The sequence below is a fragment of the Schistocerca americana genome, chromosome 10, assembly GCF_021461395.2.
Source record: "Schistocerca americana isolate TAMUIC-IGC-003095 chromosome 10, iqSchAmer2.1, whole genome shotgun sequence".
Lineage (NCBI taxonomy): Eukaryota > Metazoa > Arthropoda > Insecta > Orthoptera > Acrididae > Schistocerca > Schistocerca americana.
Window position 1 is genome coordinate 102,050,934 of NC_060128.1, and position 1,153,433 is coordinate 103,204,366.

The 1,153,433-nt window shown below is 44.5% G+C and overlaps 1 protein-coding gene, 2 non-coding genes and 1 pseudogene across 3 annotated transcripts; all 4 read left to right on the forward strand.

The window, feature by feature from the left end:
- Positions 1-51,661: 51,661 nt before the first annotated feature.
- On the forward strand, positions 51,662-894,134 carry LOC124552274 (C3 and PZP-like alpha-2-macroglobulin domain-containing protein 8). Its single transcript, XM_047126553.1, has 28 exons — positions 51,662-51,824; positions 218,039-218,163; positions 372,533-372,726; positions 480,295-480,462; positions 583,835-583,960; positions 590,591-590,988; positions 609,059-609,352; positions 620,065-620,255; positions 703,977-704,094; positions 715,744-715,943; positions 727,102-727,338; positions 738,838-738,898; positions 739,049-739,162; positions 749,017-749,167; positions 751,308-751,502; positions 757,773-758,045; positions 768,192-768,405; positions 776,847-777,029; positions 779,928-780,119; positions 793,813-794,017; positions 805,515-805,767; positions 813,098-813,228; positions 820,564-820,779; positions 843,795-843,937; positions 850,608-850,773; positions 851,888-852,086; positions 877,369-877,794; positions 892,429-894,134. Exons 2-28 carry the CDS (start codon positions 218,066-218,068, stop codon positions 892,698-892,700), a joined length of 5,418 nt encoding a protein of 1,805 aa, XP_046982509.1. The 5' UTR covers positions 51,662-51,824; positions 218,039-218,065; the 3' UTR covers positions 892,701-894,134.
- On the forward strand, positions 331,702-331,783 carry Trnas-gga. Its single transcript is given in 2 exon segments — positions 331,702-331,739; positions 331,749-331,783. It is a non-coding gene; the product is annotated as a tRNA-Ser (tRNA).
- Positions 484,444-484,517, forward strand: Trnat-ugu. The gene has a single exon. It is a non-coding gene; the product is annotated as a tRNA-Thr (tRNA).
- Positions 894,135-988,235: 94,101 nt separating the features above from the next.
- Positions 988,236-988,353, forward strand: LOC124552915 (annotated as a pseudogene).
- The last annotated feature ends 165,080 nt before the right edge of the window (positions 988,354-1,153,433 follow it).

The following is a 1,153,433-nucleotide window of genomic DNA, read 5'->3' on the forward strand; positions in this document are numbered from 1 at the left end:
TTTATGTATGAGAAATCGGTTGGAAAGTTTCCTCATGTCACCACGTTGTAGGTGTCGCCACCGGCGCCAACCTCGTGTGAATGCTCTGAAAAGCTAATCATTTGCTTATCACAGCATGTTCTTCCTGTCGGTTAAATTTCGCGTCTGTAGTACGTCATCTTCGTGATGTAGCAAATTTAATTGCCAGCAGTTCATTTCCGTCCACGCCACACGGGACGACTCCCGTGCCGGTGATGAAGGTGAAATGATGATGAGGACACAACACAACACCGAGTCTACGAGCGGTCAGTATCTCTAACCGGGCCGGGATTCGAACCGGGGCCCACTGCGTGAGAGGCAAGCACGTTACCACTCAGCCAGGCAGGTGAAAAGTGAATAAGTATAAAATAAAAAATAAATCTCAACAATCCTGAAAAATGAATTTCGCAAATTTCGTTTTCAGTTATTTTTACTGATTACCTCCCTTCACATCCCTATACCGTTCTTAAGAAAGTTGGGTGACCGCGCCCTGAGAACCTTGTGGTAAATAGGATGTGTGAGAAGGAATTCTACCGGGAGAGCGGCTATAATCATATTGGGGCGCGGAAGCGGACTCTTCCATGAGAGCGTCTGGACATAGGTGCAGTTTCTGGCAGCCAACCAATCGTAAACCATCTATGGTCACCGTAAAACCAGCCATGATAGTCAGTTGCTCTTGACGAAGCCCGTGTGTTGGAATTGTCTCTTGATCGAGTATTTTATATGACTGATATAACAATGCGTTTGAAAATGATGGAAAATCGACATGCGTAATGTTGTGGGAAAAATAAATGTGTGGTCAGGAATAAGAAACTTTATTAAAAATACATCCAAATGGCCACGTCGTCTTACAGAATTTTCATGCAAATTGCACTTGGTCGAAAGGTCAACGTTTTCCTCCCAGGACTGATACGACAGATAAACTGAGAATGCTTTATACAACCAGTGGAAGTCAACAGAAGGGTGGCGCTATGCATCATGGAGAAGCTCACTGTCCAAGACAGACAACAACGACAAATCAGAGAAATTACAACTGAGACTTACCTCAGGGAACACAATACGGAACAATTGCCACTGGTACCAAAAGTGTCTTCCGCTACACATTGTAAGATGAGTTGCGATATACACTGAAGAGCCAAAGAAACTGGTACACCCGCTTAATATCGAGTAGGACCCCAGCGAGCACGCAGAACCGCCGAAACACGACATGGAATGGACTCGACTAATGTCTGAAGTAGTTCTGGAGGTACTGATACCGTGAATCTTGCAGCGCTGTCCATAAATTGATAAGAATACGAGGGGTGGGGATTTTCCACGAACAGCCCCTTAAAAGGCATTCCAGGTATGCTCATGTCTGGCGAGTTTGGTGGTCGGCGGAAAAGTTTAATCTTAGGAGAGTGTTCCTGCAGCCTTACTGTACCATTCAGGACGTGTGGGGTGTCGCGTTGCCCTACTGGAATTGCCCGTCGGAATGCACAATGGACATGAATGGACGCAGATGATCAGACAGGATGCTTACGTACGTGTCACTTCTCAGAGTCGTACCTAGACGTATCAGGGGTCCAGTATCACTCCAGCTACACACGCCCCACACCATTACAGACCCTCATCACCTTGAACAGTCCTCTCCTGACATGCAGGGTCGATGGAATGATGAGGTTGTCTCCATACCCGCACACGTCCATCCGCTCGATAAAATTTGAAACGAGACTCATGCGACTAGGCAACACGTTCCCAGTGATCAAGGGTACACGAGTGGGCCTTCGGGTCCAAAAGCTCATATCGAGGATGTTTCGTTGAATGGTTCGTATGCTGACACTTGTTGCTGGCCCAGCATTGATATCTGCACCAATTTCCGGAGGAGTTCCACTAATGTCACGTTAAGATTCTCTTCAGTTTTCTTCGTTCCGCCCTTGCAGGATCTTTTTCCGGCCGCAGCGAAGTTGGAGATTTGAGGTTTCACTGGATTCCTGAGATTCACTATACATTCGTGAAATGGTCTTACCGGAAAATCCCCACTACCTGGGAGATACTGTGTCCCATTGCTGGTGCTCCGACTATAACACCACGTTCTAGTTCACTTAAATCTTGATAGCCTGCCATTGTAGCAGCAGTAACCGATCTAACAACTGCGCCAGACACTTGTCTCTTATATAGGCGTTGCCGAGCATCCGACTCTTTCCACTAGATCATTTGTATGTATTGCAAACATCTACATATATACTCCTCTAGCCACCAAGCGGTGTGTGGCGGAGGGCACAATTCGCGCCAAAGTCACATTCCCCCCCCCCCCCCCCCCCCCGCCGTCTGTTCCGCTCGCGGATCGCGCGAGGGAAAAACGACTGCCTGAACGCCTCAGTACAAGGTCTAATGTCGCTTATCTTTGAATTGTGATCATTGCGCGATTTGAAAGTTGGTGGTGATAAAATATGCTCTACATCCCCGGCGAAGATCGGATTTCGGAATTTAGTGAGCACTTTACCACGCCGTCTACTTGCAAGTGTGTCCCACTTCAAACTTTCTATGAGATTTGTAACGCTCTCGCGATGGCTAAATGTACCGGTCACGAATCTTGCTGCTCTTCTTTGGGCCTTCTGAATCTCTTGAATCAGACCCAACTGGTAAGGGTCCCCTACAGACGACCAATACTGTAAGACTAGACGAACTAACGCATTTTAAGCTATTTCCTTTGTTGAAGGACTGCATCGCTTCAGGATTCTACCAATAAACCGCAATCTAAGAGTTCGTCTTGCCCGCTACTTATGTAGTCTTATCATTCCATTTGAGGTCATTTCGAATAGCCACACCCAGATACTTGACGGATGTTACCGCTTCCAAAGACAGGGCATTTATTTTGTACATTAATGGGGATTTTCGCCTTGTTATACGCAGTAGGTTACACTTACTAATATTGAGAGACAGCTGCCAGTCATTACACCATGCATTTATCTTCTGCAAACCCTCACTGATTTGTTCACAACTTTCGTGTGATACTACTTTCCTGTAGACTACAGCATCATCGGCAAACAGTCTAACGCCACTGTCAATACCATCAAGCAGATCGTTCACGTGAATCGTAAAAAGCAGAGGACCTATTACGCTGCCCTGGGGCACACCTGAAGTTACGCTTGTCTCTGTTGAAATCACCCCATTCAGGACGACATTCTGCTCAACGGTACTATCACACTTCCCTGTGGTCCTCCGGATATTACCTTTAAATCTGTCGATTTTGTTCCATTAGAGCGAGGTGTTGATTTTTGTCCGCAAGAAAGTCTCGAATCCAATCGCAAGTCTGCTCCGCTACTCCGTAAGCTCGAATTTTTTTCATTAAAAGGCAATGCGGGACGGTGTCAAATACCTCTCTGAAATCAAGGAACACGGCATCGACCTGAGTGCCGTTGTCCACTACGCTGTGGATCTCATGTAGGAACAGAATAAGCTGAGTTGAGTAGGATCTCTGTTTGCGGAATCCATGTTGATTTTTGTAGAGGAGATGTTCATCCTTCAAAAACCTCATAATTCTTGAGCATAAAGCACGTTCCATAATTCTACAACAGACTGGCGTCGACGATATAGGTCGGTAATTGTGTGGATCTGGCTTACGGCCTTTCGTATAAACATTTACATACTTTGGAAAACTGACACAAATGTTAGTAATCAGTTGTAAACGTTACATATTAGAGATGCTGGCGCAGTATCACGCCTCAGAGGAATTTAGTTTCGTTACTTTTTGTGACACAAGCCACGTCGGAGAGCTAAATCATGCTCTTTAGATAGCAAACGTTCACCTTATGCTAATCACGTGGAAAAAACTGCGGTTTAGCTGCGCTGAGCTGTCTTGGTAATCGACAGTGCCGCTTCCAGTAATTAGAATTTTCGAAAGCAAATACACAGGCGAAAGTTTATTTCTGCGGCGTGCCAGTAATTATTTAATTTCGAAAAACAAACCACACTTTTAAGCGAATGTGTTTGACATTCTGCAAATATTTAATACTGCAGTTTAATAAACAGGGCAAACGCTAATAATACGAATTTTCGTGAAGCGACGAGATAAAATTGAAACAGGGCAAACAAGGAAACAAAAAGCGTTGCGAATATTTTATGCAAATAAAGCTGACAAATTAAAAATTCAGTTTTACGCTGAATTCCATGTTTCGTAAGATGTGTTTGTGTCAAGATATGTTGTTTTTAGATATTGGGTTATTCAACATTAAAAACTGGCACGTGCATCAATTAGTTAGAAGCGCGACTGCGAAGCGCTTGCTTCATGTAGGAACTTCGTTTATTAACACTGACCACTGACTCAAATTAACAAGACATAACCGGCCGGTGTGGCCAAGCAGTTCTAGGCGCTTCAGTCTCGAACCACGCGACCGCTACGCTCGCAGGTTCGAATCCAGCCTCGGGCATGGATGTCTGCGATGTCCTTAGGTTAGTTAGGTTTAAGTAATTCTAAGTTCTATGGGACTGATGACCTCAGATGTTAAGTCCCATAGTGCTCGGTGCTATTTGTACCATTTTTTGAACACGACGTTTTACTAACTTAAAGCATATGAGATAGTTAGCTGCACATATTATACGGTCCAGTCACAGTAATATCTGGCGTTCTCCATGGATGTGTTATAGGCCCTCTATTGTTCCTGATCTATATTAACGATATAGGAGACAACCAGAGTAGCCGTCTTACAATGTTTGCAGATGATGCTGTCATTTACCGTCTTGCAAAGTCATCAGATGACCAAAGCGAATTGCAAAATTATTTAGATAAGATATCTGTATGGTGCGAAAAGTGGCAATTGACTCTGAATAAAGAAAATTGTGAAGTTATTCACATGAGTACTAAAAGAAATCCACTAAATTTCGAGTACGCGATTAGTCACACAAATCTTAAGACTTTAAATTCAACTAAACACTAAGGGATTACAATTACAAATAACCTAAATTGGAACGATCACATAGATAATGAAGCGGGTAGAGCAAACCAAAGACTGCGATTAACTGGCAGAACACTTAGAAGGTGCTACAGGTCTACTAAAGAGACTGCTAACACCACGCTTGTCCGCCCTATTCTGGAGTATTGCTGTGCGGTGTGGGATCCGCATCAGGTGTTACTGACGGATGACATCTAAAAAGTTCAAAGAAGGGCGGCTCGTTTTGTATTATCACGAAGGAGGTGAGATAGTGCCACAGACGTCATACGCGAATTGGAGTGGCAATCGTTAAAACGAAGGCGTTTTTCGTTTCGACGAGATCTTCTCATAAGAATTTCAATCACCAGTTTTCTCCTCCGATTGCATAAACATTCTGTTGGCACCCACCTACATAGGGAGAAATGATCATCACGATAAAATAAGAGAAATCAGGGCTCGCACAGAAAAATTTACGTGCTCGTTTTTCCCGCGCGCCGTTCGTGAGTGGAACGATAGAGAGACAGCTTGAAGGTGGTTCATTGAACACTCTGCCACGCATATTATTGTGAATAGCAGAGTAATCACGTAGATGTAGATGTTATATGACCACAAAAAATGGCTCTGAGCACTATGGGACTTAACTGCTGGGGTCATCAGGCCCCTAGAATTTAGAACTACTTAAACGTAACTAACCTAAGGACATCACACACATCCATGCCCCGAGGCAGGATTCGAACCTGCGACCGTAGCGGTCGCGCGGTTCCAGACTGTAGCGCCTAGAACCGCTTGGCCACTCGGGCCGGCTATATGACCACAGCCTACGTTCTCCGTCAACATGCAATAACGCTCACAGCCGTCAGATGGCAGCACTTGCTGTGGAGGGTATATAAACCGTATCGGGTAACGTGTAAAATACTGCTGTCGTTGTCGTAATGTGGAATCTGACGACCAAAAGGCCGTGATCCATGGCTTTCGGACCAAGCGTGGAAGCGTTTCCGAAACGGTTGAGTTTGTAAACTGTTCGCGTGGCGCCGTGATCAAAGGATGCATGGCAGAAAGGCACTGTTGAAAAACAGTGACCAGTCAACTGCGAATCATATTACAGGGGTGAATGACGGCTGCGGTGATCTGTACGGGCGAACAGCCCTGCAATCGTTGAGCTACTGACCGGCCAGGTGAAGCGAGGGGCTACCAACAATGTCTTCTGCGAACGTTGCTGCTTATGGGCCGTCGCACCAGACGCCTGGCTCATACACCCATGTTGACTCCTCTTCAATCGGCGGCGGAAATTTCACGCTAGTACGGGAACTGGACGTTCACTGTGTGGCGAAAGGTGTCAGTTTTCAGATGTATCGTGTTACATGCTGCATCCGATCGGTGGCCATTTGCGTTTACAGCATGGAACGTCTGAAAGCAAACACCTGGAGCCAATAGGGAGTGTCACGGTCTGGGGAACGCTTCTGTGGCATTCCTTGAGTGAATATGAAAAACGAAAATTGTAAGATGTACGACCTGTTTGAAACATCAAGTAACAGGTCTATAACTTGTCAATAAATAAAAAAAAATCCTTGAGTGATCTCGTCATTTTAGACGCCACAGTGGATCAGCACAAGTACGCATCTGTCCTTGGGCACCTCCACGCCTACATGCAGCTAGTTTTTTTCTCAACACGATGGCATCTACCAGCAGGACAACGCAACGCGTCACACATCTCACAGTGTACATGCGTGGTTCGAAGAGCATCAGGATGAGTTTACTCAACTCCCCGTCCACAAAACTCACCTGTTTTAAACCCAGCCGACGATCTGTCGGCTCATCTTTGTTTATACCTTCTTACCTATAAGTTATCAAAGTATCTACACTGAAGAGCCAAAGAAACTGGTACACCTGCCTAATGTCGTGTAGTGCCCTCGCGAGCACGCAGAAGTGCCTCAACACGATATGGCATGTACTCTTCTGAAGTAGTGCTAGAGGGATTGACACCATGAACCGTGCAGGGCTGTCTACAAAACTGTAGAAGAACGAGGGGGTGGAGAACTCCTCTGAACAGTACGTTGCAAGGCATCCCAGATATGCTCAATAATGATCATGTCTGGGGAGTTTGGTGGCCACCGGAAGTGTCTAAACTCTGTAGCAATTCTGGACGTGTGGCGGGTCGCATTGTCCTGCTGGAATTATTCAAGTCCGTCCGGATGAACATGGGCACGAATGGATGCCGGTGATCAGATAGGATGCTTACCTACGTGCTGCCTGTCAGAACAGTACCTAGGTGTATCAGGGACCCCGTATCACACCAGCTGCACACACCCCACACCATTAAAGAGCCTCCACCAGCTTGAACGGTCCTCTGCTGACGTGGTTCAAAGGCTCTGAGCACTATGGCACTTAACTTCTGAGGTCATCAGTCCCCTAGAACTTAGAACTACTTAAACCTAACTAACCTAAGGACATCACACGCATCCACGCCCGAGGCAGGATTCGAACTTGCGACCGTAGAGGTCGCGCGGTTCCAGACTGTAGCGCCTAGAACCTCTCTGCCACTCCTGCCGGCTCTGCTGACATGCAGGGTCCATGGATTCATGAGGTTGTCTCCATACCCGTAGACGTCCATCCGCTCGATACAGTTTGAAAAGAGGCTTGTCCGACCAGACAACATGTTTTCAGTCACCAACAGTCTAATGTGGGTGTTGGCGGTCCCAGGCGAGGCGTAGAGTTTTGCGTCGTGCAGTCAGCAAGTGTACACGAGTGGGCCTTCGGCTCCGAAAGCCCATATCGATGATGTTTCGCTGCGGGGTTCGCACGCTGACGCTGGTTGACAGTCCAGCATTGAAATAGATACGTCGGATTCCCGACACTTTTAGTGCTAGCATGAACCAGACGCCTGCTGCAAGGGCTCATACCCACTAATGTTTCTTGAGGAAACACTGTGGCACCAATTTGGTTCATCTAAGAGGTAAACTGCTCAACAGTTGTACGTTTATTAGCGCAGCCGTCATTCACCCCTGTCATCTAAGACCAGTGCCTTACCACACTTACATCGCCACCAGTTCTCAATAGCTCCACGTCAAGTTTACTTTAGCTGGAGCGGCACGCAAACAGTTCGGAAATACTTGCACCCTTCGCCCAAAAGCCAATGATAGTGCCCCACAGGACGGCAGATAAATCGCTCCGTTTCCGCATTACGACTACGGTTGCATTGTATTCGCCATCCCCCAACGATCTCTATATACTGAATCACCGAAGAAAACGGTATAGGCATGCGTCTTCAAACAGAGAGATACACAAACACGCAGAATACGGAGCTGCACTCAGCAACGCCTGTACAGGGTGGTCCGTTGACAGTGACCGGGCCAAATATCTCACGAAATAAGCGTCAAACAAAAAACTACAAAGAACTAAACTTGTCTAGCTTGAAGGGGGAAACCAGATGGCGCTATGGTTGGCCGGCTAGATGGCGCTGCCATAGGTCAAACGGATATCAACTGCGTTTTTTTTAAATGGGAACCCCCATTTTTGTAACACATTCATGTAGTACGTAAAGAAATATCACTGTTTTAGTTGGACCACTTTCTTTGCTTTGTGATAGATGGCGCTGTAATAGTCACAAACGTATAAGTAAGTGGTATCACGTAACATTCCGCCAGTGCGGACGGTATTTGCTTCGTGATACATTACCCGTGTTGAAATGGACCGTTTACCAATTGCGGAAAAGGTCGATATCGTGTTGATGTATAGCTATTGTGATCAAAATGCCCAACGGGCGTGTGCTATGTATGCTGCTCGGTATCCTGGACGACATCGTTCAAGTGTCCGGACCGTTCGCCGGATAGTTGCGTTATTGAAGAAAACAGGAAGTGTTGAGCCACATGTGAAACGTCACCCACGACCTGCAACAAATAATGATGCCCAAGTAGGTGTTTTAGCTGCTGTCGCGGCTAATCCGCACATCAGTAGCAGTCAAATTGCGCGAGAATCTGAAATCTCAAAAACGTCAATATTGAGAATGCTACATCAACATCGACTGCACCCGTACCATATTTGTGTGCACCAGGGATTGCATCGGGACGACTTTGAACGTCGTGTACAGTTCTGCCACTGGGCACAAGAGAAATTACGGGACGATGACAGATTTTTTGCACGCGTTCTATTTAGCGACGAAGCGTCATTCACCAACAGCGGTAACATAGACCGGTATAATATGCACTATTGGGCAACGGAAAATCCACGATGGCTGCGACAAGTGGAACATCAGCGACCTTGGCCGATTAATGTACGGTGCGGCATTATGGGAGGAAGGATAATTGGCACCCATTTTATCGATGGCAGTCCAAACAGTTGAGGTTTACGGACATCATTTTCAGCATTTATTGCATTAATGTGGTATTTACAGGTAATCACGCTGTAACAGCATGCGTTGTCAGAAATGATAAGTTCTCAAAGGTACATCTATCACTTTGCAACAACCGAAATAAAATGTTCAAACGTACCTACGTTCTGTGTTTTAATTTAAAAAACCTACCTGTTACCAACAGTTCGTCTAAATTTGTGAGCCATATGTTTGTGACTATTACACGATATCGACATTTTCCGCAATTGGTAAATGGTCCATTTTAACACGGGCTATGTATCACGAAGCAAATACCGTCCGTACTGGCGGAATGTTACGTGATACCACGTACTTATACGTTTGTGACTATTACAGTGCCATCTATCACAAAGCGAAAAAAGTGGTCCAAGTAAAACATTCATATTTCTTTACGTACTACTCGGATATATAATAAGAAATGGGGGTTCCTACTTTTAAAAAAAAGCGCAGTTGATATCCGTTTGACCTATGGCAGCGCCATCTAGAGGGCCAACCATAGCGCCATCTGGTTTCCCGCTTCAAGCTAGACAAGTTTAGTTCTTTGTAGTTCTTTCGCTTGACGTTTATTTAGTGAGATATTTGGCCTGGTCACTATAAATGGACCACTCTGTATAAGACAACAAGTGTTGGCACAGTTGTTAGATCGGTTACTGCTGCTACATTGGCAGGTTACCAAGATTTAAGTGACTCTGACAGTGACTTTATCGTCGGCGCACGAGCGACAGGACACAGCATCTCTGAGGCGGTGATGAAGTGGGCATTTTGACATACGACCATTTGACAAGTATACTGCAAATATCAGGAATCAGTAAACCATCAAATCTGCGACATCGCTGCGGCTGGAAAAACATCCTGCAAGAATGGAACCAACGACGACTGAAGAGAATTGTTCAACGTGACAGAAGTGCAACTCGAACCGTGTTCACTCCGAACAATGTGTTTCCTTGAACTTGGCTGTCTATCTGTGTTTGGTTTCCCGCCGTTGTTGCAGTTATGCCGTGGTTCTTCCTCCTTCTACTGTATGTGTGGCAGCAGCGACGTGTATCCATACTTGCACCGTGTACCATCTTTGATGTTGGGCATATGGCTATGGGGTGTGCGGGCAGTCGGTAGGTTGCTGCGGACCAGAGAGGATATCTCCGTGCTGTGCAGTCGGCTGGGTCCGCTGCCGGTCCCTGCGGAGTGTCGGAGCGTGTGCGGAGCTGTCCGATCGCTGCGAGCTTCGTGGCTCACCGACCCAGGACGTCAAAGTTGAGTAGCGGTTTCAACTACCCAAGCCACGACCGTTCATGTTGTGTCGTTCGTTTCAGTGGTTCGCTGTTGGGGAGCTTTTCCTGTGACCAACACCGTGTGTTTGTAGTGGTGAAATCGAGCTGCCATGCGGTGGAATTAACCATATTGGTTCACTGAAATTGGAGTGCACTATCAGAATTTTCCACCTTGTGGCCGTTAGTGCTCTGGTTACCTAACCTGGCGTGTGAAGTAATTTCAGGCACTGTTCTTTTTTTCTTTTTGTGGAGTTAACTATATTGCATTATTTCAGATTCAAGTGTACCAGCGGAATTTTCTGCCTTGTGGCCGTTAGTGTTCTGGTTACCTGCCTGGCCACTAACGTAATTTCAAGCAGTGTCCTTTCCTCATCTGTTGTCGCTGTCCAAAACAGTGTGTAGTTTTGACAGCTTAATACATATTTCATTGCGGGTAATCACATCCGTAAGTGTTCGGTCTTTGAGTTTTCATGTACCGGTTGGTGGCTAGCAAGTCGTTTGGTCTGTCGGTCCGTGACTGTCTCTTGGTTGGGTTACCGACGTATAAAGTGTAGTTGAGCGCTCCATCTGTCTCACCTAAGTGAACATTAATGTTTCGAGGGCAGGCCCACCCCACCCCTTCTGTAGGCGTCTGAGTACCGTTGTCTATACTGTCCTTTTTATGGGTGTTTAATGGTCTGTTGGTAACCTATTAAAGCCAAACCTTAAAGGAAAAAAATTTGATTGTGTTTTATGTAAATCAAGGGCCTTCAGCCCATATAAGTAAGTCTGAATACTGGCAAGTGGATATTTTTCTGAAAATTGTTGTTGTTGTGTTATCTTTTCATTTAGTGCGTTATCAGCCACTTAGACCTTAAAGGTATAAGATATTTTGAAAATTTGGAAAGTCAATAGTGGACCTAGTCACTTAAAACCTAACTGTTAAATTTAGTTATAGTTGTTGCGTTGCCTTTTCATTTAGTGTGCTTTCGGCCACTAAAAGCTTAAAGGTTTAACGTATTTTTTGAATTTTTGGAAAATCAACTTTGGGGCTTCAGCCACTTAAAGCTTTATTCTTAGAATTTCCACCTAAGCGAAAATATTGCGGCCTTCTGCCTTAAAAGATTATGGTAATATATTTTAAAATTGTGAAATTTAATTGTGGCCTTCAACTGTTGGTAAGGCATCTTGTTTATGATTGTTCTATCACTTTTGCATCGAGGCTTTCAGCCTAGCAGTGATATATAGATATACATTTTAATTATTTTATTTGCAATTTTAACTGCGTGTCTTCAGCCACTTGAAATTTATCTTGTTGATTTTTAAGATATCTTGTTTGGAGGACTTCGACTATGAAAGGAATGGATTTTGAAACTCGTTCAAAAATGTTCAAATGTGTGCGAAATCTTATGGGACTTTACTGCTTAGGTCATCAGTCCCTAAGCTTACACACTACTTAACCTAAATTATCCTAAGGATAAACACACACACCCATGCCCGTGGGAGGACTCGAACCTCCGCCGGGACCAGCCGCACAGTCCATGACTGCATGAAACTCGTAATTGTAAATGTTCAGCTATGTGACGTTTTGGTTTAAATGTGTTATTAAATTACAATTAATTACAATTCTGCAGTGAAACTGACCGCCACCTTATTTGGCCCTTTCAACAACCCTAATCACCTGTTCTGCCCTGCGGGTTTAGCGGGCGTGTCACAACCCTTCCGAAAATTGCTGCAGATTTACTTTTTTAGTGCCTTTCCACAGGAGTGTAACAGTATTTCAAATTAGACACATAGATCAAAAGACACGTGTAGGCATGAAACCTATGGTCAGAGATCACGACACACACAGAATACTGACGATGTAATTGATCTGATAGAATACCAAGACGTCTAAGGCCGTCGACAAATATCGACATTCGACATTTCACTGAAGCACCACAGAAAATACAGAGATATGTAAACGGGAAGAGTACGGCGTTACGATCGGCAACGCCTACATAAGACAACAAGTGTCTGGCGCAGTGATAGGATCAGTTAAAGCTGCTACAATGGCAGGTTACCAAGATTTAAGTGAGTTTGGACATGGTGTTATAGTCGGCGCACGAGACATGGAACACAGCATCTCCGAGCTAGCGATGAAGCGGGGATTTTCCAGCACGACCATTCCACGAGTGTACCGTGACTATCAAGAATGTGCTAAAACATTGCTGTCGCCAAAAGATCCTGCAAGAACGGGACCAACGACGACTGAAGGTCGTTCAGCGTGACAGTGGTGCAACCCATTCCCAAATTGCTGCAGATTTCAAAGCTGGGCTATCAACAAGTGCCAGCGTGCGAACCATTCAGCATCATCGATTGACCATTGTAAGGCAGCAGATTTTGCACCTTACATGATGCTAAAACAGTATCAATACACCGAATAATAATTGATAATTGGTCCACTGGTAGGAGAGAATGGACACAGAAAAGGAAGTTCTGTGTGTCATTTCGGACTAACGAGATGGGCTCAGAGGCTGGAACACGGCCGGAACCCCTAAGGAAGGTGTTTATGTCATGTCAGACTAACGGGATGGCCGCGGCCGGTCCCCTTTGTCGGCTGGCGCTTCAGACCACCAAAGACGTTCGGAGAGGCTGGGCCATCACAACAAGAAGCGAGAAGGAACTATATGCGAAAGAGAGAAATACGATTTCGCGCCACAGTGGAAAATTTGCGGAAGACTGTGACGGGATTGGCGCAGAGATACGTGTTAAAAGTAACCGCAGGAGAATTCTGTGCCGTGGTTGGGTACAAACGCGCACGGATACATGGAAGTCTGTGTCGTGATTGGCTACCATCGCGCACGAATCCATGCGGCGAAGAACGCCCAGGTTTGCAAAAACTCTGAAGGAGGACTCTGGGGTCGGCTGTGGAAGAGAGCAGTCACGGTGACTGGCTGCCCTGCTTGGAGAGCGTGGAGAGAAGTAGGTTGGAGAAGTTGAGTCCAGTGATTACTCTCCAAGTCTGAATAGTGTAGAGCATACGACTCCACACACGTAGCATTACCTGTACCTCTGAGCAGAGAAACAGATTTGTACTAACTTGTGGTGTTCATATGCAATCTGAAGCGTACCTTTGCTGTCGCGCACTTGAGGCGACCAACTACTCTTGGCATACGTGCAAGTAGCTTGAGTATTGACTAATGACGGACTGCGCAATTGAACACTTACGAAAAAAATGGCTCTGAGCACTATGGGACTTAACATCTATGGTCATCAGTCCCCTAGAACTTAGAACTACTTAAACCTAACCAACCTAAGGACATCACACAACACCCAGTCATCACGAGGCAGAGAAAATCCCTAACCCCGCCGGGAATCGAACCCGGGAACCCGGGCGTGGGAAGCGCGAACGCTACCGCACGACCACGAGCTGCGGACTGAACACTTACGTACAGGAGTTTACGGGCGCAAATCACGTCCACGTTGCAGATTAAAGCCCAGCTCACTCACGGGACGTTGGCTGGGCTGACCGCCGTAATCATCACGGAGAATTATGGAGATATTAGCAATCATCAGCCAGAGAGGGCACTGTAATTCTAAATGAGTTCGTATTCCGCTAGCTCTTTGACCGGCGCTCTCTGAGTCTGTGTCCGTTCAGGCAAAACTGCTATAGAGTCACTTGCGGGTTCAGTGTTGACTTAAGTAGTTAGGAAAAGAGGATGCCTTGTGCCAATGATAGGCTAGTTAGGTTAGTGAGTGTATTGTAATGTCATGTTAGGCTAGGAATATTGCTCATCCTGTTCTGAATAAATCTTAATTTGGTATCATATACTAATCATCGCATTATCGATTTCGTAGCTAGCAATCACCATATTTTTGTTAGAGCGTAATGATAATTTCGATGCAAATGATACTGGGGGCATAACGGCGCGTTTAAACAGAGCCAACTTAAGTCAGATAGCAGCTCAAGGTCGACTAAGACTACCAACAGATATTTTTCAGTGTATCGATAATTTTACAATAAACCTCCCGTACGTTGCACCATGAACACCAACATTAGGCTGTTGATGGCTGGAAACATATTGCCTGATGGGACGAGTCTCGTTTCAAATTATATCGTGTACGGGTGTAGATACTAACGCGAATTCTTTACAGACGAATGGAAAAACTGGTAGAAGCCGACCTCGGGGAAGATCAGTTTGGATTCCGCAGAAATATTGGAACACGTGAGGCATTACTGAGCCTACGACTTATCTTAGAAAATAGATTAAGGAAAGGCAAAACTACGTTTCTAGCATTTGTAGACTTGGAGAAAGCTTTCGACAATGTTGACTGGAATACTCTCTTTCAAATTCTAAAGATGCCAGGGGTAAAATACAGGGAGCGAAAGGCTATTTACAATTTGTACAGAAACCAGATGGCAGTTATAAGAGTCGAGGGGCATGAAAGGGAAGCAGTGGTTGGGAAGGGAGTGAGACAGGGTTGTAGCCTCTCCCCGATGTTATTCAATCTGTATATTGAGCAAACAGTAAAGGAAACAAAACAAAAATTCGGAGTAGGTATCAAAATCCATGGAGAAGAAATAAAAATGTTGAGGTTCGCCGATGACATTGTAATTCTGTCAGAGACAGCAAAGGACTTGGAAGAGCAGTTGAACGGAATGGACAGTGGGTTGGAAGGAGGATATAACATGAACATGTACAAAAGCAAAACGAGGATAATGGAATGTAGTCGAATTAAGTTGGGTGATGCTGAGGGAATTAGATTAGGAAATGAGACACTTAAAGTAGTAAAGGAGTTTTGCGATTTGGGGAGCAAAATAACTGATCATGGTCGAAGTAGAGAGGATATAAAATGTAGACTGGCAATGGCAAGGAAAGCGTTTCTGAAGAAGAAAAATTTGTTAACATCGAGTATAGATTTAAGTGTCAGGAAGTCGTTCCTGAAAGTAAAAGTATTTGTACGGAGTGTAGCCATGTATGGAAGTGAAACGTGGACGATAAATAGTTCAGACAAGAAAAGAATAGAAGCTTTCAAAATGTGGTGCTACAGAAGAATGCTAAAGATTAGATGGGTAGATCGCGTAACTAATGAGGAGGTATTGAATAGAATTGGGGAGAAGACGGGTTTGTGGCACAACTTGACAAGAAGAAGGGATCGGTTGGTAGGACATGTTCTGAGGCATCAAGGGATCACAAATTTAGCATTGGAGGGCAGCGTGGAGGGTAAAAATCGTAGAGGGAGACCAAGAGATGAATACACTAAGCAGATTCAGAAGGATGTAGGATGAAGTAAGTACTGGGAGACGAAGAAGCTTGCATAGGACAGAGTAGCATGGAGAGCTGCATCAAACCAGTCTCAGGACTGAAGACAACAACAACAACGGGTATAGAGACAACCTCATGAGTCCATGGATCCCGCGTGTTATCAGGGGACTGTTCAAGCTGGTGGAGGCTCTGTAATGGTGTGGGGCGTGTGCAGTTGGAGTGATATGGGAGCCGTGATATGTCTAGATACGACTCTGACAGGTGACAGGTACGTAAGCATCCTCTCTGACCACCTGCTTCCATTCATGTCCATTGACGCCGAACACCCACTTCCAGCAGGACAATGCGACACCGCAAGCGTCCAGAATTGCTACAGAGTGACTCCAGGAACTCTCCTCTGCGTTTGAACACTTGCGCTGAGCACCTAACTCCCCAGACATGAACAGTGCTGAGCGCATCCGGGATGTCGTGCAACGTGCTAATCAGCAGAGCTCTTACGAATTTATGGACTGTCCTGCATGATTCATGGCGTCAGTTTCCTCCAGCACTACTTGAGACATTAGTCGAGTCCATGCCACGTCGTGCTGCGGCACTTGTGCGAGCCATGTCCGCAGCTCGTGGTCTTGCGGTAGCGTTCTCGCTTCACGCGCACGGGGTCCCAGGTTCGATTCCCGGCGGGGTCAGGGATGTCCTCTGCCTCGAGATGACTGGGTGTTGCGTGTCTTTCATCATCATTTCATCACCATCATTGACTCGCAAGTCACCGAAGTGGCGTCAGCTAAAAAGGACTTGCAATTTCGGCGGCCGAACACCCCGCATGGGGTCTCCTAGCCAACAATGCCGTACGATCATTTCATTTCATGTGCGTGCTCGCGAGGGCCCTACACGATATTAGACAGGTGTACCAGTGTCTTTGGTTCTTCAGTGTATACCCTGCACTGCCAGTGGTGCCACCTGTCGTCTCTGAGTGGTCACAGCACGCTGTCGTCACACTGATACGACTGGACCGTAGCCTGACGTATCGCTTTCCCCACCCGCCACGGTCTGTGACACCGCCGCTACATCCACCGCAAGAAGCGAGATCCAGTTTCAGTTCGGTGCGGCGACACGGGCCATCCATCACAGTCCGCTCGCCGTGGCGCTCCCCTTTGTGTTCCCAGGCTGGGCTGGGGGAACTAACTGGGCGTGGTTCTTTGTGGAACACCCCCGCCCAACCCCTGCCACGGTCGCCACCTTACTCGTTCCGCGCTGGCTTCCTGCAATGCTCAGACCTCACTCCGCGTTGAATTAGCAAACTGCCGGGTAGGCTAGTCACGCAACCTGGCTCACACACACGCACACACTCACGCAAATACAAACGCACCCACGCACACTTTGGGCGTGGCAGCCTGTAGCAGACCTGCCTCACGCGGCTGGGTGGAGCCCAATGACGTCACAGTTTATTTCTGCACTGTTCCCTTGTAGTTCCGACCGTACTGCAGGTTGGCGTGGCAGCTCCAGCGTTTTTCAGTATACTGGGTGAGTCACCTAACGTTACCGCTGGATATACTACGTAAACCACACCAGATAGTGACGAATCGATTCCACAGACCGAACGTGAGGAGAGGGGCTAGTGTAATTGGTTAATACAAACCATAAAAAAAATGCACGAAAGTATGTTTTTTTAACACAAACCTACGTTTTTTTAAATGTAACCCCATTAGTTTTGTTAGCACATCGAACATATAAACAAATACGTAATCAGTGCCGTTTGTTGCATTGTAAAATGTTAACTACATCCGGAGATATTGTAACCTAAAGTTGACGCTTGAGTACCACTCCTCCGCTGTTCGATCGTGTGTATCGGAGAGCACCGAATTACGTAGGGATCCAAAGGGAACGGTGATGGACCTTAGGTACAGAGGAGACTGGAACAGCACATTACGTCCACATGCTAACACCTTTTTATTCGTCTTTTTCACTGACGCGCATGTACATTACCATGAGGGGTGAGGTACACGTACACACGTGGTTTCCGTTTTCAATTACGGAGTGGAATAGAGTGTGTCCCGACATGTCAGGCCAAAAGATGTTCAATGTGATGGCTAACATTTGCTGCACACAATTGCGATCTCTGGCGTAATGAATGTCGTACACGCCGCAGTACATCTGGTGTAATGTCGCCGCAGGCTGCCACAATACGTTGTTTCATACCCTCTGGGGTTTTAGGCACATCACGGTACACATTCTCCTTTAACGTACCCCACAGAAAGAAGTCCAGAGGTGTAAGATCAGGAGAACGGGCTGGCCAATTTATGCGTCCTCCACGTCCTATGAAACGCCCGTCGAACATCCTGTCAAGGGTCAGCCTGGTGTTAATTGCGGAATGTGCAGGTGCACCATTATGCTGGTACCACATACGTCGACGCGTTTCCGGTGGGACATTTTCGAGCAACGTTGGCGGATCATTCTGTAGAAACGCGATGTATGTTGCAGCTGTTTGGGCCCCTGCAATGAAGTGAGGACCAATGAGGTGGTCGCCAATGATTCCGCACCATACATTTACAGTCCACGGTCGCTGTCGCTCTACCTGTCTGAGCCAGCGAGGATTGTCCACGGACCAGTAATGCATATTCCGCAGATTCACTGCCCCGTGGTTTGTGAAACCCGCTTCATCGGTAAACAGGTACAACTGCAACGCATTCTCTATTAATGCCCATTGACAGAGAATTGCACTCGATGATTAAAGTCATCACCATGTAATTGCTGATGTAGCGACACATGAAACGGGTGAAAGCGGTGACGATGCAGTATGCGCATGACACTACTTTGACTCAGTCCACCGGCTCTCGCAATGCCCCGTGTACTCATGTGTGGGTTCATGGCAACAGCAGCTAACACACCAACTGCACCCGCTTCTCCTGTGACGGGCCTGTTACGGACCCGTTTGCGTGCTACGACCATACCTGTTGCATACAGTTGGCGGTAGATGTTTTGCAATGTGCGGCACGTTGGATGCTCTCTGTCCGGGTACCGTTCTGCATACACCCTGCAGGCTTCAGCTGCATTTCCTCGACACTCGCCATAGATGAGTATCATTTCCGCCTTTTCAGAGTTCGAATACACCATGGTCACAGTTCCTACAACACTACACTATCACAGACGTCTGGTAACACGGTGTACTACAGTTGGTCTGCGTGCGGAGACGAATGCAGAATAACAATAGCAGCAAGCGCTACATGCGGACACTGCGACAGCTAGACCAAACCACAACAGTGCACTACAGCCACACTCGTAAACACGGTCGTCATCGTAAAAATGTCCCTGCAGATGCTGCTCGCCGACCGTGGCCCGTGTTTGTTACAACACGCAACTGAACGTCGGAGGTTTCAAGCGTCAACTTTAGGTTACAATATCTCCGGATGTAATTAACATTTTACAATGCAACAAACGGCACTGATTACGTATTTGTTTATATGTTCAGATGTGCTAACAAAACTAACGTGGTTCCATTTAAAAAAACGTAGGTTTGTGTTAAAAAACATACTTCCGTGCATTTTTGAATGTTTTGTATTAAACAATTACACTAGCCCCTCTCCTCACGCTCGGTCTGTGGAATCGGTTCGTCAGTGTTTGATGTGGTTTACGAAATATATCCAGCGGTAACGCTAGGTGACTAATCCTGTATACGACAACGACTAGCCACTCCCAGTAGACACTGAGAATTTTATACAGGGCACTTCGAAGTTTCTACGCTGAGGTGACGAAAATCATGGAATAACGATATCCACATCTACATCTACGTCATTACTCTGCTATTCACAACAAAGTGCCTGGCAGACGGTTCAAGCTGTCCCTCCACCGTTCACCACTCGAACGGCACGCGGGAAAAACGAGCACTAGTATCGTCTATACAATGGACAAAATGGCAGTGCAATGCGAGAGTGTACTCAGCTGATTTTGCTCGCGCATCATGTCATTTCTGAAACACCAGAATCTATCTGTAGGAATCAACATGGATTCCGGAAACAGCGATCGCGTGAGACCCAAGTCGCTTTATTTGTTCATGAGACCTAGAAAATATTAGATACAGGCTCCCAGGTAGATGCCATTTTCCTTGACTTCCGGAAGGCGTTCGATACAGTTCCACACTGTCGAATGATAATCAAAGTAAGAGCCTACGGAATATCAGACCAGCTGTGTGGTTGGATTGAAGAGTTTTTAGCAAACAGAACACAGCATGTTGTTCTCAATGGAGAGACGTCTACAGACGTTAAAGTAACCTCTGGCGTGCCACAGTGGAGCGTTATGGGACCATTGCTTTTCATAATATATATAAATGACCTAGTAGACAGTGACGGAAGTTCCATGCGGATTTTCGCGGATGATGCTGTAGTATACAGAGAATTTGCAGCATTAGAAAATTGCAGTGAAATGCAGGAAGATCTGCAGCGGATATGCACTTGATGCAGGGAGTGGCAACTCACCCTTAACATACACAAATGTAATGTATTGCGAATACACGGAAAGAAGGATCCTTTACTCTATGATTATATGATAGAGGAACAAACACTGGTAGCAGTTATTTCTGTAAAATATCTGGGAGTATGCGTACGGAACGATTTGAAGTGGAGTGATCATATAAAATTAATTGGTGGTAAGGCGGGTGCCAGGTTGAGATTCATTGGGAGAGTGCTTAGAAAATGTAGTCCATCAACAAAGGAGGTGGCTTACAAAACACTCGTTCAACACATACTTGAGTATTGCTCATCAGTGTGGGATCCGTACCAGGTCGGGTTGACAGAGGAGATACGGAAGATCCAAAGAAGAGCGGCGCGTTTCGTCACAGGGTTATTTGGTAAGCGTGATAGCGTTATGGAGATGTTTAGCAAACTCAAGTGGCAGACTCTGCAAGAGAGGCGTTCTGCATCGCCGTGTAGCTTGCTGTCCAGGTTTCGAGAGGGTGCGTATCTGGATGAGGTATGGAGTATATTGCTTCCCCCTACTTATACCTCCCGAGGAGATCACGAATGTAAAATTAGAGAGATTCGAGCGCGCACGGAGGCTTTCCGGCAGTCGTTCTTCCCGCGAACCATACGCGACTGGAACAGGAAAGGGAGGTAATGACAGTGGCACATAAAGTGCCCTCCACCACACACCGTTGGGTGGCTTGCGGAGTATAAATGTAGATGTAGGTGTACATGTAGAATTATCTAGCAGAGGGTTCAATGAACCACTTTCAAGCTCTCTCTCTCCCGTTCCACTCACGAACGGCACGCGGGAAAAACGAGCACTTAAATTTTTCTGTGCGAGCTCTTATTTCTCTTATTTGATCCTGATGATCATTTCTCCCTGTCGCAACGAGAAACGTCTTTGTTTTAATGATTGCCACTCGAATTCACGTGTCATGTCTGTGACGCTATCTCCCCTGTTTCGCGATTATACAAAACGAGCGGCCCTTCTTTGTGCTTTTTCGATGTAATTCGTCAGTCCCACCTGTTGCGGATCCCACACCGCACAGCAGCACTCCAGAATAGGGCGGGCAAACGTGGTGTAAGCAGTCTCTTTAGTAGACCTGTTGCACCTTATGAGTGTTCTGCCAATGAATCCCCATCTTCCGTTTGCTCTACCCACAATATTATCTATGTGATCGTTCCAATTTAGATTATTTGTAATTGTAATCCCTAAGAATTTAGTTGAATTTGCAGCCTTCAGATTTGTGTGACTTATCGCGTAATGGAAATTTAGCTGATTTCTTTTAGTACTTATTCGAATAACGTCACACTTTTCTTTATTCAGGATCAATTGCCACTTTTCGCACCATACAGATATCTTATCTAAATCATTTTGCAAGTCGTTTTGATCATCTGATGACTTTGCAAGACGGTAAATGATAGCATCATCTGGAAACAATGTAAGACGGCTACTCAGATTGTCTCCCATGTTGTTAATATAGATCTGGAGCAATAGAGGGCCGGATATTACTTCTGTTTACTCCATGACTTTCCGTCTATTACTACGAACTGCGACCTTTCTGACAAGAAATCACGAATCCAGTCACCACGCAATTTGGTAAGAAGACGCTTGCGAGGAATGGTCATGGCTGTGAGCACTATGGGACGTAACCTCCGTGGTCATCAGTCCCCTAGATCTTAGAACTACTTGAACCTAAGTAACCTAAGGACATCACACACATCCATACCCGAGGCGGGATTCGAACCTGCGACCGTAGCGGTCGCGCGGTTGCAGACTGTAGCGCCTAGAACTGCTCAGCCACTCCGGCCGGCGTGAGGAACTGTGTCGAAAGCCTTCTTGAAATCTAAAAATAAGAAATCAATTTGACATCCCCTGTCGATAGCACTTATTACTTTATGAGTATAAAGAGCTAGTTGTATTTCACAAGAACGATATTTTCTGAAACCGTGCTAACTATGTGTCAATAAGTCGTTTTCTTCGAGGTCTTTCATAATGTTCGAATACAGTATATGTTGCAAAACCCTACTGCATATCGACGTTAGTGATATAGGCCTGTAATTCAGCGGATTACTCCTATTTCCCTTTTTGGGTATTGGTGTGACTTGAACAATTTTCCAGTCTTTAGGTACGGATCTTCCTGTGAGCGAGTGGTTGTATATAATTGCTAAATATGGAGATTTTTCAGCATACTCTGGGACGAACCTATCTGATATACAATCTGGACTGGAGGTCTTACCTTTATTAAGTGATTTAAGCTGCTTCGTTACACCGAGGATATCTACTTCTATGTTTCTCATCTTGGCAATTGTTCTTGATTGGAATTCAGGAATATTTACTTCGTTTTGATACAGATGGCAGTAGTACCGTCTATACAATCGACAAAATGGCTGTGCAGTGGGAGAGTGTACTCAGCTGATTTTGCTCGCGTATCATGTCATTTCTGGAAACCCAGAATCTATAATCAACATGGATTGCGGAAACAGCGATCCTGTGAGACCCAAGTCGCTTTATTTGTTCATCAGACCCAGAAAATATTACATAGAGGCTCGCAGGTAGATGCCATTTTCTTTGACTTCCGGAAGGCGATCGAAACAGTTCCGCACTGCCGCCAGATAATCAAAGTAAGAGCCTACGGAATATCAGACCAGCTGTGTGGCTGGATTGAAGATCTCCCGTGGAGATCACGAATGTAAAATTAGAGAGATTCGAGCGCGCACGGAGGCTTTCCGGCAGTCGTTCATCCCGCGTACCATATGCGAGTGGAACAGGAAAGGGAGGTAATGACAGTGGCACACAAAGTGCCCTCCGCCACACACCGTTGGGTAGCTTTCAGAGTATAAATGTACATGTATATGTAGATTCTTGGAAAAAGGTTTCCGACTTTATTATGACCGCACGACGAGACTTAACAGACTGTGAATACGAAACACTAGTTGCAGGCTAGACGTGTCGGACATTCCATTTCTGAAATCGTTAGGGAATTCAATTTTCCGAGATACACAGTGTCAATAGTGTGCTGAGAATGCCTCTGACCTCGTATAACGCCGTGGCCGACGGCCTTCACTTAACGACCGAGAGCAGCGGCGTTTGCGTAGAGTTGTCAGTGCTAACAGACAAGCAACACTGCGTGAAATAACGGAAAAAAACAGTGTGGGACGTACGATGAACGAAACCGTTTGGACAGTGGCGCGAAATGTGGCTTTAATGGTCTATGCCAGCACGCGATCGACGCGAGTGTTTTTTTTTTTTGTTTTGTTTTTTTTGCCGCGCGGGATTAGCCAAGCGGGCTTAGGCGCTGCAGTCATGGACCGTGCGGCTGGTCCCGGCGGAGGTTCGAGTCCTCCGTCGGGCATGGGGGTGTGTGTTTGCCCTTAGGATAATTTAGGTGAAGTAGTGTGTAAGCTTAGGGACTGATGACCTTAGCAGTTGTCCCATAGGATTTCACACACATTTGGCGAGTGTCTTTGCTAAAACGACGACATCGCCAGCTGTGCCTCTTCTGGGCTCGTGACCAATCTGTTGGATTTCTTGACGCAATAATTTCCAACAGCCGTATGTATTGTAGAAATTTATTTTCTGAACTTCTTGTGTGCTACCAGTCATAGTCGTAAAATCGCTATACACGGAAGGAGCCATATAACTGGATCCATGAATCAAATCGTTATGCAACAGCTCTGTTACATAACGAGTTGATTCACGGATACGTGTATAGCGATTTTACGACTATGACGTGTAGGGCCTGAAGATGGCATCAATGTAATGCCGAAACTGGTAGAACATAAGAAGTTCAGAAAATAAATCTCTACTATACGTACGGCTGTTGGAAATTATTGCATCAAGAAATACATGCCAGCCGTTGTTCCATGGTGCATAATGGATCAACGAAGATATCTGTGGCACGCTGGACGACTAGGAAACGCGTGGCCTGGCTAGATCAATCCCGATTTCAGCAGGTAAGAGCTGAAGGTAATGCACGAGTGTGGGCCCAAATTATCAACAAGGCACTGTGCAAGCTGGTTGCAGCTCCATAATGGTGTGGGCTGTGTTTATATAGAGTGGGTCCTGTGGTCCAGCCGAACCAATCATTGACTGCAATGGTTATGTTTATCTACACTACCGGCCATTAAAATTGCTACACCAAGAAGAAATGCAGATGATAAAAAGCTAGTCACTGGACAAATATATTATACTAGAACTGACATGTGATTACATTTTCACGCTATTTGGGTGCATAGATCCTGAGAAATCAGTACCCAGAACAACCACCTCTGGCCATAACAACGGCCCTGATACGCCTGGGCATTGCGTCAGAGCTTGGATGGCGTGTACAGGTACAGCTGCCCATGCAGCTTCAACACGATACCACAGTTCATCAAGAGTAGTGACTGGCGTATTGTGACGAGCCAGTTGCTCGGCCACCATTGACCAGACGTTTTCAGTTGGTGAGAGATCTGGAGAATGTGCTGGCCAGGGCAGCAGTCGAACATTTCCTGTATCCAGAAAGGCCGTACAGGACCTGCAACATGCGGTCGGGCATTATCCTGCTGAAATGTAGGGTTTCGCAGGGATCGAGTGAGGGGTAGAGACACGGGTCGTACAACACCTCTGAAATGTCACGTCCACTGTTCAAAGTGCCGTCAATGCGAACTAGAGGTGACCGAGACGTGTAATCAATGGCACCCCATACCATCACGCCGGGTGATACGCCAGTATGGCGATGACGAATACACGCTTACAATGTGCGTTCACCGCGATGTCGCCAAACACGGAACCGACCATCATGATGCTCTAAACAGATGCTGGATTCATCCGAAAAAATGACGTTTTGTCATTTGCGCACCCAGGTTCGTCGTTGAGTACACCATCGCAGGCGCTCCTGTCTGTGATGGAGCGTCAAGGGTAACCGCAGCCGTGGTCTCCCAGTTGATAGTCCATCCTGCTGCAAACGTCGTCGAACTGTTCGTGCAGATGGTTGTTGTTTTGCAAACGTCCCCATCTGTTGACCTAGGGTCGAGACGTGGTTGCACGATCCATTACAGCCATGCGGATAAGATGCCTGTTATCTCGACTGATAGTGATACGAGGCCGTTGGGATCCAGCACGGCGTTCCGTATTACCCTCCTGAACCCACCGATTCCATATTCTGCTAACAGCCAATGTCGCGATACGATAAACCGCAATCGCGATAGGCTACAATCCGACCTTTATCATAGTCGGAAACGCGATGGTACGCATTTCCCCCCCTTACACGAGGCATCACAACAACGTTTCACCAGGCAACGCCAGTCAACTGCTGTTTGTGGATGAGAAATCGGTTGGAAACTTTCCTGATGTCAGCACGCTGTAGGTGTCGCCACCGGCGCCAACCTTGTGTGAATGCTCTGAAAAGCTAATCATTTGCATATCACAGCATCTTCTTCCTGTCGGTTAAATTTCGCGTCTGTAGCACGTCATCTTCGTGGTGAAGCAATTTTAATGGCCAGTAGTGTACTTGGAGACCATCTGCAGCCATTAATGGACTTTATGTTTGCAAACTATGATGAATTTTTCGTGGATGACAATGCCCATGTTAGCGCCCCACAATTATTCACCATTGGTTTTAAGAAGATAAAGTGTCACTGAAATAGTACGGCATTTGGCGTGGACATAATTAACACAAAGGCGCTTTTCGTTGCGGCGGAATCTTCTCGTGGAATTCCAATCACCAACTTTCTCCTCCGAATGCGAAAATATTTTGTTGCCACCTAGCTACATAGAGAGAAACAATCACTATGATAAAGTGCGGGAAATCTGAGCTCGTACAAAAAGATATAGGTGTTCGTTCTTTCCGCGCGCTATACGAGATTGGAAGGTGGTTCGATGAACCCTCTGCCAGACACTTAAATGTAATTTGCAGAGTATCCATGCAGTTCGAGCGAATGATCTGTGCACCCAGGTCACCGGACATGAACCTCATTGCACATTTATGGGACATAATCATGAGATCTCTTGGTGTACAAAACTCTGCAGTGGCATTTATGAGTTGAGTTTGATTTCAAACACATACCCGACTCATACGATAATAGTTGGTGGTGACTTTAATTTACCCTCCATATGTTGGCAAAAATACATGTTTAATTCCGGAGATACGCTTAAAATATCATCCGAAATTGTGCTAAACGCCTTCTCTGAAAATTATTTCGAGCAGTTAGTTTATGAGCCTACGCGAATAGTAAACGGTTGTGAAAACACACTTGATGTCATACAACAAATAATCCTGAGTTAATGACGAGCATCAAAACCGATTGAGGCATTAGTGAACACTGAGTAGTCGTAGCGAGATTGAATACTGTAATCACCCAACCCACGAAAAATAAACGAAAAATATACCTACTCAAAAAAACAGATAAAATTTCACTTGAATGCTTCCTAACAGACTATCTCCACCCACTTCAAATTAATAATATAAGTGTAGACCAGATGTGGCTTGAATACAAAGAAATAGTATCGGCAGGAATCGAGAGACTTATACCAAATAAATTAACAAACGGCGGAGCTGATCCTCCTTGGTACACAAAAAGGGTTAGAACACTGTTGCGGAATAAACGAGACAAACATGCCAAATTTAAACAGACGCAAAATCCCCAACATTGACGATCTTTTACAGACGCTCGAAATTTAGCACGGACTTCAATGCGAGATGCCTACAACAGTTTCCACAACGAAACTTTGTCTCGAAACCTCGCAGGAAATCCAAAGAGATTCTGGCCGTATGTGAAGTATGTTAGCGGCAGGAAACTATCAAAGACTTCTCTGCGCGACAACAATGTAGATACTATCGAACACAGTACTGCCAACGCAGAGTTACTAAACACAGTCTTCCGAAATGCCTTCACAAAAGAAGACGAAGTATGTATACCAGAAGTCGAATCGAGAACAGCTGCCAACATGAGTAACGTAGAAGTAAATATCCTCGGAGTAGTGAAGCAACTTAAATCACTTAATAAAAGCAAGTCTTGTGGTCCAGACTGTATACCAATTAGGTTCCTTTCAGAGTGAGCTGATGCATTAGCTCCATACTTAACAATCATATACAACCGTTCTCTCGACGAAAGATCTGTACCCAAAGACTGGAAAGATGCACAGGTCACGCCAGTGTTCAAGAAAGGTAGTAGGAGTAACCCACTAAATTACAGCCCCATATCGTTAATGTCAATATGCAGCAGAATTTTAGAACTTATATTCTGTTCGAACATAATGAATTACTGCGAAGAAAACGGTCTATTGACACACAGTCAACATGGGTTTAGAAAACATCGTTCCTGTGAAGCACAACTAGCTCTTTATTCACATGAAGTGCTGAGTGCTATTGACAAAGCATTTCAGATCGATTCCGTATTTCTGGATTTCCGGAAGGCTTTTCACACTGTACCACACAAGCTGCTCGTAGTGAAATTGCGTGCTTGTGGAATATCGTCTCAGTTACATGACTGGATTCGTGATTTCCTGTCAGAGAGGTCACAGTTCGTAGTAATTGACGGAAAGTCATCGAGTAAAACAGAAGTTATTTCTGGCGTTCCCCAATGCAGTGTTATAGGCCCTTTGCTGTTCCTTATCTATATAAGCGATATTGGAGACAATCTGAGCAGCCGTCTTCGGTTGTTTGCAGATGACGCTGTCGTTTATCGACTAATAATGTCATCAGAAGATCAAAACAAACGATTTAGAAGAAATATGGGAATGGTGCGAAAAGTGGCAGTTGGCCTTGAATAATGAAAAGTGTGAGTTCATCCACATGAGTGCTAAAAGGAACTCGTCAAACTTCGGTTATACGATAAATCAGTCTAATCTAAAAGCCGTAAATTCGACTAAATACCTAGGTATTACAATTACGAACAACTTAAACTGGAAAGAACACGCAGAAAATGTTGTGGGGAAGGCTAACCAAAGACGGCGTTTTATTGGCAGGACACTTAGAAAATGTAACAGACCGACTAAGAAGACTGCATACATTACGCTTTTCCGTCCTCTTTTAGAATACTGCTGCGCGGTGTGAGGTCCTTACCAGGTAGGACTGACGGAGTACATCGAAAAAGTTCAGAGAAAGGCAGCACGTTTTGTATTATCGCGAAATATAGGAGAGAGTGTCACAGAAATGATACAGGATATGGGCTGGAAATCATTAAAAGAAAGGCGTTTTTCGTTGCGACGGAATCTTCTCACGAAATTCCTATCATCAAGCTTCTCCTCCGAATGCGAAAATATTTTGTTGACAGTGACCTACATAGGAAGAAACGATCACCACGATAAAATAAGGGACGTCAGAGCTCGTACGGAAAAATGTAGGTGTTCATTCTTTCCACGCGCTATACGAGATTGGAATAATACAGAATTGTGAAGGTGGTTCGATGAACCCTCTTCCAGACACTTAAATGTAATTTGCAGAGTATCCATGTAGATGGACAATTGGAGCGAATGATTTGGGCACCCAGATCGCCCGACATGAATACTAGTGTACATTTATGGGATATAATCAGGAGGTCTGTCCGTACACAAAATTCTGCAGTGGCAACACCTTGGCAGTTATGAACACCTATAGAGGGAGTATGGCTCAATATTTCTGCAGGTGACATCCAACGCTTTGTTGAGGCCATGCCACATCGATTTGCTGCACTACACATGGGAAAGTGGCAGGCCCGACAGGAGATTAAGAGATTTCCCATGGCACTTGTCGCCTCAGTGTACATCAAGCCTCTAGTGATAGTAAATCACGTCATGGGTAGATAGATAGATTGTGCAGCGACCACAGGCCCTGCAGACCACGCGCTGCTTCCACAAACTGGCTCCATTCCTTCACCGAGCGAGGTGGCGCAGTGGTTAGCACACTGGACTCGCAATCGGGACGACGACGGTTCAATCCCGCATCCGGCCATCCTGGTTTAGGTTTTCCGTCATTTCCCTAAATCGCTCCAGGCAAATGCCAGGATGGTTCCTTTGAAAGGGCAGGGCCGACTTCCTTCCCCATCCTTCGCTAATCCGATGAGGCCGATGACCTCGCTGTTTGGTCTCTTCCCCCAAACAACCCAACCCAACCCTCCATTCCTTGCTGTTTTGTGTCCAGTTCCTCCAGGTGTCTTCCAAATCCCAGGGCTGCTAGGTCCTTCGTCAGGTCGTCCATCCAGCGCTGCCTTGGTCGTCCAATGGGGGGTTTGGCGATTGGTTTCCCCTTCAGTGTCATCTTCCATCTGGCATACGGGCTACATGGCCCACACATTGTATTATTTATCTTCTGCAGTATAGTTGGATGTTGCATCAGCAGGTATATTTCCTCTTTTTCCTCCTCCTCCATTCTCCATTATCTAAAACTTGTCCCCATATCTTCCTCATTACTCTTCTCTCAAATATTAATAGTTTTTCCTTCTCTCACTTAGTCATGTTCCATGTTTCTGAACTGTATTTTAACCGGTGGCCTAGAAACGACGGAGAGGCTCCGTCCCCGCCGCAGCCGCAGTGGTCCGCAATCCCACGACGACTGCCGCAGTCCACTTCACCCCTCCGTTGCCCCACGCCGAACCCAGGCTTATTGTGCGATTCGGCCCCCGGTGGACCCCCCCAGGGAACGTATCACACCAGACGAGTGTAACCCCTATGTTTGCATGGTAGAGTAGTGCTGGTGTACGCATACGTGGAGAACTTGTTTGCGCAGCAATCGCCGACATAGTGTAGCTGAGGCGGAATAAGGGGAACCAGCCCACATTCGCCGAGGCAGATGGAAAACCGCCTAAAAACCATCCACAGACTGGCCGGTTCACCGGACCTCGACACAAATCCGCTGGGCGGATTCGTGCCGGGGACAAGGGGTTCCTTCCCACCCAGAAAGCAGTGCGTTAGACCGCACGGCCAACTGGGTGGGCTTGAACCGTACATTACTGCTGGGCATATCACTGTGTTGTAGAGTTTCATCTTAGTGTTCACTGATACCGATTCTAAACCGAGCTTCATGGGTAACAATTTTTATTAGAAAAAATAATGTTCACTCATGCTAGGCATCTTTTTATTCATCTAGGGTATTAATAACGGCTTCAGCTGTATTTAGCCCTTTATTACTGGATCACTACCAGTTTTGTGCCACTAAAAGCCACATCTTCAAGTGAATATATGATTAAACTATGTTGATCTGAAAATGTGACTTTTAGTGCTACGAAATCGGTAGTGACCAAGTAATAAAGGACTAAATACAGCTGAAGCGGTTATTAATACCCAAGACGAATACTTGTAGCTGTGGCTGCCCCATCTACAAAGTTTTCTTTTTACTGATTTCGCCATCCTTGAGTCGACGAGGTTTCATCGAATTGGCTGGGTCTACTAACCAGGTGTCCTGCATCGACATATGGCAAACTCCAGTAAACTGATAGAGTGATTTTCATCAAAAAAAACCTTGAGAATGAATATCTCTAAGTGGACAATAATATATTAGAAAGGAATCAGGAGCTTTAACTTGCTCAGCATGCCTTTTTACGTAGAGCAGATGCCTGGATTGTAGGCAACACGCATTGCATATGCGTGCTGCAAAGGGCGTAGATCCTTCCACCTCTCTGGAGCATAATCAACACGAAAGGATCCTTAGTGTCGCTATGAAGCATCAGCGAATATTTTGCCTCTCAGAAAAGTTGTTCGCTATGACGTGATGCATCACCCTAGATGCTTGATGCAAAGATTTGAGACGCCCTGTATAAGAAGTTGATGGCCTTTACATCCCAGAAAATAAGCTTGAGACAATACAAAAGAATCTATAGGAACCCCTGCAACAATTGGCTGTTTATAACAATGGAAACTGTAAGGGGTCAACTACCCCTTACGTAATGAGAGCAGGTCGCAGTAGGTACTATCGATAGTCGAGCGCCCAGTGCACTAGAGGATAGTCAGTGTTGACACTCCGAACAAGTAAGCTGTTGGCTGCTAAGCGAGTAGGATGGTCGACCGCGTTTACAATTGTTTAACGGCTGTATGTGACATCCAAAGCTGTGGGCCTGACCTCCAGCAAATACGTAAATGACGTCAATTGTGTGATTTGTTTGATGTGTTTAGGTGAGCATTGTGCACTGTGATTACGCGCCGTACACCCACGATTTGGACTGCAGAGAGGATTGTGCATTCAGTGCCACATAAAGAATACTGCCGTGTAACGACATTAATAGGCAACCTGTGATGAGCTAACCGTTATTACATTGTCAGACGAAGGGAGTAGCCGGCCGCGGTGGTCTCGCGGGTCTAGGCGCTCAGTCTGGAACCGCGCGACTGCTACGGTCGCAGGTTCGAATCCTCCCTCGGGCATGGATGTGTGTGATGTCCTTAGGTTAGTTAGGTTTAAGTAGTTCTAAGTTCTAGGGGACTGATGACCACAGATGTTGAGTCCCATAGTGCTCAGAGCCATTTGAACCATTGAACGAAGGGAGTAACTGCCTCATTCGTGCTGTTTAGGCAACAGATGTAGAACCTTAACAGCGAAGTATGTACCGATTATTGCTACCTGACATCCGGACTAGCTTTGTTACATTTGATACGAAACAACTCCTGTGGAAATATTAACCGATCACCCTTTATCAGTTGCACACGGTCAAACTATTTTAAACTGTTAGGCTGTAATCATGGACGAGAAATAGTTTGGATAAGAAAAGAATAGAAGCTTTCGAAATGTGGTGCTACAGAAGAATGCTGAAGATTAGATTGGTAGATCACGTAACTAATGAGGAAGTACTGAATAGAATTGGGGAGAAGAGGAGTTTGAGGCACAAGTTGACTAGAAGAAGGGATCGGTTGGTAGGACATATTCTGAGGCATCAAAGGATCACCAATTTAATATTGGAGGGCAGCGTGGAGGGTAAAAATCGTAGAGGGAGACCAAGAGATGAATACACTAAGCAGATTCAGAGGGATGTAGGTTGCAGCAGGTACTGGGAGATGAAGAAGCTTGCACAGGATAGAGTAGCATGGAGAGCTGCATCAAACCAGTCTCAGGACTGAGGACCACAACAACAGGCTGTAATCCACTAGCCATTAACGGTGAGTTTACAAAGGGAGAGTTTCAAAACCAAACCATATCTAACTCCTACAAGGACCAGATCTGTGCTTTTCACCTGAGGCCGGCTGCTGTGGACGAGCGGTTCTAGGCGCTTCAGTCCGGAACCGAGCTGCTGCTACGGTCACATATTCGAATCCTGCCTCGGGCATGGATGTGTGTGATGTCTTTAGGTTAGTTAGGTTTAAGTAGTTCTACGTTCTAGGGGACTGATGATCTCAGATGTTAAGTTCCATAGTGCTTAGAGCCATTGTATGGAGACTCTCCAAGTAGTATGAGAGGGCATACTGCTAGAGCTTCGTGCTATGCCAAAATGCCTGGGTGTCACATTAGGAAGGGCACTCATTTGCAGATAAACTCGCACAAAGAGGAAGGACACAGCAGCTGCAAGGAACGACATCAAGCGCCAACCAGCAGGCATCTCATGGGGTACAGAACCCAGGACAGTAAGAACTGCATCTTGTAGGAGACAGGTGCCTAAACTATACCATTTTTGAGCTTCCATTTTTATAGCCTATAATGAGTCATCCTCATCTAAAATTGCACTACTGGCCATAAAAATTGCTACACCAAGAAGAAATGCTGATGATAATCAGGTATTCATTGGACAAATATATTATACTATATCTGACATGTGATTACATTTTCACGCAATTTGAGTGCATAGATCCTCAGAAATCAGTACCCAGAACAATAACGGCCTTCATATGCCTGGGTATTGAGTCAAACAGAGCTTGGATCACGTGTACAGGTACAGCTGCCCATGCAGCTTCAACACGATACCACAGTTCATCTATTGTAGTGACTGGCGAATTGCGACGAGCCAGTTGCTCGGCCACCATTGACCAGACGTTTTCAATTGGCGAGAGGTCTGGAGAATGTGCTGGCCAGGGCAGCAGTCGAGCATTTCCTGTATCCAGAAAGGCCCGTACAGGACCGACAACATGCGGTCGTGCCTTATCGTGCTGAAATGTAGGGTTTCGCAGGGATCGAATGAAGGGTACAGCCACGCGTCGTAACACATCTCAAATGCGACGTCCACTATTCAAAGTGCCGTCAATGCGAACAAGAGGTGATCGAGACGTGTAACCAATGGCACCCCATACCATCATGCTTCCAATGTACGTTCACCACGATGTCGCCAAACACGGATGCGACCATTATGATGTTGTAAACAGAACCTGGATTCATCCGAAAAAATGATGTTTTGCCATGCGTGCTCCCAGGTTCGTCGTCGAGTACACCATCGCAGGCGCTCCTGAATGAGATGCAGCGTCAAGGGTAACCGCAGCCATGGTCTCCGAGCTGATAGTTTTGCTGCTGCAAACGTCGTCGAACTGTTCGTGCAGATGGTTGTTGTCTCGCAAATTGACTCAGGGATCGAGACGTGGCTGCACAATCCGTGACAGCCATGCGGCTAAGATGCCTGTCATCTCGACTTCCAGTGATACGAGGCCGTTGGGATCTAGCACGGCGTTCCGTGTTACCCTCCTGAGCCCACCGATTCCATATTCTGCTAAGAGTCATTGGATCTCGACCAACGCGAGCAGCAATGTCGCGATACGATAAACTGCAATCGCGATAGGCTACAATCCGACCTTTATCAAAGTCGGAAACGTGATGTCACGCATTTCTCCTCCTTAGACGAGACATCACATCAACCTTTCACCAGGCAACGCGGGTCAACTGCTGTTTGTGTATGAGAAATCGGTTGGAAACTTTCCTCATGTCAGCACGTTGTAGGTGTCGCCACCGGCGACGACCTTGTGTGAATTCTCTGAAAAGCTAACCATTTGCATATCACAGCATCTTCTTCCTGTCGGTTAAATTTCGCGTCTGTAGCACGTGATATTCGTGGTGTAGCAATTTTAATGGTCTGTATTTTACCTTTTTTATAGAGATAACCGATACAGTGTATACTGTCGATTCTTGCATTGGTTAAAATTATCTCAGCTGTTTCGTTAAAAGAATTCGTATGATTTTGTATACAATGTATTATATTTCAGGCTAAAATCTATAAAAATGAAATTAATGTTTTACAATCGATATGTACTAACAGTTTAAATTTCTTTCATTTTAACAATAATTGAAATTTCAAAAATTCTGGGGTAGTTACAATTCATATTAATAATTGCACAATGTAACCTGGTAGTAAAGGATGTAGCGTGCAACATTGGCCCCGTCTCAAATAGTGCAGTTCATAAGTTCATGGCTTGTAGAAAATAAACTAATGCTAAATCGCAGTAAGACTCAGTTTTTACAGTTTAGAACACACAATTCAACAAAACTCGGCGATTTAATTTCACAGAATGGGCACATAATTAGTGAAACAGAAATTTTCTGGAGTTCAGATAGATAGCAAGGAAAGCCCACGCTCAGGATCTTGTTCAGAGACTTAATTCTGCCATTTTTCCTATTCGAACGTTATTAGAAGTAGGTGGTCGTTCGACACGAAAATTAGTCTCCTTATTTTCATTCGCTTTTGTCGTACGATTATGTTGATGATGTTTGTTTTGTGGGGCGTTCAACTGCGCGGTCATCGGCGCCCGTACAAAGTCCCAATTATTGTACACAGTCCAATCTAGCCACTGTCACTAATGATGATGATGAAATGATGAGGACAACACAAACAACCATTCACCGGCCAGAGAAAATCCCCAACCCGGCCGGTAATCTAAACCGGGACCCAGCGACCCAAAGGGAGCAACGGTGGCCACTAGACCACGAGCTGATGACTTACGTCGTATGGTACTATATTTTGGGGTGACTTTTCCCTTTGTAAAAGGGTATTTTTGGTTCAGAAACGGGCGTTTCGGGTAGTAAGTGGTGGAAGTTCGCGAACCTCTTGTCGACCCCTGTTGGTTAGTCTGGGTATTCTGACATTGGTCTCTTAGTATATACTGTATATTCTTTATTTTCGTTTCTTGTTAACAGTATCACCTTATTCCCAAGAAGTAGCAACTTTGACTCAGTTAATGCCGGAGAGAAATCCAGTCTGGATCGCACTTCCTTAACTCTTGTGCAGAAAGGTGTGCAGTATACTGCTGCATCCGTTTTCAATAAGCTATCACAAGAATTCAAAAATCTTAGCAGTGATCCATGAGCTTTCAAATCGAAACTCAAGAGTTTCCTCAGGGAACACTCCTCCTATTCTGTTGAGGAATTCCTCGAAAACTAAAGCTGATTCTGATGTTATACTGTTGACTGCGTTTACTTAAATTATGGCTTGATTTTTTTTGGGTTCATTAACATTTTTTTATCTGTTATTACTTTTATGTTGTAATTTCATGTACTGTCACGTTCCATGACCTTGGATATTTGCTCCTCAATTTGGTCCTACGAAACTTCACGAGTAAATAAAAAAAAAAAATAAGGAAGGAGCGTTATCGTCTGGAGGATGTTTTCGTGAGACTTCCTGGGTGATCTCGTCATTCTTGAAAGCACAACGGGTCAACAGATGTATCTACCCTTGGGAACCATATCCACCCCTGAGGGCAGTTTGTTTTTCCCTCGGCACGAAGGTATATACCAGCAGAACAATGCAACAAGTCATACAGCTTGTAGTCTACGTTCATGGTTCTAATAGCACCAGTAGGGGTTCACCGTACTCTCATGGCCAGCAGACTCCCCGGATTTCGATCCAATCAAGAATCCATGAGACCACCTCTATCGTGCTGTTTGTGCCATGGATTCTCAACCGAGAAACCTATCACTGCTGGCTACGGTATGGTTCCACCCTCTCGGCACCTTCCAGCACCTCACTAAAAAGAATAAATACAAATTTTCAAATTACATGTAGCTATGTAAACAAATCTTAGAAACATTACAAAAGCGAAATATCTAACTAGCCTTTACTTCAAATCTGTTTACGTACATTCAAAGGTTACTCTACCATTACCAATTATCAGTCAACTCATCTACACTAACGTGCTGGCAAAATGATGCATGTGAGAAGACTTCTGCTTCCACGTTTCTTTTTCTCATGATTCCTACATTATAATCTAACAATATAGCAGGTCAGCAACTGGAAGCAGTTAATTCCGTAAATTATCTGGAAGTACGCATTAGGAGTGATTTAAAATGGAATGATCGTATAAAGTTGATCGTCGGTAAAGCAGATGCCAGACTGAGATTCATTGGAAGAATCCTAAGGAAACGCAATCCGAAAACAAAGGAAGTAGGTTAGAGTACGCTTGTTCGCCCACTGCTTGAATACTGCTCAGCAGTGTGGGATCCGTACCAGATAGGGTTGATAGAAGAGATAGAGAAGATCCGACGGAGAGCAGCGCGCTTCGTTACAGGATCATTTAGTAATCGCGAAAGCGTTCGGAGATGATAGATAAACTCCAGTGGAAGACTCTGCAGGAGAGACGCTCAGTAGCTCGGTACGGGCTTTTGGTGAAGTTTCGAGAACATACCTTCACCGAGGAGTCAAGCAGTATATTGCTCCCTCCTACGTATATCTCACGAAGAGACCATGAGGATAAATTCAGAGAGGCATACCGACAATCCTTCTTTCCACGAACAATACGAGACTGGAATAGAAGGGAGAACCGATAGAGGTAGTCAGGGTACCCTCCACCACACACCGTCAGGTGGCTTGCGGAGTATGGATGTAGATGTCGATGTAGAAGGCGACAAAGATGACATTACCAGCAGGTCACTGAGTTAGAACGGTGTCGTGTTATAGGGCTACGAGAAGCCAGATGTTACTTCTGAGATACTTCACGAGGACATGGTAGGAGCCGGCCGCGGTGGCCGAGCGGTTCCAGGCGCTTCAGTCCGGAACAGCGCGGCTGCTAAGGTCGCAGGTTCGAATCCTGCCTCGGGCTTGGGTGTATATGCTGTCCTTAGGTTATGTTGGGTGGTACTTAAGATAAGTAAATAAATTAGTGAAATCAAAGTGAAGTAGAAATTAGAAAATAAATGAAAAACATAGTTTAGGTCAGAAAAGTACACACTGGGAAACAGCGGGCACAGCAGCAGAGCAGAAGCGACAATGACCGTGAAGTCAGCAAGTTCCACATAAGCGGACGCTGTCGATTCAGCCGTCAGGGCATCGCCCGACCGGATCACGTGTTTCTCAGTTGTCACATGTGAGCAAAGGCCCTCGCCCACATTCCAAGAGCCAATGACCGACGTTAAGAAGATTCTTCGAGAAGCTTTTCAACGTGACAGAAGAGGCAATGACCGTGAAGTCGTTCACCTCCAGTGAACTGAAGTGAATAAATACGCGAGACGCAGTGGGCCCGAGGGGCAGAAGAGTAGCAGTAGTTTTCAGGCAGTTTCGGTGCTGAAGACCGTCATGCAGGAAGAGACTACATCGTGCACAGACGCACCAAGTCCGCCGCTGTAATGGAATAGCAAGCAGCAGCCTCCGGGCCAGAAGACAGAAGTTAGAGGGTATTTGAAGTCTGATTTTTACGTACACGGTTGACTCGTGAGGACGGGAAGGAGACGGCCTCACATCAACAGTCACCTGTGAGCTGGGATGAAGATCTGACAGCCGAAGACTGGCAAGCTGGAGTCCGTTGTTCGAGTCCGGGACACTGGCCTTCCCCCGCCGCGCCGCTCCACTGGCCAACACACAACACACGCGGCCGCTTAGAGAAGAGAAACACTTGTACGCCACATCCAAGGTATCACCATCCGATACACGACTTCGCTCGCAATAATTAAACGGGCCAACTCACGATGCGCGTCTCCAGTCAACTGGGCGAGACGGCGACACGAGATACACACCGCCAGGCGTAATCAGACGCCGCCGCTCACGCAGCAGAGGGCTTCGCAAACGAAACAGCTGCCGCTCTCCCAGCCAGAACATCCAGTAAGAAACAGTTGTACAAAACTTTGAATAAAAGTTATGTAAAAATGCTGTTTCATTCTACCTCATACCCGAGCCAAGGAAGAACCCACCCTGCCCACATGTTGTTAAGAGAGAAAAAGTAATTTATTTAGTATTTTCACCCTGACATAATGCTTTAGAATCAAATGCCCTTTGCAGTTATGCTCATCCTGGCAATTGACTAGCATCAAAAGAGAAAACACAGTTACATTTAGTAGTAGAAGTGCTACATTTAGTAGCAGAAGTGTTACAGTTAGTTAGGTTTAAGTACTTCTAGGGGACTCATGACCTCAGATGTTAAGTCCCATAGTGCTCAGCGCCATTTGAACCATTCGAACTTGGCAGGAATGTAGCCACTGTGCATGATCGTTGGCAGCGGCTGTCAACGAGGATATACAGTCGCAAGAAGACCGGGCTTCTGATTAGCACGTGGCCCTACCGACAAGCTAGACCATTGTGTTCCGATTATGGCTCTGGCGTATCGTATAGCATCTACATCAGCAATCTGAACAGAAGTTGCTTTCACGATGACACAACGAACTGTTATGGTTCAAATGGCTCTGAGCCCTATGGGACTTAACATCTGAGGCCATCAGTCCCCTAACTTAGAACTACTTCAACCTAACTAACATAAGGACATCACACACATCCACGCCCGAGGCAGGATTCGAACCTGCTACCCTAGCAGCTTCGCGGTTCCGGACTGAAGCGCGTAGAGCTACTCGGCCACAACAGCCGGCTCAACGAAGTTACAAAATCGATTAGTTCACGGAAAGCTTCGAGACAAACGACCTGTAGCATGCGGGATAGCAATTCGATTCTACACAGACTACGCGAAAGAACTTGGCCCCCTTCTAACAGCCGTGTACCGCAAGTCTCTAGAGGAACGGAGGGTTCCAAATTATTGGAAAAGAGCACAGGTAGTTCCAGCTTTCAAGAAGGGTCGTCGTACAGATACGCAAAAACTATAAGCCTATATCTCTGACATCGATCTCATGTAGAATTTTAGAAAATGTCTTTTCTCGCATATCATGTCATTTCTGGAAATCCAGAATGTACTCTGTAGGAATCAACATGGATTCCGGAAACAGCGATCGTGCGGGACCCAACTCGCTTTATTTGTTCATGAGACCCAGAAAATATTAGATACAGGCTCCCAGGCAGATGTCATTTTCCTTGACTTCCGGAAGGCGTTCGATACAGTTCCGCATTGTCGCCCGATAAACAAAGTAAGAGCCTACGGAATATCAGACCAGCTGTGTGGCTGGATTGAAAAGTTTTTAGCAAACAGAATACAGCATGTTGTTCTCAATGGAGAGACGTCTACAGACGTTAAAGTAACCTCTGGCGTGCCACAGGGGAGAGTTATGGGACCATTGGTTTTCAAAATATATATAAATGACCTAGTAGATAGTGTCCGACGTTCCATGCGGGTTTTCGCGGATGATGCTGTAGTATACAAAGAAGTTGCAGCATTAGAAAATTGTAGCGAAATGCAGGAAGATCTGCAGCGGATACACACTTGGTGCAGGGAGTGACAACTGATCCTTAACATAGACAAATGCAATGTATTGCGAATACATAGAAAGAAGGATCCTTTATTGTATGATTATATGATAGCGGAACAAAAACTGATAGCAGATACTTCTGTAAAATATGTAGAACTACTCGTACGGAACGACTTGAAGTGGAATGATGATATAAAATTAATTGTTGGTAAGGCGGGTACCAGTTTGAGGTTCATTGGGAGAGTCTTTAGAAAATGTAGTCCATCAACAAAGGAGGTGGCTTACAAAACACTCGATGGAACTATACTCGAGTATTGCTCTTCAGTGTGGGATCCGTACCAGATCGAGTTGACGGAAGAGATAGAGAAGATCCAAAGAAGAGCGGCGCGTTTCGTCACAGGGTTATTTGGTAAGCGTGATAGCGTTACGGAGATGTTTAGCAAACTCAAGTGGCAGACTCTGCAAGAGAGGCGCTCTGCATCGCGGTGCAGCTTGCTGTCCAAGTTTCGTGGGAGTGCGTTTCTGGATGACGTATCGAATATATTGCTTCCCCCTACTTATACCTCCCGAGGAGATCACGAATGTAAAATTAGAGAGATTTGAGCGCGCACGTAGGCTTTCCGGCAGTCGTTCTTCCCGCGAACCATACGCGACTGGAACAGGAAAGGGAGGTTATGACAATGGCACGTAAAGCGCCCTCCGCCACACACCGTTGGGTGGCTTGCGGAGTATAAATGTAGATGTAGATGTAGATTCCACTGACGCCAAACCATCGCCATTTGCGACTTCACTGGTGTCAAGAGAGAGCTCAACGAAGGGCTGGTTGGAGGTCTATTGTGTTTTCTGATGAAAACTGGTTCTGCCTCGCTGCCAGGGATGACCGAGTGTTGGATAAAAGGAGTGAAGTTCACGGCCGCAACCGACCTGTGTGCGTGCTGGACACAGACCTACACCTGGGGTGCGGTTTCGTATGACAGCAGGAACGCTCTCGTGGATAACCCACGCACCCTGACTGAACGTCAGTCTGGTAATTCGACCTGTTGTGCTGCCATTCATGAACAGCATTTCAGAGGATGTTTTCCAACAGGATAATGCTCATCCACCTGGCGCTGTTGTAATCCAGCATGCACCGCAGAGTGTCGACGTGTTGCCTCGGCCTGCTCGATCACCAGATCCGTCTCCAGTCGAGCCCATATGGCACATCATCGAACGATAACTCCAGCATCACCCACAACGAGCGTTAAACGTCCCGGTACTGACCGACCAAGTGCAACAGGCGTGGTACTCCATCTCACAAACTGATGTTTGGCACCTGTACAACACAATGCAAGCACGTCTGCATTCAACATTCTAGCGGTTACACCAGTTATTAATGTACCAGCACTCCACATTTGCAATGGCTTATCTCGCACATTAGCCTGTGATCTTATTTTTTCCTTTATTGTTTCAGTGCCCATCTGCGGCGGGCTGGCAGCATATGCGCTGCTCGGCAGCCGAAAGACAGCAATTATACAAAGAAGACATTTAAAATAACAGAAAGGAGAAAAAATGGCGTACATAGATATAAAAAGGGAACAGTACAGAAGGGAAAAGACAGAAAGGGGGCAGACTGTAAAATTAAAATCCATAAAAAAGTAGCGCACACACACTGGGACAATTGAAGAATACAAGGTGAAGTACGAGCAGAGCATAAGAGTATCGACGGATGGCATGGCACATAAAAATCACTGACTGTAACACTATGTGCAAGTCCAGCACACAATTAAAATCACAACTCTGGACGCACAGGAGAACAGTACCAAACACAACACTGCCATAGCACACTGATTACGATGTGCCCGGGGCATGGAGATGAGGGAGAAGGGTAGAAGGGGAGGAGGGGAGGAGTGGCGGGAGAGTTGGGGGGAGCGCCGAAGAGGGCCAGGTAGAAAAGGAGGTGGGAGGGAAACAATAGAGAAGGGGGTGCAGGGACCCAGGCGGAAGGAGGGAAATCCGCTCTGGGAGAAGGAGGGGAGAGGATAAAGGGGGCCCATGGGAGGGAGGGGGACGAGGCCAGGTTACACTTGGAAGGAAGGGTAGATGTCATGGCAAAGTTTAACATCCGGGAGGGGGAGGTGCTGGAAATTGCCCTGATGACGGAGTTGAAGGGTGTTGAGGTGGTGAGTGGGTGGGATACAGGGATAGAGGTGCAGCCACAGGCAGAGGGTGGAAATGGAGGAGGAAACATGAGGGTGGGGAGCATCAAGCCTGCAGGCAGTGTAAGGGATGAGGAGAAGTTGGAGGAAAAGGAGGAGGTGGGGGAGGAGCATGAGGTCATACAGGAGTCATGTGGGGGAAGGAAAGCGCATATGGAATGCAAGGTGGAGCGCATGGCTTTTGAGGATTCAGAGGAGGGCCTTATCAAAGTGGGGGGAGGCAGGCAATGCTGACATAACAGAGGATAGGATGGATGAGGGATTTGTAGGTGTGGAGGATGGTGGAAGGATGCAATCTCCATGTCCGGCCACACAGGAGCTGGAGGCGGGAATGGGCTTCCTGCTGGATGGTCAGGAAATAAGGGGTCCAGGTGAGGTGAGGATCGAGGTGAGGCCAAGGTATCTCAGGGAGGGGGTGAGCTGGATGGGAGGACCATAAATAGTGAGACAGAAATCGTGGAGACAGAATGAGCGGTTGGTATGTCCTATGATGATTGCTTGGGTTTTGGAGGGGTTGATACAAAGGAACCACTGATTGCACCAAGTGGTGAACTGATCATGTGGGTTTGGAGGGTGCGCTGGGACTGTTGAAGGGTAGGATAGAAAGCCAGGAAGGCGGTGTTATGAGCATATTGGAGGAGGTGGACAGGAGGGGGTGGCTTGGGCATATCAGCTGTATACAAGAGATGAAGGAGAGGGCAGAGGACAGAGCCCTGGGGAACACCAGCAGTGGGATAAAAGATACGTGAGTTGGTGTCGTGGAGGTTGACATGAAAAGGACGGCGTGAGAGGAAGGAAGCGACCAGACGGACAAAACTGATAGGCAGGGCGTAGTTTTGGAGTTTAAAGAGGGGACTGGGATGCCATATGAGGTCGTAAGCATTTTGGAGGTCGAGGGAAAGCCTGGAATCCTACAATGTTAATCACATAAATATGTTACCTAGACAAATTTATTCCCGAAATTTCATAACTCTACATTAATTATCTTACATTACGATTTTTATACATCAGTGTATAATCATATTATTTAGATCTTTAATAAGGAATTTTATTAGTTTTCAATTGCTCGTTTCTGTAACTGATCACTACATTTCGCTGTTAAAACACCTCTGTTCTAATTCTTTTCTCAAGGTGCCATCTGCTGTGAGCGGCGCGCTCTAGCTGGACATCTCATGTACTTCAATACCCAGTATTATTTGCGCTGTCAGAACTTGCACAAAGGTATTTCTGACGTGTTTATATTTTGTGATGCACTTCTTTCAGCCTGATAGCGTTTATATTTTCCTCCGAACTGCACCATATATTTTACAAGTTAATCTGCTGCCTTCTTAGTCTTCTGAACGTAGCTTAGAGGCATATGCGGATTACTCGCCTTGAATGCCGTTTTGGTTCGTTTTATTTTAATAGGGCACTGCACGAAGTCTCCTAAGATTCGACGGGTAATTATCCATTGAGGCTTTTTAAGCATTTAGAACCTGTCTTCCGCATTCCAAAATTTATTTTACGTCAGTTGGTAAATTTTTTTTTCTTTTGTGTGTACTGGTGACTTTGACGAACAAGACCAATTATTAGCTTCTGAACATTTAAGGCTACTATACTCCGTTTACTTTTAAAGTGGCACAGCACAATGTTCTTAAAATACTGGCAATGGTGTTTTTCCTGCTAAGACATTTCCTTGGACGGCAGATTACGTGGTTAACACCTGTAGTGAGAATCTACATCTACATCTACATCTACATGATTACTCTGCAATTCACATTTAAGTGCTTGGCAGAGGGTTCATCGAACCACAATCTTCTCCCTACCATTCCACTCCCGAACAGCGCACGGGAAAAACGAACACCTAAACCTCTCTGTTCGAGCTCTGATTTCTCTTATTTTATTTTGATGATCATTCCGACCTATGTAGGTTGGGCTCAACAAAATATTTTCGCATTCGGAAGAGAAACTTGGTGACTGAAATTTCGTAAATAGCTCTCGCCGCGACGAAAAACATCTTTGCTTTAATGACTTCCATCCCAATTCGTGTATCATATCTGCCACACTCTCTCCCCTATTACGTGATAATACAAAACGAGCTGCCCTTTTTTGCACCCTTTCGATGTCCTCCGTCAATCCCACCTGGTAAGGATCCCACACCGCGCAGCAATATTCTAACAGGACGAACGAGTGTAGTGTAAGCTGTCTCTTTAGTGGACTTGTTGCATCTTCTAAGTGTCGTGCCAATGAAAGGCAACCTTCGGCTCGCCTTCCCCACAATATTGTCTATGTGGTCTTTCCAACTGAAGTTGTTCGTAATTTTTACACCCAGGTTCTTAGTTGAATTGACAGCCTTGAGAATTGTACTATTTATCGAGTAATCGAATTCCAACGGATTTCTTTTGGAACACATGTGGATCACCTCACACTTTTCATTATTTAGCGTCAACTGCCACCTGCCACACCATACATCAATCTTTACTAAATCGCTTTGCAACTGATACTGGTCTTCGGATGACCTTACTAGACGATAAATTACAGCATCATCTGCGAAAAACCTAAGAGAACTGCTCAGATTGTCACTTGGTTTTAACATTTTCCTTGGTAGTACAAAGTTGTACTAAATTGGGGTCATCTCAATTTTAAGAAAAGATTGTATTTTTCATTGTACGCAAATCTGAAGATGTCGTAAACAAGGCGAAACGCGTTATTGGCGAAGTGTATAATAACAATACGTGTTTTGGAGAAAAGACTGTTTATCTCTTTCTAACAGTCATCAAAAAATTTTCTTCTAATTTTGCTGCGCAAAAAGCTTTTGCTCTCACAAAACACGGAATTATTTCAGATCCTGATAGACAATTAACTGATGAAAGGTGAATGTTTAATTATACATTAGCTATGGGAAGGAGGTATGGAGAATGTTCTTTCGGTACGTTAATACACAAGTTGCGCCGGCCGGCGTGGCCGTGCGGTTCTAGGCGCTTCAGTCTGGAACCGCGTGACCGCTACGGTCGCAAGTTCGAATCCTGCCTCGGGCATGGATGTGTGTGATGTCCTTAGGTTAGTTAGGTTTAAGTAGTTCTAAGTTCTAGGGGACTGATGACCACAGATGTTAAGTCCCATAGTCCTCAGAGCCATTTGAACCATACACAAGTTGCGGGTGTTGGTTTTTAGGAAACCACACTGCGTATTTCTGTTTAATTCTGTATATTCTTTCTTTTCCGAAACTTCCTTCAACTAATCTCGATTACTGCAACAGTCTCTGACATTCCACTCGTAACCGTTTCTCACTCTTTTGTCCTCTGCATTCCCTATTGTCCTCTGCATTGCCCTATTCAGCAAATACTTCACAAGACCAGCAGAATGAGTGTCAAACACAGAATCACTTCTTACTCTTCTGAGTACAGAGACCATCGAAAAAGGAGAAGGAAGTCTCGTGAATTGTCATTCATTACACAGGGTGAATCACTTAATACTTGAACCGCAAATATAGCGGAAATGGAAAGTGATATTGTTGTGCATTTTCACAGATTGGATTGGTAGCCAGGGGCTCGTATTGTCAGCCAATACACAATCTACATCTACACCTACATCCATTCTCCGCAAGCCACCTGACGGTCTGTGGCGGAGGGTACCTTGAGTACCCCTATCGGTTCTCCCTTCTATTCCAGTCTCGTATTGTTCGTGGAAAGAAGGATTGTCGGTATGCCTCTGTGTGCGCTCTAATCTCTCTGATTTTATCCTCATGGTCTCTTTGCGAGATATACGAGCAATATACCGCTTGACTCCTCGGTGAAGGTATGTTCTCGAAACTTCAACAAAAGCTACTGAGCGTCTCTCCTACAGAATATTCCACTGGAGTTTATCATATCCGTACCGCTTTCGCGATTACTAAATGATCCTGTAACGAAGCGCGCTGCTCTCCGTTGGATCTTCTCTATCTCTTCCATCAACCCCATCTGGTACGGATCCCATACTGCTGAGCAGTATTCAAGCAATGGGCGAACAAGCGTACTGTATCCTACTTCCTTTGTTTTCTGATTTCATTTCTTTAGGATTCTTCCAATGAATCTCAGTCTGGCATCTGCTTTACCGACGATCAACTTTATATAATCATTCCATTTTAAATCACTCCTAATGCGTATTCCCAGATAATTTATGGACTTAACTGCTTCCAGTTGCTGAACTGCTATGTTGTAGCTAAATGATAAGGGATCTTTCTTTCTATGTGTTCGCAGCACATTACGCTTGTCTACATTGACATTTAATTGCAATTCCCTGCACTATGCGTCAATTCGCTGCAAATCCTCCTGCATTTCAGTACAGTTTTCCATTGTTAGAACCTCTCGATATACCACAGCAACATCACGCAAAAAGCCTCAGTGAATTTCCGATGTCATGCACAAGGTCATTTATTAGCAACGGTCCTACGACACTCCCCTGCGGCACACCTGAAATCACTCTTACTTCAGAAGACTTCTCTCCATTGAGAATGACATGCTGTGTTCTGTTATTTAGGAATTCTTCAATCCAATCACACAATTGGTCTGATAGTCCACATGCTCTTTGTTCATTAAACGACTGTGTGGAACTGTATAGAACGCCTTGCGGAAGTCAAGAAACACAGCATCTACCTGGGAATTGTAATAATACTTTTGTTTGTGTGGCCATCTTCCTCAGCAGCTCTTAACATCTGTTATTATAGGTTATCTGTCTTGAGCTGACTGCAGTGTAATCAAAAAGAATTACACCAGACGCGTTTCGCTTTTATTTACAAATCATCTTCTGTGGTATTTTGCAAATTGGATACACAAGTATGCGCATATGTTTTTTGATTCTTTTAGGTTAAAAACAGCGTTTCCTTTATGAAGTTGGCCTGTAAGCTACTTACGGTGTTTCTTTACATAGTCTGCACCTTCCTCTCTTGTTAGCAGTGGTTGGTGTCGACAGGCTTCATTCATTTTTGGCATTTTGCGTTATTTCCTGCGTTGCACTACTCATAATTGGCTTTCTTAACTGCTTCTCATTCATCACTGCCACCGTGTTTATACCTGTTCGTTTGTTTTCGTTGACGTTGTGAGAGTTGCCAACCTATGAAACGATTGTGTGTGTGTACTTTATAATGATAGTTTATAATGATTTCCACTACTGTATGGACAGAATGGACGTGGCAGTACAAGTAGAACGTTGAGAAAATACACAGAGAATCACAAAAATTAAATTCTATAAGTTGATGCTCGTGCCTGTTCTATAGTACGGCAGTGATGCTAGCTTTGTGAACACAAAAGATTCTAGCTACATTCGGGAAATTTTTTTAAGAGCAATGTTAAATAATTTCGATTTCCGGGGAGTCTGATGGCCAGCGGAAGTGTTTAAACTCAGAAGTGTGGTACTTGCCCCACTCTGAAGCGTTTCTGAACGTGTGAGGAGTCACACTCTCCTGCTGGAATGCGCAATAGGCATGAATGGATGTAGGTGATCAGACCGGATGCTTACACACGTGTCACCTGTCAGAGTCGTATCTAGACATATCAGCGGTTCCATATCACTCCAACTGCACCCGCGCCACACCATTACAGAGCCTCCACCAGCTTGAACAGTCCCCTGCTGCCATGCATGGTCCACGAAGTCATGAGGTTATCTCCATACCCGTACACGTCTATCCCCTCGAGAATTTGAAACGAGCCTCGTCAACATGTTTCCAGTGATCAACAGTCCAATGTCGGCGTTGACGAATCCAGGCAAGGCGCAAAGCTTTCTGTCGCGCAGTCATCAGGGGTACAGGAGTGGGTCTTCGCTTCTGAACGGCCAAATCGATGATGTTTCGTCGAATGATCGCAGACTGGAAGGGTTGCACTTCTGTCACGCCGAACGATTCCCTTCAGTCGTTGTTGGTCCCGTCCTTGAGGATCCTCTTCCGACCGCAGTGATGTCCCAGATTTGGTGTTTTACCGGATTCCTGATATTCACGGTACACTCTTGAAATGATCGTACGGGAAGAATAATGTTTTTCTGTTGGCCTTAAAGAAAACTGACCAATCAGAATGTTCTTCGCACGACTTTTCTCTTGGAGATATAGAATACTTACAGCAGTCTAAGGGGATCGAAGCCCATCCTTTCAATGGTACGGTCGTATGTAGTATAAGCTCAAAAAATGTGTCTGAAATCTTATGGGACTTAACTGCTAAGGTGATCAGTCCCTAAGCCTACACACTACTTAACCTAAATTATCCTAAGGACAAACACACACACCCATGCCCGAGGGAGGACTCGGACCACCACCGGGACCAGCCGCACAGCTCATGACTACAGCGCCTCAGACCGCTCGGCTAATCCCGCGCGGCAGTATGAGCTGCAAAGGAAGCTACAATTTGCCGCTTTTAGTTGTGCTACAGGTTTCAAAAGTTTTTTAAAGTGAAGACATATTTATTCAGGTGTTTTTTTTTTTTTTTTTTTTTTTGAAAGTACGGATTATTAAGTAATTTCGTGTTTCAGAAAAAACAGTAATTCCGCGTGGCATGTTCAGCAGATCAGTGACTAAAACCTTGAGTGCATTAGACACCGATAAACTTAATAGTGTGGCGAGCATAGTAGCTGTTGACATTTCAGGAAATACGTTACCATAACTTGCTAACGTAAATGAAAGGGTTTAGTGCATGACTGTGTTAAGATTAGCACGGGCTTGGCAGTGAACGTGTACATCTCGAGGTTCAGAATATACCGAACTTTTTGCCAGTATTTCCACTTTTCATTCAAAATTAAGACATTTTCCGATTAGAATACTTAAGTTGAATGCAGCCTCGTGCGAGGTGCAGTACGGTGGATTTCTGCTCAGTTTTCCTACCGATGATCTGCTGCAATGAGTTCGCAGGTAGGTACAGATAAAGGACGAACGTAGCCGCGACGCTACAAGGATTAGGAAAGGACGGGGAAGGAAGTCAGCTGAGCCTTATCAAACGAACAATCCTGGCATTTGCCTGAAGCGATTTAGGGAAATCATGGGAAACTTAAATCAGCATGGACAGGTGTGGGTTTGAACCGTCGCCCTCCCGAATGAGAGCCCAATGTGCTAACCACTGCACCACCTCGCTCGATACACTCATACACTATGTGATGAAAAGTATCCGGACACCTGGCTGAAAATGACTTACAAGTTCGTGCCGCCCTCCATCGGTAACGCTGAAATTCAATATGGTGTTGTTCCACCCTTAGCCTTGATGACAGCTTCCACTCTCGCAGGCATACGTTCAATCAAGTGCTGGAAGATTTCTTGGGGAATGGCAGCCAATTCTTCACGGAGTGGTGCACTGAGGAGAGGTATCGATGTCGGTCGATGAGGCCTGGCACGAAGTTAACGTTCCAAAACATTCCGAAGGTATTCGGTAGGATTCAGGTCAGGTCTCTGTGCAGGCCAGTCCATTACAGGAATGTTTTTGTCGTATAACCACTGCGCCACAGGCCGTGCATTATGAACAGCAATGGCCATCACCGAATTGCTCTTCAACAGTGAGAAGCAAGAAAGTGCTTAAAACATCAATGTAGGGCTGTGCTGTGATGGCGCGACGCAAAACAACGAAGGATGCAAACCTTCTCCATGAAAAACACGACCACACCATAACACCACCGCCTCAGAATTTTACTGCTGGCACTACACACGCTGACAGATGACGGCCACCGCAAATTCACCACACCCACACCCTGCCATCGGATCGCCACATTGTGTACCGTGATTCGTCACTCCACACAGCGTTTTCCACTGTTCAGTCGTCCAATGTTTACACTCCTTATACCAAGCGAGGTGTCGTTTGGCATTTACCGGCGTGATGTGTGGCTTATGAGCAGCCGCTCGTCCGTGAAATCCAAGTTTTCTCACCTCCCGCCTAACTGTCGTAGTAGTTGCAGTGGATCCTGATGCAGTTTAGAATTCCTGTGATGATCTCGATTGATAACTTCATGGCAGATTAAAACGGTGTGCCAGACCGAGACTCGAAATCGGGACCTTTGCCTTTCGCGGGCAAGTGCCCTACCAACTGAACTATCCAAGCACGACTCACGCCCCGTCCTCACAGCATTAATTCCGCCAATACCTCGTCTCCTACCTTCTAAAAATCTGCGAGGACGGGGCGTGAGTCGTGCTTGGGTAGCTCAGTTGGTAGAGCACTTGCCTGCAAAAGGCAAAGGTCCCCAGTTCGAATCTCGGTCCGGCACACAGTTTTAATCTGCCGAGAAGTTTCGTTCAGCGCACACTCCACTGTAGAGTGTAACTTTCATTCTATCTGGATAGATGTTTGCCTATTGCACTTTAGGACCCTCTTCAACTGTCGGCAGTCTCTGTCAGTCAACAGAGGAGGTCGTCCTATACACTTTTGTGCTGTACATGTGTGGTGTGCGTACTGTAAGACCTTCAGTACACACACCATTACATTATTTGACCTGTCCCTCTAACGAAGTAGGCGAGTGTCTGCAATATGTCTCGTGGTCTTACCGTGGCGTGTTTATCTTCCGCCGTTAGGTCTGACGATAGAAATGCCACTTGCACGCTTAGAGTAGCAGATTGACGGTGACTAACTTTAAACAGAACTTGATTAATTTTCACACACATTTATTAATATAATAAAAATCATAGGTATTACGTAACTTGATTCTGGATGCTGTTTACAATTGACAATCTGAAGTTCCTTTGGTCTTGGTATGTTAATCTTATTCTCACATATCTCTGATACTTGACAAAGTGTTTATACATTTCTCTACATGGCTATGTACAGGAATATGATAAACTTATTAGGCACAGACTGAAACTTGACTACAGACTAATGCAGACTGACCAGTCGGAGGTCTGTACACTCGTTATAATACCTCGCACGTTCAGGTATCACTGCGCGAGTGTGATAAGCGAGGAGAAAAGGTTCTACGTTAGCAGCAATCTCATTGGCTGCGTTACATATTAATACACGGATCGGCGGAAGCAGAATTTGGTCCGTCTCTATGGCAGCGCCATCTCGTAGTGCAGAGATGGACGAGCCCTGTGCCTGCGTTGTTGTGCTTAGCGGGGCGCGCTCTAGTGGGAAAGTTGTGTGCGCGCTGACTATGTGGAACTATTTACACAACAACATGTCCCTTCACGTTTCCCCTTCACTATCTTATCGAAAACAGTGGACCTATGGATGTTTAGGTGTGTGGAAATCTCGCATACAGATGTATGACACAAGTGACAATCAATCACCTGACCTCATTAGAAGTCCTTGAGTTCCACGCACGGAGCGCCCCATTCAGGTCTCTCACGATGTCTAATGATTACTGAAGTCGCTAATATGAAAAACATATGTTTTTGAAGGTGTCCGGATACTATTGATCACATCGTGTATGTGAGAGAGAATGTCCATGCGGTGTGGTGGAAATGTACTATTCTTTTGTCCCTTTAGTTACGACATGTAATCGAGGAGAGACAAGAAGGAGCCTCAGTGGGTCCTTTGTTGCTCTATTCCCGTCCCTCCGCATGCGTGTAAGCGGAGGCGTCGTGCCTTTCCGCGGGAGGTGCCGCCTTTCACGGCCTTATCTGCGTCCTTTCGCGGAGTCGCGCGGCTGAAAGCGTGCGCGCCCCTGCGCGCTCCCTGCCCGCACAAACAGCGCCGCGACGCTAAACAGCCCCTCGCAGCCGACGCCGGCGTCCTTGCAGCCACTCCACTCCAGGGCGGCGCCGGCCTCATCTGTCGCCGGCCTTGGCGGCGCGTCCGCGCATGCGCACAGCTGCAGCGCCGGCCGTGGGAGGGGGTGGACGCGGCAGGCGCCGCCGCGACGCCTGGACCAGCCGGCCAGTCGCCGCTCGGACCCCGCGCTCCACGGTCGCACAGTGGCGGTGCCGCGTGACGTCACACAGTGTCGCATCGCAGTGCTGTGTCGCGGGTCAGCGCCCCAGCTAGGCGCAGCGAGCGCCGGGTTGTCTACGCCGTAGGCGCCGCTCTAAGACATCGCGCTGTTCCGAGGGACTTTCTTGGTAAGTCGTCAGCCTACTTATCCAACACCATGTGTTTAGTCTTTCTTATTGTCAGGTTACGGAGACAGCCGTGTGCGGGCAGCAAGACACGAGTAATACCACCTCGTTGACATCTCTTTTTCTCTACATCTTACCAAGTTGCTAGGCATTCATATTCCACGTAACATCAATTAGCTTCATTTTCTCCTTTGACGTGTCGCGATATAACTGCATTGTTTACGAAATAGTCAGTGCCCTGACATCTCTTTTCCCTCTATTATCAATTCTACATCTTACCAAGTTCCTAGACATTCATATTCCACATGACATAAATTAGCTTCATTTTCTTCTTTGACGTGACGCGATATCACTGCATTGTTTATGAAATAGTTAGTGCCCCAATGTACCATATCGTTCATGGGATATTCCTGGTGTGAGATCAGCCTATGGAGCAAATACTTACGCGTTCTCCAGGTGTTGCCCACATGTCAGTCTGAGGATACGCTGCTGTAGCGATAACATGAGACCACTGAAACTGCTTGTTTGACAACGGTTCTTGCCTCATAATATTTTACAACTTATTTGTGACTTCAGTCTTCTCACATGTTAAATGTGGCACGTCAAATTCTTCATCTCAGAGTAGCACTTCGTAGCCTGTATCCTCAAATTTTTGTTGGCTGTATTCCAGTCTCTGTCTTTTTCTGTGGTTATTACCTGGTCCAGTTCACTCCAGTACAACTGCTGTTATTCCCTGATGTCTCAATACATGTCCCATCATAGTGTCCATTTCTTTCATCTCAGAAGTTTCTTCAACTTAAGGCCCATCTTTGATATTATTAGACTTGTTTCAAGCAAGAATGCCCTCATTACCAGCTTCCTTCGTCATGTTATTTTGCCTTACAGATAGCAACTTCCCTCATCTCATCTCATCTGGTTAAATGTGGCGCACCAAATTCTTCATCTCAGAGTAGCACTTCACAGCCTACATCCTAAAACTTTTGTTGGCTATATTCCAATCTCTGTCTTTTTCTAAAGTTATTACCCTCTACAGTTCCCTCTAGCACAACTGAAGTTATTCCCTAATGTCTCAAAACATGTTCTATCTTAGTGTCCATTTCTTCCATCAGTCAAAAGTACGTTATCAGAAATTTCTTCAACTTCAGGCCCATCTTTGATACTATTAGACTTGTTTCGAGCAAGAATGCCCTCATTACCAGCTTCCTTCGTTATGTTATTTTGCCTTGCAGATAGCAACTTCCCTCATCTCATCTCATCTGGTTAAACGTGTCACACCATATTCTTCATCTCAGAGTAGCACTTCACAGCCTACATCCTCAAATTTTTGTTGACTATACTCCAGTCTCTGCCTTTTTCTACATTTATTGCCCTCTACAGGTCCCTCCAACACAACTGAAGTTATTCCCTGATGTCTCAACACATGTTCCGTCGTAGTGTCCATTTCTTTCATCAGTCAAAAGTACGTTCTCAGAAATTTCTTCAAGTTAAGGCCCATCTTTGATATCATTGGACTTGTTTCGAGTAAGAACGCCCTCATTACCAGCTTCCTTCGTCATGTTATTTTGCCTCAAAGATAGCAACTTCCCTCATCTCATCTTTGTAGTCCCGGACGTCCGTGTTAATAAATTTGTTGCTATTCTCATTTTTTATACTCCTCATAACTTTCTCTTTCTTTAGTTCACTCTTAATGTATAGTGTGTGCTTATTGGACAGTTTATTTCGTTCAACAGTCCATGCAATTCTTTCTCATTTTTAGGGTAGAATTTTCATCAACGAATCTCATCATTGATATTTTGTCACTGTCAATATTAATCCCACTTCTGAACGTTTCTTTTTTACCGTCATTGTTTCTTCCACGTAGAAATATAACAATGAAGGCGGACTACTCCTTCCTTTCCCTATTGGTTCTGATACATATTTCATATTATCCGACTTTTCCTATAGCTCACCATTTATCTGGTAATTTCGAAAACTCTTGCACTATCGTACATTGACGAACGCTTTTCTAGGTCGAGAACCACTATCATGTCTTCATTTTTCTTAAGTATTCTTCCCATTATTAATCGAAAGTCAGGATTGACTCTCTTGTGCTTTCACTTTTCCTAAATCCAAACAGATTGTCATCTTTTCAGTTCCATTCATCTGTATTTTTCTTCTCAGGAAATTGGAATTCTGGGCTGTTAAACTGAGTCTGCGATAGTTCCAACACACTCCGTAATTTCGCGTATTACATTTCTGTAAAAGTTTGTCACTATGTATCCAGACTCATAGATCCAACAAACGATTTGAGAAGCTCCGAAGGAAACAATAACTATTTCCTGGTTAATCAGAAATTATCAGTTCACTTTACATTGCAACGAATGGTACTGATATGAATTTTGTTCTCATTCTGTAACACATCATCAGTTGTCATCAAGAAACAGCAAATAGGAAATAGAGAGTAAGGATCGATATAGAGTTGAGAGATTCTTCAGTATAGATTTTGTAGATGCATTTATCTGAATAAACTACCACATTTAGGAGGCAAATTAACCATCAAGCTATACACACGACAATTCCACTGAGTCATTCGCCTTCTGACACTGAATTTTCATGATGATGGGTCATGTCGACTCAGAAGACAACATGAAAACTATTCATCAATCAGACCACCTATATTGGAAAAGATTGTCATCTGGTTAACTCTAAACTCATAATTTTCAGCTGTCCCCATCGGGGTATATCAACAACACCTGTCGGCAGCTGATGGTTTCAATTAATTATCATTTATACTAAACTCCTAAGTTTAAAACAGCATTTTTTGCAGGTAACTACATCGCTTTTTGCGCCGTGAAGTGTCATGTGTATAACAGAGAGCGGTGATGCGGGCTTCATTAACGTTCCTTTGAAGACGTTCTGTTTTATCAAGTTGCGGTTCATGCGAAAAAGTCACATTGTGATTTCAGTCAGTTGGGCATTATGAAACAAAAACACAGAAAACATATCCCGACAAATGAATACCTGCAGCACCTCGCCATTCACACAGGGTGATCCAGCTTTGTAATTATCCTCTGATATTTCCTATACCGTTTAAGATATCTTAATTCTATATTAGACTAAATGAACTGTAGGGTGGTTCTCACTAAATGGTGCGTAGTCTGTTTCTGCGGCTGCAGAGATATCTCTACCAAATTCGCTTTTTGAAGCAGAACTATAGCAACGACAGCTGATAGTCGTAGAACTGCTACAGACAAATAAAAAGGAGTTTCACTCTTCAAATTCGGGTTAGATGTTTCGGAGAAAGACACCTAATATTCTTAAACTAATCAACGCTCGACAGACGAGAAGCAGAAAGAGAGAACGAAGGCTACAGTTCTTCTGTATCCCTTTCATATCGATATTTCTTCTTTATCCGCTGTGACATACGTTCCTATTTGGGTATGAAATCAGGAACTCCCACATAAGACAGCAATCTGGATTATGTTCAAATAAAAAATGGCTCTGAGCAGTATGGGACTCAACTGCTGAGGTCATTAGTCCCCTAGAACTTAGAACTAGTTAAACTTAACTAACCTAAGGACATCACAAACATCCATGCCCGAGGCAGGATTCGAACCTGCGACCGTAGCGGTCTCGCGGTTCCAGACTGCAGCGCCTTTAACCGCACGGCCACTTCGGCCGGCGATTATGTTCAAAATAGATAATGTCTAAATACTACAATTACTCCGGAACTATTAATCTGATTTTTTAAGAGTGAAACTCGTTTAGAAGCAGTGAAAGGTACAAGAATTCCAGCAGAAAAATCAAATTTGATACTGATATATCTGTAATTAATATAGGTATAGAAAGAAACTATAAGCCATTTAGTGAGAAGTTTTTCATAATTCATCTGGGTGAAAACAGAATGAAGAGACCTGTAACTGTTCCGGAAATTTTTGAGGTAAACAGTTTAGCTCACTTGCCCTGTATATCAATAACCACTGTTGGCCTGTATTCCCGTCGAATAGCATAACGCAGTGCGTTCACAAATGCCACAGTTTATACCTGGAGCAAAAAAATGTATCCAAATTGATGGTCTGCTCACCACACCAGCAGGCACAGAATATTTTAATGTTAGCTTATAACATTTTTTTCTGTGGCTTTTTGCTTTATAATAACGAAGGGAGACAAATTTCACATTGACAGCGAAAAAAAGTTTGTATTTGAAATGCATAAATTTTCAACATGCGAGAAGGACGCGCATACTGAGGGTTCCGTACAAAATTAATTATGCACACAGACAGTTCATCCGTTCCGGGAATCGAAAATGTCGACGAGTTTTGCCTGTTATCGATATCGATGCTGGCGACATTCTGTCCCGCGAATTCCAAGACAGCACCAGTACGTACATACCAGATCCTGAGACTAGCCCGGACATACAAAAAGGAGCTTATATGCGAAGAGAGAAAAGACTTAATAAAATTTTTCTTATTTACTTATTAAAACATGAATTTAGCTTACATTTTACATTTGCGTGCAAATATTTTTCTATTTTTCTACTGATGATGACGAATGCAGTGGAAGTTCTAGTGGTAAAAGACATTTTTAAGTGATATTATTACAATTTAACAACTTGCGAATTTATTTTTTCATTACTTGTGCTGCGAAGCTTTGCTTCTTTCCCAGTTTCATGACTCTAGGTCAATGGGTGGAAACCAGTAGGTTTCGATGAGTGAGTTTTCGAACATGGTGGAAGCTGAAGAAATGGATTAAAATTTGTGCCGTAGCCGGGTCTCCTTGTTTACTACACAGGTACGCTAGCCATCACACCACCAGAGTGCTAACAGACCCGTAGCTGTACATAGCTCCCTAACACAAACTTCAGTTTATTGCGCTGGTTTAGAACCTTATTCTCCGTCGCCGTAGACCGTTGCATGTGGCGCAACTTTCAACTTGATACGTCCACCCATTTCGGAGGAGAAAGCGGCTTTAGAGACGTACAGACAGAGGGACGGTTAACAAACGACATCTTTTTTATCTGTGGTACAGTTACAAATAATAGAATGTAGTCGAATTAAATCAGGTGATTGTGAGGGAATTAGATTAGAAAATAAGACACTTAAAGTAGTAAAGGAGTTTTTCTGTTTGGGTAGCAAAATAACTGATGATGGTGGAAGTCCTTTCTGAAAGTATTTGTATGGAGAGTAGCCATGTATGGAAGTGAAACATAGACGATAAACAGTTTTGAGAGAATAGAAGCTTTTTAAATGTGGTACTAGAGAAGATTGCTGAACATTAGATGGATCGATCATGTACGTAATGAGGGAGTACTGAATAGAATTGGGAGAAGAGGAATTTGTGACACAACTTGACCAGAAGAAGGGATAGATTGGTAGGACATGTTCTGAGGCATCAGGGATCACCAACGTAGTACAGCAGGGCAGAGTAGAGGGTAAAAATCGTAGAGGGAGACCAAGAAATTAGTACAGTAAACAGATTCTGAGGTATGTAGGTTGCAGTGGTTACTCGGAGATGAAGAGGCTTGCATGGAGAGCTCCATTAAATCAGTCTTTGGACCAAGCACCACAACGACAACAGTTACAAATTAACAATTTTCGGATTTTTTCCTACATTTGTGCTATGAAACGCAGCTTCTCACCAAATTATACGAGTTTAGGTCAACCGGAAGCACACTATAGCTTTTGATGAGTGAGATTGCTAAACTGTGTGATATATATGGCCGTCCTTTTTATTGCATTGACTTTGAAACTTAATTTTTTTTACTCTGCCAAGGAACCACAGACCTCAGTATGAGACTTAAATATCAATTAAATGAATACCCCTAGCTGCATACAGGCGTTGACATAAGTCAACGGGGACAGTTTAAAATGTGTGCCGCCGATCGGAACTCGAACCCGGGATCTCCCGCTTGTATGGCAGAGGCTTTATCCATCCGAGCTACCGAGGACACAGAGAATAGTGCGACTGCAGAGATTTACCTCTGTCACGCCTTCCGACAGACCCACATTGCCAACTTATTGTCCCGCACTATATTCGTAGCGCCCCTGCCCATTATAATCATTACTCGCGGCTTTTTGCCGATTCCCCTAAGAGTTCGGGTACTGTTTGTGCATCAACACAGAAGAAGATGGTCAAATGGCTGGTGAGCCTTAACTATGTATGAAGATGGTATCTGTTTTTCCGGACATGTCGGAAAGAACAGATACCATCTTTACATATACTTAAATATCAGCTCGATACATTCAACCAATCGAGATGCAAAATAGGGTTCTTGCATGTCTGACAGACAGACACATGTACGGAAAACAATGCAGCTTCTCAAGAGTTCCCTCTATACCGACTGATGTACAGACTCTTAAGAAAATAGTTAACGTATAATATTAAAATCAGTTTTTTAGATCTGTGGAGCTAAACACAAAAGATTACCATAGATACATTAACGATTTTTCTTTGACAAAGGATTTACGGCCCTGAAATGGCTCTGAGCACTATGGGACTTAACGTCTGAGGTCATCAGTCCCCTAGAACTTAGAAGTACTTAAACCTGACTAACCTAAGGACAATACACACATCCATGCCCGAGGCAGGACTCGAACCTGCGACCGTAGCAGTCGCGCGGTTCCAGACTGTAGCGCCTAGAACCGCTCGGCCACCCTGGCCACCAAGGAGTTACGAGAGTAGTTGATGGGATTGGACAGTTTCCAGAACAGAAGTTATAATATGAGCATCCACAAACGTGAAATAGGCGAATGTAGTGGAATTAGATGAGGTAATGCTGGCAGAATTAGATTAGGAAACAAAACCACTAGATGTAGTCGATGGTTTTTGCTCTTCAGGTAACGGTATACCTGAGCAAGAAAGGCGTATCTGAAAAAGAGAAATTTCCTAAAGTGGAATATAAATTTCAGTGTTAGGAGGTATTTTCTGAAGGTATTTGTTTGGATTGTAGCCTTGTACAGATGTGAAACGTGGCTAACAAGCAGTTCAGGCAATAAGCGAGTAGCATTATTTGAAATATGATGCTGTAGAATATTGTTGAAAATGATTGTAGATGAGTAGATTGAATAACTAATGGTAACAAAATAACTGTGGCACAGCTTGACTGATGGAAGAGATCGGTTAAAGAGACACATCTCGGCCAGAGTAATCATGAAGTTGTCAGTTTGTCGGTGAAAGGAAGTGGATAGGAGATGGGGTGGAAATATTTTAGAGGGAGATCAACATTTGAAAACAGCATGTAGGATGCACATTGCAGTAGTTATCCGGAGATGAAGAAGTTGTCACGGGAGAGAGTACCATGGGCACCGCATCAAACCAATCTTCGGTCTGAAGACCACAACAACAACAAAACATTAAGATCGGGTTACCTTCCATTCGGAAAGTGGGTGCACTCAGCGACTGGTGGCTTCCAAATTATAGAGTGCAGCAATCAGTTGTCCTTTATATATTTTATTACGCAAATCCAGATATTGGCTAGCCATTCTCAGTGCACTATTTTCTATTCTCGATGCATGTAAGTCCCTGTTGTTCGTGCGCCAGTCACATTTCTTGAGTAGTATTCAAAGAAATGTGACTGACGCCCGAAGAACAGGGACTTACATGCATCGAGAATAGAAAATAGTGGTACTACTTGTATTTAAGCATTGATAATGGCTAGCCACTAGCCGAAATCTGGATTTGCGTAATAAAATCTAAAAAAAGACGTCTGATTTCTGCACTCTACAATTTATTTAAAAAAAATTAAGACTGCTTAAATGAGAGTATGGTCATTTCACTGTGTGCATTGTTTATTCTACTGTACACTCGCGGTTCTAGGCGCTTCAGTCTGGAACCGCGCGACCGCTACGGTCGCAGGTTCGAATCCTGCCTCGGGCATGGATGCGTGAGAAGTCCTTAGGTTAGTTATGTTCAAGTAGTTCTACGTTCTAGGGGAGTGATGACCTCAGAAGTTAGGTCCCATAGTGCTCAGAGCCATTTCTTTGTACACTCGCGATTTAGGTCTTTGGCCATTTTCCAGTAGCACAATGTTAAGCATGGTCAGAGTTCTGTAAACGAAGTCATCGTCAAAATACGAGTATCTTAAACCTGGTTATACAATGATCACAGTAAACAGTGTGGTAGTGGAAAGTTGCCAAAGTCCGAGATCATGATTGTACAGTAAAATAAACAATATTTACAGTCAAATGGCAGTACTTTCATTTGATGAAGAACACGCTGCAGTTCATGCATGCCCGACGGAACAGGTACTGCGCCGTCGATGGCTGTTATGGAATACATGGGAACAGGTGTTCTGTCGCCTTGGAACAAGGCATTATCATTGACGAACGAACATTGTACTACGGAATAGACCTGATCAACCAAAGTGGGCAAATAATCCTTGGCAGTAATCCGACCTTGAAGAGTAACCAGGGATCCCGTGGAACACCACGATATGTATGACCAACTGATCACCGAACCGCTGCCATGTTTCACTCTTGGGACCGAAACACGGCCAGAATTTGGAAGCAGTGAAACGACACCAAACGTTTTCTTCCATTGCTCCACAGTCCATGTTTCCTGGAAGTTAACGAAACTCCTCCTGGAAAGGCCACGAAGGCCCAATGGTCCGACCGGCCGCCGTGTCATCCTCAGCCCAAAGGGTCACTGGACGCGAATACGGAGGAGCATGTGGTCAGCACACCGCTCTCCCGGTCGTATGTCAGTTTACGAGACAGGAGCCGTTACTTGTCAGTCAAGTGGCTCCACAGTTAGCCTCACTAGGGCTGTATTGTGTTTTTCGTTAACGAGGGGCCTGGAAGCGACGGAGAGGCTCCGTCCCCGCCGCAGCCGCAGTGGTCCACTACCCCACGACGACTACCGCAGTCCACTTCACCCCTCCGCCGCCCCACACCGAACCCAGGGTTATTGTGCGTTTCCGCCCTCAGTGGGACCCCTAAGGGAACGTCTCACACCAGACGAGTGCAACCCCTATGTTTCCGTGGTAGAATAATGGTGGTGTACGCGTACGTGGAGAACTTGTTTGCTCAGCAATCGCCGACATAGTGTAGCTGAGGCGAAATAAGGGGAACCAGCCCGCATTCGCCGAGGCAGATGGAAAACCGCCTAAAAACCATCCACAGACTGGCCGGCTCACCGGACCTCGACACAAGTCCGCCGGGCGGATTCGTGCCGGGGACCAGGCGCTCCTTCCCAGTCTGGGAAGCCGTGCGTTAGACCGCTCGGCTAACCGGGCGGGCTCACTAGGGCTGGGTGCACCTCGCTTGCCAACAGCAATCAGCAGACCACGACGGGCACCCATCCAAGAGCTAGCCCAGCCCGAAAGCGCTTAACTTCGGTGAACCGACGACAACCGGTGTTACCACTGCGGCAAGGCTATTGGCTTTCCAAGTTTCCTGATACGGGTCTTCACATCATTGCTTGTTTTCAGAATCCATTATTACTGGCATTCTTGTTCTGTTAGAAATACATCATACCGTTTGTGTGAACGTCCAACGATGTGAAAGTGTTTTTAGTCGTTCGTCTAATTCTATCTAATTGGCCTACTCTGGTGTTCAAAAATGGCTCTGAGCACTATGGGACTTACCGTCTGAGGTCATCAGTCCTCTAGAACTGAGAACTACTGAAACCTAACTAACCTAAGGTCCAGCCGCGCAGCTCCAAACTGAAGAGTCTAGGAACCGCTCGGCCACACCGGCCGGCACTACTCTATTGTGGCAGTCTTTGTTTACATCGTAATGTATACGCTGCAAATCACTGGAAACTGTGCGGAATTTTTTCATTTTCTAACCTTTGCTCCAGGATAATTTCAGCCTTGAAGCCGATTGTGAAACACTGCTTGTAAAGGGTGTTTCTAAATTGCTTCTGCCACCGTCCTCTACCGGTGGCTTCTAATCGGATTGTGTTACTACGAAATATCGTCTGAGCTGCGCAACTGGATTCGTTGTATCCTGTTGCAGAAGCTCAGAGATCGTAGTAGATGAAGGCAAGTCATCTAGCAAAACAGAAATGATATCTGCTTTTCGCCAAGGACCTTTCTCCTTTAGTAATCGATATGTCGATATATCGATGTCCCCACAGAAGTTATCGATATATACCAAAGAAACATGTCTCCATTATATTGATATCGAAAAGGCAGTATCGAGTACAATCGAAATAAAATATTCAAACGTACCTACGTTCTGTATTTTAATTTAAAAAACCTACCTGTTACCAACTGTTCGTCTGAAATTGTGAGCCATATGTTATGTGACCACTACAGTGCCATTTATCACAAATCGAAAAAAGTGGTCCAACTAAAACATTCATATTTCTTTACGTACTACACGAATATGTATAAAAAATGGGGGTTCCTATTTAAAGAAACGCAGTTGATATCCGTTTGGCCTATGGCAGCGCCATCTAGCGGGCCAAAGATAGCACCATCTGGTTTCCCCCTTCAAGCTAGACGAGTTTCGTTCTTTGTAGTTTTTTCGTTTGATGCTTATTTCCTGAGATATTTGGCCCGGTCACGATCAATGGAGCACCCTGTGTATATATATTCAATTTTCGGTAAATATTTAAAATTACTTACATCTGAGGTCATCAGTCCCCTAGACCTAGAAACTACTACATAAACTACTACATCACACACATCCATGCCCGAGGCAGGATTCGAACCTGCGACCGTAGCATCCGCATGGTTCCGGAGCGAAGCGCCTAGAACGGCTCGGCCACAGCAGCTGGCTCTCCAGTCTTTCTCTTTGACTGTGTGAAGCAAGTATACATGTCACAAAGGAAAAGGCCAATTGCACTGAGGGTTGGCGGTGTGAACGGAATAACAAGATATCCAACGTGAAGGAACAGCACACCAATTGCCTTTGAAAACAATTTTTGCCGAACTAGTGAGCTGTTTCTTCACATCGGCATCGTTCAAAAACAGTTGCTGAAAATGGTGGACAAAATTCTAGATGACAAGACTGGTCTTTGCGTAGGGCGTAAACGTGCGAGGGGAAATGCTGACGTAATCGGCGATACCAACACAAACTGCAACGTTTAACTTCACCACTCTATTTTGACACAGTGACAGCTAGTTCGATGGCGTTTGCAGAAATGGAGAAGCAGGGAAGTCGACACGAAGTGTTCCAGAAAAATCCGATACGCGACGAAACCGAACGACTGATCCATCGGACACCTTTCATTGTGCCCCTTTCATGCAGTTACCATTGTTAGTAGTTATCGTCAAGTGTCAACGTGCATCGTTTTGTTTTCAGTTCTTGCTCTAAGGGCGATAACCATACTGCTAGCTTATTAATGTACAGAATATCTAATAATAAATGAATACTTAAATATATGGCTCTAAAACTGGCAGTATATTTACAATGCGCAGGCGACATTTCTTTGGCCGGTACGTCGATATTTTTCCGCCGATATGCCGATAATCGTTCTCAGTATATCGAGAGCCGATAATTAATCTTTTTTAAATATCGACATATCAGAATAGTCCGCAGCTCCTAGCGTTCTCGCTTCCCGAGCACGGGGTCCCGGGTTTGATTCCTGGTGGGGTCAGCGATTCTCACCTGCCTCGAGATGACTGGGTATTGTTGTGCCATCTTCATCATCATCATTCTTCAAATGGCTCTGAGCACTATTGGACTTAACATCTGTGGTCATCAGTCCCCTAGAACTACTTAAACCTAACTAACCTAAGGACATCACACACATCCATGCCCGAGGCAGGATTCGAACCTGCGACCGGAGCGGTCACGCGGTTCCAGACTGAAGCGCCGAGACCGCACGGCCACACCGGCCGGCAAAATCGTTTTTGCGGACATCACACACATCCATGGCCGAGGCAGGATTCGAACCTGCGATCGTAGCAGTCCCGCGGTCATCATTCTTCCCCATTATCGGTCGGAGGAAGGCAACGGCAAACCACCTCCGCTAGGACCTGGCCTAGAACGGCGGTGCGGGTCTCCCGCATCGTTCCCCTACGCTCTGTCAAGGAGTATGGGACCTCATCATCATAATATCGGAATCTCAATGTTTTTAAAAAATATCAGCAGCCCTGATCTATATTAACGATTCAGGGGAAAATGTGAGCAGCACTGTTTGATTGTTTGAAGATGACGCTGTACTTTAACATTTACTAAAGTCAGCAGAAGCTCACAACGGAATACAGAATAATGTAGATAAAGTAGTGCATGGTGTGAATGGTAACAATGGACCCTTTAACAATAAACGTGCGCCGTTCTCCATACGAGGACGAAATGAAATGGATTAAACTCCAGTAACACGATGGATAACACGAATTTATAGTTGTCGCTTCAACTGATTACCTACGAATTACAATTGCAAAGAACCAGGACTGGAAGGACCACACAGAAAACGATGTGGAGAAGTCGAAATCTTCGTTTTTCTTGTCAGAAAACTTAGATCTCGTAACAAATCGACTACCCACGCTTCTTCATTTTCTTATGGCGTACAGGAGTGGTGTATGGGATCCGTACAAATGGGATTGGCGGAGGACGTAAAAGAAGATATTTTCTTGGTAAGTACAGGAGGGAGTAAAACGGATATGACAAGCAATTTGGGGTCGCAATCATTAAAATAAATATGCTTTTTTTCCGCTCCGGAAGGATCTTTTCACGAAATTACAGTCACCACCATTCTCCGCGGAGCGCGAATTGATTTTGTTCGCCCCGACCTACACAGGGCGAAATGAATATCACAAAGCTACGTTTTCCTGGGTGGGGAAATCTATCGCAGCGTCTTCCGCCGTCCGATGCAGACCGCAGGACGCTGCATGAACCGTTTTCGTATGCGCGTGTCTGGACGTGATGAAAGCTCAAAAAGTAATAATACTCCTTCAAACAGCGAATCTTGTAAAAAATGAAAGTGGTGTTTCTTTTATGTAATTTGCCAACTGCACATGATAGGGTGATACCAGAACTACCTTCTGACAGCTTTAATTTAATTTAACGAAAATTTTGCTCTTCCGAAATAGATAAATATTTTAAGAAATTTGGGCATTTCACATTACTCAATATTTATCACGCCATACCTGCTAAACTGTGTGTCATATAGCAAAATAATTTTATAGTTGCCTTCAGCAGTATATGTCAGAACGTCTGCAAACTTCCTGCCCAATAGAGTCAGTAACAGTGAAGTAATACACTACTGGCCATTAAAATTGCTACACCACGAAGATGACGTGCTACAGACGCAAAGTTTAACCGACAGGAAGAAGATGCTGTGATATGCAAATGATTAGCTTTTCAGAGCATTCACACAAGGTTGGCGCCTGTGGCGTCACCTACAACGTGCTGCATGAGGAAAGTTACCAACCGATTTCTCATTCACAAACAGCAGTTGACCGGCATTGCCTGGTGAAACGTTGTTGTGATGTCTCGTGTAAGGAGCAGAAATGCGTACCTTCACGTTTCCGACTTTGATAAAGTTCGGATTGTAGCCTATCACGATTGTGGTTTATCGTATCGCGACATTACTGCTCGCGTTGGTCGAGATCCAATGACTGTTAGCAGAATATGGAATCGGTGGATTCAGGAGGGTAATACGGAACGCCGTGCCGGATCCCAACGGCCTCGTATCACTAGCAGTCGAGATGACAGGCGTCTTATCCCCATGGCTGTAACGGATCGTGCAGCCGCGTCTCGATCCCTGAGTCAACAGATGGGGACGTTTGCAAGACAACAACCATCTGCACGAACAGTTCTACGACGTTTGCAGCAGCAGGGACTATCAGCTCGGAGACCGTGGCTGCGGTTACCCTTGACGCTGCATCACAGACAGGAGCGCCTGCGTTGGTGTACTCAACGACGAACCTGGGTGCACGAATGGCAAAGCGTCATTTTTTCGGATAATCCAGGTTCTGTTTACAGCATCATGATGGTCGCATCCGTGTTTGGCGACATCGTGGTGAACGCACATTGTAAGGGTGTATTCGTCATCGCCATACTGGCGTATCACCTGGCGTGATGGTATGGGGTGCCATTGGTTACTCGTATCGGTCACCTCTTGTTCGCACTAACGGCACTTTGAACATAAGACGTTACATTTTGGATGTGTTACGACCCTTCATTCGATCCCTGCGAAACCATACATTTCAGCAGGATAATGCACGACTGTATGTTGAGGTTCTGTACGGGCCTTTCTGGATACAGGAAACGTTCGACTGCTGCCCTGGCCAGCACATTCTCCAAATCTCTCACCAACTGAAAAGTCTGATCAATGGTGGCCGAGTAACTGGCTCCTCACAATACGCCAGTCACCACTCTTGATGAACTGTCGTATCGTGTTGAAACTGTATTGGCAGCTGTACCTGTACACGCCATCCAAGCTCTGTTTGATTCAACGCCCAGGCGTATCAAGGCCGTTATTACGGCCAGAGGTGGTTGTTCTGCGTACTGATTTCTCAGGATGTATGCACCCAAATTGCTTGAAAATGTAATCACATGTCAATTCTGGTATAATATATTTGTATAATGAACACCCGTTTATCAACTGCAATTTCTTCTTGGTGTAGGAATTTTAATGGTCAGTAGTGTATATTAGAATGTGATGTATGACGTGAAATGTAGTAAGCGATAAACTTTTTCCCTTCATATTTTTTGTGGGGGTGAAAGCGAGACAAAGTTATGGAAAGGTTTGAGTTTATTTTTACAGTCTGTCGGAAGTCGGGGGGTGCTACAGTTTCTCCTAGAGAAAAGCAGTACTGTGTGGTTCATTCCAGCACACTGCGAGGAACATTTTGCTGTTATAGTGGCGGAACAGCGTGACGTCACACTAGTATCGGAGAGGGCGGAGGCCAAACCTGCAGTGCAGTGTTTCATCTGGAAAATTGTTAATCTTGGCAATCCGAAAGTTCATAGAAGATAGGGAAGAGAATGAAAGCTGCATATTATTGGGAAGAGTACCCAGGAAGCGCAAAGTGGTCACAAAAATGTTATTACGTCGTGAACAAGAATGAATGTCTAACAATTTTTCGACGGTTTCGTTAGTTAAAGACAGAGAAGTAGTTCATATACCAGACTAGTGAAACCAATCACATTACAAGAAAAACTCACTGATATTAAGATATTTAGTAAGCAACGTTAATTTAAGCTTTCAGGTCTACATCTACATGGATACTCTGCAAATCACACTTAAGTTCCTGGCAGGGAGTTCATCGAAACACCTTCACAATAATTGTCTATCATTACAAACTCGTATAGCGCGCGGAAAAAACGAAAACCGATATCTTCCCGTGCGAGCTCTGATCGCACTTATTTCATTACGACGATCGTTTCTCCATGTGTAAGTCGGCGTCAACAAAATATTTTCGTATTCAGAGCAGAAAGCTGGTTGAAATTTCGTGAGAAGATTCCACCGCAACGGAAAAGGCCTTTGTTTTAATGGTGCCCACCTAAACTCCGTGACACACTCTTCCCTATTACACGATAATACAAAACTTCCTGCCCTTCTTTGAACTTTTTCGATGTACTCTGTTAATGCTATCTGGTACAGATTCCACACCGCGCAGCAGTATTCTAAAAAGAGGATAGACAAGCGTAGTGTAGACGGTCTCTTTACTAGATTTCTAAGTGTCCGGCCAATAAAACGCAGTCTTTAGTTCGCCGCCCGCACAACATTTTCTGCGTGTCTTTTCAGGTTTAAATTGTTCGTAATTGCGACTCCTAGGGATTTAGTTGAATTTATTGCCTTTAGATTTGACTGATTTATCGTGTAACCGAATTTTAAAACATTCCTTTTAGCACTCATGTGGATGACCTAAACCTTTTCAATATTTAGGGCCAGTTGCCAATTTAAGCACCATACAGATATCATTTCTAATATTTTTTTTTTTTTTTTGCTATTTGTTTTGGTCTGCTGATGAGTTGACTAGACAATAAATGACAGCCTCATTCGCAAAAAATCTAAGACGGCTACTCAGAATGTCTCCTAAAACGTTTGTATAGGTAAGCAACAGCAGAGAGCCTATAATTCTGCCACTGACAACGCCAGAAATCACATCTGTTTTACTCGATGATTTTCCGTCAGCTACGTCGAACTGTGACCTCCCTGGCAGGAAATCACGGATCCTGTCACATAACTGAGACGATATCCCATAAGCGCTCAGTTTCACTACAAGCCGCTTGTGTAGTACAGTGTCAAAAGCCTTTTGAAACACAAGGAATAAGGAATCAATTTGAAATCCCTTGTCAACAGCACTCAACACTTCGTGTAAGTAAAGAGCTAGTTGTGGTTTACAAGAAAGATGTTTTCTAATTATCTGTTGACTGTGTGTCAGTAGTCCATTCTCTTCGAGGTAATTCATTATGTTCGAACACAATATACGTTCTAAAGTCCCGATGCATATCGTCGTTAATGATATGGGACTGCAATTTATTTTATTACTCCTACTGCCTTCCTTGAATATTGGTGTGACCTGCGCAACTTTCCAGTTTTTAGGTACGGATCTTTATTCAAGCGAGCGTTTGTATATGATTGTTAAGTATGGAGGTATTGCATCAGCTTACTCTGAAAGGAACCTAACTGGTATACAGTCTGGACCTGAAGACTTGTTTTTATTAAGTAATTTAAATTGCTTCACTACTCTGAGGATATCTATTTCTAATATCGACTGTTATACGTACTGCTAGGCTACTGCTCTAGCAGAATAAATGTTGATTTGTCAAGCGTCTGCAACGTATATCGTACCGGACTGCTTTCCTTCCACACTAACTAAAATGTATACAGGGTGTTACAAAAAGGTACGGCCAAACTTTCAGGAAACATTCCTCACACACAAAGAAAGAAAATATGTTATGTCGACATGTGTCCGGAAACGCTTACTTTCCATGTTAGAACTCATTTTATTACTTCTCTTCAAATCACATTAATCATGAATGGAAACACACAGCAACAAAACGTACCAGCGTGACTTCAAACACTTTGTTACAGGAAATGTTCAAAATATCCTCCGTTAGCGAGGATACATGCATCCACCCTCCGTCGCATGGAAACCCTGATGCGCTGATGCAGCCCTGGAGAATGGCGTATTGTATCACAGCCGTCCACAATACGAGCACGAAGAGTCTCTACATTTGGTACCGGGGTTGCGTAGACAAGAGCTTTCAAATGCCCCATAAATGAAAGTCAAGAGGGTCAGGAGAGCGTGGAGGCCATGGAATTGGTCCGCCTCTACCAATCCATCGGTCACCGAATCTGTTGTTGAGAAGCGTACGAACACTTCGACTGAAATGTGCAGGAGCTCCATCGTGCATGAACCACATGTTGTGTCGTACTTGTAAAGGCACATGTTCTATCAGCACAGGTAGAGTATCCCGTATGAAATCATGATAACGTGCTCCATTCGACGCCACATTGGGCGACCTGCCCGCCAGATGGCGATGAAGTGATGAAGACAGCACGACACCCATTCCCTAAGCGGATAAAATCCCCGACCCAGACAGGAATCGAACCCAGGGCCGTAGGACGACTATCCGTCACGCTGCCCAACGGGGCGGACAGGAATCCGATAAAACATCAAATCTTCGACATCGCTGCGCCCGGGAAAAGATCCTGCACGAACGGGACGAATGACGACTGAAGAGAATCGTTCAGCGTTGCAGATGTCCAACCCTCCCGCAGATTGCTGCAGATTTCAATGCTGGGCCATCAACAACTGTCAGCGTGCGAGCCATTAAACGAAACATCATCGATATGAGCTTCCGCAGCCGAAGGCCCACTCGTGTACCCTTGATGACTGCACGACACAAAGCTTTACGCCTCGTCTGGGCCGTCAACACAGAAATTGGACTGTTGATGACTGGAAACATGTTTCAAATTGTATCGAGCGGATGGATGTGGAGTTGTATAGAAACAACTTCATTACATCTACATCTACATGGATAGTCTGCAAGTCACATTTAAGTGCCTGGCAGAGGGTTCATCGAACCACCTTCACAATTCTCTATTATTCCAATCTCGTATAGCGTGCGGAAAGAATGAACACCTATATCTTTCAGTACGAGCTCTGATATCCCTTACTTTATCGTGGTGATCGTTCCTCCCTATGTTGGTCGGTGTTAACAAAATATTTTCGCAATCCGTTGAGAAAGTTGGTGATTGGAATTTCGTAAGAAGGTTTCGTCGCAACAAAAAACACCTTTCTTTTAATGATTTGCAGCCCAAATCCTGTATCATTTCTGTGACACTCTCTCCCATATTTCGCGATAATACAAAACGTGCTACCTTTCTTTGCACTTTTTCGACTTTTCGACTTTTTCGACGTCAGTCCTATCTGGTGAGGATCCCACACCGCGCAGCAGTATTCTAAAAGAGGACGGACAAGCGTAGTGTAGGCAGTCTCCTTAGTAGATCTGTTACATCTTCCAAGTGTCCTGCCAATAAAACGCAGTCTTTGGTTAGCCTTCCCCACAACATTTTCTATGTGTTCCTTCCCATTCAAGTTGTTCGTAATTGTAATACCTACGTATTTAGTTGAATTTACGGCTTTCAGATTAGACTGATATATCGTGTAACCGAAGTTTAACGAGTTCCTTTTAGCACTCATGTGGATGACCTCACACTTTTCGTTATTTAGGGTCAACTGCCACTTTTCAGACCATTCAGATATCTTTTCTAAATCGTTTTGCAGTTTGTTTTGGTCTACTGATGACTTTATTAGTCGATAAACGACAGCATCATCTGTAGACAACCGAAGACGGCTGCTCAGATTGTCTCCCAAATCGTTTATATAGATAAGGAGCAGCAAAGGGCCTGTAATACTGCCTTGGGAAACGCCAGAAATCACTTCCGTTTTACCCGATGACTTTCCGTCAATTGCTACGAACTGTGACCTCTCTGACAGGAAATCACAAAATTGAGGCGATATTCCATAAACACGCAATTTCAATACGAGCCACTTGTGTGGTATAGTGTCAGAAGCCTTCCGGAAATCCAGCAATACGGAATCGATCTGAAACACCTTGTCAATAGCACTCTACACTTCATGTCAATAAAGCAATAGTTGTATTTCACAGGGACGATGTTTTCTAAACCCAATTTGACTGTGTGTCAGTAGACCGTTTTCTTCGCGGTAATTCATAATGTTCGAACACAATATATGTTCTAAAATCCTGCTGTATATCGACGTTAACGATATGGGCCTGTAATTTAGTGGATTACTCCTGCTACCTTTCCTGAATATTGGTGTGACCTGTGCAACTTTCCAGTCTTTGGGTACGGATCTTTCGTCGAGCGGACAGTTGTATATGATTGTTAAACATGGAGCTAATGCATCAGCATACTCCGAAAGGAACCTAATTGGTATACAGTCTGCACCAGAAGACTTGCTTTATTAAGTGATTTAAGTTGCTTCACTACGCCGAGGATATTTACTTCTACGTTACTCATGTTGGCAGCTGTTCTCGATTCGTGTTCTGGAATATTTACTTCGTCTTCTTTTGTGAAGGCATTTCGGAAGGCTGTGTTTAGTAATTCTGCTTTGAATCCATGTAACATGCAAGTCAAGAAGGGACTGTTGAAGCTGGTGTATGCTCTATAATGGTGTGGGGCATGTGCAGTTGGAGTGATATGGGATCCCTGATACATGTAGATACGACTATAGCAGGTGACATGTACGTAAGCATTCTTTCTGACTACCCACATCCATTCGTGTCCATTGTGCATTCCGTCGGACTTGTTCAATTCCAGCATGACAATGCGACACCCCACACGTCCAGAACTGCTGCAGTGTGGCAGCACGAACACTCTTCTGAGTTTGAACACCTCCGCTGGCCACCAAACTCCTCAGACATGAACGTTATTGAGCATATCTGGGATGCCTTGCAACGTGCTGTTTAGAAGATATCTGCACTCTCTCGTACTCTTACGGATTTATATACATCCTGTTGTGTACATAGTTCCACGTAGTCAGCGCGTACACAACTTTCCCACTAGAGCGCGCCCTGCTAAGCACAACAGCGCAGGCGCAGCGCTCGTCCGTCTCTGCACTACGAGATGGCGCTGCCTTAGAGACGGACCAAATTCTGCTTCCGCCGATCCACGTATTAATATGTAACGCAGCCAGTGAGATTGCTGCTAACGTAGAACCTTTTCTCCTCACGCATCACACTCGTGCTGTGATACCTGAATGCGCTATGTATTATAACGAGTGTACAGACCTCCGTTTAGTCAGTCTGCATCAGTCAGCATTAGTCTGCATTAGTCTGTACCAGTCTATAGTCAAGTTTCAGACTGCGCCTAATAAGATTATCATATTCCTGTACATAGCCATGAAGAGAAATGTTTAGACACTTTGTTAAGTATCAGAGATATGTGAGAATAAGATTAATGTACGAAGACCAAATGAACTTCAGATTGTCAGTTGTAAACAGCATCCAGAATCAAGTACCGTAATGTCTATGATTGTTATTATTTTAATAAATGTGTGTGAAAATTAATCAAGTTCTGTTTAAAGTTGGTCACCGTCAACCTGCTACTTGAAGCGTGCAAGTGGCATTTCTATCGTCTGACCTAACGGCAGAAGAAAAACACGCCACGATAAGACCACGAGACATATTGCTGACACTCGCCTACTTCGTTAGAGCGACAAATCATATAATCTGATGGTGTGTGTACCAAAGGTCTTACAGTACGCACACCACACAACCCTTCAGGAGTCATGGTGTCAGTTCCCTCCAACACTACTTCCGACACTAATCGTGTGTTTGTGAGGGGCCCGACACGATATTAGGCTGGTGTACCAGTTTCTTTGGCTCTTCAGTGTATAACGTAGCGTCTTAATTTTTTATCTAGTGTTGCCATGGAGTCTGAAGAACAACTCAGTTTCATCCTCCATTTCTGGCTGCACTGGCTTGTCGTTAAACTTCGAAAAAGTGTCTGTCGGTCCTCACGTCTTTCTTTAACGTCCATGTACGAGCGGGAGAGAGCCGTCATGTTCCTCTCCAACCGAGAAAACCGCTGCGACGTGCAGGAAGGTCTTCTCCTGAAGCATATAGTCGTTTTCCGCGGGTATAATAATACAGCTCTCAGCGGCATTGTGTTGCCCGGACCCTAGGAAGACGGTCTGCTCTGCTCGCAATGTGCGTGTGGGTTGACCGCCGGGTGGCACGCATTTTACTCTGCACGTTGCGGGGGGTTTGCCGCTGCTGGGAAAACGTAGCTTTATAACGTGAAAGAAGTCATAGGTCGCACGAAAAGATTTAGTTTTTTCCCACGTGCTATTCGAGTGTGCACTAGTGATCGATCACTGCCTCAGTAGATTTGTTTCACTCGATCTCTGAGGGGTGGCAGGAACGAAACTAACAAGGAGAGGGCGTCAGCGATGCGATAGTCTTTTTTTAAACTCTCTGTACGGTGAAGTAGGTTAAGACCCCAGGCATCACCCACTGCAGCCATTCACCCTAGTGGGCACACGTTTGCGAATAATTGACGAAAAAAAACTTCGGAATTTTGTGTCACACTTTATAGTGTTAAGAATTAGTATTATATAGTCCTTCTGCGTTGTGTAATGGATAAGTCGCCACGGTAGCTGGGCGTGTTCGGACAGAGAGATGCCTCGTCTCTGTAATAAAAAAAACTGACTGAGGGGGTCAATGGTGAACTTGAAGCAGTGTCGTGCGACGTCCTCTATGCAATGAACCATAAGGAACAAATGCAAAAAAAAAAGGAAGAGAAAGAAAGATAGAATAATAGCTTCATCTACAGAAAGTTGTGTGTTCGAACATCGTCAAGTGTATAACATTTTTGAATTTTTTTCAGTCTTTATGGAAATTACTTCGATCATTATTTTTATTCAACTAATTGGTTTAAATGAAACAACAACATTAACTGTTTAAATATCTCCACGACGCATTTCAAAGGTTTAAACCTCCACCATCAGGTGGATTTACATCTGCTAGTATGACATTTGTATGTGTTGTGTTAATGATTTTTTGGAGGAACTTGCGGCACTGTCTAGAGGAGAAACAAAACACTATTTCAGAACAAGGTTTTGAGTTTCTTTTGACAAAAAATTAAACGTATATCTAACGGTAAACTTAAAATAAGTAAAATAGGGTACCTCCAGTGGTCTGTTAACAGGCGCCATATTTGTTTATAGAATATGACAGCGTACATGTGATGTGTTACGACAGTGAAAGGAACCTTTGACCACTGGAGCTACTCTATTTTGCTTATTTTATGTTTGCCGTTAGATATACGTTTTATTTTTTGTCAAAAGAAACACAAAACCATGTTCTGAAACAGTGTTTTGTTTCTCCACTAGACAGTGCCGCAAGGGTCTCCAAAAATCGTAACCCAACACATACAACTGTCATACTAACAAATGTATATCCACCTGATGATGGAGGTTTAAACCTTTGAAACGCATCGTGGAGTTAAATAAACAGTGACTGGTTACAGTAAACTTGTTGTTTCATTTAATGTCAATAACAGTCACTGTAAAGCCTAACCTAAAATGTTCGTAATTGGTATAAATATATTTTTTTTATTTCTATCCTTCTGTTACACCATATGAACTTTCTCATTTGTGTCATGTTTTCTTTATATCATTCTTTTTTCAATCTGAATTCTTGTGTGAGTATTATGTATATATTATTATAATTATGTATATAATTATATTGAGCTGTTATAATATTTAATTATTTTAAAATTCCAACCTATTAGTTACAAAACAAAAGACGAATTACTCTATTTATATTTGTCCAATCATGTGAAAAATGTATTTTCGTTACCAGATGTGCAACTCTTTTTTCGCGCGGTAATCGTCGTACAAGCATTTAGAACGTAATATAAGTACATATTCCTCTATGGTCAAAACAACACAGAAAAAAATTTAAGTGAAAGACGGTTTTGGGTTTATAAGTAAAACGAAATTCAAGCAAAATGAGAAATAGATACAATGGATGCAATAATGTGGATGAGAGAATGGGGTGATACATCGAGAGGAATTAAATCGAAATTAACACATAAACTTAATTAAAAACTCACGAACAAAGAGTTCAAGTGGAAAAAGTATATCACTGTTGAAATTTTAATTGTATCACACGTACATTATAAATGGTCTACTTGTTTGCGTAATAAATAAATACTCTGCTGCTGCTATCTCCAAACTACTGCAGCTGCAGCTGTTACGCTAGTTAAAAAATAAAAATTCAAACTACTAGCAACGCGATATGCAATTCGTGCTTTAAAATAGAGAGATACACACAAAACGTCTGTGCTAATAAATCTCATTACTGCAAGATCATTGTCAATTAAAGTTCTTTGGAAAAAACGACGTTTTATCAATGAAGTGAGTGACTGGTTATTTTGCAAAAACAATTTTTAGTAAAATTTATAGAAGCAATCACATTCTTATGATACAGTCATAAACTGTTTCGGCCATACAACGACGATCTTCAGATTCTATAACAATACAAAAGAAAAATTTATACTAAAACCTAAAAATAAGTGCCATATTTAACCAGGCTTATTAGTAATCTAACTGAATTTATGCGAAATACATATAGTTCATGCCTAAAGGCGGCGTACACTGAACAGAGGTTGAAGCGCTGTCAACCTAGCTATACAATGTAAAACACCGTTCTTTTATGGACATAAAAATATGTTAGATAAACAAAAAAATTTACAATTAAAGTTCTGTTACTGAGAAACTCGGAAAATCAAAATTATATATGTGAAACTTGAAATAAAGAGACGAATGCTGATTGCTGATTGATGGGAAAAAAATAAACTAACTCTATTAATAAAACTTTACATCACTGAGACAAAATATTCCAACACTTGAAATATTAAAACTTCCATTTATATTAACAGTGGAAACAACCTGCTCAAACTGTCTTTACTTTCGTAGAAACACGTATCATATCCATTTTTGAAGAAAAATAAAACTCTATTGTTCTAAATTATTGATCAAATTAATTACTAACCTTCGATGTCTCGGAAAATGCCCATTACAGTTCCTTTTGAAATCTTCTGGATGAATTTAGAAAATATCTCTCCACAAATGAAAAATAATATAAGAAAATATTGCCGACACACAGCATGGCCAAAGCACATCTCACTCCATCACAAGATATAACTCGACTGGACCGAAGACCAAGCACTTTGGTGCCTTTCCCCCCTTTTAAACCAACCAACGCCGGCCGCGGTGGCCGTGCGGTTCTAGACGCTTCAGTCCGGAACCGCGCAACCGCTACGGTCGCAGGTTCGAATCCTGCCTCGGGCATGGATGTGTGTGATGTCCTTAGGTTAGTTAGGTTTAACTAGTTCTGAGTTCTAGGGGACTGATGAACTCAGATGTTAAGTCCCATAGTGCTCAGAGCCATTTGAACCAGCCAAACCAACCAAGCAACAATTCGACTCTTCATCTCGCTCTCTCTCTGCAAGACTGCACTCACAAGCAAAGCTTCTATTAACAGCGTCTCGCAGCACAACCTCTTTGGCACAGACGTTGCCCGCTATTATTCCGATGCTTTTGAAGCTTTACTTTTCTGAGTGATACCTAAAATATTACCAAAATTACAATTCTGTGTATAAAACAAAACCCTTACATTGTAAATTCAGTCCCTCTACAGAACTTGTCTCAAAATATGGTAGAAAACCTGAAGAGATTCTAGTCGTATGTAAAGTACACCAGTCGCAAAAAACAGTCAATACTGTCACTGCGCGATAGCAGTGGAAATGTTACCGATGATGGTGCCACTGAAGAATAGTTACTGAATACAGTTTTCCGTAATTCCTACACGAAAGAAGATGAAGTAAATATTACAGAATTCGAAACCAGAACAGCTGTTATCGTGAGTGACATAAAAGTAGATATCTGAGGTGTTGAGAAACAACTCAAACCACTTAAGAAAGGCAAGTCTTCCTGTCCAGATGGTTTGCCAATCAGGTTCCTCTCAGAGTATGCAGACACAATAGCGCCTTTCTTAGCAATCATACACAACCACTCACTTGACGAAAGGTCTGTTCCTAAAGACTGGAAAGTAGCACAGGTCACACCAATATTCAAGAAAGATGTAGGAGTAACCTATTGAATTACAGACCCATATCACTGAACTCAATTTGCAGTAGGATTTTGAAGCATATGCTGTACTCGAACATTATGAATCAACTTGAAGAAAATGACTTATTGTTACATAACCAACACGGATTCAGAAAATATCGTTCTTGTTCAACACTTTATTCCCATGAAGTAATGAGTGCTGTCGACAAGGGATCTCAGGTCGATTCCATATTCCTAGTTTTCCAGAACAATTTTAATACCGTTTCTCACAAGCGACTAATTATGAAATTCCGTGCATATGGAGTATCGTCTCAGTTGTGTAACTGGATTCGTGATTTCCTCTCAGAGAGGTCACAGTTATTAGTGATTGACGGTAAATCATCGAGTAGGAACAGAAGCGATATCTGGCGTTCCGCAAGGTAGTGTCATACGCCCTCTGCTGTTCCTGATTTACATAAATGATCTAGGTGATAATCTGAGCAGCCCCTTCGATTGTTTGCAGATGATGCTGTAATGTACCGTCCAGTAAAATCATCAGACGATCAATTCCAATTACAAAATGATCTAGACAGAATTTGTGTTTGGTGCGAAAAGTGGCAATTGGCACTAAACAAAGAAAAGTGCGAGGTCATCCACATGGGTACTAAAAGAAATCCGATAAATTTAGGGTATACGATAAATCGCACAAATCTAAGGGATGTCAATTCAACTAAATACCTAGGAATTACAATTACCAGCAACTTAAATTGGAAAGACCACATAGATAATATTGTGGGGAAGGCGAAACAAAGACTGCGCTTTGTTGGCAGAACACTTAGAAGATGCGACAAACCCACCAAAGAGATAGACTACATTACACTTGTCCGTCCTCTGCTGGAAAATTGCTGTGCGATGTGGGATCCTTACCAGGTAGGACTGACGCAGGACATCGTAAAAGTGCAAAGAAGGGCAGCCCGTTTCGCGTTATCGCGAAATAGGGGTGAGAGTGTCACTGATGTGATACGCGTGCTGGGGTGGCAGCCACTTGAAACAAAGGCGGTTTTCTCTGCGGCGAGATCTGTTTACGAAATTTCGATCACCAACTTTCTCTTCCGAATGCGAAAATATTTTGTTGACACTCACCTACTTAGGGAGAAATGATCATCATAATAAAATAAGAGAAATCAGAACTGGAACGGAAAGATTTAGGTGTTCTCTTTTCTCATGCGCCATCGAGAGTGGATGGTACAGCAGTGGTATGAAAATGGTTCGATGAACCCTCTGCCAGGCACTTAAGTGTGAATTGCAGAATAACCATGTAGATATAGATGTAGATGTAGAACCTAGGTGTTGGCAAGAAGTATTTTCAAAACAGGTTGCATACAGTGAAATATGTTTTCTAGAAAGCATGTAATTCAAAACTGTGTGACTTTTAAATTCCGATAGCAGCATCATCCATCTGTTCTGATCTAGAATAATCTTTACTACCATACTTTTGGACATAGACATTAGCTGCGTAAATTACTTTCGATGCGTCTGGTACCACTTACTCGAAACTGAATATGACTATCTTTAAATGAGATTGGGTACAAAGAATGGCTAACAGTGATACGCAGAAGGGCTTCTGCATGAAACACAAGGGCTACCTGTGGCGTGTAGAACTGAAGACCATGTCCTACGTGAGCGCCAGAAGCGAGCGACATCGAGCGACTTCTGGATACGCGACACTCCAGCAACAGACTTCTGGATACGCGACACTCCAGCGACAGACTTGTGGATATGCGACACTCCAGCGACAGACTTGTGGATATGTGACACTCCAGCGACAGACTTCTGGATACGTAACACTCCATCAACAGAGTTCTGGATATGCGACACTCCAGTGACAGACTTGTGGATATGCGACACTCAAGCGACAGACTTCTGGATACGTGACACTGCAGCAATAGACTTCTGGATACGTGACACTCCAGCGACAGACTTGTGGATATGTGACACTCCAGCGACAGACTTGTGGATATGTGATGCTCCAGCGACAGACTTCTGGATACACGACACTCCAGCAACAGACTTCTGGATATGTGACACTCCAGTGACAGACTTGTGGATGTGCAACACTCAAGCAACAGACTTCTGGATATGCGACACTCCAGCAACAGACTTCTGGATACACGACACTCCATCAACAGACTTCTGGATATGCGACACTCCATCAACAGACTTCTGGATAAGCGACACTCCAGCGACAGACTTCTGGATACGCGACACTCCAGCGACAGACTTCTGGATACGCGACACTCCATCGACAGACTTCGGAATACGCGACACTCCATCGACAGACTTCTGAATACGTGACACTCCAGCAACAGATTTGTGGATACGTGACACTCCAGCGACAGACTTGTGGATACGCAACACTCCAGCGACAGACTTGTGGATTCGCAACACTCCAGCAACAGACTTGTGGATACGCGACACTCCAGCGACAGACTTCTGGATACTTGACACTGCAGCGACAGACTTCTGAATATGTGACACTCCATCGACAGACTTCTGGATACGCAACACTCCATCGACAGACTTCTGGATATGCGACACTCCAACGACAGACTTCTGGATACGCGACACTCCAGTGACAGGCAGCAGGATCGGGCGGAAAGCTTGGATGTCCTGCGTGTGAGCGACCATGTCGCGCTACAAGATGGCTGCCTAGAGCCATCCAGCTGTTTCTATAAAACGGCGTCTCTAACCTGTGAAATACTGTAGCTGGAGAGTAGGACTACAAAATTAGGCATACTTAGAATAAAGCGAAAAGAAATTCTGTGCATGAAATTTACAAAGCGAAGAATCTTTAAGGAAAATTTGATAATTCATAAACTACTGGCCATTAAATTTGCTACACCACGAAGATGACGTGCTACAGACGCGAAATTTAACCGACAGGAAGAAGATGCTGTGAAATCTAAATGATTAGCTTTTCAGAGCATTCACACAAGATTGGCGCGGGTGGCGACACATTCAACGTGCTGACATGAGGAAGTTTCCAACCGATTTCTCACACACAAACAGCAGTTGACCGGCGTTGCCTGCTGAAACGTTGTTGTGATGCCTCGTGTAAGGAGGCGAAATGCGTCCCATCACGTTTCTGACTTTGATAAAGGTCGAATTGTAGCCTATCGCGATTACTGTTTATCGTATCGCGACATTGCTGCTCCCGTTGGTCGAGATGAAATGACTGTTAGCAGAATATGGAATCGGTGGGTTCAGGAGGGTAATACGGAACTCCATGCTGCATCCCAACGGCCTCGTATTACTAGCAGTCGAGATGACAAGTATCTTATGCAAATGGCTGTAACCGATCGTGCAGCCACGTCTCGATCCCTGAGTCAACAGATGGGGACGTTTGCAAGACAACAACCATCTCCACGAACAGTTCGGCGACGTTTGCAGCAGCACGGACTATCACTTCGGAGACCGTGGCTGTGGTTACCAATGACGCTGCATCACAGACAGGAGCGCATGCGATGGTGTACTCGACGACGAACCTGGGTGCACGAATGGCAAAACGTCATATTTTGGGATGAATCGAGGTTCTGATTACAGCATCATGATGGTCGCATCCGTGTTTGGCGACATCGCGGTGAATGCACATAGGAAGCGTGTATTCGTCGTCGCCATACTGCTGTATTACCCGGCGTGATGGTGTGGGGTGCTACTGGTTACACTTCTCGGTCACCTCTTGTTCGCATTGGCAGCAATTTGAACAGTGGGCGTTACATTTTAGATGTGTTACGACCTGTGGCTCTATCCTTCATTCGATCCCTGCGAAACCCTACATTTCAGCAGGATAATGCCCGGCCGCATGTTGCAGGTCCTGTACGGGCCTTTCTGGATACAGAAAATGTTCGACTGCTGCCCTGGCCAGCACATTCTCCAGATTTCTAACCAACTGAAAACGTTTGGTCAATGGTGGCCGAGCAACTGGCTCCTCACAATACGCCAGTCAATACAATTGATGAACTGTGGTATCGTGTTGAAACTGCATGAGCAGCTGTACCTGTACACACCATCCAAGCTCTGTTTGACTCAATGCCCAGGCGTGTCAAGGCCGTTATTACGGCCAGAGGTGGTTGTTCTGTGTAGTGATTTCTCAGGATCTATGCACTCAAATTGTGTGAAAATGTAATCACATGTCAGTTGTAGTATTATATCTTTGTCCAATGAATACCCGTTTATCATCTGCATTTCTTCGTGGTGTAGCAATTTTATTGGCCAGTAGTGTATCACCAGGTAAATTCTTCGAATACCCGTGAATGAGCAGAGGAGCATTCGATTATCTCATCAACAAATTAAAGACCAATGTTTTTTACATTTTCAAGAAATTTTAACAGCCGATAAATGCGGAAGACTGACTAACTGCGCTAAATACAAAGATTGATCACAGCAAATTTGAGCTTGCTGTGGTATAGCAGAAGCGTTGACGTATGTGGTTGCAGTTTCTAAATGATTCTGGGTTCTATGCCAGCCAGTTCCTATATTTTACCTGGCTCAGTTACAATTTTTATACTAAGTTTTACGTATATTGTTTACACTGCATCGCTAAGTATATTTTAACGTATTGCCAAAGTACTTAATCTTTAAGTGTATACACACCTATCCCAGTATATCACAGACCTTGAATTCCTAATAAATTACAATGAACAACCATGAAGTTTTACAGATATTTGACGTTGCCAAAGTAATTCATCAGCAGTAAGTGTTAAGGCGAAGCGTTTTAGTTAATATGAATAGTATGTAAAAGTAAAGAATACAAAATTTTTGAAAAGAAAGTCAGACGTTTTGTGAAATGGTTTGCCTAAAAGTATTAAATAAAAATATTAGGGAAACGTGAAATGCACCTTATTTTCTGTTGATGATTCAAAGGCACATAGAACGTTTCTCTGATCTATTTATTTCTTTTAGACAAATCATTTCATAAAATATTTGACCGATTTCCTCCATTTTCCTTTATTTTCAAGTTTTGTTCAGAAAGCATGATCTTACTGAATCCTCGTTTGCCCTCGTAACGTCCTCTGTTCTCGAAAACCCTAACTTTGGTACTTGATTCGAAGGGAGCCTATTTGACATTTAAATACACCACCAATGTATCTTTGTATGTGCAAAATAGCTAGGCCTTGAACACATGACAGTTTTGACCGTTCAATTACATAGCTTGGCAGCAGTTTTTCGTAACTATTTCAATTTTTCCTCAACTCAGTTAAGTTTTCCTTAATTACCCTGATTATTTTCAATCAGTTAAATATCTCATGCAAAACTAGACCTCGCGCTGGTCACTTTGATAACCCGTTTGCCTGTTTTTCTAGACTTTGTTTGGCTATGAAAACCGCTAGGGGTTCGTGCATTCGGAACCCACCGAGTTGGGTAACGTATGTGATATTCGTTAACTGCAGCCGTAGCATTACCATGACATTTGCCATAAATAAACACCATATAGGCGTATTCCTCTATTGTAAATTTGAAAGGCATCCCTATTTCATAAGTAATCTACAAACTACAACAGTTACTATGTTGTTTCACTTAAATACACTTTTGATATTATGTTCTTTCACTGAACAACAAAGAAAATTAAATCGTTTCAAGGTTAGGAAACGACAGATTCAACTCACTATCGGTCCCCAACAATGACATAAACGTTTCGACATTCTTAATGAAAGTAAAGAAATTTACTTGTATAATAACCTTTGCTTCTCTGGGTGTTCTGCCAAATTACTGCAGCTACACGTCTGGGACATATTCTGTTAGATTCACCAGACCTATAACAACAAAATAAATGCAAATCATGCTTTACTTTGAAACTTCCTGGCAGATTAAAACTGTGTGCCCGACCGAGACTCGAACTCGGGACCTTTCATATCAGCGCACACTCCGCTGTAGAGTGAAAATCTCATTCTGGCATGCTTTACTTTAACCGTATACAGTTTTGCGATGGCTTCATATTAGCGAAGTTGCTAAATTACAGGCAAAATCTTTTATTAGCCGTAACTCCGTAAGTAAATATCTACATCTACATGGATACTCTGCAAATCACATTTAAGTGCCTGGCAGCGGGTTCATCGAACAAACTTCATAATTCTCTATTATTCCAATCTCGTATAGCGCGCGGAAAGAATAAACACCTATATCTTTCCGTACGAGCTCTGATTTCCCTTATTTTATCGTCGTGATCGTTCCTCCCTTCGTAGGTCGGTGTCAGCAAAATATTTTCACATTCGGAAGAGAAAGTTGGTGATTGTAATTTCGTGAGATGATTCCGTCGCAACGAAAAACGCCTTTCTTTTAATGATTTCCAGCCCAGATCCTGTATCATTTCTGTGACACTCTCTCTCATATTTCGCTATAATACAAAACGTGCTGCCTTTCTTTGAACTTTTTCGATGTACTCCGTCAGCCCTATCTGGTAAGGATCCCACACCGCGCAGCAGTATTCTAAAAGAGGACGGACAAGCGTAGTGTAGTCAGTCTGCTTAGTAGATCTGTTACATTTTCTAAGTGTCCTGCCAATAAAACGCAGTCTTTGGTTAGCCTTCTCCACAAAATTTTCTGCGTGTTCTTTCCAATTTAAGTTGTTCGAATTGCAATACCCAGGTATTTAGTTGAATTTACGGCTTTTAGATTAGACTGATTTATCGTGTAACCGAAGTTTAACGAGTTCCTTTCAGCACTCATGTGGATGACCTCACACTTTTCGTTATTTAGGGTCAACTGCCACTTTTCGCATCAATCAGATATCTTTTCTAAATCTTTTTCTAGTTTTTTTTTCTTCTAATGACTTTATTACTCGATAAACGACAGCGTCACCTGCAAACAACCGAAGACGGCTGTTCAGATTGTCTCCAAAATCGTTTATATAGATAAGGAACCGCTAAGGGCCTATAGCACTACCTTGACGAACGCCAGAAATCACTCCTGTTGTACTCGATGACTTTCCGTCAATTACTGCGAACTGTGACCTCTGTGACATGAAATCACACATCCAGTCACATTGCTGAGACGATATTCGATAAGCACGCAATTTCACTTGTGTGGTACAACGTCAAAAGCCTACCGGAAATCCAGAAATACGGAACCGATTTGCAGTCCTATGTTTATATGAACTTTTTTCTTTAGTTTTACTATTAGAATAACATATTAAAATATTTGCATATGTTCATGAATCAAGCTGCATACAGGGTGTTACAAAAAGTTACGCCCAAACTTTCAGGAAACATTCCTCACACACAAAGAAAGAAAATATGTTATGTGGACATGTGTCCGGAAACGCTCACTTTCCATGTTAGAGCTCATTTTATTACTTCTCATCAAATCACATTAATCATGGAATGGAAACACACAGCAACTGAACGTACCAGCGTGACTTCAAACACTTTGTTACAGGAAATGTTCAAAATGTCCTCCGTTAGCGTTGATACATGCATCCACCCTCCGTCGCATGGAATCCCTGATGCGCTGATGCAGCCCTGGAGAATGGCGTATTGTATCACAGCCGTCCACAATACGAGCACGAAGAGTCTCTACATTTGGTACCGGGGTTGCGTAGACAAGAGCTTTCAAATGCCCCCATAAATGAAAGTCAAGAGGGTTGAGGTCAGGAGAGCGTGGAGGCCATGGAATTGGTCCACCTCTACCAATCCATCGGTCACCGAATCTGTTGTTGAGAAGCGTACGAACACTTCGACTGAAATGTGCAGGAGCTCCATCGTGCATGAACCACATGTTGTGTCGTACTTGTAAAGGCACATGTTCTATCTGCACAGGAAGAGTATCCCGTACGAAATCATGGCGGTGAATCGAGGAAGTACAGTACATACTGATGAAACTAAAATGAGCTCTAACATGGAAATTAAGCATTTCCGGACACATGTCCACATAACATCTTTTCTTTATTTGTCTGTGAGGAATGCTTCCTGAAAGGTTGGCCGCACCTTTTTGTAACACCCTGCATAAACGATATACTGAAGACGTAACGTTTGTAACCGAGCGAGGTGGCGCAGTGGTAGCACACTGGACTCGCATTCGGGAGGACGACGGTTCAATCCCGCGTCCGGCCATCCTGATTTAGGTTTTCCGTGATTTCCCTAAATCGCTCCAGGCAAATGCTGGGATGGTTCCTTTGAAAGGGCACGGCCGACTTCCTTCCCCATCCTTCCCTAATCCGATGAGACCGATGACCTCGCTGTTTGGTCTCTTCCCCAAACAAACCAAACGGTAACGTTTGTTTGCAAGAACACTTGTCAACAGAGTACCTGAAAATGCGCTAAGGCCGAAACTGTGTACAAGTGCAGTAAGGAGTACTTAAAAAATAATGGAAGATGGGAAGGTGACACAAGAAAACTTGAGGAGCCACGCGGAATTTACGATTCAAAGCTGCAAGAGATGGAGTAGTTGAAACGGGCTCTTAATTAGAGTAGAGACTGTGACATACGTATTTTATTAGTCCGTTGTGAATCCGTTCCGATTTAATTCACGAGAACGTCTGTGTCAGAGACTCGCCCATACTGCGGAGTGTCGGAAATCCATTTGTGTTTCTCCAGACGACCCCATTCCCGCGCCACAATGTCATTTCTCGGGTTACTCCACCCCCTCTCTATACAGCGGTGGTTACGCGCTGTTAAAGGGGATGCTCCATTAAGCCAACAGAACTTCCGCGGCCCCCATAAACTGATGGGTAAACAGCGCTTCAGTTGCGACGTAAAACGCTTTCTATTGCCGCACCTTAATGCGCCAGTGGGTAGGGGAATTCAAAAGCGGTATCAGACTCTATAGTTTCACCTTTACGACGAAGATAGCTGCATTGTGCAGAAAATAACACGAAGCATATTTTATGAGACTAGTTGCTTCTATACTACTGGCCATTAATATTGCTACAACACGAAGATGACGTGCTACAGACACGAAATTTAACCGACAGGAAGAAGATGCTGTGATATGCAAATGATTAGCTTTTCATTGCATTCACACAAGGCTAGCGCCGGTGGCGGCACCTACAACGTGCTGACATGAGGAAAGTTTCCAACTGATTTCTCATACACAAACAGCTGTTGACCGGCGTTGCCTGGTAAAACGTTGTTGTGATGCCTCGTGTAAGGAGGGGAAATGCGTACCATCACGTTTCCGACTTTGATAAAGGTCGGATTGTAGCCTATCGCGATTGTGGTTTATCGTATCGCGACATTGCTGCTCGCGTTGGTCGAGATCCAATGACTGTTAGCAGGATATGGAGTCGGTGGGTTCAGGGGGGTAATACGGAACGCCGTGCTGGATCCCAACGGCCTCCTATCACTAGCAGTCGAGATGACAGGCATCTTAGCCACATGGTTGTCACGGATCGTGCAGCCACGTCTCGATCCCTGAGTCAATTTGCAAGACAACATCCATCTGCACGAACAGTTCGACGACGTTTGTAGCAGCATGGACCATCAGCTCGGAGACCATGGCTGCGGTTACCCTTGACGCTGCATCACAGACAGGAGCGCCTGAGATTGTGTACTAAACGACGAACCTGGGAGCACGAATGGAAAAACGTCATTTTTTCGGATGAATCCAGGTTCTGTTTGCAGCATCATGAGGGTCGCATCCGTGTTTGGCGAGATCGCGGTGAACGAACATTGGAAGCGTGTATTCGTCATCGCCGTACTGATGTATCACCAGGCGTGATGATATGGGGTGCCATTGGTTACACGTCTCGGTCACCTCTTGTTCGCATTGATGGCACTTTGAACAGTGGACGTTACATTTCAGATGTGTTACGACCCGTGGCTCTACCTTTTATTCGATCCCTGTGAAACGCTACATTTCAGTAGGATAATGCACGACCGCATGTTGCAGGTCCTGTACGGGCCTTTCTGGGTACAGGAAATGTTCGACTGCTGCCCTGGCCAGCACATTCTCCAGATCTCTCACCAACCGAAAACGTCTGGTCAATGGTGGCCGAGCAACTGGCTCGTCATAATACGCCAGTCACTACTCTTGATGAACTGTGGTATCGTGTTGAAGCTGCATGGGCAGCTGTACCTGTACATGCCATCCTAGCTCTGTTTGACTCAATGCCAAGGCGTATCAAGGCCGTTATTAGGGACAGAGGTGGTTGTTCTGGGTACTGATTTCTCAGGATCTATGCACTCAGATTACGTGAAAATGTAATCACATGTCAGTTCTAGTATAATATATTTGTCCATTGAATACCCGTTCATTATCTGAATTTCTTCTTGGCGTAGCAATTTTAATGTTCAGTAGTGTATAATACGTAAACAAGGGGATTCAGAACTGCATTGGGTTTTGACGACACCTTAGGAAATGTAAAAGAGCGTAAAACTTTAACCTTATTTTCATGAGTTATGGAGCAAAATTGCCCACAATTCTCACTAAGCCACTGTAGTCTAGCTACTGCGACATTTACTACACGTTTACATTACAAGCGTCGTCAGTGAAAATTACTTTTTTAGTGCCCTTCCACTGGAGAGTAACAAAGTTTCAGATTAGACACACAGATCCAAAGACACGTTTAGGCATGAAACCTATAGTCAGAGATCACAACACACACAGAATACTGACGACGTATCTGATCTGATAGAATACCAAGACGTCTAAGGCCGTCGACAAATATCGACATTCGATATTTCACTGAATCTCCAAAGAAACTGGCATAGGCATGTGTACCCAAATACAAAGAGATGTAAACGGGCAGAACGCGGCGCTGCGCTCGGCAACGCCTATATACGACAACAAGTGTCTGGAGCAGTTGTTAGATCGGTTACTGCTGCTACAATGGCAGGTTATCAAGGTTTAAGTGAGTTTGGACCTGGTGTTATATTCGGCGCACGAGAGAGGGAACACAGCATCTCCGAGGTAGCGATGAAGCGGGGATTTTCCGGCCCGACCATTCCATGAGTGTACCGTGACTATCAAGAATGTGCTAAATCATCAAATCTCCGACATCGCTGCGGTCGGAAAAAGATCCTGCAAGAGTGGGACCAACGACGACTGAAGAGAATCGTTAAGCGTGACAGAAGTGCAACCCTTTCACAAATTGAAGCAGATTTCGATGCTGGGCCATCAACAAGTGTCAGCGTTCGAACTATTCAACATCATCGATGGCCCATGAACACCGAAATTAGACTGTTGATGGCTAGAAACACATTGTCTGATGGGACGACTCTCGTTTTGAATTGTATCGTGTGAATGGACGTGTACGAGTTTGGAGACAACCTCATGAACCCATGGACCCTGCGTATTAGCAGGGGACTGTTCAAGCTGGTGGAGGCTCTGTAATCCTGTGGGGCGTCTGCAGATGGAGTGATATGGGACCCCTGATACGTCTAGATACTACTCTGACGGGAGACACGTACATAAGCATCCTGCCTGATCACCTGCATCCATTCATGTCCATCGTGTATTTCGACGGACGGCCAATTCCAGCAGGACAATGCACCACTCACACGTTCAAAATTGCCATTGAGTGACTCTTCTGAGTTCCGCTGGCCACCAGACTTCCGAGTCACGAACATTATTGAGCGTATCTGGGATTCCTTGTATGCTGTTCAGAAGAGATGTCCACCCCCTCTGTACTCTTGCGTACTTATGGACAGCCTTGCAGGATTCATGGTGTCAGTTCTTACCAGCGCTACATCAGACATTAGTCGAGTCCATATCACGTCGTGTTGGGGTACTTCCGTCTGCTCGCGGGGGCCCTACACGATATTAACCAGACGTACCGATTTCTTTGGCTCCTCAGTGTATATCGTCCGTAAATCTTATGGGCCGCCGACACTTTTTTTCTTTTTTTTTTTTTTTTTGCAGTCTTCGGTAAATATTTGAAACTGTTCTGTAGAAACCGCAGTATAACATAATTTTGCTTTCTGTGCGAAGCAATCGTACTAATTTTAGCGCTTTCATCGCGTTGAGCGTTTCTCTTTGACTGTGCGTAGCAAGTATAGTTGGCACAAAAGAACAATTCCAATTGCACTTGGGGGAGGGGTTGAATGGAATACCAAGTTTTCCGACATGAAGAAATGGGAAACCAGTTGCTTTCGAAACCATTTTTAACGCATGTAGTGTGCCTTTTCTTCACATCGGCACTGTGCAAAAACAGCTGCTGAAAAAGCTGAACAAGAATATAAATGGCTCAAGTTAAAAAATTTTCAAATGTGTGTGAAATCTTGTGGGACTTAACTGCTAAGGTCATCAGTCCCTAAGCTTACACACTACTGAACCTAAATTATCCTAAGGACAAACACAAACACACCCATGCCCGAGGGAGGACTCGAACCTCCGCCGGGACCAGCCGCACAGTCCACTACTGCAGCGCCCTAGACCGCTCAGCTAATCCCGCGCGGTATAAGATTGGTCTTGGCGGTGGACAGAGATGTGAGAGGGGAAATGCTGACGTAATCGGCGCTACCAACAGAAGCTGTAACGTTAGTCTTCCCCACGCTGATTTGACACTCCAAATGCCAGGTCGCTGACGTTAGCAGAAACAAAAAATAAAAAAAAAGAAATAAAAAAAAGGGAAAACGACATGAAGTGTTTCGTAAAAATCAGACATGTGACGCAACTACCACGGATCCATCGGACACCTTTTATTGTGCCACTTACGTACAGTTAGCATTCTCGATCAAGACTTCCCATACTCCGAGGAGGGTAGGCCGTACCGCCGACTATACAAGGTCGGAGGTGGTTTGCCATTGCTTTCCTGCGACTGTAATGGGGATGAATGATGATGGCAACACAAGAGTACCCAGTCTTCTTGAGGCAGAGATAATCCCAGACCCCGCCGGGAATCGAACCCGGGACCCCTGGCGCGGGAAGCGAGAACGCTACCGCAAGACCACGAGCTGCGGACAATAAAAATGCGCGAGAGATCTTTGAACATAGCTCGCCCGCTTTGCAGTGCAGCGTCGTGGCCATTTAACCACGACTCCGTGTTCAGCATTGTCAGCAAACTGATTATCGCCAAGCGTGAACGTGCATCGATTTCCTTTCAGTTCTTCCTCTGAGGAGGATAACCAGGCTGCTAGCTTGTTGATGTATTGAATATCTTGTAAAACAATAAACTGGTAGCCAAGATCGTAAAAATTCCTTCTATTGCATGATTACCGGTTTCGGCGTAACTTAAGCTGCCATCATCGGATTCGTATATACTCTCGACAGATTTTATATATCATCAGACTGATATGCTGTGTATAACCCTGCAGATCCCATAAAATATCTATGTTATGTTCGTATCTTATTACGTATAGGACCAGACAGATGTACATTTTTGTAACTCCGCAGTTCTCATTAAATTTGCGTTTGCTTTCCGATATGTCGTATATGTGACCAGGCAGATGGGCAGTTGTGTACGTCTGCAGCTTTCATAAGTTTTGTATGTGTCTACGTGACACAGTAATCTCTAGAATTATGTACAAGCCCTAATGACGTAGTGTTGCCACACACGCAGAGCCTGTTATGACGCGAGCTGTGACGTTCATTGGCGCCTCTTCTGCTAGCGCCATCTCGCGACGCGGCCTGTAGTGTAAGAACATAGCCGGAGTTGCAGTAGTACCTAGCTTGCGCTTGTATGTGATGGAGACACTTAACATTTATAATGTCATCTCTCTTGGACGCCTATGTGCTACTTACGACTATTTTGCAAGGCCTGTGTCTTATAGGCAACTATTAATAACACCATTCTTTGCCTTGATGTTGTAACATGTATGTGTCTTAAGACATATATATATATATATATATATATATATATATATATATATATATATATATATATGAGTTACATACCTTAGGGCACACTATAAAATTGGGGATTAGATTCCATATATATATATATATATATATATATATATACACTCCTGGAAATGGAAAAAAGAACACATTGACACCGGTGTGTCAGACCCACCATACTTGCTCCGGACACTGCGAGAGGGCTGTACAAGCAATGATCACACGCACGGCACAGCGGACACACCAGGAACCGCGGTGTTGGCCGTCGAATGGCGCTAGCTGCGCAGCATTTGTGCACCGCCGCCGTCAGTGTCAGCCAGTTTGCCGTGGCATACGGAGCTCCGTCGCAGTCTTTAACACTGGTAGCATGCCGCGACAGCGTGGACGTGAACCGTATGTGCAGTTGACGGACTTTGAGCGAGGGCGTATAGTGGGCATGCGGGAGGCCGGGTGGACGTACCGCCGAATTGCTCAACACGTGGGGCGTGAGGTCTCCACAGTACATCGATGTTGTCGCCAGCGGTCGGCGGAAGGTGCACGTGCCCGTCGACCTGGGACCGGACCGCAGCGACGCACGGATGCACGCCAAGACCGTAGGATCCTACGCAGTGCCGTAGGGGACCGCACCGCCACTTCCCAGCAAATTAGGGACACTGTTGCTCCTGGGGTATCGGCGAGGACCATTCGCAACCGTCTCCATGAAGCTGGGCTACGGTCCCGCACACCGTTAGGCCGTCTTCCGCTCACGCCCCAACATCGTGCAGCCCGCCTCCAGTGGTGTCGCGACAGGCGTGAATGGAGGGACGAATGGAGACGTGTCGTCTTCAGCGATGAGAGTCGCTTCTGCCTTGGTGCCAATGATGGTCGTATGCGTGTTTGGCGCCGTGCAGGTGAGCGCCACAATCCGGACTGCATACGACCGAGGCACGCAGGGCCAACACCCGGCATCATGGTGTGGGGAGCGATCTCCTACACTGGCCGTACACCACTGGTGATCGTCGAGGGGACACTGAATAGTGCACGGTACATCCAAACCGTCATCGAACCCATCGTTCTACCATTCCTAGACCGGCAAGGGAACTTGCTGTTCCAACAGGACAATGCACGTCCGCATGTATCCCGTGCCACCCAACGTGCTCTAGAAGGTGTAAGTCAACTACCCTGGCCAGCAAGATCTCCGGATCTGTCCCCCATTGAGCATGTTTGGGACTGGATGAAGCGTCGTCTCACGCGGTCTGCACGTCCAGCACGAACGCTGGTCCAACTGAGGCGCCAGGTGGAAATGGCATGGCAAGCCGTTCCACAGGACTACATCCAGCATCTCTACGATCGTCTCCATGGGAGAATAGCAGCCTGCATTGCTGCGAAAGGTGGATATACACTGTACTAGTGCCGACATTGTGCATGCTCTGTTGCCTGTGTCTATATGCCTGTGGTTCTGTCAGTGTGATCATGTGATGTATCTGACCCCAGGAATGTGTCAATAAAGTTTCCCCTTCCTGGGACAATGAATTCACGGTGTTCTTATTTCAATTTCCAGGAGTGTGTATATATATATATATATATATATATATATATATATATGTGTGTGTGTGTGTGTGTGTGTGGAATCCAAGCCCACTTTTATAGTGTTTTCTGTCTTTCTCTCCTCCCTAGATAGGATGATGGCAGCTTTAGTTTCGTCGGACAGATGTGCAGAACTATAGACCTATGTCTCTAGCGTCGATCAGTTGTAGAATTTTGGAACGCGGATTATGTTAGAGCATAATGACTTTCCTGGAGACTAGAAATCTACTCTGTAGGAATCAGCATGGGTTTCGGAAAAGACGATCGTGTGAAACCCAGCTAGCGCTATTCGTCCACGAGACTCAGACGGCCATAGACACAGGTTCCCACATTGATGCCTTTTCTTGACTTCCGCAAGGCGTTCGATACAGTTCCCCACAGTCGTTTAATGAAAAAAGTAACGGCACATGGACTATCAGACCATTTGTGTCATTGGATTGAAGAGTTTCTAGATAACAGAACGCAGCATGCCATTCTCAATGTAGAGAAGTCTTCCGAAGTAAGAGTGATTTCAGGTGTGCCGCAGGGGAGTGTCGTAGGACCGTTGCTGTTCAAAATATACATAAATGACCTTGTGGATAACATCGGAAGTTCACCGAGGCTTTTTGCGGATGATGCTGTGCTGTATCGAGAGGTTGTAACAACGGAAAATTGTACTGAAATGCAGGAGGATCTGCAGCGAATTGACGCATCGTGAAGGAATGGCAATTCAATCTCAATGTAGACAAGTGTAATGTGCTGCGAATACATAGAAAAATAGATCCCTTATCATTTAGCTACGAAATAGCAGGTCAGCAACTGGATGCATTTAATTCCATAAAATGATCATATAAAGTTGATAGTCGGTAAAGCAGATGCCAGACTGAGATTCATTGGAAGAATCCTAAGGAAATGCAATTCGAAAACAAAGGAAGTAGGTTACAGTACGCTTGTTCGCCCACTGCTTGAATACTGCTCTGCAGTGTGGGATCCGTACCAGATAGGGTTGATAGAAGAGATAGAGAAGATCCAAAGGAGAGCAGCGCGCTTCGTTACAGGATCATTTAGTAATCGCGAAAGCGTTACGGAGATGATAGAAAAACTCCAGTGGAAGACTCTGCAGGAGAGACGCTCAGTAGCTCGGTACGGGCTTTTGTTGAAGTTTCGAGAACATACCTTCACCGAGGAGTCAAGCAGTATATTGCTCCCTCCTACGTATATCTCGAGAAGAGACCATGGGGATTAAATCAGAGAGATTAGAGCTCACACAGAGGTATACCGACAATCTTTGTTTCCACGAAAAGTACGAGACTGGAATAGAAGGGAGAACCGATAGAGGTACTCAGGGTACCCTCCGCCACACACAGTCAGGTGGCTTGTGGAGTATGATGTAGATGTAGATGGAGAATCATTGAATAAAAAGAATTCCTGCGATGTTGGCAACTAGTTTATTGTTTTACAAGCATCTAGGTCGATCCCACATGAGCACAATGAGCTTCCTACAGTATAGAATATCTAATAGTAAATCAATGCTTAAATATACGGCTCTAAAACCGGCAGTACAATTACAATTTGTAGTCGATATTTTTATAGGGCGGCACGTCGACATTTTTTCTGTTGATATATCAATACCTCGTATCGATATGTCGAGGGCCGATTATGAAAATTTTGTAAATATCGATACATGGAAAAAATGCTTCGGATGGCTCTGAGCACTATGGGACTTAACTGCTGTGGTCATCGCCGGCCGCGGTGGTCTCGCGGTTCTAGGCGCGCAGTCCGGAACCGCGCGACCGCTACGGTCGCAGGTTCTAATCCTGCCTCGGGCGTGGATGTGTGTGCTGTCCTTAGGTTAGTTAGGTTTAAGTAGTTCTAAGTTCTAGGGGACTGATGACCTAAGATGTTAAGTCCCATAGTGCCAGAGCCATTTGAACCATTTTGCTGTGGTCATCAGTCCCCTAGAACTTAGAACTACTTAAACCTAACTAACCTAAGGACATCACACACACCCATGCCCGAGGCAGGATTCGAACCTGCGACCGTAGCGGTCGCGTGGTTCCAGACTGTGGCGCCTAGAACCGCTCGGCCACTCCGGCCGGCTCGATACATGGAATTGCCGATATTTTTAAATATATCAGCAATCCTATAGTAAGAACCTGCATGCTTTGAATATTTCTCGCCATTTTGTGACTTCCATTTTAGCCAAGAAGCTGAAGTTCACATGCCGTATTCTTCGAAAAGAATGATTGTGTGAGGCATCTCCGCTAGTACCAGTTAAATTATACCGGAAAAAACGAATACTGGAAACCGTTTTCTGGGTGGATGTTCGTCCGATAGAAGCAGTGATACTGTAATGTGTATTCCGTGCACTCGTCACTATCTCGCTCTTTCAGTGTAATGCCAAGATTTAAAAGCGGTATGAATTGTCTGTTCCTACGGCGCTCTACATAAGCGATACATTCACAGCGGAAGCTCTGGGGAGGCTTCGTAGACGTCAGTATTTTGGTGTGCCGTCGTGGTCTTCAGATAGTTTACTGGTTTGACGGAGATCTTCACGCAACTCTGTCTTGTACAAGTCTTTTTTTTTTCATTTCTGCGTAGCTATTGTAGGATACATCCACTTGAACCTGCTTATATGCAACCCATATACAGAGGAATGGAAAACAAAACTGAGGATGTGTTTGATGACGATCAGTTTGGCCTTAGGAAAGGTAAAAGCACGAGAGAGGCCATTCTGACGTTGCGGTTGATAATGGATGCAAGACTAAAGAAAAATCAAGACCGTTCATAAGATTTGTCGACCTGGACAAAGCGTTGGAGCCTCGCGGGATTAGCCGAGCGGCGTAAGGCGCTGCAGCCATGGACTGTGCGGCTGGTCCCAGCGTAGGTTCGAGTCCTCCCTCGGGCATGGGTGTGTGTGTTTGTCCTTAGGATAATTTAGGTTAAGTAGTGTGGAAGCTTAGGGACTGATGACCTTAGGAGTTAAGTCCCATAAGATTTCACACACATTTAATTTTAATGCGTTGGACATTATAAAATGGGGCAAGACGTTCGAAATACTGAGAGAAACAGAGGCAAGCTATAGGTAGAGACGAGTAATATACAATATGTACAAAAGCAGACAGGAATAAGAGGTCGACCAAGAACGAAGTGCTCGCATTAAAGAAAGTGTGAGACAAAGGTGTTGTCTTTCCCCCTTGCTGTTCAATCTGTACAACGAAGAGGCAATGGCGGAAATAAAAGAAAGGTTCAGGAGTGGAATTAAATTTCAAGGTGAAAGGATTTCAGTGATACGATTCGCTGGTGACATCGCTATCCGGAGTGAAAGTGAAGAAGAATTACATGATTACTGATTGAGAGTAAATCAAAGAAAGACCAAAGTAATGAGAAGTAGTAGAAATGAGAACAGCTGGAAACTTAACATCAGGATAGATGGTCACGAAGTAGATGAACTTAAGGAATTCTGCTACCTAGACAGTAAAATAACCAATGACGGACGGAGTAAGGAGGACATGGAAAGCAGACTAGCAATAGCAAAAAGTGCACTAATATCAAATATAGGCCTTAATTTGAGGAAGAAATTTCTGAGAATATACGTTTTGAGCACATCAATGAATGGTAGTGAAATACTGACTGTGGGAAAACCGGAAGAGAAGAGAAAAATGGTTCAAATGGCTATGAGCACTATGGGACTTAACGTCTGAGGTCATCAGTCCCCTAGAACTTAGAACTACTTAAACCTAACTAATCGAAGGACATCACACACATCCATGCCCGAGACAGGATTCGAACCTGCGACCGTAGCAGCAGCGCGGTTCAGGACTGAAGCGCCTAGAACCGCTCGGTCACAACGGCTGGCAAGAGAAGAGAACTGAAGCATTTGATATGTAGTGCTAGAGACGAATGTTGAAAATTAGATTGACTGATAAGGTAAGGAATGAGGAGGTTCTGTGCAGAACGGTGAGGAAAGTAATACGTGGAAAGAACGAGAAGGGACAGGATGATAGGACATCTGTTAAAACATCAGGGAATTATTTCAATGCTAATAGAGGGAGCTGTAGAGGGAAGAAACTGTAGAGGAAGACAGAGATTGGAATACATCTAGCAAATAATTGAAGACGTAGGTTGCAAGTGCTACTATGAGTTGAAGATGTTGGCACAGGAAAGGAATTCTTGGCGTTGCATAGCAAATCAGTCAGAAGATTGATGTCTCAAAAAAGAAAGTGTCTCTCTAATACTTTTGCCCCCCACCCTCCCCAGGCTGCACACAGTTTCTTTCATTACAAAATTGACCATCTCATAATGTCTCAGTGTTTTTTCCAGCAATCGACCCCTCATTTCGGTCATGTCATGGCACAAATTTTGTTTCTTCTCAGTGCTATTGAATACCTCTAATTAATTAAGTGGTCTACCTACCCATTCTCCAACATTGGTCTGTAGCACGACCACATTTCGGAAGCTTCGGTTATGTTATCGTCTGAACTGTTTATGGTCCAATTTCCTCCGGACGAATATTTTCCGAGAAGATTTTCTAAAGTTCAGAAACACTTGACTTGCACCTAGAAATACACATTTTATATCCCCTCTACTTTCACTACTGTGTGCTGTTTTTCATCCTTTGTTCCATACTTGAAAAGAATGGGGTAAAAGCACTAATAACTAGTACAGTGGGATGTAACTTCTGCCATGCAGTTCAGAATACAAATTCAGATGAAGATACAAATGTGGAACTTAAAACTTGGTTGCCAATTCAAAAATATTTTATATTCTTTTTTCTGATTATTTATGTGTCAGTGTTATTATTTGTGTTATGTACACTGGCTGAAAAAGTCCGACTTTGTATGGACTTCATATTCGTTTGTACTCCTAGAACATTCCAGATCACTTGAGAACGTACGAGAACATCATAAAAATGAACTGTACAAAAAGCGTTTCACACTGAAAAGTATACTCGAATGCTCAAAAATACTCTTCTTCTTTGCACTTCTCGTTCAAAAAATGCCTCTGAGCACTATGGGACTTAACATCTGAGGTCATCAGCCCCCTAGAGCTTAGAACTACATAAACCTAATTAACCTAAGGACATCACACACATCCATGCCCGAGGCAGGATTCGAACCTGCGACCGTAGCGGTTTACGGTTCCAGACTGTAGCGCCTACAACCGCTCGATCACCCCGCCGGCTTGCACTTCTCGTACATGAACGTTTTGTTCATGCGTTTGTAATCGTTGTCTTTAACAAACTTAATTCATATTAACTCTGCTTTGTCCATTTCGTATTCTTCTTTCTTCAGCAGTTCCTCTGCCTAACTTCTTCTCTAATTCCGCCTCATTTTTCATCAGTTAAGGTTTTCCTCAGTCTATTAACACTCCACCGTTTAGAAGCTAAACGTACATCTCGATCCCCATCTGTTTCACTTCTTTCCTGTTCTTTCTGTTTTCTTCTTTTCAGTTCACTCCTGAGAAGATCTCCGCTTTTACGTTTTATCATCCTGTTAAATGTTAGTATTACTAGTACGTGTTCACAACTTTAAGAAAGTCACTTATATTTAAATTTACATTAGATTCTATCACTTTAACTCTTCTTTGAAATACACTCCTGGAAATGGAAAAAAGAACACATTGACACCGGTGTGTCAGACCCACCATACTTGCTCCGGACACTGCGAGAGGGCTGTACAAGCAATGATCACACGCACGGCACAGCGGACACACCAGGAACCGCGGTGTTGGCCGTCGAATGGCGCTAGCTGCGCAGCATTTGTGCACCGCCGCCGTCAGTGTCAGCCAGTTTGCCGTGGCATACGGAGCTCCATCGCAGTCTTTAACACTGGTAGCATGCCGCGACAGCGTGGACGTGAACCGTATGTGCAGTTGACGGACTTTGAGCGAGGGCGTATAGTGGGCATGCGGGAGGCCGGGTGGACGTACCGCCGAATTGGTCAACACGTGGGGCGTGAGGTCTCCACAGTACATCGATGATGTCGCCAGTGGTCGGCGGAAGGTGCACGTGCCCGTCGACCTGGGACCGGACCGCAGCGACGCACGGATGCACGCCAAGACCGTAGGATCCTACGCAGTGCCGTAGGGGACCGCACCGCCACTTCCCAGCAAATTAGGGACACTGTTGCTCCTGGGGTATCGGCGAGGACCATTCGCAACCGTCTCCATGAAGCTGGGCTACGGTCCCGCACACCGTTAGGCCGTCTTCCGCTCACCCCCCAACATCGTGCAGCCCGCCTCCAGTGGTGTCGCGACAGGCGTGAATGGAGGGACGAATGGAGACGTGTCGTCTTCAGCGATGAGAGTCGCTTCTGCCTTGGTGCCAATGATGGTCGTATGCGTGTTTGGCGCCGTGCAGGTGAGCGCCACAATCAGGACTGCATACGACCGAGGCACACAGGGCCAACACCCGGCATTATGGTGTGGGGAGCGATCTCCTACACTGGCCGTACACCACTGGTGATCGTCGAGGGGACACTGAATAGTGCACGGTACATCCAAACCGTCATCGAACCCATCGTCCTACCATTCCTAGACCGGCAAGGGAACTTGCTGTTCCAACAGGACAATGCACGTCCGCATGTATCCCGTGCCACCCAATGTGCTCTAGAAGGTGTAAGTCAACTACCCTGGCCAGCAAGATCTCCGGATCTGTCCCCCATTGAGCATGTTTGGGACTGGATGAAGCGTCGTCTCACGCGGTCTGCACGTCCAGCACGAACGCTGGTCCAACTGAGGCGCCAGGTGGAAATGGCTTGGCAAGCCGTTCCACAGGACTACATCCAGCATCTCTACGATCGTCTCCATGGGAGAATAGCAGCCTGCATTGCTGCGAAAGGTGGATATACACTGTACTAGTGCCGACATTGTGCATGCTCTGTTGCCTGTGTCTATGTGCCTGTGGGTCTGTCAGTGTGATCATGTGATGTATCTGACCCCAGGAATGTGTCAATAAAGTTTCCCCTTCCTGGGACAATGAATTCACGGTGTTCTTATTTCAATTTCCAGGAGTGTATAATCGATTTCCTAGAGAGTACTAACCATGCATCTCATGAGCTGGAACAAATCCCTCCACAACAGGATAATGGAACATTTGAGAACATTATCGAACAATCTAGAACATTCAACAGCAGTTTCGAAAATTGTAGACGATTCCATAACATTCTGGATCAGTCTACGTCATTTCCGAGCCTTTTGAAGGATTCTATAGCATTGTGGATCATTCTCGAATCTTCTGGAAGTTTCTCTAACATACTGGAGCATTCGCCAGCGTTCTTGAAAATTCTTGAAACAACATTGTGTCGAGTCTCGATCATTTCGGTGCTCCATTGCCTGATGCGACACTGACTTCATATAAAAAGTCAATTAGCGACAAGCTCTCCTTTGGCGACCATGTCGTACAGCCGAACCCCTGTGCATCCTAACCAAAGCCTTCATCATACACCAGGTCTGCAGTGCTAACGTACCAGCCGGCCGCGGTGGTCTAGCGGTTCAGGCGCTCAGTCCGGAACCGCGCGACTGCTACGGTCGCAGGTTCGAATCCTGCCTCGGACATGGATCTGTATGATGTCCTTAGGTTAGTTAGGTTTAAGTAGTTCTAAGTTCTAGGGGACTGATGACCAGAGATGTTAAGCCCCATAGTGCTCAGAGCCATTTGAACAATTTTTTTTGCTAACGTACCATAAACCTCGATACGGCTGTGTGGGTGCATTGCAGAAATACAGTGGCAAGGACAATTAAGTAACGCTCACATTCACTTTTTATTACAGCACGAAAGCGTTGTAACAAATGCTGTATATATGAAAAGGCTGTCTGCAGAATAGCGGTTTGAGGATAGCGGTCTTGATGCTCTGTTCCAGTTTCAGCTAGGAATATAAGGTCATAAGATTCAGCATTAGCTCGGACTAGCGGCCATTTGTACAGTCATTCGAATGTCTATCTTACCGTACCTACGTTACAATACATGGTGTTTCAAAAAGAATATACACTACTGGCCATTAAAATTGCTACACCACGAAGATGACGTGCTACAGACGCGAAATTTAACCGACACGATGAAGATGCTCTGATATGCAAATGATTAGCTTTTCAGAGCATTCACACAAGGTTCGCGCCGGTGGCGACACCTATAACGAGCTGATATAAGGTAAGTTTTCAACCGATTTCTCATAGACAAACAGCAGTTAACCGGCGTTGCCTGGTGAAACGTTGTTGTGATGCCTCGTGTAAGGAGGAGAAATGCATACCATCACGTTTCCGACTTTTATAAAGGTCGGATTGTGGCCTATCGCGATTGCGGTTTATCGTATCGCGACATTGCTGCTCGCGTTGGTCGAGATCCAGTGACTGTTAGCAGAATATGGAATCGGTGGGTTCAGGAGGGTAATACGGAACGCCGTGCTGGATGCCAACGGTCTCGTATCACTAGTAGTTGAGATGACAGGCATCTTGTCCTCATGGCTGTAACGGATCGAGCAGCCACGTCTCGATCCCTGAATCAACAGATGGGGACGTTTGCAAGACAACAACCATCTGCACGAACAGTTCGACGACGTTTGCAGCAGCATGGACTATCAGCTCGGAGACCACGGCTGCGGTTACCCTTGATGCTGCATCACAGACAGGAGAGCCTGCGATGGTGTACCCAACGACGAACCTGGGTGCAGCGATAGCAAAACGTCATTTTTTCGGATGAATCCAGGTTCTGTTTACAGCATCATTATCCGTGTTTGACGACATCGCGGTGAACGCACATTGGAACCGTGTATTCGTCATCACCATAGTGGCGTGTCACCCGGCGTGATGGTATCGGGTGCCATTGGTTACACGTCTCGGTCACCTCTTGTTCGCATTGACGGCACTTTGAACACTGGACGTTACATTTCAGATGTGCTACGACCCGTGCCTCTACCCTTCATTCGATCCCTGCAAAACCCTACACTTCAGCAGGATAATACACGACCGCATGTTGCAGGTCCTGTACTGGCCTTTCTGTATACAGAAAATGTTCGACTGCTGACCTGGCCAGCACATTATCGAGATCTCTCACCAATTGAAACATCTGGTCAATGGTGGCCGAGCAACTGGCTCGTCACAATACGCCAGTCACTACTCTTGATGAACTGTGGCATCGTGTTGAAGCTGCACGGGCAGCTGTACCTGAACACGCCATCCAAGCTCTGTTTGACTCAATGCCCAGGCGTATCAAGGCCGTTATTACGGCCAGAGGTGGTTGTTCTGGTTACTGATTTCTCAGGATCTATGCACCCAAATTGCCTGAAAATGTAATCACATGTCAGTTCTAGTATATTTGTCCAATGAATACCCGTTTATCATCTGCATATCTTCTTGGTGTAGCAATATTAATGACCAGTAGTGTACGTATTTCGAATACATATATTTATTAAACTTTAAGACATATGAAACTTCACACACATATTTACGAACCTATCAAGTTCAGATTACAGATATTCAATATGTCTTCCATCAGTGACACGAACAATATCACATCGATACTCAAATTCCTCCCGTACTCGGGGAAGCATGTTCTTCGTCGCTGATGTTATGGCAGTACGCATCCGGTTCTTGAACTCTTACAATTTCTGAGGGAGTGGTAATTCATAAACGTTGTCTTTAACGAAACCCAACAAGAAGAAGTCAGACGGTGTCGAACCCGTTGACAGTGGAGCCCAGCTGAGACATGCTAAGTCGCCAGCTCCTTGACGACCAATCCAACGGTTCGGTAGAGTTTCATTCAGATATTCACGCACTTGGTGACTCCAGTGAGAGGCTTCCCCGTCTTGCTGAAAAATGATGTTGTCTTCGTGCAGCCTCGGAAACAACCAGTTTTGTAACATAGCGAGATACTGCTGACTGTTAAACGTGTCTCCATCAACGATGACTGGACCGTAAAGGGTCCACTGTTTCATGAGGTTGTTTCCACACACATACACGTCCATCCGATATATACAGTTTGAAAAGAGACTCCTGCGACCACGCAGCGTATATTCAGTCATCAACAGTCTAATGCTGGTATTGACGGGCGCAAGCGAGGCGTAAGGCTTTTTGTCGTGCAGTCCTCAAGGTTACGCGATTGGGCCTTCGGCTCCGAAAGCCTATATCGATGATGTTTCTTTCAATGGTTCGCCTGCTGATCCTTGTGGATGGCCTAGCGTTTAAATCTGCACCAATTTGAGGAGGGATTGCCCTACTGCCGCGTTGAACGATTCTCTTCAGCCGTCGTTGGTCTCATTCTTGCAGGATATTTTCCAGCAGCAGCGATATCGGAAATATGATGTTTTACCGGATTCCTGATATTCACGGTACACACGTGAAATGGTCGCACGGGAAAATCCCCACTTCGTCGCTGCCTCGGAGATGCTGGGTCCCATCGCTCGTGCGCTGACTATAACACCACGTTAAGACTCACTTAAATCTTGACAACCTGCCATTATAGCAGCAGTAACCGATCTGATAACTGCGCTAGGCACTTGTTGTCTTTTATAGGAGTTGCTGACAGCAGCGCCGTATTCTGTCTGTTTACATATCTCTGTATTTGAATACGCATGCCTATTATGGTTTGTTTGGCGCGTCAGTTTATTTAAAACAGGGTCCTTATGTTGAATAACAAACACGTATTCAGAAAATATCGATCTTTTGCAACACAGCTAGCTCTTTATTCCCATGAAGTAATGAGTGCTGTCCACCAGTGATCTCAGATCGATACCAAATTCCTAGATTTCCAGAGGGCCTTTGCTACCGTTCCTCACAAGCGACTATTAATCAGATTGCGAGCATATGGAGTATCGTCTGTGTGACTGGATTCGTGATTTCTTCTCAGAGAGGTCACAGTTCGTAATGATAGACGGTAAATCATCGAGTAGAACAGAAGTGATATCTGGCGTTCCGCAAGGTAGTGTCGTAGGCCCTCTGCAGTTCTTGATTTACATAAATGATCTAGGTGATAATCTGAGCAGCCCCCTTAGATTGTTTGCAGATGACGCTGTAATTTACCGTCTAGTAAAATCATCAGACGATCATTTCCAATAACAAACTGATGTAGAGAGAATTTCTGTATGGTGCGAAAAGTGGCAATTGGCACTAAACAAAGAAAAGTGCGTGGTCATCCACATGGGTACTAAAAGAAATCCGATAAATTTTGGGTTACGATAAATCGCACAAATGGTTCAAATGGCTCTGAGCACTATGGGACTTAACATCTGAGGTCATCAGTCCCCTAGAACTTAGAACTACTTAAACTTAACTAACCTAAGGACATCACACACATTCATGCCCGAGGCAGGATTCGAACCTGCGACCGTAGCGGTCGCTCGGTTCCAGACTGTAGCGCCTAGAACCGTCGCACAAATCTAAGGGCGGTCAATTCGACTAAATACCTAGGAATTACAATTACGAGCAACTTAAATTGGAAAGACCACATAGATAATATTGTGGGGAAGGCGAAACGAAGACTGCGCTTTGTTGGCAGGAGACTTAGAAGATGCGACAAACCCACTAAAGGGACAGCCTACTTGTCTGTCCTCTGCTGGAATATTGCTGAGCGATGTGGGATCCTTACCAGGTAGGATTGAGGGAGGGCATCGAAATAGTGCAAAGAAGGGCAGCTCGTTTCGCTTTATCGCGAAATAGGGGTAAGAGTGTCACTGACATGATACGCGAGTGTTATTGAAACAGGGGCGGTTTTCTTTGCGGCGAGATCTATTTACGAAATTTCAATCACCATCTTTCTCTTCCGAACGCGAAAATATTTTGTTGACACGCATCTACGTAGGAAGAAATTAACTTCATAATAAAATAAGAGAAATCAGAGCTCGAACGGAAAGATTTAGGTGTTCCTTTTTGCCACGCGCAATTCGAAGGTTTGACTCGGCGCCCCACTGCAGACTCCTAAGGTACGAGCATATGGGATTGGTTACCAAACATGTGAGTGGCTCGAAGACTTCTTAAGTAATAAAACCCCGTACGTTGTCCTCGATGGTGAGTGTTCATCGGAGGTGAGGGTATCATCTGGAGTGCTCCAGAGAAGTGTGGTAGGTCCGCTGTTGTTTTCTATCAACAAAAATGATATTTTGGATCGGGTGGATAGCGATTTTCGGCTGTTTGCTGATGATGCTGTGCCGTACGAGAAGGTATTGTCGTTGAGTGACTGTAGGAGGATACAAGATGACTTGGACAGGATTTGTGATTGGTGTGAAGAATGGCAGCTAACTCCAAATATAGATAAATGTAAATTAATGCAGATGAATAGGAAAAAGAATCCCGTAATGTTTGAATACTCCATTAGTAGTGTAGCGCTTGAGACAGTCACGTCTATTAAATATTTGGGCGTAACATTGCAGAGGGATATGAAGTGGGACAAGCATGTAATGGCAGTTGTGGGGAAGGCAGATAGTCGTCTTCCGTTCATTGGAAGAATTTTGGGAAGGTGTGGTTCATCTGTAAAGGAGACCGCTTATAAAACACTAATACGACCTGTTCTTGAGTACTGCTCGAGCGTTTGGGATCCCTATCAGGTCGGATTGAGGGAGGACATAGAAACAATTCAGAGGCGGGCTGCTACATTTGTTGCTGGTAGGTTCGATCATCACGCGAGTGTTACAGTAATGCTCCAGGAACTCGGGTGGGAGTCTCTAGAGGAAAGGAGGCGTTCTTTTCGTGCATCGCTACTGAGGAAATTTAGAGAACCAGCATTAGAGTCTGACTGCAGTACAATTTTACTCCCGCCAACTTAACATTCCGCGGAAAGGCCACAAAGATAAGATAAGAGAGATTAGGGCTCGTACACAGGCATATAGAGAGTCATTTTTCCCTCGCTGTGTTTGGGAGTGGAACAGAGAGAGAAGATGCTAGTTGTGGTACGAGGTACCCCCCGCCACGCACCGTATGGTGGATTGCGGAGTATGTGTGTAGATGTTGATGTAGAAGGTGAAATGGTAGAGAAGTAGTGTAAAAATGGTTCGATGAGGCCTCTGCCAGGCACTTAAGTGTGAACTGCAGAGCAACCATGTAGATCAATATGTAGATGTATAATATGCTTAAATCCTTTAGAGACTAGGTCACGTTTACTTAATCATGGCAAAGGGATGACAGTAATTAGCGTACGGCGGAAGGCGTGCTGTAACGTGCTTTCGTGTGAGGTACTTTACCAACAGCGTGTGTGGGTGTTACAGTGTGAAGACCAGTTCGCCGGATGGAGCAGCGCGAAATATTTACACCGCCAGCGTGTTTTACCTCCCGCGGTGACAGCACTGTTATTCACCCCTGTCTGCAGGGGTGCCGAACTGGATAAATATGGCGGCCGCGTCGCCGACCGGACAGATAAATGGCATCTGCCGCGACCTGCGACCCCGCCCTGGCGGCTCGGATTTCGAGGACAGCGGTTCGATACTCGTCCGGGGGGGTGGGTGGCTGGCGGCTGATGAAATGGCTTTCCGCTCTCCGCCGGCAATCGCCGCGAGAGAGCTACGTGTCTGCGAAAGAGGGACGCCACGCTCGTGCAGTGGGTCTAGGCTGGAGGGGGGGGGGGGGGGGGGTTACTGGGGGGCTGAAGGGGGGACGCCATAAGTCTTCCGGACAATTTACAACCTGCAGCGTGCGGGCAACGGCCGTGATTCTGTGTCACGGACTGTCGGTGCTGACAGATGCGTCGCCCGACCACAGCTTTGGAGTGCCTGGGGTAGGTCAGGCCGCAATTAGCCGAATTAATACGTGGAACACGGTGGAATATAAAACCTCGCATTGCTTCTCTTCGGAATGTACTGGGAGTGAGCGTAACAAACCCTAGCAGTAGCAAGGCACTTTCCATATCGCGCATCACCGAGGGCGTGGGGGGTACTTAATACCCACCCTAAAAATAATTTTAAGAAAAACGCAAAATCGTTAATTATTGTTAAATTACGAGGCTAATCCAGAAAGTAAGGTTACAAGAAGTGGTTGAAGTACAAAAACATGAATTTATTTTAGTAAAATTTACATGTCTTCCATTTGTAGACTTAGAGAAAGCTTTTGACAATGTTGACTGGAATAATCTCTTTCAAATTCTGAAGGTGGCGGAGGTAAAATACAGGGAGCGAAAGGCTATTTACAATTTGTACAGAAACCAGATGGCAGTTATAAGAGTTGAGGGACATGAAAGGGAAGCAGTGGTTGGGAAGGGAGCGAGACAGGGTTGTAGCCTATCCCCGATGTTATTCAATCTGTATATTGAGCAAGCAGTAAAGGAAACAAAAGAAAAATTCGGAGTAGGTATTAAAATCCACGGAGAAGAAATAAAAACTTTGAGGTTCGCCGATCACATTGTAATTCTGTCAGAGACGGCAAAGGACTTGGAAAAGCAGTTTAACGGAATGGGCAGTGTCTTGAAAGGAGGGTATAAGATGAGCATCAACAAAAGCAAAACGAGGATAATGGAATGTAGTCGAATTAAGTCGGGTGATGCTGAGGGAGTTTTGCTATTTGGGGAGCAAAATAAATTATGATGGTCGAAGTAGAGAGGAGATAAAATGTAGACTGGCAACGGCAAGGAAAACGTTTCTGAAGAAGAAAAATTTGTTAACTTCGAGCATAGATTTAAATGTCAGGAAGTCGTTTCTGAAAGTATTTGTATGGAGTGTACAAATGTATGGAAGTGAAACGTGGAAGATAAATAGTTTAGACAAGAAGAGAATAGAAGCTCTCGAAATGTGGTGCCACAGAAGAATGCTGAAGATTGGATGGGTAGATCACATAACTAGTGAGCAGGTATTGAATAGAATTGGGAAGAAGAGGAGCTTGTGGCACAACTTGACTAGAAGAAGGGATCGGTTGGTAGGACATGTTCTGAGACATCGAGGGATCACCAATTTAGTATTGGAGGGCAGCGTGGAGGGTAAAAATCGAAGAGGGAGACCAGGAGATGAATACACTAAGCAGATTCAGAAGGATGTAGGCTGCAGTAGGTACTGGGAGATGAAGAAGCTTGCACAGGATAGAGTAGCATGGAGAGCTGAATCAAACCAGTCTCAGGACTGAAGACCACAACAACAACAATATGAGCCAAACCACGTCTGCCTCACTGCCAGATTTTGTTACTATAAAACAGACATCTGTAGTTAGCTACGTTCAAGCCACACAACCAAACTGGCATACCACGTAATTTTGCACCACCTTTCGCACAAATCAACTCCTGTTTCCAGGCATACTGAAATAAAACAATAGATGCAATCAAATCAAACGTGACCTTTCATCAATTAAGGCATTACACGTATAAATCGAGAATCACACTTGTAACGTCATATGCATGTTTATCCATAAATAGACTATTACTGGCATATCTTATCATGACACAGTTCGATTCTAACCCCACTGACAATTTCTAGAGAGCCTGTATAGGGAGAGAGTGGCCAACCGGACCACACAGCGGCCATTTTTCTGCCAAACTGTGGGCGAGACTTTCGAATGGCCAGTAGTGGAGTACACACTCACCGAATCAAAAGCACAAGATAATATGGCGAAATCATTCCTTAAATGCCTTTGTTTATAATAATAATGTGTTATAATAATTTTCACACAGCCAATTTACAGACCTGTTTTCAAATTTAACTATGTATATTGCAAGTTGTTTTATATGTAGTAAAAAGCAAAAACGACTTACTTCGCATAGATGAGAGTACTTGGTTGGTTTCCACAAGGCTCCTGTTTGATTTACGTCAGCCCTGTTGACTGCGACTGCCCACTGCTTTCGTCTTTCTTCATTGCGTGGAAAAGCTAACATGCGAAATCCACCTTCGCCTCGATTGGACCAACCAAATGCAGCACAACCTGGCATCGTTCACGAACGTCTGCAGAACGAATTACAGGTGTCAAAAACAATACTGTACAATTACTAACGTGTTTACTTCAAACATGTAGGCCTACCGACTTCGTCACAAAACGCTTCATTATTTCAACTCGTATTTAAGATCGCTAGTTACGTACTAAAAACGATATACAACTAAATCGAACATGCATGCACAACACATAACAAGTCTCTCAATAATTCAAATACCTTTTAATCGTTTCCAAAAATCCCGGCGTCCATAGGAAGCGCGAGAGACGTTTGGCGCCATTTTGCTGCCAAAGCTAATCAACCAATGCAGCTCTCTCCCTATACAGGCTCTCTAACAATTTCAGACGTGTCGGGCGCCATTTTTCTGCCAAAGCTAATCATCCAATCACGGACAGCGTCACCTATGGCTACTCTCTCCCTATACAGGCTCTCTAACAATATTAGACGTGTCCTGCCGTCTTTAGCCTTGTTTTTTTTTTTTTTTTTTTTTTTTTTTTTTTTTTTTTTTTTTACTTGTAATCCGGGGTGATATGTTACAATACAGCATCACCGTTTTTTTTTTTTTTTTTTTTTTTAAAATGGACTTGTAGTCCGGGGGTGATATGTTACAATACAGCGTCACCGGTCTATTGCGGTCTAACTGTGTTGGTGAGGCAGTAAATTTCCACAGGGCAGTGACTCCGTCACTGCAGTTCGCTTTGTAGGTGTGGCGGTGGGACTTGTAGTCCCGTACCACCCTCTGACGGTGATAGTACTACATGAGTCAGGCAGAAAAATTTTGCCTAACATGGACAGGTGAAGGTGTGGCGGTGGGACTTGAAGTCCCGTGTGTGTGCGAATGAGCATCACCGGTTTTTTTTTTTTTTTTTTAAATGGACTTGTAGTCCGGGGTGATATGTTACAATACAGCATCACCGGTCTATTGCGGTCTAACTGTGTTGGTGAGGCAGTAATTTTCCACAGGGCAGTGACGCACCCTCTGACGGTGATGGTACTACATGAGTCAGGCAGAAAAATTTTGCCTAACATGGACAGGTGAAGGTGTGGCGGTGGGACTTGTAGTCCCGTGTGTGTGCGAATGAGCATCACCGGTTTTTTTTTTTTTTTTTAAATGGACTTGTAGTCCGGGGTGATATGTTACAATACAGCATCACCGGTCTATCGCGGTCTAACTGTGTTGGTGAGGCAGTAATTTTCCACAGGGCAGTGACGCACCCTCTGACGGTGATGGTACTACATGAGTCAGGCAGAAAAATTTTGCCTAACGTGGACAGGTGAAGGTGTGGCAGTGGGACTTGTAGTCCCGTGTGTGAGCGAATGAGCATCACCGATGGAAACTAAGACATAAAACCGTCAGAGTGATCAAAACGCCTGCGAGAAAGCAGTAATTAAATGGCAGCGAGAGAAAGTGGAAAAGGCAGTCAACAAAAGAAAGTCGCAAGAAACGTGTTTTCCTTACCGAAAAGTTACATCCTTTTTTCAAACTCATTATAAGTATTGGTAGAAGGCGTAATTCTCCCACCGACGAAGGCTTCCGAATTCCGCGAGAGACTTCCCCCGCCGGGCAGCAGAAATTAAAATTCATCCGGCGCAGCTCCTGGGAAAAGCCGCGGCGTCTGAAGACCGCTGCGCAGCGCCTCCTAAGCGTCCCTATTTGTTGTTGCATCCGTAATTTCCAGCAGCGGCGGTCGTCCGCATCTCCGGCGAGCCCTTTTTCCCTTTTTGCCGTTGCGCTCCGGCAGAGCACGTAAACGCCGGCGCTTGTTTCGTCCCCGTAGTACAGCCGCGGAGGACACCACCGCAGCCGACCACCGCAGAGGGGGGTTTAATCCGGTAAGATGTTCCCAGAGTGCGGCGATAAACTCCGCTACCTCTGGCCAGGGGAGAAGACGGAACCGGCGGTGCAGAGGCGTGGGGGGTGTTTGCGGGTGAGGAAGAAGAGTCCAGATTAAAAGCCGTGCCGGCCCTGCAGTGCGCCCGGGAACACAGCACACCGCAGAGCTGCACGCGGCTCTTCAAGAGGGAAGGTAAGAGAGAAGAAAGAAACAGGGGAGGGAGCGGGACTTCACGTGGCCAGCGCCCGTCAGCTGTTCCTGTTGTTACTTTCGCCGAGAGCCGCCGCACAGCCCTACGGCGCTGCGGGTCCTTCTCAGCACCTCCCCACAAACCTCCCACCACAACTGCTCGTTCAAGGCCACTCACCCCCCCCCCCTCCCCGCGCCATTACTACTCCAGAGAGACCGATTTACTTCAGTCTGAAAACCAGTAATGCAGCCATAACGCAAAGCTACACTACTGGCCATTAAAATTGCTACACCAAGAAGAAATGCAGATGATAAACAGGTATTCTTTGGACAAACATATTATACTAGAACTGACATCTCATAACATTTTCATGCAATTTGGGTGCATAGATCCTGAGAAACCGGTACCCAGAGCAACCACCTCTGGCCGCAATAACTCGCATGGGCATTGAGTCAAACACAGCTTGGATGGCGTGTACAGGTACAGCTGCCCATGCAGCTTCAACATAATACCACAGTTCAGTAAGAGTAGTGATTGGCGTATTGTGACGAGAAAGTTGCTCGGCCACCATTGACCACACGTTTTCAGTTGGTGAGATATCTGGAGAATATGCTGGCCAGGGCAGCAGTCGAACATTTTCTGTATCCAGAAAGGCCCGTACAGGACCTGCAACATGCGGTCTTGGATTATCCTGCTGAAATTTAGGGTTTCACAGGAATCAAATGAAGGGTAGAGGCACAGGTCGTAACACATCTAAAATGTAACGTCCACTGTTCAAAGTGCCGTCAATGCGAACAAGAGGTGACCGAGACTTGTAACCAATAGCACCCCATACCATCGCGCCGAGTGATACGCCAGTATGGCAATGACGAATACAAGCTTCCAATGTGCATTCACCGCGATGTCGCCAAAGACGGATGCGACCATCATGATACTGTAAACAGAACCTGGGTTCATCCGAGAAAATGAAGTTTTGCCGTTTGAGCACCCAGGTTGGTCGTCGAGTACACCATCGCAGGCGCTCCTGTCTGTGATGCAGCGTCAAGGGTAACCGCAGCCGTTGTCTTTGAGCTGATAGTCCATGCTGCTGCAAACGTCGTCGAACTGTACGTGCAGATGTTTGTTGTCTTGCAAACGTCCCCATCTGTTGACTCAAGGATCGAGACGTGGCTGCACGATCCGTTACAGCCATACGAATAAGATGCCTGTGATCTCGACGGCTAGTGATACGAGGCCGTTGGGATCCAGCACTTTGTCCCGTATTACCCTCCTGAACCCACCGATTCCATATTCTGCTAACAGTCATTGGATCTCGACCAACGCGAGCAGCAATGTCGCGATACGATAAACCGCAATCGCGATAGGCTGCCATCCGACCTTTATCAAAGTCGAAAACATAATGGTACGCATTTCTCCTCCTTACACGAGGCATCACAACAACGTTTCACCGGGCAACGCCGGTCAAATGCTGTTTTTGTATGAGAAATCGGTAGGAAAGTTTCCTCATGTCAGCACGTTGTAGGTGTCGCCACTGGCGCCAACCTTGTGTGAATGCTCTGAAAAGCTAATCATTTGCATATCGCAGCATCTTCTTCCCGTCGGTTAAATTTTGCGTCTGTATCACGTCATGTTCGTGGTGTAGCAATTTTAATGGCCAGTAGTGTACAAGCTGTATCAAAAAGGGTCATCCGAGGTGGTAGTGGTGGTGGTAAGTTCCTCTGGGACCAATCTGCTGATGTCATCGGTCCCTAGTCTTACACACTACTTAATCTAACTTAAAATATCTTACGCTGAGGACAACACACACACACATACCCATGAACGAGGGAGGGCTCGAACCTCCAACGGGGAGAGCAACACGAACGGTGGCAGGGCGGCTGAGACCACGCGGCTACCCCGCGTGGCGAATCATTCAATTTGGCACGTCTATATTTCTCAAACTAATGTAAATGTAAATGTCGTGTGACTAGGGCCTCCCGAAGGGTAGACCGTTCGCCGGGTGCAGATCTTTCGATCTGACGCCACTTCGGCAACTTGCGCGTCGATGGGGATGAAATGTTGATGATTAGGACAACAGCACCCAGTCCCTGAGTGGAGAAAATTTCCGACGCAGCCGGGAATCGAAACCAAACCCTTAGGATTGACATTCAGTCGTTCTGACCCTCAGCTACTGGGGCAGACCTCAAACTAATAAACTTATAAAATGAATTTTGTTCTTTGATGGACGGGAAATCCAAAAAGTTTTTTTTTCATACTTTTTCATAGGTGTTCAATATGCCCCCCTTCACATCGTATGTCATTGCAGTATTCAAATTGTTCCCACATTGCACTGAGCACGTCTCGAGTTACGGCTTCCACAGCTGCTGTTACGTGATGTCCCAGTTCATTCATTCTTGTTGGTAACGGAGGCACATAAACAGAGTCTTTTATAAACCCCCACAAGAAATAATCACATACAGTCAGGTCCGGTATCCGGTGACCTCGGAGGCCAGTAATGTAAGGTTGAATCATTTGGTTCAGTGCGACTGATCCACTGTTCAGTAGTTCTTCGATTCAAAAATTTCCGCTCTTCCAGTAGGGTGGCGCCCCATCCTGTTGGTAAATGAAGTCGTTCGGAGCAGTCCCCAATTGTCGGATAAGAAAACTCTCAAGCATATCAAGGTAAGTGCTTCCTGCAACAGTGTTCTTGGCAGAGAAAAATGGACCGTACACCTTTTCCCGTGAAACTGCACAAAACACATAAACTTTTCGAGAGTCCCTGTCATGTTGTACTACTTCATCGGTTTGTTCCATACCACGTATTGTCACATTATTATGACGATTCACCTTTCCATTTAAATGGACTGTTGCCTCGTCACTAAACACTAAGCGTGGAAGAAAACTGTCATCCTCCATCTCGCAAAGAACGAAATTACAGAACTCCACACTTTGTTGTTCGTCACCTTCACAAAGTGCTTTCAGTAGCTGAATTTTGTACGGTTTCGCGTCTAAACGTCGACGCAACACACGGCAGATGGACATCGCAGTCATTTTAAGCTGTTGAACTGCACGGCGAACGGATTTCTGCGGACTCCTTGTGAAACTAAGGCGGATGTGTTCGACGTCTGTGTCAGACACTCGGGGAAGGCCCGGCGATTTGCCTTTACGCAAACAACCTGTTTCTCGGAATTGCTCGTGCCATCGTGTAGTGCTCTCTGCTGTTGGAAGATCCATACCACACCCAGTGCGAAAGCCATGGTGAACAGTTATTACTGACCCGCATAGTGCAAAACGTAGAACACGAAACACTTTCTGTTGTCCCGACACCATTTTTACTACAACCGAAGTAGGCGCACACTGCTGCTATCTATCAGGAACCATGTAAAACACAAGAGTTTGCTCTCTCCAACAATACGTTGTTCATCTGCATATCTTAAATGACATAATACTTATGATTTTTTTAAAAATTGGATGATTCTTTTTGATACACCTAGTATTTTGAATATAAAATAAACTTGAAGCTATCCCAATCCTAATTGCGTCTTTCTCACCAAGAATTTTGGTGTGCTAACATATTTCTGCTTTTTTGTGCTGAAAGAGGGTAGCAGAGACAGAGGAAGAGAGATGGAGAGAGTGTTGTTGAAATGAGAGGAGCCGGTACCAGTGTTAGAGAAAGAAAGACGAGACAGTCATGGTGCGAGAGACAAAGTGGTAGCGAAACAGAGAGGTGGATTATATAAGGACAGTGGGAGCCAGGCAGTGAGGAGATAGTGACGGTCAATAAGACACAGTGGCAGTAAAAGAGAAAGAGAGATGCGTGGAAATAGTAGAGTTTTTGAGGTGCCAAGGTATGATGAAGACAGTAGCAGTGGAAAGAAAAACGAAAAGAAACAGTCTAACTGAAGAAGTAAACAGTGACAGTGGGAGAGAAACGCAGGAGGAGCCAGTGTTAAGTGAGAGAGAAGACAATGTCAATGGCAGAGAAAGGAACAAGTACAGAAGGTGCCAGAGAAAGATAGGAGATTACATTTCCGTTTGTGGGAAGGAATCGGCTTTTATCAATTTTCTCCTATCGGCCTATACCCACATGTTAAAAAAAATTTGTGTTTCTCCCACTTCATATATATATATATATATATATATATATATATATATATATATATATATATATATATATATATGCAATGGGAGAGAAAAGGAATGGGACAAATGCGATGCTGGTGGGACAGAGACAGTGAAAATGGCAAAGAAGGAGACGGTGGTAAGGAAAAGCAAGAAAAAAGGATGAAGACAGTGAGAGTGGGAGAGACAGGCAAGAGAAAGTGTTAATTGGCAGGAGTTCAAATACGCGAAGTGCCGCCATTTTCATTCTTTTCACCCGCGCGGGGTAGCCGCGCGGTTTGAGGCGCCTTGCCACAGTTTGCGCAGCTGCAGGTTCGAGTCCTCTCTCTGGCATGGGTGTGTGTGTTGTCCTTCGCATAAGCTAGTTTAAGTTAGATTAAGCAGTGTGTAAGGCTAGGGACCGATGACCTCAGCAGTTTGGTCTGATTGGAACTTACCACCAGTACCACCATCGTTCTTTTCTCTTTATTGTTATTTCTTCTCTCTCTTCCCTGCACGTTTCCGCTGGAGGCCATGGATTTCGAGTTATTCAACAAAACTTACAGAAGTGACCTTCAAACGCATCTCCATACCTTCCACCCCTCCCGCCCCCCCCCCCCCCCACACACCCACTCATACACACACACACACACTTATCCGTCATCTGTCATCTAGTATGTTGTCCGTGGCACTCTATCTTATCATTGTACAAAAATTTCCAACCACAGGAACTATTCCCGATATTCGCCCTTGTTTGGTACCAATTGATTGGGCTATTGACGCCACCAGCATAGTCGGCTATTTCATTAACATCGTTAATTTAAACGTACCCGCGAGGGTAAACGACTTTTGCAAACTTTAAACTGAAACTAATTATGTTGGCAATACAATCCAAACTTAACTCCATAGAACCACATTAGCTTCATAGTCAGAAAGCCTGTTTATCTTACGTTATTAACATTCAAGAACTTGTTAGTTAAAATTTACACAAATGTCAGTGAGCTTTACAATTTTTAAGTGCTCGACAAAGCCGCTTGCGGAATAAAGCCAGTCGGTGAAGACCGAAAAAGGTCGAATGTCAGAAATAATTCGTGCAGTCGCAAATATTTGTACAATAGTAGGAGAGAGTGCTACGAACAACATACTAGAAATCCTGATCGGTGGGGCTGAGTGTGGGAGTGCGGATTCATTTCGTCACTTTTCTACGTTGTTCGTGAATAACTCGAACACTACCAGGTTTAACGAAAAGGGATCCCAGTACATTTAACTACGTTAAATTCCCTACAGAGAGGCCCAGCTCCTTTTTCTCAGCAGGGCTAATAGCTTGCGTGTAGCGAGAGAGAGAACAGAAAAATCTGAAGCGTGGTTTCTGACGGCCAGTGATAGCATTGCGGGTTGCATAGAACGACGTCGGTAGGGGTAGCTACATACTCCAAAAGTATCTCTTGGTCATTTTGCTGGAGCTCTCCAGGCTACCCTGTCCTTACCGACTTTAGCGACTACCTTGGTCCTGCATAGTTACTGAAACTGCATACATTCGAACCTGCTTACTGTACTCAAACCTTGTTGTGCCTCTACTGTTACTTTTCACACTTCAGACCACTGAATAACTATTCTTCAGCGAATCAGAGACTATGTCGTAGCCCCATTCAGTTCTTGTTCGTTTGTTACTCGTTCTATCGATCAAATGTTCAGTTTTCTTATGTATTACCAAATTTCACAAAATTTTGTCTCACATTTGTCTATGCTTTGTGTCATTCCTGTAAAGTATACACTCAATACTTCCTAACATTTAATTTTTTTCTCGGTATTTCCCGCTTCCCGAAATTTTTTTCTAATACATTTTACATTGAATCGTCAAAGAAAGTGGTATTCAAATTCAGAAATATCTAAACAGGCAGAATACGGCGCAGCGGTCGGCAACGCCTATATAAGACAACAAGTGTCTGGCGCATTTGTTAGATTGGTTGCCGCTGCTACAATGACAGGTTATCAAGATTTAAATGAGTTTGAACGTGGTGCCTTAGTTGGTGCACGAGCGATGGGACACAGCATCTCCGAGGTAGCAATGAAGTGGGGATTTTACCGTACGGCCATTTCACCAGTGTACCGTGAATACCAGGAATCCGGTGAAACATCAAATCTCCTACATCGCTGCAGCCGGAAGGAGATCTTACAAGAACGGGACCAACGACGACTGAAGAGAATCGTTCAACGTGACAGAAGTACAATCCTTCGGCAAATTACTGGATATTTCAATGCTAGGCCTTCAACAAGTGTCGACGTGCGAATCATTCAACGAAACGTCATCGATATGGGCTTTCAGATCCGAAGTCACACTCGTGTAGCCGCGATGACTGGGCCGGCCGGAGTGGCCGAGGGGTTCTAGGCGCTTCAGTCTGGAACCGCGCGACCGCTACGGTCGCAGGTTAGAATCCTGCCTCGCGCATGGGTGTGTGTGATGTCCTTAGGTTAGTTAGGTCTAAGTAGTTCTAAGTTCTAAGGGACTAATGACCTCAGATGTTAAGTCCCACAGTGTTCAGAGCCATTTTTTGAACCTCGATGACTGCACGACACAGAACTTTACGCCTCGCCTGGGTCCGTCAACACCGACATTGGGCTGTCGATGACTGGAAACGTTTTGCCCGGTAGGACGAGTCTCGTTTCAAATTTTATCGAGCGGATAGACGCATACGAGTATATAGACAGCCTCATGAATCCGTGGACTCTGAATGTCAGCAGGGGACTATTCATACTGGTGGAGTCCCTGTAATGGTGTGGGGGGGGGGGGGGGGGGTGCAGTTGGAATGATATCGGATCTCTGATACGTCTGTATACGACTCTGACAGGTGACACGTACATAAGCACCCTCTCTGATCACCTGCATCCATTCAAGTCCATTGTGCATTCCGACGGACTTGGGCAATTCCAGGCAAGACAAGGCGATAATCCACACGTCCAGAATTTCTGCAGGAAAACCCTTCTAAGTTTAAACACTTTTGCTTGCCACCAAACTCCCTAGACATGAACATTATTGATCATAAACGAGATGCCTTGCAACGTGCTGTTCAGAAGAGATCTCAACCACCTCGTACTCTTATGGATTTATGGACAGCCCTGCAGGATTCATGGTGTCAGTTCCCTCCAGCACTACTTCAGACATTAGCCGAGTGGATGCGGTACTTCTGCGTGATCGCGGGGGTCCCTACACGATATTAACCAGACGTACCAGTTTCTTTGGCTCTTCAGTGTATGTCCTGCTTAAATCTGTCGGCGTCTTTCTTTCCGCCCGAACGTCAAACGTCATCTGTTAGTGACAGTGTCTGATTTCGTAAATTAATTTCTTCTCTTTTCCCTAATTTCATTCGACTACATTCAACTGCTCTTGCTTTAATGTTGCTGATCTTCATCTCAGAAGCTCTTTACTATAAACTAGCCATTCCGCTGAACGGAACTTACGATATATTTTTACCATCTCTACAAAAAGAATACAAAGTATTTGTGTCTTCTGCTTACACTTTAATTTCTTCTTTATATTTCTGCTCTAAAACTGAAGAAACTGCAAAAATGTGGGAATTTAAGGAGATGGGACCTGGAAAAACTGACAGAACCAGAGGTTGTAGAGAGTTTCAGGGAGAACATTAGGGAAAAATTTACAGGAATGGAAGGAAGAAATACAGTAGAAGAAGAATGGGTAGCTTTGAGGGATGAAGTAGTGAAGGTAGCAGAGGATGAAGTAGGTTAAAATACGAGGGCTAGTAGAAATCCTTGGGTAACAGAAGAAATATTCAATTTAATTGATGAATGGAGAAAATATAAAATGCAGTAAATGAAGCAAGCAAAAAGGAATACAAACGTCTCAAAACTGAGATCGACAGGAAGTGCAAAATGGCTAAGCAGGCATGGCTAGAGGACAAATGCAAGGATGTGGAGGCTTATCTCACTAGGGGTAAGATAGATACAGCCTACAGGAAAATTAAAGAGACCTTTGCAGAAAAGAGAGCCACTTGTATGAATATCAAGAGCTCAGATGGAAACCCAGTTCTAAGCAAAGAGGGGAAAGCAGATAGGTGAAAGGAGTATATAGAGGGTCTATACAAGGGCGATGTACTTGAGAACAATATTTTGGAAATGGAAGAGGATGTAGATGAAGATGAAATGGGAGATACGATACTGCGTGAGGAGTTTGAAAGAGCACTGAAAGACCTGAGTCGAAACAAGGCCCCGGGAGTAGACAACATTCCATTAGAACCACTGATAACCTTGGGACAGCCAGCCCTGACAAAACTGTACCATCTGGTGAGCAAGATGTATGAAACAGGCGAAATACCCTCAGACTTCAAGAAGAATATAATAATTCCAGTGCCAAAGACAGATGTGAAAATTCCCGAATTATCGGTTTAATAAGCCACGGGTGCAAAATACTATCGCGAATCCTTTACAGACGAACGGAAAGAGTGATTGAAGCCGACCTCCGGGGAGATCAGTTTGGATTCCGTAGAAATGTTGGAACATTTAATACAATCAAGTATGTTGTCCTCGGTGTTGAGTGTTCATCGGAGGTGAGGGTATCATCTGGAGTGTCCCAGGGAAGTGTGGTAAGTCCGCTGTTGTTTTCTATCTACATAAATGATCTTTTGGATAGGGTGGATAGCAATGTGCGGCTGTTTGCTGATGATGCTGTGGTGTACGGGAAGGTGCCGTCGTTGAGTGACTGTAGGAGGATACAAGATGACCTGTACAGGATTTGTTATTGGTGTAAAGAAAAGCAGCTAACTCCAGTAATGTTTGAATACTCCATTAGTAGTGTAGCGCTTGACACAGTCACGTCGATTAAATATTTGGGCGTAACGCTGCAGAGCGATATGAAGTGGGACAAGCATGTGATGGCAGTTGTGGGGAATGCGGATAGTCGTCTTTGGTTCATTGGTAGAATTTTGGAAAGATGTGGTTCATCTTATAAAACACCAATACGACCAATTCTTGAGTACTGCTCGAGCGTTTGGGATCCCTATCAGGTCGGATTGAGGGATGACATAGAAACAATTCAGAGGCGGGCTGCTAGATTTGTTACTGGTAGGTTTGATCATCACGCGAGTGTTACGGAAATGCTCCAGGGACTCGGGTGGGAGTCTCTAGAGGAAAGGAGGCGTTCTTTTCGTGAATTGCTACTGAAGAAATTTAGAGAACCAGCATTTGAGGCTGGCTACAGTACAAGTTTACTGCCGCCAACTTATATTTCGCGGAAAGACCACAAAGATAAGATAAGAGGGATTAGGGCTCGTACAGAGGCATATAGGCAGTCATTTTTCCCTCGTTCTGTTTGGGAGTGGGAGAGAAGATGCTAGTTGTGCTACGAGGTACCCTCTGCCACGCACCGTATGGTGAATTGCGGAGTATATATGTAGATGTAGATGTAGAAACAATACTGACACTACGACATATGGAAATGCAAACCTACGTTTCTAGCATTTGTAGACTTATAGAAACCTTTTGACAATGTTGACTGGAAAACTCTCTTTCAAATTCTGAAAGTGGCAGGGGTAAAATACAGATAGCAAAAGGTTATTTACAATTAGTACAGAAACCAGATCGCAGTTATATGAGTCTAGGGGCATGAAAGGGAAATAGTCGTTGGGAAGAGAGTGAGACAGGGTTGTAGCCTATCCCCGGTGTTATTCAATCTGTATATTGAGCAAGCAGTAAAGAAAACAAAAGAAAAATTCGGAGTACGAATTAAAATCCATGGAGAAGAAATAAAAAGTTGGCGGTTCGCCGATGACATTATAATTCTGTCAGAGACGGCAAAGGACCTGGAAGAGCAGCTGAACGGAATGGACAGTGTCTTGAAAGGAGGATATAAGATGAACATCAACAAAAGCAAAACGAGGATAATGGAATGTAGTCGAATTAAATCGGGTGATGCTGAGGGTATTAGAATAGGAGCTATTTGGGGAGCAAAATAACTGATGATGGTTCAAGTAGAGAGGATATAAAATGTAGACTGGCAATGGCAAGGAAAGCGTTTCTGAAGAAGAGAAGCTTATTAACATCTCGTACAGATTTAAGAGTCAGGAATTTGTTTCTGGAAGTATTTGTATGGAGTGTGCCCATGTAAAGAAGTGAAGCGTGAACGATAAATAATTTGGACAAGAAGAGAACAGAAGCTTTCGAAATATGAAATGTGGTGCTACAGAAGAATGCTGAAGATTGGATGGGTAGATCATATAACTAATGAAGAGGTATTGAATAGGATTAGGGAGAAGAGCAATTTGTGGCACACCTTGACTAGAAGAAGGGACCGGTTAGTAGTACATGTTCTGAGGCATCAAGGGATGACCAATTTAGTATTGGAGGGCAGCGTGGAGGGTAAAAATCGTAGAGGGAGACCAAGAGATGAATACAGTAAGCAGATTCAGAAGGAGGTAGATCGCAGTAGGTACTGGGAGATGAAGAAGCTTGCACAGGACAGAGTAGCATGGAGAGCTGCATCAAACCAGTCCCCGGGCTGAAGACCACAACAACAACATTTCTGCTCAATTTCGTCGTTTGTTTGCTGTTTGTTCTGTCTTAACAATATGGGAGGCAGGTTAGAATGCTGTCTCACACCATCCATTTATCTGCATGTACACTCCCCAAGTCACCTTATGGTATGTGGCGGTGGGTATTTCTAATAGGATTGCCTACTCTTCCATTCCCTTCTCTGTTCCCAAATGTCGTGTGTGAAGGATGATTGTCGGTAAAGCTCCTTATTAGCTTTAGTATACCGGACACTCCTGTCGTGAACACTTCGCGAGACGAACGTGGGAGGAAGTAATACCTTGTCCAGCTCTTGCCGGAAAGTGCTCTCTCGGAATCCGAATACTAAACGTCTTCGTGATGCACAACGGCTCTTTTCTAATGGCTGCCACTGGAGCCTGCTGAAAATTTCCGTAACGCTAGCGCGTCGACGAAGCGATCCCTTGACATTATGCGCCAGCCTACGTTGGATTTCCCCACTTCCGCTAATAATTCGACCCAACACCGAATGCAGACTGTTGAGCAATGTTCAGAAAGCGGTCGAAAAAGTGTTTTGTAGGCCACTTCTATTGTGAATGAGTTACATTTCCTTAAATTCCTGCAACGTCCTTGCCGCAGTGGTAACACTGGTTCCAGTCAGATCACTGAAGTTAAGTGCTGTCGGGCTGGGTCAGCACTTGGATGGGAGACCATTCGGTATGCTGCTGTCATGCGGTGTCCACTCAGCCCTTGTGAGGCAAACTGAGGAGCTATCTGGTTGAGAAGTGAAGGCTCCGGTTTCGTAAACAGACATACGGCCTGGAGAGCGGTGTGCTGACCACATGCCCCTCCATACCCGCATCCAGCGACGCCTGTGGGCTGAGGATGACACGGCGGCCGGTCGGTATCGGCTCGGGAGGAGTTTAATGTGGTTTTTAAGATTTTTCCCACGAATCTCATTCTGGTGCCTACTTCTTCTACAGTTTGTTTTATGTGGTCATCTTGCTTTAGGTCGCTCTGGATGGTTTGACAAAGGTATCGTACAGTAGTCGATTTCTCTGCCTGCTTATGCACGACACGTTAGATTTATTCATTTTCAAGATCAAGGCGTGTGTGTGTGTGTGTGTGTGTGTGTTTGAGGTTTACGGGCGCTAAACAGCGGGGTCATCAGCGCCCAAACGCATAAAAACAGGAACACATGCAGTGAAGGGACTAAGACGGACAGCGAACAAGGAGAACGGCTAAAAGACACAGACCTGACGCAGTTTCAAATCCTCACATACAGAGGCAAAACAAGAGGAGAAGGAACACACTAAAAAGGAAGGGAAACAAGGAAAAGAGAACAGAAACCGAAGGGAAACAAGGAGGTAATCGTGACTGGCTGACCTCTTACCTAAAACCTGGGTGAGCCAGTCACCCAGCAGCACATTAAAACCCTCTCCCTAAAATCTGAGGCAACAAACTGGACAGGACACAAAACCGTAAGACCTTAACTACAGTCGTTGCGTCATCTTGTAAATTAGAGGGCAAATCCGGTGGCAAAGAAACCACCGCCCTCTGGTCAGAGAATCAAAGACAGTCAAGTAAAATGTGGCGGACAGTAATCTGGACGCCACAAGCACTGCAGATTGGGGGGTCCTCCTGCCGGAGTAAAAAACCATGCGTTAAGGGACTGTGCCCGATGCGGAGGCGAGTGAGGAGAACCTCATCCCGCCTGCATGACTGGTAGGACGAACGCCATGGCCGCGTGGTGGCCTTGACCAGACGCAGCTTATTTTCACCGACTGCCAGCCACTCCTCTTCCCATTGACGCATAACGCGAAAACGCAGGAGGGAGGTAACAGCATGGAGGGGGACGGCACATGCAACAACGTGAGGGAGGGAACACGCATCTTTGGCAGCCACATCCGCCAGTTCGTTTCCCCTAATACCCACGTGCCCCGACACCCAGCAGAAGGAAACCTCCTTCCCCTGCCGTTGCAGATGGAGTAGGGCATCATGGATGTTCTGGACGACCGTATCCGCTGGGTACAAGTGTTGCATGGTCTGAAGGGCACTCAGGGAGTCAGAACAGATGAGGAACTTAAGACTGGGAACACATCTCATCTGCTCCAATGCCCGCAAGATCGCAAACAATTCGGCATCAAAGATGGTAAATGCCGCAGGAAGCCGTAACTTGACGACTCGATCAGGGAAAACAACAGCACAACCAACAGAGTCCCCCCGTTTAGAGCCATCCGTAAATACTAGTACAGTCAAATGCCAGTCTCTGAACCGAGTTTCATAGCTTCTATGTACCTGGCTACAATTCCTTTCTGCTATTGATAGTGTGACACTGAAACGTTTTTAGAAAGTGAAACATGGATTACTATCAAAAATATTTAATTTTCTTTTCCTTTTTGTTCAAATATTCCCTAAAAACATCAAGACATTGTTCCCTTTGATTAAACCAATTTTTGGGGCAATGATAGCATTGTTCGTGAGGCACTTCAGAAACAAGACTTTATAGTCTTTCACTGCTTCGACTGACGAGGAAAAACAAATTACATGCATTACATCTTTAGTGTTTGGAAACAAAAAGAAATCACAAGGTGTTACGTCAGCGCTTCTTGGTTGAGGGTCCATGGGTTTTTCGAACAGAACCTGAAACTTTTAAGGCATTCAGATACCTAGTTGTTAGCTTTGCTGTGTGCAATGATGTGTTGTCGTGATGAAAATCTTTTCACAGACTTTTTTAAAAGATTTGCGTTAACAGAGATTTATGTACCAATTGGGAGCAACGGTACATCTATCGTAATCCTATGTTAGTAATATGTCCCAATTTAGAAAAATGACTGGCAATCATCTGCTTACCAGCACTGCTAATTCGTCAAATTTTCTTAGCCTTAGGTTCTGTTCGAAAGATCTATTGAATAGATAGATTTTTCTTTTCTGGATCACAACAATGAATCCAATTCATGACCAGTAGGGATACTGCAAACCAAATTTAAAGTACCTCCTTGGGAATTTCCAGATTTTTTTTCTGCACCTATCAGCGCTTGCTGTTTTGATCTGGCGTTTGTTAATGTGGAGCCCATAGGCAACAAAGTTTTCTCACGTCTAAATACTGATGTTTCGGTCTTGAATCGTACCAGTGCCCAATGTTGCGCGAATAAATTCATAAGATGTTCCTCGATCTACTTCAAGCCGCGCGGGATTAGCCGAGTGGTCTTAGGCGCTGCAGTCATGGACTATGCGGCTGGTCCCGGCGGAGGTTCGAGTCTTCCCACGGGCATGGATGTGTGTGTTTGTCCTTAGGATAATTTAGGTTAAGTAGTGTGTAAGCTTAGGGACTGATGACCTTAGCAGTTAAGTCCCATAAGATTTCACACACATTTGAACATTAGAACATTTGATCTACTTCAAGCATTACGAAAGAAGTGCCAAACAGCAGTTCTTGAGCGTCGTCCACGAAATTGATCACTAAGAAAAAACCAATCTATCTTGAATTACCCATACCAATTACAAACTGGTGTCTTAGATTAGGCTTCTTTGTCATATGTGTTTCTAAGCCGAGGTTCACGTTGTTTAGCCGTTAAAGACGATTAAAAATCGTAAAAAAATCATGGACCAGAATTTTGTTCTAGTGGAATTCATTTTTCGGTGTGGACAAAGTGTTTAAATGATAATAATTAACATAGTTAGAGCAAGTGGAACAGATCACACAGCAGTCAACAAGCAGCAGGTTAGAAATGATGTGTCAAAAATAAAAAATACATTTCGTTTGTTTTTAGAACGGCGTTCTAAAAACTTTCAGACTGTCATGTTAACTGAATCTTCCGGCGGTTCTTGGTAGAACATCATAATAAATAAAAAAAAACGGTCGTTTGCTTTTTTGTACTACAGTAGTACTTTTATTGTGTTAACGGGATTTCGGCTTAGAAGGCCATCTTCATACATTTACTAACAATTGTCGCCAAAGAAGTTAAAATGTTTGTAACTGATATTGGAAAAGAAGTTACACATCTAGATAGAAGCAGAAACGTACAGTAAATAACATCTTTGACAGTGTGATGGTAATGCAGTGTAAGTTGAACAGTAAATACATGTAAACGGAGCAAACAGGATAAAACTTACACACAATACGGGAACAGCAAGCCTACAGTTTGTATTAATAAACGAAACCAATAAAACAAAACAAAATTAGTACTTGACAAGGCTACTTCAAGAGGTACACAACATGGAAATCAACGAACTTCTAGCTCACAATCCCGATCTAACCTTAAATGACCAGACACATCTTAAGACATCCCCTCTCCTAAAGTTCAATTGATCTTTTCTGTTTTTAATTACTTCCCACACTGTCTGTTCCTACAATTCCACCATTTTCTTATATTCATTGGTTTTTTGTTTATTTTATTGAAATTTTCTATGTAATACATATAAACTGTACGTACAATTGTTAGCCGGCCGGTGTGGCCGAGCGGTTCTAGGCGCTACAGTCTGGAAGCGCGAGACCGCTACGGTAGCAGGTTCGAATCCTGCCTCGGGCATGGATGTGTGTGATGTCCTTAGGTTAGTTAGGTTTAAGTAGTTCTAAGTTCTAGGGGACTGATGACCACAGATGTTGTCCCATAGTGCTCAGAGCAATTTGAACTTAACAAATGTTAAGTATTTCTTTTAACTGGTACTTGTATTGCTTTCCATGTTTAATACCTCTTGTAGTTGTCTCATCAAGTACTGTTATTATTTTACTTGCTTCATTTATTTAATGCAAACTGTTACACAGGCACCGGTTTAGTATAATGTTAACGTTTTTTTTTTTTTTTTGCTTCTTTTGTATTTGCATATTGCTCAACATTTTACTTCTTAAAATTCAGTACCATCACACTCTCAAAAAACGCATTTTCTGTATGTTCCATCACAGTCTTCCGTGTTTGTTTTTTTTTTTTTTTTTACGCGCGTTGTAGCCGCGTGGTCAGAGGCGCCATGTCACGGTTCGCGCGGCTCTCCCCATCGTAGGTTCGAGTCCTCCCTCGGGCACGGGCGTGTATATTGTTCTTCTTAGCGTATGTTAGTTTAAGTTAGGTTAAGTAGTGAACAAGCCTAGGGATCGATGACCTCAGCAGTTTGGTCCCATAGGAATTTACCACCACTCCGTTTTCCCGCATTTATTAATTTCTGGTTATCTTGTTGATATTGCCCTTATATATTCTGTAGTTCCACTGACAACTATTGCTTTTTTAAATTGGTCTGTGTATCGCTCCGCATGTTTTATACGCACTGAAGTAGCCTTGTCAAGAACTAATCTTCTTTTACTTTATTAGTTTTGTTTATTAATATCAACTATTACATAGGCTTGCTGTTCCAGTTCTGTGTGAATTTTTTTTCCTCTTTGCTGCGTTTACACGTATTTCTTCTTCTTCTTCTTCTTCTTCTGCTTTTACGGCCTCATTGGACCACTTCAGTCAATCATTTCTGGTCCTCTTCTTTGGTATTTTCCCCTTCCGAGTGGCCCAGTATCTCTTCATTCGTTCCGATGCTTTTCGTCGTTCCTCATCTGTAAATACCCTTTTCATTGTATGTCGTTTGTCAATTTTTGGTTTAAATCTTATTTCTGTGTCCCTCAACTTCTTTAAATTTGGCGTCTTGTTCTGCAAATCATCCAGAGTTATTTCCAGTTCTTCCATATCCTCTCTTATTTCCTTAAGCCGTCCTCCTTGTTGTTTCAAATTCCAGAGTTTCTCAATAATTTTCCTTGATAATCTGGTTTCTGGTGTCCTCAGAATGTGACCACAAAAAGAGATCCTTTTCTTTCGTATAGTATCGGTGATGGGCTCCAGTTCTCTATATACCACTTCATTTGGAACTATCCGCCATTGCCCAGCTTTTTGATATTTCTTATTTATGCATGTTCTAGCAATTCTTCTCTCTACTTTTAAAATTTTGTCAATTCTGTTTTTCTGGGTGACTTTAAAAAGAGTTTCACTTCCGTATGTAACCTCTGGTTGAACCACCGTCTTGTAATGTTTTAATTTTGTTTTAATTGATAGACATTTTTTATTGTACGTAGACCATGTTAGTTTTTGAGCTTTTATCATTTTATTAGTTCTTGCTCGCCATGCAGGTGTCTCGTCCAATTTGTGTGTTATAATTTCACCCAGGTATTTAAATTGTTTCACTATTTTAATTTCCCTATTGTTCACTGTGATGTGATCTATTACAAGTGGATCCGTTACCATTATTTCAGTCTTTTCAAATGATATCTGGAGTCCTAATTTTTGTGCTATATTTTGTAAGCTTGTTATTTGTTTCGTGGCTTCCTGAATATTATTAGCTAGTAATGCTAGGTCATCAGCAAATCCCAAGCAATTTAGGTTTATTTTATCTTTCTTAGTTCCAATTTTAATATTCATAGGATTTTATTTATTTAACACGTATTTACTGTTCAACTTTTTACTTTTTACACCGCATTACCACCACACTGTCAAAGATGTTATTTTCTGCACATTCCTGCTTCAGTCTAGATGTGTAACATTTTTCGGTTGTCTTTTACAAAGATTTCTAAGTTCTTTGGAGGCAATTGTCAGTAAATGTCTGAAGATGGCCCCGTAAGCCGAAAACCGGTCAAGACAATAAAAGTGTTACTGCGGAACAGAGCTGTCAAGAGTGTCCGTCGTATACGTGCTTTGGCCGCACTACTTCTCGAGCTGCTACTTAGGGCCGCTTTTAGCTAATTGCTAAACACCGGACGAGCAGGAGCGATGGATCGCTGTACGCCGACGCCCACGTTAGCGTAATGCCGGCTCGTGAGGCTGAGTTAGGTGTGTCGTCCTGCGGCTTTGTGGCAGGGGCTGACTTGTGACTAGACGGCTCCCACGTACGGAGCCAATCCCAGTGTTGGAGGAGGCTTTCCTCCGGTGTGCGGAACAATAGCGCCTTTCAGTGTGTGTGGGGGGGGGGGGGAGGGGGGGGGGGTGAGGGAGGCAGGAACGTATCGAGCGCCAGGGATAGAGCAATCACCGTAATGCCCGCCGGCCAAGACCTGGGAGTCGGGAATCAGGATACGGTGGGGCAGAGTCCAGGTAGCTCCGGCCTTTACTGCGGACGCTGCGTGTTTCGGGAGCCTCCATCTCTCCTTTGTCCGTGAAACACCAGCGATCTCGACGATAGTTGTTCTTTTCCGGGGAGGAAGGAGGAATCTACTCGCCCTGCCGAACAAAATATTGCGAAACCGTGGGGGACCAATGATGAGAACGCATGAGATACACGAGGGGGTGCCCAAGGCAAAGGGGATTTATTTTTTGTAAAGCTACGTCTTTTCAAATTGTTTACCAAACCATGTTACCCACCACAGACTACTGACAGAGAGAGACCACGCCTTGCTCTCAGGCCTCACCAGGTGAAGCATGTTCTACGGGCTGTCAGACAAGAGACTGGCCATAAAAATTGTTACACCAAGAAGAAATGCAGATGATAAACGGATATTCAATGGACAGATATATTATACTAGAACTGGCATGTGATTACATTTTCACGCAATTTGGGTGCACAGATCCTGAGAAATCAATACCCAGAACAACCACCTCTGACGGTAATAACGGCCTTGATACGTCTGGGCATTGAGTCAAGCAGAGCTTGAATGGCGTGTACAGGTACAGCTGCCCATGCAGCTTCAACACGATACCACAGTTCATCAAGAGTAGTGACTAGCGTATTGTGACCAGACGTTTTCAATTGGTGAGAGATCTGGAGAATGTGCTGGCCAGAGCAGCAGTCGTACATTTTCTGTATCCAGAAAGGCCCGTACAGGACCTGCAACATGCGGTCGTGCATTATCCTGCTGAAATATAGGGTTTCGCAGGGATCGAATGAAGCGTAGAGCCACAGGTCGTAACACATCTGAAATGTCCACTGCTCAAAGTGCCGTCAATGCGAACAAGAGGTGACCGAGACTTGTAACCAATGGCACTCCATACTATCACGCCGGGTGATACGCCAGTATGGCGATGACAAATACACGCTTCCAATGTGCGTTCACCGCGATGTCGCCAAACACGGATGCGACCATCATGATGCTGTAAACAGAACCTGGATTCATCCGAAAAAATGACGTTTTGCCATTCGTGCACCCAGGTTCGTCGTCGAGTACACCATCGCAGGCGGTCCTGTCTGTGACGCAGCGTCAAGGGTAACCACAGCCACAGTCTCCGAGCTGATAGTCCGTGCTGCTGCAAACGTCGTCGAACTGCTCGCAGCAGATAGTTGTTGTCTTGCAAACGTCCCCATCTGTTGACTCATGGATGGAGACGTGGCTGCACGATCCGTTACAGCCATGCCGATAAGATGCCTGTCATCTCGACTGCTAGTGATACGAGGCCGTTGGTATGCAGCACGGCGCTCCGTATTATCCCCCTGAACCCACAGATTCCATATTCTGCTAACAGTCATTGGATCTCGACCAACGCGAGCAGCAATGTCGCCATACGATAAACCGCAATCGCGATAGGCTACAATCCGACCTTTATCAAAGTCGGAAACATGATGGTACGCATTTCTCCTCCTTATACGAGGCATCACAACAACGTTTTACCAGGCCAGCACGTTGTAGGTGTCGTCACCGGCGCCAACCTTGTGTGAATGCTCTGAAAAGCTAATCATTTGCACATCGCAGCATCTTCTTCCTGTCGGTTAAATTTCGCGTTTGTAGCACGTCATCTTGGTGGTGTAGCAATTTTAATGGCCAGTAGTGTATTTTCAAATTGTTTACAAAACAACCTTATCCAAAACAGACTACTGTCTGAGAAAGACCACGTATTGCTCGTAGGCCTGACCAGGTGAAGCACGTTATACGGGCTGTCGAAGAAGAGACAAGTGGCCCTGGCATATGGTATACCTCCACGCTACGCATGTTGTATACGCCATGAGAAACTCATACACGCGCATCGCGTCTAACGTGTGCAGGACCTTACGCATGCCGATCACCCACCGTGAGAGAACTTTGGCCGATGGTTTGGTGCACAAACTGCCAATCCGCTGCTCTTCTCTTAAGTTTCGGTTACAGACGATGCAACATTTGGAAGAGGTGGAAAAACAGATTTTCATGCCCGACACTTACGGGCTGTTATCAGTTCTCCTGCTGTAGTGGAAACGAAATGAGCGTTTGCCGTCATTGGCCGGAAGGCCCCTTACAGGGCTGGTCCGGCCGCCTTGGTGCAGGTCTTACTACAGTCGACGCCACATTGGGCGACCTGTGCGCCTTATGAGGATGCAATGATGATAAAAGCAACACAACACGCAGTCCCTGAGCGGAGAAAATACCCGACTCAGCCGAGAATCCAACCCGGTCCCTTTTGGACGGCAATCCGTCACGCTGACCACTCACCTATCGGGGCGGACCCCGCTGCAGTAGAAGGTGGAGATCAGCATCAGTTTAACATTAAAGTGTGCGATTGAATTGTGCGAGGAGTTACCGAAAGAAAGCGTTTTTTTTTAAACTATGTATTTTTAAATTGTTTACAGAACAACCTTATCCCCTTCAAAATACTCTCCATTACAGCTAATACACTACGTGATCAAAAGTATTCGGACACACCCAAAAACATACGTTTTTCATATTAGGTGCATTGTGCTGCTACCTACTGCCAGGTACTCCATATCAGCGACCTCAGTAGTCATTAGACTTCGTGAGAGAGCAGAATGGGGCACTCTCTGGAACTCACGGACTTCGAATGTGGTGAGGTGATTGTGTGTCAGTTGTGTCATACGCCTGAACGCGAGATTTCCACACTCCTAAACATCCCTAGGTCCACTATTTCCGATGTGATAGCGAAGTGGAAACGTGAAGGGACACGTACAGCTCAAAAGCGTACAGACAGACCTCGTCTGTTGACTGACAGAGACCGCCGACAGTCGAAAGGCTCGTAATGTGTAATTGGCAGAAATCTACCAAGACCATCACACAGGAATTCCAAACTGCATAAGGATCCACTGCACGTACTATGACAGTTAGGCGGGAGGTGAGAAAACTTCTATTTCGTGGCCGAGCGGCTGCTCATAAGGCACACATCACTCCGGTAAATGCCAAACGACGCCTCGCTTGGTGTAAGGAGCGTAAACATTGGACGACTAAACACTGAAAAAACGTTGTGTTGGGTGATGAATCACGGTACACAACGTGACGATCCGATTGCAGGGTGTGGGTATGGCGAATTCCTTGTGAACGTCATCTGCCAGCGTGTGTAGTGCCAACAGTAAAATTCGGAGACGGTGGTGTTATGGTGAGGTCGTGTTTTCCGTGGAAGGGGCTTGCACCCCTTGTTGTTTTGCGTGGCACTGTCACACTGCAGGCCAACATTGATGTTTCAAGCACCTTCTTGCTTCCCATTGTTGAAGAGCAATTCGGGGATGGCGATTGATTCTTCAACAGGATTGAACACCTGTTCATAATGCACGGCCTGTGGTTACACGACAATAACATCCATGTAATGGACTGGCTCGTACAGAGTTCTGACCTATAGAACGCCTTTGGGACGTTTTGGAACGCCGACTTCGTGCCAGGCCTCTCCGACCATCATCGATATCCCTCCTCAGTGCAGCACTCCGTGAAGAATGGGCTGCCATTACCCAAGAAACCTTCCAGCACCTGATTGAACGTATGCCTGCGAGAGTGGAAGCTGTCATCAAGGTTAAGGGTGGGCTAGCACCATACTGAATTCCAGCATTACCGATGGAGGGCGCCAGGAACTTGTAATTCATTTTCAGCCAGGTGTCCGGATACTTTTGATAACATAGTGTAGCGAAAAGCTATTTACAATTTGTACAGAAACCAGATGGCAGTTATAAGAGTCGAGGGACATGAAAGGGAAGCAGTGCTTGGGAAGGGAGTGAGACAGGGTTGTAGCCTTTCCCCGATGCTGTTCAATCTGTATATTGAACAAGCAGTAAAGAAAACAAAAGAAAAATTCGGAGTAGGTATTAAAATCCATGGAGAAGAAATAAAAACTTTGACATTCGCTGCTGACATTGTAATTCTGTCAGTGACAGAAAAGGACCTGCAAGAGATGCTGAACGGAATGGACGGTGTCTTAAAAGGAGGATATAAGATGAACATCAACAAAACAAAACGAGGATAATGGAATGTAGTCGAATTAAATCGGGTGATGCTGAGGGAATTAGATTAGGAAATGACACACTTAAAGTAGTAAAGGAGTTTTGCTATTTGGGGAGCAAAATAACTTATGATGGTCGAAGTAGAGAGGATATAAAATGTAGACTGGCAATGGCAAGGAAAGCGTTTCTGAAGAAGAGAAATTTGTTGACATCGAGTATAGATTTAAGTGTCAGGAAGTCGTTTCTGAAAGTATTTGTATGGAGTGCAGTCATGTATGGAAGTGAAACGTGGACGAAAAATAGTTTAGACAAGAAGAGAATAGAACTTTCGAAATGTGGTGCTACAGAAGAATGCTGAAGATTAGATGGGTAGATCACATAACTAATGAGGAGGTATTGAATAGAATAGGAGAAGAGGAGTTTGTGGCACAACTTGAGTAGAAGAAGGGATCGGTTGGTAGGGCATATTCTGAGCCATCAAGGGATCATCAATTTAGTATTGGAGGGCAGCGTGGAGGGTAAAAATCATAGAGGGAGACCAAGAGATGAATACACTAAACAGATTCAGAAGGATGTAGGTTGCAGTAGGTACTGGGAGATGAAGCTTGCACAGGATAGAGTAGCATGCAGTCTCTGGACTGAAGACCACAACAGCAACAACATGCATGTGGTATACTCCATGAGAAACTCATGCTCGCACATCGTCTCTAACTCGTGCAGGACCTTACGCATGCCGATCACCCACCGTGGGAGAACTTTCACCGATGGTTTGTTGCACAGACTACCAATCCGTTGCTCTTCCCTTAAGTTTCGTTTACAGACGAGGCAACACTTGGAAGAGGTGGAATAACCCGACACTTACGGGCTGATGTCAATCCTCCTGCTGTAGTAGAAGGTGGACATCAGCATCAGTTTAACATTAAAGTGTTGGCTTGAATTGTACGAGGAGGTACCAAAAGAAACCGGAATTATTTGTTTAGAGCTATGTATTTTTAAATTGTTTACAGACCAACCTTATCCGCTTCAAAATACTCTCCATTACAACTAATACACTACGTGATCAAAAGCATGCGGACACATCCAACAAACAAACGTTTTTCGTATTAGGTGCACTGTGCTGCCACCTGTCATATCAGCGACCTCAGTAGTCATTAGACATCGTGAGAGAGCAGAAAGGAGCGCTCCGCGGAACTCACGGACTTCGAACTTGCTCAAATGACTGGATGTCACTTGTGTCATACGTCTGTATGCGAGATTTCCACACTCCTATACGTCCCTAGGTCCACTATTTCCGATGTGATAGTGAAGTGGAAACGTGAAGGGACACGTACAGCACTAAAGCGTACAGGCAGACCTTGTCTGTTGACTGACAGAGACCGCCGACAGTTGAAGAGGGTCGTAATGTGTAATATGCAGACATCTATCCAGACCATCACGCTGGAATTCCAAACTGTATCAGGATCCACTGCACGTACTATGACAGGCGGGAGGTGAGAAAACTTGTATTTCGTGGCCGAGCGGCTGCTCATAAATGAGAAGCGACGCCTCGCTTTGTGTAAGGAGCGTAAGCATTGGACGATTGAACACTGGAAAAACGTTGTGTTGGGTGATGAATCACGGTACACAATGTGGCGATTCGATTGCAGTGTGTGGGTATGGCGAATTCCTTGTGAACGTCATCTGCCAGCGTGTGTAGTGCCAACAGTAAAATTCGGAGACGGTGGTGTTATGGTATGGTCGTATTTTTCATGGAGGGGGCTTGCACCCCTTGTTGTTTTGCGTGGCGCTATCACAGTGCAGGCCTACATTGATGTTTTAAGCACCTTCTTGCTTCCCATTGTTGAAGAGCAATTCGGGGATGGCGATTGATTTTTCAACAGGATTGAACACCTGTTCATAATGCACGGCCTGTGGTTACACGACAATAACATCCATGTAATGGACTGGCCTGTACAGAGTCGTGACGTACAGAACACCTTTGGGACGTTTTGGAACGCCGACTTCGTGCCATGCTTCACCGACCGACATCGATACCTCTCCTCAGTGCAGCACTCCGTGAAGAATGGGCTGCCATTACCCAAGAAACCTCCCAGAACCTGACTGAACGTATGCCTGCGACAGTGGAAGCTATCATGAAGGCTAAGGGTGGGCAAGCACCATACTGAATTCCAGCATTACCGATGGAGGGCGCCACGAACTTGTAAGTCATTTTCAGCCTGGTGTCCGGATACCTTTGATCACATAGTGTACATTTGTCCCAGCAGTGCTTCCATGGTCCGAACATTTTTTGTATTCGTCTTTATAAATCGCTGACAACTCTTCCCTCGCTTTTTTCTTGACTTCTTCAGTGTCGTCAAATCTGTGTCCGTTCATGTCCCTTTTCATGAGTGGAAATGAAAAAAAGTCGCATGGATCCAGGGCAGGCGAGTAAGGTGCGTGGAGCAGTGGAACCGGGCCATTTTTAGCCAAAAACTGTATAACAGAAATGCCTGTGCGTGCATGTGCGTTGTCGTGATGAAAGAACCAGTCTCCTATATGCCACAAAATCACCGAACCGAGCACTGAGATAACGCAGTACTGTCTGACAGTTGATCAATTGTCTACATTTCCCTTACTTCACGTCTATGGTCACAAATTTACTGTCGTCTGACTACCGGTTTCGGTCTATAATCACCATCTTCAGTGCTGCTGACAAGATGACTCTTGCATATGCTGTTATTTATATATTTTTGACGATGCTAGTGCTACTTTTGTGTTCAACATTTGACGATGCCTCTATGGTAGCAGTACATTAGAAAATGTTTTTATAAAACACATCTGAAGATAGTAAAAGCAGTCAGGAACTCAGTCCACGTTTTCGGTCGGATTCAGCTAAACATTTTGCAACAGTCGGCTTGATCTCTGCGAATTATTATCAAGCTACGTTTCCACTCTGTGAAGTTTCCAGTCTGCTTCCAAAATCAAATCGCATACCTCTGATACGTTCGGTACATACTGATGCGCCAACATGTTTGTTGTTTAATTACTACAGCAGCCTGAAGGTTTAATTATAATAGCAGTGTTTACAAAAAAAGGGTGCGATTTACGGATCAGCTACGTTGGTATTTCGCAATGTTTCCTTCGTACCGCTATGGATATTATCGTTCAACGTTTTCGTCATAACAATGCCCGTTTGATGACCATCGAAAATTCGCGGAATTCTGTCTTCCATTCCTTTCCTGTGTGTGTGTGTGTGTGTGTGTGTGTGTGTGTGTGTGTGTGTTTACCTCTGTTTCTCTCCCTCGCAAATGCGCATGCACACACACACGCGCACACACACACACACACACACACACACACACACACACACTGGCGTCGATAACACATTTTAAAAAGCCCTTTTCACACAAGCAGTAACAAGATATTGAAGCAGAGTTATCCCAGACACAGTAATCACTTGGATGTTGCCAAGTGAAAATGAAACAGGTAGGGTCTACGATCGAGATAAAGATTTAATAAATCGGAATCACATAAGTGAGTGGAAGAAGGAATACACCAGGGAAAGTGCTCCTATCGTCGCACAAAAATGACGATTACGTTAATATTAAAGAAACTTCCGACTGAAATGTGGGCTAGCAGCTGGCTCACTCAACTTTCCTTAGCACTTTTCATAATTGCAAAAAATTTTCAGATGTGGACGTATTTGCGCTTTTTTTAATGGAGGGGGGGGGGGGGGGGGGTAGGACGTGAAACGGGCTGACTTGGAGCAGGAGAGGCACCACAGGCCATATTAATTTCCACACTCTATACTTTTGCAAATAAATTCATAAAACCTTGTCAGCATGACCAGAAAGGATTCCGGGTTCACACTCATAGCAATGGAATTCCAAAAACATAGCAAAATAATTTTTTTTTACATGTGAAATTCCATCATTTTTTCACTTACTACTGGCTGCATTTCTTGCTATAGGTACAGTTTTCTTCATAAGTAAGAGAGATTCTTCGATGAATTTTGCACAGCATACAAACCATACATGGTGGTAAATGAAACTCCAAAATTTTCCAAATCTATTAAGAACTATGGTAAATATTGAGATAATTAACTATAAATTTTGACTTTTTTTCTAAACATGAAGTTTAAAGTGTAACACCTCATGTATTTCTTCATAAATCAAATACACTACTGGCTATTAAAATTGCCACACCAAGAAGAAATGCAGATGATAAACGGGTATTCATTAGACAAATATATTATACTAGAACTGACATGCGATTATATTTTCACGCAATTTGGGTGCATAGATCCTGAGAACTCAGTACCCAGAGCAACCACCTCTGCCCGTAATAATGGCCTTGATACGCCTGGGCATTGAGTCAAACAGAGCTTGGATGGCGTGTACAGGTACAGCTGTCCATGCAGCTTCAACACGATACCACAGTTCATCAACAGTAGTGACTGGCGTATTGTGACGAGCCACTTGCTCGGCCACCATTGACCAGACATTTTCAGTTGGTGAGAGATCTGGAGAATGTGCTGGCCAAGGCAGCATTCGAACATTTTCTGTATCCAGAAAGGCCCGCACAGGACCTGCAGCATGCAATAGTGGATTATCCTGCTGAAATGAAGGGTATCGCAGGGATCGAAGGAAGGGTAGAGCCACGGGTCGTAACACATCTGAAATGTAACGTCCACTGTTCAAAGTGCCGTTAATGCTAACAAGAGGTGACCGAGACGTGTAACCAATGGCACCCCATACCATCACGCCGGGTGATAAGCCAGAATGCCGATGACGAATACACGCTTCCAATGTGCGATGTCGCCAAACATGGATGCGGCCGTCTTGATGCTGTAAACAGAACCTGGATTCGTCCGAAAAAATGACGTTTTGCCATTCGTGCACCCAGGTTCGTCGTTGAGTACACCATCGCAGGCGCTCCTGTCTGTGATGCTGCGTCAAGGGTAACCGCAGCCGTGGTCTCCGAGCTGATAATCCATGCTGCTGCAACCGTCGTCGAACTGTTCATGCAGATGGTTGTTGTCTTGCAAACGTCCCCATATGTTGACTCTGAGATCGAGACGTGACTGCACGATCCGTTACAGCCATGCGGATAAGATGCCTGTCATCTCGACTGCTAGTGATACGAGGCCGTTGGGATCCAGCGCGGCGTTCCGTATTACCCTCCTGAACCCACCGATTCCATATTCTGCTAACAGTCATTGGATCTCGATCATCGCGAGCAGCAGTGTCGCGATACGATAAACCGCAATCACGATAGGCTACAATCCGAACTTTGTCAAAGTCGGAAACGTGATGGTACGCATTTCTCCTCGTTACACGAAGCATCACGACAACGTTTCACCAGGCAACGCCGGTCAACTGCTGTTTGTGTATGAGAAATCGGTTGGAAACTTTCGTCATGTAGGTGTCGCCACCGGCGCCAACCTTGTGTGAATGCTTGAAAAGCTAATCATTTGCATATCACTACATCTTTTTCCTGTCCGATAAATTTCGCGTCTGTAGCACGACATCTTCGTGGTGTAGCAATTTTAATGGCCAGTAGTGTGTATTCTAGAGTTTCATACACCTGCAGGTATGGTTTGTATGCTGTGCAAAATTCATCCAAGAATCGCTGTTACTTATGAAGAAAACTGTACTGAAGTAAACTACCTATAGCAACAAATGCAGCCAATAGTAAGTGAAAAAATGATGGAATTTGACATGTAAAATTTATTTTGTTATTTTTTTTAACTTCCACTGTTATGAATGTGAAGGCTGAATCCTTCCTGGTCATTCTGACAAAATTTTGTGAATTTATTAACTGTAACTCGCTCACACCCACTAGTCCGTCGCTATAAGTCAGTCTTACCCATCCACTCCAATTTGCCGCTTCACGTTCACTAATTTAGCCCAACTCACTGTCATTGTCTGTTTTTGTCACTCTTTCACTGTTTCCTGTCTAACACACACAGTCTCCTTCCTTCTGTCCTGCTACTACTCTCTCCCTCTTGCTCTCTTATTGCCACTATCTCATTCATTCCTTCCCACTGTTGCTGTCTCTTCTCAGTGTCACTACCTCTCTTTTGCTCGTTGCCATTGTCATAGATTCTGCCTCTTATTATCACTGGCTTTCTCACACCCACATTTTCCTACTCTTTCTTATTCTCGTACGGGCAATGACTCCTTCATTCTTTTTCTAGCACTGTTCTGTCACTGTCAACTATGTTCCACTGTCACTGTGTTCCCATTCTTTCTTTCGCACTGCCAATCTCTCCTTCTACTGTATTCCACTATTTATTTCTTTTACGTCTCTCTCCCATTGGAACTGTCTACTCTCGGCATATAAAAGCGCGAATGTATATATTCATGCCAAAATTTTTAGTAAACTTTTTAAATATGCTGAGAAAGGTAGAATGAGGCAGCTGATACACCATTTTTCAGTCAGACTCTTTTTAAAAAGTATCATATCCGCCTTTATTGTGCTTAGACAGGAGCGTCATTGCGCTGATTCCCTTCTTTTCCTTGCTTCAGGAGGGCAGGTCACTTATACCTACAGAGCTGCATGAACCAATTAAATTTCGATAGTTTACTTATAAGAAATTATAGTAACGCAAAGCTCATTTAACACATCACAAATTTTTCTTGTGCTTAAGTATTACAAAATGGAATTCCCACAACCCTGCTGATGATAATGGAGACACTTTACACCACATTGCTCCTAAGTTACTTCATAAAATCACCAATTACATTGTTGTAGACAAAATTAAAAAACACATGCGTCTCCATCAGAGGTATGCCCACTACTCCCAACATTCTGCGATACTCACAGTATTCCAGAGGGTTTACAAAGTAAAAGAGTTCAAACTTGACAAAAGAAGAATCTTTACTACATTATATCATTATCTTACAAATGAATCCAGAAATAAATTTAACAACTCGCGTTACATTATGCAATTAATGATATGAACTTTATGTATGCCACGTATTTCGTAATTTCAGATATTTCGAAAAGGAAAATAATTTTAACTGTGCATACCGAGTGTAACAAATTAATTTCTTTTTATACATTTTAGTCTGAAATATAATACATCGCATACAAAATCATATGAAATTCTTTTAGTTAAACAGCTGAGATAACATCCACATATACAAGAATCGATAGTATAAATGGTATCGTTTATTTCTATAAAAAAAGGTAATGTTAGAAAGGGTGTCCCATTACAATATCTGAATAAGTTTGTTTTGTTATTATCCTTCTGCTTGGTTTGATGCGGTCAGTTCTTTGTGGCGGGCCGCATCAAAAGCGTGCTCTACCATGCATACCGATTCCAAAAGCAGAGATAACAACAAAGTGTATAAAATTTAATTTTGTGATGAAGTCGCTTTTTTCTCACGGCTTCATGCACGTATGCGAAATGCCACACACACTCCACAGGTATCTAACACTTTCACACACATTTCATTTTCATTTGCAATGTTCATTATCGCGTTCTGGTTGATGCACAGAGCAACAGAAATAATGGTTCACACTTTTAAATTGTTCTACGCTCATTAAACGCAGCACAGAAATACGGACAATATTTTAGAACATTTTTACATGCCACTCCTTCTCAAGTTCGTCCCTCACTAATGGGGGTGGTAGGATTACCTTATTGCCACGATGTTATATATACAGACATACTATTATGTAAAGAGAAGTCGTTGGTTCAACGTTGTTACCAAAAATGTGGAAAAGTTGCCGTTCGGTTAAAGGCGCTGCAGTCTGGAACCGCAAGACCGCTGCGGTCGCAGGTTCGAATCCTGCCTCGGGCATGGATGTTTGTGATGCCCTTAGGTTAGTTAGGTTTAACTAGTTCTAAGTTCTAGGGGACTAATGACCTCAGCAGTTGAGTCCCATAGTGCTCAAGGCCATTTTTTTTTTTTATTGTGGAAAAGTTATTGGCCAATTCAACTCAAATTTTTGCACGATACTCCAGTAAACGATGGAACTGACATAGGCTATATATCTTTCCAGTATATATGGCATAGAAATAAATGTGTACTCTGTGAAAGGGAAATGTTATTGGCAAAAATCTCGGGATGTTCATGGCGATTTGCTTCAGATTTTTTCACGAGTTCGCGAAATCTCCGTACCCTCTCGCTGTTGGCGTCCCTTATATAACCTACCAGGGTGATAACAAGACTAAAAAAGAAAAAACACTAATGCTCTCTGGTGGGCGTTATATCTGTCACACAGAACCGCAACTCGAATCATTTCCATACCCACCGCCGGTGTATATGTTCACAAAATTGCATCGACTTCCCACCACGTCTTCTGCAAGAGCTTCACTTGCTTTTGTCACGTAGTCTGTGGCTATACATTCATGTATACATCGCACCGAAATCATACCACAGTACACCTGCTTCGAATGATGTACACTGTATTTGCGGTACAAGCATAAATACACTGAAGTGCCAAAGAAACTGGTATAGGCATGCGTATCCAATACAGAGATATGTAAACAGGCAGAATACATTACTGTGGTCGGCAATATCTATACAGGGTGTTACAAAAAGGTACGGCCAAACTTTCAGGAAACATTCCTCACACACAAAGAAAGAAAATATGTTATGTGGACATGTGTCCGGAAACGCTTACTTTCCATGTTAGAGCTCATTTTATTACTTTTCTTCAAATCACATTAACCATGGAATGAAAACACACAGCAACAAAACGGACCAGCGTTACTTCAAACACTTTGTTACAGGAAATGTTCAAAATGTCCTCCGTTAGAGAGGATACATGCATCCACCCTCCGTCGCATGGAATGCCTGATGCCCTGACGCAGCCCTGGAGAATGGCGTATTGTATCACAGCCGTCCACAATACGAGCACGAAGAGTCTCTACATTTGGTACCGGGGTTGCGTAGACAAAAGATTTCAAATGCCCCCGTAAATGAAAGTGAAGAGGGCTGGGGTCAGGAGAGCGTGGAGGCCATGGAATTGGTCCGCCTCTACCAATCCATCGGTCACCGAATCTGTTGTTGAGAAGCGTACGAACACTTCGACTGAAATGTGCAGGAGCTCCATCGTGCATGAACCACATGTTGTGTCGTACTTGTAAAGGCAAATGTTCTAGCAGCACAGGTAGAGTATCCCGTATTAAAACATGATAACGTGCTCCATTGAGCGTAGGTGGAAGAACATGGGGCCCAATCAAGACATCACCAACAATGCCTGCCCAAACGTTCACAGAAAATCTGTGTTGATGACGTGATTGCACAATTGCGTGCAGACTCTCGTCAGCCCACACATGTTGGTTGTGAAAATTTACAGTTTGATCACGTTGGAATAAAGCCTCATCCGTAAAGAGAACATTCGCACTGAAATGAGGGTTGACACATTGTTGGATGAACCATTCGTAGAAGTGTACCCGTGGAGGCCAATCAGTTGCTGATAGTGCCTGCACACGCTGTACATGGTACGGAAACAGCTGGTTCTCCCGTAGCACTCTCCATACAGTGACGTGGTCAACGTCACCTTGTACAGCAGCAACTTCTCTGACGCTGACGTTAGGGTTATCGTCAACTGCACGAAGAATTGCCTCGTCCATTGCAGGTGTCCTCGTCGTTCTAGGTCTTCCCCAGCCGCGAGTCATAGGCTGGAATGTTCTGTGCTCCCTAAGACGCCGATCTATTGCTTCGAACGTCTTCCTGTCGGGACACCTTCGTTCTGGAAATCTGTCTCGATACAAACGTACCGCGCCACGGCTATTGCCCCGTGCTAATCCATACATCAAATGGCATCTGCCAACTCCGCATTTGTAAACATTGCACTGACTGCAAAACCACGTTCGTGATGAACACTAACCTGTTGATGCTACATACCGATGTGTTTGATGCTAGTAGTGTAGAGCAATGAGTCGCATGTCAACATTACATTCCTTCAATTGGACCAACTGGCGGTGAATCGAGGAAGTACAGTACATACTGACGAAACTAAAATAAGCTCTAACATGAAAATTAAGCGTTTCGAGACACATGTCCACATAACATCTTTTCTTTATTTGTGTGTGTGGAATGTTTTCTGAAAGTTTTGCCGTACCTTTTTGTAACACCCTGTATAACACAACATGTGCGTGGCGCAATTGTTACATCGGTTACTGCTGCTACAGAGATGGGTTATCAAGACGTAAGTGAATTTGAACGTGGCGTTATAGTCGGTGCACGAGCGATGGGACACAAGAATTTCCGAGGTAGCGATGGAGTGGGGATTTTCCAGTACGAGTGTACCGTGAATATCAGGAATCCGGTAACACATCAAATCTCCGACATCGATCCTGCCAGAACGGGGCCAACGACGACTGAACGGAATCGTTCACCGTGACGTAAGCGCAACCCTTCTGCAAATTGCTGCAGATTTCAGTGCTGGGTCATCAACAAGTCTCAGCTATACGGCTCGCGTGGGCCCGTCAACACCGACATTGGACTGTTGATCACTGGAACCATGTTGCCTGCTCGGGCGAGTCTCGTTCCAAATCGTATCGAGCGGATGGGCGTGTGGGGGTGTGGAGAAAACCTCACGAGTCCATGGACCCTGCATGTCAGCAGTGGACTGTTCAAGCTGGTGGAGGCTCTGTAATGGTGTGGGGCGTGTGCAGTTGGAGTGATATGGGACCCCTGATACGTCTCTAACGGATGACACGTACGTAAGCATCCTGTCTGATCACCTGCATCCATTATTCATGTGCAGTCCGACGGACTTGGGCAATTCCAGCAGGACAATGCGTCACCCCACACGTCCAGAATTGCTACAGAGTGGCTCCAGGAACACTGTTCTGTGGTTAAACACTTCCGCTAGCCACCAAACTCGCCAGACATGAACATTATTGAATTATGTGGGATGCCTCGCAACGTGCTGTTCGGAAGAGATCTCCACCCCCTCGTACTCTTACAGATTTATGGACAACCATGCAGCATTCATGGTGCCAATTCCCTCCAGCACTACTTCAGACATTAGTCGAGTCCACGCCAGCTCGTGCTGCGGCACTTCTGCGTGTTCGCGGGTGCCTTACACGATATCCGACAGGTGTGCCAGTTTTTTTGGCGCTTCAGTGTATATTGTTTAGTGTGTGCTCATTTCATAACGCTTAGTTATTAAAATTTTCCCTGGATGTGAGCATATCACACTAATGCCATATTATGCTTCTAACCCAGTATAGATAAATACATGCATTAATGGTCGATAAGTAAACGTTCGATTGAGCAGAGTCTCTTCTTACACCTTCGTGATGAATGTACCATAATGAATAAATCTGAAGAGCCCACGTTACATTGTGGTAATACAAATATTCAAATGTTTTTTATTCCAGTCATTGATCACAATATCAGTTCTTTTGACGATGTTTCAGTCAGTAATGACCATCCTCAGATCTACAATATAAAAATATATACACCTAGCCTTGCTTGATGATTTATGTTGAGAACAGTAGGCATTTGCCTTACTTCCATACATTCATCGCCGTAATCCTGCAACTGATTGTGTCCTACCTATTCATGGATTATATGGCCAGCCTAGATCATTTTATTTATTGACTGTTAATATGTCGTTTAAACGTTTTCTGTGGGAGGTATATCACGATGTATGTAAAGCCCTCTAGTGGCTAAGTTCTTACGATCGGTACTCGCCTACATAACGACGGCGGTCGACCCAACAGAGGGCGCTGATCTTTGATCTATCTTTTCTTCAGCTGTCATACAGATAATTTATCTTTACTAGGTAATTTATAGGTTGCTACAGGCAATGTATTACGTATCTTAATTTTTGACCGTAAATTCACCATAAAAGTGCCAGACCTATTATCTTTATATATTTCCTTTCAATGATTTTATATGGGTAAGTGTATTCGTCTTTCACGGTATCAGAATTGGTTTCAATAGTAGTCATCAATATTTAAAAGTCTGCTACATGTACAGGGTTATTACAAATGACTGAAGCGATTTCACAGCTCTACAATAACTTTATTATTTGAGATATTTTCACAATGCTTTGCACACACATACAAAAACTCAAAAAGTTTTTTTAGGCATTCACAAATGTTCGATATGTGCCCCTTTAGTGATTCGGCAGACATCAAGCCGAAAATCAAGTTCCTCCCACACTCGGCGCAGCATGTCCCCATCAATGAGTTCGAAAGCATCGTTGATGCGAGCTCTCAGTTCTGGCACGTTTTTTGGTAGAGGAGGTTTAAACACTGAATCGTTGACATAACCCCACAGAAAGAAATCGCATGGGGTTAAGTCGGGATAGCATGGAGGCCATGACATGAATTGCTGATCATGATCTCCACCACGACCGATCCATCGGTTTTCCAATCTCCTGTTTAAGAAATGCCGAACATCATGACGGAAGTGCGGTGGAGCACCATCCTGTTGAAAGAAGAAGTCGGCGCTGTCGGTCTCCAGTTGTGGCATGAGCCAATTTTCCAGCATGTCCAGATACACGTGTCCTGTAACGTTTTTTTCGCAGAAGAAAAAGGGGCCGTAAACTTTAAACCGTGAGATTGCACAAAACACGTTAACTTTTGGTGAATTGCGAATTTGCTGCACGAATGCGTGAGGATTCTCTACCGCTCAGATTCGCACATTGTGTTTGTTCACTTCACCATTAAGAAAAAATGTTGCTTCATCACTGAAAACAAGATTCGCACTGCACGCATCCTCTTCCATGAGCTGTTGCAACCGCGCCGAAACTTCAAAGCGTTTGACTTTGTCATCGGGTGTCAGGGCTTGTAGCAATTGTAAACGGTAAGGCTTCTGCTTTAAACTTTTCCATAAGATTTTCCAAACCGTCGGCTGTGGTACGTTTAGCTCCCTGCTTGCTTTATTCGTCGACTTCCGCGGGCTACGCGTGAAACTTGCCCGCACGCGTTCAACCGTTTCTTCGCTCACTGCAGGCCGACCCGTTGGAGCTCTGGAGGCAGAAACCTGAAGTGCGGCTTCAGCCGAACAAAACTTTATGAGTATTTCTACGTATCTGTAGTGTGTCGTGACCATATGTCAATGAATGGAGCTACAGTGAATTTATGAAATCGCTTCAATCATTTGTAATAGCCTTGTATTTTACGTAATGTGTTTTTATCAGATTACGGCCTTATCACTTTAGAACATTGTGTAGAAAAGATACGTTTTACCTTATTTTATTTGTACATTTTCCTTGTATAATAGTATATTGTAATACGTAATGTTGTATTGTGTTGAAAGACACATTGCTCAATAGGTGTATATATTTTTATATTGTAGATCTGAGGATGCTCATTACTGACTGAAACCGGTCATCGTCAAAAGAATTGATATTGTGATCAAAGACTGGAATAAAAAACATTTGACAGTATTGGATCACTGTTCATATACGCGACTACGAAAACAAACCGACGAAACTGGAAGGCAGTAGGGTGACACAGACTTCTGCTCTGCCACCTTAGCTCCTGGCACTCATTGCTGGAATAGTAATAAGACGCACACTAATCCTTGTATTGTGCTAGCCTTCGTCAACGAGCGTGCCAGGTGTTGTCAAGGGCTATGCCAAAAAGTACCTCAGTGGTAGCTGAAGCGACAGCTACTCTTTAGTGGCCGGCCCGAGTGGCCGAGCGGTTCTAGGCGCTTCAGTCTGGAACCGCGCCACCGCTACGGTCGCAGGTTCGAATCCTGCCTTGGGCATGGATGTGTGTGACGTCCTTAGGTTAGTTAGATTTAAGTAGTTCTACGTTCTAGGGGAGTAATGACCTCCGATGTTAAGTCCCATAGTGCTCAGAGCCATTTGAACCATTTTGAACTCTTCAGTGAGAGTAGCCTAAAGGAAGTACTAGGGCATACCTTCAGTACCGAAAGTGCGAGAAGTACCTCGGCAGAAGTACTGTTATCTGGCAATGGCCTATTCGTGATAGTTGTTCTCGCGCGAAGTCAGCCTAATGAAAGTGCAGGAGGCTCTTTGTAATATAGCGCCGGAAAATACCGCAGCGATAAGTTGACTCATGTGTCAAACATTTGCTGGTGTTTCATGAGATCAGGGAAACTGGTGTGCAAGACGCTTATCGTACCAAAGGCCTGGAAAATATCTGAGTGGAAACTGAGTCACCGGATAACAGATTTGCAGAGATAGTTGCTCTCGTGTGACAGCAGCGTGACAGAAGTGTAGAACACGATTTCTTTTCCGAAGGCCCGAAAAATGCCTCAGTGGGAGATAAATCACCTAGTAATAAGTTGGCGGTGATAGCTGCTTTTGTGCTGGACTAGTCTGATGGGTGTAGAAGGTTCTCTCTGCACGAAAACTCGGTAAAGTACCTCGGTGAAAACCGAGTCAGTTAGAAAACCAGTTTCTGGCGATCGCTGTTCTCGCGTGAGAGCCTAACTGAAGTGTAGCAGCCGCTTTCTGTAAGAAAGACCCGAAAGACGCCTCAGTGGAAATCGACTTATTGACTAACCTGTAACAAGGTGCCAGTGAAAGGTATTCTCGTTTAAGGGCAGTCTAACGGGTGTAAAAGCCACATCCCGTATCAAGGTCCCCAAATATCACAGAATCACTTCGTCTTCAGGCCACAAGATGCCCATCGGGATTCTCCGACCGCCGTGTCATCCTCGGCTGAGGATGTGGATAGAAGGGGCGTGGGGTCAGCACACCGCTCTCCCTGTCGTTATGATGGTATTCTTGACCAAAGCCGCTACTATTCGGTCGAGTAGCTCCTCAATTGGCATCACGAGGCTGAGTGCAGCCCGAAAAATGGCAACAGCACATGGCGGCCCAGCCGGCCGGTGTGGCCGTGCGGTTCTAGGCGCTTCAGTCTGGAAACCCGTGACCGTTACGGTCGCAGGTTCGAATCCTGCCTCGGGCATGGATGGGCGCAACAACACGATGTACTACGGCTTCTGACAATCATCACGTTTGTTTACATCAGGTTTACTCTTATGCTGAACGGATTGCAGTATATCATGTGAGGAAAAGACAAGCTGAATTTCAAACGAGCTATGTTTTCTAAAACCATGCTGATTCGTGAATAGAGGCTTCTCAGTCTCAAGAAAGTTTATTACACTCATATTTGAATTCAGAACACGTTCAGCGATTCTGAAGCAAACAGAAGTCAGGGATATGGATGTCCAATTTTTAGGGGTCCGTTCTTTCATCGAGTCCGCCCCGATAGCTGAGTGGTCAGCGTGGTGGTATGTCACACCAAGGGGCCCGGGTTCGATTCCTAGCTGGGTCGGAGGTTTTCTCCGCTCAGGGACTGGGTGTTGTGTTGTCCTCATCATCATTTCATGATCATCAGTGGAAGGCAACGGGGAAACCACCACTGGAATCACCTTCCTAGACGTTCATGGGTTGGGTTGGGTTAAGTTGTTTGGGGGAAGAGACCAAGAGGTCATCGGTCTCATTGGATTAGGGAAGGACGGGAAAGGAAGTCGGCCGTGCCCTTTCAAAGGAACCATCCCCGCATTTGCCTGGAGCGATTTAGGGAAATCACGGAGAACCTAAATCAGGATGGCCGGACGCGGGATTGAACCGTCGTCCTCCCGAATGCGAGTCCAGTGTGCTAACCACTGCGCCACCTCTCTCGGTAAGCTCATGCGGTGGACCTCTCTGACAAGGCTTCCCCCATGACAAGACCTGCCGTAAGGCAGAAAAGAAAGTATTTCTTTTACCCAGGAGTGGAAGAGTCAGCGAGTAAAGAAGTTGCAGGCGATAGGGGTTCTCGTCTGGGACCAGTCTAACGCAGGTGCAGAAGACGCTTTCTGCGCCAAATTCCCGAGCTACTCCGGTCGCCATATCGGCGGTGGAGCCGGTGCTTTGGACCGGCGAGTAACGACCGCTGCAGTAGACCACGGCTGCACACACACCCACATTGAGAGAGCCCGCGATATTAATGAGACTCATTAGACGGCTGCGGATTCACTTTAGCGCCGGCGCAGTCATTAGCCGGCCCGCTGCGCCCCTAATTAACAGGTTGGCACCCCCGTCGCGCCCCCAGTGGGGCGAGAACGCGCGACCTCTCACTACGGCCGCCCGACTGCGACCTTTTTTGACATCACCGTGTCGCACGCGGTGTTTACTGTGCCCGCTTCCTACGGCGCGGGTGGCAACTAATTTTCGCCTGCCCAAGTCTCCGCCTCTGCTTTCGTAGCCACGCCGATTCACTGTCTGCGCCACTGCAGTTATTCACACACCCCTATCTGCTTATTCTCCGTCAACGTGTATCCATACTTTGCGAATCAGTAGCCTTTCCATAGCTGAGGATACACATCGTCTCTGGTTATACACTACGGGCCATTAAAATTGCTACACCACGAAGATGACGTGCTACAGACGCGAAATTTAACCGACAGGAAGAAGATGCTGTCATACGCTAATGATTAGCTTTTCAGAGCATTCACACAAAGCTGGCGCTAGTGGCGACACCTACAACGTGCTGACATGAGGAAAGTTTACAACAAATTTCTCATACACAAACAGCAGTTGACCGGCGTTGACTGGTGACATGTTGTTGTGATGCCTCGTGTAAGGAGGAGAAATGCGTACCATTACGTTTCCGACTTTGATAAAGGTCGGATTGTAGCCTATCGCGGTTGCGGTTTATCGTATCGGGATATTGTTGCTCGCGTTGGTCGAGATCCACTGATTGTTAGCAGAATATGGAATCGGTGGGTTCGGGACGGTAATGCGGAACGCCGTGCTGGATCCCAACGGCCTCGTATCACTAGCAGTCGAGATGACAGGCATCTTATCCGCATGGCCGCTTCACCCACGTCTCGATCCCTGAGTCAACACATGGGGACGTTTGCAAGACAACAACCATCTGCACGAACAGTTCGACGACGTTTGCAGCAGCATGGACTATCGGCTCGGAGACCATGGCTGCGGTTACCCTTGACGATGCATCACAGACAGGAGCGCCTGCGTTGGTGTACTCGACGACGAACCAGGGTGCACGAATGGCAAAACGTCATTTTTTCGGATGAATCCAGGTTCTGTTTACAGCATCATGATGGTCGCATCCGTGTTTGGCGACATCGACGGTGAACGCACATTGGAAGCGTGTATTCGTCATCGCCATACTGGCATATCACCCGGCGTGATGGTATGGGGTGCCATTGGTTACACGTCTCTGTCAGCTCTTGTTTGCATTGACGTCACTTTGAACAGTGGACGTTACATTTCAGATTTGTTACGACCAGTGGCTCTACCCTTCCTCCGATCCCTACAAAACCCTACATTTCAGCAGGATAATGCACGAACGCATGTTGCAGACTCTGTACGGGCATTTCTGGATACAGAAAATGTTAAGACTCCGGCCCTGGCCAGGACATTCTCCAGATCTCTCACCAACTCAAAACGTCTGGTCAATGGTGGCCGAGCAATTGGCTCGTCACAATACGCCAGTCACTACTCTTGATGAACTGTGGTATCGTGTTGAAGCTGCATGGGCAGCTATACCTGTACACGCCATCCAAGCTCTGTCTGACTAAATGCCCAGGCGTATCAAGGCCGTTATTACGGCCAGAGGTGGTTGTTCTGGATACTGATTTCTCAGGATTTATGCTCTTAAACTGCGTGAAAATGTAATCACATGTCAGTTCTAGTATAATATATTTGTACAATGAATACCCGTTTATCACCTGCATTTCTTCTTGGTGTAGCAATTTTAAAGGGCAGTAGTGTATATGTTCCCACATCTTATATAAATTAAGAGGAGTAATGTACAAAAAAGTTATATTATCTACAAGTTTGTAATATTTCGTGCATGGTCATTATTTTCCACTTTTTTGTTCTTCATTACTTGTTTCCACATTATTTTTACGCTGAGGAGCTCAGGAAACTGGTATAGGCATGCGTATTCAAATACAAAGATATGCATAAGAGACAGAATATGGCGCTGCGATAGGCAAAGCCCATATAAGACAACAAGTGTCTGGCGCAGTTGTTACATCGGTTACTGCTGCTAATGGCAGGTTAACTAGATTTAAGTGAGTATGAACGTGGTGTTATAGCCGGTGCACGAGCGATGGGACACAGCACCTTCGAGGTACCGATGAAATGGGGATTTTCCCGTACGACCATCTCACGAATGTACCGTGCATATTAGGAATCCGGTAAAACATCAGATCTCCGACATCGCTGCGACTAGAAAAAGATGCTGCAAGAATGGGACCAACGACGACTGAAGAGAATCGTTCAACGTGACAGAAGTGCAATTCTTCCGCAAACTGCTGCAGATTTCGATGCTGGACCGCCAACAAGTGTCACCGTACGAACTGTTCAACGGAACATCGTCGGTATGGGCTTTCGGGGTCGAAGGTGCACTCGTGTACCCTTGACGACTGCACGAGAGAAAGCTTTACGCCTCTCCTGGGTCCGTCAACACCGACATTGGACTGTTGGTGACTGGAAACATGTTGCCTGGTCGGACGAGTCTCGTTTCAAATTGTATCGAGTGGATGGACGTAAACGGGTATTGAGACAACCTCATGAATCCATGGACCCTGGAAGCTAGTGCAGGCTCTGCAGTGGTGTGGGGCGTGTGTAGTTGGAGTGATATGGGACCCCTGATATGTCTGGATACGACTCTGACAGATGACACGTACGTAAGCATCTTGCCTGATCACCTACATCCATTCGTGTCCACCCAATGCTGGCACGGTAGCTCAACGTGTTCGGTCAGAGGGTTAGCTACCCTCTGTAACAAATAAACTGAGTGAAGGGATCAACGCCGGCCGAAGTGGCCGTGCGGTTAAAGGCGCTGCAGTCTGGAACCGCCAGACCGCTACGGTCGTAGGTTTGAATCCTGCCTCGGGCATGGATGTTTGTGATGTCCTTAGGTTAGTCAGGTTTAACTAGTTCTAAGTTCTAGGGGACTAATGACCTCAGCAGTTGAGTCCCGTAGTGCTCAGAGCCATTTGAACCATTTTTGAACGGATCGACGAAAAACCTCAAAGAGTGTCATCGGGGGTCCGCCCCGAACAAATTCAACGATCAGTACAGAACAAAATTAGATCACAAAATAGCTGCACGGTAGCTCAGCGTGTTGAGTGAGAAGGCTGCGTACTCTCTGTAATAAAAAAAAACTGAGTCAAGGAATCAACGATCAACTTGAATGGATGCCTTGTGACGTCCGCCTAGGCCAAACGCAACGAACTGTATCGAACCTAGAGACCAGGGTTCGATATCCGGCCGGGGCATGAGATTTTCTCCGCTCAGGAACTGGTTGTTGTGTTGTCCTCATCATCATTTCATTCCCATCTCCAACGCGCAAGTCGCCCAATGTGGCGTCGAATGCAATAAATAGTTGCCCTCGGCGACCGAACTTCCCCGACTGGGGGACTCCCGGCCCACAATGCCGTACGCTCATTTCCGTTTTGCGTGCTCGCGTGGGTCCTACACCATATTAGGCAGGTGGCACCAGTTTCTTTGGCTCTTCAGTGTATCTTTCTAACCAAACATGTTTCCCTTATTCATAACAGGGGTCACCAGTGACCTGCAACGGAAATGTAATAATTTAATTGTGCATTTCTGTACGGAAGTTCTTGTAACCACAATAAACTATCTAACGATACTACATGACAAAAAAAAAACAGTGAAGTACCCAGAAGACATGATCGGATGTCTATGTAACCTCCGATTCAAGTATTCAGGCCGCGCGGCGTTAGCCGAGCGGTCTTAGGCGCTGCAGTCATGGAATGTGCGGCTGGTCCCAGCGGAGGTTCGAGTCCTCGCTCGGGCATGGGTGTGTGTGTTTGTCCTTAGGATAATTTAGGTTAAGTAGTGTGTAAGCTTAGGGACGAGGACCTTAGCAGTTAAGTCCCATAAGATTTCATACACATTTGAACATTTTTGAACAAGTATACACCGTCGCCAGGTATGTAAATTATTAGGGCTGTATTTCTTTGTGACAGGAGCGAGACTGCATTACCAGACCTTCTAGGCTGTATAGGTCGCGTCAACAGCGACATATGTTGAGTGATCGCGGTGAAAGACAAAGAGACGCCATGTACTCATGTGAGATGGCGTTATCAGCACATGAGGGGATTGGAAAACGACCTCATTCCGTGTCTTCATTTCGCTGGACCGTAGAATAGTGCAATATACACATTTCTTTGTCTGTAATAATCCCTTCTACCTACTAATTTTACTGCTAATACTAATTTTATTGTTTTTTGTTTAAGCATTTTTACTTCTGCGTTTTGGGAAACATTACCGACGAGTTTCAACTATGGTAATTTATGTAAATATGCTCAGTAAGGATTGAATCTGTTCTTTTATCCCCTATCGATTACTACATTTTAGACCACCTTTAAACTTGCTTTACCGCCAGTCCGGTAAAATATCGATCAGTGCGCATTGTCCGGTTAATGGTTGGCGCCTACTACTAATTTTCAAAACGCAGCAGAAAAATTGATTCAGATTCCGATGTCGCAAGCTCTCGACACTCCACCATGAGCCGGATAAACTTTCGCACCATTCGATGTAGAAAATACAAGGAACAGAAACATTTAAAAGAAAAAATCTGTGGTAAAGACTATGGGACCAAACTGCTGAGGTCATCGGTCCCTAGGCTTACACACTACTTAATCTAACTTAAACTAGCTTATGCGAAGGACAATACACACACACCCATGCCCTAGGGAGGACTCGAACCTCCGACGGGGGGAGCCGCGAGAACCGTAACAAGACGCCTCAGATCGCGCGGCAATCCCCCGCGCCTGAACAGAAACACAGGACATTAAAATTTTTTATTATCTGTCAATAATTCAATAAACGATATTAGCCTAATCAGTGGCTACTTATTAAGATTTTATGGTCTAATTAAAATTCCACAGAGCACGTTAATTACACACGTGCAATTACATTCATTACTTTCATGTATTAGCAGGGAAAATCAAATATGACTTTGCTACACATACCAACGCGGAAAGTATACACACACGCATTTTTCGCACAGTCTAATAAGCACAGCCACGATACACTCTGGTGTGAAAGTTGTTACGTTTAACAGCTGGAGCGTCACTAGCTAAATCAGTCACATGTGTCATAAAGATAATGGTTGTCCTACTTAATTAACCCAAGAGTTATCGTATTCTTGTGTTCCATGTGTTAGTAAATACCAAGAGACATAAAGTATCGTTCCCGGGTTCGATTCCCGGCAGGGTCAGGGATTTTTTCTGCCTCGTGATGACTGGGTGTCGTGTGATGTCCTTAGGTTTGTTAGGTTTAAGTAGTTCTAAGTTCTAGGGGACTGATGACCATAGATGTTAAGTCCCATAGTGCTCAGAGCCATTTGAACCATAAAGTATCGTGAAAGACATGTTGTGAGTTAACGAGCATTACGTTCTCACTTAAATATATGGCCAAAAGAGTCAGCCTACAGGAATTGTGATACGAACCCTGTCGTCCAAGACTGCTTGACACAAAGGACGCAGATTCACCACGAGATGGGGAAACTCACAGCCGTCTATTGTCTATTGATACCTAAGCGCTGTAGTGTGCGAGTGAGACAGACGAGCACCTACGTCATAGGGAAAACCAGTAGAAGCCGCTTGTGGTCAAGGAGACGTAGCAGTGTTAAATATGGCGGACCTAAGATCGGCCATAATGGGAAAAATTTATGAAAACTATTTAATTCTGTAGTAATGCAGGGAATCAAGCCACAGTAATTTTAATCTGCCCTCGTCCATAAATTTTCATGGTGATTACAACTAAAATTGAATATTGATCATATCTATAATAGTTTAGCATTCACTGTCTAAGTGAAATCAACAAGCTTTGTAAGAAAGACCTGAATGCTAATGTCTGAACGCTTTGGTCGGTCTTAACGATCTACATTTCATATAGAAGCGCATCATTAAAATGAGAAACGTTGTAAATATCAACTCTGTAACTTTAAATCTACTATATCTTTTAAACAAATAAATTATCATTATTTTCAGTTAAGCATCAGATCATCATTTCCTCCACACAAAACACATTTAGCGATGACAGCATGACACCTTATTGAATCATTAGGTAACAGAATATGTGTTGTAAAGTTTGTAAGAGGTCCATGACTAAGAAATTTGTCGCTAGCGCACTCGAGCAGATGCAATTTCGATGGATTGTTCACGTTCTGCCTGCGATACGTAAGCTATAAGAGAATCTTAGACCAGAAAGCAGTGTTGGCTGTAGTGCGAACTGTGTAGCAGTAGGAGTAAGAAGTAGCTAGCTGTCTGGTGTATCTAGTTGGCTAGGCCGGTCGTGGGGAGCGATGGCGGTGCCTGAGCGATGTAGTATAAGGTAAAAGCAGCCTCGCGCATTATGTACTATTGTTATAACAAGTCCCATGTAATTTTTTTGAAAAATCTCTTAATAATAATCCTTCTTATAAAAATTAACTTTTGACAATCATTCATCTCAATTTAAAGAATTTACTAATTTTTCCTATCAATGGTCATCCCGATTATTGTAAGGAAAAATCAGTTGTTTCTTTTCATACACGACAAATGTACAGCCCAGCATTGCACTGGGCTGTGCCAGAAAAATTTCTTATAGGAGCAGATATTATCCGGCGACCTTATTGAGGTAAGAATTTTCAATTTATCCAGTATGATCTTTCAGGGCCATGACGCAGCACTGCTGACGTAAAAATTTTACCAGTTCAGATTCTCAGTTAATTATTAATATGAGTCACATTTTTATTAGGAGGTTAGTCACATTTTATTATTGGTAGGTTATGGAATTTATCTGTTGGTAGGTTACGCTGAATGTGAATGCAATATAAATATTTTTAACTATGGTGAGGTTACAAGTTTAGTGCATAATAGTTACTTTTGTTCTTTATTTATTTACCAGAAAGCACTTTGCTGCAAGGCTACTGGCCGTGACATTCAAAGTTAAGAAGGAAATTGTATTTGTTTTATGTAAAAGAATTTAACAATGGGTATTATTGTTACTTTATTTAGAACGTGAAAGTGGTCAAGCTTTGATTATTTAAATATGTTAAAATGTAAAATAATGTAGAATAAGATGTAGCCAATCGGATGGACGGCCTCAGGAAAGAGAACTGCCTTAGTTAGTTGAGCGAGGATATTCGGCGCGCGGTAAACTCGGCCAGGGACGGGCAGAGGGCAGTTCTGGTCTAGACACCAAAGAGGACATTTCGGCTGGAGACACCAAAGGGTGCAGTTCGGACTGATACGCAAAAGCGGACAGTCGGTCTTTAGGCAGCTAGGAAGAGAAACGACTTAGAAAATTTCGCGTAGTGTGGTATCGCGCGCCTGGTGTGAACTATAACTTTTCGCGCAGATAACTTGTATTTCGCGATGAGATTGTGAAGGGTCGAACTGTATCGACTGGATACACGCTTGAGTGTAACGGGCACTCTAAATACGACCACTTTCGCTATTAGTTTGCTTTCTGAATAAACATTATTCTAACCAAATCGCAACTTTGTGGCCTACATCATTTATCGGTCGTTAATTTAGTTCCCAATATTATTATTACTGTTATTACATGTTGCGTTAACTTTGTATTTCGCAAACTTCCCATTAGCTAAACAATTTAACCAAAGGGTCACAAGTGTCTAATTTAGGGTGCGTAATGCGACACGTGCGGTTCAACCCCTAGACGAGTTTGCGCCAAGACATTTCGGCAAAGAGGAACCGTATGTGGACCCGGACGTCTTTGGCTCTTTATACTCATGAAGTAATAAGTGCTATCGACAGGGGATGTCAAATTGATTCCATGTTTTTAGATTTCCAGAAGTCTTTCGACACCGTTCCTCACAAGCGTCTTCCAACCAAACTGCATGCCTATGGAATATCACCCCAGTTGTGCGAATGGATTCGTGATTTCCTGTCAGAAAGATCACAGTTCGTAGTAATAGACGGAAAGTCATCGAGTAAAACAGAAGTAATATCCGGCGTTCCCCAAGGAAGACTTATAGGTCCTCTATTGTTCCTGATCTATATTAACGACATAGGTGACCATATGAGTAGCCGCCTTCGATTGTTTGCACATGATGCTGTCATTTACCGTCTTGTAAAGTCATCAGATGATCAAAATGACTTGTAAAATGATTTAGATAAGACATCTGTATGGCGCGTAAAGTGGCAATTGACTCTGAATAAAGAAAAGTGTGTTGTTATTCACATGAGTACTAAAAGAAATCAGCTAAATTTGGATTACGCCATAAGTCACACAAATCTGAGGGCTGTAAGTTCAGCTAAATACTTAGGGATCACAATTACAAATAACCTAAATTGGAACGACCACATAGATAATATTGTGGGTGGAGCAAACCAAAGACTGCGATTCATTGGCAGAACACTTAGAAGGTGCAACAGGTCTACCAAAGAGACTGCTTACACCACGCTTGTCCGTCCCATTCTGGAGTATTGCTGTGCGGTGTGGGATCCGCATCAGGTGGGACTGACGGATGACATCGAAAAAGTACAATGAAGGGCAGCTCGTTTTGTATTATCGCGAAATAGGGGAGATAGTGCCACAGACTTGATACGTGGAGTGGCAGTCGTTAAAACAAAGGCGTTATTCGTTGCGACGGGATCTTCTCATGAAAATTCAATCAGCAGTTTTCTCCTCCGATTGCGAAAACATTCTGTCGTCATCCATCTACACAGGGAGAAATGATCATCACGATTAAACAAGAGAAATCAGGGCTCGCACAGAGAATTTTAAATCCTTGTTTTTCCCGCGTGGCGTTCGAGAGTCGAACGGTAGACAGACAGCATGAAGGTGGTTCATTGAACCCTCTGCCAGGCACTTTATTGTGAATGGCAGAGTAATCATGTAGATGTAGATGTATATGAAGATGTACATGGGATGTTAGCTCGCAATGTATAAACAGCCGAGTCACACTGACTCAGTGAGTTAAGTCCCAACTCATTCATGAAGAAATACTTTCAAATATGTATTTGTAGCTTATACCGCAGAAAGCAAGAGAATATAAAAGCACTTCATGCATGAGAAGCGCATATTTCTGTTTGTTTTCCATTGTTATTATCATAGAGAATTTACATAACACTTACAAAAATTTTTCTAGAGTCCAATGATTCACCCCTTCGTACACTTTACCTGACTGGCTAATGTACAAATATTTTTGTAAATGTAATTATTTTTACTTCAAAAGTAGAAATGTTGAAGATTGTTGCCGTCCTTTTTTGGCTCAGATTTAGCAACAATTGGGGAAATCGTTTCTCATCGGTTGGGAAATAGGTTTATAGTTTTTTAACCATTTATTAACATGACTGCGTCGTTTGTCCCTTATTTGATACGTTAAGCAATATAGATATTACGTTCCACATGCCTTTCCTACGATCCTAATTCACTGATTTGTCTGGAAGTATAACGAACAAAAGTCTAGTTTGTTAGATGGTGTAAGTAGGCTGTTTAGATATGTTGGTAACGCCACGTAGCGCTCCCTATGAAAATCGCTGACTGTGCTGTGTGCAGTCTGTGGCTGGTTGGCATTGTTGGAATATTCGCTATTGTAGTGTTGGGCAGTTGGATGTGAACGGCGCGTAGCGTTGCGCAGTGGGAGGTGAGCCGCCAGCAGTGGTAGATGTGGGGAGAGAGATGGCGGAGTTTTCAGAGCGGGCGATATAGTCGTGTGTCCGTCAGAAAGAGGAAATTTGTGGTCTGGATATCATGAACTGTTATATATATGTTGACTTTTGAACATTATTAAGATAAATACGTAGTTTGTTCTCTATCAAAATCTTTCATTTGCTATGCCCATCAGTAGTTAGTGCCTTCAGTAGTTTGAATCCTTTATTTAGCTGGCAGTATTGGTGCTCGCTGTATTGCAGTAGTTCGCGTAACGAAGATTTTTGTGAGGTAAGTGATTCATGAAAGGTATAGGTTATTGTTAGTCAGGGCCATTCTTTTGTAGGGTTTATTGAAAGTCAGATTGCGTTGCGCTACTAATATTGTGTGTCAGTTTATTGATTATCAGACTAAGTAAAGAGAGAGATGTGAATGAGTAGGTTCAGTTTTACTCAGCTGTCTCTGTATCAAATAACAAAGAATTTTATCAGTACAGTAAATTAAAATTTTTCTAAGGGGACGTTTCAATGGTATGCGACGTCTTTCTGTAAAAGGTCATGTCTTCTGGTGTTTACTGGCAAATTTTTGTTATTAAAGGAAAACGACAATCTTCAGTATATGTCTGTACGTTACAAGAGAATCGTAAATAAACTGTCCCGTAATGCAGCGTTATGTATCAAAAGAATGGCTGTAAGCGCTATGGGACTTAACATCTGAGGTCATCAGTCCCCTAGACTTAGAACTACTTAAACCTAAATAACCTAAGGTCATCATACACATACTTACCCGAGGAGGATTCGAACCTGCGACCGTAGCAGCAACGCGGTTTCGGGCTGAAGCGCCTAGAACCGCTCGGCCACAGCGGCCGGCCGTTACGTGTCATTCACGCTCCTTAGGAAACTAAATAATCACAAATCTGCTGCAATTGTTTAGTTATTGTCGACTTTTATGGCATTAAATACACTCCCTATAGTATAAGTCAATATAAATGTTAGTAGTCTCATTCTTCCAATGCCGCATTCAGAAAAGTTGCTTGCTGGCCGCTTGGAGCGCCGCTATCTCTGGTGTTAACAAAAACGATACGTAATGTCGCGATTGTTGTGTTTGTTGTTCCTAAGAAGTTACCGAACAAAAGAATGGTGGCGGCGATAACAATTCGCGAACAAGTGCATCCTACTGCAGCTCCCTACCAGACAGATACTGCCATTATAGTACGTCGTGATTTTACACAGAAGCGGGAAAAAACCTCGCATAGCCATGCGTATTGAAATATAGAGATATGTAAACAGGTAGAATACGGCGCTGCGGTCGGCAACACCTATAGAAGACAACAAGTGTCTGGTGCAGTTAGATCGGTTACTGCTGCTACAATGGCACGTTAACAAGATTTAAGGGGGTTTCAATGGGCTGTTGTAGTCGGCGCAAGAGCCATGGGTCACAGCATCTCCGAGATAGAGATGAAGTGAGGATTTTCCCGTACGACCATTTCTCGAGTGTGCCGTAAATATCAGGAATCCGATAAAACATCAAATCTCCAGTACCGCTGCGATAGGAAAAAAAGTCGTGCAAGAACGGGACCGACGACGACTGAAGAGAATCATTTAAGGTGACAGATCTTGCCGCATCAGATTTTCACCTTCTTCGCTGTCTATCGAACAACCTTCAAGGACCTTCATTTCCAGATGAAAATGTGCTCCGAATATGGCTCGACGTGTTCTTCGCCTCTAAATCGGCTGATTTCTGCAGTCGTGGAATCGAAAAGTTACCCCAGCATTGGCAGACTGTCGTAAATAATGCAAGAGAACACACAGGGTGACAATTAGTGAACTATATGAAAAAAAACTTAAATTAGTTACAAACTACGGCGTGAACGGACTTTATTCAACATGTAAACGTCACTACAGATATTCTGATTTAGGTTGTGACGTGTTCGATAAGCCTGTCATCATTGGTGATGATGTGGCACAGACGAACAGCGAAATTCTGCATGACCCGCTGAAGTGGCGGAACTTCGATGCTGTCGATGACCTCCTGAACGGCTGTTTTCAGCTCAGCAATGGCTTTGGGTCATTGCTGTACAACATGTCTTTAATATCGGCCCAGGAAAGAAGGTCGCACCTGTTCAGATCCGGATAATATGGCGGCCAATTGAGGCCCATGCCTGTGGCCTCTGGGTATCCCAGAGCCAGAATGCGGTCCCCAAAGTGCTCCTTCAGGACTTCACTCTCCTGCTGCGATTGGTTCGAGCTCCGTCTTGCATGAACCACATCTTGTCTAAATCGGGGTCACTTTGGAAAATGAGGATGAAATCACCTTCCAAAACCCGCACGTACCGTTTGGTAGTCAACGAACTGAGCCGTAGTATAAATTGCTGTCTTGAAGAGCGCGCCGCAGCGCGTAGTGTAAAGCAGTCGCTTTCCGTTTCTGGCGGTGGCGCCGTTGTGGCAATCGCAGCTTTAGTGTCTCCCTCTGGTGGCGAAGGGCAAAGGTTGCCTGTTCACGTGCATTTAAGGGGCGCTATGGGCTCGCCAGTCGGTTAGCAGCTAAATCCCCGTCGCTCTGCAATCTTCCTCTCCCTGGACCTCGAACGTGCCTATGACCGGGTATGGCATTCCGATCTCCTCTTCAAGCTCCAAACCTTCGCCCTTCCCATTAACTACGTCCATCTGATCGGCTCCTTTCTCTCCTGCCGTCCTTCCTACGTCACCATCCATAACACGGATTCCTACACCTTTTTTCCCTCCGCCGGTGTGCCCCAAGGCTCCGTCCTATCCCCCCTTCTGTATTGTATACGGCGGACATGCCGCCGCCGACACCCCCCGTCCACCTTTTCCAGTTTGCCGATGACACCGCCTTCCTTGCCCTCGCCCCCACCCTGCAGCACTCCCAACACCTTCTCCAATCCCATCTTGACCGGTTCACCGCTTGGTGCAACCAGTGGTTGCTCAAGGTCAATCCCTCCAAAACCCAGGCGATCATTGTAGGCAAAACCACCCCTTCCTTCCGCCTCCTCGATTTCTATCTAACCATCTATGGCCGTCCTATCGTCCTCACTCCCACCCTTAAGTACCTTGGCGTCACCCTCGACCGTCGCCTCTCCTGGACCCCCCCATCTCCGGACAATCCAAGCCGAGGCATGCTCCTGACTCCGTCTCCTCGAGCTCCTTTCCAGCCGTACATGTGGTCTGGACCCCTCCACCATCCTCCACACCTATAAATCCCTCATCTGCCCTATCCTTTGTTATGCCCATCCGGCTTGGATCTCCACCCCCCTACCTTTTATAAATCCCTCCAAATCCTTGAACGCCACGCTCTCTGCCTCACCTATCGCATCCGTCTCCCCTCCCCCACGCGGATCCTGTACGATCTCATCCCCCACCTCCTCCTTCTCCTTGAAAGGATACGGATCCTGTACACCTCCCTCCCCCTCTCTCCCCTGCCCATGGCATCCCTGTCTCCCCTCTCCCTCTCCCACTCCCCCTTCCTCCTCCTCCTCTCTTGGCAGGTCCCCAGACTCGCACACGCTCAGTGAACATTCGTGCGCCGGAGATCAACGCCATCAGTGTCTTGCGTGTGTGGCTTCGTTTGTGTTTAGTGTTCTTTCGCCGTCACGCCACCACTGTTCACGTGTGCCGTCGCCGTCATCAGATGTTATGTGCGCCATGTCAACAGGTTTTAGTGTTTTTTCTTGTCCAGCGTGAACGGCTTCATGTATGTTGTTTTTGTGTCTACAGTTTTTACCCGCCATTTTTATTGTATTATCTGTCATTCCTTTATGTCATTTATTGTACCACTCGCGGCTGAAGAGCAGCGTACTATGCTGCTGACAGCCCACCTTTGTACAAGGTGTTTAAAATAACAATAAAGAAAAAAAAATCGGTCAGTCAGTCTGAGTCAGTCAGTCGGAGGCAGTTGGTCATCCAGGGCAGTCTGTCAGTCTGGGCGAGTCTGGTCAGTTGGTTAACCAACTTAATCTGGGTCTGTCTCTCGTCCCCATTTGTCCAACAGTCAGTGTCTGTCCGTCGTCCGGAGTGCTAGCATGTGTTAGGCCGCCAGTCTGCTCGAGTTTGCTCAGGCAATGGTCAATGTGCAATTGGATCGATCGTTTGGTCGGTCGCGCACTGAGACACAAGGTGACTTGTCCGCCTTGAGCGTCGGCGCATGTGAGGTCGCCACGTGAGTCCAGTGGGCCGCGCCGTATAGCGAGGGGTAGTGGCTTCGCGGCCGACACGAGAGCAACAGGAGTCAACCAACGACATCGGTCTGGCCGGGACGAGCTGCGACGCCGTGAGACGAGAGATCGGCGCGCCTTCCTGCGTCCGTTGAAGCGGCTGGCAGCGGACGGTTCGGGAGAGCGTTTTGGGGCTGCTGCGCCAGGTCTTCGCCAGACATCGCAGTTTATTAGAGGTGATTAGTGATATGTTGTTTCAGTTACTTGTTAAATTCTACTTGTGTTCTTGGCCAGTCTCTCGTCCCCAGCTTGCTCGTCTGTCTACCGTCCGCATTTGTTAGGCAGTCAGTGTCTGTCTGTCTGTCGGTCTGCCGTACGTTAATAGCTGCCTGTGTCATGTTTGTCGGATTCGGTGTTAACGAATTTATTGCTTGAAGTGTAACGGTCGAATTCCTGAAATATGTTTTTATTGCCTATCATCTTGCGATGTGGTGTAGGTGTAATGTAGAGCATGTTGTACATTTTATGTAAGTCTGTATTTTATGGTTTTATTTAAATAGTCATTTTAGGTTATAAGGTTGCTACCCTTCCACCGTAAGAGTCCTTTAAAAAAATTGTACTTTCGGTGCTAAATAATTTGAGTGTTGTACCATTTCCATCCCTCTTACGGGGTGCACAGTTTACGTGTTTGTATGAATTTTTAAAAAATTTTTAGTTTAAAGTAACCTGGTGTGTTGCAGATTTGCACCAGTGTACTCTTTCAGAGGTTGTTGTGAGCGGTCGTGACTACGACCGTGTTGAAAGGGGAGCAGGCAAGCTTCTCAGCCCGAAGGCTCCTACTGTTAATATTGTTCTTTCTGCCTCTAAATAAAATTGTAACTTGATGTTTCGAGGGTGCTTTTCTGCTTGTAATTTTAAATCTGTTTTTGAAAAAGCTTTTAGGAATAAAATTCACATTTGTTAAAAGTAATTTCTTTTGCCATCAGTTACTTCCTGGCAACTACTTCCACGCTTACCTAGTGTGATTAAATGTGTTAATGTTCTTGGTGAATCGCTAGTAAATAAAGTAAATTCTTTAAGAAAAGGTTTTGGAAAGTTAAAATCACGGTTGACGAGCCATCGAGGAATATCGCACTGATCACTCTGTGACTGGATATTGCACACCATACAGTCACCTGTTGACAGTCAACAGACTTCTCGATCGTGAAATGCGGATTCTCAGTCCCCCAAATGCGCCAATTTTTCTTATTGACATACCCGTCCAAGTGAAGGTTGTGATATTATTGGATTTCAGACATTTTGCACATGAGAAAAGGACAGCCATCGAGCTGTAGTTTGTAATGATACTAAGCATGACAACGCGAGAGTTAAGAAACGAAATTTGTTTATGACGTGCGCCTATACCAAGACGCGCGGGTAGCGTTTAAAAGGTACTTTTAAACAGTATGATCCGCTGGGCGCAGATATTTAAAATTATTGCCGCAGCGCTTGATAGCAAGAAGCTGCGAAACAGAAGAAAGAACAATTTATCATTTGCTAGGAAAATTCTAGAGTCTTTATAGTTAGTTGTACTTCTGGTCACCGATATGTTAACATGTACTTCATTACCTTTGACGTTTGGTCGTGTAGCGCCGCTACAAGTTATATTTCATTTAGTGTGAAAAACCACGTTATCACCAAGGAAAAAAAACGCTTTTGTAAACCTTGTGACGATAAAAAATGCTTACGCGCACGCCAGGACATTTAATTTTTACAAAATATCACACATACAAAAGCAGCGATTGTTGGACTGCTCCATGTATGAGAAAAACATAAAAATGTAAGTTTTGTATTCATTGTAAATTTGTTAATATTTATAGTTTAACGCCTTTGTTCTTTGAGAATATTTTGATGCTTCACTGTACAGAAAATCTATGCTTATTCTTTTCTTTAAATTAACCACAAATAATGTTTATGTTTAGATGAACTTTGTTACAGGTTCGCTCTTTATCGCGGTGTCTCGATTGTATTTGGGAGACCATTAATGTGTTCAATTTCCGATCTGACAACTTTTTTTTGTACAAAATTTCACTGTTTTGCATTCATTTCCAATTTTTTTTATTATTCAAATAGGTCCCTTAGGTAATTTCATTGAAGAGTCTGATTGCGTGAAAGCAATCCGGGTTAAGAGGTCATTTGAGAAACTATTTTCGCGCGAGCAATCTGTACGTCTCCTGAACACGATCGAGAACCGACGCATCGTCGATCATTCATTAATTTTTCTCTCTTTCCAAGTCGTACCAAGAAACGGCCAAGGATAACTGCCGTGAGTACGCAATCTAGTGTTAAAGGTTGCATTCTTTATCTTGTCGGCAAACATTGCCATAAATTATCATCAATATTATATTTGGTTAAATGAGAAAAGCAAACACCTTTTAACGCTAGAAGGTGGACTTCGTTGCTAAACCAAACCATGCACGCGCATACTAATTCCCTCACGTCCCGCGCCCAACCGTGCAGTTTGAATGTCCTAACGCAAACAGTTCAGAAGTTATGATGATTTTATTTCATGTAGTTCAATAACTGTCAACCTGTATTATTGATGACTAAAGTCTCTGTTTTGTGTATCTGCTGTGTTTATTAAACATACGGGTATCGCCAGGAACTTATACAACTGCCCAATATTAGCAGTATTTTTACGGTTACGGTACAGTGATTTCACAGTTACTATTGTTGGTCTCTACCGCGCACTAGCTGGGCAGACCATCCGCCATACTCAGACCGCCCGCAGAAGGTGCGAATGCAATATGGACGTCGGCGGCCGACCGCGCACAGGGGTGATATTAAAGTAGTAACTCAGCCGCCTCCTGGCTCTGCTTTCTGCGTTTCTCCCTGCCGGCCGCACGTGCATCCAGGACAGTCTGACGTCATCAGAAAAGTCCTGTAGACCTGGACCCCAACGGGAGACTGAGGCGTTCTACAGTGGCGCATTGCCGTAATGTGTTCGTAGCTACTGGAACTTCTGATGATCAGGGCAATCATCGACTTTTATGACGTTAAATGAAGTAAGTGCAAGTAGCACAAAGTGCCGTTTTTGGTTCGCGACTGCTGTATAAGAACAGATGAGTAAGTATGAGATACTACTTTATCCGGAATTTAGTATACTTTGAGAAGGCTGTTGTCTAAAGTAAATATGTAGATCATTGTTCTACTGACAAACGCTATACGAACTGTTGTTGTTGTTGTGGTCTTCAGTCCTGAGACTGGTTTGATGCAGCTCTCCATGCTACTCTATCCTGTGCAAGCTTCTTCATCGCCCAGTACCTACTGCAACCTTCATCCTTCTGAATCTGCTTAGTGTATTCATCTCTTGGTCTCCCCCTACGATTTTTACCCTCCACGCTGCCCTCCAATACTAAATTGGTGATCCCTTGATGCCTCAGAATATGTCCTACCAACCGATCCCTTCTTCTGGTCAAGTTGTGCCACAAACTCCTCTTCTCCCCAATCCTATTCAGTACCTCCTCATTAGTTATGTGATCTACCCATCTAATCTTCAGCATTCTTCTGAACTAGGGAGAGAAATTTTTAAGACAGTGTGAATGCAGACGACGGGGAATTTTGTATCATATTATTTTAGGTAAATTTATGCTAGAAACTGAACTAAACATTGTGTCTTGTCATGGGGGAAGCCTCGTCAGAGGTCCACCGCACGAGCGTCTAGGGAAGTGACTCCAGTGGTGGTTTCCCGTTGCCTTCCACTGATGGTGACGAAATGAGAATGAGGACAACACAACAGACAGTCCCTGAGCGGAGAAAATCTTCGACCCAGCCGGGAATCGAACCCGAGAGCCTTGGCGTGACAGACAGCCGCGCAGACCACTCAGCTATAGTGGCGGACTTTATGGTGAAAGGAAAGCTAATTCGAGTGCAAATGAAAGCGGTTAATAACGTAAAGTACAAACATAACACCAGAATGTTAAATATTTATTTCGGGAAAAAGTCCATTTCGAAAATGTGTTATTTGTTTATTGGTTAGTCATGAAAGGCGCTGGAAAAGCAGGTGAATAATGTTTCCCTATTGTCCTTAAAGAAAACTGACCAATCAGAACGTAGTATTCTGCCGTGTCTTTTCTCTTGGAGATATACAGCCCCTCCCGCTGGAGCTTCGAGTTCTCCCTCGGACATGGGTTTCTGTGCTGTTCTTAGCTGTATGGATGACCATCGAGGCCGCCATGCGCTGTTGCCATTTTTCGGGTTTTAAATTGTAAGACATTTCCAGGGGCAGATGTGGACTCTGACCACAATCTATTGGTTATGACCTGTATATTAAAACTGAAGAAACTGCAAGAAGGTGGGAATTTAAGGACATGGGACCTGGATAAACTGAAAGAACCAGAGGTTGTACAGAGTTTCAGTGAGAGCTTAAGGGAATAATTGACAGGAAAGGGGGAAAGAAATAAAGTAGAAGAAGAATGGATAACTTTGAGGGATGAAGTAGTGAAGGCAGTAGAGGATTAAGTAGGTAAAAAGACGAGGGCTAGTAGAAATCCTTGGGTAACAGAACAAATATTAAATTTAATTGATGAAAGGAGAAAATATAAAAATGCAGTAAATGAAGCAGGCAAAAAGGAATACAAACGTCTCAAAAATGAGATCGACAGGAAGTGCAAAATGGCTAAACAGGGAAGCATAGAGGACGAATGTAAGGATGTAGAGGCTTATCTCACTAGGGGTAAGGTAGATACTGCCTACAGGAAAATAAAAGGACATTTGGAGATAAGAGAACCACTTGTATGAACATCAAGAGCTCAGATGGAAACCCAGTTCTAAGCAAAGAAGGGAAAGCAGAAAGGTGGCAGGAGTATATAGAGGTTCTATACAGGGGCGGTCTTCTTGAGGACAATATTATGGAAATGGAAGAGGATGTAGATGAAGATAAAATGGGAGATATGATACTGCATGAAGAGTTTGACACGGCACTGAAAGAGCTGAGTCGGAACAAGGCCCCCGGAGTAGACAACATTCTACTGGAACTACTGACAGCCTTGGGAGAGCCAGTCCTGTCAAAACTCTACCATCTGGTGAGCAAGATGCATGGAACAGGCGAAATACCCTGAGACTTCAAGAAGAATATAATAATTCTAATCCCAAAGAAAGCAGGTGTTGACAGATGTGAAAATTACCGAACAATCAGCTTAATAAGCCACAGCTGCAAAATACTAACACGAATTCTTTACAGGCGAATGGAAAAACTAGTAGAAGCCGACCTCGGGGAAGATCAGTTTGGATTCCGTAGAAACAATGGAACACGTGAGGCAATACTGACCTTACCACTTATCTTAGAAAATAGATTAAGGAAAGGCAAACCTACGTTCCTAGCATTTGTAGACTTAGAGAAAGCTTTTGACAATGTTGACTGGAATACTCTCTTTCAAATTCTAAAGGTAGCAGGGGTAAAATACAGGGAGCGAAAGGCTATTTACAATTTGTACAGAAACCAGAAGGCAGTTATAAGAGTTGAGGGACATGAAAGGGAAGCAGTGGTTGGGAAGGGAGTAAGACAGGGTTCTAGCCTCTCCCCGATGTTATTCAATCTGTATATTGAGCAAGCAGTAAAGGAAACAAAACAAAAATTCGGAGTAGGTATTAAAGTCCATGGAGAAGAAATAAAAACTTTGAGGTTGGCCGATGACATTGTAATTCTGTCAGAGACAGCAAAGGACTTGGAAGAGCAGTTGAATGGAATGGACAGTGTCTTGAAAGAAGGATATAAGATGAACATCAACAAAAGCAAAACGAGGATAATGGAATGTAGTCCAATTAAGTCGAGTGATGCTGAGGGAATTAGATTAGGAAATGAGATACTAAAAGTAGTAAAGGAGTTTTGCTATTTGGGGAGCAAAATAACTGATGATGGTCGAAGTAGAGAGGATATTAAATGTAGACTGGCAATGGCTAGGAAAGCGTTTCTGAAGAAGAGAAATTTGTTAACATCGGATATAGATTTAAGTGTCAGGAAGTCATTTCTGAAAGTATTTGTATGGAGTGTAGCCATGTATGGAAGTGAAACATGGACGATAAATAGTTTGGACAAGAAGAGAATAGAAGCTTTCGAAATGTGGTGCTACAGAAGAATGCTGAAGATTAGATGGGTAGATCACATAACTCATGAGGAAGTATTGAATAGGATTGGGGAGAAGAGAAGTTTGTGGCACAACTTGACCAGAAGAAGGGATCGGTTGGTAGGACATGTTCTGAGGCATCAAGGGATCACCAATTTAGTATTGGAGGGCAGCGTGGAGGGTAAAAATCGTAGAGGGAGACCAAGAGGTGAATACACTAAGCAGATTCAGAAGGATGTAGTTTGCAGTAGGTACTGGGAGATGAAGAAGCTTGCACAGGATAGAGTAGCATGGAGAGCTGCATCAAACCAGTCTCAGGACTGAAGACCACAACAACAACAACAGGTCGAACGAGTGTTTTGTAAGGCATCTCCTTTGTTGATGGACTACATTTTCTAAGGGCTCTCCCAGTGAATCTCAACCTGGTACCCGCCTTACCAACAATTAATTTTATATTATCATTCCACTTCAAATCATTCCGCACACATATTCCCAGATATTTTACAGAAGTAACTGCTACCAGTGTTTGTTCCGCTATCATGTAATCATACAATAAAGGATCCTTCTTTCTATGTATTCGCAATACATTACATTTGTCATGTTAAGGGTCAGTTGCCACTCCCTGCACCAAGTGCCTATCCGCTGCAGATCTTCCTGCATTTCGCTACAATTTTCTAATGCTGCAACTTCTCTGTGTACTACAGCATCATCCGCGAAAAGCCGCGTTGAATTTCCGACACTATCTACTAGGTCATTTATATAGATTGTGAAAATTAATGGTCCCATAACACTCCCCTGTGGCACGCCAGAAGTTATTTTAACTTCTGAAGACGTCTCTCCATTGCTAACAACATGCTGTGTCCTGTTTGCTAAAAATTCTCCAATCCAGTCACACAGCTGGTCTGATATTACGTAGGCTCTTACTTTGTTTATCAGGCGACAGTGCGGAACTGTATCGAACGCCTTCCGGAAGTCAAGAAAAATAGCATCTACCTGGGAGCCTGTATCTAATATTTTCTGGGTTTCATGAACAAATAAAGCGAGTTGGGTCTCACACGATCGCTGTTTCCGGAATCCATGTTGATTCCTACAGAGTAGATTCTGGGTTTCCAAATACGACATGATACTCGAGCAAAAAACATGTTCTAAAATTCTACAACAGATCGATGTCAGAGATAGAAGTATATAGTTTTGCGCATCTGCTCGATGACCCTTCTTGAAGACTGGGACTACCTGTGCTCTTTTCCAATCATTATCGCTTAGGAATTCACACACATTTGAACATTTTAAGGAGTCGGAGCCCAACCTTTCAATGGTACGATCGTGTGCAGCATGAGCTCCGAGCGAAGCTTCAGTTTATCGCTTTTAGTTGTGCTACATGCTTCAAAAGTGCTTTAATGTGAAGGCATATTTATTCCGGTTTGTGTTTTAGATAGTAGGGATTTTTGAAGTAATTTTGTGTATGAGAAAAGACAGTAATTCCACGTGGGATATTGAGCAGATTGGTGGCTAAAAACTGGAGTGCTTTACATACTGATAAACTTACTAGTATGGCGAGCATTTAAGAACAATCCGTACGCAGTAGCTGTTCAGATTTCGGGAAATACGTTACCATAAACTTGCTAACGTGAATGAAAGGGTTCGTGCCTGACTGTGTTAAGGATTAGCAGGGGCTTGGCAGTGGCCGGCCGCTGTGACCGAGCGGTTCTAGGCGCTTCAGTTGGGAACCGCGCGTCTGCTACGGTCGCAGGTTCGAATCCTGCCTCGGGCAAGGATGTGTGTGATGTCCTTAGGTTAGTTAGGTTTACGTATTTCTAAGTTCTAGGTGACTGATGAGCTCAGATGTTAAGTCCCATAGTGGTCAGATCCATTTGAATCATTTCTTGCTTGGCAGTGATTGTGTAATTCTTGACTATAGAATACACCGAAATTTTGCCAGTATTTTCACCTTTCATTCAAAATTAAACCCTTTTCCCAATTCTTAGAACAGTTACGTTGTATGCAGCCTAGTGCGAATTGCAGTACGGTAGGTTTCTGCTCAGCTTGCCTACCGGCGATCTGCTGCAACGAGTTCACACGTAGGTGCAGGACAAAGCAAACCGCGCTGCCGCAACAGGGCTAAGTGAACAACGCATTCACTCAACCTCGTTAGAGTACTGAACAACATGAATAGTTCATATGCTGCAGCTACACCTATTGTACACTGATGAACCACGACATTATGATGAACTGCTTAATAGAGTATTGGCCCATCTCTAGAAATAAGTACAGGAGCGATCCTGCTTTTTATTGATTGCACAAGTCGTTGGTAGGTTTCCGGACATGTGTAGCACCTGATGTGTACCCAATTTCGGTAATTTAGAGGTCAGGGGTGTATTTGCACAGAGGTGGGTCCCCATAGTGTCCCACACGTATTCCATTAGGTTCAGATCACAGTAATATTGATGACTAAGAAATCAAAGTCATGTTCCGAAACCACTGTAGCACGAGTCTAGCCTTGTGACACGGAGTGTTATCCGGCTGGAAGATGTCATTGCCAAGCATGAAGGGATGCTGGTCGTTGGCACATAATCGTCACACCTAGCCCGCAGCTGTCATGGAGCCATCGGTTAGTACAACAGGCACCATCAAACTCTTTCTCGCGTAGCGTAACTGTGCCTCTATTGTCCAACGTCCGTGGCTTGCTGCACGTTTGGAAGAAGTGTTCACCTGGATGACAACATACCTGGAGACGATCATCAACTAGCACTGTTGATATTTTTAAAAAATATCTGGTATCCGATATATCGGTATTTAAGAAATTATGTTCCCTCGATATATGTGAAGAAAGTATCGATATATCGATATATTGCCGGAAGAAGTACCGAAGCACCGCTCTATAAATATATCGACTGCACATTATAAAAATACTCTTAGTTCTAGAGCAGTATATTTAAGGGGACCATAACGTGGATTTGGTCGAAAAAAATCTATTTTCGGTTTTCATCATATTTCGATAGATTAAGGTTTTATTTAAGTACTCTGAAAAGGATTTTGCTGAATTTTTTTTTTCGAGCATTTAAAGAGCATTTTCCCACCACGTGTGTTTATGTGCCACGCCCACTTTTCTGTCACCCACTGTCAACCCACCCACTGTCAACTCTAAGCCATAAGGAGATGCCATTATTAGCAAAATATAATGTGTAGGCCATTCTCAAAAACGTTTGGGAACAAGGCTGAGAAAACTAACTGTTGACACGGGAGGAAAAAAATAGAAGATGGAAAATTGTTGACTGGACAGGGTCGGTTAACTAAAACTGAAATACAAAACTTACAGGCATACTATGGGCAGGCAATTAGGAGAAATAAAGAAATCTGGAGGCAATGAAGAGAGATGTTTGGTCGATATTCTTCCATAAGTCCTCTACTGAAGATAAGCCATGTCATGGATTGTGTCCATCAGGAGAAAATTCGTGATGCAAATACAATAGGGCTCAGGCATTCTCTTCCTGCTGATGTTATTACAGCAATTAAACCTATTTTCAGATACTTGACTCATCTTGACCTTACAAGGAAAGGTCTGCGTGGGCAGACACAGAACCCAAATGAATGTTTCAACAGCATAATTTGGAACCGCCTTCTAAAACTGTATTTGTAGGTATGCATAAAATGAAACTAGGAGTTCATGATGCTGTTATTACATTCAATTGTGGTAATACTGGAAAGTGTTGTGTACTGAAAAAGCTGGGAATTAATCCTGGTGAAAATGTGATCACTGGGCTGCAACAGTGCGATAAAATGAGGATAGCCGATGCAGACAGGTCTGCATCTAGTATGGCCAAGAAAGCAAGACAAACATCTAGGAAGGTGAAAAAGAAGCTGGAAGACCTGTTATAGGCCAATGAAGGGCCATCATATGCTGGAGGACAGTTTTAATTACTGTAAGTAATAAATTTCAAAAGTTTTTTCTTCAAAGTCAATTTCCTGCAAACTAAAATTTGCAGTACATACGCCCCATTATACCAGAAACTATCGTAGATGAATGAAATTTTCAGAGACTCTGTATAACATAGAAAGCCACCTCTGGAAGTTCACAAAAAATATTTTCTGCAGAAAAAACTTAATATATTTTGTTAACAAATTAAAAAACTATTTCTTAAAAACTATAAAATGGATAAAGTAGATTTTAGTACAGTTGACTCTATTAGTATGATGTAACATACAGTAAAAATATTAAGGTCCTACATCAATTTTTTTTTCAAAAATACGTCAAATACTTGCCTAAATTAACAGGGGTTAAGTAGGCAGGGTGTGGTCCCCTTATGTATTGATTTATTGTTAGATAGCGGCACTTAGAGCAAGAACTGAAAGAAAAAGAATCCACGTTAACGCTTGGCGTTAACCGGTTTTGCTAACAATGGTAGCTGCACGTAAGTGGCACAATAAAAGATGTCCGCTGGGTCCGTCGTTCGGTTTCGTCACATATCGGATTTATTCGGGACACTTCGTGTTGATTTCCCTGTTTTTACATTTCTGCCAACGCCAGCGACTTAGCAGTCGTAGGGTCAAAACTGCGTGGTGAAGTCGAAACGTTGCAGTTTCTGTTTTCAGCGCCGAATGCCGATTACGTCGTCATTTCCCCTCACACGTCTCCTCCCATTTGGATTTTTGTTCACCACTTTTGTTCACCAATTGTGGCTGATTCTTGAAGAAACCAGTGATAAAACTGCTCCCGATGTGGAAGGTTTGTGTCTACTAAGCACTCCACACGCTGTAAAGTGATACGGGTAGTGACAGCTGTCATGGAGAATGTTCCGGAATGTTAGACACGGTCGTATGGCTTATCCTGTACTGGCGGGCCAACTGGCTGGTACTGACACGGCGGTCGCCTTCATGTCAGTAAGCTGTCAATTCGAATACAGAACCATTGTGTACAACGCTCTATCACATCCACTACAAGGTGAGTCATCAATCCTCTCTTGTATTTTCGCCTGATATGCTCTCCGTATTTCTTCTGACTTTAGTTCCTTAATGTTAAAACGTTTTGTGGCCTTTTTGTTTACTCAATAGTGAGGTCCTTTGCCTCTATTTAATTCTCACTAGATGACGGTCTGAACTACAGTCAGCTCCACGTTGGCTCCTAACATCCATTATGTCTGATCCATGCCTCCTGTCAATCAATATATGGTCTATCTGATTTCTTGTATGTCCACCATAGTTGGCTGACAAGCCTCTTCTTTTCTCATTTTTGTATTCGAGTCTCCTATTAAGATCTTAACAACATGTTTGGTGGTCTGATCATACAACTGCTCTACTTTGCTATAAAACTCATCCTTCTGTTGTTCATCTGCCTCCTCTGTGGTTGCATGCACATTTATAATTGTTACGTTGAAAAATTTTCCCCTTAATATGGACATCCGTTCATTGATTGGTTCGAAGTGCATTACAGCCTGTTTCAGTCCTTTAGCGATCACAAAACCTGTACCAAGGATATTCGTCCTCCCGCCACTATAGAAGATTGTGAAATTTCCCGAGTCCATTACGTCACTTCTTCCACCTAATTTCCTGGAGAGCCAACGGTTTTATGCCGTAGTTGTTTACTTGCGTTAGCAGCTCCCGCAAGCCCCCAGCTTGGTATAGGCTCTGCACATTCCATGTTCCTATGTACATATCTCTTATACTTTCTTTGTTTGCTGGGGTCATCACCAAAATATCTGTCCGGCTTATTCCTTTGTTAGCAATCGTAACAAGTGATTTTTACAGGGAAATATTGTTAATCTTCCGCCCAACCATTTGAGGGGTTGCGTCTTACAGCTCTCCCGGTTGCTGGCTCCATTTCCAGGGAACATCCTTAGCCTAAGTACACTCATGCTCATAAATTAAGGATAATTGCAAAATGTGGTGCCACGCAACGTGGCACTACACAAAACTGGCGCTAACAGCATAGCCACATAGGGAACACACACGACACAGATCTGTAAGTCCATGGTATTGGTGATAAGTTGAGAAAACCGTCCCGAAACACATGTGCTACAAAATGCCACTGTTTCCTGCGTATGTACCCCGACGTCAATATGGGATATGATCACCATGCACACGTACACAGGCCGCACAACGTGTTGGCATACTCTGGATCAGGTGGTCGAACAGCTGCTGGAGTATGGCCTCCCATTCTTGCACCAGTGCCTGTCGGAGCTCCTGAAGTGTCCTAGGGGTGTGAAGACGTACAGCGATACGTCGACCGAGGGCACCCAGACGTGCTCGATGGGGTTTAGGTCTGGAGAACAGGCAGGCCACCCCATTCGCCTGATGTCTTCTGTTTCAAGGTACTCCTCCACGATGGCAGCTCGATGGGGCCGTGCGTTATCATCCATCAGGAGGAAGGTGGGACCCACTGCATCCCGGAAAAGGCGGACATAGTGGTGCAAAATGACGTTCGGATACACCTGACCTGTTACAGTTCCTCTGTCAAAGACATGCAGGGGTGTACGTGCACCAATCATAATCCCACCCCACGCCATCAAACCACGACCTCCACACAGGTCCCTTTCAAGGACATTAAGGGGTTGGTATCTGATTCCTGGTTCACGCCAGATGAAAACTCGGCGAGAATCACTGTTCAGACTATACATGGACTCGTCCGTGAACAAAACCCGGGACCACTGTTCCAATGACCATTTACTGTGTTCTTGACACCAGGCTTTACGGGCTCTCCTGTGACCAGGGGTCAGTGGAATGCACCTTGCACGTCTGCGGGCGAATAAACCTTGTCTATTCAGTCGTCTGTAGACAGTGTGTCAGGAGACAACCGTTCCAGTGGCTGCAGTAAGGTCCTGAGCAAGACTACCTGCAGTACTCTGTGGCCGTCTGCGGGCACTGATGGTGAGATATCGGTGTTCTTGTGGTGTTGTACACTGTGGACGTCCCATACTGTAGCGCCTGGACACGTTTCCTGTCTGCTGGAATCTCCGTCTGTCAGATTTTAACTTCAAGTAGCAAATGTGAATACCATGAGCTTTAATTGACGATCGACACTAGTATTACACAAAAAGGGGATGTAACAGATGAGACTTCTGCAGTTCTGAGTGAAGCCTTATGCGATCAAAAATGCGGCATCGCGTGTGTTCATTACCTTGTCGTTGGTTAGGCAGCGTCAGGGGGCAGCGGGCGGCGCAGCTCCACACATCTCGCCATCTCAGAAGCAACTCCCTCTCTAACTTCTCCTTCCTACAATTTACCGAAGTTGGTTTAAAAAAGCTATCTAGCTGTGTTTTCAACTGACCAATCAGGGCCTCAATGTTAACCTTAAGCTCCACCTACAAAAATTCTGTCCATCCAATGAGAAACGTTATACTTTTCATGGTGGGGCAATGTTTTTAACATTCGCAACGTAACAGAGACGCGAAAAAGTCTCACGCTAAAACTTGCAGCTGGTGTTGCCCTTTTAGTGTTGTCATAATATCTATACTGTTCTTCTGGAGGGCTCTATCTTTTAACATGGGCTGGCGGGTGGTCCTGGCGGTCAGCCGACGATGTGGGTGTCCGTCCCTTATCGTAGGGCCTTCTAGCTTAACACGGTTCTGCTCTCGGCTTCTGTTCTCGTTTCTTCCCTCGGAACTGCGTCTGTTTCACGATGGAAAGGTATGACATGCATTTAGGCGTTCTTGTGTTAGTCTGTGGTATTCCATTTGCTCACTCGATGATCGTATTACTTTGGTTAATTTAATATTAGGATTTATTCGTAGCTATGTGACACACTGCCTGATTTGCTTATCATGTCAGGGATTTCATGGAAGGTGTTGAATTTGCCTCACACCTTACAACTGCTGGTCCATCCCAGACTGAGTGCCAGACACTCGTCGATGCGGAAATACTATCGGTCGCTCCAGAGATAGTACGACAGTGCACTTACCGATACGAGCTGCTGCTGGCGCTCATGGGCAAGTAAGGCAGGAAGTTAGTGGCGCCAGCAAATGGAATAAGAAAACGAGGCGTCAGTACCATAATAGAAGATGACAAACAATAAATGGCATGAACACTAACCGTGCACGGCTCAAGTCTCTTTTGCTTAACAGTTCTTATTTCAGCAAGAGATAGTGCCTTATGCAACTGGTAATCACTTTGGCATGATCTTAATTTTATTGTACCCCAGTACAGCCATAACCAATGAGTAATAGGCCTATGGACTGCTGGTCATTGTAGGACTAATAACAGCGGATTCCAGTGCAAGATGCAATTCTCGTTTGTATGTAGACACTGAGTTACAAGTTAACAGGTGTGGAAACGCAGTTTGCCTGCTGAGTAGAGCGAGCGAGCGCAGGCCTACGCTCGTAAGGAACGCGCCGCGGCCTGTCTTTGCCGTAGGCCTCGGTTCATAGCCCTCTGTGCCTGCAGGAGCAGTATAAATAGCTAAGGGCCCTTGGAAACTAGGTGTCGCTGACTGCAAGCTCTGTTTAAGATGTACAAGAATAAGATTGTCTATCAACGAAACCAGGATGAGCTAAAAATTTGTTCCAGCCGGATGGTCGTTTGTGTTTACATTAATTTTATATCTGAATGTTTACCTATTAATTAGATTTGCGGCGGCGCGGTTCTTTCCGTCCCATTACGACGAACCTGCACCTACCTGTGAACATTGTCTCAGCAGATCATCAGTAGGGAAGCCGAGCGGAACCTACTGTACTTCGACGTGAACCAGGCTGCAATTGAAGTCACTAATCTACGTTTCGGGAGAAAGTTTTCACACGAAATGAAAGGTTGGAAATTTTGTCCTCAATTAATATATTCTGAAACTTTGGTGCACAAGTATCACTGCCAAGCCCGTGCTAGTCTTAACGCAGTCACTCGCAATCCCTTTCACTCACGTTAGCAACTTTATCGTGTTGCATTTCCCGAAAACGTAATAGCTACAAAAATACGTATTTTTTTGGATTCAGAATGCTCGCCAAATAATAAGTCTGTCAGTACCACATGCAGTCACAGTTTTTTAGCCACCGACCTGCTCAATACGCCACGTGGAATTTATGTCTTTTATCTGCACAAAATTCACTTAAAAATTCCGAAATTTCTACACGGCCACCGGAATAATTATGCCGTCACTTTCCAACACTTTTGATGCAAAACACTGCTAGATCCGGCAACTTATCATTTCCATCGGAACTGCTACTACACACGTCCGAACTGTTCCATGGCTACGCTCCCACTCCTCTCTAGAATACTCTAAGTCTTCTCTATCAGCAGAGAAAGGCGCGCGAAGACTATTGCTTTACCACTGGCCAGTTTACTCAACAGCCAATAGCGAAACAACATTCTTCCGCGTCAGTCCGCGCTTTTCATCCATAACTAATTGCAAAATAGTAAACCTCACGACTGCACTTTTTACCGACGTAATTATCTAATATGCTGAAGTTTTGCTTATGCATAAAGTTATTTACTATTGTTATTTATACCTGAATTACCTTTCCCTTTAGCATGAACTTACTTTAGACATCTATTCTACAAAAATCCCCTTTGTCAATATCCATACTTCTTCGAAATGTTCCCACACTAAATGTTACTACACAACTCGTTAAACAATTATATTAATATTAACCTTAAACCACACTCACGCATCATTCATGCTGCTAAAACACATTTATAACATTTTACATACACAAAAAGACATAATAACACTTTATGAAAATACTATAACAGTTTATGAAAAACATTCTATTACTTTAGTGCACTGTAGTGGGCACAATCGAAACTAAATCACAGTCCCCTATCCAATACTGTCCTCTATCGGCTGATACATAAACTACGTGCGCGTCCAGTCTCGCGTCACCATCAGTCACTATCCAGCTCTGAGACACATCTCCCACTTAACCGCCTCCAAGGCAGGATCGCTGTACGTCGCTACGCCTCAGACTGAAGAGTCAAAGATACTGGTACACCTGCCTAATGTCGTGTAGGGCCCCCGCGATCACGCAGAAGTGCCGCAAAACTGCGTGGAATGGACTCGACTAATCTGTGAAGTAGTGCTGGAGGGAAATGACACCGTGACTACCGTACGGCTTTCCATAAATCCGCCAGAGTATATGAGGGTGGAGATCTCTTCTGAACAGCAAGGTGCAAAGCAGCCCATCTATGCTCAATACCGTTCATGTATGGGGAATTCAGAGGTCAGCGAAAGTGTTTAAACTCAGAAGAGCCACTCAATAGCAATTTTGGACGTGTGAGTGTCGCAGTGCCCTGCTGGAATTGCCCAAGTCCGTCGGAATGCACAATGGACACGAATGGATGCTGGTGATCAGGCAGGATGCTTACGTACGTGTCAAATTCGTATCTAGACGTATCGAGGGTTCCATATCACTCGAACTACACACGCCACACACCATTACAGACCCTCCACCAAATTTGCAACGTCCCCTTAGAAAAATTTATGAATTACTCTGCTGATAAACCTCTTACGTTATTTGATTTTCAAACAGCTGAGCAGAACTGAACGTACTCAGACATTTCTCTCTTTACTTATTCTGATCAACACTAAATTGACACACAATACTTTTAGCGCAACGCAGTCTGACTTTGAATAATCCCTACAAAAGAATGGCCCTGACTAACAATAACCTATACCTTTCATGAATCACTTACCTCACAAAAATCTTCGTTACTCGAACTACTGCAATACAGCGAGCGCCACTACTGCCAGCTAAATAAAAGATTCTAACTACTGAAGGCACTAACTACTGATAGGCATAGTTAGCAAATCAAAGATTTTGATAGAGAACAAACAATGTATTTACCTCAATAATGTTCCAAAGTCATCATATATATATATCAGTTCATGATATCCAATATTACAAACTTACTCTTTCTGATGGACACACGTCCAAATCGTCCGCTCTCAAAATTCTGCCATTTCACTCCCCACATCCACCACTGCTGGCGGCTCACCTCCAACTGCGCAACGCTACGCGCTATTAACAGCCAACTGCCCAACACTACAATGGCGAATAATCCAACAATGAGTCCATCCAGCCACAGACTGCACACAGCACATTCAGCGATTTTCATACAGAGCTACGTGACGTTACCAACATAAAAACCTAAACAGTCCTATCGTGCTCAGAGCCATTTGAAGAACCATTTGATGCTTTACTGGATTCCTGATATTCACGGTACAATCTCGAAATAGTGGTATGGGAAAATCCCCACTTCATCACTGCCTCGGGGATGCTGTGTCCCATCGCTCGTGCGCTGACTATAACACCACGTTCAAAACTGATAACCTGCCATTATAGCACCAGTAGCCGATCCAAAAACTGCACCAGACACTTGTTGTCTTATATAGGCGTTGCCGAGCGTAGCGCCATATTCTCTCTGTTTACATAGGTCTATATTTGATTACGCATGCCTACGCCAGTTTCTTTGGTCCTTCAGTGTATTGAGTTTTTAATATGGTTGCAGAACGCGATCTTTCTACCCCTTCCTGTCCCTCTCCCACCCGTACGAAAGGAGGAGGCTGAAATAACATTAAAAGAAAACACTTTTACACTACTGGCCATTAAAATTGCTACACCACGAAGATGGTAGGCTACAGACGCGAAATTTAACCGACGGGAAGAAGATCCTGTGATATGCAAATGATTAGCTTTTCAGAGCACTCACACAAGGTTGGCGCCGGTGGTAACACCTACAACGTGCTGACATGAGGAAAGTTTCCAACCGATTTCTCATACACAAACAGCAGTGACCGGCGTTGCCTGGTGAAACGTTGTTGTATCCTGTCTGATTGTAGCCTATCGCGATTGCGGTATATCGTATCGCGACATTGCTGCTTGCAATGGTCGAGGTCCATTGACTGTTAGCAGATTATGGAATCGGTGGGTTCGGAAGGGTAATAGGGAACGCCGTGTTGGATCCCAACGGCTTTGTATCACTAGCAGTCCAGATGACAGGCATCTTATCCGCACGGCTGTAACGGATCGTGCAGCCACGTCTCGATCCCTGAGACAGCAGATGGGGACGTTTGCAAGACATCTGCACGAACAGTTTGATGACGTTTGCAGCAGCATGGACTATCACCTCGGAGACCATGGCTGCAGTTACCCTTGACGCTGAATCACAGACAGGAGTGCCTGCGACAGTATACTCACCGGCGAAGCTGGGTGCACGAATGGCAAAACGTCATTTTTTCGGATGAGTCCAGGTTCTGTTACAGCATCACGATGGTCGCATCCGTGTTTGGCGACATCGCGGTGAACGCACATTGGAAGCGTGTATTCGTCATAGCCATACTGGCGTATCACCCGGCGTGATGGTATGGGGTGCCATTGGTCACACGTCTCGGTCACCTCTTGTTCGCACTGAGGGCACTTTGAACAGTGGACGTTACATTTCAGATGTGTTACGACCCGTCGCTCTACCCTTCATTCGATCTCTGCGAAACCCTACATTTCAGCAGGATAATGCACGAACGCATGTTGCAGGTCCTGTACGGGCCTTTCTGGATGCAGAAAATGTTCGACTGCTGCCCTTTCCAGCACATTCTCCAGATCTCTCACCAACTGAAAAAGTCTGGTCAATAGTGGCCTAGCAACGGGCTCGTCACAATACACCAGTCACTACTCTTGATTAACTGTGGTATCGTGTTGAAGCTCCATGGGCAGCTGTACCTGTACACGCTATCCGAGCTCTGTCGCAATGCCCAGGCATATCAAGGACGTCATTACGGCCAGAGGTGGTTGTTCTGGGTACTAACCAAACCAAATGTCGTGTGACGAGGGTAGACCGCTCGCCTGGTGCGAGTCTTTCGATCTGACGCCACTTCGGCGACTTGCGTGTCGATGGGGATGAAATGATGATGATTAGGACAACACAACACCCAGTCCCTGAGCGGAGAAAATCTCCGACCCAGCCGGGAGTTGAACCCGGGCCCTTTGGATTGACAGTCTGTCGCGCTGACCACTCAGCTACCGGCGGCGGGCTTCTGGGTACTGATTTCTGAGGATCTATCCACCCAAATTGCGTGAAAATGTAATCACATGTCAGTTCCAGTATATTTGTCCAATGAATACTCGTTTATCATCTGCATTCCTTCTTGGTGTAACAATTCTAATGGCCAGTAGTGTAAATAGGAAAAGAATAATATTCACCATGATGGTCATCAGGAATAACGTCCTCTGCTACTCACCCGGGAGCGAGACTTCTGCCGGTAATTCCGTGTATCTGGCGCTATGGAGAGGAACTCCATTGTATCTCGAGGCCAAAGTTTCGCCGCCGCCTGCTGCGGAAACGCCTCCGTCTCGAGTAAGGATGCGCCCTTTCGGCAGGAGTCAAAAGAAATGTGGCGTCCGTCGTTCCCCCGCTCTCCTCCCTTAGCAGAGAAAAATACGCGAGCGTTGCGCTGGGGAAGAGGAGCTCCAGTGATGAAATTCAGGACGGCGCGGAAACGGTGCGGCTGGCGAACCGGCGAGGGAAACTTTTCTGCCAGCGTAGGAAAACGCGAAGAGGCTGTGCGGGGGGAAGTGGGGGTAGGATGGCCTGGCGCGGTGTAGGCAGCGGGTCTGTTTGTGGAAGGGGAGGGGGCAGGCAGACAGACACAGACAGAGAGGTTCTGTTTCTTTGCGGGACGGCGGACTGGCTATTCTTACTGGGAGGACGGAAGTTGGCGGTTGCCATGGAGACGGAGAGACGCCGCGGGAACCGTGCCTCTGACGTCACTTCCGCGCTGATGCGGCGGAGGCATCGGCGGACCGAGGGGAATCCCCATCGGGTCGCGTAACAATGGAGTACGGTCCGCCGTAATACGTGAGACAGTTATTGTAATAAAAATTTATGTCCAGCATTAAATTCTGCACAATAGATATATATGGTTCATAATTTAATGCTGGACCATATAACCAGCATTAAATTCTGCACAGTACATATATATAGTCCACAATTTAATTCTGGACCATATATGTGTACACTACAGAATTTAATGCTCGACTATAAATATATATGGTTCAGCATTGGCAATATGGTAAACAATGAGGTTTTTCCGAGGTGCGTTTATTGGCCGGCCGGAGTGGCCGAGCGGTTCTAGGGGCTACAGTCTGGAACCGCGCACCCGCTACTGTCGCAGGTTCGAATCCTACGTCGGGCATGGATGTGTGTGATGTCCTTAGGTTAGTTAAGTGGTTCTAAGTTCTAGGGGACTGATGACCTCAGATGTTAAGTCTCATAGTGCTCAGAGCCATTTTTCCGTTTATTGCCAGTTAAAACCTTATGTCCAGCATTAGAAGGTGGCAGGGGTGAAATACAGGGAGCGAAAGGCTATTTACAATTTGTACAGAAACCAGAGGGCAGTTATAAGTGTCGAGGGGCATGAAAGGGAAGCAGTGGTTGGAAAGGGAGTGAGACAGGGTTGTAGCCTATCCCCGATCTTATTCAATCTGTATATTGAGCAAGCAGCAAAGGAATGGACAGTGTCTTGAAAGGAGGATAGAAGATGAATATTAACGAAAGCAAAACGAAGATAATGGGATGTAGTCGAATTAAGTCGGATGATGTTGAGGGTATTGGATTAGCAAATGAGACGCTTAAAGTAGTAAAGGAGTTTTGCTATTTGGGGAGCAAAATAACTGATGATGGTCGAAGTAGAGAGGATGTAAATTGTAGACTGGCAATGGCAAAGAAAGCATTTCTGAAGATGAGAAATTTGTTAACATCGAGTTTAAATTTAAGTGTCAGGAAGAGGTATCTGGAAGTATTTGTATGGAGTATGGCCATGTACGGAAGTGAAACGTGGACGATAAGTAGTTTGGACAAGAAGAGAACATAATCTTTCGAAATGTGGTGCTACAGAAGAACGCTGAAGATGAGATTGGCAGATCACATATTGAATACAATTAGGGAGAAGACGAATTTGTGGCACACCTTGACTATAAGAAGGGATCGGTTGGTAGGACATGTTCTGAGGCATCGATAGATCAACAATTTAGTATTGGAGGGCAGCGAGGAGGGTAAAAATCATATACGGAGACCAAGAGATGATTACACTAAGCAGATTCAGAAGTATGTAGGTTGCAGTAGGTACTGGGAGATGAAGACGCTTGCTCAGGACAGAGTAGCATGGAGAGCTGCATCAAACCAGTCTCAGGACTGAAGACCACAACAATATATATATATATATATATATATATATATATATATATATAAAACATTGACGTTGAGCTCCCAGCGCTTAGTGCAGGTACTCGGGGTAATGGAACATGTCCATGTGCTGACGTTGGCAGAGAACAAATGTAAACATAAGTAGAATCCACACCCGTCATTCCGTCAACCATCGTCAGTTGTCGAGTTGTGTGAGTAGAATGTACACCAATGAATGAAAGGTAGAAATGCTACTCATCTATGGGGAATGTAAGTTAGCAGAACAGTAATTGCAATACTGTTTTCTTATGTGCGGAGACATTTAGTACAGTAGTTTAGTCCATTTAAATACTGTTGTGTAGAGTAGGCATACACTAAAGGCTGTCCTTCCTACAAACTGCATCGACGTAACGTTTCTTTTGTTGTTGTTGTTGAAGGTAGGCGAAATGCTACGCAGGCAACAGAACTGTGCAGAGAGAGATATCCTGACAAGAACTCACCTTCCCGACAGATGTTTTCTCGTCTTGTGACGCTTCAGGAAACCGGAAGTTTGAACCCACGACAACGCAGTAGTCGTAGAACTTCGCACAGACAAAGCTGCCGAAGTTACTGTTCTCGCGTCCGTTGCTATGAATCCACATGTGAGCCCACGACAGCTTGAACACGAGACTGGTATTCCTAAAACCAGTGTACATCGTATTCTTACACGTCACCGGTTCCATCCTTACCATGTACAGCTACGTCAAGAATTGCATGGGAATGATTTCCAGAATCGTGTACAGTTCTGTCAGTGGGCACAGCAGCAAATCCTCGCCAACCCGAACGTCTTCTCCAATGTTCTGTTTACCGATGAATGTTCCTTCTCAAACAAAAGGACAGGTAAATACAAGGAACACGCATTATTCATCCAGCGACAACCCACAATGACTTAGACAGGTGGAATATCAGCGTCAATGGTGAGTTAACGTCTGGTTTGGGATGCGTGGTACTACAATTATTGGCCCTTATTTCATCAATCGTAGTCTAAACGGCACAGCGTATGCCAACTTCTTCAGATGAATTATTCCTCCTCTTCTGGAGGAAGTGCCGCTAAGAACAAGAATGCTTCTGTGGTATACGATGGATGTCCAGCACATAATGCCTTGCGTGCGCGTCATGTTCTGAACCGAAGGTGTCCTGCCAGTTGGAATGGCCGAGGAGATACAGTTACTTGGCCTGCTAGGTCTCTTGATTTAAATCCTCTGGACTTTTTTTTTTTTTTGGGATGCATTAAAGACGTTGTCTATCGCGATATTCCAACAACTCCAGAGGGCATGCAGGAACGTATCGTACTTGCTTGTAATTCTCTTCACCAGGCAATACTGCAAGCAGTAAACAATTCTTTCATTCACCGAGTGCACCAGTGTATCGGTGTCCAGGGCCACCACTGTAAGCACCTTTCAATGTTCTACTCCTGGGAAATGGGACAGGAGAGTCAAAGTCAATTTTGTGTTATGTGTTTACTTGGTTTTCATTTCCTTATTTCCTTTCTGACAACTCTACAACTCTGACAAGTGGACGAGTTTGTGATCTCGGGCTCAAAGCCAATGTTATGTAGTTAATAACGTTGTGTTTCAGTGAATGGTACACTGTGATACAGTTTTGAATAGATCTTTAGGAGAGGAAATGGATTACCGAATAAAAAATACAGGGTGCCATTTAAAAAAGTCACACCGCTGTTCATATCTTTGTAAAAAACAAAGCTACAAGGCAATCATGCAGATTGATGTCCCCCTGACGGCTAAAGAACATTTACTTGAAACATTTTGTGATTTGCGTCTGGACAAATTTATTTAATTATTATATTATTTATATTATATTTATATTATATGTTTATATTATATTTATATAAATTATATTTTATATTATATTATTTATTTATTAATTATACATATAGGGTAACCCATTTATCTTGCCCACCGTAAATAACTGTTTGTCCAGAACGTCTTACCGTTCCTAGTAGTGCTGTACTGCGAAACCGTCGAAAGGTGTTTACGTGTCAATGGTACGTTAGATGGATATGCCGTATTCGACGAATATTTACTATTTGCACGTTATATTCGAGAGAATTGCAAAAGCATGTGCTTCGGTAAGTGCCGAAATGATAAGAAATACCACTCAATCCATGATAAGAAGATTGCAGCACTGTATTGATACCAATGGTCATCACTTCGAACACCTTCGGTAAATGGATTTTCATGCCATCGTTTTGACTTTTGTTGACCTTTAAAGTCCTTACTGTTACACATCACTGCATTCGTCTCGATAGCCGCTATCAGAAAATAAGTACCAAACTATAGCATCCCATTTAAAAAAAAACAAAGTTGACCTTCATATCTATGACGCGCCCACACCTAGCAACAAAAACCTAACGTCCTATTATGGCCCTCGTTGTCCCATGAAACATTTGTCCCACAAACTTTTCAGCTACTGTCATACTTTCGTAATAATTCTACTGTCAATAGTCAGTGACTCACCCTGAGTTATGATAGATTGACTATTTGTGATGGAAAACAGGTGTTTGAGGTATTTTATTACCATTGTGTAGTTGGGGATATTTAACAAACACATTTTGCATGTATATTACTTTAAAGTATCCTTCGTCAAGTGGTACAGAGTTTTTTAGGTTACCTTTACACATTATGTAGTTAACCCCTTCACATCTGCAACGCATTACAATGTACACAAATTTAAAACCAAATAAAGTGGTCCTTAATTGAGAGAAATTAATGAACCCTGTGCTGCTCTTTTTGGTAAAATATTGGTATTTTTGTTCTATATTGTGCCCAACTGAAAACTGGTAACACATGTAACCATTTACAACTGTCATATAAGAAGGTTCCACGTGTATTAGTTAGCATTGTTGTAATTACAAATTGTTCTTCTTTTATATAAAGATTCTCCGACCTCCTTAAAATGTCAGGCCAATTTTATTTCCCTATAATGAAAACGCTTTGAGAACATTGACGTCGATTGCTTATAATGCATTATTGGCTCGTCTTGGATTGAAACACCTTCCAAATTGATACGACGATGTACAGAATGAAGTAAATTATTACGACAAACAAAAAACTAACGTGAATCTTTTAGAAATTATTGCATGTTTTCTGCTTGTACTGAAGATTTTACTGCTTTCGTTTTCAGTTTCCGTCTCACATGTGCGTAGGACTGACAGCCGTTTCAGAGACGGTCGAAGTTTTCAGAAAAACGGGTGTGCTCTGTTGGGTTCAAATGGCTCTGAGCACTATGGGACTTAACTTCTGACGTTATCAGTGCCCTAGAACTTACAACTACTTAAACATAACTAACCTAAGGACATCACACACATCCATGCCCGAGGCAGGATTCGAACCTGCGACCGTAGCGGTCGCGCGGTTCCATACTGTAGCGTCTAGAACTGCTCGGCCACTCCGGCCGGCGCCCTGTTGGGCAAAAAGCGACAATATGCATTGAGAACACTCTCCATCCGAAATGCTGTGATCACGTAAGCCCACTTAATAGCGTGTGGATCCGTGACTTGAACTCAGTACAACACCGAATTGGGGTGACGTGAATTCGACCAGTCTTTGGTAGTTACTTGACACCACACGTCTAGGCACAGTTCACGCAGTTCCCATTTGTAAGTTACGGACTGATGATTTCTTGGTGCGGATCTGGCCCAAAACTGCGTCACATATGTGTTCGGTAGACAAGACATCAAGGCGAGTTGTCTATCATGCTTCTCAAACCACTGCAGAACGATTCTGGCCTTGAGACACGGAATGTTATCCTGCTGAAAGGTTCCACCACTGTTGGGGAATACATCATGCATGAGCACGTACTTTGCAGCTGTTACCACTACAGGTCTCATGGAGGGCCACATGAATATGCTTCACAGCATAATGCTGCCAATACTGATCTGAACCTGTGCCGTGGTGCATATTGCCAGCAGCAGTGTCCACGGATGACGGTGACTCCAGACACGACCATAGAGCTGTTGTAACAAGAAACATGGTTCACTAGACCAGGCAACACGTTCACATTCACCAACGGTGAAAATTCGACGTCCCTGTGCTCACTGCGATTGCAACTACTGGCGAAATAGGGGAATGCGTATGTGTCATCTTTCGCGGAGCCATGTGTGCAGCTGTGTTCGCCTTGGTCCGAAACACATGCACCATCAACAATGCTGGTTTCTGCCGTCAGATCTGTCCCAAATGGCCGTCTATCCTTCTTCACATACCATCCAGTTACGCACTGATACAACAAGTCAGTATTTCAGTCCACGAATAGACTAGTACACTATCTGATGTATCTAGATACTTGTTGTTTTTGTGGTCTTCAGTTTGAGACTTGTTAGACGCGGCTCTCCATGGTACTCTATCCTGTGCAAGCTACTCCATCTTCCAGTACGTACTGCAGCCTACATCCTTCTGAATCCGTTTAGTGTATTCATCTCTTGGTCTCCCTCTACGAGTTTTACCCTCCACGCTGATCTCCAATACTAAATTTGTGATTCCTTGATGCCTCAGAACATGTCCTAACAACCGATCCCTTCTTCTAGTCAAGTTTTGCCACAAATTTCTCTTCTCCTCAATTCTATTCAGTATCTCCTCATTAGTTATGTGATCTTCCCATCTAATCTTCAGCATTCTTCTGTAGCACCACATTTCGAAAGCTCCTATTCTATTTTTGTCTATGCTATTCATCGTCCACGTTTCACTTCCATACATGGCTTCACTCCATACAAATACTTTCAGAAACGACTTCCTGACACTTAAGTCTACACTCGATGTGAACAAATTTCTCTTTTTCAGAAACGCTCTCCTTGCCATTGCCAGTCTACATTTTATATCCTCACTACTTCGACCATCATCAGTTATTTTGCTCAACAAATACCAAAACTCATTTACTACTTTATGCGTCTTATTTCCTAATCTAATTCCCTCAGCATCGCCTGACATAATTCGACTACATTCCATTATCCTCGTTTTGCTTTTGTTGATGTTCATCTTATATCCTCCTTTCAAGACCCTATCCATTCCGTTCAACTGCTCTTCCAAGTCCTTTGCAGTCTCTGACAGAATTACAATGTCATCAGCGAACCTCAAAGTTTTTATTTCTTCTCCATGGATTTTAATACCTACTCCGAATATTTCTTTTGTTTCCTGTACTGCTTGTTCAATATACAGATTGAATAACATCGGGGATAGGATACAACCCTGTCTCACTCCCTTCCAAACCACTGCTTCCCTTTCGCGTCCCTCGTTTCTTATAACTGCCATCTGGTTTCAGTACAAATCGTAAATAGCCTTTCGCTCCCTGTATTTTACCCGTGCCACCTTTAGAATTTGAAAGAGAGTATTCCAGTCAACATTGTCGAAAGCTTTCTCTAAGTCTACAAATGCTAGGAACGTAGGTTTGCCTTTCCTTAATCTATTTTCTAAGATAAGTCGTAGGGTCAGTATTGCCTCACGTGTTCCAAAATATCTACGGAATCCAAACTGATCTTCCCCGAGTTCGGCCTCTACCAGTTTTTCCATTCGTGTGTAAAGAATTCGTGTTAGTATTTTGCAGCCGTAGCTTATTAAATGGATAGTTCGGTAATATTCACATCTGTCAACACCTGCTTTCTTTGTAATTGGAATTATTATATTCTTCTTGAAGTCTGGCGGTATTTCGCCTGTCTCATACATCTTGCTCACCAGATGGTAGAGTTTTGTCAGGGCTGGCTCTCCAGACACTTCTTATTCGAAGTAAATATGGGGTGTGTCCTTCATGGTGACTTGAACTCTGCTAGGGACACTTCCAGCAAGGCATCTGAGACATCCTCTTCTTCTTGAAGAACCCAAACCACGAAACCAGAGAAGGGTCTGATTCTTTTCATTTATTCTTCATAATTACATCCTGTAATCTGAAAAGCTAAGATATGCCAAACAATCACATTTCATTGGACAGTAATAAGTTACATATTACTTATTTATTTCTGATACTTAATTTTAAAAAAGGGATAGAAAACTACAACTACTTTTAGTACTGCAAAACTACATTAACCATTTCCCCAGCTAATAATCTACTACGAATACTTCTATGAGTAGTGTGTGGGTTTTATCTTGTCAAGTTGAGTGGTCGCTCCAGCCGAAGTAGGTGTGTGTTGACTCACCCCTCTGAAGGGATGGACCTCCGAGTAGGCTGGTTGCCTCTTTAGAACGAAAATTCCTGTGGCCTTCATGTTGTGTACGCCAGCCTCGACTTTTTCAACCTCGGTGCGCACTTGAAATTTACTTATTAGATTTGCATATCACTTACATGAATTCATACAGAAATGACTCTACCTTATCGAGTTTGGGTTCGAATGAAGCGTCTTGATGTGCAGAATACGATTGAAAGGACGGAATACGTAAGAAATGAAGGACAGGAGACCACGCCACCTTACACACTGCAGAATCTGGTCTGTGTTTGTTCATTTATTTTGGCGCATTTAACTTGTAGATGGTTGTTTCCGCTACTGGATCCGCCCTCATGATACCCTGATCACCAGCTATTGCCTCACCAGCGTTTTCACTATAGAACGTAATTCCACCCGTCACTGTCACTTCTTAAAGTCCACAGTTCCGTGATCACTTGCACCCAACGCAGCTTAGATTCTTGGGACAGTATTTCATTCAGTGGTGGCCGAACTCTAACTTCTTTCCATCTGCAGAGGTATGTTGTCTAGTCTGGATGGCAGCATGATGACTTATGGTTGACTGCCTCATGAGGACTTCCTTGGCCTTCCTGGATACTGTGGCTGCAGTATCGTCGAAGATGTTCCATGTCAACTACTCTTTAGTGCTGCTTTGGGATCCACATCCCTAATACCTGACGTCCATTACTCAATGCGTCTTAATAGAGCACGCTGTCCCACAGTGTGTGTTCTGGTGTGCCCACATTGCCACAGGCCCAGCTATCATGCACCAGTCTTTTGATTTTGTATAGATGCATAGCACATGGGCCATGGCCAATCAGGTGACGTACCAGTCGACTCGATGGGTTCAGAAATCTCTTTCTTATTCTCTCCCTGATGTCAGGAGGAAATGTGTATTTTCTCCTGACCGTACCCTAATGTCTCATTCATTTTGCCAATGCTGTAATATGCGCCATTTTATTACATTTTTAAAATTTGCCTCAGTTCCAAGCATTCTTCGTACTTTCTTTAATCAGTAAAAGTATCCACTTTTCCTAATTTCCATGTCCACTAGGCAAATTCTTAGAATTACTAACGAAGCCTCATTCAAGGATACTGCACTAGGCGGCCGTTAATCTTAGTAGCACTCCTTGTTGATGTCATTTCACAACTTGTGCCAACCTATGAGCCCAGATGCTCACACCATATCCTGCGACTGATTCTATACTGAAGAACCAAAGAAACTGGTACACCTTCCTAATATCGTGTTGAGCTCCCGTGAGCACGTAGAAGTGCCGCAAGAAGACTTGGCGTGGACAAATGTCTGAAGTAGTGCTGGGGGAAACTGACACCATGAATCCTGCAGGGCTGACCATAAATCCGTAACAGTATGAGGGGGTTGAGATCTCTTCTGAACTGCACGTTGCAAGGCATCCCAGATATGCTCAATGATGGTCATGTCTGAGGAATCTGGTGGTCAGCAGAAGTGTTTAAACTCAGAAGAGTGTTTCTGGAGCCACTCTGTAGCAATTGTGGACGTGTGGCTTGTCGCATTTTCCTGTTGGAACTGCCTAAGTCCGCTGGAATGCATGACGGACATGAATGGATGCAGGTGATCAAATAGGACGCTTGCGTACGTGTCACCTGTTAGAGTCGTATCTAGACGTATCAGGGGTCCCATATCACTCCAACTGCCAACGCCTCACACTATTACAGAGCCTCAACCAGCTCGAATAGTTCCCTGCTGAAATTCAGGGCCCATGGATTCATGAGGTTGTCTCCGGCCTCTTACACGGTCATCCGGTTGATACAATTTGAAACGAGACTCTTCCGACCAGGTAACATATTTCCAGTCAGCAACAGTCCAATGTTGGTGTTGACGGTCGCAGGCAAGGCGTAAAGCTTTGTGTCGTACAATGATCAAGGGTACACCAGTGGACTTTCATCTCCGAAAACCCATATAGATGACGCTTCGTCGAATGGTTTGCACGCTGACACTTGTTGATAGCCCAGCATATGAAATCTGCAGAAATTTTGCGTAAGGGTGCACTATTGTCAAGTTGAAGGATTCTCTTCAGTCGTCGTTGTTACCGTTCGTGCAGGGTCTTTTTCCAGCCACAGCAATGTCGGAGAGTTGATTTTTACCGCATTCTTGATATTCAAGGTACACTCGTGGAATGATTGTACGGGAAAATCCCCACTTCGTCGCTACCTTGGAGATGCTGTGTCCTATCGCTCATGTGCCGACTATAACATCATGTCCCAACTCGCTTAAATCTTGATAACCTGCCGTTGTAGCATTGGTAACCAATCTGACAACTGCTACAGAAACTTGTCTTTCACAGGCGTTGCTGACAGCAGCACCGTACTCTGCCTGTTTACATACCTCCGTATTTGCATACGCATGCCTATCATATATTCTTTTGGCGCTTCAGTGTAATATAGATTGGTGTTATACTCTCACTGTCTTCAAGAGAAATCGAAATTTCCTATTTGCAATGGTTATAATTTTTTTCATCACGTTCGTACCTTTCCTGCGTGCTTCCACTACGTGATGTGCAAAGTTAAGATCTACGTCCAGAAATACCCCTCAATATCTCGTTACTGCGCTTGTCCTAATCGTTACATCATTTAATTTCATTTCGGAGCTGCTTACTAGGTTCCCTTTCATCGGAAGCTACACCGTTTTGTGAGGTGGCAGTGCACTTCAACAACAAACCCTTAATCAAAATATCCACGGGTGTGCTGCCGGTCTATAGTGTCCAACGGGCACAATATTTCGGCGATCATACATGTCGCCATCATCAGGTGAGCTGACGGACTGAGCTCCTGTGAACGTGCCGGCACGGAGATCCGTACGCTATGGCTGCTCAGAGGGAACTGGGTTCGGTCGCGGCGGCGGCCGATTTAAATATCCTCCGCCCGCGGCGCGCTCCCTCCGCCGTCCGCGCCCCGCGCCACGGTCGCGCGGTGGAACAGATTGCGACGGCGTCTGAGATGACGTCAGTGTGATGGCTCTGTCCGCCGTGGTCGTCACAACTATACGTTTGCTCGATTTACTCTTGATTAACCCGATTGCTGGTTCCCAAGCCTTGCTAAGATTATAACCACAGTCACGGTTTATGATGTGCGAATTGGTGCGAATTTCGATGGCCTCTCTAACAACGCTGTCCCAGTATCTCGACGTCTGTACCAGAATGCTCGTGCGTTCATACTCCATAGCGTGATTTTCCGACAAACAATGTTCAGCGACCGCCGACATGCTCGGATACATCAGTGGAGTGTGCCTCTGGTGTTCACGGCATCGATCCTCGACGGTACGCATCGTATGATCAATATACGACTTGCCACATTGACACGGAATCTGGTACACGCCGGCCTTCCTCAAACCGAGGTCATCTTTGGCGCTCCCCACCAGTGCACGAGTTTTATTTGGAGGACAAAACACAGTTCCGACCCGGTGTTTCTTCAGAATGAGGGCGATTTTCCCCGAGAGTGCGCCTGTGTATGCAATAAATGCAGTGCCTACCTCCTCCCTCGTGACACTATAGACCGGCAGCACACCCGTGGATATTTTGATTATCAAATACGCCGGAAGAAACTCAAGAATCACACCAACCCTAAAGTTTGCGGAGGACCACATTACATTTTTCTTCTATAATTCTTCTGGAGTCACCACTTACAACGAACAGAACATTATTAGCAAATGCCACCAGTCCGTTTGTGTTATGGCTGTCATGTAATTTCTATAGTATGGGCTCCTGTGCTAGATAGCAAAACTCCAGACCACACAGTGATCCCTGTGGGCAGCCGATTGTTATTGTTTTGGTTATTTTCTGTCCTTGGCCTGTTAAAGAAGCATATTGCATGTGGCAATAATGTCTCAGACAGATATACAGCGCTTCTGGGCACTCCATATCAGTAAGGCGACCAAAGAAAGATGACCACCATAGGTTATCGAAAGCAAAAGCAATATTGATCACCATCGTCAGATTATGTAGAAGGAGTATCTGTCGCTAGCGAAATTGACTTACAACTTGCCCCTTCTACACCTGCACTGGTGAGGCTCATCCCTCATAGCAGTCTCTGATCTTGTAATCCATTGCATAGTAGTTTTTCACATATCTTGCAGACAATGCTCGATAGACGAATTGGTCTGTAGGAGTGAAGTTGGACACTAGGATCTGGAGCGAAGTCGACGTTCTAACTCGTCCCAAAGCTGTTCCAGTGGGTTTAGGTGCATTCTATTGGCAGGTTAATCCATTTCAGTAGAGGTATTGTCCACAAACCAACGTATCACTGATGCTGCTTGAAGAGGGGGTCATACACATATGAAAAACCCCTGCAATAGAAAGTACTCACTGCTGTAAAATGTGTTCATATGCTTCGAATTTACCGCCTTTTTAAGCTCTATAACAGAGACCACAGCCTAACCATGAAAGACATCCCCAATACGGTGGTATCACCTCCAATGTGGTTCACTGTTGGCATTATGTGTGATGAGAGGAAAACTTCTCCAGGCACTCCCCATACCCAAACCTTTCCATATCATTACTGCAGGCACACACTGATAACATCACTCCAAATCACACACTTCCAGTCATACACTGTCCAGCGCTGTGGCATACCACTGACTACAGAAGTGTGTGGTCAATGAAGGGCTGCTCATGCATTGTACCCCATTACTTTTAATTCCATAGGCACAGGCATCGCGCCAACTGGACCTCTGGTAGCACTTTGAAATTTACGAGAGATTCCGTCCACTGATTTCATGTGATTTTCTGCAACCACCCTCTGCTGTGCTCGACTGTACCAGTCTGTCAGTAGATGAAGTCTGCCAGGTCTTGGTGTGGGTGATTGTTCCTTCGAAATTTACACTTGACAGTCACATCCTCAACAGTTGACCTGGACAGAAATAGAAGGGTTGGGATGTTGTTGGTGTCACTAAGGTAACATCCAACAAGTAGTCCACATTCAAAGCCACAGATCAACCTGTTCTGCTACTACTGCTTCTCTGCTGGTAATACAACATTCTCTGCACCCTTTCATCTTGATTGGTCCACCTATCATGACATCTATTGCTCAATTAACAATTAAATTGGGGTCCCCATACACATTTGATGAGATAGTGTAAACTGAACGATATAAGCAATGGACCAAATACTGAACCTTGGGGTATAATAATTTCAAATAGTAGACAGTTCAGTTCTAAGACAATTATTTATCAGCACACATTAATACAGGGTACATCTCTCCATATAAATTCAGAAAGTTATTATGAGAAGTGATTTTTGGCTTTTCCTAAAGTAGTGTTGTAGGTCCTCTGCTGCTCCTTATCTACACTCATGCTCATAAATTAAGAATAATGGTGAAACAACGCTCTGGTGAGCAGTTTTCAGGTTTAAAACACCTTGGGGTATGACCATGTGGTGCATTTGACCTGCGGTCGTCGCACGGTGGCGCAGGCAGCAGTCCACATACACAGAGGTGTGTGGGTGCATGTCAGAGTACGGTGCACTGAGTAAGTGTGCAGACGTTTTCAGAAGTGCTAATGGTGACTGTGTGTTGAAAATGGCCCAAAAAACACATACTGATCACGTTATGAGAGGTAGAATAGTAGGGCGACTGGTGGCTGGTCAAACACAGCAGGTCGTATCACGATCCTTCTGTGTGCCAGAAAGTGTGATCTCCAGATTATGGCAACGATTCCAGCAGACAGGAAACGTGTCCATGCACTACAGCACGGGACGTCCACAGTGTACAACACCACAAGAAGACCGATATCTCACCATCAGTGACCGCAGACGGCCACGGAGTACTGCAGGTAGCTCTCTCTGGGCCTTACCGCAGCCACTGGAACAGTTGTCTCCAGACACACAGTCTATAGACGACTGAACAGACAAGGTTTATTCGCCCAGAGACCTGAAAGGTGCATTTCATTGATCCCTGGTCGCAGGAGAGCCCGTAAACCCTGGTGTCAAGAACACAGTACATGATCATTGGAACAGTGGTCCCACCTTATGTTCACAGATGAGTCCAGGTATAGTCTGAACATCGATTCTCGCCGGGTTTTCATTTGTCGTGAACCAGGAACCAGATACCAACCCTTTAATGTCCTTGAAAGGGAACTGTATGGAGGTCGTGGTTTCATGGTGTATGGTGGGATTTTGATTGGTGCACGTACACCCCTGCATTTGTTTGACAGAGGAACTAACAGGTCAGGTGTATCGGGACGTCATTTTGCACCAGTATGTCTGCCTTTTCAGGGGTACAGTGGGTGCCACCTCCCTCCTGATGGATGATAACGCACGGCCCCACCGAGCTAACATCGTGGAGGAGTACCTTGAAACAGAAGATATCAGGCGAATGGAGTGGCCTGCCTGTTCTCCAGACCAAAACCCCATCGAGCAAGTCTGGGATGCTCTCAGTCGACGTATCGCTGCATGTCTTAAAAACCCCTATGACACTTCAGGAGGTCTGACAGCCACTGCAGCAATAATGGGAGGCTATACCCCAGCAGCTGCTCGACCCTCTGACCCAGAGTACGCCAACCCGTTGTGCATGCTGATCATATCACCTATTGATGTAGGGGTACATGCACAGGAAACAGTGGCGTTTTGTAGCACATGTATTTCGGGATGGTTTTCTCAACTTATCACCAATACTGTGGACTTACAGATCTGTGTCGTGTGTCTTCTGAATGTGCCTATGCTATTAGCGCCATTTTTGTGTAGTGCCACGTTGTGTGGCACCACATTCTGCAATTATCCTTAATTTGTGAGCATGAGTGTATATAAACGGTTAAGGAGACAATATAAGCAGCCGTGCCAGTATGAGATTTTCACTCTGCAGCGGAGTGTGCGCTGATATGAAACTTCCTGGCAGATTAAAACTGTGTGCCGGACCGAGACTCGAACTCGGGACCTTTGCCTTTCGCGGGCGGAACTAAAGCTGTGGGGGCGGGGCGTGAGTCGTGCTTGGGTAGCTTAGTTGGTAGAGCACTTACCCGCGAAAGGCAAAGGTCCCTAGTTCGAGTCTCGGTGCGGCACACAGTTTTAATCTGCCAGGAAGTTTCATAAGCAGCCGTGTCAGACTGTTTGCAGATGATGCTTTCATTTATCGTCTAGTAAAATCATCACAAAATCAAAACAGATTGCAAAACGCTGTAGAAAATATTTGTGTCTGACGTGGAAATTGGCAATTGACCCTAAATACCGAAAAATGTGAGGCCATCCACATGAGTGGTGAAAGGAATCAGTCAAACTTTGGTTACAAGATAATTCACTCAAACCTAAATAGAGTAAATTCAACTGGGTACCTAGGATTTACGAGTACGAACAGTTTAAATTGAGAAAAACACATAGAAAATGTTGTGGGGACGGCAAACCAAAGATTTAGTTTTATTGGTAGAACAATAAGAAGATGCAACAGATCTACTAAAGACGCTGCCTACACTATGCCTGTCGATCATCTTTTGGATTACTGATGTGTGCTCCTGGATTCCTGGCAGACTGGCTCTGAGCACTATGGGACTTAACTTCTGAGGTCATCAGTCCCCTAGAACTTAGAACAACTTAAACCTAACAAAACTAAGAACATCACACACATCCATGCCTGAGGCAGGATTCGAACCTGCGAATGTAGCGGTCGCGCGGTTCAAGACTGAAGCGCCTAGAACGGCTCTGCCATGCCAGACAGGATTAACCGAGTACATCGAGAAATTTCAAAGGATAGCAGCGCGTTTTATATTACGGCGAAACAGGGTACCGCGTGTCAAGGACATGATACAGGATCGGGTTGGACATCATTAAAACAAAGGCATTTTTCTTTGCAGCGGAATCTTCACACGAAATTTCAGTCAGCAGCTTTCGCCTCCGAATTCTAAAATACTTACCTACAAAGGGAGAAAAGATCACCATAATAAAACAGAGGAAGTCAGATGTTTCACACAAAGATATAGGTGTTTCGATAAACCCTCTGCCAGGCACTTACGAGTGATTTTCAGAGTACCCATGTTGATGTATATGTAGCTGTAGTTGTAGATAGTGTAAACTTAACGATAAAAGCAACGGACCAAACACTGAGCCTTGAGGAACAGTCAATTTTTCAGTTCTAAGACAATTATTTATCAGCACACATTCATACAAGGGTACACCTCTTCACATAAATTCAGGTAGTTAGTATGAGCTCTAAGTAATATTTCCGACTGTGTCATCAACAATGTGATGAGGGAGATTCGTGTGTGTCGCATGGGGACCTCACACCTTAATTTGCGTCGCGACGTCGGGAGATTACGACAGCCAGAGGTCTCTCGCTCGCGGCGGCGGTACAAATCCGGAGCGGCGGTTTTGTTTCACAACAGGTTGCCCCTCCCAGCGGGGACAGACGGAGAGAGGCGGGTAGTTGATTTCTGGGGCCCTGGCGGGCTGTTAGCTCGCCGTCCGCTCCCGGGGGAAATTAGCAGCCGACCTGACTCCCGAGCCTCCTGCACTCTTGCTGTCTTTGAAGCTCCTTATTCGCCGGCAGCAGTACAAGAATAACACCCCTCGCTTGGTCCTGTTGTACGTCCAGCACACAAGGGAACGGCGTACCACCTTTGCGTCCTAATTAACTATTAACTGTTTCATTCATTTACTCTCTTTCGTGTATCCCGACCCACAGGGCGGTATAAAAAGTCAAAGTAGACAGTACAAATTTTTCCTGGTGCCAGGAGTACTTTCTCTCTCAGGGGTCCATAAGAACTTACACTACTAGCCATTAAAATTGCTATACTAAGAAGAAATGCAGATGATAAACGGGCGTTCATTGGCCAATATACTATACTTGAACTGACATGCGATTACATTTTCACGCAATTTGGATGCATAGATCCTGAGAAATCAGTACCCAGAAAAACCACCTCTGGCCGTAATAACGGCCTTGATACGCCTGGGCATTGAGTCAAAGAGAGCTTAGATGGCGTGTACAGGTACGGCTGCCCATGCAGCTTCAACACCATACCACAGATCGTCAAGAGTAGTGACTGACGTATTGTAACGAACCAGTTGCTCGGCCACCATTGAGCAGACGTTTTCATTTGGTGAGAGCTCTGGAGAATGTGCTGGCCAGGGCAGCAGTCGAACATTTGCTGTATCCAGAAAGGCCCGTACAGGACCAGCAACATGCGGTTGTACATTATCCTATTGAAATGTAGAGTTTCGCAGGGATCGAATGAAGGGTAGAGCCACGGGTCGTAACACATCTAAAATGTAACGTCCATGTTCAGAGTTTCGTCAATGCGAACAAGAGGCGACCGAGACGTGTAACCAATGGCACCCCATACCACCACAGGCGGGTGATACGCTAGTACGGCGATGACGAATACACGCTTCCAATGTGCGTTCACCGCGATGTCGCCAAACACGCATGCGACCATCACGATGCTGTAAACAGAACCTGGATTCATCTGAAAAAGTGATGTTTTGCCATTCGTGCACCCAGGTTCGTCGTTGAGTACACCATCGTAGGCGCTGCTGTCCGTGATGGAGCGTCAAGGGTAACTGCAGCCATGGTCTTCGAGCTGATAGTCCATGCTGCTCCAAACGTCGTCGAACAGTTCGTGCCTATAGTTGTTGTCTTGCAAACGTCCCCATCTGTTGACTCAGGGATCGAGACGTGGCTGCACGATCCGTTACAGCCATGCGGATAAGATGCCTGTCATCTCGATGAGGCCGTTGGGATCCACCATGGGGTTCCGTATTACCCTTCTGAACCCACCGATTCCATATTCTTCTAGCAGTCATTGGATCTCGGCAACGCAAGCAGCAATGTCGCAATACGATAAACCCCAATCGCGATAGGCTACAATCCGACCTTTACCAAAGTCGGAAACGTGATGGTACGCATTTCTCCTCCTTACACGAGGCAACGCCGGTCAACTGCTGTTTGTGTATGAGAAATCGGTTGGGAACTTTCCTCATGTCAGCACGTTGTAGGTGTCGCCACCGGCGCCAACCTTGTGTGAATGCTCTGAAAAGCTAATCATTTGCATCTTCTTCCTGTCGGTCAAATTTCGCGTCTGTAGCACTTCAACTTCGTGGTGTAGCAATTTTAATGGCCAGTAGTATAATTATGTATGTAGACAGTTCACCGTCCCACGTATCGAGAATCTCTACGATATTTGCCTGTTAACGACATTGACACTGGAAGGATATCTAAACCAATAAAGTCTGCTCGAAGACCCCCTCGGTACTGACCGGCCGCCGTGTCATCATCAGACCACAGGCGTCACTGGATATGCAGGGGCAATGCTCAGCACACCGCTCTCCTTGCCGTTGTCAGTTTACGAGACCGGAGCCGCTACTTCTCAGTCAAGTATCTCCTCAGTTTGCCTCACTATGGCTGAGTGCACCCCGCTTGCCAACAGCCCTCTGCAGAGCAGATGGTCACCCATCCAATTGCTATGCCAGCCCAGCTTAACTACCGAGCGAGGTGGCGCAGTGATTAGCACACTGGACTCGGATTCGGGTGGACGATGGTTTAATCCCGCGTCCGGCCATTCTGATTTGGGTTTTCCGTGATTTCCCTAAGTCACTCCAGGCAAATGGCGTTATGGTTCCTTTGCCAGGGCACGGCCGATTTCCTTCCCCGGTCCGTTGAGACCGATGACCTCGCTGTTTAGTCTCTTCCTCCAAAAGACCCAACCCCTCCCCCCCCCCCCCCCCCCAGCTTAACTTCCGTCTTCTCCGCGAACCGGTGTTACCACTGCGGCAAGACCTTTGGCTGGAATGATATCGGTCCCCGAAATTCCAAGACTTTGAGGAATATTTTAATTTAAAGTTTGAAGCTGGACACAAATGATGAAAGAAATTTATTTCTGTCATATAATAATAAATAAAAATTTTTAAAGATTTAATGACAGGTACCTTCATGAAGGTGTGTTCCTAAGCAATTGAAGGTAGTTTGCCGGCCGCTGTGACCGAGCTGTTCTAGACGCTTCAATCCAGAACCACGCGGATGCTACGGTCGCAGGTTCGAATCCTGCCCCGGGTATGGATGTGTGTGATGTCCTTTGGGTAGTTAGGTTTAAGTAGTTCTACGTCTAGGGCACTGATGACCTCAGATGTTAAGTCCCATAGTGCTCAGAACCATTTAAGCCATATGAAGGTAGTTTTTTCATTGCCATAGCCATTTCGCTTCCAATATTTGAGAAGAATCTTCAGTCGTCTGTACTAGATGTTTATTTTTATACTTATAGAAAACGTCTTTTTATACTTATAGCAACTGGTACACCTGCTAATATCTTGTAGGGCGCCGGCGAGCACGAAAAAGTGCGGCAACACGACGTGGCTAGCACTCGTCTAATGTCTGAGGTAGTGCTGGAGGGAACTGACACCATGAAACCTGCAGGACCGTCCATAAATCCGTAAGAGTACGAGGGGGTCTAAATCTGTTCTGAACAGCACGTTATAATGCATCCCAGATATGCTTAATAATGTTCATGTCTAGACAGTTTAAACTCAAATAGTGTTACTGGAACCACTCTTTAACAATTCTGGACATGTGACGTGTCGCATTGTCCTGCTGGGATTGCCGAAGTCCGTCGGAAAACACAATGGACATGAATGAATAAAAATGATCTGACAGGATGCTTAACTTACGTATCACCTGTCACAGCCGTATCTAAACGTATCAGGAGTCCCATGTAACTCCAACTGCACACACCTCACAGGATTACAGAGACTCCACCAGCTTGAACAATACCCTGCGTACATGCGGAGTCCATGTATTCATGACGTTGTCTCCATACACGTCCATTCCCTAGATACTATTTGAAACGAGACACCTCCGACCAGGCAACATGTTTCCTGTCATCAACGGTCCAATGTCGGTGTTGACGAGCCCAGAAGAGGCGAAAACCTTTATGTCGTGCAGTCATCAAGGGTACACGAGTGGACCTTCGGCTCCAAAAGCCCATATCGATGATGTTTCATTGAATGGTTCTCATGCTGACACTCGTTGATGGCCCAGCACTGAAATCTGCAGGAAATTTGCGGAAGTGTTTCACTTCTGTCACGCCCAACGATTCTCTTCAGATGTCGTTGGTCCCGTTCTTGCAGTATCTTTTTCCAGCCTCAGCGATGTTGGAGATTTGATGTTTTACCAGACTCCTGATATTCACAGTACACTCGTGAAATGGTCGTACTGGAAAATTCCCACTTGATCGCCGGCCGCGGTGGTCTCGCGGTTCTAGGCGCGCAGTCCGGAACCGTGCGACTGCTACGGTCGCAGGTTCGAATCCTGCCTCGGGCATGGATGTGTGTGATGTCCTTAGGTTAGTTAGGTTTAAGTCGTTCTAAGTTCTAGGGGACTGATAACCACAGCAGTTGAGTCCCATAGTGCTCAGAGCCATTTGAATCCATTTGATCGCTACCTCGGAGATGCTGTGTCTCATTGCTCATGCGCCGACTATAACGCCGCTCTCTTAAATTTTGATAACCTACCACTGTAGCTGCAATAACCGATCTAACAACTGCACTTGTCTTATATAGGCGTTGCCGACCGCAGCACCATATTCTGCCTGTTTACAGATTTCTGTATTTGAAGAGGCACGCCTGAACGAGTTTCTTTCGCGCTTCAGTGTGTTTTTATCATTGTGCACATCTGTGGCAAATTACCTTTCGAACTATGTAAGATTCACTGGCGTCCTTGCACAATTAATATAAAAAAATCGGTGCTTCAGTTTCCGTGTTCACCTATTAATACCATGACTAAAGAGTAAATGTACTGCTAAAAGGATGTAAGACTTCCATGATGCGTGTAGCGGCCTCTGCAAGAAGTGGAATTATTGAGTTTCCACAACATTCTTACTGCATGCTTCTGCTGAATAACAAATTTATTTCGTCGTCGTAGGCTGGAATTCGATTCCAAGTATGCAGACCTTGTTCCTGGAGACAACAAGCATTTCAGCGTTTGTAGGTGATGGAGATTTCTTCCTTGTAGCTTGGCCTCTTCGTGTTTGCGGCGTTTTCCTTCAAACCAGTTGACAGGGGTTAGATCTCCTCCAGTGAACGGTTCACAGCACATTCTTCCCGTGTTGGTATGTACACTACTGGCCATTAAAATTGGTACACAACGAAGATGGCGTGCTACAGACGCGTAATTTAACCAACAGGAAGAAGATGCTGTGATATCCAAATGATTAGCTTTTCAGAGCATTCACACAAGGTTGGCGCCGGTGGCGACACCTACAACGTGCTGATATGAGGAAAGTTTCCAACCGATTTCTCATACACAAACAGCAGCTGAACGGCGTTGCCTGGTGAAACGTTGTTGTGATGCCTCGTGAAAGGAGGAGAAATGCGTACCATCACGTTTCCGACTTTGATAAAAGTCGGATTGTAGCCTATCGCGATTGCGGTTTATCATATCGCGACATTTCTGCTCGCGTTGGTCGCGATCCAATGACTGTTAGCAGAATATGGAATCGGTGGGTTCAGGAGGGTAATACGGAATGCCGTGCTGGATCTCAACGGTCTCGGATCGCTAGCAGTCGAGATGACAGGCATCTTATCCGCACGGCTGTAACGGATCGTGCAGCCACATCTCGATCCCTGAGTCAACAGATGGGGACGTTTGCAAGACAACAACCATCTGCACGAACAGTTCGACGACGTTTGCAGCAACATGGTGTATCAGTTCGGAGACCACGGCTGCGGCTACTCTTGACGCTGCATCACAGACAGTAGCGCCTGCGATGGTGTACTCAACGATGAACCTGGGTGCACGAATGGCAAAACGTCATTTTTTCGGATGAATCCAGGTACTGTTTACAGCGTCATGATGGTCGCATCCGCGTTTGGCGACATCGCGGTGAACGCACATTGGAAGCGTATCACCCGGCGTGATGGTATGGGGTGCCATTGGTTACACGTCTTGGTCACCTCTTGTTGGTATTGACGGCACTTTGTACAGTGGACGTTACATTTTAGATGTGTTATGACCCGTGGCTCTACCCTTCATTCGATCCCTGCGAAACCCTGCATTTCAGCAGGATAATGCACGATCCCATGTTGCAGGTCCTGTACGGGCCTTTCTGGATACAGAAAATGTTTGACTGCTGTACTAGCCAGCACATTCTCCAGATCTCTCACCAACTGAAAACGTCTGGTGAATGGTGGCCGAGCGACTGGCTCGTCACAATACGCCAGTCTCTATCCTTGATGAACTGTGGTATTTCATTGAAGCTGCATGGGCAGCTGTACCTGTACACGCCATCCAAGCTCAGTTTGACTCAATGCTCAGGCGTATCGAGGCCGTTATTACGGCCAGAGGTGGTTGTTCTGAGAACGGATTTCTCAGGATATATGCACCCAAATTGCGTGAAAATGTAATCACATGTCAGTTCTAGTATAATATATTTGCCCAATGAATACCCATTTATCGTCCGCATTTCTTCTTGGTGTAGCAATTTTAATGGCCAGTAGTATAATTAACTGGTGATTAAGTTTTGCTCCATCAACTGCGAAAATGTAGTTAGGGATGAACTACTGTAGTTTCGTTTCCCTGTTTTGTGAGGGATGTCAGGAAGAAAAGGTCTCGTGAAGATATGAAACTAAACATGAAGATTGTTGGAAGTCGCTAAGTGCCCATCTTGTAACTGTGGTCACATGATCGCACCCCAGGTTATCCATTTAGTAGTACAGATCCGACGACTCCAGTTTAACTTTGCTCTGCAGGCCTTCAGTGTTTTTTTCACACAATAATTCGTTTAATTTTTGACAATTAGTGTAAATTTTTGGTGCCAGCATGTCACTTGCTTGCTTAAATAATTATAGCTCTAGTCTGTATCTGGATGAGACTTAGATTGTTTGCTATAAATTGACTGTAGGATTGTTCCTCTATCATTTTATCATCTGCCCTGGATGTGTTGTCGGGTTTTGACCCTTCATTAGTATTCATATAGCCAGGTTACATATGCAATACAGTGAGTAGTGCTGTACAGGATGGCGGGTATGGGCAGGCGGTGGGCGTTATGGAATAATAGTGTAATTTTTAGAGAAAGGCCATTTATTGGCTAAAGCATGATGAAAGGGGCTACATAGGCCTAGGGAGGTGAGGGTGAGCCAGAGCTTGCAATTTGGGGAACATTGTTCGCGAAGCTACCGAAAGTTGTTGTCTGCCAAAACTAAGTCCACAGTGCCGCAGCACCGGGAGAAGCGGGAGATGTTCAAAGCTACAGGGCGCGCATCCGACTCGCGGGTGAGCAAGAATACAAGAGAGCGGGCCCGGCGACGGGCGGCCGGGTATGTTCGACGCACCACGCGGCTTCCTCCACCCTGATTGGTCAGGACCGAGCAAACCGTGCGGGCGGCATGGAACTTTCCAGAGCGTTGCCTGCTAAGCGACGCCTGGGACGGCGTTACCTCGTCAGCACACGAGAGAGGCGCGTGAACAAGGTGCCCTTCATCGGTGCTGACTTCCTGTTACTAAACCGTGGGACGAATGAATTTACAGGCAGCTAACGCTGCCGGCCGTGGCTTGGCCGCAATGGAAAAATTAAGTTACTGGTTGGAGGCTCATATAATAAAGTAAAATCTCCTATTGTCTGGCTCATCCTTTACATTCCTCCCCCTTCCGTGGGAGCGGAGAACGTACGTGAATTCGCTCAATGTAATTATTATTTGAATGTAAACAAATTTAGCTTGCAAAACAAAGTAAACATTACTTGATTAAGAATGGCCCTCACGGAAGACGGCAGGGGTCTTAATCTATGGGAGGGTATAGAGACTCTAAAGACCTCCTAAGGGTCGCAAGGGGACTTAGATCAACAATATTGTGTGCATGCAAGAATCATCATAAGACATCAAATCATCATAGAATATCAAAACATCATAAAACATCAAAACAAAATTAGAACAAAACCTAGCAGTGTGAATTAGATAAACATGTCAAGTGTTCTTGTTGTTAAGTTGAGGTAAAAATGTCTTTTTTTTTTTGCTTTTGGTAGAATAAGTTGAAAATTTAAACACATCACCACTGATGAGTCACGGCGAGGGCGACAGACGCGAGGCGGCGTGGGGTGTTGTCCTCAGCGGGCAGCGCGCAGGCTGCCGGCAGGAAGGGGGCGTGGCCGTGGCCAGGTCCGTGCACTGGAACTCAGCGCAGGGGGAGTATGAGGGGAGATGCACACGTTTCAAAACACAGTTGAAAAAGGAGTTATTACTAAGGGACCACTTCACTACATTACACTAGTTTCTCCAATATTAGAATTGCACTCTTAAAACTAAGGGAGGGCACATGCCTGATAGGTTCTTGTTTTCTCTTTATTGTTGAGTTTAGTTTGTGGCTGTTTACCATTCATTTAAGTGCCAACAGGCGAACGTAAGAAATTTGTCCTTTTCATGTATTAGCAAGTCATCAATTGACGATAGGTGATCATTTGATTTATTAGATAAAGCTGGCAAGTTAGCTGACAGAGGAACCATGAATAGGCTTTCAGGTATAAAAAACATAATTAAAGGGGTGTGAATACTAAGTAAGCCGTAGTGGCATGAAAGGTTATTAGTGGTGTTCCAACGGGAACCGTTTGCTAAAGACCTGCGCGGAGGCTACGTCAGAAAGGCGCGCGGCAGATAACTTCAAAAGCCAGCGCGTCGTCGGGGCTGCACGCGGCAGCTGAGGGGTCTACGACTGTCAAATGCAACAAAATAGAAGTGGGATTACGCGTGACATAAAGCTAGATGAGCTGTTACAGTGGGTCCTGTTTAAAATTACATTATGCATTAGTAAGTTGGTTCGTAACCAAGTTCCTATGAAATCCATTTTAGCCCAAACATAATTGTTATAAAAACATGAAAATATAAAAGCGAAGTACACAAATATCATATTAAATTTACTGCATATTCCATATCGGTAAACAAAGAAAGTTAAGTGCGTCTTTGGGCTGACCCTCTACGTGTAATAACATTTACATTGTGAGAGGAAGTTTCTCATGCATCAATATATTTGCAAAACACCATAAAGTGAGAGTGACAATGAAAAGTGATACCAGTTTGTTGCAGGTGGGACATAGATTGTGTCGTAGGATGTCAACGCTGTAGCTAACGAGAGGAGAGAAATAAAACTCGACAAGAATCTAGAGATTTCCATAGTGGGAACAGAAAGTGTAAGGATTTGAATTAGAATCAACTAAGTTGAGCGTAATTTCTGGAGGACTTTCCCTTTATGAAGGTACAGTGCGCGGCGCATCGTTGACACGACGTTATCGCCTTCTTAACTGTGTAAATGACAATTCTGCGACTCCAAGATAGCTACTTCATACTTCTTCTTCTTCAAACTCGACTTCTCTCACCTAAAACAAAACTTCACTGCGCGACAAAATTCACCGTCTTCATCCTCTCAACATCTTGGGACTAACTTTACTTTGCGACCAAATTCGCCGTCTTCATCCTCTCAACATTTTGCGACTAAACTCGCGGTCTCTGTAACCTCCTCGGGCCCAGCTGGTTGCTTAAAACTCCGTCTATCATTGGTTATCTCGCAGTGTCCTGGGACACGTCATACAGTTAAATGCTACTTCTTCAATAGTCGGTATTCCTTCGGAAAATACAATGGGGAAACAAAGAAGGCTCAAGGTTTTGAACAGAGATTTCCGCTTATTGGCGTTTAGCTGCGGGCTAGACGCGGTTCGCGTCTGACGTTGCCTGATCAGCTGTCGTCAGAGAGCACGGAACACTGTTCTCGTGAACTCTTCTTCGAGATGGAAGATCAAAGTCTGGGCTGAATAGTTTTGTGTCTGTTGACAGTTGACAGATCAAAGTGGGTAGAACGGACTATGCCGCGAAACGGAAAAGTGAAGGAACGACACAGACAGCTAAGGGACCGCGCGGGTGCCAGTCGCGTCACGTAAGGTACGTGCCCTTGCGGGTGGTGTATGACTCTTCAAGGGTTGTTCTGTTGATAGTGGAAAGATGAAAGTGGGTAGAACGGACTATGTCGCGAAACGGAAAAGTGAAGAAACGACACAGACAGCTAAGGGTCCGCGCGGGAGCCAACCGCGTCACGAAAGGTACGTGCCCTCGCGGGTGGTGCATGTGGTATGTCCCTCCAGATAAACATTCAAATACAAATCAAAATAAAGCATGGTTACATCCTAAACTACTCTCCCAAAACAATTTATTACCTAAGACATCATTATTATTAAACAAATAATTGGCAGTACTCGGGAACTTACTCTAGCATACTTGAAATCCTACAAAATGACTATCCTCATCAATATAGTAACACAGCGACACATGGAAACACTAGGCTGATACAAATACTAAATTACTGGTGCTGGCAAAACTTTAGCAAAATTCTCTAAATAGGTAGTAATAAAACAGTCAAAATGAACAATAATAAGATAATACATGGACTTAAGTAATAGGACACAAGTAATTAGACATAAGTAATTGGACGTAATCAATTAGACATAAGTAATTAGACATAAGTAATTGGACGTAATCAATTAGACATAAGTAATTAGACATAAGTAATTGGACGTAATCAATTAGGCACAAGCAATTTGACATAAGTAATTGGCAACTCGTCATAGTGATATAAGCGGTGGCAAAGCCGTAACAAAAGCAAAAGTTTAAAATATTATTTCCTTCAAACAAAACTTCCTTACTCTCCAGTTACATTTCGTAGCAAAATGAATGTAAGCATCCCTTGGTATTCCTTTATGCTCTCGTTTGTGTCTTCATACCAACTAATAGTCTTTGGTACTTTTACCTAGAAGAAAACTGTCGTTAAGTCATGGCAATGTTATGTGTAATGCTGTGGAATAGTGTAATGTCACGTTAATACTTCCTGTAACAAGATTCTGATGAAAAATGATTTTATGTCTCCTTCAATGGACAGACCAATAATTATTAAACGTGTGATAAACCGTTTCCTGTGTTGATTTGTATTTGCAAATATTGACGATCATCAGTCACCCAACCAGTCGTTCCGGTGTGTATTGGTTGTTCCTTTTGTTCATTCTCTCACTTACCTGCTTCCATATAATCAATATTGGCGGCTCGACGAAGCTAGTTGCATCTTGAAGACGTCGATATGACTTACCTGTCGGTGCTTTGGTTTTTAATAAAATTAGAGTTCATCTGTCATATAAAGAGTGTGTAGGGAGCAAAGTATGTTCCTTACTATTGAAAATGTGCGCAAAGTTATTCAAAGGGTTCGTTATATAATGGTTAAGAATTTCTGTGTTAAGATTCAGTGCAGCTTGAGGTGCTAAGGTGCGACACGCGTCGCGCTCGTGAGATTGTAAAGTTGCTGACAGCACAGCTGACAGTACGGCTGCGTCCGGTTTCACTGGCTGGGCGGCAGAACTGGCGTTCACGCTGGGTCCGTCCTCTTGCTACGCGTGGAGTTAACCTCTCGGTACAGTCACAAAATTTCCTTCCAAAGTTATCTTATGTTGTTCACGACAGTTATGCATGGAGGATGTTCTTTTCTAAGGGACTCTAATAACTTCAATCGCTAGAGGTCACAAAACTATCGGTTTACAACTATTTTACTTAAACACTCTGTTCTTCAAAATTTAGGTAAATGGCAGGTGTTAGGCTTCTATATAAACTATATTTTGCAATGGCATTCCAAACCCAACTCCTTGGCTAACGCGTTCCCCACACAGCGGTCGTTTACAGGACAGATATAGCGGCAAGTGCCGGCTTTCTTGACGCCATATAGATCCGTTTATTAACCGTGGTGGTGATCCAACATAGCCGGAGATCGATCTGAAATTCCAACGTTTTCTAATCCTGATGGCTTAGACAATGCGTACCAGGAAAAGTTCTCTCTCACGATTTTTGTTCCATACTGAAAATTTAAATAGACAATACACATAGATTCCCGTCTTTAGATAAGACTAATAAAATCTGTAGGGCAATATTAAGCTGGTGATTTTATTTTTATAACTATCACTTTAGGTTTGCTGCTTAAACTGCAACGTACGAATATACGAATGTGTAGCGTGGCTGTGGCACGTGGCCTGCAGGGCGATGGTTGGGTGGTGAGGAGGGGCGAGGGGAGAGGTGCAGATGCTGCACGCACCAAGGACAGAGGCGGTGGGTGGGGAAGGGGGAACTGCAATGGCCGCTCTCTCGGAAGGCCGGTGGTTGGGGAGGGGAGGGGGCCGCGTCGCCAGCTGACAGGGAGGGGCGGGACTCGGCGCATGTGAACAGCTGTAGACCACAGTGGAGGTATTTACGCACTCCTTCCGTGGCATTTAATATACAGAAATACGTGGTACCAAAAAACTTACCTCGTTGTCTGTTCAACATCGCATCACGAAAACAATAAAATAGCACTTGAGGAAGACTCCTTTTACTTTAGAGTAACATATTGGTTGTTTAACTTGGACATATTTACTCTTGTTATTATCGTTGTGTGATCATTTAGCAAAACATACAGGTAATAGGGCGTCTTTCAAAGTACAGGTAGACGGCTGCATGTAGTCACTGATCTACTGGCAGTTACGAAGGCGTATTAGTATCATGTTTTTATGGTAAAGCTTTAATACCTGTCTTCGTGCACTATTCACTAAATTAACAAGTGAAATGTGAATCTCTTTGAAATATACAAGATTAACTGATTCTTTCTCTACGTGTTCTTTTGACAAGGACAACTTTCACCTTAATTCCATGATTAAAGAATGTTTGTGGTTTTAATTCTCGACTGCTACGATAACATGACTGGAGACGTTAAATGACAAGACAAAATGATCACATAACTTCAGTCACTTCCATTAACATGTGACGTCATAAATACTATTACCAGTTACCAACAGTTGCCAATTTTTACGTCTACTTATAACTAACATGCACAATTTAATTAAATGTATAGTAACTACGGTGTTTTCCGTCAATTAATTCTCTTGCTGCATGCAGGACTTTGCCCACTGTTTACATACCATTCCAGACCTACTTTCAGGAACGCAAGTCATAGGGGTTTGACCTTAGAGCATATCTACGTTGCTGTCTAGGCGGTTGTATTACCTTCTTTCTTGCTTTTTTGGGTGGAACTACTGGCGTAATAGGCCCGGTTTCACTGTTAGGTGGGGGTGGCTCGGGTCCTTTATACTGTTTCAATCTGTCAAAATGAACGATCACTGTGCGTTCCGCTAACTGAATTTCCGCATTTACCGGTGAAGTAAGCCGGATGATACGGTACGGTCCTTCATAAGTAGGTGTAAACTTTTTGGTTCTTCCCTTTTTTACTACTGGATTGCTCAACATAACTAGGTCTCCTACCTTGTACTCAGGCATTTTTGCTTTTTGATTACTTCTCTTTAGCTGTTGGGCGGTGGCTCGGGCATTGTTCCCTCTTACTTTTTTCCAAATGGATTTTAGACGTCGAGCTAGACCTTTCACATCTTTGGATTTAATTCCAGGGGGCAGTTTGTCAATTTCAAAAGGCGAATTCATAGGGCGGCCATATACTGCTTCATAAGGTGAGTACCCTGTAGCTTCATGGACACGGCTGTTATAAGCTGACGTGACGTATTGAACATACTTGTCCCAGTCAGAGTGATGTTTATTAACATAGTAAGACAGCATGCGCATAACGGTGCGGTGGACTCGTTCCAGGCGACCGTTTGCTTTTGGGTGGAACGGTGTCGTTCGCCACTTTTTAATTCGCAATAACCGACAAACTTCGGTAAATACCGCAGACATGAAATTCGTACCCTGGTCTGTGAGTACAGCTTCAGGGCTTCCGTATGGTAACACCAAATGGGTGACAAAAGCACGCGCTACTGTTTCAGCGGACATATCTGGTATAGGAATGAGAATCAAGAACCTAGAGAAATGATCTATAAGGGACAGAATATACCGATTATTTTGGGGGCTCACAGGGAAAGGACCGACAATATCTGCTGCTACTACTGCCCAGGGATAAGTGGCTTCTGGTACCTGCTGTAAAGGCACTTTCGTTCGAGGTGGTAAGGACCTCTTAACACAAGGTAGACAATTTTGTATATACTTTTGCACGTCTTTCCGTCTTCCTGCCCAGAAATAACGGGCGGCTATTCGGCAGTTTGTGGCGCGAAGGCCGTTATGACATGCCTGCAGGCTATCGTGACACTGTGCGATAATCTTGGAACGTAATTCTTTCGGGATTACTGCCTGTTTGCCCAAGTGGGTCTTTCGATATAAAATTCCATCTTCAACGGAAAATTCAGGCAAAGCCACATACTTCTGACATTCGACGTCTCTTTGCTGTGCCTCCCTTAATTCTTCAATAGAAACGTCATTAGCTACGATCACTCTGACCTTTCAGCTTAATGCGTCGGCGTTCTGATGTAACTTGCCCGGTTTGTGTTTCACCTCATACTCAAATTCGCTCAATTTCAAAGCCCAACGAGTTAGCCTACTACTAGGGTCTTTTAAGCTCAACATCCACTGTAACGCGGCGTGATCAGTGATGACAGTGAATTTTCTCCCATACAAATAACATCGGAAATAAGTTACACCAAACATGAGTGCTAGTAGTTCCTTCTCAGTTGTGCTGTAATTTGACTCTGCTTTATTAAGCTGTCGAGACGCATAACCAATTGGTCGTTCTTCGCCATCTATCTCTTGTGACAGGATGGCTCCTACAGCATAATCTGAGGCGTCCACTGACAGTATGAATGGTTTTTCAAAATCCGGGTACGCTAGTACAGGGGCTCTAGTTAAAACATGTTGAATTTGTTGCATAGCTTTATCACATTCTTTGGTCCAAATAAAACTAACTCCTTTTTTCAATAAATTAGTCAGGGGCTTAGCAAGGGTGGCATAATTATTCACGAAACGTCTGTAGTAGTTTGCAAGGCCTAAAAATGACTGTAGTTCTTTGACATTTGTCGGTGTTGGGAATTCCTTTACTGCGGTGGTCAAACGGGGGTCCGGTTTGACACCTTCTCCACTTATTATATGACCTAAATATTGTACTTGTGACTGGGCGAAAGCACACTTTTCTAATTTTACACTCAAATGAGCTCCTTTTAACCTTTGCAAAACATCCCTCAGTCTTTCTGCATGTTCTTTTATCGTTTTAGAAAAAATAATAATGTCATCTAAATACACCAAGCAGGTTGTAGGTTTCAACCCACGCAGCAGCAAGTCTGCAAATCTTTGAAAAGTGGCAGGGGCGTTTCTCAATCCAAATGGCATCCTTACAAATTCATACAATCCTGTAGGTACAACAAAAGCAGTTTTATGGCGGTCCTGGGGTGCAACAGGGATCTGATGGTACCCAGAACGCAAATCAAGGGTGGTAAAATACTTACAGTTGCCCAATCGGTCCAATGTTTCATCAATGCGCGGTAACGGATATGTGTCTGGTGTCGTTACCCGATTTACTGCCCGCATGTCGACACATAGGCGATAGGCTTTCTCCCCATTTACTGATTTCTTTGGCACAACGACCACGGGGGACGCCCACGCACTCGACGAGGGTTGTATGATTCCTGCAGCTAATTGCTGCTGAATCGTATCTTCAACTACAGACTGCAAATGATATGGTATTCGGTAAGGTTTTTGTGCAATTGGCCGAGCTTCTCCGGTCGGAATTTCGTGCTGAACCAAATCCGTAGCCGGTAGAAACTGCCTCTCTTCAAACAACCACAAAAATTCCTCTAATACCGGCTGCAACATCCTTTTCTCCTCACTGTTTAAATGACCTAACTTCTCTGCTAACTGACTCCATATCGTCGACGCGACATATCGCACTTCTCTAACTGAATATTTCTTTCCTTTCCTTCCTTTCTTATCTTTATTTCGCTGCTTCTCAGCTCCTCTTATTTCCTCAAAAATTTCCTGACCACTGGCAACAATAGTACCCTTCGGTATCACAACATCTTCTACACCAAAATTATCTATACTTACTGGTATCGCAAAACCCTTCTGTCTCCTTTCCGGTCGGCAGATACTTCTCTTTATATGTACTGACTGACGATCTAAAACATCATTCTGGGTGAGCGGGTCAACCAGAATGTCTGTATTAGGCTGTTCTTGATTTTTGACATCTATCCAGAGAATCTTTCCACTTCCGCCTTTTATCCTCACAGGGTCAGTGGTTTTTATCGCCCACATCTGCGGTTTTATAGGAGACTGTGAACGGCGCCTTTCGCAGCTCCCTCGCGTCTGACGGGGGTGCGCACTGCCAAATCGGTGAATTGCTTCGCCGAACTGCACAGTTCGCGTTCGATAATCCACTATCCCCTGATAACGGTGCAGGAAGTCATTCCCTAGTATGATGTCAAATTCACCCTTCTTTAGCCTTACTACCTCCATCATCTGACTGTATTTACCCTCGTCGATTTGCAGGTTCACTACACACGAACCTGCAGGGACAATTACTTCCTCTCCAAGGCCACTGATATTGTACCGGGGTGGCTGTAACACCCTTCGATCATTTTTCTCCACAAACAATACACTAACTTGAGCACCAGTATCAACTAAAATTCTAACTGATTTGTTCCCGAGTACGCCAAATAGACTAACGTGTTCCACCTCTTTACATTTTTCGGTCCTAACCGGGTGTATTATTTTTGTCGGGGGCGCGGGTGGGTGGCGGAACCTGCCCCCCAAGCGTTTCCCTGATTCGACCCCGCGTTGCGGCGGTGGCCGCGCATCTGATTTGAAAATGGTGACTTTGTGGAGCAAACATTATTAGCATGACCTACTGTCTGGCAAATAGTGCAATACGGCGCGCGACAGCGCATTGCCGTATGGTTGGGCTTCCCACAACGCTGACAAAATACTTCTTTTGCTGGGACCGGTACTGGGTCCGATGGGCGCGGGGCGGCAGCGCAAAAACGCAACACCTCTTCGCGAAGCATTGCCAAACGAACAGCTTCAAACAGAGAAGTGGGGGAGGCTGCTTTGACTTCTCCTCCGATGCGGGGGTCAATACCGCGGACAAATGCATCAATTGCACGCGCTTCGGATTCTGAACGCAAAATTCTGTTTTCACTGGCATTTTCACCTAGCTTGTAGGTACGACAAGATACTGCTCGTATGCGATCTGCAAAGGCATCAAAATCCTCATTAGGCTTCTGCCTAAGGGTTGATAATTGATCTCTGTAATATATGGTACCTCTGGTATCGGTATAACGCATAGTCAATCCGCGGGCCAATACTTCAAATTCGTGCGTGTCACGCAATTCGTCCACCGTTTCTATGAACATTCGGGCTTCCCCTGTCAACTTCAGTCTGGCTACATTGACCAATAGATCATCCGGCCAGGCACACGTGCGACCCACATCACGAATATTTTGTAAGAACATAGCTACATTTTCGTGGGACTTCCCAGAAAAGGTGGGAATGAAATCAGCCGCAGGAAAATTGCTTACAGTCGCCATGTTAGCAGAAATTGTGGCGTTTGTATTAGAGACAGAATTAGTGTTAGTTGCCTCTGTTTGAGCATTAGTTACAGGGGTGGAGCTAGCCACAGGTATGGAAGTTCGCGCACTAGCTTCCAGCGTCTGTTTCAAGACGCGGTTTTGCTCAAGTAGCTCCTGATTTTGTGCGAATAACTGGCGCATTTGTGCATTTATGGCCTCGAGCGGGTCTTGCGAGACAGATGCCTCTACGGGGGTATCCCGTTCCGTCGCTCGTGTTCCCATCGGCATGTTTACAATTTTATGGGACGCTAGTGACCAGAAAAAAGTAATGATTGTTACAAAAAAAGGACGGCCACAAAGATTCTCAATCCAGCGGCGGAAGATCGTCGAAGATATAGTTGTAAGCATCGCGGCGACTTACATGGTGATGGCGATGGTGCGACGCATTGGTGGCGGCGGTGGTCGGTGGTCGGCGGGCGGTAGCGGGCGGCGGCGGCGGTGTCCGGACCCTCGGGCGGCGGCAGATTTGTTGGCGGCGGACGGCGCTGGCTCGGCCGGTCGGCGATGGCGGCAGCCCCTGGCGCGTCGGTGACAGCGGCGGGCGGCGGCGGCGTGGCGGATGACGGCGGCGGATGACGGCGGCCCGGCCGGTCGCGCAGCGCAGCGCAGGCCCCTCGAACTCAGGCAGCGGGCAGCGCGGCGGCGTGCGGCTCACGTGGCTGACTAGCGTGGGCTGCCTCGCTGCAGCGCGCGCCCTGTGCGTGTTTAGTGGAGCAGCCACGGCCCACGTGAAGCAAACGTGGCGGCCGGTTGGCGCATTCCATGCGCGAAGTGTACGGCGTCTTGCCGGGAGAAATTTAGTGTAGCGACAAAGTCACTACGGGAACGGTATCCCACTTCTGACACCAATTGTACAGGATGGCGGGTATGGGCAGGCGGTGGGCGTTATGGAATAATAGTGTAATTTTTAGAGAAAGGCCATTTATTGGCTAAAGCATGATGAAAGGGGCTACATAGGCCTAGGGAGGTGAGGGTGAGCCAGAGCTTGCAATTTGGGGAACATTGTTCGCGAAGCTACCGAAAGTTGTTGTCTGCCAAAACTAAGTCCACAGTGCCGCAGCACCGGGAGAAGCGGGAGATGTTCAAAGCTACAGGGCGCGCATCCGACTCGCGGGTGAGCAAGAATACAAGAGAGCGGGCCCGGCGACGGGCGGCCGGGTATGTTCGACGCACCACGCGGCTTCCTCCACCCTGATTGGTCAGGACCGAGCAAACCGTGCGGGCGGCATGGAACTTTCCAGAGCGTTGCCTGCTAAGCGACGCCTGGGACGGCGTTACCTCGTCAGCACACGAGAGAGGCGCGTGAACAAGGTGCCCTTCATCGGTGCTGACTTCCTGTTACTAAACCGTGGGACGAATGAATTTACAGGCAGCTAACGCTGCCGGCCGTGGCTTGGCCGCAATGGAAAAATTAAGTTACTGGTTGGAGGCTCATATAATAAAGTAAAATCTCCTATTGTCTGGCTCATCCTTTACAGTGCTTTATTCATGGCTGTAGTCTACTGCATTATTTTTTCAGTACAAATTTTAGTCGTTAGTTGCAGATAAATTTTATTATACTTTACTGGTTTCGACAAATTAATTTGTCATCTTCAGAAGCCTACAAAATTAACGACATTATAAATATTTGCTCCTTGGATATACACTTATGTGAAGTATAAAAAGTATATTACACATACTTACTTAGTTCAGCATTTAATATCGTACTTATTTTTGAAAAATGACATCAATGTGTCCTTTACCACCAATAATGCTACAAAGTTGCTTTTTATACACGATGAGAATCTCGAATTGATGAATTTCTCAAATCTGGAGTGTATAAAATACAATACAACGTAATACAACGTTTCTATCTAGGACAGATAGGGAAGGCCTTTAACACCTGTTTTGTGCGAGCACTTGCTCAACAAACAGAATTTTATGGAAATTGTACAAGTAATTGACAAAGGCTACAAAATGAATCCTTTAGAAAACTTTGAAGTTTATGAACATTCTGACCCAAATTCAAAAGATTTGTTGAATGATCAATTTACATTAAAAAAACAGACCCTATTTTGATTGTATATCATCTCTTATAAAATGTGGAAATTTGCAGATGATTTTTATATGTTAGTATCATGTGTCATATTTTTTCAAATGTATTATATATAACTTATTTATATTATATATAACTTATTTATATGCCTTAGTAACAGTTTTATAGGTGTTTTATATATGTTTCTTGCTGCTAACCCAACAGATACACGTATGTGATTCAGTTATTGTAAATTTCCAAACAGTCTTTAAAATAATCACATACAATATGTAAATTTCTGAACATACCATGGAATTATCCTTCTATGAAGAATATATTGATAAACTCAGTAACATTCTGTAACAAATTTTTTATAATTCACATGAGTGTATAGCCAAGGTCTAAGAATTTATAATATCGCTAATTTTGTAGGTTTCTGAAGGTGAAAAAATAAATTTGTCAAAACCAGTAGAGCATAATAACATTTATTTGCAACTGATGACCAAAAATATCCTGAAAAAACGGTAATTACTGTATACAATACCTTGCACTCACGTGTAATGAGCTTTACATTCAAATAACCTGCTAATAAACTACTTGTGATACTCAGTTCACTCGTGGCAGACAGGTGATAAGTTTTCAGCAATGAAGAATTAATTTTAAAAAATGTAAAATAAAAGTGGGTGCCCAACCTGCTCAGCAATGTGTATACCTTCCCTTAACAATCCGTCCTTTCTCGTACAGTTAGCCACTTGCAAAGCAGGCGTTTAGGAAAGGCCTACATCTTCATGAACGATCTAGTTATAATTTTCTATCTGTAGGGTTTATCACCTAAATAGTAGAGTGATTATATTCATAACTGAACACAAAATTTGGGAACAAAATAAGAGAAACATTTTTCTCATTGAAAACTGATATTACAGCATTACTGTAAGATATCATTTCTATGCTCAATTTAATAATAATTGTACAACATTAATCATAAAATGCATGTATATCAAGTGAGACTGATATTACGAAAATTAAATTAAAACTGTGATACGCCTACACACAAAACGAGTAGCAAATGAATGGAGTTTCTTAAATATCAAAATTATTTCATAATCTGCATGCATTATTAATAAATTATCGTAAATTAACATTTTTATTGTCAGTTCTCTTGATCACATTGAGGGGACTCTCAATAGTTTCCCACTTACAACTTTTATGTGACACAACACAACCAAAAGAAACAGAAAGTCAAAATCCAATGTTACTGTCAAAGAGTGGCTATTAAATATAGCAAAGTAAAGAGGAAAAGAAAAATAAGAATATACTCAGTATCGTATTACAAAGGTAACATATCAGATAGTCATAAAGTGCCATTTTGTTCACCAGTATCGACTGTCTGCCTGCTCATACATGTTACTCATAAAGTGGTGCAGATGTCTACTGACAATATATGTAAACTGATTTTCCTTAAACATAACTCGCAAAGATACTATAACGAATGCCTGAGATACAGCCAGTTCGACGTTTGCCTCTGATCACATATCTTAATTTGCATGTCTTTTACTAATAGGTCTTCAATCTGATACTATATGCTGTCTTATGTTTTGCAGCCCCATATTTTGTAGTAGTGAAGATACATATCAATGGCTTAACATAAGACAAGGAAGATGGCATTCTGTTACGTTGTGCTGTGTACATTCTCATGATAATGATCAGTATTATGAACAAAAACATGAACTGAGTTTGTATTTGTTGCTGCTTCCACAGTTGATGTTGAGTCTAGCAAAATCCTCAGAGTATGCAGTTTTTTCCTAACGTACAATTACAATATCACAGATTTATTCATCTCCACGGGAAACGCGTCTCACCTACCACTGTCATTTTCTGTTTCAGAGATGCTAGAGTGACCAGACACCAGAGATGACTGCTGCCAAAGGAGGTGCCATGTTGGCTCTTCTGCAGTTGGTAGCACTGGCAGCCATGTTGCATTCTATGACTGCTGCGGAGACGTGTGACCAGTAAGTACTATCACTTAGTTTGCATCCTATATCACTAGTCAGCAGTAAATATGTCTCTCACATTTGAATAACTTGAATAACAATTTAGTGGTCATAAACAATGGAATAAAATTATAATTTAGGTTTCATAGAGATAGTGCTTGGGAAAGCACTATGCGTCATGTTCAGCAGCATAAAACTGCTGGTTTATGCAGTGACTTAAACAAAACAATGCACAGCGCCTTGTCGACATTGAGGTCATCAGAGGCAGAGCTCAGTTTCGAACAGACAGCGAGTGTTGCAGCAAACAGACTAACTCATTTTCATGGGAATCGAGTTGGTATGTGTCGTACTCGATTTCGGGGCGGAAAGCTGCGCATAAATTACCAAAAACTTTCAGCACTGCAGCTTTTCAGTGGATAGAGAAAATAAATAAGTATATTTTTTTCGTTTTTTTTCTCTAAATTACTTTGGGTTCTGTGCATTATCGTGCAAAATACAATCGCCGAAACGTACAAATGAAAACACAGAGTTATTCATCAACCCTGAGACATAAAAGTACTGTCATATGAAGGCAAGCATGAAGGAGACAAAGCTGATGATGTAGAAGTTGACAAAGAAGGAAACGATGGAGGAACCGCTACCAGATGAGTACTGGATGTGTTTCCCAGAGCGGATTCGTCTACTGGACAAATATATTATGGATAAAAGAGACCACTTTGGCAGGGAGGGGTGCATTGCATGTCTCAACGGTTTAAGTGGCCATACCGTAGGTGCATTCACAATGGAAGTGTATCAGAGTGTATACGTGGACGAGGAAAAAAAATAATTTTTTTCCCAGAATTCCCGGTTAAAAGTACATTTCCACCCAGGTGAAAATACACTTTTTCTGTGTTTAAGTAAAACTTATCAGTCTTTTGAATGATTATGGTTTTATACATGAACGTAGAATTTCCCGGCACTTTAGAAAACGAAACTCGGGGAACCAAACGCGTTTTGGGAAGACGTCTGACGTGCAGCAACATGTACACTGCTTATTTCCGTATTACGAAACTATAAATTCGAATTCAACCGAACATCGCATGTTACTTACCGAAGCATTGAAATCGTGATTGTGATGCGCTTTTGTAAGCCTGTCATAGGTCACGTCACGTGATCTCGCCAGCCGACGACAGCGGATATTCAGCACATAGGACACGTGATGTAGTCGGCCAAAAGCAACATCACTGTTAGGTAATGCGAACACACAAATAGGGAAAGTTAATGGTTTAAATTAATATATGTAGTGTTGCTACAAGAAAAGAAAAGCTTTCACATATAATGTTGTCCCTTTTGCTTGTCTTACACTTTAAGATACATCACACAAATGTGCCAGTAAAATGTTTAAGAACGACATAAATGTTAGAACTTCTGGGCTCCAAATTATTCAAAATAATCGTACTCAAAGAGTTAATTTTTAAATGAAGAGTCAAAAGCTCTGGGATTTATGAAATTCAGCGTACATTCTCGCACGTAGTTCATCTTGCGTAAAAGGAAATTTACTTTGAAAGTAACGCTTTTCAAACCACCATTCGCAATATTTTCCAGCGACCTGTTAGAAATAGGTTGGTTTCAGCACTTGCCAGAGAGCGCCTGATAACAAGCGTCTTACATAATGTCATAAAAGAAACAAGACGTTAGAGGATACTCTAAGTGCACGGGTATTTCGAGAACCATACTAAAATGCATAATTCGGCTTAAAGTGCACATTCGTATTTCCAGATTCGGATGTAAATATTGTTCGAGTACCAGTATTGTATTATCTCATGATTGGTTCTTTATTATGGCATTATGCCATACGTTCTGTAAGATGAAAACATGCACCTGAAATGCAGCGAACAGTTTAAACTGGTAATAAATTGGCTGGTTTAGCGGAAAAGATAAGTAAAAACCAAATTTCTTTAGCAAATCGACAGAAATAACTTCACTGTTCTGCAATGCGATTAATGCTTGACTGTCAGAAAGGGAAAATAAAATAAAATCTGAAACTAATAACATATTTTAGCCTACCGTAATTATGTAATTCACTGGATAGCTCCCGGTCACAGAAATCAGTTTTGTTTTCATTTGACATAAGAGCAATAAACGAAAAGGAAACAGCAAAATCACCAAACGTAAATATGGGTCACGTGAGATTACCCATTTCCCCATTACAACTTAAGACTACTCTGTAGATCTGCACCGGATCTACGATATTTCCGAACCGGAGCAATACTAGATAGTGGCGACCCCTCCCCCCCTCCCCCCCCCCCCAACCTTAGAGCGTCTGAGGTAGGACACCAAATATTCAAAAAATCGACTTTTCAAAACATGTCCATTTTGTAGCGCACATGTTTCTGAAGAGTCTGATACATAAAACATACGTGTTTGAGGAAATGGAAGACGTATTGTTTGGTCTTAAATGTGTCAAAGTGTAGTCCCACGCCTCTTCACACAGCATTCTATAGCACGTCACTGTATTTCGTTCTGTGGAACTCAAACATGTAACATTTTGTAATTGGTGCCATCAAACTATATTCAGGACAGGGGAAATTAAAAATTTCCTGTGGTGTCTCTCCTGCTCCCAATCGGCCGGTCTGAGAACCTGCCCCTGTTTCAAAAAAACACACAACAAATACTGGATGAGATTGTTTGTAACCGGGAGAGCAGTAACTCTTCAGAAAATTTGCACTCTTAGCTAATAACGTTATGTTTTGTGTGACATAAAATTAAATATAGAGTACATAAAAGCAGTAGCCGGCCGGTGTGGCCTTGCGGTTCTAAGCGCTTCAGTCTTGAACCGCGTGACCGCTACGGTCGCAGGTCCGAATCCTGCCTCGGGCATGGATGTGTGTGATGTCAGGTTAGTTAGGTTTAAGTAGTTCTAAGTTCTAGGGGACTGATGACCTCAGATGTTAAGTCCCATAGTGCTCAGAGCCATTTGAACCATTCTGAACCATAAAAGCAGTAAAGACAATAGACAAGCAAGCCAGTACACATTTCTTCAATCCTTAGGTCCTTGCATTTTTTTTCTCACTAACCTTAGTACAGCTTTACATGACGTGCTTTCCATTTGGGTAAGAATCTATTAGCTCATCAAAGTTCGTCAAACGTTTTGCTACATGAAAAAACCAAATGTTGTGTAATACTGAAAACGCTATTAATACGAATAGAACCCAAGACTGGTGTAGTTTCTCGATCTGATTACGTGTATTTTGTCACTAAATAAGTGTGCCTAATATTGCAGCAATTGTAACACACACCGAATAAGCGACACTGTTTGGGCACAAATGGTCATTTCTATAACACAACAGAATATAATCACGAAGTACCAATATCAAATTCCTATTAGGCCTACTACAAGCAAAACGTTTCATGTTAAGAAATAGTTTCACATTTCATTCATACACTCTAGCTTCTGAAGCAGTAGTACGAAATTTTTACATCAATTTGGAGTCGTTATATTCTTTCATAATTTTTGTGATGTCCCCGTTTCTTCTCCTTCCACGTTCTAACAATCAATCTTGTCATCACTAATTCTGTGACTATTCCTGCCAGGGTTAAAACTTATTCTCCGGTTAACTTGACTAACCCTGCCGCAATCACCGTTTTAGTTATCCCGCGTTTTTCTCCGGTTACGCGTTATCACGTGTTCGAACAACACGTTTTCTGCGCTGCTTCCACAATAGAACTTTAGCGGCTGCTAGCCGGGGACTTTACAACTGGCCCTTACCAGTGTAGGGTTCTGGAAAAAAAGCGGGAGAAGGTACTACGCACACGCGACTCAACTGTGCATGCGCATGAGCTCGCTGGCAACTGCTCAAACGAATCTACTGTAAGCAGTGCGACGTCACGCCCATCGGTGGCAATTTGCTGTTATGAAGCATTGCATAGTATTCCTAAAGCCGTTGACACATTTTGCTGTTGGCAGACGCTTGTGCGAGCACTGTGTTTTGTTGCTGTATATGGTGCATTTCCTTGGCAACTTAGTTTTATTTTCGTTTTTTTTTCTCTCTTTCAAGTTTTATTGCTGCAGTATTACACTCCTGGAAATTGAAATAAGAACACCGTGAATTCATTGTCCCAGGAAGGGGAAACTTTATTGACACATTCCTGGGGTCAGATACATCACATGATCACGCTGACAGAACCACAGGCACATAGACACAGGCAACAGAGCATGCACAATGTCGGCACTAGTACAGTGTATATCCACCTTTCGCAGCAATGCAGGCTGCTATTCTCCCATGGAGACGATCGTAGAGATGCTGGATGTAGTCCTGTGGAACGGCTTGCCATGCCATTTCCACCTGGCGCCTCAGTTGGACCAGCGTTCGTGCTGGACGTGCAGACCGCGTGAGACGACGCTTCATCCAGTCCCAAACATGCTCAATGGGGGACAGATCCGGAGATCTTGCTGGCCAGGGTAGTTGACTTACACCTTCTAGAGCACGTTGGGTGGCACGGGATACATGCGGACGTGCATTGCCCTGTTGGAACAGCAAGTTCCCTTGCCGGTCTAGGAATGGTAGAACGATGGGTTCGATGACGGTTTGGATGTACCGTGCACTATTCAGTGTCCCCTCGACGATCACCAGTGGTGTACGGCCAGTGTAGGAGATCGCTCCCCACACCATGATGCCGGGTGTTGGCCCTGTGTGCCTCGGCCGTATGCAGTCCTGATTGTGGCGCTCACCTGCACGGCGCCAAACACGCATACGACCATCATTGGCACCAAGGCAGAAGCGACTCTCATCGCTGAAGACAACACGTCTCCATTCGTCCCTCCATTCACGCCTGTCGCGACACCACTGGAGGCGGGCTGCGCGATGTTGGGGCGTGAGCGGAAGACGGCCTGACGGTGTGCGGGACCGTAGCCCAGCTTCATGGAGACGGTTGCGAATGGTCCTCGCCGATACCCCAGGAGCAACAGTGTCCCTAATTTGCTGGGAAGTGGCGGTGCGGTCCCCTACGGCACTGCGTAGGATCCTACGGTCTTGGCGTGCATCCGTGCGTCGCTGCGGTCCGGTCCCAGGTCGACGGGCACGTGCACCTTCCGCCGACCACTGGCGACAACATCGATGTACTGTGGAGACCTCACGCCCCACGTGTTGAGCAATTCGGCGGTACGTCCACCCGGCCTCCCGCATGCCCACTATACGCCCTCGCTCAAAGTCCGTCAACTGCACATACGGTTCACGTCCACGCTGTCGCGGCATGCTACCAGTGTTAAAGACTGCGATGGAGCTCCGTATGCCACGGCAAACTGGCTGACACTGACGGCGGCGGTGCACAAATGCTGCGCAGCTAGCGCCATTCGACGGCCAACACCGCGGTTCCTGGTGTGTCCGCTGTGCCGTGCGTGTGATCATTGCTTGTACAGCCCTCTCGCAGTGTCCGGAGCAAGTATGGTGGGTCTGACACACCGGTGTCGATGTGTTCCTTTTTCTATTTCCAGGAGTGTATTCTGCAGTAGTAGAGTATTAGTTCTTACCGGTCAATGTTACAAAAATTTAACTGAAAACTAAAACAATGAAAAATTCCCGAAATTCTAGAACAATCCCGGGATTTTTCCCGGATTTCTCCCGGAAGAAAAAATTCCCGTTTTTCTTCCCGGATCTCCCGGTTGTCCCGGGTCGTATACACCCCGTATATCTGTTGAGAGGCCAGACCAATATATGGGCTCTGCAAAGGGGCAGCAGCATTTACAGTAGTAGTAATTCCAATCCCAACGAAAGCATGGTTTTGACAGATGTGAAAACTACCGAGCTATCAGTTTAATAAGTCACAGCTGCGAAATACTGACACGAATTCTTTACAGTCGAATGGAAAACTTGTGGAAGCCAACAATGTGGACGATCAGTTTGGATTCCGTAGAAATGTTGGAACACGCGAGGTAGTACTGACCCTACGAATTATCTTAGAAGATAGGTTAAGGTAGGGCAAACCCACATTTCTAGCATTTATAGACCTAGAGAAAGCTTTTGACAATGTTGAGTGGTATATTGCCTTTCAAATTGTGAAGGTGGAAGGGGTAAAACACGGGGAGCGAAAGGCTATTTACAATTTGCACAGGAACCCGATGGCAGTTATAAGAGTCGAGTGGCATGAAAGGGAGACAGTGGTTGGGAAGGGAATGAGACAGGGTTGTAGCCTCTCCCCGATGGTATTCAATGGGTATGTTGAGCAAATAGTAAAGGAAACCACAAAAAATTTGAAGCAGGAACTAAAATCCAAGGAGAAGAAATAAAAAGTTTGAGGTTTGCCGACGATATTGTAATTCTGTCAGAGACAGCAAAGCACCTGGAACAGCAGTTGAAGGGAATGGACAGTGTCTTGAAAGGAGGATGTAAAATGGAAGCAAAACGAGGCTAATGGAATGTAGCCAAAATAAATAACGAGATACTGAGGGAAATCAGATTAGGAAATGAGACACTTAACGTAGTAGATGAGTTTTGCTTTTTGGGGAGCAAAATAACTGAAGTAGAGAGGATATAAAATGTTGACTAGCTAGGGCACAGAAATCGTTTCTGAAGAAGAGAAATTTGTTAACATCGAGTATAAATTTACGTGTCAGGAAGTCGTTTCTGAAAGTATTTGTATGGAGTGTAGGCATGTATGGAAGTGAAACATGGACGATAAATAGTTTACACAAGAAGAGAATAGAAGTTTTCGAAATGCAGTGCTTCAGAAGAATGCTGAAGATTAGATGGGTAGATTACGTAAGTAATGAGGAGGTACTGAATAGAACTGGGAAGAAGAAGAATTTGTGGCACAACTTGAGTAGAAGAAGTGGTCGGTTGGTAGGACACATTCTAAACCATAAAGAGATCACCAATTTAATATTGGAGGGAAGGGTGGAAGGCAATATTCGTAGAGGGAGACCAAGAGATGAATTGAGATTCACAAGGATGTAGGTTGCAGTAGGTACTGGGAGATGAAGAAGCTTGCACAGGATAGAGTAGCATGGAGAGCTGCATCAAACCTGTCTCTGGACTGATGACCACAGCAGTGGAGACAATCTGGACGACTGACTGATATGGCCTTGTAGTGTTAACCAACATGCCTATGTTGCCACAATGAGATTTTCACTCTGCAGCGGTACGGCACACAGTTTTAATCTGCCAGGAAGTTTCATTCCTATGTTGGTTTCGCAAAGAGCTGAAAACAGCGCCAGACTACAGACATTACTTTTCCGAAAAAGGTATACCTCTACTTTATGTCTTAATGATGATGGCCTCATGTTAGACAACATACTTCGGAATTAAAGTAGTCACCGGTTCAGAAATACCAGTGGGGAGCATGTCATTATCAGGAAAAACCAAAACTGCCATTATGTGGGTCACAGTGTCACATATTAGATTCAAAACTGGTTCAAATGGCTCTGAGCACTATGGGACTTAACATCTATGGTCATCAGTCCCCTAGAACTTGGAACTACTTAAACCTAACTAACCTAAGGACATCACACAACACCCAGCTATCACGAGGCAGAGAAAATCCCTGATCCCGCCGGGAATCGAACCCGGGATCCCGGGCATGGGAAGCGAGAACGCTACCGCACGACCACGAGCTGCGGGCTATTAGATTCCTTAATCTAGGCTAGAGAATCCACACACATCAAAAAAAGATTTGCATCACCTCGGTTCCGAGAGTTTCGGAATCTGTAAAGAAAATTTCTGCTTTTTTATTGCTCATGAAAACCATAAATTGCATGTTCTACCACCATACAGCGAGACCTTCAGAGGTGGTGGTCCAGACTGCTCTACACATCCGTACCTCTAACACCTAGTAGCACGCCCTCTAGCGCTGATGCCTGTATTCGTCGTAGCATACTATTCACAAGTTCATCAAGGCATTGTTGGTCCAGATTGTCCCACTCCTCAAAGTGGTTGGTGGGTCGCGTCGTCCATAAACAGCCCTTTTCAATCTATCCCAGGCATGTTCGATAGGGTTCATGTGTGTAGAACATGCTGGCCACTCTAGTCGAGCGATGTCGTTATCCTGAAGGATGTCATTCACAAGATGTTCATGATAAGGGCGCGAATTGTCGTACATGAAGACGAATCCTCGCCAATATGCTGCACATATGGTTGCACCATCGCTCGGAGGATGGCATTCAAGTATCGTACAGCCGTTACGGCGCCTTCCATGACCACCAGCAGCGTACGTCGGCCCCACATAATGCCACCACAAAACAGCAGGGAACCTCCACCTTGGTGTACTCGCTGGACAGTGTGTCTAAGGCGATCAGCCTGACCAGGTTCCCTCCATGCACGTCTCCGACGATTGTCTGGTTGAAGGCAAATGCGACACACATCGGTGAAGAGAAATTGACGCCAATCCTGACCGGTCCATTCGGCATGTTGTTGAACCCATCTGTACCCCGCTGCACGGTGTCGTGGTTGCAAAGATGGACCTCGCCTTAGACGTCGGGAGTGAGGTTGCTCATCACGCACCCCATTGCACACAGTTTGAGTCGTAACATGGCTCACTGTGGCTGCACTAAAAGCTTTATTCAACATGGTGACGTAGCTGTCAGGGTTCTTCCGAGCCATAATCGGTAGGTCGCGGTCATCCACTGCAGTAGTAGCCCTTAGGCGGCCTGAGCGAGGCATGTCATCAACAGTTCCTGTCTCTCCGTATCTCCTCCATGTCCGAACTACATCGCTTTGGTTCACTCCGAGACGCCTGGACACTTCCTTTATTGAGAGCCCTTCCAGGCACAAAGTAACAATGCGGACGCGATCGAACCTCGGTATTGTCCGTCTAGACATGTTTGAACTACAGACAACACGAGCCGTGTACCTCTGGAATGACTGGAACTGATCGGCTGTCGGACCGCCTCCGTCTAACAGGTGCTGCTCATGCGTGGTTGTTTACATCTTTGGGCGGGTTTAGTGACATCTGTGAACAGTCAAAGATACTGTGTCTTTGATACAATATCCACAGTCAACCCTTTACCTTCAGGATTTATGGGAACCGGGGTGATGCAAAACGTTTTTTGACTTCTGTAGAATTTAATAATTTTATTTAAAAAAATAATTTATGTACCTGTTTCTCAGAAACTATATAAGATACTGCTACAAAATTTTCTCTGTGTAATCTCTATGCGGACAGTAACATCCTCTCATGAGATTTTTGAAGATACCGAATAACAAAATTTTTATATTTTTTTAATTCTAATTCTGTAAGCATAATATAAAATTCATGCAAAATTCCAAGTTCTTTGCCCCCTATTTCAGCCTACATTCAGAATTTCAAAATGTACTCTTGAGACAACATTCATTGCGTTCGTATAAAATAAGTGTGCAAAATTTCATAATTACACATTCTGAAAAAAAGTTATAACTTTAAAATAACATAATTTTCAGGAAATACAGTTTCAAGTTCAATGAAACATTTTTTCTTGTGTCACCTCTTCAGAAGTCGCCAGATTTGTACTCAGGGTGCCCCTTCCATTCAAGGGCTCTCTTCTGGTTTCTTGTTTTCGCCCTTACTCCTAAAGCAGGTCTTCAACCGACTTCACAGCTGTAGATAAGGGCTATGAATCTATTTTACTCAGAATGCGTCGAGTGGAGTTTGCTATCCTGAAGCCTGTTCTCTCTAATATCTACGTCCTCTCTACGATGTCATCATTAAATACAAGAACTGCGCCATACGTTGCCGGCCGTGGTGGCCGAGCGGTTCTAGGCGCTACCGTCTGGAACCGCGCGACCGCTACGGCCGCCGGTTCGAATCCTGCCTCGGGCATGGATGTGTGTGATGTCCTTAGGTTAGTTACGTTTAGGTAGTTCTAAGTTCTAGGGGACTGATGACCTCAGAAATAAAGTCCCATAGTGTTCAGAGCTATCTTTTGCGCCATACGTTGCAATTCTTACAACTGTATGAGATGAAAATGTGATTTTAGGGCATCGTTTCCACGTGAGTGAATTCAGAGACTCATTTGAATTCTGGGTTTCGCCGTGAATCCATTTCATTTGAAGTTCAGGATCGGCCAGAAACCTTTAAGCCAGCTTGACAACATCCAGGACACAATTTGGAAGACTCTCGTTATGAATGCGGAGATTGTTATCCCTCTGAGGCTGTAGCTATTTACACTAGCTAATGTCACACAGGTTATGAATGGGATGTTCGTCTGTTGACTCCATGTGGAAATACGTTGCCCATACAGCACTTTTTCATGTCACTTCCACTGGACAGATTCTCTCCGAGAGCCTTGCCATAAAACTCTTGTATGATCTTCTTTGTGAGTCTGTTGTGTCTACCAGTGCTGTTTCCATCTTTGTGATTTGCTACTATTTCTAAGATACTGAACAGAGTCACAGGCGATTTATAACCAAACAGTATATATCACAGCCTTCTAGATATATCTACACTCCTGGAAATGGAAAAAAGAACACATTGACACCGGTGTGTCAGACCCACCATACTTGCTCCGGACACTGCGAGAGGGCTGTACAAGCAATGATCACACGCACGGCACAGCGGACACACCAGGAACCGCGGTGTTGGCCGTCGAATGGCGCTAGCTGCGCAGCATTTGTGCACCGCCGCCGTCAGTGTCAGCCAGTTTGCCGTGGCATACGGAGCTCCATCGCAGTCTTTAACACTGGTAGCATGCCGCGACAGCGTGGACGTGAACCGTATGTGCAGTTGACGGACTTTGAGCGAGGGCGTATAGTGGGCATGCGGGAGGCCGGGTGGACGTACCGCCGAATTGCTCAACACGTGGGGCGTGAGGTCTCCACAGTACATCGATGTTGTCGCCAGTGGTCGGCGGAAGGTGCACGTGCCCGTCGACCTGGGACCGGACCGCAGCGACGCACGGATGCACGCCAAGACCGTAGGATCCTACGCAGTGCCGTAGGGGACCGCACCGCCACTTCCCAGCAAATTAGGGACACTGTTGCTCCTGGGGTATCGGCGAGGACCATTCGCAACCGTCTCCATGAAGCTGGGCTACGGTCCCGCACACCGTTAGGCCGTCTTCCGCTCACGCCCCAACATCGTGCAGCCCGCCTCCAGTGGTGTCGCGACAGGCGTGAATGGAGGGACGAATGGAGACGTGTCGTCTTCAGCGATGAGAGTCGCTTCTGCCTTGGTGCCAATGATGGTCGTATGCGTATTTGGCGCCGTGCAGGTGAGCGCCACAATCAGGACTGCATACGACCGAGGCACACAGGGCCAACACCCGGCATCATGGTGTGGGGAGCGATCTCCTACACTGGCCGTACACCACTGGTGATCGTCGAGGGGACACTGAATAGTGCACGGTACATCCAAACCGTCATCGAACCCATCGTTCTACCATTCCTAGACCGGCAAGGGAACTTGCTGTTCCAACAGGACAATGCACGTCCGCATGTATCCCGTGCCACCCAACGTGCTCTAGAAGGTGTAAGTCAACTACCCTGGCCAGCAACATCTCCGGATCTGTCCCCCATTGAGCATGTTTGGGACTGGATGAAGCGTCGTCTCACGCGGTCTGCACGTCCAGCACGAACGCTGGTCCAACTGAGGCGCCAGGTGGAAATGGCATGGCAAGCCGTTCCACAGGACTACATCCAGCATCTCTACGATCGTCTCCATGGGAGAATAGCAGCCTGCATTGCTGCGAAAGGTGGATATACACTGTACTAGTGCCGACATTGTGCATGCTCTGTTGCCTGTGTCTATGTGCCTGTGGTTCTGTCAGTGTGATCATGTGATGTATCTGACCCCAGGAATGTGTCAATAAAGTTTCCCTTTCCTGGGACAATGAATTCACGGTGTTCTTATTTCACTTTCCAGGAGTGTAGTTCAAGTTTGCTTGAAAGTAATCCAGAGAATCGTTGTCCACCGAGCTAGTACTGAAGCGTAGGTTCAAAAAGTGGGCGTGGCCGGAGGGTCGCGTCGCACATTCAATTATTTTTCAGGCACTTCGGATGCGATTTCATCGTCGAAACTGTGGGAACTTATTGTCCATGAGTTTTGCTAACAAATGGGAAAAAAACTGAAAATTGATATTTTCGGTCAATTCTATGAACGTCCGCCCTTAATACACATATTTACAAAAAAAATGGTTGTGAAGTCGAGACGTCAAAAAGCTGAAAAATATTTGGGTAATGGTTGCTCTGTTACATGTGTTCCTCTCAGACGAACAGTTTGATACAGGGGACGACATTTTGGCAGGCAGCATGGAATCAGACAGAAAACTGATGACTCCAAAAAATCTGAAGTGTCCAGAATGAGATTTTCACTCTGCAGCGGAGTGTGAGCTGATATGAAACTTCCTGGAAGATTAAAAGTGTGTGCCTGACCGAGACTCGAACTCGGGACCTTTGCCTTTCGCGGGCAAGTGCTCTATCATTTATTTATTTTTTTTTTTCGTTGGTGATCGTTGTGTTTGGTTGTTGCAGACGTCAGAATGACATCCGTTCAAGTTCGTTTGTTGATCTTCCCACTCAGTTTTTTTTTTTATTACAGAGGCCAACCGGCTCTCTGACCGAACACGCTGAGCTACCGTGCCGGCACCATCTGAGCTATCCAAGCACGACTCACGCCCCGTCCTCACAGCTTTGCTTCCGCCAGTACCTCGTCTCCTACCTTCCAAACTTTACAGTAGCCCTCCTGCGGAACTTGCAGAAGCAGCACTCCTGGAACAAAGGATATTGCGGAGAAATGGCTTAGCCACAGCCTGGGGGATGTTTCCAGAATGGTAAGTATCGTCTACAATGCACTTCCACAGCTTTGCAAGGTATGGATCCAGATGGTAGGTCCGCAGCTCGTGGTTAAGTGGCTAGCGTTGATGCCCTTGGATCACGGGTTCGATTCCCGGCCGGGTTGGGGATTTTCTCTGCCCGGGAAATGGGTGTTCGTGTTGCCCCCATCATTTCATCATCATCGTTTGTGACAGTGGCTAGATTGGACTGTGGAAAAAATTGGGACATTGTACGGTCCTGCCGGCCGCGGTGGTCTAGCGGTTCAGGCGCTCAGTCCGGAACCTCGCGACTGCTACGGTCGCAGGTTCGAATCCTGCCTGGGGCATGGGTGTGTGTGATGTCCTTAGGTTAGTTAGGTTTAAGTAGTTCTAAGTTCTAGGGGACTGATGACCACAGATGTTAAGTCCCATAGTGCTCAGAACCATTTGAACCCATTTGTACGGTCCTGATGCCTGCGCATTTGGGCGCCCCACAAACGTAACATTATCATCATCCAGATGGAGGGGTATTAGTGTGTTGTAACGGTGATTTACTTTGCTTACGAATACGGGAAGTACAGCGAGTGTAAGCTGTCAGCTCATATTGCTCTTTGCACACAAACAGGTGATGGCGTGATAATCATCGGCAACGTCTTGAGCACGTTTACGTCCACCGCCTCCGAACACAACAGGTTCTACACGCGTAGCGCCTCAGCCGTGACGAACACCAGCCGTGCCTCTCAATTATAGAGAGGCCATTAGCAGCTGGGCGTGGGCCGCAGCCATTAACAAACTGGGCGTGGCGCTAAATTCGTAAATGTGCAGACGGTATAGCGCAAAACACGACTGCGTCTGCCAAATTAGTTGTAACATCTGAACAGGGAAGAGTCTATCATCGTGATGGGTGTAATACACTAATGTGGCAAAACGCTACGACCACCTGCTTAATACACTACTGGCTGTTGTGTCTAGACAAGACAGCCTAGACACAATGAGAGGAAGCCGAAAGGCACGCGCTTAAACTCACGCAGGCTGGCGTGAGGTCTGAAACAGGATAAGTAATGAATGCTATAAAGAAAAGTACGTAGCTTCTGGAATACTTAACTTTAATCCACATTTGAAGAACATCGCTCTTGATGATACATTAATAGAATCTCAATATCAATTGAATACGAAGCCTTGCTAGGTCGTAGCAAATGTAGCTGAAGGCTATGTTAACTATCGTCTCGGCAAATGAGACCGTATTTGTCAGTGATCCGTTCCTTGCAGAGTCGGCTGTACAACTGGGGCGAGTGCCAGTACGTCTCTCTAGACCTGCCGAGTGGTGGCGCTCGGTCTGCTATCACTGACAGTGGCGACACGCGGGTCCGACGTATACTAACGGACCGCGGCCGATTTAAAGGCTACCACCTAGCAAGTGTGGTGTCTGGCGGTGACACCACACTGGCCATTGCTACACCACCGAGGTTACGTGCTACAAACGCGAAACTTAACCGACAGGAAGCAGATGCTGTGATATGGAAATGATTAGCTTTTCAGAGCATTCACACAAGGCTGGCGCCGGTGGCGACACCTACAACGTGCTGACAGGAGGGAAGTTTCCAGTCGATTTCTCGTACACATACAGCAGTTGACCGGCGTTGCCTGGTGAAACGTTGTTGTGATGCCTCGTGTAAGGAGGAGACATGCGTATCATCACGTTTACGACTTAAAAGGTCGGATCGTAGCCTATTGCGATTGCGGTTTATCGTATCGCGACATTGCTGATCGCGTTGGTCGTGATCCAATGACTGTTAGCAGAATATGGAATCGCTGGGTTCAGGAGGGTAATACGGAACGCCGTGCTGGATCCCAACGGCCTCGTATCACTACCAGTCGAGATGACAGGCATCTTATCCGCATGGCTGTAACGGATCGTGCAGCCACGTCTCGATCCCTGAGTCAACACATGGGGACGTTTGCAAGACAACAACCATCTGCACGAACAGTTCGGCAACGTTTGCAGCAGCATGGATTATCAGCTCGGAGACCGTGGCTGCGGTTGCCCTTGACGCTGCATTACAGACAGGAGCGCCTGCGATAGTGTACTCAACGACAGACCTGGGTCCATGAATGGCAAAATGTAATTTTTTCGGATGAATCCAGGTTCTCTTTACAGCATCATGATGGTCGCATCCGTGTCTGCCAACATCGCGGTGAACGCACATTGGAAGCGTGTATTCGTCATCGCCATACTGGCGTATCACCCCGCGTGATGGTATGGGGTGCCATTGGTTACACGTGTCGGTCACCTCTCGTTCGCAGTGACGGGACTTTCAACAGTGGACGTTACATTTCAGACGTGTTGTGACCCGTGGCTCTACCCTTCATTCGATCCCTGCGAAAGTCTACATTTCAGCAGGATAATGCACGACCGCATGTTGCAGGTCCTGTACAGGCCTTTCTGGATACAGAAAATGTTCGACTGCTGCCCTGGCCAGCACATTCTCCAGATGTCTGACCAACTGAAAACGTCTGGTCAATGGTGGCCGAGCAACTGGCTCGTAACAATACGGCAGTCACTATTCTTAATGAACTGTGGCATCGTGTTGGAGCTGCACGGGTAGCTGTACTTGTACACGCCATCCAAGCTCTGTTTGACTCAATGTCCAGGCGTATGAAGGCCGTTATTACGGCCATAGGTCGTTGTTCTGGCTACTGATTTCTCGGGACCTACGCACCCAAATTGCGTGAAAATGTAATCACATGTCAGTTCTAGTATAATATATTTGTCCAATCAATACCCGTTTATCATCTGCATTTCTTATTAGTGTAGCAATTTTAATGGCCAGTAGTGTAGCTTGTTTGTCCCTCTGATCTCATTGATTCTGAGTATCAGGGATCCGACAGTTTGTTGGTAGGTCTGTGGACGTTCTTAGCACTAGATATCTACACACAGGTGATGCAATTCGCGTAAATAACGGGTCGCTGATTTTCGTGCGTAGTGAAATGGCCCGATAGCGACCCGGAAGGGTTCCATAGGATTTACATGTGGCGAATTTTGCCGCCGAGACATCACCGTGAAAATGAAACAAATGAGCCCTCGGTCACAATTTTTGGTATTATTGACCGGGTTTCAACACTTGTAAGAATTTAGACATACAAAGTGGTTTATAACATGACTTCAAATTTATGAAAGACAATTTTTTTTATACATAAAAAACTGTATGTACTGACTAACAATACCAGACATTGACAGTACTCACATGTCAAGTACAACATAAATCACAAGCCAGAAGGGCTTTAGTCACAAAAATTAAAAAAAAATGTGTGAAGGCGAGCCTCTAAGGGCTGCTCATACATATACAGCCAGAGGTTACAACGGTCTGAGACCTCTGCGTTAACAAGTGCGGCAGGTGAACATGACATTGCAGCGAGGGGTCATCCAGTAGCAGCAGGTGGCGGAGCACTGTCTCACCGAGGGACACAGAAAGCTATACGACGCGACACAAATGGTTGCCCCTTCATCTCGCTATTGGGACCGTGTTTTAAAATAATCCATAGAGATTCGTTTATCTGACAATCTTCTTAATAGAGACAAGGGTTATCTTTTAAGTAAGACTTGGTACCCGGTGTTATCTGACATTAAAAAACAACGGTATGTGTTTCGATCGTCGGAATTAAAATTTTTAAAAACATTTTAATTTTTGACAGCGATATCTCGATTTCGCCTGTTTCCACCACTGGCGCCACGGTATGCTTTCTGCGCTAGAGGGAAGTTACGGCACCTTCTCGCGCACGCGTTGTGGGTCTTCTGCTGGCCTATATAGGGGCCGCCGCTTGCGCTCGGAAGTCAGTTCCGGCGAGATCGTGCACCAGCACACTCAGCTGAAGATGGCGGCCAGTTGGACCGATGAAATATTGTGTCAAGATGACGTTATGATCCGGCTGCACACCCGAGAAGAATATTATCAATTATTACGCCGGGAAAGCCTTCGTAGTCACAGCCGCAGGTACAACTTGGGTACTTAATATTCGAATGGAGACAGACGAAAATAATAATGAATATTGAAACTTCCTGGCAGATTAAAAATGTGTGCCCGACCGAAACTCGAACTCGGGACCTTTGCCTTTCGCGGGCAAGTGCTCTATCATCTGAGCCAACGAAGCACGACTCACGCCTGGTACTCACAGCTTTACTTCTGCCAGTACCTCGTCTCCTACCTTCCAAACTTTACAGAAGCTCTCCTGCGCTCTGCACTCCACTGCAGAGTGAAAATCTCATTCTGGAAACATCCCCCAGGCTGTGGCTAAGCCATGTCTCCGCAATATCCTTTCTTTCAGGAGTGCTAGTTCTGCGAGGTTCGCAGGAGAGCTTCTGTAAAGTTTGGAAGGTAGGAGACGAGGTACTGGCAGAAGTAAAGCTGTGAGTACCGGGCGTGAGTCGTGCTTCGTTAGCTCAGATGATAGAGCACTTGCCCGCGAAAGGCAAAGGTCCCGAGTTCGTGTCTCGGTCGGACACACAGTTTTAATCTGGCAGCAAGTTTCATACCAGCGCACACTCCGCTGCAGAGTGAAAATCTCATTCTGGAAACATCCCCCAGGCTGAGGCTAAGCCATGTCTCCGTAATATCCTTTCTTTCAGGAGTGCTAGTTCTGCAAGGTTCGCAGGAGAGCTTCTGTAAAGTTTGGAAGGTAGGAGACCAGGTACTGGCAGAAGTAAAGCTGTGAATACCGGGCGTGAGTCGTGCTTCGTTAGCTCAGATGATAGAGCACTTGCCCGCGAAAGGCAAAGGTCCCGAGTTCGTGTCTCGGTCGGGCACACAGTTTTAATCTGCCAGGAAGTTTCATACCAGCGCACACTCCGCTGCAGAGTGAAAATCTCATTCTGGAAACGTCCCCCAGGCTGTGGCTAAGCCATGTCTCCGCAGTATCCTTTCTTTCAGGAGTGCTAGTTCTGCAAGGTTCGCAGGAGAGCTTCTGTAAAGTTTGGAAGGTAGGAGACGAGGTACTGGCAGAAGTAAAGCTGTGAGTACTGGGCGTGAGTCGTGCTTCGTTAGCTCAGATGATAGAGCACTTGCCCGCGAAAGGCAAAGGTCCCGATTTCGAGTCTCGGTCGGGCACACAGTTTTAATCTGACAGGAAGTTTCATACCAGCGCACACTCCGCTGCACAGTGAAAATCTCATTCTGGAAACGTCCCCCAGGCTGTGGCTAAGCCATGTCTCCGCAGTATCCTTTCTTTCAGGAGTGCTATTTCTGCAAGGTTCGCAGGAGAGCTTCTGTAAAGTTTGGAAGGTAGGAGACGAGATACTGGCAGAAGTAAAGCTGTGAGTACTGGGCGTGAGTCGTGCTTCGTTAGCTCAGATGATAGAGCACTTGCCCGCGAAAGGCAAAGGTCCCGATTTCGAGTCTCGGTCGGGCACACAGTTTTAATCTGACAGGAAGTTTCATACCAGCGCACACTCCGCTGCAGAGTGAAAATCTCATTCTGGAAACGTCCCCCAGGCTGTGGCTAAGCCATGTCTCCGCAATATCCTTTCTTTCAGGAGTGCTAGTTCTGCAAGGTTCGCAGGAGAGCTTCTGTAAAGTTTGGAAGGTAGGAGACGAGGTACTGGCAGAAGTAAAGCTGTGAGTACCGGGCGTGAGTCGTGCTTCCTTAGCTCAGTTGGTAGAGCACTTGCCCGCGAAGGGCAAAGGTCCCGATTTCGAGTCTCGGTCGGGCACACAGTTTTAACCTGCCAGGAAGTTTCATACCAGCGCACACTCTGCTGCAGAGTGAAAATCTCATTCTGTATAGTGAATATTGTTCAGTACATATTAAAAAGGCCAATGTTTTGTTTAACAGCGAACGATGAAGTAACTTGTCGTCTACATCAGATTTTAGAAGTACAGTTTGAAGCATAAAAGCCGGCCGGAGTGCCCGAGCGGTTCTAGGCGCTACCGTCTGGAACCGCGCGACCGCTACGGTCGCAGGTTCGAATCCTGCCTCGGGCATGGATGTGTGTGATGTGCTTAGGTTAGTTAGGTTTAAGTAGTTCTAAGATCTAGGGGACTGACGACCTCAGAAGTTAAGTCCCATAGTGCTCAGAGCCATTTGAACCATTTTTGAAACATAAAAACGTCGTTATGGAACATACAGAAAGGGCTGAATAACACAACTTGTTGAAAACGATACAACATGAAGTACAGCCAATAAACCTTTTAATAAATGAAAAATTATGCGATGGCTTAGATGGAAAATAACACTTCGGTGAACCGCACGATGAGACCCAAAATTAAATGTCACGTAACGTCTTTACACCGTTAAAAAAGTTTTTGTTACGCAACCGCAGCTGCTCATTGAGCATGAGGCTATCATTTCGAGAAATATGTTTAAAAATCTCTAACTTTTCAAGAATATCTAATTTTCGCCGCCTCCTTTTCGGTGTGCAATATGTTGCTATCGGAAATAGCTTTAGGCGCGTGACATGTAATCAGAAGAAGGTCGGCAAAAGATGAATTTTGAAGGATAGTGCCATTTTTTCTTAAAAGGTGTTCTTTATATCTGTTTGTCCTAAGGAGTAGGAGCAGCAGGCATTGCAAAAAACTTCATAGACGCCAGAACTTTCCAGAGGCGAACGAGTCGTTTTTAAATTATGAATGAAGTTTTGTTTTTCAAGTTATTGTTGGTAGAAAAGGCAACGTCGCAGTTATATTTATTACGCAGAAGACGCTGGAACTGATAGGAGATGGGCCCCAAGAAAGGAATAGAAAAACATATTTTTCGACATGTTTGAGAGTGAATGTCGAGTGATACTAATACGCATGTACACACTCAAGCACTAAATTTTCTGTAAAAATGAATGTATTTTTTTGATTTGATAAACTACAATCCCTATCTGTTTATACTAAATTTTAGACGCCCTTAACAATCCGGCACTTCCGCTAATCCGGCACCCATATGTGCGAGGAATGGCCGGTTTAGCAAGCATAACAACGTGATAAAACTTTTCGGCTTACTGGGAGAGAGAATGTGATTTTTTTCTCCAGAACTAACACGGAAATAACAACAACACTTCTGCGCCACGTTTGTTCTCAGAAGAGACTCTTCACAAGCAGCGGGAGCTGCGTTCTAGCGGCGAATTTCTGAAGCACGTCCTGGTCCGTGTCACCCATTGTTCGAATTCTCCCTCACTTAGCCTACATCAGTATTCGTAATAGGCAGCTCAAGGTGGTATAGATACGTGCGGAATTATCGCTGGGCTTGCGATGCACTATGTGATTGAAAGTATCTGGACTCCCCAAAAAATTAAGTTTTTCGTATTACGTGCACTGTGCTGCCACGTACTGCCAGGTACTCCATGACAGTAGTCATTAGACACCTTGAGAGAGTAGAATGGGGCGTCGCGCAGAACTCACAGACTTCGAACGTGGTCAGGTGATTGGGTGTCACTTGCGTCAAACGTCTGTACGCGAGATTTCCACACTCCTAAACATCCTTAGGTCGACCGTTTCCGATGTGATAGTGAACTGGAAACGTGGAGGGACACGTACAGTACAAAAGCGTACAGGCCGACCTGGTCTGTTGACTGACAGAGACCGCCGACAGTTGAAGAGGGTCGTAATGAGTAAGAGGCAGAAATCTATACAGACCATCACGCATAAATTCCAAACTGCATCAGGATCCACTGCAAGTACTGTGACAGTTAAGAGGGAGGTGATGAAACTTGGATTTTATGGTCGAGCGGCTGTTCATAAGCCACTCATAAATCTGGTAAATGTCAAACGACGCCCCGCTTGGTGCAAGGAGCGTAAACATTGGACGATTGAACAGTGCAAAAACGTTGTGGAGTGGCCAATCACGGTACACAATGTGGCGATCCGATGGCAGGGTGTAGGTATGGCGAATGACCGGTGGACGTCATCTGCCAGCGTGTGAAGTGCCAACAGTGAAATTGTGATGTTATGGTGTCGGCGTGTTTTTCATGGAGGGGGCTTGCACTTCTTGTTGTTTTGCGTGACACTGTCACAGCACAGGCCTGCATCGATGTTTTAAGCACCTTCTTGCTTCCCACTGTTGGAGAGCAATTCGGTGATGGCGATTGCATCTCTCAACACGATCGAGCACCTGTTCATGATGCATGGCCTGTGGCGGAGTGGTTACGCGACAATAACATCCCTGTAATGGACTGACCTGCACAGAGTCCTGACCTGAGTCCTATAGAACACCTTTGGGATGTTTTGGAACGCCAACTTCCTGCCAGGACTCACCGACCGACATCGATATCTCTCCTCAGTGCAGCACTCCATGAAGAACGGGCTGCCATTCCACAAGAAACCTTCCAGCACCTGATCGAACGTATGCCTCCGAGAGTGGAAGCCCTTGGGTTGGGTTGGGTTGTTTGGGGAAGGAGACCAGACAGCGAGGTCATCGGTTTCATCGGATTAGGAAAGGATGAGGAAGGAAGTCAGCCGTGCCCTTTCAAAGGAACCATCCCGTCATTTGCCTGGACTGATTTAGGGAAATCACGGAAAACCTAAATCAGGATGGAATTATAATCATAAAATTATAAAAATTCTCCTATTTGACCTATTCCAAAAACCTCACGAGAGAAGCCTACAACATATAAAGAGATGAAACTGGGAAATTTTTGTAGAAATCTCTTGAATACTTTCTGAGAAAAAGGAACATAGATTATTTTTTTAAAAATAAAACTTCAAATTACATTAAAAAAAACGTTGAATATATATAATCAAAGTATTTTATATCTAAATGTGTTACTTTCATTTAAAGCGTGCTACAAAATTTCATTGCCATTACTCGAAAACTGTGGATTTCGTGCATTTTTGAAATAGTGTCTGCTTTTTATGAACGTCCTCCCTTAACCAGACTGGAAATCAAAACATGATGAATGAGAACTTTCAGTCAAATCATTGTGCTTTAGTAAAATATTATCGGGTTTCGATCGGCATCAAGGGGGTAATTGCCCACGAGCTTTCGACAGGGATCCCCCCTGTCGTTATCAAGCAGTTGATGGCCGTGTGAATGCCACTGCCATGATGATATAGACGTCCCGCGTCATACCAGTTGTTTCAAAAAAGACTTTACAACTTTGAAAATTCATATAAATTAATTCATAGCATCTACAGAGGTGATTGTAGTGTCAATTTGTAGAGAAATACGTCACGTTTTGTCTCACGTAGTTCGCTAATGCCGAATCGCACCGTAAGGAGCGCTAGCGGCAGTTACGTTAAAGATGGCCGGCTTCACTGGAGCCGAGCGTGCTACCTGCGTGTTTTGTTTTGAAAAATCAGAGTCGGCGACAACAGTTGAGCATAATTTTCATACCAAATACACTAAAGATCCTCCTGGTATGCCAAGCATATCTGACGACGTCGTTGAGCGAGTGAGACAATGTTTTTGTCAACAGCCCTACGAAATAGACATGGCGTGCATCTCGCGAACTGTAAATCCCACATATGACTGTTTGGTGTGTGTTGAGAAACCGTTCGCATTTGAAACCGTACTGATTAACGATCGCACAAGCATTAAAAGACGCCGATAAAATTGCTCGCAAGAACTTCTGTGCTCATATATTAAATCGATTATATGAGGATGAAGATTTCTTGGACAAAACCATCTTTTCTGACGAGTCGACTTTTTACTTAAATGGCAAGGTTAACACACACAACTATAAGATTTGGGGCAGATAAAATCCAGAACAAACATTGTAACATGTGCGTGATATTCCTAAACGGAACTTTTTTTGTGCATTGAGCAAGAACAAGGTGTGTGGCCCCTTTTTTCCGTGAGAGAACCGTCAACAGGATAGTGTAGCTGGATATGTTACAACAATTGTTGATACCACAGATCGATTAGGACGACCGAGAACGGAATGTTTACTTCATGCAAGATGGTGCACCACCCCACTACCTGGCTGATGTCCAGGATTTTCTCAGTGACCGCTTTATAGGTCAGTGGATTGGCCGTGATGCGTCAACTGCATGGCCCACACGTTCCCCAGACCTGACACCACTCGACTTTTTTATGGGGATTCACCAAGGATATCATGTTTGTACCTAAAACGGTTCAAATGACTCTGAGCGCTATGGGACTTACCATCTGAGATCATCAATCCCCTAGAATTTAGAACTTTTTTTTTTTTTGTCGTCAGTCTACTGTCTGGTTTGATGTGGTCCGCCACGAATTCCTTTCCTGTGCTAACCTCTTCATCTCAGAGTAGCACTTGCAACCTACGTCCTCAATTACTTGCTTGACGTATTCCAATCTCTGTCTTCCTCAGCAGTTTTTGCCCTCTACAGCTCCCTCTATTACCATGGAAGTCATTCCCTCATGTCTTAGCAGATGTCCTATCATCCTGTCCCTTCTCCTTATCAGTGTTTTCCACATATTCCGTTCCTCTTCGATTCTGCGTAGAACCTCCTCATTCCTTACCTTATCAGTCCACCTAACTTTCAACATTCGTCTATAGCACCACATCTCAAATGCTTCGATTCTCTTCTGTTCCGGTTTTCCCACAGTCCATGTTTCACTACCATACAATGCTGTACTCCAGACGTACATCCTCAGAAATTTTTTCCTCAAATTAAGGCCGGTATTTGATATTAGTAGACTTCTCTTGGCCAGAAATGCCTTTTTTGCCACAGCGAGTCTGGTTTTGATGTCCTCCTTGCTCTGTCCGTCATTGGTTATTTTACTGCCTAGTAGCAGAATTCCTTAACTTCATTGACTTCGTGACCATCAATCCTGATGTTAAGTTTCTGGCTGTGCTCATTTCTACTACTTCTCATTACCTTCGTCTTTCTCCGATTTTAAGTCCCATAGTGCTCAGAGCTAGCCATTTCTCCGATTTACTCTCAAACCATACTGTGTACTCATTAGACTGTTCATTCCGTTCAGCAGATCATTTAATTCTTCTTCACTTTCACTCAGGATAGCAATGTCATCAGCGAATCGTATCACTGATATCCTTTCACCTTGTAGTTTAATTCCACTCCTGAACCTTTCTTTTATTTCCATCATTGCTTCCTCGATGTACAGATTAAAGAGTAGGGGCGAAAGGCTACAGCCATGTCTTACACCCTTCTTAATACGAGCACTTCGTTCTTGATCGTCCACTCTTATTATTCCCTCTTGGTTTTTGTACATATTGTATATGACCTGTCTCTCCCTACAGCTTACCCCTACTTTTTTCAGAATCTCGAACAGCTTGCACCATTTTATATTGTTGAACGCTTTTTCCAGGTCGACAAATCCTATGAAAGTGCCTTGATTTTTCTTTAGCCTTACTTCCATTATTAGCCGTAACGCCAGAATTGCCTCTCTCGTCCCTTTACTTTTCCTAAAGCCAAACTGATCGTCACCTAGCGCATTCTCAATTTTCTTTTCCATTCTTCTGTATATTATTCTTGTAAGCAGCTTCGATGCATGAGCTGTTAATTCTCGCACTTGTCAGCTGTTGCCGTCTTCGGAATTGTGTGGATGATGCTTTTCCGAAAGTCAGATGGTATATCGCCAGACTCATATATTCTACACACCAACGTGAATAGTCGTTTTGTTACCACTTCCCCCAATGATTTTAGAACTACTTAAACCTAACTAACCTAAGGACATCACACACATCCATGGCCGAGGCAGGATTCCAACCTGCTCGGCTACTGCGGCCGGCTTTGTACCTCCTGTGTCAGCTTCTCTACCTGAACTTAGATCAAGAATTTACGCCGCCGCTGAGCAAGTTACACTTGCAATGCTACAGAAGATTGGGAATAAAATGACTTCCGATGGGATGCGTGCAGGATAAGCGCCGGAAAAACATCCTTAGTTTAAGATTGCAAAAACTTTATGTGTTTCCCTAAAAAATAACACTAATCCCATCTTTATCTTCTTTCAACTAATTGATATGAATTCTGAAAGTTGTAAAGTCCTTTTTGATACAGCCCGTATATGGCAATGTTTTGGTGGCACGATCTCCGTGCCCGCTTCACCTGGACAATCACTGGATTCCAGCCCGTACTCAGCTGCAATCCACTGTCTTTACTGAGGCTGCTGTCCAACATTTTGATCTTTATTGCTTCATTTATTACGCTATCCCAGAAGCCGTTGGTCCGTTTAACAGTAGAACCATCGTCGAATGCAATTCGGTGTCCGTTCTACTGAGCGTGAAATTATTGGTTTGCTTATTTATTCGGCTATGAACGAGATCGGTTTTCACACGCACACAGGATTCTTTTGAACTTCATGTATGGGATGTGGCTTTGAGCTCAGTAGCACATTTGGGTTGTCGGTCCACATTCCCAGGTTTGTACACTCCTGGAAATTGAAATAAGAACACCGTGAATTCATTGTCCCAGGAAGGGGAAACATTATTGACACATTCCTGGGGTCAGATACATCACATGATCACACTGACAGAACCACAGGCACATAGACACAGGCAACAGAGCATGCACAATGTCGGCACTAGTACAGTGTATATCCACGTTTCGCAGCAACGCAGGCTGCTATTCTCCCATGGAGACGATCGTAGAGATGCTGGATGTAGTCCTGTGGAACGGCTTGCCATGCCATTTCCACCTGGCGCCTCAGTTGGACCAGCGTTCGTGCTGGACGTGCAGACCGCGTGAGACGACGCTTCATCCAGTCCCAAACATGCTCAATGGGGGACAGATCCGGAGATCTTGCTAGTTGACTTACACCTTCTAGAGCACGTTGGGTGGCACGGGATACATGCGGACGTGCATTGTCCTGTTGGAACAGCAAGTTCCCTTGCCGGTCTAGGAATGGTAGAACGATGGGTTCGATGACGGTTTGGATGTACCGTGCACTATTCAGTGTCCCCTCGACGATCACCAGTGGTGTACGGCCAGTGCAGGAGATCGCTCCCCACACCATGATGCCGGGTGTTGGCCCTGTGTGCCTCGGTCGTATGCAGTCCTGATTGTGGCGCTCACCTGCACGGCGTCAAACACGCATAAGACCATTATTGGCACCAAGGCAGAAGCGACTCTCATCGCTGAAGACGACACGTCTCCATTCGTCCCTCCATTCACGCCTGTCGCGACACCACTAGAGGCGGGCTGCACGATGATGGGGCGTGAGCGGAAGACGGCCTAACGGTGTGCGGGACCGTAGCCCAGCTTCATGGAGACGGTTGCGAATGGTCCTCGCCGATACCCCAGGAGCAACAGTGTCCCTAATTTGCTGGGAAGTGGCGGTGCGGTCCCCTACGGCACTGCGTAGGATCCTACGGTCTTTGCGTGCATCCGTGCGTCGCTGCGGTCCGGTCCCAGGTCGACGGGCACGTGCACCTTCCGCCGACCACTGGCGACAACATCGATGTACTGTGGAGACCTCACGCCCCACGTGTTGAGCAATTCGGCGGTACGTCCACCCGGCCTCCCGCATGCCCACTATATGCCCTCGCTCAAAGTCCGTCAACTGCACATACGGTTCACGTCCACGCTGTCGCGGCATGCTACCAGTGTTAAAGACTGCGATGGAGCTCCGTATGCCACGGCAAACTGGCTGACACTGACGGCGGCGGTGCACAAATGCTGCGCAGCTAGCGCCATTCGACGGCCAACACCGCGGTCCCTGGTGTGTCCGCTGTGCTGTGCGTGTGATCATTGCTTGTACAGCCCTCTCGCAATGTCCGGAGCAAGTATGGTGGGTCTGACACACCGGTGTCAATGTGTTCTTTTTTCCATTTCCAGGAGTGTATTTACGGTAACACACACACATGAAAAGGCTACTCACTTGCCCCGATTTCCAGTGCGTGCCATGCTAAAGCTGATTTCTCGGAATAGCGTAACGGGAAACACAATTCATGTTCTATAGGACGCTGTTAAATAGTGCGGACAGTCTGACCGACATAAAACTGTTAACATCTACACGGTACTTTGTATACTCGAGGTGTTCTAAGACCTACATTGTCTTTCACAGGGCCGGCCGCTGGTGGCCGAGCGGTTCTGGCGCTAGAGCCTGGAACCGCGCGAGTGCTACGGTCGCAGGTTCGAATCCTGCCTCGGGCATGGATGTGTGTGTTGTCCTTAGGTTAGTTAGGTTTAAGTAGTTCTAAGTTCTAGGGGACTTATGACCTCAGCAGTTGAGTCCCATAGTGCTCAGAGCCATTTGAACCATTTTGTCTTTCACAGGCTATGTTAGTTGCCGGACCTTTGGTGGGGGTACGAAACCTCTCTCGATTTTATGTTCCTTCAGGAGTTGGCTAATCTTCCCTGTCACTGAACTACAAAACAGTAAAAACGCAGTCTTCCTCGGGCGTCCTACTGCTTTCGAGGCTAAGATTGCTTGGGAATTCTGCGTGCTGTCGTAAGCGTTTCCATTGAAAACGCTACGTACTTGGCTCTGTAGCCTCGGCAGGCTTTCAGCGTCTGGGACGGTTTCTGCTCGATGTAGCGAGGTCCACAGAACAGACCGCTTCTGTGCTGGCTGGTGGTAGCTGGTGGTGTGCAGATAACGATCCGTGTGGGTGGGCTTGGAGTAAACGCTTTGACCGAGACACCAGTATGTTTGCCGGCCGAAGCGGCCGCGCGGTTCTGGCGCTGCAGTCTGGAACCGCGAGACCGCTACGGTCGCAGGTTCGAATCCTGCCTCGGGCATGGATGTGTGTGATGTCCTTAGGTTAGTTAGGTTTAACTAGTTCTAAGTTCTAGGGGACTAATGACCTCAGCAGTTGAGTCCCATAGTGCTCAGAGCCATTTTGAACACCAGTATGTTTACTTAAACATACGTTGCGGCCTTGTAGCCTATCTCCGATGTTACTCGATCTGTATTTTGAGCAAGCAGTAAAGGAAACAAAAGAAAAATTTGGAGTAGGAATTAAAAGCGATGGAGAAGAAATAAAAACTTTGAGGTTTGCCGACGACATTGTAATTCTGACAGAGACAGCAAATGACGTGGAAGAACATTTGAACGGAATGGACGGTGTCTTGAAAGGAGGGTATAAGATGAACATCAACAAAAGCAAAACGAGGATAATTGACTATAGTCGAATTAAATGACGTGATGCGAAGGAAATTAGTTTAGGAAGTAAGACACTTAAAGTAGCAGATGAGTTTTGCTATTCGAGGAGCAAAATAACTGATGACGGTCGAAGTAGAGAGGATATATAACTGTAGACTAGCTATGGCAAGGAAAGCGTTTCTGAAGAAAAGAAATTTGTCAACATCGAGTATAGATTTAAGTGTCAGGATTGGAGCCATGTGAATGCTGAAGATTAGATGGATAGATCACATAAATAATGAGGAGGTACTGAACACAATTGGGAAGAAGACAAATTTGTGGCACAACTTGAGTAGAAGAAGGGATCGGTTGGTAGGACAAGTTCTGAGGCGTAAAGGAATCACCAACTTAGTATTGGAGGGCAGTGTGGTGGTAAAAATCGTAAAGGGAGACCAAGAGATGAATGCACTAAGGAGATTCAGAAAGATGTAGGTCGCAGTAGGTACTCGGGGAAGCTTGCACAAGATAGGGTAGCATGGAGAGCTGCACCAAACCAGTGTCTAGACTGAAGACCACAAAAACAACAGTCCACAACACCTGAGGAACACCGTAGAACGACGTGTATGGGCACCCATAGCATTTGACACCTTTTCCTCAAGAGCGGGCAGAAGTATCACGTTGAAATTAATGTAAAATACACTACTGGCCATTACAATTGCTACACCAAGAAGAAATGCAGGTAATAAACGGGTATTCATTGGACAAATATATTATACTAGAACTGACATGTGATTACATTGTCACGCAGTTTGGGTGCATAGATCCTGAGAAATCAGGACGCAGAACAATCACCTCTCGCCGTAATAACGGCCTTAATACGCCTGGGCATTCAGTCAAACAGATCTTGGATGGCGTGTGCAGGTACAGTTGCCCATGCAGCTTCAACACGATACCACAGTTCATCAAGAGTAGTGACTGACGTATTGTGACGAGCCAGCTGCTCGGCCACCATTGAACAGACGTTTCCAATTGGTGAGAGATCTGGAGAAAATGCTGGCCATTGCAGCAGTCGAACATTTGCTGTATCCAGAAAGGCCCGTACAGGACCTGAGACATGCGGTCGTGCATTATCCTGCTGAAATGTAGGGTTTCGCAGGGATCGAATGAAGGGTAGAACCACGGGTCGTAATACATCTGAAATGGAACGTCCACTGTCAGAATGCCGTCAGTGTAAACAAGAAGTGACCGAGACGTGTAACCAATGGCACCTCATACCATCACGCTGGATGATATGCCAGTATGGCGATGACCAATACACGCTTCCAATGTGCGTTCACCGCGATGTAGCAAAACACGGATGCGACCGTCATGATACTGTAAACAGAACCTGGATTCATGCAAAAAAAATGACGTTTTGCCATTCGTGCATCCAGGTTCGTCGTTGAGTACACCATCGCAGGCGCTCCTGTCTGTGATGCAGCGTCAGGGGTAACCGCAGCCATGGTCTCCCAGCTGATGGTCCGTGTTGCTGCAAACGTCGTCGAACTGTTCGTACAGATGGTTGTTGTCTTGTAATCTTTCCCATCTGTTGACTCAGGGATCGAAACGTGGCTGCACGATCCGTTACAGCCATGCGGATCAGATGCATGTCATCTCGGCTGCTAGTGATACGAGGCCGTTAGGATCCAGCACGGCTTTCCATATTACCCTCCTCAACCCACCGATTCCATATTCTGCTAACAGTCATTGGATCTCGACCAACGCGAGCAGCAATGTCGCGATACGATAAACCGCAATCGCGATAGGCTACAATCCGACGTTTATCAAAGTCACAGACGTGATGGTACACATTTCTCCTCCTTACACGAGGCATCACAACAACGTTTCACTAGGCAACGCCGGTCAACTGCTGTTTGTGTATGAGAAATCGGTTGGAAACTTTCCTCATGTCAGCTCGTTGTAGGTGTCGCCACCGGCGCCAACCTTGTGTGAATGCTCTGAAAAGCTAATCATTTGCATATCACAGCATGTTCTTCCTGTCGGTTAAATTTCTCGTCTGTAGCACGTCATCTTCGTGGTGTAGCAATTTTAATGGCCAGTAGTGAATAAAATACTAAGGTCTATACTGTCTTGGCGGAGTCGAAAATTAATGTTTCCAAGTCAACGCAGTTAAAAATTACAGCCATTTATGTCACGTACTCTTATAACCGGAAACTTGCGCATCGACTGCCTCAGATGACGAGTCCTAGTCGCACTTTTCCGCTTTTCTTGTTACTGTTACGTGTTTCCATAATTTATGCAGCGCGCTGTGTCTGAATATTCAGACCGAGCAGAACCGCCGCCGACTTCAGTCCGCGTTTCGCAGGAACAGGTGGAGAGGCAGCTAGCAGAAGGCGGTTGGCTCCCCGCTCCCCTTCACTCCGCAGCCAGTAGCTACACGGGTCTGTATGTGGCTCACAACGCCGGCGCAACACACACAGAGCGAGAGAAAGCGGGCATCGCGGCTCGTTTGCCGCCCTTTGTTCTGCAGTCTGCGCCTTCGAGGCGCGCCTCGGCCTGTGTGACTTTTATTGTTCCTGCCCTCCTCCGCTGCTGTGTTCTCAGCCCAGCCTCTGCGCTTAGCAGCTTCCCGCTTCATCCGCACACAGACTACTCCAGACCTGCCGCGGCAGCATAGGTCTCCACGCCTCTAGCACACACCACACACATCTCCCAGAGAGTTCCGCGGTTTCCTGTCTGCGCAATTTGTTACTCAGTCTTAGAGCTGCAGGGTAACTCATTTCGCGTACCGCAGACGAGACCTGTTTGTAGTGAGCTTAACTCGTAATATTTCGTGTAGACCAAAGTTGCAAAAAAAAAAAAAAAAAAAAGTTGTTGTTGTGGTTTTCAGTCCCGAGACTGCTTTGATGCAGCTCTCCATGCTACTCTATCCTGTGCAAGCTTCTTCATCTCCCAGTACCAACTGCAGCCTACATCCATTTGAATCTGCTTACTGTATTCATCTCTTGGTCTCCCTCTACGATTTTTACCCTCCACGCTGCACTCCAATGCTAAATTTGTGATCCCTTGATGCCTCAGAACATGCCCTACCAACCGATCCCTTCTTCTAGTCACGTTGTGCCACAAACTCCTCTTCTCCCCAATTCTATTCAATACCTCCTCATTAGTTATGTGATCTACCCATCTACTCTTCAGCATTCTTCTGCAGCACCCCATTTCAAAGTCTTCTATTCTCTTCTTGTCCAAACTATTTATCGTCCATGTTTGACTTCCATGCAAGGCTACACTCCATATAAATACTTTCAGGAACGACTTCCTGACACTTAAATTTATACTCGATATTAACAAATTTCTTTTCTTCAGACACGCTTTCCTTGCCATTGCCAGTCTACATTTTATATCCTCTCTGCTTCGACCATCATCAGTTATTTTGCTCCCCAAATAGCAAAACTCCTTTACTACTTTAAGTGTCTCGTTACCTAATCTAATTCCCTCAGCATCACCCGACTTAATTCGACTACATCCCATTATCCTCGTTTTGCTTTTGTTCATGTTCATCTTATATCCTCCTTTCAAGACACTGTCCATTCTGTTCAACTGCTCTTCCAAGTCCTTTGCTGTCTCTGACAGAATTATAATGTCATCGGCGAACCTCAAAGTTTTTATTTCCTCTCCATGGATTTTAATACCTACTCTCAATTTTTCTTTTGTTTCCTTTACTACTTGCTTAATATACAGATAGGATAATATCGGGGAGAGGCTACAACCCTGTCTCACTCCCTTCCCAACCACTGCTTCCCTTTCATGTCCCTCGACTCTTATAACTGCCATCTCGTTTCTCTACAAATTGTAATTAGCCTTTCGCTCCCTGTATTTTACCCCTGCCACCTTAAGAATTTGAAAGACAGTATTCCACTCAACATTGTCAAAAGCTTTCTCTAAGTCTACAAATGCTAGAAACGTATGTTTGCCTTTCCTTAGTCTTTCTTCCAATATTAGTCGTAAGGTCAGTATTGCCTCACGTGTTCCATTACTTCTACGGAATCCAATCTGATCTTCCCCGAGGCCGGCTTCTGTCACTTTTTCCATTCATCTGTAAAGAATTCGCGTTAGTATTTTGCAGCTGTGACTGATGAAACCGATAGTTCGGTAATTTTCACATCTGTCAACTCCTGCTTTCTTTGGGGGTTTGCAATTGTTACATTCTTCTTGAAGTGTGTGGCTATTTCGCCTGTCTCATACATCTTGCTCACCAGATGGTAGAGTAAAATTTAGTTTCTTTTAAAATTTCGTAATTCACTACACTGAAGAGCGAAAGAAACTGGTACAACTTGCTAATACGGCGTAGGCCCCCGCGGGCACCCACATGTGCCGCAACACGACATGGCATTGACTCGACTAATATCTGAAGCAGTGCTGGAGAGAACTGACGCCATGAATCCTACAGGGCTGTCCATAAATCCGTAAGCGTACGAGGGGGTGGAGATATCTTCTGAACAGCACGGTCCAAGGCATCCCAAATACGCTCAATAATGTTCAAGTCTGGGGAATTTGGCGGCCAGCGGAAGTGTTTAAACTCAGAAAAGCGTCCCCGGAGCCACTCTGTAGCAATTCTGGACGTGTGGGGTGTCACATTGTCCTGCTGGACTTTTCTATCGCAATGGACATGAATGACAGCTGGAGACAGCGCCTGCTGTAAAATATGTAGGCGTAACTATCCAGAGCGACCTTAAGTGGAATTACCATGTAAAACAGATAGTGGGAAAAGCAGACACCAGATTCAGATTCAGCGGAAGAATCTTAACGAAATGTAGCTCATGCACGAAAGTAGTGGCTTATAAGGCGCTTGTTCGCCCGATTCTTGAGTATTGTTCACCTATTTGGGACCCCTGCCAGGTAGGACTAATAGAGGAGATAAAGAAGATCCAATGAAGAGCGGCGCGCTTCGTCATGGTATCGTTTAGGTGGCGAGAGAGCGTTACGGAGATGCTGAACAAACTCCACTGGCAGACGTTACAAGAGAGACGTTGTACATCACGGAAGATTTTATTACTGAAATTTCGGGACAGCACTTTTCAGGAGTCAGACAACATATTACTCCCCCCCCCCATACATCTCGCGTATTGACCACGAGGAGAAAATTCGAGAAATTAGAGCCATTACAGAGGCTTACCGAAAATCATTCTTCCCGCGCACGAGTGGAACAGGGTTGGAGGGATCAGATACTGGTACCGAAACTACCCTCCGCCACACACCATTAGGTGGCTTGCAGAGTACGATCTAGATGTAGATGAATGGATCCAGGTGATGAAGCAGAATCCTTATCTACATGTTGCCTGTCACAGTCGTATGTAGACATATGAGGGGTCCTATATGAATCCCACTGCGCATGCCCCACACCATTACAGAGCACCAGTTTGAAAAATCCCCTTACTCGTCCATCCGCTCGATAGCGTTTGAAACCAGACTCGTTCGACCAGCCAAATTTCAGAGCATTACCTCCAAACATGGGCAACGCAGTGGCCGGCGACCTTCACTTAACGACCGATAGCGTTGGCGTCGATTTGTCAGTGCTAACAGACAGGCAACACGGCGTGAAATAACCGCATAAATCATAATGGGACGTGCGACGAACGTATCCGTTGGGACAGTGCGGGAAAGTTTAGGCTTAATGCGCCATGGTAGCAGATGTCCGGCGCAGGTGCTTATGCTAACAGCACGACATTGCCTACAGCACCTCTTCTGGGCTCGTAATCACATCGGTTGGACCCTAGACGACTGGGAAACCATGACCTGGTCAGATGAGTCCCGATTTCAGTTGGTAAGAACTGATGGTAAGGTTAGTGTCCGGCACAGACCCCACAAAGTCATGGACCCAAGTTGTGGAAACTAGGCACTGTGCAAGCTGGTGGTGCCTCCATGATGGTTTGAAGTGTGTTTACATGGAATGGACTTGGTCCTCCGTCCCAAAACAGAAACGGTCATTGACAATTTGCATCCATTCATGTTGCCAAAGAACGATGGAATTTTTACGGATGAAAATGGGCCATGTCACTGGACCACAGTTTTTCGCAATTGGTTTGAAGAACACTCTGGACAATTCGAGCAAATCGTCTGGCCACTGGGATCGTGCGACATGAATCCCATCAAAGGTTTGTAGGACATAATCCAGAGAGCAGTTCGTGCACAAAATCCTACTCCGGCAATACTTTTCCAATAATAGACAGCTATAGATGACGATGATTATATTTGGTTTGTGGGGCGCTCAACTGTGCAGTCATCAGAGCATGTATAAAGTCCCAATGTGTACACAGTCCAATTTTTCACAGTCGAAGCTATCCACTGTCACGAATGATGATGATGATGATGATGATGATGATGATGAAATGATAGCGACAACACAAACACCCAGTCCCCAGGCAGAGAAAACCCCCAACCTGGCCCAGGACTCCATGAATTACAGACAGCTATAGATGATGATGTTGATATTTGGTTTGTGGGGCGCTCAACTATGCAGTCATCAGAGCACATATAAAGTCTCAGTTTGTACCCAATCCAATTTTTTAACAGTCCAATCTACCCACTGTCACGAATGATGATGATGATGATGGTGAAGACAATAGAAGCAGCCAGTTCGCAGGCAGAGAAATCCCCAACCCAGCCCAGGACTCCATGAATTACAGACAGCTATAGGTGATGATGATGATATTTGGTTTGTGGGGCGCTCAACTGTGCAGTCATCAGAGCACGTATAAAGTCCCAGTTTGTACACAGTCCAATTTTTAACAGTCCAATCTAGCCACTATCACGAATGATGATTATGAAAACAACACAAACACCCAGTCCCCAGGCAGAGAACACCCCCAAGATGGCCCAGAAATCTGTGATCCAGAGGGAGCAACACTAGCCACTAGACCACGCGCTGTGGGTGGACAGCTGTAGAGCCATCATGGCTCAATATTTCTGTAGAGACCTTCCAACGAATTGTTGAGTCCATGCCACGTCGAGCTGCCGCACTGGAAAGGAGGTCCGACACGATATTAGGAAGTATCCCGTCGGCCCCAATAGCTGAACGGTCAGCGCGTTGGAATGCCACGCACAGGGTCCCAGGTTCGATTCCCGGCTGGCGTGGAAGATTTTCTCCCCTCAGGGGCTGGGTGTTGTGCTGTCCTCATCACCATCTCATCCCCACTGTCGACACAGAAGTCGCTTGGCGTCGCACTCAATAAGACTTGCAGTTGGCGGTTGCACTACCCTCCTGGGAACTCCTCGCCACTGACCCAATAAGATCATTTTTCCCAGGAGGTATCCCGTGTCTTTCGTCACCTCGGTGTATGTTCATCGTGATACCAAGCTTTCTTCAGGCGGCACTAGTCACAAGCGACTTCTAATCAAGCTGCGGGCCTATGGGGTATCGTCTCAGTTGTGCGACTGGATTCGTGATTTCCTGTCAGGAAGGTCGCAGTTCGTAGCAATAGACAGCAAATCATCGAGTAAAACTGAAGTGATATCAGATGTTCCCCAGGGAAGCGTGCTGGGACCTCTGCTGTTCCTGATCTATATAAATGACCTGTGGGACAATCTGAGCAGTTCTCATACGTTGTTCGCAGATGATGCTGTAATTTACCGTCTAGTAAGGTCATCCGAAGACCAGTATCAGTTGCAAAGCGATTTAGAAAAGATTGCTGTATGGTGTGGCAGGTGGCAGTTGACGCTAAATAACGAAAAGTGTGAGGTGATCCACACGAGTTCCAAAAGAAATCCTTTGGATTTCTATTACTCGATAAATAGTACAATTCTCAAGGCTGTCGATTCAATTAAGTACCTGGATGAAAAAACTACGAACAACTTCAGTTGGAAAGACCACGTAGATAATATTGTGGGGAAGGCGAGCCAAAGGTTGCGTTTCATTAGCAACAAGTCCACTAAAGAGACAGCTTACACTACACTCGTTCGTCCTCTGTTAGAATATTGCTGCGCGGTGTGGGATCCTTACCAGGTGGGATTGACGGAGGACATCGAAAGGGTGCAAAAAAGGGCAGCTCGTTTTGTAATATCACGTAATAGATGAGAGAGTGTGGCAGATATGATACGCGACTTGGGGTGGAAGTCATTAAAGCAAAGACGTTTTTCGTCGCGGCGAGATCTATTCACGAGATTTCAGTCACCAACTTTCTCTTCCGAATGCGAAAATATTTTGTTGAGCCCAACCTACATAGGTAGGAATGATCATCAAAATAAAATAAGAGAAATCAGAGCTCGAACAGAAAGGTTTAGGTGTTCGTTTTTCCCGCGCGCTGTTCGGGAGTGGAATGGTAGAGAGATAGTATGATTGTGGTTCGATGAACCGTCTGCCAAGCACTTAAATGAGAATTGCAGAGTAATCATGTACATGTAGATGATGACTAAAATATGGTTCAAATGGCTCTGAGCACTATTGGACTTAACTTCTGAGGTCATCAGTCCCCTAGAACTTAGAACTACTTAAACCTAACTAACCTAAGGACATCACACACATCAATGCCCGAGGCAGGATTCGAACCTGGGACCGTAGCGGTCGCGCGGTTCCAGACTGTAGCGCCTAGAACCGCTCGGCCACTCCGGCCGGCAACTGATGACTACCTGCCGCCTGTACTTATTGTCGCCAAATATTGCGGCAAACGGGATGCTATTAATGGCCGATTCAGTCGTATTTCCGCTGCCGGCTCTGGAGACGTGAAGCGCGCGACCTCGCCCCGTCAGCGGCGGCTGACGCAGCTTATTGTTGTTGTTGTTGTTGTTGTGGTTTTCAGTCCAGAGACTGGTCTGATGCAGCTCTCCATGCTACTCTATCCTGTGCAAACTTCATCATCTCCCAGTACCTACTGCAGCCTACATCCTTCTGAATCTGCTTAGTGTATTCGTCTCTTGGTCTCTCTCTACGATTTTTAGCCTCCACGCTGCCCTCCAATACTAAATTGGAGATTCCTTGATGCCTCACAACATGTGCTATCAAGCGATCCCTTCTTCTAGTCAAGTTGTGCCACAAACTCCTGTTCTCCCCAATTCTATTCAATACCTCCTCATTAGTTATGTGATCTACCCATCTAATCTTCAGCATTCTTCTGTAACACCACATTTCGAAAGCTTCTATTCTCTTCTTGTCCAAACTAGTTATCGTCCATGTTTCACTTCCATACATGGCTATGCCCCATACAAATGCTTTCAGAAACGACTCCCTGACACTTAAATCTATACTCGATGCTAACAAATTTCTCTTCTTCAGAAACGCTTTCCTTGCCATTGCCAGTCTACATTTTATATCCTCTCTAGTTCGACCATCATCAGTTATTTTGCTCCCCAAATAGCTAAACTCCTTTACTACTTTAAGTGTCTCATTTCCGAATCTAATTCCCTCAGCATCACCCGACTTAATTCGATTACATTCCATTATCCTCGTTTAGCTTTTGTTGATATTCATCTAATACCCTCTTTTCAAAACACTGTCCATTCCGTTCAACTGCTCTTCCAAGTCCTTTGCTGTCTCTGACAGAATTACAATGTCATCGGCGAACCTCAAAATTTTAATTTCTTCTCCATGGATTTTAATACCTATTCCGAATTTTTCTTTTGTTTCCTTCACTGTCTGCTCAATATACAGATTGAATAACATCGGGGATAGGCTACAACCCTGTCTGACTCCCTTCCCAACCACTGCTTCTCTTTCATGCATGTCGTCCCTTGTAACTGCCATCTGGTTTCTGTACAAATTGTAAATAGCCTTTCGCTCCTTGTATTTTACCCCTGCCATCTTCAGAATTTGAAAGACAGTATTCCAGTCAACATTGTGAAAAAATGGCTCTGAGCACTATGGGACTTAACATCTATGGTCATCAGTCCACTAGAACTTAGAACTACTTAAACCTAACTAACCTAAGGACAGCACACAACACCCAGCCATCACGAGGCAGAGAAAAACCCTGACCCCGTCGGGAATCGAACCCGGAAACCCGGGCGTGGGAAGCGAGAACGCTACCGCACGACTACGAGATGCGGGCCAACATTGTCAAAAGCTTTCTCTAAGTCTACAAATGCTAGAAACAAAGGTTTGCCTTTCCTTAATCTAGCTTCTAAGATAAGTCGTAGGGTCAGTATTGCCTCACGTGTTCCAATATTTCTACGGAATCCAAACTGATCTTCCCCAAGGTCAGCTTCTACCAGTTTTCTTCTGTAGAGAATACGTGTTAGTATTTTGCAGCTGTGACTTCTTAAAGTGATAGTTCGGTTATTTTCACATGTGTCAGCACCTGCTTTCTGTGGGATTGGAATCGCAGCTTATTACGCAGCGGGATACCGCCGACTGCGGCTATTTGGGACACGTCCGTACCACACCCAGATGCTCATCTGTTGACAGAGCGCGCGGTCGCGCGTGGCTGAGCAAACAGTGGCGCGATTATCCGGTCGACAAGCGGCACGCGTGCTACCGTGTGTGCGTGTGTATCGATTATTGTGTCAGCCGCACCGCTACACGCTGGAGCTAGCCGCTCTACGGCCCGAGGGTCGGAGGTCCGTCGGCCACGCCCACGTGTCACTTGCACGTGGTTTATCAAAACGGCACTGCGGCAGTGCGTGCTGGACGTGGCGCACTGGGGCAGGCTGTTCACATCCGACACGTATCCAGTACAGCAGAGACCTCTTCGCGACTTTCCATCACAAGCGATCTCACAGCAAGGTATGCGAGTGTCGGACTTACCTACTGTACCGCAGCAGATTACACTACTGGCCATTAAAATTGCTACACCAAGCAGAAATGCAGATGATAAACGGGTATTCATTGGACATATTATACTAGTAATGACATGTGATTACATTTTCGCGCAATTGGGGTGCATAAATCCCGAGAAATAAGTACCCAGAACAACCACCTCTGGCCGTAATAACGGCCTTGATACGCCTGCGCATTGAGTCAAACAGAGCTTGGATGGCGTGTACAGGTACAGCTGTCCACGCAGCTCCAACACGATACGATAGTTCATCAAGAGTATTAACTGGCGTATTGTGACGAGCCAGTTGCTCGGCCACCATTGACCAGACTTTTTCAGTTGGTGAGAGATCTGGAGAATGTGCTGGCCGGAGCAGCAGTCGAACATTTTCTGTATCCAGAAAGGCCCGTGCATGACCTGCGACACGCGGTCGTGCATTATCCTGCTGAAATGTAAGGTTTCGCAGGGATCTAATGAAGGGTCGTAACACATCTGAAATGAAATGTCCACTGTTGAAAGTGCCGCCAATGCGAACGACAAGTGACCGAGAGGGGTAACTCCATACCATCACGCTGGGTGATACGCCAGTATGGCGATGACGAATACACGCTTCCAATGTGCGTTCACCGCGATGTCGCCAAACACGGATGCGACCATCATGATGCTGTAAACAGAACCTGGATTCATCCGAAAAAATGACGTTTTGCCATTCGTGCACCCACGTTCGTCGTCGAGTACACCATCGCAGGCGCTCCTGTATGTGATGCAGCGTCAAGGGTAACCGCAGCCATTGTCTCCGACCTGATTGTCCATGCTGCTGCAAACGTCGTCGAACTGTTCCTGCAGACGGTTGTTGTCTTGCAAACGTCCCCATCTGTCGACTCAGGGATCGAGACGTGGCTGCACGATCCGTTACAGCCGTGCGGATAAGATGCCTGTCATATGGACTGCTAGTGAAACGAGGCCGTTCGGATATAGCACGGCGTTCCGTATTACCCTCCCGAACCCACCGATTCCATATTCTGCTAAGAGTCATTGGATCTCGACCAACGCGAGCAGCAATGTCGCGATACGGTAAACCGCAATCGCGATAGGCTACAATGCGACCTTTATCAAAGTCGGAAACGTGACGGTACGCATTTCTCCTCCTTATACGAGGCATCACAACAACGTTTCACCAGGTGACGCTGGTCAACTGCTGTTTGTGTATGAGAAATCGGATGGAAACTTTCCTCATGTCAGCCCGTTGTAGGTGTCGCCACCGGCGCCAACCATGTGTGAATGCTCTGAAAAGCATATCGTAGCATCTTCTTCCTGTCGGTTAAATTTCGCGTCTGTAGCACACCATCTTCGTGGTGTAGTAATTTTAATGGCCAGTAGAGTAAAACATTCTCTGATCGCAAATTCAGTCATCTCTTTCGACCATTAGTATCATGACGAGACTGAGACGTCTCCTTAAACTTACAGCTATCAACCATCAGCCATGACTGCCTTCGTCAAGACGTATAAAAGCTTGAAGATAATCCAAAGACTGAGCATAATTTGTTGCTCCACCTCTGTCCGTTATGCAAGGAGTTATTTGGCTTGGCATCGAATGAAAGTGTTGTTGGACTTTCTCCTGAGCCATATCGTGCAAAACTCTGTCCAACTGCCGCCTTAGGTCGTCAAAATCCAGAGCTGGTTAGAGGGCCCTGCAGACACTACTCGAAACGTTCTCAGCTGTGATCCTGCGACATTGCTGGCCAAGGTAGGATTTGGCAAGCACGAAGACAAGCGGTAGAAACTCTGTGCGCGGACTGGCATTATCTTGCTGAAATGTAAGCCCGGGATGGCTTGCCATGAAGGGAAACGATTTGGGGCGTTGAATATCGTCGAAGTACCGCTTAACTGTAAGGGTGTCGCAGATGGCAACGAAAGTGGTGCTTTTATGAAATGAAATGGGATCACAGACCATCATTCCTGGTTGTTGTGTAGTATGACTGACGACACTCACGTTGGTATCCCGCCGCTGTCTGTCTACAGGGTGCATATTCTGTGTCTTTACGCCATTGTGCCGATCGTTTCCGTACTCAAGAGCACCGATCGGTCTGTTACTCGAATTAGAGCCCCAGCATTATTCAGTAAGCATTTCGGTAGCGATACCGTTCGGGTCTACAGAACCGTAGCGCTGTTGTCGGTACGCGTCGGTCAGGCCAATCAAAAGCGAGCTGCCGCAGATCCGCGCATGCGCACTGCAGCGCACGCAGCGCCACGAACACAAAGCAGCTATCAGACGCCACAGACGCGCTATTCTTCCAAGTACCGAAAATTGTGTTTACGTTGCCATAACGCATGACGCCGCATTCCATCGAGCTGACGTGCCCGCCTTCATCGCTCTTGCCTCCTCCTTACAAGGGAACCTCCTCATCACACACCCCTCAAATTTAGTTATAAGTTGGCACAGTGGATAGGCCTTGAAAAACTGAACACAAATCAATCGAGAAAACAGGAAGAAGTTGTGTGGAACTATGAAAAAAATAAGCAAAATATACTAACTGAGTAGTCCACGTACAAGATAGGCAACATCAAGGAGGATGTCAGCTCCGGAGCGCCGTGGTCCCGTGGTGAGCGTGAGCAGTTGCGGAACGAGAGGACCTTGGTTCAAGTCTTACCTCGGGTAAAAAGTTTAATTTTTTATTTCCAGACAATTTTAGTGTGGGAGTATACGTGATTACCATTCCTCCAGGTTGTACACCTCTTGTGCAACCGTTAGATGTGTTTGGTTTTCGGCAAGTGAAATACTTTGTGAACAGATTCTATGATTTTGCGAAGCTGCACAGGTACACAGAGCAGTATTGTTTGCGTGATCGTGTGTCAATTATCAAAGTTCAGACACTCACACATAATCAACTTCGCTCTCCAAAATTCCAGGACATGTTCAGGTTTGCTTGGACATATGCAGCATTCGACGGTCTACACACGGAAAAATTTGAAAACGTTAAAAACGTATGTTTTGACCGAGCACAGGGAAAACTGTGCGACTGTGAAACTCTTGCATTCATTTGTCGCAGTTCATGTGACAAACTCTTATGTTTTCATCACTTTTTTGGGAGTGATTATCACATCCACAAGCAAACCTAAATCGCGCAAGGTAGAAGAATATTTTTACCCATTCGCCAAGTGTACAAGTTAGGTGGGTCGACATCATATTCCTGTCATGTGACACACATGCCGTCACCAGTGTCGTACAGAATATATCAGATGGTTTTTCCTATGGAGGAATCGGTTGACCTATCACCTTGCGATCAAATGTTTTCGGTTCCCATTGGAGAGGCACGTCCTTTCGTCTACTAATCGCGCGGTTTTACGGTGCGGTCGCAAAACACAGACACTAAATTTATTGCAATGAACAGAGACGTCAATGAACGAACGGACAGATCATAACTTTGCGAAAATAAAGAAAATAAACTTTTCAGTCGAGGTAAGACTTGAACCAAAGACCTCTCGTTCCGCTGCTACTCGCTCTAACCAAGGGACCACGGCGCTCCTGCGCTCATATTATCCTCGATGTTTCCTACCTTCCACATGGACTACTCAGTTAGTATATTTTGCTCATTTCTTTCATAGTTCCGCACAACTTCTTCCTGTTTTCTCGATTGATCTGTGTTCAATTTTTCAAGGCCTATCCACTGTTCCAACTTATGACTAAATCTGAGGGGGGGTGCGATGTGGAGGTTCCCTTGTTAGTATCAGGCGCAGTATATCCATTTCCACGATTCTCAGCTGGAATGCATAGAAGTTTTTACAGTTTCCCTGACCGAATGTTTCCATGCATGCACAATAACGACAGCATATTTGACTGTATTCTGCAGATTGTCGTAAGTGGTTCAAATGGCTTTTAGCACTATGGGACTTAACTTCTAAGGTCATCAGTCACCTAGAACTTAGAACTGTTTAAACCTAAGTAACCTAAGGACATCACACACATCCATGCCCGAGGCAGGATTCGAACCTGCGACCTTAGCGGTTGCGCCTAGAATCGCTCGGCCACCCGGCTGCCTTGTCGTAAATGCCGCATTATGTCATCCTACTCTCATTCACACTGACATCGTGTTTTGGATTTTACGTTTCGAAAAATGAGTTAGGAATGGTGTGTAGTACCACATTGTACTAATACATTTATAAAAACACCCGAAAAATTGATTCTGAGAGTTTCAAAGAATAAGAAGATAAACAGAATGTGGCTACGACTCGGTCCTATAGATCCAGATGATTAAGTAGCCCACTTCCCTTCATGATACGTCAACGATTTGGGTCTTAAAAACAAAATTGAGAAAACGCATTTTCGAGAGCTCCTGCAGTGCGTCGAAGTTTATAACATGCATCTCATGAATGAAAATGTTTCGTATATGGTGCTACAATCTAAAAATATTATAGCGGATATCTTTCATCTTTGTCTACTGCCGTAGAGGATTCGATGGCAGATAAATACTTGCGACCAGCAAGACTATGAAGATGACTGCTAGTTACATTCCCAGTGATTTAAGTTGTCCTCTTAGATTCCTGTCTAACCGCATACACGGAAATCGCTACATATTAAGTGAATTATTTGTGACAAGAAAAAATATAGAGGTCACTGTCGGTTGTTTCACTCACAGCAATTTCGTATTTCGTTTTTTAAACACACAGATATCACGAGTCATTATGGAGGAAGTGCACTCTTACATGCAAGTAATAACGAATATTGCAGAAAAATCTTAACTTACTGTTGTGTACATAGTTCCGCGTAGTCAGCGCGTACACAACTTTCCCACTAGAGCGCGCCCCACTAAGCACAACAGTGCAGGCGCAGCGCTCGTCCGTCTCCGCACTACGAGATGGCGCTGCCTTAGAGACAGACCAAATTCTGCTTCCGCCGATCCGCGTATTAGTATGTAACGCAGCCAATGAGATTGCTGCTAATGTAGAACCTTTTCTCCTCGCGGATCACACTAACGCAGTGATACCTGAACGCGCGAGGTATCATAACGAGTGTACAGACCTCCGGTTAGTCAGTCTGCATCAGTCTGCATCAGTCGGCATCAGTCGGCATCAGTCGGCATCAGTCGGCATCAGTCTGCGCCTAATACGATTATCATATTCCTGTACATAGCCATGAAGATAAATGAATAGACACTTTGTCAAGCATCAGAGGTATGTGAGAATGAGATTAACGTACCAAGACCAAAGGAACTTCTGATTGTCAATTGTAAATAGCATCCAGAACCAAGTTAAGTAATTCTATATTTGTTATTATTGTAATAAATGTGTGTGAAAATTAATCAAGTTGTGTTTAAATTTGGTCACCGTCAATCTGCTACTCTAAGCGTGCAAGTGGCATTTCTATCGTCTGGCCTAACGGCAGAAGATAAACACGCCACGTTAAGACCACGAGACATATTGCTGACACTCGCCTACTTCATTAGAGCGACAAGTCAAATAATCTGATGGTGTGTGTACCGAAGGTCTTACAGTACGCACACCACACTTACACGAACAACAATGTCTCAGAACGTGTTGCATATATGAAGAGGAAAAGGTGGATTGTTTCTACTCTACAACGCAGAGATACGAAAGACGGAATGGTTCTTATTTAAATGACAAAAAAAAGTGTGCGCAATTCGACTCCCCGCCGTGAAAGTGTGGGGAGACAATCATAACAAATGTTTCTTAAAATACGTAAATTATCTATCCTTTTAAAACACTGCTCACGCAGAGTAATATAATTATTACGGTATAGATGAAGATAAATCACAAGTTTATTGCTTGTGGAAAGGGTGTGTGGATTCATGAAGTCGAACCCGTGTGTAGGGGGTTGTTTAACTGTGTGCACAGCAGTACCATGGTCTCTTCCATAAAACAGACAGCCGCCCGAAGCTGGACTCCATATAGTACTGTGCGCTGATACGCCGAATGGGCCACGTACACAATAGCTCTGTGTGGTTTTTTCATTTCCTTTTCGATACTGGTGCAGCTCCCATATTCGTGTTCTTGGATTCGTTTCTGCGCGAGATTTCGTTTGACTTGCGTTTCTATATAGTTCCGAACACATTTACGAGTCACACAATACATCTTTGAATTCAGCTTTGAGTTTATATCGATTTTCACTTACATTCCGGCGAACCTTTTTATTGCCTCACTTCTGGTCCTAGTAATGCACCTTGAGCTCTTTAGTGTGTCACTCGAATCAATGTACTGGCTAAATGCGTTTCGACGCCGCACTGATTTATAACTTTACAGAAACGTAATTCGTAGCAGTTAGGCGCATGCGCCTATATTAGTACGATGGCGACACAGCCAAAACAAACACTGTGCGACAAACAGGTACAGCCATGGTCTATTCCTTTTGAACATAGCCATTGTATACGCATTTTAAGCTCGTCTTAAAGACTCAACTTTGTTTGTCAAATTCAGTTTTATACAGCCTCTTGTTTGTCAAACAAGCCCATGCGCGCACAAACGAAGTTTGTCAATTTACCCTCACTTTTCAACTAGACCCAACCTTGTTTGTCGAATTCAGTTTTATGCAGCCCCTGGTTTGTCAAACAAGCCCGTGCAAGTTTGTCAATTTACCCTCACTTTTGAACTAGACGCAGGTCGTGTATGCTGTATTTTGACACCAGTGGGAGAGGCCACAAATGCAAACGAAGCATTTCTAACGTCGGCGCTGGCACTATGTTAAACGAAGAACCTGTTAATGGAAATGTTACTTTCGGAACCTGGTAACTACATCTACACTTTTTGCGAATGGACTGTGAAACTCTTAAAAACCTGTTTACAGTTGCTTCGCCGTCAGTTTGAAAAAGAAGACACAAATATGGAAAATTTATTCTGTCTTGCTCGGCCCGGAGATGTCAGTTTATAAAAATACGAGGGAGAGTCAAATGAAAACCTTAAATTTGTAATAACAAATCGAAATTTCGCGCCGTTTCCTGTAAGTTGGTAAGCGTGCTACAAACAGCTTGCAGAATGGCCTGTAGGTGGCATCACAGTGCAGATGCGCACATACCTTCGCAGTATCAGTATAAAGATGGCCGCCCCACTTGCGACTTGGACCAGGAAAGAACAGAATTCTGTTATTCGGTTTTTGCGTAGTGAAGGTGTGAAACCTATTGCAATTCATCGACGAATGACGGTTCAGTACGGTGATGCATATTTGTCACAGCAGCAAGTCTACAAATGGAGTAGGAAGTTCGCAAATGGTGTGACTTCAGTGGAAGATGCTCCTCGTCCAGGTCAGGCACAACGAGTTGTGACTCCACAGAACATTGCAGCAGTTGAAGCCATAGTGAAGGAAAACCACCGAGTGACACTGAATGACACTGCAGCATGTTTACAGATTAGTCATGGGTCAGCACACACATAGTGCATGATGTGCTCCAGTTTCACAAAGTATCTGGAAGATGGGTGCCACGGCAGCTGACTCCTGAAATTAGAGAGCGGCGTGGTGATGCTTGTGAAGTACTTCTTCGGCGCTTTGAACGAGAAGGTGATGGCTTCCTTGCAAGAATCGTTACTGGGGACGAAACCTGGGTTCACTTCCACCAACAAGAAACGAAGAGAACGAGCAAGGAATGGTGCTATTTCTCATCACCAAAACCAAAGAAGTTTCGAACAGAACCATCAGCAGGGAAGGTTATGCTGACTCTCTTTTGGGACGAAAAAGGCGTCATTTTGGGGCCTTACATGCCTAGAGGGACCACTGTCATCAGTGCATCATACACAGATCTCCTAAAATATCGTCTGCGGCCTGAAATCAAATCAAAGCGACGTGGATTGCTGTCAGCAGGTGTCCTTTTGCAACATGACAATGCAAGGCCCCACACTGCCCGTACAACAGTTGCAACGATCACAGACGTGCATTTTGAGTGTCTTCCTCATCCACCATACTCACCAGGCCTTGCCCCAAGTGATTTCCATATGTTTGGACGACTCAAATACGCAATGGGAGGATAGAAGTTCCGTTCTGATGAAGAGGTACGCCACGCGGTGCATGAGTGGTTACGCGGAGTACCAAAAGAATTTTTTTCTAAAGGAATTTATGCACTTTGTAAGCCCTGGAGGACTTGCATTGAGCTTGGGGGAGATTATATTGAAAAGTGATACAGCTTTGTACCACTTCCGCACAATAAATAATATTTTAAGAAATATTTATGGTTTTCATTTGACTCTCCCTCGTATCACAACACGGGAACATATAGCCTACACCTCCTGTGGATCAACACGAGAACTTCGATTCTCTTACTCTTTTGTACTCCTGCTGTGTGCTGTGCGCAGGACATCGATTTTGTCCCTAACGTCTTCCTGTGTTATTTGTGAGTGCAAAACATCGATACCTCTGCACATCTTGGTGATTTCCAGTGAGATTTTACTTTCATCCTTGACTGCAGTATCCATAGTTGCGGAAATGGACGATACAAGGAGATAAATTACAATGAAAGCCTATTTTCACAAAAGGTATGCGGCGAAAAATCAGCAAGTACAACGCCCACAATCTTGTCAAATATTCTGTCAATCAAAATTCCTGTCAAACAAGTCAAACATCCTCTGTTTGACAGACACCACAAACAGCACAGTACGCGGAAAAATGTTTAGCAATCAAAGGAAAATTTGACAAATAGTTTGATCGTGTACGGTAACATGTAGTCCCCTAGTTATTAACGATTCAAATGTGAAGGTATTTTGCCACGCATGGAGGTTAGACCAGCGAGCGAACAGACGTTTTCACGTTGTTGTTTTTGTTGTTGTGGTCTTCAGTCCATAGACTGGTTTGATGCAGCCCTCCATGCTACTCTAGCCTGTGCAAGCTTCACAATCACCCAGTACCTACTGCAACCTACATTCCTCTGAATCTGTTTGGTGTATTCATCTCTTGGTCTCCCTCTACGATGTTTACCCTCCGCACTGCCTTCCAATAATAAATTGGTGATCCCTTGCTGCCTCTGAATATGCCCTACCAAGCGATCCCTTCTTCTAGTCAGGCTGTGCCACAAATTTCTCTTCTCCCCAATTCTATTCAATACCTTCTCATTAGTTATGTGATCTACCCATCTAACCTTCAGCATTCTTCTGTAGCAACACATTTCGAAAGCTTCTATTCTCTTTTTGTCTAAAATATTTATCGTCCACGTTTCACTTCCGTACATGGCTACACTCCATACAAATACTTTCAGAAACGACGTAATGACACTTAAATCTATACTCATGTTAACAAATTACTCTTCTTCCGAAACGCTTTCCTTGCCATTGTCATTCTTCATCCTCTCTACTTCGATCTTCATCAGTTATTTTGCCCCCCAAATAGCAAAACTCCTTTACTGCAGTAAGTGTCTCATTTCCTAATCTAACTCCCTCAGCACACCCGATTTAATTCGACTACATTCCATTATCCTCGTTCTGCTTTTGTTGATGTTCATCTTATATCCTCCTTTCAAGACACTGTCCATTGCGTTCAGCTGCTCTTGCACTTCCTTTGCTGTCTCTGACAGAATTACAATGCCATCGGCGAACCTCAAAGTTTTTACTTCTTCTCCATGAATTTTAATACCTACTCCGAATTTTTCTTTTGTTGCCTTTACTGCTTGCTGAATATACAGATTGAATAACATCGGGGCTAGGCTACAACCCTGTCTCACTCCCTTCCCAACCACTACTTCCCTTTCATGCCACTCGACTCTTATAATTGCCATTTGGTTCCCGTACAAATTGTAAATAGCCTTTTGCTCCCTGTATTTTACCCATGCCACCTTCAGAATATGAAACAGAGTATTCCAGTCAACATTGTCAAAAGCTTTCTCTAAGTCTACAAATGCTAGAAACGTAGGTTAGCCTTTCCTTAATCCATTTTCTAAGATAAGTCGTAGGGTCAGTATTGCCTCACGTGCTCCAACATTTCTACGGAATCCAAACTTATCTTCCCCTGAGGTCGGCTTCTACCACTTTTTCCATTCGTCTGTAAATAACTCGTGTACGTATTTTGCAGCCGTGGCTTACTAAACTGACAGTTCGGTAAAAAAAAAAAAGGCTCTGAGCACTGCGGGACTTAACTTCCGAGGTCATCAGTCCCCTAGAACTTAGAACTACTTAAACCTAACTAACCAGGGACATTACACACATCCGTGCCCGAGGCAGGATTCGAGCCTGCGACCGTAGCAGGCGCACGGTTCGGGACTGTAGCGCCTAAAACCGCTCGGCCACTCCGGCCGGCATAGTTCGGTAATTTACACATCTGCCAACCCCTGCTTTCACGTAAGATTAAAAAAAAAAGAAGATGTGTCGCATAGCGTGATGTGGTGCCACATTATGTAGCAAGGTGGAGGTTGCCGTAATGCATCCTAAAGTGGGGCGTATTTGCTTTGTAATGAAGTAATAGCCTCGTTGTGTGGAAAGCAGTTTCACTGTCGTTAGGAGGGGAACGGTCGAGGGGGAAGGAGGGGAAATAAACAGTCTGTGAGGGCGCCGATTAGGCGTCTCGTGGGAAGCCATTAGGCAGATTAAATTTGTGACCGCCCGTTCCGAGTTTCAGATTTCCGAAGTCTGAGTTCGCGTGACTGCAGCGAAGAGAGGAGACTTGTTTTTTTATTTTTCGGCGATGTGGGGCGGGGGGAAGCTAAGGGGGGGTATGGAGCGGGACACGACTCTGGTCTGTACAGTCTTACTCATTATATTAATTGCAGAAATGGACCATCTGCCCATCTCCGTTGGTAATGAAACCCGCTTACGCGAATTGTGGCATTTGGGGCCCGGAAACCTCATTTCCGTAATGAGACAAGCAAAGCAGGTGGGCGGGACAGAGAGGGAAAGAGGGGGAGAGAGATAGAGAGACAGAGAGAGAGAGAGTGATGTAAAAACACGAGATGAATAAAAACGCGTTTCTCACAGAGCGAGGGCGGAGCGGCGTTGTGTGATGTAGCTTGTGGCAGAAAGAGCGCGCTTCGATACGCCAGGTAGCTTTCGCCCAACATTACTTTGGTCCATTGTCTGTTTCCGATACCCTCTGTGTATCGGATGCGGGCGTGCGCTTCACTCGTTACAACTTCCGAACGAAACGACGGCTTGCATTTCATTCTCAGGAATTGCCAGTAATGTTTTGCGAATTTGCACTGACTCGTCTGTCAAAAACATTGGATGAGAACTGGCTTTTACTTTACGCAACAGTATAGCGCCTGCTCTGTTCTGGCACACTGGCGTCCAGGTTAAAGTCATGATAAGATAAAAGGAAGTTTGGTGTTATTTCCTGACCGGAAAAAAAGCTCGAATTTCCTTTGTAATCACGCTTGGATTTTTACTTACAATGAAAATACCTGATGAAGACCTGAGCTGAACATCAGCTACACTTACAGTTACACTTCGCAGGCCATCTTAATATGCGTGATGGAGGGTAATTCTTGCACCACCTGCTAAACCCCCCAATCCTCTTGCGTTAACGAGTAGCGCACAGTAAAGCTTGCTTGACTGGTTTGGACATTAAAGGCACTAAACTATAAAGATATGAGTCCCTTATTGCTCGGTCACGGATTAAAAACCATGCACCAAAAAAGAAGAATCATATCACTCGAAACCCAGGGAAGGAAATAAATCTGTAAAATTACACTACTGGCCATTAAAATTGCAACACCACGAAGATGACGTGCTACAGACGTGAAATTTAACCGACAGGAAGAAGATGCTGTGATATGCAAATGATTAGCTTCTCAGAGCACTCACACAAGGTTGGCGCCGATGACGACACCTACAACGTGCTGACGTGAGGAAAGTTTCCAACCGATTTCTCATACACGAACAGCAGTTCACCGGCGTTGCCTGGTGAAACGTTGTTGCGATGCCTCGTGTAAGGAGGTGAAGTGCGTATCATCACGTTTCCGACTTTGATAAAGGTCGGATGTAACCTATCGCGATTGCGGTTTATCGTATCGCGACATTGCTGCTCGCGTTGGTCGAGATTCAATGACTCTTAGCAGAATATGGAATCGGTGGGTTCAGGAGGGTAATACGGAACGCCGTGCTGGATCCCAACGGCCTCGTATCACTAGCAGTCGAGATGACAGGCATCTTATCCGCATGGCTGTAACGGATCGTGCAGCCACGTCTCGATCCCTGAGTCAACAGATGGGGACGTTTGCAAGACAACAACCATCTGCACGAACAGTTCGACGACGTTTGCAGCAGCACGGACTATCAGCTCGGAGACCGTGGCTGCGATTACCCTTGACGCTGCATCACAGACAGAAGCGCCTGCGATGGTGTACTCAACGACGAACCTGGATGCACGAATGGCAAAACGTCATTTTCTCGGATGAATCCAGGCTCTGTTTACAGCATCATGATGGTCGCATCCGTGTTTGGTGACATCGCGGTGAACGCACATTGGAAGCGTGTATTCGTCATCGCCATACTGGCGTATCACCTGGCGTGATAGTATGGGGTGCCATTGGTTACACGTCTCTGTCACCTCTTGTTGGCATTGACGGCATTTTGAACAGTGGACGTTAAATTTCATATGTGTTACGACCCGTGGCCATACCTTTCATTCGATCCCTGCGAAACCTTACATTTCAGCAGGATAATGCACGATCACATGTTGCAGGTCCTGTTCGGGCCTTTCTGCATACAGAAAATGTTCGACTGCTGCCCTGGCTAGCACATTCTGAAGATCTCTCACCAATTGAAAACGTCTGGTCAATTGTGGCCGAGTAACTGGCTTGTCACAATACGCCAGTCACTGCTCTTGATGAACTGTGGTATTGTGTTGAAGCTGCAGGGGCAGCTGTATCTATACACGCCATCCAAGTTCTGTTTGACTCAATGCCCAGGCGTATCAAGGCCGGTATTACGACCAGAGGTGGTTGTTCTGGGTACTGATTTCTCAGGATCTATGGACCCAAATTGCGTGAAAATGTAATCACATGTCAGTTCTAGTATAATATATTTGTTCAATAAATACCCGTTTATCATCTGCATTTCTTCTTGGTGTAGCAATTTTAATGGCCAGTAGTGTACGTCTGTAACCACACTGAAATAGAAAACAAAAGTATCAAGCCAAAATTGAAAACAATAATTTTACTTTCGCCAATCACTGTTTATTTATCTGAACTACGCGTTTCAATGGTTTGAATCTCCATCATCAAGTAGATTTACATTTGTCAGTACGACATTTGTGTGTGTGTGTTGTGTTATGATTTTTTGGAGGAACAAGTGCCATTAAAGTGGGCACAGGCTCCTTTCAGTGTCGTAACACATCACATGTTCGCTGTCATATTTTGTAAACAAACCTGTGACCGTTACAGTGCCGCAAGCTCGTCCAAAAAATCGTAACACGACACACACACACACACATACACACACAAATGTCATACTGACAAATGTGAATCTACATGATAATGAAAGTTCAGACCTTTGAAACGCGTCATGCAGACAAATAAACTTGTTGTTTCATTTAATGTCAATAATAGTCAAAGTAAAGCCCAACCTAAAATGTTCGCATTTAAAATTGAAAACATTACCTGAAAAGAAAAAAAAGAAACGAGCAGCAGGTGTTAAAACAATATAGCAAATGGCCTTGGCTAGCTGATCAGCAGAATAAAAAAGGATGAGCCAGCCACTCTGCAATACACTATAATCCGCAACATAAAAAAACAAGGGAAGAGAAACACAGATGGTAAAAACACGAACAACAAGTCGAACAGACGACACCAGAGGTAGTTAGAATTCAGTTAGCTTGTAGATATGGCTATACGCTCTCCCTTAGACTGAGTGATAGAACTTAAAACTTTCAACTTAGAACTAGATCAGCCGTTGAGGCCTTATCGCCTAATGCAAAAATAAAAAAAATAAAAAATAAAAGTCGGGCCACTAAGGAATTATCAGAAGTGGACTCTAGGAAAAAAATCAATAATTAATTCAAGAGAAAGAGACTGACAAATTAGGCGAGTCAACAACGAGTTCCTCGACCTCTGGCTCTTATGTTAGTAGTTATTCGGCTTGGCAGTGATTGATAGAATTGTGACTCTTCAAGCTTTCCCAGCGGACATGTTGTAAATGAACCATGAACCATGGACCCTGCCGTTGGTGGGGAGGCTTGCATGCCTCAGTGATTCAGATGGCCGTACCGTAGGTGCAACCACAACGGAGGGGTATCTGTTGAGAGGCCAGACAGCGTGTGGTTCCTGAAGAGGGACAGCAGCCTCTTCAGTAATTGCAGGGGCAACAGTCTGGATGATTGACTGATCTGGCCTTGTAACACTAACCAAAACGGCCTTGCTGTGCTGGTACTGCGAACGGCTGAAAGCGAGGGGAAACTACAGCCGTAATTTTTCCCAAGGGCATGCAGCTTTACTGTATGGTTAAATGATGATTGCATCCTCTTGGGTAAAATATTCCGGAGGTAAAATAATCCTCCATTCGGATCCCCGGGCGGTGACTACTCAAGAGGACGTCGTTATCAGGAGAAATAAAATGAGCGTTCTACGGATCGGAGCGTGGAATGTCAGATCCCTTAATTGGGCAGGTAGGTTAGAAAAATTAAAATGGTAAATGGATAGGTTAAAGTTACATATAGGCGGAATCAGTGAAGTTTGGTGGCAGGAGGAACAAGACTTCTGACGAGGTGAACCATCGCTAGCAACTGTGGCGAGTGCTAGGGAGTCTCTCTAGACTAGACCTGCCGTGTGGCGGCGCTCGGTCTGCAATCACTGATAGTGGTGACACGCGGGTCCGACATATACTAACGGACCGCGGCCGATTTAAAGGCTACCACCTAGCAAGTGTGGTGTCTGGCGGTGACACCACAGTAAATTAATGCAGATGAATAGGAAAAAGAATCAAGTAATGTTTGAATACTCAATTAGTAGTGTAGCGCTTGACACAGTCGCGTCGATTAAATATTTGGGCGTAACATTGCAGAGCGATTTGAAGTGGGACAAGCATGTAATGGCAGTCGTGGGGAAGGCGGATAGTCGTCTTCGGTTCATTGGTAGCATTTGGGGAAGATGTAGTTCATCTGTAAAGGAGACCGCTTATAAAACACTAATACGACATATTGTTGACTACTGCTACAGCATTTGGGATCCCTATCAGGTTTGATTGAGGGAGGACATGGAAGCAATTCAGAGGCGGTCTGCTAGATTTGTTACTGGTAGGTTTGATCATCACGCGAGTGTTGTGGAAATGCTTCAGGAACTCGGGGTGGGAGTCTCTAGAGCAGGGCTTCCCAACCTTTTGAGCTGGTGGACCTTTTTCTTTAGTCGAAAATCCATGGAGGACCCGTAGTCTGTTCCCAATGCCCCCTCCTCCCCCCTCCCCCCACCTTCCCCCCGAAGTATCAATAGTTTTTGGTTTAGAGATGAATGAAAACGACTTATGAAATAGGTAGTGCACTGACAAAGCAAGTTTAACATTTAATGATGCCTGGGGCCGCATACGTGCCAGCGAGTGCTGTGATTGGTCGACAAAGCTCGCTCCGCGCATGCGTAAAAGGTTTCAGCGCATCTACCGCCGTGAGCCGGCGCACAAATGACCCCCGTATTGTTGCGAAACAGTCGATCAGAGAAGCAGCATTCTCCGGCACTAAATTGTGTATGCGTTCTCACTTAGGAACCGCAAAGGCTGCTTGGGAATACGACCTGAAGTAAAAGCACACATTTTTTTCACACGAAAAAAATAGTGATGAATTTGATTTTCACATTTTTATTCAATTACTTTACTCGTTATTTTAGACGATTTGGTGAAAGGTGGCCGCGGACCCCCTAGAAAGAGCCGGCGGACCCATACGGGGTCCGCGGACCACAGGTTGGAAAGCCTTGCTCTAGAGGAAAGGAGGCGTTCTTTTCGTGAATCGCTTGTGAGAAAATTTAGAGAACCAGCATTTGGGGCTGACTGCAGTACAATTTTACTGCCGCCAAGTTACATTTCGTGGAAAGACCACAAAGATAAGATAAGAGAGATTAGGGCTCGTACAGAGGCATATAGGCAGTCATTTTTCCCCTCGTTCTGTTTGGGAGTGGAACAGGGAGAGAAGATGCTAGTTGTGGTACGAGGTACCCTCCGCCACGCACCGTATGGTGGATTGCGGAGTATGTATGTAGATATAGATGTAGACCTGGTGTGTTTGACCAGTCTCCAGTCGCCCTAGTATTCTACCCCTCATAGCGTCATCAATATGTGTTCCATGAGCCATTTTCAACACACAGACACCATTAGCACGTCTGAAAACTTCTGCACAGTTACTCGCTGCACCGTTCTCTGACATGCACCAGCACACGTCTGCGTATGTGGACTGCTGCCAGCGCCACCGTGCGACGACCGCAACTCAAATGCACCGCATGGTCATACCTGAAGTGACTTCAACCCGCAAACTGCCCATCAGAGTGTTGTTTCACCATGTACCAGCATCATCCATAATTTATGAGCGTGAGTGAAGTTCTAGTGTTTCTACAGTAGATCGCTCGGATTTAACAATTGCAGCCGATACACGGCTCGTCCATGAGCATAAAAACATAGCGGAAATTTCGTGCCGAAACGTGTTCGCCAGTATTATGGCTGGTTCAAATGGCTCTGAACACTATGGGACTTAGCAGCTGAGGTCACCAGTCCCCTAGAACGTAGAACTACTTAAACCTATCTCACCTAAGGACATCACACACATCCATGCCCTAGGCACGATTAGAACCTGCGACCGTAGCGGTCGCGCGGTTCCAGACTGAAGCGCCTAAATCCGCTCGGCCACTCCGTTCGGCTGCTAGCATTATGAATAAGGCCAAGCCCACACACATCGATTTTTATCGTACGTAAAAATATTGTACGATTAAATTCTTTTTTGCCTTAATTATTGTTTTCTGTGCATTTATGTGGCAAAACAACGCTTGCTGGGTCAGCTATAACAAATAAAGATTTTCAGAGGCGGAACGAACTTCGCTGGATATAGCTAGTCAGAACTGTGGATTTTGCAGTGGACACAAAGTGTGTTGTGAGGCCATCACTCTGTTGTATAAATAATTCAGAAGCCAAGATCGCTTAAACACTGTTTACTAGATGACCGGTTTCAACACACAAAGGTGCCGTCATAGGATCTGTGAAGACATAACACGAGAGATTTGAGGGAGGGCAGTGTGATGCCGACCGTTGTTAGTCGAGCTGTAGTCATGTGTCAAATAGTTTTATCTGGTGACTTCGGTTTTATATATCGGACGGAATAGAATGACCATGAGAGCAGTTGCTTTTTAATTTTTTAATTTTTATTTCTGCGCCAGTGATTTTATATCAGCTGGTCTGCCATAATATCCAAATGATTTATGCATGTTAAGCTACATTCAGGTATGTGGTGCTGTACAAATAGTAATGTATACATTGTAACTCATGTAAGCCCTCCCTCAAACCTGTCTCGTTTTAACTTCACAGATCTGATGATGGCACCTTTAGTGTGTTGAAACCAGTCATCTAGTAAACAGTGTTTAAGCGATCTTAGCTTTTGAATTATTTATAGAATTTTGGGTCACCTACGCCTGAGGTACAGGCAGGATTTCCCCGTTGCGTCCAATGCTGGCTTGCTATTCCAATGCCGGAGAGCCTCAGCAGTAATGACAGAAAAGACTAACACTGTATCGGAAATTCACCGTTTAGCCCTTCCCTGATTTGCCGGACGTTGCCAGCAGAATGTGTCACAGAGCTCAACATTACACACCAATATCCTTAACATCTGTTTGTTGCAGGATTCTCGATCATATTCGCAGTTCGAATATAATGAATTTCTTTTAGACAGAGAAGTTGCTGTCCATGCATCAGCATGGCTTTAGAAAGCATCGCTCCTGCGAAACGCAACTCGCCCTTTTTTCACATGATATCTTGCGAACCATGGATGAAGGGTATCAGACGGATGCAATATTCCTTGACTTCCGGAAAGCGTTTGACTCGGTGCCCCACTGCGTCGATTAAATATTTGGGCGTAACATTGCAGAGCGATATGAAGTGGGACAAGCATATAATGGCAGTTGTGCCGAAGGCGGATAGTCGTCTTCGGTTCATTGGTAGACTTTTGGGGAGATGTGGTTCATCTGTAAAGGAGACCGCTTACAAAACACTAACACGACCTATTCTTGAGTACTGCTCGAGCGTTTGGAATCCGTATCAGGTCGGTTTGAGGGAGGACATAGAAGCAATTCAGAGGCGGTCTGCTAGATTTGTTACTGGTAGGTTTGATCATCACTCGAGTGTTGTGGAAATGCTTCAGGAACTCGGGGTGGGAGTCTCTAGAGCAGGGCTTCCCAACCTTTTAAGCTGGTGGACCCCTTTCTTTAGTCGAAAATCCATGGAGGACCCCTAGTCTGTTCCCAATGCCGCCTCCTCCCCCCTCCCCCCCCCCAAAGTATCAATAGTCTTTGGTTTAGAGATGAATGAAAACACTTATGAAATAGGTAGTGCACTGACAAAGCAAGTTTAACATTTAGTGATGCCTGGGGCCGCATACGTGCCAGCGAGTGCTGTGATTGGTCGACAAAGCTCGCTCCGCGCATGCGTAAAAGGTTTCAGCGCATCTACCGCCGTGAGCCAGCGCACAAACGACCCCCGTATTGTTGCGAAACAGTCTATCAGAGAAGCCGCATTCTCCGGCACTAAATTGTGTATGCGTTCTCACTTAGGAACCGCAAAGGCTGCTTGGGGATACGACCTGAAGTAAAAGCACACATTTTTTTCACACGAAAAAAATAGTGATGAATTAGATTTTCACATTTTTATTCAATAATTTTACTCGTTATTTTACACGATTTGGTGAAAGGTGGCCGCGGACCCCCTAGAAAGAGCAGGCGAACCCCTAAGGGGTCCGCAGACCACACGTTGGGAAGCCCTGCTCTAGAGGAAAGGAGGCGTTCTTTTCGTGAATCGCTACTGAGAAAATTTGGAGAACCAGCATTTGAGGCTGACTGCAGTACAATTTTACTGCCGCCAACTTATATTTCGCGGAAAGACCACAAAGATAAGATAAGAGAGATTAGGGCTCGTACAGAGGCAAATAGGCAGTCATTTTTCCCTCGTTCTGTTTGGGGGTGGAACAGGGAGAGAAGATGCTAGTTGTGGTACGAGGTACCCTCCGCCACGCACCGTATGGTGGATTACGGAGTATGTATGTAGATGTAGATGTAGATTGTACCGCCGCCGCTGACAGGTTGATGCGGCACCGCCCAGCCCCCACCCCTGCTCTCCCTCAGGACCGGTGGCAGTGGCGTTACCAGAGAGACAGGGGACAGCACTCAGGATGGACAGGCAGCGAGGATGCGCTAAGGGGCTCAGGGCCCGACGTGGTCCCAGGGGGCGACGGAGCCGTCAGCCGAGGCTGAGGGGTGGGGGTAGCGGCGGGGGAGGTAGCAGCTTGTGAAGGGTTCAGGGGCGGTAAGGGGCTGCGGTGGGTGCAGAGCCCCCAGCACTGCGCTTGACAGTTCGAATTATTACGTCAGTTTAGGTTGGCTGTACTGTAATAGCGATGCTGCAACTGCAGTCTCTGTACGCATAGCAGGTGATGCTGTCTTCTATTCCATCTCGTAAAGGTAAGCTATTGACCAATAGCAGTATAGACACTGGCGTCCAAAATTAAGACAACAAACGGAAGTTTTACAAAGCAGCGTTTATTTTGCCACAAAACAGCTGATAGAATACAGAACGTAAACAACTGCAAAATGCAAACCGGTACACAACAAGGTTTTTTTTTTTTTTCCAACTTAACAGATTTGCACCCACATTCCGCTAACTATTTAATATACAGGGTGATTCAAAAAGAATACCACAACTTTACGAATTTAAAACACTGCAACGACAAAAGGCAGAGCTAAGCACTATCTGTCGGCAAATTAAGGGAGCTATAAAGTTTCATATAGTTGTACATTTGTTCGCCATTTCAGCCAATAAAGTTTTTGGTCCCTTTTTCTTCGAAGGTGCTACTGTAACTGGACTACAGCATCTGGAGATGTTAAAGAATTGGCTGTTCCCTCAGCTCGAACAAGAAGCACAACAATTCATATTTCAGCAGAATGGAGCGCCACCACATTGGCACTTATCTGTCCGTAACTACCTGAACGTCAACTACCCGAGGCGATGGATCGGCCGCCAGGCAGCCCGTGACAGAGCACTTCATCACTGGCCTCCAAGAAGCCCTGATCTTACCCCCTGCGATTTTTTCTTATGGGGGTATGTTAAGGATATGGTGTTTCAGCCACCTCTCCCAGCCACCATTGATGATTTGAAACGAGAAATAACAGCAGCTATCCAAACTGTTACGCCTGATATGCTACAGAGAGTGTGGAACGAGTTGGAGTATCGGGTTGATATTGCTCGTGTGTCTGGAGGGGGCAATATTGAACATCTCTGAACTTGTTTTTGAGTGAAAAAAAACCTTTTTAAATACTCTTTGTAATGATGTATAACAGAAGGTTATATTATGTTTCTTTCATTAAATACACATTTTTAAAGTTGTGGTATTCTTTTTGAATCACCCTGTACAACAAAGTACAGTGTCAGCACAAAATATTGCCCTGACTATAACAATTTACTACAGAATAACCATTTGATATAATCATCAACGCCGGCCGGAGTGGCCGAGCGGTTCTAGGCGCTTCAGTCTGGAACCTCGCGACCACTACAGTCGCACGTTCGAATCCTGCCTTGGGCATGGATGTGTGTGTTGTCCTTAGGTTAGTTATTTTTAAGAAGTTCTAAGTTCTAGGAGACTGATGACCTCAGATGTTAAGTCCCACAGTGCTCAGAGCCATTTGAACCAATTTTTTTTAATCATCAACAAAAGCAAAACGAGGATAATGGAATGTAGTCGAATTAAGTCGGGTGATGCTGAGGGAATTAGATTAGTAAGTGAGACACTTAAAGTAGTAAATGAGTTTTGCTATTTGGGGAGCAAAATAACTGATGATGGTCGAAGTAGAGAGGATATAAAATGTAGACTGGCAATGGCAAGGAAAGCGTGTCTGAAGAAAAGAAATTTGTTAATATCGAGTATAAATTTATGTGTCAGGAAGTCGTTTCTGAAAGTATTTATATGGAGTGTAGCCTTGTATGGAAGTGAAACATGGACGTTAAATAGTTTGGACAAGAAGAGAATAGAAGATTTCGAAATGTGGTGCTACAGAAGATTAGATGGGTAGATCACATAACTAATGAGGAGGTATTGAATAGAATTGCGGAGAAGAGGTGTTTGTGCCACATTTTACAAGAAGAAGCGACCGGTTGGTAGGACATGTTCTGAGGCATCAAGGGATCACCAATTTAGTACTGGAGGGCAGCGTGAGGGGTAAAAATCGTAGAGGGAGAGCAAGAGATGAATACACTAAGCAGATGCAGAAGGATGTAGGTTGCAGTAAATACTGGGAGAAGAAGCAGCTTGCACAGGACAGAGTAGCATGGAAAGCTGCATCAAGCCAGTCTCAGGACTGAAGACCGCAACAACAATAACAACATAATCATTTACATTTGATGCCGTTACATAGGTTAGTGTTACTAGTTTTTTTTAAGACCACTTACGTTAGTAAACCTCAACGTGTGCTCCCTTGGTAGCTTTGAGAATGTCGAGGCTGTATTCGAGTTCCCGCCAGGTGCTTCGTAACATGTGTCCTGTCACAGTACCCACAGCAGCTTGTATCCTAGCCTTCAGTTCGTCGACGTCAGCAACTGGTGTGGCGAAGACTCTGTCCTTGATATAGCCCCAGAAAAAAAAGTCAAGGGGCGTAATGTGTGGAGAAGAGAGTATGTCCGGATTGGTGGACTGGAAGGAATGGTCCAACACCCTGGTCACCCTGTTATTCTGTTTCAAATTTTTATAATCAGGGCAAGACTTTGTGTCACCCTGTATATCTAATAGACAACAAAGCTAGCAGTACAAGCAGAGTGCAGATCAGACCATTTTCTACTAATGTCTAAGACATTAGTCAAGTTTATCAGAGACACAGAAATTCAAGTGGAATCCGAGCCAGAGAAAACCAATAATATTCAGTATAATTTACAAAGCCTTGACCATAGTTCTGACCGTTTATTGTACTAGCAAAGGCTAGCAGAAAAACTTGCTGCAATTGAAAGAACATCTGGAGATAAGATGTATGAGATGGTTAAAGACGCCATCCATAACGCAGCTTATGAAGCACAGGGAAAAAAAGAAATCCAAAAGAGTAATAGAATATGTGACGAGTGGTGGAACCACTCGGTACAAGAGAAGGTAGAAAGTAAGAAGAAAGCTTATAAAAACGGCTGGACTCAAGATCAGACAATCATTGGCGGGAATACAGATAGCGGAGAAAATATGCACAGAAAACCATAACTAAGGCAAAAAACAAAACCTGGCAGAAAACCGGTGAAGAGATAGAAAAGAGCATGGGGAATACACGAGCAGATCAAGCCTGGAAGGTATTAAAATCACGAGAACACAGAATAAAGATAAAGCAGATATAAACCTCATTAGCATGCAGGAATGGGTACGAGACTACCAAGGATTACTAACTGAGAACAGAGCGGCATTCACTGAGAACCCACCAGACATTGAAATCAGTTTATTTTATTCAATCGTATGGCTAGGGCTCCCCGACCGGCGAACCTTTCGCCGGATGTCGGTCTTTCAATTTCGCGCCACTTCGGCGACTTGCAGTCGACATCCGTCTCTGAGCAGAGAACATTCCCCGACCCAGCCGGGAATCGATCCCGGGCACAGAAGATTGACAATTCGTCACGCTGACCATTCAGCTACCGGGGGTGGACGTTGTAATCAGTAATGATAATATACAACCGATAACTTCGAAGGAAGTCCAAAATGCAATTAATGCCATGAAAAGCAAATAGTCGCCGAGTCGAGGACTAACTTATGTACAGGGTGTTACAAAAAGGTACGGCCAAACTTTCAGTTAACATTCCTCACACACAAGGAAAGAAAATATGTTATGTGGACATGTATCCGGAAACGCTTACTTTCCATGTTAGAGCTCATTTTATTACTTCTCTTCAAATTACATTAATCATGGAATGGAAACACACAAAAAAAATGGTTCAAATGGCTCTGAGCACTATGAGACTCAACTGCTGTGGTCATAAGTCCCCTAGAACTTAGAACTACTTAAACCTAACTAACCTAAGGACATCACACACATCCATGCCCGAAACAGGATTCGAACCTGCGACCGTAGCGGTCGTGCTGTTCCAGACTGTAGCGCCTTTAACCGCTCGGCCACTCCGGCCGGCGGAAACACACAGCAACAGAACGTACCAGCGTGACTTCAAACACTTTGTTACAGGAAATGTTCAAAATGTCCCCCGTTAGCGAGGATACATGCGTCCACCCTCCGTCGCATGGAATCCCTGATGCGCTGATGCAGCCCTGGAGAATGGCGTATTGTATCACAGCCGTCCACAATTCGAGCACGAAGAGTCTCTACATTTGGTACCGGGGTTGCGTAGACAAGAGCTTTCAAATGCCCCCATAAATGAAAGTCAAGAGGGTTGAGTTCAGGAGAGCGCGGAGGCCGTGGTATTGGTCCGCCTCCACCAATCCATCGGTCACCGAATCTGTTGTTGAGAAGCGTACGAACACTTCGACTGAAATGTGCAGGAGCTCCATCGTGCATGATCCACATGTTGTGTCGCACTGGTAAAGGCACATGTTCTAGCAGCACAGGTAGAGTAACCTGTATGAAATCATGATAATGTGCTCCTAGGTGGAAGAACGAAATTAAAATGCGCTCTAACATGGAAAATAAGCGTTTCCGGACACAGGTCCACATAACATCTTTTCTTTATTTGTGTGTGAGGAATGTTTCCTGAAAGTTTGGCCGTACCTTTTTGTAACACCCTGTATAGAACTGGTTAAAGCAGCACCGTCAAAACTCCTTGAGATATTGGCATTGATTTTTGAGAAATGCCTCAGAGGTGACGAAGCCCCAAAGGAGTGGAAAAATCCAACAGTTACATCGATATTTAAGAAGGGCAACAGGATAAATTGTGCAAACTGTCGTGGTATTAATGTGATGCCATCCATGGCGAGAGTCTATGTCCGTATTCTAAAAAAAGAGGAAATAAGAAGAAATAACTGAACCTGAAGAGCAAAATGGATTCAGATCTGGTCGCTCCTGTACTGATGGAGTATTTACCCTCAAAAACCTAGTGGAGAAAAGGACAGCAAGGGGCCTTACAACCCACCTTGTCTTTGTAGACCTCCAGAAAGCTTATGACACAGTTCCACAGAACAAGCTATGGACAAGTCTAATTGATAATGGTGTGTCACCGAGCAATGTGAAAACTGTCAGACTCCTCTAGCAAGGTTACACGGCAATCGTAAAAGTGAGAAATCAACTATCTCAGCATTTTGAGGTGACAAAGGGACTACGCCAGTGATGCACACTCGCCCCTACACTCATTAAGCTATACCTAGAGGCGGCACTAAAATCCTGCAAAAGGAAATGCGGAGGACTGGGCATCCCCATAGGCGATGAGATCTTGTTCACTTTATTTTTTGCTGCCGACAAAGTGTTACTAGCTGGAGATGAGGAAGATGTAAATTACATCATTAATTAAATCTTCCGGGCTGAATTGCCGTGGTCCATATATAAAACTTCTCCTTTCTGACGTTTCGTTGTTTACTGCGGATTAAAACTAGACAAGATATGGCGGTCGACTTTGTACCAACGAAGTGACAATCGATTACCTGTAATCGAGAGAGATGGCACTAGCCAGAGATAGTTTTAATGTCGAAAGCACGTGATGAGGGGTGGCGTCATCTAAGCACCCTGTATAAGCGGGACCACCAGCGCCTAGCAGCCAGTCGCCGACTCACCTCAGAGGATGTTGCCCGCAGCAGGCAACGAAACGTCAGGAAGGAGAAGCAGTTTTATATATGGACCACGGCAGTTCAGCCCGGAAGATTTAATTAATGAAGACGCCGGCCGTGAAACCTTACATGTTATGATACAAATTAAAAGAAGAATATGAAAAATAGGGTCTTGTCATAAACGTATCTAAAACAGAATATCTGAAAGTGGGAGAAAATGCTGTTTAACAACTTACAACTCGGTGCTGATACTGTTAAAGTCATAATTTTAAGTACCTGGGAGAGACACTGCCGTCCAATGGTAGAAGTATGGATGATATAAACAATAAAATTGGCCAGGGCAAGAAACCCATAAAACAACTAAATGGTATTCTCTGGAACAAAAACGTAACTCGCAGAACAAAACATACCATCTATCACACAATTATTGAAAGTATCACAATACGTGGTGCAGAGTTGTGGGAACTAACTCAGAGGTAGGAAGATCGCCTGCTGGCTGTCGAGATGGATTTCTGGAGACGGAGTTGAGGATATTCCAGGCTTGATCATATTGGAAATGATAAGATCAGAGAGGTTGTGAATGTCGAAAGCACAAGCATAGACTATATAGAAAAGAAGCGCCTACTCTGGTATGGTCACATCAGCGTACGTCAGACACAAGATGACCAAAACGTGTATGGCAATGGACTCCACATCAGAGAAGAAAGCGCGGTAGACCTGCGAGATGCTGGAAAGACGACGTCAACGAAGCAACGGCGGCGAGAGGTCTTTATGAAGGAGACTGGAATGACCGTGAACGATGGAGATTCGGATGCAAGAGGCGGCGGCAGCCGTAGAAACATCGCTTATATATATATATTATGCCAGGCACGTGGAATTATTACATTCTTCAAATACTATGAAGGTATTTCAGCTGTCTCATATATATATATATATATATATATATATATATATATATATATATATATATATATATCGTGACTGGGCCAAATATCTCACGAAATAATCGTCAACCGAAAACTGTGTGTGTGTGTGTTTATTGTTCAGTTACAGTAACAATGTTGTGTTCCTTCCCTGTCAGTTAACCTTCCATGTCCTTCGACTCTTTATAACAGCAGTGTGGTTTCTGTTTAACTTGTAAGCAATCTGCCATTCTAGGTACCGTACTTTATCCCCACTATCTGCACAACTAAAAAAAAAAACAAAAAAAAACAAAAAAAAACATATTTTAGTCAACATTTTCATTCATGTTATAAACGTGTGTTTGCCTTTCTTTAACCTAATTTGTAATTCAAGTCATAGGATCACTACTTCCTTGCGTATCCTTACGTTTCTCAGCAACCCATACCGATCCTCCCCAAGGTCAACTTCCACCCGTTTTTCCATTGTTCTTTAAATTATGCGTGTCAGCATTTCGCGACAATAACTTATTAAACAGATGGTTCGCTGGTATACACACCTGTCAGCACCTGCCTTCTTTGGAATTATTACATTCTTCATATACTATGAAGGTATTTCAGCTGTCTCATACGCCTCACACAGTATCTAGAATGATTTTGTCAGAGGAGGCCTTCCAACACTCTGGATGTTCAAAACGGTTCAAATGGCTCTGAGCACTATGGAACTTAACATCTGAGGTCATCAGTCCCCTAGACTTACATCTACTCAAACCTGACTACCCTAAGGACATCATACACATCCATGCCAGAGGCAGGATTCGAATCTGCTACCGTACCAGCAGCGCGGTTCCGGACTGAAGCGTCTAGAACCGCTCGGCCACAGTAGCCGGCTCTGAATAAGTCTCCGGGATTTATTCAGTTCGGATTTTAGAACGACCGTGTTTTTTAACCCACGTAAAATTCATCTACGTCCGCAGAGAAGGTCAATTATACTAGCAATTTCACGTGGTTCAGTAATCTGGTCCAAGTAGTTGAATTGGGCGTCACTTTGGCGATTTATGTGACCCTAACCTGCCCCAGTTATTCTGCCAGCGCTGCAGTTTAAGGGGCTCCGGAACGCCCTATACTTGCAATGTTAAAATAACGCTTATAAATTACATCTTTCCTCACAAAGTATTTGAGGTAGAAAGTTGAACATTTTACAGATTATTTGTTGGAATATGGGCTACAACTTAACACAGGGATTTTACAAAATTTTAGTTCAGTTATTAAAGATGATTTTTTTTTAATTGTAATGAAAATTCACAACATTTTTTTGCAATTTTTTATTTATATATTCAAAAATATACAGTTTTTTGGAAAAAGGCTGTGTTAAATTATGCAAAAGGTACTGTGTAACATTTACTGAAAGTTTGAAACAAATATGTTTGGAAGATCCTTAGAAAACATGTAATTAGTATGAGAAAATAAAAGTTTTGGGAATCGAGCGACAAAGATTGGATTAACTTTTTAGTGCATTCCAGGTCCATAGGATGGATTATCTTCATCCTCTGCAAACTCCTCCTCCAGCTTCCTCTTGTTCCTCCTCCTGTTTACTCTTGCTTGTATTTCTAGACTCTTTACAGCCCTGTCTGCAGCCCGAAGGCGTTCCTTGTCTAAAGCAAGCATCTCTCGTTGTTGTGTTCGTAGATTTTTCTACCATTTTCTTCAGTTGCAGTTACTGCAACACTGTTGCAAAAGGTGGTCATGTATGAACACTTATCACATTTCAGTTGTATTTCACTAGCAAGTCCTACGTGCTTTATTATGGAGAGTTCCAGACCAACTTCACTACAATGAATACATCTTACACAGTTTGAAAAAATTCCTTTGAGAACCGACATATCAAATATTTCACTCACATCCGATTCGCCCATAAAACATTCATAGTTTTCACTCATTGAACCAAGCTTCTTCTGTGAAGTATTTTCTTTCCCACTTTGACTGCTATGGGCAGGTGTACTTGAGAGGTTATGTTCACTCACTTGGTTATTGTCTTTATTGTTTACAGTAATAACACATACCTTTGGCTTTCTAACATTTCTCCTTTTCTTAAAAGCCTTCAGAGGATTTCTAATAACTTTACTTTTACTCATTATTATACTTCAACAAAACAGAGACTCAAGAAACAGAATTAATTACGAATATTTTCGAGATAACGACAGAGTAAATAAACATGAAACCATCGACAATCACACCAGCGATATATACTGAACCATCACAGGTTAGCCACAACACATACTTTATCTCACATCACTAAAATGTACCTGATGAACACGGACGTTAATAATAACACCATTTGACAGCAGTTTAACAGCGCCACAGTGGGTCACGCCCATGTAGAACACATTTCAAAAAAAATTTAAAAATAGTTGTAGTCTTCCGAATTGAATAAATTATATATCTATTAAGATTCAGAAAACGCAAAAAAGTAAAAATTGAACTTTTCATGATTTTGAGCCTTTCCTGAGCCCCTTAATGCGAGATTCCCCAGATCCCAAATCTTCACACTGCGTACAGGTGCAGGCTATGCTAACGGCAAACTGGAAATTTCCGTGGACCAACCGGGAGCGGATCCCGCGATCTTTAAATTACCAGCCACGTGCTCTACCACATCTTTTTTTCTTTTTTGTCTTCTCTCTTTCGATGTATTGCTTCGTCTTTTCCCTTCATCAGTATTTCTGCGTGGATGTCGCATGACATATTTCAAATTCCATCGATGAGAAGGTGACCCAGTTTGTCTGTTATAGAGCATGGCTGGTCCCCCTGATCGAACAAGCTGAGCTACCGTACCGCCGCCGCTAGACCACCGCGCACGACAGAAGTTCAATAACTCAGCTGTGTATAGTCTCTCCTTCCGTCCAAAATCGCTTCTCCACACTCATTCAGAAACTAATTTAAAAAAATGTTGCTGCAGGCTCTCTTTTTTGCCAATCTGAGGGAGAAAAATTTGGTAGCAGAATAGCAAGGACAAAGCCAGTGATTAAATTCTTCAATTTAACATGACGTCCAATAAATCGAACTTCTCCACTAAGCCGCAAAAGGAATGTAAAGCTCCAAAAAAGTCACTACAAATAAAATTCTACCCTCACGTAAAATGTAATTAAACTATTTCATAAACCATCACCCCAAAATACTCTCTAATTATTTCCCCTATCTTCTCACTTTCTGAGGCTTTTTGCGGATGATGCTGTGGTATATCGAGAGGTTGCAACAATGGAAAATTGTACTGAAATGCAAGAGGATCTGCAGCGAATTGACGCATGGTGCAAGGAATGGCAATTGAATCTCAATGTAGACAAGTGTAATGTGCTGCAAAAACATAGAAAGATAGATCCCTTATCATTTAGCTACAATATAGCAGGTCAGCAACTGGAAGCAGTTAATTCCATAAATTATCTGGGAGTAGGCATTGGGTGTGATTTAAAATGGAATGATCATATGAAGTTGATCGTCGGTAAAGCAAATGCCAGGCTGAGGTTCATTGGAAGAATCCTAAGGAAATTCAATCCGAAAACAAAAGAAGTAGGTTACAGTACACTTGTTCGCCCACTGCTTGAATACTGCTCACCGGTGTGGGATCCGTACCAGATAGGGCTGATAGAAGAGATAGAGAAGATCCAACGGAGAGCAGCGCGCTTCGTTACAGGATCATTTAGTAATCGCGAAAGCGTTACGGAGGTGATAGATAAACTCCAGTGGAAGACTCTGCAGGAGAGACGCTCAGTAGCTTGGTACGAGCTTTTGTTGAAGTTTCTAGAACATACCTTCACCGAGGAGTCAAGCAGTATATTGCTCCCTCCTACGTATATCTCGCAAAGAGACCATGAGGATAAAGTCGGAGAGATTAGAGCCCACACATAGGCATACCGACGATCTTTCTTTCCACGAACAATACGAGACTGGAATAGAAGGAAGAACTGATAGAGGTACTCAAGGTACCCTCCGCCACACACCGTCAGGTGGCTTGCGGAGTATGGATGTAGATGTAGATGTAGATGTAGAAGTTGTAAAAATGCTAAGTGTCACTTGATAAGCCCTCCTGCTATTCCCCGGTATTACTTAAATAGAGATCAACGACCTTCTGCAACTTGTGGTTAACACTAGCTTCTGTTCGACTCCAAGCAAATCTGATCATATATGTATAACTTCTCAACAATAACTGAATTAAATCGTCAATCGGAAACCCGGTTCATGATTCATGGATCATGCTGCTCGGTCCAAGTTGCAGGTTACCTATACAAACGGCTCCCACAGGCGAAAACATTCGATTTTCGGTGTCTCATATAATTGTTTGCCAAAATTAAGAATTTTTATCTGCATCTACACCTATACAGATACTCGCAACCGACAGTAAGGAGTGTGGCGGAGGGTACCCGGTACCTCTACTAGCCATTTTCTTTCATATATATATATATATATATATATATATATATATATATATATGAAGAGGATATCTGTTCTTTCTCTTCCGAAAGAACTTTCATATTGAAACGTGTACCAGCGATGGCGAGGCATGACAGAATCTCTGACCAGAGAGTTATTTATCGTTGCTAGTCTGCGCTTGACTACGCGAGAGATCAGTTGCGTGTAGCGAGTCGGCAGGAACAGTAGTTTTGTGTGAGGAGTCGGCAGTAGCGGTAGCGAATGGACGGTTGTACTGAGCGGGCTTCGACATGGGTCTCTGGTCACGGTTCTGAACGAGGTATATTGTTATGGAAGGTAATGAAGCAGCATTGTGCTCAGCTAATAACATATGTTAATTGTAATTAATTTGTTCAAGAATTGTCCCAATAATAATTTTCCTACAAAGTAACCTTTTTAAAGAAAAAGATTCATTTCAAGTTAAATAATATTTCCTATGCATTCCCTCCAAGAATCAAAATTAAACATGGGCCAGCATTGCACGAAGCTGTGCCATAAAATAAGAGCAGATATAGATGCAGTTTACTGAGGTAAGAATTTTGGTTTTTGTGTTCAGGTTTAATTATTGCACAGGGCCGAAGGTCAGCGCAGCTGCCCTTATAAAATTTATCAGGTTCATCGTAACGTTAATTTTGTGGGGGCTTAATATTTTTGCACATTTTTATTATCATTGAGTTTTATTACTGTGGGGAGTTTACATTTGGGCCATTATTATTCTTTAATTTTGCAAGGAGGTTACGCTTAGCTCATCTTTATTATTCAGTTTTGTGGCAAGACAACATTTCACTTAGTATTGACTTTCATATTCACGCTGGGAGGTTACAATTTCACTAATATTGACTGTCATATTTTTGCGGAGAGGTTACAATATATATATGAAGATAAAATGTGTACAGATTCTTGATGCAAGTTCATACTGAGTTATGACGGAATCCGTAGATAAGGTTCACCACTTGTCACGGAAAAATAGAATCTATAACTATAAGGCACATTAACAGTTTGATACAAGAATTAAAAAAAAAAAGGTTCAAATGGCTCTAAGCACTATGAGACTTAACATCTGAGATCATCAGTCCCCTAGAACTTAGAACTACTTAAACCTAACTAACCGAAGGACATCACACACATCCATGCCCGAGGCAGGATTCGAACCTGCGACCGCAGCAAATACAAGAATTATATAGCTTTTAGTGTTGGGTACTAAAGACTGACCACAATCTGAATTACAACACTGACGTTCTAGATTTAAGTGTGTGATTTAGCTACCTGTGCAGTACACAAGATTACAGTTTTACATGATGAAAATGAAGAAAGTAATTTATGTAACATATTTCAAATTATGAACTAGTTTTCTTCTTTGTCGGGCGTCTTCAGACCGCAGGATCGCGTTATAGCATTTGTATCTGGAGTATGTTTCTTCGGCGTATGTTCTTTAATTTTAAGTCATCGTCATTTTATTTTTCTGTTCTCAAAAAGTAACTGCCAATAAAAATTGCAATACTAGAAGCATAAATGGCGTAAGCCCTCACTACAAAGTCTTACAGGCCTTATTAGTATAGAAGGGAGTACGATTCAAAGCTTCACAACTATTACACACGCTACCACAACATATTACAGGACTTTCAGATGATATTGCGACGTTCAACAAAATTTGACGTTGCTCAAAATCTCCTTACGTCAACAAAATAGTATCTTCCTAGAAGTTCTCACATACAGTGATTCTGGGTTACAAGCCAAGGTGTCGCATTTAACCTGACCGAGCGAAAAACCGTTTAGCGCAGAACCAAAAAAAAAAACAAAGTATCAATCAAATGTTGTTTTGCTAGCACAAGGACACTAACCAGCGTGATTTATTTTCTTGTAGCTTCGTTAGCTACAAATATATGAGCATCAGTATTCCCCTTTTTAAAAATATCACCCTGTATTTTGTAGTTGAAACTCCACCTCCTCGCCTTAAGACCTGTTCAAAAACTCCTCGCAGTCTACCATTCACGTAAATGTGGCGTTATTAAAATATAGCACAAAAATGATTGCCTCTCCTGTACCGTTACACAACGCACGTACGCACACCGACGTAAGGCGTCCGCTTGCTGCAGCTGGCGGAAAACGTAGCCATGTTGAGCTGAAGGTGTGTGCCAGTACCACTTACACCGACGAGCAGAAGCTACAAACGCTACTCGTCACTTCGTTTTACAGTACTGCAATACTGTTAAGCGATATGTTGTGTATAATATAGGCACCCATCGAATGAGCATATGGAGTAGATTCACAGATACGTGAGTCGCTCGAAGACTTCTTAAGTAAAAGAACCCAGTACGTTGTCCTCGACGGCGAGTGTTCATCATAGCCAAGGGATACCGTCAGAAGTACCCCAGGGAAGTGGGATAGGACCGCTACTGTTTTTTATACAAATAATTGATTTGGCGGACAGGGTGAACAGCAATCTACGGTTGTTTGCTGGTCTACAATGAGGTGTCCAAGTTGAAAGGTCTCTGTTGGATTCCTTTCATGTTAATTTCTTAAATCTGTTGTCATTTACGGCATACATTCCACTTCTGTGTGAAAGGATGAAAGAGCAAATGTATTTCTAGTTGCATGCTTGATGGTAGCAGACAAGCCTGTCTGCTAGAAAACAGTAGGACCAACGTTGGAACAGGTAGCTACGCTTTCTAAAAGCAAAGAGGTTTCTATTCTTAATATGGTCCTGTCCGCCCCTTGTCATGTTGGTATAGGAAGCTGCCTCTCTGGTCACTTCCGTTTGTATCTGTGAAGCACGCTCGGTAGGGGCCCACGCCAGTCTGTCTGCGGCGAGCGTCTGAAGTGGTAAGATCTCCGGCTAAGCGCATCTCTGCTAAGTCCGTACGATAATGGATTTCTTAAATTCAGCCTAACTGAAATTTTAATCACCTTTATTTCAGGTTGAGATCTAAAATATCTTATGTTATCTTAAATTGCAACGTTATCAGCGCATGTCGGGTGTTTCAAGTGTCAACTTCGCGTCTCGATATCTCTGGATGTAATGGGAATATTGCGATGCAATCAACGCCATTGTGTAAGTGCTTTGTCATGCTATGGATTGCTGAAGAAAAAATATGGGAGGTCCATTTAAAAAAACATAAGTTTGTGTTAAAAAACACATATGCTTTCATTTTAGAATGTTTCCAAATATGTACATTCATGGGCCCCAGCCCTACATTGATACCGGTGAAAGTCGTTTTCCAATTGCTGTTATTGTTCCAGAGATATTTTGGGTGGATAAGATAGCTGGGACACCCTATATATATATATATATATATATATATATATATATATATAAAAAATCACCAGTTATCATAAGATGACTATTAAAAGATTATAATTAATGTTAGTCTGCCTGGGAATTTGGTAAGTTAGATTGGATACCTGGTGAAACAGTTGTTCAGTAATGCAAGGATAACTTCACCAGATAGCTCACAGCTTTTAACCCGCTTTTATTATCTTGAATATCAGCACCGCTTTCAGATCAACTTAATGCATCAACTTTATAAAGTGATTGACTGTAGGAAAATATAAGACGATGTAACCTTCCCGTATAAATAAAAAATATAAAATAATAATGCGTAACCTTCCCAAACAGAAAATAAAAATAGAAATAATTAAATTTTGATAGTTAAATTCTGACGTATAAAAACTGATAAATCTTAACTCATAAAAAACTGATAAATTTTGACGTAAGCAGCGCTACGTCATGGCCTTGTGAAATCAACCTGAATAAACTGAAAAATTCTTACCTCATGATGTAGTCGCCGGATAACGCTGTCTATGTATCTGCTCCTAAATGGCACAGCTTAGTGCAATGCTGGCCTGTCTACTAATACTCAACAACATTTGTCTGAGATCTGAATTACTACAAAAACTGACTTTACTTAGTGACACAACTGCACAGCTGGTCTCTGATTACTAAAGAGCACATGACTATGATCTGACAAAAATTCTCCAATATTTTACTTTAGATAAATGACTGGATCCGGACTGGCAACGACTTCAGGAAAGATTATACTTTTACAGTTGACTAGTGCCGCGCGGGATTAGCCGAGCGGTCTGGGGCGCTGCAGTCACGGACTGTGCGGCTGGTCCCGGCGGAGGTTCGAGTCCTCCCTCGGGCATGGGTGTGTGTTTGTCATTAGGATAATTTAAGTAGTGTGTAAGCTTAGGGACTGATGACCTTAGCAGTTAAGTCCCTTAGGATTTCACACACATTTGAACATTTGAACAGTTGACAAGTAAAAACTATTATATTCTGAAAATGTTTTACATTATTGATAAAGATGTACTATCAATTACAAGGGGAATACTGAATATATTACAAACCTGGGTCAACTGGTGCTGACGAATAACAAAAGAAAAGATGGAAACCAATTCATATTAACATCTCAGACAAGTGAGTTGGTGATCGGAATTTCGTGAGAAGATTCCGCCGCAACGAAAAATGCCTTTTGTTTTAATGATGTTCACCCCAAATCTTGTATCATTTCAGTGACACTTTCTCTCCTATTTCGCGATAATACAAAACGTGCTGCCATTCTCTGAACTTTTTCGATGTACTCCGTCAATCCTATCTGGTAAGGATCCCACACCACGCAGTAGTATCCCAAAAGAGGACAGACAAGCGTAGTGTAGGAAGTCTCCTTAGTGGATCTGTAAACATTTTCTAGGCGTTTTGCCAGAAAAACGAAGTCTTTGCTTAGCCTTCCCCACACCATTTTCTATGTGTTCCTTCCAATTTAGGTTGTTCGTAATTCTATTACCTAGGTATTTAGTTGAATTTATGGCTTTTAGATTAGACTGATTTACCGTGTAAGCGAAGTTTAACGAATTCCTTTTAGCACTCATGTGGATGACCTCACACTTTTCGTTATTTAGGGTCGATTGCCAATTTTCGCACCATACAGATATTTTCTAAATCGTTTTCCAGTTTGTTTTGATCTTCTGATGACTTTATTAATCGATAAACGTCCGCGTCATCTGCAAACAACCTAAGAGGGCTGCTCACATTGTCTCCCAAATCGTTTACATAGATAAGGAACAGCAAAGGGCCTATAACATTACATTGGGGAACGCCAGAAATCACTTCAGTTTTATTCGATGACTTTCTGTCAGTTACTACGCCACATAACTGAGACGATATTCCATAATCACACAATTTCACTACGAACCGCTTGTGTGGTACAGTGTCAAAAGCTTTCTGGAATCTAGAAATACGGAATCAATTTTAAATCCCTTGTCGATAGCACTCAACACTTCGCGTGAGTAAAGAAATAGTTGTTTGACAAGAACGATGTTTTGTGAATCCATGTATCAATAGACCGTTTTCTTCAAGGTAATTCATAATGTTCGAAACACCATATATGTTCCAAAATCCTACTGCATCTCGACTTTAATGATGTGGGCCTGTAATTTAGTGGATTACTCCTACTACCTTTCTTGAATATTGGTGTAATATTTGATATGGAAGGACCTTGTTAGAATTGGCGAATGGTCGACTTCGGTTTATTGGGAGAATTCTAGAAAAGTGTGGTTCTTCTGTAAAGGCGACCGCATATAGGACGCTACTGCCACCTACTCTTGAATACTGTTAGAGTGTTTGGGATTCGTACCAGGTCGGGTTAAATGAAGCCATCGAAGCTTTTCGGAGTCATCCTGGCAGATTTATTATTGGTAGGTTCGAGCAACAAGAAAGCGTTACGATGATGCTTCGAGAGCTCAAATGGGAATCCGTGGAAGAGAAAAATAAAAAATGGTTAAAATGACTCTGAGGACAATGGGACTTAACATCTGAGGTCATCAGTCCCCTAGAACTTAAAACTATTTAAACCTAACTAACCTAAGGACATCACACACATCCATGCCCGAGGCAGGATTCGAACCTGCGACCGTAGCGGTCGCGCGGTTCCAGACTGAAGCGCCTAGAACCGCTCGGCCACATCGGCCGGCTGTGGAAGAGAAGGCAACGTTCTTTTCGAGGAACATTAATTATTTAGGAAATTTAGAGGACCGGCATTTGAAGCTGACTGCCGACCGATTCCACTGCCGCCAACATACATCGCACGTAAGGATCACGAAGATAAGATACGAGAAATCAGGGCCCGTACTGAGGCAAGTAGACAGTCGTTTTTCCCTCACTCTATTTACGAGTGGAATAGGAAAGGAACTGAATTAACATTATTGTTGGTTTATTGTAATTTGAGGTAGGCGTAATGTAAATAAGATGACGTTATTGCATTTACTGCCGGCCTGCATTCTGCATTCATGAGTAGTCTTTCTGCCGCCTCTTCGTTGCGGTACACCTACGCAAACATTCAAATGAAGACAGTTCGCGGAATTACCGGTGTGTATTTTCCTTGTGCTTCCATTTGTTTTCTCTCAACTCCAGAAAGTGGACAAGTTACGTTACCCCAGGTAACTGCTCAGTGTTATTTACAGCACAGGAGAGTCAAAGTCACTTTTGCGTTACGTTCTAATAACGTCTTGTTTACGACAATGGATCACCGAATAAAAGAATGCCAGAATGAAAAACGCTCCTTCGGCATTACAATAAGGCGAATATGTCCTGGACACAGTTAGGGGTGTAAAGGAAGGGAACTAGATTTTCGACTTATCTGGCTGCTTCAAACACACTTAAATCAGATCATCCTGACATATTCGCGCTTTCTGACTTGTTAGTAAACCCCTCAGGACAAACCCATCCCCAAGAATTTTAACTCCACTTCCCAGAAAACTTGTCTAGCTATTACAATTATGCTCATCACCCATATGATATTATGTATTGTTTACTATGACTGGCGAATCTCCTGGATCTTGGGTATGTTGTTGTTGTTGTTGTTGTTGTGGTCTTCAGTCCTGAGACTGGTTCGATGCAGCTCTCCATGCTATTCTATCCTGTGCAAGCTTCTTCATCTCCCAGTACCCACTGCAACCTACATCCTTCTTAATCTGTTTAGTGTATTCATCTCTTGGTCTTCGTCTACGATTTTTACCTTCCACGCTGCCCTCCAATACTAAATTGGGGATCCCTTGATGGCTCAGAACATGTCCTACCAACCGATCCCTTCTTCTAGTTAAGTTGTGCCACAAACTTCTCTTCTCCCCAATCCTATTCAATACCTCCTCATTAGTTACATGATCTACCCATCTAATCTTCAGCATTCTTCCGTAGCACCACATTTCAAAAGTTTCTATTCTCTTCTTGTCCATGCTAGTTATCGTCCATGTTTCACTTCCATACATGGCTACGCTCCATACAAATACTTTCAGAAACGACTTCCTGACACTTAAACCTATACTCGATGTTAACAAATTTCTCTTCTTCAGAAACGCTTTCCTCGCCATTGCCAGTCTACATTTGGTATCCTCTCTACTTCGACCATCATCAGTTATTTTGCTCCCCAAATAGCAAAATTCCTTTACTACTTTAAGTGTCTCATTTCCTAATCTAATTCCCTCAGCATCACCCGACTTAATTCGACTACATTCCATTATTCTCGTTTTGCTTTTGTTGATGTTGGGTATGTAATATCTCTTTATATTCTACTAATTATCCCTGCACAATTCTATGAGTGAAGTACGTCTCCTGCTTGACCAACTATATACTCGCAGAATCGATGCGCAAAGTAGTACAGTACTATTACTATTCCATGAGCGCATAATTACTCTTTGTAATATTCTCTCTGGTGTGTCGAGGGGACTTCTAGGATCTTCTCCGTGCCGAATAGCCGCATTGAATAATTGTAATTTTGCTATAGAGATTACTGGAAGAAAGAGATTGAAAATATATTGCATGCTACTCAAGAAAATATATACTGAGCATTTACATCAAAGGTGTGTAAGGAATTTCATTATATATGTATTCTCTAATTGGAAATTTGCACGGAGGTGTCGCGTCGTTGGTAATCAGAAGGGAACTTCCGATGAATTGGAAACGAACCTGCGATTATTAGATCCAAGAGCCCCATTATTTCATCGGATAATTACACTCTATCAAAGCAAACTTTCCGCTTGATCTGAGGTCTCCCGACTGACTACGCAACGCAAGAAAACCAAGAAATTATATTTACACAGAATTGCAGAACGCTTCGAATCATCGAGACTGCAGACAAGGAGAGTCGTAGTTCGATTCTGATTAAACAAGTAAAGCTTAATTATAACTTTCTTGAGCGACTGAGATGACTGTGATATGGCTGCTTATGAATGAGATCATTAATGAAATACTAATAACTAACTTTCCTCCTCACCAGCAATCAGTATAAACACAATATTAATTAAAATTATAGGTACAGCATCAGGGACTTCAGCCTATAAATTGCGAGATTCACGTGTGGCAACACCTTGCAGCTAAGAGAACTCATTGTGCTGGGGAAGCTAGAATTAACTAATGAAAAAGCGCGAACATGTCAAGATGTTTTGATTTAAATGTATATTCAGCTTTCTCTGTGCTACAGTAGGAAAATTTTCATTCTGGTTTCCAACTTTTAATACTTTTTGACAGTAGACCGCTATAGCTTTGGCAACCGACGTAGTTTTTTGTTGAATCGGGCGACGACTGAAACGTCATAGATTTTTTATTGCCTTTCGAATCATGTTGCTTACATAGTGGCAACGGATACAGCATCCACAAAGCAACGGAACGACCATTCATTAAGTGTATTTGTCTTACTTCTTAACCAGCCTGAATCGATTCACGCAAGTCCGAAACATACAAATGGCGCACGTAAAAAAAGACAAAAAGCGCTGTTTTTGCACGTAAAATCCAAATGAAGCTTTTGAAAGCGAGTTTTAAATTTTATCGTAACGATGCAGTTTTTTATTTATTTCAAGCAGTTTAAACCGACTCCGCGCATTCAGATGACGTAGGAACGAATTATATTTGCTCGACTTTAAACCATCGTACCTTGGTAACGGATACAGATTATTACATAAAAAAGTTGGTTTTGAGTTCGTACAAGTTTAAACTATAGAAGTGGGGTGCCTTAAAATCTTCCAGAAAAAGGTGTTTTTTGCACATTTTGCTTGTAAAATTTGAACTTTGCATATACAAGTGACGTCAATAGCTTAGCATTGATTTCAGCCCAACTGAATTTTTTTGCAAAAGGAATTAATTCATTCGCACAGTTTGCCTGGGCATCAGATCCAGTTCGTCGCTGAAACCCAACTTAATATACCGGAAGATAGCGAGATGTTCCACTACCTATATGAACGGCCGCTGCTCCGGGCTGAACCAAAAACATTTTACCCCACGTTCCTAGCGCAAATAGGAACCAAGCACCAAGACCACCCCCGAACCTCTAATTGGGCGCGACGATCTGGAATATATCTGTTATAACGCTTCCGGTCTGTAAGGATAGAGTGCCATTTAAGAAGGACGAAATGCTGTTCACATATTCGTATTGTACAACCAGTGGTTGATGTTATTGTTATGGTCTTCAGTCCAGAGACTAGTTTGATGCAGCTCTCCATGCTACTCTATCCTGTTCAAACTTCTTCATCTCCAAGTAACTACTGCAACATTTATCCTTCTTGATCTGTTTAGTGTATTCATCTATTGGTCTCCCTCTACGATCTTTACCCTGCACGCTGCCCTCCAGTACTAAATTGGTAATCCCTTGATGCCTCAGAACGCGTCCTACCAACCGATCCCTTCTTGTAAGCAAGTTGTGTCACAAATTTCTCTTCTTTCAAATTCTATTCAGTACCTCTTCATTAATTACATGATCTACCAATCTAATCTTCAGCATTCTTCTATAGCATCACATTCCTATTCTCTTCTTGTCTAAACTATTAATCGTCCATATGTCACTTCCATATGTGGCTACACTCCACACAATTACTTTCAAAAAGGACTTCCTGACACTTGATTCTATACTCGATGTCAACAAATTCCTCTTCTTCAGGAACGCTGTCCTTGCCATAGCCAGTACAGATTTTCTATTCTCTCTACTTCGACCATCATCAGTTACTTTGCTACCCAAATAGCAAAACTCATCCACTACTTTAAGTGTCTCATTTCCTAATCTAATTCTGTCAACATCACCTGATGTAATTAGAGTACATCCCAGCATCCTCGGTTTGCTTTTGTTGATGTCCGTCTTATATCCTCCTTCCGAGACACTGGCCATTACGTTCAACTGCTTTTCTAGGTCCTTTGCTGTCTCTGACAGAATTACAATGTCGTCGGCAAACCTCAAAGATTTTATTTCATCTCCATGAATTTTAATTCATACTCAAATTTTTCTCTTGTTTCCTTTACTGCTTGCTCAATATACAGATTGAATAACGTACCCTGTCTCACTCCCTTCTCATCCACTGCTTCCCTTTCATGCCCCTCGACCACCTGGTTTCTGTAGAAATTGTAAATGGCCTTCGGCTGCCTGTATTTTAGTCCTGCTATCTTCATAATTTCAAAGAGAGTGTTCCAGACAATATTGTCAACAGCTTTCTCTATGTTTACAAATGCTAGAAACGTACGTTTGCGTTTCCTTAGCCTGCTTTCTAAGATACATCGTAGGGTCAGTATTGCCGAGCGTGCTCCAACATGGAATCCAAACTGGTCTCCCTTGAGTTCAGCTTCTACCAGTTTTTCCATTCGTCTACAAAGAATTCGTGTTAGTATTTTGCAAACGTGACTTACTAAATTTATAGTTCTGAAAATGTCACACACGTCAACATCTGTTTTCTTTGTGTTTGAAGTATCATATTCTCCATAAATAAAAAATTAGGAGTGCGGGTAAGCTACTACAACCAGCATAGTGAATGTATTATTGTGGCCAAGATACACGAAGCCCACGCCTACTACAGTAGTAAAAGTTTATATGCCAACTATCTCTGCAGATAATGAAGAAATTGATTAAATGTATGATGAGATAAAAGAAATTATTCAGGTAGTGAAGGGAGACGAAAATTTAATAGTCATGGGTGACTGGAATTCGAGAGTACGAAAAGGGAAAGAAGGAAACATAGTAGGTGAATATGGATTGGGGGTAAGAAATGAAAGAGGAAGCCGTCTGGTAGAATTTTGCACAGAGCATAAATTAATTATAGCTACCGCTTGGTTCAAGAATCATGAAAGAAGGTTGTATACATGGGAGAACCCTGGAGATACTAAAAAGTATCAGATAGAGATTTAGGAACCAGATTTTAAATTGCAAGACATTTCCAGGGGCAGATGTGGACTCTGACCACAATCTATTGGTTATGAACTGTAGATTAAAACTGAAGAAACTGCAAAAAGGTGGGAATTGAAGGAGGTGGGACCTTGATAAACAGACGAAACCAGACGTTGTAGAGAGTTTCAGGGAGAGCATAACGGAACAATTGACAGGAATGGGGGAAAGAAATACAGTAGAAGAAGAATGGGTAGCTCTGAGGGATGAAGCAGTGAAGGCAGCAGACGATCAAGTAGGTAAAAAGACGGGGGCTGGTAGAAATCCTTGGGTAACAGAAGAAATATTGTATTTAAATGATGAAAGGAGAAAATATAAAAATGCAGTAAATGATGCAGGCAAAAAGGAATACAAATGTCTCAAAACATGAGATCGACAGTAAGTGGAAAACTGCTAAGCAGGGATGATTAGAGGACAAATGTAAGGATGTAGAGGCTTATCTCACTAAGGGTAAGATAGATACTGCCTACAGGAAAATTAAAGAGACCTTTGGAGAAAAGAGAGCTACTTGTATGAATATCAAGAGCTCAGATGGAAACCCAGATCTAAGCAAAGAAGAGAAAGCAGAAAGGTGGAAGGAGTATATAGAGGGTCTATACAAGGGCAATGTACTTGAGGACAATGTTATGGAAATGGAAGAGGATGTAGATGAAGATGAAATTGGAGATACGATACTGCGTGAAGAGTTTGAGACAATTCCATTAGAATTACTGGCGGCCTTGGGAGAGCCAGTCATGACAAAACTCTACCATCTGGTGAGCAAGATGTGTGAAACAGGCGAAATACCCTCAGACTTCAAGAAGAATATAACAATTCCAATGCCGAAGAAAGCAGGTGTTGACGGATGTGAAAATTAGCGAACTATCAGTTTAATAAGTCACAGCTGCAAAATACTAACGCGAATTCTTTACAGACGAGTGGAAAAACTGGTAGAAGTCGACCTCGGGGAAGATCATTTTGGATTCCGCAGAAATGTTGGAACACGTGAGGCAATACTGACCTTACGCCTTATCTTAGAAGAAAGATTAAGGAAAGGCAAACCTACGTTTCTAGCATTTATAGACTTAGAGAAAGCTTTTGGCAATGTTGACTGGAATACTCTCTTTCAAATTATAAAGGTGGCAGGGGTAAAATACAGGGAGCGAAAGGCGATTTACGATTTGTACAGAAAACAGATGGCAGTTATAAGATTCGAGGGGCACGAAATGGAAGCAGTGGTTGGGAAGGGAGTGAGACAGGGTTGTAGCCTCTTCCCGATGTTATTCAATCTGTATATTGAGCAAGCAGTAAAGGAAACAAAAGAAAAGTTCGGAGTAGGTATTAAAATCCATGGAGAAGAAATAAAAACTTCGAGGATCGCCGATGACATTGTAATTCTGTCAGAGACAACAAAGGACTTGGAAGAGCAGTTGAACGGAATGGACAGTGTCTTGAAAGGAGGATATAAGATGAACATCAACAAAAGCAAAACGAGGATCATGGAATGTAGTCGAATTAAGTCGGGTGATGCTGAGGGAATTAGATTAGGAAATGAGATGCTTAAAGTAGTAAATGAGTTTTGCTATTTGGGAACCAAAATAACTGATGATGGTCGAGTAGATTGGCAATGGCAAGGAAAGCGTTTCTGAACAAGAGGAATTTGTTAACATCGAGTCTAGATTTAAGTGTCAGGAAGGGGTTTCTGCAAGTATTTGTATGGAGTGTAGCCATGTATGGAAGTGAAACATGGACGATAAATAGTTTGGACAGGAAGAGAATAAAAGCTTTCGAAATGTGGTGCCACAGAAGAATGCTGAAGATTAGATGGGTAGATCACGTAACTAATGAGAGGGTATTGAATAGAATAGGGGAGAAGAGGAGTTTGTGGCACAACTTGACAAGAAGAAGGGACCGGTTGGTAGGCCATGTTCTGAGGCATCAACGGATCAGAAATTTATCATTGGAGGGCAGCGTGGAGGGTAAAAATCGTATAGGGAGACCAAGAGATGAATACATTAAGCAGATTCAGAAGGATGTAGGCTGCAGTAAGTACTGGGAGATGAAGAAGCTTGCACGGGATAGAGTAGCATGGAGAGCTGCATGAAACCAGTCTCAGGACTGAAGACCACAACAACAGCATTCTTCTTGAAGTCTGAGGGTATTTGCCTGTCTCATACATCTTGCTCACCAGATGGTAGAGTTTTGTCAGGACTGGCTCTCCCAAGGCCGTCAGTAGTTCTAATGGAATATTGTCTACTCTCCGGACATTGTTTCGACTTAGGTCTTTCAGCGCTCTCTCAAACTCTTCACGCAGTATCATATTTCCCATTTCATCTTCATCTACGTCCTCTCATTCCCATAACATTGTCCTCAAGAACATCGCCCCTATATAGACCCTCTACATACACCTTCCACTTTTCTGCTTTCCCTTCATTGCTTATGGCCAGTTTACCATCTGAGCTTTTGATATTCATACAGGTGGTTCTCTTTTCGCCAAAGATCTCTGTAATTTTGCTGTAGGAAGCATCTATGTTGCCGCTAGTGAGATATGCTTCTGCATCGTTACATTTGGCCTCCAACCATTCCTCCTTAGCCATTTTGCCCTTCCTGTCCATCTCATTTTTGAGACATTTCTATTCGGTTTCGCCCACTTCATTTACTGCATTTTTATATTTTGTCCTTTCGCCAATAAAATTCAATATCTCTTCAGTTACCCAAGGATTTCTACTGCTCTTCTTATTTTTATCTACTCGATCCTCTGCTGCCTTCACTATTTCGTCTCTCTAAGCCACCCATTTTTCTTCTACCGTATTCCTTTCCCCTTTTCTCGTCAATTGCTCCCTTAATGCTCTCTCTCTGAAACTCTCTATGACCTCTGTTTCTTTCAGTTCATCCAGGTCTCATCTCCTTAAGTTCCTACCTGTGGTGTGCGTATTGTAATACCTTCAGTACACACACCATCAGATTATTTGACTTGTCACTCTAACGAAGTAGGCGAGTGTCAGCAATATGTATCGTGGTCTTATCATGGTGTGTTTATCTTCTGCCTTTAGGCACGCTTAGAGTAACAGATTGACAGTGGCCAACTTTAAACAGAAGTTTATTAATTTTCACACACATTTGTTAAAATAATAACAACATAAAATTACTTAACTTGATTCTGGATGCTATTTACAATTGACAATCTTAAGTTCCTTTGGTATTGGTACGTTAATCTTATTCTCACATATCTCTGATACTTGACAAAGTGTCTATACATTTATCTTCATGGCTATGTACAGGAATATGGTAATCTTATTAGGCGCAGACTGAAACGTGACTATAGACTGGTGCAGACTAATGTAGAGTGGTACAGACAGGTGCAGAATAATGCAGACTGACTAAACGGAGATCCGTACACTCGTTATAATACCTCGTGCATTCATGTATCACTGTGCGAGTGTGATCCGCGAGGAGAAAAGGTTCAACGTTAGCAGCAATCTCATTGGCTGCGTTACATATTAATACGCGGATCGACGGAAGCAGAATTTGGACCGTCTCTAAGACAGCGCCATCTCGTAGTGCGGAGACGGCCGAGCGCTGCGCCTGCGCTGTTGTGCTTAGGCCGGTATTACACTATCAAATTTCTTTGTCAAAGATTTGATCAAAGATGTGATCCAATATTCCGTCCAATACATCTGACAAAGATCTTTGACGTAGCGCTAGAAGGGGTATTACACTGTCACAAATTTTTCGTCAAAGTTCAAGATGGCTGACAACAACTTGTTATTAACCGCAGCAGTTCTACGTACTCCAATTCAATTGCATTGTGTGCACATGCGGAAAAGAAGTGGGGGGGGGGGGGGGGGAATGGAACCATACATACGAGGTTGACAGTCTTAAAAGTCCTGGGATTACAACTTGATAATAAATTCAGTTGGGAGGAGCACACCACAGAACTGCAGAAAGGCCTTAACAAATCTGTATTTGCAATTCGAGTGTTTAGCAGACATAGGCAACATAAAAATGCAAAATCTTGCATACTTTCATTCCATAATGTCATATGGGATAATATTTTGGGGTAAATCTTGAAGTCAAACAAAAGTTTTCAAGGTCCAAAAGCGTGTAATACGTATTATTTGTGGAGTAAATTCACGGACCTCCTGCAGAAACCTCTTCAAAGAACTGGGTATACTAACTACTGCCTCTCAGTATATTTACTTCTTAATGAAATTTGTCGTAAATAATATATCTCTTTTTCCAAAAAACAACTCAGTTCATACATACAATACCGGGAATAAAAATGATCTGCACAAGGACTTAAAAGCACTCACTTTACTTCAAAAAGTGGTCCACTACTCAGGAAGACTCACCTTCAATAATTTGCCAGGAAACAGAAAAAATTTAGTTAGAAATAAAGATCAGTTTAAAAGGAGCCTGAAAGACTTACTACTGGCCAACTCCTTCTACTACATTGGCGAAATTTTTAATAGAAACAAATGATGTATTTATTCATACAATTATTATTGTTATTTCAGCTTTAAAAAATCGACATGTTCCACATCCACGAGGATCTCCTCACCATGGATCTATGGAACGAAAAACTAATCTAATCTGGGTGAAGCCGTGGGTTTTACGACGACACGATAAAAGCATTCAACAAAACTTGTTACGTGAGCTTACGGTGGAAGTCGTCAAGTCGTACATCAATTACTTAAGAATGGATGAGCATATATTTCTGTATGTGCTCAATGAAGTGTATCCTCATATCACAAAGCACAATATTCACTTAAGGACTGCTACATCTTCAGAAGACAGGCTCACTATAACACTCCGATTCCTTGCTACAGGAGAGGGTTATGTTAGGTTAGGTTAGGTCTCCAATCTTCTTAATCTATTTTTGTATTCAGGGTGCCTCACGTTGTAAAGCGCCTCATCAGCTTCAGACATCTCTATTGATTTTGTAGTTGTCGGCACACACCAATTGTATTTACCGGCAATGGTTGCAAAAACACTACAGACGACAGAACGCTGCAGTGATGCTAACGCTCCATGTGGTAACATGTCACATTGCAGTGAACAGAAGACAAGCGGTTTCTTTGATCAAATATACAGCGAGGCCCTAGATTTGATCAAATATTGGACGACATTTGACGAAGTCCCTATTACACTATCAAATATCTTTGACAAAGATATTGGACAAAGAAATTTGATAGTGTAATACCGGCCTTAGCGGGGCGCGCTCTAATGGGAAAGTTGTGTACGCGCTGACTACACGGAACTATGTACACAACACTACATTTGCATGATACATTTTATTTATTTTCCTGCTGGACAAGAAGATATCTCGAAGTAGTCAAGGTGAATGGGACACGGTGTATTTCACTGAAATGCTGCATCATAACTTGCGACAGTGTTGTTTTACCGCACTCCACTCGCTTCGTAAAGGTCCCTCCGCTACGGCCCCATTTGACGGATTTTTCCTACCGGTAAGGGCTTCTCCGCATCGGCCACGCAACAAAAAATAGAGTTGTTTTCGCTGCAGAAGAGTTTTCGCATGTAGCCTACAGCCAGCACATCGGGAGGAAATACGATTGTGTTTGGACTTTCAGGTACCCCTCTGCCCTTCCCATCACCCCCTCCGATAGCGCTACAGCAACACACTGCGTCCACTTCTATTTCTTTTTCTGGTACGCGGGCCACGTCAGTCTCTCGTGTATAGTGGATGACGTCACGCGTTCTGTGGAGAGGACTCTCCCCGCCGGTTTATGTTACGGCGGGTCAGTCGATAGCCCTTCACCGCGCGAGGCAGTAAACAGTTTCGCGCCGGCCGCGCTATCTGCGGAACTGTGAGCGTTATTCAAACGGCTGTGGCTCTCCAGAACCCAGAGGCTATCTGCTACGGCTCTTAAGAAGGCACTGTGCGATGCCATACGAAACGCAGGCCGGAGGTGTGGCTACAGCCGTGGAATGCCTCGTATCTGCCTACACGTTTCACATTCAGAGGCGGCTGAAAAGCCGGAACTGCTCCTGTCTGCATTTACTGTATGTTGTCCACATCCCAGAAGTGTCCATAAAGCCAACGTCTGAAACGTGTGAAGAAGTCGATGGGGTACAGCTCACTCGGTTATGCTACAGTAACACAGCTCGAACAACCTTTCCCTTTTTGTCGGTGAAACGTTCCCTTAGAAAAATTAATGAATTACTGTGCTGATAAACCTCTTACGTTATCTGATTTTCAAACAGCTGAGCAGAACTGAACGTAGTCACACATTTCTCTCTTTACTTATTCTGATCAACACTAAACTGACACACAATATTTTTAGCACAACGCAATCTGACATTCAACAATCCCTACAAAAGAATGGCCCTGACTAACAATAACCTATAACTTTCACGAATCACTTACTATACAAAAATCTTCGTTAATCGAACTGCTTCAATACAGCGAGCGCCAATACTGCCAGCTAAATAAAAGATTTTAACTACTGAAGGCACTAACTACTGATAGGCATAGTTAGCAAATGAAAGATTTTGATAGAGAACAAACAATATATTTACCTTAATAATGTTCAAACGTCATCATATATATATATCAGTTCATGACATCCAGTATTAGAAATTTACTCTTTCTGATGATTTTTTTTTTTTTTGGGTAGGGTTTAAGGGCGCTCAACTGCTGAGGTCGTTAGCGCCCAGTCACTGGTGTTAGAGCACATGGAATCTGCTAAAACTCAAGGGGATGGGGTGACACCAGAAGGACCTGACAGAGATGCAGATAAAATAAGTAAAAAGGTTAAATGTCTTTGGACAAGCCAGTTAAAGTTATAAAACGCAGAATACGAGCAGCTGCTCGAGCGTCATCAGCTAAAACATCCGGTAAAGTAGATGGCAGGGACAGGATAACACGAATTTGACTAAAACGGGGACACGACAATAAAACATGGCGCACTGTTAATGCCTGACCACAAGGGCACTGCGGGGCTGGGTCACCGGAGAGCAGGTAGCGGTGGCTAAACCGGAAATGCCCAATCCGCAACCTGGTCAGAAGGACCTCCTCGCGCCGAGATGGTCGGGAGGATGTTGTCCAAGCAGTTGGGAGCGGTTTTACTGCCCGGAGCTTGTTTCCTTGGAGGGATGACCAAGCATCCCACCACAACGACACAAGCCTCTTACATACATCCCCACGAACGTCAGATGACGGGACACAGTGGGAGGCTGGCCGAGGCAGGAGGACTGCAGCCTTGGCTGCAGCATCCGCAGCCTCATTCCCAGGCACTCCTACATGTCCGGGAACCCACAGAAAGCTGACAGAACCACCATTATCAGCGAAAGAATGGAGGGACTGCTGTATCCGTTGAATCAAGGGATGGACCGGATAGGGAGCTCCAAGGCCCTGAAGAGCACTGAGTGAGTCAGAGCAGAGTACGTACGATGAATGGCGGTGGCGGCGGGCATCCTGAACGGCCTGATGGAGAGCAAAAAGCTCGGCCGTAAAGCTCGAACATTGGTCGAGGAGCCGGTATTTAAAGGTGGCGGCCCCGACGACAAAGGCACAGCCGACACCATCGTCAGTTTTGGAGCCATCGGTGTAAATAAAGGTGTGACCGGCAAGGCGAGCACGAAGTTCGACAAACCGTGAGCAATACACTGCAGCCGGAGTACCCTCCTTCAGGAGTGAGCTGAGGTCGAGATAAACATGAACCGGAGCCTGGTGCCAAGGTGGTGTCGGGTTCTCACCCTCTCTGAACGTGGTAGGGAGGGCGAAATCCAATTGTCGAAGCAGGCGACGGAAGCGGACTCCGGGGGGCAGCAGGGCAGACACATACAACCCGTACTGACGGTCGAGAGAATCGGCGAAGAAGGACTTGTAAGAGGGGTGGTCGGGCATAGACAACAACCGGCAGGCATACCGACACAGCAGTACGTCGCGCCGGTAGGTCAATGGTAATTCGGCAGCTTCAGCATAAAGACTCTCCACAGGACTAGTGTAGAAGGCTCCGGTCGCAAGACGTATCCCCCGATGGTGGATGGAGTTGAGCCGGCGTAAGAGGGATGGCCGAGCGGACGAGTAGACGAAACTCCCATAATCCAGCTTCGACTGGACTATGGACCGATACAAGCGAAGCAGGACAGTGCGATCCGCTCCCCAAGATGAACCGCTAAGAACTCTTAGGACATTAAGGGAACGTGTACAACGGGCCGCCAAATAAGAGACATGTGGAGACCAACACAGTTTCCTGTCCAACATGAGCCCTAGAAACTTAGTTGTGTCCACGAATGGGAGAACAACGGGACCGAGATGTAAGGATGGCGGAAGAAACGCTTTATATCGCCAAAAGTTGATACAAACTGTCTTCTCTTCAGAGAACCGGAAGCCATTTGCCACGCTCCATGAGTAGAGGCTGTCTAGACAACGCTGAAGGCAGCGCTCCAGGAGGCATGTTCTCTGGGCACTGCAGTAGATCGCGAAGTCATCGACAAAGAGAGAGCCTGAAACATTAGGTGGAATGCAATCCATAATTGGATTGATCGCGATGGCAAAAAGGGCTACGCTCAAGACGGAGCCCTGAGGCACTCCGTTCTCCTGGAGGAAGACGTCGGACAATACGGAACCCACACGTACCCTAAACTTCCGATCCGTTAAAAAGGAATCAATAAAAAGGGGCAGGCGACCGCGTAGGCCCCACCTGTGCATAGTGCGGAGGATACCTCCTCTCCAACAGGTATCATAAGCCTTCTCCAAGTCGAAGAACACGGCTACCGTTTGGCGCCTTCGCAAAAAGTTGTTCATGATGAATGTCGACAAGGTCACAAGGTGGTCAACAGCGGAGCGGCGGCGACGAAAGCCGCATTGGACATTAGTAAGTAGCCGTCGAGATTCAAGAATCCAGACTAACCGAGCATTAACCATGCGCTCCATCACCTTACAGACACAGCTTGTAAGAGAAATGGGGCGGTAACTAGAAGGAAGGTGTCTATCCTTCCCGGGTTTGGGTATAGGAACAACAACGGCGTCACGCCAACGCCTGGGGACTTGACCTTCGGTCCAGACGCGATTGTAGGTACGAAGAAGGAAGCTTTTGCCCGCCGGAGAAAGGTGTGCCAGCATCTGAACGTGAATGGCATCTGGCCCCGGAGCAGAGGATCGGGACAGTGCAAGCGCACGTTCGAGTTCCCGCATAGTAAAGGGTGCATTATAAGTTTCCAGATTCAGCGAGTGGAAGGAAGGTCGCCGAGCCTCTTCTGCCTCATTCCTGGGAAGGAAGGCAGGGTGGTAATGGGCGGAGCTTGAAACCTCCGCGAAAAAGCGGCCAAAGGCGTTGGAGACAGCCACAGGATCAACAAGGACCTCATTACCTGAGGTCAGGCCAGGTACCGAGGAGTGGGCCTTAATGCCCGACAGCCGGCGCAGGCGACCCCAAACGGCGGAAGAGGGAGTAAAACTGTCAAAGGAGCCGGTGAAAGAGGCCCAACAAGCTTTTTTGCTGTCTTTGATGATTCTACGGCATTGCGCTCGGAGTCGTTTGTATTCAATACAATTCGCCAACGTAGGATGGCGGCGAAAGGTGCGTAAAGCACGTCGTCGAGCACGGATAGCGTCCCTACAAGCCTCGTTCCACCAGGGGACGGAAACGCGACGTGAAGAAGAAGTAGTACGAGGTATGGAACGTTCGGCAGCATTGATAATAACAGCCGTGATGTATTCGACCTGACTGTCACAACTGGGAAAATCGTGGTCCGGAAAGGTCGCCAGGGAGGAGTAAAGTCCCCAGTCAGCTTTCAGTAAGTTCCAGCTCGAAGGACGTGGGGATGGGGTGTGGTGCAGGAGACGAACGACACAGGGGAAGTGGTCGCTCGAATAGGTGTCAGAAAGGACATACCACTCGAACCGATGGGCAAGAGTGGTGGAACAGATCGAGAGGTCCAAGTGGGAGTAGGTATGAGTAGAGTCCGAGAGGAAAGTCAGGGCGCCGGTATTGAGGCAGACAAGATTGAGATGGTTGAAGACATCCGCCAAGAGTGAGCCTCTTTGACAGGATGCAGGAGAGCCCCAAGGGGGATGATGGGCATTGAAGTCGCCAAACAATAAGAACGGCGGGGGAAGCTGAACGATCAGGTGCATCATGTCAGCCCGACTAACGGCAGATGACGGTGGAGTGTAGATGGTACAAACTGAAAAGGTAAAAGCAGAAAGAGTAATGCGGACAGCTATTGCTTGGAGTGGGGTGGTCAATGGGATGGGATGGTAATAGACATCGTCCCGAACGAGCAACATGACCCCACCATGAGCTGGGATACCGTCCACAGGGGTGAGGTCATACCGCTCCGAGGTATAGTGGGTAAAGGCAATACGGTCAGTCGGGCGCAACTTGGTTTCCTGGAGACCAAGGACGAGCGGACAGTGCAGGCGGAGGAGCAGTTGTAATTCCTCCCGATTAGATCGAATACCTCTTATGTTCCAATGAAACAACGCCATCGCTAGTCAAAAGGTTGGGGGAACGAGACGGGGGAAGAGCTGGTCACCTCGACGGCCGCGGAGGGCCAGGTTGCGAGGGAACAACGCTACAACCGACGGAAGGCGGATCCGGTTCCATCGACTCGTCGCCAGCTGCGGCCGCTGTCCCTGATTGTGTAGGAGGGGCCGCATCATTTGCCGATGAAAGGCCGGCGGAGCGCCTGGCAGCAGAGCGTCCCGGCGAAACTGAGGACGGCCGGGAGCAGCGACTCACAGATGAAGCGTCAGACGAAACGCGCTGGGGTGGAGAGGGGGATAGAGACTTCTTCTTGGAGGCCTTCTTGGAAGGCCGAGGAGGCACAGGGATGGTGGGCTGGACCCGAAGAAGGTCCTCACGTGCGGGCTCCGTTTTGGAACGCCGGACCTCGGAAGCTGGGGTCCGGAACGTTTCCCCAAGGGACGCCTGAGAAGAGGATCGCTTCTCAGGTGGCGAGGGGGGAGGAGGAGGAGGAAGGGTGGCCCCTGGGGCAGAGGGGGTGGGGGCCACGGTGGAGGAGGATTTGGAAGGGAGGGATTTGGGAGGTGGAGGCAGAGCCCCCTGATGGGCGGAGGAGGTGGAGGGGGGACAGGATAGGGGTGAGGATACCGCAGAAGGAGTGGACACAACTGAGGCAAACGAGGTGGTCAATGGGACGGGATGAAGGCGGTCATATTTCTTCCTGGCCTCAGAGTAAGAGAGCCGATCCAAAGTTTTGATTTCTTGTATCTTCTTCTCCTTCTGATAGACGGGGCATTCTGAGGATCTAGGTGAGTGGACGCCAGGACAATTAATCCACCGAGGTGGTGGGGTGCATGTATGTTCCTCACGAAGAGGACGTCCACAATCGCCACAAAGGGGCTCAGCCTCACACCGTGACGACATGTGCCCAAAGCGCAGACACCTAAAACAGCGCGTAGGAGGCGGGACGTAAGGTCGCACATCGCACCGGTAGCACATCACCTTTACCTTCTCCGGGAGAACGTCCCCCTCGAAGGCGAGGATAAAGGCCCCAGTGTCGATGCGATGGTCTTTGGGGCCGCGCTGGACTCGCCGGACGAAATGCACGCCGCGGCGCTCCAGGTTGGCCCTGAGCTCCTCATCAGATTGTAGCAGGAGGTCACGATGAAAAATAACCCCCTGCGTCCTATTTAGTGCCAGATGTGGGACAATGGATACTGGGATGTCCCCTAGGTGGTCGCACGCCTGGAGCGCCGCCGACTGTGTGGCTGAGGTGGTATTTATAAGAACGGACCCCGAACGCATCTTGCTGAGAGCCTCGATTTCCCCGAAGACGTCCTCAATGTGCTGAACAAAGAACATGGGCTTGGAGGTTGCGAAAGTCCCCCCATCGGTTCGAGAACAGACCAAATAGCGGGGGAAGTACTTCGCCCCAAGCCGGCGGGCCTGTCCCTCCTCCCATGGAGTGGCCAAGGGGGAAAGGGCAGGAGAACCAGAACTAGAAACGGTACCTTTTCTTTTGAAAGACTCGGCCGCAGAGCGACCTGATACGTGTTGACGTTTCATCTGCGAAACGTCCGCCCCAATACCACCCACTCCGACCAGGGGTTCTCCCCACGGGCGCCACCCAGCCGCAGCAAGGGCCACCTGGCAGGATGACCATTGCCGGGAGTCCTGATGCCCCAAGGAGACGGGCATCTACTCCTTGGCCAACGTGCGGAGGGTGCAGCTCAGGTATCGGCAGTACGATCCCTGTGTTGTCAGGGGGCTACAACCTAGAGGGTACATGACGACCCCACCACAACAGGCTGGCTACCGTGCTGGATTTCTGGTGCCATGGAAAGTCCATCATGATCGCTGGTGCAGATGGAGATGCACTATGGGCGCAACTTGAACAACCCATCAGGCGTTTAGGCCCAATTTGAGGAATAGTGGGTATGAATACAACGCCGGTGCAATACTGAGTGCCAAGGTCTTAGTGCACTTAGGACCAGTGGTACACCATGTAAGGTGTCCTTCCCCAAAAGGCTCATACTTCTGTAGAATTTTGAAAAATGGAGGTCAAACCCCAAGGGGGACCATCACATAGAAGGCCGAAATGGTTGAAACTCCTTTTAGTCGCCTCTTACGACAGGCAGGATTACCTCGGGCCTATTCTAATCCCCGGACCCGCAGGGGGGTCTTTCTGATGAACACACGTCCAGATCGTCCGCTCTCAAAATTCTGCCATCTCTCTCTCCACATCCACCACTGCTGGCGGCTCACCTCCAACTGCGCAACACTACGCGCTGTTCATATCCAACTGCCCAACACTACAATAGTGAATATTTCAACAATGCAAACCAGCCACAGACTGGACACAGTACAGTCAGTGATTTTCATACAGAGCTCTACGTGGCGTTACCAACATAAAAACCTAAACAGCCTACTTACATCTGTGATGTGCACGAAAATATTAATTTCTGACTAAATCGGTTGCGCTGATCACGAATCTGAAACCTGTTTCTCTACAGCACGTGAGGTGTCTGTGCGCCGGCCGCTGTGGCCGAGCGGCTCTAGCCGCTTCAGTCCAGAACCGTGCTGCTGCTGCGGTCGCAGGTTCGAATCCTGCCTCGGGCATGGATGTGTGTTATGTCCTTAGGTTAGTTAGGTTTCAGTAGTTCTAAGTTCTAGGGAACTGTTGACCTCAGATGTTAAGTCCCATAGTGCACAGAGCCATTCGAAGCGTTTGAAACTGACTTAAAATTCCATCGCGCCCCCATCGGTAACGATGGAATTCAATATGGTGTTGGCCCACCCTCAACATTCGTGAAAGCTTCCATTCTCGCAGGTATACGTTCTTTCAGGTGCTGGGAGGTTTCTTGGTGAATGGCAGCCCATTCTTCACAGAGTGCTGCGCTGAGGAGAGTTATCGATGTCGGTCAATGAGGCCTGGAACGAAGTCGGCGTTCCAGGATATGCCAAAGGTGTTCTATAGGATTCGGATCAGTACTTTGTGTAGGCCAGTCAAATAACAGAGATGTTATTGTCGTGTAACCACTCCGCCACTGGCCGTGCATAATGAATAGGTACTCGATCGTGTTGAAAGGTGCAATCACCATCCCCTAATTGCGCTTGAACAGTGGGAAGCAAGAAGGTGCTTGAAACATCAATTTAGGCCTTTGCTGTGATAGTGCTACCCAAAACAACAAAGGGTGCAAGTCTCCTCTATGAAACACACCACCATACAATAACACCACCGCCTCCGAATTTTACTGTTGTCACTACACACGCTGGCAGATGACGTTCACCGGGCATTCGCCATACACACATCGTGCCATCTGATCGCCACATTGTGTACCGTGATTCGACACTCCACACAACGTTTTTCCACTGTTCAATCATCCAATGTTTACTCGTTTGGCATTTATTGACATGAAGTGTGGCTTATGAGCAGCAGCTCGACCATGAAATCCAAGTATTCTCACCTCCGGCCTAACTGTCATAGTACTTGCAGTGGATCCTGATGGAGTTTTGAATTCCTGTGTGGTGGTCTGGATAGATGTCTGCCCATTACACATTAAGACCCTCTTCAAGTGTCGGCGGTCTCTGTCAGTCAACAGCCGAGGTCGGCCTTTACGCTTTTGTGCTGCACGTGTCCCTTCATGTTTCCACTTCACTATCTGTTCGGCAACAGTGGACCTAGGGGTATTTATGAGTGTGGAAATCTCGCTTACAGACGGATGACAGAAATAACACCCAATCACCTGACCACGTTCGAGGTCCGTCAGATCTGCGTAACGCCCCATACTGCTCCCCCATGCTGTCTAATGACTACTGAGGTCCCTTATTTGGAGTACCTGGTAGCAGGTGGCAGCACAATGCACCTTTTATGAAAGACATATGTTTTCGGGGGTGTCCGGATACTCTTGATCACAAAGTGTATTTATTTCACGTGTATTTAACATATTTCAGACATATTTGTACACGTATGTTACCTGTATCTTAAGCGCATTTCACCCTGCAAGTTTCGTTCTGACGCAGCTAAATACTTATGAATTATGTGACGTACAATGGTGGAACTGTACACCATGTTCCTCTGACGTGTCAGCCAACATATCCTGAAAATGGGGTAGGTGTACATTAGAAAATATGGTTTAAGGGACCCCCTTGCATCCTAACTATCTAAACGAATGTAGCGTATTTTCCACTGTTTCCCTGAAATCAGAGTTCTTATTCTGGCCGAGGAAATGATGCAATACATGTTTTACAAATCTCCAAGCTTGGTCTTCTATTTCTGTAATTGTACTTTCAATTTGTGCATTAGGCATCAAGTTACATATTGTATGAGGTCCAACAAATACCGCTCTTTCAACAGTGCAACCAATAGATTTGGGTACTGAATACACAAGTACTGGAAATAGTTCCCTGTTTTATCCAAGGAGCGCTAATTAAGATCCCACAGTGTTTCTATGTATATTCGTCGTCTCTGGGCACGGTATAGCTAGAACCCACGTAATTTCATTTTCGTTTCGTCCTCTTTTGTTTCATGCATAGTAATTTGTTACGTAATGAGAATGAGTTACGAATGAATATACTAAATCATTATAAGATTTTAATATTATTTTGCTTCTATGATATGTAAATGCGTGGGCTTGCCGGAAGATACTGTTATTAGGCGATGGAGTGGCTCTCTGTGAACAACGAGATGAAACAGATTGGGCGAACAGTTAATTGCCAGCGGAGAGCAGCGGCGGAATCAGAGAGAATAGCTCTGGGAAGAGGAATTTCCGATTTAGCAAAAACAACGAGAGTAATGCTCGTATCACACTTGCCGCAAAGGTGACGTCATTTCGACGTCACTCGCAATGTCGACCGCATGATCGGCTATCGACTTTGTGACAAGGAAGAACAAGAATATTATTGCTCCTCCATTCACTCGCAGCAATTTAAGCTGTCTTCCTAGGTTCCCTCCTAACCATATACTCGGAAGTCGCCACATATTTGGAAATAGAGGGCCAAATATTTGTGAGAAGAAAAATACAAATTTTACTGCAGCTCCCTTTAGTCGCAGCAATGAAAGCTGTAATCTTAGGTTTCTCTCTAAACACATACTCGGATATCGCTTAATATTTATTTCATCCTTCGTTCTCAGATCAGAGCGAATATAAATAGCGCCTCATGTTGCAAAACATATTTGCGTTTCATTCATAAAAAATTAACACAATGTGTTAACGATGCTTACATGAGAAAAATGATTGCTGGTAATGGGATGCGAAACAACATTCTACTCCCGATACCATAACATTATTCATTATGCAGGCACTTAAAGATGCGATGTTTAATTCCGGTCTTGCTTATCATATTTTATTCTGAAGGCTTGTATCGTTGATGCATTATTACGTTACATTCAATGGCAATGGTGAGGTGTTTGTGATTAATTTTGGACGATGGGTTACCTTGAAACGGCGTACTGAAAACTATAAAACATGCTGTTTCATTCTTAATTTGTATTGACGATAATAACTAACTCCTGACTGAATACTTTCATATGAAGGCATTAATCATCGATAAATCATTAAGCGACATTTTATTGTAGCAATTACTGGTATACTAAATCAGTCCAAGAATGACATCATCTCGTAAATTTCTGGTACTCGCGCATTAAATCTTGTGAGAGACTCGTATCAGAAGCTGACTTAAGTCGATATCGATCATGCTGTCGTAGATATTGCGAGTGTCGTCAAAATGATGTCACGTTTGCGGGAACAGTTGTGGAACTAGCGTTAGCCAGACAATGATGGTCTTCAGGAAGTTTAATAAAGGAAATTTTGTTGTTTTTCTCTAGAGCGTAAGTGGGCATCTAGATGTGTAAATACACTACTGGCAATTAAAATTGCCACACCACGAAGATGGCGTGCTACAGACGCGAAATTTAACCGACATGCAGAACATGCTCTGATATGCAAACAATTACCTTTACAGAGCATTCACACAAGGTTGGCGCCGGTGGCGACACCTACAACGTGCTGACATGAGGAAAGTTCCCAACAGATTTCTCATACACAAACAGCAGGCGACCGGCGTTACCTGGTGAAACGTTGTTGTGATGCCTCGTGTAAGGAGGAGAAATGCGTACCATCACGTTTCTGACTTTGATAAAGGTCGGAATGTAGCCTATAGCGATTGCGGTTTATCGTATCACGACATTGCTGCTCGCGTTGGTCGAGATCCAATAACTGTTAGCAGAATATGGAATCGGTGGGTTAAGGAGGGAAATACGGAACGCCGTGCTGGATCCCAACGGCCTCGTATCACTAGCAGTCTAGATGACAGGCATCTTATCAGCATAACTGTAACGGATCGTGCAGCCACGTCTCGATCCCTGAGTCAGCAGACGGGGACGTTTGCAAGACAACAACCATCTGCACGAACAGTTCGACGACGTTCGCAGCAGCATGGACCATCAGCTCGGAGACCATGGGAACGGTTACCCTTGACGCTGCATCACAGACAGGAGCGCCTGGGATGGTGTACTCAACGACGAACTTGGGTGCACGAAAGGCAAAACGTCATTTTTTCGGATGAATACAGGTTCTGTTTACAGCATCATGATGGTCACATCCGTGTTTGGCGACATCGCGGTGAACGCACATTGGAAGCGTGTATTCGTCATCGCCATACTGTGGTATCACCCGGCGTGATGGTATCGGGTGCCATTGGTTACACGTCTCGGTCACCTCTTGTCCGCAATGACGGCACTTTGAACATTGGATGTTACATTTCAGATGTGTTACGATCATTGGCTCTACCCTTCCCTGCTAAACCCTACATTTCAGCAAGATAATGCAAGACCGGATGTTCCAGGTCCTGTACGGGCCTTTGTGGATACAGAAAACGTTCGACTGCTGTCGTGGCCAACACATTCTCCAAATCTCTCATCTATTGAAACCTTCTGGTCAATGGTGGCCGAGCAACTGGCTCGTCACAATACGCCAGTCACTACTCTTGATGAACTGTGGCATCGTGTTGAACCTGCATGGGCAGCTGTACCTGTACAACCAAGCTCTGTTTGACTCAATGCCCAGGCGTATCAAGGTCGTTATTACTGCCAGAGGTGGTTGTTCTGGGTACTTATTTCTCAGGATCTATGCACCCAAATTGCGTGAAAATGTAATCACATATCAGTTCAAATATTATATATTTGTCCAATGAATACCCGTTTATCATTTCCATTTCTTCTTGCTGTAGCAATTTTAATGGCCAGTAGTGTATCTTTAAAGAGACTGAAAAAAGCGTGAAATGGAATCACAAAGATAACAGCAAAATTTAAAATGAGAAAATTCTATTCTAGTTTAATTTTATCTTAGGTTTGAAATTTCAAGAAGTTCTTTAGTAATAATTTTTAAATGATACGCATTCATTAATACAATTGTTGATACTGGTCCCTCTTCTAATTACTATATAAACTTTATAATTTTTATACCCATGCAAAGTTTCAAATACACTGAAGCTGCCAGAGACACTGGTACACCTCCCTAATATCGTGTAGGTCCCCCGCGAGCACGCAGAAGCGCCCCAACACGATGTGGGCATGGACTCGTCTAATGTCTGAAGTAGTGCTGGAGGGAATTAACACCATGAATCCTGTAGGGCTGTCCTTAAATCTGTAAGAGTACGAGGGGGTGGAGATTTGAAATGCATTCCAGAAATGCTCAATAATGTTCATATCTGGGGAATTTGGTAGCCAACGAAAGTGTTTAAACTCAGAAGAGCGTTCCTGGAGTCACTCTGTAGCAATTCCAGACGTGTGTGGTGTCGCATTGTCCTGCTGGAATTGCACAAGTGCGACGGAATGTACAATGGACATAAATGGGTGCAGGTGATCATACAGGATGGTTACGTACGTGTCACCTGTCAGAGTCGTATCTAGACGTATCAGGGGTCCCGTATCACTTCAACTACACACGCCCCACACCATTACAGTGCCCCAGCATTGAAATCTGCAGCAATTTGGGGAAGAGTTGAACGATTCTCTTCAGTCGTCGTTGGTCCTGTTCTTGCAGGATGTTTTTCCGGCCGCAGCGATGTTGGAGATTTGATGTTTTACTGGATTCCTGATATTCACGTCACACTCGTGAAATGGTCGTACAGGAAAATCGCCACTTAATCTCTACCAAGGAGATGCTGTATCCCATCGCTCGTACGTAAATTATTACACCACGTTCAAACTCGCATAAATCTTGATAACTGCAATTGTAGCAGCATTAACCGATCTAGCAACTGCCCCAGACACTTGTAGTCCTATATAGGCGCTGCCGACCGCAGAGTCGTATTGTGCCTGTTTACATATCTCTGTATTTGAATACGCATGCCGGCCACGGTGGCCGAGCAGGTCTAGGCGCTCAGTCCGGAACCGCGCGACTGCTGTGGTCGCAGGTTCGAATCCTGCGTCGGGCATGGATATGTGTGATGTCCTTAGGTTGGTTAGGTTTAAGTAGTTCTAAGTTCTAGGGGACTGACGACCACAGATGTTAAGTCCCATAGTGCTCAGAGCCATTTGAACCATTGAATACGCATGCCTATACCAGTTGTTCCTTTGGCGCTTCATCGTAGTTTTCATACGTATGCAGTTTGAGACCGATGAATCATCGCGTGATTTAAGAAAAATACCATAAAATACACTGTCTCTTTCTCGTCCATAGGTGGGCTGTCAACGTAGTGCGATCGCGTTCGTGATCGAACGTTTGAAGCAGATTCTACTACAGCCGTGACTTCATACGTTACATGCGTAAATAGGGACAATGTGTTTTTCCACAGTTTAGATAAACTAGATTAGTTGTCCAACCATTGTTTTGCGTCGCTGCGATGGACGGGCGCTCCACGGAATTGCTAGAGCTGTTCATCTGAAACCGAACCTGAATCGCTTGAAAAAAAGTCCATGTAAATAAATATTTGACTCGATTACTGCCCAACGAACGCGAGGGGGTCCGCAAACTGGTATGTGCAGTGCTGTTTACTTAATATACAGGGTGTAAATTTTAAGTTGACGAACCAGAGTAACTCGAACAATAAGCTTCACACGAAAAAATGTGTAGAAGCCAAAGTTGATTATTTTCGAGGGGGGCATCTGTTGGTTCTAAAATTAGCCCACCACCCCAGCCCCCTGGGAGTGGGGCAGGAGGTAACATTACAATTTCAAATGGGAACCCCCATTTTTCATTGCAGAATCAGATTCTACGTAAAAAAACCACGTACATTTTGTATTAAACATTTGTTTTGATTCTTGGTAGTTGCCGCTGCAATTCAAGAAAATCCTTCTCGTTTTTGCGTGGAAAATGGTTATGGATAATTAAAAATACTTATTTACTTCGTAAATTTTGATTCACTAAGACTAAAACTCTCCCTCTCTCTCAATAGGGTGGGGTTTGAGTTGACCACAAACAAACAAAACTTATCCGAATCTGCGGAAAAAATTAAAATTTGGGTTAACATTTGTAAAACTCTAATTCTTCTCTTTCAAACTCCACTCTATGGGGAGAGATGGAGAGTTTTAGTTTTAGCGAATCAAAATTCACGTAGCAAATATTTTTTATTTTTCCGTAACCATTTTCGACACAAAAATGGAAACATGGATTTCCTTGAATTACAGCGCCAACTATCAAGAATCAAAACAAATGTGTAAGGCAAATTGTATGTAGTGTTTTATGTATAGTCTGGTTCTGCAATAAAAATGGGGGTTCTCATTCAAAATTTTAAAGTTGCCTCCCACCCCTCCGCCAGGGGGCTGGAGTGGCGGGCTAATTTTAGCACCAAGAGATGTTCCCCTCGAAAATAATCAACTTTGGGTTTTAGGCATTTTTTCGTGTGAAGCTTATTTTTCGAGTTATTCTGGTTTGTCAACTTAAAATTTACACCCTGTATATTAATTAAACAGTTTGCCGACTTAAAATTTACACCCTGTATACAGTCAAAGGGCACTGAGGTATCCGTAAGGGATAAGCTTGATTTGGTGTCAATTGGCGTGGAGCTGCGTAGCTTGGGGTGCATGGAAAGAAAGTTGAGGATCACTTCGAAAAGATAAGGGCACCAGAGAGTAAGTTCTGATGTTGAGACCGATAATGGAAGCAAGATTTAAGAAATGTGAAGAGCAACAAATAATCCTGAGTTAATAATGAGCATCAAAACAGATACAGAGTTTAGTGTCAGTACACGGTTGTCGTTGCGAGACTGAATATTGTAGCCCCTATATCCTCCAAAAATAAACCAAAAATATACCTATTCAAAAGAATCAGACAATAATTGACTTGACGCCTTCCTGAGAGACAATCTCCACTCCTTCCAAATTGACAATGTAAGTGCGGACCAATTGTGGCTTCAGTTCAGAGAGTATCTACAGCAACTGAACGGATTATACCAAACACATTAACAAACGACGGAGCTGATCCTCCTTGGTACACAAAACGGGTTACAAAACTGTTGCAGAAACAATAAAAAAACATGCTAAATTCAAACAAACGCAAAATCTCCAAAATTGGCGATCTTTTACAGAAGCGTTACTTCAATCCGAGATGCTTACGATAGTTTCCACAACGAAACTTTCTCTCGAATCCAAAGATATTCCGATCGTATGTGAAGTATGCTAGCGGAAGGACACAATCAGTGCCTTCTCTGCGCGATAGCAATTGAAATATCAGTGGCAGTGTGCTGCTAAAGCAGAGTTACTAAACACAGCCTTTCGAAATGCCTTCACCAAACAAAACAAAGTAAAGATTCCAGAATTCGAATCAAAAACGTCTGTCCACATGAGTAACTTAGAAGTATATGTCCTCGGAGCAGTGAAGAGACTTAAATCACTTAATAAAAGCAAATCATCAGGCCAGACTGAATACCAATTAGGTTCCTTTTGTACAACCGCTCGCTCGGCGAAAGATCCACACCTAAGGACTGGTAAGTTGGACATGTCAGACCAATATTCAAGAAAGGCGGTAGGAGTAATCCATTAAAGTACAGGGACATATCACTGACATCGATATGCAGCAGGATTTTTGAACATGTAGTATGTTCGAAAATTATGAATTACGTGAAAAGAACGGTCTATTGACACACAATTAACACGGATTTAGGAAACATCGTTCTTGTGAAACACAGCTACCTCTTTTACACACATAAAGTGTTAAGTGCTATTCACAAGGGATTTCAAATTGATTCCGTATTTCTAGATCCCTAGAAGGCTTTTGACACTGTACCTCACAGATGGCTTGTAGTCGAATCGCGTGCTTATGGAATACCATCTCAGTTATGTGACTGGGTTCGTGATTTCCTGTCAGAGAGATCAAGATTTGTAGTAACTGATGGTAAGTCATCGAAAAAATAGAAGTGACTTCTGGTGTTCCCCAAGGTAGTGTTATAGACTCTCTGCTCTTTCTTATCCATACGAACAACTTAGGAGACAATGTGAGCAACCGTCTTTGGTTGTTTGCAGATGATACTGTCATTTATCTTCTATTAACGTCATCAGATGATCAAAACCAACTGTAAAATGATTTAGAAAAGATAATTGTATAGTGCGAAAATTGGTAAATAATGAGATGTGTGAGGTCATCAACATGGGTGCTAAAAGAAATCCGTTACACTTCAATTTCACGATAAATCAGTCAAATCTGAAGGCGGTAAATTCAACCAAATACCTAGAAATTACAATCATGAACAACTTAAACTGGAAAGAACACACAGAAAATGTTGTGGGGAAGACAAACCAAAGACTGCGTTTTACTGCTAAAACACTTACAAAACGTAACAGAACTACTAAAGAGACTATATATACACTCCTGGAAATTGAAATAAGAACACCGTGAATTCATTGTCCCAGGAAGGGGAAACTTTATTGACACATTCCTGGGGTCAGATACATCACATGATCACACTGACAGAACCACAGGCACATAGACACAGGCAACAGAGCATGCACAATGTCGGCACTAGTACAGTGTATATCCACCTTTCGCAGCAATGCAGGCTGCTATTCTCCCATGGAGACGATCGTAGAGATGCTGGATGTAGTCCTGTGGAACGGCTTGCCATGCCATTTCCAACTGGCGCCTCAGTTGGACCAGCGTTCGTGCTGGACGTGCAGACCGCGTGAGACGACGCTTCATCCAGTCCCAAACATGCTCAATGGGGGACAGATCCGGAGATCTTGCTGGCCAGGGTAGTTGACTTACACCTTCTAGAGCACGTTGAGTGGCACGGGATACATGCGGACGTGCATTGTCCTGTTGGAACAGCAAGTTCCCTTGCCGGTCTAGGAATGGTAGAACGATGGGTTCGATGATGGTTTGGATGTACCGTGCACTATTCAGTGTCCCCTCGACGATCACCAGTGGTGTACGGCCAGTGTAGGAGATCACTCCCCACACCATGATGCCGGGTGTTGGCCCTGTGTGCCTCGGTCGTATGCAGTCCTGATTGTGGCGCTCACCTGCACGGCGCCAAACACGCATACGACCATCATTGGCACCAAGGCAGAAGTGACTCTCATCGCTGAAGACGACACGTCTCCATTCGTCCCTCCATTCACGCCTGTCGCGACACCACTGGAGGCGGGCTGCACGATGTTGGGGCGTGAGCGGAAGACGGCCTAACGGTGTGCGGGACCGTAGCCCAGCTTCACGGAGACGGTTGCGAATGGTCCTCGCCGATACCCCAGGAGCAACAGTGTCCCTAATTTGCTGGGAAGTGGCGGTGCGGTCCCCTACAGCACTGCGTAGGATCCTACGGTCTTGGCGTGCATCCGTGCGTCGCTGCGGTCCGGTCCCAGGTCGACGGGCACGTGCACCTTCCGCCGACCACTGGCGACAACATCGATGTACTGTGGAGACCTCACGCCCCACGTGTTGAGCAATTCGACGGTACGTCCACCCGGCCTCCCGCATGCCCACTATACGCCCTCGCTCAAAGTCCGTCAACTGCACATACGGTTCACGTCCACGCTGTCGCGGCATGCTACCAGTGTTACAGACTGCGATGGAGCTCCGTATGCCACGGCAAACTGGCTGACACCGACGGCGGCGGTGCACAAATGCTGCGCAGCTAGCGCCATTCGACGGCCAACACCGCGGTTCCTGGTGTGTCCGCTGTGCCGTGCGTGTGATCATTGCTTGTACAGCCCTCTCGCAGTGTCCGGAGCAAGTATGGTGGGTCTGACACACCGGTGTCAATGTGTTCTTTTTTCCATTTCCAGGAGTGTAGTACATTCCTCAGTCCTCTTTTGGAGTACTGCTGGATGGTGAGGGGTCCTTATCAGATAGGGTTAAGGAAACACACCGAGAAAGTTAAAGTAAGACCAGCACGTTTGACTTAAACAAAGGTGTTTGCCGTTGCGGCGGTATCTTCTCACAACATTTTAATCACCAGCTTCCTCCTCCGAATGCAGAAATGTTTTATTGACGCCTACCTACATACGGAGAAACGATCATCATTGTTGTTGTTGTGGTCTTCAGTCCTGAGACTGGTTTGATGCAGCTCTCAATGTTACCCTATCCTGTGCAAGCTTCTTCATCTCCCAGTACCTACTGCAACCTACATCCTTAGGTATTCATCTCTTGGTCTCCCTCTACGATTTTTACCCTCCACGCTGCCCTCCAATGCAAAATTTATGATTCCTTGATGCCACGATCATCATAATACATGGGTTATCCAGAAAGAAAGTTCCGATCGGTCGTGAAATTGAAACCACTGGGAAAACCCGGCAAAGCTTTGCATAGATGTGTTGGACAGTGTCTCTAGTATTCCCGTCGATCGTGTCGCGTCGCTCTTTTCAGTTCTGAGTGGACAGTGAGCACGTAAAGATGTGTAGGGAATAGCATCTCCCGCCAAGTATGAGGGCCCGGTTAGAGATTTCGCCTGTCCTGCATCCCACATAACACAACTGTCGAGCAGTTCCTTCTCCATGCCAATTCTCGGCCGCACACTGCAGGGGCAATGAAGACACTACTGCAGCGTTCCCGGTGAGATGTGTTTGATAACGCACAATACAGTCCGTAATTGGCTCCCCCTGAGTCTCGTCTCTGCTCACAAGAACAGCTGGCTATGAAGACAACATTTTTCCACAGACAACGAGCTGCAGGCCAGTGCAGATAACTGGCCGAAAGCACAGGTGGCTGCTTTCTGTGACGAGGATATTGGGAAGTTGATACCACACTACGACAACACTCAAAGTTGGAACGGCGAGTATGTAGAGAAGTAGGTGGAAGTTGTACCTAACTGTTGCAAATAAAACGTTTCTGCTTTTCACTGTGCTTTCCACTTGGCGACCGATCGGAACTTAGTTTCTGGATAACCCTCATAAAACAAGGGAAATCAGAGCTCGCACGGAACGATACAATTGTTCGATTTCCCGCGTGCTGTTCAGTATTGGAATAACAGAGAATTACTGTGAAGGTAGTTCGATGAACCCTCTGCCACGCACTGAAATGTGATTTGGAGAGCATCCGCGTAGATGTGAATGTAGACGTTCATAGAATTCCCAGACCTTAAAAAAAGCTTTCGACAATGCAAAACGTTTATGTTCGGAATTGTTATTCTGAAAATAGTAGGAGTAAGGTAAATGGGAAGACGGGTAACATATATTGAGTACAGGAACCAAGAGGGGACAATAAGAATAGAAGACCAAGAGCGAAGAGCTCGGTTTAAAAAAGATGTAAGGGAAGGATGTAGTCTTTCACCCCTGCTGTTCAATCTATGGATCGAAGAACAACGACAAAAATAGAAGACGGGTTCAAGAGTAGGATTAAAATTGAGGGTGCAACGACATCAATGATAACATTCGCTTATAGAATTGCTACCCTCGATGAAAGTAAAGAATAATTACAGCGTCTGTTGAATGGTATGAACAGCCTAATGAGTATAGATTCCGGATTGAGAGTAAACCGAAGAAAGACGAAGGTAATGGGGATTAATGACAGAAACTAGATTAGCGGTAAAATTGGGGACGACGAAGTTAAATTATTCTACTTCCGTGGAAACAAATTTACACATGAAGGACTAAGGAAGGAGGACATAAAAAGCAAATTAGTACAGGCAGAGGCGTCATGCTTAGTCAACAGCAGTCTCGTACTACCAAACCTTGGCCTTAATCTGAGGAGTAAATTTGTAAGAGTGTACATTTGTAGCGCAGCATTGTATGTTAGTCAATCGTGGATTGTGGAAAAACTGCACCGGAGGAGAATTTACATCCACATCTACATCCATAGTCCGCAAGCCAACTGACGGTATATGGCGGAGGCTACTTTGAGTACCTCTACCGGTTCTCCATTCTGTTCCAGTTTCGTATTTTTCGTGGGAAGAAAGATTGTCGGTATGCCTCTGTGTGGGCTCTACTCTCTCTGATTTTATCTTCATGGTCTTCTCGCGAGATATACGTAGGAGGGAGCAAGATACCGCTTGACTCCTCGGTGAAGGTATGTTCTCGAAACTTCAACAAAAGCCCGTACCGAGCTACTGAGCGTCTCTCCTGCAGAGTCTTCCACTGGAGTTTATCTATCATCTCCGTAACGCTTTCGCGACTACTAAATGATCCTGTAACGAAGCGCGCTACTCTCCGTTGGATCGTCTCTATCTCTTCTAGCAACCCTATCTGGTACGGATCCCACACTGCTGAGCAGTATTCAAGCAGTGGGCGAACAAGCGTACTGTAACCTACTTCCTTTGATTCCGGATTGGATTTCCTTAGGATTCTTCCAATGAATCTCAGTCTGGCATCTGCTTTACCGACGATCAACTTCATATGATCATTCCATTTTAAATCACTCCTAATGCTTACTCCCAGATAATTTATGGAATTAACTTCTTCCAGTTGCTGACCTGCTATATTGTAGCTAAATGATAAAGGATCTTTCTTTCTGTGTATTCGCAGCACATTACACTTGTCTACATTGAGATTCAACTGCCATTGTCTGCACCATACGTCAATTCGTTGCAGATCCTCCTGCATTTGAGTGCAGTTTTCCATTGTTACAACCTCTCAATATGCTACAGCATCATCCGCAAAAAGCCTCAGCGAACTTCCAATGTTATCCACAAGGTCATTTATATATATTGTGAATAGCAACGGTCCTACGACACTCCTCTGCGGCACACCTGAAATCACTCTTACTTCGGAAGACTTCTCTCCATTGAGAATGACATGCTGCGTTCTGTTATTTAGGAACTCTTCAATCCAATCACACAATTGCTCTTACTTCGTTCATTAAACGACTGTGGGGAACTGTATCGAATGCCTTGCGGAAGTCAAGAAACACAGCATCTACCTGGGAACCCGTTTCTGTTGCCCTCTGAGTCTCGTGGATGAATAGCGCGAGCTGAGTTTCACACGCTCGTCTTTTTCGAAACCCATGCTGATTCCTACAGAGTAGATTTCTAGTTTCCAGAATCGATACGTTTGAGATGCGGTGCATTGTATTTCAATAGTAACAGCTTGTATAACCTAACGCAGATGTTACCTAACTGTATATGTGTGGTTATGTTGTTCACTTAGTGGGATGAAACAGTTTAATTTCGTTCTGGTAATTCAAATTCAGCTGTGCTTCTTCAGAGCTCAAATGCTCTAATCTTGCTGCATTATCAGAAGCGTTCAGTTTTAAGTTCTACATCGTGGTTATAAATAGCAGGGGGTTCGCATTTGTGTCATTACGGCGTTCTGCGTGGTGGATGAACGGGTTCTTAATGTTTTGTACTTATGAAATGAAATTACTTGATCTAATGGTTTTGATATATCCGCCGTCCGCGGATAGGAAAATCTCAGAGTGTGAGTTATAGCGTTTTTATTTCAACTAAAGTCTTTCTTCAAAATTTACAAAATAATATTCGTGAGGTAGGTCTGATCCTCCAAGCCTACCAATAACTGAATCAGAGATTCTTCCAAACATAAACTGTCTGTGGTAACCATACAACTTCACCAAACCAAGCCCCGGGCGTCTCGTGAAGAGCGGCGTGGAGTCCACGTCGCCGTCACCTGAGTCCGAGGGCGAGGCCCTGCGGGGATGGCTCGGGTAAGCTGGCGGCGGTGGACGATGACGCGGCGGCTACGATGACACCAGTGGGCTCGCTCGGCGTGAACTGCTCCTGCGCCAGCCTAAATACTGCTTGGCGCATGGATATGGCTGGCTCTATTTGCAATCACGTGTCGAGCTGAAGGAAAGAGGTCCGCGGCCTTAGCGACCTCTTGCGGCGCCGTGGACGCCTCCTGGTGGTCTCTGGGAAGCGTCTGTGTTTCCGGGACGACAAGCCAGGCTGACCCCTACTAGCTCCGGGATCCGCTGTACCGGTCTGCTTCGCGGGAAGCAAGAGTTGCAGGCGCTTAGTCTTGACACAGTAGGTTTGGTTGGTTGTTTTGGGGAAGGAGACCAGACATCGAGGTCATCGGTCTCATCGGATTAGGGAAGGACGGGGAAGGAAGTCGGCCGTGCCCTTTAAAAGGAACCATCCCGGCATTTGCCTGGAGCGATTTAGGTAAATCACGGAAAACCGAAATCAGGATGGCCGGACGCGCACAGTAGGTTTGTTGCGGGCGCAAAGAGCCTCATACAGGCTCTATTTAACATGTCGTCCTTCACACATCCTCACAATTTCTGTATAACTGAATATTTATACTTGAAAACTGTGATACAGAAAATTACAAGAAAAACGCTGGAATCATGTTATTGTTGTTGTTGTTGTTGTTGTGTTCAGTCCTGAGACTCGTTTGATGCAGCTCTCCATGCTACTCTATCCCGTGCAAGCTTCTTCATCTCCCAGTAGTTACTGCAACCTACAGCCTTCTGAATCTGCTTAGTGTATTCATCTCTTGGTCTCCCTCTACGATTTCTACCCTCCACGCTGCCCTCCAATACTAAATTTGTGGTCCCTTGATGCCTCACAACATGTACTACCAACCGGTCCATTCTTCTTGCCAAGTTGTGCCACAAACTCCTCTTCTCCCCAATTCTATTCAATACCTCCTCGTTGGTCATGGGATCTACCCATCTAATCTTCAGCATTCTTCTGTAGCATCACATTTCGAAAGCTTCTATTCTCTTCTTGTCTAAGCTATTTATCGTCTATGTTTCACTTCCATACATGGCTAAACTCCATACAAATACTTTCAGAAACGACTTCCTGACACTTAAATCTATACTCGATGTTAACAAATTTCTCTTCGTCAGAAACGCTTTCCTTTCCATTGCGAGTTTACATTTTATATCCTCTCTCTTTCGACCATCATCAGTTATTTTGCTCCACAAATAGCAAAACTCCTTTACTACTTTGTGTCTCATTTCCTAATCTAATTCCCTAAGCATCACCCGACTTAATTCGACTACATTCCATTATCCTCGTTTTGCTTTTGTTGATGTTAATCTTATATCATCCTTTCTTCTAACATGAGGCGTAAGGTCAGTATTGCGTCACGTGTTCCAACATTTCTGCGGAATCCAAACTGATCTTCCTCGAGGTCGGCTTCTACCAGTTTTTCCATTAGTCTGTAAAGAACTAGCGTTAGTATTTTGCAGCTGTGACTTATTAAACTGATAGTTCGGTAATTTTCACATCTGTCAACACCTGCTTTCTTTGGGATTGGAATTATTATATTCTTCTTGAAATCTGAGGGCATTTCGCCCGTCTCATACATCTTGCTCACCAGATGGTAGAGTTTTGTCATGACTGGCTCTCCCAAGGCCGTCAGTAGTTCTAATGGAATGTTGTCTGTTTCCAGGGCCTTGTTCGACTCAAGTCTTTCAGTGCTCTGTCAAACTCTTCACGCAGTATCGTATCTCCCTTTTCACCTTCATCTACATCCTCTTCCATTTCCATAATATTGTCCTCAAGTACATCGCCCTTGTATAGACCCTCTATATACTCCTTCCACCTTTGTGCTTTCTCTTCTTTGCTTAGAACTGGGTTTCCATCTGAGCTCTTGATATTCATACACTCCTGGAAATTGAAATAAGAACACCGTGAATTCATTGTCCCAGGAAGGGGAAACTTTATTGACACATTCCTGGGGTCAGATACATCACATGATCACACTGACAGAACCACAGGCACATAGACACAGGCAACAGAGCATGCACAATGTCGGCACTAGTACAGTGTATATCCACCTTTCGCAGCAATGCAGGCTGCTATTCTCCCATAGAGACGATCGTAGAGATGCTGGATGTAGTCCTGTGGAACGGCTTGCCATGCCATTTCCACCTGGCGCCTCAGTTGGACCAGCGTTCGTGCTGGACGTGCAGACCGCGTGAGACGACGCTTCATCCAGTCCCAAACATGCTCAATGGGGGACAGATCCGGAGATCTTGCTGGCCAGGGTAGTTGACTTACACCTTCTAGAGCACGTTGGGTGGCACGGGATACATGCGGACGTGCATTGTCCTGTTGGAACAGCAAGTTCCCTTGCCGGTCTAGGAATGGTAGAACGATGGGTTCGATGACGGTTTGGATGTACCATGCACTATTCAGTGTCCTCTCGACGACCACCAGTGGTGTACGGCCCGTGTAGTAGATCGCTCCTCACACCATGATGCCGGGTGTTGGCCCTGTGTGCCTCGGTCGTATGCAGTCCTGATTGTGGCGCTCACCTGCACGGCGCCAAACACGCATACGACCATCATTGGCACCAAGGCAGAAGCGACTCTCATCGCTGAAGACGACACGTCTCCATTCGTCCCTCCATTCACGCCTGTCGCGACACCACTGGAGGCGGGCTGCACGATGTTGGGGCGTGAGCGGAAGACGGCCTAACGGTGTGCGGGACCGTAGCCCAGCTTCATGGAGACGGTTGCGAATGGTCCTCGCCGATACCCCAGGAGCAACAGTGTCCCTAATTTGCTGGGACCACTGGCGACAACTTCGATGTACTGTGGAGACCTCACGCCCCACGTGTTGAGCAATTCGGCGGTACGTCCACCCGGCCTCCCGCATGCCCACTATACGCCCTCGCTCAAAGTCCGTCAACTGCACATACGGTTCACGTCCACGCTGTCGCGGCATGCTACCAGTGTTAAAGACTGCGATGGAGCTCCGTATGCCACGGCAAACTGGCTGACACTGACGGCGGCGGTGCACAAATGCTGCGCAGCTAGCGCCATTCGACGGCCAACACCGCGGTTCCTGGTGTGTCCGCTGTGCCGTGCATGTGATCATTGCTTGTACAGCCCTCTCGCAGTGTCCGGAGCAAGTATGGTGGGTCTGACACACCGGTGTCAATGTGTTCTTTTTTCCATTTCCAGGAGTGTACATGTGGCTCTCTTTTCTCCAAAGGTCTCTTTAATTTTCCCGTAGGTAGTATCTATCTTACCCCTCGTGAGATAAGCCTCTACATCCTTACATTTGTCCTCTGGCCATCCCTGCTTAGCCGTTTTTCACTTCCTGTCGATCTCATTTTTCAGACGGTTGTATTCCTTTTAGCCTGCTTCATTTACTGCATTTTTATATTTTCTCCTTCCATCATTTAAATTCAATATTTCTTCAGTTATGCAAGGGTTTCTACTAGCCCTCGTCTATTTACCTACTTGAACCTCTGCTGCCTTCACTACTTCACCCCTCAGAGCTACCCATTCTTCTTCCACTGTATTTCTTTCCCCCATCCTGTCAATTGTTCCCTTATGCTCTCCCTGAAACTCTGTACAACCTCTAGTTTATTCAGTTTATCCAGGTCCCACCTCCTTAAATTCCCACCTTTTTGCAGTTTCTTCAGTTTTAATCTACAGTTCATAACCAATAGATTGTGGTCAGAGTCCACACCTGCCCCTGGAAATGTCTTACAATTTAAAACCTGGTTCCTAAATCTCTGTCTTACCATTATATAATCTATCTGATACCTACTAGTATCTCCAGAATTCTTCCATGTATATCACCTTCTTTCATGATTCTTGAACCAAGTGTTAGCTATGATTAAGTTATGCTCTGTGCAAAATTCTACCAGACGGCTTCCTCTTTCATTTCTTACCCCCAATCCATATTCACCTACTATGTTTCCTTCTCTCCCATTTCCTACTCTCGAATTACAGTCACCCATGATTATTAAAGTTTCGTCTCCCTTCACCACCTGAATAATTTCTTTTATCTCATCATACATTTCATCAATTTCTTCATCATCTGAGAGCATTTTGGCATATAAACTTGTACTACTGTAGTAGGCGTGGGCTTCGTGTCTATCTTGGCCACAATAATGCGTTCACTATGCTGTTTGTAGTAGCTGACACGCACTCCTATTTTTTTTTATTCATTATTAAACTTACTCCAGCATTACCCCTATTTCCTTTTGTATTTATAAACCTGTGTTCACTTGACCAAAAGTTTTGTTACTCCTGCCACCGAACTTCACTAATTCCCACTATATCTGTCCATTTCCCTTTTTAAATTTTCTAACCTACCTGCCCGATTAAGGGATCTGACATTCCACGCTCCGATCCGTAGAACGCCAATTCTCTTTCTCCTGATAACGACGTCCTCTTGATTTGTCCCCGCCCAGAGATCCGAATGGGGGACTATTTTACCTCCGGAATATTTTACCAAAGAGGACACCATCATCATTTAACCATACAGTAAAGCTGCATGCCCTCGGGAAAAATTACGGCTGTAGTTTCCCCTTGCTTTCAGCCGTTCGCAGTACCAGCACAGCAAGACCGTTTTGGTTAGTGTTACAAGGCCAGATCAGTCAATCATCCAGACTGTTGCCCCTGCAACTACTGAAAAGGCTGCTGCCCCTCTTCAGGAACCACACGTTTGTCTGGCCTCTCAACAGATACCCCTCCGTTGTGGTTGCACCTACTGTACGGCCATCTGTATCACTGAGACACGCAAGCCTCCCCACCAACGACAGGGTCCATGGATCATGGAGGGAAGGCTGGAAAAATACCCAAAACGTAATTCCATGTATTCTTAAAATCATTTTTGGCAAACCCTGACAATTTTTAGTCAAAGTCACAGTCCAAAACTCGCCCACAATCGAACGTAATTGTGTCAATTATAAATTTGTCAATATCTCCATCAACAATAATGTATTATTCCAACTGCATTCAGTGTGTCCACGAAAGCTCAGACTGTATTAGTCCCAATCCACTGTAGTTATCTCCCTCTTAATACGAAAATTTACAGGGAATAAGGTTTCTCCACTTTTCAGGGAGTGCAACGCTCTGTTGTAATAGTTACCGCCGGTTGCACGTTTCCCCTCATTTTCAACAGGATTCATACTTTATTTAAAGACAGAATCGAATATAAAGTTAAATGTATTGGGAAAAGATTCCGCACGAAAGGGGACAGCACAGGTGTTACAGTAGGAAGTTGAAAATTTGGTAGTCTAATATAATAAGGAAAACGTAGGTTCTCTGCAAAATTGGGGAAGAAAGTAATATTTGAAAACATTGACAAAAGGATGGGAGAGGAAGTCAGGATGTGTGTTAACACATCAGGGAATAATTTCGTCTGAATGATGAGTCTTCCTAAGACTTGCGAGATCACTGATTCTAGCTTTGTCACATGTTTTACGTATACGTGGTGGTCCATTGATCGTGACCGGGCCTAATATCTCGCTAAATAAACCTCAAACTAAATAACTACAAGGAAAGGAACTTGTCTAGCCTGAAAGGTGAAACCAGATGGCGCTATGGTTGGCCCGCTAGATGGAGCTGCCATAGGTCAAACGGATATCAACTGTTTTTTTAAAATAGGAACCCCCATTTTTATAACATATTCGTGTATTACGTAAAGAAATATGAATGTTTTAGTTGGACCACTTTTTTCGCTTTGTGGTAGATGGCGCTGTAATAGTCACAAACATATGGCTCACAATTTTAGACGAATAGTTGGTAACAAGTAGGTTTTTTTAAATTAAAATACAGAATGTAGGTACGTTTGAACATTGTATTTCGGTTGTTCCAATGTGATACACGTACCATTGTGAACTTATCATTTCTGAGAACGCATGCTGTTACAGCGTGATTACCTGTAAATACCACATTAATGCAATAAATGCTCAAGATTATGTCCGTCAACCTCAATGCATTTGGCAATACTTGTAACGACATTCCTCTCAACAGCGAGTAATTCGCCTTCCGTAATGTTCGCACGTACTTTGACAATGCGCTAACGCATGTTGTCAGGCGTTGTCGGTGGATCACGATAGCAAATATCCTTCAACTTTCCCCACAGAAAGAAATCCGGGGACGTCCGATCCCGTGAACGTGCGGGCCACGGTATGGTGCTTCGACGACCAATCCACCTGTCATGAAATATGCTATTCAATACCGCTTAAATCGCACGCGAGCTATGTGCCGGACATCATCATGTTGGAAGTATATCGCCATTCTGTCATACAGTGAAACATCTTGTAGTAATATCGGTAGAACATTACTTAGGAGCCGGCCTGAGTGGCCGAGCGGTTCTAGGCGCTAGTCTGGAACCGCGTGACCGCTACGGTCGCAGGTTCGAATCCTGCCTCGGGCATGGATGTGCGTGATGTCCTTAGGTCAGTTAGGTTTAAGTAGTTCTAAGTTCTAGGGGACTGATAACCTCAGAAGTTAAGTCCCATAGTGCTCAGAGCCGTTTGAACGAAGCCATTACTTAGGAAATCAGTATACATTGCACCATTTAGATTGCCATCGATAAAATGGGGGCCAATTATCCTTGCTCCCATAATGCCGCACCATACATTAACCCCCCAAGGTCGCTGGTGTTCCACTTGTAGCAGCCATTGTGGATTTTCCGTTGCTCAATAGTGCATATTATGCCGTTTTGCGTTACAGCTGTTGGTGAATGACTCTTCGCCGCTAAATAGAACGAGTGCAAAAAAACTGCCATCGTCCCGTAATTTCTCTTGTGCCCAGTGGCAGAACCGTACACGACGTTCAAAGTCGTCGCTATGCAATTCCTGGTGCATAGAAATATGGTACGGGTGTAATCGATGTTGATGTAGCATTCGCAACACCGACGTTTTTGAGATTCCCGATTCTCGCGTAATTTGTCTGCTACTGATGTGCGGATTAGCAGCGACAGCAGGTAATACATCCACTTGGGCATCATCATTTGTTGCAGGTTGTGGTTGACGTTTCACATGTGGCTGAACACTTTCTGTTTCCATACATAACGTAAATATCCGGCGAACGGTCCGGATACTTGGATGATGTCGTCCAGGATACCGAGCAGCATACATCGCACACGTCCGTTGGGCATTTTGTTCACAATAGCCATACATCAATACGATATCGACCTTTTCCGCAATTGGTAAACGGTCCATTTTAACAAGGGTGATGTATCACGCAGCAAATACCGTCCGCACTGGTAGAATGTTACGTGATACCACGCACTTATACGTTTGTGACTATTACAGCGCTGTCTATCACAAAGCGAAGAAAGTAGTCCAACTAAAACATGTAATAAAAAATGGGGGTTCCTATTTTAAAAAACGGAGTTGATACCCGTTTGATATATGGCAGCGCCATCTAGGGCGCCAACCATAGCGCCAATTGGGTTCCCCCTTCAAGCTAGACAAGTTTTGTTCTTTGTAGTTTTTTCGTTTGACGCTTATTTCGTGAGATATATGGCCCGGTCAGGATCAATGGTCAACCCTGTATATACGATCTCAATGAGTTGTTGTATCGGTAGGTTCAATACTGCCGAATATGAAACTTCCTGGAAGATTACAACTGTGAGCTGGACTGACTTGTGAGACTCCATCTTGGGTCCTTTGCCTTTCATAGGCAAGTGCTAATCTGCCAGGAACCGTCATATCAATGCACACTCTGTCGTAGAGTGAAAATTCATTCTGGGGAGTTCTGAACATTGTTATGTAGCCTTAAATTGGAATACCTACATCTGCATCTACATGATTACTCTGCAATTCACATTTAAGTGCTTGGCAGAGGGTTCATCGAACCACAATCATACTATCTCTCTACCATTCCACTCCCGAACAGCGCGCGGGAAAAACGAACACCTAAACCTTTCTGTTCGAGCTCTGATTTCTCTTATTTTATTTTGACAATCATTCCTACCTATGTAGGTTGGGCTCAACAAAATATTTTCGCATTCGGAAGAGAAAGTTGGTGACTGAAATTTCGTAAATAGATCTCGCCGCGACGAAAAACGTCTTTGCTTTAATGACTTCCATCCCAACTCGCGTATCATATCTGCCACACTCTCTCCTCTATTACGTGATAATACAAAACGAGCTGCACTTTTTTGCACCCTTTCGATGTCCTCCGTCAATCGCGCCTGGTAAGGAACCCACACCGCGCAGCAATATTCTAACAGAGGGCGAACGAGTGTAGTGTAAGCTGTCTCTTTAGTGGTCTTGTTGCATCTTCCAAGTGTCCTGCCAATGAAACGCAACCTTTGGCTCGCCTTCCCCACAATATTATCTATGTGGTCATTCCAACTGAAGTTGTTCGTAATTTTAACACCCAGGTACTTAGGTGAATTGACAGCCTTGAGAATTGTACTATTTATCGAGTAATCGAATTCCAACGGATTTCTTTTGGAACTCATGTGGATCACCTCATACTTATCGTTATTTAGCGTCAACTGCCACCTGCCACACCATACAGCAATCTTTTCTAAATCGCTTTGCAACTGATACTGGTCTTCGGATGACCTTACTAGACGGTAAATTACAGCATCATCTGCGAACAACCTAAGAGAACTGCTCAGATTGTCACCCAGGTCATTTATATAGATCAGGAACAGCAGAGGTCCCAGGACGCTTCCCTGGGGAACACCTGATATCACTTCAGTTTTACTCGATGATTTGCCGTCTATTACTACGAACTGCGACCTTCCCGACAGGAAATCACGAATCCAGTCGCACAACTGAGATGATACCCCATAGGCCCGCAGCTTGATTAGAAGTCGCTTGTGAGGAACGGTGTCAAAAGCTTTCCGGAAATCTAGAAATACAAAATCGACTTGAGATCCCCTGTCGATAGCGGCCATTACTTCGTGAGAATAAAGAGCTAGCTGCGTTGCACAAGAACGATGTTTTCTGAAACCATGCTGATTACGTATCAATAGATCGTTCCCTTCGAAGTGATTCATAATGTTTGAATACAGTATATGCTCCAAAACCCTACTGCAAACTGACGTCAATGATATAGGTTTGTAGTTTGATGGATTACTCCTACTACCCTTCTTAAACGCTGGTGCGACCTGCGCAATTTTCCAATCTGTAGGTACAGATCTATCGGTGAGCGAGCGGTTGTATATGATTGCTAAGTAGAGAGCTATTGTATCAGCGTAATCTGAAAGGAACCTAATCGGTATACAATCTGGACCTGAAGACTTGCCTGTATCAAGCGATTTGAGTTGCTTCGCAAACCCTAAGGTATCTACTTCGAAGAAACTCATGCTAGCAGCTGTTCGTGTTTCAAATTCTGGAATATTCCATTCGTCTTCCCTGGTGATGGAATTTCGGAAAACTGCGTTCAATAACTCCGCTTTAGCGGCTCATTCGTCGGTAACAGTACCATCGGCACTGCGCAGCGAAGGTATTGACTGCGTCTTGCCGATTGTGTACTTTACATACGACAAGAATTTCTTCGGATTTCCTACCAAATTTCGAGACAATGTTTCGTTGTGGAACCTATTAAAGGCATCTCGCATTGAAGTCCGTGCCAAATTTCGCGCGTCTGTAAATTTTAGCCAATCTTCGGGATTTCGCGTCATATTACACAGTGGCCAGCGAGACTTTCTTTCTATTTCAGCAGCAGTGCCCAGAGTGCTTTCGGCAATCTGATGGAATTTGTTTCGTGATGTTGGCGATTTCCGAAAGTGGCGACCATGCCAGGATCGCCGCCGCGTTTCGCAGCCGAGTCCCCAGCAGACGAGTGGGCGGTCAAGAAGTGGTCACGGCCGGCCCATTCGTCTCCACGAACAGCGCCGGAAGTGGTCACTTATCTGCCAGCAGACGGTAAAGAACCACTTCCGGGGGAACCCTGCGCCCCCGCACACATCGCTCAGGGCAGTGGCAGCGGCCGGGCGTGGGTGTGAGAGTGTGGGGGAGGGGGTGACGTCGCCAGGTGATGGAGAGTCACCAGGATGGTGGGCCGCTCGGGGACCGTACGTCTCCCACAAGGAAGGCGGCGAGAGAGGGCCGACGTCTCGTACGTCATAAGAGTTACGGCAGGGTGCCACGAAAATGAATGGCCGGGCTACGTACTAACTTCGTCACCTAGATCCCCCCTTAAAACTTGACTGCAGTGAAGTAAGTTAGTGGTTTGTCAGCAACTTAGAAGTAGGAGTAATCCGCTGAATTACAGGCCTATATCACAAACGTCGATTTGCAGTAGGGGTTTGGAACATATACTGTATTCGAACATTACGAAATACCTCGAAGAAAACGATTTATTGACACATAGCACGGATTCAGAAATATCGTTCTTGTGAAACACAGCTAGCTCTTTGTACTTATGATGTAATGAGTGCTATCGACAGGGGATGTCAAATTGGTTCTATATTTTTAGATTTCCAGAAGGCTTTTGGCACCGTTCCTCACAAGCGTCTTCTAACCAAACTGCGTGCCTACGGAGTATCGCCTCAGTTGTGCGACTGGATTCGTGATTTCCTGTCAGAAATGTCAGTTCGTAGTAATACACGGAAAGTCACAGAGTTAAACAGAAGTAATACCCGGCGTTCCCCAAGGAAGAGTTACCGGCCCTCTACTGTTCAAAAATATGGCTCTGAGCACTATGGGACTTAACTACTGAGGTCATCAGTCCCCTAGAACTTAGAACTAATTAAAGCTAACTAACCTGAGGACATCACACATATCCATGCCCGAGGCAGGATTCGAACCTGCGACCGTAGCGGTCGCGCGGTTCCAAACTGTAGCGCCTAGAACCGCTTGGCCACCCCGGCCGGCAAATAATGATAAGTGTGAATTTATTCAGATGAGTAGTAAAAGAAATCAGCTAAATTTAGATTACGCGATAAGTCACACAAATCTGAAGGCTGTAAATTCAACTAGATACTTACGGACTACAGTGACAAATAACCTAGATTGGAACGATCACATAGATAATATTGTGGGTAGAGCAAACCAAAGACTGCGATTCATTGGCAGAACACTTAGATTAGGTCTACTAAAGAGACTGCTTACACCACGCTTGTCCGCCCTATTCTGGAGTATTGCTGTGCGGTGTGGGATCCGCACCAGGTGGGACTGACGGATGACATCGAAAAAGTACAAAGAAGGGCAGCTCGTTTTGTATCACCGCGAAATAGTGGAGATAGTGTCACATACAAAGGCGTTTTTCGTTGCGACGGGATCTTTTCATGAAATTTCAATCACCAGTTTTCTCCTCCGGTTGCGAGAACATTCTGTTGGTAGGCACCTACATAGGGAGAAATGGTCATCACGATAAAGTAAGAGAAATCAAGACTCGCACAGAAAAATTTAAGTGCTCGTTTTTCCCGCGTGCTGTTCGAGAGTGGAACGGTATAGAGACAGCATGAAGATGGTTCATTGAACCCTCTGCCAGGCATTTTATTGTGAATAGCAGAGTAATGACGTAGATGTAGATAAGAAGCTATATTCTTGAACACACAGAACAAGAAATGCTGTACATCAGTGGTCATCAAACTATTTTGCTAAGGACCCAATACCGTTACTGTGGGACAGCGCCTTGGGACGCAAATACACCGATATTATGATCAACTGGTAACCTACATTAATACGTATGAGACCTCAATGTACTAGCTATTCTCAAGTCGCGATAAATTACCTGGCGACTCTCAACTACGGATCGTTAAAACTCGCCACCATTTGCGACACTTTCTATTTCAGGGGTGCCGTAATCCTCTGCAACCACGAACTTGAGACTGTAATTTCCTGGCGAAATGTGTTGTCTTTCATGTCTGAGCGGATGAGTAATTCATTAACAACACTAACTGTGCTTATATTTAAAGGCTTTATGCAGTATGGGACGGGATCACAATTTAATGTTCAGTAAATGTCTTGAGTGTCACTTTTCTTTTGCCCATTGCGTTATGTTACAACAGCCTTAATTTCATATTCTTTTCTACAAAGACCACATAAGCGACTCGTAGTGAAATTGCGTGCTTATGGAATATCGTCTCAGCTATGCGACTGGATTTGCGATTCCCTGTCAGAGAGGTTACAGTTCGTAGTAACTGACGGAAAGTCATCGAGTAAAACAGAAGTGATTTCAGGCGTTCCCCAAGGTAGTTTATAGGCCCTTTGCTGTTCCTTATCTATACTAACGATTTGGGAGACAATCTGAGCAGCCGTCTTCGGTTGTTTGCAGATGACGCTGTCGTTTATCGACCAATAGGTTCATCAGAAGATCAAAACAAACTGTAAAACGATTTAGAAAAAATATCTGAATGGTGCGAAAAGTGACAGTTGACCCTAAATAACGAAAAGTGTGAGGTCATCCAGATGAGTGCTAAAAGGAACTCGTTAAACTTCGGTTACATGATAAATCAGTCTAATCTAAAAGCCGAAAATTCAACTAAATACCTAGATATTACAGTTACGAACAACTTAAATTGGAAAGAACACATAGGAAATGTTGTGGGGAAGGGTAACCAAAGGCTGCGTTTTATTGGCAGGACACTTAAAAATTGTAACAGACCTACTAAGGAGACTGCCTACACTACGCTTGTCCGTCCTCTTTTAGAATACTGCTGCGCGGTGTAGGATTCTTACTAGATAGGACTGGCGGAGTACATCGAAAAAGTTCAAAGAAAGGCAGCACGTTTCGTATTCTCGCGAAATATGGGAGAGAGTGTCACAGAAATGATACAGGATTTGGGCTGGACATCATTAAAAGAAAGGCGTTTTTCGTTGTGACGGAATCTTCTCACGAAATTCCAATCACCATCTGTCTCCTCCTCCAAATGCGAAAATATTTTGTTGGCATCGACCTACATAGGGAGGAACGATCACCAAGATAAAATACGGGAAATCAGAGCTCGTACAGAAAGATAGAGGTGTTCGTTCTTTTCGCACGCTATGCGAGATTGGAATAATAGGGAATTGTGAAGGTGGTTCTATGAACCCTCTGTCAGGCACTTAAATGTGATTTGCAGAGTACCCATGTAGATGTAGATGTAGATGTGCATATCAGTTACGAGGAAGAGCGCCGGCCACGTGAGAAATCGGTACATTTGGAACTCTGGTATCATTTTCTGAATATTTTCTGGTAGATGTTAGGAAGGGGGCATTTCTGGGTTTATTTTCTAAAAAATCTGTAAAATGGGGATGCATACCGTGATTCAAGAATTGTTCCGTCTGTGCTATTGTTGTCGGTAGCAAGCGGATGCGATGCGAGTGAGTTGCAACGTAACAATCGATATGCACAGGACCAACTTCGAGATATATCGCACGCAGAGGGGCACTCCCATAAACTCCGTAATATTTTATTTAAAAAACAACACACAGTCATGAATTTCTTTGAACAGCATTAATTTTAATTAATACTGTTGGACCAAAGCGTCATTTACAGTTTGTTTTACATTTTTTCTACTATTGTAAATATGAACGTCCAAGCTCTGTTCCAAATATTCGGTAGTAAGATTGCGTCTTAGATCACTCAAAACACTTTTATAAGCAGAAAAGGAGCGTTCTACCAGAACTGAGGTAACTGGGCAGTATTTGAATTTGGGTGTTACGTTGGCACTTGTTTCTGGTAAAAGTTCACCCGTCCCATTAATAAAACTATCAATTTGACACAAGGGTTCAAGGCCTGGGTTATTGTTTGAAATGTTTTCAAACTTTAAGTTTTCTTGGGAATACCTCCGGCAATGAGAAGTTCACTAGAATTATTTTATTCATTAACTGAATAGATTCATTCAGCGCCAAACATGGAGTTTCAAGCTTTTTAATACTTGCAGGTATATGGAAAGAATGAGTGCTAATCACAGCAATGTCTTTTATAATACCGGAGTCATTAAAAGCTTCCTTGCACTGTTAAACTGCCAAAACCTCTGCACTATCGAAGTCGTTTACTACCCGGCTAATGGTCTCGAAATGTTAATTGTAGCCGGCCGGAGTGGCCGTGCGGTTCTAGGCGCTATAGTCCGGAGCCGAGCGATCGCTACGGTCGCAGGTTCGAATCCTGCCTCGGGCATGGATGTGTGTGATGTCCTTAGGTTAGTTAGATTTAATTAGTTCTAAGTTCTAGGGGACTGATGACCTCAGAAGTTAAGTCGCATAGTGCTCAGAGCCATTTGAGCCATTTGTTAATTGTAAAGCAACACAGCTTCGACCACGTACCCCAACGGGTTACCACTGATTCGAGGGGCAAGGACACATTTGGTAGTTTTTCTTTGTAGGTCTAGATGCGAGCAGGAGCCTTTAGAAACACTTTCTTTGTAGATGAAATCACTTTATTTACATTCACAATCGCGGAGCCTACCACTTCAACAAGGCGATGTAGTCGATGAGCAAAGCACGTCAGATAAATCAAATTGGGATAAAATACTCGGATTGCATTTCCTGCTTTGATCGTATAGGGAGCGGCATCTGAAATAAACAGAAACATCCTTTTTTATGCAGAGGATTTCTAATACTCTTATTCACAAATCTGGCGATCGAAGAATGATTTACTTTTTCAAGTTCTTTGCAGACTGCTAAATAGATTAGATTAGATTAGATCAGATTTGAAGTGTTGGCAGAAGAGACAACACCGTGCTGCTAGAGGAGGCCGAAATGCACGCTTTTAAGCTCACGTAGATTGGCGTGAGGTCTGGAACAAGGTCAGAGAAATAAGACTAGCAAAACAGGAGGTAACTGGTAGAATACTTGACTTTAATCCATAATTGAAGAACATCGGTCTGATGGTACAGGCATCACAAGTTAAATATCTATTGATAATGGCGCCTTGCTAGGTCGTAGCAAATGACGTAGCTGAAGGCTATGCTAACTATCGTCTCGGCAAATGAGAGCGTATTTGTCAGTGAACCCTTCCTAGCAAAGTCGGCTGTGCAACTGGGGCGAGTGCTAGGGAGTCTCTCTAGACTAGACCGGCCGTGTGGTGGCGCTCGGTCTGCAATCACTGACAGTGGCGATACGCGGGTCCGACGTATACTAGCGGACCGCGGCCGATTTAAAGGCTACCACCTAGCAAGTGTGGTGTCTGGCGGTGACACCACAAGATTAGTACTTGTTTCACAGATCATGAATACGACACTTCGTAATGATGTGGAACGTGTAGGTTAATAAAAGGTGTCTATACAAGATATTACATTACACAAAATATTACATGACACTTAATATTTTTAATTTTTTGTGGGGGGGGGGGGGGGGGGGTAATCTATGTCGCCACCGATTTCTTGACAAATTAAATATGACTATCGTTCTTTATATTTAGTACATCACAAAAAGTCAAAGCTGATATTTCTCTGCTATCTTGCGAAAATATTGGGCACAACTTGTTCCTAACCATTAATGGAGTTCTGCGCGCTTGTTTCACGACGAAACAGAAAGCAATATCATCCATTTTCACGGTACGTCTGAACAGCAACACAATTACAGCGGAAATAGCGTTCAAGCCCGCTACAGAGACTGCGATTGTGCACGGTTTTTGAAATCAAAATTACGTAACTAAAGTACGATTACGAAAAACCTTGACGGCTGTAAATACTTCACAATATATTAAAGTTTCATATACATTGACATAGTAATAAGATTTCTAATACGAGGGTGAGTCGTACGAAAACCTAAAATCTGTAATAACAAATCGGAATTTCGCGCCGTTATCCTGTAAGTTGGTTAGCGTGCTACAAACAGCTTGCAGAATGGCCTGTAGGTGGCATCATAGTGCAGATGCACACATACCGTCGCAGTATCAGTATAAAGATGGCCGCTCCACTTGCAATTTGCACCAGGGAAGAACGGCGTTCTGTTACTCGGTTTTTGCGCCGTGAAGGTGTGAAACCTAATAAAATTCATGAAGGTTCAGTACGGTGATGCATGTTTGTCACAGCAGCAAGTCTACGAAGTTCGCAAATGGTGTGACTTCAGTGGAAGATGCTCCTCGTCCAGGTCAGGCACAACGAGTTGTGACTCCACAGAACATTGCAGCAGTTGAAGCCATAGTGAAGGAAAACCGCCGAGTGACACTGAATGACACTGCAGCATGTTTACAGATTAGTCGTGGGTCAGCACACCACATTGTGCATGATGTGCTCCAGTTTGACAAAGTGTCTGCAAGATGGGTGCCACGGCAGCTGACTCCTGAAATGAGAGAACGACGTGTTGATGCTTGTGAAGAACTTCTTCGGCGCTTTGAACGAGGTCATGGCTTCCTTGCAAGAATCGTTACTGGGGACGAAACGTGGGTTCACTTCCACCAACCGCAAACGAAGAGAGCGAGCAAGGAGTGGCGCCATTTCTCATCACCATAACCATTTCGAACAGAACCATCAGCAGGGAAGGTTATGCTGACTCTCTTTTGCGACGAAAAAGGCGTCATTTTGGAGCATTACATGCCAGAGGGACCACTGTCACCAGTGCATCACACACAGATCTCCTAAAAAATCATCTGCGGCCTGCAATCAAATCAAAGCGACGTGGATTGCTGTCAGCAGGTGTCCTTTTGCAACATGACAATGCAAGGCCCCACACTGCCCGTACAACAGTTGCAACAATCACAAACCTGCATTCTGAGTGTCTTCCTCATCCACCATACTCACCAGACCTTGCCCCACATGATTTCCATATGTTTGGACCACGCAGAGACGCAATGGGAGGAAAGAAGTTCCGTTCTGATGAAGAGGTACGCCACGTGAGCATGAGTATTTGTGCGGACTACCAAATGAATTTTTTTCTAAGGAAATTTATGCACTTTGTAAGCACTGGAGGACTTGCATTGAGCGTGGGGGAGATTATGTTGAAAAGTGATACAGCTTTGTACCAATTCTGTACAATGAATAATATTTGAAAAAATATTTAAGACTTTCATTTGACTCACCCTCGTAAATAAGTTGGATCTACTTCCAAGGGCGGGACACAAGTGTAGGAGAGTTATGCCTGCGTTTGTGTTTGTTTACATCAGTTTTATTCTTATGATGAACACCAGTGTTTCCGAGCCGTACGGCGAGAAATTGCAAAAGTCCTTTTACTTTTTGACTTGCTTTGGTATTTTTGTTTGTTACCTGGTAGGATAACTTTACGCTTACGAAGTTCGTAAGGTTAGTTGATGTTATCGGATCCGACTGTTAGTTGCTAGATACATATCTCTATAAAATACAACTGGGGTCAGCGATGCGCACGGATATTTAATTCCGGCGGCTTGTGGCCTGCGGGTCGCAGTTCGATATCCGTAGCTGTAAATCTGTGCCGGCTCCAGGGCACCCATGCAGAGTTAATTAACACCTCGAAAGACTTGAGCTGCGACCGTGAAACTTCGTGATGGAGGTGGACCTTTTACAATGGGCGTTCAGTAAGCAATGCAACTCTGTTTTTTTTTTCCCCTCTCGGCCAATTTCGGTTGCGAAAATGCAAAATTTGTTGTGGGACTGAATCATTATTTTAAAGAAGAAAGTTTTCTCTATTTCGTGTGGCGCTCTTTAGTGGTAATTGAAAAATAAATTTTGATAAGAGGAAATTAACTGCAGTGCCGTTAGTTAAAAGAATCAGCGAAGTAAAAAAAAAAAAAAGTTTAAATTATCACACGGCACAGATAAATCTACCACTAAGAGAGAGAAAACTAAGAATTCAAAATTTTGTCTAACCTGCTTTTATACCGTGGAGTGGACTGTCCGCGCACATCATTTGTTTGCCGTATGCCGATCGTTAATATTACGCGTTACGCGCAGAAGTGCTCTCAGGAAACTGCATTTACAATCGGCTTAATGGGTCTAAGGGGCGCATGAGTGGTACAAATTCGAACATCAATTATGTTCGGCAGCGACCAGCAAACGATATGTTGGCGGTCTTGCAGTTCTCCTAGCTGAAACGTAGAAAAGTTGGTAGGCAAGGTTAATGTTGTTGAAATGAAAACATCGGCAAACAGTAACAATTATTCATACAATGACGATACTTTTACATAGATAAATACTTAACACACCTTTAAAATATCTTTCACGTACAACTGCATGTTACAAAATCAATCGAGACAGCGGTCATTTATAGAGAGCGATCGACAAAAGCGGAGACATCAATAGAAAGCGGTCCTGAGGAGAGAGCAAGCGAACCAGACGGCGCTCGTGTTTATACAGAGGGGTCAAAAAAAATGTATTCACGGTTAAAAGTCCATAACTTGCAAACTAATTGACGGAGCTGTCTCATTTTTGGTGAAAGTGTAGCTTAAAGTCCAACTTAAAGATATCACTGTAGGTGTTCGAAATGGTCACCATTAACATCCACGCACAAACGATTCCGCCGAACTGCAGCACGAACGACGGCCGGTGTGGCCGAGCGGTTCTAGGCGCTACAGTATGGAACCGCGCGACCGCTCCGGTCACAGGTTCGAATCCTGCCTCGCGCATGGATGTGTGTGATGTCCTTAGGTTAGTTAGGTTTAAGTAGTTCTAAGTTCTCGGGGACTGATGACCTCAGCTATTAAGTTCCATAGTGCTCAGAGCCATTTGAACCCATTTTACCTCTCGGGAACACTAAAGGACGTTGTTTATCGACAAAAGGCACGCACATTGGATGAACTTCGAGAATCCATCGTACATTCATGTGCAAATATCCAACTGAACACGTTGCAGTCAGTAGTTCGTGCTGCAAAAAATGGTTTAAATGGCTCTGAGCACTATGGAACATAACTTCTGAGGTCATCAGTCCCCTAGAACTTAGAACTACTTAAACCTAACTAAACTAAGGACATCACACACATCCATGCCCGAGGCAGGATTCGAAACTGTAACTTTCACTATTTTAATAAGATGATAAATGATGTCAATATGTTGGAAATAAAATGTTAACTACGATGTCAGGCTTCAAGAAGAATATAGTTATTCCGTTTCCAAACAAAATACGTGTGAAAATCAGCGAACTAGCAGTTTAATACTTATATGGATATAGTGTCTGTTCTTTCAGACATGTATGAAGGAACAGACACCATTGATGACCTGTAGCCGTCTGGAACGAAATTAGAATTATATTAATACCTTCAGCTGCTGACGGCCGTTGTTGATATATATCAACGGGAACATGTGAAAATGTGTGCCCCAACCAGAACTCGAACCCGCGATCTCCTGCTTACATGGCAGACGCTCTATCCATCTGTGCCACCAAGGGCACAGAGGATAGCACGACATGTCCGAAAGAACAGACACCATATCCACATAATGGCTCTGAGCACTATGGGACTTAACATGTGAGGTCATCAGTCCCCTAGAACTTAGTACTACTTAAACCTAACTAACCTAACGACATGACACACATCCATGCCCGAGGAGGATTCGAACCTGCGACCGGAGCGGTCGCGCGGTTCCAGACTGTAGCGCCTAGAACCGCTCGGCCACAACGGCCGGCGGCGACGGATTTCAATCGGTGCAGTGCCCTTTGCGTTCAAAAACCGAATAACTGCGCGCAATTCGCACTTGGCGATAACTTCCAACGGGAGCCCCATTTTCAACGGCTGCCAAGCCAAGGCTGAGTGCCACAGAGAGGGGTGCGCATGTTTGCTCGCATCTCGTGGTCGTGCGGTAGCGTTCTCGCTTCCCACGCCCGGGTTCCCGGGTTCGATTCCCGGCGGGGTCAGAGATGTTCTCTGCCTCGTGATGGCTGGGTGTTGTGTGATGTCCTTAGGTTAGTTAGGTTTAAGTAGTTCTAAGTTCTAGGGGACTGATGACCTAAGATGTTAAGTCCCATAGTGCTGAGAGCCATTTGAACCATTTTTGGTGCGCATGTTTACACATAGCGCGTGAAGCACTCTTCATAAAAGTGTGATAAACTACCACACAAACAGAGTTCTGTATTTATAAAAAAAATAGGTGACCTTACTTTTGGGACTACCCTCGTCGTTGCCATTTGGTTTCCATACAAATTGTAAATGGCTTTTCGATCCCTGTGTTTTACTGTTTTATCCCTGCCACCTTTAGAATTTGAAAGGGAGTATTCCAGTCAACACTGTCAAAAACTTTCTCTAAGCTACAAATGGTAGCAACGTAGGTTTGCCTTTCCTTAACCTATCTTATATGAGAAGTCGTAGGGTCAGTATTCCTTCGCGTGTGCCTACATTTCTCTGAAACCCAAACTGATCTTCCCCGAGGTCGGCTTCTACCAGTTTTTCCATTGTTCTGTAAAGGATTCGTGTTAGTATTTTGCAATTGTGACCTCTAAAACTGATGAAATTAGAATTATATTAATACCTTCAGCTGCTGATGAGCGTTGATGTACATCAACGGGGACAGGTGAAAATGTGTGTCCCGACTGGGACTCGAACCCGGGATCTCCTGCTTACATGGCAGACGCTCTATCCATCTGAACCACGGAGGGCACAGACGACAGTGCGACTGCAGGGACTATCTCGCGCACACCTCCCGGGAGACCCACATTCTCACCTTGTATGTCCACACACTACATTCGTAGTGTCTCACCCCAACACACTCATTACTCGTGGAAGACATTCTTACCAAGTTCCGTAAGAGTTCGGGGGATATGTGTGCATCCGCACAGAAGAAGAAGGTCATGGCCGGTATTGCCAGAACTATATACTTATATGGATATGGTGTCTGTTCTTTCGGACATGTCGCGCTATCCTCTGTGCCCTTGGTGGCACAGATGGATAGAGCATCTGCCATGTAAGCAGGAGATCCCAGGTTCGAGTCCTGGTCGGCGCACACATTTTCACATGTTCCCGTTGATATATATCAACAACGCCCGCCAGCAGCTGAAGGTATTAATATAATTCTAATTTCGTTCTAGACAGCTGCAGGTCATCAATGGTGTCTGTTCCTTCATACATGCTGAAAGAACACACACTATATCCAAATAAGTATTAAACTGCCAGTTCGCTGATTTTCACACGTATTTTGTTTGGAAACGGAATAACTATATTCTTCTTGAAGCCTGACATCGTAGTTAACATTTTATTTCCAACATATTGACATCGTTTATCATCTTATTAAAATAGTGAAAGTTACAGGTTCGAATCCTGCCTCGGGCATGAATGTGTGTGATGTCCTTAGGTTAGTTAGGTTTAAGTAGTTCTAAACTCTAGGGGACTGATGACCTCAGATGTTAAGTCCCATAGTGCTCAGAGCCATTATGTGGATATGGTGTCTGTTCTTTCGGACATGTGGCGCTATCCTCTGTGCCCTTTGTGGCTCAGATGGATAGAGCATCTGCCATGTAAGCAGGAGATCCCGGGTTCGAGTCCTGGTTGGGGCACACATTTTCACATGTTCCCGTTGATATATATCAATAACGCCCGTCAGCAGCTGAAGGTATTAATATAATTCTAATTTCGTTCTAGACAGCTGCAGGTCATCAATGGTGTCTGTTCTTTCATAAATGTCTGAAAGAACACACACCATATCCATATAAGTATTAAACTGATTTTCACACTTATTTTGTTTGGAATTGGAATTACTACATTCTTCTTGAAGTCTGACATAGTAGTTACCATTTTATTTTCAACATATTGACATCATTTACCATCTTATTAAAATAGTGAAAGTTACAGTGGAGTTCACTATCGACATAATATGGACGTCACATCAACCTGGATGTACTTGAAAATGGCGATAAATTCGAAACAGTCAGTCGTGAATGAAGATTACTTATTACAAACATCTACTCTAGTAATCTCGTTAATGTTTTCGAAGTATGAGTTAGTTTGCTCAGAAAGCTCCGTGTGCTGTACGGTGCCCCATTAGACAACCGGACGCTACGGGCACAGAAAAAGGCTTTGCGATGCTTGGAGCGGTAGCGTCACGGGATGGACGTCTTTGTCAGTGTTCCAGGGTGGCTGCGATGCCAGGGCGAGAAGAAAAGGGACAAATCAACAGAGCAGAGGGCCAGAGGGGGTGTGATGGGGCGCCAGTCAAACGAGCAGCGGCCACCGACTGCCCTCCAGGGGTTAAACGTGGGCACGCTTGAAAACGAAAAATGCAAAAAAATGTCCTCTCCGCCACAAAAGGGTCATGGGCCACGTGTGTGTGTGTGTGTGTGTGTGTGTGTGTGTGTCCGAATCGGCAAAAAGTGACGCGCTACACCGTGCCGGAGCTGTAACTGGTTTTTCATTTGCCCCCGTCACAGAGGCGGGATGTGGTTTCGCTGTGTCGTAAATGAACAAAAAAAGAGAGGCAGAGAATGGCAAGAGTCGCCCGCTAGCGAAGGGAAAAAAAGGCAGCGAAGAAAATCTCTGTTTTAAACACTGCGAGAGAGCTGTGCGGATGACAAAACAGGGGCTGCGATTCATTAAATTCAAATAAATACGGAATCTGGCAAACTTGTATCAACGAATGGAGGAGGAATCGAAAGCTAAGAATTTGCCGTTCCGTTCGCGATGATACCATCGTCAGTGTTGGACTACAAAGAGTGATTCAACAAGGACGAAACAGATACAAAAAAACGATTCAAATGGCTATGAGCACTATGGGACTTCACTTCTGAGGTCATCAGTCCCCTAGAACGTAGAACTACTTAAACCTAGCCACGCGGGATTAGCCGAGCGGTCTAAACGCTGCAGTCATGGACTGTGCGGCTGGTCCCGGCGGAGGTTCGAATCCTCCCTTGGGCATGGGTGTGTGTGTTTGTCCTTAGGATAATTTAGGTTAAGTAGTGTGTAAGCTTAGATTCAATATGGTTCAAATGGCTCTAAGCACTATGGGACTTAACATCTGAGGTCATCAGTCCCCTACAACTTAAAACTACTTAAACCTAACTAACCTAAGGACATCACACACATCCATGCCCGAGGCAGGATTCAAACCTGCGACCGTAGCGGTCGCGCGGTTCCAGACTGAAACGCCTAGAACCGCTCGGCCACAAGGGGCCGGCTGTAAGCTTAGGGACTGATAACCTTAGCAGTTAAGTCCCACAAGATTTCACACAAATTTTTTTGAACTTAAACCTAGCTAACCTAAGGACATCACACATTTCCATGCCCAAGGCAGGATTCGAACTTGCGACCGTAGCAAAACTCATACACTGAAGCGCCGAAGAAACTACTGTACGCATGTGTATTCAAATACAGAGATATGTAAACAGACAGCATACGGCGCTGCTGTCAGCAAAGCCTATATAAGACAACGAGAGTATGGAGCAGGTGTTACATCGGTTACTGCTGCTACAATGGCAGGTTATCGAGATTTAAGTGAGTCTGAACGTGGTGTTATATTCGGCGCACGAGCGATAGGACACAGCATCTCCGAGGTAGCGATGAAGTGGGGATTTTCCTGTACGACCATTTCACGAGTGTACCCTGACCATAAGGAATCCGGTGAAACATCAAAAAAATGGTTCAAATGGCTCTGAGCACTATCAGACTTAACTTCTGAGGTCATCAGTCCCCTAGAACTTAGAACTACTGAAACCTAACTAACCTAAGGGCATCACCCACAACCATGCCCGAGGCAGGATTCGAGCCTGCGACCGTAGCGGTCGCGCGGTTCCAGACTGTAGCGCCTAGAACCGCTCGGCCATTCGGCCGGCGTGAAACAACAGATGTCCGATATCGCTGCGGTAGGAAAAACGTCCTGCAAGAACGGGACCAACGACGACTGAAGAAAATCGTTCAACGTGACTGAACTGAAACGCCTGGTTAAAACCACAGGACAGAACAGGTAGCTGGAATTGTGGAAAGGGGCCAAAAATGAGCGGCTGTCAGTTACACTCGATCACATATAACTTTATTTAGTTGCCCAAACATTACAGCGCAAATTTACGAGCTTAACTATCGACTGAATATGTCACATAATTTTATGACTTAAGGGCACAACCTCTTTAATTTTTAAAACGGCTGAAGGCCCATGATTTAGAAACACAACTACAATAAATTTTCAAAAGGCAGAAAGCGCAAGGTTTTATCCTTAAATAATATTCAAATGAGGCTGAAGGCAAAAACAATCTAAGACTTGACAAGTAAGGAATTTTAATTTTAAAACGGCTGAGGGCCCATGATTTAAAAACACAGCTATAATAAATTTTAAAAGGCAGACGGCCCAAAACTTTATCCTTAAATATATATATTTTTTTAAATGAGGATGAAGGCCCAAACAGTGCAAGACTTGACAAGTAAGGAACTTTCAATTTTAAAGCGGCTGAAGACCCATTATTTAAAACCTAACTGAAAGCATCCAAATTCAAACCATCGGATATGAGCCATTAAAATACACAATCAAACAACAATAAGAAAAGGCAGTACAGCCAGTGGCGCTCAGAAGTTTCCAGGGGTCGGTCTGCACTTGAAATATTAAATTTCGCCTAGGAGAGACAGGTAGTCGGCCCAGCTATATCCGACCCGCCGGCAACCCAACCAAGAGACAGTCAACGGACCCACCGACAAGACGACTTGCTTTCCAGCCGACCAGTACACAAGGAACTGCAAAGTCAAACGTAAAAGGCGTAGCCGCCCACAACCAAGTATGCATAAGCTGTCAAAACTACACACGTGTGTTGGACAGCGACAACAGGTGAGGAAAGGACACTGCCTGAATTTTACGTCAGCGGCCGGGGCAGGTAACCGGAACGCTAACGGCCACAAGGCAGAAAATTCCAATGGTGTACTTGACTTCATATAATCAAAATCCAGTTAAACTCCGCCAGGTGGTGACCAAACTTTCGCCAACTCGAACACTCGCTGTTGTTCGCGGGAATACCCCCAACAGCCAACCATGAAAACCAACGGCACAATGTGAACAGACAGGCTTCGGTAATTAAATCACCACTCAACTTTGATGTCCTGGGTCGGTGAGCCACGAACCTCGTAGCAATCGGAACAGCTGCCACACACTCCGACACTGCGTAGAGGCAACACCGACTCAAAGGAAGGCCTCGGCGCTTGTTGGTGACGTCACGTCAGCTAGGCACGGCGAACGCCAGGTCTGTTGCAGGCATACTCATAATGGTGGTGTCTCATTCCCTGACACGGGAAAATGTGAAACTATTGTCGGTAGTTGGCCAACACTCATTGTTCCGAGAGATTTCTGCAATGAATTAATTGTGCAATTCATTGCACTTCTTAACAAATAGTCTACTCCTGAACTTAAATTTCCAACTGTTTTAAGGATTGACATACAAAAACAACTTCATGGTCCAGCAGCAACAGAATTCGTGCTTCTTCACCTTATTTGTAAATCTGAGGAAGTTACGTTTGTACTAGGTTGCTTTTACAAGAAACTGTGAACATATTGGTGCTCTTCTTTAGGTATCTTGGTTGACTATGTGGTGAGCAGCACTCAATGTTAATGAAATATCTTGCGATTGTACACGTTGGGGGAGGGGGTGGGGGACAGAAGAAGAGGCAAAAGAGAGATACTTGTTCAATGAAATAAAATTTTTTCTCTTATAAAATTTCTCCTTTCAGTTGCAAGAGGAGAATATTTATCTTTCCTAATGTGCATGTTTAAAAGAGTTTAAGCTCAGCAGTATTTTCGATGTATGAAGCTATTTTGTTTCCTGTTTAGAATTCCTTTCGTTGAAAACGACTGTAATCTAATGACTGGCAACCGTTGGACATTTACGCATGTAAATTACTTCACATCTCCAGTGATAACAAAATGGATCAAGTAAATATAGTTACCTGAATGTAAAATTTCCGAAGCTTGCAATGGGGCAAAGCATCTTCTCATATTGATCTACGTTTGTTTATACAGGATTCAGTAATACAGAACTATGATCTTCATTTGTAGCTTCACGATGATAAGAAAATCTTTCATCTAAATAAAACTGCAGAATCCAAAACAATACCAAACGTTTTGTCCAAAAATAAGAGATTTATAGTGATAAGCACGCCCAGGCGTTTCTGCCTGCAACACACCTGGCGTTCGCCGTGCCTAGCTGACGTGACGTCACCAACAAGCGCCGAGGCCTTCCTTTGAGTCGGTGATGGTAGAGACCGCCAGCGGGCCCGGCCCACTGCGCCGCGTGGAGATTTCCTGGCTGATCCACACCAACCGACCGACTGCCGCACACCGGCTAGCCGGAAACTAGAAGCACCCGACCAAAGATAGTAAAAGGTGCAAATATCGATACACACCACTGTTGGCACACGTAGAAAGAGGAAGAACCACGACATAACCGCGGGAAACCAAACCCAGAGTAACAGTCAATGTTTAAAACAACGTATAATCCGGGACCAGCACGGTTCAGGAACTGCAACCCTTCCACAAATTGCTGCAGGTTTCAGTGCTAAGCCATCAACAAGTGAGCAAGTGTCTGCGTGTGAGCCATTCAACGGAACATCGTCGATATGGGCTTTAAGAGCCGAACATCTGTACCCTCGATGACAGCACGACACAAAGCTTTAGGGCCCCCCTGGGCCTGTCAAAAGCGACATTGGACTGTTTATGAGAGGATAGATGTTGCCTGGTGGGACGAGTCTCGTTTCAAATTGTATCGGGTGGGTGGACGTGTACAGGTATGGAGACAACCATATGAATCCACGCGCCTTGCATGTTAGCATGGGACTGTTCAAGCTGGTGCAGGCCGTGTAATGGCGTGGGGCGTGTGCAGTTGAAGTGATATGGGACTCCTGATACGTCTAGATACGGCCCTGACAGGTGACACGTACGTAAGCATCCCGTCTGATCACCTGCACCCATTGATGTCCAGTGTGCATTCCGACTTACTTGGGCAATTCCAGCAGGACAATGCGGCACCCCGCACACCCGGAATTGTTCATAGTGGCTCCAGGAAGACTCATCTCAGTGTAAACACGTCCGCCGGCCACCAAACTTACTGACACGAACATTGCTGAGCGTATCTGGGATGCCTTGCAACGTGCTGTTCAGAAGAAATCTCCAACCCGTCGTACTCTTACGGATTTATGAACAGCCCTGCAGGATTCATCGCGTCAGTTCCCTCCAGCACTACTTCAGACATTAGTAGAGTCCGTGCCACGTTGTGGTGCAGCGCTTCTGCGTGCTCGTGGGGATCCTACACGATATTAGGCAGGCATACCAGTTTCTTTGGCTCTTCAGTGTATTCAGTTTTAAAAGACGAAGTGGTAGCAGTAGCAACCAAGGAGACAGGTGACAATCCTCAGTTATTTCGGAACGCCATCCCCCTGCGTGCTATCACCTCACTGTTGAAGTACAGGGTCACGCGTAGATGGAAATGCAAGTGGCTGTAACTGACAGACAACAAGCTCCATCTAGCAAAGTCAACAACGCCGCCGTGGCGTACTTACTTCCAGCCACGTAGAGAAGACGAGGTCCTCCTTAACAGCCCTATGATGAATGGCTTTTTATTCCACACATCTCACACATATCACGAATGTCATCCTACAAAAACAACACCTACCTGCCTTTTGGGAGGCAGCCGAGGTCGTACTGATAAGGAAGCCAGGGAAACACCGTAGCTAACACGGATTTAGGAAATACCAACAGAGCTAGCTCTTCACACACATGAAGTGTTGAGTGCTATTGAGAAGGGATTTCGAATTGATTCCGTATTTCTACATTTCCAATTGGTATTTGACGCTGTTCCACAAAGCAGCTTGTAGTGAAATTGTGTGCTTATGGAATATCGTCTCAGTTACGCGACTGGATTCATGGTGTACTGTTGGAGAGGCCACAGCTTCTAGTAACTGACAAAAAGTCATCGAGCAAAACAGAAGTGATTTCTGGCGTTCCTCAAGGTAGTGTTATAGGCCCTTTGCAGTTCCTCATCTATATAAACGATTTTGGAGTCAATCTGAACAGCCATCTTAGGCTGTTTGCAGATGATGCTGTTTTTTTTATCGACTAGTAAAGTGCTGTGGCCTTCTCCAACAGACATCACGGCGCCTGGAGTATCAGCAACCAAACTGACAGCCTGCAGCCGCGGGTTGCCCGCCTCGCAGGCACACCGAAGCACTACACAATCGACAGGCAATATTGTTGAACGGCCACAACAGCAACCACAACAACAACACCTCAGCCAAGCCACCAGCGGCCACCAGGGGCCACTACCGGCCCACATAAACTTAAGGAAGAGGTCGCTGCAGATCCCGGAACTATTTTCACACGTCAAACCACGTGATGCAAAATAGTTCTGAGGTACTCATCCGCGAAGCGCTATAAAGGCCGGCGATCGGCCGCACATCGGCAGTTCATCAACCGCCAGCAGACATGGATAGCTGCCGCCCCGGCACCCCAGCTTGTATCTTCTTGCTGATCTCTGGATTAAGCTTGGTATATCGGAGAAGTCTGTGGCGGAAACTAGTAGGAAATTATTTCAGTTTTTTTTCTATACAACTCTTGTATGTAGTTGTGATTCGAGGACAGATCACTGTTTTGTGTTGGTGCTATACTTGGAGAATTTGTTTTGGTTAATTGAACAGTCCAATAAATTGTTTTCTGACTTTGATCGTTAGTTTCTTCTGCTTACGCACACATACCATAAAGCACTCAGGAAATCAAAATAAATAGCAAAACGATTTAGAAAATGTATCTATAGGGTGCGAAAATTGGCAGTTGCCCTAGATAATGAATAGTACTAGGTCATCCACATCAGTGCTAAAAGGAATCCGTTAAATTTCGGTGACATCTAAATCAGTCAGATCTAAAGGTTTTAAATTGAACTAAATACCTAGCAATTACAATTACGAACAACTTAAATTCGAGAGAACACACAGAAAATGTTGTAAGGAAGGCAAACCAAAGACTGCGTTTTACTAGCAAAACACTTAGAAAATGTAACAGATGTACTAGAGAGACTGCCTACACTACGATTGTCCGTCCTCTTTTGGAGTACTGCTGTGTGGTCTGGGGTCCTTACCAGGTAGGATTAATGGAGTTCATCGAGAAAGTTAAAAGAAAATAAGCACGTCATGTACAGGGCTACTACAAATGATTGAAGCGATTTCATAAATTCACTGTAGCTCCATTCATTGACATATGGTCACGACACACTACACATACGTAGAAAAACTCATAAAGTTTCGTTCGGCTGAAGCCGCACTTCAGGTTTCTGCCATCAGAGCGCTCGAGAGCGCAGTGAGACAAAATGGCGACAGGAGCCGAGAAAGCGTATGTCGTGCTTGAAATGCACTCACATCAGTCAGTCATAACAGTGCAACGACACTTCAGGACGAAGTTCAACAAAGATCCACCAACTGCTAACTCCATTCGGCGATTGTATGCGCAGTTTAAAGCTTCTGGATGCCTCTGTAAGGGGAAATCAACCGGTCGGCCTGCAGTGAGCGAAGAAACGGTTGAACGCGTGCGGGCAAGATTCACGCGTAGCCCGCGGAAAATTGGCACATGCCACAACTGGAGACCGACAGCGCCGACTTCATCTTTCAACAGAATGGTGCTCCACTGCACTTCCATCATGATGTTCGGCATTTCTTAAACAGGAGATTGGAAAACCGATGGATCGGTCGTGGTGGAGATCATGATCAGCAATTGATGTCATGGCCTCCACGCTCTCCCGACGTAACCCCATGCGATTTCTTTCTGTGGGGTTATGTGAAAGATTCAGTGTTTAAACCTCCTCTACCAAGAAACGTGCCAGAACTGCGAGCTCGCATCAACGATGCTTTCGAACTCATTGATGGGGACATGCTGCGCCGAGTGTGGGAGGAACTTGATTATCGGCTTGACGTCTGCCGAATCACTAAAGGGGCACATATCGAACATTTGTGAATGCCTAAAAAACTTTTTGAGTTTTTGTATGTGTGTGCAAAGCATTTTGAAAATATCTCAAATAATAAAGTTATTGTAGAGCTGTGAAATCGCTTCAATCATTTGTAATAGCCCTGTATTATCGCCAAACAGGGGACACAGTCAAGGACACGATACAGGATTTGGGGTGGATATTATTAAAACAAAGGCGTTTTTAGTTGCGGATGGATCTTCTCACGAAATTTCAATCGCGAACTTTCTCCTCCGAACGTGACAATATGTTGTTGACGCCGACCTACAAAGGTAGAAACGATCACCATAATAAAATGAGGGAAATTAGAGCTCGCACGGACAGATGTAGGTGTTCGTTTCTTCCGCGCGCTGTTCGTGAGTGGAGCAACAGAGAATTACCGTGAATATATTTATACGGATATGGACAGACACCATTGGTGACCTCCAGCTGTCTAGAACGAAATTAGAAATATATTAATACCTTCAGCTGTTGATGGCCGCTAATATGTACCAACAGGGACAGGTGAAAATGTATGCCCCGACCGGGACTAGAACCCGTGATTTCCTGCTTACATGGCAGACGCTCTATACATCTGAGCCACCGAGGACACGGAGGATAGCGCGACTGCAGGGGCTATCTCACGCACGCCTCCCGCGAGACCCACAATCTCACCTTGTATGTCCACACACTACATTCGTAGTGTCCCACCCCAACACACTCATTACTCGTGGCAGACATTGTTACCACCGAGCGAGGTGGCGCAGTGGTTAGACACTGGACTCGCATTCGGGAGGACGATGGTTCAATCCCGCGTCCGGCCATCCTGATTTAGGTTTTCCGTGATTTCCCTAAATCACTCCAGGCAAATGCCGGGATGGTTCCTCTGAAAGGGCACGACCGACTTCCTTCCCCATCCTTCCCTAATCCGGTGAGACCGATGACCACGCTGTCTGGTCTCCTTCCCCAAACCAACCAACCAACCATTGTTACCAAGTCTCGTAAAAGTTCGGGGAATATGTGTGCATCCGCACAGAAGAAGGTCATGGCCGGTATTGCCAGAACGATATACTTATATGGATATGGTGTCTGTTCTTTTGGACATTTCATTACATTAAAAAAAATTAAAGCTAAATTTAGGAAAACTGGTATTTCACTTCTCGGTTACATGTAAAGAAATATTTCTTAGGGGACGAAATTTGCTATAGAAATATCTCCACAAGAACGCAAAAGGGCATGATTAGCAAAAAATTTGGACTCCTGCTACCAGAATCGCTTTTCGGTCAGGAGTACATCTGGAAATAGCGTGCTCATATGGCCTTAATTAGCATGAAAAGCTTAGAAACTGTTGCAATTTGTGAACAACATAAAAATTCGATTAAATAAAAACAAAAATAAAAATTCTGCTAGCCATACAGTCTACATGAGCGAATCAGCTGGCACTAAGCTAGTAAGTACTAAAACTACAAATTCTTTATATGTCTTAAATCGTGCCGCACAAATAACCCAGACTATATATTCGTCCAGTATTTGAGTATGGGCGCACGTAGAGACTTCCAGTAAATTTTACACATAACTGCAAACCTTTACGAGACTTTTTCTCATTGACACCCCCTTCCCCTCCCCCCCCCCCCCCACACACACACAAAGTAATGAAACGAAAAAAAGTTTATCACTTATCACAGTTCTGCTGTTCACGCAATAAAATTTAAGCATCAGGCGTGACATTTTAATTTATTACTTCCTTACTTCTTTGTCTATTCCCAACACGTTTTGCACACAGTATACACATTTGCCACAGAATGGCATTGTAGGGCACATCATTCAAGGCATATGTCGTCATAAACGTTTAAATACGTGAGAAACTAGCTTTTCTTAAAGCAGAGTGCAAATTACGCAGATACATTAACTCACTTGTAAAGTAATCAGACGTTTGAAGCTGTTTCATACTGGTCGTGTGAACAATCGGTGGTAGTGTGAGGTTCATAATGGTCTGGGGTTACGGGGCTATCACACTGAACTTACGTCAGGGTGGAGGACTTGGAGAACAAAGGAACGCAAAATTTTATCTCGGGTGGAGGGTCATCGGCAGAAAGTAGAGGTGCTCTCAAATTGTTTTCGAATGCATAACCGTGTTACATAAGTCCCTGCGGAGAGCGGTTCGCTTTTGCATGGTATTTTCTCTGGCAATATAAGCTCAGACACTGTTTTCACATCGGGCCTGATGATGTGATAATGGAATGCTGCAACTGCTCGCTTCTGGAGTAAATCGGCTACTAAACTACGGCTGCTGCTTTATTTACTGCTGGCTACTAAGTAGACGTACCCGCAGGAGTGCCTCAGGGAAGTGTTTTGGGGTTCTTGCTGCTCGTATTGTGTACTAATAACCAGGAAGTTAACATCAGTACTGACGTCAGACTTTTTGCGTTTGTTGGACTTATCTATAACAGATGACTATCACAAAAAGCGGCACTAATATTCACTTAGATCTTGATAAATCCACAAAGTGACTCAAAGGTTGGCAACTTGCTTCAGATTTTCAGAAACTTAAAAATATGCAATTCGTATAGCGCTGGAAAGTACCGTTTTATGACTACAATAAAATGATTTACGATACAATCGGCCCGCAGGAGAGATACCAAATAAAGGACATAAAATTGTCCGCAGAAGTCCCCAAAAAATATTAAACCAACATGCATACCTATAACATATTAATACACAATATCAAACAGATTAAACGCACTAATGCAGAACACAAGTAACCAATCCGTGTGTAGAAGCAACAACAATACCCGCCATAGACTTCATTCAGAGGAAAAAAATTACGGCATATACAAAATCGAATGTCACGGCTCCAATAAATTTTACACAGGACAGATAGGGTGCAACATCAGTATCAGATATCGAGACCACACGAAAATTAGTGAAAATAGTGCATCTACATTCTTCAACCACTTAAAGAACGATAACCACAACGCATAACGAAAGGAGTTGGCAATGAAAATAATATTACCTAAAGGCTTAACACTGAACATACTTCAAGAGACAGAAATCTACATATACACAATACAACGCCCTGATGACGTTTCAAATACCAAAGATAACGGATAGATACAAACAACTGCCTACAGACACGTCGATTACAGAGCCATACATACAGCCCGTTATGGTAACACTAATACACCATAGCCAACTGCAACCGCATAGCATTTTTGCTACAGTTGTTGATCTGTCAAATTTGGCGATGAAACACCAAATTGTAAAAAATTACAGAAAAGGACCATTAGCAACAGGAACAAACCACACAACAGCTTGTGGCATAAGAGACCTAAACATACACCACGTAGTAATACAATAGACAATGACAGTGACCACTGATCATGTATGGACGCGAGTACCAAATATATATGAAAATATGATTAACCAACAATATAATAAAAGAAAAATGTTATATAATTTTCGCAGATGGTCTGAAGATGGCAGTCTATCCCAAAACAAATACATCATTAAAGTACTATAGGAGCAATCTGGATTTTATTACTTAATAAAATGAAACGAATCAGTTGGAATCTGACAAGTGATACTAATACTTTGCTGTAACAGAGAGTCTCAAAAGCAGTTTGCTTACGAAACATTCGTGTAACCCATCCTAGATTGTTGCTTTAGGGTATAGCACCCACACCAATCAAGACTAACAGAAAATAGGGTGAACGCATACAAAGAACAGCACAGCTCTGTTTGACGTACAGGACGGCGTCAGGGAAATGGTGAGAGATGCCAAGTGTAAACGATTTAGAAAAAATATCTGAATGGTGCGAAAAGTGGTAGTTGAGCCTAAATAACGAAAAGTGTGAGGTCATCCACATGAGTGCTAAAAGGAACTCGTGAAACTTCGGTTACACGATAAATCAGTCTAATCTAAAAGTCGTAAATTCAACTAAATACCTCGGTATTACAATTACGAACAACTTAAATTGGAAAGAACACATAGAAAATGTTGTAGGGAAGGCTAACCAAAGACTGCGTTTTATTCGCAGGACACTTAGAAAATGTGACATATCTACTAAGGAGACCGCCTACACTACGCTTGTCCGTCCTCTTTTAGAATACTGCTGCGCGTTGTGGGATTTTTATCAGATAGGACTAACGGAGTACATCGAAAAAGTTCAAATAATGGCAGCACGTTTTGTATTATCGCGAAATATGGGAGAGAGTGTCATAGAAATGATACAGGATTTGGGCTGGAAATCATTAAAAGAAAGGCGTTTTTCGTTGCGACGGAATCTTCTCACGAAATTCCAATCATCAGCTTTCTCCATCGAATGCGAAAATATTTTGTTGACACCGACTTACATAGCGAGGAACGATCACCACGATAAAATAAGGGAAATCAGAGCTCGTACGTAAAGATATAGGTGTTCATTCTTTCCGAGATTGGAATAATAGAGAATTGTAAAGGTAACGATGAACCCTCTGCCAGGCACTTAAATGTGATTTGCAGAGTATCCACGTAGATGTAAGTGTAGATGATGAAGGTAGACTGAACCGTTTCGCGAAAAACAAACCAGAAAATTTGAAGAAGCAGTATGAAGTAATGAATCTAAGAATATAATACAGCTATCCTCGCATAGTTGCTACAGATTACTGACCTGTTATAACCCACACACTGTTATCTGAAGCAGGGATAGCGAGTATCGCTGAAACAACCAGTTTTTGATTACATCGGTTATTTTCGTCTCCAATTCAACCCAACTGTTAAAACCGCTCACAATTATATGTTTCTGATATAACTGATTCTCGGTTGATTGTTGCTATAAATGTAGACATCGCACAAAGATTGAAAGATTCTGCGACTCTCTCAGCCTTTCGCACCATTCGTTTCAAGATTCTCAGAATCAAGGGGTTCAGACACGTTGGAAACTGAGCTACAGCAGTCAACATGATCGTGTATACCGAGCGAGGTGGCGCAGTGGTTGGCACTTTGGACTCGCACTTTGGAGGATGACTGTCCAGACCCGTGTCCGGCCATCATGATTAAAAATTTCCTTGATTTCCCTAAATGGTTTCGGGCGAATGCCGGGATGGTTCCTTTGAAAGGGCACGGCCGATTTCCTTCCCTGTCCTTCCCTAAACCAATGGGACCGATGACCTCGCTCTCTGGTCCCCTCCCTCAAACCAACCAACCAACCAACCATGATCGTCTAGGACAGTGACACTTAAAGTTCCTGATGAAATGTACTTTCGTAAACGCTGGATTTTGTACTGGAAGAGAACAGTTTGTTAAGCCGTGCATCAGGTGGTGCTTTCATAGTCAGTGACAGTGGTAAATTATGAAGCATTCCTGTGGTGAAGAGCTGTGTCAAAGTCAAGTAAATCTGTATGAACGAATGGTTTCGCGGTGATATGAACTGATAAAATATCCTCGGGCTTCCAGCCGCGTCAGGTGGTTAAAGTCCCACGAGCTTTCGACCGAGCTCTCTGTGGTGTCACCGCCAGACACCACACTTGCTAGGTGGTAGCTTTAAATCGGCCGCGGTCCATTTAGTACATGTCGGACCCGCGTGTCGCCACTGTGTGATCGCAGACCGAGCGCCACCACAAGGCAGGTCTCGAGATACGGACGAGCACTCACCCCCAGTTGTACGGACGACGTAGCTAGCGATGCACACTGACGAAGCCTCGCTCATTTGCCGAGAGACAGTTAGAATAGCCTTCAGCTAAGTCAATGGCTACGACCTAGCAAGGCGCCATTAACCATTTTAAGATAGTCTCACTTGTATCATCAAGGAATGCTGTATTCACATGAAGGATTAAAAGTTAAGTATTAAAGCAGCTACGTACTTTTCTTGCTACCATTCATTACGTATCCTGTTTCAGACCTCTATCTAGCCTGCGTGAGATTACGCGTGCCTTTAGGCTACTTCAGTGTGGCGTAGCTGTCTTGTTACGCCACAACACTCTCCACGGTCAAAGTGGTAAGACTGACTGCTGTGTCACCGTGGCCCCGTCGTTATACAAGTATAGCCGCACTGCCGGCTGTGACGTCACTGGTGCTCTCTACCTCGCCATATATGGCAATGTTTTCATCCCACGTGCATCGCGCCCGTTTTAACCTCGCGATGGCCGGGTCCCAGGCCGTGCTGAGCTGCAAACCGCCGTCCTTGTTGATGGTGTTTTCAGAGGTTTTTATTTCACTAGCTTCTTAACTGGAATACTCTCTTTCAAATTCTGAAGGTGGCAGGGGTAAAACATAAGGAGCGAAAAGCTATTTACAATTTGTACAGAAACCAGATGGCAGTTATAAGAGTGGAGGGGCATGAAAGGGAAGCAGTGGTTGGGAAGAGAGTGAGACAGGGTTGTAGCCTCTCCCCGATGTTATTCAATCTGTATATTGAGCAAGCAGTAAAGGAAACAAAAGAAATATTCGGAGTAGGTATTAAAATTCATGGAGAAGAAATAAAAACTTTGAGGTTCGCCGACGACATTCTAATTCTGTCAGAGACAAATGGTTCAAATGGCTCTGAGCACTATGGGACTTAACTACTGAGGTCATCAGTCCCCTAGAACTTAGAACTACTTAAACCTAACTAACCTAAGGACATCACACACATCCATGCCCGAGGCAGGATTCGAACCTGCGACCGTAGCGGTCACGCGGTTCCAAACTGACGCGCTTAGAACCGCACGGCCACACCGTGTCAGAGACAGCAAAGGACTTGGAAGAGCAGTTGAACGGAATGGACAGTGTCTTGAAAGGAGGATATAAGATGAACATCAACAAAAGCAAAACGAGGATAATGGAATGTAGTCAAATTAAATCGGGTGATGCTGAGGGAATTAGATTAGGAAATGACACACTTAAAGTAGTAAACGAGTTTTGCTATTTAGGGAGTAAACTAACTGATGATGGTCGAAGCAGAGAGGATATAAAATGTAGACTGGCAAAGGCAAGGAAAGCGTTTCTGAAGAAGAGGAATTTCTTAACATCGAGTATAGATTTAAGTGTCAGCGAGTCGTTTCTGAAAGTATTTGTATGGAGCGTAGCCATGTATGGAAGTGAAACATGGACGATAAATAGTTTGGACAAGAAGAGAATAGAAGCTTTCGAAATGTGGTGCTACAGATGAATGCTGAAGATTAGATGGGTAGATCACATGACTAATGAGGAGGTATTGAATAGAATTGCGGAGAAGGGGAGTTTGTGGCACAACTTCACAAAAAGAAGGGGCCGGTTGGTAGGACATGTTCTGAGGCATCAAGGGATCACAAATTTAGCATTGGAGGGCAGCATGGAGGGTAAAAATCGTAGAGGGAGACCAAGAGATGAATACACTAAGCAGATTCAGAAGGATGTAGGTTGCAGTAAGTACTGGGAGATGAAGAAGCTTGCACAGGATAGAGTAGCATGGAGAGCTGCATTAAACCAGTCTCAGGACTGAAGACCACAACAACAACAACATCAGCTTCTTTTATGACGCTATCCCAAAATGACTTCGTCCTCATAACGACAGGCGTGTTCTGCCACGGCCGATTTTTCTGGATAGCATAGGCGTAAGCACCTCTCGTGTTCCGTCCGGCGTGGCTCCACAGTGCGTACTGTTTGGCCGACGTAGTAACAGCCACACTGACGTGGTATCTTGTACACTCCAGGCGTTCTAAGCCCTAGATCGTACTTCACAGGCCTCATGAGCTGTCGGATTTTTGCTGGGGGCTTGAACGCCGATGAAATGTTATGTCTTTTCACGAGCCGGCTAATCTTTCAAGTAAATCTTTTATTCATTTATCAAATAAAGTGAACTAATATTTCATGTGTTGTCGTTTGATGAGTATCCTGCCAGAGCAATTAAAGGACCCACTGTTATGACTCGGCGAAAGCAGTTTCGTCAGGCCATGACTCCAACTTATCTGAAAACACGTATGCGAGCCATTTGTCTTCTGATCTTCGTTGTTTTACGCTGCTTTCAAGCTGAATAGCTACTGTGTATCCATTCACTTGGCTGTTGCTTTGTCTCTCGATCGTAAATGTATACCCATGTTTCATCCACGGTGACGAAATATTCAGAACTCTAACACGATCCCGTGGAAATTGCACATAAGTGACTGTGAAGCAAACCATTCGTTCACGCTTTTCGTCTGCACTGACGCATTTAGGAAACTATTTCGCTGAGAGCTTTCTCATGTCCAAAATCTCATCAATAGTATCACGCACGTATTCTCAGAATACAGGGTGAAAAGTATTTCAACCGACAAACTCTGGGAAGTTGTAGAGGACATCAAAACAAATATTTTTCCCTAACGTCATTTTTTCCTATGAGGATTATTTAAACTGTTGGAGCTCGTATTACGCTCTTCAGTTGTTAGAGGCCGTGTTACGCTCTTCAGTTGTAGGCAACTGCTGTCCACCAGTGTAGTAGTGCACCGTCTCTGTTTACTAATGGAGCGATACAGCTGGAGGGAGTACACTGATATGGTTGGTGCGTACTACGTAGCGCACCACAACGGACGAGCTGCACAGCGTGTTTATCAACAACGATATCCTAATCGCCGTATCCGCACCTTTGATGCTGTGTACCAACGTCTGCGTGAGACCGGGCCATTTAGCAGATTGCCTGGACTGGGACGCCGCGCACGGTAAGAACGCTGCAATTTGAGGAAGCTGTCTTGCAGCATGTGGAGCGGGATCCTTCAATCAGCACTCGTGCAATTGCAGGTAACATGGGGACGAATCAGATGAATGTAAGAACAGCCCTTCGAGAGCAATTGTTATGTCCATTTCAACCTGGAACCAGTTGATTATCCACCCAGAGCACAGTTTTCGCAGTAGTACCTGGAACAGTGTGAAATGCATCCTACATTTCCATCCTTTGTGTTGTTTACCGTTGAAGCAACGTTCGTGATGGAGTCTTCAACATGCACAATTAGCATGTTTGGAGTGAGGGTAGGCCACATCCCACAGTTCCTAGCGCTCATAAAGTGCGGTTCTTGGTTAATGTGTGGGTCGGTGTTGTTGGGGACTGTTTAATTGGGACGTATCTGCTACCTGGGCCATTAAATGGCAGGCAATATTACAATTTTCTCGCCAGAGCATTGCCAGAATTGCTGGAAGACGTCCCGCTCCCTACAAGACAACGCATGTGGTTCCAACATGACGGGGCGCCGGCACATTTCAGTCGTCGTGTGCGTCGATTCCTGGACCGACAGTTCCCAGAAACATTTACGCAACTCCTGTCGCATCAGAAGAGGATCTGGTTGCCCGGATAATAGCAGCAGCAGTAACAATTCAGGATACTCCTGGGGTTTTTGCCCGTGTGAGACAGACCATGATCCGACGGTGTAACCTTTGTTTACGTGTCAATGGAGGCATTTTTGAAAATCCACTGTAATTGAAATTGGATTGTGTTAATGTGTTGTCTCTTGGTCATAAAAAAATGGAAAAGTGTTTGTTGGTTTAATTAATTTGCCGCGAGACAAATCTTCCTTACCGGTTTAAATACTCCTTATAGGAAAAAATGACATTAGGGAAAAATAATTGTTTTGATGTCCCCTTACAACCTCCCAGAATTTGTCGGTTTAAATACTTTTCACCCTATATGTCCAGGGTTTCACCTGACCTTTTTAGTAGTTATTCTCCGATTATCCAGCATCGTGGAACAAACAACACCCACTGTTTCCGAAACTGTGCCTACAGTTCGCATTCGTGAACCCATTACAAAAAAAAAAAAAAAAAAAAAAAAAAAAAAAAAAAAAAAAAAAAAAAAAAAAATTGTTCACTTCAGTCTTGCACAGAAAAATAAAAAGAAATGTTACAGCTACGCAATTACTATCACACATAAAGTAAGGAACAAGATTTGATCCCAAAGCATCAGAATTAATATAGTCCAGTTTTAACTGGCAAAAGCCGAGGAGTCATTAGCAATTCCCTGTGACTGTCTCCAGTTGCTTGTAACAATCTGAGCGTAAATAATTTCGTCAGGTTACGCTGGTCGCCCGTAATTAGTGCTGAGTTGCTCTATCTCCACACATTTCACTATTACGTTCTAACCGGACAAGGAAATTCTTCCTTTCCGACGCCAGTCAGGTTACTTCTTCAAAAACAGTGGGCTCGCTACGCTAAATAATACTGTCTGCATATCACAGTTTTACATCGTGAATGCAGCTATAAATGTTGTAGCCTGTGTGCCGATTGTTAGCGCCAAAAAACAATAACGCAGCGTTCAACGACTGTTTGTTATCCCACGTTGTCTTCCGTTCCCGCTACCGTACAAAGCTTGCTCGCAGATGCAAGCGAATGCTAATGAACACTGGCGAATTGTCTGCAAATGCTCGGTCGCTTCTACTCGCTCACGTGTGCTGAGAGTTCATCAGCCATTTTTTCCGTGCTCGTCAAAGCGGAACATAGTATCGATGAAAAGAATGATCCTAATTTCGCAAGATCTCTGTTTGCGAAGGTCGTAACGGAGATTTTCGTCGTCCAAATAAGTCATAATGTCAGAGGATTGAGCTTGTTCCATACTTGTACAACATAACAACATTAGCGATAAGGTCTGTAACTGTGTGGAAATGACCAGCACTCTTTTTCAGTCACCTGGTACCCTTCCTCAACTACCTACTGCGAGATAAGTTACATACTATTAGGGCACACCAATAAACTTATACTGAATGCTGCAAAACACTTCGAAGTGGGAAAAACAGACCTATTTACACTGATGCCGGTATTTAGTTCTGAATAACTGGTATTATTTGTTTGGTCTCGGTTATAACAGGCTATTTTTTTTTCATTTTTCACTAATAACCAGGTTCAGATAACGATATATGAATTTATTATACCAATGGTGCTACAATTTTTGGTTCTTGTATAACACGTTTTTGAAAAACGAGTAGCGTTTATTCGTAACATTTCCATTGATTTGAAATGTTGAGTTATTAAGCGATGAGTGATATTTCAGTAACAACGCCTACAGTTTGAAACGATCAACAACAATAGATATAAGATTTGTTACATCACTGCTGAGACAATAATGTACCCATTGTCTTTCTCAACCCAAAAGCAGTGATCCTTTGGTTTTTTGGGACCAAAGTAGAAGATGTATGTTAAACTTATCATTTCTGGCCCACAAATACACACATAAAAATCAGTTTTGGATCACCTCAGTTCCGAGAGTTCCGGAACCTGTACAGAAAATCGGAATAGAGATCAAGATAAACAGCATTTACCCCTTTTTATTGCTCATCAAAACCACACATTGCATGTTGTACCACCATACAGTGAGACCTTCACAGGTGGTGATTCAGATCGCTGTACACACCGGTACCTCCAATACCCAGTAGCACGTCCTCTACATCTACATCTACACGATTACTTTGCAATTCCAATTTAAGTGCTTGGCAGAGGGTTCATCGAACCACAATCATACTATCTCCCTACCATCCCACTCCAGAACAACGCGCGGGAAAAACGAACACCTAAACCTTTCTCTTCGAGCTCTGATTTCTCTTATTTTATTTTGATGATCATTCCTACCTATGTAGGTTGGGCTCAACAAAACATTTTCGCGTTCGGAAGAGAGAGTTGGTGACTGAAATTTCGTAAATAGATCTCGCCGCGACGAAAAACGTCTTTGCTTTAATGACTTCCATCCCAACTCGCGTATCATATCTGCCACACTCTCTCCCCTATTGCGTGATAATACAAAACGAGCTGCCCTTTTTTGCACCCTTTCGATGTCCTCCGTCAATCCGACCTGGTAAGGATCCCACACCGCGCAGAAATATTCTTTTTTTTTTGTTTTTTGGTCATCAGTCTACTGACTGGTTTGATGCGGCCCGCCACAAATTCCTTTCATGTGCTAACCTCTTCATCTCAGAGTAGCACTTGCAACCTACGTCCTCAATTATTTGCTTGACGTATTCCAATCTCTGTCTTCCTCTACAGTTTTTGCCCTCTACAGCTCCCTCTAGTACCATGGAAGACATTCCCTCATATCTTAGCAGATGTCCTATCATCCTGTCCCTTCTCCTTATCAGTGTTTTCCACATATCCCTTTCCTCTCCGATTCTGCGTAGAACCTCCTCATTCCTTACCTTATCAGTCCACCTAATTTTCAACATTCGTCTATAGCACCACATCTCAAATGCTTCGATTCTCTTCTGTTCCGGTTTTCCCACAGTCCATGTTTCACTACCATACAATGTTGTACTCCAGACGTACATCCTCAGAAATTTCTTCCTCAAATTAAGGCCGGTATTTGATATTAGTAGACTTCTCTTCGCCAGAAATGCCTTTTTTGCCATAGCGAGGCTGCTTTTGATGTCCTCCTTGCTCCGTCCGTCATTGGTTATTTTACTGCCTAGGTAGCAGAATTACTGAACTTCATTGACTTCGTGACCATCAATCCTGATGTTAAGTTTCTCGCTGTTCTCATTTCTACTACTTCTCATTACCTTCGTCTTTCTCCGATTTACTCTCCAGCCATACTGTGTACTCATTAGACTGTTCATTCCGTTCAGCGGATCATTTAATTCTTCTTCACTTTCACTCAGGATAGCAATGTCATCAGCGAATCGTATCATTGATATCCTCTCACCTTGTATTTTAATTCCTCTCCTGAACCTTTCTTTTATTTCCATCACTGCTTCCTCGATGTACAGATTGAGGAGTAGGCGAGAAAGGCTACAGCCTTGTCTTACACCCTTCTTAAAACGAGCACTTCGTTCTTGATCGTCCACTCTTATTATTCCCTCTTGGTTTTTGTACATATTGTATATGACCCGTCTCTCCCTATAGCTTACCCCTACTTTTTTCAGAATCTCGAACAGCTTGCACCATTTTATATTGTCGAACGCTTTTTCCAGGTCGACAAATCCTATGACAGGACAAACGAGTGTAGTGTAAGATTAATTGACTTGTTGCATTTTCTAAGTTTCCTGGCAATGAAACGCAATCTTTGGCTCGCCTTCCCCACAATATTATCTATGTGGTCTTTCCAACTGAAATTGTTCGTAATTTTCACACCCAGGTACTTAGTTGAATTGACAGCTTTCAGAATTGTACTATTTATCGAGTAATCGAATTCCAACGGATTTCTTTTGGAACTCATGTAGATCACCTCACACTTTTCGTTATTTGGCGTCAACTGCCACCTGCCACACCATACAGCAGTCTTTTCTAAATCTCTTTGCAACTGATACTGGTCTTCGGATGACCTTACTAGACGGTAAATTACAGCATCATCTGCGAACAACCTAAGAGAACTGCTCAGATTGTCACCCAGGTCATTTATATAGATCAGGAACAGCAGAGGTCCCAGGACGCTTCCCTGGGGAACACCTGATATCACTTCAGTTTTACTCGATGATTTGCCGTCTATTACTACGAACTGCGACCTTCCTGACAGGAAATCACGAATCCAGTCGCACAACTGAGACGATACCCCAATTGCCCGCAGCTTGATTAGAAGTCTCTTGTGAGGAACGGTGTCAAAAGCTTTCCGGAAATCTAGAAATACGGAATCAACTTGAGATCCTCTGTCGATAGCGGCCATTACTTCGTGCGAATAAAGAGCTAGCTGCGTTGCACAAGAACGATGTTTCCTGAAGCCATGCTGATTACGTATCAATAGATCGTTCCCTTCGAGGTGATTCATAATGTTTGAATACAGTATATGCTCCAAAACCCTACTGCAAACCGACGTCAATGATATAGGTCTGTAGTTCGATGGATTACTCCTACTACCCTTCTTAAACACTGGTGCGACCTGCGCAATTTTCCAATCTGTAGGTACAGATCTATCGGTGAGCGAGCGGTTGTATATGATTGCTAAGTAGGGAGCTATTGTATCAGCGTACTCTGAAAGGAACCTAATCGGTATACAATCTGGACCTGAAGACTTGCCTGTATCAAGCGATTTGAGTTGCTTCGCAACCCCTAAGGTATCTACTTCTAAGAAACTCATGCTAGCAGCTGTTCGTGTTTCAAATTCTGGAATATTCCATTCGTCTTCCCTGGTGAAGGAATTTCGGAAACGTGCGTTCAGGAACTCCGCTTTAACGCCACAGTCGTCGGTAACAGTACCATCGGCACTGCGCAGCGAGGGTATTGTCTGCGTCTTTCCGCTTGTGTACCTTACATACGACCAGAATTTCTTCGGATTTTCTACCAAATTACGAGACAATGTTTCGTTGTGTAACCTATTAAAGGCATCGCGCATTGAAGTCCGTGCCAAATTTCGCGCTTGTAATTTTAGCCAATCTTCGGGATTTCGCGTTCTTCTGAACTTCGCATGCTTTTTCCGTTGCCTCTGCAACAGCGTTCGGACCTGTTTTGTGTACCATGGGGTATCAGTTCCATCTCTTACCAATTTATGAGGTATGAATCTCTCAATAGCTGTTGCTACTATATCTTTGAATTTGAGCCACATCTCGTCTACATTTGCATAGTCAGTTCGGAAGGAATGGATATTGTCTCTTAGGAAGGCTTCTAGTGACACTTTATCCGCTTTTTTAAATGAAATTATTCTGCGTTTATTTCTGGCGGATTTGGAAGAAACGGTATTGAGCCTAGCTACAACGACCTTGTGATCACTCTTGACTCTTCACATGGAGTACATAACATTTTTCAAATATTTAGAAATCCATCTTGCGTTGACGCATGCCTGTATTCATCGTGGCATTCTGTCTACAAGTTCATCAAGGCACTGTTGCTCCAGATTGACTCACTCCTCAACCGCGATTCGGCGTAGATCCCTTAGAGTGGTTGGTGGGTCACGTCGTCCATAAACTCGCCTTTTCAATCTATCCCAGGCATGTTCGATAGGGTTCATGTCTGGAGAAAATGCTGGCCACTCTAGTCGAGCGATGTCGTTATCCTGAAGGAAGTCATTCACAAGATGTGCACGATGGGGGCGCGAATAGTCGTCCATGAAGGCGAATGCCTCGCCAATATGCTGCTGATACGTTTGCACTGTCCGTCGGAGAATGACATTGAGTATCGTACAGCCGTTACGGCGCCTTCCATGACCACCAGCGGCGTACGTCGGCCCCACATAATGCCATCCCAAAACAGCAGGGAAGCTCAGCCTTGCTGGACTCGCTGGATAGCGTGTCTAAGGCTTTCTTCATCTGTGATTTGCTCTATAATTACGTTTTCTTTCTCTTCTGTTCCATGACATCATTAACAATAAGCTGCAAGGTGCATTAGATTCCAGTGAGCCTCTTCACATTGAGTACATAACATTTTTCATATATTTACATATCCATTTTTTTTTCTTTTTGACATAGTTAGCCGGCCGGTGTGGCCGTGCGGTTCTAGGCGCTTCAGTCAGGATTCGCGTGACCGCTACGGTCGCAGGTTCGAATCCTGCCTCAGGCATGGATGTGTGTGATGTCCTTAGGTTAGTTAGGTTTAAGTAGTTTAAAGTTCTAGGGGACTGGTGACCACAGATGTTAAGTCCCATAGTGCTCAGAGCCATCTGAATCATTTTTGACATAGTTAATAAAACAACAACTAATGCTATATCGTTCTTTGTCGGGTTGCTGAAATCGTGTCAGCAGCTGAAAATACTGACATAATTATTGGTGATGTTATGGTAACTTCAACATATTCAGGAAATGAAATATAGTATGGTTAATAAAAGCAAAGTATGTATGCAAAATTAGCCTATTTTGTAGAAATAAGGATCACCCTGTGGGAAATACATACAGTTTTCTTGATAAATATTATACATATGGAAGTCCATCATGTGATGGTCCCTTATACAGGGTGTTACAAAAAGGTACCGCCATACTTTCAGGAAACATCCCTCACACATAAATAAAGAAAAGATGTTATGTGCACATGTGTCCGCAAACGCTTAATTTCCATGTTAGAGCTCATTTTAGTTTCGTCAGTATGTACTGTACTTCCTCGATTCACCGCCAGTTGGCCCAATTGAAGGAAGGTAATGTTGACTTCGGTGCTTGTGTTGACATGCGACTCATTGCTCTACAGTACTAGCATCAAGCACATCAGTACGTAGCATCAACAGGTTAGTGTTCATCACGAACGTGGTTTTGCAGTCAGTGCAATGTTTACAAATGCGGAGTTAGCAGATGCCCGTTTTATGTATGGATTAGCACGGGGCAATAGCCGTGGGCGGTACGTTTGTATCGAGACAGATTTCCAGAACGAAGGTGTCCCGACAGGAAGACGTTCGAAGCAATTGATCAGCGTCTTAGGGAGCACGGAACATTCCAGCCTATGACTCGCGACTGGGGAAAACCTAGAACGACGAGGACACCTGCAATGGACGAGGCAATTATTCGTGCAGTTGACGATAACCCTAATGTCAGCGTCAGAGAAGTTGCTGCTGTACAAGGTAACGTTGTCCTCGTCACTGCATGGAGAGTGCTACGGGAGAACCAGTTGTTTCCGTACCATGTATAGCGTGTGAAGGCACTATCAGCAGCTGATTGGCCTCCACGGGTACACTTCCAACAATGTGTCAATCCTCATTTCAGTGCAAATGTTCTCTTTACGAATAAGGCTTCATTACAACGTGATCAAATTCTAAATTTTCACAGTCAACATGTTTGGGGTGACGAGAATCCGCGCGCAATTGTGCAATCACGTCATCAACACAGATTTTCTGTGAACGTTTGGGCAGGCATTGTTGGTGATGTCTCGATTGGGCCCCATGTTCTTCCACCTACGATCAATGGAGCACATTATCATGATTTCATACGGGATACTCTACCTGTGCTGCTAGAACATGTGCCTTTACAAGTACGACACAACATGTGGTTCATGCACGATGGAGCTCCTGCACATTTCAGTCGAAGTGTTCGTACGCTTCTCAACAACAGATTCGGTGACCGATGGATTGGTAGAGGCGGATCAATTACATGGCCTCCACGCTCTCCTGACCTCAACCCTCTTGACTTTCATTTATGGGGGCATTTGAAAGCTCTTTTCTACGCAACCCCGGTACCAAATATAGAGACTCTTCGTGCTCGTATTGTGGACGGCTGTGATACAATACGCCATTCTCCAGGGCTGCATCAGCGCATCAGGGATTCCATGCGATGGAGGGTAGATGCACGTATCCTCGCTAACGGAGGACATTTTGGACATTTCCTGTAACAAAGTGTTTGAAGTCAAGCTGGTACGTTCTGTTGCTGTGTGTTTCTGTTAATGTGATTTGAAGAGAAGTAATAAAATGAGCTGTAACATGGAAAGTAACCGTTTCCGGACACATGTCCACATAACATATTTTCTTTCTTTGTGTGTGAGGAATGTTTCCTGAAAGTTTGGCCGTAACTTTTTGTAACACCCAGTATTACAAGAAAATCAGATCAGATAACTTTTCCAAAGTGAATGAATGTGGATGGTTTGATTGAAAATGATTAATTGGTGCGTGGTAGAGGGTATTTGCTGTGGGGACATTACAATCCTTTGTTCAACTACCTCTCTTGCTTGTGTCTGGATGGAGTGCATTTTCATGAGGCTGCTTGTGATGTTGCAGGTCTGTGACGGTGGTGAGTCCGCGGACGGCGGTGGCAGGGGGCGCCACGGCCGTGCTGGTCACCCTCAGTGGGGGGCCGCGCCGTCCCCCTCGGCCCCCCCTAAATGTGACCCTGCACCTCCTGGCGGCCTCTGGCGGCGACGAGGCCGACGCCGACCGGCCCATCATCTCTAGGAGCTCTGCCCTGGTGCAAGGTAGGCCTCGCAGGGTATCTTATTGTTGTGCACATAGTTCCGCGTAGTCAGCGCGTACAAAACTTTCCCACTAGAGCGCGCCCCGCTAAGCACAACAGCGCAGGCGCAGCGCTCGTCCGTCTCCGCACTACGAGATGGCGCTGCCTTAGAGACGGACCAAATTCTGCTTCCGCCGATCCGCATATTAATATGTAATGCAGCCAATGCGATTGCTGCTAACATAGAACCTTTTCTCCTCGCGGATCACACTCGCGCAGTGATACCTGTACGCACGAGGTATTATAACGAGTGTACTGACCTCCGATCAGGAGTGTGCATTAGTCTGCACCAGTCTGTACCAGTCTATAGTCAAGTTTCAGTCTGCACCTAAGAAGATTATCATATTCCTGTACATAGCCATGAAGAGAAATGAATAGACACTTTGCCAAGTATAAGAGATATGTGAGAATAAGATTAAAGTACCAAGACCAAAGGAACTTCAGATTGTTAATTGTAAATAGCATCCAGAATCAATTTACTTAAGGTTTATTCTTGTTACTATTTTAATAAATTTGTGTGAAAATTAATCAAGTTCTGTTTAAAGTTGGTCACCGTCAATCTGCTACTCTAAGCGTGCAAGTGGCATTTCTATCGTCTGACCTAATGGCATAAGATAAACACCCCACAATAAGACCACAAGACATATTACTGACACTCGCCTACTTCGTTTGAGCGACAAGTCAAATAATCTGATGGTGTGTGTACCGAAGGTCTTACAGTACGAACACCTCTCTTAATCTAATGTGTAGGTCTGTCACTCACTGGAGGATCCCAAGTGAAAAACAACAGTGGTTGCCCCACAATTTTCAATTCTGTAATTGGGAAGCAAATTTTTATCCCCGTCTCCATGCTTAGTTCGTATTACATAGCGAAGAGCAGTTTGAAATATATTCTTGTATTCTAGTCTACTAAGCCGTAGGTTAGCTTCTAAGTTTTCGTAGTTTATGTAATTAACGGTATTCACGTGGGGTTCCTTCGTTGTGTCTGGTTGGTGTTCTGGACTGTTTGGTTGTTTCTCCGATTTCGAGCAATTTTGCAGTGCAGCATGTTTTCCCTCCTTTATGATTTCTGGTATAGTGTGGATTTTGATGTGTTTTCGCTGAGCATTTCCCCTGATAGTGACTTGTTTTTTTATCTCTTCCGGGGACTTGTTATATGTCTGTTTCTGGGATGTTTGTGTCTGGTGTTGTGCCGGTGCAGGATGTGTCTTTCTGTTCTGCTACCTTACTGTTTTGTTTTTCGTAGTGACTGTGTGTGCTACCCCGTAGACAAAATGAACTGGTGTAATACAGAGTCTACATTTGGTTGTATTATATCCTGCTTGTTGTGTGGGTAGTGTGCAGCTGTCTTTCTCTGTGGTGTTGGATTTCTTGTGAACTCCGTGACATTTTCATTCTCAGGATGTTCAAGAACGTCGTTACATTTCTCTGAACTATCTCATAGTATTACGTCTTCCAGTTCGTCAACTCGTGAAAGGAGACACGCCTGGAAGATGGCCTAATCAAAAATTGGTTCAAATGGCTCCGACCACTATGCGACTTAACTTCTGAGGTCATCAGTCGCCTAGAACTTAGAACTAATTAAACCTAACTAACCTAAGGACATCACACACATCCATGCCCGAGGCAGGATTCGAACCTGCGACCGTAGCGGTCGCTCGGTTCCAGACCGTAGCGCCTAGAACCGCACGGCCACTCCGGCCGGGTGGCCTAATCAAACATGTGATGTTTCAGGTGCCTGGCCACCTCATATTCAATTGCTCCCTTCATGCACATATCGTCTATGTAGTTGGTAATGCTGAAGTATGTGAATTGTATTGTCTCCCAGAACTGAGGCTCTACATTACTATTAGTATCTGCATTTGGGGGTTGTAACAACGCCATGTGTTGCCGCCAGGCAACGGCTCGCCGCCAGCCTTTCATCCTAGTCGACGGAGATTTGTATCTTTGCCCTTTTGTGTTATTAGTTACGTCTGTCCCTGCGTGTGTTAGGGGGCTGGGTTTCTGACAGTTATGGTAGCACTCGTTATTGACGGACGTTGTCCAGAGCATCGTACTTGGTGCGCTGTATTTGTCTTTCGTAGAGCTGTTTATATGTAGGACAGTCTGGCCCCCCAACCTTATCGTATGTTCTATTTGCATGGTATACAGCCTGCAGGATTCTCCGGCCTGCATTCTGACTTTTTGTGTCCCGATTTTGCACATCTCCCGCATACTGGGTCCTTGTCGAAGCAGTTCGATAGGTGACCGACCGAATCCCCAACAGTTAAAACATTTTTGTACAGCAACAAAGTGATTGATATAAAAAGACTTAAATTGAATAAAAACCCTTTCTTTTTGAAGAGGCAGTATTCGTACTCTTGGCGATACTTCCTAGGATGTCTACCCTGGTGCAAATTAGGCCCCGTGTGATGACAATCCTAGCATGTAGGTCACCGACCGAAAGATCCAAAAGACTCAAAGCAGTGACTGTCCCACAGGAATCACACCCAGGACTTCTGCCCTGGAGCAAGGTAGGCCTCACAGGACACCTATGTAGGTGCAGTACCAACTGGAGGATTCCAAGCAAAACAGAACAGCAGTTGCCAAATGGCCTGTTGGCATGTTTCTCTGGTTTTCCCAAAGTTTCGCCTGCACAACTGGCTGGCATTGTCAAAGCTTCACCCACCACTCTTCCATTTCTGGTGGTGGACTGCAGCCAAGCTCACAGCGGCAGATTATATGTACCTGCGCGCCAACTTTGGAGCACTTTACTGTGCCGTTTACCAATGCAGCATGGGAATCCAGGGTCTGTTCACCTCGACACATTCTTCTTTCTTGTTGAAGCTGTTGTCATGTTTATTACTATAGCCTCCTTGCCAGCTGGGGTGGCAGAGCATTTATGTGGTCTGAAGTGTCCATGACTAAGGTGAGTGTACCAGAGTAACTTGTTAATCAACTCCTCTGGTATCCAGACTACCCAGCTGTTTTCAGCTGGAGACGTTCTGAACAACACGTTATTCTTTAACACATCATGGCGCTTTAGCTTCTGATCTGCTCCCAATCTGATTCCTTCCTTGATATCAAGAAGTAAGGTGTTCTTTTCTTGCTCTTTCCCTATGTCAAGAAGGGTATTCTTGACATAGTTCTCAAAAGTGACTGGACTTAAATACATAATATCAAATCTATTCTCACTCAATTCTTGGTTTCCGGCCTCTGTGGTAGAGCGGTTCTAGGCGCTTCAGCCTGGAACCGCGCGACCGCTGCGGTCGCAGGTTCGAATCCTGCCTCAGGCATGGATGTGTGTGATGTCCTTAGGTTAGTTAGGTTTAAGTCGTACTATGTTCTAAGGGACTAATGACCTCAGATGTTAAGTCCCATAGTGCTCAGAGCCATTTGAACCATTTTTTTGAACAAGAAGGTGTAATAACTCTTTTGAGCAGCAAGAACTTCCGTGTCAGGGAACCTTGCTATGTGGTCGGAGTCTCCGTGCCAACATAATTTACCATGCAGGTGGAAGAGGACCAAAGAGTACCCTTTCTAAGTGTGCTGTTCACAAGGGGTGGTGAAAACCTCGAACACTGCATCTAGCAAAAGCCGACACACACGGACCGATACCTGCATACTTAGTCAAATCGTCACTTGAGCCAGAACAGAGGTATGATTAACACGCCCATAACGCGAGCAAGACGAGTCTTTGAGCCGCAGCACACGCCAGGAAAGCGTAAGGAGCAGTGGGTATTCCACCAGTTACATAAGAAATGTCACAGAATCAAACACTCGTCCAGTCGACACAAGTGTCAGGTACGGCCCTTGTGCTGTACGTTCCAAGAGCAACGGACAGAAACGGTCGTATTTTGTGCGGACACAGCGTAAAAATTATTTATAGAACAACAAAGAAGACCGAACAGTGTCTAAGATCGGCAAAGTAGAAAAGGGACCCACTTGCAATGACCAGAATACACGGCATACCATGTACATGTAGAAATGTCTTCGTTGGAATGACAGGCCGATCAGTCAACACCAGGATCACCGAACAAAAGCGGCACCGCAGATTGGAGCAGGTAGAGAAATCTGAATGGCGGAGAACGCGCTGTGTGAGACCGACCACGTAGTGAAGGTCGTCGACACAGAATTTCTTGCTGTAGAGAAGAGCTGCCACATCCGCTTGTTCAGGGAAGCTATAGACACACACGAACATGACAATACCTTCAAGAAGAAAGCAGAAAGCCTCAAAGAGAACGGATCTTGGGTACCCATGCTGCAGCGAACGAGCGTTGCGGGTAGCAAGGTGCGAATCTCAATGGTAATTACCACCGAAAACCCTGGGGACCTAGACAAGTCAGGTTCATATAACTTGCGGCTGTGAGGTCGATTCCAGCCCACCACCAGCAGCTGTGAGTGAAGCTTTGACAAAGACAGCCACTCATGCTGCTGTAGTGTCAGAAAATTCACCAGACAAGCGTAGGCTGAAGAGCCTGAGACAGAAGCCGACAGGCAATTTATCAGTAAGTGACCACAAAAGCCTTAAAAATTTTGTAGAATGGTGGCTGTGTCATAGGAGCCATACTCAGTACTCCTGGTCTGGTGCAAGGTAGGACACGCATAACCTCTGGTCCTAGAGTGTAGAGCCATCACCTAATGAGGGACGCCAGTTACGACAAACGCAAGATGTCCTACATGAGCGTGTATCAGAGCCAAGCGAAAATGTATCAGCAGATGATTTTGACGTCTCTTTACATAAAAAATGTAAGCTCCTCTTGGAATTCTACGCTCTTTGAAGGCAGGTCATTCATTACCGGAGGATGAACTACGAGTGAAACAAATGTAACTGCTTCCTCAGGGGTGCGTGTTGGGACCAAGACTGCTGTCAACATGAATGTAAACCTAACCAGACAATCATGACATCTCTCTATGAATGTTCTGATCATCTCCTGGAGTTCTACTCTCATTTTAGAGTGTACTGCATCTTACAGCAATAAATAAATCGACATTACTACTGCCAAAACTTGCCATATAATCATAACATCTCGCAATGAGCGACCTGGCCATTTCCTGGGATTTGGCGGGAAACAGAAATAACAGGTTCACAGGGGTGTAAATGTAACTAATGATATAAGCTACATGCATGTAACCTCTAGCTGGTGATCTTGATATCAGTTTGATCACCTCTGGAATTACGGTTTCGTCTTGTAGAGTGTGAGTGTGTGGGTTTTATTTTGTCAAGTTTCACAATGGATTGATCCAACAAATACCCTTTGGCTTCTGCAAGAAAGAATTTCCACCCCACAGTACTACAGAAGTCAGACAGACGCTCCTAATGTACCAACAAGACCTGCTTGAAAAACATTCAGCAACAAGCATCTTCTGGATTCGTCTGCTGTAAGGAAAAGACACAAAAATATTCTGTATATTCTTACATAACTAGTGGAATGGTTGGGTACAGGAGTATTGCTAGTTAGTGTAACTAAAACATTAAACGAACGAAAACTGTTATGTATTACAAAAAATTCTGAGAAGTCAAGTGAAACTTTTTCTTATAAAATAATAATAATTTTCCGGGTTCAGTAGATTGCCTCTAATGGATACAAATGCTATTATTTTATGGAAAGGTTCTTTTCTGCCTTTTCCTTAAGAATGTTATTTACTCAGCAGATGGCTGAGAGCCACGCCTACACAACTTGAATAGGTTTTCTAGGTACAGTCAAGGCTGTCGCGTGAGAAATGTAATGGAGTGTACTGTTAGGGAGGACAGATGGGGCTCGCATACGCTGTAGTGCACAATACCATGAGCTGCGACGACAACTGCCTGTGTCCCTCACTGCTGACAAATAACACAACTATCTCTTTCTATCTGGATTGACCTTTGCCAATCAAACTCTCCCTACACCTTGAAGAAGTCAAGGACTCCTATCCGCCCCTAGTCTAACTATTGGCGTGGTACACTGGTCAGATAACCAGTCCACCACGATGCCACTCAATACTCGCTTGCAGGCGTTAAACTAGAACACTATCCGTGTTCACGCCGCACAATAAGTATGGCAGCCAACACAGTGAACAATGCTTAATCGCGAGCGACTGAATATAGAGTGTCACTCAGATTCGCTAACGACAGAGGTGCTCTCCCAGTGAAGTACTGAGGAGAGACTTTGTTCCTCACTCTTTGTGTACATGTACGAGCACACTCGCTCTCGTTACATGTTCCTGCTCCAAGGGCGACAACAAAAAGGCCCCTTTTTCTGGAAAAGTTGCATGGGTATATCATTCACTGTCTTCTGTCACTCCTGTTGCTATTTGCATCAGAAATATTCCACCAATCAGCGTTGCTCTTTTAAACGGGAGAATGACGTTCCGTTTGAGTCGACCAATGCAGAAATCTGTAGCATCTCTGTCAGGCGTATACTGTCCTCCTGTGAGAACTCCATAACTATGCAGTCGGTCCATGAAAAAACGCGTCTTCTGGGCGCTCCCACACAATGTAGCGGAATTTGCTTTTAAATCGGACACAGGGTTCATGATCCCTTCACTCTTCTCTCTGGGCGGTCGCTTTGGCCGAAGTAGGTATGTTTTTGGCCCAGCCCTTTGAAGGGACAGTCTTCCCAGTGGGCTGGTTTCCTCTTTAGAAAGAAAATTCCTGTGGCCGTCATGTTGTGTACACCACCCACGACTTTTTTCAACCTCGGTGCGCACTTGCGATTTACTTGTTAGATTTGCATATTGCTTACATGAATTCATACAAAATTGACTCTGCCTTATCGAGTTTGGGTTCGAATGAAGCGTCTTGTCCAGAGTGCGATTGTGCAGACAGAATATGTAAGAAATGAAGGTCAGGAGACTACACCACCTTACAAGTGTACTGCCATTACCAATGAAATACACAGCATGAGACAAACGCAATCATACCAAAATCACAGGGGCTTACGTCAGGACTAACATTAATGTCAACTTGCGTGTAAAACTTACCAAATGCTTATGTCATCCCTCGAGGACTGCTGTGCTGATGTCGCGGAATTCTGATTTCATTATAGTGTGTGTAGCCATCACTCAAAGGAGACTGTGACAGAAAAGAAACACAGAAGCACTGTGTCATAAGACTTTATTTGTAGTTTTCACAAATCTCGTGTATGCATATGGCACACGTTTGTTTTTTAAAATACTTTGTTAGTTTTTGTACCTTATGCAGCATTTATTTTTATTTTCCCTCGAGAGAAATACACTTTATGAAGTTGTTTCTCTTTCAATATAGATTGTGTTTACTTCGTTTCTTGTCTACTTACTGACAGAATTTTTCATGTATTCTGTCGTATGTTTATTAAACAGCTCTCTCATGTTGATGTTAACAACTCTGCACGGCTTCCAATTTGGTCTACTACAAACAGTTTGCTTCATTTCTACCAAAAGCTGACATGCGACGTCCTTAGTTCCTCAAACACATAGGTAATTATGTAGTAAATGAATTTACACACACCCTTCTTTCGCCGGCCGAAGTGGCCGCGCGGTTCTGGCGCTGCAGTCTGGAACCGCGAGACCGCTACGGTCGCAGGTTCGAATCCTGCCTCGGGCATGGATGTGTGTGATGTCCTTAGGTTGGTTAGGTTTAACTAGTTTTAAGTTATAGGGGACTAATGACCTCAGCAGTTGAGTCCCATAGTGCTCAGAGCCATTTGAACCAGCCCTTCTTTCGCAGATAAGTAAATTGTTTGCACAATATGCCACGATTACTCGCATTGGCAAGTTCATCCTTATATTAAGTAATTAATTAGGTATATTTACGCATTCCCGTATTTTAAAGGTTTTTTTTCTTAAGACAGTTTGGATAGTGTACAGGTAGAGAGGGACGTTCTTTTCTTCAAAAATGGTTCAAATGGCTCTGAGCACTATGGGACTCAACTGCTGAGGTCATTAGTCCCCTAGAACTTAGAACTAGTTAAACCTAACTAACCTAAGGACATCACAAACATCCATGCCCGAGGCAGGATTCGAACCTGCGACCGTAGCGGTCTTGCGGTTCCAGACTGCAGCGCCTTTAACCGCACGGCCACTTCGGCCGGCTCTTTTCTTCATAAATTTAAATTAGATGTAGTTTTATCCGTCCATGGATCTCTTTCACAAGACATATGTAATCAGTGTGATGATATAATATGTGTAATTGATAATCATGACACCTGTTCACAGAAAAATATGAACATCTATGGAACTCTACTCTCATCCTATACGGTGCAGCACATTTATTACTAAGGGGTGAACTACGAGCACAACAAATGTAACGACTATGGTCCATGGGGGTGTGTGTTGGGACCAAGACTACTACCAAAATGAATTTAAACCTATGCCGACAATTATAGCAGCTCTTAATAAATGTTCTAATCGTCTCCTGGAATTCTGCTCTCGTTTTAAAGTGTACTCCACATTTGGAAATGGGAGACACAGCAAAAAATAGATGAACAATGCTACTGCCGAAATTCATATAAACTTGTCCACATGCCTGAAGCTATTTGGGAAAATCACGAAAAACCTAAATAAGAATCGGGACTGGAACCTCCATGTACATCGACATCTACATTCTGTGCAAGCCACCATACGGAGCATGGAGGAGGGTACGTTGTACCACTCGAAGTCATTGCCCCCACTGTTGCACTTCCAAGTGGAGCGAGGGGAAGACTGATTATATGCCTCTGTATGAACCCTAATTTCTTTTCTCTTGTCTTAATGTACGTCGGTTTCAGTAGGATCGTTCTGTAGTCTGCCGTAAATGCCGATTCTGTAAATATCTGCGATAGCGTTCCGCTACAACTCTCACTTTTTCCCTCCACAGATTCCCATTGGAGTTCAAGGAGCATTTCCGTAATACTCTTGTCTTCCTCTAATCTACAAGTAACAAATCCAGCACAACGCCTTTGAATTGCTTTTACGTGATTCTTTAACCCGATCTGGTGGGGATCCCAAAGACTCGAGCAGTACTGAAGAATGGATCGTGAAATGCCCTTTGTAATGTCTGGTTTATAGAGGATGAATAAGAACTACAACGGCAAACTTTCGTAGGTGGTAGTATGGACCAAAAGAAGAAAAAAAAAAGCAGTCGAGCACACGTGGTCTCTACTTTTGTCCACTCTTTCCTACACCAGTTGTACCACAGTCAACCACTAAGTATTGTAACGCACTTTATTCCTAACATGTGTGGCGTAGCACCCAACTTGACTTTTCCTACCAATCTGGAGAGCAAAGATTCTAGCCGGCCGGAGTGGCCGTGCGGTTCTGGGCGCTACAGTCTGGAACCGAGCGACCGCTACGGTCGCAGGTTCGAATCCTGCCTCGGGCATGGATGTATGTGATGTCCTTAGGTTAGTTAGGTTTAATTAGTTCTAAGTTCTAGGCGACTGATGACCTCAGAAGTTAAGTCGCATAGTGCTCAGAGCCATTTGAGCAAAGATTCTGTGTAATATCTTTACTTAAAAGTATGGCTGTTCTTTTTTTTTTCACAGTATGATTCTTCTGAAAGCCAGTCTGTTGTCATATAATGATTGCCTAATAAGCAGGAAAGAATTTCGCAACACAAAAAAATTAGTGGGACAACGGTCAGTTTGTTTGCATTTTAACTTTAAAATGTGAAGTTGCCCCACCAATAATCAAGAAAAATCAAGAAAAAATACGATCGTAGCACAATTAAGACGAAGCCAGCGCTAGAGCAAGCCGGATATTTTCCAGAATTGTAGAGATCCATGTTTTTCAGGAAAAAGTAAATGAATTTGGTAAGTTCAACATTTAAGCTATATTGCTCTGGCTAACCTTATGTGCCGTAACTGCTCTTCAATACTTCTGATTCTTTTCTTACAGGTTATTCAACACACCATATTGTTTAATGATACCAATAGCTCGCCTCCACCCGATTCTTTAAAGAACCGAACTCGCATGTGCAAAGTAGTTTCAAATGTCTGATGAGTTAGAGTAAGGTTGCTATCGATGAGCCAGCTCGATTTTTCTGTGGATATTAAAATAAGCGCATTCTAGCTGTCACTGAGTGTACCCCCTGTTGACAAGGATTAGCCACCTTAGTCGTGAGTATTTCCATGAAGCCACAAAGCAACAGTGAAAAAAGATTTGAGTTGCCTCTGTTCTTCTAATTCACTAGCATTAATGGTAGAAACATCGTAATGATATTGTGAATAGTAATTGAATTTCTGCAGCCATCATTGGAAAGTACCATCAGGTCTCACCCTTTCGTCATCCACACTTCTTATAAAAATGGATGTACGTATGTACGTTCCATATCTCCTCCCAATCCACTGGACTGAGTTCAACCAAACTTTATACACATATCACTTATCAATTGCAGTTGTTTCAGAGAAAATGCCTTATCGGCATGCTGCACATCGAAATTTATATTTTTATTTATGCAACCAGATGCGTATCGCCTTTTTTACAAAGCATCTTCAGTGGGTGTCCCGAAATATTACATGATTTGTCCATTTTTACACATAGGTTATGGTTTCACATCTGGGTTATAGATTTAAAAACAGTTCCTTAACTTTTTTTTATGAAATGGAAAGGTACTTAAGGTAACTTCTAATTCACTGCATCTAAGCAAACTGCTTTTTCTCATCTGGCAACCAGGTGGACGTCTTACAGTTCACTGTTTACGTTACACATCCCTGTAACTACCATCTTTTTAATACAGAGTTTCATTTGTTTTTCTCAGTGTTACCAACATTCTCAGTTTTCTGCATTCAACTGTTGTGTGTGTGTGTGTGTGTGTGTGTGTGTGTGTGTGTGTGTGTGTGTGTGTGTATGTGTGTATTAGAGAGGGAGAGAGTTTTTTTATAATAAAAAATTATTTATTTTATTTTATTTATTCGTTTATTTATTCTTAAAAATAATAATAATGTTTTTTGTTTATGGCTCTAACCACTATAGGACTTAACATCTGCAGTCATCAGGCCCCTAGACTTAGAACTACGTAAACCTAACTGTATTTGTTTTATAATTTTTTTGTTTAATTTGGTGTCTAGATCCCTATTGTACCCATTGTTTGTTGCTATTTGTGTGATGATGTCTAGTTCTTTCTGGTACATCATCACACAAATAGCAACAAACAATGGGTACAATATGGATCTAGACACCAAATTAAACAAAATAATTAAAAAACAAATACAGTCAGTGAACACAGTGCACAAACACCCACAAACAACAGTACAACAAAACACTACAGAAACAGGCACAGTGACAGAACAATAACGACACAAAGAATACAGGAAAACAAGAAAGAGCCGGCAGCTGTGGCCGAGCGGTTCTAGGCGCTTCAGTCCGGAACATCGCCGCTGCTATGGTCGTAGGTTCGAATCCTGCCTCGGGCATGGATGTGTGTGATGTCCTTAGGTTAGTTAGGTTTACGTAGTTCTAAGTCTAGGGGTCTGATGACTGTAGATGTTGAGTCCCATAGTGTTAGAGCCATAAACAAAAAACATTATTATTACTTTTGAGAACAAATAAACGAATAAATAAAATAAGGTAATTAATTTTTTACTTAAAAAATCTCTCTCCCTCTCTAATACACACACACACACACACACACACACACACACACACACACACATCAGTTGAATGCAGAAAACTGAGAATGTTGGTAACACTGAGAAAAACAAATGAAACTCTGTATTAAAAAGATAGTAGTTACAGTGATGTGTAACGTAAACAGTGAACTGAAAGTGAACTGAAAGATGTCCACCTGGTTGCCAGATGAGAAAAAGCACTTTTCTTAGATGCAATGAATTAGAAGTTACCCTTAAATACCTTTCCATTTTATAAAAAAACGTTAAGGAACTGTTTTTAAATCTATAACCCAGATGTGAAACCATAACCTATGTGTAAAAATGGACAAACCATGTAATATTTCAGGACACCCACTGAAGACGCCTTGTAAAAAAGGCGAAACGCGTGGGGTGCATAAATAAAAATTTCGATGTGCAGCTTCCAAATAAGGCATTTTATTTTTAACAACTGCCATCTGTATACAGCTGCTGCGAAAACGGCCACTACAAGAAACGTGTTAATCACTTATCGTTTGGAAATAATGGCTGTCGGCGTACCTGCCTATCAGAGGGGTTGTATTAGGTATGATGAAAAGTTGTATCCCATGACGAACGAATACAGTCATTTTAGTCATCCAGTGTTTGACAATGAGGGCACTTAATGACTTGCAACAAACTTTACTCATAATTTCAAACCTTTATGAAACGATTTCTCGCTGGCAGTTCTCTTCTCCCTTAAAATGATGAAAAGAAAGAAGTTAATCACTTAGTACTTGTTCGTTGTTCATGCAGCAAAACTGCCGCATCTGGCATCAAAGACGAAGAATTTAAAAGGTGCTTCGAACACTACAGTGAACGTTTGGACGAGTGTATTAACGCTAATGGAGAGTACTTCGAAGGAGATGAAGGTTGTATTTGAAAACAATAAAGTATATGCTTTCTAGAAAGAAATTCCGGTTATTTTTGGGTCCCCCCTCGTACAGTAAGAGGTTCAGGTGGGTGAAGGTCACAGAAATTAGCCATATACAAGAAGCCTTCCACGACATAGAGAGCCTTCATCAGAGCAGACCTCGGACTGAAGACCACAACAGCAGCAGCAACAACAACAACAACAACAAATTGTTCGCCCAGAGGCGTACGGCGAAGAGCGTGATCCTGATTAGCGCCTATGCACGCGCGCTTGTTCGCTCGCACGCGGACAATACAACAATTGTCCTGCGCTGGCCGTTTCGCGCAGTTCCGGACGCAGCGCCGTAATGACCTCTGACAAATTACGAGTGGGGCGCACGGCCGTGTTTATGGGCCGTAATTCTGGTTCAGGCGCAGCGATGGACGAGACGGCAAACGCTCACGCCGACCCGGGATCCGGTAAACCAGTGACGTGTAGGCGGGGCACAGAGATTCCAAAACCCTCCCCTGTGTCGCGTGGCAGCCGTTTGCGTGGGTGACACAATAAACGCGCGGGATTTCTACTCGCGAGCTCAGAGCCAGCAGTAATGCATTGCAAATAGTATGACCTACTGTGTGTGCGCTCATGTCGGCACTAAAGTGTGTACGACTGCCACCAGAGACCTGGCTACCCCTGGTCCCGTAGCAGCGGGTCCGCTCAGCACCTATACTAATGCTCAAAAGTATTTTGACAACATAAAATTCGTCATTATTTTTCTTAACATAAAACACTATCGGACAGTGCCTTGAGTATAGTGGAGAGCAGTGCAACTGCAATTATTTCAAGGTGTCAGGTTGCAATTTGTTTGTTTGCACTTTGCGCCTACGGACGAATGCGACTTTCAGCGAGCTCAAAAATATTCTGACACACCGTTTGTTCCTTGAGTTCGTGAATGTTACTTTCCTCTTAGTTCTGATTTCTACTGCTAAACTACTGGCCATTAAAATTGCTACACCAAGAAAAAATGCAGATGATAAACGGGTATTCATTGGACAAATATACTAGAAATGACATGTGATTACATTTTCACGCAATTTGGTTGCACAGATCCTGAGAAATCAGTACCCAGAACAACCGCATCTGGCCGTAAAAACGGCCTTGATACGCCGGGGCATTGAGTCAAACAGAGCTTGGATGGCGTGTACAGGTACAGCTGCCCATGCAGCTTCAACACGATACCACAGTTCATCAAAAGTAGCGACTGGCGTATTGTGACGAGCCAGTTGCTAGGCCACCATTGACTGGTCTTTTTAATTGGTGAGAGATCTGGAGAATGTGCTGGCCAGAGCAGCAGTCGAACATTTCCTGTATCCAGAAAGGCCCGTACAGGCTCTGAGCACTATGGGACTTAACTTCTGAGGTCAACAGTCCCCTAGATCTTAGAACTACTTAAACCTAACTAACCTAAGGACATAACACACATCCATGCCTGAGGCAGGATTCGAACCTGCGATCGTAGCGGTCGCGCGGTTCCAGACTTTAGCGTCTAGAAACGCTCGGCCACTCCGGCCGGCTGGTCCGTACAGGACCTGCAACATGCGATCGTGCATTATCCTGCTGAAATGTAGGGTTTCGCAGGGATCGAATGAAGGGTAGAGCCACGGGTCGTAACACATCTGAAATGTATCGTCCACTGTTCAAGTGCCGTCAATACGAACAAGAGGTGACCGAGACGTGTAACCAATGGCACCCCATACCATCACGCTGGGTGATACGCCAGTATGGCGATGACGAATACACGCTTCCAATGTGCGTTCACCACGATGTCGCCAAACACGGATGCGACCATCATGGTGCTGTAAACAGAACCAGGATTCATTCGAAAAAATGACGTTTTGCCATTCGTGCACCATAGAGGCGCTCCTGTCTGTTATGCAGCGTCAAGGGTAACCCCAGCCACGGTGTCCGAGCTGATAGCCCATGCTGCTGCATACGTCGTCGAACTGTTCGTACAGATGGTTGTTGTCTTGCAAACGTCCCCATCTGTTGACTCAGGGATCGAGACGTGACTGCACGATCCGTTACGGCCGTGCGGATAATATGCCTGGCTAGTGGTACGAGGCCGTTGGGACCCAGCACGGCGTTCCGTATTACCCTCCGGAACCCACCGATTCCATATTCTGCTAACAGTCATTGGATCTCGACCAATGCGAGCAGCAATGTCGCGATACGATAAACAGCAATCGCGATAGGCTACAATCCGACCTTTTTCAAAGTCGAAAACGTGATGGTACGCATTTCTCCTCCTTACACGAGGCATCACAACAACGTTTCACCAGGCAACGCCGGTCAACTGCTGTTTGTGTACGAGAAATCGGTTGGAAACTTTCCTCATGTCAGCACGTTATAGGTGTCGCCACCGGCGCCAACCTTGTGTGAATGCTCTGAAAAACTAATCATTTGCATATCACAGTATCTTCTTCCTGTCGGTTAAATTTCGCGTCTGTAGCACGTCATCTTCGTGGTGTAGCAATGTTAATGGCCAGTAGTGTATTTATTTAAGGGGAGGTATACCATCTTTAGGTTCAAAAAATCGATCTTTTTAAAATTCGACTTTTGGATCCATAAAAATGTTTAGAATACCCCCCAGTTTCTCCGAATACGAAACGGAAATATTTGTTATTCGCGGTTGAACAAAAAAACGCACCTGCCTGAAATCGGCCTTTTTGACGCACCAGTTTTTTTCTTTCAGAGGATGAGTTATTGTACCGGTGCTTGGGAGGAAGCATACAAAACTCAAATGAGAGCTTCAACACGTATGTTTGGAAGTTAGCCCGCAAGCATTTGCATTCAGGTGCGAAGACTGTGGAGATTGCGACTCTCCTGGAAGTGAGCAGCTTCAACAAAGGGTATTCAGCAATTTTGAAGACCGTGACGACGATGGACGTTACCATGGGACTCTATTCGACGCAGTTCGCCAAGCATTCGGACGACCACCGGATTCAAGCGGCCGAAAACCGCTTGTCACCGGCCGTACGAGCGGCTCTGGAGCAGCGCAGGATGGCCCAGATAGAGCAGATCTGAATGAAATAATTGGACACCGAGGGAATTATAGTGGAATATTGTAGATCTATACGAAATTCCTCAACATATCGTTGACATTTTCGGAAACTCGTATCTACATTCGAGTGCTGAATTCAAATCAGTCATAGGTTTCATAATGAGGAAAGCTATGGACAACTGAACATGGCCACACGTTTTAATGAGCAATCTAGGCTTACAGACAAGGGCGCCCTTGTGCGGGGTCGAAGGGGAGTCGCCCACCACCAACCCATCCCCGTTCCCTAGCTCTCAGATAAAGGAAATAATAGAGTCAGGTCCTCTTCTTTCAGGAAAATTATTTAAAAGTCGGTATTATGTAGGACTTTAATGGAGTCAGAACTGGAACTTTCTTATGGCATTTAACGCGAATCTCTCGCCCAGAGCGAAGTCCCCAAGCGACTGGAAGAAAGAGCAGATGACTCCTGTGTATAAGAAGGGCGAAGGAACGGACCCGCAAATTTACAGACCAATATCCCTTGCATCGGTTTGCTGAATAAATCCTTCAACATATTCTCAGTTCGAGTATAAACTGAAGATAAAAAAAAGGTAAACCCGCCTAATATCGTGTAAAGCCCTCGAGAGCACAAAGAAGCGCCGTAACACGACGTGGCATGGACTCGACAAACGTCTGAAGTAGTGCTGGATGAAATTGGCACAATGAATTCTGCCGGGCTGTCCAAAAATTCGTAAGAGTGCGAGTGGGTGGATATCTTTTCTGAACAGCAAGTTACAAGGCATCAACTATATAGTCAATAATGTTCACCTTGGGGGAATTTGGTGGCCAGCGGAAGTGTTTAAACTCAGAAGAGTGTTCCTGGAGCTACTCTGCAGCAATTCGGGACGTGTGGGGTGTCGCATTGTCCTGCTGGAATTGCCAAAGTCCGACGGAATGCAGAATGGATATGAATGGGTGCAGGTGATAACACACGATGCTTACGTACGTGTCACCTCCCAGATTCGCATCTAGACTGCACACGCCCCATACCATTACAGAACCTCGACCAGCTTGAACAGTCCCCTGCTGACATGCAGATTCACGGTACACTCGTGAAACGGTCTTACGGGAAAATCCCCACTTCTTTGCTACCTCGGAGATGCTGTGTCCCATCGCTGTTCATCTTATGGACGCTAAACATCGAGGTCATCAACGCCATTAGATTTATCAAAACAAACGAACGTGGAGATAAGCTCTAAAATTTTTGCACACTCGTGCACTCCACGCCACCTCACAGACACTCCATTTCACATGCGCTAAAATAAATTACAAAGAGGAAAAGTAGCTACACATGGAATTAAAACACAGAGAAAACAAAACAACGTTTATCTCGACGTGGTTCTCATATTGCGGGGAATACCGTTTTGACCATCTACATGATCTTGAAAAGGATCCCGGTCCGAAACCAGTCATCGAGTAAATAAAACTGAAATTTACAACGTTGGGTTGTCTTTCCGTCGTTGTTGCAATAACAACTGATTTTTGTTCGCCTGAATTCAAAGAAAAAGTATCGGCAGCAATTGAGAGACTTATACCAAATAAATTACCAAACGGCGGAGCTGATACTCACTGAACCTCAATACGGGTCAGAACTCTGTTGCAGAAGCAACGAAAAGAACATGTGAAATCTAACGGAAGAAACCTCTCCAACTTTGGCGATATTTTACAGAAGCTCGAAATTTAGGGCGGAATTCAATGCGAGAGGCATATAATTGTGGTGTCACCGCCAGACACCACACTTGCTAGGTGGTAGCCTTTAAATCGGCCGCGGTCAGTTAGTATACGTCGGACCCGCGTGTCGCCACTATCAGTGATTGCAGACCGAGCGCCGTCACACGGCAGGTCTAGAGAGACTTCCTAGCACTCGCCCAGTTGTACAGCCGACTTTGCTAGCGATGGTTCACTGTCTACATACGCTCTCATTTGCCGAGACGATAGTTAGCATAGCCTTCAGCTACGTCATTTGCTACGACCTAGCAAGGCGCCATTATCATTTGCATTTGCTATTTATCTTGTGATGCATGCATGTACCGTCAGAGAAATAAGACTAGCAAAACAGGAGGTAACTGGTATAATACTTAACTTTAATCCACAATTGGTGGACATCGCTCTTGTACAGATATAATCTCCATTTCAATATACACTGGTAATGGAGCCTTGCTAGGTCGTAGCAAAAGTAGCTGAATGCTATGCTAACTATCGTGTCGGCAAATGAGAGCGTAGTTGTCATTGATCCATCTCTGGCAAAGTCGGCTGTACAACTGGGGCGAGTGCTAGTAAGTCTCTCTAGACCTGCCGTGTGGCGGCGCTCGGTCTGCAATCACTGACAGTGGCGACACGCGGGTCCGACGTATACTACCGGACTGCGGCCGATTTAAAGGCTACCACCTAGCAAGTGTGGTGTCTGGCGGTGACACCACACACACACAATCAACTTCGCTCTCCAACATTCCAGGACATGTTCAGATTTGCTTGGACATATGCGGGATTTCACGGTCTACACACGGAAAAATTTGAAAACGTTAAAAACATATGTTTTGACAGAGCAGAGGGAAAACTGCGCGACTGTTGCAGTCATTCGTTGCAGTTTATGTGACAAACTCTTATGTTTTCATAACTTTTTTGGGAGTGATTATCGCATCCACAAGAAAACCTAAATCGGGCGAGGCAGAAGAATCTTTTTACCCATTCGCCAAGTGTGCAAGTTAGGTGCGTCGACAACATATTCCTGTCATGTGACGCACATGCCGTCACCAGTGTCGTATAGAATATACCAGACGTGTTTTCCTGTGGAGGAATCGGTTGACCTATGACCTTGCGATCAAATGTTTTCGGTTCCCATTGGAGAGGCACGTCCTTTCGTCTACTAATCGCACGTTTTTGCGATGAGGTCGCAAAACACAGACACTAAACTTATTACAGTGAACAAAGACGTCAATGAACGAACGGACAGATCATAACTGCCAAAATAAATAAATTAAATTTTTTACTCTAGGGAGGACTTGAACCAATGATCTTCCGTTCCACTGCTGCTCACGCTAACCACGGGATCACGGCGCTCCTGATCTCACACTGTCATTGATGCTGCATATGTTGCACATAGACTACTCAGTTTGTATATTTTGCTTATTTTTTTCATAGTTCCACACAACTTCTTCCTGTTTTCTTGATTGATCTGTGTTCAGTTTATCAAGACCTATCCACTGTGCCAACTTATAACTAAATCTGAGGGGGGTGCGATGGGGAGGTTACCTTGTCAGAGCCATTTGTACCAACAGCGGTCTGTTGACACATAGTCAGCATGGATTTAGGAAACATCGCTCTTGTGAAACCCAACTACCTCTTTACCCGCATGAAGTGTGGAGTGCTATTGACTAGGGATTTCAGATCGATTCCGTATTTCTGGACTTCCGGAAGGCTTGTGACACTGTAGCACACAAGCGGCTTGTAGTGAAATTGCGTGCTTCCGGAATATCGTTTCAGTTATGTGACTGGATTTGTGATTACCTGTCAGAGACCCGGGTTCCCGGGTTCGATTCACGGCGGGGTCATGGATTTTTTCTGCCTCGTGATGACTGGGTGTTGTGTGATGTCCTTAGGTTAGTTAGGTTTAAGTAGTTCTAAGTTCTAGTGGACTGATGACCTTAGATGTTAAGTCCCAAAGTGCTCAGAGCCATTTGAACCATTTTTTTGAACCTGTCAGAGATGTCACAGTTCGTAGTAATTGACGGAAAGTCATCGAGTAAAACAGAAGTGATTTCTGGCATTCCCCAAGGTAGTGTTACAGGCTTTTTGTTGTTCCTTATCTATGCAAACGATTTGAGAGACAATCTGAGTAGCCCTCTTAGGTTGTTTGCAGATGACGCTGTCGTTTATCGACTAGTAAAGCCATCAGAAGACGAAAACAAATTGCAAAACGATTTAGAAAAGATATCTGAATGGTGCGAAAATTGGCAATTGATCCTATCTAACGAAAAGTTAGGTCATCCACATGAGTGCTAAAAGGAATCCGTTAAACTTCGGTTACATGATAAATCAGTCTAATCTAAAAGCCGTAAATTCAACTAAGTACAAAGGTATTACAATTAAGAACTTAAATTGCAAGGAACCGATAGAAAATGTTGTGGGGAAGGCTAACCAAAGACTGCGTTTTACTGGCAGATCACTTATAAAATGTAACAGATCCACTATGGAGACTACCTACACTACGGTTGTCAAATGGTTCAAATGGCTCTGAGTACTATGCGACTTAACTTCTGAGGTTATCAGTCGCCTAGAACTTAGAACTAATTAAACCTAACTAACCTAAGGACATCACACATATCCATGCCCGAGGCAGGATTCGAACCTGCGACCGTAGCGATCACGCGGTTCCAGACTACATCTACATCTACATCTATACTCCGCGAGCCACCTTACGGTGTGTGGCGGAGGGTACTTATTGTACCACTATCTGATCCCCCCCTTCCCTGTTCCATTCACGAATTGTGCGTGGGAAGAACGACTGCTTGTAAGTCTCCGTATTTGCTCTAATTTCTCGGATCTTTTCGTTGTGATCATTACGCGAGATATATGTGGGCGGTAGTAATATGTTGCCCATCTCTTCCCGGAATGTGCTCTCTCGTAATTTCGATAATAAACCTCTCCGTATTGCGTAACGCCTTTCTTGAAGTGTCCGCCACTGGAGCTTGTTCAGCATCTCCGTAACGCTCTCGCGCTGACTAAATGTCCCCATGACGAATCGCGCTGCTTTTCGCTGGATCATGTCTATCTCTTCCATTAATCCAACCTGGTAAGGGTCCCATACTGATGAGCAATACTCAAGAATCGGACGAACAAGCGTTTTGTAAGCTACTTCTTTCGTCGATGAGTCACATTTTCTTAGAATTCTTCCTATGAATCTCAACCTGGCGCCTGCTTTTCCCACTATTTGTTTTATGTGATCATTCCACTTCAGATCGCTCCGGATAGTAACTCCTAAGTATTTTACGGTCGTTACCGCTACCAATGGTTTACCACCTATGGCATAATCGTACTGGAATGGATTTCTGCCCCTATGTATGCGCATTATATTACATTTATCTACGTTTAGGGAAAGCTGCCAGCTGTCGCACCATGCATTAATCCTCTGCAGGTCCTCCTGGAGTACGTACGAGTCTTCTGATGTTGCTACTTTCTTGTAGACAACCGTGTCATCTGCAAATAGCCTCACGGAGCTACCGATGTTGTCAACTAAGTCATTTATGTATATTGTAAACAATAAAGGTCCTATCACGCTTCCCTGCGGTACTCCCGAAATTACCTCTACATCTGCAGATTTTGAACCGTTAAGAATGACATGTTGTGTTCTTTCTTCTAGGAAATCCTGAATCCAATCACAAACCTGGTCCGATATTCCGTAACCTCGTATTTTTTTCACTAAACGTAAGTGCGGAACCGTATCAAATGCCTTCCTGAAGTCCAGGAATACGGCATCAATCTGCTCGCCAGTGTCTACGGCACTGTGAATTTCTTGGGCAAATAGGGCGAGCTGAGTTTCACATGATCTCTGTTTGCGGAATCCATGTTGGTTATGATAAGGAGATTTGTATTATCTAAGAACGTCATAATACGAGAACACAAAACATGTTCCATTATTCTACAACAGATTGACGTAAGCGAAATAGGCCTATAATTATTCGCATCTGATTTATGACCCTTCTTGAAAATGGGAACGACCTGCGCTTTCTTCCAGTCGCTAGGTACTTTACGTTCTTCCAGCGATCTACGATAAATTGCTGATAGAAAGGGGGCAAGTTCTTTAGCATAATCACTGTAGAATCTTAAGGGTATCTCGTCTGGTCCGGATGCTTTTCCGCTACTAAGTGATAGCAGTTGTTTTTCAATTCCGATATCGTTTATTTCAATATTTTCCATTTTGGCGTCCGTGCGACGGCTGAAGTCAGGGACCGTGTTACGATTTTCCGCAGTGAAACAGTTTCGGAACACTGAATTCAGTATTTCTGCCTTTCTTCGGTCGTCCTCTGTTTCGGTGCCATCGTGGTCAACGAGTGACTGAATAGGGGATTTAGATCCGCTTACCGATTTTACATATGACCAAAACTTTTTAGGGTTCTTGTTTAGATTGTTTGCCAATGTTTTATGTTCGAATTCGTTGAATGCTTCTCTCATTGCTCTCTTTACGCTCTTTTTCGCTTCGTTCAGCTTTTCCTTATCAGCTATGATTCGACTACTCTTAAACCTATGATGAAGCTTTCTTTGTTTCCGTAGTACCTTTCGTACATGATTGTTATACCACGGTGGATCTTTCCCCTCGCTTTGGACCTTAGTCGGTACGAACTTATCTAAGGCGTACTGGACGATGTTTCTGAATTTTTTCCATTTTTGTTCCACATCCTCTTCCTCAGAAATGAACGTTTGATGGTGGTCACTCAGATATTCTGCGATTTGTGCCCTATCACTCTTGTTAAGCAAATATATTTTCCTTCCTTTCTTGGCATTTCTTATTACACTTGTAGTCATTGATGCAACCACTGACTTATGATCACTGATACCCTCTTCTACATTCGCGGAGTCGAAAAGTTCCGGTCTATTTGTTGCTATGAGGTCTAAAACGTTAGCTTCACGAGTTGGTTCTCTAACTATCTGCTCGAAGTAATTCTCGGACAAGGCAGTCAGGATACTGTCACAAGAGTCTCTGTCCCTGGCTCCAGTTCTGATTGTGTGACTATCCCATTCTATACTTGGTAGATTGAAGTCTCCCCCTATTACAATAGTATGATCACGAAACTTCTTCACGACGTTCTGCAGGTTCTCTCTGAGGCGCTCAACTACTACGGTTGCTGATGCAGGTGGTCTATAGAAGCATCCGACTATCATATCTGACCCACCTTTGATACTTAACTTAACCCAGATTATTTCACATTCGCATTCGCTAATAACTTCACTGGATATTATTGAATTCTTTACCGCTATAAATACTCCTCCACCATTGGCGTTTATCCTATCCTTGCGGTATATATTCCATTCTGTGTCTAGGATTTCGTTACTGTTCACTTCCGGTTTTAACCAACTTTCCGTTCCTAATACTATATGCGCACTATTTCCTTCAATAAGAGATACTAATTCAGGAACCTTGCCCTGGATACTCCTGCAGTTTACCAATATTACGTTAACTTTTCCTGTTTTTGGTCTCTGAGGACGGACGTTCTTTATCAACGATGATAATGTCCTCTCTGGTAAGCCGTCAGGTATTTTATCGTATCGCCCAAGGGGGGGTCCCTCTAACCTAAAAAACCCCCGCGTGCACGCCACACGTACTCTGCTACCCTAGTAGCTGCTTCCGGTGTGTAGTGCACGCCTGACCTGTCTAGGGGGGCCCTACAGTTCTCCACCCAATAACGGAGGTCGATGAATTTGCAACCATTATAGTCGCAGAGTCGTCTGAGCCTATGGTTTAGACCCTCCACACGGCTCCAAACCAGAGGACCGCGATCGACTCTGGGCACTATGCTGCAGATATTAAGCTCAGCTTGCACTCCGCGTGCGATGCTGGTTGTCTTCACCAAATCAGCCAGCCGCCGGAAGGAACCAAGGATGGCCTCAGAACCCAAGCGGCAGGCGTCATTCGTTCCGACATGTGCTACTATCTGCAGCCGGTCACACCCAGTGCTTTCAATAGCTGCCGGAAGGGCCTCCTCCACATTACGGACGAGACCCCCCGGCAAGCACACCGAGTGCACACGGGCATTCTTCCCCGACCTACCCGCTATTTTCCTGAGGGGCTCCATAACCCGCCTAACGTTGGAGCTCCCTATAACTAATAGGCCCGCCCCCTGTGACTGTCGGGACCTTGCCGGAGAATCGGCCACTGGCCCAACAGGCGAGGCATCCTGTGGTGGCTCGGAAACGATGTCATCACCACTAGGAAGCACCCTGTACCTGTTGGAAAGGGGTAAGGCAGCTGCCACGCGGCCAGATCCCACCTTCGCCTTTCGGCCAGGCACGCGCGAGCCCACCACTGTCCGCCATTCACCCTGGACTGATGGCTGACCGGTAAGATGCTCACTGCCGGAAGACGCAGCGACATGAGGGGTTCCATGTGATTCCAAGGCCACCGAAGTAGGCATAGGTCTCACCACAGTTGCCCCAACGCCACTACGAGCCGACGCCTGCGCCTCGAGCTCGATGAGCCTAACAGACAAAGCCTCCACCTGCCCCCGAAGAGTGGCCAATTCTCCTTGCGTCCGCTCACAACAACCACAGTCCCTACACATGACTATGTTTACCCTACTCTATACGGTGACAAATTCCCAAGATAATCTTCTGATGAGCTACTCTGATAATCAAGAAACACTCACTGAAATACGAGACGCGAAAACTACGCTAGGTTTTCCCAGAAAAACTATTTAAAAGCTAAGCGCAGCAAATAAGTACAAAAACGCTTTATACAAACAGTACTCGCTGCTGCTGGTGCTCTCGCTCTGGCTGTCACAAGACAGCGCCTTTAACCGCACGGCCACACCGGCCGGCCACTACGGTTGTCCGTCCTCTTTTAGAATACTGCTGTGTGGTGGGGGATGCTTACCAGAAAGGATTGATGTTGTACATGGAAAAAGGTCAAAGAAGGGCAGCACGTTTTGTATTATCGCGAAATAGCGGAGAGTGTCACTTAAATGAGATGGACATAATTAAAACAAAGGTGTTTTTCGTTGCGGAGGGATCTTCTCACGAAATTCCAATCACCAACTATCTCCTCCGAATGCGAAAATATTTTTTTGACGCCGACCTTCATAGGGAGAAACGGTCAACATGATAAAATAAGGGAAATCAGAGCTCGTACGGAAAGATATACCGGGTGATCAAAAAGTCAGTATAAATTTGAAAACTGAATAAATCACGGAATAATGTAGATAGAAAGGTACATGTTGACACACATTCTTGGAATGACATGGAGTTTTCTTAGAATCCAAAAAAATAGAAAAGTTCAAAAAATGTCCGACAGATGGTGCTTCATCTCATCAGAATAGCAATAATTAGCATAACGAAGTAAGCCAAACCAAAGGTGATGTTCTTTACAGGAAATGCTCAATATGTCCACCATCATTCCTCAACAATAGCTGTAGTCGAGGAATAATGTTGTGAACAGCACTGTAAAGCATGTCCGGAGTTGCATTGGCGTCGGATGTTGTCTTTCAGCATCCCTAGAGATGTCGGTCGATCACGATACACTTGCGACTTCAGGTAACCCCAAAGCCAATATTCGCACGGACTGAGGTCTGGGGACCTGGGAGGCTAACATGACGAAAGTGGTTGCTGAGCACACGATCATCACCAAACGACGCTCGCAAGAGATCTTTCACGCGTCTAGCAATGTGGGGTGGAGCGCCATTCTGCATAAACATCGTACGTTCCAGCAGGTGTTTATCAGCCTGGCTGGGGATGATGCGATTCTGTAACATATCGCCGTACCTCTCACCCGTCACGGTAGCAGTCACAAAACCAGAATCACGCATTTCCTCGAAGAAAAAAGGCCCGATAACGGTAGATGCGGTAAATCCAACCCATACCGTGACTTTCTCGTCGTGCAATGGAGTTTCCAAGACAGTTCTAGGATTTTCGGTAGCCCAAATTCTTCAGTTGCGGGCGTTGACAGACCCTCGGAGCGTGAAATGAGCTTCGTCGGTCCACAACACGTTACTCAACCAATCGTCATCTTCCGCCACCATTTGAAACGCCCACACCGCAAATGCCCTCCACTTCACTAAATCGCCAGGTAACAGTTCATAATGCCGATTTTGTACGGATAGCATCGGAGGGCATGCCTAAGTACCAACCAAACAGTAGTGTATTGAATTTTGGTGCGATGTGCGGCTGCATGAGCGCTGACTTCCCCGTGCATAGACGAACCCGCTACGGTCTCCATTTCTCGCTGAACTGTCTCAGCAGCATTACGCCTTGTGCTCGGTCGGCCACTACGGGGTCTATCATCTAAACAACCTGTGGCTTCGAACTTTGAAATCATTCTCGTCCCAGCTGCATTTGTCAACGGACCTGTCCCTGTTCGAATTCCCTTCCTATGGCGATAGGATCGTAACGCTGAACTAGCACATTCCCCATTCTGGTAATTCAAGCTTCAGTAAAAGCGCCTTTTCAGGTAACGTCATCACGCTGCGACTGCTGGCGCATCTGATTCTCTCTCTCATTACATCTCGTTTTATACACGATTGTCATGCGCAGTCACTGACGTTTTGCTGTCCAGCGCCATCTGTCGGACATTTTGTGAACTTTATTTTTTTTGGTTCTAATAAAACCCCATGTCATTCCAAGCATGTGCGTCAATTTTTACCTCTCTGTCTACATTATTCCGTGGTTTATCAAGTTTTCAAATTTATACTGACTTTTCGATCACCCGGTATTTGTTCGTTCTCTCCGCGCACTATTCAGGGTTGGAATTGTAGTGTTGGCAGAAGCGCCAACACTGTGTTGCTAGAGGAGGCCGAAATGCACGCGTTTAATTACACGCTGACTGGCGTGAGGTCTGGAACAGGACAATATCTTGAGAATTGCAATTAAAGTACGTAGTTGATATATTACTTATTTTTAATCCGCAATTGTAGAACATCTCTCTTGATGATACATGCTTTACATAATAAATATCAATTGAATACGGCGCCTTGCTAGGTCGTAGCAAATGTAGCTGAAGGCTATGCCAACTATCTTCTCGGCAAATGAAAGCGCAGTTGTCAGTGAACCTTCCTTGCAAAGTCGGCTGTGCAACTCGGGGCGAGTGCTAGGACGTCTCTCTAGACCTGCCGTGTGGTGGCGCTGGGTCTGCTATCACTGACAGTGGCGACACGCGGGTCCGACGTATACTAACGGACCGCGGCCGATTTAAAGGCTACCACCTAGCAAGTGTGGTGTCTGGCGGTGACACCACAGGAATAATAGAGGATTATTGTGTAGGTGGTTCGATGGACCCACCTGTCAGGCACTTAAGTGGGATTTTTGTGTCCATGTAGATGTAGATGATTAGAAATGTGGGCGGTATTAGCGATGATAAAGTTATCGACGCCAGCTTATGTCATTGGTATTGAGTGAGTTGCGCCGAACGCGGTGCGAATTGGAACCCTTCTCGGACCGGGCGTTCGGATACTGTTGCTACGTCTCAAGGCCGGCCGGGGGAACTTGTAACGATCCCGTCCCGACCGACTGCGGACCAGTCCGTAGAGCTCAGCGTGGCCAGGGGCTGGGGGAGAGGGGTTGGGGGTGGGAGGAGGGGCGGAGAGGCCGCTGTGTACCCTGGGAGAGCAAACAGCGGCGTTGATGGAGGCCGGGATCCGTCTTGTAGGCCGTCTAGGAGCAGAAGGGCCTGGGGCCCGCTCCACGTTTCAATAGACCGACGCCGTTGCAGGCCGTGGTAGTGCCATGTCGCGACCGACCCGCACCCGAGTTCAAGCAGCGCCTCTCCTCATCGTACGACCGACATTTCGTAAATAACTCACACGCTGGTATTACTTCGGGTTGTTTAATGTTACAAATTGGTTCAAATCGCTCTAACAAGGGAACCTCCCCATCGCACCCCCCTCAGATTTAGTTATAACTTGGCACAGTGGATAGGCCTTGAAAAATTGAACACAGATCAATCGAGAAAACAGGAAGAAGTTGTGTGGAACTATGAAAAAAGAAGCAAAATATACAAACTGAGTTGTCCATGGGCAACATAGGCAACATCAAGGATAATCATATCTCAGGAGCGCCGTGGTCCCGTGGCTAGCGTGAGCAGTTGCGGAACGAGGAGTCCTTGGTTCAAATCTTCCCTCGAGTGAATTTTCAGACTAATCTGTCCGTGCAATTTTAGTGTGGGAGTAGACGTGATTACCATTCCTCCAGGTTGTACACCTCTTGTGCAACCGTTAGATGTGTTTGGTTTTCGGCAAGTAAAATACTTTGTGAAAAGATTCTATGATTTTGCGAAGCTGCACAGGTACACAGAGCAGTATTGTTTACGTCAATTATCAAAGTTACGTCAATTATCAAAGTTCAGGCACTCACACATAATCAACTTCGCTCTCCAAAATTCCAGGACATGCTCAGATTTCCTTGGACATATGCAGGATTTCACGGTCTACACACGGAAAAATTTGAAAACGTTAAAAACATATGTTTTGATAGAGCACAGGGAAAACTGTGCGACTGTGAAACTGTTGCATTCATTTGTTGCAGTTTATGTGACAAACTCTTATGTTTTCATCATTTTTTTGGGAGTGATTATCACATCCACAAGAAAACCTAAATCGGGCGAGGTAGAAGAATCTTTTTACCCATTCGCCAAGTGTGCAAGTTCCTTGGGTCGACAACATATTCCTGTCATGTGACGCACATGCCGTCACCAGTGTCGTATAGAATATATCAGACGTGTTTTCCTGTGGAGGAATCGGTTGACCTATGGCCTTGGGATCAAATGTTTTCGGTTCTCATTGGAGAGGCACGTCCTTTCGTCTACTAATCGCACGGTTTTGCGGTGCGGTCGCAAAACACGGACACTAAACCTATTACAGTGAACAGAGACGTCAATGAACGAACGGACAGATCATAACTTTGCGAAAGTAAAGAAAGAAAATTTTTACTGCAAGGAAGATTTGAACCAAGGACCTCTCGTTCCCCAGCTCCTCGCGCTAACCACTGGACGACGGCGCTCTTGAGCTCACGCTCTCCTTAATGTTGCTTATCTTGCGCATGGACTACTCAGTTTGTATATTTTGCTTATTTTTTCATAGTTCCACACAACTTCTTCCTGTTTTCTCGATTGATCTGTGTTCAGTTTTTCAAGGCCTATCCACTGTGCCAACTTAAAACTAAATCTGAGGGGGGTGCGATGGGGAGGTTCCCTTGTAAGCACTGTGGGGCTTAACCCTTTCAGGCCCAACTTTTTGTCTGGAGAAAGAAATTTTTTTTCTTTATGTGGTAATGATCTTAGGCGATTTTGTAATAATTTTAGGTGAAAGATTTATGCAAAAGGAGGTGCCTGTTTCCAAAACATACTTTGTACAATTTGCTTAATTTTATTTACTAAAATAGCTAATTACGAAATATTCTCTGTTCTATTAAACAATAACACGATCATTCAATAACTGCCAAGCAAAATAACAACAACAATATTCAGTTACACAGTGGAATACAGCGAACCAACCACCTCCATGTATTCTGGTGGCCATGAGCTGCTACATTGACTTGCTGGTATTGTCATAGTGGTGCCCAACAGTTGGCAGCCCTTGAGCATGATGAAAAGGTCGAACAAGCACAAACGCGTATCTCAAGGTTCCGTTGGGAAAAAATATTACTGCTACAACTAAGACACAGCAAAAGTTAATGTACACAACTGTAGCCAGAGGGTCTGAAAGGGTTAACATCTGAGGTCATCAGTCCCCTAGACTTAGAACTACTTAAACCTAACTAACCTAAGGACATCACACAAACGAACCTGCGACCGTAGCAGCAGCGCGGTTCCGGACTGAAGCGCCTCGAACCGCTCGGCCACACCGGCCGGCTTTAATGTTACAGCAATGAAAAATTACGTCAGATGTACACTGAAGAGCCAAACAAACTGGTACATCTTCCAAGATGCTACTCCAGACGGGTGTAAAATGTATGTGCGCAACGGAAAATAATACACGCTAAAATGAAGCAGATCTTAGGGTGTCTTAATAGACTTTAACACATAAATTACAACCTAAACATAAATGACTGATTAAGGCAACTAATACTACTAAATGATAAACATTGTTCATGTTGTGTTGGCTGAAGAGCAGGCCGAAATGCACGCCTTTTAGCTCACGCAGGCTGGCGTGAGGAGGGAAGAACTATACTGACGTGAGGTCTGGAACATGACAAGGAATTAGAATTCTGAAAGCGGACGTAATTAGTTTGATACTTAACTTTAATCCATTAATGATGAACGTCGCTCTTGACGGTACATGAGTCACAATATTATCTGTTCAGAAGACATAGTAACTGAATATGGCGCCTTGCTAGGTCGTAGCAAATGACGTAGCTGAAGGCTATGCAAAACTGTCGTCTCTGCAAATGAGAGCGTATTTTGTCAGTGAACCATCGCTAGCAAAGTCGGCTGTACAACTGGGGCGAGTGCTAGGACGTCTCTTTAGACCTGCCGTGTGGCGGCGCTCGGTCTGCAATCACTGATAGTGGCGACACGCGGGTCCGACGTATACTACCGGACCGCGGCCGATTTAAACGCTACCACCTAGCAAGTGTGGTGTCTGGCGGTGACACCACAGTTCCTGCTGTATTTATTGTAGGTTAAAATCCACCCCCGGTAGCTGAGTGGTCAGCGCGATGGACTGTTAATCCTCAGGGCCCGGGTTCGATTCCCGGCTGGGTCAGAGATTTTCTCCGCTCAGGGACTGGGTGTTGTGTTGTCCTAATCATCATCATTTCATCCCCACCGACGCGCAAGTCGCCGAAGTGGCGTCAAATCGAAAGACTTGCACCAGCCGAGCGGTCTACCCGACGGGAGGCCCTCGTCACACGACATTATTATGTAGATTAAAAAAAAAACTTTTATATTGCAAAGTTTACATTTCCTAAGTCGAATTACTGGTCAGTTTTCCAACTCTGCCCCTTATCATTGCGGTCTAATGTCAATAACGCAAAATGACTGATATCATCTACATACCAAACGCTGTAAGACACTGCTTACAATGATTATCTACAGTGCTATGGAATCTCAGTGGAAATAAACTAACGTGATCACAGGTGTTCAGCTTTTATAGCCCTAATTTCCGATATCCCGCCGGCCGGAGTGGCCGAGCTGTTCTAGGCGCTACAGTCTGGAACCGCACGACCGCTACGGTCGCAGGCTCGAATCCTGCCTCGGGTATGGATGTGTGTGGTTTCCTTAGGTTAGTTAGGTTTAAGTAGTTCTAAGTTATAGGGGACTGATGACATCAGATGTTAAGTCCCATAGTGCTAAGAGCCATTTGAACCATTTGCGATATCCCCGTATGTACTGTGTGTGGTGCGTCGAAGTGATGGTTCTCGTACTCGTCTGCGACGATGGAAGAACTCCAGCCGCAGTTAAACTCTTTCAAACACTAGGACGGCAGAAGGCGGTCCTCTGACTAATATACTCTAATACACTCCTGGAAATTGAAATAAGAACACCGTGAATTCATTGTCCCAGGAAGGGGAAACTTTATTGACACATTCCTGGGGTCAGATACATCACATGATCACACTGACAGAACCACAGGCACATAGACACAGCCAACAGAGCATGCAAAATGTCGGCACTAGTACAGTGTATATCCACCTTTCGCAGCAATGCAGGCTGCTATTCTCCCATGCAGACGATCGTAGAGATGCTGGATGTAGTCCTGTGGAACGGCTTGCCATGCCATTTCCACCTGGCGCCTCAGTTGGACCAGCGTTCGTGCTGGTCGTGCAGACCGCGTGAGACGACGCTTCATCCAGACCCAAACACGCTCAATGAGGGACAGATCCGGAGATCTTGCTGGCCAGGGTAGTTGACTTACACCTTCTAGAGCACGTTGGGTGGCACGGGATACATGCGGACGTGCATTGTCCTGTTGGAACAGCAAGTTCCCTTGCCGGTCTAGGAATGGTAGAACGATGGGTTCGATGACGGTTTGGATGTACCGTGCACTATTCAGTGTCCCCTCGACGATCACCAGTGGTGTACGGCCAGTGTAGGAGATCGCTCCCCACACCATGATGCCGGGTGTTGGCCCTGTGTGCCTCGGTCGTATGCAGTCCTGATTGTGGCGCTCACCTGCACGGCGCCAAACACGCATACGACCATCATTGGCACCAAGGCAGAAGCGACTCTCATCGCTGAAGACGACACGTCTCCATTCGTCCCTCCATTCACGCCTGTCGCGACACCACTGGAGGCGGGCTGCACAATGTTGGTGCGTGAGCGGAAGATGGCCTAACGGTGTGCGGGACCGTAGCCCAGCTTCATGGAGACGGTTGCAAATGGTCCTCGCCGATACCCCAGGAGCAACAGTGTCCCTAATTTGCTGGGAAGTGGCGGTGCGGTCCCCTACGGCACTGCGTAGGATCCTACGGTCTTGGCGTGCATCCGTGCGTCGCTGCGGTCCGGTCCCAGGTCGACGGGCACGTGCACCTTCCGCCGACCACTGGCGACAACATCGATGTACTGTGGAGACCTCACGCCCCACGTGTTGAGCAATTCGGCGGTACGTCCACCCGGCCTCCCGCATGCCCACTATACGCCCTCGCTCAAAGTCCGTCAACTGCACATACGGTTCACGTCCACGCTGTCGCGGCATGCTACCAGTGTTAAAGATGCGATGGAGCTCCGTATGACACGGGAAACTGGCTGACACTGACGGCGGCGGTGCACAAATGCTGCGCAGCTAGCGCCATTCGACGGCCAACACCGCGGTTCCTGGTGTGTCCGCTGTGCCGTGCGTGCGATCATTGCTTGTACAGCCCTCTCGCAGTGTCCGGAGCAAGGATGGTGGGTCTGACACACCGGTGTCAATGTGTTCTTTTTTCCATTTGCAGGAGTGTACTATCTTCTCCGCTCTGTGTTCTACAGACGAGAAACGCTAACTCCCAACCACAAGGACGGAGTTCAGATGACGTCTCAACGTAAGTATAGGCAGAGGAAGTGCTCTCAATTACTGAACGCTGCGTACTCAACGACGACTTCCAACCCGGAGGTGAAGTCCAGAATCGTATAGGTTCGCAACAGTACAGTGCCTAACTGTTCTGACTATAAACTCTCCTGAGAGCAAAGACAGCAAGTCCGTCTGTACCCACAAAGCTGATATCGAGCGACCGTCACACACGGGCGCTCACAATGTAAGACCTCCTCGTCTCTCCAGCGCTGGCTTCCCAGCAAGGCTCGGCTCCCCACTCTCGTAATTCCGAAAACGAATAATGTTCCCGAAACCACGGAATATTCTCCCTCCCTACAGATTCTTCCGAACGCCGACCAACCATATTACAGTCTTTTGTAGTCCAGCGCGGAAAGTTTGCGAGGAAAAACCTATACTCGCACAATGGTACGCTTCTGAGTAAAAATCCTTGGAAATAACCCAGCCTGCCTGGTTTCCGAGGTGACGCTTCTTCATTCCTCTCACCTGAGTCCAAAATATGCAGAGTTCGGAAGTATTATCCGGTTATCCTTTCGCCCCCTACTACAATAGCGGCCGGCCGTCACCCTATTGTGCTCCAGAGCTCAGGTGCCACGACGTCCGTCAACCTACTTCCTGTGTTTAAGCAGGACCATAGTGCTCAGAGCTATTTGAACCACTTTTGAACCCCTAGAACTTACGAGGGGCGTTCAGAAAGTAAGCTCCGATCGGTCGCGAAATGGAAACGACTGTGAAAATCCGATAAAGCTTTGCACAGATGTGTTGGGTAGTGTCTCTAGTATAACCCCAGTTAGCATCACGTCGCTCTTCTCATTTCTGAGCTCGCAGTGAGTGCGTAAAGATGTCTAGAAAATAGTGTCTGCCGCCAAGTACGAGGGCCTGGTGAGAAATTTCGCCTGAAGCTATGCAGCTAACATTACATAACTGTCGTGCTGTTTCTTCTTCAAGACAATTCTCAGCCGCATTCTGCAGGGGCAATGAAGATGCTCCTGCATCGTTTTCAAATGGAAATGTGAGATTACCCACAATACAGTCCGCAATTGTCTCCCCCTGAGTTTCATCTCTGGTCACATGAACCGCTGTCTTTGAAGACAACATTTTGACACAGACAACGAGGTCTAGGCCAGCGTGGAGAATTGGCGGAAAGCACTGGCGGCTGCCTTCTATGATGAGGCTATTGAAAAGTTGGTACAACGCTATGACAAAAGTCTAAGTCAGAACGGCGACTACGTAGAGAAGTAGCTGAAAGGTGTAGCTAATTGTTACAAGTAAAACATTTCTGATGTTCACTGTGGTTTCAATTTGGCAATCAATCGGAGCTTACTTTCTGAACAGGCCTCGTAGAACTACTTAAACCTAACTAACCTAACGACATCACACACATCCATGCCTGAGACAGGATTCGAACCTGCTACCTTAGCGGTCACGTGGCTCCAGACTGAAGCGCCTAGAACTGCACGGCCACACCGGCCCGCAACATGTTTCCAGTCATCAGTAGTGTTCACGGGCCCAGGCGTGGTGTAAAGTTTTGTGTCCTGCAGTCATCAAGGGTACACGAGTGAGCCTTCGGCTAGGAAATCCCATATCGACGATGTTTCCTTGAATGGTTTGCACGCTGACGCTTGTTGATGGCGCAGCATCGAAATCTACAGCAATTTGGGGAAGGTTACACTTCTGTGACGTTCAACTATTCTCTTCTGTCGTCGTTGGTCTCGTTCTTGCAGGATGTTTTTTCCAGCCGCCGCGATGTCGGATATTTGATGCTTTGCCGGATTCCTGATATGCACGGTACACTGCTGAAACGGTCGTACGGGAAAATCCCCACTCCATCGCTACCTCGGAGATGCTGTGTCCCATCGCTCGTGCGCCGACTTTAACACCACGTTCAAACTCACTTAAATCTTGATAACCTGCATTGTAGCAGCAGTAACCAAATTAACAACTGCGCCAGACACTTGTTATCTTATATAGGCGTTGCTGACTGCAGCGCCATACACTGCCAATTTAGATACACTACTGGCCATTAAAATTGCTACACCAAGAAGAAATGCAGATGATAAACGGGCATTCATTGGACAAATCTATTATACTAGAACTGACATGTGATTACATTTTCACGCAATTTTGGGTGCATAGATCCTGAGAAAGCAGTTCCCAGAACAACCACCTCTGGCCGTAATAACGGCCTTTATACGCCTGGGCATTGAGTCAAACGGAGCTTGGATGGCGTGTACAGGTACAGCTGCCCATGCAGCTTCAACATGATACCACCGTTCATCAAGAGTAGTGACTGGCGTATTGTGACGAGCCAGTTGCTCGGCTACCATTGACCAGACGTTTTCAGTTGGTGAGAGATGTGGAGAATGTGCTGGCCAGGGCAGCAGTCGAACATTTTCTGTATCCAGAAAGGCCCATACAGGACCTGCAACATGCGGTCGTGCTTTATCCTGCTGAAATGTAGGGTTTCGCAGGGATCGAATGAAAGGTACAGCCACGGGTCGTAACACATCTCAAATGTAACGTTCCCTGTTCAAAGTGCAGTCAATGCAAACAAGATGTGACTGAGACGGGTAACCAATGGCACCCCATACCATCACGGCGGGTGATACGCCAGTATGGCGATGATGAATACACGCTTCCAATGTGCGTTCACCACGATGTCGCCAAACACGGACCATCATGATGCTGTAAGCAGAACCTGGATTCATCCGAAAAAATGACGTTTTGCCATTCGTGCACCCAGGTTCGTCGTCGAGTACACCATCGCAGGCGCTCCTGTCTGTGATGCAGCGTCGAGGGTAACCGCAGCAATGGTCTTCGAGCTGATAGTCCGTGCTGCTGCAAAGGTCGTCGAAATGTTCGTGCAGATGGTTGTTGTCTTGCAGACGTCCCATCTGTTGACTCAGGGATCGAGACGTGGCTGCACGATCCGTTACAGCCACGCGGATAAGATGCCTGTCACCTCGACTGATAGTGATACAAGGCCGTTGGGGTCCATCACGGCGTTCCGTATTACCCTCCTGAACCCACCGATTCCATATTCTGCTAACAGTCATTGGATCTCGACCAACGCTAGCAGGAATGTCGCGATACGATAAACCGCAATCGCGATAGGCTTCAATCCGACCTTTATCAAAGTCGGAAACGTGATGGTACACATTTCTCCTCCACACATAAGGCATCACAACAACGTTTCACCAGACAACGCCGGTCAACTGCTGTTTGTGTATGAGAAATCGGTTGGAAACTTTCCTCATGTCAGCACGTTGTAGGTGCCACCACCGGCGCCAACCTTGTGTGAATGCTCTGAAAAACTAACCATTTGCATGTCACAGCATCTTCTTCCTGTCGGTTAAGTTTCACGTCTGTAGTACGTCAACTTCGTGGTGTAGCAATTTTAATGGCCAGTAGTGTATCTCTCGATTTCTATATGCATGCCTATACCACCTTCTTTGACGCTTCATTGTATGTTCCAAAACCTGCAGCTATCAACGTTAATGATGTGGGTCAGTAGTGTAGTGGCTCACTCCTATTGCCTTTGTTGAATGTTGGTGCGCAGGCAGCTGCGGCAAGGACAACAAGTGGGGCGCGGACCCCCGGCGCTGTCTTCACCCCAGGGCGCAGCTGCGTGCGCCGCCGACTGCTGCAGGCTCGGCGCAGTAACTCACCCCTGGAAGGCTAATTAACCCTTCAGCGCTGAGCGCCTCCAGGGCCGGCCGCATTCGACGCTACTCACCCCCTCTTCCCCCCCCTCCCCCCACCCAAGCATACCGCGGTGAATGCCAGTAACACCGTCTTTCGCCTTCGAGCGCAACTACTGAGCCCTGACAAGTGCCACGCTGGGGGAGTACGGGACCGCTAGGGACACGGTCGATTACCGCTAAGGCCGGTATTACACTATCATATTTCTTTGACAAAGAAATATCACCAAATATTCGTCAAATTTCCTCGACAAAGATCTTTGACGTGGCGCTAAAAAGGTGTATTACACTGTCATCATACGAGGGCAGTTCAATAAGTAATGCAACACATTTTTTTTTCTGAAACAGGGGTTGTTTTATTCAGCATTGAAATACACCAGGTTATTCCCCAATCTTTTAGCTACACAACACTATTTTTCAACGTAATCTCCATTCAATGCTACGGCCTTACGCCACCTTGAAATAAGGGCCTGTATGCCTGCACGGTACCATTCCGCTGGTCGATGTCGGAGCCAACGTCGTACTGCATCAATAACTTCTTCATCATCCGCGTAGTGCATCCCACGGATTGCGTCCTTCATTGGGCCAAACATAGGGTGCATGAGGAAGAATAGTCCACTGAAGTTTTGTGAGCTCCTCTCGGGTGCGAAGACTTATGTGAGGTCTTGCGTTGTCATGAAGAAGGAGAAGTTCGTTCAGATTTTTGTGACTACGACCAGGCTGAAGTCGTTTCTTCAATTTCTGAAGAGTAACACAATACACTTTAGAGTTGATCGTTTGACCATGGGTAAGGACATCGAACAGAATAACCCCTTCAGCATCCCAGAAGACAGTAACCATGACTTTACCAGCTGAGGGTATGGCTTTAAACTTTTTCTTGGTAGGCGAGTGGGTGTGGCGCCACTCCATTGATTGCCGTTTTGTTTCAGGTTCGAAGTGATGAACCCATGTTTCATCGCCTGTAGCAATCTTTGACAAGAAATTGTCACCCTCAGCCACATGACGAGCAAGCAATTCCGCACGGATGGTTCTCCTTTGCTCTTTATGGTGTTCGGTTAGACAACGAGGGACCTAGCGAGAACAAACCTTTGAATATGCCAACTGGTGAACAATTGTGACAGCACTACCAACAGAGATGTCAAGTTGAGCACTGAGTTGTTTGATGGTGATCCGTCGATCATCTCGAACGAGTGTGTTCGCACGCTCCGCCATTGCAGGAGTCACAGCTGTGCACGGCCGGCCCACACGCGGGAGATCAGACAGTCTTGCTTGGCCTTGCGGCGATGATGACACACGCTTTGCCCAACGACTCACCGTGCTTTTGTCCACTGACAGATCACCGTAGACATTCTGCAAGCGCGTATGAATATCTGAGATGCCCTGGTTTTCCGCCAAAAGAAACTCGACCACTGCCCGTTGTTTGCAACGCACATCCGTTACAGACGCCATTTTAACAGCTCCGTACAGCGCTGCCACCTGTCGGAAGTCAATGAAACTATACGAGACGAAGCGGGAATGTTTGAAAATATTACACAAGAAATTTCCGGTTTTTTCAACCAAAATTGGCCGAGAAAAAAAATGTGTTGCATTACTTATTGAACTGCCCTCGTATTTTTCGTCAAATTTCAATATGGTTGACAGCAACTTCTTACGAGGGCTATCCACAAAGTACATTACGTTTTGGAATTAAAAATAAGTAAAATATTGGAAATTTGTTTTATTATATACAGATGAAAGCCACACTTAAATACTACTTTTCTACATAGTTGCCATTTAAATATAGCACTTATCGTAGCAATGGACGGGCTTGGAAATTCCTTCGTCGTAAAATTCGGCCGCCTGCGCCTTCAACCACGTGGTTAATCAGTAACCCGGTAGAAATACGATTTTTGTGGATTTCCTGGAAAGAGGCACTACAACAAACTCTCAAAGGTATTGCCAAACTCTGCACAACCTCAGAAGAGCAATACAAAACAAGCGCAGGGGGAAGTTGGGCTCAAAGGTCTTGCTGATTCGCGACAACACCCAGGCTCACACGGCAAATGCCACTCGTGAAGTTCTCGAGTCTTTTAAGTGGGAGTTGTTTCCTCATCCGCCGTACAGTTCCGACCTGGCACCGAACAACTTCCACTTATTCCCAGTAATGAAGAAGTGGTTGGCTGCATTAAAGACACGTAACGTGTATCCACAGGACATGTGGCCTGTAATTGAAGAAGTGTCATGATGATCTCTCCATTGGCAAAAGATTCCGGAATAGTCCCCCATTCGGATTTTCGGTAGGGGACTGCCTAGGGGGAGGTTACCATGAGAAAAAGATTGAATAATCAACGAAAGGATAACGTTCTACGAGTCGGGGCGTTGAATGTCAGAAGCTTGAACGTGGTAGGGAAACCTTTTTTTTTGGTCATCAGTCTACTGACTGGTTTGATGCGGCCCGCCACGAATTCCTTTCCTGTGCTAACCTCTTCATCTCAGAGTAGCACTTGCAACCTACGTCCTCAATTATTTGCTTGACGTATTCCAATCTCTGTCTTCCTCTACAGTTTTTGCCCCCTACAGCTCCCTCTAGTACCATGGAAGTCATTCCCTCATGTCTTAGCAGATGTCCTATCATCCTGTCCCTTCTCCTTATCAGTGTTTTCCACATATTCCTTTCCTCTCCGATTCTGCGTAGAACCTCCTCATTCCTTACCTTATCAGTCCACCTAATTTTCAACATTCGTCTATAGCACCACATCTCAAATGCTTCGATTCTGTTCTGTTCCGGTTTTCCCACAGTCCATGTTTCACTACCATACAATGCTGTACTCCAGACGTACATTCTCAGAAATTTCTTCCTCAAATTAAGGCCGGTATTTGATATTAGTAGACTTCTCTTGGCCAGAAATGCCTTTTTTGCCATAGCGAGTCTGCTTTTGATGTCCTCCTTGCTCTGTCCGTCATTGGTAATTTTACTGCCTAGGTAGCAGAACTCCTTAACTTCATTGATTTCGTGACCATCAATCCTGATGTTAAGTTTCTCGCTGTTCTCATTTCTACTACTTCTCATTACCTTCGTCTTTCTCCGATTTACTCTCAAACCATACTGTGTATTCATTAGACTGTTCATTCTGTTCAGCAGATCATTTAATTCTTCTTAACTTTCACTCAGGATAGCAATGTCATCAGCGAATCGTATCATTGATATTCTTTCACCTTGTATTTTAATTCCACTCCTGAACCTTTCTTTTATTTCCGTCATTGCTTCCTCGATGTACAGATTGAAGAGTAGGGGCAAAAGGCTACAGCCTTGTCTTACACCCTTCTTAATACGAGCACTTCGTTCTTGATCGTCCACTCTTATTATTCCCTCTTGGTTTTTGTACGTACTGTATATGACCCGTCTCTCCCTATAGCTTACCCCTACTTTTTTCAGAATCTCAAACAGCTTGCACCATTTTATACTGTCGAACGCTTTTTCCAGTTCGACAAATCCTATGAAAGTGTCTTGATTTTTCTTTAGCCTTGCTTCCATTATTAGCCGTAACGTCAGGATTGCCTCTCTCGTCCCTTTACTTTTCCTAAAGCCAAACTGATCGTCACCTAGCGCATTCTCAATTTTCTTTTCCATTCTTCGGTATATTATTCTTGTAAGCAGCTTCGATGCATGAGCTGTTAAGCTGATTGTGCGATAATTCTCGCACTTGACAGCTCTTGCCGTCTTTGGAATTGTGTGGATGATGCTTTTCCGAAAGTCAGATGGTATGTCGTCAGACTCATATATTCTACACACCAACGTGAATAGTCGTTTTGTTGCCACTTCCCCCAATGATTTTAGAAATTCTGATGGAATGTTATCTATCCCTTCTGCCTTATTTGTCCGTAAGTCCTCCAAAGCTCTTTTAAATTCCGATTCTAATACTGGATCCCCTATCTCCTCTAAATCGACTCCTGTTTCTTCTTCTTTCACATCAGACAAATCTTCACCCTCATAGAGGCTTTCAATGTATTCTTTCCACCTATCTGCTCTCTCCTCTGCATTTAACAGTGGAATTTCCGTTGCACTCTTAATGTTACCACCGTTGCTTTTAATGTCACCAAAGGTTGTTTTGACTTTCCTGTATGCTGAGTCTGTCCTTCCCGACAATCATATCTTTTTCGATGTCTTCACATTTTTCCTGCAGCCATTTCGTGTTAGCTTCCCTGCACTTCCTGTTTATTTCATTCCTCAGCGACTTGTACTTCTGTATTCCTGATTTTCCCGGAACATGTTTGTACTTCCTCCTTTCATCAATCAACTGAAGTATTTCCTCTGTTACCCATGGTTTCTTCGTAGTTACCTTCTTTGTTCCTATGTTTTCCTTCCCAACTTCTGTGATGGCCCTCTTTAGAGATGTCCATTCCTCTTCAACTGTACTGCCTACTGCGCTATTCCTTATTGCTGTATCTATAGCGTTAGAGAACTTCAAACGTATCTCGTCATTCCTTAGTACTTCCGTATCCCACTTCTTTGCGTATTGATTCTTCCAGACTAATGTCTTGAACTTCAGCCTACTCTTCATCACTACTATATTGTGATCTGAGTCTATATCTGCTCCTGGGTACGCCTTACAATCCAGTATCTGATTTCGGAATCTCTGTCTGACCATGATGCAATCTAATTGAAATCTTCCCGTATCTCCCGGCCTTTTCCAGGTATACCTCCTCCTCTTGTGATTCTTGAACAGGATGTTCGCTATTACTAGCTGAAACTTGTTACAGAACTCAATTAGTCTTTCTCCTCTTTCATTCCTTGTCGTGAGCCCATATTCTCCTGTAACCTTTTCTTCTACTCCTTCCCCTACAACTGCATTCCAGTCGCCCATGACTATTAGATTTTCGTCCCCCTTTACATACTGCATTACCCTTTCAATATCATCATACACTTTCTCTATCTGATCATCTTCAGCTTGCGACGTCGGCATGTGTACCTGAACTATCGCCGTATTGGTCTGCTGCCGATTCTGACTAGAACAACGCGGTCACTGAACTGTTCACAGTAACACACCCTCTGCCCTACCTTCCTATTCATAACGAATCCTACACCTGTTATACCATTTATGCTGCTGTTGATATTACCCGATGCTCATCTGACCAGAAATCCTTGTCTTCCTTCCACTTCACTTCACTGAACCCTACTATATCTAGACTGAACCTTTGCATTTCCCTTTTCAGATTTTCTAGTTTCCCTACCACGTTGAAGCTTCTGACATTCCACGCCCCGACTCGTAGAACGTTATCCTTTCGTTGATTATTCAATATTTTTCTCATGGTAACCTCCCCCTTGGCAGTCCCCTCCCGGAGATCCGAATGGGGGACTATTCCGGAATCTTTTGCCAATGGAGAGATCATCATGACACTACTTCAATTACAGGCCACATGTCCTGTGGATACACGTTACGTGTCTTTAATGCAGTGGTTTCACTTGCCTTCTGCATCCTCATGTCGTTGATCATTGCTGATTCTTCCGCCTTTAGGGGAAATTTCCCACCCCTAGGACAAGAGAGTGCCCCGAACAGCTATCCGCTCCTCCGCCCTCTTTGACAAGGCCGTTGGCAGAATGAGGCTGACTTCTTATGCTGGAAGTCTTCGGCCGCCAATGCTGATTATTTATCAAAATTTAGGCATTGGCGGGGATCGAACCCGGGACCGTAGACGTTTTTGATTATGAATCAAAGCCGCTACCCCTTTTTTTTTTTTTTTTTTTTTACTAAAACATACATTTCAAGTATTCAACAGTACAATTAATGATTAAACCATTTGCAACATTAAAAAAAAAGAACCAGTTTTAAACTATTTATATGCTAAATATGTCTAATACAGTAATAATGGTAAAACAAACTTTAAAAGTGGTTACAGTATAAACTTTGCTCAAGATAACTGAGATTATTCTAGGTGCAAATTATTGTCACCCAATCAGTGGGTTTGTCTACTAAGTTGAATTCACTGTTTAATTTGTAAACTGTCCATTGAATAAAAAATATAGCATATTAAATACCAGTTTTCTTGACTATGAACCAGTTTGAATACAATCCAATTAATCACATACAATAACAAAAAAAAAAAAAAAAAAAAAAAAAAAAAAAAAAAAAAAAGTTCCGGAAGCAAGGTTAAAGTAAATAATAATAAGGAACCAAGTGACTTTTATTTTTCTTCTGTTCGTTCTCGTTCAAGGTGTTGTAGTGGTTTCACATATTTAACCAACACCCATTCTTTCAAAAATGATCTTCAGCATGTTGCCATAGTGCTTCTTGTGGTTGCGATACGTGCTGATTTTTGCATATTCACACTTCATGTAAACGCGGAATTCTATCTCGTTGTCCGACCCAAGTGTGTTGATGACATAACTAACATATTTTCCCAGTAACCAGCTAATGGCGTTAGTTTTTAATTTCGGAAAGTATGTCATGTCCGGTCTCAGGAGGAGCGACGGCGTTATATATTGCGTAGAGGATCTGGTGAGAAAGGCGATTTGTTGCCTGATCCAATTCCAGTTATGCACATTGCCACCACAGGTGAATCTGTGGCTGAGTGTGTCCACCAGATTGCATTTTCCACAAAGGTGTGTCTGGTTTAAACCGATCCCATATAGTCTCTCGTTGGTGCTGATGACATTATTAACTGTTTTGTACCATGCGGAAATAGCGTCTGTAGATAGCCCGGCATAGTTGATGTTCCGCCATACAGCTTTCCAGTCACAATTTGGGAATTTCGTTTCAATTTTGTTTCTACCCTCATTTAACTTCCTTTCAAGTATGATGTCGCGCGCTGTGATACGTGTGTTGCTTCTGATTTCGTCACTAAGATAACTTGCTTCGAGGAAAAAGTTCCTCACATACTGCAGACGGGCATTAATCCTTCGCACATCAATCGGTGCTTGCGGGCTATGGGGTGTCACAGCCTCAAAGATCTTTGCGGTTATACATTGTGGAAGTTCTCTGAGTATATGGAAAGTCCGTTTGAGGAACAGAGCAGACGCTTTATTGCCAATATGCACCAAACCGAGGCCCCCGTTTCTGACATCCAGTATAACCGTAGTCGCACCAACCCTGAATATGTCTCCTCTCCATAAATAATTGGTAACAGTGGACATGATCCCTTTCGCTACTAGTTTAGGGATTGGAAATACCTGCGCAGTGAAATACGCTTTAGACAAAAACGCAGGAGTTGATGAATCTGACTTTTTGCACCAGGTCCATAGTTCGATGGATGTTCTCCATTACAGCACCATGAACTTTCCTCCTAGTTTCCGTCCAGTTAAAAGCAGCCATCCGCATCGGACATGCCATTAAGGTGATTCCCAAAGTTTGATGTTTGTTGTCTTGTTTTGCCCATGCCAGTCGAAGGTGATCTAGGCCCCGTAGATTCAATATTTGACTTTTGTTTTCATTTACTGTTGCTCCCGACGCTAGACAATATCTTTGGATTTCTCTTTCCAGTGTAACTGTCTCCTCCTTATTCCTTATTACAACGCCCACGTCATCAGCATAAGCTCGTATGACAGTTTTCTCACCACTCAATGTTATGCCTGTTAATCTTTCGTGGACAGTGCGGAGGAAGGGCTCTAAAGATACTGAAAATAAAAACATTGATAAGGGACTGCCCTGTGGAACCCCTCGCCTTATCTGTATGGGTTTAGATGTTTGGCCATTGATTGCTATTTTCGCATTTACACCTGTTGCAATATTCCTTAGCATGTTCACAATCTGGGGGTGGAAAGCCATTCTTGACAGCGTCGCAAAGAGGTATCTATGACTAACGCGGTCAAAAGCTTTGTTGAAATCTATAAAGATTAAAGCACATTTTATACTTGTCACTGAGGTAATTGCAATGACGTCTCTGTATGCAGATAGACTTTCGAATATCGTTCTGGTCGGAGAGCAAGATTGGTGATGACTCAATATTTTGTTGGAAAAGGCAGAGAGTCTTTTGTTGATAATACGCGAAATTATTTTGTAATCAGAATTTAGTAGCGAAAGAGGCCGAAAATTGTTTAAGTTGGTTTTGCCTTTACTCTTAGGAATCAGTACTATTTTACTTTCCTTAAACTCTGCAGGGACCGGTTTTCCGTTCAGGACCTCATTTGCCATGGAAGTGATCTTGTCCCCAATTATAGACCAGTAGCGGGCATAAAACTCCACAGGGAGGCCATCAAGTCCCGGAGATTTGTTGAGAGGTGAGTTACGCACTGCCTCATGCGCTTCATCTTTAGTAATAGGTGACAGGATGTCAGCGTTGTCTGTTCCCGACAATTGTGGACCTAAAATAGTGAGAAAGTCCTCGAGAGCTGCATCTTCCACTGTGGTAGGGGCATATAAGGTTTCATAGTACCTGTGGACTTCGTCCAGTATTTGTTTCTGGCATGTGAGCCTCGTACCAGTATGCGTCTGGACTTCATCAATTAAAGTTTGACGTCTGTTTTTAGCATGCCGCACCAAGTGATACAGAGAAGCTGTTTCATCTGCTACGACTGATGTGGCTTTCGATTTAATTTTGAGTCCCTCCATCTGTTGCCGTTTAATGCTTAATAACTTGGCTTTTATTTTTTTGATATCATTTAGACGAATTACGTCATCATGGGCCTGTTGATATAAGTCTCTTAAAACTTTATAATAAAACTCCATTGTATTCCTCAACTCCCTGTGCCTGGCTGCACTATACTGCATGACAACTTTCCGCAGCCTTGGTTTAGCCCTCCTTGTCCACCAGTCTATGACTGTTGGGTGCTTGTCTACTGTGCGGAGGCACATAGTCCACGCAAACCTTATTTCCTGTTCCAGTTCTTCGTCAGTTAAAACAGAGATATTTAAGTTCCATTGGCCTCTGAATCGACGGGTTGGTTGTACACTTAGATTAAAGCAAGTTAAAAGTGTACTGTGATCGCTAAAATACACTGGAATAGTCTCAACGTTTAATAAATAATTTTGCAAATTTGGTGACGCGTAAATTCTATCTAGTCTGCTGCGGGAGTGGCTGGTTATGTACGTGAACCCGACTGACGTCGGGTGCTGAAGTTCCCACACATCCTTAAGGTGTAGATCACTTACTAATTTTTTTAACTGTGGCGAGTAGTTGAAGTTGGGTTGTTGATCTTTCTGGTTTAAAACACAGTTAAAATCTCCACCTAGTATAAGAGAACACGGATTTTTCCTCAATAAATAAATCAGTTCATCTTGAAAAAACTTCGCACGATCCAATTTGTGGGAAGTTCCTGATGGGGCGTAAAGGTTAATCACTGTCACATCGAAAAGTTTTATGCCTATGGCTCTTCCTGATTCTAGTCGTTCGATTTCAGTCACCGGAATGCCTTCCCTTATAAGAATGGCTGTACCGATATTGGCTTCCGTAGAAACATTAACAATTTCAAAAAAGCCTGGGATCCGAAATTCCGTTATCGCAACTTCTTGTAGCAACGCGATATCTGTTCCGGACTGGTACAAGAATTCCTTTAGTGCTGCCAATTTCAAGGGTGACTGTATTTTATTAATGTTAATAGTAGTAATGCTATAAGCTTGCAGCACAGACATACCGGAAGAAGCTATTTGGGATGAGGTTCGGTATGATTATAGCAGCAAACGTGCTTCCCTACAAGGCACGATCTTTACAAGCTGTGTGCCCATTACATGTACTAACTGCCTAGAAAATTTGCACTGCTTTTAAACAAATAGCTTGAGAAGAAAAGTATCCTGAAATCCTGACAATGCATTGCTATAAGTCACTGTGGCCATTCTCTTTCTCCTCGTCAGTGTTGGACCTGATGACTTCATATTTGATATTCTTTTTCTTGATGTCTTTCTTCTCTGGTGTGACTTTCGCTTGATGACGCGTGACAGCAAGGCCCGGTGTCTGTCGCAGCCGCCGGCGGTGGCTAAATGGGGCAAACGCCGTGGCTTGCGAGTCGTCAATGTTTGGTTCCGGCGTGGTGTCTGTTGTGTTGTTTTGCTGGCGAGGCGGTGATGCTTGTGTATTTCCTCCTTCGGCGCGGCGTTGCGCTTCGGAGTCAGCAGGTTCTTTACCTGGTACTTCCTCGTACGGTTCGCACTGTATGGGTTGTGCACTTGATGCGGTTATTTCAGCCGTGACCTCAGACTCAGGGTCACATTTCCGTGAAAAATCACTACCCGCTGCGTCACTATCTGTTCGTGGCGGTGTAAGTCCTTGTGCGGAAGTGGGAGCCACATCGACCTTCATTCCATCTCCTTTTTCCACTTCCAACAGATCTTCAGGACTGGGCTTCGGCCTCCTGGCAACGGGTGTTTCACAGGAAGAGTCCTCATCAACATTTCTTTCAGTGTCCTCTAGAGCACGCTTTTTTGTGGGAATCTCGCTGTCACGGGACGGAATTTCAGCAGTTAATGCAGGTTTTAAAGACGGAAAGTCATTAACATTAAGTGCAACATTTTCAGAGGTAGTAACAGGATCCACGACCGCCGCTGGCTCTGTTGTATTACTGGCTGGCAACAAATCGTTGAGTGTCAATTTCCGGCGTTGCGTAAGGTTATTTGTTAGCACAAATACACGGCGAGGGCAGTCCTGACGGAGGTGACCAGACTCGTTACATACATGACATGTAGGGGTTTGTCCTGAGTACATAACATGCGCCTTGTGCCCGTCAACAAAGATGTGGGAGGGAATGTTTGCTTTCACTTCCATCTCCACGGAGCGAATGCCGTTAAAGCACTGCAGCTTGAAATGCGAAGCCCACCTTTCGTTGACTATTTGCCTGACAACCCCATACTTTGAAAGGACATCTTTAATTTTCGAATTGTCTACTTCTATGGGAATATTCAAAACTCTAACATTCCTAATTACAGACTCGGAATTCCGGAGTTTGACAGTACTTTTAGTACCATCACGGTGTATAAATTCCGTTTCATAACCAAATTTTGCCAGAAAGCGGTCTACACTCGCGGAATCGTTAAACTTTACAAAAATGCAGTATTCATCAGAGTCCAGCTGCATGGTATGAACAGATTCAGAATGAAGGCCAATTACCTCGGTAATCCAGTCGTGTATTTCAAGTGCAGAGGGCTGTACTCGACGGGTGTACTTGTCGAAGGTGAAAATCACGGTGTTTTTTCTCACGGAGTTTGCCATGGTGTTCTGCAGCGAAGAAATCTCGGACAACGCCGAAATCCCAACGGCACTTCGTAGAAAGATGACACGAAAGAAGACCAAATGCTCAATTGATAACGCTTAATTCACGTGCAACACGTCAATAAACGAACACAAAACACGAAAACACTGGCGTAAACACTGAACGTTCACGGAGCAAACTTGAGGAGCGTGCGACCGCTGCGGCAGCTAATGCCAGACAACCACGGGTGCTGGTTGGCTATGCAACGTTTTGATGACGACACACAGCTTCAAGAAGAGATATCCACGTGGTTGAAGGCGCAGGCTGCCGGATTTTACGACGAAGGAATTTCCAAGCTCGTCCATCGCTACGATAAGTGCCTTAATTTAAATGGCAACTATGTAGAAAAGTAGTATTTAAGTGTGGTTTTCATCTGTATATAATTTAAAAAATCCAATACTTTATTTATTTTTAATTCCAAAACGTAATGTACTTTGTGGATGGCCCTAGTATAATACGCTGCCGTTCTACATTTAAATCTACATTTATACTCCGCAAGCCACCCAACGGTGAGTGGCGGAGGGCACTTTACGTGCCACTGTCATTACCTCCCTTTCCTGTTCCAGTCGCGTATGGTTCTCGGGAGGTATAAGTAGGGGGAAGCAATATATTCGATACCTCATCCAGAAACGCACCCTCTCGAAACCTGGCGAGCAAGCTACACCGCGATGCAGAGCGCCTCTCTTGCAGAGTCTGCCACTTGAGTTTATTAAACATCTCCGTAACGCCATCACGGTTACCAAATAACCCTGTGACGAAACGCGCCGCTCTTCTTTGGATCTTCTCTATCTCCTCCGTCAAACCGATCTGGTACAGATCCCACACTGATGAGCAATACTCAAGTATAGGTCGAACGAGTGTTTTGTAAGCCACCTCCTTTGTTGATGGACTACATTTTCTAAGGACTCTCCCAATGAATCTCAACCTGGTACCCGCCTTACCAACAATTAATTTTATATGATCATTCCACTTCAAATCGTTCTGCACGCATACTCCCAGATATTTTACAGAAGTAACTGCTACCAGTGTTTGTTCCGCTATCATATAATCATACAATAAAGGATCCTTCTTTCTATGTATTCGCAATACATTACATTTGTCAATGTTAAGGGTCGGTGGCCACTCCCTGCACCAAGTGCCTATCCGCTGCAGATCTTCCTGCATTTCGCTACAATTTTCTAATGCTGCAACTTCTCTGTATACTACAGCATCATCCGCGAAAAGCCGCATGGGACTTCCGACACTATCTACTAGGGCATTTATATATATTGTGAAAAGCAATGGTCCCATTACACTCCCCTGTGGCACGCCAGAGGTTGCTTTAACGTCTGTAGACGTCTCTCCATTGATAACAACATGCTGTGTTCTGTTTGCCAAAAACTCTTCAATCCAGCCACACAGCTGGTCTGATATTCCGTAGGCTCTTACTTTGTTTATAAGGCGACAGTGCGGAACTGTATCGAACGCCTTCCGGAAGTCAAGGAAAATAGCATCTACCTGGGAGCCTGTATCTAATATTTTCTGGGTCTCATGAACAAATAAAGCGAGTTGGGTCTCACACGATCCCTGTTTCCGGAATCCATGTTGATTCCTACATAGCAGATTCTGGGTTTCCAAAAACGACATGATACTCGAGCAAAACACATGTTCTAAAATTCTACAACAGATCGACGTCAGAGACATAGGTCTATAGTTTTGCGCATCTGCTCGACGACCCTTCTTGAAGACTGGGACTACCTGTGCTCTTTTCCAATCATTTGGAACCCTCCGTTCCTCTAGAGACTTGCGGTACACGGCTGTTAGAAGGGGGGCAAGTTCTTTCGCGTACTCTGTGTAGAATCGAATTGGTATCGCGTCAGGTCCAGTGGACTTTCCTCTATTGAGTGATTCCAGTTGCTTTTCTATTCCTTGGACACTTATTTCGATGTCAGCCATGTTTTCGTTTGTGCGAGGATTTAGAGAAGGAACTGCAGTGCGGTCTTCCCCTGTGAAATAGCTTTGGAAAAAGGTGTTTAGTATTCCAGCTTTACGCGTGTCATCCTCTGTTTCAATGCCATCATCATCCCGTAGTGTCTGGATATGCTGTTTCGAGCCACTTACTGATTTAACGTAAGACCAGAACTTCCTAGGATTTTCTGTCAAGTCGGTAGCATTGTATGGTCAGTTGGGAGATAATAAAAGTATTCAGCAAAATTTGTTACGGCAGCTGCAAGTGGAGGAACTGGAGCCATAATATGTAAAAACTCGTGTTCAAATGTGTGTGGATCCCTATGGGGACCGAACTGCTGAGGTCATCGGCCCCTAGACTTCCTCACTACTTAAACTAACTCGTGTTCATAACAACACACACATCCACGCCCGAGGGAGGACTCGAACCTCCGGCGGTACGGGTCGCGCGATTACTAAGATGGCGCCTCTCACCACGCGGTCACTCCGCGCGGCTTAATATACACTCCTGGAAATGGAAAAAAGAACACATTGACACCGGTGTGTCAGACCCACCATACTTGCTCCGGACACTGCGAGAGGGCTGTACAAGCAATGATCACACGCACGGCACAGCGGACACACCAGGAACCGCGGTGTTGGCCGTCGAATGGCGCTAGCTGCGCAGCATTTGTGCACCGCCGCCGTCAGTGTCAGCCAGTTTGCCGTGGCATAGGGAGCTCCATCGCAGTCTTTAACACTGGTAGCATGCCGCGACATCGTGGACATGAACCGTATGTGCAGTTGACGGACTTTGAGCGAGGGCGTGTAGTGGGCATGCGGGAGGCCGGGTGGACGTACCGCCGAATTGCTCAACACGTGGGGCGTGAGGTCTCCACAGTACATCGATGTTGTCGCGAGTGGTCGGCGGAAGGTGCACGTGCCCGTCGACCAGGGACCGGACCGCAGCGACGCACGGATGCACGCCAAGACCGTAGGATCCTACGCAGTGCCGTAGGGGACCGCACCGCCACTTCCCAGCAAATTAGGGACACTGTTGCTCCTGGGGTATCGCCGAGGACCATTCGCAACCGTCTGCATGAAGCTGGGCTACGGTCCCGCACACCGTCAGGCCGTCTTCCGCTCACGCCCCAACATCGTGCAGCCCGCCTCCAGTGGTGTCGCGACAGGCGTGAATGGAGGGACGAATGGAGACGTGTCGTCTTCAGCGATGAGAGTCGCTTCTGCCTTGGTGCCAATGGTGGTCGTATGCGTGTTTGGCGCCGTGCAGGTGAGCGCCACAATCAGGACTGCATATGACCGAGGCACACAGGGCCAACACCCGGCATCATGGTGTGGGGAGCGATCTCCTACACTGGCCGTACACCACTGGTGATCGTCGAGGGGACACTGAATAGTGCACGGTACATCCAAACCGTCATCGAACCCATCGTTCTACCATTCCTAGACCGGCAAGGGAACTTGCTCTTCCAACAGGACAATGCACGTCCGCATGTATCCCGTGCCACCCAACGTGCTCTAGAAGGTGTAAGTCAACTACCCTGGCCAGCAACATCTCCGGATCTGTCCCCCATTGAGCATGTTTGGGACTGGATGAAGCGTCGTCTCACGCGGTCTGCATGTCCAGCACGAACGCTGGTCCAACTGAGGCGCCAGGTGGAAATGGCATGGCAAGCCGTTCCACAGGACTACATCCAGCATCTCTACGATCGTCTCCATGGGAGAATAGCAGCCTGCATTGCTGCGAAAGGTGGATATACACTGTACTAGTGCCGACATTGTGCATGCTCTGTTGCTTGTGTCTATGTGCCTGTGGTTCTGTCAGTGTGATCATGTGATGTATCTGACCCCAGGAATGTGTCAATAAAGTTTCCCCTTCCTGGGACAATGAATTCACGGTGTTCTTATTTCAATTTCCAGGAGTGTATAAATTACTTACGAATGGATGAGAGTGTATTTCGGTATTTGCTCAGTAAAGTAGCTTCTCAGTTTACAAAACCGAATACTCTCTTGAGAAATGCTATACCTGCAGAAGACAGGCAAACTGTGACACTGGTATTTCCTGATACAGGAGGGAGTTATAGTTCAATTCTTTTATCTTGGCGGCTCGCGCATGTCCGCCCAGACGCGGGAGATTGCTGCGTTGCCAGTTGCACACGACGCACGCGCCAATAGAAGCAGCGCCATAGTATAGTATAGTTCGCAAGCTTACGTGTAGGGGGGAGCACGCAGTTCATGAAGTAAAGCCACCACGGCTGCATTAACCCTTTCGCTGCTACAGAGACGTCCTCCCTGCATTCCGCGCTGTGGGCGATTTTGTCATTATTGCACTGCTCGCCTGTGCAGACACATTGTGTTTCGACTGCTTTGACACTCTTTATCATTCGATTCTACAAAAACTATTTGGCTCAAAAATTAGATTTTTACCTATCTTCTTGACTTTTACCTTCCCCCATAAATGACTTAATTTTGTTTCGTTCCGTATGGACGATTTTAGTTGCCACAATGTTGAGAATGAAATGTGGACAAGATACCTATATATTGCACTTAATTTAAGTACCACATAAGTGTCGTATGTAATATTGAGAAATATTCCACCTTTCGCGACTGTAACAAAAGTTTTACTTACACTGGGCACGTTTGGCTTTATTTTAAAGCTTTTCAATCAATCAAAAGGAAGTAGACAAAATACATTAAACAAAACTGAGGACTTACAAAAACATTAGGACTTGAATATACCGTCTGTCAGTGAAGTGCTCAGAGCTATGTCAAATATAATTTTGTGTGTGGCACACACAAACAGCATTTATTTGCTAAAACACTGATGAGCCAACACAAACGTTGAATATTGTGCTACCGCAGCACAAAACTACGAAAGGTGACTTGGCAATGGAGGACACAAAATACAGTCCTCTTATGATGCTTCAAAAGAGAGAAACGCGTCTGGTCTAAATACGTCGCTTATTACAGTTGCAGAAGAGGAATATATTTCAGTACCATTGGTAAAACTGCGACTGTGGAACAAAAACAAGAAATAGAACATGAATACCATTGTGTATGATGGAAGTGCTTTAAAATAAAGCCAAACGCGCCGTGTGTACATAAAACTTTTATTACAGTCGCGAAAGACGGAATATTTCTCAATATTACATACGACACCTATGTGGTACTTAAATTAAATGAGATATTGTTATACAGTAAATATTATATGAAATTTATGTATCTTGTCCACATTTCATTCTCAACATTGTGGCAACTAAAATCGACCATACAGAAAGTATACGCTATGGACTTTTACCTCTGCAAACTCTTCAAAATTTCGTGCAATGGTTTACTACATTTAATGCTGCACGTCAAAACAAAATTAAGTCATTTATGGGGGGAAGGTATCAGGCAAGAAGACGTGTAAAAATCAAATTTTTTGGCCAAATAGTTTTTGGAAATCGAATGATAAGTGTGTCAAAGCAATGGGAACACCATGTGTCTGCACAGGCGAGAAGTGCAGTGATGACAAAATCGCGCACAGCGCGGAATGCGGGGAGCACGTGTCTGCAGCAGCGAAAAAGTTAATGAAGAGGCAAAGCACTAGAAATTTCATTCAAACGACCAAAATTCTTGAAGTAAGGCACTCCAATATTGTTTTTAAATAAAGAAAATATTAAGCATCGCACAAGGTTTGAACTCATAACCTTTCACTTGGCAGCCCAACACCTTAACCATTTCGATACCTCAGCTCATTGAACAGTGTTACTCCATAACGACTCTAACACCTCACGCAGCTACCTATGAACACTGTTGGTATGACTATGAATTACTCACGCTTCGTCGAAGTACAATAGGAAATAAACAATTACCGCTGTTCTTTATTGCGAAAAAGCAGTTCGTGAGATTGAAACAAACACCTTTCCTTGCTATAGCCTGAATTAGGAGTCTTATTGCTTGTTTGGTTTAATTAATTAATAGAATATGAAGCAATTGGTATAAAGAATGCTTCTTCCAAACTTTCTGTAAAAGAAAGTCTGCTATCAAGACATTGCTTTGTTCTATTACTTTATTTATGACTGAACATTTCCAAAACTGAAGACACTCGTCCGTGCTCTGCACTGCTGTCGAGATCTGGCAACGTCGTTCTCTGTTCATTGGCTGACTGTGTTTTGTGACGTCAGATGCGCAGAACGAACCTAAACGCGGCCGCCAAGATATATGACGCGCACTTTAGTCTACAAAGGCTTTCCCGGCGTAATAATTGATAATATTCTTCTCGGGTATGCAGCCGGATCATAACGTCTTCATGACACAATATTTCCGCGGTCCATCTGGCCGCCATCTTCAGGTGAGAGTGCTGGTGCACGAACTCGCCGGAACTGACTTCCTGGCGCAAGCTGCGGCCCCTATATAGGCCAGCAGAAGACCCACAACGCGTGCGCGAGAAGGTGCCGTAACTGCCCTCTAGCGCAGTAAACATACCGCGCCGCCAGTGGTGGAAATAGGCGAAATCGAGATATCGCCGTCAAAAATTAAAAAAATTTTTATTCCGACGATCGAAACACACACCGTTGTTTTTTGATGTCAGATAACACCGGGTCCCAAGTCTTACTTAAAAGATAGCCCTTGTCTCTATTAAGAAGATTGTCAGATAAACGAAGCTCTATGGATTCTTTTAAAACACAGTCCCAATAGCGAGATGCAGGGGCAACCATTTGTGTCTTGTCATAGAGCATTCTGTGTCCTTCGGTGAGACAGTGCTCCGCCACTGCAGATTTCTCAGGTTGAAGCAGCCGTGTGTGCCGCTGATGCTCAACACATCGGTCCTGAATGGTCCGGATTGTCTGCCCAATATAAGCCTTCCCACAGTGGCAAGGGATCTTGTGCACACCGGGCTTCCTCAAACCCAAGTCATCCTTTACAGAGCCAAGGAGCGCTCTAATCTTGGCTGGCGGACGAAAAATACTTTTGATATGGTATCTTTTCAGAATTCTTCCTATCTTCGAGGAAATGCTCCCAGAAAAAGGCAGAAAGGCCACCGATTTGCAGGTATCTTCTGGTGGTTCAGGCGAAGGTCCATTTTTTAATTTTTGACAGCGATATCTCGATTTCGCCTATTTCCACCACTGGCGGCGCGGTATGTTTACTGCGCTAGAGGGCAGTTACGGCACCTTCTCGCGCACGCGTTGTGGGTCTTCTGCTGGCCTATATAGGGGCCGCAGCTTGCGCCAGGAAGTCAGTTCCGGCGAGTTCGTGCACCAGCACTCTCACCTGAAGATGGCAGCCAGATGGACCGCGGAAATATTGTGTCACGAAGACGTTATGATCCGGCTGCATACCCGAGAAGAATATTATCGGAGTTAGTCTAGTCTGCAACACAGCACTCGAATATCACGTTGCACAGTGACCAAAATAATTCCAGAAACGTGTGAAGCGATTTATAAAGTGAAGGTAAATAAATGTTTAGTATACTATACGGGCAATAAGAACTATTTTTATTTTTGAATAATGTAATATAATGGAATTAGTGTTACAACAATTACAAAATTAATAAAAAGTACGAAACAGATGAAGCACTTTCCAACTTGTGGCATACAAAGTTCAAAAATAGACAAAGGAGGATGGAAAGCTAAGAAAGAATGTTTTTATTTTAGAGTGTGACCACATCCTCTATTCCACGTTGCTGAAAAAAAGCCTGAATATTTCTATATGTAGATTAGATTAGTACTTGTTCCATAGATCATGAATACAACACTTCGTAATGATGTGGAACGTGTCAGGTTCATAAAAGGCGTCTATACAAGATATTACATTAGACAAAATACTACATGACACTCAATATATATATATATATATATATATTGGGAGGTTGAGAAATTACCCACTTACTATATCCAAAAATTCATCTAATGAGTTGAAGGAGCTGCCATTAAGAAATCCTTTTAATTTCCTTTTAAATGCTATATGGCTATCTGTCAGACTTTTGATGCTATTAGGTAAGTGGCCAAAGACTTTTGTGGCAGCATAATTTACCCCCTTCTGAGCCAAAGTTAGATTTAACCTTGAGTAGTGAAGATCATCCTTTCTCCTAGTGTTGTAGCCATGTACACTGCTATTACTTTTGAATTCGGTCGGATTGCTAATAACAAATTTCATAAGTGAATATATATATTGTGAGGCTACAGTGAAGATCTATAGCTCTTTAAATAAGTGTCTGCAGGATGATCTTGGATGAGCTCCAGCAATTATTCTGATTACACTCTTTTGTGCAATGAACACTCTTTTACTCAATGATGAGTTACCCCAGAATATGATGCCATACGAAAGCAGAGAATGAAAATAGGCGTGGTAAGCTAATTTACTGAGATGTATATCGCCAAAATTTGCAATGACTCTAATAGCAATAGCTGAACTCAAACGTTTCAGCAGATCCTCAGTGTGTTTTTTCCAGTTCAACCCCTCATACACCTACAAATTTTGAATATTCTACCTTAGCTACCAATTTCTGATCGAAGCATATATTTATTAATAGGGTCATTCCATTTACTGTGTGGAACTGTATATACTGTGTTTTGTCAAAGTTTAATGAGAGCCCATTTGCAGAGACCCACTTAACGATTTTCTGAAAAACATCGTTTACAATTTCACCAGTTACTTCTTGTCTGTCGGGTTTGATAGTTATCTATACTTGTATCATCGGCAAAAAGTATCAGCTTTGCATCTTCGTGAATATAGAAGAAGTGGATGGCTGTACTCACTCCTCCACACTAGTCGAAACAAATTTATTAAAAAAAAAAAGAAAGAGTGGAAGGAACACACCCATTCTGAAGACATGTTTACAATCACACCACACACACGTCAAATAGCTATAGCGACGCCAGCGCTCCAAGCGGTTACATTTCATACTGAAATGAACAGAAGACGGACGAATTTTATGACGAATCTACGGCGAAACCCTAGATTTGATTATATTTATTTGACGACAAGCGAGATTTGATAAAGTTTCCTATTACATCATCAAATTCTCACACTGCGATTTCTTGATACAACACAGCACTCGAGTATCACATCGCACATTAAACAAAATAATTTCAGTAACGTATGAAGCTATTTATAAAGTACTAAAAGGGAAATATGTGAAGGTAAATAAATGTTTAGTACACTTTTTGGGTCCGCTGCTTGTGGTCTCGCGGTAGCGTTCTCGCTTCCCACAACGGGGTCCCGGTTTCGATCCCCCGGGGGGGGGGGGGGGGGGTGTGAGACATTTTCACTGGCTTCCAGATGCCTGGCTGTTGTTATGTCGTCTTCCTCATCATCATTCATCCCCATTACGGTCTGAGGAAGGAAACGGCAAACCACCTCCATTAGGACCTTGCCTAGTAAGGCGGTGCGGGTCTCCCGCATCGTTCCCCTACGCTCTGTAAAGAAGCATGGGACTTCATCAACACCATATGGGCAATAAGAACTAATTTTATTTCCAATGTTCTTCATACCTCATTTACAAGTAGTGTAAAACTTTTTTATATCACTGTTTGAACAACGTTTTCTGCCTTACAAATTTAGTTCCTTGTCCTTTCTTTCGATTTATTATTTGAGGCCGGCCGAGGTGGCCGAGCGGTTCTAGGCACTACACTCTGGAACTGCGCAACCCCTACGGTCGCAGGTTCGAATCCTGCCTCGGGCATGGATGTGTGTGATGTCCTTAGGTTAGTTAGGTTTAAGTAGTTCTAAGTTCTAGGGGACTGATGACCTCAGAAGTTAAGTCCCATAGTACTCAGAGCCATTTGAACCATTTTTTATTATTTGAGTCTTGCTTAATTTACTACAGACACCGAAACAATATCAAGATAAGAAGCATAATACATCAGGAAAATCTTGCAGTGAGTTAGGTATCAACATTCTGTCATTTCAAAATCTTCGTCAGTCTTCGAGTTTTAGATTGAATGACCAACATGTTTTTCGACATAAATGTAACACAGGAAAAATGCTGTCAACGGAGCACGAAAAGGAGAATTAAACTCCTGTTTAAATGACGCTGTAAATCATAAAGAAAAACAAGACTGTATGTGCTTCAGTATTACAACGCGGACTTCCCAGAATCCTCCTGGTGATAACGCAGACACAACTCCATATCTCTCCGTGTTACGACACTTTACAGTTTCCGCCGGATTTTACGTGCGTGCTTTACTTGTACTAGTAGGGTACTTTAGAACCTGTGTATCGCGGAAACCCATAAAGATATCAGGGCATCTTGGCAACATATCGTAAAGATTACACCCACTTGCTGCGCATAGCCGTACTTGGAATCCGCGGCCCGCTTATGGTTCGAAGAAAAGGCACAAAAGCGCTTCTTTCGAGTTTTGAAAGAAACTACCAATGAACTAATAAAGCCGGCCGGGGTGGCCGAGCGGTTCTAGGCGCTACAGTCTGGAACCGCGCGACCTGCTACGGTCGCAGGTTCGAGTCCTGCCTCGGGCATGGATGTATGTGATGTCCTTAGGTTAGTTAGGTTTAACTAGTTCTAAGTTCTAGGGGACTGATGACCTCAGAGCCATTTGAACCATTTTGAACTAATAAAGATTTTTGAAAACTGAAGATAACTCTTCTAGGTAAATGCCTAGAGAATATACCGCTAAAACTTCAGCAATTTTCTGCGGTTATTTATTATGAGGGCTGGAACTTAAATAGTGGCAACTATTTCTTCACAACCGATACAAAAGAGTTTCATGTTTGCACCTATTAGTGTCCTTCAAAGTAGTCACCAGCGTTGTGTAGAACCCGTTGCCAGCGATGTGGAAGGCGTAGTATACCGTTAGCAGAGCCTGTTCTGTTGATGGTGCGAATGGAGCGGTCTACAGCGTGTCGAATCTCTGGAACAGTTCTGAAGCGAATGCCACGAAGCCAAAACTGAAACGCCGATCCTACAAATGCCGTCATTATGGGTCGCCGCGAAAGTCGAAAGTGCGTCAGAGCTCCAGAATCGTGAAAGTTAACATGATTCTCGTGTACGACTGTGATGGTGTTATCCTAACGCATTACGTTTCCCGACGGCAGTCCGTTAATGCACAGTATCATTGTTCATTTTTGGAGCATCACCTGCGACCAGCCTTGCGAAAGAAGCGGCGACACTTTCTGCGCAACCCACCCATCATTCTGCACGACAATACGTGGGTGCATACAGCGCAAGCTGTGGCTGCTCTGTTCGGTCGATGGGACTGGGAAGTACTGTACCATCCACCATACTCCCCCGACTTGAGTCCTTGTGACTTTGATTTGATTCCGAAGATGAAGGAAACACTTCGTGGGATTCGCTTCAGGGCTGTTCCAGAGATTCGACAGACAGCAGACCACTCCATTCGCACCATCAACAGAACAGACTCTGCTAACGGTATACTACGCCTTCTACATCGCTGGCAACGGATTCTACACAACGTTGTTGTCTAACAGTAACAGCCTATTGCAGGGATTTCACCGTACTGTTGAATATTGAAGCCATTGAAGGTATTAATTACAGTCTGTCGTCTGGTAACCTCTTAGCAGCTTCCTTGTCCGAATCTGAGAAATACATTTCAGTACTGGAAGTGTCACCTGATACGTTGATAACGAGTCGATCAACAACAAACCCACGAAGCCAACCAGGCGCCGCATTTTCTCCTCTCCTTTTATGACGTGCCGTTCTATATCCCGCCAACTTTCGGCAGTGACATGTGAAAAATCTGCGTGCGTTAGTTCCAGTACGTCTGGCAACTTAACAGTTTTGTTATTTGTCGTGCAAAATCCCTTCACTTGGCTCTAGATCAGTTCTGTTGGGTTCATTACGTAATGGTACAGTGGCAAAATTGAAAATGCAGCATTTGTATGGTGTGCTCGATGCTGTGTAAATGATTGGTTTTCATGTTTCTATGGCACTTACCAATCTGGTTCGTGTGAGACTACATCTGAGGTACGAAGCAACGGACATAGTCCAAATAAAGAGTGTTTGGTCTTCCAATTTTGTCCTAAAAATGAAATTTTTATCTTTCCTTAATTTAAGCAATCTTTATTTACAATCTAACATATCGATAACTAAGAATTTATATTTGAAATGAAAACAGGAATTTTACGTGCAGTATGTAATCAGAAACAATAAGACGTGCATTGCTCATAAAAAATGATGGATTTTTACAATTACGAGATGCAGGTATGAAACATCCCCTTAGAAAACTTGTGAATGACAGTGCTGGTAAACCTCTTACGTTACTTGATCTTCAAACAGCTGAGCAAAACTGAACGCACTCAGACATTTCTCTCGTTACTTATTCTGATCAACAGTAAACTGACAAACTTTTTTTCTAGCGCAACGCAGTCCCACTTTCAATAATTCCTATAAAAGAATTGCCCTGACTAACAATTACCTTTCATGAATCACTTACCTCACAAAAATCTTCATTACTCGAACTACTGCAATACAGCGAGCGCCAAAATTGCCAGCTAAATAAAAGATTCAAACTACTGAAGGCACTAACTACTGATAGGCATAATTAGCAAATGAAAGATTTTGGTAGAGAACAAACAATGTATTTACCTTAATAGTGTTAAAAAGTCATATATATATATATATATATATATATATATATATATCAATTCATGACATTCATCTTTACAAATTTACTCTTTCTGATGGACACACGTCCAGATCGTCCGCTCTCTAAATTCTGACATCTCTGTCCCATATCCACCACTGCTGGCGGCTCACCTCGAACTGCGCAACGCTACGGTTGCTACGCGCTGTTCACATCCAACTGCCCAACACTACAATAGCAAATATTCCAACAATGCAAACCAGCCACTGACTGCACACAGCAGTCAGTGATTTGTATACAGAGCTCTACGTGGCTTTACCAACATAAAAACCTAAACAGCCTACTTACAGGTATTTCATATTGAACGAAAAACAAATGTGAGTAGGGGTAGACCTGAATCAGCGGCCCATGAACTGCACTATGTTGTCGAGATACTACGCTACCGATTCCACTATGCGTCCAAATACAGTCCCTCGGAAAACTTGAAAGCCGATTTTTTTCTGTACATTTATGAAAAATTTCGAGAACAACCTATTTCTCGGCACTTTTTAACCGTGTTCCACACACGTGTTCACTGCGGAGCAAGAAGCAGCCTCAGACATTTTCATGCTGCGTATTAACATCGCAGCAATCAGAGCACAACAGTACAGAGAGTGTGACCGTACACGATTTTCGCAAGAGAAACTGTATAGCTGCAGCGTGATTAAGAAAAACGTTGATAGCTGTTAATACGAGGCGCATTTGACAAGTCCGCGCACAGTCCGAGAGATTCCACGACCGGCACGTATCGAGGTCATGTTTAGTTAGTAGCATCTTTGGAATGAACGCACACCAAGTTTCAGCCATATTGGTCAATTTCTTTGAGTTTGGGATTTGTGTGAGTCAAGGAAGCAGAGTGACTGTCAAAAAATGGACGAAAAAGAATTGCGTGTGGTGATTAAACATTACTTTATGAATGGCAAAACGCCTCAGGAGACTAAAGAGAAGCTTGATAAATATTATGGTGACTCTGCACCTTCGATTAGAACAGTTTATAAGTGGTTTCAAAATTTTCGGAGTCGTCATATGGGCACAAGTGATGCTGAACGTTCTGGACGCCCTGTGGAGGTTACGACTCCAGAAATCATTGATAAAATCCATGATATGGTGACGGATGACAGAAGAGTTAAGGTGCGCGAGACTGCCAGTGCTGTGTGCATGTCGTATGAACGGGTACATAATATTTTGCATAAACATTTGGACGTGAGAAAGCTATCCGCAAGATGGGTTCCGCGATTGCTCAGTCTTGACCATAAACGGGATCGTGTGAACTGTTGCAAAGATGGTTCGCAGCTGTTCAGGAAGAATCGACAGGATTTTAAGCGTCGTTTCGTCACTGTGGATGAAACATGGATACATTATTATACTCCTGAGACCAAACAACAATCTAGACAATGGGTTACCAAAGGAGTATCAGCACCAAAAAACGTGAAGACCATTCCTTCGGCCGGATAGGTTATGGCGACTGTCTTTCGGGATTCGCAACGGATAATCCTCATCGACTATCTGGAAGAGGGTAAAACTATTACAGGTGCATATTATTCATCGTTATTGGACCGTCTGAAAACCGAGTTGCAAAAAAAAACGCCGGCGATTGGACCGCAAAAAACTCCTTTTCCATCACGACAATGCACCAGCACACACCTCAGCAGTTGTGGTCGCAAAGGTAATGGAAATAGGATTCCAACTCGTTTCACACACCCCTGTTCTCCAGACTTGGATACCTCACACTAGTATTTGATCCCCAATTTGAAGAAATGGCTGGTGAGACAAAGATTTTATTCAAACGAGGAGGTGATTGCAGCAGCTAATAGCTATTTTGCAGACTTGGACAATTCCTATTGTTCGCAAGGGATCAACAAATTAGAACAGCGTTGGACGAAGTGTATTAAGTTCAAAAGGAGAGTATGTCGAAAATAAAAAAAAAGGTTTACCCCAAACACGTAAGTAGTTTTTATTTTGGCACGGACTTTTCAAACATTCCTCGTACATTAGAATATCTTAAAGTGTCGTTTAACGCAACTTAGTAATCATATATCTAATACGTATGGAGGACCTACGTCCAAGAGCGCAACAACACCAGTGTGTGTGTGCTATGGCTTTTGAGCAATCATAGCGTTTGTGTTTCCTTACATCAGGTTTATTGGTATGCTGAACAGAGCATAGTGACCGTAGTAGTGTGATAGACTGAATGTTTGGTTACGACCAAGAGAGTAAGGGCTGCGTTCGTTCGCGTCTGCTACTTTTAATATTTTTTCCCTTTCGCTTTTTTAAAAGATTCTGCGGAATTATTAATTTAAGGAAGGTACACTACTGGCCGTTAAAATTGCTACACCAAAAAGAAATGATGATAAACGAGTTCATTCGACAAATATGTTATACTAGAACTGATATGTGATTACATTTTCACGCAAATTGGTTGCATAGATCCTGAGAAAGCAGTACCCAGAACAACCACCGCCGGCCGTAATAACGGCCTTGATACGCCTGGGCATTGAGTCAAACAGATCTCGGTTGGCATGTACAGGTACAGCTGTCCATGCAGCTTCAACACGATAACACAGTTCATCAAGAGTAGTGACTGGCGTATTGTGACGAGCCAGTTGCTCGGCCACCATGGACCAGACGTTTTCAGTTGGTGAGAGATGTGGAGAATGTGCTGGCCGGGGCAGCAGTCGAACATTTTCCGTATCCAGAAAGGCCCGTACAGGACCTGCAACATGTGGTCGTGCGTTATCCTGCTGAAATATAGGGTTTCACAGGGATCGAATGAAGGGTAGAGCCACAGGTCGTAACACATCTGAAATGTAACGTCCAATGTTCAAAGTGCCGTCAATGCGAACAAGAGGTGACCGAGACGTGTAACCAATGGCACCCCATACCATCACGCCGGGTGATACGCCAGTATAGCGATGACGAATACACGCTTCCAATGTGCGTTCACCTCGATGTCGCCAAACACGGATGCGACCATCATGATGCTGTAAACAGGACCTGGATTCATCCGAAAAAATGACGTTTTGCCTTTCGTGCATCCAGGTTCGTCCTTGAGTACACCATCGCAGGCGCTCCTGTCTGTGATGCAGCGTCAAGGGTAACCGCAGCCATAGTCTCAGAGGTGATAGTCGATGCTGCTGCAAAAGTCGTCGAACTGTTCGTGCAGATGGTTGTTGTCTTGCAAACGTCCCCATCTGTTGACTCAGCTATCGAGACGTGGCTGCACGTTCCGTTACAGCCATGCAGATCAGATGCCTGTCATCTCGACTGCTAGTGATACGAGTCCGTTGGTATCCAGAACGGCGTTGCGTATTATCCTCCTGAACCCACCAATTCCATATTCTGCTAACAGTCATTGGATCTCGACCAGCGCGAGCAGCAATGTCGCGATACGATTAACCGCAATGGCGATAGGCTACAATCCGACCTATATCAAAGTCGGAAACTCGATGGTACGCATTTCTCTTCCTTACACGAGGCATCAAAACAACGTTTCACCAGGCAACTCCGGTCAACTGCTGTCTGTGTATGAGAAATCGGTTGGAAACTTGCCTCATGTCAGCACGGTGTAGGTGACGCCACCGGCGCCAACCTTGTGTGAATGCTCTGAAAAGCTAATCATTTGCATATCACAGCATCTTCTTCCTGTCGGTTAAATTTCGCGTCTGTAGCACGTCATCGTCATGTTGTAGCAATTTTAATGGCCAGTAGTGTAGTTCGTGATCACTAATTCTGATGCCCAGTTAATCGAGAACATCAATTTTATTTACGTGGTAAAATGCATAAAATAATTACTTCTTTAATGCGTCAGCTGATGACCTGTTTCCATTTTCCCCCCACCACAGTTTAACCTCAGCTTTCCCCCGGCCATTTTCGTTAATTACTCCAAAAGGTTGTGTCAGCTCTTGACTTTTCGCTTCTGCCAATTACCAAGTGTATGTGGGGTGCGTTTCGTGTTGCTCATAAATTCACTATTATCGTACTACATTCGTAGTCGTGTCGTTTAAGACTGCCGTTTGGTGCTGTTCATTTATTCCCTTTGCTACGTCCAACTTATTAGCAAAGACTGGCAGTACCGTTCAGAAGCAAAATAAATGTTACTCAAGGGATTCTTTTCACAATACAGTTACCACAGTGCGAAAAGTCGCCTCGGCAGATGGAATGTAGCGGTGCTTTCTTTAAGCGAAGCTGCAGTTTTTGCAGAGAGAAAGAGAGGGAGAGAGACAGAGAGAGAAGAGGCCCGACTGAAGTATTCAGAAAATACTGCTTTGTGGCTCGCCATAGAGCGGCATCCCTCTTTTCAGCGCAAAACTTCCGCCCGCAGCCGAACGTTGCCCGTTCCACTGCCGGCGACGCCAATACATTCCGGGAGTACTCCCGTATTGTCATGAAGGACCGCAAGAAAAACACAGAGAGCAGGCCGGAAAGGAAATGTTCTTTTTTGTTCCTCTTCGTTTTTTTTCTTTTTTTTTTTTTTTTTCATTCCTGAGGATCCGGGAATCGAGGCAGGCTGTATCGCCGCGGTTATTCCCTGTTGCTTATTCTGGCGGCATGTGTTAGCGTAGCCAAGTCTCAAACGCTTCCGTGTTAACCACGCTTTTGTTCTCTCTTATTAGTGAGCTCAGCGCTCGGCTTGCCACATGAAGAGCAGAAAAATGTAAGAAAAGGGCGAAGGCAGCTTATTGAACTGCGGTGTGCGGCATGTTTTGTTGCGGAGTAGCTAAACTGTACAGGTAAAGGTTTAACCTCTAACAGATACACTATGTGATCAAAAGTATCCGTACACCTTACTGAAAAGGAATTACAAGTTGGTGGCGCCCTTCATGGGCAATGCTGGAATTCAATATGAGGCCGGCCGGTGTGGCCGTGTGGTTCTAGGCGCTTCAGTCTGGAGCCGCGCGACCACTACGGTCGCAGGTTCGAATCCTGCCTCGGGCATGGATGTGTGTGATGTCCTTACGTTAGTTAGGTTTAAGTAGTTCTAAGTTCTGGGGGACTGATGACCTCAGCATTTCAGTCCCACAGTGCTCAGAGCCATTTGAACCATTTTTGAACCACTCTCGCAGGCATACGTTCAATCAGGTGCTGGAAGGTTTCTTGGGGAATGGCAGCCCATTCTCCACGGAGTGCTGCACTGAGGAGATGTATCAATGTCGATCGGTGAGGCCTGGCACGAAGACGGCGATCCAAAACATCCCAACGGTGTTCTATAGGATTCAGGTCAGGTCTCTGTGCCGGCCAGTGCGCTACAGGGACGGTATTGTCGTGTAACCACTCCACCATACGCCGTGCATTATGAACAGGCGCTCGAATTTGTTGAAAGATGCAATCGCCATCTGCGAATTGCTCTTCAACAGTGGGAAGCAAGAGAGTGCTTAAAACATCAATGTAGGCGTGCGCTGTGATAGTGCCACGCAAAACAACAAGGGGTGCAAGCCCCCTCAATGAAAAACACGACCACACCGTAACACCACCGCCTAGGAATTTTACTGTTGGCACTACACACGCCGGCCGCTGTGGCCGAGCGGATCTAGGCGCTTCAGTCCGGAACCACGCTGCTGCTAAGGTCGCAGGTTCGAATCCTGCCTCTGGCATGGACATGTGTGATGTCCTTACGTTAGATAGGTTTAAGTAGTTTCTGAGTCTAGGGGACTGATGACGTCAGATGTTAAGTGCCATAATGCTTAGAGCCATTTGAACCACTACACACACTGGCAGATGACATTCACCGGCCATTCGCCATACCCACACCCTGCCGTCGGTTCGCCACATTGTGTACCGTGATTCGTCACTCCACGCAACATTTTTCCACTGTTCAGTCGTCCAATGTTTACGCTTCTTACACCAAGCGAAACGTCGTTTGGCATCTACCGGCGTCATGTGTGGCTTATGAGCAGCCACTCGACCGTGAAATCCAAGTTTTCTCACCTCCCGCCTAACTGGCATAGTACTTGCAGTGGATCGTGATTCAGTTTGGAATACCTGTGTGATGGTCTGGATAGATGTCTGCCTGTTACACGTTACAACTCTGTTCAACTGTCGGCGGTCTTGTCAGTCAACAGACAATGTCGGCTTGTAGGCTTTTGTGCTGTAGGTGTCCCTTCACATTTTCGCTTCACTATCTCATTGCAAACAATGGATCTTGGGATGTTTATGAGTGTGGAAATCTCGCGTACAGACTTTGACACCAGTGACACCGAATCATCTGACCACGTTCGAAGTCCGTGAGTTCCGCGGAGCGCCCCATTCTGGTTTCTCACGATGTCTAATGACTACTGAGATCGCTGATATGGAGTACCTGGCAGTAGGTGGGAGCACAATTCACCTAATATGAAAAACGAATGTTTTTGGGGGTGCCCGGATACTTTTGATCACATAGTGTACGTCAGTTTGATTTAGAGATCGAGACCAACCAAAACAAAAGATATTTACGTAACTGTCGTTTTAAAGGCACTTCCGAGCGAGCTGGCGCAGTGGTTCTCACACTGGATTCGCATTGGGGAGGACGATGGTTCAAACTCGCGTCTGACCATCCTGATTTAGGTTTACCGTGATTTCCCAAAATCGGCTCAGGCTAATGCCGGGATGCTTCCTTTGAAAGGGCACGGCAGATTTCCTTCTCCATCCCTAATCTGATGGGACCGATGACCTCTTTGTTTGGTCCTCTCCCCAAAACCAACCAACCAATATTTGTGTTAAGTGAATAGCATCTTCATCTAATCAAATCGAAAATAATGTCTTTAGACTGACCAACTTTCACTTAGCTTCATAGTAAAATTGTTATTACAGCTATTACTGACTCTCTAGTTTCGATCACATTAATTGAAAAATTACGTGAGAGAGGTGAAATAAAATTAGTTTAGTTCATCAGAGCCGAATTTTATTATAAAACATTTTATTTTCTGGCAGTTTCTCCAGCAAATAGTTGACGGTCACTGTGACCCTGGTGTGCACTTGGTGTGACAATTCAGAGGTGTGCACTAATAGGGTTAAAATTCTGACATGATGAGCCAAGCATAACTCTCCCCTCTACTATTTATTAAGCTCTTCAACTTTGAAGTGTTAATTTTTTTATGTATAATTCCCCAACTGATTTTTGTATCAGTGTTCGTATGATGTATTCTGACTAGAATGAAATTTTACTGAGAGATCCTGTGACATACAATCTTTGATCTTGATGATTTAAATCCCAAAGTCTTTATTTCGAAACAGTGTCCTAATGCATAATCTACTTTGAAGAACTGCTCCGGTATACACGAGTATAATACCATCTGTGTTACCTGCAAGATGATGTGAAGCTCACTTGAGTGCATCGATATATTGTTGCTGCTGATTCGTAGGTAAATAACGAAGCGAGTAATAGGCCTTACAGTTACTCTTTTTCAGTTATTGCTTTTTATTTCCAATTCGTTATAAGCACCAACTACCGTCATACAGCATTACCACTAACTGAACACTTTATTTCAATGCGTTCACCGCTTTGTTGTTCTTCTTCTTGTTCTCCTTCACTTCCCGTAGTGCACAATTTGCATGTTACAGTAGTCCGTTCTTATATCGCCTTGCTACATTCTTCTTCCGGTGCATTTATTACTGATAGTCTTTACTGAGAATCTTTCTTCACCCATACGCTCTACATGTTCCTTCCATTTTCTCCTATTTTACTCTATTATTCGTTTACGTTTTATATTCCTAAATATTTTCTTATATTTCTGAGGGTATTTTCGTTGTGTCGTAACTACAAGAAAATGCGATTTTTTTCCTCCAGACGCGTTTCGCTTTATTGAGGTAAAGCATCGTCAGTGGTCTGTAATTAAATATGTTTATAATTTTATTTCTTTTTAGAAACATATCTAATTATAAATATATTTAATTTCAAACCACTGATGATGCTTACTTCAATAAACTGAAACGCTTCTGGTGAAAAAAAAAAAACACGCATTTTCTTGTAGTTGCGACGACAGAACAAAAATACCCTCGGGAATTGTAAAGCAGCTAGGGACAATATGGCCACATAAATGAAGAATTTAATAAGGCATATCCTTACATCTTCATTTCTTTTCCGATCTTCCCTTGTACATCCTTCCAGTCTTCTTAGATATCTCATTTCTTGGCTCTACATTGTACTTTCTTGGCGTCTTCTTGTTAGACATGCTTCACATCCGTAATTAAGGGTTGATACTGCTATTGTTTTATAAAACTTCAGCCGAGTTTCTTTCCTGGCTTTATTCTGCAAACTCTTTTGATGGTTTCACTTTCTTAAAATTCAGTATTCTATCTAAAACTGTTAATTTTCTCAATAGTTGTCCAGTACTATCGTGTCATGCATGCATCGCAGGTAACTCTTCTGCCCATCTCTCCTGATACTTTCGACACCTCCCCCCCCCGCCCCCCTCCTTGGTGGTGATGGCTTAACCAGTTTAGCACCCCTGCCTCTCACGCTAAATTCTTCACCGATTGCACCGCATGGCCTCACATGATTTTGCCAGGGAGTATAATATCCTTCTTTCCTTACCCGTGGTTTTTCTTATCATACCTGTACATAAAACATTTATCGATTCTCAATTAATAAATATGTGCTCGAACAATCCACGGGTATACTGTCGGTTCATAGTGTCCAACGGGCACAATATTTCGGCGATCAGACATGTCGCCATCGTCAGGTGCGCTGACGAACAGCTCCTGAGGGCGGGCGGCCGTCTCAAATCCCCTCCCCATGCGAGGCGTTCTCTCTGCGGTCCGCGCCCGGGCGCCAGCGGTAGCGAAGACGCTGGCGTCGGCATATGTCGTAGCGTCGATGTGCTTGCTACGTCCGCCCTGGTCGCCAGTTCGTACTTTTTGCTGAGAGTCTTATTAACCCATTAAGTACCAGTGTCCTATTTTGAGGACAGAGCACACATTTATTTGTAAATACACAATAAATCATTAATTTGCTACTATTACTGTTCTACGTCATTTGTTGATGCTTTTTATAACAAATGTATGCTTAGAGGAAATTAAAAGCAATAAATCCTACGATTAAATGATTTTTGAACACTAAGGCACACTTTTCGTTATTACAGGTATTTACTTTATCAACAATTTAGTAATATTTGAAATATGTGGCATAGATCTTTTTGCGATTATTTATAGTCAACAATGTGTCTTTTAAACTACTCGCGTTGTTAGCTCAATTGGAGTTATATTCATTGTTCTCCATTGTTATAAAATTTGGTGTACTCAAAATAGGACACTGGGACTTGCTGTTATCATGTCAGTTATTTGTATTGTTGCACGTTCGAATATGAAACTCTGCTACTGCTGATGTATTTTCTTTTTAGAACGTGGTAATTTTACCAGGATATGAAGTTACTTTGAAATTTACAGCGTATTATGTAAGTATATTCACGAATATGTTACCCATTAGTAAACAATACAGTCCCAGATGGACAGAGGTATTTACACATTCCCTTTTCTGTAGTTTGTGCTAATGTATTATTCTTTCATTTCACTTTATTTTATTACATTTTATTTCATTTCATTTTATACAGATTATAATGGCCGTCAGAAGAGATAGATACTTCACTAACGAAGAAGTAGAAGAAATAATAAACAGTGACGCATTCTATAATGCGGTGTCGGATATTGTTGTTATTGTGGTCTTCAGTCCTGAGACTGGTTTGATGCAGCTCTCCATGCTACTCTATCCTGTGCAAGCTTCTTCATCTCCCAGTACCTACTGCAACCTACATCCTTCTGAATCTGCTTAGTGTATTGATGTCTTGGTCTCCCTCTACGATTTTTACCCTCCACGCTGCCCTCCAATGCTAAATTTGTGTTCCCTTGATGCCTCAAAACATGTCTTACCAACCGATCCCTTCTTCTAGTCAAGTTGTGCCACAAACTTCTCTTCTCCCCAATCCTATTCAATACCTCCTCATTAGTTACGTGATCTACCCACCTTATCTTCAGCATTCTTCTGTAGCACCACATTTCGAAAGCTTCTATTCTCTTCTTGTCCAAGCTGGTTATCGTCCATGTTTCACTTCCATACGTGGCTACACTCCATACAAACACTTTCAGAAACGACTTCCTGACACTTAAATCTATACTTGATGTTAACAAATTTCTCTTCTTCAGAAACGATTTCCTTGCCATTGCCAGTCTACATATTATATACTCTCTACTTTGACCATCATCAGTTATTTTACTCCCTAAATAGCAAAACTCCTTTACTACCTTAAGCGTCTCATTTCCTAATCTAATCCCCTCAGCATCACCCGATTTAATTTGACTACATTCCATTATCCTCGTTTTGCTTATGTTGATGTTCATCTTATATCCTCCTTTCAAGACACTGTCCATTCCGTTCAACTGCTCTTCCAAGTCCTTCGCTGTCTCTGACAGAATTACAATGTCATCGGCGAACCTCAAAGTTTTTATTTCTTCTCCATGGATTTTAATACCTACTCCAAATTTTTCTTTTGTTTCCTTTACTGCTTGCTCAATATACAGATTGAATAACATCGGGGAGAGGCTACAACCCTGTCTCACTCCTTTCCCAACCACTGCTTCCGTTTCATGCCCCTCGACTCTTATAACTGCCATCTGGTTTCTGTACAGATTGTAAATAGCCTTTCGCTCCCTGTATTTTACCCCTGCCACCTTCAGAATTTGAAAGAGAGTATTCCAGTTAACGTTGTCAAAAGCTTTCTCTAAGTCTACAAATGCTAGAAACGTAGGTTTGCCTTTCTTCTAAGATAAGTCGTAAGGTTAGTATTGCCTCACGTGTTCCAACATTTCTACGGAATCCAAACTGATCTTCCCCGAGGTCCGCTTCTACCAGTTTTTCCATTCTTGTGTAAAGAATTCGCGTTAGTATTTTGCAGCTGTGACTTATTAAACTGATAGTTAGGTAATTTTCACATCTGTCAACACCTGCTTTCTTTGGGATTGGAATTATTATATTCTTCTTGAAGTCTGTGGGTACTTCGCCTGTCTCATACATCTTGCTCACCAGATGGTAGAGTTTTGTCAGGACTGGCTCTCCCAAGGCCATCAGTAGTTCTAATGGAATGTTGTCTACTCCCGGGGCCTTGTTTCGATTCTGGTCTTTCAGTGCTCTGTCAAACTCTTCACGCAGTATCTTATCTCCCATTTCATCTTCATCTACATCCTCTTCCATTTCCATAATATTGTCCTCAAGTACATCGCCCTTGTATAAACCCTGTATATACTCCTTCCACCTTTCTGCCTTCCCTTCTTTGCTTAGAACTGGGTTGCCATCTGAGCTCTTGATATTCATACAAGTGGTTCTCTTCTCTCCAAAGGTCTCTTTAATTTTCCTGTAGGCAATATCTATCTTACCCCTAGTGAGACAAGCCTCTACATCCTTATATTTGTCCTCTAGCCATCCCTGCTTAGCCATTTTGCACTTCCTGTCGATCTCATTTTTGAGACGTTTGTATTTCTTTTTGCCTGCTTCATTTACTGCATTTTTATATTTTCTCCTTTCATCAATTAAATTCAATATTTCTTCTGTTACCCAAGGATTTCTATTAGCCCTCGTCTTTTTACCTACTTGATCCTCTGCTGCCTTCACTACTTCATCCCTCAGTGCTACCCATTCTTCTTCTACTGTATTTCTTTCCCCCATTCCTCTCAATTTTTCCCTTATGCTATGATCAGGACCATATTGATATCACCGTATGTCCTCCTGAAGTAGACTGTATGACCGACGAAGAAGGAGGTCCAGACGATGTTACTGGAACCGTGGGAGCCTCAGATGTGCCAGGGGCTATTGAATTACATTATGTTGCATGAGAGAATAACGAAGAAACTGTATGCAAAACTTAACTGCCAAGTACATCCCAAGTTTCCAGAAGTAAATCGAAGAAGAGTCGTCTTACTGATGAGAAAAGCAATTGGAAAAAGACAACTCCAGTTTATACAAAGCTGTCTCAAGCTGTCTCAACATCAGCACGAAGAGAGAGGAATTGAAGGAACAACTTTCTTCCTTGACTTCGAAGCAGATGTTTGAAGAACTGATGAACGAAAACATATACGACGGTAATTAGAGGGAAAAAATGGTACTGGGTCCTATTTACACGTATGCTGGAAATGACCCTCGTAAATGCCTGGCTCTTCTACAGACTAGTACATGGAAAAATACACTGGATTTACTGGATTTCAGACTTGCTGTTACAGTTACATACCTGAAATTGGACACTGGAAGACTGAATATTGGACGTCCAATCCAATAGCCATCAAGTCAGTTGAGAGCGATACCAGACATCAGATTTTGATGGAACTGGGCATATGATTGACAAAAGAAGTACGCAAAGAAGACGTGTAAGAGCTAAATGCAACGGGAAACCAAAAACATATTGTGTTAAACGCCGTGTAACACTGTGTGTGAAGTGTTTTGTACATTTCACAAGAAATAAATTGTTAAGACTTGAATATAGTTTAGTATGCTATTCGATACTGTTAGATCCCAGCGTCCTATTTTGAGGACGGCCATTATATCAGCATGTATAAATATTCTTTGGCTATTTTTGTACTTTTTGTGGTTCATACACTACGTACATTATAATTAAGGAATAACAAATTCAATTAAAAAAAATTAATTTGGGACTTAATGGGTTAATTACATTCAATGCCGGGTCCCAAGCCTTACTGAGATTGTAGCCGCAATCTCGGTTGATAAGATCTTCCCTGGTGCGAAATTCCATAGCCTCCCTTATAACGCTGTCCCAGTATTTAGAGGTCTGAGCCAGGATCTTAGTACGCTCTAATCCATCTCGTGTTTCTCAGACAAACAGTGCTCTACTACCGCCGACTTATTTGGATATTTCAGTCAGTGTGCCTCTGATGTTCTCGGCAACGATCTTCGATAGTGCTTACTGTTTGTCCGATATAAGTCTTTCCACACTCACAGGTAATTTGGTATATGTCGGCCTTCCTCAAACCGAGGTCATCTTTCACTCTTCCCAGTGTTTTATTGGGCGGGTAAAAGACGGTTTTAACTCGGTGTTTCTTTAATATACGGCCAGTTTTCCCCGATAGTGCGCCATTGTAGGGAATAAAGGCAGTGGCTCCCTCTTCTTCCGTGACTTCATCCGCCTCCACAGGTTGTGCTGTGGTGGTGGGACGGAGAGCGCGTCTAATCTGCCATTCCGAGTACCCGTATTTCGGAGCACGGTTTTCAGGTGTTCCAATTCTTGGGGCGATTCTCTGCGCCTGAGATGCTGCGCGCCCTGTGTACTAGTGTTTTTACTAATCCATTCCTCTGAGATGGGCGGTGGCAGCTGTCTGCATGCGGGTACAGGTCAGTGTGCCGAGAACATCAGAGGCACACTCGATTGAAATATCCAAATAAGTCGGCGGTAGCAGAGCGCTGTTTGTCGGAGAAACACGAGATGGATTACGAGCGTACCAAGATCCTGGCTCAGAACTCTAAATATTGGGACAGCGTTATAAGGGAGGCTATGGAAATTCGCACCAGGGAAGATCTTATCAACCGAGACTGCAGCTACAATCTCAGCAAGGCTTGGGACCCGGCACTGAATGTAATTACGAAGACTCGCAGCAAGAAGTACGAACTGGCGACCAGGGCGGACGTAGCAAGCACATCGACGCTACGACAGATTCCGACGCCCACGTCTTCGCGACCACCGGCGCGCGGGCGCGGACGGCGAAGAGAGCGGCCCGCGGGGGAGGGGATTTGAATCGGCCGTCCCACACCCCCCTCTCAGGAGCTCAGTTCGTCAGCGCACCTGACGATGGCGAAATGTCTGATCGCCGAAATATTGTGCCCGTTGGACACAATGGACCGGCAGTATACCCGTGGACTGTTCGAGCAACAAATACGCCGGGAGAAACTGAACAATCACACAATAAATGTGGGTGATACTGAATATTTCTAAAGACTGCTTTACGCAACAAAACATGGCCCACAATAACTCAATTAAAGAAAAAATATTAAGAATTTACGTTTCGAGCACAGCATTGTATGGGAGTTAGACACCGAGTCGCCAAAGAATCTAGTATAGGCATGCGTAATCAAATACAGACATATGTAAACATGCAGAATACGGCGTTGCGATCGGAAACGCCTGAATAAGACAACAATGGCAGGTTAGCAAGATATACGTGAGTTTGAACGTGGTGTTATAGTCGGCTCAATAACGATGGGACACAGCGTCTCCGAGGTGATGAAGTGGCCATTTTCACGTACGGCCATTTCACGAGCGTACCTTGAATATCAGGAATTCAGTAAAACATCAAATGTCCAACATAGCGGCCGGAAAAATATCCTCCAAGAACGGGCCCGACGACGACTGCAGTGAATCGTTTCACCGTGCCAGAAGTACAGTCCTTCCCAAAATTGCTGCAGATTTCAATGCTCCACCATCAGTAAGCGTCAGCGTGCGGACGATTAAACGAAACATCTTCGATATGGCTTTTCGGAGCCGAAGGCCAACTCGTGTACCCTCGATAACTGGACGACACTAAGGAGCGGTTCTAGGCGGTTCGTCCGGAACCGGTGTGGCCGTGCGGTTCTAGGCGCTTCAGTGTGGAACCGCGTGACCGCTACGGCCGCAGGTTCGAAACCTGCCTCGGGCATGGGTGTGTGTGATGTCCTTAGGTTAGTTAGGTTTAAGTAGTTCTAAGTTCTCGGGGACTGATAACCTCAGAAGTTAAGTCCCATAGTGCTCAGAGCCATTTGAACCACTTGAACGACACTAAGCTTTGCGCCTTGCCTGGGGCCGTCGACACCTATGTTGGGCTGTTGATCACTGAAAACACGTTGTGCGGTCAGACGAGTCTCGTTTGAAATTGCATCAAGCGGGTGGACGTATACGGGTATGGAGACAACCTCATGAATCCATGGAGCCTGCATGTCAGCAGGGGACTGTTGAGGCTGGTGGAGACTCTGTAATGGTGTGGGGCGTGTGCAGTTGGAGTGATATGGGACCCCTGGTACGTCTAGATACGACTCTGACAGCTGACACGTACGTAAGCATCCATTCATGTCCATTGTGCATTCGGACGGACTTGAGCAATTCCAGCATGACAATGCGACAGTTCTGAATTGCTATGGACCTGCTCCAAGAACACTCTGCTAAGTTTAAACTCTTCCGCTGGCCACCAAGTTCCCCAGCCATCAACGTTATTGAGCATATCTTGGATGCTTTTCACCGTGCTGTTCCGAAGAGTTCTTCACCACCTCGTACTCTCACCGTTTTAATGGACAACTCTGCAGGATTGGTTTGGTTTGGTTGTTTGGGGGTAAGAGACCAAACAGTGAGGCCATCGGTCTCATCGGATTAGGGAAGGATGGGATAGGAATTCAGCCGTGCCCTTTCAAAGGAACCATCCCGGCATTTGCCTGGAGCGATTTAGGGAAATCACGGGAAACCTAAATCGGGATTGCCGGACGCGTCTGCAGGATTCATGGTGTCAGTTTCCTGCAGCACTACTTCAGACATTAGTTGAGTCGACGCCACGTCGTGTTGCGGCACTTCTGCGTGCTCACTGGAGACCTGCAGGACATTAGGCAGGTGTACCAGTTTCTTTGGCTCTTCAGCGTAACCACTCCCTGGGCTAGCAGGACAGACCGGATGTGGTTATATTTGTGAAAAGGGGCCAAAATTATTTACTGTCAGTTGCCCTCAACATATAAACAATATTTCGTAAAACACACAATCACACAAACAAGAACCAAAAAACTCTCAAGGTTTTAAAGAAAGACCTCCTTTGATTTAATTGAGGTCGACTGAAGGCAACATTGAAAATCCAAGGCACAAGGCCTAAGCAAGAAATTGAGGTTCAGGAGTTCTTCTGGAAGTTTCACTTCTTTAGAAAAAAAAAATGTCTTTTATCTTCGATATAAATAGGCTGAATGTCTTAGCTTAAATTTTTCCCATAGAATGCGGCTGAAGGCCACACATTAATCAAGAACAGTTTCACTGCTTAAGGCCGAGAGAAAGATTTTCAATGTTTAATGTAAATAAGCTGAAACTCGGCTGAGGGCCGCATATCAAGAAGACAATTTAACGGTTTAAGGCCTAGGAAGAAGAGCCTTCAATTTAAAAAGGCTGAAGGCCTTATCTTGAAATATTTCGTGTCAAACTCGGATGAAGGCCTCATAATAAAGAATAACAATCTCATGACTTAAGGGCAAGACAAGGATTTAGAATTTTTAATTTAAGAAAGATTAAAACTCGGCTTAAGGCCACACACCACGCAGAAAAATTTTACGGCTTAAGGCCTAAAGGGAAGAGCGTCTAAATTTGAACTAAAATAGGCTAGAGGCTTTATCCTAAAATACTTCACATAAAACTTACTCAGTGCTGCTGCTGCCACTCACGGGAAAGTAAGTAAGGAAGTTAGTGACGCCAGTAAATGGAATAAGAAAACGAGGCGGCTTTACCGTAATAGATCACAAACAATAAATGGCATGAACACGAGCCATGCACAGCTCAGGTGTTACTGACTATAATCGACAAAATTTGTAACATGCATCTTTAGTGAGTCATTTCAGTCTTACACTATAAAAACAGTCCACTGATTGGCAGTTTTATAAAAAGTTAATCTCTACTTATCTTTTCAATGGCTGTAACTATCTACTGATGTCCTGCACAGAGATCGTTTTTTGTTTCGTGAAATGACTGAAAACTAATTATTTGTTTATTACATTTATATGTTTATTACGTTTTTTAATGCAAACATTATGATACCGGTCTTTGGAACACACCGTGATTATCTAATTGACATTCCTCTTTAATTTATATTCATGATACTAACAGTCGCAGCAAACAGTGTACATACGCCATCACTTCACACAACGGACCACTAATGACGATTATTCGCCTCGCATGGTGCCAACTACCTCCAAAGACAATCTTACTCCGGAGATACATATTTTCGTTGTAGAGACGGAAATATAATGTTGTCTGTGATTTACTGAAGGCCACTTCGAAAATCCAAGGCACAAGGCCTAAGCAAGAAATTGAGGTACAGGAGTTCTCCTGGAAGTTTCACTTCTTTAGAAAAAAATTTCTTTTATCTTCGATATAAATAGGCTGAATGCCTTAGCTTAACTTTTTCCCATAGAATTCGGCTGAAGGCCACACATTAATCAAGAACAGTGTCACTGCTTAAGGCCAAGAGAAAGATTTTCAATGTCTAATGTAAATAAGCTGAAAACTCGGCTGAAGGCCGCATATCAAGAAGACAATTTAACGGTTTAAGGTCTAGGAAGAAGAGCTTTCAATTTAAAAAGGCTGAAGGCCTTATCTTAATATATTTCGTGTAAAACTCGGATGAAGGCCTCATAATAAATAATAACAATCCCATGACTTAGGGGCAAACATGATAATACTGGTCTTTGGAACACATTGTGATTATTTCATTGGCATTCCTTTTTAATTTAGATTCACGATATTAACAGTCACAGCAAACAGTGTACATACGCCATGACTTCACAGAACAGACCCCTAATGACCATTATTCGCCTCGCATGGTGCCAGCAACCTCCAAAGGCAATCTTACACCAGAGATACATATTTTCGTTGTAGAGACGGAAATGAAGTGTTGTCTGTGATTTACGGATGTCATCGATAATATTTCATTCACACAATTGAAGGGCTTATTTCAATAGTGGTAGAAGTCCATCTTTGTTCATTTTGTGATACAGAGTCCTAGAGTTAAATGAGCGCTGAAAAATCTGAGATACCAGAAATATTCAAGCGTATGGCTTTTTGCTAGAGATGAACCTTTCTTTCTGTTTGTTTGGCTCATTAATCTCAGAAGCATTATAAACAGAAAAGTGGAGGTAACGGACTTTTACCACTATTGAAATAAGCCCTTCAATTATTTGTTTCATTAGATTATTTTCACTTTGCGAGATACGTCACTTTATTCATTTATATATACATTGATCGTAATAAATACCTGCATGACTAACATTTGGTATGTCACACACTTCTGCATAAATAGCATACCGAATATTCTCATAAATATCGAATAGAAATAACCGATTAATGCAATAAAAAAAACCAAGCTCCCTAGCGAAAAATCGAGAATTACGCAATTATGACCAAACAGTATCGGTAGCACTGGGAGAGAGCCCTGGCATCGGTAGGTTCACTATAGAGAAGAGAAAATCAACCTAGGTTTGTTACAAAGTGAATCAAGGGCTGTAGGAAAAACATTAAAGAAAGAATCGAAAAGTTTGGGATGTGGCGTTACAGAAGGATGCTGGTAGTTGTGTGCATGGAACTGAAGAGGCACAAGGAAGTACTCAGCAGGGTCGGCGAAGGGAGGTATACCTGGAAGATTGCAAGAAATAAATGAAATGATCTTATAGCATTGTTGGCTGGGAGGCCCCATTCGGGGACTTCGGCTGCCGTATTGGAAGTCCTTTTTAGGTGATGCCACATTGGTGACATGCGAGTCAGTGTCGATGAAAATGATGATGAAGGTCACACAACACCCAGTCCCCTGACGGGAATCGAACCCGGGACCCCTGCGAGGTAAGCGGTTACGCTACCGCTACGCTATGGAGGAGGGCTATTGGGAGGAAGAAGAGTGTGATGCTGGGACATCTGCTAAGGTATCAATGAATAACTGACGTGGTACTAGAGCGAATTCTAGGGGGTAAAAACTGTGGGGGAGGATAGGCACTGGAATACATTTAACACATAACAGAGGGTGCAGTGTGCAAGTACAGCTCTCAAATGAAGAAGTTGGTACGGGAGAGACAATCTTGGTGGTCCCCATCAAAGCAGCCAGAAGGCAGACGGCATAAAAAGATAGATACGGTATATCTATGTTACTACATCTACATGGTTACTCTGCAATTCACACTTAAGTGCCTGGCAGAGGGTTCATCGAACCATTTTCATGCTACTTATCTACCATTCCACTCTCGAATGGCGCATGGGAAAAAGAAACACCTAAATCTTCCCGTTCGAGCTCTGATTTCCCTTATTTTATTATGATGATCAATTCTCCCGTCGTAGGTGGGTGTCAACAAAATATTTACGCATTCGGAAGAGAAAGTTGGTGATTGAAATTTCGTAAGTAGATCAAGCCGCAAAGCAAACCGCCTTTGTTTCAGCGACTGCCACCCCAACTCGCGCATCAAATCAGTGACACTCTCACCCCTATTGCGCGATGACACGAAACGAGCTGCCCTTCTTTGCACTTTTCCGATGTCCTCCGCCAATCCTACCTGGTAAGGATCCCACACAGCGCAGCAATATTCCAGCACAGGACGGACAAGTGTAATGTAGGCTGGTCTCTTTAGTGGGTTTGTCGCATCTTCTAAGTGTTCTTCCAACAAAGCGCAGTCTTTGTTTCGCCTTCCCCATAATATTATCTACGTGGCCTTTCTAATTCAAGTCCCTCGTAATCGTAATTCCTAGGCATTTAGCCGAATTGGCAGCCCTTAGATTTGTGCGATCTATCATATACTCAAAATTTATCGGAATTCTTTTAGTACCCATGTGGATGACCTCGCACTTTTCTTTGTTTACTGCCAATTCCCACTTTTCGCACCATACAGAAATTGTCTCTCGTTCATTTTGTAATTGGAATTGATCGTCTTATGATTTTACTACACGGTAAATGACAGCATCATCTGCAAACAATCTACGGGGGCTGCTCAGATTATCACCTAGATCATTTGTGTAAATCAGGAGCAGCAGAGGGCGTATGACACTACCTTGCGGAAAGCCAGATATCACTTCTGTTCTGCTCGATGAATTACCGTCTATCACTACGGACTGTGACCTCTCAGAGGAAATCACGAATCCAGTCACACAACTGAGACGATGCTCCATAAGCACGCAATTTTATTAGTAGTCATTTGTGAGGAACGGTATCAAAAGCCTTCTGGAAATCTAGGAATATGGAATCTATCTGACTAAACGGTTAACACGGGTTCACACCAAACAAATCCAATTGTAGGTTGCCCATCTAGCAGCTTGTTTTTCAGTTTTCCATACAGTTATTAAGAGGTTCAATTTTACGCTAAAAGTTTAGCACATTAATACAAGTACTAACTTAAGAAAATTTGGTTGCACATTCCTTTAAACAGCGTAACTCATTGCTCATTCGGGAGGACGACGGCTCAATCCCGTCTCCGGCCAACCTGATTTAGGTTTTCCGTGATTTCTCTAAATCGCTTCAGGCAAATGCCGGGATGGTTCCTTTGAAAGGGCACGGCCGATTTCCTTCCCCATCCTTCCCTCACCCGAGCTTGCGCTCCGTCTCTAATGACCTCGTTGTCGACGGGACGTTAAACACTAATCTCCTCCTCCTCCTCATTTCTCACAAACTACGCAGACTATATTCATAGAGTGCTAGAGAGTCAGTGGACTTTGCGATTTCCAACAAACTTTACATATTATTTCAATCATTTTAGAAACTTTTACTCGCTGCTACCCACCACAGAACAATGAAACAAAATAAACGTTTCTCGCTTAATGCATTTTCGCTGTCCATGCAGTAAATTTCAGCATGACGTTTTAATTTGTTACTCTTTTAGCGGTAACTCTATTCGCAAACATTTTGCTGGCCGAATGTACCTGCAGAGTTACAACACATTACGACACGCACTTTAAGGTGTCAGTTGAGCCGTTGAGTATACGACTCGGATGCTGCACTGAAGGGGCAAAGAAACTGGTACACTTGCCTAGCATCGTGTAGGGCACCCGAGAACACGCAGAAGTGCCGCAACACTACGTAGCATGGTCTCAAATAATGTCTTAAGTAGAGCTGGAGGGAACTGACACCATGAGTCCTACACGGCTGTCCATAAACCCGTAAGAGTACGAGGGGGTGGAGATCTGTTTTAAGCAGCACATTGCGAGGCATTCCAGATATGCTCAGTAATGTTCATTTCTGGGGAGTTTGGTGGCCAGCGGAACTGGTTAAACTCAGGAGAGTGTTCCTGGACCCACTCTGTAGCAATTCTGGAGGTGTGAGGTGTCGCATTGTCCTATTGGAATTCCCAAGTCCGTCTGATTCCACAATGGACACCAACGGATGGAGGTGATCAGACAGGATGCTTACGTACGTGTCACCTGTCAGAGTCGTATCTAGACGTCCCAAGGGTCGCATATCACTCCAACTGCACACGCCCCACACCATTACAGAGCCTGCACCAACCTGAACAGTCCTGTGCTGAACTGTAGGGTCCATGGAGTCAAGAGATTCTCGACATACCTGTACACGTCCATCCACTCGATACAATTAGAATCGAGACTCGTCCGACCAGGCAACATGTTTCCAGTCGTCAACAGTCCAATGTCGGTGTTGACGGGCCCAGGCGATGCATGAATCTTTGTGTCATGCTGTCATCAAGGGTACACGAATGGACCTTTGGCTCCGAAATCCCATATCGATGATGTATCGTTGTATGGTTCGTATGCCGACACTTGTTGCTGGTCCAGCACTGAAATCTGCAGCAAGTTGTGGAATGGTTGCCCTTCTGTCACGTTGAACTATTCTCTTCAGTCGTCGTCGGTTCCGTTCTAGGAGGATCTTTTTCCGTCCGCTTTGTCGGATATTTGATGTTTTACCGGATTCCTGATATTCAAGGTACACTCGTGAAATTTTCGTTCGGGAAAATCCCTTCATCGCTACCTCGGAGATGCTGTGTCCCATCGTTATTGCGCCGACTATAACGCCACGTTCAAACTCACGTATACCTTGATAAGCAGCCATTGTAGCAGCAGTAACCGATCTAACAACTGTTGTTGTCTTATACAGGCGTTGCCGACCGCAGCGCCGTATTCTGCCTATTTACATATCTCTGTATTTGATTACGCATGCCTATACCAGTTTCTTTGGCGTTTCAGTGTATAACTTACATACAATGCTGTGCTCGAAATGTAAATTCCTAGAATTTTTTCTTTATTTGAGGGACGTGTTTTGTTACGTAAAGCAATCTTTAGAAATATTCAGTGTCACCCACATATTTATTGATTGAAAATCGATAAACTAATAGTTAAAATCACTGTGTATTCAGTCACCGTTTTATGTACAGGTATGATAAGAAAAAGCACGGATACAGAAAGAAAATTGTCGTGAAGGATATTATACTCCCTGGCAAAATTGGTGAAAAACATAGCGTGAGAGGCAGGGGCGCTAAACTGATTAAGGCATCACCACCAAGGATGGAAAAGGGGTGGGGGTGTAAAGTATCAAGAGAGATGAGAGATGGGTCAAAGAGTTACTTGCAATGAATGATACGAGAGTACTGCACAACGGTTGAGATAATTAACAGTTTTAGATAGAATACTTTATTTTAACAAAGTGGAAGCATCAAAAAATATAGCCAGGAACGAAACTCAGCTGAAGTTTTATAGAACAAAAGCATTACCAACCCTTACTTACGGATGTGAAACATGGTTAACAAGAAGACGCCAAGAAAGTACAATATAGACCCAAGAGATGAGATATCGAAGATGAGTGAAAGGATGTACAAGGGAAGGTCGACAAAGAAATGAAGATAAAAGGAAATGCGTCATTAAATTCTTCATTTGTGTGGCCATATTGTCGGTAGCTGCTTTACAAGTCCTGAGGGTATTTCTGTTCTGTCGTCGCAACTGCAAGGAAATGCGTGTTTTTTTTTTTCTCCACCAGAAGCGTTTCGCTTCATTGAAGTGAGCATCATCAGTGGTCTGTAATTAAAGATATTTATAATTCGATACAATTTGAAACGCGACTCGTCCGACCAGGCAACATGTTTCCAGTCGTCAAAAGTCCAATGTCGGTGTTGACAGGCCCACGTGATGTATAAAACTATTTGTCGTCCAGTCATCAAGAGTACACGAGTGGGTCTTTGGCTCCAAAAGACCATGTCGATGATGTTTCGTCGAATGGTTCGCACGCTGACACTTGTTGATGGCCTAGCACTGAAATCTGCAGCAGTTTGCATAAAGATTGCACATCTGTCACGATGAACGTTTCTCTTCTGTCGTCGTTGGTCCCGTTCTTGCAGGATATGTTCCCATCAGCAGCGATGTCAGAGACTTGATGTTTTACTCCTGACATCCATTGTCACTCGTGAAATGTTCGTACAGGAAAATCCCCACCTTATCGCTACCTCGGAGATGCTGTGTCCCATCGCTCGTGCACCGACTATAACAACACGTTCAAACTCACTTAAATCTTGATAATCTGCCATTGTAGCAGCAGTAACCGATCTGACAATCGCGCCAGACGGTTGTTGTCTTATACGGGCGTCGCCGACCGCAGTGCCGTATTCTGACTGTTTACATTTGCCTATATTTGAATACGCATGCCTATGCCGTTTCTCTGGCGGTCCAGCGAGTAAGTGCGATCCCTGCTGAGCTTCAGGAAAGTGAAGTGGGAAGTTCCCCAAAAGATCATGCAGATTTAAGAGATACAATATCCTGCAACAGATAACCTCCTATTTAATGAAACCTACGAGAGATGGTCCAATTGAGCATGAAAATACAGGAACCACACCTCACATGGTAATGAAGGAGCTCGTCTCTTTACAAAAGGAAAATAGCTGTCTCCACAACATTCAGATAGGATGCTTACGAACGTGTCACCTGTCAGAGTACCAGGGGTCCCATATCATTCCAACTGCACACGCCCCACACCATTACAGAGCATCCAGCAGCATGAATTGTCCTCTGCTGACATACAGCGTCCATGGATTACCATAAGAAAGCAAACAAATGCATGTTGTTGTTGTTGTAGTCTTCAGGCCTGAGACTGGTTTGATGCAGCTCTCCATGCTACTCTATCCTGTACAAGCTGCTTCATCTCCCAGTACCTACTGCAACCTACATCCTTCTGAATCTGCTTAGTGTATTCATCTCTTGGTCTCCCTCTACGATTTTTACCCTCCACACTACCCTCCAATACTAAATTGGTGATCCCTTGATGCCTTAGAACGTGTTCTACCAACCGATCCCTTCTTCTAGTCAAGTTGTGCCACAAACTGCTATTCTCCCCCATTGTGTTCAATACGTCCTCATTAGTTGTGTGATCTACGCATCTAATCTTCAGCATTCTTCCGTTGCACTACATTTCGAAAGCTTCTATTCTCTTCTTGTCCAAACTATTTATTGTCCATGTTTCACTTCCATACATGGCTACACTTCATACAATTACTTTCAGAAACGACACTTAAATCTATACTCGATGCTAACAAATTTCTCCTCCTTAGAAACGCTTTCCTTGCCATTGCCAGTCTACATTTTATATCCTCTCTACTTCGACCATCATCAGTTATTTTGCTCCCCAAATAGCAAAACTCCTTTACTACTTTAATTGTCTCATTTCGTAATCTAATTCCCTCAGCATCACCCGATTTAATTCGACTACATTCCATTATCCTAGTTTTGCTTCTGTTGATGTTCATCTTATATCCTCCTTTCAAGACACTGTCCATTCCGTTCAACTGCTGTTCCAAGTCCTTTGCTGTCTCTGACAGAATTACAATGTCATCGGCGAACCTCAAAGATTTTATTTCTTCTCCATGGATTTTAATTCTCTACTCCGAATTTTTCCTTTGTTTCCTTTACTGCTTGCTGAACATACAGATTGAATACCATCGGGGAGAGGCTACAACCCTGTCTCACTCCCTTCTCAACCACTGCTTCTCTTTCATGTCCCTCGACTCTTATAACTGCCATCTGGTTTCTGTACAAATTGTAAATAGTCTTTCGCCCCCTGTATTTTACCTCTGTCACCTTCAGAATTTGAAACAGAGTATTCCAGTCAAGATTGTCAGAAACTTTCTCTAAGTCTGCAAATGTAAAGAATTCACGTTAGTATTTTGCAACTGTGACTTATTAAACTGATAGTTCGGTAATTTTCACATCTGTCAACGCCTGCTTTCTTTGGGATTGGGATTATTCTATTCTTCTTGAAGTCTGAGGGTATTTCGCCTGCCTCAGACACCTTGCTCACCAGATGGTAGAGTTTTGTCAAATGCATATAAACAGTTAATAAATGGACAAAAGCTTGTAGGTATTAAATATAGCCTTGGCACAGGTGTGCGGACTAATGAGAGCATAAAATGAAACTGTATCAGGGATATGGGCAATGACTGTGAAAATAGTTACTGATCTGAAAAAGGAGCCCTGTAAATGCCAGTACAAACACCAGCGGATTCGCAAAGAGCATGCTGGAGCAACTAGTAGGCTGCGAATATTAAAATTATGCAATGAAACCATGATGTAAGTTGACTAGCTCTATGTCGTTTGGGTCAGTGATTGCATTGCTGTCACATGTTTAGCACTCTTAAACGGAATGAGTGTGGAAGATGGCTGGAGTAGAGGCTGGAAATTCTGGGTCCAGATCTACCTCTGTATTCTAAGTCGGAGGCATCCGCACCCCTCTCTCTCTCTTTCTCTCTTTTCTGCACCCCCTTCTCTCCCCCTCCCCTCCCTCTCGCCCTCTCGGCCGAGAGGTTCTAGGCGCTTCAGTCTGGAACCGCGCGACCGCTTCGGTCGCAGGTTGGAATCCTGCCCCAGGCGTGGATGTCTGTGATGTCCTTAGGTTAGTTAGGTTTAAGCAGCTCTAAGTTCTAGGGGACTGATGACCATAGATGTTAAGTCCCATAGCGCTCAGAGCCATTTGAGCCGTTTTGAGGTGCGGGTTTCCCACATCGTCCCCCTACGCTCCTCGGAGTGTGGGACCTCATCATCATCATCATCATCATCATCATCAGTCTTAAGGACATGTGATCAAAAAGATTTTGTCCGCAACTCGTGGTCTTGCGGTAGCGTTCTCACTTCCCGAGCACGGGGACCCGGGTTCGATTCCTAGCGGGGTCAGGGATTTTCACCTACCTGGAGATGACTGGGTGTTGTTGTGTCGTCATCATCATCATCATCATCATTCATACCTATTACGGTGGGAGGAAGACAACGGCAAACCAACTCCATTACAACCTCGCCTAGTATGGCGGTGCGGGTCTCCCATATCGGTCCCCTGCACTCTGTCAAGAAGCATGGGACTTCATTTCCATTATATATGAGTATATATGTAATATATAAAGGAGAAATGTTATTACCAGAAATCTCAAAAAGTACTTGACCAATATACTTGAAATTATAAATTATACTCTAATAAGAATTAACGTTGCCAGTGACTATATATTTTTTTAAACTATGGCGTATGGATTTTCTGTTAAAACCGACTGTAAGAAAGGAAATGCTCCACTGTGATTTGCAGTAAAAACTTGTGGTTTTTTTTTTTCGCAGCCAGTTTTAACTACGGTATCAGGACATTTAAACCATTATATAAATTGTTTGTTCCATGTATATTGTTCATCGTTATATATCTTTTTAAACGAAATTGGATACACCACAATGTGCTGTTTTGTTTTCTTGTTCACAGAAAACAGGAAAGTTGTATTAATGGCTAAACGGCTTATCATTAGAATACTGGTATGGAAACTAGTATGGAATCTCAATTTGCAGTAAGAATAAATAAGATTCAATGCTACCATGGGAGGGGGGGGGGGGGGGGGGAGAGCGCGAGGAGGTGGACTGCAGCTGCGGGAAAATAGAGGGGATGGATGTAGAGAGGTTCAAGGAGGAGATGGCCAAAAATAGGAAGTAGAAGGAGATAGAGACAGAGGAAGGAACTAGGAGATGGACAGAGAAATGGGTGGGAGGTTATAGGCAGAGAGCTGGGGAGGAATAGAAGATAGGCAAAGAGAGGGGGAAGAAGAGATGGACGGAGAGAAGGGGCAGAAGGAGATTAAGGTGTACATCCTGTTCCTATAGATATTTAGTAATTGTGAAACATTTCCAGGTTCACTAGTCACATTATAAGGTCGCTTGTGAGACATTTTGGACATTAACTACAAAGTAACGATAAAAATGAAGATATGAAGTTTTATAGACGACAATTCGATTGTTAATGAACTGGAGGTAGTGGAAGGTGGGGGGGGGGGGGGGGCATGTTTAGTGCTAATGTAAAAAAAGATATAATTTTTAAACTCATAAAAAAGTGACATTGAACAGTCAGATTTACACAATTAACTGTGATAATCCTATGGTTTACTGTTCTATTTAGTGATCACATTTATATGTTAGAAAAGATATTCTGTCACATGGACATTTAAGGTACCTATTGCAGAGTACACAGTGGGAAAAGATCTGGCTTGAAAAACATGTCGTACGCCTTAAGATAGACAACCCAACTTACATCATCTGCATCATCATGCAACTTAAGACAGACAACCTAACTTAAGTCATTTGCTCCAGATGTGGATAATTTAAGTTGAGCTGCCTGCCTTAAGCTGCATGATGATGCAGATTATACAAGCTCGGCTGTCTGTCTTAAAGGTGCATGATCATGTGGATTGTGTAATTTCGGTTGCCTATCTAAAGATGCATTATGATGGAATTGATGTAAGCTGTATTGCCTGTCTTAAGGTGTGTGACGATGTGGATGATATAATTTGGGCTGCCCATCTTAAGGCGCATTGTGATATGGATGATGTATGTTGGGCTGACTGTCTTAAGATGCATTATAGTTATACGATTGCCTGTCTTAGGGTGAATGATGATGTGGATGATGTCAGCTGGGCTGGCAGTCTTAAGGTGCATGGTGATGTGGATTATCAAATTTTGGTTGCCTGTCTAAAGGTGCATCATGATGCAGTTGATGTAGGCTGGATTGTCTGTCTTAAGGTGTGTAATGATGTGGATGATATAATTTGGGCTGCCCATCTTAAGGTGCATTGTGATGCAGATGACGTAAATTGGGCTGCCTGTCTTAAGATGCATTATAATTATACGATTGCCTGTCTTAGGGTGAATGATGATGTGGATGATGTCAGCTGGGCTGCCAGTCTTAAGGTGCATGGTGATGTGGATTATCTAATTTTGGTTGCCTGTCTAAAGGTGCATTATGATGCAGTTGATGTAAGCTGTATTGCCTATCTTAAGGTGTGTGATGATGTGTATGATATAATTTGGGCTCCCCATCTTAAGGTGCATTGTGATGTGGATGCCGTAAGTTGGGCTGCCTGTCTTAAGATGCATTATAATTATATGATTGCCTATCTTAGGGTGAATGATGATGTGGGTGATGTCACCTGGGCTGCCAGTCTTAAGATGCATGATGATGTGGGTGATGTAAGTAGGGTTGCCTGTCTTAAGGTGCATGAGATATTTTCTGGACAAGGTTTATTTTTTCCACTCTGTCGTTGTCGCCTTTATGCTTTTGTGTATGAAAAGAGAGAGGAAAACGACTTTTTATATGACTCTGAACCTGCCATAATTCTTTTCTGTAATTCCACATGGTCTCTATGCATAATAGACCATAGTTGCAGCAGCATTTTACTGAAACGAAAGTTCTCTAAATTTATGCAACAGCATATCACGATATCAGTGAGTGCTTTCTTCTATTTAAGAATTAATGTTTTACTGCTCTGTTGAGTGAGTGCTGCATTCAAAACTCCTGGCAGATTAAAGGCATGTGTGCTGAACACAGAATTGAACCCAGAAACCTGTCCTTGGCAAGAATACTCGTACCGAATGAGGTTTAAAAAATGAACATATTGGACAACTTGTGTGCTGGTGATGAGGACAACACAACACCCAGTCCCCGAGCGGAGAAAATTTTCAAACTGGCTGGGAATCGAACCCAGGCCCACTGCATGGGAGGCAAGCACGTTACCACACAGCTAAGCAGGCCACAGTATCAAGAGCGTGCCGGGAATATCAAGTTCCAGGCATTATCAATCACCATGGACACGTCAATGGCCGATAGCCTTCACTTAACAACCCAGGGCAGTGAGAAATGCGTAGAGTTGTCAGTGCTAACAGACAAGCAACACTGTGTCAAATAAGTGCAGAAATCAACGTTGGTCATTGACGTGTCCGTCTGCTTAGCTGGGTGGTAACGTCCTTGCCTACCATGCAACGGGCCTGGGTTCGATTCTCAGCCGGGCTGGAAATTTTCTCCGCTCGTTGACTGGGTGTTGTGTTGTCCTCATCATCATTTCATCCTCATCTCCGGCGCGCAAGTCTCCCAATGTGGCGTCGACAGAAATAAGACCTGCACTTAGCGGCCGAACTTCCCCAAATGGACTCTCTCGGCCAACAATGCCATACATTCATTTTTAACCTCATTCGGTACGAGTATTCTCTCCAAGGACAGGTTTCTGGGTCCCATTCTAGCTTCAGCACACATGCCTTTAATCTGACAGGTGGGCCGGCCGCGGTGGTCTCGCGGTTCTAGGCGCGCAGTCCGGAACCGTGTGACTGCTACGGTCGCAGGTTCGAATCCTGCCTCGGGCATGGATGTGTGTGATGTCCTTAGGTTAGTTAGGTTTAAGTAGTTCTAAGTTCTAGGGGACTGATGACCACAGCTGTTAAGTCCCATAGTGCTCAGAGCCATTTGAACCATTTTTTCTGACAGGTGTTTTGAATACAGCACTCACTCAACAGAGAAGTGAAACATTAATTCTTAAATAGAAGAATGGCGATACTGTTACCGTGATATGCTGTTGCATGAATTTAGAGTACCTTCGTTTGAGTAAAATGCTGCTGCAACCATGGTCTGAAATGCATAGAGACCATGTGGAATCAGAGAAAATAACTATGGCAGGTTCAGAGTCGTATAAAAAGTCGTTTTCCCTTCTCTTGCCACCGCACACGGATTGCTGGCAGCGGTGGTCACGGAAATGTACGGTCGCAAGAAGACTGAGATCGAGACGACCAGCTGGCACTACCGAGAGGAAGGACCCTGTATTGGGCTTGTGGCTCTCGCGCATCGTACTGCATCTGCAGCAGTAATATGTGCAGCAGTTGGCACCACAGTGATGTAACGAACTGTTACAAATCGGTTACTTCAGTGACAGCCAGACGCCATGTAGCCTGCTTTCCACTGACCCCAAATTACCTCCATTTCCAACTTCAGAAGTGTCAAGTGAGAGATCAGTGGCGGGCAGGGAGGAGGTCTGCTGTGTTTTTTGATGGAAGCTGTCTGTGCGTCGGTGCCAGTGATGGCCGTGTCTTGGTTAGGAGGAGACCTGTTGAGTGCTTGGGTGTCACCTGCGTCATACGTCTGAACGCGAGATTTCCACACTTAGAACATCCTTAGGTCCACTGTTTCTGATGTGATGCTGAAGTGAAACGTCAAAGGACAAAAGCGTACAGGCCGACCTCGTCTGTTGTCTGACAGTTGAAGAGGGTATTAATGTGTAATGGGCAGACATTATCCAGACCATCACACAGGAATTCCCAATTGCATCAGGATCCACTGCAAGAGAGGCGGGAGGTGAGAAAACTTGAATTTCACAGTCGAGCGGCTGCTCATAAGCCACACACCACGCCGGCAAATGCCAAACGACGCCTCGCTGGGTGCAAGGAGCGTAAACATTGGACGACTGAACAGTGCAAAAACGTTGTGTGGAGTGACGAATCACGGTACACAATGTGGCGATCCAATGGCAGGGTGCGGGTATGGTGAACGGCCGGGGAACGTCATCTGCCAGCTTGTGTAGTGCCAACAGTAAAATTCGGAGGGAGTGGTCTCATTGTGTGATCGTGTTTTTCATGGAGATGGCTTGCACCCCTGGTTGTTTTCCGTGGCACTATCACAGCACAGGCCTACATTGATGGTTCAAGCACCTTCTTGCTTCCCACTGTTGAAGAGCAATTCGGGGATGGCGATTGCAGCTTTCAACACGATCGAGCACCTGTTCATAATGCACGGCCTGTGCCGGAGTGGTTACACGACTATAACATCCCTGTAATAGACTGGCCTGCGCACAACCCTGACCTGAATCCTACAGAACACCTTTGAGATGTTTTGGAAAGCCGACTTCGTGCCAAGCCTCTCCGAACGACATCGATACCTCTTCTCAGTGCAGCACTCCGTGAAGAATGGACTACCATTCCTCAAGAAACCTTCCAGCACCTGATCGAACGTACGCCTGCGAGAGTGGAAGCTGTCATCAAGGCCAAGGGTGAGCCAACACCATACTGAATTCCAGGATTACGGTTGGAGGGCGCTACTAACTTGTAAGGCACTTTCAGCCAGATGTCCGGATACTTTTGACCATATAGTGTACCTGCCCAGTGTACATTGTTGTTGTCTTCAGTCCTGAGACTGCTTTGATGCAGCTCTCCATGCTACTCTATCCTGCACAAGCTTCTTCACCTCCCAGTACTTACTGCAACCTACATAATTCTGAATCTGCTTAGTGTATTCATCTCTTGGTCTCCCTCTACGATGTTTACCCTCCACGCTGCCCTCCAATACTAAATTTGTTATTCCTTGATGCCTCAGAACATGTCCTACCAACCGATCCCTTCTTCTAGTCAAGTTGTGCCACAAACTCCTTTTCTCCTCAATTCTATTCAATACCTCCTCATTAGCTATGTGATCTACCTATCAAATCTTCAGCATTCTTCTGGAGCACCACATTTCAAAAGCTTCTATTCTCTTCTTGTCCAAACAATTTATCGTCCATGTTTCACTTCCATACATGGCTACACTCCATACAAATACTTTCAGAAACGACTTCCTGACACTTAAATCTATACTCGATGTTAACAAATTTCTCTTCTTCAGAAACGCTTTCCTTGGCATTGCCAGTCTACATTTCCCCTCTACTTCGACCATCATCAGTTATTTTGCTCCCCAAATAGCAAAACTCCTTTACTACTTTAAGTGTCTCATTTCCTAATCGAATTCCCTCAGCATCACCCGATTTAATTCGACTACATTCCATTATCCTAGTTTTGCTTCTGTTGATGTTCATCTTATATCCTCCTTTCAAGACACTGTCCATTACTTTCAACTGCTCTTCCAAGTCCTTTGCTGTCTCTGACAGAATTACAATGTCATCGGCGAACCTTAACGTTTTTATTTCTTCTCCATGGACTTTAACACCTACTCCGAATTTTTCCTTTGTTTCCTTTACTGCTTGCTTAATATAGAGATTGAATAACATCGGGGACAGGCTACAACCCTGTATCACTCCTTTCCCAACCACTGCTTCCCTTTCATGCCCCTCGACTCTTATAACTGCCATCTTGTTTCTGTACAAATTGCAAATAGCCTTTCGCTCCCTGTATTTTACCCCTGCTACTTTTAGAATTTGAAAGAGGGTACTGCAATCAACATTGTCAAAAGCTTTCTCTAAGTCCACAAATGCTAGAAATGTCGGTTTGCCTTTCCTTAATCTAGCTTCTAAGATAAGTCGTAGGGTCAGTATTGCCTCACGTGTTCCAACATTTCTGCGGAATCCAAACTGATCTTCGCCGAGGTCGCCTTCTACCAGTTTTTCCATTCGTCTGTAAAGAATTCGGGTTAGTATTTTGCAGCTCTGACTTATTAAACTGATAGTTCGGTAATTTTTACATCTGTCAACACCTGCTTTCTTTGGGATTGCAGTTATTATATTCTTCTTGAAATCTGAGGGTATTTCGCCTGTCTCATACATCTTGCTCTCCAGATGGTAGAGTTTTGTCAGGACTGGCTCTCCCAAGGCCGGCCAGTGTACATGTGGTACTGCAAATGGAGGATCTGCGACATTTAAACATGAACGTCCCTAGAATGAGATTTCGCGAAACGTTGTTACTTTCTTGCGTCGTTTTTTCCACAGCGCCTCATCGGTACGCGGGTAAAAGTTGATAACAGTGTGAACGACAGAGAAAAAGTTCCTTGTATATGTATGTCTCCTCCCTTTTGTCTCTCCTGACGGCTACGTACACACATGATTTTTTTGTGCACTACTATGGCAAAGCATCTTTCAAAATACGTAAGTCTCGTTGGAATCCTCGCTTGATGGGATATTGTTTCTGGAAATTGTCTTAAATGATTAATTATGCCATTTTACTGGAATCAGCTGTGTGTTCTTGGTGCAACGTTGTAAATTAACTAAACAAACACTGTTTATTGCCTTGTTTCACAATTTTTTTTATTGTTACTGCAGAACTAAGGTTTCGGGTTATAAGGCGAACTGGAAAAGAAATTATGCAAAGTACCTTTCATAGAGAAAACCTCAAACAGAGTAAGCAACATTTTGAAGGCAAAGGGTTTCTCTGTGCTTTTCTGTCTCCCTCAGACAATAGGTAGTTGCCTGTTCAATGCAAAAGGCAGACAACCAGCCAACACAAAAAGTGGAATAATGAGATTTTCACTCTGCAGCGGAGTGTGCGCTCATATGAAACTTCCTGGTGGATTAAAACTGTGTGCCCGACCGAGACTCGAACTCGGGACCTTTGCCTTTCGCGGGCAAGTGCTCTACCATCTGAGCTACCGAAGCACGACTCACGCCCGGTCCTCACAGCTTTACTTCTACCAGTATCTCGTCTCCTACCTTTCAAACTTTACAGAAGCTCTCCTGCGAACCTGCAGAACTAGCAGTCCTGAAAGAAAGGATACTGCGGAGACATGGCTTAGCCACAGCCTGGGGGATGTTTCCAGAATGGGATTTTCACTCTGCAGCGCAGTGTGCGCTGATATGAAACTTCCTAGTAGATTAAAACTGTGTGCCCGACCGAGACTCGAACTGCAGGTTCGCAGGAGAGCTTCTGTAAAGTTTGGAAGGTAGGAGACGAGATACTGAGAGAAGTAAAGCTGTGAGGACCGGGCGTGAGTCGTGCTTCGGTAGCTCAGATTGTAGAGCACTTGCCTGCAAAAGGCAAAGGTCCGGAGTTCGAGTCTCGGTCGGAGACACAGTTACTAGCCGTCGAGATGACAGGCGTCTTATCCGCATGGCTGTAACGGATCGTGCAGCAACGTCTCGATCCCTGAGTCAACAGATGGGGACGTCTGCAAGGCTACAAACATCTGCACGAATAGTTCGACGACGTTTGCAGCAGCATGGACTATCAGCTCGGAGACCGTGGCTGCGGTTACCTTTGTTGCTACATTACAGACAGGAGCGCCAGCGATGGTGTACTCGACGACGAACCTCGGTGCACAATTGGCATAACGTCATTTTTTCCGGATGAATCCAGGTTCTGTTTACAGCATCATGATGGTCGCACCCGTGTTTGTCGACATCACGGTGAACGCACATTGGAAGCGTGTATTCGTCATCGCCATACTGGCGTATCACACGGCGTGATGGTATGGGGTGCCAATGGTTACACGTCTCGGCCACCTCTTGTTCGCATTGACGTCAGTTTGAACAGTGGACGTTACATTTCAGATGTGTTACGACCCGTGGCTCTACCCTTCATTCGATCCCTGCGAAACCCTATATTTCAGCTGGATAATGCACGACCGCATGTTGCAGGTCCTTTAAGGGCCTTTCTCGATACAGAAAATGTTCGACTGCTGCCCTGGCCAGCACATTCTCCAGATCCCTCACCATTTGAAAACGTCTGGTCAATGGTGGACGAGCAACTGGCTCGTCACAATACGCCAGTCACTACTCTTAATGAACTGTGGTATCGTGTTGCAGCTGCATGGGCAGCTGGACCTGTACTCGCCATCCAAGCTCTGTTTGACTCAATGCCCAGGCGTATCAGGGCCGTTATTACGGCCAGAGGTGGTTGTTGTGGGTACTGATTTCTCAGGATTTATGCGCCGTAATTGCGTGAAAATGTAATCACATGTCAGTTGTAGTATAATATATCTGTCCAATGAATACCCGTGTATCATGTGCATTTCTTCTTGGTGTTGCAATTTTAATTGCCAGTAGTGTATATATGGGGGCTGTTCCGAAAGTAAGTTCCGATCGGTGGCGAAATGGGAACCAATGTGGAAATTCGATGACGTTTTACACAGATGTGTTTGGTAGTGTATGTAGTATGTCCTGTCGATCGCAACACGCCCCTCTTTTCATTTCTGAGAGCATAATGAGCACTTACAGCTGCCTAGAAAATAATGTCTCCCGCCAAGTACGAGGACCTGGTGAGAAATTCTCCTTATGTCCAGCAGCCCACATTACACAACTGTCATGCGTTTCGTTCTTCATAACAATTTTCGGCTGCACTCTGCAGGGGCAATAAAGATCCTCCTGGAGCGTTTTCGATGGGAAGCGTTTGATCATCCACAATACAGCCAGTAATAGGCTCTACCTGAGTTTCAGCTCTGCTCAAATGAAGCGCTAGCTATGAGGCAACTATTTTGGCTCAGACAACGAGCTGTAGACGAGCGTAGAGGATTGGCGGAAAGCACAGGCGGTTGCCTTCAATGACGAGGGTATTAGAAAGTTGGTACTACGCTACGACAAATGCCTATGTAGATAAGCAGCTGCAAGGTGTAGCTAACTATTGCAAATAAAAACATTTTTGATTGTCACAGTGGTTTCCATTTCGCGACCGATCGGAACTTATTTTCCGAATAGCCCACGTAATTTTATGCTCCTAACACGGTTTTCTTGCTCTTGAATTTCAGTATTCTTGACTTCCGCAAGGCGTTCGTTACAGTTCCCCACAGTTGTTTAATGAACAAAGTAAGAGCATATGGACTAACAGATCAATTGTGTGATTGGATTGAAGAGTTCCTAGATAACAGAACGCAGCATCTCATTCTCAATGGAGAGGTCTTCCGAAGTAAGAGTGATTTCAGGTGTGCCACAGGGGAGTGTCGTAGGACCGTTGCTATTCACAATATACATAAATGACCTTGTGGATGACATCGGAAGTTCACTGAGGCTTTTTGCGGATGATGCTGTCGTGTATCGAGAGGTTGTAACAATGGAAAATTGTACTGAAATGCAGGAGGATCTGCAGCGATTTGACGCATGGTGCATCGAATGGCAACTGAATCTCAATGTAGACAAGTGTAATGTGCTGCGAATACATAGAAAGAAAGATCCCTTATCATTTAGCTACAAAATAGCAGGTCAGCAACTGGAAGCAGTTAATTCCATAAATTATCTGGGAGTACGCATTAGGAGTGATTTAAAAGGGAATGATCATATAAAGTAGATCGTCGGTAAAGCAGATGCCAGACTGAGATTCACTGGAAGAATCCTAAGGAAATGCAATCCGAAAACAAAGGAAGTAGGTTACAGTACGCTTGTGCGCCCACTGCTTGAATACTGCTCAACAGTGTGGGATCCGTACCAGATTGGATTGATAGAAGAGATAGAGAAGATCCAACGGAGAGCAGCGCGCTTCGTTACAGGATCATTTAGTAATCGCGAAAGCGTTACGGAGATGATAGATAAACTCCAGTGGAAGACTCTGCAGGAGTATATATCGCGAAGAGACCACGAGGATAAAATCAGAGGGATTAGAGCCCACACAGAAGCATACCGACAATCCTTCTTTCCACGAACAATACGAGACTGGAACAGAAGGGAGAACCGATAGAGGTACTCAAGGTACCCTCCGCCACACACCGTCAGGTGGCTTGCGGAGTATGGATGTAGATGTATATGTAAAAAAGAACATGAATTTAAAATATTTTCAAAGCCTGCTAAAACACTCTATTCGAATCGCGTGATGCCTGTGACGTCACTGGCTAGCTCGCTGTTCCTACTGTCATAATGCTAATTCACAGTGACGTCTTGTTTCGAAACTTAGGTCTCGAAGAACGGGTTAAAAATGGTGAGTAGTGCCATACTGTACAAATACATCTATGAAAACTCCTGAAAAGTTGTTTTTGAGTGTTCCAGAGAATGAGAAGGTGCATAAAAATGGGGTTGCACTCTACAGGCAAATTGCCACAACGTCGAAGCACAAGCTGACTAACTTAATCAAAAATGTGTTGCATTGCGAATTCTTTCCGACATATGCCACCGAGCGAGGTGGCACAGTGGTTAGCCCACTGGGCTTGCATTCACGACAATGGTTCAAACCCACGTCCACTCATCCTCATTTAGGTTTTCCGTCCTTCCCTAATCTGATGGGACCGATAACCTCCCTGTTTGGTCCCCTGCCCAGAATCGACCAACCAACCAAGGTATGCTCTCCGACTCGTTACAGCGAAGGCTAGTGTCGTTCAACGAAATTGAAATCATAGTGAAAACTGTCGTATTACCTAACAACACCTTAAACTGTTACTGTTCGGTTGCTCACTTGTCAAAGGTTAAACTAGCAATAATTACAAGAGCTACAGACTCTGATACGACACTTGAAGAAGTACGTCAACCAGATTGGCATTTCTTTCCTGGAACAAAGAACAACAGCTGCACATTGACCAGTTCGCATATTTTGCAATTACACATAAACATGCGAGTATAGATAAACATCAACAAAAGCAAAACGAGGATAATGGAATGTAGTCGAATTAAGTCGGGTGTTGCTCAGGAAATTAGATTAGGAAATGAGGCGCTTCAAGCAGTAAAGGAGTTTTGCTATTTGGGGAGCAAAATAACTGATGATGGTCGAAGTAGAGAGGATATAAAATGTAGACTGGCAATGTCAACGAAAGCGTTTCTGAAGAAAAGAAATTTGTTAACATCGAGTATAGATTTAAGTGTCAGGAAGTCGTTTCTGAAAGTATTTGTGCGGTGTGTAGCCATGTATTGAAGTGAAACATGGACGATAAATAATTTGTACAGTAAGAGAATAGAAGCTTTCGAAATGTGGTGCTACAGAAGAATGCTGAAGATTAGATGGGTAGACGCCATAACTAATGAGGAGGTATTGAATAGAACTGGGGAGAAGAGGAGTTTGTGGCACAACGTGACTAGAAGAAGGGACCGGTTGGTAGGACATGTTCTGAGACATCGAGGGATGACCAATTTAGTATTGGAGGGCAGAGTGGAGGGTAAAAATCGTAGAGGGAGACCAAGAGATGAATGCACTAAGCAGATTCAGAAGGATGTAGGTTGCAGTAAGTACTGGAAGATGAAGAAGCTTGCACAGGATAGAGTAGCATGGAGAGCTGCATCAAACCAGTCTCAGAACTGAAGACCACAACAACAACAACCACCTACACAAGTACCCGCAGTATCTAATGGAGTATCACCACAATCTTAAAAAGAGTCTGAAATAGAAAGCTTTGCTTCAAAATTTCTTACTCCACACTTTGCCATAATGAACGGGTAATTTTTGGTTGGTGTACAACACTACAGCGAATCGCTACTAAGTTAGCACAATTTTAGTTAAGTTGGCAATTTTTTTGTTACCAAAAGAAGATTTACTTAGTTTCTGTTACAAAAAAAAAAAAAAACGATGCGTAATGGTTACCTGCAGCTGCCCGGAAAACAAGAGATCCCGGCTCGAATTTATTAAAATAAGAAAAAAATAGTTGGTATGGTAAAAGTGGCGGTGGCACTAGATTTGTTTTTATTTTTAGGTTAAATAGGATTTTGAGGGTGCTATGAAAAAAGAAAAAAATCGTTAGATCGCTAATTTTACGAGTTGATGTCCATAGAACGCTGGTTCGAATCTAACCCGAAAGAATATGATAAATTACACTACTGGCCATTAAAATTCCTACACCACGAAGATGGCGTGCTACAGACCAGAAATTTAACCGACAGGAAGACGATGCTGTGATATGCAAATGATTAGCTTTTCAGAGCAATCACACAAGGTTGCCTCCGGTGGTGACATCTACAACGTGCTGACATGAGGAAAGTTTCCAACCGATTTCTCATACACAAACAGCAGTTGACCGGCGTTGCCTGGTGAAACGTTGTGATGCCTCGTGAAAGGAGCAGAAATGCATACCACCACTTTTGCGACTTTGATAAAGGTCGGATTGTAGCCTATCGCGATTGACGTTTATCGTAACGCGACATTGCTGCTAGCGTTGGTCGATATCCAATGACTGTTAGCATAATATGGAATCGGTGGGTTCAGGAGGGTAATACGGAACGCCGTGCTGGATCCCAACGGCCTCGTATCACTAGCAGACGAGATATCAGGCATCTTATCCGCATGGCTGTAACTCGATCCCTGAATCAACAGATGGGGACGTTTGCAAGACAACAACCATCTGCACGAACAATTCGACGACGTTTGCAGCAGCATGGATTAACAGCTCGGAGACCATAGCTGCGGTTACCCTTGACGGTGCGATGGTGTACTCAACGACGAACCTGGGTGCACGAATGGCAAAGCGTCATTTTTTCGGATGAATCCAGGTTCTGTGTACAGCATCATGATGGTCGCATCCGTGTTTGACGACATCGCGGTGAACGCACATTGGAAGCGTGTATTCGTCATCGCCATACTGGCGTATCACCCGGTGTGATGGTATGGGGTGCCATTGGTTACACGTTTCGGTCACCTCTTGTTCACATTGACGGCACTTTGAACAGTCGACGTTACATTTCAGATTTGTTACGACCCGTGGCTCTACCCCTCATTCAGTCCCTGCGAAACCCTATATTTCAGCAGGATAATGCACGACCACATGTTGCAGGTCCTGTACGGGCCTTTCTGGATACAGAAAATGTTCGACTGCTGCTCTGGCCAACACGTTCTCCAGATCTCTGACCAATTGAAAACATGTGGTGAATGGTGACCGAGCGACTGGCTCGTCACAATACGCCAGTCACTACTCTTGATGAACTGTGGTATCGTGTTGAAGCTGCATGGGCAGCTGTACCTGTACACGCCATCCAAGCTCTGTTTGACTCAATGCCCAGGCGTATCAAGGCCGTTATTATAGCCAGAGGTGGTTGTTCTGGGAACTGATTTCTCAGGATCTATGCACCCAAATTGCGTGAAAATGTAATCACATGTCAGTTCTAGTATAATATATTTGTCCAATGAATACCCGTTTATCATCTGCATTTCTTCTTGGTGTAGCAATTTTAATGGCCAGTATTGTATTTATAAAACGACTCGACTGTCCTCTCATATGAAAACCAAATCACAATTACAAAACATCATTCCGATCAGAAACAGAATATCATTATTTGTCTCGTTGTTTACATGCGCATACATTTGCAATAGCTGTTCACACACGTCACGTTCAAAATGTTAATGTGACCATACGCTATTTACTTTATTGGAAACAATGTTTTTAGATTAGTAGTGTCCAGCTATGGTCCTTACTGTTTAAGCTTATGCAATTCCATAATCTTACATAAAGATGCGGCAAGTCTGCTTCAGACACTAGAGCTAGTTTACACTCACAAACATCACAGCCCTTAAGTTCGTGTCACATGCATGTTGCACACACTTTATATCTTCACTACTAACTATACTTTCCAAAAAAGTGGATTGTTTCTTCACAAAGTAAGTGCATTTATCCTGTGTTGTCCATTTCTCAGCTATGGCTGCAATACAACTCACAATCGATACAACTGCTACAATTAGTTCTTGCCAACGCTATTTTCTTATTTCGTGTAAAACTTTTTAAAAATATGTTACTTTCGGAGGATCTGAGTACGTGACGTCCACATCTGCAGTCGAAAACGCTATCCGTTGCGAAACCAAACGCCTGCTAAATGCATAATTTCTGCTGAGTTTCCTCTAGAGAGAAAATCAGCACTACATTTTGCCAAGAATAATTTTATTGTGCTTTGGGTCGTAGCTCATCATTGGCAGTCGACAATCTAGTGACAATATACGGACCCGTTCGTAAAACTTCTACAGTTCCTTCGTTTTGAGAGAGGTTAATGAAGTTGCAGGGAGCAGGGAAAAGAGTGTCTGTCGTTACACATATCGCCTGTCTAGATGGGTGGCGCAGAAATACATCAACTTTCGCAAGGCTTCCACTATAAGCGTTCACAAAATTCCTGTCCATTGTTACTCAAAAGTTGTAATTGCGTTTTTCATCCCTAAATAGCTAAACCGTTTGCAATAAAAGTAGGTAAAAACCTCGTAACTTCGGCTATCGCTCCTGCAACACAGGCATAGCTTTGTCTAGTCCTATACTGTTAAGTCACCAGAGCATCAGCCAGTAACAGAGCGTTTTCGATCACGTGACCAGATCTTGATATTTAATGATTTTTAAGCTTTAATTACATAAAAATAACAGAAATTTTGTGAGAATATGGACCGTAATTGCTATTTCAATGTTATAATTATTCAGAATAACAACAGTCCGCACCATATTTTTAACAAAGGAAAATTGCCTATTATGATCGGTTCTTTATCTACTTCTACATCTACATCGACACTCAGCAAATCACATTTAAGTGTCTGGCAGAGGTTTATCGAACCACCTTCACAATTCTCTATTGTTCCAATCTCGTATAGCGCGCGCAAAGAACGAACACCTATATTTTTCCATACGATCTCTGATTTCCCTTATTTTATCATGGTCATCGTTTCTCCCTATGAAGGTCGACGTCAACAAAATATTTTCACATCCGGAGGAGAAAGTTGGTGACTGGAATATCGTGAGAAGATTGCTCCGCAACGAAAAACGCCTTTGTTTTAATGATGTCCATCCAAAATGCTGTATTGTTTCAGTGACACTCTCTCCCCTATTTCGCGCCAATACAAAACGTGCTGCCCTTGTTTGAACTTTTCCGATGTATTCCATCAATCCTGTCTGGTAATGGTTCAAATGGCTCTGAGCACTATGGGACTTAACGTCTTAGGTCATCAGTCCCCTAGAACTTAGAACTACTTAAACCTAACTAACCTAAGGACATCACACACATCCATGCCCGAGGCAGGATTCGAACTTGCGACCGTAGCAGTCCCGCGGTTCCGAACTGCAGCGCCTAGAACCGCATGACCACCACGGGCGGCCCTGTCTGGTAAGAATCCCATACCGCGCAGCAGTATTCTAAAAGAGGGCGGACAAGTGTAGTGTAGGCAGTCTCCTTAGTAAATCTGTTACATTTTCTATGTGTCCCGCCAATAAAACGCAATTTGTTTAACCTTCCCCACAATATTTTCTATGTATTCCTGCCAATTTAAGTTCAGCTTTCCGCGTGCACGTATTAATATTATGTTTCCTTTAGACATCAACAACTATGCGTGGTATGAGTGGGTAAGGCTCGATTAACGACAATTGCCGCAAGCGTAACGTCACTCTGACGTCATACATAATATCGATGACCGCATTTTCGGCTGTCGATTTCGTTAGCATTCGATACGGGCCTCTCACAAGATTTCATGTGCGCGTCCCGGAGATTTACAAAAACACGTCATTCTTGGAATGATTTTTTGTAATTATTGCTATAACAAAACGACTCGTAATGATTTATCGACGGTTGATGCCTTTATATAAGAGTGTTCTCTAAGGAGTGAGTTGTTATCGTCAATAATTTACAAATGAAGAACTAAACACATCTGTAGTTTATAATCTTCAGTATGCCGTTTCAATGTAAAGAAGCACTCAAAATTTATCACAAACACATCACCATTATCATTAAATGTCACTTAATAGCGCATCAACGATATAAGCCTTCAAGATAGAATATGATGAACAAAACCAGAGCTAAATATCCAAAGGTTAAGCGCTAGCGTACTGGATAACGTGTGGTTTCTGAAGTCGGAAGTTTTTGGTTCGCACCGCGTCACATCCAAGTTTTTTCATGTTAGCGTTGTTAACACGTACTGTTACTTTCTTATAAATGTAACACCTGCAACTGCAATATTGGCTGTCATTTATATTCAATTTGATTTGAGAACGGAGGATCAAATAAATATTTAGCGATTTTTCAGTGTGTGGTTACGCAGGAACCTAAGAAGATAGCTTAAATTGCTGCAATAATATTGCTAGTCTTCCTCGTCACAAACGCAATAGCCGACCAAACGGTCGTCGATTTTGCGGGAATTCTCGTGAGATGAGCTAGACCCGCATAGAGACCACATAAAGAACATTTACAGTTAGGATAAGAAAAATCTAACTCCGAGCCATAATACAGGTTTACAGAATTGGCTAATTACTGCCAGTAAGGTCAGCCAACATTGAATGATGCGAGTTTCGGTTACGAATTTGAGATTTATTTAACAAAAACGACAAACAGGTCGTTAAGGTCAACAGATGCTGCCCTTTTTGAAAAGTTGTACGAGTAACGCAGCTATAACGCTATGACTGCTATATACATCCCGCCCTAATTCCTGAACAGAGCGCCGCTTTTATCCCGAAACTATTTCCCTGTTACTCCCTCTGTGACGACAGCGAAAATTTAATATTTCAGATTTCCTCTGACAAATGTACGTGTGCTTTTAACCCAGTGCTCGCGTTCCGTAACGCCAAAAACCCAATCCCAGCAAATTTCGTTTCTTTCTCGCTTTATAACAGAGATCAGATCTATCGAGCAATATTCATTACTTATCTGCTCACTGTGAGTTAGATGTGATCCAGGTATAGCCCCGGTAAATTTTTCCGAGTTTTCGGCATTATCTGGTGTTCGCTATCACACTTATTTCTTTTTTAATCGATACTTACGCAACTAGTAGACCACTGGAAAATAACGAACTTATTCCAGATTTCAAGAACGATGGTCGTAGAGATTTTGATAATTATTGCCTTGTACATATAGATGATTCCGATCTCTAGAGTTACGGAACATGTTTCACGTTCAAGCATGAGGTTTCAGGAGAAGAATAAACCTCTTGTTAAAAATCAACATGGATTCCACAAGCAAAGATTTTGGGAAGTCAGGTCCGCGTGTTTGTCACATCTGTCTATCTGTCTATCTGTATTTAAGGTGTCGATTTTATTTTGGTAACTAGTTTCAACGTTGTAACAACGACATCTTCAGGACCATACTCTTGTTGATGTTAACTGCGTGCGGCTAATATTAGAAGGCAGTGGAGAGATATGGATGTGCCCCGTGTGGAAGGTGGGTAGTTACTCAAAGTTACTAGTAGTAACTAGTAATAACTACAAAATTACTACCCACCTTCCACACGAAGCACATCCATATCTCACCACTGCGTTCTAGCATCAGCCGCACGCAGTTAACGTCAACAAGTGTATGGGCCTGAAGACGTCGTTGTTACAACGTTGAAACTAGTTGCCAAATTAAAATCGACCCGTTAAATACAGATAGAGGAATTTCTTCACTTTTAATATAAAAATATGGGTTGCACATTGTAAACACACTGGAGAGCCAAAGAAATTGATACACGTGCCTAATATCGTGTAGGCTGGCTGCCCCCCCCCCCTCCCCGCCCCTCCCCTCCTAGCGCGTGGAAGTGCCGAATCCCGATGTGGCATCCACTCGACTGATGTCTGAAGTAGTGCTGGACGGAATGGACACCTTGAATCCCAAAAGACTGTCCATAAATCCACAACAGGACGAGCAGCACATGGCAAGGCATCCCAGACATGCTCAATAATGTTCATGTCTGGGGAGTTTGGCGGCCAGCGGAAGTGTTTAAACTCAGAAGAATGTTGCTGGAGCCACTCTGTAGCAATTATGGGCGTGTGGGGTGTTGCATTGCCCTGCTGGAACTGCCCAAGTCAATCGGAATTCACAATGGATACGAATGGATGCAGGTGGTCAGACAGGAGGGTTACGTACGTGTCACCTGTAAGAGCCGTATCTAGAAGAGAGAGGAGTCGCGTATCACTCCAAATGCACACGCCCCACACCATTACAGAGACCCCAGCAGTTCAGTCCAGTGCTGACACGCGGGGTCCGCAGATTCATGTGGTTCTCTCCATACCCATACTCTTCCATCCGCCCGATACAATTTGAAACGAGACTCGTCCGACCAGGCAATATGTTTCCAGTCATGGACATTTCAATGCCGGTGTTGACGGTCCCCTGCCGACCTCTGGTGGCCGAGCGGTTCTGGCGCTACAGTCTGGAACCGCGCGACCGCTACGGTCGCAGGTTCGAATCCTGCCTCGGGCATGGATGTGTGTGTTGTCCTTAGGTTAGTTGTCCTTAGGTTAGTTGTCCTTAGGTTAGTTCTAAGTTCTAGGGGACTTATGACCTCAGCAGTTGAGTCCCATAGTGCTCACAGCCATTTGAACCATTTTGTTGACGGTCCCAGGCAAGGCATACAGCTTTGGGTCCTGCAGCCATCAAGGGTTCACGAGTGGGCCTTCGGCTCCGAGCTCCGAAAGCCCATATGGTTCACACGGTGACACTTGTTGATAGCCCAGCATTATAATCTGCAGTACTTTGCCGGAGGGCTACATTTCAGTCATGCTGAAAGATTCTCTTCAGTAGTCTTTGGTCCCATTCTTACATGATCTTCTTCCGGCTCCAGCAATGTTGGAGATTTGATGCTTTACCACTTTGCCGGAGGGTTACATTTCAGTCATGCTGAAAGATTCTCTTCAGTAGTCTTTGGTCCCATTCTTACATGATCTTCTTCCGGCTCCAGTGATGTTGGAGATTTGATGCTTTACCACGGTCCTGATATTCACATTATACCTGCGAAGTGGTCGTACAGGAAAATTCCACATCATGGCTACCTCGGAGACGCTGTGTCCCATCGCACATGCGCCGTCTATAACTCCACGTTCAAACTCACCTGTATTTTAAATAACCTCCCGTTGTAGCAGCAGTAACTGATCTAACAACTGTGCCAGACACTGGTTGTCTTACATAGGCGTTGCCGACTGCAGCGCCGTATTCTACCTATTTACATAGCTCTGTATTTGAGTACGTGAACTGTATGATCGGAAGTATGCGGACACCTGGCTAAAGATGACTTACAAGTTCGTGGTGCCCTCTAACGGTAATACTGGAATTCACTATGGTGTTGGCCCACCCTTAGCCTTGATGACAGCTTCCACTCTAGCAAGCATACGCTCAATCAGCTGCTGGAAGATTTATTGGGGAATGGCATCCCATTCTTCATGGAGTGCTGCAGTGAGGAGAGAAATCGATGTCGGGCTGTGAGGCCTGGCACGAAAACGTCGTTCCAAAACATCCCAAAGGAGTTCTATAGGATTCAGATCAGGACTCTGTGCAGGCCAGTCCATTACGAGGATGTTGTTGTCATGTAAACCACTCCGCCACAGGTCGTGCATTATTAACAGGTGCTCGATGGTGTTGAAAGATGCAATCGCCATCCCCGAATCGCTCTTCACCACTGGGAAGCAAGAAGGTGCTTAAAACATCAGTGTAGGCCTGTGCTGTGACAGTGGCACGCAAAACAACAAGGGGTGCGAGCCCCCTCTATAAAAAACACGACCACGCCACACACTAACACCACCGCCTCCGAATTTAGTGTTGGCACTACACACACTGGCAGATGACGTTCACTAGGCATTCGCCATATCCACACGATGCCATTGGATCGCCACATTGTGCTCCGAAAGCCCATATCGATAATGTTCCTTGAATGTTTTGCGCGCTGACGCTTGTTGATGGTCCAGCATTGAAATCTGCAGCAATTTGTGGAACGGCTGCACTTCTCATGTTCAACGGTTCTCTTCAGTCGTCGTTGGTCCCGTTGTTGCAGAATCTTTTTGCAGCTTCAGCGATGTCGGAGATTTGTTGTTCAGCAAATTCCTGATATTGTCGGTACGCTCGAGAAATGGTCGTCTGGGAAAATCCCACTTCATCGCCACCTCGGAGATGCTGTGTCCCATCGCTCGTCGCCGACTTTAACAGCACGTTCAAGCTCATTTAAATGTCGATAAGCTGCCATTGTAGCTGCAGTAACCGATCTAACAACTGCGCCAGACACTTGTCGTCTTATACAGGCGTTGCCGATCGCAGCGCTGTATTCTGCCTGTTTACATATGTGTGTTTGAATACACACGCCTGTTCCAGTTTCTTTAGCGATTCAGAGTACGAGGGCAGCTCAATAAGTAATGCAACACATTTTTTTTCTCGGCCAATTTTGGTTGAAAGAACCGGAAATTTCTTGTGGAATATTTTCAAACATTCCCGCTTCGTCTCGAATAGTTTCATTGACTTCCGACAGGTGGCAGCGCTGTACGGAGCTGTTAAAATGGCGTCTGTAACGGATGTGCGTTGCAAACAACGGGCAGTGATCGAGTCTCTTTTGGCGGAAAACCAGGGCATCTCAGATATTCATAGGCGCTTGCAGAATGTCTACGGTGATCTGGCAGTGGACAAAAGCACGGTGAGTCTTTGGGCAAAGCGTGTGTCATCATCGCCGCAAGGTCAAGCAAGACTGTCTGATCTCCCGCGTGCGGGCCGGCCGTGCACAGCTGTGACTCCTGCAATGGCGGAGCGTGCGAACACACTCGTTCGAGATGATCGACGGATCACCATCAAACAACTCAGTGCTCAACTTGACATCTCTGTTGGTAGTGCTGTCACAATTGTTCACCAGTTGGGATATTCAAAGGTTTGTTCCCGCTGGGTCCCTCGTTGTCTAACCGAACACCATAAAGAGCAAAGGAGAACCATCCGTGCGGAATTGCTTGCTCGTTATGTGGCTGAGGGTGACAATTTCTTGTCAAAGATTGTTACAGGCGATGAAACATGGGTTCATCAATTCGAACCTGAAACAAAACGGCAATCAATGGAGTGGCGCCACACCCACTCCCCTACCAAGAAAAAGTTTAAAGCCATACCCTCAGCCGGTAAAGTCATGGTTACAGTCTTCTGGGACGCTGGAGGGGTTATTCTGTTCGATGTCCTTCCCCATGGTCAAACGATCAACTCTGAAGTGTATTGTGCTACTCTTCAGAAATTGAAGAAACGACTTCAGCGTGTTCGTGGGCACAAAAATCTGAACGAACTTCTCCTTCTTCATGACAACACAAGACCTCACACAAGTCTTCGCATCCGAGAGGAGCTCACAAAACTTCAGTGGACTGTTCTTCCCCATGCGCCCTACAGCCCCGATCTCGCACCGTCGGATTTCCATATGTTTGGCCCAATGAAGGACGCAATCCGTGGGAGGCACTACGCGGATGATGAAGAAGTTATTGATGCAGTACGACGTTGGCTCCGACATCGACCAGTGGAATGGTACCGTGCAGGCATACAGGCCCTCATTTCAAGGTGGCATAAGGCTGTAGCATTGAATGGAGATTACGTTGAAAAATAGTGTTGTGTAGCTAAAAGATTGGGGAATAACCTGGTGTATTTCAATGGTGAATAAAACAACCCCTGTTTCAGAAAAAAAATGTGTTGCATTACTTATTGAACTGCCCTCGTATTTTCGAGAAAGATAGCAGTAGCGATATGGGTCAATAACTTTGTAAGCGGCGCTGTGTGGCAGTGCTGGACTCAGGACGTGACGTTTCGGTTGTTCCAGGCCAGGCGGTGATCCCAGTGCTGGTGCCTCTGGACGCGCCGCCATCCTGCGTTCTCCAGGCAGTGGTGGGGGGCAGCGTGCAGACGTCTTCGCGGCTGACGCTGGCGGGGCCCCTGCGGCACGCCATCCTGCGGCCAGACCGGACCTCCTACTCCCCGGGGGACACAGGTGAGGCGCCACTCACACAGTCAGCAGGTTACAAGTCCCCACAGGGTGCAGTCGGCCCATGGTGATCATGTGTAGACTACCTGTCCCCCTCCACATCATTTAAAGAGGGATGTACCACTGTGCAAGGAAAAATTTTTAAGGAAGTACAGCTGGAGAATACCCTAGAAGCTATCTCAACAGATGACCAATGGCCTTCCATAGTGGTGACATCAGTTCCCAGCTGATCACCAACGTGAAGCAGTGTCTGGTTGGGCTAGCACTTGGATGGGTGACCATCCAGTCTGGCGAGGACTGTTGGCAACCAGAGTGCGATCAGTCCTTGTGAGGCAATTGAGGAGGGTAGTGCAAGGAAGTGTGGTCTGTCCAGCCCATGGTGATTATGTGTAGGCTACCTGTCCCCCTCCACACCATTTAAAGATGGATAGAGATTTTCACCACAGTGCAAAGAAGAAATTTTGAGTAGGTACAGTTGGAGAATACCCTAGAAGCTATCTCAACCGATGGCTAACGGTCTTCCATATTGATGACACTGTTTCCCATCTGATCACCAAAGTAAAGCACTGTTGGGCTGGGCTAGCACTTGGATAGGTGACCATCCAGTCTGGCGAGGACTGTTGGCAAGTGGAGTGCACTCAGCCCTTGTGAGGCAGTTGAGGAGGGTAGTGCACGGAATTGTGGTCCGTCTGGCACATGGTGATTATGTGTAGGCTATCTGTCCCCATCCACATCATTTAAATAGGGATAGACATTTGCACCGCAGTGCAAGGAAGAGCTTTTGAGGAGGTGCAGTTGGAGAATACCCTAGAAGATATCTCAAACGATGGCTAACGGCCATCTGTAGTGGTGACACCAGTTCCCATCTGATCACCAACGTAAAGCAGTGTCTGGTTGGGCTAGCACTTGGATGGGTGACCATACAGTCTGGTGAGCACTATTGGCAAGCGGAGTGCGCTCAGCCCTTGTGTGGCAATTGAGGAGGGTAGTGTAAGGAAGTGTGGTCTGTCCAGCCCATGGTGATTATGTGTAGGCTACCTGTCCCCCTCCACATCATTTAAAGATGGATAGAGATTTTCACCACAGTGCAAAGAAGAAATTTTTAGTAGGTACAGTTGGAGAATAACCTAGAAGATATCTCAACTGATGGCCAATGGCCTTCCATAATGCTGACACCGGTTCCCATATGATCACCAAAGTTACACTGTGGGGCTGGGCTAGCAGTTGGGTGGGTGACAATCCGGTCTGGCGAGCACTATTGGCAAGAGGAGTGCACTCAGCCCTCGTGAGGCAATTGAGGAGAGTAGTGCAAGGAAGTGTGGTCCATCCGGCCCATGGTGATTATGTGTAGGCTACCTGTCCCCCTCCACATCATTTAAAGAGGGATAGAGATTTGCACCACAGTGCAAGGAAAAACGTTTGAGCAGGTACAGTTGGAGAATACCCTAGAAGCTATCTCAACAGATGGCCAACAGCCTTCCGTAGTGGTGACGCTGGTTCCCATCTGATGACCAAAGTTAAGCACTGTCGGGCTGGGCTAGCACTTGGATGGGTGACCATCTGGTCTGAGGATCACTCGAGCACTATTGGCAAGCAGAGTGCACTCAGCCCTTGTGAGGCAAATTGAGGAGCTACTCGATCGAGAAGTAGTGGCTCTGCTCTCGTAAACTGACATACAGTAGGGAGAGCGGTTTGCTGACCACATGCCTCTCCATAGTTGCATCCAGTGACGCCTGTAGGCTGAGGGTGACACGGCGGGCGGTCGGTGCTGTTGAGCCTTCATGGCCCCTTCATTCATGAAGATGCAAAGCTAGTACTTTTTGCTGCTGCTACAAGAAAAGTAATCACACCCAGCAAGCAAGAATCAGCTGAGGAAATCGCAAATACTGTCTTTCAGAAAATTATTAAGTGGTTCTCTACAAACGGACTCTCCTTACATTTTGACAAAACACAGTTTATACAATTCTGTACAATAGATAACATAACACCAGTGATAAATATAGACTATGAACAGAAGTCTGTTGCTAAGGCAGAATATTCAAAATTTCTGGGTGTGTGCATTGATGAGAAACTGAACTGGAAGAAACACATCTGTGATCAGCTGATATGGTTAGGTTCAGCCACTTCTGCTATTAGGGTTATTGCAAATATTGGTGATAAACATATCAGTAATTTAGCCTCTATGCCCATTTTCATTCACTGCTTTCATAGGGCTTCATATTTTGGGGCAATTCGTCATTAACAGAGAAAGTATTCATTGCACAAAAGTGTGTAATCAGAATAATAGCTGGAGCCCACCCAAGATCACTTTGCAGACATTTATTTAAGAAACTCGGGATATTCACAGTACCTTCACAACACGTATACTCACTTATGAAATTTGTCATTAATAAACCATCCCAATTCAAAAATAACAGCTAAGTGCATAGCTGCAACACTAGAAGAAAGGATGATATTCACTACTCTGGATGAAATCTCACTCTGGCTCAGAAAGGGGTGAATTATGGAGCCACAAAATCTTTGGTCATTTGCCAAATAGTATCAAAAGTCAGACAGATTGCCAACCATCATTTAAAAGCAAATTAAGAGAGTTTCTGAATGACACCTGTTTCTAGATGAATTCTTAGATATCAATAAGTAACTGTAAAAAAAAGTATATATTTTGTGTAAAGAAAACTTATGTTGATGAGACACGTTCCGCAGGCCGGAGTGGCCAAGCGGTTCTAGGCGCTTCAGTCTGGAACCGAGCGACCGCTACGGTCGCAGCTTCGAATCCTGCCTGGGGCATGGATGTATGTGTATTCTTAGGTTAGTTAGGTTTAAGTAGTTCTAAGTTCTAGGGGACTGATGACCTCAGATGTTAAGCCCCATTTGAACCATTGACACGTTCCACATCATTTCGAAATGCCGTATTCATGATCTATGGAACAAGGATTAATGTATGTCTCAACACATTATGATTACAACTCTCTCAATCCAAATGGCACATCCCATTGAAACGAAAGTTTGCACTTTCGACCTATACACAAATACCTGACAAACAGAAAGCTGCATATTAACTGGAATGGGTCTATCACTGAGCCCACAGACCAGGCAACATACCTCAAAGTGACAATTGCCAGATGCCCCACGTACAAACGTCACTGCAAAAAATCGTGAAATAAGGTAACCACAAGGAACAATATCCTCAGAAAACTAATTGGCAATAAGGGGGGCGTCAATTGTAGTGTTTATAGCCACCAGTTTAGCACTTTGCTTTTCTGCAACTGAGTACGTGTCCGGTATAGATCGGCACGTGCTGAGACGGTCGACATAAGCCTTAATTAAACCTGTACGATGCATGAAGCGCACTTCACTGGAAAATCTCTACCACGCTTCAGGTTTCTGGGGTCCCAAGTCGCATACGGTAGCTCAAGAACATAACAAGCAGTTCAAAAAGACACTGGATGGGGGCCATACATTATATATGTGAAGACAGTAACTGTTCTCGAAAGAACAGAATACTGTTGTTGACCGTGCAGCTTTTCCCTGGAATAAATGATGACTAACTGAAACCCTCAGCTGCCGACAGGTGTTGTTGATATACCTCGATGTGGACAGTTGAAAATGTGTGCCCCGACCGGGACTCGAACCCGGGACCTCCGGCTTACATGGCAGACGCTCTATCCATCTGAGCCACCGAGGACACAGATGAATAGCGCGACTGCAGGGGCTTATCCCTTGCACGCTTCCCGTGAGACTCACATTCCCAACTGTCCACAATTCTACATATGTATTGTACCTTATGGACATTTGCCCATCCACTCATTACTCGCGCACGCTTTGGCGATTCCCGTAAGAGTTTGGGCAACCTGTGCGCGAGTAACGAGTGGGTGGGCAAATGTCTATAAGGTACATTACATATGTAGGATTGTGGACAGTTGGGAATGTGTGTCTCACGGGAAGCGTGCAAGGGACAAGTCCCTGCAGTTGCGCTATTCATCTGTGTCCTCGGTGGCTCAGATGGATAGAGCGTCTGCCATGTAAGCAGGAGGTCCCGGGTCCGAGTCCCGGTCGGGGCACACATTTTCAACTGTCCACATCGAGGTATATCAACAACACCTGTCGGCAGCTGAGGGTTTCAGTTAGTCATCATTTATGCCATACATTACACCATAGCTTTTATGGATTAAAAAGATTAAAATCAAGATATGGGTTCCTCAGTTACAATTTGCATGAAGCCCGTGATGGCTACTATGTTCCAGAAAATCCACCAAGTGGTGCTGAATTATACTACAAGTCATAGAATATGCTAACCTGTGTCAGAACTGGCAAACCACCTGTAAACATCAGTATGATAAAACTGAGCCTATTAGAACCTGATGACAACTGCTGGAACTGTAGCCTATTAGAACCTGATGACAACTGCTGGAACTGTGGAGAAATACAAAACGCGCAACGTGTTCCGACATGCTGGAATTGGCCTGCACGTTGCTTCCTAGATGACCGCTGGCTAAACAAGCCTGAATCTTTCCACTTAGCTCAGTATTGGGCCAGAAAAATTGCCAGCGTCAGACACGAAAAAGTAAAGTAAGTTAGGTGGGGATGTACGTAAAATTGGTGAGAAACGTTGAAAACAACTTCTGTTTGACGCCAGACACTTCTATAGCTCTTTAGAAATATTGTCTCCAATTTTCTGAGTGTAATTCGTGTTACAAAGCCACCTTGCTTCAAGCAGTGTGCAGTGCCATGACAATTTTCTAAATGACTCTCTCCTCAGTTGAGATATTTTATTATTTTCTGCCATCAGAGAAGAATACAGAAGAATACTGATGAAAGAAATACACACATCTTGGAACACAAAATGTGAGCAAAAGGTTTAGCGAATTCATTTGGAAGAGACGTCCAAAGACAACGTTTTGCCCACGTACTACTGTTAAAATGTCCTCATATGATGCTTGTCTGGAGTTCAGTGACGGCAGTACTAGAAGAATCAGGACCCATATGAGACTAAGATTTGATGTTGGTTGCTTCACTGAAAACCTGTTGAAGAAGGTAGATGATATGTGTATTGTTAGTTCTGAAATGTCTGTGGTGGACATAGTCAAAAGGGAATGCCAGAAGGATCAGAGTACAACAAAAGGACAAACGTATGGTTATGGGCAACATAGAGGTACTCATTTCTGCTATAAATCCTAAAAAAATCTTTTTTCTGCATTTAGCCTCAATTTTCATTTTTCAGTGTATAAGGAACATTCTCTGTTCAACCATTCCAGATAAAAAGGTGGAAATTGTTACAGATTTTGTACATACTATAACATAACTTCGTGCAGTACAAAATTTTTCAAAGTGCATTGCCGTGAAGTTTATTTAAATTTTCGTTAAATAATAATTGCTATGTGTCATACATATAAATTTAAAAAATTGCTGTGACGCTTCTGAGACTGATATGAAGAAAACGGGCACACAATTTTTTTATCTAATTAATAAGAATAATTACCACATTTTGAAAGTCATAAGGAAAGTAACCTTTGAGAAAATGTTCCTCGTGTGATAGTATATGTCCTAAAACTGTCGAGCTACGTTGTAAGGTTCTAAGCACTATGGGACTTAACATCTGAGGTCATCAGTCCCCCTAGACTTAGAAGTACTTCAACTTAACTAACCTAAGGACATCCCACACATTCATGCCCGAGGCAGGATTCGAGCCTGCGACCGTAGCAGCAGCACGGTTCCGTACTAAAACGCCTAGAACCGCTCGTCCACAGCGGCCAGCCACAAGGATTTGGATTTGACTATACAAATTTAGTTGCTGACTCTCCTGCAATGCCACTTAACTCGGGTCAGTTTGGCATAAAGAATTATTACAAATATTTAATGATGTTCCCCAAAAATCTGTGATCGGGGAGTGGATATTGAAACACGTTTCACTAGAGAAAAGTCTTGATATCACAATGAGATTTATTTAAATCAAACACGGTCGTCTGAATAGTGACTGAGCACTGCAACATTAAACGAGCATTGCTCTTAAACAAGAAATTAAAGTGAAATCCGACACTGTACCGCTGGCAATATTCAGCAAGAGTTGCTACTGCTCTCTGAAATTACGTGCAACATAGTGTGTACCGGACGGCAACAAGACCGGATGTGCATCAGCATAATTATTACGCAGCAGTGGCTGAGCACCGCGGAAATCGATCCGTACTACAGCCTCAGTACAGTTAAGGGGCTCCGGAAAGGCTCAAAATCATGAAAAGTTCAATTTTTACTTTTTTGCGTTTTCTGAATCTGCAGACTATTACCTTTTAATAGATATACACTCCTGGAAATGGAAAAAAGAACACATTGACACCGGTGTGTCAGACCCACCATACTTGCTCCGGACACTGCGAGAGGGCTGTACAAGCAATGATCACACCCACGGCACAGCAGACACACCAGGAACCGCGGTGTTGGCTGTCGAATGGCGCTAGCTGCGCAGCATTTGTGCACCGCCGCCGTCAGTGTCAGCCAGTTTGCCGTGGCATACGGAGCTCCATCGCAGTCTTTAACACTGGTAGCATGCCGCGACAGCGTGGACGTGAACCGTATGTGCAGTTGACGGACTTTGAGCGAGGGCGTATAGTGGGCATGCGGGAGGCCGAGTGGACGTACCGCCGAATTGCTCAACACGTGGGGCGTGAGGTCTCCACAGTACATCGATGTTGTCGCCAGTGGTCGGCGGAAGGTGCACGTGCCCGTCGACCTGGGACCGGACCGCAGCGACGCACGGATGCACCCCAAGACCGTAGGATCCTACGCAGTGCCGTAGGGGACCGCAACGCTACTTCCCAGCAAATTAGGGACACTGTTGCTCCTGGGGTATCGGCGAGGACCATTTGCAACCGTCTCCATGAAGCTGGGCTACGGTCCCGCACACCGTTAGGCCGTCTTCCGCTCACGCCCCAATATCGTGCAGCCCGCCTCCAGTGGTGTCGCGACAGGCGTGAATGGAGGGACGAATGGAGACGTGTCGTCTTCAGCGATGAGAGTCGCTTCTGCCTTGGTGCCAATGATGGTCGTATGCGTGTTTGGCGCCGTGCAGGTGAGCGCCACAATCAGGACTGCATACGACCGAGGCACACAGGGCCAACACCCAGCATCATGGTGTGGGGATCGATCTCCTACACTGGCCGTACACCACTGGTGATCGTCGAGGGGACACTGAATAGTGCACGGTACATCCAAACCGTCATCGATCCCATCGTTCTACCATTCCTAGACCGGCAAGGGAACTTGCTGTTCCAACAGGACAATGCACGTCCGCATGTATCCCGTGCCACCCAACGTGCTCTAGAAGGTGTAAGTCAACTACCCTGGCCAGCAAGATCTCCGGATCTGTCCCCCATTGAGCATGTTTGGGACTGGATGAAGCGTCGTCTCACGCGGTCTGCACGTCCAGCACGAACGCTGGTCCAACTGAGGCACCAGGTGGAAATGGCATGGCAAGCCGTTCCACAGGACTACATCCAGCATCTCTACGATCGTCTCCATGGGAGAATAGCAGCCTGCATTGCTGCGAAAGGTGGATATACACTGTACTAGTGGCGACATTGTGCATGCTCTGTTGCCTGTGTCTATGTGCCTGTGGTTCTGTCAGTGTGATCATGTGATGTATCTGACCCCAGGAATGTGTCAATAAAGTTTCCCCTTCCTGGGACAACGAATTCACGGTGTTCTTATTTCAATTTCCAGGAGTGTATAATTTATTGAATTCCGAAGACTACAACTATTTTTAAATTTTTTTTGAAATGTGTTCTACATGGGCGTGATCCACTGTGGCGCTGTTAAACTGCTGTCAAATGGTGTTATTATTAACGTCCGTGTTCATCAGGTACATTTTAGTGATGTGAGATAAAGTATGTGTTGTGGCTAACCTGTGATGGTTCAATATATATCGCTGGTGTGTTTGTCGATTGTTTCATGTTTATTTACTCTGTCGTTATCTCGAAAATATTCGTAATTAATTCTGTTTCTTGAGTCTCTGTTTTGTTGAAGTATAATAATGAGTAAAAGTAAAGTTATTAGAAATCCTCTGAAGGCTTTTAAGAAAAGGAGAAATGTTGGAAAGCCAAAGGTATGTGTTATTACTGTAAACAATAAAAACGATAACCAAGTGAGTGAACCTAACCTCTCAAGTACACCTGCCCATAGCAGTCAAAGTGGGAAAGAAAATACTTCACAGAAGAAGCTTGGTTCAATGAGTGAAAACTATGAATGTTTTATGGGCGAATCGGATGTGAATGATATGTCGGTTCTCAAAGGAATTTTTTCAAACTGTGTAAGATGTATTCATTGTAGTGAAGTTGGTCTGGAACTCTCCATAATAAAGCACGTAGGACTTGCTAGTGAAATACAACTGAAATGTGATAAGTGTTCATACATGACCACCTTTTGGAACAGTGTTGCAGTAACTGCAACTGAAGAAAATGGTAGCAAAATCTACGAACGCAACAACGAGCGATGCTTGCTTTAGACAAGGAACGCCTTCGGGCTGCAGACAGGGCTGTAGAAATACAAGCAAGAGTAAACATGAGGAGGAACAAGAGGAATCTGGAGGAGGAGTTTGCAGAGGATGAAGATAATCCATCCTATGGACCTAGAATGCACTAAAAAGTTAATCCAATCTTTGTCGCTCGATTCCCAAAACTTTTATTTTCTCATACTAATTACATGTTTTCTAAGGATCTTCCAAACATATTTGTTTCAAACTTTCAGTAAATGTTACACAGTACCTTCTGCATAATTTAACACAGCCTTTTTCCAGAAAACTGTATATTTTTGAATATATAAATAAAAAATTGCAAGAAAATGTTGTGAAATTTCATTACAATTGAAAAAAAAATCATCTTTAATAACTGAACTAAAATTTTGTAAAATCCCTGTGTTAAGTTGTAGCCCATATTCCAATAAATAATCTGTAAAAAGTACAACTTCCTACATCAAATACTTTGTGAGGAAAGATGTAATTTATAAGCGTTATTTTAACATTGCAAGTATAGGGCGTTCCGGAGCCCCTTAAGTCTGCTACAGAAGGAGGATTTGAACATATTATTGCAGTGAAGAGCCAAAGAAACTTGTACAACAGCCTTACATTGTGTAGGGCCCCTGCGAGCACGCAGAAATGCCGCAACACGACGTGACATGCACGCAACTAATGTCTGAAGTAGTGCTGGAGGGAACTAAAACCATGATTCCTCCAGGGCTGTCCATAAATCTGTAAGAGTACGAGGTGGTGGAGATCTCTCCTGAACAGCACTTTGCAAGGCACCCCAGATATGCTAAATAATGTTCATGTCTAGGGAGTTTGGTGACCAGCGGAAGTGATTCAACTCAAAAGAATGTTCCTGGAGATACTTTATAACACTCCTGGACTCGCGGGGGGGGGGGGGGGGGGGGGAGGGGGTGCCGCATTGTCCTGCTGGAATTGGGAATTGCCCAAGTCCGTCGGAATGCACAACGGACATGATTGGATGCAGGGGATCAGACAGGATGTTACGTGTTACCTGTCAGAGTCGTATCTAGACGTATCAGGGGTCCCATATTACTCCAGCTGCAAGCGCCCCACACCATTACAGGGCTCCATCGACTTGAACAACCCCCTGCTTCAGTGTGATTCCATGAATGCCGAGGCTGCGCATATTACCACTAGTGTTGACATCGTGCGTGCGGCAGATGGCTGTATCTGGTGGAGGCCGATTGCTGCGACTTGGCTGTCAGCGCACCGGGTCGATCAGAGGACACTGGAGTGAAGAACACAAGAGAAGCGCGCCACCGAAATTCTACGTTCTGCTTCCGGAGCTTAGAATGACGCCGAACTACTCGCTCCGATGGTCCTTAAGAGAACTTCCGACCGTTTCGCGCTGCAGTCACCCAAAACTCAAGGCGATGAGGCGCCCAAAAGCCCATAACTGGTGATACCGTCCCAGCGGCAAACTCCACGACAATGACACATCGGAAACTTGTGCCCTGATCTTCCGCCACACATAGGGGAAAGTGGGTTAAGACTACGTGCTTATTACACTACTGGCCATTAAAATTGCTACACCACGAAGATGACGTGCTACAGAGGCGAAATTTAACCGACAGGAAGAAGATGCTGTGATATGCAAATGATTAGCGTTTCAGAGCATTCACACAAGGTTGGCGCCTGTGGCGACACCTACAACGTGCTGACATGAGGAAAGTTTCCAACCGATTTCTCATACACATACATCAGTTGTCCGGCTTTGCCTGGTGAAACGTTGTTGTGTTGCCCCGTGTAAGGGGGAGAAATGCGTACCATCACGTTTCCGACTTTATAAAGGTCGGATTGTAGCCTATCGCGATTGCAGTTTATCGTATCGCGACATTGCTGCTCGCGTTGGTCGAGATCCAATGAGTGTTAGCACAATATGGAATCGGTGCGTTCAGGAGGGTAATACGGAACGCCGTGCTGGATCCCAACGGCCTCGTATCACTAGCAGTCCAGATGACAGGCATCTTATTCGCATGGCTGTAACGGATCGTGCAGCCACGTCCCGATCCCTGAGTCAACAGATGGGGACGTTTGCAAGACAACAACCATCTGCACGAACAGTTCGACAACGTTTGGAGCAGCATGGACTATCAGCTCTGAGACCATGGCTGCTGTTACCCTTGACGCTGCATCACAGTCAGGAGCGCCTGCGATGGTGTACTCGACGACGAACCTGGGTGCACGAATGGCAAAACGTCACTTTTTTGGATGAATCCAGGTTCTGTTTACAGCATCATGATGGTCGTATCCGTGTTTGGCGACATCGCGGTGAACGCACATTGGAAACGTGTATTCGTCATCGCCCCGCTGGCGTGTCACCCGGCGTGATGGTATGGGGTGCCATTGGTTACAGCTCTCGGTCACCTCTTGTTCACACTGACGGCACTTTGAACAGTGGACGTTAGATTTCAGATGTGTTACTACCCGTGGCTGTACCCTTCACGACCGCATGTTACAGGTCTTGTACGGGCCTTTCTGGATACAGAAAATGTTCGACTGCTGCCCTGGCCAGCACATTCTCCACATCTCTCACCAATTGAAAACGTCTAGTCAATGGTGGCCGAACAACTGGCTCGTCACGATACGCCAGTCACTACTCTTGATGAACTGTGATATCGTGTTGAAGCTGTATGGGCAACTGTACCTGTACACGCCGACCAAGCTCTGTTTGACTCAATGCCCAGGCGTATTAAGGCCGATATTGCGGCCAGAGGTGGTTGTTTTACGTACTGATTTATCAGGATCTATGCCCCCAATTTGCATCAGAATGTAATCACATGTCAGTTCTAGTATAATATATTTGTACAATGAATACCCGTTTATCATCTGCATTTCTTCTTGGTGCAGCAATATTAATGGCCAGTAGTGTACTTAACAGCTAATTTCTAGTAGACAGGAAGGTTAAAACAAACTTTTCTGATAACAAATTATAGCCGCTTTATTTGGGAACAACACGCATCAGTTACAGCTGCCTAACTTTTAGAACGAAGCTTAAATGTCAATATAAGTAAGGCACTACTTGTTCATACTCTTAGCCGCATCGTGTGATAAAAGTACACTAATATAAATCACAAGCAAATTCACAATGCGCTTCATAACCTGTGTACTCTTGTCGTCACCATTGGGAGCAATTATCACACTTATGCAGTCTTCCGTGATAGTTTCTTTGTAGACTTCAACACACCTTGGCAATTCAAAACATTAGATCTACAACTACATCAACACTCATGCTCATAAATGAAGGATAATGCTGATACATGGTGAAACAACGCTCTGGTGGGCGGTTTGCGGGTTTCAATCACCTCGGGGTATGACCATGCGGTGCATCTGACCTGTGGTCGTCGCACGGTGGCGCTGGCAGCAGTCCACATACGCAGAGGTGTGTTGGTGCAAGTCAGAGTACGGTGCAGCGAAAAGTGTGCAGGCGTTTTTAGACGTGCTAATGGTGACTGTGTGTTGAAAATAGCTCAAAGAAAACATATTGATGACGTTGTGAGGGGTAGAATACTAGGGAGACTGGAGGCTGGTCAAAGACAGAAGTTCGTAACACGGGCCCTCCGTGTGCCACAAAGTGTGATCTCAAGATTATGACAACGATTCCAGCAGACGGGAAACGCGTCCAGGCGCTACAATACAGGACGTCCACAGTGTACAACACCACAAGAAGACCGATATCTCACCATCAGTGCCCGCAGATGGCCACGGGGTACTGCAGGTAGCCTCGCTCGGGACCTTACTGCAACCATTGGAACAGTTGTCTCCAGACACATAGCCTACAGACGACTGAACGGACATGCTTTATTTGCCCGGAGACCTGCAAGGTGCATTCCACTGAGCCCTGGTCACAGGGGAGTCCGTAAAGCCTGGTGTCAAGAACACAGTACATGGTCATTGGAACAGTGGTCCCAGGTTATGTTCACGGACGAGTCCAGGTACAGTCTGAGCAGTGATTCTCGCCGGGTTTTCATCTGGCGTGAACCAGGAACCAGATACCAACTCCTTAATGTCCTTGAAAGGGGCGTATGGAGGTCGTGGTTTAATGGTGTGGGGTGGGATTATGATTGGTGCACGTACACCCCTGCATGTCTTTGACAGAGGAACTGTAACAGGTCAGGTGTATCGGGACATCATTTTGCACCAGTGTGTCCGCCTTTTCATGGGTACAATGGGTTCCACCTTCCTCCTGATGGGTGGTAACGCGCGGCCCCACCGAGCTGCCATCGTGGAGGAGTACCTTGAAACAGAAGATATCAGGCGAATGGAGTGGCCTGCCTGTTCTCCAGACCTAAACCCCATCGAGTACGTCTGGGATGCTCTCGGTCGACGTATTGCTGCACGTCTTCAAACCTCTACGACACTTGAGGAGCTCCGACAGGCACTGGGGCAAGAATGGGAGGCTATACCCCAGCATCTGGTCGACCACCTGATCCAGAGTATGCCAGCCCGTTGTGCGGCCTGTGTATTTGTGCATGGTGATCGTATCCCATATTGATGTCGGGGTACATGCGCAGGAAACAGTGGTGTTATGTAACACATGTGTTTCGGGACGGTTTTCTCAAGCTATCACCAATACCGTGGACTTACAGATCTGTGACGTGTGTGTTCCCTATGTGCCTATGCTATTAGCGCCAGTTTGTCTAGTGCCGCGTTGTGTAGCACCACATTCTGGAATTATCCTTAATTTATGAGCATGAGTGTACATAGATACTCCGCAAACGACCGTACGATCCGTGGCGTAGGGTACCCTGTACCAGTCATTTCCCTTCCTGTTCCACTCGCAAATAGAGCGAGGAAAACCGACTGTCCATATAACGCAGTATGAGCCCTAATTTCTCGTTTCTTATCTTCATGGTCCTCATGCGCATTGTATGTTGGCGGCAGTAGAATCGTTCGGCAGTCACCTTCAAATGGCGGTTCTCTAAACCTACGCAATAGTTTCTCGAAAGGAATGTCGCGTTCCCTCCAGGAATTTCCATTTGAGATCCCGAAGCATCTCCGTAACACCTACGTGCTGTTAGAACCTACCGGTAACAAATCTAGCAGCCCGTCTCTGAACTACTTCGATGACTTCCTTCACTCCGACCTGGTACAGACCCCAAACACTCGAGCAGTACTCAAGAATTGGTCCCACCAGCGTCCTATTTGCGGTCTCCTTTACGAGTGAACCACTCTTTTCTCAAATTCTCCCAATAAACCGAAATCGACCATTCGCCTTTCCTACCACAGTTCTCACATCATCGTTCCATATCATATCGCTTTGCAACGTTACGCATAGATATTTGAACGACTTGACTGTCGCAACCAGGACCCTAGTAATACTGTATCCGAACATTACAGGTTTAATCTTCCTACTCGTCCGCCCCAACTTACATTTTTCCAAATTTAGGGCTGGCTGCCATCCATCAAACCAACTGGAAATTTTGCCTAAGTCACCTTGTGTCTTCCTGCAGTCACTTAACTTGGACACCGTACCGTGCACCATGGCGTCATCAGCAAAGAACCGCAGATTGCTGCCCACCCTGTACGGCAAATCATTTATGCATTTGCAGGGTGGTCCATTGATCGTGACCGGGCCAAATATCTCAGGAAATAAGCATCAAACGAAAGAACTAAAAGAACGAAACTCGTCTAGCTTGAAGGGGGAAACCAGATGGCTCTATGATTGGTCCGCTAGATGGCGCTGCCACAGGTCAAACGGATATCAACTGCGCTTTTATAAATAGGAACCCCCAGTTTTTATTACATATTCGTGTGGTACGTATACAAATATAAATGTTTTAGTTGCATCACTTTTTTCGCTTTGTGATAGAAGGCGATGTAGTAGTCACAAACATATGGCTCACAATTTTAGACGAACAGTTGGTAACAGGTAGGTTTTCTAAATTAAAATACAGAACATAGGTACGTTTCAACATTTTATATCAGTAGTTCCAATGTGATACATGTAGCTTTGTGAACTTATTGTGGTGTCACCGCCAGACACCACACTTGCTAGGTGGTAGTTTTAAATCGGCCGCGGTCCATTAGTACATGTCGGACCCGCGTGTCGCCACTGTGTGATAGCAGACCGAGCGCCACCACAAGGCAGGTCTCGAGATACGGACTAGCACTCGCCCCAGTTGTACGGACGACGTAGCTAGCGATGCGCACTGACGAAGCCTCGCTCCTTTGTTGAGCCGATAGTTAGAATAGCCTTCAGCTAAGTCAATGGCTACGACCTAGCAAGGCGCCATTAGTAACATTGCATGTATCTAAAGAGTCTCACTTGTATCGCCACAATCTCCAGATGTACCAAAAGGATGGATTAAAGTTAAGTATTCCAGCAGCTACGTACTTTTCTTTATAGCATTCATTACGTATCCTGTTTCAGACCTCACGCCTTCCTGCTCTAGCTTAGCGCGTGCGTTTCGGCTTCCTCTCATTGTGTCTAGGCTGTCTTGTCTAGACACAACACTTATCATTTCAGAGAACGCATGCTGTTACAGCGTGATTACCTTTAAATACCACATTAATGCAATAAATGCACTAAATGATGTCTGTCAACCTCAATGCATTTGGCAATACGTGTAACGACATTCCTCTCAACAGCGAGTAGGTCGCCTTCCATAATGTTCGCACATGCATTGACAGTGCGCTGACGCATGTTGTCAGGCGTTGTCGGTGGATCACGATAGCAAATATCCTTCAACTTTCCCCACAGAAAGAAATTCGGGGACGTCAGATCCGGTGAACGTACGGGCCACGGTATGGTGCTTCGACGACCAATCCACCTGTCATGAAATATGCTATTCAATACCGCTATGCGCCGGACATCCATCATGTTGGAAATACATCGCCATTCTGTCATGCAGTGAAACATATTGTATTAACATCGGTAGAACATTACGTAGGAAATCAGCATACGTTGCACCATTTAGATTTCCATCGATAAAATGAGGGCCAATTATCCTTCCTCCCATAATGCCGCACCATACATTAATCCGCCAAGGTCGCTGATGTTCCACTTCACGCAGCCATCATGGATATTCCGTTGCCCAATAGTGCTTATTATGCCGGTTTACGTAACCGCTGTTGATGAATGACGCTTCGTCGCTAAATAGAACGCGTGCAAAAAATCTGTCATTGTCCCGTAATTTCTCTTGTGCCCAGTGGCAGAGCTGTACACGACGTTCAAAGTCGTCGCCATGCAATTCCTGGTGCATAGAAATATGGTACGGGTGCAATCGACGTAGATGTAGAATTCTCAACACCGACGTTTTTGAGATCCCCGGTTTTCGCGCAATTTGTCTGTCACTGATGTGCGCATTAGCCGCGACAGCAGCTAAAACCCCTACTTGGGCATCATCATTTGTTGCAGGTCGTGGTTGACGTTTCACACGTGGCTGAACACTTTCTGTTTCCTTAAATAACGTAACTATCCGGCGAACGGTGCGTATACTTGCATGATGTGGTCCAGGATACCGAGCGGTCCCGTACATAGCACACGCCTGTCGGGCATTTTGCTCACAATAGCCATACATCAACACGATATCGACCTTTTCCGCAATTGGTAAACGGTCCATTTTATCATGGGTAATGCATCACGAAGCAAATACCGTCGGCACTGGTGAAATGTCACGTGATACGACGTACTTATAAATTTGTGGCTATTACAGCGTCATCTATCACAAAGCGAAAAAAGTGGTCCAACTAAAACATTCATATTTCTTTACGTACAACACGAATATGTAATAAAAAATGGGTGTTCGTATTTTTAAAAAAGCAGTTGATATCCGTTTGACCTATGGCAGCGTCATCTAGCGGGCCAACCACAGCGCCATCTGGTTTCCCCCCTCATGCTAGACAAGTTTGTAGTTTTTTCGTTTGACGCTTTTTTCATGAGATATTTGGCCCGGTCACGATCAGTGGACCACCCTGTAGAGAACAACAGCAGGCCGGCCGGAGTGTCGGAGCGGTTTTAGGCGCCTCAGTCTGGAACCGTGCGACTGCTACGGTCGCAGGTTCGAATCCTGCCTCGGGCATGGATGTGTATGATGTCCTTAGGGTAGTTAGGTTTAAGTAGTTATAAGTCTAGGGGACTGATGACCTCAGATGTTAAGTCCCACAGTGCTTAGAGCCATTGAACCATTTGAACAACAGCCGTCCTCTCACATTTCCCTGGGGCACTCCTGACAATACCTTTATCTCTAATTAACATTCGCCGTCGAGGACAACATACTTGGTTCCATTACTTAAGATCTGTTCGAGCCACTCACATATCTGTGAACTTATTCCACATACTCGTACTTTCGTTAACAGCCTGCAAATGTGGCACAGAGTCAAGTGCTTTCCGGAAATCTGGTAATATAGTAGCTGCCCGTTGCCCTTCATCCATAGTCCTCAGTGTATAACGTGAGAAAAAGGCAAGCTGAGTTTCTCACGAGCGATGCTTTCTAAAACCATGCTGATTGGTGGACATAAGCTTCTAAAAAAAATTGCTCTGAGCACTATGGGACTAAACTTCTGAGGTCATCAGTCCCATAGAACTTAGAACTACTTAAACCTAGCTAACCTAAGGACATCACACACATCCATGCCCGTGGCAGGATTCGAACCTGCGACCGTAGCGGTTAAGCTTCTCAGTCTCAAGAAAGTTTATTATATTCGATCTGAGAATATGTTCAAGAATTCTGCAGCAAACATAAGCTAAGGATATTGGTCTGTAATTTCGCGAGTCCTTTCTTTTGCCCTTCTTATTTACTGGGGTCACTTGCACTTCTTTCCAATCGCTTGTGACTTTGTGCTGGGCGGGAGATTCACCATAAATGCAAAGTAGTAAGGGGTCAATGTCGTAGAGTATCCTTTGTAAAATCGAACTGGGATTCCATTCGGACCTGGTGATTTATCTGCTTCCAAATATTTCAATTGTTTCTCCACGCCAGGTAAGCTTATTACTATGTCGCCCAGACGGGACGTTGTGTTTGTACTCCTATGTGAAATCCTCGGATTTGGACCTGGTTGTTTCTGAAGACGAGGGCACTGTTAAGTTCATGTTGACTGTAGAGGTTCAACGTTGTTGGTACTGGTCTTTTGTCTCGTCTTGGTTTCAACTGGTTAAGCTTGATTGTCTAATAATGCCTTTTTGTATGGTGAGCCAGAAGAACATCTCGGTTTTTTGGCCGTTTTCTTCTATGTTGTGGTTCTATCATATTTTGGCAGTGGATAAGTGCTGGATAGGCTCACACCTGTTCGTACCTCATCTCTCCGAACTTCATTTGTGTCACGTTCTTGGTGACTGCAGAGGCAAATCATCTGTCACTGAGAAGCAACATTTGTTCGTGGGCTCCTGTTAAGCTCCTTTGCCTCGTTCAGTTGTTGGAAATTCAGGTCTCTCAGTGATTTCTGACGTAAAAGTGTCTTCTGTTGTTGACTGGGAATATTCCCGTTCATTCAGAGGATTTCTCAGCTGTTTGTATTACGGCTACTCTAGAATATGCAACTCGAAATAAAGCACACCCATCTGTCTGCGTAATGGGTCTTCCTGGCTTAGTAGCCGTTAGGGGATGGGGGATTGAGAGTCCGCGTGTAGGCTTTCCTGCTATCTTACAACATACTCTTAACTGATGCGCTACACAGTTCAATAAACTAAACTCCTTCGGGACAGGCCATGAAGGCCAAACAATACAGACCGCCCACCGTGTCATCCTCAGTTCATAGGCGTCACGGGATGCGGATATGGAGAGGTATGTGGCCAGCTCACCGCTCTCCCGGCGTGTTTGTGTAGAAGAACACGTGGAAATGAAGTCTGAGCCAAGAAAGGTTAGTAATTAGAAAGGTAATTGAAAACATTAGACCTGTTTGTGATATCGTAAAAAATTGCAATTGTTACAGTCTTTTTTTGTGGTTTATAGAGGGTTTATACAAGGGCGATGTACTTGAGGACAATATTATGGAAATGGAAGAGGATGTAGATGAAGATGAAATGGGAGATAAGATACTGCGTGAAGAGTTTGACAGAGCACTGAAAGACCTGAGTCGAAACAAGGCCCCGGGAGTAGACAACATTCCATTAGAACTACTGATGGCCTTGGGAGAGCCAGTCATGACAAAACTCTACCATCTGGTGAGCAAGATGTATGAGACAGGCGAAATACCCTCAGACTTCAAGAAGAATATAATAATTCCAATCCCAAAGAAAGCAGGTGTTGACAGATGTGAAAATTACCGAACTATCAGTTTAATAAGTCACAGCTGCAAAATACTAACGCGAATTCTTTACAGACGAATGGAAAAACTGGTAGAAGCGGACCTCGGGGAAGATCAGTTTGGATTCCGTAGAAATGTTGGAACACGTGAGGCAATACTAACCTTACGACTTATCTTAGAAGAAAGATTAAGAAAAGGCAAACCTAAGTTTCTAGCATTTGTAGACTTAGAGAAAGCTTTTGACAACGTTAACTGGAATACTCTCTTTCAAATTCTGAAGGTGGCAGGGGTAAAATACAGGGAGCGAAAGGCTATTTACAATTTGTACAGAAACCAGATGGCAGTTATAAGAGTCGAGGGGCATGATAGGGAAGCAGTGGTTGGGAAAGTAGTGAGACAGGGTTGTAGCCTCTCTCCGATGTTATTCAATCTGTATATTGAGCAAGCAGTAAAGGAAACAAAAGAAAAATTCGGAGTAGGTATTAAAATTCATGGAGAAGAAGTAAAAAGTTTGAGGTTCGCCGATGACATTGTAATTCTGTGAGAGACAGCAAAGGACTTGGAAGAGCAGTTGAACGGAATGGACAGTGTCTTGAAAGGAGGATAAAGGATGAACATCAACAAAAGCAAAACGAGGATAATGGAATGTAGTCTAATTAAATCGGGTGATGCTGAGGGGATTAGATTAGGAAATGAGGCACTTAAAGTAGTAAAGGAGTTTTGCTATTTAGGGAGTAAAATAACTGATGATTGTCGAAGTAAAGAGGATATAAAATGTAGACTGGCAATGGCAAGGAAATCGTTTCTGAAGAAGAGAAATTTGTTAACATCGAGTATAGATTTAAGTGTCAGGAAGTCGTTTCTGAAAGTATTTGTATGGAGTGTAGCCATGTATGGAAGTGAAACATGGACGATAACCAGTTTGGACAAGAAGAGAATAGAAGCTTTTGAAATGTGGTGCTACAGAAGAATGCTGAAGTTAAGGTGGGTAGATCACGTAACTAATGAGGAGGTATTGAATAGGATTGGGGAGAAGAGAAGTTTGTGGCACAACTTGACTAGAAGAAGGGATCGGTTGGTAGGACATGTTTTGAGGCATCAAGGGATCACAAATTTAGCATTGGAGGGCAGCGTGGAGGGTAAAAATCGTAGAGGGAGACCAAGAGATCAATACACTAAGCAGATTCAGAAGGATGTAGGTTGCAGTAGGTACTGGGAGATGAAGAAGCTTGCACAGGATAGAGTAGCATGGAGAGCTGCATCAAACCAGTCTCAGGACTGAAGACCACAACAACAACAACAACAACTACAGTGGTCATTAGCGCCCAGACTAAGTTATGAATGCAGTTACAGTCGTGACAGAAGATGCTTTAGGCCGGTATTACACTATCAAATTTCTTTGTCAAAGCTGATATGTCAAATATTTATGGCGAAGAAGTTTGGTGGTGTAATAGGGCACTTTGTCAAATCTCGTCTATCGTCAAATAAATTTGATCAAATCTAGGGCCTCGCTGTAGATTTGATCATAAAAGTCGCCTGTCTTCTGTTCACTGCAATGTGACATGTTACCGCGTGGAGCGCTAGCATCGCTACAGCGTTCTGTCATCTGTAGTGAGTTTATGAACATGTCCGGTAAATACAATTGGTTTTTACCGCCAACTACAAAATTAATAGAGATGTATGAAGCTGATGAGGCGCTATACAACGTGAGGCACATTGAATACAAAAATAGATTAAGGAGATTGGAGAGCTATAAAAAATATTGCGGAGGTCATTAGCCGTGGGATACAGTTTTCGGACACAAAATTTAATTGATTTGTTTATAAAATAAAAATAGATTTTAATGCACATAAAGTGTATTGAACATTTATTTACATTCAGACTTCGGTCCTTTAGCGCTTTATAAATTGCTTCACACGTTTCAGGTATTGTTTTAGTTAATTTGCACTGTTGTATTCGAATGCTGTACTGTAAGCTAGACTAACTCTCTCATGTAGCAAGGAATTGGAGTGTTACAGTGAGTATGTCTTCTGCAGATATAGCAGTTCTTAAGTGAGTGTTGTGCTTCGTGATATGACGAGACGCTTCACTGAGCACATACTGAAATGTATGCTCACCCATTCTTAAGTAATTTATGTACGACTTGACGTCCTTCACTATAAGCTCACGTAACAAGTTTTGTTGAATGCTTTTATCGTCTCGTCGTAAAACCCACTGCTTCACCCAGTTCCTTTTTTTCTCCCGCTTCTCTTCCGCATCATCACACAGTGCAATTGTGATACATGCAATTGCTACGGTTAATAACAAGTTGTCGTTGTCAGCCATCTTGAACTTTGACGAAAAATATGATGATAGTGTAATACCCCTTTTTAGCGCCACGTCAAAGACCTTAGTCAAATAAATTTGACCAATATTTGATCATATCTTTGATCAAATCTTTGACAAAGAAATTTGGGATAAATTCTAGTGTCCGATTCCAATCGTCGGCTTTGACCAATGACGTCATACCTAAGGCAAAGACGCTACATACAGGGTGTTACAGAAAGGTACGGCCAAACTTTCAGGAAACATTCCTCACACACAAAGAAAGAAAATATGTTATGTGGACATGTGTCCGGAAACGCTTACTTTCCATGTTAGAGCTCATTTTATTACTTCTCTTCAAATCACATTAACCATGGAATGGAAACACCACGTACCAGCGTGACTTCAAACACTTTGTTACAGGAAATGTTCAAAATGTCCTCCGTTAGCGAGGATACATGCATTCACCCTCCGTCGCATGGAATCCCTGATGCGCTGATGCAGCCCTGGAGAATGGCGTATTGTACCACAGCCGTCCACAATACAAGCACGAAGAGTCTCTACATTTGGTACAGGGGTTGCGTAGGCGAGAGCTTTCAAATGCCCCCATAAATGAAAGTAAAGAGGGTTGAGGTCAGGAGAGCGTGGAGGCCGTGGAATTGGTCCGCCTCTACCAATCCATCGGTCCCCGAATCTGTTGTTGAGAAGCGTACGAACACTTCGACTGAAATGTGCAGGAGCTCCATCGTGCATGAACCACATGGTGTGTCGTACTTGTAAAGGCACATGTTCTAGCAGCACAGGTAGAGTATCCCGCACGAAATCATGATAACGTGCTCCATTGAGCGTAGGTGGAAGAGACTAAAATGAGCTCTAAATGGAAATTAAGCGTTTCCGGACACATGTACACATAACATCTTTCCTTTATTTGTGTGTGAGGAATGTTTCCTGAAAGTTTGGCCGTACCTTTTTGTAACACCATGTATAGGCAATCTATGAAATCAACGGAACATAATCGTTAACAAAATGATGTAGCATACAATAAAATTACAGTCACATTCACGCAGTAATTTACTTAGTCATGAATTATACCGAAACGAACTGATGATAACGAAAATAAGAACAAGAATTTAAAAAAAAATTCCTGTCTGGTAAGAATTATTCTCGCAATTTATGCGACTAGAAAAGCACAGAGAACCTTTAAATTGCATTACAGTAAAGCGCATGGTGAAGTCATATGCCATGAAAAAGCGTTAATTTAACAATAATTATAGAATCTAACGGGAGAAGCGCAGGAAAGTGGAGGTGCAGGGCCGGAAGAAACTAAAATGTACCAGAAAAAGAGGAAAATGAAATGAATGGCGACAAACACGAAACAGTAGCATAAAATCTGGAGAAACCGACACACTAAATTCTAAAAGAAAAGCCGGTACATGACAAACGAATATCTGCAAAAAATAAAGAATATTGGAAGGGATAGCTAGAATTAATCTAAGTAGGTAAATTCCAGTTACAGATTCCAACCGCTCCACGATTCATATGACAATTCTTTTTGCAGATATATGCACTCAAACGTAATACCATTTCTACGTTTGGAATTGTTCTCTAAAGCTACTGCGGTGAATTACAAAATTTGGAATTGACCTATAGAGGAGGTCAGTTCTAATTACCGATTCCAATATTGGTAACATTTTTGCAATAGTTCAGATAGAAATTATAAATGCAGAAATCAAATTAACCTACATTTTAGTACACACACGTGCTGAAAAAACTAAATAATGAATCATCGAAAGCCTCGAATCCGATTCCAGCTTTTCGATGGTTCATAATCTTGGACATTTTTGCAGTAAATTTGTCGACTATGTTTTTCTAGGATTTCTAAATTTCTTATTGATCTCAGAACTACTACGAAAAACGAATAACTATCGTAGGTACAGCTTCCAAATTTCTCTTTTTCATAGTAATGAAGATAGTAATACCATATGTAGAAATCCTGTAACACTTTAATGCACACACTTATTGTTAAAATTATCTAAATAACGAACTGTGGAATGGTTGGAATCGGTAACTAGAATTAACCTATGTAGGTCAGTTCCAGTTACCGATTTCAGTATTTGTTAGGCCCCGCTTTCTGTCAATTTTCGTTACTTGTGTACTCTTCCCATTAGATTTAGCTATTAGCATTAAACGTTAACGCTTATTCACTATGCGCTACACTGTACTGGATTTAAAGGTTCTCTGTGCTTGTCTTACTCGCATAAATTACTATAATAATTTATTTCAGACATGAACACTTCTTTTTTCTTTTCTTATTTATTTCGTTACCTTTAATTCTTGTCGGTATAATTTGTGGCTAAGTAATTAATCACGTGAACTGTGTTTGTTGTTTTATCGTATGCTACATTCGTTTCTTTACGAATGTGATCCGTTGCTTTCATAGGTTGCCCCTATGTAGCGTCTCTGTCTTGGATATGACGTAATTGCTGAAAGCCGACGAGTGGAATTGGACACTAGAATTGACCCGACGTTTGATAGTGTAATACCGGCCTTACTAAAGCAAAACGCGTCTGCTCAACTTATGACTGTTCGCAGTCACTAAAGACGTAATCACTCCAATATCACTTGTGAGGTTGCAGCTGCAAGGAGAGATTCCAAAAAAAGAAAAAGACAGTATGTAATTACTTTTCGTTTTCGAACACCCACTCGCAGCGAGAGAAAAGTGCATCACACTAAGATCAACTGTCACTAGTTCTTGCATGACTCGCGCGAGGCGCTGCTGCAGCTTCCAGTTGATGTTGCCAACATTCATTCCGTGCTAACTAATACTAAATTTTAGATATAAAATAGAAACTCAGAACAGTGCGGAAAAACTGCTATTTAGGGTACGATGAAGTGAATGTCGGAACAACAAAATACACATCGAAAACTGGGTCAAGTGAAGCGGCTTTGCCCCATGACGTCAGAATTGGCCAGAGAGCATTTGTTACACAGATGAAAGAGCTGACTAGACTGTTCATAAACAAAGGAATACGAGAGACGAAAAATATAGTTGACATATATAAAGGCCAGCAGTATTTTCACGTTAAGGATATCGCGTGTTTGTATCGTTTTATTTCTCTGGAAAATATAGGGGAAAAATTGATGTAAAATATTGGTAGCATAGAATACATCACGCCACATATACATCAGTTGTACCTCGAACCTCATTCGAACTGTATTGCTTAAGTGCAGTACGGGATACAAGTTTGGCGTACGTCGATTTCTTCGTTTTCACTAGCATTAATGTCCTTTTGTTCAGTTGAACTATGCATCCCCTGCTTCACTAAACTCTAAATGAAGCACGGGATACAAATTTTACATGTGTTGTTTATTTCGCCTCCCCTATCACTAATAGTCTGTTCTTACGTAGATATTAGTACTACCGATGGCAGAACGAGCTACGTACATAATATTTGTATACCATACTCCCGTTTACCTCTATATATGTACACTGCTAACGAAAACGTGGAAATGGACGTACGTTACATTTGCAACCTGTACCTCAGTTGAATTACGCGAAGAGGCAATAAGACGACACATACAATTTGTATCCCGTACTTCACTGTGGGGTACAGTTTTTTTCGAATGAAAGTTATAGTTTTGATCACATCAGTGACAATAGTATCCCATTGTTTAGTTGAGCTATATAGCTATACACAACTTTGTATCCTGCTCTCCAGTTGACATATATAGGTAAACCTCATCAATGTTAAAAATGTCGTTGTTTTCGAATAGATAGTGTCAGTGTAAAGGTCAACTCAAGGACGGGATACAAATTTTAGTTGTGTCGAGCGTTTTGCCTTTAATATTGTTAGTACAGATTCGAAAAAATCGTTCTCATGCTAGTGCTGGGAAACGAAACAAGGACGACAGTTGTGAAATTTCTATTACGTACTGCCGTACACAAAAACATACGTAATGGTGTAATACAACAATGAAATACGTCAAAATAGTCAAATGCAGTAAAAGAATAAAATGGAAAACTGAACTTACCAGACGGGAACTTCCTAAAATAACCGAAGCTCGCCTAGAGAGACATCAACAAAAATCACATACCCACATTCACAACAAACACAACATTACGAAAACACACACACACACACACACACACAAACGCACGTACACGCACAGACACACACATTCACCCCCCCACCCCCTATCCTAATATGAAATTAGCTAACGTATTTCGGAGGGTACATTTGTCCAACATGTTTAATAAAACATTTAAACGGGTAATATGTTCGGGGAATACTATGTCTGCACAAATACTCGTCTAGGTGACTTTGAAGCGTGTAAATTTGGCTTTTCCCTTTCCCTACAAGAGATTTCACAGCTGACCAATAACCCTCTATACTATTTGTGCAAGCCCCTGTGGATAATGATCTAAACTCAATATTGTGATTTACTACGAGATACTGATAACCCCTTTCCCCTAAATCCCTATATGAAGAAAACCCGTCTGCAATTACAGTGGAACCCTCTGCAACGCGATCTTCAATTAAGCTGACCAAAACTTCCTTCCTTCGATTGGGTACTAGTTTGAACACTACATCGTCACACAACTGACCTGAAACTACTGCCCCCCAAACCCATAATCCCCCCAGAGGTTCCTCCCTGTTGTACTTCCTTTTGCCAAAATGCGACTCGTCAATTTCGACCATAACACCCGCCCCCCCCCCCCCTCCCAACGGCTCCCTATGTATCATTTATTCCCCACACACTTCCCCACAAAAAGAATACCAATCCACAGCTGTACGCTTACTCACGCGACATTCATGCACACACAGCCACACAGAATATCTCAAACACCAACAGTAAGTGATTTTCATAATGTCTCTCAAGGTGAGCTTAGATTTTTCGAACCACGTCCCTTGTCTAATGGACCGCCACAACCAATATTTGCTGCAGCGCCATACCACTTATGAGGTGCATATGTTCGCCGCACTCACGACATCGAACATAGTCTGCAACGAGACCACACATTTGCAAAAAAACAAATCGTGTCGAACATGTCTTCGCCCATAGCCTCTCGTAAATCATCAAGGTTCATCGTAACAGATAAATCCATACCTACAAACGAAAATGAGATACTAAAAATTGTTCTAAAATAAGAAACTAATAGTCCAAATTAACTCAGTATCACCACGAATGAAATTAAGTACCGAATGAATTGAAAACAACAATTTAATAAATGCACACGGAAAATATTTTCAGCAATATGAAGCGATCTCTTTCAAAATCACATTCAGTTATTTTAATGTACAATGTTACCGCTTACCGAGAACACAGACCTGTTTAATTATCTATGGCTCGAAGCCAACGGGTTGTATCCCCTGCTTCACTAGACCCCAAAAACTGGATACGGTGAAAGTGATACTTGAACAATTATTTATGAATTAGTGATCCTACGCAACATGTTAATGACTGCTGTTTGCTTACCTGGCGGCGCGTGGTTTTCTGTTGTTCAGCTCGCTGTTCCGGTCACCATTTTTTGATCAACACTTCGCGTGCTGCTGCGACCGACGGATGCAAAGGCCTGTGAGACACACGGCGATTTTCTCTGATGTTTACCGCTTGAAAAGCGGGAGTGCTGAAAACGGTCTGTAGTTGGCAGACTGCCCGAACAGAGAACTGTTTCTGCGCAACGGTCGTGGAGCAGTGACGTCATCCCGTCATTGTTGAAGACAACTGAATCGAGCGGAAGTGAGCCGGTGCGCTCTGCTAGAGGTTCACTCACAACTTATTTAAATGTATATATATATACGAGTATACGAGCGGGTACGGTAGCTCAGTGTGTTCGGTCAGAGAGCTGGTTGGCCTCTGTAATAAAAAGAAACTGAGTGAAAGGTTCAACAACGAACTTGAACGGATGTCATGTGACATCCGCAACGACCAAAAAAAAAAAAAAAAAAGATGGATAGAGCGTCTGCCATGTAAGCAGGAGATCCCGGGTTCGATTCCCGGTCGGGGGCACACATTTTCAATTGTCCCCGTTGACTTATATCAATGCCCGTTTGCAGCTAAGGGTATTCATTTCATTGTAATGTTACTTAAGTGTTTCTTTTTCTTTTCCTTTTACGTTGTTTACACGTATTTTTTTATTCTTTTTATTTCAGTACGCTCCCTGTGCATTCAAAAGTAGAACGAGAGAGAAATGAAGTTTTTGAGAACCGTGTATTGTAATCCGTGGACAGGGCTATTGCCTGCTTTTGACAATGTTGACTGGAATACTCTCTTTCAAATTCTGAAGGTGGCAGGGGTAAAATACAGGGAGCGAAAGGCTATTTACAATTTGTACAGAAACCAGATGGCAGCTATAAGAGTCGAGGGGCATGAAAGGGAAGCAGTGGTTGGGAAGGGACAGGGTTGTAGCCTATCCCCGATGTTATTCAATCTGTATATTGAGCAAGCAGTAAAGGAAACAACAGAAAAATTCGGAGTACGAATTAAAACCCATGGGGAAGAAATAAAAACTTTGAGGTTCACCAATTACATTGTAATTCTGTCAGAGACAGCAAAGGACCTGGAAGAGCAGTTGATCGGAATGGACAGCGTTTTGAAAGGAGGGTATAAGATGAACATCAACAAAAGCAAAACGAGGATAATGGAATGTAGTCAAATTAAATCGGGTGATGCTGAGGGGATTAGATTAGGAAATGAGGCACTTAAAGTAGTAAAGGAGTTTTGCTATTTAGGGAGTAAAATAACTGATGATGGTCGAAGTAGAGAGGATATAAAATGTAGACTGGCAATGGCAAGGAAATCGTTTCTGAAGACGCGAAATTTGTTAACATCGAGTATAGATTTAAGTGTCAGGAAATCGTTTCTGAAAGTATTTGTATGGAGTGTGGCCATGTATGGAAGTGAAACGTGGACGATAACTAGTTTGAACAAGAAGAGAATAGAAGCTTTCGAAATGTGGTGCTACAGAAGGATGCTGAAGATTAGATGAGTAGATCTATTAACTAATGAGGAGGTATTGAATAGAATTAGGGAGAAGAGAAATTTGTGGCACACCTTGACTAGAAGAAGGGATCGGTAGGTAGGACATGTTCTCAGACATCAAGGGATCACCAATTTAGCATTGGAGGGCAGCGTGAAGGGTAAAAATCGTAGAGGGAGACCAAGAGATGAATACACTAAGCAGATTCAGAAGGATGTAGGTTGCAGTAAGTAGTGGGATATGAAGAAGCTTGTACAGGATAGAGTACCATAGAGAGCTGCATCAAACGAGTCTCTGGACTGAAGACCACAACAACAACAGCTTAGAACAAACTGATGGTGTTGCTATGGATAGGCCTTTGTCTACCATAGTAGCTAACTTTGTGGAAGACTTAGAGGAAAAAGCATTTCAGTCAGCGGTCTTGAAACTTAAAATCTTTCTGGAGGCATGGAGATATGTGGACGATAGCTCTGTAGTTTGTTCACATGGAGCAGCAACGCTTCCTGCATTTCTGGACCACCATTCTCCATCCGTCCAAGCATTTGCTTCACAATGGAAGTGGATAGAAATGGAGACCTCCCATTCTTAGATCTCTTGCTTCGAGAAAAGAAGACGGTTCCTTGGGTTACAGTGTGTTTCGTAAACCAACTAACACTGACCTATATCTACGAGCTACTAGCTGCCATCGCCCATCTTAATGCAGTGGTGTGTTACGAACTCTGATTCACAGGGCTAGAGTTATATCAGATGCAGGAAACTTATCAGCAGAGCCTACCCATCTTCGCCCTGTTTGTTGTTCAAAATGGGTACTCTCATAAACACATCCGTAATACATTTCAGCCTGTATTCACTAAAGCTCAAGAACAGACAGAAGAAATGGGGAACTCCACGAGGACGGTTTCTCTACCCTATGTTGGCGGCATATCCATTAAGACTGGCAGGTTGTTCAAAAAATACCAAATAAAATGTGTCTTCTATCCTCTAGCGCGAGTGCAAACTATGTTGGGTTCTGTTAAAGACAACCTAGGTCTAAGGAGACCAGGGATATACAGAGTGATTCAAAAAGAACTTTACAACTTTAAACATTCATATAAATTCATTGAAACAAGATGCAGAGCTGGGTTTAGTGTTATTTTGTAGGAAAGCACATCAAGTTTTTTTTTTTTTTTTACCTTTGTAAGTAGACTGTTTAGGTTTTTATGTTGGTAACGCCACATAGCGCTCTGTATGAAAATCACTGACTCTGCTGTGTCTGGTCTGTGGCTGGTTGGCATTGTTGGAATTTTTGCTATTGTAGTGTTGGGCAGTTGGATGTGAAGAGCACGTAGCGTTGTGCAGTTGGAGGTGAGCCGCCAGCAGTGGTGGATATGGAAAGAGAGATGCCAGAGTTTTGAGCAGACGATCTGAAAATTTGTAAAGATGGAGGTCATGAATTGAGATAGTAGATAGAATCTTTTATTTAGCTGTCTGTATTGGCACTCGCTGTATTGCAGTAGTTCAAGTAACGAAGATTTTTATGAGGTAAGTGATTAATGAAAGGTATAGGTTATTGTTAGTCAGAGCCATTTTTTTGTAGGGATTATTGAAAGTCAGATTGCGTTGCGCTAAAAAAATATTGTGTCAGTTTAGTGATGATCAAAGTAAAGAGAGAAATGTCTGAGTACGTTCAGTTTTACTCAGCTGTCTTTGTATCAAATAACGTAGAAGTTTACTAGCACAGTCATTCATAATTTTTCTAAGGGGTCGTTTCATACCTTAAACTAGTCCGCCCCTGGTAGCTGAGTGGTCAACGTGACTGAGTGCCATACCTAACGGCCCGGGTTCAATTCCCGGCTGGGTAGGAGATTTTCTCCGCTCAGGGACTGGGTGTTGTGTTGTCTTTATCGTCATCATTTCATCTCCATCGACCCGCAAGTCGCCGAAGTGGCGTCAACTCGAAAGATCTGCACCAGGCGAACGGTCTACCCAACGGGAGCCTCTAGCCACATGGCATTTCCATTTATTACCTTAAATTGAGGATGTTACATGTAGCTTCCGTTGTTTATCCTGCACACATCCCATCGGAATTCAATTTCTTCCCAAACTCGCAACGGCATTGCAGGTTCAACTTGCTCAGCGGCGGGGTAAATTCTGGCTCTAAGTCCAGGTAGAGAAGTCGGCACAGGAGGTACAATCACCATATACTTGATGAATCCCCATAAAAGAAAAAAATCGAGTGGTGTCAAGTCTGGGGAACGTGGGGGCCATGCAATTGACGCATCAAAGCCGATCCATTGAGCTGGAAAGCGGTAACTGAGAAAATCCCGGACATTACCAGGGTATGGAGTTGGTGCACCATCTTGCATGAAATAAACATTTCGTTCTTGGTCATACTCAAGGATCTGTGTATCAGAAATTGTTGTGACATATCCAGGTACACTACCCCGTTGACGGTTCTATTACGGAAGAAAAAGGGCCGTGCGCTTTGTTCTTGCTTAATGCACAAAAAACGTTCAGTTTAAGGCTGTCACGAACTTGTTGCACCGTTTGATGTGGATTCTCACTGCCCCAAACCTACAGTTGTGTGTGTTAACCTTGCTAATTAAGTGAAAATCGACTCGTCAGAAAAGCTGATTTTGTCCAAGAAATGTTCATACTAATGTAATCGATTTAACATATCCATACAGAAGTTCTTACGAGCAATTTTATCAGTGTCTTTTATTGCTTGTAGGATCGTGAATCTGTATGGTTCCAAATGCAAACGGTTTCTCAATGCACGCCAAACAGTCGCTTGCGGGATTTACACTTCGCGATTTGCACCTGGGTCGATTTCGTTGGGCTGTTGACAAAACGTTCTCACTCGCTCAACGATGTCGTCAGATGTGCTTGGACGACCTGAAGATTACCCATGTCTTACCGAGTACCCTGTTTCTACAAAACATTTATGACGCTCATAAATTGTAGGCCTACTAGGAGGAGCTTTAGTGTGCTTGGTACGGAAATTACGCTGAAATGTTGTCGCCGACTTACATTCTTCAAACCAAAACACTCAGCACGCTCGGGTCCAGTGAAGACAGCCATCTTTAACGCAAATGCCGCTAGCGCTCCTTAGGCTAGGCGCAAATTGAGACGCGCATAGCACGTGTGACGTGACACGACGCTACAGCGAGACACGCACGTGCCGCACGAGTCGCGCGGGTGCAGTGCATATTGCGACGCGTACACCATACTTCGCACGCGCCGATTGGCGACGCTCTGCGCTGACATTACCGAAGCGCGCGCAACCTGTTATCTTCCTCAAACAATTTTACAGAAACAATTCACTAACAATATTTGATTTTTGCCTTACTTGTAGCGTTATATATTAGCTTCGTGGCGTAGTGCCCATCATCTCGCTAATGACCATTCTTATTGTGATGTACACATTATAGTAAGACACTACGCAAAACTCAAAAAGTTTGCAACGAAAATTAGGGCCGCTATGATTTTGCGTTTGGTGCGTATTACACCATATATTGCTGCGTATGAAATTTAGCTAACATGTTGATTTTTTTTTAGACTTGGGAGGAGGTCTGTATCTGCCTCGAATCTCGAGAAAATGGATCCTATGTAGCGCGCTCACTTCTGATCTCACGCCCGCGAGTATGAAATACTCACAACATCTCTCATATCTCCTAATCCGCTTGACACATCGAAACGAAAGTTTGGCGAATGATAGCACACAAGGAGGAGAGTGTTTTGCCAATTCTTAAACACACGGGACTTTCTTATCTATGGCGATATATCAATAATTATACGTCCCTTTTTATTTATTTCACTACAGTGACTGTAATTTTTCAAGAGTTATCGACAGCTAGCGAAACAAGAGCTTGCCAGTGTGAAAATAAACATGAAATTTCTTTTTTTATGTTACTGCAAACCGACACTATGAGGTTTTTCGTAAGCTATTGAGCTCTGTGATTGCCAATTACTTGTTTAATGAGGCACTCAGTTTCGGAAATCTGTCGCAATAGCTGCTGTGAGATGTGTTTGGCAAATTACCCTGTGACAAAGGAAGTACAATTAAACCAAGAGAAATGTGGCCGTTACTCACAAACGGTGATGCTTCTTAGAATGAGAAAAGGTTAATAACTCACACAAAAATAGATTGCCAATTCTGTTGGAATTTTGGTAGAATCCCCGTAACCCATCGTATTTTTAACACTGAGTGACTGGAACGGAAACTTACCAAAGGATTTTATTCCTTCTCTTGATCTGAGCAGTATCAAAATAATGATGAGCGTTCCTTCAGGCGGAATGATAGGTGCATGCCAGATACTGCTTACTCACTTACGGCTAGCCAAACTGACAATGAGTGATCGCGAATGAAATAGTTGTTATTGAGAAAAATAAACAATCGATCTGTCGCACAACACAATGGTCAGTGTATTGTCAGCAGCGAAGGATAATGCGCGCGACAGGAATGCACAAACTAGCTTCGTGTGCCTTGTGAATTGGAGTTCGAGAAACATTGTCATGAAAGTAGATCTGCCATTGTCAGCAGTACACTTCAACAAATTAAATATATCTTATCATAAAGATCTTTTAGGATATTCCTAATTTCGTAATAAAACCGATCATTTTTCAAAAAATGGTTCAAATGGCTCTGAGCACTATGGGACTCAACTTCTGAGATCATCAGTCCCCTAGAACTTGGATGGCGTGTACAGGTACAGCTGCCCATGCAGCTTCAACACGATACGACAGTTCATAAAGAGTAGTTACTGGCGTATTGTGATGAGCCAGTTGCTCGGCCACCATTGATCAGACGTTTTCAATTGGTGAGAGATCTAGAGAATCAGCTGGCCAGGGCAGCAGTCGAACATTTTCTGTATCCAGAAAGGCCCATACAGGACCTGCAACATGCGCTCGTGCATTACCCTGCTGAAATGTGGGGTTTCGCAGGGATCGAATGAAGGGTAGAGCCACGGGTCGTAACACATCTGAAATGTAACGTCCACTGTTCAAAGTGCCGTTAATGCGAACAAGAGTTGGCCGAGACGTGTAACCAATGGCACCCCATACCATCACGCCAGGAGTTACACCTGTATGGCGATGACGAATACACGCTTGCAATGTGCGTTCACCGCGATGTTGCCAAACACGGATGCGACCATCATGATGCTGTAAACAGAAACTGGATTCATCCGAATAAATGACGTTTTGCCATACGTGCACCCAGGTTCGCGTTTAGTACACCATTGCAAGCGCTCCTGTCTGTGATGCAGCGTCAAGGCTAACCGAAGCCATGGTCTCCGAGCTGATAGTCCATGCTGCTGCAAACGTCGTCGAACTGTTCGTGCAGATGGTTGTTCTTTTGCAGACGTCCCCATCTGTTGACTCAGGGATCGAGATGTGGCTGCACGATCCGTTACAGCCATGCGGATAAGATGCCTGTCATCTCGACTGCTAGCGATACGAGGCCATTGGGATCTAGTACGGCGTTCCGTATTACCCTCCTGAACCCACCGATTCCATATTCTGCTAACAGTCATTGGAACATGACCAACTCGAGCAGCAATGACGCGATACGATAAACCGCAATCGCGATAGCCTACAATCCGACCTTTATCAAAGTCGGAAACGTGATGGTACGCATTTCTCCTCCTTACACGAGGCATCACAACAACGTTTCACCAGGCAACGCCGGTCAACTGCTGTTTGTGTACGAGAAATCGGTTGGAAACTTTCTTCATGTCAGCACGTTGTAGGTGTCGCCACCGGCGCCAACCTTGTGTGAATGCTCTGAAAAGCTAATCATTTGCATATCACAGCATCTTCTTCCTGACGGCTAAATTTCGTCTCTGTAGCACGTCATCTACGTGGTGTAGCAATTTTAATGGCCAGTAGTGTATGTATTGATCAGGTTGTTACTTAATGACCCGATCAATAGAGTCGCGGGATCTCAACTCAGCAAGTCATGGGGACCAGCATTTGCGGTTTTAAGGCATCGTCTGCCGCAGATTAACGAATCCAGTCGACACAGACGGAGAATCGAAGTCCGCACATGTAAACTGGACGCCAACACACTGCCCAATGCACGCGCTGGACCACGTTTTGCGGCCGTGCTTTTCCCGCGTCCTGAAATAGAAGCCTGTGTTCCGTTTCTCCAACAGAGGGCACTGGATGTCACCATGCTCTATGATTCGTGTACGATGATGTCATAGCCCCACCCATTGGCGCCTGCACTTTTCTAGCAAACCAGCGTAATCATTGGCAGACGATTGCAGCAACAGGATTCTTCATCGTGTGTGCTCCAAGTCGTTTTAAAGTGTATTGTTCTGGAGTGTTTCTAATACTGTGGCCACACCTGTGTGTGCCTTCAGTGTCTTCGTTGTATTTAAGAATCACTAACTATATTTTTTAAGTTTATGTCTACTTTTTTAATTGTCCCCCCATGAACGTCTCCATATCAGTGTATTTTTACCTCCATTACCTCCCCTTACTCTTTTTTATGTTCCCCTTTTTTATCGCCTTATATATGTAACATTTTATCCTTGTCTTAGTTGTCATGTCACTCGGCTGAAGAGTGGCGGATTGTGCCGCTGACAGCTCTCCCCTGCCCATATGGGGCATGGGAATGAAATCACAATAAAGGGAAAAAAACAGGAACATGTCAGTAAGCACCTGAAGATGATGATCAGTTGCCTCGCTGAAATATTGTGCAGCTTCCACAGCATTTTCCGATGCGACACCCGTGAACCAATGAAGCAACTATAAATCCATCTCTATAAATCCGTCTCAAATTGCTGGAACTGTTGATACAATTTAGACACGCGGCCTGGAATATATGTACAGCCCGTGCAGCATGCAGTGGCCGATGTGCAGTGAACAGCTTTCCTGCAAAGTCCAGGGCGAGTCCATTCGTTTGTTCGGGAGGCCAGTGTGTCTGGAACCTTTCAGTCGATTGTCGATGACGTAATCGACGCTCACGCCCTGCAATTTTCCTCAAACTATTTCACAAAAACTGTTGTATATATATATATATATATATATATATATATATATATATATATATATATAAATTCATTTTCGCCTTGCTCATAGCTGTACATGTTAGCTTCATGATGACATGCCCATTATTTAGTTATTGGGTATGGTTATTGTGATATTTGCATTTAAGTAAGAAACTGCGACAGAAAAAAAAAGTTTGCAGTGGAAAATAAGGCTCGCTATGATTTTGCGTTTGGTGCATATTACGTAATATGTTACTGTGTATGAAATTTAGCTAACATACTGAAGTCTTCTTTAGATTTTGGTGGAGGTTTATCTGTCACCAGTACGGAGAAAAATGATCTGAAGCCATTTGCGATCGCGCGGGCCAACGATAACGGCAGAATGAAATATCTAGAACACTGAAACTTTCTGGCAGATTAAAACTGTGTCCCAGACCGAGACTCTAACTCGGGACCTTTGTCTTTTGCGAAAGACCTCCACCAAAATCTAGAGAGAACTTCAATATGTTAGCTAATTTTCATACAATAATCTATTCTAAAAATTTATGCAAATCATAAAAACGTGGAACAATAAGTTAACAGTGATAACACGCAAACCAAAGCCCAAGCAGAGTAGAACACTGAGCAATATGAGTATACATTCTACAAGATGCTCGGGAAAAAGGAAAAATAGCAACCAATACACAGGTCGAGCTCGACATCCTGTGTAAACTTCGGGACATATATCGATTAAAAATGACTAATGAGCGAAAGACTTTCCATAGTTGAACAAAAAAGAGAAATAGCGCTTTTTCAAAACAACTGTCTTAGGTTTGACGATAATTACCTAAAAATAAAGAGAAACAATGAAATAATCGCGAGACGAGAGAGAAAGTGGAAAATCGGGGGTCTCCGGCCTAAATCGGGGGAGTTGCTAGGTATGCTGCAGTATCAGCAAAAAAACGCTGGGTCACCTTGGTAAGTTAAGGGTTAAAATGAAATGACGATTGGTGACTGAGGACCGCTCGTCTTCTTACAGTTAACAAAGAAATAAAAAGCATTAAATGTGTCAGTGATAGTTGAAGCAGGTACGTTATCTTACAACATAAAAGAATAAAAAAAGAAAAAGTTTTGGTGATTGTATTGTAAGGTATTTGTGCCAGAGTTCTGCTTGTGTCCTGTGGTAGGAACTGCACTTGACACTAAACATCTCTGACAGTCTCAAGGGAGAAGGGCAAAGCAGAGGGGGAAGGAGAGGAGCATTTGCCAATTTAAAGGCGCAGTGTTTCATGCGGGGGGGGAATCACCACTGGCCGATAGCCACGAGAAGGCGCTCGACCGCGAAGTTTTATGGCTGAACAGAGAAGCGTGGGGGAGGGGGGGATGAGGAGAAAGGGGGGCAAAGGAAGGAAGAAAGTGGTGTGGGGTAAGGTGAAAGAGGGGGGTGGGGGTCAGCCGAGCTGCGCTAGGGAATAGGGAGCTCTGTGTAGTGTGTGTGTGTGTGTGTGTGTGTGTGTGTGTGTGCAGCGGGCAGTAATGGAAACGTCAGGGGGTTCCCCGGGGCCTTCGCCACTCTGCCCTACTCTACCTGCCGGGGCCTCCAGGGAGCCACGTGGCCTAACAGGAGCTGCGGACGGCAACTGGGGCGTCTCAAATTCTACTGCGTCCCGAAACCGTAATGAGCGGCCAGTGTCACAGCCGCTTACCGCCTCTGCCGGACCGAAAGGAGCGAGGAGATCAGCTAAAGAGCACAGGGGATGGAGGGACGCCGATAGCTCAACGTCCCGCAGGTATCAAGACGCTCCTGACTGAACACAACCACCAACAGAAATATAGGGCGCGGCAGAAAAACGGGCTGTTCTAATTAGCCTGTAAGACTCTGGCTTCCGTGTCTATCAAACTGATAGAACAAGGTGACTTCCCTGGGAGGCCGCGTGTATCAGATTGATAAAGTGCGCTCAGAATAATTTGCACACTGCACTCGTATTCCAGAGGACGACGGTTCAATCCAGCATCCGACTATCCTGATGTAGGTTTTCTGTGATTTCCCTAAATCGCTCCAGGCAAATGCCGGGATGGTTCCTTTGAAAGTACACGGCCGACTTCCTTCCCCATCATTCCCTAATCCAATGAGACTGAAGACCTCGCTGTCTGGTCTTCTCCCCCAAACAACCCAGAATAATGTGACTGGTAGATGCGCAATCGGCGGGGCACGCGTCGGGAGAGTTGTAGGGGTGGGGGATGTGGGCAGGCGCTGTAGGAGAAATGCTGAGCGCTGGAGGGGAAGTGAAGAGTACACTCCTACTTTTTGTTCATTTGAAGTGGAGCCCCTCCACGCCCATATTTGCATGGTGACCACCCAAGAAGATCTTTCATTACCTATGCTTTGGTTACTACACTGAAGTGCCAAAGAAACTGGTACAGGAATGGATATTCAAATACAGACATATGTAAACAGGCAGAAGAAGGCACTGGGATTGGAAACTCCTATATAAGACAAATAGTTTCTGACTCAGTTGTTAGATGTGTTACTGCTGTTACAATGGCAGGTTATCAAGATTTAAGTGAGTTTGAACGCAGTGTTACAGACAGCGTATGAGCGATGGGACACAGCAGCTCTGACATAGTGATGAACTGACGATTTTCCTGTATGACCATTTCACGAGTGTACCGAGAATATCAAGAATCCCGTACAACATCAAATTCCAACATCGCTGCTGCCAGAAAAAGATCCTGCAACAACGGGACCAACAAGACTGACAAGGCAATCGTTCACTGCGACACAGGTGCAACCCTTTCGCAACCTGCTGCAGATTCCAGCGCTGGGCCAGCAACAAGTACTAGCGTGAAACTTCGTGGCAGATTGAAACTGTGTGCCGGACCGAGACACGAACTCGGAACCTTTGCCTTACACGGGCAAGTGCTCTACCATCTGAGCTACCCAAGCACGACTCACGCCCTGTCCTCACAGCTTTACTTCCGCCAGTAGTAGCAAGTGTTAGCGTGTGAATCATTCAATGAAACATCATCGACACAGTCTTTCGGAGCCAAAGGTCCACTCATATACCCTTGATGACTGCACGACACAAAGCTTTACGCCTCGCCTGGGCCCGTCAACACAAATTGGAATGTTGATGAATGGAAACATGTTGCCTGGTCGGACGAGTCTCGTTTCAAATTGTATCGAGCGGATGAACGTGTAAGGTTATTGACACAACCTCACGATTTCATGGACCCTGCACGTCATCAGAAGACTGTGCAAGCTGGTAGAGGCTCTGTAATGATGTGGGGTGTCTGCAGTTTGAGTGATATGGGACCCCTGGCACGTCTACATACGACTCTAACAGGTGACACGTACGTGAGCATCTTATGTGATCGCCTGCGTCCATTCATGTCAATTGTGCATTCCGACGGACTTGGGCAATTCTAGGAGGAAATCCGACACCCCACACGTTCAGAATTGCTACAGAGTGGCTCCAGAAAAACTCTTCTGACCTTAAGCACGTACACTGGCCACCAAATACCCCAGACATGAACATTATTGAACGTGTCTGGGATGCATTGCAACGTGCTGTTCAGAAGAGATCTCCACCCACTCGTACTCTTACGGATTTATGGACAGCCCTGCAGTATTCATGGTTTCACTTCCCTCCAGCACTACTTCATACATTAGTTGACTGCACGCCACGTAGTGTTGCGGCACTTCTGCGTGCTCGCACGGCCCGACACGGTATTAGACAGGTGTATGAGTTTCGTTGGATCTTTAGTGTATTTAAGAAGCGTTCGGCTAAATGGCGAATGTTTCTCTTGTTATGTTAATATTTGCTTCTTTTTCCAAAACACAGCTGAGTTTAATGGTTTGTTACAAAGACGCCATTTTTGTTACCTATATCTCCGAAAGGCTTTATTTCTGATTAAACGTTACTTCACGTGCATCTTGTTGTGGTTGGCAGGAGAGTCAACACCGTGTTACTAGAAGAGGCCGAAAGGCACGCGTTTAAGCTCACGCAGGCTGGCGTGAGGTCTGGAACAGGACAAGGAAATTAGAATTTAGAAAAACGGACGTAGCTGGTGGAATACTTAACTTTAATGCATTAATGATGAACGTCGGTTCTGACGGTACATGATTCACAATATCAATAGTAACTGATAATGGCGCCTTGCTAGGTCGTAGCAAATGACGTACCTGAAGGCTATGCTAAAACTATCGTCTCGGCAAAATGAGAGCGTATTTTGTCAGTGAACCATCGCTAGCAAAGTCGGCTGTACAACTGGGGCGAGTGCTAGGAAGTCTCTCTAGACCTGCCGTGTGGTGGCGCTCGGTCTGCAATCACTGATAGTGGCGACACGCGGCTCCGGCGTATACTAACGAACCGCGGCCGATTTAAAGGCTACCACCTAGCAAGTGTGGTGTCTGGCGGTGACACCACACATCTTATTTCTAGTATTTTGATATGGTGGTTTATTTTTCATAATCCCAAAGAAATGTAACTGTGTTTTCCTCTTCTGCATCTACATTTATACTCCGCAAGCCACCCAACGGTGTGTGCCGGAGGGCACTTTACGTGCCACTGTCATTACCTCCCTTTCCTGTTCCAGTCGCGTATGGTTCACGGGAACAACGACTGCCGGAAAGCCTCCGTGCGCGCTCTAATCTCTCTAATTTTACATTCGTGATCTCCTCGGGAGGTATAAGTAGGGGGAAGCAATATATGCGATACCTCATCCAGAAACGCACCCTCTCGAAACCTGGCGAGCAATCTACACCGCGATGCAGAGCGCCTCTCTTGCAGAGTCTGCCACTTTAGTTTATTAAACATCTACGTAACGCTATCACGGTTACCAAATAACCCTGTGACGAAACGCGCCGCTCTTCTTTGGATCTTCTCTATATCCTCCGTCAAACCGATCTGGTACGGATCCCACACTGATGAGCAATACTCAAGTATAGGTCGAACGAGTGTTTTGTAAGCCACCTCCTTTGTTGATAGACTTCATTTTCTAAGTACTCTCCCAATGAATCTCAACCTGGTACCCGCCTTACCAACAATTAATTTTATATGATCATTCCACTTCAAATCGTTCCGCACGCATACTCCCAGATATTTTACAGAAGTAACTGCTACCAGTGTTTGTTCCGCTGTCATATAATCATACAATAAAGGATCCTTCTTTCTATGTATTCGCAATACATTACATTTGTCTATGTTAAGGGACAGTTGCCACTCCCTGCACCAAGTGCCTATCCGCTGCAGATCTTCCTGCATTTCGCTACAATTTTCTAATGCTGCAACTTCTCTGTATACTACAGCATCATCCGCGAAAAGCCGCATGGAACTTCCGACACTATCTACTAGGTCATTTATATATATTGTGAAAAGCAATGGTCCCATAACACTCCCCTGTGGCACGCCAGAGGTTACTTTAACGTCTGTAGACGTCTCTCCATTGAGAACAACATGCTGTGTTCTGTTTGCTAAAAACTCTTCAATCCAGCCACACAGCTGGTCTGATATTCCGTAGGCTCTTACTTTGTTTATCAGGCGACAGTGTGGAACTGTATCGAACGCCTTCCGGAAGTCAAGGAAAATAGCATCTACCTGGGAGCCTGTATCTAATATTTCCTTGGTCTCATGAACAAATAAAACGAGTTGGGTGTCACACGATCCCTGTTTCCGGAATCCATGTTGATTCCTACATAGTAGATTCTGGGTTTCCAAAAACGACATGATACTCGAGCAAAAAACATGTTCTAAAATTCTACAACAGATCGACGTCAGAGATATAGGTCTATAGTTTTTCGCAACTGCTCGACGACCCTTCTTGAAGACTTCATCCTTAAGAAGAAAATTACTGTACGTCTTCTAACGATTGCTCCAATGGTGCTCAGTATTTAAGCAGAACTGAATGCTAGTAGGCTACATAGCATTATGATAATTTTACAGATTCCTTTTCTGACATAGGTTGGAAGAAGATACGCAGTACCACCAGCTATCTTTGAAAGCGCTGACATTATGTGTGAACTTTTATGAGTAGCAAGCAGATACCATGTCTGAAACTTAAAAAAGTAGCGGTCTTGGCAGAATTTCGTATTTCCCCAGAGGACGTGCCCACGAGTGCTTGTTTAAAATTTCCTGCGTACGTTACAGAACAATATGGCGGACGCCATTTCACGGCAATCCTTCTGTTTTATTTAAACCCCTAAAATATCACAACCTAGTACTGATTACCTGTGCTACCTTACTCATAAGGGGTATGGAATCAATTTTTTGGGTGCTTCTAGACATTTCATTCGTGTTTCTATTGCCGTCACGTCATAGGCAAGACTTATATCAGTTCTCTCGGGATCATACTAAAACCAACGCATAATTTTCGATAATTCGTACCTCCTGGTTTTCAAAACTGGATATCCTGACTTCTGAAGGCTTCACAGTGATGCTGCTGCAATTGCAAAAAACAATTTACTCTTGGTTTTTATTTGTGTCCTGCTCTGACAAAACTCTACCATCTGGTGAGCAAGACGTATGAGACAGGCGAAATACACTCAGACCTCAAGAAGACTATAATAATTCCAATCCCAAAGAAAGCAGGTGTTGACAGATGTGAAAATTACCGAACTATCATTTTAATAAGTCACGGCTGCAAAATAGTAACGCGAATTCTTTGCAGACGAATGGAAATAACTGGTAGAAGTCGACCTCGGGGAAGATCAGTTTGGATTCCGCAGAAATATTGGAACACATGAGGCAATACTGACCCTACGACTTAGAGGATTTATTTATTTATTGATTTATTTAACCTGGCAAGATTAGGGCCATCAGGTCCTCTCTTACATCTAACCAGGCATTCTGCTTATTTTACATTCATACGTTTTAGTAGGCATGTTAAACTACATCTAGTACAAAAAGTGAAATAAACAATTAGAAAGGTACACCTGCAAAAATACATACATATAGAGTTTATATTCATAGATCATAAGTACTGTTATAATTAGACATTATTGAAGAGACAAATTTTAGATAGGAGTGCTGGTAGCAGGGAGTATGAGGGAGACTCATGGTGAAGGGAGGAGAAGAATAGACATGATGAAACATAATTAAGGAAATATAAAGGAAAAGAAGATTGCCTGGCTAATAGAGATAGATGAAGGGGAAGGCATCTCAGGAGCAAGATAGAAGACGCTAGCTTTGCTATTTGACAGATGAGAGGATTGGCCTGGTACATTAATTTTGTGGAGAACTTTATGAGGATGATAGTAGGAAATGCTTCAACTTCTTCTTAAAAGCAGCGGGAGATAGATTAAGGAAAGGCAAACCTACGTTTCTAGCATTTGTAGTCTTAGAGAAAGCTTTTGACAATGTTGACTGGAATACTGTCTTTCAAATTCTGAAGGTGGCATGGGTAGCTATTTACAATTTGTACAAAAACTAGATGGTAGTTATAATAGTCGAGGGACATGAAAGGGAAGCAGTGGCTGGGAAGGGAGTGAGACAGGGTTGTAGCCTCTCCCTGATGTTATTCAATCTGTGTATTAAGCAGGCAGTAAAGCAAACAAAAGACAAATTCGGAGTAGGAATTAAAATCTATGGAGAAGAAGTAAAAACTTTGAGGTTAGCCGATGATATTGTAATTCAGTCAGAGACAGGAAATGACCTGGAAGAGCAGCTGAACGGGATGGAAAATGTCTTGAATGGAGGATATAAGATGAACATCAACAAAAGCAAAACGAGTATAATGGAATGTTGTCGAATTAAGTGGGGTGATGCTGAGGGAATTAAATTAGGAAATGAGACACTTAAAGTAGTAAATGAGTTTTGGTATTTGGGAAGCAAAATAACGGATGACGGTCGGAGTAGAGAGGATATAAAATGTAGACTGGTAATGGCAAGGACAGCTTTTATGAAGAAGAGAACTTTGTTAACATCGAGTATGTAAGTGTAAGAAAGAAGTTTCTGAAAGTATTTGTATGGAGTGTAGCCATGTACGGAATTGAAACATGGACGATAAATAATTTAGACAAGCTGAGTATAGAAGCTTTCGAAATGTGGTGCTACAAAAGAATGCTGAAGATTAGATGGGTGGATCACATGACTATTGAGGACATATTGAACAGAATTGGGGAGAAGAGGAGTTTGTGCCGCAACTTGCCTAGAAGAAGTGATCGGTTGGTAGGACATGTTCTGATGCATCAAGGGATCACAAATTTAGTATTAGAGGGCACCGTGGAGGGCAAAAATCGTAGAGGCAGACCAATAAATGAATACACTAAGCAGTTTCAGAAGGATGTAGGTTGCAGGAGGTACTAGGAGATGAAGTTTGCACAGGATATGGTAGCATGGAGCGCTGCATCAAACCAGACTCAGAACTGAAGACAACAACAACAACAGTTAGATCTATGATGGGAACATTACAAAAAATATAAAAACACATTTGGTGTACTGGCAGGGCCCTGCTTTGTACACTATTTGGTAATCCTCGTAATGTGAACGCCATAAATTTTCGAAAATAGTCCGTAAGGAAATCACAAATGATTACATTGTTCGGATGCTCGGTGTGTGTGATCTCAGTGACGTGGAAGGTTACTACAGAACAAAATACGTCATAATCGGAAGATAAATGTGCATTCACAAGAAAATGACATTGTCAGCGGAAATTCAGACGCGATTGTGATCACGGAGATGAGTTTATTGCGAAGTCAGTACGGAGATGGACAAAGTCAGTGCCAGTGGTGACTCGCTGTTGTCAGTATAACACTGTCGAAGGATCTCCCGGGCCAACGTTCGTGTGTGATCTTTCACCTACAGTGGGTGAAGTTGTTTGATGAGCAAACCGTACGTGCTATATGCATTTTCACCAGTGCTGAACCACCACATGTTGTTCAGAATCACAATGCAAATGCAGCTCAGAACAGAATGAGACTTAGCCGGCCGCTGTGGCTGAGCAGTTCTAGGCGCTTGTCCGGAACCGCACCGCTGCTAAATACGCAGGTTCGAATCCTGCCTCGGACATGGATGTGTGTGATGTCCTTAGGGTAGTTAGGTTTAAGTAGTTCTAAGTCTAGGGGACTGTTGACCTCAGATGTTAAGTCCCATAGTGCTTACAAGGGAACCTCCCCATCGCACCCCCCTCAGATTTAGTTATAAGTTGGCACAGTGGATAGGCCTTGAAAAACTGAACACAGATCAATCGAGAAAACAGGAAGAAGTTGTGTGGAACCATGAAAAAAATAAGCAACATATACAAACTGAGTAGTCCATGTGCAAGATACGCAATATCTAGGAGAGTCGCAGTTCAGGAGCGCCGTGGTCCCGTGGTTAGCGGGAGCAGCTGCGGAACGAGAGGTCCTTGGTTCAAATCTTCTCTCGAGTGAAAAGTTTTATTCTTTATTTTCAGACAATTATCAAAGTTCAGGCACTCACACATAATCAACTTCGCTCACCAAAATTCCAGGACATGTTCAGATTTTCTTGGACATATACAGGGTTTGACGGTCTACGCACGGAAACATTTGAAAACGTAAGAAACATATGTTTTGACAGAGCACAGGGAAAACTGTGCGACTGTGAAACTGTTGCATTCATTTGTTGCAGTTCATGTGACAAACTCTTACGTTTTCAGCACTTTTTTGGGAGTGATTATCACATCCACGAGAAAACCTAAATCGGGCAAGGTAGAAGAATCTTTTTACCCATTCGCCAAGTGTGCAAGTTGGGTGGGTCGACAACATATTCCTGTCAGGTGACGCACATGCCGTCACCAGTGTCGTAAAGAATATATCAGACGTGTTTTCCTGTGGAGTAATCGGTTGACCTATGACCTTGCGATCAAATGTTTTCGGTTCCTATTGGAGAGGCACGTCCTTTCGTCTACTAATTGCACGGTTTTGCGGTGCGGTCGCTAAACACAGACACTAAACATATTACAGTGAATAGAGACGTCAATGAATGAACGGACAGATCGTAACTTTTCGAAAATAAAGAAAGTAAGATTCTCACTTGAGGGAGGACTCGAACCAAGGACCTCACGTTCCGCAGTTGCACACTCAAACCACGGGACCACGGCGCTCATCAGCTCCCATTGTCCTTGATGTTGCCTATCTTGCACATGGACTACTCAGTTTGTATAATTTGCTTATTTTTTCATAGTTCCACACAACTTCTTCCTGTTTTCTCGATTGATCTGTGTTCAGTTTTTCAAGGCCTATCCATTGTGTCAATTTATAACTAAATTTGAAGGGGGTGCGATGGGGAGGTTCCCTTGTTAGAGCCATTTGAACCACTTGAACCAGAATGAGACTTAGGACAGATGTGGATTCTGCCGAACTGAGAGCGTTTTCTGATCAGTTACTCAACGCTGGAGCTCCTCGCTCCGAAAAAAATCGCTGCTTGAAATGTGCTCAGCATACAAAAATATTGGTCATACGGTTTTTAGTGCTGCCATGACACGAAAACGATTTCCGCACATTCTTCTTAACGATAAAGCAACATGTCAACAATGCTTATTTAATTTAAATACACTTTTAGGCAAGTAAAGAACCTAACACTCCACACTACTATTGCTATTATTTTCATCATGGCAGCGACAACAACAATCGTTATGAAATTGTCTCAAATGAAAAACAGCCTACAGTTGCATTAAATTATGTTTATTTTAGTCTGGAACCGCGGGACCGCTAGGGTCGCAGGTTCGAATCCTGCCTCGGGCATGGATATGTGTAGTGTCCTTATGTTAGTTAGGTTTAAGTAGTTCTGAGTTCTAGGGGACTGATGACCTCAGCAGTTAAGTTCCATAGTGCTCAGAGCCATTTGAACCATTCTTTTGTCAATTTCTACCTCTCTATCTACATTATTTCGTGATTTATTCAGTTTTCAAATTTATACTGACTTTTTGATCCCCCCTTATAAAACAAACGTGTACAGATACAGAAAAAATATTTATTGTACAAAAATCTACACTGTTAAACTACCTTTCTACGTAGCTTCCAAAATTTTGTAGGGACTTGTCACAGCGTGGGACAAGTTTTTGTATGCCTTCTTCATAGAAGGTTGCCGCCTGTTTATTCAACCACATGTTTCTGCTATAATAACATAGCCTTCTTCATAAATCCTAAAAAATGATCAAAATAACATCTAGACCAGTGATACAATCCGCACATAAACTTCAAAATTAGGTAAGTGATAACATGTTACTTACATACACATTGATAAATGAAAAATGTCTTAGCCCAGCGGCTGCGTCAAGACCAATAAAACAGCTTGAATAGACATAAGCCTGGTACGAACATAAGTAAAATTACATATGGCACCGTATGTCCTCCGACACTACCACTGTTACACTGGGCGCATGGTTGTCAAATGTGCTGCACCCCGTGCACCGTAGGTGGCCCTCACCGCAGTGAGATACGTCGCACCGTGTATCAGACAACTAGTCAATATGTACGACAATAAATTAATAACAAGCCTACATGTGCAAATAACGGACCATATATGAATCGTGATTTATTTTCAACGAATATTCTTAAGAATTTATTTTATTTACTAGCGATTCATCAAGAACATTAACACATTTAATCACACTATGTAAGCATGGAAGCCCCCCCCATGAACCATGGACCTTGCCGTTGGTGGGGAGGCTTGCGTGCCTCAGCGATACAGATAGCCGTACCGTAGGTGCAACCACAACGGAGGGGTATCTGTTGAGAGGCCAGACAAACGTGTGGTTCCTGAAGAGGGGCAGCAGCCTTTTCAGTAGTTGCAAGGGCAACAGTCTGGATGATTGACTGATCTGGCCTTGTAACAATAACCAAAACGGCCTTGCTGTGCTGGTACTGCGAACGGCTGAAAGCAAGGGGAAACTACAGCCGTAATTTTTCCCGAGGGCATGCAGCTTTACTGTATGATTACATGATGATGGCGTCCTCTTGGGTAAAATATTCCGGAGGTAAAATAGTCCCCCATTCGGATCTCCGGGCGGGGACTACTCAAGAGGATGTCGTTATCAGGAGAAAGAAAACTGGCGTTCTACGGATCGGAGCGTGGAATGTCAGATCCCTTAATCGGGCAGGTAGGTTAGAAAATTTAAAAAGGGAAATGGATAGGTTGAAGTTAGATATAGTGGGAATTAGTGAAGTTCGGTGGCAGGAGGAACAAGACTTCTGGTCAGGTGACTACAGGGTTATAAACACAAAATCAAATAGGGGTAATGCAGGAGTAGGTTTAATAATGAATAGGAAAATAGGAATGCGGGTAAGCTACTACAAACAGCATAGTGAACGCATTATTGTGGCCAAGATAGATACGAAGCCCACGCCTACTACAGTAGTACAAGTTTATATGCCAACTAGCTCTGCAGATGACGAAGAAATTGAAGAAATGTATGATGAAATAAAAGAAATTATTCAGATTGTGAAGGGAGACGAAAATTTAATAGTCATGGGTGACTGGAATTCGAGTGTAGGAAAAGGGAGAGAAGGAAACATAGTAGGTGAATATGGATTGGGGGACAGAAATGAAAGAGGAAGCCGCCTGGTCGAATTTTGCACAGAGCACAACATAATCATAACTAACACTTGGTTTAAGAATCATGAAAGAAGGTTGTATACATGGAAGAACCCTGGAGATACTAGAAGGTATCAGATAGATTATATAATGGTAAGACAGAGATTTAGGAACCAGGTTTTAAATTGTAAGACATTTCCAGGGGCAGATGTGGACTCTGACCACAATCTATTGGTTATGACCTGTAGATTAAAACTGAAGAAATTGCAAAAAGGTGGGAATTTAAGGAGATGGGACCTGGATAAACTAAAAGAACCAGAGGTTGTACAGAGATTCAGGGAGAGCATAAGGGAGCAATTGACAGGAATGGGGGAAATAAATACAGTAGAAGAAGAATGGGTAGCTTTGAGGGATGAAGTAGTGAAGGCAGCAGAGGATCAAGTAGGTAAAAAGACAAGGGCTAGTAGAAATCCTTGGGTAACAGAAGAAATATTGAATTTAATTGATGAAAGGAGAAAATATAAAAATGCAGTAAGTGAAACAGGCAAAAAGGAATACAAACGTCTCAAAAATGAGATCGACAGGAAGTGCAAAATGGCTAAGCAGGGATGGCTAGAGGACAAATGTAAGGATGTAGAGGCCTATCTCACTAGGGGTAAGATAGATACCGCCTACAGGAAAATTAAAGAGACCTTTGGAGATAAGAGAACGGCTTGTATGAATATCAAGAGCTCAGATGGAAACCCAGTTCTAAGCAAAGAAGGGAAAGCAGAAAGGTGGAAGGAGTATATAGAGGGTCTATACAAGGGCGATGTACTTGAGGACAATATTATGGAAATGGAAGATGATGTAGATGAAGATGAAATGGGAGATATGATACTGCGTGAAGAGTTTGACAGAGCACTGAAAGACCTGAGTCGAAACAAAGCCCCCGGAGTAGACAATATTCCATTGGAACTATTGACGGCCGTGGGAGAGCCAGTCCTGACAAAACTCTACCATCTGGTGAGGATGATGTATGAGACAGGCGAAATACCCACAGACTTCAAGAAGAATATAATAATTCCAGTCCCAAAGAAAGCAGGTGTTGACAGATGTGAAAATTACCGAACTATCAGCTTAATAAGTCACAGCTGCAAAATACTAACACGAATTCTTTACAGACGAATGGAAAAACTAGTAGAAGCCAACCTCGGGGAAGATCAGTTTGGATTCCGTAGAAATATTGGAACACGTGAGGCAATACTGACCTTACGACTTATCTTAGAAGAAAGATTAAGGAAAGGCAAACCTACGTTTCTAGCATTTGTAGACTTAGAGAAATCTTTTGACAATGTTGACTGGAATACTCTCTTTAAAATTCTAAAGGTGGCAGGGGTAAAATACAGGGAGCGAAAGGCTATTTACAATTTGTACAGAAACCAGATGGCAGTTATAAGAGTCGAGGGACATGAAAGGGAAGCAGTGGTTGGGAAGGGAGTAAGACAGGGTTGTAGCCTCTCCCCGATGTTGTTCAATCTGTATATTGAGCAAGCAGTAAAGGAAACAAAAGAAAAATTCGGAGTAGGTATTAAAATTCATGGAGAAGAAATAAAAACTTTGAGGTTCGCCGATGACATTGTAATTCTGTCAGAGACAGCAAAGGACTTGGAAGAGCAGTTGAATGGAATGGACAGTGTCTTGAAAGGAGGATATAAGATGAACATCAACAAAAACAAAACAAGGATAATGGAATGTAGTCTAATTAAGTCGGGTGATGCTGAGGGAATTAGATTAGGAAATGAGACGCTTGAAGTAGTAAAGGAGTTTTGCTATTTGGGGAGCAAAATAACTGATGATGGTCGAAGTAGAGAGGATATAAAATGTAGGCTGGCAATGGCAAGGAAAGCGTTTCTGAAGAAGAGAAATTTGTTAACATCCAGTATAGATTTAAGTGTCAGGATGTCATTTCTGAAAGTATTCGTATGGAGTGTAGCCATGTATGGAAGTGAAACATGGACGATAAATAGTTTGGACAAGAAGAGAATAGAAGCTTTCGAAATGTGGTGCTACAGAAGAATGCTGAAGATTAGATGGGTAGATCACATAACTAATGAGGAAGTATTGAATAGGATTGGGGAGAAGAGAAGTTTGTGGCACAACTTGACCAGAAGAAGGGATCGGTTGGTAGGACATGTTCTGAGGCATCAAGGGATCACCAATTTAGTATTGGAGGGCAGCGTGAAGGGTAAAAATCGTAGAGGGAGACCAAGAGATGAATACACTAAGCAGATTCAGAAGGATGTAGGTTGCAGTAGGTACTGGGAGATGAAAAAGCTTGCACAGGATAGAGTAGCATGGAGAGCTGCATCAAACCAGTCTCAGGACTGAAGACCACAACAACAACAAGCATGGAAGTAGTTGCCAGGGATAACTGATGAAATCATAACCCAATTCCTTTTAACAAATGGGACGTTTATTCACTTTAATAGTGCCTAAAAGCATTTTTTAAAAGAAACAGATTTAAAATTATAATCAGAAAGCACCCTCTAAATATCAAAGTTACAATTTATTCAGAGGCAGAAAGAAACAAATTTTGACTGTATGAGCTTTCGGGGAGAGCACCTCGCCGCTCCCTTTTGACACGGCCGTAGATACGACCGCTCACAACAGCCTCTGAAAGACTACACCGGTGCAAATCTGCAACGTACCAGATGACTTTAAACTAAGAGTTTTAACAATTTACACAAGCACACAAACTATGAACCCCCGTAGGAGGGATGGAAATGGTACAAAACACTAACAATTAAAATATTCCAGAATGAGATTTTCAATCTCCAGCAGAGTGTGAGCTGATATGAAACTTCCTGGCAGATTAAAACTGTGTACTGGTCCGAGACTCGAACTCGGGACCTTTGCCTTTCGCGGGCAAGTACTCTACCATCTGAGCTACCCAATCACGACTCACGCCCCGTCCTCACAGCTTTACTTCTGCCAGTACTTCTACCAGTTGGTAGAGCACTTGCCCGCCAAAGGCAAAGGTCCCGAGTTCGAGTCTCGGCCCGGCACACAGTTTTAATCTGCCAGGAAGTTTCATATTCAGCGCACACTCCGCTGCAGAGTGAAAATCTCATTCTGGAAACATGCCCCAGGCTGTGGCTAAGCCATGTCTCCGCAATATCCTTTCTTTCAGGAGTGCTAGTTCTGCAAGGTTCGCAGGAGAGCTTCTGTAAAGTTTGGAGGGTAGGAGACGAGGTACTGGCAGAAGTAAAGCTGTGAGGACGGGTCGTGAGTCGTGCTTGCGTAGCTCAGTTGGTAGAGCACTTGCCCGCGAAAGGCAAAGGTCCCGTGTTCGAGTCTCGGCGCGGCACACAGTTTTCATCTGCCAGGAAGTTTCAATTAAAATATTAACCTTGCCGCCGAAAGTGCAACTTGATTTTAACTTCTAAGAATGTTCTTACGCTGAAAGGGTGGCAACTTTATATACTAAAATGATCATTTAAATAAAAGCCCACCAAATGCAATCTTAAATAAAATTCTACAACGTTGGCCAACAATAGTTAAGATGCTCTCCAGTACACAGATACCGCCTCTCAAGATCGTAGGCAATAATATCAAAGTTTCCAAAGATCAAAAAATATTTCAGGTATTAGGCCGTCAATAAATTCGTTTAGACACCAAACGCGACAAACAGAGGCAGCTACTAACGTATGGTACATTGATAGGGAGATTATCGAACAACCAGAATCGCAGGTTGCTCTAACCCGCCCCTACTCCACAAGGGAAAAACGAACCACCCAGTTTATAAACAACCACCTTCCCGCGGGTGGGCAAAAGGAGAAGAGTGGTGGGACGACCCCATTGCAAAACGGCTGGTGACCTCACCACTATTGAAGCGTATGAAACCAGATTTATTGGAGGAGGTGCAGATATACAAGGACAAAAAGTTTGTCAGTAGGAATTTACCGAATGATCAGTGTTATTTGAAAAGTTCCAGCTCTCTTGAAGGTTTTCAGCCCACATTGGGCGTACCAGATAGGCACTAGTAGTTACTCGATTGTGCCATATGATTGCATCATTATCTTTTGAGATAATCAAATGTTTTAGGACAATGCTCCAGGACGAATTAGTCATAAGGAGTCATGAGCTGCTCTTATGTTCACAGTGGTTTATGTTGAGAAAGATATGTTAATGTACCCTTTCTCTTCTTGCACCATTTTACCACATTCATGCACTAGGGTGCTACTCGTAGAAAATATGTCATTGGTAGTGTACCTACATACAATGACTACAGTGAGCTGGTAGAATCAGCCCTATAAGGTATTAGACTGTAAAATGTAAGCTGAAGTTATATTTGCATATGAGAGTCTCGTTTCTGAATCATGCATCAAATAGTGATACGATAAACGTTGTTACATGAAATTTTTAATTTTCTACCACCCTAATGATCGTATGCAACAGTATTTCATCTATCGGACATTTGTGTTAATACACTACTGGCCAATAAAAATGCTACACCAAGAAGAAATGAAGATGATAAACGGGACATTGGACAAATATATTATACTAGAACTGATGTGAGATTACATTTTCACGCAATTTGGGTCCATAGATCCTTAGAAATCAGTACCCAGACCAACCACCTCTGGCCGTAGTAACGGCCTTGATACGCCTGGGCATTGAGTCAAACAGAGCTCGGATGGCGTGTATAGGTACAGCTGCCCATGCAGCTTCAACGCGATACCACAGTTCATAAAGAGTAGTCACTAGCGTATTGTGACGAGCCAGTTGCTCGGCCACCATTCACCAGACGTTCCAATTGATGAGGGATCTGGAGAATGTGCTGGCCAGGGCAGCAGTCGAATATTTTCTGTATCCAGCAAGGCCCGTACAGTACCTGCAACATGTGGTCGTGCATTACCCTGCTGAAATGTAGGGTTTCGCAAGGATCGAATGAAGGATAGAGCCACAGGTCGTAACACATCTGAAATGTAACATTCACTATTCAAAGTGCCGTCAATGTCAACAAGAGCTGACCGAGACGTGTAACGAATGGCACCCTATATCATCACGCCGGGTGATACGCCAATATGGCGATGACGAATACACGATTCCAATGTGCATTCACTGCGATGTCGACAAACACGGATGCGACCATCATGATGCTTTAAACAGGACCTGGATTCATCCAAAAAAATGACGTTTTGCCATTCGTGCACACAGGTTCGTCGTCGAGTACACCATTGCAGGCTCTCCTGTCTGTGATGCAGCGTCAAGGGTAATCGCAGCCACTGTCTCCGAGCTGATAGTCCGCGCTGCTGCAAACGACGTCGATGGTTGTTGTCTTGCAAACGTCCTCGTCTGTTGACTCAGTGGCTGCATGATCCGTTACAGCCATGCAGATAGCATGCCTGTCGTCTCGACTGCTAGTGATACGAGGCCATTGGGATCCAACACGGCGTTTCCTATTACCCTCCTGAACCCACCGATTCCATATTTTGCTATCAGTCATTGGATCTCGACCAATGCGAGCAGCAATGTCACGATACGATAAACCGCAATCGTGATAGGCTACAGTCCGACCTTTATCAAAGTCGGAAATGTGGTGGTACTCATTTCTCCTCCTTACACGAGGCATCACAACAACGTTTCACCAGGCAACGCCGGTCAACTGCTGTTTGTGTATGCGAAATCGGTTGGAAAGTTTCCTCATGTCAGCACGTTGTAGATGTCGCCACCGGCACAAACCTTGTGTAAATGCTCTGGAAAGCTGATCATTTGCATATCACAGCATGTTCATCCTGTCGGTTAAATTTCGCGTCTGTAGCACGTCATCTTCGTGGTGTAGCAATTTTAATGGCAAGTCGTCTATCTCACTGCGGTGACGGCCACCTATGGTGCGCGGGGTGCACCACATTTGACAACCGTGCAGCCAGTGTAACAGTGGCCGTGGAGGAGGACATTTAATTTTACTTATATTTGTTGTGACTTGGCAAGACAGCCAAGCCACTAGGAGATACCCGTAAGGCACGCGTTTAAGCTCACGCAGGCTGGCGTGAGGTCTGGAACAGGTAAGGGAATTTATAGTAGCAAAGAACGTAAGTAACTACTGGAATACTTAACTTTAATTCATAATTGGTGAACATCGGTCTGACGGTACATGTATCACAAGATAAATAGCAAATGATAATGGCGCCTTGCTAGGTCGTAGCAAATGACGTAGCTGAAGGCTATGCTAACTATCGTCTCGGCAAATGAGAGCGTAATTTGTCAGTGAACCATCGCTAGCAAAGTCGGCTGTACAACTGGGCGAGTGCTAGGAAGTCTCTCTAGACCTGCCGTGTGGTGGCGCTCGGTCTGCAATCACTGACAGTGGCGACACGCGGGTCCGACGTATACTACCGGACCGCAGCCGATTTAAAGGCTACCACCTAGCAAGTGTGGTGTCTGGCGGTGACACCACAATATTCGTATCAGGCTTATATCTGTTAAAATTTTATTGGTCTTGACGCAGCCGCTGGGATAACAAGGGGAGGCCGCCAATTGTGAAATTCAGATTCGATCCATACTGCGCATAATAAAAGCTCACGTCCAGAGGTGTAATGTGGCAAAGCACCAAGATGCACTTCTCAGCCGTTGTCGAGAAAATTCACAGTTAAAAGAAACCGTTGCGATGAAATACTCTCTACGATTAATCATTTTCTACAGCGTCGTGGCGCAGCAGTAAGCGCTCGGGTTCGTGATTCGAAGGTCGCCGCTTCGAATCTCGCGCCATGCAATTTTTTTTTATTATTAGTATTTTGTAATTCAAATATATATATATAACTATTAATGAATTGCTTATGCATGTTGGTGAAGGCGGATCGCTCTCCAATTGTACCGCCTCGATTTTTCCGTTTGTTTAACAGGGTGTACCAAAGCTCTCCCGTCCGCACTGATTTTCGACGATGTTATAAGTTGCGCTAGGGACCGCATCTACCTTCTTCCGAAGTTAGCAGGCAACTACGCTGTTATGCGGCGGCTCGTTTCGGCCCATTCAACATCTGTCCTTCAAGTGTAACGAGCAAGTAACGGAGTTTATATTTCATACCTGCCACAGCAAGTTTGTGTTCGTGGGGTCTCTATTCTAATTCGAACGTTTGACTTACGCTATACGTATTCGTTTCGGAATATCGTTTCTACGTCTTCCGTTAACTATACATGGTTAACGTTATGAAGACAATTAATAACATTTGTGAAATACAACTTTGTTTGCGGAAAACATAATGATGTTCGAAGTCGCCAGTTTTTCCACGACAAACGACTTTCAACAACTTATTATATGCATAATTGTTGCAACTGATTGCCGGGAATTATATATTTGAATTACAAAAAACAAATACTAAAAAAAAAGGTAGCATGGCGCGAGAATCGATCCGGCGTCCTTCGGATTACGAATCCGACCGCTTACCGCTGCACCACGACGGTGTGGAAAATTACTAATCGTAGAGAGTATTTCAGCGCAACGTTTTCTTTTAACTGTCGATTTTCTCGACAACGGCTGAGAAGTGCATCTTGGTGCTTTGCCACATTATACCTCTGGCCATGTGCTTTTATTATGTGCAGTATGAATCGAATCTGAATTTCACAATTGGCGGCCTCCCCTTGTAAGACATTTTTCATTCATTGGTGTGTATGTAAGTAATATGTTATCACTTACCTAATTTTGAAGTTTATGTGTAGATTGTATCACTGGTCTAGATGTTATTTTGATCGTTTTTTAGGACTTCTGAAGAAGGCTATGTTATTATAGCAGAAACCAATGTCAAGGTTTAAAATAAACATAATTTAGTGCAACTGTGGGCTGTTTTTCATTTGATACTGCTGTTATGTCTAGCGATTCCGCTTACTCGGTTCGCTAGACAAACAATCAAACAACTCGTATTAATGAGTTTTGTTAAAATTAATCAAATACAATACTGTGGCAACTACACAAATGTGATGCAATGCAAGGGCGATATACGAAATAATCAATCTTTGCAGTGACTGCTGATCTCTAGCTGACAAAAGTCTTTCCTAATGTACTATCGGAGTGCCTAACGTTGAAGCTGCTATCCAAGTGGCCTGCATCAGTGGGGCACATCACTTATGTCCCTTACATGTAGGGGCTGCCGCTGTCACGTTGTCGTCCTCGAAGGGAGGTCGGTCTGCATGTGATTGGCTAACTTCGTCTAACAGCCTTCTCTTCTATATCGTTCCCGACAGGCGTGCCGGAGGTTGACTTTACGCCGTAACAACTACGACGGGAGTTCCATAAATAATGCAACAATTTTTGTCTGAAAGGATGTTGATTCTATTCGGCATTCCAATACACCATATTGCGCTGTCCATAAATCCGCAGGAGTACGAGGGGGTGCAGATCTCTTCTGAACAGTAAGTTGCAAGGCATCTCAGAGATGTTCAATAATGTTCATGTCTGGAGAGTTTGTTGGCCAGCGGAAGTGTTTAAACTCAGAAGAGTGTACCTGGAGACACTCTGTAGCAGTTCTGGACGTGTGGGGTGTCGCGTTGTCGTGTTGGAACTGCCCTAGTCCATTGGAATACACGATGGACGTGAATGGATGTAGATGACCAGACAGGATGCTCGCATAGGTGTTACCTGCCAGAGTCGTATCTGAACATATCAGGCTTCCCTTTTCACTCCATATGCCCACGCACACACGATTACAGAGACTCCATCAGCGTGAACAGTTCCTTGCTGACATGGAGGGTCCGTCTATTCATGAGGTTGTCTCCACACCCGTACACGTACATCCGCTCGATACACTTTGAAACGAGACTCGTCCGACCAGGCAACGGGTTTCCAGTCATCAACAGTCCAGTGTTGGTGTTGACGCACCCAGGCGAAGCGTTAAGCTACACTCCTGGAAATGGAAAAAAGAACACATTGACACCGGTGTGTCAGACCCACCATACTTGCTCCGGACACTGCGAGAGGGCTGTACAAGCAATCATCACACGCACGGCACAGCGGACACACCAGGAACCGCGGTGTTGGCCGTCGAATGGCGCTAGCTGCGCAGCATTTGTGCACCGCCGCCGTCAGTGTCAGCCAGTTTGCCGTGGCATACGGAGCTCCATCGCAGTCTTTAACACTGGTAGCATGCCGCGACAGCGTGGACGTGAACCGTATGTGCAGTTGACGGACTTTGAGCGAGGGCGTATAGTGGGCATGCGGGAGGCCAGGTGGACGTACCGCCGAATTGCTCAACACGTGGGGCGTGAGGTCTCCACAGTACATCGATGTTGTCGCCAGTGGTCGGCGGAAGGTGCACGTGCCCGTCGACCTGGGACCGAACCGCAGCGACGCACGGATGCACGCCAAGACCGTAGGATCCTACGCAGTGCCGTAGGGAACCGCACCGCCACTTCCCAGCAAATTAGGGACACTGTTGCTCCTGGGGTATCGGCGAGGACCATTCGCAACCGTCTGCATGAAGCTGGGCTACGGTCCCGCACACCGTTAGGCCGTCTTCCGCTCACGCCCCAACATCGTGCAGCCCGCCTCCAGTGGTGTCGCGACAGGCGTGAATGGAGGGACGAATGGAGACGTGTCGTCTTCAGCGATGAGAGTCACTTCTGCCTTGGTGCCAATGATGGTCGTATGCGTGTTTGGCGCGTGCAGGTGAGCGCCACAATCAGGACTGCATACGACCGAGGCACACAGGGCCAACACCCGGCATCATGGTGTGGGGAGCAATCTCCTACACTGGCCGTACACCACTGGTGATCGTCGAGGGGACACTGAATAGTGCACGGTACATCCAAACCGTCATCCAACCCATCGTTCTACCATTCCTAGACCGGCAAGGGAACTTGCTGTTCCAACAGGACAATGCACGTCCGCATGTATCCCGTGCGACCCAACGTGCTCTAGAAGGTGTAAGTCAACTACCCTGGCCAGCAAGATCTCCGGATCTGTCCCCCATTGAGCATGTTTGGGACTGGATGAAGCGTCGTCTCACGCGGTCTGCACGTCCAGCACGAACGCTGGTCCAACTGAGGCGCCAGGTGGAAATGGCATGGCAAGCCGTTCCACAGGACTACATCCAGCATCTCTACGATCGTCTCCATGGGAGAATAGCAGCCTGCATTGCTGCGAAAGGTGGATATACACTGTACTAGTGCCGACATTGTGCATGCTCTGTTGCCTGTGTCTATGTGCCTGTGGTTCTGTCAGTGTGATCATGTGATGTATCTGACCCCAGGAATGTGTCAATAAAGTTTCCCCTTCCTGGGACAATGAATTCACGGTGTTCTTATTTCAATTTCCAGGAGTGTATATATGTATTTAGAACAGTATCCTTTGGACATTCTAGGATTCGTATCATCTCAGTTCCACGAATTGCGAATATATTACTACAAAATCTTTTAATCTTATAGAAATAATGCTGTCTCCACTACATGGGAGGTCAGCTTTCATCCTTTTCTTACCAAGTACATCGCCAGATCGTCTAATATGCACTACACACTACTTCTGTCTGACCTACTGTAACATTTTTGATGTCAAAACGCTGAGTTACAAAGAATATGATCACATAAATAGTAGAGATGTTGAGTACATTTATCAGGTTCGCAACTGCATTCGGAGTTGTGCCCAAAACGCCTTGAAAATCGACATGGCAAATCGGACAGTCACCTTTCAATGTGCCATCTGGTATGTTGAAACCAAATTTGTGAGAAAAGTACTGGTGAGTTTCTGACCCCAGTCCGCTGGGCCAACACAGGCAAAATTGACGAGGTGGTTCAAAATGGTATGAAAGACCTCACTCGAAGTGAAGTCCTGCTGTGACTCAAGCATCTGTTGACGTGGACAATCTGCATTTCAGACCAGTCAATTCGTTATGCATCAAGCGAGCTGCAGAAAGTGAGATGAACCGTACAGCAAGTGTTAAGCAAACGGCCACGCCTTATTGCGTACAAACTGAACATGGTGGAGCCAAACAATCGTGCTCTGTGGTATGCATTCGCACGTTCCGTAATGACCCTCGCAGATGCTGACAACGACCATCTGAAAAAGTGCCCGTTTTCAGATGAAGCAGCGTTGCACATACCCGGAAATGTGATTCGCCACAGTATTAGGATTTAGGACCCGACACACGCAAACACATCTGTGATAGCCCGAAACTTGGTTTGGCATAATGCGCGACAGGTCGATTTTTCTTCTCAGAGAAAACCGTAATGGTAAACGTTTACCTGGGCATGCTCGAACAGTTCCAGATACCACAGATCGAATAGTTGCAGTCACCCACCATCTTCGAGGACGATGCTGCATCGCAAACCTACGGATTGAATGTACAGGAGATGCTGAATGAGATTTCCTGCAACGTTAGTTGGTCACAGTGGTCATGCCGAATGGCCCCCATGCTTTCCCAATACGACACCATTAAACCTCATTTAGGAGGATCGAGTGTGTTGTGGCTGTGCCCTCTTGTAGTATTTTCTGGTTCCTCGCTGGATGAGGAGAGGGTTGTATCATAGGTGGGTGGCAGGTTTCCTCTCGACACAACACATCTACATCTACGAGATTACTCTGATATTCACAATAAAGTGCCTGGCAGAGAGTTCAATGAGCCACCTTCAAACTGTCTCTCTGCCGTTCCACTCTCGAACGGCACGCAGGAAAAACGAGCACTTAATTTTTTCTGTGCGAGCCCTCATTTCTGTGATTTTATTGTGATGATCATTTGGTGCCAACAGAATGTTTTCGCGATCGGAGGAGAAAACCGGTGATTGAAATTTCATGAGAAGATCCCGTCGCAACGAAAAACGCCTTTGTTTTAATGATTGCCACTCCAATTCACGTATCACGTCTGTGACACTATCTCCCCTATTTCGCGATAATACATAACGAGCTGCCCTTCTTTGTACTTTTTCAACGTCATCCGTCAGTCCCACCTAATGCGGTTCCCACACCGCACAGCAATACTCCAGAACAGGGAAGACAAGCGTGGTGTAAGCAGTTTTGTTGGTAGACCTGTTGCACCTTCTAAGTGTTCTGCCAATGAATCGCAGTCTTTGGTTTGCTCTACCCACAATATTATCTATGTGGTCGTTCCAATTTAGCTTATTTGTGATTGTAATCCCTAAGTATTTAGTTGAACTTACAGCCTTTAGATTTGTGTGACTTATCGCGTAATCGAAATTTAGCTGATTTCTTTAAGTGCTCATGTAAATAACTTCACACTCTTTATTCAGGATTAATTGCCACTTTTCGCACCATATAGATCATTTTGCAATTCGTTTTGATCATCTGATGACTTTACAAGACGGTAAATAACAGCATCATCTGCAAACAGTCTAAGACGGCTACTCAGATTGTCTCCTGTGTCATTAATATAGGTGTGGAACAATAGAGGGCCTATAACACTTCCTTGTGGAACGCCGGATATTACTTCTGTTTTACTCGATGACTTTCCGTCTATTACTACGAACTGTGACGTTCCTGACAGGAAATCACGAATCCAGTCGCACAACTGGGGCGATACTCCGTAGGCACGCAGTTTGGTTAGAAGACGCTTGTGAGGAACGGTGTCGAAAGCCTTCTGGAAGACTAAAAATATGGAATTAATTTGACATCCGCTGTCGATAGCACTTATTACTTCATGAGTGTAAAGAGCTAGTTGTGTTTCACAAGAACGATAATTTTTGAAACCGTGCTGACTCTGTGTCAATAAACACAAAATGCACACATAGTTCTCTGGAGATGGTTGGTTTATTCGTGGGAGGGGACAAAACGCCGAAGTCGTCGGTCCCATCGGATTAGGGGATGATGGGGAAGGAATTCAGCCGTTTCCCTTCCAAGGAACCATCCCGGCACTTGCCTGAAACGATTCAGGGTAATCACGGAAAACATAGATCAGAATGACCGGACGGGGGGGTTGAACCAATGTCCTCCCGAATGCGAGTCCAGTGAGCTAGCCACTGCACCACCTCCCTAGGTGGTTTTCTGGACAATATACGTCCCACCACATATAGATTATGCAACAAACCAGCAGAATCATTGAGTTCGTAATAATGCTGCAAAACAATGTCTATGACGTATGAGAAAACCTCATTAGGTCCTTCAGACATTCTTGGGATGGTGGAATGGTGATTTCAAGTGATTTCTGTGAAATATACGCACTGTCGCACGTACAAACACACGATGTCCCATTTGATCGCTTACAGCCTTCTACATATCCATCTCGTGGTCTGTAGTATTTTTGTCCAAGTTCCGAATGCATCTCGCTAAATTCTAGCACTAGACAGGTATGAGATTCACTTTGTAATAAATACCAGAAATTAGTTATATGTGGTGACTTCAATATATATTTTGTATGTGATGATACAAGAAAAAGGATATTGGTAGATCTCCTATACTCATAAGATCTGATGCAGACTGCGTTTTTTTCCAACTAGCGTGCAGGGAACAGTAGCACAACCATAGACAATATTTTTATTCATTCTTCATTACTAGACGGGCATTCTGTTAGTAGAAGGGTGAATGGCCTTTCAGAACATGATGCACAAATTTTAACACTAAAAGGATTTTGTACTCAAACAAAAGTCACATTTAATTACAAACTATGTAGGAAAGTTAATCCAACAGCAATAGAGAGTAGAGCACTTGCCCGCGAAAGGCAAAGGTCCCGAGTTCGAGTCTCGGTCGGGCACACAGTTTTAATCTGCCAGGAAGTTTCATATCAGCGCACACTCCGCTGCAGAGTGAAAATCTCATTCTGGAAGCAATAGAGAGTTTTTTAAACCTTGTCAAGGAGCAAGAGTGGCAGGATGTTTATAGTGCCAATAACATAGATGATAAATATATTGCTTTCCTTAATACATTTCTCATGCTCTTTGAGAGTTGCTTTCCATTAGAAAGTTCTAAACGGGGTACTAGCAGTAATGGGCAGCCCGGGTGGCTGACTAGTGGGATCAGGATATCATGCAGAACAAAGCGGGAATTACATCAAAATCTCGCCGGCCGCGGTGGTCTCGCGGTTCTAGGCGGGCAGTCCGGAACCGTGCGACTGCTCCGTTCGCAGGTTCGAATCCTGCCTCGGGCATGGATGTGTGTGATGTCCTTAGGCTAGTTAGGTTTAAGTAGTTCTAAGTTCTAGGGGACTGATAACCACAGCAGTTGAGTCCCATAGTTCTCAGAGCCATCAAAATCTTAGAAGTAGTCACAATCAACCAACAATAGCCCATTACAAGCAGTATCGTAAGGTGCTTAAAAATGTTAGTGGGAAGGCAAAGGGTATGTGGTAGCCTATGCAAATAGAATAGCTAATTCACAGAATCAAATTAAAGCCATATGGTCAGTTGTGTAGGAAGTGTCTAGTCAGCAGCACAAGGTCGATGATATAAACTCAGTTGGCAGTAAAAATATTTCTGTTACTGATAAATCAGATATATGCACAATATTTAACAATCATTTTCTGAGCATTGCCGGTGAATCATGTTCTACTGGGAATCATGTAACTTTCTTGGCAAATGCCTTTCTGAGATTGATGTTTGAAATACTCCTCTGTGATACTGACAAGGGAGAGATTGATTCAATAATTAAATCACTGAAGACTAAGGACTCTCATGGTTATGATGGAGTGCCTAGCAGATTATTAAAGTACTGTGCTGCACATGTTAGCTCTGCATTTAGCCATATTTGTAATTTTTCCTTTGGGAATGGTCACTTTCCTGAACGATTAAAGTACTCAGTAGTAAAGCCGCTTTATAAAAGGGGAGAAACGAATAATATAGATAATTTTGGACCTATTTCTATGCCATCAGTGTTTGCTAAATTTATTGAAAAGGCTGTGTATGCAAGGATAATTGAGCACTTTATATCACATAATTTGCTATCAGATGTATAGTTCGGCTTTAGAAGTCGTTTAACAACTGAAAATGCTATATTCTCTTTTCTCTCTGAGGTACTGGACGGGTAAAACAAAAGGTTTCGAACTCCAGGCATATTTTTTGATTTAACTAAGGCGTTTGATTGTGTTGATTACAAAATATTGTTCCAGAAGTTGGATCATTACAGAATACACTCCTGGAAATTGAAATAAGAACACCGTGAATTCATTGTCCCAGGAAGGGGAAACTGTATTGACACATTCCTGGGGTCAGATACATCACATGATCACACTGACAGAACCACAGGCACATAGACACAGGCAACAGAGCATGCACAATGTCGGCACTAGTACAGCGTATATCCACCTTTCGCAGCAATGCACGCTGCTATTCTCCCATGGAGACGATCGTAGAGATGCTGGATGTAGTCCTGTGGAACGGCTTGCCATGCCATTTCCACCTGGTGCCTCAGTTGGACCAGCGTTCGTGCTGGACGTGCAGACCGCGTGAGACGACGCTTCATCCAGTCCCAAACATGCTCAATGGGGGACAGATCCGGAGATCTTGCTGGCCAGGGTAGTTGACTTACACCTTCTAGAGCACGTTGGGTCTAGGAATGGTAGAACGATGGGTTCGATGACGGTTTGGATGTACCGTGCACTATTCAGTATCCCCTCGACGATCACCAGTGGTGTATGGCCAGTGTAGGAGATCGCTCCCCACACCATGATGCCGGGTGTTGGCCCTGTGTGCCTCGGTCGTATGCAGTCCTGATTGTGGCGCTCACCTGCACGGCGCCAAACACGCATACGACCATCATTGGCACCAAGGCAGAAGCGACTCTCATCGCTGAAGACGACACGTCTCCATTCGTCCCTCCATTCACGCCTGTCGCGACACCACTGGAGGCGGGCTGCACGATGTTGGGGCGTGAGCGGAAGACGGCCTAACGGTGTGCGGGACCGTAGCCCAGCTTCATGGAGACGGTTGCGAATGGTCCTCGCCGATACCCCAGGAGCAACAGTGTCCCTAATTTGCTGGGAAGTGGCGGTGCGGTCCCCTACGGCACTGCGTAGGATCCTACGGTCTTGGCGTGCATCCGTGCGTCGCTGCGGTCCGGTCCCAGGTCGACGGGCACGTGCACCTTCCGCCGACCACTGGCGACAACATCGATGTACTGTGGAGACCTCACGCCCCACGTGTTGAGCAATTCGGCGGTACGTCCACCCGGCCTCCCGCATGCCCACTATACGCCCTCGCTCAAAGTCCGTCAACTGCACATACGGTTCACGTCCACGCTGTCGCGGCATGCTACCAGTGTTAAAGACTGCGATGGAGCTCCGTATGCCACGGCAAACTGGCTGACACTGACGGCGGCGGTGCACAAATGCTGCGCAGCTAGCGCCATTCGACGGCCAACACCGCGGTTCCTGGTGTGTCCGCTGTGCCGTGCGTGTGATGATTGCTTGTACAGCCCTCTCGCAGTGTCCGGAGCAAGTATGGTGGGTCTGACACACCGGTGTCAATGCGTTCTTTTTTCCATTTCCAGGAGTGTATAGGGAGTAGCTCACAATTGGTTCACCTCCTACTTTAGCAACAGACAGCAAAAGGTCATTATTCACAATGATGAGAATGGCTGTGATGTGAGGTCTGAGTGGCGTACAGTCAAATTGGGGGGGGGGGGCACTCCTGTTTCTTACTTACATAAATGATATGTCTCCTAGTATTAAAAGTAACTCCAAAAGATTTCTGTTTGCTGATGACACTAGCTTGGTGGTAAAGGGCGTTGTGTGTAACATTGGCTCGGTTTCAAGTAGTGCAGTGCGTGACCTCAGTTCATGGCTTGGGGAAAACAAACTAACGATAAATCGCAGTTAGACTAAGTTTTTACAGTTTCTAAAACACAATTCAACAAAATCTGACGTTTTAATTTCACAGAATTGGCATATGATTAGTGAAACTGAACAGTTCAGGTGTCTAGGTGTTCAGATAGATAGTAAACTGTCGTGGAAAGCCCACGTTCAGGATCTTGTTCAAAGACTTAATGCTGCCATCATTACTATTCGAACGGTATATGAAGTAAGTGAACGTTCGACGCGAAAATTAGTCTACTTTGCTTATTTTCATTTGCTTATCTCGTATGGTATTATATTTGGGGGTAGCTCTTCCCACTCGAAAAGGATATTTTTGGCTCAGAAACGGGCGGTTCGAGCAGTAAGTGGTGTAAGTTCACGAACCTCTTGTCAACACCTGTTCACGAGTCTGGGTGTTTTGACATTGGCGTCTTAATATATATATTGCTTACTGTCGTTTCTTGTTAACAGTATTGGCTTCTTTCCAAGAATAAGCAGCTTTCACTCGGTTAATACTCGGCAGAATGAAAGCTGCGTTTGGATCGGACTTCCTTCAAAGCTGCATCCATTTTCAAAAAGTTACCACTAGAATTCAAAAATCTTTGCAGTAATCTACGAGCTTTGAAATCGAATCTGAAGAGTTCCCTCATGGGCCACTTCTTCTCTTCTGTCGAGGAGTTCCTTGAAAAATTAAGCTCATTCTTGTCATATTGTTGATTGCTTGTACTTATGGACTGAATCTTTTCCGGTCCATAAACATTTTATTTTTATCTGTTATTACTTGTCTAGCTTGAAGTCGGAAACCAGATGTCGCTGTGGTTGGCCCGCTAGATGGCACTGCCACAGGTCAAACGGATATCAACTGCGTTTTTTTAAAATAGGAATCCCCATTCTTTTATTACGTAAAGAAATGTGAATGTTTTAGTTAGACCACTGTTTCCGCTTTGTGATAGATGGCGCTGTAATAGTCACAAACGTAGAAGTACGTGGTATCACGCAACATTCCGCCAGTGCGGACGGTATTTTCTTCGTGATAAAGTACCCGTGTTAAAATGGACCGTTTACCAATTGCGGAAATGCCGATATCGTGTTGATGTATGGCTATTGTGATCAAAATGCACAACCGGCGTGTGCTATGTCTGCTGCTCGGTATCCTGGACGACATCGTCCAAGTGTCCGGACCGTTCGTCGCATAGTTACGTTATTTAAGGAAACAGGAAGTGTTCAGCCACGTGTGAAACGTCAACCACGACCTGCAACAAATGATGATGTCCAAGTAGGTGTTTTAGCTGCTGTCGCGGCTAATCCGCACATCAGTAGCAGACAAGTTGCGCGATAATCGAGAATCGCAAAAACGTCGATGTTGAGAATGCTACATCAACATCGATCGCACGCGTACCATATTTCTATGCATCAAGAATTGCATGGCGACGACTTTGAACGTCGTGTACAGTTCTGCCACTGGAAACAAGAGAAATTACGGGATGATGACAGATTTTTGGCACGTGTTCTATTTAACGACGAAGCGTCATTCACCGCCAGCGGTAACGTAAACCGGCGTAATATCCACTACGGGGCAACGGAATATCCACGGCGGCCGCGGTGGTCTCGCGATTCTAGGCGCTCAGTCCGGAACCGCGCAACTGCTACGGTCGCAGGTTCGAATACTGCCTCGGGCATGGATGTGTGTGGTGTCCTTAGGTTAGTTAGGTTCTAAGTTCTAGGGGACTGATGACCATAGATGTCAAGTCCCATAGTGCTCAGAGCTATTTGAACCATTTCTTGGAATATCCACGATGGCTGCAACAAGTGAAACATCAGCAGCCTTGGCGGGTTAATGTATGGTGCGGCATTATGGGGGAAGGATTATTGGCCCCCATTTTATCGATGGCAATCTAAATGGTGCAATGTATGCTGATTTCCTACGTAATGTTCTACCGATGTTACTACAAGATGTTTCACTGCATGACAGAATGGCGATGTACTTCCAACATGACGGATGTCCGGCTCATATCTCGCGTGTAGTTGAAGCGGTATTGATTAGCATATTTCACGACAGGTGGATTGGTCGTCGAAGCACCATAACATGGCCCGCACGTTCACCGGATCTGACGTCCCGGGATTTCTTTCTGTGGGGAAAGTTGAAGGATATTTGTCATCGTGATCCAGCGACAACGCCTGATAACATGCGTCAGCGCATTGTCAACGCATGTGGGAACATTACGGAAGGCGAACTACTCGCTATTGAGAGGAATGTCGTTATTCGTATTTCCAAATGTATTGAGGTTGACGGATACCATTTTGAGCATTTATTGCATTAATGTGGTTTTTATAGGTAATCACGCTGTAACAGTCTGCGTTCTCAGAAATGGTAAGTTCACAAAGGTACATGTATTACTGTGGAAGAATCGAAATAAAATGTTCAAACGTACCTACGTTCTGTATTTTAATTTAAAAAACCTACCTGTTACCAATTGTTCGTCTAAAATTGTGGGCCATATGTTTGTGACTATTACAGCGCCATCTATCACAAAGCGAAAAAAGTGGTCCAACTAAAACAATATTTCTTTACGTACTACACGAATGTGTGATAAAGAATTGGAGTTCCTATTTAAAAAAACGCGGTTGATATCCGTTTGACCTATGGCAGCGCCATCTAGTGGGCCTATCATAGCGCCATCTGGTTTCCCTCTTCAATCTAGACAAGTTTCGTGCTATGTACTTTTTTCGTTTGACGCTTATTTCGTGAGATATTTGGCCCAATCACGATCAATGGACCACCCTGTATATATATACAACACAGGGTGTTTCAAAAATGACCGGTATATTTGAAACGGCAATAAAAACTAAACGAGCAGCGATAGAAATACACCGTTTGTTGCAATATGCTTGGGACAACAGTACATTTTCAGGCAGACAAACTTTCGAAATTACAGTAGTTACAATTTTCAACAACAGATGGCGCTGCGGTCTGGGAAACTCTATAGTACGATATTTTCCACATATCCACCATGCGTAGCAATAATATGGCGTAGTCTCTGAATGAAATTACCCGAAACCTTTGACAACGTGTCTGACGGAATGGCTTCACATGCAGATGAGATGTACTGCTTCAGCTGTTCAATTGTTTCTGGATTCTGGCGGTACACCTGGTCTTTCAAGTGTCCCCACAGAAAGAAGTCACAGGGGTTCATGTCTGGCGAATAGGGAGGCCAATCCACGCCGCCTCCTGTATGTTCCGGATAGCCCAAAGCAATCACACGATCATCGAAATATTCATTCAGGAAATTAAAGACGTCGGCCGTGCGATGTGGCCGGGCACCATCTTGCATAAACCACGAGGTGTTCGCAGTGTCGTCTAAGGCAGTTTGTACCGCCACAAATTCACGAAGAATGTCCAGATAGCGTGATGCAGCAATCGTTTCGGATCTGAAAAATGGGCCAATGATTCCTTTGGAAGAAATGGCGGCCCAGACCAGTACTTTTTGAGGATGCAGGGACGATGGGACTGCAACATGGGGCTTCTCGGTTCCCCATATGCGCCAGTTCTGTTTATTGACGAACCCGTCCAGGTAAAAATAAGCTTCGTCAGTAAACCAAATGCTGCCCACATGCATATCGCCGTCATCAATCCTGTGCACTATATCGTTAGCGAATGTCTCTCGTGCAGCAGTGGTAGCGGCGCTGAGGGGTTGCCGCGTTTGAATTTTGTATGGATAGAGGTGTAAACTCTGGCGCATGAGACGATACGTGGACGTTGGCTTCATTTGGACCGCAGCTGCAACACGGCGAACGGAAACCCGAGGCCGCTGTTGGATCACCTGCTGCACTAGCTGCGCGTTGCCCTCTGTGGTTGCCGTACGTGGTCGCCCTACCTTTCCAGCACGTTCATCCGTCACGTTCCCAGTCCGTTGAAATTTTTCAAACAGATCCTTTATTGTATCGCTTTTCGGTCCTTTGGTTACATTAAACCTCCGTTGAAAACTTCGTCTTTTTGCAACAACACTGTGTTCTAGGCGGTGGAATTCCAACACCAGAAAAATCCTCTGTTCTAAGGAATAAACCATGTTGTCTACAGCACACTTGCACGTTGTGAACAGCACACGCTTACAGCAGAAAGACGACGTACAGAATGGCGCACCCACAGACTGCGTTGTCTTTTATATCTTTCACATCACATGCAGCGCCATCTGTTGTTGAAAATTGTAACTACTGTAACTTAGAAAGTTTGTCCGCCTGAAAATGTACTGTTGTCCCAAGCATATTGCAACAAACGGTGTATTTCTATCGCTGCTCGTTTAGTTTTTATTGCCGTTTCAAATATACTGGTCATTTTTGAAACACCATGTATATATATATATATATATATGATGGTATGTCATTGTTGGCCGGGAGGCCCCATTCAGGAGAGTTCTGGCACCGTATTGCAAGTTCTTTTTAGCTGATGCCACATCGGCGGCTTGCTAGGCAATGATGATGAATATGAAGATGAAGAGCACACAACAGTCAGTCCCCTGCCGGGCATCGAACCCGAGCCCCTTGCGTGGTAGGCGGTAACACTACCGCTACGCTACGGAGGCGGACTGTTATTACTTTTATGTTGTAAGTTCATGTACTAACACGTTCCATGACTTGTGATTTGCTCCTCAATTTGGTTCTACGGATCTTGACGTGTAAATAAAAATAAAATAAAAGACATTGCGTATTACTTAACTGGGACATACTGTTGAAAGGTGGCTACACTGAGCCACAGCGCCAGAGATTGCGCCAAAGAGTTTTATTCCGCCGCCTCCACTGGCAGTGCTTGTCGAGATGTGGCAGTGGGGAGTGCTTGTTGAGAAGTAGTAGGAGTCAAGTCGTTGTTGAGATGTCGTCGTAGTGAGTGCTTGTGTAGATCTTGCTGAGAGGATATTGATAGCTGTGCTATTTGTGGCCATGTTGTATGCAGTTGTTTGATGGGCTAGACAGCAGATGTTGTTCGAATGGAGATATTGTAATGATCAGAGTGCTTTTCATCAATATATATGAAGGTAAAAAAATTCCTTTTTTTTTCATTATTTCAGTGTCTTAAATAATGCGTCATTACAGGTTCAGTCAACAAAGCATCTGGCTCGTGTTCTTGTATTGGAGTGTAATTCTAGTTTCCTTACGCAATTATAGTATTTCTATTTTTTTTAATTACTTCAGTATAAATGGTATTTAAAATTTCTTGTCTTATTGAAGAAGAACCGTGCCAGATACATGTACGTTGAATCACACTTCCACACACAGAACAGTTACACTTGTGCTTTGGTTTCGTACGTTTTATAGTTGCTGGGGACATAATTAATTAATTGTGTTAACGGAAATTTTCTTTCATTCTTGTTGCTATTCTATGCAGTCAGATTGCGTACTAAAACTAGTCAGGGCCAACCGTTTACGAGGCAGCGTAACCGAACATACAGTCAGCTACGAAAAATAAAAAATTATTTTCATTAATATAATTAAGCCCCCATCCACTGTGTGTGTCCCATTAACAACGAAAGAGTTAAATGACAGCTAGACTTAAAGGACAGCCTGTATATCGTGAAAAGCAACAGCTTCCGCAGAGATCCCTTAAGGACAGACTTGGGACAAAATGCATCCTTGTACTTAAAGATGTGTAGCTCCAAAACTATCACAGCTAAAATAGTAAAACTTGAGACAGTTGTGTACAACACTATGGTTGGTAACCAGTGCAATGTTTGTTTGAAAATATGAATGGACATTCATTTGATAAGGATTTGAATTTTTACTTACCATTGTTCCTGTAATGTATCTTTTCTCGTAAACTAATGAAGCAATAAAAATGGAATTTCACTTTTTACATCTGCATGAGAGGCTAATAGAACGTGTAAAACATATTGTTGTTCGAGGTCATAATTGCTTTGAAATTAATTTTTCAGTGTTGTGTTATATGATGCTGCTGTGTTTTCCTCAAATTTTAAAGGAGAACTTTTCTCAGAGAAAAGATAACGGAAAAGTGCTGCACATGATTATTCAGTAAGTAATTCTGAAGAACTACGCCAAATTTCAGGACTTTAGTTTTTATAGTTCCTGAGAAAAGGTGTATTACAGCTCAAAAAAGTCATTTTGCTGCAATTCGCATTTAAAACTTTTATTTCAATTTTTGACTATATCGCTATACCTATAGTGACTAATGCTGTCCATATCCATAACCTCTATTCTTTTCCTCGTCTTTCTGGAGTAATCTCTTCCCCTGCTTCCTATGCGTAGCAATTTTAGCATTTTTTTCTTCTGCTCGATGCTTCATCGGTGCTTCTGGGTATCTTCACTGTGAATGGACTTGAATTGAAGTCTAGTCTCTGCAGGCACTTAATCCTACCACCATTTCAACTCCTGAACATTAGACAGGCATCACATATAGTTCAAAAATGGTTCAAATGGCTCTGAGCACTATGGGACGTAACGTCTGAGGTCATCAGTCCCCTAGAACTTAGAACTACTTAAACCTAACTAACCTAAGGACATCACACACATCCATGTTCGAGGCAGGATTGGAACCTGCGATCGGAAAATTCACTCGGCCCAATTCTACAAGTGTAAGTCTCGGTGAGTGGAACGCTTGAACAGGTGCCGATGGCACAGCGGTGGTCAAACAAACTTTATTAAAACATATTGCTTGCTAGAATTCGATTATGAAACTTTGCGATGTTATTCTTTTAAGAATCAATCTAAGAAATTTCGCAATACAAAATTCCGATTTTTTTCGCAATTTTGCCGTACATCTGAGCTTAACCACTAGCGAATTTATAAGACTCCCCTGACAGAGCCAAACCTCTTCGTCAGAAGGACCAAGGCTGTGCTTCCTACATCCCATTCACGAAATGAACCTCTGTTGAGCTTTGTCGGTAGTCGAACCACTTCGCCCGGAAAATTCACTTGGCCCAGTTATACAGACATAGGCATCCGTGAGTGGAACTTTCGAACAGGTGCCGATGGCACAGTGGTAGTAGAACAAACTTTTTTAAAACATATTTCTCGCCAGAATTCGATTATGAAACTTTGTGATATTATTCAGTTAAGAATAAATCTAAAAAATTTTGCAATTTAAAAACTCGAATTTTTTCGCCATTTTGCCGTACATCTCAGCTTAAGCACTCGCAAATTTGTATGCCTCCCCTGACAGAGCCAAACCTCTTCGTCTGGAGGACGAAACCTCTGCTTCCTGCCTCCCGGTCATGAAATGAACCTCTGTTCAGCTTTGTGGTTAAGGGGCTCCGGAACGCCCTATACTTGCAATGTTAAAATAACGCTTATAAATTACATCTTTCCTCACAAAGTATTTGAGGTAGGAAGTTGAACTTTTTACAGATTATTTATTGGAATATGGGCTACAACTTAACACAGGGATTTTACAAAATTTTAGTTCAGTTATTAAAGATTATTTTTTTTCAATTGTAATGAAAATTCACAACATTTTTTGCAATTGTTTATTTATATATTCAAAAATATACAGTTTTTTGGAAAAAGGCTGTGTTAAATTATGCAGAAGGTACTGTGTAACATTTACTGAAAGTTTGAAACAAATATGTTTGGAAGGTCCTTAGAAAACTTGTAATTAGTATGAGAAAATAAAAGTTTTGGGAATCGAGCGACAAAGATTGGATTAACTTTTTAGTGCATTCCAGGTCCATAGGATGGATTATCTTCATCCTCTGCAAACTCCTCCTCCAGCTTCCTCTTGTTCCTCCTCCTGTTTACTCTTGCTTGTATTTCTAGACTCTTTACAGCCCTGTCTGCAGCCCGAAGGCGTTCCTTGTCTAAAGCAAGCATCGCTCGTTGTTGTGTTCGTAGATTTTGCTACCATTTTCTTCAGTTGCAGTTATTGCAACACTGTTCCAAAAGGTGGCCATGTATGAACACTTATCACATTTCAGTTGTATTTCACTAGCAAGTCCTACGTGCTTTATTATGGAGAGTTCCAGACCAACTTCACTACAATGAATACATCTTACACAGTTTGAAAAAATTCCTTTGAGAACCGACATATCAAATATTTCATTCACATCCGATTCGCCCATAAAACATTCATAGTTTTCACTCATTGAACCAAGCTTCCTCTGTGAAGTATTTTCTTTCCCACTTTGACTGCTATGGGCAGGTGTACTTGAGAGGTTAGGTTCACTCACTTGGTTATCGTCTTTATTGTTTACAGTAATAACACATACCTTTGGCTTTCCAACATTTCTCCTTTTCTTAAAAGCCTTCAGAGGATTTCTAATTACTTTACTTTTACTCATTATTATACTTCAACAAAACAGAGACTCAAGAAACAGAATTAATTACGAATATTTTCGAGATAACGACAGAGTAAATAAACATGAAACAATCGACAATCACACCAGCGATATATATTGAACCATGACAGGTTAGCCACAACACATACTTTATCTCACATCACTAAAATGTACCCGATGAACACGGACGCTAATAATAACACCATTTGACAGCAGTTTAACAGCGCCACTGTGGGTCACGCCCATGTAGAACACATTTCAAAAAAAATTTCAAAATAGTTGTAGTCTTCGGAATTGAATAAATTATATATCTATTAAAAGGTAATAGTCTGCAGATTCAGAAAACGCTAAAAAGTAAAAATTGGACTTTTCATGATTTTGAGCCTTTCCGGAGCCCCTTAATCGAACCACTTCGCCACCTTGCTCAGAAAATTCACTTGGCCCAATTATACAGGCGTAGGCCTCCGTGAGTGGACCACTTCAAGTGCCATTGGCGCGGCGGTGGTGGTGCTGAGGACAGGGTATACGGTGCGGGGGAATAGAGCAGGCGGCCGCGCAGTGGCAGAGGTGCAGCCGCCGACGCCGCCCCCGTGGAGACTCGTGCCCGGGGAGCGCCGCCCCCGGGCTATCACAGCCCGCCTCCGCCGCCGCCGCCACTCCGCGCTGACCCCGTGACCCCGGAGCGCCCTCCTCGCCGCGCCTTCTTTCACCTCCGCCACCCGCCTCCACCCCTGCCGCCACTCGGACGCCACTTGTCGCCCGGCCAGATAAGGCACAGCGCCGTCTTTGTCGCGACGCCCGCCCCCGCCGCCCCCGGTCGTCGCGGCGTCAACACGCGCCTTTGTGCCGCGGCAAAGCGCGTCCGGCCCGCCCCGCGGCCGCCGCCAGCACTTCGCATTGCCAGTGCGCGTGCCCTAACTCCAGCGAGTCCGACGGGCAGCTCGGCTGAAAAGGTCCCGACATCCAGCCGCGTTAAAATTATACAACCTAAAGTCCCGAGCGACTGAAAGGAAAGCGATGGTGACGCCTCTATATAACAAGGGTAGAAGGACGGATCCTCAAAATTACAGACCAATATCCTTGACATCGGTTTGTTGCAGGATTCTCGAATATATTCTCAGTGCCATACCCTCGGACTTCAAGAAGAGTATAATAATTCCAATCCCAAAGAAAGCAGGTGTTGCCGGCCGAAGTGGCCGAGCGGTTAAAGGCGCTGCAGTCTGGAACCGCAAGACCGCTACGGTCGCAGGTTCGAATCCTGCCTCGGGCATGGATGTTTTTGATGTCCTTAGGTTAGTTAGGTTTAACTAGTTCTAAGTTCTAGGGGACTAATGACCTCAGCAGTTGAGTCCCATAGTGCTCAGAGCCATTTGAAAGCAGGTGTTGACAGATCTGAAAATTACCGAACTATCAGTTTAATAAGTCACAGCTGCAAAATACTAACGCGAATTCTTTACAGACGAATGGAAAAACTAGTAGAAGCCAACCTCGGGGAAGATCAGTTTGGATTCCGTAGAAACACTGGAACACGTGAGGCAATACTGACCTTACGACTTATCTTAGAAGAAAGATTAAGGAAAGGCAAACCTACGTTTCTAGCATTTGTAGACTTAGAGAAAGCTTTTGACAATGTTGACTGGAATACTCTCTTTCAAATTCTAAAGGTGGCAGGGGTAAAATACAGGGAGCGAAAGGCTATTTACAATTTGTACAGAAACCAGATGGCAGTTATAAGAGTCGAGGGACATGAAAGGGAAGCAGTGGTTGGGAAGGGAGTAAGACAGGGTTGTAGCCTCTCCCCGATGTTGTTCAATCTGTATATTGAGCAAGCAGTAAAGGAAACAAAAGAAAAATTCGGAGTAGGTATTAAAATTCATGGATAAGAAATAAAAACTTTGAGGTTCGCCGATGACATTTGTAATTCTGTCAGAGACAGCAAAGGACTTAGAAGAGCAGTTGAACGGAATGGACAGTGTCTTGAAAGGAGGATATAAGATGAACATCAACAAAAGCAAAACAAGGATAATGGAATGTAGTCTAATTAAGTCGGGTGATGCTGAGGGAATTAGATTAGGAAATGATGCACTTAAAGTAGTAAAGGAGTTTTGCTATTTGGGGAGCAAAATAACTGATGATGGTCGAAGTAGAGAGGATATAAAATGTAGGCTGGCAATGGCAAGGAAAGCGTTTCTGAAGAAGAGAAATTTGTTAACATCGAGTATAGATTTAAGTATCAGGAAGTCATTTCTGAAAGTATTCGTATGGAGTGTAGCCATGTATGGAAGTGAAACATGGACGATAACCAGTTTGGACAAGAAGAGAATAGAAGCTTTCGAAATGTGGTGCTACAGAAGAATGCTGAAGATTAGATGGGCAGATCACGTAACTAATGAGGAGGTATTGAATAGGATTGGGGAGAAGAGAAGTTTGTGGCACAACTTGACCAGAAGAAGGGATCGGTTGGTAGGACATATTCTTAGGCATCAAGGGATCACCAATTTAGTATTGGAGGGCAGTGTGGAGGGTAAAAATCGTAGAGGGAGACCAAGAGATGAATACACTAAGCAGATTCAGAAGGATGTAGGTTGCAGTAGGTACTGGGAGATGAAAAAGCTTGCACAGGATAGAGTAGCATGGAGAGCTGCATCAAACCAGTCTCAGGACTGAAGACCACAACAACAACAATTCTCAGTTCGAATATAATGAATTTCTTGAGACAGAGAGGTCGCTGTTCATGCATCAGCACTGCTTGAGAAACCATCACTCCTGTGAAACGCAACTCTCCCTTATTTCACATGATATCTTGCGAACCATGGATGAAGGATATCAGACGGATGCCATATTCCTTGACTTCCGGAAAGCGTGTGACTCGGTGCCCCACTGCAGAGTCCTAACTAATGTATGAGCATATGGGATTGGTTCCCAAGTATGTGAGTGGCTCGAAGACCTCTTAAGTGATAGAACCCAGTACGTTGTCCTCGAGGGTGACTGCTCATCGGAGGTGAGGGTATCATCTGGAGTGCCGCAGGGAAGTGTGGTAGGTCCGCTGTTGTTTTCTACCTATATAAATGATCTTCTGGATAGGGAGGATGGCAATGTGCGGCTGTTTGCTGATGATGCTGTGGTCTACGGAAAGGTGTCATCGTTGAGTGACTGTAGGAGGATACAAGATGACTTGGACAGGATTTGTGATTGGTGTAAAGAATGGCAGCTAACTCTAAATATAGATAAATGTAAATTAATGCAGATGAATAGGAAAAAGAATCCCATAATGTTTGAATACTCCATTAGTAGTGTAGCACTTGACACAGTCACGTCGATTGAATATTTGGGCGTAACATTCCAGAGCGATATGCAGTGGGACAAGCATGTAATGGCAGTTGTGGGGAAGGCAGATAGTCGTCTTCGGTTCATTGGTAGAATTTTGGGAAGATGTGGTTCATCTGTAAAGGAGACCGCTTATAAAACGCTAATACGACCTATTCTTGAGTACTGCTCGAGCGTTTGGGATCCCTATCAGGTCGGATTGAGTGAGGACATAGAAGCAATTCAGAGGCGGGCTGCTAGATTTGTTACTGGTAGGTTTGATCATCACGCGAGTGTTACGGAAACGCTTCAGGAACTCGGGTGGGAGTCTCTAGAGGAAAGGAGTACAATTTTACTGCCGCCAACCTACAATTCGCGGAAAGACCACAAATATAAGATAAGAGAGATTAGGGCTCGTACAGAGGCATATAGGCAGTCATTTTTCCTCGTTCTGTTTGGGAGTGGAACAGGGAGAGAAGATGCTAGTTATGGTACGAGGTACCCTCCGCCACACACCGTGTGGTGGATTGCGGAGTATGTATGTGGTTGTAAATGTAGATACACCTTCGAGGGTGGAAAGCGTCCATCACACGGCCGTTCTCAGTGATAAACGCACACAATTTCGTGCAGCAGAACGTGAAGTGGATAAGAGATGACGTTGTCACTTGTATTTATAGTAATTAAGTCTTAGGTCACACCAATAAAAAGACTTTTCTCTAAGCAATCGAATTTTCGTACATACACTGACAGAAAAAAAACATACCAACATTAAAAAAAAGTTTGAAGCGGCAAAGAAACTGGTACTGGCATGCGTATTCAAATACGAGGGGCGTTTGAAAGCTCCGTTCAAAGTCCGAGAGATGGCATCACCGGTGCGTATCGAGGTCATGTTTAGTTAGTAGCATCTTTCGAAAGAACGCACACCAAGTTTCAGCCATATTCGTCTATTTCTTTGTGTCTGGCAATCAAGAAAGTCGTGTGATTGTCAAAAAATGCACGAAAAAGAATTTCATGTAATGATTAAACATTACTTTATGAAAGGCATAACGCCTCAGGAGACTAAAGAGAAGCATGATAAACATTATAGTGGCTCTGCACGTTCGATTAGAACAGTTTATAAGTGGTTTCAAAATTTTCGGAGTGGCCATATGGGAACAAGATGTTTTGTTGATAGAGATGCACTGACTCGTGACAGAAGAACGTAAGAGCCAATACGTTTATCTGTCTCTAAATTAAGCTCACAACTTGGAGATATGCAGCAGCTTATTCTCACAACGAGAAGAGATAGAGATACCGTTTTGACACAACAAGGACCTGATTTACGTGACGACGTACGTTAAAAAAAACCGAAAATCGCATTTTTGGTGACACGTTCCTCTGACTCTCACACGACGAAGTGATGCTGAACTTTCTGGACGCCCTGTGGAGGTTACGACTCCAGAAATCATTGATAAAATCCATGATACGGTGATGGATGACAGAAGAGATAAGGTGCGTGAGATTGCTAGTGCTGTGGGCATCTCGAATGAACGGGTACATAATATTTTGTATAAAACATTTTGACATGAGGAAGCCATCCACAAGAAGTGTTGCAAGGATGAAACTTCCTGGCAGATTAAAACTGTGTGCCGCCCGAGACTCGATCTCGGGACCTTTACCTTTCGCGGGCAAGTGCTCTACCAACTGAGCTACCCAAGCACGACAGAGGTTCGCAGGAGAGCTTCTGTAAAGTTTGGAAGGTAGGAGACGGGGTACTGGCAGAAGTAAAGCTGTGACGACAGGGCGTGAGTCGTGCTTGGGTAGCTCAGTTGGTAGAGCACTTGCCCACGAAAGGCAAGGATGGTTTGCAGCTGTTCAGGAAGAATCCGCAAGACTTTAAACGTCGTTTCGTCACTGTGGATGAAACATGGATACATTACTATACTCTTGAGACCAAACAACAATGTAAACAATGGGTTACCAAGGGAGATGGTTCAAATGGCTCTGAGTACTATGGGACTTAACTTCTAAGGTCATCAGTGCCCTAGAACTTAGAACTACTTAAACCTAACTAACCTAAGGACATCACACACATCCATGCCCGAGGCAGGATTCGAACCTGCGACCGTAGTGGTCGCACGGTTCCAGACTGAAGCGCCTAGAACCGCTCGGCCACCGCGGCCGGCACCAAGAGAGAATCTGCACCAAAAAAGGCGAAGACCATTCCTTCGGCCGGAAAGGTTATGGCGACTGTCTTTTCGGATTCGAAAAGGATAATCCTCATCGACTATCTGGAAAAGGGTAAAACTATTACAGGTGCATATTATTCATAATTATTGGACCATTTGAAAACCAAGCTGCAAGAAAACCGCCGACGATTGGACCGCAAAAATGTCCTTTTCTACCACGACAATGCACCAGCACACACCTCAGCAGTTTTGGTCGCAAAATTAATGGAAATAGGATTCCAACTCGTTTCACACTCCCCCCCTATTCTCCAGACTTGTGTCCCTCGGACTACTATTTGTTTCCCAGTTTGAAAAATGGCTGGAGGGACAAAGATTTTATTCAAACAAGGAGGTGATTGCAGCAACTAATAGCTATTTTGCAAACTTGGACGATTCCTGTTATTACGAAGGGATCGACAAATCAGAACAGCGTTGGACGTAGTGTCTAAGTCTAAAAGGAGGGTATGTCGAAAAATAAAAAAGGGTTAGCCAAAAACGTTAGTAGTTTTTATCTTTACACGGACTTTTCAAACGCCCCTCGTACAGGCAGAATACGACGTTGCATTCGGCAACGTCTATATAAGACAACAAGTGCCTGGGACAGTTGTTGCATCAACTACTGCTGCTACGACGACTGAAGAGAATCGTTCAGTGTAACAGAAGTGCAACACTTCCGAAAATTGTTGCAGATTCCAATAGTGCGCCATCAACAAGTGTCAGTGTGGTAACCATTCCACGAAACATCATCGATATGGGCTTTCGGAGCCCAAGTCTCACCTGTGTACCCTTGATTGCACACACGAAGCTTTACGCCTCGCCTGGGCCGGTCATCACCGACATTGGACTGTTGATGTCCGGAAACATGTTGCCTAGTCGGACGAGTCTCGTTTCAAATTGTATCGAGCGGATAGACGTGTACGAGTATGGAGACAACTTCATGAATTGATGGACCCTGTATGTCAGCAGGGGGCTGTTCAAAGTGGTGGAGGCTCTGTAATGGTGTGGGACAAGTGCAGTTGGAGTGATATGGGACCCCGGATACGTCTAGATACGACTCTGACAGATGACACATACGTAAGCATCATGTTCTGATCACCTGCATCCATTCGTGTCCATTGCGGATGCGAAAGGACTTCGGTAATTCCAGCAGGACAATGCGACGACTCACCAGAACTGCTACAGAATGCCTCCAGGAACACTCTTCTGAATTTAAACACTGCCGCTGGCCATCAAATTCCCCAGACATGAACATTGTTGAGCATATCTGGGATGCCTTGAAACGTGCTGTTCAGAAACTACATCTCCACCCCCTCTCACTCCTACGCATTTATGGACAGCCCTGCAGGATTATTGAAGTCAGTTCCCTCCAGCACTACTTCAGACATTAGTCGAGTCCATGCCACGTCGTGCTCAAGCACTTCTGCGTGGTCGCTGTGGCCCTACATGATATTAGCCGGGTGTACCAGTGTGTTTGGCTCTTCGGTGTAAAGCCAGTAAAGACAAGAAAGAAGCAAGACAGTACACATTTCTTGAATTCTTAGGTTCCAGGATGCTTTTTTTTCTCTAATCTCGCTACAGCTCTGCACGGCGTGCTTTCCTTTCTGAGAAAGAATCTATTACCTCATCAAAGTTTGTCAAACGTTTTGCTACATGAAAAATCAAAATGTCGTTGTCTAATACTGTAAAAGCTGTTAACACGAATATGACCCAAGAGTGGTGTGATTTCTCGATGTGATTACGTAAATTTGTCACTGTGTGCAAGATAAAACGAGATAGGCCTTCCTAATAACACACGGCAAATGAGCGAGACTGTTCTGGCACATGTAGTCATTTTTATCTATCTCACTCACATAAATAACACGACAGAACATAATTCACGAAGTACCAATATCATATGCCTATTAGGCCTACTACAAACAAAACGTTTTGTGTTAGGAAATAATTTTACGTTTCTTTCATACGCTCCAGCTTCTAAAGCGTGAGTTCGAAACGTAGTAGTATCTAATTCTTACATCTGTTTGGAATCGTTATATTCTTCCATATACACTCCTGGAAATTGAAATAAGAACACGGTGAATTCATTGTCCCAGGAAGGGGAAACTTTATTGACACATTCCTGGGGCCAGATACATCACATGATCACACTGACAGAACCACAGGCACATAGACACAGGCAACAGAGCATGCACAATGTCGGCACTAGTACAGTGTATATCAACCTTTCGCAGCAATGCAGGCTGCTATTCTCCCATGGAGACGATCGTAGAGATGCTGGATGTAGTCCTGTGGAACGGCTTGCCATGCCATTTCCACCTGGCGCCTCAGTTGGACCGGCGTTCGTGCTGGACGTGCAGACCGCGTGAGACGACGCTTCAACCAGTCCCAAACATGCTCAATGGGGGACAGATCCGGAGATCTTGCTGGCCAGGGTAGTTGACTTACACCTTCTAGAGCACGTTGGGTGGCACGGGATACATGCGGGCGTGCATTGTCCTGTTGGAACAGCAAGTTCCCTTGCCGGTCTAGGAATGGTAGAACGATGGGTTCGATGACGGTTTGGATGTACCGTGCACTATTCAGTGTCCCCTCGACGATCACCAGTGGTGTACGGCCAGTGTAGGAGATCGCTCCCCACACCATGATGCCGGGTGTTGGCCCTGTGTGCCTCGGTCGTATGCAGTCCTGATTGTGGCGCTCACCTGCACGGCGCCAAACACGCATACGACCATCATTGGCACCAAGGCAGAAGCGACTCTCATCGCTGAAGACGACACGTCTCCATTCGTCCCTCCATTCACGCCTGTCGCGACACCACTGGAGGCGGGCTGCACGATGTTGGGGCGTGAGCGGAAGACGGCCTAACGGTGTGCGGGACCGTAGCCCAGCTTCATGGAGACGGTTGCGAATGGTCCTCGCCGATACCCCAGGAGCAACAGTGTCCCTAATCTGCTGGGAAGTGGCGGTGCGGTCCCCTACGGCACTGCGTAGGATCCTACGGTCTTGGCATGCATCCGTGCGTCGCTGCGGTCCGGTCCCAGGTACAGCCCTCTCGCAGTGTCCGGAGCAAGTATGGTGGGTCTGCCACACCGGTGTCAATGTGTTCTTTTTTCCATTTCCAGGAGTGTAATTTACGTGATGTCTACGTTTGTTCTGCTTCCTCGTTCTAACAAACAATCTTTTCGTCACTAATTCTGTAACTATTCCTCCCATTTTCAAAACTTACTCTCCCGTTAGCTTTACTAACCCTGACAGAATCACAAGTTCAGTTATCTAGCGTTTATTTTCCGGTTAACCGATTTTACGTGTTCGTACAACGCGTTTTCGGCCCTGTCCCGAGAACAGAAGTTATGCGACTTTTAAGTGGGGACTGCACAACTGGCTCTTAGTAGTGTAGCGTTTAGACAACAGTTTTATATAAAAATTTCATTTTTTTGAATTCATCGAGAAGCTTTCTTCCCTGTTATTCCTGTTAGTCGTTTATTTCCTCGTTGGTTGTCTGAATCTGTGGATTTTGGTAATAATTATAACAACACTTATCATTAACACGCCCAATCAACGACATAAAGAGCGACTGACATTCACCCGTTTGGTTTATTCGCCTCAGCTCCTATAGCCCCCTCCCCATTTTCCTGCAGGGAAGTTTTTTATTTCTTGATGCGACGTGGATTCCCATGGCACAGATATCGCGTGCACTATGCACGCATTCAGTAAATTTACGTACGATTAGTTCAGAAATCAACTTAGAATGCGTTCAGTAATGTTCAGAAATCACGTGGGATGCGTATCAAAATTATATGATTTGATAGTACAACGCCGGCCGCTGTGGCCGAGAGCTTCTAGGCTCTTCAGTCCGGAACCGCGGAGCTGCTACGGTCGCAGGTTCGAATCCTGCCTCGGGCATGGATGTGTGTGGCGTCCTTGGGTTAGTTAGGTTTAAGTAGTTCTAAGTTCTAGGGAACGGATGATCTCAGATGTTAAGTCCCATAGTGCTTATAGCCATTTGAACCATTTGATAGTACGAGGGTTACTCCAAAAGAAATGCACCCTATTTTTTTTAACTCCATCTTTTATTCTACAGTGTGTAGATACATCCTTTAGGAACAATATTCTGTAAAGTTTGGAAGGTAGGAGACGAGGTACTGGTGGAATTAAAGCTGTGAGAACGGGGCGTGAGTCGTGCTTGGGTAGCTCAGTCGGTAGAGCACTTGCCCGCGAAAGGCAAAGGTCCCGAGTTCGAGTCTCTGTCCGGCACACAGTTTTAACCTGCCAGGAAGTTTCAACAATATTTTCATTTCTCCACGTAATTTCCACCCCTCTCAACTGCCTTACGCCATCTTGGAACCAGCGCCTGTATACCCGCACGGTAAAATTCTGGAATAACCTGTTGGAGCCACTGTTTGGCAGCGTGCACAACGGAGTCATCATCTTCAAACCTTGTTCCACGAAGAGAGTCTTTCAGTTTCACAAAGTGAAGATAGTCACATGGAGCCAGGTCAGGACTGTAAGGCGGGTGTTTCAGTGTTTTCCGTCCGAGTTTTGTGATCGCTTCCACAGTTTTTTGACTGACATGTGGCCGTGCATTGTCGTGCAACAGCAAAACACCCTGCTTTTGCCGATGTGGTCGAACACGACTCAGTCGAGCTTGAAGTTTCTTCAGTGTCGTCACATACGCATCACAATTTATGGTGGTTCCACTTGGCAGCATGTCCACAAGCAAGAGTCCTTCAGAATCGAAAAACACCGTAGCCATAACTTTTCCAGCAGAAGGTGTGCTTTTGAATTTTTTTTCCTTGGGTGAATTTGCATGATGCCACTCCATTGATTGCCTCTTCGTCTCTGGTGAAAAATGATGGAGCCATGTTTCATCTCCTGTCACAATTCTTCCAAGAAATTCATCTCCACCATTCTCGTACTGTTCCAAAAGTTTGCTGCGTACCGTTTTTCTTGTTTCTTTGTGAGCCACTGTTAACATCCTGGCACAAACCTTTTTTATAGCCAACACTTCCTTCCTCTATCCCAACGTAGCGTGACAATTCGTTCGCTGTGATGCGTCTGCCAGCAGTCACCAAATCGTTAACTCTCTGCACATTGTCTGGAGTGTGTGCAGTGCAAGGACTGCCGCTTCGAGGACAATCCTCAATATTGCCGTGCCCGCTTTCATCGCGTAACCTGCTTGCCCACCGACTAACTGTGCTGCGATCGACAGCAGCGTCTCCATACACCTGTTTCAACCTCTTGTGGATGTTTTCCACTGTCTCGTTTTCGCAGCACAGGAATTCTATGACAGCACGTTGCTTCTGACATACGTGAAGTGTATCAGCCATCTTGAAGACATGCTGTGACGGAACAAGTTGAACTATGAAAACAAGCGGGAAGGATGTATCTGCACACTGTAAAACTCTCACACGTGCAGAATGAAAACTGTATTTTTACAAATATAGTGTGCATTTCTTTTGGAGTGACCCTCGTACAAAGCGCGTTGGTGTCAGGCGCTTTGTGACACAAGGTTTCTATTCTTCAAGAATATGAATTTGGCGCCCCCTGAAATTTCTGCCAGGGGCAGATGGCCCGTGCTTCCCCTTCCCGCCCCCCCCCCCCCCCTCCGTCCCTCTTAGATCCGGGCCAGCATCCCAGACCATCACATCTTGTTTTTAGCTCTTTTGACGGACGAGACTCAGGTTGGTACGCCACCTCTGTCCGAGGCATCTCCAGACACGTCCTCTCTGGCCACTGGGGCTCAATTCGAAGCGGGAGCAATCACTAAAGAGATTACTCAATGAGATCCCAGGCCGACGAAGTTTCCAGAGACAGCGGTGGGATATCAGCCTGATTGTCCCCACCATGCTTCTCGACAACCAGGATTGATCGTCTGTGTCCCATGCCCTTTCGTAGCAGAACCCCCTCGGTTGTCATCCGCAGCACTCCTCCACAACGGCTGCACGTCGACAATATTCTACGCACCGTTTTGTTGCCCTTCATAGCAAGCCATCCTGGGCTTACATTTCAACAAGATAATGCCCGCCCACCTCGAGAGCTTCTAGTGCTTGTTTTCGTGCTTGCCAAACCCTATTTCGGGCACTGAGGGCGCCAGGTCTCTCCCCGTTAAAGAATGTTTCGACAAATATGGACAGGGCCCTGCAACCATCTCGGGATTTTGACGATCTTTTTGTATCCCGCCAGGAAGGCGGCGCGTGGGTCTGCTCCTGAAAACTGAAAGGTTGGGCGAATGACGAAAGCGAATAGGAGCAGGAGAGGTAAAACACTTCGGTACTGTGTGTAAAATTGTAGGTGTTTACTATAGGCAGAAACCAAGTTAGTAAATGGTTACATAACTTTGCAATGATGAGCACGCAGGTGCGAAGTTTTAGATCCGTCGTAAGTAGTGCGAAGTCTCTATATGAAGCGAAGTGTCCCGGCCGTCTGCTCTTTCTTCATCATATGAGCTGAATCTGGAGCGGAGGTCGTAGATCTGGACAGCGCCGGCTAGAGGGCGCTGTCGTTGGTGTCGGTGTCGTAGTGCGAACCTAAGAACTTGCACCTACGCCGTGGCATCATAGCTATCGATACCACAGATCTAACGCGCCGATTGGACAGAATTTGGCACGATATCCCTCAGGATAATATCCAAGAGCTCTGTCGATCAATGCCAAGCGGAGCAATTGCTTGCGTAAGTGTCAGCAGTGGACCAACGTCTTATTGATTTGTTCAGTTTGTGAAGCTCTGTTTCTTGAAAAAATCATCTATTTTTTAAAATTGTAATCATTTGTTTGTCTATATACACTCCTGGAAATGGAAAAAAGAACACATTGACACCGGTGTGTCAGACCCACCATACTTGCTCCGGACACTGCGAGAGGGCTGTACAAGCAATGATCACACGCACAGCACAGCGGACACACCAGGAACCGCGGTGTTGGCCGTCGAATGGCGCTAGCTGCGCAGCATTTGTGCACCGCCGCCGTCAGTGTCAGCCAGTTTGCCGTGGCAGTCTTTAACACTGGTAGCATGCCGCGACAGCGTGGACGTGAACCGTATGTGCAGTTGACGGACTTTGAGCGAGGGCGTATAGTGGGCATGCGGGAGGCCGGGTGGACGTACGGCCGAATTGCTCAACACGTGGGGCGTGAGGTCTCCACAGTACATCGATGTTGTCGCCAGTGGTCGGCGGAAGGTGCACGTGCCCGTCGACCTGGGACCGGACCGCAGCGACGCACGGATGCACGCCAAGACCGTAGGATCCTACGCAGTGCCGTAGGGGACCGCACCGCCACTTCCCAGCAAATTAGGGACACTGTTGCTCCTGGGGTATCGGCGAGGACCATTCGCAACCGTCTCCATGAAGCTGGGCTACGGTCCCGCACACCGTTAGGCCGTCTTCCGCTCACGCCCCAACATCGCGCAGCCCGCCTCCAGTGGTGTCGCGACAGGCGTGAATGGAGGGACGAATGGAGACGTGTCGTCTTCAGCGATGAGAGTCGCTTCTGCCTTGGTGCCAATGATGGTCGTATGCGTGTTTGGCGCCGTGCAGGTGAGCGCCACAATCAGGACTGCATACGACCGAGGGACACAGGGCCAACACCCGGCATCATGGTGTGGGGAGCGATCTCCTACACTGGCCGTACACCACTGGTGATCGTCGAGGGGACACTGAATAGTGCACGGTACATCCAAACCGTCATCGAACCCATCGTTCTACCATTCCTAGACCGGCAAGGGAACTTGCTGTTCCAACAGGACAATGCACGTCCGCATGTATCCCGTGCCACCCAACGTGCTCTAGAAGGTGTAAGTCAACTACCCTGGCCAGCAAGATCTCCGGATCTGTCCCCCATTGAGCATGTTTGGGACTGGATGAAGCGTCGTCTCACGCGGTCTGCACGTCCAGCACGAACGCTGGTCCAACTGAGGCGCCAGGTGGAAATAGCATGGCAAGCCGTTCCACAGGACTACATCCAGCATCTCTTCGATCGTCTCCATGGGAGAATAGCAGCCTGCATTGCTGCGAAAGGTGGATATACACTGTACTAGTGCCGACATTGTGCATGCTCTGCTGCCTGTGTCTATGTGCCTGTGGTTCTGTCAGTGTGATCATGTGATGTATCTGACCCCAGGAATGTGTCAATAAAGTTTCCCCTTCCTGGGACAATGAATTCACGGTGTTCTTATTTCAATTTCCAGGAGTGTATATATGAAAACTGTAACTGTTCTTGAAAGAACAGATACTGTTGATGACTGTGCAGCTTTTCCCTGGAAGAAATGATGACTAACTCAATCCCTCAGCTGCCGACAGGTGTTGTTGATATACCTCGATGTGGACAGCTGAAAATGTATGCCCCGACGGAGACTCGAACCCGGAATCTCCTGCTTACATGGCAGACGCTCTATCCATCTGAGCCACCGAGGACACGAATAGCGCGACTGCAAGGACTTATCCCTTGCACGCTTCCCGTGAGACTCACATTCCCAACTGTCCACAATTCTAGATATGTATTGTACCTTATAGAAATTTGCCCATCCACTCATTACTCGCGCACGCTTTGGCGATTCCCGTAAGAGTTTGGGCAACCTGTGCTCATTCGCACAGACGAAGGTCAAAAGCTGGGTAGCCTTTTAACTATATATATGAAGACAGTAACTATTCTTGAAAGAACAGATACTGTTGATGACCGTGCAGCGTTTCCCTGGAATAAATGATCACTAACTGAAACCCTCAGCTGTCGACAGGTGTTGTTGTTATACCTCGATGTGGACAGCTGAAAATGTGTGTCCCGACCGGGACTCGAACCCGGGATCTCCTGCTTACATGGCAGACGCTCTATTCATCTGAGCCACCGAGTACACAGATGTGGGAATGTGAGTCTCACGGGAAGCGTGCATGGGGTAAGTCCCTGCAGTCGCGCTATTCATCTGTGTTCTCGGTGGCTCAGATGGACAGAGTGTCTGCCATGTAAGCAGGAGATCCCTGGTTCGAGTCCCGGTCGGGGCACACATTTTCAGCTGCCCACATCGAGGTATATCAACATCACCTGTCGGCAGCTGAGGGTTTCAGTTAGTCATCATTTATTTGTTTGTCTGTACCTGAATGTCTCATCTACCACACGTCCAGAATTGTTACTGACAAGGGAACCTCCCCATCGCACCCCCCTCAGATTTAGTTATAAGGTGGCACAGTGGATAGGCCTCGAAAAACTGAACACAGATCAATTGAGAAAACAGGAAGAAGTTGTGTAGAACTGTGAAATCTCCACCCCTTCGAACTCTTACCCATTTATGGACAGCCCTGCAGGGTTCACGGTGCCAGTTCCCTCCAGCAGTACTTCGACATTAGTCAGGTCCATGCCACTTCGAGTTGAGGCACTTCTGCATGCTAGCGGTGGCTCTACACGATATTAGGCAGGTACACCTGAAGCATACCTTTAGAAAAATTAGTGAATTACTGTGCTGATAAACCTCGTACGTTATTTGATTTTCAAACAGCTGAGCAGCACTGAACGTACTCAGACATTTCTCACTTTACTTATTCTGATGCCGGCCGGAGTGGCCGAGCGGTTAAAGGCGCTACAGTCTGGAACCACACGACCGCTACGGTCGCAGGTTCGAATCCTGCCTCGGGCATGGATGTGTGTGATGTCCTTAGGTTAGTTAGGTTTAAGTAGTTCTAAGTTCTAGGGGACTTATGACCACAGCAGTTGAGTCCCATAGTGCTCAGAGCCATTTTGAACTTATTCTGATGAGCACTAAACTGACACACAATATTTTTAGCGCAACGCAGTCTGATTTTCAATAACCCCTACAAAAGAATGGCCCTGACTAACAATAACTTATACCTTTCATGAATCACTTACCCCACAAAAACCTTCGTTACTCGAACTATTGCAATACATTGAGCGCCAATACTGCCAGCTAAATAAAGAATTCTAACTACTGATAGGCATAGTTAGCAAATGAAAGATTTTGATAGAGAACAAACAATGTATTTACCTTAATAATCTTCAAAAGTCATCATATATATATCAGTTCATGATATCCAGTATTACAAATTTACTCTTTCTGATGGACACACGTCCAGATCGTCCGCCATCTCTCTCCCCACATCCACCACTGCTGGCGGCTCACCTCCAACACTACGCGCCGTTCACCTCCAACTGCCCGACACTACAATAGCGAATATTCCAACAATGCCAACCAGCCACAGACTGCACACAGCACAGCCAGTGATTTTCATACAGAGCGCTACATGATGTTACCAACATAAAAACTTAAACAACCTACTTACACACCAGTTTGTTTGGCTCTTCAGCGCACATCCCGACAGTTGATTATCTAATACATACCAATATGAACTTTTTATAGTGGCGATCATATTTCGTCGGTTCGAATGATGCTTGCAGAACACATCACTTCATTAAATGACATATTAGACCAGACATCCAATCCCAGCACCGCATCTGCATTTTGTAGAATTGGATTTATGTGGTCGTAGTACTTTAGGTCGTTTCGGTCACTTAGTCTACATCTACATCTACACGATTACTCTGAAGTTCAATATTAACTGTCAGGCAGAGGGTTCATCGAACCATGCTCGAGCTACTTCTCTACCATTCCTCTCTCGAACAGTACGCACAGAAAACGAACACTTAAATCCTCTTGTGCGAGCTCTGATTTCTATTTTGTTCAAAGAAAATCAAATGGCTCTAAGCACTATGGGACTTGACTTCTGAGGTCATCAGTCCCCTAGAACTCAGAACTACTTAAACCTAACTAACCTAAGGACATCACACACATCCGTGCCCAAGGCAACTTTCCAGTCTTTGCATACGAGCGAGCCGTTGTATATGATTGCGAAGTATGGAGCTATTGTATCGGCACACTCTGAAACGAACCTCACTGGTATCTTAGTTATTGTACGGATGCTGCAGTTTCTGCTGATCTCTCACCAGTGCATAAGTAGAATTATTGCATCATGAGATTGGCAAAACGGTATGGGCTTGTCCTATGTAAAATGGCGAAGCGGTTCAGAGGTTCCATTCAGTCCCTTGTAGACCATGCTGGTCTGGCAGTTGACACGGTCAAGTCGTTTAAATATCTAGGTGTAGCGTTGCAATGCAGTATCAAATGGAATGAGCATGTGAGGACCGTGTTAGGGAAGACGAATCGTCTACTTCTATTTATTGGGAGAATTTTAGGAAAGAGTGGTTCACCTGTAAAGGAGACCACATATAGGACGTGCTGCAACATGTTCTTGAGTACTGCTCCAGTTTTTGGGATCCGTACCAGGTTGTACTGAAGGAAGACATCGAAGCAATTCTACATCTACATAGGAAACCGCATATATTACATGGTGCGACCTGTTCTAGAGTACTGCTCCACTGTTTGGGATCCGTACCAGGTCGTACTGAAGGAGGACATCGAAGCAATTCTACATCTACATAGGAGACTGCGTATAGGACGTGGTGCGACCTGTTCTTGAGTACTGCTCCAGTGTTTGGGATCCGTACCATGTCGTACTGAAGGAGGACATCGAAGCAACTCTACATCTACATAGGAACCGCATATAGGACGTGGTGCGACCTGTTCTTGAGTACTGCTCCACTGTTTGGGATCTGTACCAGGTCGTACTGAAGGATAATATCGAAGCAACTCTATATCTACATAGGAACCGCATATAGGACGTGGTGCGACCTGTTCTTGAGTACTGCTCCAGTGTTTGGGATCCGTACCAGGTCGTACTGAAGGAGGACATCGAAGCAGTTCTACATCTACATAGGAGACTGCATATAGGACGTGGTACGACCTGTTCTTGGGTACTGCTCCAGTGTTTGGGATCCGTACCAGGTCGTACTGAAGGAGGACATCGAAGTAATTCTACATCTACATAGGAGACTGCATATAGGACGTGGTGCGACCTGTTCTTGAGTACTGCTCCAGTGTTTGGGATCCGTACCAGGTCGGATGAAGAAAGCAATTCTAAATCTACATGGATACTCTGCAAATCACAGTTAAGTGCCTGGCAGAGGGTTTACCAAACCAACTTGGCAATTCTCTATTATTCCAATCCCGTATAGCGCGCTGAAAGAACGAACTTTCCATGCGAGCTCTGATTGCCCTTACTTTACCATGGTGATCGTTTCTCCCTTTGTACACTATGTGATGAAAAGTATCCGGGCACCACCCCTCCCCCCCCCCCCCCCAGAAACATACATTTTTCATATTAGGTGCATTGTGCTGCCACTTACTGCCAGGTACTCCGTACTAGCTACCTCAGTAGTCATTAGACAACGTGTGAGAGCAGAATGCGGCGCTCCGCCGAACTCACGGACTTCGAACGTGGTCAGGTGATTGGGTGATACTTGTGTCATACGTCTGTACGCGAGATTTCCACACTCCTAAAAATCCATAGGCGCACTATTCGCGATGTGATAGTGAAGTGGAAACGTGAAGCGACAAGTATAGCACAAAAGTGGACAGGCCGACCTCTTGTGTTGACTGACAGAGACCGCCGACAGTTGGAGAGGGTTGTAATGTGTAATAGGCAGACATCTATCCTGAGCATCACACAGGAATTCCAAACTGCATCAGAATCCACTGCAAGTACTATGACAGTTAGCCAGGAGATGAGAAAACTTGGATTTCATGGTCGAGCGACTGCTCATAAGCCATGCAACACGTCGGCAAATTCCAAACGAAGCCTCGCTTGGTGTAAGGAGCGTAAACACTGGACGATTGAACAGTGGAAAAACGTTGTGTGGAGTGACGAATCACGGTACACAATGTGGCGTGGCGATCCGATGGGAGGGTGCGGGTATGGCGAAAGGCCGGTGAACGTCATCTGCCAGCGAGTATATTGCCAAGAGAAAAACTCGGCGGCAGTGGTGTTATGGTGTGGTCGTGTTTTTCATGGAGGGGGACTTGCACCCCTTGATATTTTACGTGGCACTATCACAGCAGAGACCTATATTGATGTTTTAAGCACCTTATTGCTTCTCATTGTTGAACAGTAATTCGGGAATGGCATCTTTCAATACCCTCGATCACCCGTTCAGAGTGCACGGCCTGTGGCGGAGTGGTAACACGTCAATAACATCCCTGTAATGGACTGGCCTGCACTGAGCCATGACCTCAATCCTATAGGTCACATCTGGGATGTTTTGGAACGCCGACTGCGTGCCATGCCTCACCGGGCGACATTGATACCTTTCCTCACTGCAACACTCTGTGAAAAATGGGGTGCCATTTCCCAAGGTACCTTCCACCACCTGACTGAACGTATGCCTGCGAGAGTGGAAGCTGTCATCAAGGTTAAGGGTGGGCCAACTCTATAGTCCCGGGTTCGATTCCCGACCGGGTTCGGGATTTTTTCCGCGGGGGATTGGGAGTTTGTGTTGTCCTCATCATTTCATCACCATTCATGAGAGTGACGAGATTGGACTAAGAAACGATTGGGGATTTGTACGGGAGCTGATAACCGCGCAGTTCAGAGCCCCACAAACCAAACATCATCATCATCATCACATCACAACACTTTCTATGTGTTCCTTCCAAATTAAGTTGTTCATAATGGTAATTACTAAGTATTTAGATCAATTTACGAACTTTACATTTGACTGATTTATCGTGTAACCAAAGTTTACCGGATTGCTTTTAACACTCATGTGGATGACCTCACACCTTATGGACATTTGCGACACCATAGAGGTATCTTTTGTAAATCGTTTTGCAGTTTGTTTTGATCTTTTGATGACTTTATTAGTCGATACATGACACCGTCATCTGCAAACAACCGAAGACGGCTGCTGAGATTGTCTCTCAAATCGTTTATATAGGTAAGGAACAACAAAGAGCCTATAACACTATCTTCGAGAACACCTGAAATCACTTCTGTTTTACTCGATGACTCTCCGTCAGTTACTACGAACTGTGACCTCTCTAACAGGAAATCGCAAATCCAGTGACATAACTGCGACGATGTTCCATAAGCACGCAATTTTACTACGAGCCGCTTGTGTGGTACAGTGTCAAAAGCCTTCCTGAGATCCAGGAATACGGAATCGATCTGAAATACCTTGTCAATAGCACTCAGCACTTAATGTGAATAAAGAGGTAGTTGTGTTTCACAAGAACGATGTTATCTGAACTGATGTTGACTCTGTGTCAATAGACCGTTTCTGTGTACATTCGTTATGCAGACTGTTGGCAGTGTAACCAGGTGATGTGTTTTCTCTCTCTCTCTCTCTCTCTCTCTCTCTCTCTCTCTCTCTCTCTCTCTCTCTCTCTCTCTCTGTTCTTCTCAGTCTCTCTCTCTTTTTTATACCGAATCCGACCGTGGCATAATTAATGTGTCAGTGGATCTGTGGTGGCTTCTTTCATTGTTGTTAATACACAACTAGCCATTAAAATTGCTCAACTAAGAAGAAATGCAGATGATAAACGGATCTGTACCCAGAACAACCACCTCTGGCCGTAATAACGGCCTTGATCACCTGAGCATTGAGTCAAACAGGGCTTGGATGGCGTGTACTGGTTCAGCTGCCCATGCAGCTTCAACACGATACCACAGTTCATCAAGAGTAGTGACTGGCGTGTTGTGACGAGCCAGTTGCTCGGCAACCATTAACCAGACGTTTGCAATCGGTGAGAGATCTGGAGAATGTGCTGGCCAGGGCAGCAGTCGAACATTTTCTGTATCCAGGAAGGCCCGTACAGGACCTGCAACATGCGGTCGTGCATTATCCTGCTGAAAGGTAGGGTTTCACAGGGATAGAATAAAGGGTAGAGCCACGGGTCGTAACACATCTGAAATGTAACAAGCACTGTTCAAAGTGCCGTCAATGCGAACAAGAGGTGACCGAGACGTGTAACCAATGGCACCCCATACCATCACGCCGGGTGATACGCCGGTATGCCGATGAGGAATACACGCTTCCAATGTGCGTTCACCGTGATGTTGCCATACACAGATGCCACCGTCATGATGCTGTAAACAGAACCTGGATTCATTCGAAAAAATGATTTGCCATTCGTGCATCCAGGTTCGTCGTTGAGTACACCATCGCAGGCGCTCCTGTCTGTGATACAACGTCAAGGGTAACCGCAGCCACGGTCTCCGAGCTGATAGTCCATGCTGCTGCAAACGTCGTCGAGCTGTTCGTGCAGATGGTTGTTGTCTTGCAAACGTCCCCATCTGTTGACTCAGGGATCGGACATGGCTGCACGATCCGTTACAGCCATGCGGATAAGACGCCCGTCATCTCCACTGCTAGTGATACGAGGCCGTTGGGATCCAGCACGGCGTTCCGTATGGCCCTATTGAACCCAACGATTCCGTATTCTGTTAACCGTCATTGGATCTCGATTAACGCCATCAGCAATGTCGCGATTCGATAAAGCGCAATCACAATAGGCTACAATCCGACTTTTATCGAAGTCGGAAACGTGATGGTACGCATTTCTCCTCCTTACACGAGGCATCACAACAACGTTTCACCAGGCAACGCCGGTCAACTGCTGTTTGCGTATGAGAAATTGGTGGGAAACTTTCCTCATGTCAGCACGTTGTAGGTGTCGCCACCGGCGCCAACCTTGTGTGAATGCTCTGAAAAGCTAATCATTTGCATATCACAACATCTACTTGCTGTCGGTTAAATTTCGCGTCTGTGGCACGTCGTCTTCGTGGTGTAGCAATTTTAATGGCCAGTAGTGTAGTTGAAAAGTACTCCGCTGCGTAATCGGTTTTTGACACAGGTCTAGCCGTTACAGAAACACCGTTTATGGCGGTGGGAATGCAGGCGCTAGCTGATGCGGGATGTGCGTGTGTGCGTGTGTGTGTGTGTGTGTGTGTGTGTGTGTGTGTGTGTGTGCGTGCGTGTGCGGCCGTTCAATTAGGCAGAGTGCTTTGCCGTTGGACAAGGCTGCGGCCGCTGGTCTGCCGTGAGCTCACGAAGCAGCGTCTGTCCATCCATCTCTGTCGCCGTGGGCTCAGCACGACGCGTCACCCTGAAGCGGACGCCGGCCCACAAGCGGTTCATCCGCCGCCCATAGCCCTTCCGCTTATCCTCACACGCCAGCCACGCAAGCGTAACGCCGGCCTCACACCGGACGTGAAAGCGAGGAGCTCTTCCTATATTCAGCTCCGCACTGTCGCCTGATAAACAAAGTAAGAGCCTACGGAATATGAGACCAGCTGTGTGGCTGGATTGAAGACTTTTTAGCAAACACAACACAGCACGTTGCTCTCAATGGAGAGACGTCTACAGACGTTAAAGTAACCTCTGGCGTGCCACAGGGGAGTGTTATGGGACCATTGCTTTTCACAATATACACACTACTAGCCATTTAAATTGTTACACCACGAAGATGACATGCTACAGACGCGAAATTTAACCCACAGGAAGAAGATGCTGTGATATGCAGATGATTAGAATTTCAGAGCATTCACACAAGGTTGGCGCCGGTGGCGACAACTACAACGTGCTGACATGATGAAAGTTTCCAACAGATATCTCATACACAAACAGCAATTGACCGGCGTTGCCTGGTGAAACGTTGGTGTGATGCCTCGTGTAAGGAGCAGAAATGCGTACCATCAAGTTTACGACTTTGATAAAGGTCGGATTATAGCCCATCGCGATTGCAGTTTATCGTATCGCGACATTGCTGCTCGCGTTTGTCGAATATGGAATCGGTGGGTTCAGGAGGGTAATACGGAACGCCGTGCTGGATCCTAATGACCTCGTATCATCAGCAGTCGAGATGACAGGCATCTTATCCGCATGGCTGTAACGGATCGTCCAGCCACGTATCGTTCCCTGAGTCGACAGATGGGGACGTTTGCAAGACAACAACCATCTGTACGAACAGTTCGACGATGTTTCCAGCAGCACGGACTATCAGCTCGGAGACCATGGCTGCGGTTACTCTTGACGCTGCATCACAGACAGGAGCGCCTGCGATGGTGTACTCGACGACGAACCTGGTTGCACGAATGAAAAAACGTCGTTTTTTCGGATGAATCCAGATTCTGTTTACAGCATCATCACGGTCGCATCCGTGTTTGGCGACATCGCGGTGAATGCACATTGGAAGCGTGTATTCATCATCGCCATACTGTCGTATCACCCGGCGTGATGGTATGGGGTGCCATTGGTTACACGTCTCGGTCACTTCTTGTTCGCATTGACGGCGCTTTCAACAGTAGACGTTACATTTCAGATGTGTTACGACCCGTTGCTCTAACATTCATTCGATATCTGCGAAACCCTATATTTCAGCAGGATAATGCACGACCGCATGTTGCAGGTCACATACGGGCCTTTCTGGATACAGAAAATGATCGACTGCTGCCCTGGCCAGCACATTCTCCAGATCTCTCACCAATTGAAAACGTCTGGTCAATGGTGGCCGAGCAACTGGCTCGTCACAATACGCCAGTCACTACTCTTGACGAACTGTGTTATCGTGTTCAACCTGCATGCGCAGCTGTACCTGTACACACCATCCGAACTCTGTTTGACTCAATGCCCAGGTGTATCAGGGCCGTTTTTATGGCCAGAGGTGGTTGTTGTGGCTACTGATTTCTCAACATTTATGCACCCAAATTGCGTGAAAAAGTAATCACATGTCAGTTCTAGTATAATATATTTGTCCAATGAATACCGGTTTATCATCTGCATTTCTTCTTGGTGTAGCAATTTTAATGGGCAGTAGTGTATAAATGACCTAGTAGATAGTGTCCATGCGGCTTTTCGCGTTTGATGCTGTAGTATACAGAGAAGTTGCAGCATTAGAAAATTGCAGCGAAATGCAGGAAGATCTGCAGCGGATAGGCACTTGGTGCAGGGAGTCGAAACTGACCCTTAACATAGACAAATGAAATTTATTGCACATTCCTAGAAAGAAGGATCCTTTATTGTATGATTATATGATAGCGGAACAAACACTGGTAGCAGTTACTTCTGTAAAATATCTGGGAGTATGCGTGCGGAACGATTTGAAGTGGAATGATCATATAAAATTAATTGTTGGTAATGCGGGTGCCAGGTTGAGATTCATTGGGAGAGTTCATAGAAACTGTTGTCCATCAACAAAGGATGTGGCTTACAAAACACTCGTTCGACCTATACTTGAGTATTGCTCATCATTGTGGGATCCGTACCAGGTCGGGTTGATAAAGAAGATAGAGAAAATCCGAAGAAGAGCGGCGCGTTTCGTCACAGGGCTATTTGGTAAGCGTGATAGCGTTACGGAGATGTTTAGCAAACTCAAGTGGCAGACTCTGCAAGAGAGGCGCTCTGCATCGCGGTGTAGCTTGCTGTCCAGGTTTCGAGAGGGTGCGTTTCTCGATGAAGTATCGAATATATTGCTTCCCCCTACTTATACCTCCCGAGGAGATCACGAATGTAAAATTAGAGATATTCGAGAGCGCACGGAGGCTTTCCGGCAGTCGTTCTTCCTGCGAACCATACGAGACTCGAACAGGAAAGGAAGGTAATGACAGTGGCACTTAAAGCGCCCTCTGCCACACACCGTTGGGTGACTTGCGGAATATAAATGTAGATGTAGATGTACAAGGTATGGCAGAAATCTTAATTTGGACGACACTGTCCGTGGAGCGCTGCAATCTGGTGTTTGGTTAAAACAACAGTCGAGATCGCAATAACATTTGTTTATTATGGCATGGCTTGTTAGAGCCATCCGCAGATTCTTTTGAGCACATTTTAGTTGTTATGTTCCTGAACGCCCTTACATCTCCTACTACCTGACTCGACAAAGACTTCCAGGAACATAACAAATAAAATCGATAAACGCCAAAAAAAAAAAAAAAAAATGTGTCCAGCGCAATTGTTAGATCAGTTTTTGCTGCTGCAATGTCAGGTTATCAAGTTTTATGTGAGTCTGAACGTGGTGTTATAGTCGCCGAACGAGCGATCGACGCAGAATTTCCGAAGAAGCGATGAAGTGTGGATTTTACCGTACGACCGTTTCACGAATGTCTCGTGATTATCAGAAATCCGGTAAAACATCAAATCTCCGACATCGCTGCGGCTAGAAGAAAATCCTTCAAGAATGGGACCAATGACGACTGAATAGAATTGTTCAAAGTGACAGAAGTGCAACCCTTCCGCACATTGCAGCAGATATCAATGCAGGCCATCAACAGGTGTCAGCGTGCGAACTATTCAACAGAACATCATCGATAGGGGCTATCGGAGCCGAAGGCCCAATCGTGTACTCTTGATGACTGCGCGACACACAGCTTTACACCTCGACTGGGCCGGCCGCGGTGGTCTAGCGGTTCTAGGCGCGCAGTCCGGAACCGCGCGACTGCTACGGTCGCAGGTTCGAATCCTGCCTCGGGCATGGATGTGTGTGATGTCCTTAGGTTAGTTAGGTTTAAGTAGTTCTAAGTTCTAGGGGACTGATGACCTCAGATGTCAAGTCCCATAGTGCTCAGAGCCATTTGAACCTCGACTGGGCCCGGAAACAGCGACACTGCACTGTTGATGACTGTGTAAACGTGTTGCCTGGTCGGGCGAGTCTCGATCCAAATTGTATCGAGCGGATGGACGTGTATAGGTATGGAGACAATCTCTTGACTCCATGGACCCTACAGTTCAGCACAGGACTGTTCAAGTTGGTGCAGGCTTTGTAATGGTGTGGGGCGTGTGCAGTTGGAGTGATATGGGACCGTTGAGACGTCTAGATACGACTCTGACAGGTTACAAGTACGTAAGCATCCTGTCTGATCACCTCAACGCATTTGTGTCCACTGTGCATACTGACGGCCTTGGGCAATTCCAGCAGAACAATGCGACACCCCACACGTCCAGAACTGCTACAGAGTGGCTCCAGGAAGATTCTTCTGAGTTTAAACACTTCCGCTGGCCACCTAACTCCCCAGACATGAACATTATTGAGCATATATAGGATGCCTTGGAACCTGCTGTTGAGAAGAGATCTCCACTACTCCAGATTTTCTGCGATTTTCGGCAGAGGGCATTTGAGTACCGTGCCAACTACCTGCAAATAATTGCGCATGCATGATATCCGCGTCTGCACTTTCTTCGCGCACGTGTTCGGTTTACAGGGGCGTCAACTTGAGGATACCGCCAGTCGTACTTAGCCACCAGCAAAATTCAGCCACCTGAAAATGTAAAATGTCGGATAGTTGCTCCAAGGAAGTATTGTGGAATTTGCACAACGTTATCCGGCGCTAAACCCGTGAACACTATTTACAACATATCAGCCACGGAAACTTCAAGAGTCACAAAATTGTCCCTGTTGTTTGTGTTTCGAAAGATCCGCATGTAGATAACGATATAGTCTCGATGTTGTACAGTATTTAACAATCATTTACTGAGCATTGCTGGTGAATTAAATAAAAACTTAGTTTCTACAGAGAATCGTACAAATCCCTTGGAAAAAGCCTTTCTGAGATTGATGTCTGAAATACTTCTGTGCGATACTGACTGGGGGAGACTGGGTCAATAATTGAATCATTGAAGACTAAGGACTCTCATGGACATGATGGAGTGCCTAGCAGAATATTAAAGTATGTGCTGCATATGTCAGCCCAGTAGTTAGCCTTTTTTGTAATTTTTCCTTTACGATTGGTAAGTTTCCTGAACGATCAAAGTACTCAGAATTAAACCCACATTATAAAACGGGAGAAAGGGATAATTTAGGCAATTTTAGACCTATTTATATGCCATTAGTGTTTGCTAAAGCTGTTGACAAGACTGTGTATGTGGGGATAATTGATCATTTTATTTCACATAATTTGCTATGAAATGTACAATTTTGCTTTAGAAGTGGTTTAACAACTGAAAATATTCTCTTTTCTCTGTGAGGTACTGGATGGGCTAAACACAAGATTTCAAACGCTGGACATATTTCTTGATTTAACTGATGCGTTTTATTCCAGAAGACTGGCCAATATGGAATACAGGGAGCAGCTCATAATTGTTTTACCTCTTACTTTAATAACAAGCAACAAAAGGTCATTATACACAGTGTTGAGAATGGCTGTGATGTGGGCTCTGAGTGCGTTGCAGTCAAATGGGTGGGTGCCCCAGGGATCAGTGTTGGGGCCACTCTGTTCCTTATCTATATAAATGATATGCACTCTAATATTACAGGTAACTCTAACATATTTCTGTTTGCTGATGACACTAGCCTAGGAGTAAAGGACGTTCTGTGCAACATTGGCTCTGTTTCCAGTAGTGTGGTTCATGACATAAGTTCATGGCTTGTAGAAAATAAACTGGCACTAAATCACAGTAAGACTCAGTTTCTACACTTTCCAACACGCAATTCAACACATTGGCATATGATTATTGAAACTGAACGGTTGAAATTTCTGGATGTTCAGATATATAGTAAACTGTCGTGGAAAGCCCATTTCACAATCTTGTTCAAAGACCTAATGCTGCCATTTTTACTATTCAAACGGTATCTGAAGTAAGTGATAGTTCGACACGAAAAGTAGTCTACTTTGCTTATTTTGGTTCGCTTATGACGTATGGTGTTATATATTGGGGAAACTCTTCCCATTCTCAAAGGATATCTTTGGCACAGAAACAGGCGATTCGGGCGATAAGTGGTGTAAGTTCGCGAATCTATTGTGACCCCTGTTCATTAGTCTGGGTATTCTGACATTGGCCTCTCAATATAAATATACTTTACTGTCGTTTCTTGTTAACAATATCAGCTCATTCCCAAGAATTAGCATCTTTCACTCAGTTACTAGAAAGCAGAAATCCAATCAGCAATTGGATCGCACTTCCTTGACTTTTGTGCAGAAAGGTGTGCGATATACTGCTACACCCATCTGCAATAAGCTACCACTAGAATTCAAAAATCTAAGCATAAATCCACGCGCTTTCAAATCGAAACTGAAGAGTTTCTTCTTGGGTCACTCCTATTCTGTTGAGGAGTTCCTTGAAAAATTAAACTTATTCCTATGTTATGAGGGTCAATCCAAAAGAAATGCAAACTATTTTTTTTAATCCATCTTTTATTCTACATGTTTGAAAGTTTTACAGTGTGTAGATACATTCTTTAGGAACAATATTTTCTCTTCTCCACATAATTTCCATCCCTCTCAACTGTCTTACACCATCTTAGAACCAGCGCCTGTATACCCGCACGGTAAAATTCTGGAGCAACCTGTTAGAGCCACTGTTTGGCAGCGTGCACAAGGGAGTCATCAGTTGCAAACCTTGTTCCACGAAGAGAATCTTTCAGTTTCCCGAAGAGATGATACTCACATTGAGCCAGGTCAGGACTGTAAGGCGGGTGTTTCAGTGTTGTCCATCCGAGTCTTGTGACCGCTTCCACGGTTTTTTGACTGACATGTGGCCGTGCATTGTCGTGCAACAGCAAAATATCCTGCTTTTGCAGATGTGGTCGAACATGACACAGTCGAGCTTGATGTTTCTTCAGTGTCGTCACATTTTTTTTTTTGGTCATCTGTCTACTGACTGGTTTGACGCGGCCGGCCACGAATTCCTTTCCTGTGCTAACCTCTTCATCTCAGAGTAGCACTTGCAACCTACGTCCTCAATTATTTGCTTGACGTATTCCGATCTCTGTCTTCCTCTACAGTTTTTGCCCTCTACAGCTCCCTCTAGTACCATGGAAGTCATTCCCTCATGTCTTAGCAGATGTCCTATCATCCTGTCCCTTCTCCTTATCAGTGTTTTCCACATATTCCTTTCCTCTCTGATTCTGCGTAGAACCTTCTCATTCCTTACTTTATCAGTCCACCTAATTTTCAACATTCGTCAATAGCACCACATCTCAAATGCTTCGATTCTCTTCTGTTCCAGTTTTCCCACAGTCCATGTTTCACTACCATACAATACTGTACTCCAGACGTACATCCTCAGAAATTTCTTCCTCAAATTAAGGCCGGTATTTGATATTAGTAGACTTCTGTTGGCCAGAAATGCCTTTTTTGCCATAACGAGTCTGCTTTTGATGTCCTCCTTGCTCCGTCCGTCATTGGTTATTTTAATGCCTAGGTAGCAGAATTCATTAACTTCGTTGACTTCGTGACCATCAATCCTGATGTTAAGTTTGTCGCTGTTCTCGTCACATATGGATCAGAATTTATGGTGGTTCCACTTGGCACGATGTCCACAAGCAAAAGTCTTTCGGAATCGAAAAACACGGTAGCCATAACTTCTCGAGCAGAATGTGTGGTTTTGAATTTTTTTTCTTTCTTGGGTGAATTTGCATGATGCCACTCCATTGATTGCCTCTTCGCCTCTGGTGAAAAGTGATGGAACCGAGTTTCATCACCTGTCACAATTCTTCCAAGAAATTCATCTCCACCAATCTCTTACTGTTCCAAAAGTTCGCTGCATACCGTTTTTCTTGTTTCTTTGTGAGCCACTGTCAACATCCTGGGCACCCACCTGGCACAAACCTTTTTTCAACGCCAACACTGTCAGTATTCTGCAGACACTTCCTTCCCCTATCCCAACGTAGCGTGACAATTCGTTCACTGTGATGCGTCTGTCAGCAGTCACCAATTCGTTAACTCTCTGCACATTGTCTGGAGTGTGTGCAGTACGAGGCCTGCCGCTGCGAGGACAATCCTCAATATTGCCGTGCCCGCTTTCATCACGTAACCTGCTTGCCCACCGACTAACTGTACTGCGATCGACAGCAGCATCTCCGTACACCTTTTTCAACCTCTTGTGGATGATTCCCACTGTCTCGTTTTCACAGCACACGAAGTCTGACAGCACGTTGCTTCTAACGAACGTGAAGTGTAGCAGCCATCTTGAAGACATGCTGTGACGGCACCACTCACGGGAACAGGTTGAACTAAGTTTGAAAACAAGCGGGAAGGATGTATCTACACGCTGTAAAACTTTCACACATGCAGAATGAAAACTGTATTTTTACAAAAATAGTATGCATTTCTTTTGGAGTGACCCTCATATATTAATCATTGCGTTTACTTAAACTTATGGATTGGCCTTTTTTGGGTTCAAAAACGTTTTGTTTTATCTTTTATTAGTTTTATGTTATAATTTCATGTACTGGCACATTCCAAGAACTTGGAGGTTTGCTCCTAAATTTGGTCTTATGGAACTAGACGTGTAAATAAATGATACAGTACATTGTTTGTCCAATGCTCACTAAGTCATTGGTGAAAGTGGAAGAATTTCTACATCCACATCTACATTTACATACATACTCCGCAATCCACCATACGGTGCGTGGCGGAGGGTACCTCGTACCACAACTAGCATCTTCTCTCCCTGTTCCACTCCCAAACAGAACGAGGGAAAAATGACTGCCTATATGCCTCTGTACGAGCCCTAATCTCTCTTATCTTATCTTTGTGCTCTTTCCGCTAAATATAAGTTGGCGGCAGTAAAATTGTACTGAAGTCAGCTTCAAATGCTGGTTCTCTAAATTTTGCTCAGTAGCGATTCACGAAAAGAACGCCTCCTTTCCTTCAGAGACTCCCACCCGAGTTCCTGAAGCATTTCCGTAACACTCGCGTGATGATCAAACCTACCAGTAACAAATCTAGCAGCCCACCTCTGAATTGGTTCTATGTCCTCCCTCTATCCGACCTGATAGGGATCCCAAACGCTCGAGCAGTACTCAAGAATAGGTCGTATTTGTGTTTTATAAGCGGTCTCCTTTACAGATGAACCACATCTTCCCAAAATTCTACCAACGAACCGAAGACGACTATCCGCCTTCCCCACAACTGCCATTACATGCTTGTCCCACTTCACATCGCTCTGCAAAATTACGCCCAAATATTTAATTGACGTGGCTGTGTCAAGCGCTATACTACTAATGGAGTATTCAAACATTATGGGATTCTTTTTCCTGTTCATCTGCATTAATTTACATTCATCTATATTTAGACATAGCTGCCATTCTTTACACCAATCACAAATCCTGGCCAAGTCATCTTGTATCCTCCTACAGTCACTCAACGACGACACCTTCCCGTGCACCACAGCATCATCAGCAAACAGCCGCACATTGCTATCCACCCTATCCAAAAGATCATTTACGTAGATAGAAAACAGCGGACCTGCCACACTTACCTGGGGGACTCCAGATGATAACCTCACCTCCGATGAACACTCATCCTCGAGTACAACGTACTGGGTTCTATTATTTAAGAAGTCTTCGATCCTCTCACATATTTGGGAACAAATACCATATGCTCGTACCTTAGTTAGGAGTCTGCAGTGGCGCACAGAGTCAAACGCTTTCCGGAAGTCAAGGAATATGGCATCCGTCTGATACCCTTCATCCATAGTTCGCAAGATTTGCTCTTTGTCCTGCGCTGCTTGTGTCGATGCTGGGCAAGTTCGTCCACAGTTGGCACATACGTTTGCAACTGTGTGTGACTGTATTTTGAGGCTTTTTCTTTTTGCTGCAGTGCACTTCTGGGTGCTGGCGCTGGACCAATCACTGCGACTTCCCTCCGGAGCGGCGGGCAGCGTCTGCGTCAGGGACCCCGCCGGAAACTGCGTGGCGCGGTGGCCGCAAGTCAGCCTCGGACATGGTGAGTACTTCTCTTTCTCTCTCCAGCACAGAGGTTTAGTCGGCTCCACCTGTCATCGCCTCGTCACTGGATCTCGACCTAGTAGTGCCACAGGTGTCAAGCAGCCCACAGAAATTCAGCAATATCGGGCAATAATATCATACAGTACTGAGGCACAATTAAGTATAGGGTACCTCAGGGATCAGTGCCTGGACCAATACTATTTCTCAAGCTGCGAAATGGTCGTTAATGAAATAGTGAAAAAAAATGGAATATATTTCCTTTACTTTACGTCTGTGGCACAAATTTTTTGTCAGCAGACTACCAATTTCGGTCTATATTGACCACCTTCATATCTGTTTTGTAAAAAACAGGTCCTGGATCTCGACTTAGTAGTGTCACAGCTGTCAAGCAGCTCACAGACAGTCAGCAATATCGAGCAATAATATCGTACAGTACTGAGGCACAATTAAGCGAAGGGTACCTCAGGGATCAGTGACTGGACCAATACTATTTCTCATGCTGCGCAATGGTCGCGAATAAAATAGTGACCAGTAATGGAATATATTTCCTTTACTTTACGTCTGTGGTCACAAATTTTTCGTCATCAAACTACCAATTTCAGTCTGTATTGACCATCCTCATATCTGTTTTGTAAAAAACATGTCCTGGATCTCGACTTAGTAGTGTCACAGTTGTCAAGCAGCTCACAGATAGTCAGCAACATCAATAAAATCGTACAGTACTGAGGCACAATTAAGTGGAGTGTACCTCAGGGATCAGTGACTGGACCAATACTATTTCTCAAGCTGCGAAATGGTCGCGAATAAAAGAGTGACCCGAAATGGAATATATTTCCTTTACTTCACATCAGTGGTCACAAATTTTTTGTCGTCAGACTACCAATTTCAGTCTATATTGACCATCTTCATAACTGTTTTATAAAAAAAACATGTCCTGGATCTCGACTTAGTAGTGCCACAGTGGTCAAGTAGCCCACAGACAGTCAGCAATATCGAGCAATAATATCGTACAGTACTGTGGCACAATTAAGTGGAGCATACCTCAAGGATCAGTGACTGGACCAATACTATTTCTCAAGCTGCTAAATGGTCGCGAATAAAAGAGTGACCCAAAATGGAATATATTTCCTTTACTTTCCATCTGTGGTCACAAATTTTTTGTCATCAGACTACCAGTTTCGGTCTATATTGATCATCTTCATATTTATTTCATAAAAACATGTCCTGGATCTCGACTTAATAGTACCGCAGTTGTTAAGCAGCCCATAGGCAGTCAGCAATATCGAGCAATAATATCGTACAGTACTGAGGCACAGGGATCAGTGCCTGGAGCAATACTATTTCTCAAGCTGCGAAATGGTCGCGAATAAAATAGTGACCAGAAATGGAATCTATTTCCATTACTTTACGCCTGTGGTCACAAATTTTTTGTCATCAGACTACCGGTTTCGGTCTACATTGACCATCTTTATATCTGTTCTATAAAAACATGTCCTAATGTACTGGAGCCATAGTAGCATCGTCTAATGTTAAACACAAAATCAGCGCCATTATGGTTGGGATTACGGAAGTGTCCGATTCCACCCGTCTGCTTTGACCCATGACGTCATCAATATGGCGGAAATGGCTATTCTAAGCGTCTCCAATATGGCGCCTATGATGTCACTACATACACACGGCAAAAAAATACGAAAACACCTATAAATAAGACAACAACAACTCCCTCCAAAACTACAATCAAACTAGCGGGACAACCGCGAGAAATTGGGGGTTTTAGGGAGCGGACAAGCTAAATATAACAGTAAAAAACACTCCACGATCCCAAAACACACAAAATGAGAAACAAACAAAAATTACAAAATCTACAGGAATCTGACACTTCCCTTGACCTATATATGTCAACTGCAGCTGGCGATACCAAAACACCAACGCCTACAGCAAAAACAACGAAAACTGGAATCAGAAATTTCCCTTGACCACAGCTGACGATAACAAAACACTAATACCTACATATAAAACTATACGAAAATTGTAATCGGTCGTTTTCCTTGACTTGCATAGGTCAACCACAACTATTCATACGAAAAATCCAACACCAACATCTACGAAAAACAGAACCAAAACCGCAACACCTCAAAAATTCAAAAGTCAAACGTCCCTACGTAAATTAAAACATATTCGATACACAATAAATACACGAAACATTACAACTCTAGAAAAATAGACCCAATAAACTATTACCTACCACCAACAAATTTCGGGGCTGCAAAGTAGGTCGGCCATCCCAAACACACACACACACACACACACACACACACACACACACGGGGCGCCATCAAACACAAAAAGACGACATCTACAAACACAACCAACTCATGAACTCCGCGCCGTAATAACGTCATACATCACAACACCCTTACGCCTGTTGCTGGCAAGATGACTCTTGCATATGCTGTTATTTATATATAGGGTGATTCACGAAGATATGCTAATATTTTAATATGTTATTCTACAAGTTAAACTAAAGAAAAAAGTTCATACAAATATAGGTCCGCAAATGTTTAATTACTGAGTTACTGCTAGTAAAAGATATTACCTAAAATTTAGTAACTTCGCTAATACGAGTATGAAGCCATCGCAAAACTGTATGAGGTTAAACTAAGGCCCGATTTCCATTTACTATGTTGTTATTTATTTGGTGAATCTAATGAAACATGTCCAAGACGTGTACCTGCAGTAGTTACCACAACAGTTACTATGTGGTTTCACTCAAGTACACTGTTATTATTATGTTCTTTCACTGAACGATACAGAAAACTAACTCCTTTCAAAGTTAGGAAACGACTGAAACAGTTCACTAACGGTTGCGAACGATGACGTGAACGTTTCTACATTCTTACTCGAAAGTAAACAAATTTACTTGTATAATAATCTTTTCTTCTGTGTATTTACCGGAAAACTACTGCAGATACACGTCTGGGACATGTTTTATTCGATTCACCAGACTAGTAACAAAGAAAAAATGGAAATAGTGCTCTACTTTCAGCTCTTACAGTTTTGCGATGGCTTCGTACTAGCGAAGTTTCTAAATTTCAGGCAAAATCTTTTATTAGCTTAAACTCCGTAACTTCCAGGAGATTTAGTGTAGTTAAAATTTGTACCGGAATACGTTCTCGGTTTTCGAGTTATTCATGAGTTATTCAACCGTCTATATGAACTTTTTCCTTTAGTTTTACTTGTAGAATAACATATTAAAACACACTCCTGGAAATTGAAATAAGAACACCGTGAATTCATTGTCCCAGGAAGGGGAAACTTTATTGACACATTCCTGGGGTCAGATACATCACATGATCACACTGACAGAACCACAGGCACATAGACACAGGCAACAGAGCATGCACAATGTCGGCACTAGTACAGTGTATATCCACCTTTCGCAGCAATGCAGGCTGCTATTCTCCCATGGAGACGATCGTAGAGATGCTGGATGTAGTCCTGTGGAACGGCTTGCCATGCCATTTCCACCTGGCGCCTCAGTTGGACCAGCGTTCGTGCTGGACGTGCAGACCGCGTGAGACGACGCTTCATCCAGTCCCAAACATGCTCAATGGGGGACAGATCCGGAGATCTTGCTGGCCAGGGTAGTTGACTTACACCTTCTAGAGCACGTTGGGTGGCACGGGATACATGCGGACGTGCATTGTCCTGTTGGAACAGCAAGTTCCCTTGCCGGTCTAGGAATGGTAGAACGATGGGTTCGATGACGGTTTGGATGTACCGTGCACTATTCAGTGTCCCCTCGACGATCACCAGTGGTGTACGGCCAGTGTAGGAGATCGCTCCCCACACCATGATGCCGGGTGTTGGCCCTGTGTGCCTCGGTCGTATGCAGTCCTGATTGTGGCGCTCACCTGCACGGCGCCAAACACGCATACGACCATCATTGGCACCAAGGCAGAAGCGACTCTCATCGCTGAAGACGACACGTCTCCATTCGTCCCTCCATTCACGCCTGTCGCGACACCACTGGAGGCGGGCTGCACGATGTTGGGGCGTGAGCGGAAGACGGCCTAACGGTGTGCGGGACCGTAGCCCAGCTTCATGGAGACGGTTGCGAATGGTCCTCGCCGATACCCCAGGAGCAACAGTGTCCCTAATTTGCTGGGAAGTGGCGGTGCGGTCCCCTACGGCACTGCGTAGGATCCTACGGTCTTGGCGTGCATCCGTGCGTCGCTGCGGTCCGGTCCCAGGTCGACGGGCACGTGCACCTTCCGCCGACCACTGGCGACAACATCGATGTACTGTGGAGACCTCACGCCCCACGTGTTGAGCACTTCGGCGGTACGTCCACCCGGCCTCCCGCATGCCCACTATACGCCCTCGCTCAAAGTCCGTCAACTGCACATAAGGTTCACGTCCACGCTGTCGCGGCATGCTACCAGTGTTAAAGACTGCGATGGAGCTCCGTATGCCACGGCAAACTGGCTGACACTGACGGCGGCGGTGCACAAATGCTGCGCAGCTAGCGCCATTCGACGGCCAACACCGCGGTTCCTGGTGTGTCCGCTGTGCCGTGCGTGTGATCATTGCTTGTACAGCCCTCTCGCAGTGTCCGGAGCAAGTATGGTGGGTCTGACACACCGGTGTCAATGTGTTCTTTTTTCCATTTCCAGGAGTGTATTTGCTTACCTTCGTGAATCACCCTATATATTTTACGATGCTGGTGCTGATTTCGTGTTTAACATTTGACGATGCCACTATGGTTCCGGTACATTAGGACATGTTTTTATAAAACAGATCTGAAGATGGTCATTAGAGGCCGAAACCGGTACTCTGATGACAAAAAAATTTGTGACCTTAGACGTGAAGGAGATTTAGTAATACTGCCCCTAGCTATGTGGTTTTATACATCCCTCAGTTCTGTTTCTGGCCTTAGTAAACCACGTTAGAGATTTTCAAATTCTGTCGCTCGCTACAGGTATAAAAAATGAAAGGAATGAACAGGTTCCTTTTCCAACAGATTTAATGTAGTTAAAATTTGTGCTGGAATATGTTGTCGGTTTTCGAGTTTTCGTGAGTTATTCAAACGTATCCCTCCTCCCACACTCAGCTTCCATGGTCAGGATTTCTAGCATTGCTGTTCACGGCACGCCCTTCAACCACTGTACAAAAGTTTGCGACTGCACGACATTTCCCACGTTCGACCTGTTTTGGCAGACAAGTTTCGTTCTTTGTAGTTTTTTCGTTTGACGCTTATTTCGTGAGCTATTTGGCCCGGTCACTATCAAATATATATATTAAGTACAAATGCATATACCCTCTTTTGTTTAAAATTGTTCAAACCAATGCAAATACCACAAATAAAAATTACTCCTTTTTTAAAAATAAGGTTTATTTTAAAAAAAGTGGTTGGCATGGCTCTGAGCAGTATGGGACTTAACATCTATGGTCATCAGTCCCCTAGAACTTAGAACTACTTAAACCTAACTAACGTAAGGACATCATGCAACACTCAGTCATGACGAGGCAGAGAAAATCCCTGACCCCGCCCGGAACCGAATTATTGCATCATCATCATCATCATCATTTAAGACTGATTATGCCTTTCAGCGTTCAATCTGGAGCATAGCCCCCCTTACAAAACATTGGTGCCTTTTTTGATGTTAAACCTATTACTTCAAAATTATTCTTAATCGAATCCAGGTACCTTCTCCTTGGTCTGCCCCGACTCCTCCTACCCTCTACTGTTGAACCCATGAGTCTCTTGGGTAACCTTGCTTCTCCCATGCGTGTAACATGACCCCACCATCTAAGCCTGTTTGCCCTGACTGCTACATCCAAAGAGTTCATTCCCAGTTTTTCTTTGATTTCCTCATTGTGGACACCCCCCTGCCATTGTTCCCATCTACTAGTACCTGCAATCATCCTAGCTACTTTTATATCCGTAACCTCAACCTTGGTGATAAGGTAACCTGAATCCACCCAGCTTTCGCTCCCATACAACAAAGTTGGTCGAAAGATTGAACGGTGCACAGATAACTTAGTCTTGGTACTGACTTCCTTCTTGCAGAAGAGAGTAGATCGAAGTTGAGCTCTCACTGCATTAGCTTTGCTACACCTCGCTTCCAGTTCTTTCACTATGTCACCATCCTGTGAGAATATGCATCCTAAGTACTTGAAACCGTCAACCTGTTCTAACTTTGTTCCTCCTATTTGGTACTCCATCCGTTCATATTTCTTTCTCACTGACATTACATTCGTTTTGGAGATGCAAATCTTCATACCATAGTCCTTACATTTCTGATCTAGCTCTGAACTTTCAATCGAACCTGCCATCACAACTAAGTCATCCGCATATGCAAGACTGCTTATTTTGTGTTCACATATCAATTCGATGATATTATGATGCATAATATCATAATATCATCGAATTATTTAAAAAACGAAAAATTTTGGCACTGCTGTTGTGTCTCATTGACATCTTTGTTTCTTTTTTAATTGGTTATTAGTCACAAATAATAAATACTTGTTATATCGAAAACAATCAAATACAGAAATATTGATTAATCAGAACGAAATACCGGTATCGGTTTTAAGCGCCCTGTTTTCGCCATCCCAATTGCAGGCGTGCTGAGTTTCTCGCTACCGCTTTCGGGGGCGGCGCCCACGGGCACGTGGCACCTCCACCTGGAGGCGGACGACCGCCGTCTCTCCGGCTGGGGGGCGGCGGCCGCCTTCAACGTCAGCCTGCCGCAGCAGGAGGCAGCCGGGGGCGGCGGGGGCGGCGGTGCCGGGGGCGGCACAGCCAGGCCACTGGGCACGCCGGCCTCGCCCTGGCTGGGAGCCGGGGGCAGCGGAGGCGACGAGGGCGGCGGGGGTGTCGGGGGCGGAGGTCGCGGTGAGGCGACGCAGGCGTCGGCGCCAGAGGACGAGGTGGCTATGGCCGAGGAGCACTTCGTGGAGCTGCGCTTCGGGCGCGCCGTCCGCAGGCTGTACAAGCCGGGCCTGCCGTTCGTCGGCAAGGTGAGTGGCAGCCACCCTCTGCCACGCACTGCATTCTGCTGCTGCTAGCATCCTCCATAACGATGAACATCTTGAGATGGGGAACTATTACCAACCTCACCTCTCATTTTAAGGCGGAAAATCATATACGAGTGGCCTACCGGGACCGTCGGACCGCCGTGTCATCCTCAGTGGAGGATGCGGATAGGAGGTGCGTATGGGCAGCACACCGCTCTCCCGGTCGTTATGATGGTATTCTTGACCGAAGCCGCTACTATTCGGTCGAGTAGCTCCTCAATTGGCATCACGAGGCTGAGTGCACCCAGAAAAATGGCAACAGCGCATGGCGGCCTGGATGGCCACCCACCCAAGTGCCGCCCACGTCCGACAGCGCTTAACTTCACGGGAACCGGTGTATCCACTGCGGCACATCTGATGGAGGCTACAGAAAAATTGCTTTTTGCCAGGGAAGTCTGTAAACCCCAGCTCCGTTCAATATACACTGAACTGAACACAAAACGGGTTAGAACACTGTTGGAGAAACAACGAAACAAACATGCCAAATTTAAAACGAAACTTTCCTGGCGGATTAAAACTGTGTGCCGGACCGAGACTCGAACTCGGGACCTTTGCCTTTCGCGGGCGACTGCTCTAACAACTTTTTTTTTTAAATTAAACTTTTCACTTTTTTTTCATTTTGTTCGTTATGTTTGGTCGTTACGGGCGCCGCAAGACATCCTGTTCAAGTTCTGTGGTTGATCCTTCCACTCAGTTTTTTATTAAAGAGGCCAACCGGCTCTCTGACCGAACACGCTGACCTACCGTGCCGGCGTTTGGGTAGCTCACATGGTAGAGCACTACCCCGTGAAAGACAAAGGACCCAAGTTCGAGTCTCGGTCCAGCACACAGTTTTAGTCTGCCAGGAAGTTTCATTTCAGCGCACACTCCGCTGCAGAGAGAAAATCCCATTCTGTGCCAAATTCAAACAGACACAAAGTCCCCAAGATTGACGATCTTTTACAGAAACTCGAAATTTAGCGCCGACTCCAATGCGAGATTCTTATAGCAGTTTCCACAACGAAACTTTGTCTCGAAACCTGGCTGAAAATCCAGACATTCTGGGAGTATGTCAAGCATGTTAGCGGCAAAAAACAATCAATGCCTTCTCTGCGCGATAGCAATGGAGATACTGTCGAAGACAGTGCTGCCAAAGCAGAGCTACTAAACACAGCCTTCCGAAATGCCTTCACAAAAGACGAAGTAAATATTCAAGAATTCGAATCGAGAACAGCTGCCAACATGAGTAACGTAGAAGTAAATATCCTAGGAGTAGTGAAGCAACTTACATCACTTAATAAAAGCAAGACTTCTGGTCCAAACTGTATACGAATTAGGTTCCTTTCGAAGTGTGCTGACGCATTAGCGCCATACTTAACAATCATATAAACCGTTCGCTCGACGAAAGATCCGTACCCAAAGACTGGAAAGTTGCACACGTCACTCCAATATTCAAGAAAGGTAGTAGGAGTAATCCTCTAAACTACAGGCCCATATCGTTAACGTCGATACGATACAGGATTTTGGAACACATATTGTGTGCGAACATAATGAATTACCTCGAAGAAAACGGTCTATTCACACAGAGTCAACTTGGGTTTAATAAACATCGTTCCTGAGAAACACAACTAGCTCTTTATTCACATGAAGTGTTGAATGCTATTGCGAAGGGATATCAGATCGATTCCGTATTCCTGGATTTCCGAAAGGCATTTGACACTGTACCACACAAGCGGCTCGTAATGAAATTGGGTACTTATGGAATATCGTCTCAGTTATGTGACTGGAATTGTGATTACATGCCAGAGAGGTCACAGTTCGTAGTAATTGACGGAAAGTCATCGAGTAAAACAGTAGTGATTTCTGGAGTTCCCCAAGGTAGTGTTCTAGGCCCATTGCTGTTCCTTATCTGTAGTAACGATTTGGGAGACAATCTGAGCAGCCGCCTTCGGTTGTTTGCAGATGACGCTGTGGTTTATCGACTAATAAAGTCATCAGAAGATCAAAACAAAGTGCAAAACGATTTAGAAAAGAAATCTCAATGGTGCGAAAAGTGGCAGTTGACCCTAAATAACGAAAAGTGTGAGGTCATCCACATGAGCGCTAAAAGGAACTCGTTAAATTTCAGTTACACGATAAATCAGTCTAATCTAAAAGCCGTAAATTCAAGTAAATACCTAGGTATTACAATCACGAACAACTTAAATTGGAAGGAACACACAGAGAATGTTGTGGGGAAGGCTAACCAAAGACTGCGTTTTATTGGCAGGACACTTGGAAGATGCGACAGACCTACTAAGGAGACTGCCTACACTACGCTTGTCCGTCCTATTTTACAATACTGCTGCGCGGCGCGGGATCCTTACCAGATAGGACTGACGGAGTACATCGAAAAAGTTCAAAGAAAGGCAGCACGTTTTGTATTAGCGCGAAATATGGGAGAGAGTGTCACTGAAATGATACAGGATTTGCGCTGGAAATCGTTAAAAGGAAGGCGTTTTTCGTTGCGACGCAATCTTCTCACGAAATTCCAATCACCAACTTTCTCCTCCGAATGCGAAAATATTTTGTTGACACCGACCTACATAGCGAGGAACGATCACCACGATAAAATAAGGGAAATCAGGCGTTCATTCTTTCCGCGTGCTACACGAGATTGGAATAATAGAGAATTGTGAAGGTGGTTCGATGAACCCTCTGCCAGGTACTTAAATGCGATTTGCAGAGTATCCATGCAGATGTAGAAGTGCTGAAGAAAATGGTATGAGAATCCGTATTCAAATATAGAGGTATTTAAACAGGCAGAATACGACGCTGCGGCTATGTAAGGCAATAAGTATCTGGCGCAGTTGTTAGATCAGTTACTGCTGCTACAATGGCAGATTAACAAGATTCAAGTGAGTTTCAGCGTGGTGTAGTCGGCTTACGGGCAATGGGACACAGCATCTCCCAGGTAGCAATGAAGTTTTCCCGTACGACCATTTCACGAGTGTACCATGAATCTGCATGTGAGCAGGGAACTGTCCAAGCTGGTGGAGGCTCTGTACAGGTGTGGGGCGAGTGCAGTTGGAGTGATACGAGGCGCCTGATGCGTCTAGATACGACTCTGCCAGGTGACACGTACGTAAGCACCCTGCCTGATCACTTGCATCCATTAATGTCCACTGCGTATTCCGACGGACTTGGCCACTTCCAGCAGGACAATGCGACATCCCACACGTCCACAATTGCTACAGAGTGGCTGGAGAAACACCCTTTTGAATTTAAACACTTCCGCTGGCTACCGCACTCCCCAAACATGAACTTGAACTGTTCAGCAGAGATCTCCACCACTCGTACTCTCACGGATTTATGGAGAGCAGTGCAGCAGTGATAGTGTCAGTTCCCTCTAGCAGTGCTTCAGACATTAGTCGAGTACATGCGACGACACGCTGTGGCAATTTTAGCAGGTAGCGGGAGCCTTACACGATTTTAGGCAAATGCACCAGTTTCTTTGACTCTACAGTGTATATACTAACGACCAACCCATAGTCCGCAACTGCAGGATGCTGACGATGTCACTCTGCCAACCGATAGCACAAACTTAGATGCATCAGGAATCACCCTAAAGAATGCTCTTGAACATCTGTCAACATACTTTATACGCCCTGTAAACCCACTGGGAAGAATAGGTGATAAGGGTTGTGGAAAGGGCCAAAAACGGTTGGGGGCAGTTTCAACTTAAAATGTAATTTATTGTAATTTAATAACACATTTACAACCAAACCGGCAGATAGCACAACTTTTACAAGTTTCAATTTGCAAATTTTCACTGCTGAAGGCCTCCACACAAGAAATCTAAAAAATCAACAAGGTAAATTTCAAGTGACTGAAAACATACAGCTACAATTACAAATAAAATAATTAAATGTGTATCACTGCTAGGCTGAAAGCCTCAAGGAAAGGGTGGGTAGACAAATATAAACAAGATGCAAAACAAACGGCAGAAGCCCCACAATAAAACATAAGACATAACCTTTCACAAGCAGAAGGCCACAGTGTTTAAGCTTGAAAGGTAATTTTAAGAATAAGGTTCCAAGCCCCATTGTTTAAGCTTGAAAGGTAATTTTAAGAATAAGGTTGCAAAGGTGAAGACCCACAAATAATTTTGCAAAAATTAAAAAATATATATATATATATATATATATATATATATATATATATATATATATATATATATATATATATATATTTTAATTTTTGCAAAATTAATCTGAAACCGGACTAAAAGAAAAGACAGCATAATGGCAATAACCATTCAGCAAATATCCACCTACCGGAATTCAAACACAGTAAAACCTAGACATTATTTTTGTCATTGGCTATGATTGATTATAAACAGATAATTAACGCTTTCAGACCCTCTGGCTACAATTGTGTACATTAACTTTTACTCTCTGTTAGCTGCAACAAAAGTACTTGTTCCCTAAGCTAACCTGAGCTACACATTTGTAAATGTTCAACCTTTTCATCACGCGCAAATGCTGCCAACCGTTGGGCATCACTATAAAAATATCAGCAGGCCAATGTAGCAGCGCTCAGCAACTTGTGACCACCAGAATACATCGCTATATTCCATTATATAATTGAATATTGTTGTTCTTATTTTACATGAAAATTATTGAATGATCATTTTACTAATTATAACAATAGAGAATATTTCATAATTAGTTATTTTAGTCCTTAAAGTGAAGCCAAGTGAACAAAGTACGTTTTGGAAACGAGTACATATTTTTGTATAAATCTTGCTCCTAAAATCATTAAAAAATCACCTAAGACCACTACCACATAAATAAAAATTTTTCTTCCTCCAGAAAAATTTCGGGTCTCAAAGGGTTAAACACCGACAGGAAAGACAATAAAGGCAACAGCACTCAGAAGCCTCCAGGGCGTCGGTCTGCCCTCGTTCACTTAGGTGAGACACGTGGTGAGCCCAACTATACTTGATCCGTCGGAACCCAACCAGGGGGCAGCCACGGACCGACCGACAGACGACTTGCTTGCCACCAATCAGTGCATGAGAATCCAAACACAAAATGTTATGGGCGTGATTATCCACAATCAAATATGTATGTGTATTTAGCTGTCACACAGTGTGTGGGACAGCAACAACAGGTGAGGAAAGACATTGCCTGAAATTACGTTAATGGCCAGGGCAGGTAAGCAGAACACTAACGGCCACTAGGCAGAAAATTCCACTGGTGCACTTGAATTGTACTCAACCAATACAGTTAATTCCACCACATCGTGGCTAAATTTCAGCAATACAAACACTTGATGTTGCTCACAAGAAAACCTCCCCAACAGCGAACCACCGAAACGAGCCACACAACATGAATGGATGTGGCTTGGGTACTTGAAACCACTACTCAACTTTGACGTCCTGGATCGGTGAGCCACGAAGCTCGTAGCGATCGGACAGACAACTCCACACTGTGCAGGGACCGGCAGCGGACCCAGCCGACTGGACCGCTTCCCAGGTGCGCCGCAATTGACCGACTGCCCCCAGGATGCCGACAACATTTAAAATAGTCGTCAATGGAAATAACACCATCTACACACACAACCAGAGAAACACTTGCACGAAGACCTGAACGACACCCAACAGTAACTAAGCACGCACGAAGACAAATCGGAAGTCGATGCACTCACACACACACACACACACACACACACACACACACACACACAGCCGACTGATGAACGACTGGCGAGCCAAAACGCGTCGTCCAGTAGTAGGAACGACCGACGACCAACCAAGACCGTGGCCCGGCTGAAGTGATGCGTGGCGGCAATGATGAGGCGAGCCATGTTGACGCAGACCTCACTGCTGCTCCATTCCGACTGCACCAGTGCTGCTTGCAACTCCCCGACTGGCGGGTCCGGACTGCGCATCAGACGCGTTCCAACTGACTGGCAGACCCGAACTTGCGACCCGAACTTCTTATGACAAACAATGACCAGGAAGTAATGGCAGTCGAACAAAGGTATTCCGAGAGGGGATATATGGATACGTGCTGCTAACGCCGCTAACGGTCAGGCAAAGCAGCAACTCGGTGACAGCAGTAATTTAAATTAACGCGGTGAGGTGGAGGTATGTTAAAAACAGGGAGTAAAATACATGATGGCGGGAACACGAGCGACGCACGGCTCAATACTACATAGCAAAACCAGATTAAACCAAACACAACAAAGACACAAGTGCGTGCTTTCCAGCTGAGAAATAGCGAAACCAAGTTAAAGATAGAAAGGTCAGGGGTTAAGTTTGTAGACAGTGACTCTCTGGAATACCTAGGATAACACTTCACACATCTCTGATGTTCAAAAAACACTGCATAAATTTCAAATAAAAAATCTCCACCAGGAACAAGCTACTCAGAAATCTGGCCGGATAACAGTGGGGCAGCCAAGCCTGAAACGATCCGAACTTCTGCAATGGCATTATCCTACTCTACTAGAGAGTATGCCTGTCCTGTTTCGTATAACTCAACTCGTGGCAAACAGGTGGAGATTGTCCTAAACGACACACGCAGAATTACCAAAGGCTGCTTGAAATCAGTTCTACCACCTTTCAGGAATTGCATCGCCTCCTGTTCGGAGAGAAATACTCGTAAGTTTGCAGCTCGTGGTCTAGCGGTTAGCGTTGCTGCCTCTGGATCACCGGGTCCATATTCAGTTCACGGCTGGGTTGGGGATTTTCTCTGCCCGGGGACTGGGTGTTTGTGTCGGCCTCATCATTTCATCATCATCATCGTCATCAAATGGTGCAAATGGCTCTGAGCACTATGGGACTTAACATCTGTGGTCATCAGTCCCCTAGAACTTAGAACTACTTAAGCCTAACTAACCTAAGGACACCACACACATCCATGCCCGAGGATTCGAACCTGCGACCGTAGCAGTCGCGCGGTTCCGGACTGAGCGCCTAGAACCGCGAGACCACTGCGGCCGGCATCATCGTCATCATCATCATCATTCGTGACAGTGGTTAGATTGGACTGTGCAAAAACTGGACTGTGTAAAAATTAGGACTTTGTATGGGCACTGATGACTGTGCAGTTGAGCGCCCTACATACCCAATCATCATCATCATCGGAGAGAAATAGTGGCAGACAGGGAAAGAGAAATAGAACCACCAGGGAAGAACGAAACTGCAGCAGGAAGTAACGCATCTCTTGCATGGGCAACGTCCCTGCCCACAACGACGAACGTCAAGGAAAAGTTTCCTTAGAACATCAGAGAAACTAACAATCACTTATGATGAAGCCATGCTGCAGCTATGAATGACTGAGACATCCCACCCTCCGGGTAGGAAAGACTGTCAGAATCTCTATCCTCTGGTCACGACGAGATCTGGACGATCTGGGAGCCCTCGATTAGGCTGGGATCAGAAGTGGGCAGATCAAGGACTAACCTGACAAAGTCCGGATACGCTGAAGAAAACAAAACCCAATGTGACTACAGGGAAGAACACACCGTTCAGCATATGCTTCTGTGTCGACTGCGTCCAAACACCTGCACAGGAGATGCCCTTACCTGGGCAACAGAAAATGCACTCCAAGTTGCCAAATTTTGGTCAAAGATTACATAAACTGTGCTGATCTGTCAACAGTTGTATAATCCGTGTTTTATGTACGTTTCCGACACAAGAATAATAACAACCAGCACGACAGATCGATTCTACGTGAAAATTTGGGCTATAATTCTAAATCGTTTAAAAGTCTCTATTATTAATAAGTTGGAAATACGTACAGTATTTAACAATCACTTTCTGAGCATTGCTGGTGAATTAAACAAAAACTTAGTTTCTAAAGGGAATCATATAACTCCCTTGGAAAATGCCTTTCCGTGACTGATGTCTGAAATACTCCTCTGTGATACAGACAAGAGGGAGATTGAGTCAGTAATTAAATCACTGAGCACTACGGCCTTTCACTGATATGATGGAGTACCTAGCGGAATATTACAGTGCTGTGCTGCACATGTTAGCCCTGTACTTTGCCATATTTGTAATTTTTCCTCTAAAAATTTTCAGTTTTCTGAACGATTAAAGTACTCACTATAAAGCCACCGTATATAAAGGACTGAAGGGATAATGTAGACCATTTCACGCCTATTTCTATGCAATCAGTGTTTGCTAAAGTTATTCAAAAATGTTCAAATGCGTGTGAAATCTTATGGGACTTAACTGCTAAGGTCATCAGTCCCTAAGGTTGCACACTAATCAACCTAAATTATCCTAAGGTCAAACACACACGCCCATAACCGAGGGAGGACTCAAACCTTCGCCGGGACCAGGCGCACAGTCCATGACTGCAGCGCCTTAGACCGCTAGGCTAATCCCGCGCGGCGCTAAAGTTATTGAAAAGTCTGTGTATGTAAGGATGGATTTAGAAGTGCTATAACAACTGAAACTGCTATATTCTCTTTTGTCTGTGAGGTACTGGATGGATTAAACAAAAGGGTTCGAACGCTATGCTTCTTTTTTAATTTAACCAAGGCGTTTTATTCTGTTGATCACAAAATATTGCTCCAGAAGTTGGACTATTATGGAGTACAGGGAGCAGCTCACAGTTGGTTCACCTCTTACTTTAAGAACAGACAGCCAAAGGTCATTATTCACAGTGTTGAGAATGGCTGTGATGTGGGGTCTGAGTGGGGTGCAGTCAAATGGGGTGTGCCCCTAGGATCAGTGTTGGGGCCACACCTGTTTCTTAGTTATATAAATGATATGCCCTCTAATATTACGGGTGGCTCTAAAATGTTTCTGTTTGCTGATGACAGTAGCTTGGTAGTAAAGGGTATTGTGTGCAACAATGGCTGGGTTTCAAATAGTGCATTTCCTGACATGTTCATGGCTTGTAGAAAGTTAACTAACTCAAAATCACAGTAAGACTCAGGTTTAAAGTTTCTAACACACAATTCAAGAAAGCCCAATGTTTTAATTTTACAGAAGGGGCATGTGATTAGTGAAACTGAACAGTTCAAAATTCTAGGTGTTCAGATCGATAGTAAACTGTCGTGAAAAGCCCACTTTGTGGATATTGTTCAAAGACTCAATGCTGCAATTTTTACTATTCGAACGGTATCTGAAGTAAGTGAAAGTTCGAGCGAAAAGTAGTCTACTTTGCTTATTTTTATTCGCTTGTGACGTATGGTACTATATTTTGGGGTAATCTTCCCATTCTCCAAGATATTTTTAGCTCGAAAACGGCCGAGTCGGGCAACAGGTGGTGTAAGTTCGCGTCTCGTCGACCCATGTTCACTAGTCTGGGTATTTTGACATTGGCCTCGAAATACACAACTGGCATTAAAAATTGCTACACCAAGAAGAAATGCAGATGATAAACGGGTATTCATTGGACAAATATATTATACCAGAACTGACATGTGATTACATTTTCACAAAATTTGAGTGCATAGTTCCTGAGAAATCAGTACCCAGAACAACCACCTCTGGCCGTAAGAACGGCCTTGATATGTCTGAGCATTGAGTCAAACAGAGCTTGGATGGCGTGTAAAGGTACAGCTGCCCATGCAGCTTCAACACGATAACACAGCTCATCAACAGTAGTGACTGGCGTATTGTGACGAGACAGTTGCTCGGCCCCCATTGACCAGACGTTTTCAGTTGGTGAGAGATCTGGAGAATGTGCTGGCCAGGGCAGGAGTCGAACATTTTCTGTATCCAGCAAGGCCCGCACAGGACTTGCAACATGCGGTAGTGCATTATCCTGCTGAAATGTAGGGGAACGAATGAAGGGTAGAACCACAGGTCGTAACACATCTGAATTGTAACGTCCACTGTTCAAAGTACCGTCAATGCGAACAAGAGGTGACCGAGACTTGTAACCAATAACACCCCATACCGTTACCCCTGGTCATCCCTCAGAATGGCGATGACGAATACACGCTTCCAATGTGCGTTCACCGCGATGTCGTCAAACACGGATGCGACCATCATGATGCTGTAAACAGAATCTGGATTCATCCGAAAAAATGACGTTTTGCCATTCGTGCACCCAGGTTCGTCGTTGAGTACACCATCGCAGGCGTTCCTGTCTGTGATGCAACGTCAAGGGTAACCAGAGCCGTGGTCTCCGAGCTGATAGTCCATGCTGCTGCAAACGTCGTCGAACTGTTCGTGTAGATGGTTGTTGTCTTGCAAACGTCCCCATCTGTTGGCTCACGGATCGAGACGTGGCTGCACGATCCGTTACAGCCGTGCGGATAAGATGTCTGTCATCTCGACTGCTAGTGATACGAGGCCGTTGGGATCCCGCACGGCGTTCCGTATTACCCTCCTGAATCCACCGATTCCATATTCTGCTAACATTCATTAGATCTCGACCAACGCGAGCAGCAATGTCGCGATACGATAAACCGCAATCGCGATAGGCAACAATCCGATCTTGAAACGTGATGGTACGCATTTCTACTCCTTACACGAGGCATCACAACAACGTTTCACCAGACAACGCCGGTCAACTGCTGTTTGTGTATGAGAAATCGGTTGGAAACTTTCCTCTTGTGAGCACGTTGTAGGTGTCACCACCGGCGCCAACCTTGTGTGAATGCTCTGAAAAGCTAATCATTTGCGTATCACAGCATCTTCTCCCTGACGGTTAAATTTCGCGTCTGTAGCACATGATCTTCGTGGTGTAGCAGTTTTAATGGGCAGTAGTGTATATACATTTTTTACTATCGTTTCTTGTTAACAATATCAGTTTATTCCCAAGTACCAGCAGCTTTGCCTCAGTTAATATTAGGCAGAAATCCAGTCTGCATTTGGTTCGCACTTCCTTAAGTCTCGTGCAGAAAGATGTGCAGCATACTGCTGCATCCATTTTTAATAAGCTATCACAAGAATCCCAAAATGTTTGCAGCAACCCATGCGCTTTCAGATCTGAATTGAATATTTTCCTCATGGGTCACTTTTTCTATTCTCTCGAGGATTTCCTTGAAAAAGTAAGCTGATTCCTGTATTATATTGTTGATTCTGTTTACGTAAACTTATGGCTTTTCTTTTTTGGGTTCATAAACATTTTATTTTATCTGTTTTTTACGTTTATGTTGTAATTTCGTGTACTGATACGTTCCACGACCTTGGAGATTTACTCCTCAATTTGGTCCTACAGAACTAGAGGTATAAAATTAAAAAAAATATATTAAAAATGTGGGGAAGCAGCTGGCCCAATACTTATTCTGCCTTCCTGACCGAAAATTTAGACATGCGGATGTAGTGGACCTCTTTTTTAACACTGAACATACTTAATCCTTATAGCTATCCTCTCTTCGTAATGAATCCTTCATATTCAGCATGTCCCTCTCTCTACTGCCGTCTCCTTTTCCTCCCAGTGGCCCTTCCTGCTGTCTGTATCTCCCACTGACACTGTCTTCATCTTTCCTCCCGCTCTTCCTTACCACTGTCTCCTTCTGTGGCACTTTCACTGCCTCTCTGTTCCATCACCATTCTTTTCGTCCCATTCTTTTTCTCCCCCATTCCCATTGCCTTTTCTTTCTCGTGTACAATCTGCCGTCTTTCCTTTCATCCACCATTGCCTCGTCTCCTGTTACGTCTGCCACAGACCGACCCTGGCAGGCAGACTACACTCAAGACACTCTTGTGTACCATATAACATACACAAGCACTTGCAGGCGCAACCAAGAGGAAAACAATTCTTCGAAATAAACAGAACTTCCTAGAGACTAATGCGAACCTTTTTCTGCAGAGGTCGCCTCACAGACACAGGGAAAGTTGAAGTAGTCCGCCGACTTCCGCCGGCTTTATAAGGCCAGCGCAGCAGCAGTACAGCCGGTTACTCGCCGAGCTAGGACCAGCTCCGACAGACCTCACCGATGCTCTTGATGAACAGTCGTCTACATGTTATTTGTTTTCTTTGTGTGTATATAGTGATTGATGGAGAAGTGTAGTTAAGTTTCAATAAACGACATTATACTGAGTGTTTTACAATACTCAGTATTCTTCATCTCCAGACATGTCCTTAGCGATTGTTTGCACCGACTTTTGATCAGCAGACCATGAAATTTCAACTCAGGGGAGTAGGGGGTCTGGGAGGATCCGAACCTCCCCTCCCCCCACCTTGGGGCCTTTGAAAGATCTTGAGTCATCTGTTTTTTTCATTTCCACTATATTCTCTCCCCCTCTTGCTCCCACTACTCCTATCTCCACTCATCTTTTTTTCTCCTTTACTGCCACATCCCTCACTGACCATCTCTATTTCCTCTCTTGCGTTCCATTTCTGTTTTCTTTATTGATCTCCCCTTTCACTCTCACTTCCGCTCTCCCACTATCACTGTTTTCTCTCACGGTCTCCTCCCCCTTCCACTGTCCACCATTGTCTCCTTGCCACTCTCTTTCAGCACAAAAAGAGAGCGAATATGTTCGGCTGCGAGAATGATTGAATGATTGGCAAGCTAGGCAGAATGAGGACTGGTCCAGCTGGCTCCCCGCTTTTCTATAAAAGTTTTTTAAACAAGAGCACATTCGTCTGTTTGTGTTCTGACACAGGCCTTTTTTTCTATTGCTTCCCTTCTTTTCCTTGTTACAGCAGGATGCATTGCCTATAGAAGGGCTGTTCCGAAAGTAATTCCTCCTATTTTTACTCACGGAAACTGCAGGACATACATAAATCACAACAGCAAAGCTAAACCAAGCAGTATTTCAGCTTACAGACTGTCATTTTTCCACGTAGTCACCACCATTCGTTACGCATTTTTCCCCACTATGAACCAGAGCCTGCATACCGGGCTTGTGCAAATCGGAACCCGCTGGAGCTAAACTCTTCGTCGTGCGGTAGCGTTCTCACTTCCCACGCCCGGGTTCCCGGGTTCGATTCCCGGCGGGATCAGGGATTTTCTCTGCCCCATGATGACTGGGTGTTGTGTGATAGGTTTAAGTAGTTCTAATTTCTATGGGACTGATGACCGTAGATATAAAGTCCCATAGTGCTCAGAGCCATTTGAACACTTCCTCACAGCTTTAACAACAGCATCGAAGTCTTGAAACTGTTCGCCACGCAGTCCATCTTTCAGAGGGCCAAAGGGTCGGAAGTCTGAAAGCGCTAAATCATGACTGTACGATAGACGTGTAAAACAGTTCAGCGGAATCTTGCAGTGAGTTGCGTGGTCGCAGAACTCGTTTGGAGTATGGATTTGTCATGTTGGTCTCCTTCTCTGGCCTTGCCTGGGAATTAGGCCTTTCAGCTTAGTCAATGTCCTCTTGTAGTGTGTCGAACTGACAGTTTCTCCAGACTCCAGAACATCTACAACAACCACATTCTGTCTATCCCAGAAGACTGTGCACATCACTTTTCCTGCAGACGGGTGTGTCTCGAATATTTTCTTTGACGGAGAATTCGCATGTCGCCATTCCATGGACTGGCTATTGGATTCCGCCTCGTAGTGGTGACCCCACATCACATCTCCAGTGACGATGCTACAAAGAAAACACCTTCAGCTTCATATTGGTTCAGCAGGTCCCGATAAATTTCCTTTTGATGAGTTTTTTGTTCTTTTGTACGCATCCGCTGGGACCATCTCGTACAGACTTTGCCATAACCGAAATGTTCCAACATTGTTTGCAAGGCGCTACAGCCGACATTCAGCTTTGGACTTCATTCTCTGGTGGTCATCGGCCTCTCCGCAGGGATGAGTTGATCAAGACACTCTTCATTGCGAGGGATGACAACTGTGCAGGGTCGATGGGGCAGTGGCTTGTCTTGCACACCCTTTCACCCCTTCCACCACCTAGGAAATGCGGCACCCATCGCGTCACATCGTTCACGTCTATTGTATGGTCTCCATACACCGTTAGCAAGTATCGATGGATTTCAGTCGGAGCAATTCCTTCAGCAGTGAGGATTTCAATCAGACAGCGCTGTTTCATATACGCATCCATATCAGACTCCATTCCTGAACACTCTTCTGCTAGTGCCAACTACCATAGAACAACGGAACCACCTGCAAATATAAAAGGAAGGTTCCAGCGTTAGCACTATGCCAACAATATCTCGCACGGACATCCAAAGTCACAAAAAATAACCTTCGGAACAAGCTCCGTGTAATGTGAATTCTACAGGTCAGTAAAATTTTCCATAACACTTTTAGGCCACGCCTGCAGTATCCTAAAAAGGTCTGGCAGGAGTGGCCAAGCGGATCTAGGTGTTACAGTCAGGATCCGCGAGACCACTACGGTCAAGGTTCGAATCCTGCTTCGGGCATGGATGTGTGTGATGTCCTTAGCTTTAAGTAGTTGTAAGTTGTAGGGGACTGATGACCTAAGAAGTTAAGTCCCATAGTGCTCAGAGCCATTTGAACCATTTTGAACCTAAAAAGTGCTGTGTTTCATTTGCAAGTTAAAGAATTTTGCACCACAAAAAAAAAATTTTGTAAGACCCTTACACCTCCAGGGCAACGGCCTTGCCGCAGTGGAAACACCGGTTCCCGTCAGGTCACCGAAATAAGCGCTGTCGGACGTGGCCGGCACTTGGATGGGTGACCATCCGGGCCGTCATGCGCTGTTGCCATTTTTCGGGGTACTCTCAGCCTCGTGATGCCAACTGAGGCGCTACTCTACCAAATAGTAGCGGCTCCGGTAGAAGTAAAACCATCATAACGAGCAGGAGAGCAGTGCGCTGGCCACACGCCCCTCCTATCCGCATCCTCCACTAAGGATGACACGGCGGTCGGATGGTCCCGATGGGCCACTTGTGGCCTGAAGACGGAGACGGAGTGCTTACACCGCCAGGTGGAGCCATCGAATAATATCCAGGTAAAGACAGCCTGTTCTGTGCCCTTCAATCAGAGGCAGTGCTGGGTAAGCTTTGATTGATGAAAAAATGGCGACGGTAAAAAAACTTTTGTGACCTCAGAACCATTATAGTCACCCCAGAACCGCCTTGCTGTTTGTTGACTACGACAGTGAAACTACATTCACGCCATACTTGCTTCAGTACGACAATTTTGATCCTGTTGATCTCGCTGACGCATAAACATATCGGAAAAAGTTTCCGTAGCTCATCGAGAACGTCATATTAAGAACAGGGTAAAAAATTCGTCAACATCAGTTGTCAACAGAAATTATAGAAGTGGTCACCCGCGCAATTCGTATTTTCTGTACCCAAAAATCAAGGTTTGTCCAGGTTTTCTCGGGAACAGTCCATAACAAATGGTGCTTCTACACTGAGCAGCCAAAGAAACTGGTACACCCGCGTAATATCGTGTAGGGGCTCCATGAGTGCGCAGAAGTGCCGCAGCACGACGTGGCATGGACTCGACTAATATCTGAAGCAGTGATAGAGGGCACTGACACCACGAATCCAGCACGGCTGTCCCTAAATCCGAGGAGTTGGACACCTCTTCCAAACAACACGTTGCAAGGCAACCAAGATATGCTCAATAATTTTCATGTCTGGGGCCTTTGGTGGCCAGCGGATGTGTTTGAACTCAGAAGAGTATTCCTGGAGCCACTCTGAAGATATTCCGGACGTGTGGGGTTTGAATTGTCCTGCTGTCCGTTAGAATGCACAATGGACATGGATGGATGCAGGTGATCAGACAGGATGCTTACTTACGTTTAATCCGTTAGAGTTGTATATAGACGTATGAGGGGACTCAAACACTCTAACTGCACACGCCCCACACAATTACAGAGGCTCCACCAGCTTGAACAGTCCCCTGCTGACATGCAGGGTCCATGGATTCACGAGGTTGTCTCCATAGCCGTACACGTCCATCCGCCCGATACAATTTGAATGTCGGTGTTGACGGGACCAGGCGAGGCTTCAAATGGTTCAAATGGCTCTAAGCAGTATGGGACAACATCTGAGGTCATCAGTCCCCTATACTTAGAACTACTTACACCTAACTAACCTAAGGATATCGCACACATCCATGCCCGAGGCAGGATTCGAACCTGCGACCGTAGCAGCAGCGCGGTTCCGGACTGAAGCACCTAGAACCGCTCGGCCACAGAGGCCGGTCCAGGCGAGGCGAGACACTCCGGGTCCGAAAGCCTGTGTCGATGCTGTTTCGTTGAATTCGTTGATGGCCCAGCATTGAAATCTGCAGCAATTTGCGGAAGGGTTGCACTTCTGTCACGTTGAACTATTCTCTTAAGTCGTTCTTGGTCCCGTACTTGCGGGATCTTTTTCCGGCCGCAGCGATGTCGGGGATTTGATGTTTTACCGGATTACTGATATTCACAGTACACTTCGTCGCTACCTCGGAGATGCTGTACCCATCGCTCGTGCGCCGGCTATGACACCACACTCAAACTCACTTAAATCTTGATAAACAGCCATTTTAGCAGCAGTAAACGATTTAACATCTGCGACAGACACTTGTTGTCTTATATAGGCGTTGCCGACCGCAGCGCCATATTCTGCGTGTTTACATGCACTACTGCCCATTAAAATTGCTACACCAAGAAGAAATGCAGATGATAAACGGGTATTCATTGCACAAATATATTATACTAGAACTGACACGTGGTTACATTTTCACGCAGTTTGGGTGCACAGATCCTGAGAAATCAGTACCCAGAACAACCACCTTGGCCGTAATAACGGCTTTGATATGCCTGGGCACTGAGTCAAACAGAGGTTGGATGGCGTGTACAGGTACAGCTGCCCATGCAGCTTCACCACGATAGCACAGTTCATCAAGAGTAGTGACTGGCGTTATGTGACGAGCCAGTTGCTCGCCCACCATTGACCATAAGGTTTCAGTTGGTGAGAGGTCTGGAGAATGTGCTGGCCAGGGCAGCAGTCGAACATTTTCTGTATCTAGAAAGGCCTGTACAGGACCTGCAACACGTGGTTGTGCTTTATCCTGTTGAAATGTAGGGATCGAATAAAGGGTAGACGCACGGGTCGTAACACATTTTAAATGTAACGACCACTGTTCAAAGTGCTGTCAATGCGAACAAGAGGTGACCGATACGTGTAACCGATGGCACTCTATAACATCACGCCTGGTGATACGCCGGTATGGCGATGACGAATACACGCTTCCAATGTCTGTTCACCGCTATGTCGCCAAACACGGATGCGACCATCATGATGCTGTAAACAGAACCTGGATTCATCCGAAAAAATGACGTTTTGCCATTCGTGCATACAGGTTCGTCGCCTACTACACCATCGCAGGCGGTCCTGTCTGTGATGCAGTGTCGAGGGTAACCGCAGCCACGGTCTCCGAGCTGCTGCAAACGTCGTCGAACTGTTCGTGTAGATGGTTGTTGTCTTGCAAACGTCCCCATCTGTTGACTCAGGGATCGAGACGTGGCTGCACGATCCGTTACAGCCATGCGGATAAGATGCCTGTCATCTCGACTGCTAGTGATACGAGGCCGTTGGGATCCAGCACGGCGTTCCGTATTACCCTCCTGTACCCACCGATTCCATATTCTGCTAACAGTCATTGGATCTCGACCAACGCGAGCAGAAATGTCGCGATACGATAAACCGCAATCGCGATAGGCTACAATCTGACCTTCATCAAAGTCGGAAACGTGATGGTACGCATTTCTCCTCGTTAGACGAGGCATCACAACAACGTTTCACGAGGCAACGCCGGTCAACTTCTGTTTGTGTACGAGAAATCGGTTGGAAACTTTCCTCATGACAGCACGTTGTAGGTGTCGCCACCGGCGCCAACCTTGTGTGAATGCTCTGAAATGCTAATCATTTGCATATCACAGCATCTTCTTCCTGTCGGTTAATTTTCACGTCCTTAGCATGTCATCTTCGTGGTGTAACAACTTTAATGGCCAGTAGTGTATATCTGTATCTGGATACGCATGCCTATACCAGTTTGTTTGGCACCTCAGTGTAATTTAACACTCTCGTGTTTATCTGAATTTATAAATTTGTGAACACCCCTAGAATGTACACTTACGAGTCGCCACTGCACTGTGTAATGGAAGAGGTGTGAGGGAAATCCCTCAGCGGGGGTGTCTGGTGTGGCGCAGGTGGAGTCGGTGAGCACGGAGAAGGTGGTGCGCGTGCGGGTGAAGGTGTACGACAACACGACGGCCATCTACAGCCAGGACCTGGAGATCACGTCCGGCGAGGCGGCGTTCGTCGTCCCGGCCATCCTCGCCGACAGCGAACTCATCACGCTCCAGGCCGAGCTGGTCTCGGTGGGCGGCAAGGAGATCGACAGCCACTACGTGCTGGCCAGGGAGCCCGTGCGCAGGTGGCCCGGCTCCAGCGCGCTCCAGGACTGCTACCTGCTCGTCCAGGGCCTGGAGAGGACCTTCCAGGTACGTGCCTCCCTATCGCCCTAGTTTCTCACCACAGTTGTACATTCCAGGCTGCTACCTCTTAGTCCACTTTCTGGGAGAAGACCTCTCAGATGTGTAGAGTGAAGGCTTTCACGACCAGGTTACATGGCTGTCGATATACTTTCCGGGATGTGAGGTCGTGGTCCAAGAACTTTTCTGCTCCTTACGTTTCGTCCAGAACTGCGCTGGACTTCCTCAGAGGTGCTGCTCCGCTGAGTCTTGCCGACTGACTGGTCGGGAGTCTGAGAGCGACTTATATATTGTGAGAAAGGGGGGCGTCGTCATCACTGCTCATCACGTGTCACCTGAACCACGCCCCCCTTTCTCACAATATATAAGTCGCTCTCAGACGCCCGACCAGTCAGTCGGTAAGACTCAGCGGAGCAGCGCCTCTGAGGAAGTCCAGCGCAGTTCTGGACGAAACGTAAGGAGCAGAAAAGTTCTTGGACCACGACCTCACATCCCGAAAAGTATATCAACAGCCACCTCTCCGATGAGTACCATCTTTTGTGGACTGGCAAAACAGCCAATCCACGAGGACGGGAGGCCAAAGGGCACGCGTTTAAGCTCACGCAGGATGGCGTGAGGTCTGGAAAATGACAAGGTCTTTATAGTAGCGAAAATAGCACGTAGCTTCTGGAATACTTAACTTTAATCCATAATTGGTGAACATCGGTCTGACGGTACATGCATCACAAGATAAATAGCACTTGATAATGGCGCCTTGCTAGGTCGTAGCAAATGACGTAGCTGAAGGCTATGCTAACTATCGTCTCGGCAATTGAGAGCGTAATTTGTCAGTGAATCATCGCTAGCAAAGTCGGCTGTACAACTGGGGCGAGTGCTAGGAAGTCTCTCTAGACCTGCCGTGTGGCGGCGCTCGGTCTGCAATCACTGATAGTGGCGACACGCGGGTCCGATGTATACTAATGGACCGCGGCCGATTTAAAGGCTACCACCTAGCAAGTGTGGTGCCTGGCGGTGACAGCACACCATCAATCAGTTGCTATTAGAACACACTCTGGATCTGCTGCCCATTTATTGAGGGGCCTGCAGGGGCTCCTTCAGGTGCCTAGTATCGGCCACTTGTCAAGTGAGTACCATCAGTCGTCATCGAGGCTGCAGTGCCCGCTGAAACGCCTCTCCACTTGTTCTGGGGTTTCAGAAGGTATTTCACACGCTGAACATCAGCTGGTTGTCAACTGTAGTAGTTAATACGAGGGTAATCCCAAAAGTAAGGTCTCCTATTTTGTTATAAGTACATAGACCTCTATTTCTAGAATGGTTTACATCACTCTACAGCTTGATCATTTAGCTATTTTTCGACGTACTCACCATTTCTGTCGATGCACTTTTGTAGACGCTGTGGCAGTTTTTGTAGACCTATGTCATACTAGCTCACCGCCATGCTGTTCAGAAAGTTATGAACCTCTTCTTTCATCTCGTCATCGGAGCTGAATCGCTTTCCGGCCAAATGTTCTATTAACCTAGGGAACAGACGATAGTCACTGGGCGCCAAGTCAGGACTATAGGGTGGGTGGGTGATTATGTTCCACTGAAACTGTTGCAGTAGAGCAACGGTTTGCCGAGCGGTGTGTGGGCGAGCATTGTCATGGAGAATGGGTACGCCCTAGCTCAATATTCCTCTTCCCCGGTTCTGAATTACCCGTTTGAGTTTTTTCAGAGTCTCACAGTACCTGTCAACGTTAATTGTGATCCCAGCGATTCAGCTCCGACGAGGAGGTGAAAGAAGAAGTTCATAACTTGCTGAAGAGCATGGCGGCGAGATGGTATGACATGGGCATGCAAAACCTGCCACAGCGTCTACAAAAATGCATCGACAGAAATAGTTATTATGTCGAAAGATAGGTAAATGTTCAAGCTGTAAAGTGATGTAAACCATTGTAGAAATAAACAGGTATATGTACTTGTAAAAAAAATAGGAGACCTTACTTTTGGGATTACCCTTGTACTACAGTCACCTCTTTGTCCAGGGGCTGGAGGGGAAATTCTGTGTATAATCAACTAATTCTGATCACTGTTCCATTGTAGTCCACAGCTGTTAACAGTTTAATAACTGGTGCCTGGGAAGTAGGGACGAATTTGAATTTTGCGCCATTTCGTCATATGATGGTCGGCAGCCTGGTTCTTTCAATTCCTTATGGTCCATTATGGCCATTCAACGTCGGCTGGTAAGTAATTTTCAATTTTAATAAACTTCACCAACAGCCGTATACGTCAAGATATTCTATTTGATCCTGAAAGCAACCAGTTTCGGCATTTCATTTTGCCATCTTCAGGTCCCATAAGCTTTTATAGAAATAAACGAACTTGTCGCATAGCGCCATAAATCATTGGATATCGTGAATTCCAGTCGCTACAGCCGTGTCGAGGAACTGGAGGGGAAATTCTGTCTCTGTCTTCGCACGTCATTCTCAACGGAGAGAAGTCTTCCCAAGTAAGAGTGATTTCAGGTGTGCCACAGGGGAGTGTCATAGGACCGTTGCTATTCACAATATACATAAATGACCTTGTGGATGACATCGGAAGCTCACTGAGGCTTTTTGCAGATTATGCTGTGGTGTATCGAGAGGTTGTAACAATGGAAAATTGTACTGAAATGCAGGAGGATCTGCAGCAAATTGACGCATGGGCAGGGAATGGCAATTGAATCTCAATGTCGACAGATGTAATGTGCTGCGAATACATAGAAAGATAGATCGCTTATCATTTAGCTACAAAATAGCAGGTCAGCAACTGGAAGCAGTTAATTCCATAAATTATCGAGGAGTACGCATTAGGAGTGATTTAAAATGGAATGACCATATAAAGTTGGTCATCAGTAAAGCAGATGCCAGACTGAGATTCATTGGAAGAATCCTAAGGAAATGCAATCCGAAAACAAAGGAAGTAGGTTACAGTACACTTGTTCGCCCACTGCTTGAATACTGCTCAGCAGTGTGGGATTCGTACCAGATAGGGTTGATAGAAGAGATAGAGAAGATCCAACGGAGAGCAGCGCGCATCGTTACAGGATCATTTAGTAATCGCGAAAGCGTTACGGAGATGATAGATAAACTCCAGTGGAAGACTCTGCAGGAGAGACGCTCAGTACCTCGGTACGGGCTTTTGTTGAAGTTTCGAGAACATACCTTCATCGAAGAGTCAAGCAGTATATTGCTCCGTCCTACGAATATTTTGCGAAGAGACCATGAGAATAAAATCAGAGCGATTAGAGTCCACACAGACTCATACCGACAATCTTATTTTCCACGAACAATACGAGACTGGAATAGAAGGCAAAACCGATAGAGGTACTCAAGGTACCCTCCGCCACACACCGTCAGGTGGCTTGCGGAGTATGGATGCAGATGTAGATATAGATGAAGCAATTGTATAACGACTGAAATTCACGATACCCAGTGATTTATAGCGCTATACAATAAGTTCGTTTATTTGGATAAAACCGTGTGGGGCCTGAAGATAGCAAAATGAAATGCCGAAACTGGTTGCTTTCAGAATAAAATAAAATTTTTTGCAGTGTACTGCTGTTGGTGAAGTTGATTGACATTGAAAAAAAGTGGTTCTTTCATGTTTGCAATCCTTCCCACTTGTAGCCTGATAGCTTTTGTGTGGCGAGCATTGTTGTTTGGTGTTTCCTCTCGTCATGGAGCAGATGACAACTGAGCAACGTATCCAAGTGGTAAAAAGTTATTACAAAAACTGTGAAAGTCCCACGGCAACCATTCGTAAATTGCGCGTGACACTCGGACGTAATGCTACTCCAACCGAATCATCAGTTCGGAAGTTGATCCGGAAGTCTGAAACCACGAGTTCTGTTTGAATACAGGACGACCGCGTTCTGTTCGAACACAAGAAATCACTGCTGTCGTGCGTGACAATGTGACCGTAAGTCCCAGAAAATGGGTTGGTCGCCGAGCTCAACGATTGAATTTATCAACAAGTTCACTGCGTGAAATGCTTTTCAAAAGATCTGAAAATGCATGCGTATAAGATTCAACTTACACAAGAGTTGAAGCCTGCAGTTCACGGAAAGAGAGATCGATTTGCTCAGTGGGTCTACCTCGACAAACGGAGCACCAGAACTCAACAAAAAGAATAATTTCCTGAGACGAGGCGAACCTTCACCTCAGAGGGTACGTCAGTAACCAGAACTGCAGAATTTGGGGTAACGAAAATCCGCGAGTGACTGGAAGACGGGATGCGTCCACAACGCACGGCTGTGTGGTGTGGGTTCTGGGCAGGAGTGATCAGGGCGAACATTTTCGAAAATGACGGTATTTGGTTTCAACAACATGGTTCCATATGTCACGCATCACGTGAGACGATTGCTCTGCTGAATGAAAGGTATCCTCAAAAAATTATCTCTTTGCGTGAAAACCCAGGAATGGCCTGCCAGATCATGCAAGCTTACGCATCGTGACCTTTCTTTGGTGAGGATTTGCGAAATCAAAAATCTAATTAACCACAAACAATACACCAACTGAAGAATGAAATTGAATGGGTTATTAACGGCGGTCGTACCAGGTGTTTTTAACACATCGACGAGAACTTCAATGAACGTACTGCTCCTTGTCGCGCGGCCTTGGGTGGTCACACGAAGGATGTAATTTTTCATACATAAATGGGAGAAGTTACTGAACCTCGAATTTATTTTCAAAATCTATTGTTAAGAATTTACTTTATTTACTAGCGATTAAACAAGAACATTAACACATTTCATCACACTAAGTGAGCGTGGAAGCAGTTGCCAGTGGGTAACTGATGAAAACAAATCAAATTTCTTTCAACAAATGAAAATTTTATTCCTAAAAGCCCTTTTTTTGGAAACATTTAAAATTATAATCAGAAAGCACCCTCTAAATATCAAGTTACAATTTATTCAGAGGCAGAATGAAACAAATTTTTGATTGTATGAGCTTTCGGGCTGAGAACAATGACGCTCGCTTTTGACACGGCCGTAGTCAGCACCGCTCACAACAACCTCTAAAAGACTGCACTGGTGCAAATCTGCAACACACGAGATTACCTTAAGCTAAAAATTTTAACAACTCACACAAAACATAAACTATGCACCTCGTAGGAGGAATGGAAATGGTACAAAAAGATTAACTTGCCACCGAAGGTCCAACTTGAATTAAAAAAACTCTTACGGTGGAAGGGTGGCAACTTTATATACTAAAATGACCATTTAAAATAAAACCTCTGAAATGCAGTCTTACATAAAATATACAAGGTTGGCCAAACATGCTCTACATTACACATATACCGCCTCTCAAGATGATAGGCAAGATAAAAACATATTTCAGGAATTCGGCCCTTACACTTCAAGCAATAAATTCGTTAACACAGAATCCGACAAACATGACAGAGGCAGCTATTAACGTACGGCAGACAGACAGACAGACACTAACTGCCTAACAAATGCGGACGAGAGACAGACGAGCAAGCTGGCGACGAGAGACTGACCAAGAAAACAAGTAGAATTTAACAAGTAAATGAAACAGCATACCACGAATCACTTCTAATAAACTGCGATGTCTGGCGAAGACCTGGCGCAGCACCCCGAAAACGCTCTCCCGAACCGTCCGCTGCCAGCCGCTACAACGGACGCAGGAAGGCGCGCCGATCTCCCGTCTCACGGCGTCGCAGCTCGCACCGACCAGACCGACGTCGTGGGTTGACTCCTGTTGCTCTCGTGTCGGCTGCGAAGCCACTACCCTTCGCTATACGGCGCGGCCCACTGGACTCACGTGGCGACCTCACATGCGCCGACGCTCAAGTCGGACAAGTCATCTCGTGTCTCAGTGCGCGACCGACCAACCGATCGATCCAACCGCCAATGACCATTGTCTGAACAAACTCGAGCAGACTGGCGGCCTAACACATACTGGCACTCCGGAAGACAGACAGACACTGACTGCCCCACACTGACCAGACTGACCAACTGGCGAGTTTTTTTTTTCTTTATTGTGATTTTAAACACTTTATACAAAGGCGGGCTGTCAGCAGCACAATACGCCGCTCTTCAGCCTCGAGTTTGACGACAAGTAGTACATAAAGGTGGCACAGAGAAGACAGTCAAAACGGTGGGCAAAACATGTAGACACTAAAAATCGAAAAAACATGGAGCCGTTCACGCTGGGCGAGAAACAGCACTAACACTAGGCGACACGGTGCACAGAACATGGATGATGGCGACGGCACGTGAACGGTGGTGGCGTGACGGCGAACAACACTACACACAAACGAAGGCACACACACGAAACACTGACGGCGACGATCTCCGGCGCGCGAATGTTCACTGAGCGTGTACGGGGACCTGCCAAGAGTGGAGGTGGAGGAGGAGGAGGAGGGGAATGGGAGAGGGGAGAGCAGAGATGCCATGGGCAGAGGAGAGAGGGGGAGGGAGGAAGGGGGAGGGGAAGCCTGGGGGGAGAGGGTAGGAGGGAGGGGGGAAGGGAAAGAGAAGGGAGGGGAAAGGGAGGGAGGGAGGGTGCCTAAAGGAAAGGACACAGGAGGTGGGGGAGGGGAGGATCAAAGTTGATAGGAGGTGTAGATGAAGGGGAGGAGGACATCATCAGGGAGGGGGAGCTGGCGGAAGCCACCTTGGGAGAGGGTAAGGAGGGTTGAGAGATGGAGACCGGGTGGGACATGGGAATACAGGCGCGGCAGTGGGCGGGGGTGGGTGAGGATCGGGGAGACGAGCGGGTGAGGAGGGTCGAGTTTACGGGAGGTGTACAGGATCCGTATCCTTTCAAGGGAAAGGAGGAGGTAGGGGAAGGGGATGAGATCATACAGGATCCGCGTGGGGGAGACGGATGCGATAGGCGAGGCGGAGAGCATGGCGTTCAAGGATTTGGAGGGATTTATAAAAGGGAGGGGGGGCGGAGATCCAAGCCGGATGGGCATAACAAAGGACGCCTAGAGAGCTCATAGCGCCCCTTAAATGCTCGTGAACAGGCAACCTTTCCCCTTTCCCACCAGAGGGGGACACCAAAGCTGCGATTGCCACAGCGGCGCCACCGCCAGAAACGGAGGGCGACTGCTTCACACTACACGCTGCGGCGCGTTCTTCAAAACAGCAGTTTTTACCACGGCTCAGTTACGTAATGTTTCTAAAAAAATTACATTTTCAATCAATTTTTTGTGTTGTATAGCACTTTAATATTCGTCTCTACTTACTGGACACATCATAGCTACTGATAACGACAGTCAGCCGAATCTGACCGAAGCCTATGTGTGCACCAGACCGCTTCCAATTCGTCTAGGGGCCAGATGGAACCAATCGTAAGTGGGTTCTGATCATAGTTTACATGTGCTCGTGTCTGCCTGTTGCTTGTCCAGCAGCAGGAGAGGACCTTTCTGGTGGTAGTGTCAGCGACGTCTAATCAAGGCTAAAGCGAACGCTTCTGCTATAAAAGCTCCATAAACCTACCTCACCCCAATTCTGTTATCTCTCGCAGTGGTCGGATGACGTCGTTACTCTGCCGTAGTGCAGTTCGGCAGAGTGTCGGCTAGATGAGCAATCTGACGCTGGAGAATCAATTAGCTCCTCCTCCATAAGCTTGGAGTGACGAAATGTGAGGCATAAAAATGTACCTTACTTCCAAGGAAACTCACCACAGATGTGTGCATTGTCTTATAACGCATGTGAAGTGGCTGGAGCCCGTGTCTAATCAGATTTTAGTACATGACCTACACTTATTTGTTCTGATCATAGCACCGAATTTCTTCCTAAACCACCTCCAAATTTTGCACTGATTGCCGGGCCCAAATGTATGTCCAACTGAGTGCACTAGCTGATAAGTTTGGCACATGACTTTTTGTCTAACTTCAACTTATGTACGTTTTTTATTTATTTTATGTATTTACTTATTTAACGTGATGTAATTAAGTCCAGCAGATCCTCTCTTACATTGGACCAAGGTTTCACACATACACTGAAAATTTTTTACATGGTAGTTACCCAAGAAATAACCATTTGTAATATGACAAATGGTATTAAAATGATTTGACTGTCTATAGCGGCAATGTGAGTAAGTGGTACTGGCGATGAACTAATAAATTAAATACCGATACTACTGGTTTACTCCTGTTGCTGCCGCTAAACCTGATAATAGTAACGTAAATAATAATAATAATGACAATAATAAAAATATAGAAAGTATTTTTTGCTGTACAAAGGAGATGTTTTCTGATATAGCACGTTCTAGCGGATCGAAATTTAAGAGACTGCACGGTCTAAATATACTGGGAGATAAGGAAACCTGGTGGGAAAGAAGGTTGTACAAGGGTAACGAGCGTGTACAGGGACAACGGTGATCATTATTTTTGCTCTAGTATATATGTCATTAACTGTGATGTGAAGCTGGAGGTGTTTGTTATTCACTTGTCTAATCTAATGCGGGAGGTTATTCCAGAATCGGGTTACTGCTAGTGAGATGGACTCCGAGAAAGTGGTCGGATGATGGAATGAGACAGAAAGGATTTTGCTCTGATGGGAACGGGTGTTTTGTTGTGGATTGGCCAGAGCGCCAACCCACAATGAGAGGAGGCCGAAAGGCACGCGTTTAAGCTCACGCAGGCTGGCGTGAGGTCTGGAACAGGACAAGTAATTATACTATCAAGAAAAGTACGTAGCTTCTGGAATAATTAACTTTAATCCATAATTGGTGAACATCGGTCTGACGGTACATGCATCACAAGATAAATAGCAAATGATAATGGCGCCTTGCTAGGTCGCAGCAAATAACGTAGCTGTAGGCTATGCTAACTATCGTCTCGGCAAATGAGAGCGTAATTTGTCAGTGAACCATCGCTAGCAAAGTCGGCTGTACAACTGGGGCGAGTGCTAGGAAGTCTCTCTAGACCTGCCGTGTGGCGGCGCTCGGTCTGCAATCACTGACAGTGGCGACACGCGGGTCCGACGTATACTACCGGACCGCGGCCGATTTAAAGGCTACCACCTAGCAAGTGTGGTGTCTGGCGGTGACACCACATGTTTCTTCCACGTTCTTCAGACAAGAGCGTTTGGGGGGACTGTGTCCGGCGATAAGGCAGTAGACAAGACAGAGGATATGAAAATCTCTGCACTTGTCTGCGTACAGCCATATAGCTGTGTATATGATGATATAATCAGATAGTCTAACATCACAGATATAATGAACACGGGTATTCTTAACCCTTTGCAGGCTCCGTGGGCTTTCCTGAGAAAGGTCTTGCACCATAACATTGCTGTCAATAACTGGAACTGCAAGGGTTTGCACAAGTTTCTTTTTCAGGTCAAAAGTAGATAGCTTTTTTATAATTTTGTAGGGCATGGAGAAATGCTGATGCCCCCTTGCCCACTGCAGTTACGTACTCCATGCAATTTAGATTTTCACCTGTTATTAGAAACAGATGCTTCGGTGAAGGAAAGAAGTTGATATTTGTCCCATTTTGGGTTTAAGGTGGTAGGGATTCCCGACATTTCGGGCTAATGAGCCCAGAACGACCAGTCAGTACTCCTTAGACGTTGCGTAAGTTGAACTTGAACTATAAATCGTGTGCCAATTTTGATAGTGCACACAGGCTGGTATTGAGATTCTCGATAGATGTTTCTCAGGCTCATACGTTTTGCACTTAGGTACAGTCGAAGATCATCAGTGTACCTGTGGTATTTGCAATAGCACAAAACTGATGTCAAATCATTGACATAAATGAAAAGACTATAGGGCCTAATACTGAACCCTGTGGTACGCCTGCAACTGCATGCTTCCATTATGACTTTATGGTGCCAAACACGACGCCTCTCTGGCGAGAGGTTAGGTGTGAGCCAAGCCGTCGCACTTCACTTGGCGAGAAAGTTTGGCCAGTAAGTTTGGCAAATAAAATGTCGAAGTCGACAATGTCGAAGACTTTGCTGTGGTCTAAGAAGCACATTCGCAAATTTTCCCCAAGTTTCCAATATTTACCTAAGTTTCCCAAGGTTCTCCACATTTTCTATGGTTGCCCAAGTTTCCAAGGTTTTCCCAAGTTTCCCGAAGTTCTCAACATTCCCTAAGTGTCCCCAAGTTCTGCAACATGTCCCCAAGTTTCCCAAAGTTCCGTACATTTCCTAAGCTTCCCAAAATGTCCAAGGTTTCCCGAAGTCTCCCAAAGTTTCCACTTTTCCTGACTTTCCCCACGTTCCCAAGGTTTCCCCAAATTTCCCAAAGTTCTCCACATTTTCTAAGCTTCCCCAAGGTTCCAAGGTTTCCCCAAGTTTCCCAAAGTTTCCCACTTTTCCTAACATACCCCCAGTTCAGAAGGTTTCCGCAATTTTCCCAAAGTTCTCCACATTTCCTAAGCTTCCCCAAGATCCCAAGGTTTCCCCCAATTTCCCAATGTTCTCAAAATTTCCCAAGCTTCCCCAAGTTTCCCAAAGTTTCCTCTTTTTCCTGACTTTCCCCAAGTTCCCAAGGTTTCCGCAATTTTCCCAAAGTTCTCCACATTTGCTAAGCTTGCCCAAGTTTCCAAGCTTTCCCCAAGTTTCCCATAGTTCCCAATTTTTTCCAAAGTTTCCAAGGCTTTCCAAAGTTTTTGAGTTCCTCTCATGTTATACGTTTTGCAAGTTTTTCAACTTGAATGGTATAGGTTTAGGTGTGGATGTGGGAGGGTTAACGAGTAGTGTGTGTCCGTCTGCGCAGCCAGAGGAGCGCGCCCACGCCACGGTGCTGTCGACGTGCGCCTGCGAGCGCGACGTGTTGGCCGTAGTGACCGCCCCCGGGGGCCGCGTGCTCCACTGGACGGAGAAGCGGGCCGACGCGCCGCCGCCCCCGGACCTCAGACCGCCGCCCGCCAGCGTCGACGGCGCCGCCATCTGCCGCCTCAACTTCAGGTACGTGCGCCGCCCCTCCGCTCTACCTGCTTCCAGCAGCACGTCGACCCACTGGTAAATCCTGCCCATTGATATTGTATGTGATCTGTGACATAGTACTGGACGATTCCACAGAACCTCCAGCATCCCAGGCAGATGCAAAACATGACAGTACCGAAAGGCTTCTTATTCACACACCCATTTGCAGGTGGAGCTGAGTTTTCGGTATGACCTCCTAAGGGACTGTTTATGGTATTTTTTCAGTCTGAATCGTAGAGTGTCAGATTGTAACCTCCCCCCGTCACTTATCGACCTTAATGACAGTGAAAAATTAAACCACGTGTACCTAATGGAAATTTGGGAAAAGCTATCGTCACCTAAGTTAATCTGTCGGTAAAGAGGGAGAAAGGGTTACATCTAAATGAAAGGAAAAATGCAAATGAAACTGGTGGAAATTAATTTTTAAAAAGGGTAAAGTTATTAAAGAAAGTAAATGTGCGGTCCTTACGTTAACAATTAACAGGCGTTGATTAGATATTTGACATTTGGGGAAAATTACGGTCCCCAGTCCTATGGAGAACTACTACAATAACTGAAAAATGAATGTTAATGCACATATAATTAGCACTAAAAGCGTAGCAACGGAAGATTGACACGTGTTGTGTGAAAACTGAAAGTTTGTCAGAAGTAATAAATTTCGCTACACTCCGACTTAATTTAGCAAAAGAATTAATAAAACCGGAAAATTGAAAGTTAATTTAGTGACTGAAATTAATAGTGAACTTCATTTATGAAACACTACGAAATTAAATTAAATAAGCTTAGTCTTGGGCTACCTCAACAATCATCTCAAAAGCAACTTGAATCTACGCAATTTAGAAATAAGAGATTTAACGTTGAACTTAAAATGATTTTCAACAATTGACAATAGTAAAATTTAGTACGTACCAAGCTGAGCTGCAGTCACAGGTAAGCTAAAATATGGTAACAAAACTCGCACTCTTAATTTGTGTTTGGTTATTGTAGCCAGCTATGAATACATTAACTGAACTTTGATATTAAAGCAGTGAAATGGAATGATATTACTTTAATGCTGGCGTTTGAATTTCAATGATACCCGGGTTCATTTCAGAAAAGGAAGGGACCCTGCTTGGTAATCCAATTGGGACAAAGAGCAACAAAGTTTCATTCTAAGTTGCTGTATTTTAGTGATGAAAATGGAACACTTTGAAACGCTGAGGTCTGCCATACAGTTCTAAAACATTACGTGCTTTCAGTCTTCCTTGTTGGTTGATAGAAGTTTTGAAGTCGTCGATCGAGGAGGTGGCGACAGTCACTCATTGTCGGCCGTCGCTGTTGCAGAAGCTGGATGTTGGCGCGCCTTCTCCTCGACACGGTCACCAGGCGAAACGGGCTCTTGATGTGCGTCAGCTAATGTTTCCCGTCCGCAACACCGTGCCAGAAACTATCATAGCAAGTCGAGCGCAATTACATGCTGCCAAACCCCAAAAGCGTGGCAACTCGCGGGAGCGTCACACAACACACCTGCTCCACCGCCCTACTCCAGCCAGACCCCGCTCTGCCCGCGCTCCACGCGGCAGAGTTCACACTACCAGAGATCCTAAACACTTGGGTTCTCCACACGACCTATCGATGTAATCGTTCGATAGCATAGTTTTCCCAAGGAAAGACCCAGCGTAAAATTACAAATAATATTTACAAAACAAACCGATTATATATCGACATATATATATATATATATATATATATATATATATATATATATATATACACAGGGTGTTTCAAAAATGACCGGTATATTTGAAACGGCAATAAAAACTAAACGAGCAGCGATAGAAATACACCGTTTGTTGCAATATGCCTGGGACAACAGTACATTTTCAGGCGGACAAACTTTCGAAATTACAGTAGTTAGAATTTTCAACAACAGATGGCGCTGCAAATGATGTGAAAGATATAGAGGACAACGCAGTCGGTGGGTGCGCCATTCTGTACGTCGTCTTTCTGCTGTAAGCGTGTGCTGTTCACAACGTGCAAGTGTGCTGTAGACAACATGGTTTATTCCTTAGAACAGAGGATTTTTCTGGTGTTGGAATTCCACCGCCTAGAACACAGTGTTGTTGCAACAAGACGAAGTTTTCAACGGAGGTTTAATGTAACCAAAGGACCGAAAAGCGATACAATAAAGGAGCTGTTTAAAAAATTTCAATGGACTGGGAACGCGACGGATGAACGTGCTGGAAAGGTAGGGCGACCGCGTACGGCAACCACAGAGGGCAACGCGCAGCTAGTGCAGCAGGTGATCCAACAGCGGCCTCGGGTTTCCGTTCGCCGTGTTGCAGCTGCGGTCCAAATGACGCCAACGTCCACGTATCGTCTCATGCGCCAGAGTTTACACCTCTATCCATACAAAATTCAAACGCGGCAACCCCTCAGCGCCGCTACCATTGCTGCATGAGAGACATTCGCTAACGATATAGTGCACAAGATTGATGACGGCGATATGCATGTGGGCAGCATTTGGTTTACTGACGAAGCTTATTTTTACCTGGACGGCTTCGTCAATAAACAGAACTGGCGCATATGGGGAACCGAAAAGCCCCATGTTGCAGTCCCATTGTCCCTGCATCCTCAAAAAGTACTGGTCTGGGCCGCCATTTCTTCCAAAGGAATCATTGCCCCATTTTTCAGATCCGAAACGATTACTGCATCACGCTATCTGGACATTCTTCGTGAATTTGTGGCGGTACAAACTGCCTTAGACGACACTGCGAACACCTCGTGGTTTATGCAAGATGGTGCCCGGCCACATCGCACGGCCGACGTCTTTAATTTCCTGAATGAATATTTCGATGATCGTGTGATTGCTTTGGGCTATCCGAAACATACAGGAGGCGGCGTGGATTGGCCTCCCTATTCGCCAGACATGAACCCCTGTGACTTCTTTCTGTGGGGACACTTGAAAGACCAGGTGTACCGCCAGAATCCAGAAACAATTGAAGCAGTACATCTCATCTGCATGTGAAGCCATTCCGCCAGACACGTTGTCAAAGGTTTCGGGTAATTTCATTCAGAGACTACGCCATATTATTGCTACGCATGGTGGATATGTGGAAAATATCGTACTATAGAGTTTCCCAGACCGCAGCGCCATCTGTTGTTGAAAATTGTAACTACTGTAATTTCGAAAGTTTGTCTGCCTGAAAATGTACTGTTGTCTCAAGCATATTGCAACAAGCGGTGTATTTCTATCGCTGCTCGTTTAGTTTTTATTACCGTTTCAAATATACCGGTCATTTTTGAAACACCCTGTATATATAGGGTGAGTCACCTAACATTACCGCTGGATATATTTCGTAAACCACATCAAATACTGACGAATCGATTCCACAGACCGAACGTGAGGAGAGGGGCTAGTGTAATTGGTTAATACAAACCATAAAAAAATGCACGGAAGTATGTTTCTTAACACAATCCTACGTTTTTTAAATGGAACCCCGTTAGTTTTGTTAGCACATCTGAACATATAAACAAATACGTAATCAGTACCGTTTGTTGCATTGTAAAATGTTAATTACATCCGGAGATATTGTAACCTAAATTTGACGCTTGAGTACCACTCCTCCGCTGTTCGATCCTGTGTATCGGAGAGCACCGAATTACGTAGGGATCCAAAGGGAACGGTGATGGACCTTAGGTACAGAAGAGATTGGAACAGCACATTACGTCCACATGCTAACACCTTTTTATTGGTCTTTTTCACTGACGCACATGTACATTACCATGAGGGGCGTGGTACACTTACACACGTGGTTTCCGTTTTCAATTACGGAGTGGAGTAGGGTGTGTCCCGACATGTCAGGCCAATAGATGTTCAATGTGGTGGCCATCATCTGCTGCACACAATTGCAATCTCTTGCGTAATGAATGTCGTACACGCCGCAGTACCTATGGTGTAATGTCGCCGCAGGCTGCCACAATACGTTGTTTCATATCCTCTGGGGTTGTAGGCACATCACGGTACACATTCTCCTTTAACGTACCCGACAGAAAGAAGTCCAGAGGTGTAAGATCAGGAGAACGGGCTGGCCAATTTGTGCGTCCTCCACGTCCTATGAAACGCCCGTCGAACATCCTGTCAAGAATCAGCCTACTGTTAATTGCGGAATGCGCAGGTGCACCATCATGCTGATACCACATACGTCGACGCGTTTCCGGTGGGACATTTTCGAGTAACGTTGGCGGACCATTCTGTAGAAACGCGATGTATGTTGCAGCTGTTTGGGCCCCTGCAATGAAGTGAGGACCAATGATGTGGTCGCCAATGATTCCGCACCATACATTTACAGTCCACGGTCGCTGTCGCCCTACCTGTCTGAGCCAGCGAGGATTGTCCACGGAACAGTAATGCATGTTCCGTAGATTCACTGCCCCGTGGTATGTGAAACCCACTTCATCGCTAAACAGGTAGACCTGCAACGCATTCTCTGTTAATGCCCATTGACAGAATTGCACTCGATGATTAAAGTCATCACCATGTAATTGCTGATGTAGCGACACATGAAACGGGAGAAAGCGGTGACGACACAGTATGCGTATGACACTACTTTGACTCAGTCCACCGGCTCTCGCAATGTCCCGTGTACTCATGTGTGGGTTCATGGCAACAGCAGCTAAACACATCAACTGCACCCGCTTCTCCTGTGACGGGCCTGTTATGGACCCGTTTGCGTGCTACGACCATACCTGTTGCATACAGTTGGCGGTAGATGTTTTGCAATGTGCGGCACGTTGGATGCTCTCTGTTCGGGTACCGTTCTGCATACACCCTGCAGGCTTCAGCTGCATTTCGTCGACACTCGCCATAGATGAGTATCATCTCCGTTTTTCAGAGATCGAATACACCATGGTCACAGTTCCTACAACACTGCACTGTCACAGACGCCTGGTAACACGGTGTACTACAGTTGGTCTGCGTGCGGAGACGAATGCAGAATAACAATAGCAGCAAGCGCTACATGCGGAACTGCGACAGCTAGACCAAACCACAACAGTGCACTACAGCCACACTCGTAAACACGGTCGTCATCGTAAACATGTCCCTGCAGATGCTGCTCGCCGAACGTGGCCCGTGTTTGTTACAACACGCAACTGAACGTCGGAGGTTTCAAGCGTCAACTTTAGGTTACAATATCTCCGGATGTAATTAACTTTTACAATGCAAAAAACGGCACTGATTACGTATTTGTTTATATGTTCAGATGCGCTAGCAAAACTAACGTGGTTCCATTTAAAAAAACGTAGGTTTGTGTTAAGAAACATACTTCCGTGCATTTTTGTATGGTTTGTATTAAACAATTACACTAGCCCCTCTCCTCACGTTCGGTCTGTGGAATCGGTTCGTCAGTATTTGATGTGGTTTACGAAATATATCCAGCGGTAACGTTGAGTGACTCACCATATATATATATATATATATATATATATATATATATATATATATATATATATATATAGGGTAATAGAAAAAGGTACGGCCAAACTCTCAGGAAACATTCCTCACACACAAATAAAGAAAAGATATTATGTGGACATGTGTCCGGAAACGCTTAATTTCTATGTTAGAGCTCATTTTAGTTTCGTCAGTATGTTCTTCCACCTACGCTCAATGGAGCACGTTATCATGACTTCATAAGGGATACTCTACCTGTGCTGCTAGAACATGTGCCTTTACAAGTACGACACAACATGTGGTTCATGCACGATGGAGCTCCTGCACATTTCAGTCGAAGTGTTCGTACGCTTCTCAACAACAGATTCGGTGACCGATGGATTGGTAGAGGCTGACCAATTCCATGGCCTCCACGCTCTGCTGACCTCAACCCTCTTGATTTTCGTTTATGGGGCATTTGAAAGCTCTTGTCTACGCAACCCCCGTAGCAAATGTAGAGATTCTTCGTGCTCGTTTTGTGGACGGCTGTGATACAATACGCCATTCTCCAGAGCTGCATCAGCGCATCAGGGATTCCATGCGACGGAGGGTGGATGCATGTATCCTCGCTAACAAAGGACATTTTGAACTTTTCCTGTAACAAAGTGTTTGAAGTCACGCTGGTACGTTCTGTTGCTGTGTGTTTCTATTCCTTGATTAATGTGATTTGAAGAGAATAAAAATGAGCTCTAACATGGAAAGTAAGCTTTTCTGGACACATGTCCACATAACATATTTTCTTTCTTTGTGTGTGAGGAATGTTTCCTGAAACTTTGGCAGTACCTTTTTGTAACACAATATATATATATATATATATATATATATATATATATATATATATATATATATATATATAAAAACAATTACAATATATAAAGAGTCAGAAATGTCGTATCTTCAGGTAAGAAAATAAGGAAAAAATTTATAGCACAATAGATGGAAATAAGAGGATATGCATTTCCGGCGTTACAAGATCACACAAAAACAAAGCAGTTGCAGATGCATCATGTCTAGTTCTTTGGGCAGAGTGCCCCACATTACATTTGATAATAAGGTGTAACATGTCTAAAACACTTATGTGGCTTCAAGTATAAAATAAGTTTCATCTTTGTGTGACAAGAAACGAATGAGGAAGCTCATAAAGCAGTCCTTCGACCAATACTTGAATATTGCTCATCACTACAAGATTCCTACCGGATGAGACTGAGAGAGGGAACACATAAGAGCACCGCATTTCGTTACGGGCTCTTATAGTGAGTGCAAGTCCATGACGTTGGAGTGGCATTCTGCGTCGCGGCACTGTTTACTCCGAGAGCACAGATTCCTAGAAAGATCAACAGAACTACAGCTTCCACCTACGTGCATCTCTCGAAAAGAGCATGGAGATAAAATTAGAGAGATTCGAAGCCACGCAGAGAATTGCCAGCAGTCGTACTTCCCGTGAACTATTCGCGACGCATGTAGAAACTAGAAATGTCTGTTTGTCATTGTTGGGACCAATACAACTGAAACTATTCGTGTGAATATATGTTCTTATTGACACACCCACGTTACACTGAACGGGGTGCCAGATGCCTGTACCTCAAATGACTAATTACTTTTGAATACCTTGTGGGAGTGAACAGTGATCAGTGTGTTACAAATATTTACTATCAAAATCAGTCTTGATCACAATTTATTTACTACGGTGACCGGTTTCGGCCACTACTGTTGTCATCTTCAGACCAATGAGTAAGAACCTCCTCTGGTGGTAAATCACTACTCAATAAGTGATTTACGATCAGGAGGAGATTCTTACTCATTGGTCTGAAGATGACCACAGTAGCGGTCGAAACCGGTCAGCGTAATAAATAAATTGTGATCAAGACTGATTTTGATGTTGTTGTTGTGGTCATCAGTCCTGAGATTGGTTTGATGCAGCTCTCCATGCTACTCTACCCTGTGCAAGCTTCTTCATCTCCCAGTAACTACTGCAACCTACATCCTTCTAAGTCCGCTTAGTGTATTCATCTCTTGGTCTCCCTCTACGATTCTTACCCTCCAAGCTGCCCTCCAATGCTAAATATGTGATCCCTTGATGCCTCAGGACATGTCCTACCAACCGATCCCTTCTTCTGGTCAAGTTGTGCTACAAACTCCTCCCCAATTCTGTTCAATACCACCTCATTAGTTATGTGATCCACCCATCTAATCTTCAGCAGTCTTCTGTAGCACCACATTTCGAAAGCTTCTACTCTCTTCTTGTCCAAACTATTTATCGTCCACGTTTCACTTCCATACATGGCTACACTCCATACAAATACTTTCAGAAACGACTTCCTGACCCTTAAGTCTATACTCGATGTTAACAAATTTCTCTTCTTCAGAAACGCTTTCCTTGCCATTGCCAGTCTACATTTTACATCCTCTCTACTTCGACCATCATCAGTTATGTTGCTACCTACAGAGCAAAACTCCTTTACTGTATTAAGTGTCTCATTTCCTAATCTAATTCCCTCAGCATCACCCAACTTAATTCGACTACATTCCATTATCCTCGTTTTGCTTATGTTGATGTTCATCTTATGTCCTCCTTTCAAGACACTGTCTATTCCGTTCAACTGCTCTTCCAGGTCCTTTGCTGTCTCTGACAGAATTACAATGTCATCGGCGAACCTCAAAGTTTTTATTTCTTCTCCCTGGATTTTAATACCTACTCCGAATTTTTCTTTTGTTTCCTCTACTGCTTGTTGAATATAGAGATTGAATAACATCGGGAAGAGGCTAGAACCCTGTCTCATTCCCTTCCCAACAACTGCTTCCCTTTCATGCCCCTCGACTCTCGTAACTGCCATCTGGTTTCTGTACAAATTGTAAATAGCCTTTCGCTCCCTGTATTTTACCCCTGCCACCTTCAGAATTTGAAAGAGAGTATTCCATTCAGCCAGATTTTGATAATAAAAATCAAATGACTTTGTTCATCAGCGAGGCCACTTTTAGGTGGATGACATCGTAAATCTACATCAACGTAAACAGATGGTAATCGCCGTGGCACGGCAGTCATTACTATTAGCAACTGGCCCCGATTTCGCCACTTGCTATTAATCAGTACGGCGTTATCGGCCCCGAGCATGGGTGAATGATCCAGCTTGCTTAACCTTCTTTAGGAGTATGTTGCCCACACAAGAGGAAAATATGCCCATGAGATTCAGAATGCTGTGTGGTTTATTCACGTCTGGCCTCCAGCATCTTCCCGCTTCACCGCACATGCATCGAGGTGCAGTGCATCAGAGTGTCTTGGCTCCCAATCTAGTTTGTCAATATACAAAACCACCTAGGTTGGGACCGAGCGATGTGGCACTGTGCTTCGCACACTGGACTCGCATTCTGGAGGACGACGGTTCAAAGCTGCGTTCACTCATTCTGATCTAGGTCTTCCGTGGTTTCCCTAAATCGCTTCAGGCAAATGGCGGGATGGTTCCTTCGGAAGGGCACGGCCGACTTCCTTTCCCCTCGTTCCCTAAATTAATGGGACTGATGACCTTGCTGTTTGGTGCCCTCCGCAAACCAACCTATGGTGGTTCTTACTTTTCAGAATTTCCTGATTCTCCACGCAGTCCCAGCAGCTTTCCTTCCTTTTAGTTTTAAGAAGAATTTTAAGTCCCTTTTTGTTGAAACTACAAACGAGGAACCGACGCTGCAGTGGTCGAGGAGTTGCATGTTGTTTATTGCTGCTTATGCGTGTGCTTGACTGCTATCAGGTTTCAGAATGAATTTCTCCCGCTGCATCTGAGTGCGAAACACCCTGGCAGATTAAAACTGTGTGCCGGGACGAGACTCGAACTCGGGACGTTTTGCATTTTATTGGGTACTCCTCTACGGACCTGTTCTGCTTTTAGGGAAAAAAACATTTTGACGCGAAGCACCGTTTGTTCCCATATATGCCTTAAGTTGTAAAACAGAGCTGAAGTAGTAATTAAGGTAAATAAATAACAGATTGCGACTTCCAATGGCGAGAGTTCCTTGTAGGACACAACTCGGAACAGGCAAAAGGTGACGAAAAAAAAACATAACAAACATTCATTCCAAAACCTTTCCACAATTTAATTTATTACTCGCTGGGTGCATGTGATGCCTGTAAAGAAGCCATATACACGCATCAAAAAAAAGTTTTCCATCACCTCGGTTCCGAGAGTTCCCGACCCTGTACAGAAAATTGGAATAGAGATCAACGTAAACATCATTTCCGCCCTTTTTATTGCTCATGAAAACCACACATTGCATGTTGTACCACCATACAGCGAGACCTTCAGAGGTGGTGATCCCGGTTGCTGTACACACAGGTAACTAATACCCAGTAGCCCGTCCTCTTACATTGATGCATGCCTGTATTCGTCGAGGCATACTATCCACAAGTTCATCAAGGCACTCTTGGTGCAGATTGTCCCACTTCTCAACGACGATTCCTTAGAGTGGTTAGTGGGTCACGTCGTCCATAAACAGCCCTTTTCATTCTATCCCAGGTATGTTCGATAGGATTCATGCTGGCCACTCTAATCGACCGATGTCGTTATTGTTATATTGCTAGAGAAGGCCGAAATGCACGCTGTGAGCTCACGCAGGATGGCGTGATGTCTGAAACAGGATACGTAATGAATGCTATAAAGAAAAGTACGTAGCTGCTGGAATGCTTAACTTTAATCCATCATTTGTATACATCGTTCTTGCTGAGACATGCTTCATACGATAACTATCAATTCCTATGGCGCCTGGCTAGGTCGAAGCCATTGACTTAGCTGAAGGCTATTCTAACTATCTTCTCTGCAAATAAGCGAGGCTTCGTCAGTGTTGCATCCCTAGCTAAGTCGTCCGTACAACTGGGGCGAGTGCTAGTAAGTCTCTCGACACCTGCCGTGTGGTGGCGCTCGGTCTGCGATCACTGACAGTGGCGACACGCGGGTCCGACATGTACTAATGGACCGCGGCCGATTTAAAGCTACCACCACCTAGCAAGTGTGGTGTCTGGCGGTGACACCACAGTTATCGTGAAGGAAGTCATTCACAAGATGTGCACAATGGTGGTGCGAATTGTCGTCCATGAAAATGAATGCCTCGCCAATGTGCTGCCAATGTGGTTGCACTATCGGTCGGAGGATGGCAATCACGTATCGTACAACTGCGCCATCCGTGACCACCAGCGGCGTACGTCGGCCCTACATAATGCCACCCCAAAACAGCAGGGAACCTCCACCTTGGTGTACTCGCTGGACAGTGTGTCTAAGGCGTTCAGCCTGACCGGGTTGCCTCCAAACACCTCTCCGACGATTGTCTTGTTGAAGGTAAATACGACACTCATCGATGAAGAGAACGTGATGCCAGTCCTGAGCGGTCCATTCGGCATGTTGTTGGCCTCATCTGTATCGCGCTGCATGGTGTTGTGATTGCAAATATGGACCCCGCCATGGACGTCGGGAGTGAAGTTGCGCATCATGCAGCCTATTGCGCACAGTTTGAGTCGTAACACGACGTCCTGTGGCTGCACGAAAAGCAACATTCGACATGGTGGCGTTGCTGTCAGGGTTCCTCCGGGCCATAATCCGTAGGTAGCGGTCATCCACTGCAATAGCAGCCCTTGGGCGGCCTGAACGAGGCATGTCATCGACAGTTCCTGTCTCTCTGTATCTCCTCCATGTCCGAACGTCGCCGCTTTGGTTTCCCTCCGAGACGCCTGGACACTTCCCTTGTTGAGAGCCCATCGTGGCACAGAGTAACAATGCGGACGCGATCGAACCGCGGTATTGACCGTCTAGGCGTGGTTGAACTACTGGCAACACGAGCCATGTACCTCCTTCCTCGTGGAATTGGAACTTATCGGCTGTCGGACCCCTCTGTCTATTAGGGGCTGCTCATGCATGGTTGTATACATCTTTGGGCGAGTTTCGTGACATCTCTGAACAGTCAAAGGGACTGTGTCTGTGATACAGTATCCACAGTCAACGTCTGTCTTCAGGAGTTCCGGAAATTGGAGTGATGCAAAACTTTTTTGGATGTGAATATTTTTGAACAAATGAAACAAACTTCGGCGCCGGAGTGGTTTTCGCAAATCTTTCCCAGAACCGATCGCGGTCCTCTGGTTTGGAGCCGAATGGAAGGCTTAAACCAGAGGCTCAGACGATTCTGCGGAGATCTGGGGTGCAAATTTCTCGACCTCCGCTATCGGGTGGAGAAATGTAGGGTCCCCCTGAATAGGTCAGGCATGCACTACACGCAGGAAGCGGCTACAAGGGTAGCGGAGTACGTTAGGTTAGAGAATTCCCTCCCTAGACCCGACAAGACGCCTCCTGAGACGCGGCAAGGTAGGAGTAGGCAAAATGCAACAGGGAATAACAATATTAATCTGCTAATAGTAAACTGCAGGAGCGTCTATAGAAAGGTCCCAGAACTGCTCTAATTAATAAACGGTCACAATGTCCACATAGTACTAGGGACAGAAAGTTGGCTGAAACCAGATGTAAACAGTAATAAAATTCTAAACTCAGATTGGAATGTATACCGCAGAGACAGGCTGGACAGTGAAGGGGGAGGCGTGTTTATAGCGATAAGAAGTGCAATAGTATCGAAGGAAATTGACGGAGATCCGAAGAGTGAAATAATTTGGGTGAAGGTCACGGTTAAAGCAGGTTCAGACATGGTAATTCTATGTCTCTATAGGCCCCCTGGCTCAGCAGCTGTTGTGGCTGAGCACTTGAAGGATAATTTGGAAAATATTTCGAGTAGATTTCCCCACCATGTTATAGTTCTGGGTGGAGATTTTAATTTGCCGGATATAGACGATATCACCACCATGTTATAGTTCTGGGTGGAGATTTTAATTTGCCGGGCATAGACTGGGAGACTCAAACGTTCATAATGGGTGGCAGGGACAAAGAATCCAGTGAAATTTTTTTAAAGTGCTTTATCTGAAAACTACCTGGAGTAGTTAAACAGAGAACCGACTCGTGCCGATAACATATTAGACCTTCTGGTGACAAACAGACCCGAACTATTTGAAACAGTTAACGCAGAACAGGGAATCAGCGATCATAAAGCGGTTACAGCATCGTTGATTTCAGCCGTAAATAGAAACATTAAAAAAGGTAGGAAGATTTTTCTGTTTAGCAAAAGTGACAAAAATCAGATTTCAGAGTACGTGATGGCTCAACACAAAAGTTTTGTCTCAAGTACAGATAGGCCCTAGTGGTGAGGATCAGTGGACAAAGTTCAAAACCATCGTACAATATGCGTTAGATGAGTATGTGCCAAGCAAGATCGTAAGAGATGGAAAAGAGCCACCGTGGTACAACAACCGAGTTAGAAAACTGCCGTGGAAGCAAAGGGAACTTCACAGCAAACATATAGCCAAAGCCTTGCACACAAACAAAATTTACGTGAAGCGTAATGTAGTGTGAGGAGGGCTAAGCAAGAGGCGTTCAATGAGTTCTAAAGTAAAGTTCTATGTACTGACTTGGTAGAAATTCCTAAGAGATTTTGGTCTTATGTGAAAGTGGTAGGTGGATCAAAACAAAATTTTCAGACACTCTGTGACCAAAATGGTACTGAAACAGAGGACGACAGACTAAAGGCCGAAATACTAAATGTCTTTTTCCAAAGCTGTTTCACAGAGGAAGACTGCACTGTAGTTCCTTCTCTAGATTGTCACACAGATGACAAAATGGTAGATATCGAAATAGACGACAGAGGGATAGAGAAGCAATTAAAATCGCTCAAAAGAGGAAAGGCCGCTGGACGTGATGGGATACCAGTTCGATTTTACACAGAGTACGCGAAGGTACTTGCCCCCCCCCCCCCTTCTTGCAGCGGTGTACCGTAGGTCTCTAGAAGAGCGTAGCGTTCCAAAGGATTGGAAAAGGGCGTAGGTCATCCGCGTTTTCAAGAAGGGACATCGAACAGATGTGCAGAACTATAGACCTATATCTCTAATGTCTATCAGTTCTGGAATTTTGCAACACGTATTATGTTCGTGTATAATGACTTTTCTGGAGACTAGGAATGTACTCTGTAGGAATCAGCATGGATTTCGAAAAAGACGATCGTGTGAAACCCAGCTCGCGCTATGCGTCCACGAGACTCAGAGGGCCATAGACACGGGTTCTCAGGTAGATGCCCTGTTTCTTGTTCCGCAAGGCGTTCTATACGGTTCCCCACAGTCGTTTGATGAACAAAGTAAGAGCATGTGGACTATCAGACCAATTGTGTGATTGGATTGAAGAGTTCCTAGATAACAGAACGCAGCATGTCATTCTCAATGGAGAGAAGTCCTCCGAAGTAAGAGTGATTTCAGGTGTGCCGCAGGGGAGTGTCATAGGACCGTTGCTATTCACAATATACATAAATGACCTTGTGGATGACATCGGAAGTTCACTGAGGCTTTTTGCAGATGATGCAGTGGTGTATCGAGAGGTTGTAACAATGGAAAATTGTATTGAAATGCAGGAGGATCTGCAGCGAATTGACGCGTGGTGCAGGGAATGGCAATTGAATCTCAATGTAGACAAGTGTAATGTGCTGCGAATACATAGAAAGAAATAACCCTTGTCATTTAGCTACAATATAGCAGGTCAGCAACTGGAAGCAGTTAATTCCATAAATTATCTGGGAGTACGCATTAGGAGTAATTTAAAAGGGAATGATCATATAAAGTTGATCGTCGGTAAAGCAGATGCCAGACTGAGATTCAATGGAAGAATTCTAAGGAAATGCAATGCGAAAACAAAGGAAGTAGGTTGCAGTACACATGTTCGCCCACTGCTTGAATACTGCTCAGCAGTGTGGGATCCGTACCAGATAGGGTTGATAGAAGAGATAGAGAAGATCCAACGGAGAGCAGCGCGCTTCGTCACAGGATCATTTAGTAATCGCGAAAGCGTTACGGAGATGATAGATAAACTCCAATGGAATACTCTGCAGGAGAGACGCTCAGTAGCTCGGTACGGGCTTTTGTTGAAGTTTCGGGAACATACCTTCACCGAGGTGTCAAGCAGTATATTGCTCCCTCCTACGTATATCTCGCGAAGAGGCCATGAGGATAAAATCAAAGATATTAGAGCCCACACAGATGCATACCGACAATCCTTCTTTCCACGAGCAATACGAGACTGGAATAGAAGGGAGAACCGATAGAGGTACCCTCCGCCACACACCGTCAGGTGGCTTGCGGTGTATGGATGTAGATATAGAAATTAGAATAATTCTCATTTTAGAACGAACATAAGAAATATTGCAGGAATAATAGAAGAGAAAGAATAAGTATTCTGCTTCTAATCATGAAAACTGTCCATCTCTTTGTAGGCCACGTTAAGCAATAAATAAAAAGTTTTGAAGCCATTCCTTATATCTGTTATTCTTCTTCAACTTAAAATGTTCTTCTGTAATACAAAACACATACTCTTGTAAGTTCGAAGTTTTGTTTGTTAATACGTAAAACACAAACTGTCGCAGAAGCCACGAATAACTGTTATTCTTTGCGGACGGGTAACATTTCCAGTCTAATTGTAAAGCTTCATGTATTGGTATATGACGTTCTGTGGTTCTGTTGATAAGTGCTAATTTCTTCCTCGTCCAATTCCAAATTCTGATTTCCTTTGCACATAAGAACAAGTGCGCTACAGTTTCTACAAGTTGACGTTCGTCGCAGTATGGAGATGGTCTCAATTTGATTTTCCGTCATCGTTCCCCTATGCGTATGGTTTCGATTACGATGTCATCATACTGCACTAACTACATTAGGTATAACTTTATTATTGATATTTTTCCAAATGTTCATCCAATTTTTCGCAGGATATTTTAGCTGATTTGGGTTGTGAACACGATTTCTGGTGACATATTTTATAGACAATTCTAGTGTTGGTTTGTGCTGGATGACGTCTCACATAGCTCCAATCGACATAGTACTTTCGGACGTAATCTAGGCTGGCATCTGTATGTGCTACATTAACAAGAGCATTCCTGTCCCCAGGATGTAACGGCAGGAACAGAAGTTTATTGATGCCTGTCTTAGTGGAATGTACTAGCGTAAAAGCACGAGTTGGAAATAGTGCGTCACATCCAGATTTAACGTCTTTAATTCCAAGTTCTCCGTTGTGCCTCTGCGAAGTCGACGTGTGGAAGGATACTTTTTGTTTCCACACATACCAAAACGCTGCAGCTAGTATTTTTCGTGCGGTGTCGTCCGGTATGAGTAACACTGCTGCGACATGATATACAGGGTGATTCAAAAAGAATACCACAACTTTAAAAATGTGTATTTAATGAAAGAAACATAATATAACCTTCTGTTATACATCATTACAAAGAGTATTTAAAAAGGTTTTTTTTTCACTCAAAAACAAGTTCAGAGATGTTCAATATGGCCCCCTCCAGACACTCGAGCAATATCAACCCGATACTCCAACTCGTTCCACACTCTCTGTAGCATATCAGGCGTAACAGTTTGGATAGCTGCTGTTATTTCTCGTTTCAAATCATCAATGGTGGCTGGGAGAGATGGCCGAAACACCATATCCTTAACATACCCCCATAAGAAAGAATCGCAGGGGGTAAGATCAGGGCTTCTTGGAGGCCAGTGATGAAGTGCTCTGTCACGGGCTGCCTGGCGGCCGATCCATCGCCTCGGGTAGTTGACGTTCAGGTAGTTACGGACAGATAAGTGCCAATGTGGTGGCGCTCCATCCTGCTGAAATATGAATTGTTGTGCTTCTTGTTCGAGCTGAGGGAACAGCCAATTCTCTAACATCTCCAGATACTGTAGTCCAGTTACAGTAGCACCTTCGAAGAAAAAGGGACCAAAAACTTTATTGGCTGAAATGGCACAGAAAACGTTCACCTTAGGCGAGTCACGTTCATACTGAGTCGTTTCCCGCGGATTCTCAGTGCCCCATATACAGACATTGTGACGGTTGACTTTCCCGTTAGTGTGAAAAGTTGCTTCATCACTAAACACAATCTTTGAAACGAAAGATTCATCTGTTTCCATTTGAGCAAGGATAAAATCACAGAAATCGATTCTTTTAATCTTATCAGCTGCAGACAGTGCTTGAACCAATTTCAGACGATAAGGTTTCATAACTAACCTTTTTCGTAGGACTCTCCATACATTTGATTGTGGAATTTGCAGCTCTCTGCTATCTCTGCGAGTCGATTTTCCTGGGCTGCGAACAAATGCTTGCTGGATGCGTGCTACACTTTCATCACTCGTTCTCGGCCGTCCAGAACTTTTCCCTTTGCACAAACACCCATTCTCTGTAAACTGTTTATACCAACGTTTAATACACCACCTATCAGGAGGTTTAACACCATACTTCGTTCGAAATGCACGCTGAACAACTGTCGTCGATTCACTTCTGCCGTACTCAATAACACAAAAAGCTTTCTGTTGAGCGGTCGCCATCTTAGCATCAACTGACGCTGACGCCTAGTCAATAGCGCCTCAAGCGAACAAATGTACAACTAAATGAAACTTTATAGCTCCCTTAATTCGCCGACAGATAGTGCTTAGCTCTGCCTTTTGTCGTTGCAGAGTTTTAAATTCCTAAAATTGTGGTATTCTTTTTCAATCACCCTGTATTTTGCTAAGAATGTATGTATTTATAAACTGAACTTTCTGCAATCGGTCTAAGAATCGGATGTTACGTTCCTTCAGCAAGGTTCTGATGACATTAAGTTTCCACTCTCAATTGTTCGTAGCCATGAGCTTGGGATTCGCCGTTAAACACAATCCGAGGTTGGAGTCTCTCTTGATTTACATCCAACCACTGCGCACCTATTGCACTGCTGTAACAACCGAGATGCATTTTTTAGGATTTTTGAAGATTCAGTTTTGCGCCAGAGGATCGTGAGTACTGGTGTACCAAACGTCGCACTTCATCCACCTCACTATTCGAATTTACAATAAGACTTACGTCGTCAGAATAACCGTGACAGCCGCTCGGGATTAGCCGAGCGGTCTGAGGCGCTGCAGTCATGGACTGTGCGGCTGGTCCCGGCGGAAGTTCGAGTCCTCCGTCGGGCAAGGGTGTGTGTAATTTAAGTTACGTAGTGTGTAAGCTTAGGGACTGATGACCTTAGCAGTTAAGTCCCATACGATTTCACACACATTTGAACATAACTGTGAGGAACTGACTTAATATTGAAGACCTGCAGTCCTCACAATTTCTGCTGCATTGTCGAAAGCAATGGTTCCACCGCAATCGCATATAATGTCACAGACAGTGAACATCATTCACGTACTGACTGTTGAACTGGAAATGTTTCAGTCAGTTGTCCATTGATTTTAATCCTTAAAAAAAAAATCACTGATACATCTACGTATGACAGTTATAAAGTGGTGGTTAAAACCCATTTTCTGCATGGTGCTGAATAAGACGCCACGATTGAAACTATTGAAGAAAAACAATAAGGAAAGATTTATCCAAATGAGGTTTGTGCCGTCCATATACTCACATAAGGTGTCCAACATTGATCTTCCCTTTATTGCACTCGTTTGGTAAGGACCTATAACATTTTGCAAAAGTGGCCTTATCCTTCTATTCAGAATACGAGTCAGCGTAGATTAGTGACTGATTTTAAATCAGGAATCATCTTGCTATCTTGCTACTGGTCTATTTTTTTCCTACGAGCATTCCATCCGTAAATAGAGGAGCGAACGCCTGGTCAGTTAATAACTCACTGTACGGATCAGTGAGCTTATTCATTATTACGTCCCACATGCGTACATAAAATTCGAGGCGGAGGCCGCCGAGACCAGCTGACCTCTTCCGCGGAGCGTCGTTAATTATGAAGTGATAATTAAATCAAGACCCCACACTGCCGACAGGCGTTGATATACATCAACCGGAACAGTCGAAAACGTGTGCCCCGATCGGGATTCGAACCCATGACCTCCTGCTTGCATGGCGGACGCTCTATCCATCCGAGCCACCGAGGGCACAGGGGATAGTGCGACTGTAGGGATTTATCCCTTGCACGCTCCCCGTGAGACCCACATTCCCAACTTAATGTCCACACACTACATTCGTAGTGTCCCTGCCCATTACATGGTCACCACCGTCACTGGTGGTTTCGGTTCTTTCGGACATCTCCGAAAGAACAAATACCATCATCATGTAGTTAAGGCTAACCGGCCATTGACCTTCTTCTGTGCGGATGCACACGTATTGCCAGAACTCTTACGTGACTCGCGAGTAATGAGTGTAATGGGCAGGGGCACTACGAATGTAGTGTGTGGACATTAAGTTGGGAATACGGGTCTCACGGGGAGCGTGCAAGGGATAAGTCCCTACAGTCGCACTATCCCCTGTGCCCTCGGTGGCTCAGATGGATAGAGCGTCCGCCATGTAAGCAGGAGGTCGTGGGTTCGAGTCCCGGTCGGGGCGCACCTTTTCGACTGTTCCGGTTGATGTATATCAACGCCTGTCGGCAGCGTAGGGTCTTGATTTAATTATCATTTTGTCCGAGAGCGCTGTATGGTCATATATGACGTTAATTATGATTTTTGGTTCGTCCTGAGTTATATGTTCGATTACACTGGCATTATCCTCCTCCACGTATTCCCGTCGTAACATTTGCTAAAAGTTATTCACCGTCCAGTCTATCTACTTCTGTTCCAGCGTAGAGATCCGTACAATACTTCGCGACATACTGTTATATGGCGGTCTGAGTAGAGTATTCTCCTCCGTCATTGTCCGCTAGCGCGGTTATTATTCTCTGTTTCCATCTACATGTCTCCCTTATTACATGGAACAACGACGTACGTTCCTGCGTAAGATCTTCCTTGCCTCAAGCTCACGTACGCACCCCATCCACGCGCTGCCGGGCTAGGGCGATTATTTTCGACTTCAAGCGTTTCAGTTTGGTTACGTTAGCCGAAAGAGCAACTGGTTCTTTAGGTCTCGCAAACAGGAGAAGTAATATTCCCCCGTTTGTTTGCGCCAGTATGCTTGGGCCGTTCTGATACTTAATTTGGAAGGATAAGCATGTGTGCCACGTTTGTCTAATCTGTTGCTTAAGCTCAGCATCCTGCAATAGTGACACGTGAAGTTGCTATAAACCACGGCCACGAAAAGTTTTTTTGTCGGTTATACCTGAATTAAATATGATATGCACAATGATCAGAGAATATTGGTAACATAGAGTCTATCTATCCTGCTCGGTCACGTGCTACTGACCGTAAGTACAACTGCCGCGACGGCGATTGAAGTAAGTCCAGGTGTCGCAGTTCTAACTCAGTCACCAATGTTTCTAGCTCTTCACAAGTATTAAAATTGGACATCTGTCCTTCACGGCCCAACACACAGTTAAAATCTCCGGCAAGCATGGCGGCGGCCCCAACGCTCTTTAACAGTTCAACTATCCCATTGTAATCTTACTCTCCCACACATCACTATTAAATTTCGAAACTTCCTGGCAGGTTAAAACTGTGTTCCAGACCGAGACTCGAAAGGCAAGGATCCAGAGTTCGATTCTCGGTAGGACACACAGTTTTAATCTGGTGGGAAGTTTCATATCAGCGCAGAACGAAAAATTCCATTCAGGTATATTGTAGCTCAAAAAATGAGTTTGTGGCAATTAGCATTTAAAGCTTTTATTTCAATTTTTGACAATATTGCTAGACCTCTCGCGACTAATGCTGTCCATATCTGTAATCTTTATTCTCTTCCTCGTCCTCCTGGAGTAATACTTTGCCATGTCTCCTTTGTCTAGCCAACTTTTTCGTTTTTTCTTCTGGTGCCTGAGCTTTGTCCAGTCGTACTTCATCGATGATTCTGAGTATCTTCACTGTGAATGCACCTGAACGGAAGCCCAGTCCCTGCGGGCACTTAATCCTACCAACATTTCCACTGTTCAGAACTAGACAGGCATCACATGCTGCTATCTTCACAAGAATTGAGGACACAAACACCGTTCTTGGAGAACGCATCCATATGTGGTGATTGTGGCTGTCATTTGTATTCTGTGTTTTCCCATGTACACGTTTTTTCAGCGGTTCAGGATTTGCTAGGTACCTGAAGATTGATTTTATAACATCTAAAAGAGCAAGTGTCAAACCATGTTTACGGGTTATCGCGGTACACGGGTATTTTTGTTTCTTTTACTTATCGCGGTAGTTAATAAAAATAAATATGTATTAAATACTGTGATGTCATTTACTTTGTTGAATACTGTGGGCTAGCATGAGACTTTGAAATAACCCAATACCACGATAACATACGAATGGACCTCGGCTACTTTGAAGTACGCACTAAATGATATTTTAAATACAACGCGCGACTCACCGCCTTCTAACAGATAGTTCGCGTGAGCGCTGCTATTTTGAAAAGAAAACGTGCCTGTAATAATAAATAATAAAAAATACTTATTTAATTCGTAAATTTTGATTCACTAGAACTAAAACTCTCCCTCTCTCCCCATAGGGTGGGGTTTGAGAGAGAGGAATTAGAGTTTTAGAAATGTTCATCCAAATAATAATTTTTTCCGCAGATTCGGATAAGTTTTGTTTGTTTCTTGGTCATGAGGCCACAGAAATTTTAATTATCAAACAGCCGGCCGGAGTGCCCGAGCGGTTCTAGGAGCTTCAGTCTGGATCCGGGCGACCGCTACGGTCGCAGGTTCGAATCCTGCCTCGGGCATGGATGTGTGTGTTGTCCTTAGGTTAGTTAGGTTTAAGTAGTTCTAAGTTCTAGAGGACTGATGACCTCAGCTGTTAAGTCCCATAGTGCTCAGAGCCATTTGAACCATTTTTTTTAATTATCAAACAAATCATCTGACTAGCTGATTAAACTAACCAAACATCCTAGTTACTAACGAGTGAACTCATTTGTTATTTATCCGTGACCATTTTCCACGCAAAAATGAGAACATGAATTTTCATGAATTACAGCGCCAACTATCAAGAATCAAAACAAATGCTTAAGACAAAACTTACGTAGTTTTTTTATGTAGAATCTGATTCTGCAATAAAAAATGGGGGTTCCCATTTGAAATTTTGAAGTTGCCTCTCGCCCAACCCCCAGGAGGTGACGGGCTAATTTTAGCACCAGCAGATGTCGCCCTCGAAAATAATCAACTTTGGATTTTACACATTTTTCGTGTGAAGCTTATTTTTCGGCTTGTTCTGGTTTGTCAACTTAAAATTTACATCCTGTAGATAAATTATTTGGCGGACAGGGTGGGCAGCAATCTGCTGTTATTTGCTGATGATGCCGTGGTGCAAGGTAAGGTGTCGAAGTTGAGGGACTGTAGGAAGATACAAGATGACCTAGAAAAAATTTCCACTTGTCGTGATGGATAGCAGCTAGCTCTAAATGTGGAAAAGTTAATGGAGATGAGTAGGAAGAACAAACCTGTAATGTTCAGTTATTGTGTTACTAGTGTCCATCCTGACACAATTAAGTCGTTTAAATATCTGGGTGTAACGTTTCGAAGCGATATGAAATGGAGCTAACATGCACCTAGCAAACGCACGTTTTCAGTAAAAATAGGAAGCGAACTCGCGTGGACTGTACACCGTCCTTTATCGCTTGGATTCCACCGAAGTAACTGTTTGTGCGCCGCCCGTAATGGTGACAAAACCGCGTGGCATGTGATGAGATTATTTTCCACTTTCGTGGCGAGCAATTAACTTTGACGGTTAAGAGTCAGGACGATGCACCATTTTACTTGGAATGTACAGTCACCTCTGAACTCTTTCTGATAGGGACTTATTATTATCAAGAATATTATTATGTTTGAGCATGTTAAGTTTTGCTGAATATATTAATCAGGTAGGACTCAAAACTATTATTTATACTCTAGTTCCTGATACCGCTGAGTAAATAGACAGGAGGAGCATGTTCTTTCACCTAGCGCAATGAGAGTGTGGACTTGCAGACTGGAAATTATGATCAGAATGTTCTCCATCGCTTTGTGGCAGTCTGGCGCTTGTAAAAGCGACAAATGGAGCAGCGCTTAAAACAATCTGACGCGGACATCTTCAACGAGCACATGATACTCCAGTCAATACAGCCCAGATATTCGAACACAAATTGGCATCAGGCGTGACGGAGGTTTCAAAACCCATTATTTTCCAGTAACATACGAAACAAGCGGTATGAGTAGGTGACAGATACGATAGACACGCAGTAAAAAGGTTACAAAATGAAACTGGCTGATTCTGCGTAGTGTGAAGTATGTGGAGTCACAGCAGCGATGCTATTAGTCTGAGGTACCAATTTTCTACATGTCGAACCAGACAAGGAAAAAGTCGTCTCTTGTAAATGGTGAGAAGGTGGGCGTATAACATTCGAAACAGTTCTGACCCCGGATTGCAAATTTTTCGCCGCACCAAAAAATAATGCACACTCTTGGATTCTTTACCGTTTCTTGAGCTTGCAAACTGAATTCCAAAAGTTAAGGACGAAAGTAGTTTTCGCATGATGTGGTATTGTCAAGCAACGTTAACTCGACGAAACTTCTACCATACCCAAAGAGAACTCCTGCAGTGCAATACAAAGGTAACTGACAGAAATACACAACGAGACGAACACAAATGACGCTTTTATTCAAATATAATATCTACACTAAACGCAGCGCGATTCTTGACGGCCGGGTGATACGCCAGTATGGCGATGACGAATACACACTTCCAATGTGCGTTCACTGCGATGTTGCCAAACACGGATGCGACCATCATTATGCTGTGCACAGAACCTTAATTCATCCGAAGAAATGACGTTTTGCCATTCGTGCACCCAGGTTCGTTGTTGAGTGCACCATCACAGGTACTCCTGTCTGTGATGCAGCGTCAAGGGTAACCGCAGCCATGGTCTCCGAGCTGATAGTCAACGCTGCCGCAAACGTCGTCGAACTGTTCGTGCAGATGGTTGTTGTCTTGCAAACGTCTCCATCTGTTGACTCAGGGATTGAGACGTGGCTGCACGATCCGTTACAGCCATGCGGATAAGATGCCTTGTCATCTCGACTGCTAGTGATACGAGGCCGTTGGGATCCAGCACGGCGTTCCGTATTACCCTCCTGAACCCAACGATTCCATATTCTGCTAACAGTTATTGGATCTCGACCAACTCGAGCAGCAATGTCGCGACACGATAAAACCCAATCGTGATAGGCTACAATCCGACCTTTATCAAAATCGGAAAGGTGATGGTACGCATTTCTCCTCCTTACACGAGGCATCACAACAACGTTTCACCAGGCAACACCGGTCAACTGCTGTTTGTGTATGAGAAATCGGTTGGAAACTTTCCTCATATCAGCACGCTATACGTGTTGCCACCGGCGCTAACCTTGTGTGAATGCTCTGAAAAGCTAATCATTTGATTAATAGAGCATCTTCTTCCTGTCGGTTACATTTCGCGTCTGTAGCACGTCATCTTCGTGGTGTAACAATTTTAATGGCCAGTAGTGTAAAACGCTACCATCTTATGCACCAACCTAATATTTACGCGAACCCCTGAAAACGTAATGCTGGATGGCCAGACGGGGTCTTAAACCACAGTCCTCCCGAATGCCAGCGAATTGCACACACTTAGCTCGCCCAGCGCGTTGTTTTAAGCTATTATAAAGTCCCCGGTCAAAACAGCTCCTCAACAAATTCTGTGTCCACTAATTGTTCAAGAATCCGTTGCTGCCATCCTCCGTGTTAGTAGAAAAGTCTCAATAGCCCGCTGCGCAGTAATATAAAATTCCACTGTGCTCCAGCAACGTTGTTGGGTGCCGAATAAACGATTTGATTCGCTTCGTCGTCTGAGAGAGCCCCGAGGCCCAGTTTCGCGAGCTTCCGCTGCTCGCTCCAGAACTGTTTGCTCCACAACTAGGATCCCAACTTCTCTGCAGCAACTGGCGACTCCAAACTTAAACAACCTAGCGCTGTGGCCCTCGTAATTAAACTTCGTCCTCATTATCAAACTCTGCTAACAGTGTTTACGGTCATTTCTCAACTCGACACCGAGGCGTAACTCATTCCCTCTCGTACTTTGAGCGTCCACTGTCTGTGACCTCGCAACTTTGGCCGCGCCGAAACAATGCAGCCGGACAAGGCGGTGACGTCAGTACAGGCAGCACAGAAAGTTGTGACGCGGACGATGTGATGCGGAAACAAACTGTTGTTCGGTGTTTCTCTTCACTCATAGGGAACAACGTGGAAGACCAGTTGTGGGCAGTGCTGTTTTTCTGGGGGAACGGTGGGGGATGCGTACCCCTAAACTTTTTAGTTGACAAAGTAATTTTTTTATGATGTTGAGAACTTGGAAGAGCGCCAAAGATTTATTTCATGGACGTAAATTTTTTATTTCGTTTCTTCGTATTGGTAATTGTAATAAGAACGTTACCAGTGCAGTTTTTGGTGGGAAAAGCGATGTCATTGACTCTTTCAAGCATTTCGAAGCTGCGGCAACCGCTCTCGACAACTGAATCGCTGGCAGCCAGTTAGACAAACTACCGATAGATGTCTCTACGGTCCGGCTACCATCATCCTTCGCGATTCATTGCCATTTTTGTTTTGTTATTGTTTATTCGTTAGCGTTTGCTGTTCCGTTCGTGTCGGTTGTGCGAAGTTTTACAGTGTGTCCTGTCCTTCGTTGCAATTTGCAAGTTAAGTTGGAGGTGAGAGATGAGCAGAAAACTAGAGGTTCATGGGAATCTCATGCTTCATTTGAGGTGATTTAAACTGACGTGTTCGATACCACATTCTCTTGTATGTTTGAGTGTTCCTCGGTATCGTCTGCTTCATTTGACCAGCATTTCAACTGAAGAGTCCGATACCATTTTTTTGTAGTTCGACATGTTGATGACGTTATGGCTAAAAGCAGACAGGTGGTATCCCACGCGTCAGTTATAATTAATTTCTTTGCATTATATCCAACGTCTGAACACCCTCAATCTTTTTGTTAGAAAAAAAGCACTGGTTTTGTGTAATGGGTTCTGTGTGGAAAATGAGTTATAAGATGCTCATCAATAAATGTAAAACAAAGGCAACAGATTGTAAAAATTGAACGATTCTGAGCCGGCCGCTGTGGTAGAGAGGTTCTAGATGCTTCAGTCCAGAACCACGCGGCTGCTACGGTCGCAGGTTCAAATCCGGGCATGGATGTGTGTCATGTCTTTAGGTTAGTTATGTTTAAATAGTTCCAAGTTCGAGTGGACTGATGACCTCAGATGTAAAGTCCCATAATGTTTAGAGCCATTCGAATTTGGGCGTTGGTGAGAAAAGTAGAGCACAAACAGAAAAAGGTGTTTTGCCATTCGGGCAGCAAAATATTTGACGATTGCCGAAAAAAAGTGTATATAAACTGCGAGCTGGCTATAGCAAGAAAATCCTTCTGAAAAGGAGAATTTTTTTTACATCGAATACAAACTGAAGTGTTTGGTAGAACATGGTATTTTCTGGAGCTATTTGTGTGGAGTGTAGCACTGTACCCAAGCGAAGCGTAGCTGGCAAGTACTTCAGACCAGAAAAGAAAAAGATTTGGCGTTGTGGTGTTACACAATAGTACTGAATTTTAGATACGTGGACTGGCAAATTCAGAGGTAATGGACCGAACAGAGAGGAAAGATAATTATGCCACAACTCGAAAAAGCGATGATATCGAGAGATACGAGACTTCGTTATGCATCAATGAATCATCAGTTTGGCGGTGGAAGGAGGTCCAGGTGGTACCGGATAAAATACGAAGAAGGGGGCCAACTAGTAAAAGCAGTAAGCAGATTCAAATGGGTCTGAATTGGAGTATTTCACAGATGTCTACATCTACATGGATCTACATGGATACTCTGCAAATCACATTTAAGTGCCTGGCAGAGGTTTCATCGAACCACCTTCACAATTATTATTCCAATCTCGTATAGCGCGCGGAAAGAATGAACACCTATATCTTTCCGTACGAGCTCTGATTTCCCTTATCTTATCTTGTTGATAGTTCCTCCCTATGTAGGTTGGTGTCAACAAAATATTTTCGCATTCGGAGGAGAAATTTGGTGACCGGAATTTCGTCAGAAGTTTCCGTCGCAACAAAAAACGCCTTTCTTTTAATGATTTCCAGCCCAAATCCTGTATCATTTCTGAGACACACTCTCCCATATTTCGCGCTAATACAAAACCTACTGCCTTTCTTTGAACTTTTTCGATGTATTCCGTCAGTCTTATCTGGCAAGGATCCCACACCGTGCAGCAGTATTCTAGAGGAGGATGAACAAGCGTAATGTAGGCAGTCTCCTTAGTAGGTCTGTTACATTTTCTAAGTGTCCTGCCAATAAAACGCAGTCTTTGGTTAGCGTTCCCCACAACATTTTCTGTGTGTTCTTTCCAATTTAAGATGTTCGTAATTGTAATACACAGGTATTTAGTTGAATTTACGACTTTTAGATTAGACTGATTTATCGTGTAACCGAAGTTTAACGAGTTCCTTTTAGCACTCATGTGGATGACGTCACACTTTTCGTTAATTAGCGTCAACTGCCACTTTTCGCACCATTCAGTTTTTTCTTTTTTTTTCTAAATCTTTTGCAGTTCACCTGCTATATTCAGAAAGTGATTATTAAATACTGTACATATATGCGACTTATCAGTAACACTGAAATTCCCACTACGCACTGATTCTATATCCTCGACCTGTCTCTGCAGACCAGCCACTTCTTTTACGACTGACCATATGGTTTTAATTTTATCCTGAGACTTAGCTATTCTATCTGCATACCACATACTTTTTGCCTTCCTAATAACATTTTTAAGCACCTTACAATACTGTTTGCAATGGGCTGCTGTATTTAGATTTTGACTGTTTCTAACGTTTTGATATAATTAACACTTTGTTCTACAAGATATTCTTATCCCTCTAGTCAGCCACCCAGGCTGCCTGTTTGTGCTACTACCCTGTTTTGAACGTTCTAAAGGAAAGCAACTTTCAAAGAGCACGAGAAAAGCATTATATTTACCGTCTACTGTATCAGCGCTATAAATATATTGCCACTCTTGTTCCTTGATAAAGTTTACAAAGGTCTGTACAGCAACTGGATCAGCTTTCCTAAACGTGTTTCAGCACAAAAATCTTTTAGAGTTAAAATTTGTGCATCATGATCTGAAAGGCCATTCACCTTTTTGCTAACAGAATGCCCTTCTAGTAATGAGGAATGAACAAAATGTTGTCTATGGTTGTTCTACTGTTCCCTTGAACTCTCGTTGGAAAGAATACGGTTTGCATAAGATTATATGAGTTAAGGAGGTCTACCAGCATCCTCTTCCTTGCACAATCACTTATACAATTAATATTGAAGTCACCACATATAACTAACTTTTTGTATTTCCTATAAAGTGAACCAAGAACCTCCTCTAGCTTTAGCAAAAATGTTGTGAAATCGAAGTCTGGGGATCTATAAATAACAACATTTAGAAGTTTAGCTCCATTAAATTTAACCACACCTGCACAACATTCAAACACCTTTTCAGTGCAGTACTTTGAAACATCAATTGACTCAAATGGGATGCCGTTTTTCACAAACATGGCTACTCCCCCACACCGCAAAGAGCTCCTCGAAAAGCTGCCAGCCAACCTGTATCCTGGTAAAGTTAGCCTCTGAATTATCTCCTTATTTAAGAAATGCTCAGAAATACCAATAATTTCAGAGTCAACATTTATAAGCAATTCACTAACTTTATCTCTAGTACCTTGTATATTTTGATGAAATATACTAATTCCCTCATTACTCGGATACCTAAGCTTTGTCAAAAGTGGTTCCTTTGTTAGAGAGACTTCCCTTAAGCAGGAATACCAATCAGCTGACTTCAATCTAAAAAAGGTGCAGCTCTAACACCCACTACTGCAGGAATTTTCCCATGAGTGATCCCACCAACCCCACCTATGCTGTCGCCTATAAGCTTTGCAAACCTCCCCTTCCCATACCTGTTGAGGTGCAGGCCATGTCTAGTGAAACCCGTCCTGCTGATAGATTCCACCGACACCACTGAAATGTGACCCATGCTTTCTGTCATCAGCGCACCCCCAAGTCTCATGTTATTACGCCTGACGGCTGTATTAAGATGAGGCCGATCGTGACGCTGAAACAGTTCCACGAAATGTACATTCGTTTTGCCAGTCTGAGTAGCTATCTTTTCCAGGTCACCATCTATGTCATACTCCCCCTCCCTATCAATACTATTACCAGCCCCACCCACAATCACCACCTGATCCTCTTTAGTAAAATCCCTACATAACCCCCCTATGTTAACAGTCACCTGAGCCAATCCTGCATTAGGCTTCACAATGCTGGTGACCTGGTACTCACTTTCCAGCACTTCCTGCAACTGTTGGCCTACATCTCTGCCATGAGAACTACCTAACAGCAGAACCTTCTTCTTCCTCTTCGACTTTGCAACTGTTCTAGCCACCGTAACTACTGAGGTCTGCTGCATACTTCCTACATCTACAGCTACTAGAGATTCCTCTCCACTAGACTCTGACAGTTGGTCATATTTATTGTAAACACCAATAGTAAAACTATCTGAAAATCTTCTTCTCCTAGCAGATCTCTTGCCAACAGCCAGCTCCCATTCCCCAACGCCCTTCTCCCTCCTCATCCTATCTAGCTCCTCTTGTGCGTTTTTCAACTGCACCTGAAGGGCACAGATCTTACGCTCCTGCTCCTCTATCAACTTACTCTTGCTGCATAACCTGCAGTTCCAGGAGAGGATCTCACCAGAATGCCCACTGGCTTCCCCACTGCATTCCCCCCAGTGAAAATACTTCGAACAAGTCTTACACCGCAATCCACTACTCACGAACCTACGGCAAAGCCCACACTTCTCACCCATGGTAAAATTTTACTTTTTCTAAGTTCTGCTAGCTACTACAAAAAGAAGATGTTAAAAACCTGAGTACAATAATCACAAACTTACTCTACAAGGGAAGTAACTACTATTATTAACAGTATTAATAAACAACAAATGTGAATATAACAAAAGACTAATACAGAAGGAGAATCAAACGTCTAATGACACAGTAACGAAGCTGAAAACAGTTCCCAAAAGGTTCTTCTGAAATTATTTCACCAGAAAACACAGAAAACACCGGTTGAAGACTACTAAAGTTCCTAAACAAACCACTATTCATAAACAATTAATTAGTACTTAGCTTTCGATGCGCCGCTAAGCTGCAACTGGTCAGCGCGGAATGTAAACACAGGTAAGAGGTTACATTGCTCGATACGAAACCCTCACAAATATCAGGTCACAACAGAAGAAAGGCAGAGATGAATAAAGAAACCACTAATAAGTCACTTATATCGTAAATATTATCACAAACCGTTAAAATATGTACCTGAAACCTACAAATATATAAAAACTTAGAAAGCGATCTCACACGCAGTCACTCGCTTATAACGTCACACCAAAGACTCAATGTCCCCATTATGTTCAACGTTGGGGTGCTATTCCCATACCGAAGAGCCCTGGCAAAACTGACGAAGTAAGAAGTGGAAAATAAGCTGAAGATATGAAGTTTTCGTTAGGGAGGGCATTCGATTAGAGCAGTCTGTGAATGGTTGTTAGTTATAGTGCTGTGGTGGTATAGCGACTAGCAGCTTGGTTTGGTAAGCAAGGAAACTTTGGTTAGCGTCTTGGCCACAGCACAAATTTTAATTCATTTCCTCAGCTTCCATCATTACCGTAGGTAAAGATGACTCAACAAGGAATATTTAATTATATCAGAAAAGCAAAGAATTTGCAGTAGAAGTGATGTGTTTCATAGTATCGAACATGAACACGTGTTCATGTCTCTTAAGGTATTCATTTTAGACCCAATGTTTATGACACATTTTTGTTTCGGTGGAAGGAACGTGATCCGAAACTTTGTCGACATTTATTTGCACACCCTGAGTATGTATACAGGGTGGTCCATTCATAGTGACCGGGCCAAATATCTCACGAAATAAGCATCAAACGAAAAAACTTCAAAGAACGAAACTCGTCTAGCTTGAAGGGGGAAACCAGATGGCGCTATGGTTGGCCTGCTAGATGGCGCTGCCATAGGTTGCGTTTTCTTTTTTTTAATAGGAACACCCATTTTTATTACATATTCGTGTGGTACGTAAAGAAATATGAATGTTTTAGTTGGACCACTTTTTTCGCTTTGTGACAGATGCCGCTGTAATAGTCATAAACATATGGCTCACAATTTTAGACGAACAGTTGGTAACAGGTAGGTTTTTTAAATTAAAATACAGAACGTAGGTACGTTTGAACATTTTATTTCGGTTGTTCCAATGTGGTACATGTACCTTTGTGAACTTATCATTTCTGAGAAAGCATGCTGTTACAGCGTGATTACCTGTAAATACCACATTAATGCAATAAATGCTCAAAATGATGTCCGTCAAACTCAATGCATTTGGCAATACGTGTAACGACATTCCTCTCAACAGCGAGTAGTTCGCCTTCCGTAATGTTCGCACATGCATTGACAATGCGCTGACGCGTGTTGTAAGGCGTTGTCGGTCGATCACGATAGCAAATATCCTTCAACTTTCCCCACAGAAAGAAATCCGGAGACATCCGATCCGGTGAAGGTGCGGGCCATGGTATGGTGATTCCACGACCAATCCACCTGTCAGGAAATATGCTATTCAGTACCGCTTCACCCGCACGCGAGCTATGCGCCGGACACCCATCATGTTGGAAGTAGATCGACATCTTGTAGTAACATCGGTAGAACATTACGTAGGAAATCAGCAGACATTGCACCATTTAGATCGCCAACGAAAAAATGAGGGCCAATTATCCTTCTTCCCATAATGCCGCACCATACATTAACCCGCCAAGGTCGCTGACTGTCGCAGCCATCGTGGATTTGCCGTTGCCCAATAGTGCATATTATGCCGGTTTACGTTACCGCTGTTGGTGAATGACGCTTCGTCGCTCAATAGAACGCGTGCAAAAAATCTGACATCGGCCCGTAAATTCTCTTGCCCAATAGTGCATATTATGCCGGTTTACGTTACCGCTGTTGGTGAATGACGCTTCGTCGCTCAATAGAACGCGTGCAAAAAATCTGACATCGGCCCGTAAATTCTCTTGTGCCCAGTGGCAGAACTGTACACGATGTTCAAAGTCGTCGCTATGCAATTCCTGGTGCATAGAAATATGGTACGGCTGAAATCGACGTTGGTGTAGCATTCTCAACACCAACGTTTTTGAGATTCCCGATACTCGAGCAATTTGTCTGCTACTGACGTGCGGATTAGCCGCGACAGCAGCTGAAACACCTACTTGGGCATCATTTGTTGCAGGTGGTGGTTGACGTTTCACATGGTGGCTGAACACTTCCTGTTTCCTTAAATAACGTAACTATCCGGTGAACGGCCCGGACACTTGGATGATTTAGTCCAGGATACCGAGCAGCTTACACAGCACACGCCCGTTGGGCATTTTAATCACAATAGCCATACATCAACACGATATCGACCTTCTCCGCAACTGGTAAACGGTCCATTTTAACACGGGTAATGTATCACGAAGCAAATACCGTCCCCACTGGCGGAATGTTACGTGATACTACGTAGTTACACGTTTGTGAGTATTACAGCGCCATCTATCACAAAGCGAAAAAAGTGGTCCAACTAAAACATTCATATTTCTTTACGTACTACACGAATACGTAATAAAAGTGGGGGTTCCTATTTTAAAAAACGCTGTTGATATCCGTTTGACCTATGGCAGCGGCATCTAGCGGGCCAACCATAGCGCGATCTGGTTTCCCCCTTCAAGCTAGACGAGTATCGTTCTTTATAGATTTTTCGTTTGATGCTTATTGCGTGAGATATTTGGTCCGGTCACTAGCAATTGACTACCCTGTACACGGAGTGCCCCAAAAAACAAAGAAACAGCGAGAAACCTTTCGGGCAGATTCCTTATACAATGTCAGTAAATATTGTCAAGTAACCATGGAGTCTGAAGTATATACCTTAAGAGATATGAGCACTTGTTCAGCTTCGCTAATGTGAAACACATCTTTTCTACTGAACAGGTGCTGATGGCTATTAAGATACGCATTCTGATCCCATGTTTACTTTACTTTTTTTTCTTTTTCGAGTCCATACTACCTCCTCCCAAAATATGAAAAGCAAAGATAATGATGGAAGCTGAAAAAAAACAAGTGAAATTTGTGCCATGGCCAGGACTTTACTTACTAGGCAGGTGTGATAAGCACTGCACCAGCATTGTAGCTAACAGACTTGCACAACTACCCTAGTTCAATGACCTCACGAACTCAGACTTCCAATTCACATATTCATCTTATTTTCCCCTTGTTAGATCGTCACTGTTGTCAAGGCTCTCCAGTATTGGAATAGCCCAGCTTCCATCATTATCGTAGCTAAAAATGAGACTCATATCTCTCAAGAAGAATTTAATTATATCTATAAATCACCTACGCCTGAGATACAGCCAGAATGTCCTCATTGTGTCCAACGCTAGGGTGCTATTCCTAGCCAGCCAAAGTGGCCGAGCGATTCTAGGCGCTACAGTCTGGAACCGCGGGACCGCTACGGTCGCAGATTCGAATCCTGCGTCGGTCATGGATGTGTGTCATGTCCTTAGGTTAGTTAGGTTTAAATAGTTCTAAGTTCTAGGGGACTTATGACCTCAGCAGTTGAGTCCCATAGTGCTCAGAGCCATTTGAACCATTTTTTTTTCTATTCCTATACCGAAGAGCCTTGGAAAAAGTGACGAAGTAAGAAGTGGAAAATAAGCTGAAGATATGAATTGAAGTTTTCGTTAGGGAGGATGTTTGGTTAAAGCAGTCTGTGCATGGATGTTGGTTATAGTGCTGTGATTGTGTAATGACCAGCAGCTCGGTTTAGTAAGCAAAGAAACTTTGGTTCAAGTATTGGCCATAGCACAAATTTTAATTCGTTTCCTAAGCTTCTATCATTATCGTAGGTAACGATGAGTCAACAAGGATATTTTAATTATATCAGAAAAACAAAGTATTTTCAGTAGACGTTTTTCATACTATCGAAGTTGAACACGTGCTCATGTCTCTTAAGGTATTCATTTTAGAGCCCATGTTTATAACACATTTTTCTCTTGTTTTGGTGAAAGGAATCAGATCCTAAAGTTTGTCGGCATTTATTTGGACACCCTGTGTATGTATATACTGAAAAAAATATGAAAACAGTAACGGTCCTCTCACAATTCTTTGCGGTGCTCCTGAAATTACTGGAGAGGAATCCCAGCTTTCGAGAGACATCGTTTTTTTTTTTTTAGTTCAATATAAGTACAGAAAACTACAAGCAGTCACTTTCCTGAACACTTGTTTATCCCGTAAACCGGTTTCCGAACCGTTTTCAGGCACATATTTAGATGGTGCAATGGAAATTACATGAAAATTTCACAGCTCAGGGGTGGGCAAATAGCAGCGTTTCCGGACACATGTCCACATAACATCTTTTCTTTATTTGTGTGTGAGGAATGTTTCCTGAAAGTTTGGCCGTACCTTTATGTAACACCATATATAATGAACGCTATTAAGGTAAATACATTGTTTGTTCTCTATCAAGATCTTTCATTTGCTGACTATGCCTATCAGTAGTTAGTGCCTTCAGTAGTTAGAATCTTTTATTTAGCTGGCAGTAGTGGCGCTCGCTGTATTGCAGTAGTTCGAGTAACGAAGATTTTTGTGAGGCAAGTGATTCATGAAAGGTATAGGTTATTGTTAGTCAGGGCCATTCTTTTGTAGGGATTTTTGAAAGTCAGATTGCATTGCGCTAAAAATATTGTGTGTCAGTTTAGTGTTGATCAGAACAGGTAAAGAGCGAAATGCCTGAGTAAGTTCAGTTCTGCTCAGCTGTTTGAAAATCAAATAATGTAAGAGGTTTATCAGCACAGTCATACATAAATTTTTCTAAGGGGACGTTTCCATATGTAAACAGGCACTTATGTACGACAACAAGTGTCTGGCGCTGTTGTTAGATCGGTTACTGCTGCTACAATGGCAGGTTATCAAGATTTAAAAATGGTTCAAATGGCTCTTAGCACTATGGGACTTAACCTAAGTATCCTAAGGACATCACACACATCCATGCCCGAGGCAGGATTCGAACCTGCGACCGTAGCGGTCGCGCGGTTCCAGACTGACGCGCCTGGAACCGCTCGACCACACTGGCCGACTATCAAGATATAAGGAAGCTGAAACGTACTGTAATAGTCAGCGCACGAGGGATGGGACACAGCATGTCAGAGGTAGCCATGAAACTGGGATTATCCCGTACGAGCATGTCACGAGTGTACCGTGAATATCAGGCATCCGGCAAAACATCAAACCTCCGATATCGCTGCGGCCGGAGAAAGATACTGCAAGAACGTGACCAACGACGACTGAAGAGAATCGTACAACGTGACAGAACTACAACCTTTTCGCACATTGCTGCATATTTCAGTACTGGGCCACAGACAAGTGTCAGCGTGTGAACTATTCAACGAAACATCATCGATATAGGCTTTCGGAGCAGAAGGCTCACTCGTGCACCCTTGATGACTGCACGGCACAAAGTTTTATGCCTAGCCCGGGCCCGTCAACACCGACGTTGTTGATGGCTGGAAACATGTTGCTGGATCGGACGAGCCTCATTTCAAATTGCATCGAGTGGATGGATGAGTACGTGTACGGAGACAACCTCATGAATCCCTGGACCCTGCATCCCAGCAGAGGACTGTTGAGGCTTGTGGAGGCCCTGTAATGGTGTTGGGGGTGTGCAGTTGGAGTGATATGGGACCCATGATACGCCTAGATACGACTCTGACAGGTGACACGCACGTAAGTATCTTGTCTGATCACCTGCATCCATTCATGTCCATCATGTATTCCGAGGGACAGTTTGAACACTTCCGCTGGCCACAAAACTCCCCAGACATGACCATTATTGAGCGTATCTGGGATGCCTTGCAACATGCATTTCAGAAGAGTTCTCCACCCCCTCGTACTCTTACGGATTTATGGACAGCCCTGCAGAATTCATGGTGTCAGTTCCCTCCAACACTACTTCAAACATTAGTCGAGTCCATGCCACGTTGTGTTGTAGTACTTCTGCGCGCTCACGCGTGCCCTACACGGTATTAGGCAACTGTACCAGTTTATCTGGCTTTTCCGTGCGTACTACTTTTCCCGTTGATCTGATTTGCTCTTTGTCTGTGCAACAGTAAATATATAAATTTCCAACATTTTTGAAACCACGACCCTCCGAAAGACCTAAAATCAGTCATGTATGTCGCGTGTTTAATGAAGAATGGACAAACACGTCACTCACAACGAAAGAAATACTGCGAGAATATTCACGCCATCATCCGTGCAGTTAATAAATAACAGTATATACATCGTTTATCGATACTCAGAGGTGAGGAAACAAAGGGGAGCGCTTTTTAATGAACAAAATACGCTGGCCCGTAGAACAGTGGCTCCCAGCCTGGAGGTAATTACCCTCTGAGCGGTAAAATTAAATTGCGGGGTAATAACAAGTCAATTCAGTTTCAGCCAAAAAACTAAATTATTTTCAAAATGTATTTTATCACAATTTTGTAACACTAATATTGATTATATAGTGTGGTTCACCGAGATATACAAATATTTTAATATTTTATTCTACAAGTAAAACTGAAGAAAGAAGTTCATATAAACATAGGTACGCAAATGTTTAGTTACGGAGTTACGGCTAACAAAACATTTTGCCTGAAATTTGGCAGCTTCGCTAATATGAAGCCGTCGCAAAACTGTACGAGGTTAAAGTAAAGCACTATTTCCATTTATTTTGTTGATAGCATTGAAGAAGTCAAGAAAAAAAGGGAGCGGCTGTCAGCCATTTCCAAAGACGACTACAAGAAATGCTTCCAACAGTGTAAGCACTGGTATTAGTTATAATGGAGAGTAATCTGAAGGGGATAAAGTTGTATTGTAAACAATTTGAAAATATATAGCTTTTAGAGAATAATTCCAACTTTTTGAATACCTGCTTGTACTGGAAAGGTAAGCACGCTGAAGGCAATTTTTAGGAAAACAGAAACTGACAGGAAGTGTATCTGATAAGATTACGTGTCATCTGCAGAGTTTGAAAGAGTGGGTCGCAAGAAGGATTCAGTACCGTAAGAACACTGTGTCTGAATTCAGTTTCCTCTCTTTTCCCACCACTGCTGATGTTGACACAACAGCACCCGAGCAGATACACCTTGAACTTATTAACATGCAGTCAGATCGCATCGCAGAACAACTGTTTCATGCTGAGAGACTTCTTGACTTCTACAAATCTTCGTTCGCTGAAAGACTGCCGTGCATAAAGTAATTTTGTGGGAATATGTTTTCCATGTTTGGCTCTTCCTTGACAGACGTTATCTAGAAGGCAGTGATGAATATCTCGACAGGGAATCTCACTCGCCGGCCGGGGTGGCCGAGCGGTTCTAGGCGCTACAGTCTGGGACCGCGTGACAAGTACGGTCGCAGGTTCGAATCCTGCCTCGGGCATGGATGAGTGTGATGTCACTAGGTTAGTTAGGTTTAATTAGTTCTAAGTTCTAGGGGACTGATGACCTTAGAAGTTAAGTCCCATAGTGCTCAGAGCCATTTGAACCATATAAATCTCACTCCTGATTTCACAAAAATCAGAGCGGGAATATTAGCCTATGACTATGGCCCACCAATGGCAGCCACATGAATTTTAATCAATACTATCACTTCTGCAGCACGAACGCCAGAAAACTCCCCCTTTATAAGTGGACGCGACACTCATCTTTGACAGTGTTCTAGCAGTAGTGGACGCCAAAAGTTCCTGAGGAAGATCCCAGCAGAGGGGTCGAAACGTCAAACATTTTAGAAGAAAGATGACGCGACCTAAATTAAATGAACTTGCACCTATACATGACATGAAATTAGTACAATGAATAAACTTAGTATAACTGTCGCCACATTATCTTATTTTTATTTATTGAATTGTATGTTATAATTTGCACCTTTTGTGAAATAAAGACAACTAATGAATTTTTAAATAGTGCGGCCCCAACTAACCCCTGCTTCCACGATGTGGCCCCAGACCAAAAACAATTGTCCACACCCGTCATAGTGTAAGCTGGGTGCAGGTTCTGTGTATCGCCATGAGTAATGTTTACATGGCGATCTGTATCCAAAAATGAATTCTGTACTTACTGCGACAATATGGCGGCTTTGTAATTAGTACCCATCTGGCAGCCTCCATTGTGATTGGCGGTTGCTTTCACATCACTTCTTTTCAGTGGATATGTATATCTACTTGTAATCACGAAACTTTGCCACTTTCTCACCATCCAGTTGTAGAATTGGCGCTCGTTACAAAGATCGTCTCACCAAGATATAACATAGTTCGGTCAGAGAGATTATTTGTTTCCTGTTTGCACATAAAGCAGTCTATGTGTGGACAAATATTTTTATCAGAACTGACGTTATAATTTATGTCTGAAAATAAAATAAAACGATAACATTTGCAAAAAAAATGCGGCTGTTTATGAGCACATGAACTTTACATTTAAAAAACAAAAATAAAACTTCAAATGAATTTATATAAAAATTCCTGTTCTTATACAGGATGTTCAAAAAGTCTCTCCGCAGTGCCGTATGATTGTTAGCCGTGCGTGCCGTAAAATACAAGTTATTAATTTATTGAATATTCAATTTTACTTACAAATTTTCACATTTAATGTTGAAAGTGTGTCCCCTCCCCCTGTTGTTGAATACACAATTCAATTCGTCTAATCATGTTTCCAAACATGTCTTGTCTAATAGAAGCAGTGAAAGTGGATATTTCAGTTTTCAATTCATTGATAGATTTGGGCGGTTTTTATAGGCAGTTGCTTTCGCCGCACCCCAGAAGAAAACGTCAGGTGGTGTTAGGTCAGACGATCGTGGAGGCCAAAGTCGCTGTGGAATTATGCGATCACCAAAAACATCAGCAAGCAGTGGCATTGAAACGAGAGCTGTACGCGCGATTGCACTATCTTGTTGAAAATGACCGTTCAGTATTTCACTTAACACAAGTTCTCCTATAAATGGATGCAGAATATCACTGCAGTATCGTTGTGCGTTTATTTATAGTCTCGTTGAAAAACATGGGACCCACAATCCGGCGTCTAGAAATTGCAATCCAAACCCCTATTTTGACAAAATGAAGTGGTTCCTCACACAATGGATTTGCAGTACTCCACATACGAGAATTTGGCGAGTTCGTGTACCCGGGTAAATGAAACCACGCCTCATCAGTGAAAAACGCTTCATTAAGAATATCCGTTCCATTTTGTTGAACGAAATTTTTGAACCATTGACAATAATGCAGTCTCTTGCCATGATCAGTATTTTTCAGTTCTTGCACGACTGTCACTTTGTATGGGAAAAGTTCTAATTTTTTCCTTACAGCTGTGTGGGCCAATTTTTTCCTTAGAGGTGTGTGGGCCGTTCCAACACTAACATCGATTTCCTCAGTGACTTTTTTTACTGACTTGTTCGGACTCATGCACATGTTATCGGAAATATCGAGTAGTTTATCCTCAGACAAAACGCTAGGACGACCACTTCTCGGTGCATCTGTCACTGAACCCGTACTTCGAAATTTGTTACTCAAATCTTGCACAGTATCAGGATGTGGGAGTGTTGTCTCCAATAAAACTGAATTATATGTTTGAAGAACTGAAACTGTGTATTTACCGCCAGCTTTGAATAATTGATCGACTAAAAACACATGATCTTCAATGGTTAGCATTTTAACAGTGACAAAAACGAAACAAACGAACAAAGGAACTAAACTTAAACGTTCACGTCAACACGTGACGACACGCACCAACGATACTACTGACACTGGCTGAGATAAACGAAACAGTGGAATGTTGGGAGAGTCCACTTGAAGGGAAGTAACCCAGGCAGGCGAACGATCATAAGGCACGCGCGGCTAACAATCATACGGCACTGCGGAGAGGCTTTTTGAACACCCCGTATTAACATGCTCTGGAATATTAGAAAACCGAGATTTTGTTTACTGCAAGTAAATCATCACGTGTTGTGTCTCTGCGGTGTTGGTTAGTTTTGTGTCGCGTTTCGTGGGACGTGAGAATGTAAAGTGTTATTTACATTTCATCTGTGTGTGTGTGTTTGTGTGTAATAGAGAGAGAAAGAGCTACAACATCAAAATTTGATAACGCCTGAAACATCCTTAACAACCGTCGATTTTATTTCGTTAAGGGTGACATATTGGTTTCTGATGTGATTTTTGAAGTTTTTCTGGCGTACTCAATATACGATGAGATTTCAGGATTGCAACCGTATCATGTTGACTTGTTGCCACAACATTTCGGCTGGCAACCGTCCAGTCACTTTGTCGGTCGCTCACCTGAAGATGGCTGGATGGTTGCCAGTCGAAATGTTGTGGCAACAGGGCAACGTGATAAGGCCGCAACCCCGAAACCTCATTGAATAAATGTTGATTTCTGTCTGCAAGGAAGTCTTGAGTCCACTCAAAAATCTGATTCCATACTTGGTAAGCTCCTATTCTGTTTGCTAGTTTATATACGTCTGACAGTACAGTTCGGAGAATAGTCCTGTAACACTAACGTAGATGAACTATACACTACAGTTACACAAAATTGTTAAGGCTTTCGTGGCCACTTGTTGACAAACTGCGTATTGGCTTCTGTTTCGAGCTCTTCAGCCGGCGTTCGTCTGATGATTTTAGCGACGTTTCGCCAGCACGAGTGGCTGGCATCGTCAAAGCTTTGACAATGCCAGCCACTGGTGCTGGCGAAACGTCAGTAAAATCATCAGATGAACGTCGACCGAAGAACCCGAGACAGAAGCCAATGCGCAGTTTGTCAAACTACAATTACCTTGCTGTCCTTCGAAATAGTCACCTCCAATAACTATGCATCGCTGAGCTCTGCAATACATGTCCTAGAAAATTTGCGCGAAGTCTTCCTTTGGGATGGTGTTCAAAAGCCGGGTCGCATTTCGTTGGATGTCAGGAATATCGTCAAGTCTCTTTCCTTTCAAAACGAGTTAGAATCGAGGGAATAGGAAGAAGCTTGGAGAATTGAGATCTGGCGAGTAGGCTCAATGTTCAAGTTGCACCACTCCCTTTTTTTGCCAGGAACTGTTTGGCGATATTGGCTGTGTGTGGGCGAGAGTTGTCGTGGACAAAAAAATCTGAAACTTTGTTGTCCGTACTGTGGTCGTACCCTGCGTAGACGTTGCACGAAACGGGTCAAAATTTCAATGGACCGTGCAGCGTTCAACGTCGTTCAAATGGTTCAAATGGCTCTGAGCACTATGGGACGCAACATCTGACGTCATCAGTCCCCTAGACTTAGAACTACTTACACCTAACTAACCTAAGGACATCACACACATCCATACCCGAGGCAGGATTCGAACCTGCGACCGTTGCAGCAGCGCGGTTCCGGACTGAAGCGCCTAGAACCGCTCGGACACAGCGGCCGCCTCATCGTCGTTCCCTCACGTAGAAATTTCTTGAGGATAGTGCCTTGACTATGGAAAACGGTGATGTGCATCGTTTTGATGCGTGATTTTTGGGCTCTGACGTTTTTCCGACGAGGTGATGTCAGAGAATGCTATTCCATGCTTTGCCGTTTCGATTCAGGATGGTACCAGGGACACCAGGTTTCAACCTCAGTGACAATGCGGTTCAAGAAATTGGGTGTCGAAACCAGCGTTTCGACAAAACCCTGTGATGCCTGCTTCTGTTAGTCAAGTGATGTGGCACAGGACCAAAACACGTTTTCCCAAAAAAAAAAAAAAAAAAAAAAAAAAAAAAAAAAAAAAAAAAAAAAAAAAGGCTCTCAGCACTATGGGACATAACTTCTGAAGTCATCAGTCCCCTAGAACTTAGAACTACTTAAACCTAATTAACCTAAGGATAAGGACAACACACACATCCTTGCCCGAGCAGGATTCGAACCAGCGACCGTAACGGTCGTGCGGCTCCAGACTGTAGCGCCTAGAACCGCTCGGCCACTCCAGCCGGCACACGTTTTCCACTTCCCTAACTCTTTGGTAAGGATTTGCCGCACGGATTCACGGTTCATCTGCAGCTCATCTGCTATCGTGCGGGCAGCTAATCGACCGTCGTTCGTGATTAACGTCCTCACTTTACGTTTTCGTCACTGACGGCGGTCGCCGGTCGTCCGCTACAGGGATTGACAGACTTTCCCAGCCTCCTCGAAAACGGGCGAAGCATTCGTACACACACTACGGTGCTTGATCCCTGTAAACACGTACCAGTATCGCATGCGTTTCTTTCGGCGGCTTGCCAAGCTTAAACCCAAATTTCAAATTGATCCTTTGCTCGTTCATTGCCCTGGTCTCAGTTCAGAACAAATGCACTAAACAAGCATTTCGTCCAACAGGTCTAACACGGAGCACTCACGATGCTCAACTGAACTACGGTGGGGGCTGGTTGTCAACACTGGCCAGCACGCAGGGATAGTGTCGCCTAGTCGACCGTTCTGGCTTTATTCACCGAACTTCATTGTCGACGATGCCACTTCAGTCTAATCATAATCGGATACCATTTTAATCAGACCAGAATGTGATCCCTGAGAGGGAATGGTTCTCAGGCACTCTAAGAGAGGACTGGGAATCAGCCAAGGAGTGTGTGTGCTTCAATAAAATCCAATGGGTGGTGGGAACATTCCAACCGTTTGTTAGGCAGTTACTGACTGTCTGTCTGTCTGTCGGTCTCCCTCTGTCATGTTTGTCGGATTCGGTGTTAACGAATTTACAGAATTAAGGTGTAAAGGCCGAATTCCTGAAATATGTTTTTTATCTTGCCTGTCATCTTGAGAGGCGGTATATGTGTAATGTAGAGCATGTTTGGCCAACCTTTTATATTTTATGTAAGACTGCATTTCATTGGTTTTTATTTAAATGGCCATTATAAAGTTGCCACCCCCCCACCGTAATTTTTTTTTTAATCAAGTTGCACTTTCGGTGTTAGTGTTTTGTACCATTTCCATCCCTCCTACGGGGTGCGTAGTGTTGTGACTTGGCAAGACAGCCAAGCCACTATGAGATAGTCGAAAGGCACGCGTTTAAGCTCACGCAGGCTGGCGTGAGGTCTGGAACAGTTAAAGGAGTTGAGTCTAGTAAAAAAAAATACGTAGCTTCTGGAATACTTAACTTTAATCCATAATTGGTAAACATCGGTCTGACGGCACATGCATCACAAGATAAATAGCAAATGATTATGGCGCCTTGCTAGGTCGTAGCAAATGACGTAGCTGAAGGCTATGCTAACTAGCGTCTCGGCAAATGAGAGCGTAATTTGTCAGTGAACCATCGCTAGCAAAGTCGGCTTTACAACTGGGGCGAGTGCTAGGAAGTGTCTCTAGACCTGCCGTGTGGCGGCGCTCGGTCTGCAATCACTGATAGTGGCGACACGCGGGTCCGACGTATACTAACGGACGGCGGCCGATTTAAAGGCTACCACCTAGCAAGTGTGGTGTCTGGCGGTGACACCACACATCGGCCGATTTAAAGGCTACCACCTAGCAAGTGTGGTGTCTGGCGGTGACACCACACATGGTATGGTGTCACCGCCAGACACCACACTTGCTGGGTGGTAGCCTTTAAATCGGCCGATGTGTGGTGTCACCGTCAGACACCACACTTGCTAGGTGGTAGCCTTTAAATCGGCCGCCGTCCGTTAGTATACGTCGGACCCGCGTGTCGCCACTGTCAGTGATTGCAGACCGAGCGCCGCCACACGGCAGGTCTAGAGACATTTCCTAGCACTCGCCCCAGTTGTACAACCGACTTTGCTAGCGATGGTTCACTGACTACAGACGCTCTCACTTGCAGAGACAACAGTTTAGCATACCCTTCAGCTACGTCATTTGCTACGACCTAGCAAGGCGCCATTTTCTGTTACTATGTCCTCTGAACAGATAATATTGTGACTCATGTACCGTCAAGTGTCCGCTTTCTGAATTCTAATTCCTTGTCATGTTCCCGACCTCAGGTCAGTATACACTCCTGGAAATGGAAAAAAGAACACATTGACACCGGTGTGTCAGACCCACCATACTAGCTCCGAACACTGCGAGAGGGCTGTACAAGCAATGATCACACGCACGGCACAGCGGACACACCAGGAACCGCGGTGTTGGCCGTCGAATGGCGCTAGCTGCGCAGCATTTGTGCACCGCCGCCGTCAGTGTCAGCCAGTTTGCCGTGGCATACGGAGCTCCATCGCAGTCTTTAACACTGGTAGCATGCCGCGACAGCGTGGACGTGAACCGTATGTACAGTTGACGGACTTTGAGCGAGGGCGTATAGTGGGCATGCGGGAGGCCGGGTGGACGTACCGCCGAATTGCTCAACACGTGGGGCGTGAGGTCTCCACAGTACATCGATGTTGTCGCCAGTGGTCGGCGGAAGGTGCACGTGCCCGTCGACCTGGGACCGGACCGCAGCGACGCACGGATGCACGCCAAGACCGTAGGATCCTACGCAGTGCCGTAGGGGACCGCACCGCCACTTCCCAGCAAATTAGGGACACTGTTGTTCCTGGGGTATCGGCGAGGACCATTCGCAACCGTCTCCATGAAGCTGGGCTACGGTCCCGCACACCGTTAGGCCGTCTTCCGCTCACGCCCCAACATCGTGCAGCCCGCCTCCAGTGGTGTCGCGACAGGCGTGAATGGAGGGACGAATGGAGACGTGTCGTCTTCAGCGATGAGAGTTGCTTCTGCCTTGGTGCCAAAGATGGTCGTATGCGTGTTTGGCGCCGTGCAGGTGAGCGCCACAATCAGGACTGCATACGACCGACGCACACAGGGCCAACACCCGGCATCATGGTGTGGGGAGCGATCTCCCACACTGGCCGTACACCACTGGTGATCGTCGAGGGGACACTGAATAGTGCACGGTACATCCAAACCGTCATCGAACCCATCGTTCTACCATTCCTAGACCGGCAAGGGAACTTGCTGTTCCAACAGGACAATGCACGTCCGCATGTATCCCGTGCCACCCAACGTGCTCTAGAAGGTGTAAGTCAACTACCCTGGCCAGCAAGATCTCCGGATCTGTCCCCCATTGAGCATGTTTGGGACTGGATGAAGCGTCGTCTCACGCGGTCTGCACGTCCAGCACGAACGCTGGTCCAACTGAGGCGCCTGGTGGAAATGGCATGGCAAGCCGTTCCACAGGACTACATCCAGCATCTCTACGATCGTCTCCGTGGGAGAGTAGCAGCCTGCATTGCTGCGAAAGGTGGATATACACTGTACTAGTGCCGACATTGTGCATGCTCTGTTGCCTGTGTCTATGTGCCTTTGGTTCTGTCAGTGTGATCATGTGATGTATCTGATCCCAGGAATGTGTCAATAAAGTTTCCCCTTCCAGGGACAATGAATTCACGGTGTTCTTATTTCAATTTCCAGGAGTGTAGTTCTTTCCTCCAGCCAGCCTGCGTGAGCTAAAACGCATGCATATCGGCCTCTTCTAGTAACACGGTGTTGGCTCTTCTGCCAACACAATACATAGTTTATGTGCTTGTGCGAGTCGTTAAAATTTTTTAGTTTAAAGTTATCTGGTGTGTTGCAGATTTGCACCAGTGTAACCTTTCAGAGGTTGTTGTGAGCGCCGGCCGGTGTGGCCGTGCGGTTCTAGGCGCTTCAGTCTGGAACCGCGTGACCACTACGGTCGCAGGTTCGAATCCTGCCTCGGGGATGGATGTGTGTGATGTCCTTAGGCTAGTTAGGTTTAAGTAGTTCTAAGTTTTAGGGGACTGATGACCTCAGATGTTGTCCCATAGTGCTCAGAGCCATTTTTGTTGTTGTGAGCGGTCGTGACTACGGCTGTGTCAAAAGGGAGCGGCAAGGTTCTCAGCCTGAAAGCTCATACAGTCAAAATTGTTCTTTCTGCCTCTGCATGAATTGTAACTTGATAGTTGGAGGGTGCTTTCTGATTATAATTTTAAATCTGTTTTTTAAAAAAAAGGTCTTTTAGGAATAAAATTTCCATTTCTTAAAAGAAATTTGATTTTTTTTCATCAGTTACCCATCGGCAACTACTTCCACGCTCACTTAGTGTGATTAAACGTGTTAATGTGCTTGATGAATCGCTAGTAAATAAAATAAATTCTTAAGAAAACGTGTGAAAGTAAATTCATGGTTCATTACTGCATTACATGGAGGTGCAGTGTTGCCTAGTCGACCGTTCTTGTTTCATTCACCGAACTTTACTGTCGATGATGCCACTTCGGTCTAATTATATTCGGATAACATTTTAATCAGACCTGAAGATGGTCATTAGGGATCGAAACCTTTAGCCTGACGGTGATTTTCTGTGGTCGACGAGTGAAATTAAAACAACGAATTGTTTTCTTCCTCGTCCATTGTCTTGACTCACCTGTCTGGAGCAGGTCGTAACAAAAAGAGCTAGCGGAAAACTACCTACGCTAAAGACATACCCGCTGCATTATTTGCGACACTGCAGTCCGTCCCAGCGCAGGCACGGATGACCGTAGAGTACGTAGCACAGCCCACTGCACGCGCCACGTGTCACAACAGTTCGCACGCTGAAGGCTCCCCTTTCTTTTATTTATCCTGTTTTCCGTCCCTCCCACGTCCCCTCTGGGACGGACGTGAATATCAACACGGGGGCTGGTCCCGGACGCGCGCGGCTGTTTGAAGAAACAAAGCGTGCCTGGCTACCCCAGCTTCCCCCCTAACTCTCCGCGCGTCCCGTCTGGTTCATTATCCTCACCCTCTGTGCACCTCAACTCTTCACACACTGGGGAGCGAGCCGCCAAGTGGGCACCAGGGCAGGGGAGGGGAAGACAGTCGCTCCCTCACATACATACATACCTCTTTGCACACCTTGTCCTTTGATGCTGCTCCCTTGCTAGTACATACGCAACAAAAAAAAAAAAGAAAACCTGGTGACAACAGAAATTTAACTAGCTCACTACCAGTGTACAAGGCAATTATGAAGGCTATGAAACATTCTTAAAAAGTCAGCAGAGGTACAGATGGTGGACAACTTGTATGGAAACACCAAGAAGACAACACTATACCATGCCTACTGCAAAATTCAGCTTCCCCTTTTCTCAGATGCTATGCTGGGAAATGTGGATGAAGGGCAAAAGGCACTTTTCTATTTCTAGATTTGTGGAACGCATTCGACACAGTGCCCCATTGCAGGTTGTTAATGAAAGATCGAGCATATGGAATAAGTCGAAGAATTCTTAAATAATAAAATCCACTATGTTGTCCTCGATGGCGAGTGTTCACCGGAGACAAGGATATCATCGGGAGTGTCCCAGAGAAATGTGTAGGAGGACTGTTGTTCTCTAAATACGTAAATCATTTGCTGGACAGGGACATAAGTGATTTGGCGGCCAGGATACGCAGCAATCTGCGGTTGTTTGCTGATGATACCATGGTGTGGCCATGCTCAAAGGAGGACTCGAACTTCCAACAGGGGAAGCCGAGAGAACCGTGGCAAGGCGCCTCAGACCACATGGGTTCCCTATGCATCTGGAAGTTGGAAACAGTGTGAAACATGGCTCGTCAGAACAAATGAGCTCCTTCCAGTGCTCCGTAGTCGAGGCTGTGTGGCTTCGGTGCCACGTTTTCCTGTTATAGGCATTTGCATGAGTGAGTGGTTTTGGAATTCCAGCTGGCCCTGCGCTTCCCTGGTTCTAGAGCTCCTTCGTGTAATTTTGGTGCTGACGGTGTTCAGGAGTGCGACATTTAGTACTCCATTGACTTTTGGAGCTGTTGTCCTCTTATTTTTCCTCACAATCCTCTTCAATGACCCCCTGTCACTGTCACTAAACACTCACTTTAGTGCGTGCTGTAACTTAGCGGGTGATGTTTTTCGGATGGCGGTATAAATCTTCGATATGTTGGCTCTTGAAACACCGAAGACTTTGACTACCTTGGTTACAAAGCGCCCACCACACGAGGACCAACAATTTTCCAACTCTCGATTTCGCTTAGCTCCGACATGTCCGTTCAAAAACACCACCAATTTACACAGTCAACTAGTGAATTGACACAAGAAATACAAAGAACATGGTGGTTCGTGCAACACAGAACGTTCGGGCTGATATAGGCTGGGACATTATGTCCTGTGGTCTGACAAACTCTCCATACCGAGTGCAGAACTGAACATGCATCAGCCAAGAGTCCGGAAAATCCTTCATAAGTGATTAGGTGTGGAACCATACAAACTGCAGCATCTCGAGACATAAGCCATGACGATAAATTGCGCCGCCTGCAGTTGAGCGCTAATATACAGAACTATCTCGAAAATTGCAAGTGTTTCCGAGCGATGAATCGCTGTATACCATGTGGAAATACGGTGGAAAAGTTTGTTTTTGTAAATGACTACAGAACGTTACCTTCCATCATATATAGTGTTAACAGAGAAGTGCAGGGCAGGTGGTAAGCAAATTAATCTTCGTGGACGAAGCAACTCTTCATCTACTGGGGACAGTCAACCAACACGAGGTTTGTGAGTGAGAATAGGAGAAACTGCACGTGAATGTCGAACACATCTGTGATTCCGGGAAAGTTATGAAGTTCGGTGGGTGAGAGCATAGAAATGAGCTGTCGAGAGACACTGAATGGCCAAGGCACAGTGCGGCATGACATATGTAGCGCCTCGAATACCATTCAGGAAAGTAGGCCAATACTACTCCCACAACACGCCTACCATGTAGGGCAGGCTACATATCAGGGGTCGAAAACTCATTTATTTACCGCTGAGCTACACGTCACTATGCGAAGCAGTTCAGTAAAGCAGACCGATATTATTCCATCACAGACAGCCAACATGCGAAGGCCTAGCAAACCGTTTTTTGTCCCTGACATGTAGGCTGCCCTAAAGGGATGCTGTTCCCATACAGCTTGGTTGTTGTGCATGGCAGCATATATGCCAGGGGCCGGAAAAACACGTTTTTTGGCCATATTTCCATTCCTGCTGGTAGTAGGAGGTTGTAAACCCTTCAGCATTGATACCCATGAGGTGTTAAGTCTGTGTGCCAGATTTAGTAACCGATACACGACAGGCCTACTACATTGATGTTTTAAGCTCCTTCTTGCTTCCCACTGTTGAAGAGCAATATTGGGATGGCGATTGTATGTTTCAACACGATCGAGCATCTGTACATAATGCCCGGCCTGTGGCAGAGTGGTTACACGACAATAGCATACCTGTAGACCAGTTGAACGGAATGTCTTGAAAGGAGGATATAAGATGAACATCATCAAAATAAAAACGAGGATAACTGAATGCAGTCAAATTAAATCAGGTGATGCTGAGGGAATTAGATTCGGAAATGAGATACTTAAAGTGGTAGATGAGGTTTGCTATTTGGGGAGCAAAATAACTGATGATGGTCGAAGTAGAGAGGATATAAAATGTAGACTGGCAATGGCACGGAAAGCTTTTCTGAAGAAGAGAAGTTTGTTAACATAGTGTATAGATTTAAGTGTCAGGAAGTCAAGTATTTATATGGAGTGTAGCCATGTATGGAAGTAAAACATGGACTACACATAGTTTAGCTTAGAAGAGAATAGAAGCTTTGGAAATGTGATCTACAGAAGAATGCTGAAGATTAGATGGGTAGATCACGTAACTAATGAGGAGGTACTGCATAGAATTGGGGAGAAGAGGAATTTGTGGCGCAACTTCACTAGAAGAAGGGATCGGTTGGTAGGACATGTTCTGAGGCATCACGGGATCACCAAATTAGTCCTGGAGGGCAGCGTGGAGGGTAAAAATCGTAGAGGGAGACCAAGAGATGAATACACTAAGCAGATTCAGAAGGATGTAGATTGCAGTAGGTACTGGGAGATGAAGAGGCTTGCACAGGACAGAGTAGCATGGAGAGCTGCATCAAACCAGTATCCAGTATCTGAAGACCACAAGGACAACAACAAGATAGTTAAAATTGTGTGTAGAGAAAACAGTGCAATGATTAAAGTACTTGCCAGAGAAATATAATTATATAAAAATCGGAGGCCACAAAATCGTATTATTATTAGCTACAAGGAAATTAGAATCAGAACGTGAAATATCAATATGGGCTCTTGCCACGGTATAGCAAAAGATTTACAAATCATAATACTGGAAACGTATCGTATTACAAAATAAAATTATATTGACAATATACCGTGTAAAAAGATCCGAAAATTGTAATTTATAATTACATCACCTGAAAAATACTCTTTTACCATTTGTTGTGCGAATGTTAAGGCTCCTTTCTCTCCGAAAGGGCTAGAGGAATCAAATTGAAATTTATATTAAATGCTAAAACCTATCGTCCCCTGGTGGTGTAAAATATTGAAGATGCTAACCGCCAAGCCTCCAGACACTCAGATCGGTACCAGACGTTGCATGCAGATAGAGTATCAACCAGAATTCCGATTTACTTCCTGCTATGTACTGTCGTCCAGTAGAGCATGCGAAAACTGTAATTAAAAGTAACACAAAGTCTACCGGAACACAGGAAAAGCGTATTAGTGACTAATAATTTTTCCAGATCTCGTTTGGGTGAGCTGGTAGAGCGAGGGGGTCGTTGTGCCAAAGGTGCCGCGTCCAAACCCCACTGAGAACAGTGTTTTAGCTGTCCACGCTTGAAACTGTTATATGTTTGCCTGACATGTAAAAGGACTTCTCGGAGTTTGTAGCAACGTTCCTTTCGCAGTCTCCTTTCGCTTCGTTAGTTGAAAGTTGCAAACTTACAGAGTACATTTACACAGGTGGGTGTGGTGTTCTGTCGGATATGTACGAGAGAACAGAAACCACACGTGATGAAGCAGCTGCTGTATTTGTAGTTTCACAGAATAAACTTACACAATCGGAATAGTAGAATAAAGTAACAATCGCATCGCACATGCGTAAGTATTAATACTCCCATATAACACTTTCACGCATAATACAGTTTCGAAAAAGCTTATCAACTTGTAAGGCGCTTGTTCGTCCGATTCTTGAGTATTGTTCATCTGTCTGGGATCCCTGTCAGGTAGGACTGATAGCGGAGATAGAGAAGATCCAACGAAGAGCTGCACGTTTCGTCACGGGCTCGTTTACCTGGCGAGAGAGCGTTACGGAGATGCTAAACTCCACTGGCAGACGTTACAAGAGAGGCGTTGTGCATCACGGAGAGATTTACTGTTGATATTTCAGAACTGTTTCATGATGAGTCGGAGAACATATTACCTTCCCCCCCCCCACCCCCCCCCCCCCCACCCCACATACATCTCGCGTATTGATCACGAGGAGCAAATTCGAGAAATTAGAGCCAATACAGAGGCAATGATTCTTCCCACGCACTATTCGCGAGTGGAACTGGAGTGATCAGATAGTGGTAGTGAAAGTACTCTCCGCTATACAAAATTAGGTGGCTTGTGGAGTATAATGTAGAAGTAGACGAGAAAGAAAAAAATGTCATCAATGGGATATGAACCCAGGAGTTTTGGTGCGACGATCTAATGCTGTACTATCTTCCCCACGGGAACTATAGGAATTAGTGACTCACAATTCTTGTACTCCGTAGCTCTGTTGTTACTTTTAATTAACGTTTGCGCCAGTCCAGATGGACGACAGCACATAGTACGAATTAAAAGCGTAGTTTTGGTTGATATTCTATCGATATACAACGTTTGGTACCGATCTGGCTCTCTGACATATGGAGGTTTGGGTGCAAGTGAATGTAGTCAGAAGATATGACCCCCTACGTCACATATTCTGATACGCGCAAACATATGGAAGCTTACAAGGGCGGTCTGTACTTACTCTATACTCTGTTCATCATAAGAATAAACCCGATGTAAACATTACACTATGAAACTTCCTGGCAGATTAAAACTGTGTGCCGGATCGAGACTCCAACTCGGGACCTTTGCCTTTCGCGGGCAAGTGCTCTACCATCTGAGCTACCCAAGCACGACTCACGACCCGCCCTCACAGCTTCAATTCTGCCAGTACCTCGCCTCTTACCTTCCAAACTTCACAGGGGCTCTTCTGCAAGGTTCTCAGAAGAGCTTCTGTGAAGTTTCTATTAAAACATGTCCCAGATGTATATCTGCAGTACTTTTCCAGAACATTCAGAAAGAAAAGAACTAATTTGGTAATGTTTGTAATTATATAACTACTGGGCCATATTTGTTTTTTAAATTCCAGACAATTGCACAAAGTTTTCAACAGAAGTTGTAGAGAATTTAACTTTGGAAAAATGATGGTAATAACGTTAACTGAAACTGTATGAATATGTCAGATAATCTGCTTTTATTAACACCACAGCACACGTGAATTCATGTTAAACCAGAAAAAGCAAAGTTCTTTCATTGAACAACCTAGAAAACACTCGTTTGAAGGTTAGGAAACGACCGAAACAACTGAATAACGGTTGCCAACAATGACATAAACTTTTCTACACTCTTAATGGAAAGTAAACAGATTTACTTGACTAATAATGTTTGCTTCTCTGGATGTTCTGGAAAATTACTGCAGATACACGGCTGGAACATGTTTTATTATTCGTGTTAAACAGGAAAAAACAAAGCTCAGTGTTAACGAAGTTGTGCAGTGTACATAGAATTTCACAATACATTCACTATAAATGTTCTAAAATGTCTCCATCGAGTTCAATGCATTTAGCTGCACGTCTATGAACAGATTTTGTTGCTCGTCTCAGTTTCACACAGTTGTTCTTAACTTCGGCTATTGCATTGATAGCCTGCCTCTGTGGCCGAGCGGTTCTAGGCGCTTCAGTCCGGAACTGCACTGCTGCTACGGTCGCAGGTTCGAATCCTACCTCGGGCATGGACGTGTGTGATGTCCTTAGGTTAGTTAGGTTTAAGTAGTCCTAAGTTCAAGGGGACTGATGACCTCAGATGTTATATCCCATAGTGCTCAGAGCCATTTAAACCATTTTTGCATTCATAATGCGAGCAAGTATTGCAGATACAAGTCTGGGAAATGTTTTATTAGACTCACCAGACCAATAACAACAAAATAAATGGAAACCGTGCTTTACTGTAACCTCGCACAGTTTTGCGGCGGCTGCATATTAACGAAGCTGCTAAATTTCAGGCAAACTCTTTTATTAGCCGTAACTCCGTAACTAAAGATTTGCGGACCTATGGTTATATGAACTTTTTTCTTTAGTTTTAAAATATTTGCATATCTTCGTGAATCACCCGGTATAAGCACCGTCACTCCGAAACTTGAAAGTCAGTTATCTCTATAAATTTATGAGAAACATTCAGAACAACCTATTTTTCGGCGCTTTTTGACCGTAAACAGAAAGCAGCCTCAGCCATTTTCACACTGCATATGAACAGCACAACAGTATAGAGGGTGTTAATACATTTGAATATTTTAATAACGTAAATTAGTAATAATACATCTAATACATAAGAAGGACCTAGATATTTGCATATCTATTACTTGGCTGTTTTTAGACGCCAATTTTGAAGACGTAGTGCTGCTGGTATCTTCGTCCTCGGCTGTTATTCCCCGTTGTCGGGCCGTTGGTCGGCGCAGCAGAATTGATTAAGTTGTTGGTCGGTTTTTAGCCGTCCCTGGCTCGGGTTGTCATCTGATTACTTAATCTTATTCTTGGCTGCCTGTCTCACTTAACCTTACGTTAGAGTTACCTCCTCAGGCCGACCCTTGGAACACTTCTGAGAAGGTGGCCGGGCGGTTCTAGGCGCTTCAGTCCGGAACTGCACTGCTGCTACGATCGCAGGTTCGAATCCTGCCTCGGGCATGGATGTGTGTAATGTCCTTAGGTTAGTTAGGTTTAATTCGTTCTAAGTCTAGGGGACTGATGACCACAGATGTTAAGTCCCATAGTGCTTAGAGTCATTTTTGAACTTCTGAGCACCATTGTTCTGTTGTTTTTAGACTGTGATTCTCTTTTATCTCAAGTACTGTGCGAGGCCTTGAGCCGCCTTCTAATTTAGTGTGTTTTAATCTTAAAATAAGGCCTTCAGCTGTCTTAAGTTAAAACTTTGAACATTCCTGTTTGAACTAATTTTTTTTTTTAAAAAAAAGAAAGAAAGAAAGGGGGATTCTTCATTATTGCAAATCCTCGTTATCCAGGCCTTAAGCCGTGACTTGTTCTGCGTTCGGTATGTAGCATTCAGCCGACATTTTATGTCAAATATTATTAAGATAAGGCCTTCAGCTGTCTTAAATTAAAATTCACTTGTTTAAAAGCTTTTTAAGTATTTTTTTCTCTATTGGAAATTCTTCTGTGGCTTCAGCCGAGTATTTAGGTAAGATTTTCTTTTTTAAGTATGGCATTCCTTAAAGCAAGTGTAATAACTTGTGTTCGGGCTTTCAACCGTATTGTTTTGAGTCCTTTTAAGGGCATGTGTGATTAAGGGGGGGGGGGGGGGGGTTAGGGTGTCAAACGGGCCGACTTGGAGCAGGAGAGGCACCACAGGACGTTTTAATTTCCACTGTCTATACTTTTACAAATAAATTCATAAAACTTTAACAGCATGACCAGGAAGGATTCACGATTCATACTCATAGCAGTGGAAGCTCAAAAAAGTAACAAAACACATTTTTTTTACGTGTGAAATTTCATCATCTTTTCATTTACCACTGGCTGCATTTGTTGCTATAGGTACACTTTTCTTCCTAAGCAAGAGAGATTCTTCGATGACTTTTGTGCAGCATACAAACCATAGTTACAGGTGCATGAAACTCTAGAAGTTATTTAATTTATGAAAAAATGAATTAACTGTTACATTTTAAACTTCATGTTTAGAAAAAACTCGAGTCTTATAGTTAATTATCTCAATTTTTTTCCACAGTTTTTTAATAGATTTGGAAAATTCTAGAGTTTCATACACCTGTAACTACTGTTTGTGTGCTATGAAAAATTCATCGAAGGATCTCTCTTACTTAGGAAGAAAAGTGTACCTCAGCAACAAATGCAGCCAGTAATAAGTGAAAAAATGATGAAATTTCACATGTAAAAAAAAGGTATTTTGCTACGTTTTTGGACTTCCACTGCTATTAGTGAGAGTCCTCAATCCTTCCTGGTCATTGTGACAAAGTTTTATGAATTTATTTGTTAAAGTATAGACAGTAGAAATTAAAATGTCCTGTGGTGACTCTCCTGCTCAAAGTCGGCCCGTTTGACGTCCTACGCCCCTTAAGTGTTTTTAGGAAAATAAAGGTTGTGTGCTGTGTGCAACTGACAGTAACTGATTTTGGCCCCTTTCCACAACCTTAACCTGATCCGCTCTGTCCTCCGAAACCAGATTTCACCTACTTCCAAGAGCGTAACAACACCAGTTCTCGCGCACGTCGGCCGTCGTAATTTAATATACACTCCTGGAAATGGAAAAAAGAACACATTGACACCGGTGTGTCAGACCCACCATACTTGCTCCGGACACTGCGAGAGGGCTGTACAAGCAATGATCACACGCACGGCACAGAGGACACACCAGGAACCGCGGTGTTGGCCGTCGAATGGCGCTAGCTGCGCAGCATTTGTGCACCGCCGCCGTCAGTGTCAGCCAGTTTTCCGTGGCATACGGAGCTCCATCGCAGTCTTTAACACTGGTAGCATGCCGCGACAGCGTGGACGTGAACCGTATGTGCAGTTGACGGACTTTGAGCGAGGGCGTATAGTGGGCATGCGGGAGGCCGGGTGGACGTACCGCCGAATTGCTCAACACGTGGGGCGTGAGGTCTCCACAGTACATCGATGTTGTCGCCAGTGGTCGGCGGAAGGTGCACGTGCCCGTCGACCTGGGACCGGACCGCAGCGACGCACGGATGCACGCCAAGACCGTAGGATCCTACGCAGTGCCGTAGGGGACCGCACCGCCACTTCCCAGCAAATTAGGGACACTGTTGCTCCTGGGGTATCGGCGAGGACCATTCGCAACCGTCTCCATGAAGCTGGGCTACGGTCCCGCACACCGTTAGGCCGTCTTCCGCTCACGCCCCAACATCGTGCAGCCCGCCTCCAGTGGTGTCGCGACAGGCGTGAATGGAGGGACGAATGGAGATGTGTCGTCTTCAGCGATGAGAGTCGCTTCTGCCTTGGTGCCAATGATGGTCGTATGCGTGTTTGGCGCCGTGCAGGTGAGCGCCACAATCAGGACTGCATACGACCGACGCACACAGGGCCAACACCCGGCATCATGGTGTGGGGAGCGATCTCCTACACTGGCCGTACACCACTGGTGATCGTCGAGGGGACACTGAATAGTGCACGGTACATCCAAACCGTCATCGAACCCATCGTTCTACCATTCCTAGACCGGCAAGGGAACTTGCTGTTCCAACAGGACAATGCACGTCCGCATGTATCCCGTGCCACCCAACGTGCTCTAGAAGGTGTAAGTCAACTACCCTGGCCAGCAAGATCTCCGGATCTGTCCCCCATTGAGCATGTTTGGGACTGGATGAAGCGTCGTCTCACGCGGTCTGCACGTCCAGCACGAACGCTGGTCCAACTGAGGCGCCAGGTGGAAATGGCATGGCAAGCCGTTCCACAGGACTACATCCAGCATCTCTACGATCGTCTCCATGGGAGAGTAGCAGCCTGCATTGCTGCGAAAGGTGGATATACACTGTACTAGTGCCGACATTGTGCATGCTCTGTTGCCTGTGTCTATGTGCCTGTGGTTCTGTCAGTGTGATCATGTGATGTATCTGACCCCAGGAATGTGTCAATAAAGTTTCCCCTTCCTGGGACAATGAATTCACGGTGTTCTTATTTCAATTTCCAGGAGTGTATTATTATTATTATTATTTTGATTGTTGCAGACTTACGTGGTGGGCCTTAATAAAAATGATATTTCATTTTGATTTACGATTAAATGCTTTCGTGAAGTTCTCCTTTTTAAGAATATTAATCCTAAATTATTTGTTACGTTAATGAATGGTAGACTGGCTGAATCCTAAAACATGAGCATATAAGTTGAACAATGGAATTAACTTTTCGTATTAATTTCTTCGGCTAGTCAGTTCACTTTAAAGCAAAAAATATTTAGTTGATAATTACAATTACGGCCCACACGCGCGAGAGTATTTTTTCTTACCTCCGTTAACCATTGTATTGTAGTCGGATTCCTGGCTCTGGCTTTCGGCTATGGTACTGAAAATAAGAATCTTGAAGCTACGTATTTTCTGCAACTTCGTGCGGCTGTGGAGAAAAATGAATATTATGTTAATGGTGGGCGAGTTTTTCGCTTCCGCTATTTTTTCATAAGTTAATATCGCCACGTAATGGCGCCGTTGGCTGCATCGGCCGCTGCGATTGTTGAACTGTAAATTACTCGAATGCAGGTTAATTCAAGGAAGGCAGACCAGAAATCGGGATCAGCTCTTACAAATTAAAAGTGATCAATAATATTAAGTCAATATATTATCTGCTTAATTCGTACAAATATGCTTACATTTGCCAGCACTCGCAAGATGTCCGTCTACACGCAACCAACACAAGAGAAGAAGTGAAGACGACTAAAAAATTAACAAAAGAGCGTATCTTGTCGTCTCTTTAGATCATTTTGTTATATTTATTTGCCCTCGCAACTTACACAGAGAAATTATTATAATACGGAGAATAATTTATGTTTTCCTGAGCGGCTAGTGTCCACTTATTATTCAAATTTTAAATGTCTCTTCTTTATAAATAGTGTTTTTTAAGTCTTTTCGTAATATAGCACTGGGGACGCTATACAGTGTACGTTTGCTACGGCTTCTGACCAATCAACGCGTTTTTGTTTGTTTACATCAGGTTTGTTCTTATACTGAACGGAGAATAGGCTGTTTTATTTTCTTTGGTTATTTGCTCCCACCCGTGACCTGTGGGTTACGATTAAAGACGTGCATCCACTTCCTAGCCGCGCGGGATTAGCCGAGCGGTCTCATGCGCTGCAATCATGGTCTGTGCGGCTGGTCCCGGCGGAGGTTCGAGTCCTCCCTCGGGCATGGGCGTGTGTGTTTGTCCTTAGGATAATTTAGGTTAAGTAGTGTGTAAGCTTAGGGACTAATGACCTTAGCAGTTAAGTCCCATAAGATTTCACACACATTTCAACATTCACTTTCTAATTTCTATTGTCATTCATCAGTATACGTTCATTTGCAGAATCGCTCTTGCTCACCCTGCCCGACTGGCAATTTCGATTTGTCCAAGAGTGCGGAGGATAAAGTTCGAATTTATGCAACAATCAAATTTAAATTTATTGAGCCGGCCGTTGTGGCCGTGCGGTTCTAGGCGCTTCAGTCTGGAACCACGTGACCGCTACGGTCGCAGGTTCGAATCCTGCCTCGAGCATTCATGTGTATGATGTCCTTAGGTTAGTTAGGTTTAAGTAGTTCCAAGTTCTAAGGGACTGATGACCACAGATGTTAAGTCCCATAGTGCTCAGAGCCATTTTTGAACCAAATGTATTGAACGAACCGTGGTGTGGTTTTCCTATACCGAGCGCGCCACGCCTGTCCAAACGACGCGTCGAACGTAATTTGTCAGTATGTGTCAGATTATTGCCGTAAAATCGAAACCTACCAGCGCGTGCATTTTGAGCACATTGTTTCCCTGGCAAAAGTTACGACTTTGCAGCGCTGTCCAGCTTAGCAGGCCATATGCGTGTATTCAGACCTGTCGCCAATTAATATTTCCCTGTCGATTTCACCCAAACATTTGCACGCCGAACGCCGCTACGTAGACGGCTGGACACAAACTGATACACGGTATTAATAGCGCAGTTACGAGTTTAATCAGGCCCAATACTGAGGCGTGTTTGCATACACAATCAAACACGTCAGCGCTCGCGAGCAAATAGTGCCCCCACCATACAACCTCACTCCTGACACACAAACACAGGAGCTCGTGTGTGCTAATTCCCTTGCGCGCTCCTGAATTCTTAATGCGTATGAAGAACGTAGCGCTGTCCTTCAGAAAAGCAGACCATTATTAAACTGAGTTGCTCTCACGTCATACAGTTTGTGACAATTCTTTATGCCTGTTTTCCATGTAGAATACCAATTTTCGTAGGTCTAGCTTCAAAATTGCATTAATAGCAACATTATATAGGATGAAAAGTATTTAAACCGACGAACTCTGGGAGGTTGTAGGTGACATCAAAACAAATATTTTTCCCTGATGTCATTTTTTCCTATGAGGATTATTTAAACCGGTGAAGGCCGTATTACGCTCTTCAGTTGTAGGCAACTGCTGTCCACCAGTGTAGTAGTGCATTTTCTCTGTTTACTAATGGCGCGATACACCTGGAGTGAGTACACTGATATGGTTGGTGCGTACTACGTAGCGCACCACAGCGGATGAGCTGCACAGCGGGTTTATCAGCAACAATATCCTAATCGCCGTATTCCGCATCATACGACCTTTGCTGCTGTGTACCAACGTCTGCGTGAGACCGGGTCATTAGCAGATTACCTGGACAGGGACGCCGTCGCACGGTAAGAACGCTGCAATTTGAGGAAGCTGTCTTGCAGCATGTGGAGCGGGATCCTTCAATCAGCACTCGTGCAATTGGAGGTAACATGGGGACGAATCAGATGAATGTAAGAACAGTCCTTCGAGAGCAATTCTTACGTCCATTTCACTTACAGCGTATCCACAACCTGGAACCAGTTGATTATTCACCCAGAGCACAGTTTTCGCAGTGGTACCTGGAAGAGTGTGAAATACATCCTACATTTCCATCCTGTGTTTTGTTTACCGATGAAGCAACGTTCGGGCGTGATGGAGTCTTCAACATTCACAATTCGCATGTTTGGAGAGAGGATAAGCCACATGCCACAGTTACTAGCGCTCATCAAGTGCGGTTCTTCGTTAATGTGTGGATCGGTGTTGTTGGGGACTGTTTAATTGGGCCGTATCTGCTGCCTAGGCCATTAAATGGCAGGGACTATTACAATTTTCTCGCCAGAGCATTGCCAGAATTGCTAGAAGACATCCTGTTCCCTTCAAGACAACGCATGCGGTTCCAACATGACGGGGCGCCGGCACATTTCAGTCGTCGTGTGCGTCGATTCCTGGACCGACAGTTCCCAGAAACATTTACGCAACTCCTGTCGCATCAGAAGAGGATCTGGTTGCCCGGATAATAGCAGCAGCAGTAACAATTCAGGATACTCCTGGGGTTTTTGCCCGTGTGAGACAGAACATGATTCGACGGTGTAACCTTTGTTTACGTGTCAATGGAGACATTTTTGAAAATCTACTGTAATTGAAATAGGATTGTGTTAATGTGTTGTCCCTTGGTCATAAAAAAATTGAAAAGGGTTTGTTGGTTTAATTAATTTGCCGCCAGAGAAATCTTCCTCTACCGGCTTAAATACTCCTCATAGGAAAAAATGACATTAGGGAAAAATATTTGTTTTGATGTCTCCTACAACATCCCAGAGTTCGTCGGTTTAAATTCTTGTCAACCTGTATATATATCGTCCAGCCCAGACCCAGACCGCTAAGTACAGAAACTTTAAACCTGAAGAATGTGTGGATTTTATAGTTTCTATCCTTAGCAGTCAGGGCTGGACGACATAATGTCGTTATTAAGCCAATTTTGAAGCTAGTCCTACGAAAATTGGTAATTTACATGTAAAACGGGAATAAAGGACTGTCACAAACTGCATGCGGTGACAGCCACGCAGTTTAATAATCGTCTGCTTTTCCCAAGAACAGCATACCGGAGCGCGCAAGAGAATTAGCACACGGTATATATATATATATAACCTTGCCGGCCGGTGTGGCCGAGCGGTTCTAGGCGATTCAGTCTGGAACCGCGCGACCGCTACGGTCGCAGATTCGAATCCTGCCTCGGGCATGGATGTGTGTTGTCCTTCGGTTAGTTCGGTTTACGTAGTTCTAAGTTCTAGGGGACTGATGACTTCAGATGTTAAGTCCCATAGTGCTCAGAGCCATTTGAACCTTTTTTTTTTTCCTCGGTTCCGAGAGTTCCGGAACCTGTACAGAAAACTGGAATATAGATCTACATAAACATCATTTCCGTCGTTTTTATTGCTCATGAAAACCACACAATGCAACATTGCATGTTGTGCCACCACATAGCGAGACCTTCAGAGGTGGTGGTCCAGATTGCTGTACACACCGGTACGTCTAATACTCAGTAGCACGTCCTCTTGCATTGATGCGTGCCTCTATTCGTCGTGGCATACTATCCACAAGCTCTTCGAGGCACTGTTGGTCCATATTGTCTCACTCCTCAACGGTGATTCGGCGTAGATCCCTCAGAGTGGTTGATGGGTCACGTCGTCCATCAACAGTCCTTTTCAATCTATTCCCGACATGTTATAGGGTTCATGTCTGGAGAGCATGTGGCCACTCTACTCGCGCGATGTCTTTATCCTGAAGGAAGTCATCGACAAGATGTGCACGATGGGGGCGCGAATAGTCGTCCATGAAAACGAATGCTTCGCCAATATGCTGCTGATATGGTTGCACTATGGCTCGGTAGATGGCATTTTCGTATCGTACAGCCATTTCGGTAGCTTCCATGACCACCAGCGGCGTACGTCGACCCCACATAATGCCATCCCAAAACACCAGGGAACCTCCACCTTGCTACACTCGTTGGACAGTGTGTCTAAGGCGTTCAGCCTGACTGGGTTGCCTCCAAACACACCTCCGACTTTTCTTGATTGAAGACATATTCTACACTCATCGATGAAGAGAACGTGATGCCAATCCTGAGCGGTCGATTAGGCATGTTGTTGGGCCTATCTGTACCGCGATGCATGGTGTCGTGGTTGCAAAGATGGACCTCGCCTTGGACATCGGGAGTGAAGTTGCGCATCATGCAGCCTATTGCGCACAGTTTCAGTCGTAACATGACGTCCTGTGTCTGCACGAAAAGCTTTATTTAACATGGTGGTATTGCTGTCAGGATTCCTCCGAGTCATAATCCGTAGGTAGCGGTCATCCACTGCATTAGTAGCCCTTAGGCGGCCTGATCGAGGCATGTCACCGACAGTTCCTGTCTCTCTGTATCTCTTCCATGTCCGAACAACATTTCTTTGGTTCACTCCGAAACGCCTAGACACCTTCCTTGTTGAGAGCCCTTCATGGCGCAAAGTAACAATGCGGACGCGATCGAACCGCGGTATTGACCGTCTAGGCACGGTTGAACTACAGACAACACGAGCCGTGTACCTACTTACTGGTGGAATGACTGGAACTGATCGGCTGTCGGACCCCCTCCGTCTAATAGGCGCTGCTCTTGCATGGTTGTTTACATCTTTGGGCGGGTTTAGTGACGTCTCTGAACAGTCAAAGGTACTGTGTCTCTGATACAATATCCACAGTCAATGTCTATCTTCAGGATTTCTGGGAACTGGTGTTATGCAAGTCATTTTTTGATGTGATATATATATTTCGTCCAGCCCAGACCGCTAAGGATTTTTCGAAATTCTAAACCTAAGGGGTATATATATATACACTCCTGGAAATTGAAATAAGAACACCGTGAATTCATTGTCCCAGGAAGGGGAAACTTTATTGACACATTCCTGGGGTCAGATACATCACATGATCACACTTACAGAACCACAGGCACATAGACACAGGCAACAGAGCATGCACAATGTCGGCACTAGTACAGTGTATATCCACCTTTCGCAGCAATGCAGGCTGCTATTCTCCCATGGAGACGATCGTAGAGATGCTGGATGTAGTCCTGTGGAACGGCTTGCCATGCCATTTCCACCTGGCGCCTCAGTTGGACCAGCGTTCGTGCTGGACGTGCAGACCGCGTGAGACGACGCTTCATCCAGTCCCAAACATGCTCAATGGGGGACAGATCCGGAGATCTTGCTGGCCAGGGTAGTTGACTTACACCTTCTAGAGCACGTTGGGTGGCACGGGATACATGCGGACGTGCATTGTCCTGTTGGAACAGCAAGTTCCCTTGCCGGTCTAGGAATGGTAGAACGATGGGTTCGATGACGGTTTGGATGTACCGTGCACTATTCAGTGTCCCCTCGACGATCACCAGTGGTGTACGGCCAGTGTAGGAGATCGCTCCCCACACCATGATGCCGGGTGTTGGCCCTGTGTGCCTCGGTCGTATGCAGTCCTGATTGTGGCGCTCACCTGCACAGCCCCAAAGACGCATACGACCATCATTGGCACCAAGGCAGAAGCGACTCTCATCGCTGAAGACGACACGTCTCCATTCGTCCCTCCATTCACGCCTGTCGCGACACCACTGGAGGCGGGCTGCACGATGTTGGGGCGTGAGCGGAAGACGGCCTAACGGTGTGCGGGACCGTAGCCCAGCTTCATGGAGACGGTTGCGAATGGTCCTCGCCGATACCCCAGGAGCAACAGTGTCCCTAATTTGCTGGGAGGTGGCGGTGCGGTCCCCTACGGCACTGCGTAGGATCCTACGGTCTTGGCGTGCATCCGTGCTTCTCTGCGGTCCGGTCCCGGGTCGACGGGCACGTGCACCTTCCGCCGACCACTGGCGACAACATCGATGTACTGTGGAGACCTCACGCCCCACGTGTTGAGCAATTCGGCGGTACGTCCACCCGGCCTCCCGCATGCCCACTATACGCCCTCGCTCAAAGTCCGTCAACTGCACATACGGTTCACGTCCACGCTGTCGCGGCATGCTACCAGTGTTAAAGACTGCGATGGAGCTCCGTATGCCACGGAAAACTGGCTGACACTGACGGCGGCGGTGCACAAATGCTGCGCAGCTAGCGCCATTCGACGGCCAACACCGCGGTTCCTGGTGTGTCCGCTGTGCCGTGCGTGTGATCATTGCTTGTACAGCCCTCTCGCAGTGTCCGGAGCAAGTATGGTGGGTCTGACACACCGGCGTCAATGTGTTCTTTTTTCCATTTCCAGGAGTATATATATATATATATATATATATATATATATATATATATATATATATATATATATCCCTTCTTAAACAACGCCTACAATATAAGATCCACACCTCCTCCAAATTTCAAGTTTCTATCCTTAGTGGTCTGGGCTGGACGATATATATAATGTCGCTATTAAGGCAGGTTTGAAGCTACAACTACGAAAATTAGTATTTTACATGTAAAACGGGCATAAAGGATTGTCACAAACTGTGTGACGTGACAGCAATGCAGTTTGACCATCATCTGCTTTTCTAAAGAAAATCACTCATGAAAATCTAGAATACGTTTACCCGCAACTATCAAAGACATTGAAAAAGTTATTAAAACGTTATAAACCTAGTGGAGAAGATTCTATTGAAGCAGAATTTTGAAATGGTCTCTACCCAAAATTAAAAAAAAGGAGCTAAAATTAATCTTCGAGAAAACTTTCAAAACAGAAAATCTCCCAGGAGAGTGGGTAGTGGTCTTGATAGATCCACTACGTAAGAAAGGCCATAAACAAGACTTTAATAACAGAGGCATTTCCTTGCAACCAGTTGCACATAACATAGTTTCCAAGATTGTACTAAATGAAACAGAAACAACGATGGAGAGTAATTTAGGAGAATATCAAGGTAGCTTTATGGAGGGTAGATCACGTCACGAACAAGTATTTAATCTGAAGTCAGTCATCTGCCGCAGGTTACTGAATTCAAGAGTTAGAATTTTAAAAAGCTAATTTCGTGTACTGTTGTGTTTGAGGAATATTTAAAGCACAGTTGTCATGGTTGCACCGCGGGCTAGTGGTCTGAAGTCATGGTCCAGGGTTCGATTTCCACAGATGCCAGTCTTTTTTTTTTTTTTAATATTTTATTCCTCCCAGTCTTGAACTCTACCCCCCGTCGGTGGTTCGAGTCCTCCCTCGGGCGTGTGAGTGTGTGTGTTGTCGTAAGCGTACGTTGGTTTGAGTTGTGTGTAAGCTTAGGGACCGATGACCTTAGCAGTTTGGTCCAATAGGAACTTACCACAAATTTCCAAATTTTTAAGTTCAGTCAGGGGGCTGCTCACCATCTGTAATAAAAAAAACTGAGTAAAGGAATCAACGACCAACTTGAACGGATGTCTTGTGACGTCCGCACAGTCCAAACGCAACAAACAGTACCGAACAAAATGAAAAAAACGCATAGATTGGTAAGTCATATTCCAGGGTTGGATTTCCACAGATGCAAATCTTTTTTTCAAAACTGTTTTGTTCCTCGTACTGTTAAATCGCTAATTATAAAATTTAAATATACCGGGTGATAAAAAAGTCAGAATAAATTTGAAAACTTAATAAACCACGGAATAATGTAGATAGAGAGGTAAAAATCGACACACATGCTTGGAATGACATGGGGTTTTATTAGAACCAAAAAAGAATCACTAGACGCGTGAAAGATCTCTAGAGCGCGTCGTTTGGTGATGATCGTGTGCTCAGCCGCCACTTTCGTCATGCTTAGCCTCCCAGGTCCCCAGACCTCAGTCCGTGCGATTATTGGCTTTGGGGTTACCTGAAGTCGCAAGTGTATCGTGATCGACCGACATCTCTAGGGATGCTGAAAGACAACATCCGACGCCAATGCCTCACCATAACTCCGGACATGCTTTACGGTGCTGTTCACAACATTATTCCTCGGCTACAGCTATTGTTGAGGAATGATGGTGGACATATTGAGCACTTCCTGTAAACAACATCATCTTTGCTTTGTCTTCCTTTGTTATGCTACTTATTGCTATTCTGATCAGATGAAGCGCCATCTGTCGGACATTTTTTGAAATTTTGTGTGGTGTCACCGCCAGACACCACACTTGCTAGGTGGTAGCTTAAATCGGCCGCGGTCCATTTAGTACATGTCGGATCCGCGTGTCGCCACTGTGTGATCGCAGACCGAGCGCCACCACAAGGCAGGTCTCGAGATACGGACTAGCACTCGCCCCAGTTGTACGACGACTTTGCTAGCGACTACACTGACGAAGCCTTTCTCTCATTTTCCGAGAGACAGTTAGAATAGCCTTCAGCTAAGTCAATGGCTACGACCTAGCAAGACGCCATTAACCATTTTAAGATAGAGTCTCACTTGTATCATCAAGGAATGCTGTATTTACATGAAGGATTAAAAGTTAAGTATTAAAGCAGCTACGTACTTTTCTTGCTACCATTCATTACGTATCCTGTTTCAGACCTCTATCTAGCTTACGTGAGATTACGCGTGCCTTTCGGCTACTTCAGTGTGGCGTAGCTGTCTTGTTACGCCACAACATTTTGTATTTTTTTTTTTTTGTTCTAATAAAACCCCATGTCATTCCAAGCATGTGGTCAATTTGTACCTCTCTATCTACATTATTCCGTGATTTATTCAGTTTTCAAATTTATACTGACTTTTTGATCACGCGCTACTTAAACAGTTCACCTGAAATTAGTTTATTCAATTGCTTTACGATTACTACAATTGTTACAGTTTGGTATAATATTGCACGTGTTGTTACAGATTATTATGATCTAGCTGCGAAGAAAGTGAGGAATAAATAAACAAAATATTGCGGAGTCCATTCCTGTCGTTTCTCAAATCTACAATGTACTCTAGTAGTATTCTCTGGATCATCAGCAACGCAAAAGAAGGAATACTTGTTCCTCGTTTTCACGTAGAGCCAGCGGAAGAGTTCAACAAATCACAAAAAAACAATTTTGTTCTCTTTTTATTAGATGACTTCAAACCAATGAAAAGAATATATTTTTCTAAGCATCGTACGAGGAGACGCACAAGCTCAGAAAAATAGATTGCCCTGTTTAGATATTTCCCATTGAAATCAGTCTCACATGTTTTATTTTTCCAGTTACTTTGCTCCGGAACGTACGCTCCCTATTTTTACTTGTGGAGCCTTCTAGCTACGACGAATGTTGACTCCACTGCGCAAACACGCTGCCTTGGCGCGTCGCGAGATGAATCAATTACTGCGAATCGCCGCTGAAATCACGGCCCCTACCAACTTCCTCGCGTAATGGAATTTGCTCTTTAAAATATCCAGGGAAAACCTCGCTCTTTGCGCACGTACCAATAAACTGGTAGCGCAGTATCTCGTGTTTGAGGTGGTAAATTGAATTCGCCGTATTTCATCTATTTCAAATTGGAATTGTCGAAATAGGTTTACCGCGGAAGTACGCACCGACACTACTGCATACTTTTGTGCCCTTTTCCTTTCTTAACGTCGCTTGATCAGGCCGCAACTCCCTGGAAACATGCTCGTAAGGGCAGAAATGAAGTTCAGTTCCGTTCCGTGGTTTAATAGTTTCAACAACGAGGAATCGATAGCTGTAATGAAACTGCAGCAAAACGGGAGCAAATATCGTAACACGTGTTGAGAAAAACCGTGTCCGCTCTGCGTTTTGAAAACTTGAACCACTCCACATGAAACAACTCATTTTCCAATCTCTGTGTAGTGCCTGCAACAATCCGAATTTTAGGACTCTTTCGTTTACCTCATATGCATTCCCGCAACACCGTTATTCGTAGCAGTAGCAACAAAGATAGTGAGAATTATAGAAAATTTGAAAAAAGACGCCAAAAATGTCGATGATTACCGATATGTGACGGACATGCAACAGAATAAGAACAATGGTAGAACACCTTTCATCTACATCTACATCCATACTCCGCAAGCCACCTGACGATGTGTGGCGGAGGGTACCTTGAGTACCTCTATCGGTTCTCCCTTCTATTCCAGTCTCGTATTGTTCGTGGAAAGAAGGATTGTCGGTATGCTTCTGTGTGGGCTCTAATCTCTCTGATTTTATCCTCATGGTCTCTTCGCGAGACATACGTAGGAGAGAGGAATATACTGCTTGACTCTTCGGTGAAGGTATGTTCTCGAAACTTCAACAAAAGCCCGTACCGAGCTACTGAGCGTCTCTCCTGCAGAGTCTTCCACTGGAGTTTATCTGTCATCTCCGTAACGCTTTCGCGATTACTAAATGATCCTGTAACGAAGCGCGCTGCTCTCCGTTGGATCTTCTCTATCTCTTCTATCAACCCTATCTGGTACGGATCCCACACTGCTGAGCAGTATTCAAGCAGTGGGCGAACAAGCGTACTGTGACCTACTTCCTTTGTTTTCGGATTGCATTTCCTTAGGATTCTTCCAATGAATCTCAGTCTGGCATCTGCTTTACCGACGATCAACTTTATATGATCATTCCATTTTAAATCACTCCTAATGCGTACTCCCAGATAATTTATGGAATTAACTGCTTCCAGTTGCTGACCTGCTATTTTGTAGCTAAATGATAAGGGATCTATCTTTCTATGTACTCACAGCACATTACACTTGTCTACATTGAGATTCAATTGCCATTCCCTGCACCATGTGTCAATTCGCTGCAGATCCTCCTGCATTTCAGTACAATTTTCCGTTGTTACAACCTCTCGATACACCACAGCATCATTTCTACACAAAATGCAATATTGGGCCCTATTGGACCACAGAATGTAGGTCAAGCGCATTTCATAATTTTCTTAGTTTTCCTTTGTGCCCGAATTAAATTAATTCTCTCGGAATAATTTCTTCTCCTAAGTTAATCTCTGACCAACCAGTTCTACACTACTTGGCAATTTCGGTCAAATCTTTGAACGGTGCGAAAACACGACTCCGTCGAAATCACACAACGAATTTTTGCCCCAATTTACACAGCCAACAAAAAGTGGGAAATGGACAAATAGAATATCAGATTACCCAGCGTCTTGCAAAAAAACTTGGTTAATTTATTTTAAAATTATCAGGGTAATTAAGAAGAAATTAAATACTGATTTCAGATAGAATTGCGTAATCAATTGTTGTCCACGTTTTCAAAGCCAAAGCACAAACGGTGTATCCTGTGACCATATTACCAATTAATCGCGGCTGGAATCGGCCAGCTGATACAAATACCTGAATGTAACATTTTGTAGGGATATGGAGTGGAATAATAACAGAGGTTCAGTCGTGGTAGCATTTCATCATATGATCCATCGTCTCCATTTTATCCCTATGTCCCAAGAACAGTGTTTGTTTAGTTAATACAAATAACGGATCTCGATATATCAAAATATATGTCAGAGATATCGATGATATGCACCGAATTTTTTCTTGCGAGATACACTTACCTATCGGTATATCGATACTTACTCAAGAGCCCTAGTAGAGCTTGGCAACACGCCGCCGGACGCCGGCAACAGAATGTCAACATTGTTGTGCGTTTGGTCTCAATGACGCGCTTCAATTTTTGCAGTGTGTCCACTTACCGCTGTGGGTTAAGTGTGGCGCATTGTTGCATGTGGTCAATCAGCAGCGTGTCTTTGCATTCAAAGGAATAGGTCACTGTGAATTTCCCGGAGGTGGTGTGCCTGTTGTTTCGACTACGGTGCACAAGTGTCGCTGGGATACCCTTACACATCCTTCATACAGTGCCGACATCTCCCCACGCGATTTCCATTCTTTCGGCGCCCTCAAGAAAGATACACGTGGCACTACATATCCTTCTCGCTAAGAGCTGTACACCTGGGTATAACCATGGTTCTATAGGCAACCGCAAACATTTTTCCGTGAAGGCAATTACCGTCTTGTCTCACAGAGGGGCTAATGTGTTAACAGTGGTTGCGATTACTTTTGCAACAAGAGTGTACCTACGGAATATCAGACCAGCTGTGTGGCTGGATTGAAGAGTTTTTAGCAAACAGAACACAGCATGTTGTTATCAATGGAGAGACGTCTACAGACGTTAAAGTAACCTCTGGCGTGCCACAGGGGAGTGTTATGGGACCATTGCTTTTCACAATATATATAAATGACCTAGTAGATAGTGTCGGAAGTTCCATGCGGCTTTTCGCGGATGATGCTGTAGTATACAGAGAAGTTGCCGCATTAGAAAATTGTAGCGAAATGCAGAAAGATCTGCAGCGGATAGGCACTTGGTGCAGGGAGTGGCAACTGACCCTTAACATTGACAAATGTAATGTATTGCGAATACATAGAAAGAAGGATCCTTTATTGTATGATTATATGGTAGCGGAACAAACACTGGTAGCAGTTACTTCTGTAAAATATCTGGGAGTATGCGTGCGGAACGATTTGAAGTGGAATGATCATATAAAATTAATTGTTGATAAGGCGGGTACCAGGTTGAGATTCATTGGGAGAGTGCTTAGAAAATGTAGTCCATCAACAAAGGAGGTGGCTTACAAAACACTCGTTCGACCTATACTTGAGTATTGCTCATCACTGTGGGATTCGTACCAGATCGGTCTGACGGAGGAGATAGAGAAGATCCAAAGAAGAGCGGAGCGTTTCGTCACAGGGTTATTTGGTAACCGTGATAGCGTTACGGAGAGGTTTAATAAACTCAAGTGGCAGACTCTGCAAGAGAGGCGCTCTGCATCGCGGTGTAGCTTGCTCGCCAGGTTTCGAGAGGGTGCGTTTCTGGATGAGGTATCGAATATATTGCTTCCCCCTACTTATACCTCCCGAGGAGATCACGAATGTAAAATTAGAGAGATTCGAGCGCGCACGGAGGCTTTCAGACAGTCGTTCTTCCCGCGAACCATACGCGACTGGAACAGGAAAGGGAGGTAATGACAGTGGCACGTAAAGTGCCCTCCGCCACACACCGTTGGGTGGCTTGCGGAGTATAAATGTAGATGTAGATGTATTGCACCTGCCCCATTTTTACTGGACTGCCCGTTGCACATCCTATTGAACCTTGCTCTCTCCCTCTGTAGTTTTGGCCTTCTACCACGTTTCCCACCCTCGTACATATGCATGTACACATACACACACACACACACACACACACACACACACACACACACAGACAGACATCCACATCTACACACACACACACACACACACACACACACACACACACACACAGACATCCACATCCACACACACACACACGATACCCACCATTTGCAAAATGATGAATACTTGAAACTTCAGGATGACTCCTATCCAACCAAACACTTCTCTTAATCAGCTTGTGCCTTAAATTTGTTTCCGCCCCAATTCTATTCAGCAGCTCTCCATTAGGCAGCTCATCTGCTCATCTCATCTTTTGCTTTCTTCTCTGGCTCTACATTCCAAAACATTCTAATTCTCTTCCTACGTGAAGTTTTCGTCATCCACATATGAGGCTACATTCCAGACAAACACCTCCACAAAAGGCTCGTGACGTACAGATTTAGACTGTCCAGACTGCAGATAAATGTACACTTTCTATTCACATTAGGGGGGGCCGGGCATAAGATCAGGAAAGGCTCTACAACACATTTTAATTTCCACTGTGTATACTTTTACAAATAAATTCATATAAATTTTTCAGCATGACCAGGAAGGATTCAAGATTCACACTCATAGCAGTAGAAGTTCAGAGACATAAAAATAATTAAATGTGAAATTTCATCATTTTTTTTCACTTACTATTTGCTGCATTTGTTGCTGTAGGGACACTTTTCTTCATAAATAAGAGAGATTCTTCGATGAACTTTGCTCGGCACACAAACCATACTTACCGGTGCATGAAACTCTAGAATTTTACAAATCTATTCAAAACTGTGGTAAAAATTGAGGTAGTTAGCTATAAAATTTGGGCTTTTTCTAAACATGAAGTTTAAAATGTAACAGCTCATTCATTATTTTCATAAATTAAATAAATTGTAGAGTTTCATACACCTGTAAGTATGCTTTGTATATTGTGCAAAATTCATCGAAGAATCTCTCTTATTTACGAACAAAAGTGTACATATAGCAACAAATGCAGCCAGTAGTATGTGAAAAAATGATGAAATTTCACATGTAAGAAATCATTATTTTGTTATGTTTTTGAATTTCCACTGCTATGAGTGTGAATCCTGAATCCTTCCTGGTCATGCTGACAAAGTTTTATAAATGTATTTGTAAAAGTATAGACAGTGGAAATTAAAATGTCCTGTGGTGCCTCTCCTGCTCCAAGTCGGCCCCTTTGACGTCCTACTCCCTCCCCCATTAATAATAGACAGAATGTACATCACAAGGGGGTCTAAACAGGAGATGGGACACAGCATCTCCGACGCAGCGATGAAGTGGGGATTTTCCCGTACGACCATTTCACGAGTGTACCGTGAATATCAGGAAACCGGTAAAACATCAAATCTCCGATATCGCTGCGGCCGGAAAAAGATCCAGCAAGAGCGGTACCAAAGACGACTGAAGAGAATCGTTCAACGTGACAGAAGTGCAACCCTTCCGCAAACTGCTGCAGTTTTCAGTGCTGGGCCATCAACAAGTGCCAATTACGCGTGCCGTGCGGAGTGGCCGCGCGGTTTGAAGCGCCATGTAACGGATTTCGCGAGCTCTCCCGCTGGAGCTTCGAGTCCTCCCTCGGGCATGGGTGTGTGTGTGGTCTTAGTGTAAGTTAGTTTTAGTTAGTTTAAATAGTGTTAGATTAAATAGTTTAGGGACCGGTGAACTCAGCAGTTCGGTCCCCTAGGAATTCACACACACACACAAAACGCTTTTCGTACCGCCTAGGCCTCTCAGTTCATACATTGAACTGTTGGTGACTGGAAACAGCGTGCGATCCATTGAACGAAACGTCATCGATATGGGTTTTCGGAGCCGAGTGCCCACTATTGTACCCTTGACGATTGCACGACACAAAGCTTTACTCCCCGCCTGAGCCCGTCAACACCGACTTTGGACTGTTCATGGCTGGAAACATGTTGCCTGGTCGGACGAAAATGGCTCTGAGCACTATGGGACTTTTCTGAGGTCATCAGTCCCCTAGGACTTAGAACTACTTAAACCTAACTAACCTAAGGACATCACACACATCCATGCCCGAGGCAGGATTCGAACCTGCGACCGTAGCGGTCGCGCGGTTCCAGACTGTAGCGCCTAGAACCGCTTGGCCACCACGACCGGCATGTCGGACGAGTGTCGTTTAAAATTGTATCAAGCGAATGGACGTGTTCGGGTATGGAGACAACCTCACGAATCCATATACCCTACTTGTAAGCCAGGGACTGTTGAAGCTGGTGGAGGCTCTGTTATGGTGTGGGGCGTGTGCAGTGGGAGTGATATGGGAGCCCTGATACGCCTAGATACGACTCTGACAGGTGACACGTACGTAAACATCATGTCTGATCAGCTGTATCCATTCGTGTCCATTGTGCATTCCGACGGACTTCGACAATTCCAGCAAGTCAATACGACGCCGCACACGCCGAGAATTGCTACACAGTGGCTCTAGGAACTCTCTTCTGAGTTTAAACATTTCCACTGGCCAGCAAACTCTCCAGAAATGAACATTACTGAACATATCTGAGATACCTTACAACACGCTCTTCAGAAGAGATTACGGATTCATGGACAGCCCTGCAGGATTCATGTCGTCAGTTCCCTCCAGCACTACTTCAGTCGAGTCTATGCGACGTCGTGTTTCGGCACTTCTGCGTACTCGTCGGGGCTGTTCAGTGTATAATAGACTAGAGATGGGTAGTTCGCGAACGAACGGGTGCGAAGGAACGGTTCACCAAGATGAACGAAAGATCCGAGGAACGAATTCCAAGGAACGATCGGTTCATAGTTCACTTCGGTCGCGGCGGTCTACTTATAGTTCCCGGGAACGAGGAACGATCGGTTCATAGTTCACTAGTTCACTTCGGTCGCGGCGGTCACTTCGGCAGTTCTCGTTCCAGCCTCGGTCGCGTGCTCGTCTCAGTCTCGGTCTCCCTCGGCCGCACTCGTCGTTCTTCGCATGACCACCTGTCTCAGTTCCACTGCCGACTGCTCCTAGTTAGTTCAGTATCCAGTTGTTCGTTTCGTTCAGTGCGCTCGCCCATTTTACATGTGTTCCAAACTGTTCTTGCACTTGGTTCTGGCTATTCAGTATACACGACCGGTAATCAGAAAGTATTTTATAGTTACGTAAATTACATAAAAATTACGTTGTACGTAACAGGTACGTCTTTTCAGGTAACAGAAGGGCATATCAGATCACTTCATTGTATCGATGAACAGCAGAAGAGATACTTATAACAAGGCAAGGTTTTTGTTATTCATATATTTTTTGGTTTCATCCACTTGCTTTAGCAGCTAACTTTCAATAATTTGCGTAATTTTTAGTGTAAGAAAATTCATATAAAACGATTTTCGTGTATCTTTCATATACAAAACATTATATTTAGGAACGCTCTAATTATTTTTAAGTTGGGTTGTTTCCAATTTGCATTACCTGCTAGTTTGGTTTCTTTGAAAAAAAAAGTGGGTTTTGGGTCATTTTGGCTCAGTAGGAAAAGCGGTGCCTCTCCATTTGAAAAGACATAGATTGCCATAAAATCTTATTTACATATTATCTCAAAAACATTTTTTCAGAAGGAGCTTTCAAACCAAAAACTTTACTACTGCGAACTTCATTATTATTATTATTGCGGTATTAACTTTAATAATGGAACATAAAAACCTAATTTTCACTAAGCGTGTGACGCAAGTGTGAAAAAAACCACATTTTATTTTATGTTTCCATGAAGTCTCTACTTCGCCTACGAACTCAGAGACAACGTGAAGTACATATAGGGTGTAAACGATTATTGTTTACAACGTAGCATAGCTATGTAGTGGAAGACGAAACGAAGAACTTCATACAAGGTACTTGTGGTCTATCAAGTTGGAAAACAGCCACCAACAGGTTTACAAGACTACATGAGCTATAGCCCACGCGCGCCGCGTGAGATTTTCATGTTCTCTTCTCCAGCTCTCTACACGTCGTCAGCGATTGTTTCGCAATTGTTGTTCGCATTAGCTTGTTATTTCTACACTGCCTGATTATTACATGTTTGTTGTATCTGCTCGTAACGGGCAACACATCGTCCGTAATTGGCGAGCAGCCTGTACTCGGGGCCGGTTTTCCGTGCGCCACCCTATATTATTTCCCTGCGATCAGCCACACAAGGCTACGGTTGACTAAACGAGAGGTTCTGCAGAATCAGAGAAATTACTTCTAAAAGTGTGTAAGAATTCTGAAATGAATAAAAACTCTATACTCCAGGGGGGAGGCAAGTGCCCCCTCTTGGTGCCCTCCATCCTTCACTCACCTACACTACTAGTTTTCAGTTTTTCACAAGAACCATATACCAAGCACAAATGAACAGTGAACGACTAAAAATGAACGGTTCCATAAAAAGAACGATCAGCAGTGAACTACTTCCCAAGGATGAACGAGTTTACCCATCTCTATAATAGACGCGTAAAACTTCTCTTGCAATTTTCTCGGAATTGCCAGCGTAGAACACCTTATTAGTTGCACATTACGTTGTTTTTAATGGCCTACTGAAGGTGTACAACGTTGAAATAAATCCGTGATCCCAACATCCTAGCCTCCTCTCGTCAGTACGGACTTACGGCAAGCGTACCAACACGAACACGCTCGAGGTTTGTTCCCGCTAGACTGCCGATATAGAAACCAAATGGCAGTTATAACAGTTGAGGGGCATGAAAGGGAAGCAGTGGTTGGGAAGGGAGTGAGACAGGGTTGTAGCCTCTCCCCGGTGTTATTCAATCTGTATATTGAGCAAGCAGTGAAGGAAACTAAAGAAAAATTCGGAGTAGGTATTAAAATCCATGGGGAAGAAATAAAAACTTTGAGGTTCGCCGATGACATTGTAATTCTGTCAGAGACAGCAAAGGACTTGGAAGACCAGTTGAACAGAATGGACAGTGTCTTGAAAGGAGGATATAAGATGAACATCAACAAAAGCAAAACGAGGATAAGGGAATGTAGTTGAATTAAGTCGGGTGATGCTGAGGGTATTAGATTAGGAAATGAGACACTTAAAGTAGTAAAGGAGTTTTGCTATTTGGGGAGCAAAATAAGTGCTGATGGTGAAAGTAGAGAGGATGTAAAATGTAGAATGGCTATGACAAGGACAGCGCTTCTGAAGAAGAGAAATTTGTTAACATCGAGTATAGATTTAAGTGTCAGGAAGCCGTTTCCGAAAGAATTTGTATGGAGTGTAGCCATGTATGGAAGTGAAACATGGACGATAAATAGTTTGGACAAGAAGAGAATAGAAGCTTTCGAAAAGTGGTGCTACAGAAGAATGCTGAAGATAAGATGGGTAGATCACATAACTAACTAGGAGGTAATGAATAGGATTGGGGAGAAGAGACGTTTGTGGCACAACTTGATTAGAAGAAGGGATCGGTTGGAAGGACATGTTCTGAGGCATCGAGGGATCACCAGTTTAGTATTGGATGGTAGCGTGGAGGGTAAAAATCGTAGAGGGAGACCAAGAGATGAATATACTAAGCAGATTCAGATGGATGTAGGTTGCAGTAGGTACTGGGAGATGAAGAAGCTTGCACAGGATAGAGTATCATGGAGAGCTGCATCAAACCAGTCTCAGGACTGAAGACCAGAACAACAGCGACAACAGACTGCCGATGAGCTCTCCGCCCTCGCTCTAGCGCCCCCTGAGGAAAGCGAGATGCAGGAGTGATCGCAGCGCCCGCGGCGGGCCGCTCCACAGACACTCCGCGGCGGGGCGGGGTCGGTGCGACTCCTCCCTCGGCAAACAGCAGGCGGCGCTAACGAGGCGGTGGTGCGCCCCGGCACCAGCGGCGCCCCACACCCTCCGCCACGCACCGCCACTCGCAGTAGCCTCCGGCGCCCTTCCGACCCCCCTCTTCCTGCGTGTCCACGTGTCACCGAGACCACGGGTGCGAGACACGTGTACCAGGCCCTCCCCAAACACCGATTGCCTGCACTGAGCTTCAGCTGCCAGAAACTACACTACTGGCCATTAAACTCGCTACACCAAGAAGAAACGCAGATGATAAACGGGTATTTATTGCACAAATATGTTATCCTAGAAGTGACATGTCATTACATTTTCACGCAATTTGGGTGCATACATCCTGAGAAATCAGTACCCAGAACAACCAGCATGTAGAGGTACAGCTGTCCATGCAGCTTCAACACGATACCACAGTTCAGCAAGAGTAGTAACTGGCTTATTGTGACGAGCCAGTTGCTCGGCCACCATTGACCAGACATTTTCAGTTGGTGAGAGATCTGGAGAATGTGCTGACCAGGGCAGCAGTCGAACACTTTCTGTATCCAGAAATGCCCGTATAGGACCTGTAACATGCGGTCGTGCTTTATCCTGCTGAAATGGAGGGTTTCGCAGGGATCGAATTAAGGGTAGAGCCACTGGTCGTAACACATCTGAAATGTAACGTCGACTGTTCAAAGTGCCGTCAATGCGAATGACCGAGACGTGCAACCAATGGCACCCCCATTCCATCACGCCGGGTGACACGCCAGTATGGCGATGACGAATACACGCTCCCAATGTACGTTCACCGCGATGTCGCCAAACGCGGATGCCACCATCACGATGCTGTAAACAAAACCTGGATTCATCCGAAAAAATGACGTTTTGCCGGTCGTGCACCCAGGTTCGTCGCTGAGTACACCGTCGCAGGCGGTCCTGTGTGTGATGCAGCGTCAAGGGTAGCTGCAGCCATGGTCTCCGAGCTGATAGTCCATGCTGCTGCAAACGTCGTCGAACTGTTCGTGCAGATGGTTGTTGTCTTGCAAACGTCCCCATCTGTTGACTCAGGGGTCGAGACGTGGCTGCACGATCCGTTACAACCATGCGGATAAGATGCCTGTCATCTCGACTGCTGATGATACGAGGTCATTAGGATCCAGCACGGCGTTCCGTATTACCCTCCTGAACCCACCGATTCCATATTCTGCTAACAGTCATTGGATTTCGACCAACGCGAGTAGCAATGTCGCGATACGATAAACCGCAACCGCGATAAGCTACAATCCGACCTTTATCAAAGTCGGAAACGTGATGGTACGCATTTCTCCTCCTTACACGAGGCATCGCAACAACGTTTCACCAGGCAACGCTGGTCAACTGCTGTTTCTGTATGAGAAATCGGTTGGAAGCGTTCCCCATGTCAGCACGTTTTAGGTGTCGCCACCGGCGCCAACGTTGTGTGAATGCTCTGAAAAGCTAATCATTTGCATATCACAGCATCTTCTTCCTGTCGGTTAAATTTCGCGCCTGTAGCACGTCATCTTCGTGGTGTAGCAATTTTAATGGCTAGTAGTGTAAAACATTCTTTGATCGCAAATACAGTCATCTCTTTCGACCATTACTATCATGATGAGACTCATACGTCTCCTTAAACTTGCAGCTAACTACCATGACTGCCTTCGTCACGAGGTATAAAAAGTTTGAAGTTAATCCAAAGACTGAGCACAATTTGTTGCTCGACCACTGCCCTTTACGCAAGAAGTTATTTGGCTTGGCATCGAATGAAAGTGTTTTTGGAAGTTCTCCTGAGGCATATCGTGCCAAACTCTGTCCAACTGCTGTGTTAGATCGTCAATGTAGAGCTGGTTGGAGGGCCCTGAAGATAGTACTCGAAACCTTCTCAACTGTGATCCAACGACATTGCTGGCCAAGGTAGGGTTCGTCAAGCACGAAGACAAGCAGTAGAAACTCTCACTGTGCGCGGACTGGCATTATCTTGCTGAAATGTACGCCCAGGATGGCTCGCCATGAAGGGAAGCAAAACAGGGCGTAGAATATCGTCGAAGTACCGCTTTGCTCTAAGGATGCCGTGGATGGCAACTAAAGTGGTGCTGCAATCAAATGAAATAACCTCCCAGACCATCATTCCTGGTTCTCGGGTCAATATGACTGACGACACTCAGGTTGGTATGCCACCACTGTCTGTCTCCAGACACGTGTTTGCTGGTCATCGTGGCGCAGTTCGAAGCAGGACTCTTGATTGAAGACAATTACACTCCAATGAATGAGATTCCAGGCCGATCACTAGTCTGGAGAACCCTTGGACAGCATTGAGATAGCAGCCAGTGTGGCCGAGTGGTCCTAGGCGCTTCAGTCCAGAACCGCCCTGATGCTACAGTCGCAGGTTCAAATCCTGCCTCGGGGATGGATGTGTGTGACGTCCTTATGTTAGTTAGGTTTAAGTAGTTCTAAGTCTAGGGGACAGATGTTAAGCCCCATAGTGCTCAGAGCCCTTTGGAACATTTTTGAAGCATTGAGATACCAACCTGACTCTCGACCAGTACACAGCCCGACATTCGGGAGTGATGCTCTTGGGTGCCCTTTGGTTGTCAACTGTGGACCGCTTCAGCGCAGTGGTATGTCTACGATATTCTACACCCCATTTCATTGCCATTCATGGCAAGCCATCCTGGGCTTACATGTCGGCAAATTAATGCCGCCTGCACATGGTGAGAAATTATACTGTTGTCTTCGTGCTTGACAGATACTACTTTGGCCAGCCAGTTGGCCGGATCTCGACCCATTTGAGATAGTTTTGTGCATTATGGACAGAGCCCTCCAACCACCTTGAGATTTTGAAGACCTAACGCGCCAATTGGACAGAATTTGTCACGATATGCCTCCGGATAACGTCCAACAGCTCTGTCGACCAATGCCAAGCCGAATAGGCTAATTGTTTGCACGGGGGCCAGAGGTGGACATACACGTTATTAATTTGGTCAAGTTGTGAAGCCCTTTCTCTTGAATAAATCGTTGAGTGTCTCCGAAATGGTATTCGCTTGTTTGTCTGTGCATGCACATCACATCTGTCGATTTCCGTCCCAGTCGGATAATACCTTTTGTAGTGTCTTGCACCTTAAGGAAGCAAGGAAGAGGAAGTTGTTGTGGGTGGCAGGTATCTTCTTTCTACAATGCAAATGCACATTTGGGTTAATACAACTTGAATGGAGCCCATGTGTTGTGGTACAAGCTCATCAGTAGTAGTCCTCTTGCCAGCTGATGTTACGTCAATATTCACTGCTAGTTAAGTACAATTCTGGTGTAGGTAAACTTGCCCTGTTATAGGCGCCAATCTGGTCGCTATGTACTGTCGTAGCCTCAAACCCCCTCTGTGAGTAAACTGACAGACGCCAAACTCGATAACTGAGTGCTTGAGTGAGGCCCCCAGTCAGCAGCGGCGGCCTAAATACCTGCTGTCGAGAGGGCGTTGGTTGGTTCAAATGGCTCTGAGCACTATGGGACAACTGCTGAGGTCATTAGTCCCCTAGAACTTATAACTAGTTAAACCTAACTAACCTAAGGACACACAAACATCCATGCCCGAGGCAGGATTCGAACCTGCGACCGTAGTGGTCTTGCGGTTCCAGACTGCAGCACCTTTAACCACACGGCCACTTCGGCCGGCCAGAGGGCGTTGGTGGCGTATTGCTTGTGCGTGTGTCTCTGGCCTCTCTCGTGATAGGCACACTCGATCCAGCAACTACTAAATGATCTTCGCACTCCATCTTAGGCGAACGGTGTGCTGGCGACAGCTTACACCAGCACACCATTCTGCTTCATCGTTTTTTATAACTTTTTGTTTTCCTCAAAGCGTAAAGTGTATTACAATAAATCGTTGGAGACTGTCGGTCACATATATAAAACTGCTGAGGACAATATCCCTGAAAAACATCAGATATTTTACTGAATAAAATGTTCTTGGGTTTCCAACCGCTTCAGTTGCTTAAAACTACACGAGCTCTTGGCCAAGCACTCCTTGGCCATTGTCAAGTGTTATGACTGCCAGTGGGCTGGCCAGAAATACATCGGACAAACAGTGTGCACTGTGGAACAACACAGGAAAGAACATGAGAGGTGTTATCGTCTACGCTATCCAGAGAAATCTGCGTTAGCTGAGCATCCGTTAGAAAACGGTAACCACATAAAATTTGACGATACCTCTGTCGTGGCTCGCACTAACAGCTTCTGGGACAGTTTAATAAAGGAAACTATTGAAATAAAAATTACCGCAAACGCCCTGAATAGAGACGGTGGCTTGCAGCTCAGCGCTGCGTGGGATCCAGTGATCGCGCGGTTGAAGAGGGCACATCGAACGCCGACTCAAAACATGCCCATATTTGGCGATGTCACGGTCACCAGGTCACAGCTGGCAGCTAGCGTATATAAGGGCGCACCAACAACCCACTGGCAGTCATAACACTTGACAATGGCCAAGGAGTGCTTGGCCGAAAGTTCGCGTAGTTTTAAGCAATTGACGCGGTTGGAAACCCGAGAACATTTTGTTCAATGTTATCGTTGCGACACTCTGCATTCATACAGATATTTTACTGTTGCATCTGGACAGTGTAATGAGTTCCAGAAGCTTGTACACATTGAGTATCAAATCAGATTCCTGTCTAGGTTCAGGACATCCTGGCAGTACATCGCCAAGGTGTAAAAATAAGGTCAGGAATTGTAGTGTTGTAGAGCTGTTACCATTTTGTTCGCCATGCAGAATCCTTGCAGTCGACTTCTATAACACTGGTGGCACTCATGAGTAGCACCACGTTTTGCCTAGCTCTGTGCTGCATCAACCTGCTGACGAGGATCTGACTGTGATTGGGGTTTGTGACTGTGTTGCCGAGCTTACTGACCAGGCTAACCGTGTCCCTGACTGTGATTGGGGTTGCGAATGTGTTGCCGAACTCGCTGTCCAGCCTAACTGTGCCCCTGACTGTGATTGGGGTTTGCGAATGTGTTGTCGAGCTCGCTGACCAGCCTAACTTTGCCCCTGACTGTGATTGGGGTTTGCGACTGTGTTGCCGAACTCGCTGACCAGCCAAACTGGGCCCCTGACTGTGATTGGGGTTTGCGAGTGTGTTGCTGAGCTCGCTGACAAGCCTAACCATGGCCCTAACTGTGATTGGGGATTGCGACTGTGTTGCTGAGCTCGCTGACCAGCCAAACTGTGCGCCTGACTGTGATTGGGGTTTGCGAGTGTGTTGCCAAGCTCGCTGACCAGCCTAACCGTGCCCCTGACTGTGATTGGGGTTTGCGACTGTGTTGCCGAACTCGCTGACCAGCCAAACTGTGCCCCTGACTGTGATTAGGATTTGTGACTGTGTTGCCAAACTCGCTGACCAGCCTCACTGTGCCCCTGACTGTGATTGGGGTTTGCGACTGTGTTGCGGAGCTCGCTGACCTGCCTAACTGTGCCCCTGACTATGATTGGGGTTTGCGACTGTGTTGCCGAACTCGCTGACCAGCCAAACTGGGCCCCTGACTGTGATTGGGGTTTGCGAGTGTGTTGCCAAGCTCGCTGACCAGCCTAACCATGCCCCTGACTGTGATTGGGGTTTGCGACTGTGTTGCCGAACTTGCTGACCAGCCAAACTGTGCCCCTGACTGTGATTAGGATTTGTGACTGTGTTGCCAAACTCGCTGACCAGCCTAACTGTGCCCCTGACTGTGACTGGGGTTTCCGACTGTGTTGCGGAGCTCGCTGACCAGCCTAACTGTGCCCCTGACTATGATTGGGGTTTGCGACTGTGTTGCCGAGCTTGCTGACCAGCCTAACCGTGCCCCTGACTGTGACTGGGGTTTGCGACTGTGTTGCCGAGCTCGCTGACCAGCCTAACTGTGCCCCTGACTGTGATTGGGGTTTGTGACTGTGTTGCCGAGCTTGCTGACCAGCCAAACTGAGGCCCTGACTGTGATTGGGGTTTGCGACCGTGTTGCTGAGCTCGCTGACCAGCCTAACTGTGCCCCTGACTATGGGGTTTGCGACTGTGTTGCCGAGCTTGCTGACCAGCCTAACCGTGCCCCTGACTGTGACTGGGGTTTGCGACTGTGTTGCCGAGCTCGCTGACCAGCCTAACTGTGCCCGTGACTGTGATTGGGGTTTGCGAGTGTGTTGTCGAGCTCGCTGACCAGACTAACTGTGCCCCTGACTGTGATTGGGGTTTGCGAGTGTGTTGTCGAGCTCGCTGACCAGCCTAACTTTGCCGCTGACTGTGATTGGGGTTTGCGACTGTGTTGCCGAACTCGCTGACCAGCCAAACTGGGCCCCTGACTGTGATTGGGGTTTGCGAGTGTGTTGCTGAGCTCGCTGACAAGTATAACCATGCCCCTAACTGTGATTGGGGTTGCGACTGTGTTGCCGAGCTCGCTGACCAGCCAAACTGTGCGCCTGACTGTGATTGGGGTTTGCGAGTGTGTTGCCAAGCTCGCTGACCAGCCTAACCGTGCCCCTGACTGTGATTGGGGTTTGCGACTGTGTTGCCGAACTTGCTGACCAGCCAAACTGTGCCCCTGACTGTGATTAGGATTTGTGACTGTGTTGCCAAACTCGCTGACCAGCCTCACTGTGCCCCTGACTGTGACTGGCGTTTGCGTCTGTGTTGCGGAGCTCGCTGACCAGCCTAACTGTGCCCCTGACTATGATTGGGGTTTGCGACTGTGTTGCCGAGTTTGCTGACCAGCCTAACCGTGCCCCTGACTGTGACTGGGGTTTGCGACTGTGTTGCCGAGCTCGCTGACCAGCCTAACTGTGCCCCTGACTGTGATTGGGGTTTGCGACTGTGTTGCCGAGCTTGCTGACCAGCCAAACTGAGGCCCTGACTGTGATTGGGGTTTGCGACCGTGTTGCTGAGCTCGCTGACCAACCTAACTGTGCCCCTGACTATGGGGTTTGCGACTGTGTTGCCGAGCTTGCTGACCAGCCTAACCGTGCCCCTGACTGTGACTGGGGTTTGCGACTGTGTTGCCGAGCTCGCTGACCAGCCTAACTGTGCCCGTGACTGTGATTGGGGTTGCGAATGTGTTGCCGAACTCGCTGTCCAGCCTAACTGTGCCCCTGACTGTGATTGGGGTTTGCGAGTGTGTTGTCGAGCTCGCTGACCAGCCTAACTTTGCCCCTGACTGTGATTGGGGTTTGCGACTGTGTTGCCGAACTCGCTGACCAGCCAACTGGGCCCCTGACTGTGATTGGGGTTTGCGAGTGTGTTGCTGAGCTCGCTGACAAGCCTAACCGTGCCCCTGACTGTGATTGGGGTTTGCGACTGTGTTGCCGAACTCGCTGACCAGCCTAACCGTGCCCCTGACTGTGATTAGGATTTGCGACTGTGTTGCCAAACTCGCTGACCAGCCTCACTGTGCCCCTGACTGTGATTGGGGTTTGCGACTGTGTTGCGGAGCTCGCTGACCAGCCTAACTGTGCCCCTGACTATGATTGGGGTTTGCGACTGTGTTGCCGAGCTTGCTGACCAGCCTAACCTTGCCCCTGACTGTGACTGGGGTTTGCGACTGTGTTGCCGAGCTCGCTGACCAGCCTAACTGTGCCCGTGACTGTGATTGGTGTTTGCTACTGCGTTGCCGAGCTTGTTGACCAGCCTAACTGTGCCGCTGGGTGTCTTTGTGTCCGCAGCTTCGAGGTGCAGGCGGTAATGGCGCCCACCAGCCAGCTGCTCGTCTACTACGTCACCGAGGAGGGCGAGCCCGTCAGTGACGTCATCAGCTTCGATGTCAGCCTGCAGCACAGTGCCGTAAGTACATTGTACAGCTCCCCATTTCCTTGAATTGGTTGATTATTGTTTAAATGACTATGACCAATTACGAGGCGCGTTTTTTAAGTAAGGCCCGTTTTGTTGTACACACTAGTAGTTAGCGCGCATACCGCAACGAGCGCGTGCGTCGCATACCGGCATGCCTCGGGAACAGCTGCGCTCAGTTTCAGCTCTGTAGCTAACCCGTATAGTTCTGTTCTGTGCTTTCATAATGTTTAAGGCTATCAACTCGACCGCCGCGTGTGACGTTCGCTCAGTGATACGGTTTTTGTCAGCAAGGAACCCCTTCTGCTGCAGATTGGCGACGCGTATGGTGATATTATTAGGAGTGAAAGCAAAGTGCGTAAGTGGGTAGATGAATTCAAATATTGCCGTGAGAACGTCCATGCTGAGGACCGCTCCAGTCGCCCTTCTTTGACTACAGAAGATTTGGTGTTTCAGTTGAAGCGAGGATTCGTGAGAACAGGCGCTCCACAATAACGGGTCTCTCAAACGGATTTCCTGACGTGTCGAAATCAGTGGTTTACAACTTTGTTTCTGAACACCTAAAGTTTAGGAAACTGTGCCCCCGTTGGGTCCTGAAACTCCTAACAGAGGACCACAAATACCGAAGATTTGAGTGTGCGATGAAGTTCTTGACTCGGTATCACGAAGAATGTGACGGCTTGTTGAGTCAGATCGTAACTGGAGACGAAACATAGGTTTCGCATGTCACGCCTGAATTGAAGCAACAGAGCGTGCAATGGAGACACAACCGCTCGCCTGTAAAGGTGAAGGCCAAACAGACTCTGTCCCAGCGGAAAATCATAGCGTCGCAGTTTTGGGATAGGCACGGTGTTTTGTTGGTCGACTTCATGCAACGAGGAACCACTATCAATGCAGAAGCGTACTGCCAAACCCTGAGAAAGCTACGCAGAGCGATTCAAAACAAAAGACGTCGCATTCTGACAAAGGGAATTGTCCTTCTCCATGACAATGCAAGACCTCACACTGCAGGCCACACCCGCGATTTAGTGGACAGTTTCGGCTGGGAAGTTTTAGATCACCCACCCTACAGTCCTGATTCTGCGCCGAGCGATTACCATCTGTTCCCCCACCTCAAAAAAATGGTTCAAATGGCTCTGAGCACTATGGGACTCAACTTCCGAGGTCATAAGTCCCCTAGAGCTTAGAACTACTTAAACCTAACTAAGCTAAGGACATGACTCACATCCATGCCCGAGGCAGGATTCGAACCTGCGACCGTAGTGGTCGCGCGGTTCCAGACTGTAGCGCCTAGAACCGCTCGGCCACTCCGGCCGGCGCTCCTCCACCTCAAACACCACCTCAGTGGCAACCGTTACAATGATGACGACGACGTGAAAATGGCAGTGAACTCTTGGTTATCGGAGCAGGCATCAAGTTTTTATGAAGAGGGTATTTTAAAATTGGTTGAAAGGTATGATACGTGTTTCAACAAACTTGGCAACTACGTCGAAAAATAGAGTGAAGTATGTCCTTTCTGAAAATAAATTTCTTCAAATATCCTTTGGTTGTGTACGTATGTTCAAACGGACCTCATTTAAAAAACACGCCTCTTATTATTATTGTTCTCGTGTGAGAAACATACTTAAAACACAGTTTATACAATTGCTAACATATCCACACAATTTATGTAATATTTGATCAAAATTTGGCCACTTCCAGTGCATTTTCCACTGGCCAGTGAAAGTCATCTCCTGTGAAGATGGCTGGACGCAATCGACACGTGAGCATATTTCCAGAATGTGATTTTCACTCTGAAACTAAGTGTGCGCTGCTACGAAACTTCCTGGCAGATTAAAACTGTGTGCCGGACCGAGACTCGAACTCGGGACCTTTGCCTTTCGCTGGAGCACCTTCAATTCTGCCAGTACCTCGTCTCGTACCTTCCCAACTTCACAGAAGCTCTTCTGTGAAGCCGGCCGCGGTGGTCTAGCGGCTCTAGGCGCTCAGTCCGGAACCGCGCGACTGCTACGGTCGCAGGTTCGAATCCTGCCTCGGGCAAGGATGTGTGTGATGTCCTTAAGTTAGTTAGGTTTAAGTAGTTCTAAGTTCTAGGGGACTGATGACCTCAGATGTTAAGTCCCATAGTGCTCAGAGTCATTTTTTTCTTCTGTGAACCGCAATATCCTGTCTTCCAGGAGTGCTAGTTCTGCAAGGTTCGCAGAAGACCTGTGCGGTATGGAAGGGAGGGGACGAGGTACTGGCGGAATTTAAGCTCTGAGGACGGATCCTGAGTTGTGTTCGGATAACTCAGATGGTAGAGCACTTGCCCCCGAAAGACTAACATCCCGAGTTCGAGTCTCCATCTGGTACACAGTTTTAATCTGCCAGGAAGTTTCTTGTAAGCATATGTTGAACACGCAGTCAAAATGAGTTTTGTTTTCTTCAGTGTATTCCCATTTTGCCAGGTTAGCCCATGATCTGCCTTCCCAGATCGGCCAATTCTCATCATGACCAGGGGGTAAAGATTCTGGAAATATTTTCCAACCAGGAGGGTTGGATGTCTCTGCTCTCCATAGTTGCAGCCTGTCTTCAGAGGCTGTTAGTTTCTCCGATGTTCTGGGGACACTTTTCCTTGACTTTAGTCCTTGTAGTTAGGGTTGTTGCCCATGCATGGGACGCGTTTTTTACTGCTCCACTTTCGTTCTTTCCCTGGTTTCCACTACTTCTCACCGAACAGTACGTGGTGCAAGGTGGAAGAGCCATTCGACGGGAGTTAACTTCAAGCAGCCTGTTATAATTCTACATGTGTATTTTAACAAATAGCGCTGATATAATAGTATTTTATTCAGCTGTTTCTTATGCTTGTGACCTTATTTCGAAGCCATGGTAATTTTCAAGCTTTGTGCATCGCATATGGTTATCGCTGCTGCTGCCGAAACTACACTCCTGGAAATGGAAAAAAGAACACATTGACACCGGTGTGTCAGACCCACCATACTTGCTCCGGACACTGCGAGAGGGCTGTACAAGCAATGATCACACGCACGGCACAGCGGACACACCAGGAACCGCGGTGTTGGCCGTCGAATGGCGCTAGCTGCGCAGCATTTGTGCACCGCCGCCGTCAGTGTCAGCCAGTTTGCCGTGGCATACGGAGCTCCATCGCAGTCTTTAACACTGGTAGCATGCCGCGACAGCGTGGACGTGAACCGCATGTGCAGTTGACGGACTTTGAGCGAGGGCGTATAGCGGTCATGCGGGAGGCCGGGTGGACGTACCGCCGAATTGCTCAACACGTGGGGCGTGAGGTCTCCACAGTACATCGATGTTGTCGCCAGTGGTCGGCGGAAGGTGCACGTGCCCGTCGACCTGGGACCGGACCGCAGCGACGCACGGATGCACGCCAAGACCGTAGGATCCTACGCAGTGCCGTAGGGGACCGCGCCGCCACTTCCCAGCAAATTAGGGACACTGTTGCTCCTGGGGTATCGGCGAGGACCATTCGCAACCGTCTCCATGAAGCTGTGCTACGGTCCCGCACACCATTAGGCCGTCTTCCGCTCACGCCCCAACATCGTGCAGCCCGCCTCCAGTGGTGTCGCGACAGGCGTGAATGGAGGGACGAATGGAGACGTGTCGTCTTCAGCGTTGAGAGTCGCTTCTGCCTTGGTGCCAATGATGATCGTATGCGTGTTTAGCGCCGTGCAGGTGAGCGCCACAATCAGGACTGCATACGACCGAGGCACACAGGGCCAACACCCGGCATCATGGTGTGGGGAGCGATCTCCTACACTGGCCGTACACCACTGGTGATCGTCGAGGGGACACTGAATAGTGCACGGTACATCCAAACCGTCATCGAACCCATCGTTCTACCATTCCTAGACCGGCAAGGGAACTTGCTGTTCCAACAGGACAATGCACGTCCGCATGTATCCCGTGCCACCCAACGTGCTCTAGAAGGTGTAAGTCAACTACCCTGGCCAGCAAGATCTCCGGATCTGTCCCCCATTGAGCATGTTTGGGACTGGATGAAGAGTCGTCTCACGCGGTCTGCACGTCCAGCACGAACGCTGGTCCAACTGAGGCGCCAGGTGGAAATGGCATGGCAAGCCGTTCCACAGGACTACATCCAGCATCTCTACGATCGTCTCCATGGGAGAATAGCAGCCTGCATTGCTGCGAAAGGTGGATATACACTGTACTAGTGCCGACATTGTGCATGCTCTGTTGCCTGTGTCTATGTGCCTGTGGTTCTGTCAGTGTGATCATGTGATGTATCTGACCCCAGGAATGTGTCAATAAAGTTTCCCCTTCCTGGGACAATGAATTCACGGTGTTCTTATTTCAATTTCCAGGAGTGTATTCACTTATAACTTTGTGGAGCTTTATTAATCTGCAGTTGCCAAGCGCTATTTTTGAGAGGTTTGATTCTTTTTCACGAAGCTGTCAGTGTCGAAAACGAATCAAACACCTCAAAAATAGTAGCTGCAGATTAATAAAGCTCCACCAACTTAGTAACATGTAATAAACGGCGATAGCGCCAGCAATAACACCGTGCGAAGCACATAGCCTGAAAATGACCATGGAGTCGAAATTAGTGCCTATCCATAGAAGAACTGAATAAAATACTGTTGCAACAGCGTTACTGGTTAAAATTATTTAATGTCTTTACAAGAGACGTACAACGCTGCAGGCGCAGGGTAAATAAAAAAGCAATAGTTAATTATTCATGGGCGTTAACGACCATAGAAGGTGAACTATACCATCCTGACAACGAATAACGAACACGAAGCTGATTGTAACATAATTAATCCCCCCTCTGGGAAATGTAAATGAAATATTTTCGTACAATAAAATTATGTTTGAAGGATGAATCGTTTGCTAAGTTACCAACCAACTTCCCAATAACTCCATTTCGTTGTTGTGAATGGCTAGCTGTAAAATAATATAAAGAAGTCCTTCAGAATCTCACATACAAGAGATTAAGGTGACAACGAAAATAGAAACACTCATGGTTAGTAGATGCCGATTTACCATGCCTACCACTCGCGAAAGAGAGTTTTCTACCACTCACTTACTAGAGTGGCACAGACAATAACCTATCGATGTGCTATTTCCTACCTACCACCTACTGGAACTGTTCCAGTCAGTCACTACAGTAGCAGACAAATAGCCTACCGTACAGTCATCTCCCTCTATAGCAACTTGTCTATAAATTGTCCAATGACATCTCAGACATGTAACGTTGGTAACTATAAGATAACCGAAATAAACATTCACCAGTACATAGCAGCCCCCCACCCCCCTCCTTTTTTTTTTTTTTTTTTTTTTTTTTTTTTTTTTTTTTTTTTTTTTTTTTTTGCCTCATCGGTCTTCTGACTGGTTTGACGCAGCCCGCCAGGAATTCCTCTGCTGTGCCAACCTCTTCATCTCAGAGTAGCAGCTGCAACCTACGTCCTCAATTATTTGCTGGATGTATGCCAGCCTCTGTCTTCCTCTACAGTTTTTGCCCTCTACAGCTCCCTCTAGTACCGTGGAAGTCATTTCCTAATGTCTTAATAAATGTCCTATCACCCTGTCCCTTTCTCCTTGTCGGTGTTTTTCACATATCCCTTTTGTCTCCGATTCTGCGCAGAACCTCCTCATTCCTTTCCTTATCAGTCCACCTAATTTTCTACATTCGTCTGTAGCACCACATCTCAAATGCTTCGATTCTCTTCTGTTCTGGTTTTTCCACAGTTTATGTTTCACTACCACACAACACTGTGATCCAAACGTACATTCTCAGAAAATTCTTTATATAATTAAGATCTGTGTTTATTACTAGTAGACTTCTCTTCGCCAGAAATGCCCTTTTTGCGATTGCTAGTCTGCTTTGGACGTCGTCGTTTCTCCGTCCGTCATTGGTTATTTTGCTGCCCATATAGTAGAATTCCTTAATTTCATCTACTTCGTGACCATCAATCCTGATGTTAAGTTCCTCGCTGTTCTCATTTCTACTACTTCTCGTTACTTTCGTCTTTCTTCGATTTACTCCCAGTCCATATACTGTACTCATTAGACTGTTCATTCCATTCAGCAGATCATGTAATTCGTCTTCACTTTCACTCAGGACGGTAATGACATCAGCGAATCGTATCATTGATATCCTTTCACCTTGAATTTTCCCTGAAAAGGACCGCAGCAAATCATTCGAAACGTTCAAAAATTAGCTGCTTTACTGTTTTACAATTATGTGGCCTAATACCCAGAATTGTTTTGTTCAAAATGTTTTAAGACGTAATATTCATTCAGAATAATTATCAATGAGTACACGTCTCTGTTTTACAAACTTGATGTAAAATCACATGCTACCAATTTCTGCAGATATTGTTAACGTACGAGGGTCGTTCAATTAGTAACGCCCCATACTTTTTGTTTCAGTACGTATTTATCAATAAGAGTCAGAATTTGGTCACAGTAAACACCAAAATGTCCATGTCCTATTTTTCTAGGTAGTCTCCATGTCGGTCTATGACCGTACGCCAACGTCGTTGAAGAGCGTGTATTCCCTGCTGGTAGAAGCTCTTGTCCTGTAGGCGTAGCCATGTTCTCACTGCATGACTGACACTCTCGTCATTTCAAAGTGTGTTCCCCGTAGAGAATCTTTAAGCGCCCCAAAGATATGGAAGTCCGAGGGTGACAGGTCTGGACCGTAGGGAGGTGATGATATCACACCCGATTCGGAGATGTGTTCCCGCGTTCTCAGACTTGTGCGTGGGCGTGCGTTATCGTGTTGGAGCAAGATTTCTGCAGGATTATTGTCCGATCGAACACCTCGGAAACTGTTCTCGAGTTTATTCATAGTCTTCACGTATGTCTCTGAAATGATGGTTGACACTCTTCAAATCACACCCACGAGAATGACGCCATCACAACCCCAGAACTGTCACTGTGACTTTTCCAGCTTTGAATTTCCTGTTTTGTGGTCAATGGAAATGAGAGTTTGGCGTCATTGGCAGGGAGGCCCCTTATGGGGCAGGTCCGGCCGCCTTGGTGCAGGTCTTATAACATTCGACGCCACATTGGGCGACATGCGCTCCAGATGGGGATGAAATAATGATGAAGGCAACACAATGCACAGTCCCTGATTCCCAGCTGGGAATCGAACCTGGGCCCGTAGGACGGCAATCCGTCACGTTTTACCACTCAGCTATCGGGGTGGACCTCTTTTGTGGCGAATAAGGACTGCCTTTTTGTTTCTGGAGCCAAGTGATGCACCCAGCTTTCGTCTTCCGCAACGATCCGCGACAGAAAGTCCTGTCTCTCGGTCTCAAAACGCTCCACCAATTCAAATGAAATGACTTTTCTTTGAACCCTGTGGTCCGCTGTGAGCATTCGTGGAACCTATCGCCAGCACCTCTTTGAATATCCGAGAGTCTCGATCATTGCAGACGCACTTCCAATGCTGACCGACAACTGCAGAGCCAATTGTGGAATTGTGATGCGCCGCTAGGCACGAATAATGGCATCCGCACGATTCAGCACGCCTGGAGCAGTGGCTGTGACAGGACGTCCCGAGCGTGGCTGATCGTGGAGCTCTGTTTCTGCATTTCCTCAGGCTGTGACTTTCTTTACCCGTCACCCGACTGTACTCCTATCAACTGCAGTATCGCCATACACTGCACACAAACGTTTATGGATGTTCACCACAGTTTCTTTTTGCACACAACAATTCAATAACAGCAGGCTGCTTGTAACGTGAGTCGCATGTAGACGCCATTTTGACGCTGTACTACGGCTCTGCCATCTACCAGAACGGTTCGTAACCGCACCGGCGCACAGAACAAACACCAAATTAGATTAGATTAACACTTGTTCCATAGATCATGAATACGACATTTCGTAATGATGTGGAACGTGTCAGGTTAATAAAAGGTGTCTATACAAGTTATTACATTACAGAAAATATTACGTGACACTAAATATTTTTTTTTTTTTTTGTCGGGTTTGGGGAAATTACCCACTTACTATATCCAGAAACTCATCTAATGAGTAGAAGGAGTTGCCATTAAGAAATTCTTTTAATTTCCTTTTAAAGGCTATATGGCTATCTGTCAGACTTTTGATGCTATTAGGTAAGTGACCAAAGACTTTTGTGGCAGCATAATTTACCCCTTTCTCAACCAAAGTTAGATTCGACCTTGCGTAGTGAAGATCATCCTTTCTCCTAGTGTTGTAGCCATGTACACTGCTATTACTTTTGAATTCGTTCGGATTGTTAGTAACAAATTTCGTAAGTGAATATATACACTCCTGGAAATTGAAATAAGAACACCGTGAATTCATTGTCCCAGGAAGGGGAAACTTTATTGACACATTCCTGGGGTTAGATACATCACATGATCACACTGACAGAACCACAGGCACATAGACACAGGCAACAGAGCATGCACAATGTCGGCACTAGTACAGTGTATATCCACCTTTCGCAGCAATGCAGGCTGCTATTCTCCCATGGAGACGATCGTAGAGATGCTGATGTAGTCCTGTGGAACGGCTTGCCATGCCATTTCCACCTGGCGCCTCAGTTGGACCAGCGTTCGTGCTGGTCGTGCAGACCGCGTGAGACGACGCTTCATCCAGTCCCAAACATGCTCAATGGGGGACAGATCCGGAGATCTTGCTGGCCAGAGTAGTTGACTTACACCTTCTAGAGCACGTTGGGTGGCACGGGATACATGCGGACGTGCATTGTCCTGTTGGAACAGCAAGTTCCCTTGCCGGTCTAGGAATGGTAGAACGATGGGTTCGATGACGGTTTGGATGTACCGTGCACTATTCAGTGTCCCCTCGACGATCACCAGTGGTGTACGGCCAGTGTAGGGGATCGCTCCCCACACCATGATGCCGGGTGTTGGCCCTGTGTGCCACGGTCGTATGCAGTCCTGATTGTGGCGCTCACCTGCACGGCGCCAAACACGCATACGACCATCATTGGCACCAAGGCAGAAGCGACTCTCAACGCTGAAGACGACACGTCTCCATTCGTCCCTCCATTCACGCCTGTCGCGACACCACTGGAGGCGGGCTGCACGATGTTGGGGCGTGAGCGGAAGACGGCCTAACGGTGTGCGGGACCGTAGCACAGCTTCATGGAGACGGTTGCGAATGGTCCTCGCCGATACCCCAGGAGCAACAGTGTCCCTAATTTGCTGGGAAGTGGTGGTGCGGTCCCCTACGGCACTGCGTAGGATCCTACGGTCTTGGCGTGCATCCGTGCGTCGCTGCGGTCCGGTCCCAGGTCGACGGGCACGTGCACCTTCCGCCGACCACTGGCGACAACATCGATGTACTGTGGAGACCTCACGCCCCATGTGTCGAGCAATTCGGCGCTACGTCCACCCGGCCTCCCGCATGCCCACTATACGCCCTCGCTCAAAGTCCGTCAACTGCACATACGGTTCACGTCCACGCTGTCGCGGCATGCTACCAGTGTTAAAGACTGCGATGGAGCTCCGTATGCCACGGCAAACTGGCTGACACTGACGGCGGCGGTGCGCAAATGCTGCGCAGCTAGCGCCATTCGACGGCCAACACCGCGGTTCCTGGTGTGTCCGCTGTGCCGTGCGTGTGATCATTGCTTGTACAGCCCTCTCGCAGTGTCCGGAGCAAGTATGGTGGGTCTGACACACCGGTGTCAATGTGTTCTTTTTTCCATTTCCAGGAGTGTATATTGTGAGGCTACAGTGAAGATCTCTAGCTCTTTAAATAAGTGTCTGCAGAATGATCTTGGATGAGCTCCAGAAATTATTTTGATTACACGCTTTTGTGCGATGAACACTCTTTTACTCAATGATGAGTTACCCCAGAATATGATGCCATACGAAAGCAGAGAATGAAAATAGGCGTGGTAAGCTAGTTTACTGAGATGTATACCGCCAAAATTTGCAAATGACCCTAATAGCATAAGTAGCTGAACTCAAAACGTTTCAGCAGATCTTCTGTGTCTTTTTTCCAATTCAACCCTTCATCAGTCCATACAACCAGAAATTTTGAATATTCTACCTTAGCTACCGATTTCTGATAAAAGAGTGTATTTATAAATGGTGTCATACCATTTACTGTGTGTAACTGTATATACTGTGTTTTGTCAAAGTTTAATGAGAGCCCATTTGCAGAGAACCACTTGATGATTTTCTGAAAAACATCGTTTACAATTTCACATTTCCTGTCAGTTGGGTGTGATAGCTATACTTCTATCATCGGCAAAAAGTACCAGCTTTGCATCTTCGTGAATATATAATGGCAAGTCACTGATATATATTAAGAACAGCAGAGGACCCAAGACCAAACCTTGCGGCACCCCATTCTTGATTGTTCCCCAGTTTGAGAACACACCAGTTTTTTTGCATATTATGTGAAGTGCTTATTTCAACTTTCTGTACTCTTCCAGTTAGGTATGATTTAAACCATTTGAGTGCTGTCCCATTCACACCAAAGTACCTGAGCTTATCTAGAAGTATTCCATGATTTACACAATCAAAAGCCTTTGATAGATCACAGAAAATCCCAACAGGTGACTTCCGGTTACTCAGAGCATTTAATATTTCATTAGTGAAAGTATATATAGCATTTTCCGTTGCCTAACCAAACTGACATTTTGTTAAAATTTTATTTTTACAGAGGTGTGAAGCAACTCTACAGTACATTAATTTTTCAAGAATTTTGGATGAGGCAGTCAGAGGAGAGATTGGGCGGTGGTTGTTGACATCAGACGTATCCCCTTTTTTATGCAGTGGTTTAACAATGGCATACTTCAGTCTATCTGGGAAAATACCCTGCTTCAGAGAGCTATTAGATATGTGGCTAAGAATCCCACTTATCTCTTGCGAACAAGCTTTCATTATCAAATGTGAAGCACCAACAACGACGTTTGTCTGTGTATAGTAATGCCTGTTTAATAAAATGTGAGACATTACTTATTGATAACACTCGTACATGTCCAGTGAATAGGAACGTCCTATTGCTAGTTGTTTTGGTTGGCAGGAGAGCCAACACCGTGTTATTAGAGGAGGCCGAAAGGCACGCGTTTTAGCTCACGTAGGCTGGCGTGAGGTCTGGAACAGGACAAGGAAATTAGAATTTAGAAAAACGGACGTGTCTGGTGGAATACTTAACTTTAATCCGTTAATGAAGAACGTCGGTCTTGACGGTACATGATTCACAGTATCAATAGTAACTGATAATGGCGCCTTGCTAGGTCGTAGCAAATGACGTAGCTGAAGGCTATGCTAAACTATCGTCTCGGCAAATGAGCGTATTTTGTCAGTGAACCATCGCTAGCAAAGTCGGTTGTACCACTGGGGCGAGTGCTGGGAAGTCTCTCTAGACCTGCCCTGTGGCGGCGCTCGGTCTGCAATCACTGGCAGTGGCGACACGCGGGTCCGATGTATACTAACGGACCGCGGCCGATTTAAAGGCTACCACCCAGCAAGTGTGGTGTCTGGCGGTGACACCACACTAGTCGTTTAAGATATTGTGTTTTTTCTGAACTTGGGGGTACGTTCTAGTGTCCCCACGTGCAGGGCCCCTGTACTATCAAGTTGACGTGTTGTAGGTGTCGGTGTTGAGAGCAGTTTTCCAGCAGGTAATGTGTCTACTGTGCTGTGTCCACAGGTGTCGGTGAGCACGGAGGAGCGAGACTTCTGGCTACCTGGACAGCGCCTGGAGCTCCGCGTCACGGCTGAGCCCAACTCGCTGGTGTGCGTAGTGGGGGGCCGGCCGGATATGGCGGGGGCGGCGGGGGCGGCGGAGGCGGTGGCGACGGCACCGCCAGGGGCGGCTTTGGGGACGGCGGCCGCCCCCGCTGAGGACAGGTGAGCCGGCAGCGCCGCGCTGTCACACAGTACGCTGTACACTCAAGAAAAAATGAAACTACACTACTGGCCATTAAAATTGCTACACCAAGAAGAAATGCAGATGATAAACGGGTATTCACCGGACAAATATATTATACTAGAACTGACATGTGATTACATTCTCACGCAATTTGGGGTGCATAGATCCTCAAAAATCAGTACCCAGAACAACCACCTCTGGCCGTAATAACGGCTTTGATACGCCTGGGCATTAAGTCAAACAGAGCTCGGATGGCGTGGCAGGTACACCGTCCATGCAGCTTCAACACGATACCACAGTTCATCAAGAGTAGTGACTGGCGTATTGTGATGAGCCAGTTGCTCGGCCACCATTGACCAGACGTTTTCAGTTGTTGAGAGATCTGGAGAATGTGCTGGCCAGGGCAGCAGTCGAACATTTTCTGTATCCAGAAAGGCCCGTACAGGGCCTGCAATATGCGGTCGTGCATTATCCTGCTGAAATGTAGGGTTTCGCAGGGATCCAATGAAGGATAGAGCACGGGTCGAAACACATCTGAAATGTAACGTCCACTGTTCAAAGTGTCGTCAGTGCGAACAAGAGGTGACAGAGACGTGTAACCAATGGCACCCCATACCATCACGCCGGGTAATACGCTAGTATGGCGATTGCGAACACGCTTCCAATGTGTGTTCACCTTTATGTCGCCAAACACGGATACGACCATCATGACGCTGTAAAAAGAACCTGGATTCGCCCGAAAAAATGACGTTTTGTCATTCGTGCACCCAGGTTCGTCGTCGAGTACACCATCGCAGGCGATCCTGTCTGTGATGCAGCGTCAAGGGTAACCGCAGCCATGGTCTCCGAGCTTACAGTCCATGCTGCTGCAAACGTCGTCGAACTGTTCGTGCAGTTGGTTGTTGTCTTGCAGACGTCCCCATCTGTTGACTCAGGGATTGAGACGTGGCTGCACGATCCGTTACAGCCATGCGGATAAGATGCCTCTCATCTCGACTGCTAGTCATACGAGACCATTGGGATCCAGCACGGCGTTCCGTATTACCCTCCTGAACCCACCGATTCCATATTCTGCTAACAGTCATTGGATCTCGACCAACGCGATCAGCAATGTCGCTATATGATAAACCGCAATCGCGATAGGCTACAATCTGACCTTTATCAATGTAGGAATCGTGATGCTACGCATTTCTGCTCCTTACACAAGACATCACAACAATGTTCCACCAGGCAACGGGGGTCAACTGCTGTTTGTGTATGAGAAATCGGTTGGATACTTTCCTCATGTCAGAACGTTGTAGGTGTCGCCACCGGCACCAACCTTGTGTGAATACTCTGAAACGCTAATCATTTGCATATCACAGCATCTTCTTCCTGTCAGTTAATTTTCGCGTCTGTAGCACGTCATCTTCCTGGTGTAGCAATTTTAATGGCCAGTAGTGTAGTAATACAGAGATGTGTAAACAGGCAAAATTCGGCGTTGTGGTCGGCAACGTCTATACAAGACAAGAAGTGTCTGCCGCAGTTGTTAGATCGGTTACTCCTACTTCAATGGCAGGTTATCAAGATTTAGGTAAGTTTGTAAGTGGTTTTATAGTCGGCGCACGAGCGATGGGACACAGCATGAAATGGCGATTTTCCCGCATGCCCATTTCACGAGTGTTCCGTCAATATCAGGAATCCGGTTAAACATCAGATCTCCTACACCGCTGCGGCCGGAAAGATATCCTGCAAGAACGGTACCAATGACGACTGAAGAGAATCGTTCAACGTGACAGAGTGGAATCCTTCTGCAAATTGCTGCAGATTTCAATGCTGGGCCATCAACAAGTGTCAGCGTACGATCATTCAACAAAACTTCATTGATACGGGCTTTCGAAGCCGAAAGCCCATTCGTGCACTGCACGAGACGAAGCTTTACGCCTCGCCTGGCCTCGTAAACACCGACATTGGACTCTTGATGCCGGTTTCAGCTTGTACCAAGCAGATGGACACGAACGGGTACAAAGACGACCTCATGAATCGATGGATGCTGCATAACAGCAGGGGACTGTTCAAGCTAGTGGAGGCTCTGTAATGGTGTGGGGCGTGTGCAGTTGGAATGATTCAGGATTCCTGATAGGTACGACTCTGATAAGTAACACGTACGAAAGCAACCTGTCCGATCACCTGCATCCATCGAGGTCCATTGTGCAATCCAACGGACTTGGGTAATTCCAGCATGACAGTGCGACTCCCAACACGCCCAGAATTGCTACAGAGTGGCTCCAGGAACACTCTTCTGGGTTTAAACACTTCCGCTGGCCACCAAACTCTCCAGACACGAACATTATTGAACATATATGGGATACTTTGCAATGTGCTGTTTAGAAGAGACCTCCACTCGTACATCATAGGAGATTGTATTTTGAACATTTGTCTAAAGAAGGCCAGTACCTGTTCCTTTATAACAAGCAAACTAATTATCGTAAGAGTACCAAACTTGATAGCATTAATGTCCAGAGTATGGGGTGTACGATTTCCATGCGTCACATCGTCACCGTCTGGTTCCAACTATGGCCATCAGGTGCCCTTATCAGTCATCGTGATTCATAGTCTCCCACATCTGACAAGTCGCAATGGACTTGTTCACGTGTCAACATGAGGTTGGGCAATAGGGGCGCGGTGAATGGTGAACCTCTATAATGAAAACGACAGAAATGCTGCAGCTGCACTTCGAGAATATCGCCGGCTGGAAGGATAATGGAAGGGTCCTGTTTCTCCACATGCTGTCCAGAGCATGATGAAGAAGTACGGATCAATTGGAGAACTGGGCGTCGCTCCGGGAAGAGGCCGACGATTGGTTGCACCACAGGTGGCTGATTAAATCGCTGTTGCTATGGCAGACAGCGCTGCGCGCAATTCCCGATCGTCAGCCAGTGGGCGTGCTGCGTCACGACAGTTGAACATTCCGTGGTCCACTGTATGGAAGGCGCTTCGAACCATTCTAAAATGGTATTCTTTGCAAGACTCATATCGTACAGCAACTTGCACCACAGGACGCATAACGACTTCTTCACTTCGCTCTCAACTTTCTCGCAAGGATTGAAGTTGTCGAGCGCTGGTCCTGGACCACCCTATGGACAGACGGAGCTCATTTTTCTCTGACACGTGAGGTGGACACACAGAATTGCTGAGTGTGGAAATCTTCACCTCCAGTCATTGCGCACAAAGTTCGTCTGTGCGGTGAACCTATCACTGTACAGTGTGGCTTCAAGGCTACATCCGTCATTAGGCTATTCTTTTTTGGAGACGTTGGCGCTCAATGGCCAAAGACGTGCAGTGCGACTGCTCACAAGGGAACCTCCCCATCGCACCCCCCTCAGATTTAGTTATAACTTGGCACAGTGGATTGGCCTTGATAAACCGAACACAGATAAATTGAGAAAACAGGAAGAAGATGTGTGGAACTATGAAAAAATAAGCAAAATATACAAACTGAGTAGTCCATGGGCCACGTAGGCGACATCAAGGAGCACGTGAGCTCAGGAACGCCGTGGTCTCGTGGTAGCGTGAGCAGCTGCAGAAGGAGAGGTTTTTGGTTCAAGTCTTCGCATAAGTGAAAATTTTACTTTCTTTATTTTTGCATAGTTATTATCTGTCCGTTCGTTCATTGACGTCTCTGTTCACTGTAATAAGTTTAGTGTCTGTGTTTTGCGACCGCATCGCAAAACCGTGCGATTAGTAGACGAAAGGACGTGCCTCTCCAATCGGAACCGAAAACATTTGATCGCAAGGTCATAGGTCAACCGATTCCTCCACAGGAAAACACATCTGATATATTCTATACGACACTGGTGACGGCATGTGCGTCACATGACAGGAATATGTTGTCGACCCACCTAAATTGTACACTTGGCGAATGGGTAAAAAGATTCTTCTACCTTGCCCGATTTAGGTTTTCTTGTGGATCTGATAATCACTCCCAAAAAAGTGATGAAAACATAAGAGTTTGTCACATAAACTGAAAATAAAAGAATTAAAGTTTTCTCTCGATGGAAGATTTGAACCAAGGACCTTTCGTTCCGCAGCTGCTCACGTTACCACGAGACCACCGCGCTCCTGCAATCCTATTGTCCATGATGTTGCCTATCTTCCCATGGACAGTTTGTATATTTTGCTTATTTTTTCACAGTTCCACACAACTTCTTCCTGTTTTCTCAATTGATCTGTGTTCAGTTTTTCAAGGCCTATCTACTGGGCCAACTTATAACCAAATCTGAGGGGGGTGCGATGGGGAGGTTCCCTTGTCAGTGTCACTGCGATATCCTTCGCCAGCCTGTCATACCCGCCCTACAGGAGGGAGACGCATTGAAGCCAACAGTTTCCATGCAAGATGGGTCCCCACTGCATATCCCTCGCGAAGTTTATCTGCTTCTCCGAAACACGTTTGGAAACGATCGAAGTATCGGCCAATCGTTTGAAAATACTTGGCTGGCACGGTCGCCTGATCTTATTCCCTGTGATTTCTGGTTGTGGCGCTACCTGAAGGACAGGGCTTACCAGGGGAACGTTCAAACACGTGCTGCTCTGAAGCGCAGTACCTGTGTACATGCTTCGTTTTTTTTTTTTTTTCAGAATGTAATCCTTCAAAATCAGACTATTCTGGACACTGGGGACGTTATATTGAGCCGGTTTGTGGCAGTAATGGTTGTTGTTGTTGTTGTGGTCTTCAGTCCTGAGACTGGTTTGATGCAGCTCTCCATGCTACTCTATCCTGTGCAAGCTTCTTCATCTCCCAGTACCTACTGCAACCTACATCCTTCTGCATCTGCTTAGTGTATTCACCTCTTGGTCCCCCCTGCGATTTTTACCCTCCACACTGCCCTCCAATACTAAATTGGTGATCCCTTGATGCCTCAGAACATGTCCTACCAACCGATCCCTTCTACTGGTCAAGTTGTGCCACAAGCTTCTCTTCTCCCCAATCCTATTCAATACTTCCTCATTAGTTATGTGATCTACCCATCTAATCTTCAGCATTCTTCTGTAGCACCACATTTCGAAAGCTTCTATTCTCTTCTTGTCCAAACTATTTACCGTCCATGTTTCACTTCCATACATGGTTACACTCCATACAAATACTTTCAGAAATGACTTCCTGACACTTGAATCTATTCTCGAAGTTAACAAATTTCTCTTCTTCAGAAACGCTTTCCTTGCCATTGCCAGTCTGCATTTTATATCCTCTCTACTTCGACCATCATCAGTTATTTTGCTCCCCAAATAGCAAAATTCCTTTACTATTTTAAGTGTCTCATTTCCTAATCTAATACCCTCAACATCACCCGACTTAATTCGACTACATTCCATTATCCTCGTTTTGCTTTTGTTGATGTTCATCTTATATCCTCCCTTCAAGACACTGTCCATTCCGTTCAACTGCTCTTCCAAGTCCTTTGCTGTCTCTGACAGAATTACAATGTCATCGGCGAACCTCCAGGTTTTTATTTCTTCTCCATGGATTTTAATACCTACTCCGAATTTTTCTTTTGTTTCCTTTACTGCTTGCTCAATATACAGATTGAATAACACCGGGGAGAGGCTACAACCCTGTCTTACTCCCTTCCCAACCATTGCTTCCCTTTCATGTCCCTCGACTCTTATAACTGCCATCTGGTTTCTGTACAAATTGTAAATAGCCTTTCGCTCCCTGTATTTTACCCCTGCCACCTTTAGAATATGAAAGAGAGTATTCCAATCAACATTGTCAAAAGCTTTCTCTAAGTCTAAAAATGCTAGAAACGTAGGTTTGCCTTTTCTTAATCTTTCTTCTAAGATGAGTCGTAAGGTCAGTATTGCCTCACGTGTTCTAGTATTTCTACGGAATCCAAACTGATCTTCCCCGAGGTCGGTTTCTACTAGTTTTTCCATTCGTCTGTAAAGAATTCGTGTTAGTATTTTGCTGCTGTGGCTTATTAAACTGATTGTTCGGTAATTTTCACATCTGTCAACACCTGCTTTCTTTGGGATTGGTATTATTATATTCTTCTTGAAGTCTGAGGGTATTTCGCATGTTTCATACATCTTGCTCACCAGATGGTAGAGTTTTGTCAGGACTGGCTCTCCCAAGACGGTCAGTAGTTCTAATGGAATGTTGTCTACTCCCGGGGCCTTGTTTCGACTCAGGTCTTTCAGTGCTCTGTCAAACTCTTCACGCAGTATCGTATCTCCCATTTCATCTTCATCTACATCCTCTTTCATTTCCATAATATTGTCCTCAAGTACATCGCCCTTGTATAGACGCTCTATATACTCCTTCCACCTTTCTGCTTTCCCTTCTTTGCTTAGAATGGTACCGCTATGTAATGGTACGGTGTACCGTAGCACCACATTAAAAGTGTTTCAACTGAACCGATTGTAAATTATTTCTCTTCCGCATGTCCTTGACATTAATCCTAACAAGTTTGGTACTTGTACAGTAATTAGTTTCCGTGTTATAGCGTCTTAAATAGGGAGAATTTAATTATAACCACCTAGTATATACACTGAAGAGCGAAAGAAACTGGTACAGCTGCCTGATATCTTGCAGGGCACCCACGGGCACGCAAAAGTGCCGCAACACGACGTGGCATGGACTCGACTAATGTCTCAGGTAGCGGTGGAGGGAACTGACACCGTGAATCCTGCGGGGCTGTCCATAAATCCGTAAGAGTACGAGGGGGTGGAGAACTCTTCTGAACAGCAGTTTGGAAGGCATCCCAGATATGCTGAGAAATATTCATATCTGGGGAGTTTGGTGGCCAGTGAGGAAGTTTCAACTTATAAGAGAGTTCCTGGAGCTACTCTGTAGCAATTCTGGACGTGTAGGTTGCCGCATTGTGCTGCTAGAATTGCCCAACTCCGTCGAAACGCACGATGGACATGAATGGATGCAGGTGATCAGTCAGGTTGCTTACGTACATGTCACTTGTCAGAGCCCTAACTAGACGTATCAGGGATCACAAATCACTCCATCTGGACACGTCCGACTCCATTACAGAGCCTCCACCAGCTTGAACAGTCCGCTACTGACACGTGTCCATGGATACATGAGGTTCTTTCCATAATCATACGCGTCAATCTGCTCGACACGATTTGAAGCGAGTCTCATGTTTCCAGCAATCAACACTCTAATGTCGGTGTTGATGGACCCAGGTGAACCATAAAGCTTTTTGTTGTGCAGTCATCGAGGGTACAAGAGTTGGCATGGAAAGTGCCATATCGATGAGCTTCGTTGAAAGGTTTGCACTTTCACACTTGTCGATGGCCCAGCATTGAAATCTGCAGCAATTTGCGGAAGCGTTGCATTTCTGTGTGTGTGTGTGGTTTGAGGTTTCCGGGCTCTAAACAGCGTGGTCATCAGCGCCCAGGTTGCATTTCTGTCTTGTTGAACGATTCTCTTCAGTCGTCGTTGGTCTCGTTCTCACAGGATCTTTTTCCGGCTGCAGTGATGTCGGTACACTGGTGAAATGGTCCTACGAGAAAATCCCCACTTCATCGCTACCTCGGAGACGCTGTGCCCCATCGCTCGTGCGCCAACAATAACACCCCGTTCAAACTCACTTAAATCTTGATAACCTGCAATTGTAGCAGCAGTAACCGATCTAACAACTGCGCCAGACACTTGTCTTATATAGGCGTTGCCGACCGCAGTGCCGTATTCTGCCTGTTGACATATCTCTGTATTTGAATACGCATGCCTATACAAGTTTCTTTGGAGCTTCAGTGTGAAAAAAACAAATATGGGCTTCAAATGCAAACGACGGTATCCAGTATGGCATCTGGCAAGTACTGCTCAGGGTCATGGAATGCGATGACGCATCTACACTCATGTGCATAAATTAAGGATAATTGCAGAATGTGGTGCCACACAACGTGGCACTACACAAAACTGGCGCTAATAGCATAGGCACATAGGGGACACATACGACACAGATGAGTAAGTCCACGGTATTGGCGATAAGTTGAGAAAACCGTCCCGAAACACGTGTGCTACAAAACACCACTGTTTCCTGCACATGTACCCCGACATCAATATGGGATATGATCACCATGCACATGTACACAGGCTGCAGAACTGGTTAGCATACTTTGGATCAGGTGGTCGAGCAGCTGCTGGGGTATAGCCCCCCATTCTTGCAGCAGTGCCCGTCGGAACTCCTGAAGTGTCCTAGGGGTTTGAAGACGTGCTACGATACGTCGACAGAGAGCATCCCAGACGTGCTCCATGGGGTTTAAGCCTGGAGAACAGGCAGGCCAGTCCATTCGCCTGATATCTTCTGTTTTAAGGTACTCCTCTATGATGGCAGCTCGGTGGGGCCGTGCGTTATCATCCATCAGGAGGAAGGTGGGACCCACTGCACTCCTGAAAAGGCAGACATACTGGTGCAAAATGACGTCCTGATACACCTGTTACAGTTCCCCTGTCAAAGACTTGCAGGGCTGTAGGTGCACCAATCATAGCCCCACCCCACACCATCAAACCATGACCACCATACAGGTCCCTTTCAAGGACATTAAGGGGTTGGTATCTGGTTCCTGGTTCACGCCAGATCAAAACCCGGCGAGAATCACTGTTCAGACTATACCTGGACTCGTCTGTGAACATAACCTGGCACCACTGTTCCAATGACCATGTACTGTGTTCTTGATACCAGGCTTTATGGGCTCTCCTGTGACCAGAGGTCAGTGGAATGCACCTTGAATGTCTCTGGGCGAATAAACCATGTCTGTCAGTCGTCTGTAGACTGTGTGTCTGGAGACAACAATTCCAGTAGCTGTGGTAAGGACCCGAGCAAGGCTACCTGCAGTAATCCATGGCCATATGTGGGCACTGATGGTGAGATATCGGTGTTCTAGTGGTGTTGTATACTATGGAAGTCCCGTACTACAGCGCCTGGACACGTTTCCTGTCTGCTGGAATCGTTGCCGTAATCTTGACATCACACTTTGTGGCACATGGAGGGCCCGTGCTACGACCTGCTGTGTTTGACCAACCTCCAGTCGCCCTAGTATTGTACGCCTCATAACGTCATCAGTATGTGTTCTTTCAGCCACTTTCAACACACAGTCACCGAACTCTGAGACGCACCAACAAACCTCTGCGTATGTGGACTGCTGACAGCACCACAATGCGACGACTGCAAGTCAAATGCACCGCATGGTCATACCCCGAGGTGATTTAAACCCGAAAACTGCTCACCAGAGCGTTGTTTCACCATGTATCAGCATTGTCCTTAATTTATGAGCATGAGTGTGGTTAGCCACAATCATCTGCACAAAGCAAAAATCTAACCGTCTTCTCCTGTGTCTCATACTCGGGATTGCTTCACAGTGTGAAACTGTACTTGTTATTGACATGTCTGCGTAAGCGGAAGAAACTATCAAAGTCTGAAAACAATTTATTGGACTGTTCAATTAAGCAAAAAGAAATTCTTCAAGTATAACACCAACATAAAACAGTGATCCGTCTTCGAATCACGACTACATACAAGAATGATATAGAAAAGATATTACAATGGTAAAACAGAGAAGACACATGAGTTAGAACAAAACGGCGGGGAAAAAACAGTAGACACATGAATATAAAAAACATGAAGCCGTTCACACTCGATGACAATCCACACTACAAACTGTTGACACGACGCACAAACACTGAAGATGTCGATGGCACTGGTGAACGATGGAGCGTGACGGTGAACACTGAACACTAAACACGACGACACACACGAGACACTAATGGCGATGATCTCCGGCGCGCGAATGTCCAAGTAGCGTGTGCGAGTCCGAGGACTTGCCATGAGGGGTAGAAGGGTGAGGGGGGGTAGGGGAGAACAAAGATGCCAATGGCTGAGGAGATGGGGGGAAGAGGAGAGGGACAGGGGAGGGGAAGCCCGGGGAGGAGTGGGGAGAAATGGAGGAGGGAGGGAAGGGGGAGAGAAGGGAGGGAGGGTGCCCAAAGGAGGAATCACAGGAAGAGAGAGGATCAAAGTTGGTAGGAGGGGTAGATGGAGGGGAGGAGGGCATCATCAGGTAGGGGGAGCTGGCGGAAGCCACCTTGGGAAAGCGTAAGGAGGGTGGAGAGATGGAGACTGGGCGGGATGTGGGAATACAGGCGCAGCAGCGAGTGGGGGTGGGAGAGGATGGGGGAGACAAGCGGATGAGGAGGATCGAGTTTACGGGAGGTGTACAGGATCCGTATCCGTTCGAGGAAATGGAGGAGGTGGGGGAACGGAATGAGGTCGTACAGGATCCGCGTGGGGGAGGGGAGACGGATGCGATAGGCGAGGCGGAGAGCATGGCGTTCAAGGATGTGAAGGGATTTCGAAGATCCAGGCAGGATGGGCGTAACAGAGGATAGGGCGGATGAGGGATTTATAGATGTGGAGTATGGTGGAGGGGTCCAGACCCCACGTAAGGCCGGAAAGGAGCTTGAGGAGACGGAGTTGGGAGCATGCCTCGGCTTGAACTGTCCGGAGATGGGAGGTCCAGGAGAGGCGACGGTTGAGGGTGACGCCAAGGTACTTAATAGTGGGGGTGAGGGCGATAGGACGGCCATAGATGGTTAGATAGGAATCGAGGAGGCGGAAGGAAGGGGTGGTTTTGCCTACAATGATCGCCTGGGTTTTGGTGGGCCGATGTGCGGCCGAGCGCCGGCCTTAATAGCGCTTTGCCGGATGAGTACCTCGGAACTATTATCCATCACGTGGTTTGACGTATTCAAATAGTTCCGGGATCTGCAGCGACCTGTTCCTTATGTTTATGTGGGACGGTAGTGGCCCCTGGTGGCCGCTGGTGTCTTTCCTGTGGTGTTGTTATTGTTGTTGTTGTTGTGGTCGTTCATCAATGTTGCCTGTCGGGTGTAGTGCTTCGGTGTGCCTGCGAGGCGGGCAACCCGCTGCTGCATGCTGTCAGTTTGGTTGCTGATTAGGCACCATGATGTCTGGTGGAGCAGGCCACAGGAGTTATCACTTTCTGCGAGAGGACAGCGTCACTTATGGTGATGAACTCCTTCTGACAGAGCTTTTGAATGAGACGTTATCGGTTAAACATCTGATGCACCTGTGGTTGAGACTGAAGACGAGAGGACGGCCGTTTCTCTCTCCCGTGTTGCAGGAACGGCACCGGATCGTGGTCCGGAGGCGTGCTGGACTTCCAGCAGGCGGGCCTGGATGTGTTCCAGCGGCGCTGCGTGCGCGCCACCCCCAGAGGACCCCGCGTGGCGGCGCTGCGCCAGCAGAGGGCGCCCACCCCGGGGCAGGCGGCGGCTTCGGACGGGTCTGGAGGCTACGGCCTGGGCGCGCTCCAGCTGGGCGTCGACCACGTCTGGTTCTGGCGCTGCTTCAACTTCAGGTACTCCGAGCACTCCCACAGTCCGTAAACACAGATGTAAACTGAAGGGCGGTCACCGCTATCAGTTCCATTGGGACATTAAGTGGAATCAGTGGCGACGAGTGAAAGTGTGTACTGGACCGGGATTCGAACCCAGGACCTCCTGCTTACTAAGCAGGTGCAACGCTGATATTTCTATATGTAAACTGATGGGCTGTCACTGCCATCAGTTCCATCGGGACACTAAGTGGAATCAGCGGCGACGAGTGAAAATGTGTACCGGACCGGGTTTCGAACCCGGTAACTCCTACTTACCAGGCAGGTGCAACGCTGATATTTCTATATGCAAACTGAAGGGCTGTCACCGCTATCAGTTGCATCGGGGCATTAAGTAGAATGAGCTGCTACGAGGGAAAGTGTGTACCGGACCGGGATTCGAACCCGGGACCTCCTGCTTACTAAGCAGGTGCATAAGTCACTGCGCCATCCGGAACGCAGCGTTATCGCAACTGCACGGACTATCTCGGCACGTCTCACTCGTCACAGCTGATTCCGCTTAATGTACCGCCGACAGCTGACAGTAGCCGTCCCCATTCAATTCACATACAGTTTTTCACAGCTGCGGGATCTGTATGGCGTCTCTTCTTTCAAAGGAAAAGACACCGTCCCTTCCAATATCAGATATTTCTTTTCGTGACTGAGCCGGCCTGAGTGGCCGAGCGGCTCTAGGCGCTACAGTCAGGAACCGCGCGACCGCTACGGTTGCAGGTTCAAATCCTGCCTCGGGCATGGATGTGTGTGATGTCCTTAGATTAGGTTAGGTTTAAGTATTTCTAAGTCTAGGGGACTGATGACCTCAGATGTTAAGTCCCATAGTGCTCAGAGCCATTTGAACCAATTTTATTCGTGACTGAGGATGGTGTACTCAACAACATTACACCAGTACTTACGTCATTTGCAGACTAGCAATTATACGAGGTTCGTTGAATAAGAAATGCTCCATATTTTTTCTCAGAACGTATTTATTGTTAAGATTCAGTACTTGGTGACAATATACATCAACATGTCTTGTACATGTCCTATTTTTCTACGTAGTCTCCAACACGGTCTATGGCCATACGCTAATGTATTCACTGCTGGTAAAAGCTCTTGTCCTGCAGGCGTAGCCACGTTTCCACTGCAAGACTGATACTCTCGTCATCTTCAAAGTGTGTTCCCCGTAGAGAACCTTTAACCGGCCCAAAGAGGTGGAAGTCAAGGGTGCCAGGTCTGGACTGTAGGGTGGATGAGGCAATGATGTCTCACCCAATTTGGCGATGTGTTCCCGAGTTCTCAGACTTGTGTGTGGGCGTGCCTCATCTTGTGGGAGCAAGATTTCTGCTGCTTTCTTGTCCGATCGAACACGTCGGAAACGCTTCTTGATTTTACACTACTGGCCATTGAAATTGCTACACCAAGAAGAAATGCAGATGATAAACGGGTATTCATTGGACAAATATAGTGTACTACAACTGACATGCGATTACATTTTCACGCAATAGGGCGCATAGATCCTGAGAAATCAGTACCCAGAGCAACCACCTCTGGCGGTAATAACGGCCTTGATACGCCTGGGCATTGAGGCAAACAGAGCTTGGATGGCGTGAACAGGTACAGCTGCCCATGCTGCTTCAACACGATACCACAGCTCATCAAGAGTAGTGACTGGCATATTGTGACGAGCCAGTTGCTCGGCCACCATTGACCAGACGTTTTCAATTGGTGAGAGATCTGGAGAATGTGCTGGCCAGGGCAGCAGTCGAACATTTTCTGTATCCAGAAAGGCCCGTACAGGACCTCCAACATGCGGTCGTGCATTATCCTGTTGAAATGTAGGGATTCAGAGGGATCGAATGAAGGGTAGAGCCACGGGTCACAACACAACTGAAATGTAACGTCCACTGTTCAAAGTGCTCGCACCCCATAACATCACGCCGGGTGATACGTCAGTATGGCAATAACGAATAAACGCTTCCCATGTGTGTTCACCGTGATGTCGCCAAACACGGATTCGACCATTCAGAACCTCCATTCATCCGAAAAAATGACATTTTTGCCATTCGTGCATCCTGGTTCATCGTCGAGATCACCATCGCAGGCGCTCCTGTCTGTGATGCAGCGTCAAGGGTAGCCGCAACCACGGTCTCCGAGCTGATAGTCCATGCTGCTGCAAAGGTCGTCGCACTGTTCGTGCAGATGGTTGTTGTCTTGCAAACGTCACCATCTGTTGACTTAGGGATCGAGACGTGGCTGCACGATCCGTTACAGACATGCGAATAAGATGCCTGTCATCTCGACTGCTAGTGATACGAGGCCGTTGGGATCCGCCACGGCGTTCCGTATTACAATCCTGAACCCACCGATTCCATATTCTGCTAGCAGTAATTGGATCTCGACCAATGCGAGTAGCAATCTCGCGATACGTTAAATCGCAATCGCGGTAGGCTACAATCCGACCTTTATCAAAGTCCCAAACGTGATGGTACCCATTTCTCCTCCGTACACGAGGCATCACAATAACGTTTCGCCGGCCGAGGTGGTCGAGCGGTTCTAGGCGCTACAGTCTGGAACCGCGCGACCGCTGCCGTCGCAGGCTCGAATCCTGCCGCCGGGATGGATGTGGGTGATGTCCTTAGGTTAGTTACGTCCAAGTAGTTCTAAGTTCTAGTGGACTGATGACCTCCGAAGTTAAGTCCCATAGTGCTTAGAGCCATTTTGAACAACGTTTCACCAGGCAACGCCGGTCAACTGTACGAGAAATCGGTTGGAAACTCTCCTCGTCTGAGCAAGTTGTAGGTGTCCCCACCGGCGCCAACCTTATGTGAATGCTCTGAAAAGCTAACCATTTGCATATCACAGCATAGTCTTCTTGTCGGTTAAATTTCGCGTCTGTAGCACATCATCCTCGTGGTGTAGCAATTTTAATGTCCAGTAGGGTATATTTACACCAAATTCTGAGTCGTAACTATAAGAAATGTGGGGCATTATTGAACGACCCTCGTATAATTACTAGTCTACAAATCACGTAAGTACTGTTGTAATGTTTTTCAGTAAACCATCTGCAGTCAGGAATAGAAATATCTGCTATTGGAGTGCACGGTGTCTTTTCCTTTGAAAGAAGAGACGCCATACAGATCCCACAGCTGTGAAACCCTACGTAGATTGAATGGGGTTGGCTGCTGACAGCTGTTAGCGGGGCATTGAGCGGAACCAGCGGCGACGAGTGAGACGTACCGAGATAGTCCGTGTATTTGCGATAACGCTGTGTCCCAGATGGCTCAGTGGTTAATGCACCTGCTTACAAGGGAACCTCCCTATCGGCCCCCCGTCAGATTTAGTTATAGGTTGGCACAGTGGATAGGCCTTGAAAAACTGAACACAGATCAAACGAGAAAACAGGAAGAAGTTGTGTGGAACTATGAAAAAGTGAGCAAACTATACAAACTGAGTAGTCCATGCGCATGATTGGCAACATCAAGGATAATGAGAGCTCAGGAGCGCCGTGGTCCCGTGGTTAGCGTGAGCAGCTACGGAATTTTAGGAGATTTCCGTTACCTCGGCAGCAAACGAACTGATGATAGGTGAAGCAGAGAAGATATAAAATGGAGACAGGCAACAATAAGAAAAGAATTTATGAAAATAGGAATTTGTTAACACTGAATGCCATGTACAGACACCAAGTCGCATGTGGGTGGCCTGTCCCAAGGATGGGAGAAAGTTGGTTGCGAACTCCTGAATGAAGAGCAGTTTGAAATGAAAATAGAGGATTAAAAGAAAGTCATGGTATAATTGAAACTTACAGCGTACATAGAGGGTCATCCAGGCTGGAATGTTGAGACATTCACCAGATTCAGTGTTTGAAAAATACGGAAAAGGAAGGAGATATAAAAATGGTTCACGTTTGAATCAGCTGGTGGCTGGTTGGCGAGAGTTGAGACAGAGGGAGATGGCATAAGGTCGAGTGCTCTGTCAGGAAGTTGGAATGAAGCCAAGAGTACCTACTCTGTCAGGAAGCTGGACCACAAAAGAGAAAAGCCAGTGACTGTTTCTCTCCAGAACTCTCCAGCGTCCACACATGTGACCCACATCCCACTCTCGCTATTGGCTAAATCTATGGCACGAATTCAGCAGCAACTTTTTACTGTATCGACTTACGGAAAAGAAATTTATGGCACAAGCCTACTGAAAGAAAGGATCAGCTAATTGGACACTTTCTGAGGCATCAAGGAACGTGAATTTGGAGATGGACGGTACGTGCAGCATGTTTCGTTAGTCTGCTCGCAAACTGTGGTGAAGATTTACTATCCTGAGACTTATATTCTCTTGTCTTTCACTTGATGAATAGCACGAGGGCCGTTTCAAAAGTCCGTGCAAAAATAAAAACTACTTACGTGTTTGGGGTAAACGTTTTTTATTTTTCGACATAGACGCCTTTTAGACTTGTACACTTCGTCCAGCACTGTTCTAATTTGTTGATCCCTTCCGAATAATAGGAATTGTCCAAGTCTGCAAAATAGCTATTATTTTTTGCAATCACCTCCTCGTTTCAATGAAATCTTTGTCCCGCCAGCCATTTCTTCAAATTGGGGAACAAATAGTAGCCCGAGGGAGCCAAGTCTGGAGAATAGGGGCGATGTGAAACGAATTGGAATCCTGTTTCCATTAATTTTGCGACCACAACTGCTGTGGTTTGTGCTGGTGTCCTTTTCCAGATAGTCGATGAGGATTACCCATTGCGAATCCCAAAAGACAGTCGCGATAACCTTTCCGGCCGAAGGAATGGTCTTCGCCTTTTTTGGTGCAGATTCTCCCTTGGTAACCCATTGCTTAGATTGTTGTTTGGTCTTAGGATTATAGTAATGTATCCATGTTTCATTCGCTGTAAGGAAACGACGCTTAAAGTCCTGCGGATTCTTCCTGAACAGCTGCAAAAAATCCTTGCAACACTTCACACAATTCCGTTTTTGGTCAAGCGTCAGCAATGGTGGAACGCGTCTTGTGGATAACTTTCTCATGTCCAAATGTTTATGCAAAATATTATGTACCCGTTCATTCGAGATGCCCACAGCACTATCAATTTCACGCACCTTAACTCTTCTGTCATCCATCACCATATAATGGGTTTTATCAATGATTTCTGGAGTCGTAACCTCCACAGGGCGTCCAGAACGTTCAGCATCACATGTGCCCATATGGCCACTACGAAAATTTAGAAACCACTTATAAACTGTTCTAGTCAAAGGTGCAGAGTCACTGTAATGTTTATCAAGCTTCTAGTTAGTCTCCTGAGGCGTTTTGCTTTCATAAAGTAATGTATAATCACCATACGAAATTCTTGAAATTCTTTTTCGCCCATTTTTTGACAATCACTCGACTGCCTTGATTCACACGAATGCTAAACACAAAGAAATAGACCAATACGGCTGAAACTTGGTGTGCGTTCTTTCCAAAAACGCTACTAACTAAACATCACCTCGATAAGCGCCAGTGGTGCCATCTGTCGGACTTTGCACGGACTTTTCAAACGCCCTTCGTATTTAAAAGTGCCTGGAGACCATAATCTGACATTTCACCTTGGTTGCTCGGTGCCTGGCCAGGGTGTCACATAAGTAGCAGTTGACTAAAACATTAATCTCTGCAGCGTTTACTTTTTATGTTGGGCTTTGGCCAGCAACATAAAAGAAAAGATTGATATTGATATGATTTACTGCACTTAAACAGTGAAAGCAACGTGCAGTCTGAAAGACTGCTTGATTCTTTTTGTGTTTTGTTAATAAAGGCGGTGGATGCCACGTCTACAACTGAGCACTGCCAAGATGTAATAAAATATTACCTGGAAATGCATATTCTCCTTTCCTATGTGATGCCTGGGACAGCATTGCAGAAAATAAATTAAAAAAAGGGATTAGTGTTATGTGATTCCTCTACTGTAAACTCCACAGATTTTATAAAATGGGGTAGAAAATGTTCAAATGTGTGTGAAATCTTATGGGATTTAACTGCTAAAGTCATCAGTATCTAAGATTACACACTATTTAACTTAAGTTATCCTAAGGACACACACACACACACCCATGCCCGAGGGAGGACTCGAACCTCCATCGGGACCAGACGCACAAAATGGGGTAGGTCTGATAAGAAAACAATACCGTTGACAGACTGCTTTTGTATTTCCTTTTATAAAACACAATGAATAAGTATCAGTACACACATGCACTACGCGAGAGAGAGGGACAGGCAAAAACATTTCCACATTATGACATTCCTTTTGCATTAACAATCAGCCAACAATCTACCCCCTTTTTTGTAACTCTTATTTTTCTTTCACTTCCCATATTGAAATCCACAAAAATATTCTTCTTTGTGTTGCAGTATAATTTTTAAAGTCCCATTGTGTATTTCAATGATTTACACTGACATTACAAGCTGCTGTTTATTACCCACTCATTTAGACTCAGTGCAACCCGGCCTCCACTAGCACTTCCCATGCTTGGCAACACAAGGTCACACAGAGTGCCCATCATTGGATTGCTGAGCCATCTCGAATCACAGTGTTTATGAGAGAAAAGAGAAAACCCACATATCAGAGCATAATTTTGTACAGGGTGAATCACAGTTTGTTAGTGTGAGCAAAATAAAACAAGACACGGTGACTGCAGTTTGGGATCTATGCCATAGGTTTTCCATGAATATGTCGACACAAAATCATAACAAGTGTTTCTTATTAATATGTTATTTAACTCTCAACCTCGCTGGCCACGGTGGTCTCGCGGTTAAGGCGCTCAGTCCGGAACCGCGCGACTGCTACAGTCACAGGTTCGAATCCTGCCTTGGGCATGGATGTGTGTGATGTCCTTAGGTTAGTTAGGTTTAAGTGGTTCTGAGTTCTAGGGGACTGATGACCACAGATGTTAAGTCCCATAGTGCTCAGAGCCATTTGAACCATTTTTTTGAACTCTCAACCTCTTTGATACTATTGTTATATGAAATGTTAAAACGGTTTCAGAATACATAAATCACATGTTTATAACTTGTAGCACGAGATTGTGGGCTCATGAAGTCAAACAAGTGTACCAAGAGGTGTTTAACTGTTTGCATAGATCCATCATCAGTGAGGTAACCACAATCAGCAGCGGCATATTTCATAAAACAGACAACTACGTGTAGCAGATTACAGGTGTACATAAAATGAGCTTTGGTGAGTTCAAGATAATACAGTGCAGTCATATTCGTAATGTGACATCTACATAATCTCTTTCCACAATCCAGTGATGAGTGAATGCAAGAGCTACATCAGCGTCAAAAGGAAATTAAATTCCTTTTGACGCTGATGTAGCTCTTGCATTCACTCATCACTGGACTTCTAAGGCTTTTTGGATTCGTTTGGCGTAAGCTTTCCTCTGACTTGAATTTTCTATAACTATGAGGCTATTAGCGAGTTATCTGAGACAGTATCTTCCATATACCTTGTATCTTTCAATTAAATACAAATTTTCACTTATACTTTAAAACTTTTATTCTCAACATATACCATGCATACATACACTATGTGATCAAAAGTATCCGGACACCTGGCTGAAAATGTCTTACAAGATCGTGGCGACCTGCATCGGTAATGCTGAAATTCAATATGGTGTTGGCCGACCCTTAGAACTGATGACTCGCTCCACTCTCGCAAGCATATGTTCAGTCGGCCGGTGTGGCCGTGCGGTTCTAGGTGCTTCAGTCTGGAACTGCCTGACCGCAGGTTCGAATCCTACCTCGGGCATGGATGTGTGTGATGTCCTTAGGTTAGTTACGTTTAAGTACTAAGATCTAGGGGACTGATGACCACAGATGTTAAGTCCCTTAGTGCTCAGAGCCATTTGAACCATACGTTCAGTCATGTGCTGGAAGGTTTCTTGGGGAATGGCAGCCCATTCTTCATGGAGTGCTGCACTGAGGAAAGGTATCGATGTTGGTGGATGAGGCCTGGCATGAAGTCGGCATTCCAAAGGTGTTTGATAGGATTCATGTCAGGAACCATTACAGAGATGTTATTGTTGTGTAACCACTCCGCCAGAGGCCGTGCATTAGGAAGAGGTGCTCGATCGTGTTGAAAGATGCAATCGTCATCCCCAACCTGCTCTTCAAAATTGGGAAGCAAGAAGGTGCTTAAAACTTCACTGTAGGCCTGTGCCGTGATAGTGCCATGCAAAACAACAACGGGTGCAAGCCCCCTCCATGACAAACATGACCACACGATATCACCACCGCCTCTGAATTTTACTGTTGGCACTACAAACACTGGCAGATGACGTTCAATGGGCATTCGCCCAACCCACACTCTGGCATCGGATCGCCGCATTCGCCACCGCAATTTAACACTCCACACAACGGTTTTCCACTGTTTAATCGTCTAATGTTTACACTCCATATACCAAGCGAGTTGTCGTTTGGTATTTACCAGCATGATGTGTGGCTTATGAGCAGCCACTCGACTGTGAAATTCAAGTTTTGGGATCCACTTGCAATGGATCGTGATGGAGTTTGGAATTCCTGTGTGATGGTGTGGATAGATGTCTGCATATTACACATTACGACCTTCTTCAACTGTCAGTAGTCTGTCAGTCAACAGACGAGGTCAACTTGTATGCTTTTGTGCCGTATGTGTCCCATCACGTTTGCACTTCACTATCACATCGGAAACAGTGGACCTAGGGATGTTAAGGAGTGTGGAAATCTCATGTACAAACATATGACACAAATGACGCCAGATCACCTGACCACATTCGAAGTCCGTGAGATCAGCGGAGCGCCCCATTCTGCTCTCCCCCCCAAGTCTAATGACTACTGAGGTCGCTGATATGGAGTACCTGGTAGTAGGTGGCAGCACAATGTACCTAATATAAAAAACGTATGTTTTTGGGGCTTTCCAGATACTTTTGATCAGATAGTGTACAGCTGACTCCCCTTGATGGGAATGAATCCACAACCTTCAGTGTGTGTGCTCATTTACATCCCACCTCCAGCAGGAATCTGAAATTAGTATGGAGGACATGAAGAGGGACTGTGGGTAGGTGGGACCAGTTGGGACAGTGGTTCAGCCGAGATGTGTGCTGAGACAGTCTACGTAACTATGACAAACATTGTGTCTGAGTGGCAAAGTGGTTGACACAACTGCTTAGTAAGCAGTCGTTATGAATCAGCATTGTGCGAAATTATAAATTGCTGTAGCATGAAAATGAGTATGGCTTTGGTGTTGATTCAGGTGAAGAGGTCCCACAACACTACTGTGACCCGAAGTGAGACAATAAAAGTATTATTACGTAAATTGAAGGTGTTGGGGGGGGGGGGATAAAGGAAAGGAAAGGAACTAATGAGATCAGCTGCATCGGGAATTCACAGGGGATTCCCTACACTGGTACGATGACATCACAAGCAAAACAAATGCTTCACAACAAACATCTACAGTCGTGGACAAAACGAGTGAGACTCCTCGTCTTTTCGTTATGTTAATCTGCACAGCTTTAAAGTCTGCTACACAGCATAACAGGCAAGGCGACGAAGTACTACCAACATACTATGTGCAGGCATTAAATTGAAAAACTATCCGAACTTTGTCAGTCTGTTTTCATTCATGGTTCAAATGGGTCTGAGCACTATGGGACTTAACATCTGAGGTCGTCAGTCCCCTAGAACTTAGAACTACTTAAACCTAACTAACCTATGGACATCACACACATCCATGCCCAAGGCCACCATGGCCTGCTCAATCATGGCATGGTTATGACTATAGTAAGCTGATTAGTGTGTTAAACACGACACCTAAATATAAGGTATAAATCGAACAAGAAACGCTAAGTAGTATGAACCGTACTAATAAAAATGAATTTCAGCTTATCCAGATAGCATAACTGTTTTAGTAAGACAATGTACCCCAGATCGTTACGAAGTAGCAAAATATTATGCGCATTCGGCCACAAAACTGTCTGTGTCAACGTCGAGACCAGTCATACTGGATTACCGTTGCTGACCTACCATGGAAGTGTGCAAATTTAGCAATGTGTGAAGATTCATAACGAAATTCAGGTAAAAATCATTCAGTGCCACATGTATGTCAATTCCGTTATTGACAGAAGTGGAAAAAGTAGGCAGTAACAAGTATGAAATTCTACAAGCTTTTCATATTTACATCTACAGGGGTCAGGTACAAAATAAAGGTAGAAATAAAACGTACTGGGAACGACAGAATTTCTTAAAATTGTTTTACTAATAGTCTATCTGCCTCCATCGAAACTAGAACCGAAAACTAACACCTTTCACTACACTAGCAGACAACCCAGGCAAACAGCCCTCTATTATTACCCAAGACATGAATAAGCCGGCAATTTCGCAATGAAAATGGCAAAATGATCTGCAGTTTCTGTTGCATAGAGCTTTGTGGACTCAAAAAAAAGAATTTTCTACCTTTATGTCACCGCTTATGTGACAATCATTCGGGATGTTTATCGAAATAACTAAATAATGTTATTATAAGTAAATTTAGTAGGATAATTCTGCCCCACCTCAGAAAATAAACGGCTACATAGCTGCCAAATGTATTCTACAATGTTTCAAATTCTCCATTAGACTCACCACAGCCATAAAACGTTCATTAGCTGAAGCGATTCTTGAGCTACCTACAAATGGGAATGCTCGCACTTATAAAACGTGGTGACATTAATACTGGGATCTGAATTACCACGTGTATAGGCAAATGGATTTTATTTGAATTCCTGTTAACGTTATTTGGTTCGAAAGCATAGCTACGAGTAATATGCTGATGTATGGACTGCAACTAGGACATTTCGAATAAAGAGTAGGGGGAATTATTTATGCAGCCCTCATCTTCAGTAACTGTCGTTGCTATTTTCGTTGTTAAGATTTTGTCACCTAAATCGGTAAAAATGGAAACCTAGTAGTCTCACTTTCTTTACCTCTATCTGTCTGTGCATAGTATGTTGGTAGCACTTCGTCACCTTGCCTGTTATGCTGTGTAGCAGACTTTAAAGCTGTGCAGATCAGCATAACAAAAAGGCTCGTTTTGTCCACGACTGTACAGACAGGATGTATCTGTTGTGGACTCTACCATTGTTTAAGCTTTAATCATTGTTTAGTTCTTAGAAATTCGAATGTGGAAGTTTGAGCGATGAGGGAATAACTGTTTCACATCAAAAATAAGTAAATGAAAACAAATAAGAGTGGACCGTACTTGTCCTTCACAGCAGCCAGTGGAAACTGTAGAGGGAAAGCAATGGTGGAATACATTAGTCTGCTTCAAATGGGTGTAGGTTAGAGTACTTACGCAGCGATATACAGTGTGACACAGGAGAGCTAACTGAAACCAGTACACTTCCATTACTTTACTTACAAGTAGCTAGAACCCTCATTGTGCCACTACTAGAGTCGAGCAGTGGTATCCACGACTGATATACCATGGTGTGACGCTGCACTGTGCAGCGGTTCGCAGCAGCAGCACCGGACGTGGGCGGCGGCACCGCCGGAGCCGGGCCAGTGGACGGTGCGCGCGCTGTCGCTGCCGCTACCGCCGCCGCCCCGCGCCGCCCACCCCACAGGCGCCTCCTCCCCTGGCGCCGCCCCCGGCGCCTCGCCGCCCCCGGGCGCCGCGCCAGGCTCAGGGCGCGGGCTGCGGCTTTCGGCGCCGCTGCAGCTGACCGTCTTCCGGTCGCTGGGCGTCGCCTTCTCTCTACCGCCCACGCTACGGGTGGGCGAGACGGCGCAGGTGGACGTCCGCATCGCCAACAGCGCCGCCTCCTGCATGGACGTGAGTAGCTCCAGGAACTAGCTCTTCCCCCGATTACTGAAGCTACGAGGCGATTCAATAAGTACCCACAGTAGGAATGGAGACGACTTTTTCCTTTTTCTAAAGCAAATTATTTGCTTCACAAAGAACAACACTTTCTGCCTGGCCTGTTATTGAATATTGATGGATGAGGAACAGCCTTGTCTCGTTGGCAAGGGTATCCGAAACCAACTACACAACACGCACCCAAACTGTATCCCTCCACAACAAATAACACAGTAATGTGTATACTGTCAATTACACTACTGGCCATTAAAATTGCTACACCACAAAGATGACGTGCTACAGACGCGAAATTTAACCGGGAGGAAGAAGCTGCAGTGATATGCAAATGATTAGCTTTTCAGAGCATTCACACAAGGTTGGCGCCGGTGGTGACACCTACAACGTGCTGACATGAGGAAAGTTTCCAAGCGATTTCTCATACACAAACATCAGTTGACCGGCGTTGCTTGGTGAAACGTTGTTGTGATCTCTCGTGTAAGGAGGAGAAATGCGTACCATAACGTTTCCGACTTTGATAAAGTTCGGATTGTAGCCTATAGCGATTGCGGTTTACCGTATAGCGACATTGTTACTCGCGTTGGTCGAGATCCAATGACTGTTAGCAGAATATGCAATCGATGCGTTCTGGAGGGTAATACGGAACGCCCAACGGCATCGTATCACTAACAGCCGAGATGACAGGCATCTTATCCGCACGGCTGTAACAGATCGTGCAGCCACATCTCGATCCCTGAGTCAACACATGGGGACGTTTGCAAGACGACAACCATCTACACGAACAGTTCGACGACGTTTGCAGCAGCATGGACTATCAGCTCGGAGACCGTGGCTGCGGTTACCCTTGACGCTGCATCACAGACAGGAGCGCCTGCGATGCTGTACTCAACGACGAACCTGAGTGCACGAATGGCAAAACGGCATTTTTTCGGATGAGTCCAGGTTCTGTTTACAACATCATGATGGTCGCATCCGTGTTTGGTGACATCTCGGTGAACACACATTGGAAGCGTGTATTCGTCATCGCCGTATTGGCGTATCACCGGGCGTGAAGGTATGGGGTGCCATTGGTCACATATCTCGGTCACCTGTTGTTCTCATTGACGGCACTTTGAACAGTGGTCATTACATTTCCGATGTGTTACGATCCCTGGCTCTACCCTTCATTCGATCCCTGCGGAACCCTACATTTCATCAGGATAATGCACGACCGCATGTTGCAGGTCCTGTACGGGCCTTTCTGAATACAGAAAATGTTCGACTGCTGCCCTGGCCAGCACATTCTCTAGATTTCTCACCAATTGAAAACGTCTGGTCAATGGTGGCCGAGGAACTGGCTCGTCACAATACGCCAGTCATTGCTCTTGATGAACTATGGTATCGTGTTGAAGCTGCATGGCAGCTGTACCTGTACACGCCATCCAAGCTCAATCACCCAGTCGTATCAAGGCCATTATTACGGCCAGAGCTGGTTGTTCTGGGTACTGATTGGTACGGATATATGCACCCAAATTGCGTGAAAATGTACTCACATGTCTGTTCTAGTATAATATATTTGTCCAATGAATACCCGTTTATCATCTACATTTCTTCTTGGTGTAGCAATTTTAATTGCCAGAAGTGTAAGTATTTAACATTGGAGGGTGTTGTATCTTTACCATCTTTATTACCTATATGGAAATGTTCTACTGGGAAAACAAAAGGGAAAGTAACACAAACAAATTATTTATCAACGCACTGGAAATAACATTTCACAACATTGGGATAATATAATGGACTGGAGGAGTGAAGCAAGACAGAGAGACCGAGCGAGGTGGCGCAGTGGTTCGACACTGGACTCGCATTCGGGAGGACCACGGTTCAATCCCGCGTCCGGTCATCCTGATTTAGGTTTTCCGTGATTTCCCTAAATCACTCCAGGCAAATGCCGGGATGGTTCCTCTGAAAGGGCACGGCCGACTTCCTTCTCCATCCTTCCCTAATCCGCTGAGACCGATGACCACGCTGTCTGGTCTCCTTCCCCTAAACCAACCAACCAACCAACCAACCAAGACAGAGAAAAGAACAATATACTTTACAACAAGCAATATAAGTTTTAAAATAATTTTTAAAGCTCAAGATGGTTGTTTTAGTGATATATTTTTATTCTATTATAGACTTGCCATATTATAGTGTTTTGTCGTTTATAAAATTACCATTTCTTAATGTAGCTAGATGTGTAAGAAAGGTATAAACATCGTAAATTCTAGGTGCGAAACGAGAGCTTTGCTGATGACTTAGCAGCGATCAGAATAATCAAAATAGGTCATAGAAAAACTATGAAACGTAGCAGCAAAGGAAAGTAACCAAATATTTTGTATGGAAACCCATTGCATGGAATATCAATATCAAAAGAGCGGCAAAGTCCTATTTGACGCTTAAAATGGGCGATGTTTCCATTATCCTCCTTCAAATATCTTGGAAACATATTAGTCCATTAGGACTGGATAGTAGAGCAAATCTAGGAAAAAAAAACACGATACTTCAAAAGGAGTTTGGAATCACATAGAACAAGTACAACAAGAAAGTAATACTGTGCAATGCTAAACAGCCACATAAAAAGACAGTTCTTTCACCTAAAGCATTATATACATCAGCGGTGATTACCATTGGAGGGCACTTTAAATCAGCAAAAGTTGGAAAACAGGAGTCCGGAAGTCTTGCGGAAATATGTGTGTTGCCCCCACACAAGAAAACAGAATTTGAGTGAAGAATAGAACCTCTGACTTCTAAACGCACGAGGGTAATCCCAAAAGTAAGATCTCCTATTTTTTATAAATACAGAAGTTTGTTTGTGTGGCAGTTGGTCACACTGTTATGAAGAGAGCTTCACGCGCTGTGTGTAAACATGCGCACGCCGCGCTGAGGCGCTTGGCGCTTGGCAGCCGCTGAGAATGGAGCTCCCGTTGGATGTTACCGCCAAGTGCGAATTGTGCGCAGTTATTCGGTTTTTGAACGCAAAGGGCACTGCGCCGAGAGAAATCGAACCCCTAATTGACGGAAGTGTATGGTAAGTCGTGCATGGACGTCAAAAATGTTCGTAAGTGGTGTAGAGAGTTTGCGGCTGGTCGGACCGAAATTCACGACGAACAAAGGAGCAGTGGACCGTCAGTTTCTGAGGAGACAGTGTTGAAGGTTGAGCAAAGCATGCGTGAAGATCGGCGGATCACCCTGGATGACCTCTGTAAGCTGGTTCCTGAGGTTTCCCGAAGCACCGCTCACAGAATTTTAAAGGAAACATTGAACTACCGGAAGGTGTGTGCAAGATGGGTGCCACGCATGGTGACTTGAGGACCACATGCGGCAACGAGTTGATGCTTCCCGCGCGTTTCTTCACCACCTTGCAGCCGAACAGGACAAATTTCAACTGGTTCAAATGGCTCTGAGCACTATGGGACTTAACATTTGAGGTCATCAGTCCCCTAGAACCTAGAGCTACTTAAACCTAACTAACCTAAGGACATCACAAACATCCATGCCCGAGGCAGGATTCGAACCTGCGACCGTAGCGGTCGCGCGGTTCCAGACTGAAGAGCCTGGAACCGCTCGGCCACATCAGGCTGCCAGGACAACTTTCTGGACTCAATTGTCACAGGTGACGAAACCCGGGTATACCACTTTTCACCAGAGACTAAGCAACAATCACGTCAGTGGTGGCATCCTTCTTCGCCAAAGCCCCGGAAATTCAAACAAACACAGTCTGGAGGTAAAGTCATGACAATCGTTCTTTTGGGATCGGAAAGGGGTATTGTTGGTCGACTTTATGGCCACTGGGACCGCAATTAACGCTGGCAGGTAGTGTGAGACTCAAACGAGCAATTCAGAACCGAAGAAGAGGAATGTTGAGCAAGGACGTACACATTCTCCATGACAACATTCGCCCACATATCGCTCGGCAAACCGTTGCTCTCCTGCAACAGTTTCAGTGGAACATAATCACCCACCCACCCTATAGTCCTGACTTGGCGCCCAGTGACTACCATCTGTTCACTAGGTTAAAAGATCATTTGGCCGGAAAGCGATTCAGCTCCGACGACGAGGTGCAAGAGGAGGTTCATAACTTTCTGAACAGCATGGCGGCGAGCTGGTTTGACATGGGCATACAAGAACTACCCCAGCGTCTACAAAAATGCATCGACAGAAGTGGTGATTATGTCGAAAAATAGCTAAATGTTCAAGCTGTATACTGATGTAAGCCATTGTAGAAATAAACAGGTCTATGTACTTATAAAAAAAAATAGGAGACCTTACTTTTGGGATTAACCTCGTAAATATATGAGTTCACTAATCCTGTACCCAATAGAAACTCTGTAATCATAATTATAGAATGGATAACTATTCTGCTCACCTGGTCCCAAGGCTACTATTCGTTCTGTTCCTCTTCACTACTACACTAGTGAAGGTTTTAGAACAGAATATTAGTTGCATGAATCATTGTGTCTCAGTTTTGAAACTACCCTCTAGGAAATTATTAACATGGAGTTGGCTCAATTTCCATTCTAACATCTAACACATAGCTCGTTCTCGACGATGACCTATCCATTTGAGAAGAATTTATTACTGGCGGCCCATCCCTATATACTTGGGAAGTAGAAAATAAATACAGTAAGCCACATCGTCGAATGTGGTGCTGCAGCAAAGAGCGATAGTGCACTTCACGCAGTTTTGACGCTAGAGCTCTTGATGAACAAGCTTCTGTGTTGTCGCGTTGCAACAGTATTTTCTTCTTCTTCAAGTGCAGTCATTTTTTTCTTCACTTTCTTGTCAGCTCTGTTCCATTTTCTAAGAAGTCTATGAGTATCAACTTTTCGACACGTTGGAACAGATTCACGAGAAGCAGTCGATTGTTTTGATTGTTGCATGTTTCCCGGATTATCAAGCGGTAGGAGCGCAATGGTTGAGACGCTGGTGTCACATTCGGCAGTTTCTTGGTTCAAACCTCATGTGACCATCTGGGTGCAGGTTTTCTGTGAATGCTGGGATGGTTCCTTTGCAAGGGTGTGACCGATTTCCTTCCTTAGTCCGAGCTGGGCCTCCATCTCTAACGACCTAGCTCTCGAAAGATGATGGATCCCTAACTCCTTACTTTAGATCCCAGTACAGTTTTTCTAGAGTCTAGTGATGAAGAGATCATAGACGCTAACAGGTAGACGCAAAAAGTCTCGTCTATATCACTCCAAACTCAGTTTCGAAGTTTGTTGTCCACCGAGAGAAATCGTGGCACCTACAGAGCCAAAATTTATTTCGCCACTAACTTGTCATGTAAAATCCTAATTGTCATTCCTGACGGCACGGCAGACCTAATGCCCTGCTACTCGTGCACTTTCATTCAATAGTGAGTTAACATCAAATTTTGGACCTTTTTCAACACGTTTTTCAGTAATGTCTCCTGCAGGGCAGCTAGAACGATATTCACCCAAATCAGATGTTCGATCACTTTTTTATTCCTTGAACAAGTATTTAACTGTAGTCAATGATGGTGAAGATTTCCGCTCTCATCTCGTCACACAGCTACCAACCCAAAAGCAAGAAGTGAATCACTTTAAGACCCAGAAATTTTTACACCTTGGGTTGCATTACCTGATAGCAGACAATTAACTGCTCGTTCAGGTCGGTCTCTAGAGACTATTATTAGTTGAACTGCGGTGTTCTGGATGCTGAGGAATAGGAAATTATGCCCAGGTTTATAGAGACCAGATATAAAGTATTTGATCAAAAGTATCTGTAGACCCAATATGTAATGTGGAAGTGACCACTAACCGTCGTAAGAGCTGGACCTGGCAGTTGTAAAACGAGGTTGTTGTCATTATGTTGTCAGCAGAGAAGCGGTGACAAGAGAATGCGTTGGTTAGGGAATCTCAGTGACTTCGAACATGGACTGTCTAACACTTGCAAAGTAGGTTAGAAATCAGATTAATAATGTTGCTCACGTAGCATATGTTCGCTTTATCAGGCAACAACAAAGTTATTGACTGTGGATGGTATCGTCAGAATCGAAATCATGAAGTCACTGTAAAAAAGTCATTAATTTTGGCACTTATCTTGAATGGATTGCCGGCCGCGGTGATCTAGCGGTTCTAAGCGCTCAGTCCGGAACCGCGCGACTGCTACGGTCGCAGGTTCGAATCCTGCCTCGGGCATGGATGTGTGTGATGTCCTTAGGTTAGTTAGGTTTAAGTAGTTCTAAGTTCTAGGGGACTGATGACCACAGATGTTGAGTCCGATAGTGCTCAGAGCCATTTGAACCGTTTTTTGAATGGATTCCCACGTAGATTTCGTCGAAGTTGTTATGGCTCATCTTGTTGATTCTAGGGTGATTCCACTTTGACTGCTAGAAGGTCCAGATCTGTATTTTAGCAATATTTGAAGAACTAACAAATGCGTTTTTCAGGAAATTCTTAATCATCAAACAATCCCAGATCAGAACAATGGCACGGTAGAAATAATTTTTGACTTGGTGTTCACGAGCCACATTTTTATTAAACTTCTTGTAAATTCACATATACTTCTTCTTAATTGTCACATCATTAAGAAAACAGTTTTTTATCAATCTTCATATATTTAATTTCCACTTTAACCAAACACAAGACTTGATTGTTCTTGTACAAAGCGAAATAACAACTTAACTTCTGCAAAGTGAAACAGAGACTGCTCTGTGTGCATTCGCGCCAAAACGGTAACAAGTAAGTCAAAGATCATGACAGTCTCACAGAAATGAATACACACAAGAACCATATCACTGTAGTATATCGATACATCGGAGTACCTGTACATTAATAAGACCGAATGTGAATATTGTCACAAAAAATGTCTGCTACTTGGCAGGAAAGTAGTACGATATTACTGGTATCGAGAACTGGGGTTGGAGTGCCGTAATGGTCACGGAAATAAAGAACCACTACAACTGGTGACTTGAAATCACCTGAATGACAAATCCAGCAGTTCCTGTCAGATCACCGAAATTGATTTCTGAGTGACTTGGCTAGTATTTGAGTGGGTCATCGTCTGGGTCTGCCTAGTGCTGTTAGCAAGTGGGGTGTACTCAGCCCTTATGAGGCCAATTGAGGAGTTATTTGGCGGAGGTAGCGGCGCTGGTCAAAAAAACTGGTAACGGCCAGGAGAGCAGGGTGATGAGCACATGCCCTCCATATCAGCATCTGGTGACGCCTAAGGACTCAGGATGACACGGCGGCCGGTCGGCACCGTTGGGTCTTCAAGGCCTCTTCGGACGGTGTATGTATGTATTTATGAATGACAAATCCATCAGGAGCATTTCAACCGTTTAGAAGCCACCCAAGTCGATTGTTTGCGATGTGATTGTGAAGTGGAAACACGGAGGGACAACCACAGCCCAATCAAGACTAGCAGATCTCGTTTACTGACGCTCAGGGACCGTCGAACGATAAGAAGGTAGGTTGTAACACATGAAATCAGCAGAAGGATTCACTTGTGAATTCCAGAGTGCTACGAGCAGTCCTGCTTGCACTATGACTGTTGCGTAAGGAGTTAAAAAGTGGAGTAGAATGATCAAGCAGTTTCTCATAAGCCTCATATTTCTGTAATTAGTACTAAGTGATGCGTTCGGTGGTGTAAAGAGCGAAGCTACTGGACAGCGACTGATTGGAAACGAGGTGTCTGGAGTGATGAATCGCGCTGTGCCCTGGGGCAACTCGATGGAAGGCTTTAGGTTTGGTGAGCGGCTGGAGAACGTTGCACGCCATCATGAGCTGTGCCAACAGTGAAGCACACTGTGAGTGATGCTCCCATATAAGGGTGGTTTTCGCGGTTAGGAGATTTTACAATACTTTGGAGGAACAGTTCAGAGTCGGTGACTTGCATCAGCTTGACTATGCTCCAAGTCATAAAGCGTACCCCTGAGGTAACTGCCTCTTGAGAATAACATTTATGGAAAGGACTGGCTCGCGCAGAGCCCTGCCCTCAACTCAGCACACCACCTTTGGGAGGAGTTGGAACATAAAATTGATTCCAGACCCCAGTGTCCAACATCGCTACCTTATCAGGTTGTGGGTCTTCAGGATGAATGGGTTGCCATTCCTCCGCAGACATCTCATTAAGAGCGTCCCCCACTGGATTCAGGCCATCATAAAAATGAAGGATGTGCGCATGTCTTACTAACCTCCATAGGACTGATGCTTGATAGTTCAGAGCTGTCACGTACATTGAAGTACACTACTGGCCATTAAAATAGCTAAACCACGAAGATGACGTCCTACAGACGCGAAATTTAGCCGACCCGAAGAAGATGCTGTGATATGCAAATGATTAGCTTTTCAGAGCATTCACACAAGGTTGGCGCCAGTGGCGAAACCTACAACGTGCTGACATGAGGAAAGCTTCCAACCGATTTCTCATACACAAACAGTAGTTGACCGGCTTTGCTTGGTGAAACGTTGTTGTGATGCCTCGTGTAAGGAGGAGAAATGCGTACCATCACGTTTCCGACTTTGATAAACGTCGGATTGTAGCCCATCGCGATTGCGGTTTATCGTATCGCGACATTGCTCCTCGCGTCGGTCGAGATCCAATGACTGTTAGCAGAATGTGGAATCGGTGGTTTCAGGAGGGTAATGCGGAACGCCATGCTGGATCCCAACGGCCTCGTATTACTAACAGTTTACATGACAGGCATCTTATCCGCATGGCTGTAACGGACCGTGCAGCCACGTCTCGATCCCTGAGTCAACAGATGGGGACGTTTGCAAGACAACAACCGTCTGCGCGAACAGTTCGACGACGTTAGCACCAGCATGGACTATCAGCTCAGAGACCGTGGCTGCGGTTACCCTTGACGCTGCATCACAGACAGAAGCGCCTGCGGTGGTGTACTCAGCGACGAATCTGGGTGCACGAGTGGCAAAACGTCATTTTTTCGGATGAATCCAGGTTCTGGTGACAGCGAGTTGAACGCACATTGGAAGCGTGTATTCGTCATCGCCATACTGGCGTATCACCCGGGGTGATGGTATGGGGTGCCATTGGTTAAACGTCTCGGTGACCTCTCGTTCGCATTGACGGCACTTTGAACACTGGACGTTACATTTCAGATGTGTTACGACCCGTGGTTCTACCCTTCATTCGATCCCCGCGAAACCCTACATTTCAGCAAGATAATGCACGACCGCATGTTGCAGGTCCTGTACAGGCCTTTCTGGAAGCACCAACTGAAAACGTCTGGTCAATGGTGGCCGAGCAACTGGCGCATCACAATATGCCAGTCACTACTCTTGATGAACTGTGGTATCGTGTTGAAGCTGCATGGGCAACTGTACCTGTACACGCCAGCCTAGCTCTGTTTGACTCAATGCCCAGGCTTATCAAGGCCGTTATTATGGCCAGAGGTGGTTGTTCTGGCTACTGATTTCTCAGGATCTATGCACTCTATTGCGTGAAAATGCAATCACATGTCAGTCCTAGTATAATATATTTGTCCAATGAATACCTGATTATCATGTGTATTTCTTCTTGGTGTAGCAATTTTACTGGCCAGTAGAGTAGTTGTCTCCTGGGTGGACAGCTGTAACACCCAATGCCTAGTAGGAGATTAGACATACTTGATACAGTGCATAGTTGATGCGTCATAGATCTGAGTTGTCCCAATTCGGAGCTGATGATGCTTCTGATGCCGACATTCATATAGCCGTCTCCAGTGTGGTGAGCTACAAGGAACCTGTGTCTGTGTGTAGAGATGAAATGTGTGCCTGCTGGACTGCAGGGTTTGGCACTACCTGGATAAGAGCCGTTCCACTTTGCAGGTGACGGCGCTGCTGTCGCTGACCGAGGGCGCCCACTTCGCCAGTTCGGGCCTGCTGTACGTCAGCGAGAAGCTGAGGCTGGGGCCGCACGGGGCCACTTCTCTGGTCGTCAGGGTAGTTGTCACCAGCCCGGGCGTCAAGAACATGACAGGTGCGTGCCTCCACCTCTCTGCTCCACCACACTGCTCTGCACCCACTTCATTACAGGCCCCCTGCTAGCGACTTTAGTTCACACTAATGATAGCCACTGGTAGGGTAACTCAAAGTGAGACGAAGGTTCCAGATTGATAAAACTGGGAAGCACTATATAATGCACAAGTTTTTATGAGATAGGTAAAGAGTGAAATAAATTTAAATGCCTTTCGGTGTTCACAGGCTGCTTTTCCAGTCACATTTACATCACATTCCCTTTCCATAAACTGAACTAAACGAAGATTTCGTTTTAGAAAGTAAGCAAAGGTTTCTGTGGTGACACCGCCAGACACCACACTTGCTAGGTGGTAGCTTTAAATCGGCCGCGGTCCATTAGTACATGTCGGACCCGCGTGTCGCCACTGTCAGTGATCGCAGACCGAGCGCCACCACACGGCAGGTCTCGAGAGACTTACTAGCGCTCGCCCCAGTTGTACGGACGACTTAGCTAGCGATGCAACACTGACGAAGCCTCGCTCATTTGCAGAGCAGATAGTTAGAATAGCCTTCAGCTAAGTCAATGGCTACGACCTAGCAAGGCGCCATAGCAATTGATAGTTATCGTATGAAGCATGTCTCATCAAGAACGATGTATACAAATGATGGATTAAAGTTAAGTATTCCAGCAGCTACGTACTTTTCTTTATAGCATTCATTACGTATCCTGTTTCAGACCTCACGCCATCCTGCGTGAGCTTATAGCGTGCATTTCGGCTTCCTCTCATTGTGTCTAGGCTGTCTTGTCTAGACACAACAGTTTCATTTTAGTAACTAACAAGTGCCAACTGTAGCATATTTCATACAATATTACTAGCAAATATTACCTTTTTAATTGCTCAAATGAAAGTATATGGTTCTGGAAACTTTTTCAAGTCTCAGACATGCAAATATGCAGACAGAAGTAACAAACGGCAATTTATACCAAGTCTGGGATTCGAATCCCTGTCTCCTCCACACTAGGCGGATGTAACCACTGCGCCATCCTAGAGCAGTGGGTTTGCACAACTGCATCGACTATCTGCTCTGCATCCCTCCTTGATCCAAATTCTCATTCACCGCTCAGTCCACTAGGTATTCCTCCTAAACTCGAACAGCATTATAAAGACTCTCGAAATGTATTCGAATTGTACCTCAGTATCGGACTAAACGAGGATCGTGCCAGAAACCTAGGCTTACATTTGAGGAGGGAAGCTGTTGTGCAAGGCCGCTGTGCCAGGATGGTGTACTGGTTAGCTCATCTGCCTAGAGAGCAGGAGGCCTCGGTTGAAGTCCCGGACTAGGCACAAATTTTTGTTCGTCACTTCAGTCTGCTGTATACACGATATTTATTCCAGAATGAGATTTTCACTCTGCAGCGGAGTGTGCACTGATATGAAACTTCCTGGCAGATTAAAACTGTGTGCCGGGCCGAGACTTGAACTCGGGACCCTTGCCTTTCGCAGGCAAGTGCTCTACCAACTGAGCTATCCAAGCACGACTCACGCCCCGTCCTCACAGCTTTACTTCTGCCAGTACCTCGTCTCCTACTTTCCAAACTTTACAGAAGCTCTCCTGCAAACCTTTCTTTCAGGAGTGCTAGTTCTGCAAGGCAAAGGTCCCGAGTTCGAGTCTCGGCCTGGGACACAGTTTTAATCTGCCAGGAAGTTTCACGATATTTATTATATGTTAACTTTGCGTGTGTGTGTGTGTGTGTGTGTGTGTGTGTGTGTGTGTGTGTGTGTGTGTGGGTGTGGGTGTGTGAGCCTTTATTTTGGGGGTGGGGGTGGGGAAAGGATGCCTAACATTCCTAAAACAATAAGTGCTTTCCTTACTGATTGAGGTAAATCAACCTGATGATGTAGTTGTAATCATCTGATATGCATAATGGAAAGACGTATAAGTGTGGCTAGTTACAGTAGTTTGTTCTTTCAACTGATATTCATTATGGTCTCAATCAAAATTGGCCACTATATCATGTGGAGTGCAGACATGGACTTAGACATAAGACAGGAATCTGGGGACCTTCACACAAGAGTCTCTCTTGCATTAGAAATGAGCATCTGGCGACCCTACCAGGAATCTCTGTGTCTCACTTTTACACAGTTTCTTCTTTCCTGCAGTGGAAGTGTCTGGATATGGTGGAGACTCGTGCAGGGACACCGGAGGCGGAAACGGCACGTCCCCAGCGCGCAGTGGGGGCAGCACAGGCAGCAGAAGTGCGCTGTCTGCCTCTGTGACACGCTCTGCTAGCACGCTGGTCACGCCGGAGGGGCTCCGCCGGACAACCACCGACAGTGCCTACTTCTGTGCCAATGGTCAGTAACACATTCATCTCATCCTTTTTTCTGCTCTGTTGATGTGATCAGACATGACTTCGCCTTGCTGTGCCTACCTCTTCATCTCAGAGTAGTACTTGCACATTATATTTCCAAACATTAGTCGCTTATACTCTTATATCTCTCTTTCTCCACAGTTTTTGTCCTCTACAGCTCATTTAGTACTAAAGAAGTTATTCCGTGATATCTTAATCCATGTCCTATGATCTTGTCTCTTCTTCACTTCAGTAATTTCCATGTATTTCGTTCCTCTGCAGAGAACCTCCTCACTTCTAGTCATATCAGTCTAGCTTATTTTCCACATCTTTCTAAAGCATGTGGTGTTTTTTTTTCGTTTCTAAAAAGATAATTATATTTTGATTAATTTATTATTCTCTTGTGAAGATTCAGAAATCTGTTGTCAATTTTGCACCAAAGACTTTTCAAACACTTCAGTACTGTATGTGATAGTTTATGTGTCACCAGAAATCGTTTGCAGCAGGCGTAAGCGTTCTCAAGATAAAGAACAGAGTTCGCATTGCCACTTAATTTATTTGTGTCGTGATCATGTTCGACCACGACCGGATATGAGACATAGCAACTATGAACAGGGAAACCTAAGGGACCAGACAGAACCGGATATTTTCTTTGCTATACTACACCACACATTAAAAGAAGTTGGATTTAAATCAGAAACAAGGTAAATAGCAATGCGCCTTCTGCCTTAACTACGACGTTTGCAGACATGCAGTCAGTCCCTGGTAGCTGTATGAAAACTATAAAAACACCGTTATTTCTGTTGCCATTAGTAGGAGATGGGTAGCACAGAAATACTTTAAGTAATAAGCAGGCACGACAGCATTTGAGAGCACAATAACCAATTTAATTACCTCAGTCAATATTGCTAACAATAGGCTCCGTACATTTCAATTTTATATCTTGCTGGCTGTTTCTTTAAATAAAGTCCTTTAACATTTTCGATATTTCATCTTAGCTGCACAAATAAATTCTTACATAACACTGCACAATAGTAATATTTTATAATAACTAATTAGTGATTGCAGACCACGCCACATACGTGTCCGCCGTCTTTAAAAAATATCACGACTGTGATAACAGAAGAGGATTACAATTCTTCAGCTGTCAAAAAATACGAAACACAAAATATCTCTATTGATACAGTTTATGAACAATTCGTGTTCTGCGCCGTGGCGCGTAAGGTATTCTTTGAAATATCAGGTGATCGCTGCTCAGCGACGATCTAAGAAATTTTTACAGGAATTGTACGGCTTTTATGAGCCTGCGTGGTTAGGTTATCGAATGTAAGTTTATTTAAGATATCGAAACAGATACTAATATTACAAGCAGTACTTCTAAAACACTGCAATTTACATCGTATCCTGTTTCCCCAAAGTCCATGGTTCACTTCCATACACTGCTGTGCTCCAGATATACATTCTCCCTCAAGTTAAGGCTGATGTTTGGTGCTTATAAACTCGTACTTCTTATTCGCCAGAAATATCCTATTTTGCCTGTCCTAGTCCGCTTCTTATTTTCTCCTTATTTCAACGATCATGTCTTATTTTCCTTCCAAGGTACCAGAATTCCATCGCTTCAACAACCCAATGCCCATCAAGTTTTATATTATGTTCATCGCTAATTTCATTTCTGCCACATCTCGTTACTTTCGTCTTTCTTCAGTTTAAGCTAAATCCATATCGTGTAGTCATGACACTGGTCTATCCATTCAACAGATTGTTTAATTCTACTTGGCTTTCGTTGAGGAAAGCAATATCATCAGCAAATCTTATCACTGACATCCTTTCACACTGAATTTTAATACCCTTTCTGAACCTTTCTTTTATTTTAGTTATTGGTTCTTCAGTGTGTAGACCAGTAGAGGTGAAAGTCTCCATCCCTTCCATGCCTTTTAATCCGAATACATCGTTCTTGGTCTATTACTGCCTCTTGGTTTTTGTACATACCGCATAGCATTCGCCTTTCCCTTTAACTTACACCAACTTTTCTGAGAATTTCGAACATCTTCCATCATTTTTCATTGTCGAACGCTTTTGCCAGGTCGACAGATACTGCACAAGTGTCTTGATTTTTCTTAATTCATGCTTCCATTAACAAGAACTGCCTCTCTACGACCAATACCTTTCCTAAAGCCAAACTGATCGTCATCCAATAATTCCTTAGCTACCTGTTTTGTATATTATTCTTGTCAGGAAACTGAATGCACGACAACTTGCCGATTGTTCGATAGGTCTCGCTCTACTACATACCAAACTGAATAGCCGCTTTGATGTCACTTTCGCTAATGATTTTAGAAATTCCAAATGATCTGTGTCTTCTGTCTTACTTGAGGACGAGTCTTCCAAACCTCTGTTATACTCTAACTATAATACTAAATCCCTGATGTCCTCCATACCGACCCCCATTTCCTCTTGTGTCACTTCAACAGACCTTTTCTCCCATTCATAGAGGTCTTCGATGTACTCTTCCATTTATCCAGTCTCTCGTCTGCATTTAACAGTGGAATTTCTCTTGCGCTATTAATGTTGATGCCTTTTCTTTTCATTTCACCGACGTTTACTTTGAATTTTGTATACAGGGTGGTCCATTGATCGTGACCGGAAAAATATCTCACGAAATAAGCGTCAAACGAAAAAATTACAAAGAACGAAACTTGTCTAGCTTGAAGGGAGGAAACCAGATGACGCTACGGTTGGCCCGCTAGATGGCGCTGCCATAGGTCAAACGGATATCAATTGTGTTTTTTTTAAATAGGAACCCCCATTTTTATTACATATTCGTGTAGTACGTAAAGAAATATTAATGTTTTAGTTGGACCATTTTTTTTCGCTTTGTGATAGATGGCGCTGAAATAGTCACAAACATATGGCCCAACATTTTAGACGAACAGTTGGTAACAGTTAGGTTTTTAAAATTAAAATACAGGACGAAGATACGTTTGAACATTTTATTTCGGTTATTCCAATGTGATACATGTACCTTTGTGAACTTATCATTTCTGAGAACGCATGCTGTTATTGCGTGATTACCTGTAAATACCACATTTTGCAATAAATGATAAAAATGATGTCCGTCAACCTCAATGCCTTTGGCAATATGTGTAACGACATTCCTCTCAACAGCGAGTAATTCGCCTTCCGTAATGTTCGCACATGCATTGACAATGCGCTGACGCATGTTGTCAGGCGTTGTCGGTGGATCACGATAGCAAATATCCTTCAACTTTCCCCCACAGAAAGAAATCCGGGGACTTAAGATCCCGTAAACGTGCGGGCCATGGTATTGTGCTTCGACGACCAATACACCTGTCATGAAATATGCTACGTGCCGGACATCCATCATGTTGGAAGTACATCGCCATTCTGTCATGCAGTGAAACATCTTGTAGTAACATCGGTAGAACATTATGTAGGAAATCGGCATACATTGCACCATTTAGATTGCCATCGATAAAGTGGGGGCCAATTATCCTTCCTCCCATAATGTCGCACCATACATTAACCCACCAAGGTCGCTGATGTTCCACTTGTCGCAGCCATCGTGGATTTTCCGTTGCCCAATAGTGCATATTATGCCGGTTTACGTTACCGCTGTTGGTCAATGACGCTTCGTCGCTAAATAGAACGCGTGCAAAAAATCTGTCATCATCCGGTAATTTCTCTTGTGCCCAGTGGCAGAACAGTACACGACGTTCAAAGTCGTCGCCATGCAATTCCTGGTGCATAGAGATATGGTACGCGTGCGATCGATGTTGATGTAGCATTCTCAACATCGACGTTTTTCAGATTCCCGACTTTCACACAATTTGTCTGATACTGATGTGCGGATTAGCCACGACAGCAGCTAAAACACGTACTTGGGCATCATCATTTGTTGCAGGTCGTGGCTGACGTTTCACATGTGGCTGGACACTTCCTGTTTCCTTAAATACCGTAACTATCCGGACACTTGGATGATGTCGTCCAGGATACCGAGCAGCATACATAGCACAGGCCCGTTGGGCATTTTGATCACAATAGCCATACATCAACACGATATCGACCTTTTCCGCAATTGGTAATCGGTCCATTTTAACACGGGTAATGTATCACGAAGCAAATACCGTCCGCACTGGCGGAATGTTACGTGATAGCACGTACTTACACGTTTGTAACGATTACAGCGGCATCTATCACAAAGCGACGAAAGTGGTCCAACTGAAACATTCATATTTCTGTACGTACTACACGAATATGTAATAAAAATGGGGTTCCTATTTTTAAAAAGCGCAGTTGATATCCGTTTGACCTATGGCTGCGCTATCTAGCGGGCCAACAATAGCGCCATCTGGTTGCCCCCTTCAAGCTAGACGAGTTTCGTTCTTTGTAGTTTTTTTCTTAGATGCTTATTTCGTGAGATATTTGGCCCGGTCGCTACCAATGGACCACCCTGTATAACAAACTGAATGAATGTGGCATACAAAAACGGAAAACTGAGTTTATCAGTGGTATATTGCATGTAATGAACAGACGAATACCTGCTGAAAGGAACTCTGACAATGCATCACAGAAATCTAGAAACGGCAAGAGGTGTTATCCAATAATGTTGGATTAAGCATGTACACGTACATGGCTACTCTGCAGTGCATCTGACACTTAAGTGCCTGGCAAAGGGTCTTGGAACCACTTCAGGCTTTCTGTAGTAGTTCTGATTTCTTTTACTTTATTGCAAATATAATTTCCCCTTATGTAGGCTGGCGACAATAAAATACGCAACTGGCCATTAAAATTGCTATACCACGAAGATGACGTGCTACAGATGTCATATTTAACCGACAGGGAGAAGATGCTGTGATATGCAAATGATTAGCTTTTCAGAGCTTTCACACAAGGTTGGCGCAGGTGGCGACACCTACAACGTGCTGACATGAGGATAGTTACCAACCGATTTCTCACACACAAACGGCAGTTGACCGGCGTTGCCTGGTGAAACGTTGTTGTGATGCCTCGTGTAAGGAGGAGAAATGCGTACCATCACGTTTCCCACTTTGATGAAGGTCGGATTGTAGCCCATCGCGATTGCGGTTTATCGTATCGCGACATTGCTGCTCGCGTTGGTCAAGATCCAGTATATGGAATCGGTGGGTTCAGGAGAGTAATACGGAACGCCGTGCTGGATCCCAACGGCCTCGTATCACTAGCAGTCGAGATGACAGGCATCTTATCCGCATGGCTGTAACGGATCGTGCAGCCACGTCTCGATCCCTGAGTCAACAGATGGGACGTTTGCAAGACAACAACCATCTACACAAGCAGTTCGACGTCTTTTTCAGCAGCACGGACTATCAGCTCCAAGACCGTGGCTGCAGTTACCCTTGACGCTGCATCACAGACAGGAACGCCTGCGATGATGTACTCAACGACGAACTTGGGCGTATTAAACACATCCTGGATGAATCCAGGATGTGTTTAGAGCATCATGATGGTCGCATCCGTGTTTGGCGACATCGCGGTGAACGCACATTGGAAGCATGTATTCGTCATCGCCATAGTGGCGTATCACCCGGCGTGATGGTATGGGGTGCCATTGGTTACACGTCTCGGTCACTTCTTGTTCGCATTGAACAGTGGAGGTTACATTTGAGATGTGTTACGACCCGTGGCTCTACCCTTCATTCGATTCCTGCGAAACCCTACATTTCAGCAGGATAATGCACGACCACATGTTGCAGGTCCTGTACGGGCCTTTATGGATACAGAAAATGTTCGACTGCTGTCCTGGCCAGCAAATTCTCCAGATCTCTCACCAACTGAAAACGTCTGGTCAATGGTGGCCGAGCAACTGGCTCGTCACAATACGCCAGTCACTACTCCTGATGAACTGTGGTATCGTGTTGAAGCTGCATGGGCAGCTGTACCTGAACACGCCATCCAATCTCTATTTTACTCAATGCCCAGGCGTATTAAGGCCATTATTAGGGCCAGAGGTGGTTGTTCTGGGTACTGATTTCTCAGGATCTATGCACCCAAATTGCGTGAAAATGTGATCACATGTCAGTTCTAGTATAATATATTTGTCCAATGAATACCTGTTTATCATCTGCATTTCTTCTTGGTTTAGCAATTTTAATGGCTAGTAGTGTATTTTCTCATCCAGAAGAGTGGTTCATATTTACAGTAAGCTGAACGGGTGTTGTCATATAACGGATACATGTCAACAGCTGGTACTCAAGTGCACCTCGCACCCTTTCAGAGAAACTGGTGGTGTCTACTCCGGAGGACTTCCAGCCAGAGTGGCTGCCGGCTCCACGGAACCGCGCCGGCGTCGTCCTGGAGGTGCGGGCGGCGGCGCCGGGGGCGGACCGGGATCGTGGGGGCGGCGCTGGGGGCGCAGTTGGCAGTGGTGGTGGAGACACGCCCCCGCAGCCGGCCGCCGTGGTGCTGCTGTCCTCTGGCAGAGGCGCTGGGCCCGACTCCTACCTGCTGGCGCTGGGAGACGTCTCGTGGCTCACCAGGGGGCCGCACGGTACGTTGCGTGGCGCACCGCACAGCACAGCACAGCTACATTGGTTCCTATAGCACGTGATATTGATACTAAAGGGGTTATGTATATGGGGACTTTAGAATGTGCACTCATGTTCAGAAAAAAAAAACACGTAATACTTTGAACAACTAGAGACACGACGTTAACGTTCACAGGAGATGTACAGAAGTATGTTCTGTAGAAATGACTAGTATCTGAAACATATCGGCCTGCAGGTACAACGTCAACATCGATATAGTGGTGCAGCACCATTGGTAAGTAAAGCGTACCTATGGCTGTTGTTGTCGCTGTAAACCAAGATTTGAGCAGACGTGCTGGATGCCTCACAGTTGTATGTGCAAACTGTACCATGAAATTAGTGAGTTTCTTCAAGATGAAACATGGGTGGCCTACGTCACACCAGAATCAAAGCAACAGTCCATGGAATGGCGGCATTCAATTCACTCAGAAAAGTGAAATTTAAGCAAACAATTTCTGCCCGGAAAATCATGTGCACGGTTTTTTTTGACAGAAAAGGAGTTTTGCTTGTGGAATTTCTGCTTCCTAATGAGACAATCAATGCAGCAGCTTACTGTAAGACATTGCACAATCTGCGCCGTTCAATTCAGAACAAAAGACGTGGCAAGTTGAGCAAGGGCATCGTTTTGCTGCAAGACAATGCCCGTCCGCATGTGGCGAATCAGACCAAAGATCTCATCACACCTTTTCGATGGCAAACTCCAGATCATCCTCCGTACAGACCCGATCTTGCGCCCAGTGACTACCATCTGTTCCTGCACTTGAAGAAACACCTGGGCGGTCAGCGTCTTCAAGACGATGACGAAGTCATAACAGTGGTGATGCAGTGGTCAACAAGTCAGGCGGCAGATGTCTGTGAGGAGGGTATCCAAAAACTGGTACAACGTTATGACAAGTGCCTCAATATTGACGGAAATTGTTAAGAAAAGTAGATTAAGGTACAGGTTTTTGTGTAAAGATAAAATTATTGAGGTATATTAGCACGTCTTTTTTTAAATTTCAAAACGGTACTTACTTATAAAACACGCTTCGTACATAGTTTTTAAAAAATAATTCAGGTTTTTCTTGGGTATCTCCTCGTAATGTTATTTCCATATATGTTCCATAGATCACCTGAACGATTCTTTTATCTAAACGATCTGGAACGAGTCAGTTTACAGGGGATGTATTCATGATTAGAGTTAATATTAACGAACACATTGTTTATTTTTAGTCCTACTGATGTAATACGCTTTTTTTGTGATACACATGATGACGTAAATATTCGCAGAAACCAATATCATATGGAAACTGAGACCGATACGGAAATTCCGTAATTAGCTGTGGATTCAGGGATTTATTATCTTACAGAAACACCGCTTTTTATGAGTGCAACTTTCGTAGCATTTAGCGCTTTTTTTTTTTTTTTTTTTTTTTTTTTTTTCACTAGTCAACTCCTGATGGGAGAAATAATGCTCCCATTATCAGGGGGTCTCTCGAAACGCTTTCTCAACGCATTTGTAAATCGCCTGGGATCTTTGGACGTTCATGGGCAACGTTCAACAGACGTGCTTTGTGGTGTCACCGCCAGACACCACACTTGCTAGGTGGTAGTTTAAATCGGCCGCGGTCCATGTAGTACATGTCGGACCCGTGTGTCGCCACTGTGATCGCAGACCTAGCGCCACCACCAAGGCAGGTCTCGTGATACGAGAGTGGACTCGACCCCAGTTGTACGAGAACCAAGCTACCGCCCAGTTGTACGCGAACCTAGCTATCGCCCAGTTGTACGAAGCCTTTCTCTCTCATTAGCCGAGAGACATAATAGCCATCAGCTAAGTTAATGGCTACGAACTAGCAAGGAGCCATTTGTATCAGTGCCTATAGCTTACGAGTATTCAAGAGAGATGTATTCCGAGGAATCAATAAAAGTTAAGTAAAAAGCATCTACATACTTTTCTTCTTATTCATTCATAAGTTTTTATGTTCCAGACTTCACGCCCGTATGCTTATTGCCGTGCGTGCACTATCGGCCACAGCGTTAGTTTAGCATTACTTTTCAGCAATCCACATCACGGTGTCGGTCCAGCCAGCGACACTACATGCTTAACCCAGGCTCCACATGAAAAATGTTCAGATCATCGGGTTGTTTCCCGAAACGGTTTGTTGAGACGTATGGGCGACAGAAAAAGGTTGAACGCTACGAGTTACAGGTTTTACTATTATTCATTCATATATATTAGATACATGTAATAAAATTTACCCTGAGACCTTATAGAAGAGTACAAATGGTTAAAATGGCTCTGGGCACTATGGGACTTAACTTCTGAGGTCATCAGTCCTCTAGAACTTAGAGCTACTTAAACCTAACTAACCTAAGGACATCACACACATCCATGCCCGAGGCAGTATTCGAACCTGCGACCGTAGCGGTCGCGCGCCTCCAGACTGTAGCGGCTAGAACCACTCGGCCACCTGGCTGGTTGGGAGGGTACAGATGAGACCTTGGAACATGTGTCAGAACTCGTGACAACACGAAGTGGAAAAACTGCGCATCGGTGGTAGGCCATTCATCACGAAGGATGGTCGGTGCAGCGCGTGATAAATCAGCTGCGCCCCCCCTCCCACCCCCTGAAATCGCCCTCCTAGGTGAGCGATCATCCACCAGTGGCGCAGAGGGTGGACAGCGGTTAGCGGCGATGAGTGATGAGATGGCCCCCAGTGTACGGCCTCAGGGGCGTGTCTTCCCCCTCCCTATTCCCCTCCCCACCCCCACCACTGTGCTGTGTCCTGTTTGGGTTCTGGAACACTCTGGCCGATAATCACACCCAGTAGGGCAAAACTGCTCTACAGGAATCAACCGGAATTTGCGATGCCAGAGGTTAACTTTAACAAGTACCGCAAAGGCGATGGCTGCTGTGACGTCACATCATGGTCCGTATTTAAGTTAAACATAAACATGTCGTATTTTTGAGAGAATTTTGTTTTTAAGACAAAAAACATACAGTGTTTTCTGTTCAGCAGGAATTCTGATACTCTGTCAGTTTACCAGTATTTTTCCTTTACAGCGGCTGTCTAACGTCAGCAATATAGTATTCGCAGTCAACGATAAATGTTTACCAAAGTCCAGATACATATGCTTGTGTCAAAGACTTTAGATCAATTCTTTGACAGTGTAGTAGCATGAAACTTTTAGCTAAAGCGCTTGATGAAAGGTCCGTCCTGATAGCTGAGTGGTTAGTGCGGCAGTCTGTCACGCGAAGAGGCCCGGGTTCGATTCCCGGCTGGGTTGGAGATTCTCTCCGCTCAGGGACTGGGTGTTGTATTGTATTAATTATCATTTCATCATCACCAATGGAAGGCAATGGGAAACCACCACTGGAATCACTTCCCTAGATGCTCATGCGGTGGACCTCTCTGATGACGCTTCCACCAAGAAAAGTCCTGCCGTAAGGCAGAATACAAAGTTTAAGTTTTTTTAAGTTTTGATAAAAGTTAGAGTGAGGCCATTGGTTATGTGTTGCTTCGCTTTGTTTTGTGCATTTTATAAAATGACAAATTATATTCGGTGCGTGGCTACCAGCCAGTGATCATTGCAAAGTATGGAAAATACGAAATTATTCTACGTTTGTTTGTGTGGTCATCTTCCACAACAGCTATTAGCATCTGTTATTGTAGGTTATCTGTCTTGAGCTGACTGCAGTCTAATTCAAAAGAATTACACCAGGCGCGTTTCGCTTGTATTTGCAAAGCATCTTCTGTGGTATTCTGTAAATTGGATACACAAGTTTGTACTTTTTTTGTCGTGTTAGGTTAAAAACAGCGTGTTCTTTATAAAGTTGGTCTGCAAGCTACTGCTGCTCCTTCCATTCTTGCTAGCAGTGGTTGGTGTCGACTGGCTTCATTTCACTTCTGCTCTTGGTCGTTTTTGGCATTTTGCGTTATTTTCTGCGCTGCATTATTTACAATTGAGTTTCTTAACTGTTTTTCATTCACCACTGCCACAGTGTTTATGCCTATTCGTTTGTGTTCGTTCACATTGTGTGTGTTGCCAACCTTTTGTGTGTGTGTGTGTGTGTGTGTGTGTGTGTGTGTGTGTGAGTTAGTGAAATTGTCTTGTATGTAGGGAGAGAAACGAGAGGATTTTTTTTTTTTTTTTGTAAGTGGGGTGGGGGGGAGAGGAAAGATAGGAATGGCCTGGACAGTAATTATGGAATTATGGGATAGATATGGGAGGAAATGGTAGTGGTAAATGGAGCCTGTGGTTGTACTGTATTTGTATTTATAATATTATATTAAGTGGTCAATCAATTTAATGAGTGGACGGCTGCTGTGGCCGAGCGGTTCTAGGCGCTTCAGTCTGGAACCGCGCGACCGCTACGGTCGCAGGTTCGAATCCTGCCTCGGGCATGGATGTGTGTGATGTCGTTAGATTATTTAGCTTTAAGTAGTTCAAAGTTCTAGGGGACCTATGACCTCAGCTGTTAAGTCCCATAGGGCTCAGACCCATTTTGAATTTAATGAGTGGTTTGCCAAGTTGATCTGATCATTTATGAATAGTTTCTTTTCTGTTATGTTTTTTTGAATGTGCTAGTTCTCTTGTAAGGTGAGGAGATGTTTTTTGTTGTTGTTTATCCATATGATTTCTATGTCTATGTCTCTGGTTGTAATTTCATGTTGATGTTGGTGTAAGTGTTCTGCAAAAGTTGAATGATTTGTCCTATGCTTCCATGCTCTTACATGCTCATTGTATCTGATGTCAAATATCCTTCTGGTTTGACCTATGTATTTTCCATCACATGTATTGCATTTCAGTTGGTATATTCCTGACTTACGATACAGATCAGTTTTTCCTATTGTTTTTGGGAAGTATTTCTGAATTGAGTTGTTGGTTTGGTGTGCTATTTTTATGCCTTGTTTTTTGAAAATATTGGATATTGTGTGTGTTTATTTGTGGTTGTATGTCATTGGGTACCATCTTTTACTTTCTGTTTCTTTCACACTTTATGCTGTTTCTATTCTTGTATTTTGCGTATTTTTTTGTGTGTGATTTTGTCCTTGTGTTGGTGACAGTTGGGTGTTTGTTCCTTTTTTTTCTTGATTTTCTTGTTCAGCTTTGTTACTAAGTTCTCTCTGTATCCATTGTTTGTGGCTATTTGTATTATAATATTCATTTCTTTTTTGTAATTGTCTGTATCTCATGGCACTGTGTTTAGTCCTACCTGCTTTTTCAGAATTGGGGTGTTGTGGTGTCTCATGTATAATTGTGTCTGTTGTTGTCGGTCTTCGGTATATTGCAAATGTGTGCTGGTTGTTTTGAAACTTTATGGTGATGTCCAAGAAATTCAAGTGTTTATTTTGTTCTTTCTCTACTGTAAAATGTATATTATCTTGAACAGAATTTATGTCTGTGTGTAACTGGTCAATTTTACTGTTTGGTTCATGTACCAGGCGCAAGATGTCATCCATATATCTGAACATTTCGAGCTTCTCCACTCGCTGTCTGTCCACAGTCGATTCCATTTATGTCTTTCCCAGACATGAGATCGCCACTGATATATGCTATTTTTAACTGTATGGCATCTGTTTAATAGCTCCAGTGAAGTAGCTTGTTGAAATATGTTTCACAAAATCTTTGACAAAGCATGCATTTGTGTCGGCCAGCTGGTAACACCACATTCCTGACGTCACACAGACATGCAGTTAGGCCTGTGTCTATTGTAGGCCTTGTAGTCCACATTCTAAACTACATGTTGTACTAGGATATAAGTTTCCAGGTACACTTAGTGCTATGTGTGTGTGTGTGTGTGTGTGTGTATACTACATATACATCTATACACACACACACACACACACACATATATATATATATATATATATATATATATAGGGTGTTACAAAAAGGTACGGCCAAACTTTCAGGAAACATTCCTCACACACAAATAAAGAAAAGATGTTATGTGGACGTGTGCCCGGAAACGCTTAATTTCCATGTTAGAGCTCATTTTAGTTTCATACACCTACGCTCAATGGAGCACCTTATCGTGATTTCATACGGGATACTCTACCTGTGCTGCTAGAACATGTGACTTTACAAGTACGACACAACGTGTGGTTCATGCACGATGCAGCTCCTGCACATTTCAGTCGAAGTGTTCGTACGCTTCTCAACAACAGATTCGGTGACCGATGGATTGGTAGAGGAGGACCAATTCCATGGCCTCCACGCTCTCCTGACCTCAACCCTCTTGAATTTCATTTATGGGGGCATTTGAAAGCTCTTGTCTACGCAACCCCGGTACCAAATGTAGAGACTCTTCGTGTTCGTATTGTGAACGGCTGTGATACAATACGCCACTCTCCAGGGCTGCATCAACGCATCAGGGATTCCATGCGACGGAGGGTGGATGCATGTATCCTCGCTAACGGAGGACATTTTGAACATTTCCTGTAACAAAGTGTTTGAAGTCACGCTGGTACGTTCTGCTGCTGTGTGTTTCCATTCCATGATTAATGTGATTTGAAGAGAAGTAATAAAATGAGCTCTAACATGGAAAGTAAGCGTTTTCGGACACATGTCCACATAACATATTTTCTTTCTTTGTGTGTGAGGAATGTTTCCTGAAAGTTTGGCCGTTCCTTTTTGTAACACCCTATATATATATATATATATATATATATATATATATATATATATATATATATATACTACACCGAAACTGCATTACAAATACAGTTAGCTGTAAGGAAATAATAAATTAAAATATTTTGCCTGATACTGCAGTTCTCATGCATAGACAGCATTCATGTAGTGAGTGATAAACTTTTCTCCTTTCAGGAAATGGATTCACTAGCTGTGAATAAATACTACTGTCAGCGGCCTGTGACAAATGAAAATCTGAGCCAGAGTAGGACTCGAACCCAAATTACCATTTGTCACCTTAACAACTATGACTATGCGAACACGCCCCCTGTATCAGTCCAAAACTCCGCCACAATCCAAATTCTGGCACATTCGTGAACCTAAGCATACGAAGACTTTGATATTATTATCAAACCCATTTTTCGTCCCCCGTCACAATGTGATGCAGAAATCTCTTCCGTTATTGCCTCTGAAACAACTGTTCACAAACGCCGTTCAACGTTTGTTTGTTTCAGGTCACACGGGACCCAAGTTCCTTCTTTCTGAATCATACACATAGCCTTGAGACGTTTTGAAATGGCTTGCTGTATCACGCCCACTAATTGTGCCAATTCTTCTTGAATTGACGCGAGTCTTCACTCAGCAATGTCTCCATTTCTACATCTTCGAAAACATTCTCTCTTCCACCACTATGCCGGTCTACGACGTTAAAATCACCGTTCTTGAAGCGTTGAAACCACTCACGACACGTTCTTTCACTAATAGTGTCCCTACCATACACACCTGAGAGCATTCGATGAGATTCAGCCACTGTTTTCATCATATTGAAACAAAACAGTAACACCTCCCGCAAATGACGAGAATTAGGATCGTAAACTGACCTTTAAATCAAGAACAACTTTATGATGCAGACATAAGTCGACTGATGTTTGAACGAGGTTATGTTGGCGGAAGTCCAAGCTAACTGCCTGACGTCTGCGATCTGTTTCTTTCGACCGCTACTTACCGTATATATATATATATATATATATATACTGGCCATTAAAATTGCTACACCACGAAGATGACGTGCTACAGACGCGAAAGGTAATCGACAGGAAGAAGATGCTGTGATTTGCAAATGATTAGCTTTCCAGAGCATTCACACAAGGTTGACGCCGGTGGCGACACCTAAAACGTGCTGACATGAGGAACGTTTCCAACCGATTTCTCGTACACAAACAGCAGTTGTCCGGCGTTGCCTGGTGAAACGTTGTTGTGATGCCTCGGGTAAGGAGGAGAAATGCGTACCATCACGCTTCCGACTTTGATAAAGATCGCTTTGCAGCCTATCGCGGTTGTGGTTTATCGTATGGCGACATTGCTGTTCGCGTTGATCGAAATCCAATGACTGTTAGCAGAATATGGAATCGGTGGGTTCAGGAGGGTAATACGGAACGCCGGGTTGGATCCCAACGGTCTCGTATCACCAGCAGTCGAAATGACAGGCATCTTATCCGTATGGCTGTAAGGGATCGTGCAGCCATGTCTCGATCCCTGAGTCAACAGATGGGGACGTTTTCAAGACAACAACCATCTGCACGAACAGTTCGAAGTTGCTTGTAGCAGCATGGACTATCAGCTCGGAGACCATGGCTGCTGTTACCCTTGACGCTGCATCACAGCTCCTGGGTGCACGAATGCCAAAACGTCATTTTTCCGGATGAATCCAGGTTCTGTTTACAGCATCATGATGATCACATCCGTGTTTGGCGTCATCGTGGTTAACGCACATTGGAAGCGTCTATTCGTCATCGCCATACTGGCGTATCACCCGGCGTGATGGTATGGGGTGGCATTGGTTACATGTCTCGGTCACTTCTTGTTCGCATTGACGGAACTTTGAACAGTGTACGTTATATTTCAGATGTGTTACGACCCGAGGCTCTACCCTTCATCCGATCCCTGCGAAACCCTACATATCAGCAGGATAATGCACGACCGCATGTTGCAGGTCCTGTACGGGCCTTAGTGGATACAGAAAATGTTCGACTGCTGCCCTGGCCAGCACATTCTCCAGATCTCTCACCAATTGAAAACGTCTGATCAATGGTGGCCGAGCAACTGGCTCGTCACAATACGCCAGTCACTACTGTTGATGAACTGTGGTATCGTGTTGAAGCTGTATGGGCAGCTGTACCTGTACACGCCATCCAAGCTCTGTTTGTCTCAATGCTCAGGCGTATCAAGGCCGTTATTACGGCCAGAGATGGTTGTTGTGGGTGCTGTTTTCTCAGGATCTATGCACTTAAATTGCGTGAAAATGTAATCACATGTCAGTTCCAGTACAATATATTTGTCCAATGAATACCTGTTTATCATTTGCATTTTTTCTTGGTGTAGCTATTTTACTGGCCAGTAGTATATGAGAGAGAGAGAGAGAGAGAGAGAGAGAGAGGGGGGGGGTCCAAAAAAATGTATCCACTTTTTAAAAGTCCATAAGTGGCAAACTAATTGACACAGTTGTCTCATCTTTGGTAGTGTAGTAGTTTGTAGTTCCGGCAATCGCCACAGAAGCGTTGTATTGTGTTGTTTTTGTTTTGTCAGATGACAGTGTTTTGTTCTTAGTTGCACCCAGTTACTCGAGTAAACATGGCTGGCGCAAGGCTTACATTCAATGAGCTTCAGAAGCTTCAGACATCCATTTTACCTGCCATCCGAGACTTTTATGGAGACGGAAGAGTTTCCCTTCATCAAGATGGTGCCCCAGAACACTACCAAAATCGTGTTAGGGCGTATCTCGACGAAAATCTACCAGGAAGATGGATAGGCCGTAGAGGTGCTGTGGAGTATCCAACACGTTCCCCAGACCTAACTCCTCTGGACTTTTACCTGTGGGTAACACTAAAGGACGTCGTTTATCGACAAAAGCCACGAACATTGGACGAACTTAGAGAATCCGTGCAAATATTCATGTGCAAATATCCAACTGAAAACGTTGCAGTCAATAGTAGTTCGTGCTGCAGTTCGGCGGCATCGTTTGTGTGTGGATGTTAATGGTGACCATTTCGAACACCTACAGTGATGTCTTTAAGTTGGACTTTCAGCTACCCTTTCACCAAAAATGAGACAACTCCATGAAATAGTTTGCAAGTTATGTACTTTCAAACAGTGGATACATTTTTTTGGACCCATCACAACTGGCTGCTAAACTCTTTTCATTCAAAATGTTTTCAGAAGATTTTTCTTTGTGTAACATTATTTCTAACTGTTGCAGTAGATGAAGTTTTATTACGAGGCTTTTCTGTGTGGAGTACATTTAGGCTGTTGTGGATGTCTTATTATACTTCAATCAGATAGTGTAAAGGACTTGGACGAGCAGCTGAACTTCAGCAAAAGTAAATGAAGGGTAAACAGAATGTTGTTCAGCTAGATTGGGAGATACTGATCGACCCAGAACAGGAGGTGAGCGCCCTGCAGAGCTGACATTGGCCGGTGTTTCTTTACAGCTTACGGCGTGCGGTTGGCGAGTGCGGAGACACCTGGCCTGGTGACTGGGGAGTTCCGGACGCTGTGGCTGAGCTGGGAGCGCGGCCTGCTCTCTCTGGGCCGGGGTTCGCACCTCCACCAGGGCCCGCTGCTCAGCTGGCGCGCGCCCACGGACAGCCTGGCCATCTCGCACATCGGACTCTCCGCGCCCTGGGGAACTCCAGCAGAGTTCAGGTCAGTGCAAAGCAGTACACCAGCCAACATATGGGTGTTTCACACCAGCAAGGCCCACATACCAATGCCAACACCCTCAATATTAACTACCATCACCAACGTATACCCCACAACCACCAATATCTATACATCAGCGCCACCAGCATAATCAATATTCTCCTCCACCACCCGTGTCGGCAACAACAGCAACATCACATGGTTCAAATTGCTCTGAACACTATGGGACTTAACATCCGAGGTCATCAGTTCCCTAGACTTAGAACAACTTAAACCTAACTAACCTAAGGACATCACACATATCCATCCCCGAGGCAGGATTCGAACCTGCGACCGTAGCAGCCGCGCGGTTCCAGATTGAAGGGCCTAGAACCGCTCGTCCACTGCGGCCGGCAACAACAACGTCACCAACATGTCAAGCACACTGTGATATTTTCATCAGATGTGTCATGTTTGTTTCCGATCACTTTTTATTCACAGTTATTGGTGCCCCGTGTGGGATATTGTATAGCATGTTAAGGGAAGGAACGTCTGCCATAACCCCAGTCTGCAAGCATTTAACAAGAAAAATGTCATCAGATTTAAAAGTCAATAAAATTCTAATGGGTTTGAGGTCGCATTGTCAACTACAAAATTCCGACGTTTCGGCGACTATTGCAACACGCCTTCCTCATGGTGTATTGCTAACTGCTGAATGAGCACTAGTTTCGCTATTTATATACTATGCAGTAGTGCTGTCATTGGATATGAGGGTGAGGAGGAAGGGTATTTTATAGTTAACAATTCGGCCTCATACCCAGAACAGTTTTATTGACTGTGACAACGGCCGCGGAAGCCTACGTCTACAAATTTAAAAGTGTTCACAATTTAGTAACCCAAAACTCAAATGAAGTCTCTGTAATCATAAAGGGATGCGAGGCTGACATATAAATTAATACTAAATACCATTTAGTAATAATAATTACCTGTTGATAGTGGTGTACAGCAGGGATGTGTGTCAGCTCCTACTCTGTCTGGGATCTTCTTTTCTCTTCTGCTGAGATCTGCCTTTGAATACTAGGTTTGATGTGAATCTTTTCAACATTGCCCTCCTCATGGCCAATGTCAAAGTAAATGCGGGAGTTATTGGTGACTTTTTATATGCAGATGATACAGCTCTGGTAGCAAACAAAGGAGATGAGATGCAGTTTGTAATTAATAAATTATCACGTGCATGTGAAATATTTGGTCTTTCCATCAGTCTCCAAAAGCCTAAGATCATGATTCAGGGCATTACTAACCTTCCACCTAGTAGCATTTAGGGCAGTTCTTTCCAAGTAGCATGGTTTTACCTGTGAATATAGTAAGTGGGTAATTTCCCCAATCCCCAGAAAAAAAAGTTAAAAATATGAAGTGTCATGTAATATTTTGTGTGATGTAATATCTTGTATGGACACCTTTTATTAACCTTACACATTCCACATCATTATGAAGTGTCGCATTCATGTACTAATCTAATCTAATCTACTGGCGATCTACCCATAGCAACTTGGTTCAAATGGCTCTGAGCACTATAGGACTGGGTTTCTGTGGTCATCAGTCCCCTAGAACTTAGAACTACTTAAACCTAACTAACCTAAGAACAACACACACATCCATGCCCGAGGCAGGATTCGAACCTGCGACCACAGCGGTCGCGCGGTTCCAGACTGTAGCGCCTAGAACCGCTCGGCCACTCCGGCCGGCTGTAGCAACTTGCTGTGGACGTTGAGATTACTGACAGAATCGCAAAAGAATATCATGGCTAGAATGAAAAATATACTGTGGAACAATAGACTGCTCATAATAAAGATTAAATTGCAAGAATACAACGCTTCTATTTTCAGCATGCTGCTCTACAGCTGTGAGACATGGGCAACTCGTGCTAAGCAAGAATCTCGACTGAACAGCTTTCATCTCCCCTGTTTCCAGAGGATCCTCCATATCTCTTGGAGAGACATAGTACCCAACACTGAAGTCTTACAACTCGCAACAATAACCAGCATTCACGCACTCCTGAGCCACCGACGTCTGAGGTAGCTAGCACAAGTCAGGCACATGGATGATGAACGAATTCAGAAAAACTGCCGCACAGGGAACTGCAGGATGGTGTGAGCCCAATGAGAAGGACGTCTGCAAGAGAGACATTAACACGCTCTACTATAAAGTTATCTCCATAAGGACACCGTTACGGCGTGGCTAATGGCTGTATAGTACTTTTGTAGAGCTGGTCATGATGTCTCCTTTGTTGAAGCTGCTGAGTCTGCGTTGTCCATGTGGCTTCTCGTTGTCTAGGCGAGGATTCCTTTGCTGCTCTGGGTCCAAGAAATCATGACGCAGTATTCCACGGTTTATTTGTAACAAAAACACATATTTATTGCCAAAACTAGAAAACAGCTACACTCAACCGTGGCCAACACTCAAGTGGCCGAAAACCTGTTATAGACCACAGACCACGGTCATAAGCTACAAACAACATACAATTTCAATGTTGATTATTGATCGCAACACCTAACCTAGTATTATATTAAGTAAATGCTTTTTAACACAACTATAGTGTATGATATAACAAAATGAGGTCTATTTGTCAGTTCCATTACAACATGACCAAGGCCAGTATTAATTCAAGTCGCTGACCAAATACTGCTGACGACCGTGCAAATGGTGACTAACTTTGCGAAGTGGGGTCAAGCTTTCAGAGGACGAATGCACACAAGAACAAATCAGTAAGAGGACAAAATGAAGGGGAAAACGGCTTTTGTATGAAATCCCTCACGTTTCACGTGCCCAAGTTGCACTAGGAGCTACCACTCTAGAGTGGGACTTTTCAGCCACAGAAAATGTTGCAGATTCTGAACCAAGTTATTCTTCAAGGATGGACAGATGCCACTTATAATAACTGTGGATTGTGGTCTGAAACTGACACCCATAACACTTTCTAAGCATATGCAAAGCTCTGTTTAAACATTTAATGATATCACTCTTAGATACAGTGGAGCTGTCGCCTCCAGATGTGCCAGACATTGGTTGATTTGGGGGAGGGGATCAACCAGTGAGGTCATCGGTCCCATCGAATTAGGGAAGGATGGGGAAGGAAGTCAGCTGTGCCATTTCAAAGGAACCATCCTGGCATTTGCCTGAAACGAGTTACGGAAATTATAGAAGACCTAAATAATGATGGCTGGATGCAGGTTTGACTCGTCGTCCTCCTGAATACAAGTCCACTTTGATAACCACTGCGCCACCTCTCTCAGTGGGCCAGAGGTAAGGGAGAATGTAGTCACACTAGGGCCTCGACTACTTGCTGAATATTAATGACATAGTTTCAGCTTTAAACAGTCCAGTCCATTATACAGGGTGTAACGAGTATAAGTGCAGATATAACCAACTGGCCATTAAAATTACTACACCAAGCAGATGATAAACGGGTATTCATTGGACAAATATATTATACTAGAACTGACATGTGATTACATTTTCATGCAATTTAGGTGCAGAGATCCTGAGATAGCAGTACCCAGAACAACCACCTCTGGCGGTAATAACGGCTTTGATACGCCTGGGCAGTGGGTCAAACAGAGCTTGGATGGCGCGTACAGGTACAGCTGCCCATGCAGCTACGTCACGATACCACAGTTCAACAGTAGTGACTGGCGTATTGTGACGAGCCAGTTGCTAGGCCACCATTGACCAGACGTTTTCAATTGGTGAGAGATCTGGAGAATGTGCTGGCCAGGGTAGCAGTCGAACATTTTCTGTATCCAGAAAGGCCCGTACAGGACCTGCAACATGCGGTCGTGCATTGTCCTGCTGAAATGTAGGGTTTCGCAGGGATCTAATGAAGGGTAGAGCCACGGGCCGTAACACATCTGAAATGTAACGTCCACTGTTCAAAGTGCCGTCAATGCGAACAAGAGGTGACCGAAACGTGTAACCAGTGGCACCCCATACCATCTCGCCGGGTGATACGCCAGTATGGCGATGACGAATACACGCTTCCAATGTGCGTTCACCGCGATGTCGCCAAACATTTATGCGACCGTCATGATGCTGTAAACAGAACCTGGATTCATCAGAAAAAATGACGTTTTGCCATTCGTGCACCCAGGTTCGTCGTTGAGTACACCATCACAGGCGCTCCTGTCTGTGATGCAGAGTCAAGGGTAACCTCAGCCATGGTCTCCGAGCTGATAGTCCATGCTGCTGCATACATCGTCGAAATGTTCGTGCAAATGGTTGTTGTCTTGCAAACGTCCCCATCTGTTGACTCAGGGATTCAGGGACCGAGACGTGGCTGCACGATCCGTGACAGCCATGCGAATAATATCGCTATCATCTCGACTGTTAGTGATACGGCGTTCCGAATTACCCTCCTGAACTCACCGATTCCGTATTCTGCTAAGAGTCATTGGATCTCGACCAACGCAAGCAGTAATGTCGCGATACGATAAACCGCAATCGCGATAGGCTACAATCCGACTTCAAAGTCGGAAACATGATGGTACGCATTTCACTTCCTTACATCAGAACAGCCTTTCACCAGGCAACGCCGGTCAACTGCTGTTTGTGTTTGAGAAATAGGTTGGAAACTTTCGTCATGTCAGCACGTTGTAGGTGTCACCACCGGCGCCAACCTTGTCTGAATGCTCTGAAAAGATAATCATTTGCATATCACAGCATCTTCTTTCTGTCAGTTAAAATTCCCGCCTGTAGCACGTCATCTTCGTGGTGTAGCAATTTTAATGGCCAGTAGTGTATTTACATGTGATGCCTAAATATATACACACATCAGTGTGTTGGTTACTTTTGCTTCGCATCTTCACACAAACACTTCAGAAACTTTACGACTTGATGTTTTCTGCACGGTCGTACTGCAACACTGAGTGGACTACACCTTATCCTTTTTGCATCCACGTGCCCAGACTTCACCACCTGACCTTCTCCCTATGGGAAACTAAACGTTAATGGCTTACTCTTGTCACATGTACTTGGAACTACTAAGCAACCTAAAAACATAGTACTCCTAATAGCTGAACTCTGGCTGAAAATGACGTACATGCTGATGTAATGTTGTTCAGTTCACTGTTCTCAGCCACCAATAAAAATATCTACACTTATACCTGTTACATCCTGTATATCTGCAAAAAAGGTCAGGCAAAGAGGAATGCATGTAATTTCTGTGGTGTAACGATACAGATTCCACCTGTATTGTGATTGTTCATCAAGACTGAATTGACTTCAGCACTGGAAGATACGCTGAATCCAAATGTGATATTCAATAAAAGTTTTGTAGTGAGTTTGATTGGATACCTGCTTCTCCAACCAGTCACTGAATCCATACACAGTTTGGAAGTCACTGTACCCATACGCAGTTCAAAGTCGACACAGGCTTCGTATGGCAAGTGACAATAAACATTGTTATGCTGCAACTTCAGAGTAAAGTGTCGACAGGTATGTGGAATAGTATACACGGTCCTATTGTTTAATACATCAGCCAGTGGTGAATAAATAAATCAGGGTCTTCAATGGAAAACGTACTAGGGAATGAAGAAGGATTGTTTACTGTTGCTATATACTAGAAGCTTTAGACATGGCATCCAATAAACAGGGAGTGAACAGTACCAGGAATGTTACAACACCCGCCATTAAATATCAAAATCACAAGTCCCGTGACAGTCACCAACACAAATAGCATCACTGCAACCAAGGTGACCGTCACCAAAAGTAATACCAGAATCAGAAACTTAACCAGAATTACCACCAACAAACCAAGAAGAAGTAGTTCCCATCAGTAGATTCACAACCAACACTATCACCACCTCCCACAACAGAAATACTAGTGTCACTAAAATAAAGACTGCCACTGACTTCAATACCACACACACTAATCTACAAAAATTAAGACCACCACCACCAAGGCCTCTATTAGCCGTATGTCGTGAAGACTTCATACATTCTAGCTCTGTGCTGGCCATCATTAGTGTTGAGAAGTTAACACTCTCAAAATATCAGAGGCCCTACATCCACTAGAAACCAATGCGGCAGTAGGTATTCAACTCACCCTTTCACTGGTCTCATTTTCTTTGCACCATCAAGTCTCCTGATCTGTTTGATGCACCTCTCCTCTCCATGACTTCCTCTCCTATGCCAGACTCTTCATCTTAGAATAGCCCTTCCAGCCGATACTCTCAGTCAGTTATTGGCTACAATGCAGCCCCTGTCTTCCCCTACAGTTTTCGCCTTCTAGGACTCCCTCTCACACCATTGAAGCTATTCCCTAATGTCTTAACCCATCCTATCATCATGACTCTTCTTCCTGTCAATGTATTCCACATCTTCCTCTCTTCGCTGATTCCCTGGATTGCTATTCCTCCCAGCTTCCAGCATTCTTCTATAGCACAACATCGCAGACTCTTAGATTCCCTATACTGCCGCACACTGTGTCATATTACACTCTGTACGAATGTACAATGCTTGAAAAAAGTTTGTAGGATCCAGAACAAGAGGAGGAATCAAAATGTACCTTCATGGATTGAGAGGGTGTATGGTGTTATTTCCATTATTACAGTTTCCATTCAAATTTACGGATAACTTGGCAATATGAGCCCACTTATTAGCAGTATGACGTTGCACCCCCTCTGGCCAGGATGCTTGCAGTGATTTGGTTGGGAAGGTGTCATAAAGCCATTATATTCTCTCCCAAGGTAAGCTGGCCCACAACTGCTGTAACAGGTTCTTAATATCCTGAATGGTGGAAATCGGATGGAGTTTGCATCTGACCTGGTTGTTTCTGGTCATCTTCCTGGCTGTGGGAGTACTTCAACATCATGTATATGGTTGATAGATACATGTACCATGGGTGGACGACCATTGTCCTGTTGAAGTACAGCACCATACTGCTGTCACATGTACAGCTAGCCCATGAAACGATTCTATGGCATTGATTGGCCAGGATATCCTCTTCAGGGTTCAGCCGCCATATTGCAAGTCTTTTTAGTTGGCGCCACTTCAGCGGCTTTCATTTCAATGATGATGAAAATGATGATGAAGGACACACAGCACCCAGTCCCCTGCCGGTAATCGAACCTGGGCTACTTGCGTGATGGGCAGTAACACTACCACTGCGCTATGGAGGTGGATGGGCTAACCCATGAGGACACTGAATAGTGATGACATACTGTTGTGCCCCAGTCTCTATCATCCATGACCTGAAGTCACATCATGAAACCAGGAGTAATACTGCTATGCCTGTCTAAAACATTTGAAAGAATAGGACCTCTCCCTGGGCTGTCACCATACTAGCCAACAATTTGCTGTATACAATGTGACGTCACTCATCATCAGTCCCTGCTTCCCGGTCATGACACGACTCCAAACTCACCCACTGTGTTGTGGTGTGAGTGGCAGTCTATGCATGAGATGATAATTCCTTGTTCTGATTACTGCTAGTGTCCGAGCAGTGGTGCGGGGTAACACGAAATATCGCAAGGAGTCCATTACTTGTACATGTATGGCAGGTACAGATGCAGAGGGGTAGAATGTGCCTAGCATACAAAGGCGTTCTTGTATTGTGGTGTTCAGACGTAGTCACCTGGAACACTAATGACGTATATGCGTAGCTTCAGGTTCCAACATCAAGTCCAACATTAGACCACCATCACATCTGTAAGCAAACAGTTCTGGATATTTCACGATTCGAACAGCCAGGCAATGGAGACCCACAATGATGCCCCTTTCAGACTTCCCAGCGCACCTTCTCAAGCAAGTATGTGGCGTCTCCCAGCCCTTCAACATCTAACACTGTTGGGTTGGGTGGTTTGGAGGAGGAGACCAGACAGCAAGGTCATCGGTCTCATCAGATGATGGAAGAATGGGGAAGGAATTTGGCCATGCCCTTTCAAAGGAACCTTCCCAGCATTTGCCTGGAACGTTTTATGGAAATCACAGAAAACCTAAATCAGGATGGCTGGACGTGGGATTGAACCGTCATCCTCCCAAATGCGAGTCCAGTGTCTAAACACTGTGCCACCTCACTCGGTCTCTGTTCACACGCCTTATACACCCAGCTAGAACTTACAGCAACAGTAAACACAAAGAGCACTAATGGACTCTAGTGGCCATTCTACCTGTCACAGAGAATTGCTACTCAATAATTCACACAGCCACCCATGATGTGTACATGTATAAAGTTAAACTTACATCCGATGGTGTTTCCTCAGTGCTTCACTATTTTTTTCGGGTAGTGTATGTTGTGCATTGTAGGTAATAATGACCCAAACAAATATCCACAAGGTATATGATGTCTGACACACGTATGTGCCAGTGTGTGCTTGGTGAATGGCCCCTAGTTGTTGTAGTTAATGCAATGAAGTGTCTTTCACGGAGTTGTTCGACACAGTGAGTGTGTATGGTGTGTGGTGTTTCAGGCTGTGGAACTACAACGAAGAGGCGGGCTTCTCGCAGGTGCTGCACCTGGACGTGCCCCAGCCAGTGGTCCCTGGTTCAGAGCAGGGCTCCCTGTCCGTAGCTGGTGGACTGGCACTCCCATCATCTGCCGCTTCGTGGCTCCACCCGGCTCAGCATGCCACCGACATTGGCGAAGCCAGCAGGTGATGTATCTGTTACCAACCACACTGTACAGTGACTTGTAGAAATAGCTCTAACCTCTGGTGTCACAACCAGCAACGTGATGGGGGACTGGAAATTAGGTATTTAGAGCTAGGAATCCACCAGTTGAAAACATGTACATCACCACTGCATCCAGCCCCGTGTGCCATCGACGCTGGACAAGCCAGCAGGTGAACCACACTGATGAGCCTGTGCAGCCATCTTTGGAACCCAATACAGCAGCAATTCAGAGTGTCATGGATTCGACAACTGGCGCATGTCGCCATCAGAGATGTGTTCCATCAGGTTCAGAGAAGGTGAATTTGGTGGGCAAAACATCAATGTCAGTTCACTGTCATACTTATGAACCCATTGTAGCGCTATTTGGCCGTTGTGAGATGCCCAGTTGTCCTCCTGGAAGATGCCATCAGAGAAGACATCAGTCATGAAGGAATGCAGGTGGTCTGCAGTAATCTTTACATAGTTCATAGCTGTCGTGGTGCCCTCCACTACTACCACAAATCCCATGAAAGCTCAGATAAATGTCTCCCATAGTATAATAAAAATAATAATATTAATGTCATATGGCCAAAGGTCTGATGCAAGTCTTTCACTTGGACAAGATTTGATTGACTTGTATATCCCTGAGCTAATGGCACCTGGAGTATTAAGACGGTCAGCCATCCAAGTACAAACTTTGGTGATTTGGTGAGAGCCAGTGTTGCTAATGTTGCAAGACCGTTGGACCCCATTGCCTAATACAACTGCTACTGGCCCATGGCCACCCATCTTGTACACGACCAATTTAATTTGTGTGAATAGGCCACATGTTTACATGTTTACGCCATTGTCCAGAGTGTAACCTCAGGTGAACCTGATGTATGTCCAGCCTCTATAATGTCCCTCATCCACAGCGTAGCCTCGGGCGCAGCTGCTGCATGCACAACCTCTACAGTATCCCCCATCCAGAGTGTAAGTTTAGGAATACCTGCTTTATGCAGTTTCCCCATATAGTGTTTCATCCAGTGTGGAACCTCAGGTATACCTGCTGCACGCAGATCTTCCACATTGCCACATACATGATATTTTTATTTAAAAACTGATAAGAAACCTAAATTTGAACTGTAACTGGATGAGTAGGACTTCAAAATGTACTCGTTTGTAACTGCTAAAACTAATCACATATACATATCCTATAAACTGACTCATGCCACATCTTATTGGCGAAATTGGTTGTAATCATCTGTGGCGTATGTAACATACTACGTCTCGATAGTCCTGTGTCACCTGCAAACGTAACTGACGCTGTTGCTGTGTCAAAACAGGAACATACAGGGGTGTCTGCTATGAAGCACAATGTTCAACAGTGTGCACTGAATGGTGTGGGCTTAAAACTCGTGCCTGCACCAGCACTGTGCTGCATTGCCAGATCGGCCGCGCATCACCACCTATCCTGCTTTACAGAGTGTACGAGGCTCTGACGTCCACGTTCTGTGTTAACGCATGGACATTCAGCACCTTGTTGCCCATTCTTGGTTGCATCGTCCTTCTACCACCTCCATAGTTGCTCGCAACATTAGGACTCTGGCAAACTTCACCATTTGCGAGGTGCTCTATCACAGGTAGTGAGCTATAACAATGTAGCCAACGTAAAAATAACTTACGTCAGTGGATGTTACCCCTATGTGCTTCGCAAAGAGTGATTTCCCATTCGTCTCTGCTCCACATCTATACTGTCCTCAATGCAGGCGGCATTCAATCTCACTATGGGCAGTTCTCGGGATGCATTGGTTCAGTAGCGTACCTGCCACTAACAACACCATGCAGTGAATTGTAGCGGTGGCTCCTCAACTCTAGTGTAGAACCTTCTTTTTGACATAAGGGTCCAGACTGGGGACTCTGAGACAGGATATCAAAAGTGTCCAGATATATCATCCAGGCAAATGGGTGCTCAAAACATGCACCACATCGTGGACACATGGCTGGTGAGGACAGTAACATGATGTGGGAGACATTCACCTGGGCTTCCGTGAGACATGTGATAGTAATCCGAGGCATAGTGGCAGCTGTGGACTATATTAACATTATTGTGGGCCACCTACATCCAGCCATGCTTGATGTTTTTCCCGACAGCAACGATATCTTCTAGCAGAATACTGTCCCTGTCACAAGGCCAGGGTCATGCTTCAGCATTTGAGGAACATTATTAGGAACTAACACTGATGTCTTGGTCCCCAAATTCCCCTGACCTGAACCAAGTGGAGCACATCTGGGATGCTATCGAGAGCCAGTTCCTCACCGACAGACCAGCGGCTTGTAATTAATGTGTACTGCATGATCTGGCCATAGCAATCTGGTACCAAATACTACAGGAAAAGTAGCAAGGATTTTTCGTATCCATTCCAGGGAGGATCGTGTTCTGAAGATGGGCCAACACGTTATTAACGCCAGTAATCATTATATTTTCGCTTCTCAGTACCATTTTCTCAGCAGTCTCCTATTCTGCAGATAATTCCGATCTTGTTGAGGATGCCTAATACTTTAGTCCACCAAACTCTCTTATAGGCTGTCTCCAAGACAACATAAACTGAAGGTAATTCGCCAATTATTTGCAATAACAACTAGTATTTCTTGTACTTGTGACTGTTCTGAAGCCCAACTGCCCATTGTCCAGAGTTTAGCGTCAAGTGAACCTGCTGTCTGCATAGCCTCTACAGTCTCCACCATGCAGAGTGTAAGTTTGGGAATACCTACTGATTGCAGATCCTCCACATGGTCCAATGTGACACCTCAGGTATACTTCCTGCACACAGAACCATCCACACTGACCCTCAGCCAGAGGGCGAGCTCCAGCATACGTTGCCAGAGTGTAACCTTGCGCATACCTGCCATGTCCACAGCCTGGTGTCTACGCTCGCATCGTTCAGCCCGCTACCGACGCTGGATCACAGGGGGATGCTGCTGGACCAGGAGGCGCCCTCTGGTGACGTCACGGACGTGAGGCGGCGGCTGGCCACGCAGCTGCAGGCGCTGCTCGTCTTCCGCAAGCCAGACGGCTCCTTCGGGGACCACCCCACGAAGGGCAGCCACAGGTACACAGCTCTAGCCTACCAAACAACCTCACAGCTGATACACTTGCACCTTTAGGGCCAGTTTTCTGATTGCAAATGGGGGAAAAAAGGTCCTATGAACATGTGTCCAGAAGTGCATCATTTCCACAATAGATGGCACTGACGAATGACAGTTCCTGTGACCACGTACTGTGTGTGTTGTGTAGGGGCAGTAGCAGTTGTCATGTAGGATACACATAATCGTGTTTTGTCTTACACTGTGTTAGCAGGACACTGAACCGTCAATTAGGGAGATTCACAAACAAAAACTAAAGTACACATGTTATTCAGGAAACGTTATTGTGCAAGTAGAGGCCAGGAGATGCTGGTGAAAAAAGACACATTGATGAGGTTATCTTTTATTTTAAAAGGCTTTCTCAGTAAAAAGTTTTTAAGTTTGGTAGCTTCAAAGTTTTCATTATGAAGAGGAGATTACCAGGTATGACATTAACAACTTGCCAATAATGAGATTTTATATATATATAGGACAACAGTAAAAAGCTCTATGTAAAGGATATTGCAAGGTTTGACATTAACAATAAGAAGTTTTTAAACTTGTTATATCAATAAGGGAACAATTCCAAAAAAAAAAAAAACTTGAAGTAGCTAGCTTGTACTAAGCAAAAATAGTTGTCTCTCGTCAGTTACATAACTTATATTTGTTACAAGATAAATGTGTATAAGCCAGCACACAAACATTCACATTAAAGGCAGTTCCCAAAAAAAAAATTTCCCATATCACAATAGGCAGAAAAGTTACTGGTGGTCTACAGGGCCATAGAAAATCAGCCCCAAAACTTTCATTACAACCTGCCATCTCCCCGAGTTACTCAAAATCAGAAAACGTAGCGAGGGCGGTGCCTGCACAGACACCCGCGGTGTGAATGAAAACAGCCTGATCAAGAAGCAATTTTCACATACCCACGGACGTGCAAACGTAAACTGTGGTGGGACGACCCCAACAAAACCACTGGTGAAGAAACTCATACACTTCACTAGAACTTGAAATATATATATATACATATATATATATAGATAGATAGTTCTGTTACATAAAAATAGTACTCAACTTCTCACACTCCACCACAGCGCCGGGAACACGTCGCACTTCCTTATGCTCATCAGAGCCATCCGCTGCCAGTGGTTTCAACGGCCGATAAGAAGACGTACGGTCCCTCGCGTTTATCTCCTGCGCCACGGCTTCTAAACTTCATAAGCCACGTGCATGCTGGTCAGGCAGACTTAGCCCTGCCAGCCAAGAGGTCGGCCAAAGCACGTGGCGAGTAGCTGACGACCCCCAACAGCAGCGCCCCGCTCGCGCCACGACCTCTCTCGGTCCCAGTCCAGTACGTACCGCCTGATCGTCAAGCGACCGTACACTTGCTCCACCTCCCGCCAGAGGGCGGTCGCGATCCAAACAGCGCGCCAAACCGAGAGCGCCTGGCGCGCTTTTCGAAGACCCAGACACAACTATGTCTCAGACACTAGCCTGGAGTGTGTACTAGAGTTCAAAAATGGTTCAAATGGCTCTGAGCACTATGGCACTTAACATCTGAGGTCATCAGTCCCCTAGAACTTAGAACTGCTTAAACCTAACTAACCTAAGGACATCACACACATCCATGCTCGAGGCAGGATTCGAACCTGCGACTGTAGTGGTCACGCGGTTCCAGACTGAAGCACCTAGAACTGCAGGGCCACATCGGCTGGCACTAGAGTTCATCTCAACATCCTGTAGACCCCGGTCCTCCAAATCTGGTGTATGCACACTCTGCTGTCTCCTACATGTCCTCTGTCTGAAAGGACCCATGATCACACAAACGTCCAAAAAGGGCTTGAAATGTTGTGCGATGGGGTTGGTTTCTATGAGGGCACCTGTTTTTCTATACCCATGATGCATCTCGACCATTTCCATCTGCTTGGCCATACACAGATACCATCTTGGCTCGTTCCTGACATGCATACCAAACCATTCTGTCGCTTTCATCACACTGCATCAATGACATAGCCCGCAAAACGCAAGGAACACATGGGATACAGAGGAACTGTTGTGTACATAGTTCCGTGTAGTCAGCGCGTACACAACTTACCCACTAGAGTGCGCCCCGCTAAGCACAACAGCGCAGGTGCAGCGCTCGTCCATCTCCGCACTACGAGATGGCGCTGCCTTAGAGACGGACCAAATTCTGCTTCCGCCAATCCACGTATTAATATGTAATGCAGCCAATGAGATTGCTGCTAACATAGAACCTTTTGTCCCCGCGGATCACACTCGCGCAGTTATACCTGAACGCATGAGGTATTATAACGAGTGTACAGACCTCCGATCAGTCAGTCTGCATTTGTCTGCACTAGACTGCACCAGTCTGTACCAGTCTGCATTAGTCTGTACCAGTCTATAGTCAAGTTTCAGTCTGCACCTACCATATTCCTGTACATAGCCATGAAGATAAATGAATAGACACTTTGTCAAGTATCAGAGATATATAAGATTAACGTACCAAGACCAAAGGAACTTCAGATTGTCAATTGTAAACAGCATCCAGAATCAAGTTACGTAATGTCGATGCTTTTTATTATTTTAATAAATGTGTGTGAAAATTAATCAAGTTCTGTTTAAAGTCGGTCACCGTCAATATGCTACTCTAAGCGTGCAAGTGGCATTTCTATCATCTGACCTAACGGCAGAAGATAAACACGCCACGATAAGACCACGAGACATATTGCTGACACTCGTCTACTTCGTTAGAGCGACAAGTCAAATAATCTGATGGTGTGTGTACGATAGGTCTTACAGTATGCACACCACAAGAACTGTCATTCGTAAGTGTCATCTACCACAACAATAACACATTTTCGGACACATGTTCACATGTCCCTACAGTTTGTCGGTTTTATTAATGTTGAACCTGTATAAGGAGGGAGACTCCTAAGGTGTCAGTATCTGATACCCAGCTTTCCTCCTTATGGGGTCATTTCCTAAAAATGTTTGACAAGATAATGTACTCCAGAATTGTCACCCACCTGTGTAGTAATGGGACACTTAGCCAGTCACAGTTCGGATTTCAAAACGGCCACTCTACTGAATCAGATATTTATTTATTTACTGAGCACATTACAAAATCCTTAATCGATAAACCCTCATCAGTAGGAACCTTATGTGATTTATCAAAGCCATTTCTTTCTATTCGTCTTATAATACCCTATTAGAGAAGGCGAGTGTCTATGGAAATCGAGATGCAGTACTGCAACGTATCCCCGAAAGAATATGAAATATAATGACTCGACTTTAATCCTCCTAGAAATAATTGTTTAGAAGTGGGACACGTCAGCGCGATCACAGCAGGAGCATTTTCAAATACATAAACAATCAGAGTTTTAATGTTAGCTGGTGTTAAATTCCTACTTGGCCGTAAACGGCTCCAGTAGCTGCTACGAGGGTGAATCAAATGAAAACCTTAAATATTTTTTTAAATATTATTTATTGTGCAGAAGTGGTAGAAAGCTGTATCACTTTTCAACACAATCTCCCCCATGGTCAATGCAAGTCCTCCGGCGCTTACAAAGTGCATAAATTCCCTTAGAAGAAAATTCTTTTGGTAGTCTGGGCAAACACTCATGCACCGCGTCGTGTACCTCTTCATCAGAACGGAACTTCTTTCTTCCCATTGCGTCTTTGAGTCGTCCAAAGATATGGAAATCACTTGGGGCAAGGTCTGGTGAGTATGGTGGATGAGGAAGACACTCAAAATGCAGGTCTGCGATTGTTGCAACTGTTGTACGGGCAGTGTGGGGCCTTGCATTGTCATGTTGCAAAAGGATACCTGCTGACAGCAATCCACGTCGCTTTGATTTGATTGCAGGCCGCTGATGATTTTTTAGGGGATCTGTGTCTGATGCACTGGTTACAGTGGTCCCTCTAGGCATGTAATGCTCCAAAATGACGCCTTTTTCGTCCCAATAACCTTCCCTGCTGATGGCTCTGTTCTAAACTTCTTTGGTTTTGGTGATGAGGAATGGCGCCTTTCCTTGCTCGCTCTCTTCGTTTCCGGTTGGTGGAAGTGAGCCCAGGTTTCGTCCCCAGTAACGATTCTTGCAAGGAAGCCATCACCTTCTCGTTCAAAGCGCAGAAGAAGTTCTTCAAAAGCATCAACACGTCGTTCTCTCATTTCAGGAGTCAGCTGCCGTGGCACCCATCTTGCAGATACTTTGTGAAACTGGAGCAGATCATGCACAATGTGTATGCTGACCCATGACTAATCTGTAAACATGCTGCAATGTCATTTAGTTTCACTCGGTGGTTTTCCGTCACTATGGCTTCAACTGCTGCAATGTTCTGTGGAGTCACAACTCGTTGTGCCTGACCTGGACGAGGAGCATCTTCCACTGAAGTCACACCATTTGCAAACTTCCTACTCCATTCATAGACTTGCTGCCGTGACAAACATGGATGACCGTAGTGAATTTCAATAGGTTTCACACCTTCACTACACAAAAACCGAATAACAGAACGCTGTTCTTCCCTGGTGCAAGTCGCAAGTGGGGCGGCCATCTTTATACTGATACTGCGACGGTATGTGTGCATCTGAACTATGCTGTCACCTACAGGCCATTCTGCACGCTGTTTGTAGCATGCTTACCAACTTACAGGATAACGGCGCGAAATTTCGATTTGTTATTACAAATATCAGGTTTTCATTTGACTCACCCTCGTATTTCTGGATTTCTTTTTAGAGTCAGATGCAGGGTCGCCATAGCGGAGCAGAAAACCTTCGTAACGACGGACCGCGATAATCTCTATATATAAAAAACAAAAGACTTACTCACTAACTAATCACCGTCTAGCGCAAACCGCTAAGAACAGAAAACTTGAAATTTGCAGAGAATATTGACTTTACCTTTTCGAAATTCCAACCCCAAGGGGGTGAAATATGAAATGAAATATTTTTGAAATTATATCACTGCTACGGCAATCTTGAAGCCAGACCTACAAAAATCGGTATTTGTTTTCTCGGTCAGAAATCAAGAAATTAGTGTTCCAGAATTTTTGGAAATTTAACCATTATGGGGGTGAAACAGTGGGTGCAAGATTTTTTGAAAATAGTTCCTCAGTAAAGAACTATTAAAAGATTTTTGAAACTACACCAATAAGAATTAAGACCTGACTTCTCAATTATAAATAAAACAATACGTGTTTCATTGTTCTTGGATATTCAGCGGTTAAGAGGGTGAAGTAGGGGATGACGTGTGTTACAAAACTCTGTTATTAATAAAGGATTTTTAAAACGATATCTATGAAAATCTGAATATGGTTTCTCGGTTAGAAATCTAAAAAATACCGTGTTCCACTGTTTTTGGAAATTCAGTCGCTAATCCGGTGAAGTAGGGGATGAAAATATTTCATTACTGAAGGATTTTTAAAGCTAAATCTATGAAAATTTGGATTCTCTGTTACAAATAATAAAATACATGTTCCACTGTTTTTGGTAATACTACCATAAGTGGGTGAATGAAATAGGGCCATCATCACTAAGCCCAAACTGCTAGGGATAGTAATTTGAAATTTTGTGACGGTATTGATGCTATATCGTACAAATTATTTATGAGGGAGTTGTTTGAAATTCCGCTCCTAAGTGGGTGAAAAATGGAACGAAAATTTCTAGGAAAATATTTACTTATATTAAAAAAAGCTATCTGTAGAAAAATTGGTATTTTACTTCTCGGTTAGATATAAAGAATTATGTGTTAGGGGATGAAAGTTTCTATGGTAGTATCACCACAAGAACGCAAAAGGCATGATTAACTGAAAGCTTGGGCTCCAGCTACCAGAATCGCTTTCTGATCGGAACTACATTCGGAAAAGACCATGCCTCTATGGCCTTACTCAGTGTGAAAAGTTTAGTAGTTGTTGCAGTTTGTGAACAACGTAAAAATTAGATTAAAGTAATCTGTGCAGACCATTTAGTCTATGCGAGCGAAGCAGATAGCACTAAGCTAGTATGAAGTATAAAGCAACAAACGATCTGCAAGGCACAGAACCATCAGTCTGATAAGAAATTTGGATTGCAAGATTCGACTTATAAACGGAAACGTGTAGACGATAGCATGCTGATGGGGCGCAATCGACACTTCACAAAACTAGTCGCTTCAAACATAAAAAACTAAAACTAAACTCCGCCCAAGCAGACCAACGGTACCGTTCGGCCGCCGTGTCATCCTCATCCCACAGTGGATGCGGATATGCAGGGGCATGTGGTCAGCACACCGCTCTCCAGGGCCGTACGTCAGTTTACGAGACCGGAGCCGCTACTTCTCAATCAAGTAGCTCCTCAGTTCGCCTGACAAGGGCTGAGTGCACACCATTTGCCGACACCGCTCGGCAGACCGGATGGTCACCCATCCACGTGCTAGCCCAGCCCGACAGAGCTTAACTTTGGTGGTCTGACGGGAACCGGTGCTGTCACAGCGACAAGGCCATTGGCGCTTCAAACATAAATGAACTGAAATAACATTATTATTATAACTAAAATAACAGACAACAAGGAACTGCTTCCTTACATGAACACAGTCGTAAGACAAAAGAGTCACAAGAAGGATACTTCAATCCTTACGTTGTTTTAAAAAAGAAAGTGTGAGAAAATCAAACATAGATACATTTACTACAACGATATAAGTTCGGTTACAAACTCAAAACAATCAAACTGCTGACTTTATGCACACATTTGTACAGGCCAGATTTAACTCTTATTTCTGAAACAGTGTGCGGAAGGATTTCCCAAGGTGTTCCAGTAACAGAGAGGAGAGCGCCACATCGTCTGCATGGAAGAAATTACAGTGAGAATCCCAAAGGCTTCCATCATTGGTCCACTATTTTTCCTGGATTATGCTAATGATCTGCCAATATATTTGGAACAGAAGGCAGAATTAGCACTATTCGCGGAAAATACACAGAAGCAGTGGTTGGGAAGGGAGTGAGACGGGGTTGTAGCCTCTCCCCAATGTTATTCAATCTGTATATTGAGCAAGCAGTAAACAAAACAAAAGAAAAATTCGGAGTAGGTATTAAAATCCATGGAGAAAAAATAAAAACTTTGAGATTCGCCGATGACATTGTAATTCTGTCAGAGACAGTACAGGACTTGGAAGAGCAGTTCAACGGAATTGACAGTGTCTTGAAAGGAGGATATAAGATGAACGTGAACAAAAGCAAAACGAGGATAATGGAATGTAGTCGAATTAAGTCGGGTGATGCTGAGGGAATTAGATTATCAAATGAGACACTTAAAGTAGTAAAGGAGTTTTGCTATTTGGGGAGCAAAATAACTGATGATGGTCGAAGTAGAAAGATATAAAATGTAGACTGGCAATGGCAACAAAAGCGTTTCTGAAGAAGAGAAATTTATTAACTTCGAGTATAGATTTAAGTGTCAGGAAGTCGTTTCTGAAAGTATTCGTATGGAGTGTAGCCATGTATGGATGTGAAACATCGACGATAAATAGTTTGGACAGGAAGAGAATAGAAGCTTTCGAAATGTGGTGCTACAGAAGAATGCTGAAGATTAGATGGGTAGATCACATAACCAATGAGGAGGTATTGAATAGGATTGGGGAGAAGAGAAGTTTGTGGCACAACTTGACTAGAAGAAGGGATCGGTTGGTAGGACATGTTCTGAGGCATCAAGGGATCGCCAAATTAGTATTGGAGGGCAGCGTGGAGGGTAAAAATCGTAGAGGGAGACCAAGAGATCAGTACACTAAGCAGATTCAGAAGGATGTAGGTTGCAGTAGGTACTGGGAGATGAAGAAGCTTGCACAGGATAGAGTAGCATGGAGAGCTGCATCAAACCAGTTTCAGGACTGAAGACCCCAACAACAACAACAACACTGAAGAGCCGAAGAAACTGGTACACCTGCCTAATATCGTGTAGAGCCCCAGCGACAACGCAGAAGTGCCGCAGAACGACGTGGCATGGACTCGACTAACGTCTGAAGTAGTGCTGTGCTAGATGGAATTGACACCATGAATCCTACAGGGCTGCCCATAAATCCGTAAGAGTTCGAGGGGGTCGAGCACGTTGCAAGGTATCCCAGATATGCTCCATAATGTTCATGTCCAGCAGAAGAGTCTTCTGGAGCCACTCTGTTGAAATTTTGGTTGTGTGGGGCGTCGCATTCTCCTGCTGGAACTGCCTAAGTCCATTAGAACGCAGAGTGGATATGAATGGATCCAAGCGATCAGACAGGATGCTTACATACGTGTCACCTGTCAGAGTCGTATCTAAACGTATCAGGTTTCCCACATCACTCCAACCGCACACACCTCACATCATTACAGAGCCTCCACCTGCTTGAACTGTCCCCTGCTGACATGCAGGGTCGATGGATTCATGAGGTTTCGATAAATGTACACGTCCATCCGCTCGATACAATTTGAAACGAGACCTGTCCAACCAGGCAACATGTTTACAGTCATCAACATTTCAATAGTGTTGGTGGGCCCAGGCGGGTATATATATATATATATATATATATATATATATATATATATATATTCGGTATGTCTCTGAATAGCCTACAGATGCATTTTCTCTGGTGTTTGGGCAGATATTTGCTATTCAGAGACATACCCTATATTTATATTGTGGTGTCACCGCCAGACACCACACTTGCTAGGTGGTAGCCTTTAAATCGGCCGCGGTCCGGTAGTATACGTCGGACCCGCGTGTCGCCACTGTCAGTAACTGCAGACAGAGCGCCGCCACACGGCAGGTCGAGAGAGACTTACTAGCACTCGCCCCAGTTGTACGGACGACTTAGCTAGCGATGCAACACTGACGAAGCCTCGTTTATTTGCAGAGAAGATAGTTAGAATAGCCTTCAGCTAAGTCAATGGCTACGACCTAGCAAGGCGCCATAGCAATTGATAGTTATCGTATGAAGCATGTCTCATCAAGAACGATGTATACAAATGACGGATTAAAGTTAAGTATTCCAGCAGCTACGTACTTTTCTTTATAGCATTCATTCCGTATCCTGTTTCAGACCTCACGCCAGCCTGCTTGAGTTTAACGCGTGCATTTCGGCCTTCTGTAGCTATACAACATATATATATATATATATATATATATATATATATATATATATATATATATATAGGGACGCCAAAGAAACGTGGTATGCATATTCCGATACAAAAATATGTGAACACGCAGGAAGTGGCGCTACAGTCGGCAACGCCTATATAAGACAACAGGTTTAGATCGGTTACTGCTGCTCCAATGGCAGGTTATCAAGATTTAAGTGAATTTTGATGTGGTGCTATAGTCGGCGCACAAACGATGCTTGAGCCATTCATCAAAACATCATCGATATGGGCTTTGGGAGCTAAGGCCCACTCGCGTACACTTGATGAGTGCTTTGCACCCCATCTGAAGTCATCAGCGCTGACATTGGACTGTTGATGACTGGAAACATATTGCCTGGTCGAATGAGTCTCGTTTCGAATTGTATTGAGCGGATGGAAGTGTACGGGGATGGGGACAGCCTCATCAATCCATGGAGCCTGCATCTGAGCAGGGGACTGATCAAGCTGGTGGAGGCTCTGTAACAGCGTGGGACATGTGCAGTTGGAGTGATATGGGATCCCCTGACACGTCTAGATACGACTCAGACAGGTGACACGTACGTAAGCATCCTGTCTGATTACCTGCATCGATTCTTGCCCATTGTGCATTCCGATGGACTTGGGCAATTCCAATAGGACAATGGGATATCCCACACGTCCAGAATTGCTACAGAGTGGCTGCAGGAACACTCTTCCGAGTTTAAACACTTCCGATGGCCACGCAATTCCCGAGACACGAACATTGTTATGCATATTTGGGATGCCTCGCAGCGTGCTGTTCAGAAGAGATCTCGACCCCCTCGTACTCTTGCGGATTTATGGACAGCCCTGCAGGATTCATGGTGTCAGTTCCCTCCAGCACTGCTTCCTAAGTCGAGTCCATGCCACGTCGTGTTGTGGCACTTCGCGTGTTTGGGGGAGGGTGGGGGGCTCTACCCGCTATTAGGCAGGTGTACCAGTTCCTTTCTCTCTTCAGTGTATATGTGAATGGGAGTCACTGACTCTCGCAAGACACATACACTGCTGACCATTAAAATTGCTACACCACGAAGATAACGTGCTACAGACGCGAAATTTAACCAACAGGAAGAAGATGCTGTGATATGCAAATGATTAGCTCTTCAGGGCATTCACGCAAGGTTGGCACCGGTGACGACACCTACAACGTGCTGACATGAGGAAAGTTTCCAACCGATTTCTCATACACAAACAGCAGTTGACCAGCGTTGGCTGGTGAAACGTTGTTGTGATGCCTCGTGTAAAGAGGAGGAATGCGTACCGTCATGTTTCCGACTTTGATAAAGGTCGGATTGTAGCCTATCGCCATTGCCGTTAATCGTATCGAGCCATTGGTGCTCGCGTTGGTCGAGATCCAATGACTGTTAGCATAATATGGAATCGGTGGGTTCAAGAGGGTAATACGGAACGCCGTGCTGGATCCCAACGGCTTCGTATCACTAGCAGTCGAGATGACAGGCATCTTATCCGCATGGCTGTAACGCATCGTGCAGCCACGTCTCGATCCGTGAGTCAAAAGAGGGGGACGCTTACAAGACAACAACCATCTGCACGAAAAGTTCGACGACGATTGCAGCAGCTCGGACTATCAGCTCTGAGACCACGGCTGCGGTTACCCTTAACGCTGCATCACAGACAGGAGCGCCTGCGATGGTGTACTCGACGACGAACCTGGGTGCAAAACGTCATTTTTTCGGATGAATCTAGGTTCTGTTTACAGCATCACGAGGGTCGCATCCGTGTTTGGCGACATCGCGGTGAACGCACATTGGAAGCGTGTATTCGTCATCGCCATACTGGCATATCACCCGGCGGGATGGTATGGGGTGCCATTGGTTACACGTCTCGGTCCCCTCTTGTTCGCATTGCCGGCACTTTGAACAGTGGACGTTACATTTAAGATGTGTTACGACCCGTGGCTCTACCCTTCATTCGATCCCTGAAAAACCCTACATGTTGTTGTTGTTGTGGTCTTCAGTCCTGAGACTGGTTTGATGCAGCTCTCCATGCTACTCTATCCTGTGCAAGCTTATTCATCTCCCAGTACGCACCGCAACTCACATCCTTCTGAATCTGCTTAGTGTATTCATCTCTTGGTCTCCCTCTACGATTTTTACCCTCCACGCTGGCCACCAATGCTAAATTTGTCATTCCTTGATGCCTCAGGACATGTCCTACCAACCGATCCCTTCTTCTAGTCAAGTTGTGCCACAAACTTCTCATCTCCCTAATCCTATTCAATACCCCCTCATTAGTTACGTGATCTACCCACCTAATCATCAACATTCTTCTGTAGCACCACATTTCGAAAGCTTCTATTCTTTTCTTGTCCAAACTATTTATTGTCCATGTTTCACTTCCATACATGGCTATACTCCATACAAATACTTTCAGAAACGACTTCCTGACACTTAAATCTATACTCGATGTTAACAAATATCTCTTCTTCAGAAACGCTTTCCTTCCCATTGCCAATCTACATTTCATATCCTCTCTACTTCGACCATCATCAGTTATTTTGCTCCCCAAATAGCAAAACTCCTTCACTACTTTAAGTGTCTCATTTCCTAAGTTAATTCCCTCAGCATCACCCGACTTAATTCGACTACATTCCATTATCCTCGTTTTACTTTTGTTGATGTTCATCTTATATCCTCCTTTCAAGACACTGTCCATTCCGTTCAACTGCTCTTGCAAGTCCTCTGCTGTTTCTGACATTATTACAATGTCATCAGCAAACCTCAAAGTTTTTATTTCTTCTCCCTGGATTTTAATACCTACTCCAAATTTTTCTTTTGTTTCCTTTATCGCTTGCTCAATATACAGATTGAATAACATCGGGGAGAGGCTACAACCCTGTCACACTCCCTTCCCCACCACTGCTTCCCTTTCATGTCCCTCGACTCTTATAACTGCCATCAGGTTTCTGTACAAATTGTAAATAGCTTTTCGCTCCTTGAATTTTACCCCTGTCACCTTTAGAATTTAAAAGAGAGTATTCCAGTCAACATTGTCAAAAGCTTTCTCTAACTCTACAAATGTTAGAAACGTAGGTTTGGCTTTCCTTAATCTTTCTTGTAAGATAAGTCGTAAGGTCAGTATTGCCTCAGGTGTTCCAACATTTCTACAGAATCCAAACTGATCTTCCCCGAGGTCGGTTTCTACCAGTTTTTTCATTCGTCTGTAAATAATTTGCGTTAGTATTTTGCAGCTGTGGCTTATTAAACTGATAGTTCGGTAATTTTCACATCTGTCAACACCTGCTTTCTTTGGGCTTTGAATTATTATATTCTTCTTGAAGTCTGAGGGTATTTCGCCTGTCTCATACATCTTGCTCACCAGATGGTAGAGTTTTGTCAGGACTGGCTCTCCCAAGGCCGTCAGTAGTTCTAATGGAATGTTGTCTACTCCTGGGGCCTTGTTTCGACTCAGGTCTTTCAGTGCTCTGTCAAACTCTTCATACAGTATCGTATCTCCCATTTCATCTTCATCTACATCCTCTTCCATTTCCATAATATTGTCCTCAAGTACATCGCCCTTGTATAGACCCTCTATATACTCCTTCCACCTTTCTGCTTTCCCCTCTTTGCTTAGATTCAAATGGTTCAAATGGCTCTGAGCGCTATGAGACTCAACTGCTGAAGTCATTAGTCCCCTAGAACTGAGAACTAGTTAAACCTAACTAACCTAAGGACATCACAAACATCCATGCCCGAGGCAGGATTCGAACCTGCGACCGTAGCGGTCTTGCGGTTCCAGACTGCAGCGCCTTTAACCGCACGGCCACTTCGGCCGGCTCTTTGCTTAGAACTGGGTTTCCATCTGAGCTCTTGATATTCATACAAGTGGTTCTCTTTTCTCCAAAGGTCTCTTTAATTTTCCTGTAGGCTGTATCTATCTTACCCCTAGTGAGATAAGCCTCTACATCCTTACATTTGTCCTCTAGCGATGCCCGCTTTGCCATTTTGCACTTTCTGTCGATCTCATTTTTGAGGCGTTTGTATTACTTTTTGCCTGCTTCATTTACTGCATTTTTATATTTTCTCCAAAAACCCTACATTTCAGCACGATAATGCACGACTGCATGTTCTGGATACAGAAAATGTTCGACCGCTGCCGTGGTCAGCACATTCTCCATATCTGTGAGCAATTGAAAACGTCTGGTCCATGTTGGCCGAGTAACTGGCTTGTCAGAATACACCAGTCACTGCTCTTGATGAACTGTGGTATCGTGTTGAAGCTGCATAGACAGCTGTACTCTACGCGCCATCCAAGCTCTGTTTGACTCAATGCCCAGGCCTATCAAGGCCGTTATTACGGCCAGAGGTGGTTGTTCTGGCTACTGATTTCTCAGGATCTATGCACCCAAATTACGTGAAACTGTAATCACATGTCAGTTCTAGTATAATATATTTATCCAATGAATACCCGTTTATCATCTGCATTTCTTCTTGGTGTAGCAATTTTAATTGCCAGTAGTGTAAAATCACAAATCAGATTATCCAGCTTGAGAGACGCACGCCTCTGTTGCAGCGGCACGGTGTGGGCGCTGGACGTGCTGAACCGAGCGCAGGCTCACGTCGCTGTCGACCCGCAGCTGCTGACGTCAGCCAAACGGTGGCTGCAGGCCCGCCAGCGCGCCGACGGAGGCTTCGCGCCTGACGATGCCGCCACCGGCGACGTCGAAACGACGGCCGAGACTCTGGTCGCACTGCTCGCTGTCGGGCTCGAAACGGAGGTGAGTCATCCACCTTCCCGAGCAAATATTACCTGACAGCTTTCTCACTTTGCCTGACAACTTTCTTTCACCCCTGACACTGCCGTCACATTCGGCCGGCCGGAGTGGCCGAGCGGTTCTAGGCGCTACAGTCTGGAACCGCGCGACCGCAACGGTCGCAGGTTCGAATCCTGCCTCTGGCATGGATGTGTGTGATGCCCTTAGGTTAGTTACGTTTAAGTAGTTCTAAGTTCTAGGGGACTGATGACCTCAGATGTTCAGTTCCATAGTGCTCAGAGCTGTTTGAACCATTTGAACCCTCGCATTCTAAATACGTGGCCATATTTTGCTGTCGCTGAAGAACATTTGCCACGTCTGTATTGTAACAGTTCTGTCACTGAATGTAACTGGGTTTTCTCTTTTGATGCTAGTCAATTGTCAGGATGAGCATTACTGCAACGGGCATTTGATTCTAAAGCATTATGTCAGGGTGAAAATACTAAATAAATTAATTTTTCTCTCTTAACAACATGTGGGCAGGGTGGGTTCTTTCTTGGCTCGGGTATGAGGTAGAATGAAACAGCATTTTTACATAAGATAACTTTTATTGAAGATTTGTACAACTGTTTCCTTACTCGATGTTCTGGCTCGGAGAGCGGCAGCTGTGTCGTTTGCGAAGCCTTCTGCTGCGACAGCGGCGGCATCTGATTACGCGTGGCGTGTCGTCATCTCGCCCAGTTGACTGGAGACGCGCAGCACGAGGTGGCCCGTTTAATTATTGCGAGCGAAGTCGTGCATTGGATGGTGATACCTTGGATGTGGCCTCTCCGTGTTTCTCTTCTCTAAGCGGCCGCGTGTGTTGTGTGTCGGCCAGCGGAGCGGTGCGGCGGGGAAAGGCCAGTGTCCTGGACTCGAACAATGGACTCCCGCTTGCCAGTCTTCGGCTGTCAGGTCTTCATCCCAGCTCACAGGTGACTGCTGATGTGAGGCCGTCACCTTCCCGTCCTCATGAGTCACCCGGGTTCGTAAAAATCCGTCTTCAAATACCTTTTAACTTCTGTCTTCTGGCGCCGAGGCTGCTGCTTGCTATTCCATTACAGCGGCGGACTTGGTGCGTCTGTGTATGACAGTCTTCAGCACCGAAACTGACTGAAAACAACTGCTACTCTTCTCCTCTTCCTTCGCCTGTTGGGCCCACCGCATCTCGCGTATTTATTCACTTCAGTTCACTGGAGGTGAACGACTTCACGGCCATTGCCTCTTCTGTCACGTTGAAAAGCTTCTCGAAGAATCTTCTTAATGTCGGTCATTGGCTGTTGGAATGTAGGCGAGGGCCTTTGCTCACATGTGACGATTGAGAAACACGTGAGCTGGTCGGACGATGCGCTGACAGCTGAATCGACAGCGTCCGCTTATGTGGAACTTGCTGACTTCATGGTCATTGTCTCTTCTGCTCTGCTGTTCTGCCTGCTGTTTGCCACTGTGTAATTCTTCTAAACTAAACTAAGTTTTTCATTTATATTCTAATTTCTACTTCACTTTGATTTCACTAATTTATTTACTTATCTTAAGTACCACTCAACAGTATGTCTGAACTAATAAATATACGAGGGTCTGACTACGAAGTCTTTCGCGACGGAGTCCTCGCGTAAAAAGATCTTGGTTTACTTGCCGCGACAAATTTGGATAAAATCCTGAGCTTTCGATGACTATCCTCGACACACTTTGACGACCATGGTGGAAAATATTATGAAATGACTGACGCAACAGCCCTGGGTTCGCTACTGTCACCAGTCATAGCTAACTTCTTCATGGAGGATTTCGAAGAACGAGCATTGAACAGTGCTCCCTTAATCCTGCTTCTTCAGGTATGTTGACGATGCATTTTTAAACTGGACACATGGCAATGAGGCACTACAGCAGTTTGTTGATCATTTGAATGGAATACACCAGAACATAAGATTTACAGTGGAGGTGAAGAAGGATGTGAAGTTACCCTTCTCAGATGTGCTGGTGGAGCGAAAATCAGATGGACATCTCGGACATTCTGCGTACAGAAAACCGACGCATACAGATTTATATCTAAACCCACATAGTTTTCACCACCCAGCTCAGAAGAGAGCTATGCTGAATACTTTTGGCGTACAGAGCAACGACTATTTCGGGCAAGTATCATCTCGGCTCTGAGATTAACCATCTGACGATGGCATTCAGAAAAAATGGATACTCTGATCGTGATATCAGATCTACTCTGGCGAAGAAACCTAGGAAGGAAGCTGTTCGAACAGATCAAGAGGACCAACACATCACGCGGCTGCCATTCTGTGGTGCAACGACCAGCAAGAGTGGCAGAGTCCTGAGCTGGCAGGGCATCAGACCAGTCTTCCGGCCACCTAGGAAGATTAAAGAAATGTTACGACCCGTGAAAGACAATCTTGGCCTGAGAGTGCCATGAATTTACAGCATTCCTTGCGAGTTTGGCAAAAATTATGCGGGCCAGTCTATAAGAACTGCTGCCGATCGCTGTGTGGAACATCAGCGTCACCTGAAATACAGGTATCTAGAAAAAATCAGCGGTGACTGAGTGAGCACAGTTTGTTAAATAAACATAAGATTTTATTCGATGAAACAAGAATACTGGCTCATGCTTCAAAGGACTGGGACTCTGTCATCAGGGAAGCAGTTGAATTAGACTTTGCGAAAATAATTTCAACAGAGACTCCGGCTATGCACTCAGCAATGCATGGAAGCGCGCAATTGATAAAGAAAGAGAGGAGAGGGAGACTTCTTACTTTCCGTGAAGTTCTCCGCCTGTTGTGAAGGATGGCGCTGCAAGCAACGCTGGATAAAGCGCGCAAACAATATCTATGGGCATACGCGCCGTTTTTACCGTGATGTCGTCCAGCCAATGAGAAGCCGTCCACTTCTTGTAAAGTGGATGCCTCACCGGTCCACGATGGTTGCTCAAGGTCAATCCCTCCAAAACTCAGGCGATCATTGTAGGCAAAACCACCCCTTCCTTCCGCCTCCTTGATTTCTATCTCATGATCTATGGCCGTCCTATCGCCCTCACTCCCATCCTTAAGTACCTTGGCGTCACCCTCGACCGTCGCCTCTCCTGCACTCCCCATCTCCAGACAACCCAAGCCAAGGCACACTCCCGACTCCGTCTCCTCGAGCTCCTTTCCGGCCATACGTGGGGTCTGGACCCCTCCACCATCCTCCACACCTATAAATCCCTCATCCGCCCTATCCTTTGTTACGCCCATCCGGCCTGGATCTCCGCCCTCCCCCCCTACCTTTTATAAATCCTTACAAATCCTTGAACGCCATGCTCTCCGCCTCGCCTATCGCATCTGTCGCCCCTCCCCCACGCGGAACCTGTATGATCTCATCCCCTTCCCCCACCTCCTCCTTTTCCTCGAAACGATACGGATCCTGTACACCTCCTGTAAACTCGATCCTCCTCATCCGCTTATCTCACCCGTCCTCTCCCACCCCCGCCCGCTGCCGCGCCTGTATTCCCACGTCCCACCCGGTCTCCATCTCTCCACCCTCCTTACCCTCTCCCAAGGTGGCTTCCGCCAGCTCCCCCTCCCTGATGATGTCTTCCTCCCCTCCATCTACCCCTCCTATCAACTTTGATCTTCCCCCCCCCCCCACTTCCTGTGTCCTTTCCTTTAGGCACCCTCCCTCCCTTCTCTTTCATTTTCCCCCATCCCCTTCCTCCACCCCTCTTCCCCCGGGCTTCCCTTCCCCCTTCCTCCCTTCCCCCTATCTCCCCTGCCCATGGCATCTTCTTTCCCCTCTCCCTCTCCCACCCCCCCCCCCTCCTCCTCTCTTGGCAGGTCCCCAGACTCGTACACGGTTAGTGAACATTCGCGCGCCGGAGATCAATGCCTCATGTTCTGTGTGTGCCGTCGTTTGTGCTTAAGTGGTTCAGTGTTATTCGTTTTGTGCACCTATGTTCACGTGTGACAATTTTCGTCTCTGTCTGTGTCCAAGTGTCTGAACAATTTTATCTTGGACTGTACGCCCATGAACGGCACCTTGTATTTTAAAAAGTGTTTGTCTCCGTTTACATGTCCACCATCTTTTTCTCTCTAATTGTCTTCATTTGTATCTTTGTGTTTCTCTGCGGCCAAAGAGCGGCGTAGTATGCTGCTGCAGGCCTGCCAGTAAACAGGTTTCAAAATAACAATATAGAAAAGAAAACGGTCCACGACAGTCAGTTTTACCCCTGACAAAGATGGCGGAGGTAGTCATCGAAAGCTCGGGATGTTATGCAAATTTGATGCGGCAAGTAACCCGAGAACTTTTTATGCATATACAAGGGTCGTTCATTAAGTAATGCCCCACTCTTTTTCTCAGGACATGTTTATTGTTCAGAGTGACAATTTGGTGACAATATACATCAACATGTCTTCCCCGTGTCCTATTTTTCTACGTAGTCTCCATCAATTTCTATGGCTGTACACAAACGTTGTTGAAGAGCCTGTATTACCTTCTGGTAAAAGCTCTTGTCCTGTAGGTGTAGCCTTGTCCTGCACTACTGACACTCTCGTCATCTTCAAAGTGTATTTCCCATTGAGAATCTTTAAGCGCCCCAAAGAGATGGAAATCAGAGGGTGTCAGGTGTGGACTTTATGGTGGATGAGGCAATGATGTCCAACCCAATTTGGCGATGTGTTCCCGGGTTCTCAGACTTGTGTGTGGCGAAGCATTATCGTGTTGGATTCTTGTCCGATCGAACACGTCCGAAACGGTTCTTGAGTTTCGAGAATAAGATTTTCATTCTGCAGCGGAGTGTGTGGTGATATGAAACTTCCTGGCACATTAAAACTGTGCGCCGGACCGAGACTCAAACTCGGGACCTTTACCTTTAGCGGGCAAGTGCTCTACCATCTGAGCTACCCAAGCACAACTCACGCCCCGGCCTTACAGCTTTACTCCTGCCAGTACCTCGTCTCCTACCTTCCAAACTTTACAGAAGCTCTCCTGTGAACCTTGCAGAACTAGCACTCCTGAAACAAAGGATATTGCGGTGACATGGCTTAGCCACAGCCTAGGGGATGTTTCCAGAGTGAATTTTCACTCTGTAGCGGAGTGTGTGGTGATATGAAACTTCCTGGCAGATTAAAACTGTGTCCCGGACCGAGACTCGAACTTGGGACCTTTGCCTTTTGCGGGCAAGTGCTCTACCATCTGAGTTTATTCAGAGTCTTCACGTATGCCTCTGAATTGATGGTTGACCCTCTTGGTATCACATCCACGAGAATGACGCCATCACAATCCCAGAAGACTGTCACCATGTCTTTTCAGGCAGAGAGAGTTCTCTTGAATTTCTTCTTTTGTGGTGAATGAGGATGATGCCTCTCCATGTACTGCCTTTTTGTTTCTGGCGCAAAGTGGTGCACGCAGATTTCGTCCCCCGTAACGATTCGCGACAGAGAGGCCTATCTGTCGGTCCCAAAAGGCTCCAACAATTCAGATGAAATGGCTTTTCTTTGAATCCTGTGGTCCGCTGTGAGTGTTCGTGTAACCCATCGTGAGCACCTCTTTGAACATCCGAGAGTCACGACCATTGCAGACGCACTTCCAATGCTGACCAACAACTGCAGAGCCAAATGTCGAGTTGTGATGCACGAATAATGGCATCCGCACAATTCAGCACGTCTGGAGCAGTGGCTGTGGCAGGACGTCCCGAGCGTGGCTGATTTTGGAGCTCTGTTTCTGCGTTTCCTGAGGCTGTGACTTCCTCTGCCCATCGCCCAACCGTACTCCTATCAACTGCAGCATCGCCATACACTGCGCACAAACGTTTACGGATGTTCAGCACTGTTTCTATTTCTGCACACACTAATTCAGTAACAGTACACTGCTTGCAACGTGAGTCGTATGTAGAAGCCATTTTGACGCTGCACTACAGCTCTGCCCTCTGCTGGCGCACAGAACAAACATCAAATGTGAAGCACTAACGAGGACATTTGTCTATGTATATTAATGGCTTTTTAAAAAGAATGTGGGGCATAATATCGTCATAAAGTTATGAACTGGAAACTCAAAATGTATTGTTCCATACCTTTTCATAGATGCTCAATGTGACCCCCTCTCCCCTTTTGAGATGCACGCCATATGTCAATGCAATATTGAAATTGTTCCGATACTACAGCGAGCATGTTTTGAGTTACAGCTTCCACAACTGCTGTTATGTGGTATCTTAGTACATTCATTGTTGCTGGTAATGGAGGCACGTCAACAGAGTCCTTTATAAACCCCCACAAGAAATAATCACATTCCGTCAGGTCCAGTTACCTTGGAGGCCATTAATGTGAGGCTGAATCATTTGGTCCAATGTGACCGGTCCATCGCTCTGTAATCATTTGATTTTAAAGTTCCCGCACTTCCAGATGCTAGTGTAACTGTGCCCCATCCTGTTGGTAAATGAAATCGTTCGAATCAATCTCCAACTGTGGGAAAAGAAAGTTGTTGTGTACATAGTTCCGCGTAGTCAGCGCGTACACAACTTTCCCACTAGAGCGCGCCCCGCTAAGCACAACAGCGCAGGCAAAGCGCTCGTCCATATCCACACTACGAGATGGCGCAGCCTTAGAGACGGACCAAATTCTGCTTCCGCCGATCCGCGTATTAATATGTAACGCAGCCAGTGAGATTGCTGCTAACGTAGAACCTTGTTTCCTCGCAGATCACACTCGCACAGTGATATCTGAATGCGCGAGGTATTATAACGAGTGTACAGACCTCCAATTAGGCAATCTGCATCTGTCTGCACCAGTCTGTACCAGTCTGCATTAGTCTGTACCAGTCTATAGTCAAGTTTCAGTCTGCGCCTAAGAAGATTATCATATTTCTGTACATAGCCATGAAGATAAATGAAAAGACACTTTGTCAAGTATCAGAGATATGTGAGAATAAGATTCACGTACCAAGACGTTCTAAGCAAAGAAGGGAAGGCAGAAAGATGGAAGGAGTATATAGAGGGTTTATACAAGGGCGATGTACTTGAGGACAATATTATGGAAATGGAGGAGGATGTAGATGAAGACGAAATGGGAGATGATATACAGCATGAAGAGTTTGACAGAGCACTGAAAGACCTGAGTCGAAACAAGGCCCTGGGAGTAGACAACATTCCATTAGAACTACTGATGGCCTCGGGACAGCCAGTCATGACAAAACTCTGCCATATGGTGAGCGCGATGTATGAAACAGGCGAAATACCCTCAGACTTCAAGAAGAATATAATAATTCCAATCCCAAAGAAAGCAGGTGCTGACAGATGTGAAAATTACCGAACTATCAGTTTAATAAGTCACAGCTGCAATATACTAACGCGAATTCTTTACAGACGAATGGAAAAACTGGTAGAAGCCGACCTCGGGGAAGATCAGTTTGGATTCCGTAGAAATGTTGGAACACGTGAGGCAATTCTGACCCTACGACGTATCTTAGAAAATAGATTAAGGAAAGGCAAACCCACGTTTCTAGCATTTGTAGACTTAGAGAAAGCTTTTGACAATGTTAACTGGAATACTCTCTTTCAAATTCTGAAGGTGGCAGGGGTAAAATACAGGGAGCGAAAGGCTATTTACAATTTGTACAGAAACCAGATGGCAGTTATAAGAGTCGTGGGGCATGAAAGGGAAGCAGTGGTTGGGAAAGGAGTGAGACAGGGTTGTAGCCTCTCCCCGATGTTATTCAATCTGTATATTGAGCAAGCAGTAAAGGAAACAAAAGAAAAATTCGAAGTAGGTATTAAAATTCATGGAGAAGAAGTAAAACTTTGAGGTTCGCCGATGACATTGTAATTCTGTCAGAGACAGCAAAGGGCTTGGAAGAGCAGTTGAACGGAATGGACAGTGTCTTGAAAGGAGGATATAAGATGAACATCAACTAAAGCAAAACGATGATAATGGAATGTAGTCGAATTAAATCGGGTGATGCTGAGGGAATTAGATTAGGAAATGAGACACTTAAAGTAATAAAGGAGTTTTGCTATTTAGGGAGTAAAATAACTGATGATGGTCGAAGCAGAGAGGATATAAAATGTAGACTGGCAATGGCAAGGAAAGCGTTTCTCAAGAAGAGAAATTTGTTAACATCGAGTATAGATTTAAGTGTCAGGAAGTCGTTTCTGAAAGTATTTGTATGGAGTGTAGCCATGTATGGAAGTGAAACATGGACGATAACTAGTTTGGACAAGAAGAGAATAGAAGCTTTCGAAATGTGGTGCTACAGAAGAGTGCTGAAGATAACGTGGGTAGATCACGTAACTAATGAGGAGGTATTGAATAGGATTGGGGAGAAGAGAAGTTTGTGGCACAACTTGACTAGAAGAAGGGATCGGTTGGTAGGACATGTTTTTAGGCATCAAGGGATCACAAATTTAGCATTGGAGGGCTGCATGGAGGGTAAAAATCGTAGAGGGAGACCAAGAGATGAATACACTAAGCAGATTCAGAAGGATGTAGGCTGCAGTCGGTACTGGGAGATGAAGAAGCTTGCACAGGATAGAGTAGCATGGAGAGCTGCATCAAACCAGTCTCAGGACTGAAGACCACAACAACAACAACAACCAAGACCAAAGGAACTTCAGATTGTCAATTGTAAATAGCATCCGGAATCAAGTTAAGTAAGGTTTATGATTTTTATTATTTTAATAAATGTGTGTGAAAATTAATCAAGTTCTGTTAAAGTTGGTCACCGTCAATCTGCTACTCTAAGCGTGCAAGTGGCATTTCTATCGTCTGACCTAACGACAGAAGATAAACACGCCACGATAAGACCACGAGACATATTGCTGACACTTCGTTAAAGCGTCGAGTCAAATGATCTGATGGTGTGTGTACCGAAAGTCTTACAGTACGCACACCACAAAAGTTCTCTAACATATCGAGATATGTGCTTCCTGTAACAGTGTTCTCGGGAAAGAAAAATGGACCGTACGCCATTCCCCGTGAAACTGCACAAAAAGCATTAAATTTTGGAGTGGCCCTATCATGCTGTACAACTTCATATGGTTGTTCCATACGCAATATTCTCACCTTATGACGGTTCACCTTTCCATTTAAATGGAATGTTGCCTCGTCACTAAACACTAAGTGTGGAAGGAAACTGTTATCCTCCATCTTGCCGAGAACGAAATTACAGAACTCCACACGCTGTTGTTCATCATCTTCACGAAGAGCTCGCAGTTGCTGAATTTTGTACGGTCTCATGTGTAAAGGTCGACGCAACACACGCCTGCCTTTACACAGACAACCTGTTTCTCGGGATTGTTCCTGCCATCGTCTAATGCTCTGTACTGTGGGAGGATCCCCACCATACCTAGTACGAAAGTCACGCTGAACAGTTATTACTGATCCACACTGCGCAAAACGTAGAACACAAAACGCTTTCTGTTGTCCCGACACCACTTTTTCTAGAACTGAAGTTGGCGCACAGTGCTGCTACCTACCGGGAACCATGCAAAACTATATTTGATACAGACTGTATTAGAACCAAGGTTAAGGAATGTAACACTCACGAGCAGTGATCAAAAAGCAACAGGAATTTTTTTAATTTCGCGGTCTTAAAAGTCAGATTTTCAATATTTCTTATCTTACTGGTACGCGTGGTCCTGAGGCATGTTTCCATTTTCAGCGGTTTTGAATATTTAGTTTATTGTTAACAGTCGACTAGTTTATAAATGCTTTCTAGCGCTCGGGTAATTTTTACTTTCGAAAACGATGGATCAAAGAATATTGCATTTAATTTTTCTTCAAAGAATGGAATGAAGTTCAGCACCGCATTCCAAGTGTTGGCTCTGCCTCTTTTTGAATCTGTTGTAAGACAAGAGTTTACGAGTGACATAATCGTTTGAGAAAAGGCTGAAAGACGTTAAAGATATGGTCGCCATGGGCTCCCAACTGTATCAATTACTGAGAATTGTGTGGAAGAAGCAAAGATAATCGTTCTGTAAAACAGCCCAATCACCATCAGAGAGGTTGATGATAATGTGAGCACATCCTCTGACTCATGTCAAGTACACACATCAAATAAAGTTTTGTATCACCGAAACCTGTAAAGAAAATTGGAATAGAGATCAACACAAACTTTATTTCCGCCCTTTTTATTGCTCATGAAAACCACACATTGCATGTTCTACCCCCATACACCGAGGCGGTCCAGACTGCTGTACACACCAGTACCTCTAATACCCAGTAGCACGTCCTCTTGCATCGATGCATGCCTGTATTCTTCGTGGCATACTATCCACAAGTTTGTCAAGGCACTGTTGGTCCAGAATGTGTCAATCCTCAACGGCGATTCGGCGTAGATCCCTCAGAGTGGTTGGTGGGTCACGTCCTCCATAAACAGCTCTTTTCTATCTACCCCAGGCATGTTCGATAGGGTTCATGTCTGGAGAACATGTTGGCTACTCTAGTCGAGCGATGTCATTATGCCGGCCGGTGTGACAGAGCGGTTCTAGGCGCCTCAGTCTGGAACCACGTGACCGCTACGGTCGCAGGTTCGAATCTTGCCTCGGGCATGAATGTGTGTGATGTCCTTAGGTTGGTTAGATTTAAGTAGTTCTAAGTTCTAGGGGACTGATGACCTCAGATGTTTAGTCCCATAGTGCTCAGAGCCATTTGAACCATTTGATGTCGTTATCCTGAAGGAAGTCATTCACAAGATGTGCACGATGGTGGCGCGAATTGTCTCCATGAAGACGAATGCCTCGCCAATATGCTGCCAATATAGTTGCACTATCGCTCGGATAATGGCATTCACCTATTGTACAGCCGTTACGGCGCCATCTGTACCACGAGCGCCGTATGTCGGCCCCATATAATGCTACACCAAAACAGCAGGGAACCTCCACCTTGCTGCACTTGCTGGACAGTGTGTCTAAGGCGTTCAGCCTGACCGGGTTGCCTCCAAACACACCTCCGACGGTTGTGTCGTTTAAGGCATATGCAACACTCATCGGTGAAGAAAATGTAAAGCTAATTCTGAGCGGCCCATTTGGCGTGTTGTTCGGCCCATCTGTACCGCACTGCATGGTGTCGAGGTTGCAAAGATGGACCTCGCCATGGACGTCGGGAGTGAAGTTGCACATCATGCAGCCTGTTGCACACAGTTTGAGTCGTAACACAATGTCCTGTGGTTGCACGAAAATCATTATTCAACATGATGGCTTCGCTGTCAGGGTTCCTCCGAGCCATAATACTTAGGTAGCGGTCATCCACTGCAGTAGTAGCCCTTGGGCGGCCTGAGCGAGGTATGCCATCGACAGATCCTGTCTCTCTGTATCTCCTCCACCTCCGAGAAACATCGCTTTGGCTCACTCAGAGATGCCTGGACACTTCCCTTGTTGAGAGTCCATCCTCACACAAAGTAACAATGCGGACACGATGGAACTGCATGTCAATTACCAAAAACAGTTTACAGAATATAGATGTAGATGTCTTTAGCATCATATAGGCCACACTCGTCTGCCCATCTGTGTACACAGGGTGACGAGGAGTGCTGCCTGCGAGCACGATACTTCCTGGAGCGGTCGCTGCTGCTGGACAGATCCTCGGCGCCGCCTCCACTGTCTGCGGCCTCTCTCGCACTGGCTCTGGTGGCGTCCCGCAGTGAGGTGGCCGCCGCCGCCGTCGCCAGGCTCAGAAATGTCTCCGCCAATGAGGAGGGCGACTTTGGCTGGCCGTACCACCTGTCAGATGCCAGAACAGGAACACTGCCCAGGGACCGCCGACTAGCCAGTGAGTATTGGCTACATTGTAGTCACTAGGAAGGACTGGGAGATCCTGGCAGGGTCGCCATTTCAAGTTTGTAGATATAAAAGAGCCCTCCGTGAGCCAGCAGCCAAGCACGGTGGCTGAGCGGTTCTAGGCACTTCAGCCTGGAACCGCGCTGCTGCTATGGTCACTGGTTCGAATCCGGCCTTGGGTATGGCTGTATGTGATGTCCTTAGGTTAGTTAGGTTTAAGTAGTTCTCAGTCTATGGGACTGATGACCTCAGATTGGTAAGTCTGATAGTGCTTAGAGCTATCTGAACCATTTTTTATGAGCCAGCAACAACACCCAGCATTAGGTGGCACACATAGCAGGGCAGATGACTGCTAATCCGCTAAGGGGGATTGGATGTCAAACGGGCTTACTTGGAGCAGGAGAGGCACCACAGGACATTTTAATTTCCGCTGTCTATGCTTTTACAAATAAATTCTTAAAAGTTTCACAAACTGTGACATCGTCGTGAAAAAACACAGTGACCTGTATATGTAATAAGTTTCCTTTAATTTGCATCTATGGTCATAATCTTTTCTGTTTAACAGATTACCGGTTTCGGTCTTTAATGACCATCATCAGGTCTGTTTCATAAACACAAAGTCCCAATGTACTGCAGGCATAGTGGCATCGTCAAATGCATTTAACATTTGACGATGCCACTATGGCTGCAGTACATTAAGACTCTGTTTTTATGAAACAGATCTGATGATGGACATTAAAGCCCGAAACCGGTAATCTGTTAAACAGAAAAGATTGTGACCATAGACGTAAATTAAAGGAATCTTAAAACTTTGTCAGCATGACTAGGAAGGATTGAAGATTCACACACATAGTGGAAGTTAAAAAAACATAATCAAATAAATTTTTTTGCATGAAAGTTTTCATCATTTTTTTCACTTACTATTGGCTGCATTTATTGCTTTAGGTAAACTTGTCTTCATAAGTAAGAGAGATTCTTCGATGAATTTTGCACAGCATACAAACCATACTTACAGGTGTGTGAAACTATTAAAAACTGTGGTGTGCAGTGGTGGAGCTCTCATTTGTGCTCAGGAGATTCGTGTGAAATCTCCTGGACTCGTGGCCGTGTCTGTTGCACCCTAAACGACTGGAACCGATCAGATGAGTCTCGATTTCAGTTCGTAGTAGCTGACGGTAGGGTTCGATTGTGGCACAGATCCCACGAAGTCAAGAAGGCGCTGTGCAAGCTGATGGTGCCTCCACAACGATCTGGACAGTGTTTACATGGAATGGGCTGGGTGCTCTGATCGAACTTAACCTCTCACGAGTGTTGGAACTTCAATAGTGGCAACTATTTATTCACAACCGATACAAAACAGTTGCATGTTTGCACCTGTTACTGTCCTCCAAAGTAGTCACCAGCGTTGTGCAGAACCCGTTGCCACCCATTTAGAAGGTGTAGTATACAGTTAGCAAAGCCTGTTGTTCTGTTGATGGTGCGAATGGAGCGGTCTACTGCCTGTCGAATTTCTGGAACAGTTCTGAAGCGAATGCCACGAAGTGGTTCCTTCATCTTCGGAACCAAATCAAAGTCACAAGGACTTAAGTCAACATCTACATCTACATTTATACTCCGCAAGCCACCCAACGGTGTGTGGCGGAGGGCACTTTACGTGCCACTGTCATTACCTCCCTTTTCTGTTCCAGTCGCGTATGGTTCGCGGGAAGAATGACTGTCTGAAAGCCTCCGTGCGAGCTCGAATCTCTCTAATTTTACATTTGTGATCTCCGCGGGAGGTATAAGTAGGGGGAAGCAATATATTCGATACCTCATCCAGAAACGCACCCTCTCGAAACCTGGCGAGCAAGCTACACCGCGATGCAGAGCGCCTCTCTTGCAGAGTCTGCCACTCGAGTTTGCTAAACATCTCCGTAACGCTATCACGGTTACCAAATAACCCTGTGATGAAACGCGCCGCTCTTCTTTGGATCTTCTCTATCTCCTCTGTCAACCCGACCTGGTACGGATCCCCCCCTGATGAGCAATACTCAAGTACAGGTCGAACGAGTGTTTTGTAAGCCGCCTCCTTTGTTGATGGACTACATTTTCTAAGGACTCTCCCAATGAATCTCAACCTGGTACCCGCACTACCAACAATTAATTTTATATGATCATTCCTCTTCAAATCGTTCCGCACGCATACTCCTAGATAATTTACAGAAGTAACTGCTACCAGTGTTTGTTCCGCTATCGTGTAATCATACAATAAAGGCTCCTTCTTTCTATGTATTCGCAATACATTACATTTATCTATGTTAAGGGTCAGTTGCCACTCCCTGCACCAAGTGCCTATCCGCTGCAGATCTTCCTGCATTTCGCTACAATTTTCTAATGCTGCAACTTCTCTGTATACTACGGATTCATCCGTGAAAAGCCGCATGGAACTTCCGACACTATCCGGGGAGTATGGTGGATGGTACAGTACTTCCCAGTCCCATCGACAGAGCAGAGCAGCCACAGCTTGCGCTGTATGCGCCCGCGCATTGTCGTACAAAATGAAGGGTTGGGTTGCGCAGAAAGTATTGCCGCTTCTTCCGCATAGCTGGTCGCAGGTGATGCTCCAAAAACGAACAGTAGTACTGTGCATTGACGGTCTGCCGTGGAGGAACGTAATGCGTTAGGACAACATCATCAAAGTCGTACAGGAGAATCACCATAACTTGCACCATACTGGAGCTCTGACGCACTTTCGACTTTCGCGGCGACCCATAATGACGCTATTCGTTGGACTGGCGTTTCAGTTTTGGCTCGTACGATGTGGCCCATGTCTCATCCATTGTTACGATACGGCGTAAGAAAGCCTCTCCTTCGCGCTCATAGCGCTCCAAGTGCGTCTGAGCAGCGTTTCGTAACGGATGCATTTCTGCATTTCCGTCAAGTCGTGCGGAACCCATCGTGATGGAATTTTTCGCATTCCCAGGCGTTCCTTCAGGATGCGAAGCACAGCCGTATGCACTAATCCGTTTCGTGAGCGAGCTCACCAATCGTATGGCGTCGATCACTGTCCACTAACGCGGCAACAGCATGCACTTATTCTCCAGAGACGCTAGGACGACCTGCCCGATGCACGCCTGCCACAGTTTGCCGACCTTCGTTGAAGGCTTTTACCCAACGTGCCACTGTTCTGTGCGGCAATGCCGATTCCCCGCACACCTCTTGAAGACCTTGATGACACTGTCGTGCTGTACGACCTCTGGCACATTCAGTCTTGATCCAACTCCGTTCTTCCTGTTTCGAAAACATTATGACACCGTTACGCTAGACCGCTCGCTCACAAGTGACTGTGTTTCCCTCGGTTGTGCGCGCACCGATGACGTCGAACGGGCGAGTCCACTTGCTCGGAGGCAAGGTAGGTATGTCAACAACGTGGGCTATCAGCGACAATGGTAGATTCCATTGCACAGTGTCTCCACAGCAGTGTTGGCACTATTTAAGTTCCAGCCTACGTATTCACTGGCAATGGTAATGTTCGGCTACTTGGACAACATTTGCAGCCAATCATGGACGTCATGTTCCCAAACCACGATGGAATTTTCATGGATGACAATGCGCCATGTCTCCTGGCCACAATTGCTAGCGATTGGTTTGAAGAAATTTCTGGACAATTAGAGTGAATAGCTTTGCCATCCACGTCGCCCTGACATGAATCCCATCGAACATTTACGAGACGTAATCGAGAGGTCAGTTCGTGCACAAAATGCTGCACCGGAAACACTTTCGTAATTATGGACAGCTGTGGGTCAGCATTTCTGTAGGGGTATTCCAACGAACTGCTGAGTCCATACCACATCGAGCTGATGCACTACGCCGGGCAAAGGAGGTCCAGCACCATATTAGGAGGAGCCCACTACTTTTGTTACAGCAGTGTATTTACTAACAACGTTAACTGAAACAATCCAGTATTATAATACTTCTGACAAAAATGATCTCTGCTACTATCTATTGAGTCTAACTATGGTACAGAAAGATGTTAATGAAAGTTAAATTGTAATCTAATTAGTTATTTTTATATCTCAAGTACTTCCACCTCCCCCCCCCCCCCCCTACGCTACCATCAATAAATATGCTCCAATGTTAATGTTAAAACGACGACTCAACCACCACTTTACAGGATAAAAAGCATTGACGTTTACACGTTTAGATAGTCAAGCATTGACTTTCAGAATTACTGTATAAGAAGCTTCTAAGAGCGACCAATATAAATCAGCACTGAAGAGCAAAAGAAACTGGTACATCTGCCTGTGTAGGGCCCAAGCGAGCACGCAGAATTGATGTGGCATGGACTCGATTAATGTCTGAAGTAGTGCTGGAGGGAATTGACACCATGAATCCTGCACGGCTGTCCATGAATCCGTAAGGGTATGAAGGTGTGGAGATCTTCTGAACAGCACGTTGCAAAGCATCCCAGAAACTCTCAATAATTTTCACGTCTGGGGAGATTGGTGGCCAGCGGAAGTGTTTAAACTCAGAAGAGTGTTACTGGATCCACTCTATAGCAATTCTAGACGTGTGCGGTGTCGCATTGTCCTGCTGAAATTGCACAAGTCCGCCGGAATACACAGTGGACATGGATGAATGAAAGTGATCAGACAGGATGCTTACGTACGTGTCACCTGTAAGAGTCGTATCTAGACGTATCAGGGGTCCCATATCACTCCAACTGCACACGCCTCACACCTTTACAGACCTTCCACCAGCTTCAGTTGTCCCTTGCTGACATGCAGGATCCATGGATTCATGAGGTTATCTTCATACCCGTACACCTCCATCCGCTCGAAACGATTTGAAACGAGACTCGTCCGACGAGGCACTGTCGCCTGATAAACAAAGTAAGAGCCTACGGAATATCAGACCAGCTGTGTAGCTGGATTGAAGAGTTTTTAGCAAACAGAACACAGCATGTTTTTCTCAATGGAGTGACGTCTAGAGTCGTTAAAGTAACCTCTGGCGTGCCACACGGGACTGTTATTGGACCGTTGCTTTTCACAATATATATAAATGACCTAGCAGATATTGTGCGGCTTTTCGCGGATGATGCAGCATTAGAAAATTGCAGCGAAATGCAGGAAGATCTGCAGCGGATAGGCACTTGGTGCAGGGAGTAGCAACTGACCCTTAACGTAGACAAATGTAATGTATTGCGAATACATAGAAAGAAGGATCCTTTACTGTATGATTATATGATAGCGAAACAAACACTGGTAGCAGTTACTTCTGTAAAATATCTGGGAGTATGCGTGCGGAACGATTTGAAGTGCAATGATCTAATAAAATTAAATATTGGTAAGGCGGGTACCAGGTTGAGATTCATTGGGAGAGTCCTTAGAAAATATAGTCCATCAACAAAGGAGGCGGCTTACAAAACACTCGTTCGACCTGTACTTGAGTATTGCTCATCAGTGTGGGATCCGTACCAGGTCGGGTTGACAGAAGAGATAGAGAAGATCCAAAGAAGAGCGGCGCATTTCGTCACAGGGTTCTTTGGTAATCGTGATAGCGTTACGGAGATGTTTAGCAAACTCAAGAGGCAGACCCTGCTAGAGAGGCGCTCTGCATCGCGGTATAGCTTGCTGTCCAGTTTTCGAGAGGGTGCGTTTCTGGATCAGGTATCGAATATATTGCTTCCCCGTACTTATACCTCCCGCGGAGATCACGAATGTAAAATTAGAGAGATTCGAGCGCGCACGGAGGCTTTCCGGCAGTCGTTCTTCCCGCGAACCGTACGCGACTGGAACAGGAAAGGGAAGTAATGACAGTGGCACGTAAAGTGCCCTCCGCCACACACCGTTGGGTGGCTTGCGGAGTATAAATGTAGATGTAGATGTAGATAAACCGTCCAATGCCGGTGTTAACGGGCCCAGGCGAGGCGTAAAGGTTCGTGTCATGCGGGTACACGATTAGGTCTTCGACCCTATGGATGATGTCTCGTCGAATGGTTCGCACACTGACACTTGTTAATTGCCCAGCATTGAAATCTGCAGCACTTTGCGGAAGAGTTGCACTTCTGTCACTCTGAATGACTCTGTTCGGTCGTCGTTGGTCCTGTTCATGAAGGTTCCTTTTCCGGCCGCAGCGGTGTCGGAGATTTAATGTTTTATCGGATTCCTGATTTTCACTGTACACTCGTGAAACGGTCGCACCTGAAAATCCTCACTTGATCACTGCCTCAGAGATGCTATGTCCCATCGCTCGTGCGCCGACTATAGTACCACATTAAAACTCAGTTAAATCTTGATGACCCGCCATTGTAGCAGGAATAACTGATCTAACAACTGCGCCAGACACTTGTTGTCTTCCATAGGCGTTGCCGACCGCAGCGCCGTATTCTGTCAGTCTACACATCCTTGTATTTGAACATGTATGCCTATACCAGTTTCTTTCGCTCTTGAGTGCCAAATAACGCGGCTGCTTCCCTTGCATCCGTGTCTTCTTAAGATCTAAATTCACATCACCTTCAGGTGATAAAATAGATTGAAACAGAATGGCGCATGTCGTCCATACTTCTTGCAACGTCGTAAAAACATCGTGTATCTTCAGAATGAGATTTTCACTCTGCAGCGGAGTGTGCGCTGATATGAAACTTCCATGCAGATTAAAACTGTGTACCCGACCGAGACTCGAACTCGGGACCTTTGCCTTCGCGGGCAAGTGCTCTATCATCAGAGCTACCGAAGCACGACTCACGCCCGGTCCTCACAGCTTTACTTCGGCCAGTATCTCGGCTCCTACCTTCCAAACTTTACAGAAGCTCTCCTGCGAACCTAGCAGAACTAGCACTCCTGAAAGAAAGGATATTGCGGAGACATGGCTTAGCCACAGGCTGGGGGAGGTTTCCAGAATGAGATTTTCACGCTGCAGCGGAATATGCGCTGATACGAAACTTCCTGGCAGATTAAAACTGTGTGCCCGACCGAGACTCGAACTCGGGACCTTTACCTTCCGCAGGAGAGCTTCTATAAAGTTTGGAAGGTAGGGGACGAGATACTGGCAGAAGTAAAACTGTGAGTACCGTGCGTGAGTCGTGCTTCGGTAGCTCAGATGGTAGAGCACTTGCCCGCGAAGGCTAAGGTCCCGAGTTCGAGTATCGGTCGGGCACACAGTTTTAATCTACCAGGAAGTTTCATCGTGTATCTTCCTGAAAGTCTCATCCTGGAGACAAAGACATAAGTAACACGGGTGAGCTCTTCATGAATTTAAATAGGCTTGGTTTTGCACTGACAGGTACTGACTGACAGAAATTTATGACTTGGCTACTGATGATGGTTTGGTTTCGGTTTCAGCCACGGCAGCGGAGTACAAGGCTTCTCTCTACGCCCTGATGACATACTCCATGATGGGTGACCTACGCTCCGCAGAGCCCGTCGCTAAGTACCTGTTCTACCGCTCCTACCTGCTGGACACCCACAAAGAGGTACGCCAACAGCTATACAGTCTTGAAACATATGATAATCTGCCAAGAAATAATGAACAATGTACACTGACGCTCATAAATTAAGGATAACTGCAGAACGTAGTGCCACACAACGTGGCACTACACAAAACTGGCGCTGATAGCATAGGCACATAGGGGACACACACGACACAGATCTGTAGGTCCACGGTATTGGTGATAGTTGAGAAAACCGTCCCGAAACACGTGTGCTACAAAACGCCACTGTTTCCTGCGCATGTACCCCGATATCAGTAAGGGATATCATCACCATGCACACGTACACAGGCCGCACAACGGGTTGGCGTACTCTGGATCAGGTGGTCGAGCAGCTGCTGGGGTATAGCCTCCCATTCTTGCACCAGTGCCTGTCGGAACTCCTGAAGTGTCGTATGGGTTTGAAGACGTGCAGCGATACGTCGACCGAGAGCATCCCAGACATGCTCGATGGGGTTTAGGTCTGGAGAACATGCAGGCCACTCCATTCGCCTGATATCTTCTGTTTCAAGGTACTCCTCCACGATGGGAGCTCAGTGGGGCCGTGCGTTATCATCCACCAGGAGGAAGGTGGGACCCACTGCACCCCTGAAAAGTGGTGCAAAAATGACGTCCCGATACACCTGACCTGTTACAGTTCCTGTGTCAAAGACATGCAGGGGTGTACGTGCACCAATCACAATCCCACCCCACACCATCAAACCACAACTTCCATACAGCTCCCTTTGAAAGACATTAAGGGGTTGGTATCTGGTCCCTAATTCACGCCAGATGAAAACCCGGCGAGAGTCACAGTTCAGACTATATATAACTGGACTCGTCCATGAACATAACCTGGGACTACTGTTCCAATGACCGTACTGTGTTCTTGATACCAGGCTTTACGTGCTCTCCTGTGACTGGGGGTCAATGGAATGCGCCTTGCAGGTCTCCGCGCGAATAAACCGTGTCTGTTCAGTCGTCCTTAGACTGTGTGTCTGGAGACAACTGTTCCAGTGGCTGCAGTAAGGTCCCGAGCCAGGCTATTTGCAGTACTCAGTGGACGTCTTCGGGCACTGATGGTGAGATATCGGTCTTCTTGTGGTGTTGTACACGGTGGACGTCCCGTACTGTAGCGCCTGGACACGTTTCCTGTCTGCTGGAATCGTTGCCATAATCTTGAGATCACAGTTTATGGCACACGGAGGGCCCGTGCTACGGCCTGCTGTCTTTGATCAGCCTCCAGTTGCCCTAGTATTCTGCCCCTAATAACGCCATCAATATGTGTTCTTTTAGCCAATTTCAACACACAGTCACCATTAGCACGTCTGAAAACGTCTGCACCCTTACTCACTGCACCGTACTCTGACATGCACCAACACACCTCTGCGTATGTGGACTGCTGCCAGCGCCACCGTGCGACGACCGCAGGTCAGATGCACCGCCTGGTCATACCCCGAGGTGATTTAGACCCGCAAACCGCCCACCAGAGCGCTGTTTGTCCATGTATCAGCATTATCTTTAGCCGCGCGGGATTAGCTGAGCGGTCTTGGGCGCTGCAGCCAGGGACTGTGCGGCTGATCCTGGCGGAGGTTCGAGTCCTCCGTCGGGCATGGGTGTTTGTGTTTGTCCTTAGGATAGTTTAGGTTAAGTAGTGTGTAAGGTTAGGGACTGATGACCTTAGCAGTTCCCACGCCCGGGTTCCCGGGTTCGATTCCCGGCGGGGTCAGGGATTTTCTCTGCCTCGTGATGACTGGGTGTTGTGTGCTGTCCTTAGGTTAGTTATGTTTAAGTAGTTCTAAGTTCTAGGGGACTGATGACCATAGATGTTAAGTCCCATAGTGCTCAGAGCCATTTGAACCATAGTTAAGTCCCATAAGATTCCACACACACAATCATTGATTTTTGAGCGTGAGTGTAAATAACATGCAGCGCATTCGCTCCTGAAATACACAGCTTTTCAGTATTACAACAGTAACTTCATATGTCTGGTGCGAAAGCAGTAAATACGAGGTCTGTTCAAAAAAATCTGGGACATTCGTAGTTTCGCGCAAATGGCGTGTTGGAGCGAAATGTGGTTGGCAACCCTGCACACGCCTGCGTTTCATTTTCGTACGTCTGTTAGTTATTGTTGACTGCTGTATTGAGTAGAACGTTATGTCGCACAGTTTGCGAATTTCGAGATGGCAGCAAGACCTCTGCTTTAAATTTTGTGCAAAAATTTAAATGAGTGTGACTAGGGCCTCCCGTGGGGTAGACCGTACGCCGGGTGCAAGTCTTTCGATTTGTCACCACCTCGGCCAGTTGAGCGTCGATGGGGATGAAATGATGATGATTGGGACAACACAACACCCAGTCCCTGAGCGGAGAAAATCTCCGACCCAGCCGGGCCCTTAGGATTGACATTCTGTCGCGCTGACCACTCAGCTGCCGGAGGCGGACAAATGTTTCCTCAAACTCTAGGAATCCTTTACAGAGACACACCAAACGATGCAGGAAGCCTACGGTGATGAGTGCTTCAGCCGTACTCGGTGTTATGAATGCTTCACGCGGTTTAAATACGGCCGGACGGAAGTTAAAGATGACCATCGTTCAGGACGCCCTTCGACGTCTACCGAAGACGCTCGTGTCAGGAACGTCAACGAAATTGTGCTTGCAAATCGAAGACTGACTGTCCGAGAGACTGCAGAAGAATGTAACATTTCAGTTGGATCGTGTCACGAAATCCTGACACAGCATCTTGGAATACATCCTGTTGCTGCCAAGTTCGTCCCACGGCTCTTGAGTCAAGGCGAGAAAGGCCTTCTCCTCGCAATCTGTGAAGAGCTTTCGGATCGCGCAACTGCGAACGAGGTTGGGTTGGGTTGTTTTGGGGGAAGAGACCAAACTGCGAGGTCATCGGTCTCATCGGTTTAGGGAAGGACGGGGAAGGAAGTCGGCCGTGCCCTTTCAAAGGAACCATCCCGGCATTTGCCTGATTTAGGGAAATCACGGAAAACCTAAATCAGGATGGCCGGACGCGGGATCGAACCGTCGTCCTCCCGAATGCGAGTCCAGTGTGCTAACCACTGCGCCGCGAACGAGGTGTTCCTTAAGAGAATCATAACTGGTGATGAGACGTTGATCTACGGTTACGATATTTAGATCAAGTTTCAGTCTTCACAGTGGGTCGAGGAAGGTTCTCCAAGACCAAAATGTCAGGTCAGGTAAAGTCTCAAAGCCATGCTGATAGTTGTTTTTGAAGGATTAGTTCGTCATGTACTCGTGCCACAGGGACAAACTGTTAATCGATAGTACTGTCGGGACGTGTTGCGACGCCTGCGGGAAAATTTGAGAAGGAAACGGCTTGAGAAGTGGCGAGAAAATTCATGGCTGTTACGTCACGATAACGCACCCACATGTTCATTCCTGTTGGTGCGTGGCTGTAGCACAAACAACGAAATCGCTGTGCTGTCTCATCCTCCGTACTCTCCAGACCTGGACCCTCCGGACTTTTTTCTTTTTCCAAAGTTGAAAACCCCGTAGAAAGGACGAAAATTTGCAGTGGTAGACGAGATAAAAGAAAATTCGCAGACGGCTCTTCATGCGGCCCAGCAAGAGGCGCATCAAGATACTTCTTCCGGAAGTGGAAACGGCGTTGGAAGCGCTGTATCAATTGCGGGAAAGAGTATTTCGAAGAAGACAATGTACAATAATTAAACGTGAGCCTAGAAAAATTTTGTGGACAAATTTCAGGAATTTTTTGAACAGACCTCGTATTTTGAAATAGAGGCACTTCACTCACTTGTCTACAGCCGTCTTGCAGTATCTGTCCATCAACTTGGATGTCTTCACATCACCCCTTCCACCAGCACCGCATAGTAGCTACTGTCTCTACCACGATTACATTGTGCCCTCTCTGGTAATGCAGAAATCAGTACATTAACGGGGGGTAGGACGTCAAACGGGCCGACTTGGAGCAGGAGAGGCATCACATGACATTTTAATTTCCAGTGTCTATACTTTTACAAATAAATTCATAAAACTTTGTCAGCATCACCACGAAAGATTCAGGATTCACGCTCATTGCAGTGGAAGTTCGAAAACATAACAAAATAAATTTCTTTACGTGTGAAATTTCATAATTTTTTCATTTACTAATGGCTGCATTTGTTGCTATAGGTACACTTTTCTTCATAAGTTAGAGAGATTCTTCAATGAATTTTGCACATCATACATACCATACTCACAGGTGTATGAAACTCTAGAATTTATTTAATTTATTAAAAAAACGAATGAACTGTTATATTTTAAACTCCATGTTTAGGAAAAACACAAATTTTATAGTTGATTACCTCAATTTTTACCACAGTTTTTAATAGGTTTGGAAATTTCTAGAGTTTCGTACACCTTTAAGTATGGTTTGTATGCTGTGCACAATTCATCGAAGAATCTCTCTTACTTATGAAGAAAAGTGTACCTATTGCAACAAATACTGCCATCAGTAAGTGAAAAAAATGATGAAATTTCACATGTAAAAAAAAATTATTTCGTTATGTTTTCGAACTTCCACTGCTATGAGTGTGAATTCTGAATCCTTCCTGGTCATGCTGACAAAGTTTTATAAATTTTTTTGTAAAAGTATATACAGTGGAAATTAAAATATCCTGTGATGCCTCTCCTGCTCCAAGTCGGTCCGTTTGACGTCCTACCCCCCTTAAAGCACTGTGCAAATATTCATTCACTGATATCTTGTAGGATAATATTCTGGGTCAGCTCCTCACTTAGGCAGAAAGTATTAAACATACAAAGGAAAGCAATTAAATTTAGTTTTGAGGTTCACGAACGTACATCTTGCAGGTATCTTTTTAGCTGTGTATACTCACCACAGATTCACAGTAAATTCATTTCCTTACGAAATTTGTTAACAAAAATCCACTAGAGTTTGAGAGTGACAGACATTTTCACAAGTACAAATGAAGAAAAAATGATCTGCATTACCTTTAATCAACTGGACATTGGCGCAAAAAGGGGTGAACTACGCATGTAGGAAACTCTTCCACAATCTACCTATGGAAATAAAGTATCTGACTGACAGCAGAACTGTTTTCAAATGTATGTTAAAGATGTTTCTCCTGAACAACTTCTTAGCGATTGTAGAGGAATTCTTGTATAGAAACACAGTATTCAGCTATTTTTACAGAATATCCTGTAAATCCTATAAATGTATGATGTGTATCCATACAAATGTTTAACATATATATTGTCTGATAAAAACAGTGAAGGCCTCAGAAGACATGGTCTAATGTGATTGTAACTTCAAACACATACACACCATTGGCAGACATGTAAATGATCAGAGGTGTAATTTTCCGTGACTGGTGCAAGGCATTTCTGTGCACAAACCAGCCCTCTTTCACTGCCAGGCATTAGTTTCTGCAGCACCTGTCTGCCCTCTGTAGCTGGTTTACCTGATTGTCAACGCTATAATAGCTGTGCTTGTAGTTTGTATCCATTTCCTCTGATAGCATCACACCAGCCCTCCTTTCACTTTCAGACACCATCTCCCACAACTACATTTGGACCTCCCTATGCACATGGTGTACCTGTGTCAAAAAGCATTATGGCCACTGTCCACATTGCACCTAGTCATCCCCTTGAACAACTTTACACCAGCTGTCTCCTCCAGACAGTAGCTAACACAGCTGCTGCATGGACCATTACTGTTTTGAGATCTCTCTCTACATCTGGTGTCCCCATATGTGTGCTTGGTGTGGCAGCAATGCTAGTACCATTTATCCATCCCTATGGACCTCAGCATTCACATCAACCCTCCTTTCACCTCCAGATAGCAGCTTCTACAGCACCTGCCCAGACTGTGACTACACTGCACCCTTCTCCACAGCTATCATACCTGTGTATGTACCTACAGTGGCAGCTGTGTGGTCTAGTATTTATCTATCCCCTTCATCTTTCACACCCTCAAACAAGCCCTTCCTTCTCCTCCACACAACAGCTCCTACAGTGTCTGCCCAGACTATGACTACATTGGGCCCTCACTCCACAGCTGGTGTCCCCATATGTGTGTTCACTGTGGCAGCAATGCTAGTACAATATATCCATGTTCATGGACTTCAGTGCTCACATCCACCCTTGCACAGTCCCTCCTGCCGGAGGTTCGAGTCCTCCCTTGGCCACGGATGTGTGTGTTGTTCTTAGCACAAGTTAATTTAAGTACTGTGTAAGTCCAGGGACTGATTATCTCAGCAGTTTCGTCCCTTAGGAATTTGCACATCACATCAGCCCTCCCTTCACCTCCAGACAGCAGTTTCTATGGGCACCTGCCCAGACCATGACTACGCTGCACCCTTGTCCACAGCTAGCACACCTATGCATGTACCTACAGTGGCAGATGTGTGCTATAGTATTTATCTACCGCCTTCATCTTTCACACCCTCAAACAAGCGCTTCCTTCTCCTCCAGACAACAGCTCCTACAGTGCCTGCACAGACTGACTACATTGGGCCCTCACTTTACAGCTGGTGTCCCCATATGTGTGTTCACTGTGGCAGCAGTGCTAGTATCATATATCCATGTTCATGGACTTCAGTGCTCACATCCGCCCTTGCACAGTCCCTCCTGTCGGAGGTTCGAGTCCTCCCTTGGGCGCCGGTGTGTGTGTTGTTCTTAGCACAAATTAGTTTAAGTAGTGTGTAAGTCCAGGGACCGATGACCGCAGCAGTTTGGTCCCTTAGGAATTCACACATCACATCAGCCCTCCCTTCACCTCCAGACAGCAGTTTCTACAGCACCTGCCCACACCATGACAACACTGCACCCTTCTCCACAGCTAGCACACCTATGCATGTACCTACAGTGGCAGAAGTATTTATCTACCCCATTCATCTTCCATGCCCTTGCATGAGACCTTCCTTCTCCTCCAGACAACAGCTCCTACAGTGCCTGCCCAGACTGTGACTACATTTTGCCCTCACTCCACAGCTGGTGTCCCCATATGTGTGTTCACTGTGGCAGTAATGCTAGTACCATATATCCATGTTCATGGACTTCAGTGCTCACATCCGCCCGCGCACAGTCCCTCCTGCCAGAGGTTCGAGTCTGCCCTTTTCAGCCCATCCTTCTCCTCCAGACAACAGCTCCTACACCGCCAGCCCAGACTGTGATTACATTGTGCCCTCTCTCTGCAGCTCGTGTACCTGTACGTGCACCTACTGTGGCATCTGTATGCTCTAGTTGCTATCCACCTCCTTGGACACCATATCAGCCTTCTTCTCCACACAGTAGCTTCTACAGCACCTGTTTGGAACATGACTACATTGGGCATCCCTCCTCTCTCTGCAGTTGGTGTACCTGTGCGTGCGTGCGCTGTGGCAGCTGTCGTCGGTGGCCCAGGACCGGGAGCGCGCGCTGACAGTCTCGCTGGCCACGTCTGGCATGGAGCTGACCGACACCCTGGAGCTGAGACCGGGAACCCAGCCAGCCAGGGCGCTGCCGCTGCCCAGCCTGCCCACCAAGGTGTTCGTCTATGCCACTGGCGCCGGCTGTGCCACCGTGCAGGTAACGACACCACTGCTTCCCAACCACACTCCATTCTTAGCAATATGCACCTTACAACTGTGCTCCAGCGATGGTTACAAACACTCTCCAAGAGAAATAGACGACGTACCAAGGAATTATCTGAATTGGACCAAAATAGGAGGATGCGATGTTCATGTTCAGGCAAATAAACGCTTACAATTTCATTAAAATTGGATGATTTATTCAAGACAACGACCTTTGCATATTGAGCAAGACAATAATGTGTTCGTTCGCCTCTGGTCCCTACACAAACAGTTATTCAGCTTGACGTTCGTGTAAAGAGTTGCTGGATGTCCTCTATAGGGGGATCATGATAGACTCTGTCCAATTCGTGCGTTAGAACATCAAAATCCCGAGCTGCTTCGAGACTGGGGAGAGATCTGACTGCTGCTACGGTCGCAGGTTCGAATCCTACCTCGGGCATGGATGTGTGTGAAGTCCTTTGGTTAGTTACGTTTAAGTAATGAGTCTCGGGGACTGATGACCTCAGATGTTAAGTCCCATAGTGCTCAGAACCAGAGATCTGGCGACCTTGCTGGCCAAGGAAGAGTTTGGCAAACTAGAAGATAAGGATCAGAAACTTTTGCCTTGTGTGGACGGGCATTACGTTGCTGAAATGTAAGCCCAGGATGGTTTGCCATGAAAGGTAACAAAACTGAACATAAAATGTCATCGACACACTGGTACGCAGTAAGAGGGCCGCAGATGACAACCAAGGGAGTCCTGTTATGCAATGAAATGGGGCACTACGTCATCACGGCCGCGCGGGGTAGCCACACGGTCTAAAGCGCCTTGCAACTTTTCGCACGGCTCCCCCTGTCAGAGATTCGAGTCCTCCCTCCGGGATGGCTGTGTGTGTGTTGTCCTTAGCATAAGTTAATTTAACTTAGATTAAGTAGTGTGAAAGCCTACGTTGTTGTTGTTGTGGTCTTCAGTCCTGAGACTGGTTTGATGCAGCTCTCCATGCTACTCTATCCTGTGCAAGCTTCTTCATCTCCCAGTACTTACTGCAACCCACATCCTTCTGAATCTGCTTAGTGTATTCATCTCTTGGTCTCCCTCTATGATTTTTACCCTCCACACTGCCCTCCAATGCTAAATTTGTGATCCCTTGATGCCTCAGAACATGTCCTACCAATCGGTCCCTTCTTCTTGTCAAGTTGTGCCACAAACTCCTCTTCTCCCCAATTCTATTCAATACCTCCTCATTAGTTATGTGATCTACCCATCTAATCTTCAGCATTCTTCTGTAGCACCACATTTCGAAAGCTTCTATTCTCTTCTTGTCTAAACTATTTGTCGTCCATGTTTCACCTCCATACATGGCTACACTCCATAAAAATACTTTCAGAAACAACTTCCTGACACTTAAATCTATACTCGATGTTAACAAATTTCTCTTCTTCAGAAAGGCTTTCCTTGCCATTGCCAGTGTACATTTTATATCCTCTCTACTTCGACCATCATCAGTTATTTTGCTCCCCAAATAACAAAACTTCTTTACTACTTTAAGTGTCTCATTTCCTAATCTAATTCCCTCAGCATCACCCGACTTAATTCGACTACATTCCATTATCCTCGTTTTGCGTTTGTTGATGTTCACCTTATATCCCCCTTTCAAGACACTGTCCATTCCATTCAACTGCTCTTCCAAGTCCTTTGCTGTCTCTGACAGAATTACAATGTCATCGGCGAACCTCAAAGTTTTTATTTCTTCTCCATGGATTTCAATACCTACTCCGAATTGTTCTTTTGTTTCCTTTATTGCTTGCTCAATATACAGATTGAATAACATCGGAGAGAGGCTACAACCCTGTGTCACTCCCTTCCCAACCGCTGCTTCCCTTTCATGTCCCTCGACTCTTATAACTGCCATCTGGTTCCTGTACAAATTGTAAATAGCCTTTCGCTCCCTGTATTTTACCCCTGCCACCTTTAGAATTTGAAAGAGAGTATTCCAGTCAACATTGTCAAAAGCTTTCTCTAAGTCTACAAATGCTAGAAACGTAGGTTTGCCTTTCCTTAATCTTTCTTCTAAGAGAAGTCGTAAGGTCAGTATTGCCTCACGTGTTCCAATATTTCTACGGAATTCAAACTGATCTTCCCCAAGGTAGGCTTATACTAGTTTTTCCATTCGTCTGTAAAGAATTTGTGTTAGTATTTTGCAGCTGTGGCTTATGAAACTGATTGTTCGGTAAGTTTCACATCTGTCAACACCTGCTTTCTTTGCGATTGGAATTAATATATTCTTCTTGAAGTCTGAGGGTATTTCCCCTGTCTCATATATCTTGCTCACCAGACGGTAGAGTTTTGTCTGGACTGGCTCTCCCAAGGCCGTCAGTTGTTCTAATGGTATGTTGTCCACTCCCGGGATCGATGAATTCAGCAGTTTTGTCCCGTAGGAACTTGTGACCTCCCTCTTACTAATCGGCCTATCGTGCTTGCGATATTAAATATGACCGTCGATCGCTTGGACTTTTTTTAACTGTATAAGGCTATCTTTCCCGAAGAAGTGATACCGATAAGTAGGAGGAAAGTATACAACCCACCCTTCTGATGGATAGTCTATTAAAAATAAAAGTAATTAAACCGAAAATGAAAGTTATTTTGTGCATTCACTCACGAACAACGCTGGACGGAAATGGGTACCACTGATCATGAATCCAAAAGTTACACTAATGAACGAAAAGGAAGTAATTAACGGTCGACAGCGCACAAGAGCAATTTACATCCAAAATCCTGTACAATATGATGGGAAAGAAAAACATGTATTATTAAACACTGACGTGTATGTAATGATAAAGAAAACTGAGAAATCACTCTTACGTTATGTTTGGCATTAAATTTTGAAAAAGGCAATAGAGTAATGATTTGAAAATATGCAATTAAACTGTATGTTAGTACTGAACTTCGTTACGTGAATAATGACTTTCAGTGACCTCAACATAACGTCATCAAAGAAATTAAGAAAAACAGCAAGCACTTTTTTACATTGCCGTTACTTATTTTGCAAATTGGATTTCATATTATTGTGTGAACAACTGAGCCTTTTTTACTGACTTGAACAGAATTAAATACTAGAATATGTACCAAATCAAACAGCCATGTGCTCCAAGTTATATGTAAAATAAATAAAACTTACGCACTCTTAATTTGTGCATTTAACTTTAGATCTGGATTTTTTCCAGTGATTGATTCTCAAACTTGAAAAATGAAATTGCTTTACTTTAGTCATATACTGAAGCCTCTGTTGTACAACAATTAATTGATTGTAGACTGAGGCTAAAATTCTTCAAAGAGTAATTATTCATTAACAAACTGGCTGTAACTATTCAATTGGTTTCTTATAACACTCAGTTAACATATTAGGAAGAAAAAGGAACAAGGATCCTGCTTCGTAACAATGTCTGGGGGCACAATCTCCCTGAGTTTAACTGATTATTATTTAAATAAGTCTTATCAATTAAATCACATTCGGTTGTGCTGCTGGGTTAGCCGTTAATACTTTCTACCAATGAACAGTCTTACTTCAGTGCTGTGGATACGACGAAACTCGGAGCCGACGACGAAACTGTGATGCTGGAACCGCTGCTGTTGTTGAAGGCGGTAGCATCCTGTGGGGCCACGGCTAATTACAGGAACGGGCAATCGTAATTAATACAGCCTCTTCCGCCCGTCCACTGTCCGAACTCCTGCTCTAGACGTCTGGCCGGCATTGCGTACATGATGCCGCCGAAAATGGTACTCTCTACTGCGAGAGCGTTAACACCACACTTCCGCACACTACAAGCGCTGGAATCCGTCTCCCGCTCTCTCCGCGCGCTTTGTGCAACAACTCCCTACCCAAAGATTTTACAACGCACAAGCACTGCTATTATCAAGCCCCTACCACGCCGCAGCGGAGAAGCGAGGCAACTGTCCCCCAATTGAAGCAGCTGATCGCCGCCATTTGCAGGGATGAATCCTAGTACTCGGGTCGTGATTTAAAGTATATGAGACGCAACAAGAGCAAGCACAAATTAAACACATGTTTGTCTAAAAAAAATACTGAGTATTCGAGTCTATTTTAAAAGTATACTTAAATGAATGAAGTTTCCTAATTTCCGAAATACGTCTGCATAGAGACGCGAAATTTAAGAATGTAAGGCTCTTTCCTGACAAGGTGGAGCGAGTTTACATCGAGCTATTTGCATTAGATAATTACACGAAACTTTGAAAGTAGCAGACAGTATGATTATTATTTAATTCACATAATTTCCTGTCAGGTCCTGTTTGCTTTTTGCCGACTACTGTGTACATTTTGCACGCTTACTTTTGTTTAGCACAGTATTGTCTACACTCGAATTTTGGTATAATTAATTGTAATAACTCATATGACTTTAAATACCGTAGGAATTTCAATCGCACATTAGTTTTTAACACTGATAGCACCTCTGCAAGTGGTTGAGTTTGCAACATTTGATCAAATATTTGACCATTTACTAAGTATAAACACCACCTGACAACACATGTTAAGCATCTAAACGCAGTTATTCCACCTATCTCTGATTCATACGTAATATATATTTGATTAAAAATCTAAATACATCTACATCTACATCTACATCTATACTCCGCGAGCCACCTTACGGTGTGTGGCGGAGGGTACTTATTGTACCACTATCTGATCCCCCCTTCCCTGTTCCATTCACGAATTGTGCGTGGGAAGAACGACTGCTTGTAAGTCTCCGTATTTGCTCTAATTTCTCGGATCTTTTCGTTGTGATCATTACGCGAGATATATGTGGGCGGTAGTAATATGTTGCCCATCTCTTCCCGGAATGTGCTCTCTCGTAATTTCGATAATAAACCTCTCCGTATTGCGTAACGCCTTTCTTGAAGTGTCCGCCACTGGAGCTTGTTCAGCATCTCCGTAACGCTCTCGCGCTGACTAAATGTCCCCATGACGAATCGCGCTGCTTTTCGCTGGATCATGTCTATCTCTTCTATTAATCCAACCTGGTAAGGGTCCCATACTGATGAGCAATACTCAAGAATCGGACGAACAAGCGTTTTGTAAGCTACTTCTTTCGTCGATGAGTCACATTTTCTTAGAATTCTTCCTATGAATCTCAACCTGGCGCCTGCTTTTCCCACTATTTGTTTTATGTGATCATTCCACTTCAGATCGCTCCGGATAGTAACTCCTAAGTATTTTACGGTCGTTACCGCTTCCAATGATTTACCACCTATGGCATAATCGTACTGGAATGGATTTCTGCCCCTATGTATGCGCATTATATTACATTTATCTACGTTTAGGGAAATACCTATCATGTGCCTAGTTCCTCATTCAGTTCAACTTAGTACATTAACGCTGTTCGTATTTTTAGTAATTTGTATGCAAATACAATATAAGTACTTGACATGCAACAAAGTACCTTTGTCTGTAATCTAACACGGCAACTTTTTCCCTATGTAACTTGCAATTTTTGTAGCAGAAAGTTTATTAGATACAGTATAAGGTGTAAATGTAGACAACAGGTTAGGGTACAGAACAATCTGCTGTCACCTACATTTAGCATTTGCATTAATTGGCTTTGCAAACACTATACCTTTTTCAAATGAGTTGGAAATCCAAATACTGTCGGTATAGCATCGTCCTTCAGTTGACGTCTATTTACATAATATCCCATGTAACAATTCTCTTCAAAATGAAGAGAGCACAGTAAATGATTTGCTGTCGGTTGGAAGTTCTCTCTCCGAGTAGCAACTACCCACTTACGATGTAGAAAATCATTTGTAAGGGGAAACCTAAACAAAAACAAACGCTCATGAGGTATTATTTCTCCATGAAAATATTATAAACAAGTAAAAGAAAGTACCAAACAACCAGAAATGACTGATTTGTGAAATGTAACATTGTTTCCGTCTTCGTCTTTGCTTCCATTCTTACTGTTACAATTACAAGCAGCACACGAACGAACCATGTTTACGCACTGTTTCCCTGCAAATGGCGGCTTCTATCACGTTCAATGTGGGGACGCGACACTAGCGCCAATGCGCGGTCTAGTTTTTATTTAGTAAGTCTACGGCTATTATCGTTGCTAGTCGATGCAAATAACAATTCCTTTGGCTTTTTTTCCCAGAGCTTATAAATATCGCAGTAAAACACAGATAAATACAATGAAACGTCAGTCCGCAGCTCGTGGTCGTGCGGTAGCGTTCTCGCTTCCCGCGCCCGGGTTCCCGGGTTCGATTCCCGGCGAGGTCAGGGATTTTCTCTGCCTCGTGATGACTGGGTGTTGTGTGATGTCCTTCGGTTAGTTAGGTTTAAGTAGTTCTTAGTTCTAGGGGACTGATGACCATAGATGTTAAGTCGCATAGTGCTCAGAGCCAATGAAACGTCAACAGACATCTACCTAAACGTACACATACAGCGAAGCAATGTTCTTACCTATTAAAAGAAAGCATGTAAATTAAAAATATTTACATACAATTCAAAAAAAAGTTATATATCGGTAGCAGGTGCCATGCATCCTGCATTTTCGGTGCTACAAGCTTACCACCACGATGCCATCACTCCTGGTTGTCAGGCTATATGGTGGGCGACAGTCAAGTTGGTACCCCATCGCTGTCTGGGGCGCTCACTTCGAAGCGTGACTCATCACTGAAGACAACTCCACTCCAGTCAATGAGATTCCAGGCTGACAACTGGGAGCGATGGTCTAGGGTGCCATCTGTTTTCATAGCAGAATCCCTCCTACTGGTTGTCATCAGGAGTGTCCGTACAGCATAGCGGCACGTCGACGGTATTCTATACCTAGTTTTGTTGTCCTTCATGGTAAGCCGTCCTGGGCTTACATTTCAGCAAGATAACGCCCGCCCACACATGACAAGAGTTTCTACTGCTTGTCTTCGTACTTTCCATACCCTATCTTGACCAACAATGTCGCCAGGTCTCTCCCCAACTGGCAACGTTTGAAACATTATGGGCAAGTCCGTCGAACCAGCTAGGCATTTTGACGGCCTAACGCGCACTTGGACATAATCTGGCACGATAGCCCAATGGAAGACATCCATGAACTCTATTAGTCAAACCGCTCGTACAAGAGGAATTGGTGGGCCAACCGATTATTGACTTGCTCAGTTTGTGAAACTCGCTGCCTTGAATAAAGCAACCAATTTTTTTGGAACTCTGTCTGTACATGTACATTATATCTACGGATTTCCGTCCTATTCAGATAATTCCTTCTTAGTGCATCTTTTTTTTCTGTCTTAGAGTGTACTATCTCGTTGACTCTTACAATGATAATTAATTAAATAAATTAAACATTGATGATTATCGGTCCCGTATTCATCCCCTGCGTCTAGAGTAAGTCTCATGTACAAGTTCGAGAATGTATTCCAAATGTATCCCCATCAGAGCAGAAATTGAAAGGAAAAAGATGCTTGTTCATGCTTGGCGTAACGATTACGATAAAATAACATCACACCAATAGCATTGTCATATCCATGCACGTTAAAAAGCCAAATGGGGAGGATATCTGATAAATGAATAATTTGCAGATATAATCAATAAATACCACATCATATAAAATTATACGGAGTGTTCTGAAAGTCTCTCCGCAGTGGCGTATGATTGTTAGCCGCACGTGTCGTATGATTGTTCGCCAGCCTGGGTTACTTCCCTTCAAGTGGACTCACCCAACATTCCACTGTTTCCTTTATCTTAGCCAGCGTCAGTAGTATCGTTGGTGTGTGTCGTTACGTGTTGATGTGAACGTTTAAGTTTAGTTCCTTTTTTCGCCTGTTTCGTTTTTGTCACTGTTAACCATTGAAGAACGCGTGTTTTTAGTCGTACAAGTGTTTAAAGCTGGCGGTAAATACACAGTTTCATTTCGTCAAACATTTAACTCAGTTTTCCCGGAGACAACACTCCCACATCGCGTTTTGTCAGGATAAACTACTCTATATTTCCGATAAAATGTCCACGAGTCCAAACAAGTCAGTAAGAAAACTCGCCCAGGAAATGGATGTTAGTGTCGTAACGGCGCACAAAGCTGTAAGGAAAAAATTAGAACTTTTCCCATACAAAGTGACAGTCGTGCAAGAACTGAAAGATACTGATCATGGCAAGAGACCGCATTATTGTCAATGGTTCAAAAATTTCGTTCAACGAAATGGAAGGGATATTCGTAATGAAACGTTTTTCACTGATGAGGCGTGGTTTCATTTATCCGGGTACATGAACTCGCAAAATTCTCGTATGTTGAGTACTGCAAATCCACTGTGTATTCATAAGGAACGACTTCATTCTGTGTTGGATTGCAATTTCCAGACGTCGGATTGTGGGTCCCATATTTTTCAACGAAACAATAAACGCACAACGATACTGCAGTGATATTCTGTACCCATTCATAGGAGAGCTTGTGTTAAGTGAAATACTGAGCGGTTATTTTCAACAAGATGGTTCAACCGCGCATACAGCTCTCGTTTCAATGTCACTGCTTGCTGATGTTTTTGGTGATCGCATAATTTCACAGGGACTCTGGGCTCCACGATCGCCTGACCTAACACCACCTGACTTTTTCTTCTGGGGTGCAGCGAAAGCAACTGTCTACAAAAACCGTCCAAAATCCATCGATGAATTGAAAACTGTAATATCCACTTCCACTGCTTCCGTTACAGAAGATATATTACAGCTTGTGTTTGGAAACATGATCAGACGAATTGAATTGTGTATTCGACAACAGGGGGGACACTTTCACCATTTAATGCCTTAATTTGTAAGTAAAATAAATATTCAATAAATTAATAACTTGTATTTCACTGGCTTTCATTTCGGTATATTCACTGCGGCATACGGCACGCGCGGCTAACAATCATACGGCACTGCGGAGAGACTTTTTGAACGCCCCGTAAATACAGCTGTATTACTAGAACGAGTTCCAAAACGAGTGCTTGCCATTGTTTTTTGTCTTAACTATTCTATGTTATAAAACTATTGTTGTCGACCTCAATCCGGAGAATCGTTTGACGCAGCTCTCCATCCTACTCTATCCTGTGCGAGTCTCTCCATCTGCGAGTAACTAGTGTGTCCTACATCCTTCTGAATCTGCTTAGTGTATTCATCTCTTGGTCTCCCTCTACGATTGTTAGCTCCCACACTTCCCTCCAACACTAAATTAGTGATCTCTTGATGCCTCAGAATCTGTCCTACCAACCGATCCTTTGTTCTAGTCAGAATGTGTGACAAATTTCTTTTTTCCCCAATTCTGTCCAGTACATCCCCATTAGTTGTAAAAATGCTTTGCCCGATTGTGGATACTCCCGTAGATTTCGTCTGTGGAAGTGTTAAAAACTGTAGCCATTTCAGCCAAGAAATTTTGTTTCCTGTAGTACAGTAACTGTACATTCCACAACGCTGCGCTTTCCTCGTAAAAACTAATTCAGTGCACAACTTTTTCCTGAGTCCACTTCCTGGAAGCTTTCTTTGCTAGTTTTTTTGCCGACACATCGCTGACTTTCACTCACAGTGTGTACCCATCGAGACATTTTCACACTGCGCAATAACAGCTCGACAATCAGAGCACAATGCTGCAGAGGCTGTGACAGAACACGATTTTTGAAATAAAAACCACGTAGCTAAAGCGTGATTAAGAAAAACGTTGATGCCTGTTAATACATTAGAATATCTTAAAGCTTCATTTAAAGCAACTTAGTAATAAGATATCTAATACATAAGTAGGACCAACTTCCAAACATCAGCGTACGTGTGCTACAACTTCTCACCAATCATCGCGTTTGTGTTTTTTTACATCAGGTTTATTCTTATGATGAACGGTGTATAGTTTCAAGTGTCCCGACAATGGCGGCACACTTTTAGAGAGCGATTCATTGCATTGTTAGTGTGGCGCAGTGGATAGCGCTGAAGTGTGCCGTTCATATTCTTTAATTAATGTGAGGTTGTGAGCGACGTGTGGATGCTATTCTGTCATTCTGCACAACGGATTAATCCTAGATGTACCCTTTACCCTGTGGCTTCTGCAAGATGCAGTTTCCGCCCCCACACTACTACAGAAGTCAGACAGACGCTCCTAACGTTCTAAAGAGAAATGTCTGAAAAACTTTCAGCGATAAATATCTTCTGGAGTCGTCCGCTGTAAGGAAATGACACAAAAATTCACAAAATTTCTTACGTAACTAGTGGGATACTTGGGTACTGGAGTAGTGCTAGCTAGTGTAAGAAAAACATGAAACTAACGAAAATTATAATTTTTTTTATGCAAAAATTCTGAGAAATCACAATGGCACTTTTAGTTATGGACTGAACAAGTTATTTCCGGGTTCCTTTCGGAATATGAAGTTACCTCTTAAGGATAGGATTCGCTAATGAAATTTCTATACAAAATTTAAGATTGTTATTGACTTGGCAGAATGGCTGAGAGGCGCGCCTACTCAACTTGAATAACTATCCTTTAGAATGTTGCTAGGTACGTTCGAGGCTGTCGCCTGTGAAATGCAGTGAAGTGTACTGTTGTGGAGGAAATATGGGGCTCGCAATAGCTGTAGCGCACAATACCGTAAGCTGCGATGACTGCTGTCTCCGCCGCTCGCTGCTGACAAATAAGATAACTCTCATTCTATCTGGATTGACCTTCGCCAATCAAACTTCCCTACGCCTTGATGAAGTCAAGGATTCCTATTCGCCCCTAGTCTAACTACTGGCGTGGTACACCGGTCAGATAACCAGTCCACCGCGATGCCACTCAAAAATTCGGTCGCAGGCGTTTAACTATAACTCTGTCCATTCACACCGCACAATAAGTGTGGCGGTCAACACAGTGAACAATGCTTAATCGCAAGGAATCAATATAGAGTCGCACTTCGATTCGCTCTCGACAGAGGTGCTCTCCCAGTGAAGTACTGAGGAGAGACTTATTCCTCGCTCCAAGAGTGACAACGGAACAGCCCATCTTCATGCCAGACGTGAAGGGGTATATCTTTCGGTCTCTTCCATTACTCCTTCAGCTCAAGGCATCAAGAATATCGTCTGCCAATCAGGATTGCTCTCTTAAATTGGGGGAATGACGTTTCGTTTAAGGCAACCAATCTGGAAATCTGTAGCATCGGCGTTTGGCGTTTTCTGTCTCCCTATGAAAACCTCTGAAACTGCATGCTATGTTTGTAAAGAATGCGTAGGCTGGGAGTTCCCACTCAATGTAGCGGAATTTGCTTCTAAGCCGAACATGGGGTCGTTCTCCCTTTCACTCGGGCAAACGCAGGCTGCTCCACGGGTGGTCGCCAGCCGACATAGATAGGTTGACTCGTCCTCTAAAGGGACCGGCCTCCCGGCGTGCGGTCTGCCTCTCCCGAAGTAAAAGCTTTTGTGACCGTCATGTCTTGAATGTGTGTGTGTGTATGCCAGCCTCGAGTATTTCGACCTCGGTGTGCACTTGCGATTTATTTGTTATTTGCATATCGCTTACATGAATTCATACAACATTGACTTTATCTTATCGAGTTCGGGTTTGAATGAAGCGCCTTGATGTGTGGAATATGATTGTGAGGGAGGAATATGTAAGCAATGCAGGTAAGGAGACCACGACATCTTACAAGGTCGAGCCTCTGAAGTCATAATTTTTTTTTACTTTCTTATGCTAATTATATACACACGTCAAAAAAAGTTTTGCATAACCCCAGTTCCCAGAATTCCCGAACCTGTTCCCTTTCTACTGCTCATGAAACCACACAATGTGTATTGTACAGCCGTACATGACACCTTCAGAGGTGGTGGACCAGATTACTGTATACATTGGTACCTCTAATACCCAACAGCACGTCCTCTTGCATTGAGGCATGCCTGTATTCGTCGTCACCACCATGCACAAGTTCATCAAGGCACTGTTGGTCCACATTGTCCCACTCCTCAACGGCGATTCGGCGTAGATCCCTCAGAGTGGTTGGTGCCTAACGTCATCCATAAACAGCGCTTTTCAATCTATAAGAGGCATGTTCGATAGGGTTCATGGCTGGAGAACATGCTGGCCACTTTAGTCGAGCGATGTCGTTATCCTGATGGAAGTCGTTCACAAGATGTGCACGTTGGGGGTACGAATTGTCGTCCATGAAGACGAATGCCTCGCCAATATGCTGCCAATGTGGTTGCGCTATCGGTCGGACGATGGCAATCATGTACAGCCATTACGGCGCCTTCCATGACCACGAGCGGCGTACGTCGACCCCACATAATGCTACCCAAAAACAGCAGGGAGCCGCCACCTTGCTGCACTCGCTGGACAGTGTGTCTAAGGCGTTCAGCCTGACCGAGTTGCCTCCAAACACGTCTCCAAGGATTGTCTGGTTGAAGGCATTCGTGACACTCATCGGTGAAGAGAACGTGATGCCAATTCTGAGCGGTCCACTCGGTATGTTGTTGGGTCTATTTGTACCGCACATGCAGCAGTTGTGAAGATGGAGTCGCCATGGACGTCGGGAGTGAAGTTCCGCTTCATGCAGCCTATTGCGCACAGTTTGATTCGTAAGAAAATGGTGGCGTTGCTGTCAGGGTTCCTCCGAGCCATAATCCGTAGGCAGTGGTCATCCACTGCATTCGTAGCCCTTGGGCGGCCTGAGCGAGGCATGTCATCGACAGTTTCTGTCTCACTGTATCTCCTCCATGTCCGAACAACATCGCCTTGGTTCATTCCGAACGCCTGGACACTTCCCTTGTTGAGAGTCCTTCCTGGCACAAAGTAACAATGCGGAGGCGATCGAACCGCGGTATTGACCGTCTAGGCATGGTTGAACTACAGACAACACGAGGTGTTTGTCTCCTTCCTGGTGGAATGGCTGGAACTGATCGGCTAATAGGCGCTGCTCATGCATGGTTGTTTACATCTTTGGTCAGGTTTAGTGACTTCTCTGAACAGTCAAAGGGAATGTGTCTGTAATACAATATCCACAGTGAACGTCTATCTTCGAGTTCTGGGATCTGGGGTGATGCAAAACTTTTTTGATGTGTGTATAAAAGGCCATACAGATCAACCTACTAGAAAGGATCGCTGGCCAGACAGGACTCAGGATCTCGAAAGAGAAGACCAAATTCATGACAAGTGACAAATACGGACCACAGTTCCTTGAAACAGAGATTGGACGGATTGAGAGGGTAAAAAAATTCAAATACCGTTTTCAAGCCATACAACAGGACGGACTGGAGAAAGCTGCTGTGGCGGACTGAATGCCAAAAATGGAGAGAGCTTACGGATTAACTAAAAACATTTACAACAAAAAGCGCATCGTTTGGAATGCCAAAATAAAGCGCTGCAATACTGTTTACCACATAGTGTCTGCATGCCCGTGAGTGCCTCTCAATGAAGTATAAGTTGGAAAAGCTGGAGATACTTGAAAGAGGAATATTACAGAAAATCATGAGTCCAACCCAGGTTGAAACTGGCTGGAGACTTCGGAGCAATAATGAAATTTACAAAGAGATGGGGGAATCACAGAGACCATGAAAAAGCAGAAGTTAACATTTCTAGGATATTTGTACAGAATGTAAAAAACCAGACTAACCAAAAGGATATTCGACTACCTGCGGAGAAAGAAGACAACAACGACATGGATTAAGGAAGCTCGTAAAGATCTGGAAAGGTTCAACATTCAGGAAGTTCAGAAGTTAAATAGGGATACATTTCGGACCATGATTTAAAAATTTGTAATGATTTCAAGTCCAAAAAGCTAAGAAGACTGGAAGAGCCTGGACGGATGAACAGAATCAACAGCATAGCGTCCATGCGAAGGAGTATTGGAGAAATAGGAAACTTAGGACAAAGACGAAATGGAATTGTAGCGTGATTCTAAATGGTCAATTCCCAAATAAAAAAAAGGCAAATGAAACTTCCTGGCAGATTAAAACTGTGTGCCCGACCGAGACTCGAACTCGGGACCTTTGCCTTTCGCGGGCAAGTGCTCTACCATCTGAGCTACCGAAGCACGACTCACGCCCGGTACTCACAGCTTAACTTCTGCCAGTATCTCGTCTCCTACCTTCCAAACTTTACAGAAGCTCTCCTGCGAACCTTGCAGAACTAGCACTGCTGAAAGAAAGTATATAGCGGAGACTCCTAAGGAAGACTCCTAAGGAAGTTCAATAGGAGGTGAATGTCCAATGAGAAGTTTTTCTTGTGAAAGCATTTTTTAAAGCTAAGTCTATGGTAACCAGTATTTACGAGTAGCTTCTCTGTTAGAAATGAAAGATCATGTGTTTCACTGTTTTTGGGAGTTCAAACCCAAAGACGTGGAATAGGGGTGAAGATTTTTAAGAAAGTATTTCGATGTACTATAAAATTTTAAAGGTAAATATATGAAATTTGCTATTTCACTACACGTTCCCATATAAAGAAATATGTGTCAGGGCACCAAAGTTTCTATGGAAATATAACCACAAGAACGCAAAACCCATGATGAATAAAAATCTTGGACTCCAGCTGCCAGTATCGCTTTTTGGTCAGAAGTGCATTCAGAAAAGACCTTACTTCTGTGGGCTTAATTGCCGTGAAAATTTTAGATGGTGCTGCAATTTGTGAATAACATAAGAATTGGATTAAATAAAAACAAATGAATTAGCTGGAACGCCCTTGAGAAAAAAGCAATAGAATTAAGAAGAAACAAAGTTGAACTAGCCTTTCAGCTTACTAAAAATACTTATAATAAAAAGTCCCTCTCATGGAATTCAAAAATAAAACATTACAACACTGTCATTAAACCAGAAGCACTATATGCAGCTGAGACATTATCTATCACTAACCATGGCCCAATTGAAAGGCTAGAGATCAAAGAAAGAAAAATATTGAGAAAAATTTTAGGCCCCAAATTTCATAACGACAAACTAATTCATACCAAAAATGAAACACTCTACAAAACCACAGAAAAACTTTCGGATACAATGAGGAAAAGAAGAATTGAGTTTTATGGGCACATTCTCAGAATGAACCCAAATAGACTTACAAAAAGAATGTTTGACTACTTCAGGAATAAAAAATCCAAACCAAATTGGTTTATCCAAACAGAGAAAGACTTAAGAGAACTACACATCACAGAAAAAATGCTCACAGACAGGACCGCAAAAATGATAAGCAAAGACAGAAAAGAGGGATTCCAGTTCCAAAATAGAAAGAAAAGAACGATTGTCATCTCTGATGAGGAAAGAAAAGCAAGATCAGAAAGAATGAAGCAGTACTGGGCGAAAAGAAAGGCACAGAACACACAGAAGTGATTGATTCAACGTACCCCAAAGTTGGGTGAAACGAAGAAGAAGAAGAAAAACAAATCTAAAATCTGAGCTGACCGTACAGTCTACGCGAGGGAACCGAACTAGTTTTGGATAAAACTGCATCCTCGACTGATTTCACGAAACAACTGTTCACAAATTTGTAGGCCCTGGATTCAGTAATTAGATTTCAAGTTATCGCGAAGCCTGAAAAGCGTACAGATGTAACCGAAGTTGATGGAGCGTTCTTTGAACGCTGTGACATACGAACTCCAATGACGAGGCAAGTTTTCGCACTGAATAACGAACACTGCGTTCGACAGCTTTTCCGACGACAATATTTCGAAGCGAATGTAAAGAACGAGCAAGGTCATTAGCCTTTTTCTTCAGAGTAGAACCGTACTCTTCAAAGTTCTGAACACATGTGACACTTGATCGTAACGACACAATTTGACCGTTAAATAGGATCTCGTAGTATCGCCGAAACTCCCTTTGTCGGGTTTGTAACAATACTGCTATTATGGTGTTCCTGTTTATTAGATACTATAGTTGAAGTTGCTAGTAGCTAGCAAGATTACACGCGTCTTCTACCATTCCCGAATACATTGATGAAATGTTTCTTTATAAATGTATAACAAAGTAGCCCCAATTTTAATTAACACCTGAAAATATTATAAAAATTTTTACACATATAAATGAATGTATATATTAATTGAACGAAACGATGTACTAATGAGACAATGTATTTTTAATTATTCATGAATTATTTTGTAAAAAAAGAATCTGTGTGTTAAAATGTGAAAAGCAAATGTAGTTGGAACATTCGTTTGTCTAGCGATATAAAAAAGCGGAACGCGATATGTTCGCTTTCTCTCCCTCTTTTGTCCTCCGCTAGCGACACAAGCTGTGTAAATGTTACATGTGTAATTTGTACGCTTTTGTTGAATAATTATGTTAATTTGATGTTAAGTAGCCATGTTTCATTTGAAGATCCCTTTCGCCGCTATTCATGTTACACTATGTGATTTTATTATACATTTTTTAAAATCCAGTTTCAGGCTGTATCGAAGAGAATTTGCTCGCGCATTGTTCGGTGGTCACGGCCGAACACTCCTAGTGTTCATTCGCCGTTTAATCCGTCAGGTTATAATTCATACGTTACTGAGATCATGTTCACCGATCTGTTTCTCTCAAAATCCAGGCAATGTTATTACGCGAACCGCGTAATATGTAGATCGGTCGTTGGCCTCCAAAGAATTCCGTCGAACAACGCACTCTCCGATCTGATGTACTGACGATGCCGGAAGGCAGAATTCAGCTTCATTAGAGAAGGGAGTAAAATTTTTCTGTGTTATGTTTTATCACTTCAGTAGTATTGCTTCCAGCAAGGCAAGGAAAATTCTGTAGTGTTCTCAACCAGTGCTTACCAGATATTCAATGCTTCCTTAAATGTCAGGTTTACCAGCAGAGATAAAACCTATTAACATGCCATTTTAATTCATTAATTCATATCTATTTAACCAATAATAATATATCTTGTTTTTTATTTATTTTTAATTGAGAAACGATACACTATCCTTCGATGCACCCCCACGTATGGAACAGTGGGACTGTCCTACTATGAATTACCTCGAAGCAAACGGTCTATTGACACACAGTCAACTCGGATTTAGAAAACATCATTCTTGTGAAACACTACTAGCTCCTTACTCCCACGAAGTGTTGCGTGCTATTGACAAGGTATTTCAGATTGATTCCGTAATTCCGTACTTCTGGATTTCCAAAAGACACTGTACCACACAAGCAGGTTGTAGTGAAATAGTGTGCTTATGGAATATCGTCTTAGTTATGTGACTGGATTCGTGATTTCCTGTCAGCGAGGTCAGAGTTCGTAGTAACTGACGGAATGTCATCGAGTAAAACAGATTTCTGGCGTTCTGCAAGGCAGAGTTATAGGCCCTTTGGTCTCCCTTATCTATATAAACGATTTGGGACACAATCTCAGTAGCCGTCTTAGGTTGTTTGGAGATGATACTGTCGTTTAGCGACTAATGAAGTCATCAGAAGAACAAAACAAATTGCAAAATTATTTAGAAAAGATATCTGTATGGTGCGAAAATTGGCAATTGAGCCTAAATAACGAGAAGCGTGAGGTAATTCTTTAAACTTCGTAACGCGATAAATGAGTCAAATCTAAAGACCGTAAATTCAACTAAATACCTAGGAATTACGATTACGAACAACCTGAATTGGAAGAAACACATAGAAAATGTTGTGGGGAAGGCTAACCAAAGACAGTTTTATTGGCAGAACACTTAGAAAATGTAACAGATCTACAGGGCTATTACAAATGATTTCATAAATTCACTGTAGCTCCATTCATTGACATATGGTCACGACACACTACAGATACGTAGAAAAACTCATAAAGTTTTGTTCGGCTGAAACCGCACTTCAGGTTTCTGCCGCCAGAGCGCTCGAGAGCGCAGTGAGACAAAATGGTGACAGGAGCCCAGAAAGCGTATGTCGTGCTTCAAATGCACTCACATCAGTCAGTCATAGCAGTGCAACGACACTTGAGGACGAAGTTCAACAAAGATCCACCAACTGCTAACTCCATTCGGCGATGGTATGCGCAGTTTAAAGCTTCTGGATGCCTCTGTAAGGGGAAATCAACGGGTCGGCCTGCAGTGAGCGAAGAAACGGTTGAACGCGTGCGGGCAAGTTTCACGCGTAGCCCGCGGAAGCCGACGAATAAAGCAAGCAGGGAGCTAAACGTACCACAGCCGACGGTTTGGAAAATCTTACGGAAGAGGCTAAAGCAGAAGCCTTACCGTTTACAATTGCTACAAGCTCAAACACCCGATGACAAAGTCAAACGCTTTGAATTTTCGGCACGATTGCAACAGCTCATGGAAGAGGATGTGTTCAGTGCGAAACTTGTTTTCAGTGATGAAGCAACATTTTTTCTAAATGGTGAAGTGAACAGACACAATGTGCGAATCTGGGCGGTAGAGAATCCTCACGCATTCGTGCAGCAAATTCGGAATTCACCAAAAGTTAACGTGTTTTGTGCAATCTCACCGTTTAAAGTTTACGGCCCCTTTTTCTTCTGCAAAAAAAACGTTACAGGACACGTGTATCTGGACATGCTGGAAAATTGGCTCATGCCACAACTGGAGACCGACAGCGCCGACTTCATCTTTCAACAGGATGGTGCTCCACCGCACTTCCATCATGATGTTCGGCATTTCTTAAACAGGAGATTGGAAAACCGATGGATCGGTCGTGGTGGAGATCATGATCAGCAATTCATGTCATGGCCTCCACGCTCTCCCGACTTAACCCCATGCGATTTCTTTCTGTGGGGTTATGTGAAAGATTCAGTGTTTAAACCTCCTCTACCAAGAAACGTGCCAGAACTGCGAGCTTGCATCAACGACGCTTTCGAACTCATTGATTGGGACATGCTGCGCCGAGTGTGGGAGGAACTTGATTATCGGCTTGATGTCTGCCGAATCACTAAAGGGGCACAAATCGAACATTTGTGAATGCCTAAAAAAACTTTTTGAGTTTTTGTATGTGTGTGCAAAGTATTGTGAAAATATCTCAAATAATAAAGTTATTGTAGAGCTGTGAAATCGCTTCAATCATTTGTAATAACCCTGTACTAAAGAGACCGTCCGTCCTCTTTTAGAATACTGCTGGGCGGTGTGGGATCCTTACCAGATGGTATTGACGGAGTACATCGAAAAAGTTCAAGTAACGGCAGCACGTATTGTATGACCGCGAAATAGGGGAGAGAGTATCACAGAAACGATTCAGGATTTGGGATGAAAATCATTAAAATAAAGGCGTTTTTCGTTGCGGCGGAATCTTCTCACGAAATTTCAATTACCAATTTTCTCCTCCGAATGAGTATTTTGTTGACGCCGACCTACATGGGGAGAAAAGATCACCGTTATAAAATAAGGGAAATCGCAGCTTGCACGGAAAGATATAGGATTTCGTTTTATCCGCGCCCTGTACGAGATTGGAATAATAGGTAATTCTGATGGTGCTTCGATGAACCCTCCGCCTGGCACTTAAATGTGATTTGCAGAGTAACCATGTAGACGTAGATGTAGAAATACTATTTTCGGTACCTGTCTACACTTTCTGCGAAAGCGGCGGCGTTCGACTGTTTCTTGTCACCGACTGTGGGGCGACGGCTTCTTGGTTCCGAATCCTTTCAACTTTCAAACCATCTTCCAGAATGACTTTAGTTGCGTAAGTCAAAGAAATATGAAAGCATAATAGCGTCGGTACACTAGTAGTGAGCTGTTTTAACAGTTTGGCGCCTGTCCTGGCAGAGGGCATTAGTGACTGATCCATCGTCTCCATCAGTCAACATTGACAGTAACTAAAATTTGTAAATAACGTTTACCGATGAATTGAATGATATTGTAATTATTATTAACAAATTCGCATTGCAAGTAACGTCATTAGAACGGCTAGAGCTGTATGTTAATATTCAGATAGTAAATATAAATAATTAATGATTCGCTTATTGGCGTCCAGCGTGGTAGGGGAATCCTCGCTGCTGCCTCTCTCTCTCTCTCTCTCTCTCTCTCTCTCTGCTGCAGTTCAACACTGCTCTTGCTAGCCCGGCCGTTCTCACTCTGAGAGACCATCTGGCGCCTCATTCGATGAGTCTGCCTTGTGATCCTACCACCTTGTTAGCCGCCCGTAACAAAATCTTCCTTTACTGTGCGTTAAAACATAGCAAAAAAAATTTCATCTTCACCTACGTCCTCTTCTATTTCCATAATATTGCCCGCAAATACACTCCTGGAAATTGAAATAAGAACACCGTGAATTCATTGTCCCAGGAAGGGGAAACTTTATTGACACATTCCTGGGGTCAGGTACATCACATGATCACACTGACAGACCCACAGGCACATAGACACAGGCAACAGAGTATGCACAATGTCGGCACTAGTACAGTGTATATCCACCTTTCGCAGCAATGCAGGCTGCTATTCTCCCATGCAGACGATCGTAGAGATGCTGGATGTAGTCCTGTGGAGCGGCTTGCCATGCCATTTCCACCTGGCGCCTCAGTTGGACCAGCGTTCGTGCTGGACGTGCAGACTGCGTGAGACGACGCTTCATCCAGTCCCAAACATGCTCAATGGGGGACAGATCCGGAGATCTTGCTGGCCAGGGTAGTTCACTTACACCTTCTAGAGCACGTTGGGTGGCACGGGATACATGCGGACGTGCATTGTCCTGTTGGAACAGCAAGTTCCCTTGCCGGTCTAGGAATGGTAGAACGATGGGTTCGACGACGGTTTGGATGTACCGTGCACTATTCAGTGTCCCCTCGACGATCACCAGTGGTGTACGGCCAGTGTAGGAGATCGCTCCCCACACCATGATGCCGGGTGTTGGCCCTGTGTGCCTCGGTCGTATGCAGTCCTGATTGTGGCGCTCACCTGCACGGCACCAAACACGCATACGACCATCAATGGCACCAAGGCAGAAGCGACTCTCATCGCTGAAGACGACACGTCTCCATTCGTCCCTCCATTCACGCCTGTCGCGACACCACTGGAGGCGGGCTGCACGATGTTGGGGCGTGAGCGGAAGACGGCCTAACGGTGTGCGGGACCGTAGCCCAGCTTCATGGAGACGGTTGCGAATGGTCCTCACCGATACCCCAGGAGCAACAGTGTCCCTAATTTGCTGGGAAGTGGCGGTGCGGTCCCCTACGGCACTGCGTAGGATCCTACGGTCTTGGCGTGCATCCGTGCGTCGCTGCGGTCCGGTCCCAGGTCGACGGGCACGTGCACCTTCCGCCGACCACTGGCGACAACATCGATGTACTGTGGAGACCTCACGCCCCACGTGTTGAGCAATTCGGCGGTACGTCCACCCGGCCTCCCGCATGCCCACTATACGCCCTCGCTCAAAGTCCGTCAACTGCACATACGGTTCACGTCAACGCTGTCGCGGCATGCTACCAGTGTTAAAGACTGCGATGGAGCTCCGTATGCCACGGCAAACTGGCTGACACTGACGGCGGCGGTGCACAAATGCTGCGCAGCTAGCGCCATTCGACGGCCAACACCGCGGTTCCTGGTGTGTCCGCTGTGCCGTGTGTGTGATCATTGCTTGTACAGCCCTCTCGCAGTGTCCGGAGCAAGTATGGTGGGTCTGACACACCGGTGTCAATGTGTTCTTTTTTCCATTTCCAGGAGTGTATTTCACCGAGCGAGGTGGCGAAATAGTCACCACACTGGACTTGCAATCGGGACGATTGCAGTTCAATTCCATGTCCGACCATCCTGATTTAGGTTTTCTGTTATTTCCCCAAATTGCTTCAGGCAAATTCTGGGATGGTTCCTTTGAAAGAGCACAGCCTATTTCCTTCCTCATCCTCCCTTTATCCGATGGGGCCAGTGACCTCACTGATTGCTCCCCTCCCCTCAAATCAGCCAACCAACCAACTGTCAGGTGTGATTTCACAAACACCTCCATTCTCGGTTCGTTTATCTTGGAAGAGATGATATCTGGCGGACCTATTAGGTATACAGTGATATCTGCACGTTATATGGACCTCCTTGTGCAGTAAGTGAGTCCACCATTGCAAGAAGGTAACTATATCCACACCACTATTTTTGTGCGAGATGGAGCGACACCAGATGTCGCTTGCCAGATGAAAGATCGGCTTCGGGAAGCGTCCAGTAACTACCACATTACCTCTAGTCTATTTCAAGGTGTGTAGCGTTCCAGATCCTCTGACATAAATCCATGCGACTTCTGGTTGTGGGGATACCTGAAAGATCTTGTCTATCAGGGATCGTGTATCTGGACTCTTCCTGATATGAAGGTTCGCATATGACAACATATTGGTCTGATTGGTCTAAGGCGCTGCAGTCATGGACTGTGCGGCTGGTCCCGGCGGAGGTTCGAGTCCTCCCTCGGGCATGGCTGTGTGTGTTTGTCCTTAGGATAATTTAGGTTAAGTAGTGTATTGGCATAGGGACTGATGATCTTAGCAGTTAAGTCCCATACGATTTCACACGCATTTTTTTCGGTCTGATTACACCAGATATGATGCAATCACCAATTGAACATGCCGTGTTACAGATGCAACATATTGCTCAGTTGGGAGACAATACTGAACACATGTTGTAACTTGCTGCCACATGCTAGTAAACGTGCCAGGGCTACCGATATCATGTGTTTGATCGTTCCTCTCCTTTTTCTGCACCCACACCACATTCAGACTGCTTACAGGGCCATATGTTCACCTGGTTTTTTTTCGGCTTACTCTGTGAGTGCACCAATTAATGGACAAATCTAGGACGTATCAGCGTCCTGCTAAGTATACAAGCTGCACTACAACACTCACAACACCGTCAGTTTAACTATAACCAACCGGTTTGGATGCAGACCAGTCCAGAGCAGTAGTCATCATGTACCACATAAAGATGACAACAAGCCTGTTTGGCGAAATATCGCACCCAGACACCTGTGTATTCTACAAGTTAGAAATAGCCGGGAAAGCATCACATCCCAGTAAATATCAACCAAATATACAGTTTAATGTCTTTCCTTCATTTCTCCTACTGCTGCAGTGGTGCCAACATCACTTTCAAATTTTCCCACTCCTCTGCGCCACGCAGTAAAACGTAAGCCAGCACCGTTCTAGGAGTGCCCTCGAGTAAGTGGTTACCGTGGCCTGTTCCAGGGTCGCGTGAGCTACTCCACGTACGCGCCAGCCTCCCGGACGCCGCTGCTGGACATCTGGGCGGCAGTCGAGGGCGAGGACTCTTCGGGGCTCCGACACCTCGAGGGCCGGCCTGCCAGGCTGTCCATCAGGGTCTGCTTCAGGTGAGTGGCGTACCTCACCCTCTCGTAGCTCTCTGTCCACCTGGACACCTCTAGCAGTGCATTGTCTTGCTGAAGGTTGCCGTTCTCTGAGGCGACACAGCTTACTACTGAATGTAGTCACTGCAGATGGACTCATCTCCAGACTGGTCAAGAGTTCATTCCAATTACAACAACGGTCTTTGGAAATTATTAGAAAGTTTCACCAGGTCACAATGACCACTCCACACCCTTGTGTTGTTTTGCTTATTCTTAAAACAACATTTAGTAACTTTCTTATATACACTGATGGAGGGAAAGTCCGAACAACAAGAAATACACTACTGGCCATTAAAATTGCTACACCGAGGAGAAATGCAGATGATAAACAGGTATTCATTGGACAAATAAATTATACTAGAACTGACATGTGGTTACATTTTCATGCAATTTGGGTGCATAGATCCTGAGAAATCAGTACCCAGAACAACCACCTCTGGCCGTAATAACGGCCTTGATACGCCTGGGCATAGAGTCAAACAGAGCTTGGATGGCGTGTACAGGTACAGCTGCCCATGCAGCTTCAACACGATACCGCTGTTCATCAAGAGTAGTGACTGACGTATTGTGACGAGCCAGTTGCTCGGCCACCATTCACGAGACGTTTCCAATTGGTGAAGGATCTGGAGAATGTGCTGGCCAGGGCAGCAGTCGAACATTTTCTGTATCCAGAAATGCCCGCACAGGACCTGCAACATGCGGTCGTGCATTATCTTGCTGAAATGTAGGGTTTCACAGGGATCGAATGGAGGGTAGAGCCACGTGTCGTAACACATCTGAAATGTAACATCCACTGTTCAAAGTGCCGTCAATGCGAACAAGAGGTCACGGAGACGTGTAACCAATGGCACCCCATACCATCACGCCGGGTGAAACGCCAGTATGGCGATGACGAATACACGCTTGCAATGTGCGTTCACCGCGATGTCGCCAAACACGGATGCGACCATCATGATGCTGTAAACAGAACCTGGATTCATTCGAAAAAATGACGTTTTGCCATTCGTGCACCCTGGTTCGTCGTCGAGTACACCATCGCAGGCTCTCCTGTCTGTGATGCAGCGTCATGGGTAACCGCAGCCATGTTCTCCGAGCCGATAATCCATGCTGCTGCAAACGTCGTCGAACTGTTCGTGTAGATGGTTGTTGTCTTGCAAACGTCCCCATCTGTTGACTCAGGGGTCGAGACGTGGCTGCACGATCCGTTCCAGCCACGCGGATAAGATGCCTGTCATCTCAACTGCTAGTGATATGAGGCCGTTGGGATCCAGCACGGCGTTCTGTATTACCCTCCTGAACCCACCGATTCCATATTCTGCTAACAGTCATTGTATGTCGACCAACGCGAGGAGAAATGTCGCGATAGGATAAATCCGACCTTTATCAATGACGGAACCGTGATGGTACGCATTTCTCCTCCTTACAGGAGGCATCACAACAACGTTTCACCAGGCAACGCCGGTCAACTGCTGTTTGTATATGAGAAATCAGTTGGAAACTTTCCTCATGTCAGCACATTGTAGGTGTCGCCACCGGCGCCAACCTTGTGTGAATGCTCTGAAAAGCTAATCATTTGCATATCACAGCATCTTCTTGCTGTCGGTTAAATTTTGCGTCTGTAGCTCGTCATCTTCGTGATCTAGCAATTTTAATGGCCAATAGTGTAATTAAGGGAGAGTAACGAAAGTTTAGGAATTCAGTTGCCTAGGTAACATATTTGAGTGATTAACATTGCAAGATCAGAGGTTAAAGTTAGCGCGAAGTAAGCCATTGCAAATATGAAGTACTGGTACATTAATAACCGGTGTAACTACCAGAATGTTGAATGCCACATGCACATGTGCAGGCATTGTGATGTCAGTTTGTGAGATGGAGTTCCTTGCCTGTTCCACTTTCTCGGTCAATACATGGACGGTTAATGCCGGATGTGCGTGTTGTTGGAGTTTTGGTCCCATGATGCCCGACGTGTGCTCGATTGGAGAAAGATCTGGTGATCGAGCAGACCAAGGCAACTGTAGATACCCTGCACAGCGTGTTGGGTTGTAATACTGGTATGTGGGTGAGCGTTATTCTGTTGGAAAACACCCACTGGAATGCTGTTCATGAATAGCAGCACAACAGGTTGAGTCATCGGACTGATGTACAAATTTGCAACCAGACTGCATGGGATAACCACGAGAGTACTCCTGCTATCATACCAAATCACATCTCAGACCATAACTCCAGCTGTAATTGCTGGCCAAGCGGCTGTAGGCACTTCAGTCTGGAACTGCGTGACTGCTGCAGTCGCAGGTTCGGATCCTGCCTCGGGCATGGATGTGTGGGATGTCCTTAGGTTAGTTAGGTTCAAGTAGGTCTAAGTTCTAGAGGACTGATGACCTCAGAAGTTAAGTCCCATAGTTCTCAGAGCCATTTGAACCATTTCCAGATGTAATTCCACACTATTTAGGATGCCATACTGGTTGCAGGCCTTCAATTGGTCTCCTCCCATACCTGGGACTGAGACAGACCCAGTACCAGTTTTCATGAGAAAACACAACAGACTTCCTGTCTGCCTTCCAATGAGCTCTCGCTTGACACCACTGAAGTCGCAAATGGTGGTGGTTTGGGGTCAGTGGATTGCACGCCACGGGGCGTCTGGGTCGGTGCTATCCTTGAAATAACACATTTGTAACAGTTCGTTATGCCACTACGGTGCCACCAGCTGCTCAAATTGTTGCTGCAGATGCGTTACGGTGCGCCAGAACCATGCGTTGAACACGATTGTCTTCCCTCTCGGTAGTGCCATGTGGCCATGCAGAGGCCGGTCTCCTTGCGACCGTGCATTTTCGTGGTCACTGCTCTAAGCAGTCATGTACAGTGGCTACATTCCTGCAAGTTCTTTGTGGGATGTCTCACACGTAATGTTCAGCTTGTCACAGCCCTATTACATGACCTCATAAAAATTCAGAGAGCTGGTGAGAATGGCGTCTTTGTCGGCTTCAAGGTATTCTTGAGTAACAACAACTTTCAATTCTCAAAGGTAACTAAAGCTTACGACTGCTGCAGCGCTTATTTCCAGCAAAGCTGATTAGCATCCTCATACTAGCGCGAAATTTGAATAAACGACTGTTGTTTATCTCGCACAATTCCTTCTTGGTGTTGGACTTTTTTTCTATCACTGTAATGTATGTCAGATCGTGAAGCAGTTGAGTTTAATCTGCCCTGCACATCCTCCTTGGCCGGCTGCTTTCTAGGTGCTTCAGTCTGGAACTACGTGACCACTACGGTCGCAGGTTCGAATCCTGCCTTGGGCATGGATGTGTGTGATATCCTTAGGGGACTCATGACCTCAGATGTCAAGTCCCATAGTGCTCAGAGCCATTTGAATCAATTTGAACATCCCCCTTTATTGACCACGTTAGCCAGTGAGATTTACAAGGGGAGGCCGCCAATTGTGAAATTCAGATTCGATTCATCCTGCGCATAATAAAAGCTCATGGCCAGAGGTGTAATGTGGCAAAGCACTAAGATGCACATCTCAGCTTTTTTTTTTTTTTTTTTTTTTTTTTTTTTTTTTTTTTTTTGTCGAGAAAATCGACAGTTAAAAGAAGCCGTTGCGGTGAAATACTCTGTACGATTACCAAATTTGTATAGCGTCGTGGCGCAGTGGTAAGCGCTCGGGTTTGAAATCCGAAGGTCACCGGATCGAATCTCGCGCCATGCAATTTTTTTCATTATTAGTTTTTTGTAATTCAAATATATATATATATATATATATATATATATATATATATATATATATATATATATATATATACTGTTAATGAATTGCTTATAGCATGCTGGTGAAGGCGGATCGCTCTCCAATTGTACCGCCTCCATTTTTCCGTTCTTTTAACACGGTGTACCTAAGCTCTCCCGTCCGCACCGATTTTCGACGATGTTATAAGTTGCGCTAGGGACCGCATCTACCTTCTTTCGAAGTTAGCAGGCAACTACGCTGTTATGCGGCGGCTCGTTTCGGCCCATTCAACATCTGTCCTTCAAGTGTAACGAGCGAGTAACGGAGTTTATATTTCATATCTGCCGCAGCAAATTTGTGTTCGTGGGGTCTCTATTCTAATTCGAACGTTTGACTTACGCTATACGTATTCGTTTCGGAATACCGTTTCTACGTCTTCCGTTAACTATACGTGGTTAACATTATGAAGACAATTAATAACATTTGTGAAATACAACTTTGTTTGCGGAAAACATAATGATGTTCGAAGTCGCCAGTTCTTCCACGACAAACGACTTTCAACAACTTATGATATGCATAATTGTTGCAACTGATTGCCGGGAATTATATATACAAAAAACAAATACTAAAAAAAAAAAATTGCATGGCGCGAGATTCGATCCGGCGACCTTCGGATTTCGAACCCAAGCGCTTACCGCTGCGCCACGACGCTATAGGAAATTAGTAATCGTAGAGAGAATTTCACCGCAACGGTTTCTTTTTAACTATCGATTTTCTCGACAACGGCTGTGAAGTGCATCTTGATGCTTTGCCACATTACACCCCTGGCCATGAGCTTTTATTATGCGCAGTATGAATCGAATCTGAATTTCGCAATTGGCGGCCTCCCCTTGTTAACCATTGCGTATTGTGTGAATTATACTGGGGACCTAGAAACGACGGAAAGGCATCTTCTTGCCGTAGCCCTCAGTGGCTCACAACCCCACAACAGGCCACAGCAGTCCACCCACCCCACCGCCGCCCCACACCGAACCCAGGGTTATTGTGCAGTTTGGCCCGCAGTGGACCCCCCCTCCCCCTGGAAACACCTCATACCAGACGAGTGTAGCCCCAAAATTCTATGTGGTAGAGTAATTATGGTGTACGCGTACGTGGAGACAGTGTTTGCACAGCAATTGCCGGCACAATGTAACTGAGGGGGAATAGGGGGAACCAGCCCGCATTCACCGAGGTAGATGGAAAACCGCCTTAAAAACCATCCACAGGCTGGCCAGAGCACCGGACCTAAAGACTAATCTGCCAGGTGGATTCGCGCCGGGGACCGGCACGCCTTCCCACTCGGGAAGCAGCGTGTTAGACTGCATGGCTAGACAGGTGGGGTAGATGTAATTATTCTCTGGAAGCCGTGATGTGAGCAGCACTGGACGGCAGTAAGCACCAGCTCTAAACAAAACTGCAAAGCATCTTCCATTTTTACACATATTATGCATCGTTAAGTCATAAACTTTAAAGTACCACCATACAAGCTGAGTGACTGGCTCTCTAAGCTGGGTGGTGGAGTAAGGGTAGCAGAGGTCGAAGGCCAGTAGTTGACTACTTTGGGTGGGCTACCATTGGAGGGGTGCGTAGGTTCCTGGTAGTCGTCTGGCACATTAATGAAACATTTTGGTTAAAAAATCGATTTATTGCTCAGCAAACAATGACAGTGATGGTGGTACACGAAGAAACCTACGACCCCAGGATGTAAGCTGTAGTCGTCCTCTGAAGATATAAAAATTTACATTTATTGTGTTCAATCCGATTTAGATACCTTTAGATATGATGTGTGGTTGTAAAAAATGGTTTTTATTTTAATTGAACATTAACAGGGAATATTTTGAATTAACAATATTGGGTTCCCAGTGACCCCACCTTACCAGTTATGGAACAACTTATGGACCATGCTAGTTACGGCTTGCTGTGACTATAAAGTGATAGTTTCAAAAGCAACACAGTCCTCCGCTTTCCAATTTCCTCCAATAATTTGAGTACTTATTTATCCTTTCTTATAACTCCTTATTTCCCTCCACGATCTGCTTCTCTTGCACCTGCTTTCCAGTACCTTTAGTACATCCTGTGGTGTCACCACCAGACACCACACTTGCTAGGTGGTAGCCTTTAAATCGGCCGCTGTCCGTTAGTATTCGTCGGACCCGCGTGTCGCCACTTTCAGTGATTGCAGACCGAGCGCCGCCACACGGCAAGTCTAGTCTAGAGAGACTCTCTAGCACTCGCCCAGTTGTACAGCCGACTTTGCTAGCGATGGTTCATTGTCTACATACGCTCTCATTTGCCGAGACGACAGTTTAGCATAGCCTTCAGCAACGTCATTTGCTACGACCTAGCAAGGCGCCATGTTCAGTTACTATTCTGAACAGATAATATTGTGGATCATGTACCGTCAAGAGCGACGTTCATCATTAATGGATTACAGTTCAGTATCAAACTAATTATGTCCGCTTTCTGAATTCTAATTCCTTGTCTAATTCCTCACGTCAGTATAGTTCTTCCCTCCTCACGTCAGGCTGCGTGAGCTAAAAGGCGTGCATTTCGGCCTCCCCTCGTAACACGATGTTGGCTCTTCAGCCAACACAACACATACCATGCAAGATACTGTTAATGATGTAAACGTAGGCTTCTGCGGACCTTGTCACAGTCAATAAAATTCTTCTGGTTTTGAGGCTGCATTGTCATCTGTAAAAGTTCGACGTTTCGGCGACTGTTGTAAGGCGCCTTCCTCATGGTGTATTGCTAACTGTTAATGATGATTATATATCGACAAGCTGCCTGCAAACATCATCAAGGTGACCTACATCCCCTCTTGAACTCTTTAGACGCTGTGACACGGTGTGGTGTGGTCTGGTGTTTCAGGTGGAAGTCCCACCGACCATCTGGTGTGCTGAGACTGGAGGTGCGCCTTTTCTCCGGGTTCCAGCTCTCATCCTGGAGCGGCAGCGTGCTGGTGGACAGCAATGGGACCACAGCGGACGTCCAGCATGGTTCCAGGGCCGACAAAGTCTGGTTCCTCATGTCTGGTGTAAGTACTACAGTCGCAGGCCAAATTCTTCTTCTAAACCCCAAAGTAAAAGCCTGTTGATCGTACTAGCCCCATACCAATGTCACTTGCAGCGTGGTTCCATTACTTACCAAAGATGGTTCCTTATGTCTGGTGTCAGTACCACAGTGGATGGTTGGGAACAACAGCTCCAGGAGATACACTGCAAACTTTGTAGTCTAGGTGATGGTGGTAGAGGCCAGCTGAACTGATAGAGCAGTTAGTTATCTCTGTTATGCATCCAGAGCCAACCTAGTCAGGTTCCTCATATCAGGAGTGAGTATCATAGAGCTAGCCAAAGTCCTCTTATCAACCCTGACGGGAAACCCCACAGCTGAATCACACGCTGGTAGAGGCCACCAGATCTAATGGTGCTATCTCATACCCCTGTCACATACAGCAAGGTTCCATGCAAATCGATGTCTGATTCCTCTTCTTTGACATGAATGCCATGCCAGCAGCCAAAATCCTCGTCCTGAACTCTGACATGAAATGCACTGTTGTGTAATATGCTGGTAGAGGCAAACAGAACCGCTGGAGCAATCCCATATGTACATGCATGTGGCTCCAGCGATGAGAATGTCTGGTTCCTCATCCCTGTCATAAGTACCACTAACTAACTAACTCAGGCCACGAGTGGCCTACCGGGACCATCCGACCGCCATGTCATCCTCAGTGGAGGATGCGAATAGGAGGGGCGTGGGGTCAGCACACCGTCTGCCGGTCATTATGATGGTATTCCTGACCGAAGCCGCCACTATTCGGTCGAGTAGCTCCTCAATTGACATCATGAGGCTGAGTGCACCCAGAAAAATGGCAACAGTGCATGGCGGCCTAGATGCTCACCCATCCAAGTGCCGACCACGTCCGACAGCGCTTAACTTCAGTGATCTCACGGGAACCAGTGTACCCACTGTGGCAAGGCCGTTGTCCGTCATAAGTACCACATCATGAGGAAAAGTCCTTTTCCTCAACCCTGACATAAGAACAACAGCTGTTACAATGCAGTCAAACCAGACTTCCCCAAAATGGCAGCCCATGTGTTCTTTCCAACTACAAGCCCATTACAAATGGTTGTTGTTTTGTTACTCGGCAGGTGACCTCCCAGTGTGCAGTCTGCGTGCAGCTGTCAGCTGGTGGCGTCTACCCAGTGACGTCATCCCGGCCGGCGTTGGCGCGCGTCTACCCGGCAGAGCGCCCTCACGTGGCAGCACACGTGTTCTTCCACAGCGCCACTCTGTTGACTGCAGGTGCCGATGACGACCTCCTCACATGGTTTGGCGCCTCACAACAAGGTCAGCACACAGATGATACAGCGAAACTGATCAACCATTTATGAACCACCCCTACCAACCAACTCAGACCTTGATCTGCTACGTGTACGTCTACACTCTGCAAGCGACCTTACAGTTTGATATGAGAGTTTCTGTGTATCAGAATCACCTCCCCCTTTTTCTGTTCTGTACACTTTGGAATAATGACTACTGGCAAGTCTTCCTGGGGGCTCGAAGCTCTGTAATTTAACCTTCATGGTTTCTCATGAGATATAGATACGAGGAAGCAATATTTTACTAGACTCTTCTAGAAAGTCGCGCGGGGTAGCCGAGCGGTCTATGGCGTCTTGTAACGGTCCGCGCGGTTTCCCCGGTCGGAGGTTCGAGTCCTCCCTCGGGCGTAGGTTAGTTTAAGTTAGATTAAGTAGTGTGTAAGCTTAGGGACCGATGACCCCAGCAGTTTGGTCCAATAACACCTAACCACAAATTGCCAAAACAATTTCTTCTACGCTACTAGCCATTAGAATTGCTACACCACGAAGATGACGTGCTACAGACGCGAAATTTAACCGACAGGAAGAAGATGCTGTGATATGCAAATGATTAGCTTTTCAGAGCATTTACACAATGTTGGCGCCGGTGGCGACACCTACAACGTGCTGACATGAGGAAAGTTTCCAACCGATTTCTCACACACAAACAGCAGTTGACCGGCGTTGCCTGGTGAAACGTTGTTGTGATGCCTCGTGTAAGCAGGATAAATGAGTACCATCACGTTTCCGACTTGGATAAAGGTCGGATTGTAGCCTATCACCATTGCGGTTTATCGTACCGCGACATTGCTGCTCGCGTTGGTCGAGATCCAATGACTGTTAGTAGAATATGGAATCGGTGGGTTCAGGAAGGTAATACGGAACGTCGTACTGGATCCCAACGGCCTCGTATCACTAGCACTTGAGATGACAGGCATCTTATCCGCATGGCTGGAACGGATCGTGCAGCTACGTCTCAATCCCTGAGTCAACAGATGGGGACGTTTGCAAGACAACAACCATCTCCACGAACAGTTCGACGACGTTTGCAGCAGCATGGACTATCAGATCAGAGACCGTGGCTGCGGTTACCCTTGACGCTGCATCACAGACAGGAGCGCTTGCGATGGTGTACTCAACGTCGAACCTGGGTGCACGAATGGCAAAACGTCATTGTTTCGGATGAATCCAGGTTCTGTTTACAGCATCATGATGGTCACATCCGTGTTAGGTGCCATCGCGGTGAACGCACATTGGAAGCGTGTATTCGTCATCGCCATATTGGCGTATCACCCAGCGTGATGGTACGGGGTGCCATTGGTTACACGTCTCGGTCACTTCTTGTTGGCATTGGCGGCACTTTAAACAGTGGACTATCAGATCAGAGACCGTGGCTGCGGTTACCCTTGACGCTGCATCACAGACAGGAGCGCTTGCGATGGTGTACTCAACGTCGAACCTGGGTGCACGAATGGCAAAACGTCATTGTTTCGGATGAATCCAGGTTCTGTTTACAGCATCATGATGGTCACATCCGTGTTAGGTGCCATCGCGGTGAACGCACATTGGAAGCGTGTATTCGTCATCGCCATATTGGCGTATCACCCAGCGTGATGGTACGGGGTGCCATTGGTTACACGTCTCGGTCACTTCTTGTTGGCATTGGCGGCACTTTAAACAGTGGACGTTACATTTCAGATGTGTTACGACCCGTTGCTCTACCCTTCTTCGAACCCTGCGAAACCCTACATTTCAGCAGGATAATGCACGACTGCATGTTGCAGGTCATGTATGGGTCTTTCTGGATACAGAAAATGTTCGACTGCTGCCCTGGCCAGCACATTCTCCAGATCTCTCACCAATTGGAAACGTCTGGTAAATGGTGTCCGAGCAACTGGCTCGTCACAATACGCCAGTCACTACTCTTGATGAACTGTGGTATCATGTTGAAGCTGCATGGGCAGCTGTACCTGTACACACCATCCAAGCTCTGTTTGACTCAATGTCCAGCCATATAAAGGCCGTTATTACGGCCAGAGGTGGTTGTTGTGGGTACTGGTTTCTCAGGATCTATGCACTCAAATTGCGTGAAAATGTAATCACATGACGGTTTTTGTATAATATATTTGTCTATTCTTCTTCGTGTAGCAATTTCAATGGCCAGTAGTGTAGAAACGTACACTCTCAAAACCTCATTGTGATGCAGTGTGTCCCTCTTGTAGCTTTTGCTATTTGTGCTGGCTGAGCATCTTCGTAATGGTTTCATCCTCATTGAATCAACCTGTGACGAAATGTGTCACTCTTCATTAGATCATCTCTATTTGGTCTAACAGTCCTATCTCGTATGGACCCCAGACCAATGACTAATATTCAAATATTAGTCAAATGAGGTTTTCGTAGACTGCATCCTTTGTGGGTCTACTGTACAGTCTATTCACATTAATCTGACCACCACCTAAGCTCGACATCAGTCTGCAATAACGACTCACAGATGGCAATTGTAGTCTATATAAAGTGTGTCAGGGATGTGGGGAACAGTGCAGTCATTGCAATAGTGCAGAAACAGAGCGATTTATCTGACATGCAAATGGGTTCGATCATAGGAATTTGGGCCAAGTGGTAATGATGTTGGGTTCGTGGGGCGCTCAACTGCATGCTCATCAGCACCCGTACAAGCTCCCAATTTTTACACAGTTCAGTTTTTACAGAATCCATATTAGCCACGATCACAGAAGATGATGATCAAGAAATGATTAGGACAACACAAACACCCAGTCTCCAGGCAGAGAAAAATCGCCAACCCAGGCAGGAACCGAACCCGGGACTCCATGATTCAGAGGCAGCAACTCTAGCCACTAGACCGTGAGTGGCAGACTTTGAGCCAAGTGTGGTAGCATTTGTGAAATGACCAAGTTTGTAAATGGCTCATGTGCTAATATGGTTAAGATACACTGTGCATGGTAAAACAGTGCTATCTAAATCCCGTACCGAGGCCACAGTGCTGCACCATGGGCCATAGATGACAGTGGTGAACGATGGTTGTGGAGATGCCTAAGGGCGAACAGACGTGCAACTCTTGAGCAACGGATCAAGCAGGTGAACTGAGGGCCTACCATTGGTGTCTTTTCACCGGCCGTTCAGTGAACGTTACCTTGTATGGGCCTCTACAGCAGGTGCCTGGCTCATGTACGCATGCTTACTGCTGTTCATTGGCAATGAGAGCTGGGATTCACGTGCCAATAGCGCAGCTGGACGTCCACTGAGTGGTGAGAGGGACCTTTTCAGATGAATCGCATTTTATGCTTCATAGGACAGATTTTCATTGGTGTGTATGGCCTTGGAACAATTGACAGGAAGATCCGGGCCGGATTTTCGTGGCATTCACTTGGCGATCTCGTCTTTCTGGTCAGCACAATCAAGCAACACAAGTATGTATCTGTGCTTAATGCCCATCCTTAACATGCAGTCTGGTTTTTTCCTCAGCATGATGGCATCTACCAGGATGACAATGCAATGTGTCCCACAGTTCACAGTTTGTGTGTGCGGCTCAAAGGGCACCAAGATGACTTTGCCATACTCCCTTGACCACTTAACTCCCCAGGTTTATACCCAATCGAGAATCTGTGGGACCATCTCGACTGGCCTGTTTGCACCATGGATCCTCAGCTGAGAAACGTATAGCAGTTAGCTGTGATACTAGAGTTGCCATGGCTCCATATCCCTGTTGGCATCTTCGAGACCCTCAGTCACTCTGTTCCTGCAAGTCTGCACTGCAAATGGTGGTCATTGAGGTTTCTGACAGGTGGTCAAATGAATGTGGCTGGACTCTGTATATTTCCTGAGGATTCTTCCACTGAATCTCAGTCGGGGATCTGCCTCACCTGTGATTAATTTTATGTGGCCATTCTACTTTAAATCTGTCAGTACATGTACTCCCAGATACGATGAAGCCATGGCTAAGTTTTAATTACTGATTCTTGGACCTTGATTTGCAGGGCATGGTGCTAGTCATTCGAGAACTTGTGTAATGTGTAGTATCCCTAAATCAGTTGATACTAGCAGTTTGAGGTTATGTTACTTGTTGTTATCCAGCAAATGATGACTGGAAAGTTAACTAAACAACATCATGTATTTGTTCTGCAAATGCAATGATAAGATGACCATAATTACAGTGATGTTTGTGATTTGTTTGTGGAACATTTGCTAAACATACAATTTTCATCTCGACAAGGTATTCGCTACATAAATTTAAGATATGGAGCACCATCGTTCATTTAGGAGAAAGACTGCTACTACAGAAGAGAATATTAAAGTTGTTTCATGCAGTGGCCAACTAAATCTCGAAGAAAACGTCTAAGGAGCATGGATTAGCAAGAACAAGTCTATTAACAATTCAGAAAAACCTGAAATTGGCAGCATATAAATCAACTGTCCTTTAAGGTCAAAATAAAGATGATCCAGGCTTTTAAGGTGTCGATGGAGACAGATTTAAACTTCCCTGGCGTGAATGTATGGGCAGAAGATTACCTGCTGTGGGCTAACATGCTTTTTTAACGGTACTTTCAGATCTGTAATTACCTAGATAAGCTTCAAGAAGTGTTTTTAGACATGGAGAATAGTCCACTTTTTTAACATCCGCAGACGATTAAGTCACAAGATGGAGCCGAAGCTCCAGGGACTTACAGTGAGAGATTTTATAAATGAAAACTTTGATCGATGGGTTGACATACAGGGCCTGCACGATCCGCAGATATCACACCCAGAAGTCTAGGGTATAGTAAAAAAATCAGGGTTATCCTGATAAGATTCGTGAGATTGAGCATTTGAGGAAACTCCTCCAATCAGAGACTGAAAACCTGCGGCCCTGGAAGATTTGGAATAAAATTTGTAAATCAGTGTTGAAAATATGCAATGTTTGTTTATAACATCGTGGAAATCACTTTGAGCATCTTTTGCAGGCTGACTGAACTCTACATGTATTTCTGTAATGATAATAAGTCAATATTTATTGAGTACAGCCTAGAAGTTATTTTCCGGAGTGCTGAATGAAAAGATAAATAAGTACGCTCTGAATGTCCTCAGAGAACAGCAGTCTGATTTCCGCCAGATAGAGACACTCCTGAACAATTGTTTGTTATTAGACAAATAATGGAAAAATTTTATGACATAGATCTTCACTACCTCCCTGTTGATTATAAATGAGCTTTTGATAGTGCTAATGGGTCAGCATTATATAAAATACCAAAGTAACTGAACATCTGTGACAAGCTAAGAAGGTTAGCTGAGTTAACAATTAAGGACACAAAGGCAAAAGTAAAGTCGCGCGGACTTGGGCGCCTTGTCACGGTCTGCGCGGCTCCGCCCGTCGTAGGTTCGAGTCCTCCCTACAGCATGCGTGTGTGCGTTGTCCATAGTGTAAGCTAGTTAGATTAATTAGCGTGCAGGCTTAGGGTCCGATGACCTCTGCAGTTTGGTCCCGCAAGACCTTACCAAAAATTTCAAGTTTTTTTCAACGATGAAAAACAAAATGACCAAGAGCTTTAACTTCACAGATGGAGTGGAACAGTGCTGTCTACAGTCCTGTTCAACTTCGCACTGCATAATCTGATACAAAGAAAGACAAGAGAGAAACAATAATGACGAAGGCATGGCAGATATTTGCATATGCAGATGATTGAGGCAAGACATGTAAACACCAATAAAGTATTGTAGAAAGCAATGTAAGCAGAAACAGCAAAATTTGGACTTACGGTAAACCCATGGTAAGAAGAACGCCACATGACCTGAAGGCTTGTAATAAATGTTTTAAAGCTGTCAGCCGCATCCATTATTGAAGTGTCCTCTTAACCAGTGTGATATTCCTGGCTGTGGTCGCCAGTATTTTATTTTGCTAGAAGCTCGCCTTGATGCAGCTTGATACACACGAAGTACCATATGGTACAAAAGTGGAGTGCGGTACAAGCGACAGATGGTACAGTATGTACCAGTCCCGTGGGAGAGTCCGCCAATTGTACTGAACTTGCTTCTGATTGGTCGCCACATTCAGGTGCTGGCGCCAAAACGCCTAACTTCTGTTATTAATTATTTCTATACTTTTCATTGTATTTAACCCAGTTTTTAGTATGACAATCTCTCGTGGTTACTCTATGAGTCTATCGTTTTTGTTTATTAAATTTCACTAGTTTTGAGAATTATAAGAGTACCGATATTGCAGCTGAAGTGCTTCGGAGACCTTCGGGTCGCTTCGGCGCATCTGGAAGACAAAGTACATCGGCTGCGCTAGCCACTCTGTTTCAGCCGTTCTGGAGGGTCGGTCACGTATCTCAGTATCGTGTGTTACTTAGATGTGAATATATAATACTCACTCCGTCTAGTGCATATCGGAAAGACGGTCATGTGTATCATATTTCGGAAGTTGGATGGAAAAGTTACCATACAATTAAGAAAGCTATGTCGAGTGTTGTAAAAGACAGTGTAAAAAGTGATTATTTAACATGTAAACAAACAGGATACGTTATTGAGAGGTGCCGCCTACCACCATTGTCAGTAGTGTAGATCTTGTCCTCTGTAGATACAGAGACTAACCTGGCAAGTGGCATCCCGCAAAAAGCACAGTCACAGTTTCGAACTGACAGCGTAGTAGCGCCCGCCGAAGAAGATCCCACGACCGACGAGCTGCCTTCTGCGCTGGGGACACAACTTTAGAAGACGACAGGCTGGTAGAAAGAACGATCAGAAGCTCTTATTCAATCTCTCCAGATCGCTCCAACTTCCAGATCTGACTTCCAAAAGGACACATAATTTATAACAGCGATAACAGTTTGCGGCAGTGTATTAGAGAAAGGATATAAGCAGGAAACAAAGTCTATTATACAAACTTATGGGTATTCAAGAATTCTCCAAATACAAGGTCAAACAAGTTAAGAGAATACTATTCTCTTGTGCAATGGGTCGTTACATATGGATAAGCAATCCAGGCGACGACAGAAGCAGATATGAACAATCAAAGGGCATTTGAAAGGAAAACTTTATAGGCCCATGATGGAGGCAAATGGTTGGAGAGCAAGGTATAACCATGAAACGCAAAAACTTATACTAGGGAAAGATATAGTAGAATTTATTAAATCTCAAAAACACCCTGGTTGGGCCGTATGGAGAGCATGGCAGATGACAGGAAGGCCAAACGAATAATGAAAGGTGGATTGTATTCCACCAGAAGAATGGGCCAACCTAGAGCTACATGACTGACAATGTGTTGGCTGACCGAGGGTGGAAGAAAAAAGCAGAGAACAGAGATGTATACAGAAAAACTGTTGAGGAGGCGAAGGCCTATCAAGCGTTGTAGTGCCACAGAAGAAGAAGAGGAAGAAGACGAAATTTGTATTTTTTTTTTTTTTAGTTTAATATTCTTGCACCAAACACGTATTTGATAATTGACTTACGGCAAACCCTGTAGTTTTATGGAAGTAACTGCTTCCAGTGATTGTTCTGCGCCTCGTGATGACTGGGTGTTGTGTGCTGTCCTTAGGTTAGCTAGGTTTAAGTAGTTCTAAGTTCTAGGGGACTGATAACCATAGATGTTAAGTCCCATAGTGCTCAGAACCATTTGAACCATTTGATTGTTCTGCAATTGTGTAATCATCCAATAACGTGTGTTTCTGTCTGTGTATTAGCAATACGCAGTGGCGGCTCGGGAGTATTCATCCTGCATGTTCACAAATTTTGTTTACAAATTCTGAGATTGAGGAAAATACGAGAGTGAAATTAATAGCTGTACAACAGTTGTCCTATTATACAACTACAACCATTGCCAATAATAATAATAAAAATATTAATAACAATAATAATAATATGCTTAGCTTTTCTGAAAAAAGAAATCATTGTTTTTGTGTAATTTTGTTATTTTTTACTTAGTTAAATTCAGTTTAGGGCAAAAATGAAGTAATGTTTAAGCTTTCTCTACTCTCCATTTCGCATTTTTGTGTAAGTGGCAATTTTAGTGCTTTTTTTTTCAGACAAATGTGCGAGAAGGTATTAGTTAAATAATTAAGTTCCGTCAAGAAAATCAGACTTTCTTAAGTTGCACCCCTGCAACAACTTAACCCTTACTATACCCTTTTGTTTGTTAAATGTTCGCTTGTAGTGATGTTTATTTGATTTCATCACTTTCTCAGTCCACAGATGTGGTCTGGGAGTTGCTTCTTCCTCTGCCGTTATCTTTTCCTGGTAATTTTCTTCTCGGTTAGCACTTAAAACAGATTCAACACAGTTCATGTTGACGCTGCACACGAAAGTCTATTCCTGTACAGCAAGCAACCGACTCCAGACTCAAACTGCCGCTTTGGAAATGATTCAATTCAGGTAGTACTGTCTACCAACATGGTCACTTGAGTAGAACACAAATAAGACGCCGCAAACCATGAGGCCTAAAAGCACACCATCGTCGATCCAACATTTAAATCAATATCGTAGAAAACTGTGAGACAGCTCTTCGTGAATGTTCACATATACAATGTGGGCCTACAGCACAGATAAACCTGATCCAGCATAAGATCCACAGAAGTCTGAATACATAATAAAGTTTCAAGATCCTTGATTATATATTTTATGGTTCTCAGCACCTCAAATGGATTACTGTACTATAAAATCCAAAACTTAATATACTACGAGAATCACTCCAAAAGAAATGCACACTATTTTTTAAAAAATCCATCTTTTATTCTACATGTTTGAAAGTGTTACAGTGTGTAGATACATCCTTTAGCAACAATATTTTTATTTCTCCACATAATTTCCTTCCCTCTCAACTGCCATACGCCATCTTGGAACCAGCACCTGTATACCCGCACAGTAAAATTCTGGACCAACCTGTTGGAGCCACTGTTTGGCAGCGTGCACAAGGGAGTCATCATCTTCAAACCTTGTTCCACGAAGAGAGTCTTTCAGTTTCCCAAAGAGATGATAGTCACATGTAGCCAGGTCAGGACTGTGAGGCGGGTGTTTCAGCGTTGTCCATCAGAGTTTTGTGATCGCTTCCACGGTTTTTTGACTGACATCTGACCGTGCATTGTCGTGCAACAGCAAAACATCCTGCTTTTGCCGATGTGGTCGAACACGACTCAGTCGAGCTTGAAGTTTCTTAAGAGTCGTCACATTTTCATGAGAATTTTTGGTGGTTCCACTTGGCATGATGTCCACCAGCAAGAGTCCTTCGGAATCGAAAAACACCGTAACCATAACTTTTCCAGCAGAATGTGTGGTTTTGATTTTTTTTTTCTTGGGTGAATTTGCATGATGCCACTCCATTGATGCCTCTTCCTCTCGGGTGAAAACTGATGGAGCCATGTTTCATCACCTGTCACAATAATTACAAGAAATTCATCTCCACCATTCTCGTACTGTTCCAAAAGTTCGCTGCATACCGTTTTCTTGTTTCTTTGTGGACCACTGTCAACATCCAGGGAACCCACCTGGCACAAACCTTTTTTAACGCCAACACTTTCAGTATTCTGCAAACACTTCCTTCCCCTATCCCAACGTAGCGTGACAGTTCGTTCACTGTGATGCGTCTGTCAGCAGTCACCAATTCGTCAACTCTCTGCACACTGTCTGGAGTGTGTGCAGTACGAGGCCTGCCGCTGCGAGGACAATCCTCAGTATTGCCGTGCCCGCTTTCATCACGTAACCTGCTTGTCCACCTACTAACTGTACTGCGATCGACAGCAGCATCTCCATAAACCATTTTCAACCTCTTGTGGATGTTTCCCACTGTCCCGCTTTCACAGCACAGGAATTCTATGACAGGACGATGCTTCTGACAAACGTCAAGTGCAGCAGCCATCTAAGACATGCTGTGACGGCGCCACTCACGGGAACAGGTTGAATTAAGTTTGAAAACAAGCGGGAAGGATGTATCTACACACTGTAAAACTTTCACACATGCAGAATGAAAACTGTATCTTTACATAGGTAGTGTGCATTTCTTTTGGAGTGACAATCGTATATCACATTCAGAATCCCACAAAAACGGTTTTTTGTCAGTATAACTGTAACAATACTTACATACGATCTAATTTTGCTATAGTGAGTGATTTGGCTTATCTAAGGAATATGCTACCGTCTAGTGGAATTTATGGCAAGCGAATATGGAAAAAAAGTCCGCTGCAGTGTGCTACCACCTAGTGGCACTGATGTAAACTTATAGTTGAGCAGTATGGGCCGTGAACTGTCCACGTTGTCTTGTAAAATCCGCATGTATTTGGTCCATAAGGCAATTACCTCACACCAGTTGCGCAGCGCAAAATCTCCGTAAAATGTGCACAACTGAAGGTGTGCATGCAACCCTGATTCCAAGTTTCACGGAATCTAGATGAGTAGTAATGTAACATAGCGTGATAGATGTAGTGCTGTGTATTTCAGATTTCCGCATTTACATTACTTTTAGCAGCATTCAAAGAAAATAACCAATAAATCCACAAGGTGTCAAAAGTTAAAAGTGTTCACGTGTTCCTGCGCTCTTACACAACAGCCGTCACTGACAATGCGTTACGTTTGTTTATGTTGAGGGTCAATTGCCGCTCCCTTCACGAAGCGTTTCAGTACAACTTTCTACCATTGCGATTTTCTGTGTAGAACAGCGTCAGTCGCGAGATGCCTCATGAAAATGCCGACGTTATCTCGTAGGCTAATATATATATATATGTAATGTGCAATAAGACCCTGTTGAATTGCGCAAAGCTCCTTGATTCTTTTTGCTTCTTTTCACACTGCTCTCATCTCATTTTTTCTGCATGGGCTCTCTCCCTTTCCTCTGTCCATTTTGTTCCTGCTTTTTCGGAACTTCGTTCTCTGACTTCCCATCTGTCAACTTTCTGCTTAAATACCTTTCTATTCAAAATATCTGAATAATTTATCTGAGCTCTTTGTAGGTCCTTTTTGGCCTTTTGTATCCAGGGTATAGTTTTAAGTCCTTCCATGTATTTAAGAACTTTGTGCATAAGTCTTGTTTTGGGAGGCCTAGAGACGTGCCCATAAATTTTAATCTCCTTTTTCTAATGTCTGCTGCAAGGTTGGACAATTTCCCAGTTGTTTGACGAGACTGTAATCTATAGCCCTCTTCTGTTTCCTTTGGTCCTAGTATCTTTCTGATATTTTACGTTCTTCCTTTAAAAGTTTTCTAGGCCACCTTTTATGTGGATTGTCAGGGCATCACTGGCATACAGGACTTCAGGTTTTATTACTGCATTGTAGCGATTTTGAACAAGCATTTTTTATTGTACATCTTGTAGGTTCTTCCATAGGCTCTAATTAGTTTTTGGAGGCGAATGTTTTGTGCTATTTTTTCTCGCCCCTTAGGTTCAAGGACTTCACCTAATGATTTGAAATATGGGACTCTATTGATATGACCTTATTTTGTAGTCAAGTTTTGGGTGTCAGCTTTTTTGGCGATGAACCAGACTTTAGGAAAGATATTTGCAGACCAACTTTCTCTGTACATTCTTTAACGGTTTCAACCTGTTTGATTGCTGTTATCTTATCATCCGCTAGTGGGGGTAAGTCGTCAGCGAAAGCTTAAAATTAAATTCTTATTTCAGCATTGGCTCGCTCCATCTGTACAGGTTTCAAGCACTTTTTATTCTTCAATTCCTTTTCCCATTCGCGGATGACCTTGTCCAGCACAAGGCTGAATAGGAGAGGAGACAGACAGACCGTCAACTTGTCGGACGCCAGTTTTGATCAGGAAGGGCTCGGATATTTCACCCACGAATTTCACGTTGGGGGTAGTATCAGTTAATGTTTCTTTGATGAGGTTAAGGGTTTTTGGATCTAACTCTTGTTCTTCATGGACATCAGAAAGTGCTTGTCGGTCAACCGAGTCGTATGCCTTTTTAAAGTCAACAAACGTGCAAATTATTGGGTTGTATCTGATTGCTTTGTATTTTAGGACGGTCTGTGCAGAATCTAATGGGGCGAAAGCCACCTTGATATTCACCAATTTTGTTTCCCAGTTGCTCTTGTGCTCTTTGAAGAACACAAACTGATAGAACTTTGTATGCGACCTGAAGTAGTAATATTGTATATAATGGTCCAGTAACACTCCTTTGGCGGTACACCCGAAGTTACTTTTACGTCCTAAGATTTCACTCCATTGAGAATAATAGGCTGTGTTCTGTTATTGCTAGAAACCCTGCAATCCAGTCACACATTTGGTCTGATAATCTCTACGGTAGTATTTTGTTCATTAGGTGGCAACTGTATCGAGCGTTTTTCGCAAGTCAGAAAACCGGCATCATTTTGAGTCCTAAGCTGCAACATGGAAACCTAGGCTGAGAAACCTGGATGTTTCTACCTTAATTCGATGTGCAACTATTTCTAGAGAATCTTGGTAATAATAATGATGCTTGCATTAATGAAAAGTATAGCCTTTCTAATTTACTGTAGAGCGTAACACCTCTCTCTTTAACTAACATTTACTTCCCTAAAGGCGGCTACACTAGTTCAAGCACGCTTGAGCAGGATCCTTGCACAAGTGTACTTGCACAAGCATGCTTGAGCGTGTGTAGGATAAATTTACTCGAGCACCAGGCTTACACAAGCAGGTTGATGCTTTATCGAATTTCGATTATGCATGATAGTGCAAGCGTTCAAGCGTATGCATGCTTGAAAGTGCGTACCAAGTATAACCACGCATTCATCAATTCTGAGTGAGTCTGTGCAGTGTGAGAGTCTTGTGCTTTCTTTAATACTGCGCATCGCCGTCTGAGATCGATATTTTCCGGACTAAATACACTGCTGTTTGTACAAGCTTGCTTGAGCCGTATGGAAGCAAACCGATTTTGTGCATGCTTGCGCAAGCAGGCTTGTCAAGCAGGCTCGTCAAGCATGCAGTTACGTGTGTTGTCGCTTTAAAAGGGTTCTTTGTAACACTCTATTAGAAAGGAGGGAAAATTGGTAAAGTGTTACATGCACACAACGCTTAATAACGAAGCAATCATGACTGAGGACCTATCGTAGAACTCTTTTTGGTCTAAATCGTGAAGCTCTCTGCATAGTGTAACTTTGCGCTTTCTACATTCATAGCTTGTCTCTCTGTTCACGAATCATCCTATGCCTCCCTCCGAGACCACCATTCATTTCGGCGAAGACAGCTCCGTTTCACTTAGATAGTGAGCATCTAAGAGAAGGGAATTGGCGGCCTCGTAAATTCCTTGTGCTGTGTGTGACATGCAGTTTAATTTGATCTTTCGCATTTCGAGTTTGTTAGGATACACGAGAAAAATTACTGGAGCTCACGGTGTTCTGATCTGAAGTTGTGTTGCACTGTCAGGATAGTCCTGAGAATACATCACTGCCGGCCGGAGTGGCCGAGCGGTTCTAGGCGCGACAGTCTGGAACCGCGCGACCGCTACGGTCGCAGGTTCGAATCCTGCCTCGGGCATGGATGTGTGTGATGTCCTTAGGTTAGTTAGGTTTAAGTAGTTCTAAGTTCTAGGGGACTGATGACCACAGATATTTAGTCCCATAGTGCTCAGAGCCATTTGAACGAAAGCCAACAGCGGAAACATCCCACATCTCCCACGCCAAAGAAATCCGAAGCTCTTCACACAAGTTCTGGTAAGGTCATGAGGGCCTCCATCTTCGACTGCAGGGCCCCTCTGCTTGTCCAGTTCCTTGAGCATCGAACCACAATCAGTGGATACCCCAAGGAAGACACTTTACAGGTCCCATAAAGTCAAAACGCCCAGGAATGCTGTCGGACGGGTTCATCCTGTTGGATGATAATGCTCGCCCTCTCACTGCAATCCGACGAAGGCTTCGCTACGGCCTCTTGGTCTGATTTTCACATCTTCGTCGACCTGAAGAAACACGTGCGTGTGCGTAAGTTTCAGTTGGACGAGGAAGTGCAAGAGTTAGTATGGCTGTGGATCCATCAGCAACCGACTGTGTTCTGTGAAGCTCCTCAAAGTAGGAACAATGTCTTAATGTGTATGGTGATTACGTTTGAATGGAACCATTTCATGGTCCTGTTATGGTATGTGTTCGGTTTTCATTTGACTGCCCCTTATTCTACAAACGAACGTAAGTGCATGTACAGCAGTATGTGCTTCATGTTGAATCAACACTACCACACTTGTAGATATGACTGTTGTAGTACAAGGTGTACAACTTTGCTTCCGCCGTTTGCCGATAATTTTGCTTATTGACGAACCGATCGGAGCCGGCCGTTGTGACCGAGCGGTTCTAGGCGCTTCAGTCTGGAACCGCGCGACCTCTACGGTCGCAGGTTCGAATCCTGCCTCGGGCATGAATGTGCGTGATGTCCTTAGGTTAGTTAGGTTTAAGTAGTTCTAAGTTCTAGGGGACTGATGACCTCAGAAGGTGAGTCCCATAGTGCTGAGAGCCATCTGAACCAATACAGCACTGCCTAGCACAAGATCAGTGGTCATCCAGCTTCCCTCACAGTCTACTTTCTCGCTTAGTATCCGCACTCTTCAGTCGTGTTACCAACATGTTTACTCTGCAAATTCACATTTGAGTTTTTAGCAGAGGGACCACAGAATCACTTTCAACCTATACCCCCGCCCGTGCCGCTATACAGGTTGTTTCCGCAAGAGCGTGCAAAAATATAACACGACATAGTGGATGCTCCACTGAACAATTTGAGAAAGGGGACCTGGGGTCGGAGGAGCCAGCTTGAGGAGATAACAGGAATAAAATCACGTTGTTATGTACTTTTTTACACTGAAGAGCCAAAGAAACTGCTACACTTGCTTAATATCGTGTAGAGCCCCGCGAGCACGCAGAACTGCCGAAACACGACATGGCATGACTCGACTAATGTCTGAAGTAGTGCTGGAGGCAATTGACACCATGAATCCCGCTAGGCTGTCCATAAATCCGTAAGAGTATACGAGAGAGTGGAAACCTCTTCTGACCACGACGTTGCAATGCATCCCAGATGTGCTCAACAATCTTCATGCCTGGGGAGTTTGTGGCCAGCAGGAGTGTTCAGACTCAGACCAGTGTTCCTGGAGCCACTCTGTAGCAGTGCTGGACGTGTGGGGTGTAGCATTGTGCTACTGGACTTTCGCAAGTCCGTCGGAATGCACAATGGACATGAATGAACGCAGGTGATCAGACTAGGTGCTTACGTTTGTGTCACCTGTCTGAATCGCATCTAAACGCATCAGGGATCCCGTATCACTCCAACTGCACACGTCCCACACCATTACAGAGCCTCCACCAGCTTGAACAGTCCCCTGCTGACATGCAGGGTCCATGGATTCATGAGGTTTTCTCCATACCCGTACACCTCCATCCGCTCGATACAAAATCAAGCGTAAAGCTTTGTGTCGTGCAGTCATCAAGGGTACACGAGTGAGCCTTCGGCCCCATATCGATGATGTTTCGTTGAATGATTCGCACGCTGACACTTGTTCATGGCCCAGCATTGAAATCCGCAGCAATTTGCCGATCGGGTGCCCTTCTGTCCCGTTGATCGATTCCCCTCAGACGTCTTTGGTCCCGTTCTTACAGGATCTTTCCCCGGCCGGAGAGATATGGGTTAATTGGTGTTTTACCGGATTCCTAATATTCACAGTACACTCGTGAAATGGTCGCACGGGAAAATCTCCACTTTATCGCTACCTAAGGGATGCTGTGTGCCATCGTTCACGCGCCGACTATAACACCACGTTCAAACTCACGTAAATCTTGATAAGCTGCCATTGTAGCAGCAATGACAGATGTAACACCTGCGCCAGGCACTTGTTGTCTTATATAGGCGTTACCGATCGCAGCACCGTATTCTGTCCTTTTACATATCTCTGTATTTGAAAACGCGTGCCTATACGTTTCCTTGGCGTTCAGTGTATTTATATTAGTTAACTGCCAATACCATCATTGATACAATGAACGTACCATTTGTACTCTTACAAAATGTGCTGCAACTGACGTCCATCAGCTTCAATGCAAGCACGATTTCGGAGAACAAGATTCTGACGCACCCTGACAAATATCCCTGGTAGGGTTCGGATCACATCACAGGCAGGTACAATTCTGGCAACTAATTCCATCTCCGTATCCACTGGGGTCTCATACACACGTGACTTTAGATATCCCCATAGGAAATAATCACGGGGATTCAGGTCAGATGACCACGCAGGCCATGGCATGGGAGCTCCCCTTTCAATCGAGCAACCAGGAAATACAGCACTGAGATCAGAATGAGATTTTCACTCTGCTTCGGAGTGTGCGCTGATATGAAACTTTCTGGCAGATTAAAACTGTGTGCCGGACCGAGACTCGAACTCGGGACCTTTGCCTTCCGCGTGTTGTATCCACATCCTCTCACATGCAGCCAAGGCCACGTGCTCCAACAACTCATGCAGAACACTTTGCACGAACCTCAATTAAAGGTGGGCATTCAGACGACGAGGTAGAAGATATGGCCCACTGAGATTGTCACCCGCCAGATATCTACAGGAAAACGTAATTAATGGAGTGACTACTACAGCGTGATGGTTTTGCTCATCCCACACATGGCTATTCCTGCTGTTCGAAATACCATCACGATCAAGTGAGATCTCGTAAGGAAACAGCACGATTTGCAGGAAATCCGTCCATTGTTTGAGCAACCACTGACACAATGCGATCCTTTGTGCAAAGTCACTCAAACAAGCACTACATGGAATCGTTATGGGTCATATGAGTGTAATTGATGTTCGTGGAGTACTCGCCACACTCTAGTACGTGCAGCGCCCATTTCACGTGCAATACGATGAGTACTTCTTGTGGTGTCCGATGCAGCACCTTCCAGGACCATCTCTTCACCATAGGATGTGGGAGTGGTCCTCATGTTGCAAGGTCCCTCCTTTCCAATGAACCAATCTCGCCGGCCGCTGTGACTGAGCGGTTCTAGACGCTTCAAGCCTGTTCAAATGGTTCAAATGGCTCTGAGCACTATGGGACAAATTTCTGAGGCCATCAGTCCCCTAGAACTTAGAACTACTTAAACCTAACTAACCTAAGGACGTCACACACATCCATGCCCGAGGCAGGATTCGAACCTGCAACCGTAGCGGTCGCGCGGTTCCAGACTGTAGCGCCTAGAACCGTTCGGCCACCCCGGTCGGCTTCATGCCGGAACCGCGCTGCTGCTACGGTCGCAGGTATGTGTGTGACGTCCTTAGGTTAGTTACATTTGTGTAGTTCTAAGTCTATGGGACTGATGACCTCAGATGTTAAGTCCCATAGAGCCGTTTGAACCAGTCTCCCGCATTCGTCGATCGAGAGAAATATTCACTCTCCTTAGGTTAGTTACATTTGAGTAGTTCTAAGTCTATGGGACTGATGACCTCAGATGTTAAGTCCCATAGTGCTTAGAGCCGTTTGAACCAGTCTCCCGCATTCGTCGATCGAGAGAAATATTCACTCGTCATGACAGATGATGCCTGTTAGAAAATCATTCCCTGTACAGCCTTTCCGTAGCGAGAGCAATGCAACTTACTTCCCCATACACAAGATGCATTCTGTGAGTTCTGCGAAACTATACCGGTACTGCCCGATCGTGCTGCACTGTACGTCACTGAAAAGCACTGAGTAATGAACGGGTCTATGGTTGATTCATAGCACATTTTGTCATGGAATACTGTACATACGATACAACAGAGCCACCTTATAGACAAGGAAAGTAAACAAAACTACATCATGACTTCCCAGTAATCAGGCTCGTCCTCCTACTTTTCCTGCAGGAAATATCGAATGTGCATGTAAATAAACAACATAGTACGTATTAGCTTGTACACACGTTAGTTGTAATTAAGCTGGATAACAGTAATGCTAGACAAAGCGGTGAATAAGTTTACTTCCTTATCTCCTTAAGCTGGCTATCCCATCGTGTTAAATTTTTTGTACACTCTTACGGAAACATCTTGTAAAACAGCACGTCGGAAAAATGAACATCTGAATCTCTCTGATTCATTTCCGCTGTCGTCCGTCAATCCTATCTGGTTAGGATCCCATACTGCACAGCGATAGTTCGGCAGAGGACGGACAAGAGTACTTAAGGCACACTCTTTAGTACAACTGCTCATCTGCCAATAAAAGACAGTCTTTGGTTCCACGTCCCCACAGCATTTTATTTGTGATTGCTCCACGTCAAGTTGATCGTAATCCTAATTGTCACAGTCACAGTCAATAAAATTCTTCTGGAAATCTGACCGCATTATAAATGAGAAGAATTCTCCGACACTTCGGCCACTGTTGCAAATGACCTCCGTCAGGATGTTTATGAATTGGCAGTGCGGTCACATACATAGGTATCTACTTGAATCGACAATTTATCTCATTTATCGCGTGTCCTAAATTCAACAGAAAATGTCTCGCTATTCATGCAGAGGAGTTCATATGTTTCATTGCTTCTGTTAAGTTTCCGCTTTTTAGACCATATAGATGTCTTTTGTAAACAATTCTTCAATTATTTTTTTATCTACCGATTACATCATCAGCAAAGAACCCAAAAGAACTGCTCAGATTGCCTCTTCAATCGTTCATACGGATTAAGAACAGCAGAAGGTCTATAACAATTCCTTGTAGTACCCCATGTACAACTGCAGTTGAACTAGATAACTTCCCATCAGTTTCTTCGAACTGTGACCTTTTTGACAGGAAATCACGAATCCACTCGCACAGCTGAGACAATATACCATAGGCACGCAATCTGATCAGAAGAATCCTATGAAACATGGAGTGTCATGATCTGTACCATCCCATTCTGACTATACCGCAAAATATATCTGGAAATTAATCGATGTCAGAATCCTGTTCTGGATGCACTTGCAACTGAAGTTTCAACAGAAATGGCAAGTATTTCATTTCTAACTTTCGAATGGTTCAAATGGCTCCAAGCACTATGGGATTTAACTCCTGAGGTCATCAGTCCACTAGACTTAGAACTACTTAAACCTAACATAAGGAGATCACACACATCCATGCCCGAGGCAGGATTCGAACCTGCGACCGCAGCAGCCGGGTGTTTCCGGACTGAAGCGCCTAGAATCGGCTCGAACATTCGATGCCTGAACTCTCAGCAATTCCTTCTTGAGCATAATCTGTGCCACGCCCACGTTCGTCTGCATTATCTTCCGAGAAATCAGTGTCACTTTCTTCAAATTCACGAGACAAACCGAGGAAATCTAAACATCGATCAATCTGCACCTCGTATGTTTTGACGCAACAGACTGTATGCACGGCAGAACTAGGCCGGCGAGAAGACAAGAAGAAGGGAAGATTTATACACGTTTCTTGTGCATGCCCACCACATAGCTATCAGTACTTGACCTAGGATCTCTAATGAGAAACCGAGTAGGGCGGGAACTGACTAATCAGTGGCAGAGTTACACACAGGACCCGAAGTGATACAACAGTATCGATACTTTAAACATAACCTAGAAGTGATGGAATCTTGAGTGCATGTGCTGCCACAGTGGTGTTTCAGATATAACGAAACTGAAAAATATCATCAAAAAGTAACTGAAATAGGTTGCGATTACAGTATTCTATCTACCGGGTGGTTATAATTAATCTTTCCCTATTTAATACGTTGTCCGCCATTCGTGGTCTCGCGGTAGCGTTCTCGCTTCCCGAGCACGGCGTCCCGGGTTCGATTCCCGGCGGGGTCTGGGATTTTCACCTGCCTCGAGATGACTGGGTGTTTTTGTGTCGTCTTCATCATCGACATTCATCGCCATGACGGTCGGAGGATGGCAACGGCAAACCATCTCCATTAGGCCCTTGCCTATTACTGCGGTGCGGGTCTCCCGCATCAACCTCCTACGCTCTGTAAAGAAGCATGGGACTTCATTTCCATTTCATTTAATACGTTATAACACGGAAACTAACTACCATTCGAGTACCAATGTCCAGAGTATGGGGTGCACTATTTTCATGCATCATAGCGCCACCGTCTAGTTCCAACTCTGGCCACCAGGTGCCGTGATCAGTCATCGTGATTTAGAGAGCCTGTATACAGAGAGAGTGGCCATAGGTGAAGTTGCCCGTGATTGGTTGATTAGCTTTGGCAGAAAAATGGCGCCAATCGTCTCTCGCGCTTCCTGTGTTAGCCGTCCTTTTGAGTTGAGGTTCAAAGAACTTTTGGAAACGATTAAAAGGTATATGAATTATTCAGAGACTTGTTATGGCTTGTACATGCATGCTCGATTTAGTTGTATACGAGTTGAAATAATGAAGCGTTTTGTGATGAAGTAAACACGTTAGTAATTGTACAGTATTGTTTTTGACATCTGTAATTCGTTCTGCAGACGTTCGTAAACGACGCCAGGTTGTGCTGCATTTGGTTGTGCCAATAGAGGCGAAGGTGGATTTTGCGTGTTAGCATTTCCACGCAATGAAGAAAGACGAGAGCAGTGGGCAGTCGCAGTCCACAGGGCTGACATAAATCAAACAGGAGCCTTGTGGAAACCAACCAAGTACTCTCATCTATGCGAAGGAAGTCGTTTTTGCTTTTTACTACATATAAAACAACTTGCAATGTACATAGTTAAATTTTAAAACAGACCTGTAAATTGGCTGTGTGAAAAATTATTGTAGCACATTACTCTTATAAACATAAAATTAAAATGGGATTGTGTATCTAATATGTAAGAATATTGCTAAGCTGCAGACGTCATAATTAAATCCTTCAGTGTCATAAGGTTTTTTAACAGTACTGTATTGAAGATTTCCACGAGTGTCATTTGATTTCTAGGCCACTGTTAGTAATTCCAGATAATCTCATTGTAGTATTATAACTATTTCATTAATGCTGTTAGGGCAGGAAGTTTCCCAGATTTCTGTCTTCATTTTGTCGTGGTTGGTGAAACATTATTCGTAGTAAATAATTGGAGGTACTCCTGAAGACAGTTTTTAATAGGCCTACTTACTGTGCGGTAGAAGCGATAGGGTAGTTTATTTGGTCGTTATTACAGTAGCCTACATTTAACATTACCTGATTTTTGTAATCTTTTTCGTTTGATATCTACGAGAGGTATTCAGTATAACGTGACAAGAAGTACTACAATGTCTCACACTCTTTGCATGTCACAAGTAAACAACTGCTTACGACTTTCATTCATTTGACGTAATACAGGTACGTTAAATCTTTAGCGTTAAGTACCTCCGATACAAAACAAATGCTATACGCTATATTTTTCTTTTACGTTATTTTCATTGCAATATGTCTAGTAAACGAACTTTAAAGGAGATAAATGCAAGTAACGAATAATTTTTACAGCCAATGTATCAAATTTTCCTGTGCTGTACGTAGTAGGCTACTATGAATATATTATTCTTATAAACAAAGGCATTTAACGAATGATTTCGCCATATTGTCTTGTGCTTTTGATTCGGTAAGTGTGTACTCCACTACCGGCCATTCAAAAGTCCCGCCCGCAGTTTGGCAGAAAAATGGCCGCCATATCGTCCAGTTGGCCACTCTCTCCCTATACACGCCCTCTATCGTGATTCATAGTCTCACACACATTACCAGCAGCAATGGACTTGTCGACGTGTCAACATGAGCTTGGACAATAGGAGTGGGGTGAATGGTGAACCTCCATTATGAAAACTAGAGTAATGCTGAATATGCACTTCGAGAGTATCGCCGGCTGAAAGGATTACAATTCAACTGGAGAACTGGGCGTCGCTGCGTTAAGAGGTAGACTACTGGTTGCACAACAGGTGGCTGATCAAATTGCTGTTGCTATGGCAGACAACGGTGCGTGCAATTCCCGATCAAATGGCAGTGTATGTACTGTGTCACGACATCCTGGCAGATTAAAACGGTGTGCCAGACCGAGACTCGAACTCAGAACCTTTGCCTTTCGCGGGCAAGTGCTCTACCGACTGAGCTACACAAGCACGACTCACGCCCCATCCTCACAGCTTTAATTCCACCAGTGGAGTTAACTCGGGACCTTTGTCTTTCGTGGGCAAGTGTTCTACAGACTGAGCTACCCAAGCACGACTCACGCCCCATCCTCACAGCTTAAATTCCGCCAGTGAACTTGGGTCCTTTGCCTTTTGTGGGCAAGTGCTCTACCGACTGAGCTACCCAAGCACGACTCACGCCCCGTCCTCACAGCTTTATCTCCGCCAGCGGAATTAACTCGGGACCTTTGCCTTTCGTGGGCAAGTGCTCTACCGACTGAGCTACCCAAGCACGACTCACGTCCCCTCCTCCCAGCTTTAACTCCACCAGCGGAATTAACTCGGGACCTTTGCCTTTCGTGGGCAAGTGCTCTACCGACTGAGCTACCCAAGCACGACTCACGTCCCCTCCTCCCAGCTTTAACTCCACCAGCGGAATTAACTCGGGACCTTTGCCTTTCGTGGGCAAGTGCTCTACCGACTGAGCTACCCAAGCACGACTCAGGCCCCGTCCTCACAGCTTTAACTCCGCCAGCGGAATTAACTCGGGACCTTTGTCTTTCGTGGGCAAGTGTTCTACCGACTGAGCTACCCAAGCACGACTCACGCCCCGTCCTCACAGCTTTATCTCCGCCAGCGGAATTAACTCGGGACCTTTGCCTTTCGTGGGCAAGTGCTCTACCGACTGAGCTACCCAAGCACGACTCACGTCCCCTCCTCCCAGCTTTAACTCCACCAGCGGAATTAACTCGGGACCTTTGCCTTTCGTGGGCAAGTGTTCTACCGACTGAGCTACCCAAGCACGACTCACGCCCCGTCCTCACAGCTTTAACTCCGCCAGCGGAATTAACTCGGGACCTTTGTCTTTCGTGGGCAAGTGTTCTACAGACTGAGCTACCCAAGCACGACTCACGCCCCATCCTCACAGCTTAAATTCCGCCAGTGAACTTGGGTCCTTTGCCTTTTGTGGGCAAGTGCTCTACCAACTGAGCTACCCAAGCACGACTCACGCCCCGTCCTCACAGCTTTAACTCCGCCAGCGGAACTAACTCGGGACCTTTGCCTTTCGTGGGCAAGTGTTCTACCGACTGAGCTACCCAAGCACGACTCACGCCCCATCCTCACAGCTTTAACTCCGCCAGCGGAATTAACTTGGGACCTTTGCCTTTCGCGGGCAAGTGCTCTACCGACTGAGCTACCCAAGCACGACTCACGGCCCATCCTCACAGCTTTAATTCTGCCAGTGGAGTTAACTCGGGACCTTTGTCTTTTGCGGGCAAGTGCCCTACCAACTGAGCTACCCAAGCACGACTCACGCCCCGTCCTCACAGCTTTATCTCCGCCAGCGGAATTAACTCGGGACCTTTGCCTTTCGTGGGCAAGTGCTCTACCGACTGAGCTACCCAAGCACAACTCACGTCCCCTCCTCCCAGCTTTAACTCCACCAGCGGAATTAACTCGGGACCTTTGCCTTTCGTGGGCAAGTGTTCTACCGACTGAGCTACCCAAGCACGACTCACGCCCCGTCCTCACAGCTTTAACTCCGCCAGCGGAATTAACTCGGGACCTTTGTCTTTCGTGGGCAAGTGTTCTACAGACTGAGCTACCCAAGCACGACTCACGGCCCATCCTCACAGCTTTAATTCTGCCAGTGGAGTTAACTCGGGACCTTTGTCTTTTGCGGGCAAGTGCCCTACCAACTGAGCTACCCAAGCATGACTCACGCTGTCGGAATTAAAACTGTGAGGACGGCGCGTGAGTCGTGCTTGGGTAGGTCAGTTGGTAGAGCACTTGCCCGTGAAAGGCAAAGGTCCTGAGTTCGAGTCTTGGTCCGGCACACAGTTTTAATCTGCCAGGAAGTTTCATATCAGTGCACACTCCGCTGTTGAGTGAAAATTTCATTCTGTATCACGACAGTTGAACATCCCGTATGGAAGGTGCTTCTAACCATTCTCAAAAGGTATCCGTACATGATCCCTACCGTACAGCAGCTTGCACCACAGGACGCACAATGACTTGTTTTCACTCTCCACTTTCTCGCAAGGATTCGAGTTGACGGGAGCTAGCCCTTAACCATCCTATAGACAGACGAAGCTAATTTTTCTCTGACGGGTGAGGTGAACACACATAGTTGCCGAGTGTGGGATCTTCACCTCCAGTCAACGTGCATGAAGTTCCACTGTACGGTGAACATCCCAGCATATGAAGTGGCTTCACGGCTACGTTCATCATTGACCCATTCTTTTTTGAACAGGTTGGCGCTCAAGGACCAACGACGTGCAGTGTGACTATCCAGCGTTACTGCGATATGCTTCGCCAGTATAGCATACGCGCCCTACAGGAGAGAGCCGCAGTGAACTCAACAGTTTTCATGGGGCCCCACCGCACATCGCTCGTTAAGTTCATTTGCTTCTCCAAAAAACGTTTGGAAACGATCAAATTATCAGCCGATCGTTTCCAAACGCTTGGTCGGCACTATCACCTGATCTCACTCCCTGTGATTTCTGGCTGTGGGCCTACCTGAAGGACAGGATTTACCAGGGGAACAGTCAAAAAGTGCTGATTTAAAGTGCGGCCTGTCAAGAGAGCCAGCATACCTACAGACATGCTTCGTTCTGCTGTGCAGAATGCAGTCCTGTGCTTTCAGACTCTTCTGGACACTGATCGGCGCCATATTGAGTACCTTTTGTAGCAGCAATATTGCCGGTATATAATGATATAATGTACCGTAGCAGCACATTAAAAGTGTTTCAATTTAATTGATTCTGCGCTATTTCTCTTCCGCATGTCCTTGACATTAACACTATCAAGTTTGGTACTCGTACAGTAATTAGTTTCTGTGTTATGGCGTGTTAAATATGTAAAGGTTAATTATAACCACGCGTTACCACTGCATACTTACTGCGCAAGATATCCATGTGGGACATGGTGGATGCTGCAAATGAAGTGATGGGAAAGCGACTGATTACATACTTCCGTACGAGTCATTCCTTCTCGTATGTCGTCTTCCCAATGAGGAACCATCTTTGTCACGGTACATCGTTCTTTGAACGACATCACATTCCGCTATCACTTCTCACTCTTCTCTTCCGAACCTCATTCTTAGTTGTTCACATTCTTGTTCAGTGCTGCATACCATCACTTTAGTCTTTCTGTTGATTATTCTCGTACGATATTGGTCGCCGAAAGTACTTTCCACTGTGCTACGGCCCTTTCTAGATCGTATTTCGTCATTCTGCTTTGTGACCACAGCAGTTTCATCTTCATATCGTGGCATGTCCATTATTTTTTATCCTCACCAGTCACGGTGTACAAAAGTTGTATGAATTTTTCGACGGTTGTAGGTGGAGTCCAGATGGGGTCCAACTTCTCCGAGGTCTGCGAGTGCGGGCAGGAGTGCCCGCACGACCCGGTCGAGCCGCAGCCTTCGCCAGAGACGCCAGTCACCACCACCACGACCACAGCCACGGCGACGGCGTCGGCGGCCTCCAACGCCGCGGGCGGTCACGACCAGAGACCGGACACGACCACGAGGTCCCTGTCCACGCCCACATCACGACCCACCAGCACGTCTGACGAGCCTGGGGGAGGTGACGTCACCAACAGTGGCGCGGGGGCGGTGACGAAGACGACGTCGACGCCCACGACCACGACCGAGGAGCCGGAGTCCGTCAACATCATCATCACGGATGACAACGCCGAGCTGGAGAGCCAGAAGGAGCGCCCGGCAGGAAAGAGACACGGCCCATCCTCCAAGAGCGCGAGTCCAGGTCAGCTGCCTTCATCTGGGTCCATACCCTGCATTCGAACGGGTCATTAGAAGTCTATACTGGGTGTTCATAATGAAGGTGGAGCTACTGTCAGAGGTCCGGTGTGGGCTGTAATTATGGCAGGAACACATCGCGCAGCTATTGAACCATAGGCCGGCCGCAGTGGCCGTGCGGTTCTAGACGCTACAGTCTGGAACCGAGCGACCGCTACGGTCGCAGGTTCGAATCCTGCCTCGGGCATGGATGTGTGTGATGTCCTTAGGTTAGTTAGGTTTAATTAGTTCTAAGTTCTAGGCGACTGATGACCTCAGAAGTTACGTCCCATAGTGCTCAGAGCCATTTGAACCATATTGAACTATATGAAATAACAACTAGCTCTTTATTCACATGAAGTGTTGACTGCTATTGACAAGGGATTTCAGATTGATTCCGTATTTCTGGATATCCGGAAGGCTTTTGACACTGTACCTCACAAGCGACTCATAGTGAAATTGCGTGCTCAGGGAATATCGTCTCAGTTATGTGACTGGATTTGGAATTTCCTGTCAGAGAGGTCACAGTTCCTAGTTCATCGACTAAAACAGAAGTGATTTCTGGCGTTCCTCAAGGTACTGTTATAGGCCTTCTGCTGTTCCTTATGTATATAAACGATTTGGGAGACAATCTGAGCAGCCGTCTTACGTTGTTTGCACATGGCGCTGTCATTTATCGATTAATGAAATCATCCAGAAAATCAAAACAAACTGCAAAACGATTTAGAAAAGATATCTGAATGGTGAGAAAAGTGGCAATTGACCCTAAATAACGAAAAGTGTGAGGTCATCCACTTGGTGCTAAAGGAATTCGTTAAACTACGGTTAAAGTACTAAAGGAGTTTTGCTATTTGGGGAGCAAAATAACTGATGATGGTCGAAGTAGAGAGGACATAAAATGTAGACTGGCAATGGCAAGGAAAGCGTTTCTGAAGAAGAGAAATTTGATAACGTCGAGTATAGATTTGTCAGGAAGTTGTTTCTGGAAGTATTTGTATGAAGTGTAGCCATGAAGACGGGGTGTGAGTCGTGCTTGGGTAGCTCAGTCGGTAGAGCACTTGCCCGAAAAAGGCAAAGGTCCCGAGTTAACTCCACTGGTGGAATTAAAGCTGTCAGGATGGAGCGTGAATCGTGCTTGGGTAGTTCAGTCGGTAGAGCACTTGCCCACGAAAGGCAAAGGTCCCGAGTTAATTCCGCTGGCAGAGTTAAGCTGTGAGGATGGGGCGTGAGTCGTGCTTTGGTAGCTCAGTCGGTAGAGCACTTGCCCACAAAAGGCAAGGGTCCCAAGTTAACTCAACTGGCGGAATTAAAGCTGTCTGGATGGGGCATGAGTCGTGGTTTGGTAGCTCAGGCGGTAGAGCACTTGCCCACAAAAGGCAAAGGTTCCGAGTTAATTCCGATGGTGGAGTTAAAGCTGTGAGGACGGGGCATGAGTCGTGCTTGGGTAGCTCAGTCGGTAGAGCACTTGCCCGCAAAAGGCAAAGGTCCCGAGTTAATTCCGCTGGCGGAATTAAAGCTGTGAGGATGGGACGTGAGTCGTGCTTGGGTGGCTCAGTCGGTAGAGCACTTGCCCGCTAAAAGTAAAGGTCCCGAGTTAATTCCGCGGGCGGAATTAAAGCTGTGAAGACGGGGTGTGAGTCGTGCTTGGGTAGCTCAGTCGAGTATAGATTTGTCAGGAAGTTGTTTCTGGAAGTATTTGTATGAAGTGTAGCCATGTATGGAAGTGAAACATGGACGATAAATAGTTTGGGCAAGAAGAAAATACAAACTTTAGAAATGTGGTGCTACAGAAGAATGCTGAAGATTAGGTGGGTAGATCACGTAACTAATGAGGAGGTATTGAATAGGATTGGGGAGAAGAGAACTTTGTGGCACAACTTGACTAGAAGAAGGGATCGGTTGGTAGGACATGTGCTGAGGCATCAAGGGATCACAAATTTAGTATTGGAGGGAAGCGTGGAGGGTAAAAATCGTAGAGGGCGGCCAAGAGATGAATACACTAAGCAGATTCAGAAGGATGTAGGTTGCAGTAGGTACTGGGGGATGAAGCAGCTTGCACATGATAGATTAGCATGGAGAGCTGCATCAAACCAGTCTCGGGACTGAAGACCACAACAACAAACAACAACGGTTACACGATAAATCAGTCAAATCTAAAAGCCGTAAATTCAACTAAATACCTAGGTATTACAATTACGAACAACTTAAATTAGAAAGAACGCGCAGAAAATGTTGTGGGGAAGGCTAACCAAAGACTGCGTTTTATTGGCAGGACACTTCGAAAATGTAACCGACCTACTAAGGAGACTGCCTACATTACGCTTGTTCATTCTCTTTTAGAATACTGCTGCGCGGTGTGGGATCCTTAGCAGGTAGGACTGACGGAGTACATCAAAAAAGTTCAAAGAAAGGCAGCACGTTTTGTATTATCGCGAAATATGGGAGAGAGTGTCATAGAAATGATACAGGATTTGGGCTGGAAATCATTAAGAGAAAGGCGTTTTTTGTTGCGACGGAATCTTCTCACGAAATTCCAATCACCAACCTTCTCCTCCGAATACGAAAATATTTTGTTGACACTGACCTACATAGGAAGGAACGATCACCACGATAAAATAAGAGTAATCAGAGCTCGTACAGAAAAATATAGGTGTTCATTCTTTCCACGCGCTATACGAGATTGGAATAATAGAGAATTGTGAAGGTGGTTCGATGAACCCTCTCCCTGTGATTTGCAGAGTATCCATGTAGATGTAGATGTAAAGTCGTCACAACTTCTGAACGGCTTGCGTTAGAATGTTAAAAGCGCACAGTTGGCAGCGGGGCCTTAGGGCAATTAGTATGGTTTGGTTTAGCGACAAAGCCCACTTTCATTTGGATGGTCCGCAGCTCGTGGTCTTGCGGTAGAGTTCTGGCTTCCCGCGCACGGGGTCCCGGGTTCGATTCCCGGTGGGGTCAGGGATTTTCACTGCTTCGAGATGACTGGGTGTTGTTATATTGCCTTCTCCTTCACCATTCATCCCCATTATGGTCGGAGGAAGGCAATGGCAAACCACCTCCGCTACGTCCTTGCCCAGTCGGCAGAGCGAGTCTCCCGCATCATTCCCTACCTCCTCAGAGTATGGGGCCTCATCGTCATCATCATTTGGATGGGTTCCCCAATAAGCGAAATTCGCGCATTTGAGGGACTGACTGGGTGTTGTATGATGTCCTTAGGTTAGTTAGGTTTAAGTAGTTCTACGTTCTAGGGGACTGATGACCATAGCTGTTATGTCCCCTAGCGCTCAGAGCCATTTGAACCATCTGAGGGACTGAGAATCCGCTTGTTTCGCTATCGAGAAGTCCCCTCAACGGTGACTGTGGTATGCAATGTCCAGTCACGGAATAATTGGTGCCATATCCCTTGTTGGCACAGTGACTATGGAATGGTACGTGAAGATTTTGGAAGATGATTTCATCCCAATTGTCCAAACTGACCCTTATTTCGACAAGATGTGCTTCTCGACCCCATCGAAGCAGGAGAGTGTACGATTTCCTGGAGAAGCACTATGGGGACCGCGTTCTGACTCTGGGGTATCCAGAGGCCACTGGCATTGGCCTCGATTGGCCGCCATATTCTCCAGATCTGACTAGGTGCGACTCTCTCTTGTGGGGTTGTATTAAAAACAAGGTGAACAGCAATAACCTCAAAACCATCGCTGAGCGGCAAACAGCCGTTCAGGAGGTCATCGAGAGCATCGATGTTCCGACACTTCAGGGGGTGATGCAGAATTTCGCCAATGATGGCAGGCATGTCGAACCTAAATATGAATATCTATAGTGACGTTTACACGCTGAAGAAAGTGTTTGCAGGCCTTGGTTCGTAACTAATTTACGTTTTTTTTTCATGTAGTTCAATAATTGTTGCTCTGTATATACAATGATGGGAAAAAAAACAAAAAACCAAGAATGATTTGTGCGACATAAACGAAAGATCTTAAACCTGTTTCTATATCTGAAATATCACGTATATTCCAGTTTCGCGCCAGTAAATAACATCAGTGCAAATCAGGTTAGCTTTAAATAAACACTGTTTTGGTCAAGAGCGTTATTTAACTTTGAGATTCGACGTGGTGAGTTGATGTTAGTCAAGAATGCCGTGAAGCGGACAAAGATGCCATTATCAACACCTCACTGAGTTTGAACCATGTCGTGAAAACGGACTACGAGAAGCTGGATGCTACTTCTGCGATACTGCAGAGAGACTATCTAGGAATTTAGCCGTTGTACATTATATATGGCAGCGATGGTTACTTCACTACTGGCCATTAAAATTGCTACACCACGAAGATGACGTTCTACAGACGCGAAATTTAACCGACAGAAAGAAGATGCTGTGATACGCAAATGATTAGCTTTTCAGAGCATTCACACAAGGTTGGCGCCGGTGGTGACACCTACAACGTGCTGAAGTGAGGAAAGTTTCCAACCGATTTCTCATACACAAACGGCAGTTGACCAGCGTTGCCCGGTGAAACGTTGTTGTGATGACTCGAGAAAGGAGGGGAAATACGTACCATCACGTTGCCGACTTTTATAAAGGTTGAATTGTAGCCCATCCCGATAGCGGTTTATCGTATCGCGACATTGCTGCTCGCGTTGGTCGAGATCCAATGACTGTTAGCAGAGTATGGAATCGGTAGGTTCAGGAGGGTAATACGGAACGCCGTGCTGGATCCCAACGGCCTCGTATCACTAGCAGTTGAGATGACAGGCATCTTATCCGCATGGCTGTAATGGATCGTGCAGCCACGTCTCGATCCCTGAGTCAACAGTGGGACGTCTGCAAGACAACAACCATCTGCACGAACAGTTCGACGACGTTTGCAGCAGTACGGACTATCAGCTCGGAGACCATGGCTACGGTTACCCTTGACGCTTCATCACAGACAGGAACGCCTGTGATGGTGTACTCAACGACGGACCTGGATGCACGAATGGCAAAACGTAATTTTTTCGGATCAATCCAGGTTCTGTTTACAGCATCATCCGTGTTTGGCGACAACACGGTGAGCCCACATTGGAAGCGTGTATTCGTCATCACCATACTGGCGCATCAAAAAAATGTTTCAAATGGCTCTGAGCACTATGGGACTGAACTACTGAGGTCATTAGACCCCCTAGAACTTAGAACTAGTTAAACCTAACTAAGAACATCACACACAGTCATGCCCGAGGCAGGATTCGAACCTGCGACCGTAGAGGTCTCGCGGTTCCAGACTGCAGCGCCTAGAACCGCACGGCCACTTCGGCCGGCCTGGCGTATCACTTGGCGTGATGGTATGGGTTGCTGTTGGTTACAGGTCACGGTCACCTCTTGTTCGCATTGACGGCACTTTGAACAGTGGGCGTTACATTTCTGATGTGTTACGACCCGTGGCTCTACCCTTCATTGGATCCCCGCGAAACCCTACATTTCAGCAGGATAACGTACGACCGCATCTTGCAAGTTCTGTACGGGCCTTTCTGGATACAGAAAATGTTCGAATGCTGCCCTGGCCAGCACATTGTCCAGACCCCTCACCAATTGAAAACGTGTGGTCAATGGTGGCTGAGCAACTGGCTCGTCACAATACGCCAGTCACTACTCATGATGAACTGTGGTATCGTGTCGAAGCTGCATGGGCAGCTGTACCTGTACACGCCATCCAAGCTCTGTTTGACTCAATGCCCAGGTGTATCAAGGCCGTTATTACGGCCAGAGGTGGTTGTTCTGGGTACTGATTTCTCAGGATCTATGCACCAAAATTGCGTGAAAATGTAATCACATGTCACTTCTAGTATATTTCTCCAATGAATACCCGTTTATCATCTGCGTTTCTTCTTGGTGTAGCAATTTTAATGGCCAGTAGTGTAGTTCAATTTTCGCCACCAGGTGCAAATCTATCACTGCGAATACAAGAAAAAAGTATAGAAATGTTTTTCATATGTAATGGACTAGGTACGAAACATGGGTAAAAAGGTCAACAAGTGGAAAAGTCATAATTTCGATTTGGTTACTAATTGCCGCTTATGCAAGTTGTTCAGTATGAGCATCGGAGAGATCGACAAGATGTTGAAGAGCGCCAGATTTGCGCCTGGTGGCCAAAATTGGAACTAATTTTTTTCCAGCGTAAATCGTCACAGCATTAACGCATTTGAATATCTACTACGCTTCAGTGCCGCGCGATAATTACAGCCCACTCTGGACCTCCTTGAGTAGCTGTAATATAATTATAGCTATCCAGCATGAAAGCTTTTGGAAACATCCTATGGACTGGACTATTATGCTGCCTGACAGAAAAATGTGAAGCGCCCAGAAGGACAGCAGGATATTAAGTGAAACTTAGAGTTTTGGAGAGGATCTCGTGCTATTTCAGTGGTTACAAAATAAATTAAATTTTACAAAGAACTTGACACTATGAGCCCACTTATCAGGATAACGTTGCACCCTGGTCTGGATACATGCTGTGGTTCGGTTTGGAAGGTTGTCATTGCCTCCTCTCCTAAAGGAAAGTGGCCCACAGCTTTTCTAACTGGCCCCTGAGATCCAGGTTACTGGCATTGATACAGAGCTGACGACCAAGTTAATCCCACAAATATTGTATGGGGGACAGATCTGGTGATCGTTCTGGCTACAGGTGCATTTCAGCATTGAGCGGGCAGTTCATAGAGACATGTAGCGTGTGTAGATGAGCATTGTCATGCTGAAATATACTACTATGAGACTGTCGCACGGCAGGTAACACATGAGGAGGCAGGATGTCCATCACATACTGTTGTGCTGTCAGAGTTCCCTCAGCCATTATCAGGCTCGAAGGCATACCCGAAGGCTCCCCAGACCGAAACGCCAAGAGTAACGCCGCTGCGCCTCTCTGAAACATTGGGAGAATGAGATCTCTCACGAGGTCATCATCATTTTCGCTGACGAGAGCCGTGTTTCATGCCCTGAACACTGAGCGAGGTGGCGCAGTGGTTAGCGCAGTCGACGTGCATTCGGCAGAACGATGGCTCAAACCCATATCCGGACATCCTGATTTAGGTTTTCTGTTATTTCCCTAAATCACTTCAGGCAAATGCCGGAATGGTTCCCTTGAAAGGGCATGGTCGACTTCCTATCCCATCATTTCCTAATCCGATGGGACCAATGACTTCGCTGTTTGGTTCCCTGCCCCCAAATCAACCAACCAACTGTCCGCCCCAATAGCTGAATGACGGATTGCCGCCCTACGGGCCCGGGTTCGATTCCCGGCTGGGTCTGGGATTTTCTCCGCTCAGGGACTGTGTGTACATCATCATTTCATCCCCATCCGCCTCGCAGGTCGCCCAATGTGGCGTCGAATGTGATAAGACCTGCAGCAAGGTGGCCGGACCTGCCCTGCAAGGGGTCTCCCGGCCAATGACGCCAAACGCTCATTGCCAACCAACCAACCATTACTGAACACAACGCAACACCACTCATCACCAGTCCTACTCACAGCACCACTCCAAATGTAGCTGCTCGTTTTGTGACGTTAATGGGCTGCTAATTCCACAGTCAGCTGCTCCTATAGTCTGACCAATGGCACCATATGAAACAGGAGTTGCTGAGAGTCCATTACTTCTTCTCGGATGGCAAGTGCAGATGTGAAGGGGTTACGATGTGCTCGATGCACAGCACGGTGACGCTTTTTTTTGGTGGTCAGATTTGGTCAATTGGAGCCTTATCGACTAGTATGCTTGCCCTCACTTCCCTTGCAGTCCAAAATGGGGTCACTGTCACATCCAAATGCCCCACAAATGTTATACTGCACGATTTGACCACCTGTCCAAATCGCGAGTCGCAATGGGGCCTCTTCCAAGATCTGTCAGACGCTGACAATGCTGCCTCAGCCGAGTACGCGGCATCAACATATCCTTCCAAGCGATCAACACAACATCCGACGCTTTTCATGACCCTTATATTCCATATGAGGCTGGCAACACCACTAAACAGGAACAACAATAATATACTGTGGCCGGCCGCTGTGACCGACCGGTTCTAGGCGCTTCAGTCCGGGACCACGTGGCTGCTACGGTCGCAGGTTCGAATCCTGTCTCGGGCTTGGATGTGTGTGATGTCCTTAGGTTAGTTAGGTTTACGTAGTGGACTGATGACCTCAGATGTTAAGTCCCATAGTGCTTAAATCCATTTGAACAATGCACTGTGGTAGCTCTTCTACCTGTCGGGGAGAACTGTTGTTCGTCATTTACATACCTCCTAATGGTGTATACGTGTATGAAGTTACACTGACATCCAGTCACGTGTTCTGAATGCTTCACTTTCTTTGTTAGGCAGTGTATTCACACCAAAAAACTACAATTTTCTCTCTTCATATGATGTTGTATCCAAAACTTGTGAAATGGAAGAGCTATATCACGTTTCCACTAGAAACAATGATACCACAAGTTTCTATATTTGAAAACTGCCAAGACATTCAGACAGTCTACTCGTTCTCGCAATGGTGTGTTAGTAAGTATCATGGAAATGAAATGAGCGTTTGGCGTCATTGGCCAGGAGGCCCCTTACGGGACAGGTCCGGCCCCCTTGGTGCAGGTCTTATTACATTCGACGCCCCATTGGGCGACCTGCGCGCCGGATGGGGATGAAATGATGATGAAGATAACACTCAGTTCCTGAGCGGAGAAAATCTCCGACCCAGCCGGGAATCGAAACCGGGCACGTAGGACGTCAATCTGTCACGCTGACCACTCAGCAATTGGGGCGCCGGCCGGGGTGGCCTAGCGGTTCTAGGCACTACAGTCTGGAACCGCGCGACCGCTACAGTCGCAGGTTCGAATCCTGCCTCGGGCATGGATGTGTGTTGTGTCCTTACGTTAGTTAGGTTTAAGTAGTTCTAAGTTCTAGAGGACTGATGACCTCAGATGTTAAGTCCCATAGTACTCAGAGCCATTTGAGCTATTGGGGCGAGCATAAGTATCATGATTAAAGCCAAAAAGTATTTAGTCGACAAATGTGCAAGTAATTAATGTGAGCCGAAGTATGACCTTCGCGCATCAATACACAGATGCGAGCACCTTTGTCAGTCTTCTGTCGTACAAACCCCGGGCCGGCACCTTCCTATTTCGTCAACCACAAAGCTGTTGACGCGTCCAGCCATCCTGGTTTAGGTTTTCCGTGATTTCCCTAAATTGCACCAGGCAAATGCCAGGATGGTTCCTTTCAAAGGGCACGGGCGACTTCCTTCCCTTATCCGATGAGACCGATGACATCGCTGTCTGGTCTCCATCCCCAAACAACCCAACCCCAACAAAGCTGTTGAGGCACCGTGAGTAACAAGCCTGGCCGTTACTTTACACACAACGGGATCATGGAATGGACCCTTTCAAAAGTAATCACCACACGCATTAAGACATTTATTCTACTGGGAGACGAGACGACTAATTCCTGTTTCGTACAAGGGGGTCGGCCATTGACGGATGCGCAACTGCACCCACTTTTGCGTATCCTCTTCCGACTGAAGCTGTCGTCTGCGCATGTCTTTCTTCAGGTCACCAGAGATGTGGAAATCACACGCTGAAGGATCTGGGCTGTTCGGAGAATGTTGCAGTGTTTCGCAACCAAATCGGCACAGTTTAGTAGTGTGTGGGCAGACATTATCGTGCAACAGGGTGATTCCATCAGACAGAATTTCGAGAGCCCGAGGGCAAACGGCAAAGCCAACAGCCGGCCGCTGTGGCCGAGTGGTTCTAGGCGCTTCAGTCCGGAACCGTGCTGCTGCTACGGTCGCAGGTTCGAATCCTGCCTCGGGCATGGATATGTGTGATGTCCTTAGGTTAGTTAGGTTCAAGTAATGCTAAGTCTAGGGGACTGATGACCTCAGATGTTAAGTCCCATAGCGCTTAGAGCCATTTGAACCAAAGCCAACAGCGGAAAAATCCCACATCTCCCGCGCCAAAGAACTCCGAAGCTCGTCACACAAGTTCTGGTAAGCTCATGATGATATCCGTCTTCGACTGCAGGGCCCCTCTGCTTGTCCAGTTCCTTGAGCATCGAACCACAAACAGTGGATACCCCAAGGAAGACACTTTGCAGGAACTGCGGGGTCCCATAAAGTAAAACGCTCAGCAATGCTGTCGAACGCGTTCATTCCGTTACACGATAATGACCGCACTCGCACTGCAATCCGACGAAGGCTTCGCTACGGCGTCTTGGTCTGATTTTCACATCTTCGTCGACCTGAAGAAAGACGTGCGTGTGTGTAGGTTTCAGTTGGACGAGGAAGTGCAAGAGTGAGTGGCTGTTGATCAGTCAGCAACATGCGTGATCGTATTGTTGGTTGGGAGGCCCCATGTGGGGAAGTTCGGCAGCCGTATTGCACGTCCTCTTTAGTTGACGCCACTTCGGCGGCTTGCGAGTCAATGATGATGAAATGATTATGAAAGACACACAACACACAGTCATCACGAGGCAGAGAAAATCCCTGGCCCCGCCGGGAATCGAACCTGGGACCCCGTGCGCGGAAAGCGAGAACGCTACCGCAAGACCACGAGCTGCGGTCAGCAACAGATTGTGTTCTATGAAACTCCTCCACGTAGGGCAAATGTCTTAATGCGTATGGTGACTACGTTTGAATGGAACCATTTCATGGTCCTGTTATGGTAGGTGTTCGGTTTTCATTTGACTGCCCCTTGCTCTACAAACGATCGTAAGTGCATGTACAGCAGTAGCTGCTTCATGTTGAACCACACACTACCACACTTGTTGTGGTATAAGGAGTGCAACTTTGCTTCCGCCGTTTGCCGATAGATGGCGACAACGGTAAGCTGCGGTCGAAAGAAACAGACGTCAGGCAGTTAGCTTGGACCTCGGTCAACATAACCTCATTCAAACATTAGTCGATTTGTGTCGTGATTGAAAATGTCAGTTTACGGGCCCAATTATCGTCATTTGCGGGAGGTGCTACTGTTTTGTTTCAATATGAAGAAAACAGCGGCTGAGTCTCATCGAGTGCTCTCAAGTAGGTGTGGTAAGGACGCTATTAGTGAAAGGATGTGTCGTGAATGGTTTCAACGCTTCAAGAACGGTGATTTTTAACGTCATAGACCAGCATAGTGGTGGAAGAGAGAATGATTTCGAAGATGCAGAATTGGAGACTCGCGTCAAACTCAAGAAAAATTGGCACGATTAGTGGGAGTGAAAAAGCAGGCCATTTAAAAACGTCTCAAGGCTATGGGCATGATTCAGAAAGAAAGAACTCGGGTCCCGTGGAGCTGAAACCAAGAGACGTTGAACGGCGTTTATGAGTTTGTGAACAGTTGCTTCAGAGGCAAAAACGCAAGTGATTTCTGCATCGCATTGTGACCGGGGACGAAAAATGGGTTCATTACGACAACCCTAAACGCAAAAAATCATTTAGATATCCCGGCCATGCTTCCACGTCGACGGCCAAACCGTATATTAACGGTTGCAAAATTATGCTCTGCATTTGGTGGGACCATCTCGGCGTCGTGTACTATGAGGTGTTAAAACCAAGTGAAACAATCACAGGTGGTCGTTATCGAACTCAATCAATGCGTCTGAGCAGAGCATTAAAAGATAAACGGCCGCAATACAGCGAGAGGCACGATAAAGTTATTTTGCAGCACGACTACGCTCGACCCCACGTTGCAAAAGAGGTCAAAACGTACTTCGAAACGTTGATATTGGAAGTCCTACCCCACCCGCCGTATTCTCCAGTCATTGCTCCCTCTGACTATCACCTGTTTAGATCAATGGCGCATAGCCTGGCTGACCAACACTCATGAAGAAGTCACACATTGGATCGATTCGTGTATCGCTTCAAAAGATGAACAACTTTTTCGACGCGGGATTCGTACACTGCCCGAAAGATGGGAGAATGTAGTGGCCAGCGATGGACAAAACTTTGAATCATACATATGTAACCAGTTTGTTTCATTAAGCCTCAAATGTTGGTTCAAAAGGTTCAAATGGCTCTGAGCACTATGCGACTTAACTTATGAGGTCATCAGTCGCCTAGAACTTAGGATTAAACCCAACTAACCTAAGGACATCACACACATCCATGCCCGAGGCAGGATTCGAACCTGCAACCGTAGCGGTCGCTCGATTCCAGAGTGTAGCGCCTAGAATCGCACGGCCACTCCGGCCGGCTCAAATGTTGGGGGAAAAATCGCGGAAGCAAAGTTGTACACCTTGTACATTACATAATTATACTTGCAGCGTTCCGCTGAATATGGTCATGAGGACCGACCCTGTCCGACGTGATAAAATTGTAACTCTAAGCAGCGAATGTTAACATTTTAATCACATAAAAATTAAGTCCATCAATTTTGTACAAGGTGCTGCGCAAAAAGTGTTTAAAACCATCAGAGTATCCCTAGTTGTTGTTTCCAACATGTGTCCATTTCGACTGAAGGAAAGTTTTTTCGAGTATATAGAGGTGCAACATCGCTTAAAAATGGAAGGGGTTCTCAATTATACCACATGTCATTCTCTTAGTACAGGATGACCACATGAAATCTCCCTGACTCTAAATGCAATCAAAAAAATATGAGGGTACATTGTGTACAGTAACTCAAAAGGTTTTGTTCAAAACATTTATACACTTCTACATGGGCTCATTTCGTAACCTGTAAAATGCCTAGACGGTACTCTAGCTCAACCTACGTGTGCACGACCCTGTCGGGTGTGATGTAGGCTATTGCATCCACAGTTCTTCTGCAGGGATCCCCATGGCCATGTGCTGGTTATGCATATGCAATGTCTTTCTCATAACCCCACAGGAAGAAATCGAGATGGATTAGGTTTGGAGATTGCTTTGACTACTTGGCTGGTCCATCTTGTCCTATGCATCGCTGTAGAAATATTCGGTCCAGCAAGTTAGAACTTGTAACCTCCATTGCATCCCCCTCTTGGAAGATCTCGTCTGGATCAAGGGAAGAAACCAAGGGACAGCAAGCTGCTCAAGGATTTCCGGATAAACGGTCCTGTTAATGTCTGTTCGGTGAATACAGCTGGTCCAATATGCTGTCTACCATCAGCTCACACCACACATTCACCTTTTTGCTGGCTATGGCTTATTCCCGAAAACTGTGGGGTATTCCGAACCTCAGATGCGAATGTTGTGAACCTTCCCATATATGTTGAAGGTTATTTCGTCTGAAAATATTATATTCCCTAACGATGACAGTCGTGGTTCTGCCTGTGACAGTTGTGGTTCTGCCTGTTCCAATTCAATAGCTCAACAGCAAATTCGTGGCGTCGTTGCAACTCGTTTCGTTTCTGTACACACAAAATTTCAACTTTGTAAGCGTGCAAACGAAGTCGTTCCTGCAGAACCTTGTGAACATTTGAGCGAGGGATGTCTAGTTCTGGTGATGCTTGGTTAACTGACGTTGATGGTCTTGTTTGGAATGTCTCCCATACCATTTACAGACATGTGCCTTTTCAGCCACAACTTGACTACCTGTTTACATTTCCAGTATCTAGGAACTTGTCAGTTGGGAGGAGCACGCCACAGAACTGCAGGAACGCCTTAACAAATCTGTATTTGCAATTCGAGGGTTAGCAGACATAGGCGAAATAAAAATGAAAAAGCTTGCATATTTTGCCTACTTTGATTCCATAATATCATATGGTATAATATTTTGGTGTAACTCTTCAAGTCAAACAAAAGTTTCCAGAGTCCAAAAGCGTGCAATACGTATTATTTGTGGAGTAAATTGACGGACGTCCTGTAGAAACCTATTCAAAGAAATGGGTATACTAACTACTGCCTCTCAGTATATTTACTCCTTAATGAAATTTTTCCTAAATAATATATCTCTTTTTCCAACAAACAGCTCAGTTCATACATACAATACCAGGAACAAAAATGATCTGCACAAGGACTTAAAAGCACTTACTTTAGTTCAAAAAGGGGTCCACTACTCAGGAACACTCATCTTCAATAATTTGCCAGCAAACATAAAAAATTTAGTTACAAATAAAGATCAGTTTAAAAGGAGCCTAAAAGACTTGTTAGTGACCAACTCCTGCTACTCCATTGACGAATTATTTAATAGAAACAAATGATGTATTGTATATATTCATACTGTTAGTATTCTTATTTCAGCTTAAAAAAATTGACATGTTCCACATCCACGAGGATCCCCTCAGCACGGATCTATGGAACGAAAAGCTAATCTAATCTAATCTAATACCAAGTCTTAACGTATGATGAGCCCCTTAGAAAGTTCATGTCGGAGATATCTTTGGACACCAATGGTCGTTTTTGTTTCCTCGTACCACTCTATACTGTGGACTCTCTCTTGCGGTGTAGTCAGTCCTGGTAATTTTTTAGCACTTGAAACAAAACAAGAGGAATCGTTGACAAAAAAATCTTCACAACATTTTTCCAGTTGTTTCACCTCACGTCTTACACCACAAGTATCCATATATTACATATCTGCATTGGAAATCAGGTTTCATGTAGACACCCTGTATTATGAAAAAACACATGACTATTTCTTGTGTGTTCACTGCTCAGGCAGACTATGTCACAATATTGTAGTACAGTACTTCATTGATGAATGCCCACAGATTCTGGGAGGGGTGTCAACATGGAGCGCCGCCCAGTGGACAGTTCAACGCCACTGCAGCAGGATCACCAGGTGACACTGAAGGAGAGCCGTGGTCACGTGGGAGTCCAGCCTCCACCTCCACCTCAATCTCAACCTCAACCTCAGCCTCAGCAGGAGGAGCGGCTGCTGGTGCTGGACCGCGATACACTGTGGGGAATGCTCCGGGAGGCGGTCCACGTCGAGCTCAACAGCAGCAACCTGCTGAGGCGCGCCGCCACTGAGGCAGACTGAGCCCGAGGTCGCGGTCACCGGCCAGCATCTGGCTAGGCTGCAGTGCGTGTACTGGACCTATCAGTAGGTCAGACTGTGGGGCTAGTCACCGAGTAGCCATCAGACAAGATCGTGACATCGGTCCTTGGTTTGTCACCAGACAGACTGAGTGGCCAGCCTCCAGTCTCCAAACCAGACTGTGGGCGTATCCCCAACCTGTCATGAAACTGACTAAGAGGCCCATCACTAGTCACCAGCCAGACGCTGATCAGCCAGACAATCTTAGAGCCAGTCATCCAGCCTGCTGGATGTGCCATTGATGCTCCACAGAGTGTGTACTGTCGTGAGCCTGTCACCTGACTGACTGAAGGACCCATCACCAGTCACCAGCCAGACAATCTTTACCAAGCAGCAGCTGCTGGTTGCTCCTGCCAGTCACCCACATAGCGTGTATACTGACATTGGATCAAGCACTTCCTCCATTTAGTGGCACTCAATGAACATCATTGCAGAAGTCTCTTGCAATACAGAAAATGCCCCCAAAAAGGAAACCCTACTGCTGTGGACAAGGGCCATGATGGTATCAGCACAAATTATTCATTTGAACAACAAATTAGTAATCTGCGCTATCTAGGCTTCAAAAACTAATGAATCGTTTTGTAGAACAGTAAATGCTCCAAGAAAGTGAATCCTTTGTTCTTGGAATACCTATAACCAATGTCCTTGAGAGTGTAGATTGTTCAGTAATATAATAAAATTCTTTGTAAAATGGAGTTCGGTATTGATTCAGGCTGGGAAATTGTTCTCCTGAACCTCAGACCAGTCATTTGCACTGCATAGGCTTGAAACACTGATAAGTCATTTCACAGAACCAACAGAAAATACTCCAAAAAAGGGAACCCCTTGTTTTTTTGAAATGACTGCATTAAATTTTCATAACAACAAAAGTCATTCAGTAAAGGACTAAACATACCTACAGAGCGAACTTGTGGAGGAGTGTTGTGAAAATATTCATTGCAGTGAAAAATTATTCCCTTGAACCTGAGAATGGTCAGATTCTGTATCTAGGCCAGAATAACAGATTAGTCGTTTTCCAGCACAAAGTATACTTCAAAAACTACAACTTTCTTCATTTATGAAAGTGCAACTGATTCGTTCTGGGGATTTTTTGTAGTTTATCGCTTTCCCAACAGCCAACCCAGACAACTGCATCAAATTGCTCACATGTAGAATCAAGCAGCTCCTGTCTCTAAATACCACACACCATTGTTCTTGTAGACAAATAACGTTTAACCTGGGATATTGGAGGGAATCAACAAAAGGTTCGATGCACTGGACAATCATCGTGATGCTAGACTGGATAGTTAAGGGCATTCACGTTCCACTGTGAAAGCTGTACTCTTCTAGGACCTGATCAACTGCCACATATACCCATCAACAAATTGCCCAGTCTGGAACACCATGTAAACACTCGTTTTCATCACCCTAAATGCAGTCACCTGTTTGTTGCTTATGCTACCATAGTTTAACTTAAAGGTAGCATTCTAGCAGTAGGAGTTAAGTTCCCGCTATTTTCGTATGGTTTCGTTAAGTTAGGAATTTACAGTAGCTTTCACAATGAAAGAACGTGGGAGCAAGAATCACCTTCGATGTTAAAATTCTCAGTTATGTTTTTCTCTAATCTGAATCGACGGGCCTCAAAGTATGAAGCTTCATTTAGAGTGTTAAAGGAGATTATCAACATATGTTCAGGGCATCCTAGCTGTATACTTCCCGCGAAAAATATAAACAAAAATATGGTGCATAGCACTAAATATTTCGGAATTATGAGTACGAAGCGTAATTTTAATCGTATGTTTAGCAATAACATTATTGTTGGGTATCTGTTCTGCTCATACAGAAGAATAGATAAATGGCTGATTACATATCTTGTTTAATTAGTTCATAAAAAAATTCACACAATTTTTGGTAATAGTTCTCCTTCCTTATTTCCTTCTATGCGACATTTCCTTCAAATTCCATCTGCACCATCATTTTTCCTATGTACTCGTCAAAGAGTGCAGAATTTTGTGTGGAAGCGAAAAGCTAAAAAATAACGAAGCAGATATTTCTTGCCCCCTTTCTTCTTTCTGTCCTAGTTAGATATTATAAAAATTCTCATATTGCTCCCCAAACTTTCACAAACCAACTGATTCAACGTTTTTACACCACCACAGATATTCCAGCAATACCACTCATTCCACAAGCCTGCCAACGATGTTTAATTCGAGTTCTTTATTTACGCAGTTATTTGTGAATAAAGCACTGTAGAGGGATCAACACATTTCTTTATACATAATACTATCGCCATCGTCAGCTCAGTAATTTAGGGTAAATGATGATAATAATGACAGGAGTTTCTTATACGTCATCAGGCTGCAAAAGTTCAAAAATTTTATAAAGGTTTACTCAGCAAAACTTAGAATATGTAAAACAACATTCGGGGTAAAAATCAGTTACACCTGTGCATAACCGGGATATCAATTGTCAACTTAGTTGAATTTTTTTAATTTTTTTACAAAGATGCAAGTGTAAGCCGAGTGATGGTGTAAGTGCGAGGGGCATACTCTCCACTTTCATCCTCCTTTCATAAAATAAAAAACGCGAATTAAATGGACACACTTGTACATTCGTCAGATTAGCTATCCAGTCGGCAAGAAATGTTCATGTGGAGTTCACCTAAATTTGACAAGTATTCATTATATCTGCTTTATATCCATATCTGTACATCACCACATATAGTTTAGTATTAAATATTTTGAGGAAAAATATATGTAATACTAAAGTTAATGAAATATATATTTAATTCAGGCACAAAGATTATATCCTTCCGAAACATCATTTTAACTGTCAGACTCAAGCACCAGAAGCCGGTCAAAGTATCTTTAGCCACTGTCTGCATGGGCTGTCATAGTTCACAAATGTAACTTAAAATAATTACAACATTCACTCTTTGTATGTAAATATGTAAATAGTATAAAAGTAAGGTCAAACTACAGGTAGTAATCAGTTATCAGATTTGACCGAGACTGTAGAGATGTCAAAAGGTGGTTTGTGTCAATCCTTCGGTATCCTTCGTGATATTCATATAACTGAGCTGGATATCTGCTTCTTCCAAAATTTTGTCACTATGACGAAGCTCGTCAGTTACAGCTTCTATGGCGTTTTAAGAATCTTGGTTAAAAATATTCCTGCTTTGTTTAATGCTCTATGAAGTATGGCTCACTTTGGAACCATGAATTTCCCAATATTACCTGTTTGAGATCTACAAGTTCAACAGGGTCTCTTATACTCGACAGATGGAACGGTCAAATCTCTTTATCCTGTGCAGGTGTGAGATGTACCATCCGTATCCCAACATGATGCGAGTTACTGTGAATGGATGGTGTTTAGTAAATCTCGTTTGAGTAAACCATAATTTTTATGAAATAATATATGCTACAACAGTCACCTGTTACTAATATTTTATTAGGACGACACGGTTTGGCAACATTTTGCCATCGTAAGGTGCGTTGACCGTTACTTTTACACTGTAATTAATATGAAATAAAGTTAGTTTCCTTTGTTGTGTGTGCTAGTGAAGTTACGCGTTGAAATGAGGGCTGTTCAGGAAGATAAATATGTTGCAGTTTGTATATTATGTGATAAGCATGGTTAGTCATTTTGTTAGTGCATTTACTTACATTTTTGTTGGTAATTTCATTGGCTGGCACACAGAGCACAGTAAAAAGTACTGAGCAACTTATCAATCATTTTTTTTTACATCAATCCAAAGAGTCTTAAAAGCTAAGATAAACCAGTTTCTATTGCTAATGGAATAGTATACGGTGAAGGTGAAACATTTACATCTAGATACATTTACGTCATGGCAAATATTTTGTGAGTGGTTGGCTAAGCCAATTTTTTTTTCTATGTGCCTAACAACGAAACTATCAACAGTAGTGTAAGTAAATAAAATAACAAAATGCACCTTATGATGGCAGCATACTGCCGAAACGCGTCGTGCTAATAAAATATTACTAACAAGTGACTGTTACAGTATATATTTATTTATAAAAATCTTAAAATGAGTCGCAGCCCTTAAATAACATCCATATAACATGGATAAATTTAAGAACCATTATTGTTTAGGGTTATGAAGATCGGATTTTGCACAATTTCGTCCTTTTATCAGTTGAAGGGAGACTGCTACATCTCTTTCCGTTCCTAGAAGACCTTGTTCCTCAGCGTAGCGGTAAGCCAGTCTAGTATAATAAGCAAGAGCTGCTGTCTCAGCTAGCTTCAAAACTTACTCTACCAGCTCATTTTCTGTGATGCCAGAGTGTCATTTGATCCAAAGTAATTATACAAGTATATGTGGATGCTCGTATTTTGATGCAATTTAAGTATATTAAATGCATGATGGTTAGTTTTTGAGTTCCATTCGTAATACTCTAATAAGTCAACATGGATAGACAAACCGACTATAACAGAAACCAGAAATCTTTGCAGTGACTGTCAACGTCGATTCAACGCCCGAGGAAATTAATATGAAAAAAAAAACACAGTCAAGCATTTGAGTATTCAGGGGTCTCATCTATTTGCTAGCACGTCGTATCCTGCTCGTTGTATGTCTTGCTTTTTGAAATTTTTACTGATTATGTTAACATAGTCAGTGTCTTGTCAAAGACAGATACATATGTATTAGTAAAGTCAAAATTGTCACAAAAATATTGTCCAGCTTAACACTGGAAGTCACTTTAAATAACGACTTCATGTTCAACTACATTCGTCGCGAATTCTGAACACATTTCATTATTCGCCCATACATTGTTTGCAATGCAAAAGATTCAAGCGAGAAAGATATATTTTGCATTGCTATGTGAAATACCAGTTTCTTTTTTAGGTGTGTGAAATGCAAATGTTAACTGTAATTCGTCACGAATGAGCAAAAGTGAACGTGGAAGAAACAATAATATGCAGTTAGTTCAAGATACCCTTCTCAGAAATAAACTTACTAAAGACAGTACAAAGGTAATCTCTGTGGACTCTCATAGAAGTTACTAATGCAATAAGATGTGCAGACATGAGTTTTTCAACGAGAGTTTGCAATTTGCTTAAGGTTTTAACCAATATTTTTGCATATCAAAAACAAATTACCTTTAATCTTGTACATGTTGCATATGAGATGTTTGTTCTAATAAAAATTGAAAACTGTTTTAAGCATATTAAAAGAATTTGAAATGTTTGTGACTGAAAAGCATTATTGCAGAATATAAAACTGTGAAAGTACTATGAGTGCAAAAGATTTTATGTTTTTGCAGAGAAGTATTAAAAAAATTTTAAAGCCTGCTGATAAAAGAGACAGTGATTCTGCTCGTAAGCTGAAAATCAAAACGACAAATCATTTGCTATTCCGAAACTCATTACATAGAACAATGCTGACTTCTATTTTTTAAGCAACTGTACCATTTTGCACCCATAGCACATTATTTTGGAATTGTTATTGCATTATCAAGTACTGGTATCAAATCAGTCTTCATACCACGATTTATTGTGCTTCACAAAACTCGTTCTCATCCAGATATTCTGTCACATACGTAAATTCTATCACAGCACGTTCCTGTCTTTGTCGGCCATATTGTTTCCTGGTCACTGCCGTCCGCTCTGAGTTGAAGCAGAGATAATCGCAAAACAGAGAGATCAGTCAGCGATAATGTTACACATAATGCCTTCTGAGATCGAACTGAAGCGAAATGTATCTCTCTTTGATGCTGTACAGGGGTCATTGAAGGACTGATGAAACTGAATTGCTCACTAAGAGAAAGGGAGGTTTTCGTTTTAAAATAGCAAATGAAATTAGTATTGAACTCAGCGAACATGATTTTCACTCTTCTGTTTAACATCACTGTCAAAAGAGGCCATGATGTGTGATAAACATATGTAAACTAGTCATTTTTAAAGTTACGTCTGTTATTCTTTAGAATGTAATACAGGTGATGCTGAAGTTTTCCAGTAATATTTTCCCTTGCTTCAGTCTTAACAGAAAGTAGAAATTTGTTTAGCGAATGTTAGAAGGTAGCAAGTGTAGTGGTTATATATGATATAAGGTTAAAATTGACTTTAAGAACGTTATGATTGCACTCAGAACACTTTTGTCATTTTGCAAACTATTGTTCTAATGATAAATATTAATTTTTGTAAATTCACTAGAAATATATTTTGTTCAGAATAAGGACTGTGAATACACTGAAATGTAAGCCCACGTTAATTTAGTAAATAAAGCAATTTCTCAGTAAGGTGTATCATTTATTTTGGTTTGTATACATTACAAAAGTAAAACTGACGTCTGGCGATGATCTATTGAGGATGCCAACAAAAAGTATACACTGTATAACAGCTGGTATGTACATAACTAACAACAGAGAGAAATTTTGTAAGATCTGTCATCGACAGGTGAAGGAGGCACAGGAATCTATTATTTATCACAAATTTTGATGGCCATTATTGCAGTATAATGCAATAACAACTACATTATAACAGCTTTTGGTTACCTAGCAACATCTTCAGATGTGTGGAAACAAACAGAAAAGCTGTCTTTCTATTAATATAAAACCCTCCTAATAAGTTTTCAAACATGTAAGATGTTTATAAGAGTATTAAGACATTACAAATAGTAAAAAACTTACCAACTTCATACTATAACTGGTACTTATATACAGTGTTAAACAACATAACGTCGTTAATAAGCGTACCTTATCAACAGCTAAAGGGTGGTCAAGATCTAAAGTCCTAAAACTAAAAAGCAAAGGTCATGGCCATCATGGAGTCATTGAAAAAACTCGTAGTAAGTGTAGACCCAGTTTCAAAGAAAATTATTAAATACCTGTTTTGGGTCATCATGCTTCTGATCAGTTCGAGATACCTTTCGTGAGCCAACCTCTTAATCCCAAAGTAGCGCTCACACCGTATGCCCTCATTTATTTGTTGGACTTTTTTCAATATCTGGCTTGTCCTACCGTTTTTACCCTCTACAGGGCCTACTAGTTCCACAGAGATTACGTCTTAAAACATATCCTGTGATTCTGCCCATGTCAGTGTTTTTCATATGTTCCTTTCTTCACCTTTTCTGTGGCGAACCTCTACATTCCTTATCAGTCCACCTGATTTTCAACGACATTCTGTACCACCACATCTCAAATGCTTCGTCTCTCTTCTTTTCTGATGATTTATTGTCGTACAATGCTGCTCTCCGAATGTAAGATACATTCTCAATCATTTTTCCCTTAGATTGAGGCTGCTGGTTGATAGTAGCAGACTTCTCTTCAGTAACAATGTAGAGTCTTGTGCCACAAGGAAGCAAGGGAGACGATGTTGCTATGTGTGGCCGGTGTTATCTTTCTACAACCCATATGCACATGTGGATTAATATGGTTCTTTATTTACATGAACATTTACTTAACTGCAAGAGAGTCCATGCATTGTGGTACAAGCTCTTCAACAATAGTCCTCTAGCAGACAACATCTGGTTACAGTCCCATCTGGACAATATCGGTAATCTTGCTATTACAAACTTTAGTCTCACCGTCAGTTCCACTACAGGCACTAATCTGGTCGAGATGTACTGTCGTAGCCTGTGACGCCAAGCCCACTCTGCGATCGAAGTGACAGATTGCGAACTCGATGAGTGAGTCAGTGAAGCCCTCCACTGTGCTGTGGCGGCCTTAAGAAACGCTGCTGAGGGAGCGTTGGCAGTGTGTTGCTTGTTGGTGTGTCTCTGCCCACTCTCAGGATTTACTATCGACATTCACGCTTCATCTTTGCCGACTGGCGACAGCTTACGCCAGCAGAAACAATATTGCCGTTCACTGTGATACTCGAATTTTTGTGTCCTTCTTGATTTGTCCATCATGTGTTGTTTTGCTTCCAGCATAGTAGGAATCCTTATGCAACCCCTCATTACTTTCGTCTTCCTCAATTCTTATTCTGTACTCATATAAGGGTGTTCATTCCCTTCTGCACGCCCTGTAATTCTTCTTCACTTTCACTAACGATAGCAAAGTCATAAGCGAATCTTATTATTCATATCCTTTCACCCTGAATTTTAAACCCACTCTTGAACCTTTCTTTTATTTTCGGTTTTGCTTCTTCGACGTATAGATTGAACAGTAAGGGCAAAAAGACTATAGCCATGCCTCACATCCCTTTTAATCAGATCACTTCAACTGCGATCCTCCTTTCTTACCGTTTCCTCTTCGTTTTTATACATATTATGTATTATGTGTCCTTCCTTATAACTTACTTTTATGTTACTCAGGATTTCAAACATGTTGCACCATTTCATATTGTCAAATTCTTTTTCGACAGATCTTATGAAAGTTTGTTGATTTTTCTTAAGTCCTGCTTCCATTATCTATAGCAATATCAGAAGAGCGACTCTGGAAACAAAGGAGATCGTCATCAAACAGATCCACAATTTTCTTTTTTGTTAGTTATAAATGGCGAACGACGGTGATCGCGCACAAGCCTTGTCCAAAATTTAGTTTCTCAGGAGAACGAAAAAAATTTTCTAAATAGTTGTATGGAGTGTTCAAAAAGTCTCTCCGCAGTGCGTATGATTGTCAGCCGTGCGTGCCGTATGCCGCAGTCAATATACCGAAATGAAACTCAGTGAAATAATAGTTATTAATTTATTGAATATTCAGTTTTACTTCGAAATTTTCACATTAAATGTTCAAAGTGTCTAATCATGTTTTCAAACACAAGCTGTAACATTTCCTCTGTAGCAGAAGCAGTGAAAGTGGATATTGCAGTTTTCAATTCATCGATGGATTTTGGACGGTGTTTATAGACCGTTGATTTCGCTGCACCCCAGAAGAAAAAGCCAGGGGGTGTTAGGTCAGGCGATGGTGGAGGCCAAAGTCCCTGTGAAATTATGCGATCACCAAAAACATCAGCAAGCAGTGACATTGACACGCGAGCTGTATGCGCGGTTGCACCATCTCGTTGAAAATATCCGTTCAGTATTTCACTTTTAACACAAGTTCTCCTATCAATGGGTACAGAATATCACTGCAGTATCATTGTGCATTTATTGTTTCCTTGAAAAATATGGGACCCACAATCCGACGTCTATAAATTACAATCCAAACTCCTATTTTCACAGAATGAAGTAGTTCCTCATGAATACACAATGGATTTGCTGTACTCCACTTACGAAAGTTTTGGGAGTTCATGTAACCGGCTAAATGAAACCACACCTCATCGGTGAAAAACGTTTTATTAAGAATATCCCTTCCATTTTGTTGAACGAAATTTTTGAACCATTGACAATAATGCAGTCTCTTGCCATTATCAGTATTTTTCAGTTCTTGCACGACTGTAGCTTTGTATGGGAAAAGTTCTAACTTTTTCCTTACAGCTGTGTGGGCCGTTCCGACACTAACATGGATTTCCTGGGCGAGTTTTCTTACAGACTTCTTCCGACTCGTGGACATTTTATCGGAAATGTCAAGTAGTTTATCCTCAAAGAAAACGCTAGAACGACCACTTCTCGGTGCATCTGTCACTGAACCCGTACTTCGAAATTTGTTAATCAAATCCCGCACAGTATCGCGATGTGGGAGTGTTGTCTCTGGGACAACTTAATTGAATGTTTGACTAACTGAAACCGTGTATTTACACTTTGCGGAGCCATGTCACATAATAGACGCCTGCACTGTGGAGGCAACCAAGTGCATCTGTTTTGTTGTCGGAAAAAAATCTTTTATTTTGTTTTGACTAAAGACAGATGTCCGAATACCATTTTTCTTTAGAATTCTACTTATCCGGTCAGTGACCCCAGAAAAGAACGGTAACCTGACGGAGTGAGATGGCGGTTCCTCGTCATTCTTATTGGTTCAAATGGCTCAGAGCACTATGTGACTTAACATCTGAGGTCATCAGTCCCCTAGAACTTAGAACTACTTAAATCTAACTAACCTAAGGACATCACACACATCCATGCCCGAGGCAGGATTCTAACCTGCGACCGTAGCAGGCGCGTCATTCTTATTAGCGAGATTAATATTCCGCTTAAATACCCTGTCAATTGAATAACTATTATAGCCATTCGCCTTCATTGTCCTCTTTAAAAAAATCCAACTCCGATTGCAGGTTGTCGTCATCGCTGACACGGAAGGCACGTGAAGACAGAGTGTTGAGCACTGCTTGCTAGTGGGCTGGGTGGTGGTGCGAAGTGGCATCTAAATACCTGTTTGTGTTGCACTCAACTTTCTGTACACTCTGTGACCTAGAGTGTTATCAGATTTTCTGTACACCGACACATCTAGGAACGGGAGACCGACCTCACTCTCAAATTTTATTTTGGGGTCAATTGCATTTAAGAAATTGTGGAACGCACAAATGCATCGTCTACACAGAGGAGCCAGCAAGAAGGCTTCAAAGGAGTACTACTTAATGCCTGTTGCTCAAAACGTCCCAGAAAAATATCAGCTGCAGCAGGTGCTACGGTTGAACCCATAGCAAGGCCGTCAGCCTGTTCATAGAATTCACCATTGTATTTATAATAGCTCGAACGAAGACATAACTCAATTAAGTCACAAACATCTGGAGCAACTTTGTCACTTATGATCTCCATCGTATGTGATACTGGGAACATTAATCGACGATTCATTTCCGTTGAGACACTACGGAAAGTGATGGCAAATTTCAATGTTCGTTCGCGCCACATCCGTATTGCGAGTGATAGATATTTCGAAAAGATTGTAATGTGACTGCAAAGACTGCTTACGGAGGACACAGCACGAGGTGCAGAGCGTACAGCGCTTTAGCAGCTTTTTGAACTATTTTGAAACTTCCGTAAAACTTCTGAATAAAATTCTTACAGCTTTCACAATAACATACCTTTTGTTGCACTCGAGTGTCGTACTTATTTCTCGAGATATGTCACTCTGAAACTTTACTGGGCACCTTGTACATATAAAAGTGCTCTCTCTCTCTGTCAGGAGTGAGTTACTGTCAATAATTTACAAATTATTAATAAAGGCAAAGTCTCCGGCCAGATTGTATACCAGTCAGGTTCCTCTCAGAGTATGCTGATAAAATAGCTCCATATTTAGCAATTATATACAACCGCTCGCTCATAGAAAGATCCGAACCTAAAGACTGCAAAATTGCTCAAGTCACATCAAAACCCAAAAAGGGATATAAGAGTGATCCGCTGAATTACAGGCCCATATCACTAACGTCGATTTGCAGTAGGGTTTTGCAACATTTCCGTAGAAATGTTGGAACACGTGAGGCAATACTAACATTATGACTTATCTTAGAAGAAAGATTAAGAAAAGGCAAACCTAGGTTTCTAGCATTTGTAGACTTAGAGAAAGCTTTTGACAATGTTAACTGGAATACTCTCTTTCAAATTCTGAAGGTGGCAGGGGTAAAATACAGGGATCGAAAGGCTATTTAGAATTTGTACAGAAACCAGATGGCAGTTATAAGAGTCGAGGGGCATGAAAGGGAAGCAGTGGTTGGGAAGGGAGTGAGACAGGGTTGTAGCCTCTCCCCGATGTTATTCAATATGTATATTGAGCAAGCAATAAAGGAAACAAAAGAAAAATTCGGAATAGGTATTAAAATTCATGGAGAAGAAGTAAAAACTTTGAGGTTCGCCGATGACATTGTAATTCTGTCAGAGACAGCAAAGGACCTGGAAGAGCAGCTGAATGGAATCGACAGTGTCTTGAAAGGAGGATATAAGATGAACATCAACAGAAGCAAAACGAGGATAATGGAATGTAGTCAAATTAAATCGGGTGATGCTGAGGGAATTAGATTAGGAAATGAGACAAAGTAGTAAAGGAGTTTTGCTATTTAGGGAGTAAAATAACTGATGATGGTCGAAGTAGAGAGGATATAAAATGTAGACTGGCAATGGCAAGGAAAGCATTTCTGAAGAAGAGAAATTTGTTAACATCGAGTATAGATTTAAGTGTCAGGAAGTCGTTTCTGAAAGTATTTGTATGGAGTGTAGCCATGTATGGAAGTGAAACATGGACGATAACTAGTTTGGACAAGAAGAGAATAGAAGCTTTCGAAATGTGGTGCTACAGAAGAATGCTGAAGATAAGGTGGGTAAATCACGTAACTAATGAGGAGGTATTGAATAGGATTGGGGAGAAGAGAAGTTTGTAGCACAACTTGACTAGAAGAAGGGATCGGTTGGTAGGACATGTTTTGAGGCATCAAGGGATCACCAATTTAGTATTGGAGGGCAGCGTGGAGGGTAAAAATCGTAGAGGGAGACCAAGAGATGAATACACTAAGCAGATTCAGAAGGATGTAGGTTGCAGTAGGTACTGGGAGATGAAGAAGCTTGCACAGGATAGAGTAGCATGGAGAGCTTCATCAAACCAGTCTCAGGACTGAAGACCACAACAAACAACTGTGTTCGAACGTTATGAATTACCTCAAATAAAACGATTTATTGACACACAGTCAGCACGGATTCAGAAAACATCGTGTGAAACACAACTAGCTCTTTATACTCATGAAGTAATGAGTGCTATCGACAGGAGATGTAAAATTGATTCCAATTTTTTAGATTTCCAGAAGGCTTTCAACACCGTTCCTCACAATTGTCTTCTAACCAAACTGCGTGCCTGTGGAATATCGCCTCAGTTGTGCGACGGGATTCGAGATTTCCTGTCAGGAAGGTAACAGTTCGAAGTAATAGACGGAAAGTCATCGAGTAAAACAGAAGTAATATCCGGCGTACCCCAAGGAAGTGTTATGGGCTCTCTGTTGTTCCTGATCTATATTACCGACATAGGAGACAATCTAAGTAGCCCTCCTAGATTGATTGCAGATGATGCTGTCATTTACCGTGTTGTAAAGTCAGCAGATGACCAAAAGGAATTGCAAAATGATTTTGATAAGATATCCGTATTGTGTGAAAACTGGCGATTGACCCTGAATAAGGAAAAGTGGAAGTTGTTCACATGAGTACTAAAAGAAATACGTTAAATTTCGATTACGCGATAAGTCACACAAATCTGAAGGCCGTAAATTCGACTAAATACTTAGAGATTACAATTATAAATAACCTAAATGGGAACGATCACATAGATAGTGCTGTGAGTAGAGCAAACCAAAGACAGCGATTCATTGGCAGAACATTTAGAAGGTGCAACAGGTCTACCAAAGAGACTGCTTACACCACGCTTGCCCGCCCTATTCTGGAGTATTGCTGTGCGGTGTGGGATCTGCATCAGGTGGGACTGACGAATGACATCGAAAAACTTCAAAGAAGGACATCTCGTTTTGTACTATCGCGAAATAGGGGGGATAGTGCCACAGACGTGATACGTGAATTGGAGTGGCAATCATTAAAACAAAGGCGTTTTTCGTTGGGACGGGATCTTATGAAATTTCAGTCACCAGTTTTCTCTTTCGTTTGCGAAAACATTCTGTTAGCACCCACCTACATAGGGAGAAATGATCATCAGGATAAAATAAGAGAAATCAGGCCGCGCACAGAAAAATTTAAGTACTCATTTTCCCCGCGTGCCGTTTGGTGTGGAACGATAGAGAGACAACTTGAAGGTGGTTCATTGAACCCTGTGTCAGGCACTTGATTGTGGATAGCATAGTAATCACGAAGATGTAGAAATTCAGAGCATGTTCCTCGTTTGTAAAAAAAAAAAAAAAAAAAAACTGCCACTCAGAATCAAACATGTAGAACATACTGACAGATTTTAGTTTAAAATAACCTAGTCTCAGCCTTCTATAAAGCATAAAAGAAAATGTATGAGCTAGTTCTTTTAGGGTATGTTTTCGAAACAAGAACGTTTGCAATTTAACCAGCAATATGACGTTTGTAGTCACTCTATTACAACAAATTTTACTTGTACCGACAAGTTTTCGAGACCTCCTCATTCTGGTGGTTTTTTGAAACAGCAGCTGTTCATACGACGTAACGCTGCCGCTTTAATTCGTCCGTTACAATGGGTGCACACCATTTCTAGTTACAGACCAACTCCTTAAACTAGTTCTCACAGTTTGTAGAAAGTAACTTATGTTGCTGAATTACCTTAATGAACATCATTGAGTACATACGTTGACTGGCTCCAGCTTGCTTTTTGATAGTAAATCAGTAATTCGTCTCACATTTGATGAAAGTGTATCAGTAAAAATACTTAGTACAACTTTTTCAGTAAGTTATGGAACTTATTCTTGGAAACACGTTAATCTCTCGCTTACCCGCTGCAGAATGCAGAACTTCGTGCATTTATAAACAACTTCGAGGGTGGTTTGAAAAGTTCTCGGAATCGCCACGCCAGCACTAGCGCAACGAGTTGTTCACGTGACATCCATTGGACTGTTGCCTGTAAACACGTGGCACGCCGGTGCTCTTAATAGAGATCTGTAGCGGTGACCTGGTTCTGATGTTGTTCCCGCGTAGTGAGTTGCAAAGATGGGAAAATTCGAGATTCGAGCAGTGATTAATTTTCGTAAAGAAAGGTATGAAAGCAAAGGACATTCGTATCGATTTCCAGAATACGTTGGGGGATTCTGATCCTTCATATTCAGCTGTTGCCAAGTGGACAAATGAATTTAAATTTGGTCGGGAGAGCTTAGATGGTGATCCGCACAGTGGTCGGCCGAGATGTGTCACTACTCCAGAAATCATTGCAAAAGTCCACAAAATGGTCATGGAGGATCGCCGATTGAAAATACGTGAAATTGCTCACACTTGCCAGATGTCATCTGCAAGCCTATATCACATTTTAACTGAAGAATTAGAAATGAAAAAATTATCTGCAAAATGGGTGCCGCGACGCTTGATGGTGGATCAAAAACGCAGGGGAATGGACATATCGAAACAATGTATGGCCGTTTTAGGAGAAACGGACAAGATTTTTTGCGACGGTTTGTGACCACAGATGAAACTTGGGTGCACTGCTATACCTCAGAGGCAAAACAACAGTCAAAGCAGTGGAAACATGCTCATTATCCACCACCAAAGAAAGCAAAGGCAATTCCTTCGGCTGGAAAGGTCAAGGCATCAGTGTTCTGTGATGCGAAGGGAATTCTGTTTGTAGTTAATCTCCCCACTGGGCGAGCAATTACTGGAGACTACTATGCTAACCTCCTGGCCAAATTGCAACAAAAGATACGCGAGAAAAGGCAAGGTTTAACAAGGAAGCAATTCATCTTCCATCAAGACAATGCGCGCCCGCACACATGTGCCGGCGCCAAGGCAGAATTACAGGAACTAAGCTATGAATTGTTCCCACACCCGCCTTATTCACCTAATATGGTTCCTTCAGACTTCCATCTCTTCCTAAACCCGAAAACTTTTCTTGGTGAACGAAGATTCACTTCAAACGAAGAATCGATAGCCGGAGTTGACAACTATTTTGCAGGCCTGGAGGAAACTTATTTTCGAAATGGGATCGAGGCACTGGAACATCACTGGACCAAGTGCATTAATCTATAAGGAGACTACATTGAAAAATAAAAAAAGTTTTAGTGATTTAAGTACTTTTCTTCGATTCCGTTCCGAGAACTTCTCAAACCACCCTAGTAGTTTTAGCGCCCGCTGCTGCGCTCATATAGACTGTATTGCCCGCACACATTTTTTGTTTATCTCCAATCAAATGTTTATGGTGTTTACAAATTAGAACATTTTCTAAGCTTTTCACGCCATTTAAGGCCACAGGAGCGCGGTCTTTCCCGAATGTACTTCTGGTTAAAGAGAGGTTCTGGTAACTGGGGTCAGAGTTGTTTGTTAAACCTACCTATTGAGTTCTTGTGATAATATTTCCATAGAAAGTTTCATCCCGTAATACGGACGTTAAACAGCAATGTCCATATACAGGGTGTTACGAAAAGGTACGGCCAAACTTTCAGGAAACATTCCTCACACATAAATAAAGAAAAGATGTTATGTGGACACGTGTCCGGAAACGCTTAACTTCCATGTTAGAGCTCATTTTAGTTTCGTCAGTATGTACTGTACTTCCTCGTTTCGCTGCCAGTTGTCACAATTGAAGGAAGGTAATCTAGCATCAAGCACATCAGTACGTAGCATCAACAGGTTAGTGTTCATCACGAACGTGGTTTTGCAGTCAGTGCAATGTTTACACATGCGGAGTTGGCAGGTGCCCATTCACAATCAACATGTGTGGGCTGACGAGAATCCGCACGCAATTGTGCAATCACGTCATCAACACAGATTTTCTGTGAACGTTTGGGCAGGCATTGTCGGTGATGTCTTGATTGGGCCCCATGTTCATCCACCTACGCTCAATGGACCACGTTATCATGATTTCATACGGGATACTCTACCTGTGCTGCTAGAACATTTGCCTTTACAAGTACTACACAACATCTGGTTCATACTCGATGGAGCTCCTGCACATTTCAGTCGCAGTGTTCGTACGCTTCTCAACAACAGATTCGGTGAGCGATGGATTGGTAGAGGCGGACCAATTCCAAGGCCTCCACGCTCTCCTGACCTCAACCCTCTTGACTTTCATTTATGGGGGCATTTGAAATCTCTTGTCTACGCAATCCCGGTACCAAATGTAGAGACTCTTCGTGCTCGTATTGTGGACGACTGTGATACAACACGCCGTTCTTCAGGGCTGCATCAGCGCATCAGGGATTCCATGCGACGGAGGGTGGATGCATGTATCCTCGCTAATGGAGGACATTTTGAACATTGCCTGTAACAAAGTGTTTGAAGTCACGCTGGTACGTTCCGTTGCCGTGTGTTTCCATTCCATGATTAATGTGATTTGAAGTGGAGTAATACACTCCTGGAAATTGAAATAAGAACACCGTGAATTCATTGTCCCAGGAAGGGGAAACTTTATTGACACATTCCTGGGGTCAGATACATCACATGATCACACTGACAGAACCACAGGCACATAGACACAGGCAACAGAGCATGCACAATGTCGGCACTAGTACAGTGTATATCCACCTTTCGCAGCAATGCAGGCTGCTATTCTCCCATGGAGACGATCGTAGAGATGCTGGATGTGGTCCTGTGGAACGGCTTGCCATGCCATTTCCACCTGGCGCCTCAGTTGGACCAGCGTTCGTGCTGGACGTGCAGACCGCGTGAGACGACGCTTCATCCAGTCCCAAACATGCTCAATGGGGGACAGATCCGGAGATCTTGCTGGCCAGGGTAGTTGACTTACACCTTCTAGAGCACGTTGGGTGGCACGGGATACATGCGGACGTGCATTGTCCTGTTGGAACAGCAAGTTCCCTTGCCGGTCTAGGAATGGTAGAACGATGGGTTCGATGACGGTTTGGATGTACCGTGCACTATTCAGTGTCCCCTCGACGATCACCAGTGGTGTACGGCCAGTGTAGGAGATCGCTCCCCACACCATGATGCCGGGTGTTGGCCCTGTGTGCCTCGGTCGTATGCAGTCCTGATTGTGGCGCTCACCTGCACGGCGCCAAACACGCATACGACCATCATTGGCACCAAGGCAGAAGCGACTCTCATCGCTGAAGACGACACGTCTCCATTCGTCCCTCCATTCACGCCTGTCGCGACACCACTGGAGGCGGGCTGCACGATGTTGGGGCGTGAGCGGAAGACGGCCTAACGGTGTGCGGGACCGTAGCCCAGCTTCATGGAGACGGTTGCGAATGGTCCTCGCCGATACTCCAGGAACAACAGTGTCCCTAATTTGCTGGGAAGTGGCGGTGCGGTCCCCTACGGCACTGCGTAGGATACTACGGTCTTGGCGTGCATCCGTGCGTCGCTGCGGTCCGGTCCCAGGTCGACGGGCACGTGCACCTTCCGCCGACCACTGGCGACAACATCGATGTACTGTGGAGACCTCACGCCCCACGTGTTGAGCAATTCGGCGATACGTCCACCCGGCCTCCCGCATGCCCACTATACGCCCTCGCTCAAAGTCCGTCAACTGCACATACGGTTCACGTCCACGCTGTCGCGGCATGCTACCAGTGTTAAAGACTGCGATGGAGCTCCGTATGCCATGGCAAACTGGCTGACACTGACGGCGGCGGTGCACAAATGCTGCGCAGCTAGCGCCATTCGACGGCCAACACCGCGGTTCCTGGTGTGTCCGCTGTGCCGTGCGTGTGATCATTGCTTGTACAGCCCTCTCGCAGTGTCCGGAGCAAGTATGGTGGGTCTGACACACCGGTATCAATGTGTTCTTTTTTCCATTTCCAGGAGTGTAAAATGAGCTCTAACATGGAAAGTGAGTGTGTCCAGACACATGCCCACATAACATATTTTCTTTCTTTGTGTGTGAGGAATGTTTCCTGAAAGTTTGGCCGTACCTTTTTGTAACACCCTGTATTTAGTTTTAAGTATGTTTTAATATAATATTTTCCTAGAAATTGTCATCCCCAATTTCACCACATTAGGGTGAACTTTCAAGAAACACTGAAATACGTATTCTTTATTTGTAATTTTCATAGCTGTGGCGTTCTTAAAATGCTTTATAAGTTCTTCAATAATTATTTATTTTCAGAGAAATTCACACATTATTTCACACCCATAAGAGTTAAATTTCCAAAAAATGCTGAAACAAGCGTTTCTTTATTTCTGACCAAGAAAAGAGTTACCCATTTCTGTAGATCTAACTTAAAAATTGTCTTAACAGCGATATATTTTCAAAGTACGTTTCATCCACTATTTCGAAAAATCCCTTCTTAAACGACCCTTACAATATAAGGTGAACACCCTCTCCAAATCTGAAGCTTCTGTCCAATGATGATTTACTCAGCACATTTCCTTATGTACGAGGTTTGGAACTTACATAGTGGCAACTATTTATTTACAACCGATATAAAAGAGTTGCATGTTTGCCTCTGTTAGTGTCCTTCAAAGTAGTCACCAGCATTGTGTAGAGCCCGTTGGCAGCGATGTGGGATGCGTAGTATACCATTAGCAGAGCCTGTTCTGTTTATGGTGCGAATGGGGCGGTCTAAAGTTATGGTGATTCTCGTGTACGACTGTGATGGTGTTATCCTAACACATTACGTTCCTCCACGGCAGACCGTCAATGCACAGTTTTAGTGTTCGTTTTTGGAGCATCATCTGCGACCAGCTTTGCGAAACAAGCGGCGACACTTTCTGCGCAACCCACCCATTATTTTGTACGACAATGCGCGGGCACATACAGCGCAAGCTGTGGCTGCTCTGTCCTAGTGACTTTGATTTGATTCCGAAGATGAAGGAACCACTTCGTGGCGTTCTCTTCAGAACTGTTCCAGTGATTCGACAGGCAGTAGACCACTCCATTCGCACCATCAACAGAACAACAGGCTTTGCTAACTGTATACTACACCTTCTAAATCGCTGGCAACGGGTTCTGCACAACGCCGGTGACTACTTTGGAGGACAGTAACAGGTGCAAACATGTAACTCTTTTGTATTGGTCGTGAATAAACAGTTGCCACTGTTTAAGTTCCAACCCTCATATACAGAGGTGTAACTTCGAGGGTAATGTATCCCGCAGTACAGAGAAAGTATGACCTCCAGTTCTTTCTACTTGCCGTTGATGTGTTTTAACGTCATGTTCGCCTCACATGTTGTGGACCGAAGGATCATGGAAGTAGACAGCTGCTGCTTCGAAACAGCGAGTGACGTCACAATGACGTAGCATATGCACAATGTCTACTGCAGTGTAGGTTATATATTTCTCCGACATGGTGACTACTTTGGATGACAGTAACAGGTGCAAACATGTAACTCTTTTGTATCGGTTGTGAATAAATAGTAGCCACTATTTAAGTTCCGACCCTCATATATAGAGGTGTAACTTCGAGGGTAATGTATCCCGCAGTACAGAGAAAGTATGGCCTCCAGTTCTTTCTACTTCCCGTTGATGTGTTTTAACGTCATGTTCGCCTCACATGTTGTGGACTCAAGGATCATGAAAGTAGACAGCTGCAGCTTCGACACAGCGAGTGACGTCAGAATGACGTAGCATATGCACAATGTCTACTGCAGTGTAGGTTATATATTTCTCCGGCATGGTGACTACTTTGGAGGACAGCAACAGGTGCAAACATGTAACTCTTTTGTATCCGTTGTGAATAAATAGTAGCAACTATTTAAGTTCCAACCCTCATATACAGACATGTAACTTCGAGGGTAATGTATCCCGCAGTACAGAGAAAGTATGACCTCCAGTTCTTTCTACTTGCCGTTGATGTGTTTTAACGTCATGTTCGCCTCACATGTTGTGGACTGAAGGATCATGGAAGTAGACAGCTGCAGCTTCGACACAGCGAGTGACGTCAGAATGACGTAGCATATGCACAATGTCTACCGCAGTGTAGGTTATATATTTCTCCGGCATGGTGACTACTTTGGAGGACAGTAACAGGTGCAAACATGTAACTCTTTTGTATCGCTTGTGAATAAATAGTAGCCACTATTTAAGTTCCAACACTCATATATAGAGGTGTAACTTCGAGGGTAATGTATCCCGCAGTACAGAGAAAGTATGACCTCCAGTTCTTTCTACTTGCCGTTGATGTGTTTTAACGTCATGTTCGCCTCACATGTTGTGGACTGAAGGATCATGGAAGTAGACAGCTGCAGCTTCGACTCAGCGAGTGACGTCAGAATGACGTAGCATATGCACAATGTCGACCGCAGTGTTGGTTATCCGTTTCTCGGGGATGGTGGGAGCAGACACAGCCACTGTGGGCTACAGTGCGCCATTTCCTTGTAGCGGTGTTACTGGCCACCGAACACAGTCTAAGCCGGCGGATTTACGCGCCTCTATAAATAATGGCGCCAGTCGTGAGAAATGGCCGCCAGCGACAAGCCGAGACCGAGCGGCTGCACTGCCTAGCTACTGGCTACTGGCTACTGGCTACTGGCTAATGGCTAGCTGCTGGCCACCCAGAGATGTTGCTAACACACTGGGGACAAGGGAGTGCCGGATAGGTCCATAGAGTAAATATCTCTGGAGTGAGCATTCACATGCGCAGAACAGATTTTGTGTTGTCAACATACATTGCCGGCCTGGTCACGTGAACTCGGGACGTCGTGTGTTTGTCCGTATAGCGCCCTGTATATTCAGAATGTCACTACATCCCTAGTACAGAAGGATTCTTTTCGTACGTGTCGTGGATTATTTATATATGTTGCGCGGACATTTTAACAGTATACATTTGATACCGGGAATAAACCAGCTACGTAACTTTTAAGGGCAAGCGATATTACATCCTGCTTCTTTGCAATAGGTGTCATAGTTCGATTTTTGGTAGTTTTCGGTATGGTACGGCACTTTATACTATTACAGAGCCTGAAGTACATTTTTGCAGTGATAGTCCTGCAAAACGACTTGACAGTACGCTAGTACTTTTGCAAGTGTCCGAAAAACACCGAATTTACCACACATTAGCGATTATATCCCTGCTAATTCGTCCTTTTTTCTTGTATTTCTGCGTATTTATTTTCTCGTTTTTGCGACCTAAAGCACAATTTTTCTTACTGGTGACGCTTTGAGGTATTTATTTAACGCATTTTACATACTTGCTCCCAGTTTATTAAATAAATAGTAGACTGAGTAATCTATATACATAATAATCGACAAGTCACTGATAAATGCATGGAGGATAGTATTTACTGAAACAACTAACCATTCCCTTTCCTGTTCCACTAGCAAATTTACGAGAGGAAGCGATTGTTTGTAAGCTTTTGTACGAGCCGTAATATCTGTTATATACTCATAAAATTGTAGAAAAATATAATCAAGCCCTAATTATAAGGCGTCTCGAAATTTTTAAACATATACAGTGTCTCTTGCTAATATGATAACTATAATTAGAGCTACATGGTATGTACCCATGAAAGTTACTATCCCTCCTTTCACATATTTTTCTTTGCATCCGTAGCAACAACAGTAATTCACCCTCGCTACTACACTATCAACAAACGGTGAAACACAACAAAAACTCTTGATATTATAAACTTCAAACGCTGCAGAAAGCACACACGCACAGCGAAGTCCCGAAAACACGTGACAATTCTGGTTTAATGTTGACAACATGCGCAGAACGCAATGCTCACTCCAGAGATATTTACTCTATGGATAGGTCATGCGATGTGATCAAGCGTTCCTGGTGAGGGAATAAACAGCCTACAATTCATTGGAAACTGTTAACAGAATCTTATGATGAACGTGTCCCTACATGGACGGGATATGTAAACACCCTTTACACCTAGGGTTCCAATATACGGGGTGGTCCATTGATCGTGACCGGTCCAAATAACTCACGAAATAGGCGTCAAACGAAAGAACTACAAAGAACGACACTTGTCTAGCTTGAAGGGCGAAACCAGATGGCGCTACGGTTGGCCCGCTAGATGGCGCTGCCATAGGTCACACGTACATCAACTTCGTTTTTTAAAATAGGAACCTCCCCTTTTTTATTACATATGTATACAGCATGTTGTTCTTAATGGAGAGACGTCTATAGACGTTAAAGTAACCTCTGGCGTGCCACATGCGAGTGTTATGGGACCATTGCTTTTCACAATATATATAAATGGCCTAGTAGATAGTGTCGGAAGTTCCATGCGGCTTTTCGCGGGTGATGCCGTAGTATACACAGAAGTTGCAGCATAAGAAAATTGTAGCGAAATGCAGGAACATCTGCAGCGGATAGGCATTTGGTGCAGGGAGTGGCAATTGACTCTTAACATCGACAAATGTAATGTATTGCGAATACATAGAAAGAAGAATCCTTTATTGTATGATTATATGATAGCGGAACAAACAATGGTAGCATTTACTTCTGTAAAATATCTGGGAGTATGTGTGCGGAACGATTTGAAGTGGAATGATCAAATAAAATTAGTTGTTGGTGAGGCGGGTACCAGGTTGAGATTCATTCGGAGAGTCCTTAGAAAATGTAGTCTATCAACAAAGGAGGTGGCTTAAAAAACACTCGTTCAACCTATACTTGAGTATTGCTCATCAGTGTGGGATTCGTACCAGGTCGGGTTGACGGAGGAGATAGAGAAGATCCAAAGAAGAGCGGCGCGTTTCGTCACAGGGTTATTTGGTAAGCGTGATAGCGTTACGGAGATGTTTAGCAAACTCAAGTGGTAGACTCTGCAAGAGAGACGCTCTGCATCGCGGTGTAGCTTGCTGTCCAGGTTTTAGAGAGGGTGCGTTTGTGGATGAGGTATCGAATATATTGCTTCCCCCTACTTATACCTCCCGAGGAGATCACGAATGTAAAATTAGAGAGATTCGAGCGCGCACGGAGGCTTTCCGGCAGTCGTTCTTCCCGCGAACCATACGCGACTGGAACAGGAAAGGGAGGTAATGACAGTGGCACGTAAAGTGCCCTTTGCCACACACCGTTGCGTCGCTTGCGGAGTATAAATGTACATGTAGATGTAGATTTGTGTAGTACGTAAAGAGATATGAATGTTTTAGTTGGACCACGTTTTTCGCTTTGTGATAGATGGCGCTGTAATAGTCACAAACATATGGCACACAATTTTAGACGAATTGTTGGTAACAGGTAGGTTTTTTAAATTAAAATTCGGTTGTTCGAATGTGATACATGTACCTTTGTGAACTTATCATTTCTGAGAACGCATGCTGTTACAGCTTGATTACCTGTAAATACCACATTAATGCAATAAATGCTCAAAAAGATGTCCGTCAACCTCAATGCATTTGGCAATACGTGTAACGACATTCCTCTCAACAGCGACTAGTTTGCCTTCCGTTATGTTCGCACATGCATAGGCAATGCGCTGACGCATGTTGTCAGGCGTTGTCGGTGGATCACGATAGCAAAAATCCTTCAACTTTCCCCACAGAAAGAAATCCGGGGACGTCAGATCCGGTGAACGTGTGGGCCATGGAATGGTGCTTCGACGACCAATCCACCTGTCAGGAAATATACTATTCAGTACCGCTTCAACCGCACGCGTGCTATGTGCCGGACATCCATCATGTTGGAAGTACATCGCCATTCTGTCATCCAGTGAAACATCTTGTAGTAACGTCGGTAGAACATTACGTAGGTAATCAGCATACATTGCACCATTTAGATTACCGTCGATAAGATGGGGACCAATTATCTTTCTTCCCACAATGCCGCACCATACATTAATCCGCCAAGGTCGCTGATGTTCCACTTGTCGCAGCCATCGAGAATTTTCTGTTGCCCAATAGTGCATATTATGCCGGTTTACGTTACCGCTATTGGTGAATGACGCTTCGTCGCTAAATAGAACGCGTGCAAAAAATGTGTCATCGTCCCGTAATTTCCCTTGTGCCCTGTGGCAGAACTGTACACGACGTTCAAAGTCGTCGCCATGCAATTCCTGGTGCATAGAAATATGGTACGGGTGCAATCGATGTAGATGTAGAATTCTCAACACCGAAGTTTTTGAGATTCCCGATTCTCGCGCAATTTGTCTCCTACTGATGTGCGGATAGCCGCGACAGCAGCTAAAACACCTACTTGGGCTTCATCATTTGTTGCAGGTCGTGGTTGACGTTTCACATGTGACTGAATACTTCCTGTTTCCTTAAATAACGTAACTAACCGGCGAACGGTCCGGACACTTGGATGATGTCGTCCAGGATACCGAGCAGCATACATAGCAGACGCCCGTTGGCCATTTTGATCACATCAACTCGATATCGACCTTTTCCCCAATTGCTAAACGGTCCATTTTAACATGGGTAATGTATCACAAAGCAAATACCGTCCGCACTGGCGGAATGTTACGTGATACCACGTACTTGTACATTTGTGACTATTACAGGGCCATCTATCCCAAAGCGAAAAAAGCGGTCCAACTAAAAAATTCATATTTCTTTGAGTAATACACGAATACGTAATAAAAATGGGGGTTGCTATTTTAAAAAACGCAGTTGATATCCGTTTGACCTATGGCAGCGCCATCTAGCTGGCCACCCATAGCGCCATCTGGTATCCTCCTTCAAGCTATACGATTTTCGTTCTTTGTAGTTTTTTGGTTTGATGCTTATTTCGTGAGATATTTGGACCGGTCACTATCAATTGACCACCCTGTATATATTTGATCTTCTTGTCCCGACATGACCCAGCAAAATGCGATTACGAGCTTGGCTGAAGTACTGAAGTAACGCCATCTGTTAGCTCAACATATCAATTCAGCTTTATTCAGTTTTATTTATGTCAACAAGTCTATCTTGTCAAGTCTATGTTGACAATGTCGGCTCACGGATGGGACTCACTGTTGCGTATGCTGTATCGACGGTACAAGCACGTTCTAGATGCAGTGAATTCACTCGAGAATTAGCAGACTTCGCCAGAAGTAAGGGGCAGGTGCACTGAAGCACCAAAGAAACTGGTTTAGGCATGCGTTTTCAAATACAGAGGTATGTAAACAGGCAGAATACGGCGCTGCAGTCGGCAACGCCTATATAAGGCAACAAGTGTCTGGCACAGTTGTTAGATCGGTTACTGCTGCCACAATGCCAGGTTATAAAGAATTAAGTAAGTTTGAACGTGGTGTTATAGTCGGCGAACGAGCGATGGGACACAGCATGTCCGAGAAATCGATAAAGTGGGCATTTTCCTGTATGACCCTTTCGCGAGTGTACCGTCAATATCAGGAATACGGCAAAACATCAAATCTCTGACATCACTGCACCCGAAAAAGATCCTGCAAGAACGAGACCAATGACGACTGAAGAGAATCGTTCAACCTAACAGAAGTGCAATCCTTCCGCAAATTGCTGCAGATTTCAATGCTGGGCCATCAACAAGTGTCAGCGTGCGAACCATTCAATGGAACATAATGATACGGTCTTTCGGAGCCGAAGGCCCACTCGTGTACCCTCGATAACTGCACGACACAAAGCTTTACGCCTCGCCTGGGTCCGTCAACACCGACATTAGACTGTTGATGACTGGAAACATGTTGCCTGGTCGGACGAGTCTCGTTTCAAAGTGTATCGAGCGGATGTAGGGTATGGAGACAACCTGGTGAACCCATGAGCCCTGCATGTCTTCAGGAGACTGTTCAGGTTGTTGAAGGCTCTGTAATGATGTGGGTAATGTACAGTTGGATTTATATGGGACCCCTGATACGTCTAGATATTATTCTGACAAGTGACAGGGACGTAGACATCCTGTCTGATCACCTGCAGCCATTCATGTCCATTGTGTATTCCAACTGACTTGGGAAATTCCAGCAGGAACACTCTTGTGAGTTTAAACACTTCCGCTGGCCACCAAACTTCCCAGATATGCACATTACTGAGCATATCTGGGATGTGTCGCAGCATGCTGTTCAGAAGAGATCTCCATCCCCTCGTACTGTAACGGATTTATGGACAGCCCTGCAGCATTCATGGTGCCAACTCCCTCCAGCACTGCTTCAGACATTAGTCGACTCAATGTAAAGTCGCGTTGGGAAAACGGTGTGGGAAAACGTTGATGAAAATAGGGGCACAAAATATTCAGTCTGTGATTGGTGTTGTGCAATATGGAACAGCGTATTTTTCTTTAGAGCGATTGAATCGAATCAAAACTAGCAGTGGCAAAGTGAAAACATGAATAGTGTGTGTGTGTGTGTGTGTGTGTGTGTGTGTGTGTGTGTGTGTGTGTGTGTGTGTGTCTGCGCGTCTACGTGTGTGTTCATGTTATTTGATTAGCCTTAAGATCGGCATAGGGCACTTTTCATGAATTCAAGATATAATAAACCAAGGTGTTCAATCTGATGACCCGTTTTCATCGTATTATTTACACTGAGGTAATGATGTTAAAGAGTAGCAACAGCACATTAAGAGGACAATTGTCACATAGGATGAGGCTGCAGAAGTTGTTACTCTATACCTCTACTTGAAGAGCAAATTGTCTTCCAATTGAGCTTACAAGTAGTCTTACGAAGACAATGAACAGTTTATAAAATCGTCAGACACCTGGTTAACTTACACAATTTTATATCAGTTGTCCCAGTCCCTGAGCCTCTTAACAAACTTTTCGCTGATTTCTTTAAACGTATCAGATTTTAAAATGAACTGTCATATCATATGAGGTCATATAGGTTTGAAGTGAATAAGAATGGGCCGAATGTTAATCCTTGTGGGGTACTAAAAGTAACACCTTCCCTTTCTGCATATGCTGGTTTCTAATGCATAAACGTCAATTATGCGACTCCACACATTCTTGTAATTACTGTGACACTGTTTCCAACGTGACAGTGAATTAGAAACGTGAAGGGACACGTACAGCACAAAAGTGTACAGGCTGACCTCGTTTGTAGACTGACAAAGACCGCCGATAGTTGAAGAGGGTCGTAATGTGTAATAGGCAGACATCTATCCAGATCATCACACAGGTATTCTAAACTGCGTCAGGGTCCACTGCAAGTACTATGACAGTTAGGTGGTAGGCGAGAAAACTTGGATTTCGTGGTCGAGTGGCTGCTCATAAGCCACACATCACGCTGGTAAATGTTAAATGAGACCCCGCTTAGTGTAAGGATCGTAATCATTGGACGATTGAACTGTGGAAAAACATTGTGTGGAGTGACGAATCACGATTCACAATGTGACGATCCGATGGCAGGGTGTGGGTATGGCGAATGCCCGGTGAACGTGATCTGCCAGCGTGTGTACTGCCAACAGTAAAATTCCGAGGCAGTGGTGTCATCGTGTGGTCGCGTTTTTCGTGGAGAGGCGTGCACCCCTTGTTGTTTTGCGTGGCACTATCACAGCACAGGCCTACATTGATGTTTTAAGCACCTTCTTGCCTCCCACTGTTGAAGATCAATTCAGGGATGGCGACTGCATCTTTCAATACGATCGAGCACATGTTCATAATACAAGGCCTGTGGTGGAGTGGTTACGCGACAATAACATCCCTAATAATAACAGCACCTGATTGAGCGTATGCCTGCGAGAGTTCAAGCTGTCATCAAGGCCAACGGTGGGCCACCACCATACTGAATTCCAGCATTACTGATGGAGGGCACTACGAACTTGTAAATCATTTTCAGCCAGGTGTCCAGATACTTTTGATCATGTGGTGTAGTTCAGTAATTGTCATCCTGTAGGAATAAATATGAGCAAAATGTTGAACCCTGTGGAGCAACTGTAGAAACACCCACCCTTTCTTAAGATACTTTCCCAGATGCTACTCCAGGTGGGTGTAAAATGAATGTGCGCAACGGAGAATAATAAACGCTAAAATGAAGATCTGGCCCTGTCTGACTACCCCCTGAAGCAGATCTTAGGATCTCTTAATTTTATAAATTACAATCCAAATATAAATGAATGATAAAGGCTACTAATCCTACTAAATGATAAACATTGTTTCTGCTTATATACACTCCTGAAAATGGAAAAAAGAACACATTGACACCGGTGTGTCAGACCCACCATACTTGCTCCGGACACTGCGAGAGGGCTGTACAAGCAATGATCACACGCACGGCACAGCGGACACACCAGGAACCGCGGTGTTGGCCGTCGAATGGCGCTAGCTGCGCAGCATTTGTGCACCGCCGCCGTCAGTGTCAGCCAGTTTGCCGTGGCATACGGAGCTCCATCGCAGTCTTTAACACTGGTAGCATGCCGCGACAGCGTGGACGTGAACCGTATGTGCAGTTGACGGACTTTGAGCGAGGGCGTATAGTGGGCATGCGGGAGGCCTGGTGGACGTACCGACGAATTGCTCAACACGTGGGGCGTGAGGTCTCCACAGTACATCGATGTTGTCGCCAGTGGTCGGCGGAAGGTGCACGTGCCCGTCGACCTGGGACCGGACCGCAGCGACGCACGGATGCACGCCAAGACCGTAGGATCCTACGCAGTGCCGTAGGGGACCGCACCGCCACTTCCCAGCAAATTAGGGACACTGTTGCTCCTGGGGTATCGACGAGGACCATTCGCAACCGTCTCCATGAAGCTGGGCTACGGTCCCGCACACCGTTAGACCGTCTTCCACTCACGCCCCAACATCGTGCAGCCCGCCTCCAGTGGTGTCGCGGCAGGCGTGAATGGAGGGACGAATGGAGACGTGTCGTCTTCAGCGATGAGAGTCGCTTGTGGCTTGGTGCCAATGATGGTCGTATGCGTGTTTGGCGCCGTGCAGGTGAGCGCCACAATCAGGACTGCATACGACCGAGGCACACAGGGCCAACACCCGGCATCATGGTGTGGGGAGCGATCTCCTACACTGGCCGTACACCACTGGTGATCGTCGAGGGGACACTGAATAGTGCACGGTACATCCAAACCGTCATCGAACCCATCGTTCTACCATTCCTAGACCGGCAAGGGAACTTGCTGTTCCAACAGGACAATGCACGTCCGCACGTATCCCGTGCCACCCAACGTGCTCTAGAAGGTGTAAGTCAACTAACCTGGCCAGCAAGATCTCCGGATCTGTCCCCCATTGAGCATGTTTGGGACTGGATGAAGCGTCGTCTCACGCGGTCTGCACGTCCAGCACGAACGCTGGTCCAACTGAGGCGCCAGGTGGAAATGGCATGGCAAGCCGTTCCACAGGACTACATCCAGCATCTCTACGATCGTCTCCATGGGAGAATAGCAGCCTGCATTGCTGCGAAAGGTGGATATACACTGTACTAGTGCCGACATTGTGCATGCTCTGTTGCCTGTGTCTATGTGCCTGTGGTTTTGTCAGTGTGATCATGTGATGTATCTGACCCCAGGAATGTGTCAATAAAGTTTCCCCTTCCTGGGACAATGAATTCACGGTGTTCTTATTTCAATTTCCAGGAGTGTATTTACTGTAGATTAAAAAATCTTTATGTTATGAAGACATCATTTCCTAAGTAAAGTTACTAATCAATTGCCCAACTCTGCCCCTTATTATGACTGCGCAGTCTAATATCAATAACGCGAAGTGACTGACATCAGCCGCGCGGGATTACCCGAGCGGTCTAGGCGCTGCCGTCATGGACTGTGAAGCTGGTCCAGGCGGAGGTTCGAGTCCTCCCTCAGGCATGGCTGTGTGTGTTTGTCCTTAGAGTAATTTAGGTTAAGTAGTGTGTAAACTTAAGGACTGATGACCTTAGCAGTTAAGTCACATAAGATTTCACAGACGTCTGAACGTTTTTTTGAACTGACATCATCTGTGTACCAAACACCAGAAGACACTAATTTCAAAGACGATCTACGGTGGTGTGGAATCTCAGTGGAAATAAACTAACGTGATCACAGCTGTTTAGCTTTTATAGCCCTAATCAGCCGAAGCAATTTGATCACCATATGTACTGTGTCTGGTGTGTCGAAGTGATGGTTCTCGTACTCGTCTGCGACGATGGAAGAACTCCAGCCTCAATTAAACTCTTTCAAACACTAGGACGCCAGAAGGCGGTCCTCTGACTAATATACTCTACTAGTGCCTTCTTCTCTCTGTGTTCTACAGACGAGAAACGCGAACTCCACAAGGACAGAGTTCAGATAACATCTCAACGTAAGTATAGACAGGGGAAGTGCTCTCAATTACTGAATGCTGCATACTCAATGACGACTTCCAACCCAGAGGTGAAGTCCAGGATCATATAAGTTCGCAACAGTACAGCGCTTAACTGTTCTAACTCTCCTGAGAGCAAAGACAGCAAGTCCGTTTGTACCAACAAAGCTGATACCGAGCTCCCCAACATCGTAATTCCGAAAACTAATCATATTCCCGAAACCACGGAATTTTCTTCCTCTCTACAGATTCTTCCGAACGCCGACCAACCATATTTTAGTCTTTTGTCGTCCAGCGCGGAAAATTTGCGAGGAAAAACCTATACTGGTGCAATGGTACACTTCTGAGTAAAAATCTTTGGAAATAACCCAACCTGCGTGGTTTCCGAGGTGCCGCTTCTTCGTTCCTCTCACCTGCGTCCAAAATTTGCAGAGTTTCGAAGTATTATCCGGTTATCCTTCCGGCCCTACTACAATAGCGGCCGATAGCGGCCGGTCGCCGCTGTATTGTGTCTTCGCGCTCAGGTGCCACGACGTCCGTCTAGCTACTTCCTGTGTTTAAGCAGGACCAACACAGCTGTGCGGGTCTTCCACCCAGAGCTTGAGTTCCGCCTGCCGTTTCATCTCCACCGGCGTTCCAACCTCTACTAGTATAGGCAATTATTCACTACGCCGTTCTGATAATAAAGTCACTCCGTCACCTTTCATGCAATAAGCATTAACAATTATTTACAAGGCGTACGTGACAATGTCAGTCTCCCTTATGTATTCATATATACGATGTACAACCTATCAAATTATACCTTATTGTGCTTGTACAGGGTGTTTCAAAAATGACCGGTATATTTGAAACGGCAATAAAAACTAAACGAGCAGCGATAGAAATACACCGTTTGTTGCAATATGCTTGGGACAACAGTACATTTTCAGGCGGACAAACTTTCTAAATTACAGTAGTTACAATTTTCAACAACAGATGGCGCTGCATGTGATGTGAAAGATATAGAAGACAACACAGTCTGTGGGTGCGCCATTCTGTACGTCGTCTTTCTGCTGTAAGCGTGTGCTGTTCACAACGTGCAAGTGTGCTGTAGACAACATGGTTTATTCCTTAGAACAGAGGATTTTCTGGTGTTGGAATTCCACCGCCTAGAACACAGTGTTGTTGCAGCAAGACGAAGTTGTCAACGGAGGTTTAATGTAACCAAAGGACCGAAAAGCGATACAATAAAGGATCTGTTTGAAAAATTTCAACGGACTGGGAACGTGACGGATGAACGTGCTGAAAAGATAGGGCAGCCGAGTACGGCAACCACAGAGGGCAACGCGCAGCTAGTGCAGCAGGTGATCCAACAGTGGCCTCGGGTTTCCGTTCGCCGTGTTGTAGCTGCGGTCCAAATGACGCCAACGTCCACGTATCGTCTCATGCACCAGAGTTTACACCTCTATCCGTACAAAATTCAAACGCGGCAACCCCTCAGCGCCGCTACCATTGCTGCACGAGAGACATTCGCTAACGATATAGTGCACAGGATTGATGACGGCGATATGCATGTGGGCAGCATTTGGTTTACTGACGAAGCTTATTTTTACCTGGACGGCTTCGTCAATAAACAGAACTGGCGCATATGTGGAACCGAAAAGCCCCATGTTGCAGTCCCATCGCCCCTGTATCCTCAAAAAGTACTGGTCTGGGCCGCCATTTCTTCCAAAGGAATCATTGGCCCATTTTTCAGATCCGAAACGATTACTGCATCACGCTATCTGGACATTCTTCGTGAATTTGTGGCGGTACAAACTGCCTTAGACGACACTGCGAACACCTCGTGGTTTATGCAAGATGGTGCCCGGCCACATCGCACGGCTGACGTCTTTAATTTCCTGAATGAATATTTCGATAATCGTGTGATTGCTTTGGGCTATCCGAAACATACAGGAGGCGGCGTGGATTGGCCTCCCTATTCGCCAGACATGAACCCCTGTGACTTCTTTCTGTGGGGACACTTGAAAGACCAGGTGTACCGCCAGAAACCAGAAACAATTGAACAGCTGAAGCAGTACATCTCATCTGCATGTGAAGCCATTCCGCCAGACACGTTGTCAAAGGTTTCGGGTAAATTCATTCAGAGACTACGCCACATTATTGCTACGCATGGTGGATATGTGGAAAATATCGTACTATAGAGTTTCCCAGACCGCAGCGCCATCTGTTGTTGAAAATTGTAACTACTGTAATTTCGAAAGTTTGTCCGCCTGAAAATGTACTGTTGTCCCAAGCATATTGCAACAAACGGTGTATTTCTATCGCTGCTCGTTTAGTTTTTATTGCCGTTTCAAATATACCGGTCATTTTTGAAACACCCTGTAGATCACGCAAAATACCAGGTGAACAAAAAGGCAGTATAAATTTGAAAACTTAATAAACCACGGAATAATGTAGATAGAGAGGTAAAAGTTGACACACACGCTTAGAATGACATGGGGTTTTATTAGAACCAAAAAAAGCAACGTTCGCAAAAGGTCCGACAGATGGCGCTAGACAGCAAAATGCCCACAACTGCATAATTTAGGCGACCGAAAATCCTAGAACTGACGTGGAAACTCAATTGCACGACGAGAAAGTCACGGTATGGGTTGTATTTACCACTCTACCGTTATAGGGCCTTTTTTCTTCGAGGAAAAGCGTGATTCTGGTTTTGTAACTGCTACCGTGACGGGTGAGAGGTACGCCGATATCTTACAGAATCGCATCATCCCCAGCCAGGCTGATAAACACCTGCTGGAATGTACGCTGTTTATGCAGGATGGCGCTCCACCCCAAATTGCTAGATGCATGAAAGATCTCTTGCGCGCGTCGTTTGGTGATGATCGTGTGCTCAGCCGCCACTTTCGTCATGCTTGGCCTCCCAGGTCCCCAGACCTCAGGCCGTGCGATTATTGGCTTTGGGGTTACCTGAAGTCGCAAGTGTTGTATGGTGATCGACCGACATCTCTAAGGATGCTGAAAGACAACATCCGACGCCAGTGCCTCACCATAACTCCGGACATGCTTTACAGTGCTGTTCACAACATTATTCCTCGACTACAGCTATTGTTGAGGAATGATGGTGGACATATTGAGCATTTCCTGTAAAGAACATCATATTTGCTTTGTCTTACATTGTTACGCTAATTATTGCTATTCTGATCAGATGAAGTGCCATCTGTCGGACATTTTTTGAACTTTTGTATTTTTTTGGTTCTAATAAAACCCTTTGTCATTCTAACCATGCGTGTCAATTTGTACCTCTCTATCTACATTATTCCGTGATTTATTCAGTTTTCAAATTTATATTGACTTTTTAATCACCCGGTATGTGCATGGGTGCTTGTAAGGTGCGAAATGTTATCTCGGTGCGACTCCGCATGTTCTGTTATTTAAAAATGATAGCGAGCCCTAATGTTGACCCTTACAGGGCAGAGGCTTGCTTCTGACGGATAAACGTAGTGTCTCGCTGCGACTCCACACATTCTGTTATTTCGGTGAGATGGGAAGTAATTACGCCCGAGTGAGATAGCAGTACGGCCCGGGTACAGCCCCGCAGTGAATACGAGCCTGGCAGACGCGAGAGGACACATTGTAGGCAGCTGACGTCAGAGTGGCAGCCATATCTGGGCAGTAAATCTGCCGCGGCGCTCGGCTGGGAGTGGCTGTCAGCGCCACGCGCGGGCGGGCCGCGAACTACGGAGCGCGGAAATTAGCTGCACCAGCTGACACGTGGCGCGTAACAGGCGACGTCCAAAAGCTGCGTGTCGAACGCGATGGAACCCGGCCGAAGCGTTGAATACGCGATGCTGCAAGGGGAAAAGGTACGTGAAAGCACAGTTGTAAATTAAGAATCCTATTCCAGCTTTGGAACATTGAGAGCGTGCCACGACTGTCTATGTTTTTTTTTTCCTTATTGTTAATAATTTGACACCTAGGTAGGCCAGCAGCGGCATACTACGTCGCTCTTCGGCCACAGATAAAACTAATGATACAAAAGAAGACAATCGCAGAACAGACATGGTGGATATACAAACGTAGACATGCAAAATTGAAACACACGGAGCTGTTCACGGGCGCAGAGTCCAAAATAAAAATGTTCACACACGTAGACACCCACAGAGATGACAGATGGCACATGTGAACGTTGGAGCACAAACGATTAAACACTGGAACACTTGAACACAAACACGACAGCACACACAAACACTAGGCGGTGATCTCCGGCGTGCGAAAGTTCACTATACGCGTATGAGTCTGGGGACCTGCCAAAAGGGGAAAAAGGGGGGCAGGAGGGAGAGGGGGGGTGTAGATGCCAGGGGCAGAGGAGATGGGAGGGGGAGGAAAGGAGGTAGGGGGGTAGGGGAAGCCCGGGGGGAGGGAGGGAGAAAGGGAGGAGGGAGAGAAGGGAGAGAGGGTGCCCTCGGAAGAAAACACAGGGTGCGGTAGAGGAGGATCAAGGTAGGAGGGGTAGATGGAGGGGATAGGGCATCGTCAGGGAGGGGGAGTTGGTGGAAGCCACCTTGGGCGAGGATACGGAGAGTGGAGAGATGGAGAGCAGGTGGGATGTGGGAATGCAGGCGCAGCAACGGACAGGGGTGGGAGAGAATGGGAGAGACAAGTGGGTGAGGGGGATCAAGTTTGCAGGAGATGTAGAGGATCTGTATCCATTCGAGGAGAAGAAGGAGGTGCGGGTATGAAACAGGGTCGTAGAGGATGTGCGTGGGTAATTGGAGACGGATACGATAGGTGAGGCAGAGCACATGATGTTCTAGGATTTGAAGGGATTTTTGAAAGGTAGGAGGGGCGGAGATCCAGGCGGGGTGAGCGTAGCAGAGGATAGGGCGGATAAGGGATTTATAGGTGTGGAGTATGGTGGAGGGGTCCAGACCCCACGTATGGCCGGAAAGGAGCTCGAGGAGACGGAGTCGGGAGTGTGCCATGGCTTGGATTGTCCAGAGATGGGGGATCCAGGACTGGCGACGGTCAAGGGTGACGCCAAGGTACTTAAGGGTGGGGGTGAGGGCGATAGGACAGCCATAAATGGTGATAGAAAAAAATGGCTCTGAGCACTATGGGACTTAACATCTGTGGTCATCAGTCCCCTAGAACTTGGAACTACTTAAGCCTAACTAACCTAAGGACATCACATACCTAGCGACAGTCAAGGGTGACGCCACGGTACTTAAGGGTGGGGGTGAGGGCGATAGGACAGCCATAAATGGTGATAGAAAAAAATGGCTCTGAGCACTATGGGACTTAACATCTGTGGTCATCAGTCCCCTAGAACTTTGAACTACTTAAACCTAACTAACCTAAGGACATCACATACCTCCATGCCCGAGGCAGGATTCGAACTTGCGACCGTAGCGGTCACGCGGTTCCAGACTGAAGCGCCTAGAACCGCACGGCCACACCGGCCGGCTAAATTGTGATAGAAGTCGCGGAGACGGAAGGAAGGGGTGGTTTTGCCTACAATGATCGCCTGGGTCTTAGAAGGATTGGTCTTGGGCAACCACTGGCTACACCAAGCGGTGAACCGGCCAAGATGGGATTGGAGGTTGGGAGCACTGCAGGGTGGGGGCGAGGGCAAGGAAGGCGGTGTCATCGGCGTACTGGAGAAGTTGGATGGGAGGGGGGGGGGGGGGTGACGGCGGCAAGCGGCGGCATGTCCGCCGTATACAAGAGGTATAGAAGAGGGAAGGGGACGGAGCCTTGGGGCACACCGGCGGAGGGACTGTTCATGTTAATCAGTGAGATCATAAAGGACTGTGATCCAACTTTTCTAATAGCAATAACGTTTACAAAACTCGACGGAATAAATAAATGAAGAGTAACAAGTGTTAACTGAGACGAGCCTGGACCCATAGGCCTTACTACAGACCCCATGTAGCTACGAACTATACACGTGTAAAGCCGTCGGCACACGGACCGTGCTGTCGAACGTTATCGTTGAGCGTGCCAAGTTCAACGTGCTGCTGAACGCTCAGGAACGATGCGACTTGTGCATACGGTACGTGGGCCCCAACGTGGTATACGCGATCGCAACGCACTCCAGCGGCAGTTGACGGATGTTTCTAGTTCGTAAATCACACTGTTTACTCAGCAGGCGCGCTTAAAATTCCCACATTAGCTCTATAATAACTCATATTTCCTCCATTGTTCATATCCTAGTCACGTTGTTCTACGAGGGTCATTACAATAGAAATGCACATTTTTGTAAAAATACAGTTTTCATTCTGTGTGTGTGTGAAAATTTTACAGTGTGTAGATACATCCCTCCCGCTTGTTTTCAAACTTAGTTCAACCTGTTCCCGTGAGTGGCGCCGTCACAGCATGTCTTCGAGATGGCTGCTACACTTGACGTTCGTCAGAAGCAACGTGCTGTCATAGAATTCCTGAGCTGTGAAAACGAGACAGTGGGAAACATCCACAAGAGGTTGAAAAAGGTGTACGGAGATGCTGCTGTCGCTCGCAGTACAGTTAGTCGGTGGGCAAGCAGGTTACGCGATGAAAGCGGGCACGGCAATATTGAGGATTGTCCCCGCAGCGGCAGGCCTCGTACTGCACACACTCCAGACAATGTGCAGAGAGTTAACGAATTGGTGACTGCTGACAGACGCATCACAGTGAACGAATTGTCACGCTACGTTGGGATAGGGGAAGGAAGTGTGTGCAGAATACTGAAAGTGTTGGCGTTAAAAAAGGTTTGTGCAAGATGGGTTCCCAGGATGTTGACAGTGGCTCGCAAAGAAACAAGGAAAACGGTATGCGGCGAACTTTTCGAATAGTACGAGAATGGTGGAGATGAATTTCTTGGAAGAATTATGACACGTGATGAAACATGGCTCCATCATTTTTCACAAGAGACGTAGAGGCAGTCAACAGAGTGGCATCATGAAAATTCACCTAAGGAAAAAAAAAATTTAAAGCCACACCTTCTGCTGGAAAAGTTGTGACTACGCTGTTTTTCGATTCCGAAGGACTCTTGCTTGTGGACATCATGCTAAGTGGAACCACCATAAATTCTGTTGCATATGTGACGACACTGAAGAAACTTCAAGCTCGATTGAGTCGTGTTCGACCACATCGGCAAAAGTAGGATGTTTTGCTGTCGCACGACAATGCACGGCCATGTGTCAGTCAAGAAACCATGGAAGCGATCACAAAACTCGGATGGACAACACTGAAACCCCCGCCTTACGGTCCTGACCAGGCTCCGTCTGACTATCATCTCTTTGGGAAACTGAAAGACTTTCTTCGTGGAACAAGGTTTGAAGATGTTGACTCCCTTGTGCACGCTGCCAAACAGTCGCTCCAAAAGGTTGGTCCAGAATTTTACCGTACGGGTATACAGGCGCTGGTCCCAAGATGGCGTAAGGCAGTTGAGAGGGATGGAAATTATGTGGAGAAATGAAAATATTGTTCCTAAAGGATGTATCTACACAGTGTAAAACTTTCAAACATGTAGAATAAAAGATGGATTTAAAAAAAATTGTGTGCATTTCTTTTGGAGTGACCCTCGTATATGTAATATACACAAATAAAGACTTCAGTATCGATATACGTGTTTCAAGACCAAAACGAAAGTACCATGTCCAGTCAATAAGGATACAGGCTTATAAAAGTTCCGTTACAAACAGTGCGACAAATATTTTCAACAGTTCTCCACATAAGATAAACACTATTTTATCTTTCCCTCATTTTAGTAAAATCCTAAGGTCATTCTTACTTGACAACTGTTCCTACCCAGTAGAAGAATCTTTACAACATGTAAATTACGAAATACAAAAGAAAAAGGAACAAAATATATTTATACAAGTAGCGCAAGCTGTCCTGTAGATTAAGCCACTCGAACAAACTCACTGCTCGAAAAAAGGTGAACTTATATTTACATAACATCAAATATTGTAGTATATAATTACATTAAGCTAATAATAAAGAACCTATTATATACGCGAATGTTAGGAAAAAAATATTTAGATTTGGCGAGACGCGAATCACATTTCTGACCATTAATCATCAACGCTACTCACTACACTTTTTTTCAGTTGATCTCATTTTCTTTTATACCGTTCGCTGAATTTGTTCGGGGCGAACGACCGATAACACCCGTTCAGGTTCTTCGTTGATCCGTTCACTCAGTTCGTACCGTGCCGGCATAAAATGATGTATAACGGACACACAACACCCAGTCCCCTGCCGGGAAATCATAATGACGACACAACAACACCCAGCCAGCTCCGCCCGGAATCGAACCCGGAATCCCGCACTCGTGAAGCAAGAACGCTACCTTTTTTTTTTTTTTTTTTTTTTTTAGATCGTAGGCGGTTGAAACTCAGACACCGCCGGGGGAGGAGGGGAGGGTGCCCTCTGTGCCAGGCACCCCCCCAACTCAGTGGAGGTCTAACAAAGACCGCTCGAAGATAGTTAGCAAATAATGTTCGGTAGCGTGGCGTGTTTTCGAGAGCTGCATGGGCTGCTCGTAAATAGGTCCAGAAGTCGAGCCGGGATTTAGGTCCCTCATTAAAGAGATAAGCGACCGCCCACCCTTTGACCCACGTAATAGCATGACATTTGGCGGCGGGAAAATGTCGGTCCTCCGGGTATAGAAACATTCGAGGCTCGACTGTGTCTGGTGGCTCCCGGAGATAGCAGGCAATGATTTGCTGCACGAAGCGCCATACATCTTGCGATGAGGCGCATGTCAGACGGTGTTCATCAGTGTCCAGTTGCTGGCAAAGGAGACAAAGAGGGTTCTGACAAGCCAATGTTGTGCAGGTGCTGCTTCGTGGCAAATTTCCTGTTGACTATGTGATACCACAGTGCCCGGACGTTCGTAGGGAGGAAGGGCTGGTGGACGGTAGTCCACACTATGGGCCACTGGATGGAGGGGTGTTTGGTCTCCATCACATTCCGGGGAACACAGCGCAGCAACAGGCTGTAAAACTCCTTAGTCCTAGGTGGGCGTGTATCTGGGAGATTGGTATGTATGTAACTGTAGTCGACGAAAAAGGTCGAAATATGGGACGATTGAGGCACGATATGGCCGACAGACAGTGGTGGTGAGGTGGAAGCAGGTAGGAGGACCTCAAGCAAGCTGCGTGTTAGAGATGTACCCTGGCCCATCCACTGTTTTCTCATGGTACTCAAGTACAAGGCTGCAGATCGCATACGGACATTGACGAGCCCGACGCCACCATACCGTGAGGGCGGGGTAAGTGTCTCATAACGGGCTTTAAACATTGAACCAGCCGTGAGATAATAGCCAAAAGCCGCCTGAAGGTTGCGCCCAATTGCAGTTGGCAGAGGGAGAACTCGCGCGATGTGAACCAATTTTGATGCCACATAAAGATTAATAAACGCAACCCGTTGAAGTGTGTCCTGGCGGTGCAAGCTCGAGACCACGGGTTGCGACAACAGTTAATCTACGCCGAATTTTAACAAGTTGTCACTTGCTAAATGCTTTAATCGTAGCTATGTTACTAACTGAAATTTAATTATAACAAATTGTACCAAGAATACTGTGTTTTTAGTGGATCCTCAGTGTGTCGCTACCATCAATTGACATACTCTCATAATACGAAATTTACAATAATTCTTTTGCCACGAATATGATGTCGCTCATTATTTTATTGCAGCGAATCAGGCAGTTAACAACGGGTTTTCGAGTGATCCTCAATTTGCTAATGCTCAGAAACAACATATATAGGTAAAGGCCTGAACTGAATGCCAACATGGCGCCTCACAGGTCTATGCTGAAGGAGTATGGCGAGCATGTGACGTAGGTGTCGTTGTGCCATCGGATTGGTCAACGCTCAGACGCACGCTCGGAATATCTAACGTGTTATTCCTTTGGCCTTTCTGTCATCTGCCATTCTTTCCATATATCCCAACCAGAGTACTTTTGAGATTTAATAAATTTCACTATATCTTTTCCTTTAAGTTTTTGCATTTCTTGGATGTGCCTTACTCTCCAGCCATCTGGCTCTCTCATGGGCCTATAAATTTTTCGCAAGGTTTTTCTTTCATATGACGCTTTGGTTGTTCATATCTGCTTCTACTGTCGCTCAGATTACTGATCCATATGTAACCATCTGTCGCACAAGGGAATTGTATGCTCTTAATTTGTTTGGTCTTGTAATCAGAGAATTCTTGAATACCTGTAAGTTCTACATTTACATCTACATCCATACTCCGCAAGCTACCTGACGGTGTGTGGCGGAGGGTACCTTGAGTAACTCTATCGGTTCTCCCTTCTATTCCAGTCTCGTATTGTTCGCGGAAGGAAAGACTGCCAGTATGCCTCAGCGTGGGTTCTAATCCCTCTGATTTTATCCCCATGGCCTCTTCGCGAGATATACGTAGGAGGGAGCAATGTACTGCTTGACTCCACGGTGAAGGTATGTTCTCGAAACTTCAACAAAAGCCGGTACCGAGCTACCTAGCGTCTCTCTTGCAGACTCTTCCACCGGAGTTTATCTATCATCTCCGTAACGCTTTCGCGATTACTAAATGATCCTGTAACGAAGCGCGCTGCTCTCCGTTGGATCTTCTCTTTCTGTCAACCCTATCTGGTACGAATCCCACACCGATGAGCAGTATTCAAGCAGTGGGCGAACAAGCGAGCTGAACCTACTTCCTTTGTTTTCGGATTGCATTTCCTTAGGATTCAAATGGCTCTGAGCACTATGGGACTTAACATCTGTGGTCATCAGTCCCCTAGAACTTAGAACTACTTAAACCTAACTAACCTAAGGACATCACACACATCCATGCCCGAGGCAGGATTCGAACCTGCGACCGTAGCGGTCACGCGGTTTCAGACTGAAGCGCCTTTAACCGCACGGCCACACCGGCCGGCCTTAGGATTCTTCCAATGGATCTCAGTCTGGCATCTGCTTTACCGACGATCAACTTTATATGATCATTCCATTTTAAATCACTCCTAATGCGTACTCCCAGATAATTTATGGAATTAACTGCTTCTAGTTGCTGACCTGCTATTTTGTAGCTAAATGATAAGGGATCTTTCTTTCTATGTATTCGCAGCACATTACACTTGTCTACATTGAGATTCAATTGCCATTCCCTGCACCTTGCGTCAATTCGCTGCAGATCCTCCTGCATTTCAGTACAATTTTCCATTGTTACAACCTCACGATATACTACAGCATCATCCGCAAAAAGCCTCAGTGAACTTCCGATAATATCCACAAGGTCATTTATATATATATTGTGCCCGCATCTCGTGGTCGTGCGGTAGCGTTCTCGCTTCCCGCGCCCGGGTTCCCGGGTTCGATTCCCGGCGGGGTCAGGGATTTTCTCTGCCTCGTGATGGCTGGGTGTTGTGTGCTGTCCTTAGGTTAGTTAGGTTTAAGTAGTTCTAAGTTCTAGGGGACTTCTGACCACAGCAGTTGAGTCCCATAGTGCTCAGAGCCATTTGAACCATTATATATATTGTGAATAGCAACGGTCCTACGACACTCCCCTGCGGCACACCTGAAATCACTTTTACTTCGGAAGACTTCTCTCCATTGAGAATGACATGCTGCGTTCTGTAATCTAGGAACTCTTCAGTACCATCGCACAATTGGTCTGATAGTCCATATGCTCTTACTTTGTTCATTAAACGACTGTGGGGAACTGTATCGAGCACCTTGCGGAAGTCAAGAAACACGGCATCTACCTGTGAACCCGTGTCTATGGCCCTCTGAGTCTCGTGGACGAATAGCGGCGAGCTGGATTTCACACGATCGTCTTTTCCGAAACCCATGCTGATTCCTACAGAGTAGATTTCTAGTCTCCATAAAAGTCTTTATACTCGAACATAATACGTGTTCCAAAATTGTACAACTGATCGACGTTAGAGATATAGGTCTATAGTTCTGCACATCTGTTCGACGTCTCTTCTTGAAAACGGGGATGACCTGTGCCCTTTTCCAATCTTTTGGAACGCTTCGCTCTTCTAGAGACCTACGGTACACCGCTGCAAGAAGGTGCCCAAGTTCCTTCGCGTACTCTGTGTAAAATCGAACTGGTATCCCATCAGGTCCAGCGGCCTTTCCTCTTTTGAGCGATTTTAATTGTTTCTCTATCCCTCTGTCGTCTATTTCGATATCTACCATTTTGTCATCTGTGTGACAATCTAGAGAAGGAACTACAGTGCAGTCTTCCTCTGTGAAACAGCTTTGGAAAAAGACATTTAGTATTTCGGCCTTTGTCGTCCTCGGTTTAAATATCATTTTGGTCACAGAGTGTCTGGACATTTTGTTTTGACCCACCTACCGCTTTGACATAAGAAAAAGATTTCTTAGGATTTTCTGCCAAGTCAGTACATAGAACTTTACTTTCGAATTCGTTAAACCCCTCTCGCATAGCCCTCCTCACATTACATTTCGCTTCGTGTAATTTTTGTTTGTCTGCAAGGCTTTGGCTATGTTTACGTTTGCTGTGAAATTCCTTTTGCCTCCGTAGCAGTTTTCTAACTCGGTTCTCGTACCACTATGGCTCTTTTCCATCTCTTACGATATTGCTTGGCACATACTCATCTAATGCATATTGTACGACGGTTCTGAACTTTGTCCACTGATCCTCAACACTATCTGTACTTGAGATAAAACTTTTGTGTTGAGCCGTCAAGTACTCTGAAATCTGCTTTTTGTCACTTTTGCTAAACACAAAAGTCTTCCTGCCTTTTTTAATATTTCTATTTACGGCTGAAATCACCGATGCTGTAACCACTTTATGATCGCTGATTCCCTGTTCTGCGTTAACTGTTTCAAATAGTTCGGGTCTGTTTTTCACCAGAAGGTCTAATATGTTTTCACCACGAGTCGGTTCTCTGTTTAACTGCTCAAGGTAGTTTTCAGATAGTGCACTTAAAAAAGTTTCACTGGATACTTTGTCCCTTCCATCCGTTATAAACGTCTGAGTCTCACAGTCTATATCTGGTAAATTAAAATCTCCACACAAAACTATAACATGGTGGGGAAATCTACTCGAAATATTTTCCAAATTTTCCTTCAGGTGTTCTGCCACAACAGCTGCTCTGGCTACAGCGTGCGGGTTTTCCTCGTCCCACATATGCCTATCCTTGCTGATCGAAACACCGTCACGATCAAATGGGGCCTCGTCAGCAAACAGCACCATTTGGACGAAATCTGGTCAATCAATCCATTGCTGGAGCAACCACGGACACATTGTGATGCTTGGTGCAAAGTCAGCCACGAGCATTGCATGGACTCGTTGTGGGCGACACGGATGTAATTGTTGTTCGCGGAGTACTCGCCACACGCCAGTATGTGCAGCGCCCAATTCACGTGCAATACGGAGAGCGAGACTAGAACTCTTGACCTTTGCTCTTTCGCAGGCAAGTGCTCTACCAACTGAGCTACCCAAGCACAACTCACGCCCCGTCCTCACGGCTTTACTTCTGCCAGTACCTCTTATCGTACTTTCCAAACTTTACAGAAACTCTCCTGCGAACCATCTACATCTACATCTACATACACACTCCGCAATCCACCATACGGTGCGTGGCAGAGGGTACCTCGTACCACAACTAGCATCTTCTCTCCCTGTTCCACTCCCAAACAGAACAAGGGAAAAATGACCGCCTAAAATGGTTCAAATGGCTCTGAGCACTATGGGACTCAACTGCTGAGGTCATTAGTCCCCTAGAACTTAGAACTAGTTAAACCCAACTAACCTAAGGACATCACAAACAGCCATGCCCGAGGCAGGATTCGAACCTGCGACCGTAGCGGTCCTGCGGTTCCAGACTGCAGCGCCTTTAACCGCACGGCCACTTCGGCCGGCAATGACGGCCTATATGCCTCTGTACGAGCCCTAATCTCTCTTATCTTATCTTTGTGGTCTTTCCGCGAATTTTAAGTTGGCGACAGTAAAATTGTACTGCAGTCAGCCTCGAATGCTGGTTCTATAAATTTCCTCAGTAGCGATTCACGAAAAGAACGCCTCCTTTCCTCCAGAGACTCCCACCCGAGTTCCTGAAGCATTTCCGTAACACTCGCGTGAGGATCAAACCTACCACTAACAAATCTAGCAGCCCACCTCTGAATTGCTTCTATGTTCTCCCTCAATCCGACCTAATAGCGATCCCAAACGCTCGAGCAGTACTCATGAATAGGTGGTATTAGTGTTTTATAAGCGGTCTCCTTTACAGATGAACCACATTCTCCCAAAATTCTACCAATGACCCGAAGAACCATGCAGAACTAGCAGTCCTGAAAGAAAGCATATTGTGGAGACATGGCTTAGCCACAGCCTGGGGGATGTTTCCAGAATGAGATTTTCATTCTGCAGCGGAGTGAGCGCTGATATGAAACTTCCTGGCAGATTAAAACTGTGTGCCTGACCGAGACTCGAACTCGGGACCTTTGGCTTTCGCGGGCAAGTGCTCGCAGGAGAGCTTCTGTTAAGCTTGGAAGGTAGGAGACGAGGTACTGACAGAAGTAAAGCTGTGAGGACGGGGGCGTGATTCGTGCTTGGGTAGCTCAGATGGTAGAGCACTTGCCCGCGAAAGGTCCCAAGTTCGGGTCTCGGTCCGGCACACAGTTTTAATATGCCAGGAAGTTTCATGTCAGCGCACACTCCGCTGCAGAGCGAAAATCTCCTTCCGAATACGGCGAGTACTCATAGTGGGCTCCGCTACAACGCGTTCCAGAGTCACCTCTTCAAAATCGGGTGTGAGAGTCGTCCTTATGTTGCCAGTTCCCTCGTTTCTACTTTCCAGTGAACCAGCGTCCCGCATTCGTGGATCGAGATAAAACAATGACCTTCTTGGCCGATGACGCCCATTAGAAAAGAGTTGCCTGTACAGCCTTTCAGCAGCGAGAGCACTGCAGCATACTTCCACATACCAAAGGAGCTAGTCAGTGTGTTCTGCGGAACCGTACTGCTAGTGCTCCATCGTGTTGTGCTGTACGTTGCATGGGGGCTTAATTAAATATAAATGCAAACAATTTTAGTTTTAGTAGCTGTCTGTCCGGTTACGCTGTCTCGTAACCGGTTGGCCCTGACTATTTACTCCGCAATCTGACTGCATAGAATAACAACAAAGAATGAAAGAAAACTTCCGTTAACACAATTAATTAATTAAGTCCCCAGCAACTATAAAAGCTACGAAACAACAAAGCACAAATGTAACTGTTCTGTGTGTGGAAGTGTGATTCAACGTACACATCTGGCACGGTTCTTCCTCAATACGACAAGATGCTTTAAGCAGCATTTACACTGAAGTAATAAAAAAAACAGAAATACTGTAATTGCACATAAAAACCAGAATTACACTCTAATACATGAACACAAGCCAGATGCTTTGTTGACTGAACCTGTGACCAAGAGACATTGTTAGTTAGGACATTTGAAATAAAAAAATTTTCTTTACCTTCATATACAGGGTGATTCAAAAAGAATACCACAACTTTAAAAATGTGTATTTAATGAAAGAAACATAATATAACCTTCTGTTATACATCATTACAAAGAGTATTTAAAAAGGTTTTTTTCCACTCAAAAACAAGTTCAGAGATGTTCAATATGGCCCCCTCCAGACACTCGAACAATATCAACCCGATACTCCAACTCGTTCCACACTCTCTGTAGCATATCAGGCGTAACAGTTTGGATAGCTGCTGTTATTTCTCGTTTCAAATCATCAATGGTGGCTGGGAGAGGTGGCCGAAACACCATATCCTTAACATACCCCCAGAAGAAAAATTCGCAGGGGGTAAGATCAGGGCTTCTTGGAGGCCAGTGATGAAGTGCTCTGTCACGGGCTGCCTGGCGGCCGATCCATCGCCTCGGGTAGTTGACGTTCAGGTTTCATAACTAACCTTCTTCGTAGGACTCTTCATACAGTTGATTGTGGAATTCGCAGCTCTCTGCTAGCTCTGCGAGTCGATTTTCCTTGGCTGCGAACAAATGCTTGCTGGATGCGTGCTACATTTTCATCACTCGTTCTCGGCCGTCCAGAACTTTTCCCTTTGCACAAACACCCATTCTCTGTAAACTGTTTATACCAACGTTTGATACACCACCTATCAGGAGGTTTAACAACATACTTCGTTCGAAATGCACGCTGAACAACTGTCGTCGATTCACTTCTGCCGTACTCAATAACACAAAAAAAAAGCTTTCTGTTGAGCGGTCGCCATCTTAGCATCAACTGACGCTGACGCCTAGTCAACAGTGCCTCAAGCGAACAAATGTACAACTAAATGAAACTTTATAGCTCCCTTAATTCGCCGACAGATAGTGCTTAGCTCTGCCTTTTGTCGTTGCAGAGTTTTAAATTCCTAAAGTTGTGGTATTCTTTTTGAATCACCCTGTATATTGACGAAACATACACTCTGATCATTGCAACATCCGCAATCGAACAGCATCGGCTGTCTAGCCCATCAGAACAACTGCATACAACATGCTCACAACTAGTCACGGCTACATCGGAACTCCTACTGGCCACTTCTCAATAAGCACTCTCCACGACGACTTCTCGACAAGCACTCTCCACTACCATTTCTCAACCAAAACTGCCAGTGGAGGCGGCTGAATAATACTCTTTGGCGCAATCTCTGGCGCTGTGACTCAGTGTAGCCACCTTTCAACGTCTCTGAATAGCGCTGAGTAATGAATGGGCCTTTCGTTGATTCACAGCACGTTCTGTCATGGTAGAATGTAAACACGATACAACAGAGCGAAAAAAAAATGGCTCTGAGCACTATGGGACTTAACTTCTGAGGTCATCAGTCCCCTAGAACTTAGAACTACTTAAACCTAACTAACCTAAGGACATCACACACATCCATGCCCGAGGCAGGATTCGAACCTGCGACCGTAGCAGTCGCGCGGTTACAACAGAGCCACCTTATGGGCAAGTAAAGTAAACAAAATCTGCATCATGACTTCATAGCAATCTGGCTCGTCGTTTTCATTGTTTCCCAGCGGTAAATAAGGAATATACATGTAAATAAATGTCAGATCCCCCTGGCACTAATTCGGACATTAATCGAGTCCATGCCACGTCGTGTTGCGGCACTTCTGCGTGCTCGCTGTGGCACTACAGGATATTACACAGGTGTACCAGTTTCTTTGGATCTTCAATGTATTTAAATATAACTACCACATCGCAAGATTTAATACCCATCCGTCTCTGATCTGCTTACACACTTTCCTTGCCGTGTCACCTAATTCCACCTTCACTAAAGGACATTCAGTTTAACTGGACCGTTGCTATACACAATATATATAAGTGACCTTGTGGATTACATCGCAAGTTCACTGAGGCTTTCTGCGGGTGATGCTGCAGTACATCTTGAGGTTGTAACAATGGAAAATTGTACTGAAATGCAGGAGGATCTGCAACGAATTGACGCATGGTGCAGGGAATGGCAATTGAATCTCAGTGTAGACAAGTGTAATGTGCTGCGAATACATAGAAAGAAAGATCCTTTATGATTTAGCTACAATATAGCAGGTCAGCAACTGGAAGCAGTTAATTCCATAAATTATCTGGGAGTAGGCATTAGGAGTGATTTAAAATGGAATGATTATATAAAGTTGATTGTCGGTAAAGCAGATGCCAGACTGAGATTCATTGGAAGAATCCTAAGGAAATGCAATCCGAAAACAAAGGAAGTAGGTTACAGTACACTTGTTCGCCCACTGCTTGAATACTACTGACCGGTGTGGGATACGTACCAGATAGGGTTGATAGAAGAGATAGCGAAGATCCAATGGAGAGCAGCGTGCTTCGTTACAGGATCATTTAGCAACTGCGAAAGCGTTACGTAGACAATAGATAAACTCTAGTCGAAGATTCTGAAAGAGAGACGCTCCAGTACGGGCTTTTGTTGAAGCTTCGAGAACATACCTTCACCGAGGAGTAAAGCAGTATGTTGCTCTCTCCTACGTATATCTCGCGAAAAGACCATGAGGATAAAATCAGAGAGATTAGAGCCCACACAGAGTAATACCGACAATCTTTTTTTCCGCGAACAATACGAGACTAGAATAGAAGGGAGAGCCGATAGAGGCACACAAGGTACCCTGCGCCACACACCGTCAGGTGGCTTGCGGAGTATTGATGTAGATGTAGATTGTAGCCTATCGCGATTGCGGTTTGTCGTATAGCGACATTGCTGCTCGCGTTCGTCGAGATCCCTTGACTGCTAGCAGAATATGGAATTGGTGGGTTCAGGAGGGTAATACGGAACGCCGTGCTGGATCCCAACGGCCTCGTATCACTAGCAGTCGAGGTGACAGGCATCTTATCCGCATGGCTGTAACGGATCGTGCAGCCACGTCTCAATCCCTGAGTCAACAGATGGGGACGTTTTCAAGACAACAACCATCTGCACGAACAATTCGACGACGTTTGCAGCAGCGTGGACTATCAGCTCGGAGACCGTGGCTGCGGTTACCCTTGACGCTGCATCACAGACAGGAGCGCCTACGATGGTGTACTAGACGACGAACCTGGGTGCACAAATGGCAAAACGTCATTTTTTCGGATGAATCCAGGTTCTGCTTACAACATCATGATGGTCGCATCCGTGTTTGGCGACATCGCGGTGAACGCACATTGGAAGCGTGTATTCGTCATCGCCATACTGGCGTATCACCCGGCGTGATGGTATGGGGTGCCACTGGTTACACGTCTCGGTCACCTCTTGTTCGCATTGACGGCACTTTGAACAGTGGACGTTACATTTCAGATGTGTTACGACCCGTGGCTCTACCCTTCATTTGATCCATGCGAAACCCTACATTACAGCAGGCCCTTAATCGGGCAGCTAGGTTAGAAAATTTAAAAAGGGAAATGGATAGGTTAAAGTTAGATATAGTGGGAATTAGTGAAGTTCGGTGGCAGGAGGTTCAAATGGCTCTGAGCACTATGTGACTTAACATCTATGGTCATCAGTCCCCTAGAACTTAGAACTACTTAAACCTAACTAACCTAAGGACATCACACAACACCCAGTCATCACGAGGCTCGGTGGCAGATGGAACAAGACTATTGGTCAGGTGAATACAGGATTATAAATACAAAATCAAATAGGGGTAATGCAGGAGTAAGTTTAATAATGAATAAAAAAATAGGAGTGCGGGTAAGCTACTACAAAGAGCATAGTGAACGCATTATTGTGGCCAAGATAGACACAAAGCCCATGCCTGCTACAGTAGTACAAGTTTATATGCCAACTAGCTCTGCAGATGATGAAGAAATTGATGAAATGTATGACGAGATAAAAGAAATTATTCAGATAGTGAAGGGAGACGAAAATTTAATAGTCATGGGTGACTGGAATTCGTCAGTAGGAAAAGGGAGAGAAGGAAACATAGTAGGTGAATATGGATTGGGGGTACGAAATGAAAGAGGAAGCCGCCTTGTAGAATTTTGCACAGAGCATAACTTAATCATAGCTACCACTTGGTTCCAGAATCATAAATGAAGGTTGTATACATGGAAGAATCCTGGAGATACTAAAAGGTATCAGATAGATTATATAATGGTAAGACGGAGATTTAGGAACCAGGTTTTAAATTGTAAGACATTTCCAGGGCAGATGTTGCTCTGACCACAATCTATTGGTTATGAACTGTAGAAACTACAAAAATGTGCTAATTTAAGGAGATGGGACCTGGATAACCTGACTAAACCAGAGGTTGTAGAGAGTTTCTGGAAAAACATAAGGGAACAATTGACAGGAATGGTGGAAAGAAATACAGTAGAAGAAGAATGGGTGGCTTTGAGGGATGAAGTAGTGAAGGCAGCAGACGATGAAGTAGGTAAAAAGGCGAGGGCTAATAGAAATCCTTGGGTAACAGAAGAAATATTGAATTTGATTGGTGAAAGGAGAAAATATAAAAATGCAGTAAATGAAGCAGGCAAAAAGGAATACAAACGTCTCAGAAATGATATCGACAGGAAGTGCAAAATGGCAAAGGCGGGATGGCTAGAGGACAAATGTAAGGATGTAGAGGCTTATCTCACTAGGGGTAAGATAGATACTGCCTACAGGACAATTAAGGAGACCTTTGTAGAGAGGAGAACCACTTATGTGAATATCAAGAGCTCAAATGGAAACCCAGTTCTAAGCAAAGAAGGGAAGGCAGAAAGGTGGAAGGAGTATAAAGAGAGTTTATACAAGGGCGATGTACTTGAGGACAATATTATAGAAATGGAAGAGAATGTAGATGAAGACGAAATGGGAGATAAGATACTGCGTGAAGAGTTTGACATAGCACTGAAAGACCTGAGTCGAAACTAGGCCACGGGGGTAGACAACATTCCATTAGAACTACTGACGGCCTTGGGAGAGCCAGTCATGACAAAACTCTACCATCTGGTGAGCAAGATGTATGAGACAGGCGAAATACCCTCAGATTTCAAGAAGAATATAATAATTCCAATCCCAAAGGAAGCAGGTGTTGACAGATGTGAAAATTACCGAACTATCAATTTAATAAGTAACAGCTGCAAAATACTAACGCGAATTCTTTACAGACGAATGGAAAAACTGGTAGAAGCCGACCTCAGGGAAGATCAGTTTGGATTCCGCAGAAATTTTGGAACACGTGAGGCAATACTAACCTTACGACTTATCTTAGAAGAAAGATTAAGAAAAGGCAAACCTACGTTTCTAGCATTTGTAGACTTAGAGAACGCTTTTGACAATGTTAACTGGAATACTCTCTTTCAAATTCTGAAGGTGGCAGTGGTAAAATACAGGCAGCGAAAGGCTATTTAAAATTTGTACAGAAACCAGATGACAGTTATAAGAGTGGAGGGACATGAAAGGGAACCAATGGTTGGGAAGGGAGTGAGACAGGGTTGTAGCCTCTCCCCGATGTTATTGAATCTGTATATTGAGCAAGCAGTAAAGGAAAAAAAAGAAAAATTCGGAGTAGATATTAAAATCCAGGGAGAAGAAATAAAAACTTTGAGGTTCGCCGATGATATTGTAATTCCATCAGAGACAGCAGCAAAGGACTTGGAAGAGCAGTTGAACGGAATGGACAGTGTCTTGAAAGGAGGATATAAGATGAACATCAACAAAAGCAAAACGAGGATAATGGAATGTAGTCTAATTAAGTCGGGTGATGGTGAGGGAATTAGATTAGGAAATGAGACACTTAAAGTAGCAAAGGAGTTTGTCTATTTGGGGAGCAAAATAACTGATGATGGTGGAAGTAGAGAGTATATAAAATGTAGTCTGGCAATGGGAAGGAAAGCGTTTCTGAAGAAGAGAAGTTTGTTAACATCGAGTATAGATTTAAGTGTCAGGAAGTAGTTTCTGAAAGTATTTGTATGGAGTGTAGCCATGTATGGAAGTGAAACATGGACGATAAATAGTTTGGACAAGAAGAGAATAGAAGCTTTCCAAATGTGGTGCTACGGAAGAATGCTGAAGATTAGATGGGTGGATCACGTAACTAATGAGGAGGTATTGAATAGAACTGGGGAGAAGAGGAGTTTGTGGCACAACTCGACAAAAAGAAGGGACCGGTTGGTAGGACATGTTTTGAGGCATCAAGGGATCACAAATTTAGCATTGGAGGGCAGCGTGGAGGGTAAAAATCATAGAGGGAGACCAAGAGATGAATACACTAAGCTGATTCAGAAGGGTGTAGGTTGCAGTAAGTACTGGGAGATGAAGAATCTTGCACAGGATAGAGTAGCATGGACAGCTGGATCAAACCAGTCTCAGGACTGTAGACCACAACAACAACAACAATGCACGACCGCATGTTGCAGGTCCTGTACGGGCCTTTCTGGATACAGATCTCTCACCAATTGAAAACGTCTGGTCAACGGTGGCCGAGCAACTGGCTCGTCACAATACGCCAGTCACTACTCTTGATGAACTGTGGTATCGTGTTGAAGCTGCATGGTCAGCTGTACCTGTACACGCCATCCAAGCTCTGTTTGACTCAATGCCCAGGCGTATCAAGGCCATTATTACGGCCAGAGGTCATTGTTCTGGGTACTGATTTCTCGGGATCTATGCACCCAAATTGCCTGATAATGTAATCACATGTCAGTCCTAGTATAACATATTTGTCCCATGAATACCCATTCATCATCTGCATTTCTTCTTGGTGTAGCAATTTTAATGGCCAGTAGTGTATAACAACCACATCGCAAGATTTAATACCCATTCGTCTCTGCTCTGCTTACACACTTTCCTTACCTTGTCAACTAATCGCATCTTCACCAAGGGACATCCAGTGTAACTGCGGTCAGAGGTCATAACGTTTTGGCCCATCGGTGTGTGCGGGCAGAGAGCGAGGAGCGGACCCATCACTAAGCCTTGTGGGACACCACAGTTTGCTTTGTGAAAGGGAACGGCCACGTGGTCTATTAGCATTTCCGGACAAACGGACAAGGTTATGCAGCCGAGATACACGACCGCCATATTGAGCGCGCACTGCCTCCGCGGGAGGTAGGCAGAGGGGTGGGCGGTGTCTTCATTAAGGGAGCGGAGGCGCCGTGTTTGCCGTAGCAATCAGTCCCGTCTGTGCCGGAGACTCGCTAACGAGCGTAACAAAGCCGCCGCGGCGGGAAAGAATCAACTGTCTCCTCTGCCGCTGACTCTGCCGTCTTGGCAGACTCCGGACTCGTCACGTCGGGGGAAAGACTGCTCACCGAGGGGACATTCGTCTTTCCGCCGGACGAGACACAAAGAGCAGGGGGAAAAGACAGCGCCGACACAGTCAGCTGTTACGTCGTTATTTTCACTGCGAGGCCAGCGTGACACTACTTGCATAAGAAGCCAGGACAAAGACGTAGTCGCCCCTGAACAGAGGTGTACTGTACTCGGTTCGTCATAAGAATAAACCTCATCCAAACACTACACCATGTTGTGATTCTTGAGTTTCTCCGGCGTATTTGATAATCAAAATATTCACGGGTGTACTGCCGGTCTACAGTGTCCAACGGGCACAATATTTCGGCGATCATACATGTCGCCATCATCAGGTGAACTGACGGACTGAGCTCCTGTCAACGTGCCGGTACGGAGATCCGTACGCTATGGCTGCTCAGGGGGAACTGGGTTCGGTCGCGGCGGCGGCCGATTTAAATACCCTCCGCCCGCGGCGCGCTCTCTCCGCCGTCCGCGCCCCGCGCCACGGTCGCGCGGTGGAACAGATTGCGACGGCGTCTGAGATGACGTCGGTGTGATGGCTCTGTCCGACGTAGTCGTCACAACTATACGTTTGCTCAGACGATGCGTACCGTCGAGGATCGATGCCGTGAACACCAGAGGCACACTCGACTGATGTATCCGAGCTTGTCGGCGGTCGCTGAACGTTTGTCGGAAAATCACGCAATGGAGTATGAACGCACGAGGATTCTGCTACAGACGTCGAGATACTGGGACAGCGTTGTCAGAGAGGCCATCGAAATTCGCACCAATGACGACCTCATAAACCGTGACTGTGGCTATAATCTTAGCAAGGCTTGGGAACCAGCGATTGGGTTAATCAAGAGTAAATCGAGCAAACGTATAATTGTGACGACCACGGCGGACAGAGCCATCACACCGACGTCATCTCAGACGCCGTCGCAATCTGTTCCACCGCGTGACCGTGGCGCGGGGCGCGGACGGCGGAGGGAGCGCGCCGCGGGCGGAGGGTATTTAAATCGGCCGCCGCCGCGACCGAACCCAGTTCCCCCTGAGCAGCCATAGCGTACGGATCTCCGTGCCGGCACGTTCACAGGAGCTCAGTCCGTCAGTTCACCTGATGATGGCGACATGTATGATCGCCAAAATATTGTGCCCGTTGGACACTGTAGACTGGATATTTTGATTATTACACCATGTGTTCTTCTGCGTTTGGATTTCCTTTTCCGAGGAGTGAAAGTCAAGCTGTCTGGAGTACAGTCAAGTACGACGATGGTTCAAATGGCTCTATGGGACTTAACATCTAGACTTCGAACTACTTAAACCTAACTAACCTAAGGAAATCACACATGTCCATGCCCGAGGCAGGATTCGAACCTGTGACAGTAGCAGCAGCGCGGTTCCGGACTGAAGCGCCTAGAAATGGTTCATATGGCTCTGAGCACTATGGGACTTAACATCTATTGTCATCAGTCCCCTAGAACTTAGAACTAAATACATCTAACTAACCTAAGGACATCACACAACACCCAGTCACCACGAGGCAGAGAAAATCCCTGACCCCGCCGGGAATCGAACCCGGGAACTCGGGCGTGGGAAGCGAGAACGCTACCGCACGACCACGAGCTGCGGACTGAAGCGCCTAGAAGCGCTCGGCCACACCGGCTGAGGAGACCAGCTTAAGGAGATAAGAGGAATAAACTCACATTACTCAAATGTTCATATGTTTGTGAATTCCTAAAGGACCAAACTGCTGAGGTCATCGGCCCTAGACTTACGCACTACTTAAACTAACTTAACGCAAAGGACAACACTCACGCCTAAGCCGGAGGGCGGACTGTAATCTTCAGCGGGAGGGGATCACATTACTGTGTACTTTTTTATTTACGTTAGTTACAGTTAACTGCAGAAATTATCATTGACAGAATGAAAGTACCATTTATAATGTATCTTACAAAATGTGGTAAAACTGATGGCCATCAACCTCAAGCAAGCATGACATCGGCGAACAAGATTCTGACGCACCCTCACACATATCTACATCTACATGATTACTTTGCAATTCACATTTAAGTGCTTGGCAGAGGGTTCATCGAACCACACTCATACTATCTCTCTACCATTACAATCCCGAACAGCGCGCGGGAAAAGCGAACACCTAAACCTTTCTGTTCGAGCTCTGATTTCTCTTATTTTACTTTGATGATCATTCCTACTTACGTAGGTTGGGCTCAACAAAATATTTTCGCATTCGGAAGAAAGAGTTGGTGACTGAAATTTCGTAAATAGATCTCGCCGCGACGAAAAACGTCTTTGCTTTAATGACTTCCACCCCAACTCACGTATCATATCTGCCACACTCTCTCCCTTATTACGTGATAATACAAAACGAGCTGCCCTTTGTTGCACCCTTTCGGTGTCCTCCGTCAATCCTACCTGGTAAGGATCCCACACCGCGCAGCAATATTCTAACAGAGGACGAACGAGTGTAGTGTAAGCTGTCTCTTTAGTGAACTTGTTGCATCTTCTAAGTGTCCTGCCAATGAAACGCAACCTTTGGCTCGCCTTCCCCACAATATTATCTATGTGGTCTTTCCAACTGCAGTTGTCCGTGATTTTAACACCCAGGTACTTAGTTGAATTGACAGCCTTGAGAATTGTACTATTTACCGAGTAATCGAATTCCAACGGATTTCTTTTGTACCTCATGTGGATCACCTCACACTTTTCGTTATTGAGCGTCAATTGCCACCTGCCACACCATACAGCAATCTTTTCTAACTCGCTTTGCAACTGATACTGGTCTTCAGATGACCTTACTAGACGGTAAATTACAGCATCATCTGCGAACAACCTAAGAGAACTGCTCAGATTGTCACCCAGGTCATTTATGTAGATCAGGAACAGCAGAGGTCCCAGAACGCTTCCCTGGGGAACACCTGATATCACTTCAGTTTTACTCTCGTATGTTTCGAATCGCATCACAGGCTGCTACAATTCTGGCAACTGATCCCATCCCCGTATTCAGTGGGGGCTTTAGATATCCCCATAGCAAATAATCCAGAGGATTCAGGTCACGTGACATCGCAGGCCATAGAATAGAACCTCCCCTTCCAGTCCAGCGACCAGGAAATACTGTGCCGGTGCTGCTCCATCGTCTTGTACTGTACGTCTCTGAACAGCACTGAGTAATGAACGGGTCTGTCGTTGATTCACAGCACGTTCTGTCATGGGACTATGTAAATACGATACAACATAGCAACCGTATGGACAACTAAAGCGTGGTAATCAGGCCCGTCCTCCTTATTTTCTTGCAGGAAATAAAGAATGTACAGCCGGCCGGAGTGGCCGAGCGGTTCTAGGCGCTACAGTCTGGAACCGTGCGGCCGCTACGGCCGCAGTTTCGAATCCTGTCTCGGGCATGGATGTGTGTGATGTCCTTAGGTTAGTTAGGTTTAAGTAGTTCTAAGTTCTAGGGGACTGATGACCTCGGAAGCCCTATAGAGCTCAGAGCCATTTATGACGGGTGGTAGGGACAGAGCATCGAGTGACATTATACTGAGTGCACTATCCGAAAATTACCTCGAGCAATTAAACAGAAAACCGACTGGTGGAAATAACGTCTTGGTCCTAATGATAACAAACAGACCAGAACTTTCCGACTCTGTAAGTGCAGAACAGAGAATCAGTGATCATAAGGCCGTTGCAGCATCCCTGAATATGGAAGTTAATAGAAATATAAAAAAAGGGAGGAAGGTTTATCTGTTTAGCAAGAGTAATAGAAGGCAGATTTCAGACTACCTAACAGATCAAAACGAAAATATCTGTCTCGACACTGACAATGTTGAGTGTTTATGGAAAAAGTTCAAGGCAATCGTAAAATGCGTTTTAGACAGGTACGTACCGAGTAAAACTGTGAGGGACGGGAAAAACCCACCGTGGTTCAACAACAAAGTTAGGAAACTACTGCGAAAGCAAAGAGAGCTTCACTCCAAGTGTAACCGCAGCCAAAACCTCTCAGACAAACAGAAGCTAAACGATGTCAAAGTTAGCGTAAGGAGAGCGTGAAGAGTTCAGTGAATTCGAAAGTAAAATTCTATGTACCGACTTGACAGAAAATCCTAGGAAGTTCTGGTCTTACGTTAAATCAGTAAGCGGCTCGAAACAGCATATACAGACACTCCGGGATGATGATGGCATTGAAACAGAGGATGACACGCGTAAAGCTGAAATACTAAACACCTTCTTCCAAAGCTGTTTCACAGAGGAAGACCGCACTGCAGTTCCTTCTCTAAATCCTCGCACAAACGAAAAAATGGCTGACATCGAAATAAGTGTCCAAGGAAAATAAAAGCAACTGGAATCACTCAACAGAGGAAAGTCCACTGGACCTGACGGGATACCAATTCGATTCTACACAGAGTACGCGAAAGAACTTGCCGCCCTTCTAACAGCCGTGTACCGCAAGTCTCTAGAGGAACGGTTGGAAAAGAGCACAGGTAGTCCCAGTCTTCAAAAAGGGTCGTCGAGCAGATGCGCAAAACTATAGACCTATATCTCTGACGTCGATCTGTTGTAGAATTTTAGAACATGTTTTTTGCTCGCGTATCATCTCGTTTCTGTAAACCCAGAATCTACTATGTAGGAATCAACATGGATTCCGGAAACAGCGATCGTGTGAGACCCAACTCGCTTTATTTGTTCATGAGAACCAGAAAATATTAGATACAGGCTCCCAGGTAGATGCTATTTTCCTTGACTTCCGGAAGTCGTTCGATACAGTTCCGCACTGTCGCCTGAGAAACAAAGTAAGAGCCTACGGAATATGAGACCAGCTGTGTGGCTGGATTGAAGAGTTTTTAGCAAACAGAACACAGCATGTTGTTCTCAACGGAGAGACGTCTACAGACGTTAAAGTAACCTCTGGCGTGCCACAGGGGAGTGTTATGGGACCATTGCTTTTCACAATATATATAAATGACCTAGTAGATAGTGTCGGAAGTTCCATGCGGCTTTTCGCGGATGATGCTGTAGTATACAGAGACGTTGCAGCATTAGAAAATTGTAGCGAAATGCAGGAAGATCTGCAGCGGATAGGCACTTGGTGCAGGGAGTGGCAACTGACCCTTAACATAGACAAATGTAATGTATTGCGAGTACATAGATAGAAGGATCCTTTATTGTACGATTATATGATAGCGGAACAAACACTGGTAGCAGTTACTTCTGTAAAATATTTGGGAGTATGCGTACGGAACGATTTGAAGTGGAATAATCATATAAAATTAATTGCTGGTAAGACGGGTGCCAGGTTGAGATTCATTGGCAGAGTCTTTGAAAATGTAGTCCATCAACAAAGGAGGTGGCTTACAAAACACTCGTTCGACCTATACTTGAGTATTGCTCGTCAGTGTGGGATCCGTACCAGATCGGGTTGACGGAGGAGATAGAGAAGATCCAAAGAAGAGCGGCGCGTTTCGTCACAGGGTTATTCGTAACCGTGATAGCGTTACGGAGATGTTTAGCAAACTGAAGTGGCAGACTCTGTAAGAGAGGCGCTCTGCATCGCGGTGTAGCTTGCTCGCCAGGTTTCGAGAGGGTGCGTTTCTGGATGAGGTACCGAATATGTTGCTTCCCCCTACTTATGCCTCCCGAGGAGATCACGAATGTAAAATTACAGAGATTCGAGCGCGCACGGAGGCTTTCAGACAGTCGTTCTTCCCGCGAACCATACGCGACTGGAACAGAAAAGGGAGGTAATGACAGTGGCACGTAAAGTGCCCTCCGCCACACACCGTTGGGTGGCTTGCGGAGTATAAATGTAGATGTAGATGTAGATTTGAACCAAGCCTTCTCGGCATCAAAATAACATGGCTGGTACTGACTGGTTCCAAAATTTAATGCGCGCAAATCGACAGTTATCTTTAAGGACACCAGGAGCGACGCCTTTACGTCGAGCGACGTCGTTCAGTAAGACTAACGTTAATTCATTCTTTGCAATATATCAACGACTTCTCCAAAAATATCAGTTTAATGTTCTCGATTATGGAACATTGATGAAACAAGTGTCACAACGGTTCAAAAATCTAAGAAAACAGCTGCTCGTGGCCAAAAGCAAATTGGAGCTATCACATCGGCTGAGATCGGAACTCTGGTAACACTTGGTTGTGCGTCTAACGCTGCGGGTAATTTTATCCCACCGATGTTCGTTTTTCCAGGCTCAAATATTCTGAAATGTTTATTCGTAGTGGACCTCCAGATTAATTGGAGCTGGTAATTCCTCTGGATTTACTACTTGATAACCATAGCTCACACACGTGAATATTGGAGTTGAAAAAGCCAAAGAAAATAATGTTATCATGTTATCGTTTCCCCCACACTGCTCCCACAATTTGCAAACCTTGAGACGTAGGAGTGTACGGCCCTTTTACAAATTACGTAAATAGGGCACAGACAGCATGGATGCACAACAATCCGGGGAAAACGATGACAATATATGACATCCCAGGTATTGTGAAAGAGTCGTTACCGCTTGCCTTAAACCCTGCTAATATCATGAGTGGATTTAAAGCTTCTGGTGTGTGGCCTTTCAATGCTGATATTTTCCAAAACTCCGACTTTGCGCCATCTTATGTTACTGATCGTCCAGATCCTACACAAGCGCCAGATGCCGTAAATATCACAGAAAATTTATCATTGAATCTTGAAAATCCAGAACTATTAGATTCTGCCCTGAATTAGATATCAGCACCACGGAAATTATAAGCCAAATCGAAACTGCGAACGAACCAATTCCTAGTTGCTCCAGTCTACAAAAACCTTTTTCGCCATCGAAGATTAGACCTCTACCAAAGGCGCCACCAAGAAAAACTATTACAGACGCAAAAGAACCATTTGAAAGAAGTACATGTAAATAAACAGCACAGTGCATGTAATATTATAAAATATGGCGTTTCAGTCTTCGATCGCTATACTTTATTTTCAGTTACCGGTTTCGGGCTAGCTGCCCATCTTCAGATCATATATTGTAGTCACAATATATGATCTGAAGATGGCCAGCTAGCCCGAAACCGGTAATTGAAAATAAAGTATAGCAATCGAAGACTGAAACGTCATATTTTATTAATGAACGATCGCGGAATTCCCATTCAGACAATTATGTCTAGTGTGCTGTCACCGCCAGACACCACACTTGCTAGGTGGTAGCCTTTAAATCGGCCGCGGTCCGTTAGTATACGTCGGACCCGCGTGTCGCCACTGTCAGTGATTGCAGACCGAGCGCCACCACACGGCAGGTCTAGAGAGACTTACTAGCACTCGGCCCAGTTGTACAGCCGACTTTGCTAGTGATGGTTCACTGACAAATACGCTCTCGTTTGCCGAGACGATAGTTAGCATAGCCTTCAGCTACGTCATTTGCTACGACCTAGCAAGGCGCCATAGCATTTGATATAATTGTATATTGTGGTTATAACATGTACCGTCAAGAGAGATGTTCTACAATTGTGGATTAAAGTTAAGTATTACATCAACTACGTACTTTATTTGCTACTATTAATTCCTTTAACTGTTCCAGACCTCACGCCAATCTGCGTGAGCTTAACGCGTGCCTTTCGGCTTCCTCTCATTGTGACTTGGCTGTCTTGCCAAGTCACAACATCTAGTTTTGACAAACATGTAATATTGTAGGCATGTTAGTTCTAAATAAACTGTAAAACGGTAATACTGGGCGAAAAGGAAGACAAGTTTACTTCCTTAAGCTGGCCTACCTCAAATTGTGAACTGGAGCATCCTCTGTGTCCTGTTAAATTTTTGCTCGCTCTTACGGAAACGTCCTGCATACCACCCACCAAACAAAGCCCACGTTCAACATGGCAAAAGTTTTTACTGTTTTTGAGGCAGCTTCAAAAATATCGGTAGGTGTCTCGCTATGCAAATTGTGTAAATACTTGCTAAACATTCACTTTGATCCGGTCATCCTGGTTCATCAAATGATGACATAAAGTCTGAAAATGAGTCCGTGATCATGTTTTTGGAGTTTTATTTTACAGGTCCGTCTTGATCTCATAAATTTTTACATTTGACTATGACCGGTTTCGGCACTGCCATCTTCAGATCATTAAATGTTCTGATGTAGCATCATCGTCAAACTAAAGATGTAGGTACATAGTAAGTGCTCCTGATTTAGGTTTTCCTCGAATTTTCTAAATCGATTCAGGCAAATGCCGACATGGTTCCTTTGAAAAGGCACTGCCGACTTCCTTTCCAATCCTTCCCTAATCCGATGGGACCGATGACCTCGCTGCTTGGTTCTTTCCCCCAAATCAATCAACCAACCAGCTAAACACTCATTTGGGAACATCGAGTATATGTTTACAAATGTGACCAACGGTTTGCTCAGTTCATAAATATTTCGAAAGAGGACAAAGTGGCTGACAAGAGTGTAGAAATGTGTGCTAAGGGCTTGAGCCTGTTTATCAGTTCATAGGCTTTCTAAATTTAGAGTAAACATTGATTGAAATATGAAAAAAACGTGAGTTAGTGAATATCAAAAAGCACATTTTAGTAAGATGCAAAGTAGTGTGAAGAAAGCTTAGTATAAAAGAAAAGCTTCTTCTTTCAGACATGTACTATGTAGATTAACATAATACGAAAAATGAACTTCGTGTTTGCTATAATGCGTTTGGGGAATTAAGAGTGAACTATTATGGGCACTTATAATGAATTCAGCGAAAGCGAACCTGCAATACACATCCCGAAAAAAATAATTAAAATTTGTCTAACTGGGATCTTATTTGAGTGCAACTCACTAAGGTTACAAAAAGTAGATTTCGAAAATCTTGCTTTAGTAGGCGTTGCAGTATAAAATACGTCTTCATGTTCTTAAATGCAACGAATCTCACCTGTCACAGATCTGTTTACTACAGAAAGCATATATTAGAGGTGACCTGATGATGATTCGGTTTGAGAACAGACAGTGCTAGTCTAAAGAAGGCGAATAAAAAATAATCTCGTAAAACGCCGAAATGGAAAAAAGACCAAATAAAATCCCCCATTTTCTATTCTACAATGACCCAAAATGAACATTTCATTGAGCAGTTCATCCGCATGTAAGCCCCCGTACAATCGCGCGAGGAAGTGGCATGAATCAGGCAAGTGTCCTACACATTCAAATCAAATGTCTCTGAGCACTGTGGGACTTCTGAGGTCATGAGTCCCCTAGACTTAGAACTACTTAAACCTAACTAACCAAAGGACATCACACACAACCATGCCCGAGGCAGGATTCGAACCTGCGACTGTAGCAGCAGCGCGGTTCCAGACTAAAGCGCCTAGAACCGCTCGGCCACAACGGCCGGCTCCTACGCATTCTCTAACAACATAGGTTCCATCCCTATCACATCTCTCTCCATCACGAGATGCGTGGGACAATTACGAGAATCGAGTTAACTTCTGCACATGTACATTACGACAGAATACTCCAGATGTATTACGCAGCTTCTTTAGTGATGAAGCCACATTTACGAATCGTGGCAAGGTTTTACCCCGAAACATGCACTATTGGCCTGTTGACAATCTCCATTGCCTTCGTCACGTGGAACGTGAGTATCCATGCGGAATAAACGTATAGTGTAAGATAGTGAACCATCAGATCATTGGGCCATTTTCGTAGATGGTACACTGAACACTCACAACTGTCGCAGCCTCCGAACACACTATCTTCCACGGATGTAGAAGACGTTCCTCTGCAGACTAGGAGGAACCTGTAGTACCAACATGATGGCTAACCAGCCCATAGTGCACAGAGTACTACAGCATGTCTTCACAAATTGTTTCCAAATCGTTGGATTGGACGTAGAGAACACCTTGGCTGGTCCATTCCCCGGATATGACGCCTGTGGACTTTTTGTATGGGGAATGCTGAAGCTCTCTACAAGGACATACCAGTTACACCCGATGATTTGCAACGACGTGTTACTGCAGCCTGCCCAGACATCGCTGCCGACATGCTAGCTCGTGTGCAGAAGTCGTTCCATACCAGACTGGCAGTGTGTATTGCTGCTGCCAATGTCCTTTTTGAATGCAACCTGTGATGGTCAGTTGTCTATAGGACAGAATCCACATAATTAGTGTATGCATGCGTGTTGTTCTTTAGTGTGTGCTACCACAGGTATCATCCAAGCGTCGGTGTGTGTGAACTTTTCAAAATTCGATATCTCGTAAAGGACTACAATCCAGCAACAAACACCACTGATATACTAATTTACCCTATTTTTAGCTTGTTACTGTCAGTAGGCATTGTTACATTTTAAAAAATGTATGTTTGCTTAAAAATGCGTTTTCTAAGTATTATTACAATTTGTTTGTTCGCTAACAATATGAACCTTTGGCTACCAATCCATTCTGTGAAACCTGCACATCAACAGTACTTTCCACTTTCGCAAGATTTGCGGTGCAAGTTTTAGGAGATTCACCCATATAATTGTACAGCTGATGGCCAAAATATATATATGGCGAATTCTCCCCAGAAATGGAAGACGTTAAGCAAATAACTCGATCAATTTTTCTTTGAATTCTTCTTGTTCTTCCAATAGGCTTTCATTCCCTCTAGAGAGGCTTGTTTAGGCTCATCCCACTACATTGGTCAAAACTGTTTTTCTTTCGGTTGCTCTGATATAACTTCCCATATGTCTACTTTGTGTCTGTAACTATCTCTTTTTCAAATGTTGACTGGTCTTATGTTTGCATTATTTACGAGGTGCTACAATAAAGTAATGAGACTGATGTGAAAAAAGAAGTTGGTCACCGTTCTAGTCAAGTTTAGTGTTGTCTCCTTGAAAGTAGTTCCCTTCTGATTGCGCACACTTTTTCCAGCGCTTCTGCCATTGATGGTAACATTTCTGGATCTCATCTTTTGTAATATCCTCCAAGACCCTCGTCACAGCTTTTTGGACATCTTGTGATCTTTGAAAATGGTGTCCCTTGACCGCCGTTTTGACTCTTGGAAGTAAAATAAAGTCGCACGGAGCGATATCTGGCGAATAAGGTGGCTATGGTAGTATTGAAATTAGTAGCTAAAAATTGCTGTACTGATAGAGCAGTATGGAATGGCGCATTATTGTGGTGCAGAATCCTATTATCAGCAATGTTCTCATACCAAGATCTTCAGTTATTATTAGACCAACCGTTTCTCAATTGATGTTCAGTTCTTCTGCAATCATTTTCACGGATAATCTTCGATCAGATCGTATGAGTTCACACACCCTGGCCAAGTTGACATCTTTCCGTGAGGTTGATGGTCGTCCACTGCGGTCTTCATCTTCAACATTCGTTCTGCCTTCACTAAACATTTTATGCCAACGGAAAACTTGAGCTCTTGACATAACCTCCTCTCCAAAAGCCTTCTGAAGCTTACCGTTAGTTGTCGTCGCGTTTTCACCCAATTTAACGCAAAAAGAAATGGCATACCTTTTGTAACATCCACGAGATATATTTTAGCTACAGTGCGACGAGAGAAAATTATGCCTCTAACAGTTATGAACATTATCTATTCGACGTATGAAAAAACAGTGAAAACGAATGAAAACGATGATAAATATTAATTATTTATATAATATTCTATGATGTAATTGGACATATCGATGTGTATCATACAAAGACAATGATAACTGTAAATTCCTTTTATGATCTGCGTTTGTCTTCCTTCTTTTTTTTTTACCTTTTGTTGGTTGGCTTTTGTAGGTTGCAGACACATATCGAACCGAGGTCTGTTAAGAAACTGTAATTATTTGTTAATTATTACTTGAAAATAGAGTTCATTATTATTATAAATATGAGTGAATAATTATTTGTAACTTTAATTCCTCTCTCAGTAAGCATTATCTGTGTTAATTATTTCTTTCCGCTGCAAGCAGCAGAGCCATTGATGATAGCGATTTGTATCGCGTTTTTGTCTGTGTTTTCCTTAGAAACAAATCAAATGTTTGCTTGATGAAGTCTAAATAGTGCACAATACGAAAGTAGATTTTATAGAGTTTAATAAGCATTTTAAATATTTACTTATTTGCTCTAACAATAGAAAGTCTCTATCAATTGTCTGCCGCCATCTTTACAATTATCTCAGCGGCAAATTCAAATTTAAATTACGCAATTATGCAGAATAGATGCCGAAGGTAATACAAATGTGTAAAAATAAATGTGCACCGGTGGTCCCGAACTCATTTTAATGAGAATGATTAGAATCAGATTGGTTATTTAAAAACAGTGCTCATAGCACGATCCTTATAAGAAACTTTTCTACCTGATGTATGGAGCCGAAATTAATTACGCACGAGTTGCGAAGAATATTGTTTCAGGTAACATACGTCAGTGTTGTGCGCGGCTGATATTCGGTGGTTTTAATGATCATTTTGCTGAAGATAACTGCTTCGATCTTAATCAATAGTTGTATTGAATCTGTTGTATGAACTGTGATTTAGTGACACTTTACACAACTTACAGACAACACTTTAACACGACGTTAACTTGGAGTTCTTTAGCAACTTGATCAAATCTTTAGCCGGGAGAAAAATTATTTAGTAATTACTCAATGTAATAAAATAAGATTATCATCTCCATTTACAAATTAGTTAAATACCAAAACACTGAATAACACAGCAAACGCCACACTTTGCGTAATATTATGCGGTTCCATTTCCGTGACTAGAGACACAAACACGTGTTAACTTATTACAGCACAACTCACGACTGAGCAGTTGCATCGATGTGCCGCTTGGACTAGAAGCGGCATATAGACCAAGGTCGAAGATATTGTGCCTATGCAAGCCTGCAAGGTTGCCACATCTTGCAAAGAAACTTACTTTATTGTCGCACCTCATAGATCCTTTAGAATTTCATCTAGACAAGGTGTGGAAAAGTGGGGTTACAGAACCTATTATTTGTCAATCCATTTTGTGCTAGTCGGCTGAGATGACCAAAGAGTTTCATTCATCTTTTCCTAATATCAATTTCTATGTCTGAAAACTTTTCTGTTGTTTTCATTAATTGTAGCCTGTAACCGTCTTTGTTATCTCTTCCTCCTAGATTTTTCCTAATGTTTTCTTTTCTTTTTTCATGTCTTCAAGTTGTTGTTTTCTGTTAAGAGTTAGCGTTTCACTTGCTGGTTTTATGACAGTATTGTAGCGTCGAATTTTTGACCCTCTTGACATTGATTTTTTTGTTGTGAAGGTTTTGCGTTAACTATAATCCTTTCTTTAATTTTTTGGAGGCGACGTTGCTGTGAGATTTTTTTCAAAACCTGTTGGTCCGATGAATTCTCCAAGGTATTTGTAATAGGGGACCCTGTTAATTTTACCATATTTTGTTTTCAAGCTTGCAATTTCTGTTTTTGAATAGAAGAATTCAGTTTTCTCAAATGAAATTCGTTAAACTACTTTTTCTGCACATTCTTTGAGTATTTCCAGCTGTTTGGCTGCAGTCTGCTGATATTCTGTTAGTATCGCCAGGTCGTCAAATGCAAGATGTGGTATGTAGGGGTTGTTTCTGGCAATGCCCAGTCAGATTGGCTTCCAAACCCCACTTTTCTTGAGTTTTTTGTCCCATTCTTCCATAACTTTGTCTAGAACTACTTGAACCAAATAGGAGAGAATCCATCAGTTTGTCTCTGAGACAAGATGTTCTGAGGTCTCCCCCATAAATTTTACTTCAGATTTCGTGCCAATTAGTTTTTGTTTTACGATTTTTCATGTTTTGAGATCTAATCCCATCTCTTCTAAAATTTGGAATAGCGAGGGCTGTCTATTGAATCGTATGTTCTTTTTTTTTTTTTTTTTTTGAAATCTACAAATGTGCATTTTCAGGTTTTTGTCTGAGAGCTCGCATTTTGAGTATGTTTTTTGAGGTTCAAAAGTGGCTCCAGTCTGAATCCTGCTTGATATTCTCTTACTTTGGGCTCTTATTGCTGTTGTGTTCTATTCAAGATACAAGCTGATAGAATTTTGTAGGTGACTGGTAATAGGGAGATCCCCCTATAGTTCTTTACCTTTTTAAAGTAGTGGATGGCTCAGAGCAATCTTCGAATCATCTGGGATTTTTTCGGTTTGCCAGATGTTTTGGATTATTTGAGTAATTTCTTTGAGTGAATTCGGAGCCGAAATTTTTCAAGAGTTCTACTATAATTCCGTCCTCCCCCGATGATTTATTGCCTTTAAGTTTCTTGATGTGAGCATAAATTTCTTCTTGTGTTGGTGGTGACGAGTTCTGTGGTGAGATTTCTGGATGCACTTCCGGGAATCTATCTTTAGGTCTGGACAATTTAAAAGCTGTAACAAATATGTGGCTAGTACTTGGCAGTTTTTGTCAGGGCCAATTTACCATCTTCTTTTCGATATATATACAGGGTGGACCATCTGAAGTTTTGGATGAGATTATGTTCGTAAGCTCAAATGGGGACATCAAATAATACTGCACGTGACCTATAGCCCCCGCCCCCTTGGGTGGGGTGGGGGGCAACTTTTAAATCTTAAATGGAAACATCGATTTTTTTATTGCTGGTTCGTATTCTCCATAAAAAAGTAATCTGATAGATGGCGCTGAAATAGATAAATAAAGTAAAATTGCGGAAGAACTCTGATTTATTTAGAATTATCAGAGGAAGACGCATCAAATCGATACAGAATGTGAACCAATTCTTTCATTACGGCAAATTAAGCTATTGTGCTACAAAATGTACTGTATCCTACTTTTAGCATTACCCAGGAACAACGACATGGACATAGTAGAATGATCTTCCCATAGGGTACTCTATTAGCATGGGTCCCCTTGTCTCTCATATGTTGGGGTGCTTCATTAGTGTGAGTCCTCTTGCCTCTCACATGTTGGGGTGCTTCATTAGAGTGAGTCCGCTTGCCTCTCACATGATGGGGTGCTTCATTAGAGTGAGTCCGCTTGCCTCTCACATGATGGGGTGCTTCATTAGAGTGAGTCCCTTGCCTCTCACATGATGGGGTGCTTCGTTAGTGTGAGTCCCCTTGCCTCTCACTTGTTGGGGTGCTTCATTAGAGTGAGTCCCTTGCCTCTCACATGTTGGGGTGCTTCATTAGTGTGAGTCCCCTTGCTTCTCACATGTTGGGGTGCGTCATTAGAGTGAGTCCCTTGCCTCTCACATGATGGGGTGCTTCATTAGAGTGAGTCCCCTTGCCTCTCACTTTTTGGGGTGCTTCATTAGTGTGAGTCCCCTTGCCTTTCACATGTTGGGGTCCTTCATTAATGTGAGTCCCCTTGCCTCTAACTTGTTGGGGTGCTTAATTAGTGAGAGTCCCCTTGGCTCTCACTTGTTGGGGTGCTTCATTAGTGTGGCTCCCTTGCCTCTCACATGTTGGGGTGCTTCATTAGTATGAATTCCCTTGCCTCTGACATGTTGGGGTGTTTAATTAATGAAAGTAGCCACGAAGGAATTGTTCAAAACTATCCTTATTTGCTTCAATGCATAAAGTCAATCATCTGCGAAAGTTGTCCACAATTTTGAGCAACACATCCTGTGGTACGGCTGCGCATGCTCATTGAATGCGTTGCTCCATATCGTTTAAGGTTGTGAGCTGTCTTTCACAAACAATATTTTTTAAATAACCCCACAATAAAAAATCAGTAGACATTAGGTCTGGTGAAAGTGGAGGCCACTGAATTGGTCAGCCGCCACGGTGCCATAAATTTAAAACGTTCCGTACAGTTTTAGCATAATGGGGAGCTGCTCTGTCCTGTTGGAACCACATTCGTTGCCTAGTTTCTAAATCAACATCTTCCATTTGTCCAACAAATCATCACGGAGAAGTTGTAAATAAGGTTCCCCAGTAACATTTCGGTGAAAATAATACGGTCCTACGAATATATATATATGTGTAATAAGGTAAGGAATAATGAGTAGTGGTTAGGGACTCTGGTTTGTGAAAAAGGTTGTTGGAAACCAAGAATCGTACTTTAAGAGTTATGAAATGTGTGTATATGCGTGAATGTATCACAATGCTGGCGAAAATTTTTTGGACGCTGTTATATTTACAGGCTTTCGTTTCTACACATTTGTAACGCAAATTTTTATATGAGACTGTCACTGTAGCGAAAACTGCTGTCGTAAATATTTCGGTAAGAAAGGTAAGTGACCGTGACGTAATTCGTTGTGAGCGGCCAGGTGTGCCAGCAGCCTTGAGAAAAAGCCATTAGGTGGTATAAAAAAAAAGGGGAGGCCATTATCCTCGCTATCGACATTCCTTTGTAGAAAGCATCGTAAATACGACACCCTCAAACTTGAAAACATGATTACACTGTAGAGTTCTTAATTTATGATATTTACTGAAATGAAATGATGAGAAACATTTTATGTCTATTGTCTTGTTAGTTGAAAGATTGTTTACTGCATTATGAAATGCCATATGGCTAGTGAATGACGTTTGACGCCTTACTTTACCCATTTTTTTTAATATCTAGTTTCTAGCTTGTAACCTCCCCACAAAAATTTACAAGACAGAAATATTATTTAAGAATGCTAATGGACATTGCTCTAAGTGTAACCTCTCCACTGAAATTTTAAAGACAGAAATAATAAATGAATAGGAGCCAAACGTAACCTCCCTAGCAATTAAATTTAATGACAATGGGAACAAAAATGTGAAATTCGCAATCTGACTCTGGTGTAAGCTCCCACTAAAATAATGAAAGTCCATTCAGTGATAATGATTATTCAATTAAACCGAAATATCGGTCTTTGGCCCTGTGCAAAAAATCAAAATTAAATTCTTACCTCATTGCAACACCTAGTCAAATTTCTGCTCTTGTTGTTGCGCACCGCTTGGAGGAACTGCATTGCAAATAATAATATTCCCTCTTTTTTTTTTTTTGTTATCTAATTGAAAACTGAAACTTTTGTTTAGGGGAAGTGGAACAAAATAGTTACTTCAATTAAATGAAAATTTTATGTAAAAATTGCTTTTGAAATCAAAGTTATTATTGGGGGCACTTGTTGAAAATTAGTTACAATAGTTAAACTTTACATTATCCGATGATTATCTTAATTAACAGTATACCTCATTCAGCATCTTGACCAGTGTTGTCGCCAGACCACATCACGCAGTCCCACTGGACTGCTACCACTGACCGACCGCTCTGCATGACGACTACTGGCGTACTGCACGCCACTGAACAGAGCTACTGCTCGCGACGACTGCTGACAGAGTACTGCCCTCAACTAGACAGAGCTACAGACTCGCAACGACCGACTGACAGACTACTCCACGCAACTCTCGCGCGGTCAAGCGCATACTCTCTGGTCACAGATGCTACAATGCCTCGCCATCGCTGCTATGTTACATACGTGTTTCAAGCTGCACTGCAGCATTGGTTAAAATAAAATTTAATATATGTTCTAATATAGTTATTTTATGCCTACAGATCCAGTCAATAAGAAATTTATGATCTACTTCCAAGAAAACGAGGGCACATAAATAGACATTTCCCTTCACAGGAATTGTATAAATAATTTCTTTACGATTTGGTAACTTATCTGCTAGTGTAAGTTATTGTGATGCATCACTATAGTGTTAAGATGTGACATAGGTATTAGCCATGGCCATTTTTTTAGTGTAATATTCTTTCTGCTTGAGCTTTGTCATGTTTAGGTTTATAGCACTTGCTGCCGCTGATTGCCAGGCATAGTGTTACTGAATTTGACTTTGTATTACTGGGTTAAGCCAGTTTTACTACTGATTTATTTTTATTGTTTGCTGCACATTGCCTTATATTAGTTGTAGTATTGCAGTTGCTCTGCTAATTTATGCTGCTTGCTTTGGTATTTGTATTTTTTTATCATTACTGTTTGTGTTAATTGTTTTGTGCTGCTGCATTGCCTCGTCCCTTAGATTAGCATCTGAGCTCAGTAGATTTAAGTTAGCTTCAGAGGGGGTAGACTATATAAGAAACTAACTATGATGAATTGGAAGAAATGCATTTAGAAGCTATAAGAAAATGGTTTGGCCAAAAAAAAAAGTATTTTGAAAGAGGATATGACCCAAAAAAGTAGGGTTTAGGGACAACAGATTTAGGTGGGATTTTCTTGGAAATAAATGATGAGGTAAGACAATGGAAAATAAATAATGAGGTAAGAAATGTGTGAACATATAAATACAGAAAGCATGCTTGGATAGAATTTTTTTGGTGGAAACAAATTTTGAAATAAGAGGAAAGATACATGGAATGAAGTTCTGGGTTGGACTGCAGTACCAAATGTTACACTGAAAACAAACCCTGTCCTTTCCCTTTGTGTTATCCCACTATGTGTTTGTGTACCCTTGTGTATTTCTTTTCTTCCTGTCTCTGTGTACTGTTTCATAGAAATTTTTTTCTGTTCTAGTACTAAGCTACATTCACTATGATGAGGAATACTGTTATCCTCAAATATAATTTGCATTTATAATATGTTATTTTCTTTGTAAAGATGTTTAGACATTATTTATTCTGTTCTGTTTTAATGCTTAGGTGTGAAGTTGATATTTCAAAAGTTATTCTGATCTTTTATGTAGGTACTCATAATTCCTGTAACAATTATGTATATGTTTATTTTTATTCTTTTGTAAAGCCTGTATTACTACAAATGTTATCTGTATTGCTATGTTTTTAATGATGTTTTCTGTATCTTTGTAATTGTATTCTCATGTTATAAAATTGTAATTGACACCAGTTCATCATATTATTAACTTGTAAGTTACATTTCACTGCACACATTTCTGTTGGTCATAGTATATGGACAATATGTGAGAAGTAGGGACTGATAGTGTTTGCACGTGTGTTAATAATCCAGCAAGGGACTGGTTAACAGCATTGCTGGTTCTAAGGACAATTAGAAAAAAAAAACTTTGTGAGTGCACAAGTGGTGGTTTATGGACTTGCTATATTATCCGCAAGACTCTTCAATGGTGATTGTGCACCTGCACAGTCACAACAGATGGTTGCTGGCCGTCTCTACATGGACTACAGTGGGTCTGCATCTTTGATGGCCCACCAATACCATTATTTCTACAAGGACTACAGTGGGTCTACACCTTTGCTGACTCACCAATACCACAATCTCTACCAGGACTGCAGTGGCTCTGCACCTCTGGTGGCCCATCAATACTGTAATCTCTACCAAGACTACAGTGGGTCTGCTCTGTGACGACCTACCTACCAATATTCTTCAAAACTTTGACTGACTCTGTGGTGGGTTTACTCTGTTGTGGCCCATTACCTGTCTGCATGTCAAAAGTCAGCACTGTCTTTCCGCTGGAAGGACAACACTACTTCTTCAAGACTGCATGGAAATCCACTACTTCCGTGTGCATTTTCTTTTACTGCTCAGACTTTGAGAAAAACACTGCTATTTTATGGTGATGAATGATTAGGACTGTCTTTATGGACTATGAGAAAGTTTAGCTTTTGACCAACATTGTATCAATAAGTGTGTGCATTTGATATCTTTGTTATTGTAATTATGAAAAATTTTATCAAATCATTATTGGCCACTGCCCAAAACAATTTGTAAAATTTTTTGTGGGGAGCATGGGGGCTATGTAAGTAGGCTGTTTAGGTTTTCTTACTGTATGAAAATCACTGGCTATGCTGTGTGCAGTCTGTGTCTAGTTTGCATTGTTGTCTGCCATTGTAGTGTTGGGCTGGGGCAGCTGGATGTGAACAGCGCGTAGCGTTGCGCAGTTGGAGGTGAGCCGCCAGCAGTGGTGGATGTGCGGAGAGAGATGGCGGAGTTTTGAAATTTGTAAGACTGTCATGAACTGCTATATATAATATGACTATTAAGGTAAATACAGTGTTTGTTCTGTATTAAATTCTTTCATTTGCTAACTATGCCTATCAGTAGTTAGTGTCTTCTGTAGTTTGAATCTTTTATTTAGCTGGCAGTAGTGGCGTCCCCTCTTTATTGCAGTAGCTCGAGTAACCAAGATTTTTGTGAGGTAAGTGATTTGCGAAACGTATAGGTTAATGTTAGTCAGGGCCATTCTTTTGTAGGGATTTCTGAAAGTCAGACTGCATTGCGCTAAAAAAATATTGTGTGTCAGTTTAAGCACAGTCGTGTATAATTTTTCAAAGGGGACGTTTCAAAGTAACTGCTTAAAATTCCACACCAGACCATTAACGACCATTTTTGTTGATTGTCAACGGGTCTGTGGCAGTGTGGATAGAATGACAATCATGACGATTTAATTCGCCATTGTTTTCGAACGTGGCTTCATCAGTGAACATAACGTATCTTAAAAAATCATTGTTACCTCTTTCATTTCCAATGCCCCCTGGCAGAAATGCACGCGTATTTGCATATCTTTCGGCGTTAATGCCTGTGTCATATGATACGTATGATAATTATGTGCCTTTAGAATCCTCAAAACAGTTGATTTCGGTATTCCAGTTTGTCTCTGAATCGCACGACTACTAATTTCGGGATCCAGTTGAACACACGCGGGAACGGTAAGGGTACAAGCGTCATTTTCATTGTATTCGCGAGGACAAGGTGGGCGTTGCATGTATCCATTTCGAGCTCGTTGACTGTAATTTTGAATAATGTTTTCGCTTGGATGTCGTCTGTTTGAGAAACGATCCGCATACAGTTGCGCAGCTTCAACGTAATTGTTATGGCATTCACCTAAAATTAAGATCATATCAACAATCTCTATAGGAGGATAGTGAGCCATGTTTCGCTAAAGAATAATTTACTTTCGTCAGTTGATGATTACGGTTCACAATCTGAAAGTGAAGTGACGTCTGATCACATTACAAGACCTTTATACTGAGACATAGTTAGCAGTTTGGCCACGGTAGCGACACAGTCGGGTGAGTAATGCAATTGTGAAGAGTTTCCTAAAGAGATTTTAATACCATTCCGCCTCCCTCCATCAAAAATTGTGGCAGGTAGGACACATTTTGTGAAAAAAATAGCTTAATTTGGCGTAATGAAGGAATTGGTGCACATTTTGTAGCGATTTGATGCGTCCTTCTCGGATCATTCTAAATACACTCCTGGAAATGGAAAAAAGAACACATTGACACCGGTGTGTCAGACCCATCATACTTGCTCCGGACACTGCGAGAGGGCTGTACGAGCAATGATCACACGCACGGCACAGCGGACACATCAGGAACCGCGGTGTTGGCCGTCGAATGGCGCTAGCTGCGCAGCATTTGTGCACCGCCGCCGTCAATGTCAGCTAATTTGCCGTGGCATACGGAGCTCCATCGCAGTCTTTAACACTGGTAGCATGCCGTGACAGCGTGGACGTGAACCGTATGTGCAGTTGACGGACTTTGAGCGAGGGCGTATAGTGGGCATGCGGGAGGCCGGGTGGGCGTACCGCCGAATTGCTCAACACGTGGGGCGTGAGGTCTCCACAGTACATCGATGTTGTCGCCAGTGGTCGGCGGAAGGTGCACGTGCCCGTCGACCTGGGACCGGACCGCAGCGACGCACGGATGCACGCCAAGACCGTAGGATCCTACGCAGTGCCGTAGGGGACCGCACCGCCACTTCCCAGCAAATTAGGGACACTGTTGCTCCTGGGGTATCGGCGAGGACCATTCGCAACCGTCTCCATGAAGCTGGGCTACGGTCCCGCACACCGTTAGGCCGTCTTCCGCTCACGCCCCAACATCGTGCAGCCCGCCTCCAGTGGTGTCGCGACGAATGGAGATGTGTCGTCTTCAGCGATGAGAGTCGCTTCTGCCTTGGTGCCAATGATGATCGTATGCGTGTTTGGCGCCGTGCAGGTGAGCGCCACAATCAGGACTGCATACGACCGAGGCACACAGGCCCAACACCCGGCATCATGGTGTGGGGAGCGATCTCCTTCACTGGCCGTACACCACTGGTGATCGTCGAGGGGACACTGAATAGTGCACGGTACATCCAAACCGTCATCGAACCCATCGTTCTACCATTCCTAGACCGGCAAGGGAACTTGCTGTTCCAACAGGACAATGCACGTCCGCATGTATCCCGTGACACCCAACGTGCTCTAGAAGGTGTAAGTCAACTACCCTGGCCAGCAAGATCTCCGGATCTGTCCCCCATTGAGCATGTTTGGGACTGGATGAAGCGTCGTCTCACGCGGTCTGCACGTCCAGCACGAACGCTGGTCCAACTGAGGCGCCAGGTGGAAATGGCATGGCAAGCCGTTCCACAGGACTACATCCAGCATCTCTACGATCGTCTCCATGGGAGAATAGCAGCCTGCATTGCTGCGAAAGGTGGATATACACTGTACTAGTGCCGACATTGTGCATGCTCTGTTGCCTGTGCCTATGTGCCTGTGGTTCTGTCAGTGTGATCATGTGATGTATCTGACCCCAGGAATGTGTCAATAAAGTTTCCCCTTCCTGGGACAATGAATTCACGGTGTTCTTATTTCAATTTCCAGGAGTTTACATTGGAGTTCTTCCCCAATTATAATTTTTCTCGATTTCAGCGCCTTCTGTCAATGGTTTAAAAATTTTTCAGGCAAAACTTGATTACTTTGTTATGGAGAATCCGAATCTGCAATGAAAAATGGGTGTTTCCATTTAAGATTTAAAAGTTGCTTCCTGCCCCACCCAAGGGGTCAGGGGCTGGGGGTCACGTGTAGCATCATTTGATGTCCCCCTTTGAGCTTACGAACTTGTCTTACTCACTACTATTACCCGATGTATAGTTTTCGAGATAATCCCATCAGATACTTCAGATGGACCACCCTGTATACAGGGCGAAAAGTATTTAAACCGACAAACTCAGGGAGGCTGTAGGGGACATCAAAACAAATATTTTTCCCTAATGTCATTTTTCCCTATGAGGAGTATATAAACCGGTAGAGGAAGATTTCTTTGGCGGCAAATTAATTAAACCAACAAACTCTTTCCCATTTTTTTATGACCAAGAGACAACAACTAGGTAGCAGATACGGCCCAATTAAACTGTCTCCAACAACACCGACCCACACATTAACGAAGAAGCGCATTTGATGAGCGCTAGTAACTCTGGCATGTGGATTGTCATCACTCCACACATGCGAATCATCCATGTTGAATACTCCATCATGCCCGAACGTTGCTTCATAGGTAAACAACACAGAGGATGGAAATGTAGGATGCATTTCACACTGTTCCAGGTACCACTGCGAAAACTGTGCTGTGGGTGGATAATCAACTGGTTCCAGGTTGTGGGCACGCTATAAGTGAAATGTACGTAACAATTGCTCTCGAAGGATTGTTGTTACATTCGTCTGATTCGTTCCCATGTTACGTACAATTGCACGAGTGCTGATTGAAGGATACCTCTCCACATGCTGCAAGACAGCTTCCTCAAATTGCAGCGTTCTTACCGTGCGACGGCGTCCCTGTCCAGGTAATCTGCTAAATGGCCCGGTCTCATGGAGACGTTGGTACACACCAACGTAGTACGCACCAACCATATCAGCGTACTCACTCCAGGTGTATCGCTCCATTAGTAAACAGAGACAATGCACTACTACACTGGTGGACAGCAGTTGCCTACAACTGAAGAGCATAATACGCCCTCTAACAACTGAAAATCATAATACGGCCTCTATCAACTGGAGAGCGTAATACGGCCTCCACCGGATTAAATAATCCTCATGCGAAAAAATGACATGAGGGAAAAATATTTGTTTTGATGTCCCCTACAACCTCCCAGAATTTTTTGGTTTAAATACTTATCACTCCGTATACTGCGCTGCGACACTTGGTGAGGCAGGTCACCTTCCGCCATCTTGCAATCAGAGGGTGCGCTTTGGCGTTGCGACACGCGTCACTTCCGGTCTGGCTGGCTCCCCCACCACGTCCGCCCCTGTTTACCGTTTGTTAACTTCCGTAATAGCCCGGCACATGGCCAGCGAAATGGCTTCCGCGAGCAGGTTACTCTATCAAAGGAAATAATTTCCTGTCAAGGCGAGTGACGAATTCAATTACAAGGCGCATTTCCGACAACAGTCTCCTTCGGAAACTGAAATAACTTTTCTCGTTATTTTAGCAGATTTGCAATATCTGGATTGGAAAGAAATCGTCCAGTATCAGAGCAGCTGAGGTTCTACTTAAAGGAAGTGTTACTGAATCGATGCTTTTTATGCTACACTGACGGAAAAAAACTGCAAGGGCAAGAAGAAGTTGTGCGAAATAAACGAAAGTTTGTAGGCGTGTTTCTACACCTGAATGATGACGTCTATTCAAATTTTACGTCACTCGGACAGGAGCTCTACTATGAGGATGTAAGTAAGGTTTGTAAAATTGGTGCTGTTTGGTAGGTTTCCGCCCTCTGTTGGAGGCCAGACGGTATCGTTAAGTTGGCATGGTTGCGGTTCCTTGTCTTCTTCTCGTGTTGACTGGCGCCACTCGGTTTCGCAGGCGTTGCCTGTCCGCTATTGGCAGCAGTGGCGGTTATCGATATGTAGTGACTATTGCCCTATCTTTGGGGCAACGTCGTTGTTTTTCCAGGTCATGTGAGTGGCGAGTTCGGTTGGGGACTCGGGATACGCCAGGTCCGTACAGTGCGAAAACACACCGGGACTACTAGCGGCGCGCGTGAACTGCCAGATGGAAGGGCTGTGGTCAGGAGGGTGCATGACTTCGTCGTAAACCGGATCCAGCAAGCATTAAGATGAGTGCATTTCAATCCAAGTAGAGAAACCTCCACCACTGTGACATCTCGCGATTCTCCAGTGACTTGGGTTCGTGTTGCTGCTCGTAGTGTAGCGAGTGGAGTGCTTGGGGAAGGCGGATCTGATTAGCTTTCCTCGACTTCTTATTACTATTTACTGCGTTCAACTTGTTACAATTTGTTAAGCCCAACCAGAGGTTAATTTTTCTTGCCTGGTGGCCACTAACGCCCCAGTTACCTGCCCTCAATAACAAATACTTACTTTATTGATTCACTAAAACTAAAACTCCCTCTCTCTCCATAGGGTTTGAGAGAGAGGAATTAGAGTTTTAAAAATGTTGGCTCGAATTCTGTATTAATTTTTTTCGCAGATTCGGTAAGTTTTGCTTGTTTCGTGCTCATAAGGCCACACAACTTTTAATTATCAAACATATCATCTGACTAGCTAGAGAACTAACCAAACATCCTACTTCAATATTTTTTATTTATCCGTAACCATTTTCCACGCAAAAATGAGAACATGGATTTTCTTGAGTTTCAACGGCAACTACCAAGAATCAAAACAAATGTTTAAGACAAATTGTAGGTAGTTTTACATGTAGAATCTGATTCTGCAATAAAAATGGTTCCCATTTGAAATTTTAAAGTTGCCTCCCGCCCCTCCCCCACGGGGATATATATATACATATACACGGGATTCGAGGTTCCCCGCCCCGGGAGGGAGGCACGAAGTATATAGATATATATAGTGTAAATTTTAATATATATATATATATATATATATATATATATATATATATATATATATATGGGGTGGGCTAATTTTGGCACCAGCAGATGTCCCCCTCGAAAATAATCAACTTTGTATTCTAGACATTTTTTCGTGTGAAGCTTATTTTTCGAGTTATTCTGGTTTGTCAGCTTAAAATTTACACTATATATATATATATATATATATAGATAGATCATGCATATATATATATATATATATATATATACACTGGATTCGAGGTTCCCTGCCCCGGGAGGGAGGCACGAAGTATATAGATATATATAGTGTAAATTTTAATATATATATATATATATATATATATATATATATATATATATATATATATATATGGGGTTCGGGGTTCCCTGCCCCAGGAGGGAGGCACGAACTATATATATATATATATATATATTGTGTAAATTTTGATATATATATATACGGGGTTCAGGGTTCCCGGCCCCGGGAGGGAGGCACGAAGTTTGGGGATTGGCGGTAGCGTCGCGACAAGAGGTGGTCACGAGGGCCGAGCGGCCGAAGAAACTAGCTACGCAAGGAGGGGCTGCGCAGACCGAAGATACCCGAGTACTTCACAGGGGTCAGCGTCGACTACAAGCAGCAGGCCGCCATCCTGTATCTTGGTTGGCAACATTCGTGTCGGATGACCGCTCGTGGCCTGGCTGCCCCCTTTCTACCTGGCTTTCATCGGCACCACTCAGTAACCGCCGCGACGCACCGTGGATCCATGGAACTGCTTGCCGATAAAGCACTCCGTCTTCAGGCCACGAGTGGCCTACCGGGATCATCCGACCGCCGTGTTATCCTCACTGGAGGATGTGGATGGGAGGGGCATGGGGTCAGCACACCGCTCTCCTGGTCGTTATGATGGTATTCTTAACAGAAGCCGTTACTATTCGTTTGAGTAACTCCTCAATTGGCATCACGAGGCTGAGTGCTCCCCGCAAAATGGCAACAGCGCATGGCGGCCTGGTTGCTCACCCATCCAAGTGCCGGCCTCGCCCGACAGCGCTTTACTTCGGTGATCTCACGGGAACCGGTGTATCCACTGCGGCAAGGCCGTTGCCTGCTTTCTGATAAAGGGGAGTTAAATTCTGTAATACTTGTGATGATTTGTTTCATAGTCTCCCTGCCCTCCTTATTATTTCATGGTTTGTACCCGACCCTCAGAGTTTTACTCGGTCGGCTCTTTGGCCGTAAATATAGGCAGTAGTCGTCGTTTGAAAATTTGTCGCACTATTATATTGCCTTTCCTTTCTGGTTTGTACCCGATCATTAATGCTCTAATTAATGAGCTCTTGGTTGTAAATAAAGTCGGAACAATTGTACTAAGGGACAAGTTGTCGTTAAACAAAAGATCGATCTTGTGGCTACATGTAGCTGTGAACCAGTTCAATTCTTTGACTGTAATTCCAATCCTCAGTCATTAGTTATAATCTGAACAACCTGTTGCACTAAGCTGTTCGTTTCTGTGTTTGAAAGACTGGGTCATTATTGGCGTATTTTAGCTGGATCTTGTGTTTCCGCCGAGTGAGTTCTCTTGTAATAAGTGTTCACAAGTAATGTTTTAAGACGTTCCTTCAGAGCCGTGTTAATAACTGACAATCAGTTTAAGTTTGAAAATATTAACAACCTACTGTCACCAGGGCTTTAGTCAAAATAAGATTGTCCGAAGGGACGAGTTCGGATCCTGTCGCACCTTGGTTGCCTATTGAAATTAAGAGGTTGGTTGCTTTGAAGTAAGCCTTACCATTGTCATATTATTTGATAACCTATTTAACCTATAAGCACAGGTGCGCATCTTAACCCCGAACATTTCGACATACAGCTGTCAAATTAAAAATGCCAAATATCTCACGAAATAAGCATCAAACGAAAAAACTACAAAGAACGAAACTCATCTAGCTTGAAGGGGGAAACCAAATGGCGCTATGGTTGGCCCGCTAGATGGCAATGCCATAGGTCAAACGGATATCAACTGCGTTTTTTTAAATAGGAACCCCCATTTTTTATTACATATTCGTGTAGTACGTAAAGAAATATGAATGTTTTAGTTGGACCACATTTTTCGCTTTGTAATAGATGGCGCTGTAATAGTCACAAACGTATAAGTACGTGGTATCACGTAACATTCCGCCAGTGCGGACGGTATTTGCTTCGTGATACATTTGCTGTTGTTGTTGTTGTTGTTGTGGTCTTCAGCCCTGAGACTGGTTTGATGCAGCTCTCCATGCTACTCTATCCTGTGCAAGCTTCTTCATCTCCCAGTATTTACTGCAAGCTACATCCTTCTGAATCTGCTTAGTGTACTCATCTCTTGGTCTCCCTCTACGATTTTTACCCTCCACGCTGCCCTCCAATGCTAAATTTGTGATCCCTTGATGCCTCAGAACATGTCCTACCAACCGGTCCCTTCTTCTTGTCAAGTTGTGCCACAAACTCCTCTTCTCCGCAATTCTGTTCAATACCTCCTCATTAGTTATGTGATCTACCCATCTCCTCTTCAGCATTCTTCAGTAGCACCACATTTCGAGAGCTACTATTCTCTTCTTGACCAAACTAGTTATCGTCCATGTTTCACTGCCATACATGGCTACACTACATACAAATACACTCCTGGAAATTGAAATAAGAACACCGTGAATTCATTGTCCCAGGAAAGGGAAACTTTATTGACACATTCCTGGGGTCAGATACATCACATGATCACACTGACAGAACCACAGGCACATAGACACAGGCAACAGAGCATGCACAATGTCGGCACTAGTACAGTGTATATCCACCTTTCGCAGCAATGCAGGCTGCTATTCTCCCATGGAGACGATCGTAGAGATGCTGGATGTAGTCCTGTGGAACGGCTTGCCATGCCATTTCCACCTGGCGCCTCAGTTGGACCAGCGTTCGTGCTGGACGTGCAGACCGCGTGAGACGACGCTTCATCCAGTCCCAAACATGCTCAATGGGGGACAGATCCGGAGATCTTGCTGGCAAGGGTAGTTGACTTACACCGGTCTAGGAATGGTAGAACGATGGGTTCATTGACGGTTTGGATGTACCGTGCACTATTCAGTGTCCCCTCGACGATCACCAGTGGTGTACGGCCAGTGTAGGAGATCGCTCCCCACACCATGACGCCGGGTGTTGGCCCTGTGTGCCTCGGTCGTATGCAGTCCTCATTGTGGCGCTCACCTGCACGGCGCCAAACACGCATACGACCATCATTGGCACCAAGGCGGAAGCGACTCTCATCGCTGAAGACGACACGTCTCCATTCGTCCCTCCATTCACGCCTGTCGCGACACCACTGGAGGCGGGCTGCACGATGTTGGGGCGTGAGCGGAAGACGGCCTAACGGTGTGCGGGACCGTAGCCCAGCTTCATGGCGACGGTTGCGAATGGTCCTCGCCGATACCCCAGGAGCAACAGTGTCCCTAATTTGCTGGGAAGTGGCGGTGCGGTCCCCTACGGCACTGCGTAGGATCCTACGGTCTTGGCGTGCATCCGTGCGTCGCTGCGGTCCGGTCCCAGGTCGACGGGCACGTGCACCTTCCGCCGACCACTGGCGACAACATCGATGTACTGTGGACACCTCACGCCCCACGTGTTGAGCAATTCGGCGGTACGTCCACCCGGCCTCCCGCATGCCCACTATACGCCCTCGCTCAAAGTCCGTCACCTGCACATACGGTTCACGTCCACGCTGTCGCGGCATGCTACCAGTGTTAAAGACTGCGATGGAGCTCCGTATGCCACGGCAAACTGGCTGACACTGACGGCGGCGGTGCACAAATGCTGCGCAGCTAGCGCCATTCGACGGCCAACACCGCGGTTCCTGGTGTGTCCGCTGTGCCGTGCGTGTGATCATTGCTTGTACAGCCCTCTCGCAGTGTCCGGAGCAAGTATGGTGGGTCTGACACACCGGTGTCAATGTGTTCTTTTTTCCATTTCCAGGAGTGTACTTTCAGAAACGACTTCCTGACACTTAAATCTATACTCGATGTTAACAAATTTCTCTTAATCCGGAAACGCTTTGCTTGCCATTGCCAGTCTACATTTTATATCCTCTCTCTTTCGAACATCATCAGTTATTTTGCTCCCCTAATAGCAAAACTCCTTTACTACTTTAAGCGTTTTGTCTCCTAATCTAATTCCCTCAGCATCACCCGGCTTAATTCGACTACATTCCATTATCCTCGTTTTGCTTTTGTTGATGTTCATCTTATACCCTCTTTTCAAGACACTGTCCATTCCGTCCAACTGCTCTTCCAAGTCCTTTGCTGTGTCTGACAGAATTATAATGTCATCGGCGAACCTCAAAGTTTTTATTTCTTCTCCATGGATTTTAATACCTACTCCGAATTTTTCTTTTGTTTCCTTTACTGCTTGGTCAATAAATAGATTGATAACATCGGGGAGTGGCTACAACCCTGTCTCACTCCCTTCCCAACCACTGCTTCCCTTTGATGTCCCTCGACTCTTATAACTGCCATCTGGTTTCTGTACAAATTGTAAATAGCCTTTCGCTCCCTGTATTTTACCCCTGCCACCTTTAGAATTTGAAAGAGAGTATTCCAGTCAACATTGTCAAAAGCTTTCTCTAAGTCTACAAATGCTAGAAACATATATTTGCCTTCCCTTAATCTTTCTTCTAAGATAAATCGTAAGGTCAGTATTGCCTCACGTGTTCCAACATTTCTACGGAATACAAGCTGATCTTCCCCGAGGTCGGTTTCTACCAGTTTTTCTATTCGTCTGTAAAGAATTCTAGTTAGTATTTTGCAGCTGTGACTTATTAAACTTATAGTTCGGTAATTTTCACATCTGTCAACACCTGCTTTCTTTGGGATCGGAATTATTATATTCTTCTTGAAGTCTGAGGGTATCTCGCCTGTCTCATACATCTTGCTCACCAGATGGTAGAGTTTTGTCAGGACTGGCTCTCCCAAGCCCGTCAGTAGTTCTAATGGAATGTTGTCTACTCCCGGGGCCTTGTTTCGACTTAGGTCTTTCAGTGGTCTGTCAAACTCTTCAAGCAGTATCGTATCTCCCATTTCGCCTTCATCTACATTCTCTTCCATTTCCAGATTATTGTCCTCATGTACATCGCCCTTGTATAGACCCTCTATATACTCCTTCCACCTTTCCGCTTTCCCTTCTTTGCTTAGAACTGAGTTTCCATCTGAGCTCTTGATATTCATGCAAGTGGTTCTCTTTTCTCCAAAGGTCTCTTTAATTTTCCTGTAGGCAGTATCTATCTTACCCCTAGTGAGATAAGCCTCTACATCCTTACATTTGTCCTCTAGCCATCCCTCCTTTGCCATTTTGCACTTCCTGTCGATCTCATTTTTGAGACGTTTGTATTCCTTTTTGCCTGCTTCGTTTACTGCATTTTTATATTTTCTCCTTTCATCAATTAAATTCAATATTTCTTCTGTTACCCAAGGATTTCTACTAGCCCTCGTCTTTTTACCTATTTGATCCTCTGCTGCCTTCACTACTTCATCCCTCAGAGCTATCCATTCTTCTTCTACTGTATTTCTTTGCCCCATTTGTGACAATTGTTCCCTTATGCACTCCCTGAAACTCTGTACAAACTTTGTTTTACTCACTTTATCCAGGTCCCACCTTCTTAAATTCCTAGCTTTTTGCAGTTTCTTCAGTTTTAATCTACAGTTCATAACCAATAGATTGTGGTCAGAGTCCACATCTGACCCCGGAAAAGTCTTACAATTTAATACCTGGTATCTTCTGGTAAACCTTCCGGGATGTAAGGTCTTGGTCCATGAAACTCTTCAGCTCCTAACGTTTCGTCCAGAGCTGGGCTGGGCATCTTCAGAGGGGTGTTTCTCCTCCGGTGAGTCTTGCCGACTGATGGGTCGGACGTCTGAGAGCGACTTATATATCGTAGAAAGTGGGCGTGACCAGAGTTACACGTGATATGCAGAGATAATCTTTGTCAGAGATAAAACTTAACTATCGATCGTAATCTCGTCACGGATAAAACCGGTTAGCAATTCTGTAGTGCTACTGTCCAAAGATCACTAAGTTTCATGGTCTCTTCTTTCCGATTAAAATTATCCCTATGTTTATATATTTCAATTGCTTCTCTACAAAGCCGTGGGTAATAGTTCGTCGTCGTAGATAAAATGTTTGTTTCGGAAAACTTCACTTGATGATTTCCTGGCTGAAAAGCGTGTTCTGCTACAGTCGATTTATCTGTTTTTCCTAATCGGCAAAGACTTCTGTACTTTTAACCGTGTATTTACGCTTCTTTTTGTTGTTCCAACATAAACTTTACCACATGTACACGGAATTTTATATACGCCACTGGCTGATAGGGGAGCACGTTTATCTTTTACAGACCGGAGAACATGACAAATTTTCTTCGTTGGTCTAAAAACAGGTCTAATATCATGTTTACTTAAAATCTTTCCAATCTGATCCGTTACTTTCCTTATAAAAGGGAGAGAGACTGTATTCTTCCATCGTTTTTCGGACTTGTCCTTAAGCGTTTTGTTGTTTGGCTGCAGAATTCTGCTTACTTCTTTCTTTGAGTAGCCATTTTTCTCAAAAGCGTGCTTCAGATGTTTTAATTCGACGTCTAGATACTCCGGCGTGCAAATCCGTCTGGCTCTGTCAACGAGACTTGTAATCACACCTCTTTTTTTTGTTTTGGATGGTGGTTAGAGTTTTTATGTAAGTATCTGTCTGTGTGCGCTATTTTTCTAAAAATCTGTTGTTTCAATCTTCCATCCGTCTGTCTCATAACTAAAACATCCAAAAACGGTATTTTGTTATCATTTTCTCTCTCCATGGTAAGCTGGATTCTTGGATTTATATTATTAAGGTAATTAAAAAATTCCCCTAAGGCTTCTCTACCATATGGGCAGACCACAAATGTATCTTCTACATACCGATACCAGCGAGATGGTTTCTTATCTGCTTTTTCCAAGGCTGACTGTTCGAATTTCTCCATGTAGAAATTAGCTACTGCAGGACCCAATGGGTTACCCATTGCTACGCCATTAAGTTGTTCATAAAATTCATTATTCCACTGGAAATCGCTGGAAGTAAGACAATGTCTGAAAAGAGCAGTCAAATCTTCTGGAAAAATATCCGTTATAAAATCCATAACTTCATTAACTGGAATCATAGTAAATAAAGATACTACATCAAAACCTACTAAAATATCCTCAGGAGCCAGAATTAAACCTTCAATTTTCTCTATAAAATGACGTGAGTCCTTTATATATGAGTCAGTTTTTCCAATATATGGTTGTAAACGAGTTGTTAGATATCTTGTTATTTCATACGTAGGAGAATTGATAGCACTAACAATCGGTCTCAGAGGAAGGTCCTTCTTATGTACCTTGGGTAGGCCATAGAGTCTAGGACACATTGCTTCAGTCTTCAATAAAGCTCTTTTTTCTTCTTTTTGAATAGAAGTGGCCGATTTTATCAGATTATTTGTTTTCCGTAGTACGCTGGCTGTAGGATCTTTCTTAAGTTTTTTGTATTGTCCTGACGTTAAAAGATTCAAAATTTTGCTTTGATAATCTTCTGTATTTCAAACGACAGTAGCATTCCCTTTATCAGCAGGAACAATCACTATGTCTTAATACCTGGTTCCTAAATCTCTATCTTACCCTTATATAATCTATCTGATACCTTCTAGTATCTCCAGCATTCTTCCATGTGTACGACCTTCTTTTATGATTCTTGAACCAAGTGTTAGCTATGATTAACTTATGCTCTGCGCAAAATTCTACCAGACGGCTTCCTCTTTCATTTCTTTCCCCCAATCCATATTCACCTACTGTGTTTCCTTCTCTCCCTTTCCCTACTCTCGAATTCCAGTCACCCATGACTATTAAATTTTCGTCTCCCTTCACTACCTGAATGATTTCTTTTATCTCATCATACATTTCATCAATTTCTTCATCATCTGCAGAGTTAGTTGGCATATAAACTTGTACTACTGTAGTAGGTGTGGGCTTCGTGTCTATCGTGTCCACTATAATACGTTCACTATGCTGTTTGTAGTAGCTAACCCGCACTCCTATTTTTTTATTCATTATTAAACCTACTCCTGCATTACCCCTATTTGATTTTGTATTTATAACCCTGTATTCACCTGACGAAAAGTCTTGTTCCTCCTGCCACCGAACTTCACTAATTCCCACTAAATCTAACTTTAACCTATTCATTTCCCTTTTTAAGTTTTCTCATATACCTGCCCGATTAAGGGATCTGACATTCCACGCTCCGATCCGCAGAATGCCAGTTTTCTTTCTACTGATAACGACGTCCTCTTGAGTAGTCCCCGCCCGGAGATCCGAATGGGGGACTATTTTACCTCCGGATTATTTTACCCAAGAGGACGCCATCATCATTTAATCATACAGTAAAGCTGCATGCCCTCGGGAAAAATTACGGCTGTAGTTTCCCCTTGCTCTCAGCCGTTCGCAGTACCAGCACAACAAGGCCGTTTTGGTTAGTGTTACAAGGCCAGATCAGTCAATCATCCAGACTGTTGCGCCTGCAACTACTGTAAAGGCTGCTGCCCCTCTTCAGGAACCACACGTTTGTCTGGCCTCTCAACAGATACCCCTCCGCTGTGATTGCACCTACGTTACGGCTATCTGTATCATTGAGGCACGCAAGCCTCCCCACCAACGGCAAGGTCCATGGTACATGGGGGGCGTGATACATTACCCGTGGTAAAAGAGACCGTTTACCAATTGCGGAAAAAGTCGATAACGTGTTGATGTATGGTTATTGTGATCAAAATGCCCAACTGGCGTGTGCTATGTATGCTGCTAGGTATCCTTGCGACGTCATGATCCAAGTGTCCGGACCGTTCGCCGGCTAGTTGCGTTGTTTAAGGAAACAGGAAGTGTTCAGCCACATGTGAAACGTCAACCACGACCTGCAACAAATGACGATGCCCAAGTAGGTGTTTTAGCTGCTGTCGCGGCTAATCCGCACATCGGTAGCAAGCAAATTGCGCGAGAATCGGGAATCTCAAAAACGTCGGTGTTGACAATGTTACATCAACATCGATTGCACCCGTACCATATTTCTATGCACCAGGAATTGCGTGGCGACGACTTTGAACGTCGTATACAGTTCTGTCAGTGGACACAAGAGAAATTACGGAACGATGATAGATTTTTTGCACGCGTTCTATTTAGCGACGAAGCGTCGTTCACCAGCAGCGATAACGTAAACCTGCATAATTTGCACTATTGGGCAACGGAAAATCCAAGATGGCTGCGACAAGTGGAACATCAGCGACTTTGTCGGGTTAACGTTTTGTGCGGCATTATGGGACGAAGGATAATTGGCCCCCATTTTATCGAAGGCAATATAAATGGTGCAATGTATGCTGATTTCCTATGTAATGTTCTACCGATGTTACTACTAGATGTTTCACTGCATGACGGAACGGCGATGTACTTCCAACATGATGGATGACCGGCACATAGCTGGCGTGCGGTTGAAGTGGTATTGAATAGCATATTTCACGACAGATGGATTGGTCGTCGAAGCACCATACCGTGGCCCGCTCGTTCACCGGATCTGACGTCCCCGGATTTCTTTCTGTGGGGAAAGTTGAAAGATATTTGCTATCGTGATCCACCGACAATGCCCGACAACATGCGTCAGCGCATTGTCAATGCATGTGCGAACATTACGGAAGGCGAACTACTCGCTGTTGAAAGGAATGTCGTTACACGTATTGCCAAATGCATTGTGGTTTACGGACCTCATTTTGAGCATTTATTGCATTAATGTGGTATTTACAGGTAATCACGCTGTAACAGCATGCGTTATCAGAAATTATAAGTTCACAAAGGTACACGTATCACATTGGAACAACCGAAATAAAATGTTCAAACGTACGTACGTTCTGTATTTTAATTTAAAAAACCTAACTGTTACGAACAGTTCGTCTAAAATTGTGAGCCATATGTTTGTGACTATTACAGCGCCATCTATCACAAAGCGAAGAAAGTGGTCCGACTATAACATTAATATTTCTTTACGTACTACACGAATATATAATAGGAAATGGGGCTTCCTATTTAAAAAATGCAGTTGACATCCGTTTGACCTACGGCAGCGCCATCTAGCAGGCTAACCATAGCGCCATCTGGTTTCCCCTTCAAGCTAGACGAGTTTCGTTCTTTGTAGTTTTTTCTTTTGGCGCTTATTTCGTGAGATATTTGGCCCGGTCACGATCAGTGGACCACCCCGTGTAGTATTCATGTGTTGCGGAAGGGCATTTAATGAGACAGACTGTGTCCAGCGCGGTAGTAGACACCCGATAACGGGCGGGCTGTAGGCCCGGTCGTCTTGTAACCTTTGTCATATTGTTTGCTGTTTTGCAATATAGCACTACAGATTTCTTGTGCAAAGATTAAAAGCTTATTCAACTTGAGGTTTAAGGTCAAAAGAATTTTGCAAATTTGTTCATTTTGTTAAAGAAAATTTTATGGTTGGTTCGATTATCTGTAAAACAAAGTTTATATATTGTTAAATAAACAGGTTCTGTGAAAAGAAAGTTATGTTGGTGGGTCCTCCCTTCCATATTTTCCTTAATTCCAGTTCAGTACCACGTATATAATATATGTATCAACAGTTACCTTTTACTAGCAACTTTGCTCACGCGAAAGCTAGTGCAGAAAATAAATACGCAAACTCTGAAGCACTGATCTAAACTATATGCTGCGTACTAACATGACATTTAAACGGAGTCACGTTACGTGGCTTTTCTGGCGTTAAGATACATTTTACATCAGCTTTCACTTTTTATTCCGCCATATAATGAAATTTGCTTCGGGTGTTGGTGCCCTGCCGGCCGAAGTGGCCGTGCGGTTCTAGGCGCTGCAGTCTGGAACCGCGAGACCGCTACGGTCGCAGGTTCGAATCCTGCCTCGGGCATGGATGTGTGTGATGTCCTTAGGTTAGTTAGGTTTAACTAGTTCTAAGTTCTAGGGGACTAATGACCCACAAGTTGAGTCCCATAGTGCTCAGAGCCATTTGAACCATTTGTTGGTGCCCTACAACCAAAATATGATATGGGATAGTGCCTGTTTGACTCTAATTTTGCCTTGCAACGATTTTAAACGATGTAAACAAATTATTACAGTGTAGATGTTTTGGTTATTTACGTTGAAAAATCCGCACCATTACGTTCCAGTGATGACTGATACAAAGATGGCGATATCGCAGCCGCAACAAAGCTAAAGATTTTCAGTCTCAGAGATATTTCGATACATACATAGATGTGACAGTAGAAATTTACAAACTACCAATGTTAATTACTTACTATTTATATTAAAAAAGAACTGATTGAAATTAAGGTAAACAAATCAAGCAGCCAGTATATTAAAAGTTTTACTGTACTGGGGTTATATAAGTGTTGTAGTGTACATTGGAAGCAAAGGAAATGATAAGGGGTAGATGTACATAAACAAATATTCCAACAGTGGGCATATTATGTAAATATTATGTAATACACTGGAAGCAAAGTATGTGATCAGGGATAGATGTACATAAATAAATATTACGACATCGGACATTACATTAATTTTTTATAGTTAGTTGAAGGCATTGTACTGCTAAGCAAGCTGGTATATTTTATACACTATTTCATGTTGGGTTAGTATCTAGATTTTATTATTGTTAAAGGGAGTAGTTTTTATTTTAAACTGCAAAGCAGGTGAACGAAATTTTGAAGAAAGGCTGCACTGGCTAGCTCGATCTATTCATTGGCGAGATTTTGTGGTGATCTGCTTTTATGTTCATATTTTTCAGTCTCTTCAAGCAAATTCATTGAAGCCTGGTAGTCAAGAGAAGGCAGGATTCGGCTACGATTGCGGATGGGGCCGTAATCAGTTACCACTGGTTGCCCTTTACAGTTACACACAATTTATTTTAAACCAGTAATTACAGACTCAACAATGAATAAAGATACCACACGTTATTAATGAAGGAATAAACAACTGTGTAAATAATAGTGTTTTCGATGAGTTACAATTTAGCAAATCACCATTAAATACAGATACAGCAGATAATATTTTGAAAGCAAGCCACTGTGATCTGGGCAGAAGGCCTTACACGCCAGGAATGGCAATAAATTAAGAACTGTTTAAAACTCGCTGCAACTTACAAATTAGAGGTATTTAAATACTAAAGGCAAGTCCCCACAAACACAGCAGAAGGCATCAAACGCCAGGAATGAAGTAAATAAGGTTTTAAAGGCTTACTGCGTAAATTCAAGTACCAAATTAGAATTTTAAGGCAAATGACATAATCACGGCTGAAGGCCTTACACGCCAGGAACGGAATAATACAAAAAATTTAGAAACCTGCTGTAAAACAGCAAATACGGTAGCAAAGGTTAATTAAAAAACAAGCAACTAATCACCAAACGCGTCAAATAAGATGATGGTAAACTTTGTAACACAACCCTTAACGTCCACTGAACACTACTCCGCTAGATTTATTCGAATGTTCAAATGTGTGTGATATGTTATGGGACTTAACTGCTAAGATCATCAGTCCCTAAGCCTACACACTACTTAACCTAAATTATCCTAAGGACAAACACACACACCCATGCCCGAAGGAAGACTCGAACCTCCGCCGGGACCAGCCGCACAGTCCATGACTGCAGCGCCTGAGACCGCTCGGCTAATCCCGCGCGGCAGATTTATTCCAGAAGGCGACCAGAACTATTAACCTTTAAAGCAGGCATTAAAAGGTATTATGATAAATAATACAATACTAAAACACAAGGACCAGTGCATAAGTTCCTTAAAGGGTAATTACTACTGAAGCAGATTATACCAGCAGAAGGCGTGGGCTGAAGGACCGTTACACTGAACTACTGGCCATCAGACCTCGTTTTAGAACATACATGCCTTACAAGAACCAAGGGGCCACAGACGGTGCTCCAGGAATCGACCTCTGAGAAGGTTCGGCAACAAACACTTTCGCGAGTGACTGGATAGGCAGCCAAGAGATGCATTGACTTCACAAGATGGTAACTCAGACTAGTGGCAGTCTAACGAATGACTAATGATAATCTTGCTGAAGCTACCTGTTGTCTGATAAACCAAATGCAACGAAGGAACAATACGCCAAAGCCTGAACCGGTGGTCTGCACTACATCCGCAGAATGTTCAGAGCGCCCGGAACGAGGAAGGAATCACGACCACCAGAGCAGAAGAATCACCAACCGGCAACAATCAAGAAAGCCGTCAAAACTACACGCCTTACCGGACAGCAGCGGCAAGGAGAAGAAACGTACACAGCCGTTACATACACTAACCCCCTGGGCAGGAAACTGGGGCGTTAGCGGTCACCTGGCAAGAAAAATTACCGCTGATTGAACTTAACAAATTGTAACAAGTTGAACATAGTAAATAGTAATAAGAAGCCGAGGAAAGCTAATCAGATCCCCCTTCCCCAAGCACTCCACTCGCTGCTCTTCGCCTCGGTGACACTACGAGCAGCAAAACGAACCCAAGTCGCTGGAGAATCGCGAGATGTCACAATGGTGGAGGTTTCTCTACTTGTATTGAAATGCACTCATCTTAAAGCTTGCTGGATCCGGTTTACGACGAGGTCGTGCACCCTCGTGAGTCCCCAACCAAACTCGCACACTCACACGACCGGGAAAAACAACGACGTCGCCCCAAAGACAGGGCAACAGTTACTACATATCGATAACCGCCACTGCTGCCACTAGCAGACAGGACACGCTTGCGAAACCGAGTGGCGCCGGTCAACACGAGAAGAATACAAACAATCCCAACCATGCCAACTAAACGATACCGTCTGGCTCCAACAGAGGGCGGTAACCTACCAAAAGCACCAATGCGAGCTGCAGCTCGGCTCATTCATAAAGCTACCTTTCTCAGTATCGTGCAATACATGGATGTCGTCTTCAGCACTCTTAATTCCATGTTTGTTTATAGCTGTGTGCATGGCAAATGTGTATTTTGATATATTACGTTTGAACAGCATCTATCCCTATGTCCAGTCTGTTTCTCCTCTGCGTGATGGCATTTATCAGGAGGACAATGCACTGTGCCACACAGCTTGTAGTGTGCCAGAATGGTTCGAAGAACACTAGGACGAGTTTACCCACTGCCCTGGCCACCAAACGCCCCGGATTTAAACCAGTCGAGAATCTGTGGGAACTGTTGCCCTCATTCATCCTCTACCGAGAAACCTAGCGCAACTGACCACGACATTGCAGTCGGCATGGCTCCACAGCCCTGTCGCTGCCTTTCAGAACCCCACGCATCGTAAAAGATGGCTTTTGATAGATGATGACTTTTGATAGATGGTCACAGTAATATGAGTAGACAGTGTATAAGTTACAACTTATGCATTTTGTCTTGAAGGAAGTGTTAATGATACGTGCTAGGCACCGATATTTCGTTTCCAACCTTTCTAAATAAACACATGGCCATTGGGCTCACTTAGGAGGTGAAATAGAAATTATTACTTCGCCGATAAACGAATTCACACAACAAACAACTAATGTTGAGTACCGACCGTGGATAAGGGACGTTAGGAGTCTGCTCATAATAGCTGTGACTTAAGTATCGGATCTTTTAAATCAGGCATGGTTCATTGTTGTTACAACATTTCAGTGTTCACTGTGTTGTTAAGTAACGCATCGATTGCATTATTGGAGTTGTTCGAAAATTCAATTTTTTTTTATTCCAGTCATCGATCACAATACTCGCGCAAACCAAGTTGACACTCGGCGCGGTGGCTGATGGGAACGACTGAAATCCTAAGAAATTTTGGTCTTACGTCAGAGTTGTATGTCGATCAAAACAAAATGTCCAGACACTCTGTGACCAAAATGGTATTGAAACAGAGGATGACAGACAAAAGGCTGAAATACTAAATGTCTTTTTCCGAAGCTGTTTCACAGAGGAAGACTGCACTGTAGTTCCTTCTCTAGATTGTCGCACATATGACAAAATGGTAGATATCGAAATAGATGACAGAGGGATAGAAAGACAATTAAAATCGCTCAAAAGAGGAAAGGCCGCTGGACCTGATGGGATACTAGTTCGAATTTACACAGAGTACGCGAAGGAACTTGCCCCACTTCCTGCAGCGGTGTACTGTAGGTCTCTAGAAGAGCGTAGCGTTCCAAAAGATTGGAAAAGGGCACAGGTCATCCCCGTTTCCAAGAAGGGTTTCCAGAATTGCAGAACTATAGACCTATACCTATTTTAGAACATGTATTGTGTTCGAGTATAATGACTTTTCTGGAGATAGAAATCTACTCTGTAGGAATCAGCGTGGGTTTCGAAAAAGACGATCGTGTGAAACCCAGCTCGCGCTATTCGTCCACAAGACTCAGAGGGCCATAGACACGGGTTTCCAGGTAGTTGTCGTGTTTCTTGACTTCCGCAAGGCGTTTGATACAGTTCCCCACAGTCGTTTAATGAACACAGTAAGAGCATATGGACTATCAGACCAATTGTGTGATTGGATTGAAAAGTTCCTAGGTAACAGAACGCAGCGTCTCATTCTCAGTGGAGAGAACTCTTCTGAAGTAAGAGTGATTCCAGGTGTGCCGCAGGGGAGTGTCGTAGGTCCGTTGCTACTCACAATGTGTATAAATGACCTTGGGGATAACATCGGAAGTTCACTGAGGCTTTTTGCGGATGATGCTGTAGTATATCGAGAGTTTATAACAATGGAAAATTGTACTGAAATGGAGGAGGATCTGCAACGAATTGACGCATGGTGCAGGGAAGGCAATTGAATCTCAATGTAGACAAGTGCAATGTGCTGCGAATACATAGAAAGAAAGATCCTTTATGATTTAGCTACAATATAGCAGGTCAGCAACTGGAAGCAGTTAATTCCATAAATTATCTGGGAGTAGGCATTAGGAGTGATTTAAAATGGAATGACCATGTAAAATTAATCGTCGGTAAAGCAGATGCCAGACTGAGATTCATTGGAAGAATCGTAAGGAAATGCAGCCCGAAAACAAAGCAAGTAGGTTACAGTGCACTTGTTCGCCCACTGCTTGAATACTGCTCACAGGTGTGGGATCTGTACCAGATGGGGTTGATAAGAGAGATAGTGAAGATCAGACGGAGAGCAGCGCGCTTCGTTACAGGATCATCTAGTAATCGCGAAAGCGTTACGGAGATGATAGATAAACTCCAGTGGAAGACTCTGCAAGAGAGACGCTCAGTAGCTCGGCAAGGGCTTTTGTTGAAGTTTCGAGAACATACCTTCACCGAGGAGTCAAGCAGTATATTGCTCCCTCTTAGGTACATCTCGCGAAGAGAGATTAGAGCCCACACAGAGGCATATCAACAATCTTTCTTTCCACGAACACTACAAGACTGGAACAGAAGGGAGAACCGATAGAGGTACTCAAGGTACCCTCCGCCACACACGGTCAGGTGGCTTGCGGAGTATGCATGTAGATGCAGATGTAGATGTAGACTGTAAATGGGAAACGCCTTTACAGTCGATCCCATCAGCCATCGCGCTGAGTGTCAACTTTGTTTGCGCGTGTAATAAATTCCTTTGACGATGACCGGTTTCAGTCAGTAATGACCCTCTTCAGATCTGTTCTATACCGTGTCCTAATGTGATAAAGCCGTAATAGCATCGTAGAAACATATAAATATACTCAGCATAGCATCGTCACATCACTTTAGGACATGGTGTAGAGCAGATCTGAAGATGGTCATTACTGAATGAAACCTGTCATCGTCAAAGAAATTTATATTGTGATCAAAGACTGGAATAAAGAAACTTTTGACACTATTGGATCACTATTCATATTTGCGACCATTTGAAAATTGACGTTGCCTACTATTTTAATAGGCAACGGCCTTACCGCAGTGGATACACCGGTTCCCGTCAGATCACCGAAGTTAAGCGCTGTCGGGCGAGGCCGGCACTTGGATGGATGACCATCCAGGCCGCCATGCGCTGTTGCCGCTTTTCTGGGTGCACTCAGCCTCGTGATGCTAATTGAGGAGCTGCTCGACTGAATAGTAGCGGCTCCAGTCAAAGAAAACCATCATAACGACCAGGAGAGCGGTGTGTTGTCCACGTGCCCCTCCTATCCACATCCTCAGCGTCGGTCGGATGGTCCTGATGGGCCACTTGTGGCCTGAAGACGGAGTGCTTTACTATTTTAATGAGGCAAATTCGCACTTAAACAGCCTGTCTAATAATAAATAAGTAGTGGTGATGTACCGTACCATGACTCTTACAAACATGTATGACAAACTCATTGCTGACGAGGGAAACTCTCCGTCGCCGATTTAGTGGTACTACGGCCCTGTAGATAGCACATCCAAAAATGAAGTAGAGTAAGTAGGCTGTTTAGGTTTTTATGTTGGTTACGCCACGTAGCGCTCTATATGAAAATCACTGGCTGTGCTGTGTGTAGTCTGTGGCTGGTTGGCACTGTTGGAATATTCGCTATTGTAGTGTTGGGCAGTTGGATGTGAACAGCGCGTAGCATTGCGCAGTTGGAGATGAGCCGCCAGCAGTGGTGGATGTGGGGAGAGAGATGGCAGAATTTTGAGAGCGAACGATCTGGACTTGTGTCCATCAGAAAGAGTAAATTTGTAATATTGGATATCATGAGCAGATATATATATGATGAGTTTGGAACATTATTAAGGTAAATACATTGTTTGTTCTCTATCAAAATCTTTCATTTGCTGACTATGCCTATCAGTAGTTAGTGCCTTCAGTAGTTAGAATCTTTTATTTAGCTGGCAGTAGTGGCGCTCGCTGTATTGCAGTAGTTCGAGTATCGAAGATTTTTGTGAAGTAAGTGATTCGTGAAAGGTATAGGTTAATGTTAGTCAGGGCCATTTTTTTTGGAGGGATTTTTGAAAATCAGATTGCGTCGCGCTAAAAATATTGTGTGTCAGTTTAGTGTTCATCAGAATAGGTAAAGAGCGAAATGTCTGAGTACGTTGAGTTCTGCTCAGCTGTTTGAAAATCAAATAACGTAAGGGGTTTATCAGCATAGTAATTCATAAATTTTTCTAAGGGGACGTTTCATAGTAGTAGTAGTAGTAGTAGTAGTAGTAGTTGTTGTTGTTTATTCATCCAGCGACAATGTACATAGTATGGATTTCGTCAAAGAACATAGTATAAGAAAAATAAGATAAGTGTGTACAGTTTCTTACATAATACAAGCCGGCCGCGGTGGTCTAGCGGTTCTAGGCGCTCAGTCCGGAGCCGCGCGACTGCTACGGTCGCAGGTTGGAATCCTGCCTCGGGCATGGGTGTGTGTGCTATCCTTAGATTAGTTAGGTTTAAGTAGTTCTAAGTTCTAGGGGACTGATGACCATAGATGTTAAGTACCATAGTGCTCAGAGCCATTTGAACCATTTTTGAACATAATACAATGGTTCATTGTACCCATTACATTATTTTTGGGCAACAGTACTTTGATTACTGTAATAATATAAAAGTATGAGAAGCAGTTTTTACATTAAATACATTACAAGTAAATAATTGATTTAACACTTTTGTTCAGAAAAATTAACATTGAGGCTGTGGCAAGCATTTGATTTATTAAAAGGCAGGTCGGCGTTGGCCGTAATATTGATGGTTTATTGATAGCAAAATCGATTTTCAATCACATAGTGATCATCTTCAGTGCTGTAGTGTACAAATTAACCTCGTAGGCACTGGTGTCAAGTAATTATCAGTAACCAAAACTGAGAAGGGGTCACAGACAACGATCGGGAAGTAATAGCAGTCGAGCAGAGATACTACGAGAGGGGATATATGGATACGCACTGCTAACGCCGCTCACGGTGAGGCAAAGCAGCAGGTCAGTGAGAGCAGTAATTTAAATTAACTTAGTGAGGTGGAAGTACGTTAAAAACAGGGTGTAAAAGACGTGATGGCAGGAAGATGAGCCACACACGGCTCAACCTTTATCTAGGCAGTCTGTAACAGTAGCTGTTTTACTGTCAACGCGCTCCAAATAACCTACAGGCAGACCTGAGTACCTCAGTGCCTTCAGCGTAACAGAAACAAAATCTCCCCGACACCGGAATGGAGTGTATGCTAAGCTGCGAGCTTCTCCGCCCTGCCCCCCAGTTCTCCAACGAGGTGCGGTAATTTTTCCTCCCGTTCTCTCGGGCTATGCAAAGCGGCAAGAAACGCGACCGCACCGCATCGCCGTAATGGCCCACGCCCCAACTCGCACGCCGGGTCTGTACTGACATTCTCTCCCGTCCCCTATACAGTCGGCGGGCTGTTTTTGTAGTCGCGCGGCAGGGGGTGGCGTCCCCTGCTGCCTGGCGGATTTCCGATATCGGCCGTGCGGTGGCGCAATTACCCTCCCCTCCCCGCTCCATGCCCTTCCCCCCCTACCCACCCACGCCGGGACCTATCCCACAGGCGACGCGCCGTCCCATTTTCTTCTCCGCCGCGCACTTGAGGAATTCGCCCCGTGCGGTGGCAGCCGATAACGCCCGCGTTTCGTCTAGTCCACACGAGATACGTGTGCTTAAGGGGAGGTAGAACGTCAAACGGGCCGACTTGGGCAGGAGAGGCACCACAGGACATTTTAATTTCCACTGTCTATACTTTTACAAATAAGTTCATAAAACTTTGACAGCATGACCAGAAAGGATTCAGGATTCACACTTGTAGCAGTGGAAGTTCAAAAACATAACAAAATAAAGTTTTTTTACATATGAAATTTCATCATTTTTTTTCACTTACTATTGGCTGCATTTGTTGCTATAGGTACACTTTTCTTCATTAGTTAGAGAGATTCTTCGATGAATTTTATACAGCATACAAACCATTGACCAATGCTCATTAGATGACAAAGGAGTAGAAATTGGAGGAAGGAGAGTAGGGTGTTTGAGGTTTACTGATGACATGGTCCTTCTAGCCACAGGGGAAAAAGAATTACAGGATTTAGTGGACACGATTGAAACTAACGGAAAAAAATATGGAATGTAAATTAACACAAATAAAACAAAAGTATTGGCACTAGGAGGAAATAAAAATTATACTGAATGGAGAAATACTAGAACAGGTGCAAAATTTTAAGTAGCTTGGAAGCACCAACTCGAAGTGCAGCACAGAAATTAAAACAACGATAGCAACGGCAAAAGAGGCGTTTTATAAATGGTTCAAATGGCTCTGAGCGCTGTGGGACTTAACATCTGTGGTCATCAGTCCCCTAGAACTAAGAACTACTTAAACCTAACTAACCTAAGGACATCACACACATCCATACCCGAGGCAGGATTCGAACCTGCGACTGTAGCGGTCGCGCGGGCGTTTTATAAGACAAGGAGAATTTTCTGCAGTAGTCTGGACAGAGAACTCAGGAAGAGGCTCATAAAATGTCTTGTATGGAATGTTCTTCTATATGGCGCTGAAACATGGACTATGAGGAAGAAAGACAGAGAAATGCTGGAGGCTTTTGAGATCTGGACATAGCAGAGGACGCAAAGAGTAATTTGGATGGACAGAGTAAAAAATGAAGAGGTACTGAGAAGAGTGGGAGAGAAAAGACACTTACTAGATGTAATAAAGAGAGGAAAAAGAAATTGGATTGGGCATATATTAAGAAAGAATGACGGACTGATAAAAACAGTTTTAGAACGTTATGTAGAAGGGAAAAGGAAGCGAGGAAGGAAGACATTTCAGATATTGGATGACGTGATGGACGGTACAACATACAGCAGCCTTAAGAAGGAAGCAATGGATCGCAGAAAATGGAGAGGCAAAGGACCTGCTAATATAGCAGATAACTGATGATGACGATGATGATGATACAAACCATACTTACAGGTGTATGACACTACAGAATTTTCCAAATCTATTAAAAACTACAGCAAAAATTCAATTAACTATAAAATTTGAGTTTTTTTTAAACATGAAGTTTAAAATATAACAGGTCATTCATTTTTTCGTAAACTAAAGAAATTCGAGCGTTTCATGCCCCTGTAATTATGGTTTGTATGCTGTGCAAAATTCATCGAAGAATCTCTCCTACGTATGAAGAAAAGTCTACTTATAGTAACAAATGCAGCCAATCGTAAGTGAAAACATGATGAAATTTCACATGTAACAAAAAATTTTACTTTGTTTTTGAACTTGCACTGCTAAGAGTGTGAATCCTAAATCCTTCCTGGTCTTGCTGAAAAAGTTTTATGAATTTATTTGTAAAAGTATAGACAGTGGAAATTAAAATGTCCTGTGGTACTTCTCCTGCTCCAATTCGGCACGGTTGACGTCCTACCCCCCTTAACGTGAAATGGGGCGGGTAATTCGTTACTAAAAACAGTGAACCATTTTACTTACCAATCGTGGTATTCAGACGAGGTACTGGCGGAAGTAAAGCTTGGGTAGCTCAGTTGGTAGAGCACTTGCCCGCCTAAGGCTAAGGTTCCGAGTTCGAGTCTCGGTCCGCCACACAGTTTTAATCTGCCAGGAAGTTTCATATCAGCGCACACTCCGCTGTAGAGTGAAAATTTCATTCTAGAAACATCCCCCAGGCTGTGGCTAAGCCATGTTTCCGCAATATCCTTTCTTTCAGGAGTGCTAGTTCTGCAAGGTTCGCAGGAGAGCTTCTGTAAAGTTTGGAAGGTAGGAGACGAGGTACTGGCGGAATTAAAGCTGTGAGACCGGGGCGTGAGTCGTGCTTGGTTATCTCAGTTGGTAGAGCACTTGCCCGCGAAAGGCAAAGGTCCCGAGTTCGAGTATCGGTCCGGCACACCGTTTTAATCTGCCAGGAAGTTTCATATCAGCGCACACTCCGCTGCAGACTGAAAATCTCATTCTGGAAACATCCCCCAGGCTGTGGCTAAGCCATGTCTCCGCAATATGCTTTCTTCCAGGAGTGCTAGTTCTGCAAGGTTCGAAGGAGAGCTTCTGTAAAGTTTGGAAGGTAGGAGACGAGGTACTGGCAGAAGTAAAGCTGTGAGGAGGTGGCGTGAGTCGTGCTTCGGTAGCTCAGTTGGTAGAGCACTTGCCCGCGTAAGGCAAAGGTCCCGAGTTCGAGTCTCGGTCCGGCACACCGTTTTAATCTGCCAGGAAGTTTCATGGGTGCCAATAAATTTACTTGAACAACCCTGGCAGTGAATTGTTAGACAGTCATAATCCAGTATCTTACCAGTTTCAATCAATGTGGCAGTCACAACCCCATTCAGAGAAGTATGACCTCTCTTCTGCCAAGATCCATCAAATACTGCTACAATGTCTGTATTCTCAGAAGAGGCTGCTGCTTCCTCTGTTGCTCTTTTCATTGAATGTTCGTTACACCACATAAAGCTTCACGATAAAGGATGACAGCCAAAACAGTTGCAGGATAAAAATTTATTAAAATTCTTGACCAAGGTTTCGGTATAAATAAATATACTTTCATCAGAAGTAAAAAATCCCGAACAGGAAGACACTTCCATTAGGAAAACCTTAGCATCGGAAGTGAGAAACACAAAATCTTAAGTAACAGTGAAATTACCAGAGTAATAAAGGCACAAAATCTTTTAGTTACTTACTAAAATTACATCATGCAATGGAGATTAATAAAACAATTGTGCCAAAGGCGTCGTCAATAATTAAGACATCTTCTCCATTTGTACAACATGACTATGTGCACAGGGTCAATGCGAACAGTTTAGCACCTATGAACTATCGAGACAAGAGTGTGAAAGCACTAGGGTAGATGGTTTCGCCGAGAGAGGGCGCTTGTGGTATGTGCCAGATGTTGTGTCTAGGCAAGACAGCCTAGACACAATGCGAGGAAGCCGAAAGGCACGCGCTATAAGCTTACGCAGGATGGCGTGAAGTCTGAAACAGGATACGTAATGAATGCTATAAAGAAAAGTACGTAGCTGCTGGAATACTTAACTTTAATCCATCCTTTTGGTACATCTGGAGATTGTGGCGATACAAGTGAGACTCTTTAGATACATGCAATGTTACTAATGGCGCCTTGCTAGGTCGTAGCCATTGACTTAGCTGAAGGCTATTCTAACTATCTGCTCTGCAAATGAGCGAGGCTTCGTCAGTGTGTATCGCTAGCTGCGTCGTCCGTACAACTGGGGCGAGTGCTAGTCCGTATCTCGAGACCTGCCGTGTGGTGGCGCTCGGTCTGCGATCACTGACAGTGGCGACACGCGGGTCCGACGTATATTAATGGACCGCGGCCGATTTAAAGCTACCACCTAGCAAGTGTGGTGTCTGGCGGTGACACCACACCAGACACTGACGCATATTAAAATCCATGAATACATACATAAGCGCATCAAAAATTATTAAAAGTTTTGCTAATTCAAACTTTCTGTCTTAATAAATAGAACATACCAGACCATTTAAAAATATTTATGTAAAATAGAAAATATGGAACCACTTTACCTGTGTCCTAGTGTTAAACAGATGAAACTTGCGCTATGGAACACATCTAACGAGAGAGGGCACTAGTGTAATGCGCGAGAATCTCGCGTAACGTAGGCGGTGAAATACATACTAGCGAAAAGAACCAAAATGTTACAATAAAACGAAACCATCTGTCGTTGTGAATAAAAACATACTAGTTAATTAACCACATATACACATCGAAAATCACAAACAGCAAACATCAAAAATACATAATTGTTGCAGCCATGTTTAAAATCTTGACCACATAAAGCATTATGTATTAATTTATTGTATTCATCTCCAGCGGTAATTCAGTTGAATACCGCCCTTCGATTTGTGCTATTCTGGTACCAATCGAAGCGATAGGTGTTGCAGGTTCCAGCCAGCCAGCCCGTCGGCGTGCAGCAGTCCAGCCAGCAGCCAGCAGCCAGCAGCGGTCCCTGCCAGCGGCGGTCCTCACTAGCAGCGGCCCCCGCCAGCAGCCAGCAGCTGTCCCCACCAGCAGCGTCCCCGTCAGCAGCACGCAGTGGTCCTCGCCACCAGCCACCAGCCACCAGCCAGCATCCAGCGGCCAGCAGCAGTCCCCGCTAGAGTCCTGCATGACCGAGTAAGCGAGCACAAAATACGAGGTGGGGCGAGCACACCCTAACTGGATAGGCTGCCCGCACTAGTTCTAGTGACCGAGCATAGAAGCCGTGACCGAATACGTAGCACGTAACTTCAAACACGTTACACGTGTCATTATCCGTGTGGTGTGTCTCTCTCTTTGTAATCATGCAGCGCGAGGAAGCCAGTGCAGTATGATGTACGATTGAAACCAACGTTTACACATTGAAGAGACGGGAAGGTCTAAAAAGCGAAGTATGGAGCATATTTTTGTTGGTTGTAGACGAAAACAGTGCGTCTACTGGGTACGTATCGTGCATAAACTGCTCCACATTATTGTGTTTCCAATCGGGAACCACTCATTTAAATAAATACAGCTGCAAGAAATCTCACAAAGATACAGCTCCTTCAGGAATACCGGCAATAATAAAAAATAGTATTATAGCAAAGTGTGTTGCAATGTGTGCTAAAGATATGAGACTTTTTAATGCTGTTTCTGGTGGTTTCAGAGAACTAGGCCAAGAATTAATACATCTAGGTGCCCATTATGGAGAAGTTAACGTGGCAGATGTCATGCCACATCCCTCTACTATAAGCAGACATGTCAAAGAACAAGCTGATGCAATACGAAACAACATAATGCCTTCTGTTATTGCGGAAGTTATTAAATGGTTCAAATGGCTCTGAGCACTATGGGACTTAACTTCTAAGGTCATCAGTCCCCTAGAACTTAGAACTACTTAAACCTAACTAACCTAAGGACATCACACACATCCATGCCCGGGGCAGGATTCGAACCTGCGACCGTAACGGTCGCACGGTTCCAGACTATAGCGCCTAGAACCGCTCGGCCACACCGACCGGCGGAAGTTATTAATAAAACATTTGCTGCGAGAGTTGATATGTGGACTGATTCGCATAATCAGTTGCACTATATGAGGCTTACAACACATTACATTAACACAGATTGGTCTCTTGTGATCAATGTTTTATTTACAACAAAATTCCCGGACGTTAGGTTGGTTGGTTGTTTTGGGGACGGAGACCAGACAGCGAGGTCATCGGTCTCATTGGATTAGGGACGGGCGGGGAAGGAAGTCGGCCGTGCCCTTTGAAAGGAACCATCCCGGCATTTGCCTGGAGCGATTTAAGGAAATCACGGAAAACCTAAATCAGGATGGCCGGACGTTAGGAAGACGAGAGTAAATATTATAAAAGAAAGTGCTCAATGAATTTAGGTGTGTTACATACCCGTTCTTGGAAACGTTACTTTTGTATTAAAAGAGAGAGAGAGAGACAGAGAGACAGAGATAAATATATTGTGTGTGTGTGAGAGAGAAAGAGAGAGAGAGAGAGAGAGAAATAGAAAGAGAGAGAGAGAGAGAGAGAGAGAGGCGTTGGATTTGTACAGTACAGTGCAGCGAGCCGGGTCGAGGCGAGGTGAGACGTCAGCGGTGACCGGCCATGCTCTGTTATCCGCGTGTCCGGAATCCGGACATCAGACATGGGGCGAGTACGTGACCAAGCCGAGTCGTGTGGGGCCGGACACGAGAGGCTCAGTCCCCCCATCAACAGTCGACCCGTGACCGGTCAAACACCGAGCGTTGGAGCACTCAAGTCCCCGCCACCAGCGGTCGCAGCCAGTGGCCAGCGGTGGTCCTAGCTGCCCCCACCATCCGCCGCCAGCAGCAGCAGCAGCAGCAGAGGCGTCCCCACCAGCCAGCCAGCCGGGGCGCCCCCCCCCCCCCCCAGCAGCAGCAGAGTGGGGCTTAGGCCCCAGTCTCCGTCATTCACCGCCCCTTTCTCCTCTGTGTCTCTCGTCACCCTGCCCGTCTCTCGTTTGCTCCTTTGTCTAGTACTGTGTTTTTCCCCCTTATCATAATGTCAACCCCCACCACCTCTTCTACAGCCACCACCACTGCCATTATATACACCTCTCCCTCCACTGCTGCCACCACTATCACGTGGTGTGCCGCTTCACTCCCCCCTCAGTCCATCCCCCCACTCCTCACTCTCTCATCTCCCTCCCTATTTGTCGCCCCGTCCTGGGCTCCTCCCTCCCACGCCTCCTCTGATCCCTTCCCTCCACTCCCTCCCTCTGCTCCTTCCGTTTCTGCGGCCCCTGCCAGGGTGGTCGCCCGGCGGGCTACGGCCCATGCTCCACTCTCCCCTTCGCCTTCATCGTCCTCGTCATCATCTTCACCATCGCCTTTGCAATCGCCCTCACCATCTCTGGCGCCGACTCCAGCCCCGGGACCTGCCACTCCCCGCCACATTCCAGTTGTTCCCATCCCCCACACCTCCTCCACCGCCGTCAAGCGCCCCAGTGGCACCCCTACCTCCTCTGCTCCCAAAAAGGCTCCGCCTCGTCCCCCTTCCCCCACCCCAGATGCTATGGATGTCTCCCCACCCGTCCCTGCCCCCTCCTCCTCCTCCTCTACCCCCTCCTCCTACCGCTACCTCCTCTCCTGTCCTGATCTCTCCCTCCTTGATGCCCGGAACCTCACCCTCTTCCTTCGCCAGAATTGTCCTGGTGCCCTCATCTCCCTCCTCACTCCTCGCCGTGATTCGGTACTCATCTCCTCCCCCAGCCCTACCCTCCACACAGACCTCCTTTCCCGCATCCCTGTCACCCGCTTTGGCCCTCATGCCTCCCTCACCCCTGCTCCTTCCCCACCTCCCACCCGCCAACCCCAACCCCCGCGTCGCCTGCCGACCCTCACTGCCATGATCACTTGGCTCAGTCCAATGATCACGGAGGAGGAGGTGTTGGCGGAGCTTCAGGCCCATCCCCATCTGGAGGTGCGTGCAGTTCGCCGCATCCACAATGCTGCCGGCCCCACCTGTCTTACGCGGGTTTTTTCTGAGCACGCCCCCTCCATAGACCGTCTCCTGAAGAGCGTGCCCTCCTTTTTAACCAGTGTTATAAAGTTGACTCCTCCCGTTCCCCTCCTCAATCCCTCTGCTGCCAAAGGTGCTTGCGGTATAATGCGCACCCAACATCTGAGTGCTGCGAGGCCCCCACCTGCCCACACTGTAGGCAAACCCCATTTTTACGGCAGTGTCCCAATCTCCAGTCCCCCCCCCCCTTCTGTAATACCTGCAACCTCCCTCATCCTACCTACTCCCAGAAGTGTAAGGCCCGACCCCCTCCTACCACTCCTGAACTCACCGTTCCTGTCTGCCCTCTGGACGCCCCCACCCCTCCTGGCAACTCCCTTCGCCCACCCCCTACCGCTGAGGACATCATCAGATTCCTCACCATTGTCCTTCAGAATGTTCATCCTTTTCAGTGCCCGCACACCCTCGAACAGATCTCCCTCGCCGCCCGTTCCGTTTTCCAACTCAAAATGTACGCCACCTACTCCAACAACCAGGCCCATTTCACCTTCTCATGTCCTGACACCCTCGTTTAAATCCCTGTCATGGCGCAGCAGCACTGTATCCTTTTCAACAACATCCGCTCCCTTCCCGCCAACAAGAACCTCTTCCTGCACACCCTTGCCACCCACTGCATGGATGCCTTCCTCCTCAATGGAACCTTCCTGCAACCACACCACACCATCCACAATTCGCCCTACCTCCTCCACCACTCTGATAATCCCCTCCCGATTGTGCGTGGCGGAGTTGCCATTGGGCACCACCGCCAGATCCCCGTTCGGCTCCAACCTCTCCTTCCCGACCCCACCGAACACCTGATCCTTAGTGTCTTCCTACCCCGGCCTTACCGTTACCTGCGGCATCATCTATGTCCGCCCCAACGCCCCTATTCCCTTCGACTTCCTCTCCCACGTCGACCGTACCTTCTCCTCCTACGTGATCGCTGCTGACCTCAACACCCATAGTCGTTCCGCTGCTCAGTTACGATGGTGGCATCGGTTCCTCTCCTCCCTTCAAGGCGACCTCATTCCCATCCCCCAGCACACCCGTCCCGAATCCATCTCCACTCCTGATGTTATCCTCTCCTCCCCCAACCTCCTTGGCCGCATAACGATGGATGTCCTGGAGCCTATTGGTAGCGACCATCTCCCTGTTCTCACCATTTCAGACGGTCGTCGCCCCTGCCCCGACCCTCGTCATGACCCTCCCCCTAAGTACGTCCATGACTATTCCCGTGCCAACTGGAAAGCCTACCGGGATACCCTCTCCACCCAGGTCGATAGCCACCCTTTCACCTACCACCACCCCGATGATGTCACCCATGCCGCCTCCTTTCTCCAGCAGACCTTGTCTGAGGCCATGGAGGCCCACGTCCCTACTGTCGCCAACCACCCCCACAGTCCTACCTTACCCCCACAGGTCGTCCTCCTCCTCCGTGAATCCCGCCGTCTCTACCGTGCCTTCCTCCGCACGCTTGACCCGGACACACTACGACGCCACCGGCAACTCCAACGACACATTCGTAATTTGCTTGCGGCTAAGAAACGCCGGGACTGGCGACAGACATGCACCCGTTTAACTGCTACCCTACCTATCATCTCGTCCAAGTTCTCGTCAGCCTTCCGTTGCCTTACCGGAACTAAACCCTCCCCGTACTATCCTCTTCTCCATGATGATCACCCTTTCCCTGACACCCTTAGTAAGACCAATCACTTTCCCTCCTACCTCTCTGATGTATTTTCCATCCCCGATGATCCCCAGTTCGATTACTCCCTCTTCCCGGATATCCGCGATCGAACTGACACCTCTGTCCCTCCCCTCGCTCCTGGTTTCCAGTACTTGGACAACATTGCACACACGGAACTCAATGCCCCTATCACAAACAGGATCTCATTGCTACACTCCACACAAAACGCAACACCGCTCCTGGTCACGATCGTGTCACCTACCGTCACCTTCGTGAAGCTCCTGTCTCTTTCCTCTCCACCCTGGCCAGGCTCTACAATGTAGTCCTGTCCACCGGTTACTACCCCGACCTGTGGAAAACCTCCCGTATCCTCATGTTCCTTAAACCTGGCAAACCGCCGTCCGCCATCTCCTCCTACCGTCCCATCAGCCTTACCTCGGTCTTCAGCAAGGTCCTGGAATCTATCCTCACCCAACGCATCCACCAGCATCTCCACCAGCACCGCCTCCTTCCCATTACCCAGTGTGGCTTTCGGACGTCCTTCTCTTCTGACCACCTTCTCCTTCACCTCACTCATCTCCTTTCCGAACAGCTAAATTCCCGTCGCTCCGCAATCTTCCTCTCCCTGGACCTCAAACGTGCTTATGACCGCGTATGGCATTCCGGTCTCCTCTTCAAGCTCCAAACCTTCGCCCTTCCCATTAACTACGTCCGTCTGATCGGCTCCTTTCTCTCCCGCCGTCCTTCCTATGTCACCATCCATAACACAGATTCCTACACCTTTTTCCCCTCCGCTGGTGTGCCCCAAGGCTCCGTCCTCTCCCCCTTCTGTACCTTTTGTACACGGCGGACATGCCGCCGCCGTCACCCCCCGTCCACCTTCTCCAGTTTGCCGATGACACCGCCTTCCTTGCCCTTACCCCCACCGTGCAGCGCTCCCAACACCTTCTCCAATCCCATCTTGAACGGTTCACCGCTTGGTGTTACCAGTGGTTGCTCAAGGTCAAAGCTCCAAAACCCAGGCGATCATTGTAGGCATCACCACCCCTTCCTTCCGCCTCCTTGATTTCTACATCACCTTCTATGGCCGTCCTATCGCCCTCACTCCCACCCTTCAGTACCTTGGCGTCACCCTCGACCGTCGCCTCTCCTAGACTCCCCACCTCCGGGCAATCCAAGCCAAGGCACGCTCCCGACTCAGTCTCCTCAAGCTCCTCTCTGGCCGTACGTGGGGTCTGGACCCCTCCACCATCCTCCACACCTATAAATCCCTCATCCGCCCTATCCTTTGTTATGCCCATCCGGCTTGGATCTCCGCCCCCCCTACCTTTTATAAATCCCTCCAAATCCTTGAACGCCATGCTCTCCACCTCGCCTATCGCATCCGTCTCGCCTCCCCCATGCGGATCCTGTATGATCTCATCCCCTTCCCCCACATCCTCCTTTTCCTTGAAAGGATGTGGATCCTGTACACCTCCCGTAAACTCGATCCTCCTCACCCGCTCGTCTCCCCTACCCCCTCTCCCATCCCCGCCCGCTGCCGCGCCTGTATTCCCACGTCCCACCTAGTCTCCATCTCTCAACCCTCCTTACCCTCTCCCAAGGTGGCTTCCACCAGCTCCCCCTCCCTGATGATGTCCTCCTCCCCTCCATCTACCCCTCCTATCTACTTTGACCCTGCCCCCCCCCCACTTCCGGTGTCCTTCCCTTTAGGCAACCTCCATACCTTCTCTTCCCTTCCCTTCTCTTTCCTTTTCCCCTGTCCCCTCCCTCCACCCCTCTTCCCCCAGGCTTCCCCTCCCCCTTCCCCTCCTCTATCTCCCCTGCCTGTGGCATCTCTGCTCTCCCCACTCCCTCTCCCACCCCACCCCCCCCCATCCTCCTCTTTGACAGGTCCCCGGACTTGCACACGCACAGTGAACATTCGCGCGCCGGAGGTCATCGCCATCATTGTCTCGTGTGTGTGCCTTCGTTTGTGTTTAGTGTTTGTTCGTCGTCACGCCGCCACTGTTCACGTGTACCATCGCCATCATCCCTGTTTTGTGCGCCGTGTCAACTAGTGTCAGTGATGTTTTTCTCGTCAGGCGTGAACAGCTCCGTGTTTTTTGTTTTTTAGTGTCTACATTGTTTTACCCGCCGTTTTGATTGTATTCTCTGTGCCCCCTCTATTTATTACTTATTGTAACTCTCAAGGCTGAAGAGCGGCGTACTCAGCTGCTGACAGCCCGCCTTGTGTAAGGTGATAAAAATCACAATAAAGAAAAATAAATAAACTTATTCTATCTGTCAAACCTCAGTGGAGGTGGAGGCAACTCCATCGCTGCAAAAAAAGTGTGTACAGCTCTCCTTCCCCTTCTAATACATCGCACTGCATAAACAAGCTGAATATTTACTCCGCAATGTCGACTATCAGTTACTGGCGATGTTATAGTATCACTGTGCATCTTACACGAGTTGCAGGCAATCACTAACCGACTTGAAAGACCCTTCCTTGGTGCAGTGTCCTCAGAAATGTCAATACTATCTTCATAATTGCAGTACTTACATTTCACATCACTCTGCAAAAGTCTTGACAGCGTATTAAGGTTCACAATAACAAACACGTCGTTATTGCTGCTCACAATACTGCTAGGCTTGTTCTTTCTACATTCAGAAAGCGAAAGTTTACATCTAGAAGCTCTGCCTGTAGACACAGTTTCCGTGTGCGACTTTTGAAACAACTGATGTGTATTATTCCGTAGTTTTTGGAACTGGTTGCCGCGAAACTTTCGTTTGGGGCTAAATTTCTTTACTCTCGGCATTTGTAGCACAGGAAACACACATACAGAAACAAAATAGCACACAATAACTACAAGACCACACGCGTATGATATTCCGAAATATATTCTCAGATCTTTGTATGCATTCGAACTATAGCCTTCTAGGTATGCCTGTACTTTGGTTCTGGGAGTCAGTGACTTCTCCAATACACCTGTGTTAACGATCCATAACTAACGATCGAAAAAACCGAAGAACAAAATAATGCATCACGTATTCTCACGCACTTCAAACTGACAGATGGGCGTGGCCTTTGTGCAACATTACGTTCAACCTCAATTTTAGAGCGAACGGAAAATGATAATGACCATAAACTGTACATTTTTGAAATCAGCATGAAACGCTCTTTTCTATAGACCAAGAATTCTTTTTCAAATTTTTGGTCATTTTCACGAGCATATCCCCTTAACTACAAACAGAGACTGCGTAAAAGGATTTGTAATATTCTATACGCAGGGTGACGGACGAAAATATTGTTCAAATTCAGGATTTCTTTTCTCCGTACTGGAATGCAGTAGACTAATGAGTTTGCTGCAACGAATAATTCATAGACTGAAGTTTTTACTGGTATTTTATATTGAAAAATATTAATATCTTCACTGTATTATTGGGATTTTCCCGAGGAAGGTCTGAAAGGAGGTAGATCGACGGTTTTTACTGTAACTCAGGTGGTCGTTATCTGAAACATGAAATTAACATAGCACCGTGATACTTACAGATGTAATTTTAATTCAAAGTAGAGATTAAAAAATGCGAAATTATAGACATTTGAAAAAAATGGTCTTTTTTGGATCCGTATTTTTTGGCCGAAAAAACACTAAACATCAACATAAAGAAATCGGCTACGATGAACTGAAGAGAATTTCATTTGCTTCAAGGGAGACCAAAAATCATTGAAATCGGATGAAAATTATACCGTGCGCGACGACAACCATGACGAAAAACATCGTTTTGAGAAAAACGCTTTAAAGTATGGTACGCATTTATCGTACAAAAAAGTGACAAAGTTTGAAACTTACGGGATATCATCGGTGCCTGGTCCGTAACAACTATCTCCCCGGCTAGTGGATGGCCGCTTTCTGCTACTTTGACCCAATAAACCCTCATTTCCGTCCTCAAAGTCCTTTTCGTCGCTGAGCACGTCGCCGGTGCCGTCTCTGTCTTCACGGAATCGGCGCATTTCATCTTCGATTTTGATTTGAAGGGCAGTAATGCAGTATGACTTTAATGCAGTACAGCCTACACTGAATAGCCGTGTGGCCAAATTTGGAGCAATGTTGACAGCTTCGCTTCGGCTGGATGTTATTTTTGGAGCGTATTTTCAAATGAGACTATTGAAACTTTCGTTGACGTGTTGAGTAAAACAGCCCAAACAACGCTGCAGCAAATCAGGTTTTCTCAGTAGGGTATAAAGAGGGGTGACGGCATCGATAACGACTTACGAGGTGCATTCAAGTTCTAAGGCCTCCGATTTTTTTCTCCGGACTGGAAAGAGATAGAAACATCCGCATTGTTTTAAAATGAGGCTGCGTTCATTGTCAATACGTCCCAGAGATGGCAGCACCGTACGGCAGATGGAATTTTACCGCCAGCGGCGAGAATGAGAACTGTTTTAAATACTTAAAATGGCGACGTTTTCCTTACTTGAACAGCGTGCAATCATTCGTTTTCTGAATTTGCATGGCATGAAACCAATTGAAATTCATCGACAGTTGAAGGAGACATGTGGTGATGGAGTTATGGATGTGACAAAAGTGCGTTCGTGGGTGCGACAGTTTAACGAAGGCAGAACATCGTGTGACAACAAACCAAAACAACCTCGGGCTCGCACAAGCCGGTCTGACGACATGATCGAGAAAGTGGAGGGAATTGTTTTGGGGGATCGCCGAATGACTGTTGAACAGATCACCTCCAGAGTTGGCATTTCTGTGGGTTCTGTGCACACAATCCTGCATGACGACCTGAAAATGCGGAAAGTGTCATCCAGGTGGGTGCCACGAATGCTGACGGACGACCACACAGCTGCCCGTGTGGCATGTTGCTAAGCAATGTTGACACGCAACGACAGCACGAATGGGACTTTCTTTTCGTCGGTTGTGACAATGGATGAGACGTGGATGCCATTTTTCAATCCAGAAACAAAGCGCCAGTCAGGTCAATGGAAGCACACAGATTCACCACCACCAAACAAATTTCGGGTAACCACCACTGCTGAAAAAATGATGGTGTCCATGTTCTGGGACAGCGAGTGCGTAATACTTACCCATTGCGTTCCAAAGGGCACTACGGTAACAGGTGCATCCTTCGAAAATGTTTTGAAGAACAAATTCCTTCCTGCACTGCAACAAAAACGTCTGGGAAGGGCTGCGCGTGTGCTGTTTCACCAAGACAACGCACCCGAACATCGATCTAACGTTACGCAACAGTTTCTTCTTGATAACAACTTTGAAGTGATTCCTCATGCTCCCTACTCACCTGAACTGGCTCCTAGTGACTTTTGGCTTTTTCCAACAATGAAAGACACTCTCCGTGGCCGCACATTCACCAGCCGTGCTGCTATTGCCTCAGCGATTTTTCAGTGGTCAAAACAGACTCCTAAAGAAGCCTTCGCCGCTGCCATGGAATCATGGCGTCAGCGTTGTGAAAAATTTGTATGTCTACAGGGCGATTACGTCGAGAAGCAACGCCAGTTTCATCGATTTCGGGTGAGTAGTTAATTAGAAAAAAAATCAGAGGCCTTAGAACTTGAATGCACCTCGTATAGCAACCGGTTCTCTAACGCTGGGGCGTGCCGTGCACGCTCGGGTTCAAACGCTCACAGAATCGTTACATTTTGGAGCTCGAGCATAATATTTTGAGGAATAATTCTTCAATGTATATACATTCGAACTCCGCAATGAAAAAAAAATTCGAGTTTTTCCGACCGCTACCCTGTCTTTCCTCTTAAGTGGGGTAGGATGTCAAACGGGCCGACCTGGAGCAAGAGAGGCACCACAGGACATTTTAATTTCCACTGTCTATACTTTTACAAGTAAATTCAAATAGCCGGCCGTGGTGGCCGAGCGGTTCTAGGCGTTTCAGTAAGGAACCGCGAGACCGCTACGGTCGCAGGTCCGAATCCTACCTCGGGCATGGATGTGGGTGATGTCCTTAGGTTAGTTAGGTTTAAGTAGTTATAAGTTCTAGGGGACTGATGACCTCAGATGTTTAGTCCCATAGTGCTGAGAGCCATTTGAAACTTTTTTTTTTAATTCAAAAAACTTTGTCAGCATGGCCAGGGAAGGATTCAGGATTCACGCTGATAGCAGTGAAAGCTCAAAATACATTTTTACATATGAAATTTCATCATTTTTTTCATTTACTGTTAGCTGCATTTGTTGCTAAAGTTGCACTTTTTTTCATAAGTAAGAGAGATTCTTAGATGAATTTTGCACAGCATACAAACCATACTTATGAGTGTGTGAAACTCTACAATATACAAATCTATTAAAAACTGTGGTAAAAAGTGAGATAATTAACTACAAACTTTGAGTTTTTTCTAAACATGAAGTTTAAAACGTAGCAGCTGATTCATTTTTTCATAAATTAAATAAATTCCATGGTTTACTTACGAAGAAAAGTGTACCTATAGCAAGAAATGCAGCCAATAATAAGTGAAAAAATTATGAAATTTCACATCTAAAAAAATTATTTTGTTATGTTTTTGAACTTCCACTGCTGTGAGTGTGAATCCTGAATCCTTCCGCCGGCCGGAATGACCGTGCGGTTCTAGTGTAAGTAGGCTGTTTAGGTTTTTTTATTGGTAACGCCACCTCTGTATAAAAATCACTGGCTGTGCTGTGTGCAGTCTGTGTCTAGTTTGCATTGTTGTCTGCCATTGTAGTGTTAGGCAGCTGGCTGTGAACAGCGCGTAGCGTTGCGCAGTTGGAGGTGAGCCGCCAGCAGTGGTGGATGTGGAGAGAGAAATGGCGGAGTTTTGATATTTGTAAGAATGGATGTTATGAACTCCTATATATATTATGACTTTTGATGATATTAAGGTAAATACATTGTTTGTTCTCTATTAATATCTTTCATTTGCTAACAATCCCTATCAGTAGTTAGTGCCTTCCATAGTTTGAATCTTTTATTTAGCTGGCAGTAGTGGCGCTTGCTGTATTGCAGTAGTTCGAGTAACCAAGATTTTTGTGAGGTAAGCGATTTGTGAAACGCATAGGTTAATGTTAGTCAGGGCCATTCTTTTGTAGGGATTATTGGAAGTCAGATTGCGTCGCGCTAAAAATATTGTATGTCAGTTTAAGCACAGTCATATATAATTGTTCAAAGGGGACGTTTCACTAGGCGCTACAGTTTGGAACCGCATGACCGCTACGGTCGCAGGTTCGAATCCTGCCTCGGGCATGGATGTGTGTGGTGTCCTTAGGTTAGTTAGGTTTAAGTAGTTCTAAGTTCTAGGGGACTGATGACCACAGCAGTAAAGTCCCACAGTGCTCAGAGCCATTTGAACCATTTTATTTTAATCCTTCCTGGTCATGCTGACAAAGTTTTGCACAGCATACAAACCATACTTACAGGTGTATGAAACTCTAGAAATTATTTAATTTATGAAAAAATTAACGTGCTGTTACATTTTAAACTTTGTGTTTAGAAAAACTCAAATTTTATCGTTAATTATTTCAATTTCTACCACAGTTTTCAATAGATTTGAAAAATTCTAGAGTTTCATACACCTGTTATTATGGTTTGTGTGCTGTGCAAAATTCATCGAAGAATCTCTCTAACTTATGAAGAAAAGAGTACCTATAGCGACAAATGCAGCCAATAGCAAGTGAAAAAATGATGAAATTTAACATGTTAAAAAAAAATATTTTGTTATGTTTTTGAACTTCCACTGTTACGAGTGTGAATCCTGAATCCTTTCTGGCCGTTTTGACAAAGTTTTATGAATTTATTCGTAAAAGTATAGACAGTGGAAATTAAAATGTCCTCTGGTGCCTCTCCAGCCCCAAGTCGTCCAGGTTTGACATCCCACCCCACTTAAAAAAAAAAACGCAGTTAATATCCGTCTGACCTATGGCAGCGCCATCTAGAGGGCCAACCATAGCACCATCTGGTTTCCCCCTTCAAGCTAGACGAGTGTAGTTTTTGTAGTGTTTTCGTTTGATGCTTATTTCGTGAGATATTTGGCCCAATCACTATCAATGGACCACCCTGTATGTTGTGAACAGTAATGGCAATATAAAAATGCCATGGGGTACACTATAAATTATATTTAAACCAGTCTATTTCGTACTGTTGAGAATTATGTATTGAGTTATGCCTGTTAGAAATTCCTGAGTCCAGTCATAGATGTGGCCTGATAGTAAGCTGGCCGGCTGGAGTGGCCAAGCGGTTAAAGGCGCTACGGTCTGGAACCGCACGACCGCTACGGTCGCAGGTTCGAATCCTGCCTCGGGCATGGCTGTGTGTGATGTCCTTAGGTTAGTTAGGTTTAAGTAGTTCTAAGTTCTAGGGGACTTATGACCACAGCAGTTGAGTCCCATAGTGCTCAGAGCCAACCATTTGATAGTAAGCTGCCACTTTGCTCGCTAAACGACAGTACGTAACTGCACCGAATGCCTCCCAGCAGTCGAGGAACACGGTATCAAACTGTCCCCTTTTGTGAACAACGCTCTGCATTTGACAGAGTGAACCTGCGTCCTGTGAGATCTCTGTGTATGGGAGCCGCGTCGGTGTTTACGCTCGAGGGACGTCCACGTGTCAAAAAACTTGGCCGCCCCAGGTACGGCGCGCCGCCTCAGTGCAGCCTGCTAGGGGAGCTCCCCGACCTGCGACGCGCCTCCATTGTGGCGGAAGGGCATTGTCTGACGGACGACAGACGCCGTCTAATTAGTCAGCCGCGTCGCGTTCTCGCATGGACGCCGTCTGCAGGGCAGCCCACATAGCTGGTCTGTCCCCACTGCACTGCAGCCGCGTGCGTTCGCGTCGTCAGGCACGCGGTGGACAACGGACACAGGTCAGATGGCTGCCTCCAAAGAGACACAATACGTCTACATCTACATACATGCTCCGCAATCCACCATACGGTGCGTGGCGGAGGGTACCTCGTACCACAACTAGCATCTTCTCCCCCTGTTCCACTCCCAAACAGAACGAGGGAAAAATGACTGCCTATATGCCTCTGTACGAGCCCTAATCTCTCTTATCTTTGTGGTCTTTCCGCGAAATGTAAGTTGGCGGCAGTAAAACTGTACTGCAGTCAGCCTCAAATGCAGATTCTCTAAATTTCCTCAGTAACGATCCACGAAAAGAATGCCTCCTTTCCTCCAGAGACTCCCACCCGAGTTCCTGAAGCATTTCCGTAACACTCGCGTGAGGATCAAACCTACCAGTAACAAATCTAGCAGCCCGCCTCTGAATTGCTTCTATGTCCTCCCTCAATCTGACCTGATAGGGATCCCAAACGCTCGAGCAATACTCAAGAATAGGTCGTATTAGAGTTTTATAAGCGGTCTCCTTTACGGATGAACCACATCTTCCCAAAATTCTACCAATGAACCGAAGACGACTATCCGCCTTCCCCACAACTGCCATTACATGCTTGTCCCACTTCATATCGCTCTGCAATGTTACGCCCAAATATTTAATCGACGTGACTGTGTCAAGCGCTACACTACTAATGGAGTATTCAAACATTACAGGATTCTTTTTCCTATTCATCTGCATTAATTTACAAGTATCTATATTTAGAGTTATCTGCCATTCTTTACACCAATCACAAATCCTGTCCAAGTCATCTTGTATCCTCCTACAGTCACTCAACGACGACACCTTCCCGTACACCACAGCATCATCAGCAAACAGCCGCACATTGCTATCCACCCTATCCAAAAGATCATTTATGTAGATAAAAAACAACAGCGGACCTACCACACTTCCCTGGGGCATTCCAGATGATACCCTCACCTCTGATGAACACTCACCATCGAGGACAACGTACTGGGTTCTATTACTTAAGACGTCTTCGAGCCACTCACATACTTGGGAGCCAATCCCATAGGCTCGTACCCCAGGAGTCTACAGTGGGGCACCGAGTCAAGCGCTTTCCGGAAGTCAAGGAATATGGCATCTGTCTGATACCCTTCATCCACGGTTCGCAAGATATCATGTGAAAAAAGGGCGAGTTGCATTTCGCAGGAGCGGTGCTGATGCGTGGACAGCAACTTCTCTGCCTCAAGGAAATTCCTTATATTCGAACTGAGAATATGTTCGAGAAGCCCGCAACAAACCGATGTTAAGGATACTGGTCTGTAATTTTGAGGATCCGTCCTTCTACCCTTCTTATACACAGGCGCTTTTTTCCAGTCGCTCGGGTCTTTACGTTTGGCAAGAGATTAGCGATAAATGCAAGCTAAGTAAGGAACCAATGCAATAGAGTACTCTCTGCAAAACCGAATTGTAATCCCATCAGGACCTGGCTATTTATTTATTTTCAACCCATTCAGCTGCTACACAACCCCAGGTATGTCTATCACTATGTCCTCCATACGGGAATCTGTACGAGACTCAGCCGGCCGTTGTGGCCGTGCGGTTCTAGGCGCTTCAGTCTGGAACCGCGTGACCGCTACGGTCGCAGGTTCGAATCCCGTCTCGGACATGGATGTGTGTGATGTCCTTAGGTTAGTTAGGTTTAAGTAGTTCTAAGTTCTAGGGGACTGATGACCACAGATTTTAAGTCCCACAGTGCTCAGAGCCATTTGAACCTTTTTTTTTTTGCTTTTTTTTTGTACGAGACTCAAACGGCGGTATGTTTGTACGATCCTCTTGCGTGAAAGATTTCTGAAATGCTAAATTTAAAATTTCAGCTTTCGTTTTGCTGTCTTCCGTTGCCAGGCCAGACTGATCAGTGAGTGACTGGATGGAATACCATACAGAGACAGGCACCTCCGAGACAACAGCGAAGCAACCCTCCAACTCTCTGCCGTCAAAACAAAAGGGAGTGTTACAGGACAGCGGCAGATACTGTGGCAAATAACTAAGAAATACGATGGTGAGTCAAATGAAAACCTTAAATTTGTAACAACAAATCGAAATTTCGCGCCGTTGTTCTGTAAGTTGGTAAGCGTGCTACAAAAAGCGTGCAGAATCGCCTGTAGGTGGCACCGTAGTGCAGATGCACACATACCGTCGCAGTATCAGTATAAAGATGGCCGCCCCACTTACGACTTGCACCAGGGAAGAACAGCGTTCTGTTATTCGGTTTTTGCGTAGTGAAGGTGTGAAACCTATTGAAATTCATCGACAAATGAAGGTTCAATACAGTGATGCATGTTTGTCACAGCAGCAAGTCTACAAATGGAGTAGGAAGTTCGCAAATGGTGTGACTTCAGTGGAAGATGCTCCTCGTCCAGGTCAGGCACAACGAGCTGTGAGTCCACAGAACATTGCAGCAGTTGAAGCCATAGTGGAGGAAAACCGCCAAGTGAAACTGAATGACATTGCAGCATGTTTACAGATTAGTCATGGGTCAGCACACCACATTGTGCATGATGTGCTCCAGTTTCACAAAGTGTCTGCAAGATGGGTGCCACGGTATGAGAGAACGACGTATTGATGCTTGTGGAGAACGTCTTCGGCGCTTTGAACGAGAAGGAGATGGCTTCCTTAGAAGAATCGTTAATGGGGACGAAACCTGAGTTCATTTCCATCAACCGGAAACGAAGAGAGCGAGCAAGGAATGGCGCCATTCCTCATCACCAAAACCAAAGAAGTTTCGAACAGAACCATCAGCAGCGAAGGTTATGCTGAATCTCTTTTGGGACGAAAAAGGAGTCTTTTTGTTGCATTCCATGCCTAGAGGTACCACTGTCACCAGTGCATCATACACAGATATCCTACAAAGTCATCTGCGGCCTACAATCAAATCAAAGCGACGTGGATTGCTGTCAGCAGGTGTCCTTTTCCGACATGACAATGCAAGGCCCCCCACTGCCCGTACAACAGTTGCAACAATCACAGATCTGCATTTTGGGTGTCTTCCTCATCCACCATACTCACCAGAGCTTGCCCCAAGTGATTTCCATATGTTTGGACCACTCAAAGACGCAATGGGAGGCAAGAAATTCCGTTCTGATGAAGAGGTACACCATGCGGTGCCTGAGTGGTTGCGCGGACTACCAAAAGAATTTTTTTCGAAAGGAATTTATGCCCTTTGCAATCGCTGGAGGACTTGCATTGAGCGTGGGGGAGATTATGTTGAAAAGTGATACAGCTTTGTACCAGTTCTGCACAATAAATAATATTTTTTAAAAAATATTTGGCCTCGCGGGATTAGCCGAGCGGTCTCAGGCGCTACAGTCATGGACTGTGCGGCTGGTCCCGGCGGAGGTTCGAGTCCTACCTCGGGCACGGGTGTGTGTTTTTGTCCTTAGGATAATTTAGGTTAAGTAGTGTGTAGGCTTAGGGACTGATGACATTAGCAGTTGTCCCATACGATTTCACACATACACTCCTGGAAATGGAAAAAAGAACACATTGACACCGGTGTGTCAGACCCACCATACTTGCTCCGGACACTGCGAGAGGGCTGTACAAGCAATGATCACACGCACGGCACAGCGGACACACCAGGAACCGCGGTGTTGGCCGTCGAATGGTGCTAGCTGCGCAGCATTTGTGCACCGCCGCCGTCAGTGTCAGCCAGTTTGCCGTGGCATACGGAGCTCCATCGCAGTCTTTAACACTGGTAGCATGCCGCGACAGCGTGGACGTGAACCGTATGTGCAGTTGACGGACTTTGAGCGAGGGCGTATAGTGGGCATGCGGGAGGCCGGGTGGACGTACCGCCGAATTGCTCAACACGTGGGGCGTGAGGTCTCCACAGTACATCGATGTTGTCGCCAGTGGTCGGCGGAAGGTGCACGTGCCCGTCGACCTGGGACCGGACCGCAGCGACGCACGGATGCACGCCAAGACCGTAGGATCCTACGCAGTGCCGTAGGGGACCGCACCGCCACTTCCCAGCAAATTAGGGACACTGTTGCTCCTGGGGTATCGGCGAGGACCATTCGCAACCGTCTCCATGAAGCTGGGCTACGGTCCCGCACACCGTTAGGCCGTCTTCCGCTCACGCCCCAACATCGTGCAGCCCGCCTCCAGTGGTGTCGCGTGAATTGAGGGACGAATGAAGACGTGTCGTCTTCAGCGATGAGAGTCGCTTTTGCCTTGGTGCCAATGATGGTCGTATGCGTGTTTGGCGCCGTGCAGGTGAGCGCCACAATCAGGACTGCATACGACCGAGGCACACAGGGCCAACACCCGGCATCATGGTGTGGGGAGCGATCTCCTACACTGGCCGTACACCACTGGTGATCGTCGAGGGGACACTGAATAGTGCACGGTACATCCAAACCGTCATCGAACCCATCGTTCTACCATTCCTAGACCGGCAAGGGAACTTGCTGTTCCAACAGGACAGTGCACGTCCGCATGTATCCCGTGCCACCCAACGTGCTCTAGAAGGTGTAAGTCAACTACCCTGGCCAGCAAGATCTCCGGATCTGTCCCCCATTGGGCATGTTTGGGACTGGATGAAGCGTCGTCTCACGCGGTCTGCACGTCCAGCACGAACGCTGGTCCAACTGAGGCGCCAGGTGGAAATGGCATGGCAAGCCGTTCTACAGGACTACATCCAGCATCTCTACGATCGTCTCCATGGGAGAATAGCAGCCTGCATTGCTGCGAAAGGTGGATATACACTGTACTAGTGCCGACATTGTGCATGCTCTGTTGCCTGTGTCTATGTGCCTGTGGTTCTGTCAGTGTGATCATGTGATGTATCTGACCCCAGCAATGTGTCAATAAAGTTTCCCCTTCCTGCGACAATGAATTCACGGTGTTCTTATTTCAATTTCCAGGAGTGTATTTGAACATTTGTTTTCATTTGCCTCACCCTCGTAACATCTAGCTCGTGGTAGGAATGGGAAAAACCGACCAGCTAAAACCTGTACCGGTTGTTTAATTCTGAATAACTAGTATTTTTCGATGGTTGCTTGGTCTCAGCTATCAGAGGCGTTCTTTTTACGTTTGACCAATAACCAACTGAAAAACCGAAATATCAATTAGCCATAACAGAAGTCTAGAATTTTTCAGTCTAAAGCAGATGTCATCCAAGAATCTGTCAATTAAGACCAAACTTAAAGCATACAATGCCATGATAGAGCCAGTATTGTTGTATGGGACAGAAACCGTAAGCACAACAAAGTAGGACGAAGACAACTTGTTCTTCGAAAGAAATATTATGAGAAGGATCTTTGGACCTGTCTAGGAAGGGAGCTCGTGGAGACGTAGAATAAACCAAGAATTGTATGAGCTGATGAGGCAAGCGAACGTCGTTCAAAAACTGAAAGCGCGGAGAATAAGCTTAGCAGGCCACATTGCTAGGAGACCAGACACCTCTGGCAAAAGCCGTAGATATGGGAGGATCTGATGGTATCCGTCCACAGAAAGACCTTTGCCAGCTAGGAGTCCGTGACAACTGGTTCCAAAGTGCACAAGATCGCCGTCTATGGAGGAGAAATGTGAGGTCGAAGCATGATCTACAGGGTCCTCGATCGCCGATTTGATTGATTGATGGCCCCTCCCGCCGGAGGTTCGAGTCCTCCCTCGGGCGTGGGTGTGAGTGTTGTTCTTAGCATAGGTTAGTTTAAGTTATTTTAAGTAGTTTTTTTTACGTTTTACCAATAACTGACTGAAAAACCGAAATATCAGTTAGCCATAACAGCAGTCTAGAATTCTTCAGTTCCACAGAACAAGCTATGGTTCAAAAAATGGCTCTGAGCACTATGGGACTCAACTGCTATAAGTCCCCTAGAACTTAGAACTACTTAAACCTAACTAACCTAAGGACATCACACACATCCATGCCCGAGGCAGGATTCGAACCTGCGACCGAAGCAGTCGCGTGGTTCCGGACTGAAGCGCCTAGAACCGCTCGGCCACACCGGCCGGAACAAGCTATGGACAAGTCTAATTGATAATGGTGTGTCACCGAGCTATGTGAAAGCTGTCAGACTCCTCTACCAAGGTTGTACGGCAATGGTTAAAGTGAGAAATCAGCTATCTACAGGCATGCACACTTGCCCCTACACTCTTTAAGATCTACCTAGAGGAGGCACTAAAATCATGGAAAAGGAAATGTGGAGGAATGGGTGTCCCTATAGACGAGATCTTGTTCACTCTATTTTTTGCTGACGACCAAGTGTTAGTAGCTGGAGATGAGGAAGATGCAAATTACATGCTCCGCAAATTAAAATAAGAATATGAAAAATGGGGTGTTATCATAAACGTATCTGAAACAGAATATCTGAAAGTGGGAGAAAATACTGTTAACGACTTAGAGCTCGGTTCTGATACTGTTAAAGGGTGTCATAATTTTAAGTACTTGGGAGTGACACTGTCGTCCAATGGTAGAAGTATGGATGATGTAAACAATAAAATAGGCCAGGGCAAGCGAGCCATAAAACAACTAAATGGTATTCTCTGGAACAAAAACATAACGCGCAGAACACAACATACCATCTACCACACAATTATTGAAAGTATCACAACATATGGTGCAGAGCTGCGGGAACTAACTCAGAGGCAGAAAGACCGCCTGCTGGCTGTCGAAATGGATTTCTGGAGACAGAGTTGTGGATACTCCAGACTTGACCGTATTAGAAATGATAGGATCAGAGAGGTTATGAATGTCGAAAGCACAATCCTAGACTGCATAGAAAGGAAGCGCCTACTCTGGTATGGTCACTTACAGCGTATGCCAGACACAAGATGGCCAAAATGGGTATGGCAATGGACTCCACATCAAAGAAGAAAGCGCGGTAGACCTGCGAGATGCTGGAAAGACGACGTCAACGAAGCAATGGCGGCGAGTGAGATGACAGAGGCGGCGGCAGCCGTAGAAACCTCGCTCATATGTATAAGTATCCAGAATGAGATTTTCACTCTGCAGCGGAGTGTGCGCTGATATGAATCTTCCTAGCAGATTAAAACTGTGTGCCCGACCGAGACTCGAACTCGGGACCTTTGCCCTTCGCGGGCAAGTGCTCTACCAACTGAGCTACCGAAGCACGACTCACGCCCGGTACTCACAGCTCGAGTCTCGGTCGGGCACACAGTTTTAATCTGCCAGGAAGTTTCATATGTATAAGTAGTTTGTAAGTCTAGGGACCGATGACCTCTGCAGTTTGGTCCCTTAAGAACTCACATAAATTTGAACACTTGATTAACTGTTTGATTGATACAAGGGGTAACTTTTATTCATTAACATTGCACTTGTCTGAAATATTTCGTTGTTATAGAAAATGGGAAAAGTGATTAGTAATATTTTAATAACAGTGGTGACAGAAGCAAGTAACAAATGCACGGCACAGGAATTAGTAGAGCAGTGCTGAGACAAATAATGTCTGTGTTGCTGTGTGTCGTGGCTTAAGGTATATATTGTGCGTGCACCGTGCAAGTCTTGCTCTCACTTGGTCTATGGCTCAAATGGCTCTGAGCACTATGGGACTCAACTGCTGAGGTCATTAGTCCCCTAGAACTTAGAACTAGTTAAACCTAAGGACATCACAAACATCCATGCCCGAGGCAGGATTCGAACCTGCGACCGTAGCGGTCTTGCGGTTCCAGACTGCAGCGCCTTTAACAGCACGGCCACTTCGGCCGGCTCACTTGGTCTGTATGACAGTTTCTCGCAGTCATTGCCGGACATCCACTGCATTTCAGAATTGCACCATCTCTACCCTGGAAACATTTTTACAAAGTGACATAGCAATGAAGTAAAGTGCTTAATTTCCTTTAAAAGATTAAAGACTTGTCTGCAATTTGTATGAAATAATAAAAGAAGAAGGAAACTAATGTAACAGTAATAAATGAAAAACTAAACGGCAATTCTTTTATTGTATACAATAGAAAGTACCTGATCTGCTGCCTGTGACTGCCTAATATGGCTTTATCTGCTTCTAGCCGTTGAAAACAGACAAATTAACACAAAAAATAGTCCTAGAACCTCAGTTTCCACCATTTAGCACTAACTAGTCATAATGTCCAAACAGTGATATGATCCCAGATTACATAACCATTAATGAACAAAGTTTCAAAAAAATAGAATCGATACGATAAAACAGGTGTTTTTTTGTTTGTAATATTCAACCACTTATCACATTTGTGAGAAAATCAGTCGACAGCGGACAATCTGTTCTCCATTATTTGCCTATTTAATTTAACGTTGTCGTTAAATGTCCTTGTTCGATCTCTACACTACTGGCCATTAAAATTGCTGCAACACGAAGATGACGTGCTACAGACGCGAAATTTACCCAACAGGAAGAAGATGCTGTAATATGCAAATGATTAGCTTTTCAGAGCATTCGCACAAGGTTGGCGCCGGTGGCGACACCTACAACGTTTCCAGCAGCATGGACTATCAGCTCGGAGACGATGGCTGCGGTCACAGACAGGAGCGCCTGCGGTGGTGTACTCAACGACGAACCTGGGTGCACGAATGGCAAAACGTCATTATCATGATGGTCGCATTCATGTTTGGCGGCATCGCGGTGAACGCACATTGGAAGCGTGTATTCGTCACCGCCATACTGACGCATCACCCGGCGCGGCGTGATGGTATGGGGTGCATTTGGTTACACGTCTCGGTCACCTCTTGTTCGCACTGACGTCACTTTGAACAGTGGACGTTACATTTCAGATGTGTTACGACCCGTAGCTCTATCCTTCATTACATGCCTTCGAAACCCTATATTTCAGCAGGATAATGCACGACCGCATGTTGCAGGTCCTGTACGGGCCTTTCTGGATACAGAAAATGTTCGACTGCTGTCCTGGCCAGCACGTTCTCCAGATCTCTCACCAATTGAAAACGTCTGGTCAATGGCGGCCGAGCAATTGGCTCGTCACAATACGTCAGTCACTACTCTTGATGAACTGTGGTATCGTGTTGAAGGTGCATGGGTAGCTGTACCTGTACACTCCATCCAAGCTCTGTTTGACTCAATGCCCGGGCGTATCAAGGTCGTTATTACGGCCAGAGGTGGTTGTTTTGGGTACTGATTTCTCAGGATCTATGCACCCAAATTGCGTGAAAATGTAATCACATGTCAGTTCTAGTATAATGTATTTGTCGAATGAATACCCGTTTATGATCTGCATTTGTTCTTGGTGTAGCAATTTTAATGGCTATTAGTGTAAAAAGTCACTACTCCCGATATGTTCGTTCCCAAGCGCTTGCCACGACAGTCCCACACCCAAACCTCCAGACGCCAGACACTCAGATTGGTGCCAAACGCTGTATGTTGACAGAGTATCAACCTAAACTCCGATTTAGTTCGTGCTGTGTGATGTTGCTCAGCAGAACGGGCGTAAACGTTAGTAAAAAGTAACACCAGAACTATCAGACGCAATGGAAAGAGTATTTGTCGACAGTGAACAAGCATGACTTCTGTGGGTGAGTTGCTAAAGCGTTAGGTCGTCAATTCAATGATCCCGGGTTCAAACCCCGATAGCTACTATTTTTTAAACTGTTACGTGGGAGAACATTTTCATGACATGCAAAAGAGAGGAGGGGGATGTTAGAGTTTAACGTCTCGTCGAGAACGACGTCATAAGAGACGGAGCACAAGCTCGGAGAGGTAAATCGGCCGTGTCTTTTCACAGGAACGATCCCGGCATTTGCCTGAAGCGATTTAGGAAAATCACGGAAAACCTAAATCAGGATGGCCTTACGCGGGATTGAACTGTCGTCCTCCCGAATGCGGGTCCAGCGTGCTAACCACTGGAGTTTGTAGAAATGTTCTTTTGGCATTCTGTTTTCGCTTCGTTAGTTGAAAGCAGCTCACCTATATAGAGTACATACGAATGGTCTTCTGCCGGATTCTTTGGAAAAGATTAATCTGCAACAACGGAATGATCTTCTTAAGCTGCAATGCCTCACATATAATCACCTGCGTTCTGCATGTTTCTACAATTCTCACCATCGTGGGTGGATAATGGCTAAACCACTTGTTAAACCCACAGTTCTGTTACAGACACAAGTTTTTCGTTCTGCAACCTAGAGGGTGGAATTCATCAAATGATGTTCGAAAGTAATTTGTTTCACACACTTCATCGAATGCAACCACTATTGTGAGGCCTTTGTTCTTGAACGAATGTATAACACTACGTGTGGGGGGTAATGTTTGCATTGATTTTTGAACGGTATGTAGTTATTATTAATATTATTATTGTTATTATTATTACTACTACTGCTACTACCTTTTCACGTCTGATGCAATAAGTTTCCTTTACATGTGGAAAAATCGGGTCTACTGCCGGATGTTTGTGTCGCTCTGGCACAATATTTCGGCCACATAACTCGTTGCCTTCTTCAGGTGTTACCTGAGACTGCCGTGTTGGATTTTTTTTATTTATTTATTTTTTTTAACCTTTTCATTCCCACACCTGAGTGGTAGGGGTGGGCCACTGGACAGCAACTTGCTCTATTTGGCCTTAGTTTATGGAATGCTGTTTTGGCTCTGTTTATTTTTTGGTTTGGGGTATAAGGGGGGCTTGCCTCTCCCAGTTGGGAATTTGTTTGCAGGAACTTTTGGGAACAGCTCCAGTATTCACCTTACAGCCTAAGGAAAACCTGCAAAACCCGGCTGGAGCTGCTGGTTGTTTCCAACCTTCTGACTTGATTTGATTGGACGTATCTCGGTTTCCAATGTTTGATATAATCGTACTCCCTAGAGCACGGGTGTCTTCTCAGTGGCACGGCAGATGTTGTGCTGGAGCCACTTTCTTGGGCGTCGCCTAATATTCGTCTTATTCCGAGGTCTTCTACCTCTGGGGAGGGAGATCTCGGAGTGAGAGGTTTGCTGCTCGTTGTTGTAACCTTATGTAGCTTCCATGGAGACCTAGTGGACTCCATAGCTGCTATTTCGGTTTGCATGCCGATGGACTCCGCATCTGCCGTTTCGGTTTGGGCGCCTCGATGGCGCTTGTACCATTTGGACGATGTCTGGGTGCCCTCTTCAACACGCACGCAGATTTCCGTGGGGACGGATGGTGCGCCATCTGTGGTCTGGCTGGCGCAGTTGATCACCATCCTCTACTTCTTCTTGGTGTTATCTTCTGTTTGTGTGGCCGTGGACGCGCCTCTATGTGCCATCGGGACGTCTCGTTGCTGGTGGAGAGCCCATGCTTCCCTAAGTAGGAGACAGGCAGCCTCCATCTCCGCGTGAAGGACCATCCGGAAACGTGACTCAGCTTCCTCCATCAGCGCGTCGACGTTGCTCTCTCCATTGCTGCGTGCTGAGTGGCGTTCCCCCTGCTCGCACGTAGGTCCCCCCCCCCCCCCCACTACCTCTGCCACTGGCGGGTGGAGAGGCTGGCCGCGTGTTGTGGCGGGGCGCTGCTGCTTTGTTCGCCTGCTCTGGGGCTTCAGCGCTGGCGCGCTTGCGCCTCCTCCTCCTTCTCCTTTTCTTCGTTGCCATCGGATTCTTCTTGCAGCAGACTTCTATGTAGGCGGAAAAAGCCCTGCAGCCTCGCCAGCTGGCAACATGGTCGCCGCCACAGCGAGCACAAGTTGGTTTGTCTTCTCTACACAAAGTGTACTCGCAGGTGTCGTGGCCACCTCCGCATTTGGCGCACTTTGTTTCGTAGCGGCAGTGCTTTGCCACGTGACCCTCCCTCTGACACTTGAAACACTGAGGTTTCGTGTCGAGGTCAGGCGGGAGTGGTTCGACCGTCACGTCGAAACCTGCCAGGGTTGTTAGCCCACAGATTCCGACGTCTTTGCTGCCTTCTTGGCTGGAGTCTTCTTGAGGCTACTCGACAGCCAGGATGAACAGTGGCGGCCTCTGCTTGTTCGTCCTGTTGTGCAGCATAACTATGGCCTCATAGTTATGGTGCAACAGGGCTTCGCGCACCGCGTCGGTCGTCATGACCCAGGGTAGCCCCCTTAGTAGGACCTTAAGCAGCGGCTTCTTCTTCTTTGGTCCACTGTAAGTAGTGGGTGGCTCTGTGAGGTACGCTTTCAGCCTATCGCATAGAATCTTTCGATCCTGCTGTGAACGTGGCTGGATGGACAGTGTGGCGTCATTGTCCATCGTCTTCACTTTTGGGTGGTAGCACAGTTCCATTGCCACCTCGTCGTAAGTTTCCACCCAGTCTCGACGCATGTAGCGTATGCATACTGGGAGAACTTGGGCGTTGGGTCGACAGGATGGTGGTGCTACCACCTCTTCTACTGCATGGGTGGTCGGTGTGATGGAGCAGCTGCGTCGGTCTGAAGAGACGCTGGCTCGCTGCCGTTCGACCGAAGAAAGTCTGCGCGAGTTAGCATTTTGCGGGTGAGTTATGCTTCCCGCGTTTCCTTTTGCCCATGGCGACTGCGGCGTCTCTACACGACAATTTGCTTTGGAACAACACCACAAAATTGCCGAGACGCGCGCACTCACCACGAAACCGCCCTCTCTTACTCTACGCGCGGCGGTTGCGGCGCGCCCGACGATACAGACCCGCTCGCCATCGCTGACTAACTCGGAATGGCCGTGTTGGAGGATCTTGTCCAGTGTTTATGCCCAGAGGGCGCTGGGTGCTCTCTTTGCCGTCCGCGCCCGCCTGGCGCTGCTTGTAATGCGTTGTCTCTTCCCCCGGTGTTCCCTCAGCCGTCCGCTCCCGACTTGGGCGCCATCTGTGGCAGCTCTCTGAGGCCTGTCCTGTGTCGGGCGTTCCGTTCGCGGTCCGCGCCCGCCAGGTGCTGCTCCTGAGGTTTTAACCCCTCCCTGGTGCTCCACAGACGTCCGCGCCCGGCTCGTCCACCATCTGTGGTCGTGGCAGTTGTCTGGGGCCGGACCCGCATGTGGCGTTCCGTTCGTGGTGCGCGCCTGCTGAAGGCAACGAGTTATGTGGCCGAAATATTGTGCCACAGCGACACAAACATCCGGCAGTAGACCCGATTTTTCCACATGTAAAGATCTCGCCGGGAAAGCCTGAAGAGTTACAAGTTTCCTTTAATTTACTTCTATGGTCATAAACTTTTTGTTAACAGATTACCGGTTTCGGTCTTTAATGACCATCATCGGATCTCTTTCGTAAAAACAAAGTCCTAATGTATTGCAGCCATAGTGGCATCATCAAATGTTAAATGCGGAATCAGCACCAGCATCTGCATTTAACATCTGAAGATGCCACTATGGCTGCAATACATTAGGACTTTGTTTTTACGAAAGAGATCTGATGATGGTCATTAAAGACCGAAACCGGTAATCTGTTAACAAAAAGTTTGTGACCATAGATGTAAATTAAAGGAAACTTATTACATATACGAGTCACTGTTTTTTGGCGACAATGTCGCAGCTTGTGAAATCTGATGCAATAGTTTCTTTATTTTTCAGTTCTGATTGTACAAGGTACAGAACTTTGCTTCCTTTTTTTCCCCAACATTTGAGGCTTTAATGAAACAAATTTGCTACGCATGTATCATTCAAAGTCTTTTCCAAAGCTGGCCTCTACTTTCTCTCATCTTTCCAGCAGTGTACGAAACCCGCATCGAAAACATTGTTCATCTTTTGAAGCGATACACGAATCGATCCAGTTTGTCACTTCTTCATGAGATCGGAAGTGTTGGTCAGATAGGCCATGCGCCATTGATCTAGACAGGTGATAGTCAGACGGAGCAGTGTCTGGAGAATACGGCGGGTGGAGTAGGACTTCCAGTATCAACGTTTCCTAGTACGTTTTGACCTCTTTTGCAACGTGGGGTCGAGCGTTGTCGTGCTGTAAATTCACTTTATCGTGCCTCTCGCTGTATTGCTGCCGTTTGTGTTTTAATGCTCTGCTCAAACGCATTAATAGCGTCCGATATCGAGCACCTGTGATTGTTCCACTTGGTTTTAACACCTCACAGTACACGACGCCGAGCTGGTCTCACCAAATGCAGAGCATGATCTTGTGGCCGTGAATATTCGGTTTGACCGTCGACGTGGAAGTGTGGCCGGTATACCCCCATGATTATTTGCGTTTAAGGTTATCGTAATGAGCCCATTTTTCGTCCCCGGTCACAATGTGATGCAGAAATCCTTCCGTTTTTGCCTCTGAAGCAACTGTTCAGAAACACGTAAACGCCGTTCAACGTCTCTTGGTTTCAGCTCATATGGTACCCAAGTTCCTTCTTTCAGAATCATGCCCATAGCCTTGAGACGTTTTCAAATGGCTTTCTGTGTCACTCCCACTAACCGTGCCAATTCTTCTTGAGTTTGACGCGAGTCTTCATTCAGCAGTGTCTCCAGTTCTGCATCTTCGAAAACATTCTCTCTTCCACCACTATGGCGGTCTACGAGGTTAAAACCACCGTTCTTGAAGGGTTGAAACCACTCACGGCATGTTCTTTCACTAATAGCGACCTTACCATACGTACTTGAGAGCATTCTATGAGACTCAGCCGCTGTTTTCTTCATACTGCAACAAAACATTAACACCTCTTGCAAATGACAAGAATTTGGCTCGTAAACTGATATTTTCAATCGAGAACAACTTTATGATGCAGACACAAATCGACCAATGTTTGAATGTGATTATGTTTACCGAGGTCCAAGCTAACTGCCTGACGTCTGCGATCTGTTTCTTTCGACCGCTACTTACCGTTGTCGCCACCTATCGGCAAACGGCGGAAGCAAAGTTGTGCACCTTATATATTATGTGAAACAACAAATGTATTCTATAGATTTATCACTTTCAAAGAAAAAAAGCAAAAGCAGACTGCTATGAGGACATTGTTGTAATCTCCAAACAGCCCTTTTACGTATCATAAACATGTAGTCCCAGTAACACTTTCATTCATAATACAGTAAGAAAAATGTTTATCGTTATTGGGATGTGAACCCGAGACCCTTCGCACCACGACCAAACACCCTACCAATTCACCTACGGAAGCCACCGTTGTTAATTAGTCGCAGTTTGCCTTTCCCTGTGCTGTGGTAGTTCTGGCGTTACTTTTAATTAACGTTTACGGCCGTTCTGCTGGACCACAGCACATAGTATGAACTAAGTGGAATTTTCGATTGATTCTCTATCGACATAAAACGTTTGGTATTGATCTGAGTGTCTGACATATGGAGTTTTTGGTGTCAGTTGATTTCCCCATTTGCTTCTCCACAAATACTCATCCCTTACCGAACCACCTATATGGAATGCCACCAGGCAACGTACAGTAACGCTGTGAGGAGTTGTCACAATTTTTTGCTCATTTGATGACCAGTCTCAAAACGCTCGAAAACAAATTAATGGAAATAAAGAAATATTTCATAACTGGCCGTTACAGTTACATTGCCATTAAAGGATGTAGCGAGTTCACAGTCACTGAAATAATCCTGAAATATTTCGTACAGGTATCATTCTCCAACAGCGTCTGTTCTTTCGGGAATACATGTAAAAATACAGTGTCTATTAAAAAGAGTTTTAAAAAACCATAACTACGCTACTGGCCATTACAATTTCTACACCAAGAAGAAATGCAGATGATAAAAGGGTATTCATTGAAGAAGTGTATTATACTAGAACTGACATGTGATTAAATTTTCACGCAATTTGGGTGCATAGATCCTGAGAAATCAGTACCCAGCACAACCACCTCTGGCCGTAAAAACGGCCTTGATATGCCTAGGCGTTGAGTCAAACAGAGCTTGGATGGTGTGTACAGGTACAGTTGTCCATGCAGCTTCAACACGATACCACAGTTCATCAACAGTATTGACTGGCGTATTGTAACGAGCCATTTGGTCGGCCACCATTGACCAGACGTTTTCAGTTGGTGAGAGATCTGGAGAATGTGCTGGCCAGGGCAGCAGTCGAACATTTTCTGTATCCAGAAAGGCCCGTACAGGACCCGCAACATGCAGTCGTGCATTATCCTACTGAAATGTAAGGTTTCGCAGGGATCGAATGAAGGGTAGAGCCACGGGTCGTAACACATCTGAAATGTAACGTCCACTGTTCAAAGTGCCGTCAGTGCGAACAAGAGGTGACTGAGTCGCCTAACCAATGGCACCCCATACCATCACGCCAGGTGATCCGCCAGTATGCCATTCGTGCACCCAGGTTCATCGTTGAGTACAGCATCGCAGGCGCTCCTGCCTGTGATGCAGCGTCAAGGGTAACCGCAGAAATCGTCTCCGAGCTGATAGTCCATGCTGCTGCAAATGCCGTCGAACTGTTGGTGTCCGCGTTCTCGCTTCCCGCGCCCGGGTTCCCGGGTTCGATTCCCGGCGGGGTCAGGGATTTTCTCTGCCTCGTGATGACAGGGTGTTGTGTGATGTCCTTACGTTAGTTAGGTTTAAGTAGTTCTACGTTCTAGGGGACTGATGACCATAGATGTTAAGTCCCATAGTGCTCAGAGCCATTTTTTTGAACTGTTGGTGCAGATGGTTGTTGTCTTGCAAACGTCCCCATTTGTCGACTCAGGGTTCGAGTCGTGGCTGCACGATCTGTTACAGCCATGCGGATAAGATGCCTGTCATCTCGACTGCTGGTGGTACGAGGCCGTTGGGATCCAGCACGGCGTTCCGTATTACCCTCCTGAACCCACCGATTCCATATTCTGCTAACAGTCATTGGATCTCGATCAACGCGAGCAGCGATGTCGCGATACGATAAACCACAATCGCGATAGGCTACAATCCGACCTTTATCAGATTCGGAAACGTGATGGTACGCATATCTCCTCCTTACACGAGGCATCACAACAACGTTTCACCAGGCAACGCCGGTCAACTGCTGTTTGTGTATGAGAAATCGGTTGGAAACTTTTCTCATGTCAGCACGTTGTAGGTGTCGCCACCGGCGCCAACCTTGTATGTATGCTCTGAAAAGCTAATCATTTGCATATCACAGCATCGTCTTCCTGTCGGTTAAATTTCGCGTCTGTAGCACGTCATCTTCGTGGTGTAGCAATTTTAATGGCCAGTAGTGTGTTATGTTATTTGAGATATGTACATGAAAGACGTACTGTTGGAAAGAGCAATCTCTGGAGTCTTACGTGCTTCCCGCTAGGTAGCAGCAGTATTCGCCCACTTTAGTTCTACTTAAAAATGGAGTCGGGACAAAAGAAAGCGTTTTGTGTTCTACGTTTTGCGCAGTGCGCATCAAAAATGGTTCAAATGGCTCTGAGCACTATGGGACTCAACATCTGAGGTCATCAGTCCCCTAGAACTTAGAACTACTTAAACCTAACTAACCTAAGGACATCACAAATATCCGTGCCCGAGGTAGGATTCGAACCTGCGACGGTAGCGGTCGCTCGGTTCCAGACTGTAACGCCTAGAACCGCTCGGCCACTCCGGCCTGCCACGCACAGTCCAGCACGACACGTGCAGTACCATCCAATTACTAGCACTGTTCACATTATTTTGCCTATCCTCTGTATGCCATGCATTTGGAAGGGGACGTATTGAACATTTATGAAATGATACGAAAAAAAAAACTTTTTAAGGGAGCGGGCGTTGATGAAAAACACACACTATTTCAAAAACGCACCAAATCCACAGTTTTGGAGATATGCCAATGAAATTTTGTTCGACGCTTTACATGAAAGTAACGTATTTACATATAAAATCCTTTGATTATATAGATTCAACGTTTTTAAATGAAATTTGAAGTTTTATTTTCAAAAAATAATGTATATACCTTTTTCTCAGAAAGTGTTCTACGAACATTTCTCTGTTTCATCTCTTTATATGTTGTAAGCTTCTGTCATGAGGTTTTTGGAATAAGTCAAATAGCAGAATTTTCATGTTGTTGTTGTGGTCTTCAGTCCTGAGACTGGTTTTATGCAGCTCTCCATGCTACTCTATCCTGTGCAAGCTTCTTCATCTCCCAGTACCTACTGCAACCTACATCATTCTGAATCTGATTAGTGTATTGATCTCTTGGTCTCCCTCTACGATTTTTACCCTCCACGATGCCCTCCAATGCTAAATTGGTGATCCCTTGATGCCTCAGAACATGTCCTACCAACCGGTCCCTTCTTCTAGTCAAGTTGTGCCACAAACTCCTCTTCTCCCCAATTCTATTCAATACCTCCTCAGTAGTTATGTGATCTACCCACCTTATCTTCAGCATTCTTCTGTAGCACCACATTTCGAAAGCTTCTATTCTCTTGTTGTCCAAACTGGTTATCGTCCATGTTTCACTTCCATACATGGCTACACTCCATACAAATACTTTCAGAAACGACTTCCTGGCACTTAAATCTATACTCGATGTTAACAAATTTCTCTTCTTCAGAAACGCTTTCCTTGCCATTGCCAGTCTACTTTTTATATCCTCTATACTTCGATAACGACGTCCTGCTGAGTAGTCCCCGCCCGGAGATCCGAATGGGGGACTATTTTACCTCCGGAATATTTTACCCAAGACGCCATTATCATTTAACCATAAAGTAAAGCTGTATGCACTCAGGAAAAATGACGGCTGTAGTTTCCCCTTGCTTTCACTTGTTCGCAGTACCAGCACAGCAAGGCCGTTTTGGTTAGTGTTACAAGGCCAGATCAGTCAATCATCCAGACTGTTGCCCCTGCAACTACTGAAAAGGCTGCTGCTCCTCTTCAGGAACCACACGTTTGTCTGGCCTCTCAACAGATACCCCTCCGTTGTGGTTGCACCTACGGTACGGCCATCTGTATCGGTGAGGCACGCAAGCCTCCCCACCAACGGCAAGGTCCATGGTTCATGGGGGAAGAGAATTTTCATAATGTTTTAATTATAATTCCACAGGTACAATTTTAAATTCATGCAAAATTCCAAGTACTTTGCCACACATCTCAGCTTGCAATTATAATTTCAAAATTTGCTCTTGAGACAATGTTCATTAGGTTTACAGAAGTATGTGTACAAAATTTCATAATTTTGGCATTCATAGCATGTGAGAAAAAGGTACATAAACTTTAAAAAACATACTTTTCAGGAAACGCAATTTAAAGTCCAACCTAACTTTTTCCTTATGTCACTTCTTCAGAAAGCACCACATTCGTACTCTGGGTCGTCTTTCCCTTCAAGGCTTCTGTTCCGGTTTCTTGTTGTCTGTCTTCTTTCCTTTACCAGATCATCAGCTGACGTTTCAGCTGCAGAGACGCGCTGCTGTAAATCTATATTTCTCAGGATATCTTGAGTAAAATTTCCCATCTTGAAGCCCATTCTTTCTAATCCTTCATCCTCCCTACGTTCACACCATTAGATACAATAATTGCATCATAAGTTTCCATTCTGACAACTGTAGCAGATGCAAATGTGTTCATAGAGCACCGTTTCCATACGAGTGAATTTAGAGACGAATTTAGATTTTGGGTTTTGCCATGAACCCACTTTTTGAGAAGTGCGGGATCGGCCAAAGATGATATATAAAACCAAAGAGTATGCATCACGGCCTTCTAGATGCATCCCGCACACGTTTGGTTGAAAGTAATACACAGAATCGTTGTTCACTCAGCTCGTATTGAAGTGCTGCTTCAAAACATGGGCGTGGCAGGGAGGCCGCGTCACACTTTTAATTAATTTTGAGGCATTTCGGATGCGATTTCGACATTGAAACTTTGGGAACTTATTGTCCATGAGTTGTACTAATAAATAAAAAATAAATCGAAAATTGACATTTTTGGTCAAATTCATCAATTGAGTGAATTGAAAGACTCATTTAGTTTTTTCCTTGTGTCACTTCTTCAGAAGGCACCACATTCGTACTCTGGGTCGTCTTTCCCTTCAAGGCTTCTCTTCTGGTTTCTTGTTGTCTGTCTTCATTCCTTTACCAGGTCGTTCATCAAAGAACAAAATTCATAGTATATGCTTACAAATTTCAGAAATGTAGACGTGCCAAATCGGATCATTCTTTTTGATACAGCCTGTATTATTCCATTCAGTTGATACACAGTTCTACAACGTCGTAATGGATAAACTGAAATACAGTTTTAATGTGCCAAGAGGTTTCATAAAAAGCAGTATTGCCTAATTCTTGGAGTGACGAAGAAGAGAAAGATTATTTGCGTGGGTAATGTGCGTAGCGAATTCTGATACTATAACAAATTCGCCAAAGTTCACGCACGGAAAAGCAGACGCACCCACTTTTCTCGTAATTGCCAGCGCAGCATTGCCCCTTTTCGCATGCAGCTCAAACTGCACCGCTGTGCGGCGGGTAGCGCACCGCGCAGGGGGCCGGAGACACGCGGCGGCGGTACGTGAGCTGGCTCCAGAACAGGAGCAGTGGCTGGCTGCATCGCACCGTATCGATTCAGGGCGGTCTTGCCGTCGCCGCGTCCCAGTCTTCCTTCACCTGACTTCAGCCTCCACCCCCTCCCCGCCCCCACAGTCGCAGTGCCGGCTTTCGGGAGCCGCAGTACACCCACTCAGGCTCTCCGCGTCACTACATTTTACAAGGGGACCTGGATGACTGGTCTTCTTCGTTTCCTGCAGGATTTTCAACTCAGAGTCCGGACATCAGTCTACTAACGCAGCATAAAAATAAAAAAATTAAAAAAACTCGAAAAAGGACCTTTATACACTACTGGCCATTAAAATTGCTACACCACGAAGATGTGCTACAGACGCGAAATTTAACCGACGGGAAGAAGATGCTGTGATATGCAAATTATTAGCTTTTCAGAGCATTCACACAAGGTCGGCGCCGGTGGCGACACCTCCAACGTGCTGACATGAGGAAAGTTTCCAACCGATTTCTGATACACAAATAGCAGTTGCCTGGTGAAACGTTGTTGTCATGCCTCGTGTAAGGAGGAGAAATACGTACCATCACGTTTCCGACTTTGATAATGGTCGGATTGTAGCCTATCTCGACTGCAGTTTATCGTATGGCGAGATTGTTGCTCGCGTTGGTCGAGATTCAATGACTGTTAGCAGAATATGCAATCGGTGGGTTCAGGAGAGTAATACGGAACGCCATGCTGGATCCCAACGGCCTCGTATCACTAGCAGTCGAGATGACAGGCATCTTATCCGCATGGCTGTAACGGATCGTGCAGCCACGTCTCGAACTCTGAGTCAACAGATGGGGACGTTTGCAAGATAACAATCATCTGCACGAACAGTTCGATGACGTTTGCAGCAGCATGGACTGTCAGCTCGGAGACCATGGCAGCGGTTACCCTTGACTCTGCATCACAGACAGGAGCGCCTGCAATGGTGTACTCAACAACGAACCTGGGTGCACGAATGGCAAAACGTAATTTTTTCAAATGAATCCAGGTTCTGTTTTTAGCATAATGATGGTCGCAACCGTGTTTTGGCGACATCGCGGTGAACGCACATTGGAATCGTGTATTCGTCATCGTCATACTGGGGTATCACTCGGCGTGATGATATTAGGTGCCATTGGTTACACGACTCGGTCACCTCTTGTTCGCATTGACATTACATTTCAGATGTGTTACGACCCGTGGCTCTACCCTTCATTCGATCCCTGCGAAACCCTACATTTCAGCAGGATAATGCACGACCGCATGTTACAGATCCTGTACGGGCCTTTCTGCATACAGAGAATGTTCGACTGCTGCCCTGGCTAGCACATGCTCCAGATCTCTCGCCAATTGAAAACGCCTTGTCAATGGTGGGCGGGTAACTGCCTCGTCACAATACGCCAGTCACTACTGTTGATGAACTGTGGTATCGTGTTGAAGCTGCATGGACAGCTGTACCTGTACACGCCATCCAATGGCCAGGCGTGTCAAGGCCGTTATTACGGCCAGAAGTGGTTGTTCTGGGTACTGATTTCTCAGGATCTATGCACCCAAATTGCGTGAAAATTTAATCACATGTCACTTCTAGTATAATATATTTGTCCAATGAATATCCGTTTATCATCTGCATTTCTTCTTGGTGGAGCTATTTTAATGGCCAGTAGTGTAGATTAAAAATTTTCCGAGCCTAATTAAATACGGGTTATTCGTAAGTACTAGCAGGTTTTCAGCAGACTATGCCATGAAAACCGAAACACGTACAGCAAATATACACGTGTCATGCGATAGGTCGTCGAAGACCTAAACACACTGTGAACGGAGCCCGAATAATACTCGGGCAGCGGCATTTAATCGGGCAGATGGCGCCGAGTCTTGCTCGTGTTTGGTGTAAATTCGTAGCATACTGAGCCTCCTGCTCTCTGCTGTTTGCCGTGCAGACTGCACAAGGAATACTCCCAGTACTGTCCTACTACGTACTTTACCACTTCTGACTATTTGTTCTCCACAAACGCGCTTCCAATATTCAGCACTCTCTGCTGAGTCCCATACTATTGCTCTCGGCTGCTACCTGTATCTTGTTGGTCCACTGCACGCGCTCTGCATAGTTTTGCCGTTGGGAATTTCGATACTAGCGGTGTTTTCAACGCCCTGGAATATGAAATCGACGATTCCGGTTCACAAGGGGAAACTGGTGACTGTGATACTAATCTACAACTTCGTGTGACTGAATGCTTCGGTAAGTAATAAATACAGTAAAATAATGTTGTGCAGCGTTTGAAATATTGTGTCGTCTAAACGAACATTCATAAAAGAACTCAGGTAATACTCGTAAAAAGTAACACAAAGAACCGCACTAAACATGTGTCTGCAAAGCATGTTCCGCTGCCAGTAAGAGAGTGAAGAGAAGAAATTAAACATCCTGGTGGTGTTCAGATAGTGATGTGATTACACTTCTCTACTGTGATGTGATGTAACTGTTTCGGAACATACCACACTCAGGCAAATTGCGTGTCAGAACGGTGTTGTGACACAGCAGGTTGGAACTATTCCATTCGTTATTACTTCAACTCCTGTTGATAACCAAGTTTCTCTTTTGCTTTTTCCCTTTCCATATTTTTCAAATACTGTACGTACAGAAGGTGTTCGAATATTTCAAAACGTCACTCAGACTATTTCTCACTTTTATTCATTATTCACGGCAATATTTTTGATGCGCTGATCCTAATGTTGCACTAAATTTTAGCGAGAAATCAGTTAATTAAAAATTATACCTAACTAAAAATTCCATCCCGATGCGTAATAAGCAAAAGCTTGATGAAGCCTCCTCGGGTTATCAGCCGCGTCAGCGCGTCGTTCTGCGGCAACGTTTCCATAAGTTTCCTACTCGCCATCTTCAGGTGAAGATGACTAGTAGCAATGTTACCGAAAAACGTTGCGCAGGACGGCGCCTTGATTCGGCTGATAACCCGAGAAGACTGCATCATCGAAATTCGCCGAAAAAGACTGCATTCTTATGAACTAATACGTACGTCTGAGCTAGTTATAAAGACTGGCGCCGACCGCTGTGGCCGAGCGGTTCTAGGCGGTTCAGTCCGGAACCGCGCGTCTGCTACGGTCGCAGGTTCGAATCCTGCCTCGGGCATGGATGTGTGTGATGTCCTTAGGTTAGTTAGGTTAACGTAGTTCTAAGTCTAGGGGACTGATGACCTCAGATGTTAGGTCCCATAGTGCTTAGAGACATTTGAACCATTTGAAAGACTGGTATTTCAACTTTCAAATCACGTATCCCAAGTTCTGTGAAACTAATTAATTTACGAGATAATTCATATTCAATCTGAGAAATGGCTACGTCTCCCATTGCAGATTTAGCCTCTATATTTGTTAAATTCCGACCTTTCGCATTACACTTTTGTAGACCTGAATTTTACGCACTAGATTACATACTGGATTAATTGATTAACTTACTACTTAATTAAGACCTTTGCGTAATTTATCGTAATTTTCAATATGTTGTTTGTACTCGTAAGTCCGACATTAGTAACGCGGAAGTCCGCAGCTCGTGGTCTTGTGGCCTCTGGATCACTGGGTCCGGTTTCGATTCCTGGCCGGTTTGGGGATTTTCAGTCCTAAGAGACTGGGCGTTTGTGTTGTCCTCATAATTTCATCATCATTCGTGAAAGTGGCTTGCCGGCCGCGGTGGCCGAGCGGTTCTAGGCGCTTCAGTCTGGAACCGCGCTACTCCTACTGTCGCAGGTTCGAATCCTGCCTCGGACATGGATGTGTGTGATGTCCTGTGGTTAGGTTTAAGTAGTTCTAAGTTCTAGGGGACTGATGACTTCAGATGTTAAGTCCGACAGTGCTCAGAAACATTTGAACCATTTGAAAGTGGCTTGATTGAACTATTTAAATATTCGGATTTTGTATGGGCGCTGATGACCGCGCAGTTGGGCTACCCTCAAACCAAACCTCATCAACATTGTAACGCAGATGGATCAAGTGATTCTATAAAGTTTTGTAACTTTCTACACCACCACATTTTTCAAAGACTGAATCTTTATGAACAGCATAGCCCAACCTGAATAGCAGAATGGAACCTATGCGTTTTTCAAATGGTTGTCTCGTTTCCGATATGACAGTTTGTTCATACGCCAGTCTTTAAATAGCCTGACGTGCCTCAAAGTCTGTAGTACGCGCCCACTCCCCGTCGAGCTAATGGATGTGTAATATGGTTCAAATGGCTCTGAGCACTATGCGACTTAACTTCTGAGGTCATCAGGCGCCTAGAACTTAGAACTACGTAAACCTAACTAACCTAAGGACATCACACACGTCAATGCCCGAGGCAGGATTCGAACCTGCAACCGTAGCGGTCGCTCGGCTCCAGACTGTAGCGCCTAGAACCGCACGGCCACTCCGGGCGGCTGATGTGTAATACACCTCCTGTATGTCGAGAACCTACTCCTCAATGGATATGCACAGTTTGTCCATGAAAATACACGTATCTATCACTTGAGCCTTGTCCCGCAGTTACGCAGGATCAGCCATCGTTAATCGGATTTAGCATGTTAATGTTTAAGGGGTGGCCGGATGCCCTTCCTGCCGCCACCACGTACCCCCCCAGGACAGAATTAGTTTACCCCAACTGTGGGCATCGAGTGTAATCCATGGAATAGTGCGAAAGTGTTCAGATGTCTGCGAGCCGTATAGCTGAGGCGGAACACGGGGACCAGCCCGGTATTCACCTAGTGGGATGTGGAAAACCGCCTAAAAACCCAGCCAGGCTGGCTGGCACATCTACCCTCGTCGTTAATCCGCCGGGCGGATTCGATCAGGGGCCGGCGCGCCTACCCTAGTCCAGGAAGCAGAGTGTTAGCGCTCTCGGCTTCCCTGGTGGGTCATGAAAATACACAGTATCCAGAAAAACTCAGTAATACGAGGGTTGTCCGTAAAATAAGGTTCCCATGGCGCTACACTCCTGAAAAGCGCTGTTACGGTGGATCCCGCGATTCTGTAGTGTACCTTGGTTCCCTCACTCAAATCCCCTCCCTAGCGAGCTGCCTGCGGAACTCAGTCTCGGCTTGAGAGCCGCACATGATGGATCTCCCCCTCGCTTCGTCCGCCAGGTGCGAGCTGTGCTCGGGGATCCGTTTCCTGTCTGCAAAGAACATTGCGCCGGCAGAAATCCATTCCCAGCTATGCGAAATCTATGGAGACAAGTGTGTGAGCCTACAACACGTGTGCAAAAGGTGCAGAGAGTTCAAGAACGGGCGTACTGACGTCCATGATGAGGAGCGTTCTGCACGGCCATCTGTTTCTACATCTACATCTACATTTATACTCCGCAAGCCACCCAACGGAGTGTGGCAGAGGGCACTTTACGTGCCACTGTCGTTACCTCCCTTTCCTGTTTCAGTCGCAAATGGTTCGCGGGAAGAACGACTACCGGAAAGCCTCCGTTCGGGCTCGAATCTCTCTAATTTTACGTTCGTGATCTCCTCGGGAGGTGTAAGTAGGGGGAAGCAATATATTCGATACCTCATCCAGAAACGCACCCTCTCGAAACCTGGACAGCAAGCTACACCGCGATGCAGAGCGCCTCTGTTGCAGAGTCTGCCACTTAAGTTTGCTAAACATCTCCGTAACGCTATCACGCTTACCAAATAACCCTGCGACGAAACGCACCGCTCTTCTTTGGATCTTCTCTATCTCCCCTGTCAACCCGACCTGGTACGGATCCCACACTGATCAGCAATACTCAAGTATAGGTCGAACGAGTGTTTTGTAAGCCACCCTCTTTGGTGATGGACTACATTTTCTAAGGACTCTCCCAATGAATCTCAACCTGGCACCCGCCTTACCAATATTTAATTTTATATTATCATTCCACTTCAAATCGTTCCGCACGCATACTCCCAGATATTTTACAGAAGTAACTGCTACCAGTGTTTGTTCCTCTATCATATAATCATACAATAAAGGATCCTTCTTTGTATGTATTCGCAATACATTATATTTGTCTATGTTAAGGGTCAGTTGCCACTCCCTGCACCAAGGGCCTATACGCTGCAGATCTTCGTGCATTTCGCTGCAATTTTATACTGCAGCATCATCCGCGAAAAGCCGCATGGGACTTCCGACACTATCTACTAGGTCATTTATATTTTGTGAAAAGCAATGGTCTCATAACACTCCCCTGTGGCACGCCAGAGGTTACTTGAACGTCTGTAGACGTCTCTCCATTGATAACAACATGCTCTGTTCAGTTTGCTAAAATCTCTTCAATCCAGCCACACAGCTGGTCTGATACTCCGTAGGCTCTTACTTTATCAGGCGACAGTGCGGAACTGTATGGAACACCTTCCAGAAGTCAAGGAAAATGGCATCTACCTGGGAGCCTGTATCTAATATTTTCAGGGTCTCATGAAGAAATAAAGCGAGTAGGGTCTCACACGATCGCTGTTTCCGGAATCCATGTTGATTCCTACAGAGCAGATTCTGGGTTTTCAAAAATGACATGATACGCGAGCAAAAAACAGCTTACAAATTTCTACAACAGATCGATGTCAGAGATATAGGCCTATAGTTTTGCGCATCTGCTCGACAACCCTTCTTGAAAACTGGAACTACCTGTGCTCTTTTCCAATCATTTGGAACCTTCCGTTCCTCTAGAGACTTGCGGTTCACGGCTGTTAGAAGGGAGGCAAGTTCTTTCGCGTAACCTGTGTAGAATCGAATTGGTATCCCGTCCGGTCCAGTGGACTTTCCTCTGTTGAGTGATTTCAGTTGCGAAACAATCGCAAAAGTGGAGGCAGCGGTTCATTAGCTCTCCGAAATGATCCCTGATGTCAGCAAAACCTCTACTGACAAGATTTTGACGGAGCATGTAGGATATGTAAGTCTGCAGGCTTTCGTGGTCGTTGTCACTGAAGTTAAAATCTTCTGGGTTAATAGGCCGCGTCATGTTTCTTCTAAAATGTTCGACGTTTCGACCCCCCTGCTGGGATCTTCCTCAGGATCTTTTGGTATTCACTACTGTTAGAACACTGTCAGAGACAAGCGTCGCGTCCACTTATAAAGGGGGAATTTTTTGGCGATCGTGCTGGAGAAGTGATAATATTGGTTAAAAGACATGTGGCTACCATTCATTGGTGGGCCATAGTCATAGTCACACTGAGGATATCTGCGGGTGACATTCTCGTTAGCTTCGATGTGACATCGTTATTTACTGACGTCCCAGTATCAGATACAATGGAGATCATAAGAGAGAATGTTGCTCCAGATGTTTGTGACTTTATTGAATTATGTCTTCGCTCGAGCTATTTTAAGTACAGTGGTGAATTCTATGAACAGGCTGACGGTCTTGCTATGGGCTCACCCATTTCGCCATTTGCAGCTGACGTTTTTATGGAACATTTTGAGCAACAGACGTTAAGTAGTGCTCCTTTGAAGCATTCTTGCTGGCTCCGCTACGTGGACGATACATTTGTTATATGGCCACACGGCGAAAAAGAACTTCACGCGTTCCACAATTTCTTAAATGGAATTCACCCCAAAATCAAATTCAAGTTGAGAGTGAGGTCGGTCTCCCGTTCCTAGATGTGTTGGTATACAGAAGATCTGATAACAGTCTACCTCACAGAGTGTACAGAAAGCCGACTAACACAAACAGGTATTTATGTAGATGCCACTTCGCACCACCACCCAGCCCAGAAGCAAGCAGTACTCAACGCTCTGTCTTCACATGCCTTCCGTATCAGCGACGACGACAACAGAATCGGAGTTGAATTTTTTAAAGAGGACATTGAAGGCAAATGGGTATGATAGTTATTCAGTCGACAGGGCTTTTAGGCGGAATATTTATACCGCTAATAAGAATGACGAGGAACCGCCTTCTCACTCCGTCAGGTTACCGTTCGTTTCTGGGCTCACTGACCGCATAAGCAGAATTTTAAAGAAAAATGGTATTCAGTCATCTTTCTTTAGTCAAAACAAAATAAAAGACTTTTTCCAACGGAAAATGGATGCACCTGATTACCTCCACAATGCAGGCATCTATCAAGTGTCATGTGGCTGCAGCAAAGAGTATAAAGGCGAAACGGGAAGAACTGTTAAAGAACGCATTAAGGAACACGAACGACACATGCGGCTAAATCAAAGTGCAAAATCGGCAGTAGCGGAACATCACGAGAAATGTGGCTCTGACATCGACTTTGAAAACGTACGTGAACTGGCTAAAGAAACAAACATTTACAGAAGAAACGTCCGAGAAGCGTTTGAAGTTTCTAAGAATGCGTCTAATTTCAATAGAGAGGACGGCTATAGGCTTCCGGCATCGTGGCTCCCCGCCATCAAGGAAGTAAACACGCGGCCGCGGCGTAAACAACGCGCTGCAAGTCACCTGGGCGGACAATAGTATTTTGGGTAAACATTCCCCCTCTCTTGCTCTGCCCGTTTCGAATCTAGCCACTGATGACGACCAACCAATACAGGTAGCAGGCATTTCAACCAATAACCCTTCTCCAGCATAAGTGTGGAACAGTTCCTTTCTATCCAAAGACGATGACCGCCAATGGTATCCACAGGAGATGAGCTACCAACGCCCCTTCTTCTGCATCAGCCTATGACTATGGCCCACCAACGGTAGCCACATGTATTTTAACCAATCCTATCACTTCTCCAGCACGATCACCAGAAAATTCCCCCTTTATAAGTGGACGCGACACTCGTCTCTGACAGTGTTCTAGCAGTAGTGAACACCAAAAGATCCTGAGGAAGATCCCAGCAGAGGGGTCGAAACGTCGAACATTTTAGAAGAAACATGACGCGGCCTAATAACCCAGAAGATTTTAACTTCATGTAGGGTATGATAAGGTCTGCACGAGGTGGGTGCCAAAAATGTCGACCGAAGACCGCAAACGTCAACGCGTTGAAGCGGCCCAAGAATTTCGTCAAGATCACGGAACTCATGCCGAGGAATACCTCGACTCCATCGTCACTGCAGACTTGGGTGCACTACCGCACATCCGAAACCAAAGAACAATCCAAAAAATGGAAGCACCCACATCGCCGAGATCGCGAAAATTCAGACAAACGCAAAGTGTCGCAAAGTGATGGCAACAGTGTTTTGGAACAGGAAGGGGCTATTGTTGTGCGTGTGCTTGCCCGCCGGTACAACAATCAACGCTGCCGGGTACTGCAAGACACTGCAAAAATTGCGCCGTGCAATTCAAAACAAGAGGAGGGGTATGCTGTGCAAGGGGATGTGTTTCCATCAGGATAACGTTCGACCGCACACCGCCAAAGCCACCAACGAGCTAATCGCAAAACATGGATGGGGTATTGTCAAACACCCACCCTACAGCCCCTGAGCCGTGGTGGCTCATATCGATAGTGCCACTCTGGTGGTTTATCTTTCCTGCCACGGTCAGGGCGGTAAGCAGAGCCCTCTGGGGCCTACGCGAGGAGTAACGAGGCGAGGTCCTGTGGGGGGGGGGGGGGGGGCTCCGGGACGTGGTGGGAAACGGTTGTCGGGTTGACGCAGCGAGTGTGGGACCGGACCTATCGCATGGAGATATACAAGTTGGCTCTGAACGGAAGGCACCGTAGCAAGCAGCGGGAAGCGGGCGTCCTGTAATTTGTGTGAAGGAGTAACGATTTTTGCATTCGATGTCCCAGTGGTTCCCGAGAGTTGCGGTGGCTGCTTTCGGAGAAGAGAATTGGTAAGAGCTTGTGTCTACGCTCTTTTCCGTACGGTGTTGCTGCCTGCCGTTATAAACGGGTGAAAATCAGGCGCTTGTATTGAGTATACGGGAACTGGTGATGTAAAATTACATTTGTGATTGAGTCTCACTTGTACTGTGACAATTTAGAGGCGAAAACTGTGGTGGTTTCATTAGGTCTCGTTCTTTGCTGTGCAACTAAGGGAGTCAGTTATTTGGGGTAACTGAATGAGCACCCTTATGTTGGTCTAAGTGATACGTTCTCCACGTTTTGGCTATGGCTTTGCGAATCGAAATCGTCGGGGAGTACACGTGTGAGTAATTTGCTCTTGTATTGATGGTTATGTTGTAAAGACTGTTGTCTGGTGTGTTAAATCACGCGCTGATTTGTTGCCAATCTAAGCAGAAGTTACCATTGCTACTTGCTTACGTGCTACTGTCCTTATGATTGGCGTTTTTTGTCTTTTGATTGTGGGTGTGCTCACGTTAAAAAAAAATTATGGCTACAATTCATATGGGTGGTCTAGTAAGGAAACTGCTTAAGCTTTTATCATATGCTGGTCTGTTTGCCTATCACATTGGCTATCTATGCAGTAACTGAAGGAATGTTTATGGTGGTTCAAGATTGTAGGCTGACTAGTATTTGAACTGGTGTTGAGGTTAAGGGCGAGATCTGCATCCCGCAAACCCGCACGCTGCGCGTGGTTAAATGTTCCGCTATTGGGGAGCCGGCTCTCGGTTCTTGGATTTTGTAAGGATACGTGACGAGTGAATCGCTGTAGTTTTTCGCGTGGTAAATTGCGGGGTGTCGGTGCCGTCCTAGGGCTAGACTTGTGATGTATGTTATGTTGAATGGGAATTGACTGTACGAGAGATTTTAGTTTGTTTCAGGTCTGTACATGGAATGATGTTGATATTTTGTCGATTGCGACAATAACTTCCTGTGTGGGGAGATCCTCTGAGGGACTTGTATTGTACTGTTGCAGTGCAGTCCATCTGAAACGTGCTGCTTAAAACTTGGGACTGCAGCTTTCTGATGTTATATACACTCCTGGAAATTGAAATAAGAACACCGTGAATTCATTGTCCCAGGAAGGGGAAACTTTATTGACACATTCCTGGGGTCGGATACATCACATGATCACACTGACAGAACCACAGGCACATAGACACAGGCAACAGAGCATGCACAATGTCGGCACTAGTACAGTGTATATCCATCTTTCGCAGCAATGCAGGCTGCTATTGTCCCATGGAGACGATCGTAGAGATGCTGGATGTAGTCCTGTGGAACGGCTTGCCATGCCATTTCCACCTGGCGCCTCAGTTGGACCAGCGTTCGTGCTGGACGTGCAGACCGCGTGAGACGACACTTCATCCAGTCCCAAACATGCTCAATGGGGGACAGATCCGGAGATCTTCCTGGCCAGGGTAGTTGACTTACACCTTCTAGAGCACGTTGGGTGGCACGGGAAACATGCGGACGTGCATTGTCCTGTTGGAACAGCAAGTTCCCTTGCCGGTCTAGGAATGGTAGAACGATGGGTTCGATGACGGTTTGGATGTACCGTGCACTATTCAGTGTCCCCTCGACGATCACCAGTGGTGTACGGCCAGTGTAGGAGATCGCTCCCCACACCATGATGCCGGGTGTTGGCCCTGTGTGCCTCGGTCGTATGCAGTCCTGATTGTGGCGCTCACCTGCACGGCGCCAAACACGCATACGACCATCATTGGCACCAAGGCAGAAGCGACTCTCATCGCTGAAGACGACACGTCTCCATTCGTCCCTCCATTCACGCCTGTCGCGACACCACTGGAGGCGGGCTGCACGATGTTGGGGCGTGAGCGGAAGACGGTCTAACGGTGTGCGGGACCGTAGCCCAGCTTCATGGAGACGGTTGCGAATGGTCCTCGCCGATACCCCAGGAGCAACAGTGTCCCTAATTTGCTGGGAAGTGGCGGTGCGGTCCCCTACGGCACTGCGTAGGATCCTACGGTCTTGGCGTGCATCCGTGCGTCGCTTTGGTCCGGTCCCAGGTCGACGGGCACGTGCACCTTCCGTCGACCACTGGCGACAACATCGATGTACTGTGGAGACCTCACGCCCCACGTGTTGAGCAATTCGGCGGTACGTCCACCCGGCCTCCCGCATGCCCACTATACGCCCTCGCTCAAAGTCCGTCAACTGCACATACGGTTCACGTCCACGCTGTCGCGGCATGCTACCAGTGTTAAAGACTGCGATGGAGCTCCGTATGCCACGGCAAACTGGCTGACACTGACGGCGGCGGTGCACAAATGCTGCGCAGCTAGTGCCATTCGACGGCCAACACCGCGGTTCCTGGTGTGTCCGCTGTGCCGTGCGTGTGATCATTGCTTGTACAGCCCTCTCGCAGTGTCCGGAGCAAGTATGGTGGGTCTGACACACCGGTGTCAATGTGTTCTTTTTTCCATTTCCAGGAGTGTATTACTGTTTTATCTTAAATGTCTTGGATGTAATATGGTTGTTGAAGATTATGTAATTTTGATCGCTGGTTCCTTAAAGGAAGTATTTCGTTTTAAAATATGTGCTCGGTCAGAACCTATTTAAATATGATTTTGACTCATCATTCAAATTTTCTAGTCTTGCTTTCTTAAAAGGCTTTCAGTTAAATGATTGCTATTTGCCTGATTAAAAGTTTTAGTGACTTAAAGGAAATTTGTACTGATTGTTCCTTTTGGGTACTACCTGACTTATGTATTCAATAAATGAGTGTCTAGTCAATGGTGATGCACTGTTCTATTGCTAGCCTACCCCTTCCACTCCACAGCCTATTGAGCTGCTTTGTGTCGAAATTGTGTTCAGAACACCTCTCTGACCTGACACCTCAAGAACTACTTAAACCTAACTAACCTGAGGCAGGATTCAAACCTGCGACCGTAGCGGTCGCGCAGTTCCAGACTGAAGCGCCCAGAACTGCTCGGCCACCACGGCCAGCTACATGGCTACACTCCATACAAATACTTTCAGAAACGACTTCCTGACACAAATCTATACTCGATGTTAACAAATTTCTCTTCTTCAGAAATGCTTTCCTAGCCATTGCCAGTCTACATTTTATATCCTCTCTACTTCGACCATCATCAGTTATTTTGCTCCCCAAATAGCAAAACTCACAACTTTAAGCGTCTCATTTCCTGATCTAATTCCCTCAGCATCACCCGACTTAATTCGACTACATTCCATTATCCACGTTTTGCTTTTGTAGATGTTCATCTTATATCCTCCTTTCAAGGCACTGTCCACTCCGTTCAGGTGCTCTTCCAGGTCCTTTGCTGTCTCTGACAGAATCACAATGTCATCGGCGAACCTCAAAGTTTTTATTTCTTCTTCATGGATTTTAATTTCTACTCCGAATTTTTCTTTTGTTTCCTTTACTGCTTGCTCAATATACAGATTGAATAACATCGGGGAGAGGCTACAACCCTGTCTTACTCCCTTCCCAACCACTGCTTCCCTTTCATGTCCCTCGACTCTTATAACTGCCATCTGGTTTCTGTACAAATTGTAAATAGCCTTTCGCTCCCTGTATTTTACCCCTGCCACCTTTAGAATTTGAAAGAGAGTATTCCAGTCAACATTGTCAAAAGGTTTCTCTAAGTCTACAAACGCTAGAAACGTAGGTTTGCCTTTCTTTAATCTTTCTTCTAAGATATGTCGTAGGGTCAGTATTGCCTCACGTGTTCCATCGTTTCTACGGAATCCAAATTGATCTTCCCCGAGGTCAGCTTCTACCAGTTTTTCCATTCATCTGTAAAGAATTCGTGTTAGTATTTCGCAGCCATGGCTTATTAAACTGATAGTTCGGCAATTTTCACATCTGTCAACACCTGCTTTCTTTGGGATTGGAATTATTTATATTCTTCTTGAAGCAGTAGCACCACTATGTGGATGCCAATCAGGTTTGCTTTAAATACACCTTTTATCTGTCGTGTGCATTATTTACCTTTGAGACTGGGCGAAGTAGGGCAATAGGGCTAGGAGAAGCTCGAGGTTCCTTCTGCAATACTGCAGAAAGACTTGGCAGGAATGTGGCCCATGTACATCATTGCTGGCAGAGGTGGTCACGACAATGTACCATGGCAAGAAGAGTGGGCTCCGAATGGCCAGGTGGCACTACCGAGAGGCAAGACCAACGTGTTCGGTGTATGACTCTAGTGCATAGCACTGCGTCTGCAGCAGCAATGTGAGCGGCAGTTGCCACTGCCGTGACGCAACGAACTGTTACAAATCGGTTACTTGAGAGATACCTCCGAGCCAGACGCTGTGTAGCGTGCATTCAACTGACCTGAAACCACTGTGAACCGTGCACGGCTCATGTTTATCCCATTTATTGTTTGTCATCTTCTATTACAGTATTCCCATCTCATTTTCTTATTCCATTTACTGGCATCACTAACTTCCTGCCGTACTTGCCCGTGAGCGGCAGCACCGGTGTGTATCGATAAGTGCACTGTCATGTCATCGCTGCAGTGATCGATAGTATTTCCGGGTCGTTGTGTGTCTGGCAGTCAGGTCGGAGACGGATCAGGAGTGCATTCGGGACACAGCAGCAGTGAAGTAGGTGAGGCCCCAACAGCGAGTGCTCGCCGACCACTGGTGACACACGTGAACTGTCCGACGGAGTGAGATTGGAGCCGGACAACTGTTGGTTGGACTATCAGTTGATCGTCTCATCGGCTGATGTATATTTGGTCCTTTCACCATTTCTGGGCCTGGGCAGTTGGTCGGTTGGGACAGAGCAGCGAGGAATTCTCCGCAGATCGTGGTTTGGCCGGGGCCGCTGGCGGTCTCTACATGGTGTCGGAGTGTGTGGGGCTGTTCCTTTTGCTACGAGGTCCGTGGCTCACCGACCCTGGACACGAAAGTTGAGTTTTTATTTAATCTACCAGCAAGTCAAGACTGATCATATTGTGTCATTTGGAGTTTGTTGTCAACTGTTGGGATATTCCCGCAAGCAACAATGTGGTTTTCAAGTTGGAAAATTCTACCCACCCTCTGGTGGAGTTTCAATGTATTTGGTTATTTGAATTGAAGTGCACCAGCGGAATCTTCTGCCTTGTGGCCATTAATGTTCCGGTTACGTGGCATGGCCATTGACCTAAATTTCAGGCAGTGTAGTTTCCTCATTGTGTTGTTGCTGTCCAGCACAGTGTGTAGTTTGACAGTTCCGTGTATGATTGGTTGTGGGCGCCAATATCTTCTACGTTGTTCCATTGAACTCCCTGATGCGCCCTGGTCGGGTAAAGTGGAAGTTATCTTGTTGGTGGGTCCGTTGACTGTCAGTCGGTTGGGTTGTCGTCGGATTGTGAATGGTTGGCCCGACTGCCTGTCTCACATAAGCGAGCGTTAGTGTTTGAATTCCAGGCCGACCCTCAAAGATCTGAGCGCCCTTTTTTTATTTGTTCTTGTAGTTTGTACTTGTATGGTTTCAAGCCGATTTTTTTAAGTTAAGGTTGTTTTGCCCTTAAGGCATAAGATTCTTTAGGCCTTCAGCCTAATTTAAGGGACTGTTTCACGTAAGACCTTTGGAATTAAAAAAAAAATAATGTTATGGAGTTTTAAGTGTTAGATCTTCAGCTGATTTGAATTTGACTTGTTTGCTCTTGAAGTGTCTGATTCTTTGGGTCTTCAGCCTAACTAAAGAATTGTTTTAAGATAAGGCTTTGCCTTTTAAATATCTGTTTTGGTTGAGTTTTGCCTAATTAAGAACTGTTTTACGTAAGGCCTTATTTTTAAAAAAAAGAATTTAATGTTGTTTAGCCTTAAGTATTGGGCTTTCAGTCGATTTTGAATTCAAATTGTTTGCTTTGAATATCTCAGATTCTTTGACCTTCAACTTAAATAAAGAACTGTTGTAAGATAAGGCTTGCCTTTTAAATTTCTGATTATGCTTGCGTTTTAAGTTATTGGCCTTCAGCCATTTTTAAATTAAAGTGGCTTTCAGCTGGTAATTAAGTCCCATAGATTAAAGCTGTATGTTTAAAAAAAAATTTGGGGGGGTCTCTTGTAATGTTTGATCAAATAATAAAGTTGTATGTTCGAGTGTAACTGAGAGCCCCTTTTTGGGCCCCTTTCCACAATTTAAACTACCTGTCCTGTCCTGTCCTGTGGGTTAAGCTGGGCGTTTGACACCGCCATTTGCGACCAGGAGTGTCAAGTGAGAGTTCATTGGAGGGCACGGTGGAGGTCTGTCCTGTTTTCTGATGAAAGCTGACTCTGCCTCGGTGCCAGTGATGGCCAGGTGTTGGTCAGGTGATCAGTTGAGGGCTTGCAGGCAACCTGTCCGCATGGTAGACACACTGGACCTACACCTGGAGTTACGGTCCGGGGTACGATTTCGTGTGACAGCAGGAGCTCCTCTCATGGTTATCCCACGCTCCCTGACTACAAAAGTGTACGTCAGTTTAGTGATTCGACCTCTTGTACTGCCGTTCGTGAACGGCGTGCCACAGGGTGTTTTCCAGCAGGATAACGCTCGTCCGCATACAGCTGTTGTAACCCAACACACCCTACAGTGTGTCGACATGTGCCTTGGCCTACTCTATCACCTGATCTACCTCCAATCGAGCACATACGGTACATCATCTGACAACAGCTCTAACGTGATCCGCAAACAACGTTAGCCGCCCCTGTACTGACCGACCGAGTGCAACAGGCACAGGACTCTATCGTACAAACTGGCATCTGGCACCTGTACAACACAGTGCATGCTCGTTTGCACGATTGCGTTCAACATTATGGCGATTAAAGCAGTTATTGATATACCAGTATATCGTCCCTGCAGTAGCTATTTCTCACTTACGTTAGCCTGTGGTCTCACAATGCTAATCACTTAAACATGTTGCCTAGACAAATGTATTCCCGAAATTTCATTACTCTACACTAATTATTTCTTGATGTTCAGATTTCTTCCCGTCAGCATATGTCATACACTAGTGCTTATACAAGTGTCGTTCCGAAAGTAATGCCACCTTCTTTCTTTGGATGTCCACGCCGGATGTCATTGGTGTAGCGCTAACGCTTGAACCTTCCTCTTTCATCTGCAGGTGGTTCCGTTATTCTGCGGTAGTTGGCACCAGCAGAGGAATGTTCCAAATTGGAGTCTGATGCGGACACGCATATAAAACAGCGATCTGTACTTAAATTCCTCTCTCCTGAGGAAATTGCGCCGACTGAAATCCATCAATGCTTGCCAAAGGTGGATGAAGATGATGCAATAGACATGGACAATGTGACGTGATGGGTACAGCATTTTCAAGGTGCCGAGAAGTGTGTGCAGCGCAGTCGACACTGCACAGCTGTCATCCCTCACTGAGAAGACCCTCTTGATCAACTCATCACTGCTGATTAGAGGATAGCGACCTCGCAATGAAGAATGTCCTGATCAACTCATCCCTGCTGATTAGAGGATAGCAACGTCGCAGTGAAGACTGTCTTGACCAACTCATCCCTGCTGATCGGAGGATAGTGACCTCGCAGTGAAGACCGTCTTGATCAACTCATCCCTGCTGATCGGAGGATAGCCACCTTGCAGTCAAGACCGTCTTGATCAACTCATCCCTGCTGATCGGAGGATAGTGACCTCGCAGTGAAGACCGTCTTGATCAACTCATCCCTGCTGATTGGAGGATAGCGGCCTCGCAGTGAAGACCGTCTTGATCAACTGATCCCTGCTGATAGGAGGATAGCAACCTCGCAGTGAACACTGTCTTGATCAACTCATCCCTGCTGATTAGTGGATAGCAACCTCGCAGTGAAGACCGTCTTGATGTACTCATCCCTGCTGATCAGAGGATAGCGACCTCGCAGTGAACACCGTCTTGATCAACTCATCTCTGCTGATCGAAGGATAGCGACCTCGCAGTGAAGACCGTCTTGATCAACTCATCATTGCTGATCGGAGGATAGCGACCCTGCAGTGAAGACCGTCTTGATCAACTCATCCTTGCTGATCGGAGGATACCCACCTTGCAGTGAAGACCGTCTTGATCACCTCATCACCGCTGATCGCAGGATAGCGACCTCGCAGTGAACACCATCTTCATCAACTCATCCCTGCTGATCGGAGGAAAGCGACCTCACAGTGAAGACCGTCTTGATCAACTCATCCCTGCTGTTTGGAGGATAGCGGCCTCGCAGTTAGGACCGTCTTGATCAACTCATCCCTGCTGATAGGAGGATAGCAACCTCGCAGTGAACACTGTCTTGATTAACTCATCCCTGCTGATTAGTCGATAGCAACCTCGCAGTGAAGACCGTCTTGATGAACTCATTCCTGCTGATCAGAGGATAGCGACCTCGCAGTGAAGACCGTCTTGATCAACTCATCCCTGCTGATCGGAGGATAGCGACCCTGCAGTGAAGACCGTCTTGATCAACTCATCCTTGCTGATCGGAGAATAGCGACCTTGCAGTGAAGACCGTCCTAATCAACTCATCCCTGCTGATCGGAGGATAGCGACCTCACAGTGAAGACAGTCTTGATCAACTCATCCTCGCTGATCGGAGAATAGCGACCCTGCAGTGAAGACCGTCTTGATCAATCCTCCTTGCTGATCGGAGGATGGCGACCTCGCAGTGAACACTGTCTTGATCAACTCATCCCTGCTGATCAGAGGATAGCGACCTCGCAGTGAAGACCATCTTGATCAACTCATCCCTGCTGATCAGAGGATAGCCACCTCGCAATGAAGGCCGTCTTGATCAACTCATCCCTGCTGATTGGAGGATAGCGGTCTCGCAGTGAAGACCGTCTTGATCAACTCATCCCTGCTGATAGGACGATAGCAACCTCGCAGTGAACACTGTCTTGATCAACTCATCCCTGCTGATTAGTGGATAGCAACCTCGCAGTGAAGACCGTCTTCATCAACTCATTCTTGCTGATCAGAGGATAGCGACCTCACAGTGAAGACTGTCTTGATCAACTCATCCCTGCTGATAGGAAAATAGCGACCTTGCAGTGAAGACGGTCTTGATCAACTCATCACCGCTGATCGGAGGATAGCGACCCTGCAGTGAAGACTGTCTTGATCAACTCATCCTTGCTGATCGGAGAATAGCGACCTCGCAGTGAAGACTGTCTTGATAAACTCATCCCTGCTGATCAGAGGATAGCGACCTCGCAGTGGAGACCATCTTGATCAACTCATCCCTGCTGATAGGAAAATAGCGACCTCGCAGTGAAGACAGTCTTGATCCACTCATCCCTGCTGATCGGAGGATAGCGACCCTGCAGTGACGACCGTCTTGATCATCTGATCCTTGCTGATCGGAGGATAGCGACCTCGCAGTGAAGAACATCTTGATCAACTCCTCCCTGCTGATAGAGGATAGCGACCTTGCAGTGAAGACCGTCTTGATCAACTCATCCCTGCTGATCGGAGGATAGCGACCTCGGAATAAAGACCGTCTTGATCAACTCATCCTTGCTGATCGGAGGATAGTGACCTCACAGTGAAGACCGTCTTGATCAACTCATCCCTGCTGATCGGAGGATAGTGACCTCGCAGTGAAGACCATCTTGATCAACTCATCCTTGCTGATCCGAGGATAGCGACCTCGCAGTGAAGACCGTCTTGATCAACTCCTCCCTGCTGATTAGAGGATAGCGACCTCGCAGTGAAGACCGTCTTGATTAACTCATCCCTGCTGATTAGAGGATAGCGACCTCGCAATGAAGAATGTCCTGATCAACTCATCCCTGCTGATTAGAGGATAGCGACTTCGCAGTGAAGACTGTCTTGATTAACTCATCCCTGCTGATCAGAGGATAGCGACCTTGCAGTGAAGACCGTCTTGATCAACTCATCCCTGCTGATCGGAGGATAGCGACCCTGCAGTGAAGACCGTCTTGATCAACTCAACCTTGCTGATCGGAGGATAGTGAACTCGCAGTGAAGACCGTCTTGATTAACTCATCCCTGCTGATCGGAGGATAACCACCTCGCAGTGAGGACCGTCTTGATCAACTCATCCCTGCTGATCGGAGGATAGTGACCTCGCAGTGAAAACCGTCTTGATCAACTCATCCCTGCTGATCTGAGGATAGCGACCTCGCAGTGAAGACCGTCTTGATCAACTCATCCCTGCTGATCGGAGGATAGTGACCTCGCAGTGAAGACCGTCTTGATCAACTCATACCTGCTGATAGGAGGATGGCGACCTCGCAGTGAAGACCGTCTTGATCAACTCATCCCCGCTTATCGGAGGATAGTTACCTCGCAGTGAACACCATCTTCATCAACTCATCCCTGCTGATCGGAGGGAAGCGACCTCGCAGTGAAGACCGTCTTGATCAACTCATCCCTGCTGATTGGAGGATAGCGGCCTCGCAGTGAAGACCGTCCTGATCAACTCTTCCCTGCTGATAGGAGGATAGCAACCTCGCAGTGAACACTGTCTTGATCAACTCATCCCTGCTGAATAGTGGATAGCAACCTCGCAGTGAAGACCGTCTTGATGAACTCATCCCTGCTGATCAGAGGATAGCGACCTCGCAGTGAACACCGTCTTGGTCAATTCATCCCTGCTGATCGGAGGATAGCGACCTCGCAGTGAAGAACGTCTTGATCAACTCATCCCTGCTGATCGGAGGATAGCGACCCTGCAGTGAAGACCGTCTTGATCAACTCATCCTTGCTGATCGGAGAATAGCGACCTCGCAGTGAAGACCGTCTTGATCAACTCATCCCTGCTGATCAGAGGATAGCGACCTCGCAGTGAAGACCATCTTGATCAACTCATCCCTGCTGATCGGAGGATAGCGACCTCGCAGTGAGGACCGTCTTGTTCAACTCATCCCTGCTGATTGGAAGATAGCGACCTCACAGTGAAGACCGTCTTCATCAACTCATCCTTGCTGATAAGAGGATAGCGACCTCGCAGTTAAGACCATCTTGATCAACTCATCCCTGCTGATCAGAGGATAGCGACATTGCAGTGAAGACCGTCCTGATCAACTCATCCCTGCTGATCGGAGGATAGCGAACCTGCACTGAAGACTGTCTTGATCAACTCATCCTTGCTGATCGGAGGATAGCGACCTCGCAGTGAAGACTGTCTTGATCAACTCATCCCTGCTGATCAGAGGATAGCGACCTCGCAGTGAAGAGCGTCTTGATCAACTCATCCCTGCTGATCGGAGGATAGCGACCTCGCAGTGAGGACTGTCTTGTTCAACTCATCCCTGCTGATTGGAAGATAGCGACCCTGCAGTGAAGACCGTCTTGATCAACTCATCCTTGCTGATCGGAGGATAGCGACCTCGCAGTGAAGACCGTCTTGATCAACTCATCCCTGCTGATCGGAGGATAGTGACCTCGCAGTGAAGACCATCTTGATCAACTCATCCTTGCTGATCGGAGGATAGCGACCTTGCAGTGAAGACCGTCTTGATCAACTCCTCCCTGCTGATTAGAGGATAGCGACCTCGCAGTGAAGACCGTCTTGATTAACTCATCCCTGCTGATTAGAGGATAGCGACCTCGCAGTGAAGACCATCTTGATCAACTCATCCCTACTGATCGGAGTATAGCGACCTCGCAGTGAAGTCCGTCTTGATCAACTCATCCCTGCTGATCGGAGGATAGCAACCCTGCAGTGAAGACTATCTTGATCAACTCATCCTTGCTGATCGGAAGATAGCGACCTCGCAGTGAAGACCGTCTTGATCAACTCCTCCCTGCTGATTAGAGGATAGCGACCTCGCAGTGAAGACCGTCTTAATCAACTCATCCCTGCTGATTAGAGGATAGCTACCTTGCAGTGAAGACCATCTTGATCAACTCATCCCTGCTGATTGGAGGATAGCGACCTCGCAGTGAAGAGCGTCTTGATCAGCTCATCCCTGCTGATGAGAGGATGGCGACCTCGCAGTGAAGAGCGTCTTGATTAACTCATCCCTGCTGATCGGAGGATAGCGACCTCACGGTGAAGACCGTCTTGATCAACTCCTCCCTGCTGATTAGAGGATAGCGACCTCGCTGTGAAGACCGTCTTGATCAACTCATCCCTGCTGATCGGAGGATAGCGACCTCGCAGTGAAGACCATCTTGATCAACTCGTCCCTACTGATTGGAGGAAAGTGACCTTGTAGTGAAGACGGTCTCGATCAACTCGTCCCTACTGATTGGAGGATAGCGACCAGAGAATTGTGCACAAACCTGAATGTCGTCTGTAATGTCTTGCAAACAATGTTTGAAAACCTTGGTTATGGCAAAGTCTGTGCGAGATGGGTCCTGCAGGTGCTCACAGAAGAACAAAGAACTCATTGAACAGAAATTTGTTGGTACCTGCTGGTCCAGTGTGAAGCTAAAGATGATACTTTTATAAATAGCATCATCACCAGAGATGAGACGTCCCAGCGAATTCTCCGCCGAAGAATACATTCGACACACAGCCGTCTGCAGCAAAGTGATGCTCACAGTCTTCTGGGATAGCCAGGGTGTGGTTCTTTAGGATGTCCTGGAGCCTGGAGAAACAGTCGATTCAGAACGCTACAAGACGACACTTACTAAACTGAAAGCCCGCATTTCCAGGATGAGGCCAGAGAAGAAGGCCAACTTTTACCTGCAACACGATAACGATAGTCCCACACCAGCTTTGCGACCACACAACTCTTTGGAAAATTCGGTTGACTGTCTTACCACATCCACCGTACAGTCCCGATTTAGCGCCTTCGGAATTCTATCTCTTTGGACCTCTGAAAGATGGACTATATGGCAAACATTTTCAAGACTTGTATGCTGTTGTCAAAGCTGTGAAAAGAGGTTAGCCTCAGCTGATTCCGATTTTTACAAGCGCAGGCTCTGGTTCATAGTTGGCAAAAGTGCGTAACGAATGGTACTGAGTATGTGGAAAAATGTCTGTCTGTAGCTGACATATTGCTCTGTTTAACTGTGCTGTTTTTATGTAAAAAGGTATGTAGAACTGTAAACGGATCCTAGACAAGGCTCGACATGAGTTACTTACCAAGAGTAATGGAATGTAACCCTTGTGCGCTTTTTCTGGTTAAGCCACCTCACAAGGAGAATTGTAAATTTAAAAATTACAAGGTCGCCCCCAGGCCAAGCCTTCCTAACAGTTAAGAAAAGGCCGAACTGGAAATTATCAGTTTAATTAAATTAAGAATTTAATTATAAGAATGCAATTTTTTTAAGACACTAACAAGATGAACAGAATTATATGTCGTATATCAATGAGCTTGTCTAATTAAATTGATTTTTTCTCCCATTTTTGTTCATCACAAGCAAGCAGGTTAACTTGGAAAAAAAATCAGGGAATAGAAAATTAATTTGAAAACTGGCATCAATGAGAAAGATAAATGACGCAGAGTTTATCTTTTACGTAGCACATTTATTTCATTACTGAATTTGATGCACATCCTATGAATACACATGACTGGTGCCTGAATGAAAAATTTAACTAAATAATTCGCAAAAATGGATGAATAGTGCCATTAAAAAAGAAAAAACACACAAAAGGAAAATGGAACACAATAATTCAGTCATTCCATCTACATACCCACGACTGTCATAAAGGAACAAAGCAACTTCCACACTCTTAATTTCAACAACAATCATCGCCGTTTATTGACAAAATAATTATGCCACATTCGGAAAATACATAACTACACACGCTTCAGTTAAGCTGAAGTACTTAAATGTGCCATGAATTTAACATAGGGAAGTTCTAATTCGACCTACTTCCTATCAGCAGATACACTCTCTAGGTGCTACAGACTGTACTCACCAACCGCTAGCTGCAGAGTGTACTTTCTCCACCGAGCTTCGCCTAACTACCGGTGCAACGGAAGCTACCAGAGGGGTAGGCTTCCGCCACCAACCTGACAGACATACCAAACTCAGACTATAAGGGGTAAACCTCTCTGTCCAGGTACTGGGATCCTAAGTTGGTCATCCTGTGCTATCCTCCAAACGAGAAGCAAACATCACCTGCTCCTAGCAGACGACAACCAACTCAGCGTCCCCCACAAAAGAAACCCGAAACAACTCGTAAAAACACGTTAACGCACACACAGGGTAGGGTGAAGGGAAAATCGTAATAAATACAGGTCATATTTTTCTGTGGAACAAAAAAAAATTAAGCATAATATCATTTAATAAGCCTTAGTTTCATTGCTCAATCTTTCTGGGAGAGTTAATAAATTGAACCGCAATCAGGCGGTTGATAGAATAGTATGCACAGAATCCAGTGAGACAAGCGTCTATGGAACGACTCCACAGAGACGTTTCAATGTATATACACTGAAGCGCCAAAAAACTGGTATAGGCATGCGTATTCAAGCCACAGATATATAAGCAGGCAGGATATGGCTCAGCGGTCGGCAACGCCTATATAAGACAAGTGTCTGGCGCAGTTGTGAGATGGGTTACTACTGCTACAGTGGCAACTTATCAACATTTAAGTGAGTTTGAACCTGGTGTTATAGTCGGTGCACGAGCGATGGGACACAGCATCTCCGAGGTAACGATGAAGTGGGGATTCTCCCGTACGACCATTTCACGAGTGTACCATGAATATCAGGAATCCGATAAAACATCAAATCTCCGACACCGTTGCGACCGGAAGAAGATCCTGAAATAACAGAACCAACGAAGACTTAAGAGAATCTTTCAGGGTGACAGAAGTGCAATCCTTGTGCAAATTGCTGCAGATTTCAATTCTGGGCCATCAACAAGTGTCAGCGTGCGAACCATTGAACGAAACATCATCGAAATGGGTTTTTGTAGCCGAAGGCCCACTCGTGTTTCCCTGGTGACTGTACCACACAAAGTTTAACGCCTCACGTAGGGCCCTCAACACTGAACTGGACTGTTGATAAATGGAAACATGTTGCCTGGTCGGACGAGTCTCGTTTCATATTGTATCGAGCGGATGGACGTGTATGGGCACGGAGACAACCTCGTGAATCCATGGAACCTGCATGTCAACAGGGGACTGTTCAGGCTGGTGGAGGCTCTATTATGGTGTAGGGAGTGTGCAGTTGGAGTGGTATTGGAACCCTGATACGTCTAAATACGATTCTGACAGGTGACACGTACATAATCATCCTGTCTGATCACCTGCATCCATTCGTGTCCATTGTCCATTCCGACGGACTCGGGCAATTCCAGCAGGATAACATGACACTCTACACGTCCAGAATTGCTACAGACTGGCTCCAAGAACTCTCTTCCGAGTTTAAACACTTCCGCTGGCCACCAAACTGTCGGCACATGAACATTATTGAGGACATGTGGGATGCATTGCAAAGTGCTGTTCAGAACAGATTTTCACTCCCTCGTACTCTTGCCGATTTATGGACAGCCCTGTAGGATTCATAGTGTTAAATTCCTCCATCACTATTTCAGACATCAGTTGGGTCCATGCCACGTAGTGTTGTGGCCCTTCTGCGTGTTTGCGGGGACCCTGCGTGAGATTAGGTAGCTGTGCCAGTTTCTTCAGTTGTGCAGATACCAGATGGCAGTTAGAGTCGAGGGGAATGAAAGGGAAGCAGTGGTGGGTAAGGGAGTGAGACAGAGCTGTAGCCTCTCCCCGACGTTATTCAGTCTGTATATTGAGCAAGCAGTAAAGGAAACAAAAGAAAAATTCGGAGTAGGAATTAAAATCCATGGAGAAGAAATAAAAACTTTGAGGTTCGCCGATGATATTGTAATTCTCTCAGAGACAGCAAAGGACCTGGAAGAGCACCTGAACGGAATGGACAGTGTCTTGAAAGGAGGATATAAGATTAACATCAACAGAAGCAAAACGAGGGTAATGGAATGTAGTGGAATTAAATCGGGTGGTGCTGAGGGAATTAGAGTAGGAAATGAGACGCTTAAAGTAGTAAAGGAGTTTTGCTATTTGGGGAGCAAAATAACTGATGATGGTCGAAGTAGAGAGGATATAAAATATAGACTGGCAATGGCGAGGAAAGAGTTTCTGAAGAGGAGAAATTTGTTAACATCGAGTATAGACTTAGGTGCCAGGAAGTCGTGTCTGAAAGTTTTTGTATGGAGTGTAGCCATGTATGGTAGTGAAACGTGGACGATAAATAGTTTAGACAAGAAGAGAATAGAAGCTTTCGAAATGTGGTGCTACAGAAGAATGCTGAAGATTAGGTGGGTAGATCACATAACTAATGAGAAGGTACTGAATAGAATTGGGGAGAAGAGAAGTTTGTGGCACAACTTGACTAGAAGAAGGGATCGGTTGGTAGGACATGTTCTGAGACATCAAGGGATCACCAATTTAGTATTGGAAGGCAGCGTGGAGGGTAAAAATCGTAGAGGGAGACCAAGAGATGAATACACTTAGATTCAGAAGAATGTAGTTTGCAGTAGGTACTGGGAGATGAAGAAGCTTGCACAGGAATAGAGTAGCATGGAGAGCTGCATCAAACCAGTCTCTGGACTGAAGACCACAACAACAACCAGTTTCTTTGGCTCTTCAGCGTATCTCCTATAGTTTCCACGAATAAAAATAGGAGGAATTGGTTTCGGATCGACTCTCGTACTTGGAGCTAGTTGCAAGTCGATTCCGTGTAGTGGTTAATTTTAGTGGGCAGCAGAGAACGTCAGTGGCGTAGTACTGCCGACATTAGCGTCGTTCCCGTGGCATTAGATGCGAACTGCCGATCAACCGCTCCCTTACGAATGTGCTATGGAGCCGGTACTGGATACTGGTCGTCAAACACAAACAGGGGTGCGCCGGGGTGTGGCGCGCCGTATTCTGCACGTGTACGGTTAATGCCTGCACAAATATTTGTGCTGGCTGTGGGAGCGCGTTATAAGAGGGGCTTAGGGGCGACACCCGGGCGGCGCCGTGGTTGCTGCAGGGATAGCGGACGCCTGTGGGGATTAGGGACTCGGGGAGGGGATTAGCCGGCGGCGGCCCGCAGGGCTCGAGGCTGGGGCCTGCGCTACTGCGGCCGCCGTCTCAGCCCTACACCTCCACCCTAACATCTATCATTTACACAAACAATTGCTGATACTCGCTTGGTTTTTATCTTCATCCTCCTCTGACTACTGGAGTCACTCGGTGTGGAGCCAGTACGACCCCAAATAGAGGGTTTAATCTTCTGCCGCTCTGGTTACTGGATTGACCCAGAGTGATTTTAGCTTTGGTGTGGTACAGGAGAAATTGCACTCCTGCTTCCAGTTTTAATGCGGTATTTTCTGACTTTTGTCTCAGCACCACAGGTCGAAACAGGGGGTTCTCTGTTGTTTTCTCAGATCGTTTCCTCAAGATCTGACTACCTCAAGCGTTAACTGTTTTCGATACAGAATTGTATGGAATCTTGTGGGCACTGGAGCGGATGAGATGTTCTTCAAGTGCTAAATTTCTAGTCCCAATTCTATGAGTGCCCTTCATTCTCTGAAAAGTTTGTGCCCAACAGATAGTCCAGAATATCCAGGATGCCCTCCTCCAATTACGACTGGGTAAGGTGTTGTAACACCTATTTTTGATATATTTTGTATCTGTATCGATATTTCTATGTCGATTTGTAGTATTAAACTAAACTTAACTCCTCCCGAACAGGCCACGAAGGCCCAATGGTACCGACCGGCCGCCGTGTCCTCCTCAGGCCACAGACGTCACTGGATGCGGAAATCGAGGGGCATGTGGTCAGCACACCACTCTCCCAGCCGTATGTCAGTTTACAAGACCGGAGCCGCTACTTCTCGATCTAGTAGCTCCTCAGTTTGCCTCACAAGGGCTGAGTGCACCCTGCTTGCCAACAGCACTCGGCAGACTGGATGGTCACCCATCCGAGTGCTAGCCCAGCCTGACATTGCTTAACTTCAGTGATCTTACAGGAACCGGTGTTACCACTGCGGCAAGGTCGTTGGGTCCAGTTTGTTGTATTGCTTATGTATAATGTTGTATCTGTCATGGAAATTCTTTGAGTACGTATACATGTCTCACTTATGTGAAACTTTTGACCGACTTTGTTTAAGATGTGCTTATGAATTTAAATAATTTCTGTGACGATTGTTATATAATATACTTTAAATGACTTGGTCCATAATCAGGGAACATAGGGCTGAATGTAAAAGATGTAGGGAAGCCCTGCAGCTACGGAAGTAATCTGGTGGAGTGGAAAAGGTGTGGTTGGCGCGCAAGAGGCAACACGTCGTTTGTGACGGGTAAGGAGTCTTGGCTGATTTAACATCTCGGTAGCAGTAGCGGATCGGATCATTATGGCTCATATTCCTGGAGTTTTGAGGTCAGAAGAGCTTAAGGGGCAGTATTTATGAGCCTCGGATGCTGCATTTGGTGATACCATTATCATGGCATGGTTTTTGGCCCTGTCAATATAATTCTGACGCCAAGAAGATATGTACAGGACGAGGTCAACTGTATTGCTATGGCTGCATCGCCGCCATGTTAACAGCCATTGCAAATTACGCCGCCAGTGCCACCAGCCTTCCACTAAATTGTTTATATTTGGCACTATGTAAATTGACCACGGATTTGTGAAATTTTGTTGATTTTATAATAATAATCGTGGACTTGCTACAAACTCAATCTTACACCCGTGATTATCCCAAATGAAAAACCCTGACAGGATTCCTATCCTAGTGAATTTAATTTTGAGTGTCCTAATTTAGTATGAGACAATGGTTGAACTTGAATTATACTTTTGACTAGGTCCAAAAACTGCTTATGAAAGCACATTCGTTATTTAAAGAGTTATAGTTTGTTGTGCTTAATAATTAATGATAATAATACTTATCATTTCTCATACTTACCGGTGTAATTTTGTTAATGAGCATGGTTCTCCAAATAATGAAAGTTTAAGGGTCTTCAAGTACTGGGCTAGTTAGTTAATGAAGCAACGCAAAAGCTCGTTCAGAGCCAGTGTAGTTAGATTTACAGTCTGTTTAGTTGCTTCGATGCAAGTTTAAGAAAGAACTATTTACTGTGTTATCTATTCTAATGCAAGTTGGTTAATGCACAGACATAGAGAGCCTGTGCTAAGCAATGAAGTTATGGGATATGACCATTAGCAGACCCTCTGATTTAAATTCAGAATCATTTCAAGCTTTTCCCTGTTCGGTGATTGGTTTTATAAACTGTTACACCCAGTTCATTTAAGGTACGTATTGTTGAGAGGCGTATGTTACTGTTTACTACGAAGGTAAGTCAATTATTATCCGCAAAGTAGTTATAAAATTTTATTGTAATCAAATAGGAAAGTTACAAGAACATCATTTTTCGACAGTCTCCCTGCGTTTCAACGCACTTGGTCCATCGTCGTACAAGCTTCCTGATGCCCTCATAAAAGAAGGTTCTCGGTTGAGCTGCGATCCAGGAATGCACCGCTTCTTTCACTGCTTCGTCCGAGGTAAATCGACGGCCTCTTAATGCCTGTTTGAGTGGACCAAACAACTGATAGTCAGAAGGGGCAAGATCGGGACTGTATGGAGGATAATCCAGTACTTCAAGTTTGTGTTTCTGGAGCGTTTGAGGAGTGTGGGCAGCAGTCTGCGGACGGGCATTGTCGTGCAACAACACACCTTTTGACAGCAATCCCCGGCGCCTGCTTCGAATTGCAGGCTTTAACCTGCATTTAGCATCTCACTGTAAAGTACACTGTTTATTGCTGTGCCCCTTTCCCCACAATGTTCCAGTACTGGACCTTGTGTGTCCCAAAAAACCGTAAGCTTCAGTTTTCCTGCGGACTGTTGGGTCTTGAACTTTTCCTTGCACGGCGACTTTGGATGGTTCCATTCCATACTCTGACGTTAACTCTCCGGCTCGTAATGATGGATCCATGTTTCGTCACCAGTAATGATCCTGTCCAAGAAGTTGTCCCCTTCGTTACCATAGCGATCCAAATGTTTTTTTGCAGATGTCCAAGCGCGTTTGTTTATGCAACTGTGTGAGTTGTTTTGGGACCCATCTTGCACAAACTTTATGAAACACCAAGTCTGTTGTGGATGATTTCGTACGCAGAACCGTGACTAATTTGCAGACGATGTGCCACTTCATCAATAGTTAATCGTCTAAGAGAATCATTTCACGCGAACGCTCAATGGTTAATGGAGTTTTTGGTCGACCTGTACTTAATATTATGATAACTTGGTTTTCCGCGGCGACTTTCTGAAATTCTGCCTATCACTTGTTGTTGGTACTTGTATGGCTTCTAGCCGGTTTTGTGTTTTAAATTAGAGTTGTTTTACTCTTAAGGTCTTCATCGTGCGTAACACTTGAGCCTTCAGCATAGTTTAAAGTACTGTTACACGTAAGCCCTTTGCCATTTAAAAAAAAATTTTGAATTTTTAAGTCTTCGGCCTTCAGCCGACTTGAATTTAACTTGTTTACTTCAGCCTAACTAAAGAACTGCTTTAAGACAAGGCTTGGCTTTTAAATTTCTGATTATGCTTGCGTTTTAAGTTATTAACTTGTTTACTTCAGCCTAACTGAAGAACTGTTTTAAGACAAGGCTTGGCTTTTAAATTTCTGATTATGCTTGCGGTTTAAGTTACTAAGTTATTATAAGTTATAGCAAATAAAAAGCGCAGTTAACATTCTTTGCCTAGTGTCATCTGTTGACTGACGTTCGTACTTCGTTATAACAACCTTGTGCATCACGAGATTGATGTACTGTGTCTGCAAGTGCATATTATATGCCGACATGCACATTCAGCACCAGTTATAGTTGGTCAAACACAGCTGTAACCCTAAATGTATTATATCAATAAGAAGCAACATTGCCTTTCTCTCCAGAAAATATCATTTAGAGACAAGTAACCTAAAAAATGTGTTTGATTCTGCTTCCAATATGACAGTTGTCGTTAATAGGTACTCCACATGCGTACAGGACTTTCCAATGGTAACACAGCAGAACTCAGACATCTGTATAAGTGTAATAACATGAAAACAATAGTATTGAGTCATACGAATGTCTCACTTTTGCTCCGATGCAGTTCAAGACTCTGGAGTAAAATTTTACACTTGGTGTCCTACATGGCAACTCCACACACAAGAACTCTTTGCCGACACTACAACCACCTACACAAGAAAGATTTTCCTCGCTTACCTTCTAGTACTGGACAAACTATTCCTGATTTAACTGGAACATCTGTACTCCCCACCTTCATATCAACAGCTTCAAAGTGCATACTCTGGACCTCAGGCTATGTTACAGGTCAGTGTCACACCAAGACTGTGGGGAAAGGGGGGGGGGGGGGGTCGGCAAGTCAGTCTCCAACAAGTCCTCACCAATAATTAAATGGCGGAATATTTACGGCTATAGGACGGCTTAACATGCGGAAAATGAATTTTCATTATTCACTCACTGTATTTAACATTTATCACTCCTTTAAAACCGCGTAACAACTTCAATCAAACACAGTTCAATCACTCATTCTGCACACTTATTTCATAATTATGGAACTTTTAAACTGCAAATCCTCTAAGAGATGTCTTGAATGTTCACGATTATCTCTCAGAAGCCTTGATGTGGATAGTTACGTACAACAACCAGTAATCAGAATCGGAACTGCGTCTGCAAAAGCACAAGGATTATGAAACATTTTTGCTGTCACTAATTACAAGCAATGTAACTGACAGAGTAGTATTACTAATATTTGCTGTAGTGAAAGCCACTCAATGGGGGATGTTTCACATTTGCAGGAACGATCTCATTTAAGTAATTAAGTTCATCGAAACACTTTGAAACTAACCTCTCGTCTGACGAAGACAGTCTTAAGACGCAGTGGCAATTTCACCAGATCTGTTGACAAAGATATTTTGAATTACTGACTGAAATGTAGTTCGGGTACCTGTGAACATAACCATACGTTAGAATTTGTTTTCTAAACACGAACTACACTACTGGCCATTAAAATTGCTACACCAGGAAGAAATGCAGATGATAAACGGGTATTCATTGGACAAATATATTACACTAGAACCGACATGTGATTACATTTTCACGCAGTTTGGGTCCATAGATCCTGGGAAATCAGTACCCAGAACAACCACCTCTGGCCGTAATAACGGCCTTGATACGCCTGGGCATTGAGTCAAACAGAGCTTGGATGGCGTGTACAGGTACAGCTGCCCATGCAGCTTCAACACGATACCACAGTTCATCAAGAGTAGGGACTGGCGTATTGTGGCGAGACAGTTGCTCGACCACCATTGACCAGACGTTTTCAATTGGTGAGAGATCTGGAGAATGTGCTGGCCAGGGCTGCAGTCGAACATTTTCTGTATCCAGAAAGGCCCGTACAGGACCTGCAACATGCGGTCGTGCATTATCCTGCTGAAATGTAGGTTTTCACAGGGATCGAATTAAGGGTAGAGCCACGGGTCGTAACACATCTGAAATGTAACGTCCACTGTTCAAAGTGCCGTCAATGCGAACATGCGAACAAGAGGTGACCGAGACGTGTAACCAATGGCACCCCATATCATCACGCCGGGTGATACGCCAGTATGGCGATGACGAATACACGTTTCCAATGTGCGTTCACCGCGATGTCGCCAAACATGGACCATCATGATGCTGTAAACAGAACCTCGATTCATCCGATAAAATGACGTTTTGCCATTCGTGAACTCAGTTCCGTCGTTGAGTACACCATCACAGGCACTCCTGTCTGCGATGCAGCGTCAAGAGTAACCGCAACCACGGTCTCCGAACTGATAGTCCATGCTGCTGTAAACGTCGTCGAACTGTCCGTGCAGATGGTTGTTGTCTTGCAAACGTCCCCATCTGTTGACTCAGGGATCGAGACGTGGCTGCACGATCAGTTACAGCCATGCGGATAAGATGCCTGTCATCTCGACTGCTAATGATACGAGGCCGTTGGGATCCAGCACGGCATTCCGTATTACCCTCCTGCACCCACCGATTCCATATTCTGCTAACAGTCATTGGATCTCGACCAATTCTAGCAGCAATGTCACGATACGATAAACCGCAATCGCGGTAGGCTACAATCCGACCTTCATCAAAGACGGAAACGTGACGGTACGCATTTCTCCCCCTTATACGAGGGATCACAACAACATTCCACCAAGCAACGCCGGTCGACTGCTGTTTGTGTATGAGAAATCGGTTGGAAACTTTCCTCATGTCAGGACGTTGTAGGTGTCGCCACCGACGCCAACCTTGTGTGAATGCTCTGAAAAGCTAATCATTTGCATATCACAGCATCTTCATTCTGTCGGTTAAATTTCGCGTCTGTAGCACGTCATCTTCGTGGTGTAGCAATTTTAATGGCAAGTAGCGCAGCAGTGGTGGAGTGCGGAGGGATACAAGACCTGGATCCCTCAATTGCGATTCTTAATTGCGACAAATCACAGTTTAGAATAACAGATACTGAAAAGTAGCATTCACAGAAATCACTGATATCGGAAAATCGCAGTTTAGATCACTACACGGAAGCGAGGGGAGTGGAAAACGCCATAGGCCCTGCTAGCGAGCAGCCGGAGGAGGGCGAGGAGACAAAGCAACGGGGAGCGAGGCCGCCGCGCCGCCGGCAGCGGACGCAGCCCCCACCACCGCCCCGGCACCGTAACAAACACCTGCACCGTCCAGCCTCAACAAAAGGCGGATTAGGGAGGGGAGCTCGGAGGAGGCTGAGGTGCCGAGGAAACCAGCCCGCGCGCAAACCCAATACCCTGCAGTGATGCAGACCACCGAGCCGAGGCACCAGCGACGGAAACCGCAAAGACAAACACCACTGAGGAGACGACATGAGGGCAGGTGGAGGATGCTAAGTTCACCGGACTTGGATACGATGTGACGTCATTATGACGTATACACGCTACATCGAAAACGATAGAAACCGTATATCGACTATTCGACTTTTGTGAACTTTCGAGAGGTTGTGACAGGGTAGCGCTGTGCTCTGCGCCATTCGTTTAAATGTGTTTTGCGTTCCTTGCGTTTAATCGTGTCTTGTACTGTGTTTGTGTCCTGTGCGTTGTTTTTCGTTTTCTCGTCTCTAATTATGTGTTCAGCATTCGAGAGACTAATGAGAGAAAAGCTGAAAAAGTTCAGCATCGATGACGACGGGCAATTGCGTGGTTATTGTGAATCTCAAGCAGAAATTGATGTACTTCTGACCCAGCTGAAGTGCGTCGGTTATTCGTACTCGGTGAGAAGAAGCACTCAGCAGCCAAAATCTTTAGATGCGTCAAGACACTAACCTTTGGTTAAGATTACATTGAGAAATCCACTTCCCCTCGTATTTCATCTCTGGTCGACGATTTTCCTTCAACAATGCCTCATATTTTTCTTTTTAAGTTCGAAATTCAATCATTCTATACACCAGTCATTACTGGACACTAAGGTACCTGTCTATGCGGTCCGAGTGTAAAATTACTTGGAATTATGGTTGATAAAAGACTATCTTGGGATGGACATATAAATTACTTAGCTAACAAACTTGCACGAGTTCTCTTTCAGCTATATAAATTAAGAAAAAAAAAGTCAGCAAGAGTATGCTGCTACAATCTAATATGTACTGACAAGACCAATTGTATGAAACCATACTAAAATATTGATAATAAATAAATATTATTTTCGGCATAAGCGTTCAATACAACAATCACACAATCTAATCTGGTCGGGACATAAGAAGACTTCACTTTTTTACGAAACGTGTTGTCCGTGGTGTTTTCAAGGCCACGGTCAGGAATATTTCTATTAATATCCAGCTCTTTTATTTTGGCGAAATACATATACGCTGCCACACTGAGCTGTTATCAGAATCGCACGTATCAAAACAAACCACTAGCTGACGACAGTTTAGAATCTCGAACGCTCGTAAAAGTCGATAGATGTGTTAATCGACTAAAGCGTAAATACGTCATAATGACGTCACATCATATCCAGGTTGGGTGAACTTAGCATCCTCCAGGGCAGGTCATTAAAGAGAAGGCAAACCACCTGACAAAGATACTGAAACTCAGCAGGGAAGACGGCGTTAGCGCGAAAGCTACGATGAGGAAAAGTGGAGAGACTTCTAAACAGAACCCTCAGGCCACGGAAAAGAACATGGCAACAAGCGGAAACTGAAACCTGGTAGTCAAGGGAAGGCAGGAATCGGTTACGATTGTGGACGGGGCCATAGTCAGTTACTATTGGTTGCCTTTTACAGATACACACATTTATTTTAAACCATTAATTCCAGACTCAACAATAAATGAAAAGAACCACACGTTATTAATGAAGGAGTGAACAAATGTGTAAAATGACAGTTTTTTCAGTGGGTTAAAATTTAGAAAATCACCATAAAATGCAGATACAACAATGTTTTTAAAAACAAGCCACTGTGAACACGGCTGAGGGCCTTGTTGTTGTTGTTGTTGTTGTTGTTGTCTTCAGTCCTGAGACTGGTTTGATGCAGCTCTCCATGCTACTCTATCCTGTGCAAGCTTCTTCATCTCCCAGTACTTACTGCAACCTACATCCTTCTGAATCTGCTTAGTGCATTCATCTCTTGGTCTCCCTCTACGATTTTTACCCTCCACACTGCCCTCCAATGCTAAATTTCTGATCCCTTGATGCCTCAGAACATGTCCTACCAACTGGTCCCTTCTTCTTGTCAAGTTGTGCCACAAACTCCTCTTCTCCCCAATTCTATTCAATACCACCTCATTAGTTATATGATCTACCCATCTAATATTCAGCATTCTTCTGTAGCACCACATTTCGAAAGCTTCTATTCTCTTCTTGTCCAAACTATTTATCGTCCATGTTTCACTTCCATACATGGCTACACTCCATACAAATACTTTCAGAAACGACTTCCTGACACTTAAATCTATACTCGATGTTAACAAATTTCTCTTCTTCAAAAACGCTTTCCTTGCCATTGCCAGTCTATATTTTATATCCTCCCTACTTCGACCATCATCAGTTATTTTGCTCCCCAAATAGCTAAACTCCTTTACTACTTTAAGTGTCTCATTTCCTAATCCAATTCCCTCAGCAGCACCCGACTTAATTCGACTACATTCCATTATCCTCGTTTTGCTTTTGTTGATGTTCATCTTATATCCTCCTTTCAAGACACTGTCCATTCCGTTCAACTGCTCTTCCAAGGGCCTTATACGCCAAGAATTGCAATAAATTAAGAATGCTTAAGAACACGCTGCAATTTGCAACTTACAAATATTAATATATTACAGGTCACGAACCTACTACGGTGTCGTAGCAGGCGGAGAGGTGATACTCCGACGTGGCGCGTCCCAGGTGGCGGATAGGGGGGTCCTCACCGGCTTGCCGGCGGACTTGAGCGAAATAAAATAGCTCTCGCGGACCAAACACACAACATCAAGAAATCCATTAGTGTCTGTTCTGGTATCCAGCGACTAGTGGTCTGCGTCTGTTTACCTAGTTGGTGCGGCAGTGAAATATGGCTTGATCTCAACAATCAAGTCTGCAATTACCGTGATCTTGTTGAAGGTCACCACAACCAACTTCAACTTGAAGTAATCATGATGGAACAAATGGAAAGAAATCCGCTACCCCAGGCCCCAGTCAACGGACTGGACTTTCCTGGTCATCGGATTCTGGGGGACCAGGAACATCATGAGGAGAAGAGTCGGAGCTTCTCAAAACCTCTTCGCAAGCACTACCTTGGCACTCTCAATGCAAACACTCTGTTCAAACTTGGAAAACTAAAACAACTGACAGACATGCTAGATAAATTTCACATCAAAATTCTTGCCATCCAAGAGACGCGCTTCGTAGATGAAAACCATTTCGACACAGAACATTACAGGATTTACAAAGGTAAACCTGCTGTCAGAAGAGGAACACCATTATTGTTTGGTACAGGGTTTGCAGTACACAAATCAGTCATGGATAACATCATAGACTTCAATTCAATATCAGAACGTATCTCGACACTGTCCTTCAAATCAGGTAATAAAGCATACACAATTATCAACGCACATGCACCTACAAATGACCATAACAGAAAGAAGCCACAAGAAATTGAAGACTTCTGGGAAGACATGGAGGAAGTAACTAACAACGTACCAGAAAGACATGTGAAAATTGTAATGGGTGATTTCAATGCGCAGCTTGGTAAGGAGAGAAAATTCAGAGAAATAACAGGCCCATACTCAGCACATATTCGCACGAACAGAAATGTGGAACACCTCATAAAATATTGTCAAAACTTTAACCTCAAAATCATGTCAACACAATTTCAAAAACCAAGACGAAAACTTACAACATGGAAAGCACCCAACACAGTGTGGGGAGAATTTCAGATTGATCATGTGGCCATATCCAAGAAAAATTCGCGGGAAATTCTAAATGTCAGAACACGTAAAGGAGTCTTCGAGTCTGATCATTATTTGCTACAAGTTAAGATTAGGCCAATCCCAAGACCGAAACAGACAGCGTAAAACAAAATAGTCAAACCTGATCCGGAATACTTGAAGATAAACAGGGATAAAATCGTTGAAGAAATTAATAGGCACTCAATAGACACATGGACAGATCTGGCAAAGGCAGTTCAGAAGACTATGTGCTGGGGGCAAACCACCTAGAAAACGCAAACATAGGTGGTGGAACGCAAAGTGTGATGAAGCCATTGAGAGAAGAAAGCAAGCATGGGACAAGTTCAGTAGCTACAGAAATTCAGAAACGTGGAAAGAATTTCACGAAGTTCAGAAACTAGCATCGAAGGAAATCAGAAGGGAAAAACGAGCATATGACAATAACAGACTAAAAGAAATTGAGGAAGATTTCAAAAGAAATAACACAAGAAATTTTTACAGAACTATCAAAGAAAATATTAAGGGCCATCAACCCCCTAGCCTCTGCTTCCGAAGAACAGATGGATCCCTGGAAACAAACACAAAAGAAAACTGTAAAATTCTCAAACATTACTTTGATAAACTTCTTAATTGCAAAAAACCTACAGGAAAATTAACATTCCAAAAGACCACATCTAATGCCGATTCTGATCCACCCACAATAGAAGAGATAGAGGAAATCATAAAACAAATGAAAAATAACAGAGCTGCCGGAGAAGATGGTATTATCGCCGAGATCTGGAAACTCCAAGATGAAAACATCACCAAAAAAATCCATAAGATTATCTCCGAAATTTGGATCACAGAGAAAGTGCCAGAGGAATGGAAATGTGCATTGATCCATCCGTTACATAAAAAGGGTGATAAGTCAGATCCAAACAATTACAGAGGCATTTCGATAGTACCAGTTACATACAAAATTTTCTCTAAGGTGCTATTAAACAGACTAGAACCACAAGCAGATCTGCAAATTGGGGAATACCAGGCAGGCTTCAGAAAAGGGAGATCATGCATCGAACAGATCTGGAACTTGAGAACACTTTTGAAAGTCAGACAGGCAAGAAACACTGTAGTTACCTTTGTGGACTTTAAAAAAGCATATGATTCCATAGACAGACAGACACTCTTTGACGTACTGGAAGAATATGGTATCGACAGAAAAACCAGGGCACTTATACAACAGACGCTTACAGACACTACCTCCAAGATTAAGTTCATGGGAGAAATTTCGGAACCCTTCCACATACACACAGGTGTCCGACGAGGAGACGGGCTCTCACCAATCCTGTTCAACATGGTGTTAGACAAAAGCCCGCATCTCGTGGTCGTGCGGTAGCGTTCTCGCTTCCCACGCCCGGGTTCCCGGGTTCGATTCCCGGCGGGGTCAGGGATTTTCTCTGCCTCGTGATGGCTGGGTGTTGTGTGCTGTCCTTAGGTTAGTTAGGTTTAAGTAGTTCTAAGTTATAGGGGACTGATGACCATAGCTGTTAAGTCCCATAGTGCTCAGAGCCATTTTTTTGTTAGACAAAATTATCAAGCAGTGGGAGGAACAAGTTAAAGGAATACAGCTGGGAAGAACACGTGAAACCAAAACAATCATAAAATGTCTGGCATTTGCAGATGATATAGCCATACTCCGCAATAATACACAGGAGGCAAAGGAAGCACTGGAATGCTTGCATGAAATAGCTGCCAAAACAGGTCTGCAGGTATCTTACGAGAAGACACAATATATGGAACGACAGACCAACAATGTACACACCATGCATACGGTATATGGATCCGTAGAAAGAGTCGAAAAATTTAAGTATTTAGGGGAGTACATACAAATGGGAGGATCAAACAAGGCGGCTAACATGGAACGAACGAAAAAACTCCAGAAGGCATACAAACTCACATGGTCACATTATAATAAGAAAAGCATATCGAGGCAGGCCAAACTTAGGCACTACAAAACAGTTGTATTACCAGAAGCATTGTACGCGTCAGAAACAACCACAATTGGAGCATCAGGCATCATAGACACAGAAAAAATAGAACGCGAAATTCTCAGAAAAATATTTGGACCAATTCACAGAGATGGCATATGGATGAAGCGACCTACCAAAGAGCTGTACCAGCACACTGACAGACTAACAGACGCGATCAGAAAACGCAGATTAACTTTCTATGGGCACATACAGAGAATGGACAACAACCGACTTACAAAGAAAATTTTTGATGTAGTAAACAGCTCAAGCAAGAAAACAAATTGGTATCATGAAATAGACGAAGACTTAAGGCAGATAGGGATCAACAGGCAAATGATAGGAGACAGGAAATACTTCAGAAACAAAGTTAGGAGTGCAAAATTTATTGTAAAGGAGAGAAAGAAGAAAGAAACATTATGGACAGAGCAAAGGAAACAGGAGCACAGCCAAAGGATAAAGAGATTTTGGGAAGAGAAGAGGAAGAAAGGAAAGAAGTGAAAATTGTGTGATCATGTGATTTTCGAGTTCAAACACTGTCCATAAGGGCAACAATGAAATGAATGAATGAATGAATATATTACAGGCAAGTAGTCACAAACACAGCAGAAAGCATCAGATGCCAGACACTACACTAAATAAGGTTTTAAGGCTTACTGCTAAAAATACCAACACCAAATTAGAATTTTAAAATAAATAATTACGGCTGAAGGCCTTACACACCAGGAATGGCAATTATATAAAACATTTAGAAACCTGCCGTAAAACAGCAAATACAATAGCAAACGTTAATTTAAAAAAAAAAAAAACAAGCAACAGATCACCAAACCAGTGAAATAAAATGACGGTAAACCTTGTAACACAACCCTTACACTGCTAGACTTATTCCACAAGGCGACCAGAACTATTAACTAGGCATACATAACCTATAATGTAGGCATTACAAGGTATTATAATAAATACAATAATAAATAAATAATAAATCCACAGAAGACGATTCTGATACCTATCGGAAGTAAAAGACTGATAGAAAGAAGCGATTGGTATAAAGTGGTAGAAACACACACGTGTCTCGGGATCCAATTGTATACATTGTAAGGTGGCTACAATTTCGCACCTTACAAGCACTCATCCACATACTTTGCTGTGAACTACAACCACAATTAGATATCATTTGATAAGTTGTACACCGTATATATGAATATATGAAGGAGACTGACATTGTCATGTACTCCTTTTAAATAACTGTTAACACTTATTGCGTGAAAAGTGACGGAGTGTCTTTATTATAAAAACGGCGTAATGAATTATGCCTATGCTAGTAGAGGGTGGAACGCCAGTGGAGGTGAAACGGCAGGCAGAACTCAAGCTCTGGGTGGAAGGCCCTCACAGGTGTTGCTCCTGCTTAAACACAGGCAGTAGCTAGACGGACATTGTGGCACCCGAGCTCTGGAGCACAATATGGTGACAGCCGCTATTGTAGCAGGGCGGAAAGGATAACCAGATAATACTTCCGAGCCTGCAAATTTTGGACGCAGGTGAGAGGAACGATGAAGCGGCGCCTCGAAAACCGCGCAGGCTGCGTTGTTTCCAAGGATTTTTACTCATTGTATGAGTATAGGTATTTCCTCGCAAACTTTCCACGCTGTACGACAAAAGACTAAAATATGGTTGGTCGGCGTTCGGAAGAATCTGTAGAGAGGGAGAATATTCCGTGGTTTCTGGAATATGATACGTTTTCGGAATTACGAGGGTGGGGAGCCGAGCCTTGCTGGGAAGCCAGCGCTGGAGAGACGAGGTCTTACATTGTGAGCGCCCGTGTGTGACGGTCGTTCGGTATGGGCTTTGTTGGTAGAGACGGACTTGCTGTCTTTGCTCTCAGGAGAGTTTATAGTTAGAACACTCAGGCACTGTACTGTTGCAAACCTATACAATTCTGAACTTCACCTCCAGATTGGAAGTCGTCGTTGAATACGCAGCGTTTAGTAATTGAGAGCACTTCCTCTGCCTATACTTACGTTGATACGTTATCTGAACTCCGTCCTTGTGGTTGGAAGTTCGCGTTTCTCGTCTGTAGAACACAGAGCGGAGAAGACAGTATTATAGTATATTAGTCAGAGGACCGCCTTCTGCCGTCCTAGTGTTTGAAAGAGTTTATTTTGTAGCTGGAGTTCTTCCATCGTCGCAGACGAGTACGAGAACCATCACTTCGACGCACCAGACGCAGTACATACGGGGATATCGCAAATTACTTCGGCTTATTGGGGCTATAAAACATAAACAGTTGCGAACACTTAGGTTTTATTTCCACTGAGGTTCCACGCCACCGTAGATCATCTTTGTAAGTAGTGTCTCCTAGTGTTTGGTACGTAGATGATGTCAATCATTTCACATTATTGATATTAGACCGTGCAGTCATAATAAGGGGCAGAGTTGGGCAATTTATAGGTAATTTTACTTAGTAAATGTAAACTTTGTAATATAAAGGTTTATTTTAATCTATAATAAAAATATAAGCAGGAACAACATTTATCATTTAGTAGGATTAGTTGCTTTCATCATTCATTTACATTTAGATTGTAATTTATAGAATTAAGAGATCCTAAGATCTGCTTCAGGGGGTAGTCAGACAGGGTAAAATCTTCATTTTAGCGTTTATTATTTTCCATTGCGCACATTCATTTTACACCCGCCTGGAGTAGCATCTTGGAACATGTCCGCTAAAAATGGCCCCGCAAAACTGGAGATTAGTTCTGCACACCATAAGATGGCTAGCGATGACAAATGCCAGCAGAGAACTTGAAACCCTCCCGTCTCCGCTATATCTCTTTTGTTACGCAACCTTCCTTTCTACAATAACCTATGAAACCTTCCCTCAGGATTTCTATATCTTGATTAATAATAACAAATGACATCTTCCCTTTGAAATTAATTCTCTTTCTCAATCTTCGCATACAAATTTAAACGCTGCTTATTAAAAGTGATTTGCTGATTATTTCGACGAAACATAGAATGTGTCATCGTCGTGGTCCTCAATCGTTACCTGCAAAACCCAAAACTGTTCCTTACCTTTTTTCCTGTTACTGGATCGCTATCTGACTGCTGCATCGAACTGCGACATGAATATACTTACTCTGGTTTACTATACTCTACTAGCTGTTGGTGGTCTGTCATAATAAGTGGTTGTATTTATTACCAAAGCTGACGTTATTCTTTAATTAATTTGACTGAAGTTACGTAATTCATAGTTAAACTTTTTCTTGACAACAATAAAATTTTGCAAAGTTTTACGTTGATGGTTTTTGGGATGGATTATAATCAGTAATGCAATGTTGCTGGCAAAAATGAATTACATTCTTAAAACGATTCTTCAAATATTTACTGTTGGTAAAGAAATGATTTTACAAACGTTCAAATGGGACTTACTTTTTACAATTATCTTACAGCTAGCATTGCGCAAACATACCTTCAAGTAGTCTTGAGTTTCTCAAAAAAAAAAAAAAAAAAATTCAATAATATTAGTTCCTCTTACGATAACAGCTAGCTGATGTCTCTGTACATCCGTTTATAATCTCTTGTAAATCATAGCTGGTGGCCGGCAGGCACACCGCTCCTCTCAACCTCTCGCTTCAGACCTGCTACCGACTCGCTTCACATCTCGCTTACTACTGACTTCCTACGAACGCTAATGTGCGGTCTCTCCTGCCAACAATGCTTTCTGCTGCAGACAATCCCTGCTACCATTAGAAAATGTATCAAAGCGCGGTCTTTCCCGCTCTTTTCTTAAAATGTATCCATACGCGGTCTTTCCCGCCCTTTTCGAAATTATATCAATGTGCGGTCTCTCCCGCCAACAATACTTTGGTGCAGACATTCCCTGTTACCACAATTATTTCCAAAATGACAAATATTAATTATTCCTACTTAATCCTATTAATAAAATATAAACATCTTTCATAAATTGTGGATTGACAACAGACAACAGAAATATACACGTCTTACAAACTGGATCTGTATCAGAAAGCCAAGATGATAAACGAACAGCTATTATCGAAAGTATGGTTTCTCGCCCAAACTTGCAGTCCACCAAAAGAAATAGTACGCGCCATAGAAATTTTCAAAGTACAAAGGACAACTTGCACTTTAGGTGTGGACGAAGGTGGAGTAGGCCTCGTCGACCTCCAACATAAAAGCGCGGCGTTGCTGATACGTCGCTCAAGTGTTCCTGCAGAGAACTACCCAGACGGCATCACAGCTCGCATGGTAAATGCGTACAGGCCAGGATCTCAGGAAGCGCCTGTTAACGCCGCAGATATCTCGTACAAGCTAAAATACGTAAAGGATTTTTACTTACAGAGAGGGTGTTACAGTGGACTCTCGATTATCCGACCTAAACCGACCGGATAACACGGAAAATAATACAAAACACAAAAATTAAACTAAAGTAGGCCAAATGAGTTAAACATTTAATACAATACAAATCAAATTAGACTAAATAGATATATGTAATGTGTGAAGAAGTTAGTAATTGTCTTTTGTTTGCCTGCTGTTTTTTTTTTTTTTTTTTTTTTTTTTTTTTTTTTTTTTTTGCCGCTAAATCACGTAGTCTCTTAAGAGGTAAAACCTCGGTAGACGATGTTTCCTCCAGTTGCTCTACATATTTTAAAGCAGTTTCTAAGGCCTTGTGTCCTTCGTTGTGAGAAATCTTGGGCGCACTTTCCTCCACTACATCTGCTCCTTCGTCTTCTTCTTTTTCGTTTACCATGTTGACTGTTTCTCCATCTGTCACTTCAAATTCTTCTTCTTGGACAATTCGTTCATTTATGTCATCTTCTGTGGCGTCAGTACATCCCGGAACTTTTCGTAACAATGAAAGCATGGTAGTATTTTCTGGTTCGGTCTGCTGCTGTAGATTTTCGTCATCTGGAGAATTTTCTTGATTTTCCTGTAGCAAAATTTTCCAGGATTTTGCAGTTGTATTTGCTCCAACACTCTCCCGAGATTGGGCCACGTCATAAGCTACGTCTTTCAGCTGGCATACTTACTTTCATTCCATAATGTCATATGGGATTATTTTTTGGGGTAATTCATCAAGCCGAGCTAAAGTTTTCCGGGCACAAAAACGTGCAGTAAGAGTTATATGTGGTGTGAACTCAAGAACATCCTGCAGAAGCCTGTTTAGGGAACTAGGGATACTAACTACTGCTTCCCAAAATATTTATTCCTTAATGAAATTTGTCATTAAAAATATATCACTTTTTCAAACCAACAACTCAATTCATGGAATCAATACTAGAAATTAGAATAATCTTCACAAGGATTTAAAGTCACTTAGTCTTGTACAAAAAGGTATGCATTATTCAGGAACACACATTTTCAATAACTTGCCAGCAGCCATAAAAAGCTTAACAACCAATGAAATTCAGTTTAAGAGAAGCCTAAAGGATTTATTGGTGGCCAACTCCTTCTACTCCATTGATGAATTTCTCAGTAAAACCAACTGATTTGTGTATATATATAACTTCTGCGCAATTTCAGTGCAGTAATGTGTTCATTGTAAATGTGTGTGTGTGTGTGTGTGTGTGTGTGTGTGTGTGTGTGTGTGTGTGTGTAAGTACAATCTAACTTCTGCACCATTTCAGTGCAGTAATGTGTTCATGTAAATAAGTATTATAGTAGTTGTATTACATGTTTATTAACTTATAAATAAATAAAAACCTTTTTTTATTTTAAATTCATGTAGTGTTCATTAATGAATGACGATCATTCCACTTGGGACCTGTGGAATGGTACATTAGCTTATTTGTTTTTAGTTGCAAATATTTGTCATGTATTGTTGTTTTTCTGACATGTTCCACATCCTGGAGGACCTCCTCACCACGGATCAATTGGAATGAAAGTAAATCTAATCTAATTTAAAACCGGCGCAACTGCTCAAGCATGTCCTCTCTCTTGTCCGTAGCATTAATGAAAGAGGAAAGCAACTTTCTGCAGTAGTTTCTCTTCAGTGTCTCTAAGGTCCCTTGGTCCTTAAGCTGACATAAGGATGTGACATTTGGAGGCAGAAACATGGGTATATGGATGCTGGTGTTGGAGAAGATGTGTACCACCCGTCCACTACTGGGTGATCTTGATCTTGAAGTTCATCTTTATCAGGATGGCAAGTGGCATTGTCTAAAGCAACAGTACTTTGCGGGGCAAGTTGTTGGCTTCCAAAAGCTTTTCAGTTTGTGGCACTAACTCGTTAAAAAAACCATTCTTTAAAAATGTCTGAGCTCATCCAAGCATTTTTTTGGTTGTAATATTTCACCGGTAAAGCATTTTTAGATACATTTTTAAATGCTCTCGGTTTTTTTTTTTTTGGTTGCCTATCATAGTTTCATTTTCAAATTTGCTGTGGCTTTACTGCGTGCAAGATTGTCACTCTTTCTTTGCTACGTTTGTAGCCTGGCGCTGCCTTTTCGGCCTTTGACGCTAATGTTTTTTCCGGTAATATTTTGTAATTGAGACCAGTCTCGTCACAGTTAAAAATTTGATCGCCTGTTAAGTTTTCCTTGTCCAATACCATGTGAAGTTTATTCCTAAACAATTGAACAGCTTCAAAATTTGCTGAAAGCTTTTCACCACAGACATTAAGTTGCCGAATTCCGTATCTTTGCGTCCATCTATCGAGCCAGCCTACACTAGCTGTGAAATCAGGTTCACCTTCGTTTAGTTCGTTACGAAACTTTAAGCCTTTTTCCTGAAAAATAGGTCCCAACGTGGGTACGCCTTTATCTCTATGTTGAGTAAACCATAAAAACAAAGCTTCACTTATTTTTTCATAAACACATTTTTTCATGGTTTTCCGATTTTCCAAAACAGCCGAGGTTGCTCGCTGAGAACACCACTTCTCAATTTCATTGCGGTTCCTTTTCCAGTCCCTAACTGTTGTTTTCCCGACGTTAAAATCTTGCACCACTTTTAATCAAGTTTCACCATTGTCTATTCTTTTTAAAGATTCAAGTTTTTCTTCCATCGAAACGACCACCTTTTTCCGTTTTGAAGCCATCACCACAAATTTTTACAATAAACGAAGTGCAGCACGTCCACTCCACTACAGATCTAAGTTAGCACTGAGGAGTGGGGAGTAGCAGACGGCGACAGTGAACTGAGTATCAACAAACAACACGTTAGTCTAAAATGTAGACTTTCACGGCCGGAAATGTCATGTCCATTATAATTATCCGGGCTGTTATGCCGCGGTCGGTTGACGAATTCTGTTATCAAGACGTTAACAGACGGAGATAGAAATATTTGTGAACCTGAGTTGCTCGACGCTGAGATGGAACATCTCCACAATGCACGGATATTAGTCCGCCGAAATAAAACGTGCGTTGAGACAGCCACGCAGAAACCGTAGTGACGTACAGGCTACTGCAAAATCTAAGGTTTTCCTGCCGTTTGTTAAAAATGTAACGGAAAGAATAGGGAGGATGTTGACGAAGCGGAATATTTCCGTAATTTACAAGCCCACCAGGAAGATACAGGAATACCTTAAGTCTGGCAAGGACGCTCGCAAACCATTGAAAAAAGCTGGAGTGTATAGGATCCCATGGAGTTGTGGAGATGTTTATGTGGGTACCACTAAAAGAACTGTTTCAAAACGTTTGGAAGAGCATAAGGGCAATTGTAGAAGAGGAGAAACGGAACGATCAGCTGTTGCGGAGCATGCTTTCCAGCCAGGTAACGACCATATACGTTTCGAGGAGACGCAAGTACTAGCGGCCACAAGCGGATATTACGAAAGGCTCTACAGGGAGGCAATCGAAGTCGCCCTAATAATTCCAATCTAAAGGAGGAGGGCGTGAAATTAAACGGTATATGGATGCCGGTGTTGAAGAAGGTGTGTACCACCCGTCCACTACTGGGTGATCGACGGCAGCGGACAGTGGCCAATTGCACTGACGTTTTCAAAACACGTGACATCACGCCGCGGCGCGGGAGCGCCCGGACAAGGAATTTAGCGGCAGTCAGTAGCGAGCCAGTGGGTGTGTTGGACCTTCCATCGAGGTACAGACCCCCTTGAAGATGTCCTCCGCAGACGGGGACGAAACGTTGGGAATTGACACAGAATTCATCAACCGACGACGGCATAACAGCCCGGATAATTATAATGGACACAACACGTTAGTCACTGACCTGTCGTCGCCGGCCGAGGTGGCCGAGCGGTTCTAGGCGCTACAGTCCGGAACCGCGCGACCCACTGCGGTCGCAGGTTCGAATCCTGCTTCGGGCATGCATGTGTGTGATGTCCTTAGGTTAGTTAGGTTTAAGTAGTTCTAAGTTCTAGGGGACTGATGATCTCAGAAGTTAAGTCCCATAGTGCTCAGAGCCATTTTTTGACCTGTCGTCGGCAGGCGCGGTGAAAGGGTGGGTAGGATAACACAGAACGTCGGATAACCGAAGATCCGGTAACCGAGACTACTGTAGTAGAAACGAACGTCGACCGTCGCACGAGGACAACAAAGAAGTTATACATAGGACTACGAGGGGACGCACAGAGAAACAGGACAGAGGCCAAAAACCAGACATGAATTGGAAACAAGTGTGGAAAAACGTGAACGAAAGCGCACCTGACACGAAAATAAAATCCACCTGGTACATAGTTACAGACGAGACAATACCGACCAACGCCAGACTGGCTGCAATAAAGTTCTACATCTACATATATACTCCGATAGCCACCAAGCGGTGTGTGGCGGAGGGCACAATTCGCGCCAAAGTCATATTTCCCCCCCTCTGTTCCACACTCTGATCGCAGGAGGGAAAAGCGACTGTCTGAACGCCTTTAGTAAGAACTCTTATTTCCCTTATCTTTGAATGGTGGTCATTACGCGATTTGAAAGTTGGTGGTAATAATATATGCTCTACATCCTCGGTGAAGATTGGATTTCGGAATTTAGAGAGCAGCCCCTTCTGTTTAGCGCGTTGTCTATCTGCAAGTGTGTCCCACTTCAAACTTTCTATGACATTTGTAACGCTCTCGCGATGTCTAAATGTACCAGTCACGAATCTCGCTACTCTTCTTTGGACCTTCTCAATCTCTTGGATCAGACCCAACTGGTGAGGGTCCCATACAAACGAACAATACTCTAAGACTGGACGAACTAACGTATTGTAAGCTATTTCCTTTGTTGAAGGACTGCATCGCTTCAGGATTCTACCAATAAACCGAAATCTAGAGTTCACCTTACAAGTTACTTGTGTAATCTGATCATTCCATTTGAGATCATTTCGAATAGTCACACCCAGATACTTGACTGATGTTACCGCTTCCAAAGACTGATCATTTATTTTGTACTCGTACATTAATGGGGATTTTCGCCTTGTTATACGCAGTAGGTTACACTTACTAATATTGAGAGATAACTGCCAGTCATTACACCACGCATTTATTTTCTGCAAATCCTCATTGATTTGTTCACAACTTTCGTCTGATACTACTTTCCTGTAGACTACAGCATCATCGGCAAACACTCTAAGGCCGCTGTCAATACCATAAACCAGATCGTTTATGTAAATCGTAAAAAGCAGAGGACCTATTACGCTGCCCTGAGGCACACCTGAAGTTACGCTTGTTTCTGTTGAAGTCTCCCCATTCAGGACGACATACTGCTTTCTGTTTGTTAGAAAACATTCTACCCAACCGCATATGTCATCGGATAGACCGTAAGCGCACACTTTTTGTAGCAAGCGACAGTGTGGAACTGAGACGAACGCCTTTCGAAAGTCCATAAATATGGCATCAACCTTGGAGCCGGTACCTAGAGCCTGTTGTATATAATGCACAAAGAGGGCCACCTGTGTCTCGCATGACCGCTGTTTCCTAAAACCATGCTGGTTTCTGCAGATGAGCGTCTCAGAGTCTAGAAAGGTCATTACGTCTGAACACAAAATAAGTTCCATGATTCTACAACAAATCAACGTCAGTGAAATTGGCCGGTAATTATGTGCATCCGATTTTCTACCCTTTTTATAGATTGCTATGACCTGGGCCTTCCTCCTGTCCTCAGGAACCTTCCGCTGTTCCAATGACCTCTGATAGATGACGGATAAGAATGGTGCTATATTTGTAGCACAGTCAACATAAAATCTTACGGGGATATCGTCTGGGCCAGATGCCTTTCTGGCGTCTAAGGATCTTAACTGTTTTACAATCCCAGATAGACTGAACACTATGTCAGCCATCCTTTCGTTTGTTCCATAATTGAAAGGGGGAATGGTGCTGCAGTCCTCTATCGTAAACGAGTTTTTGAAAGCTAGGTTTAGAATTTCGGCCTTCTGCTTATCATCATCAGTTACATTACCCGTACAGTCAGCAAGAGAAGGTATTGAATTATTTGTAGCGTTCATAGATTTTATGTAAGACCAAAATTTTTTGGGGTTATTTTTAGAATCTGCAGATAAAATATTGCTTCCAAATTCGTTAAAAGAGCCTCTCATTGTCCATCTGACAGCGGCTTTCATTTCACATAATTTCTGTTTGACAGCGGGGCAGTGACTACGTTTAAAACGAGTGTGCAAAATTCTCTGCTTTCTCAGCAACTTCTTCGTCGGAGAAATGCCACACCTGCGATCAAAGGGACACCGTAGAGCACCGTTTCCAATGCGACAACGCAGCAACAACATGGGATACCTGTAAAGAAATGGTAGCACTAATAAACATAACACGCGAGCTGCTGACCGCGCCAGACATAAAACCTTTTCCGAGACAAAAGAAAACAACAACTTTATGGGTCCTCAACACAAAGACAAAATTGAATATCTCACATACTTATCAACATCTACATCTATATGATTACTCTGCTATTCACAATAAAGTGCCTGGCAGACGGTTCAATGAAGCACCTTCAAGCTGTCTCTCTACCGTTCCATTCTCGAACGGCACGCGGGAAAAACGAGCACTTAAATTTTTCTGTGCGAGCCCTATGTAGGTGGGTGCCAACTGAATGTTTTCGCAATGGGAGGAGAAAACTGGTGATTCAAATTTCATGAGAAGATCCCGTCGCAACGAAAAACGCCTTTGTTTAATGGTTGCCACTCCAATTCACGTATCATGTCTGTGGCACTGTCTCCCCTACTTTGCGACAATACAAAACGAGCTGCCTTTCTTTGTACATTTTCGATGTCATCCGTCAGTCCCACCTGATGCGGATCCCACACCGCACAGCAGTACTCCAGAATAGGGCGGACAAGCGTGGTGTAAGCAGTCTCTTTAGTAGACCTGTTGCACCTTCTAAGTGTTCTGCCAATGAATCGCAGTCTTTGGTTTGCTCTACCCACAATATTATCCATGTGATCATTCCAAAAAAATGTTCAAATGTGGCCGGCCCATGTGGCCGAGCTGTTCTAGGCGCTACAGTCTGGAGCCGAGCGCTTCGGTCGCAGGTTCGAATCCTGCCTCGGGCATGGGTGTGTGTGATGTCCTTGGGTTAGTTAGGTTTAATTATTTCTAAGTTCTAGGCGACTGATGACCTCAGAAGTTAAGTCGCATAGTGTTCAGAGCCATTTTTTCTTTTTTTTTTTTTTTTTTTGTTCAAATGTGTGTGAAATCTTATGGGACTTAACTGCTAAGGTCAACAGTCCCTAAGCTTACACACTACTTAACCTAAATTATCCTAAGGACAAACACACACACCCATGCCCGAGGGAGGACTCGAACCTCCGCCGGGATCAGCCGCACAGTCCATGACTGCAGCACCATAGACCACTTGGCTAATCCCGCGCGACTTGATCGTTACAATTTAGGTTATTTGTAATTGTAATCCCTAAGTATTTCGTTCAATTTACAGCCTTCAGATTTGAGTAATTTATGGCGTAATCAAAATTTAGCTGATTTCTTTTAGTACTCATGTGAATAACATCACTCTTTTCCTTATTCAGGGTCAATTGCCACTTTTCGCACCATTCAGATATATCTAAGTCATTTTGCAAGTAGTTTTGGTTATCTGATGACTTTGCAAGACGGTAAATAACAGCATCATCTGCAAACAATCTAAGACGGCTGCTCAGATTGTCTCCTGTGTCGTTAGTATAGATCAGGAACAATAGAGGGCCTATAACACTTCCTTGAGGAACGCCAGATATTACTTCTGTTTTACTCGATGACTTTCCGCCTATTACTACGAACTGTGACCTTTCTGACAGGAAATCACGAATTCAGTCGCACAACTTGCGGCGGCGCGTTTCCTTCCGTCCCTTTACGACGAACCTGCACCTACCTGTGAACATTGTCCCAGCAGATCATCAGTAGGGAAGCCGAGCGAAACCTACTGTACTTCGACGTGAACCAGGCTGCAATTAAAGTCACTAATCCACGTTTCGGGAGAAAGTTTTCACACGAAATGAAAGGTTGGAAATTTTGTCCTTAATTAATATATTCTGAAACTTAGGTGAACAAGTATCAATGCCAAGCCCGTGCTAGTCTTAACGCAGTCACTCACAATCCCTTTCACTCACGTTAGCAAGTTTATCGTGTTGCATTTCCCGAAAACGTAATAGCTACAAAAATACGGATTGTTTTTGGTTGAGAATGCTCGCTAAATATTAAGTCTGTTGGTACCTAATGCAGTCACAATTTTTTAGCCACCGACCTGCTCAATACGCCACGTGGAATATATATCTTTTCTCGTCACAAAATTCACTTAAAAATTCCGAAATTTCTACACACCCATCGGAATAATTATGCCGTCACTTTCCAACACTTTTGATGTATGAAACACTGCTAGATACGGGAGCCTATCATTTCCATCGGAACTGCTACTACACACGTCCGAACTGTTTCATGGCTACGCTCCGACCCTCTCTAGAATATTCTAAGTCTTCTCAACCAGCAGAGAAAGGCGCGCGAAGAATATTACTTTACCATTGGTCAGTTTACTCAACAGCCAATAGCAAAACAACATTCTCCCGCGTCACTCCGCGCTTTTCATCAGTAACCAATCGCAAAATAGTAAACCTAATGACTGCACTTTTTACCGACGTAATTATCAAATATGCCGAAGTTTTGTTTATCCATAAAGTTATTTACTATTGTTATTTATACCTGAAATAACTTTCCCTTTACCATAAACTTACTTTACAAATCTATTCTACAAAAATCCCCTTTGTCCACGTCCATACTTTTTCGAAACGTTTCCACACTAAATCCCACTACATAGCTCGTTAAACAATTATCTTCATATTAACCTTAAACCACACTCACGCATCATTCATACTGCTAAAACACATTTATAATATTTTACCTACACAAAAAGACATAATAACACTTTATGAAAATACTATAACAGTTTATGAAAAGCATTCTATTACTTTAGTGCACTCTAGTGGGCACAATCGAAATTAAATCACAGTCCCCTATCCAATACTGTCCTCTATCGGCTGATACATAAACTACGTGCGCGTCCAGTCTCGCGTCACCATCTGTCACTATCCAGCTCTGAGTCACATCTCCCACTTAACCGCCTCCCAGGCGGCTACGCCTCAGACTGGGGCGATACTCCGCAGGCACGCAGTTTGGTTAGAAGACGCTTGTGAGGAACGGTGTCGAAAGCCTTCTGGAAATCTAAAAATATGGAATGGATTTGACATCCCCTGTCGATAGCAGTTATTACTTCACGAGTATAAAGAGCTAGTTGTGTTTCACAAGAACGATATTTTCTGAAACCGTGCTGATAATGTGTCAACAAATGGGAAGCAAACAGAAAAGTCATGGTGTACAAAAGCTATCGAACAGACAGAATTCATGAATTTTCTACGTATAGCCCCGGAGGCGGCCTTCAGAAAAGCCACCTCCACCCCCCCCCCCCTCGGGTGAGGTCGTCGCTTTGCCCGCTACAGAGGGATACACAGCTGAGGGAGGACAGCGGCCAACCGCAAACCACAGCTGCCCCCTCCCCCCCCCCCCCCCCCCAGCCAGACTCCGTCAACCGCTCTGCGCTCGCATCTCACAAGGGAACCTCCCCATCGCACCCCCCTCAGATTTAGTTATAAGTTGGCACAGTGGATAGGCCTTGAAAAACTGAACACAGATCAATCGAGAAAACAGGAAGAAGTTGTGTGGAACTATGAAAAAACTAAGCAAAATATACAAACTGAGTAGTCCATGTGCAAGATAGGAGGAGCGGCTGAGTTCAGGGGCGCCGTGGTCCCGTGGTTAGCGTGAACAACTGCGGAACGAGATGCCCTTGGTTCAAATCTTCCCTAGGATGAAAAGTTTACTTTCTTTATTTTTGCAAAGTTATGATTGTCCATTCGTTCATTGACGTCTCTGTTCAGTGTAATAAGTTTAGTGTCTGTGTTTTGCGACCGCACCGCAAAACCGTGCGATTAGTGGCCGAAAGGACGTGCCTGTCCAATGGAAACCGAAAACATTTGATTGCAAGGTCATAGGTCAACCGATTCCTCGACAGGAAAACACGTCTGATATATTCTATACGACACTGGTGACGGCATGTGCGTCACATGACAGGCATATGATGTCGACCCACCTAACTTGTACACTTGACGAATGGGTAAAAAGATTCTTCTACCTTGCCCAATTTAGGTTTTCTTGTGGATGTGATAATCACTCCCAAAAAAGTGTGAAAACATAAGAGTTTGTCACATAAACTGCAACAAATGAATGCAACAGTTTCACAGTCGCACAGTTTTGTCTGTGCTCTGTCAAAACATATGTTTTTAACGTTTTCAAATTTCTCCATGTGTAGACCGTCAAATCCTGCATATGTCCAAGCAAATCTGCACATGTCCTGGAATTTTGGAGAGCGAAGTTGATTATATGTGAGTGCCTGAACTTTGATAATTGTCTGAAAATAAAAAATTAAAATTTTCTCCCGAGGGAAGACTTGAACCAAAGACCCATCAGTCGGCTGCTGCACACGCTAACCATGGGACCACGGCGCTCATGTGTTTACAGCAACATGATGTTGCCTATCTTGCACATGGACTACTCAGTTTGTATAATTTGTTTATTTTTTCATAGTTCCACACAACTTCTTACTGTTTTTCTCGATTGATCTGTGTTCAGTTTTTCAAGACCTATCCACTATACCAACTTACAACTAATTCTGAGGGGGGTGCGATGGGGAGGTTCCCTTGTCAGCAAAAGTGCCCGAGTGGACTGCGCAAGAATAATCAATGTGCCTCAGTGATTGTGCATACAAAAGTGATACACAGTGATTTCTGCCTACAAAAGTGCTAATCTCAAATCTGTGCTACTCCCTCGTAATAAATTTGATTCGACGAAACTCAAAATCGTGCCGAACCCATCTACCCCTAGAATGAGATTTTCACTCTGCAGCGGAGTGTGCGCTGGTATGAAACTTCCTGGCAGATTAAAACTGTTTGCCGGACCGAGACTCTAACTTTTTTTAACGTATATAGACTTTTATTTACAAAAGTTTTACAAATACAGTTTACATTTTACTTGTAAAGACGAGACAATCCATTCTTTCCTTTTATTTTTCTGTTACTGTCCTGTCCAGGTAGTTATTTCATTTGGTGTTTTTTTTAAATATTTTTCGAGAGTCTGTCAGTCAGAGTTTGTTAGTTGTTTCTTGCACCGTTTATTGTTGTAGTTTAGCAGTTTAGCTTTTCTGAGTCTTGGTACGCTACATTTGTACGTATGGCAGAGTGAATTTGGAATAAGCATTGATTGTACGATCTAGTTATTTACAGAGAATAATTAGTATAAAAAAGTTACTTTATGGAATTTTACTTATTACTAGTTATGGTATTATTATTGTTGTTATTATTTTTGTAGATATTTTGAGTTGTGGATGTGCTCTATTCATTTTAAAATAATGTTGAGTTATTACTATCTTCTTATTAAATCTTGTGCTAGAAAACAAGGGGGAGGCATTTTACGTTGGGTCTTGAAAACGAGACCTTAGTGGGACATGCACTAGGCATGAAATCAGTTTGACAGAAATATTAACGAGTGTATCAGTTGTCAGCTGTTGTTTGATGAGTAAAGTGGTATCCAAAGGGTAAACACCCATGAAAAACTATCTTAACATATTAAACAATCCATGACAAAAGAAAAAGGACATTACTATTTTAGCGAATTATTAAACCTATTTTTTTCCGATTGAGCAAAGAGCAATACACTAGGAAGCATTATATAGTGCAATTTTAGAGCTGGTTTATTATAGGTGGTGCGTGAGAGTAAGGAAGACTGAAAGGAGGAAACTATTCGTGGTGGAAAGACAGACATGTATAAGCATGTGAATCGCTAGTTTGTTGTACTGATAGACCTGTAATAGTTTTGTGGTACTCACAGTTACGCACACCTCTCGATTGCACACGATGGAGGGTAGAAAACAAAAAAAAAAGCACAAAAACCCAAAAAACAAAAAGACACTCGGAGCTATGGTTATATTGACACTATATTGGAAACTTTTACGTGTTCGATCACTTTTCACTGTCACATTAAAAAAAACTTTAGCACTTTAACACACGTATCACTCACTGTTGGTGCTTTTGGGATGTGGGAGGACATCTGCGACTGCGACAAGGGCGTGGGAGGGGGGGGGGGGGGGGGGTTGTGGCGGTGGCAGACACGTCACGTGGCGGCAGACAGGGCGTCCCTGAAGGCGGCGGTCAGCCTATCTCCAGGAAGTTGTGGAAGGTCTCGCGGTATTTGGCGTGCTGTTTTGCCTTCTTGTGCTCTTCCCACAAGTCCATAGGGAACTGCACGCTGTCTGACTGCCTTTTGGCAATGACTGCGTGCAGTCATGGCGGGTATCCACATCGTGGCCGTGTGTTTTGGTCTTGGAAACGGTTTCGCATCAGGGACGGTGAGTGCCGTGGCTTGAATGTTACGTGGGTCGCTTCTGTTTATGTGGGCTATTATCTTCTTGCTTGTCTCCCATATGTTGCTGGTTGCCCTGCATACGAAACGGTGCTCTACAGTGCAGGTTTCACAATTGGGCGAATCTTTTATACGGATTCGCGCCAGCCTCTCGTTGGTCGGTACGGTGTTGTGCACTACTTTGTACCACGTAGATCTGGCGTGCTCCGGTATTGCTTTTTCTGAGATATTTCTCCAGACGACTGGCCAGTCGTGGTCTGGAGATTTTATCCCGATTCTTGTTCCGTGTGTGTGCCCTCTTAGTGCGCCGTAGATGCTTTTCGCCGTCCTTAGTTGCGGGTTTGTTACGGTGGGCAGTGCGTAGCTCTTATCGAGGATCAGTTGCCTCATGTGTCGCATCTTCAACGGTATGTGACTGGTGTCTACCGGCGCTTCTTCTGATAGTGGCCTGTAGTTGTTTATTAGGCAGGCCGTGATGCTGCCTTTGTTTTTGCCCTCCATTTGGATTGCTCTGTGGAGCAGCAGCGAAGCACACTTTGTCCTGACGTCCACCAGCCCCAGCCCTCCTTCCTCCTTCTTCAGTGAACACGTCGCCCGTCATGCTTTGAATATCTGCCGCCTCCACAGCAGGTAATAGGCGGCTCCTTGTATCACTCGTGCAATGTCTGTTGGTGCACTTAGTATCTGTGCCGCGTACCAGGGTTTCGACAGGATCGTTGTGTTTATCAGTTCGACTCTTTTTCCGAACGTCAGATTTCTGTTCGACTGAGTCCTGGTATTGTATACAGGGTTGTTCGCCAGTTTTGTGCCGCCATCTTTAAAGGGCATATCTGGGTCTGTATCACTAGTGTTTTGTATCATTATTCGATACCACTGTCTATTGATTGTCAGACTCCCGTTGCCAATGGGGAACAGCACAGTTTTTCTGGGATTGACCCTTGCTCCCGATGCGTTTTGAAATTTTTTTTTTTTTTTTTCATCAGTCTACTGACTGGTTTCATGCGGCCCGCTACGAATTCCTTTCCTGTGCTAACCTCTTCATCACAGAGTAGCACTTGCAACCTACGTCCTCAATTATTTGCTTGGCGTATTCCAATCTCTGTCTTCTGTTTTGATTATCGGTTCTATTTCGTCTATCTCCTGCTCGTTGTTGACAAAGATTCCCACATCGTCGACGTAGGCCATGCATGTGACGTTCTGTTGCCCGATTTGGTAACCATGCAGGCTTGCAGCCAGTTTACGTAGCAGTGGGTCAAGCGCTGCCGCGAAGAGGGCCATGGACAACGGGCAGCCTTGCCTTACTGACTTGCCTAGTTGTAACCTTTTTGTTGTCCATCCATTTACAGTTTTGTGGACTGGCAAGACAGCCAATCCACTAGGACGGGAGGCCGAAGGGCACGAGTTTAAGCTAACGCAGGATGGCGTGAGGTCTGGAACAGGACAAGGTCTTTATAGTAGCAAAAATAGTACGTAGCTTCTGGAATACTTAACTTTAATCAATAATTGGTGAACATCGGTCTGACGGTACATGCATCACAAGATAAATAGCAATTGATAATGGCGCCTTGCTAGGTCGTAGCAAATGACGTAGCCGAAGGCTATGCTAACTATCGTCTCGGCAAATGAGAGCGTAATTTGTCAGTGAACCATCGTTAGCAAAGTCGGCTGTACAACTGGGGCGAGTGCTAGGAAGTCTCTCTAGACCTGCCGTGTGGCGGCGCTCGGTCTGCAATCACTGATAGTGGCGACACGCGGGTCCGACGTATACTAACGGACCGCGGCCGATTTAAAGGCTACCACCTAGCAAGTGTGGTGTCTGGCGGTGACACCACATACAGTTATTATCGATGTGGCGTTCTTTAGAAAGTTTCTTATAATTTCGGTGAATTTTTGTCCGAATCCGAGTTTGGTTGACGTTTGCAGGAGATATCGGTGGCTGATCCTGTCGGAAACCTTGTGGAAGTCAACAGAAATTATTGCTGCGGTCGTTCTGCTGGTGGCGGCGTGCGCAATCACGTCTCTGTATGCGCAGGCGGCGTCGAATACGCTCCTGCCGAGCACTGCACACGTTTCCCACGGGCTGATCGCCTTCATTAACGCAGTCTTGATGTTATTTGCGAGGCATTTCGCGGCAATCTTGTAATCTGCATTCAGCAATGTTATGGGCCTGAACTCCTCGATGTGTTTCGCTGCCTGTGTTTTTAAGAGAAGGATTACCGTCCCTTCCAGAAAGGAGGCCGGTACTGCTGTCTCATTTAGGATTTCGTTCACCATTTCTGTCAGACGTCTTCCTACTAGGTCCCAGAGCTGGCTGTAGAATTCCTTGGGGATGCCGTCGGCTCCTGGTGCTCTGCCGTTTGCGCTGTCTTTGAGGATGGCTCTCACCTCATCCTCCGTCACGTTTTCGGTCAGTAGCCCCCGATCTTGATTGGTCAAGAGCTGACGCGTCTCCAGCAGGATGTCTGCCGTTTCGGCATCGTCCGTCTCTTAGCTTCTGAAGAGCTTTTCGAAGTGGTTTTCCACGCGGTCCACAATTTCCCGCTTTGTGGACAGCTTGTTTCCGTCCTTATCGAGGAGTTCGGAGATAACCTTGTAACGTTGTTACTTTAATTTGTGGTGTAAGCGGTGCTGATAGCCAATAACAACGGGTTAAAAGCCGTGAGCTGTCTGGAGAAGTTAACCTTGCATTACTGAGCAACTGTTTCACCAGGTATCCAGTCTAGCTTACCAAATTCCCAACCAGACTAACATTAATTATAATCTTTTAATAGTCATACGACAAATGGTGATATGTATATAAAAAAGAGAATTTAAATAAAAAGAAATAAATCAGTTTATATTTGGAAATTTGTTTTAACATTGATCATGGAAATTTCAGCATATTAAACTCGATTCATAACTAAGCTGGTGCCGTATTTAGGATTGTGAAAATGTGAGATTGTAATCTTACGGAACACATCAAATATGGAGCCAAGATTGGCAGACTGCATACAACACTGCATTCATAAAATAACACACGAAGAACGTTGAAACATATGCAAGTGGAAATTAACCACAACCAACCGATTCAATTTTCACCCAAAGAAGTTACGTTCGTAGCACAATCCTGTCCGTCATGTAATTACCACACACTGGTATACTAAATTCATACTAACTCTCTGTGAAATCTTCCCGAAAAGAATAGCTGAGGGCTACTTTGATGATTACACCACATGCTTCACATGGTCAACTTGGTTTACGCAAAGAGTGTAACTCCACAGTAATTTTGATAATTAAAATAAATTAGATCGAAAAGCAGTTTACAAAAGAAAAACATCGAACTGGTTACTATCGTCTTACTATTAACCTGATGAGTCAAACAATTGTTCGGGTTGGGTTGTTTCGAGGGAAGAGACCAAACTGCGAGGTCATCGGTCTCATCGGTTTAGGGAAGGACGGGGAAGGAAGCCGGCCTTGCCCTTTCAAAGGAACCATCCCGGCATTTGCCTGGAGCGATTTAGGGAAATCACGGAAAACCTAAATCAGGATGGCCGGACGCGGGATTGAACCGTCGTCCTCCCGAATGCGAGTCCAGGGTGCTAACCACTGCGCCACCTCGCTCGGTCAAACAATTGTATAAGCACGTGGTACTGGTCTCACAGAGTACACCCCACGTGGGTTGAACATAAAGAAAAGTTGCTATATTGAAAAATATTGTCAAGACGAGACGTTATAATCTCACGCACATTCGCATTTAAGATTGATACTCTTAGTTAGAGTTACTGATCAACACGTGGTTCCACTTTACTCACAAAGTAGTGACAAAGCAACTACCGGAATATATTCTGAACTTCACACTCCAATTACACTGCGTTGCAATTTAAGATAACATTAGATATTTTAGAGCTAAACCTGAAATAAAGGTGATTAAATTTTCAGTTAGGCTGAACTTAAGAAATCCATTGTCCTACGGACTTAGCAGACACGTGCTTAGCCGGAGATCTTACCACTTCAGACGCTCGCCGCAGACAGACTGACCTGCGCTCCTACCGAGCGTGCTTCCCAGATACAAACGGAAGTGACCAGAGAGGCAGCTTCCTATGCCAACATGACAAGGGACGGACAGAAACATGCTAAGAATGGAAACCTCTCTGCTTTTAGAAAGCGTAGCTACCTGTTCCGACGTTGGTCCTACTGTTCTCTAGCAGACAGGCTTGTCTGCTACCCTCAAGCATGCAACTAGAAACACATTTGCTCATTCATCCTCTCACACAGAAGGGAAGGGGGATGACAGTATCTTATCATATACCGTATATAAAAGAAAGCGGATGTAGGTTCCGTATGAGACTGTGTGACATGAATTACATATAAACTGTGTTTTAATGTGTAGTAGTGTGACAGATCGTTCTTGTTTATGTGTAAAAGTAACACGTTTCACTGCTCAGTCTCCTCCCAGACAGTCAGAAATACCACAGTAAATTTAGAAGAGGAATTTATGCCGTAAATGACAACAGATTTAAGAAATTAACATGAAAGGAGTCCAACAGAGACCTTTCAACCTTGCTGTTGGCCCTTTGCCTTTCCCTGACTAAGTGGTGCAGTGTGGCAGGCTCATCCTCGATGACGCCGTGCGTTTGACTGCGAGCGATGACGCCTTCCATTCGCTGCCTTTTCATGTTGAGCAGACGTGCTTTTAATCTTCTCACGCGCGTCAGGTACTGTGGATCGTCAGCAGGGGCGTTCAGTGCGTCCTTAAGACAGAGTGCGTAGAAGTCTGCTGTGCTTTTCTTCCAGTATGCTTTTTCCGCGCTGTATCTGATCAGTGCTCTTCTGATCGCTGGCTTGGCAAATTCTGTCCATCACTCTATAGTGGAGTTGTATGCGTGACGTCTTTCTGAGCATTTCCCTACTGTCTCGCAGATTTCCGACCGTAGTTTCTCGTCTTTCAGGTGTTTGACGTTTAGTTTCCATCTCCCCTTTTGTCCAGCGGTCTTTCTTCTGGGCAGGTGGATTTTGGTTTCGTATGCGCAGGGACCGAGACTCGAACTCGGGACCTTTGCCTTTCGCGGGCAAGTGCTCTACCATCTGAGCTACCCGAGCGCGACTCACGCCCTGTTCTCACAGCTTTACTTCTGCCAGTACCTGCTTGTTCTGCAATGTTCGCAGGAGAGCTTCTGTAAAGTTTGGGAGGTAGGAGACGAGGTACTGGCAGAAGTCAAGCTGCGAGGACGGGGCGTGAGTCGTGCTTGGGTAGCTCAGATGGTGCCGGCATGGTAACTCAGCGCGTTCGGTCAGAGGATTAGCTGCCGTCTGTAGTTAAAAAAAAAAAAAAAAAAAAAAACGGAGTTAATGGATCAACGACGAACTGAAACGGGTGTCTTGCGATGTCCGCCCCGAGCAGATACAACGAACAAAAACGAACAAAATGAGATATTTAAGGGATGTAGGACGTCAAACGGGCCGACTTGGAGCAGGGGAGGACGACAGGACATTTTAATTTCCAATGTCTATACTTTTACAAGTAAATTCATAAAACTTTGTCAGCATGACCAGGAAGGATTCAGGATTCACACTCGTGGCAGCGGAAGTTCAAAAACATAACAAAATAATTTTTTTTTAAATGTGAAATTTCATCATTTTTTCACTTACTATTGGCTGCATTTGTTGCTATAGGTACACTTTTTTTCATAAGTAAGAGAGACTGTTCGATGAATTTTGCACAGCGTACAAACCATACTTACAGGTGTCTGAAACTCTAGAATCTATTTAATTTATGAAGAAATAAATGAGCTGTTACGTTCTAAACTTCATGTTTAGAAAAAAATCAAATTTTGTAGTCAATTATCTCAATTTTTACCACAGTTTTTAATAGATTTGGAAAATTCTAGAGTTTCATACACCTGTAAGTATGGTTTGTATGTTGTGCAAAATTCATCAAAGAATCTCTCTTGCTTGTGAAGAAAACTGTACCTGTAGCAACAAATGCAGCCCACAGTAAGTGAAAAAAATGATGATATTTCATATCTAAAAAAAATTATTTTATTGTGTTTTTGCTCTTCCACTGCTATGAGTGTGAATCCTGAATCCTTCGTGGTCATGCTGACAAAGTTTTATGAATTTATTTGTAAAAGTATAGACAGTAGAAAATAAAATGTCCTGTGGTGCCTCTCCTGCTCCAAGTCGGCCCGTTTGACGTCCAACCCCCTTAAAAATCTCATTTTGTTCGTTGTATCTGCTCGGGGCGGACGTCGCAAGACACCCGTTTCAGTTCGTCGTTGATCCATTAACTCAGTTTTTTTATTACAGAGGGCAGCTAACTGTCTGGCCGAACACGCTGAGTTACCGTGCCGGCGTTTTTTTTATGTAGGATTTGCCGAGTATCTTCTTTTTTTTATTTTAATCTCATTTTGTTCGATTTTGTTCGTTGTCTCTGCTCGGGGCGGACGTCGGAAGACACCTGTTTCGGTTCGTCGTTGCTCTATTAACTCAGCTTTTTTTATTATGGAGGGCAGCTAACCCTCTGACCGAACACGCTGAGTTACCATGCCGGCACCATCTGAGCTACCCAATCACGACTCACGCCCCGTCCTCACAGTTTTACTTCCGCCAGTACCTCGTCTCCTACCTCCCAAACTTTACAGAAGCTCTCCTGCGAACATTGCAGAACAAGCAGGTACTGGCAGAAGTAAAGCTGTGAGGACGGGGCGTGAGTCGTGCTCGGGTAGCTCAGGTGGTAGAGCACTTGCCCGCGAAAGGCAAAGGTCCCGAGTTCGAGTCTCGGTATGGCATACTGATTTAATCTGCCAGGAAGTTTCATATCAGTGCACACTCCGCTGTAGAGTGAAAATCTCATTCTGGAAACATCCCCCAGGCTGTGGCTAAGCCATGTCTCTGCAATATCCCTTCTTTCAGGAGCGCTAGTTGTGCAATGTTCACAGGAGAGCGTCTGTGAAGTTTGGAAGGTAGGAGACGAGGTACTGGTAGAAGTAAAGCTGTGAGGAGGGGGCGTGAGTTGTGTTTGGGTAGCTCAGATGGGACACTTCCCGCGAACGGCAAAGGTCCCGAGTTCGAGTCTCGATCCAGCACACAGTTTTAATCTGTCAGGAAGTTTCCCATCTACCCCTGTAGTCCTTCATATCTAATTTTATCCCTTCTTATGTATATTAGTGCTCTCGTGTTTAAATTCTTTTTTTTCTGCTTTTTTGTGACATTAATATGTGTTGTGTTTCTTCGCTCCAAGACTCATGTAACCTTTGATAAAGCTAATAGCCTTTCATTGTAATAATTTATACTGTATATTTGCCACTATTGTTACCGTTTTCACTGCCACGCCGTAAAATTGACAAAATTTGCACTGATTGTAGCGAACTGTGTACCTAACACAGAATACAAGCAAATAGCTCCGAAGAACTGTGCGATGAACTCTTGACACGAAGCCAAAAAACAATAGGAAAATGTAAAATTAATATTTAATACTTGTAAAAATTGAAACAACAGACGAAATTCATAAATTTTATACCTCATTGTTATCTTTGTACATCGTTACAAGAAATAAAGTTTTATGATATTGTTAAAAAAAAGTTCAATTCCCGGTCTGACACAAATTTTTAATTTTCGTTATTGATTTAAACTAGTGCCCATTGGCAGCTAGTGCCTTTCATTCCTTTGTGTCAGTGGGGACAGATCTGATACACAATTCGAGCATAGTTCAAGGATAGTCCCAGAAAGCAGCCAGATTAGCTTAGATGGGGGCACCTGAGGGGAACATGTTTTCCATTTTGCAGTATACAGGGTGAGGCAGCTAAGTCATAACACTCCTTGTATCTCCCCAACCGTAAGAGATAGAAAGATGCCGTTTGGACAGTGAATTGCAGGGACAGGGGCTACTTGAATACATCACATTTCATGTTTGTGCTATTTTTTACTACAGAGATATGAGCCCATCTATGGTTTTTTTAAATGGATAACTTAAATTTTAGCATAACATGGTGGGCTTAAAAAAGACGTTTTGAAATATGTTTATATCTTAATGTTTAGGCGAATAGTTTCTGAGACACAGATATGTTCTCGTATCGTGTTCGTCCTTCGCAGCGGCATTGTCCAATGTGTGTATCGTTGCTCTTGGGGGGCGAAAATAAAAAGAATAGTTTTTTTTATGTCGAAAAAGTGAATATTTTTGTGTGCCACTTGGCAACAGAATCAGGGATTGATTACACTATTATAATAACATACGTTGAGCATTAAATACCTTAATAAGAGCAGCATATTGATATATTTGAGATCGTTCGGAAGAAACATCATTTCTGTGCATTTTTATAGTCGCGATGTAGTCATACCCGGATCAACACTGAGGGACCAGAAGGTTTATAGACTTTAAAAGAAATGCAACACTACACAATTAAAAAAGAGTTGGTTCAGAAATAACAGGAAAACGATAGTGTTCCTTCTGCCTCATGCTGCGTTCGGCCCATCAGCGTGATCGTAATTTCTGGTGATGATCTAACACAAAAGTAAATGAGGAGATGGAAATCATCAAGGTTAATTTACTAAAATAAGCACACTTATCTTTAACACACTTTTTTTTTAATGCTACGTACCTTTTCATATTAAATTACAATGGATGACCATTGTGGTTAAATACTTTATACATAACAGTCAAAATATCCTCTTGATGCTGTCTGTTCGTAATCAGTTACAAGAAACTACATGTTTTCTGATTGGAAAAAATAACAATTCGCATATTCACTCAATATTTTCACATAAAATATAAAATACAGTTGCGGAACGCAGCAAGTCCGCGTCCGCCTTTCATAGAATACAAACAGTAAAAGGTGAGGCGCCAAATGCCTCATTTGTCTTGAAACAACAGAATTCTTTTTTATACCATTAATCGATACATGTACATAGAGATTTACAGGCACCGCGCAAGAACGGCAAAGATAAAGAATAATAGACTCTGTCGCTGCTATGCGATGGTTCATTTCTTTTACTTTACAATTGTTCGATCACTTTAGGCCATCAGGCATTTACTATTGAGCGCATATTAATTGTTTGTGAGGCGAAAATTACTAATATCACGTGCGACCTTTCCTGTTGTGTAGAGTACACGGTAAACGTCGCGTGTTCGTCCTTACACGAACACGCCCATTTACTCTACAATAGTAATCTATACTGCGATATTTTGCGCAAAAATTAACTGATGATGTCGCGCAAATACTATTCAGTTATTTGACAACTGTGATACCAAAATAGTAGACAACATACAGTATTAAAATACTACAAGAGGTTAATACATTTTAAAAAACAGAAATACAAATGTAAATGAGGAGGCCCTTATTGGTCACAATTCTTTCGTATGTATTTGTTTTTTATTTGAAAATATTTGCTACTGATCACAATACGAACCAAATACACACAAAGATGCAAAATACACACTGTACATGATACAAAACTTTACTGAAGCATGTGCTCAAAATGCTTCCCCTCTGCTGCAATGCACATTTGTAGTTGCCGCTCGAATGATTTGTGAATGGCTGTGAAGGTGTCGCGTGAGATATCAGCACACACTTCGATGATACGTTGCTTCGTATCGTCTGGCGTAGTTGGTATTTCAGCGTACTCTTTATGTTTGATTGCTTCCCACAGAAAAAAAAATCAAGAGGGTTCAAATCAGGCTGGCCACTTCCATGCAGCACGTCGTCCTATCCAACAATCCGGGAACTTCTCATTTAACAGCTCTGTAGCCACACGGGAAGAGTGAGCAGGACAGCCGTCATGTTGGAGCCACATGCACTGACGCGTAGTTAGTGGTACGCCGGCCAAAGTGGCCGTGCGGTTAAAGGCGCTGCAGTCTGGAACCGCAAGACCGCTATGGTCGCAGGTTCGAATCCTGCCTCGGGCATGGATGTTTGTGATGTCCTTAGGTTAGTTAGGTTTAACTAGTTCTAAGTTCTAGGGGACTAATGACCTCAGCAGTTGAGTCCCATAGTGCTCAGAGCCATTTGAACCATTTTTTTTTTAGTTAGTGGTACCTCTTCCAGCAAGACGGGCAGAATGTTTCGCAGGAACTGTGCATAGTTACTGCCATTTAGTATAGCCGGAATGACGGCCCCACAATGACGTTTCCGACGATGCTGCATTACACGTTAAAACTCCGCTGTTGCTGATGCTGTACCTGTCGAAGCGAATGAGGGTTCTCTATTGACCAGTAAAGCATATTATGCAAATTCACATTACCGTGGTTGGTGAAAGTCGCTTCATCAGTAAAAAGCACCTGTTGAAAAAACGTTGGACCATCTTGTAGGCGCTGTAGAGCAAACCAGCGAAATTCCTGGCACCATTTGAAATCAACACCAGAGAGTGATGATGTAATGAGAGGTGAAATGGGTGAAATCTATGCCAGTGCTATACGTGTAGAACACTTCTCTGACTTAAACAACATTCCGAGGCCATACGTGGCGACGAAACAGTAAGGTTATTATGCACCAATGCAACAACGCCCTCTTCATGTACCTCGGCAGTTGCCTTGTCCTATGTATGGCGTTGCATGATTCCAATTCAAGCAGTTTCTTGCAAATATGTGCAAGAAGCTTGCGCATATGACGCTCACGATCGGGATGCAGCTCTCCATATCGCTTTATTGCTCTAACAGCATTTCTTCTGCTTTCACCATACACTAGAAGCATATCTAACATGAACCATCGACCTTGCCGTTGGTGGGTAGGCTTGCGTGCCTCAGCGATACAGATGGCCGTACCGTAGGTGCAACCACAACGGAGGGGTATCTGTTGAGTGGCCAGACAAACGTGTGGTCCCTGAAGAGGGGCAGCAGACTTTTCAGTAGTTGCAGGGGCAACAGTCTGGATGATTGACTGATCTGGCCTTGTAACACTAACCAAAACGGCCTTGCTGTGCTGTTACTGCGAACGGGTGAAAGCAAGGGGAAACTACAGCCGTAATTTTTCCCGAGGGCATGCAGCTTTACTGTATGGTTAAATTATGATGGCGTCCTCTTAGGTAAAATATTCCGGAGGTAAAATAGTCCCCCATTCGGATCTCCAGAAGGGACTACTCAAGAGGACGTCATTATCAGGAGAAAGAAAACTGGCATTCTACGGATCGGAGCGTGGAATGTCAGATCCCTTAATCGGGCAGGTAGGTTAGAAAATTTAAAAAGGGAAATGGATAGGTTAAAGTTAGATATAGTGGGAATAAGTGAAGTTCGGTGGCAGGAGGAACAAGACTTTCGGTCAGATGAATACAGGGTTATAAATACAAAATCAAATAGGGGTAATGCAGGAGTAGGTTTAATAAGGATTTAAAAAAATAGGAGTGCGGGTAAGTTACTACAAATAGCATAGTGAACGCATTATTGTGGCCAAGATAGACACGAAGCCCACACCTACTACAGTAGTACAAGTTTATATGCCAACTAGCTCTGCAGATGACGAAGAAATTGAAGAAATATATGATGAAATAAAATAAATTATTCAGATAGTGAAGGGTGACGAAAATTTAATAGTCATGAGTGACTGGAATTCGGTAGTGGGAAAAGGGAGAGAAGGAAACGTAGTAGGTGAATATGGATTGAGGCTAAGAAATGAAAGAGGAAGCCGCCTGGTAGAATTTTGCACAGAGCACAACTTAATCATAGCTAACACTTGGTTCAAGAGTCATAAAAGAAGGCTGTATACATGGAAGAAGCCTCGAGATACTGACAGGTTTCAGATAGATTATATAATGGTAAGACAGAGATTTAGGAACCAGGTTTTAAATTGTAAGACATTTCCAGGGGCAGATGTGGACTCTGACCACAATCTATTGGTTATGAACTGTAGATTAAAACTGAAGAAACTGCAAAAAGGTGGGAATTTAAGGAGATGGGATCTGGACAAATTGATTAAACCAGAGGTTGTACAGAGTTTCAGGGAGAGCATAAGGGAACAATTATCACAAATGGGGGAAAGAAATACAGTAGAAGAAGAATTGGTAGCTCTGAGGGATGAAGTAGTGAAGGCAGCAGAGGATCAAGTAGGTAAAAAGACGAGGGCTAGTAGAAATCCTTGGATAACAGAAGAAATATTGAATATAATTGATGAAAGGAGAAAATATAAAAACGCAGTAAATGAAGCAGTCAAAAAGGAATACAAACGTCTCAAAATTGTGATCGACAGTTAGTGCAAAATGGCTAAGCAGGGACGGCTAGAGGACAAATGTAAGGATGTAGAGGCATATCTCACTAGGGGTAAGATAGATACTGCCTACAGGAAAATTAAAGAGACATTTGGAGAAAAGAGAACCACTTGTATGAACATCAAGAGCTCAGATGGAAACCCAGTTCTAAGCAAAGAAGGGAAAGCAGAAAGGTGGAAGGAGTATATAGAGGGTCTATACAAGGGCGACGTACTTGAGGACAATATTCTGGAAATGGAAGAGAATGTAGATGAAGACGAAATAGGAGATACAATACTGCGTGAAGAGTTTGACAGAGCACTGAAAGACCTGAATTGAAACAAGGCCCCGGGAGTGGACAACATTCCATTAGAACTACTGACAGCCTTGGGAGAGCCAGTCCTGACAAAACTCTACCATCTGGTGAGCAAGATGTATGAGACAGGCGAAATACCCTCAGACTTCAAGAAGAATATAATAATTCTAATCCCAAAGAAAGCAGGTGTTGACAGATGTGAAAATTACCGAACAATCAGTTTAATAAGCCACAGCTGCAAAATACTAATGCAAATTCTTTACAGACGAATGGAAAAACTAGTAGAAGCCAACCTTGGGGAAGATCACTTTGGATTCCATAGAAATGTTGGAACACGAGAGGCAATACTGACTCTACAGCTTATCATAGAAGCTAGATTAAGAAACGGCAAACCTACGTCTCTAGCATTTGTAGACTTAGAGAAAGCTTTTGACAATGTTGACTGGAACACTCTCTTTCAAATCCTGAAGGTGGCAGGGGTAAAATACAGGGATCGAAAGGCTATTTACAATTTGTACAGAAACCAGATGGCAGTTATAAGAGTCGAGGGACATGAAAGGGAATCAGTGGTTGGGAAGGGAGTGAGACAGGGTTGTAGCCTCTCTCCGATGCTATTCAATCTGTATATTGAGCAAGCAGTAAAGGAAACAAAACAAAAGTTCGCAGTAGGCATTAAAATCCATGGAGAAAGTATAAAAACTTTAAGGTTCGCCGATGACATCCTAATTCTGTCAGAGACAGCAAAGGACTTGGAAGAGCAGTTGAATGGAATGGACAGTGTCTTGAAAGAAGGATATAAGATGAACATCAACAAAAGCAAAACGAGGATAATGGAATGTAGTCGAATTAAGTTGGATGATGCTGAGGGAATTAGATTAGGAAATGAGACACTTAAAGTAGTAAAGGAGTTTTGCTATTTGGGGAGCAAAATGACTGATGATGGTTGAAGTAGAGAGGATATAAAATGTAGACTGGCAATGGCAAGGAAAGCATTTCTGAAGAAGAAATTTGTTAACATCGAGTATAGATTTGAGTGTCAGGAAGTCGTTCTGAAAGTATTTGTATGGAGTGTAGCCATGTATGGAAGTGAAACGTGGACGATAAATAGTTTGGACAAGAAGAGAATAGAAGCTTTCGAAATGTGGTGCGACAGAACAATGCTGAAGATTAGATGGGTAGATCACATAACTAATGATGAAGTATTGAATAGAATTGGGGAGAAGAGGAGTATGTGGCACAACTTGACAAAAAGAAGGGACCAGTTAGTAGGACATGCTCTGAGGCATCAAGGGATCACAAATTTAGCATTGGAGGGCAGAGTGGAGGGTAAAAATCATAGAGGGAGTCCAAGAGATGAATACACTAAGCAGATTCAGAAGGACGTAGGTTGCAGTAAGTACTGGGAGGTGAAGAAGCTTGCACAGGATAGAGTAGCATGGAGAGCTGCATCAAACAAGTCTCAGGACTGAAGACCACAACAACAACAACTACTTTTTTCCATTGATGTATATGTCTGCTTCAAGAAATTGTGATGGAAATGCAATGTCTCATTACCCCAGCAGCACATTTATACTCATCTCTCCAGCTACCTCTTGCATCACCTTGCAGCATTATCGAGAAGCAGGAAAACAATGCCTTCCCTGTTAAGTTCCTCAGTGGTCAACAGGTCAACAGGAAAGGTCACATTGGACAACGCCACTTCGAAGGAAAAACACGATACGAGAACATATCTGTGTCTCAAAAACTATTCACCTTAATATTATGATATACACACGTTTGAAACTGTCATTTTAAGTCCACCATGTTATTTAACATAGTGTTCCATATTTAAAAATCAAAGATTGCCTTATATCTCTGTGATAAAAAATAGCACAAACATGAAATCTGATGTATTCAAGTAGCTCTTGTCCCTGCAATTCACTGTCCAAATGACATCTTTGTATCTATTACGGTTGGGGAGATACAAGGGTGTTATGACGTAGCTGCCTCACCCTGTATACTGCAAAATGGAAAACATGTTCTCCTCAGGTGCCTCCATCTAAGCTAATCTGGGACTATCCTTGAACTACGCTTGAATGCCACACCTCCCCTTCAGAATTGCCACACCATTCATGTTATCCATCATAATCAGTTGGGTGGGCAAGTTTGGCCACATTATCTACACATGGAATTGTGGCCCAGAGTTTTCTGCTCTCAGTGTGGATCTAGCTCCTGTTTAAATCAGTGTTTCCTCTGTCATCAACCTGAGTACTTGCTCTAGCATGTAACGCAAGAACTTTTCTCTCAACACTAATCACTATTTAGATTACAAGTATGTCATTTACAGTGCCTTCACTGTCAATGGGTGTGCAGTGTTTAGCAAGGTACCAAATGTCAACAGAATGTAGTGTGTTTTCTCAGTTTCTGTATTGTCGATCCCCTCCTTAAAAATCACCAGGAAACTGAGTAGCTCAATAACAATTTGTTCTTCTGACGACGGCAGGATCAAATGAGAGTTGGAAGTAATCCTAGGAGCACGATTTATCTACAGAAAGAAACATGTAAACACGAGATAAATCATTAAATAATAATACCAAATTTATGGATGTCTTTTGCTTTAACATCTCCTCAAAACTGCCCAGAAATGGGAACAACATAACCAACTTTGAGCTACATCCTGTTTCAACATCCACTTCTGAAGACTTTTCAAGTTGGTCCCTTACTCCAAGACATTTGAGTAGTGTAAAAATATGTATGGAGTATGGATGACAACTTCAGCTATATTTATGGGTGTTATTTATTTGCAACTGATTTCAGTGTTACATTGTACCATCTTCAGGTCTCTGAATACAGTAAACACAACTTTTATCTAACTGTACACAATGCAATATCAAACTGTCTACAGTTTCTTCCACAATTTATCAAACATTAATTCCATTAAAATAAAACAATTCCAGTTTTCATACGAAAATGTGACCAGCAAAGTGTTAAAACCTTAGCAAAAGACAAAAGCTTTGCATAGTGTCATATTTATAACAACTGTACCAAAACATGGCAGCCTACCACATATGTAGATGTATTAATACGTAAGAACAGTGCAGGCACACAAAGTGATTGGCTCAAAAATGGTTCAAATGGCTCTGAGCACTATGGGACTTAACATCTATGGTCATCAGTCCCCTAGAACTTAAAACTACTTAAACCTAACTAACCTAAGGACAGCACACAACACCCAGCCATCACGAGGCAGAGAAAATCCCTGACCCCGCCGGGAATCGAACCCGGGAACCCGGGCGTGGGAAGCCAGAACGCTACTGCACGACCACGAAATGCGGGCAAAGTGATTGGCTGTGTATCTTCATGTGCCAGTAACATAAGACAGTTCATATGATGTGGTGTATAATTTACACAACAGTACAGGGACATATTATAAAACAGTAATGTAACATACGACAATGGTAGTTAAATTGTTTAATTGTATGATAAAACATATCAGTGTGGATTAGAACCAATATTTGTATTGTAATAGATTGCACATAGGTATTTACTATGTTCCAACCATTTCACCTAAGTGAGCTAATATGTGAACTAGTAACTGGTGGGTAATCCAGAACATGTGGCATTCCACAAAAGCAGCATGGATTTATAACTAAGAACGCAAAGTACATCATACGTCTCCCATTAATAACTCTCTGCAAACACGTGCCCCCACATAAGCAAAACAATTGGCATCCTGTGATCTATCAGACATTGGATGAACGAAGTGTGTAACAGTCTGGATGTGTACAGTGGAAAAACTGATGACAGTTTTCTTGTATGCACCATCACTAGCTTCACGACTAACAAACCTGCTATATTCAGAGTTAATCAGTTAAGAGTCATTTGAAACATAACAGATCAGTGTAGACAGAAAATTGAATGTTTCAATTCCACAACTCTTAGTTCAATTAGGACATGTAGTCATCCAGATTCCAAGTAACAGTATAATTATAGTGTAAATAAAATGTCAGTGTCAGTAACCCTAACTTGTGAATGTTATGTACTGTATGTGATGTTGATATAGCAATGCACCAAGCTGATAGAACTTGGTTAATGGATAAGAACATCTAAAATTGGCACATTCAATTGCGATTAGCTGATCATGAAGTCATGTTTCTCTGTGTGCCCCCACTTAAGCAAAACAACTGTCAGTCAGTGATCTATCAGACGTTGGATCAATGAAGAGTGTAACAGTCTGGATGTGTACAGTTGAGAAATTGATGACAGTTTTCTCGTATGCACCATCACTAGCTTCACAACTAATGAACCTGCTATACTCAGAGTTAATCAGTTAAGAGTCATTTGAAACATAACAGATCAGTGTAGACAGAAAATTGAATGTTTCAATTCCACAACTCTTAGTTCAATATCAGTGTCAGTAACCCCACTTTGTGAATGTTATTTACTGTATGTGATGCTGAAATAGCAATGCACCAAGCTGATAGAACTTGGTTAATGGATAAGAACATCTAAAATTGGCACATTCAATTGTGATTAGCTGATCATGAAATCATGTTTTTATGTGTGCCCACACTTAAGCAAAACAACTGTCACTCTGTGATCTATCAGACGTTGGATGAATGAAGAGTGTAACAGTCTGGATGTGTACAGTGGAAAAATTGATGACAGTTTTCCTGTATGCACCATCACTAGCTTCACAACTGACGAACCTGCTATATTCAGAGTTAATCAGTTAAGAGTCATTTGAAACATAACAGATCAGTGTAGACAGAAAATTGAATGTTTCAATTCCACAACTCTTAGTTCAATATCAGTGTCAGTAACCCCACTTTGTGAATGTTATGTACTGTATGTGATGCTGAAATAGCAATGCACCAAGCTGATAGAACTTGGTTAATGGATAAGAACATCTAAAATTGGCACATTCAATTGTGGTTAGCTGATCATGAAATCATGTTTTTATGTGTGCCCAAACTTAAGCAAAACAACTGTCACTCTGTGATCTATCAGACGTTGGATGAATGAAGAGTGTAACAGTCTGGATGTGTACAGTGGAAAAATTGATGACAGTTTTCCTGTATGCACCATCACTAGCTTCACAACTGACGAACCTGCTATATTCAGAGTTAATCAGTTAAGAGTCATTTGATTCATAACAGATCAGTGTACGCAGAAAATTGAATGTTTCAATACCTCAACTCTTAGTTCAAGTAGGACATGTAATCATCCAGATTCCAAGTAACAGTATAATTATAGTGTAAATAAAATGTCAGTGTCAGTAACCCTACTTTGTGAATGTTATGTACTGTATGTGATGTTGATATAGCAATGCACCAAGCTGATAGAACTTGGTTAATGGATAAGAACATCTAAAATTGGCACATTCGATTGTGATTAGCTGATCATGAAATCATGTTTTTGTGTGTGCCCCCACTTAAGCGAAACAACTGTCACTCTGTGATCTATCAGACGTTGGATGAATGAAGAGTGTAACAGTCTGGATGTGTACAGTGGAAAAATTGATGACAGTTTTCCTGTATGCACCATCACTAGCTTCACAACTGACGAACCTGCTATATTCAGAGTTAATCACTTAAGAGTCATTTGAAATGTAACAGATCAGTGTAGATAGAAAATTGAATGGTTCAATACCTTAACTCTTAGCTCAAACACGTGCCCCCACTTAAGCAAAACAGCTGTCATCCTGTGATCTGTCAGAAGTTGGATGAATGAAGAGTGTAACAGTCTGGATGTGTACAGTGAAAAATTGATGTCAGTTTTCTCGTGTGCACCATCACTAGCTTCACAACTGAGGAACCTGCTATATCCACAGTTGCTCAGTTAAGGCTCATTTGAACGTAACAGATCAATTTAGATAGAAAATAGATTGGTTCAATACCTCAACTCTTAGTTCAAACACGTGCCCTCACTTAAGCAAGACAACTGTCATTCTGTGATCTATCAGACGTTGGATGAATGAAGAGTGTTACAGTCTGGATGTGCACAGTGGAAAAATTTATGACAGTTTCCTCGTATGCACCATCACTAGCTTCACAACTGACGAACCTGCTATATTCAGAGTTAATCAGTTAAGGGTCATTTGAAATGTAACAGATCAGTGTAGATAGAAAGTTGAATGTTTCAATACCTCAACTCTTAGTTCAAACACGTGCCCTCACTTCAGCAAAACAACTGTCATTCTGTGACTATCAGACGTTGGATGAATGAAGAGTATAACAGTCTGGATGTGTACAGTGGAAAAATTGATGACAGTTTTCTCGTATGCACCATCACTAGCTTCACAACTGAGGAACCTGCTCTATTCAGAGTTAATCAGTTAAGAGTCATTTGAAACATAACAGATCAGTGTAGTCAGAAAATTGAATGTTTCAATACCACATTTCTTAGTTCAAAGATGTGCCCTCACTTAAGCAAAACAACTGTCATTCTGTGATCTATCAGACGTTGGATGAACGAAGAGTGTAACAGTCTGGATGTGTACAGTGGAAAAATTTATGACAGTTTTCTTGTATGCACAATCACTAGCTTCACAACTGACGAACCTGCTATATTCAGAGTTAATCAGTTAAGGGTCATTTGAAATGTAACAGATCAGTGTAGATCGAAAATTGAATGTTTCAATAGCACAACTCTTAGTTCAATTAGGACATGTAATCATCCAGATTCCAAGTAACAGTATAATTATAGTGTAAATGAAATCAGTGTCAGTAACCCTACTTTGTGAATGTTATGTACTGTATGTGATGTTGAAATAGCAATGCACTAAGTTGATAGAACTTTTTAATGGATAAGAACATTTGAAATTGGCACATTCAACTGTGATTAGCTGATCATGAAATCATGCTTTTATGTGTTGCTCATTTAAAACGTGTATAGGTACATAGGGAAAAGCCCCAACAAGCTATAAGAAAATTTAAAAGCAATGATAATAATCATTAGTGTGGCCACTGTAAGTGCTGATAAAGATATATTTAGCTACACCAGAAGGCGGATGACAAATGATGAAAAATTCCATTCAATTTTTTTTTTTTGTTAATAGAGAGACTCTGTCTTTAGTTTTTGAGTGGATAAGACGTATTTTTGTAAGATGTGTGTGGTAGCCATTTGTGTTGTCTGAATAATAATTATTATTTGTGCAAAACCACGAAAGTTTTCATTTCTTCCACGCATGATCTCAGTGTCAAGTCCACAAGCGGCCTGCATTCGGAAGAAGAAGCCTGATTAAGAACTGTTTTAGACATGGTCAACAGATAAATATTCATGGCAGAAGAAGATGAATATAGCCCATGGCATCAGAAGTAAGTTCACATGAAAACGTACTCAAAAGAAAGAAACTATAAAAATCCAAAATTTGGGCATTAACTGAAAATAATTGATTTCTATTAATCTCTTTATTTATGTACCCTTCATTAATATTGCTATTTATATGTGTATATGTACATAAATTTGCACAATTGTCTGTCAAAATATCTCAGACGATGTTTAACTCATTTCGCATACAGCTATATAACGCAATACACTCCAGAGCATTTGCAGTAGATTTTACTACATCCTACTGGTTTCAAGAAATGCACTTACCTTCCTCACGACACCCATGTGACCAAGCATATTTTTGGAAACTCCTTTTGACCATCCTATCTTAATAGTTGCCCTTCCTACAAAATACACAGTATACTTACCATAATTAAGTTGTCAGTAACAGCATGGAGATCATTCACTACCAAAATGTGACTTACCCATTTGAGATGAGAATTCTGACTATCCAGTGCAATTGTTGATGACTCGAACACACCTGATGTCTGCAATTAAACAGGAGTATTTCTGACAGTGGCTCTTTTAGGCAGTTGTCATTGCAATTTTATGACAGACTAATTGCACAACTTTCTCTCCAGCCTTGCCACAACGAATCAAGTCTTCCAGTTCCAGGGTTGTCTTCAAAATAATATTAAGGATTGAGTGAATCAGTGCAGTTGAACTGCCTTCATGAGGGACAATGCTTATACAGTATTCACACCACTGTCTGTGAAAACTGTCTCTGTTCTCAAAATTTCAAGTATTACAAGGGTGGTTTGAAAGGTTACCAGAATCACCATGAGAGGTCAGTGCTAGTGCAATGAGTTGTTCATGTGATAGTCATTGGACTGTTGCCTGTAACCACGTGCCATGCCAGCGCTCTTGGGAGAGACCTGTGGCAGTGACGTGGCTCTGTTGTTGTTCCCGCATAATGATTTGCAAAGATGTAAAAACTCAAGATTCAATCAGTGATTAAGCACTTCGTAAAGAAAGGTATGAAAGCAAAGGACAATCATGCTGATTTCCAGAATACATTGGGGGAACTCTGCTCCTTTATATTTAACTGTTGCCAAGGGGACAGATGAATTTAAATGTGGTTGGGAGAGCTTAGATGATGATCCGCACAGTGGTCGGCCAAGATGTGTCACTACTCCAGAAATCATTGCAAAAGTGCACAAAATGGTCACAGAGAATCATTGATTGAAAGTCATGACATTTCTCACATTTGCCAGATGTTAGCTGAAAGGGTGTATCACATTTTAACTGAAGAATTATAAATGAAAAAATTATCAGCAAGGTGGGTGCTGCGACTCTTGACGCTGGATCAAAAACTCACGACAATGGACGTATTGGGACAATATTTGGCCCATTTTAGGAGAAACGAACAAGATTTTTTGTGCTGGTTTGTGACCACAGATGAAACTTGGGCGCACTACTATACCCCAGAGACAAAACAACAGTCAGAGCAGTGGAAACATGCTGATTCTCCGCCACCAAAGACAGCAAAGACAATTCCATCAGTGGGGAAGGTCATGGCATCAGTGTTCTGGGATGCAAAGGGGATTCTGTCTGTAGATAATCTCCCCACTGGGCAAACAATTACTGGAGAATACTATGCTAACCTCCTGGACAAATTTCAACAACAGATACACGAAAAAAAGGCCAGGTTTAGCAAGGAAGAAAGTTATCTTCCATCAATCCAATGCGTGCCCACACACGTGTGCCATCACCATGGCAAAATTACAAGAACTAAGGTATGAATTGTTGCCACACCCACCTTATTCACCTGATATGGCTCCATCAGACTTCTATCTCTTCGCAAAACTCAAATTTTACTTGGTGGGAGAAGATTCGCTTCAAACGAAAAATTGACAGCCAGAGTTGACAGCTGGAGAAAACTCATTTTTGAGATGAGATCAAGGCACTGGAACATCATTGGACTAAGTGCATTAATCTACAAGGACCCTACACTGAAAAATAAAAAAAAGTTTCAGTGATGTAAGTACTTTTTTTCTATTCAAGAACTTTTCAAATCACCCTCGTAATCCTTATTATTCTTCTTTTTTCGGTTTCCTGCAGGATTTCTGCTGTAATACACTAGTGTGTAAAACTAAAGAACTATATGATGTGCTACTGCCATTTATCATGGCTCAATGAAACTTGTACTGTGCATAGAAAGAACTGCTACAGTATAGCACAGAAGGTAACTGAAATAAATGTATAATGAGGTCATCAGAAAAGACATTTTTATTAAAAGACAATAATTACACTGAAGTCACCGGGGTTAATGACAGTCCTTTGGACATTACAAATGGTGGAATGAAGTTCTTAATAGGGTGTGTGAGCACAGCAAATGGCGTTGCAAGCTCTGTGATGTGGTCCTGTACTGGCCACAAGACTGGTAACAAGTTCTTATGGTAGGGCATTCCATTCTTCCACTAGCACGAGTTGACAACTGATGCGTGGTCATTGCTGCATGTGGACATACTACAATATGTCTCCTCGACACAGCCCAGATTTGCTCGATGGGGTTTAAGTCGGCGGAATGGACACACCAGTCCATTCACCAAATATCCTTTTGTTCCAAGAGATCCTACAGTGTACAATGTGGTCACACATTTTCAACCATAAAAATGAAGTCAGGACTGAATGCACCCCAGAAAAGATGTATTCGGAGAGGGAATACAGTGTCATAATAACGTAAACTGGTGAATGTGCTGTGTTCAAAGATTTAGAGTTCAGTACACACCTGAAATGTTCTGCCTCCCTACAACACAACACATGAACCACCAGACAATCATATTCAACAATGTTCCTGAGTGCATCGCATGTTCCCATCTCTTGTCACATGAGGATGTGTCCAGAATCACCTCTCAGACTGAATCAGTTCTCATCCGAGAAGAGCACACAACCCCACTCCTCTTTGGGCCATTCCCCGTGCTCTTCGTACCATCGAAAATGGTGCTGCCAATGTGCAGGTGTCACCTGATTATGATGTACTGTCATTGAGCAGAGAGACTGCCATTGTGCAGTCATCAGGCCACTGCAGAGCATGACATTGTGTGCCTTGCAGTCCTGTTAAATGCGATCGCAACTGCACCCACTGTTCGGCGTGGGTTCTTTCTTCCCTGTCGCACATTGTAGTGGTCGACCACTGCTGTTGTTGACCACGATCGACCACCTCCTTTTCTTCAGGCAGCAGTGCCTGTTGTTTGGAACACCCCCCATGCATGTGAAGCAGTGTTGTGAACAATATCAAACTCCTGGGCTACACTTATCACATTTCATCCTTTTTCCAGTTTCCTGACAATTCTTCCCCATCTGAAGTCATCCAAATGTAGGCTCCGGGCCATGCTGAGAAAGAACACCACAACAGTACACCAAAACTGATCAGTGACTGACACAGACTGACCTATCCTGTTCCTTCGACAGGCTCACGTTGCAGGGCCAGCCCCATTAGGCACTACAGTCACACTGACCTCTCCCTGTGTTCCATGCAGTAGAGGGAGGCTACTTGCAACATGCTACAGCACTTTCATTCATTTCCATGAAGTTGTTAATATGCTATGATACTTTTTTTTTTAATTATGAATTTGGCCAGCTATGGACCACATACAACTTAAGACTTATGGTGTTTCTTTTTCTTCCGTTCTTCCCAGTACTTCTTCATTTTCTCGCCAACTGCTCGTCTCTGCTCATCTGTCCACACTCTCTTGGGTCGAGGTTTTGGCTCATCTTCTTCATAGTTTGCGTTTTCTATAAGTAGCCTAAAGTTATTCCTGTCACGTATTATTTCTTCTGTAGCACCTATTTTTTTGGCGTCTTTCTTTACTGCTTCTATCCATCCTACGGTGTTTTTCAGCTTACTAACGTAATTAAAAATTTTCTTTGTAATTCGTGTTTCTTCCATTCTTTTTAAATGTCCATATAATTTTAGCCATCTCTTCCTCATTGTATCTGTGATCTTTTCTGTATTTTTGTATAGGTCTTCATTTCTCCTTTTAATCCACCTGTTTTCCTTGTTTTTCTCAGGACCTAGAATTTTTCTTAATATTTTTCTCTCTCTTTTTTCTAGTTCTCTTAATTCGCCTTTCTTATTCAATGTCAGGCACTCTGATCCATATGTTGCTTGTGTCCTAATAACTGAATTATAATGTTTAATCTTTGCTTGTATGGATATTGATTTCTTATTGGCTATGATACTTTATATATATCTCATCCTTAAGTTTGGTAGGGCTATGTATTTTCTTCCATTTCTGATTATTCAGAGATATTTTTTGTGAAAAGAACACAATTGACAAGACACCACTTCTCTGCGCAAGGGGCACAGTTGCAATGACCTTTAATAGAGTTTTCAATCAGAAACTAGATTCTAACTACTACACATTCATCTGCATGGCATTCAAAACCTTCCAGCATTGTCAGCCCTTTTGCACCAATTCTACGTGACTATAATGTCCGAAGGTAACAAACATTTTCAACTGTACAGTGATACTGATCAAATACATGATTGGAACAGTCTTTAGTTGTGATATTATTAATTTTCAATGATGTTTAAAAATTTCTCACTTAGCATTTCTTTAGGATCAAATTAAGATTCTTATAGACTAACTGATGTTCGGGTTACTGTAATAAATGGACATATGTATGTATTCTAGTACCAGGTGACATAGTAATACTGTAAAGAAACAATCATAATTGAGTCACTGTGCAGCATACGCACTACATCCAACTTAACAAAATTTGCTGTGAATGATTGCAGTGTATACTTTGTGCCATGTAATTTACGTGCATCATTTGTTTTCATTTCTGTAAACTCCCAAAGGTTTCAGAATCTGATCACAGAAAGCTATTTATTGCAGTGTTGACATGGCTCTGAGAAATAAACATAATTTCTGTTTGTTTTTAGTAATTTTGAACCAGAATATGTTTAGAATATGTTATGACATGCTAATACACCCTACACTATTGAATAATTATTTCCTCACTACAATATGATGGTACATTTTTTCAATGTAGAGCTGGTTCTACATTTGACTACAACCTATACTTTCACATTCACAAGAGAGAATACAAGAGGAAGACAGAATGAACACAAGTAGAGGAATGTGATGACAAAGGTGATATATTTCCAATGAGGAAACACCCAGAATACCAAAGCCTGTGCCACCACCAACAACAAGGATGTCTCATGTACCTGAGATGATGAATAATACCTGGAAAAGTAATTTCTGATGTGGTTTGCCGGGGTATAATAGTTCCACTTATGTGCACTGCACTAAATACAAACATACCCTAATACACAGCAAAAAGTTACTGTATTTTGTAGTTCCATACAAAAATAGAAGAATGACCCTATCATTCCATAATATGATCACTGCATTGCTGGAAGAGAATTATGCTCTAGGTGTCCTACAGACAACATTCTGCTGTGCTCTGGATAACACGTACATCCCGGCATGGGACAGAAATGGCAAGATCACCGGAAATGTAGTCCAAAGTTGAAGTATGTGGGGCAGTGTGATTCTTGTGGACAAAACATCTAAATTGCACACAGTTTCGCCAAGAAATTGTGGTGATATATAGACAAAATTTAGATCCAGGAAATTGAGAAATTGATTTGCAGCCATTACAGATTTTTCTGATTATGATGTTCACACAGTGGTTCACAAATGGCTTCATGATCAAGGAGTGGATTTCTATATAGAGGAAATGAATGATGGGTGGAAGGTCTGACTGTTGTTTATGGAGGCTTGGTCACCATGTTGAGAAGTAGTGTCATATATTTGTGTCACTTTGTAGTATAGTACAGCATTCAATAAACATTACTTGGCCCACCATAATAATGTGTAACTTTCTATTTGAAATCTCCTCATATGAAAAGTTTTCTCATTAGATTTTCAGATATAGTAATAAAATAACACTTTGTGCTACTTAAATGAGTATATTTACATATTTCAGTTGCCAGTTTACAAATAAAACCCCTTAGAAAAGTTATTAAAAACCTGTCATTTGTGGGATACATAAAATTATGTAGTCCTGAAGTTTTAGCACCAGCAAAGAGCACAGTGTGAGTGGATGTTTCCTACCACAAAGAAACAACATAACAAGACAAGAGGTAAAACTGTAATTTATCTCCACTGATGTCCAGTTGGTTTCATGTAGAATAGGAATCTGGAGCCTCCAGCAATGACAGCCTCAATGTGACACTGTCAGCTATGTTGTTTTACAATCATTTAGTGAGGCTGATGGATTGATACACCCTTACTTTGCCCCAGAGTGAATGCATACTCATGTGAGATTGGTAAAATGTAGACCATTGATGGTGGTAAACAGCTGAGTGTTGAAATTCACACAAGGATCTCTAAAACTGGTGTTCATTTCTCAAGTATCTTCCATTACACGAACATCCACCTGTCTGTGTGAACTGTGACAGTCTTCTGACACCCAGTACAGAGTCATAGTTAACTAGAAAACATATATGTTACAGAAAAAAATAAAATTGCACTAAAACTGTGTAAGCCAACTTGTTGGTGCTTTCAGACCTCTCTTTGAACTAAACTGAGCCTAAGTTTCTTAAGCACCTACCTGTTTTTGCCTTCACCACACAATCACACAATTGAATTTTTGATTGAGCAATTTGTCGTTCTTATTATTTTGTCATGTTCTTTCCAGATTCTCCGACAGGGAATGATGGTCCTACATCAATATTCTGCTGCAGTTTACTCATCTCATAAAACACCACAGCTGGCATAAGCAAATGAAATAATAATATCCTTTGAAACTGGTGGTGTTATCTGCCCTGACAGAGATGAAGAAGAATGAACAAAGTCTAGTGCTGAATAAAGGAATAAATTTGGAAATTGACTGCTTCCAATAAAACTGCTTTGTATGTCATAACCTAATATTCCACATAATATCAGTTTTTGTGATGTACCATAACAGTCACTTTTCGCCACTACATAGACTTGCTTCTAATTATCTGTCGTTTTCCAGATCAGTTTATTTTCTCATATTTAGTTTATCAGCTTTCTTTGTGTATTTTGAGTTTTCAGACATGGTTTCTCTTTTAGGAATCATACCCAGCCTAACAGCTTTACTGCTATGTGTCAGGGGTCAGAACTGCCTCTTATTTGTGGTGACATAACAGGTTTTGTGGGATAGCTTATATGAACCAATCCTACAAAACCCAGTATGAGAGTGCTGTTCATCTTAATTTTGACACTTACTTAGAAAAACCTTTTGACACAATTAAAGTATTTCGGTCAAAGCAAGAGGTCAAAATATCTTATTTCTAATAACTAGTTTTATTTAAAAGACAATGTTTTAATTAAATATCAGCATCTCTGTAATACTTTTCCTAGACAAAACAGTTATGTTCTCATCTCAGCGTTTTCGTTTTTTTATATTTGTTGTATTTTTGTTTTTGTATGTTTTTAGCTGTTCCACACCTTTCCAGCACAGGTCATTTAATAAAGTGCCCACATTTGGACTCCTATTTTGTTTTTGATTTTTAAGAAATTGAAAGTATTAAAATGTTATATTTAAAAAGTGTTTAATATTTACTTTCTTATATTGTGCACCATTTACATTTTATTTTTTGCAAATATAATGAAAAATTATTATGAAAAATTTTTTTTTCTAGAATCATGCACTTTGTGAGTTTGCAAAATGCTTGGGCTATCCAAAGAGTAGATTAAATTTTCACCTGCAGCTGTAATGGATGAGGCTAGTGTGGTGATATTGCTGTCTGAGCATTTGTCTGCTCATTCAGCATCCACCCACGTCAGGGTGAGGAGCGTGTCATTTCCTGTTATTTCACAACAAAAGTTTTAAAGTGTGCCACAACTGAAAATCCCGCAAGTTGTGAAGTGTGGTCAGTAATAAGGTTCTTGTCGCAAAACAACCACAAAGTGACAGAAATTTATCAGCAATTCGGTGAAGTGTATGGAAACAATGTAATCACTGAAGGTGGAGTGCACCAATGGTGCATTAGGTTTAAAAATGGCCACAACTAATTTTCACAATGAAAAAGGAGAAACTGATTGCAAAATTCGATGAGAAGGTTCAACAAAACTGTCAATTCACAGTGACGGCACTCTCATTTATTTTTCCACAAATTTCGTGAGGTTTTTTGCATCAGATAGTTGCACAGAAGCTAGGGTGTCACAAAGTGAGATTAACTGGTTGATGTCTCATGCAGCAGAATTTTATGACAATGGAATTTCAAAGTTTGTTCACTGCTACGATAAGCGCCCAAAATTTGTATGAAGACTATATTGAAAAATGGAAGTAAGTGCAAAGCGTAATCTAATTTCTGGATAGCCCACATAGTTGCCAAAATTGGACCTTTTATAAACATAATCAAAATAGCACTAAACAAAATTGGAAAAAGGTATTAAAACAAAGGAAACATAATGTAGTTTCAAAGTAGGTATAACATAACATCTTCAAGAAAGCAATAGAATTTCTGTGTTTTTTCTTAGCTGAACCCAAGAGCCTTGTTATAGGATGTTCCTGTAAGCTTTATTTCTGACAGCTTGGGATTGTAGCATATAAGAAAGAGACTAACCAATTTGTTCCCAACAACCTTTTATAGGTTGAAAAGCTTACCTGCCAATATCTATGAGAAATAATGCCACATATATCACAATGTAAAAGATTTTTCCATTGTCAATCGCAGACTGATAAGCAACGTGTGAAGCGACTGATGTGTGTGCTCTGCTACAGAGTAGTACAAGACTAAACCACTACTTACACTCGGGCCCACTGGAGTTCAGGAGAATGCAGGGCCAAGAGACCAGGGGTACGCCTTAGGGGTAGAAGTCCAGTTTAGGGCAATTTCCTCTATATTATGAGGACGATTTGTGTGCAAACAGAACTGGCAAATTGAAAGAGAGACTCTGCATCATATATATATGCACTGAATTATCTGAATAACTGGCCATCAGTATAGCTTTAAATAGCATAAAACTTAATTCAATTCATGGGACATATTATAACTTTGATGTAGAGATCATTTTATACCAGGGGGATGACATCACAAGCCACTGGAAGAAAAGGAGCTGCAGATGCATCAGTTGAATGTGGACACTTGGATAGCAGAAGCAATAGTGGTGAGGTCCTTGGCACAGCACAGCAAGTAGGCCACTTGACAACTGCAGGTGTGCATGCTTTCAAGATGGCAGTGTATTGTTTTTGCCTAATGTGGAGATGGAAACAATTATGGAGCAAAATATTTCAGTGGCATCACATGTGTATTATTGCTCTTGTACTGTACAACAGCTGATTTGTGGCAGTAGTATAGGCCTGCTTTAATGACCCGGTTTGCAGGAGCAATATGTGGAGGTCTGGGGAAACTCTGACATGAATAGAGCAGGGGGTGTACAGAGAGAGGGACAGGAGTGGGGGATAGAGAGAGGAAGAAGGAGGAAGAGGAGGAGCAGGTGGAGGAAGAGAAGGAGGACATGGATAGGGGCAGGAGCAGGTGGGCAAAGGGAAAAGGAGGTGGAAGGGGATGGGTAAAGAGTGGAGTGGCAAAGAGAGGCAGAGAGAATTGGACAAGGAGAAACTGATGGGCTTAGAGAGGGGGCAGAACAAGATGGGCACAGAGAGGGGGCAGGACAAGATGGGCACAGAGAGGGGGCACAAAGTGATGAGCAGAGAGAGGGGGTGGGAGGGGATGAGCAGAGAGAGGGGGCAGGAGGGATGAGCAGAGAGAGGGGATGGGAGGGGATGAGCAGAGAGGGGGGCAAGAAGGGATGGGCAGAGAGAGGGGGTGGGAGGGGATGAGCAGGGAGGGGGCAAGAGGGGATGAGCAGAGAGAGGGGGCAGGAGGGGATGGGCAGAGAGAGGGTGCAGGAGGGAATGGCTAATGAGTTTGGTAGAGAGGGGAGGAGGCACATTGTGAGGAGGAAGAAGAAGAGGAAGAGGAAGAGGAGGAGGAGAGAGGAGGAGGAGGAGAGAGGGGTACAAGGGTATGGGGAAAGAGGGAAGGCAGATAGAGATGGGCAGGCAGAGGAGATGCAAGAGGACACGGGCAGAGAAAGAGTGCAGGAGGAGTTGAGCAGAGGGAGGGGACAGGAAGAAATGAGCAGAAAGCGAGGGCAGAAACAAATGGGTAGTAGTGGCAGCAGGAGGAAATGGGTAGCAACAGGAGACTGGTGGAGAAGAGCAGACAGAGAGGGTGATGAGATGGGGGAAGGAGGAGGTAGTTATGGGCTGAGATGGGAACAAGGAAATGGAATAAAAGGGAGCTGGAGGAGATGGGCAGAGAGAGGGACCGGAAGAGAAGATCCATATAAAGGGCAGGAGGATACAGGATGTGCTCAGGAAAAGGCAGGAAGTGATGGTCAAAGGGAGGAGGCAGACAGAATTTGGTAGAAGTATGGGGACGAAGAGAGAGGAAGCAAAAGGAGGTGGTGGTCAGAGACAGAGGTAGGAAGAAGTGGAGGTACACTACTGGCCATTAAAATTGCTACACCAAGAAGAAATGCAGATGATAAACGGGTATTCATTGGACAAATATATTATACTAGAACCTACATGTGATTACATTTTCACGCAATTTGGGTGCATAGATCCTGACAAATCAGCACCCAGAACAACCACCTCTGGCTGTAATAACGGCCTTAATACTCCTGGGCATTGAGTCAAACAGAGCTTAGATGGCATGTACAGGTACAGCTGCCCATGCAGCTTCAACACGTTACTACAGTTCATCATGAGTAGTGACTGGCATATTGTGATGAGCCATTTGCTCGGCCACCATTGACCAGACGTTTTCAATTGGTGAGAGATCTGGAGCATGTGCTGGCCAGTGCAGCAGTCGAACATTTTCTGCATCCAGAAAGGCCCGTACAGGACCTAAAACATGCGGCTGTGCATTATCCTGCTGAAATGTATAGTTTCGCAGGGATCGAATGAAAGGTAGAGCCACTGGTCGTAACACATCCGAAATGTAATGTCCACTGTTCAAAGTGCTGTCAATGTGAACAAGAGGTGACAGACGTGTAACCAATGGCACCCAATACCATCACACCAGGTGATACGCCAGTATGGTGATAAGTATAGCAATGCCAAATACACGCTTCCAATGTGCGTTCATCGTGTTGTCGCCAAACACGGAAGTAACCATAATGATGCTGTAAACAGAACCTGGATTCATCCGAAAAAATGACGTTTTGCCATTCATGCACCCAGATTCATCATTGAGTACACCATCGCAGGTGCTCCTGTCTGTGATGCAGCATCAAGGGTAACCGCAGACATGGTCTCCGAGCTGATAGTCCATGCTGTTGCAAACGTCGTTGAACTGTTCGTGTAGATGGTTGTTGTCTTGCAAACATCCCCATCTGTTGACTCTTCTCCTTCTTACACGAGGCATCACAACAACGTTTCACCAGGCAACACCGGTCGATTGCAGTTTGTGTATGAGAAATTGTTTGGAAACTTTCCTCATGTCAGCATGCTGCAGGTGTCGCCACCGGCGCCAACCTTGCATGAATGCTCTGAAAAGCTAATCATTTGCATGTCACAGCACCTTCTTCCTGTCGGTTAAATTTCACGTCTGTAGCACGTCATCTTTGTGGTGTAGCAATTTTAATGGCCAGTAGTGTATTAGGCAGACTGGGGTGAAGAGGAGATGGACCTAGAGAGGGGGGGGGGGGGGGAAGAAGACATGTAATGTATATGCTGAATTTGTATAGAAGTGAAGCTGTGGGGAGAAAGGCTAGTAAACAAGTATCACACTTTCTTTTTGTTATTTATAAGATTAGGATAACATTAAACAAACAATGGACTTGCAACCCTGGAACCAATGACCACAAGAAGTATATACTACAGGAGATTGGGATTTATGATCTATACCATTAGCAGTGGTCTCTATTCACACAGGACATATTACTCATTGCAAAGCATAACAGATATTGTATCCATTACAGCTGCTGCATGCTCTGAAACAACTTGCTACATCTCTCATGGAATGTGTTCCACATCATAATCTATGACAGCAGCGCTGTCTGTTGGCAGCTGACAACTGCATCTGACGTGCAAATCATAGATTTTGTATATGAAAATGGACTGTGTAAAACAGAAGTTCTGTCTGTAGTATACATAAATGAACACTTCAATATCCATGAATAGATTATCAGGTAAAAGGGGAAGTTCCATGTCCAGTCAGTAATGACATCAGCTTTTAAAAGTCCCACTGGAAATCTAATATAGTCTTCCACATAAGATCAAAATTATTTCATTGTTCTCACTTTTTAGTAAACCCTAAGGTCATTCTTGGTAGATCACTGTTCCCACGCAGTAGCAGAATTTTTAAATGTATTAAATAAAAGAGGCATCAAACAAAAAAGAGAATAATCTCCTATGTGAGCATCTAAACTCTGTTACAGATAAAGACAGAAAAATCATTCATTTAATGCATTATTACTGCTACATTTCCTGTACTTCATATAAGAGAGAGAAAGAGAAAGAGAGATTTTGTTAATGAATAAATAAATACAGAATTTTAATAGAATCAGATAGTGATGCCCAAAGCGTCTTGCAATTCATTGGCCCATGTTCCCCAACAAGTTCACAAAATCGGACCACTACACTCCCGAGAGACAGCGCTCTTATGTTTACATAAAATAAAATATTACAGAATGCACTTCTGTTAAATTAATAAGGAAGTCTCAGAATCTTTTATAAAATGAAAGAGAATAAAAAATAAGTCTGGGTATAGGAGTATGCAAACCATCTATACTTAACTTCAGAATTCCAGACGTCTATCCAATACCCAGTATGATGAACTTGTGTTTCCCATCATTTTATTACAAGAGGTCATATCAACAATGATTCATTTTCAAATGATCCTCTGTGTGTTTGTGCTTTGAAGCAGCACATACGGAGTGTAACTAAATTCTGTTTATACACTTGGAGGGCTTTTAGTGGGAACAAAGATGGTTAAGTTTAGCACAGGAGCTCATACCCGGAAACATAGCGCAAAAAATCACAACAAACATTGTTCTCCAACTCCTTCTGCTTGTTGTCTGGATCCACTTACAAGTAGGACTCAATGGTAAAATTAAAATTTAAAACAGTCTTGATCGCAATTTTTTTATTTTTTATTTGTTGGAGTGAGTGACCAGTTTCGACTCTTTCATAGAGATATCTTCATACTCCAGAGTGGTGGATGGACACTGCCAGATGAGTTTCATCAACCCTCGATGCTCGTGTAATTATGGTTACAGTGGACACTCCCCCCCCCCCCCCCCCCTCCCTCCCCTAACAGCAGTTACATGAGTGTCAAGGGTCGACGAAACTCGTCTCGCAGTGTCCATCCACCACTCTGCAGTCTGAAGATAACTTTATGAAAGTATGAAAGAGTCAAAACTGGTCACTCACTCCAATCAATAAAAAAAATTGCAATCAACTGTTTTAAATTTTAATTTTAACAAATTTTAAGACTGCTGAGTATGTTTTCAAAAATTTCAAAAATTTTAGGACTCAATGGGACAACCTCCAATGTCAGCACATATACAGTACCTCTGTGACACATTCCGGTACATACCGTGGCCAATCGCTGGTCCTCCTACATTATCTGCATCAGTAGCTAGCCACAAAAGTCTCACGAATCAAGGATTTCTTGTGTGACCCCACAGATAGTAGTCTAGAGGATTCCAATCAGGAGAGCTAAGCAATCGGGCCCCTGAGACCTAAACACTGTTGCTAAAATCGCCGATTCAGATGATCCCAGACTGCACACAAAAAATGAGTGGTTCGCTACTGTGCCAGAACCACACGGTTTGACACACATGCAGTGGTACAAAGTGCAATACAGTGTGGAATGACCTGCACAACAGTTCAAGAACTGACTGCAGAATTGGGCTCATATGCAAAATCCTGTAGCTGCATTTACTGTATCATCTGGGGGTGGTACAGGTGTAGCTGCTGCTCATGCAGAACACACCAGACAGTTAGGTGACCCACACTCAGCCTACCTGCTGTTTTTCTGGTAATTGTTGTTGTGCTCTTCCACTGCAAGGAGTACAGTCCCTACAAACTTGGGTGTGAAGCACTGCTGTGGAGTGCCAGTCAGCCCTGCTGACAGTGAATGTACCCATCTCCAAGTCTCACCGGTATACCATAGCAAAGAGGGAGTGCAAATGTGTCAGCGAGTGTAGAAAATTCCCCCCTACAATTGATGAGCACCTCTCCCATTGCACCAAGCTTCACCATATGACAATGTCATGTTGGTGTATTCTGAACAAGTGTAGTTCACCATGGTCAACAGTTACATGCTAAAAATAACAGCAGAGTATTATGTTTGTATAGTGTATTGACGTTATCGGAGGAGAAGGAGATTAATGTTTCACAACCCATTGGCAACTAACTCATTAGAGGTGGAGCATGAGCTGAGATTAGTAAAGGATGGAGAAGAAAATAGGCTGTGCCCTTTCAATGGAAGCATCTCGGCATTTGCCTTCAGGGACTCACATAAATCATAAAAAATCTAAACCTGGATGGTAGGAAGCAGATTTGAACAATTATCCTAGCGAATATGAGTCCAGTGCTAACCACCGTGCTATCTTGCTCAGTATTGGCATTATTGTCGTATTTTGTCAAGTACCACATATGTAGTAACCACACTCTTCAGCAGGCAGTACATTGATTGCTACATGCCACCACATGAGAATCAGAGTGTGGGTGGTTGTCACACACATTATGTAAACTAACCAGTGGAATGATAATAGTACATTAGGTGATAGCCTTGGGAGAGCCAGTCCTGACAAAACTCTACCATCTGGTGAGCAAGATGTATGAGACAGGCGAAATACCCTCAGACTTCAAGAAGAGTATAATAATTGCAATCTCAAAGAAAGCAGGTGTTGACAGACGTGAAAATTACTGAACTGTCAGTTTAATAAGTCACGGCTGCAAAATACTAATGCGAATTCTTTACAGACGAATGGAAAAACTGGTAGAAGCTGACCTAGGGGAAGATCAGTTTGGATTCCGTAGGAATATTGGAACACGTGAGGCAATACTGACCCTACGACTTATCTTAGAAGAAAGATTAAGGAAAGGCAAACCTGCATTTCTAGCATTTGTAGACTTAGAGAAAGCTTTTGACAATGTTGATTGGAATACCCTCTTTCAAATTCTGCAGGTGGCAGCGCTAAAATAAAGGGAACGAAAGGCTAATTACAATTTGTACAGAAATAAGATGGTAGTTATAAAAGTCAAGGGACATGAAAGGGAAGCAGTGGTTGGGAAGGGAGTGAGAAAGGGTTGTAGCCTCTCCCCGATGTTATTCAATCTGTATATTGAGCAAGCAGTAAACGAAACAAAAGAAAAATTCGGAGTAGGTATTAAAATCCATGGAGAAGAAATAAAAACTTTGAAGTTTGATGGTGACATTGTAATTCTGTCAGAGATAGCAAAGGACCTGGAAGAGAAGCTCAACGGAATGGACAGTGTCTTGAAAGGAGGATATAAGAGAACATCAACAAAAGAAAAATGAGGATAATGGAATGTAGTCGAATTAAGTTGGGTGATGCTGAGGGAATTAGATTAGGAAATGAGACACTTAAAGTAGTAAAGGAGTTTTGCTATTTGGGGAGCAAAATAAATGTTGATCGCTGAAGTAGAGAGGATATAAAATGTAGGCTGGCAATGGCAAGGAAAGCGTTTCTGAAGAAGAGAAATTTGTTAACATTAAGTATTGATTTAAGTGTCAGGAAGTCGTTTCTGAAAGTATTTGTATGGAGTGTAGCCATGTATGGAAGTGAGACATGGACGATAAATAGTTTGGACAAGAGGAGAATAGAACCTTTCGAAATGCGGTGCTACAGAAGAATGCCGAAGATTAGATGGGTAGATCACATAACTAATGAGCAGGTATTGAATAAAATTGGGGAGAAGAGAAGTTTGTGGCACAACTTTACTAGAAGAAGGGATCGGTTGGTAGGACATGTTCTGAGGCATCAAAGGGTCACCAATTTAGTACTGGAGGGCAGCATGGAGGGTAAAAATCGTAGAGGGAGACCAAGAGATGAATGCGCTAAGCAGATTCAGAAGGATGTAGTCTGCAGTAGGTACTGGGAGATGAAGAGGCTTGCACAGGATAGAGTAGCATGGAGAGCTGCATCAAACCAGTCTCAACAACAACAACATGTGATAGCAGTTATTTTCTTTGTTGTTCTAAATACCAGAAAGGTCTTATCTTTAAGAAATACTTTGTACAATGGTCCCACTGTAAAGAACACACATATAAGAACATTACATTAACCTGCAGCTACAAATGGCTTTCTACAGGGCCTGCACCATTCCTCGAGGGCCACTATAATAGGCCACGCGATGGATTTGTGGATTGACATCCTTCCAGTAGTGCTGATGGGACTGTGGAGTCGATTAAAAGAAGAGCTGCAGGCTTCTGCAACAGAGCTGGGTATGGCAAATCTCTGCACCTACCAGGATAGTTTTTCAAACACCAACCCCACTCTACTCGAGACTTCCTCGTGGGACTATGGAAGCACGTGGAGGTCGTGCGACCTAAAGCAACTGCACACACGGAAAACAGTCTTCTACTGTTGTCTAAGACCTGGCAATGATGAAGCATATTTTTCTCAAATGCGGACCACTGTGCCGATCACTGGATCCACCCTACTGAGGCCCATTCACAATTACAGGACAAAATAACAGAACACTCGCTCCGCGTGTTAAAGGGTTGGTTACAACGGTGTCTGTCGAACAGCGCAAGATGACCAGTCTACCAAAATGCAGTACTCCACTGAGGGCAAAACAGCTGCCATCCTGCAGCCATTGGCATCACGGCATTATCTAGTACAGTGCCGTTTGCCTGGAGACCCAGCAGTCGCCTCGCAACACCAGTTTACCCTTTTAGGCGTAGCGCCGTATACCGATCCTACCTTGTTGTTGTTGTTGTCTTCAGTCCTCCTGAGACTGTTTTGATGCAGCTCTCCATGCTACCCTATCCCGTGCAAGCTTCTTCATCTCCCAGTACGTACTGCAACCTACATCCTTCTGAATCTGCTTAGTGTATTCATCTCTTGGTCTCCCTCTACGATTTTTATCCTCCACGCTGCCCTCCAATGCTAAATTGGTGATCCCTTGATGCCTCAGAACATGTCCTACCAACCGATCCCTTCTTCTAGTCAAGTTGTGCCACAAACTCCTCTTCTCCCCAATTCTATTCAATACCTCCTCATTAGTTATGTGATCTACCCATCTAATCTTCAGCATTCTTCTGCAGCACCACATTTCGAAAGCTTCTATTCTCTTCTTGTCCAAACTATTTATCGTCCATGTTTCACTTCCATACATGGCTACACTCCATAAAAATACTTTCAGAAACGACTTCCTGACACTTAAATCTATACTCGATGTTAACAAATTTCTCTTCTTCAGAAACACTTTCCTTGCCATTGCCAGTCTACTTTTTATATCCTCCCTACTCCGACCATCATAATTTATTTTGCTCCCCAAATAGCAAAACTCCTTTACTACTTTAAGTGTCTCATTTCCTAATCTAATTCCCTCAGCAATACCCAACTTAATTCGACTACATTCCATTATCCTCATTTTTCTTTTGTTGATGTTCTTTTATATCCTCCTTTCAAGACACTGTCCATTCCGTTGAGATTCTCTTCCAGGTCCTTTGCTGTCTCTGACAGAATTACAATGTCATCATCAAACTTCAAAGTTTTTATTGCTTCTCCATGGATTTTAATTCCTACTCCAAATTTTTCTTTTGTTTCCTTTACTGCTCGCTCAATATACAGATTGAGTAACATCGGGGAGAGGCTACAACCCTGTCTCATTCCCTTCCCAGCCACTGCTTCCCTTTCTTGTCCCTCGGCTCTTATAACTGCCATCTGGTTTCTGTACAAATTGTAAATAGCCTTTCGATCCCTGTATTTTACCCCTGCAACCTTTAGAATTTGAAAGAGAGTATTCCAGTCAACATTGTCAAAAGCTTTCTCTAAGTCTACAAATGATATAAACGTAGGTTTGCCTTTCCTTAATCTATTTTCTAAGATAAGTCATAGAGTCAGTATTGCCTCACATGTTCCAACATTTCTGTGGAATCCAAACTTATCTTCCCCGAGGTCAGCTTCTACCAGTTTTTCCATTTGTCTGTAAAGAATTCGTGTTAGTATTTTGCAGCTGTGACTTATTAAACTTATAGTTCGGTAATTTTCACATCTGTCAACACCTGCCTTCTTTGGGATTGGAATTATTATATTCTTCTTGAAGTCTGAGGGTATTTCGCCTGTCTCATACATCTTGCTCACCAGATGGTAGAGTTTTGTCAGGACTGGCTCTCCCAAGGCCGTCAGTAGTTCCAATGGAATGTTGTCTACTCCTGGGGCCTTGTTTCGACTCAGGTCTTTCAGTGCTCTGTCAAACACTTCGCGCAGTACCATATCTCCCATTTCATCTTCATCTACATCCTCTTCCATTTCCATAATATTGTCCTCAAGTACGTCGCCTTTGTATAGACCCTCCATATACTCCTTCCACCTTTCTGCTTTCCCTTCTTTGCTTAGAACTGGATTCCCATCTGAGCTCTTGATATTCATACAAGTGGTTCTCTTTTCTCCAGAGGTCTTTTTAATTTTCCTGTAAGCAGTATCTATCTTACCCCTAGTGAGATAAATCTCTACATCCTTACATTTGTCCTCTAGCCAACCCTGCTTAGCCATTTTGCACTTCCTGTCAATCTCATTTTTGAGACATTTGTATTCCTTTTTGCCTGCTTCATTTACTGCGTTTTTATATTTTCTCCTTTCATCAATTAAATTCAATATTTCTTCTGTTACCCAAGGATTTCTACTAGTCTTTTTACCTATTTGATCCTCTGCCGCCTTCGCTACTTCGTCCCTCAGAGTTACCCATTCTTCTTCTACTGTATTTCTTTCCCCCATTCCTGTCAATTATTCCCTTATGCTCTCCCTGAAACTCTGTACAACCTCTGGCTTAGTCAGTTTATCCAGGTCCCATCTCCTTAAATTCCCACCTTTTTGCAGTTTCTTCAGTTTTAATCTACAGTTCATAACCAATAGACTGTCGGCAGAGTCCACATCTGCCCCTGGAAATGTCTTACAATTTAATACCTGGTTCCTAAATCTCTGTCTTACCTTTATATTATCTATCTGATAACTTTTAGTATCTCCAGGATTCTTTAATGTATACAATCTTCTTTTATGATTCTTGAACCAAGTGTGATCCTACCTTGGAGGCGGTTAAGTGGGAGATGTGTCTCAGAGCTGGATAGTGACAGATGGTGACGAGAGATAATTGTTTAATGCGTTATGTAGTAGGATTTAGTGTGGGAACATTTCGAAGAAGTATGGATGTGGACAAAGGGGATTTTTGTAGAACAGATTTGTAAAGTAAGTTTATGGTAAAGGGAAAGTTAATTGAGGTATAAATAATAATAGTAAATAACTTTATGCATAAGCAAAACTTCAGCATATTAGATAATTACTTTGGTAAAAAGTACAGTCATTAGGTTTACTATTTTGTGATTGATTATTGATGAAAAGCGCAGACTGGCACGGGAGAATGTTGTTTTGCTATTGGCTGTTGAGTAAACTGACCAATGGTAAAGCAATATTCTTCGCGCGCCTTTCTCTGCTGGTAGAGAAGACTTAGAGTACTCTAGAGAGGGTCGGAGCCTAGCCATGAAACATTTCGGGCGTGTGTAGTAGTAGTAGTTCTGATGGAAATTATCAGTTACCAGATCTAGGGAGTTTCATACATCAAAAGTGTTGTAATGTGACAGCATAATTATTCCGATGGGTGTGTAGAAATTTCGGAATTTTTAAGTGAATTTTGTGATGAGAAAAGACATATATTCCATGTGGCATATTGAGCAGGTCGGTGGCTAAAAACTGTGACTGCATTTGGTAGCGACAGACTTAATATTTGGCGAGCATTATCAATCAAAAACAATCAGTATTTTTGTACCTATTACATTTTCGAGAAATGCAACACCATAAACTTGCTAATGTGAGTGAAATGGATTGTGAGTGACTGTGTTAAGACTAGCAAGGGCTTGGCAGTGATACTTGTTCACCTAAGTTTCAGAATATATTAATTGAGGACAAAATTTTCCACCTTTCATTTCACGTGAAAACTTTCTCCCGAAACGTGGATTAGTGACTTCAATTGCACATTGAAGCAGAGTAGGTTTTGCTTGGCTGTCCTACTGATGATATGCTGAGATAATGTTCACAGGTAGGTGCAGGTTCGTCATAAAGGGATGGAAGGAAACGCGCCACCCCACCTTCTGTGCCAGCCAAAGCAGAAACTGATTACAGGTGAAAAATGCAGTTTATTTTCAGTTTGGCAGATATTTCATAACTCATGTTCATTCAAAAAAATATTTTCCTTTCCCTGTGAAGGCGTGGCACAGCGACTCAGCTTGTAGTTTACTCCACAGCTATATCCATCACCAACATCGTGAACAATCAATGCCACAAAGACCACACGTTTGGCATTTAGTACATTCTATCTGTTCAGTACATTGCTATCACAGTGTGTGGAGCTGATGGACATACATTATGTAAAATAACCGAGTTGTATGAAAAATTATTCATTGTGACTGTGCCATGTTATCTGAATATCTTACTGCATAATATGATCGACAGAGAGCTCTAACAGTATTCTGTAGAACCCGCAGCACAAACAGAAATCACTGGTTCTCACATCATTATAGGCACTGAAAGCTGGCTAAAGCCAGATATAAGCTCAGCCAAAACTTTTGCAAATGCCCTAATGGTGTTCAGGATGGGTAAGGTAAATACAGTTGGCAGTGATGTATTTGTTGTTCTTAGAAGTAGTTTATCTTGTAGCGAAATTGAAGTAGGTATTTCCCATGAGTTAGTATGAGTAAAAGTCATTCTTGGCAACTGGAATAAAATAATAATTGTATCATTTTATCGACCTCCCAACTCAGATGACATAATTGCTGAAAGCTCCAAGGAGAATTTGAGTTTGATTTCAAATATGAGGGTAATCCCAAAAGTAAGGTCTCCTATTTTTTATAAGTACATAGACCTGTTTATTTCTACAATGGTTTACATCAGTTTACAGCTTGAGCATTTAGCTATTTTTTGACATAATTACCATTTCTGTCGATGCATTTTTGTAGACGCTGTGGCAGTTTTTGTATGCCCATGTCATACCAGCTTGCCACCATGCTGTTCAGACAGTTGCGAACCGCTTCTTTCACCTCGTCATCGGAACTGAATCGCTGGGACACAATTAACACTGACAGGTAGTATGAGACTGAAAAAACTGAAACGGGCTATTCAGAACTGGAGAACAGGAATGTTGAGCAAGGGCGTACACATTCTCCGTGACTACGCTCACCCACACATCGCTCAGCAAACCATTGCTCTCCTGCAACAGTTTCAGTGGAACATAATCTCCCACCCACCCTATAGTCCTGACTTTGTGCTCAGTGACGAGCACCTGTTCCCTAGGTTAAAAAGAACATTTGCCCAGAAAGCGATTCAGATCCGATGATGAGGTGAAAGAAAAGGTTCATAAGTTTCTGAACAGCATGGCGGCAAGCTGGAATGACGTGGGCATACAAAAACTGCCACAGTGTCTACAAACATGCATCAACAGAAATGGTGATTATGTTGAAAAATAGCTAAGTGCTTAAGCTGTAAACTGATCTAAACCATTGTAGAAATAAACAGGTCTATGTACTTATAAAAAAACAGGAGGCCTTACTTTTGGGATTACCCTCGTACATACCCAACTCATACAATTATAGTTAATGGTGAGTTCAATTTACCCTCAATATGCAGGTGAAAATACAGTTTAAATCCGGATGTGATATGAAATTCTGCTAAATGCATGCTCTGAAAATTATTTGGAGCAATTAGTTGAGGAGCCCACTCGAATAGTAAATGACTGTGAAAACACACTTGACCTTTTAGCAACAAATAACCCTGAACTAATAATGAGAATCAAAGTGGATACGGGGATTACTGAACAAAGGGTCGTTGTAGTGAGACTGAATACTGCTAACACCAAAATCCACCAAAAATAAGTGAAAATATATTAATTCAAAAAAGCAGATAAAAATTCCCTTGGTGCCTTCCTGGGAGACAAACTCCACTCCTTCCAAATTAACAATGTAAGTGCAGACCAAATGTGGTTTGAATTCAAAGAAATAGTATCAACAGCAATTGAGGGGTTTATACCAGATAAATTAATTGATGGAGTTGATCCCCTGTGTTGCACAAAACAGGTCAGAACATTGTTGCAGAATCATTGAAAAAAGCATGCTAAATTCAAACAAATGCAAAATCCCCAAGACTGGCAATCATTTACAGAAGCTCAAAATTTAGCACAGATTTCAATGCGAGATGCTTATAATAATTTTCATAGTGAAACTTTCTCTCACAACCTGACACACAATCTAGAGAGATTTTGGTCATGCATAAAACATATTGGTGCCAAGGCACAACCAATGCTTTCTCTGTGCAATAGTAATGGAAATACTATCAATGACAGTGGTGCTAAAGCAGAGTTACTAAACACAGCCTTCCAAAATTCCTTCACCACAAAAGACAAAGTAAAATATCCCAGAATTTGAACCAAGAACAGCTGCCAACATGAGTAACTCAGAGTGGTGAAGCAATTTAAATCACTTAATGAAAGCAAATCTTCTGGTCCAGACTATATCCCAATTATGTTCCTTTCAGAGTAAGCTGATGCAATAGCTCCATACATAAAAATCATATACACCTGCTCATTGACAGAAGATGTGTACCCAAAGAGTGGAAAGTTGCTCAGATCACACCAATATTCATGAAAATCAATACGAATTTTCCACTAAATTACAGTCTCATATCATTAATGTCAATATGCAGCAGGATTTTGGAACATATATTGTTTTCAAACAGTATGGATTACTTAATAGACATGCAGTCAACATGGATTTAGAAAAAAATTGTTCTTGCGAAACACAACTAGCCCTATGAGCCCCCCAGCATGAATATGTTGAGTGTGATTTTGTAGCATCTTAAGTTTTAAAAACACTTCATCACACACGAATGGTTATAAAAAGCAAATACATAGATTTCTTAAGAAATGCGACCTATTTAGCCCACCCTCATAATGCAACTACTGAAAAGTTTAATTATAATTAATCTTTTACAACATGACAAAAGTGTGTGTGACTCATTGTCTGTTGCTCCTGAACACAGGGATCTTACCAGTTTTTTGTGTGTGTGTTGTGTGTGTGTGTGTGTGTGTGTGTGTGTGTGTGTGTGTGTGTATGTGTGTGTGAGAGAGAGAGAGAGAGAGAGAGAGAGATCAACATACACATTGTGTTGAGTCATTTTGTTTTAGTGGTGCATTTGTGTTAGTGTTTGTACAATGTTATGGGTATGTTTAAATCAGCCAAATAACTTTTGCTACATCTGTGTGGGAGTACACTATTAAATCGTGCAGATGACATGTGACACCTGTAAGGAAGAAACTGTATGTTCTTTACCGTGGATGCAAGTTAAGTGATCAGCATCAAGATTGGGAACCATATATCATTTGTGTGAATTGTTCATCTCGTCTTAATGTTTGGGTGAAGAAAAAAGGTAAAGTTGCAATGTCTATTGCTGTTACAATGATAAGGAGGGTACCGACCAATCACATAAATGATACTATTCCTGCATTGTTAAAATGGCAGGGATGAAGGACAAGGATAGAAAGACAATCAAGTATCCTTCCATCAAGTCAGCTATTCAACCCGAACCACACAGTGCTTCCTTACCTGTCCCTGTTCCTCCAGTGACTTGGTCAATGGAAGCTGAAACCCAGATCAAATCTAGTACAAATGTGAAGAATGCAAGCTCTGATTTGATTACAAGGAAATGACACCACATCTCCTGACACAAAATGATTTGAATGACCTTGTTATGGACCTGAATCTCTCTAGGACACAAGCTGAACTTTTTCATCTGAAACAGTGAAATTTACTAGACAAAGATGTTGGGATTTGTTTCTCTTGACATCGTCAGACTGACTTTGCACCATTCTTTGACATGGAAGACTCACTCTGTTACTGCAATGACATGAATGGTCTGTTTAATGCAATGGGAATGAAATGTATATGAGTGGAATAGCAACTGTTTCTTGATGGCTCCAAAACTTGCTTCAGATCAGTACTTCTTCACAGTAGCAATCTATAACCTCCTTTTCACATATCTTATGCCACTATTTTGAAGGAAACCTGCAGCAGTATGGAACTGTTGTTGAATAAAATTCAATGTAACAGCCCCAAGTGGCAAATCTGCACTAACTTCAAAGTGATTGGGATACTTACAGGATTACAGTCTGGGTATACAAAACACTTCTGAATTCTTTGAGAATGGGGTAGCCGTGATTGGAAGATTTCATTTCATTTCATTTCATTTTATTATCTTCCTGTAAATCATTTACATGATGTAGGAATTGTCACAACAAATGTATCATACTAGTACAAGTACTACAGACATAATAATGGAATATCACTTTCAAGGCATTTTTTAAAAGTACAAATTTTGACATATAAATTAAAATTTTTGGCAATAAATTTACACACAAAGTACTCATCTACATCATAGAAAGTTTTGCTTAAAAGGTAATTTTTAAGCTCAGTCTTAAATTTTACTTCATCTATTATTTCCTTCATGTACACTGGCAGAGCATTGTAAAGTTTTATTCCAAAATAACTTACATGCTTTTGGGTTTGTGTTATCCTTACCCTTTCTACATACAAATTCTTATGAGTTCTAGTATTATAATTATAGCAGTCCTCATTTGTACTTAGACTTTTCATATGTGCTCCTGTACACAGAATGCTTTTAAAAATATACAGTGATGGTATTGTGAGTATTTGCAGTTCTTTGAAAAGGGGCCTACAATGAGTTCTTGGAGAGTCATGTGTTATGATTCGTATAGCTCTTTTTTGAAATTTGAAGATATCTGTTAAGCTTGATTTAGTTTTACCCCAGAACACTATTCCGTAAGACACGATGGACTGAAAGTAAGCAAAATACACTAGTCTAGTACAGTCTGTGCTGCATACTCTAGATAATATCCTCAATGCAAAACATGCCAAATTGAGCCTGTGAGTTAAGTACTTGAGATGGTCTTTCCAGCTTAAGTTTTGATCAATGTGCATGCCCAAAAACTTTGTGGATTGTACACTCTCTATCTTCTTATCCATTAGTTTTAACTGGAGGTCCATATCTTGAGTTGCTTTGCCATACTGTATATAATTTGTTTTACTTAGATTAAGTGTTGACTCATTAGCATTAAACCAATGTTGAATATATTTCAGGACTATATCAGTTGTGGTGGTTAATGATTTTTTATCATCACTTATAATTATGCTAGTGTCATCTGCGAACAACATTATTTTGGTAGAAATATTAGGATTTTTTATGTCATTTATACAAAGCAAGAATAATAAGGGACCAAGAACTCTGCCCTGTGGGACACCTATTTTCAATTTCTTTGCATCTGAGACCCACTTGATTTTCTGATTTTTATGTTCTGCGATGATTTCTACCGCCTGAGTTCTATCTTGAAGGTAAGATTCAAACCACTGCTTCACAACTCCCCTTACACCTATTGCCTCCATCTTGTTTAACAGAATTTTGTGATTTACTGTATCAAAAGCTTTAGATAAATCTAAGTTAATTCCCACTACACATTTTTTTAGTGTTGAGACTCCTGACAATCTCTTTGGTATAGGCATGGATAGCTGATTCTGTGCTGTGGCCCGAGCGAAAGCCATGTTGATTGACGTGACAGATTTGGCCTGCCCGTACACAAATGGAACCTGGTTGGAAGAATGTAGCAAATGTTCCATTGGTGAATTTGAAAGACATTTTATTACCACCACTTTACATAAAAGTTGGACATGAGAAGTCTTTCATCATTGAAATGGCCAAAAGTGGACCTGGTTTTATGTGCTTCCATCAGAAATTCCCTGCACTGAGTGAAGTTACAGTGAAAGCAGGAGTGCTTATTGACCCTCAAATTAAATAGATTAGTCCCAATCCAGATTTTGTCACAGCTTTTGAGCCCTCTTGAACTGGACTGCTAGAATTCTCTCAAAAATCTGTGTCCTGGTTTCCTTGGAAACAACAGAGTGGACAATAGCGATGTGTTAGTCAACGAACTACTACAGTCTTACTGTAATCGCGGTTGTAACATGTCATTAAAACTGCACGTTCTTCACTCACACTTGAATTCTTTTTCTACTGGTGCTCTTGGACAAGTCCTCGATGCACATGGGGAAGGATTTCATCAAATCATATCTACAGTAGAGCAACACTATCAGGGCAATGTATAACAAGTATGGTGGCTGTCTACTGTTGGATGCTACTGCAGAATAGCAGTGACACACATAAGAGGTGTAGCAAATGTCCAAAAACAATTTAGGTATGTATGAAACATATTTCATTAGCATTTCATGCTCTTTGTGTTGATAAATTAGTATTTACAAGCCAAATCATCTTGTTCGAGCAACACAAAAACCAAATACAATTTGATAGTGACAACTGCACTTTACACAAAAACTGTCAGTGCTGTTGAAAAATAAATGCCAGATTAGCGTTCAGCAAGTCAAAATACATAAAGGTAAGCTATTTTGGTGCTAAAAAATTTTACAAAGTTGAATTTTGGAGACCAGTGTTACAAACAGTTTATATTGGAAAGACAACGTAGAAAATTTTCTGGAAAAGTTGAACTGAAGACTGCCTTTTATTGGCAGAACACTTACAAGATGCAACAGATCTACTAAACAGAATGCCTATATTACACTTTTCCGTCCCGTTGTGGAGTACTGCTGTGCAGTCTGGGATCGTTGCCAGATAGGATTAATGGAGTACATTGAGGAAGTTCAAAGCAGGGCAGCACATTTTATATTATCGAGAAAGAGGGGGAGAGCATCACGGACATGATATGGGATTTGGGGTGCACATAATTAAAACAAAGGAATTTCTTGTTGCAGTGAGATCTTCTTACGAAATTTCAATCACTAACTTTCCCCTCCAAATGCGAAAATATTTTGTTGGCACTGGCCTAAATTGGGAGAAATGGTCAACATAAATAAATAAGGGAAATTAGAGTTCACACAGAAAGATATAGGCGTCTGTTTCTCCGTCTGCTGTTTGAGAGTGGAGTAACATAGAATTATTTTGAAGGTGATTCAATGAACCCTCTGCCAGGCAGTTCAGTTTGATCTGCAGAGTAGCCATGTAGATGTAGATGTAGATGTAGATATGTGACAGGAATTAATTATCTGTTGTTCTACACACTAATAGAGGGTCTTATCTTTAGGTGAACTGTACCATTTATTAAGTACATGTATACTACTGTTGAACATTTTCATAGATGCACTTGTAAAAGTTATACACAGATATGCTTGAAAATGGACATCACACTCGAAACCTGTAGTGCTTGATGGAATACTGAAAAGAAACATCAAACAGCTGGGGTACAGTCATTATTTCACACGTTATCAACACAAATGTGGCGACGCGAATTGTAACACTTCAGCAAACTGGACTATCAGGCAAGAGGTTAGGCCATCCAATTCTTGAAAGAATCATTGAAGTTCATCAAGTGCACTGGCACTGTTAGGTTTAACAATAAGTGTGCATATAGACATGTTGTTCTCAAACACATTTCTAGTGATCTTAAGGGCAGAGCAGTCATGTTAACAATGAAGTATGGTGAGAGGAAACTGTTAAGAGTGGAGATTAGGGATGAATGCAAAATAGTATGCTGAGATGTTGGGATACATAACACATCACTGTCACATCAAAAGGTGCAAAGATGCAAACATGAAAAGAAGTTGAGCTCATTAACAAGTGAAGAGGGTAAGGATAAAAATGTAAACCGGAATTTGAAAAACAACATTTTTACAAGAAAGCAGTTAATTAAACAATTAATTTAGTTTACAAGCAGAGAGGTTGAACTATTGAAGAAGGGAACAGAGAACTGCTTATGTCCTGGGATTTTGACAAATATAAATAAAATTTAATGGCAGCACTTAAGATGATAATCGATCAAGGGGAACTGCCAATGAAGAAGATGAATAATATGACAAGCAAAACTGTGGGTATTCTGAGCGAGGAAGTTGCACAGAACACAGCAAGGATGAAAGTGCATCACAATATGGTGTTAAAACTAACAAATGGCAGGAACCTTGAAATTAAGGTTGTCAATGGAAGGACACTTGTAATTTTACACAGAAACAAATATAACAGTAACATTTTAGGATTTTAATATGAATGGTAGCTGTAGGCTGAAGTTGTGACCCAAACACTAGATTACACTTTCAGTATGAGGCAGTGCAAAGAGAATGTGATTTTCTATTTACAGAGAAGGATACGAGACGGACTGTATGAGGGAAAGTTGAATGGAAACATTACAAGTGTAATTAAAGATTGACATTTTGTGCCATTGTTCTGTAAGTTGGCTGCACTGTTACCAATAATGTAAGGAATGCCCCACTGGGAGCAGCATACCACAGAAAAGCAAAACACAACCACAATACCAGATCAAAATGGCTGCCCCCACTTGTGATATGCACCAAGGAAGAACAGCAAACTGTCATTCATTTTCTGAGCTGTGAAGGCACAAAACTTATTGAAATCCATTGATGTATAAAGGTTCAGTATGGTGGTGTATGTACAGTATGTGATCAAAAGTTTCCGGACACCTGGCTGAAAATGACTTACAAGTTCATGGCACCCTTCATTGGTAATGCTGGAATTCCATATGGTGTTGGCCCACCCTTAGCCTTGACAACAGCTTTCATTCTCGCTGGCATACATTCAGTCAGGTGCTGGAAGGTTTCTTGGAGAATGGCACTCCATTTTTCATGGAGTGCAGCACTGATCAGAGGTATCGATGTTGGTCGGTGAGGCCTGGCACAAAGTCAGCATTCCAAAACATCCAAAAGGTGTTCTATAGGATTCAGGTCAGGACTCTGTGCAGGCCAGTCCATTACAGGGATGTTATTGTTGTGTAACCAATCTGTCACAGGCTGTGCATTATGAACAGGTGCTCGATTGTGTTGAAAGATGCAATTGCTATCCCTGAATTGCTCTTCAACAGGGGAAAGCAAGAAGGTGCTTAAAACATCAATGTAGGCCTGGGCTGTGATAGTGCAATGCAAAACAACAAGGGGTGCAAGCCCCCTCCATGAAAAACAGGACCACACCATAACACCACTGCCTCCGAATTTTACTGTTGGCACTACACGTGCTGGCAGATGACGTTCACCGGGCATTCGCCATACCCACACCCTGCCATCGGATTGCCACATTGTGTACTGTGATTCGTCACTCCACACAACATTTTTCCACTGTTCAGTCATTCAATGTTTACACTCCTTACGCCAAGCAAGGTGTCATTTGGCATTTAACGGTGTGATGTGTGCCTTATGAGCAGCCGCTCAACCATGAAATCCAAGTTTTACCACCTGCCACCTAACTATCATCGTACTTGCAGTGGATCCTGATTCAGTTTGGAATTCCTGTGTGATGGTCTGGATAGATGTCTGCCTATTCCATATTATGACCCTCTTCAACTGTTGGTGGTCCCTGTCAGTCAACAGACGAGGTTGGACAGTATGCTTTTGTGTTGTACATGTCCCTTTACATTTCCAGTTCACTATCACATCAGAAACAGTGGACCTATGGATGTTTACGAGTGTGGAAATCTTGCTTACAGGCATATTACACAAGTGACACCAAATTACCTGACCACATTTGAAGTCCGTGAGTTCTGTGGAGCACCCCATTCTGCACTCTCACAATGTATAATGACTACTGAGGTCACTGATATGGAGTACCTGGCAGTAGGTGGCAGCACAATGCACCTAATATGAAAAACTTATGTTTTTGGGATGTCCAGATACTTTTGATCACATATGAGTGGAGAATAAAGTTCAGAAATGGACAGACACTCAGTGCCCATTGTCGAGCACACTGTGTTGTGATAACAGGGTCTGCTGCAGCAGTTGAAGTCACTGTGATGGGAAATCACAATGTGATGGGATGTGAAATAGCCACAAATCTGAACGTCACTCACAGCTCAGCTCATCATGTCATTCAGGAATGTTTAAGTTTCACAAAGTGTCTGCAAGATGGGTGTCACATTAGCTCACTTCAGAACTAAAAGGGCAACATGTTGATGTCTGTGAAGAACTTTCACGCTGCTTTGAAGTAGAAGTGATGGTCTCTTTGCAGGCATCACCATGAGAAATGAAACCTGGGTCCACAACCACCAACTTGAAATGAAGAGAACTAACAAGGAATGATGCTGTTTCTCAGTATCCAAACCCAAGAAGATATGGATGCAGCCATCTACAGAGAAGGTTCTGTTGACTCTCTTTTGGGATGAACAAGGTGCTGTCTTGGAACACTACACTACTGGGGGAAACACAATCAACAATGCATCATATTTCAATTTGTTAACAAAAATCATGACCTACAATTACATCAAAATGATGTGGACTTCTGACTACATGAGTCAATTTTCAACATGATAATGCTTGACCTCATACTGCCCTTGGGACACTTGCAACTGTCAATGACCTGCACTCTGATAATCTGCCGCAGCTGCCCCACTCCCCAGACCTTGCACAGCGTGATTACATGTCTGGATCACTCAAAGAGGTGATGGGAGGAAAGCAATTTCACTTTGATGAAGAGGTGCAGCAGGCAGTACACGAGTGGCTGCACGCACAATCAAAATAATTTATTTTTCATTTTACTTTTTTCCAGAGGAATATGTTCACTTCCTATGCACTGGAGAAAATGAGTTGAATTACGTGGAGACTGTGTCAAAAATGACACACTTGTGTTCCACTTTTGTTAAATAAGAAAATTTAAAAACAATATTTAAAGTTTTCATTTGATTCTCCCTTGTAATTGTGAATTCAAGAGCGCTATCTCCCACCGTGACTTCTCCAAATACAAAAAGAAGCCACACCAATTATATCTACCACAAATTTCATTAATATTTCACTAGCCCATATCAGCAAGGAGTTGAAGAAAAAAGTTAGTCAAGACTTTTATACCTATGATAACCAGTATTCTGTTAGGAAGACATGAATTGGCCAATAGCATCAACGAAGTTAGCAGCTTCTTCTCGCTACACATTGTACACCTATACACCAACATATCAATGGATGGAGCTAATCAGGAGCAACTTCACACATAACAATAAAATGGCATTGTTGGCGTTCATGAGTTTATAGTATTAACAGACCACATAATATCATACAACTACTATATTTTTCAGGATGAAGTACATATACAATACAATTGTGTTGCAATGGGGAGTTCACTGTCTGGAATGACTGCCAATTTTTTTGTTAGGAGTATTTAAAACAGGATTTTTTCTGAAAACACACAACTAATGAGTAAAACTCAAACAATGGAAAAATGGTTCAAATGGCTCTAAGCACTATGTGACTTAACATCTATGGTCATCAGTAACCCTAGACTTAGAACTACTTAAACCTAACTACATCACACACATCCATGCCTGAGGCAGAATTCAAACCTGCAACCATAACAGCAGCACGGTTCTGGACTGAAGCGCCTAGAACCGCTCGGCCACAGCAGCCAGCACAGTGGAAAATCCAGGATGGAATGTAACAATATTATTGAAAGGGAAGTTGCTACTCACCATAAAGTGGAGATGCTGAGCAACTTTCCTCCTAACAACTACTGATTAGGGTGACATATTACAAGAGGTATGTGGATACCATGACTATTTTGCTCAAACATAATGCAAATGAGCAAAAAGTGCTAGTATGTGCATTTAACACTGGACATAATTAGATGTAATTTACAGAAGAAAATGATGTAGATAACCAGATCAAATTTTTTGATTTCACAATTACAAGGAAAGGAGGCTAGAACAAACTCAGCACTTTTAGAAAAAACTGCTAAGGCAGTTATCCACGCAAACTTGTGCCACGCACAAAATCATACAGTGGCTTACTGTCATGCAAGTGTGACTAGGGCATTACAGATTCCATTAAATGGGGCTGCTGTAGAAAATAAGTTACCTATGCTTCAAATTGTAGCCAGAAGTAACGGTTTCGATACAAATGAACAAGATCAAATATACAGGTAAATGAAAAAGTGGAAAAAAAGACAAGCCTCATCATACACTCCTGGAAATGGAAAAAAGAACACATTGACACCGGTGTGTCAGACCCACCATACTTGCTCCGGACACTGCGAGAGGGCTGTACAAGCAATGATCACACGCACGGCACAGCGGACACACCAGGAACCGCGGTGTTGGCCGTCGAATGGCGCTAGCTGCGCAGCATTTGTGCACCGCCGCCGTCACTGTGAGCCAGTTTGCCGTGGCATACGAAGCTCCATCGCAGTCTTTAACACTGCCGTGACAGCGTGGACGTGAACCGTATGTGCAGTTGACGGACTTTGAGCGAGGGCGTATAGTGGGCATGCGTGAGGCCGGGTGGACGTACCGCCGAATTGCTCAACACGTGGGGCGTGAGGTCTCCACAGTACATCGATGTTGTCGCCAGTGGTCGGCGGAAGGTGCACGTGCCCGTCGACCTGGGACCGGACCGCAGCGACGCACGGATGCACGTCAAGACCGTAGGATCCTACGCAGTGTCGTAGGGGACGCACCGCCACTTCCCAGCAAATTAGGGACACTGTTGCTCCTGGGGTATCGGCGAGGACCATTCGCAACCGTCTCCATGAAGCTGGGCTACGGTCCCGCACACCATTAGGTCATCTTCCGCTCACGCCCCAACATTGTGCAGCCCGCCTCCAGGGGTGTCGCGACAGGCGTGAATGGAGGGACGAATGGAGACGTGTCGTCTTCAGCGATGAGAGTCGCTTCTGCCTTGGTGCCAATGATGGTCGTATGCCTGTTTGGCGCCGTGCAGGTGAGCGCCACAATCAGGACTGCATACGACCGAAGCACACAGGGCCAACACCCGGCATCATGGTGTGGGGAGCGATCTCCTACACTGGCCGTACACCACTGGTGATCGTCGAGGGGACACTGAATAGTGCACGGTACATCCAAACCGTCATTGAACCCATCGTTCTACCATTCCTAGACCGGCAAGGGAACTTGCTGTTCCAACAGGACAATGCACGTCCGCATGTATCCCGTGCCACCCGACGTGCTCTAGAAGGTGTAAGTCAACTACCCTGGCCAGCAAGATCTCCGGATCTGTCCCCCATTGAGCATGTTTGGGACTGGATGAAGCGTCGTCTCACGCGGTCTGCACGTCCAGCACGAACGCTGGTCCAACTGAGGCACCAGGTGGAAATGGCATGGCAAGCCATTCCACAGGACTACATCCAGCATCTCTACGATCGTCTCCATGGGAGAATAGCAGCCTGCATTGCTGCGAAAGGTGGATATTCACTGTACTAGTGCCGACATTGTGCATGCTCTGTTGCCTGTGTCTATGTGCCTGTGGGTCTGTCAGTGTGATCATGTGATGTATCTGACCCCAGGAATGTGTCAATAAAGTTTCCCCTTTCTGGGACAATGAATTCACGGTGTTCTTATTTCAATTTCCAGGAGTGTACTAGCCTTAGAGCAACCAGTAATTGCCATTTATGGGTAATGGTTATGTAAGATATTCCAGCAAGCAAGGCTCAAAGCAGCATTTCACACTAATAACACTCTTGAACACAAGACTAGGCACTTCAAAATGTATGCTTGTAAAATGACAGTATTTAGTATTTACAAGATTAACTGTTAATTACATGTTGGAATTCTACATTGGTCAGACAGGAATATTGATGGTATCAGGTTTAGAGTACATATGAACTTAAATGCAATTGACCTATCAGCTTTGAGCATACACCTTATGGAAAGAAAATATAAAGTATGTAACATAAAACTCCCTGTAGATGAAAGAGATGTGTCACAAATGTCTCGGATGAAAAAGATATATACACATACTCCGTAAAATTTCCAAATAAGGTACTTTCAGAAGACAAAAAAAAACTGACTTGAGTTGTGGAAAATTCCACAATAATTTATGAGAAATTATTGAAGTTTGAATACACAGTCTGCAGTTTATGAATACACAAGTTATGTGAATAGGGTGTTGACTCACAGTGATACTATTTGCTTCGCCTGACCTTTCCTCTCCTGTTTTTGTCACATCTTAACACTTTCATGGCTACAAGGTCTGTGTCCTATCTACCAGCCGGCTGTTGGGGGTTAATTGGCCAGCAGGCGGGCGGTCAACCCAGCTCGACGGCTGTTGCATATTACAGCCACTGTAGGCTAGCTGTAGATGCATAGAACCAGCCTTCAATAATACTCTAAAATCAGTATCACACAGTATGGTCACAGATGTTGCAGCTTCTGATAAACACAAAATACAGCTTCAGAACTAACCTACATTTTCTGTTAAAAGTTTTTCCTGGGCTGGCAAAAAGTTTCTTTAGAAAATTGATAACTTTTTTATTTGTGAATGAAAAATTCTGTAACTTTAGATTTACATTACCAACATATGTGCCTATAATTTATTACATTTTAACTAACATTGCACAAATATATTTCAAGATACATAGTTTTAACTTGGGCAGTTCCTAGAAAATATGCCCAAAATGTGGCACTTCTTCCTAAAATCATAAATAAAAATAATTATTGAACTTTAAAATCAAATTGTTTCCTGCAGCCTGAATTGAACAAAAAATATATTCGTACAGCACATTTTGCAATAGGTCTCTTGGTTCATTTGTAATAAAAGCCTAAATCTAAATTTGATTTTCCGTAAAAAAATAATAATAACAAGAAAACCACTTCGTTTGGCGACCGTGACAGGACGTGACACATTAGAGAAAAAGGAAGGAAATAAAGAATTATAAATTTACAAATTCTAGAAATTCAACAAGAGATAAATTACGGCATTGCTAAGAGCAACAAGGATTAAACAAAAGGCTTCATGAAATCTGAAGACAAAACATACTTATACAGTTGTCATACAATTGTTACAGCAACTTCAGTTAAATTTATGAGTACATGTCAAGTATACAATGTCGACATGTGAATGACAGGATGTTAAATAAGACGGAGTAATGTCTCAGCAGGTTGGGAGGAGAATAATTTTTCAGCAGGTGCAGAGAAGATGATTTTAAATCCTGACATCAGCAGGGATGCAGTAGTAGCTGAGCAAAGTTGCAGGGGTCCTGCTGTATGACACAGCGTAGTCCACCTGTCGCTGCATTCGAGATACAAGGGTTGTTCCAAAAGTAAGGTTCCCTTATTTTTTTACAAATAGGAAACATTGTTTATTGTTATTAATTTGTACATTGCTGAAAAGCTTACACTTTTGTCTATTTTTCAATACAGTCTCCATTTTTTTCGACACACTATTGAAGATGGTGCTCCAGTTTTTGTATTCCTAAGTCGAAGAAGTCTGCCACCAACCCATTGAGGAAGTGTGTGACCTCTGCTCAGACTTCATCGTGGCTCTTGAAGCGTTTTCCACCTAAGTGTTCCTTTAGTTTGGGGAAGAGGTGATAATAGCTGGGGCTAAGTCTGGGCTGTATGGGGGATGGGGCATACCAGTCCACCCAAATTTCTTCAAAAGCTGAGTTTGAAGAGCGACATGGGGTCAAGAGTTGTTGTGAAGAAGCACTATTCCTGTGATGTTGTCAGTCATACGACCACACCGCCGCCTGAGAGATCAATCCAGCAGATGTGATTCTCTTGATAAACGGAACAGAAGAACAGCTGTGTTAGCCAAAGAGTACACAGCCAGTGGCAGTACTTATGCTTGCCGCGAGGCTCCGCTAGGCCACTCCATGTGCAGCAGGAGAGTAGTGCAGTTGTGCCAGTCTACAGCTCATAGCCGCACTCAGTGGTCAGCCAGCGCTGATGTTAGACATCATCTACAGCTCAGTCATTGGTGCTATCAAGTCTTTGTAGCTCCGTTCCAAGTTAGTCTTCACATTCACCGGATTCGACATTCAAGATTACAAGAGATTAATTCATCACTGCAAGATTTGTGACTTGTAAATTATGTCATTCTACAGACACTTAGTCTAGTTGTGTCTTCTATAATTGTCAACCAATTGATCATGCACTACAGCAAAGTTAAGTAATAGATACTTTCTTATTTTGTATTCCTTCTAATTAATTGTGTTTTCCTGTTATAGCTACCAAGCAGTCTTGGCATAGTAGAACCCACGTTTCCACCTCCTTGGCTATCTCATATTTTTCACCTCATGTTGATGGACTCGATTATCGTGCAAGATCGAGAGCCATCAATTCCCTCCGTCAGGCGTCCTCTCTAGTGATTCTGTATTGCTCGCGCAGTTGGCTCAATGTTTCACAATATCTGTCTGAGTTTATTATCATCCCAGGTTGCATGAAACTGGTGAGGAGTACCTCCCTCCGATCCCAAAACACAGTCGCCATAACTTTTCCTCCCGACTGTGTTTGTTTGAATTTCTTTAGTGGTAGTGAACCGGTGTGACACCACTGATGAGATTGTTGTTTTGTTTTCGGAGTGTAATGAAAAAACCCTCCCGTGATGATAGAGCCTAACAACTTCTCCTTGTTGCCTCCCCCCTCACATTGTTGAAGAAACTTGCAAGCACAGTCAAGGCGTTGCTCCTTGTGTCCATCAGTCAGCATCCACGGGACTCAGCGAGCACACACCTTGCGATAACCCAACATTCCTGTTAAAGTTCTTTCAGTTGTTCCATGGGAAGCTTCAGGAATGTGTTCAACAAGTTCACAGGCAGTGACCCTCCGATCTTTGAGCAGCTCACTGTTGATCTTCTGGACAACCGCAGCCAAAGCCAGTGGTATTCCACTCTGTTCTTCATTGTGAACTTCTGTGCGATCCTCAGCAAAAGCCCTGCACAATTTGTGGACGTGCTGAACAGACATGCACTCTTCACCATAAATCTCAGCCAGTTGCCGATGAATCTCTGCGGGCGGTAACTTCCTTGTGTGGAGAAACCAGATTACTGCCCGAACTTCGCATATGGTGGGAGCGGCGATCAACACTTCCATCTCTGACAGCTGCCAAGCCAACACTGAGTGATGTAGCAAATTGCGGAAGGGCAGGCTCTAGAGTGGGGAAGCACTGTGGATGGCACTGTTGTCTGATTTAACCTAGCACCTTCCCTCTAGGCTGTAGCTCATTGGGAACCTTACTTTTGGTACAACCCTCGTACTAGCTGCGCCAGGTGTGACGAATGATCACCGCTCATCATAATGTACAGGCAGTTGCATTGGATACATGACAAGAGAGTGCCATTCATTGTAAAGGGTGAGATACTAAGAAAATACAGAAATCCACTATGAAAACTTTTTTTTTATATATAGACAGTGACAGAGTGTTTTAGTGTTATCGCGTTCAAGAAAACTGTGCAGTAACCATTTATTAGAGTGATAGAGGGTACATAATAGAGAATGTTTGCATTGTATGTCCATCTTCTCTTGGAAATGGCTGCAGAGGCTCCAGAATTGTTTAATGGTATTACAACAAATGTCCGATAAGATGAATTCTAATTTTACAAAATTATCTGGAAAGTAGATTCAACAAATAAGAAACTATCTGACAATAGGAATGAGTTATCTGACACTAGGAAGGAACTATCTGACAAAGTAGAGGTTAAAAGTAATGAACTTTCTGTCTAAGTAGAAAACACAAAAGAAGAACTAAAATTAGAAATAACAGAATGCGTCAAACAGGAAATAGAAACTAAATTAACTAATATTGCAAGTACTTTGACTCAGCTGCCTCAGTAGTTAAAGGATGAGATCAATGCAATTTAGCTTGCAAGAAAGTAAAAGAGCAATTCAGAGAATTAGACAGCAAAATTAATGGTTTGCCAGTAGAGAATTCAACCAGGTTAAAGAACAAATCTCAGAGGCTAACGGGTGTATAACTGCTTTAGAGCAATGCAAACAATGTAGAGAATTAATTGACACTCAAAACGCAATCTAATTTGGAGGAACAATTACATGAATTTGTACATTCCACCATACAAGAGACAGTAGAATCGCTTAATGCTAACACTCTTTCTTTAAGGAAGATGCTGAAGAACACATAAAAGAATTAACGAGACTATGGCAGGCTACTGAGAGCACCAAGCAGGACATCCATAAGAAGGCAGATGTAAATAATGTGGGTTATCGAGTAGTTTATTAGAGAAATTACAATTGGAAGTAATATGACTTTATCAAAACAAATTCTGGAATTCAAACCTGATGGAGAAGTTCATCCTCACCTACTTTTTGAGAGTATTTTCTAGATCTTTACCAAAAACCTGGGAGGATAGCAAAAATATAGATTTTGCCTTGAATTATTTGATAGGTGATGTTCATTCTGAGGATTTTTAATCTTGGGAAGATTTTAAGGAGAAATTTAGAATAAAATATTGGTCTACTAGCACACAAAAAAATAGACATTAGGGCTATTATACCTGAAATACTATAACAACTCTTGGGGAAATTTTTAGATGTATATAGAGTGGCACCTGACCCATTCTGAATATTTAGATGATCCAATAGAGGAGGGCCCATTTAGTCAAAATATTGGTACGAAGAATACCATATTACGTATGAAAGGAAGTGTGGTATAGAGCATGGGCGACGCAATAATTTATTAACTTTTGTTGAGGTCTTAGATACACTGAATAAAGAAAGGAATGAACATATGCCAGAGAAACAGGGGAAGTAATAGCATGGATAATAAATGATTCCCAAACATGTTCATTAAGAAACAAAACACTAATCTTTGCTGAGTACAATGAGAAAACAAAATTACGAATGCACCTACGAGTGGGCAAAATATTTCCTACCTGCACCACAATAAAGTGTCAAAACAGCAATGTACCTTCCCAGGTATTTGTGCCTTGAGTAGCAGCTAGTAGTGATAGCAACAGAACACAGGGAAATCGAACAGGAACAGAGAATACAGTGATTGCAATGCATTATCCTACAATAGTTACGGAACTCGAAGAACGTCCTGGAACAGGGGCCACCATCCAGGGTGTAATGAACAGCTATTAGGCCCACACACAGAAAAGGTAGTTTCCTTTACCTGTAAGATGCCTACAAGAGAATGGTTATTAGAAAAGGAAGAAAGAGAAAAGGGGGCTATTCAACCAAAACCCATAGAAACCGGCACAATTTATGGAAAACACATAACTCTTTATATTAATTCAGGAAATGAAGTATCCTTAATTTCTCAAGAAATAGTATACACTATGAAAACCAAATCTGTATTTCCATTGTTACCAGTTACAGGAGAATATTTAGTAGATATTACTGGAACCAAAGGCAAGCCAATGAAGCATGAAATGAGAATACCTATCACCACAAGAAAACACGAATTTTGGAAAACTGTATTAATAGTGCCAAATATAAATTTGACTGTGTTACTTGGTATGGAATGGTTGTTAAAGTATAAAATAGTTGTAAATTTTGATACCAGGAGCTCATTTTGTAATTTCACTGGAAGTAGTAGTGAAATACCAGTCAGATGCTAAGGTAAATCCAACACTTACCTTAACCATGGAAATATGTTTAATTGCAACTGCTCTGTTAGTTTTGCTTGATGAAATGGAAAATGACATACTAACTGGTGAAAGGCTGATATTTAACAAAGCTTACGAACAACCATTGTTAACAGCAGAGCAAATCATCAAATGAAGTTTGAGCTTATGTAATAACCCATTACTTGTAGTGGAGACTACAGGAGAGGTTCGTTTGTGTTTGATGCCCATACATTTAACAGACATAAAGATACCAAAAGGGGCAGACACATTAGTATAGAGAAATTATTAACCAAATTCAGCCAGGACAAATATTTCACCTACATGGATCTCACAGTGGTTATTGGCAGATCAAGCTACACGATGACAAAAAAATGTACCGCATTTTTATTTGATGGAAAATTTTACCAATTTAGAGTATTACCATTGGGTTAAATATTTCAGCATCAGTTTTCATACAGGCACACGATGAAGCAGTAGGTAAAGAACTGTTAAGAGAATTCATTATTTATATAGATGACATTTAGCTAATACTGAAAGCTTGACTATTGTCATTTACTCACGGAAACTTTCCAAAGGTTAAATGAAAAGGGGATAATCATAAAATAGTCAAAATCACATTTTGCAAGGGAGGAATTAAAATTTTTGGGACATTTAGTTGGTGTTAAGGTGTAAAACAAGCCCAGAAAGAATAAGAGCTGTACAGGAATGTCCGGAATCTCAAAATCAGAAACAATTGCGTTCATTTTTTGGATTTGCAAGATTCTACTGTCAATATGTTTTGAGACAAGTACTGAATGACCCACGGTTACTACATCTTTTAAAGCAACAGTCTGTGTGGTCATGGGATGAGGGTGGAACAGAAGCATTTACAAATATGGAACAGGCACTGGTAGCTGCCCCTATTTTCAGTCATCGTGAAATGAAAGAGCCATTTAAACTGGTCACAGATGCTTCGAAGTACAAAAATGTGGCACAATTATTCCATGGGGAGTGGAATCCCAAAGAGTGGGACCACAGAACGATAGCTTATGTTAGCAGATGTTTATCAAAGCATGAAATGATTTACGCAGCCACAGAGGAAGAACCGTTAGCAATAGTGTGGAATATTAAAATATTCTAAACCTTAACATGGGGATAAGAGATTCTATACAGACCATCAAGCATTGTCATTTTTGATGGAAAGCACTTTAATGCATCAAAGACTCATGCACTGCGCTGTATTTTTACAACAATATCACAAAAATTAACTACATTGAAGGTTTGCAGAATACAGTTCCCAAAGCATTATCAGGATTACAATTAGGTACGAGTAATGTCAAACAAATTGAGGGCTACATGATCAATGACACAAGGACTCTTAGTCAGAAAATTCTGAATGGGTGATAATTTAATATGTTATTTTGGAAAGCACCATGTTGTTGTTGTTGTGGTCTTCAGTCCTGAGACTGGTTTGATGCAGCTCTCCATGCTACTCTATCCTGTGCAAGCTTCTTCATCTCCCAGTACCTACTGCAGCCTACATCCTTCTGAATCTGCTTAGTGTATTCATCTCTTGGTCTCGCTCTACAATTTTTAGCCTCCACGCTGCCCTCCAATACTAAATTGGTGATCCCTTGATGTCTCAGGACATGTCCTACCACTGATCCCTTCTTCTAGTCAAGTTGTGCCACAAGCTCCTCTTCTCCCCAATTCTATTCAATATCTCCTCATTAGTTATGTGATCTACCCATCTAATCTTCAGCATTCTTCTGTAGCACCACATTTCGAAAGCTTCTATTCTTTTCTTGTCTAAACTATTTATCGTCCACGTTTCACTTCCATACATGGCTGCACTCCATACAAATACTTTCAGAAACGACTTCCTGACATTTAAATCTATACTTGATGTTAACAAATTTCTCTTCTTCAGAAACGCTTTCCTTGCCATTGCCAGTCTACATTTTATATCCTCTCTACTTCGACCATCATCAGTTATTTTGCTCCCCAAATAGCAAAACTCCTTTACTACTTCAAGCGTCTCATTTCCTAATCTAATTCCCTCAGCATCACCTGACTTAATTCGACTACATTCCATTATCCTCGTTTTGCTTTTGTTGATGTTCATCTTATACCCTCTTTTCAAGACACTGTCCATTCCGTTTAACTGCTCTTCCAAGTCCTTTGCTATCTCTGACAGAATTACAATGTCATCAGAGAACCTCAAAGTTTTTATTTCTTCTCCGTGGATTTTAATACGTACTCCAAACTTTTCTTTTGTTTTCTTTATTGCTTGCTCAATACACAGATTAAATAACATTGGGGATATGCTACAACCCTGTCTCCCTCCCTTCCCAACCACTGCTTCCCTTTCACGCCCCTCGACTCTTATAACTGCCATCTGGTTTCTGTACAAATTGTAAATAGCCTTTCGCTCCCTGTATTTTACCTCTGCCACCTTCAGAATTTGAAAGAGAGTATCCCAATCAACATTGTCAAAAGCTTTCTCTAAGTCTACAAATGCTAGAAATGCAGGTTTGCCTTTCCTTAATCTTTCTTCTAAGATAAGTCGTAGGGTCAGTATTCCCTCACGTGTTCCAACATTTCTGTGGAATCCGAACTGATCTTCGCCGAGGTCAGCTTCTACCAGTTTTTCCATTCATCTGTAAAGAATTCGCGTTAGTATTTTGCAGCTGTGACTTATTAAACTTATAGTTCGGTAATTTTCACATCTGTCAACACCTGATTTCTTTGGGATTGGAATTATTATAGTCTTCTTGAAGTCTGAGGGTATTTTGACCATCTCATACATCTTGCTCACCAGATGGTAGAGTTTTGTCAGGACTGGCTCTCCCAAGGCTGTCAGTAGTTCTAATGGAATGTTGTCTACTCCCGGGGCCTTGTTTCGACTCAGGTCTTTCAGTGCTCTGTCAAACTCTTCACGCAGTATCATATCTCCCATTTCATCTCCATCTACATCCTCTTCCATTTCCATAATATTGTCCTCAAGTACATCGTCCTTGTATAGACCCTCTATATACTCCTTCCACCTTTCTGCTTTCCCTTCTTTGCTTAGAACTGGGTTTCCATCAAAGCTCTTGATATTCATGCAAGTGGTTCTCCTTTCTCCAAAGGTCTCTTTAATTTTCCTGTAGGAAGTATCTATCTTACCCCTAGTGAGATAAGCCTCTACATTCTTACATTTGTCCTCTAGCCGTGCCTGCTTAGCCATTTTGCACTTCCTGTCGATCTCATTTTTTAGACGTTTGTATTCCTTTTTGCCTGCTTCATTTACTGCGTTTTTATATTTTCTCCTTTCATCAATTAAATTCAATATTTCTTCTGTTACCCAAGGGTTTCTACCAGCCCTCGTCTTTTTACCTATTTGATCCTCCACTGTCTTCACTATTTCATCCCTCAAAGCTACCCATTCCTCTTTTACTCTATTTCTTTCCCCCATTCCTGTCAATTGTTCCCTTATGCTCTCCCTGAAACTCTGTACATCCTCTGGTTCTTTCAGTTTATCCAGGTCCCATCTGAAGTGTTGGCAGAAGAGCCAACACCGTGTTGCTAGAGGAGGCCGAAATGCATGCTTTTAAGCTCACGCAGATTGGCGTGAGGTCTGGAACAGTTAAGGGAATTAATAGTAGCAAATAAAGTACGTAGTTGATGTAATACTTAACTTTAATCCATCAGTGGTGTACATCGGACTGACGGTACAGGCATCACAATTTATATATCTATTGATAATGGCACCTTGCTAGGTCGTAGCAAATGACATAGCTGAAGGCTATGCTAACTATTGTCTCGGCAAATGAGAGCGTATTTGTCAGTGAACCTTTCCTAGCAAAGTCGGCTATACAACTGGGGCGAGTGCTAGGAAGTCTCTCTATACCTGCCGTGTGGTGACGCTTGGTCTGCAATCACTGACAGAGGTCACACGCGGGTCCGACGTATACTAACGGACTGCGGCCGATTTAAAGGCTACCACCTAGCAAGTGTGGTGTCTGGCGGTGACACCACACAATCTCCTTAAATTCCCACCTTTTTGTAGTTTCTTCAGTTTTAATCTACAGGTCATAACCAATAGATTGTGGTCGGAGTCCACATCTGCCCATGGAAATGTCTTACAATTTAAAACCTGGTTCCTAAATCTCTGTCTTACCACTATACAATCTATCTGATACCTTTTAGTATCTCCAGGGTTCTTCCATGTATACAGCCTTCTTTCATGATTCATGAACCAGGTGTTAGCTATGATTAAGTTATGCTCTGAACAAAATTCTACCAGGCGGCTTCCTCTTTCATTTTTCTCCCCCAATCCATATTCACCTACTATATTTCCTTCTCTCCCTTTTCCTACTCTCAAATTCCAGTCACCCATGACTATTAAATTTTCGTCTCCCTTCTCTACCTGAATAATTTCTTTTATCTCATCATACATTTCATCAATTTCTTCATCATCTGCAGAGCTAGTTGGCATATAAACTTGTACTACTGTAGTAGGCGTGAGCTTCGTGTCTATCTTGGCCACAATAATGCGTTCACTATGCTGTTTGTAGTAGCTTACCCGTACTCCTATTTTTTTTATTCATTATTAAACCTACTCTTGCATTACCCCTATTTGATTTTGTATTTATAACCTTGTATTCATCTGACCAAAAGTCTTGTTCCTCCTGCCACCGAACTTCACTAATTCCCACTATATCTAACTTTAACCTATCCATTTCCCTTTTTAGATTTTCTAACCTACCTGCCCGATTAAGGGATCTGACATTCCACGCTCCAATCCGTAGAACACCAGTTTTCTTTCTCCTGATAAACATTTTTCAAACATAAAGAAAGAAGAAGAATAATATGATTGAGTTTGTGTTTGAGTTTTATTAGGGGAGGTTAATTATGGGTAGTGATACCATCTCTGTTAAATATTGATCAATAGATCGACCAGAGAAATTATACTGCCCATTGACGATGACTTATGTGAATATACCTGCCTACACCATTGCATTTCACATGTGTTTGTTAGGATTAATTATTGTGGTGTCTGTGATGGTGAAACTGTGACAAGTCCATTCTGCAGGGAAAGCCGAACAACTTCCTTCGGCGCCACAGTGAAGTACTTAAGCAGATGGGGTCCCTGGGGTGTGGGGTCATTAAGGGAATCCACGTATGGCTACTGTCTTCACTTCTTCTTCGATTCTAATATACCTGTCTCTCTATTTCCTTTCTTACTGCTGCATTATGAATATCAAATCTATCTTTCCTCTGTCCATAAGCAAATTTCTTATCATAGGAGCTCTTCTTTTTACCGTCTATATAGTAGAACCACCCCATGAACCATGGACCTTGCCGTTGGTGGGAAGGCTTGTGTGTCTCGGCGATACAGATAGCCGTACTGTAGGTGTAACCACAATGGAGGGGTATCTGTTGAGAGGCCAGACAAACGTGTGGCTCCTGAAGATGGGCAGCAGCCTTTTAAGTAGTTGTAGTAGCAACAGTCTGGATGATTGACTAATCTCACCTTGTAACATCAACCAAAACGGTCTTGCTGTGCTGGTACTGCGAATGGCTGAAAGCAAGGGGAAACTACAGACATAATTTTTCCCGAGGGCATGCAGCTTTACAGTCCTCTTGGGTAAAATATGTCGGAGGTAAAATAGTCCACCATTTGGATCTCCAGATGGAGACTACTCAGGAGGACGTCGTTGTCAGGAGAAAGAAAACTGGCATTCTACGGATCACAGTGAGGAATGTCAGATCCCTTAATCGGGCAGAGAGGTTAGAAAAATTAAAAAGGAAAACGGATAGGTTAAAGTTAGATACAGTGTGAATTATTGAAGTTCGGTGCTAGGAGGAATGAGACTTCTGGTCAGGTGAATACAGGGTTATAAATACAAAATCAAATAGGGGTAATGCAGCAGTAGTTTTAACAATGAATAAAAAAAAAGGAGTGTGGATAAGCTACTAGGAACAGCATAGTGAACATATTATTGTAGCCAAGATAGACACGAAGCCCACCCCTACCACAGTAGTACAAGTTTATATGCCAACTAGCTCAGCAGAAGATGAAACGATTGAAGAAATGTATGATGTGATAAAAGAAATTATTCAGACAGTTAAGGGAGGTGAACATTTAATAGGCATGGGGGACTGGAATTCGATAGTAGGGAAAGAATGAGAAGGAAAAGTTTTAGGCAAATATGGAATGGGGTAAGGAATGAAAGAGGAAGCCGCCTGGTAGAATTTTAGGCAGAGCATGACTTAATCATAGCTAACACTTGGTTTAAGAATCACGAAAGAAGGTTGTATACGTGGCAGAGGCCTGGAGACACTGGAAGATTTCAGATAGATTATATAATGGTAAGACAGAGATTTAGGAACCAGGTTTTAAATTGTAAGACATTTCCAGGGGCAGATGTTGACTGACAACAATCTATTGGTTATGAACTGTAGATTAAAACTGAAGAAACTGCAAAAAGGTGAAAATTTAAGATGGGATCTGGATAAACTGAAAGGACCAGAGGTTTAGACAGTCTCAGAATGAGAATTAGCGAACAATTGGCAAATACAGGGGAAAGAAATACAGTAGAAGAAGAATGGTTAGGTTTGAGAGATGAAATAGTGTAGGAACCAAGGAAGGGGTGCGGCAGGTCCAGTAGCAAGAGGAGAACCCCCAACCATCGGGGCAGCAGGCACGTTTGAGCAGCTCCGAGGGCCACTGTAGGAGGTGTAATGGTAATGAAGGCAATTGTACTTGCCCTTTGGCCCCCTATGGACACAACAGTTGTGTATGACCAGTGTATTGAAAAAGGTCAGGAAACAGGTAAACTGAATGAAATTCATCAAGCACTTCAAATACCTAGTTTTAGTTTAAGTATAAATCCTGTGCCAAATAATACTCCTACAGAAGGAAATTCATTTGTGAATGTTAAAATGGTAATTCAAATTGCAACTAGAATTAGTATAGGTACTAATTATGAAACACATGATTCTCAAACATGTACATTAAGTCATACTGACGAAATGTGGATGACTTCTTCTACTAAACCACAGGTAGATGATTTTAGAGGTGTTTGTTTTCACTCTAATGCAATGTATAGCACTGATATATTACCTGGATTCTCTGCACGTATTTCTAGTAATTTAAATATACCAAAAAATAAAGAAAAAAAAGGTAGGAACTGTGATTGTAGTAGATCACCTACTTTAGGTGAAAAGGACGTTGAGGATTTAAGACAAAACAATAGGTATTATTTTTATAAAATTTTATATTCAATAAACAAATTGTACAAATAAAACTGATTTAATTGTTTTACTAATTTTATATCCCACGTAGTGCAATAATATTTACATATCCTTTGTTCCAATGCATCTCCTTTGAAATACAGGAGTTTTATCAAGAGTAAAATCTCCCTCAAACTTTATTTGAATATTAGTAGGATCACAACTAAAAATTCATTTTAATTATTCAAATGATCCTGATCAAAATTGGGATCACCATACATATTAAACGTTTATTAGCACATTCCATCAACCCACACGTAAAATGTTTATTGTTTTTATTACACCAGGCTGTATTTATCATAGCACTCGCTATTACATGAGCAAACATAGATTTGAAACTATTCGGTGGACCTATTAACTGAATACAATTTCGTTTTCCATTTTTTTTTGTTCAATACATTATACAATGTACATATAAAATCATAAATAATACCCCAGTCACCTCCAAATTCATATTGTAACAAATGTTTAATTATATCTAAAGATTTTTTTTCATTGAAATAATATGAATCAAATTGTTGTGCATATGCTTGAAAACACACTTCCTTTGCATTCAAAAGATAATTATATAATTGCCACAATTGTTATCAAATTCCGGGCTACTTGAGTCACTTTCAAATTGGGATTCTACAAATTCACATACATTTGAATTTCCCTTAATTTGGCTCTGTACCAAACATGGTGAGGAAATGTTTCGGTTTTCTGCCCATTGTAGAATTGACAAATCATGAATACATTTTCTGGTTTGTCCAACCATGACGAAGAAACGTATCCGTCTTGGTTTTGCAATGAAATACTTGAGGAGATTGATTTTTCCATCGGAGTCATAATGTCCGATGACCCTAGTAAATTCGGCCCGCCCAAAGATAGAAGTGATGCTGTTGGGGGAAGATACGTCTGCATGATCCGTTATGTCGTTCACAGTTGTGAATGAAGTGGATGTGTTCTCCATTACTTCCTGCCTTTTCGAGGAAGAGAAAGACTAATTTTCCATGTTTTGTGTGAATTTTCTATAAAAAAATTGTAATGATTTTGTAATTGTTTTTATACTGGTTTTGCCTGAAGACGTTACGTGATCAATTGCTTTGGAATTTGAACATATTGCAGAAATTAACAATATGTTCTGGTTTTTGGAACGGTTCCACTTGTCTTGTATATAATTCACTATTTTGAATAGTGATACTCATATATTTTTTGATAAAGTGGTTATACAACCATACAAGGAATCTATACATTCTTGTTCTGATTGATGTAAGTTAACAATTTTAATCAGTAGAGTTATAATTTCTAAATATGGTACTGAATCAGTACTGTCAGTATTTTCAAGTTTCCTTTTCCTGTCCCTTTTCCTAGGTGTTGAATTTGTATTGGTACCTCTTCCTCCTCCAACAACTTCTAGATCTTTACCTGGGGTTTTAGGAGGTTCTTGGTCGTTAACATCTTCAGTATCAGAATAGTCTGAAGAGGAAACAATAGCACTAATTTTATTGTTGGGCATGGTTTTAGATCCAAATAATTGGTTAATTTCTTTTGGATTTGGACAAAAAAATAATATATGTCTTCCTTTCCTTTTTTTCCAGTAACCTAAAACATTTCAAAATTGCACTTTAGTCTGCATTTGTGACACATCATGATAAATATATTTATCAACAAATTTTGAATGTATTCTTTCTCCAAATGTTGATTTCAAACATATATTGCAAAAAAGAATTGAACTCATTTGCAATATTGTTTCAAACATATTGGTAACACTTTTACATCTAATTTCCATTGTCTGAAAAGCATAATGATCTTGACTTGGAGAATAAGTTGCATAGATATAAGGTTTGCTACCAACATACGCATGTACATTAGTTAATTCTTTCAGTGCT

Coding starts and splice junctions, on each gene's coding strand:
- LOC124552274 (XM_047126553.1), top strand. CDS start 218,066: ATGACTGCTGCCAAAGGAGGTGCCATGTTGGCTCTTCTGCAGTTGGTA. Junction 583,961..590,590: donor GCAAGTCAGCCTCGGACATG/GTGAGTACTTCT, acceptor TCCCAATTGCAG/GCGTGCTGAGTTTCTCGCTA. Junction 813,229..820,563: donor TGCTGGACACCCACAAAGAG/GTACGCCAACAG, acceptor CTCTCTCTGCAG/TTGGTGTACCTGTGCGTGCG.